The sequence below is a fragment of the Panthera tigris genome, chromosome E2 (assembly GCF_018350195.1).
Source record: "Panthera tigris isolate Pti1 chromosome E2, P.tigris_Pti1_mat1.1, whole genome shotgun sequence".
Lineage (NCBI taxonomy): Eukaryota > Metazoa > Chordata > Mammalia > Carnivora > Felidae > Panthera > Panthera tigris.
This window is the reverse complement of record NC_056674.1, coordinates 41,087,451-42,240,883: the sequence shown is the minus strand read 5'-3', so window position 1 is coordinate 42,240,883 and position 1,153,433 is coordinate 41,087,451. Positions and strand designations below refer to the sequence as shown.

At 45.6% G+C, this 1,153,433-nt stretch overlaps 10 protein-coding genes, 8 long non-coding RNA genes and 1 other non-coding gene across 45 annotated transcripts; 7 read left to right on the top strand and 12 right to left on the bottom strand.

The window, feature by feature from the left end:
• The first annotated feature begins 3,627 nt into the window (after positions 1–3,627).
• Positions 3,628–45,139, top strand: TERB1 (telomere repeat binding bouquet formation protein 1). Of its 7 annotated transcripts, none has more exons than XM_042970012.1 (18): positions 3,628–3,663; positions 12,652–12,762; positions 12,947–13,075; positions 14,967–15,098; positions 16,155–16,215; positions 16,307–16,422; positions 16,522–16,644; positions 24,074–24,226; positions 26,124–26,255; positions 26,847–26,972; positions 28,083–28,240; positions 31,897–32,243; positions 33,423–33,487; positions 33,772–33,867; positions 39,696–39,845; positions 40,143–40,208; positions 44,440–44,477; positions 44,929–44,970. In XM_042970012.1, the coding sequence occupies exons 1-17, from the start codon at positions 3,633–3,635 to the stop codon at positions 44,475–44,477; spliced, it is 2,034 nt and encodes a 677-aa protein (XP_042825946.1). In that variant the 5' UTR covers positions 3,628–3,632; the 3' UTR covers positions 44,929–44,970. The 7 variants fall into 7 exon arrangements, with proteins under 7 accessions (XP_042825946.1, XP_042825944.1, XP_042825943.1 ...); XM_042970010.1 differs by lacking the exon at positions 44,929–44,970 and adding an exon at positions 44,816–44,906; XM_042970008.1 differs by lacking the exon at positions 44,440–44,477 and adding an exon at positions 9,099–9,224 and having other exon boundaries at positions 3,645–3,663; positions 44,816–45,139.
• A 3,137-nt stretch (positions 45,140–48,276) lies between these two features.
• On the bottom strand, positions 48,277–51,636 carry LOC122234366. Its single transcript, XR_006212143.1, has 3 exons — positions 50,460–51,636; positions 49,649–49,708; positions 48,277–48,605 (listed from the first exon to the last, which is right to left on the bottom strand). It is a non-coding gene; the product is annotated as an uncharacterized LOC122234366 (long non-coding RNA).
• DYNC1LI2 (dynein cytoplasmic 1 light intermediate chain 2) lies at positions 50,129–76,749 on the top strand. 2 transcript variants are annotated; one of them, XM_042970509.1, is made up of 13 exons: positions 50,129–50,316; positions 50,482–50,555; positions 53,012–53,128; positions 57,827–58,057; positions 63,070–63,239; positions 64,294–64,387; positions 65,342–65,477; positions 67,542–67,653; positions 68,237–68,296; positions 69,071–69,112; positions 69,506–69,623; positions 71,625–71,741; positions 71,858–72,393. In XM_042970509.1, exons 1-13 carry the CDS (start codon positions 50,210–50,212, stop codon positions 71,968–71,970), a joined length of 1,491 nt encoding a protein of 496 aa, XP_042826443.1. In that variant the 5' UTR covers positions 50,129–50,209; the 3' UTR covers positions 71,971–72,393. The 2 variants fall into 2 exon arrangements, with proteins under 2 accessions (XP_042826443.1, XP_042826445.1); XM_042970511.1 differs by lacking the exon at positions 71,858–72,393 and adding an exon at positions 73,338–76,749 and having other exon boundaries at positions 50,131–50,316.
• A 15,861-nt stretch (positions 76,750–92,610) lies between these two features.
• CMTM4 (CKLF like MARVEL transmembrane domain containing 4) lies at positions 92,611–159,353 on the top strand. The gene is made up of 4 exons (XM_042970512.1): positions 92,611–92,797; positions 142,766–142,942; positions 152,616–152,714; positions 154,087–159,353. The coding sequence occupies exons 1-4, from the start codon at positions 92,612–92,614 to the stop codon at positions 154,249–154,251; spliced, it is 627 nt and encodes a 208-aa protein (XP_042826446.1). The 5' UTR covers position 92,611; the 3' UTR covers positions 154,252–159,353.
• A 482-nt stretch (positions 159,354–159,835) lies between these two features.
• LOC122234365 lies at positions 159,836–162,990 on the bottom strand. 2 transcript variants are annotated; one of them, XR_006212142.1, is made up of 4 exons: positions 162,285–162,990; positions 160,573–160,659; positions 160,356–160,405; positions 159,836–159,914 (listed from the first exon to the last, which is right to left on the bottom strand). It is a non-coding gene; the product is annotated as an uncharacterized LOC122234365 (long non-coding RNA). The 2 variants fall into 2 exon arrangements; XR_006212141.1 differs by lacking the exon at positions 162,285–162,990 and having other exon boundaries at positions 160,573–160,775.
• A 74-nt stretch (positions 162,991–163,064) lies between these two features.
• On the bottom strand, positions 163,065–170,307 carry CMTM3 (CKLF like MARVEL transmembrane domain containing 3). Its single transcript, XM_042970116.1, has 5 exons — positions 170,049–170,307; positions 166,845–167,000; positions 165,742–165,837; positions 165,224–165,344; positions 163,065–163,698 (listed from the first exon to the last, which is right to left on the bottom strand). The coding sequence occupies exons 1-5, from the start codon at positions 170,205–170,207 to the stop codon at positions 163,670–163,672; spliced, it is 561 nt and encodes a 186-aa protein (XP_042826050.1). The 5' UTR covers positions 170,208–170,307; the 3' UTR covers positions 163,065–163,669.
• A 13,527-nt stretch (positions 170,308–183,834) lies between these two features.
• Positions 183,835–198,230, bottom strand: CMTM2 (CKLF like MARVEL transmembrane domain containing 2). The gene is made up of 4 exons (XM_007090238.2): positions 197,872–198,230; positions 197,576–197,734; positions 184,982–185,083; positions 183,835–184,210 (listed from the first exon to the last, which is right to left on the bottom strand). Exons 1-4 carry the CDS (start codon positions 198,139–198,141, stop codon positions 183,989–183,991), a joined length of 753 nt encoding a protein of 250 aa, XP_007090300.1. The 5' UTR covers positions 198,142–198,230; the 3' UTR covers positions 183,835–183,988.
• Positions 198,231–198,353: 123 nt separating this feature from the next.
• Positions 198,354–230,898, bottom strand: LOC102950310 (chemokine-like factor). 10 transcript variants are annotated; one of them, XM_042968029.1, is made up of 6 exons: positions 230,703–230,898; positions 225,006–225,164; positions 214,535–214,630; positions 201,148–201,246; positions 200,300–200,434; positions 199,014–199,100 (listed from the first exon to the last, which is right to left on the bottom strand). In XM_042968029.1, exons 1-5 carry the CDS (start codon positions 230,772–230,774, stop codon positions 200,429–200,431), a joined length of 432 nt encoding a protein of 143 aa, XP_042823963.1. In that variant the 5' UTR covers positions 230,775–230,898; the 3' UTR covers positions 199,014–199,100; positions 200,300–200,428. The 10 variants fall into 10 exon arrangements, with proteins under 10 accessions (XP_042823959.1, XP_042823960.1, XP_042823961.1 ...); XM_042968025.1 differs by lacking the exons at positions 199,014–199,100; positions 200,300–200,434 and adding an exon at positions 198,354–198,981; XM_042968026.1 differs by lacking the exons at positions 199,014–199,100; positions 200,300–200,434; positions 230,703–230,898 and adding exons at positions 198,354–198,981; positions 229,789–230,454.
• A 2,138-nt stretch (positions 230,899–233,036) lies between these two features.
• Positions 233,037–267,269, top strand: TK2 (thymidine kinase 2). Of its 5 annotated transcripts, none has more exons than XM_042968035.1 (10): positions 233,037–233,233; positions 234,172–234,203; positions 237,518–237,592; positions 240,538–240,591; positions 242,984–243,073; positions 245,676–245,749; positions 255,813–255,901; positions 256,268–256,347; positions 258,777–258,857; positions 260,032–267,269. In XM_042968035.1, exons 1-10 carry the CDS (start codon positions 233,119–233,121, stop codon positions 260,128–260,130), a joined length of 789 nt encoding a protein of 262 aa, XP_042823969.1. In that variant the 5' UTR covers positions 233,037–233,118; the 3' UTR covers positions 260,131–267,269. The 5 variants fall into 5 exon arrangements, with proteins under 5 accessions (XP_042823969.1, XP_042823968.1, XP_042823971.1 ...); XM_042968034.1 differs by having other exon boundaries at positions 234,166–234,203; XM_042968038.1 differs by lacking the exon at positions 233,037–233,233 and adding an exon at positions 233,254–233,431 and having other exon boundaries at positions 234,166–234,203.
• Positions 267,270–267,970: 701 nt separating this feature from the next.
• On the bottom strand, positions 267,971–272,839 carry LOC102965996 (spermatogenesis-associated protein 2-like protein). The gene is made up of 2 exons (XM_007090385.2): positions 272,396–272,839; positions 267,971–271,782 (listed from the first exon to the last, which is right to left on the bottom strand). Exons 1-2 carry the CDS (start codon positions 272,735–272,737, stop codon positions 270,682–270,684), a joined length of 1,443 nt encoding a protein of 480 aa, XP_007090447.1. The 5' UTR covers positions 272,738–272,839; the 3' UTR covers positions 267,971–270,681.
• Positions 272,840–279,071: 6,232 nt separating this feature from the next.
• On the bottom strand, positions 279,072–315,891 carry BEAN1 (brain expressed associated with NEDD4 1). Of its 3 annotated transcripts, none has more exons than XM_042969136.1 (6): positions 315,685–315,891; positions 305,885–305,991; positions 288,710–288,973; positions 282,196–282,343; positions 280,916–281,239; positions 279,072–279,877 (listed from the first exon to the last, which is right to left on the bottom strand). In XM_042969136.1, exons 2-6 carry the CDS (start codon positions 305,907–305,909, stop codon positions 279,829–279,831), a joined length of 810 nt encoding a protein of 269 aa, XP_042825070.1. In that variant the 5' UTR covers positions 305,910–305,991; positions 315,685–315,891; the 3' UTR covers positions 279,072–279,828. The 3 variants fall into 3 exon arrangements, with proteins under 3 accessions (XP_042825070.1, XP_042825071.1, XP_042825073.1); XM_042969137.1 differs by having other exon boundaries at positions 288,710–288,970; positions 315,685–315,890; XM_042969139.1 differs by lacking the exon at positions 279,072–279,877 and having other exon boundaries at positions 280,799–281,239.
• A 22,792-nt stretch (positions 315,892–338,683) lies between these two features.
• CDH5 (cadherin 5) lies at positions 338,684–372,703 on the bottom strand. The gene is made up of 12 exons (XM_042970117.1): positions 372,585–372,703; positions 362,762–362,975; positions 357,525–357,813; positions 356,365–356,481; positions 355,240–355,404; positions 354,162–354,349; positions 352,315–352,565; positions 348,086–348,228; positions 345,943–346,067; positions 345,480–345,588; positions 342,907–343,152; positions 338,684–340,843 (listed from the first exon to the last, which is right to left on the bottom strand). The coding sequence occupies exons 2-12, from the start codon at positions 362,954–362,956 to the stop codon at positions 340,329–340,331; spliced, it is 2,343 nt and encodes a 780-aa protein (XP_042826051.1). The 5' UTR covers positions 362,957–362,975; positions 372,585–372,703; the 3' UTR covers positions 338,684–340,328.
• LOC122234292 lies at positions 340,788–821,360 on the top strand. The gene is made up of 5 exons (XR_006212059.1): positions 340,788–340,968; positions 344,871–345,039; positions 561,000–561,154; positions 750,656–750,737; positions 820,788–821,360. It is a non-coding gene; the product is annotated as an uncharacterized LOC122234292 (long non-coding RNA).
• On the bottom strand, positions 561,108–578,751 carry LOC122234290. Of its 2 annotated transcripts, none has more exons than XR_006212052.1 (5): positions 578,385–578,751; positions 577,167–577,663; positions 563,165–563,239; positions 561,491–561,791; positions 561,108–561,200 (listed from the first exon to the last, which is right to left on the bottom strand). It is a non-coding gene; the product is annotated as an uncharacterized LOC122234290 (long non-coding RNA). The 2 variants fall into 2 exon arrangements; XR_006212053.1 differs by having other exon boundaries at positions 561,115–561,200; positions 577,517–577,663.
• LOC122234293 lies at positions 586,882–598,137 on the bottom strand. Its single transcript, XR_006212060.1, has 4 exons — positions 598,003–598,137; positions 591,665–591,776; positions 589,960–590,142; positions 586,882–587,609 (listed from the first exon to the last, which is right to left on the bottom strand). It is a non-coding gene; the product is annotated as an uncharacterized LOC122234293 (long non-coding RNA).
• On the bottom strand, positions 650,514–653,325 carry LOC122234295. The gene is made up of 3 exons (XR_006212061.1): positions 652,902–653,325; positions 651,212–651,343; positions 650,514–650,647 (listed from the first exon to the last, which is right to left on the bottom strand). It is a non-coding gene; the product is annotated as an uncharacterized LOC122234295 (long non-coding RNA).
• Positions 789,605–793,312, bottom strand: LOC122234291. 2 transcript variants are annotated; one of them, XR_006212056.1, is made up of 3 exons: positions 793,091–793,312; positions 792,139–792,828; positions 789,605–789,914 (listed from the first exon to the last, which is right to left on the bottom strand). It is a non-coding gene; the product is annotated as an uncharacterized LOC122234291 (long non-coding RNA). The 2 variants fall into 2 exon arrangements; XR_006212055.1 differs by having other exon boundaries at positions 789,605–791,400; positions 792,307–792,828.
• A 42,791-nt stretch (positions 821,361–864,151) lies between the features above and the next one.
• LOC107180393 lies at positions 864,152–1,150,356 on the top strand. Of its 2 annotated transcripts, XR_006212057.1 has the most exons (4): positions 864,152–864,197; positions 879,116–879,216; positions 1,144,501–1,144,584; positions 1,150,159–1,150,356. It is a non-coding gene; the product is annotated as an uncharacterized LOC107180393 (long non-coding RNA). The 2 variants fall into 2 exon arrangements; XR_006212058.1 differs by lacking the exons at positions 864,152–864,197; positions 879,116–879,216 and adding an exon at positions 1,121,465–1,121,532.
• Positions 961,459–961,564, top strand: LOC122234446. Its single transcript, XR_006212234.1, has one exon. It is a non-coding gene; the product is annotated as a U6 spliceosomal RNA (small nuclear RNA).
• Positions 1,150,357–1,153,433: the final 3,077 nt, after the last annotated feature.

The following is a 1,153,433-nucleotide window of genomic DNA, read 5'->3' as shown; positions in this document are numbered from 1 at the left end:
CAGGAAGCGGCCGACCCCGGCCGCAGCCCCGACCGCAGCTCATGGGAAAAAGAGAATTGCCACGTACCATTTGGTCAGGCCTCTGGAGCCCGGCAGTTTCCGACCCTGATTGTACTTGAGGATCCAGAGGCCTCTCGCCAGATGATTCTGGTGTATCGGAGGGGTGGGAACCACTGGTGAGGCCCTTTCTCAGACCTTGGGCCCGACCGCGTGGGCCACAGCCCTTGAGCGGCGCGCCCGCTGCTCAGGAGTCGCCGGTGGCGGGGCGGGACTCACGCCCTTAACCGGTACCCGGTCCCTGGCAGGAGTTGCAGAGTCCTGGTCTAACACGAACCTGGGGAAGACCACTGCTCTTCGAAAGGAGTTCTCCCAGCTCTTTAGGTGAGCCAGGCCTTGGTGTTAATGAGTGCAAACTGGGAAAAGAGGGTGGGGGTAGCCTTCCCTACTTGGAAAGATCGGGCATCGCCTTCCTGTGCAAACTGGGAAGAGGTGATGAGTTTTAATGCATAAAGGCTGCTCCAGTCTACTGAGTCTGGGAATGTGAACGCAGAGTGAGCTCCTCGTACCCTCACTCAGCTTGTTTTCTGCACCTCTTATTTCTCAAGCTAAACTGTAACAGCAATTTTTTTTGCCTATTGGCCCTTTCCCCCTTGTTTCCCCTAGTTTCAGGAAAATTTCTACTGTGCGTGAGTCCAAGCTGGGCATCCACTGTCAAGAACTTAGTGACGGCATTTAGTGGTGGGATTTTCAGCCTGCCAGCCTTACAGAGAAAGATTTCATTTATCGTTCTGATATTTTGGGGTAGTACTTAAATTTCAAAAAAGCTTTTCATGTTAACATTTTCTATGCCAAGTAAAAGAGTAACGTTCAGATAGTTTTCTTGCTTAAATTTGAATTTAACAGCACTGTTTTGGGGAGTACCTTGAGTTAAACCTGTAAATGGAATAGTTTCTTCTGTTACCTGGAAAAATCCTTTTTTTCCCCTTGTGAGAATACAGCAGATAATTTTGCAATCTTGCTTCTCACAATTTGCATCTTCACTAAATTACTGAAAACACTGTCTGTTTTATTGAACAGATGCTTTTGTTTTGGGGAATAGTCTATATTTCATAATTTAAAATATAGTTTTATAATTATCCCTAGAAAGTGATAACTTGCCCTTTGTTGTTGATGTTTCTAAGCACTTAGCTAGTAAGTAAATGACTTGTATTAATGCTACTAGGTACTTGGAAAACTTTAATTTTTTTTTTTTTTTTTTTGAGAGAGAGACAGACAGAGCACGAGCAGGGGACGGGGAGAGAGAGAGAGCGAGAGAGGTAGACACAGAATCTGAAGCAGGCTCCAGGCTCCAAGCTGTCAGCACAGGCCTCAATGTGGGTCTCGAACTCATGAGCCATAAGATCATGACTGAAGTGGGATGCTTAACCAACTGAGCCACCCAGGAGCCCCTGGAAAGTTCCATTTTATTGTGTCATTTATTAGAAAACAATATAAGAAAGACAAAGGGGAATAGAAGGTAATGTGTTCTGTCAGTTTCAATTTCAATACATTTAGTTTTTAAAGCTTTGTAAAAATAAAATTATATTTAAAGGCAGAATAGGTTGACTAATTAAAACTAAAGAAATAGTCCTTATACTCCTTCACAAAGCAAAAAAACCTCCACATGTGATACATGTAGTCCATAGTCCATTTTTTTTAAGTTTTTTTTTTTTTAATTTACTCTTCCTATTCCAAATCCTAACCCATTTTCTCAAAGGTAATGCATGTTTACATATGGAAGAAGGTGTAGTAGAGGATAAGAGTGTAGGGCATGGCCTCAGATTTTCTTGGTGCTCATTCCAGCTCTGGCACTCACTAGCTGTTTGAAGTTGGGCAAATTGTTTACCCTCTCCTTGTCAGTCTTCATCTTTATAACTCCCTCTTAGGGTTGTTGTAAAAACTAGAAGGATAATATTTGTAAGGTTTACAGAACATAGCCTGGCCTGTTATAGGACTTGAATGTTCGAAGCTTTTATTATTATAAAAATTGTGAAAAATAGAAAAAGTGGGATAAGACACCATAGAACCACCAGCTTAAAACAAGTGTTAACATGTTGTTTTCCATGTAGTTTTATTTTATGATTTCCTCTGCATAATTGGGATCATGCTGTAGATAAAAGCTTGAGTCCTGCCATTGTTGATTAATTGTAACACAAGCATTTTTCCTTGTTATTAAACATTTCAAGTAAACATCAGTATTCTTGTAACAGTATCCTGTAAATATACTATAATGTACCCAAGCATCCTTCTTTTAGTGGAATATTTAGGTTTAAAAATATGGCAAACCTGGTATACATTTATATATTATTTTATAAAAGATTATCACATTTACTATTAATTTTTTTATTTGGGAATTTTATTTTCATTTTGAGAGTGAGAAAAAAATAGAAGGGATAAGTAGCTATCTCTTATTTTTAGTTTTTTTTTTTTTTTAATGTTTATTTGTGAGAGACAGAAAGAGAGCATGAGTTGGAGAGGGGCAGAGAGAGAGAGAAGGAGACACAGAATCTGAAGCAGGCTCCAGGCTCTGAGCTGTCAGCACAGAGCCGGATTTGGGGTTCATATTCACTGACTGCGAGATCATGACCTGAGCCAAAGTTGGGTGCTCAACCAACTGAGCCACCCAGGTGCCCCAGTAGCTGTCTCCTTTTAACCATGTAGTGTTGGAATAAAAAAGAATTCTAGAGTTCTGTGAGTCCTGATTCATTGCTTTAAGAAGTTAATTGGACTCTGATAGTTTTTCTAAAAAATCAGTTTAGCATGTGAAATGCCATATCAGGGTTCCCAGTTATTTTAAAAATTCTAACAAGTGGTATATCAACAAGGATTTTAGCTTAATAGTGGAATACTATGTCAAAAAAACCGTGGATTCTGAGAACAAACTGAGGGTTGATGGGGGGGGCGGGGAGAGAGGGCAGGTGATGGGTATTGGGGAGGGCACCTTTTGGGATGAGCACTGGGTGTTGTATGGAAACCAATTTGACAGTAAATTTCATATATTGAAAAAAAAATTAAAAAAAAAAACCATGGATTGTTGAAAAACAAAATTTTAGTATTAAGCTTAGCTTGTGTAGAGAAATGCAGTTCTAAAGTGTGTGTGTGTGTGTGTGTGTGTGTGTGTGTGTGTGTGTGTGTGTGTTTTAAATTTCCAATTCATGGAGTGACCAATCAGAAATGATGGGATGAAAATTTACAGGAAAGAAAAGAAAATAAGGAAGCAGAACCACAAGAGGGTCATTTAGATTCAGTCAACCAAAGTGTATATTTACTTAATAAACTATGTTGAAGGCCTGTAATACTTAAGAATGCCATATGCATTTATGTATTTTTCAAATTTAATTCTTGTAACAACTTTATGAAGTAGGGATTTCCTATTTTACAGAAGAGGAAACTGAGCCTTAGGGAACTTAAGCACACCCAGTATCACATATTTAATAAGTTGTAGATTCAGTTCCTGCTCTTCTGTCTTCAGGAAAATTGTTTTTTCCCTACACTTTTGCATTTATAATTCTGGAATTCTCAAACATTGATTTAAATTGAGAAAATATCTTTATCTTATAGATGAAATATAAGGAAAAAGAATACAGACAAGCATGGAAAGTGAAGACACAAAGAAGATACAAGGTGAGAAATTAATGGATTATATATCTGGAATTAATTTTATAATCTATTTGTAGGATATATTGCAGATTATCTCACAGGATCCAGGAAATGAAAGAATCATTCAACAATTTACATGCATATTTATTGTGCATCTACCCTGCATGTCACACTGATTTCAGGACACTGACATTCTGATGGGAAAAGGCATGCTGATAATTAGAATACCGTATGATAGCCATTTTAATAGAGACATAGACAAGAATATTGGGAATCTGAGAGAACCACCATGACAGTATGCATGGAGATATAGATTTTAGAGTTGTCCTTTGAAAGATGGAAATTAAATCCATGGACATGGAGGAGATTAACCAGAAATATTAAATATTAAAAAAGAAAAGGATGGGGAATGGTGTTCCTTAATGCACACCATCACATAAGGATTTGGCTGAGGAAGAGGGCCCTCAAAAAAAGACTGAGAAAAACATTTCTTTTTTTTTTTAACGTTTGTTTATTTTTGAAAGAGAGAGAGAGAGAGAGAGCGTGAAAGGTGAAGGAGTAGAGAGAGAAAGGGAGACACAGAATCAGAAGCTGGTTCCAGGGCTCTGAGCTGTCAGCACAGAGCCCAACACGGGGCTTGAACTCACAAACTGTGAGATCATGACTTGAGCTGAAGTCAGATGCTTAACTGACTGAGCCACCCAGGCATCCCAAAACATTTATGTATTTTTTTTTAATTTTTTATATTTTAGTTAATTAAATTTTTTAAAAATATTTTTTAACTTTTATTTATTATTGAGAGACAGAGCACGAGCAGGGGAGGGTCAGAGAGAGGAGGAGACACAGAATCCAAAGTAGGTTCCTGCCTCTCAGCTGTCAGCACAGAGCCCGACGTGGGACTCGAACTCAAACCGTGAGATCATAATCTGAGCCGAAGTTGAATGCTTAACCGACTGAACCACCCAGGCACCCCTAGTTAATTAAATTTTTTTAATGTTTAATTTAGAGAGAGTGAGCACAAGTGGAAGAGGGGCAGAGAGAGAGGAATACACAAAATCCAAAGCGGGCTTCAGGTCCTGAGCTGTTAGCACAGAGCCTGACGTGGGGCTTGAACCTATGAACCATGAGATCATGACCTGAGCCGAAGTTGGACACTTAACCTACTGAGCCACCAAGGCACCCCTATTTTAGTTAGTTAATATGCAGTGCAGTATTGGTTTCAGAAGTAGAATTCAGTGATTCATTACTTACATACAATACCCATTACTCATCACAAGTGCCCCACTTAATCCTCATCACGCATCCAGCCCATCTCCTATGCAACTCCCTCCATCAACCCTCAGTTCTCTATCGTTAAGTCTCTTGTGGTGTGTTTCCCTTTCTTCTCCTCCCTCCCTCATATGTTCATCTGTTTTGCTTTTTAAATTCCACATATGAGTGGAATCATATATTTGTCTTTCTCTGATTGATTTATTTTACTTAGCATAATACATTCTGTCTAGCTCCATCCAAGTTGTTACACATGACAAGATTTCTTTTTTTTTTTTGATGGTTGAGTAATGTTCCATTATATATATGCCACATCTTTTTTATCCATTTATCAGTTGATAGACATTTGGGCTCTCTCCATAGTCTGATAGCTATTGTTGATAATGCTGCTGTAAACATTGGTGGGGTGCACATACCCCTTCAAATCTATAGTGTGAGAAAAACTTTTGAGGAAGGTGAATGGAGAGTCAGGAATGTGGAATTTTGGAAATCAGCTTTAGGAGAATACTTCCATGAGAGAGATTGCTTGAGCTATTCAGTGTCAAGTGTCCATAGATGATGACTGAATTGTCCACTAGATTTTGTATTTAGGAGGCCATTTGTTTTATTAATAGTCAATTTAGTAGGGTGCCTGAGTGGCTCAGTTGGTTAAGCATCCAACTCTTGGTTTTGTCTCAGGTCATGATCTCACGGTTCGTGGGTTCGAGTCCCGTGTCAGGCTCTGCACTGCCAGTGTGGAGCCTGTTTGAAATTCTCTGTCTCCTCCATCCCCTCTGCCCCTTCTGTACTCCCCCTTTCTCTCTCTCTCAAAATAAATAGATAAAATGGGGCGCCTGGGTGGCGCAGTCGGTTAAGCGTCCGACTTCAGCCAGGTCACGATCTCGCGGTCCGTGAGTTTGAGCCCCGCGTCAGGCTCTGGGCTGATGGCTCGGAGCCTGGAGCCTGCTTCCGATTCTGTGTCTCCCTCTCTCTCTGCCCCTACCCCGTTCATGCTCTGTCTCTCTCTGTCCCAAAAATAAAATTAAAAAAAATAATAATAATAATAAATAGATAAACTGAAAAAAAAAAAAACAGTACATTTAATATATTTCAGACAGATTGCAGTATATTGACATTTAGGTGGGAAATAAGGATCTGGAGACATTATGAATACCTAACTCTTTTTTTTTCTTTTTTTTAAAGTTTGTTTACTTATTTTGAGAGAAAGAGAGAGAGAGTATGTGCAGGGGGAGGGGCAGAGAGAGAGGGAGAGAGAATTCCAAGCTGGCTCATAGAGCCTGATGTTGGGCTTGATCTCATGAACCTTGAGATCATGATCTGAGCTAAAATTAAGTGTTTTTTGCCCAACCGACTGAGCCACCCAGGTGCCCCAATACCTAACTCATCTTAAAAGCTTGACTGAAGAGAGGTGCCTGGGTGGCTCAGTTGGTTAAATATCCAACTCTTGATTTTGGCTCAGGTCATGATCTTATGGTTCGATTCATAGGATCGAGCCCCATATCAAGCTCTGTGCTGTTAGCACAGAGTCTGCTTGGGCCTCTCTTCCTGTCTTGCTGCCCCTCTTCCCACCCCTCAAAATAAATGAATAAACATTAAAAGAAAAACAACCAAAGTATACAATTCAGTTATTTTAAATATATTCACACTGTTGTGCAACCATCACCACAATCAATTTTAGAGCATTTTTATCACCCCCAAAGAAACCCTATGCCCTTTAGCAATCACACCCCCCTCCCAACTGTAGGCAATCACTAATCTGTTTTCTGTCTCTGGACTTGCCTATTCTGGACATACAAATTGAATCATAGAATATGTGGGCTTTTGTGACTGGCTTCCTTCACTTAGTGTAATATTTTATTTTTTTATTTTTTTTTATTTTTTTTTAACGTTTATTTATTTTTGAGACAGAGAGAGACAGGGCATGAATGGGGGAGGGTCAGAGAGAGAGGGAGACACAGAATCTGAAACAGGCTCCAGGCTCTGAGCAGTCAGCACAGAGCCCGACGCGGGGCTCGAACTCACAGACCGCAAGATCATGACCCGAGCCGAAGTCGGATGCTTAACCAACTGAGCCACCCAGGCGCCCCTTAGTGTAATATTTTCAAGAATTATTCAAGTTGTACCAGTATCTTCATTCCTTTTTATTGCCAAATAATATTTCATTGAATGGATATATCATATTTTGTTTATCCATTTAAGAGTTGGTGGAAATTTGGGTTTCCACTGTTTGGCAGTTACAAGTAATGGTGCTATGAATGTTCATGTGTAAGTTTTTGTGTGCCATAGGTTTTCATTTCTCTTGGGTATATATTTGGTAGTAGAATTGCTGAGTCTATGGTAAATTTATGTTTAGCCTTTTGAGGAATTGCCAGACTTTTTGCCAAAGTGGCTGTACCATTTTATATTCCTGCAGCAATGTATAAGGGCCCCAATTTCTTCAGATCCTTGGTCAACACTTGACATAATCTGCCTTTTCGATTGTAGCCATTCTAGTGGATGTGAAGTGGTTTCTAATTGTGGTTCTGGTTTGTATTTCCTTAATGACTAATGCTGTTGAGCATCTTTTCATATACTTAATTGACCATTTGTGTATCTTTTTTTGGAGAAATGTCCATTCTTTGCTTTTTAATTGGATTATCTTTTTATTATTGAGGTTTTAGAGTTCTTTATATGTTATGAACACAAGCCCCTTATCAGATACCTTATTTATAGGTATATTCTTCCATTCCTTATATGTGAATTATCTTTTTACGTTCTTAATGATATCTTTTGAAGCTCAAAAAATTTCAATTTTAAGTCCAATTTATCCAGTTTTCTTTTATTGCTTGTGCTTTTGTATTGTATATTCTTGAGTTTTTGTTCATTTTCTTCAGGAATTATTGAAGAAACTAGGTTTCATAGCCTGGGGAAGATAAAACTTGAGTCGTAGATGTCATTAGGTGCTTTGGGAAGGGAGGGATTATAATAGAAAGTATCAAAATATGAGAGGGGAGTATAGGAGAGAATAGAGGAATACATAAAGAAGTTTCTTGTTTTCTTCAGTTGTGCCTAGAATTGAAAATCACTATGCTCCATCAAAAATCCTGTTTGGCATGTTGTTGCTGATGAGAGGTTTATTGATAACCCATACAGGCAAACTAACCTTTTTACAGTTTCTATTAATGTAGAATAAGATCAATAAATGATTGCTGTTGCTTCAAGACAACTTAGTGATAACCTTTGTATTATGGTTTTTCACTAACAAATTGGATCATGAATTATTTCATTAAACCAAATTGTCAGTTGAATTTCCTTTAAGAGGAAGACTAAATATTGACAATAAATCTAAGTTTCTTTTAGTGTGTTCCTCTGTACTTTTATGTCCTGTCTTCATTCTTTATCTTTGAAAGCTTTATTTTTTTTTTGAAAAAAATTTTTCTATTAAAATTTTATTTAATGTTTTTATTTTACTTAGAGAGCACATGAGCGAGCATGAGCGGGGGAGGGGCAGAGAGAGGGAGACACAGAATCTGAAGCAGGCTCTAGGTTCTGAGCTGTCAGCACAGAGCCCGACCCGGGGCTTGAACCCATGAACCGTGAGATCATGACCTGAGCCAAAGTTGGAAGCTTAACCAACTTGAGCCACCCAGGTGCCCCTATCTTTGAGAACTTTAAATGTTAATTCAAGCATTATGTCAAAATCTACATACAACTTAAAATCCTTAAAACCAAGAGAAGAAATTGTTTAAAGGGTATGGTAAAAAATTTTATGGGAAAATGATTATCTTTCATTTTTAGTTGCAAATAAATATTTCAAGTTTATATTTTGATAAGTCACACACACGTGCGCACACACACACACACACACACACACACACACACACATATCCATGCAAACAGTAGCAACAATCAGGATAGGGAATATAGCCTCATGCATCTTTATAATACTTCTTTTCGTCCCTTCCTTGACCCACTTTCCCCAAACGGCCACTGATCTGCCTTCTGTTACTATAGAGTAGTTTAATTTTTTTTTCAGTACATGGAGTAATACAATACATATTCTTTGTGTGTAGTTTCTTTCCCTCAGCGTAATTATTTTGAGATTCATCCATGTTGTTGTGTATATCAATAGTTAATTCCTTTTTATTGCTAAGTAGTATTCCATTTTATGGTCATTTGTTTATCCATTCATCTGTTGATGGACATTTCAGGTGTTTTCAGTTTTTGGCTATTACATACAATGCTGCCATGAACATTTGTGTACAAGTCTTCGTATGGACACATAACCTGCTTTCCTTTTGGGTAAATTCTTAGGAGTGAAATGGCTGGATCAAATGGTAGGTGTATGTTTAACAATTTATGAAACTGCTGAACTTTCAAAGTGGTTGTACCATTTTATGTATCCACCAGCAATACATGAGAGTTCCACTTCTTTTGCATCCTTGCCAAATATTTTATGGTCAGCCTTTTTACATTTTGGTCAGTCTAGTGGGCATGTAATAGGATTTCCTTGTGGTTTTAATTTACATTTCCCTAATGATTAATGGTGTTAATCATCTTTTCATGTGCTTATTTGATACTTGTATACATTTTTTATCGAAGTGTTCAGATCTTTTGCCCATTATTTTATGGGCTGGTTCTCTTATTGTTGAGTTTTGAGATGTCTTTATATTTTATGGATGTATGTATTTTATCAGCTATGTGTTTTATAAAGATTTTCTGCATTTGTGGTTTGTCTTTTCTGTACTTCAGAAAACACTATTGGGGTGCTGGATGCCTCAGCCAGTTAGGTGTCCGACTTTGGCTCTGGACATGATCTTGTGGTTCACGGGTTTGAGCCCTGCTTCAGGCTCTGTGCTGACAGCTCGGAGCCTGGAACCTGCTTCAGTTTCTGTGTTCTCCTTTCTGTCTGCCCCTCCCCTGCTTGTGCTCTGTCTCTCTCTTTCTCTCTTTCTCTCTCTCTCTCCCCCAGAAATAAATACATTAATTTTTTTTAAAAGGAAAATACTGCTAAGAGAATGAAGTTTTAAATTTTGATGAAATACAATTTATTCATTATTTTTCTACAGATTGTATTAATAATACTGTGTCTAAGAAATTTTCATGTAAGCCCAAGTAGCAAAGTTTTTCTCCTGTGTTATCTTTTAAAAGTTTTATAGTTCCAGATTTTACATTACATCTGAATCCTTTTTGAGTTTCTTTTTGTATATGGTTTGATTCAAGTTTGGTTTGTTACGTTTTTGAATACAGATATCTGTTTGTTATAGCATCATTTGTTGGAAAGGCTATCCTTTCTTCTCTGCATTGCATTTGTGCCTTTGTAAAAAATCAGCTATTCATATATGCATGAGTTTATTTTTGGACTGCATTCTAGTTTATTGATCTATTTGTGTATGCTAATGCAATACTATACTCTTTTGATTACTGTAGCTTTATAAGAAGTCTTGAAATCAGATAGTTTTAGTCTTCAAGCTTTATTCTTCTTTTTCAGAATTGTTTGGCTAATAGGTCCCTTGCATTTCCATATGAATTTTGGGTTCATCTTGTCAATTCATATTTTTAAAAAGCCTGTTGGGATTAAATTGAATCTATAGATCAATTTGGGGGAATTGACATCTTACTATCTAGTCCTCCAGTCCATGAAAAAGGTGTTTCACTCCCTTTATTTCAATCTTGTTTAATAATTCTCAGCAATATTTTTGAGGTTTTAGTATACATGTTGTTTATATCTTTTGTTAGGTATATCTCTAATTATTTCATGTTTTTGATACTATTATAAATGGCATTGTTTTTAAACACCAATTTCCAATTACTTTACCGCAGGGATATAGAAATATAATTGATTTCTGTATGTTAAATGGATATGCTGAAATCCTACTGTACTCCATTATTAGTCTAGTAGCTTTTTTGTAGATTCCATCGGGTCATCTATATAGAAGGTCATGTTGTACATGAAGGCAGATAGTTTTACTACCTTCTTACCAATTTGAATGCCTTTTATTTCTTTCTCACTTGATGGCACTGGCTAGGTTCTCTAGTACAATATTAAGTGGAATGCTAAATAGAATGATACACTCCCCAGTATAATATTAAACATCTGTCTTATTCCTGATCTCAGAGAGAAAGAATTCAGTCTTTCTCTATTAAGTATTATGTTTACTATAGAGCTTTTGTTTTGTTTTGTTTTTGTGGATATACTTTTTCAGGTTGAGGAGTTTTTCTTCTATTCCAAGTTTGCTGAAATTTTTTTTTAACTAGAAATGAATGTTGGATTTTATCAGATGCTTTTTCTGCATCTATTGAGGTGATCATATGGCTTTCCATGTTAGTTTATCACATTACATCAATTGATTTTTCAAATCTTAACCAACTATGCATTCTTACGATAAACCCACTTGTTCATGATGTATTATTATTTAATATGTTGTTAGATTCAGTTTGCTAAAATTGTTTAGACTTTTTACATGAATGTTCATGAAGGATATTGGTCTGTAGTTTTCTTTTTTTTCCTTTCTAATGGCTTTGGTTTCTGTATAAGGATAAGGCTAACCTCATAGAGCAAGTTGGGAAGCGTTCCTTCTCTCCAAACTTTTGGGGAAAGTTTGTGTAGAGTTGATATTACTTCTTCCTTAAACATTTGGGAGAGTTTACAAATGACGCCATCTGAACTTGGAGGTTTCTTCACAGGAAGGTTTTTAAACTACGATTTCAATTTCTTTTATAGATGTAGTACTATTTAGGTTGTCTGTTTCTTCTTGGGTGAGATAATTTGTATCTTCAAAGCAATTTGTTAATTTCACTTGTCCACTTCACCATTCAGCCATTGAATCTATAGATATGAAGTTGCACATAACATTATCTTTTGAATATTTATAGAATCTATGATGGTGCCTTATCTCTCATTCTGATATTTGTAGTTTGTGTCTTTGCTCCTTTCTCCTGATCAGTTTGTCTAGAGGTTTATCAGTTTTATTGATCTTCTCAAAAACCAGTTGTATGTTTTAATGCTTTCAGTATCATTGATTTTAGCTTTGATCTTTATTACCTTCCTTCTACTTACTTTGGGTTTAATTTACTGTTTTTATAGTTTCTTAAGGTTGAAGCTGAGGTCATTAATTTGAGACCTTTCTTCTTTTATAATATAAACATTTAGTGTTGTAAATTTCCTCTCAAATACTGTTGGTAGCATCCCACAAATTCTAATATGTTGTATTTTCATTTTCATTCACTTTATTTCTAAATGGCAGATATTTAAACCAGTGTAGCTTTATTTAAAGAGAATAATACTGCATTTGGATTTTCTGTTCTTAAAAAAATTTTTTTTAATGTTTTATTTGTTTTTGAGAGAGAGAGAGAGGGAGACACAGAATCTGGAGCAGGCTCTGGGCTCTGAGCTGTCAGCACAGAGCCTGACGCGGGGCTTGAACTCACAAACTGCAAGATCACAACCTGAGCTGCAGTTGGATGCTTAGCTGACTGAGCCACCCAAGCACCCCATGGATTTTCTATTCTTATATTTCATGTGAGGGGAAAATCAAATAATTACAAGAAGTTCATTTCAAGTTCTTTTATTTAAGGAACATCTTTCTTTTTTTTTTTTTTATCTTTACTGTTGGATAGATTATAAAAGGAATATGTACTCATCTTGAAAACAGACATGATAAATATATGTATTTAAAAAGTGAAATTTAAAAAGTGAAATTTAAATGGTTAGTGTTTGAAAGATAACACTTGGTTTAAAAAAGTGAAATTTTTGTTCTTTAGAAATGAAGACTGATCTGAACTTACTGTTGGAGTGTCTGAAGTATCAAATGGACAACCCTTTTTCACAAAAGGAAGCTTTGGTCACTATTCATTCAATTTGTCAACAAAACAGTAAGATGTGATAGTGAATTTTTATCTGTGATTGTAGTTCTTTAGTATTTTGAAATATGAAATATGCATAGCTCTTTTTCTTCAACTCACTCTACTTGTTATGTTACTATATTCATGTGATTTATTTTCTCCTTAAAAGAATCATAATATCATTTATGTTCTCTTTTGTCTGTACATCTTGTAGGTAATGCAGGTGTTTACTTTCGAGAAATTGGTGGTTTGATGTTTATAAGAAATCTTGCAAAGTCAAGTGAACATAGCATGGTAAAAGAAGCAGCCTTATATACATTAGGAGCTGTTGCGGAACAAAATGGTAAAATATGAAAACTTTTTTTCATTATCCTTCAAGCATCGTGTTATATTTTAACAGACTACTAAAAAGTAATTTTAGGGGTGCCTGGGTGGTTCAGTTGGTTAAGCATCCAACTTTGGCTCAGGTCATGATGTCCTAGTTCCTGAGTTTGAGCCCTGCATTGGGCTCTGCACTGACAGTGTGGAGTCTCCTTGGGATTCTCTCTCTCTCCCTCTCTCTATCCCCTCCCCCACATGCATTCTTTCTCTCTGTCTCTCTTTAAATAAAGAAACTTCGGGGTATCTGGGTGGCTCAGTCGGTTAAGTGTCTGACTTTAGCTCAGGTCATGATCTCGCGGTTCATGAGTTCAAGCCCCATGTCGGGCTCTGCGCTGACAGCTCAGATCCTGGAGACTGCTTCAGATTGTTTTTCTCTCTCTTTCTCTCTTTCTGCCCCTCCCCCACTCATGCTCTGTCTCTCTCTCTCAAAAAATAAATAAACATTAAAAAAAGATCTTTTTCACATTGATTTAAGATACTATTTGTACTTCATGAATTTGAATATGCATATATGTATCTTTGATTTTTCTATTAAGTTCATTATATATCTAAGTACTTGAATCAAAAGACGAAGATAACCTACAACATGTTGTGTATAGAAAAATATACTCTGGGTATAGAAATTCATGTTGGTCAAAACATTTTTCTGTAGTATAGCCAAGATGAAGTTGAATCTAAAGTTTTAGTTTGTCAAACAACTTTCTATCCTTAAATTTTCATCCATTAAATATTTCTTCATCATTTGGTAAGAACCAAGCTATGTGCTAGTCATTGGGATAAATAAGACATTGTCTTTGCCTTTGAGAGAATGTCCAATAGCTGGTTCTAAATACTGGATCAAATACTAATTATACCTCTGTGTTCAAATTATTACCTTTTTAAAGATTTTATTTTTTTAAAGTTTATTTTTTTAATAATTTATACACCCTCAAACTCACAACCCCAAGATCAAGGATCACATGCTCTTCAGACTGAGCCAGCCAGGTGCCCCCTCAAATTATTATTCAAACAAAATTTTTTTAATGTTTATTTATTTTTGAGAGAGAGAGAGCATGAGCGGGGGAGGGAAGAGAGAGAGGGAGACTCAGAATCTGAGGCAGGCTCCAGGCACCACACTGTCAGCACAGAGCCCAACGCGGGACTCAAACCCACGAACCATGAGTTCATGACCTGAGCCAAAGTCGGATGCTTAACTGACTGAGCCACTCAGGCACCCCTCAAATTATTTTTTGAAAATTTTGTATTGCATTATTATAACACACACACACACACACATACACATATACACACACCTACTGTCAGGTATCATGTTTGCTTTTTGGAAAGATATTTTTATTTTCAGAAAGTCCTTAATAGCACAAGTATCTTGTCTCTATTTTCTAAAGCAGGTTTATGAATTTTCTAAAAGTTTTCTCTTGCTATGTTTTGTTACTTACTCATCTTAAATTTTTATGTTTTAATTTTTTTTTAGTTAGGTTTTTATTAGAAATTCTAAGGGATTGTGCACATGTTGTAGCACCTCAATCAAGTATACTTCTGATTAAGATATTGCTTTTTAAAAAAAAGTTTTTAAATGATTTATTTATTTTTGCGAGAGACAGAGACAGAATGTGAGTGGGTTAGGGGAGGAGAGAGAGGGAGACACAGAATCTGAAACAGGCTCCAGGCTCTGAGCTCTCAGCACAGAGCCCGACACAGGGCTCGAACCCATAAGCTGTGAGATCACGACCTGAGCTGAAGTCAGACGCTCAACTGACTGAGCCACCCAGTCGGCAACTTTATATTTTGTTTAGCATACTTTAAAACTTGTGCTAATGCATAGAAATTGAAATTATATTTTTTTCATTTTTCAGTTTTTTGTCAGCAGACTTTGTGCACTTCAGAATTGTTTGAAGACTTAACTTGGTTCTTATCTAATAATGATTCAAACACAAATTTGAAAAGAATGTCTGTCTATGTCATATTGGTGCTGGTTTCAAATAATAGTAAGTACATTCTTGTATGTTGCAGAAACATTTAAAAATAATAAATTGAAATAGTTGTTCCTTTTATATCAGTATCTTTTAAAAAATCTCACTAACTTCTGAGAACTACTAGTTTTATTTATTTATTTATTTTTAATTTTTTTAACGTTTATTTATTTTTAAGAGACAGAAAGAACAGAGTATGAGCAGGGGAAGGGCAGAGAGAGAGGAAGACAAAATCCAAAGCAGGCTCTGGGCTCTGAGCTGTCAGCACAGAGCCCGACACGGGGCCCGAACTCACTGACTGAGAAATCATGACCTGAGCCAAAGTCAGACACTCAACTGCCTGAACCACCCAGGTGCCCCTGAGAACTACTAGCTTTAAAGAAAAGAGAATAGCATATATTGTTTGATATTTATTAATTTTAATAAATAGTAAAGTGATTTGTGTTACTTAAATAACATTAAAAAAAGAACAGCTTTAAAAGCAAAAGAGAGACATTTGATGATTAGTTTGATTGATTTTCCACTGAATTAGCCATTTAGTTACAGTGTTTACTATATCAGCCAACAATGGCCTAAAATTTCATGTAGGTTGTGGCTAAAATTTTGTTTCATTTTTGGAGGAAATTTGAATGCTGTCGTTCTATAAGCATAGGTAATGTATTTTCCATAATAATTGTGATTACAGATTTTTATCTACTGTAATTCTCTGTTATACTTAGTACTACTTTAAAGTGATTAAAAGTTATTTATTAGAAATATTACTTAAATGTTTTTCATTTCTACAAAAATTTTTTTTTTAATTTTTTTTTTTAACGTTTATTTATTTTTGAGACAGAGACAGAGCATGAACAGGGGAGGGTCAGAGAGAGAGGGAGACACAGAATCTGAAACAGGCTCCAGGCTCTGAGCTGTCAGCACAGAGCCCGACGCGAGGCTCGAACCCATGGACCATGAGATCATGACCTGAGCCAAAGTCGGACGCTTAACCAACTAAGCCACCCAGGCGCCCCTCTACAAAATTATTTATAAGCAAAAGTCATATTTGTGTGCTAATATGGCTGTTTTTTTAAGGGACTGGACAGACACTTGTGAGAGAAACAGGTTGTATTACAGTTCTGACACAGTTGTTCAGGTAAGCAAATATAAATTTCTTGTTATTATTCACTACTTAAGACTTTAGCTCATTTGTATTAATTTGCTTCTTTTTTTTTTTAACCAAATAGGACAGTTCTTTCAAAATATGAGTTGAATTTGTCAGATAAAAATGTTTTCCAGAGTTATCAGTTATGGTCTTCAGTGTGTAGTACTTTATGTGTCTGTGTCAACAATCCTCAAAATGGTAATTATCTCAAATATTTAAATATTAAAATAAAATAAAAACAAATGAACTGATGTTTTCCAAATATATTAAAACACAAGTGACTTTGTCTTCTTTCAGATGAAAATCAGATGCTTTGCTGTTCACTTTTTCCATATGCTAATGACTGGCTAATAAATTGCATCACACCTGAGGTAATTCGCCCTGTTTGCTCATTTATTGGGCTTACTCTTGCAAATAACAGTAAGTATTCATTAATGTCTAGTTACACTTGAAGAAACATATTTCAAAGCATAACAGAAACTATTGAGTTAATTATTGAATTAATTGAATTAATGGAATAATTTTATTATAGTAAGTTGGGTCATTTTGAATGCATTTAGACTACTGCAGATGGGAAAATCTTGAAAGGAGACATTGTTAGGAAGATGATTGGGAAACTGGAGGTAGCAGCATAGTTTTGAATCTCCCCAGATAGCCTCATAAAACAGAACAACTAGACAGCAAAACTAAAACCCGACAGAGGGTGTTCTCTGACTAAATAGAATTAAATTATAAATGAATAAAAATAAAACATCTAGAAAAGTCCCAAATATCTGAAAATTAAACAAGTCCATGCTAAAACAAAGACCAAAAACAAGAATAACCACAAAACCATGAGTAGAAAAAATAAATGATAAAGAAATTAGAAATGTTTTTAACTGAATGATAATGAAAACACAACATGAAAAAACTGGGTTGCTGTGGGGCACCTGGGTGGCTGAGTCGGTTAAGTGCCAACTCTTGATTTCAGCTTAGGTCATGATCTTATGGTTCATGAATTTGATCCCCACTAGTATGGATCCTCCTTGGGATTCTCTCCCTCTGTCTCTGCTTCTCCCCCACTCATGCTTGTGCATCTTCTCTCTCTCTGTCTCAAAAATAAATAAATAAACTTAAAAAAAAAACTGGGTTGCTGCAAAAGCAGTGTTTGGAAGGAAATTTTTCGCACTATAGTTTGCATAAGGAAAGAAGAAAGGTCTCAAATCAATTTATATTTGTTTCCACCTAAGAAACTAGAAAATAAACCAAGTTTAACTCAAAGAAGGAAATAATAAAGAGAATATCAGAAACCAATGAAATAGAAAAATAACACAGCAGGGGAAAATCAGTGAAGCCAAAAGCTGATTCTTTAAAAAGATCAATAAACGGATCCTTTAGCCCGACTAACCACAAAATAAAAAAAGAAGGCCCAAATTACTAATATCATGAATAAGAAGTGACATCACTCTAGATCTTAACAGATACTAGGATAATTAAGGAATAATAGAAACAACTTTATGCTACTAAATTTGACAACCAACAGGAACTAGACAAATTCTTTGAAAAACACCAACTCAGAAGAAATAGATACCTTCCAGGGGCACCTGGGCGGCTCAGTCAGTTGAGTGTCTGTCTCTTAATTTTGGCTCAGGTCATGATCTCAGGGCCTGGAGTTTGAGCCCTGTGTTGGGCTCTCTGCTGAGCCTGGGAGCCTGCTTAAGATTCTGTCTCTGCCCCTCTTCCCTGCTCATGTGCATGCACTCTCTCTCTAAAATGAAAAAGAATAGATGATTTGAATATTATTATATGTATTAAAGAAGTTGAATATGTAGTTTAAAACCTAAAACAGGAATTTCCAGGCCCTGATGGCTTCACTGGCGAATTATACCAAACATTTAGAGAAAAAAAAAATCTACATTAATTGCCAGGAAATGGAAGTACAAGATATGCCTCCCAACACATTTTAAAAGACCAGAATTATTCCCACACTAGAGCTTGAAAAAGACATTACAAGAGGGGTGCCTGGGTGGCTCATTCAGTTAAGCGTCCGACTTTTGTTTTTGGCTCAGGTCATGATCTCATAGTTCATGGGATCAAGCTCCATGTCAGGCTCTGTGCTGACAGCGAGGAGACTGCTTGGGATTCTCTCTCCCCCTCTCTCTGCCCTTTCCCATTTGCGCACTTTATCTCTCTCAAAATAAATAAATATTAAAAAAAACATTTTTTTTACATGTTTATTTTTGAGAGACTAAGAGAAAGCAAGTGGGGGAGGGGCAGAGAGAGGAGGGAGGCACGAAATCTGAAGCAGGCTCCAGGCCCTGAGCTGTCAGCACAGAGCCTGACACGGGGCTCAAACCCATGAATCGTGAGATCATGACCTGAGCTGAAGTCATACGCTTAACCAACTGAGCCATCCAGACACCCCAATAAACAAACGTTTTTTTTAAAAAAGAAAAAGACATTACAAGAAGACTATATATGAACATAGATGCAAACATCCTTAAGAAAATATTAACAAATCGGGGCGCCTGGGTGGCGCAGTCGGTTAAGCGTCCGACTTCAGCCAGGTCACGATCTCGCGGTCCGTGAGTTCGAGCCCCGCGTCGGGCTCTGGGCTGATGGCTCGGAGCCTGGAGCCTGTTTCCGATTCTGTGTCTCCCTCTCTCTCTCTGCCCCTCCCCCGTTCATGCTCTGTCTCTCTCTGTCCCAAAAAAAAAAAGAAAAAAAAAAGAAAATATTAACAAATCAGTGGTGCCTGGCTGGCTCCGTTGGTAGAGCATGTGACTCTTGATCTTGGGGTCATGAGTTCAAACCCCATGATGGGCACAGAGCTTAATTAAAAAAATTTTTTTTTTACGGACTTCAAGCTATATTACAAAGCTGTAATCATCAAGTCAGTATGGTACTGGCATAAAAACAGACACTCAGATCAATGGAACAGAATAGAGTACCCAGAAATGGACCCACAAACGTATGGCCAACTGATCTTTGACAAAGCAGGAAAGAATATCCAATGGAATAAAAACAGTCTCTTCAGCAAGTGGTGCTGAGAAAACTGGAGAGCAACATGCAGAAAAATGAACCTGGACCACTTTGTTATACCACACACAAAAATAAACTCAAAATGGATGGAAGATCTAAATGAAAGACAGGAAGCCATTAAAATCCTTGAGGAGAAAGCAGGCAAAAACCTCTTTGATCTTGGCCGCAGCAACTTCTTACTCAACATGTCTCCAGAGGTAAGGGGAACAAAAGCAAAAATGAACTATTGGGACCTCATCAAAATAACAAGCTTCTGCACAGTGAAGGGAACAATCAGCAAAACTAAAAGGCAACCAACAGAAATGGGAGAAGATATTTGCAAACGACATATCAGATAAAGGGTTAGTGTCCAAAATCTATAAAGAACTTACCAAACTCAACACCCAAAAAACAAATAATCCAGTGAAGAAATGGACAAAAGACATGAATAGACACTTCTCCAAAGAAGACATCCAGATGGCCAACTGACACATGAAAAAATGCTCAACATCATTCATCATCAGGGAGATACAAATCAAAACCACAATGAGATACCACCTCACACCTGTCAGAATGGCTAACATTAACAACTCAGGCAACCACAGATATTGGGAAGGATGCAGAGAGAGAGGATCTCTTTTGCACAGCTGTTGGGAATGCAAACTGGTGCAGCCACTCTGGAAAATGGTATGGAGGTCTCTCAAAAAATTAAGAATAGAACTACCCTATGACACAGCAATTGCACTACTAGGTATTTATCCAAGGGACACAGGTATGCTCTTTCGAAGGAGCATATGCACCCCAATGTTGATAGCAGCATTATCAACAATAGCCAAAGTATGGAAAGAGCTCAAATGTCCATCGATGGACACATGGATAAAGAAGATGTGGTATATATATACAACAGAGTATTACTCAGCAATCAAAATGAATGAAATCTTGCCATTTGCACCACATGGATGGAACTAGAGGGTATTATGCTAAGCGAAATTAGTCAGAGAAAGACAAATATCATATGACTTCACTCATATGAGGAATTTAAGGTACAAAACTGATGAACATAGGGTAAGGGAAGCAAAAATAATATAAAAACAGGGAGGGGGGATGAAGCCTAAGTGACTCTTAAATATGGAGAACAAACAGGGTTACCGGAGGGGTTGTGGGAGGGGGAGATGGGCCAAATGGGTAAGGGGCATTAAGGAATCTACTCCTGAAATCACTGTTGCACTATCTGCTAACTAACTTGGATGTAAATTTAATAAATGAATAATTTTTTAAATAAATTAAAATTAAAAAAACATTGGGGTGCCTGGTTAGCTCAGTTGGTTAAGCATCCTCTTGATTTTGGCTCAGATCGTGATCTCACGGTTTGTGAGGTCAAGTCCTGCATCATGCTCTTTACTGGCAGTGCAGAACCTGCTTGGGATTTCTCTCTCTCCCTCTCTCTCTGCCCCTCCACCACTCTGTCTTTCTCAATAAATGAATAAACATTCTTTTAACATAAAAATATTAAATCCAGTAATATATAGAAAAGGTAATATATTATGACCAAGTGGCATTTATCCTAGGAATGCAAGATTGGTTCAACATTGGAAAATTCACCATTTTCACAGACGATGACAGAAAAGAAAAACTATATGATGATCTAAAAGGATATAAGAAAAGCTTTTACATAGTCAGTATGTATTTGTGACAAAAACTTTTGGTAAACTAGGAATAGACAGAACTTCTCAATGTGATAAAGGGCCTCTACAAAACACTACAGCTAGCATATTTAATGGTAAAAAACTTAATCCCCTCCTCCTTCCCCACTCTGCCAAGATTGGAAAAAAAATGATAGCCACTCTCATTACTTTAAGATTTTACTGGGTATTTCAGCCAGTGAAATAAGGCAGGAAAGTAAAAACGCATAGAGATCGAAAAGGAAGAAGAAAATACAGTGTTTATTAATAGCTGACACGATTGTCTGAAGAATCGAAAATAAAGTTGTAGGAATGAATAAATTATTTTAGCATGGTTGTAGGATCCAAGGTCACATACAGAAATCAACTGTATTTCTAAATAGTAGCAAGGTGGCTCAGTCAGTTGAGCGTCTGAGTCTTGATCTTAGCTCAGGGCTTGATCTCAGCATTGTGAGTTAGAGCCTGAAGTTGGACTCCATGCTGGGTGTGAAGCCTACTTAAAAAAAAAAAAAAAAAAAAAAAAAAAAAAAGACAAAAAAACCCCACAAAACTAGGGATAAATTTAATGAAATATGTGCAATGTCTATATGCTTAAAAATATGAAACTTTGCTGAGATAAAGAAAACCTAGGTTAATGGGAGATACCCTACACTCATGGATTGTAATGCTCAGTATTATTAGAATGTCATTTCTGAATTTCATTTCTTGATTCAAGACATTCCCCATCAAAATACCAGCAGGCATTGCTGTAGAAATTGGCGGACAAGCTGATTCTAAAATTTACATGGAAATGCAAAAGGGCCAGGATAGTCAAAACTTTTTGAAACAGGTCAAAATTATGGGATTTATATAACTTGATTTCAATACTTATTATACAGTAATCAAGAAAGTGTGGCATTGATGTAAGTGTAGACATATTAGGTCAATGCAGCAAAATAGCCCATATATAGACCCATGCATAGATAGTCGTTGATTTTCTACAAAGGTGCCATAATAATTCCATGTGGGAAAAGATAATCTTTTCAACAAATGGTGCTGGAAAGAGTAGATATCCATACACAAAATATGAATCTCAACCCTAATTTTACACTGTATACAAAAATGAACCTGAAATGATCCATAGACCTAGATGTAAGAACTAAAACTTCAAAACTTCTCGACGAAAACATAGGAGCAAATCTTCATAACTTGGGAGAAGACAAAGCTTTCTTAGAACACAGAAAGTATGAGCCACTAAAGAGAAAATGATAAATTGGACTTCACTGAAATTAAAAGCTGAAAAGGAAAGCCATAGACTGGGAGAAAATATCTGTGAAATGTACACCTGGTAAAGAACTTACACCTAAGATATATAGAGAATTCTTACAAATCAGTAGGACAAAAAAACAACCTAATGATTAAAAAAAAAGAGGCCAGATTTGGTCAGATATGTCAGCAAAGGAGATATGAATATTAAATTATACATAAGCATTGAAAAAATGTTTGAAAAGATGTTCAGAATTATTGGTTATTAGAGAAATCCAAACTAAAACCCAAAGGATACCACTACACACTCACTGCAATGGCTGAAAGGGAAAAGGCTAGTATATTAAATGTTGATGAGGTTGTGGAGCAACTAGAACTTTCTCACATGTTGTTGGTATATTTCTGTATTCACACATTTAAAGCAAATAGTCATGTTTCACATGCAAAGGAACTTAGCTCTATAATTCCAAAAATTGGATTCTCTCCATGATGCTTTGACATTTCCTTTTTATCTAAGAGTCAACTTGGATGAATAATAATTTTAGAACCTCATTACTGTCAGCAAACTGGTGTGAAATATAAGATGAAATTTGAAATATTCAGCATACAAGTGTAGACTAGGATGTTCTTGTGTTTATAAATTTTTATTACATGGGCCATAACTAGAAATCATGGTAATACAGTGCCATTTTCATTTAAGCATTTAAAAATACTTCCTAGGGGTACTTGGGTGACTCATTTGGTTAAGGGTCTGACTCTTGGTTTCAGCTCAGGTCATGATCTCACGGTTTGTGGGTTCGAGCCCCATGTCAGGTCTGTGCTGCAGGTGTAGATCCTCTTTGGGATTCTTTCCCCCCTCTCCCCCCTGCCTCTTCCCTGTTCATGCATGCATTCTCTCTCCTTCTCCCCCCATAAAACAAGTAAATATAAAAATAAAAATACTTCTTTTTTCAAGAATTTTTTTTTAATGAAAATATTTTGCAGTAAAGAAACCTGTTTTGGAGTCTCCATAATATCGAAAATGTTTGCTTATCCTTTGATAACATTTCCTAACAGTTCCTTTCCCAAATGTAGAAAATTCTGAACATGATGTTTTTTTAGATTAAGATCTTTGTGTTTTGTTGAACAATACAAAAAGTAATTTTTTTGTTTAAATCATCTTGGCTCAATTTGTAGTACTAGGGTATACTGGGAAGAAGGTTCGTGGCAGAATTATAATCATTAATCCATGTATCCATTTGTTATAAGCCCACTGCTGGGATAGGGGCTGTAGAGACTATTGAATACACAGACCCTTGGGATACTTTCCCATCAGAATCATTTTCAATGGGGGAACAAGACACTTCGACTTTTAAAAAATGTATTTTTCACTGAGTCTTTGGTTGGAATAGTTGTTATGACTCTCAATAATATGTTATAATTTTATGTTCTAAGAACTAAAACAATTATGCTTAAATAAGATGGATAAAATATGTGTTCTTTTGGAATAGTTAAATTACTTTGCCCTTTGTAGATTCAAGCAATCTAAGGAATGAGTTAAGTTGGAATTCAGAAAATAGGCAGCTTGCTAATTGCAATATCACACTAAATGAATTAATCTAGTCTTCATAGCTCTATTGAAGGACTTGCGTTTACTAATGCCATTTTTGCAAGACATACCAGTTCTTGCTAAATAAGAAAGATATCTAACACATGAGAAGCACTGTACTGTGTGTGTAGTTGTTCCATGTGAAAGTGCATTTCTTACTTAAGTAAATGACCTATTTTATGATTAAAGGTAAAGATTAGATTTTTTCATTCTTTAATTTTGGGATTTTTAGTACTTGAAAAAGTCAAGTTAATGTCATATTTAGTGCAAAATAATTGAATGGAACCATACACTTGTTTGCGATATTAATAGTCTTGCTACTTTATTCCTTAAGCATTTGTTCAGAAATACTTTATATCTGTGGGTGGACTGGATGTATTGTCTCAAGTTCTTGTGCAACTGGAATCTGATTCACACAAGACTGTTTCCAGTGCTAAGCTTGCAGTGGTGGTGACAAAGACAGTGGATGCGTGTATTGCTGATAATCGTGAGTAAACATGCTTAGTAATTTTTATATAATTGCGTTTTGTTTGAATTCAACATGGTAGGTGTTGAAATGGTAGATGGAACACAAACATGGTTTGGACTTCCAGTTTCTCACATGTGGAAGGAATCTCCAAGTCCTTGTTTTCCCATGAAGGTTATGACTTCCCTAAGGGTTCAAAACTAGGACTTCTGACTTTGTCTAATGATAGAATCAAGATAAGATTCTGTTATTTCTAAACCTTTGTTTCAACACAAAAGAGCAATATTAAGTTAAAAACTTTAAGTTAGAAATGGACATTTGGGAAACATAAGGAATGGAAAACCCAATTTATAGATTTTAAAAAATTATATAAAGAATTAAGTTATGCCTCTTTCTAATAAGTATGAGGTCTGACTTACCCAACCATATCTAGTGTGTGGCAGACTCAGACTTGAACCCATGGCTGCTTCTCACATGTACAGACACTGAGGAATGATAGTCTGTAAATCTCGGTAATAACCAATGCTTTTAACATTCACAAAAAACTGAAAAATAAGTAGGTGATTTTTAAAAAATCAGTTATTATTTTTTTATTTTGACTTGTTTTATTTTTTATTTTTTTAAATATACATCCAAATTAGTTAGCATACAGTGCCACAATGATTTCAGGAGTAGATTCCTTAATGCCCCTTACCCATTTAGCCCATTCCCCTCCCACAACCCCTCCAGTAACCCTCAGTTTGTTCTCCATATTTATGAGTCTCTTCTGTTTTGTCCCCCTCCCTGTTTTTATATTATTTTTGTTTCCCTTCCCTTATGTTCATCTGTTTTGTCTCTTAAAGTCCTCATGTGAGTTAAATCATATGATTTTTGTCTTTCTCTGACTGACTAATTTCACTTAGCATAATGCCCTCCAGTTCCATCCACGTAGTTGCAAATGGCAACATTTCATTCTTTTTGATTACCAAGTAATACTCCATTGTACATATATACCACATCTTCTTTATCCATTCATCCATCGATGGACATTTGGGCTCTTCCCATACTTTGGCTATTGTTGGTAGTGCTGCTGTAAACATGGGGGTGCATGTGTCCCTTTGAAACAGCACACCTGTATCCCTTGGATAAATGCCTAGTAGTGCAATTGCTGGGTCATAGGGTAGTTCTATTTTTAGTTTTTTTGAGGAAACTCCATACTGCTTTCCAGAGTGGCTGCACCAGCTTGCATTCCCAAAAATCAGTTTTTAAGGGCCTGCTATGTGCTGGGCTCTTAGTGAGCTCTAGAGACACAAAAATGATTAAGATCTAGTACCTTGAAGAATTTACAACCTTACTATTGATATCAATATTGTTAGACACTGGGTGAACTCTGTTAAAAATGCTGTTAGGAGAAATATAACAAAATGGCAGCTTCTTGAATTTTGTTATATCTCACTGTGACAGCTTCAGGGATGCTTCACTGTGTCGTTAACATTAGAACCATGGCAGTTAATAATGTATTTCAGTTACAGGCAGGAGTTAGTTACATAGGAAGATCTATAGTGCATCTAGATAAGAACAGGTGTATAAGGTGAGAGTAAGCATATTCAGCTTTTAGGGAGGTAGTATTATTACTTCATACTCACAGCATTATGCAGGATAATTGAGAAGAAACCATTCTTCATAAAATAGGCTTTAGTAAACTGTCCCTATCTTGGGAAGTGGGATTAATGAGGACTATGTAAATCACCATATTATTACAATGTATTTATTTATATACACATACACATACATATTAGATATTATATGAGATATGAATGTTAGATATTATATAGTTATGAGATCATTCTCCCAGGATAAGATCTGACATATAGTGTATATATATATATAGTTATGAGTTTGAAGTTTATACTTTTTTCCCTCTATTTTATACTAATAGCTACTTTTGGAGTAATACTATCCAAGTATCAGATTGTTTCAAAACTTTTGACATTACTGCTTCATGAAAGTCTGGATTCAGGAGAAAAATTTAGCATCATACTTACTCTTGGTCATTGCACAGAGGATTGTGGTAAGTATTAAATTTATTCAGTGTGCTTATTAGAACAGTGGAGTGGAAATCCACTTTTGTTTTTTTCCCTCATTTTCATGTGAAAGGCTTAAAAGTACTGCCTTTCTCCAAGTCATTCAGGCCCCAAACTAGTCATTTTGCTCTTCATCCTTCTTCATCCATACTCTTCCTTATCCCTTTCTGCCCAGTTCCAATTTAGGCCCTCAGCCCCTCAACATCAACCAATGTTATTGGAATAGATTTCTCCTTGTGTTCCCTCTCTCGTATCTCCATTTTTCAATCCACTCGTACACTGCTGCACAGATCCAATCCTGTTCTCGCTTACTGAAAACCTTTGAAAGTCCTATCTTTCTTTCTCTACTTATCACTCTCTTTTTTCTCCTCTTCCATTTTCCTCCCTCTTTCCAATCTTCTCCTGCTCTCTCTCTGTCCATTTTCCTCTTTTCCAACCCTTTCTACATTCCTCGCTCTCTCTCCTTGCAATCTCTTCTCTCCTCTTTGCTCCTTGCTCCACTTTTCCATTCTCCTTGCTTTGCTGTCTCTTGCTTAGGATTTACTATCTTCTACTCTCATTTTTGATATATTTTCCAGAGGAAAATCAGTATGACCTTTTTAAAAACAATGGGCTTCCACTCATGATACAAGCCTTAACTGAATCACAGAGTGAGGAACTAAACAAAGCTGCCACTTTTGTGCTTCACAATTGCAAAAAAATTAGTAAGTATATTGTTACTTTAAAAAAATACCAAAGTTTCTGAAAGGGAATTTGTATCTGCTGAATGAGCCAAACCCCCTAAGGTCCCCAGGCTCTTCTTACATTTGAAAAGCAGAGTATATGATTTGGACATGACTAGAGTGTTTCACCATATTAAAAATCTATCTGGAAGAGAGAAACAATATAGAGAATTTACTTATTTTATGCATTGTGGACAAATTTTGTTGTAGGACTTAAACTTGAGGTCTACAGGTGACTTATGGTTAAATTATAAAGTACATTTCATTTGTTTATTTTAAAAACTGAGTGCCTTTTATTTGCCAGGCACTCTGCTAGGTTTTAGGGATACAATTATTAAGAAACAACAGTCTGCACTCATAGAGCTTAGTTTAACTAGATACACAGGTAGTCATTAATAATCTCAAAAATGAATGAATTGTTATATATTAACCTAAGGGCTAGGAATGGATGGAGCAATAGAGCTTAGAGAGCATAGAACAAAAGACTGTGTTTTTTAGACTTGGAGCAGAAAAGGCTTTGGAAGAAGTGATTCTTGAGCTGAGATTTGAATATATAGCATTAACTAGGTGAAAAGAAGGGAATTTGTTATGGGCAAATGTCTCAGGTATGAGCAACAGTGAGGCACAAAGACCCTGTGTTAGGAGGGAGCATGCACTGAAGGATTAATGGCCACTGAATTAGTCTTCATGGAAGAAAAATTGCTGCTGCAAAATGCAAAAAGAAAACTTAAAAGATTATAGGAAGGAACCACTCTATGAAAGCTGTTGAAAAAAAAATACTTTAAAACCAGTATCCATATACCTGAGGGTGTTCATGTATCTGGCATAACATATTTTCATGATATTCTTTCTCCTATAACTCTGCAGATTAAAGTCTAATTTATGACCGGGTCTTGGGCCTCTGCCTAGCACTTGCTTTGTGTTTATTTTCTATACCATTTAGACAGTTAATTTAGTCTAGATGGGCCAAATTTAGAGAAGGGGGTGTGGGGCATGAGGTTGTCTGTATTTAGTGTTAAAATTACGTTTAAAGTGTAAAAAAAAACATTTCCAGTAATGGATAAATTAACTATTTTTTCCCATTTTATGAAGCTGAAAAATTATGTCTAAGTCTAGGAGAATATTCTTTTGATGAGAATGAAAAACAATTAGAAGACATAAATATGAAAGAGAAGAATCTTGAAGAGTACTGGAAGAAAGCAAAGGAAATTCTACACAGAATAGAACAGCTTGAAAGAGAAGGAAATGAGGTGGGGTTTTTTTGTTTCAAAGAATATAGAACTTTTTTCAAGGTTTTTTGTTTTGTTTTGTTTTTTCAGTAGAGGTTAGAGGGTAAAATATTTTTCCTGCTAAGTTATTTTTTAAGTTTTATTGGTTTTAAATTCAAAATTAAGTAGTGATACTTGAGTAACCATCTTTGAGCACAGAAAGAAAAGATTTTTAAGAAATGGAAATGATGACTGAAAAAATAAGAGACACGGAAGATAGAGATCTAACATCTGTATAATAAGGGTTCAAGAAAGAGAAAGGATGGAGAAGTAATCTCTCTCTCTTATATATGTATATGTATGTATGTATATATACACACATATACATGTTTCTATATTTTTTTATGTATGTACAATTTGTGTCTTTGTGTACTTTTAAAAAATGTTTATTTTTGATGGGGCGCCTGGGTGGTTCAGTCGGTTGAGCACCCGTCTTTGTCTCAGGTCATGATCTTTTGGTTTTTGAGTTCTAGTCCCGCATGTGTGAGCTCAAGCCCTGCTTTGGGCTCTGCAGTCTCTCTTCCTCTCTCTCTGCACCTCGTGAGATTCTCTCTTCCTCTCTCTCTCTACCCCTCGCTCACTCATGCTGTGTCTCTCAAAAATTTTTGTAAATGTTTATTTATTTTTGAGAGAGAGAGAGAGAACAAGCAGGAGGGGTACAGAGAAAATGGGGGACAGAGGATCTGAAGTGGACTCTGTGCTGATAGCAGAGAGCTCCATGCAGGGCTCAAACTCACGAGCTAGGAGATCATGACCTGAGCTGAAGTTGGACGCTCAACCAGCTGAACCACCCAGGTGCTCCTTTGTGCATGTATTTTTAAAAATAAAAGCATAGTGCTCAACTTAGTATAATAGTATAGTAATTTCATTCTTTTAAATGACTGAGTAGTATTCAATATTAAAGATTATTATAAATTTATTTAACTAGTACTTAATTGAGAGACATTTAGATTATATTCAATCTCTCACCAGTGTAAACAACTCTAGAGTAAATGTCTTGCTACCATATATATTTTATATATATATGTAAAATATATATAAACACATAAAAATATATATGATAAAAATATATATAATATATTTTGTTGTTAAGTTTATTTTTATTGGAGAGCCTGGGTGGCTCATTTGATTGAGTGTCCAACTTTGGCTAAGGTCATGATCTTGTGGTTTGTGAGTTTGAGCCCTGCATCAGGCTCTGTGCTGACAGCTCAGAGCCTGGATGGAGCCTACTTTGGATTGTGTGTCTCCCTCTCTCTCTGCCCCTCTTCTGCTCATGCTATGTGTGTCTCTCTCTCTCAAAAATAAATAAAACACTAAAAATTTTTTTATTTTTATTTCTTTTGAGAGAGAGCGAGCAGTGTAGGGGCAGAGAGAGAAGGAGACAGAATTCCAAGCAGGCTCCATGCTGTCACTGCAGAGCCCAATGTAGAGCTCGAACTCATGAACCATGAAATTATGACCTGAGCTGAAATTAAGGGACGCTTAAGCGACTGAGCCACCCAGGTGGTAAATATATATATTTGTAACCACCTTACTAAGATGTAAATCACATTCCATACAGTTGACCTGTTTAAAGTGTACATTTCATTGGCTTTTAGTATACCCACAGAATTGTGCAACCATCACCACAATCAATCTTAGAACATTTTTATCACCCCCCCCAAAAAAACCCCATACCTTTTAGCAGTCACCCTCCCTATTTCCCCATCCATTCTTCCCACCTTCCCAGCCTAGGCAACCACTAAACTATTTTCTGTGTCTATATATTTGCCTATTCTGTACTTTTTATATAAATTGAATCGTAGAGCACATGGTCTTTTGTGACTGGCTTCTTTCATTTAGAATAATGTTTTCAAGGTTTATGCATGTTTATATTAGTATTTCATCTTTTTTAAAAAAGCTTTATTGAGATGTTATTCACACACCATACCATTTGCCCATTTAAAGTGTACAATTCAGTAGTGTTTAGTATATTTACAGATATGTGCAACTATAGTCATTTACAATATTTTTATTATCTCAGAAAGGAACTCTGTACCCTTTAGGTATTTCCTTGCATTCTCCATTCCCAGCCATGTGTGTGTATATGTGTGAGGAGGGGAGGGGCAGAGAGAGGGAGGGAGAGAGAGAATCCCAAGCAGGCTCCTTGCTGTCAGCAAGAGCCTGACACAGAGCTTGATTCCATGAACTGTGAGCTCATGACCTGATCCAAAATTAAGAGTCAGACGCTTAACAAACTGAACCACCAAGGTTCCCCTATCTATAGGGTTTTTTTGTAAAGATGTACAAGTTTTATTATGAACAATCCTGTCAAATTGTTTCTCCATAGAAGTTGTGCAATTTATGCTCTCACCTGTAAGTTATGAGAGTGTATACCCTTTCAATTTTTGCCAGTGTCCTAGATGAATGCTGTCTCAGTGTAGCTTTATTGTGCATTTCTCTTATTGCATGTGGGATGGGGCATTTTTTCATAAGTTTAGGAGCTATTTATGTTTCCTTTCCCATTAACTGTTGATCTCCTTTTCCTATTTTTATATACTATTGTTGATCTTTTTCATATTTCATTATAGTAGCTTTTCATAAATGTTGATAGAAAAATCATACCCCAAGACATGACTTATACATATTCTTTCTAGATGTTTTGATAATCATTTGGTTTGCTTCTGACCTTTTTTTCATCTGAGTCCGCCCTCCCCACAACCGCCCCAGCCACCCATATTATTCTTGGTCTATAGTAGAGCTTTGAAAAAAATTTTTCATGGGGTCAACTATATTAGTTTCTTTTCTTCATGATTTATTGATTTTGTGTGATATTTAGAAAGGCCTTCTTCCCCTCAGGAATGTTAAAATATTATGTCTTCTTTTAAAATATATACAATTTCTGGGGCACCTGGGTGGCTGAGTCAGTTAAGTGTCTGACTTCAGCTCAGGTCATGACCTTGTGGTTCATGAATTTGATTCCCACATTGGGCTCTCTACTGTCAGTGCAGAGCCCACTTCGGATCTTCTGTCTCTCTCTGTCTCTTCCCCACTCACGCTGTCTCTAGTTCAAAAATAAACATTAAAAAAATACACACATGCACACACACACACACATATATATGTGTGTATATACATATATATACACACAATTTCAGTTTTTTATATATCAATATTTAGCTCATTTTGACTTTTTTTAAGTTTATTTATTTTGAGAGAGAGAGCATGAATGGGGTAAGGACAGAGAGAGAGGGAGAGAGAGAATCCCAAGCAGGCTTCACACTGTCAGCACAGAGTCTGATATGGGGCTCAAACTCACGAACTGTGATATCATAACCTGAGCCAAAATCAAGAGTTGAATGCTTACCCTACTGAGCCACCAGGCTCCCCTCATTTTGACTTTGTTTTTGTGTAAATTGTGAGATATGGATCCAATTTATTTTTCCCCAGATGGCTACCCAGTTGTCCCCAGATCATTTACTAAGTAAATTCCCCTTTCCTGTTAATTTAAACTGTTTTAAATTAAATTTAAACCTTTTATTATGTATATTCTGTTGACAATCATGAACTTTTCCTATATTATTTAAAGAAAGTATAAATTGGATTATAAAACAAATGGATTATCTTGAAATTATTTACTTGTCATTTTTACATTATAGGAAAAAATACAAAGAGAAAAATACAAGGATAATGTTTCATCTATGAACATAAATATTCAAAATACATTGAAACACCTCCATGGAGATAGTATTGGCAGAGGCCCTGAAGCAGAAGATAAGGATAAAAGCCAGTCTAGAAAGCTTCCAAGTTGTAAATCCCATGGAATTCTAACTACAGCGTGTACAAATGATCACCAAATGAAGACCCTGTTAAAGAGTACAAATCCAGTTGATGCTTGTTATAGGGAGAGTGGACAAAATAAAACTTTATATAAAGCCAATTCAAGTTATAGTCAAAACTTACATGAAAGAACAAATTTTGAAAAAAATTCTGTTTCTCAATCAAGGTATAGTTTAATAATTGTTTCTAACTTTATTTATTCAAGTATTTTTTTTTTTTTTGTAGTACTATGTTATTAAGCCCTGGGATATAGAAATGATAAAAAATGGTCTTGGGAGGAGCCTAAATGGAAATGTTGGGAATGGAGTTTGGATGGGGAAGTATGGGCCAGTTCATCTAGGGCCTTGCATGTCACAGTCAGGATTTTTGGTTTTCACTCACAGGGCGTAGGGAGCCTTTGACAATTTTAAATTGTGTGACATCAGATTTGCATTTTAGAAAGGATACTCAGAGAACTTAACCTGAAACCCTATACCTGAAGTAACAACGCATGCATTAATAATCCACCGGCAATGTAGCAAAAACCAGTTTGTAAATTTAATTTGATAAAAAGGAGTAGTGTGTGATGAAAATATGGCTCAGGATTACCTTTTCATTTGTTCCTTTCACCTCACCTCCAGTTCATGACCTTGCTCCCTCAGATAGCCTGTGGGGCTGGACCTGAGATGTAGCTTTTCTTAAAAATTTACTTGTGTTCTCTCCTCTGATGGATACTGTGCTAGTAGGGAAACTGAAGAGTATTGCTGCTATATTCTGGGAAGGTTGCAATGTAAACGGAATATTAGGGAGATGGATTACATCATCACCACTCCTTTTTTTCCTTTATAAAACCATTCTTGATGTTAATTTTAACCTGATTTCTCAGGGATGTGGAATTGGAAAGCATTGAAATATGCCCTTGGGCCAGCTCTCTTGCTTTCTGTCCCATTGCTTTTGTTCTCTCCTTTTTTTTTTTTTTTTTTTTTACGTTTGTTTGCTTGTTTATTTAAGTAATCTCTCCACCCAACATGGGGCTCGAACCCGTGACCCCAAGATCAAGAGTCGCATGTTCTTCTTCCAACTGAGCCAGACAGGCACCCTATGTTTTTCTCTTTTATAACTTTTTCCCTGTGTTTCTGTTGGCATCAGTATTATTGCCTTTTGGAATCTTATTTAACTCCACTTTTAGAAATGAGGCTATAACCATTACAAACGCTACTTTGGCAGAATTTGATAGACTTTGGTAGATCCTGGTTCCATCTCCTGCCTGCCAAACACCCAGAATCACACCACTGCTTACAGAAACATTTGTGCACACACTGAGCAGTATGTTTACTTTTAATTTCTGGTGTCTGTTTTCTTTTAGTGACCATGTTTTTAAACCTCCAATTCCTGTTGTCAAAAATAGAAAGCAGGAGTTACCAGTAACAGGTATGATTAAAAATATTTCTTCTTTGATTTTTTAAGAGAACATATTTAGGTGACTAATACAGCTAAAAATGTAATTGGTATATTTGCCCTCTAACATATAAGCCACACTTTCGACTCCTTTCTGGTGTAAATACTTTAATCACCTGTTATTGACATCCAGAACCTTTCTGTTTATCCAACAAGAGGACTAAAGTTTATGAAAATCTTGAGAATTAATATATCATGTAAATGTCAGGTCCTTTTCATTAATCAAAAGAATCTTAAATATTGCAATTTTTTTCCAGATCCATTTACATTATGTTCAGATATAATAAATAAAGAAGTCATCAGTTTTCTAGCAACTGACAGTCATTCTAAAATGTTAAAGTATAGATGCTCAGGTAAATATTTTTTTTACAGTTATTTTGTGATTAAAACTTTATATGATATTAGTTAACTAGACTTTATAATAATTCTGCCTGTATGATTTAAACTTCATTGCCTTTAGGATCACCTGGGTGGCTCAGTCGGTTAAGCATCTGACTTCAGCTCAGGTCATGATCTCGTGGTTCATGAGTTTGAACCCCACATCAGGCTCTCTGCTGTCAGTGTGGAGCCTGCTTCAGATCCTGTCTCCTTTCTGTTGCCTGCACACACGCACACTCTCACTTTCTCTCTTAAAAATAAATAAACATTGGGACGCCTGGGTGGCTCAGTCGGTTAAGCGTCCGACTTCGGCTCAGGTCATGATCTCACGGTCCGTGAGTTCGAGCCCCGCGTCGGGCTCTGTGCTGACCGCTCAGAGCCTGGAGCCTGTTTCAGATTCTGTGTCTCCCTCTCTCTCTGACCCTCCCCCGTTCATGCTCTGTCTCTCTCTGTCTCAAAAATAAATAAACGTTAAAAAAAAATTTTTTAAAAATAAATAAACATTAAAAAAAACCCACTTCATTTCCATTAGAGAAGTAACAATCTGGAATATCATAAAACATTCAAATTAATACCTCTTATCTGCATTAGCCGGTGCTTCCAGTATTCATTATCTGAATCACCATAGCTAACATTTTTTTACTTTATTATTCTGTTTTTGTCACAATTAATACCATCTATGAGTTTAACTTTTCTGAGTAAGGTAAACGTTTTGTATATTTTCAGAGAGCATCAGTGGGTGTATATTCTGGATAATGCTGTACACATTAGGCATTAAGTGTTAAACAATATCTATTTTTACGTCTGTAGTTAGTATATAAATGTTTCTAGTATTATATGCCCCATTAGTTATTTTTTATTAATAATTTATTTATTTTTAATTTACATCCAAGTTAGTTAGCATATGGTGCAACAATGATTTCAGGAGTAGATTCCTTACTGTCCCTTACCCATTTAGCCCATCCCCCCTCCCACAACCCCTTCAGCAACCCTCTGTTTATTCTCCATATTTAAAAAATCTCTTATGTTTTTGTCCCCCTCCTGTTTTTATTTTATTTTATTTTATTTTTAATTTTTTTCATGTTTATTTATTTTTGAGAGAGAGAGACAGAGCACAAGCAGGTGAGGGGCAGAGAGAGAGGGAGACAGAGAATCCAAAGCAGGCTCCAGGCTCTGAGCTGTCAGCATAGAGCCAGACGCGGGGCTTGAACTCAAGAGCATGAGATCATGACCTGGGCTGAAGTAGGACACTCAACCGACTGAGCCACCCAGACACCACCCCTCCCAGTTTATATGTTATTTTTGCTTCCCCTCCCTTATGTTCACCTGTTTTGTGTCTTAAAGTCCTCATATGAGTGAAGTCATATGATATTTGTCTTTCTCTGACTAATTTCACTTAGCATAACACCCTCTAGTTCTAGCCACGTAGTTGCCCCATTAGTTATTTGTTCTGCAGGGGCCCTGTAAATGTTCCATCCATCCAAGGGACGCTTAATCCATCCCTTTTCCTCCTCCATACCCTGGTATTTCCTCTTTGTTTTAGTGTCACACTCTGTTACGTGGACAAAATTGAGGCTCATGTTAGGCTCAAAATATCACTACTCTTTAGTCTTGGATGTGGAGTTTGTCTCTATTACTCTAAAACTAGCTATACCTAACTATAATCTGAATGCCATCTCTTTTTTCTTCCCCATTTTAATACTTGTGAAATCTTTCTCTTCATTACCTTTCTATCCATTAACTTCTTTTGTCCCCACTTAAACTATGTTCATTTCTTCTTGTCTTAAAGAGAAACATCTAGAGGTGCCTGGCTGGCTCAGTTGGAGGAGCATGTGACTCTTGATCTTGGGATCATGGATTTGAGCCCCACGTTGGGTGTAGAGATTACTTAAAATAAAATAAAATTAAATTAAATTAAAACTTAAAAAGGAAAATTTTAAATACTTTATGTGACTTGCTGTCCCTTCAAATATTCATCGGCTCTTTCTTTCATCATTACCAGATACTTGCTCTTTCTCCTTTCTCTTTCAATATATTAATTTCCTTCTTAGTTCCTTGCAATCTGGCTTCTTTTATTGCCATTCTACTAAACTTTAATGTTAAAGATTATCTGAAGCCTCTTTTTTTCTGCCAAACCAATGACTTTTTAAAAAATTCTTCTCCTCTTTAGTAACTCTACACTGTTGATAACCATTTCGTGGAATCCTCTCCTCTCAATAGTTTAAAGACACAGTTCCCAAACTATCCACCCAGACTCCCAGGAGGTCTGTGGTGAACTTGAAAGGGCATGACAAAATACTTTAAATTTTATAAATGAGTGGCACCTGGGTGGTTGAGTCTGTTAAGCATCTGACTCTTGATTTCAGCTCAGGTCATGAGCTCACAGTTTGTGGGATCGAGCCCTGTGTCAGGCTCTGTGCTGACAGCGAGGAGCCTGCTCGGGATTCTCTCTCTCCCTCTCTCTCTGCCCCTCCTCCACTTGCATACACAAGCACTTTCTCTCTCTCTCTCTCTCTCTCTCTCTCTGTCTGTCTCTCTCTCTCTCTCTCTGTCTCTGTGTCTGTCTCTCAAAAAAAATAAACATTAAAAAAATAAATTTTATAAGTGAAATACATAATAATCAACATCTTTTGGATACCACAGGAACTACTAGCTCAGACTCGTTACAGTTTCACCATTAGCTTGCACTGCATTCCTTTTGATGATTTCATGTCATTGTGGACCTGAGTTTCTAGTGGTTGTGATAAAAAGCAAGCACTACATGAAAATAATGTGGAACAGGAAATGAGGGTGGCAGTGTCAGTCAGATTCCAAGATAGGAGAATTTGTTCTGTACCTAGTAAGTGCATATATCGCATTACGAGTAACTGATTAGGGGTGCTTTAGGGGTGCTTAGCTGGCTCAGTCAGTAGAGCAGTGTGACTCTTGATCTCAGGGTTGTGAGTTTGAACCCCATGATGCTTATAGAGATTACTTAAAAATAAAATCTTTTAAAAACAAAGGAGTAATTGTGGTTAATAAGAATGAAATCTAAATATTTTTCAATTTAAGTGTATTATTTTTTCAAATGGCTACTAAGTTATTAGAACATAAATGCTTATTAAGTTGTTTGGGACTTAACAGAAGATTGGTATTTCTTTTGGCCTAGGAGTGCCATAAAAAATCACCAAGATCTCAAGGATGCCATGACGTGAGAAAGTTTGGGAACCTCTGGTGGGAAGTATTCCACAGGGCAGAGGAGATACTTTATTACTGTTAACTCCCTTTCATATCTTAGTTTGTTTGAGATGGTTCTTTCCTAGTTCCCTTCTTTAATGATGATTCATTCACTTCACAGACACTTAGGGAGTGTTTATTCTTTGGCAGGCATGGGGATCAGATTAATAGAACTAGTCCTCATCTCAAGAAGTCTGAAAAACACTTCATTTTATCACCTTTATTACTTTATCTTTCTCTTCCTGCCAAATTTCTGCATATTTCCCCAAGACCTAGTCTATAGCACTTACTCAATGCTGTTTCAACATCTGCTTTTGTGGCATCACCTGTCATTTTACTGATGATTTTCAAATCTTTATCTCTACGCTTGGCTTCTACCTTGGATTATATATAGCCTCATCCTCCTTTTCTAGCTACACCTAAGGCATATTTCAATATCTTGTTTTTACTTCAAGGTTAATGTGTTTAAAACACAGCATCTTTCTCCCTTTTAAATTGCCTTCCCTCCAGCCACTCCATTTCTATTAGTGTTGTCACTATTCTTTTGGCCTCCCAGATTTCAAACTTTAAATCATTTATAACCATTTTTTCTCTTTATATCCCCTATTTCTAGTCTGTCAAATTTCATTTTTTCTTCTTTCCCACATAGGCCCTTTTTGCTTCATGCTTCAATTACACCAGCAACTTTCTGGCAACTTTCAATTACACTTTTTTGTTTTTCAGTTTTAAGTCTCACCAACCTCCAACGGTAATGAGCATATTGCTGTTAACTTCTCTTTCTAATATGTGCTTTTTATCATGTTACCAACCTAAAGGCCCCTCAATGCTTCTCTGTAACTCACTGACTCAGGCTCTCTGCCTGACTTTTAAATTTTTGTGGACTTTTATTCTGCTTCCACTTGTTAAATTTTATTGCATATTTGTTCTCTTTAAGTCTGCCAGAAAGTTGCTATGCTTATTCCAAACTTTGTCATTCAATCAACTATCAAATTACTTAAGAATTATCCTAAACTTTTCCCTTACCCCAGTAGCTCATTATTCACCAGTTTTTAACCTCAGAAATCTCTACATTCTCCCTGTAAATGTCTTGTTTCGGAATTCCTCATTTATATTCTGGACTGTTGAAGTAAGCCCTCAACTGAACCTCTTACCTTCAGCTAAACTTTCTATGACACAAATGAAATCATGTCATTTCCCTGCTTAATAAATACCCTCTAGTTCCTTCCCCATTGACTTGCAGATAGAAATAGCATGGCTTTCAAGACCATTGTCATCTGGCCCCCTGCAGCCCTCACAAGACTCAACTTTCCTCCTACATTTTTCTCATACTTTATACTCCAGCCACACCAAACTACCTATAATTCTCTGAACACGCTATGCTTTTTCAACTTTTTTGTTCTTTTACACATGTTTATGGTACTTGAAATGTCCTCATCCTAGCCAACTTCCTGCCTGGCTAACTTCTAGTCTTTTAGTAGTGGGCCACTAATACCATTAGGTGACAGGCAGATGGGGAAGTTTATAATGGATGGATGTGGCTAACATCACCTGAACCTAGTGATCAATCTTAACATTAAAAAAAAAAGAGAGATGGTCAGACTTTATGTGCCTCTTAATATGATACAGTGAGAGGTCCTCAATACTGCCTGTGAGGAATTCTGCTAAAAACAATTGAATCTGAATCTAATCAATCATCCAGATCTAATTACTAGTTTATTGGACACACAGGAACATTTTAAAGCATGCACCTAGGATATAATCAATGAAACCTAGCCTTTGGGTAACTCCATAGTATAAATGATCTAGTGTCTATATCAAGTAAATGACAAGGAGGAAGAGAGGAGAATAGATTGATGAAAATAAACTTGAGGCATTTCAACTGAAGGTAATGATGGACCTTCTTTGGATCCTGGTTTAAACAAACCAATTGTAAAAAGAAAGTTTTGAAATGATGGGGAAATTTAAGCACTGACTGGATATTAGATTATATTAGACATAATTTTTTAAGGTTTGATAATGGTTTTGTGTGTTTAAAAAAAGTCCTTCTCTGTTAGGGATGAATATGAAGTATTTACAGATGAAATTATAGTTTCATGCAAATTCCAGGCTCCATAATCTAGTGTATACACGGAGGGCAGAGCAGAATAAGTGGGTTATAGACAAAATATGACTGACCATAACTTAATAATTATTGAAGGTGAATGATGGATATGTGGAAGTTCATTATACTTTTCCCTTTACTCTTGTGTGCTTGAAAATTTCATAATAAAACACTGAGACAAAAAGAGATGACTGGGCATAAGAGTCACTTCTTCTGGGTATTTTTCCTAATGGTGACTCCTGCTGAGAACCTGACCAAACTAGATGCTCCTTTTCTATATCATCCTAACTGTTCATACCTCTATTGCAACACTTTTTTCACTGTATTGTATTGTCTTTAATCTCTCACATGACTGACCTTCTTGACATATTTATAATTAAGTTCCTGATTTTACTTCAGTTATCATCATAAAGATATTTGCTTTCATAGATTTGTTACTAGATATTTTGTAATACCTACACATCACTTTAATTTGTTTTCTTTTAGGTTGCATAGCAGTAGGAAAATCCCTGAATAGCCGAAATTTTAGCAAGCTCTTGCACTCTTGCCCATACCAGTGTGATCGTCACAAAGTCATTGTGGAAGCTGAAGACAGATATAAAAGTGAACTAAGGAAATCACTTATCTGTAACAAAAGTAATTTACTCAGCAGCTTTGAAACTGTTATTATGACTATACCTTTTGAACTGTAATCTAGAACATGAAGTATATTAAAAAGTTAGAGGGTAAAATCATGTTGAAAAGAAAATATCTTAGAGCAACCAGTGTTTTAAGATGTACCCAGGGAAAAGATTTAGTCTCTGGTCATTTAAAAATTCTTCCTAATCCATCTAAGGATTCCCATTAGAAGGGGGGAAAAGGAACTATCATACTAATGGAATTGATGTGCAGATTGATACTCTAAGTACACTAAATGTTTTCTGTATTTTTCAGAAATTCTGCTGACCCCACGTAGGAGACGACAACTCAGTAGTGAATCTACTACCTCTGGAGGAATAAGTTAATATATTTAATTATTAAATAAACCTAAATTTCATATAGTTCTGAGAAAAAGAGGACAGCTAAATGATGGTTTCTCAGTCCCATTGATGGTTCTTAAATGATAACCGTTGGGTCTGATGAGGGTCATAGTTCCTAAGAAAAGGGGCTTCCCACTTCCCTTCCTCATGTTGCTTTCTCACTAATTGCTTGCCCGCTGGGGAAGAAGCAGGAGGACACTAACATTTATTAAGCACTTACTAGGTGGTAGGTATTTTATGGATATTTCCTTTGATTCTTATAATAACATTATAAGGTGTGTAGTATTTTATTTCCACTTTAAGGCATAATGAGTTGGCAAATGGCAGAGCTTACATTCAAATGCAAGCCTGTCTTTCTCCAGAAGTCCCTGTCCTATCCTCCTGATCACATTTCTATTTTAAGAACAAAATTATTCTCCTATGGATAAGTGCTTCAGAGAGATTTTGCAAAAGATTTTGGTTCATAACTACAGCACTTCAAACAATCAAAATTTAAGAGACAAATAGTATAAACCTTTAAAGCCCTGCTTAAAAATCAAAATACTTCTTGGGGTACGTGGGTGGCTCAGCCGGTTGAGCATCTCACTCTTGATTTCAGCTCAGGTCATGATCTCATGGTTCATGGGATCGAGCCTCATATCTGGTTCTGCGCCGAGAGTGTGGAGCCTGCTTGGGATTCTGTCTCTCCCACTCTCTCTGCCCCGCTTCCACTCACGTTCTCTCTCTCTCTAAAAATAAACAAGGGTGCCTGAGTCAGTTAAGCATCTGACTTCGGCTCAGGTCATGATCTCACGGTTTGTGGGCTCGAGTCCTGCATCGGGCTCTGTGCTGACAGCTCAGAGCCTGGAGCCTGCTTCAGATTCTGGATCCTGTGTCTCCCTCTCTGTCTGCTCCTCTTCCACTTGTGCTCAATCTCTCTCTCTCTCTGTCTCAAAAATAAATGGATATTAAAAAATAATAGTAAAAATAAAAACTAAACTTAAAAAAACCAAAATGCTTTTTTTTTTTAATTTTTTTTTAATGTTTATTTTATTATTTTTGAGACAGAGAGAGACAGAGCATGAACGGGGGAGGGGCAGAGAGAGAGGGAGACACAGAATCGGAAGCAGGCTCCAGGCTCCGAGCCATCAGCCCAGAGCCCGACGCGGGGCTTGAACTCACGGACCGCGAGATCGTGACCTGAGCCGAAGTCGGACGCTTAACCGACTGAGCCACCCAGGCGCCCCACCAAAATGCTTCTTAAATGATGAGTTAATTTATGGGAATTTTTATTTAACTACAGGGTTAAAATTTCAGGTTTATAACCATTCCAAATTTATTACAGAGACTTAGTGAACATTACCATTTTCTTCTCTTCATATGAAATTAATACCTGCAGAGTAAGAATAAGCAGTTAAGTACTTTACTTGTCAAAGTAACCTGGAATTTAGTAACATTTATTGAATTGTTCTGTTATTTATTGCAAAGATACTTAGACATTCATATGGAAACATTTTACCATATACTTTTATTTGGCCATTTTCACTGCTAAAGCCTTAAAAGAAATTTCAAATTTATTTTTAATATTGTGGTTTTTTTTAAGTTTATTTATAATCTCTCTACCCAACATGGGGCTTGAACTCACAACCCTGAGATCAAGAGTTACACACTCTTACTGACTGAACCAGCCAGCACCCCTGAAATTTATTTTTTATATCTGGGTCTTTTTCTATGTTAAAAGTTCTGTGTTCAGGGGTACCTGGGTGGCTCAGTCGGTTAACCATCCAACTTTGGCTCGGGTCATGATCTCACAGTTTGTGAGTTTGAGGCCCTCGTCGGGCTCTGTGCTGACAGCTCAGAGCCTGGAGCCTGCTTCAGATTCTGTCTCCCTCTCTCTCTGCCCTTCCCCCACTCACACTCTGTCTGTCTCTCTCTCAAAAATAAACATTAAAAAATTAATTAAAAATTCTGCATGCAAATTAAAATTAATTACAGTACTCCTCTAGGGCAGCCCACTTTTTGAAGTAATATTTTCCGTAGAAACTGTTAGAAAATGGTTGTTTTTCCATAGAAACATGTTGCATTTGGAAAACTTGCTTTTGACAAGGAGTTGGCATCAAATGAATAATGGATTTTTTTCAGCAACATGACTTAAAAACAAATATGTAACAATTTAAAATATCCTATAATTGGGGCACCTGGGTGGCTCCGTCAGTTGGGCATCCAATTTCGGCTCAGGTCATGATTTTGCAGTTCATGGGTTCGAGCCCTGTATCATTCTCTGTGCTGACGGCTCGGAGCCTGGAGCCTGTTTCAGATTCTGTGTCTCCCTCTCTCTCTGCCCCTCCCCTGCCCACACTCTGTCTGTCTCTCTCAAAAATAAGTAAATGTTAAAAAACATTTTTTTAAAATATCCTATAATCATTTTACATAGTAAAATCATTTGTAAAGCCTCACGAAAAGCACATAATTGTGGTTGTACATTGATTACACAGAGGGATCCTAAATACTGTTAAGTGACATTCAGCTCATAAGTACATACATCTTTTTTGTAGATTAGAATTGCTTTAGCTAACGCCAAATGGCTAATAATTTGGTCTGCTTTTTTAGAATTTAGAAAGGCATCTTGAGATACTGATTAGATTGAACTTCTCTTTCACAAGTAGGCTAAGAATGTTTGGTACACTGCCATTTTTCCTCCTTGATTTCCCTTTCATTTCAAGACACATTTATGAGCATTCATTTGGTTGTAGGTTGCATTCAAATTTGAAACCATTCTTTTGAGAAGAGACCATTGCAGCATCTAAGCATTTAAAGAGACTTGGCTCTCTTTTAGGATAGACTGGTGTCTTGAGAGATTTTGAAAAATAAGAGTCCCTAGAATTGAACCTTCTTGCCTACTTTCCCTTACCCTTTCCTAAAGCCTGATCAATGTTAAGACTAGCACTAAAGGGGTTCCTGAGTGGCTGTGTTGGTTGAGCATCTGACTTAGGCTCCGGGCCATGATCTCGTGGTTCATGAATTCAAGCTACGCCCCCTCCCCCTACTCCCTCTCCTGCTGGCTGCTGTCAGTGTAGAGCCTGCTTCGGATCCTCTGTCCCCGTCTCTCTTCCCCTCCCCTGCTCATGGTCGGTCTCTCTCTCTCTCTCTCTCTCTCTCAAAAGTAACCAAGCATTAAAAATAAAAAGATAGTCACTAAAGAAGTCACAAAGGGGAGCCCTGTGGGGTAGAGCTGCTTCCTCCTTTTAGGCTGCCCAGTACTCTGCTGCAATAACCTTTGAGGAATTGGGCACAGATGTAGGAGTCAGTGAGATGGCAGCTGTATTGGAAAAGTGAGAATTGGCTTTACATGAACAATTCCTGGACCCCAGTATCCTGAACGTTATAATAACCCGTCCACTCCTGATTATGAGTTCAAATCATTAAGCAAGTGAAATTGAAATCCTCTATTTCTTAGATAATGACAGCTTTCTAGTAGAGCTAAAAGTAAGGAGAACTTCATTGATAATTTTGAAACACTTTTTACCAATAATTAGGGTTTTTTTTTTAACAAATATTTGTTGATCATCTACTATGTGCCAGATATTATTTTAGGCACTGGAGATATAACGGTGAGCAAAACAGACAATAATTCTTATCTTCCTGGACCTTGCATTCTAAGTAATACCATTAAGTAATCATCAGACATTTTCAGTGTTTTCTCAGCCTTCTGCTGGTAAGATTTTCATTTATGTTTTAAAAGATCTGAACCATGCCTCCTATCCTAGGAGAAGTAGACAAATGGCTCACAGTCTTGACCTGCAAGGGCAAGATTTTCTAAAGTTGTCCCAGCACCACTGTTTCAATTCCTTCTAAAGTAAATAGCAGCCTTAAGTGGAAGTACAGAAAACTCCTCCTATCAACATCTATCTACAATGATAACATGAGTTAGCAATGAATAAAAAACCTTATAAGAAAACTATTTCCTAGTAATCATCACCAGAAGATATTTATGTACACAGATACCAACTGCATATTCTTTCTGTTGTAGAAAGTATCCCCAATAACCAGATAGTTAAAAACTTCCTTCTCCCTTGCGCAGCCTGTTTTTTGAGTTTTAATCAAGCTGAGCACCCATACAGGTAGTGAATGTTTTTAAAAGTGAATTTCAAAAGACCCTTTTAAAAAAAAAATATTTATCAAGGCTGATAATTAAAGTAACAAGTGTCGATATTCTTTTTTATTCTATGAAGTTTTGGAGCCCTTTGGGAAGACTGTATCTGTAAGATAGGTAAGCTGTCTGTTAATTGTCCTCACAGGAATGTTGAGAGAATTAAAAATCAAATGTTTATAAATTCTTGTGCTTCTTGATTGAAAGATGTTCCACGTATTGCAATAGAATTGTTAAAATTATAGAAGAATTCACAGTGATAAGACATAGCTTAATAGTAGGCACTCAATTTTTAAAATTGAAATGAATTTCTATATGATGAGTAATGCAGGCATGAAGCTTTCTCACTACATAGTTCATATCCTTAGAGTAAGTTAAGAACTTATCCTTAGAGTAAGTTAAGAAGATCCCTTTTTTCAGCAAGTACTTACATATTCTATGATTCTCATTAATTACAGATAAAAGAAGAATTCGTAAAAATTTTACCAAAGAAGAAGTAAATTACCTTTTCAATGGAGTTAAGAAAATGGGAAATCACTGGAATTTAATTTTGTGGTCTTTCCCCTTTCAGCAAGGACGGAAAGCTGTGGATCTTGCTCACAAATACCACAATCTGACCAAAGGCTCCAAGCATGAAGCTCCTTGATCAGAATACTTGTCAGTTTTTAGGTTTAACTAATAGAATACAATGGCTTGAAACACAATTTAAAATCTTCTAAACTCTCATGAAACAGAGAATGTGAAAACAATACTGTTTTAATTAAATACTCCTTGTGATTCTGTATCTCTTTGAATTATTAAAGTAATTTATAAAACAAATACACTTTTTAATGTGTAGATTAGTAAGCAAAATTCCTTTATAAGGTCAAACATTTGTTTAGGAATATGCTTTTATTTTTCCTTAAGCTCAAAGAACACAGGTCAGAGAAAAAATATCAGCTTTTAAGCATTATTTGACATTATATTGTAATGGATACCATGTGAGACATTTGGATTTTAGTATATATTCTCACCCAGTGTAAGTTCCTCCCCAGAACTTAGAATAGTTTCCCAAGCTGTTCAAATGAAGTTCCCACATATTAAATCAATGTTTGACATTTTGTTAGCTAAACTAAAATGTTTCCTCTTCTAGAGGCTAATTGTGCAGTTCCTTTGAATATCCCCAAATTCTATGGTCAGGTTCACTTTTCTGGTGTATGTTTTGGTGTATGCCTTTGCTTTTTAAAAGCTTAGAACAAATTTTTATCGTTTAAGTTAGTTTTCTTCTAGTGGAAAACCAAGCTATTTGACCTCAGTTGTCTATTTTTCTTACTCTTTTTATATTCCTATCCTGATCCCCAAAGGATGCTGTTGCAGCCTTTATTAAACTTAATATGCTGTTGCTGTGGCAAAGGGATCAAGTATCAGAGCCTTAAAGCTCACCTGTGCTTATATACCCATTGGTTCACTGCTTCGTGTCATTGTAATAGATTTCTTCAGTCCCGAAAGGTATTTCCAGAAAAGTTTGTATTCTTTGACCTTTTCACATCATGACTATATCTACTTGGATAAATTAAGAATTTTTATTAAATTTATTTTTTAATGTTTTGTTTATTTTTGAGAGAGCGCAAAGCAAGGAGGGGCAGAGAAAGAGGGACAGAGGATCTGAGGCGGGCTCCACACTGACAGCAGTGAGCCCGATGTGGGGCTCAAACTCACAAATCACGAGATCATGACCTGAGCCGAAGTCGGACACTCAAACGACTGAGCCACCTAGGTGCCCCAGAATTTTTACTAAATTTCTAATTTTCTGATCCATAATGAATTGCAGAGAGCCAATAAGAAAATTTTCTTTAAATTCAAAATTTCCTTTAAATAAAAGAATAATTTTTTTAAAATTTTTTTAACGTTTATTTATTTTTGAGACAGAGACAGAGCATGAACGGGGGAGGGTCCGAGAGAGGGAGACACAGAATCCAAAGCAGGCTCCAGGCTCCGAGCTGTCAGCACAGAGCCCGACCTGGGGCTTGAAACTATGGACCACGAGATCATGACCTGAGCTGAAGTCCGCCGCTTAACCAACTGAGCCACCCAGGCGCCCCTGAATAAAAGAATAATTTAAAATTACAAAGGGGTGCCTGGGTGGCTCAGTCAGTTAAGTGTCCGACTTCGGTTCAGGTCATGATCTCACAGTTGGTGAGTTAACAGCCCCGCATCTGGCTCCGAGCTGACAGCTTGGAGCCTGCTTCGGATTCTGTGCCTCCCTCTCTCTGCCCCTCCCCTGCTTGCTCTCTCTCTCTCTCTCTCAAAAATAAAGATTAAAAAAAATTAAAGTTAGGAAAATTCCTTATAGCATTTCAAGTGTGAATGAATCTTGTCCATTTAAATAGGCTTTTTGATTTGCACTTCTCAAGACTTAGGAAAGTTGTTTTAGGTCAAAGGGGAAAACATTGTTTTGTCAGTCTTATTGGCTTAATCAGGAGTTGTTTCTTAAATGTTCAGAAAGGATTTAAACATGTTTTTCTACTTTAAGTGGGTCTCAGGTAATAGTTCTTTTATTGATCGGAAATTAACAGAAAAATCAAACACTGCTTAACTCAAGCATCCCCAAGAATATGATACACTGTCGGTTAGACACTGATTTGTGTCAGTTACTGAGACTATATTTAAAATAACCAATACTGGGGCACCTGGGTGGCTCAGTCCATTAGGTGTTGGACTCTTGATTTTGGCTCAGGTCATGATCACTCAGTTCATGAGATCGAGCCAAGTTAGGCTCTGTGCTGACAGTGCATGGCCTCCTTGAGATTCTCTCTCCCTCTCTCTGCTCCTCCCCCACTCATGCTCTGTCTCTCTCTCAAAATAAATAAACATTTAAAAAAATTAACCAATGCTATATTGCCTTCTGAAACCTTGAAATTTTATCCTAACTCTTCACTAACTTGGTTAACATGAACTGCTTTTTTTCCCCCTCAGATGGAAATATTTGGTAATAAAATAGATGAAGACACATCAAAAGGAAAGCGGAAGAACGATGACATATTAGAGAACTGTATAGCTTTAGGAGTTTAGACATGACAAAATCAACAGGGAATAAAAAATGATTTTAATAATGACAGACCTTTGGAGTTGGAATTGACCTCAGTTATAGTTCCCTGCCAGAGGCATGAACTGCTGTACAACAATCTCAGCCTTTGTGGCTGTCTTTAATTTTGCATAAATCCTCAGAAACCTGGAATTTACTACTTCACAAGGTGATAATTGGTGGTCAGTTCTAACTTAGATTAAAATGAAATGTGCCCTCCTCAAGCACCTTCTGTAGAACCACAAAAGTTGAATTTCTTTTCTACATGCTAATCCTTGAGAAAGGAAAAGATAGCTATCCATCACTTTCCCATGTAACTCTTCATGGGTTTTCACTCTCATTGTCTTGTTTGAACCTTACATTCAGGTTGGCCAATGCTATGCCCGTTTGTTGGATCCTGTAACTCATGCTGCCAACATTTTGGCAGAGCCAGGATCAGAATTCTACTCCTTTGAAACTCACGTAGGTGGTTGCTTTTCTGCCATATCCCACTTCCTTTTCCTTCTACATTCTCTATCCTTCATGCTGATAAGCCCAGTTACTTCATGCTTCAGCAGAACAGTGTCATGTCTCCTTATGGGCTTAGTCACTGACCACTGGACACTTACTCGTCTTGATAAAATGTGTCCAGGGAGTGCGTGGGTGGTTCAGTCAGTTGAGTGTCCGACTTCAGCTCAAATCACGATCTCACAGCTAGGGAGTTCGAGCCCCACGTCAGGCTCTGTGCTGCCAGCTCAGAGCCTCTAGCCTGCTTCAGATTCTGTGTCTCCCTCTCTCTTTGCCCCTCCCCCGTTCACACTCTTTCTCTCTGTCTCAAAAATAAACATTAAAAAAAAATGTGTCCAGAAAGAAATGAGGCTTTACTGCCAGAGTATGTCTGTACCCAGTTTGTCATCTAGTATATTAGGCATCTCTTCCTACTTCAGATCATCCACAGCTTTGAGTGTGATGCTGCATTCTCATCCAAGTCACTGAGGGTAACTTGAGGTGCTGGGCCAGGGTGAGAGGCTGGGCAGGCTCCTAGCAGCCTCTGGTTATCCCTGTTCATCGGTTCCCTTTGGGCCTGGTCTTTGACCTGCTGCAATGCTATCATCCAGGCTACATTTCACTTTGTCTGAGTGAATTGTCAAATGCCCCGTTGAAATCTGCATTTGCTATGTCTAGCATCCTCTTGCCTGGCATTCCTGCAAAAAAAAAAAAAAAAAAGAGAGACTGTGAATCTTGTCCTATCTTTTCCTTTTCCATGTCACATTTAGAGAATTTCAGCTAGGGCTGATGAAGTTCACTGGCCTGTAGTTTTAAACTCCATCTTCTGTCCTATGGAAATCCAGACACTGCCTTTTTATGACTTACAATACTTTCCAGACTTCTAAGGGTGTAACTCTTCATGGGTTTTCACTCTCATTGTCTTGTTTGAACCTTACATTCAGGTTGGCCGATGCTATGCCCGTTTGTTGGATCCTGTAACTCATGCTGCCAACATTTTGGCAGAGCCAGGATCAGAATTCTACTCCTTTGAAACTCACGTAGGTGGTTGCTTTTCTGCCATATCCCACTTCCTTGTGATATTTAGAAATGCCTTGTAAAGTGAGCGTTTTCCACAGAGGATAGCAAGAACCCTCAAAGGCCACTAAAGTTAAGCTCCATGAGTGAAGTGTATTTTTTTTCCTTCCATTACCCTTTTCCTTCCCCTTGTCTCCCTGACCTTTTATCCTTTCACATATCTTTCTTGTCACTAACCCCACCCCCAAGAAAGGAAATCAAAGCTCCCTATTTCTGTTGTGAAATGCTGTCTCCCTGGAAATATCATTTTGAAAAACCTGTTAAGGGGCGCCTTGGTGGCTCAGTTGGTTAAGCATCTGACTCTTGATTTCAGCTCAGGTCATGATCTCACAGATTGGGTGATCCAGCCCCGTGTGGAGCTCTGCACTGAAAGCTTGGACCCTGCCTGGGATTCTCTATCTCTGCCCCTCCCCTGCTAGCGTGCTCGCGTGCCCTCTCTCTCAAATAAACTTAAAAAAAAAAAAAAGTTAATAAACACAATTGTATTGTTTGCTGCAGTAAAGATTACTACCTTGCACTCAATAGGGAGTGAGGTGAAAAGCGGGATATTTATGAGGACTTGGGGGTCTAGTTTAAGATGGGTCTTTCATTGCGGGGCTAAGAATTAGGCAAAATTCATGATAGCTTAAGTTCAGTGAATAGGATTGAAGTACTGGGATGCTACCTTTTAGCATTGGGATCCTTGGCCAGGTTTCTTAAGTTTTCTGAGCTTCAGGTTTCTAGTCTGTAAAAGGGTTAGATACGATTCAATGAGATAATGTGTGACCGGCACAGATCAGCGCCAGATAAATGGCGCTATCGTGTATTAGTCTCACTCCAAAGCCTGAGCTTTTCTCGTTAGCCTGGGCCCTCGACGGCGCTTCGCTAGCGGATAGCTGGGCGAGGACCCGAGGCTAGTGCCACTACTCCCCTTGGCCGGCAGAGGCCGCCCGCGCGCCCTCCGTCCCGGCGGCTCCAGGTCCCGCCGCCGTCGCCTCTCTGCGCATGGCTGCCCCGGCTGTTGCCTGACCGCCGCCCACCTTCCGCCGCCGCAGCGGCCTCACGACCCTGTGGGAGCTGGCGGACTTCGTGGGCCCAGCGAAGCGCGGCGGGCGGCGCGGACCCTGCGGGGTGGGCGGCGTGAGGGGCGGCGCGAGGGCGGCGGAGAGTGGGCGGCCCGGCCAGGGTCCTCGCGGGTCCTCGGCGGGCCCGGGGGAGGGCCCTCTTTGTGGCTGCAGTTGGCAAGATGGCGCCGGTGGGGGTGGAGAAGAAGCTGCTGCTGGGCCCCAACGGGCCAGCCGTGGCGGCTGCCGGCGACCTGACCAGCGAGGAGGAAGAGGGCCAGAGCCTATGGTAAGACCGCGAGGCGGCCGGGCGGGGCCGGCGGGCCGGGGAGTGTGCGGCCGAGTGGGGAGCTGTCCGGACTGGGCTGCACCGTCGGACAGACTGACGGGCCGTCGCGGGCCAGTCAGGTCCAGGCTAGCCCCTGGACTGACCGCTTTGCTGTTATCGCCACAGGTCCTCGATTCTGAGCGAGGTGTCCACTCGCGCTAGATCCAAGCTGCCGTCCGGCAAGAACATCCTGGTCTTCGGTGAGCGCCGGAGGTGGGGCGTTGCCCGGGGAGCTGGGGTGGGCGAGACGGGCGCCCCTCTCACAGGTCCCAGCCTTCCTTTCTCCTGCCCGCAGCCTGCCTCGCCCAGGAGGGCTTGGAGATCCTGGCTGGACAGCCGGAGAGTGGCCAAGTCCACCGTGCCTGAGGTTGGGCTATCTCTTTTGGAGAGTCAGTGATGCTGGCGTGGAGTTGTCGGCACATTCCTTAGTCATTTGGCCGCAACATCAGCCTTACTTTAAATGTCACTGGTTCTGTGTGGTCATAGCCTCAAAGTTTACCAAATTGCAGGTGTGGAGAGGGGGATGAGTATATGAGAAGGTTAGGTGGAGGAGGTGGGGGGAAATGAGGTGACTTGAGAGTCAGGGGTATGGGGAGATGCCACCGGAACCGTTCCTCCATCTTCATGAGCAGGGCACAGTCGCAGAGACTCTGCAAAGGACAGGAGGTCCTGGGGTCCTCACTAGGGACTTGACTGCATTATTCCAGCCCTCCCTGCTGGGTTCCCTGGGTCAGGTCCCTTATTGTGTCTGGTCTCAGTTTCTGTCCATAAGTGAGGGAGTTTGATCAGGTTCATTCATCCAGAGAATCCATTTGTTGAGAGATTCCTATCGGCTGGGCACTGGAGAGCACAGGCATCCCTCACACATTGCACAAGAGAGACAGATATGTTGGTAATTACACTACACCATGCTGGCATGGGAAGATTATTGTAAGGCATCACAGTGTTTGATGCTGTTTTGCAAGAGGGTACTTTAGGGGTTAGGTGTTTTGAAGGATAAGTGTTAACATGCAGGGGCACAGAGTGTTTGCAGTGACACAGAAGTGACAGGAGGGTGTGGGGGTTTGGAAGATGCCAGAAGCTCCTTGTAGGTGACTGATGAGATAAGTTGGGTCAGATCGTGGAAGGCTGAAGAGTTGATAATGCTTTTTCCTGGAGGCCCCTGATTCTCAAGGCCGTTTGTTTCACTTCCATCCCCTAATCCTCTTGGGAATCACTGTGAGGGTGGTTTTCCCAGTGGTTTTGTTTGTTTGTTTGTTATTTATTTTTTAATTTTTTTTTTAACATTTATTTATTTTTGAGACAGAGAGCATGAATGGGGGAAGGACAGAGAGAGAGGGAGACACAGAATCGGAAGCAGGCTCCAGGCTCTGGGCCATCAGCCCAGAGCCCGACGCGGGGCTCGAACTCACGGACCACGAGATCGTGACCTGAACTGAAGTCGGATGCTTAACCGACTGAGCCACCCAGGCGCCCCTGTTTGTTTTTTAATGTTTGAGACAGAGAGAGACAGAGAGAGAGAGGGAGACACAGAATCTGAAGCAGGCTCCAGGCCCCGAGCTGTCAGCACAGAGCCTGACGCGGGGCTCGAACCCACGGACCATGAGATTATGACCTGAGCCGAAGTCGGATGCTTAACCGACTGAGCCACCCAGGTGCCCCTCCCAACATTTTCGAGGGGGAGCTTATGGTCTTCTTTAGGTGATGATCACTGCAGAAGGTAATAGAGGACCTTTAGAGATCTTTAAGTAAAGTGAGGAACCAAGGTCACCAGATCTGTGTTTTACAAAGGGAATTCTGGCAGCAGAGTTGCAGGTGGCTCAAAAGGAGCAGGTATTGAAGTCAGGCTGAGAGTTGTTCACCAAAGCTCGGATGGGGATGTGGAGTCTCTGAATACAGTAGTGACATTGGGGATGGACAGGAGGTCTTTGATCTGTGGAATGCTTCTTAATTCTTATGTCTTGTAATTCCATATTATTAAATACCAGGGGTGCCTTGTAATGTTTCTGGGTGGTGGTTCTTCTTAATGTTTAAGGTTTCTCTTTTGAGGGTGCGGGTGGTTGTTGGTTGGAGGGGTATGAGGAGGCACTTGATAATTACTGAGATTGTGCTTAGGAGTTTTGCTTGGGTCTGTAATTATTTTCATCAGTTTCCTAGCCTTCAGGATGCTTATGAAAGAGAGGTACTAAAATCAAAAGTGAATAATAGCTTCTATTCTTCATGATTGTGAGGCAGGATCAGACTTTTTTTAGTTCAGAGTTCTGGACTGTAAGTTTAATTATATTTTGAAGATTTCTTGCTTTTCTTGTGGTAAAACTTTATTTTGTGTGAAACTAACCCCACCTTTTACTTTCACTTCTCCGAATATATGTCTTATAAATTGGACATATAGACCTGTGGACCTGCCTTATTCCTTCCCTTGTGAAATAAGGATGACTACAGTAGAATATCATTTTATATCTTGGAATTTGTCACCTTTGTCACCACTGTCCCCCCTCCATTCTTATAGCAAAGCTTGTTTTGTTTATGATGAGTGCAAGTGAGACCTCAGCAGCAGGCTTTGTGTGAAACCTTCGTTATCACTTGTGTGTCAAGATTCCCCATCCTTGCCTAGAGTAAACAGCACACTTTGCCTTCTCTTGTACATCCTTCGTAGGTGAAGATGGTTCTGGTAAAACAACCCTCATGACTAAACTTCAAGGAGCTGAGCATGGCAAAAAAGGAAGAGGCCTAGAGTATCTCTACCTCAGCGTCCACGATGAGGACCGAGATGGTGAGTGATGTGTTGGTCTGTGGTAAGGGGTAAATGCATATCTCAGATTCTGCTGTTGTGGCTCCTATTTTCTGTTTAGTTCTAAGAGAATTAGTCACAGGGGAATAGATGAAGTGTATGTCTTTGTAGGACTTAACCCACTTTTTAAAAGTTTATTTATTTATGTAAGTAATCTCTACACCCAGTGTGGGGCTCGAACTCATGACCGTGAGATCAAGAGTTGCATGTTTTTATGGGTGCCTGGATTGCTCATTCGGTTAAGTGTTTGACTTGGGGCTCAGGTCATGATCTCACGGTTCATGGGCTTGGGCCTTGCATGGGGCTCTGTGCTGACACCTCAGAGCCTAGAGCCTGCTTCGGATTCTGTGTCTCCCTCTATCTCTGCCACTCCCTCCCTCACACTCTGTCTCTCTCTTTCAAAAAAAAATTAATAAACATTTAAAAAAAGAGAAAAAAAGTAGCATGCTTTTCTGACTAAGCCAGCCAGATGCCCCTTCCCTCTTTCCTTTTTATAGCATGTTAGTAAAAATGAGAAATGAGGCTGTTAGCTGTTGTTCTGGGTAGCCCCCAGTTAAAAGGAGATATTGAAGGTAAAGTTTCAGATGCACATATAGGTACTATGAAAGATGTTTTTAAAACCTTTGGACTTTTCTATGAGAGAAATATTTAGCAGATTGATTTGGACACGTTGTTACTTTGCCGGTTCTAGTGGAGAATCTGAAATTGGTATGATTCAGAGAGTAACAGTTTAACAGATATTCACAGGAGAATTTTCTAGGTCTCTTTGTGACAATGTTAGAAATGCTCATTTCCCATGTTTCTTTCAGTGGAGGACAGAGGCTCAGGGGTGAGGATGTTCTCTCTTAATTCCTTATCTCTAGAATGTGGATAGTAATAGTTTTTACCTGTAGGGTAGTTGGGAATATTAACATTATATGAGAAACATTCATAAGGATTAGGTATTTCTTAAAATTCTTATAATTTTTAGTTGGATTGGAGTAATGGCTTTTGGTTACCACTGCTCAGTAATGCTTCCTTTATAAACTTTAAAGCTTTATGAATGGCTCTAAAATAAATAATCATTGGTGCCTAGTCTTTTCATATGTAAGAAGATTATCTGTGTAGCGTAAGGGTGAAATATCTGTTTTAGATTACTTTCTTTGTATTTGCCTTTATCCATTTAAACAGTAAGGATCACAGTGTAAGGGTGATTATATAAGGGACTAAATCCTACCACTTCTGGTTCCCCATTTCCTTTTTGCTAACATGAAGAAGTTGGACCCAAGTCCCTTCCAGCAGTATAATTCTTTGATCTCCAAGAGTCATTTCATAGAGATCAGGATCTCTTGTTAAAGCTTGGAGAGCTGCATTGTATTAATGTTAAGGTAATGGTCATTTTAGAACCCCAGAGACTTTATACCTGTTCTTCCTCTCCTGGCTTCCTTTGCTGCACCGAACGTTGCCTGAAAGATGTGAAAGAAAGATAGGAGATGGGCCTGGTGCCGAGGGCTCTTCTTGTATAAGGAAGACAGAGGCTTTCAGGTGCCCAGCTGGGCCCACTGGCATCAGTGCGGGTAGGGGTGGGACAGAGGGGCCGTTGGGCTAGACTTAGAGGGAGGGCCTCATATTGTCTGAGCCTTTTGCATCCAGTTTTCGTTGGGCAGCGTGGTTATTGTGGAAGCACCTGGGTTTTGGAGCCACCAGAACTGGTTCAGAGTCCTGCTCCCATAATTGCTAGTTGTGACTGATCTAAGCACTCCGCACCTCAGTTTCCTCATTTGTAGAACTGGGTAACCATACCTGTTTTGTAAGTTGACACAATGAGAGGTGGCACACGTTAGGTATAGCCGACTACTTGAGACACAGTGGTGGTAGCTCTAGTACCCTTTTGAAAGTATAAAATGTGGTATAGATACTCTGTGAATCTCTATAGCTGCTTTTATCAAGATGGCATAAGCATATATCATGCCAAAGCATCATATTAACCATAATTACTTGCCTCTGAGTTGAAGGACATGTTAGCATTTATTTCAGATTCCTTAAGGTTGCCTTAAAAATTTCCTGGTCTCTGCATTTTTAGGCCACCTACTTGCAGGTCTGTTTTTGTTTTTGCAGATCTTTTTTTGATGGAAGAGTTGCCCTTACCAGTAGTTAATTATACTTCTTTCAGTAGGTTTTGGGTTTGTTTTGTTTTGTTTTGTTTTTTGTGATGTGACCGGGTTATAAATATACATTTTGCAGATAATCACACAGATAGAAAAAATGGTCTCTTGTCCCTGGTTTGTGGTAGGGCATGACATGTCGAAGGACCACTGCCTCCATGGTTGTGGACGTCTGCTTAACGTCACATGTGGTTATGTGTGATCTCCATGCACGTGGGTGATAATGTGTAGTGGGCAGTGGGAAGAGAGGCTGAAGAAAGGAACGATGCTTGGTGAGGGGAAGGCATCAAAATCAGTGGGCTTCAAGTACAGAGCAATATCTTTGAAGGCATTCACAGAACCCAAACCAAAACCACTGTCTAAAATGTATTAGGGGGCGCCTGGGTGGCTCAGTCGGTTGGGCGGCCGACTTCGGTTCAGGTCATGATCTCGTGGTCCGTGAGTTCGAGCCCCGCGTCAGGCTCTGTGCTGACAGCTCAGAGCCTGGAGCCTGTTTCAGATTCTGTGTCTCCCTCTCTCTGACCCTCCCCTGTTCATGCTCTGTCTCTCTCTGTCTCAAAAATAAATAAATGTTAAAAAAAAAAAAATTTTTTTAAGTGTATTAGAATTTTGAAAGTATAGCTAGACAGTAGATAATAGATACCTTATGCTGTTGAAATAAAGTTGTGAATATTAAAAGTTTTTACAGCATATGTTTTTGTTTTTTTTTTTTAATTTTTTTTAACGTTTATTTATTTTTGAGATAGAGAGACAGAGCATGAATGGGGGAGGAGCAGAGAGAGAGGGAGACAGAGAATCGGAAGCAGGCTCCAGGCTCTGAGCCATCAGCCCAGAGCCCGACGCGGGGCTCGAACTCACGGACTGCGAGATCGCGAGATCGTGACCTGAGCTGAAGTCGGACGCTCAACCGACTGAGCCACCCAGGCGCCCCTACAGCATATGTTTTAATGAATTAATTACACAAAAAAGGGTAGTTAGCAGAAGATAGATTTTTAAGTATATTTTGGAATTTATTGGGGAAAAAGTTAGTGAAATGATATTTTTGATTGTAGGAGTTTTCCCTCAGTGCACTTTTGTAAGAAAAATATTTCTCAAAAATGGTATCTAAAAACTTTTAAAAATAGATTATCATTTTGGAGAAGTACCTCCTATGGTTTGATCATCCAGTTATGATTTTGGAAGCACATGTTTCATGAAATGTCAGCAGTTGCACGCACATTTGTGTGTATGTTTAGCTTTTAATTATGGAAAACAAAAGAAGGTACAACATAGATTAGAATCATAAACCCCAACCTATGTGTTATTTGCCTTAAACAGTTATCAGTTCTTTACCAATTTTATTTTAACTATACTCTCACCTGCTTCTCCTTTCACTTCACACTGGATTATGTTGAAGCAAATTTCAGACATTATGTCATTTCATCTGCATATATTTCCATCTGTATGTCTAAAAGATAATAATTTTTTAAAAGTTTATTTATTTTGAGAGAGAGTGTATGCACACAAGCGGGGGAGGGAGGGAGGGAGAGAGAGAGAGGAAGAGAGAGAGAATCCCAAGCAGGCTCTGCACTGTCAGCATGGAGCCTGACGCAGGGCTTGAACTCACGAGCCATGAGATAATGACCTGAGCCAAAATCAGGAGTCAAGTGCTTAACAGACTGAGCCACCCAGGTGCCAGGTATCCCATAAGGATTTTTTTTTTTAAATTTAATTTTTAATTTTTTTTAGAGAGAGAGGAAGAGTATAAGCTGGGAAGAGGGGCAGAGGGAGAGAGAATATCACAAGCAGGTTCCATGCTCAGCACGGAGCCTGACACAGGGCTTGATCCCATGACTCTGGGATCATGACCTGAGCTCATATCAAGAGTCACACGTTCAACCGACTGAGGCACTCAGGAACCCTTAAAAGATAAGGATTTTTAAAAACATAACCATATTCTTATACCAAGAATAACTAATTCCTCAATATCACCAGGCATCCAGTAACTCATACCTCAGTGTGTATAAGTAATGATTTTATCTTGGCATTTAAACACAAAGGTCCTGTCTCTTTGGTACCCTTTGTAGTACGTGAACGCACTGCTTAGTATGCCTGACAAGAAGACCTTATTTAACCACAGGCTGCTTGGCACAGCTTGGCTGCCTCATACATTGCTGATATCTGAGGAGAATGGGTTATGTAGATGGTAGTGCAGTTGACCAGTGAACATTTTAGCTTTTGTATGTATCTTGATTCTTATTAAAAGCTAAAATGTCCTTGACTCTTTATTCTACTATACATTGCTGGAATCTGTTTACATGTGGATATAATATATCATGACAATTTAGAAATCTTTAAGTTTAAATGGTTCATCAGATACCTTGACCAAAGGTTACTGCCCACTGAGCACTTGACCTCTTTTCTGATTAGGATTTCTTGTTGCGTTTCGTATGGTATTCTGTGGTTGTCACTTTTAAATTCCTCTTGATGTGGCTTTTTTTCAGCTGTGCTGATGGTCATTGTGAGGTTGTAACTTCGCTTTACTTCTTTTTTTTAGATCATACACGCTGCAACGTGTGGATTCTGGATGGAGACCTGTATCATAAAGGTCTGCTGAAGTTTGCAGTTTCTGCTGAGTCCTTGCCGGAGACCCTGGTCATTTTTGTTGCAGACATGTCTAGGCCTTGGACTGTGATGGAATCTCTTCAGAAATGGGCTAGTGTTTTACGTGAGCACATTGATAAAATGAAAATTCCACCAGAAGAAATGAGGGAGCTGGAACGGAAGTGTAAGTAAAATAGGATTTTCTCAATTGGAAAATTGACTAGTCTCTTGAGATGGTTCAAGCCACCTTCCTTTTCAGTGTCAAGAGGTTACAAAGCTTCCTTTACAGAATATTTGGTTTTGTTTGTACCATTCATTTCAGAGTTTCTCTTGTAAATTCAATAGTCAAAAAGTACTTAAAGCAGTCTTACTCTCAAGCATCACAGTTGCAGAAAGTAAATGAAACCATATTCCTTTTCATCTCCGTTGGTTCTTTTTTAAAATAAAGATTCTTTGGGGCTTCTGGGTGGCTCGGTCGGTTAAGCGTCCGACTTTGGCTCAGGTCATGATCTTGTGTTTGTGGGTTTGAGCTCTGCGTCAGGTTCAGTGCTGACAGCTCAGAACCTGGAGCCAGCTTCAGATTCTGTGTCTCCCTTTCTCTTTGCCTTTCCCCTGCTCACACTCGATCTCTCTCTCTCTCTCTCTCAAAAATAAATAAACATTAAAAAAAAATTAAAGATTATTCTCTCATCCCTCAAAGTTTGATCAGTCTGTGGGTCTTTTTGCTTTTCTGTTACTCTGGCTGCTGAGTTAGCATCACTGGATGTGGAGACTTCGATCTGCGTGCAGCTTGAGTCCATTGCTCTGGGATTCCATTGAGGTCCTAGGGACTCTCTTGTTGACAGGTTTAAAGGAAGCCCTTTAAAGGAGACAAGTCTTTCAGCTTCTACCTTAGTTCATTTTGCCATCAAGCAAGTATGATTTTAGTTAGAAATAGGAAAGTCTTTTTTTTTTTTTTTTTTTTTGTCATTAAAATGAAAGGCTGTTTTAATACTAAGGGCACCCAAGTCCTTTTGACAACAAAGAACTTTCAAATTAAAGGAAGTTTGTTTGTTTTGTTTTTCCTTAATGTGATTCAGAAGCTTATTTTTCCTTTCCCTTGCTTCTGCACTTACATCAGCTTCTGTCCCCTTGCCAGGGAAATGGGAGGGGCAGGGGCTGGAGCCATGGCAATGTTCAGCAGCAGCAATCTTGGCCAGGGCAGGCTTGGCTCAGCCTGGCTTTTTTCCACAGGATGACATCATTCTCTTCAGTGAATTAATGAGGGCTTCTAGGGCATGGCACACGGGATCTTCACACTTACTGGCAAAAGGGTTCAGAAATTTTGATGTGCTTTTTAAATCAGATCTCTTGCTGTGTGTCTTCCTGTCATAAATTCCTCTTGCTCCTGTCCCACGTTAGCTAAAATGGGGAATTTAAATTCTATGGTGTGCCGTGTGCATGTGTGCTACAGTGGTTGTTATGTAGCTCGGCTGGTCTGCCTTCAGCTGCTGACCTTTCTAGATAATGCCTCTTTTTCCCCTGGAATAGAGACCCTAAAGACAACTTCTTAGAATAGTTCTGAGGCTGAAGAGCTGTTTGTCTTTCACTGCATATTTAGCATCTTGCCCAGATTAATGGGTTAATGCCCTGGAGATTTCAGTCTCTGAATCTGTTTTCTTAGTGTTATAACCTTATAAAGATTTTTTTTTTTTTAACCTTGTGAAGATTTTTAAAACAAACAAAAAAGCAAGGTTGAGCCACGGATATTGTCCTTTCCCAGATAGGAAAAGTGTCTGCCTTATACCAGGTCTGTTCTATGCACTGGAGATGCACCTAGCAGATAAGATGCCTGCCTCTGGGGATCTTTTGTTCCCATAAACTATTGAATTCATTTTTTGCTTTGTCATTGCTGTCTGTGTCACTTAGGATTAGACTCAGCTGCTTGTGACACAAAACCAAAATAACAGTGGTTTAAACAAGACTGAAGTTTATTTCTCTCTCCTGTAAATGAAATCTGGAGATAGGCAGTTCAAGCCTAGAAGGCAGCTCTGGGAAGTCAGGTCAAGGATCCTGGCTCCTTTCTGCTTATTGCTTTGTCATCTCTAGGGTGTGGTTCTCTTCCTCTTGACAAGTAGAACTGTCACCGCCTTCACATCCGTGTTCCAGGCAGCAGGATGGAGGAAGAAGAAAGAAGGGCTGAAGGGTACATGCCTATTGTCTTTCTAAGGAGGTTGGGAAGTGTAGTTTGTATGGCCATGTGTTCTAGGTATCAGGATTTGGTTTGGTTATAAGGAAGAAGAGGAGAAAGGACATAGGAGGGCAACTAGCAATTGCTGTAACCTCGTCCATGCCTCATGACTCTGGTTAACCTTCTGAAGGCCTCTCTTGTTTTCACCACCCTTCCTCTGAAATGTTTGGAATGATAGTCACGCCTTTGTGTTGCATGTTGAAGGAATGCCTTTGTTAGTGCTGGTTTTAGGTTACATTTTAATAAAGCAGTTGGCCGCCATCTTGCTTATCAGACTCCCTCTTTGCAGATTAATTGGACTCTAGGTATTGTGTTGAATGAGTGAAGGGCTGTCACTCAACCTAGTTTCCAATCAATACCAGTCTCCAGTCTGCTGGGTTTGGAAAGCTGCTCCATTGGGGGGGTCACTTTTTCAGGATTTGGTTCCCCAGTGGTCCTAAATCTGTGGCAGCTGTTTGACTGGCAGTGAGGGGAAGGCAGAGCAACCCCAGAGCCTCCAGAAGGTGGCGCTTGTGTAGGTTAGTCTTGTCTTCCCTGCTTTATGTCTGGGCTTCCCTTACTTATCAAATAGAGAAAAAAGATTAGGTGCTGTCTGTGTGATTTTTCAGGACTGTGGAACCAGTGGGTGATCAGTGAGGTAGGAAGAAGAAGAAGATGAGAGAGAGATGGCAGCAGGTAGGGTAGAGCACTCTGATCCCCTTTTGCTACCAACTATTACATGATGCTAAAGGGGGAGCCCCCAGGTGGGCTGTTGGCTCCTGCTGTGAAATACTGGCCATCTCACCATTGGAGAGAAATTGTTAATACTGTGGTAAGCGTGCACCCTAAGGGAAATGCACATTTTATTATCTGAATTGCACAGCGCTCACTATGTTCTTATTATCCTTCCTTTCACCAACCTCTATCTATGTCATGAATACTTATTCTGTCTCCCAACTTATTTTCTGAAATGCTCAGTTATTAAAAACACATGTGTATTTCCTATGGCTACTGGATAGCCACAGTTAAGTTATTCCTTTAGAGAGTGACCAGTCCAACCCAGGGCTTCCCACCTATTTTCATACCATGGCATATGTAGAATACAGCAGTTTGTGCAGCACACTGGGTAATGGAGTTCTATGGAACAGACCTCTGGGGCTGTCTGCCTCTGCTTCCTGCCACAGCCACTTAGCTCACCTGTAACACCCCAGGCTCTGCCGTGCTCACTGTCGTGCAATCCCTGGTTGAGTGCCTCATGTGATATTGGGCAGTGATAGGTATGACCCAAACTTAAACCATTGTATTTTTCACTGAGTTGAAGATTTGTTAAAATACGTTGAAGGAGATTCATGTGAGAACCTTTGATTTCTTCAAGATCCTTCAATAACCACACTAATTAATGAGAAAACCCTTCTCTGTCTCTGTTTTTTTTCTAAAATGCAGTAGAGATCTCTAGTGTTTATATTGACGATGAAATTATATGAATGAGCTTAATTAAAGAGAAGCTGTAGAAATGAAATGTTAATTATGTCTGCACTTTAGGTCTTAGTTGAGATGGTTTTCAATTTGCCCAATATTTTAGGAAAGACATTGTACTCTTTAGATTAATTCCAGGAGCTCATGTAATGATAATGTAAAATCTCTATCGGTTAAAACTCATTGTTTTAAAATGTTTGAAACTTGTTCTGTGGATGAAGAGAAGTATGTGCACCTTTCCCTAGGTTCTCTTTAATCCAGTTATTTGCATTTTCTTAATGAGCATGTTGTGGATGAGACCGAAAGGCATTTTGATCCTTTTGTCCTGTTGTGTGTAGAAGGTAGAGCTGCCTGTTTGCTGCTCTAGCTCATAGCAGTTTTAATTTGTGGGCTGTTCTCTGGCCTGACATGTGAGCCTTGAAGTACCCACGAAAAGGGATGGGTCCGTGGGCTTTGGTTCACTTGGCTTAACCAGGCCCATGAACCACTCTCAGCTTCAGGGCCCTCCTATGGGATTGCACTCTTGATACGCTAGTGACTGTGTATGCTAAGAAGTGGACATTTTACTCCTGACCCCTTCTTGTGTTAGGAACAGGTCCGCCAACACTGCACAGTGACTCAGGATCTCCTAAAGATGAGACTGGGTCCACAAGAGTCAGGATGATGAGGAGACGTGGATGGTGCTGGCCAAGCCCAGCCTTGCTCCTTAGTACAGACATAGCTGTGTGAAAACAGCATGTTCTTGTGGAATTCAGATGGTTTTACTCTTCTGATTTTTTGAAAATGTTAGATATATAAGAAATGTGGCTTTTTTCATAGAAACTATTAAATAATAGAAACTACTAAAACCTTAGATGTTTTTAAAACCTATTTAAGGGATGCCTAGGAAGCCCCTGTATGTTGGAAGAGTGTACAGTTCTTGACCTCGGGGTTGTGAGTTCAAGCCCCCATGTTGGGTGTAGAGATTACTTGAAAATAAAATCTTTTTTTAAAAAATTAAATCTTGGGGTGCCTGGGTGGCTCAGTCGGTTGAGCATCTGACTTCGGCACAGGTCATGATCTCGTGGTTGACGAGTTCGAGCCCCACGTCAGGCTCTGTGCTGACAGCTCGGAGCCTGGAGCCTCCTTCAGATTCTGTGTCTCCCTCTCTCTCTGCCCCTCCCCTGCTCATGCTCTGTCTCTCTCTGTCTCAAAAATAAAAAATAAAAAATAATTTTTTTTTTTTTTTAAAGTAGAAGAATAAAAAAAAGAATAAAACCTGTTTAAGAGTTGGATATAATTAAACATGTCCAGGGGAATATCTTTGCTGCTCTGAAATTATAATGCTCAGACAATATGTTAGAATTGGCATTTTGTATCACCACCTCCAAATCCCTAATATTACAGTAAGGCAGAGTGGGGAAGTTTGTCAGAACTCTTATTTTTTGTGCTTATTACTACCTTTTTCAGTTTTCTAAAACTGGCGTGTGTATTTTTATTTGTGTGATTTCCTTTTACTTTTTCACCTGTAGTTGTGAAAGATTTTCAAGACTATATTGAGCCTGAAGAAGGTTGTCAAGGTTCCCCGCAGAGAAGAGGACCTCTGACCTCAGGTCCTGACGAAGAAAATGTTGCCCTGCCTCTTGGTGACAATATGCTGACTCATAACCTGGGAATCCCAGTGTTGGTGGTGTGCACAAAGGTATGTGCCAGGAATGGGTTTGGCCAGTGAACAATTAACCATCTAAAAGAAACTTAGAGGCTCTTGTTGGGTGTCTTCCCATGGGAGAGTTGGACTAATTCAGGATTCATAAGATACATTGAATATGTCAGGCTAGAAAATATTGTCATTTAATGTTGCTGCTGGAAACATGACATTACTCTGTTCATAGTTTATCTCTCCATGAAGTACTGTCTATTGAGTGATTCAAACTCAGAACTAAAAGCAGTTTTTTTAAGGCTCTGTAAACCAGTTGGTCTAGCCTAAACTGATGGCTAAAAAAATAGAAGAGCAGAATTCTTTTGGGGTTTTGGTCATTTAAAGTCTGTTGGATTTGCGATGGTTTTCAGGAAGAACATAACACTGGAGGAAGAAGGAAGGGAACTCACTTTCTTCTGCCCTGTAGGATGATGATGTGGGAATGAAAATTAAGTTGAGTCGTAGAGAAATAATTGTTTCTCTTAGAAAAGAAAAAGTAGCTTTAAAACCATTTTGGGTTTATGGGGCGCCTGGCTTGCTCAGTCAGAAGAGCATGCAACTCTTAATCTCAGGGTCATGAGTTTGAGCCCCGTGTTAGGTGTAGAGATTATTTAAAAATAAATAAACTTAAAAAAATTTGTTTTTGGATTTTAAAAGTACTTTATTCCCAACCACACAGTGTGCCATTCACATTATATTCTGTGAGATGGGAGTTCTTTGGAGGGTGCAGTGCACAGCTACGTCCCATGGCCTGCTTCCTGCTGTGACCGTGTTTGATTCTTAGAACAACTGTGAGGTGATCAGACTGTTACGTCCCCACTTTGCAGCTCTGGAAACTGTGGCCCAGGATGAAAGAGAAATCTCCAGTTGCTTTTCACTCTTTCACTTTTCAGTCTTTTCACTCACTTTCACTTTTGTCTAATTAATGTTTAGACCATTGGCTGTGGCTTTCTTCTTTGGAACTATGATAGTTTATTTCTGTAGAAGACACCATTCCCATCCTCAGCAGGCAGAGAAGCAAAGAGGTGACTCCTTTCTCTTTCTGTCTTCCCTGCAGTGTGATGCAGTGAGTGTCCTGGAGAAGGAGCATGATTACAGGGACGAGCACTTTGACTTCATCCAATCACACCTACGGAGGTTCTGCCTCCAGTGTATCCTTGGAGCGCTGTGTCAGGGCACAGGAGCACAGGCTCCCTTCTGTGCTAATTCAGGCTTCCCTCTAGATTGGTATCTTCAAAAAGATAAAGAACTTCCTGAATCTAGAACGGTCTTCTGCCGGGGAAAAATTGTATACATCTTTTTATTAGTTTTGTATTTTACTGTATTGGAATTTGAGACTTACTGATTTGTGTCTGCCTTTCACTTATTTTTATTTTTAATGCTGTACATTTGATAGGCTTTCATATTAAGAAGAAAGCTGATATGGATAGTCTTACTACCAAAACTACTTTCATCATATCTTGGAAATCTTTTTAAACTTTGCTTTTTTGCAAAAAGGTTAATTACCCGACACGATATTGTTATAGATGCCACAAAGAGTTTCCCATATGTTTATGTTGTGTGGTGTCCATGAGAGATACTGCGTCAACAGTCTTTTGAGTTATACTTCTGTAAAAATACAGTAGCAAGTGGTGCTACATCCCCATACCACTTCCTCTGGGCCTTTTATCTTGTCCAGCTCAGTGGAGGGTGCTGATACATGTAGGTACCCATCTCTTACAGAAGATGTGCTTAATAATAAACTGGATCACATGTGAACATCTGTGTCTAGGAAAGAATCTGCACCCTGGATATGCTGAGCGTGTTTTCCTGGGCTAATCTCAGAGCCATTAACTTGACTGCTTATGAACCAACCTGACGGGTCAAAAGACAACAGTCTGCATGTTAAAAAATGAACCACATGGCCTGCCACCATTGACATCCTTTATGCTTTTGACATGGTTCATCTGTCATTACCGTTTAGTTTTAAAAGTTTTAACACTTTCTGTTGATCATGTGTTGATCAAAAACTAATTAGCCTGTGAGTAGTACTTTGAGGATTATGGTTGGCTATGTTTGCTTTTGTCTCCTGCAGTGAATTGGTTTTCCTTAAGCAGATTGATTAGATGGAGCAGCCTTGATTTACACATCAGTGAAGGAGGAGAAAAACCTCGACTTGTTGTATAAGTACATTGTTCATAAAACGTATGGCTTCCACTTTATCACACCTGCCTTAGTTGTGGAAAAGGATGCAGTTTTTATGTGAGTTCCTTATAGGTGATTTCAAATGCTTCTTTTCATAGTACATTTGCTCTTTTCTTTTTATCCTTCCATGTAAGGTGCCTTCTGTCTCTTTCGTACACCGCCAGCTTTCTGCTGCCTTGGGGCAAAGTGCTTGGCCTGGACCTCACAGGGGATAGATAGACCCAGATCCTTTCTAGACTGTTTGCCATTCTGCTTCACTCTAAGGGAAGTAGGTGGAGTGAGGTCATGGGTGCTGCCTTTCATCATTGAGAGCAAGGTACCAAAACTTAAGCCAGACTTTTTTGCCACTTATTGTCAACTCCAGTAGAATACTGGCTGGAGGAAGGAGTTGAAGTATAGGGAATTGGGCTTTGGGGACCCTGATGCCTTCTGTTGAAGCATGTGATCTCTCTGCCCATTGGCAGAGATGATTGCAGGCACCCTTGTTGGTGTACCCGTCAGCATGGGCTTTGGCTATACTGAATGCGTGTTGTATTTTTGGTACTTTGGAGCCACGGGGGCTGCTGTCCTGGGCAGAGACTTAGATACCTGTCTGTTCCAGTTTGTGTTTTTCTGTCACTGGAAAATGATGAGTGTTTTGGATGTGTGAATGAATGATGAAGCTGTGTGGCCTCTGAGAGGACTTGTGCTAGTAGATCAGTGTTTGTAGGCTTCGATATCCTCTTGACTTCAGAATTACAGTTCATTCAGCAATTGCTGAGCACTTCCTAGGTGTCTGGGTTCTATGCTAAGGACACAGAAGTGAACAAGATACGGTCCCTGCACACAGCACTGGAGGGCAGGGGTGGAGGAGTAATGGAGTGGTAGTGGAGGCAGTGCGGCAGGGAGGGCAGAGGGGGTGATGCTGGAAGGCTGAGTGTGTGTGTGTGCTAGGCAGGCTAGAAGGAATGGAGGGGTAGGAGGAACAGCCTCTCAGAAGGCTGAAGATGTGATAGCCAAGAGCTCTTGGCACTGAATAGGTTGCTTCCTGAACACTTAGGGGAGAGCCTCATTTGGGCTCCTCACAGATGGCAGAGCTAGAGCCTTGGGTGGCTTTTAGAGGATTGTTGTCCAGAGCAATCACACAGGCATCAAAGACACAAGCTCAGTGAATGATATGTGAGTGCCCAAATTACTTGTGATCCTGAGGAATAGGAAGCCCCAGGAAGACAGGTTGAGGATCAGGGCTGGTCTGGAGAGGAGAAGCATCTCACACCTTCCGAAGGCTGCTTGGGTTGTGGCTGTATCTTGATCATACCCTGTCCCTTTGAATCCTTGATCCTTTGGTAGTTTGCCTGTTTGGGAACTGGTGAAGTCAGCAAAACCATTTGGGTAGAGCACCCTGGGTAGGAGCGCCCTCTTGGTTGTGGAGCAGTGAAGTAGGACTTAGGTGGAGAAAGGGAGACCTGTGAGAATCTGGTGGGAACAGTAGGCTACCGTGGCTTAACTTAATGGAACGTGGATGCCATCCTGCTTAGTGATCTCAAGCAGGGCAGCACCCATGTAGGAGCCTCAAGGACTCCTTGTGTCCCTCTGGTTTGCAGCCCAGGAGAGTACAGATCCTGCTGCCCTGCTTTGTTCCACGGTACATCTTCCCACACCAGTAAAATTAATGAACTAGTCCACAAGAAAACTGTTTTCAGAAGACTTCTGAGTTCTTCTACACCAAAGCCCAAGAGAAACGGTCTCATCTGGAGCTGTGTCTGTGCTGCTCTCTATGTCCTCCGCTCTGTGGGAACAAGGCCCCATTGTGTCCTTGCTCTTCTGGGTGGAGTTGTGTGAAAACTCTGAACACTTCTGTGGGTCAGCATGTGGAGTCAGTAAGATCTGACTCTGGCTCCTAGGTTTTGGGCCCCATGAGCTCAGTACAGAACAGAACCTGCCATGTCAATCTGATGGGTTATGCCGGCAGTAAATTTTGGCTTTCCTGCCACAAGCTACAAGCCAGCCCCAGCAGCTACAGGCCAGATTTTGTGGGAATGGGTCTCACCTAGGAGTCCTCGCTAACCCGGAATGTTACCTAACGTGTGCTATAAGGCAGTCCCAGGAAAAGCAAATCCATCCCTGTCTCTTTGCTTTTAGACCTGCAGGCTGGGACAACGAAAAGAAAATAGCTATTTTACATGAAAATTTCACAACTGTGAAGCCAGAAGATGCATATGAAGATTTTATTGTGAAACCTCCTGTGAGAAAGGTACCCAGATTAGTCACTTTGAGTTGTAGGCGTTTTTCTGTGTTTTTTTATTTTTATTTTTATTTATTTATTTATTTATTTTTTTTATGGGAAAAGAAACATTTAAAGAGATATGTCTTACACATTGAACCATTTTGGGGGGAAGAAAAATGTAATCCAAGAGCCTCTTAAAAAAAGTTTAGGTGAAGTCTGGTGTGAATGTAAATGGCTCCAGGTGGTGGGGTGTGAGTGCTGGAGGGCCCCCAAGGCCACAAGGAGTTGGGTTGAAGTTTCCTACTAAGTCCTGACAATGCCACTGCTACCTCGGGATTACTGTTAGGACATCCCTGTGCTCCCCTGATCTTCAGGCCCTGATCTGAGAGGGGTGGTTGAGAACCTGCCACTTAAAAATGTCAGTTGGCCACATGGCATGGCTGGTCTTGGTGCCAGGCTAAAAAAACATAATTGCGCTGTTGCCGCGGGGACTCTCCCTGGACCCGTGTTGAGACCTGAGCCCAAGATTCTTCTTTCAGTGAGAATTTTGACAGTAGTTCGGGTGTTCTTGGCCTGTGACCACAAATGAGTATGTCACTTCACTTCACAGCTGGTCCATGACAAAGAGTTGGCAGCCGAGGATGAGCAGGTGTTCCTAATGAAGCAACAGGTAAGAAAAACCAGTGAGGCCAGAGCAGAGGCCTTCTCTTGCATGAAATGCCAGTCCCCTGGGATGAGGTGGAGGGCATCACAAAGAGCTTGCAGCGTTAAAGGGATTGCCACCAGGTCTCCTTGTTCCCTCCCATTTCTGGCATTGGTACAGAGTAGGAGTTAGACCAGCTGCCTCAGGTGATCCCCTGCCTGCTTGCAGATTCTCAACAATGATAGGCTTGGTATCATTTTAAGTACCCTTTCTTTCTGGAAATTAGGTTTTTTGGCATAATACTTCCTGTGTTGACAGTTTACCAAGTGCCCTGACTTCACTTCCATTATTTCACATAGCCCCACACAGCCCTGTGCATGAAGGCAGGTGAGCTGATGTACCCATTTTGTAGGTGAGGAAAGTAACTTCCACAAGCTGACAGTTCAGAATGCAAACCCAGTCTCCCCTTCCTGTTTTACTAGGACTATTGTTAGACATGCCACTTAGACCTGTCATAGGTCTTCCTGATGGTCCAGGCAGCTCTGCGGAGGGTGTTGATGGGTTTTTTTTGCCAGCTGGTCCTCCTTTCTGTGTTCTCCTTGCTTCCAAAACTGGTTACTTGAATTATTTTTTTCACCATGTTGCAAATTTCTGAATTTAAACATCTTGCATGTATAATATGAAACCTGACTTGGTTGTTATTAATGGCGCCCTCTAGTGGAGTACTGGGAAGTGTTTCTCCAGACTTTCCGTCCACTCTGCAGGCCTCTATTAATGGCCAGTGTGTCCCTCTCTTTGCAGTCACTCCTTGCCAAGCAGCCAGCCACGCCCACGAGAGCTTCTGTGAGTACCTTAAACTAAATGGGGTCAAGGCTCAGTGTTGTAGGTATCTTCACACTTTATGCCATTATTTGTAAGAGCTTTTATTTGTGTGGGTTTTTGTATTTGCAAAGGGAATTTGGTTTCCCTGAAAGCCCAGGGCCAGGAACATAGTAGGGACTCAGGAAAGGAATACAGCTCTGGGAAATAGAGTGAGCAGGTTTCATTATCTTGATGTCTCTTCTCTAAGGAGAAACTAAGGTCTAGAAAGAGACTGAGCTGGGGGCAAACTCCCAGTCCTACCTCCCTTCTCCTTACGCTGTGAAAAATATCCTGCAGAGCATGTCTTCATTTTGGGGATGTGTATTTCCTATTATTTTTATGCCTGTATGTAACTTGGGCTGGTTTTGGACTTAGGAATCCCCTGCGAGAGGACCCTCTGGCTCTCCAAGAACTCAGGGCCGGGGAGGGCCAGCGAGTGTGCCTAGTGCCTCCCCAGGCACATCAGTAAAGAAGCCGGACCCAAACATCAAAAGTATGTATCCTGCCTCTGTGGAGAGTGTTTAGTCTTGGGCCTGAGGTCTGAAGGGGCTATGTGGCTGGGTTTGGAACGTGGAGGCCCGTGGCAGCTGGGCTGTTCTCTTCCCCAAGAAGGGGCTGCTTTCCACTTTCCTTCACTCAAAGGGAAGGGGCTCGTGGTTGGCAGACACTAAGGCTGGTTCCTTTTTGGAATCAATGGCCCTTACACTTGGTTCTGTATCAGGCCATGCAGGTTCTTTCAAAGAGGAATACAACATAATCACTTTATAATGTGTATTTTGAGGGTTGTCTGGGTGACTCAGTCCGTTGAATGTCTAATTCTTGATTTTGGCTCAGGTCATAATCTCATAGTTCATGAGATCAAGCTCCACACTGTCAGTATGGGATTCTTTCTCTTTCTCTTCCCCTGACACTTGCATGCTCGCTCGCTCTCTCAAACTAAATAAACATTAAAAATAAATAAGGGGGCGTCTGAGTAGCTCAGTCAATTGAGCGTCTGACTTCGGCTCAGGTCATGCATGATCTTGCAGTTTCAGAGCTCGAGACCCACATTGGGCTCTCGGCTGTCAGCACGGAGCACGCTTCTGATCCTCTGTTCCCCTGTCTCCCTGCCCCTCCTCCGCTCACTGTGTCTCTCTTAAATAAACTTTTAAAATAAATAAGGGTGCTTGGGTGGCTCAGCTGGTTAAGCATCTGACTTTGGGTCAGGTCGTGATCTCACCGTTTGGGAGTTTGAGCCCCGCTTCAGGTGAGCATGAGCCCCCACTTTGGGTGAGCCCCACTTCTCTCTCTCTCTCTTTCTCTCTCGCAAAACATGATAAAAATAAATCTTTTTTTTTTTTAATGTTTATTATTGAGAGAGATAGAGAGAGAGAGAGAGACAGAGCATGAGCATGGGAAGGGCAGAGACAGGAGAAGAAACAGAATCCGAAGCAGGCTCCAGGCTCTGAGCTGTCAGCACAGAGCCTGACGCGGGGCTCAAACTCACAGACTGCAAGATTATGACCTGAGCTGAAGTTGGATGCTTAACTGACTGAGCCACCCAGGTGCCCCCCCCCAAAAATAAGTCTTAAGTAAATAAGTAGTAAATTTTTAAAAATGTGTAATTTGAGGGGCGCCTGGCTGGCTGGCTCAGCTGGTTGAGCATGCAACTCTTTTTTTTTTTTTTTTAATGTTTATTTATTTTTGAGAGAGTGCACGAGTGAGGGAGGGGCAGAGAGAGAGGTTGACACAGAATCTGAAGCCAGCTCCAGGCTCTGAGCTGTCAGCACAGAGCCTGATGGAGGGCTTAAACCCACAAACCATGAGATCGTGACCTGAGCTGAAGTCGGATGCTTAATTGACTGAGCCACCCAGGTGCCCCTAGGGCATGCGACTCTTGAGCTTGGGGTTGTGAGTTCAAGCCCCATATTGGGTGTGGTGAGTACTTTTAAAAATAAGTAAAAAAAAAAAATACAGTGTATATTTTGAGTCCTTGATTTTGTTTCTCATTTTTAAATGATTATTATATATGAACTATGGCATTTTCTTCCCCCTTCACTTCTCTTTTCAAGCTCAGTTACTTAGAAGTTTAAGTAGCCCTTATCCTAGTGACTTAGTAATATCTAAATGTGTTGGTTACAATAAAACTCGCAAAACAAAATTTTATTTAATTCTTATGTGTACAATAGCTATCTCCAACTCAGAATGAGACCTTTTCACATCAGCCTTGGAATGTTAAGGGCTTATAAAACTTTGGGAAACACTGCCTCATGGACAGGGAGATGATGCGGAGCATGAGTTCTTTTATGTCCCCAGATAGGTGGGAAATCTAAACAGATTTGCACTTACCATGCTAATAGGGAAGTAGCCTTGGCAGTGGCAATAATGAATGTGCTCAGTGTCCTGGGAAGATGATAGCCACAGATGGATAATTCCAAGCTGAAAACTAGTTTTGTGGTGGTGGTAATTGAGTCATCCTGGTGGTATAAGGCTTTTTTTCTTAATGTTTCCTTAGATAACGCAGCAAGTGAAGGTGTGTTGGCCAGCTTCTTCAATAGTCTGCTGAGTAAAAAGACAGGTTCTCCTGGAAGTCCTGGTGCTGGTGGTGTGCAGAGTGCAGCCAAGAAGTCAGGTACTAAAGGGCCCTTGGAAACCTATGATCCTTGTGGTTGAGCAGTGCTGGAGGTGGGGGAGTGGATAGGAGCGTATGCCTTTACCTGATGTGCACGTCCTCCGTATTCCCAACAGCCAAGCAAGTAAGCACATCTCCACCTTGTACTGAGCAGTACACTTTACAGCATGCAGGTTTCTTTGGCACATTTAAAGGTGGGATTTGTATACATTGGGTTCTCAGGAACTGACTATTGGGTGAGTTGAGTTATATCCTAAACTGTATATGTGACCCTGGTATTGGAACTGTTTGTTGGAGGTCATGGTCTAGGGTGTGGCACTGATATTTTATTTATTATATTTAATTTTCTGTGATGTTTTATAAGGATATTTGTTCACTGTCCCCAGTCCTGCCATGAGCTGAGCCTGTCTCACTGGAGGGTCATCAATTCCTGCTCCATGAAGCTCCCCCTTGTCACAGGCACACTCTCTGTGGCAACCCACACACTCCTTTCGTGTGGGCCAGTAGAGCAAGTGTGTGTCTTGAGGCCTCTGAAACAAAAGAGCCGAGTTCCTTGGGAATTACCCATTTTGCTGGGAAGCTCCAGGCTTTTTTTCTTTTCTTTTCTTTTTTTTTTTTTAAACGTTTATTTCTGAGAGACAGAGCGTGAGCAGGGGAGGGACAGAGAGAGAAGGAGACACAGAATCCGAAGCAGGCTCCAGGCTGTAGGCTCTGAGCTGTCAGCACATAGCCCGGCGTGGGGCTTAAACTCAGGGACCATGAGATCATGACCTGAGCCGAAGTCAGACACTAACCGGCTGAGCGCCCCACGCACCCCACTAGGCTATTTTAAAATGGGTTTGTTTTTAACTTTCCATTGACTATACTATCCTATACAGTGTTTTCCCTAATTGGTGTTTTCAGATCAAAGGAGGCCCTCAGGAGATCACTCCATCCTCAGGTCAGCCGTTCCTTCAGGGGCTCCTGAGTTCTTAGAGACTCCACCTGGTCTGGTGGCCTAGGCTGTGGGCTGGTATTTCTGATAGGAGAGAAGGGTCATTTCCAAGTCCCAGCTAGCATTTGAAAACAAAAAAATATGAGCACTGACTTTGTGCAGGATTGAAATGTCTGACCTTAGTCTTATATTCTTATTGAAGCATGGTGTTTCCAGGGTACCCATATGAGTTAAAGTACTGTAATTAAAAACAAAACCTAAACACCTATTCTGTCTGAGGCACAGAAAGTAGTTTGCCATATGCCAGAAACTCACACACCACCTCTAACAAGGAGGTGATGACAGTGCATGGGGTCAGGGGTGGGTGGTGAGAGTGTTTTCAGAAAGGCCCTTATATTTGGCACAAAGGCTTGCCCAGGCAGGGGGCAGTTATGTAGTCAGAGGAACACGGACCTGTCATGTTTGGAAGGAAGGGTTGAATTAGGGTATCTCCTCGTCGTCACCGCAATGAAAAAAAAAGCTTGCTTTCATTCTTACTGAGGTTATTATCACCACAAGTGATTACAGAAATCTGTATCATTTTAAATGTTCCTTTTAAAAAATTCTTTTCTGTTTCCCATCACTGCTGCTTTTTCTTTCTTTCTTTCTTTTTTTTTTTTAAGGACAAAAGACTGTGTTGACAAATGTTCAGGAAGAACTGGATAGAATGACTCGAAAACCAGACTCCATGGTAACAAACTCTTCAACAGAAAATGAAGCCTGATCCTCCTTAAAAAGTGCATATGTAAAATGACCAAATAACTATGTATATTGATCTGCTAAGACAAGGATTTTTCTGATATGGCACATGCTATCAGTTTTTTGGGGCAGGGGAGATGAACTTAAAAAATACTTCATTGGCTTGTCCAAATATGAAATGCACATTTAGGAAGGTTACGTGTCAGACCCCTTTGTTAAGGATAACCCTTGGACTCTCAGGCATGTGGCTCTCTTGTGAGAAGCAAGCGCAGCAGGGCCTTTTGTGAAAGGGAGGGTAGATCGAGAGAAAGATGGCCCGCTTTCTTTCAGGGTGGAGCATATGAGACCAGGAAATCAATGATCAGAAGGCGGTTAGTCTGACCAGTTGCGTGTTAGCAAATTCACTTGTTCTTGGGAAGCAGATTAAGGAGCAGCAAGTCCAGGAAAGAGAACGACGGAAAGGAGGAATTCGAGAAGTGACGGTGGGGAAGCTGAACGTTGGAGGAGATGAGGAAGGAGGAGACGAGCGGTGTTAGTAAATACCGTGTGTTCGGTAGAAAGTCGAATAATCATTTTTAAGATTTAAAGGTATTTCCAAACTAAATACTGAGAAAATGGGAGTAAGATTTGTTCTGAATGCATCTCTAACTTAAGAAAGATGTGTAAAGTGTGGGGGTGCCTGAGTCAGGTGGAGCTGACACGGGTGGGGAAGATGGCAGCTGCCTGAGACTCACACGTGTGGCCCAGGCCATGTCCTCAGGACGAGCTGGGCTCCACGCATGTGCGTCGGGGGGGCATTCACTGTGGAGTGTGTTTAAAGTCAGCAGTTACAAAATTAGTTTAACTTTGCATTGTGTTTTCTAAATAGCTCCTGCTTTGTTTTTTAAATTAAAAAAAATTTTTTTATACTACCACAGGCTGGCCTACTAACAGAGAATGGGTGACCAACCTCTCATTTTACCATAATACAGTGTGCTACAGAAAGTTTGAGGGAGGTTTGTAATGTAATTGCACTCTGATGAATTGGCTTGCACCAATCCCTGCCTTATGGTCTGTGGACACCTTCACAGAGTTCCATTGATGCAAAAGGGTCTTGTCCTAGCTCTCTGGTCTGATCAGTGCTATCAGATGGACAAATAAGTGTGAATGTTTTATATTGCAAATGGAAATGATACATTTCTCTTACTTGTGTTTTTCATAAAATGTAGCATTTTTTTCTTACGGAAACAAGAGTTTCCGTGTCTCCGTGTAGAGCAAATTCATGCACATCATCATGTCATACCACCATTCTAGAAATGACTTCTGTGGATTTGAAATGGCACTTTTAATTTTATATGCGACACAACATTTGAATGCAAACACTACCATTGATTTAATATATAAAACATTTGTTGTCAAACCAAGGGAAAAAACCACAGTTCACTTATGTGGAGTTTACTTTTTTTATATGAATGTTTGTTGTACTGTGTCTGAAAATAACTTCCCTAACGTCATTACTTTTACATACCAGATTTGATTGACCACTAACATAGTACTGGGCATAACTTAATATCCTGTGTTGTATATACAAAGACTCTAATAAGACTGTCTTGAATTGCTTTTTTTGTAAAGGTCTGAACACTGTTAAGGAGAAAGCTGAGTATTTAGTTGCCTTTCTGACAAACATAAAAACATGTTTTTTGTGCCAGTTTTATTGTTAAAAATACACTTTTCCACCCCTTTTTAAATTCAGTTATTTGTTTAATGTATTGTGGCTTCCAATCACCAGATTGTCCACGTAATGACAGTAAACTGACTGTATAAGGATAGTTGTGGTGTAGTGACCAGTAGATGCCCAACAGCTGTGGCCACACTGATGGGGGCGTCACTTACCTCTCTCTACAGCAGCTGGGGTGGGGGTAGGGGCAAAATGATTGACCTCAGAAACAAGACAGAATTATTCGAAAGGCACATGCCTGTGGGGGATACAGTGTGATTTCAAATTTTAATGCAAAATTTTACTTTTTACAAAGTTTTTTTTTGTCATTTAAACTAATAAGCACTTTTGTGTCAATATAAGATGTACTAAAACTGATGAAGTGCTAAGACACCTGTCTTGTGAGGGAAGATTTCTTGGGGATCACTTTGAGTTTCTCGTAACGAGTGGCTGCTCCTAGTAGCGGAAGACGCTGGTGCGCGTAATATGTCATGTGCTCAGTGGTTGCCAAAGTCTACCAACTTTGGGGAGCTGCAGGGTTCTTTTTGGGGGGGTGGGAGGAGGGGAGATATTTTTTGTTATTTTGGGGTTTTCAAGCAGTGGAACCAAAGGCCGAACAATAAACAGCCTTTACTTTTTAAAGTAAAATTCATTTTATTTGCAGAATACACTTGTATGGTAGACTATTAAAGACAGTTTTCTGCCTATTTATATATATTATAGTGGTTACATCTGCTGTTTGTCTTTAAGATGGAAAAATCAAAGAAATAAGCCCAACCTTGAAGATGTGGCCATGAATTGGTCTTTCCTAAAAATGCAACGGGTATGCTGCTAGAATTATTTAATTTTGTTTGCACTTTTTTTTTGATTGGCATTTTAAAAATCACTATTTAAACTGATGATGTCGTATTTTATGAGTTTAACAAAGTTGCAAGTGACTGCTCTGTACATCATGACCTTAACAATGTTGATGCTGTAAGTGAAAGTTCACTGTCGTCTCTATACTGAGTTTATTGGTGTTTTTAACTTAAAATTTGGACTGCAGATTATTCCCCCACCAGCCTTAGTCCAGGGGTGTGGCTCTAACCGGATACAGTTATGCAGTCATGTGGAACCTTGCTTTCTAGTGCTGGAAAAGAAGATGTCTCTAATTACTGGCTTCAATAAACACGAATCCAGACTGCTTACAATTTTTGGTGACTTTCTTTATGATAAATTATCTCACTGGAGAGAGATTGAATTGTCTGCTAATCATATGGCATATCTACCATGTGGCAAAAAATGTTTACCTCTCTCACTAAAAATTATTAGACATTCTGTTAAGAAAACTGTTAAATCCATATTTTGAAGTATGTGGAGTTCTAAGCTGCAGGTAAAGTATAGTGGTGTTTGTGAGTTATCCAACATATTTTCTTGCCTCTTAGATAAATTCTTGATTGTCTTAATTGAGCTCGTTTTCACTTAGCTAATTTGGAAGACTTCAGCTTCGTAGAGGAGTTTCAGAGCAACTGTATCATAATCCTTTTTATCTATTTAAATGGGGAACAGTAAAATATGTTCAAGAAAATCGGATTTGTCATTTTAGAGATGCCCCCTTTCTGTTTCTTACACTTACTTTAAGTGTGTTGAATACGTTCAGGTCATAGAAAATCCCACGTTCTGGGTTTGTCTCATTGTTCATGATTTGATTCAGGTTAAATGGCTTTTGCAAGGATACTACATAAGTGAGGTTACATATGTTCTAGTGCATCACATTAGGTTGTCCCTGTATTGGGATGTTAGGTTTGATTCTCTTTGATTAAGGTGGTGGCCCCCAGTTCTATCCAGTAAACTGTGGGTGGTACTATTGAGTATCTTGGTCTTCAGCCACCTTTTTACCCATTGGTTATAGCACCTGCTGATGATTTTTTGCCTAAATCCGTTATCTCATTAGGAGTCTTTTTTTTTTTTTTGGAATGTTTGTTTATTTTTGAGAGGGAACACTAGAACACTCGAGGGTCACAAAGAGAGGGAGACAAAAGGATCCAAAGCTCTCTCCGCTGACAGCAGAGAGCCTAATGTGGGGTGGAGCTTTAATCACGAACTGTGAGATCACGACCTGAGCCAAAATCAGATGCTTAACCTACTGAGCCATCCAAGCGCCCCTCATTAGGAGTCTTAAGTCTTATCCCATCATTCCTCCTGCATTTATTAGCCGGCATTCATCTATAAAAAGGAGTTCTCTTCCTTCTGCTCTTTTTGGGTAGTTGTTTTCACTGTGAATTTTTAGATTCAGAGTGTTACAATCTAATAACTCATTCTTTTTGATGCTCACATTGCCCTAGATTTCATGAGTGGGAGCCCTCTCAACCAACCATCCTTTTCTCTTTTTATTGAGATATAACTCACAACATAAAATTTACCACTTTAACTGTTTTTAATGTTTATTTTTGAGAGAGAGAGCGCAAGCAGGGAAGGGGTAGAGAGAGGGAGACACAGAATCTGAAGCAGGCTCCAGGCTCTGAGCTGTCAGCACAAAGCCCATCACGGGGCTCAAACCCACGAACTGCGAGATCATGACCTGAGCTGAACTTGGATGCTTAACTGACTGAGCTACCCAGGCGCCCCAGGCGAGTACAGTTTGGACAGATGAGGAACTGATTAAGAAGCAGAACCAGAAAGCAGCCCAAACTGGGGAACTTCATCCCTCTTGGGCCTCCTTCCTCTGTAAAAGTGGTATAAAATTTCTTTGCAGTCATTGTGAACAGTAGAGGAGGTACACGTGCACTTGGCATATGGTCGGTCTTCAATGTGATTGTTGGCCCTGAAGATACCTCTTGGAAACTCTGCATTGTTCCAGCAACTCCATTTGTACCTGTGGAGAATCTACCCATTCCATTTGTGGCATTTCACATTTTGTAGTTTAAATATCTCATCTATAAAGAATACAGGTAGAAGGGATGGACAACCTGTAACCGCTCACCTGGTGCAGTTCCCACGGGATGCCACATCTGACCCTGGATCCTGGAGGCAAGGACAGTGCTTGCTATTTACTACTGTATTTCTTACCCTGCAAGGCCTGCAGATAAACCACAAGGATGCAAAGTGCCATCCTGATGCTCTGCCACTTGAGGCGCAGGTGGTGCGTTCTGATTGGGAGAAACAGCAGGCCTGTAGCAGTGTGGTTGAGAGCAGGAGGAAGGAAGAAGCCAAAGCGCTCACCATGGATGGCCAGTGCTGGTACAAAGAGCCAGAACATAGCCGAGATGCAGCCCAGAAGTCTCCCTGGGCTCTGATTCTAAGGGGATCTTGCAGCGTGAGGAGAGGAGACACTGCCGAGGTAGCAGGGGTTTGAGAGGCCAGTAGAGGCGGGACTAGGGTTCTGTGTGGGAAGTTTGAGGTCACGAAGTCCCTTCCCCAACCTTGGGCAACATTTTAGCCAGGAGTTATCTAACCTTTCTAGTGTTTCCAATCTTAAGAAATTCTAATGTGGGTAAAGTTAAAATCTTTTTCCAGTACTGTTAACATTTAACTTTGTGTTCGTTCCATCTTTTCATTAAGCAATTCAAATCACAAGACCATTAAGGTATCTTCATATGTGAGGTTTTTCTAGAACATTTAATTGAACTTGTTTCTTGGATAGAACTGAATTTACATTTGTAAATGATCATCAGTCTTCTCTGTCTTCCCCCACCCTGCCTCCCCTCCAAACCCATCTCACCCAGTCAGCTTCTTGAAAGAACTCTTTAAAGTTCTAGAAAAGACAAGCAAGATGTGAACTGCAGATTGTAAGCATCTTAATTTTTGTTTGGGGAAGAACTCCCTTTAAAACTGTCCTTTTTTAAGGCAATGATTTAAAGAGTGGCAGTGCTTGTACATCTGCCAGGAGACTGTGGCATGTTACATCTGTCCTTGATATTTAAAATATTTGGCGCCATTTTACTGTGAATCCATTTTTGACTTACTCAGAATCAGCTAACAAATGCTAGCCTGGAATTAAACTTGGGAGTATATAGGAAACTAAACACTCTAGTTGTTTAGACTTTGTATACAAATAATACATACATGTTGAGAAGGTATTTCAGAAGTTCCAATTAATGTTAGGTGGCTTGCACCCTGAAAACCCATCTTAGAGGCATGTTCTCTCTCACAGCAGCACAGGAGGGAACAAACAGCAAGGATTTGCCCTGCACTGCCATAACTGCACAAGAATGCCGCTGGTTCTGGTGTAGGCTCTGCCCCTCACCAGGTAGCCTTGCTCTTGACATTCCTCTCTCCATTTGTAAAAGTTTAAATCTCGGTTTCCCAAGGTGTGTTCTGGGCATATCAAATTTTAGGTGGTCAAATGGGATTAGAAGATTCAAGGTTAAACTAAATTAAATAGATTTTTTAAAATTATTTTTTGAACTCCTGTATTTTTTTATTTTATTTACTTTCTTTAAAAAATGTTTTTTAATGTTTATTATTTGTTTTTGAGAGAGAGAGAGACGAACACAGCATGAGCAGGGGAGGGATAAAGAGAGAGGGTGACGCAGAATCTGAGGTGGGCTCCAGGCTCTGAACTGCCAGCACAGAGCCCGACGCGGGGCTTGAACCCACGAACCGTGAGATCATGACCTGAGCTGAAGTCAGACGCTTAACCAACTGAGCCACCAGGTGCCCCAACTTTTTTTTTTAATGTTTATTTATATTAGAGAGCATGAGCCCAGGAGGGGACAGAGGATCCGAAGTGGGCTCTGCCCTGATAGCCGAGAGCCCAGTGTGGGGCTCGAACTCACAAACTGAACTGTGAGATCATGATGTGAGCCAAAGTTGGACACTTAACCGACTGAGCCACTCAGGCACCCCCACAAACTAATTATATTTTTAAAGTGTATTTATTTTGAGAAAGAGTGAGCATGTACATGTGAGCAGAGGAGGGGCAGAGAGAGAATCCCGAGCAGGATCCATGCTGTCAGCACTGAGCCCCCCACGGGGCTCAACATCATGACCTGAGCTGAAATTGAGTTGGGACACTTAACTGACTGAACCACCCAGACACCCCAATAGATTCTTGTTCGGATTTGTTTTATGGGTAACTGGGTAGGTATAGCTCTTCAGAAGGGCTCAAGTGTTGGCTTTCCCAGCTAGCTGTGACTATGGACATCTTCCAGGTTCCACAGAATGCCCTTTGAAAACATTCACATGCAGGGCTACTAAGGCTCAGTCAAGATCCCTATTTTTATGACTGTTGGAATTTGGACTCTGGTGATATTTCTGTGTGGACTCTCAGTTTCCTTTCCCTTGCCCCACCTTCTCTTCCCTCTCACTTTCCCTGCTCCCAGGGAAATCAGCATTTGTAAATTGGTGGGTTTGCCATAATAGGAACACCCCCTGGGAAATTTTGCCCCTGGGAGTGGGTTTCTGTGACTCCCGTGGACGGCATGGTCACAGGCACAAAGGGCAATCCGGCACACATCTCGCTTCTGGCTCGAGTCCTCAAGGGAGGCATCACCAAACAGCCTCAAACCAGCCACTCTGCCAGATGGTTCTCACCCACGCTCAGAACCATAAGTATTTCTGGCACTGAGCTGAACCGGAACTGCTCTGACATAAAAGGAAAACCGTAGCCCACAGTCCGAGCCCTGACACATGGGCTGTCAGGTGGGCTTGTGTTTGAGTCCTGGCTCCAGAACTTAACAGTTGTGTAATTGTGGACAACTGAGACACGTGACCTCTCTGAATCTTAGCATCCTCATATCTCACAGGGAGGCTGGATGCATTGAGGTGAGTGCCTCTTGCAGTGCCAAGTGTGCAGATGGTCCTGAAACAGAACCAGCCCTGAACCGATTGTGTGAGAGAGAGACCTTCGTGCTGGAAATCACCACTTTCAAGATGGAGAAATAAACCCAGGTTGGGAAGTTACTCATCACCGTCACACAGGAAGGGAGCAGAGCTAGGACTGAGAATCCAGGTGTCCTTGCTTCTGTCTCGCTGCCTTCCTCTACCTAATCTGCACACTTTTCCCCAGCAAGGGCAGTGCTAAACACCAGGCCTTAAATACGAAGAAATAAATTGCTAGTTTAGACACCAAGCAAGAGAGCTATTTTAGGGCAGACAAGCTTTCAACACACTATAAATTCCATCACCTGGGCAACTGCCTGGTTTCTTGGGCAAGGCAGCTCTCCGCCATCTGCATGCGTAGGCTTCCAAATACGTGGTTGAGGTTTGTGACTTCTTGGGGCCTCCCCCTGCCTCTCCTCAGCAACCATTGCCATCTTCCAAAGAATAGTGGGCATGATTGGGTGACAGGAGATATTGCTGATAATGTAAACAAGGTAGGTTCTGCCCCTCCAGGACTAATAGTCCTCTGGGAGCAACAGCTAAGGCAAGCAATGTGTCTAACACCACAGTCATCTTTGCTCAAAACAAACCCCCAAATCACTGGCACTTTTCCCCGTCCCCACTGATTTGGCCCTAAAGTCTTTTTTTTTTTTTTTTTTTTTAGTTTATTTTGAGAGAGTGGGAGGGGCAGAGAGAGAGAGGAGAGACTAAATCCGAAGCAGGCTCCTTGCCCCATGAACCATGAGGTCATGACCTGAGCCGAGATCAAGAGTTGAATGCTTAGCTGACTGAGCCACCCAGGCACCCCTGGCCCTAAAGTCTAGGTGGGCAGAGCATGGTAGGTGTCTGGGGCTGGGGTGGGAAGCTATGGTGACCCAAAGGTGGTTTCTGGAACCTGAGCAGGGTGAAGAGAATGTCCCTTTAGGTGGGGATGAGGGAATGGCCAGGTGTTAAACAAACAAACAAACAAACAAACAAAAACTCTTTTCAGGGTGAAGAGGGCATCTTAGGAGAAGGGCACAGGGCATCAGAGCCCAAGTGGTGTGAAGACAGCAAACCCATGGGAGGCTGGCCTGACTCAGGTATCCATCCAGAAGGAGGAAGGAGGGCATCGCATGGAGTGTCAGAACCTGAGCCCAGTGAAGTGAGTCTCTGTGTGAGACGAGGGGCCCAATATGGGGTCATATGGTAGGAGGGCACCTGTGGAGGGATTGGAGAGATGGAGATTGGAAAGTGGTTACATACAGGGGCATCGGTCATGTAAATTAATGTATGAAAGATGATAACCAGGCTTCTCACTGCCAGAGAAGGGAGTAACAAATAATGGGAAGATTAACAAATAATGGAAATAGAAAACTAGAGTATTGGAATGGAGCTAGAGACATTAGGGTAAACTCGTGGTTTTCAATACACACACACACACACACACACACACACACACACACACACACACACATACACAGATGTGTGTATTTATATACATATGTATATTCCCTAGCTATCTGCACTGAGAGGGTCTGGGAGCACCAACAGCCCAAGTGAGCATACTTCATGCCTAGATTTTGGCTCCTAAGTACTATTCTCCAGTAAAGTAAATCAGGGCTCCTTGGAGAAATAGCTGATTCTAGAACTGGGGCAGGGGAAGTGTCAGCTTGGGAGATCTGTGCTGGAAAGTAAGAAAGAGCTCAAAGAATAGGGAGACATCAAAAAAAAAAAAAAACAAAAAAACAAAACCCACATTGATCAGCTTGCTAATCAATTCAAAGCCAATTTGAGCATTTAAAAAAATAATAATGGATTATAACTCATTAAAAGAATAGAAAATCATGAGTCTATATTTGATATAAAGTAATAAATTATACGTCAGAACTGGCATTCCATTTCTCATCAGCATTTCAATTTATATGATTTATTCAGTGGGTTATAATTCATTACAATCAATATTTATTTGGATTCTTAAATTGACTCAGGTGTGTTCATTACAAGGGGTAAAAAGAGTAACTTAATAGTGGAGAAGCCTGGTAGATACAAGCTTCAGCTACTATGAAAGTGAACATCATTAGTAATAGGACAAACCTCAATCATGTGCCTCCCGATAGGCTGTACTGAGAAGCATATAATTTCTAGGGTGCCAAAAATGTATGACCTGAATCTAATCCCAAGGAAACATCAGAGAAACTCAGATTGGAGGATATTTCTGCAAAATAATTGGCTGTAATCTTCCAAAGTGTGAAGGTCGTGAAAGTCAAGACAAGTCTGAGGAACTGTTCCAGTGTGAAGGAGACTAAAAAGATAATAAGGCAACACATGATCCTTACTGGGATCATTTAGCTACAAAGATGTAGGGACATTTGGCAAAACTTGAATGGGATCCAAAGATTAGATGGTAGTAATGTGTCCATAATTTCCTGGCTTTGATGGTTGTATTCTGCTAAAGGAGGAGAATGTCTCTGTAGGACGTATGCACTACTAAAGTATTTGGGTGTGATAGGATACTAGGTTGGCAGCTTACTTTCAAATAGTTCAGAGGAAAAGAAGTTCTTTTTACTGTACTTACAGGCTTTTTTGTTTGTAATTTTGAGATTGTTTCCAAGTAAATACATTGAATTAAAACAAACAGCCTTCAAGTCAGCCCATGTACACAGGCTAAAGATCAAAAGCTGTGTACCATTCAGGCCTCTGACAATAGCTCTTAAAACCTCTCCACCCCCATGACTTCTTTACTAAATATGTCCTTCCGCCACTACTTCATTCCCTCCTCTAATCTCCTGAGCTCCCAGACTCTGCCCTAGGCTTGTCCTACTATCATACTTTCCTGCCCTTTCTGACCACTTACCTAAGGCCTGTCCATCCTTTGAGGCTTAGCTCAGGTGCCCACGAATCCGGGGACCTCCAGTCCCCCCTTCAAGAATCAGACTCCCTGGGGCGCCTGGGTGGCGCAGTCGGTTAAGCGTCCGACTTCAGCCAGGTCACGATCTCGCGGTCCGTGAGTTCGAGCCCCGCGTCAGGCTCTGGGCTGATGGCTCGGAGCCTGGAGCCTGTTTCCGATTCTGTGTCTCCCTCTCTCTCTGCCCCTCCCCCGTTCATGCTCTGTCTCTCTCTGTCCCAAAAATAAATAAAAAACGTTGAAAAAAAAAAATTAAAAAAAAAAAAAAAAAAAAAAAAAAAAAAAAAGAATCAGACTCCCTGAACTCTTGGGATGTTTCTGGCTGCACCAGGGTTTCCTTGAATGGGTCTGGGGATCCCTAGGCATCCACAGATGTTCTCTTGGGGGCTCTGAGACCTTTTTTCTTTTAAAGGGTTGTATCCATTATTTAACGTAACGGAGACTGCTACCCATTTGATAGAGAAGATAAGACTGAATTATTTATCTGTACTTTTTGTTTTCACTCAAATCTGATTGGGTCAGTCCCCTGCTTAAAGAGCCCAGTTTAACTCTAATGGCTCACCTGAGTGCAGGGGCCTTCCCAATGTGTTCCCAACCTACCCTGCTCATCTATCCCTCCCCTTGCCCTTCACATACCCTTCAACCCTCCCTGTCTGAACACAAACTCAGGCTGCTCACCTTTTTATGAATCCCTTTCTGTCAGGCCTTTGCTCAGGCTAGCTCCTTGTTCCAGAATGCCTTGTCCTGCTTGTTCAGAATAATGACAACAATAATGAGTGAATATTTGCTGAGTGTCTACTTTGTCTCCATCACCATTCTAAACGCTTCACAATTGACAGACGGGGAAACAGCCCACAGATGTTAACATCTTTTCTGAGGTTATACAGCCAGTGACTATAGTTCTGTGTTCCCCCAATGGTTACTGGCATGCCTACCCCGCGTCTGGCCCTGGGCGAGGCCCAGAGGACACAACACAGATCATGGTCTGGAAGAGCTGCAGATGGGTGGGTAAACAGCGAGTTATACATCATGTAGTACATACTTTGATGCAAGGGGCTGCGGAAGCCAGGGCAGGAGCATCTGACCCAGCCTGGGGGCTCAGGAAGATATTCCTGGATGAGTTGGCATCTAGCCTGAGCCCTACAGGATAACTAGGAGTTGGCCCTCTTCATTGTGCTATTTTGAGTGTTAAATGAGTTAATTTATGACAACCAAGTAGAGCCATGTCTGGTACATGGAATGCATTTTAAAAGTGCCTTCTTTTCCTCCTTGGCCTCAGAAAGGAATGGGTGTTCATATTGCAGGTTTGGGGGGCCAGCAAGTGGCATTATGAATTATGTTTTAGCCTCGTGGAACTCAGGACACCCAAGGGTAATATCTAGTGGGCAACTGGATCTAAGTGACTGGAGCTCAGGAGGATGGTCTCGAGTCATGGGAAAGGTGATGAAACTAGTACCCTGAGAAACACTGAACTCCAGGGACCAAACCTATACAGATGACTGAAAAGTGCAGCCAGAGAGGTAGGAGGAAAGTCAGGAGAGCCTGGGACCATATAGGTCAGCCAATGAGACTGCTTCCAGAAGGTAGAACAGGTGGCAGGATCACATACTAATGAGTGAATTCCTATTTCACCTTTAAGACCCACGTTAGCTCCTTGAAGCTTTCCCTGACCTCTCCTACTCCAGGCAATTGCACTGGCCTTGTTGTCCTATAGATATTTGCAGCAGCAGATTCCTGTCCACACCTTAGGCTTAGGCATCAGACCCTTCAGGAGGTCCTGAAAATCTACCCCTAGGGGCGCCTGGGTCGCTCAGTTGGTTAAGCGACTCTTAATTTCCGCTTGGGTCATGATCTCACAGTTTGTGGCTTCAAGCCCTGTGTGGGGCTCTGCGCTTACAGTGCAGAGCCTGCTTGGGATTCTCTCTCCCTCTCTCTCTCTCTCTCTCTCTCTCTGCTCCTCCCCTGCTCATGCTCTCTCTCTCTCTCTCAAAAAAAAAAAAAAAATCTTCTTGAATGATTCCTGTGCTTACTGAAGTTTGTATATACCTCTGTGTTCTACAGAGAAAAAGCCCAGGGTAGGGTTCTCATTGGCTTAACTCACATCCCAGGCCCACCCTGGTAGGAGGGAACCATGACTGATCAATCTTGGGTCAAGTGCCTACTCTTCCTAGGTAAGCATCAGCAGGGAGGTGGGAGGTGGGTGTTGGATTAGAGAAGGAGCAGTCCAGAACAAGGTGGGGGTGCTGTCCTTAGAAGCAGGGGCATAGATGCTAGGCAGATGGAAGCAAGCATGCCCACTCTGGTCCCACAATGGCTACCCCCACAATTCTTTTGTGAGAGACTCAAGGCTGCAGCATGTGGCCCAGTGGCCGGCACATGGAAGCGGGCCATCAGCAAATGTCTGGTTTATGTATGTTATCCCCTGGCTACCGCAGTGACTCTCCAAAGTTCCCAGGCTAGTTTAGTCAGCATCCAGCCTGGAATGACCACGGGTACTGGAGGGAAGGCAGCACCCACGTTTCCTTACAGTCACACTTTCCACCTTCTCTAGAAAACCATTCCCCCTTCTCTGCCACGGGAAGAGAAGGTGGAGAGCAGCCAGGGAGAAGCAAGGCAGCTGCCGAGCAGGCAAATCTTTCCCCAAATCATCAAGTGCCCGCAGGGTTTGGTGGCAGCAGGACCTGCAAACTGGCATCCCACGGAGGGTGGGATTCCACCGGAGTCTCCAGGAAGGGGCGCAGATGGATTGGCTTGAGTTGTCCTTGGTCATAGGAACTGAAGGAATGTCAAACTGGAAAATCCCAGCAAGCACTATTTTTAGAGAAGACTTGGAGAGCATTTTTCTGGCTGGAGTGACAAGTTTTTTCAGAAGCAGCAGTTAACTGCAGTTCAGGGCTGCAGCATCTGAACTGCTCCCGGCTGGAATTCGCCCAGGCCCAGCCCTCCCTCCAGGCATGTGGGAATGAATGCACAGCAGCACAGCGCAGCACAGCCAGAGGGGTCCGGTCACTACCCCCCACCCCTGCCTTGGGACAACAGGGGCATCTGCTTCTTTCAAACACAAAAATGGCGTGTTTATTTTTACATCTTTGAGTCTAATCCTTCAGACACAAGGAATTTGTATGGGTACTTTTCCTTGAAAGGCTTTTTAAAAGTGAAATTGTTTCAAACTAAGTTGTTAGTCTTGTGACATTAAACATAAGATTTTCTTGTGCATTTGGTTCATTTTGATATTAACACTGATCGGGCGCCTGGGTGGCTCAGTGGGTTAAGTGACTGGCTCTCGATTTCAGCTCAGGTCATGATCTTGCGGTTCATGGTTTTGAGCCCCACATCGGGCTCTGTGCTGACAGTGTAGAGCCTGCTTGGGATTCTCTGTTTCCCAATCTCTTTCTCTCTCTAAGTAAATAACCTTTAAAAAGGATGATATCAACATTGATAATTGTTCATGATAAACTTAATTTGTCTTCCCACTATATACTTCATGCTTGAGATGTTCTACTTCACCACCAATGTCTATATTTTTGTTTGAGGGAGAAGTCTGTAGGGATCCTGCTAATTACTGAGCTTATTAGAAGTAGATTAGATCTATTGCTTAATTGACATTACAGGAAAAACTATGCCCATCTGCAACACTCACAGAGATGCACTAGGGAGACCTCAGTAAGAAATGAAGTGAAATGTGAACCCCCCCCCCCCGCCCCCGCCCTTCAGCAACACTAGGCACTGCCTCCAGGTATAGAACACCAGGGACCACCATTTGGGAAGGTGTTTTGTTTGCTTCCAGTCCTTAATGGAATTTAGAACTAAAGTCCTTGTAGGACCAATGCTCTTGAGGTTAGAACTTTTTCCATGAGTCCATGGAATCATTGTGCTTGTGGAGGGGGGCTAGAGTGAGGAGGCCTCCAGACTTGGAGGTGGTTGCCCTTGGAGGGAACCAAGCCCAGAGCTAAATGAGAGGCTCAGGGGCTTGGGTGGGGCTGGGCCTGATCAAGGTGAGCCAGGGTAACCTGGGGAATAGCCCGTATCGAAAGATGCTATATACTCTGAGCAGCTCTTTCAGGATGAGTTCAGGGATTGAGATATGAATCAGCAATATGATTGTTGGCAGAGTCTATCCACTGGCAGCAATTAGTAAAGTAACATCTGGTTTATTCATCAGGCTCCCTGAGTCTGGTTGCCTTAAGTCAGCCTTGGATATGTGGACCAGGCCCTGAAACCCAGGGACCTGTCAGAAGGCTGCCTGCTTCTCTATCATTTATCATCTGCATTTTGATCTCAGCACTGATAGACACTTGGAGGCACAGCTACAGCCACAGACTCATGATGTATTACAATTTAAAACTGAGGAAGGTACCATAATACCAAGTTTTACCTACCATTACTATGTGGGATTCCTAACGACATCCTTTGGAAGTCTGTTTAACTTCTGTTAAAAACCAGAAGTAAAAATTTTGAGTCTGTCCCCAGAACTAAAAATAAACTAGGCTAGTGTCCAGGAACAGGGAACAGTTAATAAGTACTGGAGGAAGCCTCTAATCTTGCTTCCGCTCAATCCTTCTCCCTCATGAAGCCAGAGAGAGAGCTCTAAAAGTCAGGCCTCCTGGGCCACTCTCCCCTTTAATACTCTTCTGTTCAGAGTCCACCCTGTCGCATGGCCCACAAGACTGCACAGGGACCAGCCCGAGGCTTCCCTCCAGCTTCAGGTCTTGTCTGCCCTCCTCCTCCCTCTGAATTCTGCATTTGAGCCTCTTCTCTGGGCCTTTTCACATTTTGTTCCCTCTGCCTGGAACACTCTTCCAGCAACCCTTATCATCTCTTTGCTTAGCTAGCTGCCGTTCACATTTCAAATCTCAGCTGAAATTCTGATCCAGAGATTCAGTTAAATCCTTGCTGGAAATTCCCATAGCACCGTGAACAATACTCAGCACATGCTCCGCTATACTTACTGGTTTTAATACTTACTCTCCACGTCCTTGCTGGCAGGGACTCCATCTGCCTTGCTCACCACTGACTCTCAAGTTCCTTTTTAAAAAATTGTCTTTAACTTAGCTTTTATTTTCAATTTTTTTTTTTTATTTTTTAAAATATTTTATTTTACTTTTTAAAGTAATCTCTAGGGGCGCCTGGGTGGCTCAGTCGGTTGAGCGGCCGACTTCGGCTCGGGTCATGATCTCACGGTCCGTGAGTTCGAGCCCCACATTGGGCTCTGTGCTGACAGCTCAGAGCCTGGAGCCTGTTTCAGATTCTGTGTCTCCCTCTCTCTGACCCTCCCCCGTTCATGCTCTGTCTCTCTCTGTCTCAAAAATAAATAAATGTTAAAAAAAAATTTTAAAGTAATCTCTATACCCAGCGTGGGGCTTGAACTCATGACCCCAAGATCAAGAGTCACATGCTCCACCGACTGAGCCAGCAAGGTACCCCAACTTAGCTTTTATTTTTGTTAAAGTTATATGTGCACACAGAGTTAAGAGAATCAAATAGTTCTATAAGGCCTATAACCCTCGTTAACTTTCCTGTTCCCCAGAGGCAACGCTTTGAAACTTTTAACATTATTTTTGTACTTTTCTTTATATTTTTAATTAACAAGCATATACTGCTACCTCTTGATTTTTCAGTTTTAAGCATCTACTGATCTCTCACAATAGATGATGGGTATTTAGAGCTCTTGCACACACTGCCCTTCTCATCACACCTGCACACATCCTGTCCCTCTATCCTTTCCTTTCTACAAGGGTTACTTACTTCTGGCTAGATCAGCATTCATTGTTTATATTATTATAGTTATGCAAATATTATTGACAACTGAGCCATGTGATTTACCATACTTTTCTCTGCATCCTTTTATTTTTCCTGCAGTTAATAAATATATATGAATATTTGCTTAGTTCTCTATACGTTTATCCCTAACTGATCTCAAAACTCTCCCCAAACTATGTATCTTTCTGTCTGTATATTCAACACATTAATTTCATCTTGAAGAAGTGTCTCAAAGCCTCTGGCTCCTCCAGGCTGGGCTGGCTGACTCACAGCCCTGATGCAGAGGGGTCTCTGCCCCACTCACCCTGTGATCCTTACCACCTCTTCCTAGGCTGCACCCACCCTTTGCTAGATCCTGCATCCTTTGCTTCCTTGGTTTAAATCCTTGTTTTGATGGTGTCCTCCAGCAGTCTCCTAAGAAAAGGATAAAGGGAATCTCTGCATGTCTGAAAGAGACATCAATCATACCTGATTGATACTCCAGATGGAATCAGATTTCAAGGTGAGGATCATTTTTCCTCAGGATATGGAAGACTTTGCTTCATTTCCTTGTAGCGCCCAAAGTTGCTGTAGAAAAGTCTGATGCCTTTCTGATTCCTGATATTTTATAATGAAACCTGCTCTGTTCCTCTCTGGAGCTTTGAGCATCTTGTCCTTGCCGGTCCGATGTACATGGGTGCAAGTCTGTGCTGGGCACTGTGCTGGGCGCTGGTGGGTCCTTTAAATCCAAAACTCATGTCCTATGGTTCAGAATAATGTTACTAAATTATTATTTTATGGTCTCTTCCCTCCAATTTTCCTGATTTTAATTCCATGCAAGTCTTACTATTCTATTATTCTCTCGGTCTATTCCTCTAATTTTCTTATCTTTTCTCTCATTTTCCATCTCTTTGTCTTTTGGCTCTACTTCCTGTAAGATTTCCTTTTCTTTAATTCTAATGAATTTTTAATTTTTTTTTTTTTTTTTGCTTTCATATTAGTTAGCATTAGTTATTAAGACACACACACACACACACACACACACACACACACTTTTCAATATAGTAACCCTGTCCTCAACTGTGCCTCATGATCCCTAGCTAAGAGACTCTGTTTTATCTTCTCCAGAGAATAAAACTCCACTCTTGGAGGATGGGCATGAGAAGAGATTCAGGGATCCAATTGCTTCTTAAAAAGACTTTCAATTGATTTTTTTCTTTTATTCCTTGCTTCCACCTCCACTTCTACATGTGCTTGGTGCTGCCCATCCCAGAACCTTTTGTTCTGTGATATAATGTAAGTTGCAGTTCAGCCTTTCCCTGTGCATTTTAGGGTTTAGCTTTCTTGGAGCTGCTAAGTCAGTTATCACTTGCCTAGTTGCTATTCTGACTCCAACTTTGTTGCCATTGTCTTCTTTACCATTCTTTGTTGCAGTGGTTTTATGCCCTAAAATCAATCAATCAATCAATCAATCCCTGTAACTGTCATTTCACTGGGATTTTGGGAAACAACAGGGGCCAAGGCCTACATCCAACTTGCTGTCTTTACCTGGCAGTTTATCTCCAGTTCCTAGTATATTTCTTAGCACATAGTAAGTGCCCAATACAGATTTGTTGGTTGAATTGAGTATTAGAAATACTGTCTTTCCCATCTTTGGTAAGCCAAAGATGAAAACCCTTTAAATGGAAATCTTGTTAGTTATGATGTTTACTGCATCTCAGCTTGGAGTTCACCAATTATATTGTGAACTATCTAAATTATATATTAAGCAATATTATGTGGTGTACAAAGTTGGAACCTGGGCTCCACTCACCACCAAACTGTGTGGCCTGGGACAAACTACTACCAATCGCCACACTTAGTCTGCCCTTCTGTAAAATGGGAATAATAATACTTTCTTCAAGTGTCTTCCTCAGTGCCTACAGCATGGGAAGCTCTCAATATTTGTGGTGTGTAAGAGTTCAATACCAAAGCGACAATTCTTAGAAGTCAGTGTTTTACTTAAGCTTAAAATTAGCCTTCACACTTGAATTGCAAATTGGTTCTTAATTAATGCCCGTCAGAGCAAAAATCTGTGTTTAACTTGACTTGATGATTAGATAGCGATTACAAAATCTTGTCAGCTGAGAGGCAACTACTGTTGCTTATCGAGGGTCTACAATGTGCTAGCGCCCCTCCTCGGTCAGGCCGGTGGATGTAGAACTTAAACTGGGAATTATTCGTAAGTATTTACCGTGTATGTCTTGCAGACCCCGTGCTGAGCGACCCCTCACTCACTGTAGTTTCATTACCGCCGCGCTCAGTCCCTGGCCTCTCTGTACTGGCTTGTTGCAAGGCGTCCAGGGTGGGAACCCAGACCCTTGGACTCCTCTCGCCAGACCCACCCTGGGCCAATCACGGTTGGCAGCAGGGTTCGCACAGCACATTTTGGTCTTCGCCGGTAAGTCTCCCAGCCTACCTGCAGAGAACCCCACTTCCTCCAGAAGAGAAACTAAGGTAGCGCCCTGGGAAAGCAACTCCGTGTCCTTTAAGTCCACTTAGACCCTCCCCTTAGCCCCCATTCCTCTCGGTCCCCGCGACCCCCGCCCCTCGCAGGCGGGGATGGCAGGGCTTGCAGAGAGCCTCCCGGGCCCCTGCGCACAGGCAGGTGAGGGCGGGGTCCGAGGAGACGGCGTCCCGCCCCGCCCCGAGGCCCCGCCTCCCGAGGCCCCTAGGCGCGGGCGGCCGCCTCCGTCTCGCCCTAGCCGCGGAGCGCCGCCGAGCGGCTGGCGGGTGGGCGCTCGCTCCGCCCCCTCCCGGCCCGCTCCGCCGGCTCCCGCCTCCTTCTCTCTCCTCCTGCTCCCGCCTCCCTCCCTTTCCGCTGCCGAGGCGGCGGGAGCCGATCCCAAGCTGACCGAATCGCGGCTGCAGCCGGGCGGCGGGCTCAGAGGAGGAGGAGGAGGCGGCGGCGGCGGCGGGGCGGGCCGCGGGCGGTCAGTCCGGCGGCGGCGGCGGCGATGCGGCGGCCCCGCTGAGCCGGCCAGCTCCGGGCGCCGGGGGCCGGCCGCGCGAGGCGGCCCGGGCCGGGCGGCAGCATGCGGAGCGGCGAGGAGCTGGACGGCTTCGAGGGCGAGGCCTCGAGCACCTCCATGATTTCGGGCGCCAGCAGCCCGTACCAGCCCACCACCGAGCCGGTGAGCCAGCGCCGCGGGCTGGCCGGCCTGCGCTGCGACCCCGACTACCTGCGCGGAGCGCTCGGCTGTCTCAAGGTCGCCCAAGTGGTAGGTGCCGGGCGGGGCCCCAGGTGCGGGCTGGCGGCCTAGCCGGGAGTCTTCCCTCCCCTCTCTCGCTTCGGGGGCTCAGGCCCGGCCGGCCGCCGCCGCGCACCCACTTCCCGGGGCCAGACCCCAGTTCCTCGCACCCCCTTCTTCTTCGCGGGGTCCTGGGCCGCCCTTCCACCTTCCTTGGGGACCCTGCCCTCTCCAGACTTGCAGCCTCAGCCGTGCGCCTCCTACCTGAACACCTGCCCCCGGGCCTACCTGTCCACTCCCGACTTCGCTGTCGCGAGCCTTTTTCATTATTGGGCTTGGTGGTCCGCGGAGCCCGGCGCGAAGGTCATGCTGACCCCCGATTAACTACTGATCACAGCAATTTGTGGCAGGTTTTCGGGGCCCGCACAACCTACACCTCTCCTGAAGGCCCTTCTCTGTGTCTGCTTCCACTTCTGGGGACTGTGGCTTGGCTTCCTCCTCCGCACCTAGCAGAGTGCCGGGCTTAGGGCAGACGCTCAGTAAATGTTTGTTGAATGGAAGCATGTAGCCTAGATGCAGTGGGGGCGCCCAGATCTAACCCCCAAAATCTCCAGTTTATACCGCAGAGGTTTGAATCCGCCTACTTAACCTAGAAGACAGAACCAGCATCCCTGAATCCTCCGCCCCAGCACGGTGGCTGGCATTGCCCAATTGGTACCCAGAGTTAAATCATTCGAGGAGGACAGCCAGTTTTGGAGGCAACAGAGACAACTTTCTGTCGGACTTGTCCATAGTAGAGATCATTTCTCAGAATTGTTTTCAGCTTCCAGGGTATGCAGGGCAGTGGCCTGGCACCTCTGCCCCTCTTTCATGGTTTTTGTAACAAGCCTCTCTGGGCAGTTGCCTGGCTCTCTTGTGGACAGGGCATGCTCCAAATTCAGAAGAAAACTGTGTCCCAATATTATACCCTGTCACAGGTAGGCCTTCCTCTGAGGCCCGGCAGCAAAACTTTATAGCCTTCTAGCCCGAGAAGCCATTTGCATGGAGCCGCAGTGTATGTACATTTTGTTTCTTCCAAGCATTGGGCTGGTGCTTACTTGAGTCCATAGATAAACGTCCCTTAGGAGTAATATAAAATGTGGACACCCTTTAAATAAAGGTCTCAGTGTTTGTAAATTGCAGAATCATAGACTATTTTCTCTTTGGTGAAAGGCTTGTTCTGCTGATTGCCAGGGGATATTTTTGAAGGGCTCTAAGGAAAGACAAATGGAATGGGTTATCCCTATCTAGAATTTTAAACTGACCTTATCTGGTAAGCTGGAATGTCCTCAGAGATGTGTTGGTTCTGTTGTTAGGCACTGGTGCTAGCAAAGAGAGTGGAGGAGGTGGGGGAGGGAGAGGGCTGGTGGTAGTGTCTAACTGCCTTTTAAAAGGCAGCTAGCCAATGTTTGAGTATAGCACAGATAATCAGAAATGAGTAAAAAAGATCACGGTGAACTTGGACCCAGGTGGAAAATAGGGCCTTGTGAAGTACCTTGCTTTGTTTATTCTGTGGACTTTTGAAAGTAAATAGAACTTGCCAGTCCAAGGATCTGGTAAAAGAATGAAAATCAGTAGTTGTATAAAATGCTAATTGCCATCTCATTGCCGGAACTTGGTCACCTAAGGCCAGAAATGGAAGCCAGTGGTATTTGTTACTGCCTTGTGGTAAGGTCCTGTTTTGTTGTAGAAATTTACTTTTCATCTGGAAAAATTTGGGGTCCCAGCCCCTAAAATCTCACCTAACTCTGCCATTTGTCTAATGTGTTGGATTTAAACAGCAAGAGGATGGGTGAGTGAAAAAAGGGACCTGCTTAAAGGTTATGGCAACTTGAAACAGTCTTCCATGTACGTGGCTTCTCAGCCCTGATGTAAGTTAGGGTTTTTAGGGTAGAAAAGCCCCCTCAAAGCTCCAGGAAGTTGAACTATAGATTTAAACAAGAAGTCATTATGAAGATATTTTTAAGATGTTACAAAGCTCAAAATCCCACTACAAATATGGATGTTACAATTCTTTCTTTTTTTTTTTTTTTTTTTTAATCTCACTTATTTTTGAGAGACAGAGCGTGAGAAGGGGAGGAGCAGAGGGAGAGGGAGACACAGAATCCGAAGCAGGTTCCAGGCTCTGAGCTGTCAGTGCAGAGCCTGACACGGGGCTCAAACCCACAAACCTCGAGATCATGACCTGAGCTGAAGTCAGACATTTAACCACCTGAGCCACCCAGGTGCCCCTGGATGTTATAATTCTTATATTAGAGTTTATATTATGGTTAACTTACTGTTTTTGAGAAAAATTTGACTGTTTTTCATTTTAGTGTTTAATGAACTTTTTTTTGTGGTTTGTGGCCTATTGCAACCTGTAGCCATCCTCGCTACTTTGCGTGTGGTCCCCAGAACAGCGGCATTGTCAGCATCAGAGAGCGTGTTAGAAATGCAGAATCAGGGGCACCTGGGTGGCTCAGTCGGTTAAGCGTCCGACTTTGCTCAGGTCACAATCTCGCGGTCCGCGGGTTCGAGCCCCGCGTCGGGCTCTGGGCTGATGGCTCAGAGCCTGGAGCCTGCTTCCGATTCCGTGTTCCCCTCTCTCTCTGCCCCTCCCCCGTTCATGCTGTGTCTCTCTCTGTCTCAAAAATAAATAAACGTTAAAAAAAAAATTTTAAAGAAATGCAGAATCAGGGGTGCCTGGAAGCTCAGTCGGTTAAGCGTCCGACTTTTGATTTTGGTTCAGGTCATGATCTATTGGCTTGTGACTTCAAGCCCCACACTGAGCTCTGTGCTGACAGCGCAGAGCCTGCTTGGGATGCTCTCTCTCTCCCTCTCTCTCTAACCCTCCCTCACGCTCTTGCACTTTCTCTCTCTCAAAATAGATAAATAAACTTAAAAAAAAAAAAAAGAAAGAAATGCAGAATCGGAGGGCTTACCCTAGACCTTCTGAATCATAATTTGAAGTTTAACAGGATTCCCCCAGTGATTCACGTGCACATTCAAGTTTCAGACTTACCTTTCTATATCATTTTAGTGTTAAAGCCTCACACAGGTGCTAGCAATCAGTTCTCTATCAGAACCATTAATAGTCAACCTCAAGGCTGAGGTTTTTCTGTAAAACGAGCTTGTACCTCCTGAAAGGATTAAGAGAATGAGGTGACATGTAGAATTTAGCGCCTTGTGTGTTAGGCGCTTAGTTAGTGTGCAATAAAAGATAGCTATCATTGTTGCCAATTAATATTTCCTGGCTTTCAAGAAACTTGGTGAAATTGTCACCCCCAAATTACAATTATATATTTGAATTAAAGACAGTTTGCTTCCTAGTGATTTAAAAGTTAAGTTGATATTTTAAATGGAATGCTTTTGATAGCAAAACTAATCTAAAATATGAAAATTAATCAGTGTATTTCCATAGATTAAATTTTTTAAAATGGAACTTATACCTATCCCTTAGTTGGGGAGAATGTCTCATGTGGTTATATAAAACAATAAAATGTACTTTTTGTGGGAGAAGAGTTGGTTTAAACTCTTGATTTAAATGCTTTCTTCCTTCTTGTGAATGTGGATCCTGTGAGTGCTTATTGGTTTTTAGCTCCTAGACATCATTTAATGAAATAGTTCATTTAGGTCTTTTGCTTTTTTCCATCAGCTTGATTGAAAGCAGAGTTTTGCTCTTGGGTTGGTGGAAGAGGGGAGTGGTGGTGGTTGGGGAAGGGCATATTGGCACATACACCATGATCTAGGACAGTGTAGAAGAGGACCAGTCTTGGATTGGCCAAGACTTTCTGAATAAAAACAACAGCAGGCATCATTTAGTGAGAGCTTACACTCTTGTTGCTACCCCCGTTTTATGGATGAGGAAACCGAGGCACACAGGTTGTGACTTCTTCAAGGTCACACGGCTAGTGGGTAGTAGTGCTGGGGTTTGAACCCAAGCAGTCTGATTGGCAGTGTGCTCTTTACTGCCTCCTGAACACATCATTTTGAGTGCCACAGAGAGGGCGACTTTGATTCCAAGGACATTTCTCTGGTCTTTGGCTAGCCTGGTGATGATTTGGGTGACTCTTAGATACTTAAGTGAGACTTAAAAGGATTTCAGTTTCTCATTGGCCATTGTGGAGGTGTGCAGCTCCTCTGTGGTAGCCTGCCCCTCACCCAACAGACCTGTCCACTCACCTCAATGAGATGGGGCTTCTCAAAAGTGCCAAGAGAAGATTCAGCATTTCAGTTCTAAAAAGACCTCTCTGGGGGCACCTGGGTGGTATCCTTACACTATTCTTTCTACTTGTGCAAGTGTTAAAAAATTTTCATAATAAAAAGTTACAGAAAAAAATGGTTATGTGTTGGGGCACCTGGGTGGCTCAGTGGGTTAAACGTCCAGCTTCGGCTCGGGTCACAATCTCACGGTTGGTGAGTTCGAGTCCCATGCTGGGCTCTGTGCTGAAAGCTCAGGAGCCTTCTTCGGATTCTGTGTCTCCCTCTCTCTCCGTCCCTCACCTGCTTGCTTGTTCTGTCTCTGTTTTTCTCTCTCTCTCTCTCAAAAAAAATGAATGAAACATTAAAAAAAAAAAAAAAAAAAAAAGACCTCCCCAGAAACTCTTTTGCCTCAGATCCTTTTCTTCAGCCCCTCTGATGCCTGATTGACCTTCCGACATTGCATTGCCTGTGTTTAGGACTTTTTGTAACACTTTTTGTGTGTTTCTATCACCTAACTTTTTGTTAGGGTGATAGAAGGTGTTTAAATTCAAATTTTAGCTCTGCTGAACGTGAAATCTCTTAACCCTATCCTTGTCTTGGCTTTCTCAGTAGTATAATGTGGGTAGAAATGACTGAGCATTTTAGGAATTGTAAGAACTAAGAGGTTAAGAGGCGCTTTCTTAGGTAACTCAAAGGCAAATGTGTGTATTTGCATTTCAGGGTTGAGTAATAACATATCTTTTATTTGATGGAAACCTTGTCAGTTTCTTATCTTCAGCCAGTAGGGCAAAGCTCCTCACTATTCCTGCTCTGTGGGGGATGTGACAGGGCATGTAGGTGAAGTAATAGGTTTCACTGCATTGGATTCTCAGATCTACCTTAAAGTGGCTCTTTGTAAAATGGTCTTATTTTCACTTAGGGAATTATTGTTATCTTTGGGAATTGTCTTCCTGCTCAAAGACTTAAAATTAATTCTAACAGAAAAGCGAAGTTAATACCACTCTTTGATGATGTTAGAAGTAGTAAAATTATCATCCCAGACCTCAGAAAACTGTATAGTACACATCCATTTTTACAAAACCAACAAAGACAGTTCAAGAAAAGAATAGTACAGACCAATTGTTCTCATGAACAGGGGCACAAAAATCCTCAAAAAAATACCAGGAAATCAAATCCAGCGATATTATGTAAAAAGAATAGTACACCGGAACCAATTGTGATTTATCTCAGGTGTAAAAGACTGGTTCAGTTTTCCAAAATCAATAGATGTAATCCACCATATGAACAGCTGACTAAAAAAACCCCCACATGATTATGTCATTGGCTGCAGAAAAAACCTTTCACAGAATTCAACATCCATTCATGATAAATGCTGCCAGCAAACTAGGAAGAGAAGGGAACTTCTTCAACCCAAAAAAGGGCATATACCAAAAACGTACAGCTAACGTACTTAGTGGTGAAAATGAACGCTTTCCCCCTAAGGGGAACGAAGCAACAATCTCTACTCTCACCACTGATACTCAACATCGTACTGGAAGTGCTAGCCAGTGCAAGAAAAATAAATGGAAGGCATACAGATTGGAAAGAGAGAACAACTGTCCCCATTTGCAGATGGCATGATTGTCTATGCAGATAATCTCATGGGAATCTCTAGAAAAAGCTCCTAGAACTAATGAATGTGTTAGCACAGTTGTAAAATACAAGGTCAACACACACAAAAAATCGGTATTTCTGTATCCTAGCAATAAAAGCAATACATCATTGGAAACAGGAAAAAACAAAACCAAAAAAATCCTATCAGTTACAGTAGCTCTGAAAGGAATGGAATACTTGGTATAAATCTAACAAAATATGCAGAGGATGGATCTGCCTGCTGAAAATCACAAAACACCGAAGAAAAATTAAAGACAACCTAAGTGGATTGACATACCATGTTCATGAATTGGAAGACTCAGTATAGTTATAATATTAATTGTCTACAAATTGATTGTGTTTAACACAATCCTAAAATCCCTGCAAAGTTTTTAATTTTTATTTATTATTTTTTTTATTAAAAATTTTTTTTAACGTTTATTTATTTTTGAGACAGAGAGAGACAGAGCATGAACAGGGGAGGGGCAGAGAGAGAGAGGAAGACACAGAATCCGAAACAGGCTGCAGGCTCTGAGCGGTCAGCACAGAGCCCGACGCGGGGCTCGAACTCACGGACCGCAAGATCATGACCTGAGCCGAAGTCGGACGCTTAACCGACCGAGCCACCCAGGCGCCCCCCTGCAAAGTTTCTTAAGACAGAGACAAATGATTCTAAAGTGTATTTTTTTAAAGATTTTATTTTTTTTAATTAAAAAAATGCTTATTTATTTATTTTGATAGTGTGCCTGAGCAGGGGAGGGGCAGAGAAAGATGAAGAGAGCGAATCCCAAGCAGAGCAGAGCTTGACATGGGGCTTGAACTCGCAGACTGGGAAATCATGACCTGAGCTGAAATCAAGAGTGGGACGCTTAACCAACGGAGCCGCCTAGGTGCCCCAAGGATTTTATTTTTTTAAGTAACCTCTACATCCATTATGGGGCTCAAACCCACAACTCCCAAATCAAAAGTAGCATGCTCTACTGACTGAGCCAGCCAGGTGCCCCTGATTCTGAAATTTATATGGAAAGTCAAGTTATCCAGGCAAAGGGATGGTGAAGGTTGGTGGGAGAGTGTTCAGGGAAGAGGGAACAACATAACATCAGGTCACCTTTGTTGTGTTGGGGAGTAGGAAGATGGGGATGGGTTCTGGGAGTATGAGACTTTTGGCCAGTTACTAGTTCACTTCATGCCACAAGCAGGTCTCTTCACTTATAAATTGGGGCTGATGATAGTATTGCTTGCACTGATGAGCCTCCCATACAAAATCCTGAGCAAAGTGTCTCACATACAAAGTGTTACAAACCTGTGGGCACTATAGAATATCCCTGAAATGATACAAGCTGGGAAACTGAGTGGTGGAGGGCCAGGTGGAAGGGAGACTTAGATTTAGTGTATGACTTTTTGTTCTTTTTGAATTGTATGCCGCATGCAAATATCTTCTATTAAAAAATTATTAAAATGTTACCTGTTAATTAGCTCTATCTTAACATACATTAGCCTGAAAGCAAATATACTGACCATAACCTTTAACCTTTTGCTTACTTTGTAATTTGGAGGGCCTTAGGGAGAATGATTTAGACAATATAGACCTCTTGAAGAAACTTAAAGTTTGAAAATGTTTTCAATACATTTTCCTGTAAAAAAAGCAAGCATTCTGCAAGATTGCAGGCACTTAATTTATCTGTTTAATTTATTTGCTAAAGGTAACATTTCTTTCATTTGCAAGGAATTTACCCTAATTAAACAAATTTTTTTTAATGTTTATTCCTTGAGAGAGAGAGACAGAGCATGAGCAGGGGAGAGGCAGGGAGAGAGGGAGACACAGAATCCGAAGCAGGCTCCAGGCTCTGAACTGTCAGAACAGAGCCCGACACAGGGCTCGAACCTGACAAGTCGGAGGTGTAACCGACTGAGCCATCCAGGCGCTCCTACCCTAATTTTATTAGTTAATACGTTATTTGGGGTTGTAAAGTGCTATAGCATGGTGGCCATAGTTAGTACTATATTGCATATTTGAGAGTTGTAAGGGAGTAGGTCTTAAAAGGGCTCATCACAAGAAAATAAATTTTGTAGCTATGTATAGTGACACATATTAAGTAGAGTTATTGTGGTGATCATTTCCCAGTTATACAAATATTCAATCATGTACGTCTGAAGCTAATATAATATGTCCATTATATCTCCGTTAGAGGAATTGTAACGTACAGGAAATGAGGAAAAAAAAATCTTAGTATGAGAGATCAAATGAAAAGATCTTTGGAGTTTCTCTTTTCCAAAGGCTCAACAAGATGGTTTCCTTTTTTTTTCTTTTTTTTCTTTGCTAATAAGAAGAATGCTTCAGTAAAAGTCTTTCACTCTTCTTTTGATTTGTGGCTATTTTTTGTTAAATTTCATGGAATGCTTTTACTAGATCAAAAGGCAGTATCATTAAATTTCTGAGCATTAAAAAAATTGTGGAATTGGTCAGCATGTCTCTACAATATGCCTGAAGGTCATAGTTTATTACAGTTTCCAGTGCACTTACCCACAAGTACTTACCAGTGGGAACTGGTGAGCTCAGGAAGACCTTCTGACTCCTTCTGAGTCATGGGGCCAAATCAAATCTTCCTTGACAGCCCTGGAGGACCTTTTTTTTCTTAATTGGAGAGTGGAAAGAGCCTTTCCCGGGTCATGGCACTTGAGAAGGATGCTTAGAGGAGGGAAGACAGGGGTGTACGTGCACTGCCCGGTTCAGGATATTTCCCCCTCCTGGTAAAACGGATGCCTACTCGGGTGCTCAAGAGAGTCATATTTCCAGTCTAGAGGTAGTTGTGGAAATACCTGAGCTACAGCGCATTGGTGGTCCACTGCTTAAAGGGTCGAGGGATGTATGACAGCCAGGGCTGGGTATTTTGTATGGTGGTCCTGCTAGCTCCGTGCACTGTTGAAATAACCTGGAAATGCCAGAGTTCTGGCCTTCAACCCACAGCTGCTGTCACTGCCTCCTTATCCTTATTGCTGGAAGTAGCTTCAAATCCTTTTGTAGGGTGATGTCAGATTTCTTTGGAAAATCAAGTTGTTTGTTAGAGGACAGAGCTGTAGTCAAAGGCCTGTGACTGTGATCACAGATCCCGAACCTTCCCAGGCAGTCCCAATTTCCTGTGCTGTCTCATCAGACTATGTGTAAGTACGTCCTAAGTTTTTTTTTTTCTTAATGATTTTACTTTAAATTATGAAATATTCCAAGCTTTGACATTATAGTGATTCACGTAACAAGTACCCACATACGGACAATGTGTCTTGATATTTTTGTTTGGAAAATAAGAGTATCCCCCAGGGGACAGGCTGTGTGTGCAAGAGAAGTAAAAAGCAGGGTGAGATGAGCTGGAATTTGGATTCATTAGCGAGGTGGGACTTCAGAGAGCCCAGGAGGAGGAAAGCTAGACTGGGAGAGAATAAGAGAATAAGGCACCCCCAGACAAGGGGATGGCCTCAGCATCTCTTGTGGTGGCAAAAAGCCAACTTAAACTTTCAAAGGCTCCGTTCAAAGTGGTCCAGGCCTGAGAGCAGGCCTGCAGCTGGCTGAGGAAGGGACAGATGAGTGGAAGGATACAGAATTTAGAAGGCAGCACCTCCTTCGGGAGAAGATCTTGCTTTATTTGTAAGCAGTTTAACTTGATGGGGACGATTTTTGTGTGAAAAATTCTCACTTACAGGAGGGCCCAGTGTTCACCTCTGCCTCTCCTGTGTGGTCTTGTCTCCACACATTAGATAGTGGAGTCTGTCACTGGTTTTCAGAGTGAGGTCCCCTGGGAGCCCTAGAACTTACTAATGTAGAAATGGGGGGTTGAGAGACCGAGGGACTAGGTATAATTGTATTTCAAAAAGAATACTATAACTGCATTAAATAGTAATCAGGCCAATTTCTTTTTTGACGAGAATTTTATGGTACAGATTATTTTATGTTGATCAGAAGCTTTGATTAACATTTTGGGTATCATACCCCTGCCTCAGAGTCTTTGCATTTGAGATATATTCTTGCACCCTCTGCTCCCTGCCCCCTCCCAAAAATATCACTTGGCTGTGTTCTTCAGCACTGTTGTTCTTCTGTTCTGTTTAAAAGAGACCTTCCGTGACCATGCTGTGTAAAGTAGGACACCCCTGTCCCCACTCTTTTTCCTCTCCCTCTGCTGAATTTTTCTTCATGGCTTTTACCACCTGACTAGACCATGAGACCAGAGGTGTTGTGTGTTAAGTTTCCTTCTATCCCCACGGTCTATAACAGTGCCTGGCGCATAGTAAGGCCCTGATCAACCAGTTGAGTATACATAACTGTTTAATAAAAGAAAAATAATGGAATATTGCTCAGTGTAGTTCATAAGGTCAGATTATTTGACAATATGGGATCCATAAGGGAAAATAACCTGTATTGGTGTATTTACCAGTAAACTTCTGGACTCAGTTCTAAGTGGAAAATATTAGGAAGAAAGTATGGAAACAAAATACCACTGTAATTCTTTTTGCTTTTTTTAACTGTGAGTTTTAAAAGGGTATCTACTGCTACTAGGAAACAGAAGCATTTGCTTAGAAGGCAGATTTTTGTAAGAGAAGGGGAAACCATAAGAGGCCCTGCCAAGCTTTTTGCTTAGGAAAGTGTAAGATGAAAACTAGGGATTCTCTAATTATTAACGAAGTTGTCTGCTTCCTGATCAACATGTTGAGAGAGAGGGTTGCTCAGGGTCCACCGAGCCAGCTCTTTGGGAGCCCTTGGAGCACACACTCACACATGTACGTGTAAAGAAAAAGTTGCAACTAGGACTGAAGCTGAGGGTCCTAAGTGGTTGTCTTTATAAAGCTCTCTGATTAAAATAAAAGAACAGCAGTTCCGTGGGGCCCCGAGAAGGGAGGCTTTTATCTTCTTGAGGCTGGAGGGGGCTGTAGGAAATACTGAAGTCCAGAATTTTGTCTATGAGCGTTTCAAATGATTGGTTAAATTTGGGAATTATATGGGTTAATAAACATTTAAAATGTTTAGAGTTCAATCAGATGTGGATAGTTTTGGATGGCTCCTTTCTTACCACTACAATTTGATGACTGGCACTGTGGAAGCCTTCATTTTTGTGGTTTCCCATTTATTCCAGTGCAGCTATGAAAAACAATTTCAGTCTAAAAGATTTTTGTGCCAATAAAAAACAAAAAACAAAAAAACCAACCCAAACCCCAGGAACAATGACTCTCCCAGTGGTAGTTGCTTCTTTAGCTTGCCTGCTTTCTTTCAACCATTTTTGGTCCAAACCTTGTTCATGTGTATGCTTTGAGATTAAGAGTTGGCTGAATGACTGTAGAGTTAGATCAAGATCAGTAGCTAAATGTAAAATTTTAAATGTAGTCTTCCCCCTTAAAAAAAAAACAACACAAAAAACCTATACTTTATATATGTTTGAATGCCTCGGCTGGGCCAGCTACTGTTATACATAAACAGGATAAGAATCCTTTTGCCTCCACTGGGCTCACAGTCCACTTGGGGAGTGAGGGTTTGGCATGCGATGGAAAAGCACTCAAATTGTTCTTATCCCCAGAGCCAGGGGATCTCATAGAGGGCAGGTTGGCAAAGAAGCCTTTGTGGGAAACGAGCACTTTACATGTGGAGTATTGACTAGCCAGTGGCTGACATAAAGGTGTGGTGTGTCCTGTGGGAGAGGAATATACCAGGTGCTGGGAGTGGATAAGGAAGAGGGTTAAGCCCAGGCAAAAGTATGGAAGGGGAGGAGGGCACAGAGAGGGATGAGGAGGACCCTGTTGGAAAGGCCCTGATTTGTTAGGCCAATGAATTTGGATTTTCTGAAAGAGATGGGTAATGGTTGGTGCTGAGGCTCCTGGCAACTTGAAATGTGGCCAGTACAGATTGAGATGTACGTAAGTATAAAACACATGCTGGATTTTAAAGCTGTAATAAGAAAAGAAAGAATGTAAAATATCTCAATTTTTTATATTGCGTGTTGAAATACTACTTTGGACATAATGGGATAAATACGCTACTAAAATAATTCTGTTTCTTTTTACTTAAAAATCTGTCTATTAGAAAATGTAAACTCACTCCCGTGGTTCCCATATTTCTCTTGGCTATCGCTCAGTTAAAGCGGGTGAGGAATGGCTTTGAGAAGGGCCCTGCGCCATAGGAGACCTTGAGTAATTCAGGTGAGAAATGAACATGCAGGTGGTCTTTTGGCAATGGGAGCGGAAAGAATGTGACAAGTGGGAATTATAGGTGGCAATTGCGTTTAAAAATTTTTTTTGATGTTTTATTTATTTGAGAGAGAGAGAGAGAGAGACAGAGACAGAGACAGAGACAGAGACAGAGAGAGACAGAGTGCAAGCTGGGGAGGGGCACAGAGAGAGGGAGACACAGAATCCGAAGCAGGCTCCAGGCTCTGAGCTGTCAGCACAGACCCCAACGCGGGGCTCGAACTCACCAACCGTGAGATCACAACCTGAGCCGAAGTCGGACGCTTAACCGACTGGGCCACCCAGGCGCCCCACAATTATGTTTTATTATAGTCCCTGTTTTTTATTTTACGTTATATTCATCTCTCAGTCAAAAAACTGTTGAAGCTAACATTCACTGAACACTGATTGTGTGTCAGACTGCTAAGTGTTTTATGTGTGTTGTCTCATTTACCGCTCAGGGCAATCCTGTGAGGCAGGTGTTTTACAGATGAGGAAACAGCCTTTTTGATATCACTAATTTGCTCACGGTCCCCACTGCTAGTAGGTACAGAGCTATGCAGCCAACCTTCAGAGACCACACCGGGAACACTGCCCCCCCTGCCCCTTGCGTGTGTGTTTCTATGACCATTAGGCAGTTTATGAGCTTTGTTCCAGCGTCACTCGTCTTCCCCATCCTGTGGGGACTTAGTCCATTTCTGTTTTCCTTCTGCCAGCACTGCTCCTGGTCCTGGTAGGTCTGCTAGCCTGCAGAGCCCCTCTGGCTCCAGATTCTTCTGCAATGAATGGGTCACATCTGTCAGAGTCTGGAGAGGTGTTGGTTTCATTAGAAAGGGGATTCCCTCAGCCTTTCTCTTGGAGCTCCTTGGGTTACCACTGAAATTTAAGAATTTCTGAGATCAGAGCTAATGCAAGTCGTGAGGAAGCTGGAGACCATGTTTGCTGGTGGAGGGGGTGTAGAGAGATAAAAATTGAGGCTTGATTATCTCCTGTTTGCTTGAGCCAGCACCTCAAAGTATTTGGTGTTGGAAGAATTACTGATTTCTGGAACCTTTTTTTCCCTTCGTAGCACACCTGCCATAGAATATTGGCATCTGTTTGGACTTTAGCTTGTTAATGGGTATTATAAAATAATTTTTAAAGATAAAATCACAATTCTTGTACAAATATAAAAGATTTTTATTAATTAATGCGGGAACCAGTAAGGTATTACAACCTGTTCAAAGGAAAAGTCAAGGAGTTTGCACACAAAGACCATGTGTGTGCATGTTCGCACACGTGCACATCCACACACACACACACACACACACACACACACACACACCATGAAATGATTTCGAATAGATGCCACTGTAGCTTTGAGGGGAATCACTTGTCTCTCCACTAGACATTTAATTTGCCTGTCTATAGACAAGGATCATTTGTGTTGCATATGGTTGCGTATCAGTTACATACAAGTTAACAGAGTTGCAGAATATCTCCAAGGCCACAAAATGCACACATCCCATAGGATCAGATAACTTGGAAAGTTATGTTCTAACAAGGCCCATTCTTCCATTGAAGATACTCAGTAACCCTTTTGGTCCATTTCAAAATCTTTTCACAATTTGTTCTGAGATGGGGAATACCTGGGGAGGGGCCCGTGTGAGCTAGATTTTTATACAACTGATACATATCAGCGCCGTCCCCCGCCCCCCCCCCCCAAGTTTCATTTGTCCCTTTCTCTCTGTGTCCTCTGCTCCTCCAGCTCTGCTGTTGGCTTGCTGGAAGAGCGTCTTTTATGGCCTCCTGCACCCCACCCTGGATTTCCCTGTTGTTTTCTTGGTTTTCCTTGGTCACTTTCTTCACAGAAATAGATCTTGATCCCCTACACTTAGGGCCATGCCCTTTAATCCTCAGCCTGGTCTTTAGGGGCCTGAGTCAAGCCAGAATGGCAAGGACTGCAGGTAAGAGGATTACCTGCTGCCATAAGGGTCGGTGTGAGGTTGAATGGAAAGTGCCTAGCGTGGAGCTTGGCCGAGAGAAGCACCTGGTGAATGTTAGCCATTATCCTTCATGCTGATGTGTCCTGGCTCATCCAGCCAGGTTCTAGTTGAGTCACTCTCCCATTCAGGCTCTCTTCACCTGGATCTGCCACCTCATCCTGGCCGTAAGCTCCTTAGCTTCTTGTTCCTCCGTCGTAACACACTGATGCCGCAAGGGCACAGCCAGAGGATTCCCCGGCAGTGAGTGGGCTGGCGTGAGACCGGGTCCTCTATACCTTTTCCCTGTTTGCTCTCCTCTACCCCTCTTCTTACTGGCCCTGCCATGCCCATCCTGGGTTTTCTTTGTTCTGATTGATGTCGCGTGTCCTGTGATGTCCTATGATGGAGCACTAGCTTACATTACATGTGTCCCTCACTCTCTGACTTTCTTTTTAAATTTATTTTTAATTAATTTATTTTAAAGTTGTATTTCTTTAAGTAATCTCCACACCCAACATGGGACTCGAACTCTCAACCCCGAGATCACAAATCTCACATTCCCTGATTGAGCCAGCCAGGCACCTCTGGACTCTGGCTTTCAGAACAGATTTGGGTATGCTTACAGTCTATTGTAATAAGTCTCTAAACACCTGTGAGGCAGAGCCCCAGTTTTCTTCTATTTAGTGTTCATAGTGGTGAACACTTGGCTGCTTGGTGAGCACTTGCCAATTCATCCAAGTTCAGTTTGATATATTATCCAGGAAGAAAAGAAAAGCAACTTATTCGTATTGAGGGTGTGTCTTCATCTGCCATACAAAATACCATATATTGGGTGGCTTAAACAATAGCAGTTTATTTCTCACAGTTCTGGAGGCTGGGCCAAGGTCAGGGTACCTGCAAGGTAACTTCATCCTGAGGTCTTTTCTCTTGGCTTGTAGGTGACAGCCATCTTGCTCTGTGCTCACATGGTCTCTCTGTGCATGCATAGAGAGAGAAAGATTCCCCCCCCCCCATTTTTTTAAAGTATATTTATTTTTGAGAGAGGAGCATAGAGAGAGGGAGAGAGAGAGTCCCAAGCAGGATCCTCTCTATCAGTGCAGAGCCTGCTGTGGGGTTTGAACTCATGAACTGCGAGATTGTGACCTGAGCTGAAACCAAGAGTTGGATGTTTTACTGACTGAGCCACTCAGGCATCCCTCTCTCTTCCCCTTCTTATAAGGGCACTGATCTCATCACGAGGTCTCCATCCTCCTGACTTCATCCAACCCTAATTATCTTCCAAGACCCCATCTCCAGATACCATCACATGTTAGGGCTTTAACATATGCATTTGGGAGGAAGGGAGATATGCTTAAGTCCATAGCAAAACGAGAGCATGGTGTAAATCAATAGTGGAGGTTCAAGATGGCTCTAAACACCTTGAAATTCAGAAACTCAGAATTTTAGACTGGAAGGAATCCTGAAGCCAGTCATATGTGCCCCTCCTGTGTTTTACATGTAACAAACGTGACGCCTCGGGAACCTGTGGCTCACCTATGGCTACCCAGTTTGTCGGTTGCCCTGGAACCTGAGCCTAAGGCTGACATTCCTTCCCCATGACTTAGCCGTTGCTTTGGTGGTGATGATTTGCTTCCCTTCTGTGAAGACAGTTGTGGAACAGCTCTCTGAATTCAGATCTTTCTTACCCTTTATATGATTATGGGAAGAGAGGATGAGTAGTAAATGTCCTCGGGCACTTTTTAGGTTAGTAGGTTAGTAAAGACTATATAGGACAAATCAAATCTTTGTGATGATCTGTTCATTTATTTATTTTTAAACTTTTTATTTTGTTTTAGACAGTGCTAGCCAGGGAGAAGGGCAGAGGGAGACAATCTTAAGCAGGCTCTAGACTCAGCGTGGAGCCCCATGTGGGGCTTGAACTCATGACCTTGATATCATGACCTGAGCTGAAATCAAGAGTTGGACACTCAACCAACTGAGCCACCCAGGAACTCCTGTGATATTCTGTTGAAAGTGCAGGTATTTAACCAGTCCTAGCAAACTGCCCAAGTGAATGTCCTGGGACGGGCAGCTGACTTGGAGCCCTAAAGTTTGAATTGTAACAAAACCCCTAATGTTGGTAGATACAGAGTTGCCTTTTAGTTCCTTAATTTCTCTGATGATAAATTGAGATCAGGATAATTTGCCAGCAAATTGGTCTATCTTCTTTTGGAATATGGTTTTGGAGCTGAAACTGGGAAAACAGACCCCCATTTGTCACAGGAGGATACATGCACATGGCTTTATGCATGGCCTTGAAATATGTGATGGCAGTGGAGGGGTCGTCAGAGTTACTGGCATTGTGGTGCCGTGGTCAAGGTGATTCTGGTGAGGTAGTTGGAGAGACACTGCATACACCTCAACTTCACTAGATGCTTTGGAAAAGCTTTGACTGTTGGTCCGAGACTTTTGGGGGGGACTTAGGGGCTGCCAAGTTATCAGATGAGTGAAGCCCACAAAGAATGATGAATTGCCAGATTGAGGGAAGCCTGGGGGAACCCAGTAGGGTCAGTAGTTTGTGGAACCCCTCCTCTATGTCTGGCTCCATGGAATTCTTTCTTTTTCATTTTTTTAATATTTCTTTATTTTTGAGAGAGAGAGAGAGAGAACGTGAGCAGGGAAGGGGCAGAACGAGAGGGAGACACAGAATCTGAAGCAGGCTCCAGGCTCTGAGCTGTCAGCACAGAGCCTGACACGGGGCTTGAACTTGAATTCACGGACCACGAGATCATGACCTGAGCCGAAGTCAAACGTGGAACCAGCTGAGCCACCCAGGCGCCCCACTCCGCGGAATTCTGTAGGAGGCCTGCAGTTCTTTTTTCCCCCTTTTTTCCCCAGACTATAAAATCTACCATTGTGTCTCAGACCAGATCAATATAAATAAAAACAAAGTTAAAAAAAATTTTTTTTTAAAAATTTTACCTGTTTGCAATAGTAAACTTCTTAATACTTAACACAGAGATCATTAAGACCTGCCAGATACAGGATTTAGCCAGATTGATCCAGCAATATTATTGTCACAGAGGAACAGAGAAAGTCCTCAACATCCTGCTCTAAATCTTTATTGTTCAGAGCTACTATATACAGTTGGGTAGGTTGTGTGCGCACAGTAGATCTTGGAGGGTAAAGGAGGCTGACATCCAGCCTGCACACTCTGCTTGCCAACACACATGCCCTAGCACTGGGCAGTGTCCACTGGGAAGAAAGGTTGCCTGTTTCCAATTCATCAACCCTGGGGGTGAGTGTGTGTGTGTGCGTGCGTGTGTGTGCGCCATTTTTAATTTGCTATCCTCTTACCAAGCCAAGCCCCCATCCAGACCAGAATCTGTTTGTAACTGACACAAAGGTGCTATTTGGAGCAGCTTATGTCTTGATTGTTTAATTGGGAAACCTATTTGAGACATGGCTTAGCTGTGGTATTAAGCTAGATGGGAAAGTGTATTTTTAAAAATTTTATTTATTTTTTTGAGAGAGAGAGAGAGAGAGTGCATAGGCACATGAGTGAGCACAAGTGGGGGAGGGCTGGAGAGAAAGGGAGAGAGAGATCTCCCAAGCAGGCTCTGTGCTATCAGCGCGGGGCCCGACACGGGGCTTGAACCCACAAACCGTGAGATCGTGACCTGAGCCGAAATCAAGAGTTGGACGCTTAACTGATTGAGCCACCCAGGTGCTCCGAATATAAACTTTAAATTAAATCTTGCAGATACAGTATTTTAAGCAGATTTATTTTGAATTAATAATCATGTGCATGTGCAGGGCCTTCCAGCATCTTGTGTGGTCCTCTGTGAGGTATACACATGATGATGTATTTGGTACTACATGACCGAATGAGTGAAGACAGATAAAAAAAGTAATTAGCTGACTCATTTTGTCAAGAGCTCCCATATTGTTGAAATTAAAAACCTTCAATCCCGCTCAGAGCATCCGTCAGACAATTGATGGTGTGTGATTATAGTAGAGGTTGGTGCACATAACCCTATACAACTTTTACTCTAGGAGTTCTTGTTTAGATGTGTGCACCGAGGGGCCTTTGTGACCGGCTGGGTGGGCTTCCCCCAAGGCTGAGCCCATCCCTGCAGTGTCGGTCAGCTCGCAGTTGGCCAGGAATAAGCACATGGGTCCTTTTGGGTTTGCTGCAGGACCGGTAAACCAGGCCTTGGAGGGAACCCTGGGAGGGCCAAGCAACAGCGTTTGAGGGTTTTACTGGAGCTGAGTATACGGGACTCAGCTTTTCTTCCTAGCTGCCCAATCAAGGGCATCCCGTGGCTCCTGGGCCACAAAGGGCCATGTCCTCCTTTCATAGACTGGACTGTGACCCAATCGCATCTAAAAGAGGAGTGAGCTCTGCTTTGGCTGGCCCCATTCTAACCTGAGGCCTCCAAGTGCTTCATCCTCTGCCACCTGGGCCAGCTTGGGGACGGGTATCTGTCACTGGGCAAATCTGGCAGGGGCTATGAGCACTAACTTGGCCTGAGAACATGGGGGCCAAAGCACGGTGGGGCCCGGGGACCATGACCCCGCTGTGGAGGGCAGCATGTGGCACTGTGTCTGTCTCACATAGCCAAACACCCAAAAGAATTCTGGGAGCAAGTCTGGTCAAGGACCTGAGTGGAAGTAGAAAACCATGGTGAAGGAAGGTAGTTGTCTTAATAAAATGTGAACACTCTTCTTGGTTGCTTCCAGGAAGAGAAAACTGGCTGACAAAAAATACTGCTTTAAAGTACATAGGCTGCAGGGAGGAGTGTTAAAAACAGTGCTGCCTAACTTGTTTGCAGTGAGAGGCACAATCTTGTGCCATAAGGAATGCCATACAAAGAGGCCCTGTGAACAAACCACACTTCACAGTTAAGTAGCTGCATTCAAGAGCAGGACAACGTTCAGACTTTGCAGTGTGTGCACTTAGGTATTTTCTGCAAGTGATCGCATAACCCAAAAAGCAGCTCTTAAAGGCCAGAAGAATCCTAAAAGAATGCTTAGGCAAAGTTGCAGTTGTGTCGTCTTCTCATAGAGAAATATATTATAAATATATTCTGATAGGTTATTTTATTTTTAATTAAAAAAAAATTTTTTTTTTTAATTTTGTGAGAGAGCGCACATGCATGTGTGTGAGCAGGAGATGGGCAGAGAGAGAAAATCCCAAGCAGGCTCCACACTGTCAGCATGGAGCCCTTTCTGGGGGCTCGATTCCACGGACTGTGAGATCCTGACCTGAGCGGAAATCCAGAGTCGGACCTCAACCGACTGAGCTACCCAGGCACCCCAATAAATAAAATCTTAAAAAACAAAACAAAACAGGGGCACCAGGTGGTTTAGTCGGTTGAGCGTCTGTCTCTGGATTTCAGCTCAGGTCATGATTCCATGGTTGTGAGAGTGAGCCTCGAGTTAGGTTCTGTGCTAACAGAACCGTGGAGTCTACTTAAGTTTCTCCTTCTCCCTCTTTCTCTGCCCCTCCCCCTCCCATCTCTCTCTGTCTCCCTCTCTCAAATTAAAAAAAAAATAAAATGAAGATTTTATTTTTTTGATATTTATTTTTGAGAGAACACATGCATGCATGTCGGGGGGAGAGGGGCAAAGAGAGAGGGAGGTGAGAATCTGAAGCAGGCTCCAGGCTCTCAGCGCAAAGCCCGACGTGGGGCTTGAACCCACGAACCATGAGATCATGACCTGAGCTGAAGTCCAACACCCACCCAACTGAGCCACTCTGGCGCCCCAAGGTTTTATTTATTTTTAAGTAAACTCTATACCCAATGTGGGGCTTGAATTCACACCCCCAAGATCAAGAGTCACATGCTCTACTGACTGAGCCAGCCAGGTGCCCCAGTTCTGATAGGTTATTTAAAATGTTCATCCCAGGGGGCGCCTGGGTGGCTCAGTTGGTTAAGCGTCCGACTTCGGCTCAGGTCACGATCTCACACTCCGTGAGTTTGAGCCCCGCGTCAGGCTCTGGGCCCATCGGCCCATCAGAGCCTGGAGCCTGCTTCCGATTCTGTGTCTCCCTCTCTCTCTGCCCCTCCCCCGTTCATGCTCTGTCTTTCTCTGTCTCAAAAATAAATAAACGTTAAAAAAAAAAAAAAAAAAAAAAAAAATAAATAAATAAATAAATAAATAAAAAAAATGTTCATCCCAGGTCTGTCTGCTCTCTCTGCTGCTAACTCACTGACTGAAGTCGAATTTCAGAGAGTGTCTGATTGGCCTGATCACCACTGACTTTATTTGGGTGGAGCTTTCCCAGCTAGGCCAAATTAGAGCTGCCTGGCCAGCCTGTGGGCTGGATGCCCGTGGGCTGGATGCCCGTGGGCCAGGTGCCCACCCCTCTTGTGTACTCAGGGTCCTGAGCATGACACCCCTGTGCAAGGGTCAGCCTGGGGTCACTTCTCCTAGAGGAGGGGAGAGGGATGGAATAGTTAGCTCTCTGAGGCATCAGTGAGCACACTGACCTTTTCCTATGAAACTGCTGTTACTCTCTATCACAAGCCTTTCTTCAACTCTACCTTCCTTCACACCTCTTCCGAATTTCCTGGTCTCCTCCTTGGTCTGCCTCCCTGCCTTTGTTCCATGTCAGGATCCGTTCTGCCTGCTCACCAGCACTCACAGGCCTCCTTCCATCCAAACATCTTTGCCATTGGCTTGATTCCCTCCCCCTTCTTTATTGAGAGACACCAGAGAAGGTACCACTTTTCTTGAGAAACTTCTATATTCCTGGTCTTCTCCAGCCACCCATCTGGTAAAGTGTCTCTTGGGATCTGGTACTATGTGAGGCTTACAAAGCTCCTTTATGTCCAAGAGCACAGTCGTAAGTCATACGTAAATTGATCTGTAATACATATACCAAATTTTTCACTTGAAAACTGTTTTCGAAAATGGGAAAAACTTATTTTCTGATTATAAAGGTATTTTGTGTCTGTTGTTTAGAGATCAGACAACTATAAAAAATGAAGAGAAAAAGTAAAAATCACCAGTACAGTTTTTTCAATGTTACAGAGAACTTCCATTAACGGGTATATATTGTTTTAGACTTTGTTCCTGTGTGCATGCTTGTAAAAGTGGAGTATTATACATGCTATTCTGTAATTTGATTTTGGGTATATTTTTAACTCCAAAAAACACTCCATCTGAATATTGACACTCTGAACATTGAACATGCGAAAATTGAACACTGTGCAAAAAAACAGCTAACATCTGAGCATTGCTTCATGATGCTTTAGACTGTCTCTGATTGGCTCTGTCCAGTAGACTCTGGCTTGCTTTTGGTTGCCATTTGGAAATTGAACTGTTTCTTTTTTGAATTTTTTTTTTTTAGTGTTTATTTTTGAGAGAGAGAGACAGAGCACAAGCAGAGAGACAGGGAGACACAGAATCTGAAGCAGTCTCCAGGCTCTGAGCTGTCACCACAGAGCCCAATCCACAGCTCGAACTCTCGGACTGTGAGATCATGACCTGAGCTGAAGTAGGACACTTAACCTACTGAGCCCCCGGGCTCCCCGATCTATTTCTTTCTTTAGATTACTTTTGTTTTGTTTCATGACTGAATTGGAAGAATTGAAGGCTTTTATTTTATATTTTGAGTCTGGAAAAACATCATTTAAAAGCTAATTTAGAATTTGTCATATTACGATTTTGAATTAAATCAGCAAGAAAAAAATTTAGGGAGTGCACACCATTTTCTTTCTTAGAACATAAGAAAACTGACAGAAGTTTGAGCTCTAGAGGTTTGGGCACATGCCAAGGATATTGGTGGTCTCCATGTGTTCTAGTTTTTCCAATTAAAATACAGTAAAATGGACTTTTTTTGTGTGTAACAGTTCTATGATTTTTTAACACATATACATTCATGTAACCACTACCACAATTAGGATACAGAACAGTTTCATCAGGCCACAAAACTTTCATTCTTCTTTGAAGTCACATCCAACCCTTGACGGTCCGTCGCTATAGTTCTGTCTTTTCCAGAATGTAGAATGCCTTATATGTGGAATCACAGAATATGCAAACTTCCGAGACTTTCACTTGGTATAATGCATTTAAGATTCATTCATGTTGTGTTTTGTTCATAGTTCATCCTTTTTTCTTGCTGAACAGTTTTGCATTGTAGGTAGATTGCAACAGTTTCTTCATTGACCTGTTGAATGACGTTTGGGGTGTTTCCAAGTTTTAGTGATGATGAATGGAGTGCCTATAAACATTCATAGAGAGTTTTTCTGTGGACATAGATTTTTATTTCACTGCGATTAATACCTAGGAGTGGATTTGCTGATCATATCGTAAGTGTATGTTTAACTGTGTAAGAAATGGCTACACTCTTTTCCAGAGGAACTGTCATATTGCATTCTATTCTACTGGCAGTGTCTGAGTGTTGTAGTTGCTCTGTATCTGGGCCAGCACTTGGTATTGTCTTTTTTTGTTTGTGTTTTAATTTTTTTAACGTTTATTTTTGAGAGAGACAGAAAGAGCGTGAGCAGGGGAGAGGCAGAAAGAGAGGGAGACACAATCTGAAGCAGGCTCCAGGCTCTGAGCTGTCAGCACAGAGCCCGATGCAGGGCTTGAACTCACGAACCACGAGATCATGACCTGAGCTGAAGTTGGACGCTTAAGTGACTGAGCCACCCAGGCGCCCCCTCCCCACCTTTTTTTTTTTTAAGCCATTGTAATAGGTGTGTGGTGACATCTCATCATGTTTTGTTGTTGTTGTTTGCTCTCATTGTGGTTTTAATTTGCGTGTCCCTAAGTGGCTAATGATGTCAAACATCTTGTGTTTATTTGCCATCTGTATATTTCTCTTTGGTGAAGAATCTGTTCAAGTCCTTTACTCATTTTTAATTGGACAATTTATTTTCTCACTGTTTGAATTTGGGGAGTTCTCTATATACTTGGATATAAGACCTTTGTCAGATACATGACTTGGAAAAATTTTAGCTCATTCTGTGTCTTCTGGTCTTTTCACTCTCTTAACAAAGTCTTTTGTAGAACAAGTTTTTTAGTTTTGATGAAATTTAGCTTGTCAGTTTTTTTCTTATGGATTGTGCTTCGGGTGTCATATCTAAGAATCTCAGATCATGAAAATTTTTTCCCATGTTTTCATCTAGGAGTTATAGTTTCATATTTTACATTTAGATCTATAATCCATTTTGAGTTCATTTTTATATAAGGTGAAAAATTTAGGTTGATGTTTATATATATGCCTATTAACATGAAGCTGTTCCAATACTATTTGTTGAAAGGGCTATTCTTTCTCCATTGAATTGCCTTTCCACCTTTGTCAAAAATCATTTGGCCATATTTATGTGTGTCTCTTTCTGGGCTCTTGGTTCAGTTCCATTGATCTCTGTGTCCATCCTTTCATCAATATTACACTGTCTTGATTACTGTAGCTTTATAGTAATTCTTCTTTAAAAAATTTTTTTTTAATTTTTTTTTTTTTTTTTTTTTTTTTTTTTTTTTACGTTTTACTTATTTTTGAGACAGAGAGAGACAGAGCATGAACAGGGGAGGGGCAGAGAGAGAGGGAGACACAGAATCCGAAGCAGGCTCCAGGCTCTGAGCCATCAGCCCAGAGACGGATGCGGGCTCGAACTCACAGACCGCGAGATCGTGACCTGAGCCGAAGTCGGACGCCCAACCGACTGAGCCACCCAGGCGCCCCTAAAAAATTTTTTTCTTAATGTTTATTTATTTTTGAGAGAGAGAGATGGAGCAGGAGTGGGGGAGGGGATGATAGAGAGGGAGACATAGAATCTGAAGCAGGCTCCAGGCTCTGAGCTGTCAGCACAGAGCCCAATGCAGGGCTCAAACCCATGAGCTGTGAGATCATGACCTGAGCCAAAGTCAGACGCTCAATCGGCTGAGCCACCCAGGTGCCCCGCTTTATAGTAATTCTTAAATCAGGTAGTCTGGATCCTCCACCTTAGTTCTTTTTTCAAAATTATTTTGACTATTTTAGTTCCTTTGATTTTTCCATATAAATTTTATAATTAACTTGTTTCTATAAAAAATCTGGTTGGGATTTTGAGATTGTGTTAAACCTACAGATCATTTTGTGGGGAATTGTAAGTATACCGAATCTTCCAATCCAGGAACACAGTATGACTGTCCATGTATTTAGGTCATCTCTGTTGGCTTTCTTCTGTGTTTTGTACTTTTCAGTGTGTGGATCCTCTACATATTTTGTTAGATTTATATGTAAGTGTTTCACTCTTTTCAGCTCTTGTAACTGATGTGGGTTTTTGTTGTTGTTTTAACTTTGGTTTCTGATGATTTATTGGTAGGATGTAGAAATAGGATTGATTTTTTTGTGTGTTGGCCTTGTATCTTACAACTGTGCTAGCTCACTCAGTTGTAGGAGCGTCTTTAGAGATTCCCATGAGATTATCTGCATAGACAATCATGCCATCTGCAAATAGGGACAGTTGTTCTCTCTTTCCAATCTGTATGCCTTCCATTTATTTTTCTTGCACTGGCTAGCACTTCCAGTACGATGTTGAGTATCAGTGGTGAGAGTAGAGATTGTTGCTTCGTTCCCCTTAGGGGGAAAGCATTCATTTTCACCACTAAGTACGTTAGCTGTACGTTTTTGGTATATGCCCTTTTTTGGGTTGAAGAAGTTCCCTTCTCTTCCTAGTTTGCTGGCAGCATTTGTCATGAATGGATGTTGAATTCTGTGAAATGTTTTTTCTGCAGCCATTGACATAATCATGTGTTTTTTTGTTATTTAAGCTGTTAATATGATGGGATATATCTGTTGATTTTCGAAAGTTGAACCAGCCTTTTATTCCTGGATTAAATCATGATTGGTTGTGATCTACTGTTCTTTTTACAAATTGCTGGATTTGATTTCCTAGTATTTTGTTGAGGAATTTTGTGTCTATGTTCATGAGCAATATAGGTCTAGTTGTCTTTCCTTAACTGTCTTTGGTTGTGTTATCAAGGTAATGCTGGCCTTATAAAATGGGTTGGAAAGTGTTCTTCCTCTTTTATTTTCTGGGAGATATTTTTATGGAGTTGGTATTATTTCTTTTTTTTAATATTTGCCAGTGAGACCATCTGGGTTTGGAGTTTTATTTTTTTAGAAAGATTTTAAACTACTAATCCAATTTATTTGATAGATCTAAGACTATTTAAGTTCTCTTTTACTTCCTGGGTAAGTTTTGGTAGTTTGTGGCTTTGTTTATTTACTTTTGAGAGAGAGAGAGAGAGAGAGAGAGAGAGAGAGAGAGAGAGAGACAAAATCTGAAGCAGGCTCCAGGCTCCATGCTGTCAGCACAGAGCCCGGATGTGGGGCTCAAACTCACGAACCATGAGATCATGACCTGAGCCAAAGCCTGCTTTGGATTCTGTGTCTCCCTCTCTGTCTGCCCCTGCTCCCTCACTTGCACTCTGTCTCTTGCCCTCTCAAAAATAAATAAACATTAAAAAAATTAAAAGTAAATAAAATAAATTGTGATAAGATATACATAACGTGAAAGTTACTGTTATAACCATTTTTTTTTTTTTTTTTTTAAAGTAGGCTTCACGCCCAGCATGGAGCCCAGTGCAGGGCTTGAACTCACCCCTCTGAGATCAATACCTGTGCTGAGATGGAGAGTCAGGCGCTTAACTGACTGAGCCACCCAAGTGCCCTTGTTATAACCATTTTTAAAAGTACAGTTCAGTAGTGTTAAGTATATTCACATTATTGTACAACCAATCTCCAAAACTTTTTCATCTCACAAAACTGAAGTACTACACCCATTAAATATCTACCCATTTCCCTTTTCCTCTAGCTTCTGGAAGCCACCATTCTACTTTCTGTTCCTAGATATCTCCTGCAAATGGAATCATATAATATTTATCTTTGTGTGACTCACTTATTTCACGTGGCATAATGCCCTCAGGGTTCATCCATATTATAGCATATGTCAGAATTTCCTTCCCTTTTATGGCTGAGTAATATTCTGTTGTATGTATACACTACATTTTATTCATTCATCTTCAGTGGATGCTTGGGTTGCTTCCACCTTTTTGCTATTGTGAATAATGCTGCTGTGAACATCACTAGACAGTATTTCCTTCAGATTCTGCTTTTATTTATTTTTTTAAGTTTATTTATTTATTTTGAGACAGAGACAGAAAGAGCGAGTGGGGAAGGGTCAGAGAGAGGGACAGAGAGAGAATCCCAAGCAGTCTCTGCACTGTCTGCACGGAGCCCGATGTGGGGCTCCAACTCACACACCACAAGATCATGACCTGAGCCAAAACCAAGCGTCGGACACTTAACTGACTGAGCCACCTGGTACTCCCAGGCCCTGCTTTTAATTTTTTTGGGTATGTATGCAACAGTGGAATTTCTGGGTCATGTGGTAATTCTGTTTAAAAATTTTTGAGGAACCACCATACTATTTTCCATAGTGGCTACACTGCTTTACATTCTCAGCAGTGCACAAGAGTTCCCTTTCTCCACATCCTCACCAACACTTGTTATTTTCTCTGTTTTTTGTTTTGTTTTGTTTTATTTGATAGTAGCCATTCTAATGGCTATGAGGTGATCTCATTGTGGTTTTGTTTTGCATTTCTTTAATGACCAGTGATGCTGAGCCTCTTTTCATGTGCTTGGTGGCCATTTATATATCTTTGGAGAAATATGTCTATTTAAGCTCTTTGTCCATTTTTTAATCTGGTGGTTGTTGTTGTGAGATGTGGGAGTTCTTTATATGTTCCAGATATTAACCCCTTATCAGATACATAATTTGCAAATATTTTCTCCCATTCTGTAGGTTGTCTTTTTACTCTATTAATTGTGTCTTCTGATGTACAGAAGCTTTAAATTTTGATGTAGTTTAGTTTATCTGTTTTTGCTTTTGTTATCATACCCAAGAAATCATTGCTAAATCTAGTGTCATGAAGCTTTTCCCCTAGGTTTTCTTCTGAGAGTTTTATTGTTTTAGGTCTTATATTTCAGTCTTTGATCCATCATTACTTCTATATTCTTGCTTTTTTTTTTTTTTTTGGTCTACTAGTTCTATCAGTTATGGAGAGAGGAATGTTGAAGGATTAAACTATATTTGTTCATTTCTTCTGTCAGTTTGATCAGTTTTTCTTTCATGTATTTTGAGGCTTTGTTATTGTATACACATTTAGGATCATTATGCCTTTTTAGCGAATTGAAGCTTTTATTGTTATATAATCTCCCTTTATATCCCTGGTAATTTTCCATGCTCTGATGTGTCCTTTTTCTGGTATTAATATAGCCATGCCAGCTTTCTCTTAGTGGTGTTTGTATGGTGTATCTTTTTTCCATTATTTTCCTTCTAACCTACCTATATATTTGAAGTGAGTTTCTTAAAGACAGCATACAGATAAGTCCTATATTTTTAATCCTTTCTGACAAAATCCATCTTTTTAAAAAATGTTTATTGGGGCGCCTGGGTGGCTCAGTCGGTTAAGCGGCCGACTTCGGCTCAAGTCATGATCTCGCGGTCCGTGAGTTCGAGCCCCGCATCAGGCTCTGTGCTGACAGCTCAGAGCCTGGAGCCTGTTTCAGATTCTGTGTCTCCCTCTCTCTGACCCTCCCCCATTCATGCTCTGTCTCTCTCTGTCTCAAAAATAAATAAACATTAAAAAAAAATTTTTTTTTAAAGTTTATTTTTGAGAGAGAGGGAGAGAGTACTACCAGGGGAGGTGCAAAGAGAGAGTTGGGGGGGACAGAGAATATAAAGTGGGCTCCACGCTGTCAGCACAGAGCCCGATGTGGGGCCTGGACGAACTGTGAGATCATAACCTGAGCCAAAGTCAGACACTCAACCGACTGAACCACCCAAGCACCCATGGCAATATCTATCTTTAATTGGTGTGCGTTTAGACTATTTACATCTCATGCTATTATTGTGTTTTGATTTAGGCCTACCATTTTATGATTTATTTTCTGTTTGTTCCTTTTGTGCTTTGTTCCTGGGTTTTTTCCCTTTCCTCTTTTCCTTTGGGTTTATTTGAGCATTTGCTAGTATACCATTATAATTGATCTGAAGAGTTTTCCCTGTATATGTCTTTTTGTAGTTTTTTAAAGTGTTTGCTCTAAGAATTATTTTATAACATTTTACAGTTTAATTATAGTTACCGTTTTACTTCTTCAGGTGAAGTATAGAAACTTTACCATCACATAGGTTTATTTACCTCTTTACCCTCCTTCCTCATTTTAGTTGTCATATACATTGCAACCCCATAAAACAATGTTAGAAATTTTGCTCTAAACCATCTTGCATATTTTAAAGAACTTAAGAGGAGAAGAATTATCTGTTGTATTTACCCAGATTTTTACCATTGCTGTTGTTCTTCTTTCATTCCTAATGTTGCAAGTTTCCCTCTGGGATCATTTCCATTCTAGCTGAAGATTTGAAATTTTAGCATTTCATTTAGAGCAGGTCTGCTGGCTGTGAATTCTTTTAATTTTCTTTTTTCTAAGAATGTCTTTATTTCACCTTTATTCATAATGGATGGTTTTGCTGGATATAGAATTCTGGGTTGTCAATTTGTTTCTCTGTACTTTAAAAATGTTATTCCCTTTCCTTCTGGCTTCCATGGTTTCTGATGATAAACCTGTATCATTCAAATCATTGTTTCACTATGTAGAGTGCATCATTTTTTCTCTGGCTGTTTTTAGGACTTTTTTTCCCCCTTAGTTTTGAGCAGTTTGATTAGGATGCATCCAGGCACAGCCTTGTTTAATTTTTTGGTTAGGACTTGCTGAGCTTTTGAGTCTTTACATTTATCTTTTGTCAAATACAGGAAGTTGTCTGCCATTATCTCTTCAAAAAATTTTTTCTATTACATGTTTTTTTCTCTTTTTGGGACTCCAGTGACAGAAATAATAGACCTTTTGGTATTATCTCATAGGTCCCTGAGGCTCTGTGCATTATTTTTCTCTTTATTGTTCAGATGTGGTAATTTCTATTGATTTATCTTGAGGTTCATTGATTCTTTTACTTGGTCAGCTCCATTCTGCTTTTTAGTCCATTTATTGAGTTTTTTTATTTTGGATATTATATTTTATAGTTCTAACATTTCCATTTAGTTCCTCTTTGTATCTCAGTTTCTTTGCTGAGATTTTTGCCTTTATATTTGCTTCAGGAGTACTCATCCATCCTTTTCCCTTGGATTATTTTTACTGTAGCTGCTTTGTAATCTGAGAGTTCCAGCGCTGTGCCATTTCAACACTAGCATCTATCGGTTGTCTTTTTCCATGTGATTTGAGATTTTTCTTGTTCTTTATATGCCAAGTAATTTTGGATTATATCATGGACATTTGATTATTATGTTTTGAGACCCTGGTCTTGTTTAAATCCTGTGAAGAATGTTGATTTTTGTTTAGTTTGGTTTTAGAAGGCAGTCAGCCTGCTTGGATTCAGGTGGCAAGTTCTGACCAATCTTCTGTGGGGTTGAGGATTCAATGTCAGTTCTGTTTCAAAGCCTTTGTGGTGCTATTTTGATCTTTCCTTGTGTGTGCTACGCAAGGGCCAGTCTGTGGCTCAGTTGGTTAATCATCCCACTCTTGATTTTGGCTTAGGTCACGATCTCACAGTGCATGAGATCAAGCCCCGCTTCAGGCTCTGTGCAGGCAGCATAGAGCCTACTTGGGATTCTCTCTCTTCCTCTCTCTCTGCCCCTCCCCTGCTCACTCTATTTTTCTCTTAAAATAAATAAATAAATATTTAACAAAAAAGGGAGTCAGATGCTTAACTGACTGAGCCACCCAGACACCCCACTGTTGCCCTCCTCCCACAACTCAGTCCACACCTAAGGTCAAGCAGTGGGAAGACAGGGAAAGGAAAAAGAAGTGGGACTCACTCCTCTTGGAACTCTGCTTCCTCGGATTGTAAAAGGAGTCCCTTCCTCAGAGTTTCAGGCATCTGCAGGCTTCTGCTGCTGCAGCTGTGTCCACCACTTGAGTCTTGGCTCGGGTCTGGAGTATGAGAATGAAAGACAAAACAAATTAAAAAAAATTTTTTTAAATTAATCTTTTTAAAAATTTTTATTTATTTATTTTGAGAGAGAGAGAGAGAGAGAGAGAGAGAGAGTGAGAGTGAGAGAGAGAGTGAGCTCATGACCTGAGCCGAAATCAAGAGTTGGAAACCCACTCAACTGAGCCACCCAGGCGCCCCAGGACAAAAAATTTTTTATTATTTTTTTTATGTTTTATTTACTTATTTTTTATATTTGAGAGGGAGAGAAACAGCACGAGCAGGGGAGGGGCAGAGAGATGGAGACAGAATCTGAAGCAGGCTAGGCTCCAAGCTGTCAGCACAGAGCCCGACGCAGAGCTCGAACTCATAAGCAGTGAGATCATGACCTGAGCTGAAGTCAGATGCTTAACTGACTGGCCACCCAGGTACCCCGGACAAAAAAAAAAAATTCAGGAAAATAAAAAACAGGCTTTCCCCCCAGCGTCTATGGTATTCAGAATCCCCTTGGCCACCTCTCTAGCCAGAACTGGAGGGATTGGCTTGGAGCTCATTCTGTCCACACGTGGTTCCCTTTTCTGAATTTGAGGTTGCCTTCGGTCCAAGTTGGGCAATACTGGGAGGAAAAATAGGAAACTGACTGCTGGTTGGTTCAATGAACTCTGAATTCTGTCTTTTTCCCTTATCTGCCCACTACTGTTGAGTTTTTAGAGTCCTGAAGTAGCTGCTCCATGCCTTGTTTCCAGATTTTATAGCCACATTTAGTGCGAGAGGGTGCATTGTACTTCTTCCATTAACTAGAACTGGAATTCTCATGTTGTGATGTTTGGAAGCTTTCTAATTTGTTTTTACTTTCTATAGCAAATAGGCTATTCGCTTGCAGGCTACAGGGACCTTGGCCTGCTTAGACTAGAGATAAATCATAATGCTGTGGTGGTTTTGTTTGTTTTTTGTTTATTTTTGTTTTAGAAGTAAGAAAATGTTTAAAATATCACTCTGGATATTCCTGGCATGTGCAAGGAATCACAAAAATACACGTTTAGATGAGTTTGGTCTTAATATTTTTTCAAATGAATGAACAGACTTCAGCCTGTAGTTGTGAAAATGGAATGTCCCAGGTGAAAAAAGGTTTGTGACCACTCAGTTCAGTCCTATCACCAGCATTTAAGTCTTTTACTTCATCCTTTATTGACATTTAGCTTCAGTGTGACTGACATCACCTAAAATCACCTAAATTTTCTGTTTTTTCATTTGACTGCTTTTATCAAGTCTGCTCTCCCTCTTGTTCCTGTAGCTGAATCTTTAATCTTAGGTGTGTGCCAGAGTCTACCTTATGGCATTAACCTGGCCCTCTATCCTGTTGGGATAATTTTGAAGCTTATCTTACATACGAACAATCCCGAGTCTCTTATCCACAAATATGGCAGTGGATAGGCCAGCCTTGCACGTTTTCTGCAAATAGAAACTTACATGGGCAGCAGCCATCCCCAAAGCCTTTCACCTGAACCTCTGTTCTAGGTTGACATGAAACATTAATGATCAGCCTTTGGATAGTGTCCAGTTACCTGTGGGTATGGTTTAATGGTCGTTATTAGATGCCTGTGCATTTCTAGTTGGTCAGTCAGTCTTAACCAGCTGTTTATGGAATACCTGCTCGGGGGGATAGAGCAGGGAACTAGATAGACATGATTCCTGAGACAGGTGCCACCATGCAGTAAGGTGCAGTGAACACAGGAACAAGTCACGTTGGAGGCATTTCCTCCTTCAGTCAGCAGGAGAAGCTAAGGCTATGGAGAAAATGAGACTAAGGGTAGCCTGCTTGGAGGACATCGAAAGGAAGCCAGGAGGGGGAGGGCTAAGATCAGGAAAAGCCTCCCAGAGGAACTTGTGTTTATCTTTTTATCTGCTTGTTTCAAAATTCCTTTTTTAAAAAATTGTTTTTAATGTTTATTTTTGAGAGAGAGACAGAGTATAAGTGGGGGAGGGGCAGAGGGAGAGAAGGAGACACAGACTCTAAAGCAAGCTCCAGGCTCCAAGCTGTCAGCACAGAGCCCGATGCGGGGCTCGAACCCATGGATCGGACCGCGAGATCATGACCTGAGCTGAAGTTGGACTCTTAACCGACTGAGCCACACAGGTACCCCTCAAAATTACTTTTTAAAAAGATGTTTATTTTGAGAGAGAGAGAGAGAGAGCATGAGAGAGGGCAGGGGAGGGTCAGAGAGAGGGAGAGAGAGAATCCAAGCAGGCTCCGTGATGTCAGTGCAGAGCCCGAATGTGGGGCTTGATCCCATGATCCGTGAGATCATGACCTGAGCTGAAACCAAGAGTCAGACGCTTAACTGACTGAGCCACCCTGGTGCTCCTCAAAATTACTTTTTATTTAAAAATTTTTTTAAATGTTTATTTTTGAGAGAGAGAGCACAAGCAGGGGAGGGGCGGAGGGGGGGGCGGGGCACAGAGGATCCGAAGCAGGCTCTGCACTGACAGCAGTGAGCCCAACGTGGGGCTCGAACTCATGGATTGTGAGATCATGACCTGAGCTGAAGTTGGATGCTCAACCAACTGAGCCACCCAGGCACCCCTCAAAATTACTTTTTAAAGAAATCATACAAGTACTGCTAATTTATTTTAGAAAAAAAGAGAAAGTAGTAGTACCTTAAAAGAAAAAAACAAATTTCCTGGAATCTTACTAATCAGAGATGAGCAGTATTCACGTTGTGTATAACACTTCTGTGTGTGTGTTTATTATATATGTATGTATGGATGTGTGCACACACACACACATAAACACACACAAAATACAGGTTCCTTTATAACATGATTGCATACTTCTCTTTATCAATAGGCTTCACAGCGTTTTCTTGTTTTTCATTTTTATCTTAAATTTTTTTGAGTAAAGTTGACATACAGTGGTTTTCATTTTTATTTTTAATTTGAATACGACAAATTTCACTTTTTATGGTATACCGATCTGTGAATTTTGACAAATATGTAGTCATTTGTCTACCTCTACAATCAAAGTTCAGAATGGTTTCATCACCCCTCAGACTTGTCTCATGCTGCCATTTTCTTGTTAATCATTCCCTCTACTTCTATCCAGTCTGTGGCAACCAGTATATCTTGTTTCTATCCCTATATTTGAGCCTTTTCCAGGATGTCACATAAGTAGAATCATACAGTGTTGTCTTTGAGTCTGGCTTTTTTCACTTAGCATGATGCATTTGAAATATTCTTCTGTGTTGCTGTGTGTATCAGTAGTTTATCTTTTTTTTTTTTTTTTGGCTAAGTAATATTCCATTTTATGGACATACCACTAGTTGCTTATCCATTCATCCAAGGCCACTTAGATTGTTTCCGGTTTGGGGTGATTGTAAGCAGAGCTGTAGTAAACATTATGTAGAGGTATTTGTGTGATCATAATTTTCATTTCTCTAGGGCAGACACCTACGAGTGGGATTACTGGGCCATAGGGCATAAGTGTATGTTTAACTCTATAAGAAACTGCCTCACCATTTCCAGAGTGGCTGTGTACCATTTTGTATTCTCACCAGCAGTGTGTGAGAGTTCTAGTGGCTTTGCATCCTTGCCATCACTGGGTATCGTCTCTTACTCTCTAAATTGTAGCCACTCTGGTGAGTGTAAAGTGGTGTATCATTGTGATTTTAATTTGCATTTCTCTAATGGCTGATAATGTTGAGGATCTTTTCATGTGGCTGTTTGCCATCTATACGTCTTCTTTTGTGTGGTGTCTTCTACCCACTTTTTTTTTAATTTTTAATTTGAACTTTAATTAAAAAAATTTTTTTACATTTATTTATTTTTGAGAGACAGAGAAAGAGTGCGAACAGGGAAGGGGCAGAGAGAGAGGGAGACACAGAATCTGAAGCAGGCTCCAGGCTCTGAGCTGTCAGCACAGAGCCCATACGGGGCTCGAACCCATGAACCGTGAGATCATGACCTGAGCCAGAGTCAGACGCCCCACCAACTGAGCCACCCAGACTCCCCCAACTTTTTTAAGTTTATTTTGTGTGTGTGTGTGTGTGTGTGTGTGTGTGTGAGAGAGAGAGAGAGAGAGAGAGACAGAGAGACAGAGAGACAGACAGAGAGACAGCGTGCATGTAGAGCATGAGAGGGAGGGAGAGACAGAGAGTGAGAGAGAGAGAATCCCAAGCAGGCTCTGCACTGTCAGCACGGAGCCTGATACAGGGCTCAAACTCACAGACCTGAGCCAAAACCAAGAGCTGGACCTTAACCACTGAGCCACCTAGGGGCCCCCTCTTGCACCTACTTTTAAATTGGATTGTTTTCTTATTGTAAAGATTTGAGTGTTATTTGTATATTCTGGATGTAAGTCCTTCAACATTCTTTTTAAATTTAGGTTTTTATTATGGAAACTTACAAACATTTACTAGTTGTATTAATCAGGGTTCTCCAGAGAAACAGACTAGTGGGATATAAAAAGAGATTTATTGTGAGAAATTGGCTCCCGTGGTTATGGAGGCAGAGAAGTCCCATGATCTGCTGTCTGCAAGCTGGAGATCCAGGAAAGCCGGTGGTGTAATTCAGTTGGAGGACTACGAGCCTAGCGCTGATGACATAAATTCCAACCCAAGGGCAGGAGAAGATGTGACTCAAGCGGTGAGGCAGGAAAAAAGGGGCGAATTCTTCCTTTCTCTCCCTTTTGTTCTATTCAGGCCCTCAGCCACCCTCACAGACAGACCCAGAAACAATGTTTACTCTGGGCACACTGTGGCCCACTCAAATTGACATAAAACTAACCTTCGTGTTAGTACAGAGGATAGCGTTATGTATCCCTGTATACCCTTCACCCATCTTCAGTGGTCATCAACATTTTACTTATCTATCTATCTATCTGTCTGTCTGTCTGTCTATCTATTTAGAGGGTGGGAGGGCAGAGAGAGAAGGAGAGAGAGAGCATCCCAAGCAGGTTCCGTGCTCAGTGCAGAGCCCGTCACAGGGCTCGATTGCACGACCTCGGGATCACCACCTAAGCCGATACCAAGAGTTGGACGCTTAACTGCTTAACTGACTGAGCCATCTAGGAGCCCCTTATTTTCTTCTTTATCAACTCCTCCCATTTTTCTGGCTGACATATTCTAAAGCTGGTCTCAGATATGATAGCATTTCAACTGTAACTACTTAGTATACATCTCTAACAGTTGAAGACTTTTTCCCCTAAATGACACATGCACAATATTATCACATCTAAATAATTAATAGTTCCTTAATATCATCTAAAATCTAGTATGTGTTTCTTTTTCTCCAGGATCGCAAAAGTGCCTTTTAGGTTTGTTTGAGTCAGGATCTAAAGAAGATCTGCACGTTGCTTCTGCTTGATACGTTTCTTAGTCTCTCTCTCTCTCTTTTTTAATGTTTATTTATTTTGAGAGAGAGAGAGGGACAGAGAGTGAATCGGGGAAGGGCAGAGAGAGAGGGAGACACAGAATCTGAAGCAGGCTCCAGGCTCTGAGCTGTTAGCACAGAGCCAGATGTGGGGCTCGAACTCACGGACCGTGGGATCACGACCTGAGCCGAAGTCAGACACTTAACTGACTGAGCCACCCAGGCGCCCCTCTTAGTGTCTCTTAGTCTGCAACAGCAGCCCCCCCTCCTTTTATGCTATTGATTGGTTGATGACATTAGGTAGTTTGTTGTGTAGCATTTCTCACATTTTGAATTTGGTTGATGGCCTCCTCAGTGTAATTTTAACATGCTTTTCTTTCTTTTTCTGATTTTAAGTTTACTTATTTTTGAGGGAGAGACAGAGAGAGTGAGTGGGGGAGGGACAGGGAGAGAGGGAGACAGAGAGAATCCCAGGCAGGGTCCACACTGTCAGTATAGAGCCCAACGTGGGGCTCAAACCCATGAACCATGAGACCATGACCTGGGCTGAAACCAAGAGTTGGACGCTCAACCAGCTGAGCCACCCAGGTGCTCCAACATGCTTTTCTAACTTCCATTTCCTGTACACTAGGGTTAGCTCTGGAGGCTCGATTTTAGGGGGTGGCAAGAAAGTTTTCTAGGTCCTGCTGTGTACAACCTATTGCATCGACATCAGAAAGCAATGTCTGATTGTCTCACTTTTAGCGATGGCAGGATTGACCGGTGGGTACAGGTGTTTTGAGCCTGATCTAGCTATTTAAAACTCCTCGTTGACCTTTTACTCAATAGCTTAACAGCCAATGATGATCGTAACCTGGGTCAGTGGTTCTCCTTGGAAGTGGGAGATTTTGCCTCTCGGGGAACATGTGACGGTATTTGGAGACATTTTTGGTTGCCACCACAGGGGTGGGTTGAGTACTGGCACCTGGCGGGTAGAGGCCAGGGATGCTGCTAAACATCAGACGATGCACAGGACGACCCCCACAACAAAGAATTCTCCAGTCCGAAGTGTCGATAGTGCCAAGTTTGGGAAACTTTGTTCTGGAGTAGAGTATTGGTTTCAGAATTTTGAAAAGGTCTCCATGTGAACCAAGTATGTGAACCATTGGTTTTAGACCAAGAGCTACAGAAGTCTGAGTAAGGGGAGGGTAATTGAGCTGAAGCGCCATAGAAAGCTTTAGTGGAGGGTGACACAAATGGGGGTTAGAAGGATGATTTTGATAAGTTGGCAGAGGGAAAAAAAAAAAAAATATATATATATATATATATATATATATATATATATATATATATATATATATATATTTTGAATACAACCAAGTTAACATCTAGCTTTCAGGTGGGTTGAGAAACTGGCCCAGGTCCATTACCAACTGGTAATTTTCTAATTCTGTCAGTCCTTCTGCATTTACTAGCTAGAATTCTGGTAAGGAACTTTCCCTCATCACCCATTTGATTGCCTTCAAATACAGTTTGTACTGGAAAGGCAAGCAAGGTAGGTACCTGCTTGGTCTTTGTCCTTTACTTGTTTTCTAATAACAAGCTGATGCTTTAGCAACCCCCAAAGGTAAACAGTGGGGTTTCACTCCCTTGAAATGACCCGTTAAAAACTCATGGATTTTTCTATATTTAATAGATTTCAGTATTTTTGGTCATTTAAAAAGACCTTTGGTTTTGAAATAATTTCAGACTTACACAAAGGTTGCAAGGTTGGTACTGAATAATACATACTTTCTCCTGGATTCTCCAAATGTTAACTTTTTACCACATTTACTTTATCCTTTCTTTCTGTGTGTAGGTGTATGTGTGTATGTGTATATTTATATAGTATTTTAACTCTTTTGAGTGTGTAGTGCATACTTGATGCCTATTTATCCTTCAATATGTCAATGTCTTTAAAGGTAAGACTGGTGTTGTTACAAAGGTGTTGTTACAAAACCGCAGGAAGATGATCAAAGTCAGGAAATTAACACTGATAAAATACTGAAGCTAAACTTTAGACCTTATTCATGTTTCTCTGGTTGTCTCAAGACTGCTCTATATAGTACAAGAAAATCCTGGGTCATGTATTGCATTCAGTCGTCACGTCTTTTTAATCTCCTTGAATCTGGAATAGTTCCACAGCCTTTGTGTTTTGTGACATTGACATTTTAGAGGAATACAGGCCATTTATTTTGTAGAATGCCCCTCAATTTGAGTTTGACGTTTTCTCATGTTTAGATGCTGCTTATTTTGTGGTATTGTCAGGAATACCACAGAAATGATGGGGCATTTTTCTTAGTGCCTCATATCAGAGGCAAATGAGCTAGATTCGTTCCATTACTGGTAATCCGAACTTGGTTAAAGTGATATCTGCCAGGCTTCTCCACTGTCAAGTTACTATTCTTTCCTGTATAATTAGTAAGTATTTTTTTGTGGGGAGATACTTTTAGAGCATGTAAATATCCTGTAGCTCCTCAAAGTTTTCCTCATGAGTTTTAATATCCATTGTTTCTTGCTCGAATTCAGTAGGTTATGATGGTTGCCAAATGGCGATTGTCTGAATCCATCATTCCTTCTGTATTTATTAGCTGGATTTCAACTGCAAGGAAGAGTTTTCTCTTCTCCCCTGTTTATTTATGTCAGTATGGGCTCATGGGTTCATGTTTTATTCACAGTCTTTTAATATTTAACTGTTATTATTTATTTTGGTGCTCAAATTGTCCCAGATTTGGCCAGTGGGAGCCCTTTGGAACTGTCTCCAATGTCCTTTAGACATGTTCCCTTCATCCTCAGACACAAGATATCCAGATTCCTCTTAGATTTCCCTACCTTAGCCCTTGAATTCTCCAAGGGAGCCCTGGTTCCTTTCACTGGAAAATAATAGTATTTAGAAACCAAGATTTGAATGTTATTCAAATATATACATTTATATATATTATCTGTTTTATCTATCTTTCTGTCTATTTATATCCTGGTCTCTTAGGATATGCATTTCACTATTTTGACCCCAAATTAATCCAAGAGGAGGAAAAAAGCTCCTCTTGGACTGCTAGTTTCTCATTCAATGAGAAAAACAGTGCCCTTCTTGCCATTTGGTTAAGGTGTTTTTCAGAGATGCTACGGTGGGGAGGTGCCCAAGAGTTAAAGCAGAGAGATGAAGGAGAGGGGGCAGGTTTTACTTTTGAATCATGAGGGTTGGGAGGCTACTTCCTGGGATTTCAGCTTTATCCATGAAGCAAGGACATGAGAAAGGAAGGGAGGGGAAAGGCAACCCGAATGCCAGCAGCATCGTTAACCATCTTCACATGTGTGTGGTTTGAAGGCAGCTTGTCTCTTGTGTCCTCCACATCTACATGTGCGTTGTTTTTGCTCCATTACTACTTTAAATGGTCTGAAAATGTAGCTTTTTGGGCAGGGTGGCATTTGCAGGAAAATGTTGTGGGCATTTTTTTGGCAAGAAAGATGCTGACCGTCCTGTGGTTTTCTGAAGTCATGTGCAATTCTGTCATCAAACCACATAATAAGATTTTCTAAACTTTTTTAAAAAACAAGATGTTTTGCACTTCGGGAATACTGTTATGGGCCGTACGTAGTTGGACGTCTAAAAATAGACCTGTTTTGATCTAACACTGTGGTATGCCATGGCCAGCCACTGTGTACAAGTGACCTGTGGGTTTAATGTATGTGTGCTCGAGCTCACTTATGCTATAAGTCTGATAATTTATGTTATAGGTGAGAGTCTTGTCAAAAAAAAAAAAAAGAAAAGAAAAGAAAAAAAGAACTTGAAATGCAATCCCCTGAGTTCAACTCTTATGTGTATGGCTTTAGGATTTCAAAATGGCAAAATTATTTACACAGTAGACCCTGGCTTGGAAAATCTATCAGGAACACCTGTTGGGTTGGCCTTGTAACACCCTCGGCTCAGACCAGACCAGGCCGACAGCAGCTCGAGCCTTCTGTCCTTCACAGAAAACAAGGCCTTCGGGGTTTGAAGCGGGCACTGCTCCGAATGTGGTACCCGCGGGGCATGGCTAACAGAGCTGGTGGAGGTGCTGGTCACCTTGCCCTGGTCTCCCGTTTTCTTCTTTCTGCCCTGAGTCCTTGGCAGCCTCCCTTCCCCCTTTTGTCTGTCTCTCCCTTTCTTCTCAACAATAAGGCACTTATTTGCTTCTGCCCCTTGGCTCCTTTGGTTAAACTAATTCTGCCTAAACTGTGCTCCCCGGCCGGCCTTGGTGGCTTTAGCGCCTGAGGGGGTCCTTGCCCTTCCTGAGCAGGTAGTTCTGTTTTAAATCTCCGCCTCTCTCAAATCCATAGCTCAAATCCCTTGACATCATTAGCTCCTTTGTTTGAGAACCACCCCCTTCCCCCAGATTTGCTCAGTGCTCGATTGTCTCAGGGGAGAGAGGAGGGAAATATTTTAAATCTACTTTCCTCAGGGGATGGCCTCCCTTGAGAGTGGCAACTCAGTGGGTTATTCTGTTTAGGCAAATTAAGATGTTACTGTAGTTAGATCCCTTTGAGAATGATCAAAGTTGTGTGCTTTGTCAGGGAGCCTTGTGGCACTGGTTGCCGGGTCTCCTGTGTTCCTTGAAGAGGAGCCATACAGTGTTGCTTTTTTCCAAGAGTGTGGGGAGGAACTAGACCCTGGTAAGTAAGTTCTATGTTAGACATCTGGCCTAGGAGAACGAGGTCTGTGGAACCACACCTTTGGGGCCTTGGACCAATCTTCTGGCCACACGATGGAGATGCCACCTGCTTCCTGAGTGAGTATCAGACAGCGAATGGACCGTGCCCAGCACGGGGTCTGAGAGCATCCTTACCTTACAGATGCAAACCATTGTTATTCTGAGGTGGCTGGCAGCACACGGCCAGCCATTGGAGGCCCTCTGCAGAACACGCAGCGTGGCTTCTGGCCTGGCAGCTTCTGTTTTAAGGTGCTCTGTCATTTAAAAGCCTGTACATATGGAGAGCAGCTTACAACCCCTGGCCTCAGGATGCAGAAAGATGGCGGGGGAAAGGCCTCGTGCCCCTTCTGCGCTTCTAGCTCCGGCTCCCGTCTCAGCCTCTGCTGTGAGGTGGTTAAGAATGGAGCTGGTTCTGAGGCGTGGTCACTGCCTTGCACCTCTCCTGCCCTCTCTCGCTTCTCCCTTCTCATCAGGAAGGCTTACAGCAGAAGCAGCGTCGGGTCTTTGAGGCTAAATACAAGCCATGTCTCATCTTTCAAATATTTTTTTTCAGTTTTGGTGGGAAGAGGGACATTTGATCCGTTGATTCATTGATTCATTCATAAGATTTATTTATTTTTGAGAGAGAGAGAGAGAGAGAGAGAGAGAGAGAGAGAGACAGCGTGTACGCCACGCCAGTTGGGGAGGGGCAGAGGGGGACAGAGGATCTGAAGCAATCATGACCTGAGCCGAAGTCAGATGCTTAACCGACTGAGCCACCCAGGCACCCCCAAAATACTGTTTTTTAAAGCACAACAGAAATAATTTCCCAGTGTAGAAACCAGGCTCATGATTTGGATGCTTCCTGGAACATTAGTTGAGAAGGCTATAAAGAGGCGTTCTGTTGTTTGGTCAGCGAAGTTTAGGACCGACTGTTAATGGGAGTATAAACATGAAAACTGAGGTACTTTGGTCAAGGACTGGGTTCTGTCCCTGCCCTCCACTTTACCCCCAACCAAGGGTCTCAGTTTGAAAGTGAGTCACCACCTCACACAAGCTTTCTCTCCTGCTTCTCCTCTGAGACCCCCTGAGTCCAGTTGCTCCTAGGAAGACTTCTCAAGACCTCTGCTGCTGCCCAAGCTCTCGGCGACTGTCAGTTTTCCAAACCTCAGCACTTCTCTGGGCACTGAGCCTTGGCACCTGGACAGTTACCTGTCTTTGTGTGTATAATGAGGTGTGTTGGCTGTGTTGGAACTGAGACCCTAATCCCAGCAAGCCTCTAGGTGCCACAGAGCAGTCAGGGTCACTGGAGAAGTTGTGTGGCCACATAGAAGCCACTGCCGATTCAGATTGTTGGAGATAGTCTTCATTTGGACAGTCATTTTGCATCTGGTGGTTTTGAGACTCCTTAAAACTATTTTTAAATATTGTGATTTTTGTTTGTATGTGTATCTTAAATTTTTGTGTGTGTGTTTATTTTATTTTTGAGAGAGAGAGAGAGTGAGCGAGCACAAGTGGGGGAGGGGCAGACAGAGAGGGAGACAGAATCGGAAGCAGGCTCCAGGCCCTGAGCTGTCAGCACAGATCCCGATGCGGGGCTCGAACCCACAAACTGTGAGATCATGACCTGACCCCAAGTCAGATGCTTCACCGACTCGTATGCATATCTTTAAGTGAGTTTGATTAGATCCTTTGATAAACTAATAATCAAGGAAGGTTAGGATTTCGTCTGATCTTTGAAGATATCTTCATACCTATTAGGGTTACTCTTCCTTCATGGGGGTCCCTGCCATCACATTAGAGTAAGGCCGGCCTTTTTATTACGTGCTGGTCTCCAGGTTGTTCTGTGCTCACTCCCTGCACTTATAGTGCAGTGGCTTCCAGGAGAGGGGTTGTGTGCTCTCAGGAAGGGTTTAGGAATGATGAAGTCTTCTGATAAAGAAATGGGACCAACATGGACTTGCAGAGTGACTTTCATTTTCCATCAGAGCTTTTAATGTCGATTTTAAATATTCATGAATGGTTTCAAAACAAGTAAGGATTGATTCTTAGAGGTCACTAACATTTAACTCATAATAAGCCAGTGTGTTTCAGAAAGTGTTTATACATGGAATATTTAATTTTTTAAAATAAAAGCACACATCCTCATTGTGGAAATTCTGGAAAGTCAAAGAAGCCTACATGGGGTGCCTGGCTGGTTCCATTAGTGCAATGTGCAACTCTTGATCTTGGGGTTGTGAGTTCGAGCCCCATGTTGGGTGTAGAGATTACTTAATAAAATCTTTAAAAAAAAATCTATCCACAGTCCTACCACATAGACGGATTCCTGAAATTCCAAATATTTTATGCTTTTGTTTTAAAAGTTTAAATACCATAGTCAATATCTCTATATCTTTACCTTGACAATCTGGTAAGAGTTTGTAAAACCATTTGGATCTGGTGTCTTTACGAGTGGTAACGGGCATCTGGGTGGCTTGGTTAAGCATCCAGCTTTGGCTCAGATCATGATCTTAAGGTTTGTGAGTTCAAGCCCCACATTCTGCTTGGGATTCTCCCTCTCCCTCACTCTGTCTGCCCTTCCCTCACTTGTGCGCATGCTCCCTCTCAAAATAAATAACCTTAAAAAAAAAAAGAAAAGAAAAAGAGTGAATGACATATTCATCTAGTAAAATAAGCAGTTTTGTATTAGAGACCTAGAACATGTTGTGAAATTTCCTTCCTAGGAGTTCCCTTCCTAGTCCGTATGAGCTGGATTATGCTTCAGCAACAAACAAACTAAAATCTCAATGGCTTAACACAAGGGAGGTTTTCTTTTCACGAATAGTACACATCTCCCATGAGCCTTACTCAGAGGCCACCCCCTCCCGGAACACTGCTGGCTGCTGAGGCAGGGAGAGGGAGCGTCCCCACTGGCCATTGCCAGATCTCTCACCCATTCAAACCTTTTGTTATTCAAACCAGAAGCAGTTGCTGGCTGTAAGTGGCTTGAGACTCATGTGACGTTGGAGGCCCACTTTTCCCACAGGAAAAATATATTAAATTAAAAATAGAAAGCTAGGTACAAGAATGAATATTTTTAATGAGAAACACACAAAATTATGAATTTAAGAACTGTTTTCTTTCTGTTTTTAGGCCTCCACTAATATAGGTCATATTTGAATTTTTAGTATGATCAGTTTAATATTGAAAAAGTATACAGAATCAGAGTATACAAAAATGTAGGTGTACACTAGAACAATTTAAATTTTATTATTTTTTAAGATTTTCTTTTTAAATAATCTGTATGCCCAGTGTGGGGCTCAAACTCACAACCCCAAGATCAAGAATTGCAGCCTCCACCAACTGAGCCAGACAGGTGCCCCTAGCAACTCACATTTTAAATTGCCACTATTTTGTATTGAGCAGCACCATTACCTGTGCTGTTAGGCTGCTATGCTCTGTACATCCTCTTATGGATGAATGTGTGTAGCAGGTTGTCACTGGCACGTTGGCTTCTTCGGTCGGTTTCAATGCACCGGAGGCCATTTTGAGCGCCGTTGTCTTTGGGGCTTTCCGACCGCATCATTTCAGGGTTTGTCAGATAGCGTCTTACAAATTGGGATGCATGAATTGTCATCTTCCACACACGTTCTCATTCTTTGTAGCACTGCTGTAGGTTCCTGCCATACACCCTGGAATTCTGATCTATTTTATATTTTATTTTAATTAATTAATTAATTTGTTTGTTTATTTCATCCAAGTTAGCATAGAATGCAGTAATGATTTCTGGAGTAGATTCCAGTGTTTCATCCCCTTACCCACTGAGCCCATCCCCCCCTCCCAAACCCCTCCTGCAACCCTCAGTTTGTTCTCAGTATTTAAGAGTCTCTGATGTTTTGTGTCTCTCCCTGTTTTTATATTATTTTTGCTTCCCTTTCCTTATGTTCATCTGTTTTGTCTCTTAAAGTCCTCATATGAGTGAAGTCAAATGATTTTTGTCTTTCTCTGACTGACTGACTTCACTTAGCACAATATCCTCCAGTTCCATCCACGTCGTTGCAAATGGCAGGATTTCATTCTTTTTGATTGCCGAGTAATACTCCATTGTATATATACACCACATCTTCTTTATCCATGCATCCATCGATGGACATTTGGGCTCTTTCCATACCTTGGCTATTGTCAGTAGTGCTGCTATAAACATTGGGGTGCATATGCTCGTTCGAAATAGCACACCTGTATCCCTTGGGTATATACCTAGTAGTGCAATATCTGGGTTATAGGGTAGTTCTATTTTTAACTTTCTGAGGAACCTCCTCAAACCACCAGTTTGCATTCTCTGATCAATTCTATTTCATGTGATTCCCACCAAAAAGGGAGAACATATGTATGTGCTTATAATTACATACTCTGCATTATTGAATATAATCTTGGTCTATCTTGTGAATTTTAGGGCCTGTTTCTTCTTCATGATGTCAGCTCAGAGTGTATCTGGAAGCCATTCCTGCGGTGGGGGGATTTACAGTAACTATGTGTGGAAGTGACAACTGAACCCAAATGTAACCTGTCTCTCACTCAGCTTCCAATTAGCCAAATCCCCAGAATGCCCATTGATACTCCATTGCCACCTGGTGAGGAGTCATGATAGCAAGCTGGAGCGGCACTTGTGGAGTTCTGAGGCAGAAACTCCATCATCTTGAGAATAAATCTGCATGGGGAACATCTCACAGCACAAGCCTCCAACCCTACAGTGTGCCTGCAAGGGGGAGAATGGGATGTACTGGTGAACAGTGCCGTTGATTACTGTGGCCTCCAGAAAGGTCCTGACGCTGGACACTTCCACCAATAGTAACATGGGGTCCTGTGAAATTTTTAAAAGTTTGATTTATTTATTTATTTTTAAAGTTTATTTATTTGAGAGAGAGTGTGTGCCAGTTGGGGGAGGGGCAGAGAGAGAGGGGAGGGGAGAGAGAGAATCCCAAGCAGGCTCTGCACTGTCAGCACGGAGCCCAATATGGGACTCGAACTCACTAACCGTGAGATCATGACGTGAACCAAAGCCAAGAGCCGGACGCTTAACCAACTGAGCCACCCAGGCGCCCCAAAATTTTGAAAAGTTTTAATAGTAACTTAATCAGTCAACATTTTTTCCCCTTCCTGCTTTTTGAGTTTGCCAGTCATAATTAGCTGCTGACAACCTTTTAGTATAAATTTGTTTGCCAACTATGAAAAAATACTCTTGGTCAGTCGGTAGGTGCTACATGGAAAGGGCCCTGTCAAGGACTCACATGATCCCTCAATTAGCAAATACAAGGGCTGTTACTTATTTGCACCTTTTTGAACAACTCCGTACTATTTTACATTGTGATATTTGTCTACTGCAAAACAGTTATAAGTTGAATTACTTCTGACTCTTGGGTTGCCTTGAAGTTGTTGGCTTCCAGCATTAACTTTGAGTTCGTACTTTCTTCTTGTTGGTCAATAGGTAGGTTTTACTTTAGCTGTAGACTTCACTGTGCTGGAGGAAAATTTGACATTTGCTATGCCAAAAGGCAGGCAAAAAAGTGTACTGCTTATTCGAAACAATATTAGAAGCTGCTTAAATACCTATCAAAAGGGGATTGATTAATGTATGTGTATAGCTGTGTGTGTGTGTATCTATCTGTATCTCTGTCTACCTATGAATACTCATGACACTGTGATTTATAGCAGGAAATAATATATTTGGTCTTCATCTCATTTCTGGCACAGAGCTCTTAAAACCCTTGAAGTTTCCCAAATGATGAGAGGTTTCTTTTGCTCTTCTTAACAACTCCCTTTCAACCACACCTGAGTTTGTGTTAATGAGAGGACTGTTGCGGAAGGCACCTAAGGATGGAGGCTGGTTGCCAGGCGAAGCGACCTTGTGATAGAGAGTTCAGCCCCACCCACCGGCCTCTAGGAAGGGGCTGCAAACCGAGCTCTAAAAACTCTGAAGGCAAGAGTTGACAGCTTCCAGGCTGGTAAACCAAAATGTGTATGTACGTGCCAGGAGGGCCGTGCATTCCAAACTCTGCAGGACAGAGCTCCTGTGTTAGAGACGCTTTTGGACCTTGCCCTGTGTATATCTCCATTTGCTGTTTAATTTTATCCTTTTGTAACTGGGGTGCAAGAGCACCTGGCTCCGGGGGTTCCAGACAGACTGGGTTCAGCCACTGGCCGCTGACAAAGTCCAAAGGCAGAGGTGAGTGGCGGGGAAAGAAGAAAGGAATTGATTTCAGGGAGGCGCGCCCTGGGAAGACCAGGAACGACGTCTCCAAGACATCTCCCACGTGCTGAAAATGCTTCCAGGTTTATAGAAGGAAAATGTGGGACAAAAGTCGGTGGGTACTTGCAGCTGGTCAGTAAAGGTCAGGTTGATCATTGTCTTGGGGTCGGCCCCACTGGCTCTTGATGGCTCTTGCTGGCTCAGGGCAGTGCCTGTTGCTTGAGGGGACAGTTTTGGTTTCCATCACAGGATGCTTTGCTCACAGGGTGTTTGGCCCAAGTTAAGAGATAAACTGGAAAGAAGAACTCAATCAGAACAGACTGAGGTCAGAATGGGGGCAGTCGAAATTCTCTTTCATTTGAATATCGTTTGTAATAGACTGTGATAAATGATAAACTTCATATAAATCTAGAATATTCTCGGTGAGGCTTTCATGTCACTCTGCCTAACATTTCAAACACCTTTGCCCTAGTTACACTGCACTCTCCTTCCCTGCTTGGATTTTTTCCCCCTTTGCACTTAACACTGCCTCGTGTACTGTATTTTTAATTTAATTTTTAAAAGCTTCTCCTTCATTAGAATATGGGCTAGAGAGCAGAGATTGTTTGTTTTGTTCACTGCTGTATTGAGTGGCCTATTAGATTTGCATATTCTTGAAACCGTTTTTAATATTTAAGATTGTAGGTGTTACCTTCCCACACAAATATGGTTGAAGTTAGCATACCAGAAACATTTGTAACTCATCAGTACAGTGTGTTATTTCTTGCCCAGGATTACTAGATCCAATTACAGGGGGAAGAAAAAAGTTGAGGAGTTTCCCTTACATGAACTACTTCTTTGTGAACTGATTGCAAGTCAGGCATGAAATTCAGATGGAGAATTCAAGTCTCTGCTTCTGCAGAGAATTGTAACAAGAGCGATCAGGAGACGCACAAAATGTGTGCTTAAAGACCCCCGTCTCAGCATGCTCTGACTTAAAATAGAAGCACAAACCATGTATTGATAGAAGTGTCTTTTATGATTGCTGTGTGGAAATATATATTTTTTAATGTTTATTTTTATTTATTTTGAGAGAGAGAGAGAGAGAGAGGGCACAAGCGGGGCAGGAGGGGGTGGGAGCGAAGAGAGAGAATCCCAGGCAGGCTCTGGGCTGTCAGCGCGGAGCCCGACATGGGGCTCAATTCCATGAACTGTGAGATCATGACCTGAGCCGAAATCAAGAGCCAGAGACTTTTAACTGAATGAGTCACCCAAGCACCCCAGTGTGGAAGTACTGATGTTGATAGTGGATAGAGTGGCGCCACCCTGTCCTGCCTTTCACGTGGAGATCCTGCCAAGCAAGTTAGCAATTGTGGGTGTGGGTTTTTCGTGGCTCCCGAGGCCCTGTTTGCTGGCAGCGTGCAAGTAACTGTGCTTTGGTGCCTCGGGAGGAAAGAGATGGGCTGGCCCCTCCCTGCCTTCAAAAAGCTCACGAGGCAGAGAGAGACATGATAGCAAGTTTAAAAAAGGATAGAATGCAATCACAGATGAACAAGCCTTCCCAGGAGAAGGGGCAATCAAATAATGCCTGGCAGGGAGAGAGACAATCTGGGAAGGCATGGGGAGGAGGTGGCATTGAGTCCCGCCCTGAAAGGCACATGTGGGACTCCAGTAGTCAGAGGTCACAGAGCAGCCCATGCCTTGGGGTGTTCCCAAAGTTTAATTATCTGGGGATCTTGTCAAACAAAAACAACAACATTCTGACTCTGTAGGTCAAGGAGGAGAGGCAGAGATTCTGCACTTCTTGGGCGCCTAGGTGGCTTAGTCAGTTAAGCATCCGACTTCAGCTCAGGTCATAATCTCACGGTTCCTGAGTTCTAGGCTCGTGTCGGGCTCTGTGCCGACAGCTCAGAGCCTGGAGCCTGCTTCGCATTCTGTGTGTGTCTCTCTCTCTGCCTGTTGCCAGCTCTCTTTCTCTCAAAAATACATAAACATTAAAAAAAAAATTCTGCACTTCTGATGGGCTCTCTCGTGATGCAGCTGTTGGTGGCTCTAAGGACAAATCTGGGACCACCGAGTCGCCTGTCTATACCTCCTGGACCTTTGAAGTGGGGGCTCGCCTCAGGTTCTGGCCCAGGCTTAACATGTGGTGGTCTGAGAAGTGCTCTGTTAGAGAAGCGGTAGAGTAGAGGCTGGGAGACTAAGACTGATCTTAGGTTTTAGGTTTTAGGTAAAAGACCACCTGACCTGTCCTGATCATTGGCCCATTAATTCAGCCATTGGAACCCCTCCTCTTCCTTCTCCTGAAATTAAAAAAAAAAATTTTTTTTTTAAATATTTGTTTATTTTGGAGAGAGAGAGAGCGACACACACACACACACACACACACACACAATCCAAAGCAGGCTCCAGGCTCTGAGCTGTCAGTACAGAGCCCAACTTGGGGATTGAAATCAACTGTGAAATCCTGACCTGAGCCCAAGTCGGCTGCCCAACCTACTGAGCCACCCAGGCACCTGGTCCTGAAATCTTTTTTTTTTTTTTTTTTTTTTTTAAGTTTTGATTTATTTATTTTGAGAGAGAGACAGAGAGAGTGAGTGACGGAGGGGCAGAGAGAGAGGGACAGAGAGAATCCCAAGCAGGCTCCGTGCTGTCTGCGCGAAGCCCGATTCAGGGCTCGAACACATTAACCATCAGATCATGACCTGAGCAGAAACCAAGAATCAGATGCTTCACTGAGCCACCCAGGCACTCCCCATCCTGAAATCTTTTAAAAGCTTACCTGGTAATTTCCACTGATACCTGTTTAACTATGAGCTCTGATCTCTGGGGACATATTGCTGGAATATTACTTTGGTTCTTCAGAAAGAAACCGATGCCATTACTGGTAAAATTTTCAATGTTTTTATAAGCTGCCATTCCAACTTTTTCTGACCAAGTACAGTGGTAACTTTTATTTTTTTATTTTTTATTAAAAAAGTTTTTTAAAGTTTATTTATTTTGAGAGAGAAGGCAAGCAGAGAAGAGGCAGAGAGAGAAGGAGGGAGAGAGAATCCCAAGTAGGCTCTGCACTGTCAGCACGGAGCCCAGTGTGGGGTTCAAACCCAGGAACTGTGAGTTCATGACCTGAGCCAAAATCCGGAGTCAGACTCTTGCCTGTCTGAGCCACCCAGGCGCCCCTCCAGTGATAACTTTTAAAAAACGTAGCTCATGAATTAATTAGGTAGGCCTCACTTTTAGGGACTTGTAACTGGGAGAAGGAGGGATTATACTCGTCCCTGTCTTCAAGCCCTCAGGGGTGCCAGTCGGCCTGCGTGACCTCCGCTTGAACCACCAGGGCAGCTGCAGATGGCATAAACGGACACCATTTGGACCCTGCCCTCTCCGTGTTTGGCATAATTGTGGTGGGGACTATAAATTGGAAACGTGTGTAGGCAGAGTCCACTTACTGGTGGCAGAGGCAGAACCGAAAACATCACAGAGATGTTGTTCCTTTCTGTTTCCTCACGAGGGCCACACCCGGACGGTGTCGGGGGGCTGTCGTGCGAGGTGTCCACATCAGGAATTCTATCCTCTATACCTGTTTCGTAAGAATTTCATCAGGTTGTGTTCCTGACGGTGATGCTGTCGTCCCCAGAGGAAAACTCTGGCTGCATATGGTGGTGGTGGAGTTTTAGTTAAACGTGGCAGGCACATATGTCCACGGCCATGTACTAAATATACACATATATGTGTGTTTCCAATTTTCTTCCTAGATTTTGGCCCTGATTGCTTTCATCTGCATAGAGACCATCATGGAGTGTTCTCCGTGTGAAGGCCTCTACTTCTTTGAGTTTGTGAGCTGTAGTGCATTTGTGGTGACTGGAGTCTTGCTGATTCTGTTCAGTCTGAACCTTCACATGAGGATCCCCCAGATCAACTGGAACCTGACAGTGAGTATAGGTCACCGCTCTCTGACCCTGGGTGCCGCTCGGCTCCGAGGGAAATTTGGAACCTCTCCGTGTGCTGTTTGGTTCCAGTTCATTTTGATACTTAAATATTTCATTGTAATTCAACTGTGAAATTTTAAATTTCTTTACTGGGTTGGATAAAACTATAAGGTAATTTGAATCTTCACTAATGGTAAAACCATCTTAAAAATTATTTTGACCCCTTTAAAGATGTCATTTCAGTTTTATGATCCCCAGAGAAGATTGGTAATGTTGATATTTACAGAATCTGGAAAGAGAAAATGGAATTAATACCTTTATTTTTTTTTCACACTGGACCCAAAAGCCATTTACAAAAGTATTGATTCAGGAAGAATTGAAATTATGAATGAAAATGACCAATGAGTTGCAAAGCCTAGGATTATCATTAAATTCAAAGCAACTGGTAGGGCGCAGAGGGTTTGGTGGTTTGATCAGAGTCTTGAGTGGAAAAAGCGTGCCCTCTCGACGGTTTGGGTTCTTAATGACGGGCTCACCCTCTGATCAGCATGGGAAGCTTAGGGCTGGTCCCTCCCGGGCCCCTGTTCCTTGACGTGTGTTACTTTTCCTTGCCCTGCTGAATGAGAAAGGAAACTTAATAATAGCACTTGGTTTTCTTGATGTTTCTTTGCAAACGCTCATGTGCAAGAGCCCAAAGGAAATCGGTCAGAGACACAAGAAAGCACAGTCAGCTGCCTCCCCCTCTGTGCCTCCTGCTGCAGGGTGGCAGGAGCAGGGAGGGTGCTGCAGACCGCCCACCCTTGTGTGAGCTCCTGTCTTGCTGCCTAGTGCTGGGTGTGTGCGGCAGCATGGAAAGTGTGCCCCGGGTGCAGGAGCCAGGGAGGAGGTCCCCTTGCCTGGGAAGACCACCCCCATGGTGATCCTGTGGGGTACTGAGAGGAGCGGGTCTTCCTGGCAGAATACTCTGTGTGTTGTTCGAACTCCTAGGAGGGAATATAAAAGAAGAGCTGAACTAGAAAAGCTGATTTCAGTCGAAAACTCAGCTGGATTTGTCCTGGTTTTGTGACAGGTTTTAGCATCTCAGGTGGTTTTTATTTTTATTTTTTTAATGTTTGTTTATTTATTTTTTTTTAATTTTTTTTTCAACGTTTTTTATTTATTTTTGGGACAGAGAGAGACAGAGCATGAACAGGGGAGGGGCAGAGAGAGAGGGAGACACAGAATCGGAAACAGGCTCCAGGCTCCGAGCCATCAGGCCAGAGCCTGACGCGGGGCTCGAACTCACGGACCGCGAGATCGTGACCTGGCTGAAGTCGGACGCTTAACCGACTGCGCCACCCAGGCGCCCCTGTTTGTTTATTTTTGAGAGAGACACAGTATGAGCAGGGGAGGGCCAGAGAGAGGGAGACACAGAATCCGAAGCAGGCTCCAGGCTCTGAGCTGTCAGCACTGAGCCCGACACGGGGATTGAACTCACAAACCGTGAGATCGTGACGCGAGCCGAAGTCAGACGCTTAACCGACTGAGCCACCCAGGTGCCCCAGCATCTCAAGTATTTTTAATTTTTTTTTAAATTTTTTTTTAATGTTTATTTATTTTTGAGACAGAGAGAGACAGAGCATGAACGGGGGAGGGTCAGAGAGAGAGGGAGACACAGAATCTGAAGCAGGCTCCAGGCTCTGAGCCGTCAGCACAGAGCCCGACGCGGGGCTCAAACCCACGGACTGTGAGATCATGACCTGAGCTGAAGTCGGACGCCTAACCGACTGAGCCACCCAGGCGCCCCTCAAGTATTTTTAAGATAAAGTTTGTGTTCTCCATTAAAAAATGTTCACAGAGTTGTGAGCATTTATCCATTTAAATTGACAGTGTAGTAGACAGAGAGCATAGGACAACCTCATTAGCCTCCTCCAACCAGAATGCAAAGTGCCGGAGGACCCGTTTAACAAAGAAGTGGCTGCCAGGAAGACCAGGGACTTTGAATTAGACATTTTTGGGTTCAAGTGCAAGGTGGTTCTTAAGGTCTGTGTGTGACTCTGGGCAGGTCACTTACAGCCGCATGTTGAAGGCCGCGATTGGTAAGGTGGAGGCGATAGTATTTTACAGGCTTGTTTTAAGAAGGAAATGAAACAATGTGTATAAGGGGACCTCAAGCCAGTGTGCGCTGCTGCCTGCATAAGAAGTATTTTTTTTTTTTTTTATAATTTAACTTTATTTTTTAAGATTTACATCCAAATTAGTATATAGTGAAACAATGACTTCAGGAGTAAATTCCTTAATTCCTTACCCATTTAGCCCATCCCCCCTCCCATAACCCTGTATAAGAAGTATTAATATTATCATGAGTGAGAGTGGTTTTCTTTTTTTTTTTTTAACTATTAACAAAAATTTTTAAATATTTGTTTATTTTTGAGAGAGAGAGCAAGCAAGTGGGTGAGGGACAGAGAGAGGGAGACACAGAATCCAAAGCAGGCTCCAGGCTCTGAGCTGTTAGCACAGAACCCAACGCGGGGCTCGACCTCATGAACCGAGAGATCACGACCCGAGCCAAAATCAAGAGTTGGACACTTACCCAACTGAGCCACTCAGGCATCCTGGATTTTCCTATTTTAATCATGAAGGGCTTTCTGCTTGGTGACTACCACATTATTCAGTTGTACTGAAGTGCCTCTTTTTCACTGGGAAGTTAACATACATCATTTTCTTCTGGACGGTGTTGGTGGAGCAAACACCTGAGTGAGTGATGTGGTCACTTGAGAATGCTTTCAATTTTTTGGGATCCTTTTTCCAGAATTTCCACACACACCCCCATTTTTTTTTAAGTTTATTTATTTTGAGGGAGAAAGAGAGGGAGGGAGGGAACCCCTACCAGGCTCCACATCATCAGTGCAGAGCCCGACGTGGGGCTCAAACTCATGGAACCGTGAGATCATGACCTGAACCGAAACCAAGAGTTGGATGCCCAACCGCCTGAGCCACCCAGACGCACCGAGAATTTCCACCCTTTTAGAGCAGATGAAGGTGTTTGCTTATCCAACAGAAGAGTATGTGAGTACATGAACTTGAGGAGGTAGTACTTACTGAGGAGAGCTCAGGTCATCTATTCTTTGGGAGGGGAGAAAAAGTGAGCTCTTCAGGGCTGGACACAGCTTATTGGGATTGGGTTTCCCAGTTGGAATCCCTACAGAGGGTTGGCCTTGGCTGTGTTGTGTTTTTCTAACAAGGCGGTAGGAGTTATTGTCATCAACAGAGCTTGCTAGTGAATGAAATAGGGCGTGATTAGTATAGATTTAGCAAAACGGTCGTTCAGGAGCCTACATTGACATAAAAATATTCATGAAAAATGGCACATAAGGAGGAGGTTGCAAAGTGTGTATTTTATACAAGCATTATTTGATGCAAGCAGAAAGATTCTGTTAGCTCTGGGTTTGCTTGTTTGTTTGTTGATGAATCTATGGGACTTACCACGTGGTATTTGTTTTTCTCTATATATTAGGGGCTCATATGCCTGTGCGTCCTGTGTTTACCTTGGTTAGTGTCCCAGGCCTCTGGCCCCACCCCTTCCTTCTCTTCTCTCATCCCTTTCCCACCACTGAAAGCCCACTAGCGGCTCCCAGTCTCCCTAGCTGGTGCCACGAGCCCGTCAGGGCCTGCTCAGCCTAACTTCGTAACCAGCAGGGAGGTCTGCATGTGCTGTCTCTCCTTCCCTCCTCCCAATCTGTGTTTTCCCACCTTTCACTGTCAAATACAGATCATTCAGAAAAATTCATTAAAATGTACAGTTGAATGAAGAATGATAAAGACGGTGGAGTCACCGCTCGGGACAAAAGGTAAATTTGACGTTCTTGAGAGTACTCTGGTCGTGATCTCTGGGACCTCCATGTTCCTGGATCCCCAGGCTGTTCCTCAGTTCTCCCCTCACTGAACATGTTTTAAATACATATTTTTTTCATTTGAGAGAGACAGAAACAGTGCGAGTGGGGGAGGGGCAGAGAGAGAAGGAGAGAAAATCCCAAGCAGGCTCCACGCTGCCAGCACAGAGGCTGATGTGCGGCTCCAACCCACGAAACCGCGAGATCATGACCGAGAGTCAGACACCTAACTGACTGAGCCACCCAGGCGCCCGCCCATCTCCTCACTGAACATTTGAGCGGAATCTGCCATGGAACGCTCTGTTCTTGCTGCTGTACTCTCCACTCTTGCCTGCCCTGATACTACCCTGTCCTGGCTTTTCTCCTTCCTCCTTGGTTTCCTTCTCAGTGCCTTAGCGGCCCTCGCGCATCCCACAGACCTCTCCGGATCAAAAACCCAGGTCGGTTGGGTGTTGAGTTGGGACAGTCTGAGTCACCCAGAGGAGCCACCTGAAGAGCCCCAAGGACTTGGCCATGACTCATTGTGTGGGGTTTCTGACACAACTTTTTACACCAAATGTGTGTCTTTTTTTTTTTTTTCTCTGACACCAAATCTGTGTAGTTTTTCCAGACCGAGCAGTTCTCTAATTCTCTGACACTAACTAGGTGTCCAAAAACTCAACTCCATTCCGACACTAAGGCCTACAGTTGACACAGATCCCCAGGCGAAGGGCTTAGTTCCTCGAGACTGCCCCCACTTCACACGCCTGCCACAAATGGAGCTCCCAGGTCACCTGCACCAACTGCAGATTTGGGCGTTCTCACAGCTGCCCCCTCAGGTTCGTAGTTCTCTAGAGTAGCTTACAGAACTTGGGAAAAGTGCTTACTTATGATTACTGGTTTGTTGTAAAGGATACAACGCAGGAACAGCCACGTGGAAGAGATGTGTTATGTGGAGGGCAGGATCCAGAAGTCTCAACGTGCTGGAGCCTCTGTCCTCCTGGAGTTGGGGTGCAGCACCCTCCCGGCCTGGGTGTGTGGTCGCCAGCTCGGAAGCTCCCTGAACCCCGTCATTCGGAGGTTTTTAGGGAGGTTTCATTAGGTAGGCATGATTGGTTAAAATCATTGGTCGTTTGGAGGTTGAACCCAATCTCTAGCCCTTCTCCCCTCCCTGGAGGTTGGTGCAGGTGAGGCAGAAAGTTCTAACCCTCTAACAGCCTGGTTGGTTTTTCTGGTAACCACCTCCCATCCTGAAACTATCCAGGGGCTCCAGAGAGTCACCTCATTAGCACAAACTAATGGTTGTTTATGGTTGAGAGGGGCTCCTTATGAACCACAAAAGATACTCCCGTCACCCCAGAAAATGCCAAGGAACTGGGGACAAAGACCAAATACATATTTTTTTATTATACCACACTCATCCTTTCTGGTACTCTGTTTCTTTCCCCATAAAAGCAGAACAGAATAACACGTGTCCTACTTTATACGTATTTTGGGTCATAATTAGGTTAGGATCTGTGAAGTTATACACACATGTGTGCGCGCACACACACACGCACACAGAGTTGGCACAACAGGGACTCCATGGAGAGTATTTGCCACTATCATCAGTATTAGGATTGTCCCTTTGATACCGGAGCCATTCGAGCACAAGTCCGTGCGTGGTATAGACTGAGTGGCTGTGAACTTGCTCTCTCATCCTTGTGTGGAACCGATGCCAGAGCCAGCCACGGAGCCCCGTGGTTTGGGAGCAATTGCAGTGACAGGCTGGGCCCCAACCTGTTCACAACTATCTCACCTGTTATCAGTCCGGCAAACACGAACCGGATACCTACTTTGTGCCAGGACTTGGAACTGAAAGCACACGGCAGGTGGATGCAAGCTGCTTGCCTGTGGACAGGTGTGCTCCATCAGATCCAGTTTGGTGTGTGGCCTGGCAGGACACAGGCAAGGAGGTGGTGGATTCCCTGGGCGGGAGCCTGGAGTGGGTCAGTCAGGGGGAGTTCAGAGAAAACGCCAGATTCCAGCTGGGCCTTGAGAGATGAGTGGGTGACTCCTGGGCACAGAGTGTGGAAGGGTGGGGCACGTTACAGGACGGCCCGTTCTCGGGGACTGGCTTGGGCTTGTAGACTCGGGGCCTCTGGGGCTGGAGACCGGGGAGGCAGGCAGGTGGTTCTCCTACTCAGCCCCCGCTGACCCTGTGGTTGCCATAGGGCACTTCTGGAACGGTTTTTCAAAGGCAGCTAGAAGGTTGTTTGTTTGTTTGTTTGTTTGTTTTTAAGAACTTAGTTTTTTACGTACAGTCTTCTGGTGTTTAAATGTCGGCGTGTTCAAATTTGCTTTGAAAGCCGTGCAAGTCAAACCTGTCTGTGGGCCAGATATGGTCAATAGGTCTCGGGTTCGCACCCTCTAGCCCACACCCTGTTGATCTGTTCTTGGAGTTACAGGGGTTCACATCTGTACCTCCTGGTGTGTCACTGAAGAAGGGACCCAAGTGTGTGTGTATGTGAGGGTGGTTTTCATCCTTTTCATGAGCCTGGGTGGCTCATTTGGTTAAGCATCCTGACTTTGGCTCAGGTCATGATCTCACAGTTCATGGGCTTGAGCCTGTTGTCGGGGGCTCTGTGCTGACAGCTCAGAGCCTAGAGCTTGCTTCTGATTCTGTGTCTCCCTCTCTCTCTGCCCCTCCCCCACTCGTTATCTCTGTCTCTCTGTCTCTCTCTCTCTCAAAAATAAACATTAAAAAAAAAAGCATTAAAGAAAGTTAAACACCACTGTTGACTACTCCCCCCAAAGCCTGTTCTAAGGTCATGTCCATGTGTGCCCCCTAATGTGAAGGATGAACCTACAAGGCCTGATGTTTGTTTCATGGATGAGGAACTCATGTAGTTGATGCCGATGAACATGTGCAGTATTCCACTTTTAAGCCTTTTAATAAAGCCGTGCAGGGGAATAAGTGTTTGTTACAGAAAAATGGGAAGATACAGATAAAGGAAAAAAAAATCATGTGATGATCCAATACAAATGAAAACATATGTCTACACAAAAGCTTGTAAGTTCATAATAGCATTGTTTAAAACAACCGGAAAGTGGAAACAACTCAGATGTCCAAAAACTGACGAAAAGGTAAATAACATGTGGGGTACCTGTACAATGGAATACTATATAGTAAGAGAAGGGAATGAAGTGTTGATCTGTGCTCCATCCTGAATGAACCTTAGAAATCTTAAACTGAGTGGGAGAAGCGAATCCAAAAGAGCACATAATATATAATTCTATTTATATGAAATTTCCAGAATAGGAAGATCCAAAGAGACAGAAAGCAGGTTAGTGGTTGCCTAGGATTAGGAGAGGGATGAAGAATTAACTGCTAATGAGTTTCTTTTTGGTGCTGAAAATGTTCTAAAATTAGATAATGGTAGGTGCGCCTGGGTGGCTCAGTTGGTTAAGTATCTGACTCTTGGTTTCAGCTCAGGTCATGATCTCACGGTTTGTGAGTTTGAGCCCCATGTCTGGCTCTGTGCTGACAGCATGGAGCCTGCTTGGGGTTCTCTCTCCTCTGTCTTTGTCCCTCCCCACCTCTCTCTCTCTCTCTCTCTCTCTCTCTCTCTTTCTCTCTCTCTCTCACCCTCTCTCAAATAAATAAATAAACATTAAAAAAATAAAATTAGATCATGGTAATTGAATTGCACATCTTAATTGGGTATATTATATGGCATATGAGTTCTATCTCAATAAAGTTATTAAAAAGTCATATGTGATACAAACCATTGGGATAACCACTTGTAAAACTTGATATAAGCTTCCAGACTATGTAGACTATCTTTCACCTAGACATGTATGTTGTGATATGTGTGTGTGTGGGGGGGTGTGTGGAATGGAATCATTAGAATTATGCTTTTTCACTTAAACTATTTTAAGTATATTTCATGTTAAATATACAACTTCACCATTATTTTAATGACTGCATAGTGTTCCATTGTGGAGATACCATTTTATTTAACAACTCCTTTATTCTTGAGCATTTTGTTTGTTTCCAGTTTTTGAGGGTTTTTTTTGTTTTTGTTTTTTTGGGTTTTTTTGTTTTTTTTTTTTTGCTATGTTAAGGATTATGACAAACATCCTTATACTGAGACCTTTGCACTAGTGTGATATTTAAGATGAATTTCCAAATGTGGAAATCATAGGCAACACGAACCTTTTTAAAACCTTTGATGCATGTAGGCCCTTGACCACATTTATATTTTTACACTGTCGCCAATAATGTACATACTATTTGGTTTGATGTTTGGCCTCAGAATGTATCACAAAACTCCCCCCACTTCTCAATAGTGTTTGTTTTGGAAAGTACATTTTATATTCTTTATTCCTACGGCACCTTACCCAGACCTGAGCATTTTAACTGAACACTTCCTGGTTTGAATTTGTGAAAAACCTGCCCTTGGTTCACATTGGTCACAGCTGAAAACTGTTGTGCTGGCAGACGGTTTCTGAACAGAGTTTTGTAGTTGGTGCTTGCTTCGCTCTGTGAGCCCCTAGGGAAGCCCGCACCAGCAGTGTGCTGGGGTTCCTGCTGCGTAGGCTCAGTACCTCTGTGATGAGAACGTTGCTTTTTTGCAACTTTGGAAAGAGATGACGGGGCACCTGGGTGGCTCATTTGGTCGAGCGTCCGACTCTTGATTTCAGCTCAGGTCATGATCCCAGGATTGTGGGATCAAGCCCCATGTTGGGCTCTGTGCTCTCATCATGGAACTTGATTGGGATTCTCTCTCTCTCTCTCCCTCTCTCTTCCCCTCCCCAACTCCGGCACACATACACACACGTCTGTGTGTGTGTGTGTGCGCGCGCGTGTTAGCACACGCATTCTATGTCGCTCTCAAAATAAACATTTTTTAAAAAAAGGAGATGGCCCTTGAGGACCCACCTGGTGTTGATGCACTAACAGCCCAACATTTCCCTTGGATTTTGCTTCCCTGTAGAGATTATATGGACTCTGGTATGACCCCGGATGTCAGCATCCCATTGTCACATTGGCGATCACAGAAGCAGCAATTAATGTGCAGGGAACCGTAGCTGTGAGTGGCTCCACCTGACCCCTAGAATAACTCTGTGAGGTGGGGGTACTGTCCCCACATGAGACACAAGAAGCAAAATGGCTTGTCCCAAGTCATGGTGGGTAAGGACCCACGTCAGGCTGTGACACTTAATCGATGTGCTCCGTTTGTCTTCACAGCTGAGACAGGAGTTAAATCTTGGAAGCATTGGATACCTAACCTCATTTGCTTTGCAAAAAACTTAGGAGAAAATCCTCTAGGTTTTAGCCATAGAGACCCATGAAAGACCATGCATAAGAAAGAGCGTGAGGTCTGGCTAAGTGAGTTCTCTAGGTCTAAAAACCCATGCACTTGCCAAGTCACAAATGAATGGGGGGGGGTGGCGATGGAGGGCACTTGGCCAGTTATAGTACATTCTGGACTTCTGGGGAGTGCTGCCCATGCTGAGGTGATTTTAACTTAGTTTGAAAAGATGACAGTAGAACTCAAAATGGTAATTAACGTGCGTGTCCTTAATGGGTTAGCAGTTTGGGTTTCTGTAATAATTCATTAAGAAATGACAACGTGGTTGATTAAAATGTGGATTTTGCTGTGGTGACATATCAAGTAGCATCATCATAAGCTGGTATCATCTTTGCCTTCCTTTGTGGGACCAGTACCCCTGGGCCATTGAGACTAAAATATGGTGTCATCAGAGAGGCTGGGCCTTGTGCTGCTTTTAGGGCAAAGCAGGAAATCATTCTTTCCAAGTGACTTTATCTTCTTCTTTAGGATTTGGTCAACACTGGACTCAGCACTTTCTTTTTCTTTATTGCTTCGATTGTACTGGCTGCTTTAAACCACAAAACCGGAGCAGAAATTGCTGCCGTGGTAAGTGAACTCAGGCTGATTTGTGCACCCTGTGACTTGCTCTCCTCTGTCCCCTAGCCTGCGTCCTGCTCATTCTTCCCTAGCTTTTTCTTTGCTAACGATGTTCTTACTGAGTCAGTGGAGGTCCCGGTTCCTTCAGCGCTATGGTTCTCAAAGTGTGGTCCCCAGAAGAGCAGCCTCAGCATCACCGAGGAACTTGTTAGAAATGCCATTCCCAGGCTCCCCCAGAGCTACTGAATTAGAGATCCCCAGTAATAAGCCCTCCGGGTGCTTCAGGTGCATGCTCAAATTTGAGAATCACTGCTTTAGTCTGTTTCCAGAGCCCTGCGTGTCTGTTAGTGATGTTACTTTTAAGAGCCTTATCTGTCAATGTGTGGGGGAGAATCTTAACGAAGAAGTAGGCCAGACTCCATGTAGCAGTCAGGTGACATGTTTTTTGTTCTTTGAGGTGGAATGCCTTCGGGGGAGGGTGGGAGCCAGATAACCTTAAGACTTTCACGCTCTGTGTTTTGCATTTCTATATTGCTCTGTATTTATAATGAACATGTAGCACTTTTGCCATGGTGGGGGGCTGCTGGTTTGAAACGTTTGTAAAAAATATTAAGCCAGCTACTGTCCCTAGTGTCACTCAGTGGATTCATCAGTCCTTTCGAATCGTTAAAATTGTACTGCTTTTTACCCCGGAGCTGACCACCTGGAGCTGCCCAGGGGCGAGGCAGCTGGACAGCAGACAGAGGCTGGGGGGCTGTAATTTTGAAAGTCAGGCATTATGGCTTGATTAGGGGCTGACACCTGAGACCCTCATTTTCTGTCTATATGGTATTTTGGTCTACATTTTACTTTCTTACCTGGGACCAGTGGCCATGAAGGTGTTGTAAAAGAGGCACTTCTGTGATTGTTTGTTTTTTAACTTTTTTTAACGTTTATTTATTTTTTGAGAGAGAACGTGCACGGGAGGGCCAGAAAGAGGGAGACAGAGGATCCGAAGCAGGCTCTGCGCAGTGAGCATAGAAGAGCCCGACACGGGGCTCAAACCCACAATCCCCGAGATCACGACCTGAGCCAAAACCAAGAGTTGGCCGCTTAATCGACTGAGCCACCCAGGCCACCCCTGTTTGTTTGTTTTTAATAGATCCAAAATACTTTAAAAGAAGTCTTGGGCTGTCTTCAGGTGATGCAGAACTTTATGTGGGTCATGTTCACTGCGCACTTGGCCACAGTCAGCCGAATATCAGTGGGTCTGGGCACTGTGGGTACAGCTGGGACAGTTGCACACATCTCGGGTGAATGTGAGCTGCTCAGGGCAGGTCCTGCCCTCACACCCGGTACGCGGCTGACGTGTCTGAGGACTGACCGTGCCCGTGTTTTGCAGATATTTGGCTTCTTGGCAACCGCGGTATATGCAGTGAACACGTTCCTGGCGGTGCAGAAATGGAGAGTCAGCATCCACCAGCAGAGTGCCAGTGACTACATCCGAGCCCGCACGGAGTCCAGAGACGTGGACGGTCGCCCTGAGATCCAGCGCCTGGACACATGAGCACCTGCCATCCTCCTCCCTCTTGTCCCCATGCCCATCCTTTCAGACAAGTTTTCTTTCCCTCATCATGTCAGATTTTCCCGTGATTAAGTTGAATTTTGTCCTCTTTGGTGAAAGTTCATCCTGGGAAAGGGTTTTCAGAGCCCCCGCTGGCAGGTATTTGAGGCAGGGAGCCGCCGAGCCCAGCTGTTCTGACCGAGGTGGGCGGCAGAGGCCTGCCGATCGGTCCAGGGTTGGGTGGCCGTGGTTGCCGCCGACCTTACCGGCTGCCGCATCTGCTTTAGGTCTTCGCTGTCCCCGAGCACAGGCTTCACATCTGACTCCGAGCCACCCTGTCATATATTTTTGTGACAGCTCAAGACTTTGGATTAATGGGGGCTGCTAGGAGGGGGTGGAAATCAAGGAATGAAGGTGTGGGGTTGGCAGCGATCGCCGGGCAGCCCCCTCGCGAGCTCCGGGGCACCATTTAGTCTTGCTGCCCGGAGCCTCCCCTGCTCCTCGTCTTCCACTCCTGGGGCGTCGACACACCCAGCACAGGCCCAGAAAGCCACGCGTGACGCTGAGGGTCTTGGTGATGGGGGCGCTGGTGGAGCTCTTTGCCGGGCCCCCAGACTTTACGGGGATGGGAAAAGCTGCTGCCCTCTTGGGGCCGTTCAGTGGGACTGCTGAAATGCGGGAAGGTCACCTTTCGGTTCCCACCCTGCTGAGAACTCACTCAATTAATTCTTCCTGAAATGCGTCACTTCCCTGAATCCCAGATTCTCCTCCGGGAACGTGGGGACCATCTTGTTTTCCAGTTTCAGACCCACCCTTACTACTTGGAGGCTGAATTGCAGGCTTCCTGCAATTTTGCCTTCTCAGGTAAAAGCCACAAAAAAAAAAAAAACCACAAAAAACAAAACGAAACAAAACATTCCACCAACCAGAATGCCGGCACCTTTGCTGGCTTCATGGACCACAGGTGGGGACACACCTGTTTTAGGGATGTGTGCGAATTTTTAAATGCCTGAGGACAGTTCTAAAGTGATTCTGAGTAGGTTTGTCTAGGATTTGAAAATACTTGAATTTCCAGCACGACACACCCTTTCACTGATGTTCCAGAAGGCACGGGTTGTGGCTTTTGTGCCTCAGGGTCATGACTATGAACATCGACCTCGGAAGTTGCTGGGGAAAATTCTAGTTATGTAAGGTTTTGGATGGATTCTTGATAAAGTGAAGATGATTGTGGTGAATGTGTTACATGAACCCCTTTGAGGCTGTAGGTTTTTTTGTTTGTTTTTGGTTTTGTTTTTTTTCTCGTCGGGAAACTATAATTGTATCTTTCATGGAAAAATTGCCCGTAACTTGTTGGGTTTTCACTCTCTGAGCTGTTTTGAATGTTTACAAACCTCCGTGTCCCCCTACTATTCTGTGTCTGGCTGTCACCAGGGAGGAAACCCGCCCTGCCCCGGTGGGGATGGGGGTGGGGGGCGGCAGCGGGTTTGCAGCCCGCGGAGGATCCCCAGGATCTTGTCTAGTAGTGAATGACTGCAGCTTTCGCCGCGTGCTGCGTGGGGAGAGAGCGAACACGAGTGTGTGCTCGGAGGTGGGGAGCAGAGCAGGCGCGAGAGGGTGTCATCCGTGCATCCGTGGCATCGCACGCCTCGCAGAAGAGCAGCATCTCATTTCCCAGCGCAGGGACCACTGCTAGGCAGGAGGTTCTACGGGAAACGGTACCTTCCACGTCTGAAGGGTCGGGGCTAGGGGTCAGCCGCCTGAACCGACCGTCCGGAACTGGCCGAATTCTGCTGCGGTTCCTTGTCCACGTCAGGGGCAGTGGGCTGTCGGTGCAGACCCCGCTGGCCCGGTGGTCACGCACCTCCCCTGCGCCCACACGGGTCCGATCGAGCCCCCTTCCCACGCGTGTTGTGAGGCGGCACCAGTCACGCCTCACAAACTTTGAACTTCTTATGTGTAGTGACTTCTGAGGAGATGATGACATCTGGATTTTATCTGTTCATTTGTATGTATTTATTTTGCATTTGTCGACTGTGTCTGCATAGTCTGAAACGGGCTTCTCTCCCTCTGAGATTTCCACTTAGAAACAGGGCCACAAAGACCCAGCCTCGCATTGAGTGGGGCCCACGTGGAAGGACCACCCTGAGCTTTATCAGGAATCTGCTGGGAGTCATGTTACTTGGCCTCAGTAAAAAGCTGCCTTTGAAGTGAGATCAAGAAAAAGAATACCACTCGGGCAGGATTGTTGCCCGAGTTTTTCCAAGTGGCTGCAATAAAAGCAGTTTATCACCTGGTGGAAAAGGGCCTGTTGGCCTCCCGAGGATGTGTTGAAAGCTGCAAGTAGTGGTTCTGAAGCCATTGCAATTGTAAATGCTTCTAGGTGATAAAAAGTGACGATCCCTTGTGCCACCGAGGGACGTAGTGGTCACTTTGCATCTTAGTGTTAGAATCTTCGGAATTATTTATGTCCCTGTAACTATTTAATATCCTTTGTGCCATGAGGCTCCCCCATGGTTTCTGTAAATATATTTCTTTGTATTTAATTAGCTCCCACCACAGCCAGAAGCAGCCAGCTCTCTTATTGGTGTGGCGCAGAGCCCGGGAGCAGACCTCCTCGCGCGGCAGCGCGGCGGGGGCAGTTCTGAGAGGAGAGTGTGGTTGTCTAGGGCGAATGTGACGACACTTGTTTTTCTTATGTTGCCTCTGTGTGCAAACAGGACAATCTAGATTTAGGGGGCGCTTAGCAGGACTTTAGTTTTGTTTTTGCAAATTGAAGGAAGCCTATTTGTGCATGTAATGGTTCCAATGTGGACCACATCCATTTGGTTTGGGGTATTTTAAGGCTGAGGCAATCTCAGTGTTTCTCAATTTTCTGGTAGGAGGATGCCGGCTTTCGTAGTTTGTGCCAAACTTGATGGGAACTGCAGTTGCTGTGTAGATTGGACTTGGTGCCTGGAGACCGTGTGGTGGCGACCTTCCAGCCTCCGGTGGAACCCCTGGTGCTTTTAGATAGATGCGCACCGACGTCTTCAGAGAAGGTTGATCTTGGCACTGATTTTGGTTGATGTGGTATTTTCTCCTTCGGATTCTCCTGTATGTTTCTCTACAGGGTTGAAGGCGTGGAGGGAGGGAGAGGTCTTTTTCTTTTCATACAGAAAGATTACAGTCATGGAGGCCGAAAGTCGCTCGTTGGTCCCATATAAAGCCAGGGAAGGACAAAGGTAGTCACAGATTAAAACCTTCTAGGACAAGTTTGATTCAAAGTATTTTATTTTAGATTTTTACTCTGTGCAGAAACACTCATCCCAGAGAGGTTACCTTTGCCCACAAAAAGGCAAGGATGTAGTGGCCTGTCCAGTCCCGGTCTCGGCGGCTGGAACTGAAAAGCCAGCGGGGACAGAGCCTGGCTGGTCACATGGGAGCCAGCGGGACCCACCGGCTCCTCTGAGGGCCTGACTCGGGGGCGGACCACAGCCCCGGCCCTCAGGGCACCACGACTGTCCCCTGGCAGGGAGGCGCACGCCTGTAGGCATGAAGTGTATCCGACGTGTTAGATGGTGAGAGCTTTTGACTCCATTGAAAACATGTCTACTCTTTTAAAAAGTTTGCCACTTCCTCTGCCTTTCTTTGATGGTTTCTTAGCGATTCAGACTTGGGTTCAGCCACAGGCGGTCTCTTGAGGCGAGGAGGCACTCTTTTGTCTGCACGTGTGTATGGATTCTTGCTTGCAACGAACGAGCCTGGAATCAGGCCTCCGTGTATTATGTCCTGTGTGCGGTCCAGGCTCACCTCGTCGTGCAGACAATCTTGTGCTGTTTGGAAGAAACTCCTCACCTCTCCAAGTGTCTAAGAGGTGGCCCAAGTTCTAATCTCTGGCTGTGCAAGATTTTCTGTGAGTTCTCAGAACCAGCCCTAACGTAAGTAGTGTGTGGAGGCGATGTGTGGCCAATTTAGTGATTCTGGAAGGCAGTGATGACTTCAGTGGTTCCCACTGTGCCATCCGTGTTCAAAACCAGGCAACCGGGAAGTCATCCTGCTACTTCCCGACTGTCATTTTCTCCATATCTTGTTTACAGGAAAATAAGGACAATAAACAGGTAAGGGCAAAAAGCACTTTCTAGGTAAAGGCTACTGCCAATTGATTCTCTCTAGGAAAATAAAAAGTTGTTCTCTGCCCCAAGGGACTGTCATTAGCTTTTGAGGTCCCCAGATACCTTTTTGGTTCCTAGTGAACTTTGCAGAACCCAGGACTTCTGTCTGCCTCAAATTTTTCTTACCTTATCAGCACCCACTCTCAGGACCAGCTGGGCAACAGACTGGAGAGTGGAGCAGGGGCAAGAATGGGAGGTGATAGGAGAGAGGGGCCCAGCACACCCAGACTGCGTGCCTCCGGGGAACTGGCCATCACCCTGCATGTGGTCACCGACCCAGGCCAGTTTGAAAAAATGTGCTTGGTTAACTACCTTCCTTTTCTCTTGTCTTTGGAAAAGTGAGGGCTGAGGTTTGCATTCAGCCTGAGAGCCAAAGCTGGATGTTGGGACCAGTATGCCTTGGAGCTCTGGACAGGGGACTCAGATTCTGGTTTGGGTCCACCTTAGAGAGGACGCAGACCTAACACAGGCCTCCTTGAGCTTTGTCACCTTTCCTGGCTTTTTATAAAATCTCGTGTTTCCTCCTCTCTCAGCAGATATTATTGAGATCATAAGAACTGTGTGGTTGAAAGGTTATTTGAAACATTTGACCCTGTCCATTGCTTTTATTTAGAAACTGTCCCTGATAGAAAATACCCTTAATCTCTGTTAGATCTAGAAGAATTTTCTTCTGAAAATGAATGTTCCGTTTGACTTTCCTTCACACCAGTAAGTGGCATTAGTGGCATTTATACACTCTTAGGCTTGAAACAGAGGAATGGGGCCGATGTGTTCTTCCTTCTTTGGTCTAGATTATATTTCTGTCCCATTTCGGTGCAATTTCTGAACCTTGGGGATTTTTTTTCCCTCTCTGGTTTTTCTTATCCCATAAATGTAACCATAAAGAAAAAAGTTACCTACAAGCCCACTGAGGTTGAAGCAACAGCAACTTGCCTAAAATAAAGTTTAGCTTACGGATCCTTGAATAGTACATCTTGTTCCTAGGGTCAGTTTGTTGTCCGCATTTTCATGCCAAGACTTTACTTAGGGTGACCTGCTTGCTCATCTAGACACCTTGGAGTGGCAGGTTTTCCTTGGGATGCATTGTACGCAGAGGCCAGAGAGCCTTCATTAAGGAGTTAATAGCCTGGACTCGAGTGGGCTGTCAGAACCTTTCTGGTTCCAATTTCCAGTAGGAACTGGTCTCAAATGACCTTAATCAGCTTTGTTGACGGGATCAGGGTGAGGTGAGGTTTCTTTTCATAATTGTGCCTCAGACCAGAGAAGGTAGGACACAGTTGATTCGGGTACTGGTTTGTATGGGACTCAGTCCAAAACTGTCACATCGGAGTTGTCTCTGGAGAACGCCGCTGAACCCCAGTAGAAAGCATTTCCTGTTACCAGGAAATGAGGACAGTGTGGGGACCCGGTTGGTGCCTGGATCAAGCAGGGCCAGGTCTAACTGATGCCTGCCTCCTTCAGGGGGCCATTTTGCTTTCCTGCCTTTTCCAGAATTGACTTCACAAGTTTCCCTTTCTGCAGAAGTGAAGGAGGCAAAGAATCAGAGCTTGAAGGGAGAATTGGCTGGTCCAAAGGCTGGGGGAAGGCTGGCTCGTGGGGAAGGACGAGGGCAGGAGGCCCAGGTGGACCCCCAAGCTGGCCTAGACCTGCACGGGGGCTGACTGCTTCCAGCTCCTTCACTCTGTAACCCGTTTAAAAATGAGTTTTCAGATCCTGCCTCATGATGAAACTGACATATGTGGATAAAACCAATGCTTTTGTTAACTTGATTTTGATGTGGTTCCCTCTAAGAGAATGTAGGGATCGAAACTATTTGTATATGTTGAAATCTGTAGGGGTTCGGGAACCCGTGGCAAAAACACTTAACTATTTATTACAGGTATGACTGTATTTTTTTTCCCCCGAAGTAGGTAATTCTGTCTTTGTATATTTTAAGACAAATAATAATCACTTCACCTTCGGTGCCTTCTGTGTGTCAGTCACATAAACACTTGTCAATCATGGAACTGAAAAAAAGATGTACATTTAGTTAAACCAGATGACACTATTTTTGTAGCATGATGTTAGATCGTGTCCTTTTAATATTGCTTTTAGCAATGATGGCTTTGAGGTTTAGCCATTATCCCTTTAAACTTCGTTATGTATTTTAAAAAAGAGAAAAAACCACACCCACCTTGGCTCTTCCTGTCTCCTCTCTGCTGCTTTCTCCCCAATGACTTGTTTCTGCTTATTTCAACAGTCTGAGAGTAAGCGTATATTTCTGTGAAATAATTAATCAGTATAACTGCATTTGGCATTTTTAAACCACTTGTTCAGTTAGGGAGAGCCACTGCTCGCCTCAAACGGTAAGAGGAAAGTGGTTCTGTAGAAAGGAAAAGCATGGAACATCCGTGGCGCTCTGATTTTCCCCTTTAGGTCTGACACAGTGAAGATCTCCCTTGCTGGCCGGCTGGTGAAGCAGAGGACCAGCTCGGGCCCACCTCCAGCCCTGCCTGGGAGAGAGGGGCTGCCCAAGGGGCCTCCACTGACTTTGGTTTGTGGACTCCCCGGGGTGGGCTCAGTGGCCCTTTCTGGTTTTGCGCTTGGACAAAATAGACTCCCTGCTATGAGGAGCTTGCTGACATTAGATAACGCTCTAGCTGCTCTGTTGGCTTTCCCACCCCTCCCATATCTATAGGACGCGAGTTCTGTGTGGTGAAGAAAATTCTTTGAGTAAACTAGCTGAGCCACTGCAAAATGAAGGAATGGATTTACTCAAATTGTAGCTTCTTTTTTGTCCTTTGGAAGGGCCAGAAGATGTCATTATTTTAACAAAGGAAATGAAATCAGATGGCTAATAGCTCCAATATGATTATTCATTGGTACTTGGCCGGGTGGCACTTTTGGGGGGCAATGTTAACTTAGTAACGATTACATTTTGCTTCTTAGAAGTTTTTTTCCTTTAATCGTTTAGGCACAGCTGTGGGGCATTCTGAGGTGATGCCCATTTGGCAAACATTGGTTTATGCTGTTGGTGGGTTTCCTGGCTTCTCAAACCCTGGCTTGTAGGTTTGACTCTATCCATTTGGAGTGGTGTTGGGGCCCCAAAGCCTTTGCTCCTGTGGGTTTGTCCCCGACAGCAGACAGAGCCTCACGTTGCCCTCAGTTTTGCCCCTTTATTTCTTTTGAAGGACCTATTTTTCATGGTACTCGTCCTGATTGTTTTCATAGTGTTCAAATCTGTATTTTTGTATGTAGAGGGAAATAATTTTCTCAGCACTAATCGTTAATAAATATTGTATTAAATTGTCACGAAGGAGTTCTTGTTTAATAAATGGACATGTAAAAATGGCATTGTCTCCTGGCTCCGACTTCCCTCCCGTCCCTTCAAAGGCCGCGGACCTAGTTCCCGAAACAAGCTTGTGAGGTGGTGGCTGAACACAGCCCGCCTCCGTGGCATGGGTGTTGACAGGCAGCCTGGCTGGCTGAGCTGGGCAGGCAAGGTCCCACCGTGTACCCCTCTCGGTTTCTGCACATCAGCTTTCGGATGTATTTTCAGAACGTGTGTCAAAGCTGGGGCAGGATACCTGGGCCAACTGCCGACCCGGCGCTCTCCCAGTCTTCAAGTGTGGGGTCCCTCGTGGGACCAGTTTCCAAACCACGAGAGGCCCAGGTTCTGGCTATCTCAGAGGTGCCGTGGGTGGTTATCCTGATAGATAAGTGAGAGGCCCTCCTCAAAGGGGCCATGATGATTTGGGCAAGTTCCTGAACCTTCCGTCAGTTTCCTGGACAGTGAAACAGGATCGTGTGAAGACTAGATGAGAGCACAGGCGTCCGATGCTTAGGTGTGCCTGGTGTGGAGCAAATGTGCGTGTGCTATCGAAGCCTGGCGCTGTCGGGACTCACCGTGTATGTGCCCAGTCTGTGCTGAAGCGTGACCCTGGACCGCATGCTCTGGGGAGTGTGAGGGGTTTTCAAACACATACACTCCAAGCAGGTAGTCTGGTTTAATCCATTATGGCTTTTTTCACATGCAAGAGAAGAACAAAGGTTACAAATGCCCAAGACATGGGTCCACGTCTGGCTCATTCATGAGGCCTCTTGGGTCACAGGAAAGGCCATTTAAAGAAGCTACTGTTGTGTAAAAAAAAAAAAAAAAATTACATACAGTTACAAAATCCCATTGAACATACATACACAGCACAGGTCCTCAGGCGAACACAGAAGGCACATTTCACCTCTGGAGAGGTGGTCAGGAGACCTGCTCTGGGGTCGAGAAACACGTCATGCTGAGTGCCTGGGAGCCTCTCGCCTGCTGGCGGGCAAGAGGGTTTGGCTGGGCCCGCCCAGCTACCCAGGACGCTGTCAGTTACTTCACCGTTAGGTACCCTCGCTCCTTTGGACCTAGTAAGCTAATCTACAACTGGCATGTTGCCCAGAGAAGACGTGCTTTCCGAGGGCGTGAGGTGCCCGTTACGGACCCGATCTCTCCCAGATGAGAGCCAAGGTCAGTTTTCTCCCTGCTTCAAGAATGAAGAGGCAGGGGCGCCTGGGTGGTTCAGTTGGTTAATGGTCCGACTTGGGCTCAGGTCACGATTTCGAGGTTCATGAATTCGAGACCCTCATCGGGCTCTGTACTGACAGCTCAGAGCCTGGAGCCTGCTTTGGATTCTGTCTCCCTCCCTCTCTCTGCCCCTTCCCTGCTCATGCTCTTTCTCTCTCAAAAATAAACACTAAGAACAAAAACAAAAAGAAACGAAGAGGCAGCTGGTACTCCTTGAACAAAAGAATCTTAGAAGGATTATTCTCCACAAAGTGCCTGTTGTGAGCAAATGCAGACAAACCCCCCTGGGGCCCAGCAGGTTGGCCTTGTGGTGGTTTCTGCCCTACATCTACCCACCCCCCGCTCACCCCCTGCCAGCTTTGCAGCATGAAATGCCTCCCGTAACAAGGCTCCATCAGCTCTGTCCCCTTGTGCTGATTTTTGGCAGGGAGGTTACAAGGCTTAAGGTCTGCGGGGCAGAAATGAGAAGTGGCAGAATATTCACGAAGCCCCTGTGTATGGAGCGGTTGGACAGGGCTAAGCCAAGGGGTGCCGATTGGTATGCTGGGCTTGGGAACGTCACCTTAGGGCTGTGAGGAGGCTGGCTCCGTCAGCAACTCCCACTGCTGCTGAGGTCACAGCCTCTCTCCCAACACACACGGTCCCCTGACCACGTCCCGGCTCTCCTGGTTAGAAGGTGCAGCAGTCAAGGCCCATGAGGCTCGGGTTGCCAGGGCAGGGTAGGCCTTCAGTCAGAGTCAGAGTCGGAATTCTCTTCTGAAAGGAAAGGAAAGCAAAGAGGATGCTTGCTGGGAGCTTCCAGACCAGCGGTGCCTGGAAGCTGTTTCTGGGGAGATTGGCTGGGTTTCTGGCTGTTGGCTGGAGCTCTGGACTCAGGTCCCTCCTGCAGCTGACTGTGAGGGTGGTATCCACTTGGTGTGAAGGCCACCCTCCCCCCAGCACCCGTGCCTGGGACCTGGGACAGGGACCTGGGACAGGCGGTTGCTGTCACCTCCAGGGCAAGGCCACGTGGAGGGGGTGGAGCCCGGATGCCTCTGCTCTAGGCTCTCCCCTGTCATCCTGGGCTATTCTCACTTTGGGGTGTCAGGGAGGTATGTCTGCACCCCAAACCCAACCCTACTCTGCAATTCAGCAGGGCAAGGTGGGGACAGCTATTTTCTGGCCCAAGAAACTAAAATATACTAGAAAATCAGGAAGCCTCTTTTTAGCCACCTTATAGTTTCCATCCTCCTTGCCCCAATCCTAATTTTATATAGTAATCAGACACATTTTATAACGTTAAGGGCCTATCTATGAGGTGTAACTCCAAGGTTCCTAGAATCCCAATACTGAAGAGTACTCTATAGAGCCTTCTGGAACCTTCAGGAAGGAAAAGCACCTAAGTCATAAACCTCCCGTACCTCCCCCAGCAGTGCCAATTGCTATTTTCAGGGAGGGACCAATCTCTGTCCCTTAGAACCCCAGTCAGTCCTCATACTGTTCCTGGGTCATGGACAAGCTCAGAGAGCCTCCATAAACCTTAACTCCCTGTGCCAAGGGCTGGAATGGCATGACTTTGTGGTTTTGCTGTATTCATTCTAACACATAAGCTAGGAATAATTTTATAGCAAAAAAAATTACTATATATAACTATGTACCTTCAAATATTTAAAGCTCACAAAATATTCAAACACATGTCTCCACTGCTACTTCCTACTCGTCCACTAGAGTGGTTGTCTAGAAGCACCCATAGCAGGCAGGCAACTGGTAAGCAGGTCACAAAGACCTAAGGAAAACATCTAGGAACATTTAACCTAGCTTTAGCCTTAGTATGGGATGGGACGAGATGTGCCTCATATATTTTTAGCAGAAGGGTGGGTTCTGCTGGCTCATAAGCCTGACTGAGCTTGTTTCGGTGCTGCAGGTAAGGAGGAGAGCTTGGTTCTCTGGTCCCTGAGCCACAGGCAGGAGAGACTGGGGTGGGGGGTGGGCAGGTGCATTGGTCCGAGCCGGTGGCAGCTCTGCAGCCCAGTGACTGGCTACCCCTGGGGGCTCATCAGCGAAAGTGTCACAGAAGAGGAGTGCCAGGCCTGCCCTCAGCTCACCATTCCTGCAAGGGCAGGGTCCCTGGAGAGCCAGCTGCATGAAGGAGCAGGAGAACCAGGCTGCGAAGACACTCTCGGCCTGTGGGGATGCTCCTCTCCTGGAGCCGCAAACTGGCTGGGTATCCCTCAGGGAGAGCAGGGTCCCCGGGGGTGATAAGCCACGTTCCCAGGTAAAAACCCACAGGGTGGCCACCCACCTTCTGCCTTGTCAGCTGTGTTCTCGTCTGTGGAGTCCCCTTGTTTGAGAAATTTGGCCACGTCATTAAAGATCAGATAGAAGTCAATTGCAAACACGATGGTGGCAAAGAAGCCAAACACCTGTGGGATAGGACACAAGGTGGATGGAGTCCGTCATCAGGAGCTGGGAGTCCCTGGTCCAAGAGCCTGGGAACGGGGGGGCTGGCCCGAGAAGCTATCGCCTGGCTTTATCTGCTTGGAAAAGCAGCTCCGATTGGCAAGCACAGACCCCTCCCGGGACCGACAAGGAGGAAAATGAGCTGTTATCTTGGCTGGGCAAACAGCCTTCAAAACTCAGGGTGGATTTAATCTCCAATAAGAGGACTTTGGAATAGCTGAGATCCACGTGAAGCCCCGAGGGGCCTAAGCTGGGACAGACTGTGCCCCAGCCACGGAGTGTCCAAGGGGCATCTGGGGTGGGGTGAACCCAAGGGGGCTTCGCTGGGCCACCCCTTCCAGGGAGAGGGCGGCTACTCACCCCAGCTGCTTTGGAAGCCCCGTCCGAGTACTTGGCAACAGCTGTGATGGAGATGGCGAAGTAGATGAGGGCTGCTGTGACACAGCGCAGGAAGTCCTGGGGAGCGGTGGGCACAGTCACTGCCCTGGCCTCCCAGGAGTGGAGGACAGCACTGGGGAGGGGCAGCTGGGAGCCCGGGCAGGGGACAGGGGCTCAGAAGGGCACCAGGTGGCAGGAATAGGGCTGGAACCCACTGTTGGCCAGGGGATGATGGGCCCGGCAGCCTGGAAACACAGCTGGCCCCGCAGATCTGGCATCCTCGGGCTCTCTGTTTGCACCTGGTCCTCGTCCCACCCCCATTCCTGCCCCTGCCTAGGTGCCCCTGCGGGCTTCGAGCAGCTGAGGCTGCCTTGTCCCCGGTCCAGCTGGCCATCCACTGCCCCGTGGACAACAGGCTGCACCTGCCCTGTGGCTTGGCCCACATGCAGGTCTCCCTGTTCCACAAGAAAGGGGAAGTTGGAAACCTGCTCATCTGCTCCCTGCTTGCTCTCCAACGGGGAGATCTGGCCCTGGGCTTCACTGTGCCACATACTTGCGGCAGATCCATTTATGCATCATGGTTTCTGCTCCCCTGTCTCTACAATGGGGGCACAGGTTGTAGCCCATCAGGAAGTATATGGGATACAAAGTCAAGAGACCAGGGTCGAATGGCAGCCTTTCTGCCCCTTTTCAAACAGCAAGGTTTGAGGTGGGGCTCTGAGGCCTCCCAAGGTGACAAAAGGAGTTGCCAGATGGCTAAGGCCTGGGCAAGCCCCGCAAGTCCTCAGTTAACCTGCCTTGCCCCTTTGGAAATGGCTTGAATTCCTGCAGCGGAGGCTCATTCCGGCAGGCCCAGCTGGGAACACCAGCGCCACCTGGTGGCCAGGGGCCATGATTCCGGCTAAGGTTCCCTGCCTCAGGGAGGGGCACTGGAGGCCCTGGAGGTTAAGGCAACCTGCTCTGGGTCACGCGGCTGCTGAGTGGTGGGGCCTGGCTCCAACCTACCGCAAACAGCCCCTCCAGCACAGTGAAAGGTGAGGGCCGAAATGCAGTCAAACCCCTCCCTCCTGGGGCCCAGCCCTCACCATCATGGGCCAGCACAATCCCTGCCACTTGTCATTCAGCTGCATGGCATCAGCAAAGAGGAAGTAGAGGGCCAGCAGGAACTCCAGTAGGGGTGCCGCGAGGAAGGCGGATGCAGAGGATGCCACATAGCAGACAAAGGTGATGAACGACAGACCCTGGAGGTGAGGCAAGGTAAAGTCAGTGCCCTTGCACAACCCCTGGCCCAGTGCTCTGCAGTGAGGAACAGGGGAGGTGACCTGCCCACAGTCCCACAGCTGCCAGGATTAGAACCCTGTTGTGGGGGCGCTGGCCCACACCCACGCTGCCCCCTAAGCCCCTGGGCATGGCTCTGCATCTGGACCCTACACCAGCTCCCTGCCAGGACCCAGTCAGGAAGCCCCAGCTTCTCATGTGTGTCCAGCGCCAGCACTCCCCACCCCCACCCGGCCAGGCTGCCTCCTACAGCTGCTCACCCCACCCCCACCCCAGCGGGCTCTAAGGCAGAAACCACCCAACAGGGCACCCAGCTCAGATGGTGTCCAACAGGGCAAATCAAACCTAAGCAGTCACTAAGCAGGAACCAGTTTCAAAAAAATTAACCCCAACTCCCCAAAATGTAAATGTTAGCTGAAAAAATATATAAATCTGGAGCTTTAGTTAATGATATGCACGCTGAAGTGTTCAGAGGTGAAATGTACTGATGCGGGCAAAGTATATTTTTACTTTGCATCAAAAACTAAATTCGCTTGGTGGACGGGTAAATGGGTAAGATATGTGATAAAGCAAGCATGGCGGTGGGTATATGGGCATTAACAGTAAAACCGTTCGGGTTTTTTAGAGATTTGCAAATTTTCATAAGAAGAAAAAAACATCCAGGAGGGAGTGTTGACCCTGACACTTGAGGCCCTGCTGCATCACCCCTCCAGCCTTTGTGAAAAGGGCACACTGCATTAAGGAGCAAGAATTGGAGTTCTCCGCAGCCCTGCACATGTGCTGTGGGTGGGAACTGATTCGGGAAGATGCGGAGGCCCCTAGCTAGTTCTGCTAGTTCTGCAGACCATGTGGTGCGCTGTAGGGCAGACCACGCTGACTGGCTGCAGGGCAGACCACGCTGACTGACGGGGCTGTTGTTCCCCAGGCCAGTGCCCGCTGAGGTCTGTGGGATGTTCACAACCACCTATGCACAGGTGCTTGCTCACAGCCCACTTTACAGTTGAGAAAAGAGGTGCAGACAGGTGAAGTGACATTTGCTCAGTGTCATGCAATAAAAAAGGCACCAGAATTTGAACCCAGGGCTGGCTGACCACACAGCTGTAGTTCTTGCCCCACGGTTGTTGGCCTTTATCTGTCCTGGTTTCTGTCACTATGGCTGGGCTGGGCACAGCATGCCCATGGTTGAGTAGCTTGGAGTGGGGCCTAGGGGCCCTGGAGGGACACCCAGATGCCACACAGGAAACACTGTGGCTGCTTCAGACAAATGCACTTCAGACAAATGAAGAGATCCCGGGGAGTCCCCAGGGCACAAGTCAGCCCTGAACATGGCCATGGAAGTAGCTAAGTTCAAGTGGAACAGATGGGAAATAAAGGCATAGAGAGAGGTCTCCCAGGAAAGCAAGTCCATGGGACCCCGACCAAATCCTGTCCCCAGCTGTACTTCCTCAAGAGAGGGCTGTTCTTGTGTCTCTCCCCTTCCTGTCCACCGCCCCCAAAGCCAGATTTTGGGGATTCCCCTCTCCATTCTTGTTTCCTCATTCCCTAATTCCTGGTGGCTACTTCCTTGCCTTTCCCGTCCATGTCAGTCTCCCTACTTGCTGGGGCCTGGAGGCAGCCGGAGGTGACCAGAGGGAGCCAAGAGGGACCAGAATGGCTCCCCTGTGTCTTCAGTGATCACCCCTAACCCTTCCTCCCCACTTCTTTATCTTCCTAGGTCTGGATTCCTGACACCCAGCTATGCGCCAAGGGCTTCCTCTATGAGGTGGGCTGAGTGGGTTGGGATTGGGGCCCCTCAGTGGCCTGTGGATTAAAGGCTTCTCTGCAAAAGAGGTTCCCATCAATTTCCAGGGCTGAACTGGCATCTGTCCGCTCAAAGTCTGCCTCCTGCTTGCTGAGTCAAGTGACTGCGTCGCGGGCTGGGGACATCTGCCCCGGGCAGTAGGAAGAAGTGTGGGGGCAGAAGCCTCCTTCCTCTGATCTCCACTCCCATCCATGGTGTCACCCAGCCCTCAAGTGACCCACCTGTCAAATCCCCTATGCTCTGGCCTCAGCTTTCTTGTCTGCAAAGTGGGAATAAGGATAGGGGCTGTCAAACTGCTGGGAAATCTAAGGTACAAGAGCTCCTCCCTACCTCGCCTCCTCTGTGCCCGGCCTCTTCCTCCCCGGTACTGCACGGAGGCCAGCACCAACCCCCCACCCCACACACTTGACTGCGCCGGAGTTTTCGGAGTGTCCCGAAGACAAAGGCCTGACGGGCAGGGGTGGGGGTTGCGAAAAGGAGGAAGGACTCGGAGGGGGCGGGGCGGCTGGATCCGAGCGAGGGAGGGGAGGAGGAGGATGAAGTCACCCGGCAGGGTTCCCGCCCCGGCCCCGTGCACCCGGGGGGAGGGGTCTGCCTGCGAGCCTCAGCCTCACCCAGTCCCGGGGGTCCCCTTCCCACTACCCGCTGTTCCCCGTCTCAGCTGGCAGGAGTCCACTCTGGCCTCTGCCCCGCAGCTCGAGGCCCGGCCGGCCCTCCCTGCGCCCAGGAAAGCGGGCAAGAGCGCAGAGAACTGACCCTGGCCCCCCACCCGAGCGTCGTGAAGCGCCGAAGGGGCCCAGTTCCTCCCGCGGCGCAGCCAGGGATGGCAGGAGGGTTTGCGGAGCGGAGCGCCCGCGACGGAGGCCAGAAGATGCAGGGACGCAACCCGTCTCGGGGGCCCAGCGAGAGCGGGGGCGCCCGGAGTCACACAGAGCTGGGTTGGGTTTCCAGTGGCCCGGCCGTCGCGTGGACGCGACCCGGCCCCAGGCTTCTCGACGGGTCCCCCATGTTGGTTTAGGGAGCCGGGAGGGCCTGGATTCAGACCCCATCTCGCCTCGGTCTCGCGCGCTGAGGGTCAGCGCCACCCGACGCCTGGGGAATGCACCCAGATCCGCCCGCTTTCCTCGGCTCCGAGGGGTTGGCGGGGCCGGGAGTCTCGACGGCTCCTCCGCGGACCCCGGCCCCAGCCCCGGCCCCGCGTCGCACTCACCGATTCTGCCAGCAGGAGGCGGCCTTTGAGCGAGCAGAGGTAGGCGCGCGCCGGCAGGAGGGCGCGGAGCCCGGGCATCGCCGCGCCCGGCGGGGAGCGTCCGGCGCGCGCCGGGGCCGGGTCGGGGTCCGGGTCGGGTTCCTGGTCTGGGGGCCACATGGCGGCGGCGGCCGGGACCGAGGCGCGGCCCCGCTCCCTCACCCCGCGCCCGGGAGGGAAGCGGAAACCCAGACAGTGCGGAAGGAGAAAAAGGCGAGACCCGAGAGCGGGGAAGCATCCCCCCGCCGCCCCGCCCCCGCCCCGCCCCTCCCCTCCCCTCCCCTCCTGCTCTGCCCCCTCCTCCCGTCCTCTCAGTCTCCCGCTCCCCCGCCGTCCCGCTCCCTTCCGCTCCGCCCCCCCCCCTCTTCTCCTACTTCTCTTGGCTCCCGGCTGCCCTTTCTGCGGTTCTTGGTACTGGGCTGGGGCCTCCTTAGACGCCCGCACTCTCCCCTCACCCGCGAGACCTTCTTAATTGCCGTCCCTGAACACCCCGTCGGGGCTTCCATTCCCTGCTTCGGGCTGTGTACTCGCGCTGCGCCGTCTAGCTTCCTGCCCGCGTCACTGTTTGTGTCCGGGACCCAGAAACCGAAGCGCCCAAACTGCAAGACCTCTGTCTGGTCTCCCTGCGGCTTTGATCGCGCTGTCAGCTCCCCGACCTCACTCTCTCTTTCTCCCCTAGCTTGCCCTCCCATCCCTGGCCAGCCCATCTCCTGGGCCTCTGCATTGGCTGTCCTGGCCTGCCCTCTGCTCCCTCTCCCCGTTCATCCCTGGAGGACACCCAGATGGCGCCTGAGCCCCGGTGAAGGGCACTGCCATCCATCCTTCCACCCCAAGATCTGAGCCTGGGGCTGTCCTCGTTCTCCCTCACCGTCACCATCAGTCCGTGACCAAGGCCTGCACATCTTCATCTTCTAAAGCTTTGTTTCTGTTCACTTCTCACCGCCACCAAGGCCTCGACTACGTCCCAGAGTACTCCTGCCTCCTCCCTGGACTCCTAGGAGGGTGTCTTTAAGAGGCCTCTCTGCTTCCTTCCTTGGCAGCCAGAAGGATGCTTAAATCTGCAATCAGGATCACCTCCATTTCCCTTATCCCCCAAATCTTGGGAGTTTCCCATCTTGCTCAGAGTCTTGGTAAAGAGCCTAAAACCATTATCTCTTGCTGTCCTCTGCTGCTTGTCTCTCCCACTCATAGACTTTCTTACAGTTTCTTGAACAAGCCATGCTCCCTCCTACCACGGGGCCTTTGTACATGCTGGCCCTGCTACCTGGAATGCTCTTCTCCATCTTGTTATATGATGAACTCTTTTTTATTCTGTGGTCATACTGTGGTTTCACTTCCTCAAAGAAGACTTTGCTGATCTCTCCCACCAGGTAAGAGGTATTCATTTGCTCATTTATTTATTAAACAGCAGTGCTAGAAAGATTTCATTTGCAGGATGCAAGGGAGCCTCAACTTATCTGTGGGGAGTGAGTGAACTAAATGTGTCCACAGATCCCTGAATAAAATAATTCCTGGTAATAGATGTCTGGCTGGTTACGGCTGATTCAGAGGGTTGCCAGGAGCCTGTGTAGAAGAAAGAACTAACAAAGGGCTAGGAGAGGAGACAGATTGTGGAGAACCAGGCCCTGGTGTTTGGATCTTACTCTAGATTGCCTGGAAAGAGGCCAGGTGAAGGTTAGAACAGAGGACAACCTGATATCAATCAGTGTTAATTAAATCACAGCTCAAAACTGTAACTCATTATTAAGAAGAAAACACCCCAATAACTTAAATGGGCCAAAGTTTTGAACAGATAATCCAACAGAGATATACGATGTCCAGTAAGCACAGGAAAAGATATTCAATATCATCAGACGTCTAGGAAGGCAAATTAAAGCCACAATGAGATACAATTTTATACCTATTAAAATGGCTTCGTAAAAGGGGCTGCTACTATTGCAGTGCTGGGGAGGCACCGTGGAGCAGCTGGAACTCTCCTACACCCCTGATGGGGGTGGAAACGATTACCTCCACGTCGGAAGACAGTTTGACAGTTTACTAAAATATTAAACAGAGGCCAACCGTATGACTCAGGCATTTTACTTGTAGGTATTTACCCAACGTCAGTGCAAAGGCTTGGACGTGAATGTTCACAGCAGCTGTCTTTTTCGTAGCTCAAACTGCACACCGTCTGGTGGTTCATTATAGCAGAGAGAATAAACTGGGGGGTATGCATACACTGGAATCCTTCTCAGCGAGAAAAAAGAATAAATCAAGTTTTAAAAATATTAATTTATTTGGAGAGAGACAGAGACAGCAGAGGGGCAGAGAGGGAGGGAGAGAGCAAGAATCTCAAGCAGGCTCAGTGCTGCCCACGAGGAGTCAGCTGCCAGCCAGGAGCCTAATGCACTGTTCAAACCCACGAAGCCTCCAGATCATGACCTATGCTAAAACTAGTAAGAGACTCTAAAGTGACTGAGCCGCCCAGGCGCCCCAGAAGGAAGAAAGCATTGACAAATGCAACAATATAGATGCATTTTGCAGATACTATGTTGAATGAAGGAAGCCAGGCTCAAAAGGGACATATTGCAGGACTACATTTTTATGAATTTCTAGAACAGGTGAAACTAAGCTGTCGTGACGGAAGTCACATCAGTAGGGGCAGGGGGAAGCTTTCTGGAGTGCTGGAAGTGTTTTTTATTTTGACTAGGGTGGTGACTACACAGGAACATACACTTGTCAAAGCATATCAAATGCACTTAAAATGGTTGCATTTTATGTCATGTAATTCACCTTTCACCTTACTGAAAGGGAACTCATACTCACACAAAATGTGGTGACTTACCCGGGTGGCTGAGAGAGTCCAGGGAGAGGGCAAGTAGAACCCAAGGGGTGCCCCTGCTTGAGGTGACTGGATGCCTGTGACCACTGTCCCTCCCACCATGGGCTGTGAGCTCCATGGGATCCAGTCATATAGCCCAGCGCAGAACCTATCACATAGGATGGCAGCAGGAAGTGTCTGCTCTGGAATGAAGGAGGGTGGCTCTCTCTATTCCTTTTACATTCCTGTGTAAGGAATATTTTCTGTTTTTCTGATTTATTTTAGTCTTTGGGTTATAATTAAATACTATCATGCTTAATTTTGTTGGTTAAATTGTTTCATCGTTGGCCTTTATTAGCTCCTTCAGGTGGGCTCCTGTGTACCCATCCCTCATCTTTTTTCCCTCATTTGCTTATTTTCTGACCCTAGAAGGTGCTTCAGGGTCATATTGTATTCTCCCCATTTCAGCCCTAGAGTCAGGGTTCCTCCAGGAAACTCAGGTTCTTTTATTGGAGAATGGTATTTAGAAACAAAACCCCCTGGGCACTGTTGATTTGCGTTTCTCTAGTTATGAGTGGATCAAGGGTTTTTTTTTGTTTTGTTTTTGCATATGTAACAGCCAGTTGCTTTTGCTCTTCCGAGAACTGCTTTTCACATCCTTTGTATGTTTTTCTATTGTCTGTTTAAAAAAATTGATGCATAAGAACGCCTATATTCAGGAGATTATGAAAGGAGATTTCCTTTTTCTGAAATGTGAGTTATGAATAGTTTTTCCTGGTTTGTCATTTGCCTTTTACTTGGCACTTTTGCCATACAGATTTTTCCTTCTAGAACCTGGTGTTTTTTTCCTTTAATCTAGGAATGTGATGACTGACAATAGCAGTTTTTTCTTTTTTTCTTTTTTCTTAATTTTTTTTTAAATTTTCATTTTTTGAGAGAGATGAGAGCACTCGAGCAGGCCCTGTGTGGGTGTGCAGGAGGGGGGAGGGGTGGTGGTGGGGAGGGGTGTCAGTGGGGAGGGGCAAAAGGAGAGGGAGGGAAATCTCCAGCAGGCTCCGTGCCTAGCACAGAGCCTGACGGTGCGCTTGATCTCGTGACTCTGAGATCATGACCTGAGCCAAAATCAAGAGTGGGACGCTTAACCGCCTGAGCCACCCGGGTGCTCCAACAGCAGTTTTCCTGACTCACCATCCTTACATTTGTGGGATGTACCTTTAATACCCATAGTGTTTTGCTCTTTTGATAAACCTCTGGATTCATTTTGCTAGTATTTTATTTGGGATTTTTGCCTTTGTTTTCATAAATAGAATTGACCGCTAGTTTTTATTTCGTTGTATTTTATTTCTTGTGTGTTGTGTTGCGCTTTATTTAGGTCTTTCTTTTTTCCTAATGAAGGCATTTAAAGCTATAAATCTTTCTTTGAGGACCACTTAGGACACATCCCCAAAATATTGCTCTAATTTTTATTCACTTCTAATTAGCTTGTAGTTTCCATTTTAATGTCCTCTTTAACCCAAGAATAATTTAAAAGGGTATTTTAAAGTTTTTAGTTAGAGAAATGTTAGACTTTTCTGGTGAATTTCTAATTTTATTATTTATTTTATTTAGAGAATAGGTCTATATGTTCTCCTTTTTTGGAATTTGTTGAGATTTTGTGTCCTGATAGTCAAGTTTGGTAAATGTTCCATGTGTGTTTAAAAAGATTGAATAGTCTCTCCTAGTTGGGTACAAAACTTACCTATGTATCTACTATGTATCTTTTTAATTATGTAATTGAAACTCTCTGTATACTTACCCTTCTTTTGCTTGATGTATTGATTTACTGAAACAGATATATTAAAGCTCCTCACTAAAGTTTTCCATGTATTACTTTTCTTTGGATTTCTAATGTTTTCTTGTTTTTGTTTTTAAGTTATCATGTTGGATGAACAGGAGTTAACATATGTTTTGTTCAGTAGGATAGCAATTAAGAGCATAAGCCAAGTGTTTAAATCCCGGTTGTACGACTTTCTTCTCTGTCCTCAGTTTCTCCATTCACAAAATGGTGACAGTGACATTACTTAAGTCGTATGATTACTATTAAAAAATGTTTATATATATATATATAAATTTATTATAAATTTAAAATTTATAAATTATTAATTTATGTATTATAATTTATGTATACAATTTAGATTTATTTATATATTTATTTATTTATTTAGACAGAGAGCAGGAATGTGTGTGTGTGAACAGGGCAGAGGGGCAGAGAAAGAATCTGAGGCAGACTCTATGCTCAGCACGGAGCCTGACGCAGAGCTGGATCCCACAGCCCTGGGATCACGACCTGAGCCTAAATCAAGAGCTTGGACATTGAACCGACTGAACCATCCAGGCACCCCAGTCATATGATTATTGTAAGGATTAAATGAGATAATACATAAAAATATCTTAGAATAGTACCTGGCATTTATTTATTAACTATAATTTTGATATCTCTGTTTTCCCTAGTGAATGCTGTTAGCTTTTGATTCTATTTCATTTAATATTAATTTCACCACACCTACTTTCTTTTTGTTGGCATTTATATATCTTGTCTCTGCTTTTCTCATAGAACCATTTAATGCTAAAACTATCTCTCTACTACTTTTGTTTTATGTTGCCAACTTTGATATGTTGTATTTTCATTTTTGTTCACTTCAAAATATTTTCTAATTTTTCCCAAGATGTTATCTTTGAACTGCAGATTATTTGGTGGTATATTGTTCAATTTTTAAACATTTGGAGATTTTCTAGTCCTCTTTCTGTTATTGATTTCCAGTTTAGTTTCCATTAATTCCATTATGCCAGAGAATATACTCTGTATGATTTTAATTCTTTTAAGTTTATGGAGATTTGTCTTATAATTCAGGATATGGGCCATCTTGGTGAATGCTTGCTGTACACTTGAAAAGAATGTATTATTGAGTGAAGTGATCTATAAATGTCATTTAGATCCAGTTGATTTGTGGTATTTAGTTTTTCTGTATCCTTGCTGGTTTCCTGTGTACTTGTTCTATCAATTACTGGGAGAGAAAAGTTGACATCCTCAACAATATGTGTAGATTTGTCCATTTTTTTGTTCAGTTCTTTCAGTTTTTGCTTTATGCGTTTTGAGGCTCTGTTATTAGGAAGATTTAGGATTGTTGTATTTTCATAAAGTGGATTTATCATTTTATCCTTATGTAGTGTCTCTTTTATCCCTGGTGATTTTGTTTTTTTGCTTTTTGCTTTGTATGACGTGAGTACAACCATTACAGTTTTCTTTTGATTGGTGTTCAAATGCAGTATCTATTTCCATTCTTTTATTTTTAATCTACCTGTACCATTATATTTAAAATGAGTTTCCTGGGGCACCTGGTGGTCAGTCGATTAAGTGTCTGATTCTTGATTTCAGTTTAGGTCAGGATCCCACAGTTTGTGAGTTCAAGCACCATGTCGGACTCTGCACTGACAGCCTGGAGCCTGCTTGGGATTCTCTCACTCCCTCCCTCTGCCCCTACCTGCCTGTCTCAAAAATAAATAAATAAGAACTTAAAAAAAGTAGAGTTTCCTGTAGATGGCATATGATTGAGTCTTTAAAAAAATTTATCTGACCATCTATTTTAATTGGTATGTTTAGACCATCTATATTTAATGTAATTATTTATATTTGGATTTAGGTCCACAATTTTGTTTTGTTTGTTCCTTCTTTATTTGTCCATTCTTTCCTGCCTTCTTTTGGATTAAATATTTTTTAGTCTTCTCTTATTACATCTATTGAGCTTTTTACTCTCTTTGTACTGTTTTTTAGTGTTTTCTATAGGGATTAATATATACATGCTTAACTTTTCACAGTCTGCTTAGAATTAATATTTTACCACTTCAAATGCAATGCAGAAACTTGAACATCATATATGTCATTTTAACCTCCCCTCTTTATGTTGTGGCTGTCGCATGTATTACATGTATCTATACTGGAAATCCCATCAGATGATGTTAAGATTTTTGCTTGTGGGGTTTCTTGGGTGGCCCAGTTGGTTAAGCATCCGACTTTGGCTCATGTCATGATCTCACGGTTCATGGGTTCAAGCCCTGTGTTGGCCTCTGTGCTGACAGCTCAGAGCCTGGAGCCTGCTTTGGATTCTGTGTCTCCCTCTCTCTCTCTTCCCCTCCCCTGCTTACACTCTGTCTGTCTGTCTGTCTCTCTCTCAAAAATAAATAAACATTAAGACATTTAAAAAAGAAGATTTTTGCTTTCAAACATCAAACATATTTTAAAGAACTTGAGAAGAATATTCTATTTGTCCAGATATTTACTATTTCTTTTTTACCAGTTTTATATTGATATATATACATACAATAATACATACAATAATAATTGACATATAAGTTTAAAGTGCACAGCGTAAGCAGTTGATGTATGTGTATGGTTAAGTGACTAACACAATAAGTTTAGTTAACATCCATCATCAAATATAGATACAAAAAAAGACAAAAGTGTTTTTTAACCTGTGATGAGAACTTTCAGGATTTAGTCTCTTATCAACTTTCAAATATGGCATACAGCGATATTAACTATAGTTATGTTGCACATTACATCTTTAATACTTTAACTGGAAGTTTGTACCTTTTGACTGCCTTCATCTAATTCTCTTTCCCTCCATCACTTGTCTTTGGTGACCACAAATCTGATCTCATTTTCTGAGTTTCATTTTTTTCTTTTTTCTTGTTTTAAATTCTGCATATAAGTGAGATCAGTATGTCTTTTTCTAATTTATTTCACTTAGCATAATGTCCTCTATCTTGCCACAAATGGTAGGTTTTCCTTCTTTTTAAAGGCTGAATAATATTCCATTGTGTGTGTATGTGTATATACATATATATGATATATATGTGTGTGTATATATATATATATATATATATATATATATATACACGTATATGCCATATTTTCTTTATCCATTTATCCAATGATGGACTCTTAGATTGTTTCCATGTATAAATAATGCTGTAATAAACAGGGGTGTGCAGATATCTCTTCAACATAATTTTGTTTTCTTTGGACATATATCCAGGAGTGGGATTGCTGGATCATATGGTAGTTCTGTTTTTAATTTTTAAGATATTTACTATTTTTGTTGCTCATTCTTTATCTTTTAAGTTCCATGTTTCCTTCCGGTATAATTTCCCTACTGTCTAAAGAACTTCCTTTGCCGCTTCTTTCAGAGCAGATCTACTGGCAATGAATGTGTTCTTTCAGTCTTCCTTTTTTTGAGAATGTCTTTTTTTTTCTTTTTTTGCCTTCATTGATGAAAGAAGGGTATTTTCACTGGATAAAGCATTCCGGTTTGATGGTTATTTTCCTTTAACACTTGAAAATTGTGCTACTTCTTTCTGGGCTCCATGGTCTCTGATGGCAAATCCTCAGTTATTCAAATTGTTACATCATTTTCCTCTAGGTGCTCTCAATAGTTTTTTCTTCATCTTCAGTGTTGAGAAATTTGATTAGGATGTACCCGAGTGTGATTTCTTTGCTTCTTCTGTTAGAAATTTACTGAATTTCTTGAATCTGTAAATTTGTGTCTTTTGCTTATTTGAAGAAGTTGTCGGCCATCATTTCTTCAAGAAGTTTTTGTGCCACACTCTCACCCCATACTTTGTGGGAATCCAGTGATACAAGTATTCTTTTGGTATTGTCTCTAAAGTTCTGGAGTCTCTGTTCTTCTTCTTCTTCTTCTTCTTTTTTTTTTTCTTCAATCTTATTACTCTTTTTTTGTTGAAATTGGATACTTTCTTTTTAAATTTACTTTATTTAAACAATTATTTATATTTAAACAATTTATTTAAATTCAAGTTAATTAACATACAGTGTAGTGTTGGTTTCAGGAGTAGGAACCAGTGATTCATCACGTACATATAACATCCAGTGCTCATCCCTGCAAGTGCCCTCCTTAATGCCCATCACTCATTTAGCCTATCCCCCCACCCATCTCCCTCTAGCAACCCTGAGTTTGTTCTCTGTATCTAAGAGTCTGTTCTCTGCATCTAAGAGTCTGTTCTCTGCATCTAAGAGTCTGTTATGGTTTGCCTCTCTCTCTGTTTTTATCTTATTTTCCTTCCCTTCCCCTGTGTTCATCTGTTTTGTTTCTTAAATTCCACCTATGAATGAAATCATGTATTTGTCTTTCTCTGACTTATTTTGCTTAGCATAGTATACTCTACTTCCATCCATGTCATTGCAAATGGCAAGATTTCATTCTTTTTGATCACTGAGTAGTATTCCATTGTATATATATACCACATCGTCTTTATCCATTTATCAGTTGATGGACATTTGGGCTCTTTCCATAATTTGGCTGTTGTTGATAGTGCTGCTGTAAACATTGGGGTGCATGTGCCCCTATGAATCAGCATTTTTGTATCCTTTGGGTAAATACCTAGTAGTACAATTGCTGGGTCATAGAACAGTTCTATTTTTAATTTTTTGAGGAACCACCATACTGTTTTCCAGAGTGGCTGCACCAGTTTGCATTCCTTGCAAAGGGGTTCCTGTTTCTCCACATCCTTGGCAACATCTGTTGTTTCATGAGTTGTAATTTTAGCCATTCTGACAGGTGTGAGGTGGTATCTCATTGTGGTTTTGATTTGTATTTCCCTGAGGATGAATGATGTTGAGCATCTTTTCATATGTCTGTTGGCCATTTGGATGTCTTCTTTGGAAAAGTATCTATTCATGTCTTCTGAGACTGGATAATTTCTTTTGATTTGTCTTCAAGTTCACGAACTCCTTGTTCTGTCATTTCCATTCTGTTATTAAGCACATCCAGTGAAATTTTTTATTTTGGTTATTGTATTCAGTTCTAAAATTTCCATCTGATTTTTAAAAATATTTTATATTTCTCCACTGAGACTTTCTATCATTCCAATTATTTCACTTATTCTTAGAGCATGGCTATAATATTCTCTTTAAAGTTTCTGTCTAATCATCTAACATTTGTTGTTATATTTAGGGTTGTTTATTCGTTGTCTTTTCTCTCATGAAATTTTGAGATTTTTCTGTTTCTTTTAACATTTTTTTTAAATGTTTGAGAGAGTGAGAGCACATATGAGTGGGGGAGGGGCAGAGAGCAAGGGAGAGAGAGAATCCCAAGCAGATCCTGTGCTATTCAGCACAGAGCCCAACATGGGGCTTGATACCATGAACCACAAGATCATGACCTGAGCTGAAATCAAGAGTTGAATGCTTAACCAGCTGAGCCACCCAGGTGCCCCAGATATTTCCGTCTCTTAATATGTCAAGTAATTATTGTATTTTGGACATTTTGAATATTATGCTATGAACTCTGGATTTACTTAATTCCTATAGAGAGCATTGGTTTTTAGTTGTTGTTGTTTGTTTTTTTAAGCAGGCAATCAACTGGTTAGATTCAGGCCACAATATCCTACCTACCATTGGACTGTGACTCCAGTGGCAGTTCAGTTTTCAAAAACTTTGCAGTACTATTCTGGGGTAAATACCACTTGGTCATAGTATATAATAATTTTAATATGTTGTTAGAGTTGGTTTGCTAATATTTTGTCAAGGATTTTTACATCTACAGTCAATGAATGCTGGTATATAGTTTTCTTGTGATGTCTTCGTCTAGCTTTGTTATTGGGGTAATTCTGGCCCCATATAATGACTTAGGAAGTGTTCCCTTGTCTTCTGGTTTTTGGAAGAGTTTGCGAAGGGTTGGTATTCATTCTGCTTTAAGTGTTTGGTAGAGGGGTGTCTGGGTGGCTCAGTCTGAAACATTTAACAAAGTCAGTTAAACATCTGACTTTGGCTCAGGTCATGATCTCACAGTTCGTGAGTTTGAGCCCCGCATCAGGCTCTGCACCATCAGTGGGATTCTCTCCTTCTCTCTCTGTCCCTCCCCCACTTGTATACTCTCTCAAAAAAACTTTAACAAGTATAAATTAAATATAAATAAATGTTTGGTAGGATTCACCAGTGAAACTATCTGGTACTGGACTTCATTGGGAGGTTTTTGGTTACTATTTTGATCTTTTGTAGAGCTGTTGAGATTTTCTATTTCTTCTTGAATCACTTTACGTAATTTGTATGTTTCTAGTTTGTCCATTTCATCTAGTTTGTTGGCATACAATTGTTATAATCTTGTATTCGTTTTTATTTTTCTATCATCATTAGTAATGTCTGCACTTTCAATTCTGGTTTTTGTTATGTGTTCTCTCCCTTTTTTTCTTCATCACTACCTAAAGATTTGTTGATCTTTTTTTTGTTGATATTTTCAAAGAACCAACTTTTTGATTTCTTGATTCTATTATTTTTCTACTCTATGTTTTATTTATCTGTACCCTAATCTCTATTGTTTTCTTTTGCTAGTCTTTTTTTTTTTTTTTTTTTTTTTGAGAGAGTATACCAGCTGGGGAGGGGCACAGAGAAAGGGAGAGAGAGAATCTTAAGGAGCCTCCACACCCAGCACAACCAGATGCCCCTGTCTGTTCTATTATTCAACCCTTCTGTTAAATTTTAAAATCTTTCTCATAATCTACTCCCTCCCGCCTCCCAAGAACTGTTGTTAGCTTATTGTCGTCTTTACAGTCCCTTGTTTTAAGGACATGGTATCTTTACCCTGTAGTTAGGATTTTTCCGAATTTGCATTTTGGCCATTTCCATGGGTGATATGCCCCAGGTCATTCCTTACTCCTGGAAGATACTCACCTGATGTAGTTTTGGTCCAAAGAGGCATCTTCCTGAAGTCTGTGGTGACCACAACCCTGTCCCAGGTTCTCCTCAGTATGACAGGTGGCTGCATCAAGTCACGCTCCACCCCATTGCACGCCTTCTCTTTCTGGACATGGAAAACCTCTGCCTGCTTCAGAGAGCCGCCTCCAGGGATTGAGAGGAATGGCCACACAAAGGAGTTCAGCAAGGTCTACCCTTTTCCATTAGATTCTGAACACAGTCATGTTTCACTTACATTTTTAGATAAAATTTACATACTATGAAATACACAGGCGTTATGTATATAGTTGAATGTTTTGACACATGTATATACCTATGTGACCACTTCCCTAATGAAAATAAAGAACTTTCTCATGCCCTCATGCCCCCCCCCCTTTTTTTAAAGTTTATTTATTTTGAGAGAGCTCGAGTGTGAGCAGAGGAGGGGCAGAGAGAGAGACACAGAATCTGAAGCAGGCTCTGTGCTGTCAGCACAGAGCCAGATGCAGGGCTTGAACCCACCAACTGCGAGATCATGACCTGGGCCAAAGTCGGATGCTTAACTGACTGAGCTACCCAGGCTCCCCCTCCTCGTGCCCCTTTATAATCAGTCCCCAAACTTCACCTCCTGAGGCAACCGCTGTATTTTTCCCTGTCCTTGAGCTTCATAGAAATGAATCATAGGATATGTCTTTTGAGTCTGCCTTCTTTCACTCAATATGTGAGAGTCATTATGAATCTTTTATTTTTATCATTATTACCGTGTTGTATTACTATCCTTTTTTATTGCTGAGTAGATTTCTATCTTATGAACGTAGCACAGTTGGGTTTATCTCCTTTTGAACCTGTAGGCTCTTTTTTGTCTTTTGGCTACTATGAAAATTCTAATACACCATTCCTCCTGGCTCAATACCTAGGAGAGGAATTTGGGGTCACATGGCAGGATAGGGTGCATTTTTGAGTTTTTCTTTACAATGTAACTCCCTGTAGTTGCTCCCACTTTCAGCAGGGTTGCCTCACCCTGCCTGGCCTGCAGGGGGTGCTGTGGGGGCTACAGAGGGAGTAATGACTGGAATGGTGGAGGCCCTATGGCTGGGCCGTCCAAGTTTGGGCTCCGCCTGCTTCCCCACCTGACTGCCAGGCAGCAGCCTCTTTCCAGCCTCGCTTCATTCTCAGCAGCAGCCAAGTATGGGATCTCCTGGTAGAGGTGGGCCCTGCCACTTCAGGGGTTCCCTGTGGCACTTAGGACAAAGGCCCGAGCCACTAGCATGGCTCTCACGGCCCAGTTGACCCTCTCAGCCTGTCTCTCACATTGTTCCTGGCTAGGCTGGGGGGGGGGCACCCCGTTACTCCCCACCCCCCATCTCTTCCAGCTCCTCATGCATCAGTGTGGGACCTTGCTTTCCTCTCAGGAGGATGACCCTTCTCCTGCCTCGTGGTCGGTCTGTCCAGTGAGACTGGGGCCCTGACCGAGGCCTGTGAGTGGGAACTGTGGCTGTGGTGCCCAGCTGAGCCTAGCTCAGGGCTTATGCTCAGGTCCTTATTGAGGGAGACCCTGCAGGTCCCAGAGGGTTGGCTGGTCATCCCTGAGGGAACCTGAGTGCTCCCAGTTCCTCCTGTGCCCGGGCTGACTGGCCCAGATGTGAGCCTGACTCTGGCTGATAGAGGCCCTGAGCCCCGAGGGGATGATACCACCCCTGTTGTCCTCTTCCCGAGTACACCTCAAATGAGAACCGGTGCTAAGCTACAAAGTAAAAGTAAGAGAGGCCAGTAACCTGTTTTTCTCATAGCGACTACCTGGATGCTTTTTAAAAATGTAAATATCAATGTGGGAGCACCTGGGTGGCTCAGTCGGTTAAGCACCTGACTCTTGAATTTGGTTCAGGTCATGAGCTCCAACCGGTGCAGAGCCTGCTTGGGACTCTCTCTCTTCCCTCTGCCCCTCCTCTACTCTCTCTCCCCAACCTCAAAAAAAAAAAAAAAAAAAAAAAAAAAAAATTTAATGTGAATAAAATGTCCATTTTGTTTTCAGTCTGTTGTTTTCCTCTGGCCCCTTTGGCTGGTCACTGTTGACAGCCTCTGTCACCCACGCTACGGGTACCCCAAACCTTGTGTGCCCTGTGGCCTACAGGCCTGAGAGGCCCATCTCTGGTCTTGCCCTCTGCACCAAAACTTTCAGTAACTTTTGTTGAATGAACAAAATAATGTTTAGATCAACATTAAGCTTTAAAATCCATTTAAAGAGGAATTTCTTTTTCAAGCAAAGTTGGTTATTAGGATGGAAAAGAAAACCATTCTAGAGAGAAGACAATAAACTGGAAATATTTGTCGTAAAACGCACTGCCACTTTTGATAACAGGGGCCTCCTTTGCGTCATTTCTTGCCTCTCTTTACTTTTTCCTTTGGCTTTTGTGCTTTTTCTGGTGCCTTTTCTGGTGCCTTTTCTGGTGCCTTTTCTGCTTCCTTTGGCTTTTCAACCTTTCGTTCATTTTTTGGAGGAAGCAGCACATTGGTTTTGAGCCTCTTGCCTTTGAAATGTTTTCTTTGAAGACACATATCCATTAAAGCAAACATTCCAGCCATACCAATAAGGATCTGGGGGAAAAAAGGATGCCCATTACTTTTGCTTTTCATACAGATGCTTTGCATTTCATTCCAAAGCTGGCATATTCCCTCCTTGTTTCTAATTCGTCTGTGGGTGCTGATTAACACGTCCTTTCCTCTTCCTAGACTTCTCAACCAGAGACATTCTGAGTTTGCCCCTCCTCCAGCTTCAGCCTGCCTCTCCTCCCTGCCCCACCCCTCTCCACCTGTGCCTGTCTCTTAAAGCCCATGGTTAGCGGCCTGGGTGTGACCCTTTGCCTCAGGGATTGGGGCAGCTAGGAGGAGAAAGCCATTAGATTGGCTGGCTCCCTGGACATCATCTTTATTTAAGTGGTTTTTTCATTGGAAGCATTTACCACCTTTAGTTTTAAACTTTGCATGGGTCCCAAGATTTTGTGAAAAGAAGCCCTTTCCTTAAATCAGTTGAAAACACCCATTCTCCAAAAGAGGTGATTTCTTTTCTTTCTTTCTTTCTTTCTTTCTTTCTTTCTTTCTTTCTTTCTTTCTTTCTTTCTTTCTTTCTTTCTTTTAATGTTTATTTTTGAGAGTGAGAGTGGGGAAGGGGCAGAGAGAGAGGGAGACAGGATCCCAAACGGCCTCCGCACTGACAGCAGAGAGCCGACCCAGGGCTTGAACTCACAAACTGTAAGATCATGACCTGAGCCAAAATCAGGAGTCGGACGCTTCACTGACTGAGCTACCCAGGTGCCCCTAAAAGAGGTGATTTCTGAGCACATAAACTGCCCAACATGGAAGACTCACCACAGCAATAAAGTAGTGCAGTGGCATGGTTTGTCGACTTTTCACAGCTATGACCACGGCCCCCACAAGGAAAATAATGGCAAACAGGTCGTTGAGAAGGTCCTAGAAGCATGAGAGATAGGCAAGTCAGCCTCAAACAGAGCCAAGACCCCCATCAACACCCAGCCTAGCATAGCTTCCTCCAAAGGGGATGGTTTCCAAACTTCTGACTGCTTTTAAAAGTATAGGTGGAGATAAATACACATGGGCTGCATGGACGTGCTGTGGTCCGCAGGGCTGAGCTCTTTGAGTTGAGATGCAAAGCCCAGGGTGTTTAACTGCCTTCATAGGCTCCCCTGCTGCTGCCTCTCACCTGAATTCACACAGTAGCTAGTTACGTTTTGATTTTTTTTTCCTTGAATACTCATTTAAGTAACTGCACAACTATACAACTTAACGGTGAGTACAACCCCCCATCATCTTTATGCTCTCAGGACCAGCTCTCCTTTCTGGATCGAGGGTGGGCTGTGTTGCTAGCAGGAGGCTCTGTTGGATTCCGGCCACCCTAAGTTGGGAGCCTAGTGGCTGCCTTTTCAACCCCTGTCTTGCCCCTCCTGCTACTTCCTAGACACTCCCCTCTTTGTATCAGCAGCCTTCCTTCCCATCCCTTGTGGCCTCAGTCTTACCCTTGCCCTGTACACTTGTTTCCCTTACCTTACTGATAAGGTCCAGATGTTCCCAGACCGCGCAGAAGGGCTACTTTCCCTGCAAGTACCACCTGCTGTCACTCCCTGGCATAGCCAGACTTAGAGTTGGGCAAAGCGTGGCCACAGAGAGCCGGCTTCCTCTCGCGTCACTCATGGGGTGATGCTAACCCAGAGCTGGTGCACCCTCTCGATCCTGTGGGCAGCAGCCAGCTCTGCAGCACTGCATAAGGCCCACCCTTCCCCTTGGTTTCCATGATGCTATTTTCTGCAGGTTGACCTTCCCTGGCTACTTGTCTTGGGCATTTTCTTTTCCTTTTCAGTTTTTTGAATTTTAATACATTTCAAACATACAGAAAATACTAGAACACTCATCCCCACTCCCACCTCTGGCAGCCACGAACTATTGAGATTAAACAGATGTTAAGATCTTGCAAGATTTGCTTAGATCTCTTAAAAAAGAAAACAAAGCCAGAAGTAAAACTTTGTGGAGTAAGACACAGTGTCATCATTCCGGCCCTTTTATGCCTCTCACTCAGAGGCAACTACACACAGTGGAACTGATGGGTCCTTTTCCCAAGAGTGTATTAGTATTTTCTTCCATATTATATGTTCATAAGTAGTATATACTATTTTGTGCGTTTCACAAATTTAAATTTAAATAAAAGGTGTCTTCTATCATTGGCTTTTTAAACTTAAAGTTTGTGAGATTGATCAATTTTGAGAACACAGATTGAATTCATTAATTTTAACTGATGAAGTCTGTGAATAAACCAAACTAGAAACATTAGGTTGTTTCTACCTTTTAGGAAATTATTATTACAAACTCTGCTGCAACGAACACTCTGGTCTGTGTCTCCTATGCATATTTCCTCCTGGTGTGAATCAGTAATAGAAAATCTCCCACTGAAGAAAAGCTCAGAACCAGATGGCTTTACTGGTGATTTCTACCAAACATCTCGAGGAGAATTAACACCAATCCTCAAACTCTTCCAAAAAAATTGAAAAGGAGGGAGCCACTCCCAAACTCATTTTATGAAACCAGCATTTTCCTGATACCAAGACTAGCAAAGGACACTACTAGAAAAGAAAATTTCAGACCATCATCCCTGATGAACAGAAATGTAGAAAGCCTCAGTAAAATGCTAGCAAACTCTAAAGGCCTCATCTGTAAGCATAGTCACTCTGGGGGTTAGGATTTCAGCATATGTACTTTGGGGGTACACATTCAGTCCATAACAATTCCATTAGTCTTTTTGTTGATCCCTGAGCTAGTACCAAAGCTTTATAGTAATTCTGATATCTTGTTGGGTGAGTCTATCCTTGTAAGACTTTTAGAATCACCTTGTAAACATTCCTGGAAATTCCAGGAAGAACCTCTGTCAGGTTGAAGTTCCATTTGATTTATTGATTACTATGGAATTAAATTGCCATCTTTTTTTTAAGTTTATTTATTTGAGAGAGAGGGAGAGAGCGCACGTGTGAGTGCATGAGCTGGGGAGGGGCAGAGATAGAGGGAAAGAGAGAGAATCCCAAGCTGGCTCTGCATTGTCAGCACAGAGACTGACATGGGGCTTGATCTCACGAACCGTGAGATCATGACTTGAGGTGAGATCAAGAGTCAGATGCATAACCAATTGAGCCACCCAGGTGCCCCTTAAATTGTCATCTTCATGATAGTAACTCTTCAGACCTGTGAATATGGTGTATATTTCCACTTATGCAGACTTTTATGTCTGTTAATAAAATATAATCTCTACGTAAAGTCTTACACATCTTTGAATGGGTTTATTCTAAGACACCTTGTAGTTTCTGTTGCTGTTTTAAATGGTTTCTTTGAAAAGTCACATTTTCTCAGTGTTCATTGCTGGTATTCAGGAACAGTATTGTTTTGTCTCTGGTTAACTTTCATGGCAATTTCACTGTAGATTCTCATAGATGTAGATTCTCTATGTAAAGAATCTTATTATCTGTGAATAATGCTATTTTTTCAAACCCTTCCCAATTCATACACTTTTTGATTTTCTTGTTACATTGTACTAAGATCTCCAGCACAATGTACAGGCATGGGGATAGTAGGCATCTCCAGTGCTTCTAAAGTTTTACCATGAAATGCAATGTTTATCATAGGTTTGGGTAGATACCTATTATTAAGATAAGTTCTCTTTTAAACTAGTTTGCTGAGAGTTTTCTTTTCTTCTTTATTAAAAAAAATTTTAGTGTTTCTTTTTAAGAGGGAGAGAGAGAGAGAGAGAGAGCGAGCAAGCATGAATGGGGCAGGGGCAGAGAGAGACACAGAATCCTAAGTAGGCTCCAGGCTCTGAGCTATCTGCACAAAGCCTGACTCGGGGCTTGAACCCATGAACCATAAGATCATGACCTGAGCCGAAGTTGGACACTCAACCGACTGAGCCACCCAGGTGCCCCTCTTTATTTTTTTTTAGAGAGATAGAGAGAGAGGCAGAGGGAGAGAGAAAGTCTTAAGCAGGCTCCATGCCCAGTGCAGAGCCTGAGGTGGGGCTCGATCTCATGATGGTGAGATCATGACCTGAGCCAAAATCAAGAGTTGGACGCTTATTTGACTGAGCCACCCAGGTGCCCCTAGTTTGCTAAGAGTTTTCTTAAAATTAGTATTCCTGAAGTTCATGAGATGAAGTAAATAGTTTTTCTGAAGTTCATGAGATGATGAAATGGTTTTCTCCTTTAGATAAGAGATGGTGAATTGTACCTATAGAATTTTGAAGATTAAATCATCTTTGTATTCCTGACACATACCCTGCTTGATCATGATGTATTGCTTGCTTATAGATTGCTTGATTCAGTTTGCCTGTATTTTATTGAGGATTTTTATAGCCATATTTAGGTAACCTAGGTGTATATACTTTACATTCCTTATAATATCTGGTTTTAATATCAAAAGTCTATTAGATAGTACAACATCTTATAAAGCCTTTAAAACAGAAGGGACAGACCAATTAAACTGAATATAAAGTCTGGAAATAAACCCTGCATTTGGGATTTTAACATTTAACAGAAATGCCATTTAAAATCAGTGGGGAAAAATTATACTATTTAATAAATGAATAAATTGAGTGATAGGGTATATCAACTGGATAGCCATCAGGATATAAAATTGGAGCCATGGTTCACACCATATACCAAAATGACTCCAAATGAATCAGAAGATTTAAGTGTAAAAAGTGAAACAAGTGCCAGATGAAAACATGGATGAATTTTTTATAACCTGTTTTTCTATTTCTTTTTGAATCAATTTTTATGTGATATTTTTTGTAGGAAATTATTATCTAAATAAACTTTCCAATTTATTGGCATAAAAGTTCATATTTTGCCTGTAATCTTTAAAAATCTCCTGTTGGTATTTTTACTAATATTTTTCCTTGTTCATTCTCTCTTTTTTTTCCTTGGGGTCTATCTGCTTTAGTAGTCTTTTTGAAGAACTAGATATTTGGTTTTATTAGTCCTCACTATGGATCTTTTTTTCCTATTTCCTTAATTTTAACTCTTATCTTTGGCATTGCCTTCTTTTTAGTTCCATTTTTTTATTTTGTTTTGGCACCTTCTTGATACTGTTAATTTTCAGTCTTCTAATTATATAGATTTGAATTTGAATAGTTTAGGGACATTCTACAGATAGTATCTGTGAATACTACATAAACATGAAATCCTCATATGTTTGGGGAACACATTAGATTTCCCCCCAAATACTTGGGGATTGAGTTAAATTTTACTGATTGATTTTTAATTATATTATATTGAAGTTAGAGAATGGTCTGTATGGATATCAATTACTTGTTATTTATTTACATTTCCTTTGTGGTCTTATTGAGGATAATTTTTATGATTGTTGCAAATGTACTTGAAAGGAATATATAGCCTGTTCTGTTGGGTGTAGGGTTCAATATGTTCTGTGTATGTCATTAGATCAAGCTATCAATTGCTGAAGGAGGCATGTTAAAATCTCCCACTATGGTTGCTATTTGCCAGTTCTTTCTTATAACTTCTTTTAATTCCTTATAATTCATTTCTGTTTTTTATATTTGGGGGTTATATTGTTAGGTGCATACAAGTTTAGAATTGCTATAAGTAGTGATCTTCTTCATATACTTAAAAAACACATACAGGGACGCCTGGGTGGCTCAGTCGGTTAAGTGTCCGACTTCAGCTCAGGTCATGATCTCGTGGTCTGTGGGTTCAAGCCCCGCGTTGGGCTCTGTGCTGACAACTCAGAGCCTGGAGCCTGCTTCGGATTCTGTGTCTCCCTCTCTCTCTGCCCCTCCCCTGTTCATTCTCTGCCTCTCTCTCTGTCAAAGGTAGATGAACATTAAAAAAAAAAAAAACATAAACCACATACAATTGGCTTAATCTGGTATTAAAGCTATGCCAGCTTTCTTTTGGTTAGTATTTTCCTTTTATTATTTTTTCCATCTCTCATAACTGTTCTCCACATGCCTTGTAATTTAGTATGTAGCTGGATTTTAAAAATCGATTCTTAGAGTCCTCTGTCTTTTAAATGAAGAATATATTCCATTCATATTTGTCATCTTCTCTGATATAGTATTTGGATCTATTTGTACCATTTAATTTTACTTTTTTCTATTTAACATATACCACACTTATTTCTTTTTATTTTTCCATTTTATTGAGTTAGCTCTCTTTATTCTCTTTTCACTCTTTCTCCTCAACAGGTTTGATTTTATATATCCTGGAATTCTATTCTTTAGTAGAATTCAGTATTAAGTTTTAATATATTAGTGTTAATATTATGGCCAAATCATTCCCCCCAAATCAAGAACTTTTCATTCTTATCATATACAGTACTGTGGTCTTACGTGTTATTGTGTTGCTGTACCTTTAGTTCTACCTTGTTATAGTGTTCCCTCCCTCCCCTTGCAAAAAAAACCAAAAAACAAAAAACTATTCATATATTTTTTAAAACCTCAATTCTTAGTGTTTATTTAGGTCAATCCACAAGGTCACTAGGCTCTTTGCTTACTGTTCCTTTTTCACCTTGCACACTTTTTTTGTTTTGGTTTGGTTTGGTTTTGATTTGATTTACTTCTTCCTGAAGTACATCTTTTAGTAGTTCTTTCAGTGAGGGTCAGCAAAAAGAAATTGTTTCATTCTTTGTTTAAGTGTCTTTAGTTTACTCTTGCCACCTCATTCATCCCTTTAAGGAAATTATTCTAGTGTTTTCTGGCCACTGTCACTGCTGTTGAAAAATATGAAGTTAGTCTAGTAGTTTGAGGATTTTGTTTTTGTTTTTGTTTTTGTTTTTGAGGTAAATTGGCTTTTCTCTTGGTTTGATTTTAAGTTTTCCTTTGTTTCTGGTGATCCGCAGTGCCCCCATGATGACATGCCTAGGTGTGGCTTTGACACTTCATGTCTTTCATTAAATCTGATATTGATATGGCCACCTCAGCTCTTTTTTGGTTACTATTTACATGGAGTATCTTTTTCCATTTTCACTTTCAACCTATTTGTATCTTTGGACTAAAGTGAGTCTCTTTTCTTCATATTATAGGATCATTTAAAAAATCCATTCAGATCATCTCTGCCTTAATTGGAGAGTTTAATCCATGTGCACTTAATGTAATTGCTGATAAGGACTTATTTCTGTCATTTTGCTGTTTGTTTTTTATATATCATATCTTGTTGTCCTTCAATTCCTCCATTATTGCTTTCTTTTGTGTTTAATTTTTTGTAACGTATCAATATAATTCCCTGCTCATTTCTTTTTCTATATATTATTGAGTTCATTTCTTAGTGGTTACCTTGGGGTTACAATTAATATCTTAAACTTACAATCGTTTAGTTTGAATTGATACCAACTTAGTGTCAGTAGTACACAAAAACTTATTGTTTTTGGCACAAATTATATCTTTATACATACAGGCCCATTAATGTAGATTTATAATTATTGTTTTATGCATTTGTCTTTTAAATTGTATCAGAAAAAAGAAGTTACAAACTGAAAATACAATCATACCGGCTTTTTAAAAAATAATTATTTTAACGTTTATTTATTTTGGGGGCAGGGGGTGAGGGGCAGAGAGAGAAGGAGACACAGAATCCAAAGCAGGCTCCAGGCTCTGAGCTGTCAGCACAGAGTCTGATGTTAGGCTTGAACTCCCAAACTGTGAGATCATGACCTGAGCTGAAGTCAGACGCTCAACCAACTGAGCCACCCAGGTGCCCCAATAATACTGGCTTTTTTTAAAAAAAGTTTTTAATGTTTACTTATTATTGAGAGACAGAGCATGAGCAGGGGAGGGGCAGAGAGAGGAGGAGACACAGAATCCGAAGCAGGCTCCAGGCTCTGTGCTGTCAGCACAGAGCCCGACACGGGGCTCGAACTCACAAACCGCAAGATCATGACCTGAGCCAAAGTTGGCCGCTCAACTAACTGAGCCACCCAGGTGCCCCAATACTGGCTTTTATATTAACCTATGTAGTTACCTTTACTAGTGTTCCTTATTTCTTTTATGGCTTCAAGTTATTGTCTAGAATCCTATTGTTTGAGCCCGAAGGACTCCTTTTAGCATTTCTTGTAGGGCAGTTCTACTAGCAACAAACTCCCTCAACTTTTGTTTATCTAGGAATGTCTTAATTTCTCCTCCATTTTTGAAGGATAAATTTTGAAGGATATTGTATTCATTTCCTGGAGTTGCCATAAGACGGTACCACCAACTAAGTGGCTTAGAACGACATTAATTTATTGTCTCACAGTTCTGGGGCCAGAAGTCCAAAATCAAGGTGTTGGCAGGGTCATGCTCCCTCTGAAGATGCTAAGAAATGATCTGTTCTGGCCTCTCTTCTAGCTTCTAGTAACTTTAGGTGTTCCTTGGCTTGTCTCACCATCCTATCTTCTTCCCATGTCACTTCACATCATCTTCCCTCTGGACATGTTTGTCTTCTGTGTCTAAATTTCTCCTTTTTGTAAAGATACTAGTCATATTGGATTAGAACCCACTCTAATATGTCATCTTAACTAGATCATCTGCAAAGGCCTTATCTACAAGTAAGGTCACATTCACAGGTACTGTGAGTTAGGACTTCAACATATTTTTAGGGGACACAATTCAACTCATAACAGATAGCAAATTTGAAAGATAGAATTTTTAGTTGACAGTTTTTATCTTCTTTCTTGCAGGACTTTAAGTACATCATTCCATTGCCTCAGGTCTCCATGGTTTCTGATGAGAAATTGACTGTTAATCTTATTAAAGGCCCCTTATATGACATTAGTTGCTTCGCCCTTGTGACTTTCAAGACTTTGTCTTTATCTTTGGACATTTTGATTATGAGTGTCTCAGTGTGGATTACTTTGACTTTATCCTACTTGGTCCTTTTTGGATGTGTAAATTTGTATTCTTTTATAAACTTTGGAAAGCTTTTGACCATTGCTTCTAATATTCTTTCTTCCTTTTTCTCTTTCTTTTCTTTTGGGATTCAGCATATGTTAGTATGCTTGATGGGTGTCCCATAGGTTTCTCCATTTTTCTTCATTCTTTTTGTTTTTCTGTTCCTCAGACTGGATAATCTCCATTGATCAATCTTCAAGTTCATGGATTCATTCTTCTGTCTGCTCAAATCTGCTGTTAAACCAAACTAGTCAGTTTTTCATTTCAGTTATATTACTTTTAGTTCCAGAATTTCCTTTTGGTTCCTTTTTGTAATTTCTCTTTGCTGTTATTTTCTACTTGTTCATAAACTGTTCTCCTGGTTTTAGTTCTTTAAGAATTTTTAAGACAGCTGATTGAAACTCTTTGTCTAGTAAGTCTAATATCTGGGCTTTCTTAGAGGCAGTCTCTATTAATTTTTTTCCCCGTGAATGGGCCATACTTTCTTGTTTCTTTGCATGCCTTATAATTGTGGGCATTTTGAATATTATCATATAGTTACTCTGTAAACCACGTTCTCCTTCCTTCCCAGGATTTGTTGCTGTTGATTGTTGTGAGCTGTACTCATTTGTATGTTTGATGACTTTTTCTAAACTATTTTTTTTAAGACTATTCTTTCCGTACTGCAACTGAAGTCCCTGTTTTGCTAGCAAATCATGTAGTGATTTGAAAGAGATTTCCTTAAATATCTGAAAACAAACAAAAATATTCTACCAGTCTTTTCAAATTGGCTTTGTTTTGAGGTATTCCTTCAACAATTGTCCAGGCTGTTTAGAACTCTCAGTTTTCCCTTGCTGCTTGTACAGAGGGTAAAGGTCAGCAACAGGCAAAAGCTTAGGGTCTTTTCTGAGCATGTGTCCAGTCCTTGGCATGTGTGTAGCCTTCTGGATTCCCTGGTGTATGTGGTAGCTTTTCAGAGTTCTTATTCCCCCATGCATCTCTTTCCTCAGGCTCTTCTTTCCCAAACTTCTGGTCTATTGGTTACCTCATTTGATGTCCCTTGCCCAATCAGATGTGGTTATGGTTAGTAGATAGGCCTTTAAGTGCTTTTGACAAATGCTTTCCAGGAGGCCACTTCAGCCTCGAGAAAGCTCTGAGGCAGGTGAGGGCCCAGCCCTCAAAGAGTCACCAGACAGGTAAAAACACACAACCATAATTCTTTGAGAGCAAGGTCTGTGTTGTTCCTTCTGCTACCAGCAAAGAGTGTGACCAGGAATGTGGGCTGTTATCTTCATGGTAACAGACAAGCTTGGATATGAAGGATGGCGGGGAGGTATGTTAAAATGGCACAAACACTCTCTTATCACACCTAACAGCTTCTTTCTTTATTAACCATTCCCTCGGTTGTAAGCTTCTAAGATTGGATTCCAGAGTTCTGAAAAAGTTGTTTCTGATGGGTTTTGACAGCCTAATCATTGCTTTAGTGGAGGGACAGAGTTTTGGCATTTCTGACACTGCCATATTTAGTGATGTCGCTCATTAAACCTGGAGAGTTCTCAGTCATTATCACTTTATTTCCCCTCCTCTATTCTTTTTTTAAAAAAAATTTTAATATTTATTTATTTATTTTTTTTAGAGAGAGAGAGAAAGAGAGAGAGAGAGAGAGAGAGAGCACAAGCAGGTCAGGGGCAGAGAGAGAGGGAAGCACAGAATCCGAAGCAGGCTCCAGGCTCTGAGCTGTCAGCACAGAGCCTGACATGGGGCTCGAACTCACAAACTGGGAGATCATGACCTTAGCTGAAGTTGGACGCTTAACTGACTGAGCCTCCCAGGTGCCCCTCCTCTCTTCCCTTCTTTTGAGTCTTTTCTTCTGGAATTCCTATTAGGCTTATGATGGACTTTCTCATTCTATTTTCTCTGTCTCAACTTCTCTTCTATTTTCTGTCCTTATCTCTCAGTGCTATATCCTGGGTCATTTCCCCACATCTTTCAGTTTGCTAATTCTCCAGCTTTGTCTGATATGCTTTATAACCCATCTATTGACATTTTTAATTCAAAAACTAGATGTTTAATTCTAGACATTGTATTTTGTACTTAAAAAAAGATCTTTTTATTCTGTCTTTATAATGTCTTTTCCTGTTCTTAGGTCTCTGTTTATGTCTTTAATTATTTTAAGTATATTTCTTATTATTTTCAGACAGCTCTTCTGTTAATCTCATATTCTCAGGGTTCTAATCCTCCTCTTTTTTTTTATGTTTGCTGATTGTCAATTCTTAGACATGGGGATTTTATTTTATTTTATTATTTTTTTTAACGTTTTATTTATTTTTGAGACAGGGAGAGACAGAGCATGAACAGGGGAGGGTCAAAGAGAGGGAGGCACAGAATCTGAAACAGGCTCCAGGCTCTGAGCTGTCAGCACAGAGCCTGACGCGGGGCTCGAACTCACGGACTGTGAGATCATGACCTGAGCCGAAGTCGGCCGCTTAACCGACTGAGCTACCCAGGTGCCCCAGATATGGGGATTTTAAAATCAGGTGTTTTGTAGTTTTGAACTGTGCATTCATTTTTGACAAGTCTCTCCCCACCCCCACCTGTACTGTGAGAATTTCTTTATGCTTTTTAAAAAAATTTATGTTTATTTATTTTTCAGAGAGAGAGAGAGAGAGAGAGAGAGACAGAGTGTGAATAGGGGAGGGGCAGAGAAAGGGAAACAGAATCTGAGGCAGGCTCCAGGCTCTGAGCTGTCAGCACAGAGCCTGACGCAGGGCTTGAACTCATGGACCACGAGATCGTGACCTGAGCCGAAGTCAGACCCCCAACTGACTGAGCCATCCAAGCACTCCAGTCTTTATTCTTTGATTGTGACTTTGCATTTGTTTCTGTCAGGAGTCCCAAGGACATTATCAGAACGTCATTAAATTGGGATCATTTTATTCTAATTCCAAGGCACAAATTTTCTAGGCTGCATGAAGGTTTCCAGGATGAAGGTGGTAAAAATTCAAACCAAATCTGTACAAGATGCAGGCTCAAGGCTTCTATTTCTCAAAGTGGTCTTTTTTGTTTTTTCCACTCCAAGCTCGGGCAGAGGTGAACAGGCCTCTTGTTCCTCTGTTTGGTGGGGAAAGGAGTCTTCTCCGCCTGTCTTTTCCCTAAGGGTTCAGTCTTTGCAGGGTGCTGGCTTTACACAGGGGTCTCAGTTCTAAATCCCCGTTTTGCTTAGGACCAGGGCCTCATCTCCTTTAACTCAAGAGTGTATGAAAATCCATACTCCAGGTTCCTGGGGTAATACTTCGTAGGCCATTGCTACCCACACTTCAGCAGGTTATTTGATCACTGCTCCTGTTTTTCATTTTTGGCACTTGTGTGTTTCCCGTTTTACCAGCTCAGCCATTCGTTTATAGCAGTTGTGTTTGCACTTTCCGTAGTAGTTTTAGGTAAGTGCAGCAGGAGGATTTTCAGGGTTTATTGAGCTTTCATCTTGCTGGAACTAAATGCAAGTTCCTTGGCTGGGAGCTTGCCCTCTGCTTGTTCCTTTACTTTGTCCTCTGCTTACCCCTTTCCCAAGAGTCGTATTCGGTCCTCCTCTCCTTTCTCCCTATATTGGGGGTTCTCGCCTACCTCCCTGAGACCTATGAATCCCTAGGCCCTAATAACTTTTGACAAGGAAGCAGGACGGAGTGTAGTTAGGAACTCAGACTCCACTGACAAAGCTGGGTTTGAATCCTTTTTCCACCACTTAATAGCTGAGTTACCTGGGGGTAAGTTAGGTGGCCATTCTGGGACCATTTCATATGTAAAGTAAGTGAAACTCTTGAGTTTAGGACTCTGGAGGCTTGCTGTGAATGTGCAGTGAGGTGGGAGTTAGGTGGGTGTGCTCTACGATTCAAGTCCAGAAGTCCTCAGGCACAGCATCAAGCACTTTGTATTTACTCCTCAGGCACCATCCCATGAGAGATTATTACTGTCCTCATATTACAGATGAAGGAAACAGGCTATGAGTGATTGGGTAACTTGCCCAGCTCCTGTTCCAATGGATGCCTGCTTTGGGCTGAACATTCTTCTGGGCTTAACATCTTTTACAGGGATAGTCACTAGAGATCTAAGACTGCTTAAAAGTGATTTTTTAAAAATTCTCATTTTATTTTACTGATTTATGGGAAGATGGGTTTTCTTCTTTGAATTCTGAGGATGGGGTACCTTCTGGGGTGATCTCTCCACTCAAGTGTTAGCTGGCACAGAAGTGGGGGGGGGGGATAGAGCTAGTTGCTACGCCACCCCTCCTGAGGAGAGCAAAGCCCCAGGAAAGCAGAGACCTCTTCCTTGGACCACCAGGTAGGTAAGAGGCCTCCCCGCCCCCAAGCTGGGGTTTTTGAGAGCCTTTTGTAACCTAACTTCAGCTTCCCCTACCCTGGCCCCCCTGGAGGTGCTGAACCCAAGGCTGGGGCACAAATATGGAGGGTGCAGGGTGTTTCTCTGTTCAGTCACTGTTCAGGACACACCCATGAATGCACACCAGCCTCAGGCGGTCCCCACCTCCTCTCACTTACAGAAATGGGCCACAGGATGAAGGGTATGTATCTGTTGATGGCGAGGGTGTAGGTGATGAAGAAGAAGCAGAAGATGGACATCTCCATGGTGATGATGAGCATCAGGAGAGGGTGCACGCTGGTCCCCGTGAACAGTACCAGTGCAGCTATCAGGCAGCCCTGCCGGGAGACATATACCTGAGCTACCGCAAAGGGCTCTCCCCTACTCTAGAGCCCTTCTGGAGCCCCTCTGGAGCCTGCTCCTTCACCCTCTTTTCATGGTTGGGCCTCCGCCCTGGTGTACCAGCCCAACTTACCAAGCTCAGGATCTTGACCTCGGCGTGCCCGATCACCCAGAACTCTCTATTGCCTTTCTTGAATTCCCACATGTAGCGGCGACACCCCTTCCTGGTGCCCACTTCATCCTTGGGCTGCACCAACTTTGGCTTTTTGTTGATCTCCTTGTCCTCTTGGTCTTTCTTGTCCCCTGGTTCGTCAGCTGCAGGAGGGGACGGCGGCGCAGCTGCGGGCGCCGATGCAGGTGCCGCCGCCGCCGCCTTCTTGCCCTTTTTGCCTTTGTCAGCCATCTTTGCGTGGGAGTTCTTAACTTCTCACCTCCTGCGCGATCTCTCTCCTGCTGGCGCCGGACAGGCCTGGCCTCTGAGCGAGACTGATGCCCACCCACCCGCTTCCAGGTCCCGCTCAACGGCCGGCACGCGCGAATGCCAACGCCCGGCGCTGCCCCGCGCGCCACGTCTCCCTGCGGTCGCACCTCTCTCACACCTAGAGGACCGGAGTGGGCGTCAAGGGCCCGGCCCTAGCCAGGCCGCCCACCCCCACGCGGGAGCCTCGGCCCCAGCCCGGGCCCCCTGCGAGGGGGGAGGGGGGCTTCCGCCTGCGCGGGAGGTGGCCTCAGGGTTGTACCGCGGTGCTCGCGTTGGCTGGAACCCGGCCGGGGTCAAGACCCTGGCCACGGCGTCCTGGGTCGGATTCGTCCTGCGCCGCGAGGGCGCAGCGGCCGCAGGGAAATGAAACTCGACTTTTACACAAGGCGACGCGAGGCAGCAGAGATGTTCCCGATTTAGCAGCTCTGATTTTATGATCGCCTCTGGGCCAGAATGGGTGACAGCATATGCAAGCTCAGTGGTGGGATCACCGGGAGGGATGAGGCACAGACGCTTATGTCCGCGAGGGTGCCCCCTTTGAAGGTCCAACCTTGGTCTTGAACGGTGCCCACTGAGGATGCCCGAGGATGTCCGGGAGGATGGGCGCCTGGAGGCGGGTCCCGGCGACGGTGCGGACTGGGGTGGTTTGGCGGGCCCCTGCGCTGGCTGGGGTGGTTTGGCTGGCGTGGCCGCAGGTGCTTGTGCCAGTGCCCGTGCCCGCGCGGGTGATTTTGCTGGTGCCCGTGCGGTGGGTTCCACGGCCTGGAAGACATTCAAGTTCGATTCCCAGGACACTTTTCACCGTATTCCAAACCAATTTGGCAACCAGAGCCCCATCGAAGATACACACGATTGCCGATTGCCGCGGTGAGACACAGGGACTGTCAGACACAAGACCATATACGGAAAGGAAAGGCTGCATTACTTGGCAGCTTAACAGCAACCTGTCTTCCCTATCCCATCCCAGGCGGGGGCTGCAGGTGGCCTCCTGTCCCCCTCTGACCCTGCACTACCTTCTTGGTGTCTGCCCAGCTGGCTGCTGCGGCGCATTCTGCTATTCCCAGAGAAAAGGATTTTGGAAATGGGGGATTTTGCTGCCAGTAACGACCTCACCTGATACCTGAGGCACCAGGAAAGGACCAGAGAAGATTGCTGGCCTTAGGGAGGCTCCAGACAGGGATGGGGTCCTGAGGAGGACCCTTAGTGGAAAGGACTCCTGGGCTATGTTTGTAAAGGGCAGGAAGGAATTCCCAAGGGGACCAACTGGGAGGAAGAAAACTTAAGACACTGGCCAGAGGTCTCCAAGGATTGTAGTGTACCTGAGACCTCTGGAGCTGGTGAAGGAGGTGGCAGAATTGAGGCTACAAGTGTAGAATATGGGACTTTATCAAGAGGAAAGTTCAGGGGCGCCTGGGTGGCTCAGTCGGTTAAGCGGCCGACTTCGGCTCAGGTCATGATCTCGCGGTCTGTGAGTTCGAGCCCCGCGTCGGGCTCTGTGCTGACAGCTCAGAGCCTGGACCCTGTTTCAGATTCTGTGTCTCCCTCTCTCTGACCCTCCCCTGTTCATGCTCTGTCTCTCCCTGTCTCAAAAATAAATAAAACTTAAAAAAAAAAAAAAAAGAGGAAAGTTCAGGTGCCAGAGTCAGAAAGCCCATGTGCAGTAGCCATGAGGTGAATCAGACTGGAGGCAGGGAAACCAGTGAGATGTGGTTGGGGGCTCCTGCTATTCAGGTAGAAATCGATAGAGACCAGAGTGTGGGAGCCCCTGGCAGGTAGGAGAAGGCTTGGTGGCTGAGTTAGCAGATGGGGACCAGCAGCCCATAGCAAGCACCCAAGATTCTAGGTGCTCCCCAAATCCTGCCCACTTTAGGTGTTTCTCTTCAGTGTCACTTAACATTTTCTAGGTATGTCTTGCCTCAGCTAATCTGTGGGCTCCCACAGGGATAAGGGACTTATCCCTGGCACAATCCAATGGGACTGACAAATATCTACTGATTATGGGATGAATTGAAAGAACTCAAACTTTTTTTCTGGATTAATTTCTGTTCCCAGTGCTTAACTTCTTAAACCAAAGTCTCACCTCCCCACTTCCCACCCTCCATCTTCAAAGCATTTAATCTGCCATTTCTTGTGCTCTTCATATGATGAAGATTTGAGTCTCAGTTTGTCCCAGCCTTGTGTCCCAGGGTAAGGTATTTAACCCCAGTTCTCATATCTGTAAAAATGAGAATTGTAAAGATTAAGTCAGAACATGCCTGGCCATGTGTGGGGCACATGCTGGGAGCTAGCTTCCTTCCTTCCTGAATAGGCTGGGCCATCCACTTTTAACAACGCACTTTTTTTTTCTATTCATGTGTTTTCCTTTTCATGTGCTTAAAAAAATATTTTTTTTAATGCTTGTTTATTTTTTTGAGAGAGAGTGAGAGGGAGTGCAAGCAGGGGAGGGGCAGAGAGAGTGGGAGAGAGAGAATCCCAAGCAGGCTTGCACTGACATTGCAGAGCCTGACATGGGGCTTGATCCCACAAACTGTGAGATCATGACGTGAGTAGAGATCAAGAGTCAGACGCTTAACCCACTAAGCCACCCAGGCCCCCCTCATGTGCTTTTAAAATACAATTCTCTAGTCCAGAAAAGTCAAAGTCCTATTTATAGACAAGAACACCATGTTGCAATATTTCAAAAAATAGTGTGTATGATTCTCAAAAGGGGAGTTTGTACCTATTTGGAGAATGAGTATTAGAATGAAGATTTTCATGAGCTTAGAGTTTATGCCACTTCACACCTTCTGAAGAAGTAAGTGCAAGAAAGAGAAGGGGTGGTGGTGTGAATGTTATTGTGTAAATGAAATACTTATGGTCTGTCAGTTTTCCTTTGCAAAGAGTTTTGAAATACTGGTCTTAACTGGGGTCATGAAGGCTTCAACTTACCCCTCCAACATAGAATAAATGCCTTCTTTCCATTTCTTGCATCGCCAAGATGGCAACTATTAGAAGGAACACAGTTGTAATGAAACTGTTGATAAGATCCTGTAATACAGAATTGAAAACTGTCATCTTTAGGGGCGCCTGGGTGGCTCAGTTGGTTAAGCGTCCGACTTCGGCTCAGGTCATGATCTCACGGTCTGTGAGTTTGAGCCCCGCGTCGGGCTCTGTGCTGACAGCTCAGAGCCTGGAGCCTGTTTTGGATTCTGTGTCTCCCTCTCTCTCTGCCCCTCCCCTGTTCGTGCTCTGTCTCTCTCTGTCTCAAAAATAAATAAACGTTAAAAAAAATTAAAAAAAAGAAAACTGTCAACTTTACAAGAAAATGTGATTTCACAAAATACTTAAGTTGGCCAATTACCTACGTAAGGATGGATGCCTTTTTAAGACTTTACCTTTGATTACTGTTAAGAGGACATTAGCAGCATAGTTCTTGTATCTTCCAAGACATGAGTTTATGTGATTTTAAGGTCCTTTGTCAACAGAAATGGATTTAGTTTCATTAAAGAACGCCATTAAAAAAAAAAGCTGACAACTTCCCCATCATTGTCTTCTTAAAGGGCACAGGAAAATGAGCATGAAAAAAACCTAGAGGTATGGGGGCCTACCCAAATTGGACTTCCATAAATGTGATTTTTAAAAAACCTATATTAACCTAATGTAAATTCTGCATTTCTATTCCATAATACATTTTTAATATAAAAATTAAATTTTAGAGTAGCACTTTACTGATTTAATTGCACTCCCAAATCTGCAGGTAGAATTAATACTCTGGAAGTTGGATCTTATTTATTCTGTAGGTTCACATATTCCAAAAAGGATGGAACTCGTCTGAGGAGCAGACCTGGTATTCTTGAGTGAATGCTTGTGCTGTTGACTTTTGAGCTTTTCCTAAGAAATGGCCAGAATTGAGTGTGCCCTGGCATTTATAGGCTGTCTTTGTCCTTCCTTCTGGATTTCAGTACTGAGTTCTTTCATTGCTAGCCCAGTCTACTGCTTTGTGTGCTAAATAAAGTGTGAGGATGAGTAGATGGAGGCCACTCATGAGGATAAGCAGAGGCTGGACTTTGGTATTAGAGCAATAATGGAAAAGTGGGTGCACAACCTGTCAGTGGCACTAGTGTGGGGAGGGTCAAAAGCCTGGGGAGGTAGAACCGTGGCCCTGATATCTAATTGGAACATTTTAAGTCCTTAAGTCTTGATTTCTTGACTTGGTAGCATCAGCCTGTCTGGTGCACCTGCCCAAATACATCAGGGAGCCCTGCCATCCAGTGTACAGAATCATAAATGGCTCTAACGGAGCTCTTCAATGTGCCAAGTGTTTCCAAGTCATTATCTTATTTGACCCTCACAAACACCTTCCAAAGTCAGCATTGTTATGATCTCTATTTTAAAAGGACATAGCAGAGGCTTAGAGAGGTTTATTAAATTGCCTAAGACTGGATATCTGCCAAGGAGTCAGAACTCCCTAGTGTCTCACTATTGCCTCCCACCAGAGACACTCAAATAAGAAGGAAATGAACTGTTCCCACCCCCCACCCCCCCACCCCAGGTTGGAAGGCAGCATCCATCTTGGGCATTTTCTGTGGATAACGGGTCACGGAGGGTGAAAATGGTGTGGGACATGTAAGGTGGGAGTGTGTTTTGTTGATGAACTCTTTTGCTCTGCCAATTCCTAAATGTGTGATCTGGGGCATGTTTTATCATCCCTCTGTGTAAACATGCTCATTTTTAATATGGGGATAATGATTGGGGTTCATTGGGTTGATCTGAGGATTAAATGGTGTAATGAATCTGAAAATACCAGATGATAAATGCCTGGCATCTAGCGGGTCGTGAGAGTTCATCACAATGTGGACTTAGGATATTTGCCTTCAAAATGTACGCAGTTGGTAAACTTTCTGAAGACCTCAGGTGTTCTTCCTGTTGGGATTGATGAGCAAGGAGCCCTACCCCATCATGGAATGTGACTTGCCTCTTGGAGAGGCACTAATTATTTGGGTACCTGGTGGGTAACGCTGAAAGGGGGACAAGGTGCAGGGATGGTGAAGGTTAGAAGTAAGTTCCAGCTGGGTTCTGTGGGCTGAATGAGAGGTCTGCCCACAGTGGGGTAGGTACACTGGTTTACAGTTTTGCAAGGAGCTTAGTGCTTTAGGATTGTGTAAACCAAGATATTAAAAAATGTGAACAAGGGCTCACTCTTACAACTAAGAGGCAGAGTGTAAAATTTTTAAAACTAACTAAACTTTTTATTTTTTTTTTGATTTTTTTTTAACGCTTATTTATTTTTGAGACAGAGAGAGACAGAACATGAACGGGGGAGGGTCAGAGAGAGGGAGACACAGAATCTGAAACAGGCTCCAGGCTCTGAGCTGTCAGCACAGAGCCCGACGCGGGGCTCGAACTCACGCACGGCAAGATCATGACCTGAGCCGAAGTCGGCCGCTTAACCGACTGAGCCACCCAGGCGCCCCCTAACTAAACTTTTTAAAATTAACTAGCTGTGGCCATAGATCATTGAGAATTTAGATGAAAGCAAATAAATAATAATACTAATGCAGACTAGGCTTCGGTAACCAATCGTTGATTACCTGTCATAATTCCAATCTCCTCATTGGAATACTAGACGTTAGTTTAGTCTGTCCTTACCATAGTTTCCTCTGGTCCTTGCTTACAAGGAAGTGCTCCCCTGGACTGTCCTTTGGCGCTAATGTTTGCCTTATTTCTAACATTTCTCTCATAGCTCACATTTTCTTGTGCACTCCCTGTGTGTCACATACTGTGCCAGGGTGTTAATCTCATTTGATTCTCACAACAAACACATTGTCCCCAGTTTACAGATGGCTAAGCAACATGCTTGGGGTTGCTCACCCAGTAAGTGGCTAGGACCCTCTGCAGCCTGACTTGAGTATCTGGGGGCCTTCTCTGGACTAACCCCCCTTCTCCCTTTTGTCTTAAACACATCATTCTTGTTGTTGGCCTCATCTCTGATGGAGAGAGAGAGAGAGAGAGACAGAGATAGAGACAGAGACAGAGACAGAGGAATGTTCTTTCTGATGGAATACAAATTGCATCTAAGACTTTTCATGTGCAGGAGGACTCTGGTTTCCCCACGAATGCTGTCTTTACTCATCGTCTTTTCTTTTCCCGTTGACTAAATACCCTATTGACTCAAGTAGCCTTTTCTGACTAAAATGAGAGATGGATTTGTTACTTGACTATTATTTTCCCATAAAGCTCCCAAATTGTTTCCATAAACAAAATTGTGTAGAAGTATAACTGGGCAAGAAAGAGATGCTTTAATGGTGAATGCTTATTTTTAAACATCACTGCATATTAGAAAAAATTTTGAACACTGACAATTTGTTTCATAAAATATGGTATTTGTAACAAGAATTTGTATATAATGCACATTATATAGTATTCAACTATCTGCAACTTCCATTGATACCATTTGTGCCTGGAGTTCTCCAAACACATGGCATAACCTGATCAGAAATGACCAGAACTGTGCTTTGTCATTAATCTTATTTGAAGGGGACATTCTAAAGCTGATATCTCCTACTTACAAATGTAAAGATATTGCTGGTAGTTTTGGAATCGTCACTTCTACAGAGTTTTATTTTATTTATTATGCTCTTTTTTTAAAAAAATTGTTTTCTAGTGGCAAAAACATCTGCTTGACCAGAACTCAGTTTCTCTGAACGTATTGGATAATATTTTTTTGTAATGTAGAAGTGTTAAAAATACAGACAATTCAGAAGATAGTATAGTTCATACTTTTCCTGGGTACGTTGACAGATGATACTAGAATATAAAATTGGTGATGAAGTCTAAAAATGAAGACAGTGACCCCACCATGGGTGGGGTGAGGAAAGCTGTATTCTCGCTAGCTCTGATGAAGACCCATGATAATAAGTCAAGGAGGCTGAGAGGTGAGACCCTTGGTTGTCAGGGTCACTGGCATAGCCTTCACAGAAGCAAGAAGATGCAACCGTCCCCAAGCCCAGGCCACAGAGAAAGAGGCATTGCCAAAATATGGCCCCAGAATCCACAGATCTCAGCCTGTATGTGAGGCCAGTACTCTTGATGCTGCCCCGCTGAGCATCCGAAGTCCTGATTTATCAAACTTTCTGTTTCCCTGCTGGGAATTTTCATCATTAGCCCCTTACCAAACAAGAATGGGAAAGAGGAATAAGGAACTCTGTATTCATGTGAGCCTTTAAGGAAATCGCCACTTAAAATCAGTACTACTTACTCTCATCCTATGCCTTGGGGGCACCAAACCGTCTTGCTAGGAAAGAAGGACTGAAAGAAGTGACAGCTTCTTTCATAGCTGGATCCCTCTGGTGTGTGGGCCAGCCTTTGAACCTATACGGAGCCCTAAAACTGGTACAGCATGAAATAAGGCACGTGTTCTCGGGCTTCCCACACTGCCCTTTCCATAAGGTCCCAAGGGACTTCTACAGCTTGATGCCGACACATCTCCAAGTCCACCTACTCTCTGAAGTGACAAGGAGTTATCTCCTAGGCACCAAGCCAGTGTTTGGTTTGTGCTGTCCCTAAACCAGCACCATGCCTCCTGGGGCCAAGGCCTCCCAGTTACCACCCAGTGGTAACTACCTTTCTGAACAGTCTCATATGTACATGTCCTTCATCTTACAGAATCTGAAAGGGAAGATTAGAAAGGAAGGGACAGGATAGGAGAAGGCAGTTTGGATCCTGTGTTGATAAGTCTTTGAAAAAAACCTTCCAAGTCAATTAGATAGCACACCATCCGACCAACTATGTTGCTTAGCACGTGGTGGCTTAGTATGTGTACTGTTAGTCAATGGAACATTAGAATAACTGAGCAACCTACTTAGTTTCCCCAACTGTGAAGCTCCTGGGAGCTTACCAGGCATATTTATGTGCTCTTCCAGACTCTGGCCCATATATTGGAAGATAGTAGTAAGAAAAAGGCAGGGACTCTGAATCACACTTTGGGCTTCCATAGTCATCCAAAGGAAAGAGACTGTTCTGACCCAAGGATAGAGGTAGAAAAAGCAGCCTTTTCAGAAAATCCCTCACACCTTGAAGGAAATATTTTGAGTTTTAGCTCAATAGCAACCAATCCTACCTTAAGGTTAGAAAAGGGTACTATAAGGAAGTGGGATGTGGGAGAGGCCTGAACTCTGAGTTGGGATTTCACGGTGCAAGATGAAATGGTAAAAGCCATCCAACTACATTATGGGGTCTGATAGACACTTTGTAAGTGAATGTTCACTTTGTGCTGAGCATTGTGCTATTTGCTTTAAACACATTTAAGTGTTACAGAAACCCTGTCAAGGAGTTACTATGATCACCCTTTTCCTTTGCTGAATTTCCTAGATGGGGAAACTGAGGCTAAAGTTCACACAGCTAGGAAGGGGCCCACGTCTGTATCTGGCCACAACTGTAGTTCTCTAGTCTGCGAGGATGCAGAACCTCAGGCTCCACAAGAAATAGGATTTATCAGGGCGCCTGGGTGGCTCAGTCGGTTAAGCGTCTGACTTCAGCTCAGGTCATGATCTCACACTCTGTGAGTTCGAGCCCTGCATCGGGCTCTGTGCTGACAGCTCAGAGCCTGGAGCTCGCTTCAGATTCTGTGTGTCTCTCCCTCTCTCTGCCCCTTCCCTGCTCATGCTCAGTCTCTCTCTGTCTCAAAAATAATAAAAACATTTAAAAAAGTTTTTTTTTAATAAATAAAAAAAGAAATAGGATTTATCTGAGACCTGAGGGGTTAGCTTCAGGAAGCTTTCAGTTGGTAAAGAATAGGAAACTCTGGAAAAAGCTACTGAAGAAGGCAACGCCATCATATGGCACCCTTTTAGGAGTGTGGACCCTTTATACCCATGAAACGATGGGACTCCTGCAATCTTTCTGGGTATGTATGACAATTTTCTACAACTTCGCCATGCCAGCTCTTGCTTTTGCAGGGGCGAAATGTTGAATAATTTGTTAGAGTAGTTGCTGTTTGAAAAGTAGCAGCATGTACTGTTTTACAAGCAATAGATGAGAAGTGTTTTTACCTACTGAATATACTAATTGAAATTTTTGTTAGGACAAGCTGCAGACTATCCTGTTCAGTGCATAATGAGACAGAAGCAGGTGTGTGCATTCATTCTGCCATAGACAGAGAGGTCCAAGGACTCTTTCTGGGTATTAGACTAGTTTCTCCCCTGGGACTAGGGCAACACCCTGTCATAGATGAGTTATGTCCTTGTCCAGAAAGATAGCTCTTTGGTTTTCACTTGAGGAGAGACGCTACTCTGGGACCAAGAGCAGAGCTTATATTTGAATTACGAAAGTGAACACTTACAAGTAAGGACCAATCTAAACAAATCAGCAAGTGGTGAATGTCTAGTATATATATTATAATAAAAAAAGAACGATGCACATTTCCAGAACTGTGATGGCTATATACAACTCATGGGCTTTGGCAGTGATGAAACAAACTAATGCTCCTATAAGACCCTGCAATGAAAGAAACAGAATTTGTTTTAATTCACATGGGCTATTAAAAAACAAAGCTAACCCATAAACTGTTAGGAAGTAAATCTGACTATATGGCAATTGCCTGTATGATTTTGTACGTACAGTTTATGTGTAAAATTTCTCATATTTTCAAGAAATGAAATAATACATGGAAATAATTTAAATGGACATTTAAGTACAGAAGAATAAAAAAAAAAATACTGATTTGTTTCTTCTTCCTCAACCCAATCCTAGTCTATTTCCTTAAAAGTAACAGCTGTTCACAGTGTTTACTTCATGCTGGAAAGAAGTAAGTACATACGAGTAGAGTAAATATATGCTGATTTGATAGAGTGAGGTAGAGCTCCAGTTTTCTTTCCAAACTGTTGATTATCCCAACATCATTTATTGGGAAACACCAGTTATTTTCCCTGGTCATCTGAAATCCTACCTTTATCATGTACTAAATTCTCATATGTATTTGGGTCTATTTGAGACTATCCTCTCGTACTGAGTTGCCGATTCTTTCCTAGTACTTTTGAAATTACAGGAAATTAATTTTATATTATATTATTGTCTGACCTAGTCCCCTTTTCAGCACTCATTCTCAGATGGTTTATAAATCCCATGTTTGTCTTGGTCTAGTTCCCCAAACTAAGCCTGTTGGATTTTTTTTGGGGGGGGGGCTTTTTGTGTGTGTTTTGAGAGAGAGAGAGAGAGAGAGAGAGAGAGAAACATTGAGAGCAAGGGAGAGGGGCAGAGGGAGAGAGAGAGAGAGAGAGAGAGAGAGAGAGAGAGAGTCAGTCTTAAGCAGGTTCCACATGGAGCTCAATTCCACAGGCTCTCAGCATGGAGCTGGATGCAAGCCTTGATCTCACAATCCTGGGATCATGATCTGAGCCAAAATTAAGAGTTGGTTGCTCAACAGACTGAGCCACTCAGGTGCCCCATAAGCCTGTTAGCATTTTTATTTTTTTTTTTGAGAGAGAGAAAGAGAACGAGAAAGAGAGAGAGAGAGAGAGAGCAAGTGAGTGAGGGGGTAGAGAGAGAGAATCCCATGAGGGGCAGAGAGAGAGAGAGAGAGAGAGCACAAGTGAACAAGGGTGAGAGAGAGAGAGAGAGAGAGAGAGAGAGAGAGGGAAAGAGAGAGAATCCCATAAGGGGTAGAAAGAGAGAGAGAGAAGTGGGCATGTGTTCATTCAAACCCGGGCTCTAGCTTGTGAATCGTGAGATCATAACCTGAGCTGAAGTCAAATGCTTAACTGACTGAGCCACCCAGGCACCCAAGCCTGTTAGTATTTTAACTGGGATTTCATTTAAAAGCCTGTTGGTATTTAATTGGGATTTCATTTAACTTCTAATTTGGAAAGATTAAAAAATTTACTCTTATTATTCAAGAATAAAGTATGTCTTCCCAGCTATTTTAGTGGTTTAAAAATATCTCTGAGTTTTTAAAGTTTTCTTCATATAGGTCTTTCAAATTCATTTAATTTAATCTTAGATATTTTATCATTTTATTGCTCTTGTAAAGAGGAATATTTTCTTCTATTTTAAGTTGTTGTTCTACTAACTCCTAATGAGTTAGTAGAAAGTATCTTGTTCTAAATTGTTTCCCAGTTGATTTTGAGTTCTTTAGATATACAGTGATATCAGCTGAAAAAATGATATATTTTGCCTCTTATTTTCAACTGTTCTTTATTTTTCCTGTCTAATTGTGATGATTAGCTATTCCAGAAAAATACTGAATACTAGTATTGATAAGGGCATCCTCTCTGTTCTTTATTTAATGGGAATACTTCTGATATCTAATCATATATGATGCGGACTTTTGGGTTTATTTTTATAATGTCAACAAAATATCTATGTATTCCTATTTTTTATGGGTCCCTTTCTTCTCTCTCTCTTTTTTTGCTATCAGAAATAAATGTTGAATTTTGTCAAATGTGTTCTTTTCCTTATTTGATGTAATCTAATTTGTTCTCCTTTTACCTATAATATGTTGGGTTAGTTTAATAGAGTCCTAATACTGAACCATTATAGTATATTTTTTTAAAGTACTGATGAATATTTTCTGCTAATATATTGATACTTAATCCTGTGATACAAGTGAGATTTCTAATTTCCTTTTTCTGACTTGGTCAAGTTTTTATATCAGCGTTCCATTACTTTTTTTTTTTTTCTTTTTTGAGAAAGAGAGAGAGAGAGAGAGAACAAGCAAGGGAGGGGCAGAGGGAGAGGGAGAGAGAATCTTAAGCAGGCTCCACACCAAGTGTGGAGCTCCATCTGGGGCTCGATCCCATGATCCTGGGATCGTGACCGGAGTCAAAATCAAGAGTCAGACACTTAACTGACTGAGCCACCTAGGTGCCCCAGTGTTATATACAACTTTGAAAAATAATTTAGAAGGGCTTTTTTCCTTTTCCATACTTTGAAAAAGTTTCAGTAGTATCAGAATTACATCCCATGGAAGTTTGAGTTAATTGTGTGAAAAAGTCTGGCCCTGATATACTGTGAAGGATACTCATTTGATTAGTTCTCATTTTCTTCTGTATTTATATTGGTCTGTGTTTACATTGGTTTTTCTCTATTCTGGGGTCAGTTTTGGTAATTATGTTTTCCTAGAAAATCAACTATTTCATTCAATTAGTTGTTTATTTGTTTTGCAAGGTAAGCTTGGGTATCTTCTCAGTTTCTTCATCCTTTGTGATTATTTTCCCTGTCTGGTTTCTAACTTTAAATATATGTCCTTTCTTCACCCTTTTCCCCCTATTATAGGCCATTGGTTTATCAGTTTGGGTCAATTCTATTAGTTTTGTTTGCTAATTTATACATTTCTGATATTATCTTCACTGCTTCCTCATTCCCTTTGTGAGGGAAAACCTGAGGAATATAAAAGTAAGACAGGAAAAACAGCGCTGATTTAGTATTAAGGGTTGAGTGAGAGGAGGAGCGAGGGGAGAAGGGGAGGAAAGGTAGGGCAAAACAGAGGTGACTGGCAAAGGGAAGTAGGGAAGCTTTCCGGAGGTGGCACCTCCTGGGAATCACTCCCTGAGGCCGCACCCACCCTGCATCACCAGCTCTCTCTGCTCACCAGCCTCAGGATCTTCAACACTCACGTGGGCAGGAAGAAAAACTGCTTGAAGCTGTCCCTGAATTTGAACAGGACTTTGGCCTGTTCTTCAGCACGCTTTTGGATGGCGGCCTTCTCCCCTGCGCTCTGGGTCACCTGCTGTTGCTTTCCTGGGGGCGTCTTTGAGACTGCAGGCTGTGCCCTTGCGACTGCAGGCTGCGGCGTACTGGGTGCTGTATTCGCCGGGCGTGTGGGCTGCCCTGAGCGTGAGCTCTGCCTTGATCGTGAGCCCTGCCCTGAGCGTGAGGCTTGCACCGCAGCTGCAGATTGCCCTGGGAGTCCTGTAAGCTGCTGTTGTTGCAAGTTCCCTGAGGATGCCCTGGTGTTTGGGGCATTCATGGTGGTCCCCGAGACTGGCTTTGTCAGGCTGGCCCTGCCGCTCTGAGCCTGCATGGCGGCGGCGGCGGCGGCGGCGGCCAGGCTGTCCCCTGGGAACCAGCGTCGTGCCCAACGGCCACCGTCCGCCTATGCCTCGCGCGCACCCAGCTCTTGCTGCCCGCCGACAGACCAAGCCCTCCAGCCACCCTCCTTGCCACCTGGGACGCCATGCCGCTGCCTAGGCTGGGAACTCACTATCCCTGCAATCCCACGCCTCGGTGCTGCCAGCCAGCCAGCCAGCCAGGAAGAGGGCTCCGGAGACCATTTAAGGTGGCCTAGGCGCGTTCTTCTCTGCCACCCAGGCCCCAGAGCAGGAAAACCCAGTCCGATCAGGTCCTGGTGCTCCCAGCGCTCCCTTGGAAGTTATAGTATGGGTGAGCACTGGGCACAGAATTCCTACATCTCTTCTTCCAGCTCCCATATTGAGATTAAAGTGAGAACAACTGCAGAAAATATGTGAAAGAATAAAGAAATATATTTAATACTTAGCATCAACTAAAAAGTAATATAAAATTACAAAACTTATATTTTGTCATGAATAGGTTTTTTTTGATAAGGACCACTTGGATTAAATAGAAGTTTCCGGTAAATGAGGGCCCCGTCGGCAATACAGCACACTGCTGCCAGGAGTCCAAACACCTGGAAACAAACACACTTTGTCATTGCTGTGACCATGGTCTGGCCTTGGGTCATTCACACAGGTTTTAAGTGTGTGCCCACTGGCTTCCTCTCCTGCTAGGGTACCAAGATTGCTCCCTCTGCTTCCACCTAATACTAAAACGGGAAGAGACTTCAGAGATCATTTTATTCTCATTTCCAAGTTTGCCTAGAGAAAGAGAAAAGATAAGTGAGCAGAAATAATATTGACGTGGTGTAGGCTCTGAAATAAATACTTGTCTGGATGTCTTGACTTGCTCTGACATGTATTAGAGCCCTACTGAAGATCATACACTTAATGGATAGGATTCTAAATAGGCCTCAGGAAAAAAAAAATTTACAGTAAAGGGAATAAACTAGAACCAGGTCTTTAGGTACTCTGATGGCTATTTGAGAGCTGGCGCCTGGGCTGGAAAAGAGGGGTATCATTTCTTGCATACTATTTGGTCAGTTCCATCCCATGGCCTGGAAGTTGGGCTTCTTGGCTCTAGATAACCACTCCGTTTCCCATCCTGAATCTCAAACTCAGCTTCTTAGGTTCTGACCACACTCAGTACCTCCTACCTATCCTGTGACTCTGGTACCCTGCACGTTGCTGGTTCCTCTGCCTGGAACCATTCCCCTTTCCTCCCCTGTATTCCTGACAAATTGAGATTCTCCTGCCAAAGAGAGGTAGTTGCTTCCTTTTTTCTGTACCCCTCAGTACTCTGTCAATAGCTTATACACAGCTGTTCTCATTTCTCTTTCCTGTATTAGGCTCTAAGCAAGGTGAGGATAGGGTGGGCTCACATTCTAGTCCAGTGCTGTCCAAAAGAAATACAATGTGAGTCACCAATGTAAGCCACATAATTTAAAAGTTTCTAATAGCCACATTAAAAAGAAAAAAACAAGTGAAATTAATTTTAAGAGAATATTTTGTTTAGCCCAGTGTATCCAAAATATAATTTTGACATCTCATCAATATAATAAAGTTATTATGAAATATTCTATGTTTTTTTTTTTGTAGTAAGTCTTTGAAATCCAGTGTGTATTTTACCTGTATAGCTCATCTCAATCAGACCAGCCACATTTCCATTGCTTGGTAGCCACATGTGGCTTGTGGCTGCTGCATTGGACAGCAACAGCTCTATACTTTGTCAGCATCCACCAAAGTGCACCATTTTATTCTTTCAATGTTTGTTTATTTTTGAGAGAGAGAGAGAGAGCATGAGCTGAGGAGGGGCAGAGGGGGAGACAGAGGATTTGAACAGGTTCTGTGCTGGGAGTGGAGAGCCTGACGCGGGGCTCAAACTCATGAACCGTGAGATTATGACCTGATCCCAAGTCGGTCGCTCAACTGACTGAGCCACGCAGGCACCCCCTGCAAAGTGCACCTTTTTAAAGAATGAATCAGTGAATGAATAAAATAAGTGAATGAAAGCACACTTGACCTTTGAACAACATGGGTTTGAACTGCATAGGTCACTTATGTACGGATTTTTTTTGATGTAGTAGAGTACTATAAATAATTTCTCCTATGATTTTCTTAAAAACATTTTCTTTTCTCTAGCTCACTTTATTGTAAGATACAGTATATAATACATATGATACAGAAAATATGTGTTAACTGTTTATGTTATCGGTACTTCTGGCAACAGTAGGCTATTAGTAGTTAAGTTCTTGAGAAGTCAAAGTTTAAAAAGTTCCAACTGTGTGGGAGGTCAACGTTGTAAAGGGTTCACTGTAAATTCTATGCCCTGTCCCTCTTTATCCATAGTAGAGGGATAAGATTAAAGACAACTGGGGAAAATTGCTATTACAGCACTATCTCATTTCTAGAATAATTCTTATCCCTATGAAGTTGCTTAGGGCTTAGGAAGGAGATGAAAAACTATGGATTCTGACATACATGGCTGGCTGAGAATGGTTAGTTCTCCCAGTGGCCCATACCATGGAAAGACAAAGAAGTAGGATGGAGGTTTATATAAGGAGTTCCTAATTCACATCTTTAGATCAGAGTCTAGAAAAGCCAAATGATTTTGAACCTCCTATAAGAAATCTCAGAAGAGTATCAGATGGAACTAAAACCATATTATTTTACTCTTTTTTATTTTGGCTTGCCTTCCAGGATCAAGTCTGATTAAGCTGGCTTGCTTCTCTTCAAGCAATGTTCAAAATAATATAAGGCTTCTTCCAACCTTATCATGAGACATTTTGTATTACATTCCATCTGAAGAAGGATCTGGACAAAAAATAACTGAGTTCAGAGCAGTCTGTCTCACCTTAACAAGTGGTATGTATCCTTTTCTTTAAAAGGAAGCGCTGTGAAAGTCATCTGTGGCTTTTTGCTTGACATCAGGTTTCTCAGAGCTAAGTGTAATGGATTCCAGTAGCTTTTCTCAGTCTAGTCTAGCCCTACACAGAGGTGGAATATATAGGAACTTCTATTTGGTGAACTTCAGTTTTAGGGTGAAGTCATATTCTTCCACGTTAATCAGGGCATATACTCATACAAAAAATATTAAGCCACTAGGTACTATATACTGGCCTAGGAAATCCAAGGATGATTATAATGTAGAGTTCTGTTCATATATATATATATATATATATTTTTTTTTTTTTTTTTTTTTTTTTTTTCCAAGCAAAATTTAATTCTAATCAAACCTAAAGCAAGAAATCAGGAAGACCTCCACTTACCCCTCCAAGGACTATAAATGTTGTAGTTTCTGGTATCAGTGCCAACACAGATATGATTATCATGAATACTGCTGTTACCATTGAGTTGATAATATCCTAAAACACAGAATAGAAAGGTCAGCTCTGCATGAAGATCATAAAAAAAAAAAAAAAAAAAAAAAAAAAAAAAAGAATCAGCTGCCAACAGATTTTGAAACTTCCATTTTATTAAATAAATTTAGTGGGTTCTTTTTTTAGGAAATCAAACTGCCACTATAGGATGACACCTATATTGAATTTGGTCTATAGTGATGCCTAGTGGTTCTCTTAACCTATGATATACCAATCATTTAACTACTTAGGCTTATTTCTTTGTTCAAGAAACCCAGTACTCATCACAAGTGCCCTCCTTAATACCCATCATCCATTTAGCCCATCCTCCATCTCCCTCCCTCCATCAACCCTTAGTTTGTTCTCTAGTTAAGAGTCTCTCTTGTGGTTTGCCTCCCTCTCTTTTTCCCCCCTCTTCCCCTATGTTCATCTGCTTTGTTTCTTAAATTCCACATATGAGTGAAATCATATGGTATTTGTCTGTCTCTGACTGACTTATTTTGCCTAGCATAAAACACTCTAGCCCCATCCACATCGTTGCAAATGGTAAGACTTCATTCTTTTCGATGGCTGAGTAATATTCCATTATAGATCTATATATCTATATCTATATCTACATGTGTCTATATCTAATCTATCTATACACACATACCACAACTTCTTTATCCATTCATCAGTTGATAGACATTTGGGTTCTTTTCATAATTTGGCTTTTGTTGATAATGCTGCTATAAACATCAGGGTGCATGTGCCCCTTTGAATCAGTATTTTTGTATCCTTTTGATAAAATACCTAGTAGTGCAACTTCTGGGTCACTGTTTTCCAGACTGGCTATACCAGTTTGCATTCCCACCAACAGTATAAGAGGGTTCCCCTTTCTCCACATCCTTGCCAACATCCATTGTTTCCTGTCTTGTTCATTTTAGCCATTCTGACAGGTGTGAGGTGGTATCTCATTGTGGTTTTGATTTGTATTTCCCTGATGATGAGTGATGTTGACCATCTTTTCATGTATCTGTTAGCCATCTGGATATCTTCTTTGGAAACATGTCTATTCATGTCCTCTGCCCATTTCTTCACTGGATTATTTGTTTTTTGGGTGTTGAGTTTGGTAAGTTCTTTATAGATTTTGGATACTAACCCTTTATCTGATACGTCATTTGCAAATATCTTCTATTCTGTGTGCTGCCTTTTAATTTTTTTAATCACTTCTTTCACTGTGTAGAGGCTTTTTATCTTGATGAAGTCCCAATAGTTCATTTTTGCTCTTGTTTCCCTTGCCTCCAGAGACGTTTCTAGTAAGAAGTTGCTCTAGCCAAGGTCAAAGAGGTTGTTGCCTGTGTTCTCCTGTAGGATTTTGATGGTTTCCTGTCTCACATTTAGGTCTTTCATCCATTTTGAATTTATTTTTGTGTATGGTGTACGAAAGTGGTCCAGTTTCATTCTTCTGCATGTTGTTGTCCAGTTTTCCCAACACCATTTGTTGAAGAGACTATCTTTTTTTCAGTTGAATGTTCTTTCCTGTTTTCCACATTGATCTATGTGTCTGTTTTTGTGCCAATACCGTACTGTCTTGATGACTGCAGTTTTATAATATAGCTTGAAATCCAGCATTGTGATGGATTTTTATTTTATTTTATTTTTTATTCTTCAGTTTTATTTTTTATTTTTCAGGATTGCTTTGGCTATTTGGGGTCTTTTGTGGTTCCATACAAATTTATGATTATTTATTCTAGCTCTCTGAAAAATGCTGGTGGTATTTTGATGGGGATTGCATTAAATGTGTAGACTGCTTTGGGTAGTATAGACGTTTTAACAATGTTTGTTCTTCCAACCCATGAGCATGGAATGCTTTTCCATTTCTTTATTTCATAAGTGTTCTATAATTTTCAGAGTACAGATCTTTTTCTTCTTTGGTTAGGTTTATTCCTAGGTATCTAATTGTTTTTGGTGCAACTGCAAATAGGATCAATTCATTGATTTATTTTTCTCCTGCTTCATTATTGGTTTATAGAAAGCAATAGATTTCTGCATGTTGATTTTATATCCTGCGACTTTGCTGAATATATTAGTTCTAGCAATTATTTTGGTGGAGTCTTCTGGGTTTTCTACATAGAGTATTATGTCATCTGCAAATAGTGAGAGTTTGATTTCTTCCTTGCTGATTTGGATGTCTTTTATTTATTTTTGTTGTCTGATTGCTGAGGCTAAGACTTGCAGTACTAGGTTAAATGGTAATGGTGAGAGTGGACATCCTTGTTTTATTCCTGACTGTAAGGGAAAGGCTTTCCATTTTTCCCCATTGAGGATATTAGTTGTGACTCTTTTGTATATGGCCTTTATGATGTTGAGATATATTCCATCAATCCCTACTTTGTTGAGGGCTTTTATCATGAATGGATGCTGTATTTTGTCAGCTTCTTTTTCTGCATCTACTGAGTGGATCATGATTTCCATCCTTTCTTTTTATTAATGTGGTGTATCATGTTGATTGATTTGCAAATATTGAACAAGGCCAAGGATAAATCCCACTTGACCATGGTGAATAATTATTTTAATGTAAGGTTGGATTCAGTTTTCTAGTATCTTGTTGAGAATTTTTGTATCCATGTTCATCAGGGATATTGGCCTGTAATTCTCCTTTTTAGTGGGGTCTTTGTCTGGCTTTGGAATCAAGGCAATTCTGGCCGTATAGAATGAGTTTGGAAGTTTTCCTTCCATTTCTATTTTGTTGGAACAGTTTGAGAATATGTATTAACTCTTATTTTTTATTTAAAAACTTTTTAAATGTTTATTTTTGAGAGAGAGAGAGAGAAGGAGAGAAAGAGAGAGAGAGAGAGAGAGAGAGAGAGGGTGGGGCGGGGAGGGGAGAGAATGAGCAGGGGAGGGGTAGAGAGAGAGGGAGACACAGAATCCAAAGCAGGCTCCAGGCTCTGAGCTGTCAGCACAGAGTCCGATGTGGGGCTTGAACCCACAAACCACGAGATCATGACCTGAGCTAAAGTTGGATGCTCAACCAACTGAGCCACCCAGGCACCCTGTATTAACTCTTTAAATGTCTGGTAGAATTCCCCTGGGAAGCCATCTGGCCCTGGGCTTTTTGTTTGTTGGGAGATGTTTTTTTTAAAGTTTATTTGCGGGGCAGAGGGTGGGGGTTGGGGGGAGAGAGAGAGAGAGAGAGAGAGAGAGAGAGAGAATCCCAAGCACGTTCTGCACTGATAGTGCTCAAACTCAGGACTTGAACCCATGATCTGTGAGATCATGACATGAGTAGAAATCAAGATTCAGACACTTAACCAACTGAGCCACCCAAGCACCCCATTTGTTGGAAGATTTTTGATTGCTATTTCAATTTCTTTGCTGGTTATGGGTGTGTTAAAATTTTTTATTTCTTCCTGTTTCAGTTTTGGTAGTTTGCATGTTTCTAGGAATTTATCCATTTCTTCCAGATTGCCCAGTATGTTGGCATTTAATTTGTCATAGTATTCTAATTGTTTGTATTTCTGAGGTATTCGTTGTGATCTCTCTCCTTTCATTTGTGATTTTATTTAGGTTCTCTTTTATTTTTGATATAAGTCTAACTAGGGGTTTATCAATTTTATTCTTTCAAAGAACCAACTCTTACTTTTGTTGATCTATTCTACTATTTGTTGTTGTTGTTGTTTCTATGTCATTTATTTCTGGTCTAGTTTTTATTATTTTTCTTCTTCTGTTGGCTTTAGGTTTTATTTGCTCTTCCTTTACTTGCTCTTTTAAGTGTAAGGATGGATTGTGTATTTGAGACCTTTCTTGCTTCTTGAAGTAGACCTGTATTGCAATGTACTTCCCTCTTAGGACTGCCTTTACTGCATCCCAAAGATTTTGGACTGTCATGTTTTCTTTTCATTTGCTTCAAAATACTTTTTAAATTTCTTCTTTAATTTTCTGGCTAACCCATTAATTCTTTAGTAGGATGTTCTTTAACCTCCATATATTTGTGGTCTTTCCAAATTTTTTCTTGTGGTTGTTTAAAGTCCTCTACTATTATTGTTATTATTACCGATGAGTTTATGTTTGTTAGTAATTGATTTATATATTTAGGTGTTCCAAGCTGGGGCATAAATATTTACAACGGTTAGATCTTTAATTAATTAATTAATTTTGAGACAGTGTGAGTGGGGGAGGGGCAGAAGGGAGACTCTCAAGCAGGCTGCGCGCTATTGATGCAGAGCATGTGTGGGGCTTGAAGTCACAAAACTGTGAGATCATGACCTGAGCTGAAATCAAGTCAGACATTCAACCAACTAAGCCACCCAGGTACCCTGATTGTTAGATCTTCTTGATGGATATACCCCTTAATTATGATATAATGCTCTTCTTCATCTCTTGTTATAGTCTTTGGTTTAAAAATCGAGTTTGTCTGAAATAATTATGGTTACTCCAGCTTTCTTTTGGCATCCCTTAGCCAAAAGATATTAGCCAAAAATAGATAGATGGTTTTCCATCTTCTCACTTTCAATCTGCCTATGTCTTTAGGTCTAAAATGAGTCTACATTTAGGTGTAAATGTAGGCAGCGTATAGATAGTGTTTTTTGCCTTTTTTGTTTTCTTTTAATCCATTCTGATACCCTGTGTCCTTTGATTTGGAGCACTTAGTCCATTTACATTCAGGGTGATTATTAAAAGATAGAGGAGTTTAGTGTCATTGTGTTACCTATAAAGTTGGTGTTTCTGGTGATGTTCTGTGTTCCTTTCTAGTCTTTGTTGCTTTTGGTCTCTCCTCCCCACCCCCAAGGAGTCCCTGTTAGTATTTCTTATAGGGCTGGTTTAGTGATCATGAACTCCTTTAGTTTTTGTCTGGGAAACTCTTTATCTTTTTATTCTGAATGATAGTCTTGCTGTTTAAAGCATTCTTGCCTGCATATTTTTCCCAGTCAGCATATTGACTATATCCTGCCATTCCCTTCTGGCCTGCCAAGTTTCTGTAGACAGATCTGCCTCAAACCTGATACATCTTCCCCTGTAGGTTGACTTGTTGACTTCAGGATTCTTCTGACTATGATATGCTTTGGCGATGGCCAGCTTTTGAATTTAATGGCAGTTCTCTGTTTCTTGGATTTTGATGTCTGTGCCCTTCTCCAGATTAGGGAAGTTTTCAGCCGTAATTTGCCCAAATAAACCTTCAGCCCCTTTTTCTCTGTATTCATTTTCTGGGACTCCTATGAATGTTATTCTATTTTAATAAGTCATTGAGTTCCCTAAGTCTACCTTCATGATCCATTATCTTTGTTTCCCTCTTCAGCTTCACTATTTTCCATAATTTTATCTTCTATATCACTAATTTTTTCCTCTGCTTTGTCCACCCTTGCTGTTATGGCATCCATTCAGGTTTGCATCTTGGGGGTTATAGCATTTTTATTTTCAGCCCAAGTAGACTTTAGCTCTTTTATCTGTGAAGAAATGGATTCTTTAGTCTTCTATGCTTTTTCCAAGCCCAGATAGAATCCTTGTAATTGTTGTTTTAAATTCTAGTTCCAACGTCTTATTTATATCTGTATGATTAAATCCTTGGCCATTTTTTCTACCTGTTCTTTTGGTGTGAATTCCTCCATCTCCAACAGGTTGTTTTTTCCATTTGTAGATGTGCAGCTTTGTTCTCTAAAACTTCTGATTGTTTTCTTAGGTGTTCAAATTGATTTCTCTAGCTGTTTGGGGGAGAAGACAAGCTTAGGGTTGCCCTATTCCTCTGCCATCCTAATCTATTTCTTTTTTATTTAAATGTAGGTGGATGGAGAACTCATCTAGTTGGGAGTAGATGATACATTGTGTGGAAGGTTTATAATAGAATGGTACACTGGGAAGCCGAAATGCTAAGAGAAAATGTGGAATAGTTTATACTGTAAATGAAACAACTTTATAACGTTAGTAAAATGCAATTGATAAGAAAAGCTACACACACTTGGCAGAAAGTGGTGATTTTCAGGAAAAAACTTTCACAGATTTGCATGAAATGGCTGGCTGATTATGCTATTATTTGATGATGTAGATCATTCATTTATAATTTCTAGAAACAAAGCATTTGCCTTCTGAACAATGGCTTTAAAGGAAGCAACTTATATTTTGAATGGATATATTTTTTGTACAATGGATGTTTTGTATTTTGAATGGAAAAGAAGAATGGTCTATTCTGGATGGTTTACATCTGTTTGCAGGTAACTGTAGGCAGGGAGGTATTGTTAACATAGAAATATCGGACTTTAAACCCGTGGTAACTTAGAAACATAGTTATTAAAAAGAAAATAGGAAGAGGTTCAATGAGGACAGGGCAAGATTAGATGCACAAAAGAAGAAAAAAAGTTCACATTTGCAAGAAATATTAACTGTCCTAGATTAATGCCTCTCTGTGTTGGATACTTTGCTCTGCTTCAAGTCAAGCCACACCTCTACTTCAGGTACACAACCCTGCCTCCAGTGAGTAATTCAGGTAAGTGTATATGAATGGCCTTGGGTAAAAGTGGTATTCTAGGGAATGTAGAGAACCACAGGATAGAAAAGGATGCACCTGTCTCGAAACATCAATGATCCTTAATAGTCATTTAAAACATTGTGTTTATAATGAAAACCAAACATCAATATACCATGGTGTAGAATGTTAATTACAAAAATGGAGATTTCACAGAAATTTTGAGCCTGCACTTGGATACCACTGCAAAGCCCTTGGCTGGTTCACTTTGTGTTTTCTGTCATTGGAACACTTAAGGTTAATAGTCAGAGAAGGCCAGCTCTACACACTGTGTCGGTTACTGCAACTTTGGGACAATGATAAACATAATAAATGTGAATGCATATGACCAAGCCCTTTCCTAAATTAGTAAAGACAGTGGTCATGAGGCAGAAGTACTTACAAGTTACAACTGCAAGATTAATTGGAATCTTCAGCCACCTTTGTGTCCTTCACTTTTGTTACAGTAAAAGAGTTCCAGGCATCTCCTCCATCTGTGCTCTGGCTCCTATTCTCATCCACCACTCTGCAGGCACCTTATTCTATTCATTACCCTTCTTTGTCCCTGGCCAGGTTTCAACTCAGTAGCCCTGAGTTACAACTCTAGTTACAACTGTAATTATAGTTGTCTCTCTTCTCCTGCTCAATCTATTGCCTCAGCTTTACTATCACCTCTCCACTCAAGGCACACCACTCTGGTAAAGGGGCCTCTATTAACACAGTCAGTGAATATATATATTTTTCCAGGACTTATTTTTATTTCTTTACATGTGGTAATATTCACCACTCCTTTTTGAAATGTTTTCCTCTCTGGCCTTCTGTGACACGGGTCTCCCTTGGGTTCTCTCCTGTCTTTCTCTGGCTACTCTTCCTTTTCACCCCATATGTTCGTCTTTCCCAGTTTTACCTTCAGCTTGCTCTTCCCTCTGTGCCAGTTAGACCAGTCTCAGAGATCATTTACCATCACAAGGTGGTGACTTCCAGGTTTAACTCTTCTCTCTCCTGAGCTTCAGACCTGTTTTGAACATTTCCATCTGAATACTCCATAAGCAACTAGAACCTAGTATTTGTCTAACTAAACTCATTCCATTCGTCTCCCTGGCCCTTCCTTAAACCTATTCTTCTTCCTGTACTTCTTATCTCATTATCATCTCAAGATATTTAAGTGGCAGGTATTCTTAGTTTTTCTTATTTACCTATTCGTATCAATTCTACCCCATTAATCCCTTTCTCTCCAGCTACTGTCATGACCTTAGTCCAGGCCTTCATAATTTTCACGTCAGGGTTATAGAACCAAACTTTTAAGTGGTCTCTGAGACCTGCCTCTAGTTTTGTGGCTCTTTAAGCCATTATTGATACTGCCACCAGCAATCCCCTAAATGGTAAGCTGCTCATGTCATTCTCCTACTTAAAAAACTCTAAAAGCTTCCAACGGCCTTTGGGTTAAAACACAGGGCATATAAAGCCTTGTATGCTCTGACCTCCTCCTGCCTCTCAAGCTTCCACTCTTGTCCTCTTTTCTCCACAACTCAATATCCCAGCCATTCAGAACTACATGCAGCTGCTCGAGGTCATGCTCTTTCCCCCCACTAGACCCTCATATACTGCTTCTTCTACCAGGCAAGTCTATGATGACTTGCTCCCCTTCCCTGGTTTGGTGCCTCCACACTATCCTGAGTATACATCTATTGCAGCACCTGTTACACTGAATGGCTCATCTATCTTGCTTCTTGACTACATTGAAAATCTCACAGGTGTAAGATTTGTGTTTTAGCAAAGAACCTGTTACAGAAGCTGGGATTAGCAGACACTTAACACTTGTTGAACAAATGATTCCATAGATCAAGAGCAGAGAGGAATCTTTTCATAATGGAATAAATTGTGGTTTATATACACAATGGAATACTACGTGGCAATGAGAAAGAATGAAATATGGCCTTTTGTAGCAACGTGGATGGAACTGGAGAGTGTGATGCTAAGTGAAATAAGCCATACAGAGAAAGACAGATACCATATGGTTTCACTCTTATGTGGATCCTGAGAAACTTAACAGAAACCCATGGGGGAGGGGAAGGAAAAAAAAAAAAAAGAGGTTAGAGTGGGAGAGAGCCAAAGCATAAGAGACTGTTAAGAACTGAGAACAAACTGAGGGTTGATGGGGGGTGGGAGGGAGGGGAGAGTGGGTGATGGGTATTGAGGAGGGCACCTTTTGGGATGAGCACTGGGTATTGTATGAATACCAATTTGACAATAAACTTCATATATTGAAAAAAAAATTAAAAAAAAAATAATAATCCCGTAGTTGACCATGCAGCACCATTTCTTTTCTTTTTTTTTTTTAAGTAGGTTTCATGCCCAGCGCAGAGCCCAACACAGGGACTGAACACATGAGCCTGAGATCAAAACCTGAGATGAAATCAAGAGTCAGACACAACTGACTGAGCCACCCAGGTGCCCCAGTATAGCACCATTTCTAAGAGATTACAATATCAGCAAAGTTTGATCCTCAGAGATTTGGAGACTAAATTTCAGTGTGGTACACATAGGACACTCTCCCTCCCAGTGTATTCTGTTCAGCTTAGAGCTCCAAGTGTATTACTGGGACATGTAATAAGCTCCAGAGAATTATAGTTTGGAGAAAAATAAATAGTTTTATTAATCTTGGAAAGCAGAATGTGAAGAGCAACTATACCATTTTTTGAGTAAAGAGGATATGGACCATGCTGTTCATGTCCTTGCAGAAATCTCTGGAATAATTTAGCTTAGCCCTTTCTGCTACTATATGACATTATGTACTCTGAGGGTCAACTGATGAAGGCATTGTGATCTCTTTTCCTAGACTTCCCTCCAGTCAGGTCCAGCTCTAAAGTGTGATCAAGTACTTTGGAGAGATGCTATGAAGATCTTCTCTGTTTCCCAGCTTTCCCCTTTTGGGATCTGTTCAGCTTGTGATTAGCTTGAAACATTCATCACTGGCCTTCAAAAGTGGTTCTAGAAGGTACCACCTGAAGGCATGCTTACGGTTTGAGAATAGCTCTAAAATCCTCTCTCTCCTTAACTAGGGGTTATCAGCTTGGCTATCAGCATTTTGGAACCCAGGAGGATGAGACAAGTGCAGCAGAGGAAGACTTCAGTGCAGCTACCAGTCTAAAGGTGGGAAGGGCAGCAGGAGGTCTTAGAAGGGAGACCTACAGAGACAGGATATTGAGGATAAGACTTGAAAGAGGAGAGAGAGGTAAAGACACTCCGTTTTTCCTAGAACTGGATAACAATCCAGGGACACATTCACCTTAACTAGTATCTTCAAATTGCCTATTTTGACAGTTTCTAGAACCATTTAGGCACTACACTGGGCAGTTATTCTTAATGCTATAAGTATGGCAGGTGAAGTTCATATGCTACTAAATAAGGTTGTACAATATAAGTTCATTATTTAGCATTAGTGTTTCCAGAATTAAGATAACATTGTACTTTATTCAGTCTCCCAAATTATCTCAGTTTTCCATTTGGTGGTCAGAGATGTGCAAGACGTGGATACTTGGGTATCTGCCTCCATCTCTCCCCCCAATTTTGAGGCCATATCAACATGTATTTAAAAGAGGGGTAGAGATTAAGAATGTGCTATAATTTTATTAACTAGGATCTTAAGTTTAAATTTCTTTAGAAGATCTACAGTTCAGTGAATTCTCCTGACAGAAGGGTCAGTCACATCTAATAGATGGAGCTCAGATTTATGCTCTGTGGTTGCACCAGGGACAATATAGAACACATTAGCAGTGGATAGAATTCCTCCTTCCTAAGCCTATCAGACATTACCTAAAGGCTTAAGAAAACCAAAGCATAGTTTATTAAGATGTCTCACTATGACAGGAAAAAAGTCTAATAAAACTGAACACTTACAAGCAAAGGCCAAAACAAACAGTCTATTAATCGATCCAGTCTCAGCATATATAAAATTATGAAAAAGAAAATAACAGCGACTTCAAATCCAGTGATGACAATGTACGGTTCAGGGGCTTGTGCAATGATAAAAAAAGCCATAGATGTCACAGTTAGTGCCTATAAGGATAAAAACAAACAGACAAACATGATTTATTCAATCATTATTGAATGCCAAGTTTAAATTGTAAAAATGATCATTTCTTTTTTATTAAAAAAAAATTTTTTTTAACGTTTATTTACTTTTGAGACAGAGAGAGACAGAGCATGAATGGGGGAGGGGCAGAGAGAGAGGGAGACACAGAATCCAAAGCAGGCTCCAGGCTCTGAGCTGTCAGCCCAGAGCCCGACGCGGGGCTCGAACTCACAGACCGTGAGATCGTGACCTGAGCTGAAGTCGGAGGCTTAACCGACTGAGCCACCCAGGCACCCCAAAATGATCATTTCTAAAGTAACTAAATAAATGGGTTTATGCCATATATACACACATCTAAAAGAGGAATGACCAAAATGTATGGATGCTGACTTCTCCTTCTGTTTTAGAGAACTAGGTGTCCCTCTCTGTTATTCCACTTGCACAACTAATACCATCACTTCCCACATTTGTTCCCTTGATCTTTCTTTACTACCTATCTTCTTTTCTGAGACCTTCAATATCTTCTCATTGGTTCCTTTCTTCATCATACTATAAATATATCCAAGTTGTCCTCTCTTAAAACACACACACACACACACACACACACACCCCTCCCATTCATCCTGCTCCCCAAAGAAACTCCTGCTTTTTACTTCTCACTATAATGCTTTTCAAAAAAGTCTGTATACTGACTCCTAGAATTCCTTATCATCTGCTCATCACTCCTTAACTCTTAGCAGTCTGGAATCTACTATCAAATTTAAATTTTTTTTTTTTTCAACGTTTTTTATTTATTTTTTGGGACAGAGAAAGACAGAGCATGAACGGGGGAGGGGCAGAGAGAGAGGGAGACACAGAATCGGAAACAGGCTCCAGGCTCCGAGCCATCAGCCCAGAGCCTGACGCGGGGCTCGAACTCACAGACCGCGAGATCGTGACCTGGCTGAAGCCGGACGCTTAACCGACTGCGCCACCCAGGCGCCCCTCAAATTTAAACTTAGAATGTTACCATGAAAAATACTGGGGAGAAAATTTTAAAATAAATTGTTAAGAAAAACAATTCTCCGAAGAACCCTATGGGGGGGGGGTTAAAAAAATGCAACAATTCTGATGCTTCACTTTTTTTTTACATACTTTCTCTTACCTAGATAGAATGCAATCAGAATGGATGAAAATTTTAAGTGAAAAAAACCTTGATAATTAATCTAATCCAATCACCTCATTTCCAAGTGAAGATACAGAACACAGAAATGTTAAAGTGAACTAAAAGAAAAATAAGCTGATAAGTTCCAGGGAGTCTGTCAACATCATGTTCTTAGGAGCTGTCATGTTACAGCTCTATCCAAAGTCTCTATGTGCTTGGAAAATGGTTTTGTCAAGAGTTTTCCCTGGCTAGACTTTTATGATTAGTCTGTCAGCCAGTACCATCTACATAGTCTTTTTGACCTTAAATCTATTCAGGCTACTTATTTATGATTCTTTCAATTACCGTATTCGTATACAAACAGCCTACCTTTAAGCTTCTAAATTGGTCAGTTTGAGTATGTAGCAAATGTAACCAGTAACTAAATAAGTCATTCTTTGTAATTAACATATTTACTCTTAGCAACATGTCACCTCAAACCACTTCATTTACTCTACTGAACCGTCCCCTTGAGCTCATGGGTTATGATACGTAGGGTCACTTTTTCAGCCCTCATCCCCTTTAAACTTTCCACACCATGGAATTTGACATTGGTGTTTAATCCATTTTCTTACAAGTTCCCATGATTTCAGTTACACTGAGTTCTCCCCCGTTCCATTATTTACAGCTCTTCTATCTTTACTAACTCTTGGCCTTTGTCTCCTGTTCTCTTTTAAATATCCCACTAATATCTCAAACATTTCTTTTACCACTCTATGGAAATTGCTTTTCCTCAGATCATCAGTGATTTCAGAAATACTAAATTTAATGAACATTTTTTACTCCTTATGCTACTGGACCCTCATGACTTGTCATTGGCTGTCTTTTCCTGTTTTTTCTACTCCTTGGGCTGGCATGTCACCTCTCCTAGTTCTTATATCTCTGCAACTATTCTCCCTTGGTGGGCTTCTCTGCCTTTACTCATTCTTTTAAAATGCTGGCATTCCTTTAGATTCTGTCTATGACCCACTCAGTGAATGTGAGTCTTTCTCCCAGGTCTGTCCTCAACATCTTACACTTAACTAGCCATCTGCAATCTCTGAGTACCTGCAGGAATCTCAAATTCACCATCACCAAAATTGAACTCACCTTGCCTTTCCCTCCTGTATGCACTATCTTAATTGGTGATACCACCATCTATCTTTTTTTTTTTAAGTTTAATTTATTTATTTTGAGAGAGAGAGAGCAAGAGAGCCAGTGAGGGAGGAGCAGAGAGAGAGGAAGAGAGAGAACCCCAAGCAGGCTCTGCACTGTGAGCACAGAGCCCGATGCAGGGCTCGATCCCATGAACTGTGAGGTCATGACCTGAGTCAAAATCAAGAGTCCGATGCCCAACCGAGCCACCCAGGCGCCCCAGATACCACCATCTATCTTATCACCCACCCTAAAATCCTAATATCAGTGTTCCTAATTACTCCTCACACCTGATCAATCATCAGGTCCTGCTGATTTGATGCCTAATGTCTTGGGAACTCACTCCCTCCTCTTCATCCCTAAACTAATGCCCTTCAATATCTTCCCTGAACTATGATGACAAAGGTAGGTGTTACAGTAAAATTTCTAAAATGCAAGTGCATTTCTCAAGGGCTCCCTGTGGTCTTGAGAATAGAGCCTACCTCTCATCATGGTATTCAGTCTTAAAGGATTCAGCTCCTGTCCACTTCTCTAGCAGAGTTTCTTCACAGTTTATCCACAGGATAATTCCAGTGTTTAATTCTGAAATTAAACTTCTGATCCTCTGCCTACATTTGCTTCACCTACAAGCTTTCCGTGGATGGCAACTCCACCCTTCCAGTTGCTTAGGCCAAAAACTTGGGAGTTATCTTGACTCCTCTTTTTCTTATACCTCATCTGGTTCATCAGCAAATTGTGTTGGGGCTACTTTCAAAATGCATCCCATATGATCATTCTTGCAGCCTGCTGTGCTACACCCTGATCTGAGCTACTATCTCATTGCCCAGATTACTGCAATAGCTCTAACTGGTCTCCTTGGTTCTACCCTTGCCCTTGCAGCAATTCCCACCCCACCCCACCTCCTGGTCCCCCTGACCAAGCTATTGTCAACATAGCAGCTGGCCTATTTTTTTTTTTTTTTAAATGTCAGCTCATATATAACCTTACTCAAAACCTTCCTCATCTCTCACTGTGTCCCCCTACTGTGTCACTCTACTCCATCCACATTGGTTTCCTTGCTTTTTCTTGAACCTTCGGGTACATTCCTGTCACAGAGCCATGGATGTTCCTTTGCCTTAAACTCTTTTCCTCCAGATATTCTCATAGCTAACACCCTAGCCTCACTCAACTGCTCAGTTGTCATCTCAACAAGGCCTAACCTGATTACTCTATTACTGCAACCTGCAACCTTCCTCCCCTTCCACTCCTTTCCCTGGCTTTACTTGTCTCTTGTTCCACAGCACGTACCACTTTTTAGAATACTGCATCATTTATTTATTTATTGTGTTTACCGTCTGTCTCCCCACCCTCCCACCCCAATATGTAAACTCTGTTAAGGGCTAGGGATCTTTGCTTTGTTCACTGATATCTCAGAGCCTGGAACATGGTAGGCTTTCAATAAATATTTGTTGAATGAAAAAAATAAAACAATGCTCAACTTGTTAAAATTTGCTGCACAAGGGCGCCTGGGTGGCTCAGTCGGTTGAGTGTCTGACTTTGGCTCAGGTCATGATCTTGCCGTCTATGAGTTTGAGCCTCACATCGGGTGGCTGCTGTCAGCGCGGAGCCTGCTTCAGATCCTCTTTCCCCCACTCTCTCTGCACTTCCCCCACATGTCCTCTCTCTCTCAAAAGTAAAAACATTACACAAGTCAAAAAAAAATTTGCTGCATAAATCATGCTGGGTTTTTTTGCCTCCATGTATTTGCTCAGGTGGCTGTCCTTCAGACCCCACCCTTTGCTCCTCTAGAAAGTTTCATGATACCTCTCTTTATCTTGTCCTTGGTTATATGTCTCACTCTCTGGCCTATCCCCATCTTCTCACATATTATGGCTCTGCTCATAGGTCTGTCTCTTTGACTACACTGAAGAAATTCCGTGAGTCAGAGACTTTTGTTTTGGTTGTCTTTGTTGTTCCAGGGCCCAAGTCAGATCTTTAGAATATAACTAAATACTCCAGATGTTTGCTGCAGGAATTGATATGTCTGAAACTATACCTTTCTCACAAGATCTTGTTTCTCCTCCAGTGTTCCAGAGCTTTCAGTAGTGGGCATAAAACTCCAGACCCTGAGGCCAGTTCTTCCCTGATTATTTACTCCTAACCCAAAGTAATCTCTCTGTTCTTCGAACTCTAAAGTAATTTTCTAAACCTCTCTTACGCGTTCTGACTTGTATTAAGTTATAGTTGTTTCTCAGAATCACAGACTTTTGGTGTGGGAGGGACCTTGTGTGCAATTTGTTCTACCCACTCACCTGAAGGGTGAATCTCCTTTACAGCATCCTCGCTCATCTACGCCTGTTAGCTTTTGCTGTTCAGCAATGTACTCCCTTCCCAAGTGGTGTGGCCACTTAATTTGGGCAACTTTCCCAATAGACAATTCTCCCTCGTATTAAGTGGAACTGTTTCCCTGTAACTTCTATTTCCATTCCCTCCTTTAAAGAGAGGTCACCGCTTTAAAATGTAAACATTATTTTTTCCTTCTCCTTTTCTTTTCTTGAGTTCCTTCAACATATTCTCCCGTGACAGTCTCTACTGCTGTAACCAGCCAGGGCACCTTCCTCCAAATCATGGCTCATTCTCTCCAGACCTCTGTTCAGAACTGAGTGCAGGGCACTCGCCATGCCTGACGCCACGAAGCGGGCAGCCCCACTGTCCTCTGCGGGCTAGAAGCACAGCTGCCTGGCCTGGTAACCTGGGTGGCTGGTGTGCAGGGCCAAGTGGAGGCCACTGGTGCAGACCTGCGCACTTTGCTTTGTGACTGTGTCCGTGAACCCCTGAAGGGCAGACAGTGCCTTCTCTCCTTCTGCCCCCGGGTGCACCGTGAACTGCCTTGCCTCTCGGCAGGTCTAGGGTGAACGACAACGCAGGGGGGGCGCCTGGGTGGCTCAGTCGGTTGGGCCTCCCACTTCGGCTCTGAGGGCTCGAGCCCCACCTCAAGCTCTGTGCTGTTCAGAGCCTGGAGGCTGCTTCAGATTCTGTGTCTCCTTCTCTCTCTGCCCCTGTCCCACTCGCGCTGTGTCTCTGTCTCTCAAAAATAAATAAACTTAAAAAAAAAAAAAAAACTCAAAAGAGAAGGCAGGGGATTCCGCTTTGTACACTTGAGAGCCGGCTCCCGCTGCCCTTGAGCACGCTTCAACACCGCCCCCACCCGGTGGCCTGGCCTCACCAGCCGCAGCATCTTCACTTGGCCTTTCACGCTGAAGCAGAAGGGGCGATGCTTCTGCTTCAGCGTCTGCATCGCGCTCGCAGCCGACCCAGCAACAACGCTTCCTTCCTTCAGACCTTCTCCTCAGCGCACGGCTCCGCCAGTCCTCGCGCGGCGACCGCAACTGTCACAGCCACCGCCCGCGGCCCTTCTAGGATTCCCGCCCTCGCGCGCGCGCGCGCATGTCACCGCGGTCTGCACTCGTGCGCATGCGCCCCACGGGAGCGGATTGCTCGCCTCTCTCGCCTTCTCTCTCTGTCTCTCTCTCCCTCTTTCTCCCTCTCTCTCCCTCTCTCCCCGAACTGGTGGGGTTTGCCTGCTACATTTCCACTGACCTATGGGGAACCACGCTGGCTGGTCCCTCTTAATGCCGCCCCATCCCGCACTACCAGGCACCAATGACAACTGCTCTCCAGCAGTCCATATGGGTTTTCCTGTCTGGGAGTGCTTCCGGAGGTGGGTGCGGGATGGGGGTGGGGGGGTGGAGTTCAGGAATGCCTGCTGGGCAACCCCAGACTTTGGGAATCTCAAATAACACCCCTCAGAGAGGATTTCCCTTGGTCACTCCGTCTAGAGTCGCCACCATCACTTTCTCTTCATAGCACTTATCACTACGTGATATATTTAAGAATATAAATTGCACAAAACCAGGGGCTTGCCTGTGTCTGTTTCTCTCCTTGCAGGGTCCCCAGGGTCTGACACATAATAGATGTAGAATATGTGTAATCTAAACTAATGGCCTGGGCCTCATACCCTGTCCTTGTCCCCAGGGGATCACAGTCTGATCTAACAGCTTCATCCCAAGTCCCAAAAATGTTGCACTTAATCCTGAAGTTTGTGGAGGGCACGTTTGCCCTGTGCTAGGTCTGTGGCAGATATCACAGAAAGCACTAGATGAGGTTGTGGCTTTCGGGTAGCTGATTTAGAGACTGAGTGAAACCTCTCATAAATGACGTCCTCTTCCCTGTCCTAGAGGTGACTGCTAGCACTTTGCACTTCTGGGAGAGGTGGGAAACCCCTCCACTTAAGCACTGGAATGGGCATGCACACACAGTTCTTACTGCAGCAGCTTGGGTTTCAGGGCCTGGGCCTGTTGAATTATATATACTCATCTACCTCACAACCTGGGCTGAATTTTTGCTACCTGACTATGGACGGGATTTACAGGCTTCCTTCCCACCCCCAGTTGTCTGCACAGTTGGCATATTGGTTGTGCCTTTCTTTGTTAAAAGATAAACTGAGGTATATTAAACATTTTAAGAGTTTGAGCAAAAATTGATATGATTCAGGTGGCATCCAGGCTAGCAAATAGAAAGGAGCTCCGAGGAGCTGTACAAAATAAAAAACTTTTATAGGCAAAAGGAAGTGAGAACAAGGAAGTTACACTGGCAAAAAAGCGGGTTGGTTATTGCAAGGTTACTTTGCTGTAGGGGATGGCAGGGGTCTATCGCGCAGATTATATAACTAGTGTTGATCAGGCGATTCCTGAAGGACTGGCTTAAGGGTTCATTTCTGGGAGAGCCCAAACTACAATTAAATCTTGGTTTGGTCAGCTAGGGCTTAGCATAAGCAACTCCCATTTTGGACCTGTTTCCTGTTTTGTTTTTTTTTTAACACTTCCTTGAGGGATCTAGTACATTTACAGTCTAGACCCTGGACATGTCAAAGTTCAGAGGGAAGAGGCTGTGAAGCAAGATACATGGCTTGAATTCCAGCTTCATCCCTTTAATGAATGCTTCTGATCATTTTATTTTTTTATTTTTTTTAAATGTTTATTTATTTTTGAGACAGAGGGAGACAGAGCGCGAGTGGGGGAGGGGCAGAGAGAGAGGGAGACACAGAATCTGAAGCAGGCTCCAGGCTCTGAGCTGTCAGCACAGAGCCTGACGCGGGGCTCGAACCCACCAACCGTGAGATCATGACCTGAGCCGAAGTCGGACGCTTAGCCGACTGAACCACCCAGGCGCCCCTACTTCTGATCATTTTAATCAAGTTACCTAAGTTTTGGAGGATCATCGTTGAGAAGAATAAATGATACCCTAAGTATGTGCCAGGTGCCTGGATAGAACACGTGCTCGATTAAGTAATCTCCAATAATTTATTAACCAACCAGTCGTTGGTATTGTTGGCCATCCGTCCCTCAAGTCTTGCCAAGTCAGGGGTCCCGTTGGCGGGAAGATGTCCTGGCTGCAAACGGCTTTGCCCACACCTTGAAGTACTTTCCGGGTGGGAGAGAGGGTGAAATACGACAGGGTCTCTTTAAGAGCCCGGCGCCAGCAGGCGCCCCGGCAGCCGGCGCGGGGATGGAGGCGGCGCGCTGCGCTGGCGCTGAGTGGCGCAGGAAGGAAACGGAGCCGCCGGATCCGTCCGCCGGGCTATGCTGCTGCGGTCGCTGCGGTGCTGGGCCGCCCAGGCGCTGCGGCGCGGGGGGACTGGGAGCCCCGCCTCGGGCCCCGGGACGCGGGGGGCGCAGCGCCGGGCCTGGCCTCTGGGTAACGCGTCTTTCGGTTCCATGTCTAGCGACCCGCGCCTTGGGTCTCAGCGGCTGCCCGTCTCACTCCCCGCCCTCTGGCCTGAACCCGAAACTACTCCAAGCCTCCGGGATTTCCTGCGGGGGCGTGGAGGGGCGAGGGCAATCGTTGGCAGCTACTCCGGACCCCAGCCGGCCGCCAATGGGTGGCCGCCAGTGGGTGGGGCCGTGGGGCTCCGGCCCCTCTCTGTTCGGAGCTGGGGAGCCCTATAGAGAGCAGAAGGATCCGCTACCCCCGCGAGTGCGCGCTGCCCCAGTCCCCGTCCCACTCCTGGTCCTGATTCTTTTGGCCTTGGGGAAGACGGAGGCTGGCAGCTGCAGTTAACAAGTTCCCGGTGGGTGGTGGGTGGTTTAGGCTCTGAGCCTTTCTGCTTCCCCTGGGACTAGGGACTTCCCCTTTCAGAAATGGGAGTCACCATTATAGCCAAATCCTAGCGTTCTTTGGCCTTGGGTTGTTGGGTGGCGCCTGTGTGGTGGTTGGGCCAAGGTGTCAGCCCTGGGCTGAAACCCATGACTGCTGCCCACTCTTAACCGTCGCGTCCCACTGGAGGCTACTCTGTTTGAACTTACTGGACCCATCTGTGAGGACCATAAATATGAAATATATGGAAAATGGAAAGTATGATATACGACGTGAAAAAAGCTGAGCACAGTTGGGGCCCAGAGGTGCCAACAGGATCCAGGCAGCAGCTGCACAGTGTCCATGTAGGTAGACAGCAGTGGTGGGTCTGCCTCCATCCACCCATGGAGGGACTCAGATGTCATTAGAAAACATTTTCAGGCCAGGGAGTAAGCGTAAACATGACTGTTCTTTGTGGTGGTTTTGAAAACTAGGACAAAGAAGAGTGAATTACTTAAAACTGACTTTAAAAATTGATTTCCTTTCTTTTGTAGATAAAGATAGAGAAAATGAAAAAGAGAAAAAATCAGTGGTAAGTCCCTCATTTATGTGCACTCCCCAGTGTAGGATTATATACAGAGAGAGAGCAGGAGGATTGTATATGCACAGGGAGAGAGAGAGGAGAGAGAAGAGGTGAGTGAAGAAATATGTGCACACAGTTAAAAACAAAAATATAAGAGGATCTCCAGGGATGAGGAAGTCTGTCTTCACCCCTGGGCCTCAGACCCCCTTCCCAGAGGCCACCTCTTACGAGGTTCCATATCAAGAGTCTACGCAGGTAGGAGCATACATGTATTCACAGCCTTTAGGTAGATTTGGATTGTCAGCTTGATGAATGATTACAAAGGGATTTGAAGAATGCTCACCTGTCTGGCAAAGATTGATTTCACTTTGGGTTAGTGGTTGGCAGCCTGGCTGTGAGGGAAGATCTGCTGACTGCTGCTCCCTGTCCTCCAGTGCTGAGATGGGTGGGTGGGTGGGGATACCAGAGAGAATCCATATGGGTCCACAGACATGGGTTCAGTCAGTGTAGTGACTTTGAGATGCCAGCTCTGACATGGGACTGGGACTGGTGTGAGGTTGAAGGTCAAAGGAGGGCCAAGCTGGACATGTTCATGGGGATGTTGGAGACTTTAGCTGGCTGGGGTGAGGAACAATATTTTGGTCACCATCAATCCAGAGGCTCGGTTTCTTGAGGGAGCCAGAAGTCGGTAGCTTCTGTGGCTCGGAAGAAAGTGGCTTGGTGAATGGTGGCAGGATTCGGGGTGATGGAGAAGGCCAAGGATGGAATAAAGTCACGTGGAGAGGATTGGTGATTGGGAGCCTTGAGATTTACCAAAGTATGTTGAAATGAGAGGTGGGGTGGGTTCTGACACCACAGAAGGAGAAGGGGGTAGAATGTTGAGCTGAATGAGAATTGATACATTATTGTGCTATTAATTATTGAGCTAGGCACTGATGTGAGCCAGACTTACCCTGGCTGCTTTCTGGGTATGGTTCAACATGCCCTCAGGCACACAGTAGGTCCATTAGAAGTGGTATGGGGCCTGCATTTAGGCCCATGGCTATTGTTTATCGTTCAAATCTTCTCCGTTCCTGTGTGGATCTGGGGACCAAGCAGCCCCTGTCACTGGTGAGTCCCTGGTCTGATGGGAGAGACAGCAATAAATAGGGCCATGGTGGACCTGGAACAGCAGTGATTCTGGGGGCTGTGAGTAGAGGGCAGAGCGTCCAGAGGACAGTGCCTGAGGGGAGCCTTGGGGAGCCTTGAGGCCTCCTGGGAGATGAAGGAAAGGGGGAGGCTGGAGTGTTGGAGCAGAGGGAGCTGCAAGTGTGAGTCATAGAAGGAAGAGACCCTGCAGGCCCAAAGCTTTGGCCGGGCCCCTGAGAGCTGGCATGGGGGCGTGGAGACAGGTCCCAACACCTGGAGCCTCTAAAAGACTTTGCCTCTCAGGAAGAGATGGTGGTGGGCCATGGGTGGACTTGAGGGCCACTGCCGGGCCAGAGTGGAAGGCAGAGAGGCCAGTGGGGAAGCCACTCCAGCCACATAGGGTAGGGGCCAGGGAGACAGGCCCAGGTTCTGCAGATGAGTAGGAAGCAGGGTCCAGAGGAGTTGCTGAGTTACTGGGTGAGGACAGAAGACACCAGGGTGTTGGGTTGTCTGGGTGGATGGTGCAGCCTTTCCTGAGGACTGGAACAGGAAGAAGAGCCATATGTGGGTAGTGGGAGGTGACAAACTGAGGTGCCCAGGGGACATCCCACCAGACAGGACGCTTCAAGTCCTCATCTTTGCTGACCTGCAACCGTGAAGTTAGTCACCACCACGGAATAGGAACACGCCCTTTTGGAGGAAGGTCTCATCCAAGCAATCTGTTTCCTGCAGTGAACAGGAAAAAAACAATCTGTGCAGAGCAGTGTCTAGGCTGAGCTTGTTCTCATTTTCTGGGAAGAGGAGAATTTGTTTCCTTTAAAGAACAGCAATAAAACATCACATCCATTAGTTGCCCTAATGGGATATGCCTTTTGTGCACTCGGTTGAGTTCATTTTGCCGTGTTGAGTTCTACGGGAGTGAGCTGGCATCTGTTAGAAATGTCATTGTCTACCCTTCCTCGATACCCATTAGGATCAGGGCAGGAGGAAATAGTCACAGCTGACTGGCAGAATTTATAGTGAGGGAACAAGGTGAGATGGCCCACTGTGACCCCGCGTTTTATGTGGGGTGTGATTGAGGCTTCCCTGGGGTCGTGAAAAGGGGTCTGCCAGACCTAGGTGTGATTCCATCTTTTCCCTCCGCCAAGCCTGGTGCCTTGGGCAAGTCACATACGTGGGCCACGTCTCTCTGGGTGCCTCCGGCCTGAGTTTAAAGGTCACTGTGACCTCATGGCTGTCTGTGAGCCCTCTCTCCCACTGCAGTTAGTGTCAGCAGAGTGTGGGTTCCAGCTGTCCTTTCTGCTTTATGCCCTTCTACAAACCTCACTTTTCACTTCAGTGAAAGTGTTAGGACCCATTGCTTTGGGTTCTGGCAAGGTGAAATGTGGTAACGGTGTATGTTACCCATCTTTGGGCCTGGCCTACTGCAAGGTGCTCAACCTTCTCTCCAGTCTGAATACTTTCCAGTCCATAGCTGAGTGTGTTCTTCCATGTAAAGCAGTGAGTTAAGTTCTAGATAACAGGGGCGCCTGGGTGGCTCAGTCGGTTGAGCGTCTGACTTCCGCTCAGGTCATGATCTCGCAGTTTGTGAGTTCGAGCCCCGGGGTCGGGCTCTGTGCTGACAGCTCAGAGCCTGGAGCCTGCTTCAGATTCTGTGTCTCCCTCTGTCTCTGCCCCTTCCCTGCTCATACTCTGTCTCTCTCTGTCTCTCAAAAATGAATAAACGTTAAAAAAAATTTTTTTTTTTAATTTACAAAAAAAAAGTTCTAGATACCATATACATGCTTCCCAACCTCAAAGCCATTAGGCTCTTGTTAAGGAGGCTGGACCCTTAGGCCTAAAATCTGATGGTCTGAGGGGTTGAGCAAGGGAAGGGCAGAGCTAGGGTGGCCGTGGCAAGCAATGTATGGCCTAGGAAGTAATGTAAGGGAGGGTCTGTCTCGGAGGGCAGTGGCCCAGTGGCCACTAGCGGCCACCAATCGTGGGCCTGGAGCTGACCACCAGGGGTGGGAATCAGTTTGTTACTACTAATGGTGAGATCTTGGGTATTTCCTGTGGAGGGAATTCTGTGTGCACATTGAACTCTTGGACTGAACCAGTTATGCTGTTCACGTGAGCCGTTCCCTAGAAATTCTTCCCTGATGCTCCCCTAGATGCTCGACTTTCAGTTCTAATCTGTATTTGTCTTTTGTTAGATCTGTGTTGAGGGCAATATTGCAAGTGGGAAGACGACATGCCTCGAGTTCTTCTCCAAAACAACAGGGATTGAGGTACGGCCTCCACACCGGCTCTGAAAGAACCTGTGAAAGCTTGATGGAGTGACTTACAGAGGGTGTAGACCAGCCATATCCAATAGAAATATAATGCAGGCCACATATGTAATGTAAAATTCTAATGGTTTTGCTAAAAAAAAAAAAAAAAAAAACCCGAACAAACCCAAATATTTAATTTTACATAATCTAAATGTTATGTCAACATGTAATCAATAGAAAAATCATCAGTGAATTATTTCACGTTCTGTTTTTCATGCCAGGTCTTTGGAATATGGAACATATTTTATAGTTACAGTGTATCTCAATTTGGACTAGTCACATTTGAAGTTTGTAATAGCTCTAAGTGGCTCCTGGCCACCGTGTCAGACAGTGCAGGTATAGACTTTCCTGCATTCTGGTTAAGAGGGGTCTGCCTGTGGAGAAGGAAGGCAGACTGTTGAGAGTGGGGAGCATATTATGGTGTCACATCTGTGATATCCATGTGCACGCTACAGAGTATTGCCATGGGGAGCCAGTTAACCTAATCTCTAGTTCATTTACAGCCAGTCACTCAAAATAACCTCACAGATCTTGAAGAAGTGCCTCTACACTAAGACCCTGACTTTTCTTCCTCGTAGATTCAAATCTACCCGGTGTAATTACCTGCGGTGTAATTTTTTCTGTTTATGGCTCTTTTTTGTCACTATAGATCCTACAAGTTTCATACCTTTGGAGTCTTTTCTTTCCTTCTTTCCCTTCTTGCTTTTTACTTCTATTAAACATATATATGGTTTGGTAAAAAGAATAAACATTCTGTAGCCCTTGTCTTGCTTGTGCAGGAAAGAGTTCACAGGCCCAAGACTGCTGTCCTTGGAGAGGCTTGTTTGCGAGGTTGGCCCTTGACTGGCGTGTAGGAACTTCGATTTTGGGAGAATTCCACCATTTCCCAACTGATAGAAGTGGCTCTCTGTGCCTGAACTGTCTGTGCAAGCAATATGGTTTAGTCTGGACACCTGCTTTCTTTCTGGGAGTCTGGAATTTTTGGATGTGCCGGCCAGAGACTGCCTACATGCTTGCACTCTGATAAAAACCCTGAACTCCCAGGCTCGGGCCAGCTTCCCTGGTGGAACACCACCTCACACATCTTGTCACAGGTTGCTACTGGGGGGTTAAGTGCTTCCTGGGTGACTCCCCTGGAAGAGGCCCTTTGGACACTTGTGCCTGGTTTCCTCGTAGACTTTGTTCACCCTTTTTCTTTGCTGATTTTGTTTAGTACTCTTTCTCTGTAACAAATCTCAGCTGTGATTACCACTATATTCTGTGTCCTGTGAGTCCTCCTAGTGAATCATCAAACCTTGGGAGGCAGGGGTCTTAGGGACTCCTGACACACCTGAGTGGTGTAACTCCACATGGCGCTTTAGGAACACTTAACGTTCTTATGTAGGACCTTGGGGCCAATGGACAACAATAATAAAAATAACAACAATGGGAGTTCATATCTAATGAGGATAATACTATATGCCAGGCACTATATGCCTGTGTTGAGGCTTCAATATATTATCTAATTGATTTCATCCTCATAAGAGTAGTCCCAGTGAGGTCGGTGCAATTATCACCTCATTTGCAGAGGAGGAAACCAAGGCTCAGTGAGGTTACATGAATGGCCAGGGTCACACTGCTAGTGTGTGGCAGAGAGCCAGGTCCCAGCCCAGGCTGTCTGGCTCCAGGGGCCACACCCTTGTTTGGTTTTTCTGTAGCATGAAGAAGGGCTTTGGTGGCTTTAGGAAGAACTCACTTAGCCTTCAGATCTCAGCTCAGTGCTCTTTGACCTCCCCAGCTAGGTTACCCACCTTGGTGTAGATTTTTCTGGCCCCTCTGTATCTTTGTTTTATACCTCTTCTTAGAGTTTGAAAATACGTGATTTCTGTGATGATCCGATTAAGGTCTGCTTCTCCCAGTAAGTTTAAAGTTCCATAAAAGCAGAGGCGGAGGTGGTTTTTGTTCTTGCCTAGCATGGCACCTGGCACAGTGAGTCCTCAGTAAGTATTGAATGACAGTGCCATAGATTGAGCACAGGTCAAGGCTGCCTGTGACCAGCCTCTGGTGGGCCTGGGTGGTGCAGCATATGCTACTCAGGACAGCAATGGAGGGCTGAGGGGCAGGCAGTGATTCACAGAGGAAAGGATATTTGAGCTGGGTTTTGAAGGATCTATAGGAATTTTCTATGTAATGAAAGTTGATGTGAACTGAGGTAAGATGGGCATATTGGGCAGAAGGAACAGCATGAGCAAAGGCACAGAGGTATAACGTGTCAGAGGATGTTACTCTTCATGAGTTCCATGCATTGCTTTCTTTTGGTCTTTTGTGACCTATAGAACCTGCTTACATGCACTTTCAGGCCTCCAGATAGATCTGGGTACTCTCAAATTCTTGGCCCTGAGAGTACCATTTAAATCCTTTCCAGCACATACCTGTACCCCTAGAAAGGCTCTGGAACAGTTTAGGGAGTAAACTAATGAAACATGACTCTTAGCTGTCAGTGGGCCCAATGCAGAGTTCAAAGGAGGAAATGGAGGCAGAGCAAATTGCTGAGGTCACGCGAGAGCCCCCAAGCTGGCAAGCTGGGCTTTAAACCACAGCCGGAAGTGCCTCAAGTAGCTTCTGTCTTGGCTTCTATCCCCTGTCTGTCCAGCCTGGCATGGGGACGTTAAGGGCTGGGATGGAACACTTGAAGGAGATATTGAGAGAACCTCCCTTGCCCTCAGCTCCCAGGGCACCCAGAAGGGTGGTATGTGTGTATTCAGGGATGCACAGAGTTCTCAGCTCATTTTTGGAAGTCCTTTGAGAAAGCCATGTCTAGATAGAGTTGTGGCTTCGAAGAGAGGATTGCCCCACTATTTTGGTCTACCTGGGTGCCCAAATCTTGAGGAACAGTAGACTTCTGATATTTTCTTTCCTTGCAGGTGTTACAGGAGCCAGTGCCCAAGTGGAGAAATGTCCGTGGCCATAATCCTCTGGTGGGTGTGTTGTCTTCTGCGTGAACTGCCAGCTTTGGCTTAAGTGGCTGCGGATGGTGTGCCAGTGTTTGAGTTTGCCCCCTCCCTGCCCAGGCATTTTCCTATCTCTTAGCTGGGGTGGAGGAAAAGAGGGAGGGGCAATTGGAAGATGGCAGTATATTGGTGTTCTGAGGTCAAGGAGCTCTGAGGCCTGGCTGGGCATTTGTAGATCACAGGGACCTCCTGTCAACTATCCCAAACTATCCCAGGTGGTCAGCCTCGGCTGCCAGGGGTGTCCATTTCCTGTGGCTCATTCTACCCGTATCCTCTTCTAGAAGGAACCCAGTAGAACCTAGGTCTCCCCTAGGACCTGTCTCTAAGTAACAAAGTTGCTCGGTAAACCTCTGATTTGGGTTTGCACTTGGCAATGCCCAGGGGCTGAATTCGGCTCACGCTGTAGCTACCTCTTGCTTTCCCAAGGGTGGACCTAGCAAGCAGGGGCTACAGTGTGCTTGAGCTCCTTCCTTCCATCCCCATGAGGGAGGCTCTGCTCTGGCTGCTTGAAAGAGATGGGTGGAGTTTGAGTCTGGTAAGAGGGAGCTTAAGAAAGGGATGATGGTTCTGGGCTCCTGCCCCATGTTGTAAGGATGATTAGTTTCACTTTTCAGGTGAGGAAACTGCAGCTGAAATAAGTTGCCCAAGGTCATATACCTCTGGTAAATGACAGAGCTAGTAGCTCTGACCCGTGGAACAGGGGGAGCTTGTGCTGGCTCCTCATTTCTGGCAACACAAGTGACATCTCCTTGTGTGGTTCATTAGACTCTGAGTTGCACTAGCAGCAGGGACTATGTCTAATATGGCTGACTGTGTTTGCTACAACATAGCGCTCTGTCAGGCACCTAGTAGGTGCTCATTCATTCGTTCATTCAACCAGTATTTATTGAATGCCTGCCATGTGCCAGGCACTGTTTAGACTCTGGAGCAGTGACATCTCAAATCTCTTGCTCTCTTGGCCTTAATATTCTGGTGTGGGGAGGCAGAAGACAATTCGGTAGTGACTTGGTAGGTGGTGATGGGAGCTGTGAAGATACCCAAAGCAGGCAAAAGGGTATTAATTAAATAAGGCAGAAGTTCTCAGAGCCTTTGAATAAAGAATCCCGGAGACGTGAAAAGAGTTTCACCTCTGTGCATGTGGGAGAAGATAGAATGCCAGTCGTTCTCTTTGGGCATAACAAAGAAGCCTCGGAAACATTCATATTCTTTAGGAACCAGCTAAGATAGTTAGGTCATAGATGTTAGGGCTCAGAGGTGACATTGTACAGGACACAGTCCCGGTCTCAAGAGTCTGAGTCTCCTCAGGACAAAGAGCATCTCCAAAGACAGTTTCATAATACAGAATATGATAGAATTAGGTATTTCTAGACACATTTCTGCTCTGGACAGAAGGGCAAGATTGGTAGTTTTGTGAAGTCTCAATTCATCACTTTATCTGAATTGGCTTTCTGATGCAGGGAGATGTTTGTTCAGCCTTCAGATGGAGAGTGTTTCTCCTAAGCTTTCTGAGATTTTCTTTCACCTGCAGGTAGGAGTTTGCAGTTTTCTATGCGGAGCACTGGAATTTCATTAGTTAGCACCGAGAGAGAGAGAAAAAAAGGAAAAATGTGGAAACGAGCAGAATTTAAGATTATTAGCAAATGAAAAATGGAACATGGACTGTTTTATATATACTGGCAACAGAGAATGATGGGCATGGGGCTGTTCTTTTGGATAAGATAGTTGGGGAAGGCATCTCTGCCAAGGGGACACTTGAGCACAGACTTAAACATAGGGAGTGAGCAGTACAGCTTTCTGGGGCAAAAGTGTTCAGTTAGAAGGCATAGCAAATGCAAAGGCCCTGAGGTGGGGTCGTGCTTGGGTGTTTGGGGGGAACACTCAGGAGGCTTGTGTGGTTGGAAGCACACTGAGTCAGAGGGAGGGTCGTAGGAGACAAGGGAAGATGGAAGTGATTTTCTAGGTCCCTGTGGGCTTTGGTAAGGGGTTTGGTTTTCATTCTGAATTCAATGGGAAGCCCCTGGAAGGTTCTGAGTGGAGGAACATCAAGAGCTGAGTGAGGTTTAACGGGCTCACTTTGAGTGCTGGATAGAGAACTGACTGCAGGGGACTCAGTAAACACTGAATGACTGAGTGTTCCCTCCGACTTTATATAGGCTCCTATTACAGCTGTTACTTGGTTGTCCTATAATTGCTCTAGTCTGTCCACACTGTCCTGAGGGCCCTGCAACCATGTTGGCTTCATCCTTGGCCCCATCACAGCCCCATGTGGGTTTCACGAGATGGCCATCAGTGACTGAAGAGACCAGAGTTCTACAGCTCGAGGTTTTTGGGGTACAGTGCTGCATTTTCCCTTCTGCAGGGTCTGCTGTACCGCGATGCTTGTCGATGGGGCTTCACGCTGCAGACATATGTGCAGCTCACGATGCTGGACCACCACACTCGTCCCCAGGTACATTCAGATGCTCAGCTTTAGCCTTCTGAAAATGTTCTTGCCGTGGTGGGTATATGGTTTCCAGGGAGGGGAACCTTGCAAGGAAGCCTCGCTGGACCTTCAGCACTGCTCAGCCTTCTCTGTCTTTGGGGCCAAGGCTTCCTGTTCCTGGCTCTCTGAGTTCCAGCCTCTAGTGCCCTCCCCCACCAGCCTCAGCTAGCCACTAAGTTGGTAGGGATGTCCCTGTGAGCCTGAGTGTTCACAACCTGACTCCTTCTGGGCTCAACATTATTTAACTCAGTTCTTCTCCAAGTATGCCTAGACCTGGAGCAGCAGGAACATCTGGGAACGTGTTAGAAATTTTCTGGCCCTATCTCAGACCTGCTGAATCAGAAATTCTAGAGATGAGGCCCAGCAATCTGTGTTTTATCAAGCTCTCCAGGTGCTTTTAATGCATGCTTTGTTTGTTTGCATGGTTTTTTTTTTTTTTTGGTATGAAATTTATTGTCAAATTGGTTTCCATACAACACCCAGTGCTCATCCCAACAGGTGCCCTCCTCAATGCCCATCATCCACTTTCCCCTCCCCCGCCACCCGCCCACCCCCTATCAGCCCTCAGTTTGTTCTCAGTATTTAAGAGTCTCTTATGGTTTGCCTCCTTCCCTCTCTGTAACTTTTCTTTTTTTCCCCCTTCCCCTCCCCCCTGGTCTTCTATTGAGTTTCTCAGGATCCAATATGAGTGAAAGCATATGGTATCTGTCTTTCTCTGCCTGACTTATTTCACTTAGCATAACACTCTCCAGTTCCATCCACGTTGCTACAAATGGCCAGATTTCATTCTTTCTCATTATCAAGTAGTGTTCCATTGTATATATAAACCACATCTTCTTTATCCATTCGTCAGTTGATGGATATTTAGGCTCTTTCCATAATTTGACTATTGTGGAAAGTGCTGCTATAAACATTGGGGTACAAGTGCCCCTATGCATCAGCACTCCTGTATCCCTTGGGTAAATTCCTAGCAGTGCTATTGCTGGGTCATAGGGTAGATCTATTTTTAATTTTTTGAGGAACTTCCACACTGTTTTCCAGAGTGGCTGCACCAGTTTGCATTCCCACCAACAGTGCAAGATGGTTCCCGTTTCTCTACATCCTCACCAGCATCTATAGTCTCCTGATTTGTTCATTTTAGCCACTCTTGAGAACCACTGATCTAACCTTCACCTTTGGCTCTTGGTTCAAATTCTTGGGAGAAAGAATTTGATTGGCTCACCTTGGTCCCTGTGTCTCCCTGTGGGCCATTCAGGTGTTGGCACAGATCACAGGGCACAAACATGCCGCTTAGACCCCCTCTATTAGCTGGCATGTGAATAGGGACAGAGTCTCTTAAAAAGAGAGCTGACTGAAGAGAACCTGATCGGCACCTGTGGTTCAAAATTGTAAGCAAAACGTGGAAGACCAGCATGTATGCTGTCCATGAAGGAGATGGGAGGTCCCTACAGCCTGTTATGTTGACACAGCTACTCAGCTGAGTGGTTTGATCCAGAGCTGGGCAGTTGTGACTATAGCTATCCTTCCACAAATCTGTATCTTTTAAAGATGGAAAGATATGAGCAGAACTGTATGAGTTTCTGTCTCCCCAAATACCTAAGTGATACAGGTCAGAGCATCTGAGGTTGGCACTTTTCCCCCTTCACTCACCCTATTTTTCCTGAACAGGCACTCAACCGCAAATCTAAATTGTGTCTAATATATCTGAATATAAGGGGACATATGTGTGTTTCTCCGTTTAAGGAAGTCTGCCATGGGAGAGGAAGAAAGATAGACAAGGAAGGAGGAACGGAAGGAGAATTGGATGAGTGGGGTGCTAGCAACATATGGGTAGCAGAGGGTCATAAGTGAGGAGAGGATGGAAAAAAATGGAAAGGAAGATGGATGGACAGATAAACACCCAGGAAATTCCTGGGTTACGGCTTTGAATATGCCTCTGATTTGCTAGTCCAGGTCCCGTGGGTGCTGTGGGCCAGGCTGAGTGAGGCAGTGTTTGCCCACTTGGGCACAGTCCTTCCCAGTTTGCAAAGGTCTGCAGTGATCCCCAGCCAGTCCTGTGCAGAGGCACAAAGGTCTCACATCTTTGTGGGGTTCCAGAAAGCCAGGCCCTCAGTCACTGATGGCAGAGTCCCCAGCATGTCACACACACTCCAGCCCTCTCGGGGCTTTACCTCGGGCACACATTAAGCAAATGCACACTATTTAGTTCCATAATTACCACACTTTCCACTGGACAGCACTTGGTGGTTTTTCTAGCATTTCCCCAAACTGATAATCCATTTGAGCCTCACCTCTCCTATGAAAGAGGCTGCTGCTGATGAGCCCTCCATCCCTGCATTGCTGCAGCGGCCACCGAGAGCTTCGGGGCGTGGCGAGGGCGGGGGGGGGGGGGGCGGGGGCGGAGCACAGCTGAGCCCCATGTTAGACCCACATTTCTGCTCTGGTGACTGCCTCACCATCCCATGGCTTCTCTATTCTTGTGTTCAGCACAGACCGTAGGTGGGGGGAGCAACAAGCATCCTCCAAGCCCTCCTGACCTGAGTCAATGAATCACTTTGTTTTCTTTTAGACATCACCGGTACGATTGATGGAGCGGTCGATTCACAGCGCAAGATATGTTTTTGTAGAAAACCTGTATAGAAGGTACTGTAGTTTACACAGTTGATAAATTATTAAACCCTTAATTTTTTAGAAATGAAATTGGAACTTGTTTACTCCTGTGACAGATACTGAGTACCTCCTGTACGGTCTCTTGCATGTACTGCCATAGTCCTGCTGTGTAATAACCAACCACAAAGCCTCAGTGGCAGACAGCTTTCTGCGTGGATTTTGCTCAGTCATCTGGGGTGGCTGGCCAGGTGGTGGCTCTGCTGTCCGTGATGTCTGGGGGTCGGCTGGTCTAGGACGGCTCTAGCCAGGGTGACTGGGGTGACTCATCTCTCTTCTCTGTGCCTCTCATCCTCCTTCTGGGACCAGCAAGCCAGCCTGGACATTCACTTCTCATGGTGATGGCAGAGAGCAGAGGCACCAGCAGAAATGCACGAGCACTTTTCAGTCCTCGGCTACAGATTTGCTGTCACCCCATTGGCCAAAACAGGTCACGCCAGCTGACCCCAGTCTGAGAGTTGTGGAGGGCCCATGTGGATCACATGGCAGAGTGGGAGGATATGGGGCAGAGTGAAGACCCAGGGCAATGGCGTGGTCAGGCTATTACCCTTTCACCCAAAACCGTCTTTTGTCCTCATGGGTATGGACTCTGTCATATAGACATGGTTAGGGGACTTCTGGTGGCCCACAGTGCTGAGGCCTCAGAGGCTTGGGACCCTCCTGATTTCTGTGCTCAGTTTACTGCTGATTTTAGGGATCTTAGGGAGATTGGCTGCAGGCTTTGGCCTGTGTGCTGGCTCTACATGCTGGCTCCCCCGTCCCTCTCCTCTGCAACTGTCCTAAGTGTCACCTCTCCCATCCCTCCCCAACCACCCTGTCTGGATGGGTCGGACTTCTTTCTTATTTTTAATTACTGCTGTTGGGCTTCCTTCATAATGTGTGAGACAACTTCTGATCAGGTTGAACTGTTTGAAGTTATTAATTTTGACCAAATTTGACCCACAAAATGGCAGTTACACATGGTTCAATTTTGTCTATGTGTATTTGTTCAGTTGTCTGTTGTGGTTCCCCTGCCCACCCCCACCAGCTGGACCATAAGCTCCTTGGGCCCTGTGGCAGGTGTACTTGCCTAGCATGCACACAGCGTGAGGCTGGCACCTGGGCCATATCGTGAGCTCTTGCTGGGCAATGGGACTTGCAGCCATTCTTGGGTCTCCTGCCTGGCACATTTCGCAGGCTCTGGCCCCAGCTGTTTCACATCTTCTCCTTTGAGGGGACCACTAAAGAGGCTTCTCTGTTGGTCCTGAGCTGGTGTGTATTGTGCCTGTCTGCCTGTGTGGCCCCCAAAACAACAGCTTCTGCTCCCATCCATTCCGAGCATTAGACTCCTGCCATGAGTCAGGATAGCAGCCAGGGCAAGTCATGACTATGGCTTTGTCCCCCAGCCTTCCAGCAGGAGTGGTCCTGATGCTAGAGCCCCATCCTCCCCCAGCTGCCTGGGGTTTCAGTGGAGCCCAGGTGTCCACTACACTTTCCTTTGCTCCCTGCTCATCAGTGCCTTAGCCAGAGGGAGGACAGGTAGAGGAGAGAAGAGAAAGAATAGAGAAGCCCTGCTGGTGTTTGTTTATTGCTCTGACATGTGGACCCTGGGCAGCAGGGTGGGACTTCACCTGACGAGGCTCTCTGTTTTGTAATTGTTGTCAGCTTGGCCATTTCTGTGTGGCAGCCAGTGGCTCTTTTTGAAGTGGGTAACCTGGAATGGAATGACCGGAGGCCCAGGGGAGAGAGTGAGGTGCGGAGTTCGGGGCACCTGCATCCCATCCTGGCTCTGGAATTTGCTGTCTTTGTGCGCACAGCCGAGTTCCTAAACCTCCCTAAGCCTTTTCTTATCTCTAAGTCCTGTCGTCCATCTAGAGAGCCTATGGAACAGTTGCCTAGTTTAGGGTTTGTGCCTCTTATGTAGGTCCTTGTCTACCCTGATCTTTGCCAAATTTGCCAGTTAACCCCCCCAGCCCCTACCTGCAGGCTGCAAGGCCTAGTGAGTTTCCCCAGGAGCCATTGTCTCTGCCTGTCCCAGCAGGTGGTTTTAGCTGATGTCATGGGCTTTGGTTACTCATGCCCATAGTTGTTCATTCCAGCACTTCTGATGGGTGGGTCTGATTTCCTAATCTCTGCGGCTGTGGTTGAGGTCATAGGTCCAGAAAATGTGGGCCTTGCCCTGGGCTGTTTTGTGGGTAATGTAGGAAAAGACCATAGCTTTTAGTTTTTTTTTTTTTAAATTCTTTTCCTGCCCTGTTAGCTTTATTTTTATCCCTCCCCTGGCCCTCCCAGAATGCCTGGCATCTGTGGTTAGGATTTCGGTGGGACAGTGAACCACAGGAGAAATTTACTGTGTCCATGTTTCTGTTCTCGGGATCTAATTGTTTCAAGTTCATACAGCCTTCAGAGAACGTGGGTTCCCCTGAAGACCTGGTTGGAACCTCAAGACTGGTTGCTGGTATCACTTGATTCAGTCTAAAAGCTGTTGGTTGGTGCATGGCATTGGGCACTCCAGAGGCTGCTGGGAACACTGTGGCAGCCTACGGGGGGGCAAGGCCATCTGCCACTTCGGTTTCAGGGAGATCGGAGAAGGTGGTGCTCCTCAAACCCTTTGACTGAAGCCTCCCAGAGGCGGAGGAATGCTCACACAGGTGGCTGCTTCCCCACTTGCCCTCCCAGACCATATAGCCCAAAGAAGCCCACTAACAAACCGGAAGTTGCTTTGAAGTCCCCTCTTTTATCTTAAAAATTCATGTGGATTTTGCATTCTGCTCTATAATGTGTTCTTCTGTTTGTATCTGTAACAAACACTATATTGAGCATGTGGTTTGGAGTACCTCCTCCCTCAGCCACGTACCCTAGAGTCCCCAGATTCTGGAGGTGGGGAACTCAAGGAGAGGGGCTCTGAGTAGGACCTCCACAGTGCGGGTGATTCAGCTGTGACCCGGACCAGGTTATCTGTGTTCCCTGGAAATGAGGGCGTTTGCTCAAGTGGTTGAAGGGCAGGCCAGGAGCCACATTTATTGTCTGGTTCTTCATACTCCTCTTTGAGTCCTCAGGGCAGCCCTGTGGTATAGGTACTGTGGACCCTGTTTGGCAGAGTAGGAACTGAGATGGGCTCAGAAGACCCATGCTCCTTCCTGACCAGGCGGGTGACTGAGCTGGGGGAGCTGCCCTGTGCCCTGCTGTGTGGGGAGCAATTATGAGGGAGCCGTGGGAGACATTGAGATTTTTCTCCTTAAGGCCAGAGGCTTCAGACTGGCTGGAGGCCCTGAGGAGTCTACTTAGGCAAGTCAGGCCTCTGCCTCTTTCCACCCAGGCCTTATGGTGGGCTTCTCCCAGAGATCACCGTACATCTTGTTAACATGTAGATGCTGCTTTGCTGAGTCCAGGGTGGGGCCTGAGAACCTGAATTTCTAACAAGCACCCTAGGTGGCCACCATCCTGGGAGGAGCACGCTTGGAGGCATAAGGCTTTAGAAGAAGCCTGCAGCCAGCCTGCAAAGAGCTCTCCGCTCTAGTGCCCAGCCCTTTTCCTCGAGAGTTTTGTTCCTGTGGCTTCCTTGGGGTAAGGAGAGTAAGAGCCCAGTCCTGCAGGCTTTCTTGGGGGCAGGCAGTCCACCCTGGTGAAAGTTCTTCAGTGCAGGGGCTGGGGGTCCTGTTTCCTGCATTCCTTGCTGTTTGTCCATTTCACATTTGTTGTTTCAAGTTTTAGTTGTTGGGGGTTTTGTTGTGTTTTCTTTGTTTTAAGGGTCTCCAAGTTTATTCCTGGGCCAGGAAAGGTGCAGCCAGGTGCAGCCATAGGCCAAAGGTTTTCTGTGTGGAGGCACATTGGAGTGTTTGTAGCCGGAGCTAACGAGGTGATGAGAGCAAGGTAGCGTGGAATGTGGGCTTTCTTCTCGGTCGCTCTCCTTCCAACCCCAGCTTTCCTTGATGTAGTGGGTCAGCCACAGTGAAGTGTTACTGAGAAAGGAGATGTTTTGAGAGTTTTCTGCTCCCCACAAATACGGATTACTGTCCTTATGAGCCTAAACCAAATGTATGCTACACCCGAGTTTGGCTGGATCCTTTGCCCTCGCCTATAATAGGATGTTTCAGTTCCCACCTGTGGGGAGTTCGGCTGGGTACTGGGAACCCCAGCATGGCACGTGTAGAGAGTCAGCTCCTGGCTCAGCTCATGCCTCCCTCCATCCTCAGGTGCTCCAGGAAAAAGCTTCCTGATGTGTCCTGATGGGGACGGGTACAAGTTGCTGCTGCCCCTTTGGTGTTGGGGTTGAACCTTTTCTCTCTCTTAACAGCCATTGCAACCTTGGGGAGGGGGGCTGGGTGGAAGGGAGTACGCCAGGCCACGTACTGGCATTCTGCATCCCCCAAAGCAAAATTTCTTGAAGGTATCCTTGCCTTTTGGACCTTGAACAAGTAAGGAGCTCTCCTAGGGAGAGACCTGCCTCTTCTGGCCACCCCACCCCCCCCCCCATTGCAGCGAGTTTGGGGCAGGCAGGATATGAGTGCAATTATGCTGCTAGGGGTGTGAGAGCATGGTGTTAATTGCTGAAGAGGAAGATTCCAGTTACATAGCCTCCTTAACAACCAGGCACTTGTGAGGCCTGGGCACCACGCTGAAGTGAAAAGCTGAAGGTGGTGAGAAGGACTCATGTAGCTAAAGTGGCCACGTAGGCAATTGTGTGGCCCAAACCTTGTGGGCCGAATAATTGAATGCCAAGGTTTTACTAGATTGGTTGGCATTTTCGAAGAACACAAGTAGGGGAACTGAGTGGGGCCCAACTGGAGAAGTGACAGCTGACTCGCCTGGGGTTGCAGATCAGGGACATTGATGAAGACCCTGCATTTGGAACAGTAAACAGGCCCTCCTACCTCCCTAGCTGGCCTAGGGGCTGGGACTCTTCCCCTGCTCTGGTCCAAAGGGGGACTTAGGCCTGGGTCTTGACTCTGAGAGCCATGCCTTTCCTCCAGCTGCGGCCACAGAGACACAGGAGTGTCCAGAACAGCCCCCTCACTTGACAGACAGGAAGGGCAAGTGATGTAATGCAGAGCATGTGAGTTTTGGGGCCACAGAGAGCCAGGCTTTAATTCCTGCTCAGACTGAGGTGTGTTTCACTGCTCTGGGCCTCAGTTTTCCTCATCTGCAAATTTGGGACTAAAATTGATCATATAAGGTCTTGTGAAAACAAGAGACAATCATGTATACAGGGAGACTGGCATATGAATGAGAGGTTTCTGTTCCAGCCTGTGCTGTGCAAACTGGGGCCTCTGAGGGCCTCAGGAGGAAGATAGCAGCAAACTGTGCCAAGCAAAACAGCCAGCAGGATTTGTGTGGATCCAAGACCTCGGTTTTGCCACCCTGGGTAAGGGGATGGCACCACGAAACCCTCTCAGTCCACCCATTCCACTGTTGGGGAGTCAAGTGGTTGAATTTTCTGTAGAGAGGCGCCGCCCACTGTGTGTTCTGTGGAAATAAAAGCAGTGGCTTGGGGGCACCTGAGTGGCTTAGTCGGTTAAGTGTCTGACTTTGGCTCAGGTCATGATCTTGCAGTTCGTGAATTTGAGCCTCACCTCGTGCTCTGTGCTAACACCTCAGAACCTGGAGCCTGCTTTGGATTCTGTGTCTCCTTCTCTCTGCCCCTGCCCCACTCATGCTCTGTCTGTCTGTCTGTCTCTCTCCTTCAAAAATAAATAAACGTTTTTTTAAAAAATTAAAAAAAAAATTAAAACAGTGGCTTATTGGTGGTGCTGGGTGCCCCAATCTAGAGGCAGACACAGGAGGAGCCAGGCAGAATTTCTAGGAGGAAAACTGCGAATATGGATAAAGCAGCACCTGCTCTCTGACATTCCTCAGAGTCACGGGAACCAGGCCTCCGTTTCCTCACTCAGCTTAGCCAGTGACAGGTTGTCCTGGACCCCCTAGCACAGTGCTCCCAGCAATCTCGGAAGGGTTTCCTGGAGGTCTTCCTGCCAACCCGGCTGGCAGGGAGGCTGCCGCCACGGAGGACCTCTCCAGGAGAGCGCTGGAAAGGGATATCCTTCTTCCTGTCTGTGGGGGAAGCTGCCAGTTTGGGCTGGGTTGGTGTGGGACCAGGAGGCCCCTGTGCCCCTCAGGAAGTGTCCTGAGATCATCTGGAACTGATTTCCAGGGGAATAGTGGCTCTCAGGCAGGCTCCAGAGACCCCCGCAGATGTGAGCCCCATCCCCATGTCTCTGCGTCCTTCCGTGCACATCGTGACCCTTTTTTCTGGTAGTGTTGGTCTGGTTTTTCAGTTAACACTGTGCTGCATGTGTTCTGCATGGTGACTCAATTCAGCAGTTCCAGCTTCCGGGATCTTCCCAGCTCTGGGATTTGGCAAAATCTGCCTTGAGCCTTGCAGACACATGTGAAGTTCTGCAGGGCAAAGTATGACACCTGACTGTCCAGCAAGCATCAGTGACTTGGGAGGCACTGGGCAGTTCTGCCTCTGGCCCTGCTCACTAGTCCACAGCCCTAGGTTGCTAGTCTGTTCTGTGCCTTCAGGCTATCTGGTCTGCGTTTTAGTGGAGAAGGGGAGGGGCCGATTAGCAGCTTGCATTCGGGAAACCCTCATTCCCTCAGAGTCAGTTTTGTTCTGGACAACGAAACTTTGTTTCCCAGTGAAGGAAAACACATGAAGAGAGAGTGGTTTGGTTTCCTGAAATCAGATACTCTGAGCTGCGACTAACTGAAACCCAGCTCCAAGTAACCCGAAGGATGAGGTCATTAGTGGTTATCTTAATGGCAGGCAGGGTTGGTTTCATTCAGTGGCTCCAGCCTTGTTTTCCTACTCTTGTGTCTCGTTCATATCCTCAATATGATTCCTCCATGGTGACGAAATGGCTGTGGCAGAACCAGGTTTCTCACTTGCTAGCCAGAGTAGGTGTCTTTCCTCTGAGTGTGAGAAAGCATGGTTTCTATCAACCCCTGCAGGCCTCCCTCATGTCTCACTGGCCCAGGCTTGGCCCGTGTGGCCAGGGGATGCCTTGTACTGATTGGTGCAGCTTGTGAGAGGACACTACTTCCCTTAGACCAACTGGGCCTCCCCAGAAGCTTGGGGTGGGGTCAGGTTCCCCTGGAACACTCAGACCTGAATAAATAATGGGCTACTTTTTTTTTTTAAGTTTTTTAAAATGTTTTTTATTTTTAATTTTATTTTTAATTTTATTTTTTGTTTTTTCAAATTTATGTCCAAATTAGTTAGTATATAGTGCAACAATGATTTCAGGAGTAGATTCCTTAGTGTCCCTTACCCATTTAGCCCATACCCCCTCCCACAACCCCTCCAGTAACCCTCAGTTTGTTCTCCATATTTATGAGTCTCTTCTGTTTTGTCCCCCTCCCTGTTTTTATATTATTTTTGCTTTCCTTCCCTTATGTTCATCTGTTTTGTCTCTTAAAGTCCTCATGTGAGTGAAGTCATATGATTTTTGTCTTTCTCTGACTAATTTCACTTAGCATAATACCCTCCAGTCCCATCCATGTAGTTGCAAATGGCAAGATTTGATTCTTTTTGATTGCCGAGTAATACTCCATTGTATACATATACCGCATCTTCTTTATCCATTCATCCATCGATGGACATTTGGGCTCTTCCCATACTTTGGCTATTGTTGATAGTGCTGCTATAAACATGGGGGTGCATGTTCCCCTTTGAAACAGCACACCTGTATCCCTTGGATAGATACCTAGTAGTGCAATTGCTGGGTCATAGGCTAGTTCTATTTTTAATTTTTTGAGGAACCTCCATACTGTTTTCCAGAGTGGCTGCACCAGCTTGCATTCCCACCAGCAATGCAAAAGAGATCCTCTTTCTCCACATCCACGCCAACATCTGTGGTTGCCTGAGTTGTTCATGTTAGCCATTCTGACAGGTGTGAGGTGGTATCTCATTGTGGTTTTGATTTGTATTTCCCTGATGATGAGTGATGTTAAGCATTTTCTCATGTGTTGGTTGGCCATCTGGGTGTCTTCTTTGGAGAAGTGTCTACTCATGACTTTTGCCCATTTCTTCCCTGGATTATTTGTTTTTTTGGGTGTTGAGTTTGATAAGTTCTTTATAGACTTTGGATACTAACTCTTTATCTGATATGTCATTTGCAAATATCTTTTCCCATTCCATCGGTTGCCTTTTAGTTTTGCTGATTGTTTCCTTCGCTGTGCAGAAGCTTTTTATTTTGATGAGGTCCCAGTAGTTCATATTTGTTTAATTTGTTTTTTAAATGTTTACTTAATTTTGAGGGAGACAGAGCATGAGCAGGGGAGGGGCAGAGGAAGAGGGAGACACAGAATCTGAAGCAGGCTCCAGGCTCTGAGCTGTCAGCACAGAGCTTGATGTGGGACTTGAACTCACAGGTGGTGAGATCATGACCCAAGCTGAAGTCGGATGCTTAACCGACTGAGCCACCCAGGCACCCCAATAATGGGCTATGAGGACATAAGAGAAGAGACAGCCACCTGTCCTCACACCATACCAGCCTGTGGTCACAAAGTCGTTACCTTTAGTTCCTGGATTGCATTGGCTCGGGTCCTCTCTGCAGTGTTGTGGGACTTCTTCCAACCACCCTCCTCCACCCACTCATTCCAAGAGCCCTCGCATGTTAATCAGGTCTCCTGGCTGAGATCTGATGCCTGAAGACCTAAGGCACCGGCAGCTGCCCCTCTGCCCCCACTGTTCTCTCAGGCACCGTACACTTTCCTGCTGCTCGCCCCAGGCACAGCTAGCTGTTCTGCCCTGAAGATATCGTGGTGTCTCAGGGACTAGGGGCAGTGTCCCTGTCCAGTTTGTGCCATGCCCTGTCGTTTGGGCCCCAGGCAGGGCTGCTTGTGCCCTTCGTCCCCCAGAGCACCCCCCCTCCAACTGTCTGAGTTCTTATCTCTGTCCATGCCCATCCCTGCATCCCTCTTCCCCATCAGGTGGGAGTCCATTCACAGCGCCTGGCAGGGGGCCAGCTCTAGACCGCCCTTCCACTGGGCTCTTCTCTTACCCCCACCGTTCATGGGCAACGAGAAGCCCCCTGTGCACCCTGGGGCCCAGGCACGACCATTTTCCTGTAGCCAGTCCTTCCAGACCCTGTTCTGAGTGGATCCAAGATGGTAGGTGGGGTGTTACAAGGGAGAATTCCCCTCCTGGGCCTTGGCAGATCACCTGGCCTTTGACAGGCCTGTGCCCTCTAGCTGCCATTCCTCTGTCTCTTCCCGTTGGTTTCCTCTTTGGGCGCGGGAAACCCGCTGGAGCTGGGGAGAGACGCCAGGCCTCGTGGATGCTCAGACTGTTGTCTTGAATTCTTCCTTCCTTCCTTCCTTTTTCAGTTCACATTTTAAATATGTAGTTATTTCCCCTCCACCCAACCCTTGATTTGAGAACGAATATGTTGCTGATTTTGGAAAATACAGAAAGGTAGAAAGAAAACACAGTCCCCTCTGGTCCCACAGCTCAGAGAAAAAAGCACTGTATGCATTTTGCTGTTTTTCTTCACAGTCTTTTTTCATAATGTGTGAACGGATTCTTGTGAAAATACAGTTGGGTCATACTATATACAGTTTTTTGTCCTGCCGTTCTCATGGAACATTCGATTGTGAGCATTTTCCATGTCATTAAGTATTATTTTACAATGTTGTCTTTCAGTCACTGCATGGTTTGCTGTTCTGTCAACGGACCAAGGTTTCGCTTTTCATTGTTTTAGGGGGTGCTGTGGTGGACATCCATGATTATTTCCACGAAATAAACTTCTAGAGGTGGAATTGATTCGCTGCTCCACCTTCCAAACTGAGTGCCATCCCTGTTCTCTGGGGACAGGCTTCAGAGTCCCTTTCTCTGCCTGTAGTTCAGATCCCAAATGAGCTCTCCCATCGAACAGTTCCATGACTCTTGCTGCATTAGACCATAAGCTGTCCCCCAGCGGTGGAGGGTCCAAGGTGTTTCGGGCCCAGTATCACATGGATCGCGCTATACCATTGTGCCCTGGGTCATGCCCTTTATACGGAAGCCATCCACAGGTCCTTCTGATGAATAAAACCCTAATAACTCTCATTATAGTGGGAAGATGCCTGAAGTGGACTATGTGATTCTGGCAGAATGGTTTGATTGGATTGTGAGGAACATCGACGTGTCCATTGATTTGATAGGTGAGAGGCCCCTCCCGACCTTCCTCCCCCAGTGAGGACGCGCTTGGCTGGACCCACTGTGCCAGACCCTGTGCTAAGCTTTGTGTATGCATGGAAGCTCATTCACCCTCACAACAACCCTGTGGGGCTGGTGACATGGAAGGAAAATTAAAGTTGGGATGAGGGTCAAGATGCCTGTCAGGCCACACAGCTGGTGAGCGGTTGGGCTGTGAGCTGGCTGTGGTCTGTGTCTTCTGCTCAGAGCTACTGGCGGATGTTTCTCTACACGTCTTGCCCACACACCTTCCTTCCCCCTCCCCTCGGCTTTGACTTCCAAGCCATGAACCAGAGTAATTAGAACCATGTATGATTTTTTTTAAATTTCAGTTTATCTCCGGACCACCCCTGAGACCTGTTATCAGAGGTTACAGATGAGATGCAGGGAGGAGGAGACAGTCATTTCCCTGGTAAGAGCCCTCTTTAACCTGCTTCAAAATGACCGGGAAACCATGTCCATTGCAGCCTGGCCCTTCCCTCTGTGAGGTCACTGTGCTGTTGTCACAGAGGAAGAAACGGGAACTGAGCATGCAGGAGGGTAAACTCTGACTTCCTCTGTGGCTGGAGACCCTGTGCAGAGTCCAGACCGACCTCACTTCCTGTGGCTCAGGACTCATTGCTTGGCGCCCTCTGTGCTCAGAGGCGTCCCTTCTCCACTCCCTGTCCAGGTGCCCCCAGGGCTCGTCCTGACTACCTCCTGAAGGTGACCTGCCTCTGCGCCCAGCTCTGGGTCCTCGCTAGAACGTGCCCTCCCACCTGCACTGCATCCCCAGTGCTTAGTGCAGTGCTGGGCTTGGCGGTGGCCTTCTCTACGACTTGCCCAGCATCTTGCCCTTCTGGGTCCTGGCTCAGGGCTACATGGACTGTAGTCAGGACTGTTGTAGCCATTGGACTGCCCTCCTTGTCCTGGTCCTTCACTACGCACATTCCCTCCAAAATCTGGTCTCCACATTGCTGCTTGGGTGATGTGTCCAGTATAGAATGCCATTCATGCAGTTTCCCAGCCATAAGCCCTCAGTGCCTTGCCGCTGTCTAGGCTGAAGTCCCCACTGCCCGATTGGTGTTATTTCCCTCCACTTCCTGCTTTTCATGCTCTGGCCATAGAGACTAGTTGTGGCTACACACACACACACACACACACACACACACTCACCATGTAGTTACATAAATGTGCCTTTGTATGGTGGTTTCTTTTGCCTTCCAAGTTCAGCTCAGATGTCACTTTCTCCAGGAGGCCTTCCCTGACCTTCCCTCCATTGTGCTCCTCTAGCCTCTGGGTGTATTATGATCACAGCCCTAAGGACAAGCATACTGAAACTATTTGTATGTTTGTTCCCCATCTATCATCAAAATGTGAGCTTTTAAAGATTAGATCTTATTCCCTTTGCATCCCCAGCATGTTTCCCAGGACTTGGCACCTAGGAGTTGCTCAGTTAGTACTGAACTGAATGCCCTACACGAATGCCTCTGGCGGTACACAGACAGAGGCTGGCAGGCATTTACTGGGGTGTCGTGGGGGTCTGAGCTCAGGATGGGCTGGACTTGGGGCCCTGGAAGACCTGTCCTGCTCCTGAGGCCTGCCTAGCCTTGTTTTCCTTGGGCACCAGAAAGGTTGATTCCAGCCGTGAAGGCATGGGCCTCTCTCTAGGCAGCTCCTTTGAAATCCAGAGACAGGAGTGAAGGGTGCAGTGGAGTGGGGCTGGGCCATGCCAAGGTAGGGCATGGCCACTCTGTGCAGTGACACAGATGTTCTGAAGAAATGACAAGTCTGGAGTCCCTCTAAGCCATTAGCCAAGCCATTATCCTAATATTTCTGACGTGGCCTATAGGACAATCCTGTTGTTGCCAAGGGAGAACTCAGTGGTGGATGAAAAGCTGTCAGTGCGGTTTCTGTAAGAACTTCCGGGCTGGCAGTAAATTGCTGCTTGGGGAGGTGGTCACGGGCAGCCAAAGCACCTTGGCCTGTGCGTGTGGAAGTGTGTGCTGTCCAGTCCTGCCTGTGCAGAGGCACTAATGGCTTAGGGGCATGTCCGGGCCTCTTTTCCCTTGGGTTCCACCTCGTGGGGCTTTCTGAAGTTGGTCTTCATGGGGCACCTGGGTGGCTCAGTCAGTTGAGCGTCCGACTTGGGCTTAGGTCATGATCTTGCAGTCTGTGAGTTCGAGCCCTGTGTCGGGCTCTGTGCTGACAGCTCAGAGCCTGGAGCCTGCTTCAGATTCTGTGTCTCCCTCTCTCTCTGCCCCTCCCCTGCTCATGCTCTGTGTCTCTCTCTCTCTGTCAAAAATAAATAAACATTAAAAAATTTTTAAATGAAATTGGTCTTCATGGTCTAGAGGGTCCACAGGTTGTAAGTCATCTAGGGAGTAGGAGCAGCAGGAATGGGATTCCCTAGGCCAGTGAGGGTCATTGTCCTCTTGGAGGGAAGGTCAGAGGGGAGGGGTCAGAGGCTGCCCAGGGCTGGGCTGTCCAGCTGTGGGGCAGCTGTGGGCTCCACCATGAAGGAGCTGATGGCCCTGCTGCTGGAGAAGTGGCAGGAAGTGTGAGAAGCGAGGTGGGAGGGTGTGCGTAAGGCACCAGTGGAGCAGGGAGGGGTGGAGCCCACGGCCCTAGTGAAGCCTCTGACTGTTGCCCTGCCCGAGCTGGCTGCCAGAGGGAGCCGCTGCATTTACTGCTGTCCGCCTGGACCAGGTCAGCGGTTGTAGGCTCCTTTGTCCAAGCCACTGCCCTGTGGTCATCAACATTCACCCCCCTGCCTAAGACCCTTGGTGGAGAGGTTTGTCCCCCTCCCTGCTCCTGACAGCCTGTGTCTGTGTGTGTCTGCGTGTGTGTGTTTCCTGGCAGGAATACTTGGATGCTCTTCACCGCCTCTATGAGGAGTGGCTCTTCAAAGGAGGCCTTTTCCCTGTGGCAGCCCCTGTTCTGGTAAGTTCCCCTGGCAGGGCAGGAGACTTTTCTAGAAGGAGGAGTGACCCAGGGAATGTCAGCCACTCTGTAGTCCGGGGAAGCCCGAGTTCCTTCATAGCTGGAGGATCGAGAAGGAGGAAGCAGGGAGGGTGGAAAGGGCTCTTTCTCTGGCCCGGTCCCCATTCTGGACTGAGTCTCAGAGTTAGTTGCTGACAGTCCTGAGAGAAGGTGACCTGTCCCAGTGTCATTACACCGGTGGCCACAGTAGCATCTCACTTATCCAGCCTCACCAGGGAAGGAGTGTCCCCCATGGCTGAAGCCTCTAGACGTGCATTTTGGCTTTAAGCACTCGAGCTGGTGGTCTTTGCGATGCAGCCGTCCCTTCTTCAGTGGATAGCAGGCGCAGAGCCTCACTGCCCCCTTTCTTGGTGACCCAGGGCGTCTGGAGGAGCACCACTTGCTGTCCTGGGCTGTTACCCAGCGATGCCCTTAGGAGGTGCTGAGGTGTGTAGGACTGTTTGCCCCACACCACTCACGTGTTTGAGCTCCCGCGTTGGCTTTGTATAGCCGCCCCCTTTTCTCCTGCTGACACACGCCACTTCTAACTGTGTCGCTGTTTCCGCCCCATCCGTGTTTCCCTGCTTCCCTGTCCCCTCGTTTTCCGATTTGCTGCTGCTGAATTTCTTGAGGCAGGCAGATGGGTGCTAAGACTGTCAGGAGTGCGTGCACAGCGTGGGATGCAAGGGAGGGCCGCACACAGACTTTGGTGCATGGCCTGAGGGACATCTGTTTGGGCTTCTCAAATACTTCTACTCATGGTGCTCGTGGGCCATGAGGTTGCCGAAAAGTGAGATATTACTGTGCTGGAGTTTTGAAGAAGTAAAATCTATTTTTTCCCCCTCATGATTGGATAATATAACATGATGGGGAAAAAAAAAAACCCATCATTCGTGGGCTGGCCACAGGGACAGCTGTAGTGGATTCTTAAGTGAAAACACAGTTGAGAATATGAATTGACCTAGAACCGGGTGCTGTTTTGCTTTTATGCTTCCATTTTCTCTGCCTGTGACCTTGGGCTTCTCTGCCTCTCCCACTTCATCCTGCCTGTCTCTACCTCTCCCCCTCTTCATCGTGAAGGGAGGAGGATGTTGAGGTCAAGTGCAGCCCGGTGATCCATGTGTTTAATTTCCAGGTGATTGAGGCTGACCACGACAGGAAGAAAATGTTAGAACTCTTTGAACAAAACCGGGACCGCATACTAACTCCAGAGAATCAGAAACATGGCTCATAGGACAGGAAAGATCATGCCAGAAAAATGCCCACTGCTGCCAAGTTAGCTGTTAGGAGCAATGTGGGAAAATCAACTTCCGGGAGGGCTTTATATTTGGCCACATTGTTTTCCTGATGGTCTCTTCCTCTTTGCCAGTGTCTTCATCCTGGGTCTCTGGTCCTTGCAGGTAAATGACAAATGGGACCAGTGGGTTTGTCATGCCCTTTGGTGGTCGTAGCCTTGCATTCATTCCCCCAGTGCCTCTCCTGGTGGTTTCCCACTGCTGGGTCCCTCTGATTAAGGGAAGAGCCTCCTGACCTCATGCTGGGTTTGGAGTCCCTAACCCTTCCCCGCCACGCAGGAGGGTGGGGTAGTCGCCCTTACATCCCAGGGAGGAAGTTGAAGCTCAGCGAGGCCAAGGGACTCCCCAGGGTCACACAGCCAGTGACGGTGGAGTTGGCACAGTTCAGACTTTCGGCGACTCTGAAATGTTCTCTGCCTGTCATCCTGAGAGCCTGTCTTCCCTTGCTGGAGATCTCACGTCTGTGTGGGGAGAGCCAGCAGTGCGTGGAGCCAGCATCCTCATTTTCTCATTATGTGAGCAGTTCTCGAGGACAGTCAGCATTCCTGGACCTTCACAAAATTGTGCTGTGTTTGGCTTGAGCCCAGCGTCCGGTGCTTTCCCAGCATGAGGCTGCTGCGGCATTTCCCACCTCATCATCTGGACTTCCGTGTCCTGGAGAGAATCGTGCTTTGACTTCTGCACGGTGCTTGGTGTCCTTGGTGACAAAGGCCTGCCTGAGCTGCTGCCAATTCCATGTCAGGGACATGGCTTTTGGTGCCTGGGTGGTTTGCCCGGTGCCAAGCTGGGGAAAGGGGCACCAGCGCCCTGGCTTCTGAAGCTCTCTTACCTTGTGATGGCCTGTGTGAGGAGCTTTGCCCTTGGAATTACTGAGAGTCTGTGGGCTGTGGGTGAGGCCTGAGTGGCCTTAAGTCTTTTTGAAATGTTTTTCCATGAAGGGGACACCTTGGATCATAGAGCATGAACTCATCTTTATTGGTTCAGAATATATCTTAGCTTCTCTCAGCTGTAACAATACATCACAGCCATAGCTGCCCCTTGAGACCAGTGGGAAGTAGAGAGAAATAACATTCTCTTAGGAGACAGTCTGGACAAGAAGGTCAGGGCTCGCAAGCAAAGGCTCTTGGAGCACTGGTACTCCTGATATTTCGGAGGTGGGTGGAGATCAGAAGACTGTTGTCGACACAGAGAAGGGCCAGTTGTGAGCTTTGGGGAAGCAGGCCTCAGCTCTCCTGAGCAGCGGTTGGTGTAAACGCAGGTTGGAAGGCCTCGCCACGGCCTCTGCGGGAGTGTGGCACCTGTGCGTGCAGCTGTCTGACTCTGCGTGGGTTACAGGTGCTCTGGTGGTCCAGTTCCAGAGGGAGCACTAAGGGGGCAAGACTGTGACTCCTGGACCAAATTTTGGGCTACGCGGGCAGGATGAGGGGCAGCCCCGTGGGGATGAGCCTCTCAGCCCAAATGTCAGTGATTGACTAGATGCCCAGGGGAGGCGAGAGCCTGTGCTACCGGGGATCTTGACGGGCCAGGGAAGTCTCTGGGAATTTGTAGATGAACAGTCCAGTGTTTTCCCCACAGCTTAATTTGAGCATCTGTTTTGGGGGAAATGTAATTTTAAAAAATAAATAAAATCTTGCTCTGTAGTAGCCAATAAATTCTTCACTGAAAACCTGAGGTTAATTTTGGAGTGCTTCCTAGGCCAGTGATTTTAGCTCCCTGCAGCATCCTTTTGCCAGTAGGATAATGTGGTTTCATTTTCTAAACCCCATCTTTCCTAACATAGGAGGTTTGGGTCCAAAAAAGCTCGCCATCCTCTTGCTCTGGCACCACGGACAGGATGCCGTGTACCTGCAGCGTCCAGTGCAGGTGGCAAAAGTCTCCCAGCCCACGTATGTCACACAAAATGGCTGGTGCTCAGCTTGCACATATGAGGCTTGCCTTCCCCATGTGGCAGGCAGGGCTGGTGACATCAGGAGTCATGGAGCAGGGCAGGAAAAGGGCAGATGGCACACGGTAGGCACGACACCTAGTTTTTAGAGCTGAGGGAGGCACTCCTCAGGGACTCCCAGGAATGGCTCGGAGGGGCACGGCAGGGGCTGGCTCCTTGAATTGCTGACAGGGCAAGCCAGGGCAGTGATGTTCCAGATTTATTGGTGTTGCCCCATTCTTACCCTGAGGTGGGGTTCTGTAGAGCATTGCATGAGTATACCCCAGAGCCACCTCAGCGGCTTTGACCCTTGGTAATTAAAAAAAAAAATGTTTAATAGCATATACATCTTCTTGTACTCAGCATGTTTAGTGAAATAATTCTGATTTATACTTCATATTTTTAATTTTATATGCAAAATGCATGATTAGAATCATTCAGAAATAGTTCATGTACCTGGTGATTAAAAAAAAAATGAGATAGAAGTGTATTTCTGTTGCACGTAAAAGGGCAGAGGTGGGTGATCCAGGACTGGTATGGTGGCTCTGAGGCCATGGGATCCCGGGCTCTCTCTGGCTTTCTGTTCCCAGCTCAACTTCCTGGTTTGTGGCTTCCTTCCTCCAGGGACTTCCCTGTCCAAGATGGTGCCAGAGTTCCTACGCTGGCTAGTGAAGGCATCAGGACATATTGTCTGTCCCCCATTCATACTTTAATTCTCATGTGGATGAGGACCTTTGCAAGGCACAACTAAGATAAGCCAGAAGGTTCTAACAGGATTTTTCTAGAGGCCTTAGAGGTGGGGGAAAGACAGGAAGGAAGTCAGGACCCACAGGCTGGGCCACAGATGTGGTGTCAGTGCTGTGGCACCCTCTCTCCCTCCTTTGTGCCCTCACATCACCTCACCCTCACTGCCAGGGACCACAGTGTCCTCAGCTCGACCCGCCTCCTGCGCTGGGTGTAGCCCGGGAAGGGCAGAGGCCACCAGTATAATGCACTCCCACAGCTTGGCTCTCAGGAGGCCCTCCCCAAACCGTGGTTCCTGGTAAAGAATGTCCTCTTTCATTTCCACCTGAGCTGCTTACCTAGATAAGTGTACCCGTCCCTGCCTGTGAGATATATCAGTTGGAGACCTTTAGTTGGGACTCCCCCAGACCCCCACCATCAGACCTGGGGAAGGATTGAAGTGTGTACAACTCTGAGAAAAGGTAGAAGGCGTTTCCAGAACCTACCCACCCCCTGGGTGCTGTTGAATCTGTGCCATCTTGTTTTCCTAGAGCCCTGGGGCCAGATGGGGGCGCTCACATCAAATGCTCACATATCTGTGGAATGAGTAATACTTATCCCTGTGGCCTCTCCACCCAGAAGAATTACAGTTATTAAAGTAATTGACGAGCTTTTGGAAATGTCAGCCCTCCATTGTTGGAAATCTAATAATAATAATACCCCGCCTGGTGCCTCTGGGCTTTGGTGGTGGATTACTCACCCAGGGCCCCAGGGTCACTGGCACAGGGCTTTCTTTTCCTAATAACTCCAACCCCGCAGCTCCTCTAAGAAGGCGGAGTGAACTCTGTGTTCCTTTAGTTTACATAAGATAGTGAGCTTGCCAAAGGCTGTCATTAAACAGAAGCTAAGAGAGAGCTAGTCTTGCGGAATCCAGAGTGGGTATCCACTTTTGCTGCTCTCTTCCCGAATTTCTGCATTTCTTGGCTTGTTGTTCTTCAAGGCTGGGGTCTGTGGAACACAGGTGTTGTAGGAGAGAGTAACAGGTGTTCTGAGAAAAGAGGGTTCCGTAGTCCAGGAAATTTGGGAAGCACCACCTGGGTATTTTCTCTAAGATGCGCAAGATACATTAGTTTAGATAAACTCAAGCAGTCCTGTGAGAAAAACACCTTTTCACCCTTATGTAAGCCAGGGACTCTCAGACTCATTGACAGTAGAACCCCTCATTTGGGGGATATCCATTAACAATCTCCAGAAGTGCCAGGGTTCCTCGGAACACACATTGGGAAAAGCACTGTTTTAGGGAGTCTGCAAGCTGCTGATGACTCTTGGCTTTTGTGCCCTTTGGGAATCTCTAGCTCTTGGTTCTCCAGGTTCAGTACATCTGAATCCCCAGAGGGCATGTTAAAACACGGATTACCAGGTCCACCCACAGAGTTTCCAATTGAGTGGAATCCAGTTCTGGGGTGGGCCTGAGACTGTTTTCTAACACCATTCCCGGGGATGATGAGTCCAGGGAACTCCCTGGGTTTAAAGTTTCTAGGACTGGACATCCCAGAGTTCCAAGAAAACTTGGCATCTTGGTGGTGGTTGAATGTGTTGTGAGTGTTGGTTATCATATCTATCAAATGGGAGCATTGCTCATTTCTCAGGGCTGTGAGGATAACTGACCTGGCATATGGAAGGGGTCTGGACCAGGGCCTGGTAGGCAGTAAGTGTCCCATAAATGTTAGTTCACCTGATGTTTCCTGGAAAACTGACTGGAATGCAGTTCGTTGGCCGAGTAATGGCAGCAGCTGCAGTGACTGGCACTTTCCGTCAGAGCGGCGTGGGCACACGCTCTCACCAATTAATTGGGACCACCTTGATGTATCTGTTCAGGTCACAGGCCTGGTTGAGGCTGACCTTCGGGACTTTACCTCTGTAAAGTGCCTCATGACCTTTCTAGAATAGCAGAGTATGGGGCAACCAACTGGCCTTTCTTTTCTTTTTATAAATGCTCCTGTTTCTCGTGGGGACTCTGGGTCTGCACCTGGCATCCTGAGGCCTGAGAGGGAGAGCTGGGAGAGACATAACTGCTCCTCAGGCCGTGAGAAATGACACTGCTTCTTGCACCAGCAAGGCCCTGGAGTTCCTTACACAATAAACGAGTGGTTTTCTTGCTTATTTGCCGGCAGACCTCTTTCCCCATGGGCTCAGGTGACCTCTCACTCACCCTTTCCCTAAGGCACAGAGCAGGTTTATTTGTAGCCAGGGATGGGTAGATGTTGGCAACTCCAGGCTCATCTTAGGAAATGCCCAGGAAAATGAACAGTGACCAGTTAAGTGTTCAGTGAATCTTACCTTTTGGGATCCACTTGGCTTTGTGGATGGGACTTGGGCTTTGGGGTCAGAATATGGGCTGGGATCCCAGTTTCCCCGGTTATTGGCTGCAAGACCTGGGGCAGGTCACCTTGCTTCTCTGGTTCTGTTTCTTCCTCCTTTGGACACTGGGATTCTGTTTTCTCCCTCACAAGGAGAGAGGCTGCACAGACTACAAAGGGGTGAGTTAAATGAGTGATACACACAGAGGGTCTGGAGCGGTGCCAGACCCCAGGTATTCTTGCTCCTTCAAACCCTTTCCACGTCTCTGTAGTTGGCTGGAGAGGAGACCAGACACTCTTGTACCTTCCTGGAGGGGGGAATGTTTATCAGGGCTATGGGGCAAATATTATTTCAGCATCTTTGCAGTCTGTCCCCAGGCAGTCTGTCAGCAGGCCTCGATTCTCTCCCTGTCTTTTGACAGCACTTGCCCTGCGTCAGCCGTATGCCAGGCCCTGTGCTGGCTGACAGGTGCACACTGGTGGCCAGGACAGACACCTCCCTTCACTCATGAAGCATGTAGTTTAGCTCCTCATAGCTACCCCCCATCCTGAAATAATCCCTGAGAAAACCCACACTAAGGCAGGAAGGCACCTGCAGCCTCAGCACTCCCTTCTGTTGGGGTAGAGAATTAACACCAAAGACTCAGTGATAAAACCAACACCAACTATAGAATTTTACTGAAGTAGCAGGATACAACACTAGCATATGCAAATGATAAACAGGTTATAACGGTAGTGAAAATCCCATTTACAGTGGTAACAAAGAACATTAAATACTTTGGAATAAATTTAACAAGATACATACAAAAACATACAAGAAATATGCTAAAGCACTCCTCAAAGACACCAAATAAGACGAACAAATGTGAAGGCATCCCATTCTTGGATAGGGGGACTCAACGTAAAGATGTCTGTTCTCCCTTAAATTAAATTACAAATTTAATACAATCTCAGTAGAAACACCACAGTCTATTTTATGGAATTATACACATTATTCTAAATTTTATATAGAAACACAAACATTAAGGAATAACCAGGAAACCACTGGAAAAAGAAAAACTGTGATGGAGAACTAGCCTTACTAGACAGTAAAACATACTGTAAAACCTGTATCATTAAAACAGTGTGGAACTGATGCATGAATAGATTAGAAGAGTGAAATAAAATAGCCCAGAAATAGACGTAAATACATATAGAAATTTACATGATAAAGATGCCATCTCAAATCATTGGGGTAAAGATGGACTTTTTAACAAAAATGGTGGCTAAGGTCACCATTTGGAAAAAGATAAAAGATCCGTATTTTAATGCCATATAAACTCCCAAGGGGTTAGGGATCTAAATGTAGAAATTGGAACCATTCAAGTACCAGAAGAAAATGTGGATGAATTCGTCTCTAAAACCTTGATGTAGGGGAAAGCTTCCTAATGATGATTCAAAATCCAGGGGCAACCAAATGTTAATTATTCTGGCTAAGTAAAAATTTTAAAACTTGTGTGATAAAACCTAGCGTGAACAAAATCAAAAGACAGTTAACAAACTGGGAGAAAAATTCAACATATGTAACAAAGGGCTAATATTCCTAAATATCCATGAAGAATTCTTTAAAATTGAAGGACCAGGACCAAAAACCAAATAGAAAACCGAGGAAAAGATGTGAAAGACAATTTACAAAAAAAGATATAAAAATGGCCCTTAAACATGTGAAAAACACTCACATTCATTCAGAGAAAAGCAGATGCTATGATCTGAATATTTGTAGTCCTCCCACCCCCCATTCATATGTTGAAAACTTAATGCCTAAGGCCATGGTATTAGGAGGGGACCTTCAAGAGGAAGAGATTAGGCGTGAGAATGGAACCTCATGAAGAGATTCGGTGCTGTTGTAAAAGAACCCCACAGAGCTCCCGTGCCTCTTCCACCGTGTGGGGACACAGCAAGAAGTCGGCAGTCTGCAGTCTGCAGTCTGCAGCCCGGCAGAGGACCTTCGCCAGAACACCACCATACTGGCACCATGATGTTGGACTTGTAGCCTCCAGAACTGTGAGAAATAAATTTCTGTTGTGTATAAGCCACTGGTGTGTAGTATTTTGTTATAAAAGCCCAGACGGACTGAAAGAACACTGACTCACCTACCAGACAGGGGTGTGTGGGGGGAAACAAACCACATTCTTCTGGTGAGGCTGTGGGGAACAAGTACTCACGTACATCGTTGGTGGGAGTGTACCTTTGTACAACCCTTTTGGAGAGAAGTTTGACAACATCCGACAAAGTACGTATGCACTTACACTGCGACCCAGGGATCCTGCTTGTGGTATCGAATATGTACTTTCTACAATATAAAAATATCTATGCACAAGGTTATTTATTGCAGCATTGGTTTTAACTGCAAAATAACTGGAAACAGCCTAAAGACCTGTACGTAACAGAGTGTCAAATAAACTATGGCACAGCCACACGGTGGAGTGGAAAAAAGAATGAAGAAGCTCTTTCTGAACAGTTATGATTTCCAGGACATAAAGCAATCTTGAGTGAAAAACAACGTCCAAATGAGTATCTCTGGTACACTACCCTTTGTATAAGAAGAGACCCAAGAAAATACACAGATGCAGGGGCGCCTGGGTGGCTCAGTCGGTTAGGCATCTGACTCTGGCTCAGGTCACGTCTCACTGTTTGTGAGTTCGAGTTCCACGTTGGGCTTTTTGCTGACAGCTCAGAGCCTGGAGCCTGCTTCGGATTCTGTGTCTCCCTCTCTCTCTGCCCGTCCTCTGCTGGTGCTCTGTCTCTCTCTCAAAAATAAATAAAAACTTTAAAAAAATACACAGATGCAAAGGAAATGAAGGATGATCCAGAAACTAAATAGGTTGGTGGGCAGAGGCTGTAGAGAGGGAAAGATGAGGTGTGGTTGCAGGGAGGAGAAGGGAATGACACTTGTGTGAATGTGTCTTTTTGTATAACTGACTCTTAGAACCATAGAAAAGTGTCCCATTGCCCCCGAAATAAACCAACAGGATCAACTAGGATGTAGGGGGAATGGAAAACGGAATACAGACACAGCTGACCCTAAGAGCATCACAAGTGAAAAACGACCACACCAGAGGGGTGGGGAAGTAAGGAAGTCACCTGAGTAACTGTGGAAAACAGTACCTTGATACGGTGAGAGTGAAGGTGAAAATTAGTCTTCATAAATGCTATGATAGAGTTTTAAAAGTGTTTCTACGGAGGTGTGGTCAGCAATTCTAAAACTATAGTATTGGACCTGAACAAACAAGTAGACCGTAGATTAAGAGAGCCAGGTTTCATTCTCTTCTACAGAAAGAACTTATAAGTAAAAGGGGTGAGGTAGAAGCAACCCTGTGCCATTGGCTTAAAATCAGAGGAATCCATAAACACTCATGGTTTTAAAATTCTATATAGATTTGGAAATAAACTCACATATGTATATGCCTGGGTTAGTACACATCCATATGTTTCCTGACTGCCCCCCGAGTGGGCTTGGAAGCAATGACACCCAGTAACAGCACACCTGGCACCCGGGTCTTGGTGTCTAAACATCATTCTCCAGTAAGAGGCACCAGGGCTCCTAGGACAAGCGGTTTATTCCAGGGATGCAGCACATTAGTATCACCAGTAATAAGATGAACCCTTTGGTAAGATGCACCGAGGACACAGCATCATTTTTAATAGTATTCTTGCCAAAAATGCATAACCTCACTTCAACTATAAAAGAAAAAAACAGACAAAGTCAAACTGAGGGACATTCAACAAAATCAGTATTAAGTTTTGACCAAAAGCATCAAGATGAGGAAAGACAAAACTTAGGCTAAGGAACTGTAACAGACTGGGGCAGAGATCGGCAGGGATGAAGGAAAAAGGACAAATGCCCTATGGGGTCCTGGAAAGGATCCTGGAATGGAGAAAGGGTAGTCATGGGAAAACTGGTCACATTTAAAAAAGGTTTGTAGTTTAGTTAATCATACTGTCTTCGTGTTAATTGCCTGTTCTTGATCATCATACTCTAGTTATATAAGATGTCGTTTTCAGGGGACACAAGGTGAGGGTTCCAAAGGAATTCCTTGCCTTATTTCACAACTTTTCTTTAAATCTAAAATTAATTACAATAACTCCCTTCGTGGTAAAGAAAAGCAGAACACAACACTGTAAATACTACAATCCCAAATTTAGAAAAAAAAGACCAGAAGGAATTGCGTTAACATCCTAACATTGGGTGTCTCCCAGTGGTGGATATTATGGTAACTGCTGCTTTTGTTTTTATGTCCATCTGTATTTTCTAAGTTTTCTACTCATTTGATGGATCCCTGGAAACAGAGGTGAATGAGACAAGATGAAGTTTCTCCAAGAGCTTGTATTCTAGGAGGGCGGGGGTGGGGATGGAAAATGAATAAGTACATTTAAAATGTCTGTGCAGAAAACTAAGTTGATGTGATAGATGGGTGGCCATGGAAGGCCTCTCCAGGAGGTGACATTTAAGGTGAGTTGTGAATGACAGGAAAGATAGAGACGGGATGTGAGTGGGGAAAGGGAACAGTTTGCACAGAGGCTGGGAGGTAGGGGTGGGCTTAGCTTGTTTGAGAACCTGTAAGAGGCCAGTTTGTCTTGTCTGCAGTAGGCTGGGGGGAAAGAGGCAGGAAATGAGATCAAAAGGATAGTGAGGGGCCTGTGGGGCTTGGTGTGGCCTTGGGAGCCCCTGGGGAGAATTGAGCAAGAAAGTCACAGGACTTGGTTCAGACAGGATCCTCTCTGGCTTTAGCTCACAAAGAGATGGGGGTCATTTGCTTGGAGCGAGCGGGTGGGAATACTGTGGGAAGAGCAGCACCTCTGGATGTGCCCACTTGTGAGGTGCGTGTGCACGTGTGGGGGCAAGAGATGGCTGGGGGAGGGGGTGCCGCAGCCCAGATGAGTGGAGCCCCCAACCCATGGATGCAGAGCCCCCGTGTGATCCTGCGCTCCCGGGAATGGTTTTCTTCTCTATTAACCAGAAGTTAGCAGACAGAGCAGGGAGGCTGACAGAGTAGTCTAAGCGCATTAAGGGTGTAGTTATCTACACAGCTTTCTTCACCTGTCCTGTGACAGTTCCCTTGAGGATGCTGGAGGAAACTGCCCCTCAGAGATGCCCAGGGTCACACACTTAGTGGGGATGGGAAGGGACCGGAAGCACCCCCCGCCAAGGGAAGCACCGAGGGGCACTGTGCCCACCTCACCTCACCTCACGGACACTTCCCAGCCTCCTGTGAGCAGGTCCGACCACACAGGGGAGGAAACAAGGCTCAGAGAGCCGGAGTGAGTGGCCCAAAGTCACACAGTCAGTAGGTGGGACTTGAGACCAGATGGATTGCTTAGCAGATTGATCCCTACCCCTGACAAGCTGTGGGTTCCAGATCTGCCACCTCTCCAAGGGGTCGCTTCCCTGGTGGAAGAGCAGTCTGGGTCTCTGTCCCTGTATTATCCAGGGGTGACATTTTTTAGCTATTGCCTGGGTGGTGTTCTTGGGTCAGAACTGGCCCCTCCAGCTCCCCTGGGGGAACATAGTGTCGGGGGCCCTCATACATGAGGGGGTTCTGAGTAGGCCTCCAGAGTTGGGTGATCCTACTGTCTGGGCCACCGGCCTCAGCGGCTGGCTCTAGCCCCGTGAGAGGTTCTGATTGTCTAGTGTCCTCAACCCCAGGGCCTGGGAGGCCCTCAGGATGGTCTGCTAGAGTTGGGGGTCCGAGGAGGTGGGAGAGGTGTGCACAGAGCTCGTCCAACTCCGAGGAAGTGTTTGGAGGAACAGTGTCTGCGTCAGGGGTGGCCGGCTCCGGCTGTGCTTCTGGCTTTGGGTCCAAGGATTTCCCTGACAACTGGGGGCCTGGTGTCAGCCGGGGCTGCCTGGGGATGGTGACCACTCTGCTCTCAGGAGCTGCACTGGGGACCAGGGACCACTCACCGCTGCTGCCCAAGGAGGTGAGCGCTTCACCTGCAGGTGGGCTGGGAGCCGGGGCTGCGCCCTGGGCTTGGTCTCCCTTCAGGCCGCGCAGGGGAAAGTCCCTGCGGAACAGGGGTGTCCGGTGCAGAACAAGGTCACTGTAGCAGGTCAAGAACTCCTCACTGTCCGAGCGTGTGCTGGCATGGCGCTGGGAGTCCAGGGGGAGCTGGGGGCCGGCACGGAGGGTGCGGGGGGATGTTGAGACCTCGGACAGGCTCGGGGCCGTTGGCACAGTGCTCTGATGGTCAGGGCCCTCAGCCAGGGCCCTCTCAGATCCCAGCCCTTCTTGGGGGCCTGGCTGGGCCCCCTCAGGGCAGTTGTGGGCCTTCGCCAGCTTTCTCTTGGAGCTGCGCCTGCGGTAGGGTTTCTCTCTGCCCAGTCCCAGGACCTGCCTGCTCGAGGTCCCCAGAATGGCCTCACATGTAACTCTCGCCAGGAAGATTTCAAACACCATTTGCTTGGCGTCCTCCTTGCTGATGGCCTGGACCAGCGAAAACTCCGCCTCAGAAGTGGCCACATAGCCCAGCCTGCCCAGAATGATGTGCAGTGTTTGTTCAGAAAGCACAGGCTGCACCCGGTAGGCAAAGTTTCCAGTGTATGTCTGGAACAAACAGGGATGTTTATTAGAGGTGGGACACAGCCCAGCAAAGTGGCTGTGAATGGCCAGGCAGGACCAAGGGCCGATGCCCAGGGGGGCACTGGAGGCTCCTGAGAAGCCGTTGGGCTGGGGCATTTGGCCAAAGGGACATCTGGTCCATGATCATGTTATCCTCTGTCCCATTTTACAGAAGGGCACACTGAGGCCCAGAGACAGGACAGGACCTGTCGCAAGTCACATAGCAAGAGATTGAGCTGGGGTGAGGCTCCGATATCCTGGCTCCCAACCCAGGAGTCCTGGCCTGGAGTCAGAAGAGATTAAAGCTTTCCAAAGCTAGACTCCTTCCCCTGTTTATTATGAGCTCCTTGGTTCCTTGTCTTTAGAGAGGCAGTAGAGTTTAGCGGTTGGAAGGTGTGCTGCCTGAGTTTGAGGTCTATCTCTTCTACTTACTAGCTGGTGACCATAGGTAAGTTGCATTAACCTCTTTGGCTCTCAGTTTATCCAACTATAAAATGGGACCAAAGTCAGTGGGCATGATGGACACGCTGTTTCCCCCAGAGGCAGAGCTCCGTCTCCAACCCGAGACCCCCTTGCTCAGAGGCATGGTGGTGCCTACCTTCAGGGACCTGATTTCCTTCCTCCAGGGAAACAGGAGTAGGTTGACAGATATTAGCTCCAGGAACTCTAGTGCCTGCACCAGTTCATGGCAGACAGGCTGGGTAGGGCTGGGTGCCCACTGGGAGTGAGTGGCCCGCAGATTGGAGGCCACAAGTTCAGGCAGATAGAGCTGAAGGGGGGGCCCCATGTCGGAGAACCGCCGGGCCCTGTGGGTGAGGGCTGCTTGCCTGCAGACCCGGAGCCGGCCGGCCCCTGCCTCCTCTTGGTAGTAGCTGATGAGGTCACCCAGGAGGGTCTCTGGAGCAGCCTCACCCGGCCCAGGGTGTTGGGGCTGGCTCATGGTGGCTCCGAGGGGCTGGGTGCCGAGGAGAGCTGTGTGGGCCTTTCTAGGCCAGGCCCAGGCTGGCCCGCCTCCGTCCTGCCCCACTGCTCAGTCAGGAAGCTGAAGAGGAAGTTGTGCTAGCAAAAGAGAAAGCCACACACAGCCCGGCTCTGCCTTTGCTTGTCGCTCTGAGGGGCTCAGACCCGAGGGTTGCTGGGGCTGTGCCACCTCCTTCCAGTGGAGCAGAGCTGAGATCGGGCTCTGTCCTTGCCCTGCCCCCTAAACAAATGGGGAAACAGAGACAGCGGTGCCCACAGCCGTCTACACCCCTCTGCAGCCGACACTGCGTGCCAGCCCATAACCCCAGCCCACTTTGGATGCCACCAGCTAAGGCTCCTTATCCCTCATGCTTGAGAATGTTCTCGGGCTGCAGGTGTGTGTGGGACAGACTCCAAGTCCCAGGGTGTTAACACCAGCCAAGGAGGGTGGGTGGATAGAACTCCCAGCTTCTTGCCCCAGGCAGGACAGTTCTGGGGTGTGTTCTCCACTCTCTTAGGGGGTCCCCAGTGGGATCATCCCCGGTTGTCCCCTGCAGTAACCTGCTCATGAGTGCCCACCTCCTCATGAGTGGCTCTTCTCCCACCCTTGTTTTAATTCCCGATTCCTGTTGTGCTTCCCAGGGTTGCCTCCCAGATGATCGGTACGCAAATCCTGGGACTGCTTTGGGGGAACAATCTCCCTCCCTCCCTGCTTTTTCCACCTTTTTTTTTTTTTTTTTGTCTTTTTACAGTTCACTGGCTTATTCTCAGACCTGAGATCCCATTTATGCCCTATGGCCCTGGAGGAGTCGCGATCATGCTAGAATGTCTTTCATCATACCCCAGCCTTGCCTAAGGAGGAAGCACATTAAATAAACAACAGGATTTTCCCTTTAAAACAGACCCAGGTATAAATAGGGCAGCACCCATTAGGATCCTGATTCACCCCCACTGTCTGAGCCCCTTACCACCAGGCAGGGCAAAGTGAATTTGGGGAGATAGGAGTAGGGAGCAATATTTAGAGCCAGGCTTCTTCCCTCCCCCCTCCCTACCTGCTTTCCTTCCTTCCTTCCCTTCAGCTTTCTTCCCTCCCTTCCTTCCTTCCTTCCTGCCATTCATTCACCCAATACTTAATTAAGTCATCATTCACTCACTCAGCCACTTGGTGACTCACTCCTTCCATGTGGGTCAGCATTTCTCAAAGTGTGCTCCATAAGGAGCACTTGGTGGGGTTTGTAATCAGTCTTATGGGAGTAACAGTTTCCTGTGGCCAAATAGATTCTGCTGGTTTAATTACGGTCCCTTGGCTTCTCGGCTTTAGGACTTCTCACAGAGCAGGTGTGAGTTGCTGGGAGGGAGCGGCATGCGTTCTATCTCCCAACTTCTTAGATGCGGGGTCCCTTTCCATGTTCTCCTATGCTATTTGGGGGAAGTGCTATCCTTGAGCAGCCAGCCCGTGTCCCTGGTCCATGCCAGCCTGGGGGCTTCGGAAGCAAAGGAGATAAAGTCCCTGCCCTTGGGTGGCTCGCAGCCTGGAGGGCCCCACTGAGGGGGTGTTATGACCTTGTAGTAACACCACCGAGCATTCTTTAAAAAATTGTTTTAATGTTCATTCATTTTTGAGAGAGAGAGACAGAATGTAAGCGGGGGGTAGGTACAGAGAGAGAGGGAGACACAGAATCTGAAGCAGGCTCCAGGCTCCGAGCTGTCAGCACAGGGGCTCAAACTCATGAACTGCGTGCGAGATCATGACCTGAGCCGCAGTTGGATGCTCAACCGACTGAGCCACCCACGCTCTCTACACAGCCGAGCATTCTTGATCCTCAGGTTGCTTTGTGACTCTGCTGGCCTCCTGGCCCTCCAGTCACCGGGAAGGGCATCTGCCTTGTTCTTGGCCTTGGACCTGCCTGAGACCTGGGCTCACCACATCTGCGAGCTCTCTGCTTCCTGTCTCTAGCTCCCCTGCCTCCTGCAGTCTTTGCTGAGCTCAGTGGCCAGAGAGATTCCTGTCCCTGTGGTTGGGAAGTCACTTCCCAATTGGAGTACTGCTTGAAAATGGACCCCGCTACATTCCATTCTGGAATGTAGTGGGTGTAAATCTCTCATTTCTCTCTTCCTGCTGCTTCAGTTCATCATATCTTCTCTGACTTTGACCCTGTGGCCTCCCTCTGGTGAGGACCCTTGTGATCACCTTGGGCCCACCTGGATGACCCAGGATAATCGCCTCATTTCAAGGTCCTTAATCACACCTGCGAAGGGTCTTTGCCACGGAAGGTAACGTATTCCCAGGTTCTGGGGATTCAGGCCTGGACACCTTTGGAGGACATAGTTAACCACACCCAAACTATCTGAAACCCAAGGCCGTGCTTTTTCCTTGATACCAAAGATTTGTAAGAGCACTGAATGGAAATGGCAGATTTGGGGGAGGGGGATATACAGAGTTGCAGGCCACCGAGTTGTGCTGAAGAGGCAGTCACCAGGCGGAGGAAGGTGGTGGTGGTGGTGGTGGTGTGTGTGTGTGTGTATAAAACAGTTTGTATCTTTTTTCCTATTCATAGCCAAAGTTTAACAACTTGGTACACACAAGTTAATCTCCGCCACCACACCCACACCGTGTGTTAGTTACTTATTGATGTAACGACTTCACACTTTCTGGACATCTTGCTCCTCGGTTCTCAGGGAACCCATCGTGCCTGTGAACCGTCTCTCCAGGGTGGACCGAGATCACGATGGGGGAAGCCGGGCAGGGTGCCCGGAACCATTCCCCTCCCTGTGCTCTCGGTGCTGGGGTCAGCTCAGCTCCTCCAGTGCCTGCTTCCTCCCCACTGGGCCTCTGTAGCCTCTTGAACTGTGGGCTTTGTGTTCACACTTTCTGGGCCCTCGGGGAGTAACTGGCTTAGTGAGAACCTGCTTTCTCTGCCTGCCAGGGTGACTAACTTTGGTGACAATGCCGGGGGCAGAGGGAGGTGAGGGGGAGCACTGGGGATATGTTGGGGGGCTGGTCCTGAGGCCCAGAGAAGGAAAGGATCTGGCCGAAGGTCACACAGTGAGCTGATGACAGAAGAGGGGGCAGCCAAGCATCCTGGGTCCTAGCACCTAGCCTTCCCTCAGAGCTGTCCCTGCTGCCCAGAGCTTCCCAAATCCCCTGCCAAGCCTAGCAGCTCAGAGGCCACGGGGAGAACAGGGGTGGGCGCTGTCTGGTCTGGGGCTCCCAGGTCTGGACCGCTGTACTTACTGTCCTCAAGGCCGTGAAACACAGGGAGGAATCTGTTTCCATCAGAATTGAACTGAATATTCTCGCTAGTTGTCCACTCCACAAACCGCCACCTCCCCCCACCCGGGGCCCACCACCCGGAGAAGAACCAGCTTGAATCCTGACCCTGGGCCCCCAGTCTGGCAAGGATGGTTGAGACACGCAGGAACAGTCCAGCAAGGGAAGGGCTGGGGGGAGGGGGAGATGTCGGAGCCCGGCAGTAAGATAACCCTTGAGGCTGGATCATGAGCCTGCCAACATAGACTTGGGGTGCCCACAGCCACTGCTCCTGTGGGAGGATGAAGGTGGGCAGCAGAACCAAGAGAGACCATACACCTGCCCATATTCTTGGACTGCCTGGATCTGGCCATGCCTGAAGTCAGAATTGTCACTTAGACAATTTAGTTCTGTGAGCCAGTAAATATCTTTTCTTGCTTAAGAAGTTTCAAATTGGGTTTCTGTCTCTTGCAGTGAGTCACGGGGGTGGGTGACGGTGCTCAGAGCTTGCCGGAGGGTGGAGGGTTCCCCCAAAGCCGCCTTCTTTTACCCTGTAATCCAAATAGTGCCAGTTTTGTGGTGGGTCATGGATCAGGCAGCCACAAGCTAAGGAGCAGAAGGCTGGGCGGCCCCAGGACCACAGGGGTCAGGCGGGTGGGGAGTCAGTGTGGCATGGCTGGGGCCCTGACCGTTGGGCCTGGGCGCCTGGAGCCCCGGGAATCCTAGGAGAGACGCTGAGCAGGCGCAGCTGGGCTGGGACCCTGGGGGCAAGGGCGTGCCCAGCCTGCTGCAGCCCGGAAATACCGGCCTGACCCCGGTAATTGGCTCTGACTGAGAGAGTTCACCTGGCCTGAGAGGTTCAGCGTGAGGTCAAGCAGAGCAGAGCCCATGACAGAAGATTTGCCGTCTCACGCATCGAAGCTGCCTGTCCTTCCACGGTTCGTGGCCCACAACCTGGTCAGTCATCAGGTGGACACCAGCGGTGACGCCTGAATTGAGTGGGTGGCCTTGGAGTGTGCATGTGGGACCCCGGAGGGTGTGAGCTCTGAGTGTGGGGGCACTAGTGTGTGTGCCCCAAAGCCACCTGCGCAAGCGTAGTGGGAGCTGAGTGATGCTCCACGTGGGCGTGTGTCTGAGGGTGTCGCGAGGAACTTGGTGTGAGAGAGCCCTGGGTGTGTATGTGCGGGTGGGCTTGGCCAGGTGGAGCCGGTCGGTGTCCCAAGGAGCAGCTGCGGGCAGCCATACGTTGTATCAACGGTCCTTCCTCCGTCTGGCGATTTCTGCTGCGCGCGTGAGGCAGATGTTGTTGACGCCCTGTCCGAGACCCTGGAACGCACCGTGTCCATAGGTACTGGCACAGTGGCAGACCATGCTGACAGTGGAGAGGACTTTATCTGCCAGCAGCTGCAACCCCCCTGTCTGAAGACTTTCTCTGGCCAGAGAAGTCCGCTCAGCTGCACAGGGGGGCAGGGCTAATGTTCTCCAAAGGGTGGCCTCCAACAGTGACCCTTGAGAGTCTGAGAGCCAGTGGGAGAAATCCACCCCCTCTTCCTGGCAGGGGGCTGTGAGGTGTGCTCTCCACTTCGTGCCCCTCGGAAGGGGACCCGCGTGACCACAACACCCTGAATTGGCTTCCTTCCCTTCCTTGTTTCACGGCCCCCTCGCTTTTGGTGCTTCCCGGGTCACCTTCCTCATCAATCCCTTGCACCCTCCTCCTGTCCCAGGGTCTGGTCCTGCCCCCTCCTGTTCCTGCCATCCTGAGAATTGTCACCTCCGATCTCACTGGGGCCCTAATGAGCCCCAGGCTGCGCCCACTGCCTGGGGTGTGCTCTTTGGCTCCAACTGTCAGGCCCTGGCAGAGAGAGGGGGCTAGTTTCCTTGTAAGAGTGTGCAGAAGGACATTGCATGTGGCACTGTATGTGGACACGGGCTGTGTCATGGATGGGGGAGGCAGGAAATGCCAAGCCCACCCCATCCAGGGGGATCCTGTGTGTTGTTGGAACCGGGTGTTGGCGTGGGGTGGTTCAGGTTGGAGTCAGCACGGGACTGGACACCATCACCATGAGGGCCGCTACATTCGTTCCCAGGGAGAGGGCCCCAGAGCACAGAGGTGGCACCCGAGCCACTCACAGTGGTGTTTCAGACCAAGGAATAATTATTTTGCATACGGGGAGATGGGCTTAGGGCATCAGGCTGTTGTGCCCAGAGAGAGAAACTGACGAGCAGGAGGGACTCCTGAAAATGGAATGCTTGAATGGTTAAACCTCATGGAACATCGCAAAGGTGGCAGACCAGCCCAAAACCCAACCAAGTCCTGTCTCCAACTGCTAATGTCCGCGGTCAGTAGATTTGGAAGTGGGAGAAGGGAAGTGCTCCTCTCCAGGGGCCCGACATGTTTGCTTTGAGCACTGACAGCAGGCAGCCAGCAGGTGGCAGTGTGGGCTTGGACTGGATGCAGGACGGCTAGGACCTGGCCTTTCCTCAGGACCGACCCGCTTTCAGGGCGTTCAGGGGTCTAGGACTATGCTGGTGGAGGCCGCTTGAGTCTGAGTGGGAGGGCAGGATGACAGTGGAAGGGAACCAGCCTCTGTCAGCCAAGGGACCAACCACCAAAGCTGAGAGCACGGGAAAGAATCTTTTCAAGGAAAAGGAAACAACTCACTTCAGTCCAATTACAAATTCTCCCACCCCCTTTCTCGGAGTTGAAGAAGCCATCAGGGTGCTGAGAGTCAACCGCTGTGAAAGGAAGATGTGCAGTCCCTGGTGTTCCCGGAGTCAAGTCCAAAACTTATGGCCTGTCTTGGTGACGTTTACGCTGGACAAGTCTCTGAGAGAGGATGTCCGGTTTCAGTGAGGTTAAGAAAAAAAAAGGAACTCGTGTAAGGCACCGACTCGCCAAATATCCATGTCAATAGGAAAGTGATGCTTCCAGGGCTGCCCATCTTGGGGGAAATAAGATATTTCAGTTTGCTGCTGTTTGTTTTGTCAGATGGTGCGAGCCCACCCGCTGCCCTGCACCCCCCCCCCCCCAGTCCATGCACTCTTTGAGAATGTTATTTCTTGCAACATTTTTATTGATACGATATATTTATTTTGAACACAGAAAAGATACATTGTTGCTTATGTAGCGCTTAATCCAGGAACAAGAAAAGCTGTTTAGCTCCACCCCTCAAACACTGATGAGTACTGAGGGATTTTAATCTTTTTTTCCCCCCCAGTACTCTCTAGGGTTGCAGAAGCAGGATGCATTTCTTAAAAGTCTCATCCCTGGAGTGCATTTAAAGGCTATACAGTACAACAGACAGATATTTTTTGCCTAGAAAACAGTACACCACAGAGGCGGACAGAACTGCTTGTAAACAAGGTCCCTTTCCTGGTGGGAGTCGGGCGTGCCAGGATGCCACAGAACCTCTGGACGGATTTCTTTCAGTTCTGCACCAGAAGAAATCCTATTTCTACAGAAAATAAAATTCACGATTGCCATCCTGGATACCCTCCTTCTCAAGAAAGGGATTACTGAAATATCTTAGCCCTTCAATAGAGGAATTGGAATGTGGGTAGGGGATGGATGGGGGTGGGGGGCAGGGTGGGCTCCAGGCTCCACTTCCTGCCGTCGGCAATGCTGGCGGGACATTCCGTGAAGATGTTCGGCTGCCCCTCTCTGGCAGGCTGGGTCTTCAGAAATCAGCTCTGTTACTTGCGTGGTCTCGGATGGGATTTGCTGGGATTTGTGGGCCACTCTATGAGCAGTCATGCCCATATATCTCCTTCTGTGGAGCCCCTGGCAGTGAGGCCCAGATGCGGCCTCTCGTGGTGGCATGCTAGTATTTAGGGGGCCCGCTTCCCCTTTCTTGTACGTCTGCACACACCCTGGAGGGCAGGACCAGAACACATCGGCTCATAATTCTCAACCAGGAGCGGCCACCCAGGAGGACAGCCCACACTTGGGTCATAATGGTCATCTGGGCACGCACACTTCGCAAGGGGCCACTTCTTTGCCTCAGAGCTGTGCCTAGGCCGCCTTCCTCTTCTTCGAAGACCCTCAGCCCTGGGCAGTGTTTGGACTGACATGGGGACAGCTCTGACCCACCACCACCATCATCACACGCCCACCAAGGACCCTGCTTATCACCTGCCGCTTGGGGTGGGGGCCTCCTAAATAACTCCGCCAGCACAACCAGGCTGCGGGCGCTGGGTTAGGGAGGGGGCAAGGTGGGTGGTGAGGACCTCCAGGTTGTGCCTGAGCCCCCAGACCCGTGTCCCTTGCCCCATAAGTGGCAGGGTGGTGATGTTGTGGCTGCCCTGGAATTGAGGGAGAGGTACAGTGTATAGCTGAACCTCACTGAAGCCTGTCTCACCAGCCAGGAGGGCACGCTGCTCCGCGGTGGAGGGGGCGAGCGGCTGACCTGGGATGGTCGAGCAGTTTCTGGAGGCAGAATCAGAATTTGGGCACAGCCTGCCAGGTGAGGGCAGAGGCAAACAGGCCAGGGAGAGGGACGAGCAAGCTCTTGTCCCTTCTCCACCTGTCTTCTCCCAGCATTGTCTGCAGAGGCATGGCCAACAGGCTGGGGAGGAGACGGGAGGTCAAGAAAGCTTCATTTTTAATGAAACCTTAGCAGATGGTTTTGTGTGGATGTTGGGGGGGGGGTGCTGTGTGTATGCACATGTCTGTACATGTGTGGTGCATATCTGGATGTGTGTGTGTGCACATGGGTGTGTCAGTGTGTATGTGTGTGTACGACTGTGTATATGTGTGTGCATGTGGGAGTGCTGTGTGTGCATATCAGTGTATGTGTGTGTGTGCATGCCCTTGTGTGTGTGTGTGTGTGTGTGTGTGTGTGTGTGTGTGCACGCCCTTTGTGGCTCAGCCCGAGGGACCGGGAGGACCTAGCTAGCTGGGTCACTCACAGAATCCTTTCTGGGCCAGAGACCAGGGCCCAGGTTGTGATGGGTGAGCCCTGGGGGCTCCTTGGCCCTGGTTCTGGTCCTGGCAGCGGCAGCAGACCTGATGGGGGGTTGACCCCACACACAGCCTCATAAGGGGGCAGGGTATCCATGGAGACGGTGCGGAGGCCACCCTGGCCCAGGATCCTCTGTGCCTGCTGGTGACGGCCACCGCCCACATCGATGATGCCATCCAGCACGGGGTAGGAGTCGGTCAGCGAGTAGGGTGGTGGTGCATCCGTGGGGATGTACAGCTGGGTGGCACCTGGCCCCATACACTCCTCATAACTACAAGAGAAGAGGTTCCCTCAGGGCCCTGCGGAACCTGGCCTTAGGGGCAGGTGCAGATGTCTTTCCCCAAGGGCCGGGAGCCCATCAGTAGGGACAGCTGCCCTGGTGTGGACCAAGCCAGGCCTCTGCCATGCCGGCTCTAGTGAAACCCTCAACTCCCCCAGGAAAGGCACCCCAGAACCACTGAGGCCGGATTCTGGTCCTGAACTTGTGTGGATATGGGGGGACCTGTCACCGAACCCTGGGTCTCAGACTGCTCAGAACAACCGTGGCCCCTGCTGATGGAGCATCTTCCGGTGTGAGCAGTGCTGGTGGGAGCAACCTCGGGCTGCCTGACCCTCCTGGGTCTCAAGTCACCCCAAAGTGGCCCTTCCGGACCCGTAGCTGCAGGGCTACAAAAGCACCCACTGCCCCCCAGGGGGTAAAGGGTGATGGGGTTATATGGCTGCTTCTGGGGCCTGAGGGGTCTCCTGGTAGGGAGGTGATGGAGGCCCTGACCTCTCTTCTTTTTTCAAATACTAACCTGTGGGTGATCTGCCGAAGGGGGGCAGGGAGAATCCAAAGCCCCCCCCCCCCCCCAGAGAAGAATCCCCCAATGGGACAGTCCCACCTCATGGCCACGGGTGCAGTTTGGACATAATGACCCCTGACCCAGTGGGTGTGATTTGGGCTTTGAGTGCATAGTAAGGAGCTGGGGCCTGGACCCTCTACTCTCGACCCCAGTCTGAAGGAGCTGAACTTTTCTCTTCCTTCTCTAGTGTCTTGTGGTGACATCTGTTGAGTCTATCTGCCCCACTGGGACCTGCTTGGTCAGGAGATGGCCACACCCACTGAGAAGATATTTTCTGCATTTACACGATTTGGGGGAAGTGTTGCTATTTCCCCTGGTGGCTGGGGATTCACACCCAATGGCCCTCCCTCTCATGGCCTCCTCCTTCAAGTGGCCTGCTTACCCTGGGGGAGAATCTGGGTACAGGTCTCGAAGCACTGTGACATCCACGTCCCCATCAGAGCTGAGATCTAAGGGCGGGGACCAGTCTTCGACAGGGCTGCAGCTGTAGCGAATCCTGTGGCTCGAGCGGCTGTAGGTCCCATCAGACACTGCAGAGGACAGACAGTCAGCCTGGGCTTCAGGCCGGGGCCAGGGAGGTCCTTATGTGTCTACCTGAGGCCACTGAGACTCTGTTTTCTCCAGCTCACCGCCTGGTCCCTCGCCAAGCACAGCTGCCTACCATCCTCTCAGAGATAGCCCCAGAATGTGAGCACTGATGCTGCACTGGGCATGGGGTCTCAGAGAGAAAGTGGGGCTCCCAGGGTGGTAAGCAGCCTGGCCTGGGGACAGCTCCGTACTGAGCAGTGTGTTATGAGATCTGATAGATGCAGTACCAGTCCTGTGTCAGAGATGGGCCGACCCAGCCTGGAGGTCGGGGAGGGCTTCCTGGAGGAGGGGCTCCTAAAGCTGAGTGTTATCTAGGAATTAGCCAAGAGAAGGGGGACAGGCAAGGCAGAGGGAACAGACCAGCTTGAGCCAAGGAAGGAGATTAGAAAGAAGAGTGTGGTGTGAAATGGAAGCTTTGAACTATGGAGAAAGGCTGGGCATGAAACTGGAGAGTTAGGGAGTGAGGGCTACAGAGGTCTCTGGGGTCAGGCCTCCCTACTCCCTGCACACATCATTCACTGCAATTATCCAAGAGAAAAGGTGCTTCTATGATTTCTAATGACTCCATATACTGCATTCTCTTCTGTGCGTGCTTGCGTGTGTGTGTACACATCACATATCAGCACATCAAAGGCTCTGAGAAGTCCTGCAGCTGAGAAACACATTTGACTGTGCTTATGCAACATCTGACGACAGAATCTTCTTTTCTTAGATCTAGTAACACTGCTTAGGAAGTGCTGATAGAGCACAATCTTCTCATTCTACCAGTGTGGTTCAGAGAGGCTCAGTGACTTGCCAGAGGCCACAAGGCAAATTATTGGTAGGGCCAGAGGGCAGCTGGATATCCTGTCTCCTCACTCTCAGCTCTCCATCGCCCCGTTTCTGACAGTTCTAGTAGGGGCTATGGGACAGTGGGAGCTGCAAAGATGGCTGAGGCATGAAGTCTCCCAGCCCACAGTGGGCTCTCAGATGGCTCCTCCCCTCAGAGAGCAGGACTCAACACCAGGGGCGGGGCTTATCTGTCTGGGGTGGGGCTCATGACCTTTCTTTTAGATCAGCAGCACTGTCCTTCCCCATTCTACAGGCAGACTAAAAAGCTGAGGCTCAGGGTCATGGAGCTGGAATTCCCGCGCAGTCTGTATAACCATAAAGACTGCTCTTTCTTCCCTAATTTCTTTTTCCCACTCATGACACCATGGTGAGTAGAAAAATCTGGACGTGAAACTCTATCTGCAGATGTAATCCCAAGGTTATCTACTGACATCGAGAAAGCTCTCAGAAGAGAATATTCCAAACACATTAACAGTGGCTCTGTCTTGACGACAGGATTGTGACCCTTATTTTCTTCTTTAGATTTTATGTATTTTAAAATTTTCCATGGTGAACACATATTACTTTTGTACTAGGGAAAAGGTACCCAATAACGCATGCTATAAAAAGGAGCTGAAATGAGACTTGTTTCCCTTTAGGGCAGCAGCTGAAGGGTGAGAATTTCTGGAAGAACTTGAGGAAGAAACTCGGGAAAGAAGGAAGCATGAAACAAGGCGAAGACTGAAGTGGAGCCTAGGCCTTGGGGCTCCGGTGCCGGGGAGGGCCCCCTCCACCATGCAGGGGGTTGTGGCTGTCCAAACCCCGGAAGGCAGAGGCCGGTCCCTGGAACCAAGTGGGAGTGGCCCTGGTAGGTAGGCCTAAGAGCTGATGAGGCCAAGCCACACTGCCGTTCGTTCGCCTCTCTCCTTGGCTGCTTTTCTTGGGCATCCTGGGGGCTCAGCAACTTAGGGAGACTGGGACTGCTCTGAGGCACTCACGTAGCTCAGACCCCAAATCCCGAAATGACCCAGCTCACTCCCAACAGAGCTCCTGAGGAACAGTTGGAAAGACTCCCCTGACCCCTCATTTGAACTCCCCAAATTACTTTCTTAGTAATTTCTCCTTCCCCATCTTCCATGTCAGCACAGATCCAGATGGTCCAGGCCTCCAGAAGCCCCCCTAACCCCCTCATGGAAAGTGACACCCCTTATCCCTTTCTTTACCAAAAGTAAGAAACACCTTGGTTCATGATTTAGCCCAAACCCCAGTGCACATCCCTTGACAACCTGGGAGTGGGGAGCAGGAATTTACATCCATGGGCACCTCCTGTGTGCTATCCTCATGACCACACTCACCCTCACAACCGTGGGGGCACGGTGGCCATCTCCTGCTCTCAGGTGTAGAAACTGAGAGGTGGGGCCACTTTCTCCAAACCCCAGCAAGTAAGAGGAGAGCAGATCTGTCTCCTAAAATGCAAGATCTTTCCATCTTATGGAAATAGGGTTTCATTCATTCATTCATTCTCAGTCATTTATTGGCTCTTCTTTCTGTGCCTGGCCAGACTGCAGGAGGGTCCTGTGGATAGGCGGAGGAGGGCCAGCTTGGTTCTGAGGGCAGTGGGGAGCCACTGAGGGGTGTCGAGCGGAGGCTGGAAGTGTCCACAGTTCAGGATCCCTGTGTACCCACCCATCATATAGATGACTCACCTGTGGTGCACAGTGAGTGGTTGAACAACTTCCCCGAGGTTGTACAGTGGGATGTGGAAGTTGAAGGCCATTTTGGAATCTGGGGTCTGAGGAGCCCATAAGCCCTCAAGGAGAAATACCTGGGGGGGGCCTGGCCGAGGCTGATGGGTGGTGCTAGAAGCTGGCAGGTGGCTGAGATGGAGCGGGGAGGGCCCTCTCCAGAGGGCCCAGGGCCAAGGGTTGGGCTCTGAGGGACCTTGATATTCCTTTCCTCAGAGAATGGGAATCTACAAAAAAGTCTGAGAAGAAGCAGGCAGCGTGGCAGGAGTGAGACCAGGAGAGCCTCGATCACTAGCACCAGGGGGAGGGGGTGTCTGTAGGACAGAGGGGCCCCCAGTGCCAACAGGTGGGTGCTTGTGGGTGCTCTGCTATTTTGTTCCCCCCACAGCTGCGCACCACAGCCGGCTTCCTTCTCCTCCTTGGCATCTTTCCAAGGCTCCTGGCTGCCTCTGTGTTCCCTCCAGAAGGCCGGAGGAAGCTGTGGGGGGCATCAGTGCCTCTGGGCTCCCCACTGGGGCCCCAGGGAGGTGCCAAGGCAAGAGATGAGAGGAGAAGTGGGGCAGGGAGGCGGGAGCCCCCAAAATGGGTACCCATCGTGACAGGGACGGAGGGCTGCTGTCTGTCAGCCCACGGTAGCAGAGGCCTGTCCCCAGACTTGGCCTGGCTCTGACCTGCTGTCAACCCACCTACTCCAGAGATCAGGGCCAGGGCCTTGCTTGTGTTGCACTGGCCCTGTGACCCCCCCCGGGCCATTTGCCTCCTCGAGGCCAAGGCTGACCTCTCAAACTTCAGCTTGGGATCTACCGTGGGCCCCTCTCCTATGTTCTAAGTACCAGGCCCAGGCCTGGTGCTTTCAGGCTGTTCAACAAGCTGCTTTGGTTGCCCAGTCTTTAAAATGGGCTAACACAGTTCTTGCCGTGAGGAGGAAATGAGGTCGTTCTTACCCTTGTCCGTGGAGCATGTTCTCTGGGTCAGATCCTGTATGGGGCTATGGGCCCGGCTGGGTGAGAGCTACTCACAGGCCCTGCTCTCCCTGATGTAACACAGCCCTGCTTTCCCTGTCATCCCATGACAGGAGCATTGGGAGAAGTGTGGGTAAGTCAAGGAAGTGCAGGGAAGGGTGATTCAACCCTGCCTGGAAGGGATGAGGGGGCCAGAGCAGCTCCCAAAGGGAAATGACATTTGAATTGTGTCTGGAAGGACAAGCAGGCTTTTGTCAGTGGGGGAAGTACAGGGAATGGCATTCTCGGCCTAGGAATGGCATGTGCAAAGGAGTGGAGTTGGGAAAGAGCACAAAAGAAGTGCTTGGGGACAAGCTGGAGGAAGGGACGGCAAGAGTGGGGCCATGGGAGGCCGGCAGGGTGGCCATCCTGGGCCTGACCAGCAGCATAGTGGGAGGCTGAGAGTGGGACCTGGGCTCCTTGCCGGGGGTGGGCATTCTCTGGGCAGGAGTCCTGCCCTCCCTGAGGGTCAGGCTGGTCTGGGCAATGCTCCTGGCTTGGCTTCTTGGGGAGTCCTTGGCTTCTGGGGACTCTAGAGGACACTGGGCTGGCTGAGCTTTCGACATCTGCTTTATTAATGCTGACTTTTCTGTTTAGTCTCCATTGTTGGGCAGTGAGGGTGAACCACTGATCCCTGCCACGGTGATGTCTCTCCGTGTCTTGTCCAGAGGCCCAGTTTCCTGCTCTTTTACTTCTCCTGACGGCATTGCCACAGGAGCAACATCCAGGTCTGAAGGGCCCCTTGGTCTTGAGTGTGTCTGCCAGACAGTGCCCTGAGCTCATGGCAGGGCCCCTGCTGGCATTGCCCCCACACCAGCAACCTCCCTCAGGGGCGTGAGCACCGGCTCCTCCAAGGCAGTGCTGTGCAGTGATTATCCTGCAGGAATCCAGATCAGGCCACCTGGGCTCAAATCTGGGGTCCACCTGGCTGTGTGACCCTAGGTAGGTTACTTAGCCACCCTGCTTTGGTCTGAATGTTTCTTTCCACCCCCTCACCCATTCGTATATTGAAATCTGAACCTCCAAGGTGCTACTAATTGGGGGTGGGGCCTTTGGGAGGTGATTACGTCATGAGGGTGGACCCCTTATAGTTGGGATCGGTGTCCTGAGACCACAGAGAGCTAGCTTGTCCCTTCTACCATGTGAGGACACAGGGAGAAGGCTCCCCTATGAGCCAGAGGCAGGCCCTCACAAGATACCAAATCTGCAGGTGCTTTGATCTTGGGAGTCCCCAGCGTCCAGAGCTGAGGAATAAATTTCTCTTGTTTACAAGCCTTCTGGTTTATGGTATTTTTGTTACAATAGCCTGAATACCCCAACCTCAACTTCCTTATCTGTGAGTTGGGAAGGCAATAAACAGCAGCTGCCTCCAGGACTGCTGCGAGGATTAAATGAGATTCTGCTTGAGAAGGGCCAGACCTGCAGTGAGCGCCCACCTCCCTGTTTCTACCTGCTTTAGCACACCAACTGTGGGTATCCTTAATCGCTAAAAGGTGTCACCTTCCTCAATCAGTTAACTGTGTGGCAAGGGACAGGAAGTGGCCCAAAGCTTCCGGCTAATCAGGGCGTGTTGGGAGGGGGCTGTGGATTTCAGGCCTCCCAAGGTCCAGGCTGATGAGATCCCATCTAACCTGTTTTTAAATTTTTCCTTTCTTTCTTTCTCTCAAGCTCTGTCTGCCCTGTAGGAGGGAAGGCTCTTGGGCCCTGCCACGGCTCTGGAGCCTCCAGATTGCCTACTGTATAGTGTGATGGTGGCCTCTGGGGATATACCACCCCCAAAGTCCGGCAGAGGTCCCATCAGGCCTCAGGGCAGGCTTTTTCCTGCCATTGACAATGGTCTGAGAATTGAATGGATTGAGTTCCTTCCTGCGGCTTTTAGATAACTGGCCCCTTCCAAGTGTAAGGCAGAGTCAGGTGGCTGTAATCTGTAAAAAGTTCAGGCCTTCTGGCCAGATGAACACTTCTGGAACGGGTCGGCCAAAGAATTGCAACCAAATCTGTGTAAGGGTAATTCCCCTAATGGGGAAACTCTCAGACCAGTTCTGTTTGCATTTTGCCAGTTCTCTGGGGATAGATTCATTCACTCGTAATTCATGCCATCATTCATCCATCCACTTATTCATGTACCCATTCAACCCCCCCACTATCCATCCCTCTACCTTCCTATCTACCCATCTTCCGTCCATCCACACCTATCGCCTCTATCCATGCACTCGCACATCCCACCCAGTCCACACCTCTGTCCACCCCCCATCCAACCATCCATCCATCTCTTCATTCATCCACCTTTCACCCTCCCATTTAGCCATCCATCCCCCATCCCACCCACGCATCCGTCTTTCCATCCAGCTTCTGGTCCATCCACTCACTCATCCCACCCAGTGCCCCCACCTATCCATGTCCTTACCCCCTACTGATCTTTCCTGTCATCCTGCTCCCCCATCCCTCTCTCCATCTGTCTCTCCATCCAGACACCAGCTGGACCAGCTGTCAGTAAAGCCTGGACCAACAGTGGCCAAGGCTGGGGAGTAGCACCACATCCTCTCTTTGACCTTCAGCCTCACCCTTGGCAGACTACTGGACTTCTCAGGCCCCCAAGAGCATTCTGGTGAGTGCCTCTGGTCTCTTCCTGACCACTTCCTGGATACCCTGCCAACCACCCTGCCCGCCCCCACCATGACAGGGTTGCCCCCTCCCCCACGGGTTGTCACAGCTGGATGGGAGGCTGGGCCCGGGGTGGACGGCAGCTCACCGTAGCCTTGCTCATACTCTCGATGGCGGCGGCGGCGGTGGTGATGGTGGTGGTGATGGTGGCGGCGGTGGCGGTGGCGGTGACGCTGGAGCCGGGCCTGCCGGTCCCTGCGGATGCTGCCAACGATGATGGTGATGCAGGAGAGGATGATGACCACACCTATGACTGCACTTGCCACCAGCACAGGAGACACGAGCAGGTGGCTGTGCTCCGAACTTTCTGAGAACGTGGGGTAGAAATAGCTGGTACGGTTGTAGCGAGCTACTGGGAACAAAGAGAGAGGACACTGAACTAAGGCACAGAACTGGCCACAATTTCTCCTCCATACATGCTGCCCTGGGAGTTATTTGTCCCTAAATAAATGGAGGACCGTCTGGGGTCCGCCCCATGGACTGAGTCCTAGCTGTTCTCATGCCAGGGAGGAAGGGAGCAGCGCTGTGTCCTGCGGCCTGCGGGAGCCTCTGCCAATGGCGGCTGACCTCCCCTCCTCTCCTCTCCAGCCTCTGTCCTGAGAGCTCAGCTAACTCACAGATAGCAAAAGAGAAGCTCAGAGAGGGCAATGAACTTGCCCAAGCCACACAGCAAACGAGTGGCAGAGCTGAGGCTGGAACCCAAGACTCAGTACTAGACAGGGACTCCACTCCACCAAGACATGAGGTTGGAAGGTCAGCATGACCTTACCAAGGTCTTGGCAAGGGGTGGGGAATGCACAGAAGGTCAAAGTATGAGGACCAACTCTGTTGGACTCTAACACTGGCCTCCTGCTCCGGGGTGAAACCTTACCTGGGGCACTCTAGGGAGATCAAGTGGTAACTGACCCAGACGTGTCAGGGGGTCAGATCAGATCAGATCAGATCAGAGGAGGCCTCCCAGAGCGACTATACTAATATTAGAAAAAAATAGACTTTAATCTAAAACAAAAAATGCCATTAGAGATGAGAGGGACATTTTATGACAAAGGGTCAACCCATCAGAAAGCTATAGCAATTATAAACATATATGCACCTAAGAACACAGTCCTAAGATACATGGAACAAAGGCTGAAGGGAGAAACCCATGATGCAACAGTAACAGTTGGAGACTTCAGTACCCCACTTTCAACAAGGTACAGAATTTGGTTTTGTGTCTGCTCTTGACTGGTTGTGACGGCTTAAGGTTTTGATGAAGTTCCAGCTTCTTATTTTTATTCCCTTGGCTGTCAGCTAGCTACCCTAAGCTAAAGTTTTCCATTTTTCTTCAAGACCCAGAGATGAAAGGTGGGAAAATGAGGCTCCCCGCCTTGTCCGTGTCTCAGGCAAAAGAGATCTGTTTCAGTCGTCCAGTATGACCTCAGTTTAGGAGGAATCAGTCTTTGGCTGTGGACATGGAACAAGCCCACCTCTCTTCCCTCAAGCTGGGCCAGTGGCAGAAGCTACTGACAGTGGTTCTTTTTCCTGTTTGGTCCAGGAGGCAGCCTCAGCATCTTTTCCAACACAGCACTCCACAGAGTGATTATACCTGGGCATGAAATGGAGCTTTTGGCCCCACTCATCTAGTGTGACCTCAGTGCCCCAGGCTACCACTCCTGAGCTGGGGGCTAGGGCTTTGGCTTGGACTAGAGCTAAGCCAGTGGCCACCTGCTACCATATTCTCTCCATTAAAGTACAGGCCAGCCAGCTGTCCAACCAGTGTCACCCTCTTCCTCCCCACCATGTGGCCTCTCACATCCGAAGCCAAGAGCAGGACTTAGGAGTGTCCACAGTATCAGCTCTCCTTGGAGAAGGTAGAAGTGTATGGGGTCCACACACTGTCCTGTTCAGTGTGTCCTGTTCAGTGTGTGTATGACTTGGGACACACTGGTCACCCATGACTCAAGGCAGACATGGCACCAGAGAGCTGGCCCATCAAGGCTGCAGGTGCCCAGCATGAACCCCTAGTGTTAGATGTGTGCACACATGCCTGTCCTCCTCAGCATGCAGCAAGGTGCTGGCCCCTCAGGGTCACCTTGAGGATGCTCCTCCCTCCACGGCCTTGGCATCAGATGAGAGCCTCGACATCCCCCTGCCCCCCCCCCCCCCGGCAGTGCCTGTCTCATTACCAGTTGGGCACAGAGATGGCATCACCCGTGCCTGCAGATGGAGCCAGTTGGCACAGGTGCCTGCCTGCATGGCCAGTTGAGAAATTAATCTTCCAGTTACCGTGACCAGCAGAGGTAGGTGCTGCTTTAAATTATGAGGGAAAGTCTCCCAATTTCTAAACACAGTGTCCATTTTATCAACAAGATATATATATGACCTCTCTGACAGCCCTTGTGCCCCACCCCTCTGCCTCTCTGCCCACCGCACACCAGCTGCACAAGGACAGAGGATAAAGCAAGCTTTGCCTCTATCTTGAACTTTCTTCCTAAGCTCCTTCTACAAGTGCCCATGATCAAAAGGAAATTGTACCTCAAAATACCATCTCTTCCCTGAGAGGCTGCCTCCCCCCACCCTGCTCGACATACCACCAGGAGTAGGTACTGTCTCTGGGACATTTACTGTGTGTCCCCCACCATGCTCGGTAGGTCTCACACACTACATTACCTCAATTCTCATGATGGACTGTGATGGGATCCTCAATTTAATAGGTGCGGAAACTGAGCCCCAGGCAAGTTAAGTAACTTGCCCAAAGTCACATAGCCCACAGAGGGACCTGGGGCAGTGGGCAGCCTAAGCCCCATGCTCTTAGCCAAGGTGCTATTCTGTGATTATCAGGCACTAGGCTCTGAGAGTCATTTCTTTTCTTTTCTTCTTCTTCTTCTTCTTCTTTTTTTTTTTTTTTTGATCTTGATAAATGAAAATGTTCCTATCCCTAAAATGATGCTTTGCTGCTTCTGAATCACTTTATTATAGTCAAAGCAGGCTATGACCTATGGCTTATCCAGGGTGAAGGCATATCAACAGCTGAACATTGCTGATAAGACACCGGGATTCCAGAGAAGGGAGCCAGTGCGTGTTGGGAAGAGACAGATCACAGCAAGCAGGTATTCAGGAAGAGGAGCAAACAATCGAGGGCTGGGGGAGGGGCCCCCTATTCTGTATATCTTCTATCTTCTGCATCTGTTCCAGAGGTGTGCTTGGGACTGTGATGAGGGGCCCTGGGGCAATTTCCCCACCAAGGAACAATGTGAATGATATGGTAGCTCTCACTGAGGATCTATCAGGACCGGTCAGGCTCTACACCCTTTATAAGCACCATTATCTCATTTACCATCACAGCAACCTGAGAGGTAGGTGTTGTCTTTCCCCCCAGTTTATAGATGGGGAAGCTGAGGCACAGATCTAGTCAAAGTGGAGCCAGAACTTAGATCCAGCCTGTTCTATGCAATTCCCAAGCCTCCACTAATACTCGCTCTGGTTCCTGGTGGGCTGAGGGCCCCTGGAGGGCAGGACGTGCGTCCTATCTGTCTTGTCACCAGGTTTCTCCAGTGCTTTGGGCGAGGCCAGCACAGAAAGGGAGCCCAGGAGCCATTTGAATGGCATGGAGGGAAGTCAGAGTCGGCTTGCTCTGTGTGCTTGAGTGTGTGGGGGTGGACCACGTGAGCTGCTCTCAGTCATTCTCACTCACCCACTGGCCCTTCCTTCTTCCCATCACTCACCCAATTGTCCAGCCCAGACACGGGATCTACAGCTGTTTACAAGCACTGGAAGATTGTTGGAATGGAGGAGGTGCTATCATATAGGGGAGTAAATCAGGGCTTACCTGAGGAGTCAGGGTCTGGGGTGGGCTCCAGATCAATGGTCAGTCTGGCAAATTCCACCATAGAAGAACTGTGGGGCCCCCAAGGAGGGCTCGGTGCATTTGAGGAATCATGAGAGAGGTGGAGGCTGAGGTTAGAGGGGCTGACATTGGCCAGACCGTGAGGGATCTTGAATGTCGAATCAAGAGTTATCCTTTATCCCAAGGGCAAAGAAGAGATATGGATGAAGGAGCGTGTTCAGAGTGTTTTAGGAGAGCCCTGTGGCTGCAGAAGGGGGGCAGGGTGGGAAGTGGGAGACCAGTGAGGAGGCAGCAGTCAGGGTCCACGTGAACACAGAGCTGGGGTGGAGGAGGCTGAGGCCCGCGGCCCCATACTGTGCAGAGCTGAGCATGGAGCAGGGCTCAGTTGATCTCACTTGATGGGCATAAGGCCACTGCAGAGAGTTCCTTTGCCTCTCCGAGTTGATGTGCCCAGAGCAGGCCTCAGAGACAGGCCTGATGCTTCCCCCTCTCTGCAGATGGGGTCCCAAAGCCCTCTCTGGGGCTGGGGTGGTGCCTGGGTCCAATGGCCACTGCTGTGCCAGGCAGAAGCCTCTGCCTCCAGACTTCTGGTCCAGGGCTGGGACTGGGAACCACAACTGAGTCAGAAGGTTCTACATGACCCAGGCCTGGATGTGGAGCTGAGTCTAGGGCTTGCTTCTCCTCTGTGCAGATGCCTTTGTTCCCCTCATTTATAGAGGAGGACACTGGGTCTTGGTGAGCTGAAGATTTGCCCTAGTTTTATGGAAGATCTGGGATTTGAACCCAGGCGTGTCTAATAATTCATCAAACAGTGGCACAGAGCAGGGGAAGAGAGCAGGACGTGGTAGGGGTGGAGGTGGAAGAACTGGATTCTGTTCCTGGTTCTATCACTCGCTTGCTGTGTGACCTTTGGCATGCCTCTGCCCTCTCTGGACTTGCTTGCCAGCTGTCCAAAGAGACACTTATTCTCAAACGGTCCTCCCTCCAGGGCGGGTGAATGGGTCTGAGAGGGGTGGGGAGGGTGGTGGCAGCCAGGTGAGCACAGAGGGTATGAGGAGGGGCAGGAAGATCCAGTCCTGTGTCAGGGGAATGGGGTCAGGGCTGGCTTCAGTCTGGGGAACATGTAGGGTAAGGAAAATGAGGCTGATGATCATTATCAAGTCCTTGCTGAGTGTAGTGTACAGGCAGCTCTACAGTCCCTCTGTCTGGGGACTGTACAGGGAGGCAGTCTTTGCAGACTGAAGCCACCTGAGGAGCAGTGACAAAGAAAGGGCACTGAGACACTGGAGGTGCTAAGCTAACATCTTTAGACGTAGAGTCCTGCCCGCCCCCTCTGAGAGGCTGGCTAGAAGAGAAAGGGGGGCCACAGACTCAAATCTGACTGATGACTCCTGTCACAGAAAAGTCTGAAGACATTTGTCACAGGTCTACTTCCCTGGCAAGTCTGGCCTTGGCAGTGTACTTCTTCCTATACTGCTAACATCACCAGGGTGAGGCTGTGCGGTCACTGCACAGAATATGGAGAAGAGGATTCAGGCACTATCTTCTCTCTGCTCGCCTTTGGCTGGTCCCAGCCTCCCAGCAGGGATGTGGAGAGGGGCTGGGGCAGGAGACACGGCAAGGGAGGCCCACTTGCTTAGGCATTTCTGGGTCTCCTTCTCTGCTTTTTAGGGTGGCCTCTCAGCCCACTTCCTGATCCCTATCCTCTGGTTGCCAGGCAACTGTGATGGAGAGATGTCAGAGTGCCGGGGGTTGGTCAGGGACATCCATGCAGGGGTGCTGGGTCTTGGGGGACAAACCAGCAGGACAACATCAGAGGAGGGAGGAAGGTGCACAGAGGGGTGAGGTGCCAACAGAGCTCAGGAAAAGAGGAGGTGCTCCTGGGGCGAGCCTGTAGGATGTCATCTTGATGGCAGCTGAATGTTGGGATTATGGGGGTGAGGAAAAGGCTACTTGGTGTACAGGATTCTTCTTATAATGAGGATACATCTCTATAAGAAGTCAGCTAATGTCATGTCAGGGTCCTGAAACCTTTTATTTGGCCATTTGTGGCATTACAAGTGGGGCAGATTATAGTAGATAGAAAGATTGGAATATAAAGTCATCTACCATCAATCCTCTATAAATTCACTCAGCCAACCAATCATCCATCCTCCTATGTATTTACCTACCTAGGCATCTACTCACCATTCACTTGATCATCCATCCATCCATCCATCCATCCATCCACTCATCCACTCACCAATACTAAGTGCGTAGTCCATGCCTGGACATGTTCTAAACAGTGGAGACATGATATGAGTCAGATGAAAATGAACCTCTCAAACTGTGGGAGGCAAGAGGTCCCACACAGGTGCCCCAGTGCTGAGGGGGAAAGGCTGGTACAGGATGAAGCTCACTGCTCTCCCTTCACACAGAAGAGCCCTGCTTCCATCTGATTTCCATATCAGGGGTAATAGGAGAGTGCTCCACTGCCTAGAAGATTTTCAACCACTGCATTAAAAAATAACTGGGAAATATAAGTGACTACCCACAGGCCTTTCATGGTTCCATAAATATAAGATGAAAGTGATTTATTCCACTATTAAGAGACCATGTAAGATATTATTAAGATGCCACTTAAATAAACTCACCAAAATTAACTCACATGTACTTCTACATATCTAAATTCTGCAAGTTTACTGTCTTGTCATCATTCACTAAGGTTTTATCTCTGGTTTGATGGATTATTTAATGGCTGGCAAACTCACTGTAACAGCATCACAAACCACTTTTCCCTATTTCTGCAGAAGAAATGGTGAACTGGCCTATGTTCCAGAACCAAAGCCATGACAGAATTAGGCTTTCCACTTGAACCCACACCAAACTCTCATTTTCTTGCTAGAATCATCACTGGCCCTGATCTCCTCATTTTCCTTCCTCTTTTGTCCACACCTAGAGTTGGCTCTTAGGCTATTTTCCACAAAGAACACAGGGTTATATAACACCAGGTGAGTCACTGTCATGCTCGATGAGTAGGAAATCGTGGAACTGTGTTGAGAAGCAGATGCTGGGGGGCTGGCTTGGCCCACTCATCAGCTTGCATTACAAGACTCAAAATCATAGCTTGGAAAAACGACCATTTACTACAACATGGATTTTCCAGGAAGTTCAATGAATAATTGATAGATAAAATGTTAAATTTATGAATGCTGCAAATTATCCCCGGCTTTCCCACCATAGCTGGGCCAGGCTAGGGCTGTGTACTTGGGCCACAGTATCATCTTCCTCAAGTTTTGCTTTGGCCTTTTGGTTTTGTGGGTTCTGATCCTGGAAAACGTTACAGGTGATGGGACTTTGTCCCCTGCTCCACAGAGGTTCCCTCACCTCCCAGAATTTACAAGGGCACCTGGGAAACCAGCATGAGGGCAGCAGCATGTGGAAAATAATATCCCAGGGGCACCTGGGTGGCTCAATCAGTTAAGCATCTGACTCTTGATTTTGGCTCAGGTCATAATCTCGTGGTTTGTGAGATCAAGCCCCACGTCAGGCTCTGCACTCACAGTGCTGAGCCTGCTTGGGATTCTCTCTCTCTCTCTCTCTCTCTCTCTCTCTCTCTCTCCCTCTCTCTCTCTCTCTCCCTCTCTCTCTCTCTCTCTCTCTCTCTCTCTCTCTCTCTGTCTCTCAAAACAAAAAAAATCTTTAAATGAAAAAAAAATAGTATCCCATATGTAGAGAGGGCTTATTCTAGGAATGCAAGAATGGTTTAAGACCAGGAAATCTATTAATATGTCACTTCAGTAAGTAGGATGAGAAAAACTAACAGACTAGGCAAAGCCAGAGACCTCTTGGCCATGATAAATCCAGTGATCTTAATTGCATGTCAACATCACATTGAACCACAGAGCTTTGGAAGAGTTTCTCAGCAGGTGGTTCATGGAACATGAATTCCTAAGAACATTATGGGATGTTTGCCCCCCAAGATGGCTTTGCAGCCCTGAGCCGTCTTAGGAGCCAAACCAGCCCCAGTATCAGGCCCTTTATTCACCAGTATTCTGTATCCTGATGTGAGTGGCCTATGGTCCTTTGGGAGAAGGGATGACTCCTCAGCCACCTTCCTTGGGGGGAAACCTAGAGCTCCCCTGCCAGCGCATCTTGTCCTAGGCTCTAGCTAAGTAAGATACATATTCCTGGGTTCAAATCCTGGCCCTGCTTCTTGCAGGCAGTACCCTCTGAGCAGTTCACCCCTTGGAACCTCTATTACTTCAAGACTCAAGATTTTAAACCTTAAAATCTTAAGAATATCCCCTAGACATAGATCTAAATATGAAAGGCAAAACAGTAAAGCTTCAAGAGGAAAACACTGCAGTGTATCTTCATGACCTTGGGTTTCTTAAATAGATACACAGGTACTAACCATAAAAAAAAAAAATGGGTAAGTTGGGCTATATTAAAGATCTTTGGTAGGAGTTTGAGCTTCATGGGAGGTGGGCAGGGGGCCAAGGAGCTGCCCAGGACTGAGATGGGAACAGGATCAAGGCCATGGCTGGAGCAGGAAGAAAGTTGTGAAAGACTTTCTAAATATATTCATCATTTGCAACCTGCGCAGGACACTGGAGAATGCTTCCCATGGAGGTTCCTGTCTGCATGGATGCCTGGAAGTGGTTAATAGATGCCAAGATGCAAGAGTCCTTCTTCACATCTTTGTGGAACAATCCACTGTTTCACAATGAGCTGTTTCCCTCTAATGGGTTTGTTCTTTGCGGGATACCCAAGAGAATAGCGACACCGTCAATTACAACAGGTCAGTGTCAAACAGTGTTAACAGAGTGTAGTACGTCTTGTGGTGATACAGGAAAACTAACTTGGGAATCTAGGCTTCATGTTCAATGAAAGGACCTAAGACAGCCTTTCTCCAAACAAGTGATAAGTAAAAAGTCCTGCAGGATTGCTTTTCGGTTGGAAAAATACAAGTCTTAGCAGCTGACAGGAAACGTGCGATATTTACCCAGGGCTGTCTTTTGATGATGCCTCACGTAACCAGTGCCTTCGGTGCCTCTGATCACCTATGTTTTAGTATTAGTGTCCCTTTGGTACCTCCCTCCTGCAATGGCTTCTGCAGCAGAAGTGAAGTCCTTGGTGACTCAATCAAACCTAGAAACAGACCCTTGTTCTGTTTTTATAATATGTTTTTGCGTTCTGTTCTAAGTCAAAGCTGCTGCTGAACAAGGGGAAAATGCCGTGTGCACCTTTCCCCTCTCACGCGCCTTTTGTCAGCTGGCCGTCCCTGTGGCCCTCGTAACAAGACAATGGTGTCTAGCTGGGCCTCTCACTCTTGTGCACTTAAAAATAAATTCTACCGTGAGAGAAATGGGTGGATGTGCTAGGACTGAGCCAAAATTGAGACTGAAATGATGGGTAAACATTCATTGAATCATACACCAAACTTCAGCCCCTCTTGTGGTTAAGCTATTTAGTTCAGTGTTTTTAGTTAATACTCAATATAATTTATATTTGAAAAGAATTCAAAGAATACTCCACAGGTTTCTGAATATACAAATCCAGTTATAAATTACATAGTGTCTGAGAATTTGAGAGTCATGTTGTTTTAGATAATTGGATTTTACGCTTGGTAGATACGCCAGTGCACTGGTTTCGTGCAGGTATAATTGATCACCCTGCCCCATTGTGAGGGGAACACAGGAGAGTGCCACGGTGCCATGACTCCCATTGTTTAGGAAGTGTCAGTGACACACTGCACGCACAATAGCCACATGTATGGTAAGGACAGTACTTAAACTGTTGGGATCACTGTCAATACTTTAAAATGTTGGAGGTCGCTTTTTATCTCAAAGAAATGAGATTTTTGAAAAAAATTAAACTATTTCATGAGCAATCCTTTAAATTTCATTGAATCAAAAACCTGAAATTTCAAAAATAGACAAAAACTCTTAATAAGGCTGCCATCCATCTTAAAAGGGGCCCACCTTGGCTTTTACATTGATAAAATTTTATTCTCGCTGTTTTTCTTGCAACACCCCTTCCCCAATCCTCACCTTTAACCCCATTCCTAGGGGAGACAAGTATCATCCAGGGGATGAAGGGCCCGGGGATGGGCAGAGAATAGCTCTGGAATGACTGTCTCTGGCAAGGCCTAGAGATTACCTACAGACATGGAGTCCAGTTGTGGCACAGGGGCAGAGGGAGCAGCCCCGAGAAGCCGACCGTCAGGGGGCTGATGGGGGACGTGGTGTTTACATGTAGAGAGAAGCGAAGAGAGAGGACTCTGGGAGGTGAAATGTACTCAAGCTCCCAGAGGGATCAGTGTGGCCAGTGCCCTGGGCTTAGATCCAGAAGCCCTGCTTTTGAATCCTATCTCCTCCCCTGGCGGGTCCCTGGGCATGTGACTTGTCTCTCTTGGGGCCTCTTTCTTCTCTCTGGAAAGCAAGCGGGCCTGCACGCTTCTGCAGTGACATCACAGAGGACAACCAGTTTTTCCCAGTCACCCTGGGCACAGTTCCAGGTGCAGGCAGAGCTGAGTTTCAGGTAGCTAATCTAGGGTAGCTCTTGGCAAAGAAATGGCAGTGTCCTTACACATTTCTATTTGCAGGAAAATCCATCTCCTCTCTCCCCAGTGCACTTGGCCCTGTGATGCCACAGGTGATGACTCTGAAGATCATGCTTCCCTTGACAAGATTTCTAGATACAGAAGCCATTTTTCCCTCCACCAACCTAGGGCTCAGTTTTTAGATTTTTCCTTTTCCAATACTCCCTGGTTGTGGCAGAAGAGTCTGGACAGTGGTCCAAGTGATGGCAATGGTGCCTGGGTCCAGGGGGAAAGATGGAGTCCGATTTGAAAGTAAAACCATCAGGATCTGCAGATTAAATGGAGTGGTGGTGGATGAGAAAGAGAGCACTAAGAATTGACCAAGTTTGGAGCCTGAGCACAAGAAAGGACTAAGCTGCCATTTACGGAGATGGGGAGGATGACGGGCAGGTTTGGTGGGGGACTGGGAGTCAAGATTTAAGGTTTTGACATGTTACATCTGAGATGCTCTGGAGAGACACTGAACAGACATCTGAGTGGAGATACATCTGAGTGGGCCAGACCGTCGGATATATGAGTCTGGAGCTCAGGGAGAGTCTGGAGCCAGAGATGTAAATTTGGGGGCTGTCAGTGTATGGGTGCTGCTCAATGCCATGAGGCTGGATGACATCACCTAGGGAGCTCGCTGCCAAGGGGGGTGGGGGACAGTGAAATGCAAAAACGTTGCCAGCTGTGAGTGCCCTGCAAAGGCTGGGGGTACTGTGTCATCACAGGTTTTCCCCGCTCTCTGAAAGTAAAGGGTTCCCATGAAACCTTTCATAGCCAAAATGGTGTAAAGTGAAGAAGAAGTTATCATTAATTCACTTGGGAAAAAAGGTTTTAGGGTCCCCAGGCGCCCAAAATAACCTCTTTTAGGCTTTTCTGAACTTAGGACACATCTTGCTAACGGATGCACAAAATCAAGATAGGGCACAGGTGCTCCCAGACAGAGTTCAAAGCTATGGCGGCTGAATGAGGAGATGCTGGGTGTGGTTCTGGGGAAGGAGCTTGGTGGGCCCACTCTTGCTGTTTGGGGTGTGCGCTGCTTCTACCATGGCTTGCTTTTGAAAGAAATGCTGAACAGTTTTCACTTTTCACCTTTTTCCACAAAAGCGAAATTGTCTTCCGATTTCTTTCAGTTAGTGAAAACGGGTACTAACTTGGCTCTTTTGTAAAAGTGAAGTGGCATAACTCAAACTTTCAAACACTGGGGAATACCTGTAGTACCGAACACATTAGGTGTTCAAGCTGAAGTTGATGCCTTTCTGCCAGGGAGTCTAATATAAAATGTGCATTTCAAATTAAGATTAGCTATCAGAGGCTGAGCACTTGCTGTAGTCAGACCCTGCCAGACCAGAGAACTCTGAGGACAGGTAGCCAGGGCATTCATGGTCCTGCTGCAGAGTGGACTCTCCATCCAAGGGGTGGGGATGAAGGACTGGACTGGACTCCGCCCTTGTCCTTTTGTCCATCTGTGGTTTAGCTACAATTGAGCCCTGGAAAGACCCACCTGGGCTGTATCCCTGGCCCCATCGTTTTCTAGCTGTGTCACCTAGCGTAGTCTCCCCCTGTCCTCGAGGCTCAGCTTTTTCATGTGTGGAATGAGCACACACATCCTTCCCTTGCAGGACTGCTTCAAGGAAGCCATGTGAAGAAATGATCATAGGCCTTGTGAGCCCTTTATCTACAATATCTCATTTGGCCCTTACAGCAACCCTCTGAGGTGGAGCCTTTAATTAACTTCCATCTTACAGATGAAAAAACTGAGACTCAGAGAGAAATGTCTACCTGAAGTCACTTCTGCTATTCTCTTGCCCACTCCAAAGTCAGGCCACAGCAAGGAACGAATAGGGGTTTCATCCCACAGGCCAATGATCATTGCGTGGTGCTTGTGTGTGTTTAAGGGAGTCTCATGTTGCATCCAGGCTCAGTAGGAAGGAATGCTGCAATTGATGGGCAATGTCTGCTCTAGGAACAGTAGTGGCAAATTGTGAACGTGTCCTGTCATTTGTGTTCCTTGCCCTCAAGTCCTTCCTTCTATTGATAGCTAAGTCTCTGCAGAGGTAACTCTTATTATAATGAGCAGAGCAGAAAATAGTAGTATCTGGTCCAAATCCCAAATTTACCTCCAAAATTCCCATGTGTCTCTGTTTTCCCTGCTCTATCACTAAAGGCGTGGGTAACACTAAGCTGTGTAGGGAGGAGGTGGTCAAAAGGACAGGACTTTCAAGCTTCTTGAGCATCTTCTCAGTGTCTGGCATCAGCTAGATTCTCCTCGTGGAGCAGGTTAAATCTGAACATCAAACAGGCTGGTATGACTATTTCCATGTTATAGAGGAGCAAATTGGGACTTGTAGTTGTTAAACAGCTTGCTCCAGATGTAATAGCTGGTAAGTGTCAGCACTAGGTTGTACACGAACCCAAGCACTGTCTACCACGTCACACTGATTCTGTGAGAGACCCAAACCCACCCAGAGGCTCTGCCAGACTGCAGTTCCTGCCAGCCTGTCGGCAGCCCAAGAGCTTAGCAGAGACAAGTCCCAGCTGACTTCTCCGTGGATCAGTGGATGCAACCCTAACCCCCTCCTTCCTGCTTTGGTACAGGCTCAGTCTCTCCGGGGTCCCCAAAGCCCCTTCTTCCCCAGATCTATCCCTCAAGGCCAGTGGGAAGCAGGCCACCCCCATGTCACAGGGAGCTCCACAGGACTCTGCCAGGGGCTAAGAAGAGGTTGTGAGGCATCTGTTCTTGGAACCTGGGTCCCGGGTGAATCCTGGGCCATGCTGCCCAGCTGGGGGCAGATGGAGAAGACTCCCATGTCTCCAGTTTTCCTGAGGAGCCAGGCTGGTCCTCCTCCAGCTCACAGAGTGGCTTAAGGCTAGAAAATGGCTCACTGGCCTGGCACTCACAGACAGAAGACCTGACTTCTCTCTCGCAGTGGTCGAAGCCTACTGAGCTTCCCCTTCCTGTTCTTGCCTCCACCCTCTGCCTTAAGTCTTCTTACCTGCAGAACTTGGGGGAGGGGGCTGTCTCTGGAAGCCAGGGATGAGCTGCAGTGCCCACAAGGTGGGTGAGATGGGGTGGAGGGAGTGGGGAGTGTGCAGTGTGGGCAGTGCCTGGGAGGAGTTGACCCAGCCTGGTCTGGTTAACTCCTGCTCATCTCCCAAGAGGCCAATGGACGGTCCTGCTTTGCCCAGTGTCTGAAGCTGTGGAAACTGGGCAGACCCATGTCTGTTGCCTGGCTCTCCCCCTACACTGGTTACCTTTCCCCGCTCACTCTCCTCAGTCTCTGGACCCCCCTGCTAGGAGTGGGGTCTTGCTTAGGAAACTTTAGGGTTTGTTTTTCCTTCTGGGGACTTTTCCCCATTGGCAGGGGATTAGGTGTAGGGAAACCCAAATGGGAACAAGCTATGGCTCCTCCCCTAACTTTTCCAGGTTTTAATGGGCCTTGGTATCTTCACATGTACTGGGAAAGATAATTTTATGAGCTAAGAAAGTTAAATAAATTCCATTAGATGTCTACATTCACAGTACAGGAAAGGAGGTGTTACAAAAGAGTGTGTGTGTTCATGGCAGGGCCCTCCTGGTACTTCCGGTTCCATCCCTTAGAATGTTCCTGTGTCAGGTGTTTTTAGGATGTCTGGAGTTCTGTGGTTCTGCGTCCCTTCCAGAACTTGTGTGAGGGTCTCTTGTCTGAGTGAGGGGGCTGCCCACAAGGCATCTGCTTCATCTTGATTCGTTTACGTGTCTGGTTGTGAGATGAACATTTACTGAGGCAGCAATTCCCAGGTTGAATCTGAAGTGTGGCCCAGACGGAGGCAGAGTCTGAATGGCAACCTGATGACCCAGTTTGGACCCCCACCCCACCCCCTCCCCGTCTCCTCAGGCAGTTGGTGCTGATGGGTGTGTTGGAGGGGAAATGAAGGTCCCTCACAGATTTCTGGCCTGAGGGACTGAGTACATGGTGGTGCCCTAAACCAACACAGTAACCAAGCAAAGCCAGTTGGAGTGAAGAGCTGTGTCTGGGACAGGCTGAATCCGAGGTGTAGAGGTAGGGGCCGCCCTGAGGCGCCTGGGTGGCTCAGTCGGTTGAGCGTCTGACTTCGGCCCAGGTCATGATCTCACAGTCTGTGAGTTCGAGCCCCAAGTCAGGCTCTGTGCTGACAGCTCAGAGCCTGGAGCCTGCTTCTGATTCTGTGTCTCCCTCTCTCTCTGCCCCTCCCCAGCTCATGCTCGCACTCTGTCTCTGTCAAAAATAAATTAAAAAATAAATAAATAATAAATTTAAAAAAACTTAAAAAAGAGGTATGGGCTGCCCAGGGGAGACAGGCAGCAAAAGGCAGAAGAAAGAATCTGAAGGTGGGCAGAAACCAGGCTGGGAAAGAGCCTTGGAAGCTGCTGGCCTAGAAGCTTCAGCTGAAAGCAGAGAGGGGATGAGAAGGTCTAGAGTGTGTGCAGGGGGAAGGCCAGGGGCGAGGCTTGGGCCCCAGCATCCCGGGGCAGGCACGGCAAGAATCCACCCTTCCCCACTGCCAAAGGACACCACCAGTGGACAGTGAGAGGAGGACCAGATGGCTAGAGGGGCCGGAAGAGAACCCAGAGGGCTCAGGGTCAGGGAATGCAAGGGAGAAGTCTTCAAGAAAGCTAAAGTGACCAACAGGGAGAACTGGAAGCTACAGAATGGGTTTAGTGACACAGAAGTCAATGGGATGTGTGGTGGGGGTGCAGAAGCCAGACTGAAGTGGGCTGGGGTTGCTGAAAGGAGGGGCAGTGAACACTTTCCAGAGGAAAGGGAAGGAGTCAGACTGGAAGACATAAGAAAAATCTGTCAGAGAAGGAGAGGGATGATGGAGGAAGGGGCAGGTCTGGACAGCCCCACAGTGCTGAGCCTGCCATTGCCAGGGACCCCTTCTCCATAAAATCTGAACAGATCCCAACCTATATATAGATGTGAGTAGAGCTGCACTGGCTGAAGCAGTGGGGTGGGGTGGGGTGGAGGGGCGAGGGTTCTGCCCGCACATGTGCCCCTTGCTTTCTGTGGAGCCTCACAGCAGCCCCGAGCTCCCAGAGCCCACTGGCCTCAGACCACCCCTTCATCTTACAAAGGAGGACTGGCCAGCCAAAGCCATGGGGAGAATCTGATGGCACAGTCAGGAGCTTCAGCTCCTACCCCATCCACTGCTTTCAGCTCCTCATCCAGAGTGTTTAACTATACATTTATTCATTCAACAGACATTTATTGAGTGCCTACTGCATGCCAGGCACTGGGCCTGTAGGGATGTGTAGGAACTGCTTCTGAACAGCCCCGAATATCGATGACCACACCCTGTTAACCTCAGGAGGTGAGTATGCAGAGGGCTGTCCTGTGCCGATGGCCTCTGTTTATGCAGACAGGCAGGGCTTTGCGGGGTCTGGCTTGACCCCAGAAAGTTCTGGAATGCGCTCTACACTCAGCAACCCAATTTTACTCTTTACCAGCCTTCTGCATTGCCAGCTGCTCAAGGGGGTGAGGATGTGGCCATTCTAGCCCTCTGTGGGGCAGGTGTCCCTGGGCTCCAACGTGTCCCTGAATGGGTAGCCTTCTTACCTGGCCTGAACTTGGGCTCCGATTTCCTGATTATGCCGCAGCAGCAGTGACAACAGTAACAGTAACTTACTGAGCTTGTACTAATACCGCCCCCCCCCCCCAACACCGCTCCTGAGACAATGAATCCCACCAGTCCCTTCTTCCCCACGGCATACCTGGTGATGGCCCCACCCCAACGGGATACACCAGCTTCCTGTGCCCGCCCACAGCAGCAGTCCCTTGAGGTTCAAAGGTTTAACAACTGAGGTTTCCACCATTTAGAAGAGAGGACCCCAACCTCAAGCAGTGACATGTAACCAGTGGTGCACATTTGAACAGACATTGGTGAGTGGGGGTGAGGGATTAGCTAGAGTGAGCACGGTAGAGGGGGAGATGACACATAGAGGAGGGCCTAGGGCGAGGCCCTTGATTTCACACAGACTCACAGTCCTGACTCATCAAGGAGAAGGGACGGGGGGGGGGGTGTTATGCAAGTCCTCCCAAGTGGTACCAAGTGATGATGGTTTTGGGGGGGCACAGGGGACATCACAAGAGAAAGCAGGTGGCTGCCATGGGGACAGGTAAAGGGGACGCCACAGTAAGGGTGGGAGCATGAGTCAGTGAAGGTGGGGCTGGTGGAGACTAAGGGAGCTGCAGCCTTGAGCCCCAGGGGTACACCTGACTGAGCCCATCGCCTGGACTCATGGACATCAGGGAGCCAAGACAAGAATGTTATGGACAAAATCATCTCAAGGCTCCAGCAGATTAAATGAATTAATCAGTAAATGAGGGGCTTCAGGAAGGGTTTCCTTAGGACAGTGAACTCCAAGGAGTGTGTTCTGGAGCACCCATCCTGTGAGACCCTCCTTGTGGTCAAATTTGGGAAGGCCACTGGGCTTTCACTTTCCTATGGCAGCCTCACAACACACATCACCACATTAAAGGCTCTGAAAAGTCCTGTGGTAACAAAAGCTACTTAACTTGTCTCACTCAGCATTTCCCACATTCATTTGGCCACAAAATTAAAAAAAAAAGAACAAAAAACAATCCCGTTAATATCCCTCAGAGGAATCCTGACCCACACTTTGTCAAGTGCTGATACAGAGGGATTGGTAAAAGTGGGATGTCTCTTGCAGAAGTCAGGGGTCTTCTGTGTTGCCCTCCCCCCACCCATCATATCACATCAGCCCCTGATCAGACCCTTGGGGCTCTTTGGCTAAACATCCTAGAAACATTCTCTGCAAACTTGACTCTAAGCCCGGCCCTTGCCTGGCCCCGAGCCATGAAGGATGTGAAGAGAAGACTTACAGGGGCAGGGGCGTTTGAAGGACATGTAATCCTTGGAGCAAAATAGCGGAGCCAGCCTGCCCACTTGTACAGTTCCAACTTCTTGTAGAAAAGGATCCTCCGCTCACCTGCAGAAACACAAACAGACAGGTGATGGGGCGCCCGCATGGTACCCACTGACCCTGCGAGCTTGGCGTTCAGGTCCCTGGGCTGTTAACCTCTGGGGAAAGGGTGGTGACTATGACAGCATGTGCCCAGTCTGGGCAGGGGTCTGAGGGAGCTCTGGGTGGCGGAGTGTGGGGGTTCTGGGGCAGGGGTGGGGCAAATGCATGCTGGGGTGTCAGTGGTGGGTGGAGGGGGGAATATCTCCTCCGGGTGGACCCTTGAACAGGAATGAGAGATACCCTGGTGTTCTCCTGTCTCATGAACCTGCCTAGGACAATTGCAATAGATCATGGCATTCTGAGCATTTTATACCTGGAAGGACCCTTAAAGACCAGCCCAATGTCCTCATATCACAGAAGGGGAACAGACGTAGAAAGGGTAAGGTGCCAGTTCAAGGTCCTAGAGCTGGCTTTGGAAGGGTATTCAGAGTTTGCCTAACTGAAACCTTATTGTTATTACTATTATCCCAACACTTTTAAGGGGATGATGCTCTTTTCATTCCCATTTTATAAATAAGGAAGTTGAAGCTCAGAGGTTATGTAGCTTGTCCAAGGTCACACAACTTCTAATTACAGGCTGGGACTAGAACCCAGGTCTTTTTTACCCCAAAGCCTCCATCCATTGTCAGCAAGCATATCACTTGGAAGGCACCTAATAAAGGCCAAGAGAATGAAAATGTCTCTTCCCCAATCTCCCTGCCTCCCCTTCCCTTCAACCTTAAACTTGGTGTGACACCTGAATGAGCAGCAAGGGTCACTCTAACACCCATTTGCAAGAGAGGAAACATTTTCAAAAAATGCCCCAGCCTCCCGTGCTGGTTCTGTCTCTCCCGAGCTCCAAGTGACATGGGGCTGTGTGAACAGCAGGGAGATACAGTTATTTTGTAGGGAGTGTGGTCACTAGACTTGCAGAAACCAAACTGCACCTTTGGGGGTTGCTGAGCGGGAACTGTGGATGTGGAGTTTGGTGGGTTCCTGTGGGGGAGAGCCAACAGGAACCAACAGGAAACAGCCTGGCCCCTCTGGGTCCCAGGAGGCAGTTGACCTCCCTGATCCTGGGGGTGACACTGTGGACAGAGCTTTTGTCTAGGACTCAGGTCCCAAGATTCCCACCCTTGTTTCCCTCAGGAACCCTTTTCATTATATACAGTTTTTCCTCCAAATGGGTTCCATGTTTTGATGGAGACCATTGGCCAAATTGCACTGATTAATAACACTTTTTCTATTTAATAGATGAATCCAAGATCTATCTTTGGAGAGCCTGAAATCAGAAGTCCAAGTCCTGCCACTTCCTGGAGTGTGCCTTTAGGCACAGTACTTCACCTGTCTGAGCTGCAGTGTCCTCAGGGGGAAATCAGGGTAGGGCACTTCACTGGCTTTGAGGATGGGGGGTACGTATGTCATGTTCATTCTGTTGTCCTAGGGGGTCAGGGGGAGGGAGCCATTGCTGCCACTGACCCTGGGGTCCCTCTCTCCAGATGGCTCCTTGCAGCTCAGTCTTCTGGGTGTGAACCCCATATTCCCCATCCCTACAGAAACCAACAAGAGTTTTGATGCGGGAAGGGAGGGTAGGATGTGATCTCCCTAGGCCCGGTAGAGAAGTCTCTCTGGCATGGCAGGCTGCTTGGGGAACTGTGATTTCACACCAGAAAATTCTGAAGAGTCTCAGGGCCTGGGATCTATACTTTCTAAAATACATGGGTGTACATGCATCTGTGTTCACGTTTGTGGGTATGCCTGTGTGCACTGTGGCCACGTGTGTGTCTGGAGGGAGACTTAAGCAGGCTGACAGGCCATCTTTCATGCTGCTTCCAGAGAGGTCTTTCTTAAAGGCACAATGGATCATGTCATTCTTTTGCCAAAAACCCTTCCATAAATCCTCAGTGTCCCTAGGAAAATGAACTGACTTCTACCACTACCTCCACCGCCCTGGTGCTCTGCCTGCCTCTCTAGTGAACTGGCGTAATGTGAGTGCTTAATAAAAATATGCTGCATGTACACTTCCTATAGGGTCACCGTGGTGGCTCCTGACGCTGTAGAGGGTGCTGCCCACCCTCTAAACTCCAAGGGGTTATCTCCAAGGTCTTGCTTCTCCTAGAGGCCCCCTGTACCCCCTCTTTCCTCCTTGTGGGCCCTGTGATTCTGAGGTGAAGGTTGAGACAGCATGGAGTGTGGGGGAGGTGGGAGATGGGCTGCCTAGGGCAGGGGCCAAGAACCCTCGCATTGTATATTTTGTGATCAGTTTGGATGTTTGGCAGACTGTAAGTTTCCAAATGGCTCAAGAGGCTGGCAAGGGGCTGGGTCAGATAGACATTTGTGTATATGGAAGCATTCTGGGCACTCCAGCTTTTCAGGTGTGACCCACACTCACCAAACACCTGCTTGCGCCAGATGACATCATCAACATTATTGCAATGTTCCCTGATGTGGGTAATACCATTTTCATTTTGCAGATGAGAAAACTGAGGCTCCCATTGTCACAGAGAAAAGATGGTGGAAGGGCTATGCGGGAGGGGTCTTGTCCCCCAGTGTTCCTCAGTTACAGCAGGGACACCCTACAGAGATCTGATACCCTGGGTGTCACCCCACCCAGGGCTCTGGCTGGCCAGCTTCTTGGACACACTGGGTCTCTCATGCCATTTCCTTGGCATGCCTTTCCTTTCCTCTCCACCTGGCAAACTCCCATGTGGCTGTCATCACACGGCTGAAGAAACCTCTTCAGTGAAGTCCTCTTTGACTGCTGGAGACAGAATAGCCATTCTGGCTATGCCTCCACAGCACATGGACATCCTTCCAGGATGACTTTGGTTCTAACTTGTTCCAGATTGTTAGCTTCTTGTGGGTATGGAGGGCCAGTGTGGCCTCTGGGAACTCCCTCGGGGCTGAGCACATTTAAAAGTATGTGGATTCTAGAACAAATCCACCTTGGCCTGATGTCAGCATAGGACTGCAGTGTTGAAGCTGCCTTTTAATGATGCTCAACTTCCTGAGGAAAAGGACGCCCATGTAAGGAACTGAGATGCTCCCCGACATCGTGGGTGACAATGATGCTGACGTTAGCTAGGGTACCATTTCCCGCATCATGTAACTCAGTCTGCGCTTCACATACATCTTCTTGCTGCATTCTCCCAGCATTCCTGGATTGCATCAGTTTATTCAAATATTTACCAAGCACCTAGGGTGTGTCCCATAAAACCCTTGGAAAACAAAAGGAGGGGCTTTTAGGGTCCTAAAACAGCAATCTCAACCTTACTGTTTCCTCCTCCCCTCCCCCACTTGTGGATTTCAACATGAGGACCTACAGGAAAACCATTTCATGGTGGCATCAGACCCTCTGCTTGGGTGGAGCTTTGGTTGGGTTATCAAGACAAAGGAACTGGATGTCAGGTATCTATGTGTGCAAGTACCCACCCCGCTCTCCCCACATGTGACCAGAGCTGCTGTGAGGACACAGTGATGGGGGTAGTGGATGGCCAGGTTCGTCACGAATGGTCTGAGATTGTGCTTTGCTGGGCGAGGTGTTCCGGAGCAGGGACTGCAGGAGTGGGGGTTGGGCTTGGACCCACTCTCAGGTCACGTCTCCCCCCTGCCCGCCTGTCTCGGAGCCCAGCATCCGAGGCGAGGCGCGTTCCTGCCTGTGACTCATCTGCGACTGTATTGTCTGGCTAGAAATCGGAGGGCGGGCGGCGGCGGCACTCCAGGCTCTGAAGTGGCTTAATGGTGTGCGGCAAGTCCACGTCACTCCCATTCCGCCTCACGTCCCCACTCCCAGAATACCTCGTCTGGGGCCCACTGCGACACTCAGACCTGGGCAAATGCGTATGTGGTTGAGGGGGGGCGGCGCCGCGCCCCTGGCGGGCAGAGCTGGGCTGGCGGAGCCGGCTGGCGCAGTGTGCAGGGGCGGCACGACGCATGCGCGGCAGTCGGACCCGGGAGGGTTCTGCGGCACCGCGGTAGACCGCGGACAGCGAGGGGCCGCAGGAGTGGGCTGGCCTGTGGAAGAGGCCACGTGACTCCGTGACGCTGATGCGGCACTGGCTCTACCGCAGTCACGTGTCGTCAGCCCAGGGGATCTCAAAACAAACCCCCCATTTTGCAGATGTCAACACTGAGATTCAGAGAAACGAAGGGGGTTGGGTGAGATCATGAGCTCCCGGCCCCAAGACTACCCTTTGGAAGATTTTAAGCAGGGGAATTGCACGGTCACCTTTTAAGAAGGTCTCCCTGGGCTCAGTGAGGAGGGGGGACCAGGGGTTGGAGGCAGGTGACAGAGGAGCAGGGAAGCTGTGGTAGGAGATGATGGGCTTAAATGAAGGCGATGGTAAATGGAGCAAAGTGAGAAGCTACATTCTTTGGTTTGACAGTATTTATTCAGAGCCCCTTGTGAACCACGTTTTGGGTGCTGAGAATAGAGAAGTGAAGCAAACACTGACTGCCTGTCCTCACCAAGCTTCCTGCTAGTGGAGGAGACACACATATAATGGTGGTGTTTGTTAGATAGCAGTAAGGGAAGGAACAGAGGCAGTGTGTACGTGGAGACTGAACATTTAGATACCGTGGCTGCAGAAGGCCTTGGTGAGAGGGTGATCTGTAAGCGAAGACTGGAGCAAGGGAGCTAGCTGGGTGAATAGCTGGGTGGCTATGTGGGAGAAGGGTATCCCAGGGGGAGGGGCCAGACAGAAGGTCCCTGGGCAGGAGCATGCTGGGTGGGTTTGAGAAATAGGGCGGTTTGTGTAGGGGATATTCAAGAAGCAGGACAGATGGATCAGATGTAGAGGGTGAGGAAGAGGGAGCCTTAAAGATGGTTCCCTGTGTCTGCTTGGGTGTCTGTAGGTGTGGGGGGAGGGGGGATGGTGGAGAAATGGAGGCCCTTCCAGAGGTGGGTGAGGTGGAGACTCCAGATCTAGACAGGCCAGATAACTACTGGTGCTTTCTATCCTTACTACAGTAAATGCTCAGGGACTGTTTACTGAATGAATGAATGATGCCGTAACAGAGATTCCATGAACCTGTGGGTGTGCAGGTGATTGCCCAGAGCCAGAAGAAAGTCAGAGATTCTGGACTGTGGTGAGACACACTGATCTTAAAAGGGTTGCATCTACCTCACCAGGCAGGGGGCTAATTTCTGGGGCTGCGGGGGGAGGGGGTCCCCAGGTGGCAGAAAACCTTCCTCCTCTGCAGGAAGGTCTTTATATGAGGCTGGTACCCAGCTGGTGTCTTTCCCAATGGAGAAGAACATTACTTGGCAAGTAGCCTTCTGTAGAATCAACTGCTACCTCCTTCCTCACTGCCACCAAGGTACAACCTCTAAGGGTTGATTTACTGTCTACCTGCATAAACCAGTCCATCTACAAACTGGCAAATAGGTCGGGCCAAGTGGGTAGAGAAGCATGATTTAAGGCTCAGGAAAAACCACACAGAGGGCACCACAAAGCATTATTTATGGCAGTGAAACACGAGGGATAACCTCACTGTCCAATAAGAGGATAGGCTGAGAAAATTATAATGGAATAATATATAGCCATGAAATAATAGTTTTAAAGACATTTTAATAACATAGGTAAAGACTTTTAGTGGAATGTTAAGAAGGAAAAAAGACCCAGGTTATATATAAAAAGGCAGGTTACAGAACTCTGCATACAACATGATCCTTATTTTGTAAAAGAAAAAAAAAACCTAGAGAAAATATTCATATATAGAAAAATTTTGGGAGGAAATAGATGCAAATATTCACCATCATTGGGCTCTCTGGGCAGTGGTGGGGTTGAGGATTTTTGTGTTTTATATTTTTTATGATTTTCCAAATTTTCTACAATGAACATGTGTTTTATAATCTGAAAAATCATTAAAATGAAGATTTGAAAAAACCTTTCATGCTAACAAAGAATAATTAAGTGATAAGTCAGTGATAGTTAATTGAAAATTTTTAAAACTAACTTAATTGCCTTTGACCATGCCATTTGTTATTGTAAAGATTAAAAAAAAAATAACTTGTCTTTGAACTTACTGGTAAGGAGCTTTATTAAAATGTTAGGTAAATAATTTCCATTTTTTTTTTTAACCCTCATCAAAATTTCCCTGGCTCTTGAGCAAGTCCTATTTGCCAAATTTTTGAGGGAATGGTTTCTGCCACAAACCTTAATGTTTTATTTTCAGGCAAGCTATACACTTGGCAAAAATAATAACAATAGACCTTCTGTTTGTAAAACACTTTATAATTTGCAAAGCATACTAAGTGCTGGGTACTATTCTAGGCTCTGAATATAGGAGATATCATCATGAACAAAATGGTTAAAAGTCCCTGCCTTTGGGGAATTTATATTGATGAGAGTAGACAATAAACAAATGAATATGATATAGAGGTGTTAGAGGTGATAGTGCTACGGGAAAAAAATGGAGAGAAGAGTGATAGGGAATAAATTGGGGGGGGGTTGCTCTTTTAAATCAGTTTCATTACTGTTTGAATACAAAACATGAAGGTGTCTCTAAAAATTCTCTGGCCCGTGGACAGTTAACATGAGGTATAAAATGATTGATGATATCCCTGGAGGAAGCATTCCAATAACTAATTACACATCATCTAAGATACAATGTGCTAATTATCAATTTTATAAACTCATAAAATTATGATGAGTCATAGGGATGTTTTAAGTATTCTATACTTAGCAACGTTAGATAGCCCTTAACCTTTCCCAGCCTCAGTGTTCTCATCTATAAAATGGGGACAATTTCAGTACCTAAATCAGAGGACTGTTGTCGGAATCCAAAGAGAAGTGCTTAGGCATGGAAAACAGTATGTGTTCAGGATATGTTCATAATGCAGATGCAGCAAGGCCACTGGGAATGGTCCATCTGACACTGCCACGTGTTTCCTGTATATTACTTCTTCAGTCCCCACAAATGTAATGGGAGGTACGTAATATTTGTTCCCACTTTCAAGAGGAAATTGAGGCTCTGAAAGGTAAATCTTCTGCCCAGAATCCTATGCTCTAAGCCTAGGCAGTTGGGTCCAAGTAGCCATGTTCTCAGCCATAGCTCCATTTTGTGTTCACTTGCCCAGGGGCTCCAGAAGCCCTCCTGGCCTCAGTTTCTACATTTAGGAGGCTGAGAGCAGATTTAGACTTTCCCACCCCTTACCTTGTGCTCTGAGCACTTCCAGGGCAAAGGCTTCAGGTAATAGGCCAGAATGTGTCTGTTTATTCCCAAAGACTTAAGATAATGTCCATATCTCCATCACGTTCCCTGTGGGCTGTGATCCAAAAACTGAGGTGGACCAGGAGATACTCACCTCCTAATCAGTTCCTGATTAACTCTTTGGGGAAGAAGAGGAGTGAGAATTATGGAAGATGCAGGGATGTGACACCCAAGTGGGCGAATGGGGGCGGGGTACATAGGAAGAAGAGCAAGGGGGTTTCTGTAGAGAAGGAGCCCATTCTCCCTATATTACCAAGTCCCCATCAGGCAACGTGTGGACAGACTCACCCTCCCCTGCCCTGTTCTGGGCAGATGGGCCACAGGTGGCCAGGACAAGCATGGATGTCCACAAGCTGGACCTTTGTTTTCTTCTCAACAGTGCTCCTGGCACCTACACCCTCCATGCCACCTGAAAGATCCCAGCATCCTCCCCTAGATCCTGGGCCTCGCCTGCTCTACTCTGAACCCGAGACCCCAGCTGCACAGACAGGCAGATCTCTTCCTGGGGACCTTCCAGCTCTGAAGTTCTAACCTCTTGGTCAGCCACTGGCTCCATTTCCTCCCCAAGGTTCATCATTTCTGGTGCCTCCTGGCTCAATGGGCTGGATGGTCAGCATGGAAACAGGGTTGGGACCCCTCAGACCTGCTGTCTCCTTGCCCTGGCGGCTGCTCCCCCTGCTGCTTTCTGCTGCCTGTCTGAACCATCACTACTGGAACATCCATGCCACCTGACAGCCTGATGGCTCCTCAGGGAAAGCAATCCTCCCTGCCCCACCCCCTCCCAAACCGCAGAGTGGAGAGAGGTGTGCAGAATTCCCTTGCACCCACTGTGAGAGATGCGTGAGAAGCCCTCCACCGGGGCAGCAGACATCAGCCAAGGGCAAAAGAAAAGCCAGTCAGATACAGTCTTTTCCATCCTGGATGGATATGGTGTGGTAGGGAGGAGAAAGCCCGGCCAGGCAGTAGAAAGCTTTGGGGAGGAGGGAATGTCTGAGAAAGGGCAGGCCCCAAGTTTTGCATCACAATTAGATGTCAACAAGGCCTTGAGGGGATTCAAAGCCCTCCGCAAAGGGGGGTTGGTAGGGGTCTAGTCCCCGCCATCTCAGGCGAATTCACTGTTTTCAGTATCTACTGGTGCTGGACACTTCATCAAATGACACCTGTAGCCAACCTGACTTGAGTCCTGGCTGTGTGCCAAGCACCATGGTAGCCGCCGCCCCCGCCCGCCCCCCCCCCCCCCCCCCCCCCGCCAGCAGCATCTCATTTAATCTTTTCAACGCGCATTCCCCGTGTTTCAGATGGGGAAACTAAGGCTCAAGAGAGGTTAAGTGTCTTGTCTCAGGTCACACAGCTAAGAATAGGAAGTCAGTCAAGACCATACTGTAATACCAGAGCCCTTAAACATTCTGCTCACAACAGAATCTTGCCTACTAGTCAGCGGAGGAAACTGAGGCACAGGAAGTGAAGTCAGGGTGTTTGAGGAGAGGGTCTAGAAGGGCATCCTCAAGACAGGTGCCCATGGGACTGTGTGGGTCTAGACCAAGGATCAGTCTCCTGAAGCCCCTGCCTCTCACCTGTCACTTATGCCGTCGCCTTCCCTGCCACCCCTGCTTCGCCACCCCCACTGACACCCGCGTGGGATCAAGAGGGCAGCCCCTAGGTCTTCTGCGCCAGCCTCCAGACCGCAGAGCCGATGGGGGGGGGGGGAGTGGGGAGGGGGGGAGGAAAGGCTGCGCGAGCCAGCCGGGGGGTGGGGTGGGCACTACCCAGCTTCCGAGGGCTCTTGGGGAGAGGCGACTGTGGCCCTTCGAGCTGCGCAGCCAGCCAGAGCAGCCGCCTCGGACTCAGCCTCGAGTCCCATTTACCGCGCAAGCGAAAGTCTGCCCCAAAGCTAGAGAAGGTGCGGCGGGGACGCCCCCTCTCCCACCTTTGGTGCTGAGATAGGCGTCGAAGCGGGGGCTTGGCCAGGGGGTGACCCGCCCGTCGGAGGGTCAAACTTCCTGGCTCAGGGGTGGGGGTTGGCTCTAGCTTCAAACTCCGCAAAGCCGGGAGCCCCTTCCCTCTTCCACCCCGTCCAAAAGTGCGTCCTAGTTTCCCCTTCTTGGGTGGGTTGCTCAGGGGTCCTGAAACCGAGGGTGCGGGACGGGGGAGGCTCTCTTATGCCCCCCCACAGGAGGTGGATGCTCCGAGAGACCCTCCCTTCCCTGTGGCTATCCGGCGTGCTCAAGGGGTAGCCTTGGCCCGGCCGGAGACGCGCGGGCCGGGGGCGGGAGTCTGGGGATCCCATTCGGAGCGCGCTGCGGTTCGTCTTCGGACCGCCGGTCCGCCCTCCTGGCGCGCCAAGGCTCCGCGCGGGGCGCCCCAGCTGTGTGCGTGCGCCGGGGCCGCCACAGAGCTCGGGGAGGGGGCCGGGACCCCCTACCCGCCCCTCCCCAGCACCGCCCCCGGCCCAACGCCCCTTACTCGGCTTAGCCGCCTCGCTCCGCTCCGCGCGCCGCAGTGCCGGCTCCAGCTTCGGCTCCAGCTCGGTTTCCCGCTCTGGCTCCGGCTCGGGCTCGGGCTCGGGCTCCGGCTCTGACTCCGGCTCCGGCTCCGGCTCCGGCTCCCGCTCCCGCTCCCGCTCCCGCTCCTGCTCTGGTTCCCGCTCGGATGCCTCTGCGCTCTGGCTCGGGCTCGAGCTCGGGCTCGGGCTCGGGCTCGGGCTCGGGCTCGAGCTCGGGCGTCGCGGGGGGCGCGCCGCTCCGCCTCTGCTTGCTCGGCGCGCAGGGGCGGGGCGGGTGGGGCGGGGCCGGGCCGAGCGGACCTGCTGCCCGCGATCCCCAGCGGAGGCGGCGGCGGCGGCTTCTCAGCCCCAGTCCCAGCCCTGTCCTGCCGCAGCCCCGCCCGCTTGCCCGTCGGCCCTGCGCCGCCGCCCAAGCCACAGCTGTCCGCTCCCCGGCCCTCTAGGCGGCGCGCCTCCCTGGCCTCAGCAGCGCTGTGTGGCGGCTTTGGGGCTTCAGCAGCTCTGGGCCGCGGCCCGGGTCATCCCTGTGATGGGGGGACGCGGGAGGGGGAACCGCCGAGCCGCGCCCCTCTGTGCGCAGCCACCCCGACACCCACGCAGCTGCAGGCGGGACGGGCGCGGCAGGGAGACCAGCATGTCAGACGGACAGGCGTGTGTAGAGAATGACATACAGACAGGTGGGAGCAGAGAAGGACAGACACACAGACATGTGCAGAGAAGGGTAGACAATGGCATGTGCAGGGAAGGACAGCCAAACAGTTTGGTCAGAGGAGAAACTGGGCACTTGGTGGTGGTGGGGAGGGACCCTGTCACAGCCAGTGGGAGGGGCAGCCTAGACTGGAAGGGCCTCTGCTCCCAGTTGACGGGAGATGAGTTCTGAGGCATGTTGGGATGTCAGGTAGGGCCGGCTGAAGCCTTCCTCTCCTGAGCCATCAGCTTGCCCATTTCCTTCGCCCCTCGCCCCACTCCGTGCCCTCTGTACCCTCCTCCCTGCAAACCCAGGCACAGAGCAGATGTGCCTGCTCTGTCCACACCGTATTCTGGGGCCTTGGACAAGTCCGGGTCATCCTCCTGATTTCATTACAATAGAGCTCCTGTTTACTGCACCCCTGCTACCTTGTGGTGCTTTCTAGTTATTTACATCTCCCCTGCTTGACTGGGAGCCCCAGGAGGGAAACCCTTGGGGTCCTTGCACAGAGCCTGCACTCTAAATTTGATGAATGAATTAATGAAATACCTTGTTGATAACTCTCAACAAACTCCCATTTTGTTGATGGTGGCTTGAAAGTGGTTCTCAAAAGGACAACATGAGGACAAAAGAGCTATACATGTTTATGATCAAACTTGGAGAAGTGAAGGAGCCATGGGATAGCTCTGAAGAGAAGCCAAGCCCCACTGGTACTGCAGAAGGGTGGGGACAGAGCAGGCTCTGGAGGAGAAAACAAACCTCACTCCCAGTTCTGCTACCCGTCATGTCTTGCGCATCCCTGGGTGGAGGGGCAGAGGGACCTATATGATCTAGTGCCTTCCCTTATAAGGACAGTTCCCAGTCTTCTTTGGTAATTGTTTATTCTGGGCTCTGCCTACTCTACCCCTCCACCCCCGACAAGGAGAGGGTAGGACCCAGGCTGGGGGATTCCAGCTTCTCTGGGGCTGTTATGGGGGCATATGTGCTATGGGAGGGGGATGGAACCAGGATAAAGAGAAACATCTTTGAGAGTATTAAGAAGGGGGAACTGAGAGTCCCGTTGTCTAACCGCCTGCATTTATTTTTATGGATGAATAAATAAAGGACTAGAGAAAGGAGGGGACAGGCCAGGGCCGAGAGCTAGGATTGGAGGTTCTAGGACTTCCAGGCCAGGACTGTGCCCACTGCACAACCTGATAAAGGTGACCTTGACCTTCCTGAGCAGACACCTTGCAGATGATCTTTGCAGGATGGATATTCTGGTTGTTAGTGGTTTTACCTGTGAGCTGTCCAATGGCAAGACTATGTGTATGTGTCTTGTGGGGTGGCACTTTGAATTAGAACTTGTGGAAGGCTCTAACCTTTAAGAGTTCATTCCCCTCCACCCTCCATTTGAACACGTGGTCTGACAAATCTGGCTTATTCTTCACATTGGAATCCAGAACTGGTTTCCCCTGGGCTTAGTGGTGTTGAGTCTAGCTTTGCATCCACAGATACATGTTAGTGTGGGACATTTGTGAAACATCAAAAGGTAAAGGAAGAACATAAGAAGTGGTCACTGTTAATACTGAGGTTTCTTTTTCTTTCCTTGTCATTGTAGAACTCTAGAAGTGTCTTTAAATGGAGTGAACTTGTTCACTATCTCTCCTCTCTTATCCCATGATCACACATTTAATGGCTCCTTAGCATCAGATGGTTGTATTATACCTTAATTAGCCAATCCTCTATTGCTGGGTGCTTAGTTTGTTTCTAGTTTTTTGCATGTCAAGACAATACTGCGATGAACATCCTCATGGGTAAGTTTGTGCATGTTCATGATTATTCTTTAGTTCAATGGATATATCCATAGATTTTTGAGGCTTTCTCCTAGATGGGGTCAGACTTGCAAGAGGGGCATCTCCTGGGCACCAAAGAAACACAGTGGTGTTTATAGTCTGCTTGACCAAGGGGGAGGGGTAGGGAGGCTGGAGGGAGGAAGCTTTCAGAAGTCACACAGTGACAGTGAAGTACCCAGAGAGTCCTCAAGAGCCAGGCTAAGGGGATTTGCCCTACAGTGTGCTCTGTATTACCCCTGTCACTCATAGACTATGGTCAACTTATTGATTCTATTATTGGGGGAAATCTTTTGATACTAGGGTTGTGCAGGTGAGGGGGAAAATCTGTCAGAATGGTCTGGCTCGTGTGTGGGTATCTGTCTAAAAATCTATTACCCCTTTCGGGAAAGTTCTCTTGCTGGTGTATCCTTTATACAGAATTATGCCGAAAGCATCTTCCCAGCCTTGAATTACATTACAAAGGGCCCTGCTCCCTGGATTGCCTTGGCTATGTGGGGTGGAGAGCACACCATGCTCTAAAATGGAGAGGAGGGGGTGCTTGAGTGGCTCAGTGGATTGGACGTCTGGCTCCGGCTCAGGTCATGATCTCGCGGTTTTTGAGTTCGAGCCCCACATCGGGCTCTGTGCTGACAGCTCAGAGCCTGGAGTCTGCTTCGGTTACTGTGTCTTCTTTTCTCTCTGCCCCTCCCCCACTTGTGCTCTGTCTCTCTCTGTCTATCAGAAATAAATAAATGTAAAAAAACATTTTTTTTTTTTAATAGAAAGGAGGTAAGGGAGGGAAACCTATCCCACCAGCTTTTCAAAGACTTTTCCTCTTTTCCTTTGACTCTTGTTAAAGGCCCCCTTGACTGTGTCTTGCTGGTGTTAAGAGAGATGAAGGAAGAGGCTTGGGTTCCTGCTCCATGGGGGTGGGGTCCAGGAGCAGGGCCCTTTTAAGGTCCATGAGCCGACAAGTTCAGATTCAGGTGCTGAGGTAGAGGGAGGAAGCTCAGGGGTCAGGGCTATGTGCCAAACCTGAAGCATGTACTTCTGGAGCTGCTCCCTGCTGGGAGCTCAGAGGAGTCTGCACTGTCACCTCACTTTACAGATGAGGAGACTGAGGTCCTCTGAATTCAACTTCCTAGAGTTGGACGGTTCTTTAAGCTGCACCCAGTAAGATGCAAAAATAGGCAAAAAGATGATCGGGTGTCTTTTAAATTGAACATTAGGTGTTACCTCACACGTGGTTATCTGTTTCTATAGGAGTTTGTGCCTTTCACTGTCTCTGAGCTATTTTCCTATTTCTTAAGTTGAAGAAAACGGATTGTAATGCACAAGATTCTTGTCTATTGAGAGGCACATGAATGTCATCAGGTAAGGTCAATTGGTATCTTAGGGGTGGGCTAAAAGCTATACATGTGGCCGTGCTTTGGATTGGCCTTTGAATTGTGTATAACATCTTATTGGTTCCCTCATTAACGAATGAGTTAAAGTCTTTGATGAGTGTTCATTTATGTTGGTATAACAGTCATGATTTTATCCTTCAAAAAAATGTATCCTTTATGGATAGTGAGCTTGGAGTTGCTTCCAGATGGGTCTTACACCAGAGCTTTGTCTTTAATTGGAGGCATCAGGGCCTTGGGTCCTCCGAAGAGAAAGAAATTAGTGTGGGCTCAATCAATCCTAGAGGGCTTTCTGGAAGAGGGGAAAGGATTTAGAGAGGAAGGGCAGAGCCCAGGGTAAGGAAGGACTTTGTGGGCTGGTAAAGAGGCCTGTCTGAATGAAGGGTGGGCTCTGGGCGCCAGGTGCCAGCAGGGGAGGGGGGGGATGGCAGGGAGAGCCTAGGTAAAGGAAGCTGCACCCGATGCTGTAGGCAACAGAGCCACCATAGGCTCCTGTGGGAGGAAGGGACTTAATGAAATGGACTGTCAAGAAGGTTGGTTTCTGGGTTCCTAAACTCTTCTGGGCATTTCCTAAGCCTTGACCACCCTTTCTCCTGACTGGAGGGGCTGGGACAGGCTGTCCCTCTCTGTCTCCCCTGTAGGATGAAAGCTGCCCTTCCAGAGCCCTGAGAGAGGTCTCCAGGTGATGAAGGATAAAAGGCAGCCAGCCCTTCCTCTGGGGGACTTAATTCTAGGCTTGCTTGAAGGTTTGTATTCACGGTAGAGCTTGATAAGGGCAAACTGGCTGAGGAGCAAGCAGGATCTGCAAAGAGACCTTTCTGCCGCTGCTCCCAATACAGTCATAACATGTCCTCATAGAGACCAGAGCTTCTATTAGCCACACTACATGCATTATTTAATTTCATCCTCCAGTGTCTTGTAGAGGGGGACAATATTTTCTGATTTTTCATGTACAGCAAAGAGGCTTATGGAGGTCAAGTAGCTTGTTCAATGTCACATGGCTAATTAGGGACAGAACTCAGATTTGCACCCAAGCCTGCCTGACCCCCAAAACAAGTAAAGCCAAAATTAACATGGTCCCTCCTCTGTAGGGCTCACTGCCTAGAGGGTGTGACAGACATTGACCACTGAGTCACAGAGATAGAGGTAAAGTTGCAATGATGGGACATGCCACAAGAAGCCTGTGAGAGAGTGTTATAGGAGGCATGACCCTGTAAGGGTGTGGGATGAGACAGAAGAAATGGGCAGGAGTCAGGATTGCTTTTGGTCCTAAGAGCAATGGAAGGCATTAGAATGTTTTAAACAATATTGGAGGAGTGGTGGTGGCATAATCAGACCTGAGTTTTGAAAAGGCAGCTTTATTGGCAGTGTGGAGATGGTTGAGGGCAAGACAGAATGGAAGCAGGAAGGCTGGTGAGGTGATGATCACCTTGGCGCAGGAGAGAAGTGATGGTGGCCCTGGAGATGGAAGGAGATGGACCAGTTGGCAAGAGTTGTCAGAGGTAAGGTCAACAGGACTTGGTGACGTCTTGAGTATGGGGGTTGAAGGAGTGGGTAGAGTTAAGGATCATCCCTGGATTTCTAGTTGGTGAAGCTGGATGGATGGTGTTGCCATTCATTGAGGAGCAGAGTGCTGGAAGTTTGGGGAAGATGAATATGGATTTGATTTTATACATGTTGAATTTTAGGAATCATTGGTAGGTAGCAGAACTCTGAGAGCAGTCTAGGCCACAAAGATAACCTGAGGACCGAACCCCAGGCTTAGATACTCAGGCGTGGGATTGACTGATGTACCGTCTATTTACTCATGTATCCATCTATCTTCCCATGAATCCATGTGTCCTTTCTCCCATCCTCGATTATCTACCCATTTATCCACTCATTCACCCCTCTATGCTCTCCTTATCGACATATCCCTTCTTCTACCTTCCCATCCACCCATCCATCCATCATCCATCTAACCTTCCTCTCATTTATCCCCCTGCCTCTATTCTCCCACACATCCACTTATTCTCCCTCCTATCCCTTTAACCATACGTACTTATTGATTCCTGCTCTAGGTCCAGCACTCTGCTGTGTACTGGTGAAAGAAAAGAAAGGAAAGGAAAGGAAAGGAAAGGAAAGGAAAGGAAAGGAAAAGAAAAGAAAAGAAAAGAAAAGAAAAAGAAAGAGAAAGAAAATGATGTAGAAAACCAAGTCCCTGTTCTTAAGGAGCCTGCAATCTGTTAGGAGAGGCAGATGTGTGAACCAATGGTCACAGAGCAGTATATTTTCTGTGCCAGATGTGCACAAAGGAAGGATACTTCACCCAATGTGAGGAGGTTATAATAGGTTGTTTTGAGGTTGTGCTCCTTGAGTTGAGTTTAAAGTTCCATTAAACTGTCAGGGATGGAGCAACTTGGAATGTTGGGAGCAAAGTTGAGGGTGAGTGAGTGGCATGTTATGAGAGGACTGAAATGGCAGGTCCATAGTGTTTTCCAACACCAACAACTAATTCTCCAACTTCCTAGATACCAACTGGGCTAGTCCAACAATTCAATTCAATTCTGACACTAACTACCTGGTATTAGCATAGATACTCTATAACTTAATGGCTCAGTAGCACAACACTGCTCACCACTTTAGATCCCAATCACAAGGCTATACTTCTGGCTCTAATTACAGGTTTCCTTTGATTCTCTCCTTGGGTTCAATAATTTGCTAGAATAGCTCGCAGAACTCAGGGAGACATTTTACTTATGTTTATCAGTTTATTATAAAGAATACAACTTAAGAACAGCCTCACGGGAGAGATGCAGAGGGCAAGGTATTTGGGGGATTAGTGTGTGATTTCCATGACCTCTCTGGGAACATCACCTTCCCAGCCAGAACATGTTGACATGTTAACATGTTCACCTACCAGGAAGCTCATCCAATCTCATTGTTCAAGAGTTTTTACATAGCTTAATTTCTAGGTCTTCTTCCTTCCCACCTTCCCACCCCCACCCCACTCCTATTCCCATAGGTCCTTGGGTGGAGCTCAAAGTTCCAATCCTGTAATCATTTGGTCTTTCTGGTGACCATACTCATTCTGAGGCTCTGTAGAGGCCTCATTTGAAATCACCTCATTAGCATATACTTAGGTGTGATCAAAAGGGCTTGTAATGAATACTAACAAAAGACACTCCTACCACTTAGGAAATTCCAAGATTCTTGGGAGCTCTGTACAAAACCCAGTATAACGAAAGATGCTCCTATCGCTCTTAACACCCTGAGATTACAAGGATTTTAGGAGCTTTATGCCAGGAACCCAGCCAAAGACCTAATATATTTCTCACTGTACCACAGCAGGTCGTAAAGGCCTTGAATGACAGACTGAGGGCCTTGGGGGCCACATAAGGGTTTTATGGAGGGGATGACCTGATCAGGTTGGTGTTTTAGGAGATCTTTCTGGCTACCTTGTGGAAGATGGGGTGGAATATGTGTGTGCAGAGGGGATCAGATGGTCCAGTCTCTGCAGAATGAGGACTTGGGCCAGTGATGTGCTTTTGGTTCAGCCCCTGGGGTTGGCCAGGCCCCCACATTTGGCCTGGGCCCGAGCCCAATTTTCACTTCACCTATTTTGCCAAAGGAGCCAGGCTGAGGGTTGTGGCATGAGGAAGATTTAGGTATTCTCTATTTTTCAGGGTGGCATACCATATCCCCACACCATGGTCTTTAGTTTTGTGGTAGTCCCTCTCCAGCTTATGGCTTCTGTGGACTTTCATCAGTTGCTCACTGGCTTATCTGTCAAGGTCATTAGGAAGTATCTCAGTTCCATGCCCCACTTTTCTGCCTCTATAATTTGTATTCACAAAATCCATTAACTTCCCATCCGTCACACCACGATGTTTCCTTTGGCCCCGTGAAATCTCCATCCTGGTGACTGGCCGATGACACCTGACAGTATTCAGTCCAGGTGGAGATGCTACAGTGAGTCAGATGTAGCCCCAGCCTTCAAAAAACTTGCAGCATGACCCCACCCTTGCAACAGGTATTAAAGATTGATCTGGAGGGTCCCAATGATCTGGACCAAGGAACACCAGTGTGTGGAAAGGGAAATAGCTCAGGCTGCAGACTTGGGCAGACCTGGGTTCAAATCTTTGCTCTCCGCTCACTGGATTGTGACTCTGGGCAAGTCACTTTACTTCCTCTGAGCTTCAGTTTATTCATATGTGGAAGGAGAAATAATATTTATCTATTTTAGTTTAGAATTTATATTTTAGTAGCAATTAGTGGAAGTGAACTTGAACTATTTTAAGCAAAAAAGAGGAACATTTACTAGGATCCAAGTCTGGGCTTTTTGAGGTCCTGGAGTGGAGAATAGAGAAACAGGTGGGAACCCACCTCTCATCTCTGTACCCCTCTCCTCTTTCTCCGTTATTCCATAAAAAGTCCACACTGTGGCTTGGGGGTGAGTTCCTAGCACCTCAATTCTGGCCACAAGCAAAACTAACTGACCTTCTTTCAATCACAAGTCCGAATTCCTGAGAGAGAATCTGATTGGCTGAGCTGCATTAGGTGTCTACCTCTGGTCCAATCACCTGTGACCAAAGGGGTGGGGTCATCTAGCACAAACACCCCAGCTTGTGGGCGTATGCATAAGCAGGGGGTAGTTTGCAAAGAAAATGGGGTTTTGTGAGTTGGACAAGACTTCCAAAGGTGTTGCCTATGTTATCTCGGTTTTGGGGGAAGATTTAATAGGATAATGAATGTAAGCTTTTGGCACGATTTCTGGTATAAAGTATAAGCTGTATAAATGGTAGCTGTGATTATTCATTCATTGCCTTGTGGAATAAGCACTTATTGAGTACCTGGTGTGCCCTAGATCCTCCACTAGGTGCTGAGGACAAAGCTTGAAAAATGAGAGTAATAAAAGTGAAACTATCTCACAGCATTGTCAGAATTGAAAGGAATAATACAAGAAAAATGTTTAGTACAGTTCCTGACACATAGTGAAGTCTCAATAAATGTTGCCTACAAATGCTAAATGTCTAATTGCAAAAGAGCAAAAAAAAAAAAAATTATATGGCTTTTCTATATGTTTTTTGGTTCCCTGGCCATTGGACTGAAACATCTTTGGTTACAAAAATAGAATTCAGTGATCAAAATAATGTCAGCTGCCAGACTGACAGTTTTCAGATGGTGCATTTGAGTCTAATTTAAAAGTTTAGAAAAATAACGTTGGCATCTTCTGAACTCAAGCACTTAAATTATTAACAGAGTTAACTTAGTTAAAAATACCCATGGAAAACCTGTGATTGTCTTTATTTTTCTGACCAAGAATGGATGAACCTGTCCATCTGTAGGAGAATAAATTGTGGATAGCCACATACGGACTATAGCAATGAGAATAAACATACTATAGCCACAAGAAATGTATGGGCAACTCACAAACAGGGCTGAGCGAGAGAAGCCAGACACTGAATGATTCTATTTATATAATGTTCCAAAATAAGGAAAGCACATCTACCGTGTTGGAGTCTGGGCAGTTTGCCCTTGGCGAGGTATTGGCTGGGAGGGGGCTTTAGGTGTGCTGGTAATGCTGTTTCTTGATCTGGGTGCTGGGTACACAGGTATATTTTGTTTGTGAAAATTCATGGAACAGTACACTGATGTGTGTTTCAATGTACGTATATTATGCTTTGAGAAAAAGTCTTTAAAAAAGCAAAAGAGTGCCCCATTTTTGTGCATCTGCCCATCTGAGGCGGTCTAGGCTGGTTCCCAGCTGGAAGGTGGAAAAGAAATTGGGATTCCAGGCAGAGGGGCAAAGGGAAGGAGCTAATATTTATTCAGTCCATGAGTGAACTTTCTTTCCATGCTTAGTCACAGAAGTAGTTTCACTTCTAAACGAATTTTTTTTTCATTTTGTATATTTTAAAAATAATCTCTTGAATATTGTAAATCTTACAACAGAGGGTGTCTCACTCTACGGTGGCTGTTACTTACAGTCAGTTTTTGGGGTCCACCTCTGGCAAGTGCAGGAATTGTCTTTCAGTGACATCCTCAGTTTTTTCTTTTATTTCTTATCCTTATTTTTCCTTTGTCCCAATTCACTCACTTATTTAAAAAAAATATATTGTAATGCGTGTGTTTCTCCTGTCCTGATTCATTTACATATTTAAAAAAAATTGAGATGTGTGTATGTTTCCTTTACTCCTAGTTACTCACTTGTTAGAGAAAACATTATACGTAGTATGTGTGTGTGTGTGTTTTAAGTGGCTTTGATTCTCTTTGGGAGAAGATGGTGTATGAATAAACCAGTGGTGCAGAAAACATTTATAGAAAACCTGTGTACGTGTCAGGCATTTCTACCATCCTTTTTAGAGGATAGTTACAGGGAGGAGGCGTGGTTCAGGAGGGGCTGGCCTGGCACTTAGTAGGTGCCCAATGCATTTGTGAGGCATTTGCCAGTGGGAGATAGGGCTGGAACACAGGGGGTTGCGTGAGGTCTTTGCTTTCTCTAAGTTCCGGAAAGCACAGAGAAGTTCACTCTGGACTGGGTTTAGAGCCAGAAAACCTGAGTTCTATTCCTGTTCTGCCCTTTACCTGCTGTGCTTCCTGTGGCAAATCACTTGCTCTTCGGAAACTTGGTCTAGCGGAAGGGTCTTACGCAGGCCCTGCCTGGGACCTGGGTTTCTAGCATCTTCAGCTTATGGCCCCCTCTGCTGGGGCAGCTAGCAAGTGTGAAGGGGATTCTTAACCCTGCCTCTCTTTTCTGTCCTAGTCCTCTCTCCCAGAGTTTCTGGTGACTCTTGGGGACTCAGGAACACCTCCATATCACCCACACACATCCACAAGACTCAGGGAATCCCAGAACCCAATTCGACCACTCTGGGGTCTTTGCTGCCCCCCTGCATCTGCCCCCTCTTAAGCGGGCACAGTAGCTTGGGGACTTAGGATTGCTGAGACAGCTGGAAGCCTGGATGGGCAGAGAGAGGTAGGGCCCCTCTTTCTCCCTCCCTTGGGAGGCATTCTGGCTGCTATTCATTTCGAGCTGACTAGAATGGACTTGAAATGCTGCCGGGAGAACTTGTCCCCTAGCGGTACAGTAACCATGCATCCGAATGCAGCACAGAGCATGAACCGTTCACACCCCAGCCTGGAGCAGCTGAGCCTTTACACATGGGGAAAGGCAGGGCAGCCTGGTGGACAGCAGAGCCTTATGAATTCAGCCCTGTGGGGAAGGAGCTCTTTCTCAGCATCTCTGGACTCTTGCCTCGTTCATTTTCACCCTCACGCAGGCATTCCGCCTCCTAAAGCAGGGCACACAGTGGCCTTGATGTAACTTCTCAATTCAGTCTTGAAGGAAGGATGCCCCTCCCCACTGCCACCATGGAGCTTCCTGAAATCAACCCATGGCCTTGCTTCAGACTTTCAATAGCTTCCTGTTATTCAGAGTCAAATCCACACTGGAAATGATGGTGAAGATTCTTTCTGATCTGGTTTCTGCCCACCTTGCTAGGTTCTATTCCAATCACTTTCCACCTCAACTCCTGGGCTCCAGCTGCCTCTAACATCCAAACACCCTCTTCTTCAGTGTCTTCTCTGAGGTTGAATTAATTGCTTTGTGTTAGAGATCTGGGGTTCCCTAACAGGCCCTGTTTGCGAGCCTTTGGAGGGCAGGACCCAGCTTTGTTGACTACTGTGTCCACAGCTCCGGGTCTGTCTCAGGGCTCCATACACACTTGCTGCACAAATGGAGTCAAATCATGAAGACACCAGCCACTGAACTGGGATAAGGAGCTGCCTCCAGAGGTCCTTCAGGTGCACAAGCAGATCTGCCCTGGCGCTAAATGGCTCCAAATGGCATCATTGTAGCTCTTTCTGTCTCCCTGCCTAGTCTCAGTGTGTCATTTCTAGCTTTCCTCCTCCTATTTGATACTTGAAAGCTTCACAGGAGAACTGTAGGTGTCTTAAGAGAACAATATCCGTGACTGCTAAGTAAATAAGCTATATTCACAGACAATTCAGCAAAACTAGTTTTGGTGAGAATGACTTATCAGGAGATTGATGCCTGTGTACAAGTCCTTTGAAAAGCAAAACAAAGCACAGTTTTTATTTTAAGATGCTTTTAGACTTATTAAAATGTTGCGAAATAGAATTCATGTATATTGTTCATCCAGTTTCCCCTCATGATAACCATAGTCCAGTGATCAAAACCAGGAAATTAACAGTAGTACAATCCAACAATGCAATTATTGTACCTTATATGAATTGCACCCATTTTTCTCAAATGTTCTTCTGTTTCAGGATCTGCTTTAGAATCCCACCTTGCTCCTGGTTGTTGTGTCTCCTCACATTCCTCCAGTCTGTAAGAATCTCTCCTTTCTTTACTTTCATGACCTTGGCATTTCTGATGAGTACTGATCAGTTACATAGAAGCTTTTTATTTGTTTCTGGTTCCTGGTCGGTTTCCGGAAGATTGAAGTTCCTAAAGGTCTGCTTTTAGGATGAGTTCTGGAGAAGTGCTGCTTTTTCTTTTTCCCCTCTCAGTCTTCTTGGTTCCCTTGGGATCCTCTGGAGCAAGAGTCAGTTAGAGGAGAGCAAGCATTATGCGGAGGTGATCAGTGTTTCCTGACCTTGGGTTTTCACCATCATATTCAGAGTTCCTGGTCACATCTACAGTCAATCATGCAATTTGCCATGCATATTGACTTCGGAATGGATGCAGATTCCCTCTTGTTCCTCCTTTTCTGAAAGTTGTTCTCCATTCCTCCCCTCTTCCATCTGTCCCCTCTTGGTGACAGATTAGAGGAGGCTCCAGGGCTTGCAGACCTGGTGTACACACTTCCCTGGAGTCACACTCTGGGACACCTCTGCCAGGTCGCAGGAGGCAGTCAGTGGTGGACTGGAAAATGGGACCATGTGCTGATCCTTACAGTGTCCTGCACTGATGGGATCGTGTGGCCCATGGGGTTGCGGACAGGAGCAGGGGCCTAGGAGAGCAGTCAGCTAGGATAACAAAGCATCAGTTAACTTAGCCCTCATCGCATTCAGAGTTCTCCTCTAGTTATGAGCCTGGGCTTTCTGAGGGACAATGGGAGAACATGCCTGGACCTATTCATGTTAATTAATTAATTCACTCAAATATTCATTCATCTGTTTATCTGACCAGAATACACCTTGGCTGGTTATCTTTATTATTGTTTTTCATGTTGCTGTCATTGTTACTAAGTCTGTGTAGGTTTGGAGACATAGGGTTGAATCAGACTCAGGCCCTGCCCTCACACCGCTCATAGGGACAGACAGACCGCAGGAGATCTCAGTGCCGTGTGATAAGGGCTCTGTTGAAGGGATGTATTAAGTTTGTGCGAACAAGGGGGAGTGAATGACTTAACTGTGATAGGGATGTGCAATGGATGGGGCAGGTGACCCTAAAGGATTTAGAAGGGTTAGGCTAGCAAATAGGGACGGGACTGATCTTCCAGGAAGGGTAACAGCATGTGCAAAAGTCCTGAAGTGGAGAAAGCCTGTGACTGACTGAAGAAGTAGAAAGCTCCCTACTCCTTTCCTCCTTTCTTCATTCATCCACCCGTTTACTGTGGGACAGGCTGTGTGCTGGGCACAGGGCCACCAAAGTGAGGGGTATCTGGCCTTGCTTAAGGGTCTTACATCAGGGCAAGAAGATGGACAGTTATTATGAAAGCAGAAATATACACATATTTCTTAGGGAGGGGAGAGCGATGGGTAGGGAAGTCTTCTTGGAAGAGGGTATCTTTGAGGTTTGACTTGGGGAGGAGTTGGGCAAGTGCAGAAGCAGAGGTGGTCACTCTTTACTGAGAGAGCATGTGCAAAGGCCCAGAGGTCATGTGTTCATTCATTCACTGACCATATCCATTCATTCAGCAAATATGTACCAAACGCCAGCCATGTGTCTGTACTATGCATAGGGGTTACAAAATGAACAGTTATGGAGTGCCTCAGCTTAAGCTAAGTTATGTTTTAATGAAGTGCTTTAGTCAGCTTAGGCTAAGTTATGCTGTGGTAACAAATCTCAGCAGCTTGCAAAATGAAGTTTTATTTTTCACTGATGCTATATGTTCATTGCTATGGCAGAGAGAACAGAATGGTGGAACCATGAACTGGTTCTCAGAGTTGTGCTCCAAAGTGGCAAGGGTCTCTTTCACCCATATTTTATTTAACAAATTAAATCACCTGGCCGTATGGAAACCAATTTGACAATAAATTTCAAAAAAAAAAAAAAAATCACCTGGCCAAGCTTGACATCAATGGGTTAGGGATGTGTAATCCTCCTACAGAGAGGGGCAGTGCATATTTTGACCAATAAAACAATAAAACAGGCTCAGAGCCTGGAGCCTGGAGCCTGCTTCAGATTCTGTGTCTCCCTCTCTCTCCTTCCCTTCCCTGATCACACTCTGATTCTCTCTCTCAATCTCATAAATAAATAAATAAATAAATAAATTAAATAAATAACATTATAAAAAAATGACAGTGTTTGGCATGAGGGCAGATATGACAATAAAGAGATTAAAATGTTAAGGAGAAGCTAGATCATTCAGGGCCTTGGGTACCAGGCTGAAGAGTTTGGACTCTGTGATCTGACAGCAGAGAGCCATGGAAAATTTGAAGAATTCTGTTGAGGAGTTTAAGATAAAGAAGTGCAAGATATTAGTTGCATTTTAGAAAAATAATTTCAGTGATGGCAGGAGAATGGCTGGTAGGGGCTGAGGCTAGAGATAGGGAGAGCAATTGGAAAATTTGGGAGTACTATAGTACAGAATGAAGAGGGTCCCGACTAAGCCTGGGACAGTTTAGAGGAGAGGACTTCAGGAGACATCAGGAATAGAATCAAGGGAATTTGTCCATTAGCACAGTATTCAACAGATCCTTTTGAAAGAAAGAATGAACAAGTCAATAAGTATATGCACTTGGGCCTTGTGTACCAATGATGTGACCAATAACCAATCACTTTTAAAATGAGATCCTGATGGAAAATCTCTCCATTTAAAAAAATTGTTAATTTTTTTAAATGATTATTTATTTTTGAGAGAGAGAGAGAGAGTAAATGGGGGAGTGGCAGAGAGAGGGAGACATAGAACTTAAAGCAGGCTCCAGGTTCTGTGCTGTCAGCACAGAGCCCAATGTGCGGCTTGAACTCACGGACTGCGAGATCGTGACCCGAGCCAAAGTTGGATGCTTAACTGACTGAGCCACCCAACCTCCCCTGTTTTTTGTTTTTTGTTTTTTTTTTTTTTTTAATTTCTATTTACGTACAATAACATTCACTTTTTGGGGAGAGTAGAATTCTAAGATTTTGACAGATACATAGACTTGTTTAGCCACTGCCACAAATAAGATACAGTCCCATTACCCCAAAAGTGTCCCTCATGCAACCTCTCTTTGTTAGTCAAATCCTCCTCCCTTGCCAACTCCTGGAAATCCTGATCTGTTCTCTCTTGCTCTAGTTTTGCCTTTGTCAGATGTCGTATAAATGAAATCATACAATATGTAGTCTTTGGAGTCTATCCTCTTCTAGTTAGCATAATGCATCTGAGATCTGTTCAAGTTGTTGTACGTATCAATTTTTCCTTCCTTTTTGTTACTTGGTAGTATTTGTTATATGTCTGTACCAGAATTGGTTTAAAAGAGAGAGAGAGAGAGAGAGAGAGAGAGAGAGAGAGAGAGAGAGAGAGAGAGAGAGAGGGAGAGAGGAGCCCCAGATCACTTTTCATTCTTCTGTGTGCTCTGCAAAATGTTAGCTGCTTTATATGATGCCCCAGGTGGGGCTTTTCTTTCCCCTGCAGAGCACTCTATGCCTGAAGGTCTCCTTATGCTCAGTCAGAAAAAGCCTTCCCTATTTCCTTGAATTCAAAGGTAGACTTCTGTTTTTTTCCCTTTGATAGGAAGACTCACTTCCTGCTCAGAGTCCCATCAGTAAACAAAACTCCCTTGCACAGCTTCCTGCGCAACATCATTAAACATCCCTCCAGCAACCATTACTCAGGAGCGCAATAAGTTAATTGCGCTTTAAACACCCCAAGCCAGAAAAGCACATTGCAAAGTCGTGTGAAATTCTTGGGTGCTGGTGCACACTCAGCTCTCCCAGACATCCCCAGGTGGTTTCTGGATGGGCTGTGGAAAGTTGGTCCCAACTTTTTTTCTTATATCTCTGAGAAAGAGTATTGTAGGGTATTTCTATGCATTGCAGAATCACGAGGATCACCTGACTGGAAAACCAGGTTTTCCTCATTTATGGACTGTAATTGCTCTGATCCAGAAAGTTGCTAGAAATTTGGTGTTAAAAAACTCCAAAAGCTAAGAGGTGCAGGTCCCACATGGCCAAGTTCAAATAAATGCTTCCAAAATAAAAAAAAAAATCCAATAAAATTAATAAACCTTGCAGCAATAGTTTTGTCTGGTTCAAAAGCAATGGTTTTTAAAGCAGTTTGGTTAATTTAAAAAACAAAAAGTGTTGCTTTAATAGTAGTAAACTCAAACATTTTTTTAAAACAAAAACTCAATGGTAAATAATGATATTTGGAGATAAACTGCTTATTATATCTGCAATTAGAAGAAAGTGTTTGCAAATTAACATTAAAGTAACATCTTTTCTGATTATAAGCGTATTGCATGCTGATAGAGAAAATTAGGAAAACAAAGAATTAAGAAGAAAAAAAATTACTCATAATTCCAGAATATCTACTAGTAAAAAAACAAATTGGGACCTGACTATAAATAATGCATTGGATTCTGCCTTTTTGCTTGACTTTGAGTTCAGCTCAAGATCACCATGTGACAACATGACTCTTAATGGCTGTCCAGTATTTTTTTAATACTGGATCTTCCATAATTTACCTAACTAATCTCTTGTTGGATATTTCCATTGTTTCCAATTTTTTGCCTTGTATATAACCAGAAATTAACACTGTGGCACCCTATGTGTGCATCTTGGCTAATATTTGGAAGGGAGATTGCTGGGTGGACTAGGGTTTTGGCTGTGAGGATCAGAGACTCAGTTCAACACCTTGAGGACAGTAGGATTTGTTTTAAGTATTCTTGACCTGGGAGGTATCTGGAACCAGGGCACTCAGGGATGGCCGCTTTTTGTGGCCCAGAGTCTGTGCTCCAGGATTGGTTTAGTGAAAGGCCAGGGCAGAGCAGGAGGGCTGGGTGTGGACCCTGAGGAGGGGTCCCTGGTGCCCCGGAGGGATTATGCAGTGTACTGTGACCTTTACAAGCCCAAGGCTGTTTCAGCCAGGGCTAGCATCTTCCTGTGGGTTGAGATTCTCCGTGCAATAGGACTGCTGGAAGCTGTACGTGTCCTATTTCCTTGGGAAGGTGGAGAACTAGGTCCTTGACTCTCCCACATCAGAGCTTGGCTTGAGGGGAGGGACAGAGTGGGAGCCTAACATGGGTTGTGGGACTGGACTTTTTGGCTGCCTCTGTGATCCAGGTTCTCTGTCAAGGGCCAGAACTCTCAGAGCCTATGGTTCACATCAGGATACCTGGGTGTGCTGTACTGGGGTTGCTGCTGAACATTTGTTTGTGTCGTGTGCCCCTAAGTGGTCATTTTTTTCCATGACCAGCTCAATAGACCTGGATAGTGCTTCCTGGTCCAGCCTTCAGCGCCCAGGACTGGGGAAGTCTCCTGCAGGTTCACAGTTTTGGAGGAGTCAGGAGGCAGGTTCTAGCTCTAGTTTCTAACTTGCTGTGTGGCTTTGGTCACATTGCACCCCTTTCTGGGCCTCACTTTAGTCTTCTGTGAAATGAGGAAGGCCATGTCAGCCTCAGATTTGACCTGGGGTAAGGGAAGGGCTCTGAGCCTCTCTTGCTTCTGCCCACTTTTGCCAGTCCGGGGCCTAGGGTTGGCAGGAGCAAGTATGTGTAGTGTGGTTAGCAGAATCCAGGGAGTACTGGGTTTTTGCCCTACTGTGGTGTCCACCAGAGGTTGCAAATTCAGAGGCAAGCCTCCTGCCTTCACAAAGATCACTCCTCCAACCTCAGGGTAAACAGGGACCAAAGAGAGGAGGTGGCTAGAGTGGCTGAGAGCTCAGAGCCAGGCCCCACCACTGGAGGGTTGGAGGAATAGGAACTGCCTGATCTGGAGCTAACTTGAAGCCTGGGAGGCTTCTTAGAGGAAAAGGTAGTGTACAGATCTCATGAGCTCCAGGGGTTGGGCAACTGTGAGTTCAAAGGGCAGGCCCCTGAATTTGGACATCAGACAGGTAAGAAAACTGAGCTCAAAAACCAGCCGGGGTGGTGGTGGTGGTGGTGGTGGGGTGGTTGACACCGACAGCAATGACAGAATAAGGAGTCCTGTCTTCCATAAAAGTGATGAGAACACTGGAAAAAATTGCCAAAATCAACTTTTTAGGAACTCTGAAAATTAACCAAAGTCTTTCAACAATTCTGGGAGTATTTATTCAAGAGAAGCAGCTCAGTCTTGGTAAAAACAACTATCTTTGTGGTGTTTTAACTTGCCCTAGCTCCGTTCCCCTCTCTTCAGCCCTATGGTAGCGTTGAAACCCAATAGCCCCACAATCAGAGTGAAAATCAGCAGCATAGCAGCTACTGGAAGGGGCAGAACAGCGTTAGAGCTCCTCCAAAGCCCAATTCTCAGGTAACTGTCATTATTTGACTTGTCTGGTGGTCCCTAGAAGGCCTCATTTGAAAGCTTGCTTTTATTTCACCTGACTTGAAATTTGCTCAGTGCAAACAGCTTTTTTCTTCCTGAGGGCATTTGTTGAAAACAATCAGTGATAATCTTTTAATCACAGCTGCCTGAGGTGGTGATAACAGCTGGGACAAACAAGCAGCTGACCAAAAATATTAAAAGGAAAAGTTGGGGAATGAGCTATCCACAGAATGCTCTGAAAAACTTTGGCATGTTCCTGGAAATCTAAAAGGCCACTCACTTGTGTAGGGCTCTGCACATGCCCAGGACAGACGGGGGGAACCCTAAGTTCTCACTTCTGGCTGACTTTAAGGCTCTGTGCAATCAGAAAGGGAAGGCTAAGGCTGAGTTGTAAACTGCCTGCCTGAACTTTGAAGGAGTTTTACAACATAAACACAGAGGCTTTTAGCAAGTGCTGAGAAATTTATTGGTTCCAGGCATTTATTTAAAAAAAATTTTTTTTTAACCTTTGTTTATTTTTGAGAGAGACAGAGCATGAATGGGGGAGGGTCAGAGAGAGGGAGATACAGAACCTGAAACAGGCTCCAGGCTCCGAGCTGTCAGCACGGAGCCCGACGCGGGGCTCGAACTCACGGACCGCGAGATCATGACCTGAGCCGAAGTCGGATGCTTAACCAACTGAGCCACCCAGGCGCCCCAGTTCCAGGCATTTAAGGAGGGTATCTGAGCACTCACTGCCTGACTACCATTAAGCAGAGGCTTCAGTGACCACACACAACAAATAGTACAACTTTTAGAGCATTAGGAAAGCCACTAAACAAACTGCAGCACCAACAAAAACCAAAAACAAGAAACCTTGGAGGTCAAGGGGGTGTGGTTTCCACAGTTGCCACACTGTATTATTTAAACTATCCAACTTTCTGGGGCACCTGGATGGCTCAGTCACTTAAGCATCCGACTTTGGCTCAGTTCATGATCTTGCAGTTAGTGGGTTTAAGTCCTGCATCGAGCTCTGGGATGACAGCTCAGAGCCTGGAGCCTGCTTCAAGTTCTGTCTCCCTCTCTCTCTGCCCCTCCCCATCTTGCACTCTGTCTCTCAAAAATAAATAAAATAAGTGTTAAAATTAAAAAAAAAATATATCCAACTTTAGAAAAAAAAATTATGAGACATACAAGGAAACCATAAAGTATGGCCCAGTCATAGGAAAAATAGTAATTGATAGAAACTATCCCTGAAGAAACCCAGATGTTGGACTTACTAGAGAGAGTTTAATCCAGTTATTTAAAATATATTCAAAGAACTAAAGGAAACCATGTCTAAAGACTAAAGAAAAATGTGAAGATTAGGTCTCACCAAAGAGAGAATAATCAGTAAAGAGGTAGAAATTATTAAAACAAACAAACAAACAAACAAACAAAAACCAAGGGGCACCTGGGTGGCTCAGTCAGTTAAGCACCTGACTTTGGTTCAGGTCATGATCTCACCTTGGTGAGTTCAAGCCCCACATCGGGCTCTGTGCTGACAGCTCAGAGCCTGGAGCCTGCTTTGGATTCTGTCTCCCTCTCTCTCTGCCCCTCCCCTCCTCTCAAAAATAAATATTAAAAAAAAAAAACAAATAGAAACTCCGGAGTTGCAAATATAATAAACAAATGAAAAATTGAGAAGAGCTCAAGAGCAGATGTGAGTTAAAGAAAGATCAGTAAACTTGAATATAGGTCAATTGAGATGATCTAGTCTGAGGAACAACAACAACAAAAAGAATGAAGAAAATCAATAGAGCCTTAGATAGCTATTGGACATCAGTAAACATACTCTATATGCATAATGAGAGTCCCAGAGAAGAAAGAAAGAGGCAGAAAGAATATCTGAAGAGATAATGGCCCCAAACTTTCAAATTTGATAAAAATATTAATCTACACATCCAATAAGTTCAAGGAATTCCAAGTAAGATACAGTCCTAGGATTTATCCTAGACATATCATAATGGAACTATGGAAGATTAAAGACAGAGAGACTATTGAAAGCCTTAAGTAAGAGAGAAATGATTTGATTTATCAGATGCAGAGTTTCCTTAATAAGATTAACAGCCAATTTTTCATCAAGCCAGGGAGGCCAGAAGGCAGTGGGGTGACATTCACAGTGCTGAAAGAAAAAGGCTATCAGTCAAGAATTCTATATTTTGGAAAAATAAAGGACAAGTTAATTCCCAGATAAACAAAATAAGAGAGAATTTCTCACTACCAGACTTTCCCCACAAGAATTACTAAGGAGAGGGGCACCTAGATGACTCAGTCAGTTGAATGTCTGACTCTTGGTTTTGGCTCAGATCATGACCTTGCAGTTTGTGGGATTGAGCCCTGCTCTGAGTGTGGAGCCTGCTTGGGATTCTCTCTCTCCCTCTCTCTCTCTCTCTCTCTCTCTCTCTCTCTCTCTGCCCCTCCCCTGGTTATGCTGTCTCTCAAAATAAATAAACATTAAAAAATTTATTAAGAAAAAAGTTATTAAGGAGAGTCATTCACACTGAAATGAAAAGACACAGACAGTAACTTGAAACCATATGAAGAAATAAAGATCACCAGTAAAGGTAACTGTATAGGTAGATATAAAAATTTAAATATATATATTTTTGTTTGTAACTTTCCCCCTCCTCTATGATCTAAAAGACAACTGCCTAAAGCAAGAACTATAAATCTATGTTGATGGGCATATGATGCATAAAAATGTAATATGTACAACAATGGGCAGTGCAAAGGAGGGGAGAGGGAGCAGAGCTATATAGGAGCAAAGTTTTGTACAGTATTGAAGTTGGTAAAAATTCTAACTGAATTGTTTTAAGATTTTAAATATAATCCTCAGGGGGAACCACTAAAGAAATTTTTAAAAAGGTAAAAAAATGACAAGAGAATTAAAATGGTACACTAGAAAATACCTCTTTAACATGAAAGAAGGCAGTAATGGGGCAACAGAGAAACAAAGATGTGAGACAGAAAAAAAAAAAGGAAATAGCAGGCATATATCCTACCTTATCAGTAATTACATTAAATGTAAAGGATTAAACATGCCAACCAAAAAGCAGAGATTGGTAAGATGGATAAATTGCCATGATCCAATTATACTTTGTCCACAGAAGACACACTTTGTATTAAAAGACACATATTGGTTGAAAGTAAAAGGATGGAAAAAGATATCCTATGTAAACTAAGCAAAGAGAGCTGGAGTGACTATACTAATATTAGACAAAATAGACTGATAAAAATTGTTACCAGATACAAAAGTACATTTTACAACGCTAACTGCGTCAGTCCTTCAGGATGATATAACAATTAGAAACCTTTACATTCCTAACAATAGACACTCAAAATACATGGAGCAAAAACTGACAGAATTGAAGGGAGAAACAGACAACTCAACAATAATAGTTGGGCGATTTCAGCACCCCACTTTCAATAATGGATAGACTATAACTAGACAGAAGATCAGTGAGGGGGTAAAAGACTTGAACAACACTATAAACTGGTACATCTAACAGCTACAGAATACTCCACTACCAGCAGCAGAATACACATTCCTCTCAGGTGCACAGAATATTGCACAGGATGAAACATGTTAAGGCATAAAACAAGCCTCAATAAATTTATAAGGACTGAAATCATGAAAATTATGTTCTCTGAACATGAGGGAATGAAATTAGAAATCAATAATAGCAGGAAATTTGAAAAATTCACAAATATGTGAAAATTAAATAATGCATTCCAAATAACCAATGGATCAAAAAGGCAATCACAAAGGAAGAGCAAAGTTGGAATTAGGACAACTTGACCCCTGAGAGCTCCAGGAACTAGAGTTTATCCAGAGCACAGTTTACAAAATACCATCCCTGGAAGAAATAATCCCCAGGAATCCCTGCTGGTAGGGGTCAAGGAGCAGAGGCCTTGATGAAGTGAACTTCAACCCCCACTTCCTCAATTCAAGACCTGAGTCTGACAAGGACGTTTCTTCTCATTTTGATCGTGAGGTTTTCAAGGCAGGACCCCAATATTGGGCCCAGACACCCCAATAAAGTGCCACCTGTTCACTCCTGTCAATCAGCCAATTAGAGGTTGTCTTCCTCCCTCACTGCTGATGACTCTCACTAACCCCATCATGGAAATGGTGTGGCAGCTCCAGCTTCCACAGGCCCTGCCTACTGTGTAGGGTGGAGATAGGACTGGGGGGCATGTACAGACGCCAAGTGAAGGCATTGGGCTCTGGGAGGAAAGGGGGTTGGATTAGGTGTCTGTTATTATTCTTTGCTGCAATACAGAGTGAGTGTCTCTGAAATCCTAATTGCAAATATCCCCTTGCACCCTGGGTTCCTTTTTTGATGAAGGTGGTGGTGGTGATAATGTGTATGTGTGTATGTGTTTCACATGAGCTTATTCAGCTCTAGAAATAAAAGGATTTCAAGAATTTTCTTTATTTAGGTATAAAAAAATACAGTACGTCCCATGCACCAGTGTGGCCAATATATAGTTATTATCACTAGAGCAATAACTACAATGATAGGAAAAAGAAGGTTACAGGAATTTGTTCATCCAACTAAAAAATCTGAATTAAAATTGTTAACCTAAATAGCAACCCACTTATTATGCAAAAACCTTTATTCTATGTTTGTGAGAGCTAGAAATATGTAAGTATTATTAGTAAAAAAAAAATACATATATATATATATATATATATATATATATATATATATATATATAGTAGTTATTGGTTTAAAAAAAAAGTCAAGTGTTATTTACAGTCTCCTGAAATGTGAGGGCCCTTGCCCAGAGGGGAACCTCAGTCCATGACCAAGCGTGAATTGGAGAGTTTGCCTCCTTTCCTGCCCTCTCCCGTTGAGTGATGCCACTTCCCCAGGGTGTGTTTGCAGTGGAATGTTCCAGATTTATCTGAAAGTGGGAGATGCACAGATGACCACAGGGCATGGGCAAGGCAGGGTGTGCCTGAGGGATGAGGCCCTGCCAGGGTTTCCTGAGATGTGGCAACAAACGAGGTGCGTAAAGGCAAATGACACAGTTCTGTTGTGCAGTCATGTTTGGGTTTGGACTTTGACCAGAGTTGCTGAGGGTCACATCTTGAGGGCCTTCAAGTCAAAAGATAAGGAGTAGATGGAGAGAGAGACAGAGAAAGAGCGTGAAGGAGTGACTGGGCAAGGAAGATAAGGGGAGAGGTCTTCTGCTCTGGGGAACATCTGCTCCACTTCCCAGGCAAAACTGATGGGGTGTCGATGAGACTCAAATTGGGGTCACAGCTACTCCAGGCCCTCTCCCGAGGGTGTGGGTGTGCAGGCGGCCCTCAGCATATGATCTGTCACACTTGGTCTCCACTGTCCCTCCAGGATGGATTCACAGTTGCTTCAAAGTTCAACAAGCCGTTTTCCTGACTTTGGTTGAATTTTCAGTGCTCAGTACAGCAGTTACAGGTGTGGTAGGCCAGCGAGGTCACCTCGGGACCCAAGTTTGGTAGCTGTCAAGGGACCCACTCATCCTTCTTGACAGACCTGGGGAGAGGCTGGGAGTGGTGGGGACTTGGGAGAGCGTGAGGAAGTTGAAGCAGGGCTGGCATGATGGATGGTTCCAGTCTCTGGTGGGACTGGGCTGCAGAGAGTCTTGCCCCACAGGCCATGCCCTTTGCTCCAGGCAGACAGGCACCAGGATCTCACCAACCTCACAGGGGGAGGGGGGAGGGGGTTGGGGAAGATCTCCCCCTGGCTTTTGAACCATAAGCTGCTTTAAGGAGCCACAGCAAGTCTTTGAGTAGGACCCGTGGTCCCAGGTGACAGGGTTATGGATGTCCAAGCCGAGACAGAACACCAGCCTGGATCTTCCAGAGTTTAGGGGGTAGCTATCACTTGAAGTATGTTCCTGGACATTTCAGGGACCTGGAGTTTGCTACCCGAGGTGGTGAACTCTCTGGGACCCACGAAGAAGGGCTGCTGGGCTAGGGTGTCAGTGCTACAATTTGCGGGCTCAGTGCCTGTTGTCCGACTGGCCCGCGCTGCAGAGGTTTGGGTCCCCAGACCTGGAGGCCCACGTCTCCCTAGTACACCAGCTCCACCTGGGGGTCTGAGCGGTACAGCTCGGCCAGCATCTTGAACCTGGGGCCCCAGTCGTTGAGAAAGTCGTAATCGACGTCCGAGTCGGATGAATCGGTGCCCAGAGAGCTGAGGGACTCGGCGATGGACTCGGAGCCCTCGTAGCCGTAGATGTGCAGCGTGTCGTAGGGCGGGCCTGCGCCGTCGTGATCGGCCTCGTCCTTCTTCACCTCGATCATGGCGGCCATCTCCCCCGGCCCGCCGTGCACCGCGCCGTGCCGCGGAGGCTTCTGCACCTGCGCGTAGACGGACGGCCGCGCCTCCAGCGTGGGCCGCGGGGGCTTGGCCCCGCCCTGCCGCACCGAGTTGAGCACCGACACGTCGTAGCTGGTGGTGTCCATCTCGCCTCCGCCCTCCTCGTCATAGGTGACCAGCTGCTCGTGGATCTCGGGCACGCTCTTGCCGTGGGCGCGGGCCTGCTTCCGGAGCCGCCGCCGCAGGAAGATGAGGAGGGTGATCACTGCAGCGAGCCAGAGCTAGTCAGACCCGGCCCAGCTGGCCCTCGGGCTCACCTGCGTCCTCCCCTCCTCCCTGGAAATTTCCGGGCCAGCCCAGCATCCCAGCGACACCTGGGCCAAGGCGGAGGTTGGTTTGGTCTAGACACCTTGTGGGTACCCCCCCCCCCCCCGCCCCCGCAACCTCCGCCCTCCGTGGGTCAGAGTCGTGCCTCCTGCCCCCTTGGGACAGACCCTCCTTCCCTGGGGATTTGGTCCTGACTGGCTGTCATAGCCACTGGTGGAGGTGGGGGAAGAGGAACAGAGTGGGACTCCCCTAAGTTCATTCTCTCCTGCCAGTCTCAACCCCATCTACCTACGTCCACATTTCCTGTCTCCCCCTACCACTGTGGCAGATCCTTCTATGTTGTGTGCAAAGGTGGGGAGGCCAGAGGTTGGAGAAGAAATGGGGAAGGGAATGGAGTTGAAATTCGGAGTGCGGAGATTCCGAACCATTGTTTTGTTGATGGCCGTGCTGCTGCTGCTGCTGGATAACGGTGGTGCTGGCAGGCATGCTGCCCATGGCTCTCACGGCAGCTGTTCTTGGGCACCTATTGGATATGTGCTGGCTCCATACTGGACACGTTCTCGTGTTATTTCACTCAGGGCAGGTATTATTCTCCCCATTTTACCCTTAAACAAACTGACCTCAGGGAGGCTGAGTGGCTTGCCTGGGGTCCGGTGGTTGGGCAGTGGTGTAGATATTGACCCTGCTCAGAGCTCTGAGGGGTGTGACTGCGAGGGTCACCAACCCCTGAGGATGGGTGGTCCATGTGGCACAGAGAGCTCCTAAAATTAGGTCACAGCATCCCCCAGACTCTGTCCTTCTGGCCTTGAGTTACTTAACAAACTGTTACGTATGTAAGAGAAGCTGGGACACCCTGTCTGAGCTCTAGTTTCCTTGTTGATAAAAGTGATGGCTTCCCTGCTTTGTTTATATTTGGTAAGGTACTTGTGAGATTAAGTGTATTCTACGTGTGGTGGTGATATCATTGTCATTATTATTACTAATTATTATTAAAAGGGGTTCTGAGTCTAGACTCTTTGCCAGAGAAGCCTCAGGAAGGTGGCACACCCAGGGGGCCTCTAAGGAGAGCCACTGGCAGGAAAAGCCTGGAGGACATAACGTGGGAACCCCACCTCACCCCCAGGGCCTATCATTTCAGTGACAGGGAGATCTCTAACTTTCCTCTAGAGGGCCGGCCCCTGCCCCATCTCAGGGCTGGTGCAGGAGAATGTATTCCACTGGGAGGAACCCCCCCACCGTCAGCTGAGGGGAACTGGTGGATAAAGTCTTGCTGACAGTGCCCCGCTGCTTCTCCATCCCCAGTGACAGGGAGCTCCAGTGACCCTCACTAGTAACTTGTGAGACAATGCTTCCTTCGTCAGCTGCCTCCCTTCCCTGTTTCACTCCCCTCTCTTCCTTCTAGGGCTTCCTGGGAGCACTTCCCAAATAAACCACTTGTACCCCAGTCCTTGTCCCAGGGTCTGCTTCCTGAGTAACCCAAACCAAGGCAAGGCCTAAAATGCTCCTAAAATTTCTGAGGCCCAAACAAGAGAAAAAAAAAAAAAAAAAAAAAGGATTCCTCCTCAAGCCTGGAGGAATCCTAAAAAAGGAAAGGAAGCCACTAGTGGCTATCTAAGCTGGAATTTTTTAAATTTTCTATTTTTTTCCCCCCGAAGAGGATTTTTTTTTCAAAATAGGTTTCATGGAAATAAATGCCTAGAACAGTGCCTAGAATGCTGTAAGTGCTCAAAACGTATAAATTGAATGAATGAATGAATGGATGTCATATATGAGGTATTTTAAAGTAAGGGAAAGGCCTTGAACTCTCCCTTTCCCCCCACATCTACCCCCACCTTTTGGCATCCAGGGAGCTAGAGCTTTTATTCCTCTGTCCTGCTACGGAACCCTGAGGCCCAGGGTGGGATATGGGCTGGAAGCAGGCTTGCGCCTGGATCCCTGGTCTCTTCCTCCTCCTGTGAAGCGCTCCCCACCATCGTTCCCTCCCCCATTGTAGGCACTGACCTGTGATGGTGAGGATGCAGAGGAAGATGGCTACCAGCGCCTGGATGCTGACACCTGCCTGGGCAGCCATCTCCTCACAGTAGGTGAACTCGCCATGCTCATTGCACTTGCAGACAGTCACGACCAGTGTGCTGGTGCCTGTGAGGCTCGGCCTCCCGTTGTCTGAGATGAGCACAGGCAGATAGTGGACCTTGGCACGCTCCCGGTCAAACTGTCCGTACTTGACTGTGATGTTGGCCGTGTTATCTGGAAATACCGGGGCTGCAGAGTCAGGCTCTGGCTTCCAGAGTGCCTGTCCCCTCGTGCACACTGATGATGTGGCTTGCCTCCTCCAGGGGACCCTCCGTGACTGCACCAGCCCATGGGCAGTCTGCTTCTCTGCCCTTTGTATCCCCTGCCTCATGTTTCAGCCATTTGAGTGCAGGTCTGTTCCTCCAGAGAGGGGATATTTTGGGCAGCTGCCTTGACATAGCTTTTAAGAATGGCTCGCCCAGGGGGCGCCTGGGTGGCTCAGTTGGTTAAGCATCCGACTTTGGCTCAGGTCACGAACTCACAGTTTGTGAGTTCGAGCCCCGCATCAGGCTCTGTGTTGACAGCTTGGAGCCTGCTTTGGATTCTGTGTCTCCCTCTCTCTCTGCCTCTCCCATGCTCATGCTCTGTCTCTCTCTGTGTCTCAGAAATAAATAAATGTTAAAAAAAAAAAAAAAAAAAAAAAAAAAAGAATGGCTTGGCCAAAATGTAAAGTCCTTGCCTTCTGTTTCTGTGGGCAACTGATACGTCTGACCCCCACCTCCTCTTTCCTAACCCTACTGCAATAACAGGTGGTTCTCTTTGGGCTCAATTAATGCATTTTTGCAAGCTTTGACAATGGGGAAAAATAAAGTTTTTCAAAGTCTTTCAGCACTGGGCTAACTTTGAAGGCTGTTTCTGCTATTCCTGAAAATCCATTAGAAAGTGAAAACAATGCACATGTTCCCTGGGGCACCAAAGGAATGACACAGTAACTGAGGATGTCCTAGGCAGGCTGGAACTGCACATACGCTTTGGCCCAAATATTGGCTGCCCCTCCCAGCTCCGGTCAGTGGTTCCATGTACTGAAGAATCCCCCAGGGAGATTTTTAAACAGATTTTCAGAGCCCTGCTCCCCCTTCGCTGCCATTTTCCTACCCCTCCCCCCATCTCCCACACCCACATTTCATGATCAGACGCCAGATAATCTGCCTTTTGTAGGCTTCTGGGAGGTTATGATGCTGGTGGCCAGAGGGTCTAGGGATTCCCTGCTCCAGGATTTATCTAGCCCTGCAGGGTGAGCTTCCTCAGGAAGCTGACTCCCTTTGGGTCAGCTCCCAAAGCAAAGGGGTCTGTCTTTTAGATTTCAAATGAAAGCTCATTACATTTTGCTACTAAGTAACCATGTCTATTATAATTAAAAATAATAGCTATATGGCCATTGATACTTTGAGAGAAATTAGAGATTTCTCACTACATTCACTTAATATCATAACAGGACATTCATGCTGTAAGTGAATCTGGCACCAACAGGCTTCCCTCCTGGTTGTACATGGGGTGTCTTTGGGGTGGCACTTAAGTTTTCTATGCCAATGCAGACCCCCTCTGAGGTGGGATTGAGGTGGAGATGGGGGGTGGGGTGACAAGTATTTTTGCCACATTGTTTACTACTAAAGACAGCTGAACGTTTGAATGGTTTGTAATTGACCGTCAACACATCGTGGCCACCTTTTCTCTAAGAATGGCTCTTTAAGGATGAGTCTGTGGCTGATCCCCTGGGTCTGCCTTCCACCTTCAGGGACCCTGACCTTCCTCACAGGTGGCACTGGCTCTTCTATACAGGAATGAATCCTCATCCGCCACAGTTTTGCCATCAGAGAAAGGCAGGAACGCTACTCTGTGCTGGGTGAAGGATTGCTCTATTAGACCCAAGAGGGATTTTCTGTTTTCCTCAGGAAGCCACTGAGGCCACGGAAGCATGCCTACTTTTGCCTGGAATTCAGTCAGCTCAGCATCGTCACTCTTGTAAGTGTATGCTCATCAGAAGCTCTGACTGGCACTGCTGATATCACAGACTCTGGGCTGTGAGGAGTGGACCAGATCCTGTCCTGGGGCCACCTGGTGGTAAGTAGTCATTGTAGCTGAAATAAGACAAAGTTCACTGTATTCTTGGCATTTGGATTTCACGTTTCCAGTTTTGACTCTTTGGTAGTGACCTCAGAATTCATAGAGAATTTGCAGCTGTGCTGAGCATAGAGATCCAGTGTGGGAAGGACTCCACTGGCTAGATCGTGAACTGAGCAAGCGTCTGCACCCCATATCTATTCTATATTCCTTGCTGACCTGAGCATCTTATGGAGAATGTGGACTTGGCAGTTTGGCCAGATTAGCTCTGATCATTGCACAGCCCCGTAAGGAGTTGTACAAAATATCCTGTAACTTGAAGACCCCAGTGAGGGCTTGCCCCCACTTGGTTGGCTTGGTTCTTGACCCTGGTGCTTCAAGACTCAACTAACTGTGCCCCTGCCCTTGCCAGTAGCCAAGCTGACTACTTTGATGCATACCGTGATTATCTGTCAGGGTGAAGTTGCTGTCCTCAGTGCTCAGAGAGAATTTGAATTTCACATCTCGCGGCGTTACGTCCTTATCTATTGCCGAGATTTGCACGACCAGCTGGAATGTGGAAAATGGGGGGCAGTCAGTGGTGGTGTTGGGGTGGCTGGGGGATCAGTGATGGTGACTTTGGTATCAGATCTGACCGTGGCTGCATCTTTTCTGCAACACTAACCTAAATAGTCTCCACAAAGCCACCCTTTGGACCAACCTCCCCACCAGTGTATTCTTCATACGTTCTCCCTGAGCCTCAGTTTCTCCGTCTATAAAGTGGGGATAACATCACCTTTCCTCAAGGCTGTTGTGCAGGTTACATTAAGCTCAGTGAAATGCCAGCTGACCGTGGGTGGGAGGTGCTGCCTCTCAGCCCATCTTCTGTGAGCGTGCCTCACCCTCCCAGCTGAATGGACTCACCTTGCCCTGGGCAGCATTCTCACACACTCTGGGCTCGTAGGGCTGGGCGAACTCTGGAGCGTTGTCATTTTCATCCATAATTTCAATGTGGACTTGGACAATGGATTCTTTGCCTGTGGAGTACCCTGCAGGGAGAAAGGGCTCCTGACTGCCATTGACTCAGATTGATGCCAGTCCCAGGGGTAGAAAGTATGTGGATGGGGAGTCCTGGAGGGGTGACCTTTTTGCAGGAAGAGGGGGCTATGGACCTCTGGAAGAGGGGCCAGGGTTGGTGTTCTGGATGAAAGGTCTGGGAGAGGAAGGGAAGGGCGTTCAGCTTCATGCACAGGGATGTTTACTAAACAGTTACTTGTAAGAATCAAGAAGGTAAACAATGCAAGCAAATTAAAGAAAGTTTTAATTAAATTAAATTAAACAAATATAATTTATTTAAATAAAGAAAATTAATTTATTACAAAATAATTAAAAGGTAAACAACCTAAGTGAGTTGGGGTTAACATATTAAACCACTTTCAAAGAATGGAACATGTGGCTATTTACAATGCCCATGTAAATTACATTTAAAAATGTAATAAAGATATTTTAGTATTATATGAAAATGGCTGTGAAATAAGGCTAAGTAAAAATGCAGGATCTGTTTTTTATATAAATATTGTGGTCTCACTTACATGAAAATATGTATAGAAAAAAAAAGACCAGAGAAAGTGCACTGAAGTGTCAACAGTAATTATCTCTGTATGGTGGGGTTATAGGGGAATGATTTTCTTCTTTTCAGTTTTTCCCATATTTAAAACATTTTTTAACGTTTATTTATTTTTTAAGGGAGAGAGAGGCAGAATGCGAGCGGTGTGGTGGGGGGTGCAGAGAGAGAGGGAGACACAGAATCCGAAGCAGGCTCTAGGCTCTGAACTGTCAGCATAGAGCCTGACATGGGGCTTGAACTCACCGACCGTGAGATCATGACCTGAGCCGAAGTCAGACGCTTAACTGACTGAGCCACCCAGGCGCCCCATCCCATATTGTAAAATGAACAACAAACCATTACTTTAACGTTTAAAAATGTGCGAATGAGATTAGATGGGGAAGAAAGGGGTAAAGACTGATCTGGAAAACCCGCAAGAGTCCATCACAGTTGGAGCTTGTGTGCCATGGCAGGGGTGATGACCAAGTCTGGGAAGCCCAGAAGGAGGCAGGGGACACTCTAGGGTAGCACCAGTGGGGCCTTGGTCAAGTCACAGCCCCCGCCCAGGCCCTGGTGGTCTCCTGGGTAAGGCGAGGATATTAATCTATCTCCTGGAGCTGTGATTTTTCTCATGTAAGTAAAGGATATAAAATCCCAACACTTGGGGTGGCTGGGTGGCTCAGTTGGTTGAGCTTCCAACTTCGGCTCAGGTCATGACCTCATGGTCTGTGAATTCGAGCCCCGTGTCGGGCTCTCTGCTGACAGCTCAGAGCCTGGACCCTGCTTCAGATTCTGTGTCTCCCTCTCTCTCTGACCTTCCCCCATCCATTCTCTGTCTCTCTCTGTCTCAAAAATAAAATAAAACATTAAAAAAAATTTTTAAAATCCCAACACTTGCCTTTCCCTCTGGCAAAAGTTACACTAATCTGGAGAACCTAATAATCTTGAAGTTGGAAGCTGCTTCATATTTTGAATTCAACCCACTGACTGGCATATAAATTGTCCCCCTCCTTTCCCCCCAGACAGTCTTTTCCAAACATCCATGGTAATAAGAATCATGTGGTACTTGTTCGATACACATTCCTTGGCCCCATTTCTGGATCACTGGACCAGAACCTCTAGGAAAGGCTCTGTGTTTAAAAGGTGCCTTAGTGATTCTCATCACAGGGACATCTAGCAGGCTCTTTTATGACGGTGCTTCTTCAGCTGTAATGTGCAAGAGGTTCTGATTCGGTCTGGGGGTTGCCCAGGATTCTACCCTTCCAACCAGGTTGCAGGTGATGTGGGTGCTGCTGGTCCATCCACACCTTGGGGATAGAGGCTCTATAGTATCCCAGCCAAGTAGTGCTTCAGCGGGAGCTTATGATACCCCCAGAGCCCCAAAATGACAGATTATGCCTCTTTTGAAGGAATGAGGGAAAGGAGAAAAGCCCAGGTCCCCTAGCATCTGGGACCACTCACCGCTGGAATCCAGTTCTTTGGCCTCCACTGTCAGGTTATACCAGGGGTAGACTTCTCTGTCCAGCTCTTTCTCATTGTAAATGTCCCCTTGTTTGGTTATTCGGAAGAACTGGCCCTTGTCACTGGTCGTGCGGATGGAGTATCTGCCAGGGGAGAGAAATTCATGACTTTCTGTTGTTCTTTGCTGGGGAGACCCCTCGTGGTCTAACCCTTGTGTCCTCTCCATCCTCCTCTCACTGCTCATTGTGTTTGACCACCTAGAGGGAATCAGGGAGGTGCGATAACCCCTTCGATTTTAGCAGTGCTGCCCTGACTGGGCTGGAGGTGGTGCCTTGAGACTCCATCAGTGGCACTCTGAGAGCTGTGGCAGGAGGAGTTTTAATCAGGTGCACCAGAGCTGGGGTTGGTTTTTGTCATTAATGAAAAGGTGGTTGGGCAAGAGCCAGGAAGAAGTAAAAAAGGAGCTGGAATAGATAGGAAATAATCGAAAAGAAATTAAATTTATGAAGTAAAAAATGGAAAAGTTCTTCCAGAAATCAATAAAAAGGTATGAAGAAATGAGATATATATATATGAGGTATATAGTATATATTTGCTACTGCTTAGGAAAATTCCAGAACAAATAGAACAGAAGTAGTAACAAAATATATAATAAGAGAAAACATTCCGATCTAAAGAAAGACACAAGTCTAAGATTAAAAGATTAAAAGAGGTCATTAATATGAGGCATAATTTCTAAAAGAGATCAATGTTTATGTATATCCTGATGACACTTTTGAATTTTAAGGCTATATGGAGGAACTAAACAGAGTTCAGACAGAAAAATGTGTTCTTGTGAAGAAAATCAGACTTATCTCAGATATCCCCACAAAATTAAATTCTAGAACACATTGATAGTATTTTTATTTAAAAAAAAATTTTTTTTTAACGTTTATTTATTTTTGGGACAGAGAGAGACAGAGAATGAACGGGGGAGGGGCAGAGAGAGAGAGGGAGACACAGAATCGGAAGCAGGCTCCAGGCTCTGAGCCATCAGCCCAGAGCCCGACGCGGGGCTCGAACTCATGAACCGCGAGATCGTGACCTGAGCCGAAGTCGGACGCTCAACCGACTGAGCCACCCAGGCGCCCCCATTGATAGTATTTTTAAAGGAAGTGTCTATAGACTGAAAATTATAGGAGCATATCTGGTATTAACATAAGGCAAAAGAACTAAGGTATTTGTAAGTATACAAGAACTCAGGAAGTATATCATGCACAGAAATAGGGTCTTGAAAAATTTTTATGAAAACTTAATTTCATCTAACTAAGAAATGTCTCAATATAAAATAAAAGCCTGATGGGGTACCCGGGTAGCTCAGTCAGTTAAGTGTCTGACTCTTGATTTTGGCTCAGGTCATGATCTCATGGTTTGTAGGTTTGAGCCCTGCATCAGTCTCTGTGCTGACAGTGCTGAGCCTGCTTGAGATTCTCTTTCTCCCTCTCTCTCTGCTAATCCCTGCCGTGCCCCACCAAAAACAGCCTGCTTTCAGAAGAAGTAAATGAAATGATTGATTTCTTTATGGTACATAGGAAAGCAATCGTGTGTGTGTGTGTGTGTGTGTGTGTGTGTGTGTGTGTGTGTGAGAGAGAGAGAGAGAGAGAGAAAGAGAGAGAGAGAGAGAGAGAGAGAGATTTCAAAGTAGAAAATGTCCAGGAAAACACTTTTAATTTTACAGGTAGAAGTAAGTTTCATTGGGAGAAGTAAAAATGGATGTATCACATTCCAATCTCTAGGAGAAAAAAAAGGAAAAAAAAAGATTCTAGCATATATGGGAGGAAAGGAAAAAGCCATTAAGTTTGAGAAATGAGAAATGTGTAACAAGGTTTAAAACAGGAAGCTCAAACCTATCATTTTTTAAAACTGTTTATTTATTTTTGAGAGAGAATGTGAGTGAGGGAGGGGCAGAGAGAGAGGGAGACACAGAGTCTGAAGCAGGCTCCAGGCTCTGAGCTGTCAGCACAGAGCCCGATGTGGGGTTTGAACCCAGGAACCACAAGGTAATGGCCGGAGCCAAAGTCAGACGATTAACCAACTGAGCCACCCACGCGTCCCCAAACCTATGATTTTTGATGACAAATGTAAATAAGTTAAACCCAAAGCATCTCAGTTTAGATTAAAAAGCAAAGCCAATTACATTCTAATTTTGAGAGACAACTTAATGCCAAGTGAAAAGCAGAAGTTAGAAAAGTTAAAAGCAAAGGTTGGAAGACTTCTATCAGGCAAAGACTAATATGAAAACAGGACTGGCAAACTTAACATCAGGCAAGGTGGAACCGAAGGCAAAGTATTTAGCAGAACAAGTTGGGTAATTTCATAAGGATAAAAGTTATAAGTTGTAATGAAGGTAAAATAGTTATGAACCTTTGTAAACAGAAAAATTGAAATATATAAAGCAAAATCTTAAATATTCTAGAAAAAATGGATGCAAATACAGTTGTATTATATCACAGAGCAAGTTAAAGCAAAACCAAAAAATACCCTACCACTTGTAAATGAAAAGAAAAAAATCAAATCAATCTCTTAAATAAATTCTTGAATCAGAGTGCCTGGGTGGCTCAGTAAGTTAAGTGTCCAGCTCTTGATCTTGGCTCAGGTCATGATCTCACAGGTTTGTGAGTTTGAGCCCCACATTGGGCTATGCGCTGTCAGTGCAGAGCCTACTTGAGATTCTCTCTCTCTCTCTCTCTCTCTCTCTCTCTCTCTCTCTTTCTCTCTTTTCTGTCCCTCCCCTGCTTGTGCTCTCCCTCTCTCTCAGAATAAATAAATACACTTAAAAAAATAAATTCTTGGCTCAATAAAGAAATAAAAACTATCATTATAGCTTATTTAGAATAGTGTGGCTATGAAAACAGTAGTCCCAAAACTTGTGCAGTGTGGCCCAAATCTCCATTTTTGGGGACATATTTTTTTTTACCTTAGTAAGAAGACCTGATTTCTTAGAAACATTAATTCTCCCCAAATCGATATAGAACAATTCTCCTTAGAATTCCAATGTTTTTGGGGTGCCTGGGTGGCTCAGTTGGTTAAGTGTCTGATTTTGGCTCAGGTCATGATCTCACTGTTTGTGGATTCAAGCTCCATGTCAGGCTCTGTCTCATGACAGCTCAGAGCCTGGAGCCTGCTTCAGATTCTGTGTCTCCCTCTCTCTCTGCTCCTCCCCCACTCACACTCTCTGTCTCTCTCTCTCTCAAAAATAAATAAACATTAAAACAATTAAAAAAAAAGAATTCCAATGTTTTTTAAACAACAGATAAATTAATTTTATAGTTCATGTGAAAGAGTGAATGTTTGAGAACACATAAAAGTTACAGGAATTAAAAAAGCAATGAGGGAGGGACTTGGCTTGTATCTACTAGGTTTTTGTAAAGCTGCTACAATAAACAGAATGGCTTTGCCACAGAAGAGTGGCTAGAACAGAGGATTCAGAAATGGATTCAGGTGTATAACAAAGGTGGGGAAGTGATGACTTATTTAATAAATGGTGCTGCCACAATTGGCTAGCCCTCTGGAATAAAATGAGATTGTGTTAAAATCAAATGTTACATGGCTCTAGAATGCATGGGTTAGAACCATATTTTTGGTCCCAGAGGGTAGAGGCTGGGAGTCTAGTGGAGATGAAGAACAGGTGGTGATGAAATGGGCATGGTATGACCCCCCAAATTTTGAAAACAATCAAAACCCCCGAACAGAGAGACAGACAGACAGACAGACAGGCAACCATCAAATCTACTGTAAACGTAAGTAGATGTTTGTGTGGGCAGGAAGAAGAGGGGTGACAGAACAACATCAAGCCACAAACATGAGTGTTACCTGGAAGTGGGGGTTACTGATGTTTTCTTTGCAGATCTTTGTGTTGTTTTACTGTGTGAAATGAACACTTGACCATCAGCTCTCCCTAGATGGACCTGTGAGAGCCAGTTATTCCAAAGAATAGCCCCTCCAAGGTAGCGCAGCCAGCGGACAGCTCTGATGGCCAGGACTGAGCTGGGCAGAGGTGCCTGGGCAAGACAGGGTCCCGCCTGGTCATGGGGGTCAGTGGAAGAGCTTGGGCTTCCCGTCCTGCCTCTGTCACGTCCCGTGTGTGTGTGCCAGGAGAAGCCATTCTCCCCACCTGGGCCCTATTGTCAGTCCCGCAGGTGCCAGGATCATCGTGATCATCATTTTCCTTACACCCTCTACCCCCTTACCCAATGCTCCGCCGAGCTGCATCGGGGTCTTTGGCCCTCACTGAGCCGATCAGAGGTTTCTTCTGGTTCTCCCACAGCTGGAAGTGGTAGAAGGGCTGCTGGAAGCTGGGGGGCTCATCCACATCTGTGACGTTGATGATGACTCGGGCAGTTTTTCTGGTGGAGGCGCTGCTTAGGTGGTGGAGGTTGATGGTGGGATCCGTGGCCTCGATGGTGAAGATGTATTGCTGAATGTATTCATAGTCCAGGGGCTGTGGAAGGGAAAAGTGCAGTGAACGCCTGCTCTGAGCCAAGCACGTGACGTGATCTTCGCGGCAACCTTGCAAGGTTGCACTGGGATGACACCAGTTTCACGGATGGGGGAAGTGATGTTTCCATGGTCATCAAGAGAGTGGCTAGGGCTCTCTGTCTGTCCTCGACTTCCCTCCACTGCATCTCGACAACCTCAGGGCACCCCCAGCCCTAACTCTGTGACTGGCCCTGTTCTGCGCATTGAGGCCACACAGTGGGCGAGCCACAGTCCTGCTCTCTAGGAGATCACAGCTACTAGTTCTAGCCACAGGTCCTTACGTATGTGCCTTTTCTTTGTGGTTTCGCTCAAGATGCTTCTCCTGCCTTTGCCCACTTCACAATCCCTACTCAAGAGGCCACATGTCTTCTCAGAACCCATCTTGCCTCCCTGACACAGGTAATTGCTCCTTGCGTGGGTTGCTGGAGCACTTACACGCGGCTACCCTGTTCATCTATGCTCGTCTGCCCCGCTCTCTGACAGCTTTGGTGCCGTGGAGGCCATGGGACTCACCTAGGTGCCTCTGGTCCCCAGTGTGGGGCCGGACCGGGGATAGCCTCAGGAGAGTTCTGCTGCAGGAATGGCCCAGCTCAGGCAGAGGGGTTCTAGAATGTCCCATTTGAGGTGGGTCATCCCTGGCCCAGGGCCCCCAGTCCTCTGCATGACCATTCTAGAGGCATTTTATGTCTCTTGCCTCCTCTTCCAGATTCAGTTGGCCTGACTGCTCTGTCTGTATGCAGCAGCCACTGCCAGTAGCCACTCCCACCCCCACCCCTGTAGTCCTCCCTGCTTCCTTACATGCTGTGGCTGTCTGCTCCAAGTGCCTGTATCACTACCAGGGCTCTACTTTGGTGGGTGCCCAGGGCAGGCCAGAAAGTGTGACAGTGAACGCCCTCTGGGGCCCTCAGACGACCCTGCAGCTCCCTCTCTCAGCCCCTGCAACTCTGAGGCATATTTCACCCTGTGCCCTGGGTGTTACCAGTGGGACTGTGCCCCACTTGCCTGCACTATTAACCTGACAGTTAAGGAACCTGTATCATTCCTTTTTTTTTTTTTTAAAGCTTATTTATTTATTTTGAGAGAGAGAACGAATAGGGGAGGGACAGAGAGGAGAGCGAAAGTGAGAGTGAGAATCCCAAGCAGGCTCTGCACTGTGAGTGTAGAGCCCCATGTGGGGCTTGATCTCATGAGTGATGAGATCATGACCTGAGCAGAAATTAAGAGTCAGGTGCTCAACCAACTGAGCCATCCAGGTGCCCCTGTATCCTTTTTCTTATGTGTCACTGCTCCTGAGACTTCCTGGGATCACTTCCCAAGTAAATTATTTACACTCAAATCCTTGCTTTAAGGTCTGCTTCTGGAATAACTCAGCCTAAGGCACTGACCCTTCTCTCCTGGCTTCCCTTTCCCAGCTCCAGGGTCACAAGCTCATGAGCACGTGGCCAGCTCTAAGCTGACCCAGAATGGCTTCTGACCTTGGAGCAGCCTCTGGGTGAGTCCTGAAAATGCCAGGAGCCCTCAGCCCCACATCTGATGTCGTTGCTGCATGCCTACAAACCTTCATGGGCTTGATGATGCCCTCGTTGTGGTTGGGGTCCGTCTCGATGGTGAAGGTGTCCCTGTATTCGCCTTGCACGATGCTGTACTTGGTCATCCGGTTCTGGGGCTCATCTGGGTCCTCAACAAACAGAGAGCCCAAGGAGCTGCCCACACGGATGTCTTCAGGCACCGCAAATGTGTACTTGGCTGATGCAAATAAGGTGCCCCCGAGGGCATTGGATTAATGAGATAGACAAGGTGATTGTCCCTCATGCTATCCTAATGCATTTTTATACAGGAAATCAGCATGACAAAATAATAATAATAATAATAATAATAATAATAATAGTAGTAGTAATACCACCACAGGAATTTTGGGTCTCAAGGCAAAGAGATTCTGCTCCATCTATCCTTCCATCCCTCTGTCCATTTAACAAATAGTTATTGAACACCTACTGTATGCTGGGTCTTTTGCTAGGGGACCTATCATTTGACAAGAGAGACAAGTCCTGCTGTGAGGGAGCTTCTGCCACATAGAGTGAGGCCACCGCCATTGGGATGGCTGAGCCTCTGAATTACACCTCAGCATCGGAGGGTACAAGTGATGAACCGTCTGACTTTCCTTCCCACCCTTAACCGGGGCGTGTGAAAAACTCTTGTCAGACATTTTTTTGTGGGGAGAGAAGCAGTCTGTATGTGGGCTCAGGGCTCAGCCTCAGCTCTGGATATGGAACTTTGCTGTATCCCTGTTCACCAGCTCACAGGGATTTTCTAGCTAGGGCCTGGATTTTTCCGAGCCCATAGAAACTGGGTGAAACTGTTCCTATCTGGTAGTGGGACTCTGGGCAAAGTGGTGGCACACAGCAGGGAGTGCGATTTCCCTGTGGCCTGTGAAGGCACCATGGCAGGTGGTATTTGGAAAGCCTTGGGAATGTGTGCAGGGATGGGGAGAAGACCCCCTCCTTGTACCAAAATGACTTTTCTGGGCCTTAGGGAGAGGTAGAGGGACTCTGGGCTTCTCCACAAGATCCCCCAGGCCACTGAGTCTGGAGTATCCCAACCCCCATCCTCCCCAGGGCCCTGGAGGAGAAGCTCACTTTGGGTGAAGATGGGGAAATTGTCATTGACGTCCTGCAGAGTGACCAGCACCGTAGCTGTGCCTGAGTCCCCTCGGAGGCCCTGGGCATCTCGTGCTTCCACCACGATCTCATACTTGGCCTGCGTCTCTCGGTCCAAGTTTTTGGTTGTAGTGAAAATGAGTCCTGCAAAAAGTGTCCAGCAGGAGCCATGTTACTTGGAGGGCTTTTAGAACACACTGGTGCCTGGGCCCTATCCAGAGTTAACGTAAAAGCTGATGCAAATAAGGTGACTTAACATGTGACTTAAAGGCTCCCCAGGTGATTCCACTGTGCAGCCAGAGCTGAGAACCACCGGCCAGCCACCACCCACCTTCACACCCTGCACTGCTAGACCAAAGCTGCCCAAACGGTTTGGTCCAAGATTGGTCCTGGCTGCTGGGAGCATGGTGTTGAGAAAGAGTGTGAGGCCACATCCGGGCTCAGCGTGGAGAGAGTGCTGTGACTCATTAGCGATGCCTGCCTTGGCACATCATTGGTTGTGGTGGTACCTGTACTTTGCACCTGCCACCCCCCTGAAAGACAGTGTGTCCCAGGTCTGACCACCTGGACTTCTGTCTTGCTCCCCAGACTCTGTCCTTACAGTTTTTGTGAAGTCACACTGAGTGGATAATTACTGCGGGCCATGTGTTCTCTATACATTATGTAATTCAAACTTCACAGCTGCTATGCAAAACGAACATACATTTTCCTGTTTTCAGGGTGAGAGAACTAAGGCTCGCAGAGGCTAGTTGACTTGCCTCAGGTTGTTAGAGGGAGTGAGTAGCAGAACTGGGTTTGGAGGCTAGATCTGTCCGACTCTACACCCAGAGCTGCTAACCAGCATTCTCTTCTGCCTCTTGGGTCACTGCTTGGGTCCTGATTTTGTTCCCTGGACTGGAGTCCATGTCTTGGCAGCTGTCTGCTTCCTTCTCCCCTCGCCAGCCACCTTGTTTTCGTGTGTATAAGAACCATTTCCATGGGATCGTGTGGTTGGATGGTAGCTGACACCTGTCAGACTGGACTTCCCTCAGTGCCTGCACCTTGGATATCTGTCCCTACCCGGCTCCAAGCCAGCGCCTGCCCAAGAGGGTTAGTGACACACACCAGAACCATCAATAGCAAAATATTCTTCTCCCTTCAGGATTTGGTACATGACACTGGCGTGGTCTGCCACGGTGGGGTCATCTGCATCAACGGCTGTCACACGGATGACTGAGGTCCCTGAGGAGAGACAATCCAGGGTTACTGCCTTGTGACTGTCGGCCCTGTGCCCCATTTCCAGATGCAGACAGGTGGGGCTCAGGCTGTTCCCTCAACCCACTTTCCTTAGGCCCTGGGGGAGAAAAGACTGCTTTGTTTTCTGAGGAGCCTGCAAGGGGCAAAGTGCTGAAGGTTCAGCCTGGTCATCTTGGAAGGAGGCAAAGAAAACAGGTGGTTTTTAGTCACAGGAGAAGTGAGGCAGGAGGCAGAAGGCTAGGGTCATGAGGAGAGAGAGAGAGGAGAGGAAAGGGCTGCTTCTTCCTTCTTCTGGAAGATGAGAACAAAAGAATGGGAAGGTGCCCCACAGGGGTGAGTGTCACATCTCTGTTTCTCTTGAACTCTGGGACCCCCATCCCCATACTTAACAGGGAGGTCTGTTAAGATCTCCCAGGTTCTTAGCCAGGAACCCTGGACCAAGGGGTGGGGAAGGGAATCCTTTTCTGTTACCTCCTAGAGGCTGGGGGTAGAACTGAGGAAGTAGTAATTTCAAGAAGCCTGGGCTCCAGGCTGGTGTCACATCTTGGGGTGAGGGCTGTAGTCTCCTCCCTCCACTCCTGCATGGGTCCTAGAGAGGAGTCTTTTTGCTGTGGTGGCAGAGTTGGTATTCTTCATGTGCAAAGGCACTCTTAGAGTGCCAGTCCTGAGTCAGAGAAGTGGGTGGGGTTTGCTCCAAAGAATAATGAGAACATTATTATGTATATGTTTCTGATGGTTAGTGCTCAGTCCATGATCAGGGTCAGGGCTCAGTCCATGATTGGGGTCAGAACTCAGTCCATGATGAGGATCAGGATTCAGTCCATGACTGGGGTCAGGGCTTAGTCTATGACTAAGTCAGGGCTTGGTGTGGGGCCAGGTCAGAGTTTAGTCTTTAGGGATCAGAGTTTCTTTCAAGCACCCTGAACTCACTGAATCCTGATCCCCGACAGTGAAGCTGCTGATAGGAGAGGCACCTTCAGGCTGGAGATGAGCAGGGGAGGAGTGAGAGGGACAAGCAGGGCACATACCCACGGCCGACATCTCTGGCACAGAGGCGTTGAACAGCCGGTGCGTGAACACAGGCCAGTTGTCATTCACATCATGAACTTTGATGGTGAAGCTGGAAGGAGACTCTAAGTCATTATTGGTGTCCTTGTCTACCACGAGGGCAGTAAGGTGGTACTCGGGGATCTTCTCCCTGTCCAGCCTCTCAAAGGCGTACACGTCCCCTGAGTCCTCATTGACCCGGAAGACCTTGCCGGCAGACTCTCCTCTGAGCAGGTACTTGGCGTTCTTGCGGTTCACACTTGATTTGATCTAGGAAAGAAGAGGTGCCATGAGCTGCGGATGGGCAGGGGTGGCTGTGTGCGTGTGTGAATGTGTGCGCACACATGTGAGCGTGCAAGCGTGTAGGTTATGTCGGTGTGTATGCACACGTGTGTGTGTGTGTGTGTGCACTTACGTGCAGTGCTGGCCAGGGGTCCTGAATGCGACACTGCAGTTTTTACAGGGATCTCTGACTGGTCATCAGCACGTTGTTCTCAGCCAGGTTGCTGCGAACACCACACCGATAGGACTTGCTCGGCGCACTGCCCTAATATGCCTCCAACAGTGCTTGGGACATTGTAGGTGCTTATAAAACGTTTTTTGTGTGTGTGTGAAGGAGTGTACTTGGTGCCAGTGGAAGGCAAGGGGCATTTTGCCCCTGGGAAGTCTCTTAACCTCTCTGAGTTGTGGTGACCTCATCTGTAAAATGGAGATAATATTGCTTTGGATGTTGAGCTGCTCTCATGAGCAGAACGGCGCTTCTGAGAGTGAATTCCGGGACATGCTAGTCTCTTCTGCTGCACCACATGAAAATCGGGTCCCAGGGAACTGGGAGTTGGCTTCCACTGGCTTGGATCTCTAGAACCAACTTACATGTTTAGGGATGTTTGTGAGCTGGTTGTTAAACACAGCCATTATTAAAAATCCAATTATGTAAACTTATAAATTAAATGAATTCTATAAAAAACAAAGGTAGCATACCCAAAATTCATTGCTTCCTCGTTATCATACTGCATTTTTCTGTGTTCTTGAGGTTATGTTTACTGTGTTGAACGATGGAAATACCACACAGTGCTGGGTTAATGCATATCTTTTCACAACTCTGCCTTCATTGACATCAAATTGGGAGCTTAAAACAGACACGGCGAAAGTATTTTACACCATGGAAATGAGCAAATGCTATGAATCAGGAGTTTTTCTCCTGGAGAACAGGTTGATAAACATTTATCAGCACACCACTGGTTCTGGTCAATTTAGTTTTGGAATGCCACGTAAAATGTTCTCTTCTTGGAGATTTATAATGTGTAGTCCTGTAGAAAAAAACTCTAATGAGCTTTAACTCAGGATTTCCCATGCTTTTTAGACCACTGACCCCATTTTCTTTGTAACACATACTATTAGTGCCCTAAGGAACAAGATTTAGAAAAAGATTTGGAAACTAATATACGTAAAGCAGCTTGCACAGGCTATTATGATAGATCCATGTTAAAAGATATTAGGTTAAGAGTGCTGAACATTTATTTCATTTATAGAATCTTAGAAGCAGAGACTCTTAGGAACTTCAGAGAATCCTATTTCATGCAGTGGTACTCTCACAGATGGTTAGAATGTTCAAAAAATGTAGTTCAATTCAATTAAAAATATATAAATTGGACACCTATATGGTGCCAAGCAGCACCCTGGAAGCACAGAGGTAACCCAGACCCCATTCTTGCTCTCAGGGCTTAGGCCCAAGCCCCAGAAGCTGAGATTCTTAGGATGGGCAGTATTTAAGGATTCAGGGATAAGAGCCTTGAGTGAAGGTATCCGATGAGGAGAATCAAGAGAGAGCGGTCTCAAGACAGGAGAGGGAGCAGCAAGAAGGGTGTGGTCAAATCCCGTGAGTCTGGGGATGCCTGGGTGGCTCAGTCAGTTCAGTGTCTGACTCTTGATTTCAACTCATGATCTCATGGTTCATGGGTTTGAGCCCTGCGTTGGGCTCTGTGCTGACAGCGAGGAGCCTGTTTGGGATTCTCTGTCTCTCTCTCTCTCTGCCCCTCCCCTGCTTGCTGTCTATCTCTCTCTCTCTCTCTCTCAAAAATAAATAAATAAACATTAAAAAAAATCCCATGAGTCTGGAAAACATCCCTAGGGTTTAGCAGTAGTGTAGACATTGGAGCCCTTGGTGGGAGCAGCATCCGGGCTGGGGTGGGGGAGTAGGGTGAGAAGCCAGATGACAGAGCTTGGAGAAGAGGCCACAAGGTGAGGAAGTGGAGACAAGGAGTCAGGACCCTCTGCCTTGGGTGGAGCAGAGGTGTGGTGTGCAGGGGCCAGGTGGTTTCATAAGGAGTTCCCAGGACCCATGGGCCAGGATGTATGACGAATAGTGGGTCAGGAGGTGAGAAGCAAATGCCTGAGCTCTGCAGCCTGCGGTGTGGGGTGACAGTGGGGGTTTAAGGAGAAGGGACAGTCTGGGACTCTGTGTGAGTCACTCAGGGTTAGATGGTAGTTCCAAACTTGGTTCTGGGTGGGTGTGTTAGGACCCACATGGGCAAGGGTAGTGATGTGGACCAATGGAGCTTTGATCTATTGTATTGGAATTCTGTATACGATTCCATTTGAGTATAAGCTCCTTCCCTCCAGCTTACGTTTTTTAGAATAGTTTTAGATTTATAGACAAATTGAGAAGATAGTACCGAGAGTTCTCATATATCCTGTCCCAGTTTCCACTGTTATCACCATCTTATGTTAATGTTATGTTAGTATGGTGCCTTTATTACAATTAGTGGACCAATACTGATACATCAGTAGTCACTGGGGGCCATAGTTCATACCGATGTCCTCAGTGTTTGCTTCCTTTCCTTCTTCTGCTCTCGGAGCCTGGCCAGGACACCATATTACATCTAGTCACCACGTTTCTTTGGCTCCTCTTGGCTGTCACAGTTTCTCAGACTTTGAGTGTTTCTCAGACTTGATGACCTTGGCCATTTTGACAAGTACTGGTCAGGTATTTTGTAGGGTGCTTCTCTACTGAAATTTGTCTGATCAGACTGAGATTATGGGTTTTGGGGAGCAGTGTTTTTTTAAATTATCACTATATTTGGGCATAATGTCTTAATGCCGCAGACCATGGTGACCCATATTTGTGGATTCAAAAGGCTACAAGGGCTCCCTCCCATTGTCCAACCAGTCTGTAAACAAAGGCTCCGGACTGTGGCCTTGATAAACAGGGATTTCCTTCCCTCAGATTACGTCTTTGGGAGTGAGGAGGTAATCCTTGGAGCCCTGTCCTTGGCTCTCCCCAGCACTCTGTTCCTTCTCGGGGTGGGGACTGCGTGTAGCTCCTCTGTCCCCTGGCCCCATGCCAGGTGCAAAGTAAATGCTGTTGGCAGATGATGGCAGGCCTGACGCTCTTCCTGCTGCTCGAAGACCCTTGGGAGAGCCCTCTAAAGGTTTCCGTGTCGGGGCTGCGCATGATGCAGGTGGCCTCTGCTTTCTGCTGACTCTTCCTGACTCACCCTGCAGATTTTTCTCGGGGCCGGCCATTCTCATCAGTGGCTGATTCATGGCACAGTTATCCCATTGGGAAAGACGTAGGTGGATTGACGGCATTTTCCTCTCTGACACAGTTCACATTTGTGTTGGGAGTCAGGAACCCTATGCCTTCCTAGGACTAGGTTCTCCTCGGGCTCTGTCCCGGTCTCCCTGTGTGACCCTGGTCAAACATCTTTCTCTCTGAGCGGTCATAGTGAGGCATTTAAAGTTCCCAGCCATTCTAGGGAGCCGGAGGAGCCCGTGGGCACAGTCGGTTGTGGGCAGTCTGTGAGTGGAGATTCCCCAGCTGGCCCTGCCCCCGGCTGCTGTGGCTTTTCTGGTGCCAAGGCCAGGCTGCGCCCTCCCCCATCAAAGGGTATTTCCAGCCTGTTTCTCTGTGACCAGAGGGATCCCCCAACCCTGCTTTTTGTGGGGTTCTTTGTCTGACATATGCTGCCCCTATAAATTAGGGCCAGGAAGTAAACACTTCCAGCTTTGTGGGTCATGTGGTGTTTGTCGCAGCTGTTCAACTCTGCCATCAGAGCAGCCATGGAGATTTGTTGTACATGGCCTTGCCTCTTTTCCAGTGAAACTTTACAAAACCAGGCAGTGAACTGGTTCTGCCAGTTTTGCTTTTAGACCATGAGCTCCACAAAGGTAGGGACCGTATCTGTCTTTGCCCACTGCTGTCTTTCCCATGCTTGACACCATGCTTCCTCTTACTGGCACGTTGATCTATTTTTTTCTTTAGTGGATCGTGTTCAGATTCCAAGAAACTGACACGGTGAGAGTTTATACACCTGTAAGAAGTTTTTCTCCATGTCAAAAACTCTCAAAATACCTGGGCCAGCCGTCTGCCACTGTTTGTGGAACTCCTCCAGTAGAGCCACTGGTTTGAATCAGAATGGATGGATTTGACATCAGTAGTACTTTGACCCAGTAAGGCCGTTCAGTGGCCACTCACATTGGCTCCAAGCCCTAGAACAGTGGCTGGAGATTAACAGGTTTTGAAGGGGGAGGAAGTGAGGGTTAGAGCCTTGGGTGCTGCCTTGGAGGGCAGGCTTGGGTCAGGCACCATGTTATGGGTGTCCTAGAATCTGAGGACTTGTGTGGAGTGACAGGGAGCCAGGGAGGGATAGTCGGAGAGAAGGGGGTTTTTCGGGTTTAAAGAGCTAGACCAGGCTGGCCACCTGCGGCCTGGATGATGAATTCTGTCACCAGCACTTTTTTGTAGAAGGCTTCTCAGGGCTTCCGGACTTCTCGGATGGGAGAATTTAATGGCAGTCTTGGCTGCTTCTGCCCTAAGCCCTGAACCCCCAGGCCAGGTGGGCCCCCTGTGTGCAGGTGGGCCCTTCCCCTGGTGATTTTTAGTTCACAGACCAAGGCCCGGGAGAAAATGAACCAGAGCATTCACCACCGCCAGCACCTTCCCCTTCCCCTTTGCCATCATGATTGCCCTAATCGTCTTGACCTCTACTGCCATCACCACCACGGCCCCCTCACCTTTCCCTTTACTTTCCCACCGCCTCTCCCTTCGTCATTGTGACCGTGACCACCGCCACCGCCTCTCCCGCATCTCCCAGCTCTGCCACCATTCCCCCTCACAGCCGTCGTCCCTGCCCCTGCACCCACCGCAATATCTGCCACCGCCTTTACCACCACTGTCACCGCTGATGCCGCTCCTGCTCGGGGGCCTGAGCCTTACCTTGCCCACATAATGGGGCAGCGAGGTGTTTTTCTCTTCATCGATGTGCATCTGGTTCCAAATCCAGTCCCTCTTCTGGCGCCGGGGGGCGGCCGGTTGGGCGGCCGGTTGGGCAAGGTCAGTGCCTTCCGCGGGTGCCACCAGCAGGCCCAGGCACACGCCTGCCGAGGCGAGCAGCACCGTCAGCACCTGCATCTTCCCGAGAGGCACCAATCTGGGCAAAGAGAGGGGACACCATGAGGGCATGGTGGTCACCACCCTGGGGTCTGAGCAGCTCCCAGGGACGACTGAACTTCCTTCTGTCATCCTTCCCTCTCTGCTGATACCAGCAGAACCAGATACTCTTCCTGCCCCCAGATTGCTTCGGTCTGGAAGAGGAAGGCAGACGCAGAAACTCCTCCCGAAGTGTCGTATGTGCTGGCGTGGAAGCCCCAAGGAGGGCTCCCGACGGGGAAGGTTTTCTAGAGGAGAGGGTGAGGCTGATGCTGATGGTGGCTCCCAAAGTCCTGCGCAGCGGGGACCCCAGTTATCCCCATGTTACACATGAGGTTAAGTTCACGTTGGAGCGAGTGGGGGGGCTGGGAATGGAGCCTTGGTGTCTGACCTCAACACCTATCACTTATCAAGTACTTATGACAAGCATGACACCATTCCAAGCACTTCACGTGTGTTATCTCATTTAATTTTCCTAGTAACCCTTCAGGTGGATATAATTATCATGCTCCTTTTGCCAAGAAGCCGAGGAACAGAAGAGTTCAGTTCACATTCCTGAGATCACCTAGGCAGGGAGCGGCGGAGCCAGACTTGAACCCAGTCTGCCTGGCCCCAAAGTTCAAGCTTTTTCCCACTGGCCTCTCTTGTCCTCACAGCTGCTGTGGGGTGGGACTTCAAGACGCCTCTGAACAAACATGCCCCCTGGCCAGCACGAGAGCCCCTGTGGCAAGATGCTTTGATGCTGTCTTCAGAAAGTGCTTGGGAAACCCAAATGTCTTAACCCAGAGGGTCAGGCCCTCACTAGGCCCAGAGCTCACAGTTGGTGATCAGCTGAGGAACTATCACAAGAGCAGGGGTGGGGGAGGGTGGAGGATTGAAAGGCTGGTCTCACGGGACTGGCTTCATAATTGATGGGGCCCAGTGCAAAATGGAAATGTGGGGCCCTCTGTTCAAAGAGTATTAAGAATTTCAAGATGGGGGCGCCCGGGTGGCTCAATTGGTTAAGCGTCCGACTTCAGCTCAGGTCATGATCTTGTGGTTTGTGAGTTTGAGCCCTGCATCGGGTTTTGCGCTGACAGCTCAGAGCTTGGAGCCTGCTTGGGATTCAGTGTCTCCCTCTCTCTCTGCCTCTCCCCTGCCCACACTGTCTCCCTCTCTCTAAAATAAATAAACATTAAAGAACTTAAAAAAAAAAAAAAAGAATTTCAATCAAGATGGAGACAGAAGACCATGAAAGCAGGCATCATGTGCCAGGCCCAGTGTGCTTGCTCGCTCTGGAAGGGAGCTCTTGGGACAGGGATCAGCCTGGACCAGGATCTTGGGTCACCTGGAAATGAGGGCCTGGCTTCATCCTGAATTTCAGGAAGAGGGATTTTCCTCACTGCCCCATGGTGGGTGCAGGCTGTGACCTTGCTGGCCCTGTGCCCTCTCAACCCTGACCCCATCAGTCTACTCATGCTGGGTCCCTGTGTCACTGATCTGTGGCTCCTGGGATGGTTCAGGGGCAAAGGGCAGGTGGATGGGAATGGGAACCCGGGCGCCTGCCTAGAGAGAGACAAGGACCACAAGATGCTGGATGGGAGGCCACCACCCTGGTCATCCCCCACCTTGGCCCATGGGAGAGCCTGGATTCTGCACGTTACAGGAGGTCTCTAAACTCTAGTAACATTTCTTCTGAGACGTTGGCGCCAGGCTGTCCTCAGTGAGGGCCCAGGGTGTCTGCGCTGGGCTAGCCTGGCCTCTGGGTCTGCTGATCTTAGCGTTTGAGATCCCCACCCTGTGGGCCCTGCTGCTGGTGCGGGAGGAAGTGAGCTCCCAGGGTTGGGTGGGACAGGGCTCCGAGGAAGTCCCCACAATGCACGTGCCATGTGTCTGGAGAGAGGCTCTGGGTCTCAGTTTCCTCAGTTGTGAGGTGGTGGAACTGGAGGAGGCTTGGTGTCCTTTGAGGTAGGACGTAGAGAGGGTGGCCATGGCAGGAGGGAAGGAAGGCAGTGAACAAAGGCTTGGAGAGGTTGGGCATCCTGGCTGGGAAGCTGCTCCTGACTCAGGGGAGGTGGCCGGCATGCCCCTGCTCTAGCCTTGCAGGGCCCAGGCCTGGCGGGTCATTTCCTTCTTTGCCTACAAAGGAACTGCGAATCTTGGTTCTTTCTTCCTCCCAAGTGAGAAGTGACTCAAAAATGAAAAAGTAATACAAACAGAAGTGAAACCAAGAAATAGGGAGAGAGAGAGAGTCCTCAGGCTTTTTGGCAGGATGGAGTGAGAGCCCATGCACTGAGCTAACAGGCACGTGGGGCCTGTCCTCAGGGAGTGCACACTGTGGTGGGAACACCATGAAAATAAGTGAATTGGGAAAGTACCAGTTAGTGATACATTGGGTGCGACAGAGAGAGGGTGTTGCTGACTGAGACTGTGAGGTCAGGGAGGCCTTTCAGATAGAGGACATTTCAACCAGCATCTGAATGTTAGTCCTAGGAATGCCAGGGGAAAGAAGGGCATTCCAGGCAGAAGGACCAGCATGTGCAAAGGCCCTGGGGTGGAAAAATGGTTGGTGTGCCCCCGGGTCAGGTAGAAATGAGCATTAGGGGGCGGGGGACAGGAAGAGGTGACCAGGTCACTGTGGTAGGCTGAGTGATGCCCGCCCCCTGCCAAAGATGTCCATGTCTGAATCCCTGGAATGTGCGAATGTTTTACTCTTTATGGCAAAAGGACTTTTAGCAGATAGGATGTCTCCATGCGTGACCCTGGAGCGCCGTCTGAAGACGTTCCTTCTTGCCTGTGGTGGCGGAGGGGGGCTGACATCCCTGAGCACCTCCTCAGTGGCATATGTTATCTCATTTAAACCTTGCAAACTGCAAGGTAGTTGGCAGTAACCCCACTCTACAGGTGAGACTCAGAGAGGTGGAGCGAGTCATCCCAGGTCATATAGCGGCAAGAGACGGAGCCAGCATTTGAACTTAGTCTGCCTTTCACCCCAAATACTGCTTTTCCCTACCATGCCCCCCCCCCGTCTCTGTGGGGACATTCACATGCATGATAATAAAATACTGTTCTCCACGCTTGGCTTTCATGTTATCCCCAGGCTATAGGAATTATCGCCCCCATTTCACAGAGGGAGAAACTGAGGCACAGACCCAAACAATTGATGGATCTAGAACCCTCACCCAGCTCTTTCTCTGAATCCTGGGCTCCTTCTACACCCAAACTCAGAGGGACCTGAGGGACTTTTCCAACTGAAAAGCCACATTTATTTATGTCTTTTGCATTTTGTGTTAGGAATTTGGCCTCCAAAATGGGGGCTGAGAAGAAGGGTTTTATCAGACAATTGTTTCTCTTCCCACTGTTCATGGAGAGGAAGTCAGCTGGCAGGATTTGCCATGCCCACAGCTGGAAACAGAATTTCCCTTGGCCGCACCTCTGCACGTTACAGGAGGTGTGGTCAGAGCCACAACCGGGGGCAGGTTTATTTTAGCCCTTTACCTCCCCACAAGCCCTTTACCTTCACTAAATTTTTGGAGTGGTCGTAATGCTGCCAGGTGGATTTGGGGTATGACAGATGAGCAGAGGGTCTGAGGATTTTGGAGGTGATTTCTGTGCTCAGAAATTCCCAGCTGAGCAGCCCCAGGAACTTGCCTGACGACAGCCTTGAGGGGAAAGGGGATCTACTTGGCAGCTCAGATGTGTGTGGTGGGCACACGGAGGCCAGGTGCCTGCCCATGTCCCTGTCATCCAAGATTTGTGACCATGCCCCATCCCTGGAGCTTTTCTAGAGGCTTTTAGGGGCAGCTCCAAATGCACTCCTGGGTATGAGTGGGCCCACTGGACTCTCACTTGGTCTGGGAAGGTCTTAGAGACCCAAAATGAGAGGACAGAGTGTGTGGTCCAAGGTGAACAGTCATGGAACCCAGGAGAAGGGGCAGAGGAGCCTCGGAGAATCTGGGGGGACAGCCGGCTCACCTATGCCCGGATGGGAGGTTGGGGCCTCAGAGAGCTCTCGGATCCCGCTTTTTGTCCACAGTGGGTGGGACCGCTGATGTCAGAACCTTGATGCCTGGGCTGAGTCTGAGGACTGAGGGGTGGCTCTGAAGGTTGGGCCAAGTGCGGGTGCCTGTGCCTCTGTCTGCTCCTCTCCAGTTACCTGTCTGGGTCTTGAGGGTACTTGGTGAGCTTCTAGTAGCAGCCCCAGCCTGTAGGACATTAACACCCACCAGGTTTGGGGCACCTGGGTGGGTCAGTCGGTTGGACGTCCAACTTTGGCCAGGTCACGATCACGTGGTTTGCAAGTTTGAGCCCTGCATCAGGCTCACTGCTGTCAGCTCAGAGCCTGCTTCAGATCCTCTGTCCATCTCCCCACCCCCCTCTCTTTCTCTCTCTCAAAAATAAATAAACATTTAAAATAACAAACACCCCCTGGGCTTGGTCACACCCTTCCGGCCTCTGCACTTGACATTCTGTCTCCTCTGCCTGGATTTAGTTACATGTCACCGCTTCTCTGAAGCTTTCTCTGGAGCCCTGGGCATACATAGCCACACAACAAACATTTATTGAACACCTACTGTGTGCCAGGCACTGAACTACATGCGGGGAGCAAACACAGGCTGTACTCCCATGGGGGAGTATACTAACCGCTTGGTGAAAAACATACAGTTGAAAATTGTGAGGTGTGCTGATGGAGACGAGTAGGAAGCTGGAGGTGGGGGCCAGCAGGGTCCAGACTGGGCTGAGTGTCTCAGTCCAAGAGTGAGTCCTACCTCTCTCTGAGCTGCTGTGAGACATTAGACAAACATCCCTTTGGTCCCTTTCTGTTTATGGGCCCATCTGTCGCTGGGATTTGGTCTTGAAGGGGCTGTGAAGTCCACTCAGCTCTGTGATTTTGAAAAGGGCTAGGGGGACACAGAGGGAGACAAAGGGAGGGGAGGGGCTGGAGCTGGTCCTTTTTAAGCGAAATAGATCTTAGGAAGCCTGGATCTAGCTGGGAGCCCCTCAGTGAGCCAGCCTGGCAGGTGTCCCTGGGCTCGTCTTGCCCCCAGCCAGTGGCAGACCCCTGCTTCTTGACCTGACCAGAGCTCTGCTCAAGCTTGAGGCTCAGGAGCTGAGTCTGGGCTTGAGGGGGTAATCAGGCAAGCTGGAGGGCCCTTTGGAGTGGGGTAGAGGAAGCTTGCAGGTCAGGGATACACACATGACATCCTCACGCTGCATGGACACACAACACCCTCACCTACGTCCACATAAGTACACACCCTGTGTCCACTCATCTGCCCACGCCGGCTCCTGAAGAGTCTCTGCTATGCAGAGCGGCCCCTCTGCACCCGTGCAGTATACCCCCATCAGCTGGGACAAGATCTGGCAGCTGAACCCAGCCCCAGGCAAAGCCTCAGGGTGGACAGGACAATCAGTTCCAGCCCAACCTCCCACAGGCTCTGGACTCTAGCCCAGAGGCCTGGGGTCAGGGGTCAGGGGCTGGACTTTGGGAGGAAGGCCCAGAACACGTGGGGGCTGTGCCTGTGGGAGGGGCAAGTGCTGGACCCCCCCCCCCCCCCCCCCCCGCCGCTCCCTGTGTGGCCGTGGATGGCTCTCCTCATTGCCTTCCTACGCCACCACCTTGAGCCTCAGTCTAGAACAGACTCCTTCAGGGACCCCCACATTGTCTGCCTGATCCTCAGCATTTACAGCTGGGTCTTCGCAGCCATGGGTACTGGGAGGATGAAGGGTGAGGCCCTGTGAGCCTTGGGCATGGGGTGTATTGGGGGCAATTAGGCAGCTATGAGCTGGCCTCTTGGGGCTTTCTCCTGGTTTGCAGCCCAATTCGGCCTAGGGACCTGCTCCTGTGGGTCCCAGACCTGAGCCCCTTCCCTGGGGTCCTGCTAATAGCTTCCCTGCCTCTACTTCCCTTCGAGGTGACCATGCTGCTCCCCTGCTGACCTCTCTTCCCTGGCTCCCCATCCTTGCAGGATGAAGCCTAGCTCCTGAGCCTGTGTTCAAGGCCCAGCATAGCATGTCCCCTGCCCCCCTCTCTGGCTTTTCTCTCCCTCATCTCCCTGCTCCTTCCAACCATGAGGAGAGTAGACATTTCTGGAAGGCACATTGCTCTTCCTCTCTCCAGCAGGCTTTTTGCACAGGCTGTTCCCCTGCATGGGGACACATGAACACACACCTATCCCTGAGCAGAGGACCTCTTACATATGGCTGGCAAGACAAACTCATCAGTTGCCACTCACCCCTTTCCATACCTGTGAGACATCACTGATCACGGTATTACAGTATTCATCCCCACTGAACTTGAACTCAGCCCCTGAATTCTCAATACAATCTTTCAAGTAGATACTAGCGATTCACCAAAAGTAGTTTGTGATTTGAAACAATTTCCTGCTGGGTTTCTGAGTTCTAGGGCCATCCAGTCTATACCCCTGTCTTCTAATGGGGCAGCTTCAGGTTTCAAGTATAGAACACCCCTTACCCACACCAGGGAGACTTTTCCAGCCTTCTGTGGGCTTTGTGACTTTGGGGCTCTGAGGCTGTCAATGGGAGCAACAGAATGAGGCCCACACACCTGCCTGTTTGTAATGGCCCAGCTGCTCAAAAGCTGTGTGGCCTCAGGCCCATTCCTTGCCCTCTCTGAGCCTCAGCTCACTCAGCTATAATGGAGGCAACAATAGCTGCCTATTGAGGAGGATTAAATGAGGTCATGGGTGAGAAACGTGGTATACAGTAGGTGCTCAGTAAGTATGCAGGTGTCTTGACCCTTATGTGCCCACCCACTCCAGCCTGGTGACTGTGGGCTTGACTGGACAACTCATACCTGACTGCATTTCCTCTTTGTGCCCTGGGCCCACCTCCTACACCCCTCTGTTCTCCAGAAGGAAATCTTTTTCTCTGCCTACCTGTCCCTGGGGTCCCTTTTTTCCCTTCCTGCCAGGATCTGACTGTTACTGTGTCCCAAGACAGATAATCTGGAGGTCTCTGAATGAGTTTAGGGACCATTTGATCCATCCCCTGCCCAGAGAGATTAGAAGACTGAAGCCCAGAAATACCTCTCAATATCCTCTGGGCTCCTGCTCTTCCTCCAGGAAGCCTGCTGGGATTTTTCCACCCAGTATCTGCTTGGGCTTGTGTCAGGATGGGCTTTTTAGTATTTCTAGCCAGAAACCAAGCTCCTCAGGGTAGGACCTGTCTCCTACAACATTCCTCCCAGGATCATTGGGTTCCTAGCTTGTCCTCGTGCCTGCTTCTGTGGGTTGAACTGTCAGGTTCAATCCTCTCTGACTTTTCTCCTCTCCAAGCTTCACGGTGGAGTGTGGTGGGGCTGTGGGGTCAGAAGGGGCTGGCCTCACTCATATTTTTGCTTCCATCTCATGCTTGCTGTGTAGCCTGGGACTGGCTGCTTGGTCTCTCTCAGCATCTATGGTCTCCTCTGTCAAATGGGATTTCTTTTAGCAGCTTCAAGGATGCCGAGGGGGTGCGGAGACGGCCAGAAGTAGCAGGGATGGATCCCCATAGGGGAGGGGCCCAAGATTTTTCTAGAGCAAGTGGCCACTGTGTTCACCTCTTGTCCCCGAGGCAGCAGCAGAACTGTGAGTCAGCCAACTTTGGAAGAAAATAAGTGTGGCCCCTCTGGTTTCCTGCCCTCATGTCCGGCCCTTGTTTAGCAGCACAATTGGTCAGGTTGAGACTGCAGGGTGGGCAGCTTAACCCCTGCGAGGCCAGTGCACGCCTTCCCTACTGCCTTGCAACAGTCAGTGGGAATTGGTAGGGCTGCCTGGGGGCTCAGCAGCTCCTGGGCCCCTTGGAGGCCACCTGCTGCCCTCTGGGCTGGGCTCCCAAGGTGGCCGGACTCTGCTGCTCCCTACCACCTAACGGGGAGCCAGAGCTCCTGGTCCTGGCACTCATGGCCTCCAGTGTCACTAGCCTTTCTGGCACTACCTGCTCCAAAAAACCCTGTGGCCAGTCAGCCTCCCCAAATCCTCCAAGCTGCCTAGGCTTCCTGCCTCCCCCAGCAGACCCTTCACATCTTGGGGGACCTGTCTGCCCCCTTCACACAGCAGCACCGTCCTTGGGGTGGGGAGTGAGCCCGGGGCCCAGAGTGCTTGCCAGAGGAATTGCTGAGTCAACATCCTCTCACCTGCGCCCTCTTCGCTCCCACCTGCCATGGAATGGCTGACCTTGGGGGGTCAAAACCTTGAGGACATTCACAGCTCTGGTGTGGCGGGTAAATTCAGCTGTGATTTCTTGAAGGCACCCCTCCCCTGAGCCGTTCCTGGAGCCAGTGCTGGGTGTGTACATTGCCTTCTTCACTAGGCTCACCAGAAGACTGCTTCCTCCATTGTACAGATGAGAAAGCTGAGGCATGGTGCTGGAAAGAGTCTGGGCTTTGGGGTGCAGATCCTGCTTCTCATCCCCACTCCCGCTCTTACTTTGCCCAGTCTCACCCATCTCAGTCGCACCCCCTGCGGAATGGGGAAAGGACTCATCTAACTCTCGCAATAGTAGAATCGAGAGCTCCCTCAGTTAGAACCTTTTATCCTGGGGCATGTGGGTGGCTCATTTGCTTGAGCATCTGACTTTCGATCTCAGCTCAGGACATGATCTCATGGTTTGTGAGATTGAGCCCCGTGTCAGTGCGGAGCCTGCTTGGGATTCTCCCTCTCCCTCTCTTCCTGTCCCTCCCCCACTCACTCTCACTCTCTCTCTCTCTCTCTCTCTCAAAATAAAAATAAACATAAAAAAAGAGAACCTTTTGTCTGTATCACCTGCAGTTCCCACAACGGCTTGTAGAGTCACTGTCTCTTGTTCAGACAAATACACAGAGGTTTGGAGAACATGGAGGTTTGGAGGTGCTGAGTAATTTTCCCGGAGTAACATGGGAAGGAGTGATAGAGCTGGGCATCCCACCCGAAACTGCCTGCCTTCGATTCGTTTTGGGGGAACTTCCGCAAAACATGAGGGCTGTGGGGTCCCAAACTTGGGGCGTCTGGGGAGAAAGGGTGGGCCGCTTTGCCGACCACAGCTCCCATGGCTTGTACCTGGTCCCTGCAGTGTCCGGGGCAGGGAGGGGAGGGATCCATAGGCAGGGCCTCAGGTGCCCAGAGCCAAGCCTCAGCTTGCCTTTTCTAAAAATGGCGGCGCTGGCTGACAGAGAGGGGCCGCGGCTCAGAGCTCTGCTTCCAGGGCTCCTCTCCCAATGCCATAACAGAACGTTGGCAGGAGGGATGATGTGAGGCTTTGGTAAATCCTCTCCCGTGGGGGAGGGCCACCCAAGAGGAGACTAGGCCCGGGTGCCACTCTTCTGCCTCTGAGTGCTGGCAACTCAGACCCCCGTGCTCTCTGAAACGTGGCGTGGATGGAAGCCAGTGGGCCTTCGAGGCTCATGGAGTTGGAGGGTCTACACGTGGAAGAACTTCCCCCACCAAGTCCTGAGAATGCCGGCTTGTACCCACGACACCGCCACTAGCTCACCACTCTGAGCCGGGAGGAGACTCGGTCCGCCCCCAAGGAATGGCTCTTCCCCGGGACCCCAACAACGACCGCTCTACAGATGGGGCAGCCAAGCGCCCTCTCGGCTCGGGCGCTTGGCGAGGCGTCTGGGGTGGAGTAGGGGCGGGGATTCCTCACTCACCGAGCTCGCGGACCGGGAGGTGTCTTGGTTCCGTCTGTCCGTTTGGCTGAGCTGCTGTGGAGCTCCGTGGAGCTCAGCCGATAGCCTCTCGAGGGGAGCCACACCCGGCCTATGAGGGAGGCCTGGCTGCCGCCCCTTCAGGTTTTCCAGCTGGCCCTGGCCCACTTCCCCCTGGGATGGTTTCCTGTTATTGTTCCTTTGTGAGGGCCGGGCTGGCTGCAGATAGGCAGGCTCTGTGGTGGGCGGCTGCCTCGGCCCAGCCGGGCTGTGCTCGTGGAGGCCTGGGCCTGGACGGGGCCTGGCACGCTCAGGTCGGATCCCAGTCCCAGCCCTCATGTCTGCTCCTGATGGGACCTGGAGCCAGACACATCTCCCTCCCTGGCCCGATGCTCAGTTTCCTCATCTGTAAATGGGGATAATCAGACCTCAAACTCACATGGGTGTTGGGATCAGCGAGAGTCAAAATGAAACTGTAGGCGGGATCCGGTCCATCAGAACCAAGCAGCTGGGGGCGGGAGGGGCACAGATTCTGTGAACCTGGAGAGTCCTAGGAGGAGCTTTTATAAACTGAACAGACCTGATCAGCTCAACTGACTGGGAATCTTCCAGGGTGGTGGGAGTGTGTCCTTTGAATGGTTGCTCTCGTTTTCCCCTGAGCGAGCGGTTGGGAAGTCCCAAATGTGCTCCTTTACGGGACGGGGGAGACAGAGACCTGAGAGGGAGAACGTCTTGCCCAGAAGCACTCAGTAAGTCTGCGGACACGGGCATGGAGCTGGGGAACGGGGTGGGAAAATGATTTTTGGGAAGGTGAGATAAAGATCTGTCTCTTTGGGGCATGTTGAGTTGGAGATGGCTTTTGGACACCCAGGTGGTGATGCCGGGTTTGCAGTTGGAGACGGGTGCATGCAGGTGGCTTGGAGATGAGGTTTAGAAGCTCTGATCTTACTTATGGCTTATTTCCGTGAGGCTGTGGGAGTGGATGAACTTAGAGGGAGGGAGGCCCCTGGCATCTGAGATTTGTATATCTTCTAGGAGAGCCTGGCAGGGAAAAGGGAAAGCCGGGAGAGGGCAGGGCTGTGGAGAGCAGGCAAAGACGAGGACAGGGTGTCAGCTGGGTAAGGGGAGGGCAGATTTGGAAGCTGGAAGTCACAGACAGCTCTGGACAGAGCAGGTTAAATGGAATGGGGTAGACAAGGCAGATTAGAGGGGCTGGTGAACAGGGATGAAGAGGGGGAGATGAGTGTGATCACAGCTTCACAGTGAACAGGAGCAAGAAATGGGAGAGATTCTGTGTGTGTGTGTGTGTGTGTGTGTGTGTGTGTGTGAGTGTGAGTGTGTGTTTAAAGCTGTGTTTGTGTGGAGGGGACTTCTAGATGATGCTGGAGGGAGAAGAGCGACCTGTGGAGGGAGAAGGGTCCTAAGGCGGGCCTCTGCACAGGATCCAGCACATTCCATCACTTTTGGTGGAATGAACAAACAAAGGCGCAGCGTTTTCTTATTTTCTTCCCCAACAGGCTTAACTCTGTCTTCCCCAGCCAGAGGGTGGATGTGGCCCCAGGCCAGCTGGTCCCTCAGCCCCATGCTCCTGGCTCTGCACGCCCCAGCCTGGGCTCTCTGCCTGCTCTGTGGCGTACGTGCCTGTGGGACCGGGCTGGGCCTGGCCTCACTTCCCGTAGGGTCTCAGACTTGTCGCTGGTGGCAGATGGGGACAGGGTCTGTGTTGGCACCATCTGCTGATTCCCTTTGTACTCCCAGTCCACAGGAAAGTTGACTCTGCCCCGAAGCCTGCTGTTCCTGTCATCTGTAAACAAAGGGATGGCTATCCAGGCATGTGCCCTGGGGCAGGGATGTGGTCACCCCGAAGAGGTAGTCCAGGCCATGGGAGGAAGGCTAGTGCCCTTGGGGCTCCTGGGGAGCTCATGTCCGATTTCTGCCACCACCCAGCACCTGCTCCAACCCTTCTGGAGGCACAAGAGGCACTGGGAAGGCACAAGGCCAGGAAGTGCCATCAGGAGCAAAGGAGGCAGCCGGTGGGCCGGCAGGAAACGGGATGGTCTGTGAGACCTGATTAGCAGTGGAGGAGGAAGCGACAATCAGGATGGTGGGGTGGACTGGGAGTGTGGCAGTGAGGCCTGGGGACACCCACCTAGCCTCTGCCAGGACGAAAGCTGACTGGAGACTCGGTCCTGTGGTGTCCTGCTTGGAGAGGTTCAGACTTGGATGTCGGCCGACCTGGTTCAGATCCTACCCTGGCCTCTCACTGGCTGTGTGACCCAGGGTGGTTGACATGCCGCTCTGAGCTTGTTTCTTTACCTGTGAAATGGGTTGCAGTCCACACTTGGCAGGGCCGTCCAGAGGATCAAATAAGACAGCATAAATAAATGACTGCAGGGACAAGCATTTTACCAAGCAGGTAAAATTTCTTACAGTGTGGTCCTCAGGCCAGCTGCCTCCCAGCCACCTGGGGGTGGGGGGCGCTTGTTGAAAATGCAGATTCCTGGCCCTCACATGCAGACTGATGGAGTCAGAATGGCTGGCAGTGGAGCCCTGAGGCCTGCGATGCATTTGTAGCTCTCTGGATGCTCAGGTTTGGGAGTCACGGCATGCGTGTCCTCAGAGCCCTGAGCTCTCTTTCCAGGGACTCCTCTTTCAGTCCTCAGAGCAACCCTGAGGGGCAGGACTGTCGTCATCCCCGTTACGCAGAGGGGGAAACAGACTGGGAATGAACTGCTTTCCACGATCAGAGCTTGTCAGTGGTAGAATGGAAATTCTGACCCAGGGCCTCTGTTTCCAGAGGTCATGTCCTCGCTGCCCACCCCTCCCCCATGCTCAGGCTTTCCCGCCCATTTCATTGAATGAAAGAATACATGAGTGAGGGACGGAATGGGTCAACGACCACTGGCATGTTGAGGCAGACACAAGGCGCGGGGTTGGGTATACACCTGTGTTCTGTGGTATATCCCGGCACACGGTGGGGCCTCTTCTTGAAGCCTTCAAAGAGGCACTGACTCAATCCATCCATCCAACTCTCAACCCCGCTGGGCGCACAGCTCTGTGTCTGGCTCCGGGTGGGCACCCAGGGAAGAAAAGAGGCCAGCCCGTGATAAACTCTGAGTCTGGGGTGGAGCCGTTGCGGTCACCGACACTGCTGTGAACTCAGCACCAGTTATGTGCCACCTCCGCTCCAGGCCCTGTGCTTTCTTTTCAGTATTCCCGGTGGCCCTGTGTGGGGGGTATGGCTCTGCCCCTGCTGCAGCATCACGTACGTGGCCCAGCATGGCAGCGCCTGGCTCAGACCAGGGCTCCCGTGAGCGTGCCAGCCCTGCCCCACTGCCTCCATCCCATCTCAGGCTGAGCTGCTCCAGCCACTGCCTCCGAGGATGCTCTTCGCTTCCTAGCTCTGCCTGCCCAAACCTCCCGCCCAGCGCTTCAGTGCCCAGCTCAGACATACTGCCCCTCCATCCAGCCTGCCTAGATTCCCATTCTGGGAGCGTCATGCCCCCTGGGAAGCTTCCACTCCACCTGCCCCCCACTTGTTCCGTTCCAAAACCTGTAGGGCCCCTTGCCTGTTTTCTTGTGTAATGATTCCTCACTATAGCCCTGAGAGGTGTCAATGCTGTTCATAGGCCCATTTTTCTTAAGAGGGAGCCAAGGCTCAGAGAGGCTGAGGAACTTGCCCAAGGTCACACAGCTCTCAAGTAGCAGAGCCAGGATTCCAGTGCTCATCTTCTGGTTCCCAGTTTAGTGCTCACTTGATACCATCCCACTCCTGACGAATTGTCATTGGGTAACAATGTTTTATGCTCATCTATTATTAAAATATACTGTTAATGGTGTCCAGTCTTTGCCTAGCTTTGTGCTGGGCATGGGAGATGCAGACATGACCCAGGCTTGGTCCCTGCCTTTGATGTTTCACATTAGTGTGAGCTGCATTGGGTGGGGCCGGGGTGGGAACAGAGGTGTGTGCCCCATGCCGAGGGTGCCTGGAGGTGGCCCTGGGGAGCTGCGGAGGATGGGAGTCCCCAAGATGTTGAAAGGATAGGCACGAGCTGCCCAAGCACAGAGCAGGAGGAAGGACTGGCCAGGCAGAGGGCATGGTTAAGGTCAAAGGTGCGGAGGCCTCCTTGGCAAGAAGCCATCCCGTGGAGGGAAGCACTGAGGTTCTGTGAGGGTGAATCGGGGACTGGCTGGATGAGGCCAGTGGCGGAGAGCTGCTCCTGCCTCCCTGAGGAGCTTGGGCAGGGGCACACCTGAGGCCTCTCACTTGTCAGGGACCTGCAGAGCCCTGAATTTTAGGAGAATTGCCCGGTCCAGGGTAGCATCCTGCGGTCAGGCCAGGGAGAGGCTGCAGGCTGGGGAACCTCAGGCCGCCGCTGCTGTGCAGGTGCCGTTGCTGGAGCCCGACTGAAGCCTCTCCTCAGCCAGGAAAGGACTAGCTGAGCAGGAATTGAATTCCCGACAGTGAGAACAATACCTTATCCGCCGAGCACTTTCCCAGATGTTTCTCACTTTTCTCCCACAACATCCGGGGGACGCTGGTAGGAAGCCACGCTCCAGTGCTTTGGGGCTGAGGGCACCAAAGAGCAGTCGGTGAGGGTTCCGAAGGGTCCCCGTGGTTATGTCCTGAGAATGCCTGCCACTTACTGTCCTGCCGATCCCGGCTGAGCCATACAGCCTTTGGTGCCTCAGTTTCTCCTTCTGTAAAATGAGGGTGATCGCATGCCTTTCTCATGGGGTTGGTGGAAAGTGCATGGAGCAGTCCCTGGCATCAGTAAGTGCTTGATAAACATTAGTCGTGACAATGATGTCCATAGAAGTTGATAGTGGGACACACGTGAGGGTGTGGGCGGGGCACCGCATGAGCATAGCGTTTGCTGGGCAGCCGGGTGGCTGCATGTGTATGTGTAAGAGCGCACATAGAGCATGTAAGGCACCCATCTGGATTGACTGTGTACGTGTTTATGGGTGCGTGAGTGGGTACAGCTGCCCAAGGGAGGGCCAGGCCTTGGGGCAGCACCTTCCTCCCCCATCATCTGGAATCATCTGCCACGTTATCCCATTGACCAGTCCTTCTGCACCCTTATCTCCTGCGGAGGCCAGAGAAGTCAAAGCCTGGCTCAAAGGTGGAGACTAAAGCCCCCGCTTCCCTGTCTGGGGGGCAGGCCTGAGTCTGGCAGAGCACTGGCCCCTTGAAAGCCAGGACTTCCTGTCTCCAGGCCGCACATTCCTTGTGTCCTCCGTCAAAGTGTCTTGGAGAACAATGGGTCAGAGTCTTTGCCATCTGTGGGGCAGGAAGGTGGGTCAGGGGCAGGTCAGTCCTGCCTCTCGATGGGGCCAACAGGGCTCCGGCCCCAGTTCTGGGCCCAGCAGTGTGGCAGCGGAGCCGGAACCTGGCCGACCTGGGACGTCTGCCTCCTGCCCGTGCAGGTCCATCCCTTATTCAGGCCACCTCCACACCCCTCAGCACACACTGCCCCCTGCTCCCCTCCCCATCCCCTATGGCCCGAGTCAGGTCTTCTGGGCACAGTCCAGCTGATCCTGGAGAAGGAGGCTGCTGGAGAGAACTCAGGGCGGATTGGACGGGACTAATCACTCAGGCTGGCAGAGATCTTGGAGATCCCCTGGCTTCACCCACCTGTCATGCCACTGAGAACCAGGAGGGAAACAAGAGACTAACCAGCCGAAAGAAATCCTCCCCAGCCCCTGCGCTGAAGCTCATACTCACAGGGTGTCTCTGACCCATTGCCTCTGTGTTTATGTACTGTTTTCACAAGCCTGGTGGCATGGGAGGGACAGGATGGGGCTGTGGCACTCAAACTGGGCCTCTCTGGGGGGCGGGGGCAGCCAAACCTATGGAGATGAGGAACCTGGGGGTCTTTTGTCTATGTGGACAGCTCTTCAAAACCTTTGGCTGTTTTTGCACCTCCTTGCGTCTGAGAATCTGGTTGCCGTTAGGGGTTCCTCTGCCTCTGCCTCGGGCTGAGGGATCATCCTGAGAACAGCTCCCAGAGGACTGTTTGTGCTTCTGGGAAAGTTTCTTTCCAGTTCTGAGTCCTGGCTGGGGGCACTTGTGGGGAAACATGGTGGTCCTTAGCCTGGGTGAGGGAGGCTGGGGTCAGGGCAGTGGGTTGGGGGGGGGGCAGTATCTAGACTCCTGGGGACTAGGAAGGCTTGATAGGGGATGGTTTGTCTCCACTTCTGCCCCAAAGACCAGCCCTGAAATGCCTTCATATCTGGGACCCCTACTGTCCCTCACCCTATCCCTCCAACCCATTCCCCCTCTATTCCCATTGGTCTGCTGTTTGGTGCCAGTTCCTGCATGACAGCCACCATCTTTTACTCCTTGGGACAAAGTCCAAGCTCCTGGGCCTGGCATTCAGTACCCTGATGCCCCTGTAGCCCCACTCCCTACTTCTCAGCTCCAACCATGCTGGAGGATTGAGTTCTCTACAAGCACAGTGCTCTCTGTTGGGCCACAGGACCTTTGCACATGACATCTCCACTGCCTGGATTCCATCTCCCCAAGAACCTCCAGGCCCTCCAACTCCCTGAAATTCAATCCAAATGTCATTCTCTCCATGACAAACAATACCAGTAAAGAATATAGATACTTCCCATTTATTTATGTATTTTATTTATTTATTTATTTATTTATTTATTTATTTATTTATTTATTATTTTAGAGAGAGAGAGTGTGTGAGTGCTCGAGTGGGGGAAAGGGACAGTGGGAGAGAGAGAGGATCTTAAGCAGGCTCCATGGTCAGTTCAGAGCTCAGTGTGGAGCTTGATCTCACAACTCTGGGATCGTGACCTGAGCTGAAATCAAGAGTAGGATGCTCAACGAACTTAGCACCCAGGTACCCATAGATACTTCCCTTTTAAAAATAAGAGCTTTAGGGGCACCTAGGTGGCTCAGTCGGTTGGGCAACCGACTTCAGCTCAGGTCACGATCTTGTGGTCTGTGGGTTCGAGCCCCGTGTCGGGCTCTGTGCTGGCAGCTTAGAGCCTGGAGCCTGCTTCTGATTCTGTGTCACCCCCTCTCTCTGCCCCTCTCCTGCTTGCTCTCTGTCTCTCTCTCAAATAATAAAAACATTTAAAATAATAAAAAAATAAGAGCTTTATTGAGATATAATTAATAGATTATAAAGTTCATCTTGTAAATTGAACTGTAAACAATTCAATGTGTTTTTTTGGTCTTTTTTGTATATTCACAGAGTTGTACATCAGTCACTATCATCTAATTCTAGAACATTTGCATCACCCCAGAAGAAACCCAGTGCCCATTAGCAGTGTCTCCCCATTCCTCTTCCCTACAGCTTCTGGCCTCCACTAATCTACTTTTCTGTCTCTGTGGGTTTGCCTATTCTGGACATTTCATACAGATGGAATCATACAACATGTGACCTTTTGTGACTGGCTTCTTTCACTTAACATGTATCAGAACTGCCATTTGTTTTCACGGCTGAATCATATTCTCATGTGTGGATAGTCCATGTCTGTTTATTCTTTCATCACTTGGTGGACATTTGGGATGCTGCCCCTTTTTGGTTGTTATGAATAAGACTGCTATGAACACTTGTGTACAGGTTTTTGCATGAGGATGTTTTTTTAATTCTCTTGGAGCATATATTTAGGAGTGGGATTGCTGGGTCATATGGTAATCTCTAAATTTAGTCGTCGAGGTATTTCTGCTTTACGCTTGCACCAGAAATATATAGGGTCTCCAGTTTCTCCACACCCTCACCAACATTTGTTAATATCTGTCCTAGTGGGTATGAAGTGCTATCTCAACACGGTTTTAATTCACATTTCCCAAATGACTAATGCCGTTAAGCATCTTTTCATACTTATTGCTGTTTGTGTATCTTTTGTTCTTGAAGAATGTCTGTTCAAATCACTTGCCCATTTTTAATTGGGTTGTCTTTTTTTTGTTGTTGTATTGGAAGTTTTTTTTCCATGTCAAGAAATAAGTCCCTTAGCAAATATGTGGCTTGCAAATGTTTCCTCCTATTCTTTGAGTTGTTGTTACTTTCTTGATTGTGTGCTTTGAAACACAAAAGCTTTTTATTTTAGTGAAGTCCAGTTTATATAGGTTTTTTTCTTTTGTCTTTTGTACCTGTGGTATCAAACTGAAGAAACTATTCCCTAATCCATGGTCATGAATATTAGCTATCACTTCTTAAGACCTATCCTGTGTCAGGTACTTTACATATATTATTTCCTCACATCACATCCTGACAAGATAGTTTTCACTCCCATTTTACAGATGTGAAATTGAGGCATATAGCTAGTATATGGCAGAGTGTCTAGTGTCAAGCTGGGCTTAGGTGGGTGCCAAGGTGACCCCCACACACCATTGGAACCCCAGCAGTGGGTTAAGGAAAAGAGTAAATTGACATTCATGGAGGACTTGCTTTGTGCCAGGTGCAGGGCTCAGTGCTGTATATGCATTATCTCACTTTCTCCCTCCGTGGCCATGGTTCTCAAAGGGTGGCCCTGACCAGCAGCATCGGCCAGTTCTTGGGCCCTACCCTACTCGTGCTACATCAGAAACTTGGGTGGGGCCAGCAATCTGTGTTATTTAAGAGCTTCAAGTGATTTTGATGTGCTCAAGCTTAGAGAACTACTGCCCTAAAGGCCTTCACTGCATTTGTCTGGGGAGGCTTTTCTTGTTTGTTTGTTTTTCTAAGTACCACATGGGGGGGGGCGGGGAAGGCACACCTAGAGATTCTGATTTAAATGGACTTCGTAGAGGCTGGACTTCACAGTTTTTTTTTTTTTTTTAAGTTTTTTTTTTTTTTAACATCTTTTTATTTATTTTTGAGACAGAGAGAGACAGAGCATGAACGGGGGAGGAGCAGAGAGAGAGGGAGACACAGAATCGGAAGCAGGCTCCGGGCTCTGGGCCATCAGCCCAGAGCCCGACACGGGGCCCGAACCCACGGACCGCGAGATCGTGACCTGAGCTGAAGTCGGATGCCTAACCGACTGAGCCACCCAGGTGCCCCTGGACTTCACAGTTTTTAAAAGTTCCCCAGAAGGTCCTAAGATGCACCTAAAGGGGCATTAATCACTTCCTTAGGAGTAGGTGCCCCCACAACTCCATTTTATAGGTGCAGAAGCTCTGGGAGGATAAAGGACATGTCCAAGGTTATGTAGCCATGCAGAAGGAGGGGGAGCTGGAATTTAAAGTCCCCGTTTTCCACTTCCCCTTCTAACTCCCATTCATTACTTTTTGCTGAATTTAGAGCCTCTGTTGGTTTCTCTAGCTGTGCGCTTTGGGAAATTTTAACTGGTGCATAATGTTGCCATCTAGTGGCCATTGATGAGAACTAGTGAGCATCTTCAGGACTTCTAACAGTTCTCAGGGGACACATAGGGAAGAGGAAAGGCTGCCATTTACAGTTACTTAAGACAGATGTGTTTGGGAGACTTGGGCCCATCTTTCTAAAAGACATCTTTTGAGAAAAGAATAGTGGAATGATGGCAGGCTTCGTGTTTAAACACTGTTGATGAAAGTCTATTCACAAAGCCGGAGAGAGGCTGGGGAGGAGACTGTCTTCTTGATTGCACTGTGGGCAGGTTCCATGACTTTCTCCCAGGCCCATCTGTGTACTTCTCTGTGAAATCTAGTTTTAGCAAGAGCCCTGCCAATTCAGCTTAGCCAGACCCCTGACCCTGGATATCCGGTCAGGTCCCTCCCCCTCCTCCCCCTCAATCCCCCCTCTCCCTGGCCTGCCTTCAGCAAGAGTCCTGTTTAGATCATTTTAGCAAGAATCCCCATTACCCCTGATGTTTCTCTTAGTAAGTTCCCATCCATTGCCTCCCACTCAGCTTGCTCCTTGGCTGTAAGTTCTCTCTCGTCCTTGCTGTGTTTGAATTTGAGCCTGCTATCCTCCAGAACCCCACTGCAGCGGTCCCTATAACTATCATGATGGTCCTACATAGAGTCTGTTTTACCATTTTTAGCAAGTGTCAGAAAAAAATACACACACACACACACACACACACACACATACAGTGTTTATTATGTGTCTGAGAGAGAGAGAGTGCACGTGCAGGGGAGAGACAGAGAGGGAGAGAGAGAATCCCAAGCAGGCTCTATGCTGTCAGCACAGAGCCCCACACAGGGCTCAAACCCACAAACCGTGAGACTGTTACCTGAGCTGAAATCAAGAGTCAGACGCTTAATCAACTGAGCCACTCAGACGCCCCCTGTATATATATTTAATACTGGGGAATCTGGGTCCCAGGCAGGACTGGAAGGGGAAGCAGAGAGGAATCTGAAATGATGGAGATGCACTGGGGCAAGAAAGCTGAGCCACCCTCGGGGCTGTCAGACCTGTGTTTGGTCACTGGGTCATTTGACAGGTATCTCTAGTGGGTCAGGTCTGAAAGGGGTACTGGGTCTCAGGCATCAGTGGGAGAAGCATATTTGGGGTACTCAGTTTCTTTTGGTCTAAGCAGTTCTGTTGTCAGCCTTGGGAGAGGCTTTAGCAGAGGCAGGTGAGGTGGGGAGGGGGTGGTGCCCCCAGTTGGGGGAGCTGAAGTGGCTGGGGAGGGGGAAGCCTCTTGGAGTTGGTGTCCAGGATCTGAAGAGGTGAGCACAGAGGTGAGTCAGAATCGATGGCTGCTGCCTGTCCTGCTGGCTCCAGTGGGATCATCCCAGGAAATGCTTGGAACCTCTCAGGTGCTGGAGTGGCAGGGCTTTTCACCAGGGGTAGGGGCATTGAGAGAAATAAAGCATCTGAGGAAGGTGGGGGTGACTGGCTACAGGCAGGTCATTTGGAAGTGTGTAGTTTGGTGGCGTTAAGTACATTCACAATTGTTGGGCAACCATTACCATCATCCATCTCCAGAACTCTTTCCATCTTGCAAAATGGAAAGTCTATACCAATTAAACACTAACTTCCCTTTCTTCCTTCCCCTCACCTCAGCCCCTGGCAACCACCATTCTGCTTTCTGTCTCTAGGAATCTGACTACTCTAGGTACCTTCTAGAAGTGGAATCATACAGTGTTCATCCTTTTGTGTCTGGCTTATTTTGCCCAGCAGAATGACCTCGGGGTTCATCCATGTTATAGCATGGGTCAGAACTTCCTGCCTTTTGAAGACTGAGTAATGTTCTGTTGTATATATGTATACCACATCTGGCTTATCCATTCATCTGTCCGTAGACACTTGGGTTGCTTCTGTCTTTTGGCTGTTGTGAATAATGCTGCTACAAATACCGTGTATAACATATCTGTTTGAGTCTCTACCCTCAGTTCTTTGGGTATATACTCAGAAGTGGAATTGCTGGATCATATGGTAATCATATTTGTACTTTTTTAAAGGAACCACCATACTATTTTCCTTTTTCCATTCCTGCCAGCAGTGCACCTGGCTTCTAGTTTCTCCATGTCTTCACCAACATTTGTTATTTCCTGTGTTTTTTTAATTTTAATTTTAATTTTAATTTCTTAGTAGTCATCTTGATGGGTGCGAAATGGGATTTCACTGTGGTTTTGATTTAGGTATATGTAATGATTAGTAATGTTGAACATCTTTTCATGTCATGTACAACTCATGTAAAATTAAATCTTAGTGGAAAAATGAGATCTAAGGGTTCATGCTGTTGTAAGATAAACCATCTAGCCTCGAAACGGTAGATATCATGCCAGAGGCAGATCTCCAGTGGTCAGAGGGCTCCATCGCAAGTCCATCTAGATCAGCATTTTTCATCAGTGACTTAGAGGAAAACATTGATTGTCTGCTAATCAACCCAATGAATGATTCCAACTTGGAAAGACTGGGGAGTGCATTGGGTGGCAGGGTCAGGATGTCTTGACAGGGTGAAGAAGTATTTCAGAATAACACTATGTAACATTACAAGTATGCGTTGAAGGTCTTGCTTGCACTGACATTTATTTTATTTTATTTAAAAAAATTTTTTTTAATGTTTATTTATTTTTGAGGCAGAGAGAGACAGAGCATGAACAGGGGAGGGGCAGAGAGAGAGGGAGACGCAGAATCTGAAACAGCCTCCAGGCTCTGAGCAGTCAGCACAGAGCCTGACGCGGGGCTCGAACTCACGGACCGCGAGATCATGACCTGAGCCGAAGTCGGATGCTTAACCGACTGAGCCACCCAGGCGCCCCGCACTGACATTTAAAAAACAGATCAGGAGCCATTGCCCAAAGATAGGGAGACATATGAGAGAAATTGAGGGCTCTTGGTCAATGTTTGGGATAATAATAAAAATATTAAAAATAATGATAGCTAACTTGGATGATCTTATTGTGCCCTTACAACAAAGTATGATGTAGATACTACTATCAGTGCCCATTCAACAGATGGAGAAATTGAGGCTCATAGAGGTGAAGTAACTTACCTAGAGTCACATAGCTAGTAGGTGACAGAGCTTTAATCAAGGACAGGACCTCCCCCTGAGGTCTGCTGGCTCCACCCTGGCCAGACTCTGATTGGAGTGTGCTGTGTTCATTCCTTTCAAGTAACTGTAGGATGTATGGGGGATGGCTACAGGGAAGTTTAACCTAAAGTGGACTAGGAACCCATGGAAGTAGTGGGTTCCCTGTACCTGGGATGTTCACGCAGAGGCCAGAAGGCCCTGGCAGTGCTGTTGTGGTGAGGATCTCAGCATCAGATGAGGACTAGGATAAATACAATTCAAGGTCTCCCCTTCCTCTGCAATTCTATAATTCTGCCAAAACAACTTATTACTTTAAGACCAAGTGTATGATATGGGAGAACTCTGTTTTTTACGCACTGCCTGTATGCATTATTTATAATCCTTCAGGGTTTCTCCTATGACAAACATGTACACTGTGTTTATTTCCAAGTTTTAGGGCTTGTGACAAATTTTACATGACCATTTAGGTTTTACATTTCAGTTGATTATTGAGACATTTATAGTTATTGTACATTTATATTTATGATACAGGTTTTGTCATATTTATGATGCACTGGATGCCCAGTCATTGATCAGAAACCCAAGCTGAATATCTTACAGCATTTCTGTGGGAAAGCATGTCCTGCTTTATGACAATTCATTTTATGATGTGGTTTCAGAAACTCAGAGAATTTACTTTGGGGGAAACTTCTCTCAGTCACCAGGTTCAGAAAAGGACCATATATTTAGACGTAGCGCTAGGTGGCTTGGTTGAGTTTCTCCACTTTTCTGTGCGTCCGTTTCCTCATTTAGGAATTGGAGGGGAGGAGGCACGCCCTTCCCGGCATTCTGAGGTGGTGCGTGTGGTAGTGTCCTCCTCAGTGGCCCTGGTTCCTGCTCTTTGGTCCTTCTTGGCATTGATGGTGTTGCCTTGGAAAACACTAGCCTTGAAGGCTGGCAGCTTTCCCAGGGGGCACCAGGTTTGGGGTTCCTTCCAGGAATCCTCTTGCCAAACAGCTTCTTTTCAGCAGACTTAGGATTTTGCTGGGGCCTCCACACCAAACTAGTTTCACCCTACATAGAAGAAATCAATCTTTGCAGCTGAGCTGTTGCTACGACATTGATTTGGCATAAATTTTGAGACAGCCTGGCTAATAAATAAGGGAAAGGCAATAAACATCAGAGAAAATTATCTGTGAGGGGTTTGGGGCAGGCATCTGGGAGGGGGGAGATTCCTGCCTCCCTCCCCTGCCTCCCTTCTGTTCCTAGCCTGAGTCCCTTGTCAGCAGTCGGGTGACGGCAGCAACAGGACCTAGGCTGGGCTGCCTGATGTGTGTGGTCGGTTTGGAGAAGTGGGGAGGGTGTGGGGCCTCCTTGAGACTCTTGGGTGCTCAGAGCAGCCGGGCAGAGCAGGGAGAGGCCTGCCCCTCTGGCCTTTGGTGCCCACCCACTTAAGTATGAATCTCAGCCCCTGAGCTTGGCAGCATGGGCAGGTGAATTAATTTCTCTGCACCTTGGTTTTCTCACCTGGAAAATTGGGGAAGCTTCTGGCAGGCATCATATGAGACACAGGGATGGGACCACCACAGTTAGCACACCAGTACCTGTCAGCTGTGGCAATCACACTGTGGAGGTTAAAGTGGCTGTCTGCCGTTTTTTTTTGAAGTTTATTTATTTCTGACAGAGAGAGAAAGAGTGTGAGTGTGAGTGAGGGAGGGGCAGAGAGAGAGGGAGACACAGAATCCGAAGCAGGCTCCAGGCTCCGAGCTGTCAGCACAGAGCCCGACGCGGGGCTCGACCTCACGAACTGCGAGATCATGACCTGGGCCGAAGTGGGACGCCTAACCGATTGAGCCACCCAGGTGCCCTGCGGCCATCTGCCAAATACCCAACACACAGTAGGCACTCTGTGAACAGCAGGTGTTACTATTCTGGGGTGTGCACTAATGGGCTTTTTGGCACCCCACCCTCACGTCCTGGACCCTTCTTCTTCGCCACACTCGTGTCCTGCTTCCAGCCCTGCTGTGGCCCCAGGATGATCCAGCATTTCTCAGTTCCTTCTCGGAGCTCAGGGTCCTTGACTTCCGCTGGACAACTCCCCACCTGCTGCTGGCCTCTCCGGGCTCACTGGGTCACAGTCCCCATGTTGCAGGAATGTGGCAGGGTCTCCATCCAGTTCTGCAGCCTGGCTTGTCTGTCCTGAAGAGGATGCTCTCACCTGCACAACTGCATTTTTCGTAGTGTGTTAGTAACTATAATACCGGTTAATAGGAACCTCAAATAAATAACTCTTACCCACACCTGCTTACTGCTAGGTGATGAGGAAAAAACAAACGTGTATTTGAAAAGTAATACATTTCCCCCAACATGATTTCTGTCTCTGGTCATAAATGTCAGAGATAAATGAATCTGTTTTATTAAGAATCTGCACATTGGTACAGGGAGGCATCTGCTGGACCGTGAATCATGGAGCCCCTGGTACCCCCGTCCCCCGCCCCCCACTCCCCCACATTGTCAGTGCCTGCAGGCATTGCCTTCCTGCTTCAGAGCTGGGAGCTTCAAAGAGTTAGGTCTGCCTTCGTATCCAGGCCCCTTCCCCACTGAAGCCAGGCCCTTCCAGGTGCTGTTGGTACAGACGACTTTAGTGGCCCAGCATGGACTTCCCCCAGATCCTGACCCCATTCCCAGACTCAGAGGCAGGCATGTCTGAGCTGGCCTCTCAGCTCTACGCTGTGCGACTGCTAGTGAATTGCTTGTGCTCTCTGAGCTTCAGCTTTCTCAGCTACAGAGTGGGAACACTGATGCTCAGGGCCGATTTTCCCATTAGGCTTAGTAGGGACAGCGGCTAGAGCCCAAGATACTAAAGCAGGGGCTGTAGGCAGAAAAATGGCCTTCCAAAGAGTCTCATGTCTTAATCCCTGGAAACTGTGATTATACTATGTGGCAAAGGGAAACTAACGTTGCAGAGGAATTAGGGTTGCTGGTCAGCTGACCTCGAAGTAGAGAGATTAGTTTAGATTATCCTGGGGGGCCCAGTGTCATCCCAAGGGTCCTTAGATGGGCGGGAGTGTAGGTGGACTTGAAGATGGGGGAGAGGCCGTAGCCAGGAGTGTGGCTGCCTCTAGAGGCTGGGAGAGGCAGGGGAGGGTATTATCCCCTAGACCCCCTGGCAAAGATTGCAGCCCGACCACACCTTGATTTTAGCCCACTGAGACCCATTTTGGTCTTCTGACCTCCAGCACTGTAAAATAATAAATCTGTGTTGTTTTAAGCCACTACGTTTGTGGTAGCTGGTTATAGCAGCAATAGGAAATGAATACATGAGCCCACAGACATGTTCTAATTTCTTTTTAAAAATTAAAAAAAATGTTTATTGATTTATTTTGAGAGAGAGAGAGAGAGAGAGAGAGAATGAGAATGAGTGGGGGAGGGGCATAAAGGGAGGGAAAGAGAATCCCAAGCAGGTTCTGTGCTGTCAGCATAGAGCCTGATGACGCGGGGCTCAGTCTCATCAATGATGAGATTGCGACCTGAACCTAAATCAAGAGTCAAATGCTCAACTGACTGAACCACCCATGTGCCCCTCTAATATCTTTTTAAATCAGAAGAAAAGTAAATGTAACCCAGACTGGATTATATTCATCTTTGTACCAAGGCAGTTGTAAACTATGGTTTTAACAATTTGTTTTCTGGAGGAAGGTACCCACAGAAGGAAAAGCCCTGAGGACCCGTGGAGGTCAGAATGCAGCCCCGATGCTTATTGCCTCACAGCGTGCAATGGGCTTAAAGTCAGAGGATGTGGGCAAGCATCCCCTAGAGTCAGCAGCTCACTTAGGGGGAGTCAGAAATGGTGAGGGTGGTTTTTCTGGGAGGGCCTGGGAGGCCACTTCGTGGGTAATATGGATCCAGGTGATTCTGTTCTCAGCCCAGGAGACCCTGTCACACTGGTCAGTTTGCAAGGGAAGGGGGAAGACCGAAGGGGACAGACATCTGGACTGGGCATGTTCTGTGTGCCAGGTGCTGGGCCACACTGTGTCCTCACAGCCATTTTTCAAGGGAGTAAGGACCCCATTTTAGAGATGGGAAAAGCTGAGGCCCCAAGAGGCAGCAGGAGAACTGAAGCCCTGGAGGCTGAGGCAGGAGCAGGTAGAGTACAGGGTCCTGGAGCTGAGAGCTGCTCCAGGAGGTGGGGCCGCACTGTAGGGACCCTGCCTTGAGGTGGAGGCGGAGGCTCGGTTTCTCTTCCTGACCCTGATGCCCTGAAGTTCCGTGTGACTGAACCCACTCTGTCCCTCCTCAAGACTGCATTCCCCTATGTGGGCCGTATGTGGGCCCTGCAGTTCAGCCCCAGCAGGGTGCTGTGTGTGTGTGTGTGTGTGTGTGTGTGTGTGTGTGTGAACACCTCTGGGCTGGGGTGGGGTCCATCCTCACTTGGAATAGTTCCTACAAGACCCCCTTTGTGAGTTCTGCTGGGGCTAAGGTTCACATGCCTCTGGGGATGAGGGCATGGCAGGATCAAGTGGGCAGGAAGAGCACCCCCTGAAGGGGTCCGTCCAACAGGTGTAACAGCCCTCACTTGTGGGGACGCCCCAGGGCCTTGGCTCTGACACACTCACCGGCTGGCCAGCATGTTCCTTCCCTCTCCCTTAGAAAAACTGTTGAAGTATATACCATGTATACTTATGGCTACATTTCTGAAATGAACAGGTCAGTGGGAAAAAAGAAAGAAAATTCCAGCAGCCCAGAAATTTCTTTCATGATCCTTCTAAGTGTGTATCTAATTCCTTCCCCACCAGAGGCCACCACGCTTTTGGCTTTTAATAGCACAGGTTAGTGTTGCTGTCCATAAAATTATGGACTTTTATAAAAGGGAGTCATGCAGTCTGCTTCCCTCTCTGGCTAGCTTCTCTGCCTCTGTGTTGTGCCTGTGAGCTTCGTTCATGTTGTTGTGTGTGTCAGTACTTGCTTATTTAATCACTGAGTAACATTCCATTGTATTCCACATGGAATATACCACGTCCATTCTTTCATGGATGGATACTTTGGGTCTTTCCTGTTTGGGACTATTATGGAAGGTCACAGCATTTCCTTGGTCTGGGTATTTTTGGAACCGTTCATCAGCTTTGGAAACTTCCTGTTGCACACCCAACCTGACCAACTCCCCCTCTTTGCCCTGTGGCCCCTGTTTGGCTGCTGTCGTTTAGGAGGCTTTAATCGGGCTCATAACCATGTCGTGGGGACTGGTGCCTAACCCAGGGAAGCCTAGAGGGGGCTCTGGCATCTGCTTTGTGGCCAGAACACTGGACAGACTGGTGTGTTTGCTTCCCTGTGTGCTGTCATTGCCGTTCCCCACCCAGACTGTCACCTGTGGGCCCCCTTTCAGCACCAGGGTGTTCCTGCCCTGTCACTGTCACTGTACCCTGCATTTCTGGCTGTCAGTCAATCTTTATGGCCGTTTATGTGCTTCTGAACAGCCTTTGCAGGTGCTTGTCTCTGGAGCATGGAGATTCATCAGAGACAAAACTGGAAGGCCACTGCTTCAGAGACACAGCTCAGCATTAAGTTGGGGCACACTTTCCCGGCTGTCTTTCTGAACTGCTTCAGAAAGTGTGGACCCTGCCTTCTGTATTAAGAAGCTCATGCATCCTTGGATATGCTCATCTGTGTACGCATGTGAGAGTGTGCCAGCTGGTGTGTGTGTGTACGTGTGTGAGTTTGTGCCGGCCACTGTGTGTGTTCCTGCCTGTGAACATGTGCTTACATGTATTGTCATCGGGAAATGTCTTCAAAGCTGTTTTCTTGTCTGAAAAGAATTCCCCCTGTTACTCCTCTGTCCACTCTGGGCTCTTGGCCAATAAAAGCCAGGAACTAGGGCAAATCTCTTGTTGGCTACACCCTGGATATTCTGCCTTTGACCTTGGCGCGGTCACGGGCAGAATCTCAGCTCCTGCCATGTAGAGGCTGTTGGGACAGGAGCCTGAAGGGGGTCGAGCTGTGCTTGGAAGGGCAGAATGAAGGGCTCTTCCTTATCTTGTGGGGTAATAAGGAGCCTGAGAGACGGTGAAGGCTTATGGGCCGGACACGGTTTCAAGTCTGGACTTGAAGCATTTATTAGCTGCGCTGATTTTGGGAATATCACTGAACCTGTCTGAGCTTCACTTTCTCATCTGCCAAATGGAGGTAATGAGACGTACATCATTAGGCAGAGAGTGAAAGAGGCAGACCGTGGCCCAAGATGAAGCTGGAGAGAAAGGTACCTGTAGGGCACTGTGGGAGAAGGAATTTCATCTCAGGTACAACAGTGGGGAGCCGCTGGAGCAGCACTAACAGAAATTTCTGTGATGATGGAAACATTGTATATCTGAGCTGTCCAATACAGTGGGCACTTATTTGTTTTATTAAAAAAAATTTAAATGTTTATCTATTTTTGAGAGAGAGGAAGACAGAGACAGAGCACGAGTGGGGGAGGGGCAGAGAGAGAGGGAGACACAGAATCGGAAGCAGGCTCCAGGCTCTGAGCCGTCAGCCCAGAGCCCCACTTGGGGCTCGGACCCATGAACCTTGAGATCATGACCTGAGCCAAAGTCAGATGCTCAACTGACTGAGCCACCCAGGCGCCGTATGGTAGCCACTTCTGTATGTGCTTACGGAGCACTTGGAATGTGGTTAATGCAACGGAGGAACTGAAATTTTAGTTTTATTTTAATTAAATTTGAATTCAGATCGCCACCTGCGACTAATGGCCACCGCATTGGATCTACCACTAGAGGGCAGCACTAGAGGATTTCAAGCAGTGGAAGTAGTACAATCCTGTTTCTTCCAAATAATAAAGCATTAGCAGCTCTTCTTTGGCTCTCCCTTCATTTTTTATTTTCTCTTTTGGCCCATGACCACCAAGCCTGGAAGCTACTAACCTTCTTCACAAGGACACTAGAGGGCAGCAATGTGTACAAAATGCCCAGCACTTCCTAAATGCTCCCTGCATGGTGACTTCCTGAATCTCTTACCAAAGTTCCGCTTGTGGCCCATGCCCAGCCAGCCTCGGGCTGGGGGGGGGGGGGGTGAGGGGGGTGGAGGGGTGGGAGTGGGGGAGTGTGTGGGGGGGTGGGGGTGAGCAGAAGAACCATCTGTACTGAGCTTTGCCTGAGCTGAGGGGAAGGGGGGCACATGGCTGCTCTGTAGCCAAATCCAAGTCCAAGACATTTGAAAATCCCTGTTTGTTGTCTCTGCAGAACTTGGGCTCTGGGTACTCAGCCTGCTTTGTTCTGAAACCATGCTCAGTGAGAAAATGAGGAAGAACAGCCCTGAATCTGGAGTCAGGAGACTCAAGGCTGCCACCCTGCTCAGATGCTTGCTGTCTTTCCTCGTATTTTAGGCAAATGGCTTGGCATCTCTGGGCCTCCCTTTCCTCACCTGTGGCATGCCGTCGCAGTGGTGATGACAAAATGCCTTCTTTACCAGTCCCGGCAAGGAGCTTGTCCACACAGCCTCATCTTCTCCTTTTGGCGACCTGATGGGACTGGGATGACAGGATCCCAGTTTGCAGTTAAGACTTCTGAGTCCCTGGCAGATGGGGCAAGTTACCCAGATCACAGAGCTGGTGTGCGGCAGAGGCAGGAGTCGAACCCAGGTCTAACTCCAAAGTCTGTACGTTTTCTCTTTAGCACGCCAGCCTGCGTGGGCTCTTTCCTGCTCAGACGGTGGGGATGGCAATTCTGGTGACAGTGAGGAGGAACACACAGCGCGAGTCTCTTCTAGCCACCATGAACTGCTTGCTGTTGCCACCTTGCGTCTCGGTGTCCTTATCTGAAAAGTGGGACTAATGGTGCAGTCAGCCTCAAAACCTTGCTATGATGATTAAAACAGGATTTTCATTGTGCACATGTCTTACAAAGTGAACAATTGGTAAATGTCTAAAAAGCAATAAGCATTCAGATAAAGGAGTCCTGTGAGCTGGGGGAAGCACCGTGGGAAAGGTGGTCCAGGCGCCTGTGAAAGCCTCGAAGGCCCCCGGGGAATGTAGCAGAGAGGCCAGTGGAGGAGACTGCAGGCCCGGGAGCCATCTCTGGAATATGGCAGAGGACCCTCCTAGAGGAGGCCGGGTGGGGCACACACAGGAAGCGGTCAGTAAATATTTTGGTGTGTGTTCTCTAGGCCTGTCTCTTATTGTGGAAGGGAAAAAAAAAGTCGCAGAGAATGAACATCACTTTTATCCAGTCCAGTTTCATGGGTCACCACCTGAAGATCACACATGCTGCTAGGGTGACTTCTCTGGTCCCTTCAGCATCTCCCAGGCTCTGGTGTTGGGTGTGGGGCTTCCGTCCTCTTCTAAGTGTGGGCACAATGTTTCTGGCCTCCTCTGTCCGTCCATCATATTTTCCCTTTCATCCCCTCTTCCTAAGATCCCATTTTCTCCTGAGTTGAGCCCCACGTAGGGTTTCTTGTTGTCCCCCTGCTGGATGGCAGTGTTGTGGGGGGCTGGATTCTGAAGGTGGAGGTGGGATGGTGGTGGGGAGAACCCCTCAACGGGTGCCCACTTCATGGCATAGTATCTGAAAACCAACAGAGCTCTCACGCCGTTGCTGGCATTTCTCACAGACCTTGTTATGTGGAGGAGGGTCTGCTCCCCCTTGCCCTTGAGTTATAGTAAAAAGTGTCCTGCCTGCTGTTAAGCGAAGCTCATGGGTGGAGGGTAGGGTGGGCAGTGCTGGGCCCTAGGAAGTGGAATGGAGACAAACTCCTGCCACCAGACCTGGCTGTCAACCACTTAATGGAGGATGGGGCGGAGGCCTTGTCTGACTGCCTGTGGGAAGTGGGGTCCCTCTGGGCCTCCAGAGGAGCCCGTATCCCCTCCAGGAGAGGCAGCTACAGCTCGCTGGTCTCTCCTGGGTTTCAGATGTCTGGCACTCACAGAGATCTTGGTGCCTGCTCAGCCTCGCTGGGGACTTAGGGACAATCCCAGTCACCCCCTCCTTCTGGGGAAAATGTGGCCCAGTGAGTCGGGGGCCCACACAGCTGCACATCTGAGCTAGGATAGAGCCAGGGCTTCTGTCTGCCATCCCTGTGCCCACTGCCTTGCCATCAGTGCATTTATGGGCTCTAGTGACTTCTGTCAGAGCAGCCTCAGTGCTGCCACCTGTGCTAAGGCAACTCCCCTGGAGAGCAAGGCAAGCCCAGAGAGGTTGTGCAGACTTGCCCAGGGTCACACAGCCTAGAAAGTATCTGCTCTGGGCTTGGTGTTAGGGTCCTGGGACAGTGCTCTACCCCATCCCTGGCGTCACCCTCAGGTAGCATCTGTTTCCTCCCCCCCCCAACCCTGGCTGGGGGGCCCTTCCCTCTCCCTGTGTCTCTCCAGTTACCCATTCCCCGGCTGCTGGAGATTCCGGCTGCCCACACTATCCTCTCTCTTCCCTGTGTACAGAAAAGAAGCAAATTGTTTAGGGGACTTGGAGGCTGGGTTTTATGCCTTTTATCTCTCTCTCTGAATAATATATTCTCACTTTAGAATTTGAAGAAGGAAAACAGCCACAGAGAGGTTTTTCTTTCCAAGAAACGATATTCTTTACTCTCCTCTTTTTTCATGTAGGAGTGTGGGAGCTGGGAATTAATTTGTATTCAGAGAAGGTAGGAAAAAGGCTCCATCCACTACCTGCTTGATCTTGAACTAGGGAATAGCATACCAAAGGTATCGATTGATCAATTGATTCATTCGGGAATTTATTTGGTGTCACCCATGTGCTAGGTGGCATGAGGGATGCAATGGGGGAGCAAAATGCAGTCATAGAATCTGCTGGGGCATCTTCTATGTAAGAGCCAGACTTGTCTTTTTCTAATCCACTTTTCACTCTGTTGCCAGAGGGATTGTCCTAAAACACAAATCCAATTACATCAGGCACTTCAACCCTTCGGGGCCTCCCTGTTCACTTAGGTCACAGGGAATACAAACTTCTCATCAGAGCCTGCCTTACCTTGTGTGACCTACTCTCTCGTGACCTCCTTATGTCATCTCCGTACATCTCTTCCTCCTCCCCTCCCCCTCTCCCCATTCAGGATGGTCTGCATCGTCCTACCCAGAGCAAATCCATGTTAATAAATTCAGGGTGGTCTGTTCTGTCCAACCCAGGGCCATCTGTTCTAGAGAATTCAAGATGTTGTATTCCCACTCTGTCCAATAGAAATACAATGTGTGCACATACTCACAATTTTCTAGTAGCCACATTCAAAAAGGTAAAAAGAAACAGGTGAAATCAATTTTAATAATATTTATTTAACTGAGTAGATCAAAACTATTATCAACATATAATCAATATAAAATTATCAGTGAGATAATGTTACCTTTTTTTTGGATTGTATTTTTGAAATTTGGTGCGTATTTCATATTTATAGCCCATCTTAATTCAGGTGTTCATGTTTCATTGGAAATCCTTGATTAGTATTGAGATTTTATAAAATATAAATTGAATTAAAATAAAATGAACATTGACTTCCTTAGTTTCACTAGCTACATTGCAAATGATCAATTGTCATATGTGACTATGGCTACCATTTTGGATTGCATGGTTCCACACTGTTCTACCCAGCACTATCCATGCTTTTATCCAGGATGGTCTGATTGTCTGTTTCTCAATGGTGGCACTGTTGACTTTTTTTTTTCTTTTAAATTTTTAACATTTATTATTGAGAGAGAGAGCGCGCGCATGAGTCGGGGAGGGGCAGAGAGAGAGGGAGACACAGAATCGGAAGCAGTCTCCAGGCTCCGAGCTGTCAGCACAGAGCGCGATGTGGGGCTTGAGCCCACAAACCACGAGATCATGACTTGAGCCGAAGTCGGACGCTTAACCAACTGAGCCACCCAGGAGCCCCTGGAACTGTTGACGTTTTGAATGGATACTTCTTTGCTGGGGTTGAGGGTGGCTGTTCCATACATTGCAGGATATTTAGCAGCATCTTTGCCTTCTACCCACTAGATGCCCACGTGCCTCTCCCCACTGAGTTGTGACAGTGAAAATGTCTTCAGACATTGACAGTATCCCCTGCAGGATAAAATAACCCCCGTTTGAGAACCACTGGTCTATATTGTCTAACTTAGGGCTGTCCCTGCTGTCAAATCCAAGATAGTCTACACTCTCCAATCCAGTACTACTGTGTTTTCACGTTCATTGGTCTGCACAGTTTAATCCAAAACTACCCTCGCTGTCAAATCCAGGATAGCCAGCCTGTCTGGTTCATGACTGTCCATATTGGTCACCCCCTGGTCTATACTGTTCTATATATAGGACTCCTCACCCTGCTTGATCTGGGAAGATCTAGGGCAGAAATCATGAATTGGTGCCCCAAGAACAAAACCAGACCTACAGATTGGTATTATGTGGCTTACAAAATGTTTAAGAATATTTGAGCTAATTACTAACATTTTAAAATCAGAAGATTTTCATAAAAATCTGGATTTATTTTATTATTATTTTTTTAATCTGGAAGGCGCATGGCCTTCGTGAGACTCCATTCCCATTTAGCAACTATCAGTTGGGACTGGGTCCTGATTTCCTCTTGTGTGGGGCATGTGCTCTCTCCACTTTGCATTTATGATGGCTTCATTCAGCTCCTTTCACACAATAGGGATACCTGCGTATGCCCTCTGGGGGGGCAGATTTTGAGTCTGTGACCCCAGGTTGACACAGGTCTGTGCACGAGGCGGTCCAGGTTGGTCTAGGAGAGAGGTATCAAAGAGGCCTGCACGTTAGAATCAACCATGCGCTTCTGAGATGTATGGGTTCCTGGGCTCATCCCAGACTCAGACTTTCTGAAGCAGGAACAGGGTGGGGGAGCATGTGCATATTTAAAAAGTTTCACACTTGAGTCCGGTGGTACCCTGATAGACATGTAATCAGTATCGGAAACTTGGTGACATTTGTCTAGACCCACTACCCCATGTAGATTGTTCACAGTAGGATTGGCTCTTGGGAATAATCTTGGATGTTCAGCCTGGTTTTGTGGCTGCCCATAGGTTCCTGGCATCAGTGCCCAACAGGGCAGCCCCTGAGTCTGGATGTCACTTTTTTGACCCAGAGGACTGCAGAGGTCATAGTTTGTGGATTGAACTGGGCAGAGGGTCCCCTCTTTTGAATGTGGCTTGTTCCTGAATCCAGCTCTAGCTGTACAATCTATCGTTTGGAGGCTTATGGGCTGGGAGGCTGACTTAGATCCCCCCGTGCAGGGTATTGGAGTGCTTGGCCCAGTTCCCCACTTCAGGGCTCATACCCCCATCCCTCAGCTGCTGAGTACATCACTTAATAGCTCTATCAGTCACTGAGACTTACCCTTGGCTTGTGGAAACTTCGTATACAACATTATGCTCCTCTTAGATAGAAGCCTGTGGCAGTGAAATCAAGTCCTGCCTCCTTGCCTCACCTCGGGGCCCTCTCAGCCCCAGAGCTCTCACAAGATTGGCTGAGGCCTCCACTGCCACTGCATTGCAAGTGGGGCTCTCCCTGCACTCAACCTTGCCTTCCTAAAGGGTGTATCTCCCCAAAACACTCCCCACTAAACCTCTTGTATGCAAGTATCCATCCGAGAATTTGTTTCCAGGGAACCGACTCTAAGACACCCATCTTCTTGGCAGGTCTTTGCTAAGACCTGGCATCTTTTCAGCGCCAAGATAATCATCTTAGAACATCTGGGTCTTTTTTATGACTGGAAATTCCATAGAAAGATGGGCTCTCCAGCTGTGGCTTGTGGCTGAGCGTCTGCTATGTGCTGAGCAAGTCCCCGGATCATTTGGATACTGTTGCGGCCACCTCAGATGTTGATATAAAACAAGGAGAGGCAGTGAGAAGTACATTCCATTTAAATAATCAAGCCAAATCCAAACGCTTGTACACCACAGCTGTTTAGAAGGAAACTGCTCCAGCTCCCTGGTTGTCTCCAACTGTGGGCCTTCTGTCTTTTCCAGACCCGTGTGTGTCTTCTGGTTTTCACTTGGAAATGCAAAACCCAGGTTGCTTCCTCCTGCTTGAGCAGTGCAAACTGGAAAGATGTGCCCTGTGGCCGGGTGCACCCTTCATTCCATTTCCCCAGGCTAACCACAAGAATTATATTTCCAGAAACCATGTCTGGGCTGGAAAGTCCCCTGCTCAGGAGCTCCTGTGGGTGCCTCACCGTATTCAGAATAAAATCCAAGTTCTCTGATCTGGGATCCCGGGCCAGCCATGATCCTGTGATTCCTCAGCTTCCTGTGTGATTCCTTAATCCCCACTCCAGCCAGTTCTTCCCAAGCATTCCAAGTTCCAGCCAAACCAAATCACCTAAATCTTTCTTGAGCATTCCCTGCTTGTTTGTGCTGTTTCCTTCTACCTAGAAACCCCTCTGCACTTTGTGTGATTGGAGAACTTCTATTCATCTCTCAAAAGCCACTTCAAACATCACCTCCTTTAGGAAGCCCACCTTTCCTGCTCTAGACAGAATTAATCTCTGTCTTCCACTGGGCTTCCACTGCATGTAAAGCCCTTTCTTGGCATAGCACCAGTCTCATGCCCTTGATATCTGCTTTCAGTGGAGGTTAATGGACATTTGTCTAAGTCAACCAGTGGTTAAGAGGGTCTACATGGTCATCCGTTTATTCCTTGGCAGGATTTGGCCCTATATCACAGTGGAGAGAGATGCTCCCTTTCAAAGCTGGGCGTTTCTAACTTTTAAATGAAAAATTCACACTGTCCCAGGCATCTTTGGCTAACGGCCATCCCAGATGTCTGTTCTGCTCTGGTCTGAATTCTGCTCTTCTGGTTGTCCCAGATGTTCTTGCTCTGGGACAATATTGAGCTACAATATTGTATAAATAGTAGAAAGCATCTGGAGATCTTGTATTAAAATAGAATTTGAAAAGTTCAGGAAGAAAGTTCCACATCTCTCACCTTTCTGGCAGACAGCATCAAGGCAGGGAGATATAGAGCATCCTCAAATCTTACCTACCTTCTCTTCTTCCCAGGGTATTGTGTCAAAGCCCCCATGCCCCCACCTCCCCTGGCCCAGAGGTGTGCAGTCCGATGATGTCCCCTGTATCCCATTACAAGGTCATCCCCAGACCTCTGCCTCTAAGGCAGATTTGGATCCAGATACCACTTGACTTCCGAGGCATGGGGAACAACTTCTGGTCACTATGTTCTTCTAGCTTTTTATTTGACAGGCCCTTAGGTCATGCTTACTATGTGCCAGGAACTTTTCTGAGCGCCTCACATATGGTCACATACTGTTCTTATTGGGGAAGCAGACTCTGAGTCAAAGATTAGAGCTCAGGATGTTTATGAAGTTGGAGGGAGGGTCTTGGGGTCAACACCGGGACAGGGAAGGGAGGGGACAGATTGCAGGGTTGGGCAGGGTCAGGCAGCTCCATGGGAAGCCCTGGAACTGGGATGGTGCTGCAGAGTTGCCTGAGTGGAGACAAGGATGCCGAGTCTTTACAGCCCTACATCGATCAGTTATTCACGCAGGTCGCCCCTGGAAGGAGATGTGACCTCGGGCAGTTTTCTGCAGCTGAGGCAACCCCCCCAAGAGGGCTGACAGCTGAAGGCTGTGTTCTGGCAGTGTGCCTGGCAGCTGGGGAATGAGGCTTGTGTTTCTGAGCAGAGGCACACCACAGCAGCCACCGCCCATATGTGATCTCGTTCAGTTCTCACAGTGACTGGGAGAACTTGGTATTATTGTCCCAGTTTTACAAATGGAAAGCAAGGCTCAGAGAAGTTAACACTTTGCTCAAGGCCATGTGGCTAGTGCATGGCAGAGCTGGGAGTCCAGCCCAAGCAGACCAGCCCCAAAGTCTTTGCTCATGAACCAGGCATTGTCTTACTTACGTTGCCCCCAAGACCACTTCAAGGTCATGATTTTTGAAAAAGGGGCCCTGAAAGTGTTTCCTAGGAGCTATACAGAGTTAAAAATTATAAACTCCAAACACTTTAAAATCAGACTTGATTAAAATTAAGTTGAGGGGCGCCTGAGTGGCTGAGTTGGTTAAGCATCCGACTCTTGAATTCGGCTCAGGTTGTGGTGTCGCGGTTCTTGGGGTCGAGTCCTGCATCGAGCTCCACGCTGTGAACATGGAACCTGCTTGGGATTCTCTGTCTCTTTCCCCCTCTGTCTGCCTCTGCCCCGTTCATGCTCTCCCTCTCAAAATAAACAAATAAACTTTAAAAAAAATTAACTTGAGGCCAGAGGCTTCAAGCTTCCATAGCAGGTGCCCTGAGAGGGTAGAGCACTTTTGAGAATGCCAGACCCTGGATTAAGCATTAGCCTTTTTTGCAATAGAGAAGTGCAACAAATATTTACATCCAGTTACTATGAAATTCAAGTGAAATCTGTATTTGTCCAGTATCTTGTCATCATAAAGTTGATTTTCTGTCCAAGTGTGTTTCCTAAGGGGACAGAGTGTTCCTGAAACATTGAGAGGTTTATTTCAATAGTTCCAAGGGCTGTGGACTGTTAACATTTGAGACTGAATATTTATTATAGAAAACGAAACTTGTTAGAATGCTTATAGAAAACCGTGTTTATTTACTTATTTACTTTTACATAGTTGTAAACTATGATTTTGGTAAGAGGATGCTTTACTCACCAACTTTGTGAAGATGAGCCCATATGTGGACCTTGCACATCCACTTCTAATGAGCCCGGTTGCAAACACAGATAAAGCCATTCATTCTCGTAGAAAGGTTATTCTGCAAGAAAAATAAGGAAGTGACTGAAAGCAGTCTTTGAAACATGGTGCGGAGTCCTGGCTTTCTGCCATTAGAGGTCCCCTATAATTGGGGTCCATGTTTCTGATTGCCGACCCACTCAGTCGTGACCCTCAGTGTTAAGTTGAACCCCAGGGTCTTTGTTAGTTCGGTTATTATGGTGGTTCAGTCTCAACTTGATATTGGCTGAATTGTGTCCCACCTGCCCCAAAGATAAGTTAGTGTCCTAACCAGCTCCTCCCCCACGACCCTGTCTGTCAGAAGAATGTGATCGCAGAGGAAGTGAGGTTAAAGTGAGGCTATTTAGGGTGGGCCCCCTCCAGTGTGCCCAGATTCCTTATAAGAAGGGGAAATTTGGACACGGAGACACATGGAAAGAAAACGGTGTGAAGAGGCAGGGAGGAGATGGTGGTGTACAGGTCAAGGAGAGAGGTCTGGGACAGGTCCTTCCTTCCCAGCCCTCAGAAGGAATCAGCCCTGCCAGCACCTTGATCTCCAGCTTCCAGCCTCCCGAGCTGTGAGACAGTCCACTTCTGCTGGATAAGCCTCCCAGTGTGGGGTGATTCTGTTCAGCAGCCCTAGAACGCTAATACTTTATCAGGACGTTGTTTGCTCTCATTTCAGTGCTCTGAGTTTGGGCAAGCCATGTCATTCTTTTCATCCTGCCTGCACTGCCACACAGGGGTAGAAATTACTTCTTGATTTGAGTCCAGCCTGTCACACTACTTTCTGGAAAACTGTTTGGCATCCCCCCCCGCCCCCCCCCCCCCCCCCCGGCCCCGCTGTCTTAAGTAGTTCAACAGTGGCACCACCTGTGTGGCTGTGCTCAAGTTAGCCTTGTGCTTGTTCACGGGCTCTCCTGCCACCCTGCCCTCTTCCTTCTCCTCCCTCTACCCTGCTGGCTTTACTGCCCCGATACCGCCTCCTGTCAGCCCTCACCCCTTTCATTTCCGCTGGTGACTGGCCTCAGCAGCAGTTTGGTACTCCCGTTCAGATATTCCCCTTGGCCGGTGCCCTTTAGTCTCAGCCACAAAGAGGGGCTGTAACAGCATCAGCCGCATTGTCAGGAAGCCAGCACCTGTTGGGCTCAGATTCATTTCCCTTTCTAGGTTCTTGGTCTTTCTTGGGTGTCATCTCACAAATGGAAATTGGCACCAGGTTGAGGATTGAAAATCTGGAAAGTGAGAAAAGAAATGTATTTTCCACTGGTGAGCCAAGGAAACGCTTTAAATATACGCCGTGGGTGTGGTTGTGAAGTTGGGCATGGTGTGAGAGCCCCGTGTGTGTGTGTGTGTGTGTGTGTGTGTGTGTATGTGTGTGTGTGTAAATCCGTAGTTTGGAGCCCATAGCTTCCAACTATGGTAGTGGGCTAGGGTGTGCACGCACATGCGCCTGCATCTATCTGTGGCAAGTGTGTGTGTGTGCCTCAGTGTGGATCTGTGCGTGCGCGCACAGATAGGTGGGACGGCGTACGTGAGTGTGTGTGCGTGTGTGGGTCCGTGGCCCATGACGCTGGGTCTTTGGCGGGTGGGGAAGCGGTCAGAGTGTGCCTGGTTGGATGCAAGACCCTGGGGGAGGTACGCTGCAGGATGAACAGTCGGCTCTTTCTGCTACAAGCTGCCAGGTCCGTGTTTAGAGGCAGAAGTGCCAACTTCCCGCGTCTGTCCTGCTTGTCTGGTCTCAAGCACGCTGTCTTCACCCAGAGCTTGGAAACACAAGCGGCGTCCCTCTGCCAAGGAGCCTGGCTGCAAAGGCCCCCGCTGCTCTGCACATTCCATTCTGAGAGGTGGGGGGCACTGGAGCCCCACTCACACCATCCAGGCCGTGCCCACCTGTCACCTGGGTCTATTCTGGACGTGGCTCAAGACCGGCCCCATGTTACCTGGTCACTCTGATAATTGCCCTTTAATGTAGCAAAGCAATATTCTGGGCACTCCTGACTCTCCCAGCTCTTCCAGTTTAGAGGGAGAGGGAATGCTCAGAGTTATCATGGCGCCAACCTGCTTATTGGGTCCCTAATAAAGGTTGTTGGTGCGGGAGGTCAGCGAGCTTACTGCTTTCCTTTATAGCTTTCAGCTCTTCGTTCTGCGCCCAGGGCTCTACTCTTCCCACTGGCTTCAGTTTCACCTCCTGAGTAGATGAGAAACTGCAGCCAGCCCCCAAGACTCCTGCCGGCGAGGTCAGCCTTACCCTCACCTAGAGTGCGGTGGCTCAGGCAGGTTTTAATCAACTTGAATCATGTGCTGAGTCTTGCATCACTTAGAAGTGTCCATCCTCCAAGGTAGGGATCCAGGTCTGTCCCCCCTGCTGTCTGCCAGTCCTCACTCCTCACAGAGACCCAAAGGGAAACCTAGGCAGGTTCCAGCCTAATGAGTGTGGCTCAATGATCCTGCTCAGCTGGATTTGAGGACCACGTGGAACTGAGGACTTCTGGGTGCGTTTTCCAGGACATGCATCACAGTGAGAAAGACACAGACTGAGGAACAGGGCTCAGGGATGTTCTGTCGGGGCAGAGTTGAGGGTCTAAGGTGTTAATGACCCCGATGTCAGGACTGGAGATGCTCTGTCCAAGCACGTGCTCAGGTCCCAGGCCGGTGCAGTGCCTGGAGCACCCTTCTGATTCTGCATGGCCTCTGGCCATTTGAGACCCAGTGCCCACCCTGCCCTGCTCCCCCATCTTTGTCTGGAGCACCCAGCACAGATCTGGGATGTGGAGCAGGCGTGAATATCTGCCCCCCCACCCCTGCTTCCACCTCTGGTGGAAGCATTTTTAAGTGATTTTGGACACTAACCTTTTGTTCATGAAAAAGTTGGACACTAACCTTTTGTTCATCCCCATTCCTCCCTATGTTATAGTAGTTTACTTTCTAGAGGGCAGAACCAGGACCAGGTTGTGGGAATTTGGGCAAGATCATAGGACTCAGGTATAAGGTTGCCAGATTAAATATAGGATGCTGTGTTACATTTGAATTTCAGATAAATTACAAATAGGTTTTTAGTTGCTACAATAGACTGAATATTTGTGTCCTCCCCCCACCCCAGTTCGTTGAAATCTGAACTCCCAAGATGATAGTATTTGGAGGTGGGTCCTTTGGGAGGTGATTAGGTCATGAGGGTGGAGCCCTCATGAACGGGTCTAGCGCCCTTATAACAGGGAGCGACCTTGCCACTTCTGCCACATGGGGACCCAGTGAGAGCCATCTGTGAACCAGGAAACAGGCTCTCACCAGAGAGATCTGCTGGCACCTTGGCCTTGGACTTCCCAGCCTCCACAGCTGTGAGAAATAAACATTTGTTGTGTAAGCCCACCAGTCTATGGTATTTTGTCACGGCAGCCCGGAATGGACTGCAACAGAAATAAGTATGTCCCGTGCGGTATTTGAGGCAAACTTACTGTTGTGGGTTGAATTGTGTATCCTAAAAAGATAGGTTCCTGTCATACCCTTTGATAACTATGAAGGTGACCTTATTTGGAAATAGGATCTTTGCAGGAGTGATGAAGTCAAGGTGAGATCATGCTGGAGTAGGGTGGGCCCTAAATCCAATATGACTGTTCTTATACTAAGAGGCAAAGAGCCACAGAAAGGGAAGATGGCCACAGGAAAACACACACGGGCAGAATGTCATGTGATGACAGAGGCAGAGGTTGGAGTGATGTGTCTATAAGCCAGGGATCGATGGTAGCACCAGAAGCTACAAGAAAGGCATAGAATAGATTCTCCCCTAGAGCCTTCTGAGGGAGCGTGACACCTTGATTTCAGACTTTCAGCCTCAAGAACTGTAAGAGAATAAATAAAGCCACCGGTTTGTGCTTTTTGTCACAACAGTCTAGGAAGCTAATACATTTATAAAAATTACTCATTGTTTATCTGAAGTTCAAATGTAATGGGGCATCCTATATTTTTATATACTGATCTGACACCCCTACTCAGGTAATGCCACTTTTTTTCCTCTATGAGGTTGTCAAAGACGTGCTGCCTGCCTCCCTTAGGATTGGTGTGAGCATCACTGAGGCCCCGGGAGTGACTGGCGCCTGGCTGTGAGGCAGAGCGCTGCCTGTCCTTTTTTCGGAACCCTCGCTGAGTTCTATAGCCCGGCCTAGCACCTCAATTTCTTTCTTCATTAAAGATGAAAGAAAAAGAAGGAAATCTTGCCATTGGCAACAACACAGATGGCCCTTGAAGGCATTTGCTAAGTGAAATAAGACCGAGAAAGACAAGTGCTATATGACCTCACTTATACGTGGAATCTAAAAAATGAACAAACCCCAACCTCATAGATGCAGAAAACAGAGGCGGGGGTGGGTGAAATGGGTGAAGGGGGTGAGAAGGTACAAACTCCCAATTATAAGGTGAATAAGTCCTGGGGATGTCATGTACAGTGTGGTGACTATAGTTAATAACATAATAATAGTTTCAAATATATAATACAGCATGGTTAATAATGCTGTATTGTATATTTGAAACTTGCTAAGAGAGTAGATTTTTAAAAGTTCTTATCGCAAGAAAAAATTTGTTACTGTGTGGTCATGGATGTCACCTAGACTTATTGTGGTGATCATTTTGCCATACATACAAATGTTGAATCATTACATTGAACTCCTGATACAAATCTAATGTTATATGTCAGTTCTATCTCAATTTAAAAAGATGAAAGTACTCATCTTTAACATTTTTTAATACTTATTATTTTTGAAAGACAGAGAGAGAACATGAGTGCCAGAGGGGCAGAGAGAGAGGGAGATCCAGAATCCAAAGAAGGCTCTAAGCTGTCAGCACAGAGCCCGATGTGGGGCTTGAACTCATGGACTGTGAGATCATGACTTGAGCTGAGGTCAGATGCTTAGCCAACTGAACCACCCAGGTGCCCTGAAAGTACTCATCTTAAAACCCCTTAGTAACTCTGGGAGAGCCAGAGCTGGCTGCAGCCCGGGCCGTGTGGGCTGGGGTGGGCGGTAGAGCCCAGGCCCCCTATTCAGAGCCAGTTGGTGGGATAGTGTGTGGGTGTTTGTGAGCTGTGCCTCAGTGTGCTGTTTGTAGTTCTGCCAGGGCCACTAAATTACTGTGTGACTTTGGATGGGCCCTCTTCCTCCCTTTCTCACCTTAGTTTCCCAGTCTGTAAAAGAGAGAGCTGGCTCCACTCTAGGGGTTCTAGAGGTCTCCAACACCGCCTGCACCCCATATAGCCCCCAGAAATCGATGGGACCTAGAGACATACCCTTCCTTGTCCATCTGTGCTGGAGTGTCCCAGGCCTGCTTCATGCCTGATCCCGGTCCATGGGGTTCTCCTCTCTCCTTCAGAATGGAGCCGAGGGACAGGCCACATCTCCGGGCAGACCGAGGGCTGTTGTCCCTGAATGAGGTCTCAGAAGGACCATCTGGTGGCCATCTGGCAGGAGATCCAGATGTGGGCAACATCCTCCCAGCCAGTTGCTGCCTTTGCCTGTGGGACAGCATCTGGCTGAGGTCTGTGGCTGTAGGTCAAGGCTTGGGTGAGGGGTGACAAGGCAGGTGGGTGGGGTGGATGGGTTTGTCACTGTGGAATCTGAGCAGGTGAGGAATAAAAGCCTGCACAAATGGGGCTGGTTTCTGATGGTTGGTTTAAAAAGGGACTACGCCTCTATATGAAAGGAATGGAAGCTGTCCTCTGCTGAAATCTTAAAGACAAAATGCCTGAATGAGCCCTTGGTGGTGAGATGAGGCCAGACTCCCTGGTGGGAAGAACCTTGTGGTGGGTGAAAGGACACCTGGCTTCTAGTCCTGTTGTCCGGGGGTTGCTAGCATGCTCCTGGGGTGCCCCCAGGGTGTCCTGGGGGTGCTGCATGCTTCTGGGGTGCCCCTGGGTGTCCTGGGGTGCTGCATGCTCCTGGGGTGCCCCTGGGTGTCCTGGGGGGTATTGCCTACTCCTGGGGTGCCCCTGGGTGTCATGGGGGGTATTGCTTACTCCTGGGGTGCCCTGGGGTGTCCTGGGGGTGCTGCTTGCTTCTGGGGTATCCTGGGGTATCCTGTGTATGCCATGTGTATGTGGTGTGTGACTTCAGTGAGTCTCCTAGGCCCCCATGACCTCAGTTTTGCTGATAAAGTGGTCATGCTGGGGAGCTCCTGTCCAGGTCAGTGTAGCATCTAAAGAGCTCAGCAGAGGTAAAGCACCCAGCCTGATCCCTGCCACGCAGTTGGTGCCTTTTCCTGCCTTCATTCAGGAGAGACTTGGCTGGGGTTAGGCCTAGGGATGCGTTGTGGGGGTAGGAGGGACATTCCATCCTCCTTTCAGGAAGTTCTGATCTAAACAGAGAGGCAACCCCATGCCGGGGCCGTGAGGTCAGGGCTGCAGGAGGAGGTGGGACTGGGGCTGGGGGGAGGCTGCAGGGGATGTTGGAGTCCTTAGGGCAGAGGTGGGACTGGGATGGGGGTGGTGGCTCCCTGACACCTTCAGTAACTGATGCTGAGTCTGCAGAGTGGGGTTGTCTAAGGGGAGCCTCTCAGGAGGGTTTGGGTCATTTATAAACAGTCATTAAGAGCTCTGATGGTTTACTTTGAAGCAGGGCTTTTCCCTTGAAGCCTTTCTGCACGGCCTAGAGAGCACAGGCCCCTACTGACCTGGAGTGGGGTGGAGAGGGCTAATACCTCCCTGCCTTTGGGCTATAGGCTTGCCCAGTTAAGCCTTGGGTAGGCCTTGTTCCACCCTGCCCACCCCCAGAGCCTCCCCCCCTCTCCCCCACACCAGCCTGTCCTCTTCCCTGCCTGTGTCACCACCCAGATCTCCCCTGACAGATGCCCCTCAGCCCAGGCTGAGAGGTGTGGGGATGGGGCTGAAGGGCCTGTGGGGTCAGCAGATTACCAAGCCCAAGGGGGAGCCAGCACTAGCGGGAACAGCTGGGCCGTGAGGTCAGCGTCCCTCAGCTGTCCCCCACCCCCAACAGTCCTGGTCTCCGGCTGTGGAATGATTGGGCTTGACATGTTCATTTGCTGCGTGTTCAAAGTCCATTTTCTGTCCCGAGCAGGCGCCGGCGGGGCGGGTTTGAAGGCCTCGCTGTGGACCAGCTGCCGCAGCTGCTTAACATGCAGCATAAATACCGGTCTCTCCGACAAAGAGGCTCTGCTGCAATTGTCTTTGGCCCATGGACGTGACCGGGCTGTTTGCCCACATTCCTCTCCACCCTGCCCCGGCTCAGCAGACCCTTCAGGACCCTGCAAGGCTAGGTGATGGCTGACCTCTGTCCAACTTGGGATTGGGCCCCCAAAACCCCCCTGGAGGAGCACTCTGCCCCCAGGCAGAAGAGAGAGGAGGACAGTGTGTGGGGGGTAGGGGGGCATGCCTGATGAGATTGTGCTGGGAAGCCCTGGGTCCCTCACTTCACCTTCTAGTATCAGGCTCCTCATCTGCATACCAGGAGCTGACCCTACCCTTCTTTGTGCTTTTAAACCTGCTTCTCGACTGGCAGCACCATGAAGGTAGAGGAGATGCCTGCTGACTTGTGCCTGGCTCAGAGTAGGGTCTGGGTGCCTGCCCTGCCGCCCCTCCCCCCACCCCATTCTACCCATGACCTTGCTCTGGGCCACCGTCTCAGGATGCCTCTGGAGTCATCAAACCTGGGTGTGACCCCTGACCTCTTTGCCTCCATCATCCAGTGCATGTCAACTGGTTGCCAGGCTTGGTGCTGGGTACTGGGGTCGTAATGACAAACACTATTGTCAAGGTCACTGTAGGCACAGACACACTGCCAAACAAAATAATTTTGAACAGTTTAAAGTGTTGTGGTCAAATCCGGTGAGAGGGAATGACTGGGAGCTATGCTAACCTGGGAGGTCATGGCCTCTGGAAGGAAGTGACACCTTTGAGCTGAGGCCTGAACCTTTGTGACAGTCAGTTTCCTAGTCTGTAAAATGGTGATGGAGCCCCCTCCTCCATGTTGTATGTGCATAAGCAAGACTATGTATGTAAAGGGGCTGGCACGTTGCAGCAGCTTGGGCCCTGGGCCTCGGACAAGTCTCCTCTCAGCATCTGCTTGTCCTCACTGGTGACCAACCCTGTGGCCTGTTACCACATCCTCAGTTTAGGGCTTCCCAAATCTCTGTGTGAATCAAAATCATCTGGGGAACTTGCTAAAAATACAGATTCCCAGGCCCTCCCAAGTATTTCAGCAGGGCTCGACCCCAGAATCTGCCTGATGACAGGCACCGTGGGTGACACGGGTGGCTCATGGAAGACACTTTGAGAATCATGGCTTAGACACACCCAAGGGAGACCCAGGATCCTCTCTCAACCTCTGGGGCTCAACTCTACTAACTGGTGGAGTGGTAGCTTTGAGAAAGAGCCTGCCCCAGCCCAGTAGACCAGGAGAAGTTGCTCCGATGCCCAGACCCGTCTGGTCTCAGCTCTGGGCAGGGTTTGCCGTTAGACCGTGTTTAGTGCTGCTTTGAAATAACCAGCTGCTCAGAATCCCAAAGTGTCCTGAATTTATTAACACGCGGAACGTCTTGCGAAAGCTTGATGGGGAATATTAAGTGTCCTTGTCGGCCCCGCAGTGATGCTCTGGGGGGAAGCGGATGTCGATCTGCCAGGCTGAGGGGCAGGAGGGCACGCTTCATCCTCGTGGAGAAAGATCAGTCCCCAGAGGCGGAGGCCAGCGGGAGGGGGTGGGCGGGATGTCCCGGGTGTGATTTGGCCACTGTGAGAGGCCTCGAGGCCGAGCCAGGAGGATCCTCCAACCCACCCCCCATCTTCCGACCGCCTTCCTGGCCTGAAGCCCCCTCCCGGATGAGGCATCTCATCAGCATGCATCCCACAAGCTAATGTAATAACAGCTGCTAATTCTATATCCCTGCTATTGCCATGCTGCTGGTTGTGGGGAATGAAGCAGGATGGTTTTGGGGCTGGGAAAACCACCACCTCCCCCCGCCACCCCAGTCCCCAAATGTTATTTTATTCACAGGGCTGCTTTCTTTTTTGGTTATTGCAAAATTCACTCCTATCTGAAATTTCTTCTTCTTTTCCGCCTCAGTCAGCCCCACCCAGGCAGCTGTGATCTCTTGTGGTAGCCTGGCCCTGGGGGAAGGAGAGGAACCCACTTGGTCCTTGTCTGGGGGGACTTCCAGTCATTCCCATGGGGAGGTTGATGCATAAGCAGTCAGGAGCACCTGTCTAGGCTTCCTGCTTTCTTGCTGGCTGGAGCCCATTTCCCCTACCTGCAGCCACCTACTACTGACTTGCTGTGAGTGGTCCAAGGGCATCCTCACCCCCGGACAGGATCTGCTTAGACAGTGCCAGAGTGGGGGCAGAGCTCCCCCCTGCCCGGCCCCAACCCCCACCACCGGACCAATTACCCAGTCTGTTACCCCCTGGCTCCGTATCCCCTCCTTCCACCTCCAGCTCTTCCTAAGACCTCAGTTTCTCCATCTGCATAATGGAGACACCACCAACAAGGGCCCTGGCCAGAATCGAGCCAGTGGTCCTCAATCCTTGTTGTGTATTTAGAATCACCAGGGTGATTAAAACAAGTACCAAATGCCGGGGTCCACCCTGAGTCCCACCTGGACCAATTTCATCAGGATTTCTGGGAATGGGATCTGGACAGAAGCATTTAAAAAAAAAACTGCCAGGTGATTCCACTGTGCAGCTAAGAACAAGCACTAGTCCTTCCTTCCTATGGGAGCTTCTATTACAGAGTTTGGCACATGGCAGACCTTCCACAAATGAGAGTCCTTGTTTCATCATTGCTTATTGGGTTAAGAGTGTTCAGTGGCATTGCATTTTTTAAATTTATTTTAAATTTATTTTTTTAATTTACATCCAAGTTAGCATATAGTGCAACAGTGATTTCAGGAGTAGATTCCTTAATGCCCCTTACCCATTTAGCCCATCCCCCTCCCACAACCCCTCCAGCAGCCCTGTTTGTTCTCCGTATTTAAGAGTCTCTTATTGGGGCGCCTGGGTGGCGCAGTCGGTTAAGCGTCCGACTTCAGCCAGGTCACGATCTCACGGTCTGTGAGTTCGAGCCCCGCGTCAGGCTCTGGGCTGATGGCTCGGAGCCTGGAGCCTGTTTCCGATTCTGTGTCTCCCTCTCTCTCTGCCCCTCCCCCGTTCATGCTCTGTCTCTCTCTGTCCCAAAAATAAATAAAAAACGTTGAAAAAAAAATTAAGAGTCTCTTATGTTTTATCCCCCTCCCTGTTTTTATATTATTTTTGCTTCCCTTCCCTTGTGTTCATCTGTTTTGTCTCTTAAAGTCCTCATATGAGGACTCATATGAGTGAAGTCATATTTGTCTTTCTCTGAGTGACTAATTTCGCTTAGCATAATACCCTCTAGTTCCATCCATGTAGTTGCAATGGCAAGATTTCATTCTTTTTCATTGCCAAGTAATACTCCATTGTATATATACTCCACATCTTCTTTAACCATTCATCCATCGGTGGACATTTAGGCTCTTTCCATACTTTGGCTATTGTGGGTAGTGCTGCTATAAATCTTGGGGTGCATGTGCCCCTTCGAAACAGCATACCTGTGTCCTTTGGATAAATACCTAGTAGTGCAGTTGCTGGGTAGTTCTATTTTTAATTTTTTGAAGAGCCTTTATACTGTTTTCCAGAGTGACCGCACCAGTTTGCAATCCCACCAGCAGTGCAAAAGAGATCCTCTTTCTCCGCATCCTCACCAACATCTATTGTTGCCTGAGTTGTTAATGTTAGCCATTCTGACAGGTGTGAGGTGGTATCTCAGTCTGGTTTTGATTTGTATTTCCCTGGGGTGAGTGATGTTGAACATCTTCTCATGTGTCGATTGGCCATCTGGATATCTTCTTTGGAAAAGTGTCTATTCATGTCTTTTGCCCATTCCTTCACTGGATTATTTGTTTTTTGGGTGTTGAGTTGGATAAGTTCTTTACAGATTTTGGATACTAACCTTTTATCTGATATGTTGTTTTCAAGTATCTTCTTCCATTCCATCGGTTGCCTTTTAGTTTTGCTGATTGTTTCCTTTGCTTTGCAGAAGCTTTTTATTTTGATGAGGTCCCAATAGTTCATTTTTGCTTTTGTTTCCGTTGCCTCCAGAGACGTGTTGAGTAACAAGTTGCTGTGGCCAAGGTCAAAGAGGTTTTTGCTTGCTTTCTCCTCGAGGATTTTGATGGCTTCCTGTCTTACATTTAGGTTTTTCATCCATTTTTTAATTTTTGTGTATGGTGTAAGAAAGTGGTCCAGGTTCATTTTTCCAATGGTATTGAATTTTAAGTCACTCACTTGAAACTGGTGGATTAAGAAGAGCTTCATTAATAAAAGAAATCCTTAATAAGAGAAAGAAATAGAAACGTGCCCATGTAAAAGCTAAGTCAGTAAGGAAAAATTGGCCAGTTTTGGTGTCTTCTTTGCCCATCCCTGTGTCCAGGAAAGAGGAGGAGAAGATGGAGGGAAGAATATTCTGGCAGGTAGAAGTGGAGTAGACTGGTGTAGCCCATGGGAGGAGATTTCTTGGACTGGGCAGGGCATCGTGTTTTTAGTGCACCGCTCATAGAATTTTGGGGGAAGGGAGAGGTAGCTGGACCTAAGAGAAATGGGTTTTGTGGGATACCTGAGGCAGCTTACCCCCACTTCCCCGTGTTGAACAACAGGCCGTGAACTCAAGGTAGTAAGAATGCTCTGAGGGCCAGGAGGCTCTTGCCACCCAGCCTACACAAGGCGACTCCCATCTCTACCCTAAGAAACAGAGATGGAATTTTCCATAACCTTGTGGGGCAGGATCTCATCCCGAGAGCAGGGCTTTCAGCATAAGGCATTGGGGGCTATAGTTAGGGACCCCCAGGGGCCCCGGAAGTGGCCCAGGGAGGAAGGAGAAAGCAAAACCTGATTGGGAGGCAGGGCTGGAGTGTGCTTCCCAAATCGATATGGGCATTCAGGATGAATTGGGGAATTTGTTAAAAATACAGTTCTCAGGCCCCACCTCAGATTTGGATAGAGGAGGTCTGGGAACCTGGGAATATGCATTGTCAATAAGCTGCCCAGGCGATTGTGAGGGTCACTGAAATCTGAGAGTCAGGGGGTTGAGAAGGCAGGAGCCAGGCTGTGCCCAGTAAATGTGGAGCATCCCAGACTCCCTCACTGTGTCTCCTAACTACCCGCCTCCCCCACCCCAGTCTCTGGCCACGGAGCCCACCTTGTTCCCCTAGAGCACTTTCTACACCCCTTCTTACTCTCTGAGCCTCCTGTTGGCCCCTCTTGGACACCCGTATTTTCCCAGGGGAGGAATGAGGCTCTGCAAACAGGGAGTGTGTGTGCTCGTGCTGGCTTCAAAACAGCTTTTCTTTGTGCGTCAGTTTTATTCTTGTAATGCTCAAATATGATATGCTGCTGTGCCATTCTGTTTGCAGATTCTTTTTCTCTCCATTGAACAGGTGTCAGAGACATCAAGTAAATGAGTGGAGAGAAAAAAATCGATAATTTACAGGAATTAAGAAGTGAAGACTTCAAACCTGGTGTAGGCCACGGGACTGTGGCTTATAGGCCATCCCATTGCCTCGAGGGCCGGGCCGCTGCCTGGGAGTAGTCAAGGAGAAGGGGGTGCTCAGGGGCTGATGGGGTGCAGGATGACAAGCTCAGCTTCACCCTAACTAGACCAGTCCTCTGCGCCCTCCAGCAGCTTCTCTAACCACCTGTCTTGTCCTTGTATGCAACATCTACACGGTCCTAGTTGCCTGCTCAGTACCCTTCTGTACTCTGCATGGCCCCGGGGCCAGATTGCATGTGGCCTGGCAGTCACTCTCCCTTCACGTGCCCTCAGTTTCCTGGGTCAGTTATTTGTTGACCATGTGAGTGAATCATTCCTGCACTTGTGTGGAATAGACCCATCTTCTTTGGACCTTTTCTCCTGCTCTTTGCCCTGCCCTGATTACATGCTTCCTCCCTGTCCTAGGTGCACAGTGCACCTGCTTCAGCCGTCAGCTTCCCGAGCTGGAAGAAACCCCTTCTCCTTTCATGCTCCCACGACAGTTTGTCCTGAATCCTGAGCAACTTTTCAGTCTACCCTCTTTTACCTTTGTGCATTCCCACGTTTGTTTTTCCATACTGTTCGCTTCCACGAGTCTGCGTGGTGCCTGGCACCCGGAGGCTGACCGGTGCGCACTAGGTGCTTAGCTACTCACAGCTGCACAGATCATGGTGTAGAACACACGTAACTTTCAAGACCTGGCATTTGGCTGCAGGACAGAGGCCTCATGGCCTCAGCCAGTGAAATAAAATGTTCTCCGTGGTGCTGATCCCAAATCTTGTCTCTAGGAAGTGGACTCTTACTGAGTTGCCACTGGGGCCCATCTGGCCATTGATGTGGAAGGTAAACCCAGCTGTGTTTCTGCAGCTGGGGCTGAGGGACCAGGCTCAACCCCGTGTACTTGTGGGGAGACTGAAGGCCCTCCCCCCCAGCAATAGGGGAAGGGACTCCTCTGGAGGTCTGCTGCCCTGTAAGAACAAGAGCTCTGGAGTAAGACATCCTTGCGTTCAAATCTTAGGTCTGGTGCTAACTGGCTTTGTGAACTCGGACAAATTCCGTAGCCTTTCTGAATCTTAGTTTCTGGGTTTGGAAAACAACGCTGATGATACCTTTAGGGTCACTGGGAATATTGGGGATAATATCTGTAAAGTACAGGGCACCTAACAGGCGCTTGATAAACAAGTTAGTATGATGATCGTTATCATCATTAGCAGCCCTGATTTTTAATCCTTTCTTTTCGTAGTCATTGTTGTTCCCTCCAGCTGTTGGTGCCTGTGCTGGAATCACCCGGGGCCGTGAGCCAGCCTGGAAGAGCTATCTTATAATTAGGTTGGCAGATGCAGGATGCGGCGGACCCCTGCCGGGGATCACACATTAATTAGTGTCCTTTGCGGAGAGGGACCCTTCGACAGGCTTGATGAGGACAAGCCAGGCCCACGGGCATCTGACCTTAGCACTCATAGCGGTGCAGAGGGGTGAGCCCCATTAATATCAGCAGGAGGTGGGTGTTCTTAGGGTCACACAGGGTGCCCCTGCATGTTCGGCAGGTGGGTCTGGGCTCAATCACACCCCATGGGCTCAGGGAAGCCGAGGCAAGGAAACTTCCCCACCCTCACCCTGATGTATAGGCAGTGCATCTGCCTCAGTTTCCCTACACTGCATTCCAATCTGCTTTCCGAGTCTGTGTGTCCCGTGGCCTAGTCCATTTTCAGGGTTGGGCTGCCTGCTCTTCCTGCCAAGAGCTCCCACAACAAATCATTGGAAAGCACCTATCTGTCTTCTCCTTGCAGCTTCCAACAACCCAGAAATCACGACCCACTCACAGACAATAATGCCAACCTCTATTTATGTCTGGGGCCATGGTGCCCATAGGGCTCCCGGCACTGTGTGTTTTCCCCCAAAGTTTCTGGCCTCACCTCACCCTCCTGAGGCAATGCATGGGCTGGGGGCAACCTACCTGGCTTATTCCTGGTCCTCGTCCCTGCGACTGTTCCCCCCCCCCCCCCCCACAACCCCGTCAGGGTCATCCTCACCTGTGTGTCTGTTTGCACCACTGCAGGACCTTGTGCAAGCCGCTTTCACTCACTTCCCATGTATTGCATGCTTTTCCAAGTCCTAGGGCGCTGAGGCAGACCCTTCACACACATTCATTATCTCAATAGCTGAGATGCGCCCAGGTAAGAGCTATTACCATCCCCATTTTATAGACGAGAAATGGAGTCTCAGAGATTAGCCTGGGTCACAAAGCTTGTAAGGGTTGGAATTAGGATCTGAACCTAGATGGTCTGACTACACAGTCTTTTTTTTTTTTTTTTTTTTTTAATGGAGGGATACTTACAATACAAAACAATGCATAGATCTCAGGCATTCAGCTCAATGATTGTTGACCAATGTATTCACCCATGTAACTAGTTCTCTAAGAGAGAGATACAATACTTCCGTCACTCTTCATGCCTCTTCTCTGTCAATCCCTGCCCACCCCCGTGTGGAGGCACCCACTGTTATGGGTGGTAAACTTTGTCAAGGCCAACTTTGTTCTTGGATTTTGTAGGAATGGAATTACACACCACACACTCATATTTACTGTCTGTACTTTTATATAACTGCTTCTTTCAGTCAGCTCAAGGTTTTTGAGATTTATCCATATTGTCGCACATGTCAAAAGTCACTTGCTTCTATTGCCAAGTAGCATTGCATTTGTACTGACACACCGCAAGATGTTTAGTCCTTTCCCTTACTGATGGACATTTGGGGGTTATTTCCAGTTTGGAGCTATGATGACCAAAGCTGCTGAGAACATTCACACACAAAGCTTTGTATGGACGTCTGTCTTCATTTCTCTTGAGTAGATACTGGAGTAGCATTGCTGGGTTACAGGTAGGTGTATGTTTAACTTTTTAATCGCCAGGCACGTTCTAAAGGGGCTGGACCATTTTAACTCCTGCTCACAATGCCAGGGAGTTCTCGTTGCTCCGCATTCTCGCCAACATTTGGTGATGCTGGTTTTTTATTTTAGCCACTTTAGTGGACGTGTGGTGGCATCTCATCTGGTTCTAATCTACATTTCCGTGATGGATAATAATCCTCATTATTCATGTGCCTCTTGGCCATTCCTGTATTTTGTTTTGTGATGTGTCTGTTCCAGTCATTTGCCCACTTAAAACATTGGGTTGGTTGTCTTTTTATGGTTGATGTGAAGGAGTTCTTTTATATATTCTGCATATGGATATTTTTTCCCAGTTGGTGGCTGGTTTATTCATTCATTGTAAAGGCAGCATTGGTGACCAGAAATTGACTGCCTTTGATTGTAGATGAATCTGGGGAGTGTGAAATAAGAATGTAACGAACCAGGAATATAGTAGGTGCTCAGAAGGGCCTTACTTCCTTTTTTCCCCTTCTCCTTCCTGCCACGGTCTCCCTAGATTACTTGCCCTAACTAGAACAGATTTCTTCTCCTCTCCATCCATCTTCCCACCCTTTACTCATCCTTGAAAGCCTAGTTTAACACGGGCCTCTGGCACCAAGCTCCTTAGAATGCCTCCATCCACAGAAGCAACCCCAAAGCTGTAGCAGTGAGTCCTATTAAGGGCCGCGTGTTTCTCATCAGCTTCTGGGAGGATGTGAGAGACTGGCACTGTGTTGTTAGAGCCCGTTTTGCTGATGAAGACACTGAGGGCTAGAAGAAGAAAGGTCGTGTGGTTCATCTGTAGTTACTGGTACAGCCACGATGGTGAGGGAGTCTTCAAGTGCCCGGGCACTCTCACCTGCTCCCCCCACCCCACGGACTCCATCCTGGGCCTCCTCATACCCTGCGTGGACCTTGGTGGTGCCATCTCCCTACCTGCTAACTCACCACAGATTCTTTGAGTGTCAAGCACTCGGGTGTTATCCTGAAAGCAATGGGGAGCTTTTGGAGGATTTGAAGATGTGGGGGGGCATAGGATTAAATGCCGGGAGCCCATCGGTGGTGGTTGGTGGTGGTCGTTAAGCCAGTGGACGGGGCAGACTGCTTTAACATGAGGCCTGTGGGACACTTCCCACAGCTGGTGCAGGCAGAGGTGACAAGGGCTGACCCAGGGCAGAGAGCATGGGTGAGCTCTCCCCCACCCTGGTGAGCTGCTGGCATGATGTAAGCAGGACACAGTTATAGTCACCGTAACACAATACGATCACCATCCACAGAGGGCAGGTTGTTAAGTTTAATGATGAGAAACATCATGCCCTTTTGATGGTGACAAGTAGGACCGTGGGTATCTGATTAGGAACAGGTGTGTCTGTATGTTGGCCCCAGAGGTGGCTTTGGATGAGCCAGTGGTGAGTTTGGGTGCAGAGGCATGAGACGTGTGTGTGTGTGTGTGTGTGTGTGTGTAGTGTGTCAGAGAGCCTGGGGGTGGGGGAGGAGTGGGTGGGGCCTGGTTGGCATCTGGAAGCTTTTTATTTTTAAAGTTTATTTATTTTTTTAAAATTTATTTTTTTTTAACGTTTATTTAGTTTTGAGACAGAGAGAGACAGAGCATGAACAGGGGAGGGGCAGAGAGAGAGGGAGACACAGAGTCTGAAGCGGGCTCCAGGCTCTGAGCGGTCAGCACAGAGCCCGACACAGGGCTCGAACTCACGGACTGCGAGATCATGACCTGAGCCGAAGTTGGACGCTTAACCGACCGAGCCACCCAGGCACCCCTAAAGTTTATTTATTTTGAGAGAGACAGTGCACGTGAGCTGGGAGGGGGAGGGGGAGAGAGAAAAATCCCAAGAATCTCTGTGCTGTCAGCACAGAGCCCGACGTGGGGCTCCATCTCACAACTGTGAGATAATGATCTGAGCCGAAACCAAGAGTCAGATGCTAAACTGACTGAGCCTCCCAGGCACCTGACATCTGGAAGTTTTGTGTGGTCAGACGTGGGTTTGCCTCCTGCCTCTGGAACCGTGCTCTTTGAATAAATCCCTTAACCTCTAAGTCACAGTCTCCTCATCTCTGAAAGAGGATGAGTAACAGCCTCTGCTTTGGATTTGGGATTAAGTGCGAAAATGCACGTTAAGGCGTAAGGAAAGCATCTGGCCTGCAGTTACTCTCTGTGTGCGCCAGTCTCCGGGACGTCTTCAGAGGGCATCGCTACAGCTGCCCTGTGCTGCCGCCTGCCCTGCCGGCTCTCCGGTGCCCAGCTGGTGCAAGGCACAGGCGTGGGAGCAGTTTCCCAGGAAAATGCATCACCAGGGCGCCGGCCCCTCCTCCCTCAACCCACAGCCGTAACCTGTAGGGCCTTGGCAAGAGTTGTTTGCATCTCTTTAGATGAAGGCCTCTCTGTCCCTGTTCTAGTTAAATAAACATCACCCCCTGGCAGGTTTTCTGGACTGTGCCCACTAGGCAGTTAAGGAACTGAAATTCTAAAAGCAGTTTCTCCCTGAGGGCTGTTTTATGGGTCATTTGTGCTGCCTCCCTGCCAGGAGGTGCCCTTCCTGCCCCTCCCTGTGCGATGCCTGCAGTCACCAGGACCCTACCGACTGGGCCACCCGCGTGGCTCTCTCGACCAGGGATGACGGAGCCGGCTTGGCTCGGTGGACGATGGGGAAGGTCTGTGCCAGATTGTGATTGTCTCTCCCCGCCTGCAGGGTGGTGGGAGGCTCAGGCCCACCAATAGTGCAAAGACTGCCTGGAAAAACACTGTTATTAGGGAAAACCAGAAAACTTTCTCCCTTACCTCCAGGGCAAAAGGAGGCAGAATCTAACTCTGATAAGTGCCTTAATAAGTGGCTGCCATTGGTTCAACAATAGCTGCTAAAAACTTTCAGTTATTTAGATATGGGAAACTGGGGGAAAAGCTCTTGGAGGCATTTTGAAAGCCCACTTAGTGTCAATAGTAGTGTTATTAATATCCTGCTCAAAGATAGTATTCAAACCATGGGTTATGAAAGCCCTTTGGACGAGGGGAACCTTCACAACTTGCAGAAGCTGAGCTAATGAAACTTCCGTGGGCATCCAGGGCGCTGTTCAGTCCCTGACTCCTGCACCCTCTGGTGTGAGGTGTCTCAGGCTGGGCCTGACCTTCTGTTTTCTCAGGCCAGAGGTCTCAGATCCTAGTTCAGCCGCGCCCTCCCCGGCGCCACTGCCGCACGTGGCCACTAGAGGGAGCCCAGGTTCTCTGCAAAGGGCCGCTCTCCCACACCTCGAAGCCAGAGGAGGCGTTCTGCATCAGTTGCTTTTCCATCCGGGATTCCCAAAGCGGGGATGGAATGGGGACCGTGTGGCTGCTGACCTGCCTGGCAGAGGCGGACAATATTTGGCAGTATTTGAAGGAGCCCCTGTGGTCTCTAAGCCATGTCCCCATCCATCGTCACCAATCTGCCTCCGCCTTAAATGTGAAAAGCACAGTTATGTTTTTGGACGGCCCCCGGCCAATTTCAAAATGACCTTTCTGGGGAGGCCTTCCAGAGGCACCTGCCTTGTGAACTGCTCCGGGTCCCTGGGCATTGTGTTCCACGGCAAGAAGGAAGCCACAGACTGTGCTCTGTTGCTTCCTCCTCTTCCTGTTCTTAGCACTCCCCACTCCCACTTGATAGAGCACCTCTGATCTGCAGGGAACTAGCTGTGTGCTTGGTGCTGTGAGGACGCCATTGGGAACTGGAGGATGGTGGAGGAGACAGAGTATAAGGAGTGGCTCTCGTATTCAGGGGCTTGCCACTCGGTTTGGAGATGCAGGAATTGGATTCGAGTCACTGAATGTTTCCTGAGTGCCCATTTGAGAAACAGTGGAGTCTGGGGAAGAGAGACCAGGTTGGTGGCTGACTTTCAGTCAGGGGCATGACACTGTTACTTAAGCCTGCTGGGTCTTTATTTAGTCGTCTATAAAACTACCCACTGCCACAGCCCTATTCTGAGAATCACATACGGTGATAGAAAAGAGAGGCTTTCTTTCTTTTTTTTTCTTTCTTTCTTTCTTTCTTTCTTTCTTTCTTTCTTTCTTTCTTTCTTTCTTTCTTTCTTTCTTTCATGGTTTTGTTTTGTTTTTTGTTTTTTTTTTAGAGAGAGAGAGAGAGGGTGTGAGCAGGGAAGGGGCAGAGGAGAGAGGGACACAGAGGATCTGAAGCAGGCTCTGTGCCGATGGTAGTGAGCCCAGCAGCGAGCCCGATATGGGGCTTGAACTCATGAACTGTGAGATCATGATCTGAGCCAAAGTTGGTGCTCAGCTGACTGAGCCACCCAGGCACTCCAAGGGAGGCTTTCTTAACTGCTAAGTGAGCATCACCTCTTTTGTGAGCTTCCTCAACCCCCTCCCCACCTCCGCCCAAGTTAAACAATGATTCTCTTGTCTGTCTTCCCAAACCTCCTCCTTGCCCAGTTAGAGCTGTCTGGGATGCACTGCTCTTACTTACCTGTCGCTGAACGGAGAACCCCATCGAAGCAGGGATGGGTATGTCTAACCCATCCCCACCCAGCTCACAACAGCCTGGCACTCTGTAGGGACAGGACAGATGTTGGGGGTAAGATGTTGGGGTGAGCAAGGAGGTGAACATTATCCCCCTCCTTTCTAGTTTGGGCCTCTGGGCTGAGGGTGATGTCATCTGGGTGTGTGGGTGGTCAGGTACGTGTCAGTATTCACTGTCTGTGGGCTTGGCTCTCAGGTGCTCCCTGGGAGGGTTCAGAACCTGACTGTTGAGAAGTTGGCCACAGGAGTCTGAGTCTGGGCTGTCCACACATGTTGGGGGTCAGAGCCATGGGAATCGGTGGGTTCTAGGACAGGAGGGAAGAGCTTTTACCACAGGTGGGTCCTAGGGGTCCTAGGGGTCCTAGGGGGATGTCATCAGGGCCCAGACACAGTATTTACGGTGCTGGGTCACAGGATGAGAAGGGGACCCCTTTGATCTCTGTCCACCTCGTCTCGGTGAAGGAGACAGTTTGGTGCCGGTGAATCCTCTGAGTTTTGCTGAATCTCCCTTTTGAATGAAGAGTGAGAGGGCTGAGGTGGGTGTTTTCAGCAGGCCACAGGATCCAGCGGCCATTCATACCCACTGTCTTCTTTCCCGATCATTTTTGACGAGGGATACTATTTTTACACATATCACAGTGATATGTTGTTTTCCTTGAATATGTTCATTTCAGTTAAACATAAAGGGAGTCTGTTTAAAGAAAAATGTTAAGTAAACAATAGTGCAGGTGGTGCGTGAATACAGCAAACATCCGATGCTTGTACACGAACCACTTCATGGGGTTGGGAGCACTGGCTCAGACTCTTGCAGTGGTGTGAACTTGGACCTCTGCGCCTCAGTTTCCTTATCTGTAAAACAGGCCTCAAAATACCTCGTTGGGAGGGTTGCTCTGAGGAGCAAATGAGATAATGCACAGAAAGTACTTAGCACGGGGCTAGGCACACAGTAGAAACTTGGTAACTGCATTCCTCAATGATTTGTTTTCCAGCGGGGCGCGGGGGGGGGGGAGGTGGTAGTGGTGGTGGGGTGGGGACCGTAGAGTTCAAGCCAGAGCCCAGGGGAGCATGTCCCTTGGGGGTGGAGGGAGAAGGCAGTGGGATGCCTGAGGAATGGTCATGGAGGGACCAGGGAAACCAGACGGCATGTCCCAACCCGTAGATCAAGGCAGCTGGCGAGTGCATCGTACTCTGAGCTGGTTTTGAACAGGGAGCTGGGGGCTCCATACTGTTTCTCCTCCCGGCTGGAGAGCCTTTCTACCCCTGCCCTGCCACTCCAGTTTCCCTTCTTTCAAGATTTTAATTCACAATTACAAGTGTTCCTAATAAGATCCTGGCAATGTTAACCTTGGAGGTTCCTAGCCTGGGAGGCCCCATTTTATGCTGAAGTTCAATATTAACACACCAGTGAGAACAGTCTCAGTCTCTGCTGGGAGCCAGGGGGCTCCAGCTGATGAGAATTACAATTGGTTTCCAACTTGCAGGCAGGAGGGGGGCACCTGAAAAATTTTAATGAGCTTTCAGTTCCTTCCTTCCTGCCCCTCCCCCCCACCTCCTCCCCCTCCTTCTCTTCCTTCCACAAGTATTTATTGAGGGCATACTGAGTACTAATATTTTCATCTTTGCCAAAACCAGGAGTGCCTCCTTCTCTGGCAAAGGCCTAATTTCAGTTCTTTAAACACAAGCAAAAGGCAGAAATTCTAGAATCCGTGTCAGCTGGGTCAATCAAAGAATTCTTCTCTTGTTCATCTTCTTCCAGTATTTACACAACATTCAGGTCACACACACACACACACACACACACACACACACACTGCTTTGAGTTGTCTGCCTGTGTGAATTAATCTTGTTGGTCTGTTTGCTTAGTTTTCAACCTTCAGGCAGGATAGCCAGCTTCCCACCTTCCCCTGGGCAGCCTTGAGCCTGAGCGCCCAGCCAGGCTGGCTCCTTACTGCCTTCTACGCCTACTCTGCCCTCTGGTTTCCAAGCCTTTGTGCATGCTCTGGGGTGCTGCTTTCCTCCTCTTCACTTTCTGAAACACCCTGGGCCCTCCTATCTCTGTGAAACCCTCCTGAGACTTTCCAGTCCTTTCCTGCTCTGAGACCCCACCGAACCTAGCGTCCAGGCCCCACCACGGGCCCGGTGGCCCTGAGTCATCTGAGTTCCCCCACTGTCTCAGGCTGTGAACAGCTTTATTCCCCAGTGGGGACACTGACTCCCAGCAGCCAGGCCCTGGTCTTAGAACTGAGATTTGTTGGGGTGCCCGGGTGGCTCAGTCGGTTGAGCGTCTGACTTCAGCTCAGGTCATGATCTCGTGGTTTGTGGGTTCCAGCCCCGCGTCGGGCTCTGTGCTGACAGCTCGGAGCCTTAGAGCCTGCTTCGGGTTCTGTGTCTCCCTCTCTCTCTGCCCCTCCCCCACTTGGACTCTGTCTCTCTCTCTCTCTCTCAAAAATAAATAAACATAAAAAAACTAAAAAAAAACCCTGAGATTTGTTGAGCACTCATTATACGTCCAGCTCCACGCTTTCTGTGTACGAGCTCAAAACCCTCCTGTTGAGACAGGTGCTCTACTGACCCCATTTCAGGAGCAGAAGGGTAAGAGGTGTGTTCAAAGTCATGGAGCCTGGAAGAAATAGAGCCAGGGTTGAGACAGAGGGCTCCAGGGCCCCACCCCACGCTCCAAAACGCTCCTCTACCCTCCTGGCCCTCCTTCTGCATGGTGCAGGCCTGGAGGGAGCTGAGGACGGACGGAGGGGGTGTCTGTACGCCCAGGCTGCCTGGATGTCGCGTTTCGGTGCTGGGGATGGACTTAATGTGGAAACGCCTGGTAGGCTTAAGCAAGTATTACCACATCTAGACTAGCTGCTCCTGCCTGTTTCGGGGGCTGGTGTCTCCACGCAAAGCCCCTCCCTGATTACCTGAACACCCGCTTCTGTCACTGGAATGCTGTCTTGCCTACACTTTAATTTAAAGTATTTATTTATGTTTGCTTTGCTTTATTCCCCGAAGGATTTGGGGTGAGCTGTAAGAAAACATTCCGTGAAGTCATAATAAAATATAATTAAGAACAACATGCGCTGTCCACATCGCAACATGATATTTCTTGCATCTGATCGGCCTTCATGGACCAGACTGGCCTCACTTCCCCACTCTTTCTGTTCAGAAAGGCCATGCCCCTTACATAATTTGAGTAAAAACACACCGTGCTTTGTGACCTCTGGGTTTAAATGTAAAGATTCAAGACTTTTCCCAGGCTCCTCCCAGGTTATGACTGTTAGCAGATTTCAGTTCCCAGAGTTAGCTAATTTGAAAGATGTGGGTCACCATCAGCCTTCGTAGTGCTCATCTCTTGTTCTCGATCGGCCTTCTTAGGCCAATGAGGTGGCCTTGCCCTCTGGCTGTAACCCAGTGGCTTTCCAGGCATGAGGAAAATGTTATGGAAAGGGGCAATGTCTCTCCTCTTGCAGAGAATTCGCTTGGGCCCAGAGGCTGCCCCAAGGAGGGCCCTGGCCCAGGTGCACCTGTACTGGTCTGCTGAGTCACGTGGGTGCTGGTCCATCCTGGGTCCCACAGACCACGGAGAACTATCCAGTGCTCCATTTGCTTTCCGTGTCTTTTTTTTTTTTTTAACGTTTATTTATTATTTTTTGAGAGAGAGAGAGAGAGAAAGTAGGGAAAGGGCAGAGAGAGAAGGAGACTCAGAATCCAAAGCAGGCTCTAGGCTCCCAACTGTCAGCACAGAGCCCAACACGGGGCTTGAACTCACAAACCCTGAGATCATGACCTGAGCCGAAGTTGGAATCTCAACTGACTGAGCCACCCAGGCGCCCCGCTTTCCTTGTTTTGAGGAAACATTGTCATGGGTTGGGTTTGTGAGCCTCAGGCCTTGAAGGATAGGGGAAGGTTTTTGTGAGGATGCTGAGTTCTCCTTGCTGGGAGGCCATGAGGCGTGTGCGCTCCCAGGACACCACAGTCATGGCCCAAGGGGAGGCTTTTCCTTTCTTTCCCGAATCAGTCGCATTGAAAGATCTGTAGCCCTGTTGAGGCCGTGGGACCAGTCTATGTGAATACACAGAAGGCTGCTTGCTGGATATGTGGCCCGCCATTCCATGAGAACTGGGTTGGACAGTGATGAAGGACGGGATTTGCAAAGGGCCAAGTGTGACTGGTCTGTTCTTGACCGGCTCTGTGGCTTCAGCTGGTACCTGTCCCCTGAGCACCCAGAGCAGAACTCATAGCACCTGCTGGCAGACATATTTGAGGATGACAAGAGATGATGTCCACAAGAGGCCTGGCACCAGTAGGAACCCAGCACCACTGTTCTCTTCCTATGCTCACTTGGAAGGGTGGTGTGGACAAGACGTTCTTTGACGCTTCCTCCTGTTCCAGGGCTGCAAGGACCAGGCAGAGCTGGGCCTGGTGTGTCTCAGGGGGTCTGCACTGATGACGTCCCTGCCCTTGGGGAGTTCAGCTCTTACAGGTAGATACACAGGTAGACCGGTAGACTCACAGACATGTATACAGGTGGCTGTAGCAGGGAATTGTGCCCGGGGACACACTGGGCCTGGGTGGGCTCTGAGAGGAAGGGCCTGGCCTACCTGTGGCAGGTGGTGAAGGACATGGAGGAGTCAGCCAGGGGAGGCAGGTCGGGAGAGGGGGTCTGAGGCAGAGCAAAGGCCTGGAGGAGTAGAACAGTAGTAGAACAACACGGTTTGAGGGAGGGTTCGAGGACTTAGGTATGTGGAGCATGACATTTTTTAAATCAGGGAGCTGTGTGAGAGGGGCTGGATTTGTAGAAAAGGGCAAGATTATAAAGGGCTTCGATCCATATCCTCTGAGCTCCCACTGCCCCCATGAGTCCAGGCCTCTCCAATCCTGGGTCAGAGCTATGGGTTGTGGACCCAGAGGTGTCTTCAGGGGCTGGCAGGGCTGTTTTCATTGCCTTAATCCCAGATGGAATCCTGTCACTGCTGCTGAAGGCCCTTCCATGGCTCCTCACTGCCCTCTTGAAAGGTCCACACTTTTTGTGTGTTCTTCGTGGCCTTGTGTGTTCTGATCACACACCCCCCCACCCCCACCTCAGCCGCACGTCTCTTTCAGACCTTCCTTCCTCACTTCTACTCTCTTCTCCCCACTGCCCTTCACCTGATTCACTCTTACGCATCCTTTAGGGCTCCACTCAGGCTTTGCTGCCTCCTGGAAGCCCTCCCTGATTCCTTTGGAGTCCCATGGCCCCTGTGCTTCCCCATCTCAGCATACTTCACACTTGACTGTCTGGCTGGCTCCCCCACTAGGCTGTCAGCAATTTGGGGGCAGGGGCAGGTCTCTACAATTCCTTCTGTACCCCTAGGCCCTAGCATAGTGCCTGGCACTTACTGGTGCTCATTAATCATTTCTGCATGAATGAATGATTGAGTGAATTAATACAGGGCTTTGCTTCTTTCCTGGCAAGGTGCTCACTTTCCCAACCTGGGGTCCCGCCAGCTTAGATCACTGCTTTAGAGATTTTGGAACTCAGACTTTATTGCTTAGGTTCTCCACATATTCTTATTCTGGCTTTTCTGTTCCACTGTCTGGTGCACAAAGCACTCTATATCCGTGAGCCCACCCACCCACTCTGTTCTGATGCTAGAGACCCTCTGATTCTTCAATAGGAAGACTTTTAATCTTCCTGGGCACAGCCATTTCAGAAGTGTTGTTCAAAGCTTCTTGAAAATGAAATGCCGCAGCTTTGATGTCTCTGTTAGCACCTCCGTGGGGGAGACAGACTGGCTCGCTGGGGTTGCCTGGGACCGAGGACAGGGGAGGCGGCACCCCTGTGGGATCCTGGGAGGAGTGGAGGGCTGTGGGGCCCTCTGCCAGGAGTGGAGGTGACAAGGGGACACCCCTTCCATCCAGGCCCCAGCCACTGCCTGCCTTGGCCAGCGTGCTGTCTCCTCTCCAGTGGATGCTGGGGCTTCTGCACAGACCCCTGCATCTTCGGCGCCCTCGCACCCACTCCCCAGATGCTGGGATCATCTTCCAGCTGCACCCTTCACTGGAAATTGCCCTCGGTCGTGGGAAGCTGCCTCACCCCAGGTGCTCATCCCATTAGCTAATGCCTGGCTGACGGAGGAAGGGGTGCAATTCTGAAGGGCTGGTCCCTCTGGCCTCTCACTGGGCTATCCCATCCAAGGGTCCATTCTGGCTCTAAGGTTCCCCTGGAATCAGCTGAGGCCTCAGCGGCCACAGGGTAACCCCCCACATCGCGGTCACCTTCTCCCTCTGCCCAGCCCCACCTTTCTAGCTACCCTCGCGTGTCTCCCAGGCCCACTTGGCAATAAACATTCTTTCCCGTGTCCGGGAAATCCAGTCTTAGATACTCCCTCATCTGTCAGTTAAGAGTGGCCTCCTGGCTGCCAGCTAGGGAGGAGCAATCAAGAGGGTGTGGATCATGAGACGGCACAGAAAGGACGTCTCTGACAAGCTGTTAATAGAGTCTTGCCTCCCTCTCCTTGCCCTGGACCTGGTTCCTGTAGGCTCCACTGCAGCCTGGCCACAGGCCCGACCCCACGAGCTCTGGGTTTGTCTCTGGCTTGGGATTTTGCCTGAGAGAGGGTCACACGCAAGGCTTGTTAATGAGCTGGGTGAGCATGTGACGGCCTTCGGTAAAAGCTGGTTGGGGGACTCAGCTTGGCCATCAGGCCTGCAGGAAGTTCCTAGATCCCACCAATGAATCCAGGATGGCCACATAGACGGGAATGGCTGTCCCGTGTCTTCCTGTTCTCACAATGCCACAGACTGAATGTTTGTGTCCTCTCCAGAGTCCTGTGTTGAACCTAATCCCCAAGGTGGGGGGTGGGTATTTGGAGGTGGGGACTTTGGGAGGTGACTGGGTTGTGAGGGTAGAGCTCATGCATGGGATTGGTGTCCTTACCAAAGAGACCCCCCAGAACTCCCTCACCCCTTCCCCCCACATGAGGACATAGAGAGAACCGTCTAAGGACCAAGAAGCGGGTCTTAGCAGACACTGAGTCTTCTAGTGCCTTGATCTTGGACTTCAGCACCATGAGGAAGAAATTCCAATTACGTTTATGAGCCACCCGGTCCCCGGTACCTTTGTTGTAGCAGCCCGATCTTACTAGGACACTCGCGGATACAGGAAGCACAGGAGGGTTTCCTAACGTCACTTGTGTTTGCCACTGCTGCTGTAACAAATCATGACAAACTTAGTGGCTTAACCACACAGATTTACTATCTTGAGACCAGAAATATGAAATCGGTCTTGCTGGGTCAAAATCGTGGTGCCGGCAGGACCTTTCAGGAGGCACTGGGGTTGGGTGCGGAATCCATTTCCTTGTCTTTTCTGGCTTTTGGAGCCTCCTGCATTCCTTGTCTGGTGGCCTCCCTTTCCATCTTCAAGGCCGGCAACGGTCAGTTGCGTCTTGCTCACATCAAGTGGCTCCTCAGCTAACCATTCTCCTTCCACGTTGTAAGGACGCTTATGATTCCGTTGGTCCCACCTGGCTGCTCCAGGCTAATTTCCCCGTCTCAACATCAAGCTCATGAGCAGCCTAATCCACCTGCGATCTGACTTTAAATGTCTGTTCCCAGGAAGCGTAGTATATTCTCAGGTTCTGTGGATTAGGAGGCGGGCATCTTTGGGGGCCATTACCCTGCCTCCCATGTCGTCATCCCTGTGGTCACTGGTTACCGGCACATCCTTTACTGGGCTCTCTTCTTTTCTCTCAGTGTCACCTTCCCACCATGCACACCATTTGCACCTGAAACCTTGTCTCAGGGTCTTCTTCCGGGATGGGGGAATCAAACTAATACACTCCGCAAAGCTTTCAGATTAAAAGCCCAGTGCAAGGGTAAAGTGACCAGGGGCTCTAAAGAGGCAAGACTGAGAGCAGTGAGTTGTGACGGGCCTGGTCCCCGTCAGTGCCCCTGGGTCCGGTCCTGCGGAAGGAAACACTGGGGTCCATGCAGCCTCCAACCTCCACCCATTCGTCTCTTTCGGCCCCCAGGGCTCCCTGCTCCTGCCGCGTAACAGGTGTCACGGTGCTAATGAATGACTCATTCTCCTCACTTAGCAAATTTCAATTTTAAGTAATTGCTTGAATCAAGATTATTTATTGGATCCTTAATACACTTCAGACTTGAAGCTGGTTTTGATTAGTCTCCATCACTATGAGAACTGAAAATTCTTTTTCCTTTTGGTGGAGGTTTTCCTCAATAGTGACGTGGTTGCTAACGAATAGTCTTATAGTCCTCACCGACATGGAGCACATTCTGGACCTTTCCCTCAGGATCACTCCTTTTCTGTCTTAAGGGAGACTTTCCTTATCACAGCCCTTGCTATGGCTAGGCACTCGCTAGCTGATTAAATGCTTTCTCTACAGCAAAACAGGCCCCTCGTTCTCTCTAATGGGTGTGCAGGCAGCCTGGGACAGGAAACCTGTGTCCGGCTGCATCAGGAGGTCAAGCCCACGTCCCGCAACCAGCGCGGCTTCCTTTTCGGGGCTGTGAGATCCTGGACACTGGCCCCCAGAGCCTCCTCGTGCGAATGAGCTGGCCTGTTGACACCGGGTGAGCGGGAGCGTGGTGCGGGGCCTTCAGGAGGACTGTCCCCGGGACTGTGTCCTTTATGAAGTGCTCTGCCAGTCAGCTGCTGTGGCTCCTGCTCAAACACCGCTCTGAGTCAATCAGTCGAGAGGGGATTATATTTTTCATACCCGCGGGATGTTGGAGTATTTTGAAAAGAACAAGCCCTCATATTCGCGACAAGCCTCAGTGGGGCGGAACAGCTCATTTTATAGATGTCTGCCTCTGAGATATTATTTACCTAGTTAAAGAAGAATCACAACAAACACTGGGTGCAGCCCTGGCCCCATTGTTTGCAAGTCTCGGAGGCACCAGGGGAGAAGTGGAGGCCAGAGAGTGCCAAGGACACGGATGACGGAGGGGCCCTTGGTGACCCACCAGGGCCGTGGACACGGCTTTGAGGAAGCCACTGTGGATGCCGTCAGTTGGAGGTGGGTCTGGGTCATCTGGCCAGGTGTGAGGCACTCTAGGGTGGCGTGGGGTGGGGGTCACTTCATTCCCCCCACCCCGTCCATCAGCCCTGCATCGGGAGGGACTGTTCCGTCCTCTGGGTGATGGCAGAGGCCCTTAAAATGTGTGGATTTTTGTTTTCGAAAACACACCATGGAATCGTGCTGAAGAAGATTTTTGTTTAACATGAGGCTGGGGAGATGGTTTCTATTTATTAAAACATACATACACGACAGAATCCACTTGACTTAGTATTACCAGCATCCGCCTGGAGGCAAGGGTGAGGCGAAGGAGATTTTATTTTATTTATTAAAGGAAACACGTTTTCCACCTGTTTCTCAGCTTCAGGAGCAGATATCCCGAAGAATGACTGAGTCCCAGGAGATGAGAATGTGGTCTTGGGGGGAGGGGGAGGAAACCAGCCTACTCTATTCCTGATCGTTCCATCCCCCGAGGGCCGGGCCATGTGTGTGCTGTGCTCTGTGTCTGGCACTTTGCAGGTGCTCAGTAGCTATTTTGTGAACAGATGAATGAATGCTCTCGTTCAGTCCCCCAACTGGCTTCTCTGGCAGCCACTAATAGGACTGTCTCGTCTCGTCCCAGCCTCCTGGGCGTGTCTGTTTGTGTGATTGCAGCCACCTTCTATTTCTCTGAGTTTTTGGCTCCATCCGCTATAGTAGGACCTTCAAACCTCACCTGGGGATTCTCAGTGCCCCGACATGTCGTGTGAGTCCCTCTCTGCCCTGTCACGGCACTCTTTAATTTCTTCCTGCTCCTGCCCACCTTGTTGGCATCTACAGATCGTAACATCTTGGGGGAATCACCCAGGAATGTGGTGTCGTGCTCACAGCTCTCTGCTGAGGCTTATCAGGCTGTCTCCCCTCAAGGTCTCCATTCCCTGAGTCCTCCATGCGCTATGCTGTGAAGCATGCAGAAATCAGCAGAGTGCCTCTCTTACCTGGTGTTGGAATTTGTTCCCTGGGGGGCTCCCGTGCCGGCTCACCTCTCCTACCTGGACTTGGGATTCCATGTGGTGGGCGCCCCCTGCGGCAGGAATAAAGACAGGCTCCAAGCCTTCTGCCAGGTCCATTCCAAGGGCTGGGACCTTCTCTCCCTCCCCAGTTTGAGACACCGGCCATGCTATTTTCAAAGTCTCAGGATTCCAGCAGCCCCTTTGCTGAACCGCGACACCAGTTCAGTTGCCATTTTGGAAAAATTGTATCGGAGAGTTTATCTCATGATTGCTTCTTCAGCTTATTTGTGCACAGTTTTTCTGTATTTTGACAGTGAATTTCTCCACGCGTTAAAAAAAATTTCCAGCAGAATTAAAGCAGAATGCATACAGGAGATAAATTAAATCTCACTGATTTTTGCCATGAGGGCAATGCCCCGGGTTCTTCATTTCGTCTGAGAAGCCATGGAATCTTGATTACCCACAGAACTGGGTCAATTCAGTGTAAATGTCAGAACAGGCTCTGTCACCCACAAATTGATGTTGAGTGTCCTAATCTAAACAGCCCTCACATCTGCACTGGCTCCACATCCCTCAGAGTTCACGGGGATAATTTTCACAGCTACTTAAATCCTAACAACAAGGACGGTGCTGTTCCCACTTGACAGAGGAGGAAACCAGGGCAGGGAGGTAAAGCAACTGGCCTGAGTGACCTTAAATTTGAGTGTAGGTGTGATTGTTCTAATAGCAAGGGTTTTTTCCAGCCTCTTGATTTACGTGGCACATCCCCGGACCTAACCTGTTCCAGTCAGTATTGCTGTGTGACAAATCACAGCAACACAAAGCAGTGGAAAACAGTACTTCGATTTCATTCATAGCTTCTCTGGGTTGGAGCTGAGATAGAGTAACGGGGCTTGCTCTTCAGCTGGGGACACTCCCAAGTGGAGGGTGACTTGATGGCAGGGTCTGGAATGACCTGGAGGATCATTCATTCACTCACTCACTCACTCACTCACTCACTCACTCATTTGTCCACTAGCCGGGACGGCATGAGCAGAAGACTAGGATTGGCACCCAGACCGCCTGGCTGTGGCCTCTCCGTGTAGCTTGGCTGCCTTCCAGCCATGCAGCGTCAGAGTAGCAAAACTCCTCACATGGTGGCTCAGAGCTCCAAGGCTCCAAGGTGGATGTCTTAGGGAATATGGGGAAAGCCTGCTGGCCATAGTGACTCAGCCTTGGAAGTCGCACAGCATCCTTTCCGTGTATTCCACTGTCGACATTGTTGCCTGCCAACCTCCTTCCAAGAGGGGTGAAGTCAACCCCACTTCCCAGAAGTCAACCCCACTTCCCAGTGGCGGAACTGCCAAGGCCACGTTGCAGAAGAGGGATATTGCTGTGGCCGTTGGGAAACAGGCTGTCTCTCTAGTAAGCCCAGTGAGAATGAGCCAGCCCCCTGTCCATCAATAGAAGTATAAACGCGGCCCCTGTAGTGGAGTCTTACCTGGGGACAAGAAGGGTGAGACGCTTTGTTGCCAGTCGTCTTTTCCGCAAGCGGCTCCGGCATACGCAGAGCCCAGAGGAACACAGAATTGTTCCGTCCTTGTTCCCCATCTGCCGGTGTGGGTCTTCTGGTCTCGGCTCTTGGGCCACCTCCACATGTGACCACGGCACCCTTTTCCTTTGGGTTTTCTTCCTTGTCTCTCATGCTCTGTGGTTCCTTGACCGTCTGTCCCTCGTGTTCTTCTCTTTGTGAACCTGGTCTCTGCTGTGGGCCTGAAGCTTACAGCCGCCTCTGGTTCTTCTGTGCAGGGAGCAGGGGCTCAGTTGGCCAACACTGGCCTTCCCTTATATCTCCATGTGATGATACTGAAGGCACATGGGTTCCCTTTGCTGCCTTGATCAAATGCCTCCCTCTGTTACTGCAGCCCTGGGGAGGGGCCACATCCTAAGAAGGGGATGGCTGTGGGGGAGAGAGGAAAAAAAAATCCTACCTCATAAGGAAAAGGTCTTTTATATGCTTTTAAGATTTATTATAATAATTTTTTAGCTATCGCCAACGTCCTGATTCATGCCCAGAAGAGGCAGGAAGGTATTTCCTTATCAGATCAGATCAGAGGGGAAGAAATGCACCAGTTTGCTTGCTTTGACACCTGTTGGTGCCAGATATCTACTTGGAAACTCCTTCCACTGAGCCAGAAAATGACCCTTCTTGGCCTGTAGCATGGGTGGCCCCACATGGTGGGAACCCATGAGGACGCCTTTCATCTGACAGCCACTTGTGTGTTCCTGGGGGGCTTCCTCCCTGCCCCACACTTCCCTTGGCTTTCACGGTGTTGCCGGGCTCTTTGTTGGTTTCAGTGGAGTCCACCCAGGGGAGGTTATGGAGTAGGGGGAGTGGGGGGAGGAGCAGGGCCTGCCCGGCCCTCACCTGGGGCCAGGAGGGGACAGCCCACAGGCCGTCTGAGGAGGGGGAGGCGAGGTCTGTGACGGAGCCGCTGGGGGTGTGGAGGAGGGGCACTTGCCTGCCTGGAGCTCAGAGGGACCCCCTGAGCTGGAAGCAGCAACAGCGAGGGCTTGTGGGTTGACGTTGGTGAAATAGGGTGGGACGGATGGTGTGAGCTTGCCTCCTCCCTGCTAGAGAGACCTCACCCTGTCCCTGTGGCGTGTGCTCCAAGGACAGGTGGGCCTTTCCCGTGGGTCCTCGGCTTTTATTATGAAGACCAGACAGAACAGAAAGAAAAATGGACGGAGGCCTTACAAGATCTGGCATGACCAGGGCCCCAGGGCGTCGGGGAGAGCTGAGGGTCCGGGGTCACAAGTCCTGAGCAGCTGCAGGCTTGGAGAGAAGGGGGAAAGCAGAAAGAAGAGCTGAGGAAGCCTCAGGAGGGCCAGTTGTGACTTCGAGCCTCTTCTGGGTCTTTGGGAGGGGCAGGTGAAGATTTGAATTACCATTAAATCCATTTTGCTTGCAGGACTGTGGCTCCGTGCATGCGGCACAGCCCCGTTGCTTTGCAGCCGCACTGGGGGTGTCGGGGGGAAGGTGGAGCAGGTTGGGGAGCTGCCGGGAGCTCAGCGCGGTGGAGGTAGGGGCCGAGCTGTGGAGCACAGGACAAGCTGAGGCTAGAAGATAGGAGCCACCGAGACGTTGAGGGGGACAGTGACATGGTCAAAGGCTCCCTCTGACTGAAGCGTGGATGCTGGATTAGAGGGGGTGGGACCAGAGACAGGGCACCTGGGGGAGGCAGAGGGAAGGAGAGATGGGGGAGGGGAGGAGTGGGAGCCAAACCAGCAGGACAGTTGACTTGATGGAGGGGAAGGAGCTGAGGGCGGCACCTTGGTCTACCTGGCTCGTTGACGAGGTTGAACGGGATAGTAACTCACCTGGCACAGTTCTGGGCACAGAGCAGCTGCCCACTGGCAGGTGGCGGCTACCGTTGGGACGACGATAGTGACATTTTCGTGTGTGTGGCCAGTTGTGAAGTTCTGTCCCCATCATGAGGCGTGCGCCCCCTGAGAGCAGGGACAGTCTCAGCCTTGTTCACTGCACTGTGCTTGACATGAGGCAGGAGCTCAGTAAGTATTTCTCAAAGGAAGGAAGGAACTGGGTGCATCAGTAGCTGGGGCCAGTCATGCCCTCAGCCTGCTGTGGCCACAGATGGAGCTTTGCCCGGAAAGCACTGGGGTCTTGGGGAGAGGGGGTCGGTCTGAGAAGCTTGGTACCAGCGTCCCTTTTCCCACCTGGACAAATTTCACAGCTTAGAATGGTGCAGGAAGGTAATTCCTTTGGGTCTCCGTTCCCTTCATAAAAATAGTGCGGGGAGCTGCGGCCTGCCCCTGGAGACCGCGTATGCCTGCGTGTGCCCGTGCGCTTGTGACCGTACGGATGTAGGCGTGTGGGTGTGATGCTCTCCCCGCTTTAACCAGGTCAACGATCACATGGGCGTGAATATTTTGGCTCCTTAGGGCTTCGCACTTTGGGATCCTGTGGGGAGACGGGTCCCGGATGGTGAGTTTTAAGGGCCTTTTGGGCAGTACCCCCAGGAACCCGTCCTTACGGCCGCCTTCATCTCCTGGCATAGGGTCATTCCCCTCATTTCTGAGGGAAAGGTGAAGGGTGAAGAGGTACAGACTTCCAGTTAGGAAATAAATAAGTCACAAGGATGAAAGGCAGAGCGTAGGGAACATAGTCAGCCATATTGTGATAACATTATATGGTGACAGATGGTGCCCACACGGCGAGCACTGTATAATGGGCAGAATTGTCAAATCACCTATGTCGCACACCTGGAACCAGTATAACCTTGTGTGTCAACCGTACTTCAGTGAGAAGAATTAAAAAAAAAAAGTTGTGTTGGGGGCTCTGCAGGGCTGCCTGCCCACAGAAACTTCCCTCCATACCAGGTGGCCGGCCGAGCCTGATGGCGGCTTTGGTTGTGTTTGGACAGATCTCATTGTACACCAGCCACAGTGTCTTTCCCACACCTGGTCACAGCCTTTTTTTATAAAAGAATTTTTTTAATGTTTATTTATTTTTGAGAGAGAGAGAGACACACACACAGACAGAGCACGAGCCGGGGAGGAGCAGAGAGAGAGGGAGACACAGAACCAGAAGCAGGCTCCAGGCTCCGAGCTGTCAGCACAGAGCCCGACGCGGGGCTCGAACTCACAGACCGTGAGATCATGACCTGAGCCGAAGCTGGATGCTCAACCGACTGAGCCACCCAGGCGCCCCTATTTATAAGCAGGATTAGTGAGGGGTTCTGAATCTTGGCCCATTTTAGGCCAGATAGTTCTTCGTTGTGGGGGCTGTCCTGTGCTTTACAGACTGTTCAGTAGCATTCCTGGCCTCTACCCGGTAGATGCCAGTAGAACCTCCCCTTCCCACAAGCTGTGACACAGATGTCTCCAGACATTGCTAAATGCCCCCTGGGGGACAAAACTTTTCCCAGCTGAGAACCACTGGGTTAGAGGAATAAAAAGACTTTGAGATGTGGTCTCTGCCCCTGGGTGGTCCCACATGCTGTGTCCCACGTGACCAAATAGTGGACTATGGGCTGTATTTCTGCATAATTCTGGAATGAGAAGCAGGACAGTTTAGGTGCTCACCTCCATTTTTCTTGTCTCGGGGCTCCTGGCCCACGATGTCTCTCCTGATTTCTCCTGACAACCCCCAAATATTGGGCAGATTCTCCCCAACAAGACACATGCCCCAGAGGCAGACAACGGGCCTGGGGAAGACCCATGGTGTGGACCCATGACCCGCAGCCTTCCTAGACAGGCAGGCCTGGGAGGGGCCTCTTCTCCTGCTCTGCCCTGCTGTTGTGGTAGCCTGTCTCCAAGGTGGCCCCAGTGTCCTCCGGGCATCCACGTCCTGCGTAGTCTCCTCCACACTGAGTCTGGGCTGGTCTGCATGACTGGTAGGTTATGGGGCAGGTGACGACGTACAACTTCTGATGTTAGGCTCAAATGGGTGTTGCAGCATCTGCTGTCTTCTCTCGGGTGGCTTGTGTAGGGGTGGGGACATGCATGGCTCGCTCAGGGGGAAGCCCCGAGAAGCCCTGTGGAGGAGCCCACAGGGCAAGGTGCTGAGGCCTCCCACCAGCAGCCAATACCAGCCTGTCAGGCATATGAATGGCTCTTCTAGGCCTTCAGACGGGGGAGGCCCTGATGAAATCCTGACCGCAACCTTGCAGAGACCTCTTGCCAGAACTCCCAGCTTAGCCGCTCCCGAATTCCTGACTCACAAACCGTGAGAGGTAATGAATGTTGATTGTTCTTGTAAGTCATTGAGTTTGGGGGTAATTTGTTATGTAGCAGTGGCTAACTAATACACCTGCCATCATCACAGTATCCAAAGGGGCCTTCTGAACTCGGGTTCTGACAAAGATGACAGGAAGATTTATTAGTAATGTGTGGACCGGCCTGAAAGACTGGGGACTGAGTATAAGAGCGATTCTCTACAGTCCTGAGTTTTGTCTCTCATCTTCCTCTCAGGGACCTGTGGGGAGGCCAAGGGAGATGTTTCTCTTGGTTCCTCACACCATTTGCCCCCCCTCATCGCCTAGATGAACAGAGCCTGGAAATGGGAGCCTGTACAGGTATCTCGGGAGCCACGTCTGGGTGGCTCTTACAGCCGGGGTCACACAAGAAACGCTCTGGCAACTGAAACTTGGAGTTATTCAGAATCAGTGGACAGGAAAGGTCAGAGTGAAGGGGTGGTGATGGAAATGAGAGGGGCTTGGGGGCGGGTCCCAGGGGCAGAGCTGAGGCACGAAGGAAGGGATGCTGGGTGGAGTACACGAGAGCTGGAGCCTTTGAAAGAGTCGGGCTGGTTGGTCACCATCCATTTCCCGCGCTCAGGTGCATTGCAGTGCTGGCTCTCCTGAGTCCGAGCCTTTGCTGTCAACTACAAGGGATGCTCAGTCTCTCCATCTGCAATTTCTTGATGGAAAACCCTTCAAGTACAGAGCGTGTAGCAACAGTATCCTCATAGGTCTGGCGACTGCTGTTCCTAATTGGTTACTGCAGTAGTCAGTGCACACCTTGCAAATTGTCCATTGCCTGATTTGTCAACTCCCCTCCCACTTCTCTCTCTCAGGGCAAAATAGCCTCTAGAATTGAGTGGTACCCGAAAAAGCCTTCTCTGCTATGCAGGAGTCCTTGACTCCATGGCTGTTCTCATGTGATGTCCCCTTTTCCCACCTTATCTGGGGGTTTGGCTGTGTAGCCTTCCATGCCCATCACATACAATGATGTGAGTGATATTGCTGTGTGTGTGTTGGGAGGGCTCAGGGTTAGAGGGAGAGGCCTAGATACAAAGTCGGGGTTTGAGTGATTTGTCCACCCTCTGCTTATCACATGGGGCAAGGCTGGGGTGACTCGTCCAGCTAGTGAGCGAGACACCAAAAGTTGAGCTTGCGTGCTGTCTTCAATTTCTCTATTCCCCAAATGAGATGAGCAGGGGGCGGTGCTCACCTAAGCATACATTTCTTTGTTTCACACGCCAGGGTCCAAACCTGCGGTGGGTACCTCAGCCACCCCTTAGCCTGATGCTCATGTCTTTCTCCACCTGACCCTCACCCTCCTTTCCAGCAGCATCTCCCCTGGTGCCCTTGAGGTGCTGCCACATGGCGCGGGGCGGGGGGGGGGCAGACTGCCTGGCGTTGAACGTGTCCCGTGCTTCCCCACCTTGGCCCCTTTACTCGGTGTCTGCCAGCCCCTCAAGCCGAGCCGCCCTCCTCACACAGTCCCTGTGTCCACCCCCACCCCACACCCCCCCACTAGATGCCATCCCCATGTCTATCTCACACCCTCCCCGGTCCCCCACACCCCCATCCCACCCACACCCTCAGCCTGGCACCCTCTGCCGTGGTGGCCCTTTTGGCTCTTATTCTCTTCTCCATTTGTTGGTTGGTCACTGAACTTTCAAAAAAAAAAAATGTCCTTAAGGGACCAAAACAAATACAAATATTTTGATGTTTGTATAACGCGGGGCATTCTATAAAGCTGATCTGAGGCAGGAACCCCTCTCACCTGGGTCTATGGATAATAATTCAAGGGTCCCTTTCTCTTGTTAAGTTGTGGTAAAAACGCATAAGAGAAAATTTAACATCTTAAGCATTCTCAAGTATCAGTTCGGGAGTGTAACATACATTCACATTGTTGTGTAATAGGCCTCCAGAACTCTTTCATCTTGCAAAACTGAAACTTTACACTCATTAAACAACACCTCCCCACGCCCCCCTCCCCCCAGTTCCTGGCAACCACCCTTGTACTTTGGTCTCTATGAATTTGACAATATTAGATACCTCGTTATAAGTGGAGTCGTATAGCATGTGACCTTTTGTGACTGGTTTATTTCACTTAGCATAATGTCCTAAGGTCCACCCATGTTTTAGCCAATGGCACGATTTCCTGCCTTTTTAAGATTGAATATACCCCTGTGTGTGTGTGTGTGTGTGTGTGTGTGTGTGTGTGTGTATGTGTGTGTGTGTCTCACTTTATTTATCCACTTATATGTCAGTGGGCTCCTTCCAACCCTTGGCTATTGTGAATGGTGGTGCTATGAACACGAGGGTGCAAATATCTCTTCAACACCTTGCTTTCATTTGTTTTTGAAAATTTACCCTGAAATGGGTTTTCTGGTAATCATATGGCAATATCTATTTTTTTTTTTTTTGAAGAACTGTCATACTGTTTCCCATAGTGGTTGCACCATTTTACATTCCAGTTTGTACAAGGGTTTCCATTTCTCAGTATCCTTGATATTTTTTTTTTTTTCTGATAGTAGCTAGCCATCCTAATAAGTGTGAGGTGATATCTCAGTGTGTTTTTTTTTTTTTTTTTTAAATTTTTTTTTTTCAACGTTTTTTTTTTTATTTATTTTTGGGACAGAGAGAGACAGAGCATGAACGGGGGAGGGGCAGAGAGAGAGGGAGACACAGAATCGGAAACAGGCTCGAGGCTCCGAGCCATCAGCCCAGAGCCTGACGCGGGGCTCAAACTCACGGACCGCGAGATCGTGACCTGGCTGAAGTCGGACGCTTAACCGACTGCGCCACCCAGGCGCCCCACTCAGTGTGTTTTTTTTAAATGTTTAATGTTTGTTTATTTTTGAGAGTGAGAGAAACAGAGCACAAGCGGGGGAAGGGCAGAAAGAGACAGGGAGACACAGAATCCGAAGCAGGCTCCAAGCTCCGAGTTGTCAGCACAGAGCCCGACATGGGTCTCGAACTTATGAATCATGAGATCATAACCTGAGCCAAAGTTGGACGTTCAACCGACTAAGCCACCCAGGTGCCCACTCAGTGTGGTTTTTGATTTGCATTTCTGTAATGATTAGTAACATTGAGCATCTTTTCATATGCTTGTTGGTGATTTGTATGTCATCTTTGGAGAAATCTCTATTCAAGTCCTTTGCCCATTTTTAAAACAGGTTATTTGGTTTTTGTTTGTTGGGGTATAGGGGTTCTTCCTATATTCTGGATAACAACCCCGCCACAGACACATGATTTACAAATATTTTCTCTCATTATGTTGGTTGCCTTTCACTCTGTTGATAGTATCCTCTGATGTACTGACTGGGAGCCTTGGAATGACTTATATTGGACTGTTAGTCTTTCTCTTTTGGGGTTCAGTCTTACAGCGTTCATTCATCCAGTCACCCAGTCCGTTAATTCAGAAGGTAATCATTACATCTGCACACGATGCCAGCATTCTGCTAGCCCCTGGGGGTTCAGTGGCGAGGAAAATAAGCAGATAGGCACAAGGCATGGTACCTGCTCCTCACATTCCTTGGCCAGCTAGGAGTTCAGCTCCGTGACGGTGGCTGGCGGCCATTTCCCTGTCACTTTGCTCTTACAGCATCCACTTCATGAGTGCAGCAGAGGATAAATGCGCCTGTCCTTCGGGGGGCAATTCTGGGGTCTCCTCACTGCTTCTCTGGAGGTCCCAACAGAGCCCCTGTTGGTCTTTTCCTTCTTCTTGGTGTCACTCTTCACCCTCCCTCCCTCCCACCCGCTCCTTAGGGACTTCTTCCAAATAAACTACCTGAATCCCAGTCCTGGTCTTAGGCTGTGCCTTCTGGAAACCCCCATAAGCCACCTGACTTCTGCTGCCCAGAGGGTTTACACTGCACTCAGGGGGGACATGTATCAGGAAAGCTTCTTTGAGAAAGTGACATTTTTCCTACAGGTGAAGAAAAACTCATCATTTAATGGGTGAGGAGGGTGGGTGGAAAGCAGTCCAGGCACAGGAAAGCTGCATGTGCAGAGGTTCTGAGGCTGGCAGGGGGAGTATGGCCTGTTCTAAGAAGACATCAAAGGGGCCCCCCGGCCTCTAGTCCTGCTGGTTCCACATTGTTTGTCCCCACTGCTCCACAGAATCAAGATCCCAGCATGCCTTGCACCAAGGTTTAGCTATTTAGAACAAAGGGGAGAGTATATCTGAGTGTGACACATTCCTGCTTCGATTTTGGGGTGTTCTGGGGGGAATTGCTGGGTGAGTTCCCATAAGGGAGAGGGCCAGAGAAACTCAGGTGATTTGTTTGAATAAGCAGTGCAATTTGGCCTCTTTCTCCAGGGCAGTGTTAATAGTAGGGAACCATCAGACAGATGGTATGGATAAGTGGTACCCTACTCCCACCCCCTCGGCTTGTCTTCCTCCCTTCCAGAACTTCCCATCTCTTGCTCCTGGGGCTGAGGAGCCCAGCTGGCACCATGAGGTCTTGCTTGGTTTCCAACTCACCCACAAAGGGGAAAGTGGATCCTGTGTTAGTTTTTCAACCTCAGAGATGGTTCTGGTTAGTTTAGCAGATCCAGTCTTGTACTGGCCCCTTCTTCCTTGTTCTAGCTCCCCCTTCCTCCCCTGCTGGCCTGTCTATTCCACTGGGCTCCGCTCTGCAGCCTGCCGACAACAGGCCATGGGGAGAGGCGTGCGGAGACCTGAGTGGGTTTACAGCAGCTGGATGGGGAAACTTTGAGACTTCAGATCTCAGTCAGGGAGGAAGCAGCTCTGGAAGTTATAGACCTCAGCCCTCTGTGCTTGAGGCCAGACAGAGAAATCAGGCGCCTAGTGAGAATTCTGTTCCAGCATCTCTAGCCTGGGCCTGGGGAAGGGGAGAGGAGGCCTATGGCTGAATGTGAAGCCACAGTGAGCCATTGTGTTGCAGGCATTTGAAAGAGCTCAGAGAAACTGTTTTGACAGGCAAAATCTCCTTGTCCCCTTCTTCCCCGCAGCCTCTTTCCTTCTCCATCCTCAGGCACCATCCCCAGCTAGTGGAGATGGACAGAGAGGCCTGGGGGTGGGGGGGGGGTGAGGCAGAACTCCACTCCCTCTCCTTCTCTCCATCTAGCTGTCCAGAACTTGGGCTGGGCAGTTCACTGTGGGTGAGCCCACTCCGGGGGCATCCCTGAAGACAGAGAACTTTCAATGAGGCACCCTGGACTCACACACAAAACAGAGGCCCCAAGCATTCGTGCATTGCCCTGTCTTAGAAGGCACCCCCACGCACCGCCCCCACCTAATATTTCCCTTTCTTTTTTGGAATCAAGACTGCTGGAGTTAAAAATCCTATCTTCCCCTCTACCTGTGTGACTTCTGGCAAGTTCCTTAACCTCTCTGTGCCTCAGCTGCCTCATCCATATGGGAATAATAATAGGTTGATGTGAAAAAGCATACCTGGAAAGTGCTTACATAGCCCTGGCACTTGAGGAAGTGTGAGGTGTTTGCTGTGTGTTTCTCGTGTGTGTGTGTGTGTGTGTGTGTGTGTGTGTGTGTGTGTGTTAGCAGTGGGCATCTTCTTTCCCTTAAAAAATATGTGTACAGAGAGGAGAGGACTTTGTTTTTCCCGGGGCTGATGCCATAAGGCAGCCACTTCAGTGCTCATGGGGTGGGTGGGGTATCTGCGGGCACGGGCGGCGGGCGACCTTCTGTCCCCAAGCGGCGGCACGGAGACGGGGCTGCCGCTTGCTCCCCATGGCCGCCAGGGGGCGCTGTGGCCACATGGCTGCCCGGCCACCCACCTCCCCGTGGTGCTGCCGCCGAGCCCTTACGAACCGCAGCCCAGCGGAGCGCAGCCTCCTCGGCTCTACGCGAGCCGCCCGCTGCAGCCCCGTGTCCACAACGCCGTCACCGCCGTCAGCCCCTGGCCCCAAGTGGGGCCCGCGGGAGAGCCTCCGTTCTTCCTGCGGCCTCAGTTTGCTCATCTTGGAGGTGGCGCCGCTTGCTCCCCTGGCGGCCCCTGCTCCGCTCCAGGCCTTCTAGTTTCTGGTTTGTGTTCTGAGGGTCACTGCGCCCTGGAACTGGCTGCGCTCACCATACGCTGGTCCCTTCCCTCGCCCTGTCAGAGCTAGCTTCTTCTTCCTCCCTGCAGTTGGCCTCCCTCCCTTTTCTTCTTTCTTTCTTGCTGTGGGTTCCAAGGAAGAATATGGATTTGATTTGAAATTTCTTCTCTTTAGAGGAGATGCTCACCTGTGGCCTGGAGCATCCGTCCTGCTGCCCCCATACCCTCTCCCTGGCGCCCCCATACCCTCTCCCTGGCTGCCCCCATACCCTCTCCCCACAGGCGCCTTTGATTTGGTGGGTCCAGAGCCGGACTTGGCACTCTTCCCCAGAAGGCTGCCCCTCTTCCAGGGACTGTTTCAGCCCCACAGCCCTGAGAAGGGACAGAGCCTTGGGGCTTCTGAGAGCCAACGGGGTGGAGCTGCCCTGTCGTGAAGCCCATGGACCACCTGCATCAGAATGGGGGGCGTTGTTAAAATGTGGACTTTGGGGGCCCCGCTCCAGACCGCTGGTTGAAGCTGAGTCTCCCTGGTGGGTCCTGAATGTGCAGTTTGAACAAGGGCCCCCGTGACACTGAGCTGTGAGAGCTGCTGCTCAAAGTTCCCTGTGGCCACTCAGAGTATGAGCCTCTGAAACAGGTGTGTGAATGTACTTTTGAAGGGTTAGGCTGAAGATATGTACTGGGCTACTTGTAACCACATGTAAGTGGAAGCCCATCAGGTGTGAGTCTGTGTGGACCCCAGTAAGTGCTTGTGGGGGTCTGGGGCTGGCAGGGGGGCACTGGAATCCTTGGGCCTTAATGTCTTTACAGCTGGGAGGGAGCTCTCATCCTAGGCTGTCACCACTCTGTTGGTGGGGACGCTGGCCCAGAGGGGAAAACTGTCCTGTGAAGGTCAACAGTGAGGAAGGGCAGGCAGCCCCTGGTCAGAGGTCTTCCCATTGCCCACTTGTATGGGAAAGGCAATAGTGAGCCACAGAAAGTTCCAGAGTACTCTCCAGGATGAAGAAGTCATTTCTCCATCTGGAGAGTCTGTGGGCCTCTGTCTGTAATCTGAGTCCTGGGCTGGAGCAGAGGTAACAGGGAAGGACCCTGGAGCCGTGGTTAGTCTTATTTGGAGGCTGTGGACACGGATGTGAATGTGCCTCACCTTCACTGCTCATCTTTGTGGGGGCCTCCAGTCAGGGGCGTCACCTCTGTCCCTGCCTGGGACTCCTTCCCAAGCCACCTTGAGGTACATGCTAACACCACGTTTCCATTAAGCTAAGTAATAAAAACATTTTTTTCTGAACGGGGGAATGACACGTTCATACTTTTAAAGGCATCTATAAAAATGTAGAGGGAACAAAAGTGTGAATCTCCCCCATCCTTGACCCCAGCTTCCTGGTTCCTCTTTCTGGAGGCAACAATTGTGGCCAGCTTCCTACAAGGCTTCCCAGATACTCTGCACAGATGAAAGTGTCTACGTCCTTCTGTCGCCTTTTAAACATACAGCACGTTAGACAGGCTGTTCTGCACCGTGCTTTTGACTTAAAATATATTTAAAAAAAGGTTTTAGAGACTTTTCTGTATCACTAGGTGAGGTTGATCTGTGTCCAGCTGAGTAGTTAGGAGCTCATCTCTGGGGACCCTGCTTGTACTTGAATTGGGGTCCTCACTTACTAGCTGGTGACCCTGGGCAAATTATTTAACCATTCTGGGCTCCAGTTTCCTCATTTAAAAAATAAGCATAATAATACTTATTTCATGAGGTCATTGTGAAGATTCAAGGGCAAAAACATTCCACATAGGCTTCTGTGTGCAGTAAATGCTCAATAAATGTTAGGTATCAAATCATTCCTATTTATTTATTTATTTATTTATTTATTTATTGTTTAATGTTTATTTATTTTTGAGAGAGACAAGGAGCACAAGCAGGGGAGGTGCAGAGAGAGAGGGAGACACAGAATCTGAAGCAGGCTCCAGGTTCTGAGCTGTCAGCATAGATCCTGATGTGGGGCCTGAACCAATGAACCACAAGATCATGACCTGAGCCAAAGTCAGATGCTCAACTGACTGAACCACCCAGGAGCCCCTCCTTAAAAAACTTTTTTTTTTTAAAAATCAGAGCTTTTATTTTTTAAAAATGTTTACTTATTCTTGAGAGAGAAAGAGAGGGAGAGAGAGACAGTGTATGAGCAGGGGAGGGGCAGAGAGAGACACACACACATACAGAATCCAAAGCAGGCTCCAGGCTCTGAGCTGTCAGCACAGAGCCCGACGTGAGGCTTGAACTCACAAACCACAAGATAATGACCTTAGCTGAAGTTGGATTCTTAGCCTACTGAGCCACCCCGGTGCTCCTACTTTAAATTTTTAAAAGCACAATTTAAACTCACGATGCCCTGCCCCGTGGTGGTGTTGTGGAAGAGAGACAGGGTCCAGGGCCCTCCTTACGTCCTGGCTTTGTTACTTGCCAGCTAGCAATGTGTCCTTGAACAAAGGATTTTTCAACCTTTTTGGGCCTCTGCCTAACCCATCTGCAATACAGGGATGATGATATAATACCTTGCAAGGTTGTTGGAGGGTCAGTTGAGATAATGGCTACAAAGGCACCTGGAACAGTGCCTGGCATGTGATAAAGGTGATGATAATATAGAAACAACAGCAGTTAATATCCTCTGAGCAGTGAGCATGTTCCTGGCATGGGACGTGTATGGCCTCACTGCACTTCTAGGAACCATGTCTGTCTTTCTTTCAACTTCATGAAGTACCTTCTACGTGCCTGGCACTGTTCTGTGTTCTGTGCTGTTCTCTGATACAGCTACTGTATTATCCTCATTTTACAGAAAAACAAGCTGAGACTCAAAGATGTTAAGTAAGTTGCATAAGATCACACAGCTAAAAAAAAATGTGATTTATTGTATATCTGATTCCAGACCTCAAGGTTAATGGGGTACACCCTGTGTACTCCCTGGGGCACAAAAGGGGGCCTGCTCCAGCACTCTGTCTCCTCCCTCTCCCTCTTTCCTTCTTCCCTCCCTGCCCTCTCCTCCTTCCTTTTTTTTCTTCTCCTTTTCCTTTTGTTCCCTTCTAAGTCTCTTTCCTTATGTCCCCCCTCCCTTTATCTAGACCTTGTACTTTTGGACTGATGTCTGGTGCCTTCCAGGGGGCACAGACTGAACTACCCCCAGGTGTAGGAGGGTGGCCCTGCAGGGGAGAATGTGTGTGTCTGTGGGTCCACCTGTGTGAGAACTGTATGTGTGCGATTGTGTCCTTCCTGCATCTGGGTCTCCATATACGTGCTGCCTGGGGGTATGAATACATGTTAGTAGTCATCATTTATGTGCTGTCCAGTTCCAGAAAGGCTGAGAGTCCTTTAGAGTAAAGGAGCAGGCAGGAAGTTTCAAAAGCATCCACGGGACGCTTTGAAGGACGGGAAGCAGAAGAGGGTGGGAGGATGTTTGTGCACGTGTGTGGTCGTGTGTGCGTGGGGGTGGTAGGTCCCTGAGTCCTGACCTCCCTCAGCCACGGCCCCAGCTGTGTGCGTGGGAGGGGCCTTCGGCACCCAGGCTCCCTCTCTGCCCGCCCCATAGGTGGCCGGCTAGCCTTGCTCCGCCCCAGCATCTGCCTGCAGGACGTGTGCCTTTGAGGGAGATATAGCTGAGGGACTTAGCTGGGGGACACAGACTTGGGTCGCCCCCCGGCTCTCTTGCCTTCTAGCCCCTTCATATTTCTGAGCTCCCCGGGCTTATTGGAAGTGGTCTAAAAATGTCTGAATGGGACAGTTGTAAGGTTCCAAGGAGAGAAGGCGGGTAAGGGGCTCTGTGCCAGGCTGCCTTGTGGGGATCGGGAGGCCTTAGTGGCCTCCTTCTGGACAGACCCACAGTCCTCGCTTCGCCATGAAGTGGACACGCACACGACGTGGATGCACGTGCTTCCCGACAGATCAGGGGAGCAGGCCTGCAGCTGGCTGGAGTCCTCCCTGTGGGGATCAGATCCAGCGTGCCTGGGGCAGGGTGCCAGATGGGGCGTGGGCTCCGGGGCGGCGCGGCACAGTCTGGGGTCAATACCCTGATCTTTCTGGAGGTTTCCTGACAGGGTTTGAGAGGAATGTCTCAGGGAGGCAGGCGGGTGGGGGCCCTCACCCCTAGACTCTCCAGCCTGCGTGGGGCAGCTGCTGGCCCACGCACAACATCTGGAAGCAGTTGGTCTCCAGCTGCCGGGCAGGGCTCGGGCTGTGGGCGGTACTGGACACCCCAGCTTTGGAGACCTCCCCGGGGCCCTCAGACACCCCCTCGGAGCAGGGAAGGCCAGGAGAAAGAGAAGAATGGGATATGGGCTGAAGGAGGGGGGCAAAGCCTGTCTTTTTGTTCTGAAGAACCTTTTGGCTTTTCCCAACAAATCAGAAAACGCGGCGGGGGAAGCTGTTTTTACTCCGGTCACGCCCACGTCCAAATCAGGCAAAACTGACACACGTGTTTTTGGTTCTAAACTAATCAAAGGGACTTCAGGCCTGTTCAGGGTCCTAAAAATACATATTGAAAACGGCTCGTGTTCCACCCTCTCCCAGAAATATTTGTTTCCATGACTTAAAAATTTCCAGCAACTAGACATCTCTTGCACTGCCCTCAAGCAGCAAAGGGCCTCATTCAATGGTGCCAGGGTGTCTACGTTCACTGGGGACCGGGAGGTGTGGGACGGCAGGGGACAGGGGTCTGGGATTGAGATGGTTGGTTGTTAGGTCACAGAGAGTGACAGAGCCATCTAGTTCTGCCCCCTCACCTTGTAGCTGGAGAACCAGCCTGGAGAGGTGCGGTCACACAGCCAGGATTCTCCCTGAAATGACACCGTGCAGGAGGGCTCTGGGCTCAGCTGTGTCCAGTAAGCTGTTTGACAGCTTCCCCAGAATGACCGGAAATGCATCTTCTTTGTGACTGAGCTGCGTCTGTGCAGAGTGCGGAGGCCTTATCGTGGGAGGCACCGGCTGGGGCCAGCAGGGAGTGGTCTTGGCTCTGCACCCTGGGTTGGGGTCCGCACCTCACTTCCCTGCTGTGTGTTGTTGGCTATCGCTCGCCTGGCTCCCCGTTTGAAAGTCATAAAACAGTAGTAACGATACTACCATTTGCCATTTAATTAACACCTACTGTGTGCCCTTCCCACAGCTCATCTCCCTTTACCCCCCATCTCTTTCAGGTGGGTCCTATTGGCTGCCCTTCTCTGCAGATAAGGCAACTGAGGCTCAGACAGGTTAGGTGACCTGTCCAAGACATGGAGTCAGGAGTGGGACCCAGGCCACCAGAGGTGGCCACCCTCTTGCTGGCAGCTCTTTCCTGTGTCCCCGAGCCTGAGGGGAAGGTTTACAGGGACCTTGGATAGGCTGCGTGTAAAGGCCCACGCTCACCATTTGAGCAGCAGAGCTCTGGTGGTGATGGGGGCCCAGAATGGACTCGGGGCAGAAGCCCCCAAGCTTGCGGTCCTTCTGGCAGGCCTCCCTGCACTCCCGGAGTCCCCGGCCTCACAGAAGGGCTCAGGAGGTGGCTCGGAGCAGGCGCCTGCAGGATGGGCACGTGCTCACTGGCCACCTTTTCTCCCGTTCCCCCCTTGGTGGCTGGCTCTGTGCTTCCGTCCCTCTTGGTGGCCAGGCCTGTTGGCTGCCCCCATCTCTGCCAAGGCGAAATTAGACTGTGCAGCTCCCGCAGAGAGGGTGGATTTAGCCAAGCTTCCTGCTGGCCGGCCTGCCCGCGCCCTTCCAAGCCACTGACAGGAGGTCGGGGAGAGAGAGTGCAGGGTCTGTGCCCACGACATTCGGGGCGACAAGGACATCTTCTGTGGGCTGGCTGATTGCAGCTCAGACACAGTCTTCCCCCGTACTGTGAGCTGCGGGCAGACAGCAGGCATGGCACTCGCTTCTCCTTCGGCCTGGCTGGGAGTGAGCTCTTCCTGGCGAGCAGGGGGCCTCCAGAGCGCACTCTCCCTGGGCCAGGGGCTTGGTGGAGGCCGTAAAGACTGCTCTGAGCCCACTGACGGGCACTGCTTCCTGCCGGTGACAGCTGGCACTTTTCCGGTTTAGTATCCTCAGCTTTTAAAAATATTTGCCTTCCCTGGGGCTGGGCATTTATCTATTATAGATAAGATAAGGGAGATCAAGTTGGAGAAGGTTATGTGACAGTAATTGGAGGGCTGTTCGGCCCCTCCACAGAGCCTCCCTGTGATTTCTGCAGTGTATTTTGTTCATGGCGCTTGATGAAATAGCAGCGGAGGTGATTTGCAGGGTTGAGTTTTGCTCAGCGGAGCAGGGCCCAGCGGCCCAGGGGCTAGGATTCTGTGCCTCCGCATCGGGTGAGAAGGTGGACTTCTGGCGGATCCTGGGCCGTTGACTTCATCTTTGGCAGCCCCTCGCTGCCCTGGCACCCGAGGGTGGGCAGAGATGGGCTTGGTGTGTGGTATTGGCAGTGGCTTGGCCGGGCTCCACTGGCTCCAGCCTCCTTGCTCTGTCTGTGGTGCAGAACGTATCTCTGGCTCCACCCCAACTCAGTCCTAGGACCACAGACTCTCCTGTCCTCCCCTCAGTATTACTCATTTGGTCTCCCTGTCTGGTGTGGCAGGGATGTGGGTGGGGCCTGCCCTCGCCCGGAGAGGTCCCCAGTCTGGGACATCATGGACTTAGGACAGGCATGGGAAGGGGTTTCAGGAGTTTGACACAAGAGGGTAACGTCTGGAGCAACTTGAAGAAAATGCAAATTCAACAGATACCCAGTTTTTATGTTTCTCCTGTAATGAGACGCTCATTCAGGAGCCTTTGCACCAGAGGACTTTGAAGCAAGAGACTGGGGTGTGCAAGATATTCACATTTGCCTTTCTAGAGAATTCTTCACGCTGCCATGTGCCGGGGATCTGCCTGCCGTGACTGCATCCCTTGGGCTCCCCCGCCCTCTGGCTTCAGGCTCAGTGTGGCCAGTGGGGGCAGCTGCAGGGGGCCAGGGGCACAAGGGAGAACCCTGGCTTCTCCCTGCTGAGCTGAGGGTTAGCGGTGGCTGAGCCAGGCAGCCAGCTCACATGCTTTCCACAGCCCTGTCCTTTCCCCTCCCCTCCCCCTCTAGGGCTGCTACCAAGTCTGCCCTCCCTTGTTGGTCCGCCTTCAGGCTGCCTACACCTCTATAAATTGTCCTGTAACGGATTGACTAGTGGCCCCCAAAAGATATGCCTGTGTCCTAAGCCCTGGAACTTAAGAATGTGACCTGATTTGGAAAAGGGGTCTTCATAAATGTAATTAAGTTAAAGATCTCAAGGTGAGATCATCGTGGATGGTCCAGGTGAGCCCCCAGTGACAAGACCCCTTATAAGAAACAGATGAGGAGGAGACACAGAGACACAGGGAGAGGCCGTGTGAAGGTGGCAGTGGAAGGCTGAGCGGAGCACCCGGTGCTCCAGAAGCTGGAGAGGCATACAGGCTTCAACCTGGAGCCTTCAGAGGGATTGCGGTCCTGCCCACACCTCGATTTTGGAGTTTTGGCCTCTGTCCAGAGCTGTGGGCTAATGAATTGCTGCTGTTTTAGCGGCAGCCCTAGGAAATGAATACACACAAGGCCCTTCATTAAACATTCCTCAGTCTCCCCATTCAGGTGTCAGGACCCAGGCTGATAGAGAGGGGCATCCCTGAGAAGATATCTGAGGGCGGCGGAGTGCCTAGCTCCATAACCCCAGGTCTCCCAGCTCTGCACTTAATCCTCTTGGCCCGCTGGATGTCACCTGCAGCCTCGGTGGACAGTTCCTGAACACAGCGGGGACCTCCCACCTGGAGCACCGGGCTCTCTGTTCTTGAGAGTGTCTGTTCTCCAGCTGTTAGAGGTGCTGGGACTACTGTCTCCAGGAGCAACCAAGCCTTATAATAAGTGAGGGAATCTCTCCAGGGGGCAATGCTGAGGTGCGGTGACAGTTTCCTAGAGGCACTTATGTTGGAGCTTCTGTTCTCTCCATCCCTGCCACAGCAGACAGGAAGAGACCAGATGAATAATACTGAGGGGAGGACAGGAGAGTCTGTGGTCCTGGCACACTGGGGTGGACCCGGAGGCATGTTCTGCATCACAGACAGAGCATCTGTCCTGGGATCCCAGGCATGATAGGGCAAAGTGACTTGTCCAGGGGCAGAGCCAAGCTCCCAGCCCAGAGAGTGTCTGACTTCAGAGCTGGCCTTTACTCCAGCCCTGTACCAGGACTGGCTGGTAAGTGCTCAGAGGAGAGGAGAGGAGAGGGTCTCCCCTTTACGTGCACCCACTGCGTGCCAGACCCTGTGCTGGTGCTTTGTGTAGGGCACGTCATCATGTCCTCTCAAGACCCTGTGAGGTAGGAACGGGTGGTGTTCCCATTTAGTAGATGAGAAAGCCAGATACACTGAGAGTGCAAAAAACTTGTTTAAGGCCACTCACTTGGCAGGTGGGTGGCAGATCTGGGCTCTGAACTCAGATCCATCTGCCTCCGCCCCCAGCTCCTTCCAGGAGCCAGGGATGTCTTCCTAGTGCTCTAGGGGTTGGTTGTAGAACATTTATTTTAAGCACCATCATGGTACTGCATCTCAGGAGGGTGCATGGCTTCAGAATTTCACCTCATTGGCAGACAGGTCTTGCATGGTTTAACTTAAAAATACGAGTTTCTGTGTATGTCCGGAATTTGTATTGGTGGGTCCTGGAAACAAGTGCTGCAAAGTGGCGACAGTCAACCCCAGAGTGGCTGAAACCAGGGCGGTGAAAGGGCTCTTTGATAAGTCTTTAGAACTGCCCAGGAAATGCTCAGCTCTGGAAAAGCTGACCAGATGCAGGATTAAATTCAGCCATCACTCTTACTTCTGCTGCATCCACACCTTTCCCGGGACCTCCTCCACCTGCTTTTTGGCATTTTCTGTCCTGCTCTCTGGACTCCAGTGGATCTCTGCCTCATCCCTCCTCTCCATCCCGAGGGGAGGGATCTTTATCTCCAAGTCACAGAAGGGAAACCAAGGACCCTGGGGCATCTGTGCCCATAGTCGCGGCTGGAGAGAGAGCAGTGGACCCCCTCCTGGCCTTGGTGCATACAGCCCTCTGTTCCTCGTCCTGCTGAAGAAGGAAAAAACCTGCTGTACTAGAGAATGGCTCAGAGAGATGGTGTCGGGCCCAGGAGAGCCCCATTTGGGGTAAGCGGGGTGCGTGTAAGGCCAGGTGACTAATCTTGTGATTTCTCCAAGATCAGATGCATGTCCCGCAGAAATAGACAGCTTGACGGCAGCATCAGAGGGGAATCGATGGGTGGGGAGGCCGGATTAAATGATGTTAAGCCGAGGATTTTATGAGTCTGTCTTTCTGCCAGGAGAGTGAGCAATGGGCCAGGGTTGTTTCATCTTCCTGAATAAACAAGCAGGTGAGTATCAGGAAGAGCAGCTGTGGCCCCACTGTGTATGTGCGTGCTTGTGTTGGGGAGTGTGCGTGTGCAGCATGAGTGTGCACATGTGTGTGTCTGTGTGTCTGGGAGTGGGAGAACGTATGCATGTGTCTCCGTGTTTACACATACGTGTCATTTATGAATGTACAGGTGCATGTGTGCATGTGGTGTTTTGAATGTAGGCATGTAGGTGTGTGCAGGTGTACATGTGTATGTGTACATGAGTATACGTGTAATACACATATGTGTACATGTATGCAGGTGTACATGAGTGTATGCGTATGTGTGTGCACATGTACGTGTGTGTACGTGTACATGTGTGCAGGTGTTCGTGGGTGTACGTGCACGTGTGTGCAGGTGTTCGTGTGTGCAGGTGTTCGTGGGTGTACGTGCACGTGTGTGCAGGTGTTCGTGTGTGCAGGTGTTCGTGGGTGTACGTGCACGTGTGTGCAGGTGTTCGTGTGTGCAGGTGTACGTGGGTGTATGTGTACGTGTGTGCAGGTGTTCGTGGGTGTACGTGTACGTGTGTGCAGGTGTTCGTGTGTGCAGGTGTACGTGGGTGTACGTGTACGTGTGTGCAGGTGTTCGTGTGTGCAGGTGTTCGTGGGTGTACGTGTACGTGTGTGCAGGTGTTTGTGTGTGCAGGTGTATGTGTGTACAGGTGTTTGTGGGTGTACGTGTACGTGTGTGCAGGTGTTCGTGTGTGCAGGTGTACGTGGGTGTACGTGTACGTGTGTGCAGGTGTTCGTGTGTGCAGGTGTACGTGTGTGCAGGTGTTCGTGTGTGCATGTGTACATGTGTGCAGGTGTTCGTGTGTGTACGTGTACGTGTGTGCTGGTGTACGTGTGTGTAGGTGTACGTGGGTGTACGTGTACGCGTGTGCAGGTGTACGTGGGTGTACGTGTACATGTGCGCATGTGTATGTGTACATGTGTGCAGGTGTATGTGTGTTTATGCGTGTGTATACGGTTATCTTGGTAAGTGTATGTATGGACATGTCTGTGTAAGTGGGTGTGTATGTGTCTGTGAGTGTAAATATATTTGTGTTAGGGTGTATATATGTGTGTATATAAGTATGTGCATTTGTGTGTGGGTAAGTGTGTGTGTGTGTGAGAGAGAGAGAGAGAGAGAGAGAGAGAGAGAAAGAGAGAGAGAGAGATGGTGGGTGTATGAAGTTGGGATTGTTTCTTTCCAGGGCTCTTTTTTTTTTTTAAGTTTTTATTTATTTTATTGAGAGAGCGAGAGAGCATGTGTGCACAAGCAAGGAAGAGGCAGAGAGAGAGGGAGAGAGAGAATTCCAAGCAGGCTCCACACTGTCCGTACAGAGCCCAGTGTGGGGCTCGATCTCATGAACCATGACATTATGACCTGAGCTGAAATCAGGAGTCGGATGCTTAACCGACCGAGCCAGCCAGGTCCCCCAAAACTCTCTTATTTCTAAGAGAGTTACTCAGGCTCTGGAGGCAAAGCCTGAGTAACCTTGGGCAGATTAGCAGTCTCCTCAAGCTTCTGTTTCCTGATCTGTAAAATGGGGTAATAAGAACCCCTGCAGGTTGTTGTGAGACCCAGAGGAGCTGTGGGCAGGAGGATGCTCTGTGGTGCATGAGCCCTGGGGGCTTCCTGTCGTTCCCTCCCTGTCCTAGCCCCTCCCGGGCTCCAGGGTGTTCTTGGAGGCTGGCTCTGTGGAGTGTCACATGTGAAGACACTGGGCACATCCCACCAGCTGCTCTCCTTGCTCCCTGAACAATCAGGCTATAGCCTGGACTGCACGGTGACCAGATGTGTCCACAAATACACTCAAAATGTGTCTCTGCCAGGAAGAGCCATTTAGAAACAGAACCCTCCTCACATGGCTGTCTCTGAGTGGACCACGGGGTGGCTGTTGGGAGCTGGGGCAGGGCCGAGAGGCCACGGGAAACTGCAGATCCGTGCATACCCTCCGCACTGGTGCTGAGGCAAAAGCAAGGACTTCAGAGGCAGATAAACTGGACTCAAATCCTGGGTTGGCCACTCCCCAGCTGTGTGACCTGGGGCAAGCTCCTTGACCTTTCTGGGCCTCCGTTCTTCACCTGCAGATCCTTGCTGACTGGCTGACCTGTGTGGCTCAGGAGGAGCTGTTCTGGGGAGTTAGGACAAGGTGTCACTATTAGTTTCCTCTTGCTGCTGTAACAACTTAGCACACACTGAGTGGCTTAAAACAATAGAAAATTACTACTTTCTCATAGGTCTGGAGGTCAGAAGTCTGACACGGCTCTCCCTGGGCTAAAAATTGAGATTTTGGCAGAGCTGTGTTCTTTCTGGAGGCTCCAGGGGAGAATCTGTTTTCTTTGCTTTTTGTAACTTGTAGAGGGGCCTGCATTCCTTGGCTTGTGAGCCCTTCCTCCATCTTCAAAGCATATGACTCCAACCTGTGCCTCCCCTGTCATGTCTCTTCTATCCCTGGCCCTCACAGCTCCCCTTTCTACAGACTCTTGTGAGCCTGATAATCCAGGACAATCTCCCATCGCTAGCATTAATTTAATTACATCTGCAAAGTCCTTTTTCCAGGACTTCACAGGTTCTGGGGATTAGGATGTGGACATCTTTGGGGGGACATTACCCAGCTTGAAATGAAGACTCTTTGGGGTACCTGGGTGGCTCAGTTGGTTAAGCATCTGACTCTTGATCTTGGCTCAGGTCATAATCTCACCCTTCGTGAGTTCAAGCCCCGCATCAGGCTCTGCACTGACAGCGCAGAGCATGCTTCAGGTTCTCTGTCTCCCCCTCTCTTCTCTTCTCCCCCAAACCTCAAAATAAATAAATAAACTTTAAAAACAAATGAAGAGTCTTTGGCCATAGCATGGGTGTCCCCCAGTGTCCCAGCAGAGCGACTAAACAGCCATCACTCACTGTCTGAGTCATTCCAGAAACATTTATTGAGTGCCAACTATATGCTAGACTAAACCCGACTCTCAGGGAGCTTGCATCCTAGTGGGAGAGACCAACAACACACATTAAAATATGTACAGAAAAGAAAGTGACAAGTTCTATGGAGAAAAGTGAAGCAGAGCAGGGCGTGGGGAGGGCTGCTTCAGCTAAGGTGGGTCCAGAAGCCTCTGTGAGGGGGTGACAGTTGAGCAGATCCTGGAATGAAGCAAAAGAGTGAGTGAACCACACAGATACCACAGGAAGGGGTGTTCCTAGTTGTTGCTGTTTGTTTCCCCCCCAAAGATACATTCAAATCCCGTCCCTTGGCACCTGCTGATAAGACCTTACTGGAGGTAGGATCTTTGCAGATGAGAGTGAAATGAAAGACAAGAGGATGGGCCCTAAGTGCAGTCACTGATGGAGCCTGGCATGACTTTACCTGGGGCTGGTGGACAGAGCAGAGCAGTAGCCCCTTCTCTTCCTTCTTCATAAAAGTAGAATAACAGCACCTGACATTTGCTGTGTGTTCACTGCCAGGCTCCTTGATCTCACATGGCCCTGTAAGGTGGTTATTGTTAGCGCCCCATTTCACAGATGAGAAAGCTGAGGCTTACAGACTTCAGTCAGTACCTCCAAAGCCACTGAGTTGGGGAGCTGAGACTCAAACCCAAGGGCACGTTGTTACCACAACCCTGTCCAGGAGCCGTTATGAGGGCCGGACCCACTTCTTTTTTCTGTTGTGTCCGTGTCTTGAGTGCCTTGCACGGAACAGCCAGTGAAAACATAATGATTTTTGCATCCGTTAATGATCTCTTAAGTCTTGACAAGAGAGTTCAGTTCAATCAGAACTTTTGACAAATCCCAAACCAATTTTCCCTAGTCTGTTGATTTATTTATTCTGTAAACATTTGCTGAGAGTCCCTGTTACCTAGGACATGCAGCAGGGTTATTTTCTCAGTCTTATCAGGAATACACTCTAATTATATCCATGGTTTTGAAAAGGTAGTTTTTTATTGGTGTTTGGGTAAAAATAGAGTAGCCTCTGAAGTGGCCTCAAGGGAGCCCAGCAGCCACAGCTGGAAACCTCCCCTCTCGGCCAGGAGTCATGCCCCTAATTCCTGTTCTCCTGTGGCCTTTGAGCCCCCTGGAGGGGGCTGCCTGTCCACCCATATCTTCCTGGTGACATTTGCCCCTTTCCTGAGTGAAAGCACATGCCTCATGGCTACTGGTCCTGATTTATCACGAGCTTTGATCCCAGGAGATTCTCTTCCAGGTACTTTAGAAAGTTGTTCGTCGTCTTCTTTCTGATTTCTGCCACTCTTGTTGACCAATCCCAGGAGCAACCAGGATGGTCGTCTTCAGTGACCTCGGGCCCCTGGGAGCAGCTGTTCTTAAACATGTCAGCCGATGAGTGGGAGACCGATGTTTTGTTTGTGCTGGGTGTGTGAGAAGAAAAGACACTGGTAGTGGTGGGGGTGCCGAGAAATGGGGCAGAAGGGCTTCACTGAGGTAGCCGAGGCGAAGACATAGCAACTAAGATGACAGCATATCATTTGTTGCCCATCTGCTTGGCACCGATTCAAAACTAACAACAATGAAACAAGTACTTGATAATGCCCAGGCTGCATGGTCTCACCCCACCACCGCGGAATAAAAATGGCACAATTTCTCTAAAGAGTAATTCAGCATCGTGCATTGAGATTTCAGCAAGCTCCTACCCTTTGATCTGGCAATTTTTCTTCTAGGGTGGAAGTCAGCTAAATCAACAGATGCAAAAAGATTTATGTGTGAGTTTAAGATTGGGGAGAGTAGCAGAACTTTGGAAAGACCCTAAGTATCCAACAACAGAGAAGTAGTTACGTAACTTACATCACCCATCCGTGCATCCGTTTAATGGAATGGTATGCATCTATTAAAACGATGCTCAGGTGCATTTTTGCTGCTATGGAAACATAATAATCATCATAATTTACAGTGGGCCTGGTACTGCTCTAAGGCTTTGCAGGGAGTGACTCAATCCTTGCAGCAACCCTGGAACGCAGGTGCCATATCAGAATAATGACCACGTTACAGATCGGGACGTAGCAGCCCTGTAAGATGGAAACCCAAACTTACTTGCCCATGTGCACTGAGGGGTTTTGAACCTCAACTGCTTCTCACCGTGTGCCACTCTGCCTGTCACTTTAACCGTGGAGATGGAAAAATCAAGACCCAGAACTACAAGTCCAGCCCGATCCCACGTTCACAGCGGAAGATGGCTATTATGTATCGAAAGAAGACATGAAAGGAAAAAGTCTGTAGCCCTGGTTGTCCCTGCATGGTAGGATTAGAAGGAATTCTGTTTGGGGATTTTCTAAATTCTTTGTGATAATTGCCATATTACTTTATAATAAATCGGAGAAAGCGAGAATGGGAGGGCACAGGGAAGTGTCTGGCTGGGCCTCCAGGGTCTTGACCATCCTTCTCCTGGGTTGGGAGATGTGCGGGGGATCCAGGGTATGACCTAGTTTCTCTGTATCTCCCTCTGCCCCTCTACCCCACTCACACACACTCTCTCTCTAAAATAAAAGTAAAAAAAAAAACCCACAAAAAAGAAAAACTGTAGAGTATAAAGAAAAAGCAAAAGGTGAGGCAGCCCTCAAAGATCTGGCTTCTCCCCGACTTTTGCTGGGAGGGAGCACTTAGTTAATACCACAGATGTGAGCTAAGAGGTCACAGGGCCACCTGACCTCCAATACTCCGAGGAATTGTTGTTCCTAATGTTCAAAATGTGACTACAAAAACAGAAATGAGAAAATTGTAAAATAATGGATTTTTATTTTTTAAATGTTTATTTATTTTGAGGTGGGGGTGGGGGGAAGAAAGAGAGAATCAATCCCAAGCAGGCTCTGCTGTTCTACTGTCAGTGCAGAGCCCGACATGGGGCTTGATCCCACGACCATGACATCATGACCCGAGCTGAAATCAAGGGTCGGATGCTTAACTGATTGAGCCACACAGGTGCTCCTGTAAAATAGTGAATTTTTAAAATAAGATGCCAGAATTGTTCTTTTATCCCAGAAGTAAGTTCCATGATGGTGTCATTTGGCCTCAGCAGGGACTAGGTGCTAGTTTTGACATCCAGCCGTTCGGCCAAAGTCACGGGCTTTGCAGCATGCGTGACTTGTGCAATTGCTGGCTTGCTTATTTGTAGCCCCACTGGACCCCGACATGCATGGGGCCGGGACTGTGGTGCCGCATCACTGCTCTGCATTCCGGTGCATGTAATAAGCCCTCAATCAATTCTTGTTGAACGAACAAAGTAGAGCGTGAGGCATTATTATTCTTGTTAGGACCCAAGGGCGAGTGAGGAAGCTGTTGGGTCCAGTCAGGGCCTGCATAGAGCATGCTCCCACAGCTCTTGTACCAGTGAGAAGGTTTTTAGTTGCAGGTTGTGAGGAATAGAAAAAAATCAACATAAAATGGCTTAAGTGATACGGGGAATTAAGGGGGTTCATTGGCTCACGTGTCCAGAGAGACCAAAGTTGGGGGGGTTTACATGCAGTGTGCGTCCAAGTCTGGGAGGTGATGCGGTCGCCCTCCCCACATGCCTGCTTCTATCCCAGCCCGCTTCCTCATGGGCCGTAGCTGTTCATTCCCTCCCACTCTACCACTCAGAGCCAGGAGAGAGATTCTCTTCCTCCAGCCACCAAACTGGTGTCCTGGGCTGCACAGGGATCCCGTTGGGTCCTGCGCCCAGGATGGGATTCAGCTGAGTGGTTTAGGCAAATCAGGTTGACCAAACGGGTTCTCTGTGACCCAAGAGGGATAGGTGGAATGGAGTCCAGCATGGGCTGGTTGGGAGTATTCATCTTCTATTTCTTCGTAACAAATCATCACGGTTAGTGGCTTGAAACAGCACACATTTACTATCTCACAGTTTCCATGGGTCAGGGGTCTGGGTTTGGGTTAGGTGGGTTTTCTGCTCAGGGACTCACAGAGCCAAACCCAAGGTGTCAGCGGGGGATATGTTCTCATCTAAGCCTTGTGGACCTTTTGCAAGTGTACTGGTGGTTGGCAGAATCCATTTCCTCGTGCCGTAGGACCGAGGTCCCTGCTACCTTGCTGGCTGTGGCAAGAGACTGCTCTTGTCTCCGAGAGACTGTCCTTGAGTCCTTGCACCATAACAGAAGCATAGCTGCGTGCTTCCTCCAGGCCAGCAGGGTACAGCCTTCGGACTTCTCCCATCTCTGACTCTACACCCTCACCACTCACCTGATTAGGTCAGGCCCACCAAAAAAAAAATCTCTCTTGTGATTAACTCAAAAGTCAACATATTAGGGACTCTATTTATTTATTAAAACTTTTTAAAAATATTTATTCATTTTTTGAGACAGAGAGAGAGAGCGAGCACGAGTGGGAGAGGGGCAGAGAGTGAGACGGAGAGACAGAATCTGAAGCAGGCTGCAGACTCTGAGGTGTCAGCACAGGGCCCATGTGGGGCTTGAACTCTTGAACTGTGAGGTCATGACCTGAGCCGAAGTTGGCCACTTAATCAACTGAGCCACCCAGGCGCCCTAGGGACCCTATTTATATCTGCAACATCTCTTCACCTTTGCCATATAATGTAATGTAGTCAGGGGAGTGATACCCCACCATATTCACAGATTCTGCCCATATTTAAGAAGGGGGAGTACGCACAGGGGGGTGGGAATCGTAGAGCCCCCTGGATTCTGCTTACCACAGTGAATGAGCAACAGCGCCCCCTACATCTTGATCGTACTTCATATCTTATCCAGATTTCCTGATCTCCAGCCCCAGTTGTGCCTGCCCGGGACAGCGGTTTCCAAAGAGAGTCACTTTTACCTGTTCTGCCCCTGCCTCTACTGGGTGCAGACCCTTTGTACTGGAAGAAGCATCAGAATCCCTCTGCTGAGTTAGCATTTGGAAGAGATGTCAAACTCCGGTGCTGACCAAGGCCTCCTGAGGCCTGGACTAATGTTTCCACAGCAAACTGTGTGGTCTGTTTCCTAGATGACTTTATTTGGTGCTTCCTAGGTGCCAATTATTGCACTGTGCATCTTTCCCCCATCCCTAATTTAACCATCCCGACAACCCATGAGGTCGCCACTATACATATCCCTGTTTTACAAAACAGAAACAAGAGGCTCAGGCTGGCTAAGTAATTTTCCCCAGACAGTACGCCCCCCCGCAGGTGTCAGGGCAGGTGCTTAAACGGAGACCTGCCCACTGCAAAGCACAGGTACTTAACCACTGTGGTGGCAGGCCCTCCCTCCCCCACCCCTTCCTTTGTCTCCCCTCCCAAATGTTCTAGACCATGCAATCCAGCTTCTAGATTTTTCCGAGGGAGAAAAGTGGAGGCATAGGTTCAAAGTCCCCACCCAGAAGGTCAGTGGCATTATTGGTTTAATTTTATGTCTGAGCCTGGAGCTTACAGACCAAGGCCGAATGCAGGGCAGCAATAGCTACTTTGTCCATTCTCTGTCCCTGGGAGCACCATGCATGGGATCTGTTGGGATAAATCTTGCAGGTTTTGGAGATCTCTCCACAAGAGGAATACTCTCAGAAAAACACTCCACTTTGAGTGGAGTTTTCCAGTTAGAGAGGAAAATGCTGGTTGCTTTTTAATTTACCTGTGAAACGGCTGCTTCTGGGTGTGAGCTCTGGCCACCAGATCACCGGGGCTGAGAGCCCGGCACTTTGGCACCTGATCCCTGCTCCAGATAATGTGGGGTGTTTGAGAACACTGCTCGGATGTTCCCTGCCGAAACAGCTTTGCAAAACTCTGAGCATTGTCAAGCACACTCAAGGGCTGGGCTCTTTGCTTCAAGGCATTTTAATTACTCCATGAACTGGCAGCTGGAGAGGCAGGGCCAGGCTGAGAGGACATCAGCACTTTGGCTGGAATGAAATGGCCCAGATGTTGCTGCCTCCAGCTGCTTTTTGCTCTGATACGTCCGGCAAATGCTCCTGGGCAGTGCTGTCCAATAGAAACATAATATGAGTCATGTATACAGTCTTAAATTTTCTAGTAGCCACAAAGGAAGTTGGTAAACTCTATTTTAATAACATTTCATTTAACCTACTGTATTCAAAATACTATCATTTCAATGAGTAATCCATATGAAAAGTATTAGTGAGTAATTTTATATTCTTTTTATTGTATCAAGTGGAAAATCCAGGGTGTATTTTACACATGGGGCACATCTCAGTTCAGGCGAGCCATATTTCAAGTGCTCAGTAGCCATTGGTTCTCTGTCTAGTACAGCTCTGATCACCTTCCTGTACTCAAAGAACTTCAGTGGCTCCCCATTGCCCAACCTGTTGGAGCCATCCCTATATTACAGTGATTTCTGTTTCTGCCTCTCTCTCCAACGCTGAGTTTTTATGGGGTCCGACAGGGCACTTGTGTGTCCTGATGAGAAGTTCCCTGAGCTATGATAATTGTATTTTCCATCGGCCCTCAGCAAATCTTCCTGGGACACATGAATGCATCAGGCATTGTGTAAAATGCTTTGTGTAATTTTCTGACTTAGTTCTCAGTACAACCCATGAGGTAGGCATTTAATCCCCACTTATGGATGGAAAATGGGAACTCAGAGAGACTGACCTGCTCCCAGATCTGTTGGATTCCAAATCGCCCCTTCAGCCATACCGTGTCCAGCCCCTTAGCTGGGCGTGCTCTACGTTCTCAGAGAACACGAGTTAACTGTGTTGAACTGAGACCTCAGTTTCCCGGCTCTTTCTTGGGATGAACAGCGGCACGGGGCAGCGCTAGGAGGTGCCGGCTGTCTACACACTCACATGTCCTTCCTGGTCATCGGGGTGCGATACCAGGTTGGAGCCCAGGAGGGCTGACGGCGGCCCCTTTGGGAGCTGGGTCGGGCAGAACCAGCGCCCTCGGCAGCCAGGCAGCAAATTGGCAGGGTTCCCGCTGGGCGCGATAATCAGTGCGCTGCCCTCCCCTCCCTGCAGCAGGCTGATAGCTGGCGCTCCGTGCGCCTCTTCAGCTCCCGAGCCCCTGCTGTTTATGTGGTGCATGATTCACACTCGCTCACTGCCAGAGTATGACGCTTCACCTTGGTACCTTATCGAGAGCGCAATAAAAAATAAAGATGAGCTACTAGTAAAATGTCAAAAGAAAATGTCAATTAGTATTACTAAAAAAAAGCTGATGTTATCGTACATCCTTTCAGTGAATTCCCTCTAATTAGTCAAATAAATATGCTGTTCTCCCACTTGGGTGTGTATTTGTTTGCTTTGAAACATTGTAATTACATCTCCCGGCTTTGGAACCTCCACACGTGGGTTTTGGCTAAGAGTGAGCCAGTGCTTTGGCTGGCACGAAACTACCGGCCTGTGGAAGTTCCTGGGGTAAGCATTCAGAAGCAGGATGTGTCTTGCCCTCCCCTCACTCAGACACCTTCAGTGGCTCCCCTAGGGCTTGCTGGCATCAGTACCAACTGCACTGTCTTCAGTGGAAAGGGGACTGGGCAGGGGGCCTGGAGAGGTGAGATCTGTGTGACCTTGAGCGAACCCTTAATAAATCTCCACACCCCTGCTTCCTCTTTGTTGCAGCAAGGAGGCAGGACTAGCTATCCCCAGCCCCGAGGCAGTGCCACTTTCCATGACCTTAGACTGGCTGTCTTCTTCCCTCCAGCTTATGCACAGCTCCCTCTTGTTGAAAACCGACCTCTGTTCTTCAGAGGCGAAATGTAATGCAAAGACAGAGTTTGGGATAAAGAGGAACAATAGCTTCATTGCTTTGCAGGGCAAAGGAGGCTGCAGCAGGGTAAGGTCTTCAAAACCTGCAAACCCTCCTGGAGGAAGGGGCTGGGGGGTTTTATAGGGACATACAGGATTTAACTGGTTTTGACTGAAATTGTGTATGTGGTACCAGCTGCCTTCGTTCTGTCCTTAGGGTGGTGCCAGGTTCCTGAAACAAAAGTGTAAGAAGGGAGGAGGGAAGTTTGTGGAAGGGAGGAAAAAGGTTCCTTTAAAATCAAGCTTCCCTGAAGCTTTAGTGCAGCCATTTTGATTTTTGTTCAACTTTATCCTTTTCAGTGGTTTCACTCTCCTGCAAGAACACACTAGACCTTCAGTTCATAGTTGGTGTCTTTTTCTTCTGCTTTTGTGTGTGCTTGCCTATACATAGGTGTGTGTGTGTGTGTGTGTGTGTGTGTGTGTGTGTGTGTGTATACGTAAATTTTTAATAGAGTAGAACAGAGTATTCTAGAATGGAGGAGTGTGTGTGATATCAAGAGAGTAGAACATGTATACACCTAATAAATAAATACTGGTTGGTGCTGTGTCCTGAAAAAAATTTTTACTAAGAAATCTGCTTGATTAAAAAAAATGGAGATGACTAGTTGGCAGACTGAGAACCACATAGAGGACATAAACTGGAATCAGAAGACTTGCCTTAGGATCCTGATCCTCCCTCTGGCAATGTTGGACCTTCCTTGTCCTGAAATGAGGTTCATTGTGTCCGGATGGCCCATTTTTTTCTGAAGGTTGAACTACAGAATGCATACGAAATGGTTTTGTAAACTACATTCTCTACCCGCTGGCAAATACAGTGGTGTTGTTCACACCGGGCCCTGTGCTGGGCTTTACACACTTTACGCAGTGTGTAATGATCACGAAGGCCCGGAAGGTGGGGATTATTGTCCCCAGGAACAGCTGAGAGAGCTTCAGAGAGGTGGGGGCAGTCACACAGCTAGTGTGGGTTGGCGTCCAGTTTTGCGTCTGAAGCTCGTGCTCTGACTGCTGCATCAGATTCTCTTCCAGAGCTCACGCCCTCCCCTGTAAGTCAGCTTGACAATTTTCTCTGTATCTTGTTGCCAGCCTAGGATAGATTTGCTCATTTAAGATGCCATTGACCTTATCTAATAAAAGGAATCGGGATCCAAGGAGTCTGTTTAATTCATTATTAAAGATCATTTCCTGTTATTATCTTCCCTGTAGCAAAATTAGCTGTTAACTCTCCTGTTAGCATAACCCAGCCAGTATTACTGGGAAATTAAGAAAAAAAATCAGTTCGGTGATATGTGAGCTGAGCTCAGGGAATTCCCCATCTTTGGCGCATATTAACATTATGCCTCAGAAGTTGAGGAAATGTTCTGTTAAGTGGAAAAAGAGTTGCAGAAATTTTACTTTCAAAAGTCAAGTAAAAAGTTACCTTTTTTTTTTCCCAAGTCAAATTAATTTTTGTCTCAGGGCAAGAAAAAGTAAATTAAAAATCACACACTGCCGCCTTCTCCCAGGCCCGGCTCCTCCTGGGTCTCCATCCCTCTTGGCTGGGATTGCAGGTTTCTCTAGCCCAGTTGGGCCTCAGCGGATGCGTAGCTGCAGCGGTTCTGCTCCTGGAGCCCCTGTCTATGGCAGGGTGTTGCTTGCCCTGCCCTCTGCCTGCCTACCCTTCCAGGCCCTTCCCTTTCTCCGGGGTGGTTTTGGGGGGTGATGAGTGGGGAGCGAGAACTGAGTTCCTGGTGACATAAGGAGGGCCTGGATTTCCTGCTGTGGGGTGAGGCTGATCCCTGGACACAGGGCTGCTGGGACTCTGACCACCCCTCCCTCCACTGGGTAACAAGGTGCCCGTGTGGTTACGAGTGGGCACAGAGGAAGTGGGGTGCTCTGGAGGAAAGAAGCAGGCAGTAAGCAGGTGCTTCTAGGTAGGGGGAAACCCAGACACAATAGAGGCAAGGGCTCACCAGTCTGCGGCCCCCTGGGCTCACACCTGAGTGTGTGTGTGTTGGGGGGGGGGCACACAGCAGCCTGGTTTGGCCAAGGGGCCACTGGGCTTAGAATACAGGACATAGGATGGAGTCAGAGTTCATTTGGCTTCGAGCAAATCACACACCTGCTTTGGGCACCTGTTTCTTCACCTGGAACAGAGACATTTGCCAGCCTTTGGGGTTGGGGTGAGGGTTGCAGGTGGTAACATTCTGGAGACTTTACCATCACAGGACTCCAAGGTTTCAGAATAGCCAGAGGCCACTGTGCTTGGCCAGGAACACAGGAGGGGACAGCACTTGAGAGTCCCTGCTGTGTACTGGAAACTCTACTGGGCTCATGACACATTTGTTATAGGCTCAAGGGTTCTTACAGATCTGTAATGTAAGGATATTAGAGTCAGTCATAATATAATAATCCCAGAATGTCGACACAGTCAGGGATTGTGGGAGGCCCAATAGGGTGGCCAACTTGTCCTATTTTGTCCAGAAGTTTCCTGATTCTTGCAATGGAATCCTGTGCCCCAGAACCAATCCTCCTCATCCCCCAAGTGCTAGGCAAAATGGGACATTGGTCACCCTACAAACTTTCCATCTTTTAAAGATGAGAGGCAGGGTCAGAGACTGGCTCAGAGTCAGAGATGGCTATGGTCAAAGGCAGCTGGCACCAGAGTTGCTTTTAATGGGTGCCTGTGATTTTGGACAAAGATAGAATCCCGCCTGGCTCCTGTCTGAGCAGGACCCACATTCCACATGTGAGCATCCAAAGAGATGAAGCTGCCTTGGGCTCATTTCACATGTTGGTATCTGACTTCCAGTTGTTCTTTGTTAACTCCATTATCTTTAATTTGCAAGAACGCAGCCACGGGAAACCTCTGGATACTTTCTCTTTAATAAAACACAATTTGATTACAAATCATCAGAGTCCCCTGGTGGACAGTCTTTTCTTGAGGGTTTCAGCCTGCCATGGCCACTTCAGCATGATCTGTGTCCTAAGGCCCCCGCCAGGGGAAGGGACCCTCAGTCCCCAGCCAGCCCATGTGCTAATGCCAGCTGTTAAAAACACCCTCTGTCATGGACCTGTGGATGAAGGGTATTCCTTGCAGGTCCCTGGACCCAGCATGTCAGAAATGCTTTGTGGGTTCACCACAAAATTTCAGTTGATGTAGAAAATATATTTCTTATTGCAATTGCCAGTAGACATTATTATGGCCAGTGTCCAGCAGACCAGAAGTGGGGCTGGGGTGGTTCCGTTGGTTTAAGGTAAAAGGTGAGAGCCATGAAGCCGGGTCACAAGAACACGTATGTTTATACGACATCGGGGAGCTCTGGTTTATGAAAGCATAGGTGGCCCGGGCAGCGCCAGCCCTCCTCCAAACAGTCTTACAGGGCAGGGTGAGGTCCAGTGGGCAGTGTCTCCATTGTGGCACTTTAACGGACACAGTGAGACCCAGTTATACATTACACGGGACATGGTGGTAATTACTTCGTGGGCGTCATTTGGAGTCTTGTCACCCTGTCGTATGTGCCAACCAGACTTTTATCGCTTAATACCATGTCTGCTGCAAAACCAGGAAGTCGAGAGCTGCAGTCCCCAAATCCTTGTTTTCTTCTGTCCGCTTCTGCCGGGCAGATCCTACACTCACCTCCAGCTTCAGACTTTTACTGACCCATTACCCCCTCCTCCCCCCGCTCCCCGTAGCCAGAAGTAAGCCACAGCATCAAAACACATTGGGATTGGCAGCCGTCTTCAAAACAAGGACGCAGAGTCATACCTATGGATTCCTGGACCCAACTGTGCCTGACATGAGCTTCCTGTTCTTGAGTGAGTCACTCAATCTTTCTGAGGCTGGTTTCTGTGACTGGAAAATGGGGTCAGTAACCACCCAGGTGGGTCATGGTGATGAATGGATGGGACATGGTATAAGGGAGAGGATTAGGAGTTTGTCAATAGCAAGTATGCACGCGAGACTAGGGTTAAGTATGGGTCTGCCCTTTGCCAGCTGCGTGGTCTTGGGAAGACTTTTTGGCCTCTCTGGGTCTCAGTTTCTTTAACTGTACAATGGGGGTCAGAGAAGCACCGGCTGCATAGTGTTGTACCAAGGATGGAAAGACATGCAAGTTCAAGCATTGAGAATAGTGCGCAACACACAGTAAAATCAAGTCCGTGCCTTGGATTGGAAAATGAGTGGTGGGTGCTAGCTCTTGCTAGACTGCCCATGTTGTGGTCCAAGTGGCCATCTCCTAGGTGTCCAGTTGCAGAAACAGAGACCAGGGGAGGCAGAGTGAGTAGCCCAGGGTTTTTTAGCTCACTGTGACAGACAAGGACAAACCCACGTGCAAGTTCTGGTTCTTTCTGATTGAGCGGTGGTCTGGGCTCAGGAGGAGAGTCTTATCTGCACAAGAAGATGGATGAAACCCCCTCTAGTCCTTTTAGTCACCAATGAGAACAAGCTGGGTGAGGCACGCAGGTTCTAGTCTCCATTATATCACAGACTAGCTGTGTGACCTTGGGAAAGTCACTTCTCCTCTTTGGTCCACTACGTGTCTGTTGTAATATTGGAGAATTGGATTGAATTATTCCTAAGATCTCTCCTTTTCCCCTCATTCCCTGATTTTCTAGGTATCATCTCTTTCTTATTCATAAACAATCTTATTCCAAATCTCATCGTTGCCTTCCAGCTAAAACGTACCCTCTGTGAGGCCAAGCCTCCTCCCTGGAAGGGTCTAGTAGATACCTCACACATGTGGAATCAGGGTCTGGGTTGCATGAAATAATAGAAAATAGACATATTGGTCTCTGCACTGATTCCTGACACAGAGCTCTTAAAAGCCTTATAATTTCCCAAGTGATAAGAGCACCAGGAACATCTTTGGGTCTAATATCTTATCTCTGCCCCTGATTCCTGGCACAGAGTTCTTAAATCCTTTGGCATTTCCTAGGTGATAAGAGTACTCTTTTTTTAATGTTTATTTTGAGAGAGAGAGAGAGAGAGAGAGAGAGAGCGCACATACAAGTGGGAAGGTCAGAGAGAGAGGGAGAGAGAGAATCCCAAGCAGGTTCTGTGCATCAGGCTTGGTCTTATGAACCTGTGAGATCATGACCTGAGCTGAAATCAAGAGTCAGATGCTTAACCAACTGAGCCACCCAGGCACCCCGAGAGTGTCTTTTATCTAATGAGGAAACTCTCGGTGGGCTCTAGGATAGCTTCAGGATGGGGCCTGGTTGTGAGAAAGACTAAGCACGATTAGAAACTTAGAACTTTCAGCTTTACCTCCCATCCTCTAGGGAGGGGAGAGGGGCTGGAGATTGAGTTAATGACTGATCGTGTGTATGTGATGAAGCTGTCATAAAAATCCCAAGAAAGGGGTTCAGAGAGCTTCTGGGTTGGTGACCACATCCATATGCTGAGAGGGAGGCACACCCCAACTCCATGGGGACAGAAGCTCCCGTGCTCAGGACCCTCTGGACCCAGAAAGGGTCAAAAAGGTACCTCAGATACATCTTTTCATCTGGATGTTCATCTGTATCCTTTATCGTATCCTTTATAATAAACATAGGTGAGTGTTTCTCTGAGTTCTGCAAGCTGTTCTAATAAATGATGGAACCCAAGGTGGGGGAGGGGTGTCACAGAAACCCCCATTTATAGCCAGTTGGTCAGAAGTCTAGGAGGCAACCTGGACTTGGCAGTTGGCATCTGAAGTGGGGTCGGTCTTGTGGGACTGAGTCCTTAATCTGTGGGACCTGATGCTGTCTCTGGGGAGACACACAGGACACGTGAATTGCAGGATACACAGCTGGGGTCGGAGAAGTGCTCGATTGGGGGGTGGGGAATAGGCTCTACTTACATAAATGGGTTAGAAAAAACTTAGGGTGGGAAGCCACCATCACGGGGTGAAAACGCCCGAGGTTAGCTGGTGAGATATTTAATGGGATCATGAGTAAAATTTCTTTCCATCTGATGCCAATATACTATTATACTTTGATCACAAACTCCACTCTCCCCCCAGACCCTTTGATTCTTTTTTAAAAAAAATGTTTAGGTTTCTTTATTGTGAGAGAGAAAGAGACAGAGAGAGAGAGCAAGCAAGCAGGGTGGGGGCAGAGAGAGAATCCCAAGCAGGCTCTACACTGTCAGTGTGGAGCCGGATGCGGGACTTGAACTCCTGAACTCGGAGATCATGGCCTGAGCTGAAGTCAGGTGCTCAACCCATTGAGCCACCCAGGTGTCCCGACCCTTTGCTTCTTCTTCCTCTTCTTCTTTTTTTCTTTTTTAACATTTATTCATTTTTGAAAGGCAGAGACAGACAGAGAGCAAATGGGGGAGGGGCAGAGAGAGAGGGAGACACAGAAGCAGACTCCAGGCTCCGAGCTGTCAGCACAGATCCTGACGCGGGGCTCGAACCCACAAACTGCGAGATCATGACCTGAGCCGAAGTCGGCCGCCTAACCGACTGAGCCACCCAGGCGCCCCCCGACCCTTTGCTTCTTATACACACAAGTTGGTGATGATCGATTGTCTTCTCCATGTTCGCATGTGTGAGATCTTGTTTTCTTCACGTTCACCACATGGGTAATATCTTGCAAGCTCTATAAATATGGAGACGAAACCCTTGTTCAGGGTTTTTGTCTCCTCCCAGACATTAGCCTCTCTCATATTCAGTTCTGCCTCTGTTCTCTTGCTGGACAAGAGAGAACTCCAGACTCATAGTCTGTGACACTTGATGTATGGAAAAGCCCCACGTGGTGTCAGACGTGTCATGAATGTGGTAATAGAGAGTAGTTGAGGACACACGTGGGAGTGTTTTGCCAACTTAGGTTGCGGGGCAGTAAAATCGGGGTGTGGGTGGGTGGTGGGCACATGGCTCCACTCCATCCCTCAGCTTCTTAGAGGAGAAAATGTTTTAGTTATCGGAAATACCCCCAATGCTACACAAAAATGTGTGGAAAGAGCTAAATTCTACTTGTACATGAGAGGGCAAAGATCAGAACATTTCCATCAAGACAGAGGACAGAAAGAAACAAAAGCAAGAGCTCTTTGCCTTACTCAACTCCAGATAATGCCTCCACCGTGACGTCACTCACTGTCGGAAGCCTGGCCGGGCCTCCAATCCCTTTGTACGTCAGCAAGCACCGTTTGCTCACAGGGACTCCTCTCCGAAGATGTGTTCTCAGTTCAGGGGCATTTGTACTCTCCCTCATTGGTTCTGCATATCTGGCCATCGCTGTCTGTGGTTCTCTCCCCTGCACTCGTTTGAAAACAATGTCAGAGCGAATCTTCATCTCACGAGGAATCCCTCTGGCGCTCCCCGCTGTTCGTTGTCTCTCCTCCCTCTGCCCCTCTGTCTCTTTTCCTTCTATGCCTCCTCTCACTGGACTCAGATTTCTCGGAGGCGGTCACACAGGGATCGCTTGGGTTGCAGGGTTAACTATCAGCCTTGCCTTAGAAAGCAGTTGGTGAAGATAGACGGCAGTGGCACCCAGCCACCTGTCTTCCCCTCCCTCCTGCTGACTATTTAAGAGATGGTGAACTTCTGGGGAGAAGCAGGGAGGGGGTAGTTTGAGAGGAGGTGTTTCTTGATGCGGGAGAATCAGAAGAATTGACTTCGATTCTGCCTGGAGCTTGCTGAGGGCCACGGGTAAGTCACTTCACATCTGGGACTCAGTTTCCCCGTATGAAAAATGAACGCATTGAGATAAGCACATCATAAAGGCCATTTCAAGCTCTAAAAGGAGAGGAGGCACCACCAGCTCATGAGGTGGGCTCCCGTTCCAGGTGCTTTGTAACACAGTCCATTTACTCCTCAATACAACCCTTGGAGGAAAGTGCTATTAGCCTCATTTTACAAATGGGGCAACCAAGGTTCCAAAGGGTTGTTCCCTGCCCAGTAAACAAATGTGTGAGGCCAGAGACCAAATCCAGAGTTTTCTAGTGTCGAGAGCCCATTTTTCTCACTCCAGGCATTTTTCTGACTCTGCCCTCTCAAATAATGAGGACCCATTGGCGTGACTCTCAGAAAAACTTTCTTTTCCTTCCTCCATTTGCACAGTGTGTTCCATATCGTGGAGAACTTTTCTTTCGAAAAATTTCCGAAGGACAAGGGATGCGTCATGGTTTCAATTTTTGGCAACTTCACACAATACCCTTAACAGCCTCTTGGCTTCCGTCTCCCAGGGACAGCATTTCAAGTGTGCATGGTCATGAAGTGCCTGTGGCTTAAAATTTTAATGGAGGACCCTTACCCTGAACTGTTTTAATGGGCTGCTGCCCTGTCCCTGGCTTCCTGGCGGCCACCTGCTCTGCAGTCCCCACCCCCCACCCCTCACTCGTGCTCGTCTCCCCTTGAAGCTGAGGGATGCTTCCCCTCCTCCCTAGCTGCAAGCCTCATTCTATCAGCACAGCCAGCAGCCTCCACCGGGACTTTCAAGCTCACTGGCAATTTGGATGTCAGTAGCTGGGAAATCAAGCTTAATATTTGACGACATTACAAAGTCAACCTGTTCTCTTTTCGTCCCAGATAGAATTAAAAACAAACAAATAAACAAAAAAACACCCAGAGTTCTCACCAGGAGAGTCCCTCAAGAAAGTGGGAGACAGTTGGTCTGGGAGCCACAGCGGGTTGTGGAGTGGCACTGGCCTGGGAATCAGCAGGCTTGGGCTCTGATTCTGGCTTGGAAGCCAACAAGATTTTGACCTTGGGTAAGGCTCACCCTCTCTGAAGCTTTAACTTTCTTCTGCACTAATAAATGATCACTCAGGCTAGGAGTACTCTCATTTAGGAACTATGCTATCCTAACCACAAGATCAATTGGTGGGGATGTTTCTATACCCCATGAAAACTTGAGAAATGGCCAGGGTTTTTTGAGGAGAGGGCTCAGAAGAGCAAGGAGGTGTCCTGGAGACCCAAGCAAGGAAGTCTGAGCAAACGGACCAGCTCTGTTTGCAGGACCTTGAAAGGGTTCAGGATACCCAGTCACATGCTTGGGTCCCAGGTTGAAGTCCAGAGGCTTTGGGGACTTGGAAGGGAAAACAGGTGCTGTGATGAGGGTAAAGCCAGGTTTCCATTCCTAGGAGTCTCTGTTTTAATGCTGAAGAGAGGCTCTAGGCTCCCTTACCACCAGATTCATACCTGTCCTGTGCCTCAGTTTCCCCAGCATCTGCATGACACTGTAAGAGTCAGTTGGGCAAAGCCTGTCCCCACATGTGGGTGTTTCTTCACACGCCTCCAGGAGGGGTTCTTTGACCCAGAGTCTCGGCTGGCTGGAGGGAGAAGGCAGGACTGACAGGGTGGCGTGGGCTGGGGCAGGTTGACGTGAGACCACCAGCTGCCGTGCCGATGCTCAGGGCAGGCATCCATGTCCAGGGGTGTATTTGAAGACCAAATAGGCAACTGAGGCAGAAGCCCTGTTGAAGGGTTTGGTGACTCAGGAGAGCAGTGGAATCCCTAGAAACAGATGAGCACATCTAAATGCCTACAGAAGAAGTCTCCCTGGTATATATGTTGGCCCCGTCTCACTTGTGGCATGCAGTTATCACCATTTGATGTCTTCTGGGAGACCCCAACTGACATGGCAGTTGTGGGTTTGCTAGAAAGAGACCCCCCTAATCTTAGAAGAATTTCTAGAATGGCTTACAAATAAATAAGAGTAATGTAACCAGGACCTCGGTATGGAGGGGCATTTAATTGCCCAGGAGCTGGGAATTCTAGATCATGCTATCTCATGGGAAATAGTCCCTCAGATGGGAAGCTCCACCATGGACCAAATCTGATAATGGATGATGTATTTTGTCGGCTTTCTCTTTGGGTGCCATGATCTTGACACACAGAAAGAGTGACATTTGGTCATGATTTTCTTTGAATATTTTTCAGCTGAATGCTTTCAGGCCTGGCTTAGTCCCATCAAAATCTCATACTAAAGAAACAATGAAAGTTGTTTTCCTTATAAGACTTTCTAAAGTTTCAAAACCCAGAAGCTACAGAGGAAAATACTAATACATTCAGTTACATTAAAATGGACTCAGCTATTTGGACCGTAAATAAAATCAAAATAAGACATCAAACTGCAAAGTTGTTTGCACACTGCAGAGGAAGGGCTGGTTTTTCTCATATAGAAAGAGAATCTACAAATAAATAAGAATTATGAGCCCAATGGAAAAGTGGGCAAAGGATATAAATGGAGTCCACGGAGAAGGAAGTAAAACTGTTTCTTAGGCATGTGAAAAATTATTCAGTCTTGCTAATAAAAGAAGAGAGTTATAATGACGTGGAGGTAATCGTTTTCATTTTCCAGATTGGCAAAGATCAGAAAGTTTGAAAATCACAAGACAGATGTGTGTGTGTGTGTGATAAATTGTTTTACTTTTATGGGGAAGTAATTTGGTAACGTTTCTCACTCCTGAGTCAAAATTGTGAGTGTTACATCCACGAATGACAAAGGTTTCCCATATACTCTGAAGCTTCCCAAATAGTATTTCATGAACACAACCTCCTAATACACTCTCAGAGAGTTTGTTAGGGATACAGTCTGAAAAACGCTGAGAAGTGTAATGTGTTATGTAGCTGGAATGTATCCGTCCGGGTCTAGCTGCAGTGATGTTTGCTGCCCCTCTTTAGAAAGAGGAAATCTCTCAAACCTCCCCTGTTATGTTCTGCTCTTGGAAACGTCTTGTAGTCCGGAAAGCAAATACCAGAGCTGTAAAAATGATTCAAAACCCAGGGGAGCCGCCTGAGGACAGACTCTGCTCTCTGTGGCGGGGACAAGGAGAGGGCAGCCCTTTTCTCTCCAAGAACCTCCGTGGAGTTGGATGAGGGGCCAGAGACTTGCCTGGCAGCCTTAATTGGGATAGATGCAGTTTTGGAGACAATCTGTTCCGGAGACCCTGTGCAGGACACGTTTGTACCCTGGGCTCTGGCGCTGCTCTTGCCAGTAGTAGCCTGACTTCACATGCCTCGATGGAATTCTCTGGCAGAACCTCTCCAAAATGTGTGGAAAATCTGTCTCTCCAGGTCCTCCTTCTTCACTTCAAGGTGAAACCAGTGACTTCCCGCATTGCCTCTGTGGGAGCCGGGTGAGCACTAATGATCTGCTGGTGCCCAACAGGAACCGCCACAGAGCTTCCGATCTTTCCAGAAGTAGGCAGGTAAGTAAATTCAATCAGGCAGATGAACAGCAGGTGTAGCCTGATGGGGGTCAGCTGGACCCAGCCACGTGCTCCCTGCTCGGCTGCCCGATTCTCCCGTGGGCAGAGCAGCTCCAAGCTCCTTGGGGTCCCACCTGTGAACTGCCGTCGTTGCACCTGAGTCCCCTTTGCATAAGAAGGGAGTCGTGTCTTCTACCCGGGACAGAGGCCTTCAGTCTTAGCAGCACAATTAAAATCGCTGGGAAAAGCTTAAAAAGAATGACCAATGACTGGATGTCACCTCCATAGGTTTTGACTTAATCTTGTTTACAAAGCTCCCCAGGTGATTGTAATGTGTCACCAAGGTTGAGAACCACAGATGTGGGATGATCTTATATATCTGGATACTCTTGAGAGCAAGTGGGGCAACAGTAAACCGTTATTTTGCATAAACTGGGACTGTTCTAGTTTAACCTTGAGACACCCTTGAGAATTGTCTTCTATGAGTGCATGAAGATACTCGAATTTTGCTTTTCTTTCCTATGTGGATTCAGACACTGGCGCTTCTACAGTATTGCAGAGGATTATAGGAGAGAGTCATGAATCCGATCTTGAGTCCTGCTGTTTGCAACAGCCCCGCTTTTCTCCTTGCGTGCATCTCCCCTCCCCCCTCTGAAAGTGGAGGGAGGTGGGTGCTCCAGGAACTCCTGTCCTTCCATGTCCCTTGTGTGGCGCTGGAGAATCTCACGTGCTTCCACCTTCTCTACAGCGCAGCTATCCCTCCGCAGTGGCTCCGGCAGAGGTGAGCTGAGAGCTCTGAGCCTGAACCCAGCAAACCTTTCTGAGCCTCGGTTTCCTCATCTGTAAAATGGGAGTATGCAACCAGCCTCAAATGTTGTGGTGGGGATTATGTGAGACCCTTTTACACACACAGCTGGGGGGACCCCTGGGCAGCAGAAGGAGTGTGGGCCCCTCCTCCTCCCACACCCAGGAACCAGGCCTCTTCCAGGGGCCTTGCTTTTCCCTGCTAACAGCTTGTCCTTAATGGGTGACGATCTCTTAATCCTCTTAGAAATGACAGCCGGTAATTCCTGCGTTGTTTAGGAAGAATGGATGACTATTTCACACTGACATGATAGTGTGAACAAATGGAATATTCAGTAAATACTGGAATAAATGAAGTCCATTATAATTTTTTTTTTTTTTTACATAAGCTTCTCTCTTGAGCAGTGAAATAAGAAGCCGAGAGCATGCCTGCCTTTTCTACAGATGATAAGATTGAGGTACCGTGTGATCTAAAATCGCACAGTAGGTAGCTCTGCACGAAGGGGAAGACAATGGCATTTATTGAGAACCGTGCTGCTGGGTGCTCCCGCCGATTTTATTTCATTACGACCTTTCAGCAACTCAGTGGAGGAACTGTTATCTCTGTGTCTCGGCTGAGGGAATTGAGACTCGGAGATCACACAGCAGGGTGCCCACTGGGCTGTCATTGTGACCCTGCCTGACTCCAGAGCACAGGCCCAGGTCCTTGCCTTCCAGGCCATGAGCATAGTTTCCACGTCTCTGCAAGTTTCGGAAAATGGCTGGATTGCTTGGGCATATCTTTTAATAGCCTCATCCCAGTGGGAACCCTCAGGAAGGGGCAGGCAGAGGACAAATTTGGAGGCTCCTAAGTCCCCAGCAGGCAGTATTCAACATTACACAGCAAATCACGGAAGACGACACGGAGGAGGTGATTTTTGAAACTGCGTTTGGAGCAAGGCCGAGGTAGATAAGAAGAGAAGGCGCGACAGTGGGGAAGTGGAGAAAGATGTGTGTGTTTGAGAAAGGCGGGGTAGGCGGTGCAGGGCATGGGGGAGGCTGATGTGGGCAGCAGGCGGCCAGCGTCTGTGCTGCGGGACCCCGCATGCGTGCTCTGACCCTGTGACGGGGACAGCCAGCACACCCCTTCCCGTGCTGCTGTGAGCGCTCAGTGTGCAAAGCGGGAGTGAGGTCCCCGCGGCCCTGTCTCTTCAAATTAGGCTGAAAGGTGTAGCCACTTCATCACCATGTTTTGCCAGTTGCCTCTTCTCTCGGACCCCTCCTGCTAGATCCCCTAAAGGGGGGTCTTCCATCCCACCCGCGGGCCTCTTGGGTCATCCCCTCTGCCATTCACTGTGGACTCCACCTCATCTCAGTCTTGAGGAGACCTTTGCTCTTTTGTAATCATCTTCTTATAAGAAAGTTGGCACTCATTAAAAAGGCCATGTTTGGAAATACATTCTCTCTATTTCTTTGGAAAAATAGGCCATATTTAAATTGTTATGCTGTTGTTGCAGGCTGAGTTTTATTAGCATTTCACCTGTGGTTTGGTGACAGACACAAGCTGGCTTGAAAACCACTGAAAAGGAATTCTTTGTGGATTAATTTGTTTTTCTTTCTCCTGGTTCTGACACTTAGAAGATATTTAAATTGTATTTTACCACTTTGTGCAAAACCAGTCTCAGTATCAGAGAGCCGTGTGGGCAGAATTGGGATGTATTTAATGATGCATTGGCAGAAGTCAAATTTGAAATTCACAGAATCAAACACACCTGGAGTCAGAAGGACTCCACTGGTTAAGAGGTCTAATGCTTTAGCTGGTGGCTGCTGGCATTCCGGATCTATGGTAGATCGATTATTGCTTGGATACCTCCGGTGACAGGGAACTCACTACCATAACGTTAGCCCTGAGTTATTGCTAGTGGGTATGTTTAATGGTGTCACACGGGAAGTATCACAGCCTCTGTATGTTTCAGTTTGGGATCCAGGGTTAAGATGACACAGCCCTGAGCCATGGCACCCAGGAAGCTGTTGATTGTGCCGAGAGAATACAGATCAGATGCAGGGAAACGTGGCTGCCCCCAAGCACCTGAATAGTGACTAGAAGGTCTCTGCAGTCTGCCCTAAGCAATAGATGTGTAAACGCACAGGATCCGGGGGTCCAGGGACAAGAAGCAAGTGTCCCAGCTCAGGGTTTGTTGCAAGAACAATGTGATTCTTGCAGACATTTGCAGACCAGATCACGGTGGAGGCTAACTCCCCTGCTGTGTTGGTTAAGGTCATTACCAGTCCTTAGAAGGGAAGAGCTGGAGCTTGGAAATCACTGAGTGCCCGGTCCTATTCACTCATCAGATATTTGCCTGTAAATCTGAGAGAGTAAATTACAGCAAAGAGTTCTTAGAGAATGTGGCCTCGATCTTGCTCACCAGAACTTTTTGCTGTCATTTTAAAGTCAGGAGAGAAAGCTGCCCTTGGAAGGTATTACAAAGGCTTTCTGCACCAAGGGGACTAGGAATTTGCTTGGGGCCTGGGGTCCTGGGTCCTGAGCCGGCCATAAGGGATAAAGAGCTGTTTTCTCATCAGGGTCCCCAGAGCCACCTGTGATGCCTGTTAATGCAGCAGAGATTCAGAAGGTGTTGGGTGGGGCCTGGGCCTCTGCGGTTTTAACAGGCTCCCCAGGAGATGCATGTTTGAGAAAGCCTGCCTTGTGGAGTGCTAACAAGGCATAGGTGTGCGCAGGTCACAAAAGCGCTGTGAAACGGGAAAACTGTCTCACGTGTGCGGAGAGGCGTGGGAGCTGTGAGGGCTTGCAGCCTCTGTCTCGTCTCTGGTCTACCGAGAACCGTAGAGTCTGAGAATCCTCTCTAAAGGGCTTGACGCGCTGTTCAGTCACCGTAAGTAAATGCATCCCTCCTCTCCACTTTGACCCGCTCTGTGCTTAGAGAAACCTCTGGTCTTGCCCACTGTGCCTTAGGAACACATGCTGGTCCACAGCCGAGAACAGCTTCCTTGCACCCAACAGGCGTTTGGCCATTTTCTCTGTAGTGCAATCTGCTCCCGGCTGTGGGTCATACGGTTGTGGTGGCCAGTGTGTCGGACCCAGCCGTCAGGCAGAACTTTGATTAGCAAGAAACGTGTCCCACTTCCGTGGAGTGCAGGGATGGTGTGAACTCAGGGGGCTCTGAAGATATGCCTGTGAGCTCTGCCTTTCTCACGCTTTTACCACGTCTGGCAGAGAGCAGTGCCAAAGCCCCCAGCTGAGGTGGGAGCTGTAGGTACTGACGTGTGGGCTAACGCCCGCTGCAGTGGCAGTGGTGAAGGGTAGTGTCACAGGGAACCCTGCTTCAGCTCTGCCCCCGGCCACCCTTTCAACTTGCTTTTGCCTTTGCTTTTGCTTCCCTGGGAACCCGAGCTCGACATTCCTAGTGAACGTTAAAGAGTTTCTGCCTGTCCCTCTGAACTTGCATCGTCACTCTGGCCTTGGTCGGGTGTTCTGGACTGAATGTTTACATTCTCCCCAAGATATGTATGTTGAAATCCCAACCCCACTGAGATGGCGTTTGAGGTGAGGCCTTTGGAAGGTGGTTAGGTCCGAAGGGTGACGCTCTCATGAATGGGATTAGTGTCCTTATAAAAAAGACATCCTGGAGAGTCCCCTTGTTTCTTCTGCCAAGTAAGGACACAGAGTGTGGATGGCTGTCTGTCAACCAGGGATGGGCTCTCACCAGACCCTGCACCTGCCAGTGCCTTGATCTTGGACTTCTCAGCTTCCTGAACTGTGAGAAGTAGATTTCTTTTGTGGTAAGCCACCAAGTCTGTACTGTTCTGTTAGAGTTTCCCAAATGGGCTAAGACACCTGGCAGTCTGTGCTGTTCTGTTAGAGCTGCGCGAATGGACCTAAGCCGGTGGCTTCACTCTTCTGAGCTATAGTGCCCGGATATAGTACCTGCACGATTGTGGCCTCCTTCCAGCCAGCCGTCTTGGAATCCTGGGGTCCACTGGCTACCTGTGGATTGGAGTCTACAGGACATTTTCATTGTGAAGTCCTAGCTTTTTCCAGCATTGAGCAAATACAATTAAAACCCACTGGGTAACAACAATGACTAGACCCTTCAAAGACATTTGGGGAACTGACTTGGTGTTTTAACCAATATTCTTTTTTTTTTTGGTAATGAGCCCAACTTGCTGGTTAAATTAAAATGCTATTTTCTGATGCTGCATAAATGCAGTATATATGCAATTGAGCCCAAATAAAATTACCATTTACATTTTCATCAAATGGGGAACAAGCTGATGAGGACAGTTGAAATGCAGTTTATGATTATGTAAATTAAGCTAGCTTCAGGACACTAATATGTAGATAAACAAGACTTTCATTATTGTGAATCAAGATGCCATTAACCTTGAAAATTACATACAGTTGTCACAGATATTTCTTTTAAAAAAAGGATGATCTCCAGTTTTGTGTTTCCTCTATTTTTTTGTTTGCTTTTTTTTAATATTGTCCTAATTTGTTTTTTCTGCTTTATTGAGATATAATTGACCTATAACATTGTGTAAGTTCAAGGGATACAATGTGATGATTTGATACGTACACCTATATTGCAAAATGATTGCCAGGGTTCGTTAATACCTCCATCACCTCACAAATTTACCATTTCTTTTTTTGTGGTGGGAACATTTAAGATCTACTCTCTTAGTAACTTTCAAGTATATAATACAATATTGTTAACTATAATCACCATGTTGTACCTTAGATCCCCAGGCCTTATTCATCTTACAGCTGAAAGTTTGTACCCTTTTACTAACCTCTCTCCATTTCCTGTCTTCCCCAGCACGTGGAAAACCACCATTCTCCTCTGTTTCTATGTGTTTTATGTTTTTAGATTCCACATATAAGTAGTAATACAGTATTTGTCTTTCTCTGACTCATTTCACCTAGCATAATGCCCTCAGAGTCCATCTATGTTGTTGCAAATGGCAGGATTCCTTTCTTTCTCATGGCTGAATAATACTTCTTTTCTTTTTTAATGTTTATTCATTTTGAGAAAGAGAGTGAGCAAGCAGGGGAGGGGCAGTGAGAGAGGGAGAGAGAGAGAATCCCAAGAAGGCTCAACACTGTCAGCATGGAGCTTGACAAAGGGCTCAAACTCATGAATCGTAAGATCATGATCTGAGCTGAAATCAAGAGTCAGATGCTTAACCGACTGATGCACTGAGGCGCCCCTGAATAGTATTTCCATGTATTTATGTGCGTGCATGTGTGTGTGTGAAGCCATTCATCTGCAGATGGATGCCTAGGCCGTCTCCATACCTTGGCTATTGTGACTAATGCTGCAATGAACAAGGCAGTGCATGTATCTCTTTGAGATCCTGATTTTGTTTCCTTTGGATATATTCCCAGAAGTGGGATTGCTGGATCATAGGGTAGTTCTATTTTTAATTTTTTGAGGAACCTCCATACTGTTTTCCACAGTGGCTGCACCAGTTTACATTCCCACCAACTGTGCACAAGGGTTCTCTTTTCTCCACATCCTTGCCAACACTTGTTTCTTGTCTGATGCTCCCTTGATGTTATTTGATGATAGCCATCCTAACCTGAGGAACTTCCCTGAAAGGACAGAAGCTGTGGCACCCCGGATTTAGCCAGCAGACCTCTGCTGGAAGGAACAGGCAGAGTAATTTGTCTTAAATGATTGGGTCACTCTGCCCAAGATATACATTCTTGGGAGAGAGAGTCTGATTGGCCTCATTTGGGTCAAGGGTCCACCTCCTGCCTGGGGAGGGGGCTCATTGACCTGTAGTCCCACCAAGACCATATGGGATGCTGCCCAGGCAAAAGCAACAGCTGTCTCACACCATCTTCTTACCCATTGTTGAGTGTCCATGGTAAGTGGCAGGGCCAGGAGCTTGAATGTAGAGCTTCTGTCCCAACCCTCTGGGTTCTTCCATCCATACTCAGTGGCTACTCCAGAAGGAAGTACCCAGGGCAGGGGATCCAGTGACCAGAGTTGGGGCAGAGCAGGGGCTGAGCCTCAGGGTCCCAGTAGAACCAGTGACCAGAATAGACTAGCTGCCTGAGAACATCCAGAACCCCGACTGCTCCTTGGTCTGCTGACTTTGGATGACCTCTGACCCAGTGTGGATGGGGCTTGGCTGCTCAGTGCAGCTAAGTAGATCCAATTGTGCTGGGAGGAAAGGGTAGGCAGGAGGGCATAGACTCAGAACGCCTCCAGTGCGGCCCTTGGATCAGCATCGCTTAACTTCAGCTGCACTTGAGTATCACCTGGGGGACTTTTCAGACTCCCCCATCCCTGGGTTCCAACCCAGGTTCCAACAGAGTTAGGGTACCTGGTGGAGGTGGATGTTTGAAAGCTCCCTGGTGACGTGCACATACAGCCAGGGCTGGGAATTCTGTCTCCAGGGTGCAATAATGCAGCTGTAAATGTTGGCTGAGAATCTTAGGTTGCTCAAGATTTTCTTTGCGGGTGGCTGCCAGAGTCCCTGAATCTTAGCCTGATTAATGGGACCTGAGTTTAGTGAGCATAAGTGTCAGGCACATGGAGCAGGTGGGGGCAGAACATAGGCCTCCCTGCCCCTGTTCCCTCCTTCTCTTCTTAACTCTCTGCAACCCTCATCTTTGGCTTTGGAATTAAAAGCCAGTGCTCTCCATCCGAACGGGAGTAGGAAAGGGGAAAACTTCAGGATAAAACATCTCAAGGAGTTGTTCTGATGCATGGGATTCTAGATGAAGATTACTGGGACCAGAATGGATTCTTCTACCCAACACGGGCCACTCTTGACCTGTGACAATCTTGCCATCCTAGCTAAGGGGTCATCTACTGGGCTCTTGGGGCAGGGCCACAAAGGGGTGAGGAGGGCTGGGGGAGTGTGGAGTGTGGGGGCACAATGCTCACCCTCCCTAGTGCTTTGGGCCAGGGGTCAGCATGTCCGTTAGATCACTTGGGGGAGTGTCTGGCAAGGTATCATGTGTTATCAGGATCGGCTGGCTAATTTGGGGGGCCCAGTGCAAAATGGAAATGGGAAACCCCTATAAAAATTAACACTTGCAAGATGGAGACAGCAGGGCATTCAACCCAAAATGCAGGGACCCGTGTGACCAGACAGGTCAGTTCTGCACCCATGAGCCAGACCTGCCTGTTGCTTTGGAGTTTCATAGGCCCCCAGGACTTAGAAGGGATGTGGGGCCACGTCCAGATGGGGCTGACATTAGGGAAGCAACCTAGTGGTAAGCTTTCTCCTGGGTGGAAGGAAGTGTCATGGCCACGGTCATGCTCAGGGAATAGAGCATCAGTGTCTGCTGGGGAGCAAGTGGGGCAGGTAGCAGGGTATTTCAGACCATGTTCTTCTGTGGAGGAAAGCTCTGACCAGCGTGTGTGTCTGGAGAACAGAACCCAGCCCAGAGTGGGCAGGGGGTGGTTAGGAGAGCCAGGCAGACTGTATTTAGGTCCTGAGTCAGTAGACTGAGCTTCACACCGGGGCGACGTGGTGTGAAAGAAAGGGAAGCTGAGGTAGGAGTGAAGGCAAGAGGCCCTGGCAAGCCCGGTGAGAGGGAGAAGCAGGTGACTTGTCTCATGGCCATGTGACTGGAGCCAGTGCCACCTGCTGGAAGGAGCTGAAGGGTGCCTGCTCCAAGCCCCTGAGACTGCAAGTGTGAGCTGAGGGCTGGGTGCCATCAGCAGAGGCAGTTGAGGAGGGCGATAAGACCCCAAACCAAATGGATGATCCCTAAACAGAGGTCCACTTGCCCTTACTTGCCAAGCCCAGTCGTGGTCCTTTCTCCCATAGGGAGGAAGCCAGGACAAATAGGTACTCGGTATGGCTCTGTCTGACCCACTGGGTGCTCATGGCCTGAAAAGAAGGAGAGAAGGCATCAAGGAACCGGGAAACAAAGGGCAGGGAACAGATGTGAGGTGAAGTCCTAAAGGATTCATTGCTCTCTTTAGTGGTCACCTATGGCAGGTGTTGTCAGTGTCCCACTTTGTCCCCTCTGGTTCACAGTGGCTGTTTCTATGCCCTTGCTCCTCTGCTTTCACTTCCAGCACCTGCATCCCTGTCCTCAGAGGGCTGCCCAGGGGCTGCCAGGGTGGGGGGTGCCCAGGGGGGCTGCGTGAGGTTCCTGCCACTCCCCCACCCGCAGCCTCAGGGTAGCCCTTCCTCAAGGACGGCTCTTCCCTGCTGGGGCATCTCTGGTCTTGTCCTCTACCAATGCTCTTCATAATCCCTGGGGATCTTGTTAATGCAGATTCTGATTTAGTAGTTCTAGAGTGGACCTTGAAATTCTGCATTTCTAACAAACTCCAGGTGTGATTGGTGCTGCAGATCCCTGGGCTGAACTTCAGGTAGCAAAGACCTTGCTACGGCATCCTTGCTTCACCTTTCTTTCAGATTCCCCTTTCCCTCTCTCTTTCTTTTTCCTGAGGACGTTCTCTGCAAAATCACTGGTCCATAGCCTCATCTCATGGTCTGCTTTTCGGGAACCTGATCTAAGCCATTCACAGATCCTGTGAGGTAGGTAATGCCATTCCCAGTTTACATAAGAGGAAACTGAAGCTCAGAGAAGGAAAGTAACTGGTACAAGATGACACAGCCAGTAAGTGGCAGAGAGGGGCCTCCGTGTGGATCTGCTTGTCCCCCAGACCCCAGCTCCCCTCATTCCGCCATTTGTCAGGTGGTCCTCCACCTGTGCTCAGTCACCTTGGCTGGGCCCAGCGTCTTGTTTCATTGTGTTCTCTCCTTCCCAGCCAATTTTGAGGCCCACTCTAGAACTACTGAATCAGAATCTGCATTTTAACCAGATCCTCAGGGAGATGCCCCAGTAGGCAAGAGCCGTCCTTGAGGAAGGGCTGCCCTCAAGCTGGGGGTGGGGGAGTGGTGGGATCCTCAGGCAGCCCCAGCCCCTTCAAGTGCGGGAACCAGCTGGGGGCAGTTCTAGACCACCCCACCTACCCCTTCTCAGTCAAAGTCTCTAGGCCTGGAGCCCTTTGTTTGTGCAGCAAAATGCTCGAGGATCTAATTGCCACGCCAGCCCCAGGATTCCAGTCCTTCACCTGACGCCTAAGCACCTCTCAGGACACTGTTTCTTTTTTATTTTGGTCGTAAGACAGTTAAGCAGTGGGTTCTGTGGAAGCCATTAAATACGGCAGAATGTCAGAATCTCCTCTCCTTTTATCCACGTGAAGCTAGAGCAGAGGTCACGCGTTGTGCTGAAGGAATGTTCGGGTTCTCGAAGAGCTCCCGCAGTCCCCACCACCCAGTGGCTGGGGAACCACACGGGGCTGTGTGACATCCTGTCATCTCCGAAACCGCTCTTTTCTGTTTCCCGATGTGCTCCCTCAGTGGATGAACAGCATCAACCTGCTTATAATTGTAAATGCCACCCCAATTGCCTTCACAGCCATTACCGTCTCAAAGATACAAAAAGAAGCGGGGGGGGGGGGGGGGGGGAACAAATGTTTAGTTTCTGGTTTGGAGTAAACACCCATTTCCTAAAAGCTACTTTTAAGTTTATACATTGAAAGAGCATTTGTGGGGAGTTTGGCTGCCCCCCACCCCAAGCCAGATTTCAGCACCAGATTTCATAAAGCTGGTTGCTCAGGGAGGGGTCCTTCTGCAGGGTGGGGGCTGTTTTGGGGTCAACTTAGTTGTTTAGACAAACTGAACATATATTTTGCTGGCAAGAACAGGTAGGACGGCATTGGGTGCAGTGAAAGGGGAAGGGGACCCAGCAGGGTGGGGGAGGGGGAGGCAGCCTGTACATCACCTCTTTTTATGTGAGGAGCAGGGGCTCTGAGGAAATGGCTTTCATTCCAGTCTCAGGTCTGCCCCTGAGGGCCAGGTGACCTCACATCCGCAAGTCACTGTTTCCTCGCCTACAGGGGCTCAGCTCACACAGGCAAAGGAGAAAATGCATAAGCTTCACGTTGGATAGAAGAATAAGACCTGAGTAATTTTATGTTACTCTTGCAATCAGTGTGTGACTATCACTGTCTAGTTTCCAGGTCAGGACGGCCTCGGGGAGGAGAGAGTTGGCAGAGCTGGGCGGGTGGTGGGTCAGAGCCCCCCAGGGAATGGGGTGGGAGCGCTTCCTTCTGTAAAGCACATCCGTCCATCACCGGGCGTCCACCATTCCACCACGTTTGTATTCTCAGTATGTATTTTTTTCAAAGTTTTAAATGTTTGTATTTATTTTTGAGAGAGGGCGCTACAGGGGAGGGGCAGAGAGAGAGGGAGAGAGAGAATCCCAAGCTGATTCGACACTGTCAGCACAGAGCCCGATGCGGGGCCTGAGCCCACAAACCGTGAGATCATGACCTGAGCTGAAATCAAGTTGGATGCCTGACCGACTGGGCCACCTAGGTGCCCCCAGGGTGTATTTTATTTAAGGCATCAAACACTGCTTTGAATCAGATGGCAGCTCAGGCCGTTGACTCCCTCCCCGAACCCAATCCATGGCATGCTAACAGAAGAAGGTGGGGGCTGACGGATCGTGGAACTGCTCTCAGTCACTGACACAAAGCCTGTGAGATCCACCAGTAAGTAGAGGGTGGCTGGGTTGCAGCCGGGGATGATATGGCTTCTCGGATTGGGGACAGGAGGTGGAAGCAGGGGTGGATTCTTTCCCCATCACTCCCAGTGGGCCGTCTGGGGATTGTGCGCTTTCCATCCCTGCAACTTAATGCCCTCCTGGACTCAGGGCACAGTGAGGACTCCCCTAAAGTGACAGCCTTTGCCTGGTCACACTGGGCTCACATAGGTACCCCAGCTGCCAGAGAAAGGAGTTGTAATCCCGGCAGGGGAATGACTGGTTACCACAGGGAGGTGGGGTTGTTGCTGTATAATGGGGGCAGGAAAGAGTATAACTGGAATTCAGGGGATGCGCTGGGGCACCTCTTGGAGCTTCCAAACCTAGAGATAACCACAATCAATAGTGGGTGTGGCACCGGGGTTCGACAAGAGAAGTTCGTTCTCACAGTTCTGGAGGCAAGATGCAGGTATCTGCAGGTTGGCTTTCTTCTAAGGGCTTCTCGGTGGCCGTCTTTTCTCCGTTTCTTCACCTGGTCTTTCTGCTGTAGCTGTCTGTGCCAGGCTGTTCACATCCTCACCTCTTCTCATCCTGTGAGGCTGACTTTAGCATTCCCCTTTGACCGTGTGAGGGAATGAAGGCCAGCCCACCTGCTAAGGGCCCCCTCCTTCTCCCATTAAGTGGTGGAGCCAGGACTTATGATTTGGGGCCAATCCCAGTACCCAAAGGCCAGGTTGCTGAATGTGCCAGGAGGAGCCTCAGACTGGGGGTCAGGAGACCTGGGTGCAAGTTTCAGGCATAGCAGTTAATTGGACAAGTTACTTCCCCTCCCTGAGTCCCAATTTCCCTATCTGTGAAGTGTATAGAAATGGATTAGAACAGGGGCGCGTTAAGTGTCCAACTCTTGGTGTTGGCTCAGGTCATGATCTTGTGGCTTCATGGGTCTGAGCCCTGCACTGGGCTCTGTGCTGGCAGTGCGGAGCCTGCTTGCGATTCTCTGTCTCTCTCCCCACCCCCTCTCCGCCCCTCCCCCACTGGCGCTGTCCCTGTCTCACTCAAAATAAATAGTAAAATTAAAAACAGAAAAACAAAAGAATGGGTTAGAACATCTCTGAGAGCCCCTCTGACTCTCAAACCGAGGCTGAGAATTCATTGGTGACAGTCCTCATGGGTCCCTCCTACACTCTCCCTTCCACAGTACAGCCAGGTCTCCGGTGCGATTTCTAGACAAGGCTTTGGGGGCTGTTTTGGAGGGTTTACCTTTCACTTGGTTTCTTCCTGAGGTTTATTGACTATCAGACATTGAAGGGTTAGATGGATTATTTCCCTGCGATAAGACAGAAAACATAATTCTCTAAATGTCATTTGACTCTCTAGGAAAAGCAAATTTCTTGCCTGCTCTGAAATGTCATGGGGGGAAATCATTGGAATTCATTGATGAGACTGTAATCCTTCCCCATGTATTTTCCCCGAATGCCATATAACTCTTTCTGCGAGACAGTTTCTATAGATTTAATGAAGAGGATGAAGCAGGTAAGGTGGAAAATGGCAGCATATTAATGGTCTCTTGAAAGATGATGCGCAGATGGCAGCTGATGATGGACAGAGAGCTGGCACATAGAGGCCAAGGGCTTACCCTGCACCTGACACCGTCCTGGACGTGACCTACATGGGACGCGAATGAATCCTTTCATTTCTGAAATAATTCTGTGAATTCTCTCCATCTCCGAGACGAAGAAATTGAGGTTCAGAGAAGCCAAGCAATCAAACAAGGTCACACAGCCACTCGGTGATAGAGCTAGAAGTTAACTCAAGTCCAGTTGTGAGCAGCGAAATCTTTGGAGCTGGAGGACACCTTGGATTTGAACCTGTCACCAACTGAGTTTTCATCATATGACCCTTGGCAGGTCACTTGGCTTCTTTGAGTCTTATTTCTTCAGCTTAAATGTGAGGATGACATCATTAAGGATGTTCCTTGGGATTTGGATGAGTAGCTGTTAACATAGGGTTAGGCAGGTAGAGAATGCTCAGTGATCCCTGTAATGATATGCTACTTTCCACGCCCTCCTCCCCCAGGGCCTCTCCACTCTCAACCTTCCCACCCCCACCCCTGCCCTCCAGGAACGTAATTCTGGCTGCCTTTTATTTCCCTGTGAGTCAGTCACAGCCGGGAACGGACCTGTGCCTTGCCTCTGCTGGCCAGTCTCCTGCAGCTGGTTACGGAAGAGTGTGGACATAGCTCCCTGCGCTGGCTTCTGGTTTTACTTTATGACATTTTCCAAATTTTTCCATCTTCAAGGCATCTCTGTCCTGGTCTGGAAGGTCAGAGATGGTCTGCTTGTCTCCATAGTTGAGGATCCAGGACTCTTCACCCCCACCCAAGTCATCCGTCCTCGCTGCTCCCAACGTGCAACCTCCACCCTCTTTCTGTGGGGGTTCCTGCCCAGACCAGCCCCCACCCCCTCATCTGGCTTGGATACCTGGGCTTTAGTCAGTAAGTGTCAGAAGATGGCAGACGTGGCATCCATCTCTTTATTGACCTGCCATGGTGCCTGAGACCCTGCTGTTAGAAAGTCACTTGTTTGGTTGAAGGTGTGGTGTTTCCTAATATGCAAACCAAGTTCTTTATTTAAAATTTTTTATTAAAAAGTTTTTTAATGTTTAGTTTTGAGACAGAGAGAATGAATGAATGAATGAATGAATGTGAGTTGGGGAGGGGCAGAGAGAGGGAGACACAGAAACCAAAGCAGGCTCCAGGCTCTGAGCACAGATGCAGGGCTCAAAGCCACGAACTGTGAGATCATGACCAGAGCCGAAGTCAGATGCTCAACTGACTGAGCCACCCAGTCACCCCATGAGCCACCCAGGTGCCCTCGGAATGTGCAAACCGATTTATGTCAGCCATCTGCACCTTACCAAGGGATGCCATTAAGTAATGAGCTGCAGAGCCGATAAGATGCTGGTGGCCCTGTGGTTTTCCCTAGTGAGTGATGAGATCTCAGCTGTCTTCATGGTCTCACTGCTGACCCTTCCTGACAAAGTTGCCAGGCAAATCTTGAGACTCAGAACAACAGCAGGGATTATATGCATAGAGGATACAGTTAAAGAGGGGGAAATAAGCCAAACATAGCTAAAACCTCAGAAGACTCTGGGTTGCTACTCCTTTCTCCTGTATTGACTGGAGAACACAGCAGACAGATTCGAGAACCCAGCTGCTGTGCAAAGATTATGCTCAATCCAATAGTGGGAGAGTGCAAGGGAAGCCCTAAGGATTAGATTTCTATCCCTTTTAACACTACCCATCCAACACTCTTTTCCAGAACAGGGCCCATGCCCTTGAGAAGGTGTTGATTATGGAATCAAAATTGAGCAAGATGGGGACAGTAAAGACAGAGACAGAGAAAGTCTGGATGACTGTGGCAGGAGAGAATGGACCAGGAGATGTCAGAAAGCAAGCCACAAACACTGCAGAAACAATAGAAGGAGGATCCTTGGGAGGTTAATGTTTCTAACTTGTGAACGATGCCTCTGAAAAGTTTGGGGAGATTACTTTCACATACGAATGGGCCACAGAAAAAAATCAAGACCAAATCCAATGTCAAGTTGTAAGAACGTAAGAGAATAAGGAACAGAAGGACATTTATGCATAACCAAGAGATGTACCGCAAAACAGAAGCATAACTCTGTATTTCAAATGGGTAGAAGACATTATGCTACAGGCTATGAAAGAATTCTAGGGGCGCCTGGGTGGCTCGTTCGGTTGAACATCTGACTCTTGATTGTGGCTCAGGTGGTGATCCCAGCGTTGTGGGATTGAGCCCTGTGTCGGGCTCCTCTCTGAGCCTGGAGCTCTCTCTCTCCCTCTGCTACCCTCCCCCACGCACTCTCTCTCTCCCTCTCTCAAAATTAAAAAAAAAAAAAATCTATACATCAGAATTAGAAAAACGGAAACACAGCAATGGAGCTAGGAAAGGATGAGAAATAGAAATAAAGACTAAACTGTAAGGAGCAGAAGAGAATAAAAACACCACACGTATCTTAATTAGAAATAGAGGGTGAAAAGAAGAAATTAAAAATCAAAGACAAATGGAAACATAAAAAGCGTTCAGGAGAGAGAGGCAGATGTGAAGATAAGAAAGACAATCCAACATAGGGGCAATAGGAGGCCCTGGAGCTGAAAAACAAAGAAAGAGAACAGAATGAAAGAACAGAACAAACACCCCAGCTATAATTCAATACAACTTTTCTGAAATAAACTATGATTTAAGACTACAAATTGAAAGAGCACACCCTGTTCCTGAGAATATCGGCACAAAACAACCAACCACAAGACACATTCTAATAAAATTACTGTGTCATAAAAAGAGAAAAATCCTTTGGGTAGCTAGGTCCAAAGGGCTAATAACTTTAAAAGGAAATACAGTTAGATCATCGTCAGAGTTCTAGAAAGTGCTACTTCATTCCAGGACAAAATGGAGTAGTGTGTTTAGTATACTTGAGGAAACACATGTGAGCCAAGGGTTTTATGTCCGTCAACAGTGACGTTCAAAGTATAAAAGAGAATGGACTGTTATGTGTGTAAGAACTCAGAGAATATAGCTCCTTTGAGACCGTAGAGAGGACTCTACTGACAAATGAGCTTCAGGCTGCCCACATCACATGCAAGACATTAACATAAGAAACGGTGGTAGGCGTGAAGTATATAGTTACTTGCGGAACTAACAAAAATAACAAAATTAATGGGAAAGAGAATAGTCTGTAGCAGCTACATCCTCTGACAGCGTAAATAAAAGTCCAGCTATAAAAATGGGAGAAGAATGAGTAGCTAAACTACAAAAAACCAGTTTCTTTTTAACTTTCAATATCGATGATGGCAGTATTGATACTGATACCCTGAAATTGTTATGTATGTCACATGCAACAATGCAAATGAATACTTAGGAGTTGCTCGTGTTTTATCACCTCCCGGGTCTTGAGAATTATTCTTCGCATGGAAGAGAGAAGACACAGATGTAATTTAAAAGTGGTTGTGTGCAAATCCCAGTCTTGAGTTCAAATTGGAAGTGTCAGTCAGTGTACATGCATATATACGCATGCCCATGGGATACACATGGTTTATGCCCATACCATACACATGATGTATATATATATATGTGTGTGTGTGTGTGTAAATTTTTACTTAGATGTAACTAATGCTTTCTGTTGGCTGAAGAATAGTCCATGATATGGTTCTACCACAATTTGTTCATGTGTATATAATATATATAATTTAATATTTAATATTTATAATATTGTTTGTGGAACTATGTATAATTTAATATTTAATATTTATTATATTTTTCATGTACATAAATATATATTTGCTCCCAAAATTTCACTATTACAAATCATGTGGCAGCATATCCCTGAGTATATGAGGAAATATTTTTGAATGGGAAATCCCTAGAAATAAAATGCAGGCTCAAGGATATGCTTTTCAATAGATATTAGATAATTGCCTTCCAAAAAGGTTTCATCAGTTTCAATTTCTACCATGAAAGGATGAGAGCACTGTTTTTCCACAAACACACCAACCTATTTTCAGTGAAAATATTGTTTTGATATATATTTATTCTACCATAAAAAGATTTGGCCAAAAAAGAGAATCTTTTTTACAAGTTTATAGGCCATTTCTATTTTTTCTTTTGTGAATTGCCTACTTAAAATTTGACTCCTTTAAAGTTGAGTGCTTATCTTTTTATTGTTTATCTGTAGACACTTTCAGCATATCACGGATGTTTATCCTTTTCCGGTTATACATTTTATAAATATTTTTCATTAATCTGGCACTTATTTTAACATGGAGAAGCTTTACATTTCTATATAGCCAGATTTGTTAATTCTCGCTCCCCTTTTAATGGCTCTTGGGTTTTCTGTAACATTTTTTAAAAAAAGGTCTTCTTTACCTCCAAGTCATTATCATTCTCTTATATTTCCTTCTGGTGGTTTTAGAGTTCTTTATTTTACATTTAGATTTTTAACCCACTGAACATTTATGTGTGAAGTAAAATAGGAATGTATGTATATATGTATGTATGAACCCTATCTATGAATTGTTTCTATCTTTCATCAGTCTTTCCAACCAATAGCCAATTTTTCTAACACCCTGTGTGAGTCTATTCCTCATTGATTTGAACAGCCACTTTGCACTCAAAAAAATTAAATTATCATATGTAATAAGTGTTCTTTGTATTACATTCTGTTACACTGATCTATGCCTGTCTCCTTGCTGTTACCATCTTCCCGCCCCCCCCCCCCCAAAAAAAAGGGACAGGGAGAGTTTGTGAATTTCTTTTCTTCTTTCTTCCTTCCTTCCTTTCCTTCCTTCCTTCCTTCCTTCTCTCTCTCTCTCTCTTTCTTCCTTCCTTTCTTTCTCTCTCTTTCTTTCTCTCCCTTTCTCTTTCTTTCCTTCTCTTTTCTTTTCTTTTCTTTTCTTTCCTTCTCTTTTCTTTTCTTTTCTTTTCTTTTCTTTTCTTTTCTTTTCTTTTCTTTTCTTTTCTTTTCTTTTCTTTCTCCATTACACATGTAAATAGGATGAGAGACCTGTGAAAAGACTCAGCAAATGGACCTTACTGTAAGGGCAATCTTCTCTGTAAATCCTAGGCTGCCATTTTGGCTCATCCTTCTGACTTCCTGGGTCCTCCTCCTGGGTGCCTGTGGTCTCTGGTATGGCTACCCTCTGACTGGATCCATACTGGACTCTTTGAGTTGTTTTAGATTAATATAAATTTCAGCATTTGGAACTTGTTTTCAAGTTCTCCTCAGTATTATTCTTTTACATATGTCTTCGCTATGCTTGCGTATTTGTTTTCTAGGTGACTTTAATTACCAATTTGTTAAATTAAAATAGCTATTAGGATTCTCATCAAAATAGCATTGTATTAATGAATCGATGTGGGAAAAGGTAAAGAAATGTACATTGTGTATCTTCACAAACAAGCGTATCTCTCATCCTAGGTCTTTCAAAAATGCCATTTGGTACATTTTCATGGGAAGTGCTTGCATGTTTCTTGTTAAACACATTTTTAGATGCGTTGTAATTGCTATAGATATTTTGAATGTGGTTCTGCTTTTCACTGTGTTTTTCCCACTATATTTTACAACTGATTTGTGCGTATATGAAGTTAAGCTATAACACTTAAAAATATTTACCTCCAGAAGGCGGGAGGGAGAGTCCATTCTCATGGAGACCTCGATGGAGGAGACAGTTGGAGTTGGTGGGGGAGCAGCTTTGTTGGGAGGGTGACTTTTTGCTCTTCTCCCACATTTGAGGGCTGGCTCTGTGACAAGGTGAGCCTCATTCCAAGATGAATTTTTACCTCGTTGGTGCTTGGATACCACGAAGTCAGCACACCAGTTTGCTCAGGGGCCTTCTGGAATCTTCAGGCACCTGTGAGATTTGTACCAAAATGCTACACCTCCCTTTCCCAAACCTCTCCTCCCATACTCAGAGATGGGGTCTCCATGACATTACCGGTGGCCCAGAATTAGCAGTGTCTATATGCATCACACAACTCGACATTTAATATGTGTTATATAGTCTCTCTTGTTGTGATAAAACTTCTAAATCTACTTATGGCAAGAAAGTTTAGACCGTCCCTGTAACATTAGATATTACCAGGAGTTCTGGGTCAGAGAATTTGCCAGCTGATTATATTCCATGTTGCTAATTCCCTGTGGAAATTGTTGCAAAATTATACTGACATGGGTGGGACAAGACCATAGGTGGTAAGAGAAGCCATGGGCTCAGTATTTTTCAGGGCACATACTCTCTATTGCTCTCTCTCTCTCTCTCCACACATATGTATACACATATGTATATATATAGTTTGTGTATGTATGTGTATATATGTGTGTGTGTGTGTGTGTGTGTGAGAGAGAGAGAGAGAGAGAGAGAGAGAGAGAAGGCAGGGCGAGTGTATATACACACATACATACACACCATCATCCCTGCTTTGCGGGAGGCCCTGCACCCAGCAGGATTAAAATCACATACAGAGCCTTCACAGCTAATATAGGAAACTGTCTAACAAGTTGTACAATTTGGTTTAATGGGATATCTGATGAGTGACACATGGTTGTCAACTAAAAATATCTTGAAGACCTTTGAGTAAACCAAGGGAGACCTTTGTCGTGTCATGCCTCACAAACAGCTGTGCCCTGCCCCGGGTACACATAATTGCTGAAACTGATTGGGGATGGCTGGAAGTGTTGATGCTGTTGTATTAATTTGCTTCATAAATCAACAGATGAACTTGACAGCCCTTTAAAATCTTTATCATCAGGCATTTATCCTTTGTGTTCCGAAGGAGACTCATCTGACTTCAATCCAGAGCAACTCACATTCATTAAATAAATATGAGCATTGATAGGTGCTAAAAATGTAGCGCCCAGAACCCGTCTTCAAGGAGCTCACAGTCTGATAGGGAAGTAGACATCTAAGCAAAAAGTTGCAATTTAATGTGACCAGGACAGTGATAGAGTTAAGCAAGCATTGATGTAGTATTGCCACTAAGATTCATTCATTCTCTCATTCAACGAAGACTTGAGATTTGCGAAGATAAAGGTATGGCCTCTGCAGATACAGGACACAGTGCCTACTTTAGGGAGCTAAGTCTAGGAGCAGAAAACAGACATATAAAACAGATTATAATTAAATATAAGCTATGACAATCTGTAGGGGGTATGGTGAGTCAGGCCAGAGCAGGGAGAGGTCACCTCATGTAGCAGAATCAGGAAAGTCTTCATCGGTGAAGGGGTGCTTGAGCTGAGTCTTAAAAGATGGGCACATATCATCCTGGACAGGAGGTGGGAAAGAACATTCAGCGGTGGGAATAGAGCACAAAGGCCCATGTGGGGGTGGGGAATTGAGAGAACAGATTGTTCAGGACTAGAAAGTAGTGTAGCATAGACTGAACATGGTGGGAGGGGCCTGTGGTGAGAAGGGAGGCCAGAGAATCAGGTGGGGTCGTATTACGGATGGTCTTAAATGCCCAGACAAGGAGCTTAATGTTTTCCCAAAAGCTCAATCCAGGTCCAGCTTTGCTCTTCTTCCCCTTTTAGAAATTTCAGGCTTGTTTACATACTATAAAACACAATGCAAAGTCTCAGGCTTGAGAATGACATACACGTGAAATAAAAACTTTGAGTTAAGTTTGATCGCTTGTTGATGCGTTTTTCGGCTTATCTGTTCACGTGTTTGCTATATTTTAGTGTAGACAACATCTACTATTGAACATAAAACAGTTAAGAGAGGCCCTGAATGGAAATAATGTCATTTACGCAAAGGAAACTCCTTGCTGCCTTCAGATAGTGTGGGCTTCCAGGAGGTGGACCAGTTACCTGCACCAGAGCTCCATCTATTTCATCACTTTATAAAATGGTGAGGAAATAGAGTCCCCCATGGGTTCCTTTCCCGAATTTATGAACCTGAGCCCTCACCCCACCAAAGTGGAGGGAGAGGAAATTAGGGCGGTGTTCACAATTGATCACAATGCCATTTCACAACAGCCTCTTAACATAGATGGGTTACCAATACCATCTTAGAGGTGAGGACTTTGAGGTTTGGGTCCATTAAGCACTAGATTTTAGATTCTTGCTACTTAAAGAGTGATACACGGTCAGCATCATTAGCATCACATTGGAGCTTGTTGCAAATGCAGATTCCCAGGCCCCACCTTAGAACTAGGGAACCAGCCTGCACATTAACAAGGTATTCTTCTCCTGGGGTGATTCCATGATTAATAAAAATATGAGAAGCTTTGGCCCCTTAAAAAGCCAGATCAAGTTTCTTCTCTTTCTAAGACCCCACGTTGCCTCCACTCTTTGGCTACTGGGTTTATTCCCAAATGTCATGAGCAGTTTTGGCCAAGGATATTAAGTGGGTGCATATTTCTACTTATGATGTAGGTTCTGGGTTTAATGTGCTGATATGCTTTGTGACCGATTGGAATGGAAAATAGCATATGAGGCTCCCAAACTTGTAAGGCTATGAGAAAGTCCTCACAGCAAGTAGGATAGAAAATTCTTCATTCTAACATGTTTTCTAGTGGTCTCTTATTACCGAAAATTCTAATGTCGAAAAGCAGCCCAAATTACCAAGCCAATTTATTGGGCAATGTTTGCTGGCGTTGCAAAGTATTTTCTTTTTTAACTACTGGGTGTGCTTATTCATTCAGCAATGTGCTCTTTCCACAATCATTTGTTGCCTATGTTATGTCCTGAGAGCACAGAAGAGTAAGGCATGGTCACTATCAGGAGTCAGGAGTTCTGAAGGAGGTCTGAAAGAGGAGACAAATAAACCCAACTTAGTATGAGGTAAATTATAACCCAATTTATAACCCAGTTTAGTATGTGGTAAATTACAGTCCTTCTGTGACACAGAATTTTCTGCTCGTCCCAGGCTTTTCTGCTGGTCCCAGTTTCAAGGATTTTGTTCGGTGCACAGACCATGTATCATGCGAGTGTCAAGTTTTTTTTATCTGAAGTGTATTATCATGTTCATCATATTCTAGTTATCAACAAAGTGCTTAGGGATAGGAGAGTGTTACAAAGGAAGGGATGGCTCTGTTTGGCAGGGGGACAATTCATGGGGATGATAACCTTCATTCATTCATCTGACAGATATTTATTGAGCTCACCACATGCCAGGCACAGGATGAGGGGGATTACAGAATTGGGGATTAGGAATCAACAAGACATCCTTGGTTCCTGCCCTTTGTGTACAAGGGAAGATGCTGTTCTCACCAGACATACACAAAAAGACAACTATATTAGTCATTTGAGGTCATGGTTGTGCCCATAACCTTGATCTTGGTAATTATTCTATATATATGTGTGTATTGCTTCTTTTAGGCTATGACTCGAGCTGACCCTCGAAGGAGTAGTACTGGAGGGAAAAGCATTCCAGGTAGCAGCAACAGCAAGTGCAATGGCCCAGGGGCACAGTGGAACTTAGTGAATTCCTCCAAGTGAAAGCTTAGTGTAGCTAGAAGAGCCTGGGCCTTCTTGGAAATCAGATGTCATCCTCGCTCAGTGTTTGTTTAAATAATGGATTTTTTATCAGCCTTGTGGACAGGAGAGATGTGGCAAAATAGAATGAGGCCTGGCCCAAGAGACCACCTGCCGGTTATTTAACCAGAGATGGACCTCCATTAGTGCATCTGCCCAGTGGGGATTCCTGCCCTCCTGCTTATCTCCAAGACATAGTGGGTGGGAAAGTGCTTAGAAAAAATGGTACAGTACGGCCTCTACCATATTGTCATTACCTCAGGAATACATCTGTGGGGTGAAGTGAGGTAAAGTGGATATGCTTTTGGCTTCCATGTTGAAAGATGGTGGTTAATGAAAAAGACTTAAGTTTTTCTTCCTAAGCACACAATAGTGTTTGGGGAAACAGCTGACTGTCCCCAGCTGCATGTAAATACCCAACCGGAAGCAGCAGACAAAGAGCTGATTATGACAGAGTGGCACCGGGCCGTTAGCACTGAGCTGCCAGATGCTGTTAGCAACTGGAAACAAAAGTGAAATTAGTGAATTGCCAGAAAAAAAGAGCCTCTTTGCACCTCGTAGAAATCCTGGGGGAAGCTCAAGAGAGACGGAGCTTGGATGGGGTGGGGTGTCTTGACTGTAGATGATCTCCAGCACTGTGGGGGGGCTGAGGACATCATCATGTGAGGTCGGGCACAGGTGGGAGTCAGTGGCAGGCAGTTAAACGAATCAGTTCAACTCTGAGGATTAGCAGTTGAGGTATGTTATGGGTTGACTTAGGTTCCCCAAGGAGAGGTGTTGAAGTCCTACCTCTCAGTACTTCAGGATGTGATCTTATTTGGGGATGGGGTCTTGCCAGAGGGGATTGAGTTAAAGTGAGATCATTAGAGTGGATCCTAATCCAGTGTGACTGCTGTCCCCATAAAAAGGAGAACTTTGAACACAGATACGCGCACAGAGGGAAATGGTATGAAGACACAGATGGGGAAGACGGTCCCCTATATGACCGGGGTGATGCGTCTATAAGCCAGGGGACACCCCCAGGCTTGCTGGCAAACAGCAGAAGCTAGAAGAGACAAGGAGGGATTCTTCCCCAGATTTGTCAGAGAGAGAGAGAGCATTGCTTTGCACATCGCCCTGCAACAATACAAGTTTGGACTTCTTGGTTCTTAGCTTCCAGAACTACAAGATAGTGAGTTTCTGTTGTTTAAAGCCAGCAGTTTTTGGTACTTTGTTACAACAGCCTTAGGAAACTAATTGAGGGTGCTTTCAACGAGGAGCATTTGGCTTCTCAAATCTCCCCATTAAGACAAAGGCGTGCTATTTTTTTTTTAAATTTTTTAAAATGTTTATTTACTTTTGAGAGAGAGACAGAATGCAAGTGGGTTAGGGGCAGAGAGAAAGGAAGACACAGAATCCAAAGCAGGCTCCGGGCTCCGAGCAGTCAGCACAGAGCCCGACGTGGGGCTCGAACTCACGAGCTATGAGATCATGACCTGAGCTGAAGTTGGACGCCCAACCGACTGAGCCACCCAGGCGCTCCTTATCTTTGGCACACACATGGGGGAGGCAGTCACCCTTTCAAGAGTGATGCCTACTCATTCAGATATTTAGCATATAGCAGTTAGGCCAGCCTGCATATGTGCCTGCTCCGTCCAGGTCCTGGGAAAAGTGGCACACTCCCCACCGGTGAGGAAGAGCAGATTCCTCACAGAAAAGCAGGCCTGGACTGAATGCCGGCTCTGCAAGCTATGTGAGCCAGGACGGGCAACATCCTTGATTTCCATGTCTGTAAAGTGAGGATTAGAACACCTCCCTCCCGGGACGCTGTGGAGACGTGAGAACATGCATCTGAAGTGCTTAGCACTGATCAGCCGTGATCGATTATGATTAATATTATCCTATCCAACAGCTGTCTTCTTCAGCTGCAGGCATTTAATGGCTTGCTGATGACAGATTGTGGGAGAAGATACTCAGTGGCACCAAAGTTGATCTCCCGTGGCTGAAACTTAGCACGTGGAGAATGGACAAGCTTGCCATTGGCCTGCTCCATCATCTTCTTGCCTGACCCAAGGGCTGGCTATCTTTCACAGATTCCGGGCTTTTCCTAACCTCTGCACTCTGAACTGTGCTTGCTCTGTACTGAGGACCTCTTTCTCATAATTGTCTTCCCCTCTTTTCCTACAGACACGCTCAGGTTTCTAGTTCATCTACAAGGGATGCCTATGCTAGGAAGGCGATATGATTTTATTTATTTATTTATTAAAAAATTTTTTTAACGTTTTTATTCATTTTTGAAATAGAGTGTGAGGGGAGGAGGAGCAGAGAGAGGGAGACACAGAATCCGAAGCAGACTCCAGGCTCTGAGCTGTCAGCACAGAGCCCGATGTGGGGCTCGAACTCAAACCGTGAGATCATGACCTGAGCCGAAGTCGGATGCTTAACCGACTGAGCCACCCAGGTGCCCCAGAAAGCAATATGATTTTAAAAATTTACCCAAAGGTGCAACCAGATGATAGTTCATGATGTTCCCTGAGGTCTTACCATTTTTAAAAATAGAGTGTGTTAACTTTAGAGAAGTTCCGCTTGATGGTGTGGATGTGGGAAGTACTTTCTGTGGTCTGGATCTGGGGGACAGTACCTGCTATGGCTGAATGTTTGTGTCCCCCACCCCAAATTCATATGTTGAAACCTAATTTCATGGTAGTTGGCGATGGGGCTGTTGGGAGGGGATTGTGAACCCTCATGGACAGGATTGGTGCCCTGATTAAAGACCCCCGACTGAGCTCCGTCATCCCTTCTGCCACATGAGGACACAGAGGAAGGATGGCCATCTGTGCACCAGGAGGCAGGCTCTCGCAAGACACTGAATCTGCTGGCACCTCCATCGTGGATTCTCCAGCCTCCACAACTGTGCAAAAATAGTTTTCTGTTGTTTATAAGGCACTCAGTCTATGGTATTTTGTTATTGCAGCCCAAACAGACTAAGACAGTATCCCTTTCTTCTAAGTGAACCCCAGAAAGAGGGATAATGTGTCAGTAATGTAACACTTTAATTTTGAAAGGCTGCCACTGTGGTCCCTCCCATGCCAAGCCACTGACTTGACAAAGTTTCCCATCTTCTTTACAGGACAGGAGGGTCAGTTGAATTAACCAAAGCAACTTGGCTTGCTCATTCAGTATTCCTGGAACTTGATCTACTCATTCCTACCTCTGTGGCGTTGTTCCCTATGCCTTTTCTTTCTCCTAGTATTACCATTTTAACTTTAACTGACCACAATCCAAACAGGACCCATGACTGGAAAATGAGGGAAACTTTATTTCAGTTATTGGCTCAAACCAGCAATAAAAGAGAATTCTTCCCAAGGTTAACCCTGCATTTGGCCCTGATAGTCCCAGACTCTCTGACTTTTCGCCTGTTGTTTTCTCTATCTGGAATGTCTTTTGATTTCCTTGACCTCCTGGCCGACTCCTACTTGTCGTTGAGGGCCCTGCTCACCTGTAGCCTCCTCTTAGAAGCCTTCCGTGCTGCTCCTTATCCCTACTGTGTGCTTGTCATGTTGTATTGCTCATGTATCTGTCTCTCCCTGTAGATTGTCCAGTTCTTGGGAAAGAGTACTGATCTGACTCAACTGTCCTGGCATGTAGTGGGGATGATTGATAATTGGCAGACAAGTGAGTGGACAAATGGATGGAGAAAGGCAGGGAGAGATGGATGGATGGATGAGTTTGTAGAATAATTGAGCATCTCTGCCTCTTGCTTTAGTCAGAGATGCTGTCCACCTCCGGGTTTGTGTTGTCTTTGAATGCTCAACACCTGTGGATACAGGGCTTACGTGTGGCATGAATGGGGTAGATGATAGATAGATAGAAAAGAAAAGAAAGAAAGAGAGGGAGAGAGAGACAGAGACAGAGAAGGAGATACTAATGGGTGAGCAACTGGGAGCCCATAATCTTCTGTGATACATTTCATAAATAGAATTTATTAACCCCGACTAGGTGGACTGGGAAATATTTTTGAGGACCACATGTAGAGGACAGTGCCCCTTTGTCCTGCTTCTTTCAGAGCTTCAGAGTTCACTCACCTGCCTCCACTTCCTGCTCTGGGGCTGGACTGCTCACCTCCTGTGGCCTCATCTCTCTTCCCTGCCGTGGTCTCCTGATAGGATCTGAGTGGGTTTTTTTTTTTTTTTTTTTTTCTGATTTGGATGAGCCTGAGGATCATCCTGAGGATCTGAGTGTTTTGTTTTGTTTTTTTTTGTTTTTTTTTTTCCTGATTTGGATGAGCCTCTGCAGGACCTCCCAGGTTTGGGTGAGCTCGGGAATGGCAGCATCAGAGGAGGGCACAGCCCTGTGGACAGTTCCTACTCGTGCAGGGCCAGAGAAGGGGTGTGAGTTCAGAGCCAGACGGCCTGCCTTGCTCACCGGCTGGGATGCTTGGAAGGTATTGATCGGTTGCTGCTAAGCGCACACCGGCTTTCAGACGGACACCCCTGTGTGACGTGCTTTACGTATTCCTCCTCTCTTTCATCTGTTGAGGCTGGATTGAGGCTGAAGAGGAAGGCTGAATTTTACTCTATTGTCTGGAAAGAGAGCTGACCATCAACAGGTTTTATAGAATCCATGGCCCTTAAAGGAGAGAGCTCTGTTGATTCAGGTGTCCTGAAGATCCATTTTATGCAAGACACATATGTACTTTTGTCTGAAGGGCAAGGAGGTGGCCTTTTTCCCAAGGAGTAATTGTAAAGTGGAGGCAACTCTCACCCTCCATGTATAAAAGACACCCAAAGAAAACCTCATGTTAGTCAATCTGATCTCTCAAACCTGAGAGGTTTTTATTCATATTAGAGAGACTGAGATAACTTTTTTTTTTAATGTTTATTTATTTTTGAGACAGAGAGAGACAGAGCATGAACGGGGGAGGGTCAGAGAGAGAGGGAGACACAGAATCGGAAGCAGGCTCCAGGCTCTGAGCTGTCAGCACAGAGCCCGACGTGGGGCTCGAACTCACGGACCGTGAGATCATGACCCGAGCCGAAGTCGGACGCCCAACTGACTGAGCCACCCAGGCGCCCCTGAGATAACTTTTTAGAAATTAAAACACTTACAAACTTGGCAATCTTTGGCCAGGCCATCACTTTACTTGCCTGGGTCTGAGTTTTCTTGTCTGTACACATGTTAGAATTATACTGTCCTACTTGCTTCGTGGAGCTGTGGGGATCAAATAAGTTCATATAAATTGTAAAATGTTAAGCAAATGCTAAGGTTTGATGGTCATTATTGTGAACACAGCACCAACCATCCATTTCAGAACAGAGGAGATCTGCAGAGTGACCTGGAGAATTAATGGGACCAATGACATTTATCCCCAGACGTCTATCTCTTCACAATTACCTGTGTCTGAGTCTCTCAGATGTAAGGAGGGGTGGGCAGGTGCAAAATTGACATGGTTTTAGCATTTCTGGCTGGGTGTGTGTGTATAGATTGCTAAGGGGCGCTGTTAGACTATGAAGCTCATTAGTCCTGTGAGGAGAGAATTACTGGCATTCAAAGCCTTCTAGCAGCACCCCTTCTCCACTTTCCATTTTTACAACCACATTTTTGTCTTCTCTAGGCTTACCCATCCACAGTATCGAGATAAGGTCTCATCCTTCCAGGAACCCATTTAGTCTGATCCTTTCTCTCTATCTTGGATCACACTCTTCTTTTATCCGAGAGAGAAGTTGTGCCAAGTCTAAGATTTTACCACAGCTAGAGGACCCAGGGGTCCCTAAATCCTGTTCTCCATCTCTTCTCCCTTCTACAATGTCCAGGAGAGGAATCTATTCCCAGGACAATGAAAAAAAATGTTGTTAATATGGGTTGAACCCCAAGAACTAAAGTGGGTTTCTGGTGCACCAGGCTAGGCACTGTGAAGGACTCTTCTTCAATGGTCCAAGTGGACATCAGAGTAGTATGTCCATCCATATGCCTTAAGACCAGACCCAGGCTTAGCTGGCCCCTTGTCGAGGGAAAGGAATCCACCCACGGGCCCTCAAGGGATGGTCTGAGAGCATCAGCACCAGAAGGAGGGCCCCATTCCTGGGGCAGAGCTGTCCCAGGTTGTCAACACCTGGCTTGTTGGTCTAGGGTGGCACCTGAGCCGGGGCTCTGATGGAGAAGGGAAAACAGACAAAAGGGACAGCCAGCCATGGCTCTGCTGGAGGTCTTGCCACTGTGGTTGCATGGAAGGAAGAGAGAGAGAAGGGGCCATATGCATAGGGAGGTGATGCCACTCCCAGCCCAGAGAGACTAGACTCCTCACCCCCAGCCTCCTTTTTTAGGTACAAAAGTTTTTTATTTAGGAAAAGAAGAGATGTAACAAATCACTCATTTAAACAACTTCCAAATGCAAAAAAACCATGATGGAAACTCAGAAAAATAACATAATTTTATTATTTTTTGACAATCTCTAATATTTTTCTCCTATAATCTTTGGCTGCATCCTGTCATTGCCTCTTCATATGACAAGGAATTTCTAATAATTTCCCTAGAGAGGATGATAATCCAGTCCTTCCTCTAGCATGACTGATCGAAATGTATTTATTATTAATGCTTTAGAACAGGTTTATTTTTTGCCTTACTACTTTTTATTGGTAATAGTATGTGCATTTTTAGGAAGGTCACCAAATTTAGGAAAGCATCTATCAAGTTTCTTACACATGGGATCACTTAACAATTGAGGGGCATTCACATTTTTTATGCACTTGCTAATCGTTCAAAAATATTTATTTTTTATTGAGATATAATTCACATATCGTAAAATTCATCCCTTTAAAGTGTCTGATTGGCAAAATTGTATAAGCACCAATACTGTGTAATTCCAGACCATTTACATCACCCCCAAAAGAAGCTCTGTACTCATTAGCAGTTGCTTCTCATTTTTCTGTGTCTCAGTCCCTGGCAACCACTGCTCTACTTTCTGTCCCTATGGATCTACCTGTTCTAAACATTTTGGTTAAAAGGAGTCATACAGTATGTGACCTTTGTTGGTTGACTTCTTCCATTTAGTGTAATGATGTCAAGTTTCATCCATTTTGAAGCATGTTTTAGTCTATATCCCTTTATAGAGCTAGTACTCCATCGTATGGATATACCACATTTTGTTAATCCATAAATGGATGGACATTTGGGTTATTTCCATATTTTGGCCATTGTGAGTAATGCTGCTATAAACATTCATGTAAAAATTTTTTTTTGTGGGCAGGTGTTTTCATCTCTCTTGGGAAGATGCAGTGCAGTGCAATTGCTGTGTTATAGGGTAACTCTATAATTATCTTAAAAAATTTTTAAATGTTTATTTTTGAGAGAGAGAGAGAGAGAGAGAGAGAGAGAGAGAGAGAGAAAGCAGGGGAGGGGCAGGGAGAGAGGGAGACACAGAATCTAAGGCAGGCTCCAGGCTCTGAACTGTCAGCACAGAGCCCAGAGTGGGACTTGAACCCACAAGCCATGAGATCATGACCTGAGCCGAGGCTGGATGTTTAACCGACTGAGCCACCCAGGCACTTCTATACTTAATTTTTGACCACAACTTTCTTAAACATGATGGGCATTGATACTTCTTCTCCTCGAAGGCAGGTTAAGGTTGGGGGTGGGGGTGTGGTGTGTTGGGGACCCTGCGGAGGCCTTTAGATGCCCACTTCTTCGATTGCCTCGAGCAGTGGAGGCTTGGCATTAGGGACACATCAGGAAAAATAAACAAATCTGTGAGTTGAATTTCTAAAAGGTAGGAAATAAAAGTAAATGAGTTTAGTCCCATGAGAGAAAATGCATTCTTACTACCTCAATTACTCAGTGTAGTGCTTAAGAGCAGACCGTAGGCTGGGCCTGTATAGGTTGGCATCCCAGCCTCACTGCTAACTAGTTGTGGACCTTGACTAAATTACTTAACCTCTCATGCTTTGGTGTCATCATCAGTAAAATGGGGAGATACTAACACCTAGTATCTTCCTTGTGATGCTGTTGTGCTCACATGACAGCACATGAAACAGGGTCCCTGGCTCAGCCTGTTATCAATAGCAGTAACTTTATTGGCCTCCTGTAGGAATGGAAACCTGTCAATGAGGACATCTGCATAGCCTTTGGCCACTGAAATGTCCACTTCTGGGGTATGATTGAGAAGTAGCGGGTGAAGAATGGCACACAGATGTAGGAGACTGACTCAGTTTGCAGCCCAGACTTCAACGCAGAGCTTGGCCAGAGCTGGGGACACTGAGTGTGGCTCGACTATTCAAAGACTCTTGATGGATTTGTCCCTGAGATGCATTATGTGGGAGTGTGAGAGACGTTTCTAAGGCAATGCTGGCTTCCATCATAAAATCCTTTTGTGTTTCTCCAGGCCTAGGCCTGGCTTCTTCTGAGGTCCTTCTGTCTTCTGGAGCTTCCCTGCAAACTGAAATTTGCCCAAAGTAGGTTTCACTCAGAGAAAAGAAATTAGGTCAGCTATCTGTGCCCCATTTCTTTTGCCAAAAAAATCCTACCAATTTTTACCTGAGACAAAAATAACATTTTTTTCCCTTTCTAGATAATAGAATATATGAATCATTTGGAGATCAGAGGAGGAGTAGCAAAGGCCTAGGAAATCTGCGTTATCTATTTATTCTGTTCTGTCTGTCTGTCTTGTCTATCTACCAACCTACTTATCCATCCATCCGTCCATCCGTCTATTTATCTATCTCTGTCTTTTTCTATCATTAGCTAGACCTTCTCTGTTTGCTATTCATTCAACTCTCCATCTCATCCACCCACCCACCAGTGTTTACTAGCACTTACTCCAGGCTCTTTTCAGGGAGATGGAATAAAGAAAAACAGGAAGCACAGGAGGACAAGGAATTGTAACACAATGTGAGAAATACAGGAACAAACTCTGAGAGGCATAGTAGAAGAATCAAGGGATGGGATGACATTGGGATTAAGTGATAGGTAGACAAGATGGAGAAAGTGGAACCAGGTGGGTGAACTTGCTTTTCAGAGACACAGAGGTATCTTTGGGGCAGCTAGGGCAGAGGGTGTAAGGCAGGGATTCCTGGGAGAGAGATTGGACTGGTAGTGTCTTGAATTGTGTGCCTCAGACATTTGGAGTTTACCCTGTAGTCCTGATAAACTAGAGAAGTCGTTCGAGCAGGTGAGTGACTATATTTTTAAAAGGTCACTCTGACAGTGGGTGTAGAGGACAAGTTGGTGAGGGTGGTGGAGGAGGAGATGGGGATATTGCTTAAAAGACTTTTAATCGTTCAGCTTCTAATTAATAAGCAATTCACTTGTGTTTCATGAGCCTTTAGCCAGATAATCTGGGCCATGATCCAGGTTTGATGTCATGTGAAACACCTGAGAACGTATTTTGTTTTGTTTAATTTAATTCAATTTAATTTTAACTTGTTTATGTTGCCTGGTGGGCTTTATTTTATCCTATTTTCTTCCTAGTACAATCAAGGACCTACATGGTTAATGTATTTTTCTAGGCCCTTTCCCCCATCATGCACATGTCATGGAGATAGCCTTGAAACACATGTCATGGAGATAGCCTATTGAAATGTGACTGAATTTTATGGGCATCAAATATGAAAAAACACCACATTTTGTTTTCTATGAGCTCTACAATCAAAATGTAGCTCTGTTCCTGTGGCCTGTAGGCCCCGGGCATGGGCAGAAAGCCATATCCCAGGGTGCAGATATGCTTTTCCTTCAGTGGACCTGGCCCCTCCCTGCCATCGGGGAAGGATTAGATGCTAGAAGAGCGAGAACCAATCACCAGGCTGGGTCCAATATCATCCAAGAGCAGCCATCATCCTTTGTTGAGATCCCACACTTTACTTGCTGGCCACAAGCTGGGCTTCCCTGGTCCCTTGATAGTGGGACCAAAGCTCTCTGGGAATAGGCACGAGTGTTGCAATTGTGGGGATAGTCCGCTCCGCAGTGGGGATCAGGGAAATGTGAGTGGGATCTGTTTGAGGAGCTTCATGGGATCTGGTCACCTCAGGGCACCTGGACAAACCTGAATGTCCAGCCCTGTGCAGCCACAGCTCTTTCCCTGCACCCCATTGCTGATAGCTCGTCTACCCCTCTCATCGAGGGGCATCAGGCACCAGGCTCCTGTCAACAACCAGCAGTCCAATTGACTACCTGGCCTGATATTTCTGTCCCCAAGCTAAGGGACATTTAATTTTCAGCCAAAAGCATCATTAGGAGCCTTTAGTAAATCAAAGCCAAGTTTATTTGTTTGTTTGACCCTGGAAGGAGATAAAATGGGCTTGTGTATGGTTGCTCTTCCCAAATACAAACATTGACTTGATTTAGGGCTTTTTTTTTTTTTTCGAATAGATAAAATCTACAATTGAGTTAATAAACAGAGTTGAAACCCCCCAAATTGACAATACAGGCACCTCTACTGAATGGCAGCCCCTAGTGGATGTGGCCCAATGGGGGGCTCTTGGCTTCATCACGTAGGGAAGGGACTCTGCATCCCCCCACCCCCCCGCCCCCACTTTTAGTCCAGAGTCTGGGCCCTGTGGCACAGCGAGTGCTCAGTCAGTGTAGGTAATGTGAATGATGCGCTTTCTCCTGACGCTCCAGGTCACCTGCACACTGAGCCATCTGCTAGCCTCAGGTGCCACGTTGTTCACCTGGGCACATGTGCCTCGTGAAGGCCACAGTTACAGCTGCACCCTGGGGGAAGGCAGGGCCACTGCTTGGGTGAGCCGCCAACTCGGAGTGGCTCCATACTCTTCAACTGTTCAGAGCCACTCAACTGTAGGAAGAGATAAGACTGCATCGTTCACCATGGAGGGGACAGGTCTTCCAAGGGTGCCTATCCATTTCTTTCTGCATTCTGGAAGATTTGCATGGCCTTCCAAGAATTCAGTATCATCAACAGGCCTGGCGGGAACTTAGCTTTCTTCTGAATTTTGGAAGGTTTGCGTGCCAACCACATCATTTATACTTCTGCCTAAACCTGGCTCCTTCATGTTTGTATTGTATTTTAATATTCAATAATTGTGTCGAAAGCTTACCCTGCCATATACATTGTTCTAATGTGCCCTTGAGATGGATAGTGCTATTTGTCCCCATTTTACAGGCAAGAGAAAACAGACATCCAGAGAAGTTAAGCAAATTGCCCAATAATTTCTAACACTTTCTTAAAAAAGTTTTTTAATGTTTACTTCTTTTTGAGAGATAGAGTGTGAACAGGGAAGAGAGAGAGAGACAGGATCTGAAGCAGGCTCCAGGCTCTGAGCTGTCAGCACAGAGCCCGACTCAAACTCACGAACCATGAGATTATGACCTGAGCTGAAGTCGGATGCTTAACTGACTAAGTCACCCAGGCACCCCAATAACTAACACTTCTAAAGCTCATTCCATGTATTAGACATTTTCCACTCTCCATGTACGGGGTTCTTCATATTATCTTTACTTCATCTTCCATGATATAGGCACTATTATTATTTACATTTCTGTTTATGAGGAAACTCAGGTTCGAACAGGTCAAGTAACTTATTCAAGGTCATGGAAATGATGTATGACAGGTTTGGACAGTTCCTTAGCTAAGGTTGACTCAGTTCTCAACCATCGTGCTATCCTACCTCTCATGATGTAGTAACAAAATACTTTTTTTAATGTTTATTCATTTTTTGAGAGTGAGAGACGGAAGGTGGGGGTGGGGGGAAGGGCAGAGAGAGAGGGAGACACAGAATCTGAAGCAGGCCCCAGGCTCTGAGCTGACTGTCAGCACAGAGCCTGATGTGAAGCTTGAAGCCACGAACCATGAGATCATGACCTGAGTCAAAGTCGGACGCTAACCGACTGAGCCACCCAGGCACCCTGTCCCAGAATGTATTTTGATAGAATAACTCGGTTATTTGTGGACTTATATATGTTGCTGAATTTTTCCCCTTCAAAGCATAGATGGGTTGCCTACAATGATTATTGTGCCATGTACATAATTTATTTCCATTTCTGGAGCCAGTCTGCAGAAACTTAAAATATATCAGACTGAACGCTGAATGAGGTTTCTACAACCCTTTGCACAATGTAATCTGCAGTATCTATTAAGGCAAATAACCCACTTGTCTTTTTCATTCACCAGTCCCACTTTAGGAAATTCTCCTATAGAAACAAAAGCACCAGGGAGATTAGGTATATGATTGGGGAAGTTTTTGCAACATTGCTTATTATGACCAAAAGTGGGGTGAGCCTGACAGCCCATCCCTGGGATGGAGGGAGTAGAGATAAGTGAAAAGATCGAGAAATTGTGGTTTGCCCAGACAATAGAATGTTGTGTAGCTCTGGCCTGCAGTATGGTGAGTGACAGGAGCAGGTAGCAGAAACCCATGCATAGGGAACACTCATTACACAAACAAACAAACAACCCAAACGAGCGCCAGCACCCTTTCCTACCTAATGTGGATTTGACTCTGAGTCTTAGAAGCAAGAAGAGTGTGGAAGAACTCACTCCAGGCTGTTAATGTTGATTACACGGGAGGTGAGGGTAATGCAGGGGGAAGAATGAAGTTGGAGCGCACTATTAATTCTCTGTGTTGTTCGCACATGTAGTACTTTTGAAGCTTTTAAAGAAACTTAAAAGCGATTGAAGTGTAGTTCAATGAGTGCTCAGTTCAGTATGGGCGTGTGCAATATCATCTTAACTGGATGGTTCCATTGGTTTTGACAAATGCTTACATCCACGTAACCCACATCCCTATCAAGACGTAGAACACTTCCAACACCCCAGAAAGGTGCTTTGCGCCCCTCTCAGGCAGTCCCTGTCACTCCTTCTACCAGAAGCAACCACTGCTCTGATTTCTTTCACTATAGGTTAGCTTTTCCTGTTTTAGAAGTTCATGTAAATGGTATGATACGGTGCGTACTTTTTTGTGTGTGGTTTCTTTTGCTCAACACAATGTTTCTGAGATTCATCCACTTTGCAACATGCATCAGTAGGCCATTCTTTCTTAATGCTGAGTACATCCCATTGTATGAATATTCCAAAATCTGTTTATCCATTATTCTGTTGACGGACATTTGGGTTGTTACCAGTTTTTGGCTCTTATGAGCAAGTTTTTATGAAGATTCTTATACAATTTTTTTTCTTTTTTCTTTTGTTTTTTTTTGTACACGTACTTCTACTTCTTTCGGATAAATACCTAGAAGTAGAAGCAGAATTGCTGGGTTGAAGAGTAGACATAGGCTTAGTTCTCTAAGTTTCCCAAACTGGTTGTAACATTTTACAACCAGTTTAGTTTCTAAACTCTAGATTGTGCCACATCCTTGCCTGGCACTTTGACACGATTAGCTTCATATTAGCCAGTCTATTGGGTATATAATAGTATTTTATTATAGCTTTAACTTATCTATTTATTTGAAGTTTTCAGGCAGTTTATTTTTTGGTATTTAAAAATATTTCCAGAGGTATTTTATTCATACATATATACAAAGTATACATATTCTTTATCCCCACGTTCTTTAAAATTTTTTTTTTATGTTTAATTTTGAGAGAAAGAGAGACAGAGCATGGCTGGGGGAGGGGCAGAGAGAGAGGGAGACACAGTCGGAAGCAGGCTCCAGGCTCTGAGCTGTCAGCACAGCGCTCAGCGTTGTACTTGAACTCATGAACCGTGAGATCATGATGTGAGCCAAAGTTGGATGCTTAACCAACTGAGCCACCCAGGCACCCCATCCCCACATCCTTTTTTAAAAATTTAAATCCAAATTACTTAACATAGAGTGTAATAATTGTTTCAAGAGTAGAATTTAGTGATTCATCACTTACATGTAACACTCAGTGTTCATTCTAGCAAGTGCCTTCCTTAATACCCATTGCCCATTTAGCCATCCTCCCCACCTCCCCCTCAGCAACTTTCAGTTTGTTCTCTCTGTATTTAAGAGTCTCTTGTGGTTTGCCTTTCTCTCTGTTTTTATTTTATTTTTCCTTCCCTCCCCCTATGTTCATCTGTTGTGTTTCTTCAATTTCACATATGAGTGAAATCATATGATATTTGTCTTTCTCTGCCTGACTTATTTCGCTTAGCATAATACACTCTAGTTCCATCCCCATTGTTACAAATGGCAAGATTTCATCTTTTTGATTGCTGAGTAATTTTCCATTGTATATATACACCATGTCTTTGTTTACCTGTTCGTCAGTCGACAGACATTTGGGCTCTTTCCATAATTTGGCTATTGTTGATTGTGCTGCTGTAAACATTGATGTGCTTTTGCCCCTTTGAATCAGCACTTTTGTATCTCTTGGGTAAATACCTAGTAGTACAATTGCTGGGTTGTAGGGTAGTTCTATTTTTAATTTTCTGAGGAACCGTCATACTATTCTCCAGAGTGGCTGCACCAGTTTGCATCCACACCAGCAGTGCAAAAGGGTTTCCCTTTCTCTGCATCCTAGCCAACATATGTTGTTTCCTGAGTTGTCCATTTTAGCCATTCTGACAGGCATGATGTGGTATCTCACTGTGGTTTTGATTTGTATTTCCCTGATGGTGAGTGATGTTGAACATCTTTTCATGTGTCTGTTAGCCATCTGATGTCTTCTTTGGAAAAGTTTCTGTTCATGTCTTTTGCCCATTTCTTCACTGGATTATTTGTTTTTGGGTGTCGAGTTTGATAAGTTCTTTATAGATTTTGGATATTAACCCTTTATCTGATACGTCATTTGCAAATATCTTCTCCCATTCCATTGGTTGTCTTTTAGTTTTGTTCATTGTTTCCTTCATTGTGCAGAAGCTTTGTGTCTTGATGAGGTCCCAATAGTTCATTTTTGCTTTTGCTTCCCTTGTCTCTGGAGACAAATCTAGTAAGAAGTTGCTGCAGCCAAGGTCAAAGAGGTTGTTGCCTGTTTTCTCCTCTGGGATTTTGATGGTTTCCTGTCTTACATTTAGGTCTTTCATCCATTTTGTGTTTGTTTTTGTTTTTGTTTTTGTTTTTGTGTATGGTATAAGAAAGTGGTCCAGGTTCATTCTTCTGCATGTAGCTGTCCAGTTTTCCCAATACCTTTTGGTGAAGAGACTTTTTGCCTTTGGATATTCTTTCTTCTTTGTTGATTAGTTGGCCATGCATTTTTGGGTCCATTTCTGGGCTCTCTATTCTGTTCCATTGATCTGTGTGTCTGTTATTGTGCCAGTTCCACACTGTCATGATGATTACAGCTTTGTAATACAGCTTGAAGTCCAGACTTGTGATGCCTCCAGCTTTGGTTTTCTTTTTCAACATTAATTTGGTTATTTGGGGTTAACTTACTGTTTCATCGTGATTCATCATGTCTAGCACTTTTTCATGTCCTTATTTAAAGCCGGATTGCGTGATTCCAGCTATGGGTTTAATTTTACATCAATATCACACTTTCTTGATTACTGTAGCCTTGTAAGTTTTAAAATCAGGTAGTGTAAGTCCTTCAGTTTTTTTCTTCTTTTTCAAAGTTGTTCTGCTCTGGGTCTTTTGAGTGTCTACATAAAGTTTAGAATTAGCCTTGTAATTTCTACAAAAAGCCCGTTGTATGCCCTAAAACCATGGATCAGTGCTCTTCACTAGAAACGTAATGTGAGCCACATATATAATTTTAAAATTTCCTGTAATCACTTTAAAAGAAGTAAAAAAAATACAAGTTGAAATTTATTTTAATGCTAATTTTATCTAACCAATATATCCAGATTATTGTCATTTCAATGTACAGTGTAGATATTAAAAATGTTTTAAGTGGTATTTTGCATTATTGTTTATACTGGCTTTGAAATATGGTATGCATTTTACACTTATAGCACATCTCAAATCAAAGTATCCATATTTCAAGTGCCCAATCCCCTTGTGCCTACTGTATTGGACAGTGCAGCTCTAGGTAAAATTGCCAGCTTTACAATAGTGAGTTTGCAATCCATGTGCATGGTGTATCTCTCCCTTTATTTAGGTGTTAACCTTATATTTTTGAAGTTTTGTTTGCGATTCTCGCATATATTTTGTTAAATTTATCCCTAAATATTTCATGTTTTCATGAAAATATATTTCTTAAATATTTCGTGCTATCATAAACATGGTTAAAATTGCAATTTCCAATTGTTTGTTGCTAGAGTATGGAAACACAATTAATTATTGTAAGTTGAGCCTGTATCCTGCAGCTGTACTAAACTCACTTTGTAGCTCTACTGCTTTTTTTTTTTTTTGTAGCTTTCTTAGGATTTTCTACATAAAGGAGTATGTTACCTGCAAATAAAGACCATTTTACTTCTTCCTTTCCAGTCTGTCTACCTTTTATTTCTTTTCCTTGCTCTGATGCACTGGCTAATACATCTAGTAAAATGCTGAAGTATTGAGAGTAGGAATCCCTGCCTTGTTCCCTGTCTTAGGGAGAAAGAATTCAGTATTCATTTCATCATCTGTAAGTTTTCTATTGATGACATCAGCTGTAAATTTTCTATTGATAACCTTTATCAGGTTGACGAAGGTTCATTTCTTTCTTCCTTCTTTTTTTTTTGCATCTATTGAGATGCTCATATACATTTTCTTGTTAATCTATTAATATGTTAAATTACATTGGTTAGTATTTGAATGTTATACTAATCTTGGAATCCTGAAATAAACTCTACTTTGTCATGATATATTATATATATATTTATATAATTATTATAAATATATATTAGTATATACTTATGTAATTTGTTAACATTTTATTAAGGATTTTATATCTATATTCATGAGGGATGTTGGTCTGTGGTTTTCTTTTCTTATAATTCCCCTTTGGTATGGTTTTGTTTCAGTCATGTTGGTCTCATAAAAGGAGTTTGGAAGTGTTTTTTTACTCCTGTTTTCTGGAAGAGTTTATGTAGAATTGGCATTATTTTTTCCTAAATGTTTTATAAAATTGAATAGTAAAGCATTCGGGACCTGACGTTTTCTTGGTGGGAAGGTTTTCTATACTAAATTAAATTTTTAAATAGATATAGGGCTGTTTATATTTCCTGTTTCTTCTTGTATCCATTTTGGTAATTTGTGTTTTACAAGAAATTTGTCAGTTTCATCAGATTACCAAATTTTGTGGCATAAAATCATTTAGAATACTCTCTCCTTTTCCTTTCAACGTCTGGAGTATAGTTAGGGATGGCCTCTCTTTTGTTTCTGATACTGGGAGATTTATGTTGTTGCATGGCATACATTTTCCTCATCTTTTTTGTCACTTTATATTTAAAGTGAATCCCTTGTAAGCAGCATATGTTTGGAGTTTGCTTTTAAAAATTTAATCTGGGGGCGCCTGGGTGGCTCAGTCAAACATTCCAACTCTTGATTTCGGCTCGGGTCATGATCCCAGGGGCGTGGGATCGAGTCCCATGTCGGGCTCTGTGCTGAGAGTAGAGCCTGCTTAAGATTCTTTCTCTCTTCCACTGCCCCCTCCCCTGCTCATGCTCTCTCTAAAATCAATCAATCAATCAATCAATCAATCAAAAATTTAATCTGAAAAACTCTGCCTTTACATTTAACATAATTATTTGTATGACTATATTTAACCTTACCATCTTTCCATTTATTTTTTCTTTGTCTTCCTGTTTTTTTTCCTCCTTTCTTGCTTCTTTTGAATTAATTGGGCATTTGTTTTTGATGTTACATTTTGTGTATTGGATTGGATTTTTACCTAGACTTATTTGTTAATGTCATATGGAACAATTACTGAATGATTTAATAACCTTGCAGTGGTATAGTCATATGCCCCTCCTGTTCTTTATGCTACTGTGCACATACATTTTACTTTTATATAAGTTATGTTTCCTGAAATACACTGTTGTTAGTTTTATAAATAGTCAAATGAATTTTAAAGAAATTAAGAAGTGAGAAAAAAGTCTTTTCTATTTAACCACATATTTACTGTTTGCAGTGCATACTTTCTTCCTGCGGTGCAGATGTGAGTTTTCATCTGGTATCATTTTCCTTCAGTCTGAATAACTTCCTAAACAAAAGAAAAATCTTTTTGGAGTTCAATCTGCTAGTGACAAAATTTCTTAGTTTTTATTTTAAAATGCTTATTTTACTTTCATTGTGAAAGATGTTTTTACTGGATTTAGAATTTGCAATTGGCAGGGCTTTACAATTTTTTTTTCCACTTTAAAAATGTTCCATTATTTTCTGGTTTGCATTGTTGCTGATTAGGAGTCAATGATTGGTCCTGTTTCCTTCACCATCATGTGACCCTCCCCCACACCTGACTCCTTTGAGAAGTCAGGTGACTTCTCAAGAAAGTGAGAAAAGAAGAAAAGAGAAGATTTTCTCTTTATCTTTGGTTTTCACCTATTTGATTATGATGTGTTTAGGTATGGTTTTCTTTAAGTTTATCCTGCTTGGATTTTGTTGAACATCTTCTATCTGTGGGTTGGTATTTTTCATCAATTTTGGACAATCTTCGGCGTTAATGTTTTGTTAGTTTCTTTCCCTCCCTCCCTCTTCCTTCCTTCCTTCCTTCCTTCCTTCCTTCCTTCCTTCCTTCCTTCCTGTCTTTCTTTTCTTTCCTTCCTTCCTTTCCTTTCCTTCCTTCCTTCCTTCCTTCCTTCCTTCCTTCCTTCCTTCCTTCCTTCCTTCCTTCCTCCCTCTTTCTTCCTTCCTTCTTCCATTTCTTTCTTTCTTTCTTTCTTTCTTTCTTTCTTTCTTTCTTTCTTTCTTTTCTTTCTTTCCCTTCCTTCCTTCCTTCCTTCCTTCCTTCCCTCCCTCCCTCCCTCCCTCCCTCCTTCCTTCCTTCCTTCCTTCCTTCCTTCCTTCCTTCCCTCCCTCCCTCCCTCCCTCCCTTCCCTCCCTTCCCTCCCTCCCTTCCTCGCTTCCTTCCTTCCTTCCTTCCTTGTATCCAACTCTCTCTCTTATTTTGGCCCTCTAGTTTTTTACCCCATAGGACACTGAAGCTTTGTCCATTTAAAAAATTAATAGACTTTTTTGGGGAGCAGTTTTGGATTTGTTTATTTGTTTTTAAATGCTTATTTTATTTTTGAGAGAGAGAGAGGGAGAGAGCGAGTATGCAAGCATGCAGGGGAGGGGCAGAGAGAGAAGAAGACAGAGGATCTGAAGTGCGCTCTGCTCTGACAGCAGAGGGCCCGAAGCAGGGCTCGAACTCACGAACTGCGAGATCATGACCTGAGCTAAAGTCAGACATTTAACCAAATGAGCCACCCAGGTGCCCCTGGAGCAGTTTTAGATTTAAAGAAATATTGAATGGAAAGTACAGAGAGCTGTCATATAGCCCACCACATTTGCCTGTTTCTGCTCTTTTTAACATCTTGCATTAGAATGGTACATTTGTTACAACTGATGACTCTACGTTGATGTGCCAATGTCATCCTAAGTCCATAGTTTACATTAGGAAATACTCTGGGTTGTACATTCTATGGGTTTTGACAAATGTATAATAATGTGTCCACCATTATAGTGTCATACGGAATAGTTTCACCATCCTAGAAATTCCTGTGTTCCACCTATTCATCTCTCCCCCTCTCCCCACAAACTATGGCAAACACTGATCTTTTTACTGTCTCTATGGTTTTGCCCTTTGAGAATGTTTTGAAGTTGGAATCATACAGTATGTAACTTTTTCAGATTGGCTTCTTTCACCTGGCAATACGTATTTAAGTTTCTTCCATGTGGCTTGATAGTTTGTCTCTTTTCAGCACTAATAATATTCCATTGTGTGGATGTACAATGATTTATCCATTCACCTATTGAAGGACATTTTTGTTGCCTTCAGGTTTCGACAATTATGAATAAAGCTGCTGTAGACATTAAAGTGTAGCCTTTTTGTGAACGTAAGTTTTCAACTCTTTTGGGTAAACACCAGTGAGTCTGGTTGGTAGAGCCTATGGTAAAAGCATGTTTAGTTTTGTAAGAAACTGCCGAACTGTCTTCCAGAGTGGTTGTACCATTTTGCATTCCAACCAGCAATGAATAGGTGTTCCTTTTGGTCTAGAACCTTGGCATTATCAGTGCTTTATATTTTAGCCATTCTAATAGGTATGATGTGGTATCTCGTTGTTTTAATTTGTAATTCTTCAATGGCCTGACGTTGAGCATCTTTCCATATGTTTATCCATCATCTGTATCTCTTTGCTAGTGAAGTGTCTGTTCAGATCTTTTACCCATTTATAAGTTGGGTTGTTTCCTTATTGTTGAGTTGTAAGAGTTTTTTGTATATTTTAGAAACAGATTCTTTATTAGATATGTGTTTTGCAGTGATTTTCTCCTAGTTTGTGTTTTGTATTTTCATAGTCTTAACAGTATCTTTCACGGAGCAGAAGTTTTTAATTGTGATGAAATCCAACTTAGCAATTTTTTCTTTCACAGATCATGCTTTTGGTATTATATTTAAAAAGTCATTGCCAAACCTAAGGTTGCCAACATTCTCTCCTCCGGTCGTTGGTCTAGGACTTTTATGGTTTCGAGTTTATTTTTGTGAAAGATGTAACGTGTGCGTCTAGATTAAATCTTTGCATGTAGATGTCCAGTTGTTTTAAGCTACATTTGTTGAGAAGAGTACTTCTTCTCCATTGAATTGCCTTTGTTCCTTTGTTGAAGATTAGTTGATTGTATTTGTGTCTGCCATTTTGTTTTGTTTTGTTTTGTTTTGTTTTTAGGTCTCTGTGTTTCATTTGGATAGTTTTCTGTTACCCTGTCTCTTGCACTGATCTTTTCTGCTATAGTGTTTGATCCGTTTTTATGCCAATCTACTGAATTTTTCCATTCAGATATTTTATTTTGGGGTTCTTAAATTTCTCTTTGGTTCTTTTTTATAGTCTCCATATCTCTATTAAAATTCTGCATTTCTGTTGCCTCATTATATTTTCCTTTAAATCTTTGCAAGTATTTATGATAGTTATTTTAAAACCCTTGTGTGCTAATTTCAACATATCTATTATTTCTTGGTCTGTTTTCTTTTTTTAAAATTGAAGTACAGTTTACATACAATGTTACATGAGTTCCAGGTGTACAACATAGTGATTCGATAGCTCTGTGTCATGCTGTGTGTACCACAAGTGTAGCTGCCACCTGTCACCATACAATGCCGTTCCAATACCATTAATTATATTCCCTGTGCCGCACCTTTTATCCCTGTGACTTACTCATTCTGTAACTGGAAGCCTGTACCTCCTTCTCCCCTTTGTCCATTTTGCCCACCTCCCTACTCCCATTGGTCTGTTTCTTTTGACTTCTTTTTCTCTTGATTATGGGTCACATGTTACATCACATGGCTAGTGATTTTTGATCATATGCTGGAGATTACAGATAGCACATTGTTGAGCTTTTGGATCTTGTTATTATCCTTTAAGGAATGTAGATTTGTTTTCTGGTAGTCAATTAATTTATGTTTAAAAATAACTTAATCATCTTAGGTTAAAAAAAAAAACTCTTTTGAGGTGGTTTTAAAGTAGTACACTGAGTTAGAGCGTGAGGTGTGTTCTCTCTGCAGTCTCTGCTGGATGGCGAGGGTGTTCAGGGATTTATCTCAACTCTTGGTGGTTGGAACCACTGTGTCTCCCAGTACTGTGGGATCAGCATTCAGCTCACAACTACTCAGTAGTTGTTTTTGGCCAAGCCTCTTGGTGTCTTACCCTGTGCACATGTAGGTTAGTATTTGACCAAAGACTTAAGGGGACCTTTATACTTATTTCTGAAGCTTCATTTTTGGTTCTGCTCCTTTCTGTCCAGGATTTCACCCACAGATTCCAGCTGCCTCAACAGAACTCTGATCTTTGCCTTCTTAGCTCGCACAAACCACTCTGGTCTATAAGGGCTCCATCACCTTGCGTGGTCTGGACAGAAAGTTCAAACAGAAAGCCAGGGCAATGTGAAGCTCGTGTTTCCCTCTCTCATGGATCACAGACCTGCATTGCCTCTTATCTAACAATGGAGAAACAGTCGTTTCATATGTTTTGTCCATTTACTTAGTTATGGCTGGCAGAAGAACTCTAATTTTTAAACTTTTTGAAGAACGATTTAAGAAAGTATTTTTTTTTCAAAAGAGAAACACATCTCAACACATTATCTAGCCAAAAGCACGCTGCATAGGTTCACTGAATGGGATAAGGTTTGCAGATAGAACTTGTTGGTTTGGGGCACACTACAGGAAAATGCCTTCTTTTTTTTTTTTAGTGTTTATTTTTGAGACAGAGAGAGACAGAGCATGGACGGGGGAGGGTCAGAGAGAGAGGGAGACACAGAATCCGAAGCAGGTTCCAGGCTCTGAGCTGTCAGCACAGAGCCCGACGTGGGGCTCGAACCCACGGACCGTGAGATCATGACCTGAGCCGAAGTCGGACGCTTAACTGACTGAGCCACCCAGGCACCCCAGAAAATGCCTTCTTTCTCCTGCTCTCCTTGATCTCCCTTTTCCCAGCCACGGAGACGTAGGGGGCTGATATGTGAGCAGGGAAGGGGAAAGGGAAAAGTGACCACCCTTGCTGCCTCTCACAATTCACATAGTAGAATTGCTATCCTCGTGGCTCAGCCTGGTTCATCAGGAGTCTGTAGGAAGCATACATCATCTTTGTGATCTCTGACCACTGAGCACACATCTCCCTCAGGGGACCTCAGTGAGGTGGGTGGGGGCTGTGACTATAGAGGATTTATGATTTATTTTTAAATTTTTGTTTATTTATTTTAGAGAGAGAAAGTGTGAGAGTATGAGCAGGGGAGAGGGGCCGAGGTGGGGAGGGAGAGAGAATCTTAAGCAGGCTCCGTGCTCAGTGTGGAGCCCAACACAGGGCTCGACCCCACAACCCTGGCATCATGACCTGAGCTGAAATCAAGAGTCAGACACTCAACTGACTGAGTCACCCAGGTGTCCCAACTGTAGAGGATTTAGAGGTCAGGTTTCTAGACCCTAGCCATCACACACAACCGCCTGTAACCCACAGACATAGGCAAAAAATCCAGAGGGTCAGGGCTTGATAGATGAGGAAACTGGAGAGGTGAGGGGCGAGGTGACAGCCGATGGTGGGCGCCCAAAGCTCTTATGAGAAGAGGTTTGGGACTCTGACACTTACTGCTAGTAGCTGAACATGACTGTGGAACACAGGCCCACAGCAGACTTTCTACCTGGGAATTCTGCTTCGGGATAGGGTATTAATTACATTGAAACTGGCTCCTCCCAATTCTAATATAGGAAGTTAAATTTGTTCAAACTTCCCGGGACAGGCTGTGGACAGATCAGAATTTCCCCTTCTGGGTGGCGTGTACCACCCTACAGAGTTCCCAGCCTTACCCTGAGAGAAGTCTCTGTCTTGGTGGGAGGAGCCTACCCAGTGTCAGGAGAGGCTCAGTCTGGGCTGTGAGTCACTTCCCACTGGGCTTGCATTGAGAAGGGTTAGGATTGCATTGAGAAGACGGTTCTTTGAGGCTCTCTTGCCTCCCAAGGTTCTGGGCCCCTGCTTCTCCAGATCACTGGCACTTCCCCCAGGGGAGGGAATACTTTCTTTGACTGAAAACCTTCTTCATAATATTCCTCCCTCTCAGACACAGCTCTGAAATTTCTGGCAAATTATTTTCAGGAGGCAAAAAGTAGGCAGATGGAGGCCACCAAGTTCATCACTGAATGGTTTCTTCAGATTTCTTGGTTAAGAATATTAGGTGGTTCAACTGGAAAGAGCTCTTGGGGATTTCCTACCCTGGATCTCTGATTTAAAAAAAATTTCTTAAATAATGTTCTTATTTATTTTTGAGGGAGAGAGAGAGAGAGAGAGAGCGAGCGAGCATGAGTGGGGGAGGGGCAGAGAGAGAGAGGGAGACAGAGAATCTGAAGCAGGCTTCAGGCTCCCAGCTGTCAGCACAGAGCCTGACGTGGGGCTCAAACCCATGAACCGTGAGATCATGACCTGTGCTGAAGTTGGACGCTTCACCCACTGAGCCACCCAGGCGCCCCAAGGGTCCCTGATTTTTAAAGATGGTGATAAATGCAGACCTTGGGTCCAGACCTTGAGGTTCAGCGGAACTCTTCCAACTACGACAGACTGCCTCTTGCTAAAGTTTAAAACCAAAAAGGGCCTCTCTCAAAACAGCAGAAAACCCGGGGTGCAGAAGTAAGGAATAATTGTAGCTGCGTGACTCTGTGCTACAGAAATAGAGAGGAGAGCCACAGTCAGAGACGGTTACCACCCACCCAGCGCTGCAGCAGGCACTGGTGGATTTTGCCAGACGAGAAGTCTTAAATAGCGGGTTTTAGGGATGTCCAAACTCGAGTGTCTCACCGTGACATTTTGTTTGCTTGGAGAGACTGCTCTGGTGGTTTGGTAAGTTTTCAAGATGAAGCTACACTTGGATTATCACATTCCTAAATCATGACTAAGAAGATTCAGGCTGTCTAAATAAAGGGAAACAGTCCTATTCAGTGGCCTCCAAATGTAATTAAACTGCCGAATCAGTAATTTTCTAAATGTAGACACCTCATGCGTGACTAACACCTTCGCTCCCCAATCAAAACACACTAAAGGAAAGAAGAAAACAAACAAAACAAAGCGAAGCAACAGGGATATTTCAAAATGCACCCTTAAGATTTAGCCTCAAACTCCGCACATTTTATTATAAACTTGTAGCTGAGTTAGAAAGTGCGGAGAAAGTCGCCCATTGCATTTTATGAGGTTGGCAGAATGCGGATCAGAATCCTGGCAAAGATAGCGGGCAGTGCTCACTCGTGAAGGGAGGTGGGAGAGTCCTAGAGAAACGCCCTGAGCTTAGAAGTTGACAAGTGGAGGGGCCAGGAGTGACCTCGCTGTCTCGCCCCTGGGCCTGCGCCACACCACACTTTCCTGCTGGGACCAAGGTCTCTTGCCCTGTGGACATCTGGCATGAATTGGTTTTCCCAGAGCCATGGAGGCTTGCAGCCACAGAGCTGGGGAGTTGTGTGTTTATGTTTCCTTGTTGTGGGGGTCAAGGAAATGGGGGGATGGAGTTTAAGCGGCAGAACTTCCCGTTCTGTGGCTATGGCTCTGAGATAATTTGAGAAATAGCAGAGCATGGGAAGAGGGGGTGTCCGGCCCACTGGGCTCGAAGTGGCTCCAAGTGGGCTCTGCTCGGTGCTGGCCTCCCCCGGAGAGACAGCGGAGCTGGAGGGTTTAATTTCAGCAGGAAGTGAAAGGAAGGGCCAGGCTGTTTACCCGGCTAGACTCTTGAAGGGAGTCGGATATTGGCAGAAATTTCAAATTCTGACTGTGGGACCGAGCTATTTATATTGAAAACATTTGAATGACTTGCCCCCTCTTTTCCACAATGTAAGACGGGCACACTTCCAGGCCTGCCCCCGCACCCAGCCAGCCTCCAAAAGCCGCCCGGTGCTCTCTCTCTGCCTAAACTGTAAGGAGTCTGGCTAAATAAATGCCCCGGCAGAGCTCAGTGGGTGCTCAAATTTAATATGCTCTTGACCTCTTTGTCTTTCAGAAATGAAATTTATTGAGTTTGGATTCCAGCGTCCCCAGGCCCCCACTAACATCTAATTAACCAGACCACACTTTGACTTCAAAAGTGCAGAAGAAAATGAGGAGATGTATTATGATGTTCTCGCTGCAGGAACCTCAAGGGAGGGGCTGGGGAGCTGAGCCAGGGGTCTTTTGAAGTATCTGAGCCGGTGGTCTGCAGTTCTGCCAGAATGCAAGATAAGCAGGGCTGCCCTCTTTTGCTTTTTTCCCCAGTAGAGAGTGATTATCTTTCCTTTCGTTGTCATTGACCCTTCTTGGCCTGAATTTCCCAGGCTCTGACTTTGAGCTCTTTTGCTGCACCAGCAGACAAGGGGACACCCAACTATACCCCCCCGTTCCCACCCCCCTTCCTGATAGTCTCCTAACTACCTTGCCACTGTGCCTGGATCCCTACCATGAAAACCATCATAAGGGCACCGTGTCTAGAAAGCACCATGAAAATGCATCATCGGGGACAAGGTAATGCATTAATCCATGAGAAGTGGAATCATGTCGTATGGGAGTAGGGTCTGAGAATTACTGATTTAGTCAAGTCCCCCATTTTCAGGCTGCAAAGATAGAAGCATAGAGGAGAGGGAGGCAAAATGTGACATCTGCCTAAAGCAACTAAGAAGGACTGCAGAAGCCATTTTGTCCATTCTCCTGCCTCTGGAGTTCCTAACACGGGGGATGCGGGGCATGGTCTACCCTTGGGAGGTGGGGAGTCACTGGAAAGGAGCAGAAGGTCCCTTCTGGAGGATGCAGGGCATGCTGGGACTCCAACTGCATGAGACCAAGAGACAGTGCTTGGCAGGCCCTGCCTGGCTCGCCCATGTAAGGGAGTGACCAGTTGGCCTGGGGCACCTTGCACTTAATTTGGGACATGGCTGTTTTCCAACAAGGTCCCATCTAGCAGGTGGAATAAGATAGGAGCAGGGTTGGGAGCATCAGCATGAGGCTCTGGTTGTTTAGGGGATTTAAATGAGATAATAACCATAGGTTAACCCATTAAGTAGTATATAGCATGTACTCAATAAATGGTATCATTCATCACTGTTATTTATTTATCAATTTGTTTTAAATTAAACAAACAAACAAACTTAAAACAGTTCACCCATTTCTCTCACCTCTCTACCCCCACCTCTGGCAACTGCCTTTGTATCTATGAGCTTGTTTTTTTTTTTTAATTTTTAAAATTTTATTTTAAACCCCATATGAGACAAATCACATGGTATTTGTCTTTCTCTGTTTGACTTATTTCACTTAGCATAATGCCCTTGAGATCCGTCTGTGTTCTTGCAAATAGCAAGATTTCATTCTTTTTTATGACTGAATAATATTCCATTGTATATATATGTCACAATTTCTTTATCTGTTCATCCATTGATAGACACTTGGGTTGTTTCCATATCTTGGCTACTGTAAATAATGCTACAATGAATATTAGGGTACATATGCCATTTTGAGTTAGTGTTTTTGTTTTCTTTGGCTAAATACCCAGAAGTGGAATTACTGTATCATATGGTAGCTCTATTTTTACTTCGGTGAAGAATCTCCACACTGTTCTCCATAGTGGTTGCACCAATTTATATTCCCATGAACAGTGCATGAGGGTTTCCCTTTCTCTGCATCCTTGCCAACACTTGTTATTTCTAGTTGTTTTTTTTTTTTTTTTGTTTTTTTGATAATAGCCATTCTAACGGGGATATCTCATTGTGGTTTTGCTTTGCCTTTCCCTGATGATTAATGATGTAGAGCATCTTTCCACGTACTTTATGTCTTCTTTGAAAAGAATGTCTGTTTAGAGCTTCTGCCCATTTTTAATTGAAATTTTTTTGCTATTGAGTTATATAAATTCTTAATACATTTTGCGTATTAGCCCCTTATTAGATATATGATTTGTGAATATTTTCTCCTATTCAATAGGTTGTCTTTTCATTTTGTTAGTGGATTCCTTTGCTGTGCAGAAACTTTTTAGTTTGTTGTAGTCCTCCATATTTATTTTTGCTTCTGTTGCTTTTGCTTTTGGTGTAAGATTCAAAACACCATCACTCAAGGGACATCTGGGTGGCTCAGTTGGTTAAGCATCTGACTTTGGCTCAGGTCATGATCTCGCATTTGTGAGTTTGAGCCCCTCATTGGGCTCTGTGCTGACAGCTCAGAGCCTGGACCCTGCTTTGGATTCTGTGTCTCCCCTTCTCTGTGTCCCTCCCCTGCTCATACTCTATCTCTGTCTCTCTCTCAAAAATAATAAATAAAAAAATTTTAAAAATTTAAAAAAGTGCCATCACCAAGACCAATGTTAAAGAGCTTACTGCCTGTGTTCTTCTAGAAGTTTAACACTTTCAGGTCTCACAATTATGTCCTTAATCCATTTTCAGTTAATTTCTGTGTATGGTGTAAGAGAGTGGTCCAATTTCATTCTTTTGCATGTGTTTTTCCAGTTTTCCCAGTACTATTTATTGAAGAGACTGACCTTTCTCCTTTGTATATTCTTGCTCATTTGTCGTAAATTAAAATTGATCTTCTTTATGTGGGTTTATTTCTGGGTTCTCTATTCTCTTGCACTGATCTATGTGTTTTCATGCCAATACCATTCTGTCTTATTCACTATAGCTTTTTAATATTGTTTGAAAGTAGGGAGTATGATGCCTCCAGCTTTGTTCTTCTTTCACAGGATTGCTTTGGCTGTTAATGGTCTTTTATGGTTTTATACGAATCTTAGGATTTTTCGTTCTATATCTGTGGAAAATGCCATTGGAATTTTGATAAGGATTGCATTGAGTCGGTAGACTGCTTTGGGTAGTATGTTCATTTCAACAGTATTCTTCCAGTTCATGAGCATGGAGTATCTTTCCATTTATTTGTATAGTTTTCAATATACAGGTCTTTCATCTTCTTGGTTAAATTTATTCCTAGGTATTTTATTATTATTATTATTATTAAAGTTTATTTATTTTGAGAGAGAGAGAGAGAATGAGAGAATGAGAGAATGAGCAGGGGACGGGCAGAGAAAGAAGGGGAGAGAAAGAGAATCCCAAGCAGGCTCTGCACTGCCAGCACAGAATCTTGACACAGTGCTTGATCTCACAAACCGTGGGATCATGACCTGAGCTGAAATCAAGGGTCAGAGCTTAACTGAGTGAGCCACCCACGTGCCCTGGTATTTTGTTATTTTTGGTGTAACCATAACATCACTGTTAATTATCAGATAATGTGGATGAAGGGAAAGGAGACATTTCAGAGCCTCAGTTAGAGGGACTGAGACAGGGAGGGATGGAGATGAAGACATAGGACGGGGCAGAAGTAAAAGACTCACGCAATTTAGAGATGACCATAGAGCACACACAAGGCACAGGTTTGTGGCAGCCTCCTGTCTGCCCTGGGAAGAGGAAAGAAGAGGTGCAGCGACACATAACCTGCTCTCTGTCTCCAGCAAGCTCCACATGATCAGAGACCATTTCTCACTTGCTCATGGGTATAGCCAGGACATGTAGCACGGTTCTTGGGAATAGTAGGATCTGGTAGCAGACCTTGATGCCCTGTCCATATCTCCTAACCCTTACCATTTTATGGTTCCTCGGCCTGTTTTCCAGCTGCCAGTTTCAATGCTTCTTTGCCGGCGGATTCTCTTAGGTTACTGAAGCCTGCTCCGCCCCGCTGAAGGTGTGAGGCAGAGTAGACTTTTGTGTGGAAGACCAGAAATGGGGAAATTAACACCCCTGGCAAAGCAGCCTTCAGCTAATGCCAGAGTGTGTAAATACCCCAGCTCTCTCCCCTCCCCGAAGGGGTAAGTCTAAGACACAGGCCACACACTGGATCTCAAAGGTCACCATAGGAGGAACTTGATAATGCATCCTTATTGGCCACATTCCTTTTTCTTTTTTTTCAGTGTTTATTTATTTTGAGAGAGAGAGAGAGAGAGAGAGAGAGAGAATGAGCAGGGGAGGGGCAGAGGGAGAGGGAGAGAATCCCACGCAGGGTCTGCACTGTCAGTGCGAAACTGAATGTGAGGCTTGGACCCACAAACCAGGAGCCAAACCGAGTTGGACACTTAACCAGCTGAGCCACCCAGATGCCCCCGTATTACGAACTTTCTTTTTCTTACTAACTGTCACACTCCTCTTCTGATGTTTTTTGTTTGTTTTGTTTTTTGTTTTTTCTTTTTTGTCTCCCAAACAGACTGCTAGCACTTGAATTCTTACCTGAGGGTCTGCTCCTGGGAGAATCCAAACCAGCCAGTGCTCAATGGTCCATTTTTGGGTAGTGAATAAATGTATGAGTTGGACCCAGCCAATGTCACTGCCCTTATCACTTGTCCTGTCATTCCTGAAGCCTTTTGTGCATAGGTAGCAAGTGGGGAGTCTACAGACTCAGAAACATACCCCAAGTCCTAGAACTCCAGGCCTCATTCTCAGCCTTTGATTGTCTTTGTGTTCCTTGTTTTTCTGTCATGATAAAGAGGGCAAGAAGAGGTTTTCTTCTGCAGAGTCCCCATACTTGGTGATTGTGCTTGGTGAATCACCTCTTGCATCAAGGAAGATCTTCCCTTCACTACTTTTTTAGAGCCTGCCTCTCTCCATCTCTCATCCTTAATGATTCCTTAATGGAATCAGTCAAGAAACACATCAGATCTTTGTAACTTCATCTCCATAAAAGGCTTAGAAGAGAGGATAATGGTGCCTGTCATGCAAAACAAAAAGAACCACGTGCAGAGAGACGACCAAAGTAGAAAGATAGAATCTGGGTGTCCAGGGAATCCGAGCTGCTGTGAGCCCTTCCTCAGAGAAATTTGTTAAACAATCTCCAAGTCTTGTACAATTAGATGACAACATTTATTTGCAAATAGGAAGGGAGATGGTGACAGCACTATAATTTATGTCTTCAATAAGTGGCTCATGCCCAGCGTCAGAATGGATCCATTGCCATTCAATCTCGCCCTTGGTTTTCACATTTTTGCATTTATATTGGGCATGTAAGTGACAAAATAGAGCATGTGACAAGCCAGGTTGTTGTCAGCTTCATTCTCAGATTGCCGATCGTGCTGGTTTTTTGATAAGATAATCACTCCATTTTGTGTGTGTTTCTTGCTTCTCTTATGGCAACTTGGGCAATACTGGGGCTGTCTCCAGAGCATTTCTCCTGATGAATTTGCACAGGGAAGGAATAGGTAGTTACTGCTTTGTTACTTGAGGTTGGAAATTTCCCAGTTAGGCAGAAAACATGCTGGAGCCTCTAGGCTGACAAAAACCTCCAAGGTCCTCTCATTCATCTCATAATCATAGATCACATTGCCTCACTATCATCGCCATGTAACATTGCCCTTCTATTAGAGGGAACATGTAATTTATTGTCCAAACTAAAACCCTTCAGAGAATGAAAGGAGCGCTGTTAATAATTATCGTGGGATGACAGGTATAAATTTGGCAAATTGGGACATATAGGCATGCTACCTTCTGTACTTGTACAATCCTTGTGATGGGAAACTTCCTTAACCTGACAAAGTATATGTGTCAAACATCTATTAAAAACCCCTCACACTCAGGGAGGAAATATACATTTCTCTTTAAGTTGAGAAGGAGACAAGGATGTCTATTCTTACCTTTTCTTTTCAATATTACATTGGCAGTGTTGGCCAGCATAGTACAAGAAGTGTATAAAACGGGAGGGTAAGAACTGTAAAGAAGAAGTAAGGCTTCCATTCTTCATGGACAACTATGATTATCTACAGAGAAGACCCAAGAGACTCTAAAAATAATAATTAGGGTTACTAAGAGCTCATTAAGTTAGCTAGATATAAGATCTATCTACATAAATCAGTTGTATTCTGTACATCAGCACTAAGCCATTAAAACCACTATTTATGATAGCAGCACAAAAGTAACTTGCTTAGGAATAAATATAATGCAGGCTGTATATGATTTTGTTGAAAGAAAATTATAATACTAAAAGAAAACCTAAATAAACACAGAGATATACCATGTTCAAGGATATGTAGATCTTATATTTAAAAGATGTTGGTTCTTCCCAAATTAATTTAATACAATTTCAATAAAAATCCTAACGGGTTATTGGTAGAGAATGATAGGCTTATTCTAAATATAGATATAGATATAGAATATATATATTCTATATCTAGGATATAGAATATAGGATATAGAATATAGGATATATCCTAATATAGGATATAGAATAACAAAGGGCTAAGAATAGCTAGGGCACTTTTGGAGATGAATAAGGTGTAGACTCACTCAGGCATCAAGGCTTGTTATAAAGCTATAGTTATTAAGAAGCTGTAATATTATTGTGGGGCTAGACAAATAGGTGAACAGAACAGAATTGAGAAGCCAGACACACACCTATGCAAGCCTCCTAGTGACAGAGATGATGTAACAGATTAATGAATGGTTTGGGGACAATTAATTATTTGTATGCAAAACAATCAGCTTGCTCACTCACACACAAAAATAAATTCCATGTGAATTAAACACCTAAAAGGCAAAACTAAGAAAATCTTTAGATGAAGATTTATAAGGATACTGTCACAACTTCAGTGTAGGAAATATTTATTTATTTATTTATTTATTTATTTATTTATTTAATTTATTTATTTTTGAGAGAGAGAGAGAGAGAGAGAGAGAGAGCGCGCGCGCAAGTAAGGGAGGAGCAGAAAGAAGGAGACAGAGGATCCAAAGCAGGCTCTGTGCTGACAACAGAGAGCCCAATGCAGGGCTTGAACTCCCGAACCGTGAGATCATGACTTCAGCCAAAGTCGGGTGCTTAACCAGCTGAGCCACCCAGCCACCCCCATAGTTATTTATTTTTTTAAATTTTAGGTACACAGAATTGGATTAATTATAATCATAGGTTTGTGGAACACTCTCACCATAATTTTGGCTTGCTTTTGTTATATTCAGCTATTATTAATAATGCAGCAAGCACTTATGAACATACCACCTAAAATAAAAACTAGGACCTTGATATAATAGCCTATATCTAACAGTGTGGTCTCCCTACATCCCATCCCTTTGTCTCTGCATCACAAGGAAACCATCTCCCTGTACTAAATGCTCATTATTCTGGTTTATTTTGTATACAGTTTTATTCTACTTAAAATTTCCTAAAACTGTATGTTTTTAATGGAATTGTTCTTAACTTTTTAAAACGAGTGTCATGGTGTTTTTGATCTTCTGAGAATTACTTTATTCACTTTATATTGCTAAGATTTTTCTGTATTATTATGTCTCACTGCGGTTAATTTGTTTGACTGTTTTATAATATTCCATGTGTGAGTATACCGGTTTGTTTATTCACTGTCCCGGTGACGGGCATTTGGTTGTTTCCAGGATGTTTGCTTCTTTGAACCATGCTGTTAAGAACAGTTTTGTACAGTCTCCTGCTGTACATTTGCAAGAGTTTATCTTGGGTAACCTTAGGCGCAGGAAAAGATTTCTTAAAGATATAAAATGTATTCATTATAACAAAGATTGGTAAATTTGGCTTTATTAAAATTAAGAACTTTTGTTATTCAACAGACAAGTTATGAACTGGGGGGGAGATATTTACAATATGCACAGCCTGAAATGGATTACTATTAAGAATATAAAATAGCTCTTACAGATTAAAAGAAAACTCCAAAAACAAAATTAAAAATGGGTAAAAGATGTGAATCAACATTTGGCATTCAATACTGTATAGAAGGCCAATAAACACACAAAGAGATATTTAACATTTCTTTAACATCTGTGGTCTGGGAAATGCAAATTAAGGTCACAGTGAGATCATTTTCATCCACTCAATTGGCACAAATTAAAAGGATGAAAATACCTAGCATTGGATGAATCTGGGGCCACAAGTTTTCTGAGACACTGCCCTATTGGTGTAAGACTGGAAAACATTTCATCTTTATTGCCTGAAGTTAAACTTCATATATACTTACTCCCTGAGACAAAGAAGCACAAACCATAAAAAATCTCAGTAATTTCTACTCCTAACTATTTATTTTAAACCTCTGTTAACCAAAGACACCATTGAAAGTGCAGAGCAAACTGCCTGGGAGAAGATATTAGCAATATTACCAACAAAAGATCAGTATCCAGAACATGGAAAGAACTGACATAAATCAACGAGAAGAAGACAAACACCATCATGGAAAGGGGGCCCAAGGTGTGAATGGGCAAACGATGGAAGAGCACAAATGGCTAATGAGCAAATACAATTCTACCTCACACGTAACCCAGAAGAATGCAAATGAAAACCTATGATAAGATATTTCATACTGATCAGACTGACGACAACAACAAAATGTGTCATAGTACTATTCTCACATGTTGGTGAGAATTTGGTGCCACAAAACTATTTTACATTCTTTTTGGGAATGTAAATTAGTAAAATCAATTAGGAAAACATTTTTTGAATTTCCATAAAAGTTTAACAGGCATAAACCCTAAGGCCCAGTGCTTCCGCCAATCGACATAAACCCTAGAGAAACTCTCACGTGACTTCACAAACAGATGTGTATGAGGAAGTTTACAACCACAGTTTGTAATCCCATCAAATAGAAACAACCTAAATATCCATCAAGAGAAGAATGAATGAATTAGCTGGATAATAGTAATAATGGAATACTCTATGGTAAGGCATCAAGAAAGGGCCAGATAGAAAATATTTTAGGCTTTGCAGGCCATGCAGTCTCTAACATAACTATTCAGTTTTGCCATTTTAATGGTAATGAAGTCATAGACAATACTTAAATGAACAAGTGTGGATGTGTTCTAATAACTTTGCTTACAAAAAACAGGTGGCCAGCTGGATTTGGCCAGAGAGAAGAATGAATCCACTAGAGTAACATATATCAAGATGGATGAATCCTGTTAATTTGAGGTTAAGTGGCAAAAAAAAGTTGCAGAATAAAATATATGTATGATACCGCCTAATAAAGTTCTTTAAAAACATGCAAAAACTACCAAATAGTGTCTGATGGTTAATTTTATGTGTCAACCCGACTGGACTCAGGGATGCCCAAATAGCTGGTATAAAATTACTGGGTGTGACGGTGGGGATGTTTCCAGAAAAGCATTTGAATGGGTAGATGTAGTAAAGAAAGACCCTCATCAGTGTGGATGGGCATCATCTAATCCATTGAGGGTCTGAATAGAACAAATAGAACAGGGTAATTTGCTGTCTTGGTTAGAGCTGAGACATCCATTTTCTCCTGCCCTTGGACAGCAACACTCCTGGTTCTTGGACCTTTGGACTTGGACTGGGAATACCATTGGCTTCCCTAGTTCTTAGGCCTTCAGGTTTGGACTGGAACTATATACCATTGGCTTTCTAGGGCCTCCAGCTTGCATGACCACATGAGCCAATTCTTCAAAATAAGTCTCTTTCTGTATGTCTATTGGTTTTGTTTCTCTGGAGAACCCCCAAGAAATACATATTGCTTGGGGCACAAGTGTATACAGTACAATATGAAAAAACGCATGGGAATGATAAACACTCAAATTCAAGATAGTTCCATCTTGGGGGTGGGGGTAAGGTCAGCGTGATGCAGCTGGGAGGGTGTTCTGGGGACTTCAGCTCTATTAATAAGGTTTTATTTCTTTTTTACAATGTTCATTTATTTTTGAGAGAGAATTAGAGCACAAGCAGGGGAGGGGCAGAGAGAGAGGGAGACACAGAATCGTAAGCAGGCTCGAGGCTCTGCGTTGTCAGCACAGAGCCCGATGCAGGGCTCGAACTCATAACCCATGAGATTATGATCTGAGCTGAAGTTGGACACCTAACCCACTGAGCCACCCAGGCACCCCAATAAGGTTTCATTTTTTAAGCAGAATAGTAGGTGCCTGAGTGACTATGGTAGTATTTCATATACCTTTTAGTGTATCTAAATATTTCATAATATACTTGAAACTAACACAAAATAAAAGAGACTTCAAGAGAGGAGAGGGCCGGGGCGCCTGGGAGGCTTGGTTGAGCGTCCAACTTCGGGTCAGGTCATGATCTCACGATTCGTGGGTTCGAGCCCCATGTCGGGCTCTGTGATGAGCGCTCAGAGCCTGGGGCCTGCTTAGGATTCTGTGTCTCCCTCTTTCTCTGCCCCTCCCCCGCTCATGCTCTGTCTCTCTCTGTCTCTCAAAAATGAATAAAGATTAAAAAAATTTTTTTAAAAAGGAGAGGGCCTCTTGTGTGATTCCGTGAAATTTGATGATGCGTCTAGGTGTCCACCTAAAATCACTACACTGTTCACACTCATGAAACCCTGCTCCAGGCCTCCAGGACTGAGAGCCTCTTTCTAAAATGGTCCTTCTTTTCTTGTCTCTTTTGCTCCCAGAAGACCAGGAGGCAGGAAGCAGAGAAAGAGCTTGCCGTAGATGGTTTCTGTTGTAATTTCCTGGGACCAGATGCTCCCATTTGCCCATACAAGTGTCAGTGGGATAAGGTGGGCTTGGAAAGCCAAGGCACGTTCGAGGATGACCGGATTTGAGAGGTGTCTGGCCTCTCTGAGGTGAAGGGGCCACATCCCTGGATGCTGTGTCTCAGCCCTCTGGCTGCCCCTTAACATTGCCGTGGAGTGGACCGCATGGTAACTGGAGATCCAAATCCTTTTGACTTGAGGCGAGTCGTTTGACCTCTCTGAGCTCCTGTCCTCATCTGAAAATTACGAATGCTAAAGCTCCGCTTACATTGCTTTTTGTGGCCATGAAGAGGGACCCTCCATGTAAAAAGCCGGCAGCCATTCCTGCCCCCAAGGTTCTGAAGAGATGAGGGTGCAACTTACATTTCCTTAAAAAACACGCACACCAATAGCAATGCAGGGACATTTATGTAGTTTCCACATCTTGCCTATTGTGAACAGTGCTGTTTCAGTCAAGCGAGGTGAATAAGCTCTCGAGATCTGCTGTACAACATTGTACCTATAGTCAACAACAGTATATTGTACACTTAAAAATTTGTTGAGAGGGTAGATCTCATGTTAAGTATTCTTTACACACACACACACATACACACACACACAACGAAGGAAAGAGGGTGAGGCAGGAAGCACAAAATTTAATCAGGTTTCTTTCTGAGCTTTTCATATTGGGAAGTTTTGTTTATCTCTGCCAGTATTACAGTTCTGTCCTTTTTCCCTCCACTGTAAATGAGATCTTTTTCTTCTCTTCTGAACTTCTACTCTTTTGTCAGAAGGCATTGTCCTCATGATTGGCTTTTTAAAGTTTGGTCTGTCTAGAATTCTATTACAGAATCACAGTACTAGAGAAATATTTAGTGGTCACTTCACTCAGGTGGAAGGAATCTTTCCTGTAGCTGTTCTCAGAGATGAGCATTCGTCTCTGACAGGTGATGGGGATCTCACCACCTATAGAGGAAGCAGATCTTTGATTTCATTGTTCACAGAGCTGGGGAGTCAGGAGTCCTGGTTTCAGTGCTGGCTCCATCACTCATTGGCTGAGTAACCTTGGGCCAAAATTGTCGCTTTTCTGCCTTCCAGTTTTCTCATCTGCAAAATAGGATCATTCCAACTGAGATATCAAAGTGCCCAAGTCACAAATTGAGCACCAGCCCTCCCCTAAGACCAGGCAAGCTTGGGAGCTTTCCTCTGGGAAATAACTTGCTTTCTACTTCTGGTTAAAATTCATTTTTTTCCTGGTTATAGAAGTAAATGTGTTCCTTGTAAAATAAAAAAGTTACAAAATTACCGAAGAGTGTGAGGCAGAAAGTGAAAATTGTCCTGATTCTTATAAACCAGAGAGAACATCTATTCACAGCATAGGCTGTAAAGGATCTAGTTATCTTAATAAAAGCAATCAAGGCAGGATAATAACAATAATAATGCCACAAGGAAGCATTAATAGCAGCAGAAACCAAGCCTTTGCCTAAACATTTTAAATATCTTTATCTCATTTAATGCTCACAATGGCCCTGCTTACATGAGCTCCGTTTTGTAGATGAGGGGACCTGAGACGCCATGCTCTCTGGCCACATGGTCAGTAGTTTGTGCCCTTGATCACCATGTCAACTTTCAGATGGAATTTTGAGCCTATCTTTTCAAAACATCATGCCCCTGCATTTTACCTTGTGAAACAAACATTGGTAAGCAAGGTGCTCACAGGCTCTTGGATTCTGTCACTGGCAGTGTGAATGGGTGCGCACACGGCTTGCACCCTATGTGACTGTGCTGTAGTCCAGTGAATGCCTGCACCAATGATGCTCTTAAGTGATCCCCTGATTTTGAATGTTTATAGGTTCTTTTTGGATTTGGTATTATTGTCAAAACCTTGCAGTGACTCTTTGTGCTTGAAGATTGTCTGCATCTGGTCACTTCCCTAGGAGAGTCCCAGATGGATAGTAATTGGGTTCATGCTTTTGGTGCTTTTAAGGCTCTACCAACTTGGGCTCCTACCAGCCAGGCAGCTGAATGTTCGGGAAACTTAGTGAGGTTGCAGACAAAGGCACCCAAAGGTTGAAGTCTGTGGTCAGATGTGGGGTTCTAGACTCCCTACACGTTGCCTTTAGCTCTCACATTGGGAAGGAGCCCTTCCCTGTCCTACGTTTCCTGGGAAGGCCGCACCCAGTGGACAACAGGTGACTTCACGCATGCCATTTACATTTCAGGCTGGTGTACCCCACGTCATGGAGAACTTTGAGGCCATTTAGAGAAGCCAGCTTCGTGGTTTTACCTATATGTGGTTATCAGACCTGTACTTCCTAACATTTGTTGGCTTGAAGATTTTCTTCACAATGGTGTACTTAAAGCAGAAAACCCCTGGGGTGCCTGGGTGGCTCAGTCGGTTAAGTGTTCGACTTCGGCTCAGGTTATAATCTCACGGTTTGTGAGTTCGAGCCCCGCACTGGGTTCTGTGCTGACAGCTCAGAGCCTGGAGCCTGCTGCAGATTCCGCGTCTCCCTCTCTCTCTGCCCTTGCCCCACTTGTGCTCTCTCAAAACTGAATAAACATTAAAAAAAATTTAAATCAGAAAACCCCTTAAGAATTTTTAAAAACAATATTTTCATGTGGTAAAAGCTAAAAGCATGATTTTCAGTAAGAAATGATATTAAATCAGTATATTATTGATGTTGGACTTAAAATCCATTTTAAATAAAATTATAAATATTTATTATATTGAAACAGGCAAATGTTGACCTTTCTCCAATTAATAAGTGACAAATGATGCTTCCTGAAGTAGGAAAAAGCGTGATTTGTTGGCATGTAGATTAAAAATTGACATTTGACATCATGTTTGGATTTCGGACCAAATGTATATTTAATGGGATCCAGAATTCGACTATATATTACAGCAGCAGAAACAGATGTGCATTGTTTTCATGACCTGACATTTGTCATGTCTGAAACTTGACTTAAAATGAAAACTGTTCTTTTAAAAGTAAATTTAGTGTTTTGCTTCCAAATGACATAAGAGAGAGGGTTTTAGGTCACGGTGAGCCGGTCCCCACTAATAACACATCATGGGCCGTAGGTGTCTTCCATTTATAATAAAGCATCAGTCAGACAGAATGGTTGCTCTTTTCTCTTTAGAAAGTGACTTGATGTTCTGGAGGCATCTCGAGGTGCTCCTTTAGAATTCTGTGCAGCCGAATGCAGTTTCTAGGTCTGGTTGAGATCGTCTGCTGAGGAATTTGCAGGATCATCATCACTGTACCTTCCCTGTGAATTCCCACTTCCCATGGCGAAAGGACCCAGTGTTTGAGCTTTGAGTCCCTTGGCCAGCTGACCCCCACTGACCCTGGCGTGGGCTCCCTTGGCCAGCCCTGGAAGACTCATGAACCATTCTGCTGAGAAAGAAAACAGGACACTGATAATCTCTTTATTGTTTTTTTAAGAATAAAATCAAAACAGGCGGTTTTACTGTTATGATGACAGGAAACCCTGGAATGCTTTGTGAACCCTGGGGGACTTTGAATCCCTGATTATAAAATGGTCATCTGGACAAATGCTCCCTCTAGCTTTTGCTTGGCCCTTTCTGTTTCACTTTGGACAGAGTACGCTGTGGATGGAGGCCTGATTTATTTCAAGGTCCATTTAGAAAGTTTTCTGAAGTGGGAGGTAGCAGGGTTTTGGGGGTCTAGCATGGGACTGAGGGTCAGGAATCTCGATCTGTTCCAGTCCAATGACTCTCTCTGACTGCCTCAGTTTCCTCATCTGTACAACAGAGGTAGAGAATTATATGACCTTGAATCATGGTCCAGGATTTGGATTCTTTCTCAAGCACAAGTTCCCTTTACTATCTATCCCATGGCAGAATAATTTTAGTCAGTGATCAGTTTACTTGAAAAACATCCCCCCGGGACACTTCTATTAGAGCAGCATTGCTTGCTTGGAGAAGAGGTGAGAGAGATGCTGGGCCACCAGCGCCACTCTCAGTCTCCCTAATGAACAAGGAGCTTCTTCTGGGCTGTGATTTTCGGGGCATCAAGAGCTCCAGAAAATCCTTTTTACCTTCTTTCTAGTTTGATGGACCTTCCTTTCTTTCCATGGGGAGGAGCGTGACACAGGGAGAGAGCTTTGCATCTTTTGAGCAGCGATGAATTGATGGAGGCAGAAAGAATCAAAATGCAACACAGATTCTGGGCTCTGCTTCCTTAGGAACCAGAGATGGGCCAACTCTCTGGGGTGAAGGATTTATCCTGGAATCTACCAGAGTCGGAAAAACTGGCCAGCTTCTCCATTGGTTCCACACCTGCAACTCCAGTTCTGGCCTCTAGAGGGTGTGGGACCCAAACTCCAGGGCCCCTGGACCAGAATCCTGCAGATTTGTGGGGAGTTCTGGAATTCTTGAAAGTTCCTGTAGAAGAGGGCCCCAGGAAGCATCATTAGGTCTCTTGCCCTGAGGTCACAGCTGGGGAAATTGAGGCTTAGAGAAGGGAACTGACCAAGGTCACATGGAGACTTAGAAGGCAGGGATGGCAGGGATGGAGCCCAAGTCAGAAGGCCCCCAGTTCAGGCCTTTTGCAAACCCTGGGTGACAGGGAGACGTGGCTCTGGGGAGGAGGTCTCCCCCACCTGTCTACCCTTTTGGCTCATCCACCTTGTTTATCATGAAGTGTTCTAGCCTTTTGAGTCATTCTAAGTAAGTAAATTCCCTCGGGATGCAAGCTCCCAAGACGGAGACACAGGCTCTTAGGCCTGCAGGAAACATAGGAGGTCTTTCAGCCCAAGCTCTCTTGATTTTGAAAAGCTTGGGGAGCCTGGGGGAGACAAGGCCTTCTGCTGCAGATGGGTTCTGCCTGGAAGGGGACTGGTTCGAGGAGGGCTCCCCAGACAGCGCGTGAGCCTGAATCAAGAGATGAGAACAGGGGGGTGCCTGGGTGGCTCAGTCGGTTAAGCGTCCGACTTAGGCTCAGGTCATGATCTCATAGCTCATGAGTTCGAGCCCCGCATCAGGCTCTGTGCTGACAGGTCAGAGCCTGGAGCCTGCTTTGGATTCTGTGTCTCCTTCTCTCTCTGCCCCTCCCCTGCTTGAGCTCTCTCTCTCTCTCTCTCTCTCTCTCTCTCTCTCTCTCTCTCTCAAAAATAAACATACATTAAAAGAGAGAGAGAGATAAAGAGATGAGAACAGAAGAGCATTTGGGGCAGAGGGAGGGCTTGAGGGAGGGGCGGTTTTGTGCAACTGGTGACAGAGTGCTGGGGGGTGGTGAGGGAACAGTTATGAGAAGGTGGCCCTGCCATTGTGGGCACTGTACCCCATACCAAAGGTGGGGTGTTTTTCCTTATGGCCACCAGGAGCCACAGAACAGCAGGGCTTAGGTGAACTCCCTCTGTGCCTGCCCCCACGGGAATGTCCCCGCTGGCATTTGGAAAGCAACTGGTTAACAGCATGAGCACTACCTCCCCACTCTCACAAACTTCTTCACGACACGTTGGGCCATAATTCTCCCTAATAAAATAATATGAAGCTCAATTATGCTCCTGTTCCCATGTTCCTGGACTTCATTAAGCACAGAGGGATTAAAAACTTGTATAAATTAATCAATGTACCATAATCCTAAAAATTAGAGGATGAGCCCTTGAGGAAGTAATGTAATACGGGCTTTTTAATTAGCAGGGCCCCCGAGATTCATTGCCCTCCCCTGCAAGTCTTGTGTTTATGATTGCTTTATCATTTGATGGGAAGGCTGGGAAGACTCCTGCCTGTCGCAGCGAAGGGCTAAGCGCTGCCCTCACTCCCCGGGCTCATACCCTCCTCAGCGCCAGAGCAAAATGACAAAGCCAGCCTTGCTCTCTTTTCTTCTTCTTCTCCCCCAGCAAGAGCTAACTTTTAGAAGGAAACTCAGAAAAGGGACCCAGAGGGGAAATTAAGCTACTTTTATCCTCTCACTGGGCCTGTGGGATTAAGAGTGTAGATTTTGGAGACACCTGGGTCTGAGTTTGAGTCCTGACTCTGTGGCTCACTAGCTCTGCGAATGTGGGCAGGTCACCTGCCCTCCTAAAGACCTTTCCTTCCAGCTGCTCCTCTGTCCTAGGTCTTCTGATAAATGCTTCCTGACCACAGGCGAGACCTGCCTGCACATCTGGAAGCTTTCCCAGCAGTCCCTCCCTTCCTCCTTTCCTGTATGGGCCAAACAGCATCTTTTCCTGCCATGGGCCAGTCTCCCTGGGCTCGACTTCGTGTTCCTGCCTGCCTGGGCTTCGTAATCATTTTCTTGCTAGACCCTCTTGCTTCTTAACTTGCTCTCTCCTTCTCAACAGCCTTGAAACGTGCTAAGTCCTTCCATCCTAACAGAACCAAATCATAAACCTCGCTTGACCCCACTTTCCCCTCCAGCCACTCTCTGTTGCCTCTCCTCACTGTTGTAGCTTACACGGCCTCCCCTAGTCACAGCTCAGTCCACCAGAACACGGCCATGTCCCTGGCCTGACACTCACATTCTTCTCATTAGGATCTCCAGTGAGTCTATCTTATTTGCCCTCTTGGTACTGATGGACTCATATGCCCCTTTCCTCCCGCTCTGAACCCTCTCTCGTTTCCTCTTGGCCTTTGGACGCTCTTTCTCAGACTCTTTTCTTCCCCTTTTATCCCGTGAGTGTTGGTGTTTACCTCTGTTCCCCCTAGGGATGTTCACCCACCTCAGAGACTCCACCAGCCTCGCTCATGACTTCCATAGGCCTTGCTGGCTCAGTCCTTCCCGCCCTGCTCCAGACCACAAATCCTAACGGTTTACTAGTCTTGACATCGTACAAGCCCTTCGAACTCAGTGTGTCCATGATGAGACCCAACCTCTCCCCTCCCAAGATGGCTTCTTCTTTAGAAGAATAATGGTACCAATATCCACCAACGATCTAGACTCCTGCCCCTTCTCCCCAGGGGCAAGGACCCAGGCCTGGCACAGAACCTGGGGTAGAGCAGACCTTCAGTAAATGTATTTCATAGGTGGATGGATGACTCCCTCTACTTCCTTTCCCAAGAGGACCTGTTGTCTCACTTAATGAATGAGAGCATGTTTGCTGGAGACCATTTTTCCTAATGATCTCAGTGAGGATTGAGGCTGACGCTGACCCACTGACCTCGATTCAGGTAGTAGCTCTTCAGGACTCCTGTTTGGGAAAGAGTCCACATTTCCAAGCAGGAACACTCCATTCCATGACTATTTCCATAGTCTCAGATTTAGCAAAGGGCTTCTGCTCTAGACTAGGAACCAAAAAGGCCACTTCACCAGTTCATGGAGGAAAAGGAGATGCCAGCCTGCACTGGGGAATTGCAGAATCCAGCCTATGCTGCCTGGTGTCAGGCCCCAGGTGGGGACAGATTTCTTGGTGACCAAGGGCATGGCCACTCTTGTCTTGCATCCACCCTGGCCCCATTCCTCCACCTAGAGGGGCTTCCCTAGAGTCAGAGGCTGGGTGTGGCAGTGCTGTTCCCTCCTGGGAAGTGTTGTGTTCTGTTTTCTGAGAAGGAACCTGCACGATAGTCACTTGCACCTGTAAGCGAGGCTGCATCATTCCTGTTTCTTTGCTGCCATCTATTTTTATCCTGGCTCATTTACCCTGTGTGTTTTGGAGAACAACAGATATATATACACACAACAACAGTGTTGCCAAAATTCACACCTCCTGTCTTTTGCAGGATTTTCCCTTGAAGGCTGATGCTCTTGGAGAGCCAGCGCCTGCCTCTGGATTGGACTTTGGGGCAGGGAGCCTGGGCCAAGGGATCTGTGCTGAGCAGTCTCATCAACACTGGGTTCAAGACAGCATGGGGGGAAGCTCTATCTGCTTGCATCCCCTCTGTTTCTTGGGGGAGGCTAGCCCCAGCTCTATTGTCTGCAGGAGCCTGAGCTGGAGAGTCAGACCTCCCTATGCTCTGAAAAAGACACGAGTCCCCTCAAACCCATCCCTTCACTAAACTGTCAGGAGTGTGCCCTGAGCCCAGTCTCTGCCTCCAGCCAGGCACGGAGGATGGAGTAGAGCCCTGGGTCAACAGCAGAGAGTAATCGAGTCCTCTGATCTCTGCAAATGAACCTTGCTTGCCTTTGTTTCCCTAACAACTCCCGTCGTCACAGGGTCTTGCTTCCATTGACACTCAGTGGATCCCTCCATAAGCTTCTAGATGGCCCTAGTTCTGTCTTGTGGGCCCTCAAGGACAATGGACAGGGGACCCTCACCATACTTTCCCAAACCAGGGCTGGCTCCGTGAATTGTGAAGGCAGATTTCCTGAAATGCAGAGAGCTGGAGCTCAGGAACAGCCCAGAGGCGTGCAGGGGAGACATCCAAGTTGATGCCCCCACAGTACTGACTCCCTGCCTCCGCTGTGCACATATGTGTGCCTGCATGCATGCACACACAGGTACACACACACACACACACACACACACACACACACGGTTAGAGATGTCTCCCAGTCTGCACAGCCCTGGCACCTGGAGAGCTGAGCCACTACAGCTCAGTGCTGGTGTTCTGTTACAAGTAACCACGAGACCATAAGTCAGCCTGTGGAGTCTAGTCCTGCGTTTGGAACAGTCTGCAGAGCCTGGCCTGATGGCCCAGCTTTCATAAAATCTTGTTTCATACTTAGAAAAATGACAGTGTGATTATAAAACGCGAATGCGCAAGAAACAGAGCCAGCTCATTGTTTTGCTTTGAAAATCTAAGAGTGGTCTCCAAACTTTCTTTAAGGCAGTAGAACCCAGTTTTGAAACAAAAACCTTCTGTAGACACATTCATGTTTGTAATCGTGTAAAATGCAGAAAAGTGAGGAGGCCAGTGGAAGGGGGATGGGGGCTGTCAGTTCTGCTCACCCAGCCCTTCTCCCCCCTTCAGCGTGTCTGGGTGAGGGGCACTTTAGGAAATCTTGAGAGCACAATCTGAAAACGGTTGACCTGAGGATAAAGCCAGCCTGCTTTCCCCAGGAGCCCACCTCGAGGCCCTGAATCCTCAACCCGGGCAACTTTTCAGTAGCACAGCAGTTGAAGTGACCCTAGGTCCCGTCTCGAATGGAAAGAGAAGAGGTGACCTGGCCCCTGATCCCTGAGTAGTCCTCTGTGATGTTCTCTGTCACTGGTGCCTGAGGGAGCAGTGGCCTGCAGAGGCTCACTCTAGCAGAAATGCAGAGGCCGCACCGAGCACCTGCTCAAGAGTGGGGTCTGACCCCCCTGCCGATCCCATGACCCCCTGCCCTACCACCGACCTTTGTTCTCCAGGTCAGGCATGGACCTGCTTCCTTGCTGCTGACAGCCACCACGGCCTGCCACAATCGCCTAAAGCCCAGTTTGTCTTAGAAATTTTGCAGCCATGGAACAGGCTTCCTGCAGTTTTTTCTAAATCTTCGAGGATACTTCCAGAATCTTGGTATTTGTCTTATCTACTGATGCCTGTCAAAGAGACCCACTGTGGATCTTGCATGTGTGCCAGGGCCCCTTTTATAGTGAGACAATGTCTTCTGTAGGCTTTGAGTGAAATGCAGAAGAAAGAGCCCCGGGAGGGGTGGTCTCACAGCGCCAGGAGAAAGGCTGTCTCAGGCTCTTGCAGCAGCATAAAAGGTCAGCTGTGGATGTCTTGCTCAAGTTTATCCCAGAAACCTCTTGAGCCACTGCAGTATATCCTGGATCTGGACCTGGTCCCGTGTGGGTCCTTCACATCACCAGGGCAGCCCAGGGCAAACCCAGGTCGGTTTATCACTGGGACAGACTTGTCATCTTCTGATGCCGAGCCTCGGAATTTGCCTCCCGGTGTGAATTTGTCATTTGAGGGGCCCCTTGAAAGCATCCGGGTTTTTCCTAAAATCTCAGCAGAGGATTACTTGTAGGGAATTTCTCTGTGTCCAGGGTCAATAAGTCAGAGATATACTGGAACTATGCGGACGCTCCACGCCAACCAGGGAATGTGTTCTAAGATACCGTGGGAGAGTTGGTTATCCTCTGGTCTCACTGCTTGATGCATCAGGGAGTACATTTGGCAGAGAGGTGAAGCCTTGATTTATGGGACAGGAGAGATGGAGAAGAAGTATTAATTAGAGAACGTTTAATTCCAGATTTCTAGTACGTCTTTATGCAGGGGGTCCTGAACAGCATACTGTGGTCTGGTAAAATCACACTCAACAGATGATTTGCGGATAAGGAGTGGGGATGTTTTCTCAGTTCCTGGGGTGGCTGCTATGTGGTCCAAGGTGCCAAGAACTCATGGGGGTTGTCCAGATCCCCAGGGGGGGTCCTCTGAATGGACACGAGCACTGCTTGCAGAGGCTACATGTTCTCCCCATCCCATCACCCCTACTTACGCCCTTGAACCTTGTCAGGGAGGTGGGTTGCTCTGCTGATGGAAAGGGGCCTAATCTGGGAGAAAACCTAGGGAGTAAAGTTACAACAGGGATATAGAATTTTGACATAATGCAGCCATTGCCCCAGTTTCTCTTAGAGCTGGGCTTTAGGCAACACCTTGGTGATCCTGGTTTGACAGGTGGTCAGTGTGGGACTAAGAGAGGCTTCCCAGTGCTGGGAGCCTGACATGTCTTTGTTTCATTACATTGTCCTTGTGACCTCAGGGACCACAGATGAAGGAGGAGATCCCCTATCATAGTGATATTGGGCCCTGGCCTCAAAGTCTTGGAGGTGGGACCTGCGTGAGTGTGGCGGAGTTGTTTTGCTGAGAACAGAGGCAGCTGGGGGTGGCCTGTTCTGTCCAATGGCACCCCCCCGCCTCCGCTTTGCTTTCTAAGGGGCAAGGGGAGCCTCCTCCATGGGCTTAGCTTCTCTCCTTGTACTCAGAAAACCTCTCTGCCAACACTACAGAGATCTTGGCCTTCACCAGGGCCCATGCTCTTGGGAAGCAGCTGTCAGGGGAACCCTTGGGTGTCTATTAGATGCTGAAGAGCCAGGTCAGCAGTGATGGGGATATTATTTCCTATGAAATATTAACAAGGGGTCAAAGCTGCAGAACTCCTATTCTTCCTCATCCACAAGTTCATGTGCCTTTCCTTTCCAAGTACAGATATTCATCATTTGAATGCATCTATTGTCCCTCCCTCCCTGCTCCTGCCCCTCTCCACCTACCTACCTGCCTTTGTTTCCCTTCCTTTTCCTTCCTTCCTTCCTTCCTTCCTTCCTTCCTTCCTTCCTTCCTTCCCCCTTTCCCCAGATTTGCTGAGCACCTACTAAGGGCAAGATTCCCTGACAAATCTCAGGGATGCAACAGTGAGTAAGTCGAATAAGTCTTGGGCCCTGTAGGAAGGGGTCTACAGCCTTGAGCACAGGGTGTGAAAGATACATGAATGATGTTGTCTCCTATAGAGGAGGCTGTGTGTGGGGTGTGAATGCAGAGGAGGGGACAGATAACTGGGTCTGGGGGAGTAAAGACAGCTTCTTAGAGGACCCATGAAGCTGCAACTTGATGGGAGAGGTTTTCAAGTAGAGAGGGTATAGAGTGCTGGGCAGAGGGTCTGGAATGTGCAAAGGGAGAGGACAGACTGGATGAATAAGACCATTTTCTGTGTTCCTCACCAAGGCTGGTCGTGGTGACAGAATTGGGGCATCCTCGTCATCCTTTTTTTCCTGTTCTGGTGCAACTTTAACCTGCCTCTAGGAGCCCTGCCTCTTCTGTGGCTCCCCCTCCATCCAGAAGACCCCCAAGCCCCGCATTTCAGGCCCAGTGAGTGACTGACTTGTACATCAATAGTTCAGGCTTGTCTTCAAGGTCTGGAGCTGAACTGAGTCCTGGAGCTTAGAGCAAATGATGCCATGTAGGAGCAAACCTCAGACAAGGATCAGGTAGCTGGGGTATGGCGTGATTAATCTGAAGCAAGCATAGCGTTAAAAAGAACCTGGGCAGAAGGCTTCCAGATTTTTCTTCACGTTCCTTTTATCTCTCCAGGTGCTGCTGTTTTCTTAGCGTAGGTGGGATCTTCCTTTCCTAGCTAATCTTACAGCCTCCAAGAAAACAGGCCTCAGGCCTTGGAGATGTAAGTCTGGGAGCAGAAGTCAAGGTGGGGAAGGCAGGCAGAGAAGCCTGCTGGACTTCAGGTGTGGGAATTCAGTGCAGAATTCAGAATTCTTGAGGTTTGTGTCACGCACCAAAAACTCTGGTGATGGTCAAGACGTGAAATAAGAATGGGCAGAATCAGAGATGAGGCTTCCAGCAACTTCTCTCCCCGTCCTCTCTGCCTTCCGTCCTGCAAGTGGGTGCTCACAGTGTTGGGTTGGGAGACACACGGACCCAGCGAGAAGCACTTGGGAAGCCATGTCGGGGCTTCTGTTTTCTGAAGTTGTCTTTCTCAGGCTCAGGTTTGAACCAAGGAATCAGTTACCTGGCTCTTACATGGTGTGCCACACCACTTAGTGTCATCTCCTTACAGCCTCTAGCTGAGTCCACATCCCGCTAGGACTTAGGACTCCAGGGGCAGGGCTGAACAAGGCATGCGTGGGTCCTGGTTACTGTCACTCTCCACCACCTATTTCCCCGGGCGTCCAGTCTGTGATGATGCTTCTACCAAGCTTCCCGCCCACTATGGTCTCTTGCTCTGCTCCTGAGCGTTCACACCCTCTGCTGTGAGAACACGCTGTTCTGGGACACCGGGTTCGTCTGCCCTGCCGTGTCTGAGCACAAGCTGTTCCTTCTGCCAGGACTGCCCTGCCCTCGCTGCCCGCCACGTATACTCCCAGACCTGTCCACCCCAGCTCAGGTGCCGGCTCCGCGACAAGCCTTACTCTCCCTCCTGGGCTGCCCTCCGCCGACCCCTACGCTCAGTGGTCCCGTGTGTCTCTGCTGCTGGGGACCTTAGGTCCCGGGAGGGCAGGAACCACGTCCCAGCGCCAGCCCACGCACACACGCTGGGGGCTGAGTGGAAGGATAGATACGTGTGCGTGTGGCCGAGGGCCTGTCCGTACCATGGAGGCGCTGGGGCGCTCCTCCCCTGGAGAGCAGGCAGGTTTTTCCTGTGGCTCCTCCAGCTGCTCCACTAGACCCTTCTTGGATTTGGGGACCCCAGGCCCTGTCGTAAGCTTTCATCTTGGTTTCCATTTTCCTTAGAAATGAGAGAGCTAATAGGTAAGCCTCCATTTCTTTTTCTTTTTTTCTTTTTTTTAATTTACGTCCAAGTTAGTTAACATATAATGTAACAGTGATTTCAGGAATAGAATTTAGTGATTCATCACTTACATACAACACCTGGTTGTAAGCCTCCATTTCTGCCCTTTGCAAGCCTGGGGTGGAGAGGCCTGGCTTGGACCCCCACCTTCTCAAGTAAAATGGGCAGGAGGGAAAACCTGGGGTGGGATTGCATCCCTAGTACCTCAGGCTTGTGTTGGCCGAAGACAAAACCTGGAGCCTGGAGCACACCTCAGGAGCGGACACAGGCCGCCTGGTGAGGGCGGAGCTCCTCTGGCAACGTCCCTACAGGCCGCTGCTCCAGGAACAATGAGGGGCCTGTTGTGGGCAGGACAGCATTCCCCCAAATTCGTGTCCACCCAGAACCTTCAAATGTGACCTTATTTGGAAATAGGATCTTTGCAATTACAATTAGTTAAGGATCTTAAGGTGAAGTCATCCTGGGTTTAGGGTGGGTGCCAACCCCAATCACTGGTGCCCTTCTAAGACCAAGAGCCGACCCACAGAAGCACAGGAGGAAGGCCATGTGAAGACAGAGGTGGAGTGATGCGATTATAAGCCAAAGAGCGCCGAGGATGGCCAGATGCCTCCAGAAGCCAGGAAGAGGAATGGAAGAGGTCCTCCCGCAAAGTCTCTAGAAGGAACCGCTCCCATAGACACCTTGATTTTGGATGTCTGGCCTCAGAAGTGTGAGAGTGCATATTTATGTTTGAAGCCAGCAATCTTGTGGTAATTTGTTACAGCAGCCGCAGGATACACGTGCGGGGTGTTTGGGGTCACTGACCTTCCTTGTCCTCCTCCCTGTGCTCCCAAAGCTTCCCCACACAGCGTCTTCTCTCATACGCATATGCTACCAAAAGCCAATGTTTCACACATGAAAGAAAACTGTTACACACAATGTGACATGTGTGGGTGTTACAGGGGTTGGGACACTCAACTCACTGAATCCGCTGATAGATCTTTGCCTCTGCTCTCTGTCTCCCAGTCTGCGATATTTTCTTTCCTTCACATTATATCCAGTAAGGGAGGAGGCAGCAAAGAAACAAACAACAGGCAAAGGGCAAACCTGGTTGTCCAGAAATATCCTTGCTTTAGCAGCCTGGATGGATTCTGGCAGGTCCTGGGGCACCAGGGCTGTTCCAGGCCGTGACCACACTTCACATGGCTTCTCGGCTAACAGATGAGCAACGTATCAGTTAGCATTTGCTGCATAACAAGCCACCCCCAGACCTGGTCCCTTAAACAGCAACATTTACGAACCTCATGATTCTGCAGTCAGCACTTTGGGGCCCGTCAGGCAGTTCCGGTGTTGTCTGGGCTCACTCACCCGTGTGTGGCCGTGTGCCAGCTTGCCTGGAGGTGGACTGATCTACCGTGGCCTCCTTGGGTGGTGGTTGGCTGGCTGTGGCTTAGGGTCATTGGGCTGACTGAGAGACGTGATTAGATGTCTCTAATCCTATAGTAGGCCAGTGAAGGGGGGCTGTCACATGACAATGGCAGGGCTCCAAAGCCGAAGCCACAGGCCTTTTGAGGCCATCACTTCCTTTGCATTCTTTTGACCAGAGCAAGGCCCTAGAGCAGCCCGGATTCGAGGGATGGGCCAGTAGACAGTGTCAGGATGGGGAGCTGCAAGGTCACATTGCATGGGGCGTGGTCACAGGAGAGGCAGAGAACTGGGGCCACTTGTGCTGACAGCCTATCCACAGCCCACCCGTCTCTTGGCCTGGGCGGAGAAGTTCCCCGCTGTTCTTTGCTGTCCTCTCTGTCCCGGGGTAGTCTTGCTGTGAGAGGTGAAGGCAGAACCCAGCTTTTAGTACTTACACGTTCAGGGTAGACCTGTAATCTATCATTCCAGAAACATTACTTGCATCAAACATTTATTCTAGCACCCAGCCCAAGGCCAGGCATAGAGACCCACGCAGGGAGCCTGGATACGGTACCAGTTAACAGCCTGGACTTTGAAATCAGACGGGCCTGGCTTTGAATCTCTGCTCTTACAGGCTACAGGCTTTGGGGCGAGTCACTGTCCTTTCCTGAGCCTGCTTTATTATTGACAAAATGGGGACGATAATGTCTGTCTTACGGGGAAGCTGTGAGGCCTGAATCAGATACCAAAGGTAAAGTGCTTAGTGCAGCACCTGGCCCGCAATGGATGTCACTGAATGGTAGCTATTATTATTAATAATAAATGTAGGCTGAGGGGTTGCCTAGATGAGTGAGTGTCTGGGCAACTTTCAGCCAAACGTGCGTAATGAATGCTCACTCCCTCCCCATCCTGACCCCAATAAAATATACAAAGGATCTAAGAAAACCCATTAACTGTGGCTAACTTTCATAACAAGAAACCTCCCAGCCACAACCCCCTTGTGACCGGGGCATGTGGATGCATTAGTAACACCCCACCCTGCTTCTGGGCTCCGGGAAGCCGCACCCCTCACTACGCCCACAAACAACTCCTCCGATCGATCGCTTCTCGTGCACCAGTGGCAGCCCAGAGGCATTTTCCCCCAGGTTGCCTGGACAATTTTGTCTCTACACCTGCACACAGTCTTCTTTTTTCCCTCCTTGCCAAATCAAAGCATGCCTTTGCTCTCTGCCGCCTGCCTCAGAGCAGAGTTGGCGGGGAGGGCAAGGAGAAAGCTGAGCGATTAGACAACTCACTGGCCCCTCCTGGAGGCTGTAGCTGTTTTTAGCTCTGCCTCTCCTGCAGGCAGGCCTGGCCTTGGGGTCTGGGCCCAGCCTGGTAAATTAGTAACAGCAGAAGACTGTCAGGGCCCCTCCAGCTCCAGGAGAGGGGAGGAGCCGCTGCCTCTGAGCACTGAGCAGTTGGAGGTGCTGTCTTACTTTTTCCCTTTATTCTGTTGTAAATGACAGAGTTTCCCCCTTTAAGCGTGCACGCATTGCCTTTGTCCAGATGCTCTTTGTCAAATAGCCCAGTGTAATTACGAACAACAATAAACTCCCCCTTCTATATATTTTTAGTGGAAAATAAAAACACATTTTCTCATCCGGAACTGCACGCCACAGGAGAATTCAGAGGACGCGGCTGATGCAGGGTTTTGGGGGCAGTGGAGGAATCCTGGAGCTTCTAGAAGGAGAGAAAAAGCTTCCAGGTTTTCTTAAATGACATTCAGAAGTTGAGGCCACTCCCAGGGGCCAGGGACGGGCAGGAATTGGGGTACCTGGGAGTGTAGGGGGTAAGCTGTAAGAGGGTCAGTTCCTGGAGGCATATGGGCCCCATCCAGGCTGATACAATCTGCTGGCGAGACTAACTCTGGACTTGGATCTAACAAAGACTATAAACGAGAAGTTCAGAGACTTTTTTTCGGCCTTTCAGGAGTCGGGTAGTTTTAAATGAAGGCAGATGTAGCCTGAGGCCTCAATTTGCCTGCCCCCCCCCCCCCCCCATCCTGCTGTAACCTTATTAAAGGATAAAAAGAAATGCAGGACTTTTATGGTAAGAAAGGACCGGCAAGGCGAGGTGCCTTCCTGGAGCCAAGAGGGGTTCTAGGAACATGGGCAGAAGGTGGGATCCCCCGCTTCCCACAAAAGGCCCCTGGGGGAGGGGGATGGGGAGGGGAGGCGAGGCCCTGGGCAGGGGCAGGGGCAGGGGCAGGGGCAGTAGGGAGAGCAGGAGGGGACTCCCAGCTGGTGCGGCATGTTAGGTCTTTGCTAGGTCAGCCCCCCGCGAGGGCAGCCCCTCACCCCACAACTCTGGGCGTCCACGCAAGATGCGTTGTGATTCCATGTAACAGGGCACGGAAGTGGGAGCCCTGACTTTCCAAGGTAGCACAGCACCTGGCTTCCTGGGAGGGGCGGTGCAGGGAGAGAGGGGCCGAGGAGGCCTTCCTTCAGGTTTGGAGGGTGGTCAGTAGGGGACACGTGCTGTCCCCTCTGGCTTCAAGTCTTCCAGTTCTCTCTTCTCTCCCCTACCTGGTCTCGTGTCTCTAGTCTTTTTGGCCGCAGTCTCTTTTCCAGAAGGCAGCCAGAGTGGCCCATGTAATCACAGATCTGACCGTGCCACTGACTCTCCCCTGAATCTCTCCCATGGTTCCCAGTTACTTCTGGGAAAGAGTTCTGTAAACTCTGTAAGGTATTATATAGACCTTCTGCAGCCCCTCTTGTACTCTCTGTTCCCTCACCCCTTCCACCCTGGGGTGCGGGGTACACAGCTTGCGGGCACACAATACCATACACTGCCTGTTTGCATGTTGTTACAGCCACTGTCAATGCCCCGCCCTGATTGCCTCCATTTACCCCCAAGATACCCCCATCCGTGATGGATGGTTCTGTGTCTCAGATGGCTTCAGACCTCAAGAACTTGCAAGTCTCTGCCTGATGACTTGGTTCTGTCTTGGGAAGATGCCCTGCCTGCTTACCAAGTAGGATAGCCGTGGGAGGGTGTGGGGGGAGTGATTGGGATGACTCAGGAGCCACCCGCAATCAGTGAATGAGGAGCAGGAATTGGAGGCGAAATATCCAGTTTTCGAGGGCCTCGATGGGACGACTCTGAGGCACATCCTTCACAGCCTCTCAGAGCGTTCCCGGGGGGATTGGGCCCCAGTTACCTTTACAGTGTCCCATTTGTTCATAAACGCATGCTTTCCTCTTCTCCCTGTTGGTTTGGGCTGAATGTTTGTGTCTCCCAGAATTCATATGGTGAACCTCTAACCTGCCACGCGATGGGACCGGGAGGCAGCGTGTTTGGGAGGTGATCGAGTGAGCAGGGTGGCCCCCTCATGATGAGATTGGTGCCCTTTTAACGTTTCTGAAGGAGCTTGCTTCCCCTTTCTGTTCTCTGCAGCAGTGGGCCACCTGGAGGAGGCTCCCACCACTACAGGCTCTTTTGACCCCGATCTCGGACCTCCAGCCCCCAGAGCTGTGAGGACTCCATTTCTGTTGTTTTTAAGTCACTCAGCCTATGCTATTTTGTTATAGCAGCCTGAGCTCACATCTGTAGAATATCTGTCTTACTGCCCCAACCGCCCACCAGCTTCCTGGGATCACCCCCTAAGTGCTCCTTCGCACCCACATTCTAATCTCGGGTCTGCTCTGGGGGGATCCCAAACCGTGCCACATCTGCTCCTTCCTTCTGTCTGGAGCACTAACTTCTCCCACCTGGTTCTCAGCTCAGGCTTTCCTGCCCAGCCTTCCCCGACAGAGGCTGCCTTGCTCTGTGCTCCCATGGCGTCTGGCTCTGTCCTCTGGCGGACTTGCTGCTTGGTATAATCTCTCAGCTTGTCAGTGTGGTTCCGGGGAGTGGGTCCCCTCGGCATCCGAGGGCGGTTCGTTCACGTCTGCGTGTCCGGTGGCTGGCACAGCGCCGGTCCATAGTAGGGGTTCAACAGACACTCGTTTAGGGTGCCGACACGATGGACCCTTGTAAGCATTAGTGTTTGGGGCTTAGAAACAGCAGCAAATAGTGTCTTCTGTGTTTTACAGATTTGTCCTTCCTTGGCCAAACAAAATACATAAAAGAATTTCTCGAATAATATCTTGCCTTCGCATAGGGTGAGCGCTTCCCAAAGCGCTTTTGTGTGGATCTGGGTCTCACCTAAACTCTGCAATGAGCAGACAGCACGGCCCCATTTTACAGACAAGATCACTGAGGCAAGTTGGCTGGCCTGAGACAATAACCATGAAGGTGGAGATTGTAGTACAGAGAAGTTAGGTAAATGGCCCAGAGGCGCATGGCACAGAGCCAGCAGGAGAGCGTCAGCCAGACCCCAGGCTTATCTTTCTGTTGAATCCATGTTCTCTCCCCTGGCCAATTACCTGGAGTGGGTGCCTGCTGTTGGCAGGCTCTGTGTGCAGTGGTGGTGGTGTTGGTAGTGGCAGTGGGGCATCCCTCCCCTCCCCTCCCCTTCCATCCCTTCCCCTCCCCTCCCCTCCCCTTCCCTCTGCATTTTGTTCTCACAAAGATCCTCTAAGCTGGAGAATGCACTTTCCCTTTTTCAGATGAGGAGATTGAGGTTCTGAGAGGTTCCAGGGACAGATCCAAGCTCAGGCCCTACGTCGCTGTGACTCTGTATCCAGTCTATCTGGATAGCCAGCATATTCCCTTTTCCTAAACTTTCCTCTTTTATGTCCCAAAGCAGACAGCACAGGGAGAGGAGTATTTCAGGAATGTATTTTTAATGGCAGGCACTGATCGTAAACCTTGGGTGTTTGTGTCTGAGACTCAGGGTTTCCAGCAGAGACGCAAATGGTGGGGGTGGACCACAAGAGCTAAGGCAGCTGCGATATTTATCCTTCAGATGAGAGGGCTTTGTTAGCGGAGTAGGAGTAGGGAGGAAGTGGAGGAGGAGGGAGGAAAAGAGGAGATAGAGGGGGGTTGCTTCCTTTCTCTTGCTAGCCCGCACGGGACCAGCCCCTCTGGGCTTTCTAGAACCCATTCTACATGTCTCCTTTCTTCTTTGGGTAGACGGGAGATCAGATAGAGGAGGTCAGACGTTTGCCAAGTTGAGAAAGGCTTTTTATCCTTTAAAAGCTCAAATAGCCCTTGCTCTTCCCTTTTCCCCTCCCCCATGCCCCTCCAGTCTCCAAGGCATCAATCCTCCTTCTTCAATAGAATCTATCCCTTGGCTCCTTTCCGCATCACTCGCCTGGATAACGGGAGGAGACTTCTGGCTGTTTCTCTGCTTCTCCTCCTGTCCCCACCTGTCCCTCCCACGCTGGCCCCGGAGTGACCCTTCCACAAATGCAAACCTGACCTGAGTCATCCTCCCACTTAAACCCTCTTGTGCTTCCCCATAATGATAGTGTACATCTATCTATAAACTGTCATGTGCTGGCAAACCAGCGGAAAAAGAAAAGTCCCAATTTTATTGTATTTGCTGATTGCTGTGGTGTAAAGATTCCCACTGTTTCAGGCTGCAGCCTTCTGCTGGCGGCACTCGGAATACTTAGCAATGGCTGTCGATGAGTGGCAGCAGTGACTCTGGCCCATCGCTGCGTAGCTCTCACAGGGCTCCTGGCACCGCTTGAAGACTTCTGTCTTTGTCTGCGTCCTCCCCTGCCTGGCCTGCTCTCTCCTCTGGTCTGTGTTTATTCAAATCTTCCCCCTTCCCCAGTCTCACCTCCGGTCTCACTTGTTCCAGAATTCCTCCCCAGACCGCTCCAACAGTGGGAAGTTCTCCCATCAACCCCCGATTTGCTCTCTCTGTCTAGCAGGATCCCATGTCCCTTCCTTGGGGAGAGTGGTCCATTTCAGGGGCCCAGCCGCCATTTGTGAATTTGAGGTGTTAGTAACGCTTGCCAGGAACCGGGCTGTTCCAACGAGTATTGATTGAGCACCAACAGTGTGGTCCGTCTCAGGGTAATGGCTTGTGGGGGCAACACACATGCCAGCCTTGAGCCTTGCCCTCAGGGACCCAGGAGCTGGCTTTGGGTGTCATGAGCCTCAGGAGGTGGGGCCCCCAGGTCAGCAGCTCTAGCACTTTGTGGTGAGGAGCCCCTGTCGTTTGTCTTACACCTCAGCCTGATTCTCCTTCCAGTTATGCTTTCCTCATCATTGCGATGGATGGAGGCCGTTAATCCTGATTAGCAGATGAATGGGAAAGCAGAAAGGGGGATTTGCAAGGTCAATATGTGCCCTTTCCATTAAGAGTTCAGTTCTGTAGAGAAGGAAAGAGAGAACCACAGCTGCTTTTCCTGCCTAGTACACAGAGGGGTAGGGTGTCCCCCAAATCCTGCCTGGAACCTGTCATCCTCACCACAAACCTTCACCACATCCTGCTTCTCTCTATGAAAGGACTGAGTTTGGTATTAAGGAACCCTTAACATTAACACAAAAATGAGATTTGTTTTTTCCCCTAAATGATTGGCAAAATCCAAAAAATTAATAAAACCCAGTGCTGTCAAGGCTGCTACAAAATGACATTCTTGTCTACTATCTGTGGGAGAGTGCATTGGGCCACACTTCTTTTTGGAAAGGAGGCTGGCATTGTCTGGATAAAATAAAAATTTACATCTGAGGAATCTGTAAAATTTATGTAAATACTAGCACGTGTGCGTTAAAGATGCACTCTTTTTTGGTAAGAGCAAAAAATCGGAAATAACCATTCATCAGTAGGGGATTGGTCGAATCAAAGGCGAAATACTTACAAAATACAACAAAACTTTCCATTTTAGAAAAGCGTAGTGGATTTATCGGTGATGATTTGGGTGATAGTCCGTGATGTGTTCGTAGGTGGGGGGTGAAGTGAGTTCCAGAGTGTTGCTGATGTCCCAGCAGAGCAGGGGCCATGCCCCTTATTCACAGCTGTCCCCAGCACCTGGGACGGAACCTGGTCCCAGGAGGTGCTCTATAAATGTGGCTACTCTTACTGTTGTCAGCAGGCCATAAAGAAGTGATGAATGAATCCTACTTTGTAAGATATTACATAGAAGCATAGAGAATATTTGGAAGGAACTTCATGAAAATGTTAACAGAGTGACTGCCTGTTTGGGGTAGAAGTGGCTGAGAAGGGATGAGACACCCAGTGGTATCTTGTACGTTTCTGTATTGTTTGAATTTGTCATGGGTTTCAATTATTTTTGTGATCAGACTAAAAACCAAAATAATTGGAAAAAAATATCCCTTCATACTCTTCCCCTACAATCACACTTTTTTTTTTTTTAAGTGTATTTATTTATTTTGAGAGAGACAGAGACAGCATGAGTGGTGGAGGGTCAAAGAGAGAGGAGACAGAGAATTCCAAGCAGGCTTCTCTCTGCCGGTGCAGAGCTCGACACGGGGCTCAAACCCACAAAACCGTGAGATTATGACCTGAGCTGAAACCAAAAGCCAGACACTCAACCAACTGAGCCACCCAGGCGCCCCTGCAATCACACTCTCATACGCGCCGTTAATACCCCCAACACACACACTCTGGCCTTTGCAGGTCTGGGGACTCGTCCTGCTTCTAGTGATTCCTGCCTGGCACGCTGGATCACAGGAGCTCTTCTCACAGGGTGGTAGAGAGAGTCGTAGGTGCTAATGAGGGGAGTGCGCTCAGGGCCACCCCTTGCACGCTGAAGTGGCTCATAAGCGTTAGCTACCTCCCGCCATCCCTGGAGTTCCATTCACTGACTCTCCCACTTACCTTTTGTTGCCCCAGGGCCTATGCTTGAGTTCATCAGAGAATAGTTAGTTCCTGAAACAAGACCAAGGATGAAACCCTCAGGAAGATCCTGCCCCACTCTGTTGTTTTGTGGAAACCAGGGCTCAGAGAGGTTAAGTGACTTTCCCGGAGCCACACAGCTTTCAAGCGGTAGAGATGGTATCTGCTCTGGACTCCAAAGCCATCTGCTTTCATTGCACTGAACTGCCGGGCAGGGACTTCCTGTTTGCCTTCCCAGGAGGACTCCCAGTGGCACAGGTGCCTTTCACTAAGAGGAAGTTGTCTCCAGTGGGGGCTTACCAATCACTCAGAGGCTGCCCTGTCCAGGGCCACCTTCTTCCTCAGGCCTTCCTCCGAGCCTGAGAAAGGAAGGGGCTGGCTTGGAGAAGCATACCCACATTTGTACGGACTCAGGGACTCCTTCCCTGAGCTGGTCCTCTCCAGCCACACACACCCCTGGGCTGGCCTCCCCACGAAAAGATCTTCCTTGGTCATCACAAGCCTTAGAGCCAGGAGATCTGGGTCCACGGCCCTGTTCTGATTAGCTGTGGGCCTTGGATTTCTCAGTTGCAAAATGGGGCCAGTGAGACTTACCTGTCAGAGGCACGAGAATTCGATGAGCGAGGAGTCACATAGCTGCCGGGTGTGGGTCCTGGCACGCGATGGCAAGCTGATTGGATGATCAGCAAATCTGAACTGCTTTGATTCAAGAAAGGTGCTTTCCTCCTGGGCCTTGAAGCCACCTGCTGCATGTGACAGGGCTCCGTGGCTTGAGAGTAAGATGAAAAAGCAATGTTTCTGACTATTCCCTCAAAGTCAGCGTGGTTGTCTTTTGCCCATTCCAAGTATCCCTAAATATGTGTGGGTGCAGGGGTGGCGGAGAGATTAACATCATGGTCTTAGCGCTTTAGGGTCCTGGGTTTAAGTCCCAGGCCATCACGTACCAGCTGACCTTGGGCAAGTCCCTTGGAGTCACGAGCCTCCATTTCTTCACCTATAAATTCAGGCTTTATATTAACATCCACCTTGTTGTAAATATTAAATGAAATAAAGGATACAAAGCACTTGGCCCAATGCCTGGTGTATGGTAAATACCAATAAATGTCAGCTTCTTTTAATATTTTATCATTGTTATTGTTTCTGCTATCACGGTGTGGTAGTCCTTCATGCTGTTCACCCAATATTTGCCATTCGCCTCTGGGCAAGTGGTAGAACCATACTTCTGATCCATTAAAATTAGGCATCGCCTCCGACTTGCTTGGAGCCAATGAAACATAAGGAAAAATGTGTGTATCACCCTGGACAGAAGTTCTCAGGGCTGGAGTATGATTTGCTACGTTTGCTTCTCCTGCCACGGGAGGGGTGAGGACAAACTCTGCCCTGCGCATACGTGCAAGTGACAAACCGTGCGTGGGGAGAAGCCGCTGAGTGGGGTTCAGTTGTCGCAGTGACACAACCTGGCTTCTCCTGACTGCTACGCGTGGGCCGGCCCCGGCGTGGCGACACCGTGGGTGGTAAATGGCCTTCTGCCTTGTCACCTGGAGAGGGAGAAGAGAGGGCAAAGGAGGAAGATTTTGTCCAGTGGAGTGATGAGAGCAGGCAGACCCAGCACCCTCCTCCCTCCGACTGGAAGGATTGGGATGTGTGGGAGGCTGCACAGACCAGGGCCCGGATTGCAGCTGTGCACTGCCTCTTTGGAACCAGTTGGTCCTCTGCCTGAACTGCCCCCACCTAGTTCTCTGCAAAGAGTGGGCTGTTCATGCATCTTGCAGTGTGAACTTCCAAGTGACTCCCGAGGATCAGTGCTCATGAGGAATTTGAAACTGCACTCCCTCGAGGTGACCTGGCAGAAACTCCTCTGCACCTGCTCCCTGCCAAATCCACAGGTGTGCTTCCGGGGCAGGGCCGCCAGAGAAGGGCCCTGACCCGAACACCCCTCCCTGGAGACTCTCTGGTTCCCTATGCAAGGGATCACCGGAGAAGACGGTAGAAAACCCTGGTCCTCTTGAAGGAGCTGATGTGTGACCCACAGTCGTTTCTCTTAAGGTATAGGTGACAAATATAGAGTTATTCAACACCCCACTATGTCAGTGGACGTGAGCCACAAGATACAAATGCCGAAAATCTGAGAGACGGATCCTCAGGAGTCAAAAGGGACACCAAAAGAGGAGATTGGTGGCCGGGATGGGCAATAAGTCAAGCCTCCTCTGGGAGGTGATGCAGGGACTTTGTGATCGGGCAGCTTGGGTTCAAAACTTGCTCTTGCCCCCTGGCAGCCGTGTGATCCCCAGGGGGAGGGTGGATCGTTCTGGGCCACGAGAGTGCATTGGCTCGGTTCATGAGATGTGTGAATGTCTCTGCTGGGTCGTGAGTGGGGCACTCAGGATGCACCCCCACCATCTGAACACCTTATCCTGTGCTCCCTAAAATAGATCCACACCAACACCAAGAGCCATCTTTTCGTTGTTTCAGTGCAGAAATACAATTAAACTGAAAACACTTACTGATCTCTTACTCTGTGCTGCAGAGATGGTGAAGGCACCATAAGGAGACCTTGGAGTTAGAAATCAGGAAACAGTCTGGGAAAGTCCCTTCCCTTCTCTGGGACTTGGGCTCTGTATGTGCAACAGGGAGAGACCAATGGCATCTTCTCTGAACATTCTGGGGCCGCTGAATGAAAGGGGGTGTGCACAAGCCATTTGCAAATAACAAAGCTCTGTACAAGCATGGGGGGTTTGAAATATTATTGAGTCCGATGCTGTCCGCTTGAGGGTCACCCCTGATTGTGCCCATGTGTTCCCATGAGAGCTTACTGGGGTATTCCATGGGATGACTTGGTCAGAGACATTGAATTGGAATTGGCTAATGTCAGGGCCCTGGGTGGCTCTCCATGCACATTTCCTTGGAAGAGAGGGGACTGTTGCTTCCGTCCGTCAGTGGGTTCCACCAAGAGCCAGCCCCCACATTCCCGTCGTGAGGAAGGAATGGAACTGTATCCTGCCTGAAGAAGTGCTAACCATCTGGCCCATACGGCCATGTGCCAGAGGATTGTCTTCAGTGTTGAAACAGCAGAGATGCAGAGGGAGGCTGGGGAGATGTGTCTTAATCTCCATGAGGGAGGAGGTGCAAATGGTTGGACACCGACGAACCTTGGTGTGTCCCTTGAGAATCGGGAAAGCCTTCTTATTTGTAAAATATCACTGACTTTTATGATTTCTGAGCCCAGATGTCCCTAATTGAGCTCCTTGATTATTTCTTCCTTGAGCTTTTTAATTTTTTTAAATAAAATTGTTGTGGTCTCAGCTTCAAAGATGACCTGATTAGCTACCCAGCCGCAGGCTTCCCGGCAGAGCAGGGCCGGCTTTCACTCTGAGTTCAGAGCTTTCAGGAGCAGCGCTGTGGGCGTGCTGGCTTTTCTCTCCAGGAAGACGGGAAGGCAGCAAGCCTGGCTTCGGGGTGCAAACCATAAGCCAGTTACTGTCATGCAAAAACATTAATAGAGGCCGACTCAGAGTTAGGCGTGGTGGTAGGTAATGGGAGCAAAGTTATTGCTGTTGGATGACCACCAGAGAGGTGGGGAAGGAGGCAAATAGGAAGTTGATCGCACGGGAGCTTAGACATCGTGTCCCCAGACCTGCTTGCAGCGTGGCTGGCCAAGGAGCGGTGTTTGAGCAGATCCATAAAAACTGTGGAGTCTGGAGGAGTCGGAAGGGCTCATGGATGTTTCAGCAGAGGGGCAGTGTGGTAGAAGGCTGAGAGGCCTGAACTTGGTAAGAGGTTCCAGTGTGTAGAGAGTAGGCTGGTGGCAAAGGGGGTGTGTGTGAGACCGGGAAGAGCCTGTAACACCGAGGATGAGGCGGATAGTGTCAAGTCTGTGTTTTGGAAAGGTTTTCTTTAAAAAAAGGGTTTTTTTTAAATGTTTTTGGGAGAGAGAGAGAGAGAGACAGAGAGGGAGAGAGAGAGAGAGCAAGCTGGGGAGGGGCAGAGAGAGAGGGAGACATAGAATCTGAAGGAGGCTCCAGGCTCTGAGCTGTCAGCACAGAGACCGATGCGGGGCTGGAACTCATGACCTGAGCCGAAGTCGGACGCTTAACCGACTGAGCCACCCGGGCACCCCGGAAAGGTTTTCTGTGAACATCCCTTGTGATGGGAAGCTCACTACCTCTGGGGGCCCATTCCACCTTCAGCTCTGACCCATAGTAAAGTCCTTTCTGAGAGCAAGCCAGTGCCCGCTGTTGGCCTCGGGGGTTCCTGAAGGACAATCCCATACCATGCTCAGTCCTTTCGTCCTTGTTTGTGTCCTTGATAGAGTGATGGACATTTGTTTATTGGACAAGCGTGATCACTTCCTTTTACCATGACCACTCCAAAGCTTAGGCATGTGCTGTAACCTCCAGAACTTTCTGTTAGTGACCCGGGATGGTCTATTATGGGAAACATTGTCTTACTTCATCTCTGTAGTTTGCCTAGTGGCTAAAAGCTTTGGGGTTTGGGGTTCAACAGCCGTGGTGTTGAATCCTATTTCAGCCACTTTGTAGCCTTCTGACCTTGAGCAGGTGCCTTTCCTCTCCAAGTTCAGCTCCCTAGCTGGCCACAGGGGATTACCATAAATGCAAATAACACACCAGCTCACTCCGTGCTGGTTAAGAGGCCTCTCTCTTCCCAGGCAGTTGAGAGGGAGTCTTGGAAGATTCTCAGTCAGTGCTGTCACTGAGAAGACCCCAGAGCCCTGGGCCCCTTTTCAGCCACCTTTCTCTCCTAGGAACCAGTTCACGTGTTTTCTGCCCACAGTGGGCCGCTCCCGTTTCTGTACATTTATCTGGCATGCTCCGTTCAGTCTCTGTTGGTTTAGGATCCATGTACAATAGGCATTTTGCAGGCTGCGTCGGCCCGTTTTTAGACAAAACATTTTGACGGTGCATTCCTGGCATTGCCTCTTTCACCTGGCTTTTGCAGGTCCTGGGATGTGCTCTCCCCGAGCCTTTGACTCTGTGAACCTCCAAGTGCTGAGTGTCCACTGGGGTCAGCCTGGCTGGAGTCTGGGGCTACCCAGCATCAGAGCGGGCTGGCTCCTTGGGCGTCACCCAGCTCACACGCTGCCCACAGACTGGGAGATGGGGGCCCAGCGAGCAGGGTCGGGGGAGACTTGTCTGAAGTCACAGGGCACATCGGTGGCAGAGGTGGGTGGACAGTCCCCCTCCTTCGGCTCCGGCTCCGTGTCCTGCTCTCAGCTGGGTCTCTGAGGGCCCTGAGGGAGCCTGAGTGTTGCTGGCCTTGTTCATTGGGGCTGCGCTCATTCATTCTGCAGGCCTGCACGCCTTTCTGTAGGTGCACAACTCCTGCTGCCGGTCCAGCTCGAACCTGGCCTTATTCGTGCCCAGGCCACCTGAGCTGCAAACACCCAGAACTCAGTCACTCAGCAGACGTGCCCTAAAGTCCTTCTCCTGCCCGACTCCTGGCTGAGGGGAGGCTGTGCGGTGGGAACACTCAGGGAGCCCCCAAGCGAGGCAGGGGAGTCCAGCAGCTGTGGATCAGGGGAACTGGATCTACAACCCCTTTCCCGGTCTCCCCCTGGCCCTGCCCCAGGCCTTGAGAGCACTAGTCTGTGAGCCAGGTGCATGATTTTCCTAAGAGTGAACTGACATCCAGTGTATTTGTTTTCTTCTTGCTGCTGTTACAGATGATCACAGACTCAGTGGCTTGGAATAATTCAGATTTATTCTCAATTCTGGAAGTCAGAAGTTCAAAGAGAGTCTTATGGGGCTGAAATAAAAGTATTGGCTAGTTCCTTCTGGAGGCTCCAGGAGAGTCCCATTTCCTTACGTTTGTTGCTTCTAGAGTATTCCTTGGCTCGTGGGCCCCTTCTTCATCTTCAAAGCCAGAGGCTTGGCATCTTCTTTCTCTGAATCTGCTTCTGTTGTCACATGCCTTCTTCTTTTCTGTTGCCAGTCTCTCTCTGCTTCTCTCTCTAAGGACATTTGTGACTACATTTAGAATTCACCAGATAATCCAGGATAATTTCCACCTCAAGACCCTTACTTTAATCACATCTGTAAAATCCCCTGTGCCATGTAAGGTAACATTCACAGGTTCCCAAAAGTAGGCTGTAGGAATCTTTGGAGACGATTACTCACCCTACCACAGTCCATTAATGCCATGCCCATTTGACAGACTTGGAACTTGGGGCCTGCAAAATTTAAGCAGTATAGGAAATCGATGTCTGAAGCCTTCTCCCTAATCCTAGAATTGAGGTTTTGAGGTCCTTCTGGGACCTGTGGGCTGGTCTTTGAAAGTGAATAATTTGACACTTTCTCACATTGGTTGGTTGTTTTCTGGGGGTGGGGGGTCACTTCATTGTTCCTTCGAAATTTTGGACAAACGCTCCCTTTTTCCTCATCAATAAGCTGGAATTAGTAACGCCTACCCACTGACCTTGTTGGGTTTTTAGGAAGATGGCAGTCATGAGAATGAAGCCTCTAGGGCACTTCTCCGATGATCGGTGAATACAGCGGTCCTTCCTTCCGCCCTCCCTGTCTCCGTGGTGGGCATAATGGGGTCTCTACCCAGATCCCCTTTCTGGGGAGCAGGTACACCCACCTTCTAGCTGCTGTGAGTGTTGGAGGCTAATTCACAGCCGCCCCCTTCCTGCAGAATTGCCCTCAGTGAGACAGGGGCTGCCTATGAACAACCTGCCCTGGAATGCGCCCTCACTGCCCTGACTGCCCATTCCATTGACTGACCAATGCGAGCACGAGCAGCTGCTCTCCTTCCGCCAGGTGGGACCCACTTCTGGTGCAGTTCCTGCTCTGGAGCTGCCCGGGAGACGAGGTTCGTCTCCACTTGAGGTCACATCCTTCTTGGTACCCACCCTGCCCCGTGGTGCTTCCTTCACTGACTCAGGACCCTACAATCCTGTCATGGGCTCTGCTTCCAGGGGATGCAACCCCAGTCACCTTCCCTTTTGCCTTTTAATGTTTCCTCTTTCCCCCTCTTTCTCTTCAGGAAATCGAGAGAGCATCATTTCATGGAAACCAAATTAGGAGACTGGCCAGCAGCATTGGATGAAGAAGGAGTCACAAAATCAGGACTAAAGAGTGCTCTTTGGCGTTGGCATTTCCAAGGTTTATTGGTACCCTTCTGTCTAATTGAATATCAAGGTACAGTTAAACTTCACCTTCTTCCTTTATGGCTGGGTCTGTAAATCTTAAAAAAAACAATCGTTAATGGTAGAAAAATGCCAGGCAAGTCAATAATCTTGGCTTAGCTTAGTTTCCCTAGCTACAAATCAAGGTTTTTGAGCTAGAGCATCTATCCAAAATTCTGTGATTCCAAGAGCATATCCTTGTGTGATCTTCTGCAGGTAACAGTCCCATTTACCAAGCTTTCATACGTGTCCTACCACAGTGCTAAGCAGGACATGTGAAGTATCTATTTCAGTCCTCACAGCCACCTGTGAGGTAGGAAGTGTATTACCCCCCTTTTGTTGTACTAACTTGTCCGTGTGCTGAGGCCTCCTGGGTTTGTATCTCCAGCCTGGACCTCGCCCTTGAATCAGCTGGCTTCGGTGTCTGTCAGTTCTAATCATATAACGCCTGTATGAGTCCGGCTCCCATAATAAAATGCCACGGATGGCGGGGGCGGGGAGGGGGAAGCTTGCTCATCAGTCATTTATTTCTCGTAGTTCTGGGGGCTGGACACCTGAGATCAAGGGGCCAGCACGAGCAGGTTATGGTGGAGCTCCTCTTCCTGTGTTGCAGATGACTGTCTCCTTGCTGTGGCCTCACCTAGTCGGGGCTGGGGAGAGTGAAAGAGAGTGAGAGAGGATTAGGGCTTTGGCATAGGAATTTTGGGAGGGCACAATTCAGTCCATAGCAACCTCTGACCAATAATCAATCACACTGGGGCTCAACCTAGCCTGGGAATTCTAGTAGATACTGTAAAATATGCCTCAAGGTTATCCCCCACAAAAGGTGAGGGAGCTGGGCTATTTATCCCCTGGATCCTGGCAGTCATGGGTGAAGGGCTGCTTCGAGGAAGTGCTAACTCCCCGGGGCTTCTGGTCTCCTGTGTGAGCTGAGCATGCTTCAGTGACCAGAAAAGGCCACCACGCAGCATAGCAGGTGCTTGTAGTTGAAGCCATTGGGTCTGCTTGCTCAGGTGTGGTACGTGCTGAGGGAATAGGGAGAGAGGGCGGGACCCCGGGGCATGCCAGCTCTCAGATCTGAGTGGAGGGGAGGAGGTCCGGGTGACTTCAGAGGGGGCAGTCTCCGTGGAGGGGTGGGCGCAGAAGCCCCAGTGGAGGGAGTTGCTGACAGACAAGCAATAGGAGCGGAACTGACATGAGGACATCTCCTGAGTGAAGCAGGTAGGAGCCTGGGGTCAGGAGACAGCGTTCTTGTCCCCAGATGGGAGACTTAGGAGCGTGCTTTTGCACTGATGGGAACGCTCAGGGGGTGAGGCGGTGGTGGGTGGTGCAGAATGGATGGGAGGGAAGATTGGACGTGTGAAAATTTGAAGACAGATTAGAGGCTAGAGTCCAGACACACACGGAGTGACTGGTCTGTGGGAAGTTGAGAGCCTCTTTTGAGCTGTGAAATGAGGGAGGGAGGGGAGGTGGGACCAGCTCAAGGGGTTGGTAAGGGATGATTCATGAGCTTGGTTAATGCCTTTAGTTTTTTAGGGAGATATAGGCAAGGTCAGGACAAAGGAGTGAATGGAGAGAGGTGGGGGGGGGCATTGGCATTGTCACCCCATTTATTCTATGTTTTTGAGTTATGTGAGCAAGAATAGTTTATTTCCATTTATACAGAAACACCTCTCTTAGCTATCAAGATGACTATTTTCTTTGATCGAAAATAAATACACCTCGGAAGCTTCTACACACTTAGTAACTTTCTCATGGTCTTGAAATTACTTATTGGTTTCTCTTGTCAGCATTGTGTGAATGCCAAATGCAAAATATACTAGTGTTTTTGAAGGGGCAATTTGGAACCGTGAGTGAAATCAACAAGGCATGTAGATTTCGACCCAACAATTTCATGAAATTCGAGTACTTTCATGCTTGGAAGGCAAAAGGAGAAGGTATTAAAGAGAGATTAAGAGACATAAGGAAAGAATTTCTCAGGTGTTAGCAAGGGATGAACAGCTAACATTTATTGAGCACTTACTATGATCCCGGCTGTCGATGAAGGTTTTCCAGTCATTTACTTCCGCACTGCTATGAAGGAGGTGATGTGATTATCCTGGGTTTACAAATGAGGAATAAGAGGCTCAGGAAGGTATTAGGTAAGCTACCACAAGTTATAGGACTGTGGTGGAACTAGTAGAAGTAAGTTCTCTAAGGTCAGTGCCTACCTCGACCTCATTTGTTCACTTAGCCTTGTCATGTGACTCTCACCTCTGTATATTCTTAAAAAAACAACCTACTCCCCCCCCCCCCCGCTTTACTGAGATATAATTGGCATGCAACATGGTGTAAATTTAAGGTGTACGTAATGATTTGATACATGTTTATGTTGTGAAATCATCACCACAATAGGGTTAGTTAACCCCTCCATCACCTCACATAATTACCGTTTCTTTTTGTGATGAAAGCATTTAAAAGCTACTCTCTTAGAAACTTTCAAGTGTACAATACAGTTTTGCGAACTCTAATCATTATGCTGTACGATAGATCCCCAGAACCGACTCATCTTATAACTGAAGTTTGTACCTTTGGACTGACATCTCCCCACTTCCCCCAACTCTGCAGCCCCTGGAAACCACCATTCTAGTCTCTGTTTCTATGAGTTCGGCTTTTTAAGATTCCACATGTGGGTGACAACATACAGTGTTTGTCTTTCTCTGTCTTATTTCCTCATTACCCCATTTCTCTGGTCCTGATGCACCACCAAAGCCCAAATCCAGAAGACCCGCAGGGCACCAGGAACTTGGGTGGGGCTGGTATATTTCTTTACAAATTCTATGACAGAAAAAAAAAAAGTCTCACCTCCCACTAACAGATAATTACATGTTAATGAAGCTGATCACCAAATGACAGTGATGAAAAGGAGATTTCTACACTTTAGGAAGTGACTTATAATGATACACACTCCCTTTTCCTCTCCTTCTGTCTTATCTAAAAAAAATGGCAGAGGGAGTTGCATGTGTCATGTAATGTTCTTCATTTACTGCTGTGCTGTGGTTTTCAAAACTAGCATTCTGCACAAGTGTATTAATTTGAGTATAAAGTCCTTTTGTGCTAAAATGATGGGTACAGGAACATATAAAATTACATATTTTTGTTGTCTTTGATATAAAATGGATACTCAGGCGGTCCAACATGACAAATGATAACTTCCCCGACAAGAAATAAAGATGTCTAAAGAGTCTGAGAGTTAACATTATGAGTTGTAGTTAGATGCTGTGACACTCAATTTGGAGCATGATAATAACTTTTCAGAGTTCCTGACTTATCCCCTCTGCCTGCCATCATATGTACTTCTATATAGTTTATGGTTTTAATATTATTCCACGGGTTTGTCCAATCGTATTACAATGAAATTCCTCTCAAAGAAGAGCCAGCTGAGTAATGACGAACAACGTTTGCATTTAACTTAAGGATAGATTCTGTGCTGAAACTGAGCTCTCGGACCCCTTGCATTTCCTTAGGTGAGGATGTAGAGAAGCTAATCAATTTGGCCATGAAAAGCAGTTTGTGACTTTGCACATTCTGTACTTAAGCCCAGGGAGAAATTGAAATTCCATGTACTCTCCTCTGGAGCACCAGAGATTTTAGTCCAGAGGGGGCTTAGAAACTGCTATACATAATCAAACGTGCAAACGCCTTGTTCACAATTGCTAGTGTTTTCCATCGCACACGTGGGACTGGATTCTTAACGAGCTGCTGGGAATTTCATGTAGTTTATTTAGGGTGTTAAATCCCAGGAAGATGAATTGGGGCGAGGAGGTGGACACGGCTGAATGGGGAGTAGCAGTGTGCTTTGGTCAGAGTGATCTAGTAATGGCCAACAGCGGTGTTCCTGCCCCAGGCCTGACATTCTTGTGTGTGTGACATTCCTCTGTGGATGGAGGCGCTGTCCTTCTCTGGACAAGGGAGAAAAAAATCAAGGGTTAGGATGGGAATAGCCCCAAGGTTCCTCTCCGTTCAGATAGGCTAGGAGTCTACAACCCTAGGTCTGATCTCTGTTCCTTCTTGCAGAGTCCACTGTATCATCTGGGACTCATCAAGCAGGCAAGGGATCCTTAATGGAAAATTCATTCCCATACTTTAGTGAGGGCCCCAGACAAGACAAGGAGAGTCAGGGGACGGAGCGAAATGGTAGCTCTGCTGGGTTTTTAATTACCACTGGTGGTTCAGGTTGGAGAAAGGCCTTTTCCTTTAAAGACAGGGTGCTTGTAATGGAAAAAAGCATGTAGGTCAGTCTGTGGGCAGATCTGATCATTGGCTAAATAGGCGGGGCATTGAGGGGATGACTGAAGGGGGGGTGTCCTGCTACACTGCTTTCTTGAACTGCAACGTGGTATTGGGATGTTAATACGGAGCAAGCAGTTGTCAAGAAATTATTAAAAATTAGCAATGGACCGAGGAAACGCAGGATGACAGATTGGTGCCCAGGGTGCTGGGGGAAAGAATAATTTACAGCCTTCAAGTGAAATCTCAGGTTGTTTGTTCTGCACTTCTGGAAGCACAACACAACATTTGCAGCACGTGTTGGATAAATTAACCTTTTGTTAATGTTGGAAGCTGCTGTCAGCCCCTCCCCCTCCCTTTCTCAGCTTCAGCCATGAGAGGGGTGTGCAAGGGGGTGCGGAACGACACTGTCCCCGCCTGCCTCAGAGCTGTCTCACGGGGTCCCCGGGTATTGCAATACTGCTGTCTCACTGCCTTCTGGACTGGAAGCCCCATGAGAGCAGGGACTGTGTCTGTTTTGTGTTTCTGGTGCCTGGCACATCGTGGGTGCTCAGTAAATACTCGTAGCACGCCCAGCTCCTGGGAGCAAGCTCTTCGTGAAGAGCAGACCAGACCAGAGTAGGAGGAGATGAGTGGGTGAGACAGCTTGTGACCCCCATTTCCCCCACTGCAGACTCCCTCCTGGAGGCAGAGGAGAGCAGAGCTCATCTCTGGAGCTTCTCTTTGTTCTCACTCATCTGCCTGCGGTGCTGGGGGTCAGTGGCTGAGCAGTGTGATTTTTCTGCAGCTCCTGCGTGGAGGAAATTCAGCGGCACGGGTGCCCCTCCCTTGTGCATCCCAGAATGAGCTCTCAGACTGGGCGTCATCAAGGCCAACCCAAGGGCACTGGGGGGTGGGGGGTGGGGGGTGGGGAGGGGCCACCGTGCCCTGCAGGGCTACTGCCTCCCAGAGGAAGGCAGGGAATGTCTGTGGCTCCGCATTTGGAAGCCAAGTAACTGGTGTTTCTGTGCTCACATTCTCATATGGACGTTATTCAGCTTTTACTAATTGGCTTTACAATTTTCTCAGTAGTTAATATTCATCTGTCAAAGATGGAAGCATAAATAAATAACTTTGGTTCAAGCACACCTTCTTATTAGACCATACATCATGTGAGAAAGTTCGCATTCTTTAACCAGGAAGATGAAATTAGAAACATCTTGAAAAAGCCTTCTTGTTATCAATCATGTCATCTTGAACATGTTTCGAAGCCTGCTGCTGGCATCAAGAATAGATGTTTTATTCAAAAGAATGTATTTAAGGAAAATGACAGCACTTTTCGATTTGAGTTTTTTAAAAACAGGAAATCTTTCAAGTCCTCCTGACTTGAGCATTCTAACGCCTCAGAGGATGTGTGGAATGGTTCTAGCCTTTTCTGGATGTACCCATAAGGGTGGAGAATTTTCTGACCCTTTAGCAAGGGTGTGGGGCAAAAAGACAAACGTGTGGTTTGGCTGAATGTCCTGGGTCTTGTGTGGCTTTGAAAAAGTCACTTACCCTGTCTGGCTTCGGTCTATTCATTTATAAAATGAAGAGGTTGTATGAGATTAGTGTTTCAGCTCAGGCTTCTATAACAAGTTACCATATCCTGGGTGGCTTAAATAGCAAATATTGACTGCTCACAGTTCTGGCAGCTGGAAGTCCAAAATCAGGGCCCTAGCAGATCAAGGACCTGGAGAGAGCACTTTTCTTGGCCTGCAGATGGCCGTCTTCCTGTTGTGTCCTCATATGGTAGAGAGCATTGAGCAACACTCCATGTCTCCTCCTCTTTTTATCCAGGCGTGGCTCTCATCCTGAGGATCCTACCTCGTGACCTCATCTGACCCTAATTACTTCCCAAAGGCTCCCCCCCCCCCACCAAAATGTCATTAGCACCTTCAACATTATTGGGCTTGGGATTTTCTTGCTCCTGGCTCACTGCCTCCTCCTTCCAGCCTGGGAACACACACACAGGGCTAGACATTCTCCAATGCCCCTCCAGCTCTGACCTGCTTGACCCAGGAGAGATGGGACGAAGGGTTCATGTGGCTCTGTATCCAAACCCCTCCTCCCAAGATGGCTCAGGGTCTTTCCCAACCCCAGCCATGCCTACATTCAGTTACACAGCACAGTGTGTGCAGGGAGGTAGTCCCTGAACTAAGAGAAGAGGATCCTTGCCCCAGCTCTACCCACCTTGGGTAGTGACCTTGGGTAAGTCACTGCCCTTCCTGGGCTCACTCTCCCAATCCATAGAACAAGGCAGTTGTTGTATAGGCTGATCTCCAAAAGCCAAGATTTAATAATCCCTCTTGGAGTTACAAGGTAGCTGAGATCTGGATGTATTTCTGTAAAACAAATGGAATCTAATCTTTTCCCCCCAGAGCCCAGATCCTATGGGGCAATGTGTTCCTTATTGGAAAGAGTTTAGAATCTGTCTGTCAAATGAATCCAGAAAATATAGGGACTCAGTCAATCACGTAGGCCCCTTATCAGCACCAGAGGTCATTCTAGGGCAAGAACATTCAAAGCTTTTCCCCTCCACGATGGTCCCAGAGAGCGATCCTGTCTGTATCCCTAAACTTGCTTCTCATTTAAAAGCATGAACACAACTCCTCAAAATGCACAACTTAATTTTGAATTCTTTCCCTTCTTTACGCTTAAATATAAAGTCATAGTTTGTAAAAATGCATAAACACCGAACCTACACTCAGCCATATGCTGCCAACCACACCCATCTGCCGCCCCGAACTCCCAGCATGACTGGCTGTCAAATACTCATCATGGACAGTTTGCCAAATGCCTCACAGCCAAACCTCACGGAAAATTAATAGTGTTAAGTATGTCTGTGACATCTCTTGTGAATCAGATGGGTCAGTTTATGACAACATGTTTCCCTCAACCCCCATTCGAAAACCGAAGGCATTAGGTTGGATTACTGGAGGCAGCGGCCAGAACAGAAATAAGGACAAATTCCAGTCCTGAGAGCCCACAGTCCAGCAGGACAGATATGCCTGTAAGCGACACGCAATGTATCCGAAACACTAAAATAATTGACAAGGGACCTCAGCGGAGGGAGAAGCACATGCTGGCAGGCAGATCATTGGGGGGCAGGCGTCTGGACCAGGCTCTGGAAGAGGCATGCACAGAAGTAGGACTTGAGGCCCCAGGGCGACGGTGCGCAGTGCACATTCCAGGAACAGCGGATGTGAGTGCAGGTAGGATTGGGAAGGCTGGTTGGGGCCCAACCTCAAAGGCCTCGAATGCCAGCCTGAGGGCTGAAGCTCTTGTGCAAGAAGCGACCAACCCACTGTAAGAGCGGAGATTGACAAGGAGGGGAAATGTGGACTTTGGAGAAAAGACAGTCTGAGGTTCAAATCTTGGGTGTTCTGTTTCTCAGTTGGTGACCTTTGGCCAGTCCCTCAACCCAGCATCTCCATAATGGGGCACTTCCAGGTGGTACATCACCTTTTGCAACAGTGAGAGCCAACGCGTGTTGGTGCACACTGGGCCGTGCGTGTCTTAAACTTTCCATAACTCGTGTCACCTGATCTTCGGAATGACTTTCTGGGGGTTATTACCCAGTTTCACAGGTGAGGACACTGGGACTCAGGCACGGGCCCCCGCTTTACACTGCTGAGCTTGAGAGAGCTTCCCACCTATGCGATGATGTCAAGGTGTTGCACACAGCCCAGTATTAGCACTCATCCCCCTCACGGTCTTGGGAAGAGCTGGGCGCATGCTATTAAGCATTTCCCACGAGCTGACTTATTTAATCTTTGCAATGGGCCTATGAGGTTGGCACATTGCTTCCCCTGTTATATGGGTGGGGAAGGCTGTAACTGTTCCTGTCACCTGATATCGGGAGAGCCAGGGTTTGGTTGATTTATCTGCCCTCCATCACATGCCCAGAGATTCCAATTTCATTGCCTGGCATGGAGTCAGGCATTGGTATTTCTTAAGGCTGCCCAGGTGATTCTGACGTGATCCTGGGGCTGTGAGCCCCCTGGCCTGGTAGCAAAGCTCCCAAGACTTTAAAAAACCAAAAACTCCAGGGGCACCTGGGTGACTCATTCGGTTAAGTGTCTGATTCTTGATTTTGGCTCAGGTCATGATCTCACGGTTCATGAGTTCAAGCCCCGAGTCAGGCTCTGTGCTGATATCTCGGAGCCTGCTTGGGATTCTCTCTCTCCCTCTCTTTCAGCCCCTCCCCTGCTTTTGAGCTCTCTCTCTCTCTCTGTCTGTCTAAATAAGTAAATAAATAAAAGCCCACAGAACTCCACATCCTTCTTTATCCACAGTGCCCAGGTATTCCCAAACCTAGACCTTTGTTCAGTAAACAGACTGACCTCCAACAAAACAAAGTTTGGATTGTGCTGTTACTGTTATTGTCTTTAAGAAAAGGGCAGAGGGAGAGAAGCTCTTCCAAACATGGAGATACCTGGTTGGGTCACAAAGTGCCCGGGTGAAGTAGCCTTGACCTCACCTGCCAGGTGTCCGTCATCGCCTGCTGGCACAGCAGACTTGATTTTCTAAGGGTATTTGGGGGAATATGGTCAGCGGGGCTCCTGAATGGAAGAAAGTATGGGCTTTGGCAGGAGAAGGCAAGGTTTTAATTTTATTTCTCCCCTTTGAGGAAAGAACCCCTGTCCGAGGGCTCTCAGAGACACCGGAAAAGGAGATTTGACTTTCAATCCTTCTGAATTAAGGAGATGAGTTTCGAAGATAATGTGTAACGTGAAAATTCACCTTGCTGCTGCGTTCTGTCTCTTGGGGCAAGTGCTCTTCTGAGTTTGTACAGGGCCCCGGTATCCATGTGGTGGCCCAGCCTCTGTGGCACCCGGTGCGGCACAGCTAATACCTGCCCTGCTTTCCCACACCCACCGGGCTTCTCTGCCTCAGTAGCTCAGGACACAGCCGGCCACCACGCGTGGAGACCTTTCCCTGTTTTTCAGAGAGGGTCGTGTTGTCTCCGTGTGGACACCCTCAAGGAGGGAAGGCCATCGACGGCCCCCAGGATCAGGCGATTCCTTCAAGTTGTGGTTCTGAAAAGTGGGTGAGCGCCTTGGGTGACTTACTTGACTTAAGCCTCAAGGTGGGTCTGGCCTTTGGCATTAAGGTCTGCCCATGCTGGCAGATACCTTTCGTGGTCTGTCCGGAGGTGGTTTCATCACCAAAGAGGCTTTGCATGGGCAGGGGCACCCTCCCACTGACCCCTGACCTTGTCGTTCTGCTAAAAGTGACAGTGATAATGATAATGGTAATAACTGCAGCTACTTACACAGGCCAGTGCTGCTCCAAGCACTTTACGAACACCGTGTGCTTCATTTCTCACCGCAGTCCTCTGCGGTTGTTTACTTTATCTCCATTTTCCAGGGGGAGCCTGAGGCCCAGAAAACTCAAGAAGGTGGTCATCATAGGTGGCAGAGCCATTTTTCAACCTGGGTCTTCTTATTTCTAAGGCCTGTGCCCTTTCATCGCTCAGGAGTGCAGGCCTAGGAAATTATTTTGTAAATTCAGTTGCAACACGCCCCTCGAAGAGGTTCTGTGTTTAGTTCAAATCTGCTTTCTGGAGGCCCTGCTGGCATGCATCATGGAGTCCATTTGATCAATGTTCCCCTTAAAACATTCACAGTTCCAAATATAAAACTGAAAACACCAGCCCACTACAGGGATTTTTTTTTTTAAGGAAGAAACTGAAGTATCCAGTTTTAGACCTATAAGCGGTCTTAAAGACAGTGTCATGTAAGCTCCCCATTTATACATGAGAAAACTGAGGCCAAGGAGGGAGGGAGCAAACTGCCCAAGGTCGCGGAACAAGTTAGTGGTGGATCTGCACGCTCACAGTTTGCCCGTATCTCGGGTGGGTGCCACAGGGCTGCTGAGGGATGAAGTGTTTGTGACATACCTGGTCCAGTACTTGGTACTTAGAGGCAGGCCGTGTTGGGGGACAGGTGCTGAGGCCTGTCGGCAGTGCGGTGAGGGTGGGAGGGAGGGGAGTGATCCCCGAGGTAGAGGCAGTGGGAACTGGTTGTAGGCTCAGAAGGAGAGCTGTCAGAAACGCATGACTCCCAGGTTTCTCAGTTTCAACGCCTTTGAAAAGGGTTTCAAAAGATGAATAGGAGTTTACACAATGGACAGGACAGAGACAGGTCTTCTGCCCAGAAGGAATGGCCGTGCGAAGGCACATTGTACTGGTTTGTGCTGGATGTACTGGATGTACTGGGGCGTGCAGCACAAGGCCTCTCTTGGACTCTAGTTACCCTGGTGAGGCACGGACTGTAACGAAACAGGCATCTTAGCAGCAGTGACGACTATAAATGCAGCAGGGAGAGAAAATGATCATCAGTGCTTGAAACAATGAAAGGTATTTCAACGCTTGGTTCACAGACATCTTACGAGCTCCATCCAGAGGCTCTGAGTTAATGAAATTTAGGCAGCTCTCCACCCTCCCGACTTGCTCGTCCCCTTGTCACCAGAGCTGTGGGCCTGGGGGCTTCCTGGAGAACAGGGAAGCCCCAGGCCCTCGGTTCTCCCTCTGAGCTGCCTCTTGTACAGCTCTTAGGTGCCGCTGGATCAGAACTGGGGATGATGGGAGCGGTAGGTCTTCTCATCAGAGCTGCAGAGTGGTTCCAGCCATTCTTTCATTCCCTTCCCCAAATCTTATTGTAACCAGCCTGCAAACATCTTCATTTCTGACCAGATCACAGCAGCATGCAGAATGCCACGTACTTCGGAAGGCTAACCAAGACCCGTCTTCTTTATTTTCTTTTGTTTTTGGGCTTTTATTTGTTCCATTTCCAGAGCTGATCCCAGGTCTTTAGGTCCTGGATCTGGGAGTCGCCTGCTGAAAAGGGTGTGTGTGTGTGTGTGTGTGTGTGTGTGTGTGTGTGTGTGTGTCTGGTCAGCATCTCAGCAGCAGAGCTGAGCAGGTGACCTGAAACCAGCCATGCCTGAAGCCTCCCTACTTACTGGGCCTGTCTGACTTACAGCCCCTGTGTCCCTGTCAGGGATGCTCCAGATAAACAGGTCCAAGCACACCGGTACTGTCTGGTGAGCTCCTCATCACGCTCTTCCCCACCATATGGCAACCTGTGGGCACACTGGAAACCCTGGGTGCTTCGTTCCACTGGGACCAGAGAGTCTGTCCCTGTAGGATCTAAGGGGGGCATTGAATGGCATGTGTTTTCTGTGTCGTCTCGCAGTTGCCGGGTGGAGAATTCGCTGCTGGAATCCGACCACCGGGGTGGTCTACGCAGCACCTAGGGCAGACCCTGTGCTGCCCCCTGTGAGTTCTGCACGTGTGTCATCTCACCTCGTTCCTCCTACAACATAGGTGGCCTAGAGAAGTTCAGGAACGTGCCCAAAGTCACACAGCCCCTGAGGGCTGGAGCAGGGCCAAGGACCAGGATGGTCGGGCTGCAAAGGTGGCAGGTGAGCTCAACCCTGATGCAACAGCTGTCCCCAGGGTGTAGCTGTGGTACATCTACACCTTATCAGTTAGAGTGCATTCAAGACTTATTCTCCTAAATACATATGAATTGCAGAATGCCTGCAAAGGCTAGGAGGGATGAAGGCACCAGGGGGGATCCAGAGGAAAGAGCCCATGATGGGGAGGGGTTTCCCCCACCCTTCCTCAGAAGAAGAAAACTCTTAAATTCTTTGTTTTCTGAGAAAGGGAGAGTGGGGGAGGGCCAGAGAGAGAGGAAGAGAGAGACAGGGAGAGGGAGAATCCCACGCAGGCTCCATGTCCAGCGCAGAGCCCAACAGGGGGCTTGATCTCACGACTGTGAGATCATGACCCGAGTCAAGGTCAAGAGTCCGATGCTCAAAAAACTGAGCCACCCAGGTGCCCCCAGAAGGAAACTCTAATGACTCAAGTTCATTAGAATGGAGGAGGAAGGGGTAGAGACATGTCTGACTCTGTGAAGAACCCATGGGAAAGAACTAACTAGTTCTCCATGTCCCTGATTTGTAGCACTAAATTCTGTTTTGATCAAAGGAAGGACCTTGTTTGTGATGCCCAAATGTGAGCAGTTGGTAGTGAGCGCTCTGTCACTGGAAGCATCCTGTCAAAACAGAAACCCCTTGTCACTTCAGTGAGAATTTCAGTATCCACTAAGTGGGCTGAGGGCGGGCAGCAGTGACAGCCTTTTAGCCTAACATAGAACTGAGCCAAAGTTTTAATTAATTTCCCAAAGGTTCCAGAAAACATTAGAGACAAACATAAAGTTTCATGGGACAAGATGTTCTTTCCGGCACTATTTATCATACTAGACATTAGAAACAACCCAGTGTCCCCAAATTGGGTATTGGAGAGGCAAAATAGGGTACCACCGTATAATGTAATATTCGTTTGTCATTCAGGTGAGGTTTAAAAACAGAATTTAAGAGGTGCCTGGGTGGCTCAGTTGGTGAAGCGTCTGGCTCTTGGTTTTGGCTCAGGTCATAATCTCACGGATCTGAGTTCTAGCCCTGCATGGGGCTCTGCACTGACGGTGTGGAGCCTAAGTGGGATTCTCTCTCTCTCTCCCTCTCTCTCTCTGTCCCTCCCCCACTTGTACGCACTCTCTCTTAAAAGAAAGAAACTAAAAAAAAAAAAAAAACCTCACCACATGAATAATGTGGGGAAATGGGAGTACGAAAAGTATAAATGCACAGAAGTAAAAATGCAGAAATATGCACACACACGTGGAAGTTGACTCAGGAACAGGAAAAAGTGAAGTGGAGACACAAGGACAAGGTATAAGCCATGATCAGGGTCTAGTGGTGAGCTAACCAGGGCCACGTACCGTGATGTGTGCCGCAGAGGTCCTCACCAAGGGCCTGCGTCATGTTTAAAACCAAAGCACATGTTATCACAATGTTATTTAAACTTTTTAAATGTTTATTTATTTATTCTGAGAGAGAGAGAGAGAGAGCAAGCACAAGCGGGGAAGGGGCAGAGAGAGAGAGAGAGAGGGAGAGAGAGAAACCCAAGCAGGCTCTGCACTGTCAGCACAGAGCCAGATGCAGGGCTTGAACTCACGAACTGTGAGATTATGAGTGAAAACCAAGAGTCAGATGCTTAACAGACTGAGCCACCCAGGCGCCCCAAAATGTTATTTTTGAAGACTAGAATGGCACAGGGAAAACACAATATCCGGTTAAGTGAAAAATGCAGGATGTGAAAATAGGCATATATTATGACCCTAATTATGCACATATGTTTAGTTATTTATCCCCTATTTGTTTCCTGGAAAGCACTGACAACAGCATAGGTGAACACACATGAGCATGCCCTCCCCCATGTCCTCAGGGGAAGCCTAAAGCCAGGGTCTGAAAATGCTGTTGGTGGTCTTGGGCTGTAAGGTTGTGGGTAATTTCATTTTTTGGCTTTGCTTCAGTATTCTTCAGTATTTTCTTCAGTATTTTCCTAATTTTTGTTTTGTTGTTTCCTAGTAATGTTTATATAATCAAGAGGGAAGTCCCAGAAAAACCAAAAACAATTCCTGGAGCCTGTTAGGACCCTAAGGACTGATAATTCCCCTTCCTGCTGCTCTGAACTTTCTAATCCTCACTGAAGGGACAGATGGCCGGAGACCTTCCAGACAAGGGAGGCCTTCAGCAGTGTGTGCTCTGCAAAGGGTCAGCTGTGTGCCCGGACCAGCTAGGCAGGAGGACAGGCACCGTCCCCAAGTTCAGCTGGGGTTCCTGCTAACAAGTCTTTGGTTGTCACTTTGGAAACTGGCTTGGGCTATCCCAGGTCTCTCAAGATGCTTTGTTAAACACGTCCTACCGAATTCATCAGCTCAAACCAAGCCTTGTCATAATCCCCAGAATCACAGCAAATGTAGACAGGGGGTGATGACACCCCCGGGGTGCACATCAGGTTTACTCATACTTTTATAAAGAGGTAATTTGCAAAAGTGCAGTTAATCCCACCGCGCTTTATAATTTAAATGTCGCTGGAAATGATTGCTGACATATAACTGATTAACAGCAGCCCTTAGTGCCAAATAAATCAGCATCTAATCCAGAGTATGTATTAAGATGGAAGGAGATAAAAAGAACCTTCTCCTCCACCCCCTCTGCTGTTATTTTGATAGAGTGCCTAACTTTTCTCACTGGTTTGGGAGTTTGACTAAAAGCTATTTTCTCACAAGAAAAAGACACATAAACGATAAATTGTCAAAACCGAAGTGTGATTTTTCCCATGGGGGAATTGAATTACACCCTCTTCCTTTGATATGGTTGGGAGAACCTGTCAATCACTCTGCCCAAAGCTGGGGCAGGGGAAGGTGAGGGAGGCCACCTCCGTCTCCCCACATTCTAGAAAGATAAGCCACCAGTTAGCATTTCCAGGAGCCACCTAGTTCCGTCCTTCCCAAGGCATAATACATTTTGGTTTTTGCCTTTGATTCAGTGAGCGACCCTGTATCCTTCCAATAAATTCCTTTAAAAAAAAATTTTTTTTTTACATTTATTCATTTTTGAGAGACAGAGAGAGACAGAACACAAGCAGGGGAGGGGCAGAGAGAGGAGACACAGAATCCAAAGCAGGCTCCAGGCTCTGACCTGTCAGCACAGAGCCTGACGTGGGGCTCGAACTCATGAGCTATGAGATCATGACCTGAGCTGGAGTCGGATGCACAACCGACTGAGCCACCCAGGTGCCCCAATAAATTCCTTTAAAAAAAAGTTAGCCCTCTGGCTGGATGGCAAGCCTAGCCCCTAAGTGGAGATTGTAATTTTCTTAAGGAAGGTTTCTTCTTTTGCTTCTTACCGACTGGCCTCTCCAACCCCTCCTCACTCCCTTGCCCGAGGAGGGGGCTGCTTACTCTTGCAAGTAAGTTGTCACCTGTCAGGGCTCCAGGGTGCCAGGGCCAGGGCGGAGGAGGGCAGAGGGTGACCCTTGCCTCTTACCTGCGACGGACTGCCGGCTGACCTGAGTGAACCTTGTCTTGGGAAGGCCCTCTGGCAGGGTCACCTTTCCTACACCTCGCTGGGTCTCTGGCTATTCACATCTAAAAAAAACTTTACTCTCTTTTAAATGCATTTTCAAAGGTTGTAGTCCTTGAAGTGGAAGAGGCCCTTTTCTCTCCATGAACTCAATTTTGGTTTTGTTAAATTGACAGCAATGCCTCAGTGGTAGGAAAGGAGTGTCTCTTAAAACAAAAGAAATAGTTACATCGTACGGTCAGTGTTTACCGCCAACACGTATCCGAAGGGGGGCTTGGGTTTCTTTAGCGATAATTCCCTGGGTTTGGTCTCAACCCACTGGACGCTCAGGACTCTCAAAGAGGCGTCTCCTCCGGAGACAAATGACTTGAAGTAGGTCTCAGAGGTGCAGACCTGTATCTGGAGGTGCTCTTATTTAGGATGCTGGATTTCAAACTTTTTTCTTTTTTAAAGCAGCAGAACCTTTTTTTTTTTTTCAACTGATATATATAACGCAGGCACAGATCCCCTTTACAGAAGACGCAAGCCCGAGGAAAAACTAGGACAAATTTAACACTGATTTCCAATGGTTTAAGGTTAGCCAACCTAGATATCTGCATATCTTTAAGTAATATTCTAATTATTTATCACTTCGGCAATAGCAAGTGAAATGTTGATGCTGTGCTTTTGTCTGCCTTTCTAGAGCTCTGGATTTCATAGGTCAAGGTAGAGGGGTCATCTGTGACTCAGGTAAGCCTGCCTATTCAAAACCCATCTGTTGAGATCAGCAGAAAGACCAGAACCCAGGCTTTGCCACCTACCTGTAACCAAATTTCACAGAAGTTCTGGCAGAATGATAATCGTGTCTGGATTGGATGGAGTGTTTGCTGTGTACCAGGTGCTGGGCCAAGGGTCGCTTGTCATCTCACTCAGTGCCCCTGACAGTCCCAGGAAGTAGGTACTGTTTTGCTGAGAGGCAAACTCAAGTTCAGAGAGTTTGCCCATTCACACATGGTCACACAGTAAGTAGAGGGCACAACTGAGGTTTGTACCCTGGCGGTGACACTCAGGAGCCCATCACCTGGAGCTAGCTTTGCACACTGTAATTTGATAGAGCAGTAGCAAATCCCATTTCCCCTTTCCACTTCCTCCCTTGCTGTTCATTCCATACCATCCGGATTCTGCCCTTCTCTCCTCCTTTGCCTGGAGACAGCCTGCTCCATTTCTTCATCTTCCTCGGCGCCCCTGGGGCAGCTGACACCCAATCTCACTGTTGTTCAAATGCAAACATCACTAGGGCCAGCTCCTGGCGTCCACCCTAGGAAAGATAAGATGGAAAGTTAATGCCCCCAAACTTCCAAGGAATGTGCAGAGGAAATGATTTGTGATGTGTGGTTTGAAACACTAAACTCCTCCTGGGCTGGAAGCTATGTCCTGCTTGTTGGTAGCTGCTGGCTGGTTCTCCACCCCCACGGCTGTGTCCCGTGTGCCTGTTTGAGGAGGAGCTCTCCTTTTAAGGAGAACAGTGTTGGTAGATGTTCTTCCCCAGCGTCTTGCAGGCCGAGACCCTGGGCTTCTGCCAACATCAGCCTGAGATGCAACCCGTGTCGGCAAATAGCTTGCCCAGACCCACATGCGTCCACAATACTCTGTTTGGTGGCCAGGCCTGCTTCCCCCACTGCGCCCATGGCTGCCACCACATGCCTTCCATCTCATCTCGTCTCAGTCTGGTCCAATGGAAGCGACAGCAGGAAATCTGCTCTCATGTCCCTTCCCTAACCTCTAATCCTGATGCGGAGAAGGCAGGGTGGGGTCTGCTCAGTTTAGTGACGGCTCAGGGCCGCTGCAGCTGGGCTCATAGCAAGACTAGATCTGGAGATGAGGCTGTGGGCATTGGGCATCCTGGCAGGATCCTGAGCTGGCAGGAGCTTGCCAGAGGAAGGAAGACCAGCGTCCATTGGATCCGGGCAGACAGGAGAAGAGACCATGATGTTTTGGAATGTGGGATCTGGGAGGACTGGCAGAGGTCTTGAATTTACCGGTCATGACAGAATGAAGCCTGGAGCCTTGCCTCCTGGTTCTTAGTACCTTCTACCTCATTGTCCTTTCTGTGGCGTTTCTGATCTCTCGGAAGGAGTCACACCATGCCCCTGTTCAGACAGCATTCAGCTTATTCCACCGTTCCAGCACAGTCTACCCTGCCCTGTTAGCTGAGACACATGTTCCTTCCTGAACTCTCCTGTTCTTTCTAGCTTAACTCAGCTTGGCCACCCAGCCCCTGGGTGATGGGGGCTGGGCACTGAGCTTTTGGGAGGCTCTACCCAGCAGCTCTGGAGAGCCTGGTAGAGATGGGTGTTGGAGGAGGGGACACTGGCCCTACAGCATGGGAGAAAGCCTGGTGCCTTGGCCAGGCAAGAGAGAGGACAGATGAGTCACAAAGCAGAGGCAGATGTGGGGGGATGGGCACAGCAAGGTGTCATAATTCAAACTCTCTGGTGGCAAGTGACAGAAACTCGGCTGCCTCTGGTTTAAGTGATAGAGGGGACATATTGGAAAGCATTGACGTGGCCACGGATTTGATATCTCCTTGCGTTCCATGCCAGGCGTCTCCCTCACTGTGTGGTGGTCCCAGCCTGGCTGGAAAGCCCCAGCTACACAGCCTTTTCCTCCAGCTCCAGCTTGAGAAGTCTCAGGAAAGGACCCTGTTGGCTTGAATCATATGAACATCTCGGGTCAATCTGTCATCTCTGGGTCTCCGTTTTCTCCTATCTTGAATGAATAAGAGGGACTGAATGATCTCTAAAGACTCACTGGGTCATGAGAGAGACGTGTCTTTTCCTTTCTGTATCCCCAGAACCTAGCACAGGGTGGGCGCCTACCACCCAGTGGCTTTCCTTCACTGTATGCAAATGAGTCTGCTTCTTCCCCAATATCTCTTTTTGCTGGGACCCTCCAAGAACCGACTTCTGGGGCATTTCTCAGAATCCTTAAGTCCTGGGCCAAGCCCTGGGTTGGGAAAGGCATGTTTATGATGCAGACCAGGTCGGGGAGATTTGTCTCCAAAGGAGCAGCAGCTTGGGAACGGCTGACTATGTTGGATGGCCTGGTGAGAGCATTTCCAGCCTGGCTCTGCTTTCTGGGGTGGGTGGAGGGAGGGGTGCCCAGAGAGCTGGATGAGCGAGGTGAGCCCCCGTGGAGACCAGCAGCTGTAGCCCGAGGGCCTCTGCCTGGGTTGGGGCCGAGGGCCCCCGGGGAGGTTCTGTGTGCCTAGCATGCCAGGCCTCCTGTGGGCTCCAGTCTCCAGTGCTGAAGGAGACCAGGTGGTGGCGTCAGTTGGAGGCGAAGGGGTCGGGGAGCCTGGAAGAAGGGCCACTCTGTTGTCTCAGCTCCACTTTGTCTTCAGGCTAAGGAGGGCTAATAAGGAATTTTGCCATCAGAGAGAATAAATAGTAGATTCACAGTGCGGGCATCTGAGGCCGAATCCCGGTCCCGTCACCTATCACGTGACAGGATGAGCTGATTAGCTGCTTTGAGCCTCAGTCTTGCCGTCTGTAAGATGGACCTGACAGTATAACCTACCTGACAATGTTGTGTCTGAAAAGTAACCACACACGTTATTGAAGTCGTGGTCATTTTTGGTGGAGCCATTCCTTTGTGAAAAGCTATATCTTAAATTCATAGTTCCCAAGCTGGGCATGTGGAGCCCTGGACTCTCTGAGTGCCTGCCCCGCCTGGGGTCGGGATGTGGGATGGGGAGGGCTTCAGTGAGAGGCTGAGCTCAGTCTTCTGATTTCAGCCAGTGGAGCTCTGCTCACAGGGGTTTTCTCATCGGGGTTCCATATCATGTTTTAAAACACTTTATTTTAACGTTTATTTTTGAGAGAGAGAGAGAGAGAGAGAGAGAGAGAGAGAGAGAGAGAGAGAAGGGGAGGGGCAGAGAGAGAGGGAGACACAGAATCGGAGGAAGCAGGCTCCAGGCTCTGAGCTGTCAGCACAGAGCCTGACGCGGAGCTCAAACCCACAAACCACGAGATCATGACCTGAGCGGAAGTCAGATGCTTAACCGCCTGAGCCACCCAGGCGTCCCAAGGGTTCCATACCATATTTAACCTGACAAAAGGGGTTGCTGCTCTAGAGCATATCAGCAGCTGGTGGCGAAGCGGAAGGAATGCGAGAGCTGTGGAGCCAGGTCAGCGCTTCCCCAGCAACTCCACCGTGCAGGGTCATGGTGAGGATCAGGGATGCCCGTCGTGTCTTGGGACCCACGCATGGCGGGTGCTTTCCTGTGTGAGCCCACGATACGCACAGGGACCCTGGGAGGTGGATGAGGTGTCTGGAGCTCAGCCAGGGTCCCACGGATAGGAAGTGAGGGGATCTGGGATCAAGGATGGGAAATTCCCGTCCCTGGGATGCATGTCACCGAGCAGCCCTGCGTGCCCTACCTGACCTTATGCCCACGATGTCTTTCCCTTTAGTTGACAAGGCCATGCTGCACCATGTTGGTTTTGCGAAGGGGTCTTCCCTGCTCTGGTGCTTCCAGTCTCCTCCCGCACACTCCACCTCTTGCTTCCGTTCTCTCTGATCAGTCTTCTTTCTGATTCACCCGTGACCTCCCAGGAGACTCCCAGTCTGTTACCTTAGAATTGCTGAGGGAGAAGATGTCTGCTTGATAAAACGCTAGGGTTTCCATTAGCTTTGAGCTCGAGTCTTGTGTATTGTCTTTGGCGGGTTTTCTCGCCTCCATGCAAATCTCCTCGAGACCCTGGTCGTGTGCTCCTGTTCGTGTCTGAGTCCCACTCAGTGCATAGGATGCTGCTGCTTTGGTGACCCGCCCACACCAGCACAGGGGCCTGGCCTGTGTCCTCAAGGCTGCTGCGTGTTCAGTCACCACATTAATCTTTCTAACTTAGCCGACTCATTGTGTGGCATACACGTGACTAATTTTATCTAGAAAATTCTCACATTGTCAGTTTTTGTATGTTTAGAAGAAGATGACATTTCCCCCCCTCTCCTCCCCATGGTGCCATCCCTGACGTGGTGCCTATCGTCCTGCATACGGGTGGCGGTGACATGGAAGGGAAATAAGTGCAAACAGAGGGAGGGACGTGTGAGCGCAGCATTTGGAACATCACCAAAATACAAGCAACAGTGCCTCACTTTATCAGAGCTGGAAAAAGGGGAGGGGAATCTTTACACATAGGAGAAACTCAATGGCCACGGGAAAGGGAGAAAGGAAAACACCCACGCTCTTGGCTCTTCCCCGGGACACACGTGCCCAGAGTCTGTTCCCGAGTTCCTGACCTGGGGGTAACGGATTTTTGGTGGTCTGTGAGTTTTATGGTCTGTGACTGGGTCTTTCCCCAACGTGTTCCAAAATGGAGCGAAAGACCGTATTCAGAGTTAGAAACCCTGAATTTCAGTCCTGGACCATCTAGAGGTTTTTCTAACCTCGGATGGGTCAATTAAGCCCACCGAGACTTGGATGTTCTATCTGAAGAAGGGACTAGACAGTAGTAGACTTTCTGAACTTGGACATTTCCTATGAGACCAAACAGAAGTGGTGAGAGGGTCCACTGCCTGCCTCTCAAGGGCGTTATGGGCTTACCAGGTATGGTGAGCGTGACCACATCCTAAAGTCAAGAAGAAGTCCGTGCACACCTGTGTATCTTCACGGCGGTTCTGTGTGTGATGCGCTGTGACCCCTCCAGCTGGCTGGCCAGTGATGGGGTTGCCGCCGCTTCCTGGGACTTGGACTCTGGCTGGACAGAGGCTGACCTCATTTCCACACTGATGGGCACCGTCCAGGGCAAGTCCGTCCCGGGAGATCTGTTTTGGGCCATCCGATCATGTGCTGAGTAAGTCTGGCCTCGGCCACTGGCTCTCTTTGCCTGGCTGGGCCTGAGCAAGGCTACTTCTAAATTCGGCTTCCTCAGGTTTTATCCCACAAGCATATCTTGATCTAAAAGAAAGGAACCCTCTCTCTTGCCTCCATCCGATGCCTTTCTCCCAGGTTCCTTCCCCCAACCCCAGGAGGGTTCTCTAGCTCCTCTCTAACTTCCAGGGAGCCAAGCTAAAACAAATACTGGATTGTTTTTTCTTTTTGATAACCAGAAGGAAGAAATCTCATACGAAGGGAGTGATAGTTGTCAAAATCCATGCCAAGGGTCAAAATGTGGCTGAGCGTTTTGTTCACAGAACTGTATAATTTGTAGATTTTTTGTGTGTGTTTGGGGTGGAAGCTGGACCATCCACACACAAACAGTTCATCAAAATGAGCCATTCCAGGAAAATGAGACACGTTAAGCTTTCTCCTTTAATATCCAAAATGGAAAAAAACAATTCTTCCAGGAACCACAGGAATGTTTTATTGCAACAGGGCTACGGCTTCCAATGGTCACGTGCTGACTCGGAGGCTTAGCATGAGAACCTCTGTAACGGTCAGGAGGGCCTGCCATCCTGGGCAGGAAGGAAGGCGTCCCTGTCAGGGTAGGATATCTAAACCAGACTGCTCAGCAGTCCAGAGTAGAAGCTGTGTTCAAACGCAGCTGCAGTGGAGAATTCTGTCTGAGAAGTGGTGCTCAAGAAAGCACTGAGGAGAGGCCCCAGGTGTCAGGTTTCTGTCCTTGTTCTGGCTAGGTGGAATAGGTAAACTGAGGCTCGGGTTATGTGCGTGACTTCCCCCATTTCCTCCGGCTGCTCAGCGGTGGGGCCTTGTGCTCGGGCACTCTGCCTGCTGTCTGCAAGTGCAGGGCCCCCTAAGGGACCTCAGAGAAGTCAGCTAATGTCTGCTGCTCCTTGCTTCCTGGATGTTTAGTCAAGACAAGACCTGCTGGGCCCTTTGAGGACTCAAGGAGACCCCCACTTGGAGTTCAGCCGGACCTGCACTTCCCAGCCATCCTGGGGGACTGCCTTCAGCAACCCCAGCCCACCTGAGGCCTCTGGGCCGGACACTTTCTTCTTCTATTTACAGACACGAACAATTTCCCATGCAACTGAACAACTTAGCTGTGAAAATTTGATAAGACTACTCAGTTGTCGGCTTTTACATGTCTGCTCGATAGAGCTGGGTTTCTGGAAGGTGAGCTGAAGTGTGAGCAGAGCCACTTGATCAGAGAGCTAGAAGAATGGAGCTAGATTAGAGAGCTCCAGCAGAGGCCCCCGGACCTACTTCTCTGCAACCCCCTTTCAGATGGCGCCCTCTCTCAAACTTTGCCAGGGCTGTCTTCTGGATGGTAACAGAGACGCAGGTCCCAGATGCTTGATGTGCAGTGGGGTAGTTGGCTTTGCTTGGGGACAGCTCTCGACTCTTTCCAAGGAGCTTGTTTTCAGGGCAGAAGTGGGTGGGTTTGTGGCCGGCTCTGTGGTCACAGCCCAAGGGCTTTGTACCAAACATCCTCTTCATTGGCAGAGGAGGATGGGGGCTGGTCCTCAGGAGAGCATTTGCAGGGCTTTGTGAGTTACTCATGACTCTTCAGTGGATTTTTGTCTCTTCCTGTGTCTTTGTGGTAATTTTATTGCAATTGGTGTGACGCTGCATCCCAGAGCAGCCATGCTGATTTTAGACCGTGCGCGCTCATTGTATTGAATCGAATCCCCATGGTAACTCTGTGAGAGAGGAAATAGAATCTTTTTTCCTATTTCACGGATGTAGATCTGGGACTCAGAGAGGTCAAGCAACTTTCCTGAAGCAGCACAGTTAGAAGCCTCAAGATTCAGATAGATTGTAGTGGATGGGGCTTGCCCAGAGCCCCTCAGATCCCCCTTACCGAGGTGGGGGGGGGGATCTGCCTGTCTGGTACCCAGCTCCACGTGTTGTGTCTCTAACTGTTGTATCGGTTACTGTCCCAGGAGGTCTTTCCCTGGACTACAGGGGCCTGGGAATCCCACTGCCTCCTGGGCAGCCTGCAGTCGATGGGTAACCAGGGCTGGAGTCTGAAGGGCCAGCTCCCTGCCTGGAGGCAGGACAGACCCTGAGGTGTGATTTGTGCTCCAGAGAACCCTGAACTCATACCTTTGCTTGGCTTCTTCCCTTTCTCTGTTCTTCTTTCTCCTCTGGCTCAGCCGTTTCTTTTCCTTTTCCCTTAATAAATCTCTTGCACATAAATTCCCATCTCCGGGTCTGCTTGTGGGCACCCTGACCTAAGATATGGAGGTGTGTTTGACCCCTGCCTGCCCTTTTCTGGAGCCGAGAGCCTCATCCCTCATCTCACGTGACTAGCTCAGCTCCCTGCGTGGACTGCCAGCGTGTGAAACGTCCGCTTGGGATTTCTGCTTGGCCCCAGATTCACAGCACAGTAGAACATGTGCCAGAAAGATCTCCTAGGGGTGGGTTCCTTAGCCTCTGCAGGGCACAGTTTCATTGTCTGTAAAATGGGAGCGATAATCATGTTGATAGTAAAGGACTGGTTGAGCAGCCAGTGAATTTGCATATGCAGATCAGCACTGGGCACATGGTGAGCGCCATCAGCGTTAGTGATTATTATTGGCATTCAGTTATTTATCATCTCATCAGACCTCGGGTTCCTAGTTGGGGTTCAGACACGAGGTCACGGTGCTGGGCGTCCTTGGAACCGAGCTGGGTGTTCAGTGAACATCTTCAACTTTTTTGGTAGGGCATGTGAAAAAGTCTTCTGTTGGAAAGACCACTTGCCTGCCCCTGGTGGAAGACGACGATAGGATTCTGCCGTCCTGTGTCCTTTCAACGGTTCCCTTCTCCCTCCCCCTTTCATTTGAGAGACAAGTTTGCCAAGCATTTCACAGACACCCTGGGGGGAAGGGAGAGGAGGGAAAGACGGGGGCCCAGTGTGGCAAACGGGAGGAGGAACAGGTCTGCAGCATTCCCCAGGGGCCCGCATTAAGGGCCTGATTAACTTAAAATATTTCCCAGCTTCTGAAGCTCTTGATTAAAGTCAATTGGGGGGAAAGAAGATAAGCTCTTACAAGGGCTAATTGAGGCTTACAAAACTTGAATATGCCTAAATCTCCAATTGTCGGGTCTGCGGTGGTGGTGGTGGGGGCGAACATTTAACATTCTGGTGGCGGTCCTTGGGGTCCCCTGACCCACATCCCCGGTCCCACGCTTCCTCTTTGCGGCTGCCTGGCTGCGCAGACTTTCATTCCATCCATCTTCTCTTTTCTTCCCCTTGTGAGGGCTCAGATGATTTTCCCTTTTGAAGGCATAGAAATAGATGGCTTTGGATTCAGAACACAGCCTCTGTTGCCGGCTTCCACCCCCTCATGCCTGGAAAAATCAAAGTGGGGCTTTAGTGATGCTGTCCCCTGGCATCCTCTTGATGTGTTAATGGGTCACGCTTGCTGCCCTGCTGTCCCTGCTGCCAGGGACACTATTATATGGGCAGATCTTTCTCCCTTTCCCCTCAGATGGAGGGGCACAGAGCCAGGCAGGGAGCAATTGGTTTTCCTTTCATGAACCCTGCTGAGCCAACTTTTGATCTTTGACAGGGAATTTCCTGCAAAGATGCATACAGGGTGGGGCTCTAATCCTGGCTGCCCAGCTTAGCACAGCGAGGGCTGGGGTGGGAGGTGCATTTTATTGCCACTGGATGCTGTATTAGTTTTCTGTGGCTTCACAGTGGCTTGAAATGACACCCATTTATTAGCTCATGGTCTGGAGGTTAAAAGTTTGGCCCAGTGTGGCTGGCTCTCTGCTCAGGGTTCTACAAGGCTGATTTCAAGGTGATGGCTGGGTGGAGCCCAGGATCTCTGGGGAGAAAGCTGCTGGCAAGTGCAAATAGGGTATTGGCAGAACTCGGTTCCTTGTGGGTGGGGATTGGGGTCCTGTTTCCATGCCGGCCATCACTCGAGGGCCCTCTCAGAACAACTTCGGGCTGTTGGCATTTCTTCTCATGTGCCCACCTCCCTTCTTCGAACCAGCAAAGGCACATCAAATCCTGCTTTGTGCTTTGAACCGATTTGACTTCTTCTGGTGTCACCAGCCAGAGAAAACTCCCTGCCTTTAAACGCTCAGCTATTTGGGTCAGGCTCACTTGGATAATCTCTGTTTTGTGAGGTCAATTGACTTGAGACTTTAATTACAGCTGCCAAATGCTTCACAGAAAGAAGTTTCTAGGTTAGTGTTTAAATAACTAAGGGAATGGGATTTTGGGGGGGCTGGGCGGGAGATCCTGCCTATGATTGTCATGTGGTTATGGCCAGAGGACCCCGGATAGTCATGAAGAGCCTCCCTAATCCCCGTGAGGTCCCCACGGGAGGGAGGAAGGCTCCCAGGGAAGCCTGGTGAATGGGAACAAAACTACCAGCTTCTTATTCTCAGCAGGGCCTCTGTGGTCACCCCCCAGGGAGACCTCTGGGGACCAGGTGATGTGGCTTTGAGATCATGGGCTACAGAATCTATCCTAAGCCTCATAGCCACTGCCATCCCCTCTTTCTCTCTTCCGTGGGTTTTGTAGCACCAAGCAAGAGCTTTCAACAGCACACAGAGAAAATTGTGGCTACCTAATAAAACTCAGTGTCAAAAGATAGTATTTTATATTTATTACATTTACCTATTAAACGAATACTTGGTGACTTCTCATCCCAAGTGGATCTTGCAAGCAATTCTCGCTCGTGTCTTCCGAGGTCCTTCAGAAATACGTCTGAAGTAGTAGAGGGAGCAAAGTGGTGCATCCGGACCGGGAGCCCGGGCTGGCTGGCGGCCACTGTCTGAGGCATCTGGGGGTGGTCCCCACAGGGGCAGCGTGCAGCTTGCTGTGGGAGGCCCAAGTGTGTCCTGCCTTTCTAATCTGAATATATTCATCAGTTTAAAGGAAGGGAGGTAGATCTGGGGTCTCTCCTCTGCAGGATTCTTGAGGCAGAGGGCCAGGGTCCCAGCGACCCCAAGAACTGGACATCCGACTCACTACACAGGGCTTCTGCATTTGAGGCCTCAGAGCACCTTTCTGCTCACTCCGTTCTCTCGGCCATGCCCCCAGCACTTCCCCCGGCTGCTGTCTGGGGCCTGATGGAGGGGCTCCTGTCCTGGTAAACGTGGCCCCCAATCACAGATCACAGTGTAGTAGGAGGCGGGGGATCCAGCAGAGGCCTGGAGTAGCGCATTTCGGGAACTGTAGCTTTCACCGAGCTCCTGTGGTTCGGGGAGGTGAGCAGTCAGGATACAGGCGTTCCTTCTCAGCTCTTCCGTTTCGGCCCAGGCAGCGTGCCCTCAGCATGGAATTAATTCTCGTGTGAGCATATCAGCCAACACGTACGGGCTTCTTGCTCTTCATTTGAGGCTGCTTCTTATTCTGGTTCAGAAGTAGAGCATTTTAAAAAAGGGAGAACAACAAGGGGATTCTTACCTTGGGGTGGTGGGAATGCATTATGAAACTAGTGATTGAAGAGTTGGGCCCTGGTGTAAGAATCAGCTGGCAGATCACTGCAGTAGAATAGATAGTCCTATGTAAACCAGAACCGGGTGCAGACCGAGACCATAGAATGAAGACAATAAGAGCACACAGTTCAACACATTCAATTGGCTATTTGGAAGGAAAATCAAGTTAGATAGCTCCTCGTCTTTTACCAAGTCCCCCAAATATTAAAGAAGTTCAACCCTCCCCCCATTCAATATATTCTATACAATTAAAAAGCCAACGACAAACTAAGTAAACTTACCATACCTTTGGCAGACAAATCTTTTATTATAAAAAAATGTCTTCCATGTCAGAGGAAAAGCTAGCAAAGGATGTGACCCCACAGGGCAAGTCAGAGAAACCATCTTTAAGAAATAACCAGGAGAGGGGCGCCTGGGACACTTAGTCTAAGTGTCCGACTTTGGCACAGGTTCATGATCTTGTGGCTCATGAGTTCGAACCCCGCGTCGGGCTCTTTGCTGACAGCTCGGACCCTGGAGCCTGCTTGGGATTCTGTGTCTCCCCCTCTCACTGCCCCTCCCCCGCTCACACTCTGTTTCTCTCTCAAAAATAAACATTAAAAAAGAAAAGAAACAACGTGAACAAATACCTCTTTAAAAGTGTGTTTGTTCATTGTAGTGTGTTTGTTCATTTAGTGCCACTTAGAAGAAAATGTTACCAAAAAAAAAAAAAAAAAAAGAAAGAAAGAAAAAGAAAAATTCCTGAAATGTTTAACATTTCAAGACTGGTTGAATGAATTGTAGTACGTTTATGTGGTATAATGTTGGCAGTTATCGTTGTACTTTAGAGAATTTCTACTATCATGGGATGACATGTGAAGCTTCATTTGTAAACAAAGTAACACTAAATATGCTGCAGAGTAATGGCCAGCACACGTGTCAACGTGTGCCCGGCACACACAACAGACTGTTACAGTGGATTCTATGTGAGATGCAATTATATGGGATTTTTATTTGCCTCTGTATTTTCTTTCGTGTTTCTGTTTTCCAAATTTCTTTAATGAGTTTTTTGGCAAGCAAATTATAGAAGTTATTTTAATTAATCAATAGCTGTTAAATTGGTGTATAAAAAGCTGAAAACACTATGGGAACAAGTAGATATACATTATGCTTATTAGAAAATTGCAATATTGGAAAGATGTAACTTCTCTTTAATATAATTAATAAGTTAATCCACAAGCCTAATGAATCTCAATTAAGACACTAAGAGGGTTGCGGTTTCACAATTTGACAAAAGGATTCAAAAGTCACCTAGGAAAAAAGAAGTGTGCAAAAATAGGGAAATTCTGTAAAAAAAATACAGGGAGTATTCAATAAAAAGTAATACAGGGAGACTGATACCAGCAGATCTTAAAATGTATCATGAAGCTACAAAATTCAAAATGTTTGGTTTCAGGAAACAAATGAACAGAATGAAGTGCCCTCCACCCCAAATACCCAAGGGAGTTTTAGTATATGTTAAAAGAAGCATTTTAATTTTATTTATTTATTTATTTATTTATTTAACATTTATTTATTTTTGAGACAGAGAGAGAGAGCATGAACAGGGGAGGGTCAGAGAAAGAGGGAGACACAGAATCCGAAACAGGCTCCAGGCTCTGAGCTGTCAGCACAGAGCCCCACGTGGGGCTCGAACCCACGGACTGTGAGATCATGACCTGAGCCGAAGTCGGACGCTTAACCGACTGAGCCACCCAGGCTCCCCAGAAGCATTTTAATTTAAATTTTAGGGAAGGGAGGGTGGATTGTTTAATAAATGAGACAACTGACCGGTCATTTTGAAAAAAAAAAAAAAAAAAAGTTACAAAGCGATGTTCCTGTTTCTTTGTTTCCTTCACTAAAAAAGCTTCTAGATGGATCAGAGGGTAGTCTTTCAGACACTGAAGTGAGATGGTGCCGCTCCCTGGTTTAGGGCCTGACAGTGGCTGCCCTTCTCAGGAAGAGCGCCCCATGCTGTACCGCGGATGCCCTGCAGGGGGGGCCCGCCCACTTCTAGGACGCGCCCCACCGGCAAGGCCCTGCCCACTTCTCTCAGGAGGCCCTGATCGAATCTCCGAATCTCTGAATCTCCCCGTGCTGGGGGCTCAGAAGCTCCTTCCTGCTCAGAGACCGCACCTGCTGTCCTCCTGCCTGCACACTCTTCTCCGGCTTCCACCTTTCTCACGAGACACCCCTCCCCCCACCTCTATCCTCTTTACATAATCCTGCTTTTTTTTCCTGCTTACCTCTTGCCATCTTCTAACATCATTTATTCCTCTGAGTTTTGGGATGGGCCCATCAGTCCCACACTGGGATTTGAGCTCTTGGAAGAGTTGCTGTCTTGTCTTGTTCTCATTCACTATACCTACAGACAGGGCCCGGAACAGAGAAGGTCCTCGATATATACGAGTCTGAAGAACGACTTTAACCTTGAAAATGAAACAATGGTTAAGTACCTTTCCAAGCTGCCCAGAAAAATGAAAACCTGTTCAAGAAGGGAATGATAAATCTGAGCACACATTAATTCATGCATTAAATAAATATCTGGTGAGGACCCACAGTGTTTCAGGCACTGATGGAGACGCTGGGCATGCAATGGTGAATAAGACAGACAAGGTCCTGCCTTCATGGAGCTTGTGGGGAGAACAGATGGAAGCTGATACATACGTACCGATACATTGTGCTAGATACTACCGCAGAGGCAGACAAGAAGCTGAGATCTAGAATAGCAGAGGAAGGGCCCCCCTTCGGTCAGGGGTCACAGAAGTCTTTCCGAGCATGTGACGTTTAAACTGTGGCCTTGGAGAATGGGAATGACTTCCTCAGCTAGCTAGCTGGAGACAGGAGGAAAGAACATCCCAGAGGGCAAGAAAGCTTATGGGAAGCAGCTCAGGTGTGCTTGGAGTGAGGGGGAGGGTGTGGTGTGAGGCAGGAGCAGCAGGCAGCCTCCAGATGGGCAGTGGTGCCTTAGGTCACCACAAACTGTGGATGTGTTCTAAGGACGCTGGAAAACACCAAGAGGGTTTCAAGCAGGGAAGCGACGTGCTCACTTCAGTTTTTTAAAAGGTCACAGCTGCGGCAAGAGTAGAAATGGGAGGATCAGTTAGAAGGTTATTTTATAGATTAAAACAAATCCATAGCAAAACACAACCAAGGAATAAAATGAAAAGTGAATCAGAACGACAACAAAAAAAGTTTGCGGCATTCCACCCAAGATGGCTTTTCTGAATTTATAATAGGGTTGTGAGATTGATATGGAATTTTAAAAAGTTTAAAATATGGGTAGGGGCTCTAAACAGACAGTTAATGAGGGAACTTCTGGTTCATCTCAGTCTCTATCTCTATCCAGCAAGGGTGCACGATCTCATCTTCTTCTTCTTTTTAAGGTTTATTACTTTATTTTGAGAGAGAGACAGAGACAGAGAACGAGAGGGGTGGAGGTGGGGGAGACAGAGGATCTGAAGCCGGCTCTGTGCTGACAGCAGAGAGCCCGATGTGGGGTTCGAACCCATGAACCGTGAGATCATGACCTGAGCCAAAGTCGGACACTTAACCCACTGAGCCACCTGGGCGTCCCTCCCCCCATCTTCTTCTAAAGAAAACAATCACGCAATAAATTGCCAATGAACATGTGAGAAGACATCAACCATCAGTCATAATAAATGAGATACAAGTCAAAATAGTAACAAGATCCCATTTTTCCCTTTTCTGGTTGGCAAATACTAAAAAAGTTTTCTCTTTTCCAGGGTTGACTAGAGCCTGGGACAAAGGGCCACTGGGATATAAGTGAATGAGAGGAAGGTATGTGGGGGGGCTCCCAGGGGGACCTCCAGCCACATCGTTAAAGCCTTCTGTAGCACGTGGCATCTGATCCAGCAATTTCAGGTCTAAGAGCACGTCCTGGGGCGGTTCTCCCGGCCGTGCTGTTAACGGCTTGAATGAGGTACTTACTCCTGGCCATTCTGTTGTAACAGGAGAGAATCCCCAACAGGACCACAAATGACCATCAACAGAGGTCTGGTTAAATAATTTCTGGTGTATCCGTTAATGGAACTCTTTCCACCTAGAAAAAGAATGAATTGAATCTACACATACTGCTGGATGACCCTGTCTGAGGTGTATGTTACATGAAGATAAAAAAGCAAGGTGCGGGACAATGGAAAACACACATACACACACACCTCCCCCCCCCCCCCCCCCCACTTATATGCAGAAATAGACATCTGGAAGGGTCTATAAGAAGCTGTTTTATTAACAGAGGTTGCTTTGGGGGATCTTTTAGTTTTCATTTTATACTCTCTGTGGTGTTTGAATTTTTAAAATGTACTTTATTAAGTAGAACAAAAGTTTGTTAAATGTTACTAAATTTAACAAAAATGTTACAAACAGGAAACAAGTTAGCTGTCACCGTTCCAGGCACAATAAACAAGGATATCCCCGAATAATGAATAGTAAACATGATTAATCACCCTGCATCTGTAGGACTGTGTACCACTTACTAAACTGACGTCTTCAGACAGGAGCTCATGTAATTGTCAGGGGGTGGTCGCAATGACCCAGTGTGGAGAGGAACTCAAGAGTGTAGGTCAGGTTCTCTGATTCCCTGTCCAGGGCTTTTCTGTACTCTGTTCTGATAGAGATGGAGGGCATCCATTGGAAAGGCGGTGTTCTGTTTCCCAACAATGCCAATACGGGCAAAAGTTATGGCTTGCTGATCTATCTCAGTGGACCCTAGCGTCTGCAGTGTGACCTTGGGCAAGTCGCTTCCAATCTGTGGATAATCTCTAATGCCTCACCAAGCTATATATATCTTTGATTTATGCCAAATGCCTTGCTGAGGTAATTGAATTTTCAGGGTGGTATGTCATAACTCATTCCTAAAAGTTTGAAACATAAGTTCATGGACAACATTTAAAGAATTGGGGTCTTGAGCAACTCTGTAAATCACCTGTTCTACAAAGCACATTTGTTGTACCCTTGGAATGGCTGTTCGGAGGGAGGTGCACGGGCATGAGCCCGGCTTTGCGGTTTCTAGCTCAGGCTGTGCACGCTAACGCGGGAGGTCTCCCACTTCCCAGCCCCCGAAGGCCACGTGGTCCCCCGGCCTCCAGCACCCTCTTAGCACTGCTCTCATGTACTGGGATTACTCCGTCTTCTCTGTGCAGTGTTCCTCAGCATGTATCCTTTGAGCCCAGTGGGGAATCTGGAACATCGTGTGCACTTGACCAGTGCCCGTGGAACTTCCATGGCCAACTGGCTCGTCTTTTCCTGCCGTTGAAGACATTTTTTTCTTTGAGTTGTAGCTTTTGGAGTTGAAGACTTCTGGAATCTTAGAAGCATAGGACTGTGTAATTCAGGGAAATGCTGAAGTCTTAGAAATTGAGTGGAGGCAGCGTGTGGGTTAGATACAGGAGCTGGAGAGACAGACTGTCTGGCTTTGAATCCTGTTTGTATCCTGGTTCTCCAGGTCAGTACGGCATGGGCTATCGGACCCACTCAGGGGCCAACAGTGTTCAGTGTGTTCCCTCCCCACTTCCAGTAACTGCATCTCTCGGCCCAACAGATTCCCCCAGAGCTTGGGAAGGACGGAAGTGCCACGAGACGAATACTTCCCTTCCCCTGTCTGGCAGCCTTCAACCAACAACTCTTGGAATTAATGTTATGTTGAACCAATGACATTGCCATTTCTCCAGGTCAAAAATGATTGAATGGTGTCAGTGTCATACAGTTCAATCGAATCTAGTCTCTCAGGTGGGCTCATTTGCCAGGGACGGTCTGCCCAATTCCCAGAGTTTTCCTGTCGGATTGATCCAGTCACCACTGTGGAGTCGGCCTAACCGCACACCCTTTATCGCCGCCGGCCCATTTCCTGTGTCACTTCCCCACTGTCTGACTCATATTTCCTAGGATCACCTCCCAAGCCAACTGTGGCCCTTCAACTTTTGTCTCAGGATCTGCCCCTGGGGCAACCGCAGCCTGATCCACTCAGGGGTTCCCATTTGTAGGACGGCCTTGTTGTCATGGTCAAGTGAGATAATACGCATGAAGCACCAAACACACAGCAAGTGCAAATCGATATCAGCCGTTACTGCTTTCAAGTCCAACGCACTCCTTTTAGAGACATGGTAACCGGAGCCCAGAGTGGAGAGGAGGCTTTCTCAGTGCCACTTCATGGCTTAGCGTGGGCTTCTCATTTTTGGCGAAGTCCGGGGAAGGTGATGCCAAAGGCAGGCAGAGCACGATCTGGCTCCTTCCTCACTTACCTCAAGTGGTTTCATGATAGGATGTGGTGGGAAAAATAGTCGGGACTTGCCTTTGTACACACATGCGGGAATGCACCCAGGTGTTCATGTGCTTGTGCACAAATCTTGACTATCCTATGGGGAAATTGCATACGCAAGAGTGGGGGTGCTGCCCAGAGCACTGGCCAGAGAGAAGACTGGGCAGGGAGTCAGGGGTATGGGCCCCGATGCCACATTTCCTGCCAAGATTCTGTCCAGACTGGGCAGCTTTGCCCAAATGGCAGGATTCTTGGGTGGAATCCTCATCAAAATGTCAGCTCCAGACAGACCCAGGGATGAGACAGATGAGCATTTTGGACCGATCTCTGATTGAGCTGAACGTTGGATTCAAGTCTGTAATGGAAAGACATCTTATTGTTCTACAGTCTGGGGTTCTGGATCTAGATGTGAGGTTCTCCCGAGGGTCCAAACTGGTGCCTTCTGTCTCTACCCTCCCACCCGGTTATGGTGTAGGTGGGCCAGGTGGGAGAAAGGACATGGTGACAAATGGTGACCTCCTGAGAAAGTCCTCGTAAAGGAGTCTGCCTTGCTCTGTTGGACAGCATCTGGGACCAATGCCGAGAGACTTGGATTCTGGCCCTGGCTGTGCCACTAAGTTGATGGCAAATCCTAAATACACGAATCCAACTTTCTCCTCTGCCAGGTGGGAATTCTAATTCCTTAATAATTGCCCCTGAGACAGTCCTGCAACCATCTTTCAGGAAAGATGTCTCAGGAGGATAGGAACCAAATTTATCCTATCAGTCCCTCTCCCACCTCCTCCTCATTGCTAGGCAAGAGCCAGAGCCAGAATTCATATTCGAGGGATTTTTACAAGCTTGGATCTGATCTGGGCCAGAAGAGGCAATGTTTCCCAAAGTTTGTTCTGGAGAGCAGTATTTTTTTGTGAGCTATTATTAAGTATTTAATCATTAAACGGGTTTTGTGGTGATTAGGTTAGCCTGCCAGTTAACAAAAGAAATGTTGACTCACTTTCAGCTCAATTAGATTGAAACGAATGTCGTTTATCACACGAAAGCCCAGTGCTAGGACATGAAAGTCCTAGGCATGTGCATGCAGAAGGGAGTGCTGCTCGGCCCAGAGGGGCTCAGCATCGGTTGCAGAGACAGACTGGCGAGCTCATTATTACCGTCAGTGTGCTAAGGGTAAGAGCAAAGGTGGGTACAGGGCATGGGGCTGGCCTGGGGAAGAAGTGATTAAATCGGAATGGGAGTGGGGGCAGAAGGTCTCACCCATGTCAGTTGTTTTCAGGTTAGATAAATTTGCTTGGCGGCAAGATGACCCACAAGAGTCTTGTAGCAAGCACGGTACCATATATAAGACACAAAGACTTGGAGCAGCATGGGGCATTTGGGGAGTTCTGAGACATTTGACAAGTTTAAATGGATAGTTCCTGAGAGCAGAGGTATATCACCTGCTATGGCTCCACAGCCACATCCTCTCCATATATTATTATGAAAAATAGAAACTCAGTGTGTGGTTCCACTGACCCTTTGGAAACACCATAATCAAACCCAGACAGCTGCTCAGGTTGTCTGAATCACCAAGGAGAAGAAGCTACAGAAATGTGGCAGCTGGGAGACAGCCGGGCTGATAGAGGTGACAGGCACAGGAGACGCTGACAGCGATGGGAACCCTCCACCTTGGTTCTGTGATGCTGGCGGGGCTGGATTCACAAAGTGTCGCCTCCGGAGTGGTGCCTCACAAACTTGAACGTGCATCCACATCACCAGAGGGATCTTGTTGAGGCCTGGGCTTTTGCATTTTTTCTTCTTTTTTTAATATTTATTTATGTTTGAGAGAGAGATAGAGCACAATCAGGGGAGGGGCAGAGAGAGAGGGAGACACAGAATCTGAAGCAGGCTCCAGGCTCTGAACTGCCAGCACAGAGCCCGACTTGGGGCTCGAACCCACGAACTGTGAGATCATGACCCGAGCCGAGGTCAGATGCTTAACCGACTGAGCCACCCAAGGTGCCCTGCTTCTGCATTTCTAATAAGTTCCCAGGTACTGTCCGTGCTTCCGGTCCTCAGACCTCACTTTATGTAACAAATCTCTAGAATAAGAGTTGGCAAACTATGGTCTGCTACTTATTTTCTAAGTAAAGATTTTTGGAACACAGCCATGCCCATTTGTTTATATATTGTCTCTGGTGCTCTCAAGCTAAAAGAGTGCAGTTGAGTAGTTGTGACAGAGACCACCATATGACCTGAAAAGCCTTAAAAATTTATTATCTGGTTCTTTACAGAAGAATTTTGCTTATGTCTGCTCTAGAGCGGTGGTTCTTGAACCTGACTATATGAAGCTTTTCAACATTCCAATGGCCAAGAGACACCAAACTGATTAGATAGTGATCTCTGGAGGTGGATTTAAGACATCCATAATTTTTAAAATTTGCAGGTGATCCCAGCATGCAGCTAAGATTAAGAAGCACTGCTCGTGAGGCTGCCATGGCTGATTCACGTTATGCCTGCAATTCAGGAACATGTCACTAGGAAGCGCTAGTGAGGAGATGCTCAAGAGGCAGAACAATTGGGATGGCTCTCTGGAGAGCTCCCACTGGCTCTAGCTACAGAGATCTCCTAGCATAATTAGAACTTGCATTAAAACTGAGAAATCACTCTTAGTTGGTCAGCTCATGTAAACCACTTGCCCTATTCAGCTAAGGCAAGCTCATGGGTGGGCTTGTAGCCTTAAGAATTGGAAACAAGACTAACCGCTTTAGGCCTTTTACAAATGGCTCTTTAATGGAAATTGCTTTTTGACTGGACCTTATCTTTTCTAGTCTTGGCTGTTCTGATCTGAATTTTGCCCTTGGACTCTTTGTCAGGATTTCCCTTTCATGTGTGGTATACTCTGGCTCAGATTAAACCAATGTTAAGTATGGGGCGCCTGGGTGGCTTAGATGGTTAAGCGTCTGGCTCTTGATTTTGGCTCAGGTCATGATCTCACGGTCCATGAGTTCAAGCCCTGCATCGGGCTCCGTGCTGACAGTGCAGAGCCTGTTTGGGATTCCCTGTCTCTCCCTTTCTCTCTGTCCCTCACCTGCTTGTGCTCTCGCTCTCTCTCAAAATAAATAAATAAACTTAAAAAAAATTAAACCATTTGTAAGTACAACTAGCATCTGTGTGGCTTTCAACAGCTTATAAAGGACTTCCACATCTATTATAGCATTAGAGTCCTTACAAAACCCTGTATATGGAATTTATTTCCATTTCATAGGTAAGAAAACTGAGGTTCACAGAGTGGAAGTGACATTTTCTAGAACTAGCTAGTGGTGGACGTGGGATTCTCACCCAAATCTTCTGTCCAGGACATGAACAATGGCAATGGGAACTTCCTCCCAATTTTAGGAAAAGCTTTTTTGCCAACATCACAAAGTTGTCTCTGCTGGCTCCCCATTCTGCCACGCTGCTGCTTGGCCTCTCCTGCCTACTTCCTGTGTCTCTTTCCAACTCCTTTCAAATGAATAAAAGATTTTACAGCTTCTTTATAAATACTCTGCAGGTTTCAGTCCAGCCTTTTTGTAGATTCAAACAAAATCCCTAAAGGGGCTTGGTTCCCTCCTCTTTTTCTTTCTGTTCGATATATTTGAGCCGTTTTTAACTTAACACATCAGAACAGTTTTTAAACGCAAGTACCCAGTAATTGACTCACACATGTGAGTTTGAGCATTGCCACTTGGGCTATCACTTGAGACCACTGCAGGTCACAGGGAAGACAAATAACCTCCAACTTGAATTCAATTTCATTTCCTCTGCCCCTGGTGCAACTTTTTTTTTTTTTTTTTTTTTTTTTAACCCGTCAGCCTCACGCTCATTGGGAACAAAGAGAACTAGCCTCCTTGAATCTGACCTGGGTGGGCTGTAGCATTTGGGAGGTACTGAGAGATGGATGGTGGCCACTTTGGACTGGTCCTTTGCCCTGGGACATGGCCGTTGATTGGATTCCAGCAACCCAATTGGTTTTCTGTCTTAAAGCCCTTACCTTTCACTTTGGGGAATGAAGTGTCCAAACCACAAAGGCGACAGGACAGGAGAACTCCAAATGCTTGTAGTTGAATTTGTGCTTCATCCCCTACCTCGTTCTATCAGGGAATCAATTTCTGATGTGCTCCTCTGAACAGGGAAAATGCTTAACAAAGCAATCTGTGATTAAATGTGCAATGGGAAATGTCAATTTTAGAATGGACAATAAATACAAGTGTAGAATATTCGATGTTTATCAATCTCTGGAGATTTACTGCACCTAAGTGGGTTGATCAACAGGGAGGATGGGGGTTCTGACAATGTGTCCTGAGTTTCCTGGGACAGAGTTAATTTTGTGTCATGTTAGTCTTTTTAATAAAGGTGGTTCACTAAATGTACAATGAAACTTGACTTTTTAAAATATGTTTTTGTCTTTATAGATTAATGTACCCCAAATCATGAAGAAACAAAGTATTTGTTGGAGATGGGTTGGGGAAAAATTTGGGTAATTCCAGAGCTCTAAGAGAATGTGCTGAAGCCAAGATCAGTCAATGGTCACATTAAATCAGGGGGCTTGGTAACACATCATGGATGCCATACTTGAACTGGCTTAGGCAAAAAATAGTGTTTTTTGGAAGGTGTTTGTTGGAAGGCAAATTAAGATAGCTCATAGAATCAAGAACGAGATGAAGAATCAGACTACACAAAGCCAGGACAAGTCCATGGAGCCCAGGAATGGGCAATAGGTCTTCAGACGCCCCAAGGACTATCCCTCTATATCTCATCTTTGTTTTTAGCCTAATTCTCTCCCTGTAAATTCCCTCCATACCTGCAGGGTCACCTGCAGATTCCAGACGCATATCTCAGCAGTTTCAGTAGTGAGAAGAAAAGGGGATCTTCTGTCAGCATCAGTTTACTTTTCCTGGGGACAGGACTCTGATTGGTCAGACTTGGGTCACATGCTCAAGCTCCAAACCAATCACTGCCTAGAGAGGTAGGGTTGGGAAGACAACAGTTTCCACTCAGAACACAGAGCTAAACTGTAGGCAGGGGAGTGGCTTCCAAAAGAAGTGTGACTTACACAGTTTTGGCCTTGGGGACAGTGGTTGAGAGGCAGCCTCTCCCAGTTTCTGTTTCTACATGTATGACTTAGAAGAAAACACAGAAAATTATAGGGGCCATTTATTAAAGACACACACACACACACACACACACACACACACACACACACACACACACACACACACACTACAGGTCTTTAAACAGATTGTCCCACTTAGTTCAAGCCACTGAGACAGGTATAGTGTTGATATGCTCATTTCACTTATGAGACCCAAAGGTCTAGAGAGGTTAAATAACTTGCCCAGAGTCATGGCACTGATGCATGCTGGGTCTGACCTCAAAGCCAGTGTTCTTAACCATTGGGCTATTTTGTCCCTGTATACACTCCACATTGCAATCCTTCCAAAACACGTTTGCCCATGACGTTCCCTTGGTTAAACAGTCATCTCCTGCCTTTGCTTTCAGGATGTAGTTCAAATTCCTTGTCTTCCTGGCCAAAAGCCCTCCCTCCATCTGTCTCTGATCCTGTATTTCTCCCCAAGAAGACTAGCACTGAAGTAGCACTCAGCGATTGAATCCTTGACGCTAGATCCTTCCTCTCACCTATCGTGTGTACAGCTCACCATCCAATGCTGCCCCATTGTGGAGAGCCATCGAAATTCAGTCTTTCCACCCCCTATGGACTCCATTGCAACAAGTCTAGGGGAAAGTAACCCCAGAACTCTTCAAAGTCTCCAATCCCCTGGTTAGCATCAAAGAAAAAAAGTTAATTGGTGCATAGCATTTAGATTCCAAAAATATCCTTAAAACCATTTTGTCATTAAGATTTTAAAAATCAACAGATCTTGAGCAAAACTCCCTTCTGTTCTCTTCCCACCCTTCCTTGCCCTGCTCTTCCTTTCCCGCTGACTACCCCCATCAACTGAGTGTTGAAGGTTTGTTCTTATTTTAAGAGAACCTCTGGTGAGCTTGGATGGTCTCTCATTCCAGAGGACAGGCGAGGCCACCACAGATCTGCCTTTTATCAAATGGCCCAAGTATATTCCAGAGTCATCACAGCAGAGTCCTAGAAAGTGACACGTCTCCCACAAAGTGGCTTCTTATGCATACATTGCCCCCCGTCAGTTTGTCTCATAGGTGTGAGAATTGTTTGGCCCATGAAGTGAGATTGTTGGCCAGGCCACTGAGAGGGTCTGGATGCCATGTATGCTTGATGGGCATTAGTTTTCCTGGTTGTCACTGAACAGGATGAGACCCACCCATGAGCCAAATCAAGGGATAGGCTGCGTTAGGGGCTGCCTGGGAGGCCTGGAGACGAGAGGGTATCTGTGGGTCAGACAGAGAGAGGGGAAGCAAGTCTGAAGGATGGGTCAGAGCAGCACATTTGGAAGTAGACATGACGAGGCAGCTGTCAAGAGCTACCTGAGGTGGCCCAGATCCTGGTTTCAGAAAGAGCACTGTAGTGGGAGTCAGCGGGCCTGAGTACCTTCTGGGCTCTGTCATTGACTCAATGTGAGGCTGTAGGCAGATCGTATCCACTTGGTGACCTACAGTTTTCTCCTCTCTCAAATAAGAGGATTGATTGACCTCAATATTTCCCAAATTTAAAATACTTTCATATGATTATCACCCGGAGTGAGAAAGACAGACGCTTAAACAGTAATGGCAGCCCTGTGTGATGTCTACTTTAAGGCTCGATGATCATCTGGACCTAACTAAGTCCAGTTCTGGTTCCATAGGAACTCTACATGAGTTTTACAGCTTATTTATAATTTGCCCACTGGTAACCTCTTCAAAGGATGTGCCTTTTGGAGGCCAGCACAAAGGAGATGCTCCGTACATATTTCTAGCATGAAGGAGGCAGTTAGGGCTAACACCAGGACAGCTCCTTATAAATGAGGAATAATGTGTATGGTTGAGAGGGGGCACTTTGGATGGACTCCCGTGGGTCTCGGCTCACATCACAACTCCACAGCTAGCTGATGAGTCACATTGTTTTTCAAATACACATTGTTTTCAAATACAGACAGCATTTTCTTCTTTCCAGGGCTTTCATCACGGCTGAGCAGCATAACACTTGAAGTGCCATCACGTGCTAGGTGTGCAGTGACGGGTGGAAGAGGCTATGAGGAACCTGGTGGGTTGTGGGCTTGACTTCCAGATGGATCCCAAGCCATCCCAGGAACACTATACTCTGTCAAGAACTGGACTGAGTGGTCCTCCCTCTCTTCCCATCTCCGCGACATTGAGGTGCTTGGTACTGTGACATTTGTCATTAGTGTAGGTTTGTGGACCTCGCAACAGAGAGGTGGTTTCTTCTCCACCTGTGATTTGTTGTTTTTGTTGTTGGTAGTGGTGGTGGTGACTGTGGTGTGTGTGTTATACAGAAAGAATCCTCCCGTGGGAAATGTGTTTCATAGCATCCCATCCAACTGAGTTTTTCTATAAGAAACAGGAGTATTAGCTCTTATAATGGGTACGACCTTTGTGGAGTCATTTACCTGCTCCAGGTTTCCATGTGCACATGTATCACGTGGTACATAAATGACACTCTTGAACTTGAGTCTTTTCCTCAAGATCTGCTTCTGGAGGAACCCAAACTAAGGCCCTTTGGGAAGAGGACAAGACACATTCTGGCCACCTTGGCCTTTTGATTAACAGAGGGAGACACTGGGGAGCCATGCAAGTGACATTTCATCTTCTGTGGTGAGTGACAAATGTCATCAGATGAGGTAACAAGAAAGGGAAACTACTTCCAGTAATTCTGTTGGGTTAGAGATTGATGATTTTGAAAATTAGTCCCAAGCCCCAGTCACCTGAGGAAGACGGGGGAGCCCCTGGATTTGTTCCAGGCCTCGTTTGGTGCAGCCCGGAGACTTTGCTCCTCTCCGTGGGATGAACAGAAAGCCGCTTGTTCGTTTCCCCAGGACAAGAGCCATATCTTCCCCTTCTTTTTTATCCCCTCGTTGGAAAAACATAGCTTTTCATGTGTTTGTAATTGTTCTGAAGATTCTGAAGAAAAAGGTGACCTGACTCTTTTAAGAACAAAGCAGGCCCATCAATGAGGAACATTTTCTGTGGTTGGAAAAGTACGCAGGAAAATCAGAAGGTGTGCGACGAAAGGTCGTTCGTTTGTCTTCAGCTTGTGACCTGGGAGGAAAGGAAGCAGGGAGCTTGCCGGGATGCAGGGGAAGGATTCTACACTTTTCTTGAGGTTCCCAGGAAGTCAGTGCCCAGAGGTCTGCAGGGAACTGGAAATCCATCACGGAATGGGTTGGAGGATTCCTCTGCTCCCGATGCTTTCCGGAAGCTCCCTGGAGCACGGCTCTTCCTCTCCAGCTGCAGAGCCCTCACCTCCTGCCTCTCACCCTCCCGCCCACACCTCCCACCGATGCCAGGGCTGACCTCTCCCTTCTCCCCATCCCTCCTGCCCCTCCAGCCCCACTGCCCTCCTACTCCAGCCTTTCCCCCACAGCTCTGCAGGGGACTCCGCAGTCGCTGTGCCCTTGCGTATGTGGTTCCCTGTGCCTGGAATGTGGTTCCCTGTTCCTTACTTTGCCTCCCTGGCTAAGTCCTACTTATTCTACAGGGCGGAACGTGAATGTTTCCTGCACACAGCCACACGTAAATTAGAGCTCACGTCTCCATGCTTCTGCAGGCTCTCGATACACCTCTCTTATTCCCCGTTACTTCGCGTTGTGCCTTGTTTAATCATCCACGTCCTCTGTTGGGATGTGGCTCCCTGCAGGTGTCCCTATATCAGACTCATTCTGATTCTCCGGAGGGTCCTCCGTGCCTGGTCCATGATGGACACCTAGTGTAGGCTTGTGGAAAATAATTAGATGGCCTTGAACTTTACTTTGTCATGTTCACATTTTCCTTCTTTTCACCTAGGCCTTAAACACCTAGAGAATAGGTGTGATTTATTTCAGATTCTTTTTTATAATCATTATTACTTTCTGATTCTCCCAGCTGTCTGCCAGCCTGGGCGTGTGATCGGGCGTGATAAGTGGCCATTGGGTAAGAGAATGGATGGCATTCATTCTCCCAGCTCCACAGCTCACCTCAGAGTCTTCTCTCTCACCTGGCTACGCTGTCAGAGCTTATTTTTATCATTCTGTCCTGCTTAGAAACCTGGGTCCTTGATCCAGGTCATTTCTAAGTCAAAAGTGATACGGTTTCCGGATCCTCGTGCTTAGAGAAAATCCCCGGCAGAGCCACCTGCCTCGGGAGATGTGACAGGTGCTTTTGCAGCACATCTCCCACACCTGTGGGGTGACGAAAGGTAATTTAACACCTGTCCGGACCTCCCTTGAGGCTCTCCAAGTGGGTTAATGGGATGTCGGGCACAGCTTAAGAGCAGAGTCAGAACCCACCAGCTTTACCAAGTACAAGCACTTCCGGCACCAGGCCCTGCCCCCTACTCGCTTCTTATTCATAGGGCAGCCTGTGCTGGAGGCACTCCAGAGCCAGATTTCTCCGGTAATCACGCTTCTTCTCTCTAGTTCCCTTTGGGCTCTGTCGTGTAGGGCAGTGCTCAAGGGCGTGGTGGTGGGCAGCTGTTTACCGGGTCTGTCTGCTGCGAGCGCTGGAATCCGAGATGCATTTGTCAGCGTGGTTGCTCAGATTTAGGCATCTATTATTATAAAGGGGTATCCGAGACTTTGTAAAGCTTGTAAGATGATTCATTATTATACTATTATACTTGCAAGTAACATAATACACAGGTGGTTTTGATGTTAACTTCCTGTCTCTTCCCATTTGGGGACGGGTGAGACCCCTTGAGCCAGACAGAACATTCAGTGCTTCAGTATTACAGAGATACAGTACAGTGAAGTTGCATTTATGCTTGCTTAGCTAATGCAGATTCAGGGAGTGAGAGAAAGAGACATAGGGAGACAGACACACACACACAGACAGAGAGACAGAGGACAGAGAAGAGTGATTAACAGTTTGCTTGGTCTGGTGATTACACCTGCCATTCTCGATGAGCCCATTTCTAGGCACGAGCAAGAGGTGGTGATGATGCTGCCATTGGTCTTGATGCCTGTGCGTCTCTTACAGGTCGGGCCCCTGGTTGTGATCCTGCTGTCTACAGAGGTGTGCTTCTTATACCCAGCCCTCTTTGTTGCCGCCCTCCCATTACCGAATCCATTATACACAGTAACATCTTTGACCGAGCAGGGCTGTTTGTACCAAATGAGGCAAGCTGTAGTTTATGGACAATTTACAGGATTCTCAGGGGACAATTTTAATAGATTTTTTTTGCCTTATGTGCTGAACTTTAGACCCCAATTTCTGGGTCAGATGTAACTTCGCCAAAATGCTAACACTAATGATGAGAACAACATAAACAGTAGCCGTCATTCGTTACTTAACTCAGCCACGGCGATGGCTACATTTCATGGACTCTCTGTGTTTTCCCTTCCCCCAAATTCTGTACATCCCACATTATGATGGTTTTGGTGCAGTCTTTTACATGAGGTATACATTTCATGGAGTATATTTTGTTTACTCTTTTCACATGTACCTTCTCGTGTAACCAGTGCCCTGATCAAGATACAGGGCATTGCCGTATCCCCTCAGCAGTTTCTCCCACACCCCTTGCTGGCCAACACTGTTCTCCTGATGAGGTGGCCATTATTCTGACTTCTTAGACTGTAGTTTTTGACCTTCTATTCTAGGACTTCATATAAGTAGAATACTACAGTATATACTTTTCAGTGTCTGGCTTCTTTCTCACAACATAATGTTTTTTTAAAAGTTTATTTATTTATTTTTGAGAGAGAGCAAGAGAGAGAGAGCAAGCACACGAGCAGGGGAGGGACAGAGAGAGGGGGAGAGAGAGAGAGGATCCCAAGCAGCCTCTTTGCCTGACACGGGGCTCGATCTCGTGAACTGCGGATGCGGAGATCATGACCTGAGCCGAAATCAAGAGTCGGACACTCCACCGACTGAGCCACCCAGGCGCCCCACAACATAATGTTTTTGACATTCATTTCCTTTGTTGTATTTAGCAATATTTCATTTCTTGTTGCTGTGAATTATCCCACTGTATGAACATATCATAATGCGCATATATATGTGTGTGTGTATATATATATATATATATATATATATATATATATACACACATATATATATATATATATATATATATATACTGTGCATCAGATATTTTTTTCATTTTATAGATGAGAAAATGTGAAGAAATGGTGGTCTGGGCAGGGGGGCAAGTATAGATTTGAACGAAGCTTTGTTCTACTCCAAAGGCTCTCAGCTGCTACCTCTGTTTTCTGGTCCCAGACGAGAAGCATACGCAGGAGCAGATGAAGGTATACACACTGATACATGCACGCTGACTAAAGGAGGCAATAAATGTACCTGTACCACCAAGTGCTCTCTTTCAGCCAGTTTTTGGCAGAGGGAGTAAGCCTTGGAAATTCAGGCACTTCCCAGCATAGTAGGCTAGGTGATCATAAAGCCCGAGTCTCCATTCCTTTATTCAGAGTCTCGATTCCTGAATTTAACAGAAGAGGTATTACTTTGATGTTCGCATCGTGCCTTTGATCAAAAGCTTGCTGGCTCCCTCGTGTCTCTTAGAACAAGACAGTAGTTCTATTGTGCTGGCGTGTGTTGTAACATTTTGGACAGCAGAAATGACATTTACATGAAACAGCCATCCTTGGAATGCATGAGATAAGACAATTTCAACAGCTCCTCGAAGAAGAGTCCCCAGCGTTGACTTTAAATCAAACAGAAGTAATAACATGTCATCTGGCTTCCCCTTCTCAACCTGGTGTTAATTAAAATCCTGATAACAGAACTCAGTCAACATCCATATGAGGAAGACCAAAGCACAGCTTAAAAATGTTCAGATGAAAGTACAGTTAATCAGAATTAAAACAAAGACACCCCCACACAGTCTTCTTTCTCATTTGGCTTCTACCGGACGAGATGATTAATAAGCAAAAGTAATTTCTAAGGACCACCCCCCCCACCCCCGCTGTACTTTCCGAACTGAACCATTTGAAATAATTGAACAATTACTTTGTGCAATGTTATCAAAGTTTATTAAATTGCTCCCGTCAGCTTTGTCCAATTACCAAATTCAGCTGATTTGCATATTGCGAAACAAAGCGGTGAAAGGGGTTCCCAAGGTAGAACCTGGTGATTTCTGAGCAGAGAGAAGTTGTAAAGTTCATTTGGTTTGAATTCTTTCCCCTTACAGATTAGGAAGCCGGGCTCAGAGAGGAGAATTGACCTGGCCAAGGTTCAGCCAAACTACAGATAGGGCAGGGCTGTGCCCCCTGCTCCCCAGGACCCTCCATCTGTCTGCAGGGCTCTAAATGGGCAAGCCCCACGTCAGCCCCAGTGAGGCCAGAGTGCACTTCCACATTCCTGCCTGTCTCAATTAGTTCCAATTTAGACATAACATTGAGCATGCACTTAAAATGCAAATCCATTCTGACAGGACAGGAAATAATACAGGCAGATTATTCCAGTGCAATTTAGTAGCTCAAGGACCTTGGAATTTTGAAGTGACAGACTGAATGGTCCTGAATGAAACACTATTCTTTCTGGTGTGTGTGTGTGGGGGGGGGGGGGGCGGTGAAAAACTAACTTCCAGCACTTTCTATCCCGGTCTCAGAATCCTCTTTCTAGACCATCTAGATTTTGTTTTTATTTTTAAACTTTTATTATGGGAAGTTACCAACAAACGGAAATGTTAGAGTCCTATAATGCACCCCACATACAGCCGGTGCGAGTTCAACAGGGACCAACACAGGGACTGTCCTGTTCTGCCTGCTGGCTCACACTTCCTCATTCACTAAACCATTTTAAAGCAGATGTAACGTTTTGTTCATAAATTCTACAGTAGGGACCTCGATTTTTTTAAGGTCACTATATTTTATATGTCAGTGACATGCGGACTCTATGAAGCTTTTAAATATTGAAACATTAAGCAACCATTAAAAGGATATTTTTGACATGGGAAAACATTCTTCATAATTTAAGAAAATGAAGATACCAACAGAACATGGAGTATGTTTTTATTCTGTGACACGCACACAGAGTCTGAAGGGTTGTGTATCATATTGTGGTTTCTTGCTCTTTTTGCTGACCTTTTACCCCTATTTTTTTCAATGAACATGCATAATTTGTGTAATAAAAATAAAGGCCCTGAGGGTTGAAAGCCACTCAGAGATGGTGTGAGAGAGGATAGGGAAGCTGAATTCTACTTCTAGGTCGTGGGCAGATGTACTGAGGGGGAAGATCTGGTCCCTGCCAGGTGTATACAGGTCTCCTTAATCGGACTCAGTGATAACAGCAGAGAAAATGATGACACTTTTCTGATTCAACAAATGTTTTATGACGCATCCACTCTGGACCAGACATTTGCTGCTTGCCGCGATAACAATTATTTGACCAGAAAGAACACAAACACGTTAGACCCTCACTACTCAAAGTGTGGCCCAAGGATCCGCATCACCTGGGAGCTTGTTAGAAATTCAGACTCTCAGGTCCCCCCCCCCCCAGACTTACTGAATCAGAAACTGTTTGTAATAAGCCCTCTAGGTGCTTCTAAGGCATGTTAAAGTCTAAGAGGCACTGGGCTTGACCACTGGGAATGTGGCTCATTTGTTTCTGCTTTCCCAGCCTCGCTCAGAGCATGTTCAGAGAAGGGGATGGTGACAATGGTCAGGGTGAAAACTGGCACTTGATGTGAGTTTCTGATGCAGCCTTGTTGATCAGGTAAATAGATGAAGGTCTTTACACACTGCCTCTGCTCCTGCTCCCCAGCCTTTCTGACTCACCACTGCCAAGGAAGCATCTTCAGACACCTTGACCAGGCATTCAAGGTGCAGTGCAGAATGCACCTTTGCAGTTGGTCTCTTTATTCTTGAGCACCCAAACATCCTCTCCACATTATGCCTTTATCTCCTCCCTTAGGAACTCTGAAAAGATTGACTCATGTTTTCCCTATTCTTTAAAGCCCAGATGCCATGCTCTCTCCTCCAGGAAGCCTTCCGAGAATATACCAGCCAGCAGAATTTCTTCCTTCTGCACACTTTGGCGGGGCCTATTGTCTCTGCAATTCACTGGTCCCTTATGGTGTGAATAACCCAAACTCCCAAAGCCTCAGTTTTCTCACCTGTAAAATGGAAATCATAGTTCCTTCTTCACAGGGAATCTTGAGGCTAAATTGAGAAATATATATAAAGTACTTAGGGGGATATCTGCATAGTATATTCTAGGAACTTTTCTGGCCTATTAATATCAGAAAAACGTTGAGCCTCATGATAATTCTATGAGGTAAGTACTATATTATTCTCCTTATTTAATAGATGAGGAGACAGATACAGAGAGGTCAACTGACTTGCCCAAGGCCATAGTAGTAAGTGATGAGGAAACCAGAGGTAAGCTCTGGTATTTAACTTGTACCTACAGGCTCGTGTGTGTGTGTGTGTGTGTGTGTGTGTGTGTGTGTGTGTGTGATAAGAACGCTTAACATGAGATCTACCCTCAATACATTTTTTAAGTGTACGATACAGTATTAACTATAGGCCCTGTGTTGTATGGCAGATCTCTAGGATTTACTCATCTTGTTTAACCAAAACCTTATGCCTGATGAATAGCAACTCTGCACCCCCTTAATCCCTCTGTCCCCGGAAACCACCATTCTACTCTCTGCTTCTATGAGTTTGGCTATGTGACCTACCTCATGTAAGTGGAGTCACACAATATTTGTCCACCTGTGACTGGCTTATTTCACTTAGCACAGTGTCCTCAGGGTTCATCTCTGTTGTCACCTATGGCAGGATTTCCTTTGTTTTCAAGGCTGAATAGTATTCCATTCTATGTGGTTGGAAATTGGAACCCTTGGAGGCTGTTGGTCAGAGTGTCGAATGGTGCAGACACTATGGGAACCAATATGGAGTTTTCTCAAAAAGTTAAAAATAGAAATACCGTATGATCTAGCAATCTCACTTCTGGGTATTTAACTACAAGAATTGAAGTCAGGATCTCAAGAGGTATTTGCACTCCTCTGTCCATCGCAGCATTATTCACAATAGCCAAGATGGAGAAACAACTCAACAGATGAACGGATGGGTACATGCATGGACAAGTAAATGGCCACATTTGGTGGTCCCTTAGCAGTGGGGCAGTAAGGTGGTTATTTCCGTCCCCCGTTTCCCGCTTACCAGTGCCCAGCCCAATTATAGGGTTGCATGAATCGACACATGTTGGTTTCATATTTTTTCCTGCTGGTAGGCTTGCTTTTAGGTGCTGTGATTTGACTGGAACAGGGGCGCCCTTTTCATCCCTGCTGGCTGGCTTGGATGTCTTGGAACAAAGATGCACCCAGGTTTTCTGTGAGGAATTGTGGCCTTCTTCATGGAAAGGCAGTAGCAGACCGATGGTCCAAGCATCTTGCTGCCCACCCACGGTGCTTCTGGCACTTCTCCGTGGTCACTGCACCTGGTTAGCTGGTGAACGTAAAGAAAGAACTCTGGGTTGGGAGTTGGGAGACCTGGGTCAGAGCGCCTGCTCCTTGACGTACATGTTATATGCTTGTCATTCAATCTCTCTGAGCCTCACTTACCTCATCTATAAAATGGGGACCATAATATCAACCTCACAGGGTTGTCCTGAGAGGTGAATGGGAGCAGAGGGAGGAAGACCTTCCAGCCTGTTGATGTTCCAAGCATAAGCCACTAGAAGATGAGGACGTTGAGTGCAGGGACCATATGCAGTTACTGAACATAGCATTGTGTGTTCTTTCTTCTACCTAAAATTAGATCCCAAATCAAGTTCAAATTACTTGTCTCCATAATTATTTTAAATAACTGCACACTATATCCTTGGGCTGATGTGTTTCAATTACTGGAGCCATTTCTATTAGAAAATGATATACTGAACATGCTTACACATCTCTGCTCCTCTGACTCATAACTTCGGATAAATTTCTAGCAGAGTAATTGTCGGGGGAAGAGGGAATATGTGCGCACTGTCCTGATCCTTTGAGTGCATTTTCATACTGCCCTCTTGTAACATTGTGCAACATTTACCGTAACTTCACTAGCGTTGGGTTTTTTCATTTAAAGATTAAAAACAACACCTACCTTGGTAAGCAAAAAACCCACGGCTCAGCCGAGGACCTTTCACACCTTCACAGTATTGCACCGATCACATCAGATGGTAAGCGGTTTCATTTTCAATATTTCACCCAGCCCCCCACCCCACCCAGATGCGAGCCACACGAAGACAGTTGACGGTCGTCTTTCACAGCCGGAACATAGTAGGTTTGCAATAATTGTTTGGTGGAATCATCTCTTTTACCTTGCTAAACACAGTGGTCACCCTACAGCATCTGAAATAAAACTTAGATTTGGTTTTGCCCTGGGATGGTGTGCGTTGGATTTGAACCAAGGCTCTGTTGGGTTCTGCCGAATTCTAGGAAACGGCGTCTCTGGGTTTGTCAAAGTGCAGCTCTTTTCCTAGAGGAGGGGCAGGTGAAGCCTCTTAAGCTGATGTTTTGCAGAGGAAATTTGGGCCCATAACCCAGTAAACTGATTACAGCTAAGATAGGTCCCTTCAAGGGGCACCTGGGTGGCTCAGTTGGTTGAGCGTCTGATTCTTGATCTCAGCTGAGATCTTGATATCAGGGTCGTGAGTTCGGGCTCTGAGTTGGGCTCCGCGCAGGTCAAGAAACCTACTTAAAGAAAAAAAAAAAAGATAGTTGCCATCAAAGGCACACCAATGTGGGCTGGAGGTGTTGGCTACACATGCACCACCTGCGTTAGTCCAAGGCAGTCCCTGGTTTAAAGAGACAATGGCTGAAAATACAACCTGGATATAATTGCAGTGAGGGAGGCTGTTTTCACAGGAGGATTTTTAGAAACTTATTTGAAGCTGAAAACCAGACTGAGATATGCACTCTGTTGATGAGGAAGGTGTGTGTAAATGATGCAGGTGCCGTGGCTCCCGGAGGGCATCGGAGGAGCTGGGGAGGCTGGTAAGGAGGGGGAGGCTGGTGGGAGGATGGGTGGGGTCGGTCAGGGCTCTGCTGGAGAATATTCGGAAATGACAAAGGAGAGGTGATTGGGAAGTCCCAGGGAAAGAAAAACAATAAAGCTAGGGAAGACCAGCTGCCTGACAGCAGGAAACGGGAGGAGAGGAAGGTGCTTAAGGCGCATCTCCTGCTGGGTGGGGAAGTCGGCTACAGTCTTCTCTTGGAGACATTTTGTCTGAGGTCACCCCCGGGGGGGCTGTGCAGAGGGAGAGGCGGCCTGGCAGGGGGTCGGGGCAGTGCCTCCTAGCACCATCCGTCGCCTTCGCCGTTACCAGCTCTTGTCGCCATCTTCCATCCTTCAGTCCAAAGCCCCGGGCTCTTCGTGGACCAGCTGGACTTCTGCCAAGACCTCTTAAGCAGTTGCTTCACCTCCTTCTCCCTTCCCAACACTCCATCTTTCCCGCTGCTGCCCAGGTGAGTGGCCTTTCAAAGAAATTCCTGTGACTTCATCCTTTCTCCATTGGAACACCTCCAATTCTTGCCCATCCCTTCCAGGAAGTCTCTTCGGTGTGGCCTTCAAGGCCTTCCACAGCCGTTCTGCAGACACCTTGCTTTTTCTCACCCTCAGCCCCGTTACTCCGCCACTGCCTCCTCCCCTTCAGGCTCCTGTGAAGGTTTCCTTTTCTCAGATTTACACGCTTTTGTAGAAGTGAGTCTATCATTCTGGAACCCCCCTTCCTCATTCTCCTGCCCCCCACCCCTCAGCCTACCTGGAAAATTCCCAACCATCCATCAAGGCCTGGTTCAAATGCCCCCTGCTTAAGGAACACTTCTTTGTTCCCATTTTAATAAGAATGGAAATAGTTATTTAAAGAGATGAAGATCTAACTGCCAGTGGGATAAAAGTTTGGAGAGAACTTTGTTGAGGAAGATAAAAAACCCCGAAGTGGACATAGATGTCCATTATGTGCTAGGCAATTCAGAGACCTGATCATATTTGGACATTTAAAGGACGCTAAGAAACAGAGGAAACTATGGGCCCAGAGTGGTAAAGTGACCTGATTGAGGTCACCCAGCTAGCATGGGGCAGAGCCGGGACTGGAGCACAGCTTCCTGACTCCGAGGCACATCCTCAGCCATGAAACAATGAACAGTTTGGAGGCACTGTTTATTCCTCTGGGGAGGATGGTCCTGTCTGCCACGGCCTGGAGATGAGGAGCCTGAGCCCCTAAAAAGTCCTGAATCACCCTCAGTATCGTGAGAAGCTGTTAGTCTACTTAAAAGGCAGAGCTATTTTAGCAAAACATTCCTACTTTTCGGGTTGGGAGAGGACACGTTTCTAGATCGGATGTCAGGCAGCCAGAAGCTTCTGACACTGGAGCCATGTGGTTGCTGAGTGAGTGCTCTGGGTAAAGGTGCCCTCCTGGACCTTCAGCCCAGGAATGAAACAGCATGTCCTGTCCTTGGAGGTTGTCACACTTCCTCTCCTATTCTTGCCTGGATGGCTCTCACCTCTTCTTCAGGCATGAGCTTGGGGAAGACTTTTGTGACCTTGGACCCCCCTCGTACACCCTGTTGGTCTCCTCCATGGCAGAATCGGGAGTTCCATTTGGAAGCAAATTGGAGGAGTGCTTTGTTCAATCCTGGTCCTCCTGCTGAGCAGCGAGTGCTGCTATCTTGAGCTTTACCGGTAGGCCCTCCTCTGTGCCTGGCACAGGACAGCCAGCAAATCCTTCAGACTCCATGTTTATGACAGAACCAAGCTGTTTGGCCTCATCCTTGCGGGGTACATAGTAGATACTCAGTGCCTTCCCAGGGAGTGAAAATGGCAGAGTGTGTGGGTCTGCTGGGCTCTGCCGCTAGGGGGCAGAATCGGGAGAGCTGTGGAAAGTCCATTCCTGGGATGCTGATGTCCTGGGGTGTTGGGGGTAGGGGTGGGGTGAGGGCATCTGTTTTCTCTTGAGGAGGTCCTATAAAAAGAGGAGCAAGGAAAAGGAGGGCACAGAAAAGGGGCTGCAGGAGAAGGTGTGTAGACCTAGGCCCTGGACTCTGATGTTTGCTTGTACCTTTCAGCCTTTCTCCTCCACTGAAAAACAGGCATTTGGACAAGACAACACTTAAGGCTCTTTCTCACATCTATGGTTGGCGATCGGGTTGGCAGGATGTGGTAGAAAAGGGCCTTAACTGAGGGCTGGGGTTGGGGGTCTAGTCTTAGTCTTCCAACTCGCTCCCTGTGTGACCTTCTGAACTCTCGTGTGCCTATTGAAAATGGGGCGCTTGGGTGAGATAGACGCTAAGGCATTTTCTGTAGTAGAGATATTGGGCTTCAAGGCAACCCAGACACTCCAGAAAGCCTTGCTCTAATCCACCTGATTTCTTCTGGTCTACAGAAAGCCGGGTGGATGACTGGTCATTTTCTTCCTCAGAATTAGATGCTTCAACTTTGAAATGCAGGTAGATAGCTTAGCATTGAAAAAAACACTCTCTAGTGGGAATGAGAAGGCTTTGGTTTCTGTCCCGACTCTACTGCAACCTGCTGTGTGACCGTGGGTTAAATACCTTCCCTCTCTGAGTTTTAGGAGCTCCCTTGCCAATGAAGAGGAAGTAGATACTCTGGAAGGGCTCTTTCAGCTAAACTGGTGTGTGATTTTCGATAGCATATAGAGATTCTACCACAACATGGCCGAACACAAATAAACCCTGCAGAGGCAGCCTTGTGAGAAGAGAGACCCATGCCTGATTGTGCCCATTCTGGACAGCTGGGTCCAGACTTGAATCATTCAGGGTCTACCCAAACGTGGCTTGGTTCTGTTACAGCGTCTGCAGAGAGATCTTTCCTTCAGACTTAGTGAAGGCTTTGACATGCTATGTTGAGGGTGCCCAAGTCCACACAGACATGAGAATCGGATGCAAACTTGAGCGTGAAGAACCCATTCCTTCTCACCAAGGATTTGAGAGACCCATAAATGTGCACCTGGGGTAGAGAAAGAAGCGATCACTCCGACAACATTCCTCTTCTTCAAAGTTCCACAGATTATCTTCTTTATGTTGAACATAGTTCTTGGCACACTTAAATCATTTATTTATTCCGCAAATATTTGTTAAGCACCTACTGTGTTTGCTAAGCACTGTTTAGGCTGTGAGGCTACAGCAGAGGACAAAGCAGACAGAGATGTCTGCCTTTCAGGCCTTGCTTACTCATGGGGGAGAGACCGAAAGGAAGCCAGTAGATGGATCTATCAGTTGATGGGTGGTGATAGGTGCCACGGAGGACAATACAGCAGGGGAGGACAGCAGAAGTGCTCATGGGAGCACCTCTGGGGTGGGGGTGGCCAGGCAAGGGGGGTGAATGAAGCAAGATCTGGGCATGTATCTGGAAGGGACATCTGTCTGCCTCTGGTTTTGAGGGGTCCCTGCTTCCAAGTTGCTGGTCTCTGTGTCTCAAGTGTTCAAGAAGCCTTTAGCACTGGAGGCTGCATCCTTTGTGTTTCTCTACTCTCCAAATGCAGTGTGGCAGCTTTCTGCATCCCTCCAATGGGATCCTTTTTGTTTTCTTTGGGGATTGTGGTTGGCCTGAGAGATAGGTATTCTCTCTTGGCCTGGAGGGAATGGCCACATCTTGTTTATAGTCTGGACTGAAGCAGGTTCTCCTTGGGGCAGAGACACGGATGCCATGATGGACTTGAGCAACACCGTCTTCCTCTCCCCAGGAGCAGTGCTGTAGAACTTGATGGCTGGTCTCTTCATGCCCGAAGTCATCAGGGTTTCAAAGTGATCTTTCAGAGTTAACTTATTAACAGTCATTAAATTTTTTTTGGGGGGGGGAGTGGGATTCAATGCCTGACAAAATGGCCAGCATGGAATTACTGAGGCAGGAGACTTTGGCACATGAATGAGGACTTTTCTAGTCTGCACACCTGTTCGCTGAGATGGGGACACCCCAAATCATGGCAGGAATGCTCATCAGGAGAGGCAGCATCACAAGTGCTAGATATTTGGCTCTCGTGTTTGTCAGTGATTCATGAAGTGATTATCAACATTTGAAACCACTTCATGAATCAACCAGGAGCTGGAAAAGATTTAACCATAATGAGCTCATTTCCATAGAAATAGGACCAGACCCACTGGTGGGTCAAATAGTTGCGGTGGCTTAGGCTTCACGCCCTCCCATCCTGCCACCTCCTCATTTCTGACAGGCTCATTTCAGGCCTCATTATCTTTCATCACTTTGCTCCCTAACCAAGAGCAGCCACATCCAGGAACCTTGCAAATGGCGGAATTAGAGTCTATCTTTGTTCAGGTTGGAGGTGGGCATCTCTTGGCGTCTGCTATGGGCTGAACTGTGTCCCCTTCCATGTAGAGTTCATATGTTAAAGTCCTAACCCTTGGTAACTCAGAGTGTGCTGTGTTTGAGATGGGGCCTCTTAAGAGGTAATTAAGGTAAAACAAAGCCATATGGGTGGGCCCTAATCCAACATGACTGGTGTCCTTAGAAGAAGAGGGTGTTAGAACGCGGACACATCAAGAGGAAAGACCATGTGAAGACACAGAGAGAGGTCTCAGAAGAAATCAACTCTACCAGCACTTTGACCTCGGACTTCTTATGTCCAGAACTGTGAGAAAACACATTTCTGTTGTTTAAGCCTCTTAGTTGTGCTTTGTTATGGTGGCTGTAGCAGAGCAACACAGGGTTCTCAAATGCCTGGGACGCTTTTGTACATCCAGACTTTTTGGTGAGGTTACACTGGCAAGGCACCTTCCCAGGGGGTCGCTGAATTCTTTCTCCTAAAGGCCTGTTATGTCTGCCCCACAGCCCGGCAATGGCTGTGCTTTGATTCTGACACCTGCCAGAAACACGAACGTTTGAACGCCTCAGACTGTCGGGGGCCACCTTACATATGGGCCAGTTTCCCCATCGTCTTAGCTTGCTTCCTCCAAAAAGCAGATCCCAAGTCAAAGACTGGGTACATGAGGTTCATTGGGACTGTGATCCCCAAGAAGCCATGTGAGGGGCACAGCTGATAAGCAGGGTGATAAGTACCTTACAGCTGGGGCTGTTGCCAACGGGGACCCAACATAGAGTATTTGGGATACACCTGGATTGTCCCCCAAGGGGCAAGGAAGCTGAGGCATTTATGCACCAACTCCTGTGCTCCTTTGGCGGAAGGTCTTGTTGGAGGCAATGGCTCCTCTGCCCTGGGGCCTGTCATATGGGCCAAGCATGCTCTTCCAGCCAATGAAGACCCTCAGGCAGAGGCAGGAAGATGTGGTGTGTATGGGAACAAAAGCCAGTGACCTCTAGGGTGGGCTCTGGGGCGGCACCATCCTGCCAGCTACCCCAGGCCCCTTCCTCTCCAGACCGCTCCCTCCATGGGCTCCTGCATTTCTGCACTGAGCCCACCCAAAATGCAAAGCACTTTTCCTCTCTTCTCTGGCTGAGTTTTCAACTCCTTTCCGAGAGGCATTTGCTCCGCTAACACCCAGCACCTGTTTCAGACATGACACTTCAAAAGAGCCACTTCTGTTTCTTCGGACTCACCACTCAGCTAGATGAAAGGCGGAGTCTCGCAGAAACCAGGATGAAAGGATTCTTCTGCTAGTTTTCCTTTCTATGGAAAGGAGGGCTTCATCCAGCGGATCTCTGCATCCCGTTGCTTCAGCGAATCCTGGGTTAGCCAGGCAGCACAGCAGCAGGGTGGGGAAGTTTTTCTGGAGCTACAGCTATCATTTCTCAAATGGCTGCATTTGAAAGTGGCACCCGTCTGGGTTCTATTCCGCTGGTCCCTTTAAAAAGAGATTGTGGGGGTGCCTGGGTGGCTCAGTCGGTTAAGCGTCCGACTTCGGCTCAGGTCACGATTTCGCGGTATGTGAGTTTGAGCCCCGCGTCGGGCTCTGTGCTGACTGCTCAGAGCCTGGAGCCTGTTTCAGATTCTGTGTCTCCCTCTCTCTCTGACCCTCCCCCGTTCATGCTCTGTCTCTCTCTGTCTCAAAAATAAATAAATGTTAAAAAAAAATTTTAAAAAGAGATTGTGATATAATTTCAAGAAGATAGTGCTCCCTGAACGGCTTAATAAATGTTTTGATATGGCCTCTAAACTTCCAGATTTGGGGCGTGAGGGAAGTATCCCAAATGCCATTTGTGTCAAGTATTAAGTCCTTTCAGTCTTCAACATGTCAGAGATGATGGTCAAAGTTCTGATGCGGAGGGCCAGCCTTCAGGGGCACTGTTCAGGGGACCGCTGGATGGTGGGGAAGAGAGATTCCTATTTGGGAGTTTTCAGAGGTGGGGCCAAATACCAGAACAAAAAAGCAAACTCTGACCACTAGGGGGTTGAACAGGCCCTCCAAGTAGAGCCCCTGTCAGACCCTTAATTCAGGTTTCCCTAAATCAGAGATGGAGACAAGAATCTGGGTGCAGGTGGTTTGTGTGTGAGGTGATTCTAGGAAGCATGGTGAGGGAGCAGAGAAAGCAAGATGGGGTGGGAGGAAAGGGTACATTAATTCACAGGTTATTGGTGAGTGTGCTGGGCCCAGTCCCACTGGGGACTTGATGAAGAGCAGTGTAGAACACACTTTAGAATTGTTCCACAGAGGGGGATGGGGAGGCTGAGAATTTATCCAACAACTCCTGTCCTCTAGTAATTGACATGTGTCCCTGGGACATTGACTCCCCTTCACTTCTCGTCGCCTGTAGGGCAGCTAAGTGGCCTTCTCTGGGGCCTGCTTGATGTGGGACACTGGTCCCTGTAGGGAACTGTCCACTGCTACTGTGCTGAACCAGGGAGCTAAGCACATCACACGCCCTCGCTACAGACTCTTAGTGTGGAGAATTACAGTTCATGCTTCTCATCCATCATATGCATATTTGAGCATCTACATTGTGCCATCAATGCTGAAAGTTGGGGAGAGAGTGGGGAATTCTCATACTCCTGTCTCTCTGGCCGCTCAGAGTTAGAGGGGAAGGCAAAGAAACACACATAATTTCAAAGTACCTAGAACCACAAACCCCTCTCCTGTGGGGAGGGAATCCGGCTGGTGAGATCAGGCCACAGGGCCCTCCATCGTCACCATACACACTTGGAAAAGTGATTTAGAGATGGCTCTCTGGACAGGGCTCTGCTGTCCCATCTTGGTGTAGGAAGGGTGGTGTATGTGTGGATGAGAGAAGTCTTCCCCCTCGTGAGATTATTTACTCATTGGCAATCAATTCCTCTGCAGCAGCTCCCTGAGAATGGGCTTAGTGTTCCTCAAGGAAGGCTGTTTTCCCCAAGGGAAGACTTGCTTGCAGGTCAAGCTGTTCACACTCACATGTGCTCTCAAGAAAGTCCTGAGGGTGTGACAAGTGAAGAGCAGGGAACTGGGGGGGGGGGGCGGGGGTGTGGAGATGTGGTAAGTCACACTTGAGTGACTAGGCAGGTGTTGGGTGCCATCCATGGAGCTGGGGAAGTCGGGTAGAGGCGGTGGCTCTGGGGCCGGGAGAAGGAGTTCAGCTCTGACTTGCTGCGTGTGAGTTGCGAGGGGCATGCCGGCTGGGCTGATGGGGTCCAGAACAACTGCCCATCTTCTTTGTGCCGTGTCTGCCTGGCCCTAATGGAGTTTCTTTCATTCAGTCCTAGCAGCTCTCTCCTCCAGAACTGGCATTAACCCCAGCTTCCTGCCTTTCCCTGATAATTCTGTTCGATTTCTTGTGAGGCTGTGTGATGTGGAAGGGGCATGCATTCTGGAATCAGATAAAGCTAGACTCAAAGCCTGGCTCTATCACTCAAGAGTTCAGTCACTGGCTTCCAGCTTCTTCTCTTCCTGAGGGGGAGAGGTGCAGAGAGAGGGAGACAGGCTCCGGGCTCTGAGCTGTCAGCACAGAGCCCGATGCGGGGCTCGAACTCATGAACCATGACATCATGACCTGAACCAATGTCAGACGCTCAACCAACTGCGCCACCCAGGCTCCCTGCCACCTGACATTTAAATGTGTTTATTTGTTTATTGTGTAGATATGTCTCATCAGGTCGTAGCCCTTATGATGACAGAAACCTCACTGTTTTGTTCACTGTTGTATCACTCAGTGCACAGAACAGTGCCTGGCACATAGTAGGCTCGTGATAAATATTTTTTGAATGAATGAATGAAATAAATCAACCTCTCAACAATATGGACATGAAGAGGCCAAGCATGTGCCCCAGAATACAAAGGAGTTACTTGAGCCCACCCACCAGCAATAGGAAGACCAATCCCCTTCTAGCTTTTGTTTGAAACAGAAAAAGGCCCACACAAAACACACACCAGACATTCATTAGATCAGCTGGACTTACTACACCAGTGTGTCTAAGGTAATATTTCGTTGGATTTCACCCTGAATTTGAAAGCAAAACAATTCGCATTTGAAAATCTCATTACCAGCATCTTCCCTCCAAATCCATTAACAGCGTGAGTGTTTCTGGCAACCGAGATCACCTCGGATTATAGTATGAAATGCAGCTCTGGGGAAAACTGTATGTTTCAAGATGTTTGTACCATTCAATTGTCAAATATTCACACGGTTATGATTCTCAAAGAAAGCACACAATGTAGGGAAATTGGTAACAAAATAAAAGCTCCGGGATGTATTGAGAGAAGGCGGCCAAAGGATTCCTCCCTGACATACCTAATCCCAGGGATGGGAAATTAAAAACCACGCCAGAATATCAATGCCTCACACAGAGGAAGGCTCGCTTTTCTTGAGTGACATTCCAGGTTCCATCTTGAATAGCAATCACAGACTTTTCTACCGGACCTTCAAGTCTCCCTATGATACCCTTTGTCCCTTTTCACAAGACCGTCCTCTTATCCCACCTAGACTCTCTGCACCATCTAAACCCTAGTCACGGATGCCCAAGTCCACATGGCCATCTTTGTCTCTGTGAACTTGGGTGACATCACAGACAACTAGTGCTGGAGAGGTTCTGAAAAAAAAAGGGTCAGGGTTGGGGTTCTGCAGTCAAATAGGTTTGGGAACTGCAGCATACACTACCTTCCTCTTCCTCTGTGTGGGCTTCCTAGTTGACAAAGGCATGTTCAGGACTCAGATGTCCTACGGTCAAGAGACCTGAATTATGGTCAAGAGACCAAAATTAGCTGACCATGCAGCCTTTAATTTGACCATATAAATTATTCAGATTCTATGGAAAATTAGAGTACAAATTGAAATCTATCCCCTTTCAATAGATGAGGAAACAAAGAGCAGAGAAGCTACTCAAAGTGCTTGATCACTTGGCTGGTTAATGGCAGAGCCAGGAAGGACTGGATACTGGGGACCATGGTCAGTTCTGGTCTCTGCCACTGTCCTCCCTCAATTCACTTCAATTCGGTAAAATTCCACCGCCCCACCCCATGCCATCCTACTCCGTCCCATCCTACCTGTCCTAGCCCATCCTATTCCATCCCATCCCATCTGTCCCATGAGTATTTCTCGAGCACCTGCCATACCCAGGAGCTGTTCTGGGTGCTGTGGGGACACTGGCAAACCAGACAGACACAAGCCTGAGCGATACAGATTATGATTTTGCCCTCCCACAGCTGAGCCTAATTTATAGTTCTTATCATTTTCTTCTTCTCTCTCTCTTCTCTCTCTCCCTCCTCTCTTTCCTCTTCCTCTCCCTCACTCCAGATCATCCTTCACTCTGAGCAAGATGAATGGCCCTCAAACTCCCCTTAATTGTATCACTCCCTGGGTGAGGACCCTAACTGATTCCCTTTTGTCTCTCAGAACAGGTATAGTTTGTGGGACTGTGAGGTCCATGACAGTAGGTCCTGTGCTGGTCTCATTCACTGTGCTGAGCGGACACCTGACTCCTAGTAGATGCTCAGTAGATAGCCATCCCTTGGCTGAATGCTTGTCTGTTTGTCAGACATCCTTAGCCCTTACACTCTTGACTCCTCTGCTCAGCCTGAAAACTTCCCTCCAGGCCAGGTGGTAGCATCTGTGGGCTCTCCACACAACCCCGCACTCCTTTCTTTGTGACTTTCCTTGAACTGATTCCCCAGCAAGGAAATCCAAGCATTCAACACTCCCATGTTGATTCAGATCTCATATCCAGCTCAATTTCTCACTTCTTGTAGGAAGACTTCACTGAAATCGTTTTTCCTCCCTCCCTCCCTCCCTCCCTCCCTCCCTCCCTCCCTCCCTCCCTTCCTCCCTCCCTCCCTCCCTTCCTCCCTTCCTTCCTTCTCTCCCCATTCTTCATTAGGCATTATGCCAGGTCCTATGAATACAAGAATCATGAGTAACCCCTGTCTTTGAGGATCTCATGGTCCAGTGGAGAAGACAGGCAAGTAAATAATTACAATGCAATGTAACTTTGCCTTGGCAGAAGTATGCATGAGCTGCCAAGGTCTCTGAATAGTCAACTCATGTTGGTCAGGAAAGGCCTCGAGAAGGAAATTTACGAGGTGATCCTTGAAGCATAAGAGGAAGTAAGACAGGAGAAAAGTTGCTGGGGTTGGCACAGAGGAGAGGAGTATCAGACACGAGTAAGATCTGCAAACCGAGGATTTCACGTCTTTTAAATCCCCCGACTACGGGGGCGCCTGGGTGGCTCAGTCAGCTAAGTGCCCCACATTGGGCTCTGATTCTTGGTTTGGGCTCAGGTCATGATCACAGTGTTCATGGGATTGAATCTCATGTCAGGCTCTGTGCTGACAGCATGGAGCCTGCTTGGGATTCTCTCTCTGCCTCTCTCTCTCAAAATAAATAAATAAACATTTAAAAAATAAATACTCCCCAGCTATGAGTGGGACCTTATCATCACTAAATGTTATTTGGGTCACACCTCAGATCAAGTCCCAGCTCTGTGATTCACCCTCAGGCACGTGACTTAGCTTCAGTGCACAAGTCGTGAAATCAGGGATTGGCACATAGTAGATCCTCCGTAAATACATGTGGAACAAATGAATGAATACCGAGCTAACAGTGTTTCCTATCGAAAAGTGTTCAAAGTGATGAAGTTGCTTGTCATGTGTTAGTCCCCCCATCTTGCTGTTATGTTTTTTTCTTCTTCCCTAAGAGATGTAGAGCGAGGACAGGACGTTGGCTCAAACTTGAGAGCAACTGTGGTTCATCTGGTCCCTCCCAAGAAGACTCTCTGACTTGCATTAGTTCCTCTTTCTCGCCCCGGACTTCAGCCTTGACCTTTCTAGTTAAATATAGATTATAAGCGAAATGGAGCCTGTTGGTCACCTCCTGTCCCCTCACATTTTTCTGAGGGGGACGTACTCCATGCAGCAGCACACTTGTGGGCGATAACCCTTTTTAAAATGGCTAGGTGATCAGATTTTACTGAATCTGACTTTTTCTTCATTCTCCTGACCTCTCGCCCTGCATTAAAACAAAATCTTTCTGTGGCACGGTCCCCTGTCAGTGGCTGGCTACTCCTCTGCGTGCTCTCATTTTCTCTCCTAATGAGTGTCTCCCGTAAGCTCCGCCGCCCCTGGCAGCTGCCGAAGCAGAACCATATTTCAGGCCTTGCCTTCGCCTCAGCGGGAACTGGGGGGGCACAGGTGGCAGAGGACGATCGGCATTTATCAATAAACGGCTGTGCCAATCACTGTGGCCGGAGTCCCACCCGAGGCAACGCATTTAATCCTCATGGTGACTGTGGGTGTTAAAGAAATTCAAAGTTCAGTCTTCACGGTGGGCCCATTAAATCAGAATCTCAGGCCTGGGGCCTAGATATTGGTATTTTTAAAAAGGGCTCCAAGCCATTTTTTTTAATAAAATTTTTTAAAGTATTTATTTTGCAAAGAGAGGTGCAAAGAGAGAGAGGGAGAGAGAGAATCTGAAGCTGGGTCTGTGCTGTCAGCACAGAGCTGATGTGGGGCTCAGACTCACAGACCGTGAGATTGTGACCTGAGCCGAAATCAAGAGTCAGACAGTTAACCGACTGTGCCACCCAGGTGCCCCTAAAAAGTGCTCCAAGCCATTCTAATATGCAGACAACGTTTGAAGTCACTGCCTTAAACCCGGCTGCCTCTCAGAAAGCATGTTTCAGAGAACATTAGGAGCCATCAATACAAATACCGATTTGAGGATGGGTGGGGTACTTGCAGTGAGGCCACTGATTGTGGGCATAGCTTTGTTCGAGAACAAACAGGTTCTCTAGGGACTAATCTAGTCGGTCAAAAATAGTATCTGAGCCTTTTGCCCAAACATAAGGAACGTGAAGTGCTAACAGCGGCAATACCCAGGGGACATTGCATATGGTGGCACAGGAGGGAAGTCTGACAGGAATGGCTTTCCCACATCAGGGAGAGTTCTTCCTATAGCGGATGTCCTAAGAGTTGTGTTCACTGGTGCCCCAAAGTCGGCGTGGCCTCTGAAGATCTGCACATAAGACCCACCACTGCAGAGGTGGAAAATTCAATCCAGGAAGACGTTGTGTACATTTGCAGGTCCTACACTAAAACGTTTAACAAATTCCTATACTGACATGACTAGAACGACCTTCTTATAAGAAGTAATTGGTCTATTACGCACTCCTGTGAGACACGGACAATCTTGACTTTGTTTCAGGATCATTTCCCTGAGCCACACGTGCCTGTGGGTCCTACTAGTTCTTTGGTAGGGGAAGAATGGGAATTAATGCCAGAAATGTGTGATAGTGATGGTGGCTATTAGTTGTAGTTTGGTTGATGCATATTTGTTTACTTAAATCATAGATGGAACTATTTTAATGCTTTCCATATTGTGGATTCAGCCGTTTCCTGTCATTATGTTACTGAAGGATTTCCTCCAGATTTGTAAAGATGGATGGTTAAGAACAGTAAGCCCAGCTACATATACGTTCAAGTTCTCCAACCCTCAGTGGAAAAACTAGGCAAACAGGGCCATTTTACAGAATAGAGGAGGGATATGTTTAGGTTCTCTTGTGGAGAACCCCTAAAATAAGTGTACCCCAATCTGTCAGCCGTTAGGGTGGAAAAACCAGTGTGTCAAAGTCCATTATTAAGTCACAAAAGAATTAACTGGCCAGACATACAAATTGGTCCCAGAAAAATGTAAAAATACCCTTGATTTCTCCTTGGAGGCATTTCAACCATCACGGCGTGGTTAAGAGCATGGACACCGGAGGCAGGTTTCTAGAGTTTAAATTCCAGCTTCCCCACTTACTTCCTGGCTGACCTTGGTCAAGTCACTTAACTTCTCTCTGCCCCATATTCGTGTTTACTGCAATGGAGATGACAGCGGTGCCTACAACCAGAATGTTGCTCTGAGATTTAGATCTATTAGTATTTGTAAAACACATAGAACGGTGCCCGGCACATAATAAATGCTATATGTGTGTTTGTTAAATAAAAACAAATGAAGTTCCCTCCAGTATTTCTCAAATTTCAGTGTGCATATGAATCACATGGAGATCCTGTGGAAAGGCAGACTCTGTGGAAAGGCAGTAGGTCTGGGGTGGGACCCAAGCTTCTGTATTTCTAACAAGCTCCTGGGAATGCTGCTGCTGCTGCTGACTCATTGCCCTGCTTTGGGTACTGAGGGGTCTATAGCCTTTGCTGGAGGAGTGTGGGAAGGGTTCAGGAGTGATTCATCCGCCTTGCCTAACTTGCCTCAGCTCCCTCACAGCTGTGAGTGTTTGAAGGTTAAACTCTCGGGACCAACCTCTTGCAGTTGGTATGAGACTATCTAGGCCTTAATGCTCACTTAATGCTCTTCCTGACCCCTTAACGCTCCTGCTGGTTACTCCAGGACCCGGGGACTGCTAATCACCAATGGCATCCAATCAACTGGCTTCTCTTACTCTGAATAAGAGAGTAGGGTGAGGGGTGGGGGTTTAGGACCCACTAATGGAGCGTCTTACAGACTAGTCTCTCCCACTGCGGATATGGGCCTTTCTAGGGTAAATTTTTCCCCCGTTGCTTTGCAAAAATGGTGTGTCTCAGCATTGGCCTGACTGCTAAAGCAAAAGCTCCTTTTATGATCCTCCTTTGATAATTTGCAAGCCCTCAGGGAAGGGACGTGGGGGAAAGGCGAAGCCCCTGCTCTCTCCACTGAGAAAAAATGTTTACTCCCTGATGCCGGACTAAACGTGCCTGATGTCCCAGTTATTATTTTTTTTTATTAAAAAAAAGTATTTATTTTTGAGGGAGACAGAGACAGTGGGGGAGGGGCAGAGAGAGAGAGAGACAGAGAGAGAAAGAGAATCCCAAGCAGGCTCCTCACTGCCAGCACAGAGCCGGATGTGGGGCTCCAACCCACGAAACTGTGACATCATGACCTGAGCCAAAACCAAGAGTCAGATGCTCCACCAACTGAGCCACCCCGGTGCCCCACCGGTTATTTTTTGAAAGCGTGTTCTACAGTTATCTTAGTTTGCCGTCTACCAAATAAGTTGGTAAGTTTCCTTAATTGCCTCTTTGTACATTACATCTATTTAAAGCGTCTGAAAATGGTTTCAGGAAAACTAGAGCCCAAAGCCTACAAAAGGCCAGGTTTTTGAGATAAAGAATGTAAGGGCTCAGGGTGAATCAGAGGATGATTCTGTGCTATGGTTGCTTATTGCTTCCTGTCACATGTGCTAGCTCAGCGTTCCGGTGTTGTCCCGTCTATTCTCGGTTACCTGGGCCTCAGGTAGGTGACTGTGCCTACTCGGTAGGTGGGAAAGACAGATTATAGCCTGAGGGTTTGACCAACCAGTTGTACCTACTTAAGAGTGTTGTAAACCTACTAAAAAATGAGTGTGTTTCTCCACATGAGCATGCTTAAAAAGGAGGAATTAGTTAAAGCAATCATAAATAACACTAAAACCCCACAATCATTAGCAAAACAGATTTTTACAGAAAACAAATTATTTCACTGTGATTTGGTGCTTTTCACTGATGCCTACCTGTGACCCATCACTGCTTTAGTTGGGCCCTGATATTTTCTCAGGCTCTTCTATATGCCTTTTTCCTGTTTCTTCTCCTCATTTAGAAAAAAGCATTAGCTCCTTATCTTTTTAATTGACATACAATTAATATACAGTGTAATGCACAAATCTTAAGATACACTTTTAATGAGTTTTCGAAAATGCATACGGCCACGTAACTCACATCTCTGTCAAGACACAGAATGTTTCCATCACCCTAAAACATTCCTCCTGCTCTTTCCAGCTCATCCTCCCCCTTCCCTCTCCCCATGGCCCTCAGGAAAACACTGCTCTGATTTCCTTCAACAGAGGTTAATTTTGCCTGTTCTAGAACTTCAGATAAATCGAATTGTGCGGGTTGTATTCTTTGGTATCTGGCTTTCTTATAGCAGAATGTCTTTGAGGCTCATTTGTATTGCTGGGTGTGTCAGTAATTCATTCTTCTCTTTTGCTGAGTAGCATTCTGTTGTAGGATTAGAACTTAATTTTTATCCATTCACTTGTTGAAGGACATTTTGGGTCATTTCCAGTTTGGAGCTATTGTGAATAAAGCTTTGGGCTCTTCTCCTTTTGTGATCCTGCGCTGATAATTGCCAACCCCCCCAGAAAGGGGGATGGCGGGAGATGAAACCAAGCCTGTCACTGCTGAGAAAATAGGCTAGGAATATTCCCGTACAAGTCTTGCTGTGCACATGTTTTCATTTCTTTTGGGCAAATACATAGAAGTGGACTTTCTGAATGTTTGACTTTATGGGAAACTGCCAGACAGACTTCCAAAGTGTCCATCCCATTTTGCAGTCCTGAGACTATGATGTGTGAGATTTCCCGTTGCTCCACATCTTTATCAGCATTTGGTGTTGTCTGCCTTTCAGATGTCTGCTTAATTATAGTCAGATCAGTTACAGTGTGTGTATATAATTATATCTTGTGTTGGTTTTCATTTGCATTTCCCTGATGACTAATATTATCGAACCCCTTTTCCATGTGCTTATCAGCCATTCACATGTACTCTTTTGTGAACTGCCTGTTCAAGTCTTTTTACTCATTTTAGAAATGGGGTTGTCTTTTTACGATTGAGGTTTGAGGAGTTTTTGATACATTGTGGATCCAGAGGATTGTCAGATACGTTCTGTGAATGTTTTCACCTAGTCGGAGTCTGACTTATTTTTTTTTTTTTTCTAATGATGGCTTTTTATAAATTGTTTTTAAAAATTTTGACAGTCTAATGTAGCAAATTTTCCCCTTATGATTAGTTCTATCTCATTCCTGTTTAAGAAATCTGTCTTCTTCAAGGTTGCAAAGAGATAATCTCCTGTGGTTTCTTATGACAGCTTTATTGTTAACAAGCTTTTATGTGGATCTGTACGATCCACGTTGACTTGATTTTTGTGTGTGGTGTGAGGCATGAGGTGAAGTTCATTTCTTCCCTTTCTAGAGAGCTATTTATTCCAGTACAACTTACTGAACCAACTATCCTTTCCCTTATTGAATTGCTTAGGTACTTGGACCAAAAAAATCAATTGGTTATATAAGCGTGGATCTTTCTGGATTCTTCTGTTCTACTGATGTATGTGCCTTTCCTTACTAATACCACAATGTCTTGGTTACCATAGCTTTATAGTCAGTCTTGAAAGCTGGTGGCGCAAGTCCTTGCTGTCTTTATCTTTTTCACGATTGTTGGGCTTTTCTTTGTTTTCTGCATTTCCATTTTAACATTTTCTTACCAATTGCTGCCAATAAAACCTAAGATTTTCTAAAATCGAGCTTTAAATACAGTGAAATGCACAGATCTTGAGGAGATAGTTCAACAAGTTTTGACAAATGTATATACTCATATAAATAACGTTCTTTTCAAGACATTTCAGTAACCCCAGAAAGTGTCATTGTGCCCCTTCCCAGGCATTCTGCCCCCCCCCCCGAAAGAACTACCATCCCAGTTTCTGTCCCCTAAGATTCATTTGGCCTGTTCTGTTCTAGAACTTCACGTAAATGAAACCAAGCTGGGTCTACTCTTGTGTGAATGGCTTTTCTGTCAGCATAATACTTGGGCTCGATCTGCCAGTCAGTGGTTTGTTCATTGTTAATTGTGGGGCATTATTCCGTTGTATAAAAACACCGCAGTTTGTTCATCCTTTTACCTCCTGATAGACACCCGGGCTGCTACCAGGTTTGGGCTGTTATGAGTGGAGCGGCTATGAACATCTTTGTAAAAGACCTTGTGTGGATAATGTGCTTTCATCTTAGGTAAATATCTCGGAGTGCAACTGCTGGTTCTAAACGAAATGTATGTTTAACTCTTGAGTAAACTGCCACAACTTTTCCCAGAGTGGTTGTAATGCCTACCATTCCCACCAGCAAAGTACATGAATTCTGGGTGTTCTTCATCCTCATCGTGGTCATTGTGTGGGCACGTCCTGGTATTTCGTTGCAGATTCATCACACTGTTCTCCCATGGCTGAAGATGTGAAGTAAATGTTCATATGCTTATGTCTTTTGTGAAAGATCTGTTCAAATCTTTTGTCCATTTATTGGGTTGTTTATAGAAGTTATACATATATTATTAGATATATTTATATATTTTAGGTATTATGTGTCCTCTAGATATAAACAAATACATACAAGTACAAGTACATTTTTATTACGAATATTTTTTCCCAGTTTGTGGCTTGCTTACTCATTTCCTTAAGTCTTTTGATAAGCGGAAATCTCTCTTTCTTTTTAGGCATTTTGATGAAGTTCAACTTTCCAATTTTCTTATGGTTCCCGATTTCTGTATCCTATCTAAGAAATTTGATCTGGCCCAAGTACACAAAAATACTCTATTTTTTTTCCTAGACCTTAGGTAGTTGTAGCTCTTATGGTTAGGTCTCAGTATCCTGTTACATTGATACATTCGCTTATTAGCTGTGGTTTTTCTTGTTTTTAGATTATTTAGGATTTTCTGTGTGTATGATTGTGTTGTTTGAAAATAAAGGAAGCTTTACTTCAAGTCCGTCCTCCATGCCTTTCATTTGTTTTTCTTGTGCATTGAGTAGAGCCTCTAGTACAATGGTGACTAGAGCTGGTGAGAGTGGACTTGAGCTACATGGAAAGCATTATGAATCATGTTCGCTGATAGCTCCTCATAAATAATATAGATGATGCTGAAGGAGATTTCTTCTCTTCCTAGTTTGTGACGGTTTGTTCCCCCCTCCAATCATGAATGGTCAAGAGCTGTTTTCCTGTACCTGTTGAGCTTATCTTAGTCTCCCCACTCCCTTAATCTATTAATGTGACACATTTTATTGATCTTTGAATGTTAGCCAACATTTGTGTTCCTGTGATAAATCCCACTTGGCCATGTCATGTCGTGTTTCATAATACAGTGTTGGGTATGATTTGCTAGTGTTAGGTTAAAGATTGCTCATGAGGATTGTTCTTAAATGTAAATTTGTGAGATATCCTGGCCTGAAGTTTTCTTGTGATGTTTTTATCTGGTCGTGGCATTAAGTTTATGCCAGCCTCACACAGTGAGCTGGAATTCTATTCCCGTCCTCCAGGTGTTAGAAAGATTTTGTGTGGGATTGGTATTACATCTTCCTTAATTATCTGCTGAAACTCTCCAGGAAAATCCTCTAGGCCTGGAGTGTTCTCTGTGGGAATCTCGTTAATTACAAATTCACTTCCTTTAATAGATGTGTGGCCATTGAGATTTTCTACTTTTTGAGTTAATGTTGATAATTTGTGTGTTCTAAGGAATTTGTTCATTTCACCTAAGTTTTCAAATTATGGAAATAGAGTTGTTTTGTCATTATTTTAATATATGTAGGATCTGTGGAAATTACATTCTTGATAGTGATCTCTTGTGTTTCTTTCTTATTTCTTGACCAGTCTAGCCTGGGCTTTATCAATTTTACTAAACTTTTCAAAGAAACTAACTTTGTCATTTTTTGAAATTATTTTTATGTTTTTATTTTTTAATTTTTTTAATGTTTATTTAGTTTTGAGAGAGAGAGAGAGAGAGTGTGCGAATGAGGGAGGGGCAGAGAGAGAGAGAGAGAGGGAAACACAGAATCTGAAGCAGACTCAGGTTCTGAGCTGCCAGCACAGAACCTGATGCGGGGCTTGAACTCACAAACTGTGAGATCATGACCTGAGCCAAAGTCGGACGCTTAGCCGACTGAGCCACCCAGGCACCCCTAAATGATTTTTTACTGTTCTTTCATTTTTGCCCTTTATTCCTTCTTCATACTTCAAGTTTAATTTCTTCACTTTTAATTTCAAGCTGAAGCTGAATTATGTATTTATTTTTTCTTTTAATATAAACTTTTAGAGCTATGAGCTTGTTTCTAAGCACAGCTTTAACTGTGTCCCACAACTCTTGGTATGTTGTGTTTTTATTTTTCCTGGTTTAAAATATTTTCTAATTCCCTTTGTAATTTCTCCTTTGAGTTATGGGCTATTTAAGTAGCGTATTGCTTAATTTCCCGCATTTGTGGATTTTCCTGGTAACTCATTATTCATTACTAATTCAATTCAGTCTAATCAGAAAACTCTGTAAGAGTCAAATTCTTTTTTTTTTTTTTTTAATGTTTATTTATTTTTGAGACAGAGAGAGACAGAGCATGAACAGGGGAGGGTCAGAGAGAGAGGGAGACACAGAATCTGAAACAGGCTCCAGGCTCCGAGCTGTCAGCACAGAGCCCGACACGGGGCTCGAACTCACGGACCGTGAGATCATGACCTGAGCTGAAGTCGGACGCTTAACCGACCAAGCCACCCAGGCGCCCCAGAGTCAAATTCTTTTAAAGTTGATATTTCTTTCATGACCCAGAATATGGTGTATCTTGGGCAACATTCCATGTGTGCTTGGTGAACTATCAGTCAGGCTGAGTTGATAGTGGAATCTTCCACACTATATAGTCTTGATTTTTTTTTTTGTTATTGATTTATTTGTTGCTATAGACGAAATGTTTGTGTCCTCCCCCCACCAAATTCATACGTTGAAACCTTAATCCTCTGTATGCTGGGATTAGGAGGTAGGGCCTTTGGGCGGTGATTAGGTCAGGAGCCTGGGGCCTTGTGATGGCATTAGTGCCCTTATTAAAAAACACAAAAAAAGACTTGAGAGAATTCCCTTTCCCTTCTGCCGGGTGAAGACACAGCAAAAAGACTGATCTCCGCAAACCAGGAAGTGATCCTCATCATACACCAAACCTTTGGGCGCTTTTAATTTGTCTTCGTAGCCTCAAACTACGAGAAATAAATTTCTGTTGTTTCCAAGTCTCGAAGTTTAGGTCTGTTACAGCTGCCTAATTGGGCTAAAGAGCTCGGTCTGTCAAGAACTCAGACAAGCATTAACATCCGCAACTCTAATTGTGAATTGATGGGTTTTCCTAGTCTGTCAGTTTTTGCCTCAGTTACATGCAAGTATTATTATGTCCTCGTGATGAGTTGACACTTTGTCATGGAATGTTCCTCTTTATATTTGGGAATACTTATCCTGAAGTCTACATTGTCTGAGACTAACATAGCTACCCCGTATTTCTTATAATCAATGTTTGCATGGTATATCTTTATTCATCTTTTTATTTCCAATCTGTTTGTGCACTTGTGCACATGATAAAGTTGGGGCTTGATGTTTTTAATGCAGTCTAACAAGTAGCGTCTTTTAAGTGGCATGTTTAGTTCATTTACATTTAACTATTAATGTAGTTGGATTTAGGTCTATCTTGTTAATTTTCTTGCCTCCCTTTGTATTAACTGAACATATTTCAGTAATCCATTATATCTTCTCAATTGGCTGAGTAGCTACAACTCTGTGTCCTGTGTTTTTAGTGGTTTCTCTGGGTTTTACAATAAACATCCTTATAAGAACGTACTCTTAATATTTCACAACTTCACATTTAATGTAAGAACCATGTAGCAGTGTAGAGCTATTATGCCCTTGTGTTCCTGGGTTCTCACGGTTTACTTCTATGTGTTAGCAACATTGTTACTATTTTTACCAAAATAGTCTCTACAAAGTAAGAAATGAGGGATGCCTGGGTGGTTTAGTTGGTTAAGCCTCTGTCTTTGGCTCGGGTCTTAATCCCACAGTTTTGTGGGTTTGAGCCCTGCAGCTGGCTCTGTGCTGACAGCTCAGAGCCTGCTTGGGATTCTCTCTCTCCCTTTCTCTCTGCCCCTCCCCTGATCATGCTGTCTCTGTCTCAAAAATAAATAAATAAACTTTAAAAAATAAAAATTAAGAAATGAGAGGAAAATCTTTATTTACTCAGAAGAACTCTGCTGTTATGATACTCTTCATTCCTTTGTGGAAATGTGAATTTCTGTCTGGTATCGTGTGCCTTCTCTCTGAATAACTTCCTTCAACATTGCTTGTGGTACAGGTTTTCTAGGATTTTTTTTCAGTTTTGTCTGTCTTAAAATCTCTTTGTTTTGCCTTAATCAAAAAGGGTATTTGTCCTCAATATAGAATTATAGGTAGACAGTGTTTTATTTTCAGCACTTTAAAGATATTGTTCTATTTTCTGGGTGGCATTATTTCTGGCGAAAAGTCCAGGGAAATGATTACTGTTTTTTCCCCCCTGTATGTTATATTCCCTTTTCTGGCTGCTTTGAAGATTTTTGTCTTTAGTTTATCACAATTTAATTATCATAAATCTTACTGTGTTTTTCTCTATCATTGTTGGGGTTGATGTGCTTCCTGCAATCTGAGTTCTTGTGTAACATCAAATCTGGGAAATTTCCATCCCATTTTTTTTTTCCTCCAAATTTTTCCCCTACCCCAGTCTCTCTCTTCTCCTTTTGGGTCCCTTAATTTCACCTGTGTTAGACTATTGGCTACTGTCTCATGGTTGAGACTCTTGTCATCTGCTTTAGCCTTTTTATCCCTTTGCGCTCCAGTTTGGATACTTTATACTGCCTCAGCTACAGTTTTATTTATCTCTGCTTCTGCAAGATCTAATCTGCTGCTTAGCCCATTCCGTGGATTTTAAAATTTTCAGATTTTAAAACTGTAATTTTTAGTTTTAGCATTTCCATTTGATTTTTAAAATTTTTTTTTGTGGAGAAGTTCAACAGAAGAAGGATATAGAAAGTATAGAGTTCTCATATACCTCTTCTCCCCCCCGCCAATATCTTTTACCTTGCATTAATGTGGTACAATTGTTAAAGTTGATGCATCGGTATTGATAATTTATTATCAAGTCCACAATTTATGCAGTTCTGTGGTTTGTAACAAATGCATAATGGTATATATCCACTACTATAGTATACAGAGTAGTTTCACCACCCTAAGATCTCTGTGCCTCACATACTCATCGTTTCTTTTCTCCCATCCTCCAAACACCTGACAACCATTGATCTTTTCACTGTCTCTGTAGTTTTATCGTTTCCAGAATGTCAGCTAGTTGGCATCATACAGATGTAGCCTTTTCAGACTGGTTACTTTCACTTAGACATGGAGGAATCTTAAATGCATGTTGCTTTTTGTGGCTGATAGCTGATATCTGCTTACTGATGAAAGATACTCCGTTATATGGATGTATCACAATTGGCTTATTCATTCATCAATGGAAGGACATCTTGGTTGCTTCCGAGTTTGGGCAACTATGAATAAAGCTACCATAAACACGCAGGGGCGCCTGGGTGGCTCCGTTGGTTAAGCATCTGACTTCAGCTCAGGTCATGATTTCATGGTTCATGGGTTTGAGCCCTGTGTCGGGCTCTGTGCTGACAGGTCAGAGCCTGGAGCCTGCTTCAGATTCTGTATCTCCCTCTCTCTCTGACCCTCCCCTGCTTATGCTCTCTCTGTCCCAAAAATAAATAAACGTTAAAAAAAAAAAAAAGACTCAGGTGCACATTTTGATGTAGACCTGTTTTCAACTCCTTTGGGTAAATACCACGGAACCTGACTTCTGGATCCTACGGGAAGCCTATGTTTTAGCTCTGTAAGAAAACACCCAACTGTTTCTTAAGGTGTCTGTACCATTTTGCATTCCCACCAGTAATGAATGAAAGTGCCTGCTGCTCTACCCTCTTCATTAGCATTTGTGTATTCTCAGTGTTCAAACCCTCGCCATGCTAATAAATGTGCGGTGTTATTTTCTTCACAGCTTTCGTTATCCACTTGAAACTTTCTACTTGTTCTATGTTCTTATTCTCTTTGAGTTCTTGAACTTGAGGTTTTTTAAAAGCCTTGCCTGCTAATTTTATCCCATCTTTTCTGAGTCTGTTTCTCCTGGCTTTTTTTCTCCTGCTGTGCATCTCATTGTCTCCTTTGCATGTCTAGACGTATACCTTTTTATTGTATGCTGAATTTATAGGTGTGGACTTCTTGGATATCCAGATTTTGAGGTCTTCTTTCTTCACAGTGTTCTCTCTTGCTCCGGCAGAAAGTTAATTGAGTTGTGGATCTCTTAACTCATTGAAGCTTTTTAAAAAGCTTTATTTGGTGGGTCTAGGACTAGATGAGCCCATTTGTAAGGCGTGGCCCTTCTAGTCTCTCTATTGAACGCCCATGGTGTTCAACAAAGTCTCTCCGCCCTCACTGGTTGGGACTCTGCCTCTCTTGGCCCTGGGAGAGCTCTGGGAGTTCAGCTCACAGTTGCCCAGAAATTATTTTCTTCCCACTGTTTGTGCATTTCCCGGCTTCCAGGAGTCTTGCCCTCTTCAGTTAGAGCTTAGTACTAAGCTGAAGACTAGAGAGGACTCACATGCAAATTTCTGGAGCTCCTATCTTTAGATACTTTGTCTCCAGTACCTGCCCCTCAAATTCCAGATACCTGAATAATATCTTGGTACTTAATTCTTTCGTCTAAAATTATAAACTAGCACTTGTTAGCTAGCATTAACTAGCACACACCCAGGGCTCTGTTTGGAATTTCTGTCCCCCATTGTGGAGTAGGCCTTGCCATTATCCCACTGGGAAGTGAGGAAAGGGTGGCTGAGATTGGAGAAGGGAGTTGCCTGGCACCTCCCTGTTGGCAGGGGGTGACTTTCTGACTGTGAGGCTCTGCTAAGGTTGACTGTAGTTTCTGTTGTACATTTTCAAGCCAACTTCTCAGGCCTCTTAAGAGTGAGAGAGGGAGAGGGGCGCCTGGGTGGCTCATTCGGTTGAGCATCTGACTTCGGCTCAGGTCATGATCTTGCAGTTCACGAGTTCGAGGCCCTCGTCGGGCTCTGAGCTGTCGGTTCGGAGCCTGGAGGCTGGAGCCTGCTTCGGATTCTATGTCTCCCTCTCTGTCTGTGCCCCTCCCCCGTTCATGCTCTGTCTCTCTCTCTCTCTCTCTCTCTCTCTCGCTCGCTCTCTCAAAAATAAGACATTAAAAAAAAAAGAGCGAGGGAGGGAGGTTGGGTGGATGGAGACCTGTCCCCTCCTCACCTGACCTCACCTGCCCATCTGTGATGTTTGAAGAAGAGAGAAGATACTTTTAAAGGTTGACATTATGAGAGTCCCATCCAAAATATCTTTTTTTTTTCCCATCCAAAATATCTTAAAAGAATTTTTGCAGCAAGCTAAACACACAAACAAATCTCTGGGAAACTATTAGGCTACTCTAGGCATGAATTTACTCTTGTCAAATACTAGTTTCTTCTAAGATGAGGAGGAAACTAAGGAGGAGAAGGTAAGACTGTCCCCCTCTGTAGTTTTCTGCTTCCCATTCTGTGATGTCGCGGAAAGTATGTTCATTCAGTTTGAATCCTGTCTCACAAAGCCTAACATCGATGGCGTCAGCTGCAAAGTCTGTACAATTAGGAAAAGAATAGTTTCCACCGTTGTGTTTCCAAGAAGCAAATGTAAAAGGCCTGGGCCTGTGTGATTGGCAACCTCTAAATGGCCCCAACCATCCCCCCTCCTTCTGCTGTTGGTGCCCTGGTGTGATCCCCTCATTTTGGACTTGGGCCGGACATACAGATTTGCTTCGAATGAATATGGCAAATGTGATGGAATGTCACTTCAGGATAAGGTTACAGAAAGACTATGGCTTCCGTCTCGGGGACCCTCTTATGCTCTCTGACTTGGTGGCTCTAAGGGAAGCCAACCACCATGTTATAATCTGTCCTATGAAGAGGCCCATGTGGCAAGAGACTGATGTCTCCAGCAGACAGCCAGGGAGTACTGGAGGCTGGCCAACAGCCATGATAGTGACCTTGGAACCAGATCTTGCACCCCCTCCCATCCCCATTTGAGCCTTGCAATGACTGAGACCTCACCCATGCTTGATGGCAGTTTGTAAGAGACCCTGAGCCAGAGGCACCCAGTGAAGCCACACCTGGTTTCCCGAGCTTCAGAAACTGAAACCTAAATGTGACTAAGCTGATGAACTTGGGGTAATTTGTTATTAGCAATAGACAAAAATAACAGAAAGCATCTGGGACATAGCTAAAGCTCTGTCAGTAACCATTCACTCTCTCCCTTGCTCTCCTCCACTTGGATCCTCCAGGAATGGTGACTTTTGTGGTGGCCGGACTGTTGCTCTGCAGGGATGGTGCCCGCCCTGGACTCTGGCCTGACCCGAAGCAGGACTCTCCCCTGCAAGCTTTCCTAGTTCTCCTTTCTTTTCTCTGAGAAGTATTTGGTTTGGGTGTGGTGAGAAGTGAAATGTACATCCTCATTTCTCTTAGCCTCAAGTTCTGCCCAGAATCAGACAAGGCAACTACTTGGAGTTGCGAGAAAGGGAGTCACTGAGAAGTCATGGCACTGAGAAGTCATGGTTCGTATCGCAGCCTACCGCTGGAAGGTGATCCTGCATGGCTACCAGTGAAAGGATGTTAGGAATGTGGTGTGTGTGTGTGTGTGTGTGTGTGTGTGTGTGTGTGTGTGTGTGTGCGCGCGCGCGCGCGTGTGTGTTTGCTTTTCCTTCTCTTACATTCTCTGGCCGACTGTGAAACTAAGTCTCTTCCCTTGGGGTCACTTGGAACTTTTATCCCTTCTCAGATAGAAGGTCTCAGCTTTCAAATTTCCCCCGCTTTTCCAAGTTATGAATCAACAGCTCGCAAACAGATGCCTCGGGTCTTCAGGGTATTGTTCATTTGATATAATGTCCATCCCTTGGTGATGCAGACACTTGTGGAATTTCTGGGGTCTGCCTGCCAGAATGAATTTCATTTGCTTTCTCTGGGAATTGAAGAAAGTCAGTCTTAGATCTAAAGTGAGATGACCGGGGATTGGTCACCTACTTTCTTTTTCTCCCCCCCCCCTTATGAAATCTCAAATGGGGGGAAAAAAAACTCCACTAGGTATTTGCTGGTCCCTGGCACCTCTTCCAAGGGCTGAGGAGCAATTTCACCCTTAAAAAAATGCCCTTTATATAACATGATCAAGGTTGCAGAATATATTACATTGTGGTAGGAAATTGCTTGAAGGACATGGTCCACCTGTACATTCCTCAAAGTCAGCACTAAGAACCATGCAGGGGCCAGCAGGCTTATAAATGTTCCAGGAAGGCTTGGTGAAAGGCAGTAGGGAGAGGGGCAGGTTTTTGGTGTGTGTGTCCAAGTGTATGTGTGTGTGTGTGTGTGTGTGTCCGAGTGTGTATGTATGTGTGTGTGTTTCTGTGTATACACATATTTTTATATACTGGACACTGAGGCTGTAAGCCAGATGTGGCCCAGAGACTTCTCTCTAGCGTTTCACATCCAATGTCATTACATATTTGAAAGCTGGATGTCTGGAAAGTGATGTTTACATCTTCGCCACCTCCCGCCCCCCTACCAGTTTACATGCCGTTAGCGGATCTTTGGTTTGATGCCATCTGGCTGTACCACCATCCACCTCATGGGACCAGGTCCACGCCTGTCTTGTTCATCAGTGTGCCCTTGGTGCTTAGAATAGTGGCCGACTCATAGTAGACATGCAATAGATAATTGTTAAATGTTGAATAGAAAATAAAGGGCCTGGGGGTGCCTGGGTGGCTCAGTCAGTTAAACGTCCAACCTCGGCTCGGGTCATGATCTCACGGTCTGTGAGTTCTAGCCCCACATCGGGCTCTGTGCTGACATCTCAGAACCTGGAGCCTTCTTTGGATTCTGTGTCTCCCTCTCTCTTTGCCTCTCCCTCGCTTACGCTCTGTCTCTCAAAAATAAATAAGCATTAAAAAAAAATAAAGAAAGGGCCTGAAGAATTATCACAGGATTTACTCTAAAATATTGCTGAAGAGCATGTATACAACATACCATGGTATCCCTTAAGAAGGACTCTTTGGAGCGTGAACTTTTTTATTTTAGAATGAAGAATGCCTTCCCGGGTTGGGGGGTAGGCTCACTTTGCTTCAGTTGTGTGGCCACAGGTTTCCTCCTTGGGCGGCCTGCTGGGAAACTCAGACTCTTTGTTGGATTGACCTCTTGTGATTGCCTAAGATTTTAGGGAATGCTTTCTTTTATCAGTGCCAGGCCTGTGTGCCTTTAGAAGCATACATTCCTCACTGGCTCCTGACTGTCGTGACTGCAGTATGGCATGTGTCTTTGTACGTGCTGGTCCGTTCTGGGGAGTGCATAAAGAATGCCATGTGGCGCGGGTGGGAGTTCAAGGAGCGGTTGGACAGGGAGCATGGGTGTGGTGAAGGAGCGGAGGGGTTCCATGAAAAAGGGGGGACATGGGGGGAGGGGGGAGGTTCAGATGGTGACGAGCAAAGCTGGGATCCCCTGTAAAGCCTTCAGGACCTCTCAGGAGGTAGCCTGTGGGGACTGTTTGGCTTTGACAACAGGATGGGCCTGTGGCTGGCATGTCTGGGTGAACTGGTGGCCTGGGGCCCTCTGAGAATGCGCAAGGAGGCAAAACCCTGGGAGTGTCTTCTAGAATCAAGTTTGCATCTCCACTTTGGCACTCCGAGTGGCCACCTGCCCTCTCTGAGCCTGAGTTTCCTGTCTGTAAAATGAGGCTAATAACGACGCGCCCTTCCAGGGTTCCCTTCAAGGGCCAGTGAGGTAGTGAATAGGAAGTGTCCAATGACTTGTCCAGTGCCCAGATGTCAGTCATTGTTGTCACTGCACTGAGCTCACCATGGATTCCTCCTGCATCTATGGTCATCCCCTGGCCAGGCTGCAGTGGCTTTGGAAAGTGAGAAAGGGGGATAAAGTCTCAATTTTCCTGCATTTGCTATCAGGCCTTTGTGGAAAGTTTTTTTTTTTTTTTTTTTTTTTGTTATAACCCCAAACATAACTGGCTTTCCTCAGGTTGTCCCTGCCTTCACCCACCATCTTCTATCTGTAGGTGAATCTCATAGAACTTGCCATCAGTGACAGTCAAAAATAACTTGCCAAAAGAAAAAAAAGAAAAATAATGCCTTTTTAATTTTATTTTATTAAGAAAAAATTTTTAGTGTTTGTTTATTTTTGAAAAAGAGAGCGTATCGAGTGAGGAAGGGCAGAGAGAGAGAGGGAGACACAGAATCTGAGGCAGGCTCCAGGCTCTGAGCTGTTAGCACAGAGGCCGATGTGGGGCTTGAACCCGTGAACTGCGAGATCATGACCTGAGCTGAAGTCAGAAGCTCAACGGACTGAGCCACCCCCCAATGATGCCTTTGTTTTTTTAAAAATGGAAACTCTTCTTCTTAAGGGACCAGGGGGATTCATTTTATGCACATTGATGCACAGAAAAAGTACAAATCTATCTTTGGAAAGTAAGATCTCTAAGTTTATCTTCACAGCAGTTGCCAAATCACCCCGCCCCCATTTCCGTGTCTCCCCCAAGTTTCTTCTCCCTCCCCTCTCAGGCTGTGTTGCTCCAGCTTCCTTCCCTTTCCTGGGATCTTCTGATTTCTGTAGACTTGTATTTAGAGGAGGGATAGTCAAACTTTTTCTGAAAAGGGCCAGATAGCAAACATTTGAGGTTGTGTGAGCTCTGTGTTCTCCGTTACAAGGGCAGAGTTGAATAGCTCTAACTTGGAAGCAGCCACAGGCAGTAAGGTAAGGAATGGGCATGACTGTGTTCCAATAAAACTTTGTTTACAGAAACAGGAAGTGGACCAGATTTGGTCACAGGCTTTAATTTGCAGACTGCTGATTTCAAGCAATTTAAGAATTTTGTTTTTAATCTTTATCAATTGGTATTTCTTTGTATTACTCCACCCAGCGAAACTGAGGGTTTTGTCATGGATGTATCTATATTTGGAGGACCAGGAAGGTTAGTGGGGTTTTGTAAATAACCATTAATATTTTCTCCATCACCTGTTGGTTTAAACAGGTCAAAGGGATTCTTGGGCCACACTGCCTATAAGACACATGTTTTGGGTACCACTGAGCCCTAGATTTAGTGTGATTGGTTTTCCAGGTTCCTAGGTAAGGGATTGTGTGTGGGCACGAGTGAGTGTATTTAATTCTTGGGACCAGAATTCTCTTGGCCAATAATGGGAAAAACTAAGGTTCAGGTTTTTTTTTGGCTTTTTTTTCACTTGCTCACTAAATTCTGGAAAGATCCTCATATCAAATTGTGTAATGGAAAAAGTACTGGAGCAGAGCCAGGGGATCTGACTGCTATTTTGGTTGTATTCCTACTTTTGTGTTTGACCTTGGCGAGTCCTTTCATTCCCTAGTTCAGGTCTGTCAAATAATAAACAAAAATCTTTGGTCACCACATCTTTCAGTTACTGGCTGCTATGCAGATGAAGTCTTACCTGGAATCCAAATACATATTGAATGAAGGGGGCTGACGCACCAGAGCCCCTTTGTCCTAGCACTCAACCTCACCCACACTGGGGGGTCCTAGAAGCATCTCTGCTGGAATTTAGGGCTCCAGGCAGCGTAGGGGAAAGACTGCTGAAGTGTATATGGCTCTTTGGTCTTACCTACTTTTCTGCCATCAGACACCCCCAAAATTATTGACACTTCTTTTGAAAAAAAAAAAGTTAACTTAGAGAAAGGGAAAGTGGGTGGCAGAGAGAGAGGGAGAGAGAATTCCAAGCAGGCTCCAAAGAGCCCGATGCAGGGTTCAAACCCGTGAATTATGAGATCATGACCTGAGCTGAAATCACGAGTGGGATGCTAAGCCAACTGAGCCACGAGGCACCCCTGGAAGAGACTTTTCTTGAATTGGTTCTTACATACTCCTCTTGAGTCTCTTTTCCTCATTGATTTTGCACTTTTTGTAATCTTCATGCCTACCTCCTGGACTCATTACTTACCCTCCATGGCTCTACTCCAGATGTCTCCTTCTAGGGTTCGTCTAACTAAGTGACGTCTTATAGAAAAATTATGGGTCCTCCACTGATTTCCGAAGCATCTCACTATGGCTTTCAGATACCCTTGTTTAAATGAACCTTTCCTCCCTACACGTAAGACCATAGGAAGATCCACATCCCAACCAGCAAAAGTCAGTGTGCTTTTGGTGGGGCTCTCCCTGGAGGAAGCATCATCCCCAGTGCTGGGAACACTCCTGGCACTTTTTGAATCACTGAACTCACCCTTTAAGGAAGTGGCTACAATGTTACTGAGCTCCTTGGCTTTAGGTTTCCTTTTCTCTATCGATAAGCACCCTCCCATCCCCTGCTCCTCACAAGGTGAGGATTGTGGGGGAAAGAGAACAGAATCTTGTCCATCAGTGGAAGGGGGTTCCTGGGATAGAAAGACCTGCAGGTTGAAAAGCTGGCCTGTGGGAAATCAGGGGAGGATGTTAGGAACTCAGACTTTCCAGCACCATGGCTGAATATTCCATGCCACGGAAGAACTCCTTGTATAGGGTTCTGTACCAATGTACTCTTTCCAGCTCTGGATGGCTGACAGGTTTCTCAGTGTAGCCTTGTCTGGATCCTTTTGCTGTACTGTCCACCTGGACCCTTCTTAGCCTCAGAGGGAGGGGGTTGGAGCTGTGAATCGGCCAAACCTGACATAAATGAGGACGAGGGGGATTCAAAGACAAAAAGGAAAATGATTTAGCAAGGAAACCGAAAGAAATTACAATTAGCTGCAGGTTGCTAAATCTCCATTAGCCTCCCACTGTGCTGTTGTTCTGTAGCCAACTTAGATTATCCAAAGACAATGTTTAAAAGCCATTTTAACTAAATTAGCAATCATGTAAAACCTTCCCTCAGAATATATGTTTATCTGCACTTTCCCCTGAACAATTTCTGTCAAGGAATTACATGAAAAATTGAGGTCAAAAAAGACTGGTACAGAGGGAAGATGTTTTGAGCAAGATATCCAACATTTGATATTAGCTCTGTGTGACTGACTAATTTTCGATTGTTTCTTCTAACTAGGCTGGCTGTCTTGGGCTTACTCAAGACAGTCCTGGTTTTTCTCTGTGGTCGTGGCATAATGATGAGTACCTCCCACCCCCCTTCCCCCACACCTTGATTCTTGAAGGTGTTCCAATATGGACAGTAAATTATATGGTCACTGTCTACATATGCAGAGAAAACTCCAGTCTCCCAGAACGTGCGGAACGTGGTGTAGACAAATCCTTTTCATATATGACGTCTTAAAACTTAGAGCTCAGGATCCTGAGTCTAGCCCTTCTCATCAATGACAGACGGATTTGTCATAATTTTTATGTCTTGGTATGACATACTAGAATCTTAAGTTCTTTGCCACAATGTGAGGTGTATTGTAGACCAAGAATTTTTCATCTTCAAAATCATACCTGGGTTGATACGTTGGTCGATACTTGGTGATCCATTTTGTGCTTTCGGCTGTGTGGGGGATGGAAATAGCGTGTGCCTCTACACGGGTTCTGCCTCTACTCCACATGAGGCTGAAGGAAGATTCCCAAGCTGAAAGGGGGTTTGCCTACTGACCTTCAAGATCAATCCCGTGCTCAGAGTCCATGTCTAAATTGAAACTAATGGCTCATATCAATATATAATAAATATCAATATGTAATTAAAGGATTGTAGTCATTACTGTTCTACTTGTCCTCTGTGAGACTGAGCTGAGTTGGACCCTGGATCTGGCCATTAGATGGTTATGCGGCCATAAGCGAGTGACTTAAACGTTCTGAGTTTATTTCCCGTCTTGAAAAGCACTGCTGGTGCCTGCCTCCTCTGCCTTAGGATGCTCAGGTGAGGCTCCGGTCAAGCGCTGGAAGAGACGTAATCCCCATGCAGATAAAAGGCCGTTTTGTCTTCCTGCTGGTGTGTGGGAGAGCAGTAATTAGCTAATTCCTGGCAGCTGAACCATCCTTCAAGATGGGCCCCCGTTCTAGCATTTACCTCCCCTATTTGTGGTCAGGGCAATCCCATTTCCTCTTGGGAAATTTTGTTCTCCTATGACCTTCAGTTCTTCATCTCTAAAATGGGGAAAGTTTAGTATCGAAGTTCTATACTTGGCCAGTTGGACTCTTTCTATCCTAGAGTTATAATCTATGTCGCTATCTATTTTTAGAAAGGAAAAAAAAAATCATTCTGCTGCTTAGCAGTGGAAGTAGGACAATCCAGCCAGGTCGTCTCTGACCTGTGAAGTTCAAATTAATTAATTCACGCATTGAGTAAATGTTTATGGACGTCTTTCTATCAGACGTGTGCCAAGTCTGTCACATGTTTTTCTCCTTTAATCCTCAGTACATAGTGTGTGTTGGGTCTTGCTGCTTGCTTTGCAAATGAAGAAGTGGAGCTTGTGGAATTTAAGTAACTTGCCCAAGATTATATAGCAAGCATGTTCTGAGGCCAAGGTTTCAACTTGTGTCTATCCAACTCCAAAAAATACATTTGCATTTGGCCTCCCTGCTAGGGGAAGAAGAGCTGGAAGCAAATTTTATCTAAGATGCCAATGAGTGATGGTCCCTTTTTTATTCCATCCAAATGTCTGCAGCAGTAACGAAGCATTTCATGAGCATGGAGGTTGTGGGTAGGGATATGGGGTTATGGGTTTGGTCTTATCTGTCTAGCGTGCCTTTCTTCTTTCTCCTCTTCTGTGTTCTGGTGGTGATGGTGGCAGACTTTTTGCTTTGGAAGGCACGTGCCATTAGCCCATTCTAAAATTCTTGTGGGGATGTCAGTTACGGAAGCAGGTCCTTGGTCCTTGGGCCACGGGGGCTTTCCGCTGACCCAAGCCTCACTAATCAGAGTGCGCTTACTTCCTCTGGCCACAAAGGCTTGGACCAAGGAGTGGACATGTGACCGAAACCAGCCAGTCAGCTTCTTCCCTAGGTCTTAGCTATACTGGGGAAGGAAGAGCTTTTCTTTTCTGCCTCTGGGATGTTAAATAAAGGTCTTGGATACAGCCATCCTCCCTTCCAGGCAGGTGGCATCATGGGAAGCCAGAGAGAATGGGAAGAGGGAAGCTGAGGAGTGAGAGAGCCTAGAAATACTACTCAACAAATCACCCCCATCCCCACTGTTTTGTTTTTGAGTTTTGTCTGTCATTTGTAATTGACTAACACAAGATGCTTCCTAGCATATGTTGGCAGAAGCCCAGAGTCTGGGAAGCAGTTTCCTCTACCTGTGAGTGACAGGCTGGGGAGGAGTCTGTGGTGCAAAAGTAGACAGGATTCTGGTTGTGTGTGATGGTCGGTTTGGCTTTGGTATGTGTGTGTTTTTTCCCCAAGGAGAAGTCACTTGGTCATCTGTCTGTCCCCTTAGGTGTTCACTCCAATAAGCCCTGAGGACCTGGTAAGGCACAGGGACTCTGCGGGTGCTGGAGGTCTGGTGGAGGCCAGTAGCCGTAACCCCTGCCCTTGTGTGGCTCACGGTCTAGAGCCCTCTTTTTGTCTGAGCCTCCACGGCCCTCCTCTTAGCAGGCTGCATTGGCCGTTTACAATCTATCTCTTGGGTGCTAAATTATTTACAGTCTCTTTTTACCAGAGCATCCAAAGGCTTAAAGACAGATTCTGTTTCTGAGGCCTGGGGTCAAAGCTCCTTTCAAGAGACTCCTCTTATCTTCATTCTCTCTCCTCTTTGCCCTTAGCACACCATGGATCCAGAACAGATCGCTTGCCAGAGCTATTCCTAGAGGAATGTTTAAGCCAGAGCTCAAGCCATTTGAATATGTTCTTCTCTGTTCACTTGAGTGTAAATCCACTTGGGGTCCTGATGGATCCTGAGGAAGAATGTCATCCTACCCGTGAGAACAGAGGGGTATGGAGGGTCTTGGTGCAGGTACTGTGCCTGGTGGTGGGTCTGCTCACCCCTCCCTGTGGTGCCAGGCTGCCCTTCTCCCGTGTCTCCTCTGGCCCTCTGAACAACCCGTCTGGCTGGAGTCCTCCCCCTCTGTAACCCCAACCTGCTCCACTGCCCCTTTGTCACTAGTCATCGTGACACTAAGTTGAGCCTTTCTGCAAGATCTTTCTGGAGATGAATGGGTTCCTTTGGGCACTACCCAGCTCCAACCCCTCCTCCCTCCCAATGCCTGGGGCGGTGCTCCTGGGAGAAGATTGGGAATAGAGGATCTGGGGCCAGGGACACTGGGTGGGGATGTTTGGAATATCAACAATTCTATGATCAGCAGAATCACAACGGGGAAGTGGTGGTGGGAGTGGAGGGCGGGGAATGGCTAGAAGGATTTGAAGACCTAATGGGGTGCAGCCGAGGAGGAAGAAGGGTGTGCAATCATTCAGCTAGAAGTTGCCGGACCTGGGCTTGGAGACTGGGTCCTCTTGACTCTGGCCAGTGCCCATTCAACTACACTCATCTGTCTCCCAGCCACCAACTTCTCCCCAGCTGCTGCTTCCCTAGAGTAGATGTCTCCACCCCACCAGCTTGGAACTGGTTCCCTGCACCATGTTCTTTGTCACATGACCTTCATGAGACCAGTGATGACCCCTCAGTGAGTGCTTGGGTGAGGACACAGATAACTGGCCTCATGTCTGCCTTCCTGGTGGGGACCACTTTGGTCTTGTTCACCTCGGGATCTTCGTGAAATGCCTGGAACATACTAGCTTATTAGAAGTTGGTGGAATGATCTATAGATTTCTGATCTTCTTTATAAGCTTTTGGTCCTAAATACTCATCTACCTACCTCAGGACCTCCTGGCAAAGAGAGAGAGAGACTGGATAATCATTGTGATTCAGTACATTTTATCCCAAGCCAGCTTTATTTTACTCCACAAAAAATACAAGTGAAAAATACTTAGGTAGAATTTTTGTGTATCAGGAAAGCTACAGGGGAAATGGAGACACCAGTTCTAGGTGCAGTGAGGGACTGCATTCATGATCAGGAGGGAACCGAATGAGAGGGAGTTCTCCCAGGTGCAGGGAGGGCAACAGTCTGGAATCTCGGAGGAAAGGCTCGAATCTCCACCTTCCTTGAGTGGCCGCCCCGTAACTCCCCACCTTGTTTCTGCCTCAGCCCTCACCACTGGAAGTGATGCATGTTTTGAATTGACAGATCTCATTTAAATTGCAGGGTTTCCTCTGAGGGCTTGCATTCTGAAGTGTTGGGGGACTCTGAGCTCTCAGAGTAGTGGGGGGGGTGCCCAAGAACAGATGGGGAGAGAGCAGAGGCAGAGTCCCCAAATGGGGTGACAGGACAGCACTAGGGAGAGATTTATAAAAAAAAAAAAAAGGAGGGGGTTGCAGAGTTGGGCTCTAAACATAAAGCCCTGGATTCTTTTTAAAAAATCTTTTCTTGCTAATGGAGGGAGCCCAGGCTGGGTAATAGAAGACATCAAATTACACGTACTGAGTGCTCGTTAAATTCCAGGCAGTGTGCTGGGTGCTGGAGTTACAGGGGAGAGATAATAAGAAAACCTTCTTTTCATAGCCTCACGAAGCTCACTGCTCAGTGTGGGGGTTCAGATGATAAATGTGCAGAGAGAGGAGTCAGCAAAGGTCGTGTGTGTTCATCACCTTGAATGCTAGGAAAGAGCTCTTCAAAGCAGCACAGTTGAAGCTGAGGATTGAAAGAAGAACTGTGCACAGGAGGGAAGAAGGGACCACACATGCAAAGGTCCTGGGGCAGAAATGAGCTTTGTGGTCTCCAGGGGCTGGAAGGCAGTAATGTGGGTGGAGCAGGGCGACCAGGGGGCTCTTGGAGCTGGGCAGGTGTGGGCAGATGAGTAGGGGCAGTCGCCCCAGGCAAGAGGGACGGTAGGTTGGATAATCAGGGTGCTGAGTGGTTTTGAGCAGGGAGGGGCTATGACCTGAGTTCAGTTTTACAGAAGCCCCTGCCCCACCGTTGCTGCGTCTGGGTGTCCAGGATGTGTGGGAATGGGAGGAGGCTGTGGGGAGGTTCGGGAAGGAGCAATGATGAAGAAAAGGCCGGAGGAAAAGAAGGGAACAATTTGGGAGCTTCTAGGATTTGTCTCTGGCGCCGGGATCTGGTCCTCAGTTTCCCTATTTGTAAAATGAGAGTTATTCTCCCAGGTCCTCCCAGCTCCGTGTGTCTGGGAGAGTCTGACTCTAGCCCTGAGAGCTTTTCCAAGGTCTGTGTCGGTTTGCTTTTTCTCTCAAGGCTGACAAAGTCTCCCTGGGGAGAATTTTGATGTACGACTTAAAGATAAACTTTCCAGTTTTTTAAAGTTGTGTTCATATTTTAAGTGCCTGACTATCTCGTGTCCTGCTTCTTGGTGGGAGCTGGTGGGTGACAGTGTTACATTATTAATAAAATATGAATACATGAAAACACTCATTTTAATTTAACTTATGTGGGAAACATGATCTTTGGGGACTTTTGGCAAGCAGTTGGAAACGCATATTTGCCCCCCCAACCTTTGAAAGCCCTTGATCAGGCTGGGGTCTTTGTTTCCAACAAAGCCCTTGACCCCTCGTGGTTTCAGTTCTGTTTACTCTTGGCAAGCATTTCTGGTTCAAAGGGAGAATCTTGAAAAGCTGGATTGGGAAAGTCTATAAAATCTTAACGCATCTTTGACATCAAATAGCTCTTTCAAAGCAGTGATTTGATGAAGTAAATAGAAATATGCAGCAGCACAAACCATATGGAACGCATTTTCCGTAACTGCTCCGCACTTGAATAACAAAGGAGAAAAGTTCTTGGCGCGGGGAGTTTGGGATTTTAATGACCCTTAAATATTTGGCTCAGTTGCCAGATGTGTTTTACCAGGCTGAAAACCCCAAGGAGAGGCCCTGCCTTTCTCTTTGGCAAAACATAAGCTAACATGATGTTGCCGTTCATGAAAAGATGTTTGTGCCTCGTTGCAGAAAGCTTAATTCACCATGATTTCCTTAATTATCCGACCCTCCCCCAAACTGGCATGCCTCCCAGCCGCCTTTCTGATGGAGACGCTAAGCCATTTAGGGCGATACCACAGAAACCTCCTTAATTATTTGAGATTGGGATCAAAGCACCGAAACATGGTTCATTGTGAGTGAGAGCTGTTGTCGGAACCCAGGCAGGGCAGAGGCTTGGCTCTTCCTGGCATGGGTGGCTCTGCCCTAACCCGCCGCGTGAGCCGTGCAGGCCCCTTGGTGTCTTAAGCTAAAATAGGACAGTGCCATGTTCATGCTGTTCCTGTCAAGTTCTGGTTTGAATTCTGAACGAGCCTGCCTGTGGTAAAAACGCAGCCTCGTGTGTGTGCTGCCCCTCTGGGCCCTCGTCCCTAGTCCGTTGAAACATCTGTGAGCAGGTAAGTGGGGCGATTCTCATCTCAAGGTAACCTCAAAACTAGTTTGTCCAAATTCTGTGCACTTAAGAGCAGATAATGGATCCCTAATAACCTCCCCCCCCCAAAGAGACATAAAATCACAGTTTCTTCTTTTTGTTCTTAATCTTTATTTTTGAGAGAGAGAGAGAGACAGAGTACGAGCAGGGGAGGGGCAGATAGAGAGGGAGACACAGAATCTGAAGCAGGCTCCAGGCTCTGAGCTGTCAGTACAGAGCCCGACATGGGGCTTGAACTCAGGAAAGCGAATTCATGACCTGAGCCAAAGTTAGACACTCAACCAACTGAGCCACCCAGTCACCCCTAAAATCACAATTTCAAACGGAAGGAGCTTTCAAAGAGATGAAACCAAGCACCCCCATTTCACAGATGTGGAAACTGAGGCCCACAGAGTGGAAGTGGCTTGACAATCTAGTATCAGAACCAATGTCAGACTCTCCTTAATTCATCATCAAATAAGTGACTTTTATTTACCAAGATAAAATGCATCTGCAGGGGGTGAAGAGTCCGCAACACTGAAGATGTTTCAAATACGCCCTTTAGGAGCAGGTCGGCAAAGGGACAGAGAATCACACATCAAGAACTGGACCCTGCTCTCAGGCAGTGTTGCTTGGCCTTCCATTGAAAACATACAGAATGTTTTATAGAAGAACCAGGAGTGAAGTGACGTGACCATATCACACAGCCAGAGTGGGCAAAGTGTAGGATTGGTTCTGAAGTCTTTGTTCCCCTCGAGATGTGAAGGCCGGGCCGTGAACTTAGCCTGAGTGGCTCTAGAGGCCTGGACATGGGAAGCTGGGGCTCTGTCTCTCCCCGGATCCAGAGTTTGGGCCACTGCCTTTCAGCTCGGGATGCACCGCGGAGGAGACTGCCTGCTCCTCTCAGCCTGGCAGGAGACCAGAGAACGAGTGTGCTTTTCTGTCCTTGCCAATAGATGGAAATGGGCAGAAGCCCACATCCTCTGTGCAGCTGGGACAAGGTCCAGAGGATCTCAGATCCCAGTTGCACCAGATACTAGAGCATACTTTCTCCCTTAAAAAAATTAGATGCCATTCTGCTTTACAAAACAAAAAACAAAACTCCACAAAATCCAAACACTGAATCTAAGTTTCTCTGCCTTACGGTGCAGAGAACTGTGGTTGGGGCTGGTGACGATCACCAGAGGGGACATTCAGGTGCCTTGCTAGTTCTCTCCACGTCTTCCCCATTGTCTTCCCCTTGTTTTTCCTCCCGGCCCTTGTTCCTAACCTGCCGTGTTCCTGTAGGAATCTGCTTCTGGTTGACCAGTGACCCCCACCTTCCACCCTCTCAGTCATACCCTGGGATGTGCAATGGAGAGCATGATGTTCCATCTGTGACCAGATGTCCCTTCAGTGACCAGACACCATTAAGGGCAAAGAGATCCAACCAGAGGGCTGCAGAGGCCTGGAGCAAGGCAGTGAGAAGAAAAGTAGAAGGGCTCAGGGCTGGTCTCCAACCAACCCCAAGGGGAGCTCCAGTCTGCCTCCCCTGCGCGGCATCTCCTTCCTCTCTGGGGGGCAGGGGTGGGGCCCTGCATTGAGAGAACCAGGAAAACCAGAACTTCTATGGCTTAAGAGCAGATAATGGATCCCTAATAACCTTCTCCCAAAGAGACGTAAACTCACAATTTCAAATGGAGGGGACCTTCAAAGAGATGAAGCCAAGCATCCTCAGAACTCTGCCTTGGTTTGGGGGACATGCAGCGTCCAGGTTTTCATTCTTCGGTGCCAAGGCTCCTAAGTCTTGGGACTTTGCATGGCCTAAACCTAGAGTGGGCAGAGGGCAGTTGCTGCTGGCTTCTCTTCCTGGACCTGCTGTCTGAAAGCGCTGGGGGTGGGCTGTGAGCAGAGAGAGGGATGGGGTGGACTTGAGCGGAACTGGGTTAAAACCAGGTGGCTTTGCACTGTGTCAGGCCTGTTAAATAAATAGAGGGATTCTATACTCCCGATCTTCACAGAAAGCAGATTTATCGTACCTCATTACCATTTTACGGCATTCCACTTGGGCGAGACTGATGTTGTGCATTGTAAAAGAATGCTGGATTTTATGGTCTAAAACCTTCATTTATTAGGAGAAACATTCAGAAGTGACAATGGTGAGATCCGAAGGGGCTCTTGTAGGCTCCCGAGGAGATACTGAAGCCAGATAAGAGTTGAATCTCCCAGGGCTTCTCTGGCTAGATCATTGGCAAAGGACCACCAAGCTTTAAAAAAAAAAAAAAATTGTTTTTAACGTTTATTTACTTTTGAGAGAGAGAGAGAGCACATGAGCATGAGCAGGGGAAGGGCAGAGAGAGAGGGAGACAGAATCCAAAGCAGGCCCCAGGCTCTGAGTGTCAGCACAGTGCCAGACGCGGGGCTTGAACTCACAAATGGTAAGATCATGACCTGAGCCAAAGTCAGATGCTCAACTGACTGAGCCACCCAGGTGCCCAAAGGACCAGCCAAGATTTTGTTCCTGAAAGCCTGTGGACTTACTTTTCCTTCTTCCAAGACCCTTGCCTCTGATTTTCCTGGGATTCACTCCTTACAATTTCACCGTATTCAGGACTAGTCCTAGCCCTTCACACAGTGGGGAAGTGTGTGTAGATGCAGGTAGATTCACCCATGGGGGGTGGGGGTGGGGAGTGGAGGTCGAGGTAGGTGGGAGTGTGCATGTGAAACTTAAGTATAATTTAATTTTGTATCAAAGGCGTAGATTAAAATGTCAAAGCGTGCTACTAGGATCTCAATGAAAAACAGCAAATTCCTGCCCAGTCCCTCCTCACCTGCTTCCTGTTCCTCAGAGGTGGTGACAGTTTTCAACTCCGAGCTGTGTCTTAGACTCATTGTAACAATATACGGGGGATCTTCAGAAATGTCATCTTGAATGCTTTCCTGTTGGATGTTATCTATCGACTCTGTGCCGAGGAAGAGGAGGGTTTAACACTGCTTTGCTGCCCCCCCCCCCACATGCGTGCCCTCCCCTTCTCCAAGTGTATTTATCACCCGTTTTAGTTACATCGACACTCAGTGTTGTTGTTATGAACGTGTAAATAGTATTCACAGTTGAGACATGTGGTGTCTCATGATTATGTCTCCTCTTTCTTCTATGACAATTATTTTGTCCAGAGCTAAAATGATGGCTTTGTTCATCTGCTGGGTGTCTGTGCATCCCAGACTGGCCAGGCCCATCAGGGAGGCTGAACCCCCAGATGGTCTCTCAGCTCTGGGAGCCACTGCCCTGTAGCTCAGTCTATAGGAGTTGTTCTCTGGGGTTGCTGTGTCTTTCTTACCCTGGGATTTCCTTTCCATCTGCCTGGGAGATCCCCTCCCTCCTCCCTCCCAGTCGACTGTGCTATATCTTCTGTTTCTTTTTGCTTTTTAAAAATTTTTTTCATGTATATTTTGGAGGGAGGGAGGGAGGAAGAGAACACACACACACACACACACACACACACACACACAGAATTGGAAACAGGTTCTAGGCCCTGCACTGTCAGCACAGAGCCCGATGTGGGGCTTGAACCCATGAACCATGAGATCATGACCTGAGCCAAAGTCAGACGCTTAATCGACTGAGCCACCCAGGTGCCCCTGTATCTTCTGTTTCTTGAATTCCACCCTCTTCCTAAGTTTTGATTACTTCCTCAAGAGGATAGATGGCTTCCTTTCAAAGTGCACAGAGGATGCATTTTGAAAGACCATACAAGATCTTTCCTGCCTGAGCATTGGATTGATGATTAGTTGGGTATAGAATTCTAGGCTGCAAGTACATATTTTTGTTCACAATTTTGAATTATCTTCCAGGTTCCAGCATTGCTGTTAATGGCACTTTAATTATCTTTTGTCTATAATCTGCTTTTTCTTTTTGGAAGCTTTTGATATTTTCTGTTTCTCTCTCTGGTGTTGTGATATTTCACAATGATGTGACTTGTATTGATCTTTTTGTTAGCTCTGAGCTCTCAATGGACTCTTTCAATCTGGAGATGCATGTTCTTTGGGGGAATTCTGTTATTCCTTTGATAGTTTTCTCTCGTTTTCTTCTATTGTTACTTCTTAGAACTTCTGGCTTTCAAATATTTTCCTGGATTAATTCCCTAAAGTTGTACTTTTTCTCCTTCATTTTCATTTTTTTTCTTTTTTACAAGTTTATTTTTGTTACTAGTTTTTAACAAAGTGAAACTTCTGTCTTAAGGATCTCCTACTTGGTTACCTCTCTAAGGATATTAACATTGTGATGGTTTTTCTTGTATCGGTGTTTTAGTTCCTTTAGTATGTCTGTTTGCTTTGTTGTTGGAGACTTTTCTTAAATGCTTGGCAGTTCTTGGCTGTCCACACATGGCTGAGGGAAATGTCAAACTGCTGATGGGGAATATTGGCGTGGGGGACAGAGCTTGTCAGCTGGGAGCATCATTGTCCAGACACAGAGTCCCAACCTGGCAATTTTGTCACCTGTCCACACACTTCTGCTATTACCTGGTGGCCCAGATGTCCATATCTGGTCACCCTGCTCCTGGAGGAGTTGGCTTCGGCCCAGGGGGTTGGTTCAGGCTGGGCTGGACGTGGTCCTGGTCTCCTTGCTTCCCATGCCAACTTTTGTTCCTTCTTTCTGCTCTCATTGTGGTGCCTCTGCACAGCCCTCTGTTGTCCCGGTCAATGGTGAGTTGACCTCTGTCTGACTATCCCCAGAGAGCAGTAATACCAGAGTTTTCTGCCAGATGGGGGAAAGGACCACTGCCTGACTGCACGGGGGACACAGCGACACTTTGTACACATTTCCAGCTTGTTCTTTCTTTCCTCATCACGTTCTAGCTTGAGTGCTTCCTGTTTACTCCAACTCTGGAAACTCTCCTGGGCTCTATGGTTGCTTCAAGTGAATCTAATGTGCCTCCTCCAATTCTTCCAGCCTTCCCTGCCTGCAGGGACCTTGGCCACACCCTGGGCCTCTGTTATGCTGGCAGTGACTTAGTGACTTACCCTGTTGATCCTGGGCAGTTGGGCTGCCAGAGGCTGGCCAGCTGAATGCCCTACATTTTTCTATTACTTCCTCACTTCCGTGGGGTTCTTGTACCCCCACCTGGCCCCTGAAATGATGCAGCCAGGAGAGAAAGACATGGGTTTCCGTATAAAGAAATGATACCAGCTTCCTCCTGATTTCATCTGCCGGGTTGAATGTAAGATAAATGAATCCACTGCAGAATGTCAGGTGGATGGGAACTCACTGACACCTACTGACATGCACACCTTGTCCCTGGGTCCCCCTCAAGTCCCTGGCGGCTCATCTTTTCTCTAGCTTTGTGAAAAGCCTCCCATCCTCCCTCTTGCCTTCAGACATTATGTGGACATTGATGACTTAAGGATAATTTATTTTGCAAGAAATCGTAGGAAAACTAGGAGGAGCTTCAGGGAAAAATCTCTGGGCATTATTCTTGTTTCTGAGGTTAAAAACCTCTTAGTATACAGATCAGCTGGTGCTGTGAGTGCATGCTATTTCCCTGAACTGCATTTCTGTGTCTCATTGTGATCTCAGGCCCAACGACAGGACCCTTGTCAGTGGGGTGGGCGGCTTTTTTCCCACGTGGGCTCCTTCTCCTCTTCTTCCTTCCCTGGGAGGTGTGATAAAGGACAAAGATGTTCTCTGGCTTATCTCCTAGCCCCAGCACCCACAGAAGTGCTTGGGATGGGTGCAGAGTCCCAAATATTTGTAGAATTGGGTGACTGGAAGTCTGTCCTATATTCCTCCAGGGATTTGTATATCTGGAGGCACCGCCCTTCGAAGCAGTCAGGGTGGAGGGTCTCTGAAAACAGATATGGCTCATAAATCTGAAGTAGGTCATCCAGCCGTGAACAGGGCCTGGCTGCCATGAGCAGGGAGGCTGTTTGCTTCTCAAAGGTGGCACAGTGCTTTAGGAGTGAATGCAAACTTGATCTCTGTTATTTCCCTTTGCTCAGGGAAAATTCTTCCTCTTTAATCTTGCATGTTTGGGAAGGTCTGTTGGTCTCGGCAAGATGCACGTGGTGTGCTGGTGCTTCGGTCGTACTGCCGGCCCTAGAAAAGGCCTCCCGGAGCCGGTTCTGTCTCTTCTGTGCAGAAACCAGACCCAGGTCAGTCCCGTGCCGGCCTCACCGTTTCAACTAGACCATTTCTTCAAAAATAAATGTATAAAATGTGTGAGTTCCATAATGAAACATCTGTGAGCCCAAAACTTGATTTGAAAAATGTTAAAAGATCAACACTGCCGAAGCTTGGCTTCCCTCCCATGTACATAATCACCTTTCTGGATTTGGTATTGATCACTCACCTGCCTTTCTTTAGAATGTCACTCTATGGGTATATACCCCTAAACGATACATTACTGTGGTTTCTTTTTTAGTTGAGATGTATAAAAAGTGTGTCATGCCAGAAGTATCCTTAGGCGACTTGCCTTTTTCTCTTGCCATTAGGGTCGCGAAGTTCATTCATCGTGAACTGTATACTTGTTCTTGGTTAATTCTCACTGCCATATATGGTCTCATTGTGTGGCCACACTGCAACTTATTTCTCTAATGAATATTTGGAATGTTTTTAGTCTTTTCTAGAAAATGCCGTAAACATTATTGTAAGTATATAGGGTGCACCTGTGGTTTATACCTAAGAACAGAATTAGTAACCCATATGGAATGCTCAAACTAAATTCTAGCTGATGTCAAATTGTTTTGAAAACTGCTGGAGTCCATACTACTCTCTGGTAGTATAGGAAATATTTCATTAATGTCCTTCTTTTTTTTTTTTTTTAATTTTTAACGTTTATTCATATTTCGAGAGACAGAGCGTAAGTGGGGGAGGGGCAGGGAGAGAGAGGGAGACACAGAATCCAAAGCAGGCTCCAGGCTCTGAACTGACAGCACAGAGCTGGACTCGGGGCTCGAACTCACAGACCGTGAGATCGTGACCTGAGCTGAAGTCGGACGCTTGACCGGCTGAGCCACCCAGGCGCCCCATCATTAATGTACTTCTTTACCAGCCCTTTCTATTGTCAGGTTCCTGAATCGGGTATGGAAATAGACTCTTGTTTTCTAAAAGTGTAAATTTTCTTGATTATATAATGAAGTATCTTGCCAAAGTTTATGGGCTACTCTAGTTTCCTTTTTTGAGAATACCTGTTTAAGTCTTTTCCATAGTTTTAAATTGGATTGTGAGTCTCTCTGATTTTTAGGAGTTAAATATCTATTCTGAATTCTAATCACTTGGCATCATATATATGTGGTCAATGTCATTCCCAGTTGGAGCCATCTTTTCACTTCCTTTGAGGTGTCTCTTGATAAAGAGAAGTTTTAAATTTTAGTGTATCTTTCATTATCAGTCTTTTCTAAATTGCTTCTTTTCCATGTGGATCATCAATGCAGCTGTCCAAATGCCACTTACTGATGAGTTTTGCCATTTCCCATTCACCTGAAAAATGAGCTATGTAAACAAAATAAAATATACATGTAAAAATTAATTTTTGTGTCTCTATTCTGCTCCCTGAGTCATTTTGTCTATCCCTGCATGAATGTCATAGTATCTACCTTGGTCATATAGCTTTCTCATAATTCTTGATGGCTGGTGGGGCAAAGGCTCCTGTGGTGTCTCCACCATTTTTGTTCTTGTGTGTGTGTTTAAGGACTCTTGACAAACGTGCATGATACCATTATCACATCTACAACTTAAAACCTCACATATTCAGTTAACAAAGCAAATTTCCCAAACTCTCCAACATTTTTAAAAACTGTTGTTTTGAATCAGGATTCAAAAAAGTCCATCCCAAGAGTTGACCATGGTCTTGACTTGGTTATTACATCGCTGTAGAGGCCTTTGAACATCTGTTCTCTGTATGTCTTGTATAATAGGTGATTTGAAACTTGATCAGCTTCAAGTTCATTTTTTAGAGTGGGAAAGGCAAGGCTACCTCATAGGTGGTGGCATGCACTTCCATCAGGAGACACATAATATTTAGTTGACTTTTCTGTGTTAATAGTAGCCACTGATCGTTATGGTCTAGATTCATGAATTCACTAGGGACTACAAAATGGCGGCATGCTAATTCTATAATTCCTTCCCACTTACTGGCTGGAATTATTTTATAAAGATGAATTACCCCTAATTAGCTATTAATTACCTCAAGGTACACTTTATGGAGGAAAAACGGGACAAATTGGATAATGCCACAATCAGTTATCTATACTGAGCACTGTCAGGTGGTTCTTTAATTTAACAGTTTTCAAAATAATGACTTGGAGCCCAAGTATTCTTCAAAGATAACAAATACCTTTTAAAAATATCATCATGAATTCATGGATTAAATCCATATGCTTTTATCCATTCTAGTCATCATCCTCGTTGATGTCCAGATTGCCCCATCCGTGGCCCCTGGGAGCTTCTTCAGGTTAGCTGCAGAATTCTGAAATTTTGAAATGTAAAATTACAAGATGTTCTAGGCTCATTTTGGGCATTTTCTGCCCCAGACCCAGAATGAGCATTTATCCAAGAAGGCTTGGTTCCTATTAGTGCAAAATGCTATTGAAGAAAATTACAGTGTGAGCATTAGGAGTCTTTATTGCTGTTGGCTTAGTCGTTGTTTCTAGGCTGTTTCAGTGGACAGAGTTAGCAAACACTTACATTAGATGCACATGTATTAAAGATACAGCATGGGTTCTCGAATTTGTGATTACATAGTCTCTATTTAATTTCATCAACCTTAATGTCTGTAAGATTTCCCCTACATGGTGTTAACACCATTTTCAGTTCTTCACAACAGTGTACAAGGGCACTTTTTTCCCATGTATTTTTGGAAAACTTTTAGATGAGAATTGGTATCACAGTGCAGTTTCAATTTACATTTGTGGTCTTTCGAGCAAGCTAAAAATTAGATACGAATGCATGTGTTTGTGTGTTTGTACATACACAAACTGCACACACATATATACATTTTACCTGTTTGCTTATAAATAAGTTCCTTGTCAAGTTCCACATAAAACCTTGTTGGGAATTTTTTCTTCGAGCTTCATGGAATCTGTAGGCCAATTCCCTTCAACTTGCTATTTTTATGATATTGAATCTTTCTGCCCATGAACTCAGTCTGTTTCTTCACGTATTATGGTCTTCTTCAGTGTCTTCCAATAAATTTTTCTAATCTCTTCCTCAAAGGTCTCGAGCATCTTTTGTTAGAATCTGAGACCCTTCATGCATTTTGCTGCTTTTTTTTTTTTTTTTTAATTTTTTTTTCAACGTTTTTTATTTATTTTTGGGACAGAGAGAGACAGAGCATGAACGGGGGAGGGGCAGAGAGAGAGGGAGACACAGAATCGGAAACAGGCTCCAGGCTCCGAGCCATCAGCCCAGAGCCTGACGTGGGGCTCGAACTCACGGACCGCGAGATCGTGACCTGGCCAAAGTCGGACGCTTAACCGACTGCGCCACCCAGGCGCCCCGCATTTTGCTGCTTTTATAAGTGGTGTCTTTAAAATTGCATTTATATCTACTTGACGGTGAAATAAATATAATAGATTTTTGTACATTGCTCTTATTTCCAAGTGATTTCACTAGCTTTTCTAAAAATTCTAATTGTTGATGCTTTTAGATTTTCCACGAAGCCCATTATCTGGGAATGCCGATAGTTTTATTGTTCTATTTCAGTCCTCCTACATTTGACCTCTTGATGTCTTATCGGCTGCTGAATGCCATCAGGGTAATAGTGGACGACACCAGAATCTTAGGTTATCCACTCTGAGGACTGTCCCCCATGTGGCCAGGGAGTTTAACTTAGAAGAAAAGGTTTATTCTTTTCAACTTGTCCGTACCCCATCTGTATTGGGATTTGACTTCTATGCATTGAAGAACTTCACCTGAGGTTCTGCTGGTTGACTTTCACCATGAAGTTTCTGGTAGCTTTGCTTAGTCAGCCTGCATGGGCAGAGGGAAATGTGGCTTCTTGGACCTCCTGTCATTCGGAGCAGGATGGGCTGGGCTGAGACCCCAGGGAGTCAGGAAAGCCCTGGGATGGGGATTCCTAAACCAGAGCTGAGACGAGTGAGGGGGGTGAGCCTGAGGAGCAGGGAGTCAACATCTCGAAGGTCTTGAGGGTCAGATGTAAGAGGCCATTCCACTGCCATCAAGATAAAGGAAGCTGTAAACTAGAAGCCCAAGCCAAAGTATGGGGAGACCCAGTAGGCCCCAGACTATGGTGGGAGCAAGAACAAATGCCCAGACCTGTGTTGCCTGGATGTTATTTGGCCAGCCTTTGGTCATGCATGGACCTGTGGGTCTGTGCGATTACAGTCAGGTGTGGCACTTGGAGGGCTCAGTGAGATCATAAATGCAAAGCCCCCAGCTCATGTCCTGGCATGCAATAGAGCTCAACAAACAGCAGTTCTTGGTGGGTGCACCTCTAGGTGTTTAGTGCTGTACCTGCCAATAACTGCTGTTTATTGAGCTCTGTTGCATTCCAGGACATGAGCTAGGGGACTGGCTGTCTGTTAGATGTGGGCTTTCCTGCCAACTGGGTCTTTCCCCACCCCACACCCCACACCCACGTGCCATGGCCCTGAGGTGCTCACGGAAAGCCCATCATAGCACCCATTGAAGCAAACAGTCCTTTAGAGCATACTCTTGTTTCCCTGGTCTGCAGATTCTCAATGATGACCTCTGCTGTTAATACCCACCTTGTTGGCATGCTCTAGAGTCCTTGTCCAGTTTTGGAGCAGAGCTCAGGCTGTAAGTTCTACTAACAGACCAATCTCTGGCTCCCACAAAGGCTGGAGGAGCTATGCAGCCAGGGCCAAATTGTATCAGTCACGAGCTTATTTGGTATAGACTAGTTTTTGTCTCCATCACCCAGAGGATAAATGAACAATGCAAATTCCTAGGTCCCATTCCATCTGGGCCACACAGAATCTTGGCAGATTTGATGGGAGTCTGCTGTTTGCTGTATGACCTTAGGCAAGTCTCCTCCTGTCTTTGGCCCTCAGCTTTTCCAGTTCAACTGACTGGGATTCTCTGACAGGAGTCTGGATGTCCTCTCCCCAGTTTGCCTCCTCTGGGCATGCTTCTGACTCGGGACAGTATCTTTCTGCTGTGAAACCCAGCCAGGGAGGGGTTAGGAAATTCACTGCTCTCCAACCTTGCACTATTATCATGACCAATCTCCTTTCACACATTTTATCCTTCATTTTATGATAGCTATTAAAGACTGTTAGGAGCTCTCTCGGTTCCTTGAGGAATATTTATGCATTTTATAGGACTCTCATGAAGGAGAGCAGCCCTCATTAGGTGCAGGCAGGGAGATTCTGCATTAAGGGGCGTTAGGAGGCCTGGATAATGATGCTGAGGCTCCCTGTTCGACTCGCTAGTTTATTCACCTGTTTGAACTGTTTTCTTTGGGAGGATTAAGGGATCTTTGAGAATTTCAAACACCACAGAGAGACTGCTCTCTTGTTGAGATCTTGATGCCCTTTGCAATATCCCCCTCTCTGGCAGGAAGGGTGGGAAGAGAGGGGCCCTGTACTTCCTGTCCTGATTTTACAGCCCCAACCCCCACCCATTCAGGAATTGGCCCCTGGCTGGCAGGCTGGATTTACTCTTGCCATGTCCCCGGTGGCTCCAGTCCCCGTTGCATGCTTCACTACTCTGCCTTCCCATGTCATCTCGTATTTCATGGAACCAGAGGCAATCTCTAGTCCTGTGTATTTTTTTTAATAGAATTTACTTTTTAGAGCAGTTTTAGGTTCACAGTAAAATTGGACAGAAAGGAGAGTTATTGTATACCCCTTGCCCCCCACATGCACAGCCATCCCGACTATCACACTCCCCACCAGAGTGGTCTGTTCATTACAATCCATGTACCTACATTGATACGTCATTCTCCCCCCTCCGCCCCACGCCATCCATGGTTTACCGTTCATTCTGAGTGTGGCACATTCTGTGGGTTTGGACACATGTATGAGGGCAAGTATCAAGCATTGCAGCATCATATAGGATAGTTCCCCTGTCCTAAAAATCCTCTGTGCTCTGCTCAGTCCTTCCTCTCCCTGCCATTCTCCTTGTAGCCACTCAGCTTTTGACGGTCACCGAAGCTTTTTCTTTTCCAGAATATCATACAGTTGGAATCATATAGCATGTAGGCTTTTCAGATTGGCTTCTATCACTTAGAAATATGCATTTAAGTTTCCTCCATGTCTTTCCATGGCTTGATAGCTCATTTCTTTTCAGCACCGAGTAATATTTCATTGTCTGGATCTATCATAGTTGGTCCATTAACCTACTAAAGGACATTTTGGTTGCTTCAAAGTTTGGGCAGTTGTGAATAAAACTGTACAGGCTTCTGCGTGGACCTAAGTTTTGAATTCTTGAGGTAAATGCTAAAAGGAGCATCACTACTGGACCATAAGGTAAGAGTATGTTTATTTTGTTTTTAAAAAAAGACAGTTGCCAAACTGTCTTCCAGAGTGGTCCAGCACTATTCTTGGGTCCTGTCTAGTCCTCTCCGAGGTGGGCTGTCCAAGCCAGGATCTGGACAGGTTTTCTTTGTCCCACTGTCCACACCTTCCAAGTACTGTATTTCCAAAGTCTTCATCTTCTCTGGACAGGCTAACGTGGGGGTCTTTCCACAGTCTTTCTCGAGGCTTTGTGCAGCAGTCCTAGAGATAAGCAACACGTGTGGTCATTGCTGTTACTATGGTGACCAGAGAAGAGGGGCACATCATGAAATCTCTAGTCTAGGCCTTGCTCCTCAGAGTGTGGTCCGAGAGCACCTGTCCAGGAGACGGGTTCTGTTAGGTAGATTGCCAGCTCCTGCACGGACCTAATGAATCAGAACCTCGGGAGGTGGCCTCAGGACTGGACATGTGTAAGCCCTACCTGCTTTCATCAAAAGTTGTTTCTGATGCTTACTGGGTTTTGAGAACCCCCGACTCATGTTGTGGGTCTGCTGCTTACCGGTTGCCCAGGACTGGAAAAGAAAATGCCTCACAGCCCCCAGACTTCCCCTCCTACCCGAGAGGGGTTTCCTTGGATTGGGCTTTTTCTGCTCTGCTTTCCAGGAAGCCTTCTCCCCCACCCCCTCCTTTTTTCCAATTGGGCTTTCTGTCATTCTTTATTTCTCTGTGCCTTTTTCTCCATCTCATTTTAATTGATTCCGAAGTGGTAAGGCAGTTAGTGAGTATGAATTTGTATTTCGCTGAAATCAATCTCTTTCTGCAAGCTTGCTTCCCCCTTCTTTCAAGTCAGCTAAATCTTGCCTCCCCAAAATTAAATGGCTCTGGGCGGAACCAGCCTTGAGTTGATTGCCTAACGCCGTAGCAGTTCCAGCGCCACTGATCGGCCTTGACCTAATTTGACCCAGAAATGCTGTCCCACTCACAGGCACGGTCCTCATTGTGCAAACAGGTAGGGTTTAACCTGTCCAGGGGACAGCAGGGGACAGGGATGCTTGGAAGTGGTGAGGGCAGTTGCCAAATGGGTGTGGGGACGAACCAGGGGAGGGGATGTCAGTTACTTGTCTCTGAAGCTTGGGGTGACCCCAAAAAGATAAGCAAATGCTTCCTCTCTCAATTACTGTTTGTTTGTTTGTTTGTTTATTTATTTATTTATTTTTTAGTGTTTATTTATTTTTGAGACAGAGAGAGACAGAGCATGAATGGGGGAGGGTCAGAGAGAGAGGGAGACACAGAATCTGAAAGAGGCTCCAGGCTCTGAGCTGTCAGCACAGAGCCCGACGCGGGGCTTGAACTCACGGACCGTGAGATCATGACCTGAGCCAAAGTCGGACGCTCAACTGACTGAGCCACCCAGGCGCCCCTCTCAATTACTGTTTAAAGCTCATTGCTGTCATCATGGGCCAAGAAATCTGGTGCTCCTGGGTTGTGAGAAGCCAGGAGGTGTCAGGGAAACAGATGGGTATCTCTGCATGACCATGTCACCCTGAACCTGTTATCTCATCTACAAAAACAAGGACTGTCCTGTTAGGCGCTCGCCCAATGACGGATTTGTTGTCATTACGGCTCTGATGGACGGGCATGAACCTGCTCATTTTGCAAGTGCAAAGGCTGACCCTTGGTGTGCTTAGCTGGCTTATCTGGGGTCCTATCTCTGTCTCACACAGTAAGTGGCAGAGCAGGATCTGAACCCAGCCCTGTCTGATGGGGTCTTTGGTTCTCCCTCCTCCCGTCTTCCTGTGCCCTGGGAGCCCAGGAGGCAGGGGGCCTGGTGGACTCGGTTCACTGCTCTCTGACCCCTTTTCCCTTAGGGATGGTTGTGGCTTATTCTCGGGCTCTAGCTTACTCACTGTTGTTCGCGCTTCTCTTTCCTGGAGTCTGAGAAAGTGTGAGATGTTCAGACAACCAGTGAGGTCCAGCTGTGCCGTGTCAATGCCTGCATGTGGCTGTACTAACAGAAACTGAGCTGTGGGCACTAGTGATCTCTTGAGACACATCTACAGGGTGGGAAGAAAGCGCTCATTAGAGCAAGGTCTTACGTGGTAGTTGACCCCCAGGGTCCAGGTTTCCATCCTGAGTCTAGCTCTTGTGCCATCTTTCACCTCTGTCCTCCTAGCTGTCACACGGGAGAGAGTCACCCTGCTCTCTACCCTCTCTGCTTCCATGGGGTTGTTGTAAAGAGTGGACAGGTGAACGGATGGGAGCATACTTAACATGGTCCTTGGCACACAGTGGGTGCTCAGAAATGTCTTTTTGTATTTATACTTATGGAGACAGTGCAATAAAAATCTGTTAACACGCCCGCACACACACACACCTGTTAAAATATCTATGAGAGCTGTGTATCAGTCTGCAGACACGGACAGGACAGAGTTCAGCTGGTCTGCCTGCCACAGGCATGCCTTGAGCTCTGTAGCCCAAGGGACAGAACATGATTCCAAATCACAAGGATACCTATCTTTGTTTTTTTTTAAATAATAGATAAGATATATATACACACACACACACACACACACACATATACATACACACAGAGGGCAATTAGGGGATGCACTAATTACATGCACATGAGAAAGTTCAGCCTCTATTGGTTAGATCAGCAATTCTTCCTCCCAGTTTCCTATCACCCCGGGGTGTCTCCAATTATCTCAAGAAGGGTCAGGAACTACTCAAGATGTTATTAATTTTAATCCATTCTAATTAAATATATAAGTGGGCCATGTACCACTTTGTGGAAGGAGAAAAGGGGGAAACAATATCTTTAAATCAAATACGTAATTTTTGAGCGCAAGCAGCCAGCTTCTCCGGGGCGTGGGAAGTACGGGTTACTCCTCTCTCCTCCTCTTTGTCTCATGTGCCCCGCTGGGTGCTCAGATTGGCCCATGCAAAGAATGATGATATTTAGACTGCCAGAAGCATGATAGAAAAGGTGAGGCTGGCATGGTGGGGGGTGTGAGGGTCCAGAGGCCTGGGCTCATGTCCTGCTTTTGCCTTCCGGGGCTGTGTGGACCAATCCACTTTGGATAAATCTCTGATGAGGCTCGTCACACTGCCCTTTGTGTCTCACCAGGTCGAGGTGAGCTTCAAAGGAATAATGAATGGGCCAGTGCTTAGTAACCAAGGCATCTACAAGCATATCTTCACTACATTTATTAAGCACCATCTTGTACCAGGCAGTGGGCCACATGCAGACAACCTTTAGCAAAGGGGACTGGTCCCTGCTCTTGAGCAGCTCATAGTGGGGCGGGTTGAATCGGGATCTGAAAGTTGCGTGGCAAATGGGGTCCATGAAGGAGAGATCGGCGTGTGCTGCTTTTGTACTAGGACATGCCTGGACCTCTAGATGCTGCTTCTGGGGACGGCAAGGGAATGGGTCCTATCTTCAGTGAAGACTGATCAGGGAGGGCCCTGGTCCCCAAGCCTCTGCCTGCCCCTTGAGCAGTTCCTGAACGTTCTATGCTCAGCCTATCTTCTCATTGTTCTCTGTCTGGTGGGTTAGACAGAGGAAGGATCCCAACTTAGCATAAATCTGTAAGACAGGGAGGTAGAGAAGATGGATGGAGCCTGCCAATGGGCCTGGCTTTGACTAAGGAGAAGGGATATGCCAGCCTGGGGAGGTGATTGGTCACCGGGTGAGGCCAGGTTGCTTGGGAGAGGATTTTCCCTGTATGCTGAGTTTCCACATCAATCCCAGAATGCTACATCTTTTGGGGCCTCCTTGCAAGCTGCCTGGCTGTCCTCTCCCAGTGAGGGCTGGGCTGGGCTGGGCAGGGCCAGTGAAATTCTGGGGGAGAAGGAGCCTCTCCCTTAAAAATTCAAGGGATTCTGAAGACACTGGATGAACAGAGCCGGGGGCCTGCCGGGAATGGAGTCTAGTGGCTGTGGAGGGGAGACTGAGCAGGTGGTCCTGGTGGAGGGCCCACAAGCAGCTGGGATGCGCTTTTGTTCTTAAACATCCTGAGCCTCTGGCACCTTACAGTTACCATCCTGCCCCTTCCTTTCTGAATTTCTCTCCGTCTCTGCATTCTCTACATTTGGTCAATGCTGGCTCACCTTTTCGGTCTCATCTTAGATTTTCTTTCCCTGAGAAGCTCCCCTGGTCCCCCGCTGGATGGGGCTGCCCCAGTGGGTATTCACAACCCCCACCCTATAGCTTTCCTGTCCTGGTTCTCAACCCTTGAACCATAATGGTCTGTTTTCACATCTGCAGCTGCGTGAAGCCTTGTGCTGTGTATCCCCTGGCTGTGAGCACAGGGCTTGGTGCCCGGTCGGTGCTCAGTAAATGTTCCTGGAATGAATGATGTGTTCAGGTTACTGGTGCTGAGCCAAGACCACTGGGCGTTAGGGAGATCAGGGCTGTGTCAGCAGAAATCGACACCGCTGATGGCTGTCATGGCTGTGGGGTTGGGCGTTACTGGCCCGAGTCACAGATGGTCTTGAGGGTTCTGGGTTGACTTTTTACTCTCTTGCCTAGACTGCTCGCCCCCAGGACAGAGGCTGCAGCTACATTGCCTGTTCTTTAAATGTCTTGGATGATTTTTCAAACGTTTTATCTCCAACGTGTTTTGCATACTGCCACACATTTTAAAACCCACCCATAATTTAAGGAACATTTAATCAATAGAGTCTTGATTCATTTTTCCCTTAAATCATCAGTATTATTGTTGTGAAGAGCCCATTTGAAGTTCAGGAAGGCTCTTAAGCATTTTTAATAACCATTTTCTTCCCTTGTGTCCTATTTTTTTTAACTATCTTTTTTGAAAGACACTTTTTCCAGTGGTTGAACAAGCTCAAATTGCCAGATTCCCAGTTGCTTAAATTGGGTGCAATGTGCAATTCTGTAAGGAAAATGGACTCTTCCAGAATACTGTCCCATACATCTATATTTAACCAAAGCTGCTTTTGCTGGTGTTTGTTCAAGAGTTACCCGAGAAGGGCTTTTAGCTCCCAGTGGTGAGTTGAGATGGCCACTGGGGCAGAGGAGTCGGGCTTTTGCCCAGAACACCTTGCACCTCACAGCAGGGGGTATCCTGGCTTATGTACCAGAGGCATACAAGGCAGGCCAGTATTTCCATCTTCTTGGGTCTTATGGGATTCTCTGTCCCTTCTGCAGTTCGTCTATTACATCTTACATTTATTGAGTGCTTAGTGTATACTAGGTGTCGTGTGAAACCCCTCATAGGCAACTTCTCGGGAGGTTAGGAGCCCATTTTACAGTTGAAAGACCTGAGGCAGAGGGTTCCTGTAGTAGTTCCCTGGGGTGGCTGTGACAAAGGACCTCAAACTTTGTAATTTAATAGAAATGTATCCTATCACAGGTCCGGAGGCCAGAAGTCTGAAACCAAGGTGGTGGCGGCACTGTGCTTCGTAGGACTCTGGGGGAGAATCTGTTCCCTGCTTCTTCAAGCTTCTGGTGGCTCCAGCATTCTTTGGCTGTGGTCACGTCACTCCAGTCTCTGCCTCTCTGGTCACATCATCTCCCCCTTTTCCTGCGTGGGGTCTTCTCTGTCTGTCTCCTATAAGGACATTTGTCGTCAGATTTCTGGCCTTCTGGATAATCCAGTATAAACGCCTCCTCTAAAGGTCCTTATCTTAACTGAGATATTCTCCTACAAGGTATACTTTTCACTCTGTTGCCTTTTAAGGTAATGTTCACAGGTTCGGGGAGTGAAGACACAAGCCTGTCTTTTCTGGGGGCCACCCTTCAGTCCACTACAGCTCATAAGGAGCCCAGCAGGACTCGAGCCCGGCAGTGTGGCTGCAGAACTGGGACTCTCTGGCCCTGCTCTGTGCTCTCTGCTCCTCTGCTAATGTGCTGGTACAACGGCAGCACGGATGTCAGTGATGCCAGCCTCAGTCAGCTTGGCTGGGGTTTTAATTGGTCTGTCTCCTGAGGGTCCTCAGAGCCTGTCTGAGTCCATTTGGGCAGCTTTAACAAAACGCCACTCACTGGGTGCTTTATAAACAACAGAAACTTATTGTTTAGTTCTGGAGGCTGGGAAGACCGATGTCAAGGTGTCAGCATGGTAGCCTTGTAGGGAAGGGCCCTCTTCCAGGCTTATGGCCGGCACCTTCTCTCTGTGTCCTCACAGTGCGGAAGGAGCGAGGGAACATTCTGGGGTCTCTTTTATTTTATTTTATTATTTTTATTTTTTTTATTTTTAAAACATTTTTTTAAGTATCTATTTTTTTCCTTTGTGTTCTTTTTTTTTTTTCCAAAGTATGGAAAGAGCCCAAATGTCCATCGATGGATGAATGGATAAAGAACATGTGGTATGTGTATATATCTATCTATCTATCTATATATATATCTATATATATACATATATAGATATATATATATCTATATATGTATATATACACACACACACACACACACACAATGGAGTATTACTTGGCAATCAAAAAGAATGAAATCTTGCCATTTGCAACTACGTCAATGCAATTGGAGGGTATTATGCTAAGTGAAATTAGTCAGTCAGAGAAAGACAAAAATCATATGACTTCACTCACATGAGGACTTTAAGAGACAAACCAGATGAACATAAGGGAAGGGAAACAAAAATAATATAAAAACAGGGAGGGGGACGAAACAGAAGAGACTCTTAAATATGGAGAACAAACAGAGGGTTACTGGAGGGGTTGTGGGAGGGGGGATGGGCTAAATGGGTAAGGAATCTACTCCTGAAATCATTGTGGCACTATATGCTAACTAATTTGGATGTAAATTTAAAAAAATAAAAAATAAAACAAGTTAATAAAAAAATATCTCTTTTTGAGAGAGAGAGAGAGACAGAGACAGAGACAGAGCGTGAGTAGGGGAGGGACAGAGAGAGAGGGAGACACAGAATCTGAAGCAGGCTCCAGCATCCGAGCTGTCAGCACAGAGCCCAACGCAGAGCTCGAACCCACAAACTGTGAGATCATGACTTGAGCCAAAGTTGGATGCTCAACCAACTGAATCACCCAGGCGCCCCTCTGGGGTCTCTTTTATAAGGGCACTAATTCATTCATTCATGAAAGTTCCATTCCCATGACCTAAGCACCTCTCAAAAACACCACCTCCTAATACTATCACATCTGAGATTTAGGATTTCAACATAGGAATTTTGGGGGACATGACATTCAGATCATAGCGTATCCTGTGTTGTTTTTTTTTACCTTCCATTCTTGGTAGAAACCTCATGCTTGGCCCTCCGCCACATAAACTCCAGAGGTGACATGGCTGGTGTTCTTTGCTGTGGACTTTGTCTTGCTTTGTGGATGGTTACATGACTGCTGTCCCACCCTTGATGTGGTGGTGCTGCTTGGGATGCATGGTTAGGATAGTATGTTAATAGATAATAATATATCTTTTATTAGATTAGTCTAAACACAGTGCCATATTTTTGGTCAACCGCCATCAAATATTGGCAATTTCATATGGTTCAATCTCCTATTTATTTAAAGCAGAGTATTCTCCTCCCCCCTACTCACCCCTCCCCCCAGCTTGCCTTCATCCTCCGCTTCCTCCAAATGCCAAGTTCATATTCCAGTTTCCTGCATGTGCCTTTGATTTTAGCCCATGGCCAATCTGACCCACCTCCATTCTTCAGTTAGTTAGGCACACCTTTGGCAGATTTTGGCCCTTGGTCATGCCCCAAATCCCATCCTAATTTCCACTGTCTCCGAAGAAGCCACAAAGCAACTAGCGCATCTTGAAGTCATCAACTTCCATTAAGGGTTTGGGAGCATCCGTTTGAAAGCAACATGTTATTTTCCTGCCTGGCAAACCAGGAGCAGGGCCGAGTACTGTGCTCTCTGACACAAAGTACTTAGGGGCAGTGTCAAGTTGTACCCAACTTCCCTTCAGCATCTTGTCTTCTCTGCACAGCGGCCTGGCTCACAACTGGCACCTGGCTTCACTATAAACGTTTACACATTTAATGCGTCCTGAAATATTAACCTATATTATGCATAAGCAATAGTGCAAGTATTTCCTTTCCTGGCAAGGACTGTGTTATTGGAAAGCATTTATCGAGATTTAGGTCTTAACAGAGCTGAAGGGCTGTTTGTAGTAAGGTTCCCACAAGCCAAGCTGGCAGTTGTGGGGCGGGGCTTACGTGGACGTTTGGAGTCACCAGGAATGCCCCTCCAGGGAATGGAGTCATCAGTCTATTCACATTTATCACGTGGGCATTATGGTGGGCCTTCAGGAATATGGTCGTAGCTCACTGGTTGTGTGACCTCGGGAAATTGCTTCATCTCTCGAGCCCCACTTTCCTATCTTGAGAATGGGACGATAACGATGGTACATGCTTTGCAGAATTGCCTGAAGGGCTCATGGACCGGGCCTGGAGCCAAACCCACCTCTTGTAATTCTAGACACAGAAGAACATTTTGCGGGCGGGAGTTCTCTGTTGCTGCAAGTGTTCCGGCAGAGATGGAGGGGTTGATGAACAAGGATCTTGCTGAAGGGGTTGCACTACCGAAGGGAGAAGGGGAGTTGCTTATGGAGCCCCGAGAGTCCAGGATCGTGTGCTCTCTTGATGTAGGAAGGAAGAAATGTATGTATCCCGGAAGGTGGTGGCCACAGGTGTTATCAGAGACCTTGGGCTCTGCCACCTGGTGCAGTGTAAGAAACCTGTTCAGGGCTTACCAGTTGGGTCGAGGTGCTCACTTACATGTACTTAGAACTTGCTTTGTTGTCCACCCAGTACACCGTGCCAGGGAAACAAAGATGGGCCGTGTCTGAAATCTGCCCTAAGGAACTGGCTCCCAAAATGTCTAATCCCCGTCATGAAGGATTTGGGGTAAAACGGTGCAAAGACAAGAAAGCGAGAGTTTCCATTTGTCAGAGACCTGCTGTGTACCAAGCAGAATATGTATTATCACCCCAAAACTCGGTGAGTGAGATACTATCTACATTCTACAGGTGGTAAAATGAAATCTCGAGGAGGCTGTGATTCAACAATTTTTCTGTATCAGTCAGAACTGATGAACTGTGTTATGGTGCAGGAACAAACAGCTCCAGGAGCTTCACAGCTGAAAGCAAAGCTTTATTTCTTTTCTTCCTTTCTTTCTTTCTTTCTTTCTTTCTTTCTTTCTTTCTTTCTTTCTTTCTTCTTTCCTTCCTTCCTTCCTTCCTTCCGTCTTTCTTTCTTTCTTTCTTTCTTTCTTTCTTTCTTTCTTTCTTTCTTTCTTTCTTTTCTTTCTTCTTTCCTTCCTTCCTTCCTTCCGTCTTTCTTTCTTTCTTTCTTTCTTTCTTTCTTTCTTTCTTTCTTTCTTTCTTTCATGTTTTATTCTGAGAGAGAGAGAGCACTCATGAATGTAGGTGGGGGAGGGGCAGAGAGAGAAGGAGAGAGAAAATCCCAAGTGGGCTCCACCCTGAGAGTGCTGCTTGGTTTCATTAAACGCAAGCTCAGGACCTGAGCTGAGATTGAGAGTCAGAAGCTTACCTGACTGAGCCTCCTAGGTATTCTCCCCTCTTTTACTGATCTTTAAAAGTAGGCTTCACACCCAGTGTGAGGCTTGAACACATGATGAGATCGGGAGTCGAATGCTCTCCCGACTGAGCCAGCCAGGCTGGCCGGGGCTGGCCAGCCCCACCAAGGTTTATTTCTCGCTCACTCTCCACATCCACCATGAGACGCTGTGGGTTCTGTTCCTCGTTGCCTCCCTTGTTTAGGAACACAATCTGCTGGAGCAGGCACCACCTGGAACCTTCCTTTTGACAATGCCAGAGGGAGAAGAAAATGTGGAGGAGCAAGCCTGGGCCCTGGAAGTTCTCGCGCATTGGCCAAAGCAGGCCGCACGGCGCATCCAACTTCCAGGAGGTGGGAAAACCACATGCCCAGAAGGAGGGTGCTGGCATGCTGGCGACTAGCTCTACTCACCACCAGCCTCTCAGCAAGTGACAAGTTCAAATTCAAACACAGGCCAGGCTCCCAAGTCCGTGCTGTTTCCACTGTATCATGTGGCCTGAGAGGTGGCAGGAGGCTCAGCGTTCCAGGGTCTGGTGACTCTGACTCTTGGAGTGGGGGGTGGTCCCACCTTGGTGACGGTGACACCAACCTCTGTGACCAGGGTCCTTTCAACCACTCTAGCCCCAATACCCTTGGTCCCATTTAACGTGTGTGCTCTTCGCGAGGGGTTTGCCCACTGTTTCCTTAAGAAGCCAGGCTTGCCAGAGGCTTCCGTCAGCGTCCTTCCCTCAGCCCCAGGAATAGGGAAGGTGCTTATGGGCATGTGCAGACCTGATATTAGGAATGGCCTCATCAGCAAGATGGAGCCCCGTAAGCCAGCCCTGATCTGAGGGTAAAAAGAGGATGTGAGGCGTATCAAAGAACCTAACAGGCCAAAGAAAGATCCATCCTTGAATGTAGCTTTATCGGTTGAGGCTGCCATAACAGGCTCTGATAGACTGGGAGGCTTAAACAACAGAAATCGATTTTCTTACAGCTCTGGAGGCCGGAAGTTTGACATCACGGTGCCAGTAGGTACGGTGTCTGTGAGGTCTCTCTTCCTGGCTCGCAGACGGCCATCTTCTTGCTGTGTCCTCATGTGGCCTTTCTCTGTGTGCGTATATGGAGAGGGAGCACACACTCTGCTGTCTCTTTATAAGGACACCAGTCCTGCTGCATCAGGGCCCTGCTCTTTGGGCCTTAGTTAACTTTATTTACCTTCTCAAAAGCCCTGCCTCTAAACGCAGTCGTGTTGGAGGTTAGGGCTTCTGTATGTGAATGTGGGCAGGGGTACCACTGAGTCCACAGCGGTAAATAAAAATATGCCACATTTGAGTGATGGTGGAGGAGGCAGGAAAGCAGGTTTGAAGCCCCAGTTGGGCAGTTCCTGTCGTTCATGTCACCTTGAGGGCTCCGGGGCTCCACCTACTTGCTACATGGGCGTGAGTTCTGTGCACCAGGCAGGCGTGAGGGGAGCACAGAGCTGTTCCCCTCTCCTCTAGGATCTTCCGCTTCTCAGTTGGCAACACGCATGTGGCCATCTTCACCTTAAAGAGCTGCTCTGCTAATCAGAGGAGAGAAGGTGCACGAACACTTAAAGCAAGCCGGAGTTGCCTTGGGGTTGCCCTCATTGCGTGTCCCCTACCTCCTGCCCCGCACAGAGGTTGGGACATCGTGGGGCAGCAGATACGTGTCCGGTTTAACAACTGAGCGAAGAATAGGAGGACGAGTCAGGTGCTGGTGGATGGGAGGCACTCCCCACCCTGAGCCAGGTTTAGCCTCTCCCTCTGGAGCACAAGGCTGATGAGAGCTAACACCCAAGGTGGGCAGGGGGGAGACCGTGAGCTTTGGGCACAGACACGTGGGTTCAATCCCGGACACCAGCAGTTCCTAGAGGTGTGATTAGCCAACTTGTGCTCCAGTGTCTTAGTCTGTGTAAAGTGGAAGTACTAGCCTCTTCCTTGTGTGAAGATAGGATGGGGGTCCAGAAAGTTTCAAAGTTTTTCAGAGTGACTGAATACACAGTAGCTCGTGCTACGGAGATCTGGATCAGCCCCCGGGGCCGGCAGGCATTCAGAGCATTTCAGAATTAATAAGTCCTGCTTTTTCGTTGCCTTTCCCTGGCATGGGCTGTAACCCAGTGGCGCCTGATGATGGGACAGCAGGTGCTCCCATCACCATCCCTCCCCAGATCCTACATTTCGCTGGAGCGCCTCCACCATCGTCCTTCCCCTGGGCATTGCCTCCTGGGCTACTTAAGCTGCGGATGATGTAGAATCACAGTCCTTTATCCTCAACGAGGCTCCTGATGAAAGAGTGTTTAAATTTGACCGATGGCTCAATATTTTGTCCTCAAGAGGAGGCAGTGTTCCCGAGGGCCCCTCTGGCTATGCATCATTGTAATAGCCCTTCTCAGGAGCACCTGGAAGTCATCAGGAGAAAACCCGCCCCTTCTTCCAAACTTGGACTTCTCCACGTGCCCGTGGCTTCTGACAAGCCCTTGTGATTTCTGCAGACGCTTTTCTCCTGGCTCTGTCTGAAGGGCCAAGGCCTCCCTGTGGCCCTGGTAATGGCCTGATGGCTGCTCAATTATTCCACCGTCTGCTCCCGATGGCTCTTCATCCCCCATCATTATTCTGCAGGACCATGAGCCGTGGGTGCATGAACTCCTGTGGGCGGAGGCCCAGACAAGCGGCTGGATTAATGAATGTGCTTAACGGTGTTCACAGTCCAGATGGCCAGAGGTGCCATCAGGATGTCCTCTGCCATCTGGGGGTCTCGGATGGCCTTTTAGTTGGACTCAAACTAAGTTTCAAACTACACCCACTGCTGGCTGTAGCTATTCTTGACAGTAGGTCTGCACTTTACAACGTACCAAATCTGTTCTTTATTGTATGTGTAACGAACATTTCCTGTTCGCTCATTCAACACATTTATTGAGCACCTACTCTACAGCATGGAATGCACAAAGGGCTATGTGCTTCATAAAATATAAGACAGTTCTTGCCTCTTAACGGCTTATGGGGGAAAAGACATGGATGCATTATCTCTGTGAATGAGAAATGAAGGCATTTGGGAAGTCCATAAGGAGAGACATTTAGTTCGGCAGGGCAGGAGCTGGAGGGTAAGGCCAGGATATCAGGTAGGCTTTGCAGAGGGGGTCCTTCCTAGGCTGAGGCTTGAAGCATGCAGAGATCTAGTCCGGCAGAGGATGGCAAAGGAAGGGAGGATGGCAGGAGGCGTGAGTAGGGGGAGGGGGCAGCACACGCAGAGGCATGGAGGTGTGGGACATGGTGGGGGGGGCACACGGGGCGTCTGATTTCTCTGGGGGCAGCAGGTATATCCAGGGTGTGTCAGGAGAGGACAGTAGGCTGGCTCCCCTTGACAGGAGGCTCCTTCTCTTACCTGCCAATAAGAACACATGCATTTTCAGAAGGCTGTGGGTGGGTTCTTGGGTATAAAACGTAGAACACATCTGTGGGATGGGGTGGCCTTTTCATCCAAAGAACTGAGCAGGACCCTCAGTTGACAGTGGCCAATATATTGGTGCTCATTTCTGCCCTTTCTCCTTCCCAGCCCTGTTCCTGAGCTGCTCAAGGGCTTGGGCTCCAGAGACTATTGTCCTGCCCTGCCCCCTCCCCCCATCACCTTTCTGCATTCTTCCCTGTCTCTTGTCAGAGCACAAAGCTGGGGGTGGGTGGGCATCTGTGTTTGTATTTGGCCTGGTGAGATGAGGGCCACTGGCCTGAGTACCAAGACCTGGGCTCCAGGGTTGGCTCAGCCTCTGCTGTCAGGTGAGACCTTAGGGAAATCACTTCACTTGCCGAGGGGGGAGATGAACCTAGATAGAATGCCTCCCCTGGATCCGCCCACCCATGATGTTATGCTTCTAAACAGATAACTCGATCTTCATTATTACACTAGTTTAATGCATTGTTAATTCCCAGGAACCCACATTTTGGCAAGTAAAATGACAAGCCAATAAAATATTTGACCACCCTGAAAGCAAAACTAGGGCAAGGGAGGTAATGACTGTGTCTTGTCTTCTAAGACCCCAAACTGCATAGACTTCGGTGTTATTAGTTACACAAAATTGGGCAAGTTACTCACTCTCTCTAACCCTAATTTTTCCTGGTAATTGATGCCACAAATAACATCTGCCTTGTGGCTAGTGCTGAGCAGGGCTTCCGTGTGTGGTTGTGCTCATTGCACACTGCTTGAGAGCACCTGGCTGGGGGGGAAATGGAGACTGACACTGAACCCATGCCTAACTCCCCAGACCCTGAGATCTGCCTCATGTTTGCATGTATCTGATCCCTTTTGCTCTTACAAAGGTACAGTAGGGGCCGGCAGCTGCTCTGGTCTTTAATTAGTCTTCATTGATTTGCTCTTCTTCTTCTTCTTTTTAAAAATTTGTTTAATGTTTATTTATTTTTGAGAGAGAGAGAGAGAGAGAGAATCGAAAGAGGGTCCAGGCTCCAAGCTGTCAGCACAGAGCCTGATGCGGGGCTTGAACTCACAAACCGCAAGATCATGACCTGAGCCGACGTCGGATGCTTAACCCACTGAGCCACCCAGGTGCCCCTGTTTGCTCTTCTTAGGAGGAAAGCTAATGTTTGAGGACCTCCTTAAACCCCACGTCTCAGTTTCTCTGTCTGTTAAGTTATGAAAGTAAACTTGTATATGTCTGCTATTCTCATAGCAGACCATCTATGTGATCCAGGGCAGAGAACCTCAGCTCATCTTTGAAATCTATTATGCATTTTTTCCCCGAGCATGTGCTCAAGCTGAATTGAGTGCTGAAGCTTGAGGTTGGTGGCCTATCCTGGTTGCATGGGCCAGTTGGGTGGAGAGAAGCATCTTGTCCACCCCAGGTTTGTCCCCACGGCCCCAAATGAAGCATGTGGATGTGTCTTGGCTGCTGATTGGACATAATTCACTTCTTGTTGGTCAGTGTCACCAAAGAAGTCTGGATGGTGCTACAAAAGCTCCTGGCAGGCTTCTCCAAGGAGCTGGAGTTGGGGGTGGACAGAGAGGATGGTAGGCTGCCTGTCTAGCCCAGGAGAACCATGCCCACCAAGGGTTCCAACCCCTTAAAGACCCAATCTTTGTAAAAATAATTTCCATTCACCGTGTTTTCTTTCTTCCTCTTCCTTCTCCTACAAATTTTCTCAAACCTGAGGCTTGAAGTGGGTTAAAGCAGAATTTTCAGAGCCTCAGTGACTTAGGCAAAATCTGGTGTGGCTAGCCACCCAGTGCTTGCCTGCCTCTGAGCCCTGACCTGCAGGCTGTGGGACCCTCGCTGGGCTTGGGATCCGGTCCTGTGTTTGGTGAGGCATTGGCCGAAGCAGGCCCATTAGTGAGAACTGCCTCTGGTGGAGTGGCCGTGCCTGCCCACCGGGACCCATTTCTCAGACCTCCTCCTCGTCAGCCTTGACTTGTTCTCGCGTAGTGGGAGATGTGGCACTTTGACGCTCTGACATTTGCCTCTGGCCGCGGGTTGCAGGACCACCGAGCCCAGCTGTTCTCCCTCTCTTCCGAAGCCCAAGCGTGTGATCTGCCCCACTCCGCCCAGTGCCTTTTCTGCTGCAGCTTCACAGTCTCTAACTCTGAGCAGGTGGTTTCGCTTTAGTGCAGAGACAAACTCCCACGTACCCCACTGCTTCTCCGCCTGCCTTTCCCACAGGGCCCAGCAGAGTAGCAGATCATGACTTATGACACCGGTCCATAATGAGTATAGCAGACTGACTATTGCCAAGTCTTCATGCCCTCCTTGTCCTAGGATGGTACATCTACACCCCTCGCCATAGGATCTTGTGGCGTCTTTCTATGGAAAAGCTAGAATATTTATCTGTGCTCCATTGGCTTTGGGTATGGCCACTGGACTGCCATTAGCCACTAAAAAGCTAGTGATGTGACAAAAGCAGACTCTTTAATTGTACTTGTATCATTTTGCTGAGGCTCTTGCCCTTCTGCCATTTGCTATGAGGAGAGAAAGCTCAGAGTAGCTGCTTGCTGGTCCTGGAGAGAGATGGAGCAGACCCAAACTTTCCCCGCTCCCCAAAGCCAGGAGTAGGGCTTCCCCAGTAATCTACAGACCTAAGAGCAGAAAACGTTGCACAACTGAGGGCTTGGAGTTCTTCGTTACACAGCAGTATTGGAAAGAATCCAAACCCAAACCCAAAAGCTATGACTGCGAGGGATCAATTTGGTGTGGGGCCTGTGTCATTTTCTTTACCAGCTTCATTGGATGCTTGGTGGGAGCACAGTAGGCACACTAGCAACAGTTTGCTTAATGGAAATGGGAACAGAGAAGGTAAAGTCCAGTGGACTCGCCATGCCTGGCTGGCCCTCCGTTCCCAATGTGGAGACCAGACTCCCACTAATCCGTTCCCAATCCAGCAGAATCTACTGGCAAGTTGTAGCCTACAATTGTGTGTGCCATCTCTCAATTTGAAAGTAGTGAATCAAGTTTGTATACCGCTCTACAGGCAAAACAAAACCACATACTCTGACTAGCCCACTGATCACCAGTTTGCAGCCTCTGGTTGGTCCACCGTGAATGGACCCCTTCTCCAAGCCCTTGGCATTGACTAAAATTCTCATCGGAGGATCTAAGAATGCAGAATAGCAGTCAGTCTAATGGCGTCTCCTGTTCGTTCCGTGGCCAGTGGTCCTTTGGTGCTGTTGAAGTAGTTGAGATCTAACCAAGAGCACTAGATGGAGAATCGGAGTTGTGAGTTTGACTTTGAATCCTGTTCCTTGCTTGACTTCCTGTGTGACGTTGAGTGAGTCACTTTCTCTCTCTGGCCCTTGGTTTGCCCACCTGTATAATGACTCTATCACTTATACACTGAGAAGCTGGGGATAAATTTCCTCACCTCTCTGTGCATTAGCATCCTCATCTAAAATGGGACATCGCTGCTCACCTGACGGAGTTTACCTAGGATTGAATGGTAATAACTGAAGCCGTTAGCACGCTGCCTGGCACACAGAGTCCACTGGATGTGCACTGTGGCTCCTGCTGTTGATAAGTATTAACAACAACAATAATAAATGAAAAATGTGGCCTGGGATTCTCTACCAGGATCTGGGGACAAGAATTGGCATATAGAGATCTGGGGCCGCCGTCCTAATTCTAGCACAAATGCACGGTGCTCGGATTTCCTCCGTGTGCTACCTGGCATCCCACTACATCCTTTCATTCCCCGCCCAACCCCTCGTGCCCCCCACTAGATTCGTACTCGTGATTTCTTTGTTCACGGCCACTTTGCACGCTTGTTTTCCACACCCAGCCTGGAGCTGTGCCTTTGACAGTTTGTCTGATGGCAGAAGGTTCTCCTTGATCTCCCACCCGCAGGATGCTCTTCTGTAGGGGGTTTCCTGCTGAAACAGAGGAGGGACCCCTCCCTCTGCCAGTGTGGTGCTCATGTAAGCTTCTAAACTCTGTAGCACCCCACCCGTGTCTCCCTTCCTAGGCCAGGACAGGTAGTACGTATTTGGAAGGTCAAGGGTTGAGCCAGGGCCTCGTAGACATCCCCATCTGTGTCCCTCCCTGTTCTTCCATCCCCATCCCTTCTTGGTGTCTGAAGGACATCCTCCGTGCCTTTGCAGAATGAGGTTGGCAGTGACCAAAACTGGAACAACACAGCCCTTCCCTTCCAAGGAAGGACTCTGATTGGCTGCCCTTACACGGGTCACTTTTGCTGGAGGGACGAAGAGCTGGGTGGGACTGGGCCTGGCTATAAGCCCATCGCTGCGACATGTGTGTGTGTGAGGCGTATTGTCCCCAGCATTTCCTCTAGAACCCTACAGCAGGGTAGGCGTGGGGCTCTCTGAAGACGAGCTGGGCTGCCCACGAATGCTCTGCCTGCCTGTCCCGTCCAGGTCATTGTGCAAATGCCTCAAGTCACTCATCTTGGTTCTTCATAGAGTCCATAGGACAACTCTGGGTGAGGGGAGATGCCAGTGGGGCTCTTTATTGCAGGGATGGCTAACATACATTGCCACAGGATTCACAGCACCAGTGACCTCTGGGATGATGAGAGAATTATGCACGTTTTTGCACGAATGCAGAATAATCTGGCACACACGTATAGAAAGCAGAGGCCTGGGTAGTGTGTAACATAAAGGCCCCCTATGTTCAGGTGGTAGGGAAAGCCTCCCCCCCCACCCCCAAATGGGAGTCATCTGGCAGCACGTTCCTTGCCTCTGGTCTGTCCCTACTCCACCCCCTCTGTGACTCCTCTGGCTTAGGTCACATCTTCACCTGTCTGGACTACCTGGGCCTACCACCACCTGCTGCCTCTGTCCTGCCCACAGACCCGCAGGTGCAGGTCTTAGGTCCGCTGCCTACAAACTTCTGCCTGTTCTTGTTACCCAACACAAAGTCTCAGCAACTTAGTTTGGTTATGCACGACCCCTAATGAGCTCACTTTTGCTGTCTGTTCCAGACAGAAATGGCACAAGTAGGAGTGCAATTGGCCTGAATTTGAGTCTTTTTCTTTTTTATTGGTTATTTATTTTTGAGAGAGACAGAGACAGAATGTAAGTGGGTTAGGGGCAGAGAGCGAGGGAGACACAGAATCCAAAGCAGGTTCCAGGCTCCGAGCTGTCAGCAGAGCCCGACGCGGGGCTTGAACTCATGAGCTGTGAGATTGTGACCTGAGCTACGTCACATGCTCAACCGACTGAGCCACCCAGGTGCCCTGGGTCTTTTTTTTTTTTTTTTAATGTTTATCTTAGAGAGAGAGAGAGAGAGAGAGAGCACACACACGAGTCAAAGAGGGGCAGAGACAGAGAGGGAGACACAGAATCTGAAACTGTCAGCACAGAGCCCGACGTGGGGCTCAAACTCAGGAACAGTGAGATCATGACCTGAGCCGAAGTCGGACACTCAACCAACTGAGCCACCCAGGTGCCCCTGGATTTGGGTCTTTTTGATGCCTTTATTACCCATGTGATTTTGGACTTGACGTTCATCATGCCTGAGGCTCAGCCTCTTGTAAAATGGAGTTAAAATCTTTGTCCTTCCCTCTTTCTCTTCTCTCTCTCATCTCTCCCTCCCTCTGTCCTCCGTCTCTCCCTGCCCTGCACACACACACCTTGCAGTGATCAGGGGGCAGCGTCTAGTGCAGGTCAGAGCACCGGGAGCAGCGAGGGTGTGGCAGGGAGCTCCATGAGTGCCCATTGCCATGGGGACTTCACTGCCCTGTCCCCTTGTTGTATGATAAAGAATTTGGTCATCGTTGTGGGTTGTCGGCACAGAGCTTCTAGAACCCTTGGAGTTGCCCAAGTGATAGAGTATCCTGGTAATTCTTGAGCCCCTTGGATCACACCTGAATTTATGCTAACCTGATTAGATGACTCAGGGTGGGGGCCGATGGCCAGAAAGAACAACTGTGATTGGATGTTTGGGGTTTTGAACCCGCCTGACCCTTGGGGAGTGAAGAAAGCTTGGAGGTTGAGTTACCCAACTCAGAGCAGATACCCACCTGTCAGAGGCTTTTTCCCTCCATTTCTTATATGGAAAATTCCAAATACATGCAATTAGAATAATATGACCAACTCACATTCATCACCGGCTTCAAAAGGCACCAACTTCCTGTTGTTCTCACTTTGTCATTTACTGCCTCTGCCACACAACTTTCAAAGGCTCTCTACGGTCTCTGCAGAGGGGACCAAGGTGCCCACTGAGGTCAAGAACCTGGAGACTTGACCAAGGTCATCCTTCAGAGAGCACGGCAGCCCTGGGGTGTAGCTGCCTGGCATCAGTGACTTGTATGCAGACGAAAATGAAATGAGAAATGCACTCACATAAAAGCTGAATTGGCACGACATACAAATTTACAGAGAGAACTGCATGTCATTGGAAGTAATAAGACCGCCGTTGTTTGGGAGACGGCAGTTGGGAAGGAGCTCACGTCCCCTCAGCCAGTACTTGGGTTTATCCAGTAGCCCAGTGTTATTCCCCAACTGTGTCTACGTGAATGTTGGCTGGGCTTGACTCCACGCCTCCATGGGGAGCTGGATATTAGCAAGGAAGAGGTCATGGGTAGGTGTGTGAGGGCAGGGTAGGAAAGAAAGTGGTTCTAACATTTTCTGATATATCTTCTCTTAAAAATTTTGACTCCACCCTTCTTCGCTTCCTCCCTTCCCCCATTACTTCCTTCCTAACTGTCTGTGGAGCTCTGGCTCTGTGCCAAAGGCTGGGCTGGATGGCGTGTGCGGGCAGTGAGGATGACGAGTAGAACGATAGGAAGTAATAACAGGCAGTTACGTGGCCGATTATGTGGCAGGCACAGTTGCACGTGTTCCGCATGCGTTCACTCGTTAATCTTTATACCAAAACTGTTGCCGTCAATTAAGTTTTCTGTTTTATAGGTGAAAAAACTGAGAAACAGAGAGGTTGGGTCATTTGTCCAAAGTCACACAGCTACCGGTCATGTCGAAAGGAATTAGACACCTGGATCCAGCTTACGTGGCCGCGTGCAGGGATAATCTGAGCATCAAACAGTACATTGTGAGTTCGTGATTGATGGTAGTCCAGGAGCGAGGAGAGAGACGTTCTTCTTTACAGAAGAATGCCTGCTAGGGACCACAGGGTGCCAAAACCATTGGGCCAAAGGTGTGGAACGGGATATTAACAGGATTCCAAAGAATCATCCCACAGATGAACTACATATGCAGTGGGGAAGTGGACCTTCATGGTGGAGATATCTGGTAGTCATCGCAATAACTCAGTGATCCAACTTAGCATCACCAAGAATGCGCAGACATGACATTATGTGCCTCCTGTGTGAGGCAGTAAGAAGTGCCATGTGTGATGCCATCCGTGTGATGTTCTTGCCAACAAAGTTTACTCCGCATTGAATTGTGAAAAAAAACAAGTAGACAAATCTGTAATGTGGGGCCTTCTGCAAGATTGCTGGCCTGGATTTTACAAACACAAAGAAAGTCATTGTCCATGCGAAAGAAACGAAAAAGCTATTGGTGGGAGAGAGTGTGTGCATAGTGTGTATACTCATATGTGTATGTGTGTGAGTGTGTGTATATAGATACATATGTCTATATGTATGGTTATGTGTATTTAGGTGTATTTATATACGTATGTGCATATGTGTATGTGTGTATAAGCATGTGTCTGTGTATACATGCATGTATGTATAAATAGGCATATGTGTATATATGTGTGTGCATATAGGCATGTGTGGGTGTATATACAGGCATGTCTATATGTATGTGTAGAGAATATACAAGTATGTGTATACGTAGATTTATGCATGTATCGCCCAGATATGCATACGTGTGGACATGTGTATATACATGCATGTGTGTGAATGTGTGTGTTTATATGTACGTACTCGTGTATGTATTTCAGGGAAGTGCTTTTCAAACTTAAACATGGCCACAAAGTACCCGGAGACCTTGTTAAAGTGCAGATTCTGATTCGGAATGTCAGGGGGAGGCCTGAGACTCTGTATTTCTAACACTACCTAAGGTGATGCCACACCAGCTGGTCTCACGGCTGCACGCTGAGTAGAAGAAGTCGAGATTAAGAGAGATTCAAGAACATGACCGCCACATATGATGCATGAACCTTCAACGGTCTTAGACGCAAACACTGCAAATGATACTTCGTAGTTTTTCAAAAGGAATATTTGGGGAAATTTGAATGCAGCCTATTTCTTAGATGAAATTATAAATTGAGTGTTAAATTTCTTAAATTCTTTTATAGGAGAACGTCCTAATTCTTGGGAGATGCAGGCTTAATACTTACTTTCAAATGGTTTACACCACACATACACACACGTGAGCAAAGAAGAGGTATAAAACATTGAGTGCTCATGATCAAATGAAGGGGCTGTGAGAGTTCATTGTACTATTCAATTTTTCAGTAGGATTGAATATTTTCAAAGAAAAGCTTGGAGAAAATGAAGTGGGGGTAAGGCGACCGGTCGTTCGCGCTGTGTGAGGAGAGCAGATGGGTCTTGCCAGTTCAGGGGGTGAACCTGGGGCGGGCAGGATGGCACTCTGAGTGCGGGGCCCCTCCTTTTCCTCCTCCCTCCCCTCTTCGTTCTTCCTTATTCCACCAGCCAGGGAGGGAGCTTATGAAATGCTCCCGAGGCTCCTGGTTTAGAGCCTTCGGGAACCTCGTCTCATAAGTGGGTTTGCTTCTCCTTTTTCTGCAGGCTTAGGAGTTCGTGTCCAGGGCTCTACGTCAGCCAGTTCCCATCCACTTGTTTTCTTCCTTCCGATGTTGCCATTCCTTTCTCCTTGCTCCTTCTCCTCATGTTTGCTGTTTTTTAATTCTTCAAAAAGCTTTACTTTTTGAGCAGTTGTAGGTTTGCGGGAAAAGTAGGGTTCCATGGGCCCCCTGCTGTACCCCGCCTGCTGTCAATGCCCCAGTCCGTGGTTGGTTTGTTACAACTGATGATCCTGCATCAATGCGTCATTATAGCTTATATCAGCGTTCCCTCTTGGGGTGGCGCTTTTATTTTTAAAATCCTTAAATCCTTATTTTTAAAATCCCCCACCTGCAGAGGGAGTGAGCCCGCCTCACACCCAGGAACCCCCCCCCCCCCAGTCCCCATCACCAGCTCTTCCGCTCCTGTGCTCGGAGCGTGTCTTCGTCTCTCCCCACTTCAGCCCGCACCCTGCCTCCTTTGCCCCACTTGAATGGATCCTCGCTTGTGAGTCACGCGTCTGTTTTGAAATTAACTGGCATGGCCAGGGGGTGACACGAAGCCGGAGCGGAGAGCCTCTGATGCGGTGCCTTGCTCCGTCTCTGACAGGGAAACTCCATCTGTGGCTGGCTGCGGAGGCTTTCCTCTTTTGAAGTGGGCTTTCTGCTCTGTGAAATATTTAATGAAGGTGTGTTGCAGATGGGGCTTGAGGAGGGCTCAGCGTCTACTGGCCTCCCTTCTCAAGTGTCCTGCTCCCCGGTTCCCTAACAAAGAGCCCAGATGTGCCAGGAGCGCTGGCTGGTGCTTCAGGGCCCCGAGGCGGTGTGTTCTCTCCTTCTCGGTCAGGTGGACGCTGACCTTTCCAGAACCCGCGGCCCAGTGCTGCGCTGACCCCGCTCGCAGGCATCCACATCCTCTCTGCGGAAGCGTCTCTGGGTTTGTGATCTTCAGAATGAAACCTTCCTTCCTGCTGTCTGCTCTGGATTTACCCAGCTTTGCACTCGAGAACCTTTGTGCTTTCACCCTCAGAGGGCAGAACAGAGGGGCTCCCTGCGATGGGAACTTTCTTTTACCAGTTTCCCCTATTCCGTTTAATTGCTTCTTACCCAATTTGGTTCTGACATACATAGAGCAGCCCCCATCCTTTTTTCTACAGGCCCCTTTGTGTTGTTTCTTACCTAGTTTCTCTTCAAAGGGATGTGTTCGTGTTCACCATCCTCCCAAGCTTCATTTTGCAGGAGGACCCAGCCCCCTTCCTGATCCAGCCTGCTAGGAGGTGGATAAGGGGCCCTTTTCTCAAACAGGATCAGCCATGTCCCTTCCTAGCTTAAAACGCTTCACTGGTTCTACCACAAGGAATAGAATCAGGTCCAGCTTAACCCACACCAGGTGTTCAGGAGACATTGGTTCCCTGTGCGAATCCATGTCGCGTCCACTGCCTGCCTTTCCCAGCTGACAGCCCGTGCCTCGCTGACTCATACTATACGTTTGCAAGTGCCAGACTCTGTTCTGTTCCCCAACATCTCATGCTGTTCCACCCTTCTGTTCACTGGCATGTATCGGGTAACTGCCGTGCATCAAGTATTCTAGGTCAGGACCGTCCAGCGGAGATAGGAGAGCCGCACACAGCATGTGATTTTAAACTTTCTGATAGCTACGTTAAAACAGGTAAAAAGAAAAAGGTGAAATTAAGTTGGGGGGCCGTATCGTTGACCCACAATATTACATTAGTTTCAGGTGGACACCATAGTGACTGCACAAGTTTATGCCTTATGCTGTGCTCACCAGTGTAGCTGACTGTGTCCCCACCCACGGCATCACGATATTCTTGGCTGTATTTCTTACGCTGTCTTTTCATTCTGTGACTTATTCTTTCTGCATGCCTGTCCCTCCCTCTCCTTTCCACCCATTGTGCCCATGCTCCATCCCCCTCTTCTCCAGCAGCCATCAGTTTGTTGTCATTATTTATAGGTCTGATTCTGCTTTCTGTTTATTCGGTTCTGTTTTTGTTTTTGTTTTAGATTCCACTTTTGAGTGAAATCATATCACATTTGTCTTTCTCAGCCTGATTTGCATCACTTAGCATAACACCTTCTAGGTCCATCCATGTATTCTCAAATGGGCTTGTCTCATCCTTTTTAATGGGTGTGTAATATTCCAATTAATGGTGTGTGTGTGTGTGTGTGTGTGTGTGTGCGTATGCACGCACCTGTGCACATGGATGTGTGTGTGTCTATCACATCTTCTTTATCCATTTTTCTAATGATGGACATGCAAGTTGCTTCCATTTCTTGGCTATTAGAAATAATGCTGCAGTAAACATGGGGATGCATCCGTCTTTTTGAATTAATGTTTTTTTTTCCCTTTGGGTAAATACCCCATAGTGGAATTATTGGATCATATGGTATTTCTGCTTTTTGAGGAACCTCCATACTGTTTTCCACAGTGGCTGCACCAGTTTATGTTCCCAACGGTGCCTGAGAGTTCCTTTCTCTCCACATCCTGATCAGGACTTGTTATTTCTTATCTTTATTTTAGCCATTCGGACATGTATAGGGCAATATCTCATTATGAGAGTAATTTTAATTTATTTTAACTTGATATGTCTAAATGATTTCTACATTTTTTTTCAGTTTATTTATTTTGAGATAGTGCAAACAGGGGAGGGGCAGAGAGAGAGGGAGAGAGAATCCCAAGCAGGCTCCGCACTGTCACTGAGGAGCCTGATGCCAGGCTTCAACTCACAAACCGTGAGATCGTGGCCTGAGCTGAAACCAAGAGTCGGACGCTTAATCGACTGAGCCACCCAGGCGCCCCTCCATGTATTAATACAAAAATATTAATGATATTTAAAAATCTGTTGTTCATATTAAGTCTTGGAAATCCAGGGTATAGATTGTACAAAGAGGACATCTCAGCTAGGATTGGCCACATTTCCAGTGCTGTGTACAGTGCCTGCTGTATAGTACAGCTCTAGGAGATGAGATCCAGCAGTTAGCAGGGTATTAGAGTCCCTGCCTTCACAGACTTGACATTCTAGTTGGGGAAAGAAACAATAGAAAACAAAGCAATATGGCCTATGATTTGGGGTGGGTCTGTTTTCTGTGTCACTCTACCCACCATTCACTAAGCTCTAAGCCCCTGGGACTCTGCCTCTGTATCAGGTGCTGGCTAAGACCACGTGATGAAGGACTGAAGCTCATCAGCCCCTTACTATCTGTGATAGACAGAGTGACAGCCCAGTGGTGTCCCTGTCCTAGTCCCCGGGACCTTAAGTGAGAAAAGGGCCTTGGAAGATGTAATTAAGGCTAAAGACTGTGAGAGGGGGGAGATTATTCTGGATTATCCAGGATGGCCCAATCTAATCACATGTCTATTTAAAGCAGAACACTTCTCCTGGGTGCAGAGGACCAGAGAGCTGGCATCGTGGAAAAGACAGGGTATGTGTTGCTGGCTTTCGTGATGGAGGACGAAGCCATGAACCAAGGAACATGGTGGCCTCCGTAAACTGGCAAAAGCGAGGAGACAGAATTTCCCTTAGAGCTACCAGAAAGGAATGCGGCCTGACTTTAGCCCACTGAGACTCACGTTGGACTTCTGACCTACAGAACTGTAAGATAATAAATGTGTGTTTTAAGCCACTAAATTTGTGATAATTTGTTATGGCAGCAATAGAAAACTAATACAGTAGCTTTGGGATTAAGTGATGAATAATTCACCTCCCTGAGATTCAGAAATCAGTTATATCTACCTCATGGGATTTTTCAGTGGATAAAAAATGAGAGAACAGCCGTAAAGCACTTAGTCCAGTGCCCAGCCCATCATAAGTGCTCACTTACTGTCCGCTGAAGCTACAGGTACTACTGTAGTTTCTTAAAGTGGTCGGCCTGGAGCAGGGACACCATCAATGTCTGCTGGATGAACGCCGAGTGGACCTTCCATGACACCGTCGTTGGCTTCTTAGCGATCATCTGCTCTGTTCTTTTCCAGGGTGTGGAACCCAGGGGGATTTGAGTGGTACACAGTCAAACATGTTATACGTGAGTAGTTATGCATTTTAATGTGTGCTGGGAAAATAGGGCTGGATAATCAGATCTGTTATTCACAGATAAAGGACAATAAAATCGAGCCTCTTTCTAAAAAGTGTTGGGGGTGGGCTGGGTGTGGCTCTGAGGCAGATTCAGCTCTCTACTCCCTGCCCAGCGCCCCTGCTCACTTACTGCGCTGTTTTGAGTTGGGACCGGCCGTTTGGGTTCTTTAGGAACCAATACTCAATCTTCAGGCATGGAAAGCTTTTCAGTTGGATCTCACTCATGTTAGAGAATTAAAGAACATCCTTGGCTCAGCCTCAGCCCAGCCTTACTTATCTGGTCTCCAACCAAGAAATAGGAAATGTGCACTCAGGACCTTTGTATTAGGCTGAACTCTTTTTGGTTGTTCAAGACTAAAATCTCTCTAGAGCCAGCAGAGGCAGAGGGATATTTGTTGGCTTACGGGTGACAAGGTAGGATTGGACAACCAAACCATAGGAAGGACAAAGATGGAGCTAGGCTTTGGGCACTACGTATGTCAGGGGCTCTGTCATTTCTCTGTTCCTCTCTCAGCTCCGCTTTCTCCTGTGAATGGTTTCCCGCTGCTGCTGGTGTTCATGACTTAGTCTCTTTTCTTCTGTCACCAGATAGCAGAGAGAATTTGGCTCTGATTTCCAGTTCCAGTGTGGAAAAAAAGTCCCAGAGAGGGACTGTGATTGGTTGGCCTTGGGTTGAATGTTCAACCATGGACCGGTTTTATTGGTCAGACTTGGTTTGAATGTCTAACTCTGGACCAATCAACTGTTTCCAATGGAGATGGGATGGGGCTGAGGCCAAGGAAGAGCATGGCTGCCTTCTCTGAAGCCACAGGATGCTGTTGTGCAGAGAAGGTGGTGGTCGGATGTGGTAGTCCCACCTAGGTAGAGGCAACTTCTGGACCACCTTGTGGACCTGCCAAGCTTGCTTGCATAGCTCAGACTTCTGCTTTCATATGTACTTGTCTTTTTTAATCTCAAGAATATTTCTAACTCCTCTAAACCTCAGTTCCCCCATCTATAAAAGAGGAAATTTTGATACTTATTTTGTAAGAGGTTATATGGATTGTGGGAAATAACAGGTGAAAATATCTAGTGCACAATAGGGGATCAAGAAATTTTTTCTTCTTTTCTTTCCCAAGTGGCCAATTTTTCTCCTGGATTTTTGCTTAAGAAGCAGATTTCTCTGCTCATGATTGAAATCCTTCTCTTATTATTTCCTCCTGTTGATTGGAAAGAAGCAAAACTAGTTCCCTGCTATAATTACTTCTAAGACTGGTTTTAAAACATACTGGGTTAATGATAATTGGAGAACACCTAGGACATCAAAAAAATATGTAGGTCACACTAATAGTGACTGCTGAAGTTCCTGAAATAAACATGATGGAAACTGTCTAGGGAAATGAACATTATACAAACTGCTGAACCGAATTTGGAGGGGATGGTGAAGGGAGGAATCTGTATCTTCTGGGGAAAGTGCCTCAGGAGGCTGGCCTCTGACCATGGGTCTCAAGCACTGAAGGGCTTGTATGTGGTCCGGAGTGGAGGTCTGTATTCAGAAGGGTCTCTGGTCTGGTGTCTTGCAGGATATCTAGGCGAAGGCCTTCAACACTTGATGGACTTGTGCAGACTGGTCAGGCTGAGTAATAATGATATGAAGAAAGGTCTTTGAGAATGGAAGAAACTCCTCTTTCAAGGAGATGAGAGTTTGGGAAACTTTGGGGTCACATAGACACTACATGCTGGGGAAATAATCAGATCGTCTTTAAAGTAGGCTTTAAAAAAGGCAAGGTAATGGGTTTAGAGTGCTAAGACAGAAAAGAGGTCATGAAAGAGCTGGGTAGGGAGGGAAGCACTAAAGAGAGAGCCCATTCCTTCACCCCGCACATTCCTCTGTCCCTTCATCTGTCAACCATCCATCATTCATCGATCCTCTTGTCCACCCACCTTACCTCCTCCATAATTTGCTTCTATTGGTCTAAGGTGAGGAAAGGGTTAACTAGTCCATGCTGGAGAAATGGAAATGAATTGGACAGGGCCTTTTCTACTTCACCCAGTTCACAATCAGATATTTTGCACAATATGCAGTGGAGAAAAGACCATACTTAAATAAGAAAACAAGGAAAAATATTTAGAATACACAGCACATACTAGAAAACCTGATCCATCAACTCAATTACCTTTGCTTAATTTTTTCTTTTCCATGAGCTTTGCTCTACAAATAGTGTTTGATTTTTCTGGGGAAATTTGCCAGATTTACCTTGAATTGGGGAGTTCAGAACAGTTATTCTCCCTGAAGTATTGCTTCCCTGCTACTTCCTTACCCTTCAAAAAATACTGCATCTGGACCTGCTAGAAAAGACTAAGACCCGGCCAGGCTGGTCCTGACTCACCATTGATGAGAGGTGACGTGAGTAAATGGATGAATGCTTGCCTGGGACTTTGGAGCCTGGGCTTTGAGTCCTTACACTGTCCCTTTGAGCAGTCACTTTCTCTCTCTGTGCTGGGCTATACCGTTCTCAGCTTCGCCCATCCTGAGATTCTTCCCCTTGGTGTCTCTGTTTTCCTTGGCCTTGTGTTGATACCTATGGAGCATCAATCTCCACACCCCTCCCTCCAGGAGACAGAGTTTTGCGTGGTAGATAAGTCGGCAAATATTTGAATGAGTTGCTTCATGCTACTTCCTTATAAAATATATGTCCCTTTGCTGCCCACATAAAAGGCCAGTGGTACCCAGCATGCTTAGAGGACACCAAATCTAGCTGAGAACAGAAGGAAAAGCCATATGGCCCTTTAAAAGCATCTAAGTGTTCCTACAGTATGCCAACCTTGGTATGAGGCCCTGGCCTCTACTGACCGGGTAAGACCCAGTCCTGCCCTTGAGGAACACACATTCTACCACGGAGTCGGGCACAAGTACCAATGCTGTGGAAGAGGCTCCATGGAAATGCATCCAGATGCAGAAGACAGAGCAGGGAAGGGCTCCCAGCTGAGACACCGTTAAGCAGGAGTTTGAGACATGGCTAGTAAGATCAGTACAAGGAAATAGGGAAGTGTGGACTCTGCACAGAGGAAGATAGGAAAACTATGGAGTGGAGGTTTTCTTTGCAGGTAGGTGGGTGCTGTTGGCCTTTGGGGCTCAAATGAAGACCTAGCAATCAAGAGCCAATTTCATAAAGGCCTTGAACATGAAGTGAAGGAACTTCAGGTTTGTCTTGAATGTAAAGAGATATTGAGGGGTTTTAAGAAGGGGATGAGATGGTGTCTTAGTTTGGGTTCCCCTGAAAGCAGAGCCTAAGATGACCTGGAGGCATGTGTTTTGTTGGGAAGGCGAACCCAGGAACCAGAAGGAGTGTGGAAAAGGGATGCGGGGAAGGAAGAATGCAGAAACCACGCGTGCGATTGAGCCGGTAACCACAATGGGCAAGGCAGACCTCAACCTTGCCGGGACTCTTGCAAAGAACCACGTAGGGGCGCCGGGGTTGGTTAGTCGGTTGGGCGTCTGACTTTGGCTCAGGTCATGATCTCATGGTTCGTGGGTTCGAGCCCCTCGTTGGGCTCTGTGCTGACAGCTAGGAGCCTGGAACCTGCTTCACATTCTGTGTCTCCCCGTCTCTCGGCCCCTCCCCTGCCCATACTGTCTCTCTCTCTCTCTCTCTCTCTCTCTCACACACACACACACACAAATAAATAGTTAAAAATATCTTAAAAAAAAAAAAAAAAGAACCATGTAGAATTTCTTCAGTTGTTCTACTGAAGAATGGGAGCCGGGGGCCTCGATGCGCTGACTGCCATCCTCCATTGGTTGAAGGTTGCCCTCAGTGGCAATGGTTCTTTGCGCTTCAGGCTGCTTACACAGAAATAGGTCTGTCTGCATTTCGTGCCCAGCCCTCACTGTGTCTGTCAGAGCACTCCCCCCTTGTGGCCACGCGGAGCAGATCACCATAGACCCCAAAGGACCGTGCCTGATCTTCCTCTGCCTCACCTCTGCCTTTTGCGGTACTCTTTTTTAGAGTCAAATGAGTTTTAGTTGACGATGGGTTCCACTAGTTTTGCAACTTCAGAGCAAGCCCAGAGGTAAGAAAACAGTGCACTTGGGGCGCCTGGGTGGCTCAGTCGGTTGAGTGTCCAACTTTGGCTCAGGTGATGATCTCACACTTTGTGGGTTCGAGCCCCACATCAGGCTCTTGTACTGACTGCTTGCTCAGAGCCTGGAGCCTGCTTCAGATTCTGTGTCTCCTTTTCTCTCTGCCCCTCCCCCGCTCACGCTTTGTCTCACTCTGTTTCTCAAAAATGAATAAATGTAAGAAAAAAAAACAGTACACTTGAGTTGGGATATTGAATCTGTGCATGAGACTGTGCATCATAGCTACCCTTAACTCAGGTGAGCTTCAGGGATGGGGGATATCTACTATGTACATGGTGTGATCTGCTTTTTAGAACGTCACTTTGGTCTCAGTAAGGAGTATGGATTGGAGGGAGAAAGACTGGCAGTAGCAGACATCTTTTATGGGAGAAAATTCTGTAGTAGTTACCTCAAGTTCAGTCAAAGCTATGTGACTTGAATGTTGTCAGTGTTGAGTTTCTTCTCTAGGAGAAACCCTGGGGAAATGGTGGGAGTGGTTCCCTGCAAGGGGAGTATTGAAGGTGAGGAGGCAAAGTTATCCTGGTCTATATTAAAGGTTATTTGTCTCTCAACTCACTGGGTCTTGAAACTTTTATCCCTGGAGGTGATCAGCAGAAAGATAAATGGTCAGATACCAAGGAGACACTTGAAGTTTTGACCATTCCCCATTTCCAGAACCCCTAGAAGGCAGGTAAATATTTATGGACCTAGGGCAACTCCCAGTTATAGAATTGAAACTTTTATCTTATTGCAGTGGTTCAATTCAGGCACTCACCTTGTTGGGGAGAAATTAAAGATTAAATCAGAGTTTTCAAATATCCTGTGGGGTATATTGCTATAAATGCAGAACACCCATATCAGATGCCTTTGGTCCAGAAAAAGAAAGGTTACATTATTTTTTTTTCCTTGTGGAGAAATAACATTTAGATCATACAGAGCTTTGGCTTTTCCTTTTCCAGGGTCTACCATGTAATTGGGGTAATTCTTATCTTTCTTTTATATTTTCTACCTGCTGCTTGGAGGAAAAAGCTCGTCTCTTCTTTGAAAAGTATCTTTCCTTTGACTTCAGGGCAGAGATTTCTTGCCATGCTCTGCCCACCCCCCCACCCCCCCCCCCCGCCCCCAAATGCTAGGAAACTCAGGACACAGCAGGGTCTGCAGAGCAATCACTAAATGTATGCTTCTCACTGGAAGCACTTGGGCCATGACTATGGAGTTGACTTCTCTGGGAGCTGAAGAGAGTTTAGTCCTAGTCCTGCAACTAGGTTGTAAAAGGATCTACAATTATAGGTGTGCTGCCCGAGTTATCAGTTGCATGTAACTAATGCCTGTCTGTCTTCAGTGCCTCTATCAGAGCACTTCATCCGTGTAGACCTGCAGAGTATATGGCCACAGATGCCTAAGGACCATGACCTTTCTTCTGCCTATTCTCTCCCTTATTTTTTTTTTTAGAGTCCTATGAGCTTTAGTTAGTCTTTTCCCTACAGACAGCCAGTTGAATCCCCTTAGAGAAACAGTTCCAGCACATTAGTTTCTGTTCATGGAATATAACCATCAAGGAAGGCTTCCTTTCAATGGTCTTTTCATAGGATTCTATATTTTGCATTGTAGTAGGTGCTCAATAAACATTTGCGAAATGAACAAATGAATGAAAGAGCAAATGAATGGGCTAAAACAAGGTGCTAGGTGCTGGAGAGGAAGGCACTAAAATATTAATGGCAGTTAGGACCAGCGACATCATTAATGAGGCACAGCGCAAAATGAAAATTCATGGCTCCTTATTAGTAAATTATTAAGAGATTCAGAACGGCAACAGCAGAGCGTTAAATCAAGCACAGGACCCTTCTCAACATGAAGCCCTTTGTGACTGCACAGGTTGACTATCCATTCAACTGGTCTTGATGGTGATTATCTTTGAGGAGTGGGATAATGGAGTAACATATTCCATATGTAGAAAGATCTCTATAATAAACGCTGGAGAGCGTGCGGAGAAACAGGAACCCTCTTGCACTGTTGGTGGGAATGCAGACTGCTGCAGCTGCCCTGGAAAACCGTGTGGAGGTTCCTCAAAACATTAAAATTAGATCTACCCTATGACCCAGCAATAGCACTGCTAGGAATTTACCCAAGGGATACAGGAGTCCTGATGCATAGGGGCACTTGGACCCCAATGTTTATAGCAACACTTTAAACAATAGCCAAATTATGGAAAAAGTCCAAATGTCCATCAACTGACATGGATAAAGAAGATGTGGTTTATATATACAATGGAATACTACTTGGTAATGAGAAAGAATGAAATCTGGCCATTTGTAGCAACATGGATGGAACTGGAGGGTATTATGCTAAGTGAAATAAGTCATACATAGAAAGACAGATACCATATGTTTTCACTCATATGTGGGTCTTGAGAAACTTAACAGAAGACCATGGGGGAGGGGAAGGGGAAAAAAAGAGAGAGAGAGAGAGACAAACCATAAGAGACTCTTAAATACTAAGAACAAACTGAGGATTGATGGGGGGGTGGGGGAGAGGGGAAAGTGGGTGATGGGCATTGAGGAGGGCACCTGTTGGGATGAGCACTGGGTGTTGTATGGAAACCAATTTGACAATAAATTATATTAAAAAAATAATGATCTACATATGCCTATCCATACAGGAAGATACCTTAAAACAAAACAAAACAAAACAAAACAAAACAAAACAAAACACCCCCCAAAAAGAAACAGGAAAGAGAGTTACTCTAAAACAAAGCCTATAGAATTAAGAGCAGCTATGTGTACTCTGGACCATGAAGCAAGAGATCTGGATTCTCATCTGGATTCTCTTACCTCATGGCCCTTGATCAGTCTTGTCTACTATTTCTCGACTGCCCCTCACTCCCTGCAGCACAATTACTGGAATGGCAAGGAAGAGGTCGGAGGCTGCCTCCTGCCCCGTTGTTCTTGGATGCTAAGATTATCAACAAGAAAACACACCTTGAGAGTTGCTTGGGCACAAAGGTTAGAAAGCTGTGTGAGGACAAGATCTGCCAAGATTTCCTCCGAATTGCCCTTGGAAACGTTCCTGGCCAGGCTGCCAGGACCATAACCCTCTCCACGAAAATAGTTCCTTGCCAGAAGCTGCTGGTCTCCAGAGAGATGAATGCTTTGTGCGGTTGGAAGTCAGCATAGCAGAAGAGGACGCGCCCGGCAGCCGCCGCCTGTCATTCCGGCGGCACGGTGGCCGGGGAGGGGTGATCCGGGACGTGCGGCCCCGTTTCCGTACAGCAATTGCATGAAGACTACAAACATCTGAGCTGATTGTACTCACTTACACACAGCAATGAATCATCCTATGATGAGAGGCCTGAAATATGCTGGGATGAAATTAACGTCAGTTGAAACAGAAAATGGATTCTAGCCCTGAAACAACGAGCTTCAGGAGTCAGGTCCAGAGCGCCTGGGGCCCACTGCTGCTATTCTTAGTGGCAAAAATGCCCGTATTGCTTTTTATATTTTTATTTTCTTAAAAAGCTTCTTTTCAGCCCTTCCTGTGGGGGCACCTTCTAATCAGAATTTGTCTGCTTTGGGTTTCTTCTTGACTCCTTAGATCTCTGGGGGAAAAAAAATAAGAAAAAGGAAACTAGCACAAACCTTTAAAGTCTAAAGGAAAGGAAAAGTGAGGAATGTATCCAAAAAAAAAAAAAAAAAAGAAAGAAAGAAAGAAAGAAAGAAAGAAAGAAAAGAAAAAAAATTGAAGTTCGGACTTCTCCTAAATGCTGGATGAAGTGACATTTCACACCTGAGGTAATATATTTTTGGGAGCAATATAGTTTTGGAGCATTCATCAGTGCTCTCAGCCTTTCCTTTCCTGCCGTGTCTCCTGGCATCCATTTCCCTACTGGCTTTTGTATTTAAAACATGCAGGCCCTGCAGGAAGCAGAGGAACTCACACCCGGCCATAGATTTGAGAGAATTCATGGTGATCCTGAGAAGGGATTCCTGTTCTAGAATTGGAAGGGCCAGGAGGCCAGACGTGGTAGGGATGTGGTGTGGACAGAGATGCTGATGGGTCTCTGAGAAAAGTCTCGGGTCTCCATGCAAGCGGGGGCTCTCATACCTGTCTGCCTTGGGCCTGGGCCCAGTGTCCTTCCAGTGCTGATGGCTGGCCACCAACCACCACTGTCTGGAGAGCCCTTGCCCACATGGCCCGGCTACTTGATAGGTCACCTTGGGCGACTGGAGCCAGGCCAGTGTCCATCCAGATTCCTCTGGGCAAGGACACCAGCTTCAGGAGCCCCAAAGACCTGGGGGCTCCAGGAAGCTCTAGTTCCTGTCTAAACTTGGATTTCCTCAGATGCTAAATCCGGATGGTACCACATACTCAATGGGAGTAGAGACCACATTAAATCCTTAAGCCGATAAAGCTCCCAGCTCTGCGCTCAGCACGTGGACCTTGCCTTCTTCAGGCCCCAGCATAGCTTGGGACTAAATCCTCGTAAGAAACGATGAGGTCCAGAACCAGAAGATTTGGAGGTTATAATAACATTTTATATGAGAAATAGGCTCTGGAAATGTGAAAACCCATCCTCTAGAAGGAGGGCAGTGCCACAGTAAGTGGCGTATGGACCAGTCCCCACGTGGTGTTTAGGGGATAAACCATGTGAGTTCCAGCCCACAGCTGATCCTGTGGCAAATCACACACCTTAGCCTCTCTGTGACTCACTTTCCTTGTCATTTCTTGGTTCATTCCTGATAGTAATGCTGATGATGGGGTTTTGGAGTGGTGGGGGTCCAGAGCTGATGGCCAAGAAAGAATTCTTGAAATGTCTTTGGTGCAAAAAAGGTGATTTATTAAAGCACAGGGACAGGATCCTTGGGCAGAAAGAGCTGCCCTGGGGTTGTGAAGAGTGGCTCCGTATATACTGTGGACTTGGGGGAGGCAAAGTCAAAGGGAGGCCTCCAGAGGGACTTTGATAGGCTCAAGAAGACTCCTCTGTCACTTGAGGCCTTGCTATTGTCTGGCTAAGGTTGTTTGCCCTCGAGTAAGGCATTACCATTAGGACGGTAGGGGGTTCCTGGAGAAATGGTATACTCTGTATTTGCCTCAAGTATTTGTCAATGGGCTGCAGGTTATAAGGAAATTTAATTTATTTACCATTTTCTTCTTGCCTTTCATCCCCATGTCACGATGGGGTGGAGGGTGATGTTGGGGCTCCAGGAAACTGAGTCTGTGGGTTTCTGGAGATTAGGCTATTGATAAGATTGCTTCTTGTAATTTATAGACTTGAGTCTCCATCAGTTAACCATTCATTTTCCCCTTTCTTTCATTCTTGGGCGGCCAGGAGAGCCTGAGGGTGGGGGGATTTTGTGGGTCTCGGCTTCTTATGCTCCCTCATCACTATCACTTACCTTGTAGGGTTGTTGTGAGGGTTGGTAAGTCAACACACATGGCGTACTTAAGGCAGCGCCGGGAACACAGGAAGTGTCACTGTTGTCCTAATCACATCATCTGCCTGTGCCTCTTCGTCTTCATTTGGCCTGTGGATCTACCTAGGCTGTCCGGGGGTCAAGGGTTGAGTCTTCCCTCCAGCCTCTGTAAAGAAGAGGACTTTCTCTGGGCCTGAGTCGGCTCCAGGGCCCACTGTCGAGGCCTCGGCCTCTTTCAGACCTCGGTTTCCCTGTCTCTCCGTGACCTCTTCCTTCAGCTTGGAGAGCTCCTTGAGATGGATTTCAAAAGCCGATCCTGAAATGAAAATTCAAGTAGGAGTGGTGATTTGGGAAGTGATTCCAGGAAATGGCGGAAAGAGTGGGGGTCGGGGCGGGGGAGGATGTGAGGGAGGGACAAGCGAGGCAGGAAAGGCTGTGTGATCAAGCGAGTTACCACTTTGGGCATCTGCGCCTCATCCTTTGGGGAACTCGGGTCATCAGTGCTGAACATACACCTCCAGGGCAAGTCTACACGAGGGGCCAGGGAGTTGGGGTATTTATATACCAAGTGTCACCAGTCATTTTTCTGGACCACTGTGGTATCAACTCATCATCACTCCCAGCTTCCTCTAGGTGTTGGCCGAGCTTTTGTCTTTGCAGAGAGAGGCAGGTGTATGCGGGAAATGGCTTTCAGCATGTAGACATGGGCGCCTGGAGGGCATGGGAGGGGGGCATCCACGGCACCTGCTGTGAGCCCTCACTGCTAACGGACAACTTCTGTGTTTCATGATTCCAGCTATGGGGTGTGGGAGGGGAGAAACAGTAAGGAGTACTTGGAGAATAAAGGAGGGGTGGGTAGGAAAAGCTTGAGGGAAGGAGAGAAGGTCAGGGGAGAGAAGAAGATCGGGAATGAATATACGAGTCTGGGAGGGCCGTGTCGTCTCTGCTCATCCTTGGTCCCATTGGCTCTGGCCAGGAGGGAGGGACCAGAGGAGTTCCTCTGGGGCTGAAGGAGGGGCGTGATCATCTGAATGGCCTCCTGACTCTTCCTTTTAGACATCTTTGCTATAATTTCCTGTGAGCTCTGATAATAACAGTGGGTTTGTTCTGACAACTTGAGGAGAAGGGAGGTAGAAGCAGGTGGTCTTAGTCCTGTGCCTGCTTTTCCTAGCATCTGCATCATGAGCTTACACGGAGTTCCTCCCTGCCCACGAGGTGTGGTGATGAAAACCACATCAATCCAGATGAAGCCCTGGGGACAATGGCTAGTCCAGACCCATTGTTTCACCTTATAACAGGCCTCATCTTGGCTGTGTTGTCACCATGAGAGAAGTCACACGTGGCTGTGCTGTTTTCTCTCTCCTTTGCCAAGAAATGGAAGACGAAGTAACAGCTTCCATTTGCCGCAGGGTAAATTTCAGCTAAGAATGGCAGAATATTTCGGCCAAACTCGACTGGAAGAAAAATGAATCAAGATGTAATACTCTGGAAGCAGAAGCGTTTTGAAGGATTCTTGGAAGGGGCTCTTCTACAACAAAGGTGTTCAAATGTAAATGAGCACACGGGTCAGCTGGTGATCCTGCTAAGGTGCAGATTCTGATGTGGTCAGTCTTAGATGCAGCCAGGGAGTCGGACATTTCTAATAAACTCCAAGGTAGTGCCCATGCTGCCGCTCCAAAGACTGAGTAGCAAGGGCCTCACCTGTAGCTTTAGACATAACTGGATTCTGATTCGAGCTCTGCTTCTTTCTAGCTGGAGGAAGTTGGGCAAGTTACTTGTATGCATTTCATTTCTTGGGCATTGAGAATGTGGAGCAAAATTCTTAGCCCTCAGGGTTTCTGTGAGTTTGTGCCAGTGACCACACGTGTGACATTCTACACCGTAATTACATTGTCATCCTCTCATCGGACATTTGTTCCCTTCTTCCTGTGGTCACCTCTCCACCCTGGCCGGTGATATCTGCCAAGTGCAGTGAATATCCAGGAGGGTACTGATTGCAGCCTAGCCTGGGGCACGGGTCATCCTGTAACTTTGATAAAAAGCAGACTTTTAGGGGGCTCTTGTGCAGGCTGTGATTGTCCCTGTGGGCAAGAAGGCAAGTGTGGCTGCATTTAAGAAACAGGAAAGTGATCAAGTGGAGATCTGGTCATCTCCCCCTCCACCCGCCCCCCGCCCCTTGTCCTGCTCAGGCGACATCCTCTGGAACCCATTTCCTGTCTCTCACCTGACTGCTGATTCTGTACCTGGTCCCATACCCCATGCCTACTGACTCACTTAGTTTACGACACTCCCGGGCTTAAGTTGCAAGGATTGCTTATCCTCCAGAGGCTCTAACTCAAGCAACAACCTTCTTTCTTTCTGTCAATCCTCTCATTTTCTGGGAAATGAGCACTACCCTCTCTTTGTCTCAGTTTCCCCATCTGTACAATGCTAGTGTACTTCAAGCAAGACCTACATACATAATAGCTCTTTCCCCATCAATAGCTACGGCAGTTTTGTTTTGTTTTGTTTTGTTTTGTTCTCTGAACAACTTTCATCAGTTTTCCTTGTTCTTCATCCCTGACAGTGAAGATCCTGGTTCTTGCTTCAGATCCTGCCTCACTTCCAGGTCCTATAGATGCAGAATTGCCATATTCACATAAAATGGTGACCCTTGGAGTTGTGCAGTGCACAGCCTACACAGATGTATTTTGAAACCTGGCATGAACTTACTGCTCCAAAACACGGTACCCCATGCTCTAGGTTCCAAATTCAGCCCTCACTCACTCCCAGATCCTAACCCCCGCCCCCCTACCTCCCCCGTATGGACTAAGCTCCTGGCTTTCCCTCAACCTAGAGACTTGAGCCCCAGAGTAAACCTGGGGGAGGCTGGGCTAAAGAGGTAGGGTGCAATTTTCGTGTGCATTAAGCCCAGTGTCAAAACCAGCACTCAGTACTGTAACCTTTCTTGGGCCCCACACCTCAGGCTTAATGTTAGGACTCAGTATTTTCGTAAATATTAGGATTTGATGCTCTTCAGAAAGCTGTCTTACTCAGCCTAGAAATACCATCTTGAATCAACTTATTTTGGTCACTAGATAACAAGCTCTGGTTGTTGTATTTGCCTGTGTTGTATCCATAGCAAGGGTGCAAACAGCAGTGAGGCTTCCATTAGCCACAGTGCCAATGCCAGGTCCCCTTGATGGAGTTCCCTTCTGTAGCTGTGCTTCAAGGACACTTTTCATATTTTGATGTTCATGTTTCGGTATTCACATTTCAATGTCGTTGTTTTTGCCAGCAAGGAGTACAACAAGATCACCCATTTTATTATTTCCTTTTCCTCCTCTTCTTCCTCTTCATCTTCCTCCTCTTTCTCTTCTTCCTCCTCCTCCTCTTCTTGTTTTTATTTTAGAGAGAGAGAGAGAGTGGGAGTGGGCGAGAGGGGCCGAGGGAGAGAGAATCTTAAGCACTCTGTATGCTCAGCATGGAGCCTCATGTGGGGTGATCCCACAACCCTGGGTCATGACCTGAGCCGAAATCGAGGGTTGGGCGCTCAACCGACTGAGCTACCCAGGTGCCCCAGTCACTGGTTTCATTTCATGCTGGAGCCACATAAGTGACAAATGACAAATTCTCCACATTTAGTATAAGAAACAGCAATGTACGATTCTTTTCCAGCTAAAGGACTATCTTCCCTTCAGCGAATAGGGGAAGAAGAGCTGTGGTCGGGAGTGAAACGCTGAACCACACAGGAGCAATGGCTTCCTGCCGTGTAGAGCTGCAAAAGCAAACACGGGGCTAGTGCGGCACGACGCCCTGAAGCCAGCTGGTCCCATCTCCCGATGGCTGTGTGTGCGCCTTCCCCACTCTGCTTTCAGTGACGTCGTGTCAGCGGCTGGAAATTGGCCATGGTGGGAGCACCGCTACATGGACACTGGTCAATGACACAGATGGGGCTTTTCTTCCTGTTAGAGAACAGTTGTTAAATATTTAGTAGCACCGCACCGTGAATGAATCACCGCCCCCCCCCCCCCCCCGCCCATCCATGGCAGGTCTTACTGATGCATTCTAGAACGTCTTCCCCTTTTGAGCACCGATGAGGCTCAGAATCTTTTCCAGTACATTTTCCAGGCCACAATTATCGATGAGTTGGTGTCTTCTCAGGGGATAAAACTCACTCAGTAAAATCTGCTAAACCTCAGTTCAGTGTGCCCCGCAACAGGGCCTCTAAATTGTGTAGAATAGTAGACCCCAAACTTTGAGATTTTAATTTTTTTTTTAACATTTATTTATTGTGGAGAGGTAGAGACAGAGCATGAGCAGGGGAGGGGCAGAGAGAGAGGGAGACACAGAATCCGAAGCAGGTTCCAGGCTCCGAGCTGTCAGCACAGAGCCCATTGTGGGGCTCCAACTCACGAACTGTGAGATCATGACCTGAGCCGAAGTCAGGCACTCAACTGACTGAGTCATCCAGGCTCCCCTAGATTTTTTAAACCTTTAAAATGTCCAAGAATATTTTTTGAGCACATGGTAATAACCACCTTCTTATTTGGCTAAGTAAAGATATAAGACAAAGCAAAACAATAACGAAATATCTCCCACCTTGTAACATCATAATCATTTCATTAAAGGACATTTTGATATCACCCTGTAAATACCAAATATAGAATCTCAGAATAAAGGCAACTCCACTAAAGTGAATTAATAACTCCTCATTTTTTTCTCATTTGTGTATCCCAATGCAAATTTTGTCTTAGACCAGCCTACAGTCCATAGACTTGTTCGGCAACAAGCTTTCAGCATTCTGGGGCCGTTGGCTATGGCCAGCGATTCCAAATCCATGTTTCCTACTTCGCAAGGCTGCATAGATGATCAAGTAAGGGGTGCCTCGGTGGATGCTTTTCAGTGGGGTAAAGAGTTTTACAAAGTTTGACAAGGTTGCCGTTTGTAGCCATTTTTTTTTCACTGTTGCTGATTTCTATCCAGCTAGACCAGCCAAATTCAAGAACCCTGCCCCATGTTAGTAGAAATTTAGACTATAGCTGAATCTTGGTATTTTTAGTTTGCTTGTTGAGATCTGGAGCAGTAAGATGGGCTTACTTCTATTATTGAATTATTTATAACATTAGGAACAAAGCCTGTGAATCCGAAAAAGGGGATGACTAAATCACACATTCACTTGTTTATTCAACTAACGTTTCTGAGGCATATGACAAGGCCCTTTTTGCAACAAACCTTCCCTACCTCGTTTCCTTCAGTCTGACTCCCACCACGTGGCCACTCAGGATGTCAAACCAGCAGGTAGATCTGCCCAGGTCACTCCCCTGCTTTAAGTTCCCTGTGGCTCCACCTTGTCCTCTGGGGGAACTCCAGACTCCACATCTGACCTAGAAGCACGCCTGACATAACTTAGTCGTCACTCCTTTTCCAGACCCACTTCTCCCGACCCTCAGACCAGCACCCTATCCTGAGGATGTCTCCGGTTTACTGTACCCTCACCCCCATTCTCTCTTTTCCCTGGAGAGATTACTCTTTCCACCCAGCTTACTTGACCTTTTACTGACTCCTGTTTTTGTTTTTGTTTTTTTTTAAATTTTAACGTTTATTTATTTTTGAGAGAGCATGAGCAGGGGAAGGCAGAGAGAGAGGGAGACACTCCGAAGCAGGCTCCAGGCTCTGAGCTGTCCGCATAGGGCCCGATGCAGGGCTTGAACTCACAAACGCGAGATCATGTCCTGAGCCGAAGTTGGAAGCTTAACCGACTGAGCCACCCAGGTGCCCCTCACTCCTATTTTTATAATGTTCAAATTGGGAACAGCGTTCTTGAGAAGGTCTTTTGAGCACTTCCTGGGGCAATATCCCCATAATAGCACACATCTAGCTCTACCCCATTTGTCCAAATACTCGTCTCTCCCACTCACCTCGAAGTTGGTCAGGAACAATTCATTGAATGATCAGCACCTGCCAGTTATCAAATCAGTGTAGAAGAACTGAGGCTCACACAAGTTAAGTGACTTGCCCAACTGCCCCCAGCTAGAAAGAAGTGGAACTGGAATTTGAACCCAGTTGTGTCTAAATCTACAGGTGATGCCCTGGCTACTCAAAGGCCTTGGACCAGCAGAATGGGTGGCTTGTTAGAAATTTCAGGTTCTCGGACTCCATCGAAGCCCTGCTGAATCAGAAAGTGCATCTTAGCAGGATCACCAGGTGTCCCGTGCACTTGCTTGCGTCTCAACTCCTTTGTTCTAGAAGAGCCCTTCCCAAGCATCCTTCAGAATGCTGCTGCTTCCAGAGTATTCCATTTTGATTCATCTTTCTTCTGGTAGAGTTTGACCTAAATACTCTGCCATTCCTAGCCATATGATAGACGCTCAAACATTTATTGAATTAATAAGCAGGTTTACACCAAGCTGAGGAAGAGAAACCACATTCCAGAGGAAGGCAATACTATAAGGAAAAATAAGCCGGTTTGGAGAATGATGTCACGTCGTGAGGAAAGCAAAACCATCAATGTGTCTGGGAGAGGGTGCACAGAGCCAAGTCTGGGCAGGCAAGACTGCAAACATGGCTTGGAGTAGATTCCAGAAGGACTTGGAATGTCTTCTCTGGGGGTTTGGGCTTCATCTTGGACCAAGGGGATGAGAAAGACAGGCTTCCCTATTATAGAGAACATACTGGAAGGCTCAGTCAGTTAAACGTTCGACTCCTGATTTCAGCTCAGTTCGTGATCTCATGGTTTGTGGGTTTGGGCCCCACAATGGGCTCCGTGCTGCTGGTGCAGAGCCTGCTTGAGATTCTGTTTCTCCCTCTCTCTCTGCCCCTCTCCTGCTTGAGCTCTCTCTCTCTCTCTCTCAAAATAAGTTAATAAACTTAAAAAAAAAAAAAACATACTGGAGGCTGACACAGAACATGGATGCAGCTGGAATCAGGTAGCCCGGCCGCTCTCTTGTTGCCGCGGTCTGCACAAGTGGATGGGGATGACCTAATCTAAAGTAAGATATTGGCAGCAAAAGTAGAAGGTGGGGGGTAGGCATTTGAATCCACAGCTCTGTGCACAGGGTACAAGTGTATTCATGGAAACAGCTCTGAGACATTAAGAGCAGATGTTCCTTTGCACGATGCGGCAGAGGGGGCATTCAGGTGTGCTGTGCCAGGGAGGCCCGAGATATAAATCGGCACTACTCCGAAAAATCACCTGAGGAGTCCGACTGTGCAGGTAACGTGTAGTTAATTTTACTGGGAACATGCAGCGATGTTTAAGTGTCGTGTCTTCTCCGGGTTTGCAGATTTGGAACATATTTTGATGTTTCCCTTTGGCTGGTGCCCATTAGGAAAATGTAACTCTTATAAAAATGATGTTGTTGCTTGGAACATTTTTCATTAGAGCAAATTTGTTTCAAAATTGATGGTAAATTATATTGTGTTTTGTTTGAAAGAACTGTCTGAGTTAAAGTCAGGATCCAAGTGTGCAATACTCAGTGTGAGACAGAAGTTCAGTTACCTGCAATTATGAGTATGTTCTTCTCCATGTGTGTATAAAGGGTGTCCCAAATGGAAAGAATTTTAGTGCTCGAAGTTGCTTTACAGATTACTTATTTCAGTGTTCCCAAAATTGAAATAAAAGCACAGAGAGGGAGGAAAATTGCCTGAGGTCACACTGCAAGTTAGTGGCAAAGTTGGAAGTGGTTTAGGTATCCTGATGTAGAGTTTGATGAAAGGAAAGGGAAAAAAATGTTGTTTCTGAATTTCTGTTTCACAGAATATTCAACAGTTCTTTCTCTATAGACTAACATTAGGATAACTGCCTCAAAAAGATTCTAGAACAGATCTAAAGAGAAAATATGTCTGATCATGTCAAGAACAGCGCTCCAGTCCACGACAATGAAAATTCTAGAAAGAGCAGTATGGCTACCGTGCACTGTATTTTTCAATGTTGTTCAAGTGAGCAGCCTACCACGTGACTTTTGACCAAATCTAATTTGATGAAAGCTGTTTTATTGGCTTCAAATGACCTTGCATGGGGGAGGGGGCGGGGAGCCCTTGGACGAACACTAACACCAAACCTGGTCCCAGTCTTTCTTACCCCCCACAGACCAGCTGTTGCCAAATTGTGCTGACTTTACCTCCTAGATCTCTCTGGGCTATCTCCTCCCCACTCCACCTCCAGCAGCTGCCCTGCCCCAAGCCCAGTTCTTCACCCTTATGGGGACAACTGTAATCACCCCTTATTCAATCTCCCTTTCTCCCTCCTCCTCCTTCTCCTCCTCCTCCTCCTTCTTCTTCTTCTTCTTTTTACAACTCTTTAAAGTTTATTTATTTTAAGAGAGAGAGAGTGAGCTTGCAAGCAGGGGAAGGGCAGAGAGGGGGAGGAGAGAGAGAGAGAGAGAGAGAGAGAGAGAGAGAGAGAGAGAGAGAATCCTAAGCAGGCTCTGCACTGTTACCATAGAGCCTGACATGGGGCTCGATCCCATGAACTGTGAGATCCTGACCTGACCTGAAATCAAGAGTCAGATGCTTAACTTTCTGAGCCACCCAGATGCCTTTCCCTCCCTCCCTTCTTGATAAAACCTACAGTCCAGTCCCCATATAGCAGACCGATTAAAAAATTTTTCTCCAAAATTCAAATCTAATCTTGTTGACCTATTACCGCAATCAAAATCCTCACCATGGACTGGGCCCTCTGTGTCTGTGCCACCCCAATCTCTGCCCCCCTAACCCTCCAGTCCCCACCCTATTGTCCATTCCAGCCCATGGTGTCCTTCTGTCCTCCATATTTGCCAGGGTCTATCCTGCTAGAGAGCTTTGTCACAAGCCGCTGTCCTGCCCCCAGCCCTCCAACCTCCCTTTGGCTATTTCATGCCAACTCATTTTTCAGACCTCAATAATTATTTTCTTTCTTATGTAAATCTTTTACCGATCCTCAGATTAGATCAGTTTCCCTTATTGTTCACTGGCACAGTGCCCTGTGTTCATGCTGTCAGTAGATGAGCCTGGGGCACTATCTCAGTCAGGGCCCTGGTGATGGGATAGGGAACGCTGAATCTGGAAGGGTCAAGGCCTTAACTGATGTGAGGGTTTCAACATCTGAGATTCAGGTCACCAGGTACCCAGGACTTTCCTTATCCTTGGGCAGCCACAAAAAGGCAGAACCCCTTTCAGATCTCTGTGTTGGGTTTTTCAAGATGTTCCTGTAAACGTTACCAACACACCTGGCTTGCTGTCTCCAAGTCTGGGAGGGTTAGAGATTCTATCCCTGCAGCTGGGGTAGGAACGGGAGGGAGGATGAAGTGGACGGTCCCAAATTGCATTCGCCTTTTAATCCATGTACTCACTGATACTTGATGGCGAAAAGAAGGAGGCATCCTGGGGTCCTTATAATTTGCTGTCCGTGGTTTGACCTCCGAAAGCTTCAAGGCTGAGCCGCCCTCACCTCCCTCTGATCCTCAGCGAATCACAGCACATCAGCAGTACGTGCTCACTCCTGCTTTCACGGGGAAGACTGACAAGGATGTGTCATAACTCAGTGTCTTCCTTGTGCTGTGGCCAACGCTCCCTGCTGGGAGTTTTGAGTGTCTTAGCAGTTGAAAGAGCGAAATGAAATGGTGTAAATGAATGTGCCATTGCAAACGCCCTACTCCTTTAATGTATGATTCGGGATCACATTTCACTCAATTCTGCCAAGTCACAGAATGATTTGTGATAACACATTCTGGTGATAATTTAGCAGAACCCAAACCATAGCTGAATGGAGCTGCAGACCCTCTAGCTCCAGAGAGCCCCCACAGGGGATCCATTCAATACAACTGTTTGTTTACCAATTACCTTTTGCGAAGGTGGGGAGAAGGGGCTAATCTCACCTCTGCTGGGTCCCTCAGGTCAGCCGGCAGGACCCTCCTTAATCTCCTGTTCTCCACTGCCTCCCGTCCCCCAGTGCTCTCCTGCTTCCCTCTGAAGTAATCACAGTAATGATGGCAGGGAAGAGCATTTACTGAGTGCTTATATAGAGCAGGTAATGTGCTTAGATATTTCATCTCATTTAATACAGCTCTACAATAGGTAGCTGGTATGGCTTTAACTTTCTAGAAGAGGAAACTAAAGTTCTGAGAGGTTAATTGGCTTCCTTGAGGTCAGCTGTGGTGGGGGAGCTCGAATTTAACCCCACATCTGTCAAAACCCAGGAGACTATGGGAAGCCTTGTTGAGAAGGGGCGTGTAGAAAGTGCGCCCCGAGGAGGATGGGTGGAGCCCGGGGTGGGCCACCTTGGGAAAGAGGCAGTGTGAGGGCTGCCCCAGCAGTGCTGTGTGTCTGCTTGGCCCCAGGGGACTGAAGATCAGATTTCAGTTCAATGTAATGAAGGAATTTTCTGATGAAATGAATGGGCCCCTTTCATGGGGGTGAACAAGGGGCTGTGCCACCTCGTGCCAGAGATGCCAAGGAGGTCGGCTAACAAAGAAGCTAGGATTCCTTCTCTTTTCTTGTTAATGTTTATTCCTTTATTTTGAGAGGGAGAGAGAGCACAAGCAGAGGAGGGGCGGAGAGAGAGGGAGAGAGGGAATCCCAAGCAGGCTCCGTGCTGTCAACGCAGAGCCTGATGTGGGGCTTGGTCCCAAGAACCATGAGGTCATGACCTGAGCAGAAATCCAGAGTTGGATGTTCAACCGACTGAGCCACCCGGTGCCCCAGGATTCCTTCTAAGTCTTAAATTCTGTGAGTCTCTTACATGCTGTGGTTCTTTTCTCAAGCTCTCCAGGTACCTAGGTGCAATTGTACCATCATGTGGGAACAGAGTTTTTCATATCTTATACATCATTTCCATCACGATGAGGTTACACTACTCTTGTTGCTGATGGTGTTACCGGGTCCCATTAGTTGAGTTTGTGATGGTGGCGGAGGGGATTGGGTGTTGTATTTAAAATCTGTAGGGCTTTCCTTAAGAATTTGCCACCATGGGTATGTCCCCAAATTTGAGCTCCATTTTCTTAAGAAAGAAAAGAGCTTGAATATCAGAAATTGATGGAAATGGTTCAAATCCTCCCTTTGCCACTTACCAGCTATGTGAACTTGGGCAAGTCATTTCATTTCTCTGAGCCCATCTCCTCACCTGTAAAAGGAAGTGTGTGATGGGTTGCCAGGCAGATAGAATGACATAATGCAGTGAAGCATTTAGCCTAGTTCTCGACACATCATTATTATGCTTTACTCCACGTCAGTCACTATGCAACACACTTCTGGATATTTTCCCTGGTGCTCACAGTTATGTAAATATTACCTTCATTTAAAGAAATGATTCACAGGCTCAGAGAGGTGAAGCCACTAGCCCAAGGTCACTCAGCTCAGAGAATGGCCTTTAATCTCTATTTCCTCAGGGTCAGCTCTCTTGCTCTGCCCTACCCAGTGTGCCTTGTGTGGTAACATTGCCCATTTGAGGCTGGTGATCTCCTCCACATGCCACATGCAGAGAGATGCCCGGCAAATGCTTCTTGGCTGAATGGCCAAGGACAAGGACCTTGTCATCTCCATCTTTCTTTTCTTTGTAGCAGATTGAGAATGTTCCTTCCTCTCCTTTGGGCCCCAGTCTCCTTACAGGTAACGTAAGAGGGTTTGGACCCAATAGACCCTACAGTCCGTTTCTCATTGTTACCTGGCTCCTGAATGGCACTGAGCACGTAGTGGGTACCCTGTGACTCTTCCTAAAGAGGCTGGGACTGGCACGAGGCAAGGGAGGCCCCCGGGTCACAAAATTTAAGGAGGCACACACTCTGTGGGCTGTGCCAGCACAGGGCTGGCATGGGGGAGTGCATGCCTCCTTAAATCTTGTGCCCTTGGCACCTCTTCTCTCACCCTGGCCCCAGTCCTGCTGGGTGGGAGAAAGTATTAATGCCTTGGAGCCAAAACAGATTTTTTTCTGTCTTTTTAAACACCGGTGATGTGTACAGTGATATTTTTAATAAGAATGGGCTGGTGCTTTGAATAGCTCCATTCAAAAAGACATTCTTGAAAAAGACTATTATTCATCTAGTTACATATATTAGGCTTCTGGGGAAAACAGTAGGGGTATGGGATTATAAGAAATAGAAGGGATGTAATAGGGAAAATATGAAATTACTATAACAGCCATTAGACCAGCCAAGGAAATAATTTCCAGTGATATAGTCATTATTTGTACAAGCATTCCCCCCCCCGCCCCAAAACAGACCAACAGAATTTTCACACTTACTTCTTTGGTTTAATTGTCTATTTGTTTCGAAATGAAAGCTAATTAAAAGATTATTTTCATATGCTTTAATCACACTACAGCTAACTGTTAGAAAATGTGCAATTAATCGATGCAGCAGTTGACATAAGAATGCATTTTTTTAAAAAAATAACATCACTATTTGAATACACAGAGTGAAGCAATTAGTCCTTCATTAGTTCTGAGTTATTTCAAATGCTTTGAAATACTTGTGTGTTTAATGTTTAATCGTCAAGGAAATCTATCTGGCAATGGTGCCAGCTCCAGCATCATGAATTTTATACACACACACACACACACACACACACACACACACACACACACAGACGGCCCTTTGGGAATGGGGAGAGTTCAGGAAGAAAAATGGCAGCCTCCCCAGGCCTGGCCTCAGGCAAATTCCTTCTTTCTCTGAGCACGGGAACGGTGAAGGTTCTTCTCAACATGTCAGTGCTTCTTGCTTACCTGTCACTTCCCAAGGGTGGCTGTGTATGCAGCATTTGGTTGCCTTGGAGTGGAGCTGACTGAGAGGGACCACCCTTGAATCTAGAGACCCTTACTGGAGTGGGGGTGTTAGAGCAGGTGTTTGTAGCTGCAGGGGCCGGGGACGGAGGGGCTACTGTCGGCAGGTTGACCGCACGGTATCTGGAGCGTGGTGACCAGCACTATGGGTGGAAGGATGCCACTGAAACCTTAGGTGGGAGCACAGGGGATGAGTAAGGGGCCCGCGTCCAACAGCAACTTGGAGCTTAGCAAGGCGGGTACTACCTGCAAGAAAGCTTCCGAGGTACACAGACAGCAAGGGGCTCATTGACAGACAATGAGAGTGACTTTAGTGCATAGGTAAGGATCAGAGTGATCTGTTCAAATTGGCAGTGAGATTCCTTCCCAGGAATATCCTTATAGCCAGCAGGCACGACACCTATCAGAGCCATAGGTGATATTCTCCCTGAATTGGTAGAAAACCATCAAAAGACTGAACATTTTCATACTCTGGGGATGTGGCCATAGACAATAAACAAACGTTCATATCTAGACTTTGTACAGAGTTCTATATGTGCATTTTCTTAACCAATTCTCCTAGTAGCTCAGTGAAGTAGGCATATCCCTGCTCTGTAGAGAAGGAAACTGAGGCATGCAGAGATTAAGTGACTTAATAAACTGGAGCTATTCCTCATACCCATCATTGGCTTGCCATCTCATTGGCTTGTAGGGGAAATAAAATAATACAGGATATCCCTACTGTACAGAGAAAAGTGTGGTTTGTATGGGTTAGACCTGCCCAAGGACACACACACACTGGGTAAGTAGCTGAACCAGTATTTTGACTCCAGTCTTTCTCACTTGACATTCAATCTCAGCATGGGGTGGGGTAGGGTTCTGGGCATTTGTGGGGTGGGTGAGGGTGCCATGGGCGGGCAAACCCAACAAAGGCACAGTTGGTCTGCCATGCTGTCGTGGGAGGCTCACTGTGCATCATCAGTCAGGATAGCAGAATCATGGAAGCAAATGCGGCTTCCATGGGGACTCAGATTATGTTCTTCTCTTCTTAGCAAAACCAACAAGGATGCTTCATGTCAGGAATTCAGAATATCAGAAGCCTGAGATGAAGTCAGTGGTCATTGCTGGCACCTGCAGGTGTATTGAGATTAGAGGTGAAGATCTCAGGGAGTGCAGGGGAAGGCAGGATTGGGGGAGACTGAGTGACCATGGCCATCCACATTTATAAAACCTTTGTTGGTAGTGAGCAATGGAATGATGCCTGGGAGGTCTGTCTGCCTGTCTGTCATGGCATAAAGAGAATACCTAACTCTTCTATGCCAAGCCCTCTTTGAGGTCTATCCCCGGTGTAGACTCTCTGGTTAAGTGGGCCCCCCGTGCCTAGAGAGCTTGGAGTGCAGTGGGAGAGACTAACAGACAGAAGCCTGGCAATGCAGTATTGTGAGTGACCAACAGAGACGTGACTCAGACTGAAAAACTTGGGAGTAGGTGCGGAAGTCTGCACCAGAAGCCAGACAAGGCATGACCAAGGATGGAAACACTCCTGGTCTTGAACTTTCCGAGGGGAAAATGGGGAAAGACATTACAAGCTTAGGAACCATGTGTGCCAAATACTGGGGTAGGAAAAGGCTGCATGGATTTGGGGACTGGTGAGCACTTCAGCCTCATAGGGGTGTGGAAAGCAGGGGCAGGACAGGGCTGAGCTGGTGGACCAGAACTGAGAACACCTTAGAATTCCATCCATCCACGGGAGTCTGGATGTCCTCCTATAGCCAGCAGGCTGGGAGCCAATAGATTTGTAAGCAGAGAATAGGAAAAGCAGTATATTTCCTAGGATATCAGAATGAGAACATGTCTGTGAGGTGGCAGAAGCCCTACCAATGAACTGGGTTTCTGCTTTTCTCTTTAAGGGCCATGTACTTTTATTTCTTTATACAGTCTATTCTCCCTCTTTTTTCACAAGGGAAGGAGGATACTGACACATAGTCCACATTAACTCACACAAACAAATGATCAAATAACTCACCGAGGAAGCTGGGGCAGGGATTAGAATCTCTAAAAGCAAAGGTCCTGCACATTTGGAAGTGGGCCGCAGGGATAGCTCTGAGATTCCCAGAGGCCAAGGCTGAGATGGAGACAGAGTCAAATTCCCAGCGCATAGAGGTTGCGTGACACATCAAACTGGGATCACATTCCAGCATCAAACCAGAATAGAATCAACTTGTCCTGATACAAAAGAGGCAGGGCTCTCATGAATTCACCAAAATAAGTCCTTCAAGAGACATTTCAGGAATTTCAATAAGCTGTTTTTTATGGGCTCCCACAAAGTGGGCTGATGGGATTCCTCTGAAGCTCAATTTCGCACCAGAAATTCTAAGGGCAGAGGAGCAAAGGAACATGACCCAGGCTTCATCTGGCTTGATCACAGCATAAGATTCAGGCTAATGTGATGGCTTTTGCTCTTTTAAGGCCTCGGCATGCATTTTTAAAAAGACGATTTCTTATCTGCAACCCCAGTCTCCCAAGCGTAACAGACAAAACCTGGCAATCTCTGGATCGGGGCAGGTTTCTAGGGAGCCTCAGGGACACCCCCCAGGAATTCCAGGGCTCTGGGGAAGATAATCAGAAAAACTTGATCTAGAGGAGTGACGGATGGAACTTCCTGCAGGCAATACCCTGTAAGTGTTATTCCTCACAGTCGGGGTTTTGGCAAGGTTTGGAGGGTGGCGTGCTGGGGTGGAGACTTGCCGGGACAGGTGTTCTGTGCTGCTCATTGCAGGTGACTTCTTGAACCGCGGGAAGCAATAGAGGGTCAGATTCTCCAGGCTCACTTACCCTCCAGCCCCAGGTCTCGGAGGATCCTGCCTTTGAGAATTCAAGGCCCCGAACATATGCTCGTGGGCCGTGTCACCCCCACATTGCGGGATGGGAAGCAGTCTCATCTGACAAAAGTCTCTCAGGACCCGGTTGCGCGAGATCTCTTTAACTGTTCCTTGACATGCCTTTTAAGCTGTCACGCTGAAATGTGATTCCCGTCTCTGTTTATCTAATGTCGCCAGGGGAGGCCCGTGGAGAACTGCTATTGTTAGACCTCCACCTGCCACCCCTCTCTCCCCTCATCCGTGTCTCCCCACCTTCCAAAGTGTCTCTGTAGCTGTCGGGCAGCTGGCAGGGCTCTTGGGCGGCAACGACAACACAAAAAGGACAGACCTTGGGGAACGGCACCTGGCTGGCTCTCCATGATGCTTGCTGGCCCCAGGGATGCTGTCACACTTACCATGCAGCTACTTGATGCCGGGCACTGAGATGGTTGGTGGGGAGATGCCCATGGCGTGGAGGGGATATTTGCCCTTAGGGGGCTCATGGTCAGGAGGGTGGGGTCAGCACACCCACATGCATGATTTTCTGATATAAAAGAGAACCCATCGAGGGCGCCTGGGTGGCTCAGTCGGTTAAGCATCTGACTTCAGCTCAGGTCATGATCTCACAGTTCATGGGTTCGAGGCGAGGCCTGCGTCGGGCCCTGTGCTCAGAGCCTGGAGCCTGCTTCCGATTCTGTGTCTCCCTCTCTCTCTCTCTGCACCTCCCCCACTCACTCTTTCTCTTTCAAAAATAAATAAACATTAAAATGAAAATGAAAAAAAAAAAAAAAGAACTCAGTAGCTGTGATGCACGGACACAGCCTTCCCGCTGGAGGAACAAGCAGGAGACTGCTCTCTGCCCGTTTCCAGACTCCACCCCCGAGTCTGAACTACATGCGTGATATCAAGGACTTCCTCTGCCTGTTACTTCCCATGGGGCCCAGCCAAGGAGGAGTCCCCAAAAGTGTTTGGAGGGAGGTCAGAGTGCAAATCATCCAAGTCACCATTGCCAGGAAACCACGCTGACAAGCTGGTGTAAACCAGCCCCAAATGCCTTGTCCCCACAGTTAAAAGCAACACAGTTAATCAGTACATTTCTTGCTCTGACCGAGGGTCAGTGCTGTGTTGGACAGGTGTTTTTGCAAAATAGCTCAGGCCAATGATATGTTTCTGGAATGAACTCTCAGAGCCAAGAGTGAGGTTGGAGTATTTATCCTCTAAGTGCCTCCCTCTGAGGTTACCTCTTGGCTGGCTTTGTCCTTGGACTAGAGATTGCTCCTCCCAAGAAAGATGATTGTACCTTCCTCTCTCTTTCTCTTTGTCTCTCTGTCTCTGAAACTACTCCCCTCACCTCAGCCTTTTGGTTCTGTGGGTGGTCACATTCTACCAGGACTCAGGGCACTGTCCTGTCACTTTAGCGCCCTTCACCCACACCTTTGTTCATCGCCCCTTCAGCAGTAAGCTCACCTGAGTCACTGTTTTCAGTATGCAATCTCTTCCTTGCCGGGACCTGGATTGATTAAAGGAGGGGTGGATCTCTTCCAAAAATAGAAAAGCAGCTTTTCAAGGGTCGTGTCTTAAAGGAAAGCGGAGTGGGGGCAGGGGTGGGGGTGGGGTAGGGTCCTGGCTCAGTGGTGTGTCAGCAGCTGTTCTTGGAGTGTAATCTATAGAGTCCCACTTGACTTTCCCAAGAGCCTCATTGGCAGGAGTGCTCCAGAGGAGGACCACAGGTTTGGGCGGGTCCTTGGAGAGCACACTTTCCTGCCTGGCAGACAAGGGACTCCTGCTCCGCCCACCTCCAAGATCTCCGAACCATTTGTTACCCCCCTACCTCCTCTCCCCTGCATCAAAGACCTGAGTCAAAGCCCAGACTAGGGGGAAGGGGGGCAGGAAGACTTGCTGAACAAAGGCAGATGCCTTCGAGACCCCAGGGAAGATAAGAGGTGACCTTGGTAAGTTCTGTATCTTGCAAGCCTAGGTCATAGGGTTGAGAAGCAGTGCAGCAATGTGGAGGATGCATCTCAAGCCCCAGAAATGTTTCTTAAGTAAGAAGTGTTTCAACATTTCACAGCCCTGGGTTCCTTAACTATCAGCTAGGATGATGACAGCATCTGCTTCAGAGGGTTGGGTGAGACTAGGATAAGGCACCTGGCACAGTCTGACCCATAATTGGTTATTGTTGACAAGCAAGAGGTAGCAGGTGTGGTTGTTAAGGCAGCTGGGAGAGAAGAACAGTAAGATTTTATGCCACAGAAAGTCTTAGGACAGAGTGTGACCAAGGGCCCGAGTTGGAAGGACATTGAATGGATCCTTTGGTCTAAATCTCCCCATTCTCGATGAGCGGAAGGAGGCCAGCATGGAGAGGGGGCTTCTTGAAGGTCCCCCAGATCTTGACGGTAGGACAAGGACTTGAACTTGAATCTCCTCCTTTTCTGCCTTAAGCCTCTTTCTTCAGAGCCTCCCATGGAAATACACCCACTGATTTCCTCCCCCGAAGGGTCACGATGACTCTGACTTGTTAATGTCATTGTGAGGAATAGGTAAGGAAATCATGTCCATAAATCATGCCAAATTCATTCTTGTAAGGGCAAGAACAATAGTTGGTTTTTGCACTGGTTTAGAAACATACCCGGTGTCATGTCGCTTATAGGAGGTAGAAGGGAGAAAGCAGGATTAATTAAGACACTGCCTTTCCTGACCTTCAAGTTTATGTTCTCTCCTCTATATCACACTCCTTCAGCCGTTTCTTAGCCAAAATTAAGAACTGTGGCTTCAAATAGAGCCACTGGCTTCACACACTCTCACTTCCTTGCTCCAAGAAACCCTATCTTTGTGGTTAACTCATACAGTGTTGGTTGTTAAAAAAATGCCAAGGGACAAGAAAATAGAGTCTGAAACATTTCATCTGGAAAAACAAACTCACACACAGACAAACAAGGGGACAATTAGTTTTTTGTTTGGGCTGAAGCCGGTGGGATATTTGTCATGTAAGTCAAAGTCTGTAGAATTTAATAGGATTATTGTAGGGTGAGGAAGTCCATTTAGAGAGGAGGGGAAAAAAACAGAGGAGCAAACCACATGCCTACGCTCATTTTTATGGATTCCCCCCGCCCAGAAAAAAAATCTGACCTAGAAGCAACACACCTGATGGTCGAAATAACACCACCATCACCAATGGTGATTGTGATGTTAACAAAATGCCATTAACTCTGAACGGGTCTTATTTTAACCCGTCTACATTTGTGATCTCATTTAATCCTTACACAGCTACAAGGCACATATTATTTCTGCTTTGGTGGTTAAAGATACCAGAGCCAAGAATGGCTGAATAACTTAAGGGTAGGGGTGGAATTTGAGCTTGTTCCCAAGTCCTCTTCCTCATTTCTGTCTCTTATGAGATGCCCCGGGGAGCACAGGTAGGATCCATGAACCCAGCTGATACATAAGGAGTAGTGTTGTTGCCAGTGTGGACACCTGAGTAAGGCAAAGGTATAAGTCAAAGTCTGTGCACTGACCCAGGGTTAAAATCAAACATATTTATAAGATGGGACAAATGGGAAGGTGGGACGTGCTGACACAACATGAGTCTTTTTTTCTTTTTAAAAATATTTTTAAGTTTATTTTTTAAGTGAGGGAGGGAGGGAGGGAGGGAGAGACAGACAGAGAGAATGAATATGAGAATTCCATCCCAAGCAGGCTCTGCGCTGTCAGTGCACAGCCTGATGCAGGGCTTGAACCCACAACCACGAGTTCATGACCTGAGCTGAAATCAGGAGTTAGACGCTTAACTGACTGAGCCACCCAGGCACCCCTGACCCAGCGTAATTCTAATAGAAAGAGGTTTGCTGTTGCCTTTAAAGTTGGACTTAATGTCTTCTGAATCAGGGCTTCCTTCATCTAGCATCTGCAGGGGTAGCTTTTCTAATTCTTTTCCCTGCCCCAGATGCCCAGCAAGAATTAATTGATCTTCAGTACAGTCTTGCTGATCTATTGACTGACTGATTGATTGATTAATTGATATATTTGCAGCTGTATGGTTTGGAGCTTCCAGCTCTAGCTGGGAATTGATTTTAATCTTCACAGGTTAAACACAAAAGCCATCAAATCCCTTACAGGAGATGGCGATGCGACACAATCTTATTAAAGAGAAACTGACAATTTGTCACCTCTCAACAGCTCGAGGCCCGATTTTTTGTGTGCATCTTGCCAGGATCTCAGTGTCTTGTTCAATATCTAATTTATTTGGAGTTTTATTGAGGGAGGAACATCTTCTGCAATTCTTGTCTGCAATTTGCAAAGAGTAGTTAAGGAGCAAACATCACAGGGAAGAACTTGGTGGCCATCCAGGGTTTAGTCCATGTAAGGGGCCCCATACCTGTTTTCTCTGAACCTTGTGCCGTGACGATTTTCTCCAGAACCTAACTTTTTATGATCTTATTTTTTTTCCTAACGAAATTACCTTATTTTTGTATTGTCACCTTGATTTTAAAGTTTTTCTCTTCCCCTACCCCCTTCTGCTAAGTATTGGAATGCTGCTTAGCAAAACTTACTTATCATTTAATGCATTTCACGAGCTAATTAAACTTTCTAACAGCACACGTAAATTGGACCCTCTGGCCAGTGGAAATGCTCACCTCATCTGTCTTAGTCAGGAGTTTGCCTGGTTCAGCATTCATGACAAGAGAGGTGTGTCCCCAGGAAGAAGGCCACTAGGCACAGAGGTGGGCACATGGGATTGGCTGGGCCCATCCTACTCCCTATTACCTGGTCACAGTGATTCATTCTGAGAAAGGGGGCGTGGCCACGGGATTCAAGCGTGGCTTATCAGAATCACCCTTGGGCTTAATATGTGGGCTCAGAGAGAGGTTTTATTCCCATCAGGGTTGCCAATCTGGGAAAATAGCAACAAGCCTGCTGGTGCCCATGTTTCCAGTCACATGGGGAGAGTGTGCTTAAGAGCTGAGGATGGGAAGGCAGAGTTCACAGATGGAACGATAGCCATTTCTACAATGAGATTCCTTAGTTCCTCATTTATGGAACTCAGCGAATTCCTTCCGCACTCTAAGCTAGTTTAAATTGTGTTTCTGCGACTTCTGATCAAGGCCCTTGACCAATATAGGTCGGTTGGTTTACTTCCTCCATTCCTCCAGAGACTTGAGACTCACACAAATGGTAATTGGTGAAGCAGGTCTGTCTGTCTCAGAAGCTAAAGAGTTGGTTTAACCCAGTATCACGTCACTGCCCACTTCCTTGCTTGAATAACATCTGCTTTTATCATCAAGGCTCAGAGCCATTTCCAAATAGTCACCTCCCTCGCCCTCCCAAGGTGGGTTAGAGACCTTCCTCTGTTTACCCACTGATCTACTTCAAATTAATACTTCTTTATTTTCTACTGTTTCTAAATATGAAGTTAATGCAAGTACATTGTAGAAGTTACAGAGAAGCACAAAAAAGACAGTAAATTTACTCGTAATCTTTCCACCTAACCTTGCCACATCTAAAATGGTACACTACTTTCTCTGTACATAAGAAACCTAAATGTTCAGTGAAGTCATCTCCTTAATGAATGAATAAGCCCATGAAATGGGATCAAATCACTATTCCATGGCTTATATAAAGGCCAGTGTCCTGGACTGGAGTCCAAGTTCTTTCCTGTACCAGATCTGCGATCTGGGGTGAGTTACCTAAGCTCCTTGAGCCATTTTCTGATCTACCCACTGGAGTAAATAATCTCCTTCTAGTTTGGTGGGTTTACAGGAAACTGAATGGAAAAAAAAATCAAATATTTTGAAAACTATGAAGTGTGGCACAAATAACATAAGTCATACCTTTTATAAATTTTTCTTTCTGGGCACAAAAACATTTAAGAAAAAGTTCCCATGTGAAATCGCAGTACCTAAAATTGATAAAGAGGGGCTTTGGCTAATGCAGAGCCACCTCCGACCCCAAGTGGCCTATGACGTGCCTTCACGTAAGCCCCCTGGCACAGAATACTATTTAAAGACTCTGGTCTATTATTAGATAATTTCCAAAGTGCTTTCATCTAAGAAACTGAAGGGAAAATGGCCAAGGAACCTTTACAGGGCTGGAAATGGAAAGAGGGTAGGCCAATGGTAAAAACTCGCGCAGCTCATCACTTTCTCTCCTATGAATACTAAATTAATGAGAACCCCGCCCCATGCCTGTCTTTAGAAGATGGCACCCGGGAAGGTGTAGTTCTCATTCTGGAGTTTCCTTGGCCATTGCTGAGTGCAATCAAGTCCGTGTCGTTATACCCCTCCCCACTTTCTCTAACTGCGTGGCTAGAAGGGGTGGGACAAAGCCAACTACTGAGATCACTCACCTTATCCACAAAGATGCCCAAAGGCAGTCTGTTAGGCTTTGGGAGTCATCCCAACATACTTGTTAAGCACTTGCTCTCTGCCAGGTGTTGTATTAGATGCTGAGGATACAGCGGTGGGCACACCCAGCCATAACTAGCCTGGCCTCTGAGGCCTTACTAACTAGCTTGGGAGTTAGGCCTACACGATACAGTTCTAAAAATTAATGGGAAATTGCAAGTGTATGTGCTGGACAAACCCAGTTCTGGGAGATCAGAGGGAACAGGATGAGGACATGACATTTAGCTATTATCTAAAATCAACAGGCATCCCAAGCCAAGGGAGAAGGTTGTGCAAAGGCGCTGTGGTGGATAGGGGGTCAGTACCCTCCACGAATTCAAAGAAGGCCAGTACGTGTCTGGGTACAAGATCAGCCTGGGAAGGGAGGCAGGGACCAGGCCAAACAAGTTAGTAGGGGGCCGTGCCAGTGATTCTGCTTTTTGTCAAAGGATCCACGGGAAGCCAGAGGCTGTGGCATCTGCACACAGATTGAGAGATGATAGAAGATGGTCCCAGGGAAGGGGCTGTGGAGATGGGGAAAAGTAGATGCATTTGAGAATTATTTTGACAGCAAAATAAAGGCAATTTGGTACCATATATGTTACAGTAGGGTGTAGTAGTTTCCCATTGCTGCTGTAACAAATATCAGAAGCTTATGGCTTAAAACAACAGCAGTTTATTCTCTTACAATCCTGGTGGCCAGAAGTCAGAAAGGAGTCTTAAAGGGTTAAAAGTCAAAGTATTCGCAGTGCTGGGTTTTCCTTGAGGCCCCAGGGAGGGGATTCCTTTCCCTTGTCTCTTGCATATTCTAGCAGCTGCTGGCACTCGTTGGTTTATGGCTGCATGACTTCACTCTCTGCTTCCATTATCTCATTGCCCTCTGCCTCCCTCTCCTAAGGACCCCTGTGATTACATTTAGGGCCCAGCCTGATAATCCAGGATGATCCCTCCACTCTGAGGCTGAAGATATTTAAAATCCCTTAATTTAATCATGTCTTCAATGTCCCTTTTGCCAATAAGGTTCCAGGGATAAGGACCTGGATGTCTTTGGGAGCTATTGTTCAGGATATCACATAGGCAAGGGGAAAAAGAGATCACACGTGTTGCTTGGGGTCTGTCTTGTCAGTGGGATAGATGGCTCTGAGGTAGAGTCAGAGTCACAAGACAAACTCAGTTTTAGTCATACTGAATTTGAGGTGCCTGTGAGACCTCCAAAAGCAGCTGTCCATCGGGCAATTGGGAAATGCAGACCTGGAGTCCAGAAGACAGGTCTGGGCTGGAGATACAAATGGGGGAATCACCACAGTGGAGTGCTCAATAATGCTGTTGGAAGGAATGAAGTTGTCCAGGGAGAGGATATAAGAACACTTACAGAATGATGATGTGGCAATTTTCAGAGAGGATCCATAGAGGCAAGAGGAAAACACGTAAATTTCTGGCTCATAAGTCAAGGGGGGGGATGATTTCAAGGAGAAGGGAGTGATCAACTCTGTCCAAAATGCCTGAAGGCTCAAGTAAACAGAGGATTGAAAATGTCCATGAGATTCATCACATGAACTCCTGAGGCGAAGTGACGGGAATGCCGAAGGCACATTAGTTTAGAGCAAGTGGAGGGTGAATGGGTGGGAAGAAAACAGAGCAAGTATAGAAAACTCTATATTCATACATATTCTTCTGTATGTTATACATTCATATTCATCTTTCACACTTCAAGCATTACTTTTTCAGGGGAGATTTTCCAGACCACTCGGCCCTTACTTTTACAAGTTCTCGTAGCCCCTATTCTCTCCCCTATGAAGCCCTGACCAAAGGCTGTTGAAATAAATATATTTGTGTGATTATTTAATCTGTGGCATCCTCTCCTGCTTCCCACGTAAGTTCCTTGAAAGTGGGTTCTGGGTCAGTTTTTGCTCACCATCGTATTTCCAGAACATAGTCTAAAGCTGGCACATTGTAGGTCTATGACTGACTTTAGTGAATGAGAAGATGATTGAATGAATGCTGTAGCTGCATTCTGATTTCTAGAAAGAGGCTGGGTGTATTGAAATGTGCACAGACTTTGAGCTCAGACACCCAGAGTTCTGAATCCAGAACCTTCTGTTTTCTAAAACTTTTAAAAATGTTTATTTTTGAGAGAGAGAGAGAGAGAGCTTGAGCAGGGGAGGAACAGAGAGAAAAAGGGAGACACAGCATCCAAAGCAGGCTCCAGTCTCTGAACTGTCAGCACAGAGCTCGACATGGGGCACAAACCCACGAACCACGAGATCATGATCTGAGCTGAAGTCGGACGCTTAACCGACTGAGCCTCCCAGGTGTCCCAGAACCCGTTGTTTTCTAGTGATCTGGCTTTGGCAAAATCAGATCAGCTGACCTCTGGAGCCTCAGTTTTCAAGGCAGTATAATGGGATGATTACTCCCATGTAGATGACACCACCTACAAGATGAGGTCTGATATGCATTTTGCTGTCACAGCATCCTGCCTTGTCAAGAGCTGACAATCAGGCATGCGAAACAAGTGATGTGTATGAATTTTTCCAAAGTATTACTTTGGGAAATCAAAAACCAAAATAAAGTGAGAGAGACAGAGAGAGACAGAGAGAGACAGAGTGCCTGACGTATATAGTAGCTACTTAATAAATCCTGCAGCTTGGTTGTGTTGGGTTTCATTTTGTCCTGAGCATGGGGTGGTGGGGACCTCGAAGCTGTGTGAGGAATGATTTCCTAATTAGGGAGGGTACCATGGCGGAAGGTTGCATCTGCTGGTGTCCCTGAGGCCTCAACGTGTCTGACAGAGAGGCGGGGCTAGGAGGATCTGGTCTTTTGCACAGGGGCTTCACCTTCCCCGTTCCTGATGCCATTCCAGCTGGGCACCTGGCAAAGGAAAGCTAAGCATTTGTCTCCCTGTGCCCACACCTCCGAGATCACATGCAGAGATGGGATGCCTGCTGGAAATCTGGAGTAATTCCGGTTTATTAATTTGTGCCCCTGTAATTGAACAGTCATATTAATTAGCATTTATGCCCGCGTGCCTTCCTTTTTCATGTTGGAGTTGAAGCTCAGAGTAATTATTTATATGATTTCTCAATTTGTTTTGGTTCTGTTTTCCCAAGGTGATACTTGTGCAAGATTCATGCATAGCACTGGCTTCGCTTGTCTGATCTTCAACCTTTGACGAGGCAGGATGCTGTGGGAACAAATTGTATTAGACGGCGTCTGTGTCCTGGGTGGGAGAGAATTCCAAGCACCCATTCTTTCCGATGAATTGGTAGGAAACTTGCGATCTCCATGCACACTGCCAGTGATTCGTGCGTTGTTTTATTGTGTCTATGTGTGTTATTTTGTTGGGCATATGGAAATATTAAAACACTTTGTTGGACGGTTAATCAGCTTTGTTTGGCATCATCCTCACAGCGAGACACTGTTTTGTTTTCCTAGTATTGGCTTAGAATAATGGATTTAACTATGTAGCCTGGAGGGAGATCGAGAGCGTTACAGCTTGGTTTGGTGGGGGGGCCCTCCTTATTGCCAAATGTCCTCTTTCCTGGTTGATGAGAATAATTCCTTCCATGGATGTTTGTGGAACATGTCTCAGTAGCTCCTGTCACTCAAGGTAAGGCCGACTTCGATCCTTGTCTCTGAAGCATTTATTGCGGCCCTGGGGAGTTGAGGTCAAAATGATTGGTGGGTGAACACAAGATACCCCAAATGCGGAGGAGCAGGCTGCCAGTGGAATAGAGTGCCCTATTGATGATGTTCGTAACGGATGGTGCAGAGGCAGAAGACCAGCAGGTAGGGAGTTGGGAGAGGAGAGAGGACAAGCAAGAGGCAAAGGTGGAAGGGAAGAAGGAAGTGAGTTTTTACGGTATCCCGGTCAAATGCGCTGTAGACCACATTCTCTTTCCAGCTACGGTGACCCTGCAGCTTTGGCATCTAGCTCTGTCTCCCAGCCCCACTGTAGAGATGTGGAAGCAGAGGCTGGGGGAGGACCGACTGACTCATCCGGAACTGTCCACCAGAAGGTGTCACAGCAAGCTTCCTGCCCCAGCCTGATTCCAGAGCCTGTGCGCCCCCTGCTGTCCCAGGAGGCTGTACCTGGAGCTGATTGGCATAGGCTTTGGAGAACATGAAAGAGTTTACTAGCAGTTCACAGCTGGTTGCCCAGGCACCCTCTGCCAGGCTCCTGCTGTGGGGACGCACGTGCTCAGGGCAGCATGGGGAAGGCATGGATTTGAAGTCAGAAGGAAATAGTCAGGGGCGCCTGGGTGGCTCAGTCAGTTAAGTATCTGACTTCTGCTAAGGTCACGATCTCACAGTTCGTGGGTTCAAGCCCCGCGTCGGGCTCTGTGCTGACAGCTCAGAGCCTGGAGACTGCTTTGGATTCTGTGTCTCCCTCTCTCTCTGTTCCTCTTCCATTCGTGCTCTGTCTCCGTCTCTCAAAAATAAGTAAATGTTAAAGGGGCGCCTGGGTGGCTCATTCGGTTGAGCATCCGGCTTCAGCTCAGGTCATAATTTTGCTGTTCCTGAGTTCAAGCCCTGCTTTGGACCCTGTGCCGACAGCTCGGAGCCTGGAGCCTGCTTCAGATTCTGCGTCTCCCTCTTTCTCTCCTCCTCCCCCGCTCACACTCTGTCTTTCTCTCAAAAATAAATAAACATAAACAAATTTTTTTTAGTATTAAAAAAATTAAAAAAGAAGGAAGTAGTCAGAAACCTTCAAGATAATAGTAGCTGGTCTCGTTGAGCTCTGACTGTGTGCCAGACTTGTCAACATCCTCTACTTTCCTGATCCCATCTAATCTTCACAGCTGCTGCCTGGGAGAAGTACCATTGTTCATTACCATTTTCTAGTTGGGGAAACTGAGGGACAGAATGGTGAATGGAGAGGGAAGAGAAATAGTGGCCATTACCGTCATCATCCCGGGCTGGGCCGGGGGAGGCCTTCGGAGACTCTGGACCATGAGCAGAGCAGGCCTGGGCGAGCTGGGATGCGGGCAGCTGGGGCTGTAGTGTCCGTGATGAGCTCTAGGCCTAGTGCTCCCGGAGGCCCTGAGGGCTCCGTGTGGGGGACTGAATGATTCTCTGGGGATAGAGGCCCGTTCCCAGCAAAACCCAGGCACACTCAGCAGAATAAGTGAAGCCCTGATAGGAAGCCCTGAACTATGAGTCCAGCAGCAGGACTGGGAGTAGAAAAGAAAGAGCATGGGCTTTGGTATCGGGCCAAAGCTGGTTGGAGGACCAACCTCCTCACTTACTCAGTGTGTGATTTGAGCAACATGCTGAACCTCCCTGAGCCTGACTCCTTCTTCTACAAAATACGGACCACAGGGCTTACCTTGCAGTGAAGGCTGTGATGAAGATGGCATAAGACGTTTCCTGAAAAGCTACCAGATCGCTTGGCAGAGGATGGATGGACTTGAGAAAGGACGAAAGGGTAAGAAAAAATCCAAGGGAAGAAGAAATCGTGGAATTCTTCGAGGAGGACACGGCATTGGAATTGGGTCTTAAAAGATGGGTAGGGATTATCTGGCTTTTGTGTGAACAAAGGCCGGAGATGGGTGCAGGAAGGGCCCTCTCACTTACCCTCTGGGGCAGGAGGAACTGCCCAGGACACTCTAGGAGGCTCCAGGACACTGGGAAAGGACCAGATGCGGCATGCCCCACGAGGTGTGTGCCATGGCCGTCTACCTGCTTTGTACTGACTGAGAAGGCACAAGGAACCAGACTCCGTGCCCCGTGGGTGCGCATATTATTCCCTTCCCCCACCGTGTGAAGACTCCGACCTACAGAGGTTAAGTCACATGTCCAGGGTCAGGGTCAACCTGAGTGGCAGAGAAGGTTTGGGCTCCGAGCTGGTTCATGACGTTCCCTGCTTCATCTTGCAGCTCAAACGTTGTCAAGACGAGCGCTCAGAACTCGTTTCCGGGGCTGGACCCACTGCCCTCCTCCAAAGAAGGGGGCTTGGCGGCCCGTGGTGCTGAGCTCCTCCATGAAGACATACGCATCACTTATAGAAGCCGTGCCTCTCGACACCTCTGGCACAAACATTTTGAATTCTAATCGTGGAAATAATTCGGAAGAAGGAGATGAGGGTTATCATTTATTTAGGGGGCTTTATCAACAGAGGCCCTCTCTGGCTTTAATAAATGAAATGTGTTGCACAGAATGGGGATCACTGAGGCATGAGATACTGTGTCTGCCCACGGAGGGCTTTGAATAATTTACATCCTGGAAAGATATTTTATGACAGTGCTTATAATCTTCTTATTGGTTTAAAATCAACATTTACAGCAGACGTCTTTGAACTGATGCAGCTGATAAGCTTATCTCTTTATTATGTGACACGAATCCAGCCTGCTCAGGAGAGGGAGTTTTCATCAAAATTGATTCCTCTTTGGATCTCAATATTTTATTCTCCAAAAACAGCCAATAAATAATAGAGGTCGGCTATTAATATTTCATTTTAATTAATATATTAGTAGAGGGAACTCTTTTAATTTGAAGGGGCATGACGGGAAGGAGGCTTTGGGGTTTTGTGCAGGTGATTTGTCTGGAGGACCCATTTCCAGTTAAACCCGCCGGCCCCAGCGAGGTCCCCGCTCTTCCCAGTGTCAGCCTTCCAGCAGAGCTGACAGGGCTGTCGCTCTTTGCACGGAAGGCGCTTCCAGGTGATGCTGGAACCCGGGCGGTCTGGAGGAGGGGGGCCTGGGGTTCCGGCCCCCCGTGAGGGGTGAAGAGGTTGCTCCCCAGGTTCTGCAGTGTTTGGAGCCTGTGGAGCAAAGGACATGGAGGGAAATGGATTATGGCCCCTAGGAGTCCAAAAGGCTGTCTGTGTGTCTGTCTGGGCACGAACCTGTAGCACTCACAGGGTGCTGGTGGCCAGTAGAGTTCTGGAGGCAGAGCCTGGGGCGGGAGAAAGGACCCCAGCTTTAGAGTCCCGTACCGGTGCTCAAACCGGATTCTGTGTTTCAACAGGAAAATGAATCCACTGCTCTGAGCCTCCGTTTCCTCACCTATAGACCAGGTGAGGGCCATTCACCTCACAGGGGCACACGGGAGAGTGAAATGTGGTAATTTATGCAAATGACACCCTGTCACTGTAAGCAGAGGTTACTCTTAATATTCTAAACTGAGAGGCCCTGGTGCCCATAGGAGGAATCATGGGAGGGAACACAAGCATGGATTTTAGAAATCGGAAACTTAAAACACGTCCTGGACATTTTGGGTTCTTTGTGTTGCTAAACCACAGGCAAAGAAGGGGGGGGTTGGAGGTCGCTGAACTGACCCAAGGAAAATGATCCCAATTGCCACTGCTATCCCACAGGCGGTGCATGGGGAGGATTATGCTTGAAACCCGCAGGAGGCTCGGCTGGGTCACCTCTTAATGCTCCCTTCTCAAAGTCCTGGCCGATCCGGCCATGGCAACCCAATAAAAAGATGAGACCACTGGGGACTCGGACTGCAAAGAAATGAGGCCTGATTCACCGCCAGGGGCCAGGGTTCTTCCCGGCAGAGCGTGAGGGGATGCTGAATGGGCAGTGGAAGGAGAAACGATGATTATAAACTGGCACTTGATGATCCGAGGGCTTGGTTGGGAGGACCACGAAATTGGCGTCAGCCTGGAGTGATGTAGTAGCCGATGAGACTCTGTGCATCTCAGAGACTGGGGACAGGAACTCTCCCCCGGAAAGCGGTGGGTGTCCCTGGCTTTTTGTTGATTGTTTTGAAACATCATTTGCCCTCTTGGCCTCTGGCTTCCTGTCGGTTTGGGTCAGTGGTGAGTGTCCCAAGGGAATGCGGAGTGGTGGTGTGGGGGGGAGGGGTCCTTCCGTGGGTGCTCAAGGGCTGGATGCATCTAATGACCTAAAGTCACAGACCCCTTAGCACACGACTGTCTGTCTAGTTCTGGCTTTGGGTTCTGGCAGTTCTCCCCACACCCTCCTCTCTTCAGGCCTGTGGTGGGGATAGCTCCCTGCTGTCATGAGCCCTTGGGTCCTGCTCTGAACCATTTCTGGTGGCTTTCCCTGTATCCTGCCCACACCTATAGGAATAGACCCTTCATCATACTCTCCCTAAATAACCCACTTGAACGTGCCATCATCTTTTTTCCCCACTCAGGCCTTAAGGCATATAGCAACCTCACAGATGTGGGGTCCGACCTGGATGGGCAGAATTTGGACAGGTGGGCAGGGGACTGGAGGCTGTAGTAGAAAGGTGGGACAGCAGGTCGTGCTGACCACCACGTATCTGTGGGCTCTTGGCTCAGTCTGTAAACTGTAAAATGGCAGTCCTTATAATATCTACGAGGGACACAGGTTCAAAGTTGGGGGAGTCTAAAGGCCTGGCCTATGGTGGTACTCAAGAAAACTATTGATCCCCTTCCCCTGGCACATGGTAGGCATTCAACTGATGCTGGATAAACCTGGATATGAGAGAGGCGGGGGGCGGGGGCGGGGGTGGGGAGGAAAATGAGAAATGCTTATGTGTGTGTAAGTGTGCATGTGGACGTGGATGTGGGCCCGGGGTGTGGATGAGGTTCAGAAAAGAGACAGGTCTGCTTGCACGTGCCCTTGAATCTATGCAGAGGTTTCAATTTGGGGGACGTTCGGAAACACAGCTGTCTGGGAGGTGGGGAAATGAGATTGGGGAAGGCCTCCCAAACCAAGGTCAGCCAATGTGTAAAGGTGGGTCTTGGAAGTGCGTGGCAAAGGCTGAGCTGTGGAAAGGAAATTGTGCGGACTCGAGTTGGGAGGCCAGGGAGGAGGCCAGTGGGAGAAAGAAATGGGTGCCATGCCCTGAGCGTATGATAATCCAGTGGCCTGGGCCACTACCCCCTTGGACCTCCGTTGTGAGATCAGTGACTTTGTGGGCTTGAGGCCCCCTGCACTTGTCTAGGGGCTCCCTGGTGTCGCCTGGCCCCTCCTGGACCGATCCATAATTTGGCTGCATACAGGGATGTCCAGGTGAACGCTGTCTACAGATTTGTATGAGGGATCTGGGGACGGGAGTGTATGTTAGGAATTGATGCCACAGAGAATCACGCACAATCCCACTGTCCCAAGCAGATGGTCTTAGAGGTCCTTTTTTTTTTTTTTTTTAATATAATTTATTGTCAAATTGGCTTACATACAACACCCAGGTCCTTTTGCTGATTCGTCCAGCAGGCCTTGGCTTTTCACCTGTCTGTGCTGGTCAGCAGGCGGGATAGGAGGAGGGCTGGGGCCAGAGACAGAAACAGGCTTCCACGGCTTTACTTGAGGCGGTGTTGGCCTCACGTAATTAAGGAGAGTGGTTCGCTGAGAGGTCTTTCCCCACTTTCCAATCAAAAACGTGACATTAGTCGTGCTGCCGTTGAAACCTTTCAACAGCCCATGGATCGCTGGCTCAAGAATGTGTACCGATTAGAGCTATAGGACACACTCCTGCCCAGGCCTGTTGATGCTGCCTCTTGGGTGAACAGGCAGCTCTGTCCGCCACTCACGTCCCAAATGGGAATGTGGGCCAAGACAACAGTGGCCGCAGGGCATGGCGCGTGGCCACAAGGCCCAGACACACCACCTGAAACACCAAAGCAAGATAAACACCAGTCTGGTCTCTCAGTCCCGTTTTTATTGAGCACCTATTCTAGGCCATGGCCTGTTATGTCCTGGGGATTTAGATGGAAAAAAGTCTTCGAGAAGCTCCAGTCGAGTTGGGGAGAATTGTACCAGTGAAGTTCAGTGTGAGACCATTCTAACACCGGAGCGTGGGAGAGACCACATGGCATGGGGACAATAGACTCGGGTCCCAACCATGTCTCTTTGTTCCCCACTGGACCCTCAGAGCCTCTTGCTGTGCTGGGCTGAATAAATTCAGCAGGTATTTATGGAACGGATGAATGAGTTAGCGGATGAATAAATGCAGGAGAGGTGTTGCGAGCGGCTTCTGCAAAGGGCTGATGTGTGAACTGAGTCTTGAAATTCATGCAGAATTGGCCAGGGTTGTGGGGAGGGAGAGTGATTGTTCCATAGAGGAGGGGGAGGGTGACGCATTTGACACAGAGAGCACCAAGCCCCAACCTTCAGGTTCAGGTGGTCACCTGTAGGGCCTAATTTGATCCGATGTGGAACTCACGTGGAGCAATGTGTCCTTTCGAAAAGCTGCCTGCCTGTAACCGAGGTGCTGTTTGGTTTCTACCGAACCCCTGAAATTTCTCACCCAAGTGACAATTATGGTGACTAACCTGTTATTTCAGAAGCTCTGTGCACCTGGTGTGGGAAGAAGTGGGTTGACAAGTTAGCGGAGGCATATTCGGGTCACTTGTCTCTTTTTGCGACACCAGGAATGGGGTTCAGATGCAAATATGCCTGTACTCTGGTAACTGGCCAGCTGTTGGCCCGGGTCCCATCTTGTACTCACGTGGTCACATGTGACGATTCACCAAACCTCTTTCAATGTCAGCTTCCTCATCTCCAAAGTGGACCCAGACCATTCACCTGATTTACTGGGAAAAATCGTGTTCAGTGCTGTTTCCGGGAAGGGCCCCTAAATCCAGGGAGGACGAGCTTAGCCCCCCCAGGAGGTTGACAGCATCACCCACGAAATGCTTTTGAAATCTGTTTTTTTACCTTGAAAATCCCTAGGTCTTGTATTCCACTCGGCATTTTAACTCTGCTTGCTTGATCTTTGTATAGTTTAAGTGACTTACAGCAAGTGGGCTGGGACTGGAGGAGAGTGAGGTGCTTGCTTTAGGCCCCCAATTTAAGAAGACACCAAACAACTCTAGTCGTCAAGATGAATAACATTTTAATGCAATGTTGAAAAAAACTCAGTCTGCACAACTGACCACCCCTTTTGGTGAATAAAGTTTTATCAGAACCGGTTACAGGATTAGGGTGGGGCAGCCGGGTGGGATTATCCACATGAAGAATTGGGGTCTACCTTTACTTAAAATTGTGATACTTTGTTTGGCATGGATCTTGTGGCATTAATTTTGAGTTAAAAGGTGTTGCATTAAAATACTATTTTAATATTTTGTTTACTGAGTTTTTTGGTGCCCTCTTCAATTTTCCGCACCCCCCCCCCCACCACCCCGCTCTCCAAAAAGCAAATGCCTCACTTGCCTTACCCTAGTCTTGGCCCTGAGTGTACTTAACCTGCTTCACTCTCCTCCCCTGAAACTCAAAAGAGAAGAAACCTCCAAGAAGAGGCAGCGTGTTATTCCTCAGGCTTCCCGAAACCCCGGAGCACATTTCTGCCTGCTCCTGTGGGTCTGGGAACCTTCAGTGAAGAAGCCCGGAGATACGTGAGGTTGTCTATACAAGGCCAGGTGCACGGGGGTCCGGGAAGGCAATGGGCTGGGAGGTCTTCCTCCCGTTACAGGCTCATCTGTGGCTTAAGCAGCCTGGGCTCCACTTCCCCATCAGCACAACGAGGGGATGGGGACAGATGATCTTTATGAAGGCTTGGTAGTCTGTGGGTCTCTGAAGGCCAGTGGGGGATGGAGACCGTGGGAGGCACTTTTCCAAGCGAGCCCTTCTGTGAGTCATGGACTGAGAAAAGGTCAGTGTGAAAAATCGTTGGTGTTTAAACCAGAAGCGCTGAAGCGATGCTCCCTGGGTGTGAATGAGGGAGGAAATGTTTCCCAAAACCTCTCAGAGAACATCCTGCTTGGGCTGGGTGCAGTGGGAAGTGTGGAGGGGCTAAGGAGAGCCCGTGCCACTCTGGGCTGGTGGGCAGGTTGTGGGCGTGGAGTGCACTCTGACAAGGAGACACAGGCTAAATGGTGGGCGGAAAGTCTGCTCGAGATCTACTTTCGGCTGATCTGGGGAGGTTTCTTGGAAAAGATAGGACTTGAAGAACGTGCCTCAAGTGATGGTGAACATTATGGACCCAAAGAGGGGCCTGGGCTTTCTGGGTCCCGGGAGGAGACAGATGATGCTCTCAAATGGAGTTGAGTTCAATAGATGGACTATTTATAATGGCTCAGGAGGATGAAGGGAAAATCAGCAAGGGGCAGGGAAGCACTTTTGGGCTAGGAATGCTGGCGAGCCTTTACCTACCACCCTAGACCTCAAGGAGAAGGGGCGGGGTCGGGAGGGCTCGCTGGAACCCAGCTGTCACTTGTAGAGGGGACTAGGACAGGAACTGCGGCTTTCAGGACCAGAGTGCAGCCATTCACAAATGCCCCCGCAAGGGTGAGCCGGAGTCCACATCCTCACCCTACTTTCCTTCCACCCTCCAATCTCTAGTCAGCACCTTCTTCCAGATGGACCTGAGAGTTGTCATTCACACAGGTCAGCATCCCAGTGCCCAGAGCAGGGTGGAGGGAGGGGCTGGAGGGCGAATGAGCACAGGTAGCTCACTGGGTAAGACTGGTGCGGTAATGGAGTGAAGCCATGTCTGTGCAGGTGCTGGTGTGGTTAAGGAATGGGGTAGGGCTCCATTTTACTGCATTTCCATATATCTGTTCACTTCTCAGGACATCTGGTGGGGTAGCCTTTATAACCTGTGTTTCTCGAGAGGAAACTGAGGCTGGAGAGATTGACAGCTGGATGGAATCAGCCTTGTTGGCCAGTTGCAGAGTCTGTCAGTGTCTCCAGTGGGGACGGGGGTCTGACCCTCCCCTGGAGCGCCTACAGGATGATTTGCCTCAGTGCTGTGATCTCAGTGTTCTGGGTAGGAAGCAGCAGCTCCTTGAGGACTCCTGATTGAGAGGAAAACCTTTCCCTGAGGGCAGGGCGAGCATTAACATGGGTCTCTCATGTTCAGACTGGGGACCCCCAAGTAGGGAAGGCTGGGGCTGACTCAGGGCTGGGCAGACCTTCAGACCCACATTCCTGCGTGCATGCCTTCCCACCACGCACACCTTCTGAATGCCAGCAAGTGCCAAGTCTGGCTGGATGTTCAGGCTTCGAAGGTCCCTATGCTGCCTTCCTCCTCCTCCTCCCATCATCATCATCATCATCATCATCATCATCATCATCATCATCTGCCTTCTCATCACGACCACCATTTATCGAGCTTTTGTTAGGTTTCAGGCTTTGCATTAAGTTCTACATGTCAATTAATGCATTTGATCCTTGTAACAACATAGCAGGGTAGGTGTTATCACTACCATTTTCCTCAGAGGGACATGGGCACAGAGGGACTTGCAGTGTGGTCCAGACACTAGAGAAGGGGGGAGCAGAGTCCGGGGTAGGAGCAGTGCCAGGCACAGGGCTACACACAGACGTTCCTGTATGATGTGAGTCTTTGGTCAAATTTCTTTACGCCCCAGCTCCCCGCTATTAGCACACCCCCATGAGGCTGTTTGGGGGTGAATGAGATGGTCCACGAGAAGCCTGTAGTCTAGGGCATGCACATAGCAGCCCTGGACAAACGTAAGCTGTTGTATGTTGTTTCTTTAATTACCTTGTCACTCCATATTTTTGTCTTTTTTCTTCTTCTTCTTCCTCTCCTTGTCTTCTCCTTACTCTTTACCAGCCCGAGGGCCTCTATCACCAGCTTGGGAGCTCCCCCCAAGCACAAGTGTCTTGAAACGACTCCCCGGGTCACACCAGGTCTGTTAGGTGTGTATCCTGCTCACATTCTTCCTGACCAGCCCACACCAGGCTTCGAATAAGATCCCAGGAGATGGGTGGAGAAATGTGTGTGCACTTGATTAATGTCAAGGGGTGGCCTCCCTTCCTCCTCCCTTCCCCCTCCTCCCTTCCCCTCCTCCCTTCCCCTCCTCCCTTCCCCTCCTCCCTTCCCCTCCTCCCTTCCCCTCCTCCCTTCCCCTCCTCCCTTCCTCTCCTCCCTTCCCCTCCTCCCTTCCCCTCCTCCCTTTCTGGTAGGTGTTGTGCAAGGGCCTGGGAAAACAACAGCATACCATCAGATATTTTCACAGATCACTGAGCACTTCCCCAGTGGGCTGATGGTTCTTTTCCCCAGTTGTACTGATGTGCAAACTGCATCGCAGATACAGAATGTGATTAGGTCATTTGGCTCATCAGAGTGGAGTGGGGGCTGGCAGCGGTCTGACCCTGAAACTCCACTTCCTCCTTCTCGCCAGATTGGTAAATTACGTCTCCTCTGGCTGGTCCTGCTTTCCTGTTTGGTCTTTCTGAAGGGGCCCTGCTCTCCCCTTTGTCCTTACTGTAAGTCCTTGAACAATCTTGGGGCTTCTGCCTGAGGTGGAGCAGGTGGGATCTTGTCCCTTTGTGAGGGCTGGTCTTTGGAAAGTTCCACGCGAAGGCTGCATGAGCCTGAGTCTTGCTGGAGGAGTGGGGGAAACCATGAATGAAGAGGACAAGTGAAGCAGGCAGGACCCCTGAGAATGAGGGAGGAGACCAGAGAGCCAATGGAAGGTGATGGAGGCTGCACAGGATGTCCTGATGGGCTCAGGGCAGGAGGAGACAGGAGCCAGGTTATCTACCTGCCCTTGGTGAAGTCGGCTGGCTGGAGAAAGCTGGGAAGAATCGGGGCACGTGACAGTGCATAATAAAGCTCTCGACCCTGTGGCGAAGACGTTTTTATTAGCTCGTGCATGTACAGATGTAGCAATTTTTAGAACAGGAGAACGGTGGCATATGCCCTGGAGCTGCTGCGGCTCCTGCCGTCCTGAGTGGTAGATTGTGTATCTCAGGCTCTGAGCCCCAGGAAGGAGTCTTACCCCGTCTCCCCACACTGGAGCTTGGAGCTGCAGGGAACGAGCATTTGGCCTCCATTGGTACAGTTCGGTGGTACATTCTAGTGCAACAGACTGACCTGAAGGGCTTGTAAAATCAAAACACCATTGCTGCCACTGATTTTTTTTTTTTTAACCTCCTCCCAGGAAATCTGGAAAGGGACCAAATAGTCACATTTCAGTAAGCATTCAGGTGGTGCTGAGGCTATCCTTTTTTTTTTTTTAATTAAAAAAAATTTTTTTTAACATTTATTTTTGAGAGAGCATGAGCAGGGGAGGGGCAGAGAGAGGGAGAGAAGGAGACACAGAATCCAAAGTAGGCTCCAGGCCCCGAGCTGTCAGCACAGAGCCAGATGCGAGGCTCGAACCCATAAACCATGAGATCACGACCTGAGCCAAAGTCGGGTGCTTAACCGACTAAGCCACCCAGGCGCCCCAGTGAGGCTCTTCGTTTGAGGAGCCACACTTTGAGAACCGCTGCTATAGATTTCTCCCCCTCTCCTATCGGAATTGTAAGAATCACCAAAACGTCTTTAGAACATACTGAAGCCAGAGGCTTGTCCCAGACCAAACGAAGTGTGGCATCAGACATCGGTACGTGTTCAAAGCTCTATGGCTGATTCCGCTGTATGAACCACAAACACCCCAACTCGGCGTCCCCACTCATCAAATAACCTGATTGTGATCTTGATGTCAGAATTGAGAATTATTGTCTTAGACCATAGCGTGTGTGTTGAGAGGAGAACCCGACGAAATAAACCCACAAAACCGACAGAGATCTCCCAATCCTTTTGTCCGATTCGTTGAGTCGGCCAACAAATACTTATCGAATGTGTGCTACCTGCCAGGAATTGGCTGAGCAGGGGTGGTAAAAAACCAAGTCTGCTGTGGTGGTAAACAAGAGACAACAGAGGTCTGTTGTGCTCAGCTGGGGTGCCGTTTTCAGATGCAGGAGATGCAGAGTTAGGTTCAGTGTCTCATGTGCTTGTGTAGATTGTCACATAATGTGATTCCATCCACTCTCAACTCACCTTTCTGCTCTTTGCATAATGTCCTAGGTGCACAGGGTCTTTTGGGGTCTCGAGAACCAGCAGTACGGAGCTGGCTCTGCAGGCTAGGTGTGGATGCCTGGGAAGGCCGATGAGGTCCACAATTGTCCTTCAAGCTGGGAGAACCCACCTCTTCTCAGTACGTACCTGAGACTTGTAAATTGCCCTAGCCACCACCCTCACTGCTTTGCTAAGGCTTTCCAGAAAGGAAAGGAGGGCAGTTTGGGGATTTGTCATCCATGGAAATACAGCCGGGTAAGATTAGTGCTGTTTTTGACTTTTCCTAGAGGGTGCATCGTATGTCAATAGGAGGCCCAAATCGCTAGGTGAAGTTTTCACGTGGCTCAAATGCACCGTGTAACATGCACATAGTTCGGAAACTGCAAGTCCCGGATTTTATTATTGTTACCGGTCAAAAGCAGATGGTTCCGTGAATGTAACCTTTGTGGAACAACCTAACCCACCCAGTGTGTAGACCCAGCAGAAGGCACACGTGGCTCGGGTAATGCAGTGATTCTTCCACAGGGTCGCCTGGAGGACTGAGTACAAGTAGATACCTGGCATAGCTTTTGGTGTGAAATAGAGTCTCCATACGGGCCAGCGGCCATTTCTCCCCATCCCAACATGGTGATTCCTGTTAGTGACTACCCCTGAGAAATAAGCCATGATGATAAAAAAATTTTGCTCTTTTAAGAGGAAACCTTAGCAAATCTGGAGCCAAACGAGGTGGTGCGGGCCTGGGGGAAGCAGGAAAGGCTGTATCAAGGTTGTGCATGCATACTTATGACCTCACGTTCTCTCACTACTCTCAGACGGTGGAGGAACTCAGCTGTCTGTCACTTGGCATATGGTTCCTGTAGATCAATCACTCGAAACAAACATGTTGGTTTTCAGAGTTTCCTTGGGTACAGATTTCTCTCCCCACACAGCGCTATGAATACAGACTAATTACAAGCAAACTCTAAAAATGCATGATTATGTGGTGGCTGATTTACAGCATTCTTCTTTACCCCTTCCTCTGTCTGTGGCTGGGGAATGAAAGGGCCAGGCTGTGTCTGTTAGTCTGCTGCGGGTCCCTTTGCCTGCCTTGGGGGAGCTGAGATTCCTGTTACCTGGGTGAAGCTTGCTAGAGGTTCCCTGCCACCCCCTCCCCCAGCCCTTCCCCAAAGAAGAGAGCATGCTTAGCACCCAAGCTTGAAGGGGAAGACAGAGTCGCTTTTTCCTTTGGTGTTTCTTAGCAATAAAAAACAACTATGACGAAGGACATTATTTGAGTTCTTTAGATGTATGTATATGTCTGTGTTTAAAAATGGCAAAATCCCAAACATTAGGAGAGCTGGCCTCCAAGTCTTTGCTCTGTCATTGTGCTGTGTGACCTCAGGCAGTTCCCTTCTCCTCTCTGGGTCTCAGATGACAGGATTGGATAAATTGGCTTTAACGTCCGATGGGCTATGAACGGGTATGTATTTGCTTTGAACCCCAGGGTGTGACCCAGCTAGAAGCAGAGATGGAGACAGAGGGGACCCAAGAGCTTATTTCTTCACATCATTTGTCTTTCTGAAGGTTGGAAAGGAGGGATTTGCCCCCATCCCCTGGTATACATGGAACTAGCCTTGTCATTGGAGACACAAAATCTTGAGTTCAAATCCCAGCTACCACGTAATCATCAAAGTTTTTTTTCTAAGTTTTAGTTTTCTTATCTGTAAAATGGGAAAGACCTGTGCAAGGAATGGTGTCATTGATATGGGAGCAGTTGTCTCTAGCGGTCTAGTCTGTGACCTCCTCGAGGGTGGGATGGGGTATATCTCCCCTCCCCCCCCCCCCCCCCCCGAGTTATCTGTCTTTGCTCCTCGGTATTCAGCACAGTGCTTGGCACACAAGGACCACTTATGAATCATTGAATAAAGAATCATTGGATAAAACTGGGGAAGCTTCTACCCCTGCCTGGCGTGTGGAGTGCACTCACTGAGTCTTACTTTCCCAAGGTACGTGATCAGTTAATGGTGGAGCTGGGACTATGTTCACATTCCATTGAAACGTGCGTGCCTGCTGCGTGTGCTCATTTTCAAAGCCAGACTGTGCCCTTTGAGTCCTGAAATGAAGGCAGAGGGCTTTTGGTGGCTTCCGTATGCTTTTAAGTTAATTTCTTTAGGTGGAGTTCTTTCTCTTTTGTATCTTTTTTTGAAAACAATCCTCCAATACCTTCTGACTCTCTCACCACCTCAGGGCTGGTGGCAGTGGCTCCGGGCCAGGATAGGGGCCCGAAGGGCTACGGAGCAGTTGTGATGCCCTCATCCCTCCTGGCCAGCACTCCCTCCTCTCCAGGTGGTGGGTGTGGATTAGCCCGGGGACCCAACGACCTGGTATTGCAAGGCTTCTAGGATAAAACACCTTTCACCTGCGTTCCTCACTGAAGGGCTACTTCCTCCTTGTGATTTAGTGAGTTGCTCTCCAGTTCCCTTTCCTGTGCGCCGAGCACGGTGAGTTTGAGCTGTTTCTCCTCATCTGGAGCATTGATGGCAGCTATCGTGCTTGAGCAACACTCACCTTCCAGGCGCTGTGTTGGCTGCTAATGTAACTTTAGAACTTTGTAACAACCTTGGTAAGTAGCTATGGTGTGCGTGTCAGAGATGATGACCCTGAAGTCCAGGGAGCTTCAGTACCTTCTTTCACGGGCTCCTGGCTACTATGCTGCAAAGCCAGGAGTTTAGGGGTCTCTAAGGCCATATGTTTTCCAGGACCCCGTGGTGGTTGTCTGCTTCACCTGCCTGCAGAATTTCACCTACAGCATTCTTGCGAGGATCGAGGGGACTACCCTTGTCCTGCATGCTTGGCGATGGCCTCCTGCTCTCCAGTGAGATGTCTGTTGTCCCCAACCCCTTCTCTCTTAGATGAACAGGTAACTGCCATCCCTGAGTCTGCTATCAGGGTCTCAGTGACTTCTCCACTCTCTCTCCACCCGTCCTTTCACACATCCTCCATTCTAATGGGGCTGGACTCTCCCTTTTCCCCACAAGCCCTCAACTCCTCCCAATTATTACCCATCACCTCCTTTCTGGGCAGTGTGTCATTATTTGTTTCTAGACTCTAATTTTAGTTTTATGTTTCTAACTAAATCTTTTCATCCATTTCTCCGTTCCTCTATTCTAGAAGTCCTCAGTGCCAGCATATGTCCAGATCTAATAGAGTTCTCGTTGGCTTGCTAAAACACAGATTGATGGGTTCCCCCTCAGGGTCTCTGAATCACTGCATGTGGGATGGGACCTAGAGTTTTGCATTTCTAACGTGTTTCCAAGTGACGCTGGTCTGAGATTTTTAGAAAGCGCTGGCCTAGTCTTTCGCTCAACATGTATTTGCTAAGAATCTCCCAGGGCCTTGCTACTAAGGGAGCAGTGCATTCTCATGCTCGTTGATGTTTGAGAGTCATTGTCCTAGGGAAGAAACATTCTGCTTTTGAGAACCCCACAGTCTAGGTAGCAGTCCTCAAGCTCAACTACACTTTAGAATTACCTGGGGAGCTTTAAAAATATTCCGTGCCTGGACTCCACCCAGAGCAATTGAATCAAAATCTCTGAAGTGGGGCCTGCTGTCATTACATTTGTTAGCTCTCCAGAGGATTCTAAAGTGTAGCCAGCCAGGGTTGAGAACCACTGGTCCGGGGAGGTGCAGTCTTGTAAACAAAAACCTGTCTGCTGGGATCGGGTGCATATTTCAAACAGCTGCCTCAGGCAAGCGGCCGGGCTGAGCTAGAGGGAAGGGTTTGAAGTGGGTGTCAGCAACCCTGGGTTTTAGTTCCATCTCTGCTTTGTGGCTTCTGGCAAGTGTCTCGGCCCCTCTGGTCTCAGTTTCCCCTGGGACCCAGTGCTGTTGGGGTTTGGAGGGTCCCTGAGTGCCTTTCCCCTTCCTCTGTTAATGATCCTAAGCTTTCCCTTCCTCTGTTGAGGACATGAGGGTGAATCTCTGTCTCACTCTCGCTGTCTTAAGTTGAAGGGCTAGCATAGTACTGCAGATTAACAGAGAAGTTAAAAAAAAAAATACAGCCAGTAGGTCTCTTCAGAGGCACTAAAACCAGATGAGAACATAGGTCCGAAGGCTGGTGAATTTCATCTCCTCCATCTTGCCTTGTAGAAAGTGGCGGGGTTTTGCTGATGAGACTTTGCTTACGGGGCTGGTTCTCAAACTGTGGCTCCTGCGCTAGCTAGTAACAGCAGCATCCCCCGAGAAGTTGCCAGAAATGCAAATTCCTGGGCCCCACCCCACACTTGCTGAGTTGGAAAGTCTTGGGGTGGGGTTCTACAGTCTGTGGTTTAACAAGCCCTCCCTGTGGCTGTGATGCACCCTTCGGTTTGAGAGCCACTGACCCAGGGAAATGTGGCTGTGGCTTGTAGCTACTTTCCAGCCCCAATCCGGAGGGGCACAAGGAGCAGCTATCGATCTTGAATGCCTATGTCCCACAGAACAAACACCTAGTTCTCTGGTGTTCTTAAAAAGAGACGGAGGAGAGGTTGGCAGCATGTGTCTGTTGCACTCATTGGCGGCTTTTGCCTTCCTCAAATCGGGTGCATGTTCTCCATGCTTTTGGTTTTAGAACTGAATGTCCTTTGCTTAACATAGATAAAAGGGAGAAGCCACTGCCACTGCATATGATGACCCAGGTGGTTATTTTTGGTAGATGTGTCAATGTTCAAGTTTATCCCTGGGATCGTCCTACTTACGGCCATCTAATCAGATTATAGCGGAGAAAAGCTGTTATTTAGATGTGTGTTGTTCTGTGCGAAGAAAGTACCAGAACGTTCCTGGGGCATGTAACTCAGTGGCTGGACCATGATTCCGGCTGACGAAGGGGTGGGTCTGAGAGGCTTTGAAGGAGAATGGCCACGTTGTGTCAAAGCAGTTAAAAAGGAAGGTCTCCTTTACACAAAAGCGCCAGAGCGCTGCCTATAAGGATTCCAGCTCTGCTTTTATGAAGAGGAGACTCTAAGAAGTGTGGCAATTGTGAGCTGTGGGGGACCATGTCACCTTGATCCACCAATTTACTGCCGACAGCAGTCAAAAGAGCTAAACATCTTCACACGCCTCTCAATCCACTTTTATTGGATCATCCAAAAGAGGTGCCTGGGACAATAGTCGTGGGATGTGACACTGATGTGATATATATTTGCTTCAACTAAAAGAAGCAGGTGTCTTTGAAGATCCTGGAAATGGGAGAGGATTCTGATTCCCCTCCAGCTCCCTGGCACCCTCAGGAAGTAAAAATAGGGTTTTGTATTAGTCTGACTTTTGTTTCACTGACGTTTCCCTTGATGACAATCAACTCCGCAACCCCAAACAGTCACCACCTCTGGATCCATCACAACATCTGCCTGCTACCAGGCAGACCCCTGAAACCTTCAGTGTTGCATCCTGCTTCTGTATCTGTTCATTTGCCAAGGTTTCTTTGAACTTTCTTTCAAGACGATAGCGCAAAACCCAGACATTGGGTAATGGTATTTTGCTGCCTGTTCCCTTTAATTGATGTCTGGCTGGTTTCTCCCTCCCTCATCCCTCCTCCAATTTAGCTCTGGAAACATCTGTCTTTTTATTCACCAATAGAGTCTCGAAAGGGTAACAAACCTGTTAGATAAAATATCAAAGTTATGAATTCTGATTTAATAAATGTGCATTCGAGAGATGATTCATGGCATGTATGATGGCTTTCAATTGCTTTCTCAAACAGTTCATGCCTCATTTCATTAAGAGCTTCAGTCAATGCCAACTGATTAATGATCACAGCACCAGTCATCTTTTGTTTAGTAAACACGAGCATGAGACCCGTCTGGGCTTGGCCATACAGAACTTCATTTTAAATGCAAATAAAAATGTTTTAAAATAGATGCTTTTGTAAGTGTTCTTAGAATTCCGCTAAAATGATATTAGAAATCATTCATTTCTTTGCGTAAAAAATGCCTGCTGGATACCTATAAGTGCCATCTGCTGGCTAAGCCCCGGGATGAGGCACAGTGCCTGCCCTCGGTGAGCTTGTAGGCTAGTGGCTGCAAACCCTTTAATGTAGATAATTTCCATCTGAGACATTCTGAATACTGATTGTTCGGGGCTCACGACTTAGAATCCCAGCTGGACCACAGAGTGGCTATGTGACACTGAGTGAGGTGCATCGACTGTGTAGGACTTGGTTTCTCCTTTTTCAAATGACCTTGTTGGATTCTGTTGCCTTTCATGTCCCCAGAAGTGCCGATGTTATCTGATTCTAATTCTTGCAGTATTTTTGTTTGCCTCTCACATCAATTTTAAGAGAAGACACAATAGAATAAAACCAGCCGAGGCTCAGCTAGGACAGTCACGCTCTGAAGTAGAATCCTTCATTTTAGAAGACCTATTGATCTTTTGCATATACTTTGGGTCTTCACAATATTTCCACAGTTGCAAAAGTCAAAGGGAAGATCTCCTCCTGGAAGAAATTAAGCAGCTTAACAGGTGGAAACAAATGGCTTTTCATTTCGTGTGTAGCCTCTGAAGGTTTGTTTGTAGAAATAAGGACAAATAAAAACATCAAATAAGATAAGGAAACTATGGAGTCAGTGGTCCCCGGGAATAACCTGTGTGTTGCCGGTCCCGAAAGAAGTGACCACTCACACAGCTGGCTTCCCGGACGCAACGTGACTTCCTCCATGTGACCCAGGAGTTATCAGGTGGGATGCCAGACTCCGGGAACTGTCACTGTGATGTTTCCTCATCTGCTTCGGTATTTCTTTTTAATTGTGGGTTGTCATGACCAAGAAAGGCAGCCTTGAAGTGGAGGGGCCTTTACTAAACGCCATTGTTGGACCCGGAACAGCATGCTGGAACACATGGAGGGCATATAAAGAGGTGCCCAGAAGCTGTCTTCCTGGTGAGAGAAAAGCCTGGTATGGCAACTGTCACCAAGACTGGAGAGTTTCAGAAATATCCAATCTACTTAAAGTTGCTTTCTGTTTTTCTGCCTCGAGGGCATCTTAGGGTTAGGTGACCGTTCTTGTGCCAAGGGAAGGCAGGCATCATGGGGGTAGTGGAGGTGGATGGCTCGTGTGTTTTACGGTCAGCGCCAAGTATGAATCCTGATTCTGTCACTTGCAAGGATGACGTTAGACAAATGAGTGTTAATGTTTTTGTGCATTCGTTTCTTCATCTGTAGAATGGGATGCTTACTGATAGTGGTATTGAGAATGAAGTTAAAGGTGGGAGAGGGCTTGCCCAGTGACGGTAGTAATTAACTACTAGAGTGATGATCTCTTTACCTGTGTCTTCATATTACCTCCCATGCATAAGCACCTTACGGGTGAAAAATGTCAACATCTCAAGTCTCTGAGTCTTGATGATGCTTCAAGGGATAGACCATGAATCCTATTACCCAGATGAAGGAGGCCTGACCGATGGGCAGGACCACAGCACAGTCCAGAGAGGCCAGACTTCTTTTTTGTGCTCTTTCTGCCTCATTCAACCCCAGGGTGTTCACTGAGCAGCCTCCAGGTAGTTCCGCGAGTGGCTGACTGGGTGGCCAGTGTTGAATGGAGGAAAAATGTCCTCAGAAATCAAGTTCGTTATTTCTTTTTGTCAAATTATTTGATGACACACACAATGCTATTTTCCAATTGTAAAGCAGTAGACAATGTATGTTCACAGGAGAAATTTTGGACCATATGGAGAGACATTTAAAAAAGATAAAAATTTCTGACAATTTAATCATTCAGAGATAACCATCAGTAACATATTTGTACATTTCCTTCATATTTTTCATGTGTGTGTGCATGGTGGGTTGCATGTATATTATGTGGATATCCTACTGTATGATTATAATTTTGTAATTGGCACAATAGTTTATATAGTACGCATATAGCAATATATGTAAACAATAGTTTACATATTTTTATATTCTTTTTAAAAATAATTTTGAATTCCCTATAAGTCATGAATTTTTAACCTTTTTACCTCATTTGTTCCACTCCTCACCTTTTCTCTCTCTTGCTGTTGTTCTCCCTCTGTATTTGTGTACATGTATGTGCATATTTAATATCAATTTATTCATTTCTGAGTCATTTGAGAGCAATATACAATTGTATATACCATTGTCCACCTTCCTCCAAAACGCCAGTGTACGTTTCCTTAAAACAGGAAAACTGTCTAATCACCCCAGGACAACCATTTAATTCAGGAAATCAACACTGAAAGAGGGCTGTTACCCACCTCTATTCAGATTTCCCCAACTTCCCCATCAGTATATCATCCTCCTTTCTGGTTCAGTCCACCGTGGTGAATTGTTCGTATACGTTAGTCTTCTTCAATCTGGAACCATTCCATATCTTGTCCTTAATGCCATGGAAATGATGCTGTGTTTTCTCAATGGACCACACCGATGCCAATCTATCCTGTCCTTTCATGCCAATTTTGATCACCTGGTCAAGTTGGTATATGCCAAGTTTCTCTACCATAAAGTCACCAGTTTCTATGTATGATTTAAAGGCATTTTTGTGGGGAGATTCTCTGAAAGGCTGTCAATATTCTTTACCTCATCAAACCTCTGCCCACTAGCCTTGGCTTCTATTGATGCCTCCTGCTGAGTTAGCCACCACTATGATGGTTGTCAAATGGTGATTTTCTATTTTCACAATTTTCCTACATTTTTTAGTTATTCTACTGTAAGGAAGAGTTTCCCTTTCTCCCTCATTTATTTGTTCTTTAACTAGTTATTCATATGAATGCATAGATTCATATTTTATTCATATTCTGATTTATTCTGATGTTCACATTGTCTCAGGTTTAGCTGGTGGGAGGTTCTTGAATCTGGCTCCTTTTGCCCTTTTGAACATATTCCCATAATTCTTTGGGCACTTCTCTACTTTCTGGCACAGAAACATTTTCCAAGCTCCCATTATACTTTTTCTGTGCCACCTCTGAAATTAGTTATTTCTCCAGGGGAAATTTGGTTCCTTTTAGTAGACAATGGTATTTAGAAACCAAGCTCTGGGTAATGGATGTGTTCATAGCCACTGGAGTGTCATTGCTCCTGGTCCACTTAGGCAACTTAGCTAGGAAATCTATGTATGCATATATGTGTGTGATATATACTATATTATTATATACATATATATAATACATACACATACAAACAAATACATCTATTTTTATCTGTCTCGAACTATCTATCCATCCATTCATCCATCCACATGTGCGTACATGCACACACACACATCTATATTAGGGTTTCTGGGCCACAGCACTATTGAAATTTGGTGTTGGAGAATTCTTGGTTGGGGACAGTGTTCTGTGTATTGTAGGATGTCTGTGCCTATTACATGCCAGTAGGCACCCCTTCCTCCAGCTGTTACAACCCCAAGTGTCTCCTGACATTGCCATTGTCCATAAGGGACAAAATCACTCCTGGTTGATAGTCGCTTATCTATATAGATTTCCATATCTATTTCCATATATAATTTTTAAAATTCAGTTCATACCAATACCTTTATTTCTTTTTTTTAATTTTTTTTTATATTCATTTATTTTTGAGAAACAGAGTGAGACAAAGTGTGAGTGGGGGAGGGGCAGAAAGAGTAGGAGACATAGAATCTGAGGCAGGCTCCAGGCTCTGAGCAAGCAGTCAGCACAGAGCCTGATGCTGGGTTCGAACCCACGAACTGTGAGATCATGACCTGAGCCGAAGTTGGAGGCTCAACCGACTGAGCCACCCAGGCGCCCCCAGTACCTTTATTTCTAATCCACTGCCTCAATGTCTCCCATTCTAACCTCCATTTCCATCTTTATAAATCCTTCTCTGACCATCAGAGATCTGGCTCCCATTAGCCTCAGTTTAGTTCTTTATTTGTCTAACTCCTCTGTATGTAATCAGTTTCCCTACCGTGCTAGTCACTTCTCCAGCCCCTTCGACCCTCCACCGCCATCTCCACAGCTCTCCACTCCCTCCTTCCTTGGCCTCTTGGGCACACAGGCCACCACTAACATCCCTCATGTAATTGCATTTTCCTGTGTTTGTTTTCCTTGCTAAATTTTAAATTCCATAAACGTGGAGAGGAAGACTGATAGCTGAGTCCCCAGAGCCTGGCATGGTGCTAGTATGCAGTTTGTGTTCGACAGTTGCCTGATAGGTGAATAGACATAAAAATGCTGGATTTTTCAATTGTATGGCAGCATGGAAACATCACCTCTAAGCACTTGGGCGTTTGCTTTCTGCCCACTTTCTAGGTAGGAAAGGCTGAGCCTCATCGGAATGGCTCAGTGGCTCTTGGTCTGAATCCCACTCTGTGCTGTCTCACCCCATCAGACAATATACCCTTTCTGACCGTGACTGGTTTTTCTCATTTTGCAGGGTTTAAGAGCTGAATTTCCAGCTGCCAGCACGTGTTTATTTGTGACTCTGTCTGACAACAGGGGGGCTGTTCTTTGCCGTCCTTTCCTGGCTGACCTCATCCTTACTAATCCCACCACCACTCTGCCCCCCGCCCCGCCCCTCCGCAGCAGACGGTCATATTTGTTCTTCTTTGCCGAGCCTGCCTTGGGTAGACTACTGATGTGGAAAAAGACTGTTGCTCTGGCACCCTGAAGAGTTTTCAAATAAAACTCCTTTCAGTTCAAAGATACCTGACCATCTAGTACCAATGGTATGACTTAACCAGAGACAGAGGAGCAGGGATGCTAGGATGCCGTTTCATTCCGCCCCTTATTCTCAGCCCGACAGGGTGGTTTCTCTTGCAGGCTATGTAAATATTTGTGAATGGTTCATGCGCACAGAGACCCTCTCCTTCTGCCCACCTCCCAGGGTCCATGGCACACTGTGGACTGCTGGCTTCCTCCAGGCAGGAAGTGCTGCATTCTAGGAAACGGGCAGCTGGTGAAGAGGGGAGCCCTGACGCGGAGTTGCAACCAGTCTCATTTCAAGATCACAGCTCCTCTCCCCCTCGCTGTGTGGCCTTGGAAAACACGACCTCGTTTGTAAAGCTGGCTGGGGAGTCGGGACAAATGTCAAGGACGCTTTGAGCTGGGGCACACAGTGATCCTCTGAGGAGTCCCTTCTAGTGGGAGAAATGACAGGGGACAGAGAAGGATCCCACACTTGATGGCAGGAGACCTTGATTCTAGCCTGGGCTTTGCCGACGCCTGACCTCAGAGCAGCCTCTGTCTCGCTCAGCGTCATCACCGGGTCCCCTGGAGTCTGCCTGGTGCAGAGTAGGCCCTTAGTAATCACATCCTCAACATTTGCTCTTGTTGGATGAACTGACCTCCTGAAACTCCTTGGGCCCCAGTGTCTTTATCTATAAAATGGGGACAAAGAAGGGTCAAGGTGATGTACAGCAAGCGCTGGTTCCAGTGTTTACATGTGGTCAGTACTTGGGATCACGTTACTTTTTTTATTGTGTGATTCCGGTCCATCCACTTCCAGGGGAGAGCTCCACCTGCTCCTCGAGTTTTGGGTTCAGCACTGGATGGTGAGCAGAGCTGAGAAGCACTGAGTGCCTGCTCTGTGCCCTGCATGTGGCCTGTGCTGTCACATTTTATTCTCCGAGCAGTCCTGGCAGACAGACTAAGTCTCATCCCCGAGTTATACTTGGCCTGGCCCCGGGCAGGAAAGGGGTTTCCATGAGGTCACTTGGTTGGTTAATCGCATGGCCAGGTTTCACTCTCCACCTTTGCCTGATTCCATAGTGGGTGCTTTTCCCACTGCCCCCGCTGCCTGCCAGGATGGGGGTTGTTTGGTTTACCTGCCAAGGTCTATCCACTCACTTGTGACCCAGAGCCATCCTTGTCATGACCAGGCCTGTGCTGCAGAGAAAGTAGGCACACCAGGACCCTGGGGCTCCCAAGTCCCAAACCGGGGGTCCCGTTGCCCCCTCTGGCACCCCTGGAAGGACAGTATGCATCAGGCCAATGGGTATTGGCAGAAAAATAACCCCAGCGTCATCACAGCCTCTAACTGTGTTTGATCCAATGGCTAATGGGGTCATTAGCAAAGGAGAGTAATTGTAGGTATGCCTCACCCCCCTGGTTGCCTCCAGATCAATGGCCGTTTATCATCTTCTGGCTTCTCCACCTGGGATGCAGGCAGTGGCATGATTGGTCTGGCATCAATTCTTGGGAAGGTAAACACAGTTCATAACTATCCCTGGTGCTGGTCGATGCCCTCCAGGGTCTTCCTGTGGTTGGAACTCACAGCTCCCTGGGGCCTCTGCCAGGAAATGGGCCCCAGTATCTCTGTATTCACAGCATGTGACACGCTACACCCCAGGGCACATGGGAGATGGCACGTTTGGTCCCAAAGGCACCCAGCAAGCCTCCTCCTTGAAACAGCACCAGCTAGACAGAATCAATTTCCCATTGACTTTCAGCCCCATCTCAGACACAGTGTAATTCTTGTCTGAGGGTTTATAAAGGCCATTGACTGTCTTATAAAAGATTTAAACACTTACCTTGTGGCATGTGGGAGCTCTATCTGTCACGGTGCCTTTTTGACAACTTGTGGGGGTGGGGATGGGTTGGGGGAGGGGCAGCTGGCGTTCCCACGGCAGGTGTGGTTCAGACAGTCAGTGCCTGCTGGACCTGCTGAACAGAGCGTGGATGGATCATTCGGAGGACCCTCCTAATTCATTGCCCGGGAGGCTCTTCTCCACAGGGAGTCAGGCTCCCTGTGCCCCATTTTGCAAAGAAATCACATGTGACACAAGATAATCTTTACTCCAACATTGCCTCTCCTGGAACCAAAGCACATAACTGGGACATGTTTGGAACCAGAGGCATCTTTTTATCTAGCACAAAGGATTTGCTAGGTAACAGCAATGGAACAATAATGATAACCCTTTGCAGTTGGTTAGCCCTTCTCCATAAGCTGTGTCCCTATCTAGTCTCCTTTTACCTATAGAATAACTCTGGAAGGTAGGTGGAGCCACAATTGTTATGTTCATTTTACAGACAGGGAAACTGAGTTTCAATGAGGTTAGGTGTGTGTTTGACCAAGATAATCTCAATCCTCAGCACTATTTTCCAACTTCCCTTTCTCCTATGCTTTGCTGCCTGTTCTCTTTTTATCCAGCGTCTCTGTAGCCATGTGATTCTTAGGGAAAAGGAGAGGACAGGGATGATGGGATTCATTTCCTGAAGTAGCTCAGTCCAGGGGGTGATAGAGACCAGGAGCTGGGTAACTGCATTTCAGTTTTTAATGCTATAATAGCTTTATGGTCAAGGAAAATGGGAGGATTGGGAAACGGATGGTCAGAGCTCTGTGGTGGGCAGAAGAGTTGGTGATCAGACAACATGGTGTCAGAACATAAGCACAGGTGCTGGGGCATGAGGACACCCAACCTGCTGGGGAATTGCAACAGTGACAAGTGTTAGGGGGGAGACTCATGAGTCGCAGGGTAGGGAGTGAGAGAGGAGCATGATCTGGCCTCCTTATCCCCTCTGATGGCATTTCTCATGCCTCTCCCTCTTGTTAACTTTCTTTTGACCACACTGGCCTCCATGCTATTTCCCAGGAACCTCAGGGCCTTTGCACTGGCTCCTCCCATTGCCTAGAATAATCTTTCCTAGAATAGAATAGACTTACAACACCGAATAGTCTTTCCTAGAATAGAATAGATTTACAATACCACCTCCTTCAAGTCTTTACTCCAATGTCATTTTCTCAGGATGATTCTGACCACCAAGTTTATACTTAAAAGCCTTCCACCCTACCCCCAGCATGCCCGACCTCCTCTCTCTGTCTTCCATCTTATTTTTTCCATAGCATTTACCACCTTCTAACATACTATGTAATTTACATACTTATTATGGATATACTTACTGCTTTCTTCATCAACTAGAATGTAAGCTCTGTGAAGACAGGAGTCATTGCTTTGGATTTATCCAAAGTGCCTAGAACAATGCCTGGCATGGCGTAGATACTCAATAAATAGTTGTTGAGTAGATGAATTAATGAATGATTGGTGTTCAATGCTTAGCAAGGTGAAGGGCTGGGATTCATTGTTGTGAACAATGGGGAGGTTGAACTTTATTAGGGACAATGGAACTGAAGGAAGTTAATCAGAGGAGTTATGTGTTTCTATTTTACGTAGGTTATGTGGAAGGGAAGATAGGGATTAGGGAGACCTAATCCAAGTTTAGGATCAAGAGGTTTGGAGCCAGGTGAGGAGTGTGGGGACTAGGAAGAGGGAGACATATCATGGAGATTAGACAGACTTGGCTCCATGGGCTGCTTTGAAAGCAGGACTGACGCTGATTCCTTGGTTTGAAGTTGGCCAACTGGGCGGAGAAGCTGGTCATTCACTGACTCTGAGACCAATGCTTGTGTATTTGTGCGTGCATGTATGTGTGTGTGTGTGCGTGCGTGCGTGCGTGTGTGTGTGTGCATACTCAAGGGAGGCTGGTCTATGCTGGGTTGCAGGCTGTACCAGCCATGTCAATGGCACTGTGCATCTGACTTGGATGTTGGGAGCCATTTAGTGTGGAACTGACTGTGCTACCAGAAGCCTGGAGTGATGCATAATTGTCTACTGGTGGGAGGGAAAAAAATCAAACAGCAGAGTGATTATCTGACTGTCTTCTGCTTGGTGTTCTAGGGCTGGACTGAAGGCCTTGATGAAAATACGGTCTGACTCAGAGAGGCTACTCAGTGCTTCTCAAGTCAGAGCAGGCAACACGGTACTCAGTCTCCCGAGGGGGTCTCCTGTGGGGCCAAGCTCAGGCTCAGTGTGTCCTCTTTCCCCTTCATCTCATGCTTCATCCATTGTGGCTGCGTGTATGCCATCCCTACTCCTCCCCTTGGAGTCCTCCCCTCTTCCTTTCCCTCCTCCTCCTCCTCCTCCTCCTCCTCCTCCTCCTCCTCCTCCTCCTCTGACTGTGTGGTTGCTTGTGGCCCCTAGACCTTCTTACTGATCACAGCCTCTGTGCTAACAACACACTGTTAACAACTAAGGGGCCTCTCACACTGGACCATGTGGACTTTCGGCACCTGTGGGCAGACACCCCCACACCACAGTGGCAAGAGACGACCAGGTTTTGGTCCCGACTCAGCTATGGACACTGGAAGTGGGACTTGAAGAGAGTTCCCCTTCATTTTGGAATTTCAGGGTCCTCATCTGGGAAGAAGCATAGAAATAGCTGCCTCAGTCAGAATGCTGGAATCTTAGGGTTGACGGTTGGAATGCATAGTTGGATTTGCTGTGGTCAGGAGGAAGGACGTTTTGATCTTGCATTTGCAGATGTCACGTGAGATAACATCTGGGTCATATGAAAGTCCCCTCTCACAGCATCTTTGTTGAGTGGTACCTTCTGCATTGAGAAACATCTCAAGAAATAACCATATAAAATCTGTTCCTAAGGACATTAGGTCATAAAAGCATTCCAGTATTTGATGAATTTTCTGTGAAATGCCAACATTTAATGAGTTTCCTCTGAAAGTTTTGAAACGCTTTTAATGTCCTACTGAAAGCATTTTGTAAAAGAAGTACACTTAGATCTATAGTCTCCATACTTCAGTTAGCCCTTATGGTGGCCACATGCACTACACCCAGATCTTAAGAACCTTCCTTGTACATCATGCAGAAGGGAGCAGATCTGCCTGCAATATAGTGGGAACCACTTCAGGACGCTGAGCAAGGAGAGAAACATTCCTCCTTTCCCTCTTTTCCCTCTTTGGCATGGAGTAGAGGCCAGATCGCAGAGAAGTGTTATTTAGATGTCTTTGGATGAGTTTGGAAGGTTGGGATACGTTGAATGGAGAGATGGAACAGAATTAAAAGCTGCTATGCATGGAGCATCAGAGTTGATGGAACTTTTAGATTCTTCGATAGGAGAAGTGAGGAAGAGAAGGGAGTCAAGTGAAGCTCCGTGTTTGTTCTTGACCTTCTTAGAGAAATATCTTGGAAAATGGTCTGTACAGCTAGTGGAAGGTAAAGGAGCAGAGACTACAAGTATAGACAGTGCTTTGAAGGAGCATATCTGTGTGAGGGAGCTGGAGAGAGGTAGAGGGTCAAGGGAGATTTTCCTTTTGTTTTTGAGGTATGGGAAGTCCAAGCATATTTATATGCTGATGGAAGGAGTCTTTGCTGGGGGGTCACCTGGCAGGGCAGAATACAGAAGTGATAACTGATGGGCAAGACTCCTGAGCGGTACATGGTACAGAGGAAGGAAGAAGCACACTCATCTTCCTCTGAGGAGGAGGATGTGGTAGGAAGAAATGGAAAGCATTCCAAATTTGTGGGTAATGAAACAAAACAGAGAGTTTATATGTAATCCCTCTCTGATCAACCTGAAGTAGGAAGCAAGGTGCTCTTCTGTGAGACAGGGGAACGAAGTGGGGCTGGGGCTTGGGAGAATGTAGCAGGTCAACTTAGAACAATGGAGGTGAGCTGCCTGAGGCCCAAGGGGTGTTAAGGCTGCAGCTGGGATGGGACCCGGCATAGGGCGTCACTGGGTCATTATCCCCGGCATAAAATGGGAACTGATTGGGCAGCAGCAGAAGCAGATGGCTGCTTTGCCCCGTGGTTCTACTTATGGGAAGTATGGCTGGGGAGCTATAGAGCAAGGAGCCAGAGAATTAATGAAATGATGGTTTAGAGCCATGGGATTAAGAGAAGCCTGGAACAGGGAGCTGATATGTATAGAGAACTCAAAGAGTGGGATACCATGATAAGGTCAGACAAAAGATGGTAGATGGTTAAAAGAGCTGAGAATACCTAGGCTGTGGTCAGATGTTAGATTTTTAGGATTTCAAAGCCAGAAACTTTCTGGGTGGTGACCATAAGATCCAGGGTCTGGCAGCTGATGGGGAGGTAAAAATGGTCACTAACATTACACTAAATACAACCCTAAATGCTTTAGGTGGCTTTTCCCATTTAATCTCATGGAAATTCTTACTTTACAGGGAAGAGACTGAGGCAGAGAGGGAAGAAACAGATTGATGAAGGAGCCACAAATGAGCCATTGTTCGAGGCTGGGACGTGAAGGTAGGGGGTCTTTTCCATTCTCAGCCGCTTTTCATACCACCATGATAGCAGTTGGCTGAGTCAGCTCTGCACGTTAATGTCCCTCAGGATGATGGCGGTGGTTGGGTGGAGAGGAAGAGGGTAAAACAGGAATTGAATCTTCCATGAAACATTGGCCTATACCCACATGACAGCTGTAGTATCTCTCTGCCCTCGTTGGATCCACCACCTTCCCATATGGGCCAAGTCAGCTAGCTCTGTGCCTCAAAGGCTGATAAGCTTCATCCTGGGCACATTTGTCATGTTTCTGGCTCCGTGGCTGGCTACTGGAAGCTGGTCTTGGCAGTGGATTCAAGTCCCAGCCATTAGTGGTGGAAACTGGAGAATTGGAGGGATCAACCTTGGAACGTCACTACTGTCCCAGGAGGGAGAGTCACCCACAAGAAAAGTGCTGTTAAGCAGGATTGTGCATTGATGGGGGAGAGTGAGTGGCCTCTGTGTTCCTCACCACATTCCTTCATCAGACCCCGACATATAGTGTCCGTGGGGCCATGTTTTCAAGGGGGTGTTAGTGCCGCAGGCACCTTTCAAATTGTGTGGTTGCTTTCCTCAGAATAACCATCCTAAATGCACTCGCGGTCTGGATCCAAGCGAGTGTTCTTTGTGAATACTCTGGTTGTTCACTACGTTTGTCCATTTATGCCTCTTGGTTGCTTTAAAAATCTTGTAACTTACATCCTTTTTCCTCTCTGTTTATCCCATCACAAAGAGGATAGCATGGCATGGTAGAAATGTCTGGATTTGCCTGTTTATTCAGCCCCTGTTAATTGGATTCTTCAACAGACACAGAAACATGTGTTTGGGAGACAGGTGGGCTTGGATTTAATCCTCGTCGTGTGCTATCTGTGCAGGCACGTGGCACATCAGATCATATTTTGGATGTCACCAATGAGTGGTTTTTAACCTGTAAATGATAGGGGCATTCTGTGACCATGAGGGAATGTATTATACTCTTGGATCCAATGCTCAGTTTGTTTTTCTGTACAATGGGGCTTTTGTATCAACTTGGCCCAGTGTTTATGAGAAATCAGTAAGAGAATATTGTTGAGAGTCCAGTGCAGTGCCTGGCATATGGCTTCATCCCAATCTGTTGATTCCTCCTCCTTCAAATCACATACTTATTTTAAGTGACAGTGAAATGCCATTTCCCTGGATATAAAAAAAATAAAACAAAACAAAACAAACCCCACATTCCCTACTGGCCACTGCTCTGCAACCAGTATGTCTGAATCATCCAGGCCTGTTCTGCGCTGACAGCTTCCATTTCAGGACTTCTGGACCTGGAATAAGGTCATCGGGTCTGGCGGGGCCCATTCTCGCTTTGGCTTTGTGGGAAGTCACTGTTCTGCCTTAGCCTTGCTGGGTGTTTCAGCTTGGATATTCTGTCATCCGGCTTCACGTCCTGTCTCTTCTCACACATGTTGTGCCATTTGTTCAAACATAAGAAACGCTGTGATTCTGTGAAAAGAGCAAAGCATTTCGAGCTTTGCCACCTGGGGTCGGCTCCTGGCTTTCAACCTTTCTAAGTGTCTATTAAGAGCAACTCCACACAGTGCTTATGAAGTCCAGTGACATAAGGCATGTGAAAATTCCATGAAAAATGTGAGAAGCTAGATGGATATTCGTTACAGTTTTATTTATTATTATCCTTTAATTTATATACCAACACCTACCTTTTGAGGCTGGGCTGCAAGAATGTCACAGATGGTTTGTTAAAATATCATTAATATGTCAGGCAATTAATAGAGAACGGGAGTACAGTTTACTCCATGTTTATGCATTAGTTATTTACCTTTAATGTTAAGCAGTATTTGTTGGTCTGGCCTGTTGGGCTATGGAGAGGGAAGTTTTGAGAATCTATTTTCAGGGTTTTTTTTTTTTTCTTTTTTTTTAGTAGCTTAAAAGGTCCATGCATCATCCTCAATGACTTTAATGGAGATTAAGTGAACGAAGTTCACAATATTGTCAATGGTAATTAAAAAAACAACTTCAGATCTGTCAGACTCATTGTGTTAGGAATGGTAAGAAAAGTCAGTGATCTGGCTTCGGAGCTGAACATGATAATCACCCCAGGTTCCCCTTCTGCTTTGTGTCTGTGCCACCCATAATGCTTATCCTGCGCACTCTACTCTTACTGTATCCTCTTCTCCAGAATCTGTCATGGCTCCCTATTGCCTGATGGGTCCTTCAGAGTCCTGATTGTGCCATCTCTGACAATACTGTCCTGCTTTTTCCCATTTGTAATCTGTGTTCCGGTGTTTCCAAGATTTACTGTCACCTTGATCGTTAATTTTTGTAAGAGCACATCTGAGGGTGGAGAGGGGGCAGAGTGGTACCATTGTGATGTTCCGTGACCGTTCTCCTGGAACCTTAGTGCTAGCCCCACTTTCTGCCCCTCTTATGAACCTGCTTTTGGTCACTGCACGCGTCACCGTATCTATCCTGTAGTCTGTGAGCAAGCTGGAGCAGATTTGACCCCGTATAATCACATAGCTCCCACCATGGTGTCCACACAGAACATACCTTCACAGAGTTCCCCAAATGCATTAATATCGGGCTCTCCTGGGTCTTCAGAAGCCCTGGTGTTGAGTCAGGAAGATTCCCCAGTGTTGGTCACCTAGATTACCCTCCGCAGCATACATGAAGTAGGTCTAGAGCATGAGGGCAAGGGTGGGAAAGGCCTGTTTGGAATGGTGTGCCAGCGTTCCCCTGCTGTACCAAGTTACTACAAAGTGAGTGGCTCAGAACAACACATTTATTATCTTACAGTTCAGGAGGCAAGAAGGCCCACTGGGCTAAAATCAGGAGGGCTGCATTCATTTCTGGAAGCTCTAGTGGGTAGCCCTTTTCCCTCCTTTTTCCGGCTTCTAGAGACTGTCCACTTTCCTCAGCCCACGGTCCCCTTCCTCCAGCTTCAGAGTCAGCAACGTTGCACCCTCTGACCATTCTTCTGTCTTCCTCCACACCCACACTGGTGTCTGATCTACTGAGAAAAATAGAAGCCATGGTCATTACACAATCCTTGCCAAATCACTCAACGTACCAACTATCAGCCAGACACTCAAACGACACACATTTACAGATGCATGCTACACACCCACTAGAGATCCTGAGACAACTGTCTCTCATCGCGGGGCAAGGGAGATAAGGTCCTAATGAGGCAGGTCACTGTGAGGAAGTCTTCAGAGAGGGGTGAGCACATTAGCTGACTCTTGAAGGAGACACAGGTCATATAAAGGTGCCCATGGGGCAAAGTAGGGAGAGCTTTTCTGGCAGAAGGCACAGCCTGTGCAAAGCATAGAGGTTTAGACCAGCATGGCATGTTCCAGAGTCAGCCAGTAGCTCTTTTTACAAAAAAATGTTTTTTTCATCTTGGAGCTCGTGGAGGCCTACTGGGATCATGACTTCTAAAATGCCAATTTTGTCTCCAAGGCTGTGGCCCAAGGCCATTTTTTTTTTTTTCTGATTGTAAGCAAGGTCTTCTAAACCAGAGGGAGCATGTAGCTCTTCTCAAAAATGAAAGTGTTTATGCCTGAGATAAAACTGAATTTTATGTAGGCAAGACATGTATTTCCATGTACAGGAAAAGTGACCCCTGGCAGCAAACTAACGTCCAAGCAATCCAGGGAAAGGTAACTTGCTTCCATGGAACAGCAGCATGGTTTCTGCTAAATTCTGAAGCAACCTTCCCGTTGAGGCCATTAGACACCGAATCCATATGATGTTGTATCTCTTAGGGATTTAATTTGTTTGAAAGTAAGTGAGTAAGATTCAGGGGAAAAAAAAGCAGCCGTTTGATGTGACTTGACTAGAGATGGTGGGGAGAATGGCTGATAGTGGGGAAATGATAAGAGGTAGGTAGGTGTTACAGGCACATTGCGTCTCCTCAAAATTCATGTCAAAGTCGTAACTCCCAGTATCTCAGAATGTGACTGTATTCGAAGATAAGTTTTTGGAAGAGATAATGAAGTTAAAATAAGGTCATTAGGGGGGCACCTGGGTGACTGAGTCAGTTGAGCTTCTGACTCTTGATTTTGGCTCAGATCATGATCTTATGGTTCGTGAGTTTGAGCCCCGCACTGTCAGCGTGGAACCTACTTGGGATTCTCTCTCTCTTCCTCTCTCTCTCTCTCTCTCTCTCTCAGCCCCTTCCACACACATTCTCTCTCTCTCAAAATAAAATAACTTAAAACAATAATAAATAAGGTCATTTAGGATAGGCCCTAAATCCAACGTGACTCCTGTCCTTGTAAGAGGAGGGTAGGACACAGACACCGGCACACAAGGAAGACCATGTGAGCATACAGGGAGAAGATGACCATCTACAAACTAAAAAAGGACACCAGTCCTTCTGGCACCTTGATCTCAGACTTTCAAGCCTCCAGAACTGTGAGAAAATACATTTCTATTGTTTAGGACACCAGTCTGTGGTGCTTTGTTATGGCAGCCCTAGAAAACTAATATAGTAGGTGATAAAAGAATATAAAAATCATTGGATGCCATACGTACTGGATGCTGTGATGTATCACTTAGATCTCCTTTCAAGTCCGATGGCCTTATTCCTCCACTTGCTGCAAATGCTGTGGGCAAGACAGCCCTCAGCTATCAGCTTGTTTTAGGAATGTGCCTTGGATTGAGGTGCCTTGTCCGAAGACATGACCCTTTCCCCAGGGTAGTCTGCATCCAAGACTTGTTGACGTGTGTGTTTTAAGGCTTGGTCACTTTGCCCTACTTGGTTCACCTCTGAAAGGTCCTCTGGGTTCAGAACTTCTCTTGGGGTTGAATGAAGGGCTGAATTAGAGGCTTCTTTTCAGTCTTGCTCCCTTTCCATCCCTTCCCTTCCATATGGATTGATCCCAAGACTGCTTCTTAATACATTCCTGTATGCTAACCTTTGTCTCAGGGTCTTCTTCTTGAAGAATTCAACCTGTGACATCATAATAAAGAAATTGGACTTTCTCCTGAAAGCATTGGGGAGTTATTGAGGCATTACATTTGGATTTGCAGTGTGGCTGGTTTGAAGGCTAAAGTAATGAGGGTCAAACTGATGCAGGTAGACCAGTCAGATAGATAGAAGCTTCTCCTGGGAGTGGGGAGGCTCAAAGCCATTCCAGTATATGGATTGCATTGTCCTGGCTTGACTGGCATTTATCTTTTGCTCAGAACTTTGAAGGAAGCTCAAGTCTGGTCTGTTTTCCAAGATGTGAGAGTCAATCAAGATGGGCTTAATGTTTTGGCATGTCCTCAGGGATGTAGAGATGAATCGGAGGATAAGATATGCACGTTCTCCTTACAAGCTGCAAGGGTCTCATGAGCTCAGTCTGACTGGACGTAAGCTCTCACACACCAGCGCTAGCTACCTGTGGCTCTTGCCTCACACCATGCCACGACCTGACCCCGAACAGTTGCTAATGCAGTTTCTTCTGACTGAACTAGATTCGCTCTTGCTCCGTGACCTTTATTTACTTTATTCATCACTAAAGTCTCTGTTCTGCACCTATTCTGAAAGGAACTTTTACTGATGACTCCCTTAGGCTGGGTTAGGTATCTTTTTACTGTATTTTTCTAATATTTCTTTTTATTCAACCACTAGATAGTCAACTCCAGGACAATAGAAACTATGTCTTCTTAGGGATTTGGAGCAAAAGAAGCCCTGCACTCTTCTTCCCAAAATTTGACCATTAAAAATATATACACAAGGTACTGATTGCTGAATGGGGATCCCTTTATCTACTTTAATAGCGGTTGTTCAACACCCAGTAGTCATCAAACCTAGAGACTCTAGTAAACTATGTAGGAGCTTGTGGCTTAAACCTGGGGCCAAGTGGTATCTCCTACTTGCTACCCTATGTTTAAACTTGAGGACCTGAAAACTTGAACAAATCCCAAGAAAAAAAAAAGCATGACTTGTAGACTCCAAACTCTCAACTTTGTGAAATAGAACTATATGCCTGCCTGCATCAACCATAAAAGTTAAGAGTGGGGTAAAGGAGAGAGAGAAGGAAAATGGTGAGTCTGTCCCCTGAGAGGGGTCCTGCCCTGCTGGGTTCACAACAGAGTGATAGGAAGGAGAAGGAGAATGTATGGCACTAGAGCCTGGATGGCAAAGGGAAATGAAAGAAGGGTTGCCTGCCTTTGGGACAGTATCCCTGCCCACTAGGCAAATGCAGCTCATTGAATCTAAGCTGGCCAATTGGATTAGACATTCTCCTTGCACAAGAAGGGAGGAGTGAGAAGGTAGGAGGACCAGAGTTCCCTCTAAGGCATTTCCCTACGTGAGGAAGGTGGATGGAAATGTAGCCTTTAGGAGGTGAAGTGGAAACATGGGGGAAAGTATACATAAGACTTTAATCCAAACATCTTGACCTTTGTGTCCCCAGAAACCAGTACGAGTGTGGCCCAAAGTAGATATCTGTTAATGCTTATGGACAGAATGGGAGAATGCCTAAGAAGTGACAGTCGCTGACAGATTTGTGGCTATGCATCTTTCCCCATTTCTCTAAGTCCCTAATTAATGTCCTTGGCCTGAGTGGTATTATAAATGTAGCTCATTCTTAACTTTGCAGGCTTGTCTCTGAGTTCCCCCTCAGAATCTCTTGCAACCTCATCTTTAGTCACGTATGTCATGAAGATGTTTGTTACTTAAAATGAGCTCCTGCCATGTGGGCAGTTGGAAATGGCCAGAAGTGGGAACTAGAAGCCTGACCCTGCTGCTATCACAGGCAGTTAGGAGCTCCTTGTCAGTGTGATGGAGGGAACTCTCTTTGGGGCCAAGAAGTCCTTGTTATCTGACAAGGATTGACACGGTAGAGAAGGTGAATATAGGGAATAGATGGAAATCAATGGTGGGTGGGTGCAGAGGCATGGCTGCCTGTGTTCCATCCACTTATGGCAGAATGGAAACAGAATGAATCTCCCGAGTAAGGACTGGGAAGAGACTGACCAGGGATTATGGCCCCCTAAAAGCAGATGAGGATTCAGGACCGAACTCTAGTCTCAGTTGAGACCTAGAAGTGCTGGACAGGGAAGTGGGGGCAGTGCCCCACATGCTCCTGACACGGGAGGGGTTGACCCATGCACACAGTGATGAGGAGGGGGCTGTTGGCAGGCAGTGTCCCTTCTTGGAATCCACATTATGTGGCCAGTTCATATGTTGGTTACTGTGAGTTGCTGACTTGGGTGTGAAGCATGTGCTGGTTCTACACCTTGGCGGAGCTAGACTAGCTCTTTACTACACTGTGGTGGGTGCTATCATGTGCTTCTGAAGTTCCCTTCAATGAGGGTTTACTTCCCTGGGTGCTGGAGGACTGTTGGCAGACAACCTTGACATCTGTCCCCTCTTTTGGTGCAGAAAGCCACCCACCTAAGATCGATCCCCCTCTGTCAGGTGGCCAATCTAATTAAATAGTTGATGTGGAAGTGTGAAGTATTTTAGCTCCACTAGAAACAATGCTGAAGGGTCAATTCTAACTCTAGAGCTTTCTGCAAGGTTAGTCAAAACTACCATTGGGTTTGCGGTACGACTGAATGTCTCGCTCTGCTACTGACCTCGGTTCTCATCCCTTCCCCAGGTTTTGATCTGCAGGGCACTCCTAATAAATATCTGACATGCTCAACATCTCAACACTTTATTCCTGGGCAGTTAGGCCTGTGACTCTTCCCTCTGTATTGTTCTCTCTGATCTGGTTTGGGAAGAGCCAGGAGTGAGTTTAGGTTGAGCACAAAAGGGCAGGTGTGGGAGTGGTAGGAGAAAAGGGCCCGGGTTTACACAACATTGGATCTAGAGACCCTCAACAGAATTTATTCAAGGCCTGGTTGATGGTGCCAGTGACATCTTATACTGGTAATGTTCACAAGAGATGCTCTTATGTGGAAAAGGGCGATGGTGGTTACCCAGAAGCAGATGGCTGATGTTATCTGGACAGAGAGAACTGGGGGACCCTGGGCTTGATCTCAGGAAACAATAAGATTGCCCATGAGTTAACAGATATTTTTAGAATGCTTCTTTGTTGAAGTTTGGAAAGTTTTACAACTGATTCTGAAAATTGAAAATGTAATTGTCATGGTTATACCCATTATGTAGCCTCAAATGTGCCAGTGTGGATTTGAGTCAAAGAGTCCCTGGAAAGGAGGGAGGCAGACCGGAGAAAATTCTATGAGTCCTACTTGAAGTCTCATTGCCTGGCTCTGTCTTGGGTAAATTCCTCTCCTCTGAGTTCACGAATCTGTGTAATGGAAAGAAAAATCCCTATTTCTCATATTTGTCATGGAAACTGAAAAAAAAAAGTCTCCCTTCTCCTGCCTCTATCCCACACAGCCTCTGGAAAGTTATATTCCTTATGTATTAATTTCTTATGAATAAGTAATTCTTTGAGCATGTCCTTTTTGCCATGTACTCTGCTGAGAAGTGGAAAAATAGAAAACAGAAAAACATGGGCCAACCCTTGAATAGCTCTCAGTTTCCCGTGGGGGGCAGACCCAGAAATGGTTTATGATTAGGTAACTGAAGAATGTGTGTGGAAGGCTTAGGCGCACAGCCACCCCTTCCCCATGAAGGTCCCGGTAAGGGGTGTGCATAGCATACATACAAGGGAAGCAAACAAAAGGCCCCAGATAACACAGTTATGTTCACTGGGCAGAGAAGACCTAGGAAGGCAGGCTGAGCCCTGTTGACTTCCCCCATTTCCTCACATACCAAGGATTCACATAAAAGCAAGTCTGGAAGTCTCCATCGTCCCAGGGTCTCCCATGCCCAAAGCCAAGTTCTCAGATTTCTCCCTCTCTGGACACAAGGTGCATAGAGAGAATTACAAACCAGTTATGGCTGCCAGAAGTTGAAGAAAGCAGAGCCTTGGGACAGGCGACTGAAATCCTGGGTAGGTCCCAGGTCACTAAGGACGACAGTGATATCTGTAGTTTCTTACTTGTCCTGAGAACGAGTGGTCTGAACTTGCACGTTCATCAAAATGACCAGGGGAGCTTTAAAGGAGGTGGCTCCATGGTCTAGTGTCTGGACAGTGGTTCTCAGTTGGGTAGGGGGCAGTAAGAAATGGTTGGCAGGGCCACAGGAGAGTCAGGGCTCTGGGCTTTTCAATTCTAGTGTGCAGACTCCGGAGACTGTTGGGTTTGGATGTCACACACTAGCCTGCCGAGTCCGTTGGAATCAGGTAGACTAAGGTTGCTGGTGGTGGAGACTCCTGGAAGCCAAGAAGGAATACAGACTTTTCGTGAGAGGCCAGCATCATTCCCAAGTCCTTACATTGCCTTGGCTCTGGGGGTACTAGGCCAAACGAGAAGAACATTCAAATTTTTAAACAGACCTAGTAATGAGGAATCACTTTCTCCAGAAATCACTGGTCCCATTCTGGGGTCATTCCGACTGTTAGAAAGTCGTTCCCCATCCCATGCCTTCCACTCATTGGTTCCTGTTCTATCCCTCAGCATTGGTGGAATGAGCCAGAATCTGTGATGCTTGAGGCCTATTTTAGCTGAAATTAGTAATCAATAAAATCTACGGTCAATAGGCACAAGGCAAAATAAATAGTCACATGAAGGTGACCAATCCTAATTTAATGAGAGTGATCCATCACTTCAAGCAAAGTGCCATTGGCCCCAGATATTGGAATCAGATCCTTCAACAGAGGGATGCGGTCGCCTGGGGAGGGGGAGAATGGGAATGAATGTGGGACTTCAGCTTAGTTCTTCCGCTGCCCCTGCACATGAAAATTGGGCCACTCAGCAGCGAAGCTGTCACTGAGCAACATTTATAGGTTATACTTGTGTGGAAAAATGATTGACATAAATATATTTAATGTCTAAAAACACAAGCACTGATTATTCCGTGAAGAAAGTATTAGGAAACTCATTAAGAACTGTGTTTTTGTGCCTCTATTGGCCTAAGCATCACAATTAGCCTCCACACCCACACAAAATGCAGATACAGTTGTAAAATGAATTTTGAAAATTGGGTCCCTCAAGCTTTCTGGTTCCCATGCCAACTGTGTATGTTTTGTGTCACTTGGATCTTGATTGCATGAAAAATACTTCTTGTTCTAGCACTTCCATCACTTCCTGAGACACGTGGCTGACACTTTGTACTTTATATGTGAAAAATAAGGCTGTATTGTTTCAGCCACTTTTGCGGGGCGTTTTGTCACTTATAGCAGAGAGCATCCGTGCCTTTCCAGGCAGTTCCTGCCTTTTGTGGGACCTTCTTCTCAGCAGATCTTTCCTGTCTTGTTCAAGGTCTCAGCCTGAGAGCCCACTTAAACTCTTTGTCATCCCACCTCCTCCCAAGCCACCACACCTCCCCTTTTCCCCCCTAACTTGTCAAGTTGACCTGCATGCTTGTATCCCTGACTTCCTAATACCTTGTCCTCTCTTCTTGTGGAATGGGACTCCCATCCCACCACTGGAACCTCTCTTGAAAGTCATTAGAAAGGTCCAAGTTGCCAAGCCCCGTGAACCCATTTCAGCCCCCCTAACCTGGGGCCCTTCACTTTCCCTCTGTCCCCCAAACTTTCTCCTCTGCGGTACTCATGAATGCTTCCGATGGTGCACCACACCTGAGCTCTGGCTGCCTTGCTCCTTCACTAACTTAAAAGTTCATTCCCTCCGAGCATCTTTGGTCCTCTTCCTCTCTTTCTCTGCGGCGTTTCCTTGGGTGATCACATCTCTGGGTTTCAAGGAAGACCTCCATGCGGCTGGTCCTGCCATCTCCATGGCGGGCCCTCACCTTTAGAACCAGGGGTCTCACAGTCCACCAAGCATCCTGACCTACACGTCCAGATGCACCTCTACTACAGTATGTTTGAAACGAAACTCTTTGAATTCTCTCATGAGGCTACTTTTGTTAGGGCATGAAACGTGGCTTTCACCTGGTTTCTGGGGCCAGGTCTATGACATGTATCTCCGTTTTACTACCAAATCCCTTCACCATGCCAGAGCCGTGTTACTGGCCCCACCGTGTCAGAGCAAGGCAGACGGTAGGCTGCCTCCGTGCAGAAATAGAGCTTCACGTGGGGTAGACAGAGCCTGTGGTGACTCCCATGGTCCCGAGGAGTTGGAGCTGCAGGCCACCGGGCAGGGAGAAGAGGTGGAGGGAGAGCTTGCAAACCAGCAAGCTCTGATCCTTGACTTCTTCACTGTATGTGTCCCCTCTCAGAGTGCAGAGTCTATGCAGACAAGGAAGTTTTCTTTGCTTCACTGCTTGTTCTGGGGCACCTGGAACAGTGCCTGATGAGGACACAATAAGCATTTGCAGAATCAATGTATTGAATTGATAAAATACATTCCCAGCAGATTCAAATATAGAAGTGAATGCCCACAACTTGAACTTTTTGGATGGTTAATTTCTATTTAGTTGAAGGTGTTCTATTTGAGCCCTTTGATCCTGGAAAGCCACTGAAGTAAGTACCAGGAATGAAGGCGAGGCTCATGGCTTCTTCAACGAGGACATTCCTGAACAGTCTCTGGCCAGATAATAATAGAAAACCCTCCAAATAATGCATGTTGAGTGTGAATACTAACTAGGCGGCCATCATCAGGAACTTTGTTTATAAATCTGAACAACTTCTTTTTTTCTTTTTTTAATACAAAGAGAAGGTGAGAAAGCCTTGCAACCTGTAGAGACACAGGACCAGAGACTTACACAGCCACATGAGTCACTTGACATCCTGAAATCACTCCTGGCTTGCCTTCCCTTTCCAGAATTGCATTTGTGTCTGTTTTGGAGAAGACAGTTTTTGTGGGAAAAGTGTAAGTCCAGTGGTACATGAGATACCTCGATGTTGCTCATCCTTGCTGGTGGGGAGCAGTGTTGAGAACACAGGCAGCAGGAAAGGCATTCAGTGGCCATGAGCAAGGAGCTGCTGTCCATCTCAGATAGAAATGAGCCCCCTTGGGTTTGGGGCTCTTCGAGAACTTTCGGGGAATGCTATCTTGTTTTTCCCACTCAGGCCCCAGAGTCTCCATGGAACCAGCCTCACTTGGTGCTTCATAGTATTCTCTGAAGATTTTCCTTTTCTTGTGAAAACACAGGGACTGGCTGAGGTTGCCTGGACCGCCCCCTGCCCCAGCCCCAGGCATGTTCTTAATAGAGATTTCTAGGTCACCGTAAGCCCACAGTGACAGGTGACTGCAGAGTAGTTCTGATCTCCCTTCTGATCCTTCTTCACAGGGCAATTGGTAAAACCTTTAGGCAGTTATGGTTCTGGAGGAAAGCTCTTGTCTGGACTGCTCACGTCCTTTTCCTTGTTCAAGCCTCTTTTCATCCCATGATTCTCCTCTTCCCTACGTTCATGTTGGAACATCACTTTTCTTGTCTTGGCTAGATTTTCTGTTTGTGATTACACAAACAAAAGAAAAAAACCCTACCAAAAACCAAAACAAACAGAACGTCTATCTTTACTGTGTCCAATAAACAATTTCAAGGCTGTTTGTTAGTAGACACCTCAAAAGGCAGTGTTGTACCTACTTCCATGTCTATTTGCCTCACTGATGAATGGGAGTAACTGTCTTCCCACAGCCTTGCTGGCTTTGAATATTAGTATTTTTAATTAGTTTTTGCCAAATTAAAAGATAATCATTACTGGTTCTGTTCTGTTTCTTCTGTTGTCTGAAGGACTGAGCAACTTTTTATATGTTGATTGGTGGTTTGCATTCCTGCCTTTGGGATTTGTCTTTAACCTCTTTGAATTGATGGCTTTTGTTTTCCTAGACGATTTCATAAGCCTAACTGGCCAACAGTCAGACTCGTGTTTGTGTATTTGTGCTGCATGGCAACTGCATACTGTTCTCTTCTCATTCAGCATGTACAGAATTCATCCCGCACTGAGAGCTCACCAGGAGTGTGCAGATGGGGTACCGTCTATTATTTCATTCATGCATATGCATGTATTCCTATACACATATATCTACATGTATATATTCAATTTAAAGTGTGTGTCAAACTTTAATGGGGAAGATTAGGAGCTATAGCTTTAGCACGAGTATTCTCAAATTGAGCCAGTATGAGAGCTATTTTTACAGTTGCTTTATAAACCTCTGAAAATTAGCCTCCGGATTCAGGATCACAAAATGCACGGGTCTTTAGTGGTAGCCCGTGGTGTCCTTCTAATTGTGTGCTGGAAACCCTTCGGTATCTGTGCCCTCAGGCAGCCACTCCCTGTCCGATGAAAGGGCAAGAACCAGGGCCGTGCTGTTTAACTTATGTGCTCTTGCCTGTTTGTTCGAAATCCACAAAGCTGTATTTCTGTCACTTCCGGAAGCGGTGGGTTTTCTCAGCTAAAAACCGAGCACGTGACAGGCACTCTTTTCTTACACGGACGTTTGCGTCTATTTCTGTGCATGGCCGGGGACCCTGAGGGAGCAGCCAGGGCTCCCAGCTACAGGCCTCCTGGAAGTGCTACCTGGGTTTCCTAGGAAGCCAGCGGAGCCAGCGGGCTTACGAGGTGCAGGTGCGTGACGTGTGGTGGTAACACTGCTGTGCATCTCCTGCCGCGGAGGCAGGACACTGGGGGGGGGAGGGAAACACAAGTCCCTTTTACGGTGAAGATGCCTTGTTCGCTAAGCCAAGTTTGTGAAGTGCTCACGGGGTTGGGGTTTAATGTTGGAATACGCCATGGATCTCCTCCTTCCGGCCGACCCTCTCGCCCACCCACTTCCGTCCACTCTCACCCTTCTGCTCGCTCTCTTGCTCTTCCTCTTCCTTCCCTCACTTGTTCTTCTCTCCTGCTGCTCCCTCTTTTGTCTCAGGAAGCGGTGGTGCTGGCTGCCACAGACCAAGCTTACGTGCCTCTGGCTGATGTCTGGCCGCAGGGTCACACACGTCCGTCAGAAGCCCTGTCCCCATTATGGGTTTAGAATTTCTCTCTAGCCAGCACACTTGACTTTCACCGTCTGCTCTCTGTTCTACCTCTTTGGGCCTGTCCCTAACTTAATCCGCGGGCATGCCACCCCCCAAGCCCCTCCATCCTAGGATTCTGGCATCCGCCCGCTGGTGAGGGACTTTGTCTCAAGCTGTCCTTCTAGGCGAGACACCTGTCGGTCCTCTCTCTGGCTAGCAGAGCTCGCTGTTGCTCTCTTGTGTTCTGTGCACACCAGTAGGTCCAGCTTATTCACTGGTCCAGATGCTCAAACTCTTGGCTTCTGTCCTATGGGACCCATGCCGGGTCGGCCGCTCCCTTAGCTTTCCCTACAAGACAAGGAGGTTAGTAACCGTGTACCTTTAGAAGGAGGGAGGTGATATCCAGGTGGGGAACATTGACTGAACATGCCTTCCTGGGTGTTTACTACATGCCGGTGCTGGGCTAGGGGCCGGGGTGTCTCTCTGAACTGGTCAGACTGTGCCTGGAGTTGGGCTCGGCTCGAGGACCTGAGCGGAGCGGCCGAGAGGGTGGCCACGTCATGGGAGACACTTGTAAGCAGGGGCAGGCAGCTGTTTCCCGTGGCTGTGTTCTAGATGACAGCGCAGGCCTGTTGAGCTGCACGTGCAGTCGGTGCTTGCTGGGCTGGGAAGCGAAAGAGCCATGTCATGAGATAAACGGTGGAAGGACTGGTATCACTCAGCCTGTGAGAAAGAAGGGCTGAGGGCATGTTACCTAGTACTGGGAGCACTGTCCTATCGATGTGTTTCCTGTGATCCCAAGGGCATGAGCTGGGATAAAGGGGAGGGGCAGCAACGGGGCTGTAGATTTCCGTTCCGTATCAGGAAGCTACAGTTATTGATGGGGAGATGGACCGAGTCTTGGGATGATGAACTCCTTGAGACTAGACATGTTCAAGTGAAAGATACCACGTGACTTCCTGACAGTGATATGTGGCAGAGAATTCTTTTGCAGCCAGAGTGATGCAATCATTACTAATTGGACACCTATTGTATGCAGGGACTGTATCAGGCTCTGTGAATGGAGAGACGGTGAAGCCCTTCTAGAGCCCAAGAAGCTCTAGCAGGTTCCTTAGTCTGGGCATCACTGTTAAATAGAAAAGATATCCATGATGCCTGTTGTGTAGCTGGGGAAACTGAGGTCAGGAAGGTGAAGAGTCTTTCTCTGGAGACACCCGGCATTGAATGCCCTTGGTGGCCAGGCCCATGTGAAGGGCTTACTTGCCTCTTCTCCTTCCGTCTACACATCATCCTGGGACAAGGATACAAGCACGAGGGCTTCCATCCGGTATCAACCCCGCCCACCGGCCTCCTGATCTAGTCTCTTCCCGTTATCCCAGTTCACAGACTCCAACTGCGGATGTGTGGGCATCGAGTGCTGGAGACTCGGAAGCTCAGGACAGGGAGAAAACAAGAGATAAGGGGTAGGTGGAGGCTGATCGGGAAGGAAACAAACGCTTTCTGAGCCGCTGTAGGCCAGGCAGAGCTTTCTGCATGACATCGGATTCGGTATGGACAAGATCCGTGAGAGTGAGGTGTTTTCACTGCCGTTTTATAAACAAACATTAAGACTTTGGCTCAGAGAGGTTAAGTGACTGGGTTACTGTCACACAGGGAGCGAGCGCTGGGGCCTGGACACTTCTTCACCACCGTTACCACAACCACTGCTGGTCTCACTGTTGCCACCAGTACGGGTGCTACTGCCATGACCACTGTTGTCCTGTTTGCCGCTGCAGTCACTGCGACTCTGCTAGGCTTACTGCCATGGTTACTAGGCCCACCGCTGTGATTACTGGTATTACCCGTGCCTCAGGCTATTTGCTTCTCCGCCTTCCGGTGATAAAGTCTTCAGTTACTGGGTGTGTACTCAGTGTAAGATCCTGGACTAAGCCTCTTCCGTTCTATCTTGTTTACTTCTTCACAATTCACTGAGATTGAAGATGGCCTTTACCTAAAAGCTAATGGTTTGCCCCGAGTTGTGGGCTAAGTACAGGCATCCCTGATCCCCAAGATAAGAACAGGAGGTGGAAACCGGTGAACTAGGAACTAGCTTCCGTGGGTCATAAAGCACACTCCTGTGTTTCTCTTAAGTTTGGGATTAAAAAAAAAGTTCATCCTGTTTTTACTGGATTTTCCACTTAGATTGGTCTCTCCAGAATTCAGGTCAGGTAGGATCTCCTAAAAGAAGAAACAATGCTCCCATCAGGTAGCAGGACTTTGCTGAGTTTTGTGTGCCCGCCCCCTAGGACAGATGCTCGGGGATCCCCTCTCCCTAGTTCTCACGCTGGGAGGGAAATGCTGCGGCCCTCCTCCTACAGATCTGGAAGGATTCCTATAGGCTCCGGAGGCTTGGAGGTTTGTCTGAGGTCCTGCCTCCGCAGGAAGGGGGCTGGTGTGGGATGGGAACCGGGTCCTTCCAGATCTGCATCTCTGGCCCCTCCCATTCCCACATGGGGCTTCTGCCGCAGAATTAAAATGTAAATCAAAAGATAATTGGCTTTGTGTGCACAGTTTAGATAAGATTTACTTTTGAAGAATGACTTTGTGTTCTAACCCAGCAGGCCCAGCTCCGCGCACTTAATAACGGCCGGGGAGCGGGGCCATAAATATTGCAAACGATGCGGCTTGAACGAAACGCCCTATGAACCGTAATAAAACCCCCAGTGATTAATTCCCGAACGCGCTCTGTTCATATTAGACCTGCAGTGGCTTCCCTGATGAGATCAATACAGCGTGGCGGAGTGATCCTAATAGAAGTGTTATAATCTTTTAATCTTCGGGAAAATGCCAAGTTCTCGAATCAGTCACCAGGCCGCCTGCTTTATTTTCTTGGTGCAACCTTGAAGGCAGTTGTTTTCCCTGAAATGAAGATACATTAGAGTCTTTTCAAGGATTTATCAATAATAGGACTGGGTCCCTCTTTGCAGGGCCCACAGCTAAAAGGCACATTTGTATGCGGCGAGCCAGAACTGGCCGCCGTGACCTTTGCTGCCAACTGCTATTTTCCCAGCAGACAAATGCCTCTGGAGAGTGACTGGTGAGGACAGATATTCACGGGAGGGAGATGGAGAAGCGAGACGGGGAGAGAAATAACACCGCCAGCAAATAACCTAGGGAGGGTTTTAGGAAGCCAGGCATGTCCCCTGTTTAGGACTCTGGTGGCAGAAATGGCCTTCATGGCCCTGAGCAGGCAGCTGTCGCCTTCTCCGCAGGTCTCCCGGGACCAAGCACGGTGGAGCCGGCTGCGAGCCTCCGTGGAAAATGAAATGTCACTGCCCTGTAGGGAGTGTCCAGGCAAGAAGGAAGGAAGACAAGTATCCCTTAGGCTTGTGCCTCTGGGAGGTGCTGGACCTTCAGACCAAAGGGGACAGGGCGGCTTGAATGGGGGTTGATGTCATCGTGGTGACCGCTCCCCGGGGAGGTGGCCGTAAGTAGGTCACACCTGTCGTGGGTGAAAATGAACCGACACATCAGTGACAATGCCGGGAAGGGTGTCAAGGGTACGGGCACCACCCTTGCACGTGTCCTGCGTTCTGATGGAGGTGCTGCACAGGCCCCACAGACGGCCCCAAAGAAAGGCCGCAGAGCTGCTGGGAAGGAGGAGGAGTCCTGGCTATCTTTCTTCTTCCTCCCCTTAAAGAAGCATACACGTCTCCTTGTCGCAGTCTTCGAGGAGCCTTGGGCATCACCCAGTCTCATCCTTATCTTGTGCAGAAAGGGACACCAAGGTCACAGTGATGAAATGACAGAGCAGTGGGGCTCACGACTGGTTATCTAGAGGGCTGCATCTCCTGGGCTTTTGCTGAAGGCTCTACCTCAGCTTGTTCCAAGCTGTCACTCAGGGACCCGGGCTCCTTCTTTTGGGGGCTTCTGAGTCCAGCCAGCAGACAAGTGAAGGGGGGCGTGGAGGACCTTGTGGGGAAATATGAGGACCAAGCAGTATGTATGAGACCTATATGCTTCTTTTCCAATTTCATCGGACTGCGTTCTGGAGCCACATAAAAGCCATGTGCTGGGAAGTGTCATCCACCTGTGTGCCACAGAAGGAGGGGACATGGAGCTTATAAACCACTAGCTTATCATGGCTGCAGCATCCTCATTTATTAAAATAGGTGTACAGACTAATCCCTTATTGGGGCACGGTGGGGACTATAAGGAAATGAAAGGTATAAGAGCTTCTGATGAATAATGGGTGATAAATTAATGTCATTGCTACTCCTTTGGTTTTGCCAGTCCCTGATCTCATGGACTGGAGACTTGAACCCAAGTCTGAGCCTCCTCCCCTCCCCCCTAATTGCAAGGTGCTAGACTCCTGGTGGCTGGGCTGTGTTCTTTGGTGGGATAAAGATGAGATACTTTCTAAATTCTGACCTGGCATTGAAGATGGCCTTGTCTCGTTTGCCCAGCTCACTGGACGCTGTCAGTGAGACTTTCCACCTGCCTGCTGGCCCTTCTCTCCTGTCCCTGCCTCCTTCCATTTACTTCCCTCATTACCCTGAGGTGGGCCTGTGATTTGAGCCCAACAGGTAATACATGGTTCCTTCGCTTCAGCTTTGCCACATCTGGTATATTTCAGGAGCACCCTTGAGCTGTCTGGTGTCCCATGCCCCTAAACAAAAAGGATTGATAGCATTGTGAGTGAAGTTGTATAGCTCTTGACTTACTTTACTTATTACTTTGGGACCTTGGGCAAATGACCTTGCCTCTTTGAGCCTCACTTGAGCTATAGGAAGCCTATAAAAAAAATACCAACACACAGACTGTTAGGGAAAAGCGAAGTCATCGTTGAGTCATGCTTGTGAAATTGATGAGCACAAAGCCCAGTTCAGAGCAGATTAGAGGGAGGGCTTGTCCCAGAAAGTGGCAGCACGTGCAGATGCCCCTCATGCAGATATCCCTCGTTTCCTCCACCTTGGAGGTCAGGGTGCTGTGTGAAGGAGATCACAGTGGCAGAATTGATAAGGTAGGAGTAGGGAACCATGCCCATAGTCCAGTGTTCTCCAGAGTGGTGCTGAAGGATGCAAGATCCCAGCATCTTCTCCTACCTCTTCCCCCCGGATTCAGCTGGATTATTCACTCCTTCACCACTGTCCAGATTCTAGGGATGCCATAGAGGTCCTGGGCTGAGGATACCTGGGCTGAGCACAGAACTGAAGGGAGCTTTGAGCTTTCCAGGATGCTACTTCTCCAAACCAGTCCTCTGCACCCTACAGAGCTTTTAGCACCAGACAGATGGGCTCTGAATAAACTCATGTGAGATAAAGGCAAGCAGGAGGGGGAGAACAGTGGTGGGGTAAAGAGAGAATGTAGATTCTTGCTTTATGATATCACTCCTTTTGTATCTTCAGCCACCTGTTCTTCCTTTATTGGTGTGCTTTAACTTTTATGGCATCATGAATTTAGGATGGCACTCTCAAAGGAGGCCAGAGCTGTGTGGACACAGGAATTCCAGCATGTTTCACATTCCCTGCCATTTAAGTGCTTGTCTACCTTGGTGCCTTGGCTCTGCTGTTCACCAGGCCAGTCATACCTTGCTCATCTACCCTCATTCTACCTTTTTCAAGGTCCTACAGAAATGTCACATTTCTCGGGAATCCTCTGATGGTCCTTGAGTCAGGGGAGACTGCTCCTTTCTTTAAACACAATGTATCTTCCTTTTGTCTACCTTGTGGCAGTTCTTAGATACTCTGGTAGATATGTTAACGCACATATTCTTAGTAATAATGAGAATTATAACGTCAATAGCAGCCACCTTTTACTGACTGATCTGTAGGTGCCAGGAAATTTATGGTTTGTAAATTTTGCAGTTTGTCACGGTTAATCCTCGTAATGACCTTTGGTGGAAGCACCATCACCACCACCATGTCACAGATGAGGAAACTGAGACCTGCAGAGGTTAAGAATTTGTTCAAAGCACTCAAGCCAGTGATTAGTGGCTCCAAGATTTATTCCAAGCTCTTATGACCTCCAAGTCCATTGGCCGCTACAATTTGCCTTCAGTTTTACTATAAAGTTAACTACTTAGGCCATTCCATGCAGGCAGAGCATACAGAACAGAGGTTGGGCTTTGGAGTAGGAAGGATCCAACTGGACCAGTGTCTTGATTTGAGGATCTTGGACAATCTAGGTGAACTCTGTTCCTCAATGTCTTCTATAAAATATAGAGAACTGTGTGTACCACAGGGTTGGATGTGGCGAGACTTACCTGAGCTCAGGCACGTAAGGCCACTGCAACAGTGTCACATGGGTAACAGTATTGGCTAGTATTTATCAAACATTTGTCCTGTGCCACATGCTTTTCTATGTGATTTATATGGATTAGCTCTTTTAATCCCTCACAAAACCCCGGTGACTGTGGTCAGGATACTAATATCAGATGAAGTATACTTGAACAACAAAAAACATGTTACTAAAATTAAAGAGGAACATTTTTTGATGAGAAAGTATCAATCCATCAGAAAGCCACAACTATAAACATGTATGCATCTAACAACAGAGCCCCAAAATACGTGAAGCAAAGGCTGAGAGAATTGAGGGGAGAAACAGACATTTCAAAAATGAAAGTTGTAGATGGCAATATTCCACTAAGGAAAAATCAGGACTATTCAAATTACTAAAATCAGAAATGAAAGAGGGGGTATTACTACTGACCCTACAGAAATTTTTAAAAAATGTAGCAAGGAATACTATGAACAACTCTATGCCAACAAAGCAGGAAACTGAAGATTTGAAAAATACTATATATAAATTAGATCTAACATTTATAGAACACTCCATCCAACAACAGCAGAGTAGTCTTCTCAAGAATGCATTGATATCCAGGATGTACCATATTATAAACCATAAATGATCTTCAATAGTGTAAAAGGGATTAATATTGTACAAAGTATGGTCTTTGGCCACAATGAAATGAAACTGGAAATTAATTAATAGAAAGCAATTTAGAAAAGTCACAAACATGTAGAAATTAAACAACAGACTACTAAATAACCAATAGCTCAAAGAAGTCACAGGGGGAATTAGAAATACTTTGAAATAAATGAAAACGAAGATACACCATACCAAAACTTATGCAAAACAACTATATCAGTGCTTAGAGCAAAATTTATAGCTGTTAGTGCCTATAATTTAAGGGAAAGATCTCAAATTAAAAATTTAACCTTCCATCTTAAAATACTGAAAATAGAAAAGGAAACTAAACTCAACACAAGCAGAGAGACAGGATTCATAAGGATTAGAGTAGAAATTAATTGAACAGAGAATAGAAAAAACAGTTGAGAAAATCAGTGAAACCAAACATTGGCTTTTCAAAAAGATCAACAAAATTGACAAGTTGATTTAACTAGGCTATCTAAGAAAAAACTACTGAAAATACTAAAATAAAAAATGAATGAAGGGGTATTACTACTGACCTTATGGAAATAAAAAAATAAAGTATAAGGCAATACTATGAACAATTGCATGCCAATAAATTAGATTACTTAGATTAAAAGGAAAATTCTTATAGAGACACAAACTATTGAAACTGACTCAAGAAGAAATAGAAAGGTCTGAATTGACCTTTAAGAGATAAAGAGATTTAATTAGTAATCAAAAACTTTCCCAAAAAGATAAAGCTCAGCATTAGATGGTAAATCCTTCACTGGTAAATTCTATCAGACATTTATAGAAGATTAATACCAGTTATTCACAAAATTTTTCAAATATTAGAAGAGGGAACACTTTCCAATTCATTCTGGAGGCCAGTATTACCTGGATAGTGAAACTAAGCAAAGATGTTACAGGAAAAGAAAACTATAAACTAATGTCCTTTATGAGTATAGATGCAAAAATCTTTATCAAAATAGTATCATATCACATCTAACAATATAAAAAGGATTATACACTATGACCAAGTTGGATTTCTCCCAGGAATGCAAGGTTGCTTTAACATCCAAAGTCAATTACCTTAATACACCAGATCAGTAGAATAAGGAACAAAAACCAAACAATCATCTTAAAGGATGCAGAAAAAAGCATTTGATAAAATTCAACACCCTTTCATGATAAAAATACTCAACAAACTAGGAATAGAAGGGAACCTATTCAACCTAATAAAGGGCATTTATAAAAAACCCACAGCTAACATTATACCTAGTGGTAAAAGACTTGATGCTTGCCCACAAGAGCAGAAATAAAACAAGGATGTCTGCTCTTACCACTGTAACATTGTGCTTAAGCAACAGAGCCCATTTAATATAACATCAAAAAGAATAAAATAGTAATAGATTGAACAAAAGAAATGCAAGACTAGTGAAAACTGGAAAACACTGTGGGAAGAAATTACAGACCTAAATAAATGGAAAGACCTCCTGTGATCAAAGATCAGAAGACCTATTATTTTTAAGGCGGCAATACTACTCAAAGTAATCTACAGATTCAGTGCACTTTCTATCAAAATCCCAGCTGACTCCTCTGCAGAAAGTGGCAAATTGATCTAAAGTTCATATGGAAATTCAAGACATACAGAGTAGCCAAAAGGATCTTAAAAAAACAAAACAAAAAGAAAAGTTAAGAGGACTTGTACTTCCTGAGTTCAAATCTTACTACAAAGCTATGGTAATTAAGACCCTGCGGAACTAGCGTTTTTAAGAGTGGACATATAGATCAATGGTATAAGAATTAAAATTACAGAAATTGAATTGAAATTCTCACATTTTGGTCACTTGATATTTAAAAGGGATTCCAAGACCGTTCTGTGAGGGAAAGAATAATCTTTTCAACAAATGGTTCAGGGAAAACTGGACATCCACATGCAAAAGAATGAAGGTGGACACCACTAGTTTATATCATATACACAATTGACCTCCGATTAAGTATGCAAATGTAGGGGCACCTGGGTGGCTCAGTTGGTTAAAGGTCCGGCTTCAGCTCAGGTCATGATCTCTTGGTTTGTGAGTTCAGGCCCTGCACCGGGCTCTTTGCTGACAGCTCAGAGCCTTACAACCTGCTTCGGATTCTGTGTCTCTATCTCTCTCTGTCCCTTCCCCACTTGTACTCTCTCTCTCTCTCTCTCTCTCAAAAAATAAATAAACATTTAACAAATTTGTAAAAAGTATGCAAATGTAAGAATAAAAACTAAAATTCTGTGGTGAATACATAGGTACAAATCTTTGTGACCTTGGATTCAGCAATGGCTTCTTAGATATGACACACAAAATATAAGCAACAAAAGAAAAAATATGTGTATAAACTGACATCGAAACAAAAAAGGACTTTATTTGGAATATATAAAATATATTTCAACTCAATAATAAAAAGGCAAACCAATTGAAAATGAGTAAAGGATCTGAATAGAGATTCTCCAAAGAAGGTCTATGTATGGCCAAAAAGTATATGAAAAAAATACCAAGTATCCATCAACTAATGAACATATAAACAAAATGTGACATATCTATTTAATGGAATATATCTGGTAATAAAAAGGAATGAAGTACTAATGCGTGATTCAACATGGGTGAAAGAAGTCTGTCACAAAGAACAATGTGTGTGTGTGTGTGTGTGTGTGTGTGTGTGTGTGTAACATGATTCCACTGATAAGAAATGTCCAGATTAGGGAAGTCTATAGTGAAAAAAGTAGATTAATGGTTGCTTAGGACTGGGGGGGATGAGAGGGGGTTGAGTTTCTTTTGGGGGAAATGAAAATACTCTAAAATTGATTGTGGAATGGATGCCCGATATGTTAAAAGCCATTGAACTGTACATTTTAAATAGATGGATTGTAGGGCATCTGAATTACGTCTCAAAAAAGCTGCTAAAGTTCCCTGTTAATTTGCCTATTTTGTGGAAGAGTAAACTAAGGTTCCAGAAAGACCAAGAATCCTGTTCATGGTCATGTAGCACTGGTAAATAGTGGAGCCAGTGTCTGTGCAGCATCAGACAGTATTACCCCGAGAAGCCACAGTCCTTGTCGTTGCTGTAAACTCATAGAAATTATTGAGCACCTACTCTGTGAATGCGTGCTTAGACTTCATCTACGAGGTTCTGGTTCAACACAGCAGGAGTGGCATCTAGGTATCCACATCTATCTATCGTCTCCTTGCTAGGTGATGCTGGTTCAGCCAGGATGTAGGAACAGTGGTTGTGGCAGGTGTTTAATAAGTGTGTGTTCGTTAAAGGGTAAACAATGCACAGTTTAGGGTTCTTCTGGGATGTGTGGTAAATCTTAAAGACCGTGCTTTGATCATCAACCATCCTGGCCAGCAAAACTTGAGTCTTTGCTGGCAGGCTGAGCTGATGTGTCACGGTAGAGAAAGTCTGCTCATGAGCCACGAGCAAGGGACCACATTCCTAGGCCCAGCTCTTTTGATTGCTGGTTGTTTTCCCTTTAGGAAGCCACCCCCAGATAGAAGTACCAGTATTAGCTGGTGCTCAGTGGTGAGAGGTATTGATGAAAGTGTTTCAGTGGCAGCTGAATTATTTACAAGAGTCCGCCTTACCCTAACACCCAGCATTAATCAGAGATTGGCCAGAAAATACTCCTTCACATGCCCTATACCCTGTGATCCAGAAAAAAACAAACTCTAAAGTAGGACTTGCATTACCTAATAGCTGTGATGCTATTAAATTACTACTGTAAAACGCAGACCCAAAGCCCCTCAGGGTTTCTGGGATTCAGTAAGTGGTCTAGATTAATGGTGTCAGGATGGGATGGGGTTGGAGACACGGGCTGTGGAGTCAGAGGGATAGGTGCACATTTTGTCTTGCGTATTTAAGAAGTGGTGTGACCATTGGCGAGTCGTTAATCCCGAGTTTCAATCACCCTGCTGTCATGAGGGGTATAATAAGAACACCCCTGTCCATTATTTTGAGAGTATATGAAATAATGAATGGTAAGCCCCCAAGATCGGTGGACCCCACATTTGAAAAATGAAAGCTGTCTTTATGGGGATGACGATAAAACCTTCTGCAGGTCACTGTCACCAATGATGGCCAGTGTCCCTCATCAGTGATCTTGGGCTTCCGAGGGCTTTTCCGAGGGCTGCACACATTTCTTCCCTCATGGGAAGCAGTAGTATTCTCATTTGTTAGAGAAGGCACATGGAACTCAAAGAGATCAGATCCCCTCTCCAGGCTCCCACAGTGGAGCAGTTGTTAGAACATGGTTGTTCTGACCCTTTCTGCCCTCTTTTCACCTCTACCAGAAAGGGGAAAGGCATCATGAGGGGAGAACAGCTTGGTGTTGGTCAAGGACTTAATTAGCCAGCCTTCCATCCCCGTGAACCATTCTGCTTCCCAGGGCCCTCCATTTGCTGGGTGAGACTTCCCGTCTGAGGGTGAGCTGAGAGGCATCTCGGACGAGTTGCTGGGTAATGGAATTCATAATTCCTTGTGGCTTGCTGTGTGGGTGGATGATCCTCCGTTAGTCAATGTCATCCCTTCTAGCAGGAAGAAGGTGAGCTGGAAACGCCAGTGCCAGTGCTGCTCTGGATGCCAGCTTTGTGTACAGCATGGCAGCCTTGGTTTCCTTCTGGTTTACTGCCCGGCTCTTGCAGGCCAGGGGCCTGAGTTCTTCACTCCCATCACCGTGAAGCTCCTGCTGTACTTACTGGTTCGTGTCCCGATTTTTGAACGAGAACAGCTTTTACTCCTGGCCCTGCGATTCAGACTTGGACAGCAGGCTGTTCCCTGGAAATACCAAATCATCATTACTCATTTTTGCAAAGAATGAAATGTAGCTTCAAGAAGTAACTTGTGCAAGGTCACACAGTTAGTGAGAGGCAGGACTTGGGCACAGTCTGTACCTCTAGCCCCCGTGCCGCGTGGCCTTTGGGAGGAGGGATAACAGGGGCTTGTTTGACAAATGTCCAGCACTTCTCCCCTCTGGACTAGCTCTCAGCTCCTCCTGACAATGTAGGGGTGGGTGGATGCACAGAGAGAGCAAGAGACTCTTTCCCATGTATACTCTGGGTCCTTGGACTTGAAGCCAGAAGTGTGGGTTTCTGCAAGGCACAGAGGAGAAGGGCCCTCTAGGCAGAGGGAACAGCTCAGTTTGTTCTAGCTGTTCCAGCGGGATTTCCCCAGCCAGCCAGCGATCTGGTGCCCACTCTGCATGGTCATCCTGGGGGTCAGACCTCAGAGATGAGCAGAGCCCAGTCCCTGTTCCGGAAGATCTCAGATCTCAGACTTAGCAAGTCCTGACTCTCCTTTTCTCACAGTCCCTGCCTTTATTGTTGCCTTGGGCTATCAGCCCTATGAACCTCAGCTCCTGGAATCTTTCCAGCTCCTAAAGGACCTACGAAGATCTTGTGCTGAGGGTCAAGGGAGAGTCTTGACTCTCCCAGTTGGCAGGAATGCAGAAGAGAAGGGGCTGATGGGCCCTGGAAGACATCATGGAGAAGGTGGCGAACGTGAAACGCCCTATAGGGCTATAAGTAGGATGTGATTGTGACTGATGGCTGCCTGTGGACCTGATGAGCGGCAGTTTCTAGACTACGCCAGGGCAGAAAGATGCTTAATGAGTATTAGTAAAATGAACAAATTGGATAGAGAGAATGGCAAGGAAAGGGGAGAAGACTTTGTGAATGAGTGAAAAATCTCAAGAGTGACCGTGAGACTCAGCGTTAGCTGGGCACTTAACTACTGTTATTTCATTTAACCTTCATATTAACCATGTGTTGGTTTGATAGCTGAAGAAAGTAAAGCCAGAGAGGCTAAGACTTCTTCAAGGTCACACAGCCCTGACATGGGAGAACCAGGATTCATTCCTTCTATCCAGCACCATCGCCTGTGTTCTTTAGAGATACAAGTTTTCTTCCCTGTCCACCGTGACTCAGGGGAAAAGTCAGTTTTCAGTAGTTGTGGCTGTTTGCTGAAAGGAGCAATTCCTTTTTCTCCATCTCCAATTTTCCTCCAACTAATTGCAAATTAGTGGTAATCTTCAATTGAAAAGAGGGATCCTGCATGCCATCCATTTGTGCTTACCCAGCAAGGCCCTGGGCCTGTGACAGCTCTGTCGCCATGGCAACCCTGCATCAAGGCCTTCCCTGGATCCCAGGCAGCAGCTGCTCTGGACTCTGGAGGTGGGGCCGCTTACCCTCTGGGTTAGCCGATTTCTTTGCTTGACGATTCCCAGCACAGGCCCAGAATTTCAGTGCATAACAAGACTATCCTTTTCCTACTGGTCACTTAGATCCCCTCTATGTTGAGGAGTTTAGAATTAATAATAATAATTAAAAGAAGGAAAAGAAAAAGGCCTGAACGCATATGTCAACTGCAGACTGGAGACAAATGGCCTTTTCTCCCCTCACACACGGGGAAATCATTATCCTTTTCAATTCTGTTTTTGTGGTTGGTACAAGAGGCTCCCCTGCTCCAGACCCTGTGGGTGCAGGAAGTCCTGCCTTCAGCAGAACACGGAAGACCTGGGCCATGGAAGACGTGCGGTGGGAGAATGTCCACTGGTCCCACTGCGGCCCCGAGGCATATCCCTAGCAGGCGGCCCTGGACCCAGAAGAAGGAAGATCTTGGCAGAGTACTGTTCTCTTTATTGTGTGTGTGTTCTCGATCCATAACGAGCATTTGCCCATTACGTGGTACCATGCTGGGAGGATAGAACAATGGAGTCCTAGCCCCCCCGGTAAGTAGCTGTTGGGTCTTGAGGGAGACCAGGCGCCAGCGGGGTGCCGTAAACACTGTGAACACAGGGGTAGGAGCAGAGTCAGCAGCACTGGGCATGTTTGCAGACATCGGGACATGAGCTGGGTCTTGAGAGGAATTAGCAAACTGCTAGAAAGATGACGTAGGAAGAAACGTTCTAGGCAGAGGGAGGTGCAGATGTGGAAGCGTGAATGGAGGGGAGACAGAGCTTCATGCACGTTGCCAACTCCCAGGGGCAAGTGGTGCCAGGACACAGGTGGCTGGGGGTCTGGTTTGGAGGGTAGAGAATAATACAGATCAAATCATTTTTTTCAAATTACAACGAGAATACGTTGAGCGTTCAAGATCATGGGCTTGGCAAAGAATGGGGGTCAGGCCTCTGTGAGACCTTTTCATTGCTCAAATAATGATGGAGGACACGAACTGATTTCCACATCACCTTATCCCAGTGTGGCCAAGGCACCCACCCAGGAGGGAGGACTTCTTGGCTCCTGGGCTGCACCCTGCCTTGGCTCCCGGGGAGATGGGGCAGCAGCTAACAGGTGGAGACATTTGCAGGGAGTCCACATGCTGGGCCTCTTTCGTGGGGGCTAAGAAAGCATTTGTACTTATCGGTGTCTCCCTTCACCTTCTGCCGATGTGATGTGCATGGAGCCTGGACCACGGAGCAGAAGGTGGGGTGCTGACAAGGTAGCATGAGCGACGGAGGGCCCCCAAGGCTCAGATCAGGCCCACAGGAGGGACAGGCAGCGGGGCTGAGTAGCTGTGACTCCAGGTCTGTGACTCAGGTAGCCCCTCCTATGCCCCCAGCATGCCTCCGCCCTGTGCCCTAGAGTGTCACTCCTGTGGCCTCCGGCCATCCCATCTCCTGCTCTGCCCCACCCTTCTCAGCTCTGTGTCGTTTACAAACTTAGTACCAATTGAGGATAAACTTCACACTCACTGAAATGCAATGCTGTTATTTTTGACAACTGTATCACCACGTAGCCCAAACCCCAATAAGATATACGTTTCTCTCCATCCCTTTCCATTCAGTCCATGTTCCCCACTGGCTCCCACTGTTCTGATGATGTTTGCTCTGCTTGTGAACCTCTTATAATTGAGTCACCCAGTATGTCTCTTTGGGGTCTCACCCTTTGGTTTTGTTACTGTCTCCTATCCTTTGTTCCTCCTTTGCCCTGGAGGAAGCAGGGAGGCCCTCCAGGATTGTTTTCCAATTCCTAGAGGTTTCCTTGGGATCTGTCATGCCCAGTGGGAGCATGTCACTTCTCTAAGGTTCCCCCTTACATCAGCATCCTGCCTGACCCAGGTCAGAGGGCTACTGGATGTGACAGGTCAGAGACTGCAGGGCACGAGCCCAAATGGGTCAGGCTCTGGACCTACCTCATCACTGTCACCTCTCTGTGCCCTGCCCCCCTTCACCCCGCATATAAAGGGAATCACAAGTTGTGCTTCCTTCTAGGAGCTATAGTGAAATGATGCTTGCAAAATCCCTGGCAGGGTGGCTGGCACTTAGCAAGTGCTTGGCCTTCATTGTAGTGTAACAGGCAGAGAGAACGTGGAGGTGAGCCCTGGAGTAAGAAATCTCACCTGGAGATGAGAGCACTTGAGCTGCCCTCTCCCCTTCTGCAAGGACAATAGTCATTCTAGCTAAAGTCTGCTGGGGATTAATATGTGTCAGAAACATTTTTATCAATGTTTGTTTATTTTTGAGAGAGAGAGAGGGAGACGCAGAATCGGAAACAGGCTCCAGGGTCTGAGCTATCAGCACAGAGCCCAACGCAGGGCTCGAACTCACAGACTGTGAGATCATGACCTGAGCCAAAGTTGAATGCTCACTTTACTGAGCCACCCAGGTGCCCCTGTGTCAGGGGCATTAAAAAAATTTTTTTAAATGTTTATTTATTTTTGAAGGAGAGAGAGACAGAGTGTGAGTGGGCGGGCGGGCAGAGAGAGGGAGACAGAATCTGAAGCAGGATCCAGGCTCTGAGCTGTCAGCACAGAGCCCGACGCGGGGCTCAAACCCACAAACCTCGAGATCATGACCTGAGCCGAAGTTGGACTCTCAACCGACTGAGTCACCCAGAGGCCCCTGTGTCAGGCGCATTTTTAAGTACTTTGTGTAAGTATTTTAAATCCTGGCTAGGGTTCTATCTCAGGAGGTTTGCCTCACAAACTTGACTTTTTACCACTGGGCTCAGCTGGGAGACATTTCCTTTAAAGCACCCCCACATCTGGGTAGTTTGAAATAGGGTATGGGTTACCCAGGACCTGGATCAACTAATCAAAGCCTAGGTTCTCTACTCCCAAATACTCTTAAAAAATCAGAGGTCTGAAGTTGATTCTTTTAGTAACGAAGGAGAAAAAAAAAAGATGTCAGTGCTGAGATTAGTAGTCAAGCAATCAGTTGGAACAAATCTTTCTTCACAAATGGGCTTTATACTTAAGGAAAAGAAAAGTGCACACATCGAACGGTCACATTTAGGATTAATCAGAGACAGAGTGCTTTCTGAGTGTGGCATTCAGGGCACTTGTCTTGCATTTGCATTTGTTTTAATAGGATCAAGTTTTGCTAAAAGCAGACAGCAATGGCAGCCTGTGAAATGTTAGATGAGACCATCATTTTCCTGAATATTCCCATTCACCGTGTAGGATGACATCTGAATGCATGGCTGGAGGGAGAAACAGGCAGGTGGCACTTGTGTGTTTCCTGTCTGTCTCCCATTTCACGAGCTGCCTAGGGGAGGTTGGCAGGTGCTGGCTCTTTCCTGCTCCCTGAATGGGGATATCCTTCCCCGGGCTGGGTAACCATTTTCTCCCAGGACTCTGGGAGTCATTTGTCCTCACAGGTTCCTCCCAAATTCGTTAGTCTATAATCAAAGGTCTTTGTCACTTACTTCTCTTTCTCTGGGATTCACCTCCTGAAATCTCAATTATTTTATAGTTCAGTGGGGATAGCAATAGTGAACTCAACAGAATTACCATAAGGAGTGAATGATGTGTCTCAGGCACAACCCCAGGTCATGTCAGTCTCCTCTCCTTTAACAGTTCTGTCTGTGTGATGCAAGAGAGAAGTTTCCTTCATTTTTCCCCTTGCTTAAACCCCAACACCAGTCTCCGAGGGGCTTGGAAGAGTTACTAGTAACCTGGTAGCTTTTCCCAGTTTCCTATTTTTCTTCTAGTCCTCTAACTTCCCAAGGAGTAAATTTGTTACATCATCATAATAAAATGCCTAAGGAATAAACTTCCAACAGTAATGATGCTGGTTATTATGATAAACATGTCATAGCCACCATTTCTTTCATATCTGCCAAGAGCCAGGAACTGTGTCATCACTAGATTTCTGGAATATAGAAGATAATTAGGAAGTACTTATCAAATGAATGGATGAAGTGATCGTGTTCACAACTACTGTGCAAGGAAGCCCACCGTCACCTACCCATTTCACAGATGAGGAAGTAAAGGCTCCTAAAAGTTCACTGGCTTCTAAGTGAAGAATATCACAGGGTTAGCATTCAGGATCTGGCACATATATGTCTGGATCCCTTAAGGGGTCCTGACAGGCCACAAAGCCCCCAGCCCCCCATCTCCTGGAAAAGGTATGCTCTTGAAAGGATTTGCCTTGACTTATAATTGATCTGCAGATCCCAGCCTGCGGGACTGATCTGAATTTATGATGCACATTCAGGTCTTTTGTGACTTGTGCCCCTGGAATTTCATTAGGCCAGCCTGTAATTGTTGTAGTAAATGTTTACACATCTATAAATTATTATTGGGCAAGTGGGGCAAGGTCAACTTTTATCTTTTAAGGTGCTTGGAACAGGCTCGGGAGATTTCCCAGCAGACAGAGGGACTGGGATCTGATTAATTATGGTCTGTGTTGCTGTCATATTGACAACATATTTCTTGCTGTTAATTTTGAAGCCCCGAATGGGTCATCTTTCCTGAGCATGAAAAATTATCACCCTTTTACTAGTTGTTTTGCAAGTGATTCAATTTTAAATCACTAATGACTATTGATAGCTGATCTCTTTACCCACAAAACAGAGACCAAGATGCCTTTGGGGTTTCAGGATGAACCTTACTTTTCTACGTTTTCTGCTGTCTGTTTAGGCAAATGCCTTTTATTTCCAACTCATTTACATTTTTGGCATCAGATACTCAATGTAAAAAAAAATTGTGGTAATAACATCAAAGAAACATTTATAAATGGGAAATAATGAATTAACATGACAAGATACCCACTGTGCCTCAGGCACGTTCACATGTTTGCCATCAAATGCAACAGCCACATGAGGTGGGTATTTTCTGGTTGTTGACACGGAGATTCAGGTTCAAGTTACTCTGCTGAAGTCCCATGGCTAGAATCACATGAAGGAAAGTCCATGTGGCTACAAACCTAGTTCTTTCCTCTACACATGTACCAAGAGTCCTCTAACCAGGTTCTAGAACTAAGTTGAAAGATAAAAAACAAAAAAGCAAAAAACCTAGTATTTCTATTGAGTTTTAGGTTATACAGCACCCTGGGTACTCACAAAATTGCCAGAAGGAGAACAACCTCACCCTTATGACAACATTCCTTAGCTCTTGGGACATAGGAAAGAGTGAGCTTTGTGACCTCTGGAATACTCAAGGATTTTCTTCCCAGTATTAACCTCCACACATTGTCATTTTTTCCAGTCTTCCATTTTATTTTCACTTCTAATATGAAACTTCCTGTGGGTAAGGTACTGTGTCCTTTTCATGTCTGAAGCCCTAACAGATAACGTAACATCTGACATATAGTAGATGCCTAACAAAATCTACTGAAGTGCTACATGAATGCAAAAATCCCTATCCCCACCCTAAGGAATATTATAAATATAGCCATTGCCAGAATGCAGTGAATAAGTATAAGCTTTTCCCTCCTAAAACACTAAGGCAAGCTCTTTTCACTACTCTGCCGGCTTCCTGGGGCCTCTGCCTTAGTAAGGAGAGAATATCAAAGTTGGGCACATCATTTTTTTTTTTAAGATCTTATTTTATTTTTTGAGAGACAGAGAGAGACAGGGTATGAGCAAGGGAGGAGGGGCAGAGAGAGGGGGAGACACAGAATCCAAAGCAGGCTCCAGGCTCTGAGCTGTCAGCACAGAGCCCAATGCGAGGATTGAGCCCATGAACACAAGATCATGACCTGAGCTGGTTGGATGCTCAACCAACTGAGCCACCCAGGCACCCCCAAGGTTAGGCACATCATTCTGACCTCTTCTGGCCCACCCCATTTTTGTCCACGTTCTCCCTTAAAGTATAAATGCCTCTTATAATTCAAAATTCAAGGATTCCATCAGCAAATGAACACTACTCAAGTTCAACCCCCAGTCACTGATGACCCACGCTGTATGCCAGGACTTTTTGCATTTAGTCACCCAGCAAAGGAATTTTATTCAATCCAGCTCCTTTGTCAGGCACTGTGGAGAATAGCAATGAATGAATGGCCTGGAATCAGCCCTTAAGAAAGGCAGTAGGTAGGGTCTTCTTGGAATGGTGAAGGCCAAGGAGATGTTGCAAGAGTGTTAAACGTGTAATGCCCTCTTATATAACTTTTAGAATGAGCCAGGATCCTCACCTTTAAGGAAGATGAAACCTCACTGTGTTTGTAAGAACTAACAACACCAAATTGTTTATAAAGACTTTTCTTGGCCCCTCTTTTGTTTGTGGTATTTAGGAATAACCCACTTGAACAAGGAAAGGTCCTAAATAGGACCCATCTAGGATACCTTGCTTTGATTGCAAACCAACGTCACCAGCATCTTGGCTTCAAATGTCCAAGCAGTCTGCCTCCTTCAGCAATATCTAGAGGGGTTACTTATTTATTTATTTATTTATAAACAAATTTTAACTTTTTTATTTATTTTTGAGAGAGAGAGAATGAATGGGGGCGGAGCAGAGAGAGAGGGAACACAGAATCTGAAGCAGACTTCAGGCTCTGAGCTGTCAGCAGAGAGCCTGATGTGGGACTCGAACACACAAACCGTGAGATCATGACCTGAGCCAAAGTCTGACACTTAACCGACTAAGCCACCCAGCTGCCCCTAGAGGAGTTTATTAATTAGAATCTTCTAAAAGAAATACAGATGTCAGTTGAATACATTCAATTCACTTATGAAATGTACCCTAAATTAACTTAAACATATCTCTAGGTCTGTCTGATCAGGTCACTACACACAGCCTGAATGTGGGTCTGGATTCACGAGAAATCCCTTCTCTTCAGACCCTGGGTCATGTTACACAAGGCAACGATGAAAATGTCCACGTCTCAAGATCATCCACATCCTTATCTCATCACATGGTTCTTTGTTGTCTGTTGGCCCCTGACTGTATCCTACAACTAATGGCAAGAAATAGTTGGAAAGGTAGAACAAAAAGCTAAATGGGGTTTACATTTTATCTGTGAGTTTCAGGTACCCAGTTTCTCCTTAGTATCATCACTGTTTGAAAACCCAAGTGTGCCATCATCTATGGGGTAAGCCAGTTCTTTTTTCTTGGCTTCAGTATCCCCACCCATGTCACAGTGTGCTCCATTCTTCAACTCCCTCCCATGGCCTTAGAGCCCTCGTCTCTAAAGTGTAGGGGTAGAAGTTCCCTGAACATCCTCTGAGTTCTTAAATGCCACACCATTTTGGAAGATTCAGCCAACGCTACCTCAGATTTTTGAATTCCTTTGAGAGACATCTAGAACATCCCCTCTATGTAGGTTTTACTTTTATTTTATTTTATTTTATTTTATTTTATTTTATTTTATTTTATTTTATTTTATTTTATTTTATTTTATTTTATTTTATTTTATTTTATCTTATTTTACTTTACTTTACTTTATTTTACCTTACTTTACTTTACTTTATTTTATTTTTTTATGTAGGTTCCAGGCCCAGCATGGGGCTTGAACTCATGACTTCAAGATCAAGAGTCGTGTGCTCTACTGGCTGAGCCAGCTAGGTGCTCCCCCCACCCCCCCACCATATAGGTTTTAAAACATGGACGAAAGTTCTTTAACATTTCTCCCATCCAGAGATGGGGTCTTTGTCCTTGACCCTTGAACCTAGATGAGTTTGTGACTCCTTCAACCAATAAACATAGCAGAAGTGATACTATGTGACTTTTGAAACTAGATCATAATGGCCATATAGCTTCCCTTTTCTTTTCTCGAACACCAGATCTGGGAACTCTGGCACCACCATGCTGGAAATGCCATCAACCCAGTAGACCATCCCAGCTGAGACTAGCCTTCTGATCATCCCTGTTAAGGTGCAGACATGTGAACACAGAAGCCTCAGATGATTCTGAGTCATTCCTTGCAATTTGAGTCTTCCAGCTGAAGTCGCAGACCTTGTGGCACAGAGATAAGCCTTCCCCTCTGTGCCCTGCCTGAACTCCTTCCTACCCCCTGCCCAGAACCTTAGTTATGCTACTAAGTTTGGGGATGACTTATGATACAGCAGTAGATAAACAGACACCCTCAGAATGACATCTGGCTGGCCTTTTGAGATGAAGCTTTCTTTCAAGGGATGCTGGTAGAGCCTGGCCTCTAATCTGCCCGTGTGTCTGTATCAAAGTGCATAGGGAGCCTATGCCTTTCCTTCCCTGGAAGGGTTAGTGTCTGAAGAGATCCAACAAGTCACTAATTAAAAATGGAGTACTCTTCCTTCTTTTGTTGACACCTTCTCTTCTCTGCCGTATTTCTCCTTGTGCGTAAATTCACCCAGGCCCCTGTGCACGTGGTGCTCAGCAGATCACAGTAGTCTCTGTACAGGAGGTCCCTTCAAGCAGAGACCCTCCTTGCCCATCCTGTCAAAACTATGTTCATCATGAACAAAGGCTGGGCTTTCCATCAGCCTTCATTCATGATGGACATGGTTGTGTCCATCACAACTGTGATGGGTGTGTGGGGGGGGGGCGCTGGAAATGACGAGAGGCAACACACACTGTGTTTTACTACATTTGAGATGCTGTAGAAAGTGCTTCACCTCACTGACTTGCCACAGCCCACCTGCGAAAGAGGCAGGTGCTGCTGTGTTTCCATTTAACAAATGTGGAAGGGGAGGCTTAGAATATCGAGTGCCTGCTATCTGCTACAGAGGGTGTATCTGGATGTTTAATTTTGAACAAAGTGTGCAAGGCTGTGAAGAAGAACCCTTCAGACTGGGGTTGCAGGAGGTGAATCCATAGGAGACGGACCCTCCCCTTAGGTCCAAACTGGGAGAAACAGGCTAGACACAGACCTCTCAGAGTCATCCAGGTGTCGCTTTCAACTCACATAGGTCTCCTACTTGGCCTCTCTGCTATCCTGCTTTTCAGAAAGACTCTGACTGGGAGTCTGTCTCCAGCAGTGAGGAATGAGACCTTGAGCAGCCCTTGCCATCTGGACCTTAGTTTCCCCGTCTGTCACTGCTGGGTATAAATTTCTCTCGTGCAAGCTTTTGAAGTTCCTCATGATGCTCCATTTGTGCAAAAGCATTGGTAACTTCTTGGCCTCTGTGCACTTTGGGGAGGTTCTCTTCCTTAGATGCCATTATATTTTGAGATGCATAGCTTTCATGTTTAAAAGAGAAGTTTAAGGAAATTCTGGTTAAACACTCTTCTTTGTCTTTGACAAAAGCCCAGAGCATTCAGATCAGATGACTCTTAATCCTAGAGTAACCTCCACCTCCTCCCTTGCAATGGCGATGTCTTACATCTCAGAGGTCAGGCCAATCAGAGCAATGAGCCCGGGATGTATTCAACTGCAGCTTGGTGGTAATTAGTCCTTTTTCTTTTCAGTAGATTCCTCTTAGCTGGTTAGAGACGTGCGTTTGCACAGGTCTCTGCTCTCAGCATTTAATTCAGCTCACCTTCCATGCCCCCAGGCCAGACCTGAGTGCAGCCACTAAGCCTGTCACCCCCACAGATCCTTCTGTACCTTCTCACCCCTGCCAACCAGTCACCAAGTGCTATTCACCCGTCACACGAGCTTCTGACTTACTTCTGCCTCCATTGTCCCCACTCTGTCATTGCTGTGCCTCCTTTGTTAGGTCCCTCATCTGCTTTCAGCTGGCACATTCTCTCAGCATCCTAACTGGCCTGGCAGCCGGACACTTCCTGTGTCTGCTCTCATCCATTGTTTACGGTGCTGGCAGCAAGATTTTTTGTATGTGCAAATGTCCCACCTCTTCAGGGATTCCTTGAAGTGGCAGAAGAAGTGTGGGGAGGCGATCAGTTGGAGCCCATTGCCCCCATTGCCCTGCAGTCATCTCCCCATGCTTTTGCCTCTCCATAGAATACAAACTCATTGAGGGCAGGGATTCTGTGTTATTTATCTTTGTGTGCCCAGCAACCTACACAGTGTCTGCTATAGAGGTTGTATCTGGACCTGTAATTGTGAATGAATGAGGGGCGATGTGTGAAGCCTGTGAAGAGGAACCTATCAGATTGGGATCATAGGAGGCAGACAACAGATGTCACCTCCTCTTAGGTCTGAACCTGGGGAAACAGACTAGAGACAGGCTGTCAGAGCCCAGGAGGCTAAGGGTCTAGGCGAGTGACAGGAATGCTGAGGGAGGTAACATGGCGAAGATCTGTCCGACTTGGCAACGTGATGGACAGACAGATGGGCAGAGAGGCAGCTGGGAGCTTCCCTGAGGACCAACTTGAAGATCTGGGTGTATGGGGGCCCTTTGACCCATATCCCAGTCATGTCTCTCCTCCTATAGCTCTGTGAGCTGGGAACCTCACTTCATCTTTATGAGCCTCAGTTTCCCAATCTGTTAAAAGAGAGTTGACGCACATCAAAGAGTAAAGATGCTTCCTCCTCTGACACTGTGGATTTCTCCAGCGAAGAGAGATCTGGGAGAAAAGCCTTGATGCCTGACATCAGGCAGATCCACATGTGAATCCCCACTCTGCTCCATGCTGCCCGGGTGAACTTTGGACCAATTGCCTGATGTCTATGAGTTTCAGTTCTGTGTTCTGTAAAACGGGTGATACCGACTTTACATGGGGTTTGAGGGATTCGAGAGGACTAAATGGGGTGTGTATACAGAAGGCAGCTCCTAGTAGGTGGGTTCTGAAAAATAGCTGCTGCCACCCTCATTGTGCAAATCCAAGCCTCCCTCTTGGCAGCCCCACCCCTACCTCCCACCCTGGGCTCTGTTTTCAGGTTACCTCCAGTCCCCAGTTTCACCCTACTTGTTCACAAGTCTTTGCCTCCTGTCTCTCCCCTGCCTCCCTGAACCGCCCTCACTCTTTCTTCTCCTGAAGAGCCATTTTACATCCTTGGCTTTGTGTGAGCTCTTGACATATGTTAATGTTTGGAAAATCAGCCTGGGACAGAACAGGGAGCCCTTCTAAACATGAGCCTGGAGGCAACAAATAAATTACTTTGCAGCAAGGGTTCTGTCAGTTGCAAGTTAAAACTTAACAAAGAAAACAGTCCCCTTCTGTTGGGAACACCCTGGAAGCTGTGGGCATCCTTGCCTCTGGTCAAGACTCCGCTCGCGCCACAGCTGGGGATGGCGCCATCATCATCAAAGGCCTCTTGCACCATGTGCCTGGCGTTGTGCAAGACTCTTAACACACGTTTTACAGATGAGACATGGTGGCTTAGTGAGGTTAATTAACTTGTCCAAACTCAAGCATAAAGTACATGGTTGAAGCTAGTGTTGAAAGCAGGCATGTTAGATTCCAAGGCCTATGTATTAGCCACCTTCAACAAAATCGTTTAGTCGACAATTACAAAAAAAAGCACATGAAATAATGAATACACAAATTTCCAGCAAAGAAATATCAGTGATTACCTTATGTGTCGATTTTGTAAATATACCAATTAAAAGAGATTGGTAGAGTGGATTAAAAGTCATGTCTCAACTACATGTTGTCTATAAGAAACTCAATTCAAATATAACAGTATAGCCAGGCTGAGAGTCAAAGACAGGAAAAAAAATGTATCATTAATCAAAGAAAAGCAGGCGTGGCTATGTTAATATCAGCTATAGGAGACTTCAAAGAAACTTACTAGAGACCTAAAGTATCCTCCATTGAAGGGTTTTAAACGGAAGGATGATGGGGGGGGGGGGTACCTGGGTTGCTCAGTTGGATAAGCAGACCCCTGATTTCGGCTCAGGTCATGATCTCATGGTTTGTGAGTTTGAGCCCTGCATTGGGCTGTGTGCTGACACTGTGGAGCCTGCTTCAGATTGTCTCTCCCTCTCTCTGTCCCCCCCCCTTTCTCTCTCTCTCTCTCAAAAACAAAACAAAATGAAACAAACAAACAAAAAACCCATACACAGAAGAATGGTGTTTGAGGCTCATTCAATACCAGAGTTTGAGAGGACATCAGGGAAACTGTTTGGCTGTGTAATTCCTGGGTTCATCTCTTGAGGCATCTTCAATCTCTGGGCTCTTCAAGCTCTGTTACAATGTGTGATGTCCTGTACTGTGCTTGTTTCTCTGTACATCACCTCCCCTTACTGCCGGTGGGCATCCAGAATGAGGCTGTGTCTGATTCATTTCTTCTTCCCCCAGCAGGTTGCGGGATAGAATGGAGGAGATGGTGTCAGTCTATCAGGCTTCAAGAAGGAGATATGGGATCTGGGCTTTGAAAGCTTTGTAAGGAGAGAGGAAAGTGGGAAAGGGATCCTGGTGACCTCAGTAGCTGACTATGTCCCTGCCTTATGTATGAGCTCACTGGCCTGGACAGCACCTAACCTCAACCCAACAGAAATGTATGGATATTCCTGCCTCCTTCTGTAGGTAGATGGGACCCTTGCCCTCACTTCTCTAGTCAGGGCAATTAATTCCCTCCTTGGATACAATATCTCCCTCAGCTTGTCTACTTGGATTTTGGAATCTCAGACCACCAGTCTGGTCCCCTTCAAGGGCTGTTCCCATCTAGTTTATCCAGCCTCAGAGGCTGGATCCAGAAACTCTGTGCTGGCATCAGAAAGCCTTATTCTTTCCATCAGTAATTTGCTGTGCAACCTTAAACGAGTCTCCTATCTTATCTTTTCTGAGTCTTAGTTGCCAGATTTGTGAAAAAAAGAAAATGGTTTTAAATAAGCCATGGGAAGGTTTTTCAGAGGCAATCCTATGAAGTCTTGCATGTAAAAGAGAAAAATTAAATCTGGAGGAACCCCACGCCTTGCCCTGTAGGCACCCTCCCTGCAACGCCCACACAATTTGATGACTGTCTTTCTGGATGGACTTCTTCACAGCCCTGGCATTCTCCAGCTTTGTTTCTCAGTGCCTTCTGTTTGCAGCATTTCCAGAAAGATAATAGGGTTCTTCTCAGGGATATTTTCCCCCTCTGCTACTATGTCCTTCCCTATGTTGGGCAAGAAACACTGAGAAACTCCAAAGAGTGACTTTCTCCTCTCCCTGTGCCTCCTATTTTTGAATGACGAGTAAACTGTTATCCCTCAGGGTTATGACAGAATGTGCCTTCATCCTCACTGAGATGTGGGGTTGGCATTCATGTGGCACAGACTTGTTCTGGGCCCGACAGTGGTCCTGGCCAGCCTGATGCTTTGTGGCAGTTGGTATCCATGGTTGACTGTGGCTGTAAGACCACACTCAGAGCTATAGCAGGTAGGGCTCTGGGAGCCCACACTGTAGGGAGGGCTCTCTGGCCAGGGGAAGAAGCTCATCTTCACCCAGGGGGCTCCCCTGGTGAGCCTCCACCAGAGGGGTACGTCACTGCTCCTGTCTTTACTTCCAGGGGCCAAAATTCCCCCATCGGAGCAGCTCTGCTGTTACCAGTCACCTCGCCATGGGATCATGAGCCTGGTGAAGGCAGGGACAATGCCTTATCCCTGTTATTGTCCCTTCTTTCCAGCACAGGATCTGGCTCTGAGCAGGAGACCTACAGGGGCTTGGGAGTTGAAAGGCACAGACTCCGTCTGCAGTTTCTTCCCAGCCATAATCAGCAGACGGTACAAGTCCTCTCCAGGTGGTTCCTGACCTGACAGGTGCACACGTGGACGGCCTTCCCCTTTGCAAAGCATTTGCATGTCTGACTGATTATTAACAGGAAGCGGTGGGTCTGGAGCAGATCCAGAAAACAGTCAGACATGACTAAAGAGTCAACAGCTCCTAGGAGGAAAGTTAAAGTAAATATAGTCCCTCAGCCTGGGGCAGAAAAAACAGACCATAATATATGAGGTGTCAAACCTGTGAAGAATCTGTGGGGAAAAGGCCTGTCTCCCTTCTCTCCTTCCCCACCAGCCTTTCTGCCTCCTACCTGCCTGCCTGGAGCCATATTGATCGAGGTCCTATCATGCGTTCAGCGCTGTGTTAGGGGATGGGAAGGATAAAGAGGTTTATAATGCATATTCTATGCCTTCTAGACACTTACAATATGGTAGGAGACAGAAAATGAATAACTGTAATAAAAAAATCAGGATTAGGTTATAGGAGAGGTCAGGGGAGGAAGCAGAGATCACTTCTGGCTGGGATATTTGAAGAGAGCTACATGAAGGAAGAGGTGAACTTGAACTTGAAGTGGGGGAGGATTTGAATCAAAAAGGGGAAATCATTAAGAATGCAGCCTTTATCCAGGCAGATCTGCTCTGAATGCTGAGCCATAGCCAACTAGCTGTGTGGCCTTCGTGAAATCACTTCACCTCTCTGAACCTTAACTTCTTCCCCCTGTAAAATTGGTTAAAATATTCTCCTGTAATTGTTCTTTCTCCTCTAATTAGCTGGCTATTTTAACACACATACAGTATAATGTCTCCAATTAAAACAAAAGAAAAGCCTCCTCTTGAAACCACATTCCCCTTTCAGCTACCACCCAATTCACTGCCTTTCTTTAGAACAGTCTCCACCTACAATTTGTCTCCTTGTCTCCTTGTCTCTTTGTCCTCTGCTCCCATTCTTCCTTGCACCAACTCCAGCCAGGCTGTTGTCCCTGTCATCCCCGTGTAATTGCTTGGGTCGCGGTCACCAGTTGCATACATGATGCCAAACCCAAAGGTCAGTTCTTTGCCCAGATCTTACTTAGCATCGTTGACACAAGTGATCAGTTTCGCCTCTTTCACGTGCCTTCCAGGATGCCACACTGTTGGTTTCCTCCCCGCTGCCAGGTTATGCCTTCTGAGCCTGCCTTGCTGTCTCCTCATCATTTCCCTGATCTCTTTTTAGATGCAGGACCAGCCCAGAGGTCAACTCTGAAACCTCCTGTCTGTCTACTCTCACAATTGGTCCTCTTTGTGATCTCATTTGAAAACCCCCTTGATGTTTTCCCAGCTTCCATCTCTGTCCCCAGTGCTCCCCTGAACTCCAGACTCAGACACTCAGCCGTCTCCTGGCCGTCCCATGCAGGCAGCCTCACAAGCCTCCGACGTCTCCCAAACTGAAGCCCCCACCTCCCCACCTGCTCACATGCCTTCAGAAGTTTCTCTCATCTCAGTTTTGGACAATTCCATCTTATGTGTTAAAGATGAGGGAAGACTTTGCAGTTGTTCTCGACTCTTCTGTCTTTCTCAGCCCACAGGAAATCCGCAGCCCGTTTCACAGGCTCTGCATTTGAAATACAGGCAGAGCATGGCCGTTTCGCCTTACCACCCCTGCTCCGGCCCTGGTCTAAGCTACCACCTTTCCTCACGTGGACTGTGGAAGTTTCCTGAATGCCACCCTTCTCCCACAACTACCTCCCCGGCCGCAACCATCCTCCATAACACGTGCTTCCCCCGGCTTCTCAGTGCTCTCGGAGTAAAAAGCCAAAGTCTGATTGAGACCCCACCATCTGCCCCCTCCCCTTCCCCTCCTCCCTCCTTCTGACCTTCTTCCTCATCTCTTTCCCCCACTTGCTCTGTTCTGGCCACGTTGGCTTCTTTGGAGTTCCTCAGCTCCACCGAGCACACCCCACCTCAAGGGGTTTGTACTTGCAGTAGCTGTGACTCCTCCCCCCAGAAATATGCAAGCTCTGGTCCTTCACTTCCCTCGGGTCTCTGCCCGTGTGTGACCTCAGCAAAGAACCTTCTGTGACCACCCTACCCTGTCTCACCCCATCACCGTTCCAGGGTTCCCTAGAGCACTTACAAGCCCCTGACACATTGATACGTATTTTATTTGATTTCTATACGTTTATTATTTTTATGTATTTATTTGACTAGTCAGCTGATACATATTCTATAATTATAAATAGATACATATTCTAATTATACATATATGTGTGTACATATATTTTTAATTTTTTAAATGTTTTTTTTTTAATTTTTTTTTCAACTTTTTAAATTTATTTTTGGGACAGAGAGAGACAGAGCATGAATGGGGGAGGGGCAGAGAGAGAGGGAGACACAGAATCGGAAACAGGCTCCAGGCTCCGAGCCATCAGCCCAGAGCCTGACGCGGGGCTCGAACTCACGGACCGCGAGATCGTGACCTGGCTGAAGTCGGACGCTTAACCGACTGCGCCACCCAGGCGCCCCATAAATGTATTTTATTTTATTTTTTAGTCTTCTGGGGCTGCCATAATAGAATGCCATAGACTGGGTGACTTACATAACAGAAATTTATTTCTTACAGTTCTGGGGGCTGGGGTGTCCAAGGTCAAGGAGGTTTAGTTTCTGTTTCCTTGGCTTGTGGACAGCTGTCTTCTCCCTAAGTCATCACATGGCCTTTTCTCTGTGTGTTCATATGGAGGGAAAGGGAGAGGGAGAGGGAGAGAGAAAGAAAGATCTCCCCTTCTCTTTTTATAAGGCCACTAATATCCCATTAGGGCCACATCCTTATTACCCCATTTAACCTTAACAGTCTTCTAAAGGTCCTGTTTCCACATGGGGATGTAAGTCACGCTGGGGATTATTAGGCTTTCAATATATGAATTATATATATAATGTATATACTTAATATATATAATTATATATAAATTTGCTGTTATTTATGCACTGTCCCCTCTTAGAAGAGAGTTGTTCTATTTTATTCCCTGCTATTTCATGAGTACTTAGACAAATGTCCCAACATGTTAGGTGTTCTGCATATTACTGATGGTTTTTCTTTTGTTTTATATATGGAAGTGCTGTGTGTAGCGACGCTTACCTACTTACAGTACTTAGTAAATACCTGGACCATGAAATGCTCACTGAATGTCCTAATTATTAGATGGTGAAGAGAGGGAAGAACTTTCTTTTTTTTAAAATTTTTTTTAAATCTTTACTTATTTTGAGAGAGAGAGAGAGAGAGAGAAAGAGAGATGGAGTGCGAGTGGGGGAGGAACAGAGAGAGGGAGACACAGAATCCGAAGCAGGCTTCAGGCTCTGAGCTGTCAGCACAGAGCCCGATGCGGGGCTCAAACTTGCAAACTGTGAGATCATGACCTGAGCTGAAGTTGGACGCTTAACCGACTGAGCCACCCAGGCTCCCCGAGAGGGAAGAACTTTCTTATGGGGAAGCACCAGTATAAGCCAATTCACAGAAATCGGGAAATAGGGCTTAGTTATAGGAAAGAGGAAGTTCTGTTGACTTTTGAGCATGCTTTACTAAGTTGTGCTAGGACGCTTGTGAGTGTCACCTACAGGTGTTAGGACCTCGATGGCTTTTGGGAGGCAATTAGTATTTTCAAGCAGGAGAGTGGCTTGGCTAGAGCTGGGTTTAGTCCGATTAATCAAATTTGTTACAGGGGGTAGATTGACGGGGGAAGGGCAGAAAGCTCCAAAGATCATGTCTCACGGGGGTAAATTTGACCAATGGAATCTTCAGCATTTACAGTCTCCTATCTGCTGCAAATCTTTTATATTTTATTTCAAAAATGTGTTTTCACCTAAAAGCAGTCCTTTTTTTGTCCTTTTTCACATGAGCTATGGAATTGCTAATGAACTTATTGAGGGTATAAATTAGAGGATTTCTTGAATTCTCTCCTGATACTCTGTGCTCTTGTGATTATGTCTCAGAATGATCCTTGCCTTGTAAACTACTGAGTATTCTCAGAAGTCCAGTGATTATGCTCTTACTTCTGATTCTTGGAGAGAAGGTTCTATTTGCCCATTGTTGGGGGAAGAATGGATTCTGGCAGAGTTTGGATAGGTCCTTGTTCAAATACTTAGGTCCCAGAAAAATGGAAACCTGCATCTCTTGAGGGTAATTTTGACTTGTGTGGGAACCTGCCCTCTGTACACATGACGGGACCAGCAGCATCTTGGGATGGAGGTGCTGGTGGCTTCCCCGGGCTTGTGAAGGTGGCCTGGGGCACTACTCTCCTCTCTTGTCCTTCCCACTCTACATAGACAGACCCCTCCCCATTCCCCTGAATGTCTCCACTTACCCTGTAACTCCCTCTGAGTCAAGGAAGCCTGACCCTTTCCGGTCACGCTTGGCCACCAACACCTTTAACCCCCTCTAATGATCTCCACCCATCTCTCTGGTTTTCACATTCCATGCACTTACATCAACAGCACTATTCCTGAATCGGCATTGACCTCCCCGACTAATTTCTTCTTCCGTCTCAGTGTCTTCCAAAACTGTGCTCTGAATCAGAATCACCTGGCATAGACATGCAGCTCCCTCCACCCTGAGCCTGAAAACTTCAAATCCACATTTTTAATCCTGTCGGCAGGATTTCTTGCAGAAATGGCACTTAATTTGGGTTCATTCAGGTACTCTTGCCTGTATTATTTAGGTATTCTTATTTTAATGATATGTATGTATATATATTCTAATTTTATATGTATTCTAGTTATATATTTGTTGGTCATTTTGCAGGGAAAATGTAAAGGGTGAGGGATTAAATCTTTTGAAACATTCTAACACTTGCCATCCTTAGATGAAATCGGGTTTTTGTATTTTTTATACATCTTTATTAGGACAATAAAATCACATTGCAGAAAGCTTGGAAAACCAGGGAGAAAAGTATAATTTCCCCAATTTGATGCAACAACTATTTTCATGTCAGTATGGTCCCCTTGGGCCTCTGCACGGAAGTATTCATAAACATGAACATCATCAGTGTTAGTCTGCACACCATTTGGCGTGATGTACGGTTAGAAGAGGCCAGGGACACAGATGCTGCTCTGGGCCGCCTCCTCTTTGGAGGACATATAGCCCACCGGACTTGGGGAGAGGCACCCTTAAGAGAGACCCAGAGCAGGCTCCCAGAGGAGGAGATGCCGAATCACCCAGGACCCGGCTCCACCAGGGGCTCCCAGGCTCAGGGAAGGGTCGGCCGAGCCATAAACAGCAGTTACCACATCGTGAAATACCTGTCACTCTGGAGTGCACCAGTCTGGTGGTGCAAAGTGGGACCCTGGAGACAGAAGCACAGCCACGGGCTGACCAGGCCAGAGAAGGGGGATGGGAGGTTAATGGCAGGTGGGCACTCCTAAGCACACCTCGACAGTGCCTCCACGGGGCTGTGTTTCAGGAACAGCCGACAACAGTGCAGGCTGGGTGTGGGTATAGACCCATATGGGGGGCCTTGCTTGCCCCAGACTTGTTCCCAGTGGAGCCAAGGGACTTTACAAAAATAAAATAGTGAACCTCTGATGTGTGTAAGATGTCGTTTGGGGCTGTGTCATTGCTCTGCAGGGAATGATGTAATTTTCCCTTTCTTATTTTATTGTATTTTCACTGGAATTCTGAAATATTTAAAATATACAGAAATTGAAAGAAGCTGAAAAAAAAACCTCCTACACACAAATACACAAGACAGATTTAAACAAAGAAATTATTGTGCCACATTTGGTTCGTATTTTCTTTAAAGGAAATAAAACATTACACTGTGAAGTCATCTTTGTAACTCTTATGGATCACATTTCCCTCCCTCTGTCCTTAAAGTATGTATGTGTATGTATGCATATCTATAGGTGTCTATCTGTCTATCTATCTATTATCTATCTATCTATCTATCTATCATCTCTGTTTCTCATTTACCTATCCATCCATCCACCCAACCACCTACCTATCATATGATACATGTTTTTGCAACTTACTTTTTCCCTATCTCTCAGTACTAAGTTTTTGAGATTTATCCATATGGATCATGTGGAATCTGGTTGTTTCATTGGAACTGCTATAGAGTGTATTCCATTGTTTGAAAATACCATTCTCCTTTGAATGGATACTTTTGAGTTGTTGCAGAAAACATCCTTCTGTATATTTCCTTCCACATTTGTGGGAGAACTTTTCTTCCTCATCTTTCAGAGACAGATTACCTGGGTCTTTGGAAGTTTGGAGTTTCATTGTGAGTTTCATGACATATTTCCAAATTGCTCTCCCAAGAGTTAGTATGCATTTTCACGTAAATCAGCAACATAACAGACTCCCTTTTCCAACATTGGTATTATTGCACATTGCAGTTTTCTGACAATTTTCTGAGCATGAAGCAATATCTCATTGAGATTTTTATTTACGTCTCTGATTAATAGAGAAGATTATTTCCTTTTCATATGTTAATATGTCTAAGTTTTTCATATTTTCTGCATCCTAGCCTTTTGTTGCCTATATGTATTGAAAATATTTTCTCCCAGAGAAATCTCTGGTTTATCATTTAATACTGTTTTCAGAGACTTCTCCCTTACAGATATTTGTAAATCTTTCCTTTGGTGGTGGTGTGCATTTATATTTTAAGGAATCCTCCCTGTCCTGGGGCCATAAATATATTCTCCGATATTTTCCTGCAGAAGATTTAAGGTTTTATTTCTACACTTAAATCCCTAACTCAAATGGAGTAAAAATTCCAAGTTTTTTTTTTTAACTGTGAAAAGTTCATGAAATTAAATTGTATGGCTTAATTATTATAAAGCAAACACTATGTGGGGCGCCTGGGTGGCTCAGTCGGTTGAGCTTCTGACTTCGGCTCAGGTCATGATCTCATGGCTCATGGGTTTGAGCCCCGCATAGGGCTCTGTGCTGACAGCTCAGAGCCTGGAGCCTGCTTCCGATCCTGTGTCTCCCTCTCTCTCTGCACCTCTCCCGCTCACACTCTGTCTCTCTTTCTCGCTCAAAAATAAATAAACATTAACAAAATTTTATAAGGCAAACATGACGTAACCATGGTTTAAGTCAAGAAATAAAACATCAGGGTCAGAGAAACCCTTCATAAGCCCCCTGTTCATTACACCACCTTCACCTTGCCCAAAGTAATCAGCATCCTAACTGTGATAGCAGTCATACTGTTGCTTTTCATTAAAGTTTCACGGTCTAAGTGTGCACGTTAAACTTCGCAGTTTTGCTTGTATTTTCAAAGCTCCATCTCAATGGAATGGTATGGCATGCAGCCTTTCATGTGTGGCTTCTCTTCCTCAATAGCCAGGCTGTGAGTCTAGTCCACACGAGGTGTGCTCCAGTTCATGCATTTTCCTGACGGTGTGTCAGGCCGTTGGGTGCGTAAACCACAATGCATTTATCCATTCTGCTCTTGTGGGGCACTTGGATTGTTTCCAGTTTGAGATATGGTGTAAGATGGGGCTCAGCCTCATTTCTTTTCCTGGGGGGTGTCCGCTTCTCCCACCACCATTAATTGAAAAGATTGGCCCTTCCCCAGTACCCCCGGGTAGCATCTTTACCATAAACCAAGTGTGTGTATACACACGGGCCCTTTTCCGGTTTTTGTTTTGTTACACTGGTCTCTTCTTGCGTCATTACCATACCGCCTGAATTCGTTAAGCTTGCGGTCAGTCTTGAGACCTAGCAGAGCAAGTTCTACCTTGTGTTCTTCTTCAGAGGTGTCTTCCTTCTTTCTGGATCTCTGTATTTCCAGTTTATAATAAACTTATCAAGACCCACACACATACACACACATGCATACCTTTTGGGTTTTTGATTGGAAACCATCCGGATTTGGTTTCGTGTGTGTAGTAAATTGGTATCTAATTTTGTTTGATTCTAATTTTATTCTTGCAGGGATGGCCAACGGTCCCAGCCTCATTTGTTGGTCGTCACCCTTTCCTCGTTGGCGTGTCGGTATAGTTACACCACCTTTCTTTTTACCGATGCAGTTGATTCCCATTATACGTGGGTTCTGTATCTGGGAATATGCCCATTCTTCAAAAGTTGTCACCCCCAAATCAGTACGCATGGTGTTTTCATGGTCACACAGAGACATTCACAGAGTGCCGAAGGAGTTGGCTCATCCAACGTGTGTGATCCCAGCTGAGGTCAAACAAGGCAATGCTCAGCTTTCTTTCTGCCCTTCTTATACTATAAACAACTATCCTTTCTGTCTTTGTTGTGCCACATTTTTTGGATTTTTGTGATTTTTGTTAGCGATTTTGCTGTTTGAATGGCCCCCAGGCATAGTTTTGAAGTACTGGCTAGTGTTCTTGGGTTCACAAGGCTGTGATGTGCTTTATGGGGAAAATATGCATGTTAGATGAACTTCCTTCAAGCCTGAAATTTTAGTGCTGGTGGTCATGGGTTCAATGTTAATGAATCAACAACATACATATTAAATAAGGTATTGTAAGCCAACACACACACACACAAAACAAGTTTATAGATTGATCAGTTGATGGAAATGTTGGGACTAGATGCTTGCAGAAACTTGATTCTGCATGTCCCCTGGGACCAGCTTCAGTATTCGCTAATTCAGTGTTCACTGAATTTGTCAAACATAAACATAGTTACCAAACATAACTACTGGGAATAATGAGATGTGACAGTATTTGATTGGCATGCCTTTTCCTGTCTCTTTACTTTTAAATTTTTTCAGTGACTCAGAAAAATGTAGAGCTGGATTTTTTCCAACTGAATCTGACAACATCTGCCTTTTTAAATAAGAGTAAATCTGTTCTGAGCGCTGTTATATATTGACTTATTTCCACCATTTAATTTCAAATTTTACATCTACCCTGCTTTTTTGGTTTGGGTTTTTTTTTTTCTCCCTTTTCCTGGTTCATATTGAACTGCTCAAATTCTGTTTATTTTTACCCTTTGGGATTATAAGTTATATATTCTATTTTATTCCTTTGGTGGATACATTCTCCTTAAATGTTTAATATGTGTGCTTAATCAACAAAGACTAAGGCTGAGCTATATTTTTTTCCTTTCCTTCCCAAATATAAGAATTGCAGCATGGCTTCCCTTTAAAAAGGTTTAAATTGTATTATAGCTGTGATGTAATATCTTAGTCCCTCAGATTGAATGGTCTTTCTAGCTTTGAACCAGGTCTCAATTGCCAGTTATGAAGATTGGGGAAGAGAGTTGGGTTAGAGGTGGGATTTTATCTGTCCTTCCTGCCTCTCAGGTTGAAAATATAAAGCCTGAGCTAACTACAAAGTCCCCTGCAGTATCCCACTAGGGAGACAGACGAGGCAAGCCTCCCTTGTCACTGCCCAAAATTGAACATGGTGCTGAGAGATCATTGATCCTCTGATGGTTTCCACATCAGCAAATGATCTTATTGTTTAGGGACTTTGAACCGGCAACATTTAAAACAATTATTTAAATGTGGAAAAGAAGAAAAAACTATGGCAGTTAAACCTGGGAGTCGCATTGGCCCTTACCTTCAGACCAATGTTGCTATTTAGAAATAATTGATCATTACTACAGAATGTTGTGGGGTTTTTTTCTCTCGCTCACTGTGGAATATTTGTTAAATTGGCTTTTGAGCCCCTGCTAGATACTGCCTAGAGATTTAAGTTGAAGGCTAGCTCCCGTGTCTTTAAGAGTGGCTCATATTAGTTGGATATCTGTTTGTGCCAGGCCTAGGGGTCACTGATTTTACATCTGCTGACTTACTTAAGAGCATGAATGGAGTAGCCCTGTAAGTAAATTCATTGTTTGCACTTTGTAGATTAGGAGACAGAAGCTCAGTAGGGACCAAGGCCAAGAACTAGAAAGACGTTGGTATGCTTTTAAGCCCAGGCGATCAATTCTTGGTCCTGTGAAATTTCTCCTATGGAACAGGAGTCTTATCCCCGAGGGTATCTCAGAATCCTCTGAGGAGCTCATGAGACGGCATCTTCCTGGACCTCACCTTCCATACATATGTTCAGTGGTTCCATCATGGTACGCAGAAACATGCATGCTTATCAAGCTCCCTGGATGACATAAGGAAATCGAAGACCCTGTAAAACCCTCCTGAAGAGGGGAGCCCAGAGAGGATCAAAGGTCACTCCAGATAGAAAGTAACCATTAAATAGCTATCCCTGAATATCATACTTAATTCTACCCTCTCTGCCCTGGTCTCCCTGTCTCAGGATTTCATCTCTACCCTGGTCCTCCCGGGATCTCCATGCCTCACTTCTGCCTCTGGACCTCACGCTTACCTGATGTGAGACCCACTCCTGGAGGAGGGTACTGGGCTTGGGCTGGAGGGAAGAGCAGGTCCCGGAGAAGAGTGTTCAGACCCAGGGGGTGAGGGAGCAGGAAGATCAGCCATTGTGAGGTTGGGGACTGAGTCCTTTGTTCTAAGAAGCTGGAACAGGTAGCATTTGTGTGAAACCAGGAATGTTTTGTGCTTCCCTTTCTCCTGAACCAGCAAGAGACCAAGCGCATTGCCCTTGCATTGAACAGAGACAGAATTTGCTCCCCCTAATGCTTTAGGGATAAAGAGACAGAGAAAGGGCAAGAAAATTGCACAGAATACAGAGACAGATGGGCTGGCAGAGAGCAGATGTTTTGCTTTAAGATAACTCCCATCTGACTAAAAACAGCTGGTGCTTCCTGAGCCACCCTGTCCCCTTTCTCCATCAGCCACCTTAGTTCTTCCTCTCTTACTCTTCATTCGCCCCTTCTCGAACCTTCATGGGCAGTGTCCGGACGGCCCATTCTGCATTCAGAATGATGTCACCCAGAAGGTGTTGGGTCCTTGCAGATCCAATCTTGATTGCTCTGGAAGATGTTAAGGAGTTGCTCTTGGACACTGATGATTGGGTCTGGAGGCACAGACCCCTGACTCGCTGTCCCACCCTGCTCTGGTTCATGCTCATAATGACCCAAGAATTAATGGAACCCAAGTCTGTCTTCTCTGTGGAAAAGGAGTGGGGAAATGTAGTGAAAACAGGCAGAGGTGTGAGGAAGAAGTAATTCAGACTGAAATCCTGGAGGAGATGTAGAAAGCAACCTTTGCCAGGCCCTACTCTGGGTGCTGGGAGACCCAGGGCCGGCTGGTTTTCCAAAGCAGACAGGAATGTTACCATGTCTCCTTTGCTTTAGAACTCACTGTTTTTTAGAGATTTAAAGCCCATTAGGGAATGGCTTAAGAAGTTAATAACCTGTTACCATTCTGGAGAATTACATTTGATGTTGTTTATAGCTATTTGGCTTATGAAAATAAATACATTAAGATACGGAGCCAATTCTTATTCATGCCACTTATTGAAGGCAGATCATCCAATAATAAACAAATATCATTAATCTTAAACCCACGTGGGGAGAATTTCATTTTTTAAGACTAATTGTACTTGTGGGATTGTATTCTTTTTAAACTAGAATCTAAAAAAAAGCAGGCAGCAATACAATAAACTTTGCATCTCTGGTACAGAATTCGATTTGTGTGGGAAAAACAAATTAACTGTGAAATGTAACCAGGAAAAGTAATGTTGATTACAAGGAACACATAATTAGGGCAACTCCAATATGCATGGAGTTTCCTCTTTGTTCCCACTAAGCCGGAGCACTAGTGAATAGGTATTCAGTTTGGTTTTAATTATCACAGTAGTGTCGGTCATAATTTCCATAAACGACTCTTAAGCCACAAGAATGGATACTAGAGTTGGAAGACTTTTTTTTTTTTTTTTCCTTTTAAGCATTTGAACATTTATTTCCCCAAATATCAGGGCAATCTGTGCAGGGAGGAAAAAGCCACACAAAGATGGTCATTTGTTAATATGCTAATTCCAGATGCTTTGTAAAGCCGGGTCATTTGCTTCATTTTGTTGGCTACAGTTTATTCGTTCACCATTAATTAGGGACACTTCCTTAAGTGTGAGTGTGTTAGGAACTCAGAAATTTAAAAGTCTTTGTCTTTGTATTAAAATGAAGCAAGGGAAATATATATGAAAACTATTTAAAAAATTTTTTTAATGTTTATTTAGTCTTAGGAGAGAGAGACAGAGCCTGAGCAGGGCAGGGGCAGAGGGAGAGGGAGACACAGGATTTGAAGCAGGCTCCAGGGTCCAACCTGTCAGCACAGAACTGGACACAGGGCTCGAACTCACAAACTGTGACATCATGACCTGAGCAAAGTCGGACGCTTAACTGACTGAGCCACCCAGGTGCCCCGAAAATGATTTTAAGTAATTAAACTGTCCGGAGATATCTGACAACCTCGTATATTAAGGTCAGTGATGATATATGGTAATAGGAACACACAGAGGAGGGAAAGTAAGCCCTTCCAGGGGTGAAGGCATGGAAAGGGAAACTTTGCATAGGGTTTTGACAGATAAATAGAAGTTCACTAGATGGAGAAGGGAGAAATGGCTTGAGTCAGAAAAGGGTGTAAGGCATTCAGAGGGCAGAATGAAGCTCAGAAGGTTGGAGTGCAAGGTTAGCAGGGGAGTAAGGCTGGAGAGGCAAAATTCTTGTCTGCTCCTTCACCCACCCATCTTGATTACCTCCTCTGTTCCCCATTATCTTTTCTCATCTTAACCAGAACAGAAGCCTCAGCAAGGCTCTCCCTTCTACTCGTCCTTTCTCTCATCTCTCTGTCATGTTGCATCTTTGTTTTAAAAAACTGTATTTATTTTGAGAGAGAGAGAGAGAGAGAGAGAGAGAGAGAGAGAGAGAGAGAGATAGGGGCAGAGAGAGAAGGAGAGAGAGAATCCCAAGCAGGCTCTGCACCATCAGTACAGAGCCCTATTCAAGGCTTGAACTCATGACCTGAGCCAAAATCAAGAATCAGAGGCTTTACCTTTACAGACTGAGCCACCCAAGTGCTCCTTAGGGATGCACATTTGAAATGTAAATCGTAGGTCATTCTCTTTTGCCCCTGGGATGAAGGCCAGATCTGCTGGCCTCTGCCAACCCCTCAGACCTCAGGTCCTGTCAATCACCTTCTCTCTCCATAAGCTCCCACCACAGGGTCCTCTTTGTCTGTAAACCTGCCAGCTTTGTTCTCTCCTCTGAGCCTTTGCACATGCTGTTCCCACTGCCTGTCAAACTCACCATTTTCTACAATAAGCATCTCTCCTTTCCTTCTCCCATCCTCCTCCAACCTATTCTCTGAGTCCGTTGTTTCTTTTATTGTAGAGCTTGTATACAGTCTGTAATTAGTTCTTTCATTTAGATGCCTATAGTGTTTTGGACTGTCCTCCTCATTAGAATACCAACCCGGGACCGGAGGATTGCTCTGTGTTGGTCACAGCTCTACACCCAGTGCCTGGCGTTGTGACACGCTCCTCCTGTGTCCTAAAAAAATTACTTCTTGAGCAAAGAGATGAAGGGGCCAGATTCCAGAGGGCCTCGTGTGCCAGGCTATGAGCTCCAGACCTTACCCTGTGAACGGCAGGAAGCCAAGAGAGACATTTAACCAGGCCTGCAACAACCATGGTATGGGTCTGCCTGACACAGAAAATTAAGTTTAAAATATTTTCAGTCATTTTACTCATTCCATGACTTCACTGGCATCCCTCCGTGGTGATGTGATGATGGGAACAAAAAGCGATTTTCATTTCTCGAGTAAAACATAAAACCTATTCCTGCAGGGCCTTGCGCGCTCAGAATGAAAACTAAACCGACTGCTCTGTGCAGACAGACGGGAGAGCTGGTTAGCGGGAGGGGTGGTGGGTCATTGACAGCAGAGGGGCCTTTCGTTTGCAGTTTTAAGGGGACATAAAATGCTGGCTGGCTTTCACAGGACACTGGGCTGAGCTGCAGAAAACTGTAAAATCTCCCCATTGCAATATAAATACGGGATGAAAGTTGATTAACAAATTTTATGTTGTTATCTGAGCCTTCAGTCCATTTGCGCTTGAATTAAAAAGACAAGACGCTGAGTTTGGGCTGGACAGGCTCCTTTTCACCAGGCGACACAGGCAGAAAAGAGTTTTAAATTCTTTTTTGACCTGAAGTCTTTATCTGGCTAAGGATTTTTCTAGGATGTGGCTCTGTGTGACTTCTGTGGAATGACTACCAGAGTTTAATATGTGGGCCCAGAATATATAGACAACAACAAGAAAGGGCGTCTCCTGAATTTTCTTCTAGGGCCGGGCCATTCTTGTTGCCGTGGGCACCTTGTTAATTAGGTGATTGCAGCAGCACCCCCTGCCCCCCACCCACTGGACAACACACGGCCTTGGGGGCTACTTCTGGTCCATCTCTTCCCAGCCCCCATGACCTCTCAGCAAACTCCCTCAGGACTGCTCTTCCAGTGCAAATGGCGACCCGCCCGGCACCCCCGCCCATGGATGCCTCATTATGCACATAATTCAATTCTTTGATGTAATCCTCAAGGCCTTCGGCAATCTGTCCACACATGCCTACCTCTCTAAGTCATGTTCTTCTTTGTCATCGTCCCACATGGACGTGCCCCACCAGGCTTCCTTTTCCAGGCTCACCTGTCAGTGTCCTTGTCCCACAAGCCATCAGGTGTTTTCTCATCACCTTGCTTTGCTTCTACTTTTTCTCCAGCCTCCCTCAGCCCCATTCCTGCCATCAATGCTCTACTGTTCTGATTCTCCACATCCTTCAAAGCCCGGTCAAGAGGCATGGGCAGCCTCTAGGAAGCCTCTAGAACTTTCCAGAAGCAACAGGGGAGGCTGCAACATTCCCTAGATTGTCTGGTGGTAAGATGCACCGGGCAGATGCCAGATCAGGAAGAGCCCCGTTTGCAGGTGAAGAAAGAGAAATTTCACCCAGAAAGAGGTGTGCTTATCTAAGGACGTATGGTCATGGTTCTAGATGACACCCATGCCCACTCCAGCTTGAGTCCTGCCTTAGGCTTTGAGTATTGTGCCACTGAGAAGTCTCAAGCTGGTTTACCCCATCCATGTATCCACACAGATACATGACCTTTTGGGGCTTAGGCCATACCAGGTTCCCATTCTGAGTCCTGCGTGCACACTTTTGACAACCTGTGCTGAATTTCCTTGCCCGCGTTTCCACACTTTCCTATATTCATAGCCCTCTGACCATGTGACTCCTACAGAAAAACCCGTAAATAGCAGAGGAACCACTCTTGGCTTATGTACCTCCAGTCCAATCTGGGTCTCTTGGCCAGTGAATCTGGCCTCATAACTGTGTCCAATAGCCAACAAAAAGAGGCTGGTCACACCCTTGGCTCGCTGACGGCCAACATCCTCAACTTTCATCTCCATTCCCCCTTTTCCCACTTTGCACCTCATTTTCACGATGTCCCTGCCCCTCTGTCCCTGTGTGTTCTCTAGTCTTGTCTTCTCTCTGTGGTCTGGCATCTATCCTTCACCCTCAAATCCTGATTTGAGTCTCTGGTTCTAACTTTGGGCTCTTGGCTTTGACCTCCTAGAACCTGGGTTCTCCAGAGTAATTCTCTCTGCTCTGCCTGCCTTGAATACTATCTGTTAATCAGTGACAGGCGTAGGCTCTGGGTTTGCTTCAGCTCAGCAAAGGGACTCATCCTCTGTCAGGCTATGACTCCCTATTGCTCACTGAACCAACACAAAACCTATTAGTCTGGCCCTCAGCGCTCTTCACCTCCTGCCCTCCCACTAATCCAGGCCATCCTTGCCCTGTGCCCTTCTGTATCAGTTGCAGTTCTTGAGCACACCATGAACTTGACATGTCTTCGCCTTACTGTGGTATTCCAGTGATTTTTAGCAGGCTTCTGTGGAGTAGGAGAATCCTCAAATTCAGATTGCACAACCAGAATTGGGCTCAAAGGCCAGCACTACTACCAGTCTATGTGACCTTGGGCATATCAGTGAACCACACCGAGCCTCAGCAGTGGACTCATCGGAAAATGAGAATAATACCCCCACTTTGTTGTAGCAGGTTCTGGGTGACACCGTGCCTGGTATGTGCCTCCAGCCCCGCAGCATGAGAGCGTAAGGCTCCTTCTCTGCCCCATCACAGGCTTGCTGACGGTTAGGAAAAGTTGCTTATGGTGCCTCAACCGCAGTGTAGGCGTGATTCCCCCGAGTGGATGGGCCCAAGGCTTCACTGCTCCTTGAAGTAAGTCACACTCCTCTGCGGCCACATGGTGGCTGCTGATCCGGAGATACATTCTGATGGTCCTGGGGCCCCACTGTATCCATTCCTTTTACATGTTGTGGTGCCAGCTTCAAAATTTCTCCCAATGCTGCCCCGTCACCTAGGGGCACTGTCACCTAGCAACCTCCTAAGCTGAGTTGATGCCAGGGCCCTGGAGGAAGGGGGTCAGGGGCCTCTGGGGAGCACACGTGCAGTTTTTCCACATCTTTCTATTGACGGCGCTTCTGGCCAGGAGGCCACGCTGGCCACAGTGGACAGGGACCTCCAGAGACCAAGAGATCTCTAAGGTCCCCTGAAACACTTACACCGTGTGGTTCTTATTAGGGAGTGGCCCGGTCCTGTTCTTCCATCTGCCTGCACCTTGTCGTGATGCTGATGTCAGATTCAGTGTACCCCGGCAGACCCACTTCACAGGGGTCTCAGTGATTGTCATGCCCTGTAAGTGTTCACAGAAAGATATAGAACATATGTGGTTATCCTTTTTTGTGCCTCGCCTATACTAGCTGTTTTGCTTATATTGTAGCATGAATCCCACCTTCTATTAGTGTGAATTCCCCCACAGCAGACTCTGGAACAAGAATTTTGGTGCGAGTTGTGCAGTTGGGGAGTGATCACAGGAAGCGTGAGGGCATGAGCGGGGAGGTGAGGTGGGGAAGAAGGAAAACCATTTAGGGTACATTAACGAATCGCTGCTGCTGTGGGCACGTGAGCACTATCCCCGGGGGGCTCTGAGAACCCAGGTGCGTATGTCAAAATTGTACTACTGCTGGGGAGAAGCTGGGTGTTTATGCATCACCCTCATTCCTGGACGGTGGACAGCCTCTTCTGGGTACGAATTCTCTGGCACTTCGTGCCTCTGGACTGGGCCAATCATGCTGCCTTTGCCAGGGAAAACCCTTCTGGGAGAGACACAGAAGGCCACTGGAAGACCAGGAACTACCTGCCAGGGACCTCTGGGGAGGGTGGGGATCCCTGACACGATGGAGTCAGCTTATGTCACTGTCTGAGAGCCCAGTGTCGAGTCTTTAAGAATTTTTGCTAGCTGGTCGTGAAACACAGCCATTATTAAAAATTGCATTTTACAAACCCATAATTAAATAAATTATATGAAAGGCAAAGGTAACAAATACATCTCATCTAATTATTTAACTACATTTTTCAATTCTCTATGCTCTTGAGGTTATCATATTCATACGGTGAAAATAGAGTACGATGATGTGTACGTACATCAGCCACTCAGGGAATATTCGCACCGTGGAAATTGGTCAATGATCTCAGGACTTTTTTTCCCTCCAAAGAACAGGTGCTCAAGCATTTACCAACATCCCTGGTTGGGTTGCTATTGGTAGGGACACTGACTGTGTCTTCTATGTACTTCATTGTAGCTTATTATATACCTTAGCAGTCAGGGTATGTTTTTAAAGTTTATTTATTTATTTTGGGAGAGACAGAGACACTGCAAGCAAAGGAGGGGCAGAGAGAGAGAATCCCGAGCAGGCTCTATACTAGAGTCCAATACAGGGCTTGAACTCACGAACTGTGAGATCATGACCCGAGCTGAAACCAAGAGTCAGACGCTCAACCGACTAAGCCACCCACGTGCCCCAGCAGTCAGGTATTAAATTCCCTACAAAATCATTAATAGGTCTGAAGAAACAGATGACAGACTGGGCTTCTGGGGGCCGTTGCCAAAGCATCACGGCAGAGTTGGGGCCGCAAGGCCACTGCCACCTCTGTCACGGGCAGGAAATGGTCAGCTTGGGGAGCTGCAGAGGGACTCGGGAAGCCACCTTTTGATGGAGGCCCTGCAGCCACCCTGCTGCCCTGATCCACACCAGCAAAATGCCTGCAGCCTGTCTGTTCTTGATGTGACTTAATTCTGATGCGTGGGACGAACAGGGGAAAAAGAAGCCACATCTGGATCTCCAGCTGTGAGGAAGTCTGGAAAAGATGTTAGACTTCTGGCTTCTGCCTGACAGCAAGAGTTACAGTGCAGGCGGGCGGTGCTCTAGGCAGCTGCATGGTGGCCCTGACCCTCATCGGCCCAAGCCCGGAGTCTGCCATGGGGCCTGCCCTGCAGGGGGAGTTCAGTAGGTAGGTAGTAAATAAGTCAGTGACTCTGGAAAAGGAGATTTCGTCTTCTATGGTTGTTCCATATCTTTGTCAGGAAGTAAAAGTCTGAAAGGGGACTGGGGCTCAGGAAGAAATATGTCACCTGAAAGCTTCTTCCTTCCCTTCTGTCCCCTGTCCTGCCCTCCTGTCCCCCTCTCCTCTCTCTCTCTCCCTCCTCCTCCTACTTCTCTCTCTCTCTCTCTCCCTCTCTTCCTGCCTCCCTCCCTCCCTCTCTCACTTTCCATCACCAGGACACCTGCTGCTTCTGCGGACACAGGGGGACCCTTCAGACCCACAGCCTCTTGTATTCTATGCACTGCCTCTGTTAAACAGTAAACCCCCTTCTTCAGGCAGTCCCTCAGTGCTGTAGGAGTATCAGGTCTGGGGGAGTGCCTCATCAAAGCTCAGCTCTGGGAGAAACATGGTCCAGGAAATGACCTTCCCTTCATGGAGGGCTAGGCTCCTGTGGCTGGGATGCTGCCTTCTCCCGGCTGGGAGGACACGTGTGTTCCAGGCAGGCTGGAAGAGTTCACACACCCTTTTCAAAATATGAAATATATGCCTATTTGCAACATCATTGTGTCCCATTTCCCTAATAGCACCTTAATAGTAGCTTTTAATAACAGAGTTCAGCTGGGGTGGGGTGGGGGGCCCCTGGGTGGTTCAGATGGTTGAGCATCCAGCTTCTGCCCAGGTCATGATCTCTCAGTTTGTGAGTTCAAGCCCCTCATCAGTCTCTCTGTTGTCAGTACAGAGCCCACTTTGGATCCTCTGTCCCCACGTCTCTGTACCTCCCCCGCTTGCATGCGCCCCCTCTTTCTCTCTTTCCCTCTCCAATAAATAAACATCAAAAAGATAACAATGTTCGGTAGAAAGAGACACTGGCACTGTACTGCTGGCCCTGTGAGGTCAGGTGGGGGCCGTGGGCCCTTGGGGAGACCCCCTTACCTCTCTATGCAGGTTGTCCCTCCTCAAAGCAATGTTCTGTAAGTGCTTTGGGTTCTATCCAGAATCCCTTTGATGAGTGCTAAGTACCAACCTTACTGGGTCTGGGAAGAGGCTACCGACTTTGGTGTGGGGTATGGGGTGGCCATAGGAGCCGGGCCATGTTGAGGTAGAGCCCTGGGCTCTCCAGTGCCACTAGGGCTGCTGTGCTGGGGAAGGACTGACCTGCCTCTCTTTCAATGCCAAGCCCACCTCTATCAGTCCTGAACGCCACGCCTGAAGCAGGAACGTGGCTCCACCTTCTCTCCACCTCTGGGCAGCAGAGGCAGTATCTGGACCTTTCAGGCTCTTGTCTTCCTGTCCACACTGGGGCAGTAAGGAAGTGGGAGTGGGGGGATCCTCTACAGGAACAGCCTCATCCTTCTCTCTCCCCTGGCCTGCAGGCATCCCTAAGTTCTTCCACTGGGATTAGGTTCCGTGTCAAACCCAAACCCATTTATAATAAACTTTATTAAAAAAAAAAAAGCCAGACGTGCAAAAACCCAGTAAAAACAAAACAAAATCAGAAGCCAGAATCAGGGTCCTTGAGGAGTAGCTCAGTTCCTGATTACATGTCAGAGCACACCCAGTGCCCCAGTCAGTTCTGTCGGAGCCCCTTTGAAGCCCAGGGACGGCGGTGGTGATGTGAAGGGCAGCACGCAGCCCTCACAGGGTCTTACTTCCGGCAGTTGAGACTGGCGTCACGCGGAGGCAAGGCGGAAGAAAGGGACTTCCTGGCCACATCAATGTGCAGAATGCCTCCAAGCCACACAGGTGTCTGGTTGGGAGAGAAACATTGACGCCAACCCTTGGAACTGATGGAAGATTCTCCCGGCACGGGATTTGGCGAGTACTGCTGATGGGGAGGGACTATCGGGTTGCTTTAGCTGACAGTATTAGAGAATGAAGCCCACCTATTGAGTACCTGTTGAGTGTCCATGATAGGCCTGGAATTATTTTACCTGCTGGGGACACAGTGGTTATCAAAACCGATGGAAATCCCAGTCATGGCAGAGCTCAGAGTCTAGTGGACCTTAAATAATCAAACCATGGAAGGCGCAGCTGGCTTTGGAGCCCCTCAGAATGAGAGACTTGAGTGCTTGGCAACATTTCTGGGATCCGGCTTCTCTCAGAGCCACTCCCTCCAAACAGCTTCTTCCCGCCTCCGCCACCATCGAGAGGGGGACAAAATAGCCCCCATCCTATTCCCATCTGAGGATCCCAGGCTGACAGAGAAGATGCCATAGTGAGGAAACTTCTACCGGTCAGCAGATAGGTGCCATGTAAGTGACAGCATCATGTCTGATATGAGATCACCTGAGCAAGAAATTTCCAGGTCACGTGGATGGAGTCCCGAGGAAGCTGAAAGGTGGCCATCTGTTAGGGGCCCGGACATGCCAAACTGTGTGCTACAGTGCTCCCTTGGGCTGCCACTGAGCCTGAAGAATGACACTCAGCTCAAGAAGGGTGAATTAATGTGACCAACGTGAACTGAAACCAGGAAGGTGAAGGTAATCTTGTGTGCAGCCAGGCACACGGCTTTCTTGTTCTGATCTCGGCTGCCCGGAGATACTAGCTGCATGTAGGGGAAGCTTCCCGCTGTGGGGTCCGCAGCGTGTCTGCACGTGTGCAGTGCAGGTCTTGGCAAGACCCAGTGTAACACGACTGTTTTCTAGTCTCCTCTTCTCTCCCTCCCTGTCCCGTGGCTGGAATGTCCTGTGCTCACTTCTGATCCTGATCTTCCGCTTCTGTTCCAGCTCTCTACACCCCCATTCCCAGAATGCCCCATGAACTCCCCTTTTCTTATTAATTAGACCCCTTAAGTTTATCTCAGGCCCCCTCTTTGAGGAAGCTCTGACCATTCTGCTCATGCCTTCTGGTACCTGAGTGCCTGGCATGGCATCAGACCTTAAACAGCCGTCATTTCATTCTGCATCCCAGCAACCCTGTGAGGTCGGGATCATTTTGTCCCTTTTACAGATGGAGAAACTGAGGCTCAGAGAGGCCTGACATTGCCCCAGGGAGAAAGAGTTAGGGCCCCTGTGACTGTGTCCACTGTGCTTTGCTTTGATGTCCTCACTTTTCTGGAAGATCACTGGGCATTCAGAGCAGTGGCTGCCAAACTTCGGGAGGCATGACCACCGGCACGGGGACTCACGGTATGATGGCGGAGCTGCAGAAGCAGACATTCTGGGGTGAAGAGCAGCGTTTGTGCTTGGTTTGCCGGGGCCCTGGGTCCTTGTGGCTTTGAGAACTGCTACCTTAAGAGATGCGCATTGTGGTGTCAGTGCAGATGTGGGTCATGGGGTCCCCTGGGATTCTGCTCCCTCCCCAGACCCACCAAATCGAAGTCTCTAGGGTGAGTGGGCCGAGGACCCACGGAGCGCCCCAGTTGGTTGTATCGTCTGGCAGGTGTGGGAAAGCTCATGGAGAGCCAAGCGTGCAAAACTAGCAGGAAATTGTATCCTGCTTTGTCTTCTCCGAATTGTTCTACAGCAGCTCGGCTTGGAGGAGGTCCAGACCACAGCCCTTAACTCAGAATTGCCCCTGAATGGGTGTGGTCCTGGTCCAGTGACTGGTGTCACCCCGTGTGCATTCAGGGGAGAGGCATTTCAGGAATGGAAGGGGGAAAAGCTTCCTGCCAAGCTGATGTGTGAGCGCCTACCCCTCCCCGGCTTGCCTCTTGCTCTTGCCTCTCACCCCTGCAAGGCTGAGTCCTTTCTGTCGCTTAAGGACGTGCTCAGGCCCTTTCATTCCACAACAGATTTGATTACCTCCAGCAAAGGGCCAACCTCATGCCCCTGAGCCTTTTAATCCTTCTTACGTGAATTTTCATGGGATTAGCGCTGTCCCCGGGAGAGCTTCAGGACAGTTCCTGACCTGACACTGTGTTAGGCACGTAGTAGGTGCCCCTAACATCTGCACTTCCCTTCCACATCCTCTTCCAGGGAAGGCATCTCACCCACCTTGAACATCCCCAGCACGGGGAGCCTTGGCTTACACATAGCATGTGTTCGATTAATATTTTGGATTCCTACATGAGTCTCAGAAATTACAATTTCTGGGGACGCCTGGGTAACTCAGTCGGTTAACCGTCCGACTTTGGCTCAGGTCACGATCTCAGTTTGTGAGTTCGAGCCCTGCACTGGGCTCTGTGCTGACAGCTCAGAGCCTGGAGCCTGCTTGGGAGTCTGTGTCTCCCTCTCTCTGCCCCTCCTCTGCTCATGCTCTGTCCCTCTCTGTCTCAACAATAAATTAAAAAAAAAAAACATTAAAAAAGAGAAATTACAGTTTCTGAGTGTTGTTGCAATGCACGTGAACAAAGGTGGGTTGCATGTGTATGGTATTGTCACTTCCTGCTGCCAGCTCCCTCCAGCATCCAGTCCAGTACGTTCACATGATTGCCTTCTATTAAGCATTTGTTTTCTTCTGAATGAATGGTTATTTACTTCTCAGGGTGAAAACTGATGAAGGAGAAAATGTGTGCTTCTCTATTAAAAAAAAAAATCAGTAAAGCTACTCCAGACTTGACCAGACTCTTTCAGTACTCAAAGTGTCTGCATCAGTTTCTTTTTCATTAAAAAAATGGAAGTAATAATAGTTACTTCATACATCTTTAAAAAATCTCTGAAAGAATTTCATAGTACACACGTTAGCACACTCTCATATTGTAACTGCACGATATGACAGAGACACCCCGAGATTGGGACAGAAGGTAGAGCATATACTTTATCTCTGTCAAACAAGAATCAAAACAGAATAAAACAAAGGAAATTATAAAAGCCCACGGTTGATGACATTGTGTTGGTACAGGCACACCCGCTTCGGAGGACTATTTAGCAGTGCATATCAAATTCTAAATATTTTCACATGTTTTTTTTACCTTAGAATATGAGTTCTAAGAATTACTACAAGAGAATAATCTCTTTTTTAAAGTTTTATTTATTGATTTTGGTAGGGAGCATGAGCAGGGGAGGGGCAGAGAGAGAATCCCAAGCAGGCTCCGTGCTGTCAGCGTGGAGCCTGATGTGCGACTCCCAACTCACGAGCCGTGAGATCATGACCTGAGCTGAAATCAAGAGTCGGATGCTACCGACTGAGCCACCCAGGCACCCCAAGAGAATAATCTTCAAAGAGGAAGAGTTTAAACAGGGATTCATTCGTGTAATATACAGGAGTGAAAACAAGAAGTGACACAAATGCACAAATATAGGAGATGGGTTACGCTATCGTACGTCGACATACAGAATACTTCACAGCAACTAAAAAGGCTAAACACAAAGCCGATGTAGAAACACGGACTGATCTAAAATACGTATAATATCAAAATACAATTTTGTGCACACTTTGATTAAAATGATGCAGATTGATATATTTACATGGAGGCATAAAGGTTCAAAAGGAACAAAAGGACATGAATATGTCTGCTTTGTTACACTGGTGACACTAAATTTATTTTACGTACAGACGTATCACTATTTTAAATCCCCCTGATCGCCCTGGGAGGCAGCTTTTACGACTTCCACTTCTCAGATGAGGAATCGGGCACAAATAGCTTACTAAAACACACATCTAAGAAAAGATGAAACAGGCCTTGGAATGAACCTTGCCCCACTGCCCCCCAAATCTCTGCTTTTTAAATTAATTCCTCACAAATTATTTTTCTATATCTGTGCATCTGGTGTTGGTTTCTCTTGAGAACTCTTTTTTCGTTAGACCTTATTTCATCCTAACATAATGTAGACAGATACAGGAATTCATCCTAGGGTTTCTAATATGTACCGTGTATAATTTGTAAAGTGTGGTATATTTTTACTTATACTACGTATTATACATGTTGTTAGGAACCATTTCCCAGTGTTCATGGTCCCTCTCACATAGATACTAGACTTGGCTATGGGACATGTCTTGGCCAATGGGCCTTTGGCATGTGTGACAGGAGATCTTGGTGACCACATGTGAGTTGGGGCTTGGAACCCATCCACCATGTTTTGAGGAAGTCCGGGCCTAGCCACGGGAGAGGCTGTGTAGAAGAGAATGCAAATATCCTAGAAAAGAGCCCCAGCTGAACTCCCAGCTCACAGCCAGCACCACCTGCCAGTGATGTGGCTACGTGGAGAGACCGTCGTGGCTGGTCTAGCCCCCATTAAGCCGCCAGATGACAGTGACTCTTGTTGATATCACATGGATAGAAGAACCACCTGGTGAGTCCAGCTAACCCGTATAATCACTAGCGATAATAAATCTTTGTTGTTTGAAGCTACTAAGTTTGGGGACAGCTTGTAATCTAGCGACATCTGACGGACACACCGAAAAAGAAAATTTCAAAGTATCTGGATAAACTTAGCACATAATAAGTGCTTAATTAAAATGTGCATGAGGAAGAAGGGGTAAATTCTGCAGGCTGCCATTCAGTTTCTCTTTTGGTTGTCCACTGCAGACTTGCTCTTTGACGAGCAAACCTCTGTTGAACTGGATGGGTCTGTAAACCAGGCCAGCAGTCAGGACTGCTCGGGGCGGTCCTTCCTAGAGGGCAGACCGTACAGTTCCACAGCAGAGGGACATTGTCCTTTTTGAAATGTCAGATCCTTTATAAGCTGGAGAGTTACGGTCACTGCTTGGTAATTGTCCTGCCCCCTGCTAGTGCTTCCATTCTTGGCTCCCATAATAAAGTTCCGTCTCGTGCTCATTTTTTATTTTCCTAAATGTAGCCTGTCACGGAGCAGCCATTTGCTTTAGGGTCTTAGACAACCATGATTGTTCCCAGCTATAGCACCTCTACTGCCCCTGCCTCAGTTTAGGTCCCCATCCTCTCTCCATTAGATCATTAGAGCAGCCCCTAACAAGTCTCCCAGCATCTTGGCTTACACTCCTTGGTTCCGTTCTCTGCAGCAGGCTGTAGGCCATTTCTAAAGCATAGAGGTATCATTTCACTCTGCTTTTTAAAACCCTCCAGGAGACTCCCCATTGCCTCAGAGCTGCCTCTCTCCAACCGGATTCATGAGTGTTTCACAGGGGATGAGCTAGGAATGACATTCATAGTCTGATACATTTGGGAAACCCTGGGTTAAACAAAGTTAACCGGGTGCTTTTGTTGTGTGTTTGTTACAAGGCTTCTCAGAGCCTTTAATATGCCTATGTGAATTGTGACTCTCCAAAAGGAACTTATAAAGGGCAACATTTACTAAATTTACCTTCTTGGCAGGCTGTCTTTGGTTCTATTAAGTTAATGTTTAGAACTGTTGAAACATTTGCAAGGTCTGTAGTTTGGCATGCAAGTTTCTTCATGTGCTGACCTCATTTTAGCTTTCCAGCCCGAATCCCTAGATTTCTCCCAACTTCTTGCTTCCTGACAACTTGGCATCTCTACCTCCACATTCCTTTTATCCAGAATCACCCGCTCTGTTCTTTTATAGCCTCGTTAATTTTTATTCATCTTCCAAATGTCGGGTCATTCTTTCCTCCTCTGGGAGACATCCTATCCCTGCTCAACCCTCACCCACAACCCCACTCACCCACCCTCCCCATCTTGGGCTGAATTATATATGTTCGCCCATTATATCCCATGATTTGTCCGATTATATTAACTTCCACACAGCCTTAAAATGCCTGATAGTGTTTCCTTCCAGATTGCACGCCCTTTGGGTAGGGCTGATTGCTTGGCACTTAGTGGGCATTTAATAAGTGTTTATTGAGTAAGTGAGTACTGGGAAGAAGAAGCAATTTTGAGAAAATTACCGTTGACTAAGAACTTCCTGAGACTAGTCACACTGGTGGGTGATAACTTTTCAGGGGTTCATCTACCCAGAGTCCAAACATGTCTCTCATATTGACCTTACCCCACAGATATTCTCTAGGGTGTGATCTCCTGGGACCACGGAAGATCATATGAACAAAACTGGTTCTTCTCAATGTATTCTCTGAAGATTTGTACTTAGCAGTTGTTAGAATGTTGTTCAAACTGCAGGCACATAAACCCTGCAGCCCTGGTGGCCGTTCTGTGCATGAACAGATGGGCGCTGCCCTGTAAAGGGAGAGGGAGGGGAAAGAGAAGGTATAGGGATTATCTGGAAAGAAGCGAAGGCGGGGAGATACAGTGGCCTGTGTTGCTGACTGGTCTTCTGTTTCTCCTTCCAGCACTCCTTGAGGCCTGCCTTTGTTGCCTGTTTTTGAGTTATGAGGGTATCATGCCTATGTATTTCCTTTTTTCTGCTTAAGCTTGTTTGCAGGGGGCTTTTGTTGTGTTACCAATAGGGTCTTAGCAACAGCCTGTTCTTTTTCCTTGAAAAACTCAAAATGTGAATAGCCCTGTGAACGTGCTTCTGTTTGTCACAGCCACGTTGTGAATATTAATGGCGACACTCACGCAGGTCGATCGTGCATTGAGAATATGAAATATGTGTGTCACTTAAAAACAAATGATCGTCAACATAGCGCCTGGGCTGAATTAGTCTCACCCTGGTTGTCGCTGCTGATGCGAAGGGAAGCTAAGGCACTGTGTTTGTGCCAGACTCTGTGGATCCCAAGGTCGGGACCTAAATGTGCAGATTCAGGAAGGTGTTGTCTTACTAATGATTTGTTATCGCTGTCTTGACGCATTGGTAGATTTATAGAGAGAAACATATTAATAAAAGGGTCTTTGAGCTGCATTTCTGCTTTGCTGAGTTGTCATTCATTAAGCAAATTTGAAGCAACATAATTGCTACAAGATTCTACATATTTGCAAATGAATTTGTGAATTTATCTGGGAAATGAATGGGTCTTAAGTTGGCTTGTTGGACTAATTCTGTCTTATTTCCGGAAGTTTTGATTATGGGTTTCTCAGAGCTCTCAGGGTAGTGAAACAGTTTGCTGTGGACACAATAACACACAGATAGGTTTACATTTAAATTCTGACTCCATCACTTCCTAATAGTGGGACCATGATGCAGTTACTTCCCTGAGCTTCAGTTTCCTCATCTGCCAAATGGGCATGACGGTGCGTATGGGGTTATTAGGGGACCGCATCTGATCATGTGTGTTAAAAAATTAGCATCTGATACTTGGTAGTTATTTCATTGTAAGCTGTGTTTTGATTGTTCCTGTTGGAAACGATATTGCTCCTAAAGGAAATTTGCCATCCACATAAATATTTACAAATGTAATGGTGTGACTTCAAGTTTGAGATTTGGGCTAGACGTGGTTGAAAGGAAGGGCGGAGGGGCCAGTTACCTACCACCACATCTGTTACAGGTAGCATCCACTAGGGGCAGTGGTGGGCATGTATCAATTTCATCCAAAGGGAAGCTGTCTCAGATTTCCACTTGTGACAGCACAGTGCATGTTTGGAATGTACAAAACAAAGGGAATGGATTTGGCCCACGTGTGGGTATCTTACAGTTATTAATTGGCTTGTTGACCTGCTCTTTGAAGGATTTGTATTTCTCAAGTGTTCTATAAGATTCTAATCCCCTTTCTGAAGGTATCTGACAAGCAGCAATTTTTAAAGGCAGCTTGAATGATGGGAATGACATGGAATTTGGAGTAAAACCTGCATTATAGTTATTTTGACCGTTTTATGTTTGGGCTCATCATTGTGACATCTGGATCCTGTTTCTGTATCTGTAAAATGGAGATAATAATGTCACCAGGTGACATAAATGTATGTTTATACATTTCCTTCCTTCCTTCCTCCCTTCCTTCCACAAATGAAGTCCTAAGGGCTAGGGATCCAGCAGTGAACAAAACAGACAAAATGTTACCCCCATAGAGCTGACATTCTATTGGGCGAGGAGGTAAGATAATAAACATCTCAAAAAAGTAAAATACAGAGTTTGTCACCTAACTGCCAAGGAGTAAGATGTCCAGGGAAGAAGGAACTGAAGCATCAGTAGGGGTGGAGTCATCTCTTCAGAACAGACTGGCCAGGCAAGGACTTCCCGAGAAGGTGGCTTTTGAAGAGCGATCGGAAGGGAGTGAGGGTAGCTCAGGATGCTACTGGGGAAGGGCGTGGGAGCATCATGGCGGAGGGCCTGAACTGAGAGGAGGTCTGGGGAGTATGAGGAACCGTGAGGAGGTGAGGTGGGGGTGTAGAGTCCTCAAGGGGGAGAGAAGCAAGAATGGGGATGGACGCGTAGGTGGTGCAGCTGGCGGCCTTGAGGGCCATTGTCAGGATTTTGACTGTTACCCCAGACGTGACGGGCACTACTGGAGAATGATAATCACAGCAACAACACAATTCAGCTCAGTCTTCGCGGTACCGTTTAGGCCTCTGCTTCCCCACGTGGAAGCCATGGATCCCTGGAACTGTGACTGAGGAGACAGAGGGACTGGAGTTTCCATTTTATTTCATTCGAATTGATTTAAATTTAAATTCAAAAATCGTTACTTGATTCAGTGATTGGAAAACTTTGAAGTGTGTTTGGAACAACTCGGGTGTATGAATCTGCTTTTTCAACTGCACAGTTATGAGGTCTAAATACAGATCAGGTATCGCCAACCGAAACTCGTTGTAAAAGACACCGTGGATTTCCAAAACATAGGATGAAAAAGTTAAGGCTAAAAAAATTCAACCGTATGATTTATATTCATTTTGCGTTATAATAATAGTTTGAATATATCGGGTTAAATAAAATATAGTATCATTAATTTCACCTGCTTGTTTTTACATTTTTGAAATGTAACTACTGCAAAGTTTAAAGTGACAAGCATTGGGACGCCTGGGTGACTCAGTCGGTTAAGCGTTCGACTTCGGCTCAGGCCATGATCTCGTGGTTTGTGAGTTTGGGCCCCACACTGGGGTCCCTGCTGTCAGCACAGAGCCTGCTTCAGATCCTCTGTCTGCTCCTCCCCCGCCCCCCACGCACTCTCCCTCTCTCAAAAATCAACGTTAAAAAAATTATAAAATAAAATGACAAACGTGGCTCACGTTCTATTTCTATTGGAGAAAGCTGATGTCGAGAAAGCCTTATGCGAAGCTTGTCACACATTAATGAGCTCATTCATTCATTCATTCACCACAAACGTAGGGGGTGCTCTCTAGGGATGAAGCATAGTGCTGGCAGAGGGAGATACAAGTGCTTCCTGCCCTTGTGGGACTTCTATTCTAGTAGGGGAGAGAGACAAAAGAAAAAATAAAGTAATGCCAAATTGTGGCATGGGGTGTGGAGAAAAGAAGTAGGGGGTCTTAGAAAGAGCCTGTTGGGAAGGGGATGTTGGGCGAGTTTCAGAGGCAAGGAGTTAGAACTGTTTGAGGATTATTATCAAAGTGTCACACAGAGGTGCCTTTTAAGCCTTTGAGTGTTCACCAAGTGAGTTACTGCTAATATCTGTGTTCTTAGGAGCAAGGCGTTGGGCTGGAACGTGATCCCCTTGAGAACAGAGACTGAGCTCCATCAACATTTCATACCACGAGTTGTCTGCCGCATCGGGTGTTGGCGAGGATGGGAGACATGGGAGGGCCTCTTGGGACATGAAGCCCTCAACGGGTTCCAGCTTTCATCCGGTTTAACTGGAAAGGGAAAAATACAGTGGTGCAAATAAAAGGCATGGTGTTTCCAGGGATGAACAAAGGACACGTGTTGGAACACGGTTGGCATTCTGGACACGTGAAGACCAAATGACTGGAAAAGACCATGTAGCGCTTGGGTGTGAAGCACGTTTGAACTCGAAGTAGGTGGAGACGAACGGGGAAGGGCGTTCCGGGCAGGAGGCAAGGGATGAGCAAAAGTTCTGAGATGGGACCTGGTGGCCAAGGCTAAGGATGCTCCTGGAAAGACAGGAATCTGTTTTGTTCCACTGTGTCCTCTGCAACCCAGGCAGCAGCTCTGATCTTCTGAGTCCTGAGAAGTCACTAAATAAACAGACTCAGAGAGAAAGGAGGGCTAAGTACAGATTGAGCATTGCTAAGAAGAATTTACCATCTGAATTGAGATATTCTGTAATTACACAAGGATTCCAGAGTTTGCAAGTTGAGGGTGAGAAAATGAGGCACAAAACTCAAATTAGTATTTCTTATAGTCATTAAATGTTGAAGTAGTATTTTGGATACATTGGGTTGAATAGGTTGTATTAACATTAATTTCACTAGTTTCTTTTTACTTTTTACAAAAATGTAACTACTGGAAAATTTTATTTTTAACTTTTTCTTTTAAGTAGGCTTTCCATCCAGCACAGATCCCCGTGCAGGGCTTGAACTCATTACCCTGAGATCAAGACCTGAGCTGAGATCAAGAGTCAGATGCTTAACTGACGGAGCCACTCAGGTACCCCACTACTAGAAAAATTTAAATTGCAAACAATGGCTGCCCTACTTAGGGCCTCGCCCACATCTCCTCTCAGTGAGGGTCTTCATGTGGGCCCAAAGGTCAAGGCTTCCACAAACCCCCATGACTTGTTACAAGTAGATGTAAGCTGTTGGAATCACAGTTTCAGTGTGACAGGAACAGCTCAAGCCCTCTCAGAAGAGAGAAAGTGGTTCCTTGGTCAGATGTGTCCACATTTCTCTTCACTGAGAGCCTTTCTTCAGTATCACGTTGCTCTGGTGAAGTCGAAACTCTTGTCCTAATTTTGTACATTACATGCAGGTGGGAAGTGAGATCTTGGCCTCTAGTCATACCGGGTAGCCAGGATTCGAACCTGATCATGAGCAAATCCTCATCCCTTATGCAGTCATTGAACCCTTGATAATAGGGCTAAAGATACCTTGCTCACTAGCATAGCAGCCCCTCCCTATTTCCCGGATGGGAAACTGAGACAGAGAGAGAGACAGAGACTAGTCCAGGGTCCTGATGCCCACTGTCTTTATCTGCCGCAGGTCCCTTGTAAATGGAATTCATGGAAAGGAACATAGTCTACACCCCTGGGGGCCCAGGGGAAGTGCACCACTCTTCTCCCAGCCCACTAGTGTGGAACAATAAAACCAAGATTTATTGAGCATTGATGTCAATTGGGACAGTGCTATTAAGGTGATGATGGCCCGGTTAGGAGTGAGCTTCTCATTCCTGAACTTCCTGGAGGTGGGGGCTGCATACTTGGCTTTTTCCTCCTACCAGGGACACTGGCAGCTGTTGCTGGCGGTGAACGAGGGCTAAGTGGGGATAGCGCTGGCTCTCGGTGACACACAGAGAGAGGTACTGGCCACTGGTGATCTTGCCCAGGATTCAGGGCTGTGAGCCAATCAGGAAGAGATAAGACTTGCCCTGGTGACAAGACCTCCCACGTGCTGTTTATATACATATCTCCCTGCCATCTGGGCCCTGTCCCATGCTTGGCCTCCATCCTGGGAAGCCAAGCTGTGTCACACACTTCACATTGATGCATTCCAGGCCCGAATGTTTAGGCAGAAATGTGAAGTGGAGGAAAGGCTCAGCCCTGTTGCAGGATCTGAGAAGTCAGAGAGCCCCAGCAAGCAACAGGCCAGAGCTCCTCCAAGCCCACAGATGTCTGGGAAACTAATCCTGGGGGGCTTGCTAGAGGCTGTACCTCAGGGGCTTGAGGGGTGGGACTAGGCTCCCCAGCTGGCCCACCCCCCACCTAGGGGATGAGAAGGACTTTAGTGTGAAGGCAGTTAGGAAGCAGCATGGGCTGTTCTCCCTCATGTCCCCTGTGGCCACAGCTCTCTGTTGATTGACAGTCTTTCACATCCCTAAAAATTACATTTTTTATCTGAAAAGAAACACCCTGAAATGTTACCAACAGTAAAGTCTTTGGGTGCTGAGTCTATGGATGATTTTTCTATCTCTAATTTTCTTTTCTTTACTCTGAACATTGTCTCCACTGAGCCTATATTACTTTATAACAATAATATTTGAACAAAGTTTTTGGTTGTTTTTTTTTTTTTTCCTTCTGCCCAGAAGGCAAGATATGACTTCCATGGAGCAAATTATCTCCTTGAGCAAAGATGACCGTTTCTGAATCTGCCACAGACCCATATCCCTAAGTACTTCATTCTACTTTTTCCTCTCTGTTTCTTCTTCCTCAGGGGGGAAAATGCTGTGCTCTTGAAACTGGGGGCTTTACATACTTTATTTCATTTAATAATAAAAACTAAAGCAAGAAATAAGTAGGTAATAAAAGGGAAGAAGAGAACCCTGTGATCCTGGGTCTTTGGACCCAACATCAATAAAGAGATACTTGGCCAGTGTTTGTTCTGCCGCCATATTGCTCTCATCTCCCACCTGTTCTGTCACTGCTGTTCCTCCACCGCACCACAACCCCAAGCCTCCACTGGACATTTCCTGTGACGACTGTCTGTCCTCTCCTCTTACAGCTTGTATTAGTCCAAATCCTCATTTGGGTGGCACTCAAGCTGGGAATTCGAATCTCTGAACTCATCTTTTTTCTTTCTCCACTTTGTCCAGCGACATTAGGAGCAACCAGCCGATCTCATTATGTTCATTATTTTGCCCAAAACTTTTGAAAGTATCATATACACAGCCATCCAGCCCTGTGCTTCTTATAAGTGGTTCATTAGGAATATGCATGGCTGATAATGTTGTGTTTCTCTGCTGCCAGATCAGGCTGTGGACTACCAGTGCTCTCTTTACTACTGGAAATAGTCATTCTTGTCCTTAAATCTAATCAGATGGACTGTCAATTCCAGAAATCCCACAAAAAAACCCAGAAAACTCATCTTTGGGGTTCCTGGATGGCTCACTTGGTTAAGTGTCTGACTCTTGGTTTTGACTCAGGTCATCATCTTGTGGTTCATAAGATGGAGACCCTGCATGGGGCTCTGTGCTGACAGCACAGAGCCTGCTTGGGATTCTCTCTTTCTGTCTCAAAGTAAGTAAATAAACTTAAAAAAAAAGAAAACTCATCCTTAAAATTCTATTCCTCTAGAACCACTCTTAGTACCAAAATCTATATTAGTCAGTGTTCTCCAGAAAAACAAAACCAGTAGGCTCTATCTGTCTACTTGTCTCTATTTATCAAGAGATTTTTTTAAGTTTATTTTTATTTATTTTGGGAGACAGCGAGCATGTGTGGGAGAGGCAGAGAGAGAGAGAGAGAGAGAGAGAGAGAGAGAGAGAGAGAGAATCCCAAGCAAGGTCTGCGCTGTCAGAGCAGAGCCTGATGTGGGGCTCGAACTCATGAACTGTGAGATCATGACCTGAACCGAAATCAAAAGTCAGACGCTTGACCGACTGAGCCACCCAGGCGCCCCCTCAAGAGATTTATTATGAGGAATCGATTCATGTGATTATGGAATCTGAGGAGTCCCAAGATCTCATTGGGCAAGTTGGAGACCCAGGAGTCTGGTGGTTAGTTCCAGTCTAAGTCCAAAGGCCTGACAACCGGGTGAGCTGACAGTGTAAGTCCCAGGCCAAGAGCAGGAGAAGACCGATGTCCCAGCTCAAGTATCGCACAGGCAGTTTCCTTTCACTCAGCCTTTTTGTTCTATTCAGGTCTTCAATGATTGGATGAGACCTACCCACATTAGATAGAACAGTCTGCTTTACTCAGTCTACTGATTTCCCTCACTTTTTTATGAAGTTATCTATCCACTAAAAAACGTCTTTGTTCTACATACTTGGTAATGAGAGGGTTTCTCAGGATATCTGTTTGCCAAATTGTCTGGAGCAGAAGTCACCCATGTATATCTAGCGTGTGTCACCGTGGGTGTGGGTGTACACATTCATATGTGACATTTATAAATTTTATTAAATTAGTAAATTTCACATAATGAAAATGTATCTTTGCACAAAAATTATTATATTCAGGATAGAGTTTATCTCTGGAAGGCAGAAAAGGAAATGGGATTAGAGAGGGATGCACAGAGGCTTCAAGTTTATCTGCAATATTTTAGTTCTTAGAAAAATGCCACGATTTTATCAAGCTTGTGGTTGTGAAACTGGTGTCTCTCATATTATCTCAATATTTTGTGGTGTGTTGAAAATAACTTTATAAGTGGAAAAAGGAAGGAAGGGTGGAAGTAAGGAAGGAACTAAGAACGGGATAAGAACAGCGGCTGCCAGGCAACTCCTAGAATGATGGCCAAAATCGAGACCACAGAGCCAGTTGGGAGGATGCCCTGCCACAACTGGGTGACTGGACCCTTTGGTTCTCCCTCTGCTGCCACTCTCCCTGGAGGCTCAGTGTTGGCCCCAATACTATGGCCGCCCCTCGCCAGAATAGAATCTCTGCAGTTCTGAATCTTTGAATTACCACATCCCGAGTCTGTTCAGGCACAACCTAGGTTCCATATATCACTCTACATGCAAGGGGATGGTGGTGGTAAAAAAAAAAAAAAAAGTATCTTGCATTTTTGCCCTTTATATTGAGAGGCTGTCCCTGACTCATAAAGTGGAGAGCTTCTCAAGCACAGTAAGGAGACAGAAGTTCAAATAACAGACGAAAATCAAGAGCCTGGTGCCAAACACACCTAAGAAGATCGAGCTTCTTTTGCAAGATCCTGGGCCTGACCCTGGCCTGGGTCCTGTACCTATAATACTTCTCTCCATCCCAGCCTCACCCCCAGGTGAATTTCCTTACGCCAGTCTTTGTGGACCACAAAGAATTAGACTTGCTCCATGTCCCAAGGTAAGGCAGAGGCAAAGCAAAGACCAAAATTCAGGTCTCCTTGACTCTAAGTTCTTGTTTCTGACATTTTCAGGCAAAATAAAGAGAGACATTTTCCTTATAAGCTTCTACCTCCTCCCTGTTGTTTTATCACGATCAACAGATTATGGCTCCTTCTAGTGTGTGCTTTATCCTTGCCGTGAGGGAAAGGTCAATGGAAAGGTGATCTTTTTCTTTGTTGTGCTACAGCAAAATAATTTGATAGAGAATTTGATTTTGATAAAGTGGTAACAGACAACCCCAGATATTGCATTGGATAGAGACCTGTGGAGGGGCAGACATTTTCCCGGAGCCAGCTATGATGGGGGTTTCCAGGAGCTGTACCAGTGAGGGGAAATGTCTTATTTGAGACTTCAGGGGCTCTTCAGATTCATTAGGGGCAAACATCTGCCTCAACAGTCTACAAATAAGAAAGACTAAAGATCTTCAGTATAAATATGAAACAGGGTGGGGCCAGGGTGCAGATGTGCCTAAACAGAACGTGTTTGGGTGCCTTAGATGTGGATTGTATGCTGAACACTGAGCCTTCTTCAAACCATCTGGCTGGCCGTGTGTGCAAAACCCAGAAATTGGTCACATTTTCTCGAAATTATAATTCAATAAGAGGCATCTTTCATTTCAATCTCCTGCCTTTGTGTAGCAAACACAATACTCTGGTGACAAATGCAGGTGAATTGAATTTTGTTTTCCCCGTAATAGTTGCATCTAGCAGCAGACTAATGTATTAGTTATCAGAGATGAAAATAAGCATAATGCCTGATTCTGAACTTGAAATTGCATAACTGCAGCAAAATGGCTTTCGATTGAAGAGGACATTTGTTTTCCTTTCCTTTTTTTCTTCTTCTTTTTGTTAAATCTCCATTTATCTGTTATGGTCATGGTTTATTAGAGGGTTGCTTTGGAGCTTTAATGTGAGAGGGCCCTCATTTAATGCCAAACAGCTCTCACTCTGAGCTCCTGCTCACCTACCCAAAGCCATTAGCATTTGCCCCTCCAAGCCTGGACTCTAGGACATACCTTCTTCCCTTTCATTTTGTAATGCACGTTTTCAGAGCCTATGTGAATACGTAGGAGCGTGGGGGCTTTTGTTCAGTGAATGGGGGCACAGTAATGAAAATAGGTATCATTTGAGCACTTTCTGTGTGCCTGGAGCTTTATGTACATTGCATCTAATCCTCCTATCATCTGAGGAAGGGAGAGATTATCCCCACTTAACTGGTTATGGAACAACATCTTTTTAAAAAAATTGTTTATTTATATTGAGAGAGAGAGAAGAGAGAGCGAGCAAGCAGGGGAGGGGCAGAAAGAGAGGGAGAGAGAATCCCAGGCAGGCTCCATGCTCAGCACAGAGCCTGACTTGGGGCTCAGTCTCACGAATCTTGAGATCATGACCTGAGCCAAACACAAGAGTTGGATGCTTAACCGACTGCACCACCTAGGGGCCCCTGGAGTAACATCTTAAAGAGGAAGGTGGATTGGCTGGAAGGGTGAGAGCAAGAGAAAGAGAAACATTAAACCCTGGGATTGGACCTGGGTATAAGGTGGGTGATGTTACTCTGTAGCGTGCGGTCAAGGGTTTTGCTTCGGGGTAAGGATCACAAGGTTGGTATAGGAATTATTTAATTTGAGACAACTATTTGAATTTCAAGTGGAGGGGCACCTGAGTGGCTCAGTCGGTTAACCATTGGACTCTTGGTTTCGGCTCAGATCACGATTTCACGGTTTGTGGGAACCAGCCCCATGTCCGGCTCTGTGCTGACAGTGCAGAGCCTGCTTGGGATTCCACCCCCCCTCTTTCAGAATAAATAAATAAACTTTGAAAGTCATGTGGAAACGTCAGTTACGGAGTTGGTGAATTGAAGGGTAGAACAGTTCAGGGAAAGAGAACGATGAACATTTGGGCTAGCCTCAGAATCAGCGTCCTTCAGTAACTCACTCATCGTCAACTGGCTGGCATGAGGCTGAGTCCAGATTATCACCACTGCTGAGCCTGGGGCAGGGGTGACATTCAGAGCAAGTCACCCATGCTGGGGCCTTTAAGCTGGATATAAATGTGGGTTTTATAACTGAATTATAAATTCATTTATAATTTATAAAGGCTACATCCATCAAAGCAACGTACACTCTTCTGTGCCTCATTTTGTCCCCAGCTGAAGACAGTAGAAGATTTCGAATGGGAACTTACCCCGTGGTGAGTAGGTCTCTGTTCCTTGCCTTAAATCAGAATTATCATAAGAATCACCATCACCATGCATGCCCCCAGAACTCTCTGATTCTTCTCAGGGTTCCCACATGCCTTCCCACTCTTCTGCCTACAGGATGCGACTCTGAAATGTGGTGCTCAGAATGCTGTTTAATTCCCTCTTCTTTGACTTCTGTCCAGACCAGCTCGATTTGGAAAACATTTATAAAACTGTACCTGTGTCCAGCCTGATAGAGAGAAATGGGAGTGTACGCTTTCTTTCCTAAAACCAAGATCAAGACACATGATCTGCCCAAGAACCTAATTTCGGGGTGAGATTTTAATTATATGATAAGTGAAAGAAGGCTACGTTAAATCACTTGCAGCTAGATATTAGAGAAACTACCTTTAAGGAAATCACCTGTGTCATGAGCCTGGCAGTAAATGTGGATTTTGGTCCCACCTGTGGTTTCTGGTTACCCTTGGTGTCTGTTGTGGCCCATGAGCAGTCATGGGACTTACATTTAGAAGACAGACGAGGTGTCCCACTATAAGACACTGTAGGAGAACAGAGTTAGGAGCGAAACGAAGCTGAAGCCTGAATGTGTAGCACTCAAAGAAGACCCGTTTATTAAAAATCTTGTAGCAAAAGGCTCCGTTCAGGAAGCAGGAATGATAAGGTTGGCTTATTGTCCACTAGACATTCACAGGCTAATAGTGAACTGATAACCAGTTAATCAGCAATTAAAAACTTTTTTTAATGTTTATTTTTGATAGAGACAGAGAGCGAACAGGGGAGGAACAGAGAGAGAGGGAGACACAGAATCCGAAGCAGGCTCCAGGCTCTGAGCCGTCAGCACAGAGCCCGATGCAGGGCTTGAACTCATGAACCATGAGATCATGACCCAAGCCAAAGTCGGACACTTCACCGACTGAGCCACCCAGGCATCCCATCATCAGCAATTTTAATATAATATAGTAATTTTAGGGAGGGGTGGAGGCTGGACGACCTCACCATTTGACTGGGAGGATCGGAACAGACTTCCTGGAAGGGGTGTCATTTGAGCCAAGCCTAGGGTGCTGGAATTTGGATGTGAGCAGAAGGTGGGTATGGAAGGAAAGGCTCACAGGCAGAGGGAAGGGTGCTGAACAGGCTTGAGACATGAGAACCCAGGGCCAGGTCATGGGAAGAGTGAGGAACATATTTTGACCACATGGGATGGAGGTTCTCTGACCAAGACTGAAAAGGAAGTAGGGAATCAGGTCAGGGGAACTTGTGAGAATTTGGCAGAGATGGAGGCTGGAATTTTTTCTTTAGGCGATGGAAAACCATAGAGGCTCCTTGAGGAGGGAGAGAAGTGGTGTGGTAAGAGCCGCACTCCAGGCTGCTAGAGTAGAATGGACCACAGACCGGGGCATGTTAGGCCACCATCCAGCCCAGAGGACATTTGTCTGCCTAAAGGTAACAGGGTATCACAAGCACAGGGGTGCATATAAACATGTAAAAAAAACTCAGGGATTTACACTTAGTAGTAAAAATACTGGTCCTTCCAACACCTTCTCTGGAATTCTTGCCCTGTCTTCAAACCAAATAACCTGTCGGATTGTCAAAAGAATCCAATCATGTCATCGTTGGGTCCAGTTTCTTCGGTGGCTATTGCCTTTAGAACAAAAGCCAAGTTTTAGTGTCGAATGGTGGGTTCCTACCAATTTGGCCTCACGTCCCATAACTCAGGGCTCCCACCAAGCCATGCTGGCTGTTCTACATCAGCTTATGTCCCCACCACACCATCTCTCCTTACTCTGTCAGGGGCTTTTTGTTCTCAATTCTCTCCATGTCTAACCCAGAGCTCCTCATTCTGCTGCTCGGCTGGCTCTTCGTTGCATTTGCTCAGCAGCCCCACGGCTGTGGAGGCAGGAAGCTTATGTGTCATCTTGAACTGCCAGAGGTCAGCACAATGACCATGTGAGCAAATGGTAGCCTTACCTTCAGTTTTCCCAACAGGAGCCACACCTTCCCCCAGGCCATCAAAAGAGTCCCCCAGACCTCTGGCTTCTCTCAGCACCACTGTGCCACGAGGCAGGGATTAGGGGAGACTCTGGGGCTTTTCAGTTGCATCTCTAGGAACGAGGGGTCTAAAGGAAACTTACTTTGAAGGATTGAGATAATAGACGATTCTTGGCCAATTCTAGTTGAGAAGGTGACTCTTGGCCTCTGGTTGCCAGATCTTCCAGGGAAGAGTTTCATGAGCATAAAGATTCTGGGTGCTTGGCTCATATGACTATGCAGGTAGAGGAAGCCTGCCAAGAGAGGTGAGTGCATCCAATGAAATACTAATCAGGCTCCAACATCAGTTCTAGATCCTTCACTAAAAAGTCTTGGCAAAGAGAGACAGAACAGCCCAGATAGCTGTCTTCTTAGAAACATAGGCTCACACCAGTCCTTGGTTTACTTGCATTTTCATGCCATTTGTATCATACACCTGCTAGGTGCCAGCCATTTCCTAGGTTCTGTCCCTTCATAACCTCTTTGCAACCACATAATGCACCACTGAGTCCTGAATCTACCCCAGACACAAGGTCCTCCCTGAGGACTTGAAATTTCAGTCCATTTCTACCTTGCGGAGAACAGGAATGTCCACTGAGTGCTGTGATGCCCAGGAAGGGAATGGAGGTTCAGATTGCAGACAGGCAAGAATGAAGAGTCACATGCCCATTATACCTACAAAGATGGGGCTCTTCTACAAGATCCTTCTATGGCCAGATCACATCCTGGTCTGGGTCCTTTCCATATATATCCATATTATATATATTAATATATTAAATTAAATTATATTAATTAGTATTATTAATTATTAATATTATTAATTATTATTAATTATATTATATTATATTATATTATTAAATTAGATTAAATATATATTTCCATATATATATTTCCATATATATATACATATATATATCTCCATATATATATATTTCCATATATATACATATATATATTTCCATATATATATATATTTCCATATATATATACATATATATATTTCCATATATATATGTGCATATATATATACATATATATACACACACATATATATATACATACATATATATACATATATATATATATATATATATATATATACATACATATATATATATATATATATCTCCTTCTGCCCCAATCCTCACTACCACCTTGCCATCATTTTAAAAGAGCAAAGTCTTTATGCCCATTTATGGAGCAAGAGGAGTAGAAAATTAGGGCAACTTGCCCCAAATTCCATGGTTAGTAGGTACCAGAGCTGGCATTTGGCCTGAATCTTCCTGGTCAGAGTTCAAGTCCAGCCACCATGATAAGAGGGTTGCCTTTAGCGGCTGGGGGACCTGAGTTTCCTTTCTCATCCCGTTCTCACAAATTGTATGGCCTTACATGAGGTCCTCAACCTCTCCCAGCCTCAGTCCTCAAACTCCAAAGGCAAATGGATCCAAGAGCCCTGCTCACACTATTGTGGGCATTTGGGCGAGGACTAAGGCATAGCCCGTGCACAGCACGTAGTAAGACCTCAAGGAAGCTTACCCACTGTTATTACTGTTTTCATTTTAAGAAGACTGTTCAAACCCTCACCCCTGGGCCTTGCTTAGATTCTGGGATACAGGAGGAGCAGGAACATCTTGTTCTTGTCCTAAGAAGATGCTGTGATAGCAGTTTTCTTTGATCCCTGATGAGCAGAGGTGCCAGCAACACTGGCAGCCCAGTCAGCTGCTGGCGACCCTCAGGCTTCCCAGATGCCTCAGGGCAGGCAGGCAGCCGTGAAGGCCTGGTCTGTGGAGTCTCCTAGGCTTGTGCTTCCCGAAAGGTCCCTAGCATGGAAGGGCTCACAGGTACTTCTGCCTAACTTCCCATTGGACATTGAGTTGGAGGAAAGTTTCCACCAAAGTTTGGGACACAGTCTCTAATGAACATCTCTGGACTTTCTTTGTCTTCAGTGGCTAACAAATGCCATTCTGTATACACAAATTATCCTGCTTCATCAACATTTAATACTTGGGAGAATGAATTATTTTCTTTCTCTTGCTAAGTATGGACTGGGAAAGCCCATATTAGATTTGATCAAAAAGACAGGATGCCGCCACAGGATCTGGTACCATGTGGATGGACAAGTTTTGTCATCAGAGTCCTCTGCTTTGAGGCAGGGGACTTGACATTGCCCCCGAACCTGCCTCAGAGCCTTCCCCAGGAAGGGGGTGGGGGTGACCTAATCCATGCAGATGTCAGCGACATGGAGTCTTATAGGTTTGGAGTCGGAAAGTGACGGATTCTTTCTGAGTTCATTGTCTTACTTGATGTGTGACTTTGGCAAATTACTACATACTTGCTTGTCCCCTTCTCCTCATCTGTAAGTCGGGATAATGACGCCTCTGTCATAGGGCAGTCGCACGTGCATAAGCACTAGGTAAAGGGTGACTGGACTGTAATTGTTACCTCCAGAAAAACATTCCACTTAGTTTTTTTTTTTTTTTTTATTGTGATAAGGTATACATACCGTAAAATTTACCATTTTAACCGTTTTTAAATGGCATTTTAAGGTTCAGTGGCATTAAGTGTTCTGCATTTTTGTGCAATCACTACCACCAGGACGTTTTCGTCTTCCCGGACTGAACTCTGTACCCACTAAACGTGAACTCCCCTCTCAGCCCCTGGTAATCACTGTTCTACTTTCTGTCCTATATATTTGACTTTTCAAGGTACCTTTTATAAGTGGAATCATACAATCTTTTGTCTTTTTCTGTCTGGGTTATTTCACTTAGGTTAATGTCTTCAAGGTTCATTCGTGTTGAAGCATGTGTCAGAATGTCATTCCTTCTTTTTTTTATAGAAAAAAATGTTTAATGTTTATTTATTTTGAGAGAGAGAGAAAGAGAGATCATAAGTGAGGGAGGGACAGAGAGAGAGGGAGACACAGAATCCGAAGCAGGCTCCAGGCTCTGAGCTGTCAGCACGGAGCCCGATGTGGGACTCGAACTCACAAACCGTGAAATCGTGACCTGAACCGAAGTCAGAAGTTTAACCAACTGAGCCACCCAGGTGCCCCTGAATGCTTCATTCTTAAGTTTCAGTGATATTCCATTATCTGTGTAGGCTACATTTTGTTTATCTGTTCATCCATCAGTGGATGTTTGGGTTGTGTCTACCTTTTGGCTGTTGTGAATAATACTGCTATAACATGGGTGTACAAATAACTGTTTGAATCCCTGATTTCAATTATTTGGGATATATATCCAGACGTAGAACTTCTAGATCCAATGATAATTCTGTGTTTAATTTTTTGAGGAGCCGCCATACTGTTTTCTGTAACAGCTGCCTTATTTTATATCCCCACCAACAGTGCCCAAGGGTTCCAGTTTCTCCACATCCTCACCAACATTTATTGTTTTTTCTTTTTCTTTCTTTCTTTCTTTCTTTCTTTCTTTCTTTCTTTCTTTCTTTCTTTCTTTCTCTTTCTTTCTTTTCTTTCTTTCTTTCTTTCTTTCTTTCTTTCTTTCTTTCTTTCTTTCAATGGCTATCCCAATGGATGTGAAGTAGTAACTCATTTTGGTTTTGATTTGCATTTCCCTAATGATTAGCATAGGTGAGCATCTTTTCAAGTGCTTACTGACCATCTGTATATCTTCTTTGAAGAAGTGTCTGTTCAAATTGCCTCATTCAGTCTCACAAAGGAAAATATGTTCACCCAACATAGCAGTCACAGATTTCTAGATATTAGTGTTTCCCTGATCCCAGTGTTGGTCCATTGATTCATTAAGCAAATTCTTCTTGAATGTTTGCTCTACTGCAGGCTGTGAATGGAGTGTCGGGAACACTGATTGGAGGCTGATGTCGTGCCAGTCCTCAGGGAAACCTCAGGATGGTAGGGAAAGCAGGAGGGGAGTTCTGTGAGAAAGCTGTATGTGGTTCCAATGGGCACAGAAGAGGAACCATCTGATTGCCTTTGAGTGGTCGGGGAATCACCCTGGGGGAGATGCTGAGGCTGGATCTTGAAGAATAAGGACAGTAAAAGAGAAGAAGGGAGAGTAGGCATTCCAGGCAGAGGAACAGCATGTGCAAAAGGTTGGAGGCAAGGAAAACACATTTTACCATGAGAATCCATGCCTAGGGATGTCCAGCAACTTTCCCACATGAGTGAATGCCACTGTTTGGCCTGAACTCAGGACTCCTGAGCTTTGGATCAAAGCTAATACAGTGTGGATTTCTATGCCAGTGAATACTCATTAAGAGAGTCATGTTCCATGCCCGCTTGTGCCTCCTCCAGCAGGCCTGGCTTAGGCTTCCTGCTGTTGCTGAGAGGCCCCCAAGCATGGGCTCCCGGCCCAGCTGGGTTGGGGGTCTTCCCAGAGATACTAAGGTGAGGAGCTGTGTGCTTAGGTGTGCCCTATTACTGAAAGCCATTGCTCTGCACAGTGGCAGCAAACTGTGAAATGGATTCATCACCAAGGTGTGGTTAGAGATGTGCTCATCTCAGAAACCTGACTCTGGGGAAAGAAAACCCAGACCAGATCCTGATTAGTGCTTCTGTCTATCTCTCCACCTCCAGCTCCTGGGATCCTACCACTCTGGGAAATTAAACAACAGAGTAGAGCTTCTGAGAGCAGGCACACATCTGATGGTAGAATTGAAATTTAGTGTCTAATCAGGCACTGGTCTGGGCACGGGATCAAGAGGAAATGGATGGCTGAAGGTGCCCTCGGATGGATGGCCTTGACATAATCCAGGGATGGATTCTGGAAAAACGTTGTGCAACCTAGACTTTGTGTGTCCGTGGAAGACTGTCTCCTGTACCACGCAGAGCTCCCTGCCCCAGGGATTTCCTCAGCTGAAGAAACATCTCTCCCCAAGGCTTGCCCTCTTTCTAGGGTGGCCCACCTCCTGTGGCTGACTGCTGTGGGGGTCTAAGGGCCTGGCCCTCTCACTGTCCCAACTCAGGAAAGCTCTGAAGGATCCTCTTATCTTTGGCATTCCTCGCGGAGTTGGCTGAGTCTCCCGCTGAGACCCCTGGAAGGAGGGCGTGGGGATTGCATGCACCCCTCACTCCCTGATTGCCAGTTTCCTAGAAGCAGTGGGAGCTCTGGTCACTGACATCTAAAAGCACATTGCCATGACACTCTCGGTGCCCTTTTCGGTGGCTTTGTCAATCTCCTTGTAATTCACTTGTTGGAAACCCCCTCTGCCTCTTCATATGGTCTTTCTCTCTTGTTTGAGTTTCGAAGAGTCTTACTTCCCCTCTCCCTCAACTCCTAACTTAAGATGATGCGTATATCCACCCCCCGCCCCCCCTCTCCACTGCTAATCAGTGGCGCTCTTGTAAGCCAGGTTCCTGTCATGCATTTTTTGAACTTCTTGATTCTTCTCTGCAAGTTTCCTCATCTTTGAAATGAATAACAGGAAAAAGTAAATGTTCCATTTGATCCAAACACATTTACTCTTTTATTAAAAAGTCAATTCATTTTCATCGATCACCCACTATATGCCAGGCACTTTACTGTTTCACTTGTGGCTTTTAAAGGAATTGGAAGTGGTTTACCCCTATCTTCTTATCTGACTGTGTTATTTGTTTATGTCAACCCCACGTGTACTTGCATACCATCCCCCCTTTCCACTAGGTCAGACCCTGGGATTGGTAGCTGGAGAAACTTGGCTCGAGTTCCAGTTGTGCCATTTGCTACGTGGGTAACTTTCGGAAACATGTGTCAAGTGTCTTTATTTTATTCTTCATATGTCACATGAGAAGCATAATAATTAGGTCTTCCCTAGGAAATGGGGAAAATAATGAAATAAAGCTCGTAAAATTGCCTAACAAAATGCTAGACACCAGTAGATAAGAAAATATTACGAAACACGATTTTTAGTCAACGGAATCCAGTTTTTTGTGACCTCAGACCCAGGACAACCAATGAGCCTGCTTCCAGGTGCTGTGACTCCTGAGGGTCTATATAGATCTTGAGATCACAGAGCTACATGGACGGTGTCACCACTGGCAGGGGGTTCGGGAAACAGCTATAGTTAACAGCTCTTGCTGCATAGATCATCCCACCAACAGGGGCAAAAATCACTTGGCCTTTTCTCACTGGCGGTGGTGAACACCGTTCTCCTCCTTATCCGTGTGTATTAGCTTCCAGTTGCTGCTGTAACAACTTACCACAAACTCAGTGGCTTGAAGTAATGCAAGTTTGTTACCCAACGGTTCCGTAGGTTTGAGGTCTGACGTGGATCTCACTGGGCTGACATCATGGTGTTGGCAGAGCAGTGTCCCCTCTGGAGGGTCCAGGGGAGAGTCTGTGTTCCTGCCTTTTCCAGCTTCTGGAGACAGCTCACACCCTTTCACTCACAGCTCCCTTCCTCGATCTTACAGTCAGCAACTCTTGACTGAGATCTCATGCTGCTGCCGTCTTTAAGGTTCTGTTTCCTGCTCCCTTGTGATTATATTGAGCCTGTCCGGGTGACCCAGGATAATCTCCTGACCTCAAAGATTCTAACTTAACCACGTCTGCAAAGTCGTTTTAGATGTGTAAATTGACGCATTCATAGGTTTTGAGGATTAGGATGTGGACATCTTTGGGAGACCATTATTCAGCCTACAACAAGTGAGGACACAGGCTCAGAGAAGGCAGAGATTTGACCAGGACCACACAGCAGCTGGTGGAGGTGTCAGAACTTGACGCTCGGCTCTGATCTGGGGTGTGAGGTGGTGGAGGCAGGGGGAAGGAATCAAAGATGAAGATAATGCCAACCGGCTCCGCACACTCATTTCCGGGATAGAAGGTTCCAGAGTTTGCTTCATAAGTAGAGAAAAAGGAGGGAGCAGGAGAATGTGAAATGATAAAGTCCAAGGAAAATAAACCCACATTACTTTCCACTGTTCTGTTGATGGATAGCAGCTCGGCTTTCTTGGTTTTACATTTGTGGACATAATCAGTTATCTGATAACTGCGACTGAGCCCCAGGATCCCACCAGAGCTCACCTGCAGGCCTAACAGCCTCCACGGAAGCGAGACACCCAGCGATACAACTATGGAATGTCAAACCCGCTGGCTTTGCAGATCCATCTACCCCCAAGCCCACCTGATCTGCTGAGATGCAGTCAGCTGGTGGCCAGAGAGACAGTGGCTGCTGGAGTTTGAGTTCTGGCTTTCTGCTACACAGCTCTACCTTCTACACCCCACATTTTCTCTTCTCAACTTCAGAGAAGCCGTGAGCATTTATCCTTGCATCTCTCCTCGTCACAGGGTTGAAATGCCCACCCAGTTAGGTGTGATCCAACTCCCAGCTCTTCCTGTGGGACCTTGGCAGGATTCCTACTGTCCCCGGGTTGTCTCTCTTGGTTTCCTCTTTTATAAAATGGCATTGACAGTAGCTATCTTATACGGTTAACATGAAAATGAGTTCCAGGAGAATTAAATAAGGAAGCAGAGGGCTGGGCACAGGCCCAGCTGTCATGCACATCAGCCCCCTAGGGGCATCCAGGCAGCTAGGATTAGGTGGGCGAGGGGGGCAGACAGGAGGAAGCCGAGGCTCGTGCCACCTCCTGAGCACAGGTGTATGCACCTGCCAGGATGGCTACTGGTCACAGGAAGCTACATTACTCTATATTGCAATCTCTGTCCATCCTAAAATGCTCTGTGGATCCCCAGGGCAGCAAAACTGTTCAAGGGCCTCTTAGAAAAAAGTGGGGCCAGGGCACGATGGTGGTATGAACTTGACAGCCCCACCTGCTCTTTCCTCCTCTGCAGGTTCTTAGTGTGTTATCAGCATCTCGCCCTCTCTGAAGACCCAGTGCCACAAAGAAGGTGTGACCGAGCCCTTTGCAAAGACTTCTGACCTCAGAGACCTTTTTTTCCTACACCATGCTGGTATTCTGAGGCTTTCTTGGCACTTGTTGGGGACACTGAGCCAGGTGTGCACCTGTCACTGCATCCTCCTGGGCCATAGGCGCCTTTTCATGCAAAGGCTGAGGCAATTCATCTTAGAAAATATTGAACAACCCCAGACTATATCAAAACCCATTCTTCATGCCCCTAGAGTTTCCCTTTCCATAAGCAGATAAATATAGCATAGGTGGCATAAAAACAGAATGACTGATGTGTCCAGCTGATTGGCCAGCTCCCTCTCTGCTGGTGTTTTCCTGCCAGGTGTTGGTAAAGCTCCCATTTGTCTGGGCCATACTCATTGCCTTGGGCAGTTCCTGGGTGCTCTGAGCCTCCTTGTCCTGGCCTTTTCTGTGTCTAGATTTTGGGGTGTCTCCCCCTGGCTGCTTGCGGAGAGGGCACAGAGGTTGGAGCTCTTCAATTCCCAGCTGACCTTGGGGATAAAATCTCCTTCGGCCCCTTCCCCGTCCCCAGCAGGAGGGGGGAGGGGAACAAATGCACCCTGGGCCACTTGCCCCATCACACGGTCTCCGCATTTATTGCTGAAAGCGTGGGGCCCATACAGGCGGTCAGTCCATGCCCATGGCTGCCCCTGTGCACCTCTGCCGTCCCTCTGCCAGGCTGGCCTTTTCTCCCCGGTCTTAAATATTGCAACCCAGCCAAATGGCCCTCTCAGACCAAGATCAAAGACTTCCTTTATCCTGAAGTCTCCCTTCCTGCTTCTGCTGACCTTCCCCACCATCTTGTGGCTCCCCCCGCCTTTGGTCATGAGCTCTTTGCATGATGTTTTCTCTCCTACTGGGCCTTATGGGTTTTCTAAGTGCCTTTGGAGGACCACCTGGCCCCGGGAATTGATACCAGTGTTTTGTCTTCCAACTACTCTGGGGGAGACGAAGGTCACTGTCTTCATTTGATTAATGAAGATGCTGGGGTTGGAGATACTGAAGGATACGTCGAAGATAGTGATATTTTGGACGTGTCACGGTCTGAGTTGGACCCTCAATCTAACTGCAAGCTTCGAATCATCAGTTCTTCTTTTCTGAAATAGAACTTCACCAAAAAAACCGTCACTGCTTTTCCACATCATTCCTTTGCAGTAAGGAAAATTCAACTTCATTTCCTGTTTAAATGTCGTTATCAGGCTTGGGGCACCTGGGAGGCTTGGTCAGTTAAGCATCCGACTCTTGATTTCGGTTCCGGTCTTGATCTCACGATGGTGAGATGTAGCCCTGTGTTGGGCTCTGAGCTGGTGGTGCAGAGCCTGCTTGGGATTCTCTCTCTGCCTCTCCCCTGGTCACACACATGCATGCTTGCTCTCTCTCTCTCTCTCAAAATAACTAGACATTAAAAAAATAAATATCATTATCAGTCTCCTTGCAGTTGCTGTAGATGCAGGTGCTAAATAACAACACCCTGTGTGGATGGAGAGATCCTTAGGAAGTTCTCCCTTTCATATGTGCAGCCAACCTGCTCCAACTTTTCTGACTAGAGGAGATTTCCAATCAGAAGCCTTCCTGGCCCGAGAGGTGTGTGACAAGCTGATGTCTGTTGGAAAGAGGACACCAGCAGCACTAAGGGGCCCTTCTGAGCAAACCAGAGTTCGCAAAACCATCCTCAGTTCTCCGGGAATGTTCTGAGACATAATGGACCAGGACACCAGTCCTTAGGCCACACTGCACACTGGTCCTGGTGGGACTTTAACAGGCCCTGAGCTCCGTGGAAGACCTGGTGTGTTTGGACACCTGGAGAGTCCGCTCCGAGCAGACTCTCGATTGTGTTTGGACAAAGCCCTGAAGGCTTTGAAGGCAGCTGGAGTCGGGAGTCACTGGACCCAGCTGGGAGGACCCACGTGTGGCCACCTTATCCTACCTTATCCTATGAGGGCAGTGGAAACACGTGGGGAAGCTCAGCCCAGGGGTCCTCGAAGGGTCTAGGAGACCAACAGATTAGGGGGTGCTCTGGACACGCTGGGCATTCCGGAGGGGGGGATAACTTCTTAGGTCCTCAGGCACTTTTGAAATTCTGAAATTCTAAAACTGAGACAACGTTGCCCCATTCTCCATACACCGTGGGAAGGAGACTTAAAAAGAGTCAAACCTTTGCAAACGCAGTCAAGCATCTGCTATTCACCAGGCTCTGAAAATTCATGATGTCAGGTGACAAATTGCTCCGTATGATACTGAATCTTATTATAAGTCTGGCAGACACAAACCACTAAGTGTTCACAGAGACGGGGAGAAGAAGGGACGCAAATCCTTTCCAGATTTCAGAACACCTGTGAGACTCCTGACCCTCCTACCACCCGGGGGCTTCTGGTTATTCCTTAATCAGTGCCCCAGCCCCCGCCCCGGCCCTGCCTGGTCCTCCTGTGGACCACGGCTTCAACGTGTTCCTTGTCTTGGATTCACTTTCAAAGGCAGTCCTGGGTTTCAGTCCTTGTTCTCTTACTCACAAACTGTGTGTCCCAGAGATAAGTGCTTAACCTCTTTGAATTCCTTTATTTTTATGTGAGATACACTTTATTGAGTTGTCTTACAAAGAAAACTTTTACTTGCAATAAATAAGGAGGTCACAGGGAGTGGCTTCCCAAGCTGTGACTCCCCCGAGAGAGGGTGAGTGGGTTCCTTCCGTTTAGAGTTAGGATGAATATTTAGGTAGGGGAGCCTTGTCACCCTGTGTCGAGGCAGGTGCGCCTTAAGGAAACATACCTAGACATACGTTGTGTGTTACATAAAGGAGGCTGAGGTTCCTCCTTGGGCAGAGGTTTTAGGATTATAATGAGGTAAAGGTAATTGCAGGTCATTCCAGAGGTTCACTCCATGGCCCATCTATGCAGGCGCGAGTCTGGTTTGGCTCAAAGGTCTGGGTGGTCTGGGCTGGCAGGAGATTTTGTCAGGGAAGACCCCATCATCTGGGGGTGTATTCCAGTTTCATCTGAGTTAAAAGGAAAGCGGGAAAGAAGAGTTTAGGGGAAAATGTAAGACAAAAGTTAGTGAGGACAAGCAGGTGGGCCTTAAAGGCCAGGTCTTGGGGACTAGCTGGTGACAAATCCGTCCTCTGGTTCTATTCTGCTCCTCGTTCTTGAGGGGGATGGGGTGAAGGTCCGTCTTCTGTAGCTACTTCCTGCCGGATGTGGGTGTCTGGGCACAGTCATAGGGACTGTTAGAGGAGCAGATTCTCTCTCTCAGCTCGTTTTAGATGTGTGTGGAGGTCACCAGACTTAACCCCAAGCGGTTCTTATCCTTGTGTTACTGCCGTTTCTAACTTTGTGGCCTCCGTTTATTTGGATACAAATTGTAGCAAACAGTTAGCGTGTGAGGTCCTGTCAGTAGGAAGGGCAGTCTTTCCCTTGCTTCCCATCACTGTGATCCTGCTGACGTGTGCTGGCAGATGCGCTTTCCAAGGATGCTTTAGTGTCTTTATAACTTTTTGCATTTCTAGGGTCATTGTGACCAGGACTAACTAACCTCAGGAGGGTGTTCACTTTAAAACCAGACCAGGGTAGACAGAACTAGAACATTATCTATACTGCCACATACTGACAATAAGCTGTGACATTTATTACCGGACAGTCACAGAGAGGATGACTTGTAAATTTGAGAACCCTTATTTAATGAGGCTTCACTTGCCTGTGTCTCTAGAACAGAAGTTTCCCATCAGTGAGTGACCCACAGAAATATTTGTTGTCATCTGGTGCTGGTAGCATTTCCTCCTAAGCCTCTGGCATAGATGCCTTTTTACTCTGTTCTGTTGGACCTAAGGAATGAGTCTCTCTGTAGATTTGGGCAAATTCCTCTTCTCAAGGTCCCCCAATACCCTGAGGTTTCAACACCTGTTCCTGATGCATGCTTCCAGGACCCAAAGTGCTGTTACTTCCTTTGCCTCTGTGTGAAATACTTTTACAATCATGATTGTAAATCAAGATGAATGAATGGATGGGTTGGCAACGTTTTTTCATCAAGGGCTAGGAGGGACATATTTTAGGCTTTGAGGGCCATGCGGTCTCAGTCTCAATTACTCACCTCTGCCATCGCATTGCTAATGCAGCCACAGACCTTATATAAATAAATGGGTGTGGCTGTTCCAGTAAAACTTTATTCACATTAGCATGTGGGAAAGGGGGTGTGGATTCAGCCTCAGTCTATCATTTGCTAATCCCTAAATTGGTGCATGTAAAGCACTTAGCATAGGGCCTGGCACAGTATAAGCCATGATAAGTAGTATATTGGTTGTTAGTATCATTAATATTATTTTTTACTATCAGTCATATTTGGGCAGAACAGAGCACAGTATCCAGGTCGCAGCAGGAATGGTGTGCATGAGGGTGGTAGAAATCCAGGAGAGTCTGTCAGATGATACAGAGACCATCCCACAACCGTTATGTGACATTATAGAGCGCTCTGATGTTCTACGATTACTGGGTGAGATAGAAGGGAGTGTTGGTGCAAAGCAAGGTAAACCTGTGTGTGTGTGTGTGTGTGTGTGTGTGTGTGTGTGTGTGTGTGTGTGTGTGTGTAATGGGGAGGGCACGAGAGAAGCAGAGTAAAATTCTCTGGCAGACAGATCTGTGTCCAGGTATAATGGAACTCCCTATCACCAGTCATCACCTGCATTTTTTACGTGTAACTGGCAGGCACAGGAAACCTACCACCACTAGAAGGGCCCTGACTGGAAGCACTTCCCTGAGATAATTACCGTCTCTTTGGTTTGAGCGTCACTGACAACCTTCCTGCAATGTCTCAGAGACCCCAGTTGGGGAGAGAGCAGAACGCCTCTGTGACTGGCCCATAGTGTAACTCTGGTCCTCTGGATCCCTCTTATCCAAGTTCTAGAACACTCTCTGGGAACTTTTCTCCTTGGCTTTCAGATGCACTGTATACCTATTTTTGCCAGAATCCTAGAGCTGGGGACTTCCCTGTGGAGGAGCTCAGAAAATGCACACAAGATGCTTGCATGATGATGTCATTAGCGGGGAGCAGAGATGCTGCTGTCCCCGGTACATGTGAGGGGCCTTCCCTGGGGCCACGTGCAGGTTCCAAACAGAAGGCCTGGAAGAGGAAAAATAGAGACCTTTCCTGACGGCCACAGATGCTGATCTGTATAGATAAAGCCTTGGGAAAGAACATTATCATCCAACAGCGATGCTGGAAAATTGCCCAGATATCAATTCCTGGATGAGTAAGCACAGATTCTCCGAGAGTGATTGAGCCAGCTTCTTGAAGATTCTAAAGCATTCAGTGTATTTTCAGCCAGGGTCTGAATTCGTTCCCTTTGCAGCAGCAGAGGCTGAGGGTCATGCCAAATGGTGTGTGGCTTTCTATCCCGGGCCCAGAACCAGAAGCCACCCACCTAGTCCTGTGCTGTGACAGTGGCTTCTCCCTGCCCCTGAGGCATGCCCTGGGTGTCTGTCTGCTCAGCGTTCCAAGTGATGTCTGACTGTGCTTCTTCTAGCCATCCCTCCAGCCCTTAGACAGGTCTTGGCATGTGGGACTCTCAGCAAATAATTACTCAATGACTGAACAGCCATAAAGGCAAGTTCTCCTGGGCGATACAACCAGTGGAATGGATGGGCCCACCGTCCTTGAAGAGGGTTAAATCTCTGTGGCTTCTATGACCAAGGACTACAGAGTAGCTGAAGAGAAAGAGGCAGAACATTTGAATATAACTCACAAAAGCTGTTCAAAGAACAAGTCTCAGGCAGGGGTCTCCTAGCAGCAGATTCTGATCGCAAGTGGTTGACCTTGGAGGTGATCAGGGAAGCACCAGAAGGCGAGAGAAGCATGACAGGGCAAGAAGGAAGACAATTCCTGTCTGTGAAGAGCGAGCAGGCTCTGAGCCCGGCCACTCCACCCCGATGGGGTCTCTGGGAGACGCTGGAGTTGTCCTATCCAGGGTTCAGAGCTGAGGTATGGATTCACGCACCCACACTCACGTGGGTGGAGAGCTCTCCCCCAGGGGTCAACTCCCCAGTGCACTGGCCTGACCAGAGCAGAGCCACACTCCTGCAGCATGAGAAAGTTCTGCTGTGGTGTCTGCAGAAGTGAGTGCCTAGAGGGGGTGCAGGTGGGCACTGACCTCTGTTCTCTTCCTCCTCCTCTTAATAAGTTAGGAAACTGAGGCTCAAAGTAGTTCAGGGACTTGCTGATAAGCAGCCATGCTGGGATGGATTTTCGCTGGTAAGTGGCCAGCCTGGGACTCAAGTGCAGCTCCGTGTGACTGCAGAACAGGGCACACAGCACTTCTGGCGTCTCGCCGCTTTCCCCGAGGACAGCACGGGGTGACAGGGCCCCACAGCAGGAGCCTCTTGGCATTTTTCTAGGATATTACTGCGCTGGTCTATTCCCTTATAATATTCTCCCTTCTTCTGTTCAGAGCAGTTAACTTTGCCTCATTATTATTTCATTGGGCTGAGCTTTAGTGAAACATAGCCTTTAATTTGTTTATTTAACATTCCTGGTCTGCACTTGCTGATAGAGTATGACTGATTAATTAATTAATTGTAGACTGCCGTGGTGCATCCTGGATTGTGACACTATTTCAGACCCTGATGGGAACTCTGGCAGAGGCAGTGGTGGTGGACATGGGTCACGGGGCCCTGGCCTGAATGAAAAGTGGGGTGAGGGGCAGGCTGGCCTCCCTCAGCCCTGCCGTGCCAAGTTCTGAGGCCACCCAGGCCTGGCGGAGGCGAGGAGCAGGCCGGCAGCCTCAGCCCCTGACATCCACAACACAGACCCACCATGTTTCTCTGTACGACATTTCTGGTTGTATTTGGGGGACATGGGATTGGCTTTGGATGCCTCTGTCTTTCTGCTAAATTGGCCCAGAAGTTCCGGAGGAATGGTTCCAAACGTGGGGCATGTCGGAAATGGTGCTAGTTCTAATGGGCTTGGCTGGGACAGGGAGGAGCCCCAGGGGGCCTCGTCTACTTGTCGCAGCAGTCTTGCCAAGTCAAGTGCTCCATAGCTAGATCTCAGGCACTCTCCTCCTGTTTGAGATCAAGGCTCTGCCGACCTCCTAGAATTGGTCTCAAAGGATGCTGGCCTTTATCTCATTCGGTCACCATGTCTTGGCCCTAGACCCATGGTCTTAGGATTTAAGTTTTGCCCACCAGGGTGTGCATTATGGGCTTTTTCTTGTACCACCATGACAGTAATTAACTTCCATTCATTCTAAATTCACAGTGTTGTTTTGTTTTGTTTTGTTTTGTTTTGTTTTTAATGCTTGTTGTATTCCAGACTGTCTTCTAGACACTGGGGCACAGATGTGGCTCCTGGCTTCATGGGCCTTACTCTCTTCCACCTGGGAGCTCTGCTTAGGTTTGACTCCCTCTACAACCTTCCTACATTGCCCGGCCAAACTGGGTGGGTTTTTTTCTCTCTCGTGTTTGTTTAAGGTGTCTCCCATGTGCTAAATATGTTACCTCCTTCGATTTCCACCATAGTCTGCAAGAAGGACTTACTATTTATTTGACTGTGTGGGAAATGGAGGCACCAAGAGGCAGAGTGACATCTGCAGAGCTAGGAGGTGTCTGGGTTGGTGCCCGAGCCCAGTAATTGCACTTCAAGTCCAGGGCCCAGCCTACCCAGCTTGGCCACTCACTTCCTGCCGCCTCTCTCTGGTCTGCCCTGCTGCTGGTGAAATGGCTGTGAACTACTGGGTTGTGCTGGGGGTGTTTCTCCCAGGATTGGGAAAAACAGAAGCTCTTGTAAAACTGCATTTAGTGATCCCATAATTACCTTTGCCCTGGGAAGGAAGATAATGCCGAACGAGACAGATTTTTCTAGGACACAAATTCTCCCTTGGACCTGCCCCAGCTACTCAGCATGTCCTGCCTATTGGGATATGCCAGGCCAGTTTCAGATTAAAGCTCAGCCCTGCAGGGACTCTGGCTTCTCCTGCTGGCCTGGTTTGTCTATGGATGCAGTGCCCATAATGCTACAATAAATACTTGTCCAAGAAGAAATCAAAATGAATGGATAAACTGCATTCAGGATTTGGGTTTGTCTCTCTTGCAACCGGGGGCCAGGGCCAGGGGGCTTGGGCAAGTCACTTCACTTCCTTGAGTGAAGTGATTTGTCAGCTATCAAATGGAATTTATAACGTATACAGGGTTGTTATAAAGATTAGGTGAAATAATATAGAAATGTCTGGCTCAGTTTTTGGTGGAGAGTAGGTGCTTCCCCAAAGTTAGCCCACCCCTCCCCCCACAGTGAGGTTCAAAGATGGACAGGCTTTCAGATTAGTTGTGTGATCGTCAGTCCTCGGGCATCTTAGTTTTTTGTTTTGTTTTGTTTTTTTAATTTTTTTTAACATTTATTTATTTTTGAGAGAGAGAGAGAGACAGAGAGAAAGAACATGAGTAGGGGAGGGGCAGAGAGAGAGGGAGACACAGAATCCAAGGCAGGCTCCAGGCTCTAGGCTGTCAGCATAGAGCCGGACACAGGGCTCTATCTCACAAACTGAGATATCGTGACCTGAGCCAAAGTTGGATGCTTAACTGACTGAGTCACCCAGGAGCCCCAATTTTTTTTAAATATTTGTTTATTTTTGAGAGAGACAGAGACAGAGAGCGTGAGTGTGGGAGGGGCAGAGAAAGAGAGAGAGAGAGAGAGAGAGAGAGAGAGAGAGAGGGAAAAGAGAGATAGTGCGAGCAAGGGAGGGGCAGCAAGAGAGAGGGAGACACAGAATCTGAAGCAGGCTCCAGGCTCTGAGCTGTCAGCACAGAGCCTGACTCAGGGCTTGAACTCACAAACCGTGAGACCATGACCTGAGCTGAAGTCAGACGCTTAACCGACTGAGCCAGCCAGGTGCCCCTTTTATCCCCCTAACTGAACCCTCCTGGAAATGGAGAGATGCCGTTTCAGATGTTTCCACCACCCCAGCAATTCCAGAAACCATGTGCCTTATGTATTCTCAGCTTTCTTATCCGTGAAATGGGGACACAGGTCTTTCACCTAGAGAGTTCCACAGGCAGCATGGAAGCTTTCACCCACCTCTCAGGACCCTGGAAAGAATGAGTGAGGGTTTGTTTCCAGTGTGCCGGGCAGAAGGAGGATGGCAATTAGGAGGGATTAATTGTGATTACGTGTTTATCCGTGAGATCTGACCTAGGAGTGTGTCTCTTCAAACAGTAGTGTTTAGCAGTGCTCAGTTAGGCAAAAAACCACCATCTGCTTCTTGGGTTTCAACGGACTAAGGCTGGGGGAGGGCCGCTGCTCTCTCAGCCTCACAAATGGACTTTGCTATGTTGTCACCTTGTTTCACTTTGCAGAAACTTCAAGGTGGCTCAAGGACCAAATAGTCTGTCTTCTGCTTTCTGGGTGAAGAGTGGGGAGGAATTTCTTCCAAAGCATGGACAGGGACTTATGTGGAGGACCCAGTAGGTCCTAAGAAAATGTTAAGGCTTTTCTTTCTTTTTTTTTTTTGTTTTGTCGTTGAAGTTTAGAGAAAAGGTAGCTGATTTGCTTTGAGGCTTCTCTGTTAAGGTGAAAAAGTACAAGGAAAATATTTGTTGACTAGAGTCGATTCAAAGCATCCAATTGTCTTTTAAGCAGCGAAGATTTAGAGATGGTCAGTGGTGGGAAAGGTGTGGCAGGAGCCAAGGTGGTGGGGAACTAATGGAACCCAAGGGCAAGTGAGAGGGACCCATCTTGGACGTAACAGAGATGTCAGACATGGACAAAGGAAGGACCAGAAGCCAAATGGCCTACTTCGGCGGGGTGGTGGGAGGTTACTTTCTGGAAGCAGCATGGATTCTGATAGAAAGCTATAAGCACATAGGCGCATAGAGAGGTTGTTCTGCCATCAAAGGCTCTGGGCTCAGAGATCCGAGGAATGGTCTGGCTGTGGGGACTGGTGGATACACAGGCTGGCTCAGAGACAGGCTGGACAGAAGGCCCCGCATCCCAGTTTCTGCCTTGTCATTTTGTACTTGGGCCACCTGGAGCTGGTTGCTCTCCCTCCTAAGGCCTTAGCGTCTTACACTGAAGCCTAAATCTTGAAAATCAACATGAAGAGATTGACCCTGGCTCCATTGTAATTTCAGTGTCTCCCTTTTTCCCGATTTCTTGAAAATCATCTCACATGGCCAGTGGCCTCTGGATATAAAATAAGGAAGCCCTGTGGCCCACAGGTGTGAGTGGCTGCTGTTGTCCTTACCCTCCGCACGGAGGACTGACTGCGAGTCTGCATCAGAAGGTGACAGCATGAGACTGTCTGCCGGGAAAAATGAGCCAAACAGCTTTCGTCTTCCTGTAATCTTTAAACTGAGATCTGACATCCTGCCATGAAGGTAGGTACAAGCCTCAGCTGCTCCCGTCGCAAATGGTTCCTTATAAACAAGGAGAAAGCCTCTGAAAACCCTACTGTCATAGGCAGAATAATGAATGGTCCCCGAAGAGGTCCGTCTACGTCCTCATCCTTGGGAATGGTAGATATGCTGCCTTATGTGGCAAAGGGGAATTCGAGTTGCAGACGGCATTAGGGTTGCTAGTCAGCTCTTTGACAGGGAGATGATGTTGGATCATCTAGGTGGGCCCAGTGTAAGCACCAGTGTCCCTAAGACAGCAGAGGGAACAGAGATCGCTATGTAGCACACGAGAAGAACTTGACCCAATTTTGCTGGCTTTGAAGATGGAAGAAGGGAGCCATGATCCATTTGTGTGACTTCTAGAAGCTGGAAAAGGTGAGGAAACAGCGTCTGCCCTAGAGCCTCCAGAAAGGAACATAGCCCTGCTGACACCTTGATGTCAGCCCGGTGAGACCTGTGTTAGGCTAATCCACAGAACTGTAAAAGGATACATTTGCGTTGTTTGAAACTACCACATTTGTGACAACGTGTTGCAGCAGCAATAGAAAACTCAACCTACCTACCACCTCTAATTTTCCTGCCTGAACTCCAGCGGGCCTGTCACTCATGTGTTTCCACTTTCATGCAAACATTCGTTCACTCCTGCCTACACGTATTTACTCATGTATGCCTAAACCTTAAGTTCCTAATTTTTGTAAATGGTTGTTAATAGTAGAAAGTATTTTATAGAGTCTTTTTAAAGATGACATTAAATGAAACAAATACAAGGCTTGGCACATGGATGGGCGTAGTGCAGCACTCATAATGTCAGCTGTCTCTGTCATCGTTATTATTTCTTTTCCTGCCGTGCAGTCAGATAGCGTAACCTGGGCCCCAGGTAAACCGCGCCAGGTTCCTGGATGGTGTCTGGGTGGGAGAAAGGGTTGGACAAGTGTTGAAGGGGGTTCCCTCGAAGCGCCACTCAGTGCCTGCTGCCATCTCTACCTACAAGACAGCTGCCAGATGTGGTCTTTTACTTAGGCTCATGGCTGCCCTTACGTGGAATCAGGGTCCGGTTATTAGGGAGATGGGACATTGGATTTTAGTAGGAAATTACCCACAGTTGGTCAAGGCTTTGGAAGCAAAGGAAGGAAGGATACACATGGGAGGATCATATGTACCATATCTTTTATATGTGTTCTTCCATGTAACCCCGTGGCCGCCCTACGACGTCCTAGTCTTATCCCTATTTCAGTTTGGTAAAACAGAGACCCAAGATCAAATTACTTACAGGAGGCAAAGAAAAAGTGAACCAGTGGACATTGGATTTCAAGTCCATACCCCTTCCATCTTCCACGGCCTTGTCTTCAATATGGGGTGTTGCAGATTGAAACCCAGAAGACTGAAAACCTCACTTCTCCCCATGTGTTCATTCTCTGGCTTGACTGAGAAAGGAGATATTTCCCTGGACAAGACACTGGCTGGTTTCATCTGGCCTTTCCAACACCTCCCTTTCAGTGCTATGGGAATAGTGTTGCCTTTAGCCCCCACATCATCCCGGTCCCCGGGCTGGTGCAGCCAATGGGAGGCTTCATGTGCAGAGCTAACGCAAACACAGCAGTCACCATTGGAGCAAGTCTTTGAAAAAACACATTTTTCTTCATCTGTGTCTCTTGAGAAACTGCATGTCCTGCTAACCTTTCCTTTGCTGCTTCTCTGGGCTGCAGGGGACTGCCCACAGCACCACCTCGCTCAACCTGTTTCCTCTTGCCAAAGCGTTTCTTGCATCACTGATGCCCGTCGAGCTTTTCTGTTCACACGTCACACTTCAAGACAACTTCTTGCTTCCTCGGTGCCCCATGGACAGCTAACCCCATCCTGTACGAGTAAACTGTCACAGAAAAACGCTTGGGGTGGCTGAGACATAGACAGGGGGTCCTCACTGGAAAGTCTAGCTGTCTCAGTCTAGACCTGTCATCAGTTGACCTAATTGAAATTGAGGCACATTAATAATAAGATAAACAATGGGCCAGCACATAAAAGGGAGACTTTAGCTATCATTTAGAAATAATTAAATAAACACTAGCTTAATGATTAGGCTCAGTATCTGAAGCAAAATCTCTTAGAAATAGTTGTGCTTATAGATGCCCAAGGGTGACTGACAACAGAAGAGAGCCACTGTGTGTCTCTGGGATCGCACAAGGAGGCATAGCAAGGGCTTTGTGATGCCCTCTCCTTTCCTAAGTCACTGTGGGAAAGCCATTTGGAGCTGACCGATAGCACTTTAACCAAAGCACTAGAAATATACCTGTGACTTCACCACTGCAGGAACTCTCATCCAAGTAGAGGTTTCCCCGGCACGGGCTTGGGGAAGTCCACTCCTAAGTTAGGATGGCATCCTGAATCGATGTCTCTAATGAGCCTTTTTTCACACCGGCAGGGTGGCCGTGATGATTACATAAGATGGGGTGTGTGCACCCACTTTGGAAGTTTCTCCATACCCTCACCCTCCATTGCATGCCTTGTCAGCGTCTCCTCCACGAGGACAGTTAGGTGTTCTGTAGTTTTCCCTGGATCCTTCTCTGCAGGTTTATTTTTCACGCGGCTGAGACAGACTTCCAAAGAACAGAATGGGCAAAATAAAGTTGACTTGACTAAGCACTTGCTATCAGTGAGGCATTGCACCAAGGGCTCTATCATCATCTGATTGTTTCCTGCAGGCAATGCCATTATATCAAGTTTACAGATAGGAGACTAAAGCTTGTGGAGATTACCCTGCTTGAGTATAGGCAGCTAGTAAATCTAGAGCCAGGATTCAACCCCGATCAGTTTGACTTTGAAAGAAATCCATGTCATTTTCACTATATAAAGGAGAAACCTCCAATAATGCACATTTTTACCCTTATAAGATAAGACTTAGAAAATGGATGTTTCCTATTATGCCCTGGAGGCAGTATAAAATCCTGCTGTGCTTTACAAGTCCTCAGATGAATATTAAATTGAGTTTGATTAAAACTTTGTTCAAAAAAAAAAAAAAAAACCCATTGCCATGTTCCAACATTGAAAGCTAGAATTCCTAGAATAGCTGGTGCCTTCCCATCAAATAAGAGCATTCAGTGGAGACGAGCATTAAGGTCCTGGGCATTCCAGACAAAAGAGTTTTCTCTGTGATGAATATGGGGAACATGAGATGGAGAAGAGCTCACAGACTGTGTTTTGAGAGCCGCTGGGAACGCAGTGATGACTAGTTCCTGATGATGGGTGACGGTTGACTTCCGGTCTTCTGTTCGCACTGATGCATGAGTCGCGGTGGCAGTAGAAGGAGCCCTAACCCACTGGTAGCCTCCTCTCCTACACTGGGCTTCTTGCTTGATAAGGAGGAGGCTTGAGTTCATCCGTCCATGAGTCGAAAGACCTTCTCTTGTTTGTGTCTGTTACGTCCACTGCCAGTTCCCTCCTTTCCCAGGAAGGAACAGCGAAGGGATTATATGCCCACGTATCACTTCATTTACTCAACACAGATCCCCCAGGCTAGGAGTTATTTCACCCAACGTCTAGATAAGGAAACTGGGGCTCTGGAGATTTAAATGACTCATCAAAAGTCAGGAATCCTGTGGGTGGTGAGGCCAAGCCTGGAGTCCAGGCATCTCATACCCTGGCAGAAGCTGGGGTTTTGCAAAGGCCCCGGCTCTCAGCGTGGAGCGCCAGCCTCCAGGGAACTCCGCCTGGTGGGCACGGCCTCCGATGGCATGTCCTTGCTCCGCCTCCAGCCCCTGACTTCTGCATCCTTGAGAGAAGGAGGCTGTTACTTGTACCATTCAGAATTTTACTTATTAAAAAAAAATAGTGTTCTTTCCCTCAAACTTTATAAATAAGGCAAAGAGGGTTGAAAGATGGAACGTTAACCAAATAAACACCTCAGAAATAAATTAACATTTTATATTGCGCTTCATTTCAGTTTCATGAGCTCCAACATAGCCCTTCAAGTGATTAATGTTTTCTTCATGAACCGTAACTAAACCCAAGTAGGACCTCGCTCTTTTCTCTAAAACGTCTTCTTAGGAGATTGAGGGTCGTTCATTTCGAAAAGTAACCCTTTGAAACCTGCGGTGGGCAGCTCAGGGTTGTGGGGATAGTGTGGGCTTTGGTGTCAGACACTTCTAGGGCTTGGGTCTCAGTGCTGTGATTTTCTAACTGTGCGGTTCTGAAAGAATGAGCCTTGGTTTCACATTATAATATGGGGATATTAATGGTAACAAAGAATTATCCAGGGGCACTTGGTGGCTCAGTTGGTTAAGTGTCCAGCTCTTGATTTCAGCTCAGGTCATGATCTCATGGTTTGTGAGTTCAAGCCCTGCATCAGGCTCTGTGCTGTCAGCACAGAGGGGGATTCTCTCTCTCTCCCTCTCTCCCTGCCCGTCCCCCAGTCTTTCTCTCTCTCTCTTTATCTCTCTCTCAAAACAAATAAATAAGCATTGAAAAAAAAAAGAATGATCCAACCCCAAGTGTCAACAGCATGGAGGTTGGGAAACTCAACTGGGAATTGGCTCTAGGTCTCCATATAAGAAAAGCAGTTATCTTGCTGCAATGACCATGAAAAGAGGCTATTTGGAGGTGACTTGAGAAGACCACATTGAGAAGCCTTAAAATCCCTGGAGAGAGCCAGAAAAGCCCAGTCAACCTATCACCCCAGCTGAGCCCAGCCCACACCTCCCAATGAGCAAATCGCTATCAAGATTGGCAAAAAAAATGCCCAGCTGAACCCAACCCAAGTTATAAAACCATGAGCAAAATTAAAATGTTTTTGTTTGTTCTGGGGTCACTAAGTTTTAGAATGGTTTGTTATATGTCAGTAGATAAGGGAAACATCAGAATCCATTAGAGAAACTATAGCATCTCAACCAACATCAAATCAGTAGGGGATGCCGTGGTGCCTCTTCAGGACTCGGGCTCTCACCCCCCAGCTGCTGGTAGCCTTGCTGGCTGACAGTTCTCTGCTGAGCACCTCTCCAGAACTTGCCTTCCCCTGCAGAGTCACCTCACCTGAACTCACAGTCCCTTCCCTGGGGCAGCCGGCAGGACATGGCTAGTCCATGCACAGGAGGAAAGTCCTGGTGCCTCTGCCTTACAGCAGAACAACAACGAAGGGTCATCCCGGCTCTAGAGGTCCCCAGGGCTGCTGCGAGACTCTGCCTGTTAAACACGTCCCTCCGCCAGCCCCAGCTTCCTTCACCCCCTGCAGGTTTTCACCTTGAGGAAACTGGTCAAGAATCTTCCGCATGCAAATCTCCGTCTCAGAGTCTGTTTCCTGGGGAACCTGACCTGGAATGCCTTCCTTCCTCCCTTCTCGAAGTTTTTGTCTTCAGACTTGCAGGACACAGGGTAATTTAGCCGAGAGCACCACCCTTGGACGCAGACTCAAGCCATGGCTTCGGCTCCATTACTGGTTTGTGCTCTCTCTTAAGGCTCAGTTGCCTCAACGATAAATAAGCAAGAATCCTTGCCCTGAACCCAAAGAGAGATTCAAAAGTTTAACTGTAACTCTGGGAAACATATAAATAGCAGAGAAATACAGGGAAACATATTAATCTTTACTAGAAATGCAAGAAGTGCAAATTAAATCCACCTTGAGATACCATTTTACACTGACTAAATTAGCAGAACAAAGTAAAAATAAATTCAAATACACGTTGCTGGTGACATTATGGTGAATATGGGGTTCTCTTAATCTGCCAGTTGAAACAGAAGTTTCTTAATGCTGGAAGAAAGCACTATGGCAACACATAGTGGAAGCTGTAAATGTGTCTCTGCCCTCTGGCCCGTTAATATGGATGTGTCTGCTCAAATTTGTGTAACAGAAGTTTTGGGATTTAAACTCTGATCTCCTAAAGTTTTACTAGCCTGAAAAACATACCTGTGAGTAAATAAATATGTAGTGGATAACCAGAAGCTAGAATGTAGAGTTGGAGTATTGGGAGGGTATATGTTGTATAAGAAAAAAGAGCAGTCTTGAAAATTTACAGTATTTCTCAAAGCTTGCTCTTCTGACTATCAATAATCCAAAGCGCCTAGGACATTACTGATAGGTGCAATCCTGAGCCTGACCCCAAATCTCAAGAAGCAGAGTTGATGTGAGTTGGGCCTGGGGTCATACATTTTGAGTAGATTCGCAGGTGTCCTTGTATCTCCCAAGCGTGATGGTCCTATATCAAGACCGTTCCCTTATGCCATTTTGAGGGGTATAGAATTAGGAGAGATATTATCTTTTTCAAATTTTCTGTAAGTTTTTTTATGTTTTCATAATTTTTAGGTGAAAAAAATTATAATTTTCCTTGAACGCTCCAGAGAAAAGTCATTTTAATTTCATGTGTCTTAATAGTCCCCCATTAAGTACATAGCTTAACCTCATCTATGCAGGTGGGTTAAATATCAAGAGAGAAAAGCCTTACACTAAGGAAAGGTCATTCTTATCATTATTAATCGTCCTGGTAATAGATATTTATGATGTGTATAAGAATCGCCCATTATTAGCCATCCCCAAATCGCCTTGGGTTCTGCATGGAGCACGCTTCTGGTTCCCGGCTTGGGAGGTTGGGATGGCTGATAGGTGGTTGGAGATCTGTCCCTGGCTTTAGGGAGAGCTTTTCTGCATGTCGAAACAGAGATATTCATTCCCAAAGTTTAAAAACACTGTGGCCTTAATCGGCAGAGGGGAACCACACGTGCGAGACAGGCATACTTCAGAGTGGAATAGGGAAGACAGGCGAAAACATTATCTTTTGACCATGTCACCCCCTCCTTGCCTTGTGGAGTCATTAGCACAGCTAAAATAACTGTCATAAAACTAATATATATTTCTGCCTCAAGAGCTGACTTCTGTGACTATTTAACCGTGAGCTAACCCAGCAGACTTTCTGATCTCTTGAAGAACATGTTTTTCTGGCTCTATCAGAAACAGGTTGAACTTCAAGTTCTATATTAGAAGGATATTGGTTAGGGAGATTTTTCAAAGGTGAGCCCTCAACGCCAGTGTTTGTGCACCTCATTTCCAGGCCAGTTATCGATTGGAAGGAGCAAAAGAGGATTAGAAGGCAGACACGCATGCACATACTCACACGTACACACACACACACACACACACACACACACACACACACACACGCATGCACACACACACGCGCGCACACACCGTGAGAGATCCTCACAATGGCAAATAATTAATACAGTGAAGAAATACTACCAGGTTACAGAAGGCAAATATTGATGCTGATGAAGTCCAATGAGAGAGGCAGGGACTTCCTCTTCTGTCTCTTGTGTCTGCAGAAGATGAAACAAAAATCTGTCCTTGTTTTCATGTGAGCTGGGGCCAGGTCACGGGGGAGCTGAATGGCTATAGGGACTGTGAGTTCAAATGAAGTTGTGTAAACCTTGGAGTCCAGAGAAGTCTCCAAGGTTTTAGTTCTCCTAACAAAAGCTAGAGTGGCTATAAAAGGACATTCTGATTAAGAGTGATACCTAAGATTGAGATCTCACCAAGTGGATTAAGATAAGGAAATGAAAAAGATGGAAAAGGGTCTTCAACACGATCTCAGGCTTTATTTCCTTTAAATCTTGCCCTATTTGTACGAGCATTTAAACACTGCCTCTAACGCTGCTGGTTAAGATAGCTCTGATGACGTGTCATGAACAAAATCACAATTTGCCTTTCATATTAAACTATATACTTGATTGACAAAAGTCCTCAAGATTATTTTTTGAATTTCTGGTAAAATGTCAACCTAGTGATTTAGACCATGGATCTCGTAAGTAAGACCCTGCTGCTCATCTGAAAACCTCCCCCTTCCAAACTGGCAGTAATCATGGTAGAGTAGGGCTGAACCCTTTGGGTCATTTAGCTCTACGTACATGTGTGTATGTCTTCTCCTCCTTCTCAGAGAATTCGGTGTTATTTATAAATGTAGATTACTATGATACAGAATTCTGAAAACATAAATTCTAACTGAATACAAACATCTGTTAAAATGAGGGGGATATGAGGATCACTTATTGACTTTTTTTCTGTGCGTGGGTATATATTTGAAATGTTTTCCCACCAGAAACACATAGCAGAGAAATTATCTGGACCAAGACATACGTAAATGTATAGTAGGCGTGTGTGTGTATGTGTGGGTATCTCTCAGGTAACAGATGATAGATGTTGTATAAGGATCAGCAAACTTTTCTGTAAAGGGCCAGCTGGTAAATATCTTCAGCTTGGCAGGCCATATGGTGGTCTCCGTTGTATCTACTCAAGTCTGCCACGATAGCAGAAAAGCATCCATAGACAATACATTAACGATCGGATGTGGTTGTATTCTAATAAAACTTTATTCACAAAAACAGGTGGTGGGCCAGAACTGGCCAAAGTTTGCCAATCCCTGGAGAATAGATGAAGCGGTGTATCGTTCACATTGTCTTTTCACACTCATGTTGCTAAAGGAGAACCTGAGACCCGGAGAAGTGAAGTGATTTACTCTCAGACACACAGCAAAGCCAGAACCAGAATCCAGATGTCCACGATGTTCTCTTGATCCCTATAACACAGAGTGGAAGCCAAAGTGGCAGCTTAACTCCACAGGCAGAGGAGAGGATAGAAAAGTAGAACAGAGAGTGACAATGCATGCAGTGACCCACCCCCACCCCCACCCCAAATCTCTTCTTCCTGACAGTAATTGGAGCTTGTCTGTGTTTTGACCATGTTTTCATGTTTGCTTGGTTTTTAATGGGGGCAGAATCACTGGGAAGGAAGGCTTAGATCTTCCACTCCCCCAGCTCTGTGGCCTTGAAGCAAGTCACTGCCCCTCTCTGGGCTTCATTTTCTTTCAACTGTAAAATGAGGGGTTTGGTGTCATGAATTTGGACTCCCATTTCATTCTCAAATGTTACGGTCCTTCAAGTGCATTCCTTCCAGTTCAGCCTTTCCCCCATCGATCCGCAACGATTCACAAGTTGCCTAAAACTTGCTCAGGCCTTGGCTGCAGAGAGGCCCTAAATTGGTCGCCCCAGCAGGATGACCTCCAGTTACATATTTCTGTGTTCGCCAGGCCCACTCACTTCCTTCAGAGCATCCCGGGAACCTGATGACCTCATTGCTTCTTGGGCCCAGAGTTGATTACCATAATAAAGGTACCCACCTGCTCACAAAGCCTTTCTGTTTCTGGCTCCGAACTGCTGAGCTGGGCATTTTACCAACTCAGTAATCTTGCTTATAGATTTATCTATCCCTTTAGAACCTCTACCCCTCACTGAACTTCTTCACAGTAAGCAGTTTTATAACCAACCATGCCCTGATTTCGGCACATGCGAGGCACGACGAGGCCCTCCTGTGGACTTGTTCTAGGTGAGTGTGTTATTGCCACTCGTTTGTATATTTTTGCCAAGGACTCCACTTGTCCTTTCTCCACTCCAGGACTTCCATCCATTTCAATTCCTTTTAGCTAAAGTCTAGTTACATTTTCTTCCTTGAAAATATCGTGTAGGAAACAGAGACCTGTACTGAATCTGGAGACCTGGGTTAAAACACCAATGGCATCACAACCTGTGATCCTCTAGGTCAAGTCCTGTAAGTTCTCTCCAAGCTCCCCAACTAAATCGTAGAGAAGGTAGCCTCTGCCTAATTCTTCACTGTCCACGCGATGGGTCTGTACTCTGGTTCTGCGTTGACATCACCTGGGAAGTAAAAATAAAACAAAAGAAACCAAACAGAACAAAACCAAACAAAACCAAACAAAAAAAACCTCCAAATTTCTGAGCCCTCCTGGTCCTGCATCCTGCTGGATCCTCAATCAGGATCCCTGAGGCTGGGGCTCAAGCACTGAGCGTGACTCAATTCTCTCCAGGTCATACTAATGAGCAACCAGGCTCTCAAGTCACAGGTTTTAATGGCCTAAATCATATTGATATGAAATCCCCTTTTAAAAGGGGCTTGTTGGGATCCCTGCGTGGCTCAGTAGGTTAAGCATCCGACTTCAGCTCAGGTCATGATCTCACGGTTTGTGGGTTCGAGCCCTGCGTCGGGCTCTGTGCTGACAGCTCAGACAGAGCCTGGAACCTGCTTCAGATTCTGTGTCTCCCTCTGTCTGCCCCTCCGCCACTTGCACTCTGTCTCTCGCATTGTCTCAAAAATAAATAAAGCGTTCAAAAATTTTTTTTAAAAATAATAAAAAGGCCTTCTCGGTGTGGGGTACTGTTATTTTTGTCATTATTTCACTTAGTACTGAATGTTGTATACTAACATTCTGTACAAATCAAGTGAAATAAAGTGAGTATATGAATAAAATGTGATACTGTGATTTATAATAAGAAATAGGTATTTGGTTTCGTCCTGTTTCTGGCTCACAGCTCCTCTAGCCCTTTAAATTTCCAGAGCCGTAAGAGCAGGGGAATATCTTTTGTTTAATTTGGTCTCTTGTCCTTTTTTCTTGAAATCTCCTCAGAGCTATAAAAATGAAATGGGTGTCTTGTTGTTTATATCGAGCCTTTTCAACAATAACTGAGTTAGGTTAATGAGGTGACTTTAGGAATCCCTGAAGCTGGGGGTGGGGGTGATGACTGGCCACCCAAAGCTTGTTGCTGGGGGACCAGCCATATGATTAGAGAGTTGGACTTTTCAGTCCCACCTCCCTGGAGGAGACTGAGTTCAAGTACCTATCGTCAATGATTTAATCAATCATGCCTGTGGAATGAAACCTCTATAAAAACCCCAAAGGACAGGATTCATAGAGCTTCCAGGCTGGTGAACAAGTGGACATTTGGGGAAGGGGGCCTGCCATAGAGTGGATGGAGGCTCGGAGCCCCTTCCCACATACCTTGCCTTGTGCACCTCTTCTATCTAGCTGTTCCTAAGTTGTATCTTTTTACAATAAACTGGTAATCTGGTGAATAACATATTTCTCTGAGTTCTGTGAACCACTCTAGCAAATTAATCAAACCCTAGGAGGGGATCATTGGAATGTCTCATTTATAGCTAGTAGATCGGAAGTACAGGTGACAATCTGGATTTGTGACTGGTATCTAAAGGGGATAGGAGGAGTCCTGTAGGACTAACCCTTAACCTGGGGGATCTGATGCTATCTCTAGGTCGATAGTGTCAGAATTTAGTTACATTGCAGGACACCCAGGTGGTGTCCGAGAATTGGTTGGTGCAGGAAAGCCCCCCACCCCCATTGGAATTGCTCTCAGAATCATATGTGGCCTATCCTGCTGCATATTTTAGTTCTTGGAGGTTTCCCTTGAGATACACAGACTTTCTAGATTAAAATTAGGGTCAGGTAATTTAACCACCCAACAGCCCCACAGGACCAGATTAAATGTGCTGCCAATTTGTTTAATCCTATGGAAACCCTGAGAGATGAGGTTGGTGGCCCCATTTTTTAAGCGAAGCAATTAAAGCTTGGGAAGGCACATCACTGTGGGGAAGGTCCCGTAACTGGGAAGTGGAAGTGTTGAGACCAAACATCAGAGTCAAGGGTTCATTGCATTAGATTTTAGCTGCTTCCTGATCCTACCATGGAGCTTAAAACCCCACCGTTTCAAATCGCAGACGACAAGTGGGTAACACTAATGACGGCAGTAATATCGTTATTATCAACTCTTCAAGACGCTTTCACTTGTTTCAGAGACTCCTCTGATTGAAATAGCAATCTCAGGTGGCTGCTACAAGGTCGTCCTCCATTTAAAGCTGGGTACGGTTTCAAAAACTTCAAAATCTCCCAGGAAATGAATGCTATCAACTCATAGTAGCTAGGTTCTCAGGCTATCCCATTATGAGCCTGCACCACGCTGAGGAGGAGGCTGGGTCAGGGGCTGCTCAAGATCCCACCGTGAGAAACATAAATTTACGAAGTGACCTAGCTTTTCCACTCCTGGGTACCTACCCAAAAGAAAGAAATGGAAACATCCATCCAAACAAAAGCTTGTACACAAAGCTTCATAGCTGCCCCAAGCAAAAAACGAAAATGAAAACCAAACCAACTTCATAGCCACGTTATTCACTATAGCTAACAAGTAGAAACAACACAAACGTCCTTCAACAGATGGACAGGTAAACAAAATGGGGTGTACCCACACAATCAAACACCGTTTTTAGACTTAAGGAGTGGAGTAGCATACATGCTGTAGCACGGACACATCTCAGGGGACGTTGTGCTAAGCGGATACAGCCAGAGGCAGAGAAGTGCCTGATGTATCATTCTGTTTATGTGAGATGCCCCTAAAAGGCAAGTCCTGGGGGTCAAAAAAATGGACCCGTGGTCATTTGAGACTAGAAGGTGGGAATGGGTTAATTACAAAAGAGTACAAGGAGGATCTTTGCGAGCTGTTAGAAATGTTCTAACATGCAATTGTGGTCATGGTTGCACCTCGGTGAAAGTTTACTATGAAAGAAATCATTGAATTTCTCACTTCAAATGGGTAAATGTTATGGTGTGTAGATTTTGTCTAAGTGTGAGCACGCGTGTGTGCGTGCACGCGTTGGGAGCCTGCCGGAAGTAAGACGGCAAGGTTACGGTGGTTCAAAATTTAACTTCTTTACTCACTAAAACTTGCTGGCAGAACGTCAGACCTCTAGCCCATGGAATTGCACGGGAATCCAGATTGGGGAGACATGTTGGAACCAAAGTCCATTCTGAATTTCTAATGAAGAAACTGACCTTCCCAGGAACAAGAAGGTTTACATCGCCCTACGAGAGCTCACACCTTCTGCACTGAATATCTGGCAGGTTGTTGGCCATCTGGAGCCCACTCTCTGGGCATGGTGTAAGAACCTGGGGTGATCAACAGTATCAAGGATGGCTCGCACTGGCCACTGAAGGGGCCCACATACCAAACCAGCCACTTATTGCAGATGCCCATTTATGGTCCAGTTTGCTACTGTTTCCCAGATTCAGTGACTCTCAGCCAGGACATTGCAGGTGAATCATTGTCAAGTCTCTTTCTTTCTTTTTCTTTCCTTTTCTTTCTTTCTTTCTTTCTTTCTTTCTTTCTTTCTTTCTTTCTTTCAGAGAGAGGGCGCAAGTGAGTGAGGGGCAGAGAGAGAGAGAGAGAGAAAAGCAGGGCTTATGTTCACCCGAAGTGGGGCTCAAGCTCACCCAATGTGGGACTCGAACTCACGAACTGTGAGATCATGACCTGACCCAAAGTCCGATGCTTAACCTACTGAGCCACCCAAGTGCTCCAGTCTATTTTTTTTCTCCCCTTTAGCCTGCTCCACTCAGAAAACTCACTTCTGTTCAAGCAGACTTTCTCCAGCCAGAACACTGTCTCTTTGTTCATATGTATGATGACGTTACAGATTTATCTTCTCACACTGTGGTGTGATTATGCTGACCCACTTTCCTGACAGGAAGATGTGAAGGTGTGACTGCAGGTGGCCAGCCCTCCTATTATCTCTCAAAGGCCCTGCTCTCCTAGATTCTGGAGGTGCCCAATACTCCTGCAGATTGAACACAGGGTATAGACATTGGCTTGAACCTCATACACTTCTTATTCTCTTAAATATGAGTTGAACAAACAGTTGCCTTTTCTCAAAGGGGGTTTAATATTGGCGTGTTCCTAGCATCTCCTCTTAACATGAGATCCCGATCTCTTAAGCCACTGCTGCTCCTTCCTCATGGAGTTGGATACAAAGACTGGGATAGAACTGGGTCATCACAATACTCCAGATAATCTTAATACCATTGCCTGAGAAAGTGGGCAATATGGGGCGGGCCGCCCTGACATGTATAGGCCACATCGGGTCTGCCCCTCTCCTATGGAACTGCAGGGACTCCGAATAGGGACTTAGATGCTTGGCACTGGAGAGACTGTCTGCATGTTGCCAAAATAATTAGCGAGCTTTGGCTGCTTGTTGGGAAGGGTCTGCCAGCCCTGATCCCAACCTTCCCTGGACCTGTAGCTCTAACACGAACCCCAGCCCTAGACTCAGATGACCCCCTTCTTAAATGTGACAAAAATACCAAGCACCCGGCACGATGGTGGCATTTTTCCATCAGTAACATTACTGTTTCACGCTTAGCACCATCTGTAACCTCATCCCAACCATGATGTTGTTAATCTTCTCTTCGGATTTAATAAAAACTTATTTACATTTGTTGAATGTCTAGAGTATCCCATGTCAGAATATTTCTCATCATTGTATTCATTGATCTACCTGTAAATTTATAGATGATCTATACATTCCTCCCCAAAGGCTAAAAAATTAGCTTTTTATCTGTGTTCTGTCATCTGCCTATTTATATCTAATTCAGGGTTTTTTAGTATCAGCACTACTGGCATTTTGGGAAAGATAATTCTTGGGGGTCTGTCCTATTGTTACGGGGTATATAGCATAATACTGAACCTCTGTCCACTAGATTTTAGTAGCACTCACTACCCAAGCCTCTGGTATCAAAAATTTCCCCAAACAATGCCACACGTCCCCTAGGAGGAAGGGAGAACAAGATTGACCTATTATCTATTCATTTCTCTCTATTGCTTTTTTCAAGAAGGTATGGAGTAGACGTTATCACTCCCATTTTACAGCTGAAGAAACTGAGGTTGAGGGTTTAGGTGACTTATACAAAGTTACATAAGCAGTAAATGGTGGTGCTGGGTTACAAAGTAAAGTTGCCTTATTAGAAAAGGCCATTTTTTTTCTAGGATGCTAGGCCATTTTAAATTAAAGGCAGTGTTATGCGTTTTATCCTCAATGCGATTTTTCTCCTTTATTCTCAACCTAAAATCATTTCCAAAGTTAACTCTGACTCTCAACACAGAGGTCTTCCAGCCCAAACCTATATGAATGTATTTATGCTCCAAACCTTCATTCTAATCCTGTCTTCAAGTCAAGATGAAACCTTATTTCCAACCTCAGCTCTCCAACCAGTGCTTTCTAAAGTCTGTTTTCGTGTCATCCCACACGACGTGGGCTGGATCTCAGCCTGGAAGAGAGCCCTGCAGTGCCGGTTAACCGAGCAGAAGTAAATAAGCCCATTTACGGCCGGGACATGTATATTGTTCCATCGTAAAGAAAAAGAAAGCGTCAGGTTCCTTCTCTGGTGAGCCGGCAAGTAAGTGGGCATACAGACCCTTGGCTGCCACAAATCCCCGAAGTTGGGATGTATGGAAATTCCAATAAAAGAAGGCTTCTATTTGTACTTTCCAGTGACAGGCTGGAACTTATAAATGTAACTTCTGGAAAACTGAGCAAATGGAAAAAGGGGCTTTAACCGATCTGTTGACTTCTCGGGGCCTGATGTTTTGGTTCAGCTCTTACAGAGTGGTTTTGATTTCTGCCACAATACGCTGATGCTCATTAGATGGCTGACGGCTTCTGGCCTCCATGTCCAGAATTTAAACAGGGAGAGGTATTGTTTTATGGCAATTAACAGTGATGCTTGGAAGAGATGGCAACAAGCTGAAAAAAATTAATTGAAAATTTAACCTTCAAATAAAAATACTTGGACCTTAGGCTTCCATTTGTAAGCAGCTTATGCTGTCTGTGCATATTCTGTTATATTATTTAAGTATTTCCTACACCATTTCTGATTAATACAGCAGTGCTATTTTCCAGTCCAGTCTCCTTAATAAATATATGTGTCAAATATCTATTTCCTCCCCTGAATGCAAAGACTTTTAATTTCCCTTGTTTGCATGTGCTAACTGGTTGTGTAACGAGATTAACAGCTCTGTCTTCTTTTTTCTTCGGCAGATTTTATAAGAAAAGCCGGTGGGCTCCCAGACGAAGTTAAAAAGGTATCTTCTTTAATTTTGCATATTGTTAGCTGCAGTCCGGTTGCTAATGTTTGTTTTGTTTCCATCTGTCAAAAGCAATGCCAAAATACGTTGTGTTTGTCTTGAGTTGGCTCAGTTAGCCCTCCGCTGGAAACAGTTCTGTCATTTCGTGTTTGGTTAAGGCCCCGATTCACCAGCGCCCGTACGAGGGCCCATCTCTGCCAAAGGCTGCCAGCGCACGTTTAATCCAACTTCCTGGGAAACGTCGGCTTGACACAGAAAAAAAGAGAAAGGTGGGGTCGTGCCCTAGCAGAAATGTTAATTTGGAGCCAGTCCCGTCTCTGCAGTGGGTCCTGGCCTGATCCTGGAACCCTGTTCCTGCGGAGGTGGCAGGGCCCCGCTAACAGGTCACGTGGGGAGAGCGGCTTTGTCAGTGTCAGCATGGGACAGCCCCCCAGACGTGCTGCCTCCATGTGAGTCTGACAGAGTGTGCGTGTGCTGGGGCTGCCATAATAACAGAATACCGCAGGCCGTGTGGCTCGAAGAACAGACGCTTCTTTTCTCCTGGAGGCGGACCGTCCAGGAGCTTGGTGACGTCTGGAGCAGTTTCTCCTGAGGTCTCTCTCCTTGGCTCTCAGGTGGTCGATGATCATCTTCTCCCTGGGTCTGCACATCTTCTTCCCTCGGTGCCTGTATCTCCTCTGTGTCAGAATTTCCTCTTTACAAGATCCCTGGTCACATTGGATTAGGGCCCACCATAATCACCCCATTTTAACTTCGTGATGTCTTTCAAGACCCCGTGTCCAAATACAGTCACATCCTGACGCACTAGGGGTAGGACTTCAACATAACACTTCTGGCTTAAAATTTATTTTTTTAAAAATTTTTTTAAAATGTTTATTTATTTTTGAGACAGAGAGAGACAGAGCATGAACAGGGGAGGGTCAGAGAGAGGGAGACACAGAATCTGAAACGGGCTCCAGGCTCTGAGCTGTCAGCACAGAGCCCGACGCGGGGCTCGAATTCACGGACCGCGAGATCGTGACCTGAGCCGAAGTGGGACGCTTAACCAACTGAGCCACCCAGGTGCCCCTAAAATTTTTTTTAAAATATTATCAGGCAAGAAGGGAAAGATCTTAGGCCCAAAACTGTAAAAATGGCCACTCTGTAACTTCTCTCTCTCTCTCTCTCTCACTCTCGCTGTGTGTGTGTTTCTCTCTTTTTCCCCTCTTACTCTTCTTGCTTTTCCCCTTTCTCTCTCTGTGAATAAAAGCTCTAGCCACCATAAATATGCAGTCAGTGTGTCTCACAGGATGTAGTCTTTTGACTCCAAATGTATGCAGTTCAAATCCTGAGTTGGCCTCTTATGAGCCACATGGCCGGGGGCAGGTTGCTTCAGTTCTTTGAGTCTTAGGTTCCTCGTCTTTAAAGTGGAATTATAACCACTACCCCAGCTGATTTTGTTTTGTAAGGGTGATAAGGTGCTTCTGAGGGGACCGGTGGCACATCAGGTTTGGCAAGTGCGAATGTTCTGTCCCGAGTACAGACAGTGGTGTGTGTGTTGCAATAGAGCTTTAATAGTAATAACACAACTGACTTTTCTTTTTAATGTCTATTTATTTATTTTGAGAGAGAGAGCACAAGAGAGCACACGGGCAGAGACAGAGGGAGAAAGAGAGAGAGTCCCAAGCAGCCTCTGTGATGCGGGGTTCAAACCCATGAACCGTGAGATCACAGCCTGAGCCAAGATCAAGAGTTGGACACTTAACTGACTGAGCTGCCCAGGGGCCCCAACACAACCGACTTCTTAAACAATGTCACTGGTAAAATACCCTTCACTGGGGACAGATGGCTTCCACTTCCAATCCATCCTCCCTTGTATGGAACAGAAGGGCATTATCTTTATTTCTACCTAGTTTATATTAAATACATGTGTTTTTTTTCCTCTCTGTCTCCCACAAACACTCACTCTCTCACACATACACACACACACTCTCTCTCTCTCTCTCTCTCACACACACACACACACACACACACATACATATACACTCACATCTGTGTCTTGAATTTAGTCATTCACAGGACAGCTTAACCAAAGGTATTTCACATGGCTGCACATCTTATTTTGAATTTATTTTACTCAGAAATTACCAAGCCTTATATATATATGAGAGAGAAGAGTCATCATTTATTGTTGTTTTAAAAAGAGAAGGCGTTCTGGGCTCTGGTTACAGCCTTCCTCCTCTTTCTTAAATCCCCTCAATTCCGTCAGTCAGCTTCCAGGACCGGGCCCTGCCAGAGGACCTCTTGCTATGAATTAAAATCAAAATATCCAACAACTGACCCCAGAAGAAGTGTGTGTGGCTGGGCTCATAGTTTTTATTATTCCATGCCCCTTTCTGAAGTGATACCCCGAACCCCTGGCAGCTTTATATAAAGTAGCTACTTAATTAATTACTATATTACTTAAGGAGTTGTTGTCTATAAACAGAAAAACAGAGAGTTTGTTAGTAGTGCTAAAAACCAAAAAAAAAAAAAAAAGCGACAATAAAACACAGGACTCTGGGGGCGCCTGGGTGGCGCAGTTGGTTAAGCGTCCGACTTTAGCCAGGTCACGATCTCGCGGTCTGTGAGTTCGAGCCCCGCGTCAGGCTCTGGGCTGATGGCTCGGAGCCTGGAACCTGTTTCCGATTCTGTGTCTCCCTCTCTCTCTGCCCCTCCCCCGTTCATGCTCTGTCTCTCTCTGTCCCAAAAATAAATAAAAAACGTTGAAAAAAAAACAAAAAACACAGGACTCTGAATGGTACATTTCCTGGTTTGGGTGGGAGACATCTGTCTTCACAAAGTATCAAAACATCTGAACCCTTGGTGTAAATCATTAAGTCCTTCCAGTGAATAGTCCACATTGGGATTTTACAAAGTAACTTCTTCTGTCTAGATCTTTGACCCTGGGAGAAATAGAGGGTGGTGTGCATAGTGCCCGGGGCATCAGGCAGTTCTTAAAATGGTAGTTACAACAGCCATTTAATAAAATGGAGATACTTGATTATATCATTGTAAGTGAAAATAAGAAGCAAAGTATGTTATATAACGCATGTTAAAATGCTTAACGGTAAAAAAGGAACCCATCTAATAAATATCCAATAACGTCTGAAACTTAGCACAGTCACACAGGAATGCATCTGGAAAGAGCCCTCTTCCGTGAGGTGGGGAGTCGGCCTTTCCTCTGCTCTGTCCTCATTGAGTATCAGAATCTGTCTCCCATTAGTCTGAGCCTGATTTGGATTTCTGTGATGGACAGAGCGTGTTGTACGGGACTTGGAGGGTGAAGGGTGTGGTTGAACTGAGGATATCATAAAGGAGTCAGAGGGCGGGTCAGCATGGTTGAACTCAATCTGAAATGAAAATTTTATGGAGATATTTAGACGGTTGGCATACCCATGATTCACATAACCTTTGAATGTTACAAAGCAGGGCCTGGATAAAAACTTCCAATTTCCTCCAAGACATTTGTCTGTTTTTTCTCACTTTGTTCATTTTCGCTATCCAAGCTCTCTTCTTCCCATGCCATTCTGGACACATGTAGACTTGTCCCAAGGTCACATTTCTGTGGGGCAGGCCGAGGACTATGGGATGCAGGATTTTCTAGGTTCCTGCAACTAGAAATAGTTAAATTCATAGAATGTGAACAACACAACTTATTATAAGTCATGTTCTAAGGTCATTCTGCTTTCCTCCATTGTGTTCCACCATATCCAGCTACTTCTCTGGTTTGTCTGTGCACCCCCTCTGTTTTCTGCACCCAGATATGGTTCGGTTCCTTTGATTGCCATGGGGTGTAGTGCTGGGGAGGGTGTTTGGCAGCAGCAATTATTTTTTCAAAATGGGAAAATACAAATAATAAAAGGAGTGTCTCAGCTACAGGGGTATAGATTTCACGCCTCTTCCTAAATACCACGATTTGACCCTCCCGGTAGGATTTGGCTGATGAATCCCTTTCCACCCACAGCCACAAGGCTCAACATTGAGAAGAGGGCCTGGAAGGAAACATATGGAGATGTTAAATAATGGCTGCGTTCGGTCCTGGGATTTGGGGGCTTTTTTGTTCCCTTGTTCTCCAACTGTCTTTTAGGGACTTTGACCAAACAAAACAAAAGAAAAAAACCTGTAACAGTCACGGTAATTTTTCATGTGCATACCAAACTCCTTGACATTATATGAACTAAATTCTGTTAATTTCAACACTTCTCACATATAAGAAATTGAAATAATTGAAATTGAAATTTACAAAGAGGACTAATAAAAAATTCCCCTTACAATCATTACCATATGCTGGATGCTGGTAGGAATAATTTTCTAATCTAATAATTTGAAAAATATATTTGTAAACCAATATAAATAGAAAGATACGGAGAAGATTGTCCGTAATAAAAAAAAATGTGGGGCTGTTTCAGTCCATCCCAACCTTTATTTAATCCCTCATTTATTCATTCAGTCTTATATATGGGCTAGGCCATGGGATTCACTGGGGGAAGTAAGTACATAGTCCCTGTCCTCAGGGGGTTTGTCGTCTATGTTAATTTCCTATCTGAAAAAATATATCCTTGGATTTAACAGATACTAAATTAAAGTGAGTGGAGAGAAAAAGCAGTAGTTTGCAGAAGTGTATTTTGCATGTATAAAGTATGGAGGATGAAATTTTATTCTCCACTTCACCCGCTGCACACACATACACCCTCCCCCCCCCCCCCCACACACACATTTTCACACTCTCTCTATCTGGCTCAGAGACTCAGGATTTATACCAATCATAAAAATAGTCATTTATTTAAAGCACTTATTCTTCTGGAAGGGTCAGTTGACTCCCCCATATCTTGCTCCATCCTACTGGTGCCTAGTCAAAGGAAATTCAGACAAGCAATGAGGGTGAACAGGGCCCCCTTACATCTCAGGGACCATAATTCCTATATGGAAAGGGCTGTGTGGGGGCAGAGACAGGAAAGTCCCTGGCAGCAGTGCTGACAATAAACGTGACTTCTGTGTTTCATTGATTCATTGATTTCACATGTCAGAGAACCAAACAGATGGATTAGGAGAGGATCTCACCTTGGTCCCGCAGTACCTGAGTGGAAGAACACTCCTGCGGACGAGCAAATCCGTGTGGCATCATTCAAGAACGTTTATCACAAAACAAGTCAGTGGTAGTGAATGGGAAGTACTACAGTACGAAAGAAAAATAACATCACCCCGAAAATCATTTGTTGTAAAAGTGAGGTGTGGAGGAAACAGAGAGAATGTTTGGTAAAATACGGGAAGACGGGTCCTAAAACGGTCTTTGGAAGCCATTTCAAAAATAACACAAACATATGAAAATATGAAGCTCAGGATACAAGAAAAGATTGCAAGAGTAATAGGAGGTAAATGGCTCCCTACCCACAGTTAAGACAGAAATGATCAGAAAGTCAAATCCAAGCTGATTAGGATAAATTCAAAACATGTCCGCTAAATAGATCCCTCCTTCCCGTTTTCCCTCCCTGCTCTCTTTCTTTCTTACGTATTTATTGAGCATTCAATATGTGTCACAGGAATACAAATAAAAAGATGAGAAAAGGATAGAGAGGCAGAGAATGGATATAATACACATAAATTTTCGATATTTCTGAAGATTAAAAGAGCAATGGAAAGAAAACAATCATCAAGGGTATAATTAGATACAATTTTCTAAAGCTGAAAGGATCCAAATACGGAGATCAAACATCCCCACTGTATTATAAGAAGAGATAATGAAAAGAAGATTTACACCTAGAATACCATAGCAAATTCCAGAAAATAGAGTGACTGGTACAGTGTTTTCAGAGAAAAACATGTGACTCAAGAATGGGAAAACCAGCCAAATGCCCATTCGCCGGTAAGGGCCAAAAGCAAAAGACAAACAGAACAAAAATCTCCAGAAAACCTACACAAACACAAAATGAACAAACAAACAAACAAAAAACAGGTTGAAAAACTTTTAAATTAAATTTCCCCTAAAATCTTATTCAGTGGGGGGAAAGAATGTGAATATGAGTTACACACACTGATACTGACTTGAAATTAGAGACTCAAGAATGGGAAGCCATGGTATGAAAAGGATGGTTACAAGCAAAGAAAAGAATGAATTTAAAGTCAAAAACTGTAAATATCCTTCTAATTTGAATGCAAATATAATTCTTCAAAGAGATGATTCTCAATCGTCCAGTACTAATCTAATAGGAAATGGGTTTATGAAAGGGAGGTGAAAAACACAAACTCACTACGTTGCTCATCTTACAAGGAGGTGAGAGTTGATGTGAAATCTTGTGAATCAGAGAAAAAAATGACTCAAATATATAAAAGCAATGCAGAGCAAAGCAAAATTTGTAAAACAGCTCCTTCCAAACTGCTGGGGAAAAAATAAGCAAAAACAAAATGTAGACCAAAAAACTAAAAATGTGGTTAAAGAAGGAAATGGTCAAGCAATATGAAAAGCTGATATAAAACAAGATGATCAAGTCAGTCAATAATAACATTAACTGATTCTCATCTTAGTTATTATATGCCAAGAATCTGCTGTCAGCACTTTTTATGCACCTCATTGAATCCTTTTTAATAGATGAGTAAACTGAGGCACAGGTATTTAAGTACATTGACAGTGCTTAGAGCAGATCTCTTGGCAGTTAGTATTGACCCTGACATCTGGCATTGCAGACAGGCAACGTTTTTATCTAAGCCTGCCTTGGGCAGAGAGGATGCTCCCTAAAATCTGTAAGATCTTATAGGTAGTTTCCTGTGATCTTATCCCCCTGCCAGCTCAACACTGTTACAGCTCCACTGTTATGTTGAGAGTACAGGAGAAGAGGGCAGTGGGGAGAAAAATACACGAAGAAGTACCTGATTGATAATATTGTTATTGTAAACACTGGGATTTTCCCTAGGAGTCACGTCTTACATACCTTTCTCATTTTGCCTATGTTTTCAGAGTGCCCAATGGCTTCTATAGCCTAGAGGCGTGCTTGCTTAAGCAGCACATTCTCACCAGCAGGCAGGAGTAAAATGATGTGAAGGGCTGATAGTTCACAGCTCTGCATCCCAGAGGAAACCGCACAGAGAGAGGTTCCTGGACTGCCCGGGAGAGGCTTCTGTTGATGTTTTTAGACCCTTTTAAAAGATTCTATATAATTAACAATATTCTCCAACAATGAGAAGACCAAACTTCTCTTACTATGTTCAACACTAAATTCCCACCTGGTGTTACATACAACTAAAAGACAAAGGACGTTGGAAAAATTGGATAAAACACATTATCGAGGAAATGCAAAAACAGAGCAACCAGCGCTGACAACATTGGTTTCCAACAAACTTTATTCCAGGCCGAATAATATTAAAGGAGACAAAGAATGTCATTTTACAATCCACAGTGAAGATAAAATAGTCATGAAAATTTATTTGCTGAATTACATAGCATCAAAATATATAAGGCTAAAAGTGTTCAAAATAAAATGGGAAATTTACAGACACGTGTTTGTTTTGGGAGGCTGAGACATACCGCTCTTATCCTTGGCAGGGAAGAGATTCAAAATACATAAGTACATAGACAAATTTAAATAAAATAATAACATTCATATTTTAAAATAAAAATGTTTCCTTAGGCTTTCATGGAAGATTGATAACATTTGCTCTTATGCTAAGCCATAAGAATAAGCATGATACATTCCTTATAGGGGGTATTTTATAAGATCAACTCTCCAAATTTAATGTCAGATAAATACAGATGAAAAATAAAAGTCAAAACAATAATAACAATTAAAATTCCCCTCTAACTAATTTTTGGTTAAAGAGTAATGGGACCTAAGTTAGTAATTATTTAGAAATAATATTAAAGTAAGAATATTTTATTGTGAACACAAGTTATAGTTCCAAAGCTTTACTCCAAGGCAAAGTCATAACAGAAGTCAATTCCTTAGTCAATAAGAAGTAATAAAAGTAAATTAATCAGTGTCTTTCAGATGTTAGACTGAGAACCCAAAACCCCTGGGGATACTAGGCAAATACAAATGATGAAGATAAGAATAGAAATAAACTGAAATAGGAAATAATTAGAAAATAAAAGAACTAAGTTAGCCCAGTGTCTAGGTCTGTCTGTCTCTCTGCCCTCTATCAAAAATAAATAAACCAATCAACTAGATCAATTTCTTATCATCTTATTAAAAAATAAGAATCACCATTTATCCTTAAGGAAAATTAGAGACTAGATCACTCCAAATATAGAGAAGGCTTAAAAATAAGAGAATGCAATTAAAATGTACACACTCTAGGTCAGTACATTAATAAAATTATTGATAAAATTTATTAGGGAAGAAATAGAAATAACTGAAATTGGCTAAAAAAACCCCACAACCCAATAATTAATTGAAGAGACCAATTACCATGGAAGAAAATGAAAACATCCTGTCTAACGTGGCAGGCAATTCCATTGATGGCTTCTGTCATACCATTGAAGATCAGATCGTTTCTGTGAGTCATAAATCATCTTAAAGCACAGGCAAAATATGAATATGTACTTCTAAGTTAGTAATATCACAGGCTATGTATATTTGATATAACTTTCTTTTTTAAAAATTTTTAATGTTTATTCATTTTTGAAAGATGAAGGGAGACAGAGCATGAGTTGGGGGAGGGGGAGAGAGAGAGGGAGACACAGAATCCAAAGCAGGTTCCAGGCTCTGAGCCGTCAGCATAGAGCCTGACACTGGGCTCTATCTCACAGACCATGAGATCATGACCTGAAGTCAGATGCTTAACTGACTGAACCACCCAGGTGCCCCTATTTGATACAACTTTCAATCAAAATACAAAAAGACAAACTAGCAAAACAGCATACACTGAAGAGTGTAGGATCATATATTGTTGGGCTAATAATATGGATTGAAAAGTACATTTTCAAAATCAAACAGATTCTATTGCCCAAAGAATCTTTGGGAAAACCAGTCTCTGAATCTACCAAGTCATCTATCAATCAACTCTATCTACCTGTCTATCTTGCTCTCTTTTCTACATGTGTATTCCTATGCACATACAGTATATACATGTACTCCTGGGTCCTCTATCGTTATTTATGCTCATTCTGTATAGTACATTGATTTAGTTATTCAGGTGTTTCTGTGTGTAAAGTCATCCTAACGTGTTGATCGAGGTACACATTTGCACAAAAGCCTCGGAAGTATCTGTAGAATGCCAGTGTGCTAAGGTCATTGGGCTTTTTCTGGATTCATTCACAAAGATGGGGTAACTGTTGTTTTAACAGACCTGGTACCTCTTGTCTCAGTTGTAGGAATAGTTGGAAGGACTAGACGTGAGGATTAACATAGGACATTTCCTCTAAGATTCCTGGGATGACCCCTCTGCCGCAGCCCCAGTTGTTCTCAAATTCAGTAAACACCCTGGGCTTGTACCTTCTTCAAAGCTTCCTTCCCAGAGCCAACCATAGCTTCAGGGATGCTGATGGCATGAAGTCTCCCTTCAGCTGTTTCCATGCCTTGAAATGTAGTTTAGACAGTCATGGGGCAAGGAGACACAGGATGCCTCTGTGTAGGTGAGCAGGTTACTGCAGTGGGACCACCTCCTCCAGCCAGGCCGCCGGACTCTGTTTGCATGCAGGGCTTCCTAACTGCACGCTTCCATCGTCTTCTCTCTCCAGCTGCACAGGATGGGCTGAGAATCTGCTTGCGGGGTAATCAGTCATTTGTCGCTCTGACCACTCAAGGACAAGAAGAGACTTTTATGGACAGTTTTTGTAGTTATACTGAGATATGTGAGAGCCCTAAATTTGAAATAAAATAGCCACACCTGATGGACGGCGGGAGGGCTCTAGTTGTTCTGGGAGCCATACGTCTTAGCTCTTCTGTTGAGCGCTTTACTGGGTGTTGTTGTGGGGGTGGTATCATGGACTTTCTTTGCAAGATGAATAAGAAAGAAAAGGAAGGAGAAGGGGTGGGGGGAGGGTCAGGAGAAGGATCAGGACCCAAATAGGTGTGCTACTTTTCTCTTGAGGGAAATTTGGATAAAGGAGCCACCACGGTTCAGCATTCACCCTGAGTAAGAGAGAAGGAACTTTTGTTTTCATGCTCCAGCCAAAGACGGAAGAGAAAATAAAACAGAACAGACTGACGAACAAACAGAACTAGTTAGTTTTTCTCCCTCCAGACTGTGAGGAGTGGAAAGTCACCTTAAACCCTGAGCCGTGAATCCTGACTCAAGGAATGTGATACATGGAGCTAGGGTTTTAAGAGGGATTTTGGAAAACTTTGAGTTCAACTCCTCACTCAGGAGAAAGATGCATCCAAACCCCTTGACAAGCAAGTCTGTCTGCCTCTGGGTGAATTTATCTCAATTTGACCCCACGTGTGCACCAAGTCAGAATTCACTGCCTGCCTCTGGCCTCCGGGATGGGGGGAGGGGGTTCTGACTCCTCCACCCACAAAGTGATCGATAGTGGTTAGTTATGCTCTAGCTTACTTCTGGTTCTATCTTCCGGTTCTCCCTGCCACTCCCGGGGGCTGGGACAGACTTTAAATCCTGTGTGGTCCTGAGAGCACTTTGGGTGTAGACAGATTCATGAAGAGAAATTGCTTGCGAGGCCCTGGAAGGTTATAGAAAAGCAAATGCCCCAGCTGAGGTCAGGTTGAGAGAGACATGAGAAGGTCAGTCCAGAGCAGGAAAGGAGAGCCTACTCAAGTCGTGCATCTGGAGGGGGGTTTGATAAAGGCCTTCTTTATAAGCATGTGCCTGGGTGTACAGAAACCCCAAGGGGGAGTGCTGTGCCCCGGGACTAGTAACGGTGTGGGGAGGGGTTGTTATCCTTGTCACCCTGGGCCTATAAAGGCAAAGAGAGGGAAGGTGGACAGCATCTGGAAGGAGAGGTTGGCAAGAAGAGGGGTGCCAAGACAGGAGCCGTGGCAGTTGGAGCCAACTTGAGGCAGATCTGCACAAGGGGGACGGAGAAGGGGGGTGAATGGTAGAAGAAAAGGTACCGTGACCTCACTCGCCTACCCCTGCCAAGTCTTTCCTGCGGGGCTCCTCGCTGGCCACACCCAAAGGGATTGCCAGAAGCCAAGTGAGTCCCTTGGTGCAGTCCAAACAGGTCAGCCCCACAGGACGCCAGAAGCAGAGAGGAGGGCGAGGGCGGTACAGCACTGTCTGGGTGTGGGTTCAGAGTTGCTCACAAGTGGAGGCATGGGGAAATCTGCAGAAGTTCTGTGACTTTGACCTGACTGCTCCCTCCCAGCTTCATTGCCCTTATACATCACAGTGATCGTCAGTGTGAGAGGGAAGAGGTGGGAACCCATTTCCCATCTCTGCTCTGCCCATTAGACAGATGAGGAAAAGCAAGGCTTGGCCGCAACACCACGCTGCCTCCCATGGGACAAGACACCGATTTCCAAGAGCAGGCTCCCTCTGGATACACACCAGTCAGTGGACTGACAGGTGTCTCAGACTCAGGAATCACAGAAACACGTCTTGCAGGACCAATGATGCGGGTTCCCCTCACTGGGCTAAAAGACTAACAGCAGCTCGTGAAACCCCATCTGGTTATGGTGCACGTACCAGAAAATGTGGCCATCTCTTCCATCATTTGGTTTTAGTGGAGACTGTTTTCAAATGGAAGCAATCTGTCTTTCTCATGTCTGGGAAGAGTGGTTATTAACTATGAGGAAACTGTCTCCAGCAGTAGGTCAATTAATTACTGCATTTTAAAGCTGCTTCGTGAAAAACAGCAATTAATTTCACTACATTTCTGGGTAGTTCTTCTGCAAACCTTATCCATTTGAAATCACGTTATCATGGGCGGATGTGGAGACTTGATTATTTCTGAGAGCTTTATAGGAGATCATATTCTTTTTTTATTTTTTTAAGGACTGTGGGGATAGAATTAGGTTTTAATTATCACTGGCACCTTTTCACTACTGGAAATGACTTGAAAACAAGACGGGAAGAATTTACACCAAAAGGAGAGTTGATAAATACTCTGAAAGCCTATTTATCTAAACACATCTTCAAGTTGAAATGCCATCTGATAAGAAAAAAAAAATCCAAATATAAAATGGGACATTTCTGTTTACTTACTAATATTCTTTGTACTTTTCTGGTCTAATTGGTTACGAATTCCATAAGCTTTTTTTCTGGGTGAGAAATATCAAAGGGACTATTTTCACCTGTTCCGTGACCTTTTACCTCAGCCTCAGCTGCATTATCTTTCACTGGGTGGGACCCTGCTGCCCTCCTATTTGGTTTCACAGGAAGCCACAGAGAACTTGACTGGCTTTGGTCCAGAGGGCAGTGAGCAATAGTTTTTCATTGCCGTATATTATCTGGCCGTGGGAACTGGCCAAACCTGGGTTTAGGGACTAAATATAAGTTGGGCATTTCATGCTGACCTTGCCAGACTTTTCTGAGGGTGTCTGATTTCAAGCAATTCTTATAGGTAAAGACCACGTTTCTCAACCTCAGCACTTTTAACATTTGGGGCTGGATAATTCTTTGTTGTGAGAGCTGTATTATACATCGTAGAATGTTTAACTGCATCCCTGGCCTCTACCCACCAGATGCCAGGAGGAGCCCTCTCCCCTCAGTTGTGATGATCAAAAATGTCTCCAGATAGTGCGAAGTGTCCCCTGAGGGGCAAAATCATCCTTAATTGAGAACCACTGGTGTAAATACAACTATTTACGATTATAGAGATAGAGAGATTGAAAGACTATAGGAAAATATACATGGACATATGTATACATAGCTCAATAATAAAGGTTGTTTTTGGAAAGACTGTGAATCAGTGTTCTCCAGAGGAACAGAACCAGTAGGAAATATATACATATGTACACAATACATATATAAACCTACATACACATCCATCCATACACACACACACACACACACACACACACACACACAGTTGCCCTTTGCACAATACAGGGATTAGGGGCCCTGTCACCCTGCACAGTCGAGAATCCTCATGTACTTTTGGCTCCCCCCAAACTTTTAATACCTACTGTTGAGCCAGAAGCTTTACTGATAACATAAATTGTCGATTAACACATATTTTGTATGTCATATGCATGCTATATTCTTACAATAAAGTAAGCTGGAGAAAAAAAGTTAAGGAAATCAAAAGGAAGAGAAAATAGATTTATTGTACTGTATTTATCAAAAAACAATCCACTTGTAAGTGGATCTATACAGTTCTGGCCCTTGTGCTGTTCAAGGGTCAACTGTATATGGAGATTATAGGAATTGGCTCATGTGACTTTGGAAGCCGAGAAGTCCCACAGTCTGACATCTAGTTCTCCAGAAGCCTGAGAAAGAGGACCACCAGTGTCTGAGGGCAAGAAGAGAGGGATGTCCCAGTTCAAGCAGAGAGTAGATTCTCCCTTCTTCTACCTATTTCTTTGACTCAGGCCCTCAGCAGATTGGATGAAGCCCACCCCCTTCTGTGGGGAGTTCTTTACTTAGTCTGCTGATTCATACGCCAATCTCTTTTGGGAAGCTCACAGACACACCCAGGAATAGCGTTTCACCTACTCCCGGCATCCCTGAGCCCAGCTGCGTTGACCCATAAGATGAACCATCACACCTTGTGATGTGTCTTCAGGCGCATCTGGATTTCAGTCGAGGCTTTGTCGAGACAACCTCCGGGGTACTTCCTCCTCTCTAGAGGCTGCTCTCATAAGGTTTTGGTAACAATAGATGAGCGAGTGTGTACAGAGTGGCGAGCACTGGGTCTGGTACCCAGGAGGTGCTCCAGGAAAGCTATTTCCTCCCCATGTGCAGAAGCCATCAGTACTAAATGGACTGATAGCTGCTGGAAGCAGAAGAGTCATTGCATTCACTGATAGATGTTTCTATTCTCTGCTCTGTGTCCCCTGCAAGAGATGTCTGTCCTTGTTTCATGTCATATACTAGTTTTTCATTTCCCATAAACTTGCTTTTCTTCAAAAAGTATGTAAGCAACACGCAAACACACTGTCATTGCAAAACTTCAGACACCACAGATAAAGGAGGCCGAAGCCTCCTTTGCCCTTTGTACCCCAAGGCCTCCCCCCATCTCCAGAGGCAGCCACTGGCATCAGATTGAGACGTGTCCTTCCAGGCCTTTTCTCGAATTTTTATACCATTATCATTTTGCGTGTGTAAATGTGCACATCTTTATCTTGTACAGACTGAGGTGTCACCTTTTCAATGCATATGTCAGTATATTCAGACCTGGCTCCCTTTGGCATTGTATGTTGGCATGGTGTGAGACCTTGGGCTGTTTGAAGTTTGTGGCTCTCACTAACAACGCTGCAGTGAACGGACTCACAACTCCTTGTGCATTTATCTATAGTAGATGCTAAGAAGTGAAATTGCTGAGACAGAGTATGCGCATTTTAAATTTTAACAGAAAATGCCAGGTTGCCCTCCCAAATGGCCCGACCATTTTGTATTACCAACATTCTCAGTAGTAGCAAATCTAATTTTTTCCCAATCTGATGGAAAAAAAAATCACCAAACAGATGTCTTGTTTTAATTTGCATTCCACTGATTACTGTCAAAATGAGTATATTTTCTTATGTTTGTGGGCCATTCTTTTTTTTTTTTTCTTTTGATACTTCTGTCTTCCTTTCTTGTGCTTACTCTGTATTGGGGTGTTTGTCTTTTTCTTATAGGTTTGTTATGTTTTTTTTTTTTTTTATGTTCTGTGTGTTAATTCTTTGTTATACACGTTGCACAGGAAGAGACTGAGATGCTCCACAGTAAGTGTTTCAAAGGGCATTAGGTTTTAGCTGCGGTCTGAGATGATCAGCACATTTTCCGAGCAGTGATGTATCCCCATCTCTGGTCCTGGGGCATCCGCTCTCAGTTACACTCCTGATTTTGTCTCTCCTCAGCTGCAAGTGTCCCCCACGAACTTCTGGATCTCCTGTATCCCCAGCAGACCCTCACCTCCCTGCCTCTGAGGTCAGAGGCCACCTTGAACGGTGGGTCCAAGGTAAGTACACACCCGTGCCCCTTGCAAGCCTGCCTCCCTCGAATTAAGCATTGCCAGGCATGCAAGGGAAAACACCGTCCGTAGGACATTAATAAATGTTGTGGGCAAACAAGATTCATGATATAATCTTGCAAAACACTTGAAATTTCTTACTGTAGGCCTTTTTTTCCCCCTCTGAGTCTTTGCTCTGTCACCATGCATGATGACCCTCCAAGAGGGGTTCTATTTCCCAAATGTATCTGGCAAGATGGGACTTTTTTCCTAGAGCGTCTCTTAAGCTCACCTCGGCTTGGAAGAGACTTTAGGGCATTTGGTTTTGGTGCGTGCAATCAAGCTGCCATTTGACAGCTGTCACATGCTTTTTTTTCCAGACCGTTCCGCGTCTCATGTCCTTATGCTCTGTGTGTATCTAGCACATACAGGGCACTGCGTATAGTAGAAGTCCTATGATCCCTGCTAAATGTTGGGGACTGTCAGAATAAATGTGTGGAATTGGGATAGGGCCTCCCGGGAGAGCGCTGTTTGCAAGTTTTCAGGCCTGGGATTGATGAGCTGTGTGGCTCTGGAGAATCTTCTCAGCTTCCCTGGGTGGCATTCTGCTTACCCTGCAGTGGGCATGATGATATCTGATTCCCAGGAACTTGGAGGAAAGGTGAACGAGATAACAGACGCACTGGCCTAGAGCCACTGCTGGGTGTGTCAGGACAATAGCGTGTGCGGTTTGAGTCTTCGCACGGTGGGCAAAGTACGGGAAACCCCAAATTCCCTGATGCCCCAAATCCTTTCCTCTTTCAGAGAGGCAGACAGCAGGCAGTGTGGAAGTACTTTTGGGGCGGGGATACAGCGGCTCCTGTCCTCCCCCCTGGCTCTTCCCTCCGAGGCCTGCCCTCAGGTTCCTGACCCTGCGGTGCTGCCACAGCCTGGCTTGTGCACCGGGCAGCAGCAGGGCCTCCCTGGGGCAGCAGCTGACCACACTTGGCAGTTTTTGCAACAGTTGTAGCGCTGGTCTCGATGCGCCCCTTGGCGATACCTGCCCCGGCCTGCGGGCATCCCCCTGCAGGGGCCCGAGTCCCTGTCCATGGTCCCCGGAGCCTCCTAATTCCAACTGTCTTCATCTTCCCAGCCCTAGTGGTGGCTCTGTCTCCTGCAGTGGGTTGAACCGTGACGCCCGGGGGTTTTCTTACCCTTTCGGCTGCCTAGTTATCAACTAGATTCCCAGTGAACAATTCTTAACGTTAAATGGTTTCCGTTCCCATAACTGGGTTGACTTCTGTCTCCTGACGGGACCCTGGCTGATAGTGGACAGAAGGAAGAATGGCAGGAAGGAAGGAAGGAAGGGAGGAACTAGAAGGAAGGACAGAAGCCATCTGTCTTCTAAATCCACATCTTGTGCTCGCCCCCGGAACCCTCAGCTGCCAGTCAAGTCCAGGGCTGGCTGGCTTGCACCCTGCCTCTGACCAGAAACAAGAACCCTCTGTGCGTGGGGCTGCCCCCAAGCAGGATAACCCGTTTCCACAGATTAGCTGGTTAAGCATGATGGGTCTCTTGTTTTCTCGTGGAAATGGCTGCTCAAATGTGTTTTTCTTTAAGGTGATGGAAAGTCAACCGTGATTCATTAAAGTGTTTGGCGATGTTGATTGCTGTTATAATGATTATTACATTGTCGTATTAGGTTATAGCTATTAACATTGTCGCTTTTATGGGAAACTGCTAATGAACCAGTCACAAGAACAGAAGATACTAAGCCCATGAACTTGGTGTTTGGGGCGTGCTTGCTTCATGAGCTCAAAGGGAGACTGGGGGCTTTTCCAATGCTGGGCTCAAGAGTGTGTTCTCTGAAATCAGATAGCTCGATTCCACCTCCCGTTCACTGTAGGCTCACTTAGCTTTCCTGTTCTCTGAGTTCCCAGCTCTGAACGAGGGAGAAGCATAATAATAATAACACCTCCTCAGAGATTATTGGCAGATTAGATAACAGAACTTTCTCCAGAGCTATCTCCAATAGCCGTCACTGCTTCTGTAAACAGATCCGGACCCAACAATTTCTTCAGCCCTGAGACCCCTCTTTCTGCCCCAACCTCAACTTTTAAGCTTATTTCTTCCAGCAACTACCCAGTGAAACAAGGAAGTGGATGGATGCCATCTTTGTGTGTCAGTGTGATCAGCGACAGTGGCTGGCCCTTTGGTGGGGCTTTGTACATGCTCACTGAACCGAGTCTCTTGGTAGGCCCCAGGCTTTAGGTGTCATGAAGAGTAGAGACTGGACCCACAATCTAACACTCCATGGACTTGACACGATTCTGGATAACCAGAGACAATACACACTGATCTTACTAAAGTGGTTCTCCAATGAGAATCCCTGGGAAGCTCATCAAATAAGATGCAGATCCTCAGCCCTGTCCTGAGAGACGCTGAATCTCTAGGTCTGGGATGGGCTCTGATGGTTATATCACAACAAGCTCCTGGGGAAACTGGGGTGCCATGTGGGTGCCCTGAGGACGACACTCGAGGAATATTGCATTGTGGGGTCATTGCGAGGTCTCAGTGCAGCTGTAAATAGACTTGCACCTGGTTGGTGCACATCATCTCCCTTCGTTGATTAGGAGATCCTTGCTGGTAGGATGTCTGCTGGGTTTTAGGTCATGATGTTTGGGCTTAAACTTCAGACCTGCCAAAAACAGCTGTGAAAGCTGAGACCCATTGCTGACTTTCGCGGGTGTCATTTTTCTTCTCACCTGCCCATACAGATTTGAAGGGAACCTTTTAAGGGTATCACATGAGATATTATATGAGAAAAGTGCTTCGTAAACCATAAAATAGCTTTCAAATGTTAATTATTTTTAAATTTATGGGTTCATTTTATTTTATGATGAGTCTCCAAATCCATATTCTTAATCCTAAATAAGAAATTATTTTTCAAAAATAAAGAATAGTTTACAAGGTGAATTGCAATGAAGTCAGCCCAGGGGACCACTTGTAATCCACAAAGGCAGTGCTGAAAGGGGACAGGGACCACCGGCCTGATCCGTCAGGTGTAGGTTCTAAGTGGGGACAGAGCGGTGTGACCTGCCCCCATGTCCCCAGAACAGGGTAGGCCGAAGTGAGGTCCTGCTTGTGGCACTGCCCAGGACTCCTTCTCCTGTCTCTGCTGAGGCCTCGGGTCTGGTCCCCTCCCCTGTCCCCCACACTCCACTCTCCATCCACACACCTCTCTTGTCCTCTCCTGTACTCCACAGGTGGGGTCAAGGAGCAGGCCACACCTTTCCTGTTGCCACCTGCACGTTTCTCATAATGAGGATAACCCATATTTCCACAACTCTGACCCTGGCTACTGTCTTTGACTTGCAAAGAGCTGGTGAAGGGAAAGTCAACACAGCTCTGAGCCAGACAGACTTAAGGGCACACTGTGCCCAGTAAGCTTCTGTCCTCGATGCGTCTTCTAGTCTCTGCCCCTCACTCTCATCCTTGTCTAGGAGATGGTGTTAAAGATAAGCTCCTGTCTTCATCAAAGTGATCAATAAATGAGAGTAAGAAATGAAAGGAACAGGCATTAATAAAGCACCTACTGTGTGCCTGGCCCTTCAGCCACGTGATTCCATATGATCTTCTCCCAGGCCAGTGCTGTTGGGTTGTTACTGTCCTTGTTCCACCAATTGGGACGTCCCGCCAACGTCCCACCAACAGTGCTGTTGGGTTGTTACTTGTCCTCTTCAAGAACGCAAGAATGGTTGACGCTTGCATTCGCTAGCACCCGGGATGTGGCCAAGAGACAGCCATGCCCTCTCCATTTGCAAGGGAGTACATTCTACCAGAAATGGGAATATGTGCAATCTGCCAAAGGCCGCATGGCCTGCACGTGGCTTAGCAAGAACTGAAACCCAGCCTGCCTGGTTCAGAGCAACCCTTTCATGCTCATGCAGTGGGTGAGCCAGCTCTCCTGCCGGGGACACACGGGGTGTCGCTTCCATGCCCTGGACCTACGCAGATCTGTGAGGACCTGTGTGCTCAGGGACGGCTCCCGTCTCCCTTGGCTCTTCTCTTCTCCTTCCCCCTCACTGTCTCTCAGATTTTGCAATTGCCTCATTAAAATGCAATTGTGTGATTCATCAACATTATAGGAGAAAGCAGTTAGATAAAATACAGGGAAAAAATGAGTATTTGCAGAGACAAGTAGTATCGAGCTTTCTACCTCATCAAGGGGCTAAATGCATGCATGTTAGCCCTATCACCCTGACGTCCAGAAATCCCCGGAGTGTGGAGGGGTTTTTTTCCTCTTCAGTCTCTTATATGATCCATGATCTTTACGTTTCGCCCACCCTTGTGAAAGCTAATGGCATCATTTTCATGCATGGACACGGGCCTGCCAGCTGACAGTGGTTAGCAATTCTTATTACAAATATATCTTCTAATTCCCGAGCTAGAATTGTAAAGCTTTTCTATAGTGACACTGAACCAAAATATCGAAATTGCTCAAGCCTTTAAAGAAAGCAGCAGCAAAAGGTTGCAGAACGCCTTTTAAGTAATGCTGCAGCAAGGCTCTCTGGAATACAGATACATGCCTGCCTGGGCCTTCCTGTCACCTCAGATCACCCTGGAATTCAGGCTGCAAACTTCCAGTGCCTTTGGCAGGAATTGCAGACAGGCAGAGAGAGAGAGAGAAAGAGAGAGAGAGAGAGAGAGAGAGAGGTGGGGGGGGGGGTCTCTTTGAAAAGTAACTTCTACACAGTTTTGATCATTACCACTGTCTGAACATGGAGAAGCCTCTTTGCAGTTTGGAATGGAAATGATAAAACAGGATGTGCATGTCAGTTACAACCTGTAGGCTTATCCTTTGAAGGCATCCCCCTCCCTGTTCAGGGGCCACATCCACTTTGGCTTTTCCTTCAAGATGTAATTCCCTGTCCATATTCATAATGAAGGCATCCTTCACTTCCCCCTTCCTGTCCCAGGCTCCCTCTGGGCTCACCACCCTCTTCCTTCTCCCCATCACAGCTAAGCAAGTGTGGACAAGGGAAACATTCTGGCTTTGAAGTCAGTCTGGACTCCCATCTTGGACTTAAGATTTAGGGCAAGACATTTAACCTCTCAAAGCCTTCCTTACTTCACCAAATGCACTTAATGATATTTGTTTCGTGGAAGTGTTTTGTGGATTGAAGGAGATCAAGTTTGCATCAGCATGAAAGACGGATATCATTTGTATTTGTATGGCTTTCGTCATGGGTGATTTTTGGTGGCTGTCTTCCTCAGAAGATGGGGCTCCTTGAGGAACCAAGGGGGGGGTCCACGGCACTCACGGTGCTGCTAAGCCCCCACTTTCTTCTGATTGTGTGGTGCCGCCGACATCTGTGCGTTGGCTTCTCTCTGCAGGCAGGCTGTCTGTCTCTGTGGGTTGGGAAGATGGAAGGAGACAAGCCTGAAGCAGAGTCACGCCCTCATGGGTTAGCATTCCGTGGGGACACGCTGGGTGGGATGCAGGGCCCTTCCTCCCCTGAGATCCATCTGTTAGTCTCCAGGAGGGCTGGCTGGCATGCTTGGGTCCCATTTCCACCCCTGGATCGCATGGGGGAGAGTGGATAGTACATGCCAGACTCTTAACTCCTGCTGCCCCAGCAGTATGTAGTGGAGTGAGAAGTATGGAGGCCAGTTCCCCCAAGCCCATGGGACCAAGGGCAAGGGCAGTCATCCAACAGAAAGGAACCGGGGCACCAGGAAAAGGGAAGAAGGATCCTTGGGAAGTCCAAACCAACAGATGTACATTGCATGACCAAACACTGCTTAATAACTGAATTAATAGACAAACAAATGAAAGGTGGGTTGTTTTTTTTTTTACAAAGAGCCCTGGCCTGGGAATAGGGCAAATGGAGTTAAGTCTGCACGCCTCAGTTAATTTGAGTGACTTGGTATGTTTAGAGCTGCTCTCAGGGCCTGGTGTCCTGGACTGTAGAATTTTCTGGTTGGATTAGGAGATCTCCAAGGCCCCTTCCAAATTTACATGTCTATTATCTCATGCTCCTCATTAAGAAAGAATTTTAAGTTAATTGAAACAGGGCTTTTGCAGCAGGCTCTGGAGAAAACCGTATAGATATCTATAGGTTAAGTAGAAGAGAGGGTAATGACACGCTTTCCCTGGCTTAGGGGGAAGAGTAATTTGGAAGATGAAAAATAAGTAAGACTAGCCGCCTTATTTGGGACAGTGCTGTGCTCTCTTCGGGGAAGACCACAGACAGGAAGAGATGTTCTGCCCAATGACCAAGGGAGGGTCAGCTTGTCAGCAGGAAGGATGGGCTGAGCCGTAGGAACAGGGAAAGCCCGCGTTTGCTACCGTTCTTAGGAATAGACACAGTTTGTGGGTGATTACTCAGTATTCCATTGAATGGAGGGGAAACAGCCTCAGAGAAGTGAAGGAACTTGGCCTTGTCGCCCGCCCAGGACTGGGGTCAGGGAGTCCTTGGGCTCCACGGAGGATCTGAGCAGTACATGCCGTGTGCTGGCTTTAGGTCAGGGACAAGGTGACCCTCACATGGAGAGCCCTGCCAGCCAGTCAGTGTTCAAGGCCAGACAAGGGTGAACAGAGGGCCGGGCGGCCCGCCCTCACCAGCCTACAGGGGTGGGTTGTTGTCTGAGGTGCAGAGAGCTGGAGCCCCACCTCTCCTTCCCTCACCCCTCCTTCTTCCTGCCGTCCCACCACCTAGCACACCGGACACGGGACTCATAATGCCACAGGAGAGCTATACCCTCCGGGGGAGGCAGTGGAACAGAGCCGTGGCCCAGGTGGGAACAGGAGGCCCCGGGCCCTGGCCTGCAGGTCTGGAGACCCGGATTGGCTTTCTCCAGCCAGCCTTCCTAGCTCTTGTCATTGTCTTTTGTCTTTGCCTCTGGTTGTCTTCAAATCTTTGTCTGCCGCTCTGACATGCTTCCCTTGGGTTCTTTCGTCCCTTGTGATGCCATGTGCTCTGCCGTTCCACTCTGCCTGCCGCTGCTTATTCCGCTCCCACCTGCCCCCACCCCGTTTCCTTTTCTTGGCTCGCTCTCTCTCCTTCTACACGTATGCAGCTCTCTCCCTCCCTCTGCTGCCAGCACTGGCTCCTGCCCCCACCCCACTGGTGTCTTCTCTTGCATGGCTGGGCCTCTCCAGACAGAGTCCAGCCGCTGCCCCCACACACCAACCCCCCCCAACTCTGGCCTGTCTCACCCTCCATTGCTAAGCACTCCATCAGCTGGTGGCTGAGGCCTGGCCCTGATGGAGAACTGCCCCCCTCTGGGCCTGACTACTTGTCCCTAACCCTCTGAGCCTGGCCTCTCTCAGCCTGGCCATATGGATGAAGAGCCCCCCTGCCCGTAGACAGGCCTGGCTTTCTGGAGAATGGGGAGGCTAAAGAAGCAAGTAGCTAAGATGTGAGGGCTCAAGGGGCGCCTGGGTGGCTCAGTCAGTTAAGCATCTGACTCTTGATTTTGGCTCAGGTCGTGATCTTGTGGTTGGTGAATTCGAGCCCTGCTTCACGGTCCACGCTGATAGTGTGGAGCCTGCTTGGGATTCTCTGTCTCTCTCTCTGTGCCATTTCCCTGTTCATGTTCTCCCTTTCTCTCTCAAAATAAATAAATAAACTTAAAAAAAAAAAAAAGATGTGAGGGCTCAAGCCTGACTCTGCCCTCCACCTGGGCCAGTACAGCTGCCTTGGGCCTGCAGGCCTCCCCTTCTGGAGGACTCCACCTGTTCTACGTCTCACAGTGTATGTGAGGGGCAGTGGCAGCCAGTGATCTGCTTCGAGGGTCCTGAACAGACGCCACTCCCCTGTGTCTCCTGCTACCTCCTGAGACGGTCCACCCACTCTGCACACGGTAAGCATTTTTTGAGCATCTACTATGCTCAAACACTTAGTATTGTGCCGGTTATGTTCTAGCACCTATAAAGTGGGGAACAAGCTAGGCATGACCCCTTCCGTCACAGGGCTCGTGCTCCATGGGCGTATCAGATAGGCAAGTAGGAACTGATGATGCCGAGGGCCGAGGGCTCTGATGGGGGCCGCACGAGGCCCTTGAGCGCCCTGGGGTGCAGTCACGGTGCCCAGCCAAGTCAGTAGGGTTTCAGGAAGCCTGCCCTGAGCAGATGCTCCCTTAAGCCAAGACTGAAGGATGTATTCACTTTCACTGGTAAAGGGGTTGGTATTTGTGGCAGGGTTTGGCAATTGGCAGTTGTCCAGGTAGAAGGGACAGCCGCTGTGAAGGCTTGGGTGTCGAGAACATTTCTCACCTCACCTTGGTCCCCAGGAGAATGCACCTTATGCTCCAGAATTCAGCCCAGCCTAGAATCTCCTTGCTCTGACTTCCCATAGCCCCTTCCCCATACCTTCCAGAGAACCCGTGTTACCATCCAACAGTGAGCCCAGTGGCCTCAATGGACAGATGTCTTCTCTGACATCCCGGATCCTGGTACCAGACTTGCGATAGAGTCAATTCTCAGCATTGCTGAGGTCAGATATGTGAATGGATAGATGGGTAGATGAATTTAAAACAAAACAAAACAAAACAAAAAACCAACCAAAACGAAGGAGCCTGATCTGATATGAGATTGCCAAACTTCCCCCATCTGCCTGGGCTCCTTCAGAAAACACCATTTCCTTCCAGTGTCCTGGGAATTTTGAAAAGGCTGATCCATCAGTATCTCAGGCTGCCAAGAACTCCTTTTTCTCCAAGAAATCAAACTAACCCCCAAATGTTGGGTGTGTTTGTGTGTGTGTTTCCTGCAAGCTGAGGCCTGGCTTTCGAGAAGTAATCAATTCCAATTGATTGGCAAAATCCGACTTGTGTTCCCTCTGCCAATTTTGGATGGTAAAGTTCATTAAAAGCAGGCCTCTGGCAAGCCGACACCCCTCAGTGCTACGGTAATAAGGGCTTATTATGCCAAGCAGCGGGATCTGCCCTAAAGAGTCCTTGGCATGGTTTCGTGGGGACTTGCCCATCTGCAGCAGTGTTTTTTGTAAATGAGTAATTTGACCATGATAAAAATCCAGGAGGAGTTTTTCCAAGCTTGGCCGGGGAAGGACTTGGAGAGAACCCTGTGGTGAAGAGTGGAGCTCCTGGCCCGTAGTGAGGTGCAGACCCCTTCCAGCCCTCCTCCTCCTTCCTGCTCTGACCCCCGGCTCCCCAGACGGAGGGATTTCTCCTGGCACCACTGTCAGGAAAGCGGTTTGGCCCCGGGCTGGCAGAGGCACTGCTTTCGAGCCCTGTGGCCCCTCCAAGAGGTGGGGCACACATCTCTGCCACAGTTGTTTGCTTTTAGAGGCTCCAGGGGCTGGAGCTAGGAAGGGATACATTTCTTCCTGAGTATGCACAGGGCAGCAACTTCTGGAAGTCATCAAGCCTGACAGCAACTGGCATAGGATCCGCTGAGCGAGTGTTTGGATCCAGAAGTAGGAGTTTGCTTTTAGCTAATATTTCTGATGTGCCCGTCCTATGCCAAGCTCTGTGTTGGGCTCATTCATACGCAGGGCCAACTTCACGTTTTTTACAGCAGTCACCAGAGCCGGAGATCATGGGCACTCTGGTTTGAAAATAAAGCGTTTTCTTTCGCATTTTAAAGTGTTCACATGGAGGTTCTAAAAGGTTATGCAAACAAGGTGCTAATTTTTTTTTTTCTTTTTGAGGTATGGGACTAGTGGGTTGGGAGAAGGCCTTGAATTTTCACTTCACATGCTACTCATATTATCCTAAGTTTAAGAAGTAGCTGCTCTAAATGCCTCTTATGGAAAATTTGGAAAATACAGAAATGTAGGACAGAATTATATGCTGCCTGTTAGATATGGTTCATGTTTCCATTTTCATCCAAGTAAACTAAGCCTCAAATGTACCCAAGTTCACACAAATAAATGATGAGGAAGATTTGGTTCAAATTTGATAGTGGTTTTCATCTTCCTAGGATTTCTGAGACCCAGAAAGTTGTTTCTTGAAAGTGATGTTTACCTGATTCTTGGTCCTAGGAGAGTGTCTGCTAGAGGAAAGACAGGCTCCATGCTCAGACCAGACTGGGATATGGTGGGTTCTGCGTCTAATAAGTGATGGCTCACAGTCAATTTTCTTAGTGTTTATTTGCTTTTTAAAGGCTCTGAGAAGTCCTGCAAACTTATGAACAAAGAACCCTCACCCCTCCCAACCCCTGTACACCTCCCACAGAATCTACAGGTCAGCAGACCAGTTTTGGAAAATGCGTGCCCCTTCTTGCCTCTGCCCATCCAATCTCCTCCTTCCACTCAAGTCTTTGCAGTCTGTGTGGGCAGATAGGGACCCCACCGAGGCCTCAAGGGAGAAGTGACCCCCTACAGTCACTGCTAGGAGGATCAGTGGGAATCCTAGTGGCTGACCCATTTGTCTTTAACAAAAGAGGAAACTGAGGAAGGGAAAGGGGAGTGGCTCATCCAGTGTAAGGCAGAAGGTCGGTGACAGGATTGGCATTTGAACCCGGGCCCCACGAGCAGGACCCGGCTCCTAGTAGATGCCTGTGCTCAGGCTGGGTTCTGATGGAGGCCGGGCCCGTGTGGCTTGTGTCTCCAGCAGAATGTATTCACAAACTCTCACTTCGGCACCAGAAGTTCACCTCACTGCCTGGCTGGGTTTTGCTTTTTGCCACGTAGCAGAAATCCCTTCGGGCCCTGCAGCATGGGGTGCTGCTTCTGCCCCGCACTCCTGGCAGCCCCCACGTTCTCCACAGCACTGCAGGTTGGGTCACGGCAGAGACTCAGCTTGTTCTGGGGGCTCCTGGGAGGCCTGGCTCTGTGCCCTGTGCTTTGTCGGGGCTCCCTCAGTCTGCCTGAGGTCCTGGGGGCAGGCAGTCGCCCCCAGATCTTCCTCCCTCCAGAGATGACCGGGTGGTGTTTTCACAGGCCGAGAGCCCAGGCCCCAGAACCTACTCCCCATCTTCCGTGAAACCATCAGTGACCACTAACTTTGGATTCTCAACCCTCATAGCTGCCTGCGGGGATTAGAAATCCCCAAACCACACACTCATCGATTTTTTTTATTTTTGTCTTTCACTGAGCATGAACCCAGAGGCCAGGAGCCATCCAGACAGGAATTCAAACATAGTAAGACATCTAGCTGGGGATGGACATATAAACAGTTCCCAGAAGTTGGGGCACTGGTAATGCTAAGTCCCAGGTGCAGGGCAGCTGGGATGCATATTGAAGGATGACACAGGCTTAATACCATGGAGGCAAGAGGTTTGCCTCTTTTTCCACTGGGAACAGCTTGGCTGAAGCGATGGGGCTGCTACACAGCATATGTGGAGCGTAGCAGAACAGCATCCCGGGATCAGGGTGGATTTGTGCAGCCTGCGTGGTGGACAAGGGTAGATGGAGACTCCTCGGAGGTCACGGAATGACACGAGTAATGCACATTCAGAAAAGTTCCCCTCTGCATCCCCAGGGAATGAGTGAGAACCAGGTGATGCCTGGACAGTGGAGTGGCCCAGAGGCTGTCATGGGAGGGAGGGTCTGCTCACGTGCGAGGGTGAGGCAGGACGGTCCAGGTCAACTTCCGAGTCTGTCACCGGCTCGACTGCAGAAGCAGACCATAGTCTCAAGTCTGCGTGATTTTATTCTTTCTAGTAAGAATGAATGAATCATTAATTACCTACGAAATATGAATTGATAGCTTGACCTTTGAAGTCTTTTCCCATATAGAAGTCACCGTTCGGTCATTGCTTTGGGCCAGGTCTCACACAGTAGCACACCAAGGGCAGGATGGTGGGACAGTCCACACTGGGTGTAGGCAAGAAGGGAGGGCCTTGTCGGCAGAGAGTTCAATAAAAATCAGCCAACTTTCTGTTATCGCCTTGCACTGGCAATTCTGAACAATGTCAGGGATGAGCTACACCTCTCTGCCTGGTGGACTTCTCCCAGCACTGAATGGCCTCAAGTTTGGGGTTTGAACACTCAGCCACCAAACTTATTGGCTAATTTAAGCTAATGTCGTTTTCTAAATATAATTTATTATCAAGTTAGTTAACATTCAGTGTATACAGTGTGCTCTTGGCTTAGGGAGTAGATTCCCGTGATTCATCATTTACACACAACACCCAGTGCATATCCCAACAAGTGCCCTCCTCAGTGCCCATCACCCATTTTCTCCACCTCCTGTCCCCCCACCCCCTTCCACCCTCAGTTTGTTTTCTGTATTTAAGTGTCTCTTATGATTTGCCTCCCTCTCTATTTGTAACAATTTTTCCCCCTTCCCTTGCCCCATGGTCTTCTGTTGAGTTTCTCAAATTCCACATATGAGTGAAAACATAGGATATCTGTCTTTCTCTGACTGGCTTATTTCACTTAGCATAATACCATCCTGTTCCATCATTGTTGTCGCAAATGGCAAGATTTCATTCTTTTTCATTGCCGAGTAGTATTCCATTGTGTAAACACACACACACACACACACACACACACACACACACACACACACATATATCACATCTTCTTTATCCACTCATCAGTTGATGCAGTTGATGGACATTTGGGCTCTTTCCATAATTTGGCTATTGTTGAAAGTGCTGCTATAAACATTGGGGTACAAGTGCCCCTATGCATCAGCACTCCTGTATTCTTTGGATAAATTCCTAGCAGTGCTATTGCTGGGTTGTAGGGTACTTCTGTTTTTACTTTTTTGAGGAACCTCCACACTGTTTTCCAGAATGGCTGCACCAGTTTGCATTCCCACCAAAATGTAGCAGGGTTCCCCTTTCTCCACATCCTTGCCAACATCTGTTATTTCCTGAGCTGTTCATTTTGAGGCTGATGTCATTCAGAGGGCCTCACACTTTACCAGTGGAAGCCCTGGAAATGGCTCCATTTGGCAGGCTACTGAATCTGGATTTGAGGGCTTTTGAGCTCCTTCCTCAGTATTTTTGAAGTCTTCACTATCCTCTTATAACACTCCCCCTCTCCAGTCGCTAGACTCCAGAACAAATTGCCTGGCAGTGCGGGGAGAGCTTCAGAGCTTCCTGCCAGCAAATCTTCGGGCATATTACTGACCGGGGCCTCCAGCCAGGAGGAGGCCCAGCCCTGCCCTTCCTCTGGGAAGGCACTCCTAAGGCCCTAAATAAACCTCGTAAGTCATGCAAATGTTCCCTGAAGGAGCCTGAAATGTTTGGCCTTTCTCTGTGGGCAGCAACAGTGGTTCACAGGGAACATACAAAATATTACTCATGGTGGGTGCTGGGTCAGGGCCCCTTGGTATTAAGGCTCTAAATAAAGCTCTGTAACGAATGGCGTGGGACTAGGAGAGCCACTCTAGGCAATCCTCATAGGACGGATCTTCAGAACCACCTCCTGGGACGGCAGAACCTGGCAGCTGGCCCCGGGGAGGCCAGGGATCAAGGCTCTTCTCAGACAGGGCTCTAAGGCCCGGCTATAAATTGCCCAAGCTCAGGACGATCTGAGCAGCCAGCAGCGTGCCCAGCAGTTCTTGCTGCTGTGGTTCTCTTGCCTTTCTGCCTTCAGCATTCATGAGCAGACACTGGGGATCTGAGTTTGGGGCGGGGTTGGTGGTGGGCTGAGGATGGGCCAGGGACACCTGGATCCAGCACCTGACGCAGGGACACAGCCGCACCTGGGACACAGCCGCACCTGGGACACAGCCCCACCTACAGCAGTATTTTGTACATTCGTCCCGAACCAACATTACTGCCCCAGAAAAAGGTCAAACTGCCCCCAAGCCTTGATGCTAGAGCCTGGTGCACTGGCCTGAGACTTCAGTCCTGGTTCACACCCCTCTCTCAGGTGCGGGACTCTTGGTTAAGCTGCCCGGGCCCAGGTTAGAAGCTGTAAAGGCAACAGTTGTTGCAGGTGTGGAATTTGCATTAGACGGTTAATGACAATAGGTAAGGTGCCTCACAGCCACAACCCTCTCCCAGCTCAGCTCAAGCCAGGCTTGTTCCCCTTACCGTCACCCAACCCCCCAGACTGACGCACATTTGCTTAACCTGTGGTAACCTTTGGGTGAAAGGGTCATCTTGTTGCTTTCATGTTTGCTTCCCAGTTTCCAGGGAGGGTGGCTCTTCTTGGTTGTGCTTTGGGGGTTTATCCTTCTGTTTCTGGGAATTGCCAGTTCAAATGTAGGTCATTTTCTGTCGGTTTCTTTAATCTGTTACCTATTGATCTGTAGACATTTTTATATGTTCTCACCTTAATCTTTCTCTCCTCATTAGTGTTTTCTGTTATATATTTTGTTATATATTTAATTCCGCGTTCGTTTTGTTCTTTCCCTTCACAGCATTTGCGTTTAGAAGGCCAGACTCACCTCAATAGTTTTTTCCTCTAATTATTTGATATTTTTACTTGTTCAATATTTGACACTTTAATCATTCTCTAACTTGTTTTTATGAATGGTATTACATAAGGGGTAGGTGGGAATCTACTCACACATGAATATGCTTATGAATAGCCAAGAGTTCCATGAACAATTGGTTAATTGTTCTCACGCCATTTCTCAGTGGATTTGAAATGTGTCTTTTGTGGAGCATGTTCCTATGCATTTGTGTTTCTATATACACACATGTGGGTGTGCATAGCATACACACATAGGTCTATATACCCTAATTCCCTACATTCATATTTTTAATGGCAATATGGAGGAGAGTGAAGGAGGCACTGTGGTCCTGGGGCCATTTTTGAGGTCTTTGCATTGATCAACAGCCAGTATAACAAATCTTTGTTAAGTCTGAATTGCTTAGTACACATTTAACAAATGCATATCTTGTGGCTGCACACTAAGAACTACATTTCCTGGGGCCCTTGCTTTCTGGAAACTCCATGGCCTACTGGGTGGGCAGATATTGGACATGTTTTCAAGGCTGAGAGACTTATAAATAATTAAACTGGCGTTTAAAATCCTGGATTGGATCCTGGAACAGAAAAAGACATTAGTAAAAAATTGCTGATATCCAAATGAAACCTTTGGCTAGTTACGGTATATGCCAATGTTAATTTCCTAATGTTGACAAAGGGACCACAATCATGGAGGATATTAACATTAGGGGAAGCTGGGTAAAGGGTATATGGGAACTCCCCAGATCACCTTTGTAACTTTTCTGTAAGTCTAAAGTTATTCAAGAGTAAAAGGCTTATTTAAACTTTAAAAAAAAAATTAGCAGGCAAAGTTAATGCAACAATGGATATGCACTTATGAGCTCTTCTCTGGCAATCGGTGAATGTGATCCAGAAGGGGGCGCCTTTGATGTTGTGTGGCTTCTGAAAGATGCTTCACTGATTTCAGATTTGGTTCTCATTGTTGCCACTTGTAGAACAGGAGAAAGGTGTGAGATGATCTCTGGACCCCCTTCCACATTTTGGAAGTAGGGTTGTTTGCTCTATTTGGAAGTCTGTCACCCACAATTCTTGACCCGTCTGCAAATTTCACACTCAAGAGATGCCTAATGAGATTTGTGTCCAAGCAGGCATAAGACATCATCTTGTCATGCTGAAAGAAGCACGAAGCTCTCGTGGGAAGAAAATCATTTGGATTGAAGGTCAACAAACTGACCAGCTCTTGTCCTTTGGCATGGCAGTTAAATTCTCAGAGCCTCGGCTTGCTCATCTGTAACATGGGAATTACAACCCCACTGCCTGCCAGGACGTCCAGTGACAACTGCTTGTGGTCTTGCATATGGGAAACATACCTGGTGTGTCGTGGGGCCCCAGGAATGAGGTTCCCTTGCTTCCTTCTCTCACCCTTGCAGCATTTTCTCTCCCTTCAGGTAAGACAGCTCTGAAAGAACCCTGGTTAACAGCTGAAATCTCATTTAGAGATCCTCACGTTCCCTTCTAGGCTGTCTTATCTCTCAGCGGTGGCATTTCTTCCTGGGTGTCGGGGACAGTCAGGCGGGCGAGACGCTTTCCCGGTAACGCAAAATGTGATTTTTTTCCGGGATTATATAGCATGGGGAGGACATTGGAGTTGAAAGGAATTTTTAGTAGGCTCACTGTCACAAATCGGATAACAGGAAATAGAACAAATAAGACTCAGTCAGTACACTGGCAGTGTGAAATTTCCTAAAAAGCAGGCATGTCGTCCTGGCAGAGGTTTGACTAAAAGCCCCGTTCTGGGCGCAAAGCAAAGAGATGGAAGTAGGAACTTTGGCAGGGCCCCCATCACGCATCCCAGGAGAAGGAAGGCACCGTTACCAGACCCTGCTGGCAAACTGGAGTTGGTGCTGCGTGTCATCTCCAGGGGGCACTAGGCAGTCCCAGGGCCAAGTCCTGGCTCCCTGAGGCCCCTGGGGAGGTGAAATGACCCGATCCCCCTAGACTCGACATCTGTCTATAAAATGGGGACAGGACGAAATAAATCACTGGGCTGAGACTTTGAGAAACAGGGCATAATGTGAGAAAAGAGAGATGCAGCTGTCCACATACTATGATGCCATTTTTGTAGAGCTCACCAACAAGAAAAGCTAAACAACGGACCATGAAGGGATGTGTATATATGATATGTGTATCTATACATATATATGTAGTATGTATAGATATATATTAATATATAAGCAATCTGATGATGGATGAGTACACAATGCAGGTCAAACCTTGTTTCTGACAGGCCGAAGGTGGAGACAGAATAAGAAAAGGACCCTCAGAAGCCTCAGTGCTTTAGTAACATTATTTCTCAGGTCAACAGTGCTTAGTCTGTGGGGGTGGGCTTTATGATTTTGCTTTATATCTTGCACAAACCTGATGTACGTTTCATTACGTATCAAATATTACATAACCTAAAGAAACCCAGAGCAACCACCCTGAAAGCAAGTTTATGTGAAGAGGTTTATCAAATGGAAAAACGAAATCAAAAACACATTATTTGTCACCAGATGTAGAGACAGGAGCAACAACACACTGAAACTCCATGTGACCCTAAGCTTCCAGATGCATTGTTTACCCTCAGCAGGTGTGGCTTTCTTCCTCTGGTTTTTTTTTTTTTTTTTTTTCCCTCAGGCAACGCAGGCCACGGGCTGGAAGGCCTGTGTCCACACCTCCTCGCTTTGCAACAGGCTGCTGTTCTGTTTTCTGCTCTGTTCTCTGTGTGCTGCCTGTAACTCTTGCCCTGGGGCAGGAGGTGAAGGGTGCTATTTGATCACAGGAAGTACATAGCTAGCTTTTTATCCCCCTCTCACTTTTTCTACCTTGTCCTTGAGGGGCGTTCTGCACTTGGAACTCTGGTGCCATCCCTCTATTACCTGTTCCTATTTTATATGGTCTTATAGCCCGTACAACACCGCCAGCATTAGGCGTTCAACAGATACTCGTTGCCTTCTCCCATTCCTTGATGTGCTCAATTTCTCCATCCCTAAAATGGAGATAGCAATACCTACTTCAGTTGGACATTGTGACAGTGCTAGGAGAAAGCCCATTTTGGTCGCCCCTTCCCCACCCTCCCCCAGTGTGGGAACTAGAATAGAGGCGACAGTTCAGAAACAGGTTCTTTGCCAAGCTGTTTGGCCCTCCTGCCTGAGCAGGCCACTTTGCCTTTTGGGGCCTCAGTATTCCTATCTGTCAAGTGGGGCTGTCCATGTCTGCCTGTTTGCGTGGCTCAGAGACAGTGATGGAAGGAAAAGCACCCAGACAGATCAGAAGCATCCTCCGGAAGTTCCAGTACAAGAGTGTAAGTGTCTCCAGAGACTCGAGGCATCTGTCCATGCGGTTGTCTGACAGCCCAGTGGAGATGCTCTTGGAAATGGCAGCACTTTCACGCAGCTCTCCCACAGCCCAGCCACATTCATTTGCCTTCTGCTCAGCTGCTTGGCTTCAAGGTGAAGGCCAGACTCACAGGCGTGGAATCTGACAAGACTAAGTCGCTCTGCGGGAATCTGTCATCCTTGGGCCACGCGTCACGGGGAGGTCATGGCTCTTTCTCCTGTTTCCCCTGGGAAACAGCTCCTCCGCCTTCCACTCCTGTCCCTGGTCGACTGCAGGCCGGGAGCTCTCCCTGCTCCACAGCTGCGACACTTGACGCGATTTGCAAAGTGTGGAAATCAGCCTCCATCCGCGTGTGCGGTGGTTTTCAGTTTTCAGGCTCCAGCCAGAAGGTGTTGGGATGCAGACCGGTCTCTCTCCTGCCCCAAGGAGCAGATGGTGTTCGCGAAACAGATTTTGAATAGCTTGTTAAATTAGGAAAGGGGGGAGGGCAAGGAGCCACACTGGAGCCTGTGGTCTCGGGATTCAGGGATCCACAACGTGCACTGGCCTCTGGGGTGAGAGAGCCACGCACCCCCGCCACCCTCCGATCACTGTGCATAGGACACCTCGCTAATTAGGCCGCATACCCTGTGGCCTGTCATGGTCCTTTTGCCTTTTCGTTCCACCTTGGCTACATTGTAGCTGCATGATCTGGTGACCTAACCACCCTGAAGCACCGTGTGAAGGAGAGATGGGAGAAGGAGAAGGTGAGAAGGAGAGATGCTCTTCTGCTGAGGGACCGCCAAGGTTAGAGCTGATGCGGGTGGACTTCCCAGCAGCCTGCCGCGGGCCCAGAACATTCAGGTTGCTCCCGATGTTCGCGATGTTCTGTATGTAGCATTTGTTGTCACGGGCACACGAAGCCTAGCTTTTGGGGCACAATGTGGGTATCTGATGCCTGTTTGCTTATTCTCTGTATAAACTCTAAAACCTCAAAATGGGAAGCCGGAAGGGGTAGAAATTTTGAGCTAAAATCCCTTTGTTCTTTTTCAATTTGAGAACTATTTTCTCATTTTAAGATTTGTGGCATTAAAGTTATTTCTTCCCTCTCTTCTCAGTGAGGTACATCTGTGTGCTATGCAGGCTTCTCCCTCAGGCTGCATCTCCTTTCTTGGTCCAACTCCTCATAGTGGTTCGTGGCCGACTCACTGGCTGGCTTCTTAGGCCCCGGTGCTTTGGACAAGCTAGACGCAGAAAGCCTGATAAACCAGTCAAGGCCATGCTCCTTCTTCTGATAGATGAGGTCAGGCTCCACTTGGCATATTTAAAATGTGGTTTTCCTAACTTGCTACCTCATAACAAAGAAAGAGCCAAATCACACCCTCATTAGCTTCAAAGAGAAATACTGATGTTTTTTTTTTTTTTCTTTTTCTTGCATTGGCAAGAGATTTAGTTTTTGCTTAAAGGAAACACAGATGACGCTAATGAGACCGCAGTGTCTTAATTTGCATATTAGATGAGATAAATATTGAGCTAATTAACACCTAGGATAAATTTTCATTGCCTGGGACAATGGTTCTACAGTGATAGTAGTTCTCTGCTGCTTACCCAGGAGCAAAACAATTTGAAGGAAGACTCACTTCCCCACAAAGACTTCAGGCCAACCAAAAATCCTCCCAGGAACTGCCATCTAGGAGTCTTATTTTAATTTGTAATACACCGTGGATCCTCTTTCAAGTTAACCGTGATCCTGTTGGCAAATGAGGCCAACAGGTGTGCGGACAGACCAGACAACTGCAGTGTGGGGCTGGGAGGGGCTGGGCCCGCCCCACCCAGGGTTCTGGAAAAGGGTTTGGAAACAACAATCTGGGTTGGACAGTCATTTATTCCAGCGGCAGAACTGGCTACGTAATTTGCCAGGCCCAGGGCCAAATGAACAGGCAGGATCCCTTGTTCAGAAGTGAGTCCGTGCAAGGTGGCCCCTCAAAGCAGGGTGCAGCTTATGTGTCCATGAAGCCTGCTTCCATGTCTGCTGAACATGAGCTTTCTAGACAAAAAGGAAGGGGACTTATTTTTATAAGGAAATTAGATTTCATGCCAAGCTCATTTTAGTGAATTAAATGAATTTAAATGAGTATAAAAGAAATGGAAAAAAGGAAAAGAATGCTCAGCTCTAGGCCTGCCACAGCTTGTGGCTCTGCGCTCCACCCTGCATCTGTCTGCATTTGCGGTGTCACTGACTAGGGCCCTTGATTCTCTCTCCTGCCGCCCTCCAAAATTGCTTCCCCACCTTCTGACAATGCTTGCTCAACTTCCAAGTGTTAAGCTTTGCTCTTTTGTATTTTAATTGCTTTCTCTCGCTTTTAATGAGCAATCAGGGATATTTCTTCATTGAGGACTTGCAAATTTCAAGCAGCGTGTGGGCCTATGAAAGGAACAGGTGAAATCTGCAATCCCGGGCAGGCGTCATTAGCTGTGGGGAGGTCTGGAGTCGCCATCTATCTACTGGAAAATGTCCACTTAACTTGCAGCCTTAATTCAAAGGAAATGTCAAGCACTCCGCTATCTGCTTTGTGGCAATTGTAGAGAGGATGGGAAGGAGGAATGGAGAAGCCATCTGAGACCGCAGCCTCTGCGGGAAGCGAGCTTAGGTAGGTGCAGGCTCCTGCATGGGGTGGTGGGAGCCTGTGCTGAACGCCCGGTATTGCCCGCCAGAATGAACTTACTAGCAGCGAGTGGGCAGGAAATGGAGGCCAAAGTATTACAGTCTAAATTAAGAGAAGTCATCAACCCATCACAGAGTGAGGAGCTCTATCTACGCAGGCTGAGCTGCGTCTTAAAATTGCCTGGAAGGGGTGGTCATTGTTTGCCCTGATCTTTCCATTGGTGATTCATGATGTTGCCAGTGGGATATTTGTTTCCTCAAATTTCTCTATTTTTCCACAGCCACTTTGGTGCCCTGCACTCAGCGAGCTGCCAATACTTGCCTGTTGATTGACTGACAGAGAGGTAGGAAGCCATCAAATGAGTTTCCTCCCTGAAGGAGTGGAAACCACCTGCCTTCAATTAGCTCCTTTCCTCCAGGCTGGAGCCCTTCAGTCTGACAAAGGCATCAGGTTACAAAGGGATGTGGGGAATTGTCCTAGCAGTATCACAGATGTCACACATGTCCCAAGCTCTCAGAGACAGCTGAGCTCAATGATAGGAAATGTGGCTTTGAGGCGGTGTCATGTTTACGGGGCTCCCCCATGCCCTGAAGAGCAAACTTTCCAGCTTAGAGCTGCAACAGCCATTGCCCCCAAAAGGAATGAGGCCTTCAGACCCACCAGTGTGACTAGTTAGGTCAAATGGGGAGAGGATTTTTGTAGGAGTTAAATTTTGTTTTTAATACTAAGCCATCCAAATGAACTAGAGAAAGGCACGCTCCCCCCACCACACCACAGTTACTGAAAAATGAATTGTTTCTTTCAAAAGGAAGGACTGGAGGAAGCTCTCAGTATTCCATCATGTCAACCACAGACGTGGATGAGTAAATATTGTCACATGGCTGTGTGTGCGCATGTGCGTGTCGGTGGGCTCGGCGGGTTCGCTTGGTACATATCTTGCTGTCTGAGTGCTCCGTGCTTCGGATATGCTGCCTCACGGGGAACTGTGGGCCAGGGCTGCCTTCCCCAAATACAGAACGGGGGGTCTTAAGCAATAGAAACATACTTTCTCACTGTTCTGGAGGATGGAAATAGGACACCAAGGAGCAGGGTTGATTTCTGAGGCCTCTCCCTTTGATTTGCAGATGGCTGCCTTCTTGCTGTGTCCTCACATGGCCCTGTGTGTGTGTGTGTGTGTGTGTGTGTGCATGCATGCATCTCTGGTGTCTGTTCTGTGTCATTATCTCCTCTTGTAAGAATACCAGTCATCTTGTTTAGGGCCCACCCAAGTGGTCTTATGTGGACTTGCTTGCCTTTGAAAGCCCTGTCTTGTGCTTCAACATCTAAATTTGGGGGGACATATTTCAGCTCATAACAATGATCATGTCACTCCCTCCATATTAACAAGTGCAGATTGTTCGAGGTTGGAGATTAATTGAAGGCAGTTGAAGAGCCTGGGGCAAAGATGCTCTTGGGGAGAAGGATGGAGATAGGATCCTTTCTTTCCCAAATCACTGCGGCCCCTCATCGTTTCTCCTGTGGGTGCAGTGCCCTCATGGCCTGTCGTGAGAAGGCTGCAGCCTCCACGAGCCTGGGCTTTTTCCTGCTCCTCTCCTGCCGGAACACATGCTCCCGGACAACAGAGGGCCTCTCTCTGTTGCTGAATTTTACTCTTTGGTTGATTTAAAAAAATTTTTTTTTTTTCAACGTTTTTTATTTATTTTTGGGACAGAGAGAGACAGAGCATGAACGGGGGAGGGGCAGAGAGAGAGGGAGACACAGAATTGGAAACAGGCTCCAGGCTCCGAGCCATCAGCCCAGAGCCCGACGCGGGGCTCGAACTCACGGACCGCGAGATCGTGACCTGGCTGAAGTCGGAGCTTAACCGACTGCGCCACCCAGGCGCCCCAGGTTGATTTTATTATCAAGATTTTATTGCTGATGATAGATACATGGAGATGGAGGTGAAAAATGCAGAGACTCCAGGAGAAAGTTGGAGCTCACCAGCATCTCATTTTGTGATTTTGATCCTTGATCCATCACCCCTTCTGTCTGTGCCCTGTCCTCTCGTAAAGGTGAGCTGCTGGAAGCCGAAAGGCCCCTGACAAGTAGAGAAGGGTAGAAAGGCAGCAGGCCTTTCTCGGCCTGGACCCATGTCCCTTGCTCTTCTCTGCTCAGCTCAGCACTGGCCTTGGCTCTTGCCAGGCAGCTTGTAATTCGTGGGCTCTGGTCGAGAAGGAAGGGCCAGGACCCAATGCCTGCATCCCCTACCAGCTCCGGACCCACGCCACGGCCTATCCCTTCTCTGCTGGGAAGGCCTGGGGACGGCCACCCTCCCACATAGCCTGCTTCTCCAGCATCCTGAGACCAGTCTGTCTGGCGTCTGGTTCTGGCCAGTATTAAGCAATGTCCTGCTTCTGAAGGCCACTCAGTATGTGCCTCCTCATACTTTGAGGCCCCAAATAGCTGTTCTCAGTGGTAACTTCCCTCTTTGGTTCTGTTCTTCCACAGATGTGATGTTTCCCATGTGAGGTCATGCCTAAGAGAAAAAGTCTAGGCCAAGGAAAGTAGGAAATGCAACCCTCTTGCAGTGTGTTTCCCTCTCACCTGGCTTCAATATGGCTCTCCCCTTAAGATCCACATCTCCCTCTTCCAAGAGGCCCTCCTTGACTACACTAGGCACACCACTTTCTGAGCACTACAGAGTTCCTCACAGCCCTCTGGGAAAGACCTGTTTATCCTATGCACTCTTTGGGACAGAGCCTCTGACTTTGAACCTGACCTTCAGAACCCAGCATGGAGCTGGACACACACTGAGCGCGTAAAATGAGCAGATTGAAAGGAACATCCAGTAACAAAGCTCCTCCCTCTGTCACACCCACTCAGGTGTGACTGCTTTGGGGGGGGCCACCTCTAACTTGGGAGAGTTCACTCCTTCCTCTGCAGAGTCTTGCACATTTGTCTAACTTTATGTGCATTTCCATATGGTAATTATATTGAGCTGTTTACATCTCATTCTCCCCCCAGCCTAGCAGAATATGATCCATTCTGCTAGGTATTCCCTGAAACTTGAGCTAAGTGCAGCCCCATGACAAGATAGTTGACCTGAATGACACTTAACTAGGCAGAGAAATGATCATGTTGCTTAAAGTATGCTGGATCTGGCTCTGGCTAATTTAGAAGCAATTACTTACTTTATTCTCTCATTATTTATAGAGCAAGTGTTATATGTCAAGGCATGGTCCTGGGCTTTACAAATGAAATAACTGTGTATTTGTTGAGTTACTTCCATGGACCAGCATGGAAATTTATTTATTTAACTTCAAGTTAGTTAACATACAGTGTAATATTGGTTTCTGGAGTAGAACCCAGTGATTCCTCTCTTACATATAATACCTAGTGCTCATCCCAACAAGTGCCCTCCTTAATGCCCATCACCTGTTTCATTTAGCCTATCCCCCTACCTACCTCCCCTCCAGGAACCCTCAGTGTATTTTCTGTATTTCAGCACCTCTTACAGTTTGCCTCCCTCACTGTTGTTATCTTTCCTACCCTTCCCCTATGTTCATCTTTTTTTTTTCTTAAGTTCCATATATGAGTGAAATCATATGATATTTGTCTTTCTTTGACTGACTTATTTCACCTAGCATAATACATTCTAGTTCCAACTGTGTTGGTGCAAATGGCAAGATTTCGTTCTTTTTTGATTGCCAAGTAATACTCCATTGTATATATATACCACGTCTTTATCCATTCATCAGTCGATGGACATTTGGGCTCTTTCCATACTTTGGCTATTGTGGATAGTGCTGCTATCAACATGGGGGTGCATGTGCCCCTTCGAATCAGCATTTTTGTATCTTTTGGATAAATACCTAGTAGTATAATTGCTGGGTTATAGAGTAGTTCTATTTTTAATGTTTTGAGGAACCTTATGGACTAGCAACTTCCAAAGACGCTATGTCTACACCTCACTCAACAGGATCAGAGACCATGTCTGTCTTGTTCACTGCTCAATCCCCAGTGCTTAGATCCGTGGCTGGTAAATGAAGCACTCCAGAGTATTTGTAGAAAAAAATGAATGGGTAAACTGTGAGATAAATAGTATTGCACCATTACCTGGCAGAGCCATGATTCAGATCTGGTCTGTTTGACTCCAGTGGATGTGGTATCTCCATGTCCTCATCTTCCCCCAGTCTTGTATGATGACTCCGTTGTCCTCAAGTAAGGGCAAAGATGCTGTCATATGAAATGGGCCACTAGTGTGAGCCAGAAGGAGTTCTAGGTGGACTGGAAGAAGTGTGGGTTATTATTATTATAATTACTGTTATGTTTTTCAGCAAAATATCAGAGGAGGACTCAAAGAGAAGGTGGTAAATAGCTGGGCCTGGTAGAATTAGAGGTTCATAACCACTGAGCTGGGTGGCTGAGTCCGTTGAGCATCTGAATCTCGATTTTTGGCTCAGGTCATGATCCCAGGGTTGTGGGATTGAGCGCCTCATTGGGCTCTGCACTGAGCATGGAGCCTGCTTTGGCTTCTCTCTCTCTCTCTCTCTCTCTCTCTCTCTCTCTCTCTCTCTCTCTCTATCTCTCCCCCCTTTTCCTTTGTCTCTCTCTTCCTCAGCTCCTCCCTACTCCTGCATTCTCTTTCTCTTAAAAAAAATCAGCAAAGGAACTTGAATAGTCCTGCAAGAGAGGCAAAGTTTGGCTTGACCACCACTTGTTTGCCTGAGGAAATTAATTGAGCAAACTTGGTTGGGTCTGGATCCAGTGGTAGAGCAAGCATGTCCTGTAACCTCAGATGACCCATGATCTACTCAGGGAAACAGAATCAGCTTCACAACTTGGCTATGTGGTAGGATGATGGTCAGTCTACAGCCCTGTTCTGTGGGGGTCATTTAGCAGTTCTGTGGTGTTGTCTATTTTCTGGATCTTTCTCTGGGAGCCGGTCCCAACTTAGGAGGTGTTTATTGGCCAAGTTCTGATGAATGGAGCCTTTGTTTTTCACGAAAGTAATCATCTCTAAATGAGTGGGAACTCAGCTCCTGCTGTCAACCCAGTGCTAAGGAGAAATTAAAGCTCTTGATCTGCAATTGATCAACTATTAAAGTCACAGCGTGGGGTGTTTCTGTGCTTTGTCTGTTTTTTGTTTTGTTTACTATTTGCTTTATTGGTTGGAATGGCACTCCTTCATTTAAGACACATGGGAAGTGCTTCTTGATGATTTATGCCGTGGAAGGCCCAATTTGTGGGATAGATAACAGGTGCTCTTTTGGGAGCATTAAAATGACATTGTTGTGGAATATTTATGCTAATGAATAGCTCAAGTGATCACTCCTGTGCTGATGGCTCACGAGGAGCTGTCACTTCTTGAGGAGCAGGTTGTGATGTCAGCCTCCTCAATGTCAATGTTCCCTGACCTTTGATGAAAAGGCAAGAGAGACGACAGACTCTCACTTGTTTATCCCCAATTATGGATCTGCTGTTTTAGATGTTTAAACACATTTATTTAATCCCACCTTGCAACCTCTGCAAGGAGCCGTGGTTATCTCCGTTCTACAAATGAGGAAATGGAAGCTCAGAGAGCTCAAGTGACTTGCCTGAGGCCACACAGCTTGTCTGGTTTCGATTTGTCTGGTTGGAAAATTGGCGTCTCTTTTCCTGTAATACATTTCCCCTCTTAGGCCTTAGGATTCCACTCACTGATTTTCAAGATGGCTCTGGCTTTTGTGTATTTTCTGTGACAGTTGGGGAAGATCAAGGGTTGAGAAGGAGCTGGGTCTGATCTCACATATGAGGTGAAGTGGGTTTCCATAAGCCTCTCCTCCCCAGCTCTAGGCAGACCTGATTTAGAGCATCCTCAGGAACCCCAGTAGCAGAGCCTGGTGGGTAGTATGGTCAGTAGTACGTATTGACCATTAACCTATGTACCTGATACAGGCTCACTTTTTTAATTGGCAGAACAACCCTATGTGGTATATACTATTACTTCTGTTCTACAGAAGATGAAACAGAGACGTAAAGGTGATAAATGAGTTGCCAGGGTCATTTGACAACGAGGAGACAGGACAGGGATTTTAAGGCATGGGCATCTAACTCCAAAATCCATAGGTCACTGTGTCTCCCACTTGGGGGTGAATGGGAAAGTAAAGAAACATTCCCAGGGAATGTGAATAAGTGAAAGTGACAGTATATGAGCAGCTCTATTTGGGCGGAGAGCAGCAGGTGGAAGAGGCCATCTTGTGGGAGGGGAGTGGGCACAGGAAGTGGCCTTCAGGGAGGGCAGAGCTGGCTGTGGCTGAGGCAGTCTGTGGTAAAGCAAACTCTCTCAGTGGCTCAGTGTGCAGGGCAGGCCAAGTCCAGACTTGAAGAGAATGTAATGAGGGCTTCTCACCTTCTGTATGTGAGGTTAGAAAAGACGGAACTGAAGGTAATGGGTGTCCTTTTTCAGATTCTCACGTACCCCATCCGTGAAATAAGAAAAGATGAAACAACCGCCATATCTGCCCTAGATACTCTCCTTATTTCACCTTCTCTGCCTCCCTTCCAATATCTTGAGACAGGTGGTGCTATTTATTTTTGTTTTGTTTCGTTTGTGATGGCCAGCCGTAAAGCCAAGTCTGGTTAGAAAGAGGCACAGCCACTACACTTTGAAAAGAGAGACTGAGGACATAGGAGAGTCTGCTTTTTGTTCTCTTATAGTTGATATTTGGGACAAAATGATCGCAGTCTAGATTGCAGTCAGTAAAGGAACAGGGAAGTTTAATGGTGTTGCACAGGCCGGGTCAGAGCTCTGCTGGGGGAAGTTTCATAGTGTTGCACAGGATGTGCCCGGGCTCTGCCCTCTGGGCTTTCCCCAGCAACCAGAAAGTGATTGCTACTCGTAGAAGAGATTGAAACATTCCCAGGCTGAGGTGAAAGTGGAAGTTTTGTCCCAGGGCTCACATTGGAGGTATGGTTGCTGCACAATGCTGCTAATCATGGGGTTAGCTTACAAACACTAGGACCTCACAGGTTGGGCTTAGAACAAGCTGACAACTCATAAGCAAACTCTAAAACTTAGGAACATGGTTCCTGAAGCCGGGAGTGGCCAGTCCAGTGCATACAGAGCACAGAGAACAAGAGTCATTCATTTAGTGGGGGCCTTCTAGGGAGGGGGTAGATGAACCATTGCCCTTAGAGCCCACATTCTAGGGGCTGGCGATCTGGGCTGGAAATGAACTGCAAAACCCACACACACTGGTTGCAGATTATCAGAAACTCTCTAGAGCAGCACTCTCCAAATGGGGGGCTTCTGAGAATGCAGATTTTGATTCAGAAAGTCTGGGCCGGGGGCCCGAGAATCTGCATGTCTACCAAGTCCCAGGTGCCGCTGCCGCTTTCCCATCTCAGTGTTAATAGTGAAGCCTGGGCTCAAAGCCCACTGTGTTCTATGTGGTCTATTTATTTCAGTGTGTGGGCTCACATGAATCAAGTTCTCCTTCCAGAGCATGAACTTCAGCATACTCAATAAATCCATTTATCATCTTGAGGAAGAGGCTGGAGATAAAGATCCCCTCTTAGCTCAGATAGAGACCTCGAGGAGGTACAGTCATCCGAGTCTTGGAGTTGAGACTCTTCTGCCTGGATGGCACAGATTGCAGGAACAGGTCTTATTGCAGTTTGATATCCCACTTTTGCTAGATTTCCAGGGCTGCCCCTAATTGTGTGGAACTTGAACTTGGTCCAAATTTATGACACTCCTATTACTTTGTGCTTTTAGGAGCAGCCCTCAATTTGTAATTTGCTTCTCTCTCTCTCTCTCTGTCTCTCTCTCTCTCTCTCTGCATCTATATATCTCCCTCCCTCCCACCCACCCAGGTCATATATACACTCTTCATTGTTTCTGGTTAAAATTGTCAGATTGGTTCACATCACAGCAACACGTGGGCCACAGTTCCTAGCCCCCCAAACTCCCACTTAGATGCTGGGGGTTTAAGCAATTCCCAGACGTCCAGCTTAGGGAGGCTCAGCTTCACAAACGTGCTCCGTTGATACTTCATCAAAACTAACACACAGAGGCTGCGGGCATCAGGGTGGGGGCCTGAATAACGAACGGCCCCTGGAAGTCAGAAATCCATTGAAAATGGGAGGCCGTCTCACTGGCATCCTTGGTAAACACTATTGAGAGAAGGAGTTATAACCTCTGAATTAGTGTGCAGAGAGAAGCAATGGAGTGCAGCCGGCTATCAGGGAAACGATATCGTGTTTGGAAATTAGAGCCTGATGCGGGATGAGGAGCAGAAAGCACAGGCCTTTTTCATTTGGCCAGAGATCAGCCAACTCTGCTTTTCTGCTCACAAAAGAGTTCCTGGAGGGATAAAATTTCATCGGGGAGAAAGGGGACCCACGGATGGTCGGCAGAGGCAGATGAGTTTCTGAGACAAAAAAATTTTAAAAAAGTGCAGTCTAGGGTAAATGCTATTTACTCTAAAATATGAACTACAAAGAGAGTAATTGTTTAATCGCCTGGGGCCTTTAAACAATTTACTTTTTGCTGTTCTCTTCATTCTAGCACGGTTACCTCTGTACTGCCCACCTGTTCCCCTGCCAAATGGGTATGTAACCAAGTTAATGATGCCATTATCCAAAGCTCACTGCAAAAGAGGGGAAATTCAACTTGGGACAAGGAGCAAAAAAAGATGAAAAAAAAGGACTGTTTCAGGAACTTATTTTGCTCAAAACCTTGGAGAAAATGAGTTGGCCATAACGAATGGCCACGGAGTGCAAAGCACCGTTTCCTGCTTCTCTCCAACAGACGTGATAACAGTGGTGCATGCTTGCCAGAGACCATTGGACTCTTAATTAGAGGGCCACAGATCTTTAGATTTCTACATAATTGAGGATTAATAATTGCCATGCATCGTGCCACTAGCACAAAGTAGTATTTAACTTACTCTCCATGTTTCTTTTAAAACTCACCCAACACTTCCTGTTTCTTCCCATTTCAGCCTTTTGCTTTTTGTGGTTGCTGGAAACCATAAATGCAAAATGAGTTCCTTCCTTCCTTCCTCTCTCTCTCTTTCTTCCTTTCTCTCTCTCTCTCTCTTTCTTTCTCTTTAAAAGCAAATCATATAAACTCGCTCTGTGTTTCAGGATGCCTGCACAATATGTTTCAGTGGTTAGTAGATAAGGAAAGATTCCATGGCCCCCCCAAATGGATTAAATAGCGGCCGCCTTCATTAACCTGCTCAATCTCAGGAAGAGATAATGGTCTCGGAGAGAGGCATACTGTAGGTTATCAAGCCTGAGGACACCTTTGTAACGACGCAGTGGCAGTGATTGAGGGCCGTTTGCTGCAGTTTCTGTCCAACGCCATGGAACTTGTGCTCATTCATTTGTTTGGTCATGTGATGTCTATCAAGACCTGGACCAGGAGGCCACAGTAAGAACAAAGAGTGGCCGTCACAGAAGACACGGCTCCTTGCCTGCTTGGCGTTTACATTCTCACGTGCGAGCAAACACTAAGGAATCAGAAAAATGTGAGATGACAACCATGAGAAGTGTTTTTCCGGAGGGTGACATGGTACTATGAGAGCTAATGGCAAAATTGATTGGATCAGGGAGGACCTGGGAATCTTCCAGAAGAAATGATACTAAAACTTTCATCTGCAGAGAGCAATTCCTAGTCCTTTAATGTTTGAGGATTTATCTCATCTTTTCTGAATCCTCCTCTGCTCTGATCCTGACAATAGATAGGCCAAGCAGGGTTATTGTCCCCATGTCCCAGATGGGGACAGTGAGGCACAGAGGGGGCCAGAGCAGATCTCCCCCTCCCTAGAGCCCAGTGCAACCCGGGGTTTTGCATCATCCCTGGTATCAGTCAGCCTTGTGAAGATGGTGTCTGTTTTTGTCTGCCAGTTTCTGGGTTATGTTTTACATATTAAGTCTGATCAGACATAGCTGTGCCTGGCCTCTCAGAAGTGGTAAAATTCTGAGTCACTGAAATAAAGTATTTCACAGCTGCTCCTGTCAGCTGGCCTCTTCGAATGGCCATTCCTGTGTCTGTGGATTAGTGTCTGCTGCAGCCTTCTGCTTCCTCCTCCCAAATCGTTAGCTCCCCTCTGCTTGGAGGCCTCCTGTGACGGTTCCCTGTCTTTGGACAGAAAGCTGCACATCTTAGCAAGATCTTCAGAGCAAGCTGCTAAAGTTCTTACAGTGTTTTCTGCTTGTCCCATGTATTCTGGAGCAAGACTTAACAGAGATGAGGTGGAGAAGCATGCAAGGACAGAGGTCCGCCTCTCCTCAGGTCCTTGGTGGCGGCCGAGAGGAAGGAATTGGGACCATCTGAAACTCAGCACGGTAGTAGAACCAGCACGTGAAATCTGCTCTAAAACCTGCATTGTTAGATGGTTCATTCAGGGCTAGGATATCATTGTCCCCTGTTCTCCATCAAGATTGGAACTATGAACCAAGGGACCTTGTGTGTGCCATCCTGGATGGCCTTCCAGTAAAGGAAACGGGTGTACCCTCAGCCCATCTGCCAGTACTATTTCCCCTTGTGGTGTTTCTGCATGAACTTCGTAAAACAGTGGGCTGTGAACGAGGTGAAGGAGGCCCCGGGGATGGGGGCAAGTGGCTGGATCTGTGTCCCTGACTCTGTCGGGCTTGCCTCAGTGGCTGGAGGTGAATAGTGTCTGGCCTGCTAAAATGAGCCACCGGTCCCTCCTTTGACATTCTCCTTCTAGAATCACTGTGTGTCCTGGAAATAGTGTCCGGGAATCGAAGAGCTGTGAGTCCCTTTGTTTTTTTAGGAAGTGGTTATTATAGACACTCCTGGCCCCCAGAACGCACCATTTTGGGCAGCTACAGATGAAGCACACACCTGGCAATGACGGTGTCCCCACATAGCCTCCTGCTCATCACAGGTGGCCGGCTCATACTCGGGAGGGGAGACGGGATCAGGAGAGCTGGGGAATCCACGCTGCCAGACCTCTGCTACAGAAAGGAGAGCCCTTTTGGCCTCGTGTAGGGAGAGCAATGGAATGGAAAGATATCCCAGAAGGAAAATGTGCTCTCCCAAGTACACACCTTGAAGCCTGATGCCTTCCTATCCTACCTGGCAATATGCTTGACTCTCAAGGAATTAGAAACCAAAAACCATTCCGTTCAAGAGAGTGATTTAACAGTCAGGACTTTACCAAGCTCTGCATCTGAAAAATAAAAAAAAGGCTTTTTACTGCCGACATGCAGCATGTCACATGCAGTGTCTCAAATGCTCAGGGGGAGCCCGATACTTGGATTTGCTTGTGCCCATTTTGCAAGTGAGAAGGGCCAGACAGGAAGAAACCACATAATTAGGAGTCTGGATTTGCTTACCTGGGAAGCCCTCTCCTTTTTCATGAATCAAGTTCTCTCCTTAGGAGGCAATGCTTTATGCGAAGGCCCAAGGATGGCTGGAGGAAGTGCTGGTGTGGAGCCAGGAAGCCTCAGCTGCAGGCGGACTGAAATTTGTGCTGCTGGAGACGTTCAGTGCAGCAGGAACAAACAGGACTGGCAGCCAAGAGACCAGGTGGAGGCTTCTTGGTGGGCAGATTTGAATTTAGATATGAAAGAAGGACCTTAACAGCAATAGCAGTTAGAAGACAGGTGCTCTAGACTGAGTGTCTGCACCCCCACTGCCCCTGCCCATTTCATGCATTGGAAATACCCACTATGGTGGTATTTGGAGGTGAGGCTTTGGGGAGGTGATTAGGTCATGCGGGTAGAGCCCTTGTGATGGCATTAGTGTCCCTTATGAAAGGGACCCCAGAGAGCATTCCCATCCCCTCCACCCCATGGTGGGACACCGCGAAAAGATGGCCGTCCGTGCACCAGGGAGTAGGCTCACCAGATACGAATCTGCTGGTGCCTTGATCTTGGACGTCCCAGCTTCCAGAAGTGTGAGAAAGAAGTGTTTGTGCTTAAGCCATCCCGTTTATGATATCCCGCTATGGCAGCTCAGACAGACTAAGGCAACAGTGTTCCTGGTGAGACTCTCATGTAGAGATGGCTGGGGGAGGAGCTCTCGGGGCGGATTCACACAAGGCTGGTCAGGCCCCTCACGAGTGTCTGCAGGCGGCCCCAGTCGTGGAAAAGGGGTTGGGGTATGAATACTCTTCCTGTAGCTGCAACCTGTCGGACTCAGTGTTGCTGGCCCTCGGCACTGCCGACGTTTGGGGCTAATTCTTTGTTGTGGGGGCTGTCTTGTGCTTTGTCAGATGTTTAACAGTATCCCGAGCTGCTACCCCTATTGTGACAACCAGAGATGTCTTCAGACATTTGCCCAATGTCCTCTGAGGGGCAAAAATCACCCTTGGTTGAAACACTGCTCTAACTCAATCTTCATGGCAACCCCGGCAGAGGACTTTACTCTCTTTTATGCTGACGGAGAAAAACTGAGGCTAATGGTTACAACATTTATACCTGGGAGTGTGTGGTTTTGAAACCACGTTTGTTCCGATCTTTTGCAAGACTCTGACTGACTGCTGAGGGGAAGAAGGGTCAGGGCAAACTTTTGGACTTGACTGCAGTGAGCTTTGATCTGTTTTTTCATGCTTTGGTACTTGCCCCTGGCCCGGTTTTGCTTATCCAAATAGGCGGAAGCGCCCTGTGCAGCTTGAGAGCAAATTGTTGGATTTTAATCCCTTTAGATACGCCTTATTAATGCTCTTGCGTAACACGCTGTGAGCTGATTCATTCATTCTCAAACATTTCGTGAGGTCTGGCCATGTCCTAGGCGTGATGCTGGCTGCTGGGGAGAGAAGGGTGAATAGATCTGGCCTGATCCCTGCTATCACAGACTTGCATTTCCGTTGGAGAAAGACACCGAGACAGTAACAACCACACGGGCAACAGCAAACCCAGACAGCCCGCTCGGATGGAAATACTGGGATGAGAGAGCCAACCAGATAACCGGAGGTCTAGGGTGGGCAGGCACCAGCACTGACTAGAGAGGGGGTGGGCGGTGCTGGAGATGGAGGAACGGCCAGTGCCAAGACCCACAAGGAAGAAAGAGCCTGGTCTGCTTTAGAAATGGGGAGAGAGGTTTGTGGGGGATGCATTTGCTCTGAGACCCACCACCGTAACACTAGCTCTTGACCACCGAAAGTTGGAATTGCTCCATGGACAAGATTCCCGGAACAAGGAAGACTTTGGCGTGGAAAAGGAAGTGGGCCTGGGCATGTCTGGAGATCCTCATGAACTCCAGCCTGATAGACAATCAGGAGACATATCAGTATCTCTATGTGTGTCTGTTACTTCCCACGACTTTCAGACTCACTTGGTTCATGTCCACGAGCAGGGGCAGTGGGTCTTCAGTGGCAGCCAGGGATTTCCTGTTTGTGGGCTTCCTTGACCTAAAAGCCCTGCCTTTTTTCCCTGAAGCTTGGCCTTAAGGTTCTGCCTCTGCCTTATGGGAGGGACCCACCTGTGCCTATGACACTCCTTCATTCCCTGTCTGTTCTCTGCTGTTCATCCGCTCAGCACTCTGAATATGTGTTCGTCTTAAGAGACCCCCTGTGTTGTGCCCACCGCACTGCTCTCCAGGGGCAAGGCCAAGGGCACTCCCTGCTCCCTTTCTTTGCTCTGCTCCCCTGACTGTCCCGCTGCCCTTTTGCCTCAGAGTTTGCTTGAAGCCGGGGCCTCTCTTTCTTGCTGGATACATTTAAAGTGTGTGTGGGAGCCTGCCTGCCCTCTGAGCTTGCCTGAAGCTATGCCAGCCCTGGGGATCCAAGTAAAATGAAGCCACAATTCCTGCCCCCAGGAGTTTATGGCCTCCTGGCTGAGGGACTTGAAGTGTCCAGCATTTTCCCTGACTAGGAGGCAGCCAATGGCTTAGTGAGACGAAGCTGGGATTTGTGGTGTGGAAGATCTGAGCCACAGTGCTGGTACCAGAAGGCAGGGGTTATGGAATCTCAGCAAGTTCCTCAACCTCCCGAGATGTGTGCTTGCCCAAACATGGCGCCCAGATGCCCAACGCCGTTTCTAGCCCTGAGTCTCTTCAAGTCTTTTCTCACCCAGTGGCCACCTGTGCTCCTCTCACCCCTTGTCTCTTGATGGGTTGTAGAAGTAGATGGGTTGTAGAGTCATCCTTGGCTTCAGTTCTCATAGCCTGGGGCTGGAGAAGAACAGAAGCTTGGGTACGTCAGAGTGGATTCAAACCCAGGCTTCACAACTCATAGGTTACGTGATTTCAGACAAGTGGCCCAGCCTTGCTGGACCTCTGTGTCCTCATATGTAAATGGAGATAATGGCTCCTTCGTGGGAATAAGGGAGAAACAACGTGGGATGCCCTATAGCCCAAGGCCTGGCACTCAAGGAGGCTAGTCTCCAAACATCCCTTTCAGTCCCCTTCTTTCCCTCCTTCCCTCCCTCCTTCTTCCTTCCCTTCTTCTCATCCTTCCCTCCTTCTCATCCTTCCCTCCCTCCATCCCTCCTCACCCCTACCCTCCTGAATGAATTCAGGACAAGATCACTTGAGGACATATATCCTTTGTCTCCTGTGAGAACCGCCCCCCACCATGTAATTGTCAGCAACAAAGTTGGAAAATAAGGATGTCTGAAGCAGCTCTCAGCACCGCAACATCTGCACCAGACAAAACTCGAAAAGCCCTCAATCCCCAGTCATGAATGCACGATAAAAACAATGTGGCAGAAATGAAAATTGTTCCATCATAATATTTCACAGTTCTTTTTGACAAAAGCCAAGCCGCTCTCATGAATACACATTTCCCAGCATCTTATGCATTATGCATCAGCCTATAGCAGGGGACCTGGGAATTGCCAGTCCCTAGTAAAGGGCCTTTGAAAGTGCCTATTTTGTAAACAAATGGAGCCCAGGCCCGGCACTGTGGCTCTTTAGGTAATTTAGGACTGACTCCAGCTGCCCAAGTGGGGACCAGCTCTTCTCGGGGCTGTAAATGGCAGAAGCATCTCCAACGGGCACTGGATGGAGTGGGGTGTGCTTCAGCGTTCGGTGGTCTAATCTTTAATTTCATAGTCTCCAAGATGGCCATTTGGTGGGACAGGGACAATTCCTGCTGGAGCCAGAGCCAAATGTCTCTGGAATGCCAAATGAGCCCACCAAGGCTGGCTTGCTGGCTGAGCAGGCAGGCAAATTAGTCAGGACTTCTGACTCCCAAGAGCCTCAAACAAGATCAAGCCTTGTGACAGGGGATGCTGTGAAGGGGTAGAGGGGACAAGGACACCCAGGCAGAGACAGGTTGGCCTGTCTCAGAGGGCTTGCAGAGGGTGTTTTTGTTTGTCCCAAGCAGGCACATTGGAAGTGCGTGAGAAGTGTGTATTATTGTCAATGAGAAGGCGTTTGAAGAGCATTAACTAACCCCTGGGTTTCAAAGACGGGGAGACTGAGGCCAGGCGTTTGAAGTGACTTGTTCAAGGTCACACTGATTAGTGAGCAGCAGGTCCGGGACTGCTTGAAGCCAGTAGTCTTTTCCCGGCACCTCCCACTGCCTCAATCATGAATTGGCCGTGTCTCAAAGCACCAGGGGCAAAATGGTTCCTGATTGCTCCAATTTGAGCAAAGGGCAGATTGGGAGCCAGTACAAAAGGCCTGGAAAAGAGTGTAGTTCAGGGCCGGTTGGTATAATTTGCAAGCTGTCCTCTATGGTAGCCTTATTTTAAATGGTGACCAGTCTATGATAGATATCTACTCATCTACATTATATCTGTTGCGATAACAAGATGATGATTGATTCATTGCTACATGTATTTATTTCATGAAAATCTTCTTCTCCCATTATCGTGTCCTGCAGACGGATTTAAGGTGAGGAACGGAACTCTTGAAAGCCACTGTTGGTTATACCCTACGCTTATCTTCATTGCACCTCAGATTCTTATCTGCAAAATGAGGGACTTGGGAGGGGTGATCTCGGGGTCGTTTCACAGCTGAGCCATCCCACCTGCCCCGGGTGGGTTCAAGTGCCCGGATGAAGTCAGGGAGGAGGGGGCCCACCTTAGGCTACGCAGCCATCTGCAGGGGCTGGGCTCCCTGATGGGGGGCGGGCTGGGGAATCGACGACCCCAGTTAGGGGAAGCCCCTCATTACCTCCCCGGGTGCCTGATGTTCTCCAGCTGTAGGACCCGCTCGCTGATTGGTGCGGTTTGACTAACGAAAGCGGCAGCAGCTGAAGGCTGATTAAGGCGATGAGGCAGCTTGTTGCTCCTCACAGACACCTGGAAGAATCTTCTAGGCCAGGGCTGTCCCCGCCCCCGTGCTGCAGACCCGGGGAACAAGCTGGCGGGGAGGAGGTGGCTGGAAGGGGGAAGTCAGGATCAAGTCACCTCCAACGCTGACAGCCCACCCACGACTCTCTGAGCCTAGGAGAGAGAGTGCTCAAACTACTGTTTGGTTTTGTGAAAACACACACCCCGTCCCTGGAGCTTCTGATTCAGTGGAGATATATGTACTTGCGGTGGTGGGAGTTTTGCATTTTTAAATTCCCAGGCGATGCCGCAGGTCGAGGAATCACACTTTGAGAACCAGTGACATAGAAAAAATTAAAAAAAGAGTATCTCCAGGTCCTCCATTTCCATAGCCCCGCGTCTTCAAGCTCCTCTAAGATACTCCCCAATCGTTGTACGAATAAACAATTGTAACTTGTACAACTGGCCAGGCAGTAAGTAAAAAGTGCCCCTGGGTGCCATAAATAGTCATTTACTTGATTTCAAGCCAAAAAATAATTTCCCCGAATTCTGAAGGTAAAATATTCAGTTTAGAAGCTTTGAAATTCAGAAAAGTATAAAAATAAAAATACAATTAGATGGGAAGGCATCACACAGAGATAACAGCTGTGAACGTGCTAGCCTCCCTCCCTTTTTGCCCAGCGAATGTGTGTATGCGGGTCTTTGCACCGGTCTGGTGCAGTTTTCCCAAATGGGGATCCTTGAGATGGATGTTAAGTAGGGTTAGGAGCAAAATAGCAAAACAAACCCAAGTAAACCCGAAATGACAACAACAACACGAAGGTGGATGGTGGAGGCTGATACAGGGTCGTAATCTTTGGAAAATACTAACAGTGACCAAAATTAAAAAGTTGAACAGTTTTGAACTGGAGGCCTTACACTCATGGACACTCAATATACTAAAAGCCCTTGGACGAGGGGTGTCTCTCAAGTAGGCTTCCCTATGGAATCCTTCATCTTCTCCACAAGTCCCCACAACCCACCAACCGAACTTTTTAGGGGATCAAAGTTCTTAGCCTTCCTACAAGATTGCCTGGAGAATTGTAAGAAATGCACCCTGGGCGTAAAATACAGAGTTTCAATCTCGTATCACATCATTGTCTATCATTGGTCATCTTGGGGTTTCCAGAAAGAGCTGCCTCATTTTGTTGAAAATTCAATAAACAAGAAACTGTCATTTAACCCCTATTATCCCTCTCTAGACAGTCAAGTGTTGGGATTCACTGCCCATATTTTCTATGGCTGTGACCACAGCTTCCTAAAAGCTGTCTTCCTCTTATAATTCCATCAGGAGGGTCCCACCTCATGACCTCATCTAAACCAAATTGTCTCCCAAAGTCTGCACCTAAAATACTATTGCACTGAGGCTTATAGCTTCAGCATATGAATCTGGAAGGACATAAACATTTAGCCCATAAAAGCAACTTTACTTGTGAGCCAGACAACTAACCTGAGACTGTTCACATTTCTAAAAGAGGGGTGGGCATTCCTGTGTGATCTACAATCTCTCTTCTGGCCATTGTGAAATAGGTGTGGCCCATGAGACGTGTATTGTTGCCTGCCTCCCTGCTCTGGCACAAACCATTCCCTCCGCCTGGAGAGCCTCTACCTACTCCCTTTTCTCCCATCTAATTTCTAATGGCCCTTCAAGACTCAACGTTGTTTCCTTCTGGCACCCTGTCTCCACCAAAGCTCTATGATGGGTTCATTCATTCCCTCTCTGTCCCACCTGGTTATGAGGAATTCTTTGAGGATGGAGACCACATGTCCCACTTATACTTTTATTCTTTAGTGCAGTTTGCCCGTCTCACTGTAGGTGCTCAATAAGGGTTTGGATCAATGAACATAACGATGTGCACCACACAGAACGAAAGAGATACAGTTTTTTGTTTAAACAAAAGTTCCCACTGCAATGGCTTAATGGACCAAACCAGGAGACAAGCACCCTGCTGGATGAGCAGCATCAGGACTGATGTTCAGAAACCAGCCAGGTTTTCTGCAAGGGTCTTGTGTTGGCTTGAACATTACACACACACACACACACACACACACACACACACACACACACACACACACATTGATCCCAGTGGAGCAGCTGTGTCTGATAGAAGTAATCTCTCTACCTACAAATCATGATGCTAAGAGTGAGCTCTATCAGCTAATGATCATCTTAATTAACCCACAAAACTTTATGCATGGCCAGTATTCAGCCAACCTTTTGATCCTAGACAGAAATCTATTAAAGCCTGTTGAGAGAATGAAAAGACAAAATCTGATGAACGTTTTTTACCTTGGTGGATATAAAAGTTGGCAGTTCGATGACTCTAAGAGTGATCTATTTGCCAATAGCAATATTACATTAAGTTGAAGAAACATCGTTCCCTTAAATGCAAGCTGAATGAGTGCCCTGAATAATGGCTTAAAATCACACATGTCCAGGGCCTATTGAGGCTGGAAAGGACCGTATTAACATTCCTGCTTGAGGGGCAACCCATTTTCTCCAAAGGAGTGCTTTCTAAACTTTTTTGAGTCGGTAACTAGTTTGAGAATCTGGTAAAAATTAGGGCATCTCTCCAAGAACAATGTGTGTGGTACATGCACAGACCACTTCGTGTTTCTCAGGGGCTCACAGATTTCTGAGATTACCTTCTCTGGATTCTAGTCATGATAGGATGCCCTATAGTCTGGTGCACAGGTTTCCAACTTGCAAATATGAGGCATCTTAGCAGAACCATCTTTGAAACTTTTCATAATACACGTTTTCCCCATGTGGTATGACAGTGGATTTTTGCAACTTTCCAGGAAGAGAGATCTGAAGTGGGGAATGAGACATGGACATTTTGAAAAACATCCTAGTGGTTCTCTTGTTCCCCCATCCCTCATTCCATCGTGAGCAGGAGTGAATAGGCCAAGAGGAAAGAGAGCAGTGGGTTTGGAACCAAGATTTGGGCTCAAATCACGGCTTCTTTCCTTACTAGCCTTGCGACCTTGTTCAAGGAACTGCTCCTCTCTCAAGCTCCATTTCCTCATCTGTAAATGGTTGTTGGAAAGGCTGAGCTGAAGGGCATGGAGTTTATAGGAGAGCTTCAGTTTCCTTTCTTTATTTAAAGGAAAACTAAAGGTACAAACTAGCAGATTCATTACTGGGTCTGCTCAAGAAGGAAATCCCAGACACTAGGTGCACTGTGTTACATTTAATGCCTGGTGACAAAGCATAGTTGATGATGGGAATTCTCCATGTTTCTAAGGGTCTGAGGTGTTGGGAAAGTGTTGCATTTCTCAAAATCTGCTGTAAGGGAATATATCACTTATAAAGGCCTCAAGGAGATTTTTCACAGTGAAGGTTATAAGCCAGTGAATATTACCACTATAGATGGGAGTATTTCACCATATGGTGGCTTTCCCTGGTTTAGCTTCCAAGGGCATTTTGAGTCATCAGAGAAACACACAAGTGTGGGTGATGCTGCAAAATGCCTTTTTTTTATTGGAGTGGGAGAATGAGCTAGGTGGGCAGGTGCTGCAGGGTTCCAAGGTCTGGTGTAACGGGGGCATCCTACTTGCAAGCAGATCTGGAGGAGAGTCTCTTGGGCACTCAGTTGCCCTGAGTCTCAATTTCCAGTCTCTACCACGAGAATAATTCTTATCTCGCGGATATGAAGATTCATTACATACATTGTGCAAAACACCTACCCACCAGATATTAGGTGTCCAATGAATGGGAGTTATTTTGATGTCAGTGGTAGTGGTAATACCACTTAAGACTCAGAGTCTTAAGCTGGGCAAACCAGTTCATGGCACATGGTGAAGCCTCAAGACCTAAAATGGAACAGAGCTGGGGTGGGGCATGTGAAACTGGAAAGAGGGAAGGAGAACCAAGTAGGAGTGAAGCAGAGTCCAGGCCGGCCTCAGGCTTGCAGCTTTCCTCCACCCTATCCCTGCTCAGCTGCAAGAGATGGCATCTCCCATCTGCAGTGACCAGTTCATCATAGGACCTTCCCCAAACCAAACAGAAATTCCATTGTGCCGCAAACCCCTCAGTTTCTGGGAAAAGAGGATGGTCGGTCACCTCCTCTTACCTAAATTCTCCAGCCCAGGAACACTAGGCCAATCCTGTCCAGGTGGCTGTGGAATGATTCTTACTGCCCCCTCACTTGCCACCATGACATCATCTTTCCCTTGTTCCCACCACAATGTCTGGGAAGTGTCCAAAAGGGCCACAACTTTAGCTTTAGCTTAATACTTGGGTTCCTGCTGAGAATGTAATGGATGTGGTCTAGTTCACTGTATATCATGGAGAAAAATCCTGGTGCATAGTAAGATGCACAGTAGTTTGTATTGAATGGAGATCTTGCCCGGAGTTTAGTATGCATGGTTAGGGCCCTGTGGTTCTGCTTAAATCCAATTAGCTTCCCCTTCACAAGATCAAGTCACACTACTTGGGTCATACTCCAGTATGGACGGGCCATTCACAACTGCAGAATCCTCTTGCTAATCTTTTCTGCTTCTTTGAGACTCTTTAAGGATGCTCAGTCTACTTTGTTGGTGAATATCACACAACACGAGAAATTTCATCTTCCCCTTTGAGTAACTGGAAATTCCTCTCCCCACCTGCAAGTTGAGCAAACCTTGAGTCAGAGCCCATTCCAAGTCGTGAGAGGAACAATGGTCAATGGACCAATACCATGTTTTAAGTATTCTCTACTATTGTCCCCATATGTCTTTATTAATTGAGATGTTCCAATATGTCCAATACGTAGGCACCCACACTCTATCTTCTACCCTGATCTTCATACTTATAGGGGGCACACTCATTCTTTGTTGTGCCTTGGCAGCAAACCATGATTTGTTCTTTGGAATACAGGGCTGCTGTAGTCCTATTTGGCTTCAGAACTACTGAAAGAAGACAAGGCAATGCCCCCTTTGCCTGTATTTCCCATTTTTAGAGAGATCTTTTACATTGATGACTCCCACATCGAAAGTTGCAGGAAAAAGAGGAAATCGGTTGGCCATGGTTGCTGCCTCTCCAGCATGAGTGATGGGCAGACACATACTCTGTCAAGATCTACTAGAGGCTGTCATCCTGGTGGCAAGCGACAGGGTTTTGACTCGGATACACCTGAATTTAGCTCTCAGCTGTATATTGATTAGATCTGTGATTTTATTGTTTTAGTGTCATCATCATCACAGCTGGTCCAACTCAAAGGGGGACTGTTGCCGAGTTAGTCAAGACAACTCTTCACTGAACGGTGGAGGGCATTTTGTATTCTTTCCCTCCACCCTAAAGGCCAGTCATATCTCCCAGTCCTAGTGGTGATCCAGTGCTCTACATACATTTCCAAATGCTCTGTTGATGGGTACTGTCCCCAGCTGAAAACTTGAGGTAATTCAGAGAAGAAAGATAGGGAAGGTTAGATGTAATAGCAACTTGAGAATTCTGCGCACTGGGAGTTCTGAGCCGGTTAAGAGGAGATCTTGCTCATCCCCTTTCATGTAAAAATACACTCACACTCGATGTTTTGAACAACCTCACAGCCCATTGGTTTGTGTCTAAGCTCTTAAAGACTCAATCTGTTTTACTCACTCTCCCCTGGAGCCAACGTTGCATTTCTCTTTTTGTAAACTTCCTCTATTTGCTCAAATTTTCTTCTCTACCTGCAACGTGCCCTTCCCAACTCAACTCCTCGTTCAAGATTTGGCACACAGGCTCTCTCTCCAGGGATCCTTTCATTTTGTGCCCATCACGTAGTTTTCTTTTCTGTATTTTTGTCGTCTCTCTTTTCAGACTGTAAGGTATTTATGGACCGCAACCGTATATTACCTGCTCTGGCCCCTCTTCTGCACTGAGTCTGGAGTGATGTTTGCTTCTGATCCTTGGCACTTTTGCTGGTTTGCTAGACAGAAAGACCCACTCCCTGGTGTGGGTGTGTCTTGTCTTTCTACACAGTTTTGTTGAAATTTCAGACACATATCGGATCCTGAGAAAAGGTACTTGTTTTAACACAAGCTGCTGGGCAGAGGTCACTGCTTTAGATGAGGTTTCTTTTCTTTCTTTTTTAATGAACTCAATCATTTTTAAATATCTTTTCTAGAGCAGAATACATTATTTGACCCTGACTTGGTGGAAAGCCTTCTCTTGAGTGCTTTGGGAGGATTCGAGGAAGTCCTTTTATAGCCTCTTAGCATGACTGGCTGCCTTTTCCTTTCTCTGGGTTATCAGAGAGTGAGATTTGATCCTAATTAACAAAAGGGGAGCCATGAGCCTTGCAGTTTCTGTTCACTGGGAGATAGGCAAGGGCTGGACACTTTGGAGGAGTGAGGTTGGAATTTTCAATGATTTCAGCTGGAGTCTGAATGTGGGGGCTGATACAGATGTGGATAAGGCAGCTTTGAGAGAGCAGAGAAGGTCTCAGAGAAAGGGAGGAAGCATAAGGGGCAGTAGAAAAAGCAGCTGCCTTCAGGAGAGCATCGACTCTGAGAGCGGGGACCGTCTCCAGCACCGACAGAGTGAGGATTCATGCTGGACGATACAGATGAAAAGCCAGTGAAAACATTTTTTTTTTTTTTTATTGCACAAAGATCATAAAAGAACAAGAAGTGTGACAAATGAATCACCAGTGTAATGAGAATGGAAAATAGTATAAAATAAGTTGTTTTCCACATGGCATTCAAATTGCTGGCTTGTTGTCTTCTGGGAACAGGAGGAATTGGTTTCTATGCAGAGAAGGTCATGGAGTAAGAAGGAACCATTTCAGATGGTCTCCACTGGATTCAACAGAGATACCCTTTGGCTTAGAGTTGTTCCCTCATTAGTTCTGTCCTGGGCCTGTGATTTAATCTCCCCACTAAGAGCAAGGAACAAGAAGGGGGCAAACTCATGCTCTTCTTTTTTTTTTTATGGCCCCTAATTACGTGCTGGCCATGCAGTACTGTTTGAGAATTACAGAGGAGGAAGCAGCCATCAGAGACACCCCCACCCCCTGCCACGCACCTATTAATGTCAGAACTAATTGATTGAGAGGCTGCGATGAGTGAGATTTCCTTGGAGTTGGGTGATTGGTAAATTCTTTTAACCAGGCCGTGTGGACTCAGGCAAACCCCTCTTCTCCTCTCCTTGGCCTCAGACAGGGATAGTATGCCATTCAGAGACCTCAGAGAAGGAAGAAGAAGGAGAGTTTGTGCAAATATCACAGGCAACTGTATTCTCGAGGTTTGCCGATTGCATCACTGGTCTAAACCCGCGTCGTTGTGAGAGCTGCTCAGAATTAAAATATTCTGCTCAGCTGCTCTGTGCTCCAGAAATACAATAAATAGCAGCACTATTTTTAAAGGATCATTGGGCTTCATTAAGTAAAGAGAGGCTTCTCTTTAGCATGGTTTTGAGGATTCACTGTCTAAACAGTAGGCTGGAGTGTTGACATCCTGGCACAGGTTTTTCAAGTGCGCATTAATAGGCCTGGCTATTTCTGGCGCTGCTGTTCCCTTCCTGGGCCTTCTTGAGCCAGTTATTCCTGTCTCTGGTCCTCACCTTCTCATCTGTATGTACAGCGGGGATAAAAAACCGTTGCAGTATTTATGGTGAGGGTGAGCTACGGTGAGAAATCTGCATGGCCACGGCCATGTGCTCTCCTCGTTCTGTTCGCGGACTCGCGGAGGCACGCTGCTGTCAGGGGATACGTTGATCGGGTGTTGTCACCTGAATCTCTCTCTTGGTTTCTCTACATCATCGGGATCTAACAAGAGGTTTGGTCATGAAAAACCAGTCAGGCAGAGGTTAAGGCACTCTGGTTCACTTTCACCCACACAGTTCGCTTTCATCCTAACCGTTCACCTCTTGCCCGGCATCGGGAGGTCAGCACAATTCTCTTTCCACGTAGAGGAGGAACAGGGCCTGGGTCAACGGACAGTTCTTGCAGCCAGACATGCAGATTCAAATTCCAGATCTGCGGCTTGCTGGCTACATTTAGGCAAGCAACTTATTTGCATAAAGCCTTATTTCTGCCATCTGTAAGGAGGGACAATAAAACCCATCTCAGAAAGCCCTTGTGAGACCCAATAACGTGATGCCTGTCCTATGCCCTGCGGTGATAGGCATGTGGTGGACACGTGCATAAGAGCAGCTCCCTCAAGGGGAACGGATGTGTTTGAGATGGTCACCGGCCTATCTTTCAGTGCTTTTCGTCTCTCCCAGGTTCTCCCTACCTGCACTCCACACCCCAAGATTGCCTTCTTATATGTCTGCCATCAAAATCTCTCAGGAGGGCCGTGGGTCTGTCCCTTGTCCTTCTTAGCGGGTTGGAGTGGGTGGTCTCTCTTTTCCCAGGTGGGTATGCCTTATGCCTCTTTTGACTTTGTGGGATCAAAGACTTTGTTCTTTATAAGAGGAGTTTTTTTTAATGTTTATTTATTTTTAAGAGAGAGAGAGAGAGAGACAGCCAGTGGATGAGGGGCAGAGAGAGAGGGAGACAGGGAATCCCAAGCAGGCTCTGCACTGTCAGCACAAAGCCTGACACAGGGCTGGAACTCACGAACCATAAGACCATGACCTGAGCTGAAATCAAGAGTCAAGTGCTTAACTGACTGTGCCACCCAGGTGCCTTTAAAAAGAGGAGTTTTAAACCACTGGAGTCCTTAAATTTTTATAATTAGAGCATATAGAAAAGTGGATACAAGGGCTCCTGGGTGGCTCAGTTGGTTAAATGTCCGACTTCAGCTCAGGTCATGATCTTATGTTTCATGAGTTTGAGCCCTGTATTGGGCTCTGTGCTGACAGCTCAGAGCCCGGATCCTGCTTTGGATTCTGTGTCTCTCTCTTTCTCTGCCGCTCCCTCACTCATGCTCTGTCTGTCTCTCTCTCTCTCTCTCTCTCAAAAATAAATTTTAAAAAACATTAAAAAAACAAAAGTACATATAATAGTGCACATGACCTGTTGCATTTTTGCAAAATTAACAGATCTATGTCAATAGTACCCAGATTACCAAGCAGATTGTTACCTGTACCCCAGAAATCACCTTCCCCGTTGTCCTTTCTGGTAACTCCCTCCCCAATCTGGGTAACCTCTATAGGCTACTTTTGCCTACCTATGTTCTCTATGTAAATGGGATCCTGCCACAGGGACTCTTTGTCTGGCTTCTTTCACCTGACATCACATTTGTGAAAATCATCATTCTATTGTGTGTAATTGTAACTTGTCAGTTCTCGTTGCTGTATAATATTCCATTAAATATGTGAATGTACCACAAATTACATGTCCTTTCTATTGTGGATGGACATTTGGTTTGTTTCCTTTACAATCCAGTAGTGCCCACTTTTTTGATAGTCATGGAGCCTTTGATCTAAAAGCCACCTGCTTCACTTCCCCAGTAGCTCCTGGCAGCCATTGGGTGGGACTTCAGGGCAATTGCAGACATGAGACTTATTGCATGGACTTTAATTCAGGACTGCAGGTGCCCCCATTGACAACCCTGTGTGATAGTAAGAGTCTCCCAATTGCACGCATGACCACACCGTGGCTGAGAAAGTTTTGATATATGCCCAACGCAGCGGATCTAACAAATGCCAAAGCCGAGATTCTAATCCTGCTTTTAGCTTCTGTAAAGATTCTGTTCCTTTCACAAAATCGTACCACCTCCTTAGAAGATTCGATGAAAAGCTCACATTTACTGGGAGTTAAGGAAAAACAGTTTTATTCCACAGTGTTTCTAAAAGGCTTGGCCCTCCTGGGCTGGCCTTCACGTCCCCGCCTTTAAGGATCAAGCAGTAGAATTCATTGCTGTAAGGAGTGCAGGGCAGTGGGTGAGACTTGAGCCAGACTCTAAGGTTAGAATCCCTACTCCTCCACTCATGAGCTGTGTGACCTTGGGTAAGTTCCTCGCCCTTTCTGTGCCTCAGTTTACCCACCTATAAAATGAGAGTAATAAAAGTGGCTACCTCGCAAAGCTGCTGCAAGGATTTCATGGAAAATGAACGTAAAGCATTTCGCATGGTGCCGGGCACCGAGTTGATATTTCTTGGGCCCTTACCGTTAGAATAAAATTCAAACCCTCTGGCAGGTCTGACATTCTAAGAGCCGGGTACTGTCACTGCAGCCAGCACTTTGAATCAGAGATCTTCACCAGCTCCTAAATAAACATTACATGGCTGCTACCACTGCTTCTCTTTTTGGAGATGTCTATTAAAATTATGATTCAATTGTCAGAAACAAAATATTCTTAAGATGTCTTCAACCATACCCTCAAATTATATGACAGTGTCTGGCTTTAATACCCATCTAAATAGTTATACTGTTGACAGGTTTCAGGAGCGGCGTTTCCTCTTCTATTCCTCTCATTAACTTATGTAGCAACATCATAACTCTCTGGAAGGATTAAAAAAAAGATGCTGGCACATTCCATCTGAATTCATTTCCTAGAGCGTCTGTGTCAGAACATTTGCATATGAATGAGATGCCTTGACGTTCCCTCATTAACATGGGAGCATTGCAGTGACACGTTTTAGAGCTTGGGTTCAAGAGTTTGAGGCAAGAGAGGGAAAAAAGGTTGGAGACTCAGCCCATTCCAGATTTTGCTGTAGAGCCTGATGTGTAATCTCCATCCCCGTCAGGCGGGGGGCTGAACCGCCATTCCCTCTGTCACCTTTAGGACTGTAAGCCCTTCAACCCGCGCGTCGTCTCCATACACTCAGTGATAGGGCTGCACTTCCGTGGTCCTTCATTAGTATCTTAAGTCTTTGTACATATAAGCTGCTCTCCCTGCTTGGCAGGGCTCCCCTCTCTGCTGAGCAAGCAGTACGATCACACTGAATGGCGCTGTTTTTCTCAACACTTCCCAGTGCCTCCAGGCAAACTGAGCCACTTAGTTTCTGGGCCCCAGCACCACATCCTCATGCCTGGAACGGTCTGTGTCCCACCTTGTGTGTGTCTTTAATGCTGGACTCTGAGGTTTAAGAAGCCATCGAGTGGACTACCTCCTTTATTCTTCCAGCTCAGTATATTGGTTACTGCCTGGCCCTGAGGGCCGCCCATAGTAAGTGCTCAAGAAATGGCCACCATGATGGTAGAGGGCTAATGAAAACTTCTCCTTGACCTCTTCCAGAATGGCCAGTGCCAGCACTTTGTCTTTTCCTGCTGCATGATGTGGGAGGATCCAGACTGCTGGATGTGCTGGTTCTAAGTTTTTGTACTTGGACCTTCCCTCTCAATAGAGAGTAGTAGGTGCTCAAAAACGTTTCCTAAATCGATTAATACAGAAAACCAGAGTAAGACATGGTGAAGCATGTTCTGAGCTTCTCTCCCCAAGGGGCCTCGTGTTTAAACTGCTAGTAAATGTCAGTCACAGGCGGCCAGTAACTTTTCACCAGAAAACATCAGCTCCAGTCAACAAGACTGAGGCTCAGAGCAGGCCCTGGGGTGCCATCTGAACTGTATCTTCTCAATCACGAGCTTTGGAAAGGGGCTGCGCATGTCTTCACAGCCTCCAGGCAGCCCGTGGCTTGTTGGGTGATCTCCTTGTGGAGCATAGAGGCTTGGAGGCAATTAGCATCAGCACTGAGCCGTGGCTCCAGTTAACGTCTCTTGAATCAGAAAGACATGGGTGTCGCCGGGTGAAGGCACACCAGACAGGGATGACGATCAGCACTGTTGGGTTCCCAGGGGCCTGTGATGACCTTGTAGTGAGCCTACACCTACATCCACTGCCCTGGCCGGAGGTGGTTAAAGGCACAGACTCTGAAGTCACACTTCATAGGTTTCACTCCCGACTTGCCCTCCCCATGGCTCTGTGACCTTGTGCAAGGTCCCCAACCTTTCTAAAACTCGCTTTTCTCAGCTATGAAGTGGGCACAGGAAGAGTATCTGTGGCATCGGGCACTCCTTAGAGTGAACCTTACATTGTGTCATAGAGTCTGTGACATACAGAAAACTGGGGTCCAGCAGTTAATAACCATTGCTAGTTATTAATACAGATAATTCACACACAATATTCCATTTGATTCTCACAGGTCCTGTAAAGTTATTGTCATCCTTACTGAGAAAATGGAAAGTGCCTGCAGTTCAAAATCGGAATGTCAAGTAAAAGCTTAGGCCGATCTTGTAGTCTGTGCCCAGAGTGATTAAATGTCATGGCCGAGGCCACAGAGCTCTTGTCTGCCATGACTTGGATACTTCTAGGCAGCTCAACACCACCTCCACCTGGTCTATGAGGGTATGCTGCCCAAGTCAGTGTCCCCTTTTTGCTCTCTTCACCCCCACCCCATTGTCATCTCTTACTCTGTTGATTATAGGCCTGCATGAGGTTCCTCAACCCTGAACTTACTTCCAGCCCATGGGACTTTTTGTTTGAACTAAGGCTTCTCCTTGACTTATTCACTTGTTCTTTCACCTCTGGCTCTGTTTTATGTCTTATGCATCTTCTTAAAGGAAGCTCTCTCTCCAGTTCCCTTCCCCTTTTGGGAAGGCAAAGGTCATGGACTCTTGTTACAGAACCAGGCTGGAACGCTGGCAGAAAAACCAAACGGCACTCAGAGATCTTGGTGGATCGGAGATTTATTTAACATCTGGCGGGCTCAGAGGAGACGTTTCTCCAAAGAGCTGAGCGCCGAATGCAAATGGGGAGGGTTATTTATGGTCATCACCTTCCATATCTGTGGGGGTTTTCGCGCACACAGCAAACAAAGGAAGAACCCGGAGGAGGGAGCTCTAAGCTAGAGACCAGAGTTTGTTTTAGCCCCATCGGCCATCTTTGGCATATTTATTCACTTCTCCAACATTGCCCCCCTTTTATGCCTTTAAAAAAAAAACTTTCAGTAGGCATCACCTTTCAGTTTTATAGGTTGGTACTCTCGGAAGGCTAAGATAGGTGCTGTAGTTTGGAGAGCAACAGTGTTCTCTTTTTTTTTTTTTTAATTTTTTTTTTAACGTTTATTTATTTTTGAGACAGAGAGAGACAGAGCATGAACAGGGGAGGGGCAGAGAGAGAGGGAGACACAGAATCTGAAACAGGCTCCAGGCTCTGAGCTGTCAGCACAGAGACCGATGCGGGGCTGGAACTCACGGACCGTGAGATCATGACCTGAGCCGAAGTCGGATGCTTAATCGACCGAGCCACCCAGGTGCCCCAACAGTGTTTTCAATAAAATGTACCACAGCATTCATTATACAGGGGCCTATGGATACAAGTAAAATTATGGAGAGGAGGGGCCCCCCCAGGGCAGGAAGCCAGGATGCCCAATCCATAAGATCCCATCCTTTCCGTTGATTGATACTTTCCTGTTGTCTATGTTGAATTCTTTCCTTGAGTTCCCTAACCTTAGTTGTAACTATTCCTGACTGGTTTATGAAACAGAGATGTTCCTTCCCCAGAAAGATACAAGTCCCTCCTTTTTCTGAAGTGAGGAGGCCAAGGGCTCACCTGTTTCGGAGGGTCACTGCTGCCAGAGAGTTTATTTGGCTTTGTAAGGTTACCAGAGAATCTGCCGTCCGTTCCATGTCTTCATTTAGCTCTTGATATAGTCTATGGTACAGTCCTACGGATGAACCTATGCCCCCTATTCCGGTTCCTATTCCTGTCACAATTCCTGCTCCTATCAGAACGGGTAGCAGGATTGCCTGTTTAGTCCGGGACTTGGGGCTAAAGGCTGTTAGGAGCTGATCTTCAGTGTATACAGATATCTCTGGGGTTAGGAAGATTGAATAACATATCTGAGTCCACTTGGCCTCTAAGCATCGTAGGCCGAATCAGAACACAGATGGAACACCCCAGGGGTTGAACACAGGGTTGTATTCCTCTGTAAGGTTATATTTCTTCCGTATAGAGAGGTACCATTCATATCTTCAGGGGTTGTACAGATTAGATTGTCAGCATTTGTGAGACAGATCCCAGTGGCCAGGGTCCAATTAAGACAGAGGTGTTGGTTTTGAGATTTTCAGGAACTTCCCAGGTCAAAGGGATAGGAGTGGCTAAGTAAGCCTTCCGGCTGAGGGGCAAACACATCCAGCAGGTTTGGGTGTGATTATCTACAAGTGGAGGACTTGTAGAGTAGTGTTAGTCCAACATTGGAGTAGGGAATTGGTAAGCATCTGATTGAGGGCTGAAAGGCTCAAACCCTGGTAGGCTTCCGGGGGAGTGGTCGCCTTTATGGCTTATATTACCCTGTCCTGAGTATCCTTTGTAACCTTTTGAAGGGCCCTGTCTTGCATCTCTTCCCCGTCCGATATCCCCCAAGATACCCCGAGATCCCCCACTGAGGAAGGTAAGTGTAGCAAGCTCGCTTCCCTCTCTGGAGGCCCTTGTTGTGACATGGGTTCCTGACATTTTGGGTTATCTCTATGATCGAATACTTAGTCCTTGGGGCACCGGGTGACTGACAGAGAGTGGGTGTTTTTCCTTTGTAGCAATCTTTGTGGAAGGAGGTGAAGGTGCTGGATGCCCTTGCCCCTTATTGTCATATATTGACATATATGCCCCTTATTGTCATATTGCCCCAATCCTGGGGGCAAAATGGGTAAGCAGCAGTTTTGAGAGTGAGAGAGGTTATCATAATATGCAAGCAATACTTAATAATCCTCCCATCCAGAGGAGGTATGTGAGACCTAGCATGCATCTTTTGTCCCATGTCCAGCTTGTTGGTGCAGTCTCTGTCAACCCAACAGTAAAAAAGTAAGATCAGGACTATGACACCAGTAAGGGGCAAGGGCTGGCAGAGTTGCATCCAAACCCCTGGGCTAGGTTCACACGTTGATTCCTCAAGCTTCTGCCGTGCGCAGGCCAGCCAGCTTCTGGGGTGTGGCTGGAGCAGGGCTGGAGGTCTCAGGGGCCAGTTTCCCTTTTGAGGGTCAGTTTAAGTGGGTTGACTGGATCTGGATCACTTTGCCAGGTTGTGGGTTCTTCTGAGTTGGGCTTCTTAACTCTGGAGTGATGGACCCACAGAATGATACCTGAGACTTTAAGGGCTGTAGGAGTTGTTAGAATAACAGTATGAGGCCCAGTCCACCGTGGTTTAAGAGGTTCCCTCTTCCAATCTTTGACCAACACAGTCTCCTGGCTGAAAGGGGTGAACAGGAGTCCTTAAGGAAATTGGGGCCCTCTCTATGATGTATCTCTGTAACTTGTTTAGGGCTGCCCCCAAGGTCTGGAGCTATTCTCTTATTCCCTTGTCTCCAATCTGGTGTAGGTCTCCTTGGAGTTTTCCTAAACATGATGGGGGGGGGGGTGTCATGCATACAATAACTCAAAAGGGGAGAATCCTAGTGCCCCAGGAACACATCGGGCACGCAGGAGGGCCAGTGGTAGTAAATCTGGCCATGGGAGATTAGTCTCTTGGTGGAACTTAGCCAGGGTTTCCTTGAGGGTGCGATTCATCCGCTCTACTTTCCCTGAGCTCTGGGGTCGGTGAGCAGTGTGCAGTTTCCAGGTAATGTTGAGGGACTTTGTCATGGTTTGTATAATGTCCACCACAAATGCAGGTCCATTATCACTGTGTATGGTTAAGGGTAGACGAAACCGAGGCACAATCTCCCACACAGGAGCTTTGGCCACCTCGTGACTTTGTTCCGTTCTGGTCGGGAACGCTTTGACCCATCCCGAGTATGTGCAGATTATTACAAGAAGGTACCTGAACCCTTTATTTGGTTTTATGTTGGTAAAGTCCACCTCTAAGTTTTCGAAAGGGATGGCCCCCATCCTTTGTGTGCCAGGCAGGGGCTGTGGGGCAGACCAAGCATTGTTTTTGGCACATGCTACACATTGTTCACTGACAGCTCAGCATAATGCCAGCAGCTGGCTGATATAGTAGTTCTTTTTGAGGAGGGCCTCTAGTGCAGTTTTCCCTAGGTGCGTGAGTTGGTGATATTCCTTCACTAGGTGTTTTCCTATTGACGATGGGACAAAGATGTGTCCATTTGGCATGACCCACTATCCTTCTTTGCTTAGTGTGCCCCCTTCTGTCAAGGCCCAGCTTCTTTCTTTGTTTGTGTACTGGGGTGGGGAGGCTTGCCTCTGGGGCGCAAGAGTCATAGTGTGGTAGGAGCTTCGCCTGGGTCACCATTGGCGGCCACTCTGGCTGTTTGTCTGCCAGGCGATTTCCTCGAGTTATGGGGTCGTCTCCTTTCTGATGTCCCTTACAGTGTAGGATAGCTACCTTGTCTGGCAGCCATATGGCCTCAAGAAGCTTTAGTATTTCTTCCTTGTTTTTGATAGTTTTGCCTGCAGCCATAAGGAGGCCTCTTTCTTTATAGATGGCCCCGTGTACATGCACAGTAGCAAAGGCATACCTGGAATCAGTGTAGAAGTTAACTCCTTTACCTTTGCTAAGGATGAGGGCTTGGGTTAAGGTGTACAGTTCAGCTCGTTGTGCCTACCATCCTTCCAGCAAGGCCTTGGCTTCCAGAACTTCGGTGGTTGTGGTTACCGCATACCCTGCTCTTCAGCTGCCCTCTTGTAAATAGCTGCTCCCATCGCTGAACAGGGTGATCTCCGGGCTTGTTATAGCCTGGTCTTGGAGGTCCGGGCGGCTGGTGTAGAGTTCATCCACTGCTTCAGAACAGTCATGGTCAGCTTCTCCCTCCTCCATGGGAAGGAAGGTGGCCGGGTTTAGTGTTCTTACTGTTATGAGAGTGACCCATGAGTTTTCATAGCCTTGGTATTGTGTCAGCCGGGAATTGGAGAGGAAATGATATACTTGGGTGCTCGTGAGGGACATGACCGCGTGTGGGACCTTAGCATTAAGTCTTTGTCCCAGTGTGAGTTTGTCTGCCTCCTTAACGAGCAGGACTGTGGCTGCCAGCGCCCTGAGGCACGGTGGCCATCCTGCTGCCACAGGATCAAGTTGTTTTGACAGTTAGGCCACTGGCCATTGCCAAGGCCCCGTGCTCTGAGTGAGCACTCCAAGGGCTATTTTGTCCTTTTCATGTACAAAGAGGTTAAAGGGCCTTTCTGTGTCAGGCAAACCCAGGGCTGGGGCTCGTCCCAAAGCCTACTTTATTTCTGTGAAAGCGGCCCTTGCCACCTCAGCCCATGTGAGGGGCTCCCGGTCCTGCCCTCCCAAAAGGTCAGAGAGGGGCCTCGCTATGGCTGAGAATACAGGAATCCAAATGCAACAGAACGCTTCGGCCCCTAAAAATTCACAAAAGCCTCGTTTTGTTTGGGGCTGTGGCAGCGTGGTGATAACTTTCTTCCTTTCCAGTCCTGAAGCCGAAGTATCAGACCTGCTGCTGACAAACCTGTGCCTTTTTCCAAGAGGCCTGGGACCCCGAGTAGGATAGGAGCTGCAGGAAGGCCTTGATACCTTTCATACAGTCTCCTTGGGTGTCGCTGGCAAGGAGGAGGTTGCCTACATATTGGAGGAGGACACACCATGTCGTTTTCCCTCGGAAAGTCGGCGAGGTCTGCAGCTAGTGCTTCCCCAAAAAGAGTGGGCGAGTTCTTAAAACCTTGGAGAAGTCGGGTCCAGGTCAGCTGCACCTGGAGCCCTGTAATGGGCTCAATCCATTCAAAGGCAAACAGTGGTTGACTTTGAGGAGCCAGGTGGAGGTAGAAGGAAGCATCCTTTAGGTCGAGGCTAAACCATCTGGCTGACCCCGGAATTTGGCTGAGGGGAGTATACGGGTTTGGAACCACTGGGTATAAGGAAACAGTTACTTTGTTAATGGCCCTCAAATCCTGTACTGGTCGGTATTTTCCTCCTGACTTCTTGACTGGCAAGAGTGGGGTATTCCAAGCCGATTGGCACTCAATTAGAATACCTGCTTCTCTGATCTTGGGCAGGTGCTCCTGTATACCCATTCTAGCCTCTAGTGGAAGGGGGTACTGCCTTTGTCTCTGAGGTTGGGCTCCACGGATCAGGTCAACAATGATGGAGGCCTGACTCCAAGCTAGTCCAGGTGGGTTATCTTCAGCCCATACAGAGGGGAATGTAAGCCTGAATTCTGAGGGGCTACAGGGTAGGGCCTGGGCGCAGAATAGTCTCCATTCTTCTTCCCTTGGCAGGGTAATCGCCAAGACCAGGGTTTCCTTCTGCCTTGGGTTTAATTGGAGGCTAGCGTGTCCAGCGGGTTCAAAAGTTATCTGGGCCCCAAGTTTGGAGAGCAGATCCTGGCTCAGGAGAGGAATCGGGAAGTCAGGTAAGTAAAGGAACTCATCCCGGACCTTGTGACCTCCAAGTTCACATTGTTGAGCTTGACAGAAGGGCTGTTGTATCGCCCATGTCCCAGTAGCCCCAAGTATGGTTGCCATCTTTTGGCTTAAGAGCACCATTGGGGAAGTAACAATGGAGTATTCAGCCCCAGTGTCAACCATGAAAGTTCTTGTTCAGCCCCCTACCTTCATTTCGACCGTGGGTTCATGGGGGCTAAGAGAGAAAGAGTCTGGTTCCCCTCAGTCCGAATCCATCCAGGCCAGACCAATGAGGTTCTCACCTCGAGGTTCTTCCTGATGTCGGCTGGATTTTGAGGGCCCCTTCCGATTCGGACATTCATTCTTCCAGTGTCCCTTCTCTTTGCAGTATGCACATTGGTCCTTTGCTAAGGGGGCTCTGGGATTCCCCCCTTTTGGTGGTTGGGTTCTTCCCATCTTTGTAGCGTCTGTTTCTTTTAGTGCTGCTGAGAGAAAGGTGGCCTTCTTTTTTAGTCTTCGCTTCTCTGTTGGCTGCGACTTCTCTGTTCATGAAAACTTTATTGGCAACCTCTATCAGCTGAGTGATATTCATCCCAGCAAAGCCCTCCAACTTTTGGAGTTTTCTTCTGATATCTGGGGCAGCCTGTCCCACAAAAGAGGTATTTACCATTTGTTGACTTTCTGGTGCCTCGGGGTCAAACATGGTGTATACATGGTGTGCTTCACATAATCTTTCATAGCAGTCTCCGGGAGACTACCCAGGGTGCTGTGTAACTGACGATATTTTAGTCATGTTCATGGGCTTTTTGGCTCCAGCTCAGATTTCCCGAAGGAGGGCTTCCTAGTATCATAGGATGTGGGCTTGTCCTTCTATGGTGAAATCCCATGTTGGGCATTCTTCAGGCACAGCAGCTTGAGCCCAGACAGCAGGGTCATTAATCCCCGGAGGTGAGTGATCTTCTAGGTACTGTCATGTTTCTCTCATTCTTATTCTTCTTTCTTCTGTATTAAACAGAGTATGGAGTAACTGTTGACAGTCTTCCCAAGTCGGTCAGTGGATCTGGAAGAGGGACTCCATCAAGTTGACCATTGCTTGTGGCTTTTCAGAGTATGATGGAGTGTTTTGTTTCCAGTTGAGGAGGTCGGTTGTAGAGAAAGGTGATAATACATCATGGGACGGCTGGGCTGGACTCTTCCGTCCTCATTCTGTCTTTCAGACTCTTTCGTCTCCCTTACAGGCATTTGGAGAGCATTAGGTCTGGGTCTGGGGTGCAGTCTGGCTGCTGGCCCCTGTGGGGGGAGGGTTCTCCAGGTCCGGGAGGGGCAGGGAGATGGGTGGCAGTGACTGCAGCAGCAGAGGCAGCGCTGGAGAGACAGACAGGGGAGGAGTTTGAAGCTCAGGGGGCAGGAGGAGGGAGCTGGATGAGTCATAAGGAGGTGGAAAGACATTATCTTCTTCTGTGTCTCCTTTAAATATTAGAGGAGCAGTGGGTCGCTTCTTTGGCTCCCTGGGTGAGCCTCCAGATAAAGTGGATAAAACTTTTGCCTGGCTCTGTTTGCTAAGGATGAATCGCACCCAAGGCGGGGGATTTAGGGCAATTTCAAGCCAGGAGTCGATGTATGGAAATTGATCAGGGTGGCCTGGGTTCCCAGTGACTATTAGCCAAACCCGCTGCACTATTTGAGCATCTAACGTCCCTTCTGGGGCCCATCCTGCATTGAATATGGGCCATTCCAGTTCACAAAAGGTCCTTAACTTCCTGGGTGTCATTTTCACCCTGTAATCGCCTGAAAATCCCCTTTTCAAATTTTTGAGCATGACCTCTAAAATCGTAGGCTTACTCTGTTTTGATCCCATTATTAATTTATTTCTCGTGTTTGGTGTTGCAAAGACACACAAAAGGAGGGTATCCCCTCAGATGAGAGGACCAATCAGATACTCCACTGGTTACATTCCTGAGGGAAACTTTAGGTGAGTTTGGCTGTAACTGACTTAGCTTTGTGACTTGTGATCGGAATCTAATCCAATACCACCCTAGACCTTATACTCTCACCATGACACAGGAGAGCCCATTCAGACTCCATAGACTTTGGGGACCTTAAGAGTGACTGTCCATGGAGCCACAAACTCGAACTCGATTGGCAAGCCTGGCTGAGCCACACATTCTCTCTCACACACACACACACACACACACACACACACACACACACACACCAGAGTCGTTTACATTCCTTCCCAGAAAATTTTCTACCTGTGAGACTATTGAGGCCTTCGGGGATTGATCAGGTCCCCCTTCTACCCTTTTGGGTGGGCCTGACTACTTTGGGGCCCCAGCCTTACCGGTTCCAACGTCGCATTCAGGTCCTTACCTACCAGGTCTCTTTGAGTCCGGTGGGAACAACCAAGTGGGGCCGGCCAAAGGCAACCGAGTAGGAGACTGCCGAAATTCAGGCAGGGCGTGCCTTCTCCCTCACAATCTCTTGCTCTGTCACCATCTCACCGTTCTTCCAAACTGGTGGCCACAAAGGGCCAGCACGGTTGGGTTTCCAGGTCAGGGAAGCAAACATGTTAGGGTATGAGACTGGAACACTGGCGGAAAAAACCAAGCGGCACTCGGAAATCTTGGTGGATTGGAGATTTATTTAACACTGGTAGGCTCAGAGGAGACTGTTTCTCCAAAGATCTGAGCACAGAATGCAAGTGGGGGGGTAATTTATAGTTGTCACCTTCCATATCTGTGGGGGTTTTTGCACATGAAGCAAACAAAGGAAGAAGAACCCGGAGGAGGGGTCTCTAAGCTAGAAACCAGAGTTTGTTTTAGCCCCATTGGCCATCTTTGTCCTACTTTATTCACTTCTCCAACACTCTGAATTCCAACAGGCCTGAATTTGAATTCAGAATCTTTCCCATTGTGCTTACCAGTCATATGCATAACTGGCCAGTGCCTCCATCTGTCTGCTGGAGAAATCTGTTCACTCAACATGAACTTCATCAAAGTACCTACTATGTGCCAGGTCCTCTCGTTTGCCCTGGATCGAAAGCGTGAGCAAAAACAGACAAAAAGCCCTGCACTTATGGAGTCTACCTTCTGGTAATGGAGAGAGACGGGTAATAACACAAGAGAAATAAGTGAATTTAAGTAGTATGTAGAAGTGATAAATGTTATTGGGGGAAAAATAAAGGCTGGCCAAGGGAATGATGCTGTCCTCCTTGTAAGATCATTATGAGTTTTGTGAGAATTGGTTACTGCCTGGCCCTGGGGGCCACCCATGGTAAGTGCTCAAGAAATGGCCGCCATGATGGTAGAGGGCTAATGAAAACTTCTCCCTGACCTCTTCTAGAATGGCCAGTGCTAGCACTTTCTCTTTTCCTGGGGCATGATGTGGGGAAGGATCCAGACTGCTGGGTGTGCTGGTTCCAGATTTCTGTACTTGGACCTTCCCTGTCCTTCCCATTCCTTGCCATGACTTGAGCTGGGCATGGACACTCACAGTACACATTTGTCTGTTTTGGCTTCCCAGCATCTGATATACATTCTGTTGCAGAGGACCCTGAACTGGGGGGTGGCCTGCCTGTAGCTTCTTGCTTCTGTCACCATGTGGCCTGCCTCTTCTGTCTATGCTGTCACATTTCCTGTGCCCTCCTCTTATAGGAACACTTGTGACTGTTTTGGGCCCAGCTGGATACTTCAAGTTGGTCTTCCTATAGCAAGAGCTTTCATTTAATCCCATCATCCCCCCTTCACCATTTAAGGTAATACTTGCAAGCGCCAGGGATAAGAGCCTGGATATCTTTGGGGGCCACCGTTCAGCTGGAATGTGGGAGTCTGGCACAAAGAGATGAGCCTCCCCTTCCAGATGCTGGCAAAACCTCATTCTCCCAAACCCCGGAGCTGAGAACCTAAAACAGCACTTAGATGGATTCACCAAGAAAAGGACAACTGAGGCTGGCTGGAGACACCTTGACCTGACCACGTGTTTTCTTAGAAATAGCATTGAAAACACCAGTTATTCCACTGGCATTTGAAAGTGGGATTGGAACCCGTAGTGGCTTTGCACTATTTTGCTGTGCAGTTCTCACTCAGGGGCTGGTGCGTCTGTTGGCCTCTCCCCTTTTAACCTTGACACGGCAGCCTCACCTTCAGTCCTCTGCGCACTGGGGGCCACAGTCTGCCTTTCACGCCTTGTTCAGGAAGCCCAGCTGGCTTCCTGTGGGAGGCACCTCGCTCCTCATAGAGGCTGCAGCAATATGACATCAGACGTGTCTGGTCATTGGTTTGATTTTCATGAAATCACACAGAGGTCTGAACTGGCTCACAGAGAGGTTCAGACACCCAGCCCATGGACGGAAAGTGCTTGCAGCTAAACTCAAGCTCAAGTTCTCCCTGTTCGGTGCTTCCCCTGAGCAGAGTCCTTGGGGAGTCAGGCCTGATGCATCTACTATGAATGTTCACAAGATGAGGAAAGTCACCACATTGCTTTACTTTTATTTTTTCTGTTTCAAGTCAGAAATGTTTGGGAATCTATCTGTTCTGCCAACCTGAGCTGGCCGCTCCTTCTTGAGGTTGCCTTTGGAGAATCCCTCAGAAATCCCACCAGCTTTAGCTCTTAGCTGCAAAAGAGAGGAGACCCTTTCGGTAGGAGGGTCTTGCCCATGAAAGGAGAGATCCCTGGCAGTGCAGGCCAAAACATAAATGTCAGCAACCTGGACATGGCCAAGTTGAACAGCCATGCCACCCCGTGCCCCTGCCACGTGCCCCTGCCACCGGGGTGGTGGTGGGCTGCAGATCATGGATGCTCAAGTCTTGGGGTCCATGTTTCTGCCCTTGGGACTTCCAGCAGGAAGACATTTATTTTGCTCTTTGAGGTTAAAATCATTCCTTTCACTGATACTCAGTTGCAGGCAAAAGCTAAGCTCGTGGAAAGGACAGACGGAGTCTAGGTCAGAGAGGCAGGTTAGGCAGGGTGGGGTGGCTTTTAAACGAACTTATTACAGAACTTGATATGAGGTTGTGTAATATTATTTCCAACAACTCAGTGAGGAGCGGTCTATTTACCTCATTCTCCAGGGGGCAGAGAGAGGCTAATGGAGTTTAGGTGACTTATCCATGATCACCCAGCTACTAAGTAGATTTGCAGAACCCAGAGAGTCTGCCTTAGCAACCTCCTCTCCCACTGCTCTGCCACCATGCACCCCAGTTGGCTTTTCACAACAGCGTTAGTGCATCTCTGTGATTTGCATCAAGGGTTTTAGAGTAGGACACACAGGCTTCCACCTTGACCAAACCACCCCAGGGCAAACACAAGAGAACAGAGGCCCAACCTGGGCGCTGACTGTGCATTCAGCTTGGTGGCTTATGAGGTCTCCAGATCCTTAGGGAGAAGCAACCAGAAACCGTGAGCAGGGACCATAGCAGCCCCCATACACTTTACTGTGTATCAGCCAGGAGGGAGTTGTACAGGGCAGCACTCTCAAAGGCAGATCCCTGAACCAGCAGCATCTGGGACCTGTTAGGAATGCAAATTCTCACGCCCTGCCCAGATCTACAGAATCAGAAACTCTGAGCCTGGGGCCCAGTGATCTATATTTTAACAAGCCCTATAGGTGGTTCTGATTCATGCTAAACAGCTCTCTTTCCAGAGTTTATGCTTTGTCATTCTCCGCAAACCCGTGGCCATTGTATGCACAGACTGAGACTAAACAGCACTTTCAGGTGCTGTGCCCTAGAGGACCTAACTACGGGATGGAGCCAGCCTGATTTCTGGAGGGCTGAGGGCCCAGTGAGCAACCCCAGGGGAGGGCAGGCTTCCTGGAGGAGCCACACTTTTGCCTGGGAGTGCTGTGCATTCCAATAGGCAAATCCAGAGTGCTTTTGGTTGCAGACTCCCAGCTCCTGGCTCCTCCCTGCTCCCTATGGCCCCTCCCCCTCCCGGAAGCCTTCTGATTTAGGAAAACTAGTCCGGATCTGGATGCATGTGATTCAGATCATTAGCACCTTGTAGTTGGGATCCTTGCCTTGTAAATCTCTTTGTTCTCTCAAAGTTCAGGGGAAGGGAGGGACAGGAAGCCTGGAGGAGTTCTCCTTTCAGCCTGTTCCTCTGCTCCAAACAGAACAAAGCCAGCGTGTGGGGAAGGCGCTTTGATCCCAGACAATGAGAGCCACTGGATTAAGTGTTTGGAGAGACCAGACAGCTCTGGCACAAAACAGATCAGTTACTTTTCCTTTCTTTTCTTTTCTTTTCTTTTCTTTTCTTTTCTTTTCTTTTCTTTTCTTTTCTTTTCTTTTCTTTTCTTTTCTTTTCTTTTCTTTCTTTCTTTCTTTCTTTCTTTCTTTCTTTCTTTCTTTCTTTCTTTTTCTATTTTTTTAAAGACCTAATTCATGTCCTGGAAACAAAAAAGTAAAATGTTTTGAAGGATATATTTCCATAGCAATATAAGTCTCAGGCATAACCCAGGACATCTGTGTCCTGGGTGCCCCTCTCAGGCTTGGATGCTGTACCCCTGCGGTGGCTTCCCCCCACCTCCTGCACCGTGATGTGTTGGGATAAGATGGTCTTCCCAGGGGTTATGCTCTACCCTAACACCAATAAGTGGCAGCTGGGACTGGGAGGGACTTTAGAAAATTTGCTCATGTGTTCAGCAGAGTTGCTAGATGTAGAGAAGGCTGAGTTTAAAAATACACATAATAAAATAAACATTCCTAAACAGAGCTCCTCCTGTGCACTCAGCACTAAGTACGGTACACATCCTGACTCACTGAACCTCCGCCACAGCCTCCAGGGCCATGGTTTTCTTATGCGACTCATGGCGATTTTCATAGTGCTTATGAGCTGGTATTCTTGTTATCCCCATATTTCAGATGAGGCACATAGAGGCACATAGAGGCTGGTAGCTCACCCAAGGTCACACAGCTACTTAAGTGGCAGAACCAGGATGTAAATAAACCCTGGCAGTCTGGCTCCAGCGTCCCTGCTCTTTACTGTAGGATAAGGTCCCTGTCCTTGTGGTGAATTCCATTCCGTCGGAGTAAGTGATGTGACGATCTGTCCTCACCCCTGCTGTTGTTGCTTACACAGATAAACTCAGCACAGTGGGACGAGGGCCCAAGGGATGGGCAGAGGGTCCTGGGAAAGCAGAAGAGAGCCTGAAGTTCAGAGTTGCCAGGTGACTGGGAAGAGGGCGGCCTTTATTCACAGAAGAGGCAGTATTTGAGCTGAGTGTCTAGAACCACTTCAGGTGGAGAAAGGAGAAAGTCATGTCAGACTGGGAAACACCATGTGCAAAGGCCCAGGATTAGACTAGAAATATTTGTGAGATTTAAGGATGCTCTTGCTTGCCTGGGTTTTAGCTCGTGCCTCTCTGCATTCCCCTTACCTTTATAGAAACCCCAAGGTTTCTGCTGTTTCAGGAAAGTGGTGTTAGAAATGATCAGTGCTGGCAGGGACCTCCACATGCATATGCACCAGGTTAATGAGTAAACTTACATCCAGATAGTAGAGGCCCGTTACTGGGGTTTGACCTTTTTTGCCATTCATGGCCTCTACATACCTTTACCTTCGGGCCTCTACGTACCTTCACCTTACCTGGACTTGTAAGTATACCCCTTGTCCAGCCACAGCCCTGGTCTTTCATCCTCTTAACTTGCGCCTCCAAACTCTATCCTATCTCTGATGCCCAGGTCTCACCTATACTCAAAGCCTGGCTTTGATGTCGCTTCCTCCGGGAAGCATTCCATGCTTCCACTAGCTGTGAATAATTCCTTCCTCTTTTCAATTTCCTTGTGGCAATGATGGCTTCCTAATCTCCCCATTATGTGGCAAGCCCCTTGCAGCTGAGATCTCTGTTTAATTCAGAGTCCCCAGCACCTAGCAGACCTAACCCATGATGTTATGCAAGAAGCAGTTAAAAATATAATAATGCACATATTTGGAGTTACTTATTTAGGCCCTATTCTGACTTTTTTGTTGATCAGGCATTTGAGTCCAAGAAAATGAAGCCCTGGGAAGAAACCTCTCTGGGAGCTCACAGAAACTTTTAACTCATGGGCCGGAGGGGTCCCACATCCCAGGACACCAGCGAAAGCATTTCCGATTTCTCTGCCTCAGGCATGATGGATAGAGAGAAGATATCCAATTCTTTCATGTTGACAGTTCAGTATTGTTTGGATTAGTACATTCCTCCATATCTGATGAGGCAAGACTTAGGATATGGTCCTAAGACAATTAAAAAGGGCCTAGATTCAGCTGTATTCTTGAATTCCAAAGGCCTGATAGGCCTATGATTTTTTTTCCTCTTGGTACCAAATCAGTTCTGCTTATCGACTGCTATTTTAATGAAACCTCCTGGTACCAGCTCTGGAAGGATATTTTTATTAGATACGACTGGGCGGATTCTCATGTTGAAAGCATTTGGTGTAAAATGTGGTCCTCAGATATCTTTCCAAATATTTCCTTTGAAATCGGAAAATTACCAAAGAGCTTGAGATAAGAAGATGAAAAGAGGAATTAAAAAGCAAGGATGACGTGTTTGTCTTTCCCCCACAATCCTGCATGGGTGGGGCTTTGGGCATTTGCAAATCAAGGCAAGCAGATCAGATGGGCCAAAGCCTGAACTGTTCTGTGCTGACTTGGTCATATGGCCTTCCCTTCTTCTGTAATTTAGGGGCTGGAAATCTATGGAGAAGATAACAACAGGTCTGACTCACATATAGTCCACACTATTAATTCATGGTGTCTCCTGCATGACGGTGCCGAAATCTCAGCATCAAAGAGAACACTGTGACCAGTGTTTATAGAAAACAGCCCTCCCCTTCTCTACTGGAAAGCTCAAAATCATTCACTTACCCTAACTCTGAATATGGTATACACTGAGACTTAAAGCTTTGGTTCTGGAGTCACTGCCTGAATTCGGATACAGATCTTACTTGACTTAAGATGGGGTTACATCCTGAAAACCCACTGTAAAGTTGAAAATACCTTAAGTTGAAAATTAATTTGATACACCTAACCTATTGAACATCATAGCTTAGCCTCACCTACCTTAAACGTGCTCAGAACACTTGGGTTAGCTCAGTTGAGCAAATCATCTAACATAAAGCCTGTTTTATAACGAAGTGTTGAATATCTCATGAACTTTATTGAATACTGTACCAAAGGTGAGAAACAGAATGGCTGTGTGGGTACAGAACGGTTGTGAGTGTCTCAGTTGTTTACCTTTGTGATTGTGTGGCTGACTCGGAGCTCTGGCTCACTGCCACTGTCCAGTGTCACGACAGAGTATTGTCCCACATGTTGTTAGCCCAGGAAAAGATCAAAATACGAAGTATGGTTTCTACTGAATGCATGTTGCTGTCACACCATCATAAAGTTAAAAAAAAAAAGTCCTAAGTTGAAACTATTGTAAGTCAGGGAACCTCTGTACTGGCTTTACCACTTTATAGTTGGGTGACTTTGGCCAAGTTACTTTACTGCCATCTCTCAGTATCCTTATTGTTAAATGAGGCTAAGCAGTAGTACTCATATCATAGGGTTGTTATAAGGAGATAATTTATCTAGCACTTTTTTTTTTTTTAACCATGCCTACCATATAGGAAATGCTCAAGTCCAAGAGAGAACTCAGATCATCCAAGGGTGGCCTTATTTTCTAGACAAAACTGCTTCAGAGTTGAATTTCAGAGGTCCTGAAACAGGGGCCAAAATAGGGAGTCCAACTTAACTCCAGAATTCAGATTGCTTAACCAGAGAGCCGGGACAATTCCCCATTCCTGCTGAAATTCTGTCTCAAGACATGCCGCCACGTCAACATTATTCACACCACTTGGTAGATGGAAAACTGAAGGTCTGAGAAATCAGTGTTGGTCGGAGGACTTCAGAAGCAATTCAGGGAAGAGATACCGGTGTATTTTAGCAAGAGAAAAAATGTACTTGCATTGGATTTATTCATTGGGCTTGCAAGAATTTGTGGTTCATTCCCACCAACAGAAAGATCGAAGGGACCTCCACGCATTTGATTTAGAAGTATGGCTTTTACTTGTCCTCGTGATGTTCCTGGGTAGGTACACAATCTAAGACATTCTTTGAAAATGAAAACTACTCGGAGGTGCAACTATTTCACGAGTCCCATGGGCCTTTACCCCCAGGTGGGCTCCCAGTGCTGGCTGTTCATGCCTATGGTTGCTTCACAGATTTTAGATTCCCATCTTTCCCTTACTTGTCCTATGCTGGATGTCTTCCTCTCAATCCCCTTCTTGGGCTAAGTCCTCAAGACATGAGAAATGTTCCATGTCCTGGCCTGGTGCCCCTACCAGGCCCTTTCTGGGCTCACTGTTCTGTTTCACTCCATTAGTTCTTCTTGACCTGACCCATTACTTGGCTCTGTGGTCTCTTTTTCTTGTTGTCAGCTCTTCTCTTGGATCTCAGCACAGGTGGTCCTTATCTCCTACAACTCTAGACTAAATTTCTGATTTTTATGGTCTGGACAAGATTTTTCATGGAAGTCTCCCTGCCCAGTGACCCTCGGTATTTTCCTCTTCTCACTGGCAGGGTCGATCAGAGTGGTCAACCTCAGGCAAGATACCAAGGAAGTCCCCCTTCTACTGAAACGCATGAATAATGGGAAATTTGTTTAATCTCTCATGTCAAGTCCAATTCTTTGGCCATGTGAAGTTCTGGAGTCGTGGGCAGTTTTGTCTGTGGCCAGCAATGTCTTTCCTGGCCACAGGGTAGGGTGTCATAACTGTGTGTCACATACTTTTTGTCCCATTTGGATGTATCCTCTTCCTTCTAGAATTCTAGTCACTTGTCTGGAGCCCACCATTAAGTGGAGAGTAAAGATTTTCTCTTTGCTGCTGGACTGCAGAGATTTGGTACTCCAAAAGAAGATCGGGAATTTCTTGGTACTTCTAGAAAACTGGGATGTCACAGCACAGAAACAATGCCTATACAAGAGAAAGAAAGAAATGTTTCTTGATCATCTATGGCATACCAAGCTCTGAGATGATTTCTGTACAGTCTGTATAGAGTCTTTCTCGATTCCTAAATTCTGGATTTGACAAACTTACTCACCTCCTTTATCTATGCCTTGTGGAAGTCCAGAGTTCTGCAAGATTTCTGTGGTTTTCAAGAGATTTTGGTCTCATGGCAGAGCAAAAATATTTTTTTTTTTTTTAAATTAGGAGCAAACAAATACAAAAGGCAGTTTTTATTTAAAAAAAGAAAAAAAAAGTTGTAGGGACGCCTGGGTGGCTCTGTCAGTTGAGTGTCTGACTTTGGGTCATGTCATGATTTCACGGTTCGTGGGTTTGAGCCCCGCGTCAAGCTCTGTGCTCACAACTCTGAGCCTGGAGCCTGCTTCGGGTTCTGTGTCTCCCTCTCTCTCTCTGCCCCTCCCCTGCTTGTGCTCTGTCTCTTTCTCAAAAATAAATCAACATTAAAAAATAGTTAAAAATAATAATAAATAAAGGATCATAAAGATGTTTTTTCTCCAATGCAAATACATTTTTGGTTCTAATTCTCATTAAAAGAAAAAAAAAAAACCCTGAGGGTGGACATTTTTAATCCCAGATTACACATTAAAAAATTGAATAACATTAGGGATTATAACTATGTTTTCTTCTCTCAAGTAGCAAATAGCTGGCAGATTCATTATTCAAATCCAGGTCTGTATGCCTCCAATACCATGTTCTTCCCACTAATTTCAAGTGGAATTGGGCTTTCAGATTGAAAGACCAGTTTAATTGTATAACTGACATAGGTTTTATAATGTCATCTTTATATCACTGCTATCCATGAAGTCCTTTTCTGGGAGGTAGTTTAATTTGTACAAGACAGCTAGAATTTCCACCCCTTTAGTCTAAATTTTGACCCTGAAATTTTGACAGTGCAGGAGTGATGGGACAATAACCAAGCAATATATTAAAGTTTTTTTGCAAAATTCGAGTGAGTCGATGTCGATACAAGGGTTTGCAAGAAGCCTCATCTCCTGGAAATAGATGATCTGGTATCTTAGTTGAAAATTGCTCGATTCTAGAACTTATTAGGAATCTGCTTGAAATTCTGTACTGTCCCAATTTTATCTTCAGAATTGAATTAATTAGCCAAAAAACATTTGCATGTGTAATTTGTTTTTTCTTCAGAAGCTCGGTGATAACAAGCTATTCTTTTACATCATTAAGATGGAAACATATTATATTTTCATGCAAAGCAGAATCTGTTATTTTTGAAGTGCCTAATCCCTTTGTCTTTAAAATATTCAAAAAGTAAGTGTGTGTCAGACAGTGGGTGCCCTGGGCCTTTGGAATCAAACTTCAGCCCCTGTGGCTGTGGATGGTTTCATGTGCAACATAAGGAAGTTGTTCCACACACAGAATTCACAGGAGTTACAACTTCATTAATGTGCTCACAGAAAGCCAGTTCCTAATTTGGAAGGGTGTTGGGGCAAAATAATTGAAGAGAGAAAACCTGGAAATTGTAACTGGCATTGGCATTTATGGTACCATTTAAAACCAAAACTGTATATAGTTGGTGTCTGTCTTTCGACCTTGGAGGCTTGAGAACTCCTAGCCATTTGTGCAAACATATCCACCTTGATTAATCTCCTTGTCTGTAAAGTTATAGTCCATGAAACAGCCTCTTCTGACACTTTTTATTAAAGGAGATTATCATGAAAATACATTTTAAAGATGTTATTGATTTTCAAATGACAAAGAGAAGAAGTTTATCTAATTATGAAATATATATTCCCAACTGTTTGATAAATGTAAGAAAATATGACTTTATTGACTCTTCCTAGGAAACTGGTGATTTTCTGACTTGGATTTACAGAGACACGTACCACTGGTTTTTATTTTAAAAGTCAGAAGCAACCTAAAACGGTATTTTATAAGAAGACATTCTTCAACTGGTCAATTGTCTTTCTTATAGAGCTCTGACTGTATTCTACTTATCACCTACTTTTTCTCCTCCATGTCAATATAATGAAGAAAAAAAAAATAGACAAAAACATACCCACCTATACTATTCTACTTTTTAAAGTCCTGAGTGAAGTTACCATAATGCTGAGAGAGCTCAAAATCATCATGTTAGGAAGTGCGTGGGATTTAAAGAATGACTTGTGTTGGAAATCTGTCTCTCGTACCCCCTAGTGACGTTATCATGGGGAACTTACTTCTGTGGTCTGAGCCTCTGTTTTCTCTCCTATAAAAGTAGTCATAAAAACTTCTGTTGGATGTAACATATAAAGCTTCTGGTGAGGGATCTATACATAGAAGGCCTCTACATAGAAGGCACGTGTATCTACTTAGAAGGCATCCATATATGATGATTTTTGTGTTTATCTTGGGAAGACAACCATAAGGGTACCTGCTGTGTTTGTATACTTTAAGAAGTTTTACATGACAGGCATACCTGGGTGGATCAGTCAGTTGAGGTTCCAACTCTTGATTTCAGCTCAGGTCATGATCCCAGGGTCGTGGGACTGAGCCTCACATCAGGCTCCATGCTGAGTGTGGAGCCTACTTAAGATTCTCTCTCCCCTTGCCCCTTTCCCATGCATATTCTCTCTCTCTCTCTCTCTCTCTCTCTCTCTCTCTCTCTCTCTCTCTCTCTCTCCCTCTCTCTCTCTCTCTCTCAAGATATTTTTTAAGTTTATTTTTTATTTTGAAAGAGAGAGAGAGAAGAAAAGGAAAAGGGGCAGAGAGAGAGAGAGAGAGAGAGAGAGAGAGAATCCCAAGCAGGCTGCTCACCATCAGTGCAGAGCCTGATGTGGGGCTCCTCGAACCCACGAACCATGAGATCATGACCTGAGCCGAAACCAAGAGTCGGATGCTTAACTGAATGAGTTACCTATGTGCCCCATCTCTAAAAATAATTATTAAAAAATTTTTTGTAAGTAATTTTACATGAGAAAGATGTTACATGTGTCCTGATCATCTCCTGGGGGGAGAATTGGGATTGATGAGCATATGTAAATTGATTGGCAGGGAAATCATCTGTCTTACTAGGTTTCTCTGGTGCTGTGGGTATTAGGTTCCTTGTCACTAGGGATAATCACGTGGGGTCTGGGCATCCACACTAGCGGGTGTTGCAGAGAGGTGTCAGGATGGGTGGAAGAACCAACCGGATGACCCATAACTCCTTTCTTTGCCTGATGTTTTAAAATTCCCTGATTAATCAGACCCTTTATCTAGAGGGATCACATCTCACATGAGATCCCCAAGGTCATATGTGTTGCTCTTTCAAAGCCTTGTAGACTTGGCCTCCATGGGTAGAGCTCATTTGGTCTCTCTTGAGTCTCCTCCTATATTTGACTGGATCCTACAGGTCTCCCAGTCCAGAGAGCCTCCACTTAAAGTTTTCTTTTTCCATTTCCTTTCCCCTCCATACTTCCCTCCCCAGACCCTGTCTCTGCTACACCCCTCTTTTCTCTCATCTCCAGATTTCTAGTTGCCATCAGGACCAGAAATATCCACTTTGGTTGGTTTCTGTTCACTTAAGTTCACTTCATCTTTAAGAAAAGTTAACCCTGAGAAAATGTGAACACTACCTTTGGGATCAATTCTGGAAGTTGCTTCTTTAACTGGCTAGCTTCATTTAAGAAGTGGTATGTGGGAAACCCAAGTGGGCTTTGCATCGAGACCCCAAATTCAAATCCTGTCTTGCTAACCATGCGATCCTAGGTGAGTCCCTTCACATTTTAGGATTACCCCTTTCCTCATCTCAAAAAAAATTATGTTGTTTTTCAAGGGTGGTGCAGACTGGAAGAACTTGACATAAATGTCATGCCCTGTGATACATGTTCAGGACATGGCTGCTGCTGACAGTTTCATCTTCGACCGCCTGCCTCAGCACCACCTTTCTGAATGGCTGGTAGTCTTCAAAATTATTTTTTACCTCTTCTCACTTCCTGCTGCTTGAGAAACTTACAAGAAGCTGCTTGAGAAACTTACAAGACCTGTGACATGAAAAACTTGTATCAAATTCTACCTCTTCCAGGAAGCCTTCCCTAATAAACACAGTTATGAAGGATAGCAATATTCTCATTAAGTGACATTAAAGTAATATCCGTTCTTCTTTCCTTTGCAAAACAGGAAAGGAAACCCACTATGGGGTGAAGGGTAAGGAAGAACTAAATCCCTATTTATCAAATGCCTTCCAAACATGTATACCCTTACTGCTGCCTGAATTTGCTGCAGGAAGCCTTACTGGTTTGTGAGTGGGTGGGTGGGTGGGTGTGGTTTCGGATGAGGCCACCTAAATTGGTCTGTCCTCCATGTGGTGGACATTGTGAACAGGAAAGCAGTGACATGGAAGAAAGAGTGTTTGGAGTCAGACAGAAACAGGTGGTTTATCTGTGACCAGAGCCATTATCTACACCAGGTATTAGCAAACTTTTCCTGTAAATGGCCAGACGGTAAATATTTTAGGCTTTGTGGGCTGAATGGTCTTGGTTACAGCCACTCCCCTCTGACATTGTGGCTCGAAAGCAGCCGTAGACAATACATAAATCAATGAACGATTATGGTTGTGTTCCAAGAAAACTTTATTTGCAAAAACAGAAGGTGGACTTGATTCGGGCCACAGGCAGTAGTTTGCCTACCTGTGGTCTAATTCTCCAAGCCTCAATGTACTCATCTTCAGCATGAGGGAAAAAAAAGTTTCAGGAAGATAAAATAGGCTAATATAAGTGAAGCATCTGTGCATACAGCCCGACCTGTGAAAGATCTCAAAAAAGTTACTTCTTGCTGTCTCTTATTTTCTCCCAAATGCTTCTGTACAGTGAGGAGTTAGGAAAAAATGCACATAAAGGTCCTTCCTGGCCCTGTGATTTTATGAAATTGCCCGTCAAAAAAAGAGCAAGAAAGAGCGCATGCCAGAGAGAGAAATTGTACGCGTGTTCTTTTTCTCTGCAAAGTCTGACCACAAGAAGCATTAAATCAATCAGATGACAAAGCAGAATATGAAAAATTGAGTTGGTTTGGTCCCAAGTATGCAGGAGGCCTGTGCTGTTGGGATCAGAAGCAGGAAAAAAAAAAAAGAAAAGAAAAGAAAAGAAAGGAAAATTTTTCTACATATTATGTGCATTGGCTATTCTGTGACTCCCACATAATTTATCATAGCAAAACTTTGAGTGCAATAAACATTTCCCCTAGTTTAGTAGCTGCTCTGATCAAGAATAAAACCATTAACATAAATGCAGATAAATACAAGGCGAATAATGATATTCCCAATTGCTTCGGTGTCAACAAGCTCAGCCCATCAATCTTGCCTGACTGGGTAAGAAGGAACCCGGAGAATTTATAACTGTAGATTTCTTTCTAAAGCATTTCCACCTCACAGAGGAGGGGAAGGACAAACTCTCCAGAAGGTCCCAGGAAACCCAGTGAACACTCTCCAGGGCCATCCATCTCAGGTACACTTTTGGTCACTGCTGCCCTAATCACCTGCCTTTCTGGGGCTGGGACTCCCCCCAATGGAACATTTCTTCTGGCAAAGCCAGTGGCTGCTTTTGTAATTGCGCAGAGCCCTCTCTCTCCAGCCCTGGAGAAGGGTGTGTTCCAGGGAGCTACTGGTGTGCCCACCCTGCCTATTGTGGGTGAAAGGAAGAGGATGTGTCATGGGTCTCTGCCCTTGGTCCTGATGCGGACAATGATTCACGTTTGGTGGACCAGTTCGGTTCCAGAGTTACTCAGCCTCCGGCTCTGCTTCCCTCTCTGTATTCACTTCCTTGACTTTACTTCCACGTTCGAGTTTATACAGCAACCTCCCTGTGCTTCTTCCCTCAATGCCGTCCTCTCACTCTGCTAACTCCCCTCAAATCATCTCATTTACTCTCATGGCAACAGATACTGCCCACATTCCGATGACTCCCACATCTGCATCTCCTGCCCAGGCATCCATAAAGTGCAGAGTCTTCTATGTAGCTCCCAGTTGCTATCACCCAACTGCCCGTTAGACACGTCAAATTGAACAAAGCCGCAGCTCGTAACTCTGCCTCCCTTCTGTTGGGTCTTTCTAGGTAGCACTGTTCTCTACCCTGTAGCCCAGATCAGCAACTGGACAACGTTGGGGCTTCCCTGTTTCTGAGCCGTAATGTCTCGACATGACTTATAGGTAAGAACTTCCTAAAGTTCTCCCCAAAGCATTTCCTCCTGCTCTACTGGATCATACACCCAGTGAAGGGAACGATGCTCATCATTGTCTCTGACTGGAGAAATACCTTGTTTTGGTCTCTTTGCCTCTGCCTCCCCTCTTCCTTTGTCCCTGTTTTCCACACTTAACTATTTGGGGTTTTCAATATGCTATGATAGTATAACATAAGTAACGCTTCCAACTTATGCAGATGTCCACAGTACACAGGAGCTGCTGTGCGGACAGTTATAACTAAAAGTATATAACTAAAAGTTATAACTAAAAGCAGGGATGTGTGCTTAACAGTTTGATACAACAACTCAGCCCTGGGGAGAGAGAGGTCTCGACTTGGGAATAGAAACTTCTGTTTTCAGCGTCTATGCGTCAGGCTAGATGATGTGAGCATACTCAAATCAAATCTCCTAAAATCCCTTCGAGGAAAAGATTATTGTCACCAGTATTACAAGGGAGAAAAAGCCTTTGCAACATGTTGTTTTAGAGGATCTCTTAGTTAGGATGTGACAATCCAGGACTAAAATTGAAGGCTTCCTGTGTATAATAACCCTACTCTCAATCCCCAACACCCACTTCTCTGAGGAGGGAAGTACAAGGACTGTTCTAATAGACCCATGGAGAAGAAATGTGGTAAGACTGGATATAGACAGAATACACTTTCCTAGAATACAGGCAAAGGAGACCAGAGACTTTCTCGTCTGTTTTTTTCACTCATCCACCCCTAGAACCAACAATGGTCTGTCCCAAGGGAGCCATTCAATAGATGTTTATCGACTGAATGAATTAATTCACAAAATCGTACAAACTTAGTCTGGGAAGTACATTTCCCTAAAGAGAGCATCACCGTATGACCTTGTCTTCCCTTGTGTCTGCCCTCCTCCTGGATTCTGACAGCTGTATGGGCAGGACCTCCCCCCCCCCCCCCCCCCGCCCCGCCATGGGCTTTTGTAGCCTGGGATGAGGGCAGCTAATGCAACACTCAGCAATGTTTGTTGAATGAATCCTGGGTAACCGAGTCCTTTGCCATTTTTCTCCTCACTCAGCACATTGTATCAGTTTTCCATGTTCCTGTACATAACCTATTTTACCTTCCCAGCGACACTGTAGAGTGTGCTCTGGGATCCTGTTTCTGCCAGACATGATGCCTGCCTCTCAGCCTCCGTCTTACCTATCATGGCATTCGGGGCTGGAATACAAGCCCGATGCAGAAATAATACTTCTTTCTCTTCTTGCTACTTTTGCATACCATCTTATTCTCCATCTGCCTCATGAATTATTTCTCTTGCAGTTGCAGAATGGCAACAGCAATATGCAGAAAAACATTTTTAAAATCCCTCTACCTCTGCCTCTTTGCCTTGGAAAACATTTCACCTTGCAGATATCCGTGCCTCTCGGTGCCAATGTCAAAAGTGTAGAGTTAGTAGAAAGAACAAGACTTCCATGGCTCAGACAACCGAGATTTGATCCTGGGTCTGTCTCTGATCACCTGTGGGAATTTGTGAAGACCACTGCCTTTATTGGAGCCTGAGGTTCTTTATCAGAAAAATAGAGCTAATAACCACCACCATTCAGCAAGCTGGTGTTAAGCCCTTAGTGGAAAGACTGGCACTAAGTAAGTGGTCTCCACATATTAGTTGCCTTTCCCTGGGTTCCCGCACCTTTATAACCTCACATACACCAATGCACATATGTCTCCTGGTCGAATGAACCGGCCACTGGAGGTGAATTTCAAACGACTCCTCAGGGTGATTGCATTGGTCTGACTGTCACCTCCCCTGTCTGAGTGGCCCCAGCCAGCCTGCCAGGTGCTCTGGCCTTTGGCTGGTGACATTTGGACCTGTCTGCCTGAATGTCAATCTTCTCATAGGTGCCGGGCCCACAGATGCCAATCACCGCTCGCTGTGACTGATTGGCATGCCGTACTGTGTGCCTGCGGAGTTTCTCCAGACAGCAGGGGAAGGGTTGAGTTGACCCAACATCATCTGTCTGGCTGGATGCTCATTTTTCTTCTCCTGCCTGTCTAGCTCCTGCTCACTGCTTAAGATGTGTCTCGGGGCGCTTTGCCCTGGTGTGCTCCTTTCACCCACCCTGCCTCCTCAAGGCGACTCTAAATGTCAGTCCTGGCCTTAACTTCCATCCCAGGGATGCGTGCATGCCATCCATTCATCCATTCGTTCTTCCTTTTCTCTTTTTTCCCCTTTCAACAATTGTCAAGTACCTACCATGTGCCTTGTTCTCGGGGATTTTTAGGCACAATTCCCCACAATCAGTGTCTTTCTACTTCAGAAAGAGGATAGCACGACCAGAGTGTCCACGGATGTCTAATGAGATCTTTTGCAGTCTGCCCCAGTGGTGGGGGATGGCTGAGGGCTTGGAGCCGGGTGGATCACGGGCTGTCCATGGCTATGGGTTTGTCCAGACCAGTTACCTAGTTTTGTCTCCAGGTTTCTAACCACTCCTGCATCTTTCCCTCCTCTGTGACAGCTCATATATATTCTTGCTTCTGTGGTTCTTGCTGCTTCTGCAGCCAGGCATCGGCAGGTGCTCTGCCAGATACTGATCCAGGCTCTCGTTGCTCAGCCTTTCACACCAGAACTGCATTTCATTCAACCCAGGAGTGTCCAGCCATTAGAGGTAGCACCAGGAGGCCTTCTTCCTCTCCCTGAGCTCGTAGCCTTCTCCAAGGAGATGTGGAATGTTGGACGGAGGCAATGCTTTGCCAGGTAGAATTCACAGTATTACATTCCAGCTGTGTTTTGCCCAGTGTCTTATGCCTTCAAACTGCCTCCAAGGGACTTCCTTCCTCCCTGTCGCTGCTGTAAGGAAGTAGTCAACCTTCCTCTCCCTTCTTTGCCTAGGAATTGTGATTCCTTATGCTGAATGTTCCAGGGGCTTTTTCAGGATTCTTCCCATGAGACATCAGAATCCTTTTGCAAAAGGGACCTCTGCAGCCCCTCCTTAGACATCCCAGGAGTCCAGAGATGCTTATGCAAATGAGGTTCCCTCTGTGGTCCACTTCTCTGTGCTATTGGGGAGCTTTTCTCCACACTAATCAACATCTCATCTTAATTGCTTTTGTTTATGGTTCAATAAGTGCATCTCTTTTTTGGCAACACCAGCTCACAGCAATATCTTAAATTACCCAAGCCTGCCCGCTTTCATTTATGAACTCTGGCTTGTGTCTGATGAGCACTTAGATTTTTAACCATTTATTTCCTCTGCATGACAGGGAATGAGAAACATAAAGCTGATGGGAACAGTAAAGAAGGGGGAACACCGGAGACTAGGGAACCATAAAAGTAGCATACAGTGTGCGAGGCCAATATAAAAGCAATGAGTTTTTAATATACAGCATGTGTAATACATTCATATTCCTAATAAAGTCAATTATTGTTGAATCTGTTATTTCTCAATTTTCCACCTCGGCTCAGACAAAAACAAATCTGGAGCCATTCAGAAGAAAAAAAATTATACCACAGTAATTGCAAAGGCAGCAACTGTCAAAAAATTGTCTAATAAGCACCTGTTTCACACATTTACCTTTCCAGGAACTGAGGGTAATGTTGGGAACAGAGCTCACCATGAATATAATCGAAGGCAAAACTGAAGCTTTGCCCTTGATTTGAGCCATTATCTTACTCTTTGCTCCTTCGCCATCCTCCGACTGTATTCTAGCTGTCGTTCTGCAGGCAGAAGCAAGATGGAACGTGCAGAATCGGAGGGGACACATGTGCTTCAGTGACATCTCAGTTTATTAATGGCCTGGGTGAATCTGTCCATGCCACTCCATCTTTCTGTGCTTTGGTTTCCTTTTTTGTTTCATGAGGACATTGTTCCCAAACCTGACTGATCATCCAAATAATTTGTCTTAAATTTATTTTTAATTGTAGCAAACCATTGCTAGTTTAAAAAACCTTAACGTATTAGTATTACTATTTTTATTTATAGGAGAATATTAGTTATCTATTGATGCATAACAATATCACCACAAATCTAATGGCTTAAAAAAACATGCCTTTATTACCTTTATATCAGTTTCTGTGGGTAAGGAGTTTACACACAGCTTGGTTGAGTCCCCAGCCTCACAAGGCAACAATGGAGGGGTTCGACAGGGCAGTGGTCTCTGCTGAGGCTGGACTGGGGAAGGCTACGGTTCCAAACTCATGTGATTGTTGGCAGAATTCAGTTTCTTTCAGCCCATTGGACTGGAGACCTCAGTTTCTTGTTGGCTGTGGGTGAGAGGCCAGCACTCTCAGTTCCTAGATAGTTGTTGGCTGGAGATTTGCCCCTGTTCCTTTTTACGTGGGTCTCCTCAACACAACCATCTGCTCCATCAAAGCCAGCAAGGGAGAGAATCTACCAGACTGACATGACAGTCTTAAATAGTACTATCATGGAGGTGGCATCCTGTATTTGCTGTATTCTAGTGGTTAGAAGCAAGTCACAGGCTCCACTTACACTCAGGAGGAGGGGGTTACACAGTCATGTGACTACCAGGAACCTGGGTCGTGGAGTCCACCTTCGAGTCTGCCTACCACAAAGAGTAGCACGTGAGAGTTCTTTAAAAAGCAAAAAGCAAAGAAAGCTGTAGGGTCCTATTCTCCTTTTTTCCATCGATTTTGACCGTTTGTACTTTAAGGTTCTGGTTGGTTGTCTCAGTCTCCCAAGGCTGCCATAACAAATTATCATAAACCAGGTGGCCATGAAACAACGGCAATTTACTCTTTCACAGTTCTGGGGGCTGTGAGTATGAAACCAAGGTGTCAGCAGGGCCACACTCCCTCTGAGGCTCTAGGGAAGAATACTTCCTTGCCTCTTCCTAGCTTCTGGCGGCTCTTGACCACCGCTGCTCCTCGGTCTTTGGCTGTTCCACTCCAGTCTCTGCCTGTGTTGTCACATGAACTTCTTCCCTGTGTTTTTGTGTCCCCTTCTTACAAGCAAACCAGTCCTTGGACTTAGGACCTATCTATCTCCAGTATCCCCTCATCTTAATTACCTCTGCAGAGACCCTACTTCCAAATAAGGCCACTCTGGGAGGTCTTGGGTAGACCTGACATTTTCCTGGTACACCATTCATGCCGCTGCAGAGGTTCATTTTTTCTTTGCCACCCTAACACTCAATCCTATCTGTAAACCACTCTTACTCCCTCCCCACTGTGGAGGAGGATTTGCTCTCTTAGAAGTGGTAAAAGGCAGAGGCTAAGGACTACTCTTCTCTTACTAGTCCTGAGATCCCGGCAAGCTACCTAGTCTCTCTCCGCCTCAAATTCCTGTGAAACGGTCATCATCATAAGAATGGTGTTTAACTGGTAGGGTTGTTAGAGGATTAATTGAAATAATATATGTAGAGCAATTAGCACAGTGACTCTGCAAAGGTCAACGGTCATTACTTACCTCTCACTTCACCTTCCTTCTCTACCACCTGCTTTTCTGAATTTCTAAACATCACGTTTAGTGTTTGCTTTGTTACTTTAAATCTCATTTAAATTAATGGATTAATTATGTATTATAATTAACCATAAGTATGATATAAATTATATAAAATATATAACATGTAGATAAAATGTATAATTATAAGCAATGAGGAATTAATAAATTTATGAGAATTAAAATGAACTTATTAATTAAATGATTTTAAATTATATATTTATGCTTAAAACTCCTATGGATTCATCCGCTCAGTTTGTACAGTCTAGATCCTTCCATCTTAAGTAAAGGAATTAACAACACCCTTCCTCCTCCTGCAACTTCTGTCTCTTGCCTCCTGCTGTGTCAACTGTATCTTTATTCTCCCTTCTCAATTTTTATATTTATTTTATGATATTTAATTCTGTTTTTGTTTTCTGTGTTTTGTTGAGGCTACTTTTAATAATAGCTTTTACATCAAAACTCAACATTCTTTATAAATGTTTTTAAGTTTATTTGTTTATTTTGAGAGAGAGAGTGGGGAAGGGGTGGAGAGAGAAGTAGAGTGAGAGAATCCCAAGCAGGCTCTACACTGCCAGCGCAGAGCCTGACACGGGGCTCGAACCCACAAACTGTGAGATCGCGACCTGAGCCAAAACCAAGAGTCGGACGTTTAAATGACTGAGCCACCAGGCACCCCTCTATATTTTAATACTGTGAGAATAATAATGCAGCTACTATTTGCATACTGATTAGAAGGGAATTACCATGCCAAATATATTACATATATTAGCTTATTTTGCCTCTTTATCAGCCCTATGAGGTAGGTGTCATTGATAGATGAGAGAACTAAGACACAGAGAGGTTAAGTAACTTTTCTAAGGTCACAGAACTAGTAAGTGGCAGAGGCAAGAGTTTGAGCCCAGGCTGTCACCTCAGACCTCTTGCTCAGGGCCAGTATGTTCTGTGGCCTCTCAGTACCCCTCGTGGCACTCACCATGATCCTGTGGGCCAGCTGGGCTCAGGAAGGGAGCGCAAGACTGTGCCCGTAAACTCACACCACTTGAAGGGATGTGGGAAAATGTGACTTTCTTTCTTTGCTTATACCAAGTGAATTCCTCAAAATGACATCCTGCATTTTAGTTTTTCACAGTCATCCCAGGCTTTTCATGTACAATTGGACCTTGAACAACATGGGTTTGAACTGCGCGGGTTGGGTCCACTTCTATGCAGACATTTTTTTATTAAGTACCGAACAGTACTAGATATATATTCTCTCTTCCTTAAGGTTTTCTTAATAACCTTTCCTTTCCTCTAACTTACTTGATTAAGAATACAGTATATAATACATATAACATATAGAGTATGTGTTAATGGACTGTTTATATTATTGGTAGGGCTTCCGGTCAACAGTAAGCTATTAGAGGTTATGCTTTGGGGGAGTCAAAAGTTATATGGGGACTTTCATCTGCATGGTGCGTTGTTGGCACTCCTAATCCCCATGTTGTTCAAGGGCCAACTGTATGTCTTGTTTTTCCGGGGGTTCCTTTAGTTTTTCTTATTGACAGAGAAAACTCTGCCTTCGTGTTCCCATTAAGGACTTGCAGCTTCTTTGTTATACCAATGAAAGGACAGAATCTACTTCCCTCTTGCAGATGTTGCTTCCGGCACCTGCCAACTTCCTGTTTCCATTTGCACTGATTGCTTTTTGCTGTGCACTTGTCATTCTGAGATTTCATTTTATTCCCCTCTGGGATTAGTTTCTATTTTTTCTTGGATTTCCTGGACTCTTTCTATTTTTCTTGGATTTCTTTTTCATTTGGCTGAAGTATATTCTCAATTTCATTCTTGTTTTGTAGAAAATATTCTTTGCAGAAATGTTAGTATCTTTGTATGTATGTTGTCTGGGTGTATAATTGAAATCCATTTTCCCTCGAAGGGTGAGAACTGATGTGAATCTGATTACTGTCCCATTGAAGATAACGCTTTTCTTCTCTTTGAGCTTTCAGGATTTTCTCTTTATCTTTGATAGTTTGGATACTCACAGGGATGCGATGTGAGAGTTTACGGTTTATTCGTCTTCTTGGCAATAGTCCAAAGGAATCTATCATTCGGAAGACCCAAGTTCTTTTGTTCCTATGATGATTTCTTTGGGACAGTTTGTTCTTTGAATTATAAGTTCTTGGGTTCCCCTCAGTTCTGGAACAGGGCTCAGGAGTTTTGTGATCCTTCACAAAATTCCCCCGAAGCTTTATTAGTCAGTAATGTCTGTGAACCACCCAATAAGATGGCGCTTGGGATCACTTTCCTGCCCTGGTGCTTTTACCTGATAGCGTGGCCAGTGTGTTTTTTTGTGACGTTGCCACATGGTGTTGTGCTCCTGTATTTCAGTGCTTTTGCTAGTGTGGTCAGGGTGGAGATGTGAAGTTAGGCCACCCCTGTCTACTTCACAGCATTCTTGCAAAGGTTACATGCAATCTTGTTTGTAGAACTGCTTTGAAAACTCTCCAGGGTCATTGACATGTCTGAAGCTAATTCATTCAAGGTACTATGGCTTTTGGCTAGGCTCTGTGAATTTCAACAGAAAGCATCTCTTGTGGTGGTGACCTAGTGGAGAAAATATTTGTCCTTGGGTTCCATTTCTGCTGAATTTTTCTTTCATATTACCTGCTTCTTGGTTCCTGAAGGAAGGTAGATGTCTCAAGAAAGAGGCGTCTGTTTTAATTTCGCCTCTTGCCTCTTTTCTTCCTATTTGCTGACTTAAGTATCAAATCAGGCTTGGTGTTCCTGGTTTATAAATAGCAATGCCTCCTCAAACTGCTCTATAAATCATTATTATTAATAACAGGGATAATAATGATAATACTAAATAGCACTCAGGTACAATCTTCTGTTACAAAATGCTTTCAGAAATAGTACCTCTGGGCTGCTGGTTTATATGGGAAACACAAAAACTGATTAAAAATGATGACTGTTCTATCCAAAATGTGTTTGCTTTTCTGGGTTGAATTCGTTTGTTTGATTGAAAATTTCAAAAAGAAGGTGTATGCTGGAGAGAGCTGAGGTTGTGGAAGTAAGCACAATGCAGAGCACTGAAATAGTTCATTGCTAACCCAAATATTTGGAAGTACGTGGGTGACAGGTCTAGCTTATGCTGGAAAAGTAAAGTCATGTAGACATAGCAGATTCAATGCCTAAAATAGAATAATCACAGCCACATTTCTAGAAACACTTGTGGAATCATTACAGCACAAGGTAAGGGGCTATCTCTAGAGAAAAATGGTGGATTTAGGCATTATTTAGCATCTCAGTGCCTCCATTTTCTTATCTTTAAATAGGAGTTTAAATCTGATCTCCCCAGGTTGCTGTCAGCACCTACCAGTCTCTAGCACATAGGATTAACAATCCCAAATCGAAGGTGCTGTTGTTGTAACTGAAATTGCTGTAATGTTGTACTGAAATTTAATCTTGTCCGGGAGGCACTGCAAATAAAAATCATTTCATTTTTTTGTACATTTTTAATTTGAGTATAATATATTTGCATAAAAGTACACACAGATAATATGTATACAATTGGGTGGATATTCACATGGCAAACACACCTATATAACCAGAACTTGGAACTGGAACACCAGAACTCACCCAATGGATACCCATGTTCCCTCGATTAGTACCTGCCATGAACTCCTACCAAAGTATAAGCCATATCATAACTTTGGACACCATACAGTCATTTTGCCTGGTTTTGAACTTATCACCAATGGAATTATACAGTATATACTCTGGTTCTTCTGTTTGGTGAGTGTATGCGCAGTCTGGTTTGTGCATTCACCCATGTTGATCATTCTGTTGGAGATCTTTCTGTCTCACAGCCACATGGTATGGTGTTTCATGGGTGTTGGGTAACTTCCAAGTGGCCACCGTGGAGAGTGCTGCTGTGAGTGTTCTAGGACATTCCTTTTGGTGAACATAAGAGGGTAACGGTCTTCATGCTAATAATCTAGCAGGCCAGGGTGGTTTTCCTCAACCTCTTCCTCTTTATCCAGTTGATCTCCGAGGCCCAGACATCCATCTCCCCAGTCTCTGAGGTCTGACCCTGCCACCCATTGCCTGAATTACTGCAATAACTGTGTTTCCTTCCAATGTTTTCCCATCTCTCCCAGCTGAACTTCAGCACTGCCAGAATAGTCTTCCTGAAATGCACAACCGATTGTGTCACTGTCCTCAAAATTTTCATCCTCAATACAATTGAAACAAAGCAAAGCAAAACAACACAACTCTGAGCTCCTTGTAGAATCAGGATCCACTTTGAATGAGCTCCTGCCTGCTTCTCCCTCTTCATCACCTTCATCTCTGTGTACTGGTGCCGTATTGGATTAGCTCCTTTGCTGCTCCAGTGCTATCTCAGGCTGGCAAGGCCTTTCTTCCTTTCTGCCAATGTTGAATTTCTTCTCATGGTCAAAGACTAATGCAGTGCCATCGTGTTCCAACGACTCTTCCTGCCCCAGTCTCCACGAAGAGACATGTTCTAGTCTGACATCCTAGAACTCATCGTGTCCATCTGATCAATCCAGCCCTGATCTATTGAGGGCTGGGCTTACAGCTTTTTCCATCAGTCAGTTCCTTTTGTTTCCTTGTTCAGATAGTGTGGCTATTCCCTGGGCTCTCTAAGGAATTGTTCTCATCCTCATTAAAGAAGAGAACCACCCTGGAACAGGCTCTTGTCAAACAAGTTCCTCATGATTGGGTAAGAGGACCCAATTTCCTGTTTATATTAATTATTAGAGAATTACGGTTTCATGGTAAGTTAAAAGTACCTTTTCTTTGTGTAATTACCTCATTTGCAAGGCAAGTGAGTAAACTTTACTTCCTCTCAGTAAGAAACCATTTCATTTTCAATAAGACCCTAGAATATCCCTTGGAGTCTGGCAGGTCCCGGGACCTGGGATTTGGTTTCTGCAGCAGGGAATCTGAAAGGGATGGAGGGATGCAGAATTGGTGATGGAAGTTCCTTCTACTTCCAGGCCATCTGATGGGACTGACATTCTCTCCTCTTCAAAATCATTCCTGTTCTCACTTCGGCAGCACATACACTAAAATAGGAATGACACAGAGAAGATTAGCACGGCCCCTGTGCGAGGATAACACGCAAATTCCTGAGCATTCCATATTTTTAATCTACTCCTGAAGTCAAGACTACTCTGTATGGTAGCTAATTTGAGAATTAAAAAAAAAAAAAAAAAAAAGAATCACTCCTGCCCCTTACCCTGGGCCCTACAGCCCTGAGACAGTGCTGCTTTCTCCCTGACATGGAACAATGACCTGTATATGCGGGTGTCGCCTTCATTTGTCTTCTCTGTCCATACTATCCCAGAAGGCTTCTCACCCCCAGCACATGGCACACCCAGCACATAGAAGGGCCTCAATAAACACTTGCTGATTGACTGAATGAATGTTTGTATTTCTGAATGTGCAATTAAAAGTCACTTGCCCTGGGCAGATTACTTCAATGTTTATTATTCTTTTTTGGAAATTGAAAGGGGAAATTTTAGTTGATTCCATAAATTGATATTTATCAATGTCTAATGCATATCTGCAGAAGCTAAAGACATTCAAACTGGCAGCGTATTTTAGGCTGACTGGAACCTATACCCTACCATTGCTTTGTGTTGAATTTCTTCAATTAATTAATTTATTTTAATTTAATTTTTTTTCTTTTGAGAGAGAGCAAGCATGCACACATGAAAGCGGGGAAGGGGCAGGAGGAGGATCCTTTTTTTTAATTTATTTTTTGAGAGAGAGAGAGAGAGAGAGAGTGAGTGAGCCAGTTGGGGAGGAGCACAGAGAGAGAGGGAGAGAGAGAATCCCAAGCAAGCTCTGTGGCGCCAGCTCAGAGCCCATGATCTCACGAACCTTGAGATCATAACCTGAGGCGAAATCAAGAGTCTGTCGCTTAACCGACTGAGACACCCAGGAGCAGAGAGAGAGAGGGAGAGAGAGGGAGAGGGAGAGAGAGAATGAATCTTAAGCAGACGCTGTGCCTGGCACTGAGCCTGATCTCAAGACCATTAGATCATGACCTGAGTTGAAATCAAGTGTTGGTCACTTAACTGGACTGAGCCACCCAGGTGCCCCAACTTTGTGTTCAATTTCAAGTGCGAGTTATGACTCCCACCTCTGTGTCAGGGTGATGGTGGACACTGTGCACTTGTCTGTTTTCATCCTCATTCCTTGCATGTATAGTTCAAGGAAAATGCCAGTTTTTAACAAATATACGTTCAGACAAACAAACCTTTCTCCCAAGGAACTAAGTTGAATGGATTTCAAAGATATGAGGAAAAGTTTCATTATATGAAGCAATGACATTTAGTGGGGCCTTAATCCATAGCCCCTCATATTAAGGGAACATTAAATCATCTCGTCAAACAAATATTTTTTCGACACCTGTGCTGGACAATGGGAGCACAGTGTCGAACATGGATTTATTTCTTCTTTCTCATGAAACTTCTGTGTCTCCTGAGGGGAAGCCAGACCAAACAGGAAAAAGGCAAGTAAACAAGCAAATGACTTAAAATGGTTCCAAAATGTGACAATAATAAGGCCACATTTCATTGATTTTTAAGACGCATTTCTTTTCACCTTTTAATATTGTTGAAATTGTGATGTCTTAAAATGGGAATGTGTGTTTAATATATTGTTTTCCCCCCTGAGAAGTTATTAAATTGATGCTTTGACTTCCGATCGATGGTGTCTCAGAATGGAGGAAATATGGTAATGATAAAAGCTCACATTTATTGAACACTAACTATGAGTCAGGTGCAGAGCGGGACATGCTGCAGCATTGTCTCTTTTATTCTGGATAACAACCAGATGAGTCATGTAGAAGCCCCTGTGCTTTACAGGTGAGAGAAATGCCTCTCAGGGCCGTGAGGCACCTGGCTTAATGGCGAACGCCTGCAGGGGCCAGTATTTGAACCCCGGCATGCCTGACTCTGCTGTCTTAGTTGCCAGTGTTATTCCCTCCCCCTGCCGCCGATCCCTTTTGGAAATACTTGGTGCAAAGCGATCATTGCTATTAGGATTTCCCCAAGTACTCCTAGGTTGGCTATGTGGTTTCTGTATAATGAGGAGGTACCCCTGAAAGGTAATTTATGTGTAAATGGGCTCCCCAGAAACGCACTGCAGAGACTACACCCGCAGAGCTCGTATCCACTAGTGAATCTTGGGACAAGGACTGGGGCCCATCTTGACCAGTATTCTTGCAGTCCTTGACCTGCTCTGGTGAGCACTTAGAAAAAGGTACAAAGCAACCTTTGTATTACCTGGGAGTCCCTTTAGAAAGATGTTCTGCTATGAAGAGAGAAAACTCTCGATTTTACTGTGGGGAGGATAGGGTCTGCAGTGGGAGGATGCTAGAGATACTTTCTACACCAAGCCAACCCCGGAGAGGTTAAGCGGCTTGCTTGGCATGCCTGAGGCTGCTTGGAGAATCAGAAGCAAGGCCCTGACCTTTCAGACCCACGAGGGGTTTATGTCGCTCACTGGTTCACCTCTTTGTCCTCTGTCCTTTCTCCTTCTTCCCCCATTTCCTTCTCTCTCTCTCCCTCCTTGCCTTTCTCTTCCTTTTTATTTAAAGAAGGGCATGCTAGATTGAAAAGGTATGAAATAACTGTGGTGGCCAAAGCAGTGAAGAGTGACAGCTAAAATAGAAAGTTCTGGAACTTGAAAAAGTATGAAGGACCACTAAGATTAGTTGAGGATTGATTTATGTGGCTAAATAGTTAATATGCTCAAAGAGGTTTTAAAATATGAGGCTTGTGATTAATATTTATAGCTCTAAGTGATGAGAAATGACCAGAAAAGAAGCCTGTTGGGTTGACTTAAAGATTCGAAAAATCTCCTGAGATCATACAGGCTCAGGAAGGGGGAAGGCGGCTGTGCTATCGTGTTGGAAGAAGCTGGCTAATGCATGAGGAATCCAAAACAGGAGCTCTGGGAGAGGCTGTGTATGCACTGGAGGCAGGAGGGACTTGGAGGCAATTTCCACCTTCATTGAATTCATCTCACACAGACTGGCCTGATTTGGTTTATACTGAGCTTGTAAATCGAAGACTGTACAAAAAACCAGCGCATGAACTAGTAACCTATTTAGAAAATTCGTGAAAGAATTGGAAACGGAACACTTTGAATCCATCCAGTTAGCCACCGGAAAGAAACACTGAGGGAGAGAAGGACTTCTGGAAAAATGGGTGCTTATCTGCCCTGCCTGCCTGTGGCTGTTGCCACGGGGAGTCAGCTCACTGGCTGTCCCAAGAGAAGAAATGTTTGTGGCTATAGATCTGCACTCTGTAGTTTAGTGTTCCCGGAGATGTCCTCTCCCTTTGGCTTGCGAGCAGTTTATATATATTTGGCTAAGCTGAATTCTTCTAACTAGAATATAGCACGCTGTCTTGGAAATTTCTCACTGCTAAATGAATGTTTAAGAGCCTGTCATTAGTTGATAAACATAGATACAGAAGAAGAAACTCATTTTAAGAAACTCTGGCATTCTGGCCTTAAAAAGAATAAATTACAGTATGATTAGTCACTTCAAAAAGGGTTTCTTCATTTAAAAAAAAAAGCTTCACCAATGAGTATCTTTGAAAAAAAAAAAGAAACCCAAATCAAAAAAAAAAAAAAAAGAGAGAACTTTCCAACTTTATATTCTTACAAATATATTTAGTATATAAATGTAGGTTACTCCACCTAAATATATACACAATGAACTTTGCACTACTTTGAGCTCATTCATGCATTCGTTCATTCAATCACATAAGAGATATTCAGGCAGATCGTATGAGGAAGACAGAAATAAAATAGTGTCTTAATCTTCAAGTAGAAGGAATTGTCACTTCCTGTTTTTGGTGATATTGACTACGTTTTATGAAAATAAAGTGTTTGCTGTAAAAGATTTAGTAAATACAAAAGGAATCACAAGGAAGGAAGAAATAGGCCTGAAATCCCATACTCAGAAGAATTCACTGTGGGAATGTTTATCCATTTCCTTCCTGTTACTTCTGGGAGTGGTGCAGGCACGTGTACAGGGCTGGCTGAAAACAGGATTTGAGGTGGGGCGGGGGGTGGAGACACTGAACCAAATGAAAGCAGGGCGAGAGCTTTGCAACTCCTAACGAGTTTGGACTTTTCCCTTTGGTGATGGGACAGATGGATGAATTAATGGCAAGGGAGTGGTGCACTTTAAATGCCTGCAATCTCTTTTCTCCTGCCTCCTAGAGGAAAGAGGAGCTCTACCTGGCTGGAAGGGTGTGTCAAAGAAGATACAAACAATATTTGGTGTCCCTAGCCAGGCTCTGTGCTAAGTGCTTGACATGGATTTCACTTCCTCCCCTAACGACGCTTTGGGTGGGAGATCCCACCGTGCCCCTTTGGCAGAGGATTCAGCTACTGATGCTTCAGGAAAATCCATATGCAGGAGGTCAGCCAGCTAGCTCACAATTGATGCGATTAGGATTTGAACCCAAACCATCTGGCTGCAAGAGTCCCACTGCAATTATCTATTGTTGTATAACAAACCAAGCTGAAATTTAGCAGCCCAAAGCCACGCCCATTTTATCGCAGTTGGAAATCCAGGCAGGGCTCAGCTTGGCTGGGTGTTTCTTCTCCTTATGGCGCTGGCTAAGGTCACCTACTGATATTCACCTGGTGGCTGGGCTTTTTGGGGGGAGGGAGGTCCGAAATGACTTCACTCACTTACTTTGTGCCTTGTCCGGGATCGCTGGGAGGGCGGGTGTAGCTGGGACTATTGACTGAAGCAATGGCCTTTTCAGGATGGTGGTCATCTCAGGGTATCTGGACTACTTACATGGCAGTTCAGGGCTCCCCAAGGCACTCGCAAATGGAAGCTGCCTTCGGGGTGCCTGGGTGGCTCAGTCGGTTAAGCCTCCAACTGCAGCTCAGGTGATGATCTCGCAGTTCGTCGGTTTCAGCCCTGCATCAGGCTCTGCACTCAAAGTGCAGAGCCTGCTTGGGATTCTCTCTTTCTCCCTCTCTTTCTGCACCCCCCCCCCCCCCACTTGTGTTCTCAATCTCTCTCTCAAAATGCATACATAAACTTAAAAAAAAAAATAAAAAGCTTCCAGTGTCTTAAAGCTTGGAAAGTGGCACAGGCCACTGCTGACATTCTTCTATTGACCAAACGGTCACAATCCACCTGGAATCAAGGGGATGGACGTAGATCATCGCTCTTCAACACCATCTGTGGCCATCCTTAATCTCCACACATCTCAATACTTAATCACTGAGGAGACAGTGAGAGCCTGTCTGAATTGCTGAATTGTCTAGCTGGCTGATTGATTAATCTGTTAATCAAACGCACATTGGACAACTATCATGTGTTGGACACCAGGATATAACAGCACAACAGACAAGGTGTCCACCCTCAGGCACTTAGACTCGAACAAAGTGGCTAATCGTCACTGAGTCACAAACAGGGAAGATCGTGGGGCATCAGGTGCCAGGATGGACATGAGCCAGCTGAGGACTTCTAGGGGGGTGACTCTGGACAGCTTCTTCAGGGAGGCCTTGCTGCCAGGTGGGGTTTCACCTACCAGTTGACAGAGGAACAGAGGGCTCATCCTCTAGAAAGAAGAAATAGCAAGTCCCCAAACTCTCAAGTGGGAAAGGACTTCGTGAATCTATGGAACCAAGAAGAAACTAATATGCCAGAAGGATGGTGGAAAAGGTGGGGTGTGGTCCCAGCAAACAGAGCGGTGGGTAGGAGCCAGACCACCCAAAGCTTCATAGACCAGAGAAATTTCATTTCATCTCCCTGGCAAGCAGAAGCCACTGGGTTTTGGGCAGGGGAAGTAGCATGATCTAACAATGTTCACCTTTTCAGTGCATAGCTACAAAGTGCTGTGTGACTTTGAGCTGGACATTAACCTCTCTGGGCCTATTTTCACACTTGTAGTAAATGGGTTTGAGTGAATTGCAATGATCTTTTCAGCTTCGTATCTTGACTCTGCATGTCCCTTGTTTACATTCGCACCTGGGATTGGCCCATCTTCACTTTGCAAGGAAATAAGCTACCTCTCGGACATCCTCCCCAGTCCTTCCTTCACGAATGTACCTGCCTGAGCCCATGTGTCAACACCAGGCCGACCAAGACATTTTATCCACAATTGTGCAGATTAGAGGAGGAGGCAGAGATTAGAAACGGCAGGGCTTGCACATTCCGACGGTTCTTAACTTGATTTAAACTTTTGACCTGTAATGCTTCCCAGCTGTTTTGGAGTCACACATCCCATCTTGATTAGACTCGCCCCCAAAAGGGATCCAAACAGAGGGGGTTGTTTCAGGGACCCATCACCCTGCCTGGCCCTGGGGTTTGCAATTCCTGGCTGAAGGTGGTCATGGCCCCCAAGCCTTTTGCTTCACACAGCCCAGCAGCAAGGGCTCACTCTCTTCCCCTCTCACTCTGTGCACACGGGGGCCACCTTTTTAACAATCTGTTTTTACAATGTGGAGAAAGAGGTGGGAGCAGGGGACGAGCCAGAGTCCCTGCCCCCCCACACTTAATGTACCCCAGGTGGCGGGAGTTAACTGGGAAAGCTTGGGGCTCGGATTCCAAAGTACACATTGAAATAAATGAAAACCAACTGGAGTTGCAATGGGCAGAGGCACAAGAAGAAATTTCATCTTCGAGGTTATTTTTTCTTTTTTTCTTTTTTTTTTTGTTCAGAATGCTAATCACGGGGTGAACTCAGAAGGAATGTGCTTTCTCAAGATGAATTTCCTAACATGGTAGAAAATGGACAGAATCCAGGAAGCAGCTCTGTCTATTGCCTGGGGATGGATGTCTGCGTGCTGGCCACGAAGGGTGACCTCTCCATCCATCACCGGGATGGAGCCCTGGCGCCTGCGGCCCACAGGATTCGGGGAGAGAGCTAAAAGTCCTCAAGTTTCTCCTGATTCACTAGGAGCCAGAAATTCAGAGCCCTGGGTCCCACATTTGGTTTCTCTGAAAATAAGCTTTCAGGTGATTCTTTTTGGACATGATGAGAAAATGCCCCAGGAACTCATATTTTTGTTCTGTGTGTTTCCTAGCATCTACTCAACTAAAGCACAACAACGTATTTATGTAAATTTGTGCAAATCAGCTGACAAAGATTTCCCATTATTTATTTCATGGACTCCATTCACTGGGCCACCCTGGAAATTTACGGCCGTACAATTGTTTGGAGACAGTGTATGTGGCAGGTTATGGAAACCAAACCTCCAGTCAGAACAAACCACCTTCACCATTTGGAAGCGTTGACAGGTCCCCGCTCACCTGGGCTCTCCTACTGAGCCTGGTTCCTGAGGGCCTTCCTTCAGCTCCTGACTCAGCCAACTTTCTCATCTTGGTTACCACAGACTCTCTTCTTGCATGGTTGATTCCAGTCCCCCTGATTCTGTGGCTCTTCCCCAAACGTACGGGGCAAGTTCTTAATCCCTTTGCATGCTCTGTTCCCTCTGGCTGCGAGAGTTTCCTCATGTGCCCTCAAGTCCCTCACTCCATCCGCCCTTGAAAGCACATGCTCCCTGGAAAGCCTTCTCAGTGGTTTCACGTACAATTATTTCCTGTTATTTCTCACTGCGAATATGACATTAGGCCCATTGTAAGAGGATCCCATTTTGTGAGCCTTTTGAGGGTAGGCACCCTGGTTCATCTCTGTTTCTCACAGTCCTTGCCCAATGCCTGCACAAAGTAAATGCAAAATAAATGTTTTCTGATTGAATTGGAGCACTTAATAAATATAAAACTTTATATAAAGATCCAGTTTATAAATAACAGTAATTTCTTTTTTTTTTCAGTATATGAAATTTATTGTCAAATTGGTTTCCATACAACACCCAGTGCTCATCCCAAAAGGTGCCCTCCTCAATACCCATCACCCACCCTCCCCGCCCTCCCACCTCCCATCAACCCTCAGTTTGTTCTCAGTTTTTAAGAGTCTCTTATGCTTTGGCTCTCTCCCACTCTAACCTCTTTTTTTTTTTTCTTCCCCTCCTCCATGGGTTTCTGTTAAGTTAAATAACAGTAATTTCTAATGAACTCTACAAGCATTTTTTGAGCGTCTGCACATCCGGGCATTGGGTGACAGCTTCTGCTATCAGGGCACAGCGTGGGTTGGTGTTTTATGTTGCCATAACACAGGTGCAGACATCACCATAGCTGGGACCCCACCAGTTCCTCTCTTCTCCGTGACATTTTCCTCAGCTCTTTCCTGACTCCTGAGCATGCCCAGTGAGCCACACTGGGGAAAGATTTCACAGGGCTGGGACTGTCAGCCCCAGGGGCAAGGTGACCAGTATTTTATTACATGATTACCATGGACAAGGTCCCATGCCTCAGTCACTTCATTCTTAAACCTCATACCATTCCAGAAAGAATCCAAAGAAGGAGATTGTTATAAGTTCTGTTTTACATATGAAGAAATGGAAGCTTAGAGAAGTTGTCATTGGCCTAAGATCATTCATCTACTGATTATATGTCTAGAAATCTCTAAAGACCCAGAACTCGACTTTGAAGCCTAGACTTCTTTCACTGATCCCTGACGACCTTGTGTTCACTACTCCACCCCTGCCTCAGGCAAAGTTCCTTATAATAAACAAATATATTTAATTGACCCTACAGGTGCATAACTATGTGTATCTTGTCGGTGAAAGGGCATCATCAGGTTCAACTCTATTTTTTATGCCATAATTTCTTTTTTATGATGCACTCTGGGACTTCCAGATGCATTCAAAACTTCCCTAGGTGTTCATTCATAAGGCAGATTCTACCTGCACAGGAGGGTTCAGGGGACACAGAAGTGTTGGCATCAGATTCTGGTCCTCCAAGGAAAAGCTTCTGCAAGGAAAACTGGACGTGGCTTGATGCTGTGGCTATGAGACACTCACCGTCAAGAGGGAAGCCAAGGATTCAGCCAATGTGTGCAGGACTCTTGGGACATCATATCCATCACCCCTCTGTTCTATCTACTGTGTGGGTGGAGGGAGGTTTTATTTTATAGTATTTTATTTTATTATTATTTTTTTTTACTTTTCATTTGGATGTGACCCATCTTGTCAGCCCATTCTTTTATGCCCATGCATACAAATTAATTCTGTGGGTAATTCTGATAGAAAATTTGATGAGTTGGCCAGAGAAACTTCAGTAAGAGAAATTAAATTAAAAGTAGTAATTTTAAGAGAGGAGAAAAATAAAATGACAGTTTTGATCATTTCAGGCCCAGGGCATTGGATGGAGACGACATTTCAGCCTTCTAATTCATTTCCTCATTTTCATTCTTTATTTAAATTGCCACTGCATCTGGAAGGAGGCTTTTCAGCCCATCCTGAACTTGCAGGAAGTGGAGGAGGTTTTGCTGCCCGGGTTTGTTCACTAGATGGCGTGGCTCAGACTACTTATCTGCGTTGCCCGGATTCAGCTGGCTCAGGAAGCCATCACTGGACTCCTGTCAAATTTCTGTTAATTTCATTTGGGACAAACAGCATGCCCCTAAGAGTACAAGAAGTCGGGGGATTCTTTGATTCTCGAAGCAGGAGTTATTGCTGGAGAAGTGCCTGCTACTGGATTAGGAAAGATTCATAGAGCCCGACAGTACCTTGTAGATCATCGTGTCCATCTGTGGTTTCCAGACTTATTCGTTAGAGTAAAACGCTTTCCTCAGCAAAATGCTATGCAGGACCAAATACGTAACACAGGAAATAGCATAGCTCCTGTGGTTGCTTTCTGGAACCCTTGGGATTTGAGAACTATTGATCTTATACCTTCCCTCCCTCCCGCCCTTCTCTTCCTTCTTCTCTCCCTTTCATTTTCCAGAGTTGGAAATGGAGGATGAGAGAGGACAAGATGTTCATGGCAGATCTTGGCCCCAAACCAGTCACTGAATAATCTTTCTGTGAAGCCACTGCCTTGTTTATTTAAATCCCGCCGAGTTCCCATTAAAGGAGTCTCCAAAGAAAATGGTTCTAAATTCCCTGGGAGATACTCTTGTGAATGGAGACACACAGTTGTTGAATCAGTGTGTTGACACTGATCATAAATTCAAACAGGACAAGTGTGACAATGACGAGTATGTGGATTCCGGGCCAGACACTGGACAAACTCTTTCATGCCTTATTTTATTTTTCTTCACAAGAAAAATGGGAGGTTTGTTTTTCTAGTCCTACTTTACAGATGAAGAAAATTAGATTCAGAGGTTAAACTTTTTGTATCAACTAATGTATTAAGGTAGGGGTGAAGCTCTTATGACAAAGACCCTAAAACACAGTGTCTTAAGTACAGTAGAATTTACTTCTTCCTCACATGACAGTTCACGGGAACGTGACCCAGGGCAGCTGGGTGTGGCTGGGCTCATTCCAAACTATGGCTTCTACCTCTGTATCTAATATGGCTTTACCAGATCCTTTCACCTCCCAAACATCAGAGAAGCCATATAGCCAGTAAATGATGGGGCCCAGATTTGAACCAAGGCTTATGTGATTCGAAAGGCTGGTGTTAACTGACCACTGGACAAACTTCCCATGTTACTGGGGCACCTGGGTGGCTCAGTCAGTTGAAAGTCCCACTTCAGCTCAGGTCATGATCTCACAGTTTGTGGGTTTGAGCCCCGTGTCAGGCTCTTTACTGACAGCTTGGAACCTGGAGCCTGCTTTGGATTCTGTGTCTCCTTCTCTCTCTCTGCCCCTCCCCAGCTCATGCTCGCTCTCTCTCTCTCTCTCTCACTTTCTCTCTCTCTCTCTCTCTCAAAACTAAACTCAAAACAAAACAAAACAAAACTCCCAACTTCCTCCATTACTTCCATCTCCAATCATTACAGACCAAATATAACAACAAACTGCCATCATCTAAGGCATCAGGGTTAGTTGTGGTAGCCAGCTTGCAAGATGGCTTCCAATCATTCCTACCTGTGGTATCCATGCCCTTGCGTCGTTCCCTCTCACAAGAATGGGGCCAGCCTGTGTGGTCAACAGAATATCATGGACATCATCGACAATACCCTTTGAGGAGGCTAAGTCCCCAAAGATACTGAACTTTCTGCTTAGCTCTTTCTTGGATCCCTAGCTCTGGGGAAGCCAGCATCATGCTGGAGGACACTCAAGCAGCCTTATGGAGAGGTCCACATGATGAGGAACTGAGGCCTTCCAACAGCACCCAGCACCGGCTGGCCAGCCGTGTGAGTGCACCGCCTTGGAAGCAGATCCTGCAGTCTCAGACAAGCCCGTGGAGAGCTGCACCCTGGCCCAATCCTGAGTGTAACGTCCTCAAACTTCCCGCACCAGAATCAATCAGTAAAGCTGCACCCAGATCCCTTGCCTCATGGAAAATATGTGAGATAATAAATGTTTATTTTTATTTTATGCCACTAAATTTCATGGTAATTTGTTATGCAGCTATAAATAGCTAATATATTAGTATAGATGGGAGGTTAAGAGGATGCATTTTTTTTTCTAGCCCAAACTCCAACCACCTTCTCAGGAGAGCCTTAATTGATCCCATCAGGGAAGTAGCTACTTTTCTTTCCTCTGAGTCATGGTTCCTTTACCCCATCTCATGTCACTCAAAGCTGAACTACGTATGTTTACAAGTCAGTTTCCTTCTCCAGACCGCTCTCGTTCCTCAGTGACAATGGCTTGTGTTCAGATTCTTCTTCCCTGTGGCCTAAGAGCGCCAGATTACATGTGTATTGAAGTGACTGCCTGAAACCTTCTACCTATCCTTTAGCTCATTTGTTTTATAATATTATGTACATATTTGCTTCAGATGTAGGCTCTAGAAACATTGTGTTGCCTTTTACATGAAGCCTCTCAGTTGCTTCTTTGTTACAATAACAGGTTTTTAAAAATACTCTGTATAAATAAAAGATAAATCTCCTAAGGGCCAGAGATCATGCTGTTTTAGGAGCTTTTACAAATAGTTAGCACCTCCTTATTCTTGAAAATCAGGCCTGAAATCTCATCAAAACAAATGTCCCCTGGAGATCCCCAGGGCTGAGATTTTTTTTTTTTTTTTTTTTTTTTTTTAAATCACATTCCCTCTTTTCCCATTTAGAAGAGGAGAGAGGAGGCCTGTCATGAGCTTGCTCGGCTCAGGTCTCCCCTGTTCCCCTGACCTGGGGGTTTCTACCTTCTGATGGACCTACCTGCTGCATTTCTGAAGCCACCTCATTCCCAGTCATGCATACAGCCTTGTGGGTAACCTTTTTGCAAAAGCACCCAAGAAGTTTCATCTAAATTTCCTTCCACGGCGCTTAGTTTAGAACTGTATCAGACAGAAGTTGGAACACAGTCTGCGTCCTTTTGAAACCTAGATATTGTTCTCGGTCTTCAGACTCTAGGAAGTTAGGGAAATTTGTGTAAGTTACACGGATTTGACTTTTGGTTTAACAAAGGAAGAAGTTGAAATGTTTTCAGTGTGATTGTGGCTTAACAAATGAAAAAGGAAAAACAGGGTATTTTGTGATGGTCTACATTTTTCTCTTGTTGAAAATGCCATAGACGCAGTTCCTCATGGGTATCCACATTCCCATCTTTACTGGGCCTTTGGTCAGAGACTTGAGTCTAGATTGATCTACAACCTTCCTCCTCCAAGAGTTATGTGTTCATATTAAAGAACATTAAGGAGCAGATTTTCTTTTTTGCTTGTTTTTCATGATGACCTTAATTAACTCACATGGGACAGTGATTAAGATCATGTTTATGAAAACAGTCATGCATCAATGCATCATCAGAGAGAGGGGTTGTAAATTTTATCCCCCAAAACTTCCCCCACCCCAAACACATCTCAGTTATAAACATTTTCCATGCTTACCCAGATTTAAGGCTCTATCGATCCACATCATTGATTGAATAACATTGTATTCTTTGTTTTTGCTGTTAATGAAAAAATCAGCTACGTGAATTCCTGTGTCACTTGTAAGATGCATCCGTATTTTTAAGACATAATGAAAAAGGAAAAGAAATATTTATCATATGTTTAAGGATGTTCGATAAGTTTCTTGAGAGGTAAAGTCTCTTGATTCCTGGAGGTGATCAGGCAGAAACATGAATGGAGGTTAACGCACTGGAAAAAGGGCTCTAAAGTCCTGTCAGTATGCCTGTTTCCAACACGAGACAGAAAGATCTTTGAGGAAAGGGATGATGTCATGTGCACTGCTGGGTCCCTAGCACCTCGGTCGATGCCCAGCACCCAGAGTCACTTGATAATTATTTGCTGAACGAATCAAATATCGGAGATCACAGGGCCTCCCTGATCTCTTCCGAGTTCCACCCATGCCCTCATTATCTCCCCACCTCAGAAGGCTGTTGCAAGCTTCGAATGAGGTTACCATGCACCCAGAAAGTCCTGGTATAAGTTAAATTCTCAGCAAACAGATGTCTGCTCCTTCCGCTCCTCTTCACGCTCCCCCTCCTTCCATATTCTTTGCCTACTCAGGATCCTTCAACAGAAATTAAACTTTGCAGACGTATTCCCCAGGGCCTTCCCGAAGACATACTCTTTCTGGGAGAAACTGAGTTTATTGACTCTTCAGCCTTGAGAGAGCAGCACGGGGGGTGGGGGTAGGGGGTTTGGATCGGGGCTGGTAGAGGCCCTGCTCCATCAGGCTGGGCAGGAGGCAGCAGCCCGTGCCACAGGGCGCTCCTTTCTCCCCGCGCAGACCAAGCTTCCAGATCGGGGGAGGCTTTCCCTCCCACAGTGGGGCTCATGTCACCTGCGCCCTGAATGAAGTCTAGGCTGTTGGGTATGGCACTCAAGGCCTAGTTCTTTGACCTAAGTTGTACTTCTGTCTTTGTCCTCGTACTGTATCTATCACAGGCCTGGAATGTGAGAGGGGCTGGGCACATTCACGTGGGAGATGTGAAGAAGGAATTTTTTTCCTCCCCATCCATTTTCTTATTGAAGGGTGCTAGAACCCGGGGGACTGTGGTTTGAAGTCCAGCCCCAACCTCGTGTGCTCTCCCTCTCTGCCCATGATCATCTTCTACCAGAACGGCCTCCATTCATGTCGTCCGTCATCACTTCAGGCCCATGTGGCTCACGGCCTGCCACCTCCTTCCTGCAGCCCAACATACTTGCCTTTGCAGAGTGAGAACTTCAGTAGCTTTGGTCTGCTTTTATTAAATGCATCCAGGTGGAGATGAACCTTGTATGCTGGGCTGGAGGTGAGGGTCATTTCCCCAAAATGCAGTAGAAGCCAAAGAAGAATTTAAAGTGGGGTTGACAATATCAGGCTTGCGTGTTCGATCACTCAGGCAGTGTTGTGGTGGACAGATTCTGCAAGGGAGAGATGAGAGGCAGTGAAATAATTTAGGAGTTGAATCAGGCTTGGTTGGGTCTGTTGGTACTAAACCCATCCCTTACCTGTCTTTTTATTCCTGTTCCCTAGCTTCAGAGGGAAGCCGGGATACTCTGTGTCTTTGTTCCTTTCCTTCCTCCTCCTCCTTCCCTCTCTCCCTCTCCCTCAGTCTCCCTCTGTTCCTGTCTCTCTCTCTCTCTCTCTCTCTCCTTTCTATATAGGCCTTCCATGATTTCACCTTCCCCCACATGATTCCAGACTCGGGACTCCAGTGATGTTATCTCCCCCCTTTGCCCCTGAAATCTAAGGAAGGTAGCAACTTCCTGCTGCGGTGAATCTCTGTCACCTCTGTGGATTCTCAGCTCTTCCAACACTGGTATAACCAAATTCCTGCTTTTAGTTCCTCTTGTGCAGATACTTTCTGTGGTTTCTGTTTTTCTGTTTGGACCCCAAGATAGCAGGCTATTGAAGTCATACATGTAAAATATGTGAAGGCCTAAATAAGAGTGGCTGGAGGAGAGGAGAAGGTTGAGAGATGGCCTTAATTAAAATCCTACATAGAGTTGTAATTCCTTGTCTTCTTGACCTCAAGAGTATCCTTTGTGGGGCGCGCCTGGGTGGCTCAGTTGGTTGAGCATCTGACGTCAGCTCAGGTCATGATCCAGCAGTTCATGGGTTTGAGCCCCGCATAGGGCTCTGTGCTGACAGCTCAGAGCCTGGAGCCTGCTTTGGACTCTGTGTCTCCCTTGCTCTCTGCCCCTCCTACGCTCATTCTCTCTCTCTTTCTAGATCTCAAATAGCACTGGTCTTTTAAGACCCCCTTGTTATGTAACTCTGCCAGTAAAGAATGATGCTTGGTCAGGCATGGATGCTTTAATTTATCACCAGTTTTCACGTTTCCATGAAATGAAACAGACAAGGAGAACAAAAGACTACAACAGAAATGAGAAGAGAGACAAAGCATTAATCTACAAGTTAATAGACCAGGTATTTCTGGTTATGTGTTTGCTTTGGCTAAGTGTCTAACTACCTGGGTGATCTCAGGTGAGTCACTTTCCTTCTTTGGGGCTTACTTTCTCCATCTTAAAGAATATGATCCTAATGTGCCTTCCAGTCTTGGCCAAAATTCACCATACTCTCTACTGTCCTGAGAGCTTATCATGGGATCCATCCCATTGACTTGATGACTTCTCACGCTCTCAGTGACTGATCCGTGATATTAAAGCCCGCATAAATGCTAATAACCTTGTTTCCCTTTGAAAAGCTATGAGAGTACAGATGGATTTTCCAGGCCCCATCTGAGCTTTGCACCCAGCAAATCAAATATCACACATTTAAATGTCCTTGGCACTCAGTGTAGACAGAAGCCTTAGCCAGACATCGCAAGGAAGGTTGGTTCATTCACCACAAAGTAGTTCAAAGTCAGACCCTCTGTTTTTGAAATGAACCAACTTGCCTCTCACCGTCTGTTTTGTAGGACCTGGAATGATACACACTCTTATTTCCATTTGCAGCCTAATCTGTTCCCAGAAATATGTACTAGAAACCAGGAGAGAAATGTCATCCTTTGGCTGGTTACCCTAAGATACCACAAGCTACCTTCTTTTTATTTTCTTATCTTTTCTGTATTTTAAATTATCATGCTTTTCTAGAAATATCTTTATTTAAACGTATTTCTCTTCTGGGAGAATGGAAAAATGCACTTCTTCCTTGACTGGCACTAAGGTCCATGCTGGAGATGGTGTCCCCTTTTTGATTAAGCAGAATCTCTCATGGGGACCGTGGTGTCCTTGCTATGTAAATTGTATGGAGGTGTTTGTTTAGATGTTGATGGCAGCTTTCCAACCCATAACATACATGTGTAGTCTGTGGCAAACACTTTGCTTATGTTGGGGATTTCTGAGATTAAAGACACGTGGCCCCTTCCTTTCAGGACTTCAAATCTGACGGGGAGAAACAGAATTGTGAATAATATATGCTATAATATTGGTGGATTTATAGTATTGGATACCTCTGTGATCTTGCAAGTTTTACCCTCATCCTCCAAAGCCAAAGAGTGGCCATCAGTGGCCAATTACTGAATTGCCAGTGTAGAACCACTGAGTGAGCTATAAGGCGTCAGGACTAGAATTAGATCTTAATTTGCTAAATCTTTTTTCTTTTTTTCTTATTTAAGTGAGAGCTGCATGCACATGAGTAGGGGAGAGGGGCAGAGGGAGAGAGAGAGAGAGAGAGAGAGAGAGATAGAGAGAGAGAGAGAGAATCTTAGGCTGTATGCTTAGCACAGAGCCCGATACAGGACTCAATCCCACGACCCCGGGATCATGACCTGAGCCGAAATCAAGAGTCAGATACTCAACCGACTGAGCCATCTGGGTGCCCCCTAACTTCCCAAATCTTGGCAAAAAGGGTTATTCTAATCATTTTTCCAGTATGGGAGTTTATATACCTGCATGTTTGAAACAAAAGTTTCCAATATATTCAAAAGTATGACCTGTCAATTTGAAGGTATGCCTCAAAAGTCATAAAAATGGTATATGGATCTCGTGCCAACACTTTCTCTTAAAGGAACACACCCTAGGAAGCTATAGATGCTCTCAAATGTGTATTGTATGTTCATTACAGAATTATTTGCAGTAGCCACAGGAGAAAAATACCACCTAATTTTAAAGTGTGAGTTCAGTCAATTATGGTAGGGTGATACGATAGAATGCCATGCAGTGGTGATGTAGAAAAGGACTTAATGGCAGGGAAAGAAACTTATGATACATAATTTGATAACATAGCAGGTGATGAAATTCTGCAGGCAGTGAGATTAAATTTAAATATTTGCGTGTGTTTGTGTATGTAATATAGTGATAGATATAGATGTAGGCACACACACATATTGGAAGAAGTGTAGAAGGGTATGCATACTATTTACCACTGGTTATTTCTTGATGAGGCTATGTGAAGTGACATTTTGTTTTGTGCCTGTATGCTGTGATGTATGTGGATTGCTTTTAAAATCAGAAAATGTGTTGATTAAAAAAAAGTGGGACTGGTTTCCAGATATGCTGAAGCCAGGACAATTAGTGGGGGCTAGCTGTCAGAGCCACTGGAGAGATTTTGAGTCTACAAGCTTCAAAAAGCCCTTCCAGAATGAACTCCGACTTTGACATTTGGAAATGGGCCACTTGAAAATGGACATTCCAAGTACATCTGCGTATGTAAGCCTGAGGGTAGTTGTAATAAACAGACCTCTGGATGACATGGGATAGTTGGTTGGGTTGGACAGACTGACAATGGAGAGTCTTAACCAGATGGAGTTCACGGGATGGGGGCTCATGTCAATGCTCCCATCTGCTTCAACTCCTTCTCAAGGCACTGCTGTCACAATAGGGGAGTAATTAGAATAACTCTGAAGCAAGACAACCAAGCAGTTGCTCTGACATAGTCTGACTCAGACTTCAATATTGAATCAGGATCATGGGTATGGGATGGCTCTCCTCTTGCCTGATTCACGATGGGGATTTTACATTGGAGGCACAGAATGATAGTGAAACTTATTCCCTGAGACTAGTGATATACCTGAATGCATCTCAAAACAGTGCCCTATGAACCACTTTCTAGAGGGAAAAATTGGAGGCTTCCTCTGCAAATAACTAAGACAACAAATTACCTATTGTTTGGGTATTTTGTGGCCCACAGTGTGCATCGATTAGATGTAGTTTCCTTGGCTCCCTTCCACCACACTCATGCCTTCTTTCCATTCCTTTTTAATTCCCAATAAGGAGGAAGGATTGGCTAATCTGAATGAGTCCAGGAGAGCCACTGACGTTTTGCTGCTGGGTGTGGTGATCATATGTTAAGGCTCATCATTCCCATAACCATTCTTTTTCTTCTTCCTTCTCTACAAGTCTGGGCAGGGCCTATCCTCAGGGCCGGTTTTCTTCTTCACTCTCCAGGTTCCCTGAGTTTGCAGCTGGGCAGACAAGGGGACCAGAGCCCCTGTTTTAGTTCCACTACTAGCTTGCCATCCGGAGCAAGTATGCATTCCTCTGTGGCCTGCAGTTGTCCCATCTGTGAACCAGAGGGATAGGCTTGGTAGTCCCCAAGTTGTCTTACAGCAGGATTTCTCAACCCTATTGACATTGGTGCTGGATAATGTCTTTGTTGTGGCGGGCTTTCTGTGCATCACAGAATGTTTACCAGCACCCCCGGACAGTAACACTGCCCTCTCCCCTTATGACAACCCCAAATGTCTCCAGACATTGCCAGATGCCCCCAGAGGAGCAAGATTGCCCCTAGTTGAAAGCCACTGCATTTCTCCTAAGACTTTTTAGGTGCACTTTCACCCCCCCATTTGCAGTGTTGGAAAGTAGCATGTGGTTTTCCTGATACATGTGGGCAGGTATCTCTAGAAAAGCCACATCAGGGAGAGTTCCATTTAAAACTCTTGCCCTGACACACAGCCACGTTGAGAGATCTGGCTCACCTCCAGCAGACCTCAGACACCCTGAAGGGTGGGTGTTCCCCTTAGGGACCTTTAGCACAGCCCCTCCTCCGCTTCCAGAGGAGTCAGGGAGTGAGGCCTTGTTCTGCTTCCTGGCCCCTGAGAGCCCATGGGGATTTGGGGCTTGGCTCAGAGCCCACACAGGGGAGAGGCTGGTGTGGAGGCGAGACCAGGGCAATGATGAGAGAAGGCAGGAGTGGGGTTAGGCATTTCCTTAGCTTCATTGGAAACAGATGCCTAGCGGAGGTGGAGGGCTGGGGCCTGCTTCAGACCAGCGTGCTTGGCAGCTCTCCTCCCCGTATCCCTCAACCCCTGCTGTCTTCCCCCCCACCCCCACAGGCACCACCAGGTGATTATTTAAGAGGAGGGCTCTGGTTTTAAGGGAAGCTATGTTTGTGTGACACAGGAATGAAATCTGTTTTCGTGAGAGCATGAGCATATGTGATAGGACTCTATACATGTGATCATAGATCACTGGGATTAAAGAACATCAGGGCAATAAGGTCCTTCACTGATCTGAGTTCAGCATCTCCATCTGAGGTCTGAAATCAAAAATAGAATCCAGGTCAGTTAATTCCTATGGTCTTTACCCATAAACACCAAAACCTCAAGTCCTCTTTTAAGGTGTAACTCATTAAAATATAACTGACTACACCTGCCATTCGTGGCCTGTGCCTAGGGCAGACATTACTAACTGATCACAGAACTCTTTCTTCCTGGGTCTTAATCCTGCCTCATGATCTTTTACCTACACCACAGTCTAGGTAGCTAGTACCAATCAGAGACGACATATTTGTCAGTGATTTGGTCTGTCAGGGTCTTTTTAGAGATACAGTTGACCCTTGAACTACTCCGGTCCTCTTATATGAGCATTTTTTTCCATAAATACAGCAGAGTACTGCAAATGTGTTTTCTTCTCATGATTTCCTTAATTATGTTTTTTTTTTTTTTTTTCCTCTGGGGAACCTGGGTGGCTCAGTCAGTTAAACGTTCGACTTCGGCTCAGGTCATGATCTCACAGTTCATGGGTTTGAGCTCCGTGTTGGGTTCTGTGCTGACAGCTCAGAGCCTGGAGTCTGCTTCTGATTCTGTGTCTCCCTCTCTCTCTGCCCTTCCCCGACTCTCTTTCTCTCTCTTTCAAAAATAAATAAACATAAAAAAAAATAATGTATTCTTATCTCTAGCTTACTTTATTGTAAGAATATAGTATAAAATATCAGTTAATGAACTGTTATGTTATCAATATGGCTTCTGGTCATAGCCAGCTATTAGTAGTTAAGTTTTGAAGGGGGGGCCTGAGTGGGTCAGTGGGTTAAGCCTCTGACTCTTGTTTTCAGCTCAGGTCATGATCTTGTGGTTCATGGGTACGAGCCCTGCGCCGGGCTCTGCTCTGACTGTGTGGAAACTGCTTGGGATTCTCTCTCTCTCTCTCTCTCTCTCTCTCTCTCTCTCCCCCACCCCCATCCGCTTGTGCATGCACACTCTATTTCTTCCTCTCAAGATAAATAAATGAATAAACCTTAAAAAATATATATATAGTAGTTAAGTTTTGGAGAATCAAAAGTTATACACTGATTTTTGACTGCAGGAGGATGTCAGAACCCCTAGCTCAGTGTTGTTCAAGGGTTGACTGTATGTGGAAGCAAGGACCTGTGGATATGTGTTCATTTGAGATTGTCTTTTTGAGAAATGATCAAAGGAAGTACGTCAGAAGTATTTGCTATTCCAGGGCTTCTCGAACTTTACTGTGTGCATGAATTACCTAGGATATCTTTCTAAAATGCAGTTAAACCTGGGGAGAGTCCTGGGATTTCTGCAGCTCTAACAAGCCCCCAGGTGACGCCAATGCAGCTGGTCCACAGACCACACACTGAATAGCAAGCTGTTCACCCAATGGGTTATTTTACCACTTAGGAAACCGATTCAAGAGGCTGAAGAGAGGAGTCAAGGCTGCTTCACCATCAACATGACAAGTTGCTTGGTGCAGGAATTCCAATAACCTTTTGCTCATCGTTCTGTATTTCTACTGACTTTTTTCTGTCTCTCTACCCCTGCACCCATCTTGTGGTTACCAACCTGGTCAACTGGGGGCAACTCAGAACTGATGTCCACCTCCACTGTGGTGTGTTCAGACCCTGACCACAAGAAAGCACTGTTTGTCTTCACATTTCTGATCCTTCTGGAACATTCTTAAAGATCCTGCAGGAAGCCACACCCTGCTGAGAATTGAACCTTAACCTAGAGCAATGGAGTGGTTGGGTAGCCACTGAAAGGTCTACTTCCTTTGAGCAAACCTCATTTATTTATAGAAGTCCTGCTGTGCATAGGGGGGACTCATCAGACCTTACATGTGCTGTGATGGCTTAAGAGAAAGGGGTGGGGCCTCATTTTTTGGTAAATCACCTCTGAGAGAGAGTTTTTAAAATCCAGCCTGAATAACAGAAAAGCCAAGAGTAGTGGGAGGGGGCATTCCTTTCTTTTTATTCAGTAATTGAGACATCTCACCTTACACTGGCATAATTATATTGTCAAATGGAAGATGCTTCAAGTAATTAGCGACATAATTAGTCAAGCTTTTCTGCTCCTCATGTCCTCAACTAGAACAATCTTTGTATCCAGTGCCCTTTGCAGCACAGGACAGTCCTCGACAAGGAACACGTTCTTCTTCCTTTTCTCTTAATGAACAAAGAGAGAAAAGGACAACGTATGCAGGGTCTTCTGGGGTGCCTCAGAAAGGCTGCCTATTTGGTATTGGTTACCAAATAAAAACTGAATTTGGGGGAAGATACCATTAAAAAGCACATAACATGGCTTTGGTCAGGTTGTTGTTGCTGCCCTTGTTATTATTATTAATAATAGTAACACTTTCTTAGAACTTGTTGTTCTTTCCTTAGGGTTTATGAACTTGCTCTCTGACAATCTTTTCATCAAACACAAACACTTGGAAATTTTAGCTGATTTTGCAGAGCTTGTAAAGAAGTCTCTTGATGTACCAACCCTCCCTGCCCAGAAAAGCAGAGATGTGAAGGAGGTCAAACAGGCTCTGGTCTCCTCCAAGGGATGAATCTGGGTTTTGTCCTTGCCCTTGTCCTTTGCACTTGACATATGGTGGGCATCCAGTAAATGGTGACTCCATGAGTGGTACCCAGGCCATATCAACTGGGGATAAAATGAGGCCAGGTGCTATTCACCATGTACTTGGCCAAGAGCTTCAGTGCCTTTATACACTAGCTCATTGGCTTCTTGTAGCCTTCCCACAAGACAGGTAGCATCATACTCTATTGAGAAGAAAGCCGAGGCTCAGTGAGGGTGTATTGCTAGTAAACTTGGATCATGGATTCTAACTGAAATGCCCTTGGCCCCCAAGTCCACAATCTGATTATTACCCCAGTACACCAGAATGACGAAGACCATTTCTCACCCATTCCAACTCCCTTCCCCTCACCAGATTCCTCTCTACTACTCCACGACTCATTGGTGCTCTTGGATGTCAGTCTTGATGGGGCTTCCTGACTATCTGGGCTGTGGGGCCTCTGGGAGTAGTGGGGAGCTGGGGGGCTGCCATACTTTCTAGTCGACCTCAGAAACACATATATTTAGATTTGAATCTAAACGCTACATATCTGAGACAAATTACGTCATCTTTCTGAGTTTCTGATTTTCAGTCTGTTAAATGGGAATGAATATACAGACAGACATGGATTGATGGGTGGTTGAAAGAATGGAGGAATCAATGGATTGGTTAATCCAGAACAAATAATTAATAAGAAGGTGATGGGTGAGAGGGTAGGCTGTGTTGGCATTAACGTGTATAAATGGGTAAGAGAGAGATTTCCTTTCCAGAGTTGAGATGCCGCTACATCTTAGGGTCGGGATGAAAGGACTCAGGAGTAAAATGCAGCCAAGATACAAGGTTAGAACCCAGCTGGGGCCTTTGTAGTTCATTTTGTCTCAGGTCAACCTCTGCCAGGTTTGTGTGAGGGAGCATAAGCTAGATGCTGCATAAAATCAGAATTCCATGGTCAAAGGTCTTTAGGAAATTGAACCTGCTCTTGGAGATTCACATGGACAAGAGCATATTAAAGCCTTTGAGAAGTCTTACAGAAACCTGTTCTATTATAAGTGTCATTACTGTTTAAAATCCAGTGATTCTGCAAACTTTGCTCACAGAGCCTATGTTTCACGTATTGCTTGTTAACTTCAAGAGGAACTATGTCCTGTAGGGTGTGAACTTTACACACGATGGCCCAGATTACAGAGCACTCTGGGTGTTACATCCACTTGCATGCGTTGGTGGTCACGGAGAATCACACGCATGCTTGGGAGGCAGCCTCCCGATGATCACGTGATAGAATTAGGACTGGTATCACTGTCTCCATTTCACAGGTGAGTGACTGGGACTCAGGCAGGTGGAGCGAGTTGTCTCAGTTCGCGTGGCTTACAATGGACAAGTGGGACTCCAGTCTAGGTCTGCCGGTGCCAAGTTGGTCCTCTTAGAACCACATATACTCCCACCGGGCAGCCACGGAGGCCTTTGGGGTCTGCTTGGTTATCTCTGGATGCCAGATCTGTCGAAATAGGTCCAGGCAGCCGCATGCACTTCACTTTGTGTAATGCGGAAATGCTGAGTGCACTTCACAGCCCGACAAGCAGCTCTCCAGCAAAGGATAATGGAGCAGGAGAGAATGATCGCACTAACGAAGGCAATAATTACCCTATCCAGGACTTGTACAGCACTTGGCCGTTTTACGAGCCCCTTCACGCTTGGCGTCCTTTCTGATCATCGCAGCTACCCCATGCATAAGCGAGCCTGGCCATTTTTCCTCATCTGACACGGAAGAAAGCGACAGTGCAGAGAGAGGTTAAGGACAGAGTAAAAACTCACACAGCATGTCAGCAGCAAGACGGTGATCCAGTGCTACCTCCTCTCTCCCGACTATTTCTAACATTCGGATTGACATCCAATAGGGAACATGGTAGAAACAAAGCTTTCTCTTGCTCTTCCTTTCCTCCTTCCCACTCTGTTCTTTCCTCCTTCCTTCCTTCAAAATGAAAATTTCAAAATACAGAAATACTTAAGGAGAACCATCATCCTTTATCCTACCATCCAGAGATAACCACTGTGTATTTGCTTCTGGTAATTGTTTTCTGCACATTTTCTCTTATTTAATTTTCTCCAAAGCATAATTTTAAATGTCTGCAAAGAATTACATTTTATCTTAGTTTTACATAGCCCATCTTTTGTTGTTGGAAATGTAGAATGTTTTCACATTTTCTATAATTTAAATAATGTGCTAAATATCACTACACATAAATCTCTGTGCACTTGAAAAACTATTGTCCTTGAGGGGCACCTGGGTGGCTCAGTCGGTGGGGGATCTGACTCTTGGTTTTGGCTCAGGTCAGGATCTCATGGTTTGTGAGCTTGAGCCCTGCCTGGGGCTGTGCTGGCAGTGAGGAGCCTGCTTGGGATTCTGTCTCTCCCTCTCTCTCTGCCCCTTCCCTGCTTGTGCTCTCTCACTCTCAAAATAAATAAACTTAAAAAAAAAAACCCAAAAACTTTTGTCCTTGAGATGAATTTCCTGAAATTTTAGAGTCAGAAGGGTTCCAGATATTTGATACCTTTGCTAGATATTTCTAACTTCCATCTAGAAAAGTTTCACTAGTTCCACAGCTCCATGAGCAACTGTTTTTCAACACTTAGTATTATAATTCTTTCTGACCTTTTAAAAATTCACAGGTATTGCTTTGATTTCTGTTTCCTTAATTAACCAGTTTGGATGATTTTTATTTAATTTTTTTTTGGCAAATTTCCTGCGCATGTCCTTTTCCTGTTATTTCTATTTTTGTTTTACCTGGGTTATGCTTTTCTTATTAATTTCTTAGAAATGTTTATATATTAAGGGAACTAACATTTATGTTGCAAATGTTTTTCCCTAGGTTGAAGTCACAGAGAGTTGAACACAGTGAGCCATGTTTTTAAAGTTTATTTATTTTGAGAGAGAGAGAGTGAGAGTGCATGCATGTGTGAGTGCGGGAGAGGCAGAGAGAGATTGAGAGAGAGAGAGAGAGAGAGAGAGAGAGAGAGAGAATCTCCAGCAGGTTCTGTGCTGACTGCATGATGTGGGGCTTGATCTCATGTGAGATCATGACCTGAGCCGAAATCAAGAGTCCAATGTTTAGCTGACTGAGTCACCCAGGCGCCCCTGTGAGTCGTGTTTTTAATTGCTGAGGGAACCTTTTTTGGGGGCAGGGGACAGACTTCAGTCCAGGGTTAAGAAACAGTTTCTAGTGATGATGAAAGTTATGCAAAGAAGGGATTGGTGGGTTTGTGACAACCCCATTTCATGAAGGGGTAAATCAAGACTCAGAGAGGTCCAGTAACTTGCCACAGGTCATGCAGCAGAAAGTCTCAGAAATGAGATTTGAACCCAACTTCTGTGTTCTGTCTACTGTGTGGCATCATGGCATCCAAAGCAATGTTGCAGATATAAATGGGTCACAGTCCAGAGAAAACATCAGACAAGGAAAGAGGCAGGAGAATGGAAAAAACTAGTAAGAAATTGCGATTGGAGTCCTCAAATAAATGCATTCAAAGAAGCAAGGGCAAAGGTGCCCATTCAAAAAGAGATGGGGTTACATGGCCAAACCACTGTCCTCGTCCCCACCTTCCCTCACTCCCTGGGGACCCAACCTTGGGTACTTTTAAAGCCACTCTTGGCTTGCTCAGGTTCAGACTCATTCTCTTAAGAAGATAGACATGGTGTCACCTTTTGAGTGGTACCATTTCCAGTATTTCAGATTCTCTCTCTCTCATTTCTATTTCTTTTTATTTATTTTTCTTAAACCGCTGAGCCTGATAAATTAGGGCTATTAAGAGACTCTTTGTTATTCTGTCCTGGGTTACTATTTTAAGGGCTAAAAAACACTCATAAATATATGGATGCTCCGACTGTAAATGGATACGTTTTCGCCAGTGAAAAATTCATTTTCTCTAATATACGTTTTTAAAGTGTCCTGCTGAAATTCTGCACAATATCTCACCATGATCTTTCACTGTTCCTCCCATTTTTATCCGATAAAAGCAGATCCATCATCAATGCGGTGCCTTTTCTCTGCACCATAAATAACGGTTGGGGAAGGGGAGCCTCTCCCACAACGCAGCAGCATCGGATTTTAACCAGTTTTGGAATTTATTGTTAAGCCTTCTTGGGATGGGAGCCAAAAGTACTTGCATGCCCATCAGTTACCTCACGGCCTTCCTGGTTTTGGACAAAGGCATCCAAAGCCCAAGCATGGAGAAATTTGCATCTGATTTTCGCCTTCCTTTCTGGATGGAAGATGGGATATAGTAGGTTGTTATACATCCCAGCACTTCTGGGTCAGCCCCAGTTTATGCTTATGGTCTCAGTGAAATTATCACGAATGACCTCTTCCACTCTCAGAAGTGTCTTCGTTTAGATGATACATTATATGGTCGCTACAGATGTAGGCTTAGAAACACCGTGCCCCATATTGCCTCTCATATTTTCCCCATCCCCCATCAGATACTCATTCTGTGTATTAAAACTAGTTCCCCATCCATCAACCCCTCATCGTAGTCAGGAGACCTATAGTCACAGGGAACATCTCTGGGCTGGAAAAAGTGAAGAAAGGAACATGGTGTTCAGTCCCACCATGTGCAAGGCTCTATGCTAGAGGCTTTTCAGAAAGGTCATGCTTTCACTGTGAGATCAATCCCACGAAGTACTATAATTCATCAGTTTCAAGATGCATGTGTTTTTTATTCATTAATAACTCAAAATTGGGCTGTGCCTTATAACCGATGTCACCTTATCACTGCTGTTGGCCATGTAGCATCGTGACATACACAGTGTTGCCTTTGCACGTACCAGCATCACAACTCCCAGGATGGGTGTCAGTGGGAAGAAAATCCTAGAAGCGGAGACATTTTTTTGAGTCCCCAGGAATCAAATGGTTGTGCACAAAGGGTGACAGAATTGCCAAATCAGAGGTATTTAGCAATACTCTGAAAGCAGGCATCAACAGGAGGCCAGCGCTGCATCACCGCAAAGGCAGAAGGAACATTCAGCAAACACGTCTCTTGGTTCTTTTTAAGGATTCTTTTAAGAACTGCTGCATCACCTAGAATCTTGATGACACGGAGGGCAGTGCTCTTTGAAAAATTACCTACCTGATGATTTTGAATCACAAAGTGACTCTGAATCTGAAGAAGGTTTAGGGATACTTTCACCCATTTAATCCACTCATAGTTTTCCCTTTATACATAAGCCCAAGAGTGATAAAACACCTGCCAATTAAATAGAAAAGAGCATTTAAACTAGCAACAAAAAATAACTTTTAAGAGACTTAAAACATCAGGTCCAAGTGATTTGGAAGTCTCCTTTCTTTCTCAGTGACGTAGAAGACAACACGCATCCTACAACTGATGGTGCCTGATGGTGATTCAATACGTGGGCACTGGGTACAGGTGGGGCCATTTCACAGGTGAGCCTAGAAAGGTAATGTGGTTTGCTTGGCATAAAATCACACAGTTAGCCAGTGGCGGTCCTGGAGGTGGGTTGGAATGATTCTAAAATTGATTTAAGTAACAGTCATGGAGTTGTGACAAAGTGCCAGACGATGTCTGTTGAAACATATTTGGACCTTGTCTTCACAGAGCTTCCTGTCCTGGGAGGAGAGGGCCAGTGGGGGGACAAAGAGGTAGGTGCTTGTGATGCACCCTGAAGGCTCTGATGGTAGCAGGACAATCAGCCTTGAAGTTGGGGCTCTGGGGCAGCATCCAAGAGGAAGGCTCCACCACAGCGGGGCCGGAAATGGAAGAAGGGGTTGCTCCTAAGACAAGCTTAGTGCTCGGAGGAAGAGAGTTCCGCACAGGACCACAAGTACCCACACCTGGCGGTCCCATGCCCACCCTTTCTGCAAGGCACCACTCTGCCTCTGAGCGAGCGTCGTCGGTAGTGGTTGGCTTGGGCAGTACCCTGTGGTAGACATCAGCCGTCCCGTGCAGTAACAAGGTTTCCCTGGGCACTGATGCTTTGGACCTTGTTCCCATAATTCTCCCAGAAGTCGGAGGCAGGCAGTAAAAACCCCAATTTTAGAGTGAAAAGAAACACCATTCCAAGTCCTAACCTGCTGTGCCTAACATCACACGGGTGGTACATGATGGAGATTCCACGGGAACCCCAAAGGGCTCTCAAAGCGAGAGTTTGTGCCCCTATATCAAACCGCACCGCCTACTTCCAGAACGAGAGAGGACTCGGGATCCCTTTATTCATTCCCTCCGTGCCCTGGCGGTGCGGGGAGGGGAGGCAGACAGAGGCCCCGCGCGGGCTGGCAGCGTCCAGGTCCCACACAGCGAGGGCCAAGCCAGGACCTGGGCCGTCAGGGGACAGGCAGCCTGCTCTCCACTCACTCTACCTTCCTTACTTTTATCCACATGTATTTAAGGATCGCCCAAGCAGAGCAAACCACAGCTTTAAAGCAATTACTTGGTGATGATCAGGAAGGGCTGAGGGGATTCTGTTTGCTTATTTGTGTGAACCTAAAATGCCTGCTTTCTTAATTAAGACTTAACTCTGGGTTTTGCCTCAAGCTTTTCATTTTTTCCTCGTTAACAGGTCCCAGCTTTCCGCCCTCACTGCAGGCCTTGGGTTTTGCCCAGGGGCTTTCTCTCCCTCCTAAGAAGCATCTGCTCCTGCCCCACCACTGAGGATACCTCCCTTTTTATCCCCACTCCCCAGCTGCTTTTAATTTCATAATTACAGCCACGAGCAATATATAATCCTTGGCGACTCCAGAGCAAGGGCAGAAGGGGTTTTTCTCCCTGGCATGCTTTCCTCCCGCCAGGTGCTTGCAAGGGGACAGACAGCCTTCCCCGATCAGCGCCGAGTCTGTGCGGGGCTCTCATGGTCCCACAACATGTGCTTTTTGCTGTTTTACCGTTCCAGTGACTGGCAGAGTGTCCCATATACAGGAGACCCTTGATAAATGCTTCTTGAACAAATGAATGCGTGGGAATGAATGAACGCATAAACTAGGTCTGGGATTCAGCTGAGTGCAAGGGTTTGGGGTGGGGACTTGTCAACTGTCTTATCACATAATATTGTTAGCAATTGCTTTTCACATATGGAGACATTTAATGGCCACATAGTAGCTCATTATATTTTTGTTGGAATATCTATCTACCCAACTGCCTGGGGCTGGACATAATTTATACATTACTTCCTTCACAGTCTTGATAGAGTCATTTAACCCTGCTTGCTGGGACTACTTGACAAGTTTGGTTTGGGGTGCCTGGGTGGCTCAGTTGGTGAAGCATCCAACTCTTGCTTTCAGCTCAGGTCATGATCTCACGGTTTGTAAGTGCGAGCCCTATGTCGGGCTTTGCGCTGACAGCACGGAGCCTGCTTGGGATTCTCTCCTCCTCTCTCTCTGCCCCTCCCTCATCTGTTCATGCTCTTTCTCTCTCTCCCCTCCCCCCCCCCCCAAAAAAAAGGAAAAAAAAAGCATGAATGAAGAAACATTTCAAAACAATTAAAAAAATTGGTTCTGTCTGTAGCTCACCTCTCACCACTAATTAGGAACTTCGTAGCTATCTCAGGTGACTCCATTTATTTGTTCATTAACTCACTCGTGAAATATTTGTTGAGCAGCTACTGGGCTCCCTGCTGGAGATACAGTACTGAGGCAGGCAAGCAGGGGATCCTCGCCTCCTGGGGCCTTGTAAGGTAGGGGGAGTGGGAAGCCAGCAACTCTGCGTGTTCTGATGGGGGTGGGTTTCTATGGGAACACCCACCTAAAGTAGAGGCACCTAAAACAGATTCATCGTCAGAGAAAGCTTTCCAGAGGAAGGGACATCTGAGCTAGTGGATACATGCAGATTAGTCAACAAAAGGAAGGGAGAGAAAATGTCTGGGCTATCTGTTACTGCATGATGAACTGCCCCAACACCTTAGTGGCTTCACACAACCACCATTTTCCTCTGTTTCCCCGTTCTGTGAGTCAAGAGTTTGGAGAAGGCTTGTTTGGGTGGTTGTTCTCCATGGGGTCCTGAGGCCGTTTGGTAACACTCAGCTGGAAATTAGTCAGGTTTGGTGGGTCTGAGAGGGCTTCCCTTACGTGCTTAGTGCCTTGGTGGGGACAGCAGGGAGCCGGCCTCTCTATATGGTCTCAAGGACTCTCCACGTGTCCTCTCTTGTCTCTCTAGAAAAGTAGTTAGTCTTCTTACAAGGCACCTCAGGGCTCCACGAAAGAGGACTTGGCAAGTGCCAGTCTCTGAAGGCCGGGGGCCACGAGCTGGCAGGGTGTCGCTTCCCCTGAGCCCCACTGGTCAAGGTGGTCACAAAGGCTTCCCAGATTCAGGGGAAGAGGACAAAGATCTCCCCCTCCACTTGCTGATGAAGAAGCATCCAAGAATATGTGGCCGTCTTTAATCTGTCATCTTGGTGAGCTGGAAGGAGGGTTCCAGCACAGGGAGCCTGACCACCTGGGGGAAGCGAACAGGACCCCTGACTGCCGGACCTGAGCACACCAGGGCCACGGTCATGGGCGGGGCTCCCCCACAGGCAGAAGTCCGGGGGAACAGACCTTGTTGCCACAAGTCGCCGAGTCTGGACTTTATCCTGGACCAGTGGGAAGGCACTGAAGGATTGGAGCAGGGGTGTGACATCAGAGGGGCAGCTGAGAAAAATCTCACTGTGGGAAAAGGCTTGCAGAGGACCTGGTTGGAGCCACCGACACCGGCAGGAAGGAAGGACTGCAGAACTCCGGTGAGAGGTAGGTGGTGTTGCCTCAAAAGAGGTGGGCGGGGGCAGGGCGGCCGGCCGGCTGTGCGCACCAGGGGGCATGGACGCACCTGAGGACTCGCCCCTCCCTCCTGTCGCTCTCCCTGGCTTCCCAGCCTCGCTGCGGTGCCCAGTGGGTCAGACGGCCCCGTGCTCCGTCACCCCACAGTGCGGGCGGTGTGCACGCTGCCCCCTCACACGCGGTTGCACAGACCGCTGACTCCATCCCCGCGATTCCAGCAAGCGTCAGTCCGCTTCTCTTGGGTGAAAAATGGGGCAATAATACTCCACGTGACAGACATCTGATGGTCTCTGAAGCTGTGACCTCAATAGTAGCTGGGAGGAAATGATAAGTGGCGACAGGGACGGAAATCAGATTGTCTGTCGAAGAAGTTGATAAAACATTTCATTTCTCTTAACAAAGGGAGTTTGAGATGGACCTGATAGATTTCAAGCCTTTGGGGGCCCATTTAGGGATCCTTGAGTCCAGAACTGGGAGGCCCGAGGGTGTCCTTGTCCCCAGTGTGTTTCTTACATTCCTGAGAGGCAAGTGAGGAGCCCCACAGAACCCCGAGTTTATGGCAGGTGTGCTTGGATTTGAAGCCCTCCCCCGCCTCCACACCCCTCAGTGCACCCTTCTGAGCTTCAACTTCCTTATTTTTATTATTTATTTCTTAAATATTTAGTTTTGAGAGACAGCATGAGTGGGGGAGGGGCAGAGAGCGAGGGAGAGAGAGAATCTGAAGCAGGCTCTGCACTGTTAGCACAGAGCCCAACATGGGGCTTGAACTCCCAAACCATGAGATCATGACCTAAGCCACAGTCAGACACTTGAGGGACTGAGCCACCCAGGCTTCCCTGCTTTCTTATTTTCAAAATGAGCGTGAGGAATCTCCCTGTCACACGGCTGGTGTGAACATCAAGACATAATGCGGATGAAGGCCTCACAAGCACTGGCCCACCGACCCTCACACACATTCTGCCTGTTTGGTTAGGTCCTCCCCCTTTTGAAATGCAAGGGAATGAGGCTCGCTGTGGCAAAGGGACTTCTTGGAGATCATCTAGGAGAAGACTTAACGATAGTCAGTGGGTGGGTTCCACGTGGAAGCAGGTGTGAACTTGGCTAACATAACTCTCCTGAAAATGTGCGGTAGTGAGCTCCCCACCATCAGAAGTGTTCAAGCAGAGGCTGGAGTCCCCTGGTCAGAACCTTGAACTCCTGTGTGGGATCAGAGCAGAGGACCTTGAGACACAGCTTGGCTCTAAGAGTCTGTGGGACCATAAAATGTTTCAGGAACAGGGGCTGACTCAGTTATTTATGGTCAGCCTTTTAACAGTGGATCCTCTGCTTGGTGGCCCAGCTTCAGATGAACTGGCCCCCTGAGGGATAGTTAGCCACGTCTCGGGACACCGCCCGGGCCAGCTGAGCTCCTCTAGAATACCTTGGACCCTGCACACTTGTCAGCTTCTGCCAGCTGCATGAGGCCTCAGGGATGGGGGCCGGGGGGTCTCTTCCCCCAGCAGGGAAACCCAGGGAGACCTGATCTACAGTCCTCCTGTGGAGAGGGATTGGCAAAAACTTTCCTCAAGTAATTCAGTGGGCCTGGCCCCAGGGCAAAAAATCCCGCGTAAAGAAATGTGTTTGATTTTAAGTTGAGTGTATCTCTTTTCCAGTACGGCGGGCTATGTGGTCTTTGCCACAACTACTCTGTTGCTTTCCTGCAAAAACAGCCTTCTACAATCTGCGAATAAATAGGTGTAGCTGTGTTACACATAGTGTAGGCAATAGGTAAATAAGTGGATGTGGTTACTATTTTATTTACAAAAGAGGCACCCGGGCTGGATTTGACCTATAGGTGTTGGTTTGATGCCCCTTCATTTTTTAGCTAGTCTTCAAGAAAAGTCCATCCCTTACACTATTTACACTAAGGCCGGGTGCTCCTCGAAGGGTGGTCAGCGAAACAGCATCAGCCTCACCACAACGAGGTCCCCTTGGACTGGCGGAAATACAAAAGCTGAGTACCTCCTCCCCTTCTTCCCCCTAAACCTCCTACCTCCCCCATCAGAATCTGCCTTTTAACAGAATTTTCCAAATGATTGACCTACACATTTCAAGTTTGCAAAGTACTGTGTTAGGAGAGAGCGTGATCTTGGGGGTAGTGATGGACACTTGTGTTTAAATAGTGTGCATATTGCTGCTGCTGTCACACTGATAGTAAAGTCAAGGGAAAAAAAGTTCAGTAAAACCTTGTTTTGCGGGCATAATTCGTTCCGGAAACATGCTTGTAATCCAAAGCACTTGCTTCTCCAAGGAAATGTCAGGAACCATTGGCTCAGTTGTGATCACGTGACCTACTACTCCTGTTGCAAGACATTGCTCATCTATCAAGTTAAAATGTATTAGAACTGTCTGCTCATCTTGCAGAGGACCCACAGAACAAGTTTCTTGCAATTCAAGGTTTTACTGTACCACAAAAGTTTAGAGTCTGCAGAGAATCAGTGAAGAGAGGATAACTGTAAACCTAATTGTGGCAACAGTTTTCATGATGGCTAATCTTCACACAGTCTTTGGCATTTTCCAAACTGATCTCACAAAATTTCATGAAATTCTCACAAACCTCTCTATGTGAAGATTACAGCTCTGCAGGAAGCGTGTCCTGGAATTGTACAGTGCACTGCCTGAGCATTTGTCCACAGCAGCCCTGCCTGGAAGGCAGATCTGCTGTCTCAGGTTTTGTGATGTGGAAACTGAGACCAGAAGCAAACAGACACATGAAAATCACTAATCAGGGAAATGCAAACCCAAACCACAACGAGATACCTCCTTACACCTGTCAGAATGGATAGAATTCAAAAGACAAATAACAGATGTTGATCAGGATGTGGACAAAAAGGAAGCCCCATGCACTGTTGGTGGGAATGTAAATTGGTGCAGCCGCTGTGAAAAACAGTATGGAGGTCCTTCAAAAAATTAAAAATACCCCATGATCCAGTAATCCCACTATTAGGTATTTACCCAAAGAAAACAATACACGAATTCAAAAAGATAGATGTACCCTAAGTTTATTGCAGCATTATTTACAATAGGTAAGATACTGAAGCAAGACAAGTGTCCATCAACAGGTGAATGGTAAAGATGTGGTATATATGTAAATGGAATATTCCTCGGTCATAGAAAAGGATGAGACCTTGCCATTTGCAACAACATGGATGGACCTAGAGGGTATTATACTAAGTGAAAAGAGAGGAAGACAAGTGCCGTATGATTTCACATATATGTGGAATCTAAAAACACAAAAAAAGCAGGAACAACCCATAAACATAGAAACAAACTGATGGTTGCCAGAGGTGAGGGGGCATTGGGCAACATGGGTGAAGAGGAGTGGGAGATCTAGGTTTCCAGTCATGGAATGAATAAGTCAGGGGGATAAACGGTACAGCATATGGAATATAGTCAATGTTATTATAATGGCGATATATGGTAACAGATGGCAGCTGTACTTGTGAACACAGCAAAATGATAGAGAAGTTGGAATTTGTCTGTTCTACACCTGAAACTAATGCAACATTGTGTGTCTACTATACTCCAATTATAAAAAATCACACAGGGACGCCTGGGTGGCTTAGGTGGTTGAGCGTCCCACTCTTGGTTTCAGTTCAGGTCATGATCTCACTGTTTTGTGAGCTCAAGCACCTACAGCGGGCTCTGAGCTGACAGTGCTGAGCCTGCCTGGGATTCTCGTTCTCTCTCTGCCCCTCCCCTGCCCATGATCTCTCTCTCTCTCTCTCTCTCTCTCTCTCTCTCTCTCTCTCAGAAATAAATAAAACGTTAAAAAAAAAAAATCACACGCACGCCAAGGCACTGAGGCCAGAAGCTTTTGAGAAGAGGGAAACCCCAAGGTCTGTTGTGGAGAGTGATCCTGAACTTGTGTAAGGGAGGGAAAGAGGAGAACAACATTTGTACACCATTTGCTACATCACAAGCGTTTTGGCATTTTGATCCTCCGAGTCCTGTGACGTGGATGGGTAGGACTGTGGCTCCCATCTTGGGCTTGAGAAGGTGAGGCAGAAGGAGCAGTCGGGATTCCCAGCCAGCTGGGCCTGACTCCTCAGCCTGCCCTTCCCTTCGTCCTGTCCTGGATAGGTTGTCCTCCCGAGCCTCCCCAGGTGCCTGCCTTTTCCTCCCAGGTGCACTCCCCAGTCGCTCACTTTGTGCCAGCAGGAAGGGTAGACGGTGAAGAGCTGTCTGGTGTCCCAGGTTGGGGTCTTTTGATCTCGCTGAGCTGTCGGCTGCCTTGGACAGGTGGCTCCATAGAACACCTAAGGGGTCTTTGGAGCCCGGTGCGTGGGACTCTGGCTCACTAGTGTCACTCAGGAGCCGAGTGGCCCCGATGACGGGCTTCGGCTTTCTCAACCCGCTTTGTCTCTGAAGGGCGGAGCCATTGTAGGCGAAAGGCCTCAGGAGAGCAGGTGTTGGGTGGATGTGGGTGGTTTCTCTCTTGCTTCCCGTGCCGGTGGCCGTGCTTGCCATCTCGTGTCTCCCTCGGGAACGGGCAGACTTCCACGGCTTTTAGAGACCGCCGCTGAGTCCTCTTTGCTGTTCACGTCAGTGCTCAGAGCGGGTTACACCGCGGGTCTAAGAAAAGCGGCCTTCCGTTCCTTTGCAACTTTACAAGGTAGGGGATGGTCTCCCCAGACGGTGCAAGGAAGTGCAAGGAGTAAGTGCAGTTCCACTGCGGCCTGGCCCTGCTGGAGAGGCCCACATGCGGCCCAGGACAGCAGGCAACGGGAGTTCGGAGCTCCACGCCGAGGGCCCAGCGCGCCGCGCTGCGTGAGTATGGATACCTCACTGCTCTTCTGGTATCCTTGACCCCAAGCAGCCAAGACGAGGAGCCCCTAGGGACGAGGGTCTGGGGCTGGCTTGTCCCCACATACCACACACCTGGGCCCGTGCTAGTCCCGTCACACGGTGTACCTGTTGACCTTCACCGCCACCCTCAAGTCCCCCTGGTTCACAGCCATCACAATCAAATTCCAGAAGGTCCGTCCTGTGCGCGGGGTCACACAGTGGCTCCTGGATGAGCCTTTCTAGGTAGGAAAAGCTGTGTAGCCTTGGGATTTGCAGACGTGGCTCGATGGTGAAGGGGTGGCTAATGTAGAGCTTCGGTCATGATACCAACGTGTGGGTGCTGGTGACCCGTGGCTGACGCGTGTGGCAAAGCCGGTGTCCGACACCTGGACTGTTTGCTTAGGGTTTTGCCGACCTTCCTGCCAAAGGTGAGGCTATAAGGACTCAGAGTGACAATACCGTTATTCGGGATATCGACGTTCTTTATGATCCTTCCAAAGCTCACTGGTGTTTTACGCCATTAAAATATAGTTGATTCATATTTGAGCATCCATGCACATACATAGCCTGTATTCACCAAATCCCACGTTTCTCTTCCATTTCTGCCCCCTGCTGCTCTCCAGTTTCCCTCTGGATTTCTTTTTACCTGCCCTTCGTCCTTCCCCGTCTGGTCCCCATACCCCCAGTTAAAAGAGGCCCAGATTGCTCCCCACAGTCTGTATAAACCTCAAGGCCAGGATGAATGGAGATGAAACAGTGTCCAGCTTATCCCCTGCAGGCGTGACCCTCACTGACTCTGATTGCGCTCTGGAGTGTTCCTCCTGAGATAAGCTGGCCTCAGGCTCACTCTCTGCTTTTCCTTGCTTTGCATTCTGTCCACGCGGTGGTCTTTTGGAGCCGCTCCTTGCTATTTTATAAGGCTACTTGCCTGACAGGTCTGCCGAGAGATGCCTCTGCCTGAGCTGGGGGTTCGCTCCTCAGACCTCTCCTTAGGTTAAATTTCCTTTTGGTCACAAGAGGCAGGAACCTGAGCTCCAGAATCCCTCCCCGAGTAACCTCAGGTGAGTCTCTCAACCTCCCTGACCCTCTGCTTTTTGTCTGTAAAGATGGGGGTGATAACAGTACCTACCTTCAGGGAATTATTATGAGGATTGGCTGAGATGGTGATTTTTTTGTTTTATAAGATGGTGACTTAAATAAAAAGTGTCCCAAAAGCTTTAGAGTAATTTTAAGCTTTAATAACATCAGAGGCATAAATGCTATAAGCTTAGGAAACACATCATTCAAAAGTTGATGTATTTCCATTTTTTTAAGATACTAATTTTATGAATTTATATGTGTTTAATTTTAATTTTTTGTTTCGGTCAATATTTGCCATGTTCAGCCAGAGGGGCTGGAAAGAAAAAAAAAAAAAAAAACTCAGAGACTTTTTTTTTTAAATGGACAGAAGTGAATGAATGCAAAAGAAATTTAGACAAATTTGCAAGTGAGTGTGTATTTATAGCATTTATATCTGAAGTTATTAAAGCTTAAATGGTACTAAGTGCTGCACAGAGAGAGGCTCTCCTTTCATTATTCCTACATAGTCCTCATTCTCCCCATCATCGTTTGGTCAAAGTAGTCATAGAGGAAGTTCTCTGATATTCATTATGGGAGGCCAGGAAATCAAGCCTGGTTTCTGTCACTCCTTTGGTGCTGGTCGGGGGCCAGAGGCCTCCCTGCCCATATTCCACCTGCCCTCCACGGAGCTTGCTCCTATGGGCTTGTATCCCTTACCAAGTTTCTTCTCCTCACCTCAAACTAGCTCCCCTACCAAGAGCAGGTGAAACATGCCGGACCCCAGACTCTGGCAGGAAACGGGGTGAGAGCAGAGCTACAGAAAACTTGTGCCCATAGTCCATTTTGAACCTAAATGTTCCTTCCCTCCATCCATAGCCTTCCCCTGAATCCCACTCTGCCCTTGACCCTACTTACCACTTAAAGGGCACATCATCTTGGACTGAATGTTGTCACCTTCTTTCTTATGGCCTCTATACCCCGAGCTCAGCCCTGCCCATCTTCTCACACCTGCTTATTCTGAGGTGGCGTTCTGGAACTTCCACTCCAAGGTAGAGCCCCCCTCAAAGCATTAGCCTCTCCTTGGGAACCTTGGCCCTCACAATCTCCCTGATGGAATGTCCCCCGCCCCCACCAAAGACCTCCACTCAGCAGGAAATCTTACACGTCCCAGAATTTGGTGTCCACAGAATATCAGGGTTGGAAGATGCAGGAAGTTGAGGAGAAATTTTTCTGCTTATAGCAACTGAGTTTGTCATGATCTCATCTCTATGAAATGGGTGGGAAATGAATGAGTTTGTTCTTGAATGTTGAATGTCCGGGGTCTCTGGAATCCAGGGGAGGATATAGGGGTCTGAATCTTCAAGAAGAAGTTCAAGTGGCATTAGATCTGGGCATCCCAGTGTAGAAGTGCTGATGGGGTGGGGGGTACTCTCTGGCAGGCTGTGCAGCACGGTTGGGGAAGGAATGAGGTTGGAGCCCAGGAGAAATACCTGATGTGCTTGCCTGGCAAAGATTCTAGAAGCACAGCATCTGGGGTCACAGATGCCAGAAGGGGACAGAGATTCAGTGAAGGGGCAAAGAGTGGATGATGCTTGAAAGATGGCAGGAGGGACAGGGACTAATGGGGTGGCTTTCTAGGAGACCATGGAGACCCTGGAAGAGCGGTTTCAGGGAACGGGGGTGACAGGACATTGAGGAGTGGGGAAGTAGCATGGCAGCCACGGCCCACTGTTGCAGCAAGATGGGTCATAGCAGGGCACAGTAAAGCGTGAAGGTGCTGGTGAGATGGGAAAGTGTTGGAGCAGTGGAGGCAAGGATGGTGAGAGGAGTAATTTGTGGCAGTTTGGCCTCCACACACCTTTGGAAGATTCGATGGAAGCCACAAGAGACCCAGTCTTCTGAAAACTTGACCCACGTGCAGGTGCTACATACAGCTCACGGAACAGAGTTCACAGATCCTCTGAAGCCTATCCAGGACCCCCCTCCCCCACCCCAGAAGCCAAAGGGGTCAGGGCAGGTGCTAGGGAGCCCTCACCTCTTTCTCTGCTTACCCAGTGCCCTCTGCCCCCTCTTTTTCACAAGGACTGTCCCCATTTTACAGGTGGGGAAACTAAGGCACAGGGGCTGGGGTTACGGGTTGCTCTGCTTCACTGCCTTGAGCAGAGGCAGAAAGGCAACCCAGGCCTGGTGAGTAGTCTGGTCTAATTAGCCTCTAATTGAGTTTCCTCTCCTTCCTCTCGGGCGTCACGGTGACATTAAATTACAGGATTCAAACATATAATTTCCTAAACTTAAATGTGATTTATCTTAATAGGACTTTGCACCGGGTCACTTTATCATGCACAGTGTCAGAGACCAGATCTATTATTCACAGGGACTATTACTGAATCAGAGAATCTGGAGCTAGGAGCGACCTTGAGAGGTCAGCTCATGCTCAGCTCAGCTGCCCCCGAATCTGTGCAGTCCCTCGCCCTGTGCTGGCTGCCTGTGGATGGATGGCTGGGCTTAACCGTGGGCAGAAAGGAGAGGCCCTGCATTCAGAAGCCCCACATCATGCTTCAGGGCCAGCTTAAAGGCCTGTTGCTTTAGGGACTATGAGTATAAGGCTCACTTGGACATGTGAGGTGATTCTGTCTCTGATTGCCTGGATTCTGGTTTGGCCAATAACCAAGCTGGGCTGTTCTTTAGAAAAATGCTTTAGAGTCTAGTATCTTTGAGCAGGAAGATGGTGGGTATCTTACGTAATTCATTAATTCATCAGTTCGTTTATTCAGTCATTTACTAGTCTACAGGGGTCCAGACGTGCTGGACAGATGCAGAAAGAAGTGAGTTGCCCAAGGTCACACTGGTGCATGCATAGTAACAGAGCTTGGGTTCCAACTAGGATCTTCCCAGGACCAGGTCTCCTGGTCCTACCACCAGCTGTCAACCAGCTGACATGTGCTCTTTGAAGGTGGCAGCCTGTGTGTGGAGGGGTAGGCGGCTGATGTTTATCTCCATGATGAATGGGATTCCAGTCGGCAACTTGATCTTCAGCCTTTGCAACTTTGGGGAGACAGAGGGTGATCAAAAGAATGTATTTTTCTAATGAAAGACTCCTTTGGAAATCCAATACACCACTCTGTCAGCCTCATGAGCCAGGGGAGGAGGGATGAAAAAGATCTGTTGTGAGCAAGCCTGCCGTTGACAAGTTGATCTAAATGTGCGCAAGCTGTACAGCCTCTCCCAGCACCAGGCAGAATCCAAGCATGTGCTGAAGAAATCCACACGCAAAGATAGGGACACAGCATGGCGGCTCTGGCTCTGGAGCCAAGCCACTGGAGCTGAAACCCTGAATGCCAGTTTGACCGTGGATTTCTGCGTGACCCGGCCAGGTGGAGACTTAAATACTTACGTGTCTCGGTTTCCAGTTCTGTGCAATGGGGTGGTTGGACTTAACTCATCAGGTGGTTGAGAGGGTAGGAGGAGATCGGGAATAGAAAACACGTAGCATGGGGCCAGGCAAATGCACTGTGAATCCTCCACAATGCCGGCTTTTATTACAAATACTGTACTTTCTTTTTCCAAGTCCAGAATGGACAGAACTGGTTGTACCATGGTCCTGAGACAGCATTTGCTTTGCTGTGGGATACTCACAGACATGTGCTTCTGAGCAGAGCTGGGGGTGAGAGTGGAGACTATGCACCTTTCCTCCCAGATAGCCCCTTCGTCTTACAACTCAGGTTACTAGCTCATACAATGAGGAAAGCAGACCCCTGTATTTTATTTTTCCTATTCCAGGTTTCATGGTGAGGTAGATTCTTGTGAGTAGGAGCTGTGTGGATCGCAGGGATATGGAAGGTGGCTTAAACCCGCGCATTAAGCTCTGGACTCAGCTGAGACGAATGCTCCTTTTCCACACGTGTGGGCAAACTGCTGGGAGCAGGAGAGGATGTGGATTGTACCTGGGGCTGAGGGGCTCCCCTCTGAGGGCAGGTCTATAGGTTCTGGTTGGAGTAAAGGGGCTTCAGAGAGGAGGTAACATTTGAGTTGATCCTTGAAGGATGAGGAGGAGGTTCTGAGGTTTTAATTCAGTTTGACAACCATGGGAAAATCCCTGGGGAAATTGCATGGACGGTGGCTCAGATGTGAGCAGGATTTGGCAGGCTCAGGGAAGGCAGGGACTCAAAGTACTGTGTGTGCACCCATGTGTATAGCTTGGCTAATGCAGCAAGATGAGGAGGAAGCCTGGGTGGGGCTGGGGCTTGGTCGAGGTGGCATTAAGCATGTGACAGGCTTGGTATTTACTGCCTCAAATCAACAAGTCACTGCCGAAGAGGCAGCTGGCTAATCCACTCTGGGGTCTGGAGGGCTTCCAGAGTGTGTGATGTTTAAGCTGGGAGCTGATGTCTTGGGGAATGGCTGCCCCACGTGGAAAGGAGAGCAGGGACAGAACCCTGGGGATTGCAGGAGGCAGGGAGGAGGACAGCCAGCCAGCCAGCCTTGTCTCTTTCAGCTGCGTGTCGAGAATTATGCTGGAAGTGGGGAACGATGGGAGATAATGTGTGGCCAGAAGTTGGGGCCACACCACTCGGTGCCTTGTAAGCCCTGAAGTCGCTGGGATGCCAGGCTAGTCACAGGGGCCGATGTGATTGGGATTCAGGCCCGAAGGCCCCTGTCTCAGCTGACCTGCTGCCTAAGCCCGGGGCCCGAGGTGTCCTCTTTTCACATCTCAGCAGCACATTGCCATTTGGTTGAGTGACCCTTGACTGGGCATCTATTTACCTGGACACAGAGGGTGCCAGCCATTGCCAGCCACAGGATTTTTAAATGCTGGTGGACCACCCCCCTCCCCTTGCTGGGCCTAATGCAGATTTGTGGCTCGTTCCCTGGAATTCATTCTGCACTACAAGACTATGATATTACCCAATGTTTATGGATGGCTGAGTCTAAAATATCCATTCTAAAGCCCACTGAAGGATGAAATTCCTTGTTACTTTCATAGATTCTCTTGTCTTATTTTTTCCCCCTGTGGAGGAACATAAAGCATTTGTATTTTTAGCTCAAGCCTGGTCATTTTTCTAATCACACCTGAGTTAGAAGGAAGGGCATTTGGGCGAGTGGGGAGGTGGGTGGTTCGATGAGGACAGTTGCAGCCTGGAAGGGGTCCTGTAAAGTCACCCCCTCCCGGCTAAAGTCTCTATTTGTCATATTTCAGCCACGTCTGGAAGTTGAGGGCTGCAGCCCACAATGTCTCAGCAACTATTATTGTTAATATTGACTGTTATTGTTAATAACAATATCGACTGTCCCCAGGGCTCAGGACTGAAATATTAGGCAGAGGCTACTGTGCAGTACAGCCTAGACACCCAGTCAAGAAGGAAATAGGGCCAGCTGGTTCATCCAGCTGAAGGCTTGAATCCTTGTTCCGCTCTCTCTCTCCGTGATCAGCATGCCTGTATTCTTGGGGATTTTGTAAAACGTCCCAACGCTCCATGGTTCTGAACTGAACTGCTTTTAACTCCACTAACGACAACTGTCCCACGTCCATCAGGACTCCTGGCTGCTCAGCAGGTCTTGCCTTCTTGTTTGCCAAACAAGCTTTTCCTGCTGGTCTCAGGTAGAATTTTCTGCCCCCTGTCTTTGATCCCCCAGCACGGCACCTGCCCCTTGTTCACCTGCCGGATGCTGTCATCACCTTCTGTCTTATCAGCTTTGGGATCTTCCATTTGTGGTATTATCTGCCACCCAAAACACATGCTGAGTGAATGAGCACATGAATGAATCGGCTTGGAAGCATTGCCATGAATAGCCCTGAGCCTCCTGCACGGTCCAGACTGTAGCCGGCCCACGGCGACCGGTGCCCCTTGCCCCCGGGTGCATCCCTGTGGGGTGAAGTCAGAATTCCACCTACGTCCTTTCAGTAAGGCCGTCATTGGTAATGACATGAATGTGCCCTCCTGTGTCTGGTGGGGTTTGGAACTGTGTGCAGCAGGGTAGTGAGACACAGTCCTCGCAGAGGCGTGTTGCATGCTTCTGACCATATGCAGGAAGGATGGAACCCTGGGTGTGACTCTGGAGGAGGCCACAGCTGGAGGGTGCAGGGTCCTTTGAGCTGGATGGTTACAGCAGACCTGGGTGCACCTGCTCTTCCTCCAGAAGCCTTCTGTTGCCTTAGTCTGGTGCCAAAGAGCCAGTGGAAGCCCATCTGCTCTGGGGGATGGGGTGCTGACCACAGTCAGCACTCTGCCTGCCTGCTCATGCAGCTTCGGGGTATCCTGGAGGGATGGCCATCCTACTCAGTCAGGCCCACTTGCCCGTTCCCTGTCTCCTCCTCCAGTGTGGTCCAGACAGCAGCCCAGAGCACCTGTGAATTGCTAACCCTCCTGGACCCCCCAGGCATCCCGGCACTGTGGGGTGCTTAAGAAGCAGGCACATGTGGCTGAGCATCCCCGAGCTAGTGGTGCAGACGTCAGTCTGTCACTTAACCTCTCCAGGCTTTCCAGCTTCTGCCTTAGAATGGGAATAGTGTACCCCCTTCCTAGGCTTGTTTTGAGGATTAAACACCTATGTACTAGGAGCACAGAGTAGGTACTTTGCACCGCCATTGCTTTCCCTTCCTTTCCATTACAGAACACCTAGAACTCAGATGCTGCTCATCCAGCTCCAGCTAATTATAGTACCAACCCTTAGAGAACATCAGCACTGTGCCCTTGACTTTGCCACACTGCATCCTCTGGCTGTGTTATAATGCCCATTTCACAGGTGAAGAGACAGAGGCTCAAAGAGGTGATGTTACTTGCCCACATTCCTAAGCTAGTAAGCTGGGTTTCAACCCTGGCAATTTGACCTCAATGTGCTTGCTTCTGGACACCTCCCTGCACGGCCCAGGACCTCCTCAGCTGGCTCAGTGGCAGGGGTGATCGAGGCCTGTTTCTGCACCTCCCAGTCCTATTATGGGATGCTATTATCAGCTGAAAGGTTGTGCTGGGAGAAACACACAGGTGTGTACAATAACCATTGTAGGAGAACGGGATTCCTTCTTGACCCCGAATCCTGACAAAAGTCATTCTGTCCCCAGGCTTGCATTTACTTTGGTGGAATCTACGTGGGCACCTGGGATGCAGGCCTCACCAGACGCAGCAGACAGGCAGGGGCGGTCGTTGGTTACATGAAACACATCTCATGCTTGCAGGGGAAGTGACACTGGTCCTTCAGGGAAAGGATCCAGGGCTCATCCGAGGGAAATCCCGAGGTGTTCGGGATCAAAGTCTGGGGGGCCCTCCCTGCATTTTCCAAAGACAGGATGCCAGGCAGGAGTGTGGTATCTATTTCAGGTCTCTGGATAACCAGGGGTGTTCCGGGCCACCACGCTTCATCCTTCCCAAAAGCTGTGAGGGAGGGTTTAGAGATGAGCAAGCTGCTGCTCGGGGGGGGGGGGGGGGGGTTTGATGATTTTGCTCTGAGCTGCACAGGTAGTAAGTACAGGAGTCTAGATTCAAACCTCCATCTGTCTGGACTCCAGTCCGTGCTTGTCTGCCTGGTTCCAGCTGGGCAACTTCTTAGTGGGCACGTTGTGTGTGCTGGGATTGAAGCGGTCACTGCGGGCTAGGGATAGAGCTCAGCAGTAGTTCCCACCAGTGATCACGCACGGGGGGTCTGAGGCGTGCCGTCCCTCCCTGTCTCACTGAAGCCTCCCCCCGACCCTGGGCAGGGGGTGCTATCATCCCATCCGTTTTACAAAGCAGGAGACTGAGGCCAGCATGGAATGAGACAGGCTGGTCAGTGAGTAATGGGTGGTGGGGTTCAGGCGAGCAGTCCGTGCTGGGAGGGCTCCCCCACGGTGTCCTGGCAGGTTGCAGGGCAAGGCAAATGCAGGCGGCAGCTGCCCTCTGCGAGTTGGATGGGGTCGCGAGTTGGATGGGACCCGGGACTTGGCCGGTGTGTGGGAGCGGAATGTACTTCCTACAAAGGGCACAGTGATGGGGAGGAAGTGCCAGCTGCAGCTCGGGTACCAGTTACCCAAGGCCTCAGTCTGGGACACAGGGTGGGGCTGCCTTGGGAAGGAGGCAGGCGCTGTGTTCTTAGGAGGAGGCCTGGGGTCAGGGCCCATCCACAGGAAGTGAAGCCAGGTGTGGATAAGTAGGAAAGTCGACCCTCTGTGAGCAGCCAGCTCTTCTTCTGTGGGCTGGGCCGAGCCTCTCTGTTGGGTCCTTCAGCCCAGCAGTGGGGAGGGGTGGCGGGCAGTGCCGCCCACCATCTCTCTATGGAGAGTTCGATGTCTTCCCCTCTCCTGCAGAGCAGGGGGCTGCCGACTTCTTTGTAGACGCAGCCAGCCCTCACTTCACTGTTAGGCACTGCATGAACTTAGCACCATTAGTGCTTCTAGGTAAGCGCCCCACGGGAGGAGGGAAGGGGCAGGATGAGCTAGCCCTTCCCCTTCCCTGTGGATGCAGGGCTGAGCACTGCTCAGATTTCCTGCTGTGAACAAGAAAGCCTCTGCCTGCCTTTTCATAAAAGGCTCTGGATTTTCCCAGCACATTACAGCATGACCCAGTGTCTCTGTCATTAGGAAGAGAAATGCACCCGAAATAAAAACATTGAGGGTTAAACGAGAAGGAGAGACGCAGGGAAGAAGAAGGGAAGTGAGTGGCGGATATTGATGGAGCCAGAGCACCTGCTGCCCACGCCATAGGGGCTGCTCAACACCCAGGGTTCCACATTGAATCTATTTCTGAGCCACGTCTCTGTCCTCATTCACTACAAATAATTGCTCTGTGCCCAACCCACACATGGCCCTGCCGTGGTCAGCAAGGGAGTTTGGCATTAGGTGAGTCGGGGGTCTGGATGAGAGGCTCTGTGGGAGAGGTACCATTGAACCTCGTTGGCTTTTCTTTTGTAACAGTGTTTTCCCTTCCCTCTAGGGCATGCCCTGTTGCCTGATTCAGGCTCCTATCTATCACCACTCTAGGATTTTCCTCCACTGACCTGCCCACCCTTCTACTTCTTGAGTCTTGAATCAATCAATCTCTCTCTCTCTCTCTCTCTCTCTCTCTCTCTCTCTCTCTCTCAAAATCATTTCCAGTACAACCTGCAAAAGTGCTCAACAACAGATACCACCACCTCCCAGCCTTGGGTCCACCTGCCTCCCTTTGAGACTCCTCTCTGATGCTTCCTTAACTTCCTGGTCAATGGCTGTATAAGAACTATCTGCAATTATTTGCCCTGTTGTGTTACATTTTACCATTGCTTTTGCCACCCCAAGTCTGTGGAAAGGATTTTCTAAAAATACCAGGAACCTCCTAAGTGTCACATCCTAATGACCCCTCACTTCCCATCCTATTTGACAAGATTCTGTTGACCATTACTTTCTGCTGAAGACTCCTCTTCCTTTGGATTTGGTGACACCTCTCTGTTCCAGTCATTTTACTTCTCTGCTCATCGCTTGGATGTTGATGGTCTCCAAGATTTCTTCCTCACTCCTCTTGTCTCACCGTCTAAGTTCTGCTCGAGTCATCTCGTGAAGTCTCGTGGCTTCACCCACCATCTACTTACCTGCTGATGACCCCAGGACCTTACTCTGGAGCTCCACATGGAACTTCACAATGATGTGCGGCTGCAAAGAAGCAGGAGTAAGGTCTTGGTGAGCCAGGATTAGGGACCATCCATTGCAATGCTTCAGGAAGATAGATTGCCACAGGAATTCAATGAGTTGCTCAGAGTGTAGGCAAAGCAATAGCCTTGTGATTCGGTTTAGATAGGAAGCAGGATTAAATTAGAACCTCGTGGCCATACAATTTTATTTGCCTACTTCCTAGCCTATTGTGGGAGCTTCATAAATGTCAGCTGAATCTGGTGTTGATTAGTTAGTTATGAATATGGCCCTTTTCCCCCTCCTCCTAGAGGAAGGGATGAGAGCACAGCTCTAACTGTCCTAAGATTTTGAAAAAGGTTGATGAGCAAAATATTATGTATTTAATGATGAGGTGAAGAAATGGATGAGGTAATTAGCAGAGAGGAATTGAGGTCATGGGATCTGTAAGTGTGTTATGTTGGAACTTTACAGTTAGTTGGGAAAAAAAACCTGTTTAATATAGAATCCCATTTGTTTCCAACAAAGTCAAGAACATTTCTTGCAGCTTATTAGCACAGTTGGCGGAGTCTAACGATTCCAAGGTTTGTGAAGGTCACAGAACCAGGCCGAAAAGGCACAATCATTGTGGAAGTGCCCCCAGGTTTTAACATGTTCAAAAAATGTTTCATTGTGGTAAAGTACATATAAAATTTACTATCTTAACCATTTTTAAACGTAAACTTCATTGGATTAAGTGCGTTCAAGTTGTGTAACGAACGCTACCGTCCATCTCCAGAAATCTTTCATCTTGCAAAGCTGGAATTCTGTATCCACCAACTTCCCGCGCTTCCTTGCCCCAGCCCCTGGCATCTGCCAGTCTACCTTCTGTGCCTATGAATCTGACCACTCTAGGTAACTCCCGAGAAGTGGAATCAGGCCGTATTTGTCTTTTTACGATTGGCGTTTTCACTTAGCGTAATGCCCTCAAGGTTTATCTGTGCTGTAGCATGTGTTGGAATCTCTTTCCTCTTTAGGCTGATTAATAGTCCATGATACACGTATACCCGGCACCCAGGAGTTTACTGATGAGCTTCAAGCAGGGATTGGTTTGAGGCTTCTTTTGTGTTCTAAATGGGAGTGCCACCTCTTCAAGGAGTTTTACAGGAGGGAACATGTGGGTTTGAGTAGATTTCCCCCTCAAAAAAACCACACCCATCTTTATAGCCTTTATGTTGCCTGAGTTGATCTTCAATTCTTTTTCCCTTTTGGTTCAGTAAAGTCTTCTCTTTTAATTATGCTAAAGGAAACAAAGGAAGGGATGGGTGCTGGACTCACTAACGTCTTGGGTTCAAAGCAGGATACATGCCCAGGGTCTGCTGTGATGGGAAACAATTTCAGTTACCCCAAGGGAAAAACGGAAAAATGGAGTCAGAGCATGGGGCCAAGGCCCCCAACATCCCACCCACCCACAGGGACGACTCTGGTAGTTATAGCTTGGTCTTCCTTTCACGTGCAGAGTGCTGGACACTGCTCCACTCAGGGCATGTAGGTGGGAAGGGAAACGCAAAGCAAACCTTACCTTGGGATCCCTTTTCCACCTAGATCAGAACTGTGCCTTTGATAGATTGCTGTTTGGAAGAGAATGTGTTGTGTCCCAATTTCTATTTTATGATGCCTCTTTGTTCTTACAGTGCTACTTTTCTACAAAGGAATATTTGTAGAAATGCTGGATGCAATAGGAGGCTTTGAAATGAGAAAAATGGAGATTCTGTAAGCCTATTTGGAAACCAAGATTCTGCCCAAAAGTTAAATTTATTTTGAAAGAATCTAAACTGATTTTCCTTGCCACTGGTATAATCTCTCATTCTCTCTTCTCCCCTTATCTCCCTCCCACTCCTTCTCTGTAACTCTCTTCCTCCTTCCCCCCTGCCCTTTCTCAAGCACATACTCACATATGTGCCACATAGGGAAAATGACTCCTGCTTTTTTGCCCTTGTCCATTGAAAATGTGACCTGTGCCTGCTGGCTATCTGGAAACCTTTCAGGCTTGCCTCCCAGTAGCCCCTGTGAGTAGTTGAATTACCATTTCTCACCCTAACCTCAAAGAGGGTTTGTTAACAAAGCCTAAGGTGCAGAAGAGGCCAAGAAAGCCAGCTCAGAGGCAGGTAGAGCCATGAGGATTGCAGCAGGAATATAAATGGGTATTTTTTTTTCCTCCTCCGAAGGATTTTTAAAGGTTATCAAGTTATTCCCTTTCAAATAGAGGGCAGAAATACCGGAGACTACAGTTGTTGAAGGGAACTTGACTGAAAGTTTTAAGTTGGTCAGGAGGTTTGGGAGAGGAAGACTTTCTCTGAAAGGGCATAATCTGAACTCAGAAAAATAAGGTTTTTGGTTCAAACTCCAACCCTCCTTCAGGACCTTTCAATGAACTTGAGCAAATCGTGTCCTGTCTCTGGGCTTTAGCAGAACAATGCCCCATTGGTTTTCAGGGAAGCCTGAATTTATCAAGGTGCTATCGCTCTCTAGCTGTGGAGCCTCTGGGATGGTGTTTAGCCATCTCTTTCTCTCTCTCTTTATCTCAAAGTGGAGATTGCGAGAGCCTCCCTCACTTTGGGGAGACTTTTGGAAGACAGCTCTTAGTTCACTCAAGGCAGGTGAATGTCATTCCAGAAAATGCCCACGATGATGATAGGGATGACTAGTGCTTGCTGAATATCAGGGTGCCCTCCCAGTGCTTTTCTCGCAGAGCGCAACGGGCTCTTCTAGAAGGAGGCTTCTAACAATACGTATTTGGGCTAGGCTCCCTTTAGCATAATGGGCTGTGCCATTTTGAAACTGGAGAAAACCTGTTCTGTTCTGATTTCTTCGAGAGAGTGTTTATTTACCCAACCTGTGTTGTTATATTTTCTTGTAGCGTACGTCCTTCTCCTGCATTTCAAGGTAGAAGAGCCATTACACCTAATGAGAGCTCCTTTCTAGCCGGCGTGCCACTTAGAATGTTCAAGAGTGCGTTAGAATTTTAACCTTTCAATGCATCTTTGTAATGGCATGTCACCCTTAAAAAATGAGATGTCAGCTTCCTGCTGAAAGGAACAGACACTGATTTTCAACCCGAAAACCACCACTCGTCCTTCTCTAGGAGCCTCATTTAGGTTGAGGATGTTATAAAATACCATGAGATGGAAAGGCAGTATAAATGCTGCTTGTGGGATGTGTCCATTCTCATGGGATCCGTGTTGCGAATGAGGCAAATACCTCGTGGGGTGACACATTCTCATTTAAGCAGTGCTCTAGGATCCTGCATCACATCGCCTTGAAATGCATTGCTAGCAACCCTATTTTTAAAGAGGTTTCAATATCACCTAAGTGAATTAATGTTGCCAGGAAAGGCATTTTGAGAATTGATGCATTAGAAATAATTGTCTTCTCGGTGCTCACAAACGTGATGGATTCCTCCTGTTCTTTCATCCCCATTGCTGTGGAAGCGGTCCTTCTACCTCTTGTCATTATCATTTACCATCCTGGAACTTTCTCTTGTCCAAATGGAGCCTCTCACTGCTCCCTAAACACACCAGGCTCTTCACCTGAATGGTGAAACCCTACCCATCTTTCAAGACCTGGTTCAGAAGTCCCTTCATCTCTAACTTTCCCCAGATTCCCTCACATAGGGCTTCTTGCCCCCTCGTCCTCAGACATCCTCTGGTACTTTCTTTGTCACTCGACAATGGCACTTCCCACACTGAATGGCAGTTAGCTGTTAAGCTTGTCTGTTTCCAGGACTGTGAGCTCAAGGGTAGCTTGGGGTTGGGGGCACATTTTATTCGTCTTTTGTCAGTATCTGCCTGATAGTGTCCAGGAAATATTTGACACTCATTTGAACTCTGATGGGGAAACAAATGAAAAAAAAAAAAAAAAAAAAAAAAAAAGAGTGATCTCTAAGAGATGCCAAAGCTGGTTTAGGGTGAGAGAAGCCAGGGGAGATTTCTGGTAAAAAATAAAATAAAATAAAATAAAATAAAATAAAATAAAATAAAATAAAATAAAACAATACAGTGAGAAAGGACTTTTCCTTCTTTACAGTATATACCCCGCCCCTTTTACAGCGGAGGACATTGCCTGTCTGAGGGCAGCACTCATGATACAGAGCTGGGTCTATGCCTCAGCCCTGCAGCACGTCTCCTTACTCATGCAGGGTAGTTTTCTTTCCACAGCATGACCTCTGAGGCATGGTCTTGAAGGAAGTGATGAACATGAAGTAGTAGCTACTGAAGGACATGGCAAAAATAAAGAGTAAAGCAGGCTGCGGTTGCCTCCCTTTATGCAACCAGCTCCCTCCATCCTCCACAGCTGTGGCAGACTGGGTCCTAAGAACGTGTGTGCTTGACTGGGACTAGAAAAGGGGGTGTCAGCCATGCGACTGTGCCATAATGATAGTAATGGAGCTGACAGTGCGGGTTGCTCCTCGGCCTCCCATCTCCCTTCCCTATGGCTCAGAGGCCCCACTCAGTACCCACAGCGGTGTGTTTCTGGAGGCCCATTGGAATTATCCATAATGATTGAAATCCTGTATGGAGGTTCTACGCCCTTGCTAAGAGTCCATGTAAACATGGACATGGGTCATAATTCTGGCCAATGACACAGGCAGGACCAGTCTTCTGGTAGTGTCCTCACTATCAAAAAGAGACCCATGTCGGGTTGCCAGATTGGGCAAATAAAAATACGGCACACCTAGTACATCTGACTTTCAGATAAATGACATTTTTTTTTTTAGTGAAAGTATGTTCCATGCAATATTTAGATGCCCATGAGACATTCGTGAGGTATCTTCCTCCAAAATCATCCACGGTCTCAGGATGTTTGCTAATGAGATGTATGATCTCGGAGCAGAGTCACAGACAACAGATTCAAACTTCCTGGGGCTCAGACATTTTGGAAAATGACAGAGTCCTGTTCATGAAACAGGCTTGGTTCAGTGCCCCTTCTATCTCGAAGAGCTGTTTGGTCTTCAAGAACCATAGTGTGTGTGTGTGTGTGTGTGTGTGTGTGTGTGTGCGCGTGTGTGTGTTGGTTGGTTTTTTCTAATAGCATTCTCCTCTTTTTCCAGCCTCCAGTAAAGTTGGCCATGTTAATAGATGTCATAGATTTTTATTTTACCTTCGGGTAGGGCTGTGAGCAACTTTTTGGAGCTACATAGAAACGTTTGTAGAACATCTGGGATGGCAAGTTGGCTTGAAGGGTGGTGAGTGGTCAGTTACTTAATCACTGCCTTGCCTAGAAAATTAACTGTCACTCAGCTTCCTCATCTGTAATATTATTACTGACCTCACAGCCTTGTCATGAGAATTAAGAAGAGGGGAAACATGCAAATCAGTGCAGCCACTTCGGAAGACAGTAAGACAGTTTCTTACAAAACTAAGAATACTCTTACCATATGATCAACAATTGCACTCTTGGTATTTACCCAAAGGAGTAAAGAACTTAGATCCATCCAAAACCTGAACACAGATGTTTACAGTTACTTTATTCATAATTGCCAAAACTCGGAAGCAACCAAGATGTTCTTCAATACATGAATGGATAAGTAAACTGTCGTACATCTAGACAGTGGGCTACTATTCAGTGCTAAAAAGAAATGAGCTATGAGTCCATGAAAAGGCATGGGGGATCCTTAAATGCATGTTCTGAAGTAAAGGAAGGGGATCTGAAAAGGCTACATGCTGTAGGATTCCAACAAAGGACATTCTGGGAAAGGCAAAACTAGGAACAGTGAAAAGATGAGTGGTTCCAATGGGTAGGGAGGGAGGGGATGAGTAGGCAGAGCATAGTGGATTTTTAGGGCAATGACACAACTCTGTATGATGCTATAATGGTAGATACATGTCATTACACATTTGATCAACCCCCCAGGATATAAAATGCCAAGAGTTAACCCTAATGTAAACTATGGACTTTGGGTGATGATGTTGTGTCATTGTAGATCTGTCAGTTATAACAAGTGGACCACTGTGGTGGGGGATGTTAATAGTGGGGGAGGTTAGTCATATATGGGGCCACGGGATATATGGGAAATCTCTGTACCTTCCTCTTAATTTTGCCATTAACTTAAAACTTCTCCAAAAACCCAAGTCTGTTTTTTTTATTTATTTTTATTTTTTGTAATGTTCATTATATATATATATGTATATATATATATATATACATATATATATATATATATAATTTATTGTCAAATTGGTTTCCATATAACACCCAGTGCTCATCCCAACAGGTGCCCTCCTCAATGCTTATCACCCACTTTCCCCTCTCCCCCACCCCCCATCAACCCTCAGTTTGTTCTCAGTATTTAAGAGTCTCTTATGGTTTGCCTCCCTCCCTCTCTGTAACTTTTTTTCCCCTTTCCCCTCCCCCCTGGTCTTCTGTTAAGTTTCTTAGGGTCCCCGTAAGTGTGAAAACATATGGTATCTGTCTTTGTCTGCCTGACTTATTTCACTTAACATAATACTCTCCAGTTCCATCCACGTTGCTACAAATGGCCAGATTCCATTCTTTCTCATTGCCAAGTAGTATTCCATTGTATATACTGGTACCGAGAAGATGTGTTTTTTGTGGGGTTTTTTTGTGTGTTTTTTTTTTAAATAAGAGGTGAAACATAGAATGACAAGCACAGTGACAGGGCACAGTTATTATTTTCTGAATGGTAACTTTCTTCCCTCTTGTTTGTTGGGCCAGTGGCTCCAATGTGCTGTTCCAGACTTCTCTCTGCCACTCTTGCTATGTTGACCTCTCTGGGTTTCCATCAGACTAATGATAATCATGTTGTGAGGAAAGATGGACTGACTCAGAGCCAGGAGGCCTGGAGTTTTGCCCAGCCTCCCACTGCTTACTAGATAATAAAGTTTGGGGAAACAAATGAAGTCTAGGGAACACAGCTACTGAAATGAAATGAGTGATGATGATGATGATGATGATGATGATGATGGTAATGAACACTGGGATAGTTTTCATCAGCTCCCAGCCTTCTTGGGGGAGATCTGTACTTGACAACAAAATGTGAGGCTATTTACTTCATTAAATCAATAAACCTATTTGGGGCACCAACATTGTCCCAAATCCCATGCTGGGCACAAGGCATCCAGATACAAATAAGACAGTGTTTGAGCTCAAGGACTATCTAGTCTAGTAGGGCAGATGGCTACCAAACTCATAATGGTGATGCCATGCATTAAGAGCTAACCAGATGTAATAAAGTAAAGTGTGAGGCCCTAGTTGAGAACAGTGTAAATGAGGCTGGGTGGGAGGAGCTCAGGCAGGGGATCTCATGGGCCTGGCTCCCAATATGTGATCAGAGTGTGCTAGAATAGAGCCAAGCAAATGAGAAGACAGAAAAAGAGTAGAAGTAGTTATCTTTAGGGGTTACTGGGTCCTGTGGAATCTTTTATTTTACTACAGCAATCTGATCAGACTGCTGATTCATTAGTAATATTTTGTGAAGTCATATGTAACTGCTCGGGGTCAGGATTTGGGACCTATGTAGTTGCTAAGTTGTTGGAGCATCTTTCTCACAGATCAAATCCAAAACTGGTAGACCCCACTAGCTTCCTAAGACAGTTTATGGAGGAATTTGAGAAATATAACAAATTTTGAAACCATATTTGCATTCGACTGAGAGTCAAAAATTAAGGCTTTAATAATTCAAGATAGTTTGATTCAATCTCACAAGTTAATCAATACAAAATAGAGCTGTGTTCACCATGTAAACCACACTAATTAGATTTAAAATCCAGGGGATATCACTTGGCATTAAATAAAAAGAAACAGAGGACACATTGTGTAGACCTGTCTCTCCCTTGTCTGCAGTTCAGAGAGAAGGGAGTGTGTATTGACTCAGGGGTCTCAAACTGGAGACCGTGTGTAAAAATCTCAGAGATATTTGGAAGAAGCTGTCCTAAAGTGAAAACTTTCCTCAGGGAGGAAATTGACGAAGTTTAAGAAACGATATTCAAGGAAATAAGGGCAAATGACCGGACCAGCTCCCAATTCATGTATTTAAAGAATTAAGTAATTATTTTTCTTCAAGAGTGACTCTTTCTGCTTAAAATCACACATACTTTCTAGAACAAGGTATTCTGAAGTTTTTCATCAGGAAAAGAGAAAACATCTTAAATCTTAATGGCTTAAGAAAATGACCTTTTACTGGTCTCATAATTCTGTGGGTTGACTGGGCCAACTCACCTGATCTCCTCAGCCCACATGTATGTCTGTCATTAGCTGGTTTGTTGCCTGGTGACTTGCTGATGACCTAGGATGGCCTTACTCAGATGTCTTGCAGTTGATGGGATGTCACCTGCAGGGCCTTGGTTCTCTTCTCCACAGCCTCTCATCCCCCAGCTGACCAACTTGGGCTTGTTCACAAGATGTAAGCAAGTTTTGGTGAGATTGGGGGTGTTGGTATACAGCCAGGAGTGTGACTTTGGATGTTGTATGATTGGAATGTCTATTAGACCTTCAAGTACAGATATACAGTTGGAGTCCAGAGTTCAGGGGCATGGTCTAGGCTAAAGATATGTATTTGGAAGTCATCTGTAAAGATATTTAAAGCCATGAGACTAGATACGAGCTCAGCATGCGAGTGTGAACAGAAAAGAAATCTAAGGAATAAATTCTTTGGCTCACTGTTGCTCAGATGTTGGGGAGGTGAGAAGAAAATGTGAAGAAACTGACAAGAGGAAGCCAGTGACCTATGAGGAAAACTAGGGAAGACTGATCTCCCAGAAGCCGAGTTGGGGGAAGAGAATCGGAAGAAGGAAGGAGTCAAGTGCTGTACATAGATCAAGTAAGTGGATTGGGAGGAACCACCACATTTAGGCATGTAAATGTCATTGGTGACTTTGACAAGAACTGGTGGACAGTGGTGGTGAAAGCCTTATTGGAGTGACCTTAGGAGGAGCAGAAGAGGAGGTGAAGGGAAATAGAGACAACTCCCCCCCCCCAATATTGTACTTTGAAAATTCTCAAATATGCAGAAGAGTTGAAAGAAGTGTACAGTGGGTGCCCATATAAACCCCCCAGATTCATAATCAACCTGTTAGAGATTTGCCTTCTCATGTCTATCCATCTCTCTAACCCTACATCCATTTAGCAATCCGCCTTTTTTTATGTCAAAGGGATAGAGAAATGATGCAGAATTGGAGTGAGATGGGGTCAGAAATTGTGTGTGTGTGTACACACGTGAGCGATTGTACACAATGCAGCATATATCTTATGCTGATGAGGATGATCGAGGATCGAAGTCACAACTGATGATGCTAGAGGAGTTAATATATGGAATGATGTATTTGGGTAGGCAAAGGAGTATGGGCTTTGGGGCATCACATGTACCAATGGGTGGGTTCATTCCAGTAATGAAGGCTGGTTAAAAAATATGGACAATTTGATGCATGAGAATGTCCTTTAATAGCGTGAGATCCAGCACCTCCAGCACTCACTCTGAACCTGCCTTCTGTTTCCAGCTCTCCTGTGAATGTGCTGTGAAACTCTGGGAGAGTAGCATCACCAACCCCTCGGGTCTTCTGGGACCTCTGCTGTAAAATGAGCATAATTATGAATATCATACTTACACTACAGGGAGCTTTGGAAATTATACACTAGGGATGTATGTTGTGTTGTTATTTTTATTAACATTGAGCCATGAGAACAGCTTTGCAGGCTGCTGCAGCTCTGTCCCCTACTCTGTGCAACCCTTTCTCCCTGTCTGGGGACTTTCAGATAATGAATGAACAGCTCAGGACTTGACAGACTTTGTCCCCCATTACAGTACCTTAATGTTTATCTGATGGACCAACAGTGTCCTGGAGGGCAAGAGCTTTAGAGTGTCCTAGAGGACTTGAGTCCATTTCCACCTCAGAGTGGTGCCTACTCATTATACCTAAGGACTATGGTATTGGACAAAAACTGTCCCTCATTCCCCTTGTCTGAGCCTCTCTTTGTTTTGGGTCACTAGCGCAGAGTCTAAGGCCTGCAACTCATTGTCAACCATGTTTATTCTACCAAATGTGACATTTTTACACCAAAGTTCTTTTGTTCTTTGTCTTTCCACATCTCCTTCCACACACTCCTTCCTTGGAGTTATTTATGTCTGCAAAGAATACAGGTGGGTGACCTGTCACAAGTAACCACACAGAGCAGAGAGAGCCTTGCTGCAAAAACATACTAGATATATTTAGCACTGCTTAATTAGAATTAGCTATTTTGGATTCATTTTCCTTTCTTTATGGTGAAGTTTAAAATTAAAACCCAAACACTCTATGTTTTCACTTTCTGTGATGGAGAAGCTGAAGGCTTGGAATCAAGATGAATTAGGTTGAAACCCAGATTCTCTCACCTTGGGCAAGATACTGTATCACTCAGCCTCAGTTTCCCCATCTGTAATCTCGAGTTAATTATATTTTTTCTCGTATGTGTGCTGGAAATGTTGAATGAGATTGTGTTAGTGAAAAGCCCCAGTAAGGTGCCTGGAAAATAACAAGTTTCAATAGACATGATCACGATGTAATAATGAGCACACCACCAGCAACAATGAAAATAATCTAACAACCGTAGTTGGCACTGACTCTTTGTTGTGTACCAGACTCTTGCTGTTCTGTGGTCTTCATGAGCCACATTTACCGTGACAGAAAAACGGGTTGCACAGATACTGCTTTCTTCTTTGAAAGTTAACTCGTGTGTGTGTGTGTGTGTGTGTGTGTGTGTGTGTGTATGTGTGTTTAATAATCAGTGGAATTTAGGTCTCCTACCTCTATTTCAATAAAATCTACATTTTTTTCAACTTTAAAGTTGTTGAATATTTTTTTTAGTAAGTTGGAGAGAGAAAATACAGGACACCTACTTAATTTTGAATTTCACATAAACAAAGAGAACTATTTTAGTATTTTAGTATTAGTATGTTCCAGTTAACAGTTGAGCCATACTTATGTTAGAAAAATGGATCATCTGAAATTCAAATTCAACTGGGAATCCTGTGTTTTAATTTACTAAATATGACAACCCTAGGCCCTAGGAAATTCAATATTTGAAGTATGTGTGTGTTCCGAAGCAACAGAATCTTGATCATAGCATTTGAGGTATGTGGGGGTAACAGAGGTCATGATGACCTTCTGAGAGAGAGGATTTCACTACCCTGATATCTGATGCGAGGGTCCCCACCTCTTTTCCCATTCCTGAATTCATCTCCTTCACAATCATCTTTTCTATTCTTCCTTAGCCTTCCACTAAGTAATAATGTATTCTTAGTTGTTATTCATCCCAGTAGATGGTCAGGAACTATTTCTGTTCCATTCATTCCTTTATTACTCTGCCTAACAAAGGGTGTGGCACATAGTAGGTGGTCAATGAATTTTCAACAAGTAAATGAACAGTTTGTGCTGGGGCACCTGGGTGGCTCATTCGGCTGAGCTTCTGACTCTTGATTTCAACTCAGGTCACGATTTCATGGTTTGTGGGATCAAACCCGATGCTGTGCTCTGCACTGACAGCGTGGAGCCTACTTGGGATTCTCTCTCCCTCTGTCTCTGCCCCTCCCCCGTATGTGTACACGTGCTCTCTCTCTCAATAAATAAATAAACTTAAAAAAAAAAGAGTTGGTGCTGATATGACAATAATACAAGTTGTAATGAAGAATGATAGACTTTGTAGACAGGGGGTCAGAGTTCACTGACTGCCTACCATGTTCCAGACTCTGGCAGAGGGATCCTGGGGTGAATGTAACAGAGGTCCTGACCATCAAATGGGAAAAATAACAATTGAGAATACATTACTACCTAGCCAAGGGCTAAGGATGAATGCAGGGGGTTTTAGGGTTTAATCACTCTGTACCTCAGTTTGCACATCTAGCTAGTAATGATGTAACTCAGTCTACCTCAAAGGATTATGTTGAGGGGGAAATGTATATCCATATCTATGCCTTTGTCTACGTCTTTGTATATCTGTCTATTACTATATTGTGTGGGTGAACCCCCTGGTAAACATTTCATTTTCTAAATTAATACCAGTTCCTTTCCCTTTCTTCTATGTTAGGAAACTATGTCTGTTGGTGCTTTTTTTTGTTGCTGTTGTTGTTGTTACATTTCTCTGTTTTGTCAGTGGAAGAGTAATGCCTTGACTGGAAAGGATTATGAAGGCCAGAACTATAACGCATGGAAATTTTTTTAAAGACTAAACTTTCCATGATGCATGTTTTTGATAGCTGAGGGACTTGATCACAGACTCAGGAAAATATTGCCACTACCAGGTGCAGAGAGGGCCTCTGAAAATAGGGTGCTAATGATGTGACAATATCCCCACCTTTCCTTAAGAATCTGGAGTTTCAGACAGTTTGTGGGGAGGGTGGGGATAAGATCTTGAAGAGTATTGTCTTTCATGGGACACATGGTGTGTGAGTCTGTAGTCGATTAAAACTCTGAAACTGAATGTCAAGACTCAGGGAATTTGTACCAATATTAGACTTTCTGCTCCTTGAGAGGGTGATTTTTGACACTCTGAAGGATGGCTGGGGAGTTAATAATAACATCTTCAACACATTGCTTTTGTTATTTGGAGCTCATTGCTTTTTCAACCAGTTCAAAGTCATTCACCAGCGACATGTCTTCAGTATGAGACTAGGTATTAAATGCAAACCCTAGGGCAATATAACAGTTTAGTTGAGAATGTAAATACTCCAAGGTCACAGAATAGCAAAAGCGAAGATGTATTTATTTGTGTTCTCCCTGGTTCATATGCATCACATGGCCCTAGGAAGTGCTGTTTCCAGGTAAATGTATGTAGTGTGGATGCATTAAGGTTGCTATGGGGACATTGTCTTTTTTGGCTTGTTAGGGTGTGTTGAAGTCATTCACTTGTCTCAGAGGTTTGTGTACCGATGCCAGGGCTGGTGGGGCATGGGTGCCTTGACTTCAAAGATGTGATTAGGGCAGAGTCTTTGAAAGACCAGCAATCAGGACATGGTCAGACATTCATCCGGAGCTATGATTTCCTCACCTTTTCCTGCTCTGAGGACGTAAAATCCTGAATTGTCCAGGCCTTTCACAAACTTCTGTAATGAAAACTATATATTTTTTAATTGGGCATTTTTGTTTCAAACTGACTCACTCCAGATAACAGCTCAGTTTAGCATAATTATCCTACTTAATGAGAATACTTTTTGAGCTCAGTTTAGTAAGGTCTTAATAATTCCAGATAGAAGAAGTAGATATTAGAGAAGAATCAGATATTAAAGATTGTTGAAAGAAGAAAGAGTTGAATGGCAGAATGAACCCAGCAATAATTCAAACACAATAAAAGATGATTTCATAGGATTAAAGAATCCAATAAGTTCTTAGATTGAAAGGCATTCTTAGATGTCAAACAGAATAAATAAATGAAAAATTAAATCCATACAGGACACTCTGTGGTGAAATGTTAGATCATTAAAAGAAATTCCAAAAGCATCTGGAGTGAGGTACACTGGGCTTGGGTGAACTGATTACTCATAAAGGGGTGTGAATCAGGGTTGACACCAGAATTCTTAGCAGCAATGGGTGCAATAGATAATAGAGCGATATTTTCAAATGTCAGGGAGACAATTAACTTTGAATCTGGATAGCTATATCCAATAAAGTTTAATTCAAGTTTGAGGATAAAAATCCATAGATTTTCTGATATGCAAAGAACTGGGAAAATTTTCCATATGCAGATCCCTTGAAAAGAATTATAAGCCAGGGGAAAATAAATCCAAGATGAAGTAGGATGAAAGAAACAGTTGTGAGCAAATAAACCAGAAAAAAACTAATTTTGATGTTTAAAAATTAATTTTCCAACTAAAATATTTCGCCTAATTTCAAATGCAATGTACTTGGGCTGTAGACAGAGGAGGCAGATGGAATTTAGAGCATGCTGGGATTCTTGTTATGTGGAGAATATAGATGCTGATTATCTCTAAAATTGTTCAGAGTAACCTATGTTCAAGTATGTTTATCTAAAGCATGAGGTAACAATTCAAAAAATAGACCTGGAGTACAATCCTTCAAAGCACTAAATATTCAGGTCAGGGGAAACAGAGCAGAGGAAACTCAACCCAACAGACATCAGAGAAGGAACAAAAGGTAAGGAAAATAACAAAAACCAGAAAGAGCAGCAAATAGGGAACAAATTAATTCATTCGTAGTATTGTGATTACTAATATACTTGGACATAAGTCCAAGTATATTAGTAATCATTAGTAATCACAATACTATGAATGAATTAGTGTCACTTGTTAAAAGACAGTGATTCCAGATTGAGAGATAAAACCCAATCATCCTCTATGCCATTTGCCACAGGAACACTAAATCATTATAAAAGAAGTTGATGATGAAGGGATATAAATGTTCCCACAGATAGAGAATAGAGTGCATGTAGAGAAGGGGCTGAGAGTAGGACCACACGCAGATTATGGAGGGCTCTTCAGGGAGTGTAAGAAGCTTGGAATTTATCCCGAAGGGAAATGAGCAGTAATGTAAAGAATTTAGTGACTTAGTGACATTTACCCTGGAGAAAGATTACTATGGCAGCTGGGAAAGCTTGGGAGACAGCTCAAGTGTGTGTGGGCGGCGCTGAGGAGATATTTGTCTTCATGCATGAGGTGATGTGCAGCTGGACCACGTTGTATAGTGGGGTGGGGAAAGAATAGTAGGTAATATGGAAGATAAACTCTATAAGACTTGGTGGTACAAGGGAGGAGAACAGCAAGATGGCACACAGGTTTCTCAAGTGAATGGGTGGCATCCTTCACCAATGTAGGAAAACCCAGAGAGGGAGATACAGGGAGAGGAGAGACAATAAGCTTGGGCTTTGGTGCACGTTCAGTGACAATCAGATCTCGGGATACAGATTTTGGTTGGACAGGCAAATCTTGGAGCCCACTGTCTTGCTGTTGGAAGGAGTCATCATGAGTTCATAATAGAGCTTGCATTATAGAACTGGACATGAGAGGAAAAATTCTTTAGATCTATCATGTGAGAAGCTCAAACTCTGGCACGAGTCCTAATTCTCTCCTTTTACATTCAGTAGAGAGAACACTGAATGAAAATAATCATGTCTTCCTAAATCCAGTTAGGACTGTCCGAAGCTTGACTAAGCAAAGATCAGTGTCTTGCTTCATCCCGGTCTGAATTCTTGTGCCTGTGCAGTCATGGGAATGGTGTAGGTGAGAATAGGAATGGGATTGTTCTTTTTTTTTTTTTAATTTTTTTTCTTAATGTTTTTATTTATTTTTGAGACAGAGAGAGACCACAAATGGGGGAGGGTCAGAGAGAGAGGGAGACACAGAATCTGAAACAGGCTCCAGGCTCTGAGCTGTCAGCACAGAGCCTGACGTGGGGCTTGAACTCATGGACCGCGAGATCATGACCTGAGCCGAAGTCAGACGTCCAACCAACTGAGCCACCCAGGTGCCCCAGGAATGGGATTGTTCTTGATGCCTTCTGGCATCAAATGAAACATGAATAGCAAAACATATAGGAAAGTTAAGAAGCACTTGTTGCTCACAGAAGAAAAGTAGCCCCTTGGGCCAAATGGTTGCTAATTATTCTTATATCCACTCATGAGTTGAATGTGATAATTGATTTCATACCTTACAAATGACAAGCCTTTCTTGAGCTGAAGAACCCCACTGCCCGCCCCACCTCCCACATACAACCTGAAGACACCCAATGTAGAAGTGGGGGTGTGTCACAGTGTTATATGCTTGGAAATTCCCAAAATTATTGGGCTAAAATCCCCACAGGGTGGAGAAGTTTCTCATTTACATTCCTTCGGAAGAGTTTCCTAGATTCCTCCTTTTCTTCATCCTCTGAAGAACTTCGGGGAAACACCCGTATTTGCATGGCTCACCAGATCCAAATCCAGTTACTTCCCAGGTCAAACTGTGTTCCCAGACCTATCGAGGGGAAGTCCGAATGGAACCAAGTAACCCTGTTTTCAGTCTTTGAAATTCACTGAACTTTGCTGAAACTTTAAGTTGCTCATTGGAAAGGCTTTCCTAAGGAGGTAAAGTTTGAACAATAACTTGAAGGAAGAAGGCATTTTCCGAGAGTAGAATGGCATCACGTTACTCTTCTTTCAGGTCGAACTGAGCTCATCCTCCCCCGTGCTTCCACTGCACCCTGAAAATATTTCCATTACAATTCTGGGATCTGCACTGGATTTATTTGTACCATTGTTTGTATCCCTGGCACCTAGCAGAGTGTCTGGCATATAGTAGGACCTTGGTAGATTTTTATGGCCTAAAGAAATAAAAAGAATGCAGACAAGATAGAAAAATCAACTTTTATCAAAATATCTATCAGACTGGTAACATTACTCTTTATTCTGAAGTTTTTGCTTTAAAAAGTAAGAGTCCTAACATACCTCAGAATTTGGATCTTCTGGACAGAGCTAAATAATCTGTTGATAAGTATGGATGAAAGAATGGATGCAGCTGGCCATGGTCGAGGAAGTAGGAAGGGAGGAAGACCTGGTCAGTAGAGCAGTGGCCCTAATTCTGTATCTATTTCTCTGAGAAAAAAGGTTTTCCCAGTGAATCCAAACATCTGCAGGGCCAGAGGGATGGATCACCCTGAGAGCGTCTACATGAGAAGTGCGCATTCCCCAGAAAGATTTAAACCCCAAAGGAAGAGCTTTGGGTACATTAATCTTCAGGGTAAATGGATTGAAGTCAGTTGATAGGGCACTTCTGAGAGCAGCAGTGAGTTAGCCAGCTGATGTTGAGTCCTTTCTTTGGTCCAGGCGAGAAGGAAATCACAACTTCTGAGAGAGACGTGGAAAACCCTGGGCTACTCTGTTCCGTGTAAGTCCCCTCCTCAACCAACCCTTTAGTGTCCGCAGTAACAAGGGTTGGGGCATGCTGGTCCTGTCAACATTGGTGACTTGGGACTAGGTAGAGTGGCTGATGAAGAGGATGGGGCTAACATGTATTGGGCTTTCATTCTGTGCTGGCTACCACTTTAAGCACCTGATATACACAGGACAGGGCCAACATTTTATCTCCCAAGGAGAGAGGCATAAATATTATTCCTTTGACATGCGAGGAAACGGAGGTTCACTACTGTGCTTAAGTAGAAGTGTCCCTTAGCTAGGGTGTATGGATCCTATTTAAAAGTTTTAGTTGAGCAATAATATTTGAAGCTCAGAAGATGAAGCTTTTTTTCCCCAGTAGCTCATCAGACCAAGGGCTCTGGGGGCCAGGTTTAGGAGCTAAGGTGGGTAGGGGAAGGGCGACCAGTATAGCGTAAGGCAAAGACCACGAACTGTCTGGGTCTAATGGGAAGTGCTCTGGAGAAATACTGAAACCAGAGACCAACATCATAGCCGTGTTTATAAAAATCTTAGCAGGTGTTTCTGGGAAGCCGTAAAGTCTGTTGAAAGGTCCTAGCATGGAATGCATAATTTCATTGTGAGAATAAAGAATGCACACGTTAGATGAAGGATGCTGCTTTTTACGTTTCAGGGAGGCACTCATGGACCAGAAGAGGGCTTTGGAGGCAGCGAGAATATGCGTGTTGTGTGATGGATTAAAAATTATTTTAATCAGGAAGACTAAACCTTGTGTCCCAACTTGACCTTGTATTAGCTATTTGACCTTGGATAAGTAACTGTCCTTGCAGGCCCTCTCTTTGTCCATTTGTACGATGGGGATCATAATGCTGACGTTACATGGTTGTAGGGAGACTTCTGTGGGATAATGCAGATAAAATGGACACACTATTTGCCTCCCTCCTCATCCTCCCCTCTTCTGGATGCAGTCATCTTGGCTGACAGAACATTAACAAGGAGCATCATGCATACTCCAGTGGAGCCAAGAGAACTCTTTTCAGGAATACATGAGTGACACCCTCAGCTCCTCCCAGGGCCATCTGGGAGGTAAAGGGCAGGGTTCCGGGACTTGGGCAATTTTAACTTGCTGCACACCCAGCAGAAATCCCTTTTTAAAGGGTTACTGTGGACTTATTATTCTGCAGGTTAGCATGACCCTGGTACACCCAGGTTCTGTTTAAATTGAAAAATAAAATACAAGGAACCATGTTAAACACTTACTTGTAAAACACTTAGGCCCCCTTGACTGGGAAAGGATGTTTAGATCACTCCCTGGGAAAAAGGAGGGAATATCTGTTGGCCCTTTCCTGGGTCAGAGCCCAGCCTTGCTGAGTGCCTCACAGCTGCTGCCTCGGGGAGAAGCAATTTGTCAACTTTATACCTTTCTGCTTTATGGTCTGGTGACTTAATAGGATTCGACCTTCCCTAGATTCCATTTCAGTTGGGTCAGACACTGCACTTTAAATTAAAACTTGGGCTCTGAGACAGGTGATGAGCTGGTAAGGTGTGTGGGCACATGACTGAAGCTGGAGCTTCAGATGCCCCGAGCCAGCATGGTCAATCCCTGTGCTCGCACCACAACCCAGCCTGACCCCCACACTTCGCATGATACCGTGGCCATTCTGTCTTCACCCGGGCGCTGTGGTGGACCCCAGACTGCAGTGAGTCTGTCCATCCACCTGCCCATTGAGAGGAAGCCTTGATTTTTATGCAGGGATGGAATGGAATTCAAAGATGGGCAGAGGCATTGTCACTGCAGAGCATTCTTAAGATGACACTCTTGGGCAGTAAGTATTTAGTATCACTATGTGTCAGTCACTGTAGATAGTGAAGGGGACAGAAGGAATTTATCCATGTTGTCAAGGAGCTTGTGGTCTGAATGAGAGAAAGTCAAGGGCATACCTGACTGTAATGCAAGGAAGGAAGGACTGAACTAAGGAGAGCAGGGGTGCTATAAAACAAGGTGAGAGAGAGAGCTTTGGAGGTGGCGGAATATAGATGGGAATCCTGGAAGGCTTTATAAGGGGGTACCACTGAACTGAGCTTTTGAAGATTAGGACTTGGGAAAGCAGACCCGGATTAGGGAGAAGTCCATCTGAGGGAGGGAGGGGCATGGGCAAAGGTGTAGGGGTTTGGCCTCATACCCTGTGCAGGGAACAGAGTTGGTGTGATACAGGAAGACCTGGCCTCACACTGGGTATGTGTCCAAGAGTAAAAGCTAAGTAATGTTCCTGGGAGATTACTGTGGGCCACTTTTCTAAGCAATTTATATGTATATATAAATATAAATATACATATAAGTATAACCATAAATATGTACATGTAATGTAATATATATATACATATGTAATATAAATATAAATATATATAATGTATTGCATATATATTACATATATTATATATGTATATAATATATATTACACATTATGTATATACATATACATATGTATACATATATACATATATATAATGTATGTATTATATATACATATACATAATGTACCTATATATCTGGGCAATGATTTGAATGGAAATAATTTTATACTTATTAAATCTTCAAATCCCTATGTGTTGTTACTATTATTCCCATTTTATGGATAATGAAACTGAGGCCAAAAGAACAAAATGTTTAAGTAACTTGCCTGATCATACAGCTGGCAAGGAACAGAGCTAAGAGCTAGGCTTTGAGCCTGGCGGTTTAGTTCCGGAGTCTGGGCTTACACCCTCTCTGTTATTTTGATTCTGATGAAAGTTAAATCTGTAGGGTCACTTGCAGGTTGTTCAGCAGAAAGGGTTTCAAAGGGGAGAGGCAGTAAAGGAGCAGGGAGGAAAGTTTGATATCTCCCAGAACGGACTGTGTCCATGAGTAGAGCCTACTGGGAGCCAGTTTGTGGGCAGAGTCCGCTAGTGCACTGAGTAGTCACTCTGCAGGATGAGAGAGAGTGGGGTATCTCCTGTCCCTATGTCAGCCCTGCTCTTGTGTCTTTATCATGAGCCTCTGTGGTCATAGTAGTCTCTGAGTCACGTGTTCTTTGCGTTATTTCCTGCTTCTGTCACATGGCTGCTACTTTTTGGCTTTTCTTTAAATGAAGATGTCATTGAGACCCACCTCAGGAGGGATCATCAGCATGCAGCAGGAGTAAAGGCAGGAAGGGGATGGCTAGGGACAAGAGAGGCATCCTAAGGGTTGACTTCAAAAGGGCAGAAGGTCATTTTAACCTATTTGTTTAGAATTCCTGCCAGGGGGTTGGCATCTACACTTGACCATTCAGTAGGTGTTTGTCTCACCCAAGAGCTAGTAAAAGTAAATAATCTGAGTTTCTGGTAAAAATGGGCTTGGTCAACTTTTGAGACTAGGCTTCAGAAATTAAAAACGAATGGATTTCGCTATAAATGGTTATTATAGCATTGCATGTATTAAACACACACACACACACACACACACACACACATTCTGAAAACAACTAGAATGCCATCAATCCATCAATAGGAGAAATGAATGAATAAATTGTGGTATTTTGGTGCATCTGCCCTGTCACACATCAGGAAGCTACTTAAGTGAATGAGAAAGATCAGTGTGCATTAATCTGGAGAGATGTCCAAAACACTGTCAGTGAAATAAAAAGCTGCAGACTAAAGTATGTAGTGTTCTGATTGTGTGTGTGTGTGTGTGTGTGTGTGTGTGAGAGAGAGAGAGAGAGAGAGAGAGAGAGAGAGAGAGAAAAGAAGAGGAAGATGAGAAAGAATAAGGAAGCCTGTATTTGCATTTTGTGTAACTATAAGCATAGCAAGAGAGAAATAGAGTGATAAAAATGGTAGAATTTGTTATCTTTGGGCAGTGGCTTAAAGGAAAATAAATGTTAAATTCTTTATAAAGACTCTTATTTAACTTCGTAAAAATTATGCATTTTATAATTGGAACCCAATAAACTAAGCATTGCTCGTGGATAAAATTGGAGGAGGAAACAACAGTGGAGTTAAATTATGGAGTACATTAAATAGGAGAATATAGACTTTGGGTTTTATATTACAAAACCAAATTTTTAAAGGCACTTTCCATGTGACATGAGTACCATACCATACCGTTAAAATAGTTTTTTGATAAAATAATTTTTGGAAAAAAATAATTTTTGGAATTCTGCCTAATATATTACACCATGGGACTTCAATACACTTGCTTATCTATATCTTATCAAAGGCACTGAGAAGTCCTGAAGTTACAATTTTTTTCAAAGTATTAATCTAGTTTCCCAGGTATATTTTTCAGAAAATCTCTTTTTGTATTACATGTAGCCCATGGGACACTTAGTAAAACCCTTGAGAATAAAATATTTGATTTTTTTTTTTTTATGTCAATGAGAAGCTTCTAGCAGTTTTAAGGCAATAAGACCTGAGGTGATTTTTCAGGGAACTGTGTAGCAAGAGCCTGATGATTGGGAAAGGAGTGATCTGGGGCAAAGAGGAACAGCTAGGAAGATGTTCCAGAAGTTCAGGGAACAGGTGGGAGTGTCTGAAAGGACAAAGCTGGGGAGGTAGAGAGCAAAGATGGCTGTAACTTACAAGGATAATATTACCAGGGCTTGGCAAAAGAGGCAACAAAGAAAGATTGAGGAAAAGGATGCAAAGAGCTTGTATGTTTGGCTATGGGGTACCTGGTGCTGCTTTGAAATGAGGCATGCTAGGGGCGTCTGGGTGGCTCAGTCAGTTTTGCACCCAACTTTGGCTCAGGTCATGATCTCATGGTTCGTGGGTTTGAGCCTCAAGTCAGGCTCTGTGCTGACAGCTCAGAGCCTGGAGCCTGCTTCAGATTCTGTGACTCCTTCTCTCTTGTCCCTCCCCGCTTGCGTGTTCTCTCTCTCTCAGAAATAAACGTTACAAAAAAGAAACGAGGCATGCTAGAGAGGATTCCAGGTGTGGCGTCTGGGAGGAGGGTGATCGTGAGTTGAGTTTGGGGATCTGGAAGAAACATCCGTCCATTAAGCAGTCACATGTGCAAAACTGCAAAACACAAGTCTTCTGATACTACACTAATCTGTCACTTGTCACAAAGGGGGGTATTGGCTTTATTGGACTAAATTTTCATCTGATCAACCTTTTGAGTCCATAAAGTACGATCGAGGTCCCTTCTAGAGGAGACTGATCCCCAGTGGGAAATTGTGTCCCTCGGAAAAAAAAAAAAAAAAAAGAAACTGGATCTTACAAAGTGAGCCTTTAATAGCACAGGGAAGGGAAACTCTTGTCTTTTTCAGAGACTCACTCCCGGCATCTGGACTCCTGAGTGGGCAAGCATCAAACTGTGGGCTCCTGGGGGTGTGATTTCATGGAGGCAAACCCAGAGCTAGAATGGAGATGTAGTAAAAAGTCCAGAGATCAAGTCAAATTTTCTAAGTCGGGTGATCTGATTTTCAGCTTTAACATGATACTCTGCGATTATTTCCCTCTTGTTATTCCTAGGTTTTTAATTCTGTCTCAGTTGGAGTTCCCAGCTCTATTTCAGTTGTGCCCCAAAGGATTAAGAGAAACAGCAAGTTGACAGGGGAAACAAGCACCTCCCGAGGCCACTGAAGAGTGGGTAGGGGGAGTTGGTTAGAAGTCTCTTGAGGAAGGTGGGTATCAGGGGCTTAAATTTGGGCTGGGAGGTCCAGACTCTCTCCCCATGCGGGCCTCTTCCTCTTTTCAATGTTTAAAGAAGTTTTCTATTCAAATACCTAAGGGATGGTGGTGTTTGATGAAATGGTTCTATTCCTCTGGTCATTAACCATCTTTAGGTCATAATCCATCAACATATCTAGGTGATGAAAAAAGAATCCTCAGGGGTTCTCCCATCCTGTTCATAATATCCTCCAAGATGCCCTTGTCTCCCCTAATTCATGAGAGAGATGGCCATGTATCTGGAGGATGTATTGGTGAGATTTCAGGTTTTCCTTCACACCCTGGATAGAATTACTTTGTGGCGGGAAGAAAGGCCACTATCTCAACATGAACACAAAAAGGGTCAAACCTTTGTGACTAAGGCATGCCTCACACATCCTCGGTCTCTGCATAGAAATAAAGTCATGGCCACACAGGATGGCGGGAAATCCCAGCAAGCCCCTCTGCCAAGCTGTAGTCTGTCGGGAAGTGGCTTTGTTACAGAGCAAGATCAATGGGATTGATCTGAAGATGGGCTATCAGGTTGCCGGTGGGCCCTGGGCTTAGGATCAGAAGGAACTGGCTGAGACATAGGGACTTCCTGGTAACTGAGTCCAAATCCAGTTAGGATCTACCCAGAGCTTTTAATTTTTTTTCCTCCTGTGAAAAATATACTGTGAATTACATAGTTCATTTGAAGCATATGGAAGCTATGTCTGAGAGTGGGAACTGGCTTTGGTCTTAGATCATACAGGCTGTTTGTGCAGAGCCAGGTATCCTGGACTCCTGGTGAGTGTCACTCAGTCTTGACATATGTCTTCCCCAATTTAATATAAAAAAATGATGGGGTGTCTGCCATCAAATCTACTCAATTTGTCCTGGAGAAACAAAGATGAGAGTTAAGTGTTCTTTGCTGGAGGCACAGACAATGCTGGAGGGGCCAAGCCTCACATGACTGGGCACTCCATGTACCAAAACAGAAATCCCGGGAAGGAAGGCATTTAGTTCCTTTGGTCCACTGCTGTATCCCCAGTGGGGATTAAGTCCCTTAACCTTGCAAAGGAGACTTTACTTTTTGGCAGTGGGCAACCAGAAGGAGACTTCTTGCTATAGTTAACCACTTTTGACCTGTGGAAAAGTATAAAAAAATAAAAATCCTCACTGCTGGCTGTGATGTTTCTCTGAGACTATAACTGTTCCAGATGAGATCTTCGAGCAAGTGAAGACTAAAATGTCTCCTCACACGCGTGGCAGATGTAGTCTGTTCTGGTGCCTCTGGTCCAATCTGGTCGCTTGGAATCCAAACAGTCCCTGCGTTCCCATCGTGTTTGCAGGAGGCTTAGCGAGCTCACTCCCATTAAATGCCAGATTTCAGTGAAGGGCTGGAGGAGAGAGGTGTGGGTACAAATGATCTTTGCAGTAAATGCAGGAGAAGAGTTGGTTGCAGAAGGGAAAAGGAGGCAAATATTCTTAAAAAGTTACGTAGTTTTGTTTGGGGTAGCCTTGAGTGGGGGCTGAGTGGAATCAGTATTAGAGATAGATGGGCTTGGACTTAAATTCAGACTTTGTTACTTAATACCTAGGTGATTGCAGGTTTTGCTTAACTTCTACAAGCTTTTTTTCTCATCTGATAGAATCATATAGAGTCAGTGTGAAAGTAAACTGAGATGTTACTGGGTCTTACTTTATGACTCTTTTCCCTCCATTCTTCAATAATGGGGCTTGACCCTCGGGGCGTTCAGAGAGGGAGAGTTGCTATTCCTTCCTCTTAAAAGAGCTGATCTTCTTGGTGGTATGTAATTGACTGTATCATTAGGTGGGTAACAACCAAAGTGTGAAGAAGGTTTAGGTACAGGGCAGTTGGGTGCTTGGTGTGGGGGGAGGGCGCTGTCCAACCTTCCCACTCATGCATAGGAAGGGTGAGGCAGGGCCAGAAGACCTTGGGGTTTTGAGGGGGTACTAAGACTTTTAACTTTTGGAAGCTGAAAACAAAAAAAAAAAGGGAAGGAACTTTTTGAGCAAAATGTATTCAAGTCTGACTACAGTGTAGGGTATTTTGGAGGTGAAGTGGATTGGGGAAGAGAAGGGAAACAGTAGGCTATAAAACTCCAAGGATATTGAGGGTAATTTTGGAGACCCTAGAGTCCTGAGATAAGGGATAAAAACTTGACTGAGGTCTGGAAAAATCCCAGCCAAGAAAGAAAAAGGAGGAGACTCCCCAAATCCCTTCTGTTTTTTTTTTCCCTCTAGTCTTGAGAATTATGGGTAACTATGGGTTAGCCATTTTCTTGGTAACTATGGGTTAGATCTTGAACAGAAGATGCCTGTAAGATCTTCAATGGTGGGTCTTCACTGGATGAAGAGAGTGGACTGAGGAAGGCATCATTCTCCCCTCCTGCCCTTTCTTCTAGACAGTAGAAATGTCTCCCTCTGTTTTCTGTTGGACACACACAGACACAGACACACAGACACACACACACACACACACACACACACACACACACACACGTATAGACATGCACACTTTCCTGGAATGGGTCACTATGCCCCAGGATCAGCATACTGGGAGGGGTACTCTGTCATCTCCCCACATCTCAGTTTCTCTTTGTGTCCCATCCTGAGGTTGGGCCTGTGTTGTTGATCATATTTTGCCTTTCAGAAGCTTGGGCCAGTTTCCCAGTGGAAAACCAGTGCTGACATTTAATTTAAAAGCTAAGATGCTACTTGGTAAAGTTTGCTAACTTATATCTCAGCTCTTGTAGACCAAAGCTCCTTCCAAAAAAGATGGGTGTCTGAGTATTTGAAATACCTTTCTGATAACTTTCCTAACAGTTGGGACATGTAAATAATGGGATGCCATCTTGCCTGGATGAAAAACTGTCAGGATGGATGTTCCACTGGTCCTGTTACAGATGAGAAAAGCAAGGGTCAAATAAGGGAACAGACTAATTGATTCAAAACATATTTATTGAGTGCACTCAGTGTGAACATTGTGGGTCCAGAGATGTAAGAGGCTCACAGCAGGAAGTGTGATCTTTCTAACACATTAATCAGATGGTGACACTTCAACAATTTCCCACTTTACTTCAAATAAGCTCCTTCACATGGTTGGTAAGGTCCTGAATGATCTGTCGCCTACATATGGCATCATACTTCTTCATGCTTCCTGTTCCTCTTGTCTACTCCTTTCTTCTAATGGGTTCAAACATGACAAGTTTTTCTGGTCTCAGGCCCTCCTCACAGGCTGTTCTTTCTTATACAACTGGTTACTTTTATCCTTCAGTTTCTAGTTAAAAAGGCTACCTCTACAAAAGATCTTCCACGACCACTCTAGCTATTACTCATCTATATTTTTTTTTAAATCTTTTTTATAAAAATATAATTGACACATAATATTATATTAGTTTCATTAAAGTACCTTGTTTCTTTCTTCCATAGAACTGAACATAATTTAAAATCATTTATTTATTCCAACACCTAAGTGGTAAGCCCTATTGTGGCAGGCAACATACCTGTTTTATTTAATGATATGTAGACCCTATGCCCCACATAGGATAGACACAGTGAAGATGCTAAGTACGTATTGAATGAATAAATATATGTATGTGTGCATGAATAACTGTGTGAATGGGGCACAGAGCCCTCCTGCTGTCCCATGTGGTTCCCAGGAACCCAGTGCTAAAGCCATTCCTGGTAACATATTATAACGTTGTAACAGTGCTACCCTAGCTGAGCAAAGCCAAGGGCACTCTGCCCCTGAGATAAGCGGGATTATTTCAGAATTTAGAGAAAGCTATTTATCAATAATTCAAGTTGAGCTGTTTTGGAGGATGAGGAGGAGTTTGCTAAGACTGTTAGGGTGAGAATTACAGGCAGAGAGAATGAATATTATGCCAGATTAGGTAAACGAGAAATACTTTTTAGGCATAAATATGTTCCGTGCAGTATGTGGGACATGCTTACTATGCTTAAATGTATTTGTTGTTTACTTGAATTTCATATTTAATTGAAATGTATTTGATCTAGTAACTCTACAGATATCTAGCATGGACCAGTAAGAGCACAGCATGCTTAGGCTTAGGGAAAGATGAGAGGTACATGGAATTTGGGGTGTCTTGGGGAGCATGGATGTCAAGTGCTAAGGCTCCAGGGCATTGCCATGTGAAAGTACCTAAGTGTTGGGCTGGGGAGCATGGTGCTAATTCTGTGAGCAGTGGTTTATAAGTAGGAGAGTGGTCAGATCAAAACTTGTCAAGTTTTGAGTCGAGGTCTGAGTACAAACTCTGTCTTGTTCCACCACAGAGAAGTCCTCCCACCTATACTGGAGCAGATCATAAACATTCCACAGTAGGAATGGGAATGTGCTTTATCTTTGGTCTCAATGTATAATTTGTAGGAATAGATCTTGGTTCTAATTCTGTGTGAGCTGGGTCAGTTGCTTCCCCTCAGTGGGCGTTGGCCATCCCACCACTAAAAAGGAGGGGTTGACCAGATGTCACTAAAGCCCATTTGAGTTTAAAAAATATTTAGCTCTTATTTTGGGAACCTATAAAAAGTTCCAGTAGTATCCAGGGAATGAGTACAAGGCAAAGACTTCGGTGTCTACTCTTAATGGCTTTAGCCTGTGTGCTGTACCCCCTCCTTCCTTAGATGGTATCTTGGGATGTGTTCTCTAGAAGTGGAGCCTGAGACAGGGATGATTCTTATGCAAGTGACTTATTGAAGGAGTGTTTATATGAAGAGGAGACTGAGGGAAGTAGAATAAGGCAAAAGAAAATAAGCTAAGGAAGGATGCTTTCTCACCTGGAGACTCGTTTTAGCTTGATCTCATGGGGAGCTCTGGAAAGTTGTCCTGTCGTGATTTTAGGGGTCCAATAAATCAGTCATTCATTGACTCTGTGCTGTTCCTGTGGGGAGTCCCAGCATGGAAATAACCTCTTAGCCTACTCTGGTCATTCGAGGGCAATTCTCCAGAGAAAGTTGCATCTGTGGGCTATTAGCGACCAACATACACTGCAGGTAGGGAATGGGTACACCCTCTTGGAAAGAAGGATGAGGCAGAATACTGAAGGAGTCTGCTACAGGTAGGTGGTTTTCAGAGTGCTTGAGAAGAGATGTGTAATTGGAAGTATGAGTAAATAAGAGCCTAACTGTCTAAGTACAAAGACTCTTAACATACTATGTAAACTATTATAGGGCACATACATTTGTCTGTGACTCAGTTTCTATCTGTGAAGTGGAAAAATTGGATACATTTTCTATTTCATTGCTCCAACATTCACAGACTCTGGAGTTCAAGTGCCTTAGTTCAAACTCTAGCTCTTCCACTAATGTGCCTGTGTTTGGTTGAGCCTCATCTGTAAAATGGGAGCAAGAACAGCCTGTCTCCTTGATGGTTAGTATGAAGATTAATGGGGAAATGTACATAAAATGCTAAACATGCATCATCCTCTTCTTCCTAATGTCAGCTATATGTACCTTTGTAGGAAATTTAGAGTGTCGTCCTGGGGAATTTGTTTGAACAAGTTCCATTTTTCTCATTAAAGAATGAAAGCATGTTTTCTTATTAAATGAAGCAGAGATATCTGCAATCAGGCTGGGTATTTAGTGGTGAAGCTCAAGGTCTTGCCAGGGCTTATGAAATCCACCACACGGCAGTCACCATTTTTCCAACCCTTGTGTTCTCTATGCTTCTTCAGATAGTGTCATGGGAGGTTTAAGGGTGTGGAACAGACCTGGATGGAACTTGTTCTCAACATATTGCCTTAGGAAAACCACATGCAGATGGGCTTGTGCTGATTTGAGGAAACAGAAGGAAAATAATTCATGGTTTCAAAACTTGACATTTTTTAGCTTCCCACCAGATATGTCATGTGTACTATATTTGCTGCACTTCTTGGCCTGACTTTCCAAGCTCAAGATTCAGGAATTATACTTGACATTTCCTCCCAATATGGACGAGAGAGGCAAAGGGGGAGGGCACTGTGTAGGGGTAGTGAAAGAATGTGGGCTTTGAAGATGGATGCCCAGCCCAAGGTCCAAATACTGGCTCTGGTGTTGAGTTACCATGTGATCTTGCTCAGGTCTTCTTCCTCAGAATCTGACTCCCCTCATCTTTGAAATGGAAATAATCCCTAGTCTCCGGGGATGACACAAGGATAGAGGGGGAGTCAAGTCTATACAGTGTTCACATCAGGCTATATGCACAGTAGGTCACTGCGTATCACAAGGACTTGTTTAAGTAGCTCTCCTGAGGTTATCATCCCTAGGAAAACCGTTCACTCTTACAACAGTACCTGTTAGAGGCAGAATTCAAACCAGTGTCTTGCTCCGAAGAGGGGTGGGGTACTTTCCATTCTCTTTTCTCCTCCCCTCTGTTAGCTCCTTCTCTTCACATCAAGCTTTGTGAAACAGCTGCATAGTGTTGGTCTCCAGGTCTCATGAAGTACCTTCTATGCAGAGAACCACAGTGTGTGAGATGGACGCCATCTCTAAAATGGCCACATGGAAAGTGAACCTGACCTCTGTTAGCATGGACAGATTAATAGTTCTAAGGGTGGTGAGGATGAGAACACAGAAGGTGCAAGCTCTCGTCTATGAGTGACGTACCATTGACAGAAGTAGGAGAACCCAAGTGGGGTGGTGGACAGATTTGGACTATTCACACCTTGTACATCACTGTGAGAGCCTCTGGGGGCCTCCACAGAGGCTGGTGGGGGAAGGAGGGGAGGAGGTTTGGTCAGGACTAGGATCTGGGGAAGCTCTCTCCCCCCTCAATGGTATGACTGGGTGCTAGTTTGGGGTCCCAGGTAGGATATGAGGGCAGCCACCACGGTATACATCCTGCTGACCGTGGGAGAGATTGGCTCCATCTAGACCAGCATTCACATGCAGGGTGGGCTCAGCATCAGGGGAGTTGAGTCAGCACAAAATGGCTTCAGGTACACATTGATATTGCCCTGTCATGTTTCCTTACCCCTCTCACCCTGGACCAGCACAAGACTCAGGATACTGGGATGCAGAGTACAGTCTTGCTATCCTGGGAGAGGTGGGGTTGAGAGGGTTCAGTGTTGTCAGAGCCCACCTCTGGGCTCCAGGTTCCCTAAGTGCAAATGCACAAATGTGGGGGGCCCCCAGCAAGAGTAGGAGGGGGTTCACTCCAAGTATGGTGGGTGCTGGCTTACTTACCCAAAGCCTTCCCGGCAGAGAGGAGGAGGCTGAGTTCCCTGCTCTCCCATTATTGCCTCTTTCTCTTGTCACCATCTTCCCTGCGTCCTGAAGGGAAAGGTCTGGTCTTCGTCCCGGTGGGGACGAAGGGGGTGGGGACCCCCCTTCCCCAGCCCTCCTCAGGACCCTACTTCCTTCTCAGTCTTCCTGTGTAACACTGCCTGCGTCTACCCTCGGGGATGGCACCTGTGACCCAAAACTGTCAGCTTACTCTGTCACGCTCACTCAGAGCATGTTACAGACATATTGTGCAAAGAGCTTCCATTTACGGAAGGCTCAGGGCGCAGTGTTTGGTCTGTGAGAGAAAAGTGCACTCCTGTCTTTTATTGACCAGGAGAAGGCAGGCTTCAGATGTCCCCTAGCTCCACAGAATGCTGCGTGCTGAACCCCATGAGGTGTGTGCCCCACTCATGACTGCTGGAGCCCAGTCCCCTCTCAGGACCAGGTGGCAGGATCCACCTGTTTAACACCTCCTCCTCATCCCCCCGTGCCCCCACACCCAAAAGACATTGAGAGCTCAGATTCAGCCTGATACCGCAGAGGAGTTTCTTCCTCTTGGTCCTCATGCCTCCCTGAACTGTTCTTTCTGAGCCTTTTAGCTCCTTTAAAATGAAAAATTCTCCCACCCTGTGAAGTTCCCCTTGAAACTATGCCCTGTGCACCATCTCTCTCATGGTCTGTCCTGCGACCATGTGGCTCTGCTTGGGTCTCCAGCCCTCCATGACTGCCTGCTCAGGGTATGTACTGTGTGTGTGGCAGGGTAGTGGGGTCATGTTACATCAGAATACCGGAAGGGGCCCCACATTTCTCTCCTGAGGGATCTTGTCCCATATCCCTGCCTTCTATAGCTGAGAAAATCCCTGAGACTGCTGCGTCTTCTCTTGATCCCCTCCTTCCCTTCCCTTCCCTCCGCATCCACTGTCTCTCCAGCCACAGTAAAACTCTGAAGATGTATCCCATCGCTACCTCGTCATGCCGTAGCCCGGCCTCTGCTCCTTTCTGTACTGTGATGCTGTTTGCACCGTCCTTTCCTTGAGTAATTCCTGCTCGCTTTTCACTGCTGACCTCAGGCGTCACCTTTGGGGAAGAGCCTACTCAGGGTCTACTTCACCTCTACCCATCTCGGTTTGGGGACCTCCTCGTGTCCTGTAAACTCTGGGGTGATGTCTACGTACAGTAAGATTTGGGATGGGCTTCACAGAACATGGGCCACTGTTTTTGTCCTTTCAGACAACTTTAAAAATCTCCACTGATGGGGTAGCTTATAAACAACTGAAATTTAATGCTCATAGTTCTGGAGGCTGAGAAGTTTAAGGTGCCAGCGTGGTCACCTTGTGGTGGGTGTCCTCTTCGTGGTCCATAACCGGTGCCTTCTTGCTCGTGTGATGAAAGGGACTAGGGATCTCTCTGGAGCCTCCTTTATAATCCCATTCATGCAGACTCTATCCTCATGACTTAAGCATTTCCCAAAAGCCCCACCTTCCCATACCATCATATTGGCATTGGGATTTCAACGTATTAATTTTATGAGGACATAGAGAGTCCATAGCAGCCATTCTAGCTATGCTTGAGCAAAGTCCATAAACACCTTTAAGAGCCCATTTCTTCATCTGTGAGGCAAATATGACATCAGCCTATTTCTTGGTGGGGGTGTGGCCTTGACTAGGTGAGGCACGTGAATGATAGATGGGCTTGACATGGTACCCAACCCCCCAATAAGCTGGACCACCCACCCCCAGATATTATTTTTTGCATCTTCTACAAGAAATTTATTTGTCTGTATTTCAGAGAAGGGGCTGGTCATGCTCATCTCTATAACCCCAGTGGCCAGTACAGGGCTTAGTGTAAACTAAGTGCTCAAAGCAAAGGACATGAATAAAGAAGGGGACAGTAAGGAGGCATAAGGTCTCTAACCATCACTATGAAAATTACAGTAGTTGGCTGAAAGCAGTGGGGCAAACAGGTTTATATTTTTAATTTTTTTAAATGTTTATTTTTGAGAGAGAGTACAAGCAGGGGAGGGGCAGAGAGAGAGGGAGACACAGAATCCGAAGTAGGCTCCAAGCTCTGAGCTGTCAGCACAGAGCCTGACGTGGGGCTTAAACTCATGAACTGTGAGATCATGATCTGAGCTGAAGTTGGATGCTTAACCAACCGAGCCACCCAGACCCCTATCTTTTTAGTTACATAGTATTGGTATGAATAGCAGCTTAAGGATCTTCATTCTTAGTCTGCTTCTTTCTTTTTTTTTAATCTTTATGTAAAGATTAAAGAGAGAGAGAGAGAGAGAGAGAGAGAGAGTGTGTGTGTGTGTGTGTATGACTGGGAGAGGGGCAGAGAGAGAGGGAGACACAGAATCCGAAGCAGGCTGCAGGCTCTGAGCTGTCAGCACAGAGCCTGACACGGGGCTTGAACTCACGAACTGCGAGATCATGACCTGAGCTGAAGTCAGACTCTTAACTGAGCCACCAGGCGCCCCAGTCTGCTTCTTAAACAGATGGATTTGCGCTATCAGGATGAGTGTGTCTGTGTCGGGGGTGTTCCCTTTGCCTCATAGCACTAATGGAAAGAAAACCCTGGTCTTTGCAACATGCAACAGACAGAGGGACACAACCCTGAGGGGTGAGTTTTGCCCTGGGTCGGGGGCTAAGAAAGCCTGGGCATTTGCTGCTATTCTTGTCCAAGTGGCTATGGTTTGGAAGTAAATGCCTGAGCCCCTGCTGGGGTCCCAGGGTGACTCAGACCTGGGGATTGATGATGGGTTTTGTCATCTTTATGAATAATTAAAGAGCAATTTCCAGTTGTGGGGGCTTGCTTTGAAACTATCACAGTGTGTTAGTGGTCAAGAAGACTGTGTGTGTGTGTGTGTGTGTGTGTGTGTGTGTGAGCGAGCGAGCTTAAAAGGCAAGAGAGAAACCCACAGTCAAGAAAATAAAGTTGAGTAGTATAAACAGTCATGTTCCATGTATGGTGTTGATAGCACAAGAAACACCATTTACTGACATCTGCCTTCTTGGCCCATATGTATACACACAGCATCTCATTTCTCCAGTAAGGCCAGTCTGGAATGAGCTGGAACACAGGTTCGTAGGGGCTTGATATGCTTCTTAGGGTCATTTTTCCAACCATAGAACATTCAAACTGGAGCTTCTCAGTAGGCACTGAGAGTGTGCCATATGGGCAAAAGGTCTCTTTCTCTCTGCACCCATGTAAAATGAAATAAAAGGTGTTGGACCTGGCCACCTCCTGGAGTTGTGGTGGTCAAATTGGGCAATGCATGTACTGTAAAAACTGAACATTTGGGTTGTTACAAGGAGGTGTCACTTTTATTAGGATGTGTGACTTCACTTCTTTGATTGGTAGACTTTTTCTCTGTGTGATCCTAGGCATTTCCTTCTTCCCTCGTAACCTGGCAGACAGCAAGAGAGAAGTTTCTGTCTCAGAAACAAAGGGTGACTTAGAAGAGTCGGGCAAACCAACTCCAGAAGTCTATAGGATAATTCCCGGGGCCTCTGCAGACTGAACTAGAGGTTCTCCCCTCGCTGAACCCAAAGGAACTCTGGGTCAGAAACAGAAGTCACTCAGGATTCAGAGAAAAGCTACCAAATGTTGCCCAGTGGTCTTCATATATGATTCCAGGTGACTCAAAGAAGGAACGCTGGTTAAAACTCAAGGGAATGAATAATCCCCAGGGCTGTGATGTGCGGAGCCAAACGTCCACTAGCTGTTACAGGATTTACATGTAGAGTCATAGTAATAGACCTGTCCCTTGCTGAGTGTATCTGAGTTTGCTCAAATGAATACTTTTTGGTTTTAAACGGTCGCTGATTAGATAGGTAGGTAGGCAGATATGGTAGAGGCGGGGAGAGGTGAATAGGACTAGAATGCAACTGTTTTTCTCAACTTCCAGTCTTCCTTTGGATCAAATGAATGCTCAGATATTTTTGGTAAAGACATCAGAAGATCCTTGTGGCCAGGGCTGAGGAGTTTGTAATAGAATTCCAGCTTGGGCAATTCCTTGAGGCCTCTGTGTGCGTGCTCAGGCCTGCTAGTGCACATGCGTGTGCGTCTTCTGTAAAATAAAGGAGTTGCTCCGGATTCATGTGTAAGGCTTAGCGCAGCTTCAACAACCTCAGATCTACTCATGACACGGTGGGGGGCGGGGGGTGAGCTGGGAGATTCTCTGTGCCTGTGCCAGTGCCATGACATGGTTGCTGGAGCAGAGTTCATATATTTTAATTATGGCAAGAAAGCAACTTTTTGATAGAATGGGTGAGTGCAAACATTTGGCAACTTCCTGCATGAGCACAAATGAAAAGCGATTATATTAGGACTGTTATTTTTTTATTTTTTTTTTCCCCTCAAGAATGACTTCCTTTGTGTGGCAATAGGAAGCTTTCAGGAAATTATTCTTTCTGGCACTGCTGGTGTTTAAGCACCAGAATGAACCTGCATTCGGTAATTTAAAGTAGCTTTGTTTTCCAAGTTAATTAATTGAATGATTCTTGATATTTGACAATGAAATATAACGGACAGCATGAGGCAGTTTTCCCTTTTATTGAAAGACGACTCTGGTCTACTCCATTACATATTAGAGTGGCCATCAATATCTGAAATGAAGGGTGATCAGAGGGTCGGTGGGCTTCTTTGGGTCATTTTTCCTATGCGTAAAATAATCTAGACCAGTGCTTCTCAAATTGTAGTGTTCATTTGAATAATCTGAAGATCTTCTTTAAAATGCAGAATATGAGCCAGTAGGTCTAGGATGAGTTCTGAGATCCTACCTTTCTCTCTCTCAGGTTAAACTTATGAGGCTGCTTACCCACGTTCAGTTCTCTGTATGGCCATGTGTATATTTCTGTCTACATGGGAGGAGGGACAGGAAGGAAAGAAAGGAGAGGGAGATACACAGATAGAGAGAGTAAGAACCATGCTGCTGTGCAATGCTAGGGCTATGCTGAGCTATTCTTACCCATCAGCAAAGACCCTCTGCTCTGTGGGAATAGAACTTTCCACCACAGCTGTGGCTCAAATCAGAGGTAGGTCAGGCACCGAAAGCATTTATGCATTAGGACACAGGAGTGTGAGGAGATGGCATCCACAGTGGCTAGACATGAATGTTAACTTTTGGATGCGTCAAGAATCCATGGACCTATCCCTTGAAAAAGATCTAGCTCCAGAAATTAAACCCAAGAACAGATGCTTAGAAGTAGACACCATGAAAGCTGGGTGAAGATGACCAGTGAAGGTGTTCAGAGCAGCACCGGGTGTTGGTTTGGTGTCTGTACCCTTGTCACTGAGTCATCTGCATGTGCACGGGCTTTTACCTACAAGGTCAACGTGGAGCTGGAGCGTGGGAGTGGTGGATTTTGCAAACTCAGGACTCCTCGTGGAATTGTATTGAAATAACCCTCATTCCTATACATTGAGCTAACTGGCCAGGGTTTCAAGCATAATCCCGGCTTCGGGGCTGCCTTGCTATCTTTTAGGCTGTTAAAGGAACACTCTAAAGGCATCTTTTTTCATTATTCATTTATGAACAGCTGTTGACCAAAGATATCCCTTTTGGGATCACAGACAGTAAAAGGAAAGGAAGTAGGGTTATGAAATATTCTTTGACATTCCAAATATAAGTAACAAAGAACATCCAAATCAGGAAGGGGGGTTCCCCTGACACGGGGCTGTGGGGCTCAGGCACTGCCAACTCCCTTATCAATTTTAGGACTCATAATGTGAGAGCTCTGGCATTCCCCACACTTTGGTAAGGCTATCTTGTTTATGGGCAAGCAACCATAGGGGCTCGGATGATTAAACATCTGTAATGAACCTAATGGAAGACAATAGCATCTGTTATTTACCTAGGGGGAAGTTAGAGGGGAAATGTGTGTGGGCTGGGGATCGTTTATGGAGCATTTAACTAGGATTGGGGATGGAAGAGAGCCGAAGGTAGAACATCAGTCAGGCCTAAGCATTTGGGAATATTTCCCAATCATACATTGGACAGGATCTGTGTTGTTCAGACAGGGTGGAAAAGAGTGATGGCAGCTCACATATTGTAGGAGGGAAGGGAACCAGCATTTACAGAACATATGCCAGGAACTAACCCCCTTTACTTCCACATATTGTTTTTCCTAGTGTGATGAAACAAATTCCTAAAAGTCATTTTTTCAAACATTCTATTTTATATGAAGAAATGGGTGCTCAGTAACCTTAAGACTTACATATTCTTTCAAAGCTTCAAAGTGCTGGAACTTCCAAATCTAGGCCTGGTTGAACCCAAGATCAAGAATTTCCCATTGGGGATAATTTTTAAAATGTTGTCATTATAATATTAAGCTGTGGATAAAGGAGGCAAATCATTACATCTGAAACTTATGCAGATATGTTTTCTCTAAGTGGCTATTAATTCTGGCCCTGTGTTTTCTAGAAGGGACGTCAAGGAGGGAAATGAGAAATGAAAATATTTTAAAGAATTAAGGAAGCATATAAACTCCAAGACAAGGTGTTTAAAGCTGGTCCGGTATTATCATCATCATACTTTGTGCATCTAGCTCTTCTAAAAAAACAAACTGACAAAATTACATATAATATATATATAATATATATAATTCTATATATAATATATATAATTCTATATATAATATATATAATTATATAATATATATAATTCTATATATAATATATATAATTCTGTATATAATATATATAATTCTATATATAATATATATTATATATAACATATAATTTAATATATAGTGTGTATGTATATATGTGTGTGTGTATGTATATATATATACAAACACACATTATATATATATATATATATATATATATATATATATATATATAATTATATATATATAATTACCCCAGCCCTAATCCTCCTTTAAGGGCTACCTGAAACTCTTCCTCTTCCAGGTAGCTTTCTTTGATTGCTTAAGACTTTGGACTATGCCCTAGTCATGCACATCACAACTTTTTTCCAGTTTTATCAAGATATAATTGACATACAGCACTGTGTATGTTTAAGGTGTACAGCATAAGGACTTGACTTACATACATTGTGAAATGATTACCACAATAAGTTTAGTTAACATCTGTCACCTCATATGGATACATAAAAATTTGTTTTTCCTTGTGATGAGAACTTTTAGGATATACTCTTAGCAACTTCAAAATATAACATACAGCAGTGTTAACTACAGTAATCATGTTACACATGACATCCCCAGTACTTATTTATCTTATAAATGGAGTTTGTATCTTTTGACCACTTGTATCCAATTCCCACCCCACTCCCTGTTCTGGTAACCAGAATTCTGATCTCTGGTTCTATGAATTTTAAGATTCCGTATGTGAGATCATATGGAATTTTCTTTCTCTAACTTACTTCACTTGGTTTAATACCCTCGGATTCCATCCATCATTGTTGCAAATAGCAGGATTTCCTTATTTTTAAATCGTGAACACACACACACACACACACTCTTTATCCATTCATCCATCAGTGGACACTTACATTTTTCCCATGTGCTGGCTATTGTATAGCTGCAAAAAGCATGGGGTTCCAGATGTATCTTTGATATAATGTTTTTATTTCCTTTGGATATATATCCAGAAGTGGGATTTCAGGGTCATATGGTAGTTCTATTTTTTACTTTTTGAAGGACATCCATACTCTGGTCCATTGTGACTGTACCAATTTACATTCCCACCAACAGTACAAAATAGTTCCCCTTTTTCCATAGCCTTGCCAGCATTGTTAGCTCTTGTCTTTTTATGATAGCCATTCTAACAGGGGTGAGGTGATATGTCATTGTGCTTTGATGTACACGTCCCTAATGATTCTTGAGAGGGTGAGCACCTTTTCATGTACCTCTCGGCCATCTGATTATTTTCTTTGGAAAAATGACTATTTTGGTCCTTCACCCATTTTTTATTTGGGTTGGGTTTTTTGCTATTGATTTGTAGTAGTTCTTTATATATTTTGGGTATTAACTCATTATCAGATGCGTAATTTGCAAATACTCTTTCCCATTCTGTAAGTTATCCTTTCATATTGTTGGTTGTTTTCCTGTGCAGAAGTTTTAAGTTTGATATAGTCCAATTTGTTTATTTTTGAATATCCAAGAAAATCAATTTTAAGACCCATCTCCAGGAGCTTTTTCTTTTTTCTTCTAGGAGTTTTATGATTTCAGGTCTTACATTTAAGTTCTTAATCCATTTTAAGTTGATTTTTGTGAGTGGTCAATTTCCCTAGAACCTTTTATTGAAGAAACTGTCTTTTCTCTGTTGAGTATCCCTGGCTCACTGGTCAATATTAGTTGACCATATAGACATGAGTTTATTTCTGGGCTCTCATATTTATTCCGTTGTTCTGTGTGTCTGTTTTTATTCATGCACCATACTGTTCTGATTATACAGATTGATAATACAGCTTAAAACCAGAAAATGATACCTCCCACTTTGTTCTTTTTTAGGATTGCTTTGACTATTCATTGTCCTTTGTGGTTTCATTTATCTTAGGGCTGTTTTTTCTACTTCTGTATGAAATGTCACTTGGAATACTGTTAGGGGTTGCTTTAGCTGTATAGATAGGTTTGGGTAGTAAGGACATTTTAACAATACTAATTTTTTCTAATCCATGAATGCACAGTACCTTTCTATTTGTGTTCTCTTCAATTTCTTACGTTAATGTCTTATAGTTTTTAGTGTAGAGATCTTTCACTTCCTTAGTATCTTATTGTTTTTGATGATATTATAAATGAGAATGTTTATTTTTTAGATACTTTGTTGTCAGTGCATAGAAACACTACTGAGGTTTCTATGTTAATTTTGTAAATCCTGCAAACTTAACTGAATTCCTTGATTAGATTTGATTGTATTTGGGGACAGTTTGCTCTCTTTGTTTCCACTTTTGATGCTTTTAATTTCTTTCACTTGCCTGACAGTGGTGGAAGTCCTACCCAGAGCAATGTTGAATAGGGGTGGTGAGACCAGACACACTTTTTCCTGATCTCAGAGGAAACGTTTTAAATCTTTCACCACTGAGTGTGATGTTAACTGTGGGCTTGTCATGTATGGCCTTTATTATGTTGCATTACATTCCTTCTATACTTAATTTGTTGAGTTTTTATCAAAAAATATTGTATTCTGTCAAATGCTTTTTCTGTATCTATTAAGGTGATAATATGATTTTTATCTTTCATTATATTAATGTGACATCACAATTACTCATGTGCCTGTGTTGAACCATCCTTGCCTCCCAGGGATAAGTCCCACTTGATCATGGTAAAGGATCCTATTATGTGCTGCTGAATTCACTCCTCTAGTATTTTATTGAGAATTTTCCACCTATATTCATAAGGGATATTGGCCTGCAGTTTTCTTGTGGTACCTTTACTGGCTTTCATAGCAGAATACAGCTGGACTTGTAAAATGAGTTTGGGAGGGTCCCCCCCTATTCAATTTGTTTGAAAAGTAGAACACGTAGCATTAATTTTTTAAAATTTAAGTTGGCCTATAACATTATATTAGTTTTGGGTGTATAAGATAGTGATTCTACGTTTAGATACATTTTGAAAAGATTACCTCAGTAAGTATAGCTATCATCTGTCAGCATACAAAGTAAATAGAATATTATTGACTATATTCCCTAGGTTGTACTTTATATTCCCATGACTTATTTACTTTATAACTGGAAGTTTGTACCTCTTGCTTCCTTTTACCTATTTTGTCCCTCCCTTCTCTCCTCCCCACTGGCAACCATCAGCTTGTTATTTGAATTTATGAGTTTGTTTCTGTTTTGTTCTTTTTTTTCCCCTGTAGATTCCACATACAAATGAAATTACATGGTATTTGTTTTTCTCTGACTTCTTTTCTTTTTTTTTAACGTTTATTTATTTTTGAGACAGAGAGGGACAGAGCATGAGTGGGGGAGGGTCAGAGAGAGGGAGATACAGAATCTGAAACAGTTTCTAGGCTCTGAGCTGTCAGCACAGAGCCCGACGTGGGGCTCGAACCCACGGACCGCGAAATCATGACCTGAGCCGAATTTGGCCACTTAACCGACTGAGCCACCCCAGGCGCCCCTCTGACTTATTTTCTTACCATAATACCCTTTAGGTCCATCCATGTTGTTACAAATGGCAAGATTTCTTTCTTATTTATGGCTGAGTAATATTTCATTGCATACACACACACACACACACACACACACACACACACACACACACACCCCACATCTTCTTTATCAATTTATCTGTCAATAGATAGGTTGCTTACTTATCTTGGCTATTGTAAAGTTGCAGTGAACAGAGAGGTGCGTATATTTTTTCAAATTAATGTTTTAATTTCCTTCGGATAAAAACCTAGAAGTGGATTTGCTGGATCATGTGATATTTTTATTTTTAATATTTTGAAGAACCTCCGTACTGTTGTCCACAGTGGCTGCACCAATTTACATTCCCACCAATAGCACAAGGGTTCCCTTTTCTCCACATCCTCACCAAAACCTGTTTTTTCTTGTCTTTTTGATACTAGCCATTCTGACCAGTGTAAGGTGACATCTGATTGTGATTTTGATTTGCAATTCCCTAATGAGTAGTAGTGTTGAGCATCTTTCAAGTGTTCATCCATATGTGTTCTTTGGAAAAAAATGTCTTATTAGGTCCTCTGTGCACTTTTTAATTTAATTGCTTTTTAATTTAATTTTTAATTGAATTGAGTTGTATAGGTTTTATATATATATATATATATATATATATATATATATATATGATAATAACTACTTATTGAATCTATTGTTTGCAAATATTTTCTCCCATTCAGTAGGTTGCCTTTTTTGCTTTATTAATGATCTCCTTAGCTGTGCAAAAGCTGTTTGGTGTATTCCATTTGTTTATTTTCCTTTAGTTGTCCTTGACTGAGAAGAAGGATAAAAAAATAATGCTAAGGCTGATGTCCAAGAGTTTATAGTCGATGTCTTCTTTTAGGAGTTGTATGGTTTCAGGTATTACATTTAGGTCTTTCATCCATTTTGAGTTTTTATTTGTGTATGGTATAACAAAATGGTCCAGTTTCCCAGCACCATTTATTGAAAAATGTCTTTAAATCATTGTGTTCTCTTGCCTCCTTTGTCATAGATTAGCTGACCATATAAATATGGGTTTATTATAAATATGGGTTTATTTTGTGCTCTATATTTTTACCATTCATCTCTGTGTCTGTTTCTATGCAAGTATTATACTGTTTTGATTACTGTATATTTGTATTACAGTTTGAAATCAGGGATTATAACACCTCCAGATTTGTTCTTCTTAAGATTTCTTTGGACAATCTTGTCCATTAATATGGACATATTAATAGTATTCTTCCAATCCTGAGCACTGTATATCTTTCCATTTATTTGTGTTATCTTCAATTTCTTTCACCAATGTCTTATAGGTTTCAGACTACAGGTCTTTAATGAGAATGTAAATGGGATTGCTTTCTTAATTTTTCTGAGAAATTTGTCTAGTTTGTTTACACAACCAATTTCTATATATTGATTTTATATCCTACAACTGAATGGAATTAATTTATTCTAATAGTCTTCTGGTGGAGTCTTTAGGATTTTCTCTGTATGGTGTCATGTCATCTTCAAATAGTGGCAGTTTTACTTTTTTACCAATTTCTATGCCTTTTATTTATCTTGTCTGATTCCGTGGTTAGAACTTCCAGTACTATGCTGAATAAAAGTGGAGAGAGTGTGCATCCTTGTCTTGTTCCTTAGAGGAAAAGCTTTAAGTTTTCACCATTAAGTATGTTAGCTGTGAGTTCGTCAAAAATGGCCTTTATTATGTTGAGGTATGCTGTCTCTACCCACTTGAGAGTTTTTTTTAATATAAAAGAATGTTTAATTTTATCCAATGTTTTTTTGCATCTGTTTGAAATGATCATAGGATTCTTATCCTTCATTTTGTTAATGTGGTATATCATACTGATTAATTTGTGGATATTGAGCCATCCTTGCATCCTTGGAACAAATCCAACTTTATCATGGTCTCGGATATTGTGAATGTATGGTTGAATTTGGTTTGCTAATATTTTGTTGAGGATTTTTGCATCTATGTTTCTTTCGAGGAGAATTGTTCCATTTCGTCTTTTTTTTTTTTTTAATTGTTAATTTATTTTTGAGACAGAGAAAGAGCATGAACGGGGGAAGGTCAGAGAGAGGGAGACACAGAATCTGAAACAGGCTCCAAGCTGTCAGCACAGAGCCCGATGCGGGGCTTGAACTCACAAACCGTGAGATCATGACCTGAGCTGAAGTCAGATGCTCAACCCACTGAGCCACCCAGGCACCCCCCCCCCATTTCGTCTTTTTGGCTAGTGCCTGCGGTAGCTCCAAACTGCAGGGCACTTCCCCCGTGCTGTCCGGAGAAACTTGTGTTGGTGGGTGGGGCCGCAATCAGACCAGATGTCTGCCCCCAGTTCACTACTGGGGCCACAGTCAGACTGGTGTGTACCTTATCTTCCCCTCTCCCAGAAGCAGGACTCACTGTGGAGTGGTGTGGCCCCTGTCTGGGCTACTTGCACTATGCCAGGCTTGTGGTGCTGCTTCACTGGGATCTGGCCAAGGGCGTATTAAACGGGGTGGATCCACAAGGTGCACAGGGGCGGGAGGGGCAGGCTTAGCTAGCTTTGTGTTGGTGGTCCCCTGCGGGAGGGGCCCTGCAGCACCAGGAGGGAGGCTGCCCATCGGAGGGATGTTGGTAGGGTCTGTGATTTTGGTATCAGGGTAATGCTGACCTCAGAGAATGGATTTGGAAGTATTCATTCCTCTTCAGTTTTTTGGAATGGCTTGAGGAGAATAGGTATTAACCCTTAAAATATTTGGTGGGATTCACCTAGGAAACATCTAGTCCTGGACCTTTGTTTATTGGTAGTTTTTATTAATGATTCAGTTTAGTTACTAGCGATCAGTCTATTTGGATTTTGTATTTTTTTCTGATTCAGTCTTGGAAGATTATGGGTTTCTAGGAATTTATTTCTTCTAGCCAATTTGTTAGTGCATAATTGTTCATAATACCCATAAGCCTTTGTATTTGTGTGTGATTGGTTGTAACTTCCCTTTGTGATTTTATTTGGGCCTTGTTTTTTTTTTTTTTTTTCTTGGTGAGTCAGGATCAAGTTTATCAATTTTGTTTTTACCTTTCAAAGAAACAGTTCCATGTTTCATTGATCTTCTCTACTGCTTATTTTTTTAAGGCTCTTTCATTTATTTCCACTCTCATCTTTATTATTTCTTTACTTCTAAGTTTGGACCTTTTCTTTTTCTAGTCCACTTAGGTACAAGGTTAAATAGTTTGATTTTTTGTTTCTTTTTTTTTTTTTTTAATGTTTGTTTATTTTTGAGACACAGACAGAGCATGAACCGGGGAGGGTCAGAGACAGAGGGAGACAGAGAATCTGAAACAGGCTCCAGGCTCTGAGCTGTCAGCACACAGCCCGATGCAGGGCTCGAACTCACAGACTGCGAGATCATGACCTGAGCCGAAGTCGGCCGCTTAACCAACTGAGCCACCCAGGCACCCCTATTTTTTTGTTTCTTGAGATAAAACTGTGTTGCTATAGACTTCTCTTTTAGAGCTGCCTTGGCTGCTTCCCATATATTTTTGGATTGTTGTGTTTTCACTTTTGTTTGTCTCCAGGTATTTTTTTTACTTGCTTTGTGATTTATTCAGCAACTTGTTTAGTTAGCATGTTGCTTAGCCTCCATGTGTTCAAGTTTTTCTCTAGTTTATTTTTTCTTATTGATTTCTAGTTTCATACCATGGTGGGCAAAAAAAAAAATGCTTAATGTCAGTCTTCTTAAATTATTGAGATTTGTTTTGTGTCCTAACATGTGACCTATCCTGGAGAATGTTCAATGTGCCCTTGTCAAGAATGTTTATTCTACTGTTTGGGGATGGGATGTTTTATAAATATCTATTAACTTCAGTGGGTCTAATGTGTCATTTAGTGCCACTATTTTCTTCATGATTTTCTATCTGGATGACCTACTCATTGATTTAAGTACGGTGTTATGGGGCGCCTGGGTGGCGCAGTCGGTTAAGCGTCCGACTTCAGCCAGGTCACGATCTTGCGGTCTGTGAGTTGGAGCCCCGCGTCAGGCTCTGGGCTGATGGCTCGGAGCCTGGAGCCTGTTTCAGATTCTGTGTCTCCCTCTCTCTCTGCCCCTCCCCCGTTCATGCTCTGTCTCTCTCTGTCCCAAAAATAAATAAAAAACATTGAAAAAAAATTAAAAAAAAAATAAAGTTGCCTACTATTAGTGTGTTATTGTCAATTCCTCCTTTTATGTCAGTTAATGTTTACTTTATATGTTAAGGTGCTTTTATGTTTGGCACATAGATATTTGCAGTTAGATTTTCTTCTTGATTTCTTAATAATTATGTAATGCCTTTCTTTGTCTCCTGTTCAAATTTTTATAATACCTCTTTTTTGTCTTAAGTATTGCTACCTCAGCTTTCTGTTTCCATTTGCATGGAGTATCTTCTTCTATCCCTTCACTTTCAGTCTGTATGTGTCTTTATGTCTGAAGTCAGTCTCTTGTCGCAGCCTCTAAATGGGTCTCTTTCCTTTCTTAATTGATTTAGCCACCCTTTGTCTTTTGATTGGAACATTTAGTCCATTACGTTTTAAGTAATTATTGACAGGTATAAAATTATTGCCATTTTGGGAATTTTTGCTTTGGTAATTCTCTGTTCCTCTCTTCTCTTGTGATTAGATTAGGGTTAGACTTTTAGTGTTTTGTTTGGATTTAAGTGAATCTATTATAGGTTTTTGGTTTGTGGTTACCATCAGGTTCATATAGATCATCCTATGTATAGAACAGTCTATTTTAAGTTAATGGTGACTTAAAATACATTGTAAAAGCATTATATTTTTTATTCCTTAGCTCCATGTTTTGTTTTTGATGTCCTATTTTCTATATTTTTATTTTGTGTATCCCTTAACTACTGCAAATATAGTTGATTTTAGTAGTTTTGTCTTTTAACCTTCATACTAGCTTGGCAAGTGGCTGATTCACTGCCTTTATTATAGGTTTGTTTTTACCAGTGATTTTTTTTTCTTTCATAATTTTCTTCTACTTGTGGTTTTTCATTTTCCATTTAAAAGAAATGCTCAAGGGACCTCTTTTAAGGCCGGGTTAGTGGTGATGAGCTCCTTTAACTCCTGTTTATATGGAAAACAACTTCTCTTTCCTTCAATTTTGAAGGATAACCTTGCTGGGTAGAATGTTTTTAATTGTAGGATTTTCCTTATCAGCATTTTGATTTTTTTTTTAATATTCTGAGACAGAAAGGCAGAGTGTGAGCAGGGGAGGGGCAGAGAGAGAGAGAGACACACACACAGAAGCGAGCTGCAGGCTCCATGCTGTCAACACAGAGTCCAACGTGGGGCTCAAACCCACAGACCACAAGATCAGGACTTTAGAGAAAGTCGGACGCCTGACAGAGCCACCCAGGCACCCCTCCTGTCAGCACTTTGAATCTATTGTGTCATTACCTCTGGCCTATAGGTTTCTGCTGAAAACTTAGCTAATAGTCTCAGTGCATGGGATGGTGCCTGGGGTGCGGGTTGGTTCTAGGAGAAATGTGACTAGTTGCTTTCTTCTTGCTGATTTTAAGATTCTCTCTTTATCTCTCAGTTTTCACGTTTTAATTATATATCTTGGTGCAGACCTCTTTGTGGTTCTCCGTGCTTTCTGGACCTGAATGTTTCCTTCCCCAGGTTAGGGAAATTTTCAGCTATTTCTTCAAATAAATTTTCTGCCTCCTTTTCAGTCTCTTCTGCTTCTAGTACTCCTGTAATATGAATGTTAGTATGCTAGATGCTATCCCAGAAGTCCCTTAAACTATCCTTACTATATTAAATTCTTTTTTCTTTTTGTTGATCAGCTTGAGTGATCTCCACTACCATCTTCCAGATAGCTAATCTGTTGTTCTGCATCCTCTAATCTGATTCCCTTTAGTGTATTTTTCGTTTTATTTAATCTTTAGTTCTGATTGGTTCTTTATATTTTCTATCTCTTTTTCAAAGTTGTCACTGTTCACCCACTCTTCTTTTGGGTTTGGTGAGCATCTTTACGATCATTACTTTGAAATTTTTATCAGGTAGATTGCATATGTCTCTTTGATTTCGTCCTTTTTCTTCGTTCTTTTGTTTGGGACACTTTCCTCTCTCTCCTCAGTTTGCCTGACTCTCTGTGTGTGTTTCTATGTATTAGGTAGATCAGCTACATCTCTTAGTCTTGGAAGAGTGGCCTTATATACAGAGTGTCCTGTGGGGCAAAGAAGCACGATCCCTTCCTCACCCAGCCATCAGAAGTAGGCACTCCAGGGCTGGTCCCTGTGTGGCTCAGCCACGACTGCTGCAGGCACACTGGTGGACAGAGCTGGCCTCTGCTATGGCTATGGGGGCACCAGTCCTGGCTGAGGTCACTCAGTAGGAGTGGTCAACAGGACCTGCTTTGGAGAGACAACTACCAGGGAGGGTAGGTCAAGTGGTGCTAGCAAAGTAGATGGATAATGTCAGAAATAGCACCCCCTAGTGCTGGGCTAGATAAGAAGGGAAGTAGGAAAAAAGGCACCCAGCAGGCCTTCCCTTCCTGGAGACATTTCCTTCACATACTACGCAGGTGATTTCCAAACTGCTGCCTCTGTGCTGGGTCTCAGAGTGACTTTGGGCTCTTTAAGAGAAAAATCTTGTGGGCACCTGGGTGGCTCAGTTGGTTAAGCCTCCATCTTCGACTCAGGTCACCATCTCACAGTCTGAGTTTGAGCCTCACGTTGGCTCTGTGCTGACAGCTCAGAGCCTGACCCCTGCTTTGGATTCTGTGTCTCCCTCTCTCTCTCTCTGCCCCTCTCCTACTGGCACTATGTCTCTCTCTCAAATATAAACATGTAAAAAAAAAAAAAAGAGCAAAATCTTGATATCCTATAGCCCTGTGACTCTCCTAGAGTTTTAAGTCTAACAGATTTTCAAAGCCAGACATTATGGGAGTTTGTCTTCCCAGGGAAGGGGTTCCTCATGTGAATCTTGAATGATCTGCTCCTCAGGGAGGATCACTGCATTTTTTACATCTGTCCTACTCATGGGCTGCTGCACTAGGGGTGTAAGGTCCTGCCTAGATCGCATCTCTACCCTCCCCCTCCCTTGATGTGGCTTTTCTTTATATCTTTAGTTGTGGAAGAGCTGTTCTGCTAGCTTTCAGTTAATTCTCAAAGAGAGTTGTGCTCTATGTATAGTTTTGGTGTGTCCAATGGGTAAAGTGAGATCAGGATAATTCTTCCTCTACTATCTTGATTGTAACTCTTACAATCCTTCTTTAATGCGAGGCAAAATTTACCAGCTTTTCTTTGTTGGGAGATTTTTTATTACTAACTCAATCTCCTTAGTAATAATGGGTCTGTTCTTATTTTCTATCTCTTCCTGATTCAGTCTTGGTAGGTTATGATTCTAATAATTTATTTTGGTTTGTCCAGTTTGTTGGCAGATAGTTTGTCTCCTTTTCCATTCACAATTTTGACTTGACTCCTTTTGTTCCCTTCCTTAGTCTAGCTAAAGGTTTACCTTTTTGTTTAATAAAACTAAGAGTTGGTTCTTTGAAAAGGTAATCTTTTCTATTGTTTTCCTGTTTTCTATTTCATTTATTTCATTTTTTCCTTTGCTAACTTTGGGCTTAGTTTATTTTACATTTTCTAATTCATTGAGGTATATATAGAGTTAGCTTGTGGAGTTGATGTCTTTGTTTATTAATGTGGGCATTTATTGTTATGAACTTCTTAGAAGTTCTTCGTTTGGCTGCATCCCCTAAGTTTTGCTATGTTGAGGTTCCTGTTTTGTGTTTCTCAGTATACTTTTCTGTTTCCCTTTTAATTTCTTCTTTGATCCATTGGTGGTTCAGGAGAGTGCTGTTTAACTTACAAATACATGGAAATACTCCACTTGTTCTCCTATTGTTAATTTCTAGCATGTATACCATTTTTCAAATTTATTTTTTATTTTTTTTTAACATGCATACCATTTTGATCAGAGAGATACTCAGTGTGATTTCTATCTTCCTGAAGTTGCTAAGACTTTGTTTCTATTGCCTAACATATAATCTGTCTCAGAAGATGTTCTCTATGTATACTTGAGAAGAATGTGTATTCTACTATTGTCAGAGAAAATGTTCTGCATATGTCTGTTAGGTCCATTTGGTCTATAGTGTTGCCCACATTGACTCTTTCCTTATTGATTCTCTGGATTATCTAATTATTAAGAATAAGATATTAATCATTTTTATATTATTTTTTGATTCTTTCAGTTCTGCTTTTGCTTTATATATTGAGATGCTCTAATACAGGGTAAATACATATTACAATTGTAACATCCTCCTGTAGGACTGATGCCTTTATATAATGACATTCTTTAAAAATGGCAAAAGAGGAAGGCTTTCTTATCTCATAGATTTATAGCTACCCCTGCTTTTTAAAAAAATTATCTTTTGCTTGAAATATCTTTTTCCATCCTTTCACTCAGTCTGCATGTCTTTAAAGTTACAGTGGGTCTTTGTAGGCAGAGTACCGTTAAATCTTGATTTTTTTTTTTATCCATTCAGCCATTGTATGTCTTTTGGAGAACTTAATCCATTTACATTTAAAGTAATTATTAATAGGTAAGGACTTAGTATTGCTGTTTTGGTAATAGTTTTCTTTTTTGTAGATCCATTGTTCTTTGCTTCTTATCCTACCCACTTTTGTGTGTTTGATGACTTTTGGTATCAGTTTAATTTGACTTGATTATCTTTTTTGTAATCACTACAGGCTTTTTCTTGGGGTTACTATGAGGCTTGTATGAAATATCTTAAGTTGTTTTCAATTTATTCTCATTTTAATTTTGAGAGCACTCCCTATGTTTTCAACTTATACTTTTCACCACATGTAGGTTATTGATGTTATAATTTATATATTTTTAATCTCCTATCCAAAATAATTCAAAATATTATCATACTTATTTTCATTGCCTTTGTTTTTAAGTTTTAAACTAGTGTTGTAAGTGAATTATGTACAGTTACCATATTACAGAATATATATTTGATCATATATTTACCATTACCAGGGAGTTTTATACTACCTTATGCTTTTATGATATAAACCATCCTTTTTCTTCACTGAAAAAATTCCCTTTAACATTTAAGACCTGTCTAGTCTTAGAACTCTCTCAGCTTTTGTTTAAGAAAGCTCTCTCTCCTTCATTTTTGAGTAATTTCTTGGCCTGGTATAGAATTCCTGGTTTATAATTTCTTTCGAGATTTTGAATATATTGTTCCATTCCCTCTTAGCCTGAAACTTTCTGTTGAGTAGTCTTACGGGGGTTCCCTTTAGGTAAATTCTCTTTTCTCTTGCTGCTTCCAAAATTCTTTCTTGGTCTTTGACTTTTGCCAACTTAATTAGAATGTGACTTATTGGCGCCCTAGTTGGCTTCAGTCTATTTTGGATCCTTTCAGCCTCATGGATTTGGATGTCCATTTCTCTCCCCAAATTTGGGAATTTTCAGCCATTAGTGCCTTAAATATACTTTATCCCTTTCTTGCTCCTGGGATTCCTATGTGGGTATTTTTCTTTTGATTGTGCCCTATTGGCCCTGTATACTTTTTTTTTTTTTTTTTTTGCATGGTCAAGTCTGCTGGTGAAGCTATTTAATTGTTCAGTTCATTCAGTGTATTTTTCACTTCTAGGATTTAATTTTTTATGATTTTTATTTGTTGAACTTGTTCATGCATTGTTTTCCTAATTTTGTTGTCGTCTTCTGTGTTCTGTTAACTGTCAGACACGTCAGAATAATCCTCTTAAGTTTAGTGAACTACAAGATCTCCTTTTTTTAGTGTCATTTATTAGCGCTTCATTAGTTGCCCCTAGTGGTATCGTGTTTACAGTTTTTAGTGATTTATGTCAGTATCTGCACATTTGAGTAAGTGGTCTCCTCTTCTAGACTGGGCCAGACCACTTGACTTGATTTTCTGCATTTATCAGTTTGTAACATCTTTGAGCAGGTGGCACTTGCTATCAGGGTCTGTTTAGGTGAGGCTTCGAATTAGTGTTTCTGGTTAGATGAGGCCCTCCACAGGTCACAAGTTGGAAAGAGCTCTGGTTAGGGTTGTGTCAGTCTGGAGGCTGCTCTATATTCCTTTGCCCAGCAGGCTGCAGACTAGTCTTTTGAGGGTGGGAGGAATCAAGTCAGACCTGCACACTCAGCTGTCTGGACAAATGGCTCCACGGATACAAAGCTGCTGGTGATGTTCTCTGTTCAAGTACCATTATAATCAGGGCTGGAGGGCACGCTACCAAGATTAGGGGTTTCAGCTAGCAGGACTGGAGGCTGTATGAGCAGTGGGCAGAGCTGCAGCTGAGCTTTCCTGCACAAGGAGGTGTAGGCAGCCAAAGAAAAGGTCCCAAGTCTGCTTAGCTCCCCAAGTGAGAGTCTTACCAGACATACCTGTGCCTCAAACTCTCTGGCCAGATAAGCTCACTAGTCTGTCTCCACAGATGGGCAGAGCCACTGGCTGGGCTGTTTGAGTGCTGCCGTGCCAAGACATTTCCCAGTTATCAGAACAGGCTTGCTGGTTGGGCAGGGCCTGGAACTGCATTCAGTATTGGTCTGGGCTAAGAATTAGCTGCCTTGCCAGGGTGAGGAGACCAGACTCAGAGTACAGCAAGGATCTTCATCTGAGTTCCCAGATCAGGCAGACCTGCATCCTGCCTCATTCCCTGGTTAAACTGCGCCACTGTCTTGGCCGTACAGATGAGTGAGGCTGCTCCTTGGGACTTCCACCTGGGCATTGCTGGTAGGAACCATTTGGCCAAGATCTGAATGCTGGTTGTTGCAAGCCCTGCAGATTCTCCCATGATCTCCTTGAGGTGAGACCAAAGTATAAACTCCCCAAAAGGGACCCACTGTCCATGATGGGCTCTCTTTTCTTACTGGACGGCTGTAGGCTTTGGGGAGACCTCCCAGTGTGTCCCTCCCTCGGCTGGCATAACACCAATGTGTAACTGCTCCTCTTATCCTTCCAGTGAGGTCTCCAGGTCTTTGCTGCAGAAGTGCTTCACATTCTAGAATGTTTTCATTGATGTCTCATCATGAATGGTTTTCAGTTCTTGTACAGTCAGGAGCTACCTATGTCACCTTCCTGGTGACATCACTCCTACCCCATAATTCATACCTATGCAGCCATTTCTGCTCTTTTTACATATTCACTATTTCTTCCTGCCATTTACCATCCTGTGTGGCTGGGAGTTTCCTGATGGCAGTCCAGTCTTCTCATTCTTCATGTCTCCTATTACAAGGTTCCGGAAAGATAGATGGCTCACTCACTGTTGTTAGAAAATTGTTTTCTTTCTCCCTCAGAGACCAGGTGCCAGTAAGCAAGTGTAACTTCATTAAGAACTTAGTTAATGCTCTGTTCACACTTAAGTTTTAATCTTCCAAAGAATGTTACCAGGGAAGGTTGATGAGTAAACAGGCCACGAAAGGAGGGTAGCATTCCCAACATCATTCAGCAGGAAGGTTGTAGATCTGAGAAATAAAGAGGAAAATCTCACTTTTTTGGTCTTGGAGTTTACTAAACCCACCTTGGCGTAGGGCACTTAGGGTTCCTTTTCCTTCTGCCTCGAAGCCAGTTTCTCCTGTTCGATAATGTGCTTTTAAAACCTTCATCCATCAGGTCTTTGCTCAAATGCAAGTCCTTCCCTGACCATTTAATCTAAACTGGCATCTTCTAGTCACCCCGGATCTTATTCAGTATATTTTTTTCATAAAAAACTTAACATAATCTGCAACACTTGATTTCGTTTGCTTATTTATTGTCTGAACCTCCTCTAGAATTAAAGTTCCATGAGGCACGGATTATCTCTTTGTTCACTGCAAAATCCCCTGTGCCTCAAGATTATTGGCAGAATAAATGAACTGGGGGAGAGAGTTAATAAATGAATTAGGGAGGAGTGTGTCTGAAACTGTGGTTCCTGCATGGTGTCAGCATCAATGGGGATCACGAGCATTTCATCATTCTTAGAAAGGCAAAGCCTTACCCTAGACCTTATGAACCAGGAACACTGGGGGTGAGGCCCAGCAGTCTGCATTTTAAGACTCTCCAGGTGCTTCTGATACCTGTTCAAACTGGTTGGGCTCTGTATCTCAATCTTCAATATACAATTAAGTCACCTGGGGTGTCTTCTCAGAATGCAGATTCTTGTTCAGGAGGGGTGGCTGGGGGTCAGGGAGCCTCCATTTCTCACGAACTCCAGGTGGCGCTCGTGCTGCTATCCACTGGCTTGCCAAGAATCTTTGCTGTCGTCTGGGGAGCTATAAAGTGTACTGATGCTGGTGCTGCCCTTCCACATTCTACTTTAATTGGTCTGGAGTACAGCTGGACTGAGTCCTTTGAAAAGCTCCTCTGGCAATGCTCATGTGCAGGCGAGGCTGAGAACTGCTGCCTTCAAGGAACGGCACGTGCCTCTTCAGAGTGTCACTGCCTGCGGCAGGTGAGAGGCATTCTGACTCCTGGTCTGAAGGCAAGTTTGGGCCAGGGTATTCCTATGGTTTAGGTACCGTGAGACACAAGACCTGAGTGTTTTTTGAGAACACCCAGAAAATGAAGGCTACAGGAAAGCAAACTCAAGAAGCTAGAAGCTGTGGGGGAAGTCAAAACCCTCCGCTTACTTACCCACCCTAGATGCACAAACCCATCCACTTGGTATCAGGATTTGATGATGCTCACTCGATGCAGATCCAGGAATACAAAAACCAGTGATGTTTTGTCCTGAAGATAAAATGTTTCAGGGATTACGTTAGCCGGCCAGGTTAATTAAAAATGACTCCGATAATTAGTTTCGTGTGTTTAGTTTCTTTGTTATTAGCTCAGGCGCTTTTCATAGAAGGGACAGAAGATCGTAAATGAAACCTCTTTTGGCTTCTCTGTCCCTCCTCTGAACTTGTGTTCTAAAAAAGTGCATCATGCATTCAGAAGGTTGTCTAGATTTGAAATAAATCATCCTTTCAGCATACACAGCTCCAGATATGTTGGGTTATACCTTGAGAATTAAGAGACATAAAAGTGCTGTTTTGTTTTGTCTCTTTTTCCTATTAACATGCCCAGTGGGACTTCAAGAGGTTGATATTTATTAGGATGTTGCAAGAATGCTATCCAAAATGAACAATGAGAAAATAAATATAAATACCTCTCCTAATAAGATTTTAAAGAAGTCTTCCAAACAAGACCCAGGAAGTGGGCTGTAACCCTGAATCACTTGTTCTGAGGTCTTGGGTTCGTCCCAAAAAAAAGAGCAGCTTTTTCTCTGCTTTCTAGGCTGCAGTGAGCGTTACAAGGGTTCAGCAGGAAAAAAGCTCTGGGAGGCAAAACCATACCCTTTTTCTGGGACTGATCCCCCACCCTAGTCAAGGAGGCCAGCAAAGCCAGGACTATATTAAAGGATACTGTCCAACTTGGTCATAGTTGTTCCACAGTGTAGATACCATATAAACCTGGCTAATTCCCTCTCCAAAAAATTAGAAAATTGGAATAAGGGGACACAAAGTCTGGGAGTTTTAAAGGTACTTAAATGACATCAGTGAAGAGCAGCGCTCTGCTATCGAAACTTCTCAGGTAATAGAAATGTTCCATACCTTGTATTATCCAATGGAGTAGTGCCATGTGGATAATGAGTATATGAAAGGCAGCTACAATGACTGAGAAACTGAATTTTTAATTTTACTTAATTTTAATTTAAATTAGCAATTAAATTTAAATTTAAAATTACATTTAAAATTAAATATAGTGTATGGGGCTCTGTGCTGATAGCTCAGCGCCTGGAGCCTGCTTCAGATTCTGTGTCTACCTCTCTCTCAAAATATAAACAAACATTTACAAAAATTAAAAAAAATAAAAAATATAATATATATATTGTATTGGACAGCATAGCGCTAGAGTTCAATTTTATGGCCTTTGGCTTCCAAGGAAATCTCCAGAGCCTCTTTGGGTATCTCCTTTGTCAACTTATGGTTCTTTAGCTGTTGCATCAATTTTATGAGATACCCCAGGAGCTTTTTGATAAATCCCCAATTTATTTCAACTAGCCAAAGGAGCCCTAATTAAGAGATTACATTAATGGAAAGCTTAAATACCTTTCTTTTGTAGAGGGAGTTCTGTCCATCACATTAAAACCATACAGATGTGAAGATTCTGGACCTATTCTTCTCCATGGGTATTCCCCCAAAGTAGGAAGTAAAGGTGGAATAACTCTTTACTTAACATGTCACAGGGCTACTTGCATAGGTGGAAGTGCCTCACATGGTGCATGACCTTGAGCGTTTTTTTCCACAACATGAGCTTTGGTTCCCCCCAATCATAAGGGGGGGGGGAGCTTTTTAATTTCAACATTGTAACTGTTATCACATAATAGCTCATCCAGTCTTCTCAACAAGCTTGTGAGGTAGATGCCCTTACTGTCATCATCACCATCATGACATCACTGCTATTCCTTAGCGTTTAGCGATACCAAGAATCAGAGGTGAAGTCAGTTGATTCAGATCCCACTGTTAATATGCAGAGGAGGCAGAATTCACAACCCGCTCTTCTGACTCCGAATTTGACTCTTAGTCGAGAAGAACATCTGTATCTGTTTTAAAATTTTATGGACACAGAAGAAATACCATATGTTTTAATACTTTGGGGAAAAAATGTGAAGCAAATAAAGTTCTCATTTTAAGAGAGAAGAAGAGCAAGGGTGTCACTCTTTTGGGTCTGGATTTTGAGGTGTGTTCTTCAAAGTTCTGTGCTTGGAATGAAGCTTGTAGTATAAAAATGGACTAAAAATTATGGGGAAATCTAGAGAATGTGCCTTAAAGGTAAGCCAGATTACTGTTCTATGTTTAATTATAGCCAATTCTTTTGGCATCTAGTATGTTCTATTCTCACTAAATCCTTACCACAGGCCAATGGGGTTAATACTAAAATTCTGAGTTTCAATATGAAGTTTTGATAAAGGTTGACTGACTTGTGCACAATCACAGAAGTTGGCCAAGATCTGCCTGACTATACAGCTCAAGTTCTAAATGATGATTTCTTCCATGTGAATTATGAATCTTTAATAAAATTTCACCATAATGATTCACCTTGTTTTACTGGCACTGCATACATAAAAGGAGCCAGTGTCCACAATGGGCATATCATAGGACTCCTAGGGGATTAATGTGATGGTGACAAAAACACTGGCATGAGATAGCTCAAGGTGATGTGAGCCTCAACCATACCAGCCTCTCCTAGATATTTCTTCTCTGATGTTAACATTGAAATGCTATGGCTTTTCTTAAACAGGGGACAGATAACTGCCATTACAGTCTTACTAGATCCCATCTGATAGAATGTACCTTATCCTTTGTGGTAATACATAATCAAACTCACAACCAGAAAGAATAGAACTTGTGGGATGCTGAATTATTCTGACTCCTAATATTGCTATTAGATAAGATAAAGGCCGAAGAACAGTCTGTATGTGCTTATCTCCTCTAAGCATCGTTGATGTATTGCATGTGCAGAATTCAAGAGGATGGATGAGAGGTTAAGTATTACATTTTCTCATTAAAGGTTACAGTAACCTATTACAAGAAGACTGTAACTTAAGGTGTGTGGCTGAGGAAGAGCCTGTATTTGGACCAAAACGAGATCCCCTCCAGAAGGTTCTGATTTATCAGAGGCCTTGTGGGGCACTGTGAACATTTTTTAAACAGCCCAAGCCAGATGAGCATGTGTGAAACTCATGTTGAGGATGCATATAGGAGACTTAGGTTTCAGGTCAAGAATGACTGAAGGTTGCTCTCAGCAACAGGCTATCTTGAATATGGTTAGCCACCCACTATGGAAGTGGGATTTCAGAGGTTAATGATGACTTTATTGGTAGTCCAGTGCTGGGGATTATTGATCTGGCTCTGGTTCTATTCATCGAACCTACCATATGATCTATAATAAGGAAGTATTGGACTGAAGAGTTTCTGTCAATATTAAGAGCTGAGTTCATATGGCTTTTTTCATTTATAACTCATTACCAAGAGGGAGAGGTGGTCACAGGTGGGGTGACCAGGAATGTGGACGAACTCAGATAATGACATATTGGCAAGAATTAGAGGGCACTGTGATGATTAGCTAGAAGGAGAGATACTGATGGGGAAGAAAATAATTATTTTTCAGATTCAAACAATTATTTTTAATATTCCTACAGAGCTGATTATTCACTAATTAAAATGTTCAGCTTGACACAAGATTAATGGGAGAAGCGGATTAAATGGAGATTTTACCTAGATTGAAAGTGATTTGAGGACAAAGAGCCATGTCTTTGTCATAATTGCCACGTGTAGCATTATGGCAACTACTTCATCCAATGTCAACAACTGTTTGTTGACAGGAACTATACAAAGTGACTATTAGGTAAGAGACTTAATAGAAATCAGAATTGTCTGAAAATTAGAGCTGATAACCAATCGAAGAAGTCCTTATGTCACTAGATATTTATTATCAGAGTCTGGATAGCCACCTGTCAGGTGATCTGTCCACATGAAAGATGCCTAGATAGGTACTTTTCTGAGTTTCCACAGTGATATTGTTAGTAACTAACAGATACATCAGAGTATAAATCACTCATTGTATATCATCCTTGAAGCTGATTATATTATTGAAGTAAGTTTAGTATCTGAATAGCAAGGACCCTGAAGAATGAAGGAAAACATTGGCTGGGGAGGACATAGTAGGGAAGTCTAGATCCCTGATGAAAAAATGTACCTTTATAACAAGTTGGTTCTAATATTTCCCAGAGACTTGATATCTTCCCCCCGCCCCAGCCCCCCGCAGGACCTGTTTGGCTACTCAGCCAAGGTCTTGGTGGGTTATCTTTCACTGAGTCTGGTAGGACTGAAGGACTCCCATCTCTACCAACTAGACATGATAGTTGTCATTTCTCTCATCAGGCTTTTTTCCTTCCTTGAATCGAGAATTGATAGGTACCTACTTACACTACACACACGTATATATCCACCTACCTGCTTGTCCATGTATCCCTTTCTCCCTCGTTCCTTAAAAGTGCATTATAGTGGGCTTCAGGTGATCTCCCATAAATTCCATGTGGCCGTGGCCAAGTCATTTGACCTCTGTAAAACAAAGGTCTGATGAGTTTCCACCTGGAGTCCTTTCCATTCCAAATGTAACATTTGCATCATAGGCACAGCACAGGAAAAGTGAACATATAAAACCTATTTTCTAATTCAAGGGAACATTAGATCTGGATTTGGAGAGTCACACAAGTGATAAGGCAGCAACCAAAGCCACATGACTAGGCAGAATATGATTGGGTTGGAAGAAAAGGGGGCAGTAAGTTCTGCTAAGGGTTATAAGAGGGAGGAGTTCCTGGAAAAGTTGTGTAAAAAAACAGGCTTCCTATTGATAAGAGTTAAATTGACAGAAAGAATCAAGGCAGAGGGTTTCCCCAAAATGGTGGAGGCAGCATACTGTATATAAAGCCATGAGTATGCACAAAGGTGAAGAGCAAATAGGTGTTTTATTTTATATAAACAAAAGTTATAAAGATACTAGACATTTTCAAACCCTTTAAAAATGATTTTTTTCATCTTCGAGAGAGAGAGACAGAGCACAAGTGGGGGAGGGGCAGAGAGAAAGAGAGACACAGAATCCCAAACAGGCTCTGAGCTGTCAGCACAGACCACGAGATCATGACCCCAGCTGAAGTCGTACACTTAACCGACCAAACCACCCAGGAGCCTCACAGATACTAAACATCTTTAAAGTGCCAGGTTCAGGATGTAGGGCCTCCCAATCAACATACTGGGGGGGGGGGGGGTTGAAGGTTGAACAGAGCAATGCTTTACAAATAGCTTTTTGGAAAAAATAGCCTGAAAGCCTGGAGGAACATGGACTGAATGCATGGGACAGAGTTAGAAGAAAGAAACTAGACAGAGATGTCTCATTCTAAGTTCGCTATTTTTCTGCTGGAAAAAAACCCCATCAGCTTCCAATGAACTGCCTTTTATTATGACACAAAAGCCATAAAAGTAGTGATGTATATAAAAGCAGTGCAGGATGTTTTTAGTGGCTTTATGAAATAAAAACAGCAGTAGATAGTTAAAATTGGAATGCCCTGCATCAGGTTATAACCATCTGAGTTTGGAAACTTGGAACAGCAATGTAATCATATTTTTATAGCTCTAGCGTGGTCTTTTCACTCAGATAACTGAACTATGAGCGGGTGAGAAGGGAAAACCCAGCAAATCAATGCCGTTAAATAGCAAAAGAAGAGAGCCTTTGAATTTCAGTGGCCATGCCCATTATGAGTTTGATAAAATAATCAGTTTCCTGAAACCAGAAATATGTATACTATGAATAAAGTTAAAATTGATACTTGGGAAATCAAGTTCTTTAACAAAATAATGTCATTGGTAGGAAGCTACCATACCAAGTGCTGTGACATCTGTGACTTCATTGTGTACCTATCACAATTCTGAGAAGGATGGTTTCCACAAATTCCTAGATGTGAACGCTGAGGTTCAGAAGAGCTGACACATTTGCCCATGGTCCCACAGTTGAGACAGGGTATCCCTGGATCGATCCCAAGATGGATTGTAAGCCTCATGTCTGCCGATGCCATGTGAAAATTTTCACAAACTTCACTCATCTGTGAAGATTCAGTGTCTTTCTGAAGTTGCCACTGTGGCTTTTAGACTGGAATGTTTCATTTGGTCACTGTGGCTGTGAAAATCCTGCTCAGGTCTTTTAGAAAAGAATCCTTCTTATTCATTAGCAAAGTTATCTGTCTAGAGTCTTTTGTTTGCTAGGGATGGAAGCAGATCTCTCTAGAGGTTATACAATCAACAGAAGAGTTGTTTGCTCAAGACAAATGATTTGCTTGGTGTAGTATGTTGTTATGGCAGAAATGTGGACATTAATGGATAATACACTGAATGATTTAGGTGATCAAGATTTTAATTTTGCCCCCGAGTCCACCCCAGTGTGGGGTTAGTAAAATGGTATACTAAGTTAAAAAAAAATATCATTTTAAGGAATGAAGGAAAGATGAGGCATCTGAATATTTAAGATACTTTCACAACTAACTTGTATTACCCTCATGGCCCAAGGGAGAATATGAGGTCTGGAGTGGTCATGCCATGGTCCATGACAAGCAGCTCACATATTGAAAACTAGGTCAGGCTAACTGTTAAATCTATACTTAAATGGCCTCATTAAACCCTTTCTGTTATAAGTTATTCTAGTTGCACATATTACAAAGAAGGTTTTGACTCAGTAGCATTCAATGCTATTTCTTCATGTGTTATGTAAATAGAGAAAATAACATTTCATGTCAATCACCATTTTGGAGTAACTTCAGGAAGCTATAAGAAATACAGAGGGAAATATGAGAATAGAAGGGTTGAGATTGAAATTATAGGCTCTATGGTCAGTCAGGGTTTGCCTCTTTCCTCCTTGATTTCTGTTTGAATGATAATTTCATCTACTTGTAAGAGGACTGTGAGAATAGAATGACATTATGTGTGTGAGCTGCTCAGCTCTGTGCTTGGTGCCTACCAGAGGTCAAATCACAATAGGTGTAACAGTAATCCCTATATTGTGTTATGTATTGAATACTTATGTTCCAGGAATTGTCCTAAGTGACTTATGCACATTAATTCATTCAGTCCTCACTATCACCCCTTGAGGTGTAGGTATTATCATCTCTTGCGTGAGGGTGAAGTAATGGAGATACGCAGATGGTCTCACAGCCATTAAGTGGTGGATCCAGTGGTAGGACTCCACAGCCCATAATCATAACTACTATGCTGTATGGACCCTCTAGTAGTTACAGAAGACCACAGTGGGAGAGGAAGTGCCCAGTTCCACAGTGAGAGTCCAAATCTGGAAGCCACTGGAAGCCAAGCCAGGGAATGCTTTGGGGCATACAGGAGGGGCTGCATCCCAATGAAAGCATCAAGCACAGTTTTTAGATGTAGGGTTTAAGATAGGTACAGGGGAAAAGACAGGAAAACATTCAGGTAACAGGCCTATAAAAAGAATAACTTAAACTCTATTACAGATATTTGTTGAGTAACCTCTCAATCATTGGGTTGTGGCCAACCTGACTGCCCATCAACTACACAGCATGATGCTGGTGTAGAGTTCAGATGGATCTGCCTCAAGTTCAGCTCTGCTGCTCATGAGCTGTGGATTCCACTTCTCTGACAGGCAGTCAGTCAGTAAATGCAGTTATCCTACCTCACAATGTTGCCTTGATTCTAAATGAGACGCCATAAATAACATGACAACATAGTGACTGTCTATAGGAGGGTTTCAGTAAGTGTTGGCTGCCAGAAAAGGTCTGTGCCTTGGGTTACAAGTGAGACCTGAGTTTACTCAGCCAAGAAGGTCTGCCCAGAATGCATGCCACTATCAATCATGATTTGCAATTCTTGCTCTGCACAGCTTTTAAGTATCTAGACCCATGTTAAGTTCATCTAGAAGACACATCCTACATTACCTTTGGAGATTTCCTGTATCTCTGTTTTTCTAAAATTCTTACAATTTCTATCATGGAAGAGTGTGTTTAGTTTTTTGGAAGGGCACGTTTTCATGAGAACTGCCTTTAGGTACCTTTGGAAAGGCTCTACGATACCACTTCTCACCTGCTTATGTGACACAAGGCACCCCAGTAGAGTTGCTAGATAAATGCATATGTATTAAATGCATATGTAACTGGGCATCTTGCATGTTAAGTATAAATAACATATTTTGGATATACTTCCAAAATTTGTTGTTTATCTGTAATGCAAATATAACTGGGTATCATATTTTCATTTGCTATGTCTGATAGGCCTACTCTTAAGGTTCAGGGAGCTCCTTAGGGGTGGAATATCAGTTTTAAAATCAGATCTGGGGGTTCAAATCCTCATTCGGTCACTTATTGGTTGTATAACCTTTCCCTCTGAGGTAAAAAGTCCTTATGTTAACCAGGATAATTACAGATGAAGACACTCAGAGTCACTAAAAAGGTAGGGTGAAATAACATAGGCCAATATGCTTAGTACACCTCCCAGAGCATAATACAAGTGCCACATCTGTTAAAGTAACCTTCTGTGCTGTTAAAGCACTTTACAAACAGTGCTATTCCCTAAAACTGTACAGACTCATTTTTACTATTTTTTCTCCAGGGCCATACAATGGATAGGTGGCAAATTTGAGATCGTAACTCAAGTGTTCAAATTCCTACTCCAGAGTTTTCTCTGATGTCCCACTCTTTCTCTGGAAGGCTCTCTCACATAAATAGTTGTCCCCAGTTAATGGGAGGAAGATTCAAAATGAAATTTATACCCACAGTTTGCAGTGTGGTCCATTGCCATGGCTTAGAGTCCTTAAGAGCAGGATTCTTCAGGAAAGCATTTTTAGCTTTTAGGATTTTGTTTCTAAGGATGGAAAATTCATTTTAGGAGAAGGAATGCAGGGTATAGTGGTGTTGGAGCCAGGATCAGTCTCACCCAGCATGTGATCTACAATAGCACCAGTCACTACTCATGAACCATGGATACTCTCATGCTTGTATTTTTTTTTTTAATTTTTTTTAACGTTTATTTATTTTTGAGACAGAGAGACAGAGCATGAACGGGGGAGGGGCAGAGAGAGAGGGAGACACAGAATCGGAAGCAGGCTCCAGGCTCTGAGCCATCAGCCCAGAGCCTGACGCGGGGCTCGAACCCACGGACCGCGAGATCGTGACCTGAGCTGAAGTCGGACGCTTAACAGACTGAGCCGCCCAGGAGCCCCTCATGTTTGGTATTTAATATATGAACTCAAGGTATGTTATGCCTGGTTACAAAGGAGGACGTTGAAGGTTGGTGGAGTTATGTGATCTTTTCCCCAATCACACAGCTTGTAAGTAGCAGAGCTAGGATTCAAACTCAAGCATGACTTACACCAAAAGCCATTTTTTAATACTGCCCAAGGCTACTTCTGCTTGCTTTTCTAGTTTTTCTGAGCAACGATAAAGAAACAAAGCATCTGGTTCATGAACCAAGAACATGCCTCTATGGACCTCCCTCCTTACCCTTACCCCCAACCCTTAAAAGGGGAGAAACAGGGACTTGTGAAATTTCCACCGTTCCCTTAGGGACAGCAGCCAGGAATGCTTCATGGCTAGATGCACAATGCCTCAAGTACTCAGAATTTCATTTCATCAGCCACAAAAGCCATTCATTGCCACCACGGGCCCAATATAGCTGGTCCCTTGTTCTAAGCCTGAGAAATTCTCTCGGTATCTTACTTCTCAGGGAGAAGGGCCATGCCAGGCCCTGGAGGTACTAATGATGGAGAGCAGCAGATTTGAGATGTACCAGTCTCATTTATAACCATGTTGTGGGCTGAAGAAAGCCGGTCATGCTGATGAATAGTGATTTACCTGCCCAGCTAATAGCTACTTGTTGTAACATGACCTAACCCATGCTCAGAGCACAGGGTGTTCCGATGCAGTCGACAGCAACAGCAGAAAGACCACTTTGCATACAGTCTGAGAGTTAAGTTTCTGGGTCTACCAGTTAAGTGCATCTAGATAACTATCACCATAGAGCCTATCATTGTTAACACTTACCCATTACACAGCAAGTTCCGGGCACTAAAGAACAGCTTAAACATCAACAAAATGTAGCCCTGTGTCTCATATACACCCCCCTCCCAAAACAAAATTGGCAAGAGATAGACTGTTAGTGTGAGAAGTGCTCAGAACACAGGGCACACACCAAGAAGGAGATAACTAAGTCTTAATGAGAAATAATGCTTTACTAGACTAGACTCGTTTACTAGACTAGAGGACATGTTCTGCAGAAAGAGAATACCTGTAGAGAGTAATAGCATCAAGATGGTGACATAGGTTGTTCCTGACTTTAGGCCCCCTCATGAGACAACAATCCATGGCCAAGACCCTACCGCAAAGATCTTAGAACACAGGGTAAGACTGAAGCACTCACCAGCAACACAGAGACTGAGACAGACAACATTAAAAGAATAAGAGAAGAGGCTACACTGACAGCACTGCCCTTCCCCACTGAGAGGGCCCCTCTGAGCCTACAGCTCCTCCAGTGACAAGACAGCCTAAGCTGGACATCCAGCTCCCCGAGCATTGTGGGTTGCTTTTCAGGAAGCCCACTGTGGTCTCACTTTATATGAACTGTGGGGTAATCTGTAGGACTTGAGCACTGGGTATCAGAGAGCACTGGAAAAGGATGGTAAGGCTTACAGCAACCATGCTCAGATCCTGGCCGACTGAGCCCCAACTGCAGTGGCACCTGACTGTAAATCCCAGCCTAAGGCATTGCTCATCTACAGGGCCAACAGTGGCCCAGTCAGATGAGAGAACTCAGAAGGGCACAGGTCTGCCAGATTGAGGACCCCAGTTAACAAGCAATGCTGGCCTTGAAGCCAGTTGATTCTGCCTGGGCAGGGAGGCTAATTCATAGCGGCAGCTACTTCTGAGTTTAGATCCCTTCCCTGCCTTACCAGGAAACATCTGCCCATATGTAGAGCTCTGCCAGTGCCCCTATCTGCCCAGGGAGCTTGGTACACAGTTCGGCCTGATTTTGTCTCCAAAGAGCCTTGCCAGTGCAGGGGCCTATTCTGAGGCCCCACTTGGGTGGGAAATCTAATTTATAGCCTTTCCCACTCTTGAGTACTGTCTCTACCCTGCCTGACCAGGAAGTCTATTCAGAGTTCCAGGGAATCCATGTAGTCTGTCCTGCAATGCTGATTATAGTGGCACCTGAATAGAGAATCCAGCTGTCTGCCCAGGTAATGTGGTGCATATTTCTGCCCAGTTTTGTCCACAGATAAGAGCTTTGGTGTTTGAATGATCCAGGCAGACTAATCTGAAGCCCCAACATTGCAGAGTAAAACATTCAGCCTTCCCAATCAGTAAACCTAACGAGAACCTGTGGTAAGTGGTATAGCCAATCCTCAGCCCTCTACCCAATAGCACTTGAACAAAGAACACAGCCAGTAGTTGCCCCTGTCTGCAGATCAAAGCCAGTGGCCCATTAGGACCAGGGAATTAGGTGCATAGTCCTGCCTAACACAAGCTATTCTAACCTTAGTTCCCCTTCTGCTGCCCTACCCAAGCATCAAAGCTAATTCAAAGCTCTTCTTCCTGTCAGGTATCATGCCCAATCCTGACCATCTAGAAAGCCTGACAGCAGAATCTAGGCAACTGTGGAACCTATGCTCTAGCTGCACTAGGACGTGGAACTATGCCAATAGCCCTATCCAAATGTTCTTAGCCAGTGGCACCCCCATCTCAACCTAGATCTTCAGCAGTGCCTTGCCCAAAAAGACCTGATAGCAACTCCACTGCTTAAGGATGCTACCAGATTACATGTCCAGAAGCCCAAGCTGAGCTGAGTAGCAAAGGGCTATCTCTGTCAAAGCAAACCTGTAAAGTTTGGAGGGGAAGAAAATTTACTCAAATGAACAGATACCAATGTAGGGAATCAAGCATTGTGAAAAACCAGGTTAGCATGATACCAACAAAGGAAATTAATAAAACTGCAATAACTGACCCTAAAAAAAAAATGAAGCTCTGTGAATTGTCAAAGAATTTTGAAAATCTCTTTGAAAACCTCTTTAAGAAGTTTAAGGTCTAAGAAAACACAGACCTTAAGAAGTTTAGGTCTAAGAATTCCTAAAAGAATTGAGGAAAACAATGAATGAACAAGAAGCTCAACAAAGAGATAGAAACCATTAGAAAAAAACCAAATCCCTAGAGCTGCAGAATGCAATGGTTGAACTGAAGAATTCATCGGAGAGCTTCAACATCAGACTTAACTATATAGAAGAAGAAAATCAGAGGCACAAAAAGAAAATAGTATATAAAAAAAGCACATGCGAGAGAAGAAAAACTACAGACTTACAAAAAAACAAAAACAAAACAAGCAAAACAAAACAATGGGACTTCCATAAGTTAAAGAAAAAATGAACAGAATGTATATTTAAAGCAATAATGACTAAAAATTTTCAGAGCACAGAGAGAGAAATAGACCTGCAGATCCATGAGGCCCAAGAGATCCCAAATAGGTTTAATCTGGATAGGGCAACACTGAGACACACTATAATTAAAGTGCCAAAAGTCAAAGACAAAGAAAGAATTTTGAAAGCCACAAGAAAAAAAGACAAGTTAGATAGAAGGTAACCTCAGAAGATCATCATATTTCTCAATAGAATTTTTCATGCCAGAAGCCAATGGGATGACATATTGAATATATTGAAAGAAAACAAGTTGTCAACCGAAATTATATATCTGGCAAAGCTGTCCTTCAAAAATGGAGGACAGAAAATCCTGGACAAACAAAAGCAGAGGGAATTCATCACCACTAGACCAGCCTTAGAAGAAATGCTGAAGGGAGTACTTTGAGTCAAAAGGATGCTAAGTAACATAGTAAAAACATGAAGGTAGTGTAAAAGTCACTGGTAATGGTAAATATATAGTCAAACTGAGAATCTTTGTTATGGTAATATTGGTGCATAATTCACTTTAAAAGTTAAAAAAAAACACTAAAAATAACCATAACTACAATCTGTTATTGGATACACAATATAAAAATATGTTAATTGCAGTATCAGTAAATTTAAATATGTGGGAGGGAGTGAAATATAAATTTCACAACACTGTTAAAGTTGTTATCAGTTTAAAATGGGGTGTTACAATTTAAGATATTGTATATATCCTCGTGATAACCTCAAAGCAGAAACCTGTAGTAGTCACATAAAAGATAGTGATCAAGAAGGCAAAGCACACCAATTACAAAAATGATCAAATCACAAAACAAAACAGGATAAGAAGCAAGGAAGAAAAGGATGTAGAAACAGAAAACACTTAACAAAATGGTAATAGTGAGTCCTTGCCTATCAATAATTACTTTAAACACAAATGGATTAAATTCTCCATCAAAAGACACAGAATGGGTTAATGGATTAAAAAACAAGATGTGATTATATGCTGCCAACAAGAGACTTACTTTAAAGACACACATAAACAGTGAAGGAATCAAAAAAGACATTTCAAGCAAAGGGTAACCAAAAACAAGCAGCGATGGCTATCCTTGTATCAGACATAATAGACTTTAAGCCAAAATGGTAAAAAAGAGACAAAGTGGGTCACTATTTAATGATAAAATGGTCAATCCTTCAAAAATATTTATTATTGTTGGGGCACCTGTGTGGCGCAGTTGGTGAAGGGTCAGACTTTGGCTAAGGTCATGATCTCCTAATTTGTGGGTTCAAGCCCTGCATTGGGCTCTCTGCTGTCAGCACAGAGTCTGTTTGGATCCTCTGTCTCCCTCTCTCTCTGTCACTCACCTGCTTATGCACTCTTGTGCTCTATCTAAATAATAAATATTAAAAAAAGTACTATTGTTTTATCTTCATGAATCCAACATTCAAGCACCAAAATATATGAAGTACTAATAAAACTAGATGAAATAAACACCAATACAGCAATAGTTGGATGTGCTAATATCCTACTCTCAAAAATGGATAAATCATCTAGAAAAAAAATCAGTAAAGAAACAGTAAATTTGGACAACACTATGGACAGAATTTTCTCTGTGTAATTGTTAGGTCCCTTTTATCTAACAAGTACAGAATATACATTCTTAAGCATACACAGAACATTTTCTAGGGTAGATCATATGTTAGACTACAAACAAGTCATAGCAAATGAAAGACAATAGAAACCATACTAACCATACCATCTTCTCTGAACACAATGGCAAGAAACTAGAAATCAGTAACAGGAGGGAAACTGGAAAATTTATAAATACATGGCAGTTAAACTATATTGTTTCTGAACCAACACATCAAAGAATTAAAAGAAATTAAAAAGTATTTTAAGACAAATGAAAACAGGAACACAACATACCAAAACTTATGGGATGCAGCAAAACATCCTAAGAAAGATATTTTTAGCTCTAAATACTACTGTCAAATGAATAGATTTCAAATAACCTAACTTTACGTATCCAGGAACTAGAAAAGAACAAAGTAAATCCAAGCAGAAGGAAAAAAATACGTAAAGATTAAAGCAGAAATAAATGGAGAGAACAGGAAAATAATAGATAAGACTAACAAAACTAAGAGTTGGTTCTTTGAGAAGATAAATAAAATTGACAAATATTTAACTAGACTTACCAAGGAAAAAAGAATGAGGACAAAATTAACAGCAAAAAAAATTGTAAATGATAAGAGGAGCCATTACAAATGATACCTCACAAACACAAAACATCCTAAGAGGCTACTATGAACATCTATACAACAAACTAGACATCCTAGAAAAAAAATGCATCAATTCCTAGAGATTACAAAATAATGAAGACTGAATCAGAAAGAAATAACAAAGCTTAAGAGACCCATTAGTAGCAAGGAGATTGAATCAGTGAGATTATATACATATATTTAAAAAAATACTTTGGGTGCCTGGGTTGCTCAGTCAGTTAAGCATCCAACCGTCTCACAGTTCATGAGATCAAGCCCCATATCAGGCTCTGTGCTGACATGTGGAGCCTGCTTGGGATTCTTTCTCTCCATTTCTGCCCCTCCCCTGTTCATGCTCTTCTTCTTCTTCTCAAAATAAACATTAAAAAAAAAAAAAGCTTAACAAAATTTTAGGACTAGATGGCTTCATAGGTGAATTTTGTTTGGAACCACAAAAGACCCCCAAATGCCAAAGCAATATTGATAAAGAATAAAACTGGAGGTAATCATAATCTTAGATTACAAGATATACTACAGAGCTGTATTAATCAAAACAGTATGATCCTAGTATAGAAATAGACACATAGATCAATGGAACATAATAGCCCACAAATAAACCCACCATTATATGGTCAATTAATCTTCAACAAAAGCAGCAAGAATATGCAATAGGAAAAAGACAGTTGGTTCAACAAATGGTGTTGGGAAGACTAGACAGCAACATGCAAAAGAATGAAATTGGACCACTTTCTCATACCATACACAATAATAAATTCAAAATGTATGAAGGACCTAAATGTAAGACCTGAAACTATATAAATCCTGAAAAAAAGCACAGGCAGTAATTTCTCTGACATCAGCCATAGGAATTTTTTTCTAGATGTGTCTCCAGAAGCAAGTGAAACAAAAGCAAAAAGAAACCATTGGCACTGAATCAAAATAGAATTCTGTACAGCAAAGGAAAAATCAACAGATCCAAAAGACAACCTATTGAAGAGGAGAAGATATTTGTAAATGACATATCTGGTAAACGTTAGTATCCAAAATACATAAAGCACTTATAAAACTCAACACAAAAACCCCCAAAATAATCCAATTAAAAATGGGCAGAAGATATGAACAGACATTTCTCCAAAAAAAAAAAAAAAAAAAAAAGACATTCAGATGGCCAACAGATACCTGAAAAGATGCTCAATATCATTCATCATCAGGGAAATGCAAATAATAACTACAATGGAGGTATCACCTCGCATCTGTCAGAATGGCTAAAATTAAAAATGATAAACAAGTGTTGGTGAGGATGTGGAGAAAAAGGAAACCTTATGCACTGTTGGTGAGAAAGCAAACTGGTGCAGTCACTGTGGTAAGCAGTATGGAAGTTCCTCAACAAGTTAAAAATAGAATTACCATATCCAGTCATTTCACTACTGGGCATTTATCCAAAGAATACACAAACACCAGTTCAAAAAGATATATACATCCCTATGTTGATTGCAGCATTATTTACAATAGCCAAATTATGAAAGCAGCCCAAGTGTCCATCAATAGATGAATGGATAAAGAAGATATGGTGTGTATGTGTGTACACACACACACACACACACAATGGATTATTCAGCCATAAGGGATGACATCTTGCCATTTACAACAACATAGATGGACTTAGAGAATATGCTAACTGAAATAAGTCAATTAGAGAAAGACAAATACCATATGATTTCACTTATGGGTGCAATGTAAGGAACAAAACAAATGAATAAAAAAAGAGACAAACCAAAAAACAGACTGATGGTTACCAGCAGGGAGGTGGGTGGGGGCATGGGTAAAGTAAGTGAAGGGGATTAAGCATACAATTAATATGATGAGCGCTGGGTAATATATAGAAATGTTGAATCATTATATTGTCCACCCAAAACCAATAAAACATTGTATGCTAACTATACTGGAAGTAAAATAAAACTTAAAAATAAGTAAAAGGATTATACCCCATGATCAAGTAGGATTCATCCCTGGGAATAAAGGATGTTTCAACATATGGGAATAAATGGAATAACTAACATTAATAGAATTGAAGACAAAAAAATCATAGGATCAAGTCAATAGGTGAAGAAAAAGCATTTCACAAAATACAACATTCTTTCGTGATAAACTCTAAACAAATTAGGCATAGAAATAACATACTTCTACATAATAAAGGCCATACATGACAAGCCCACAACTAAAATCTACTCAGTGGGCAAAGTTTTAAAGCCTTTCCTTTATTTACTCAGTGTTGAAAATTTTTTATTTCATTTGTTTTAATCTGTATTTATTTTTGAGAGAGATAAAGAGGAGAGATAGAGTGTGTGCACGAGTGGGGGAGGGGCAGAGAGAGAGGGAGACACAGAATTCAAAGCAGGCTCCAGACTACAAGAAGCCAACACAGAGCCCAATGTGGGGCTCAAACTCATGGACAGCAAGATCATGATCTGAGCCCAAGTCGGACACTCAACCAACTGATGAGCCACTCAGGCACACCTCAGTGGTGGAAGTTTTACAGGTTTTCCTCTATTATCAAGAACAAGACTACACTAAAAAACAAAACAATGACAACCAAAGAAACAAAACAAGGGTGCCCACTTCTATTCAACACAGTACTGAAGAAATAATGACATCAGAATTAGAAAGAAGTAAAATTGTCTCCATTATATAGTTTTATATATAGAAAATACCACTGTTAAATGTAATGAACAAATTCAGTAAATTTTCAGGATACAAAGTTAACACACAGAAATCAGTGTTTTTACACATTTATAGTGAACTACCTGAAGGAGAAATACATCTCTTTTACAATAGTATCTAAAACAGTAAAATACTTAGAAATTATCTTGAAGTGAAAGATCTCTACACTGAAAACTATGAAGCAGTGATTAATGAAATTGAAAATGACATGAATACATGCAAAGAGATGGTGTTCATGGATTGGAAAAATTATATTGTTAAAATGTCCATACTACCCAAATCCATCTATACATTCAGTGTAATCCTTAACAAGATTCCACTGTTTGTTATTTTTCCCACAGAAATGGAAAAAATAAAAATTTGAACCACCACACAAAGGACCTTTAACAGCCACATCCATCTTGAGAAAGAAGTCAAAATTGTGGATGCTGGAGGTATCACACTTTTGATTTAAAGCTATATTATAAAGCTAAGCAATCAAAACAGCATGGTGCTGGCATAAAAATCAACACATAGACCAATGGGGCAGAATCAAGAGCCGAGATATAAACCTTTGCCTATACAGTTAGTTACTATTTGACAAGGGAGTCACAAGTATTCTAAATAGAAAAGACCATCTCTGCATTAAATGGTGCTGGGAAAGTTGGATATTCACATGTAGAATAATGAAACTATATCCTCATCTTCCACCACTCACAAACAGTAGCTCAAAATAGAGTGAAGACTTAAATGTAAGAAGTGAAACCATAAAACTCTTAAAAGAAAATGTAGGGGAAAATTCTTGACATGGATCTTGGCAACGATTTTTGGATAGATTACTAAAAGCACAAGAAACAACAGAAAATAAGTTGGACTGCATCAAACTTGAGAGCTTCTCCCCAGCAAAAGAAAGAGTCAACAAAATGAAAAGGAAATGTGAGAAAATATTTGCAATCATCTGTCATGGTAAGAGGTTAGTATCCAAAATATATAAAGAATTACAGCTCAATAGTAAAAACAACAACAGCAGCAACAACAACAACAAAATCCAATTTAAAACCAGGCAAGGGATCTGAACAGATCTTTTTCCAATGAAGATATCTGAATAGCCAAAAGGTACCTGAAAAGTTATCAGTCATCATTAGGGAAAGGCAAAACAAAACCTCAATGAGATATCACCTCATGCCTGTTAGAATGGCTATCATTAAAAAGACAACAGGTAACAAATGCTGGTGAGGCTCTGGAGAAAAGGAAACCATTGTGCACTGTTGGTGAGAATGTAAATTGATATAGCCTCTATGGAAAATAGTATGGAGGCTCCTCCAATAGTTAAAAATATAAAAATAGTGTCAGCAATTCCACTCCTGGGTATATAGCCAAAGGGAACAAAATCACTATGTTGAAGAGATATTTGCACTGCTGTATCTATTGCAACATTATTTACAATAGTCAAGACATGGAAATAACCTAAGTGTCCACTGACAGGTGAATGGATAAAATATATATGGCATATATATGCAATGGAATATCATTCAGCCATAAAAAAGGAAATCCTGCTGATCGAATCAAATTGAATCGAATCCAATTCAATCCAGTCCAATCTGGATAGATTTTGAGGGCATTGTGTTAAGTTAAATAAGTCACACAGAGAAAAACATACTGTATGGCCTCATTATAAGTGGAATGTAAAAAAAATCATAGAAAAAAAGATCACATCTGTGGTTAGAGGCAGGGGGTCAGGATGGAGGAATTGGGTACATATGTTCAAAACATACAAATTTCTACTTACAAGATGAGTAAGTGTTGGTGATGTACCATATAGTAACTATAGTTCACAAAGCTGTATGGTCTATTTGAAAGTTACTAAGAATAATCCTTAAAGTTCTCATCACAATGAAAAAAATCATTTTGTAAGTATATGAGGTACTAAATGTTAACTTATTCTGGTAATCACTTCACAATACGTATGTATGTCAAGTCATTAGGCTATACACCTTAAACTTACATGGTACTGAATGTAAATTATATATAAAACGGTGGTGGGGGGGGATACATGCAAATATCCCTGGTTGAAAGAAACATTTTCAAACCTTTTCACATTCAAGCCTCTCCTGATGGCGGGAGCCCCAACCTTTTTTGTATCAGACATAAATACATATGCACAGTTCACATTATACATCTAATTTTTCAGTTTTGGCACAATACTTATTTGTGTAATTTAATCCATATTTATATAAGATTGTATGAATTGAGTTATGGATTGTTTTATGGATTGAGTTTGTGGATTTTAATTAAGTGTTTATTCATTTTGCATTCTCACTTTTCTTTTCAAAAATATAATCTGATACATCTGTTTTCCAGACCTCAAACACTTTTGCTGGCTCTTGACAATATCATTGGTCCTGAGCATCCTGTCTATAGTGCTGAGAGGACACATCTGCTCTAGAGAGAAATAGGACATTTTCAGGGAGTTGCATGGAGTTCTTTGCCCAAAGAACAGACAGCTAGTGAGGGCAAGGAAAAGAGCGATTTCTTGAAAGATGAAGGGAGGTAGGCAAGGATCAGGATAGTCAGGGGATTGTATGTCAAACTGAGACCTTTGGTCCAAAAGAAAAGGACAGCCATGGAAGATTTTTGAAGCAGAGAGCGATAAACATAGTTGCAGTTTAGAAAAATAATACTGGTTGGTGGCTTGGAGGATGCACTGGAGATAGGGGGTGGTGAAGAGGCTGCTGTACGTCTCCAATTCAGGGAGTGACAGGGAGATGGAAATCAAGGGAAGTCCTGAGGACGAGAGAAGAGGCAGGTCCACAGAGCAGGATTTGGGCCATGCTGGGTAGGGGACTGTTGGTATCAGCATTTATGTGAGGTATGGAAACCTCTGTAACAGCCACATTGCAGGGATTCCTTCTCCTTCCCAGGCTGTAACCAGAGGCTGAAGGTATCTATTAGCACCATGGACCTTTTCTTTTGGAGGAAGGAAAATGGGAGAGCCAGGAATCTGACCTATGGCCCTGGCTGGTCAGAGGCCTGCAGAATGTGTTTGTTAAAATGTCAGCAGCCATTGCGTCCGTGGGAAACATCTTTCTTTCTCAGCCCCTGGCATGTGTGTACCCCAGGAGGGAGCCCAAGGGTCATGGTGATGCCAGAGTCCTTGTTGTTCCTGAGTCTGAAATATGGAGGTGGGAAACTCTAGAACTGATGAACACAAACAGCATGAAATGAGCACAGCAGATGCATGAACAGAGAGAGCATCATGTTCTCAGACAAGAGGTCTGTCATCCATGTTAAATGGCAGAGGTAACCACGAGGGATGATATTGACACCAGCTAATATATATTCCCCTTTTGCTACGTACGTGGCATTGTGCTAAGCACTTTATATGTGATTTCTCATTAAGTTGCCACGACTTCATAAGGTGGGTTCAGGGAGGGTGGGGAATAGGTCAGGGATAGACAGAGCTAGGGTTCTTACCCAGCTGCCAGTTCTAGCACTCAACTCTCATGAACTTTTCCACAACTCTTGTTCTTTTGATTCATCTAACTCAGTGGTTCTCAACCAGTGACGATTTTTCACGCTGCCCTCCCCCCCCCCTTCCCAACAGTGGAAATTTGGAAAGATCAGAGACATTTTTGATTGCCACAACTAGGGGAAGGGTGTTGCTACTGCTATCCAGTAGGTAGAGGCAGTGATGCTACTCAGCCCCTTACAATGCACAGAACAGCCCCTAAAAGAAAGAATTATTCAGCCTAAAATTCACTAGTTGAGATACCCTGACCCCGTGACTGGGGCAAGATAAATATCCCAACAATATGTACACAGTTTTGGAATGAAAAAAGCTTATTCCAACACCTTCCTCTCTTCATTCAGTGTTTATTCATTTGTTTCCTCATTCAAGAAATTGCAACCCTCTCCTCAAGGTTTTAATACCTTCCCTGATACAAACAGGTGGCTCTTCTTGGCTTAGTGTACCTTCTAATTGGAAAGAAAAAAATCACACCCCGTTGTTTTCACCTGGTTGATAACCAAACAGGAAGAGATGATGTTCTCTCTGAAAATAATTATGTGTATGTTGGTACTTTAAAATACATTACAGTTTGTGGTGTTAGTTGGGAAGTGGAAGGATAGTGTTGATCCCAAAGCACCATGTGTGAGTTTGTGTGTGAGTGTGTGTGTGAGTGTGTGTGTGTGTGTGAGTGTGTGTGTGTGTGTGTGTATGTGTGTATGTGTGGTAGACACCCTAAGGAAATCAGTCTGATCCCAGAGAAAACAATTAGAACCATGTGGTTTTTCATTCACCACTGTTTTCAGAAGCACTGCCAAAACATTTGCGATAAAGACAAAGGGGTCATTCATGGCTAGCAGCCCACACTGGAGGAAAGCTGAGTCCCCTGGATGGAGAAGGGCAGGCAGCCTTCTGGCTCCCACTGTTAGGGCTTTATTAGCGGGGCAAACAGAATTTAGAGAATCAATGAGGAGGCCAAACACTGCTGCTGGTCAAAGAGGATTCCCTCAAGATAGACCCCCTCCATGCCTCAGGAGAGCTTGGCATACAAGGATCCCCTACCTAATTAGTGTCCTTCTAAATGTGTAAAGACAGAAACCCACGAAGAATTTCTGTGACTATTTAATTATGGTTGGGTCTCTTTTGTCTTAAAGCAGACTACAGTCTGCTAGTCCAATGCAGTACCAAGGGGAAGCTTTACAAAGTCTCCTAATGAGTTGGCCTCCCTGTGTTTCTGTCATTCCCCGAGGGTGAGAGAATTATCTGTCCCAAAACTGACCAAAGCAACCTATTCAACTGTAGGAACCTCTAGAGGTAATGAGACTCACATCAGCAGAGCAATTCAAACCTGGGCAGGCAGAAAGCCTGTTGGCATGGAAATACAGAATTCAAGAATGAAATTCAGAAAGAGAGAAGAGGATTCCACTAGATTTCATGTGCTTTCAAGATTGGGGTTTTAAGCTTATAAACAAACAAATCCTATGTATAAACAATGCCTGGTAGAGTGTAGGAGCTTAATGTTTACCAAATGATCAATTAATTAAAGGGACCAATGAAAGAATAATTTTGTAGTCCCTCGGCCCAGGGATACTTGATGGTTAAGCATAAATTCCCTATACTAATGCAAAGATTCTTCCATGAATTTAAGTTAAGGATCAAATCTTCATTTTAAGTTGGTCTTTGGTCATAAAAAGAATCCTTGGCTTCACGGGACCAATGGCCTTTCTTTCATCTCTTTTATATACTCTTGTTTTATACACTTTAAACTTCAGGGAAGATATTTGGGAAACAGTAATTTTGAGATCTTAGGAAAAAACAGCCCAAACCCAAGAAAACTATTCTTTCCCTTGGAGAAGATTACTGGGTAAGTGCTGAGTTGTAACAACTTGCATAGAAAGCTGAATATAAAATCCTAAACAAAGGGCAGTCAAACCCAGGGCAGCATTTAAGGCAAGGAAATTTCCTTCCCTTTTTATTTAAGGCAAAGTGGCTCAGCAGGATGTATGGAAAGTGAAGTTGAATGATGTGAGGTTCAGAGGTTTGCATATGTTCTCCTGTTCTGCCAATGACTTGGAAGGTGGCCTTGAGGAATGACTTCCTCTCTGAACCTCCATTTCCTCTTCTGCAGAATGGAAATGGTACTATCTGCCTAACATAACATTTTTGAATACCACATAAGAGATTACCCATGAATGCTATTTAAGGATTATATAACTCTATAAACTATTTTATTGTGTTCTTTTTATGCTTATTTCAACATCCAACAACCAACAGCTTTTCAGCTTGCAAAGTACCTCTGCTATAACACCTCACTATAGAAATCCTGTCACTTTTCTATTAACTTCTTGAATTTGAATAAAATTATATAGTAATAAAATTTTCATTAACTATCAAAATATCTGTATGGTAATGTTTCATTTATAGCTATAGTCAAAATAGCAACAAAATGGGTGAAAAGGCTATGGACCAAGAGAGAGGGAACATGAGAATTGACATATTCTTTTTTTCTTCTTTTTTTTTCCCTTCACTTTTTTCTCTCTCCCTCACTTCCTTTCTTTCTGTGTTTACATGACCACCATATGTCTCATGATACAAAGTAAATGAGACTGATTCCCTCATGTCAAGGACTTCAAAATTTACTGGTGGTCAAAGTCATCAAGATGAAATGGAATTCAAACAGAGTATCAAATACATCCCCAAGATGCTGGGGTGAAGTGAGATGTCTAGGGAGGCTTCTTGGAGAAAGAAATGCCTACTTTTGATTTTAAAGGGTAAGTAGGAATTTTGGAGGAAAGAAAGGGTGAGAATTCAGGCCAACAAAACCTCTCATGTTTCCATAAAATTAAAGGGAAAAGTGTTTGTAAGCATCTGCTAGGAAATAAGACAAAAAATACAGAGAGAGATGCCTCATTTGGAAGGGTTTTCCCAGCCATGAGGTGTTTTGATTTCATTCTAAGGAACCACACAAGACCTTAAAATCAGGGGAGTGATGTGATTCAATTGTTATTTTGATTTGAAAAATCATTCTGTCATCTACTGGAGATAGGATAGGAAGGGAGAGACTAGAGGCAGGAAGAGTAATTTGGGGGCTGTTGCAATGTCCTTAGTGAAGGTCACTGGCCAAGATGCAGACCAAGAAAGGGAGGAAAGAGACAAAGAGGGCATCTGAGTACTTCAGTGGTGGCACATTAGACAAGACCAAATGAAGGGCTATATACAGGGTCAATGGAGAGCAGAGGGCTTCTTTGTTCTGCTATACATCAAGCTTTGACCTCAAGCAAATCATTCTGCCTCTTTTAACATTATTTTGCTAAAGTAGAAAACAACATGTTTACGCAGTTCACTTTAGACAGCAATTTTGTTTAGGGACCTTATGTCTCCATCTGTGGGAGAACATTCCAGGTAAAGGGATAATTAGTTTGTTGGTTTGTTTTTACAGATGAGACATTTTAAGAAGATGAACTTGGGTATCTTCCTTTTCTTGCTTTCTATGTACAGAAGCAAGCATTTCCATCATCTTATGTAGATCACAGCCAGTCAAATAAAAAAGGGTTTTAATGGGCCAGTCAGCCTGAAAGCTTGTACACTTACTACAGTAAAAATTTTGTCATTCCTCACTGGATTCCACATTGGACAATTCACATAATGTGCAATAATATCTTGGTTGGAACCCACAATATTATGATGTGGCTTTTCAACACCTAACTTACCAGAATTGATACCTTGAATTCTTTCCTTTTCCTTTCTTTTCCCGCCCCCCTACCCCCAACCTCATGCACACTTACCTGCATGACTTCATCCACTACTGTGATGTTTTATCACCTATACTTTGAACAGGTATCGTTTCAGACAGATTAGAAACAGCTGTAGCTTACTGGAGTATATTTGCATCTTCCTGTGGGTCTTGATTCCAGAGAAGACCTTTCTTTTGAATGTACAATTCATTGTCATTTTTCTATATAATCCCTTCCCCGCCACCTGCCTCTACCATAGTCACTTTCATTTGACCTCATCCAAGAACCCATCTTGGGGATGTTCGGTGTGGAGTTAGTTCCATATTCTTCTGGTCTTATCTTTACAAAAATTAATGTTGTTAAGAGAAGGGACTATCAAAGCTTATGGAAAGGTCTCCCTTTGGAGAAACCAAATGATTCTTTCCAGCATCAAACCCAAAGCCTTATCTTACCTTAGAAATATGGGCCACTGTCTCTCCCAACTCTTTGGACTCTCACTGTGTGATTTAGAGCATGTTAATAACTGAACCAAAATTTCCTCATTTAGGAAATGGAAATAATGTCTATCTTGCAGACATGTTTGCAGATTCAATCCCTAATATAGGGCCTGGCAGTCACATGTAAAAGATTAGGATCTGCTGTAGTAACAATCAAATCCTGCTTCTCAGTGGCTTAAAACAACAAAGAACTATTTCTTGTGCATGCTACATGGCTAATTAAGTGTGAGAGGGGGCTCTGCTATCTGTAGTCCTGCAAGGATCTGATCCAGTGGGGACTCCACCATCTTAGGATATTAACATCTCAATACCAGGCTTCAGGATGACTCTTAATTCATAGTCCCATTTCATTAGATAAACTGAGTCACATGGCCATATTGAACTTCAAAGGTATGGGCAAGTATAATCCTTACATGTCTTTGGATGGATAGGAGAACTAGAAACTCTGGTGTGTGAGGAGTGACATCACCATCACTGGCTTCCTTCTCATTCACAAGAAGAGTAACAACTATCCATGGACAAGGCACCACTGTGAAAACTCTAGAACACAGGGTGAGGCAGAAGCAGATCTCCTGTTCCACTGACACTGAGATGAACTGAGATGAACTGCATTGGAAGGGTAAAGGACTCCCCCTGACTCTACACTTTCTTCAGGAGGAAAAAAGAGAGCCCAGGTAGACATCCAGCCCCACCCCCAACATTGTGAGTTGCTTTTCGGTAGGCCTACTTGGGTCTCCATGGGTATTATGGAGGAAATATCAAGGGTCTGACCACTGAGAATTGGATTGTGAGGAAAAGGAGGGAGGGGCTTGTAGCAACCAGTGTTCACATGTTGGCAGAATGAGTTCCTACTCACAGCACCCAAGTAGAAATTCTAATTAGTCATTTTGCTTATCTACAGAGCCAAGCTGGTGGCATAGACTGACCAGGGAACTTGGCAGGGCACAGGTTTGGGATCTCCAACAAAGATCTTTGCCATCACTGCAGCCTGGTCTATCCCTCTGCCCAGGCAGGGGAGCTAAGTCATAACCCTATCTATTGTTGAGTATAGCTCCTAGACCCACCCAACCAGGAAGTCTGGCTCGAGCAATTAGGAAGCTACTTAGCCCAGCAACACTAGAGCTAAGAGCTTGGCGAGAAGCACTGACCATCTGTAGAGCAAAGTCAGTGACCCTGTTTGACAGGGAACTTGAGGCATGGCTCAGCTTAAGTCCCCAAAGAGCACTGCCAGCTTTGGAGGAGGTTCTGCCAGTCTGCCTAGGCAGGGGAGCTAATTTATAGTCCCACTCCCTGCTGGGTATAGCTCCTGACCCTGCCTGGCCAGAAAGCCTGACCTGAGACCTGGGAAACTGCTTGGTCCAGTAACACTCGAGCTATCACCTTGGCCAGCAGGTCTGCCTGTACCCACCCAGTGACCCAGTTTGGCCAGAGAGCCTGATACACAGCTCTGCCTGACTTGCTTCCCAGACAAGATTCTTGCCAAACTTGGGGCCTTCTCTGTGGCTCTCCTCCCCACAGCAGGAAAGGTAATCTGTAGTCCCATCCACTGCTAAATCCAGCCTTCCACACTGCCAACCAGGAACCAAAGCTCCTGGGAATCTTGGTAGTCCACCCTCTAGTCCTGGTTACAGCAGTACTTGAATGGGGATCCTGGCCAGTGACTCAGTATCTGGAGAGCCAAGACAGTGGCCCCTTCTGTTCAGAGACTTTAGCACACATTTCTAATTTGATCCACACACAAAAAATAAACTTTCCAGAAATGGGGCCCATTCTGCAACCCAACCAGGCAGGGAAGCTAATTTATAGTCACACATGCTGCTGAATACAGCCTATATAGTCAGCCTAAGCAGAAATCTAACAAAAACCCCCGGGGATCTGTGTAGCTCATCCTGAAACTCAGATTACAGAGACACTTGAGTAGAGCTAGGTAGGTGGATCTATTCACCTACAGAGCTAAGACAGGAAATTTACTGTATACATTGGTCTAATTTGATCCCCAAATAGGAGGCTTGCCAACCTTAGGGGCTGGTCTGTATAGGAACATTAATTCATAGCCCGCCCTCTGTTGAATGCAGCTTTCAGCTCTCCTGAATGGTAAATCTAACCAGAGTAGATGGGAAGCTGCATAGCCCATCCTCCAGCCCTAATTAGAGTGTCAATTGAATGGAGAGCAGAGCTCATGGCTTTCCCCATCTGCAAAGAAAACCAGTGGCTCCATCTGGCCAGGTTATTCAGTACAGTCTGGCCTGATTTGAGGGTCCTCATGGAATGAGCTGAGGACTTGGGGCCTGTTCTGCTGCCCTTCTAGGGCAAGGACACTAATTCATAGCCCTACCACCTGCTGAGTATGGTATCTAATTCCAACTGTCTCAGAAACCTAACCAGAGATTCCAGGCAACTTAGGAGTCCATCCTATGGACATTATCACTGACACATCGAGAAACCAAAACTAAGCTGACTAGTGAAGAAGCATTTCTGCCAATGTGAACCTGAAGAAACTGGAAGAGAGGAGACCACTCACTGAAATGCACAGATACCAATGTAAGGAATCAAGGATCTCTCTCTCTCTCTCTCTCTCTCCCCCCCCCCCCCCCACACACACACACACACACACACAAGAGGTTAACATGACATTACCCAAAGGAACTAATAATAAAGCCCCAATAAATGACCCTAAGACATGTAGATTTATGAACTTTCAGACAAAAATTCAGAATAATTCTTTTAAAGAAGTTTGGTGAACTTTAAGAACATATGGACAGACAATAAAATTAGGACAACAATGCATAAACAAACAAAAAAAAAAGTTAAAAGAAACACAAACCATCAAAAACACAAAACACAATTCCTAGACCTGAAGAATACAATAATTGAATTGAATTCAAGAGAGCTTCAACATCAGTTTTGATCCTGCAAAACAAAGAACCACTCAAAAAGAAGACAGTCCATTTGAAATTATCCAGAGGGACAAAAGGAAGAAAACAAGAGTAAAGAAAGCTAAAGGAAATATAGAACACCATCAGATGAGAATGGCCTAAGGGGAAGAGAAAGGGAAAGGGACAGTAAGTATATTCAAAACAGTAATGGACAAAAAACTTCCCAAGCCTAGGGAGAGAAATGGACATCCAGATGCATGAGGCCTAAAAGACCCAAAATAGGCTGAATCTGAATAGGGAAACACTGAGACACATTATAATTAAATTATCAAAACTCAAAAGAATTTTGAAACCAGCAAGAGAAAAGAAAACAGGTTACATACAAGGAAACCTAGTAAGGCCATGTGCAGATTTCTCAACAGAAACTTTATAGTCCAGGAGAGAATGGGGTGATAAATGCAAAATATTGAAAGCAAGAAAATGTTAACCAAGAATTCTATATCTGCCAAAGCTCATGAAAAAAGAAGAGATAACAACTTCCCTGAACAAACTGAGGCAGTTCATTATTATTAAACCTACTTTAAAAGCAATACTAAAGGGAGTTCTTTCAGTGAAGGAAAGGATGATAATTGACATAAAAACCAGGATGGTTTCATTAAACTCACTGGTAATGGTAAACATATAATCAAAGTTTGATTCTGCAGCATGGTAATACTGATGTGTGATTCACTTTTAAACTATAGTTATAATCCAAACAAATCAAGTAAAATTAACCATGACTACAATAATCTGCTATTGGATACACAATATAAAAATACATAAACTGTAATGTCAGTAACCTAATATGTGAGGAGGAGGAAGAGGAGAAATAAAATAGTATAAAGTTTAGGAATGCTATGAAGTGAAGTTGTTATCAGTTTGAAACAGAGTGTTCTAATTTTTGAAATGAGGTGTTTTAATTCAAGATATTTTATGTAAGCCTAATGGTAACCACAAGGGAAAACCCAGTGGTAAATATACAAAAAGACAGAATAAGATGCCCAAGCATACGGATACTGAAAGCCATCATCAAATCACACAAATAAGACAGAAGGATAAGGAAAGTACAATGGATCTATAAAACAGAAAATATTTTTTAATGGCAATAGTCTTTATCAATAGTAACTTTAAATGTAGGTGGATTAAACTCTCTAGTCTGATTAAAGATATAGAATGCCTGATGGATAAGAAGATACAATGATATGCCGCCTACCAGAGACTTATTTTAACTTTAAAAGACACATATACTGAGTGAAGATATGGAAAACGTATTTCATGCAAAGAGTAACTCCTCCCACCCAAAACTAGGAGATACATATATCATATAAAACAGAAGTTAAAAACGGTAAAAAGAGAGAAGGAAGGTCATTATATGATAATGAAGGGGTCAATCCAATCTACCAAGAAGATATAACAGTTGTAAATACTTATAAACCCAACATTGAGGCACCCAAATATATAAACAACAACAACAAAACAGAACTAAAAAAGGTGAAATGAATAGCAAATACTATGGTTGAAGACTTTAATTACTGTAGTCTCAATAATGGATGTATTCCAGACAGAGAATCAGTAAGGAAACAGGATTTGAACAATACCATACACCAAAGGGACCTGACATAAATATATAGAGTACTGTATCTAAACAACAGCAAAATATACAGTCTTTTCAAGCACACATAAAACATTTTCTAGGATAGACATTGTGTTAGTCCATAAAACAAGGGTTAGCAAATTGAAGAAGATTAAAATCATACCAGGTGTTTTCTCTGACCACAATGATATGAAAAGAGAAATCATTAACAGGAGAAAAACTGAAAAACTCATGAATAAGTGGAAATTAAGGCATATGCTTCTGAACAAACAAAGAAGAAATTAAAGGCAAAATTAAACAGCTTGTCAAAATGAATGAAAAGGGAGACACAACTTACCAGAAATCATGGGATGCAGCAACAGCAGTTCTAAGAGGGAAGCTCATAGCAATAAATGCCTACATTAAGAAACAAGATCAAATAAGCAACCTAACTCTATAGCTCAACAAACTGGAAAAAGAGGAATAGACTGAGCCAAATGTTACCAAATGGAAAGAAATAATAAAGATTAGTAAAGAAATAAGTGAAATAGAAAACAAGAAAATAGTAAAGATTGATTAAAAAAAATTGGTTCATTGAAAAGAACAAAGCTGACAAACCTTTGGCTAGCCTAGTCAAGGAAAAAGGAGATAGGACCCATATCAAAAGTGCAAATGAAAGAGAAACAGTACAACTGATACCACAGTAATACCAAGAACCATAGGAGGCTACAATGAATAACTATATGCCATCACATTGGATGAACTAAAAGAAATGGATCATCTAGAAGACATGAATAAAGTCTTAGAAACATACAACTTACCAAGACTGAATCAGAAAGATGCAGAAAATCTGAACAGACCAATTATTAGTAAGGAGATATAATTGGTTATCAAAAATCTTCTAAGGAAGAAAAGTTCAGTGGCTTACAAGTGGCTTCACTTCTTTTACCAAACATTTAAAGAAGAATTCATGCCAAGCCTTTTCAAACTCTTCCCAAAAATTTGAACAGGAGGGAACTCTCTGAAATTCACTTAAGCAATACCCTCATACCAAAGCCAGAAAAGGACACTGCAAGAAGAGAAAACTATAGGTCAACATCTCTGAAATATATACATGCAAACATTATCAATAAAATACTAATAAACCAAATTCACCAGCACATTAAAAGGATCATTTACCATGATCAAGTAAGATTCATCCCTAGGATGCAAGGATGGTTCAATATATGCAAATAAATGTGATATACCATATTAACAGAATAAAAGATAAAAATCATATCATCATCTCAACAGATACAGAAAATGATTTGATAAAATTCAATATCCATTCACGAAAAAAATAACTGCTAACAAGCTAGGTATAGAAGGACTGTACCTCAACATAACAAAGGCCATATATGATGAGCCCACATCTAACATACTCAGTGGTGAAAGGTTGAAACCTTTTCTTCTAAGATCATGAACAAGACAAGGGTGCCCATTCTCACTACTCCTTTTTTTTTAAATATGAAATTTATTGTCAAATCGGTTTCCATACAACACAACACCCAGGGCTCATCCCAACAGGTGCCCTCCTCTATACCCATCACCACCCCCACACCCCCCATCAACCCTCAGTTCAACGTAATACTAGAATTTCTAGCCAAAGCAATCAGGCAAGAAATAAAGGGCAATGGAATGAGAAAGGAAGAAATAAAATTGTCCCTATTTGCAGATGACATGATTTTATATATAGAAAATCCAAAGAACTCAACAAAATACTGTTTAATCTGTTAGATCAAATTCAGTAAATTTGCAGGATACAAAAATAACATTCAGAAACCAGAAGCTTTTCTACATACAAAGATTATAAGAGAAACAAAGAGAACAATCCCATTTACAACAGTATCAAAACCAATACAATGCTTAGGAATAAATTTAACCAAGAGAGTCAAAGTCTCTACACAGAAAACTGTAAGACTTTGATGAAAGAAATTGAGGAGATCACAAATAAATGCGAAGATATCCTATGTTCTGGACTGGAATAGTTTACTGTTAAAATATCCTTAGCAAGAGCCATCTATGGATTCAGTGTAATCCCTATCAAGATTCCACTAGCATTTTTTTTTTTTTACAGAAGTAGAAAAAACAACCCTAAAATTTACATGAAACTACAAAAGACCCCAAATAACCAAAACAATTATGAGAAAGAAAAAGCTGGAGGCATCACACTTCCTGATTCCAAGCAATATTATAATGCTATGGCAATCAAAACAGACACATTGGGGTGCCTGTGTGGGCTGGTGGGTTAAGTGACTGACTCCTGATCTTGACTCAGATCATGATCTCACGGTTCATGAATTCAAGCCCCACGTAGGGCTCTGCACTGACAGAGCAGAGTCTGCTTGCAATACTCTCTCCTTCTCTCTCTGCCCCTACCCCCTCATGCTTTTGCTCCCCCTCTCAAAATAATTAAACTTAAAAAGATTTTTAAAAAGACAGAAACATTTACAAATGGAACAGAATGGAGAGCCCAGAAGTAAACCCATGCTTATATGGTATACAGATATTTGACAAGGGAGCCAAGATTACTCAAATGGAGAAAAGACTGTTTCTTCAATAAATAGTGCTGGAAAAATGGATTTTGACACATGAAAGAACAAAACTAGACCCTTACCTAATACCACTCACAAATTAAACTCAAAATGGAGCAAAGACTTAAATGTAAGACCTGAAACCACAAAACTCTTGGAAGAAACAGAAAATAAGCTCCTTGAGATGGATCTTTGCAATGGACTTTTGGATCATTGCATAAGCAACAAAATAAAAATAAAAAAGTGAGTATATATACACTAAATAGCTTTTGTACAGCAAAAGAAGCAATCAAGAAACTAAAAAGACAACCGACAATATGGGAGAAAATATTTGCTAATCATATATCCGATAAAGAGTTAATATGCAAAATTTATAAAGTCGTAATTCAATAGCAATACAACAAATTATACAATTAAAATGGACAAAGGGCCTAATAGACATTTTCCCAAAGAAGATTTTCAAATAGCCAACAGCTACCTGAAAAGGTACTCATCACCACTCATTGTTAGGTAAATGCAAATCAAAATCTCAGTGAGACATGACCTCATGCCTGTCAGCATAGATATCATCAAAAAGGCAAGAGATTACAAATGCCCATAAGGATGTGGAGAAAAGGGAACCTTGTGTTGTGGAATTATAAATTGGGGCAGTCACATGGAAGACAGTATGGGAGTTCCTTCAAAAATTAAAACTAGAATTACCTTATGATCCAGGAATTTGAATTCTCGGTATATATTCGTAGGAAATGTTATTACTGTGTCTAAAAGATGTCTGCATCCCCATCCATGTTTACTACAGCATTATTTATAATAGCCAAGACATGGAAAAAACTTAAGTGTCCACTGATGGATGAACAAAGAATAAAAAAAAATGTCATATATGTATTATACATACACACCCAAGAATACTATTCAGCCATAAAAATGGAAACACTGCCATTTGTAACAAGAATGAATTGTTGAAGGCATTATGGCCAGTGAATTAAGTTCATAGAGAAAGACAAATTTTGTACGATCTCACTTACAGGTAGAATCCTAATAAAAATTCATAGAAAAAGGGGTCGGAATTGTTACCAGAGGTGAGGGCTGAAGTTAGGGGAGTTGGATGAAGTTGTTCAAAAAGGTACAAACTTCCAGTTACAAGAGTAAGTAAGACTGGGAATATAATGTAAAACATGACTATGGTTAACACTGCTGTATAGTATGTTTAAAGGTTGCTAAGATAGTAGATCCTCAAAGTTCTCATTACAAGGAAAAACCATTTTTTTTGTATCTATATCAGATGATGGATGTTAACTAAACTTACTGTTTCACAATATATGTGAGTCATTATGTTGTATACCTTAAAATTATACAGTGCTGTATGTCAAGTATATCTCAATACTGGGAAAAAAACATTTTGTTTTGTACATAGATAGCGAAGTATATAAACAATGTAGCTACCTTCTACTTTAAAAAAATGCATCAGTTGAATGGATAAAGAACATATTATATAATGTAATATCATTCAGCGACCAAAAAGAATGAAATCTTGCCATTTGCAACAATGTGGATGGAACTAGAGTGTATTATGCTAAGTGAATAAGTCAGACAGAGAAAGATAAATATCATATGATTTCACTCATATATGTAATTTAAGAAACACAATAGATGAACATAGGAGAAAGGAAGGAAAAAGAAGATAAAAAAAGAAGGAGGCAAACCATGAAAGACACTTAATACAGAGAACAAACTGAGGGTTGCTGGAGGGGTATGAGGGGGGTGGGTGTGCTAAATGGGTGATGGGAATTAAGGAAGGTGCTTGTTGGGATGAGCATTGGGTGTTATATGTAAGTGATGAATCACTAAATTCTACTCCTGAAACCATTATTACATGATATGTTAAGTAACTTGGACTTAAGTTTTTAAAAATGCATCAGTACACACGATGAGAAATGTTTAAAATCAAACACACATGCTTACGAAAATATGTGCAGTGTGTTATATGTGTATGTGTGTGTGTGTATAAGCATATTGTATACCTGTATGTTGTGTGTGGCTGGGGGTGGTAAGGTAAGAGGAGCATAAGAAATATACTGACAACAGTTACTGCCTTTGGGTTATGTATTGTTATGCCAGTTTTCTATAGATTTTTTAGAGGTTAATGGGATAAATAATTGGTCTGAATATCATGTAATGATGCAGTTCGAATATATACAAGTAAGGCTCACATAAGCTGATATACAGAAAGAACTTGGCTCCCAAGAAGAGCTGAAACTCTTAGAAACAAAGAAAAAAATCTAATAGTTTTACTCGTTGTTCTGTTGGGTTACCAGCAAACTGCAGAGCAACTTTTTGTTATTAGATGCAATTAGACAACGCCACTGTTAGCTGTGTGAGGATAAGCAAGTTTTATCACCTCTCTGACAATTATTTTCCTCAAATGCAAAACAAAAACAATAATGCTCGATTTGGTTTCACAATCTTGTACTTAGTACATAAATCCCATTGAGGATCATTTAGGCTCCCAGTGACAGGGAACTTACCACATTGACAAAGAGGCTTGTTTCATTCTTGCATAGTGTTATTAGAAACTCATTTCTTATGCTAAGCTGAACTCAGTCCTCCATTGGTCATTAATGACAGGGATATCCTTCTGGCTATGCCAATCCTGCAAGAAGGCAGTGTACCCGTATACTATCTGACCATTTTCATTTCATTTACTTTGCCCTGGTACCCGTGGTGAAACCATGTTAAGAATATTTTTCTTTAAATCTAATGACAGCACTGAATGCCACCTATGCTCTCAACCACTGCTAATAAGTTTTATATAAAATAAAGGAAAAGGAAGAGGATTTATTAAAAAGTAAAAAAAAAAAAAAAAAAGAAGAAAATCATGGTGTGTATGTGTGCATGTAGCTGCTCATAAGGTAGTGGCTGCTATTGTTAACTTACCCCTTATCCACTATCTCTACTTCTTTATGGATTCATTCCTATATGGTCTAAATCCTTTGTTTGTTTGTTTTTTTGCCTTCTATTTAGATTATTTCAGCTTTCTGGGTACTTTTAGTATTGTACATGGGGATTCTAAAACCTGCCCAAGAGAATCCACTAGGTTCCAGACATAGTCCTTTCTGACCCATTGTGCATCAGCAGCTCAAATTTCTTCTTCGTGATTAAGAACAAACATGTAGCTAGGATAGTAACTTCTCCTCTTACTCGTTTAGTGGTGTAACAAGCCTGAAATGGGCAGATGGCCATTGAGACTGCCAGTTCAGTGGAACATTGTGTCTCCTGGAAAAAAAACATTTCCCCATCAAGAACTAAAACATGCAGATCACCAGAGCTCAGAGTTGTAGGGACAAGGAACAAATATCCTATGAATGGGTATAGAAATGAGAGTTGTTCCTGCTTTTACCTCTTGATTCTTACACCCATATTTCTGACTGTGGGCAAAATAAACCATGTATCAGTTGCTTGTTTAAAGCAGATACTGCATATTTTAAGCTCTAACTCCAAACTCTTAGGGTACTGTTTCCTAATAGGCACTATAACCAACTTTTCAGTAGGTCATTCCACTATTCCAGGATACTAGATGCTTTTGAAGGAAATGCGGCATATTATAAGAACATTTAATTCCATTAGTACAAAACAATCACCACAGTTATTTTAGTGTAAAATAAGTTCTGTATTCAGAAGCAATTTTGTGTGTTCTTTCATGATGAAAAATAAAATGTTCTGCTATTCTATGGATGGTGGTTCTGATATGTCATATAATGTGGGTAGGAAAGCCAGATCTACATCCAGAATATGTATCTATTACAGTGAAGACAAATCACTATCTCTTACATGATCAAAGAATCCTGATGTAATCAACCTGACATAAGACTGTTTCCCTAAAGAAATGATATAATTATAATGTTATGGCATATCCATTTGTTGCCATCTGAATCTTAGTATGATCATATATCTTAGCCCAATGAATTCTTTGGTGGGAATTTATTCTAAATAAATAATCAGCGATAGAGAATGTTATTTATGCCCGAAGATATCAACCAGAATTATATAGATTAGCAAAGCTTGGAGGACAGCTTGTGCATCCCACAGTGGGGACCAGGGGATTCAATTATGGTGCGTAAAATCAGTGGGTTATTATATATCACTAATGACGGTATGTAATAATGACATTAATGAGAGAATCAGAGTATAATATTTCTGTGCAGAAGACAACACTATTAAGGGGAAACATGTATATGAGAAAGAAAAGCTTGGAACAAATTCCATGTCCAATCACCAAGCCTGTTCCTTTGGTCTTCCTAAAGATCTAAATCTATGAACACCGCTACTTCTCCATCACTACCATCTTCCTCCTGGCCACTGGCGACTCTCATCAGGATGAGATCAACAACCTCCTAGCAGCCTCTCCTCATGCACCTTTGCTTCATTCAGATACATTCTCTACACTGCAGTCAGAGGGATATATGAATATTGATATAGAATTTTCTTAAAACCCTTCAATGACTTTTCATTCAAGAATAAGTACTAAAATGTTTAATATATCTCAAAAGGCTATATATATGATTTGGTCAAAGGAAACCTTTCCTGCCTCATCATTTTTGCCTTATCTATGCAGCCACTTTGGGACCCACAGAGAGTCCTGCTTTTGGTTCAGATGTTTCTGTTAACAGGCACAAAGCACTTAAAGCTCATTGCTGCCAACATCCAAGGCTAGGTAATAGGATATGCATATTTTTAAGTCTTTCTTCCTACCATTCTGTTTTGCTTTCTTACATATTCTTCATAGCATCAGAACCTCTATTAATGAAAATTCAATTGATACTGAAAGAATGAATGCCTTGTAACAGTTATTTTTAATGCTTAAAAATAACTAGAACTAGGAAAATTTACAAAGATTTACAAGGGTTAGCTAATCAGAATAGAATTTCAGGCAGAATGTCCACCACTGCACAGAAAGAAAGAGAAGAATTAAGTATCTTGTGTCACCCATTTATAATTACTTCATAATTATAAAATAAGTTGAGGAAACATTACCATAAGGCTGACAGGACTCAGAATAAATCTTAATAAAAGAACATTAAGCAGTTGCTATGACAGGAGTGAAGGAGTGCCTTCCCCTTTTCTTGTTTTATGGGGGAAGTGCTCACCCCCTGCTCCCCAAGGCTCATTCTGTAGCCCCCTGCCTTCCATTCCTCAGGTTGTGACAACATGAATCCATAGGGGTAGATTCCCAGGCTTCCAATGAAGTGACAAAATCCTGGCTGTCTCCCAGTTCCCTTCCACCAACAGAATTTTTATTCCATGAAGAAAATGTTATTTTCTGGTTCTTTTATAATTCAGTAAAGAAAGCAATTCTCAGATCCTACCCCATCTGTGTCATTGAAATCTATTCACAGTTATTCAGAAGTGCTGGAAGTGGCCATTTATTTTCACACATGTCCCTCCACTGGAGCGATAGGTCTGCTGGGGCTTCCTTTTTCTCTTCCTACTCCCATCACACATTTCCTGATCCATGGGTCTGTCACAGATGCTTTCTCAGACAAGTGGTATCCAGGATAAATCCATGCATCTAGTATCCAGCACATCATGGACTCCTCTGCTGGTAATGCATCGTTGACTGGACAACTGATATCAAGGTTATGACCACCCATCTCAGCAAAGGGAATTCAGCTTCTATAATAACATGAATACTTCTCAGGTGCCAACAGCAAATTTAGATGGTAGCTCCATTATTACTTCCCCAGAGACATCTTCCTGAATCTCCTTGATGAATTCAAATTGCCCTATTATAGGCTCTCATAATCACATACTATCATTATACATATATTTGTGTGATTTCTTTGTGTGTGTTGCTGTCAAACTGTAAGTTTCATAAAGATGGGAATTATAGCCTTTTTAATTATCTCACTCACTCCCTTTATGTTTTTATTCACCATTATATCTCCCATGTCTAACCCCAGTGTAAGTCACATGGTAGGGGTTCAGCAAACACTTACTGAATTAATGAATAGGTTAAGATTACTCAAAGAGTTTTAATTTAGGCAATAGGGCAGCTTGCAACGAACCAATTATTCCAGAGGAAAGGACTGAAAAGTTATGGATACAATTAAACAACAACAACAACAACAACAAAACTAGAGTACTCAAATAGTGACCAAATGTAGGCTTAAACCAGTAAGGACTTGATCCTTGGGAAAACAAAAAGGAGCCACACTGCAGGAGAGCCACATTTATTTTTCCCTTGAGGATACTCTAATAGTCATGGCATATGATAGGGAGAGCTGACAATAAGTCTTTTGGCCCCATGGAATCAGAATACAATTTTTGGATTTCCAGAAATCCTTGAACATTGAGAAGAAAAGTTTTGAAAAGTTTTATCCTGAATCCTTAACTATGCATGTTCAGATGACACAGTCTGGGGCAATATTAGAAACTTGAAAGATGAAAGAGCTAAGCAGAGAGATTTAATCTGCCACCTACCATAAAGGAGGAAGAGTTTGGAGTTAGAATCCCTCTATGGGAGAGGTGCTTGGTGAGTCTCTGGGCTTTCACTTCCCTATCTTGGAAGTAAAGACTCTAAAAACTAAGCGATTTGTCCTAGGACTAAGGGCAAAGCTAACATAGCAATCGGCCTAACAAAGCCTAAAACTAAGCAGCAACAGGATCAAGGTGAACTGTAAATAATATACTCAACTGATAGAAGAAAAAAATCATCCCATTTCCAAATGAGCTAGCAAGATTCAGTCTCTACAACACATTACCAAAGATGCCCAACACACAATAAAAAATAGGTACATGCAAGAACAAGACAATGTGACTCTTGTTCTTGGGGAAACCAGTCAGTAAAAGTAACTCCCCCTCCCAAATGACCATGAGTTGGCATTAGCAGGCAATCACTTTAAGATGACCAAAGCATTTTAGGAAAAAATGGTGATATACAAGATTCCAGCTTCCCTATACCCTCACAAAAACCAATCATTAGCTATCCATGAACAAACACAGCTCCAAGAAAGCTCTAGATTCCACTTTGGAAATTTTAGTAACAACATGAAACAAAAAACCTGAGAATAATCACACAAGAAGAGAAGAAAGACAACTTTATTTTCATCACATCATCCCATCCCCCAAGCCAGCATTGTTCAGTCCAAGAAGAAGCTTCACGGCTAGTGAGAGTTCCTCTCACTGGGAAAGAGAGAACAGTGTGAGTGAATGATGAGCTTCTCTAGCCTCTTCAGGCACTATGTGAAGGTCAAGCTTCAGTTTTTACCCCACCAAAACTGGCAAAGAGAGCTAGGTAGGAACAGGAAGAAAAACAGAGGCTATTATTAGCAAACACATAGCAGGAGTGATTGTGGTTCACAGAAACATGCTCCGCAGAAAAACTCAGCAGCTTTGCCACAGGTATTTACTATTGCTAATATTAGCTATTCTTCAGTCCCTCCCTTCTCCCTTCTTGTTACCTCCCTTAAAAGCCCCTTTGGCAAAAGCCTGGATCCACACCGGTAGCCATTCAAGATCTTTGTGGCAGTGCAAGTATAATAAATCAGCACCTTGGTCCCTTCCCAACTCCACCAGGGCCTGGAATCTATGCTCACAGCCAGCCCAGAATTCTACAGCTATGTGAGTTTAGGATACCAGTGGAGGCAACCTGGACTGACCCCCACTAGCATGCTTGCACTTGTGGTTAGCCCTTCCAGAAATGCATCTGCATGCTACTGGCATGATGCCCATCATTGACTCCTACTGCAGCACTTATGCATGGGGGGGGGGGAAGTGTGCAGCCACCAATAAACACACTAATATACAGGGTTTCCCCACAGATACTTGTGGGTATGGATCAAGTTTTGCCTTCTGTCACCAGTCAGCAACACCATTTCTAGCTGTAAGATAGCTTTGTTCTGGCATGCCCCTCACCCTTAGCCCTACCCCTGTCACTGACTCTTACTACAGTGTGCATACCTAGGGAAAGAGACTGTAGCCATTAGACTGAGCACATGAATATCCAGGCTCCCCACAGCTGCTTGAAAATCCATGTCAGATCTTGCCTTTTGTCAATGGCCAGCACCATCATGCCCACCTAGAGCAAGTCCCTCCAGTTTGGGGCTATACGTCCCCCGGGTCCATCCCTGTCACTGGCCTCCAAGACAGTATGCATACCTGGGAGCACAGTGTAAAATCATAAAAGGGCACGTTGATACCTAGGCCCTCTGCAGACACCAACGAGCCTATTATTGGCCCTGGTCTCCTTCACTTCAAGTATGTCTGTGGTTACCTCTACCACTATATAGGCACCTGCAGCTGAATGTGCGCATACCACTGGCTCCAGCCACCACCACTGCCTGCACTGGTCCTTAGTTATCAGTCGTGGAGGGTGCTGCTTAGGAGCCCAATAGCCCATGCAGCCACTGCAGACACCCTTGCAGTGCTTGCCAAGGACCATGTAGTTGTCAATATTGTAGACCTCACTGGCCTGAGCCAACGAAACATCACACCCCAGTTGGGGATGGTACTACCAAGTGCCCCAGCACTTGCCACCATACAACGCTAGACCCAGGGTCATAGCACAATCCAGTGTGCCCCATCTGAGATGAAGGGTTTCCCTAAAATTAGTACATAAATCTGTATTTCTTCAAATGCATAACTATTCGAGGCTGTATGGATCATGAAGAATCAAGGAAATATGTCTGCAGCAAAAAAAGTATGAATATGAATATAAATATAAATAATATATATATAAATTAATTAAACTCCAGGACCTAGCCAGAAATGGATATCCGGTAATTACCTGATAAAGATTTCAAAATACTTTTTCTACAGAATCTCAGCTAAAATAAAACACAGAAAAGCAATTTAACAATACAAGGAAAACAATACTAAAACAAAATGAGAAGTTCTAAGATTAAAAAAACATTGAAAAAAACCAAAACAGAACATTTGAAGCTGAAGATACAATGACTGAACTGAAAAATTCAATAGATGATTTCAGCAGCAGACTTGAAGAAGGAGAAGAGAGAATCCATAAGCTGGAAGACAGATCAATTGAAATTAGAAAATTAGAAGAACAAAAAGAAAAAAGAATGAAAGGGTATGAGGAGAGCCCACAGGAGGTATGGGACACCATCAGCAAAAATAATGTCTGCATTACTGGTGTCCCAGAAGGAGAAAAGAAGGAGAAAACAGAAACCTTATTAAAATAAATAACCACAGAAAACTTCCTAAAGATGAGGAGAGCTTTGGGCATCCAAGTTCATGAAGCTAATAGGTCACCTGAAAATTTCAATCTGACATCTTATTCTCCATGACACAGAATAATAAAATTGTATAAAACCAAAGATGAATTGTAAAAGTAAAAGAGAAAAACAAAAACAAAAACAAAAAAGAAAAAAAACGTCTATAAGGGAACCTCCCTAAGGCCATCAGCAGATCCTTTCAGCAGAGATCTTACAGGCCAGGAGAAAATGGGAGAATATATTGAAAGTGCTAAAAGAAAGAAACTGCCAGCCAGAACACCTTACCTAGCAAAAGTATTCCTCAGACTGAAGGCAAAGTAACAACTTTCCCTAATAAACAAAAGCTGAGCAAATTCATCACCACTAAACCCACCTTACAAGGAAAGCTGAAAGGAGTCCTTCAAGCTGAAACAAAAAGATGCTAATTAGTAACATGAAAACATATGAAAATATACACCATACCAGTAAAAGTAAACGTAAGTCAGATAGGTAAACATATAGTTAGGGTACCCTAATGCTCTAAGATGTGTTAAGTAAACTCTAGAATAAAGGTCAAAGGATGAAAGCACTAATAAAAAAGGTTATAATTTCAACAATTTATTTTTAAACTTTTTAATGTTTATTTATATTTTAGAGAGAGACAGAGACAGAGACAGAGAGTGTGTGAGAGCGACGGAATGGCAGAGAGAGAGGCAGACCAGAATCCAAAGCAGGCTCTAGGCTCCAAGCTGTCAGCACAGAGCCTGATGTGGGACTCAAACCCACAAACTGTGGAGATCATGACCTGAGCTGAAGTCAGACACTCAACCGACTAGCCACCCAGGCGCCCCATATAACTTCAACAACTTAAAAAAAAATCAATGTTTATTTTTGAAAGAGAGAGAGAGAGAGCACATGTACGTATGTGTGCCTGAGATGGCAAGGGGCAGAGAGAGACTGAAACACAGAATCTGAAGTAGGCTCCTGGCTCTGAGCTATCAGCACAGACATGGGGCTGGAACTCTTAAGTTGTGAGATCATGACCTGAGCCAAAGTCAGACACTTAATCAATAAGCCACCCAGGCACCCCAACAAATTTTTAATAATACACACAAAAATGTAAATGCACATTAAAAACATAATGGGGGGATAAAGAGAGGTATATGATCAAAGTTAAATTGTGATTGGTGCAAAATAGACTTTTATATCTTTACAGTGTTTCATGTAAACTTCATGGGAGCCACAAAGCAAAAATCAACTTTAGGTACACAAAAATAAAGAGAAGGGAAATTATCAATATACAGAAGAAGTTAATAGAAAAGGAAGAAAAATGCGACTACAAAATAGCCAGAAAACAATAGGATGGCACTGATAAGTCCTTAGCTATGGATAATTACTCTCAATGTTACTGGATTTAATTTTCCACTCAAAAGACAAACAGTGGCTGGATATATATAAAAAACAAAAACAACAATGGAAAACCCAACTGTATGCCACTTACCAGAGAGACTTAGTTCAGCTCTAAAGATGGAAACAGATTTAAAATGAGCGGATGGCAAAAAATATTCCATACAAGTGGACACCAACCAAACACACAAACAAAAGCAGGAGTAGCTACATTAATATCAGATAAAATAATCTTAAATCAAAAATGGTAACAAGAGACAAAAATGGTTGTTATATAATAAGGTGGTCAAATCATCAAGAAGATAGAAAATAAATATATATGCAGCATCTTAATATATTAAGTAAATATTAACAGATCTGAAAGGAGAAACAGACACCAATAAGAATAGGGAACTTTGATGCCCCACTTTTAACAATGGACAGATTATTCAGACAGAAAAACTCAACATTGCAACGTTAGACTTGTACCATAGTTTAGACCAAAAGGACCTAACAAACATAAAGAACACTTCCTTCAACAACAGCAAAATGCATTCTCTTCATGTGCACAAAAACTATTCTCCAGGATAGAGCACATGCTAGGTCACAAAACAAGTCTCAGTAAATTTAAGAAGGTTGCAGTCATACCAAGTATCTTTTCCAATCACAAGGTTATGAAAGTAGAAATCAGTAACATGAGGAAAGCAGTAAAATTAAAAAATGTGTGGGGATTAAACAACATTCTCAAGAATAACCAATTAGTCAAAGAAGAAATCAAAAGGGCAAGCAAGAAATCTTCTGAAATGAAAATGGAAGCACAACATATCAAAACCTATGGGATGCTGCAAAAGCAGTTCCAATAGGCATATTTATAGCAATAAATCCTATGTTAAAAAATAAGATCTCAACCTCTTATTGCATCTCAAGAAACTAGGAAAAAAAAAACACTAAAAAAAAACAACAACCCCTAACCCCTGTTAGCAGAATAAAGGGAATAAACACCAGAGTAGAACTACCTGACAGAGACCAGAAACATAATAGCAAAGAGCAATGAAACTAAGAGCTGTTTATTTGGGGGAAAAAAAGAGAAACCTTTAGCTAGACTGAGAAAAACAGAGGACTCAAAATATAAATCAGAAAATAAAGACATTACAACTGATATCAAAGCAATACAAAAGGTTTGTGTGAGACTAATATGAGCAATTATATGCCAACAAACTGGATAACCATAGAAGACATAAATAAACTCTTAAGAACATCCAACCTGCCAAGATTGGATGATGAAGACATAGAACATCTGAAAAGACAAATATTGGAGTAAGGAGATGGAGGTAGTAATCAAAAAACTCACAAAATGGCAAAGATCAAAACCAGTTAATTTCACTGGGGAATTCTGCCAAACACTTGAAGAATTAATGCCAATCCTTTTCAAACTCTCCCCAAAAATGAAGAGGCTAGGGAACACTCCCCAACTCATTTTATAAGGCAATACCCTGATGGCAAAGCCAGATAAGGATACTACAAGAAAAGAAAAACTACAGGCCAATATTCCTGATGTATATACATTAAAAAATTCTCAACAAAATATTAGCAAACTGAATCCAACAACAATTTACAAGGATCATTTACTATGATCAAGTGAGATTTATCCCTGGGATGCAAAGAAGGCTCAACATATACAAATCAAGAAATGTGAAAAAAAAAATCAAGGAATGTGATAACCATAATAGAATGAAAAATAAAAATACTATATTCATCCCAATAAATGCATAAAAAGCATGTGACAAAGTACAACATTCTTTTATGATGCTCAAATGCACAATGAATTGGGTATAAGAGGAACATAACTAACACAATAAGGACCATACAAGTTCACAGATATCATACTTGCTCAAAGATCAAAAGCTTTCTAATATCAGGAGCTAGGCAAAGATGCCCATTCTCACCACTTCTACTCCACATAGTAATGGAAATCCTAGGCAGAGCAATCAGACAAGACGAAATCCTAGGCAGAGCAATCAGACAAGACAAAAAAATAAAAGGTATCCAAATAAAAAAGGAAGAAGTAAAATCGTGTCTATTTGCAGATGACATGATTGTATAGAGAAAATCCTAAAAACGCCACAAACACTGCTAGAACCAACCAACCAATTCAGTAAAGTTGCAGGATACAAAAATCAAAATACAGAAAACAGTTGCATTTCTATAGTATAACAAAACATCTTAAAGAAATAAAACAATCCCATTCACAATAGCATCAAAAATAAGAAAATACTTAATAAGTTAACCAAAAAGGTGAAAGTTCTGTACACTTAAAACTACAAGATTTTACATGGTCTTACATTGAGGTCAGGAAGCCATCAAAATCCTCGAGGAGAAAGCAGGCAAAAACCTCTTTGATCTTGGCCACAGCAACTTCTTACTCAACACATCTCCAGAGGCAAGGGAAACAAAAGCAAAAATGAACTACTGGGACCTCATCAAAATAAAAAGCTTCTGCACAGCAAAGGAAACAATCAGCAAAAATAAAGGCAACCAACAGAATGGGAGAAGATATTTGCAAATGACATATCAGATAAAGGGTTAGTATCCAAAGTCTACAAAGAACTTATCAAACTCAACACCCAAAAAACAAATAATCCAGTGAATAAATGGGTGAAAGACATGAAAGAATCTTTGCCAAGGAAGACATCCAGATGGCCGACTGACACATGAAAAAATGCTCAACATCACTCATCATCAGGGAAATACAGATCAAAACCACAATGAGATACCACCTCACACCTATCAGAATGACTAGCATTAACAACTCAGGCAACAACAGATGTTGGTGAGGATGTGGAGAAAGAGGATCTCTTTTGCATTGTTGGTGGCAATGCAAGCTGGTGCAGTCACTCTGGAAAACAGTATGGAGGTTCCTCAAAAAACTAAAAATAGAACTACCCTACGACCCAGCAATTGCACTACTAGGCATTTATCCATGGGATACAGGTGTGCTGTTTCGAAGGGACACATGCACCACCATGTTTATAGCAGCACTACCGACAATAGCCAAAGTATGGAAAAAGCCCAAATGTCCATCGATGGATGAATGGATAAAGAAGAAGTGGCATATATATACAATGGAGTATTATTCAGCAATGAAAGTGAAATTAGTCAGAGAAAGACAAAAATCATATGACTTCACTCATCTGAGGACTTTAAGAGACAAAACAGATGAACATAAGGGAAGGGAAACAAAAATAATATAAAAACAGAGATGGGGACAAAACAGAAGAGACTCATAAATATAGAGAATAAACTGAGGGTTGCTGGAGGGGTTGTGGAGGGGGGATGGTCTAAATGGGTAAGGGGCCTTAAGGAATCTACTCCTGAAATCATTGTTTCACTATATGCTAACTAATTTGGATGTAAATCTTAAAAAATAAAAAATAAAAGTAAAAAATATATTTTCAATACAGCTGTAACTCAGGCCCACTTACCAGGAAACCAATTTTTCAGTCAATAAAACAATTGCTAGTAAATACTTTTAAAAGTTCAAAAAAAAAACCCTACAAGATTTGGATGAAAAACCTGAGGATACAAATGGGAATATAGCCTGTGTTCATGTACTAGAAAAATTAATACTGTTAAGAATGCTCATATTACCCAAATCCATCTATTGATTAAATGCAGTCCCCATCAAAATCACAACTGTATTTTTCACAGAAATAGAAAAAGCCATGCTAGAATTCCTATGGGGCCTACTTTTAAAGATCCCAAGTAGCCAAAAGCAATCCTGAGAAAGAAGAACAAAGCCAGAGGCACCACATTTCCAGGTGTCAAAATGTAATACAAAGCTGTAATAATGTAAATAGTGTGGTACTGGCTTACAAATAAACATACAGACCTATGAAACAGGACTGAGAGTCCAGAAATAAACTCTCACATATATGGTCAGTTAATATTTGACAAAGAATCCAATAATACTCATTGGGGATACTCAAACGATCATCTCTTCAATAAATGTTGGTGGGAAAACTATAGAGTCACATGCAGAAGAATAAAACACTAAAAAAAAAAAAAAAAAAAAAAAAAAAAAAAAAAAAAAAAAAAAGAACTTGAAATGGAAGACCTGAAACCATAAAACTCCTAGAAGAAAACATAGGAAACAAACTGCTTGACAATGATTTCTTGCATGTGGGAGCAAAAGCACAGGCAACAAAAGCAAAAATAGAATCCTATCAAACAAAAGGCTGTGCACAGCAAAGGAATCAACAAGATGAAAAGACAACATAAGGAATGGGAGAAATATTTGTAAATTCTGTATCTGATGAAGGGTTAAAATATAGAAAGAAGTCTTACAATTCAATAGCAGAAAAAACTACAAACTCAATTAAAAAATGGGCAGAGGAACTAAATAGACAGTTTTCCAGAGAAAACATATACATGGTCAACAGGTATATGAAAAAGTGCTCAACATCACTCATCATCGGGAAAATGCAAATCAAAACCACAATAAAACATCACTCCACACAGGTTAAAATGGCTGTCATCAAAATGACAAGAGGTAAGTATTGGCAAGGCTGTGGAGAAAAGGGAATCCTCATGCACTGTTGGTGGGAATACAAACTGATACAGCCAGTATAGAAAACAATATGAAGTTAAAAAAATTTAAAAACTACCGTATGATCCAGCAATCCTACTTCTGGGTATTTATCAAAACAAATTGAAGTGAGGATCCTCTAGAGATATCTGCCCTCCCACATTAAGCTGCAAAATAATAATAATAATAATAATAATAATAATAATAATAAAATAAATCTTGATGAATTCAAGAAGACTGAAATTCTATCAAGCATCATTTCCAACCACAATGGTGTAAACCTAGATATCATCTATGAGAAAAAAATCTGGAAAGAATACAAATACATGGAAGTGAAATAGCATGCTACTAAAGAATGGGTCAAACAAGACATCAAAGAGGAAATAAATATATGGAGACAAATGAAAATGAAAATACACTGGCCCAAAATCTTTGGGATGCAGCAAACGTACTTTTGGAAGTTTACAGCAATACAGGCATACTTCAAGAAGCAAGAAAAATCTCACAGAAATGACCTAACTTTACATCTAAAAGGGCTACAAAAAGAAAAATAATCAAAGCCCAAAAGCTAGTAGAAGGAAGGAAATAATAAAGATTAGAGCAGAAATAGTGAAATAGAGACTTAAAAACCTAATAGAAAAGATTAATGAAGCCAAAAGATGGTTTTTAGAAAAGATAAAATAAAAAAAATGATAAACCTTTAGTCAGACATCAAGAAAAGGAGAGAAGACTCAAAGCCTGAAAGGAGATTAACAAATAACAGCACAGAAATACAATGGATTTTAAGAGAATATTATGGAAAAATTTCATACAAAATAGGAGAACAAGAAATGGATAAATTCCTAGAAACATATATTCTTTCAAAAGTGAATCAAGAGGAAATACAAAATGTGAAGAGACCAGTTACTAGTAATGAAGTTGAATCAGTAATATTAAAAACAACAACAACAACAACAACAACAACAAACCCAAAGCCAACACAAAGCAACACAACAACAACAACCAAAAACAACCTCCCAAAGTCTAGGACCAGATGGATTCACAGGTGGATTCTACCAAAAACAGTTAAAGATGACTTAACCATTCCAAGGAAATAGAAAAGGAAGAAAAGCTTCTAAATTCATTCTATGAGGCCAGCATTATCCTGGTACCAAAACCAGATAAAGATGCTACCAAACAAAATGAAAACTACAGGCCAATGTCCCTGATGAACATAGATGCAGAAATCCATGATGAAATATTACCAAAACAAATTCAACAATACAGAAAAAAAATTCAATCTAGTAGGATTTATTAGAGGAATATAAGTGATTCAACAGTTGCAAAATCAACAACATGATATAGCATGTTAACAAGAGAAAGGATAAAAGGCACATAGTCATCTCAGTAGATGCAGAAAAATAATTTGGATAAATACAACATCCATTCATGATCAAAATTCTCGACAAAGTGGGCATAGAAGGAATATATCTCAACAAAATAAATGCCATCTATGAAAAACCCACAGCTAACAACAAACTCAATGGTGAAAAATTGAGAGCTTTTCCTCTAAGGTCAAGAACAAGCCAAGCATTTCTACTCTGACCATTTTTATTCAATATAGTCCTGCAAGTTCTAGCCACAGCAATCACACAAAAGAAATAAAAAGCATCCAAACTGGTAAGGAAGAACTTAAAGTATCATTATTTGCAGATGACATGATATTCTACATAGAAAACCCTAAAGACTCCACCAAAACCTATCAAAACTGATAAATGAATTCAGTGGGGTTGCACGATACAAAATTAATATACAAAAAATCCACTGCATTTCTATACACTAATATCAAAGTAAGAGAAATTAAGAAGAAAGTTCCTTTTAGAATGAATCCCATTTATAATTGCACCAAAAACAATAAGATACCTTAGGATAAACCTAACTAAAGAGGTGAAAGACCTGTACTATGAAAACTATAAAACCACTGATGAAAGAAATTAAAAGTGACACAAAGAAACAGAAGAAACATTCCATGTTCATGGATCAAAAGAACAAATATTGCTAAATGTCTATACTATCCAAAGCAAGCTATCAAAATACCAACAGCATTTTTCATAGAGCTAGAACAAACAATCCTAAAATGTATATGGAACCGCAAAAGACCCCAAATAGCCAAAGCAATCTTGGAAAAGCAAAGCAAAGCTGGAAGCATCACAGTTCTAGACTTCAAGTTATATTAGAAAGCTGTAGTAATCAAAAGAGTATGGTACTGGCACAAAAACAGACACATAGATGAATAGAACAGAATAGAAAACCCAGAAATGTGATGCCTCCTGCTTTGGTTTTCTTTTTCAAGATTGCTTTGGCTATTCAGGGTCTTTTCTGGTTCCATACAAGTTTTAGGATTATTTGTTCTAGCTCTGTAAAGAATGCTGGTGTTATTTTGATAGGGATTGCATTGAATATGTAGATTGCTTCGGGTAGTACTGACACTTTAACGATATAGAGGGTATTATGCTAAGCGAAATTAGCCAGTCACAGAAAGAAAAATATCATATGACTTCACTCATATGAGGACTTTAAGATACAAAACAGATGAACCTACAGGAAGAGAAACAAAAACAGTATGAAAACAGGGAGGGGGACAAAACATAAGAGACTCTTAAATATGGAGAACAAACAGAGGGTTACTGGAGGGGTTGTGGGAGGGGGGATGGGCTAAATGGGTAAGGGGAATTAAGGAATCTACTCCTGAAATCATTGTTCCATTATATGCTAATTTGAGTGTAAATTAAAAAAAAAAAGAAAAAAGAAAGAAAAGAAAACCCAGAAATTAACCCACAATTATGTGGTCAATTAATCTTTGACAATGTAGAAAGGAATATCCAGTGTGGAAAAGAGGGTCTCTCCAACAAATAGTGTTGGTAACACTGGACAGTAGCATGAAAATAAGAAGAAACTGGACCACTTTCTTACACCATACACAAAAATGAATTAAAAAATGGATTAAAGACCTAAATGTGAGACCTGAAACCATAAAAATCCTAGAAGAGAACGCAGCCAGTAACTTCTTTGACATAGACCAAAGCGACCTATTTGTAGATAGGTCTCCTGAGGCAAAGTACAGCAAAGGAAACAACAAAACTAAAAGGCAACCTACTGATTGGGACAAAGTATTTGCAAGTGACTTATCTGATAAAGGGTTAGTATCCACAGTATATAAAGAACTTATGAAACTCAACACCCAAAACATGAATAATCCAGTTAAAAAATTTGAAGACATCAATAGACAGTTTTCCAAAAAAGACACACAGATGGTTGACACATGAAAAGATTCTCAACATCACTTATCACGGAAATGCAAATCAAAACTATAATGTGGTATCATTTTAACACCTATCAGAATGACAAAAATAACACAAGAAACATCAGGTGTTGGCAAAGAAGTAGAGGAAGGGGAACCCTCGTGCATTGTTGATGGGAATCCCAACTGGTGCAGCTACTCTAAAAAACAGCATGGAGTTTCCTCAAAAAGTTAAAAATAGAACTCACTATGATCCACCCATTGTACTACCAGGTATTTACCCAAAGAATACAAAAATGCTAATTCAAAGGGATACATGCATCCTGATGTTTATAGCAGCATTGTTTACAATAGCCAAGATATGGCAGCAGCCCAAGTGTCCCTTAATTGATGGATAAAGATGTGGTACATATACACATAGCTTAGCCATAAAATAGGTTACTTAGCCATAAAATAAAGAATGAAATCTTGACATCTGCAATGACATGGATGAAATTAGAGAGTATTATGCTAAGGAAAGTAAGAAAGAAAAAGAGAAATACCATATGATTTCACTCATACGTGGAATTTAAGAAACAAATGAATAAAGGGACAAAAAAAAAAGAGAGGCAAACCAAGAAACAGAGTCTTAACTACAGAGAACAAACTGATATTTACCAGAGGGGAAGAGAGCGGGAGGGGTGGGCAGGGATGGGTAAATTGGTGGAAGAGATTAAGGAGTACACTTTTGATTAGCACTGGGTTATATATGGAAGTTTTGAATTACTATATTGTACCCCTGAAAATAATATAACACTGTATGCTAACTGGAATTTAAATAAACACTTTTAAAAAACAAACAATCCCTTTTTTATAATTATACCCAAAATAATAAAATACCTAAGAATAAATGTAACCAAGGAGGTAAAAAACCTTTCTTCTGGAAACCATAAAACAGTGATGAAAGACATTAAAGATGACAGAAATGGAAAGATAATCCATGCTTATGGGTCAGAAGAATATTGTTAAAATGTCCATAGTACCCAAAGCATTCTAGAGACTCAATGCAATCCCTATCAAAATACCAACATTTTTCACAAAACTAAAACAAGTGATCCTAAAATTTGTATGGAACTACAAAAGACCACCAAATGCCAAAAGAATCTTGATAAAGAAGAACAAAGCTAGAAGTATCACAATTCCAGATTAAAAGATATATTACAAAGCTGTATCAGTCAAACAGTACGGTATTGGTACAAAAATGGACACAGGACAATAGGACAGAATAGATGACCTGGAAATAAACCCATGCTTATGTGGTCAATTAATCTATGACAAAGGAGGCAAGAATATACAATGGGGAAAAGACACATTCTTTAAAAAATGATGCTGGCAAAACTAGACAGCCATGTGCAAAAGAATGAATCTGGACCACTTTCTTACATTGCCCAGAAAAATAAACTCAAAATAGGTTAAAGATCTAAATGTGAGACATTAAAACATAAAACCAGAAGAAAACATAGGCAGTAATATCTTTGACATTGACCTTAGCAACATTTTTCTAGATATGTCTCCTGAAGCAAGGGAAACAAAAGCAAAAATATTCAGACTATACCGCAATAAAAAACTTTTGCACAAGGAAGGAAACTATCAACAAAACAAGGAGCAGAATGAGCAGAATACATAAATAGACATTTTACCAAAGAATACATACAGATGGCAAACAGACACATGAAAAGATGCTCAACATCACTCATCATTAGGGAAATGCAAATCCAAACCACAATGACTTCTCACCTTACACCTCTCAGAATTGCTAGACTCAAACAACAACAACAACAACAACAACAACAACAACAACAACAACAAAACAAGAAATAAACATTGGCAAGATGTAGAGTAAAAGGAACTCTCCTGCACTGTTGGTGGGAATGTAAATTGGTGTAGCTTCTGTGGAAAACAGTATGGAGGTTCCTCAAAAATTAAAAATAAAGTGCCATATAAGCCAGTAGTTCCACTACCGGGTCACCCAGAGAAAGTGAAAATATTAACTTAAAAAGATATTTACACCTCTATATTCATTGCAGCATTATTTACATTGGCCAAGATATGGAAACAAGTCAAATGTCCAGTGATAGATAAAGGGATAAAGAAGATACACACACACACACACACACACACACACACACACAATGGAATATTGCTCATCTGTAAAAAAAAAAAAAAAAAAAAAAAAAAAAGAATGGCACCTTGCTTTTTGTAACAACACAGATGGACCTAGAGGATATTATGCTCAGTGAAATAAATCAGAAAGAAAGACTATATCATTTCATATATATACATATGAAACCCACACACATATATGAGACACACACACATATGTGAAACACACACACACATATGTGAAACATATATATATGAGGCATATATATATATATGTGTGTGTGTGTGTGTGTTTTAGTACATACACTAAAACAAATGAACAAATAATAGACTTTTAAATACAGAGAACAAACTGATGTTTGCCAAAGGGGAAGTGAGTGTAAGGACAGGTGAAATACATAAGGGGGATTAAGGGGTACAAACTTACAGTTGTAAAATAAATAGGTTATGCAGTTGGAAGATACAGCATAGAGAACATAGTAATATTCTAATAATGATGTTTGGTGACAGATGGTGACTACACTTATCAAAGCACTGAGTAATGCACACAACTGTTGATAAAAAAATAAAAACAGAACTACCATATGACCCATCAATCCCACTTCTGGGTATATATCCAAAGAAATTGAAATCAGAATCTTCCAGAGATATCTACACTCTCATGTTGGTTTCAGCATTATTCACAATATCTAAGACATGGAAACAACCTAAGTATCCATCAACAGATGAATAAATAAGATATATACAAAGGGAATAGTAATATGTCTTTAGAGAAATTGACTTAGGGAAAAAATCTTATAAGAAACATTTAAGAAAGATAACACTAATGTCACAAAATTTCTTTTAGAAAACAGAAAATTGGGTAACACTTCTGACCTGTTTAAGGTCAATATTACTCTGATAATCAAAACGTAACAAGCATATTATTAGTAAATAAATTCATAGCCCGAATGCAAAAGTCCTTAAAAGTGCGTTAGGAAAATTAATCCAGAAATACAAAAAAGGGGTAATGCATCATTGGGATTTATTCCAAAATGCAAAATTGATTGATTTGGGCATGCTAACCTAGTGTAATTTACCACATTAACAAAATAAAACAGAAAAAAATTATGTAATTACTTTAATAGATGCAGGAAAAAAGCATTTGACAAAATTCAGTCTCATGGTATTATAGAGGGGGGAAAAGCTCTCAGGAATCTAGAAATAGAAGGAAAGTTTTTCAAGCTAATAAAGGACATCCATGAAAAAAACATTACAACATTTCGCTTTAGGTTAAGTATTAAATGTGTTCTACCTGAGACGGAGAAGACAAGGATGTCTACTCTTACCATTTCTATTCAACATTGTACTGCACATTTTAGCCAATGCACTCAAGTAGAAGGCATGAGATTAGGAAGAGATAACTGTATTCACAGATGACATGATTGTTTACATAGGATTAATGCACCTAATAAAACCTACTAAAATTATTGTCAATTTAGCATGGCATACAAATCAACTTACAGAAATCAATTCTATTTCTATAGACTAGATTAGTAGTCAGTCTCCAAAATGGTCCCCAGTGATCCTTGCCTCCCACTATTTATTCCCCCCCCAGACACTGAATCAGGGCTGCATTAAATGACGAATAGAGTAAGTCAAAAGTAACAAGGCATTACATAAAAGGCATTTCAGCTTTTCCTTAGGTCTTTTGGATGTGTGGAGGAAGCCAGTGACCCTGATATAAAGATATTCAAGCAACCCCATGGGGAGGCTCATAGAGTGAATATGATCAACACCAAATTGTCAACCCCGTGAGAGCTAATTTGTGATGGGATCATCTAGTCACAGGTCAAACCTTCAGATGGTTGCAGTTTTGTTTGATATTTCACTGCAGCCTTAGGAGACCTGGAATTTGCCATCTAATTGGCTCCAAACAGAGAAGGAACAATAGAGAAGGAATATAAAATACTGTTATATTAAGCCACTGAATTGTTGAGTGGTTTATTATACAGCAGTTGATAACTAATATAGTGATTGGAAAATGAACTTTAAAGTAATATCATCTACAACAACATTAACAGACATCAACAAAATATTTGAGGATACAGATTTTTTTTCTTTAAATATAAGCCAGGCTTCTACACAGCAAACTATAAAACACTGTCCTGATGAAAATTAAAAAGACATAAACAAAAGGTTTACCATGTTCAGGGATTGGAAAATTCAATACTGTTAAGATCTAATTCCTCCCCAAATTGTTCTACAGATTCATTGTGTTTCTAATTAAAATCCCAGCAGGTCCATTTGTGCTAATAGATACATGCATTCTAACATGTATGTGCAAATTCAAAGGCCCTAGAATAGTCAAAACCTATCTTAATAAAAATGATAGAAGACTTATAGTGCCTGATTTTGAAAACCTTCAGCAAATGAAAATTTTGTGCAGCTGTATTGTGAGGACAAATAATTCAATTAGAACAAAAATCAGAGTCCATAAATAAACTCACATCTATAGGTATCAAGGCAATTCAGTGGGGAAAGGAAAGTCCTTAAGAAATAGTGTTGGATCAACTGGACAGGTAGATTAAAAAATCAGGAGAGACCTCAATCCTTACCCATATCATTCACAAAAGTTAATTTTAAATGGATCATATAGCTCAGCATAAAAGCTACAACTAGACAACTCCTATAAAAATATGAAAGAATATCTTCATGCCAATAACATAGATGAAAATTTCTTAGATGAGACTCCAATAGCACTAATAATAAATTACAAAAAAAAATAGACTTTAACATCTTCTGCTCTTGAAGAAAATCACCTTCAGAAAAGCGGCAGACTGGAAAAAAAATATTTGCAAAGGACTTTTATCTAGAATCTACAAAGAACTCATACAGTTCAATAATAAAACAAATAATCCAAGAAGAAAATGGAGAAATCACTGGCAAAAGAAGAGATATACTCAGCCAACAAGTTTGTAAGAAGTGGCATCACACAGTCCTCAGAGAAGGGAAATCAAATTACAGGAGACACCACTTTACAGACAGACATCAGTACAGCTAAATTTTAAAAGACAGACAATATTAAGGGTTAGTAAGGATGTGGAACATGCTGGAATGCTCTTACATTGCTTTTGGAAATGTAAAACGGTTCAACTATGTTGAGAAACAATTTAATAGATTCTTATAAAGCTAAAAATACATCTACCCTGCAACTCAGAAATCCCACTCTTGGGTATTTATCCAAGTAAATGAGTACCTATGTCCAGAAAAACTCCTGTGCAGGAATGTTCTTCATAGCTTTATTCTTAATAGCCAAAACTGTTATCACCCTCAGAGTCCATCTACAGGTGAACAGGTAAACAGACAGTGATATAATCTTATAATTGAATACTGCTAGGCAATCAAATGGAACCAACTTCTTTTTTTTTTTTTTTTAATAATTTATTTATTTATTTTGAGAAAGAGAGAAGGAGAGAGCACGGGCAGTAGAGGGACAGAGTGAGGATCCCAAGCAGGCTCCATGCTGTCAGCGTGGAGCCCGACACAAGGCCCTGTGCCACAGACCCCAAGATCATGGCCTGAGCTGAAATTAAGAGTCAGACGCTTCCACTTGTTGGGATGAGCACTGGGTGTTGTATGGAAACCAGTTTGACAATAAATTATATTTAAAAAAAATAAAAATAAACTGAAATTTGCCACATGAAAAAACAAAAAGACGCTTCACCGACTGAGCCACCCAGGCACCCCAGAACCAACTTCTACACACAACAGCAGAGACAAACAAATCTTAAAAGCATTCTTTGGGGTGAAATAAGCCAAACCTAAAAGGATACATACTAGTGACTTTTATTTATATGAAGCTCTAAAACAAGCAAAACTAAACCTGTGACGACAGAGTTCAGAACAGTGATTGCCCATGGAAGGAAAGGAGGTGGGGTGGGGTGCGTATTGGCTGAAAAGAGAAGGAAGAAACATTTTGGGGTGATGGAAATGTTTTATATTTTAACTGGCTTGGTAGGAGCACGGGTAATACGTTTATCAAAACTCAGCTGCACACTTAAAATCTGAGAATCCTGTTGCATATAAATGATAACTTAATTAGAAACGCTAAAAACCAAAAGCCATGTTTATCCCTCTGGGGTCAGACTGGCTAAGAGATAAGATGGGTCAGGTTCTCCAAGCCAGGAGTCTTGGTTCAAAATCCCAAGCTCATATCCCCCCCTCAACCGCCGCCTGTCCGTGGTCTCCTGAGAAGCTCTCACCTTGGGAAGGGTCACCTCTGTCTTTGTACCCGTGTCTTCTCCGCCCTCTCTCTAACTGGAGGTCTCCAGCAGCCTATCCCACTGACATGTAGTGAGTGCCTTTCTCTACTTCTGAGTTTACACCCGGTTCTTTGATAAAAGCCTCCCTGCTGGAACAATTTCCTTCCTTATGCCCATGAGCTCTCGGAAAATTTGAGGCTGATTTCTCTCAGGGGAACAATCTCCACTTAAAGTCAAAGCCACCAAGGGGCTCCTCTAATCTCAAAAGCATTTGTAGAGCTAAAAGCTGTGTTTTTATTCCCAGGTAACTTTCCCACAATCACTAAGCCTGCCTCAACATCCTTTTACAATGAGTACAGTCAAACAGGCACCATTTTCCTTAAATATTTCTGTACCTGTTAAGTGGTCTGGAATCTTAGTAACAGGATGGCTTTGTCGTCCTGAGGTCGTTGCTTTCCAACACAGAGATGGGATCCGCCCCGCTGTGGATATGAGGACTCTATATTTTGATCATAGACCGCTACGGCAGTCACTTGCCTTCCCAGCCACTCCGTGAGCGTTTCCTCCTTCACAAACAATCACTAATGATATTTTCTCTCTCCACTGACACCTGCCTTATTAAGAACCTGCTCCACTAAGCAGCCTCACCTGAGCAGGGCCCATGGCCTCCAGCCTGCCTGGGGGCGATCTGAACCCAAGAGAGTGATCATTCAGAGAGGCAGTTCAGAAAATCAGAATTGAGACTCTGGGACTTCTGAATGGTTGTGTCCCTGAGGGGTACGTTATGATCCATATACATTTTCAGTCACCTGATTTGATTGTATTTTTGGATTTTGCTAGTTTTTGTATAATAGAATACAAGGAGCTGTCTTGCTTCAGGCACATGTGGTTTGCATTTTGGAGAGCTCCCTCCTACAGGCAGATGCATTCACACACAGGCTGGGGGAGTAGGGAACTCAGAAAACAAAGTTGTGAGAAGGTCCACTGGCATCCCCTTCGTCAGCTCTGCAGAACAGTGTAGAGGGCAGGGATTCGCAGCTGCCTGCATTTGAAGCAAGAGTTGTGAGGACAGGAAATGCCACCTGGAGTTTGCATGGGAAGAACAGTGAGCAGGGGGAGTTGAAAGATGTCTTGTTATAATTAGAGAAACAGTGGAGCAGACGTGTCCCCCAGACATTCTGCTACCAGGAAACCCAGAGACATTCTGGGAACCCGATTTCCTTGAACTTTTCCCAGGCTGGCAGCTCCAGGGGGTCCAGCCTGTGGCCACGGGAAGACATTAACTGTGTAGCTCAGGCATAAAGAACACAAATTGCTATTTCTGCCCCCACAGTCAAGTTCCAAATGCTCAGCTGGTCTGTAGTTCTTGTGCTCAGTGTTATTGACCAGCATGTGCACAGACCTGTCCTCAACGTGTGGCTTTGGTGGTTCTTGCCTGCTGGCCACAGGCCTCACTGCCGTGGCCGGTTGTAACCAGAGAGGGGAAAAGAATAGGGGAACAGATTTTCCATCTACAGAATTGCAGCATGAAGTCATTGTGGCCAGCCATTGGGCAATACAGAACAATATCAAAAGTAAAGTGCAGGTGTAGAGGTTAGACAGTGTGCATCTGAATCCCAGCTCTCCTTCTTGCTAGCTGTGAGAAACATTGTTGACCTCTCTGAGTTAACTAGTTCTTGCCCTGTGAATTGGAGAAAGTATATCTTGGTGGTTGTGAGAATCCAAGTAGATAATGGATATAATAAAGTACTCGATGAGGTTTTGGGGTGATAGTGGGGGGGTCTGGAGCTGACAACCAAGAAAGTGTTCTTGAAGTCATCATTAGTGCAAAAAGATGATTTTATTAAAGCACAGGACAGGCCCTATGGGCAGAAAAAGCTGCACTGGGGTTGTAAAGAGTGGTTCTTATATAGTATGGACTTGGGGGAGGTAAAGTCAAAGGGAGGCCTCCAGAGGGACTTTGATATGCTAAAGAAGACTCCTATGACACCTGAGGCCTTGCTATTGTCAAGCTAAGGTTGTTTCCCTCTAGTAAGACATTAGGACTGTAGGGAATTCCTGGAGATATGGTATACTCTGTATTTGCCTCAAGTATTTGCCAATGAGCTACAGGTTATGAGGAAACTTAATTTTACCTGCCATTTCCGTCTTGCCTTTGTTCCCCATATCACTGTGGAGGGGTGATGTTAGGGCCCCTGGAAACTGAGTCTATAGGTTTCTGGAGATTCGGCTATTGATAAGATTGACTTTTTCTTGGGGCGCCTGGGTGGCTCAGTTGGTTAAGCATCCGACTTCGGCTCAGGTCATGATCTCGTGGTTCTTGAGTTTGAGCCCCGCGTCGGGCTCTGTGCTGACAGCTCAGAGCCTGGAGCCTGCTTTGGATTCTGTGTCTCCCTCTCATTGTGCCCCTCCCCCACTCACACTCTGTCTCTCTCTGTCTCTCAAAAATAAATATTAAAAAAAAAGATTGGCTTTTTCTTGTAATTTACTAAGGTATTTGTAAACTGATGGAGACCTATGTCCTGTATGACTGTGATCTCTATCAGCCATCTGTTTTCTTTCCTTTCCTTTGTCCTTGGGCAGCCAGGAGAGCCTGAGGAATATCACATATATCCAACCTGGAGGAGGGGAGGGTTGTGCTAGCTTGCCCTCTGTCCTCAGCTTGCCCCACGCTCCCTCATCATACTCAGCTCTGGGCTTGGCACAGAGTAGCCATGAATAAGTGGTACTCTTAGTTTAACAAATTTAATTTTGAGACATTACACCCAAGTTTGAGGACCAACCTTTATTTAATAGCTATGCTACCTTGGGCTACTAATACAGAATCTTTCAAACTTCATTTCCTCACTTGCATGACAAAGAGAGTAATGCCCAACTCATGAAATTGCCAGCCCTTTGAGAAGCCTTCCCTGATCCCCTGCCTGGTACGGGACTGCTTCCCAGACTTTGGTGTGCTCTCCTTAAAGCACAGATTCTGATTCAGTATGTCCTCGATGGGGCACGAGAGCCTGCACTTTGAGCAGCAAGGATATAAAGTTAACATTCCTTTCTGGGGGGTGGGTGGGGGATGTGTGTGTGTTTGCCCGTCCTGTGTACCTGCGCATACCTATAAGACAGGCATCACATCTGACTCTCTTCTTCTTGTTCCCCACAAATGGATCCACCTTGTCCAGAACTGGAAACAACTTTCACAGGCAGAAGGTTCTAGCTGCTTCCCTCCTTCCACCTCGAGAGGCTTTGAATCAAGTCACCTGCTGTGACCTGGGAGAGAGAGGCCCAGCTGCATTTGCTGGGAAACCCCACTTTCTACCGTGGATCTCCTCCACTTCCATTCGTTCTCCTTGCCTGCAGACTGAGCTTTCTCTTCACCCGCCCCCCTCCCCCAGCCCATATTGGCCTCCAGAATTCCATCGTGGTCTTTGTGCCCTGGAGCGGGTGTCCATCCATCCGGGTGCCTGCAACACTCCATTAATGCACCCACAGCCGGCCTCCTGGACAGAGAGTAGTCACCCGCCTGACTGCTCAGGAATGACCCTTGTGCCTGCCTTCCTGCATCAGACCTTCGAGCTAGCATGTGGCTTAGCCCTCAGTGCCCCGCAAGAAGCGGGTCTCACCCTCCATCGGACCGCTCCCACACCTGTGGGGCCCAGCTCCCTTCCCCACACCACTTTCAGACCCCAAGACTCCCCCTCCAGGTGACCCCCTCCTACAACTCAGTGTGTGCAGTTACAAACCAGAGTCACCAGGTTGTCCACAGAATGACTGGAATGGGGGAAGAACTGACTCTTTCTAAGGAAGAGAGGAAGAACAAAAAGAAGAGTTCTGAAACTCACAGAGGTGCTGGAAGGATCTAGGGGTAGATGTGGCAGAGTGAACTGGAAAAGTCCGAGAAAGCTTTCAAACCCAGGCCTGTCAAGGCCCCTCCGGCTCTGACTGCCCCACCACACACTCACATCCTCACACGCATCCATCCACCGTGGGCACACGCTTGGCCCCCAGCGCCCGGCACAGGTCAGTCGGCTTCACAGCCCCCTCAGGCCCTGGGGAGCTCCACAGAGCTCCTGTTGGTTTCTATTGTATTCAGGCTTCTTCCTTGCAATCTAGTCCTTCTTGCCTGTTTCTCTTTCTCTCTCCATCCCCGTCCCCATGTTCTTCCCCTGGGTCCCAGCTCGCCCCTGTCCCCTGTGCCTGTCTCCCCCATCCCCTGTTCCCTCCTCTGTGCCTTCCTCTTCACTACCTCACTTTCTAGACTTTTTTCCTCAGGCTCACTCTGTCTCGTTCTGACTTTCCCCTCTGTCTCCAGGGTGTGGGCATATTTCCCAGCTGCCCGTACCCAAACCAGGCTGGAGAGTGAGTGCGGGGAACGGGCCGCTCCTTCCCTCTTTCAGAGCCTGACCATCTGGCCCGACGCCCTGGAGCCAGCCTGCCGAGCTGACCCAGCAGCCTCTGCTTTTTTGGCAGGAGAGGCACCCGAGGCCCTGCCGAGCAGCACCCCTCTGCCTCACCCAGTAGGCGGAAAGCGAGGGTGAGACGGAGCCCATGGGTGACATCGACAGCTGAGAGGGACAGACGCAGGCTCTTTTCAGGTATGGCTTTCCGAACCTCACTGTAAGCACAAGCCCCACCTTTGCTGCTGTCTCTCCTGACACAGAACGGCTTGCTTCACCCTCACGGCCTGCACCCAGGGCTTCTCTGGAGGGGGCCCTGTTTCTGCTGTCTTCCCTCTTTCCGAATAATTGACAACGACTGTGTGTTACCTGTGTAATAAGAAACCGTGTTATGATACCAGTTAAGTGAGTGGGTTGAGCATAGTCCTCCCGGGACCCACCTTTCATGCTAGTTCATGATTTGGCCAACTCAGAAACAAGAGAACACAGCACCCGGCGGGCAGATGAAGGCTGTCACCCTGAGGAAGGCCGCACTATACAGAAACAGGCTGTGCCTCTCTTTTGGGCTTAGAGGTTTGTGACCAACATATTAGAAATATGTTAAAACAAGATTAACTACTAAATGGGTGATCGTCACCTGCCCAGCAATCACGTGGCTACTCTGCTTCCTCCCAGGAAGCTTCTCCATCAGGTATGGGAGAGCCTGTGCCCAGTAAAACACCAAAATCCTGTGGGCTTTGCAGGTGACATCAAGCATATCAAGGCTGTCCTGCACACGAGGAGCCTTACCTTTGTTTCTTTCATGAGTCAGTTGAGAGGGGGGCAGTGTCTATGGCATTCCCTCCCACTTTCTCTTCCATCGTCCTTCACAGCATCACAAAAACAGAATGCCCAAGTCCCATTCCATTCTCGTGCCTTAGCTGTCTCTTCCATTATCCCACAATTAGCGCAGCGATGGGCGATTGGGGCGAGTGGAGTGATATTGCTGTGAGTGACCTATTATTATCTGCAGATTACATTTTACAAGGAAATTAAACGAATTCTGTCAGTGCCCCGGGGCCGGGGAGGAAAGAAAATGCCTCATTGTTCAGTTCTGCGAGCTGGAGAGACTGCGCCGGGCGATAAAGAGACCTGTGTTTGTGCACACAAGGCGTGGGCTTCCAGTTTGAAAGATGCATTTGTTACACCAAAGCTCGAAATAGGAAATATGTGTGGGCAGGCACAATGGAGATGAAAGGGGAGAAAACTAATTATTACTACCACTGCGTATGTGTGTTGGGGTATTTATATAATGTGTTAAACTTCCTTTGCTGGGAAAATGGCTGTCATGTCAGCAGGAATGAAACTTTACCCTAAAAGGGGGTATTCTAAGGCCTCAGCGCTGCCAGCTCAGTAGGATTGTGTTTTTGAAATTATCTTCTGCACCTTCCTCTCCTTTTCTTGTGTCTGGTAATGAGTAGCATCTTCGGAGTATCATCTTCTCTTTCTTGTTCATTTTATTCTCTCAATAAGTGTGCCTTTTATTTGTCTTTGTCAGGCAGAGGGCAGGTATCGGTATTACATAAAGAAGGAGTGGGAAAATAACACTGTCTGAAGTCACAGTGGTTTGGGCAAACAAAATACAACCGAGAAATCTATAAAAGTCAGAGACTCACAGAGCCTGGCACATAGATGGCACAATCTACTCTAAACCAAGTGCCCCACACTCTGGAGAAACAGATGGAGATGGAGGGACCTGATCCTCTGGGGAAAGGATCTGAGTCTTGACCAGGGATCATGGGTTTTTTTTCTTTTCTTTTTCTTTCATTTGTTTAATGTTAATTTTGAGAGACAGTGAGCTCACATGAGTGGGGGAGGGACAGAGAAAGAGAGACAGAATCTGAAACAAACTCCAGGCTTGAAGCTGTCAGCACAAAGCCCAATGCAAGGCTCAAACTCGGGAACGGCGAGATCATGACCTGAGCTGAAGTGAGACACCTAATCTACTGAGCCACCCAAGCGCCCCAGTGATCATGTTTTCTTAATTGTGAAAAGAGATGCACACATCCAAAGCAGCCCCATGAAAGGTCTCTTCAGGTTCTGATATTCACCCTCGGTTAGTACCTTGACACATTCATCTGGTCCAACTTTGTGATGCAATTTGCCGTTAATGAGGCATTGTGTTGGGTGTTGGAGAGGATTTCTATTTACATTTGTGGACAATGCATAGAACCAGTTGTCTAAATCCTAAACAAAACTTTTCTACCAAGCATCCAATAAAAACCCTTCCCCCTGCCATTGTGAGGGCCATGTTCTCAAGAGTATGAAGTCTATTAACATCTCCCCATGCCTGTGATCTTGTGTCTGAAATAGGAGCAGACTGACTGTGTTTGGAAACTCAACTTTAAGTCATAAGCAAGAGGGTTTAGTAGCTCTGGAACAAGCCTGCAGCTGAGCCGTGAGAGTTGTGTGGTGGGGGTCCTCTCCATATGTTTGAATAATGACAGTAAAAACCAGGTTCGTGAGCTTATCTTTTTAGTCAAGGGGTGCCACAGACACAATGAATAATTTGTTGTGTGTGTGTGTTTTTTTTTCCTTTTGGATTTTCTGGTACATACTGAATCATGAACAGTATAACAAATGGGGATTGTAAAGAGAAGAAAATCCTTTTCTATACACTGTAGAAATGATGGTGCTCATGTGTACTTCAGCCATGAGGGGACTGAGTCTTCATAGGAAATTGCTGAAATGTTGCACTAAACGCTCAAGGAAGAATGTAGTCCCTTTTCACATTTGCGTGTATCACAGTCTCCAATGGAAATTGTGAAGTATTAACATGTCCACCCATCCCTCCTATCCACCCAGTCTGATTCAGGGGGTTGGGCTGGGCCCAGAGAATCTGTCTGCTTAACAAACAACCAGGTGACCTTAACACCTGTTCTTAGGCCAAGCTGAGGGAAACACTGGCGCTGGACTAAATACTCGGATTCTGACCCTATTAAATAGTTGCTTAAGTGTATTAAAGTTCCTGAAACACTTAACGCATTTCCCATTGAAATCCAATGGCAGACAATGGCCATGAAGATGGAAAGGTACAAAGCACCTGTGTCAAAATTGATTTATATTGTGTGCTTCATAATAATTACTTTTATCACCTCCACTTCAGTGAGAAGGGTGGAGGTTCTGGGGTATAGGTAGTGCTCATTGACCGTTTGGAAACTCTCATACTCTGTAACAGCAGAAATGCATGGGGTTCTGAGTCTCCCCTCAAAATGTTAAAAAAGCAAGACATGGAACTGGAATGGAGCTTCTAACTTAGTAAAGCTGAAAGCGAGGATCAGGACACACTGACAGAGGATGGTGAGAAAACTCTTCAAAAGCAAGAAATTCTAGCAGCCTTTTACGAGATTTTGGGTGGCCTATTGTGCCCATTTAAAGAGGCTAAAGGAGGGTAACCACAAGTTTTGTGGAGGCTGCGAAGACTCTAGATGACTACACATGCAGACCATCATGAACTCCAGAAAGATCTTACTTGTGAATCAGCCCTGATACATGCCTTTTTTTCCCGGTATTAGTCATACTTAATTATTAGTTAACTTTCCTAGAATACTTCTAGAAACGTCTATATATGTTAAGTTTGAGTCAATAATTTGTTCCCAAATGAGTGCTAATGAAAAAAATACTATGAGTTGACATTCACCTTTGCAACTAGCACATTCCAGAATAAAAACTTGCAGTTTTGATATGTGAAGAAACTAAGAGATGAAAATTATATTTATGGTTTTATAGCATATATTATATTGATGGTTTTAAGATTCTTTCATTGGTCCAACCCCTTCAAATCACTTTATAATTAATTTTCCCAGTTTGGCATTAAAGTTGTTGATGTTATAAATATGTCTTTTCATTAACTTCACTGTTTCCAAAATTTCACAACATGCTTTTCAGCTGCTTCTAGCTATCCATTTGGGATAGGCATACCATTTACAATGAGATATTTCTTTACATTCTGGAACAGAATGGCAATTTTCATGTAATATAAATTTCCACGGAAGAATAAAAGGCTTAATACTTTATTTCATTTTAAAATAGACATTGGAATAGGTAAAGAACCTGGAGTCTCCCAGGTGATAAGAGACATTTCATAATACAAGGCCCCAAATGTAGGCCAGTCTGATTCATCTCTGGACTCTCGATCCATTCTTTCATTTTTTAAGGCTTTATTTAGACATAATTTACATACTATATAGTTCACCCATTTAAAGTGCACAATTCAATAAGTTTTAGTACAGAACTGCACACCATTAGTACAGTCTAATTTTAGAACATAGTTATCACCTTCCTAAAGAAACCCCATGCCCATTAGCAGTCTCTCCCCATTATCTCTCCAAGCCTACGACAACCATTCATCTATTTTCTGTCTTCGTGGGTTCACCATTGTGGACATTTTGTATAAACGAAACCATACAATGGGTGGGCTATTCTGAGTTTACTCTTAGCATAATGTTTTTATGTTCATCCAGACTGTAGCACGCATCAGAACTTCCTTGTTACTGCTTTTTTTATCAAATGAGTTGATCACATTTTATTTATTCATTCGTGTTTGAACCTTTGATTGTTTCCACTTATTGGCTTTGTGAATATGTTGTTATGAACATTTGTGTGCACATTTTTGTCTGGGTATATGTATTCACCTACGTGTACATCTAGGGATGAATTTGTTGGGTCATAGGACAACTCTACGTTTACCGGTGTAAGGGGTATGACAAAACTGTTTTCTAAAGCAGCCACATCACTTCACCCTCCACCAGCATTGGGTAAGAGTTCCAATTTCTCCACCTTTGTGCCAACACTTCTTATGAGCTTTTCTATGATAATCATTCTACTGGGTAGGAAGCAGAATCTCATTGCGGTTTTGATTTGCATTTCCCTAGTGACTAACAATATTGCATACCTTTTCATGTGATTACTGATCATTTCTGCATCTCCTCTGGAGACCTATATCTTCAGACACTTGGCACATTTTTTCTTTGGGTTATCTTTTTATTGTTGAATTGTAAGGGTTAAATATTCTGGCTACAAGTCCTTTATCAAATATATGATTTGCAAATATTTTCTCACATTCTGCATTTGTCATTTTACTTTCTTGATAGTATCCTTTGATACACAAAAGATTTTTTAAATTTTTTAAATTTTATTATTTTTTAAATTTTTTTCTTTTAATGTTTATTTATTTTTGAGAGACACACAGAGTGTGGGCAGGGTGGGGCAGACAGAGGGAGGCACAAAATCCAGAAGAAGGCTCCAGTCTCTGAGCTGTCAGCACAGAGCCTGAGGTGGGGCTCGAACTCAAAAACCATGAGATCATGACTTGAGCCGTAGTCAGACGCTTAACCAACTGAGCTACCCAGGTGCCCCTCATACACAAAAGTTTTTAAATTTTGATGAAGTCCAATCTACGTAGTTGTTCTTTTATTGCTTATGCTTTTGGTCCTATATCACGAAGACCATGGCTTAGCCTGAGGTCATGAATTTTTACTCCTACATTTTCTTGTGAGAATTTTATAACTTAGCTTCTAAGGCTAGGTCCATGATCCACTGTGGTTGTCTTGTATGGTGTAAGGAAGTGGCCCAACTTCATTCCCTGGTCTGTGGCTATCCAGTTGTCCCAGCACTATTTATAGAAAAGACTCTTCCTTCCCCCCTTATTGTCTTGACAACCTTGCCAAAAATCAATTGATTGTAAATGTAAGGGTTTAGGTATGGATTCTCAATTCTATACCACAGATGGCTATTTTACTACCAATACCATACTGTCTTGGTTTCTGTTCCTTTGTAGTAAGTATTGAAATTGGACAAGTGTTGAGTCCTCCAACTTGATTCTCCCCCCATCTCAAGATTGTTTTGGTCACTTTGTGTCCCTTGCATTCTGTATACATTTTGAGATTACCTTGACAGTTTCTGCAACAACAACAAAAGCCAGCTAAAATTTGGATAGAGACTTTGTTGAATTTATAGATCAATTTGGAGAGTACTGCCATCTTAACAATACTAAGGGTTTCCAATTCATAATCATGGGATAACTCTTCATTTATTTTGGTATGTTTTTCTATTTCTATCCATAATGTTTGTAATTTTCAGAGTATAAGCTTTGTACTTTTTTCTGGTTAAATTTGTTCCTATTTTATTCCTTATAATGCTATAATTGGAATTGTTATCTTAACTTCATTTTTAGATATTTCATTCCTAGTGTATAGAAATATAATTGATCTTGGCACCTGGGTGGCTCAGTAGGTTAAGTGTCTGACTTCAGCTCAGGTGATGATCTCATAGGTCATGAGTTCAAGCCCCACATCAGGCTGCTATCAGTGCAGAGCCTGCTTCAGATCCTCTGTCTTCCTCACTCTGCCCCTCCCCCACTCATGCTGTCTCTCAAAAATAAACATTTATTTATATATATGGAAATAATTTATATATATCTATATCTATATAAAATTGATCTTTTGTATATTGCTTTTGTGTCCTGTAACCTTGCGAAACTCTTATTAGTTCTAACAGGTTTTTACCTAAAGTGAATTCCTCAGGATTTTCTATGTACAAGGTCATGATACCTTCAAAAATAAGTACTTTTACTTCTTCCTACCCAAACCTGATGCTTTTTATTTCTTTTTCTTATGTAAATACCCTAGCTAGAACTCTGACTATAACTAGAAATGTTGAACAGAAGTGATGAGAGGAATCATCCTTGCCTTCTTTTTGGTCTTAGGAGACAAAGCATCCTGTCTTTCACCATGAAGTATAATGTTAGCTGTGTGTTCTTTTGTAAATATTTAGCCTGATAAGGTTGAGGAAATTATCTCCTGTTCCTAGTTTGTTCAGGGTTTTCATCATTAAAGCATGTAAGATTTTGTTAAGTGCTTTCTCTGCATCTATTGTGATGATCATATTTTTTATCCTTTATTCCATTAATATAGTGTATTGCATTAATTTGTGTTCAAATGTTAAATCAAACTTGGGGATAAATTCCACTTGGTCATGGTGTATAATTCTTTATATACGTTGGTAGGTTTGGTCTGGTAGCGTTTTGCTGAGGAGTTTTTCACCTATGTTCACCAGAGATATTGGTCTATAATTTTTTTTATGAAGTCTTTGCCTGATTTTGGTATCAGGGTAATACTGGACTCAGAATTTTTTGGGAAGCATTCACCCCTTTTCCATTTTTTTGAAGAGTTGATGCAGATTAACATTCATTCTTCTTTAAATGTTTACCAGTGAAGCCACCCAAGTCTGTAGGAATGTTTGACTAAATTATCTTACCACATCAAAAAATAATCTGCATAATTAACAAGAATTAGTTAGAGGCATACCTTTTGACTTGACAGGATATCCATGAGCTACTGTTGAACTAGAAAAGCACACTGCAGAAAAATATGTACTATATGATTGCCTTTCTGGAGATAATTATGTAATTTTAATATGTGTGTATGCATTTATATATGTGTGTCAATCTATTCACTTTTATTTCAAATATATTAACATTCATTCTGATTCCAAAAATACAGATATAATATTCAAAACAGTACCCAAATAGCCTCCCACACTGGAGCTCTATTTCTATGGAACAGAGTCCCAAGATTGGTATTGCTGGGTTGTGGGTTAGGTGTATTTCTAGGTTTAACAAGTGTTGTCAGGTTGTTCATAATACAAGTTAAAAATTCTGATTTCTATGATTAATCTATGGGAGTACCCATTTTCCTATATCCCTGACAACAATGGCTGTTTTTAAATTTAAAAAGTTACCTTTCGTGGGTACAAATTATTATTTGACTGTTATTTAATTTGTATGCCTCTGATTCTGACTTTGGACATGTTTAAATGTTTGTGAGCCATTCTAATTTTTCTCGTGTGTTATTATTCATATCCTCACAGATTTTTCCTTTAGAGTTTCTTTTCTTTGTCAATATGTATGGTTACTTTAAATACTATAATAATTAATATTATATGTGTTGTATGCAATTGTGTCATGTAATGCAAAGACATTTGGGTTCCCAGATTTCGTCAAGAAGTGCATATTTATTTATTGGTACGTTTATTGGTTTTTATAGAGGATTTTATTGTTACTTTTAAGACTTTAAGGTATATATTTTTGTATATGGTCTTGGACGTTTTTCTTCCAGATGGATAGTCAGTTTTGCCAGTGCCATTTTGAAATAATCCATCCTTTCCCTAGGAGTTGAAATGAGACTTTGCACCTTTGCTGCTTCTCACAGGGGTTACTCTTTGGTGTATCATTGTTTCAATTTGTTGACATTTTATATAATATTTGTGTTTATATATTCCTAAGTGAAAGTGATTGGTATTTTTTATACTATCTTCATCAGATTTTAGTGTTTTTCTGGCTGCATGTAAAACTGGCCAATTTCTCATTTTTTTCTATGGTCAGAACTAGCTTCTATAACATTTGAGTTGGCGACTTTAAACATGATGGATGAAAGTCAACATTGAACTAGTCTGTCTTGTTGCCTTTTTCAGTGATAAATTTTAATTATTTAGTATTATTTAGAGTAATATAGTATTCTATTTTTTCCCTTCCTGAGTCAATGTATATTTTTCTAAGAAATCATGAATTTCCAGTAAGTTTTCCAACTGATTCCATAAAATTATAGGTATGATTCCTTTTCATTATTTTAATCTGCTGTTTGCAGTCATATCTTCTTTTTTATAATCTTGCCTATTTCTTCTCTCTCTCTCTCTCTTCTCTCTCCTCAACAAAACTCCTGATATGTTTCATTGGTCTTTTAAGGACACAGATTTTGGGTTTCCTTGTCATTGCTACTTCTAAAATTTTATTAACTATAGACTTTATTAATTCTTCCTTCCTTTTGTTTCTTACTTTCTGGTTTACTGAGTACCACATTTCTTAATTTGTTCTTATTCTTTGGTTCTGAAAAGAATGCATTTTAAAATTTATGAATTTAATATGTGGCTCTATATTTCCCACTGAGTACAGTTTTGTGTTACCTTCTGTAGGTTTTCATATGCAACAATTTACCTCATCACTTGCTTCCAAGGTTCATAATTCAATTATCCTGTATTTTTTCCAATTTTCAAGTGATTTTGGCTTTTGCCTTTTACTGTGATTATTTCTAATTTTATTAGATTGGTGAGTAGGAAATGTGACCTATATAATCTCTCCTAATTTTATGTTTTTGAGATCAAGTATATGATTCCATATATTAATGGTGTTAATAAATTGGCATAGCAATTTGGGGGAACAATTTTTCAATATCCAATAATGCTGTTAGGTGGGCATGTTCTATGACAGCCTATTCTATGCCACTGGTAATTTATATGAAATTCATACACACACACCCAGGCACATATACAAGGGGAGAGTATGTGTGTGGGTCTCTGTGCTTACACACACACACACACACACACACACACACACGGATGTATATATATATAAGAGGAGATTGTGTATGTATATATGTGCATATCTATGTATATATTTAGATGCATGTATATATACATATATGTGTGTGTGTGTGTGTGTGTGTGTGTGTGTGTGTGTATTTTTTAAAAAAATGAAATCAACCTAATTAACCTACAGGTAATTGTCCTATATAATGGGATTGAATAAACTGTGGCTAACTCACACAGTAGATCACTATACAACAGCAAGAAAGAATTAAAATGAAAAATTGTAATATGGAAGCGTTGCCTACATTCTATACCACTGGTAAGGAGCCTCCGCCTTGGTTAAGTGTCTGACTCTTGATCTTGGCTCAGGTCATGATCTCACAGTTTGTGAGATTGAGCTCCACGTTGGGCTTGGTACTATATGAGCACAGAGGCTGCCTGGGATTCTGTCTCTCCCTGTCTCCCTGCCCCTCCCCTGCTCTCTCCCTCTCTCTCTCCCTCAAAATAAACACTAAACTTAAAAAAAAACAAGTATTTAAAAAATGTGTATAACTGGAGTACAAACAGTAAGGTATCAAATGATAGGCACAGCATGGAAGCATTTATTTAAATTTTAAATTTTCACAACACTACATATTATTTGTGGAAACATCCAGTTGTATCCACATAGAAAAAGTTACAAATCAACTTCCAACTTGGTCACCTCCAGGGAGGGAGAGACAGGTGGAGGAATGTGTAGTGAGGTTTTAGCCATACTGTATTATTTCTTCCTTAAAAGAAAGTTGAAGCGAATATGGCAAAATGATAGCATCTGTTTAATCCTTGAGGAAAGTCCCTGGGTGCCTGTTTAGTACCTATTTCCTCTCTTGCTTAAGTAGAGAAGTCATTTGGCTCGTTGACCACTGTTCTTCAGCATGAAGCACCGTGAGGTGGAGGATGGTTGGTTTTAAATGTTAAGTTAAGAAGTGAAGCTCGAGTCATAGAAGGGCCAGTGGAAAGAAATGACTTTTTTTAGGCCTAGCTAATACAAGACTTAACAAGATTTGGATTACTTTTTAAATTATTCTAGGGATATTTTCTTAATGGAAAGAACTGGACTTCTTCTATTTAGGTAGGAGGCAAATATACAAACAGTAGATGGGACCTGGGAAGATGCAGACTCTGTCTAGCCCAAGTCACGACAGTTCAACCCAATGGCCAGAAGGGTCTAGAATTGAGATAGAGTGTTCAGAAGCAATTTTCTTGTCAGAAGATGTTCAAATGGAGATAAAGCTGCCCTGTTTGTGGAATGTTTAGCAGGGATCCATAATGCTAATGAATATCATTTCCTGAGTACTTACCATGCTTTAAGTATTTTATGTGTATTAATTTTTAAGTTCCCGTAACAATCCTATGAAGTTGTGGCAGTTTGTAAAAATAATTGCTATGATGCTTGCAAAGCACATGCCACAGTCTCTGGTACCTGATCATCTCTCAGGGAATTAGGTAGCTATTAGTTTTATTAACAAGCTTGATTTAGGGCTCCATTTCTTACAAAAAAATGTTCTAGTCAACTGAGAGGTTATCACCCAGAGAACAGACTCAGAGTCAGAACACATTTACAACTCACAGTTCATTATTTAATCCAAGTCACTCCTGTGTGAGGCACTGAAAGACAGAATGAAGAAGTGAGGGCAGAATGCAAGTTCACATAGGACTCAGTGGCAACCGTCAAATGTGGGTGTTGGGGAAAGGGCACTGCACTCAGAAGTATGTAAGCTCATAGTAGAAATGTCTCTGGCTTTGTGTCCCCAAGCTAGGACTTTTGTATCACGGAGACTGCATCTCCCTATCCTAGGTACCCCTTGAGTCTCCAAACTGTTTAGTTCCCACATGGGAATGTGGGTGAGTTCTCAGAAAACAGATGACCCAAACATGTACAAGGGAGATCGCTCATTCCTTAATTTAACCATGTTCAAAAGGGAATCCATTGTATTAGACACCAGTGCTATCTGCAGATGTTTACAGATTGCATCCTGTGTGGTTGCCTCTTCCCAATGACAGACATCATTTTAGGCTTTCAAATCCTGGGAATGATTTGGGTGGATAATGTCAACCGATTATGAATTTCTGGTGTGTGGCCCATAGCTATTGGTGATGAATCAGGCTGCTACACAAGGGGACTTTTGATCAGGAGCACATTTCTGCATAATGAGGAGTAAAGTAGTGCAGATTAATGGTGTCAGCATTTTAATGGGACCTGGGGAAATGGCTGGGTGATGGATTCTTTTTACAGAGAGCAGCAGCCCCGTCTTATGCCTCCCAGATTTGCATCAAGGAGAGCCCAAGGGGAGCCATTGAAAGGTCATTGCATCTCTCTTTGACAGGTGTTGGCACAAGAGTTTCCTCATTGTGTCCACCTCCTCTTTGTTGCTGACCTTTCCCCCACTGAGTGTGACACTCAGAGCAAGACACGGAAAATTGTCAAGGGTCCGGGATGTCTGAAGCACCATCATTAAACAACTTACAAAGGAAGCATGCGGTCATCAGGTAGTGTTGGGCTCACTAACATGGTCCTTGCCAAGCATGGGTGGCCCATCTTTATGTCTGGGTGAGAGACACCTGACCTATCCTCTGCATGAGCTTCATTGCTTTAGGAAAACCTGGAGGAGGAAGACCTATAAGGATATACACAGGAAGACAGCCTGTCAACAGCAGCCAGGGCCAAGGTCAAGGCCAAGGCATTCCACGAAGTTTGGGCTATTACTATGAAACCAAAGGGCATCTGCTAAACATCTACAGGATGTCTAGCAGATACACAAGCTCTGCATTTAACATTTCAGTTAATAATGCCCCCTGCAGTGAAGATATTAATATCCCCATTTTGTGGATCCAGGGCATGAGGTTCCGGGTGCTTATTTGCCTCTTCTGAAATTGCAGAGTTTGTAACAGTAGAATAATCATGATCATAATCGTTAACACTTATGTAGCTCTCACTATGAGCCTTGCAGTCTTTTAAGAGCTTTTTGTATATCAATTTGAGTATCAAAACAGTGCCACAAGATTGAGCATTGCATTTTTACACTTTACAATAAGGAAATTGAGGCATAGTAAGGTTGTGTAACCTACCCAGAGTCACATAGTAAGTTACAGAGGTAGGATTTGAACCCTAGTATCCGGTATTCACCGCTATCCCTTCATTGCCAGACTTAAAATACCAACTTGTTGTGCTAACTAGAGCATGGTTCTCTGTCCCTACTACCTCCTAGCCTAACCCTACAAGTGCCTTTGAATTACTTAAGATTACACACTCATAAATATTTATTAAATGTCATTGACCCCTACACTGAGTTAGGTCTCTGCCATTTGTCTACATGTTCCTCTATTCTTTCCCTACTTTAACACTCATCAGATTTTACTGTGTTTTTTTGCACAACATTTGTCTTCCCTTACAGAGTTTAAGCCCGAGGCGGGCAGGTGCTGGGCCTTCCTTGTTTAGGATTACACGCTTAAGGTCCAGTATGGTGTCCATATAAATAAAACCACATTTCTGATTGTTTCTTACCACATTCCACAAATATTTGTGGATGTAATACCAGCAATTTAGAAGGTATATTTGGGATGGTCTAAGATAAAATATAAACTATTTGTCAAAGTTAAAATTCCCACTGGGTGGCTCCAGGAGGCAACGTAAAAAAAAAAAAAAATAGACAGTTGCATTTCTGAGTTGAAGACACTGAGATACGACAAGATGCCCCAGGACAGCCAAATGGAAAAAGAAAATTCCTTCATGCAAGGTCATATGAAATAGCAAATAAACTGCAATTTCAAATACAAGCTCTAAATCAAAAGACTATATGCTTTGACTTGCAATCAAAGTTTCTCATCTTGCCAACTCTAGATAGTATGTTTAGTGGTAAGTAGCAAATATGGCATATTATTGACAGATTTTCTAAGTCATGGAATAAACATTTGCTGATGAAGGAACACATGATTGAATATATGAATGAATATACATGAAGGGAAGTCTGCCAAATTGATCTATGTAAAGACGGATGCTTTCCTATCATGACATGATGCTTCCTTTTACTTCCAGTGACTTTATGTGTCCTCACTACAGTTTAAGCCCCTTCCTGATGACGCCCTCAGACTTAAGGATGAATGTTATGATCCGCATTTCAGAAAGGGAAAAAGGGCAGCTCACAGAGGTGAAGAGAGTTTTCGTATATTACAGCATCATTATTGTTGTTGCTGTTGTTGTTTTTATTGTTATCATAATGATGCCACACATGCCTCTGTGCACTTGTCACATGCTAGGGACTATAAGCCCAAAGAAAAACAAGTGTGGAAGGGACTGTGGGGGTAGGCTACCTCCTGAAAGAAGAACACAGGGCCTCAGAGACCAGGACAGCTGAAGAGGTACAAGCTGGGTCTGAGGACCAAGCAGGGAGTTCAATGATCCTGAGTCCTCCACTCAGAAACACTTAGAATATTCTCAGACCTTCTGGTGCTGACCTGATTTTCGTGGCCACATCTTACTGTGACAGGTTTTCCTGCTCACAATATCTATGACTCTATGATGTTTATAAACCCAGTGTTAGTCCCTTGGCTCCTAAGTTGCCTTTAATATCACAGAAATGTTTCATTAGATTTGGCTTTGTTTATTCAAAGTTCACTCCTCCCTCACATCTCCTTAATGATTTTTAAGCTCAGAGCATTAATCTTCTTACCCAAATTAAACCTTTCTCCCAATCTGTTCTTTTATAGATATTTCCAAACTCAGAAGCTTATATTCATTGCCCTCTGTGGGCTTTCTTGAAGCAATAATTAGCTAGAAAGCCTGTTGTCAGTTAGAAATGCTGAAGAAAGTGTTTCAGTATTAGGTGGAACCATGAACTAGATGCTTTCTGGGGGGGGGTATTCTCTCCGCTGAATGTGGCTGAATCAAACAATATAATTCATTTTGGGAAAGGCACTGAGTTTCTCTCTGCACTGGCCACAGTGTAAGTCCCGGGAATAAGGTGTATAGAGGCCACCACCAGGTAGAGGAGGATATAGTGACATGGCAGAATCGTGAATAAATGAGCACCATGGAAGAAGTTTGAATACAGAGTTGTCAGGGAAGAAGTGATTCCATCAGGGGAGATATTCGGCAAACTTTTAGAACAATAATAGTGAACCAAGTATGCACAAGATTGAGAAGGGGGATAACATTCAAGATGAAGGGAATGCAAGAGTGAGGAAGATAGAGGGACACCAAATTATATGTATGTTGTAGTAGAAGAACTCTCCCTCTCCTGCCAGTGTTCTGGCTTCTTTCATTTTCTTGAACACAGCATATTCTTTCTCAAAACTGGGTCTTCTTAACCACTCTTTCTTCTGCCTGTAACAGAGTCCCCAGCCCAGTTCTGGTCCCTGATTAAATCCTACCCATTCCTTCAATTCTCCTCTTAAATGTCACGTTCTCAAGTTGGCCTGTCCTGACACACGAGACTCTGTTAAATTCTTAGATTTATGCTCTCATCACACTTCTTAAATCCTCTTTGTTAACTTGCATTATTCTCAGCATACTTGCTTAATGCCTACGTTCCCCAATCCAGTGTGTTAAATTAATTAAACGATGAGGCCATGAAACTGACGAGTCACTAATCCATGGAGGACTAAGTAAGCAAACCAAAATTTAAGCCTGTAAATGCCTCAAACTTACAAAATTGAAATGCTAAGGACAACCAATCACAAACAGCCAACTAGGCTTTACGGTGTGGCCAATGACATAATTTCCTTTCTTTGCTTCTGTACTTTCTCTGTATAAGTCTTTGCCCTGACTCCTGTCAGCACAGGGCTCCTAAACTCTTCTAGTTTGAGGCTGCATGATTTGAAATGGTTTTTGCTCAAATAAACTCTTGAAATTTCTAATATGCCTCAGTCTGTCTTTTAACAAGTGTAAATTCATGAGGGCTGAGACCACGTCTGTCTGGTTCTCCATGTATTCTCAGTACCTTCCTCACGACCTGATACCTAGTTACCATTTCTCTATATGCATCTCTATGCTGTGGTGGGCTGGGGCACTCAGGGCATGGTGGAAAGTGGCTAGGAATGAGAACAAATTAAAAGATGTAGATAAAATTATAGAGCGCCTTGAGTAACGTCTTTAATTTATATATGCTCCCAGACATCTCCATTTTGAAAAACCAAAAGCCCATGTGGAAGTAACAAACACACCAGATTTTCTTCAAGCTTTGAAGTAACTTGTAGGAAAGGAAGATAAAAGATGGGTAGTTGGCAAACACTGACACACTGATATTGGTTTTCCAAGAATTAATCCATGGGGAGTGGTGGTAGCAGAAAATGGGGGCAGCCTCAAATATGTGGTGGCCTCTAAATATCCCTGAAAGTATGCAGTTATCCATGTCTATACCTCAAGAGAAGAAAGGAAAAAGAGAGGGAAAACTAAAGTTTTGTGTCTATGGTAACTGGAAGTAGATAGGACCATGTGAATAAAAATACCTGCTTAATCACACTTGAAGAATGTAGTACTTTGGCTACTGGTTAGTTGGTCAATATATTTATTCATTTGATGAGTGTTCCTCAAGCTATAGTTTACCCAGTGTTATGTCAATCATTACACTAGGCTCAGATCCTTGCCCTTACAGAATTCACCATCCAGCAGAGGAGAAAGTCCATCAAATAAACAACCGACCCAGCAATTTATTCACCATGATGGCAAGGAGTGCTACAAAGGGAGAAGCACAGACTTGAGGGCCTTGGCCAGTCATGCCTATCAGAAGGCATCTGAAAAGTCTCATGTTTTTGGCATTGGCTAAGGAAAGTTAGAATTTGGTCATACTTTTAAGGAAGGCCTCATAGGTCTATAGTATGTCATTCCTGTGAGGCCTGTGCATAAAAATTTACTGTGACACCAGGATAATCATATGACCCTTTCAACCTGCAAAGGTCCTTAACCTGCCTACGAGTACCCAAAACTTCAAGTGGTCTTTGTTTTTTGTTAATGTTTATTTATTTTTGAGAGAGAAAAAGACAGAGTGTGAGTGGGAGAGGGGCAGAGAGAAAGGGAGACAAAGAATCTGAAGCAGGCTCCACGCTGTCAACACAGAGCCTGATGCAGGGCTTGAACACACAAACTGTGAGATCATGACCTGAGCCAAAGTCAGACGCTTCACCAACTGAGCTGTCCAGGCACCCCCAAAACTTCAGGTGGTCTTATTTTTATTTATCATCATATAATAATTAGTGATTCTTATTAAAGATTGAGTTGTATCACTCCAAGTTTTTAGCTGTGCTTTACTGGATTATGTGGGGGTTAATTGGTGCTACTGAGGCATTCATGAATGACTTTTTAAAGGAGCTTCTTAGGATATACCCCTTACCTAAATCAAAGACCTATACCACGACTTTCCACCTGTATTTATAAATATGACCCCTTATTATGCAGAGAGAAAAATAGTGGGGCTTCTCAGAATATGTTCACTTAAAGTCTGGAAAACCCCAGTATAAATCTTTATTCCCAATCTAAGGAGTCGGTTTCCCCTCCTTGTACATAAACTGACCTTCAGGCCAAAAGCAGTATAAAGAAACAATATGAGACAGTGATACGTTTTTTTTTTTTTAGAATAAGAGAGTAATATTTTAGCTCTAACTTTTTGATTTTTATTTTAAATTTGTGTCTCCCACACATTTTCTACCCTTGTGTTGTCTCTTGTGTTTTCTTAAAGAATAAAGAATATAAAGAGCAAAAAACCTCAAGAAAAATGTTAAGTTCATTAAAAAGAAACTCCCAACAAACAAAAGTCAGGACCAGATGGCTTCACAAGTGAATTCTGCCAAAAATTTAAAGAAGAGTTCACACCTATTCTCCTCATACTATTCCAAAAAATAGAGGAGGAAGAAAAGTTTCCAAATACATTCTACAAGACCAGCATTACTTTGACAGCAAAACCAAACAAAGACACTACAAAAAAAGGAAAACTATGGCCAGTTTCCCTGCTGAGCACAGATGCAAAATACCTCAGCAAATACAAGCAAACCAAATGTAATGATACATTAAAAGGATCACTCACCACAATCAAGTGGGATTTATCCTGGGGATACAAGGGTGGTTCAATATTCACAAATCAATCAATGTGATACACCACATCAAAAAAGAATAAAAACTCTATGAACATCTCAAATAGATGCAGAATAAATGCAAAATTCAACATACATTCATAATAAAAATTCTCTACTAAGTGGGTTTAGAAACAATATACCTCAACACAATAAAGACTATATATGAAAAACCCACAGCTAGCATCTTACTCAATGGTGAAAAAGTGAGAACTTTTCCATTACGATCTGGAATAAGACAAGAATGTCCACTCTCACTGCTTTTATTCAACATGGTACTGGAAGTTGTAGCCACAACAATCAGAAAAGAAAAAGAAATAAAAGGCATCCAAACTGGTAAGGAAGAATTAAAACTATTATTATTTGCAGATAACATGACACTATATATAGAAAACCCTAACGACTCCACCCAAAACGATTAGAAGTAATAAATGAATTCAGTAAAGTTTCAGGATACAAAATTAATACACAGAAATTTGTTGAATTTCCATACACTAATAAAAATTAGCAGAAAGACAAATTAAGAAAACAGTCCCACTTACAATTGCACCAAAAAGAATAAAATATCTAGGAATACACTTAACCTAGGAGGTCAAAGACCTGTACTCTGAAAACTATAAACCATTGTTGAAAGAAATTGAAGATGACACAAACAAATAGAAAGATAGTCCATTCTCATGAATTGGAAAAATATTGTTAAAATGTCCACACTACCCAAAAGCATTCTACATAGTCAATGCAATCCTGATGAAAATTCCAACAGCATTTTTCAGAGACCTAGAACAAAATAATACTAAAATTTGTACTGAACTACAAAAGAGCCCAGAAAGCAAAAGTAATCTTGAGAAAGAACAACAAATCTGGAGGTTTCACAACCCCAAATTTCAAGATACACTACAAAGCTGTGGCAATCAAAATAGTATGGTACTGGTACAAAAGCAGACACATAGAGTAGACAGCAGAAATAAAACCATGTTTATATGGTCAATTAATCTATGACAACAGAGGCAAGAATATACAATGGGGAAAAGACAGTCTCTTCAATAAGTGGTGCTGGGAAAACCAGACCACTTTCTTACAGCATACACAAAAATAAATTCAAAATGGGTTAAGGACCTAAATGTGAAACATGAAATCATAAAACTCCTAGAAGAAAACACAGGCAATAACTTATTTGACACTGACCTCAGCAACATTTTTTCCAGATTCGTCTCTCCAGGCAAGGGAAATGAAAGCAAAAATAAACTATGGAACTACATGAAAAGATAAAGCTTTTTCATAGTAAAAGAAACCATCAACAAAATGAAAGGCATTCTGATGAATGGAAGAAATCGTCATAAATGATATATTCAACAAGGGGTTAATATCCAAAATATGTAAAGAACTTATACAACTCAACACCAAAAACTCTAAACAATCTAATTTAAAAATGGGCAGAGGACCTGAACAGACATTTTTCCCCCCACAAAAGACATGCAGATGTGCAACACATATGAAAAGATGCTCAACATTACTAATCATCAGGGAATCCTAAATCTAAATCACAATGAGTTATCAGGTTACACCCATCAAAGTGGCTAAAATTAAAAAGGCATGAAATAACAGGCGTTAATGAAGATGTGGAGAAAAAGGAACACTCATGCACTTCTGATGGGAATGCAAACTGGTGTAGCCACTATGGAAAACAGAATGTTGGTTTCCTCGAAAAATTAGAAATAGAAATACCATATGACCCAGTAATTCCAGTACTGGGCATTTACCAGTCAAGTCAAGATATGGAAGACCATACCAGTCAAGATATGGAAGCAACCCAAGTGTCCACTGATAAAGGAATAAAGAAGATGTGATGTATATATACAATGAAGTGTTAGCCATGAAAAGGATGAGATCTTGCCATTTGCAACAACATGGATGGACCCAGAAGGTATTACGCTACATGAAATAAGCCAAAGACAAATGCCATATGATTTCACTTATACGTGGAATCTAAAAAACAAATGAATAAACAAACAAAAAGCAGAAACAGACCCATAAATACAGAGAAGAAACTGATGGCCGCTACAGGGGAGGGGTGGGGAAGGCTGCATACCATGGGTGAACGGGAGTGGGAGATAAAAGGCTTCCAGTTATGGAATGAGTAAGTCATGGAGATAAAAGGCACCAAATAACCTTAGGGTTTCTCGATTCCTCAACAGTCCCCTGCCAAGGGCTCATGCCAGTTATGAGATCTACGATCTAGAAGCAGAGTCCTGGCTTTGCTCATCTTATTATTTACATTTACTTTTGGAATGAGGAAATGCTACGATTAGGGATGAAGAGATGGGTGGGGGTGCTGGAAGATCTAAAATGGCATGTGTTAAACTCTTGTCAGGGGAGGAAGGATGAAAATCCCTAGACAGGGACTTCATCCCCAGGATCTCCCAATAGAGACTACTGACACATTTTGGACACTGTTGGAATTCCTTCTGTGATGGTTAATTTTATGGGTCAACTTAGCTAGGCTGTGGTCCTCAGTTGTTTTGTCAAACACAAATATATTGTTTTGTTTTGTTTTTTATTTTTTTTAATGTTTATTTCTTTACTTTGAGAGAGGGAGAGTACGTGTGAGCAGGGGAGGGACAGAGACAGAGAGGAGAGAGAGAATCCCAGGCGGGCTCTGAGCTGTCCACACAGAGCCCAATGTGGCGCTCGAATTCACGAAACTGTGAGACAGAGATCAAGAGTTGGATTGACGCTTCACCTGAGCCCCCAGGTGCCCCAGGTATGTTTTTAAAGAGTAACATTTAAATCCGTGGGGTTCGCATAAAGCAAATCACCATCCCTAATGTAAGTGGGCCCCATCCAATCAGTTGAAGACCTGAAGACCAAAGAGAGGTTTCCCGATGATGAAAGAATTCTCCTCAAGACCACAACATCAACTCTGACCTGAACCTCCAGCCCTTGAGCCTGCTCTATTTCAGGTTTGTCAGCGCCTACAATCCCATCAGCTAATTCCTCAAAATAAATCTCCACTTAGCTATTTACCTATCTTTGCAGGGTCCTGACTAATCTAATGCACTTTCTTCTCAGGAAAGACTGGTTTTATTTTGCTGTAAAAGAATGGGAGCATAAAAGGGCAGTAGAAGAAGTGGCCTTAGCCCATCTGGCCAGTGTAAGCAAATCTGGGCCTAAATGATGGGAACGCTCCACTTCCTACAATGAAGGCAGATCTTCTTGCTGAGTGACAGTCAGGATCTCCTAGAATATCCTCCTGGCATGAGGGCCCCACCTTGCTCATGGACCACCCACAGACCCCCAGGCCTCCCATGCTGGCTTTGCCTTTCTCCCTGCTTGGTCTGACCCAGGACTCCTGCCACTATAAAAATTAGGAACTTAGAGCAGAACAAGTAAGGTTTCTTCTAGCTCTGCAGTTGTAGGAGTTTCACTTTGTTGAATGTTGGAATTAAAAGGGCAAAACCTCCACCCCAAACCTCTGCAGCCACCCCACGGACTGGCTGCAGAAGGGGAGCCTGGCGAGAGGTAATTAACCGCCGATCACTAACGGCTCAACGGGAAGGCCTGTGTCCAGGAATTCCTTTTGCCAGAGGTCCTGGGAGCATTTGCTACAGAGAAGCAAGTTTGCAAATAAGCACTTTCCTTTGTAAAGGCCCCCTTCCCCAGCTCCATTAGCTCCCAGCTCCTTTTTCAACTGCAAGGGCTGTCTTTTCATCTTGAACTTGACATATTCTTCTAGTTTAGCCCAGTCACATGGAGCCCTCTGGCAAGCCACTCTCTCTCCCACTGTGAATTGTTGCGAACCTCCTCGCAGAGAATAAAAATTCGGAGTCCGCCAACTTTTCCCCCACAACCCCCGACTTCGCCTCTCTTTGTGCTTAACAATGGACTGAGAGATCTTTGGTTTTCTTTGTCATCTGGAAAGATGTTGGAGTCAAACAAAGAACAAAAATTCCAGACGTGCTGAGAAAATGAAACTGTGTGTGTGTGTGTGTGTGTGTGTGTGTGTGTGTGTGTGTGTGTGTTGTTGGCATGGTCTCACCCACCACCGCCAAATGCCACTGATTAGCATTGTAACCCTCAGGAATGTATGTCATTTGGGGTTGAGTTAGTGGTTGGAGCAATGTTCCTTCCAACTTCCTGCTGGAAAATTTAACCTCTTTTTAGTCTTGAGTGAGGCAAGGAGGCTGAACACCACTTTATTTGTTCTTACCTGCGATGCATCTGTTTGATCCAGTTCCCGCTGCCCATTTCCACTGTCCTGGCACCATTCTCCTCTTCCTGGATCATCACAGTACATCCTAACTCTTCTCACCTCCTCTGCTTTACTCCCTCCAAAACATCTTCCTACCGCAGCTGGAGTGGTCCTTCTGAAATGCGCATCTGACCACCTTGTTGCTCGTATCCTGGAGAATCAAGTCTAAGTTCCTGGCTGGGCAGTCAAGATGCTTCCGGGGTTCTGGTTGTATCCCTCGGCCCCCTCAATAATCCTCTGGTTAAATCAGCCTGTCTGCACTGTTCCTTATTTTTTTTTATTTTTTATTTTTTGCAGCTGGGTTTCCTTCTTGAAATTAGTGGGGTTTTTTGTTGTTTTGTTTTGTTATATAGTAAACTCTGCCCCTTCCCTAAATTCCTCTGGGTCCTCATCTACTCTCTCCACCCTGAAAAGTCTCTGTACTTTTTACTGATTTTCTTTGTTTGCAGTGCATCACCTGTATTCACTCACCTTTCTGGCCAGCCTGAGAGTCCTCTGGGTGGAAACTTTCTTTCTCTAATAGTGCAGCACCACAGTGCAAAGCACTGAGCATCTTCAGCTAACACCTCTGGAATAATGGGAGACTTAATACAATATAACGTAGGAATTAAGCACTCTGGCTCTATAACTGGATTCATGTGGATTTGAATCCCAGCATTCATTGCCTGAGCCTCCATTTATTCACCTGTGCAATGGGCACAACTATATCAACATCAGAGCACTTTTGGTCAAAATTCACTGAAATAATACCTACAAAGTGCTCAGCACACCCGTAAGAGATCATAATACCTCAATATTTACCATCGTTATGTGGAACCGTTTGCTCCACTTGTGAGCTGCAACCCTCCATCTATTTCCACCCTCTTTGTTAAAGACCCTCTCCATCTCGAATCCCCACTGAAGCCATCAACTCCAGGGAGAACAAAGAGTTAAGCCTGACGCTGTTCACCGCAAATCCACAGGCACTAAATAAGGCTCCAGCGTTCAGGCTTTAAGTATGGGCTGCAGTTAACTATAAACAGCTGTTGCAAGATAATAGCCTTCTACTGGTAAAAATAAGGCCAGCCCCCCTCCTTCACAATGAAACCTTTCTTGCAAAGAGCATTGAGAACTGATAGATAGATCTCAGTCTGGCAGTAATCAGAATTAAAAGATGAGGAAAGGGGGAAGATTGTCAGGCTTCCCAGATCAAGCTGTCATGTATACAGCTATTCTGTTTCCGTTTCCAGAAATGTTTCTTATCTGCAGTACATTCCCCCTGTTGTTCTCCTGGGGAAAAACAACTCTGCTCCCTTCCTGTGATGGCATTAACTCTAATAACTGGAAAAAGAGCAGACATTAGCCAAGAAGACATATGTATTGCTCTTTATACCACAGCCTTTCATTCAACTAATCCTCCCTTCTCATTTTAGGAAATTAAGTATGAATCAAAGCTCAGCAACGTGCAACCATATGGAATTTCGGAGCCTTTAGGTCCACCGCAGAATTTAACAAAGGTGAGATTCATGTGAGTTGCTTCTACTGCGTTGGAGACAGATGAAAGTCTTGGTTTGGGGAATTGATATGGAAGACACTGTTTCAGAAAACATCCAGACTTTATTAAGTACGTATCTGGTGTCAGGCACATAGTAGGTGCTTGATATTTGTGTGTTCTTTTGAGTCTGTTGAACACTTTCTACGTATGAAGGGTGATAAAGGAACTCCAGGAATAAGTGAATTTACTTTCAGAGAATGGTTGATGGAATCACAGAATTTTTGAAATGGAAATTGAGTGGGTTTACTAGTGTAAATTCGATCTATCTATATATCTATCTACATATCTATATATCTTATCTATCTATTGAGTTTGATGAGACCTAGAAAATTAGGTGGTTTATACAGGGTCAACTAGCAAATTAGCAGAAACAGGAGATGTGCCGATCTGACTGCCAAGCGAGTGAGTTCAATCAGCTTACGTGGAAAATCACGAGACTAAAGCAAAAGTATCTTTGATAAACAAAATCCAGGAGGAACACTAGAAGCAGGCAGCACTCAGGAGTTTAATTCTGTTTATGACCTATGGTCTCAAGAGTGGTAGATGTTAACTGTTGATGTTTGTCTCCAGCAAGATAAGGCATCCTCAAGAATACCAGGGCACCGTGAGTGCTATTTCATTAAAGAATGACCTGGACTATGGACTTGACCATTGCTTTGAAGGCATCCTTTGCATCTAGGATGAGGCAGTAATAACTAACACCCATGGTTACTGTTACTGTTTATTATGAACAGGTAAAGAATGGCCCATGAGCTGGGTGCTCTAGTTAGTACTGTTTTATAAATTAGAAAACTAAGGTTTAGAAAGATTATGGAATTTGCTCATTGTCACCCAGCTAGGAAGTTCCCGAGCCCAGGTTTGAAGTCTTTATCAACCTAGAGGTTGATTTTTTAAACTACTATAATGCCTCACTAAAATGTAATATGAAAAATCATATCCCTCTTGTGTGTGATATAACCACATTTTTGTTGTTCAGAATTGTACCATCCTGAGAAATAACTTCATATTCCTATTTCACACCAGTGAGATCTGTTGGTTTGTAAGCCTCCCAGAACTTCCCAGGTGTAATCTGAAACCAGCCCCCACTATTGGAGTGCAGGGAGAGGCCAAAGAAAGAGGACACTTCAAGTTGGTAGATGGTGGTCTTAATAGGCAATGGGAACTTACATGCAAGCTTGTCTTAGGCAGCAGCAAGATGAATGGATCCCTGCACCTTACCTGCCAAATCTTAAAAGTTTATAAAGAGGCCTTCAATGTTCTCAGTCACGTATACCATGCAAGTGTTTTCAATACCATGTCACAATCTCAAGGCTATGTCCTCGGAGCAGCCTCTGGGAACAGAAAAGGCACATTCCAAGGACAAGGAAAGGGGTGAGGGACCTCTGAGTGCCCAGGTCTAGCTCACGGGTTAAGTGACAGTCACATCTTTTTGGTGACATTCCCTGAGAAGATCTGAGACTCTGATAAGGCACATGGCTTGCCCAAGGTCACCCAGTTTGTAAGATATGAAAATTTCTAAAACCAAGTCCATTGCTACTTTCATGACAACATTACTGTCTCCTGGATTTTTTTTTTTTTGAGAGTCAGAGTCAGAGAGTGAGAGAGTAAGAGTGGGGGGTGGGCAGGGAGGGGCAGAGGAAGAAGGAGAGGGAGAATCTTCAGCAGGCTCCATGCACAGCATGGAACCCAATACCAGGCTTGATCTCATGACCTGAGCCAAAATCATAATCTGAGCCAAAATCAGGAGTTGGACACTTAACCAACTGAGCCACTCAGGCACTCCTCCCTGGATATTTTAAATCCATAAAGTGTTACCTATGCTGGGTTTCTAGCTAATCACACAAAAAAATTATAAGCCATTACTGGTATCAAAATGATCAAACCAATCAAAGAAAAATAAGGGACAAGTTAAGGCTGGGATTAGGGTGAAGACGGCAAATGTATCCCAACCTCTATGCCACTTCCAATCAATTACTCTTAGCTCCTGGAAAGCTGTACTAAAAAAGACCATAAGTATATATGCTCCCAAAGCAAGCACAGATCATGAGATTTCTTCTGATCCCGATGGAAAAACATGTTTTGATGCTAAGTTTATTCCATGTTGGAAAGCATCGGTGGGGTTGGGGGGGGTGTATTTTTTCCTTCCCCAGATGTACTTTCCCCTTTTCATTCCGCTCTGTGCTTGGCTTCATGGGGTCCCTCACCTCCCAGCTTCCAGATGGATTGGGTCAATGGGGAATCCATCAGGAGATTGAAAGGAGGGAGAAAAAAAAAGACTGAGATGGTATCATTTATTCCCCTGGTTCCCTCACTGTGGGTACCATGGATGACTTCACCCCCCTCAAAAGGAAGGGCACAGCTCCTGTTAGAAGTCCTTCTGCTCTCAGGTCTCCCTCTCCAGATCCCAGTCACTGTTTCCCTCCCCTTGCTTCTTGACTCAGCTTGGGCTACTATACACATGTCCTGTGGGTTTGCTACATGGCACTGTGTCTTTAGTAAATATTCTTTTTATTAAACTCTCAAGCCACCCAACTGGAATGCACTATAACCCTCACTGATGGAGTGGCCATGTTACAAGGGGATGGATTACTCAGTCATGGATGAATGAGGAGTTAGCACTTGCCTCTCTTGTGAAGGGAATCCTAAGGATGCATTTTCTTTTCTTTTTTTCTTTTCGTAGCACATCATTGTAGACACTTCCCTCGTCAGTCCAACCTCCTATGGCTGAAGGCGATGTTGCCTAGTGAAGAGGGCTGAGATTTCACACCAAATGGGACAGGCCTGGATTCGCATCCAGCCCTAACCATGCCTGGCTACCCTAGCCTAAGCTTCGGTAGAATGGTCCGACTCTTGAGGCCTCAGTTTTGTACCCCCTTGAAAGTGGGAAAATAACACCTACATTGCTAACTTACAAATCATGGAGGGGATGGTGTTTGTAAAATTACCCTTTTACTTATGGCATTTGGCTAAATTGATATGGATCCACAGAGTGGAAATTTTTGGATAAGACTTTTTTTTCCATCTGCCCAAATTCAGTAAGGTAACAGTGTTCTTTCCCTCTTTCCATCCTTCCTTGTTGCTTCTTCTCAAACTTTAAGTGTTTGATTCAGTGGTTCTCACCTCCAGGAGTCCTCAAAACTCATAGAGCGGAAAGGTTTAACCATCAGCCTTTTATGCCCCAAAACATCAGCAATCCAGACCCCTGGGGACAGATTCTCAAATTAGATGTTGAGCTTCCTGAAGACAGGGATCAATATTATTTATTTCTCTATCCCCAATTCCTGTTGCACAGTTTATACACAGTAAATGTTGATTGAGTTTACGCGTAATACTGGGTAATCTTGATTTCCACAGATTTAAGGCTTACCTAGTTTAAATACAGAAATGTTTACTTATTTTACTCATTTTGAATAACATTTTTTTAATTGTCACCATTTAAAATATTTGTACCTAAAAAAATATTTTGGAAACATTTTTCTGAGCACAGATTATAGCACTGTGCTTCAATGAACCAGTGCTCTCAGGAGAAATGGAGGTGCCGAGACACTGCGCCCCCAAACTAAGCATTCCCTGACAGTTTCCTATTTTAAATACTTCATGCCTAATCCTTCTAATACCTGCTTGCCTCTCTTCCAGTTTCTGTTTTGAATATTCTGTAAGCCTAGGTATCAAGTAATTACTGACATTTGAACTCTTGTGTGTAAAATCAGAGTGAAAAATCTCTGAATATGTGTGTGCAAACAGAATGGGAATGGAATGAACACAACCTTCTCTGACTGTTCACAAGTTTTCATTCTTCTTTGTTTCTGAGTATTTAAAAAAATGATGTGAGATATGAGAAAATATTGGTACCTAAGAAGGACCTGGAAAGACAAAAGGGAACATCCGCTTTCTTTGTCAAAGGCGGCCATGGACCACTTTACAGTGCTGTGATACAACATCTGGGCCTGGCATGCCTGTGGGGAGTTGTAAAGTCCATATATATGAAATCTCAGTCCCTCTAATATAGATTCTCACAGGAATCACAAATGAGGATGCAGTCTCAGGGTCAGATGACCTTTATTTGGGGTTCTGTCCCCAAGTCATTAAGGGTGATGGAAATAGAAACACTCTGGGGAGTCAGGAGAAAGCTGGATCCTGGGGTTGAGTACCTTGTCCTCACTGTGGGCCACCAGAAAATCAAGCCCTCTCTGACCTTGCACTTATCTGTAAGATGGGGATAACCAGGTACCAGGTAAGACTTCCGAGGTGGGCATGAACATACGAAGAGGAAGAACAAATACAAGCATTTTGTTAAGACAGGGGTAACATGTCTCTTCCAATGTTCCTCCTGATGATGGTGATGATGAAGGCTCTTAACCAGTGGTGGCAGCAAATCTCACGTGCTCTCCTGAGCTTCTAGGGGAGAGATCCCTGGAGCAACCAGAAGGAATTTGAAACGCAAGCTTCTCTGGCCTTAGGGTGAATTTGAACTCTTGCCACCTGGGAGTCTGCATGTAGATCGAAAGTGAACCCTAGTCCACTAGTCCATATATATGGACTTTACAACTCCCCACAGGCATGCCAGGCCCAGATGTTGTATCACAGCACTGTAAAGTGAGCCCTTACAGCTACCACTCAGTGTTCCGGACCAGGAGAGGATCTGTCTGTCCTCGGACCCTGCTATGTTTCTTTTCATCAGCGTGGCAGCCAGGAGACTCCTAGCCAGCTTTAATTCTTTACTGCAGGAATTTTTTCATGCTACGCTCTGGTAGAGTTTATTCTATTCCTCTCTGTAGATTCTAATCTTTCTCTTCTACTTTAAAGGCCAGTAGAGACATTTTCTAAATGTCAGTTAATTCAACTTATTTTTGAGCATGTGATAGGAGTGCTGTAAACAATGAATGACTAGGGAATGAATAGATGATGAAGAGTGAATGAATAATTGAACTGTACAGCACAAAAGGATAAACCTTAATGCATGCACATAAAAAAATCATTTAGGAAATCAGGGGAACCCCAGAAAGAAATGTAGACTGTGACAAGAGACTCCAACTGTATTACAAATGTGTAAGACAATCTCGCTGAAGCAGGCAGCTGGAGAAGGTGCTGAGAGCGGTAACTTTGGAAGTAAGTGGAGTCTGTAAGATTAACGGCAAAAAGAACCACACATAAGCACTGTACTCAGGTTGATAATGCTGTTTCCCCAAGGGCTACAGGTTAATAATTCTCATGCAGTTAGACATGCATACTGGAACTAAACAATTCAGTAAATGGATGGCAGGTGATGGGAGCTGGGTTTCTCACTGTTTAAGCAGGAATTTACAGATAAGCAAGGTAAGGAGGCTAGAGTGATTAATGTAATGGATTAAAGCTGGAGATAGGAGTATGAACTCTAGCTGGATATAGATACAGATGGTTATGGCAGAAATATTCATGTGTGTATATACATGAGTGTGTGTGTATATAGACAGATAGATAGATAGATAGATAGATGCATATATACAGGAGTTGGTATACAGATACATACATAATACTTATAATTTTTTTTTCTCAGCTGAGAAGACCAAGAAGAAACAACACCCCAATAGCAATGTGCACAGCTAGAACCAAGATCTTGGTTAGTGAACTGGGCTTCTAGAAGAAATTGCTGACTTCAGTGCCACAGCAGGAAGTAAGCAAGATGAGCCTGGATCAGAAAGACTCATCAGACTCTTGGTTTCAGCTCAGGTCACGATCCCACGGGTTGTGAGATCAAGCCCCACGTCAGGCACTGCAGTTATAGCATGGAGCCTGCTTGGGATTCTCTCTCTCCCTCTCTCTCTCTCTCTGCCCTTTCCCAGCTCTCATCCCACTCTTTCTCTCAAAGTAAATAAATAAACTTTAAAAAGAAAAGGAAGAAAGTACTCAAAAAATTAAAGAGTTTACATTGATTGGGGTGGGGGGGAGTCAAAGAGGCACAGAAATCAGCTGAAAGAACTTTTTCAATGGCCAAAGCTGGTATAATTTAAACAACAAAATTAAGTAGTACTGTATTAAAACCAAAATAGAGAATAAATATTTATGAGTCTATACGTGTCTAAATAAGTGATTAAATAAATGTAATTGAGAAAAGAGACATACATCCTGTGTGGAGTTCCAAATAATTATGTAGACACTTTGCCCTTAAGAAGGGGGAGGCATAACTCCAGACTCCTCAAGTTTGGTCTCTGCACAGTGACTTTGTTCCAAAAAAATATGAAAAATGGAGAAACGTGAGTAATTTAACAGTAGAGAAACTTGACGAACACTACCTCAGCCAGGGGATGAAAGTCAAACATCCATAGACATAAGTCATGTGGATACTAAGAATCCTTGATATGATAGGAGAGAAGTGAAACTTGACCACTGTGGTCTTACTCTCAAAACTCCCCAACATTAACTCTGAAAACTATACAACAACGATGAAAGAAATTAAAGATGACACAAAGAAATGGAAAGATATTCCATGCTCATGGATTATAAGGACAAATATTGTTAAAATGTCTATACTCCCCAAAGCAATCTACATATGTAATGCAATCCCTATCAAAGTACCACCAGCATTCTTCACAGAGCTACAACAAAAAAATCCTAAAATTTATATAGAACCACAAAAGACCCCACATAAGCAGAGAAACCTTGAAAAAGAAAACCAAAGCTGGAAGCATCACAATTCCAGGCTTCAAGTTATATTACAAAGCTGTAGCGATCAAGAGTATGGTGCTGGCACAAAAATAGACACATAGATCAATAGAACAGAATAGAAAACCCAGAAATGAATCCATAATTATATGGTCAATTAATCTTTGACAAAGCAGGAAAGAATGTCCAATGGAAAAAAGACGGTCTCTTCAACAAATGGTGTGGGAAAACTGAATAGCAACATGTAAAAGAATGAAACTGGACCACTTTCTCATATCATATACAAAAATAAATACAAAATGGATTAAAAACCTAAATATGAGACCTGAAACCATGAAAATCCTAGAAGAGAGCACAGGCAGTAACTTCTCTGACATCAGCAGTAGCAACTTTTTCCTAGATAGGTCTCCTGAGACAAGGGAGGCAAAAGCAGAAATAAACTATTGGGACTACATCAAAACAATAATGGAGCCAACAGTCAACAAAAATAAAAGGCAACCTACAGAAGGGGGAGGATATTTGCAAATGACATAACTCTGGTAAAGGATTAGTATCCAAAATATATAAAGAACTTATAAAATTAAAAAAAATCCAATTAAAAAAAGGTAGAAGGCAGAACAGACATTTCTTCAAAGAAGATATACAGATGGGCAACAGACACATGAAAAGATGCTCAACATCACTCATCATCAGGGAAATGCAAATTAGAACTACAATGAGATATCACACTTACCAGAATGTCTAAAATCAACAACACAAGAAGCAACACGTGTTGGTGATGATATGGAGAAAAAGGAACCCTCTTGCACTGTTGGTGGGAAAGCACATTGATGCAGCCACTGTGGAAAACAGTATGGAGCTTCCTCCAAAAGTTAAAAATAGAACTACCTTATGACCCAATAATTGCACTACTAGGTATTTACCCAAAGAATACAAGGGACTCAGTCAGTTAAGCATCTGACTCTTGGTTTCACCTCAGGTCATGATCTCCCGGTTCATGAGGTTGAGCCCCATGTCAGGCTCAGTGCTGACAGCCTGGAGCCTGCTTGGGATTCTCTCTCTCTCCCCTTTCTCTGCCCCTCTCCCGCACGTGGGTGTGTGCGCACGCTCTCTCTCTCTCTCAAAATAAATAAATTAAAAAAGAAAGCAAAAACACAATTCAAAGGGTACATGTTTATAACAGCATTGTTTACAACAGTCAAGATATGGAAGCTGCACATGTGTCTATTGATAGATGAATGGGTAACGATGATGTGGTACATATATACATAGGCATTGGAATATTACTCAACCATAAAAAATGAAATCTTGCCATTTGCAACAACACGGATGGAGCTAGAGAGTACATTGCTAAGTGAAGTCAGTCAGAGAAAGAGAAATACTATATGATTTCACTCATATGTGGAATTTAAGAAACAAAAGGGAAAAAGAGACAAAGCAAGAAAGAGACTCTTAACTATAGAGAACTGATGGTAACGGAGGAGAGGGGGATGGGTTGAACAAGTGATGAGGATTAAGGAGTGCGCTTACCGTGATGAGCAGTGGGTGTTGTATGGAATTGTTGAATCACTATATTGTATACCTGAAACTAATATTACACTGGAAGTTAACTAAGTGGAATTAAAATAAAAACTTAAAAAAAAAACCCACAACTCTAGACTAGTCGTGAGTAAAACATCAAATTCCTATAGAGGGGCATCCTATGAAATACTTGAGTAGTACTCCTCAAAGCTGCCCAGGTCATCAAAAAACAAGGCAGGTCTGACAAACTGTCACAGCTAAGAGGAGCCCGAGGAGACGTGAGAACAAAATGTACTGTGGTGTCTTGCACAGGATCCTGGAGAAGAAAGGACAATAGGTAAAAACTAAGGTAATCTGAATAGGCTATAAACTTTAGTTAATATTCGTATACAAATATTGGTTCATTTATTGTAGTAATGCATGATGTCAATAATAGGGAAAACTGGATACAGAGTATATGGTAGCTTTCTGCACTGTATTTTCAGTGTTTTTGTAAACCCACGACTGCTCTAAAAATAAAGCCTATTTTTAAAAATGAATAAGTAGTTATCCGTTCAGCTGTACAAATTACTGCGCAATACTATGCTTACTGTATTCCAGGCACTGTTACATTTGGGAAGCTCCAGGTTTTGTTTTTGTTTGTGTTTG

Excerpts from the sequence above, each read along its gene's own strand:
- CMTM3 (XM_042970116.1), bottom strand. The coding sequence starts at position 170,207 with ATGTGGCCCCCAGACCAGGAACCCGACCCGGACCCCGACCCGGCCCCG. Across the intron at positions 165,345-165,741 it reads GGGCTTCCAAAGCAGCTGGG|GTGTTTGGCTTCTTTGCCAC; the intron begins GTGAGTAGCCGC and ends CCTATCCCACAG. Across the intron at positions 163,699-165,223 it reads CACAGCTGACAAGGCAGAAG|AAGAGAATTCCGACTCTGAC; the intron begins GTGGGTGGCCAC and ends CTTTCCTTTCAG.
- LOC102965996 (XM_007090385.2), bottom strand. The coding sequence starts at position 272,737 with ATGAGCCAGCCCCAACACCCTGGGCCGGGTGAGGCTGCTCCAGAGACC. Across the intron at positions 271,783-272,395 it reads AGGAAATCAGGTCCCTGAAG|ACATACACTGGAAACTTTGC; the intron begins GTAGGCACCACC and ends TGTTTGTTCCAG.
- CMTM4 (XM_042970512.1), top strand. The coding sequence starts at position 92,612 with ATGCGGAGCGGCGAGGAGCTGGACGGCTTCGAGGGCGAGGCCTCGAGC. Across the intron at positions 92,798-142,765 it reads GTCTCAAGGTCGCCCAAGTG|ATTTTGGCCCTGATTGCTTT; the intron begins GTAGGTGCCGGG and ends TTTTCTTCCTAG. Across the intron at positions 152,715-154,086 it reads GAGCAGAAATTGCTGCCGTG|ATATTTGGCTTCTTGGCAAC; the intron begins GTAAGTGAACTC and ends CGTGTTTTGCAG.
- CDH5 (XM_042970117.1), bottom strand. The coding sequence starts at position 362,956 with ATGCAGGTGCTGACGGTGCTGCTCGCCTCGGCAGGCGTGTGCCTGGGC. Across the intron at positions 356,482-357,524 it reads GCCAGAGATGTCGGCCGTGG|GGACCTCAGTCATCCGTGTG; the intron begins GTATGTGCCCTG and ends GTCTCTCCTCAG. Across the intron at positions 340,844-342,906 it reads CTGCATCCTCACCATCACAG|TGATCACCCTCCTCATCTTC; the intron begins GTCAGTGCCTAC and ends GGCTCGCTGCAG.
- BEAN1 (XM_042969136.1), bottom strand. The coding sequence starts at position 305,909 with ATGTCCTTCAAACGCCCCTGCCCCT. Across the intron at positions 288,974-305,884 it reads CTTCAAACGCCCCTGCCCCT|TAGCTCGCTACAACCGTACC; the intron begins GTAAGTCTTCTC and ends CTTTGTTCCCAG. Across the intron at positions 281,240-282,195 it reads TACCCAGATTCTCCCCCAGG|TTATGAGGAGTGTATGGGGC; the intron begins GTAAGCAGGCCA and ends CTTCTCTTGTAG.
- TK2 (XM_042968038.1), top strand. The coding sequence starts at position 233,254 with ATGTCTAGCGACCCGCGCCTTGGGTCTCAGCGGCTGCCCGTCTCACTC. Across the intron at positions 243,074-245,675 it reads ACCACCACACTCGTCCCCAG|ACATCACCGGTACGATTGAT; the intron begins GTACATTCAGAT and ends GTTTTCTTTTAG. Across the intron at positions 258,858-260,031 it reads CTGTGGCAGCCCCTGTTCTG|GTGATTGAGGCTGACCACGA; the intron begins GTAAGTTCCCCT and ends TTTAATTTCCAG.
- CMTM2 (XM_007090238.2), bottom strand. The coding sequence starts at position 198,141 with ATGGCTGACAAAGGCAAAAAGGGCAAGAAGGCGGCGGCGGCGGCACCT. Across the intron at positions 197,735-197,871 it reads AGGTCAAGATCCTGAGCTTG|GGCTGCCTGATAGCTGCACT; the intron begins GTAAGTTGGGCT and ends GTCTCCCGGCAG. Across the intron at positions 185,084-197,575 it reads TCATCCTGTGGCCCATTTCT|GACCTTCTCAACGACCTGTT; the intron begins GTAAGTGAGAGG and ends TCATGCTTCTAG.
- LOC102950310 (XM_042968025.1), bottom strand. The coding sequence starts at position 230,774 with ATGCAGACGCTGAAGCAGAAGCATCGCCCCTTCTGCTTCAGCGTGAAA. Across the intron at positions 214,631-225,005 it reads GTTTGTTTTGGCCTTTGCTT|GATATTATCAACTCAATGGT; the intron begins GTAAGTGTTCAG and ends TCTGTGTTTTAG. Across the intron at positions 198,982-201,147 it reads ATTTATTCTATGTTGGAGGG|GCCGTGGAACCCACCGCACG; the intron begins GTAAGTTGAAGC and ends AATGTCTTCCAG.
- TERB1 (XM_007090389.2), top strand. The coding sequence starts at position 3,633 with ATGGAAAGTGAAGACACAAAGAAGATACAAG. Across the intron at positions 28,241-31,896 it reads TTGAAAGAGAAGGAAATGAG|GAAAAAATACAAAGAGAAAA; the intron begins GTGGGGTTTTTT and ends TTTACATTATAG. Across the intron at positions 32,244-33,422 it reads AATTCTGTTTCTCAATCAAG|TGACCATGTTTTTAAACCTC; the intron begins GTATAGTTTAAT and ends GTTTTCTTTTAG.
- DYNC1LI2 (XM_042970509.1), top strand. The coding sequence starts at position 50,210 with ATGGCGCCGGTGGGGGTGGAGAAGAAGCTGCTGCTGGGCCCCAACGGG. Across the intron at positions 50,556-53,011 it reads CAAGAACATCCTGGTCTTCG|GTGAAGATGGTTCTGGTAAA; the intron begins GTGAGCGCCGGA and ends CATCCTTCGTAG. Across the intron at positions 53,129-57,826 it reads CCACGATGAGGACCGAGATG|ATCATACACGCTGCAACGTG; the intron begins GTGAGTGATGTG and ends TCTTTTTTTTAG.